This window comes from Jaculus jaculus, chromosome 3 (genome assembly GCF_020740685.1).
Source record: "Jaculus jaculus isolate mJacJac1 chromosome 3, mJacJac1.mat.Y.cur, whole genome shotgun sequence".
In the NCBI taxonomy this organism is placed as follows: domain Eukaryota; kingdom Metazoa; phylum Chordata; class Mammalia; order Rodentia; family Dipodidae; genus Jaculus; species Jaculus jaculus.
Genome location: NC_059104.1, coordinates 123,377,027 through 124,530,459, shown reverse-complemented (window position 1 = coordinate 124,530,459; position 1,153,433 = coordinate 123,377,027). Strand labels below are relative to the sequence as shown.

General features: G+C 38.9%; 1 protein-coding gene, 1 non-coding gene and 1 pseudogene across 8 annotated transcripts; 1 reads left to right on the top strand and 2 right to left on the bottom strand.

Annotated features, from left to right (window-relative positions):
• Nucleotides 1-21,176: 21,176 nt before the first annotated feature.
• On the bottom strand, nt 21,177-21,281 carry LOC123459993. Its single transcript, XR_006636717.1, has one exon. It is a non-coding gene; the product is annotated as a small nucleolar RNA U13 (small nucleolar RNA).
• Nucleotides 21,282-321,783: 300,502 nt separating this feature from the next.
• LOC123459394 lies at nt 321,784-322,406 on the bottom strand (annotated as a pseudogene).
• Nucleotides 322,407-456,821: 134,415 nt separating this feature from the next.
• On the top strand, nt 456,822-1,115,603 carry Fat3 (FAT atypical cadherin 3). 7 transcript variants are annotated; one of them, XM_045144958.1, is made up of 29 exons: nt 456,822-457,027; nt 594,953-598,261; nt 747,674-747,988; nt 915,270-915,331; nt 975,510-975,824; nt 978,445-978,655; nt 979,089-979,157; nt 987,126-987,265; nt 998,757-999,032; nt 1,001,912-1,002,122; nt 1,012,162-1,016,235; nt 1,020,677-1,020,873; nt 1,021,874-1,022,027; nt 1,024,871-1,025,104; nt 1,052,119-1,052,508; nt 1,055,138-1,055,352; nt 1,057,432-1,057,569; nt 1,058,627-1,058,770; nt 1,062,612-1,062,809; nt 1,065,761-1,066,559; nt 1,078,852-1,078,986; nt 1,080,817-1,080,974; nt 1,089,032-1,089,500; nt 1,102,264-1,102,417; nt 1,104,780-1,105,432; nt 1,109,115-1,109,228; nt 1,111,274-1,111,333; nt 1,111,924-1,111,959; nt 1,112,545-1,115,603. In XM_045144958.1, exons 2-29 carry the CDS (start codon nt 594,970-594,972, stop codon nt 1,113,162-1,113,164), a joined length of 13,833 nt encoding a protein of 4,610 aa, XP_045000893.1. In that variant the 5' UTR covers nt 456,822-457,027; nt 594,953-594,969; the 3' UTR covers nt 1,113,165-1,115,603. The 7 variants fall into 7 exon arrangements, with proteins under 7 accessions (XP_045000893.1, XP_045000892.1, XP_045000895.1 ...); XM_045144957.1 differs by having other exon boundaries at nt 456,822-457,269; XM_045144960.1 differs by having other exon boundaries at nt 456,824-457,027; nt 597,129-598,261.
• Nucleotides 1,115,604-1,153,433: the final 37,830 nt, after the last annotated feature.

Below are 1,153,433 nucleotides of genomic sequence, written 5' to 3'. Positions count from 1 at the left end.
TCATAGGTGTTAGCTAGATATATATAAACAAATATAGATAGAGATATATGATAAAGATAGATATGTAGAAGATGCATAGATGATAGGTGGATAACAGATAGACACACAGGTAGATGGATAGATGATGCAGACAGATAGAGACAATGAGCCACATATAGTATATCCTGCTGGGTACAGTTTGGACATGGATGAGAGCATGTGAATGGGAATGTGAGTGTCTTACACTCTTTTTTTTTTTTTTTCTTGAGGTAGGGTCTCACTCTAACCTAGGCTGACCTGGAATTCATTATGTAGTCTCAGGGTGGGCTTGAACTAATGGTGATCTTCCTGAGTGCTGGGATTAAAGGTGTACACCACCATGGCCAGCTCTGTCTTACACTCTTAATTATGTCTCCATTACTGCCACTCCACTTCTTTTAATGACAAGCTCCCCCAAGCCACTTCTTGCCAGAAGGGGCCATTGTGCTATTGTTCTGAGTCATTAGATACAATAATATTGGGTTCACCTTCTTAGAAAAGGGCCTCCTACTTTCATTCTTTACTCTGCTAAAATGGTTATGCTATAAAATCCATTGTAGAAGACAGACAGCTGTGGAAGGCTAGCCTCAGGCATAGACTGCCATTAATGACTGCAATCTTGAACCACTTATACCACTGTTTTGAGTCTCAGCTACTCTACATTCAAAGAGCAATAGTTGTCTTGAAAAGTAACAGTTAAGAAACAGAACTAAATATAAATAATCATTAAATCTGAACATAACTTTTTAAATCCCTTATTATAAAAGTTTAGTAATTTTTGTAAATAGAGAATATTTTCTTCATTTACACACCAAACTAAATGTCACAGGTACCTAATTCCCATGGACTGGCTGGTTAGGCATAGTAAATCAGGAGGCAGATGGCCACAAGAAGAAATTACAGCCCCAGAAGTGATAGTTGATGGCTAGACAAAAATAGAAAAAATAAAATAAAACCTACCATTTCCCTTCCGCCTTATCTTGACAATTCACATATAATCAATATTTCAGGAAAGGAAGAATTTGTGTGTAATAGTTTCTTCCAAAAATCTGTAAATGTGTCGGTGGCAACACTTTAATTACCTTGATTTCTTCTTTCATAACCTAAAATTTCTACACTGAATTTAATTTGGGCAACCCTGTCTATGATCTTTAGAACACAGACTTACACCAGTAATTTCTACTCATTTCTTATTAAATAAAATAATACTTGAGAATTTAAATAATGTTCATGACTATTCTCCTCAAGAAACGTCAAGGTCATACTTGGGCTTCTGACTTTGGTGTCTATGCTTTGCCTCCACTCTGTCCAATCCCTCCACTCTTTCTGTTCTAGGAAGTACATTAAAGGCTGAAATTTTTGACTTAGAAAATTCTGCACACATAAATTTCAACAGTACAGTTACTATGTGCCATGCACGGTACTTCATAGTTTAGGAGTTGAAAACCTCCAGAAGACTAGAGAGGAAGTGACTTGGTCACAGCTACAGACCCAGCAGTCCTTCAGCTAAAAGTAACCATTCACATTCTGGAAGCACACCCCTGATCCCTGATCCCAAGTCATCCTGAAGGGTCAATGTCATCAGATGGGAAGGGCTGTGCTCTTTATTTTGGGGCCTGTTCACACTATTGAAAAGAAATAAGAAGGAATGATACTGTGAGAGGAAATTTACAGACTATGAGCCTGATTTGGAAGTAGTAAGAAAAAGATTTAACCTAATACAATGCTTGGCTTTCTTCTTTCCCTTTATAGAGGCAAATGTCTTCCCTGAATTCATTGGTTGACTTCCCTGAGGTGACTGAATGGACAAAGCCCCTGTAGGTCATGACTATGAGATCTTTGAAATGCCTTACGGCCTGTACTCCAACAGCCTCAAGATTTTTAGTACATAACAGAAATAATAGGCTTGGGAAAGTCTAGGTAGCTAGGAAGTGCTTCCAATTCTGCAGAGGCAGTCCCTTGCCAACCTATGCAATTAAGACTGAAAACTCTGTGCTCAATGGAGGATCCACTGTGCCTCCCTCCAATGTTAATTATGACATTTATCACTATGTGCCTTTGACTATTAGGAATCCTGACATATTTCTGAAGGCAATCAATCCCAAGGTTATATTAAACAATGCTTCTGGACTAGCTACGAACAGCATGGGCTCTAGCTTTGCCGGTTCATTAAAGAGTTCCTCCTGCTGCTCAGCAGCAGGAGCAGAGTCTGCAGCCTTAACAGCCACAGCAGTCAGCAGCCCTTGCTACACAGCGGTGCCAGTGCATAATGAAGGAATGAAGCCGGAACCCTTCTACTAAAGCCAAAGAGGAGAGGGGAACTCAAATGCAGGTGCTACCTCAGTTCCCACTTTCAGCTCTCCCCAAAGGAAATGATCTTTCCAATTAACTTGTCTTGAAGGAAGTCTGTTGATCTACCAGCCTAGAAAGAATGTTCTCTTTTAAATTAAATATAATATAGGTAATATTATTTTTACCTTACCAGAACTTCTAGCTATAAGTTTAGAAGCTACTATGTTAACTTCTTTTCATATTAATATATCATTTATTTTTATTTTAAACATTGAAGTTATGCTCTAAATTGAGGTTGTTTCTAAGCTAGTCAGAGTCAGTCTTTGTTTCCTAAACAACCAAGTGAAAGACATTGTGTCCAACTTACTTGGATTGAAGTATATCCTGGCCATTTTTGCCCACTGGGTACATAATTCCTTAAAAAATGATATTTTTCTGGATGCATAATGCTCCTAAAATATGCTAGCTATAATAAGCAGCTTTAAGAGAACTAAAATAATATGCCAATCTTATATTATAAAACTATTTGTGGAAAGGCTCAAAATTTAATAATTTTGTGGATTATAAGCTAAGTGCAAATATATGCTTATTCTGTATTTTTTGTTGGTTTTACATTTATTTATTTATTTATTTATTTATTTATTTATTATTTATGTATTTGAGAGCGACAGACAGAGAAAGAGAGAGAATGGGTGCACCAGGGCTTCTAGCCACTGCAAACGAACTCCAGATGTGTGTGCTCCCTTGTGCATGTGGCTAACGTGGGTCCTGGGGAATCCAGCCCTTAACCAGGGTCCTTAGGCTTCACAGGCAAGCACTTAACCACTAACCCATCTCTCCAGCCTTTTTTTAAAAATAATCAACATGAATTTGCAGCCTCTTCCTGCTCACAGGATACCTTTTGAATTGACCTGGATCTTACTTTTTCTGAACACTGTAATTTTTATCCTTATGTTTTGTCATCAAGTACATTTACGTCCTGCTTGTGACTCTGTTGTTCTAATTAACCAAAATAAGTATCAGTTCCTATTGGAAATGTCCATTTCAGTTTAAATTATCTCTCATAATGCTAGTAACAAATGAAATAGTGTGGGTTATTTGGGGCAGGGTGTGTGTGTGTGTGTGTGTGTGTGTGTGTGTTTGTGTGCACATCTATAATTGAGGAAGTGTTGCAGTCTGGTTTGCATTGCTCTTAGAAACCACCCAAACGAGAGCAGCTTCTGGGAAGAAGAGATTTATTTTGGCTTACAGGCGTGAGGGGAAGCTCCAGGATGGCAGGGGAAAAAGATGGCATGAGCAGAGGGTTGACTTCACCCCCTGGCCAACATAAAGTGGACCACAGCAACAGGAGAGTGTGTCAAACACTGGCAAGGGGAAACTGACTATAACACCCATGAGCCCGCCCCCAACAATATACTCGCTCCAGGAGGCATTAATTCAAAAATCTCCATCACCTGGTAACCTAGCATTCAGAACACCTAAGTTTATGGGGGACACCTGAATCAAACCACTACATTCCACCCCTGACCCCCATAAACTGATATCCATACATGATGTAAAATACAATGCATTCAGTCTGACTTTAAAAGTCCCCATAGATTTATCAATTCCAATGATGTTCATACATCCCCATAGTCCAAGATCTTTTAACTGAGCCATAATACCAAAAAATAACCTCAAAAAACCCATAATGGCACAGAATAAATATTCACACTACAAAAGATGGCACTGGGCATAGCAAACAAAGAAACATTCAACCAATACAAGATTTAAAACAACCAGGGCAAATATCAAACTGTAGTTTCAAGTCCAGCAACTCTAGCCAGTGACAAATCTTCAAGTCCAATAATTCTAACCAGCAACAAATCTCTGACATTCCAATTCTGGCCCTCCAGCTAGGCTACTCCCAGTTCTGGAAAACTCCATCAGGACCTGCAGCTTCTTGGCAGCCATCTTATGGTCCCGGCATATCCACTGGGTCTCAACTGCAAGCCATGGTTCATCCTCATGGCCCAATGGGGTCTCTATGCAGGCAACCAGCAAACCCGCTTCACACTGCCCATGGCCATTTCCAAAACACAAGACCGTGTTGTAAACTCAATGACCCTCTTTCCAGCATTTCTTATGCTCCACAATACCAGGTAGGGTGCCAATTTGTTAATCCAGGGGAGAATAAAGCAGACTATGAAGAACAGGATACTCCTTGAGCACCCAGGCCCCTTCAAAAGAGTATACATTCTTCTTGTTGCCCCAGCGCATATCAGCTAGCCCAGTCTCAAAAATTGTAATCTCTCAGTTGCAGCTGAACGGGCAAGAGTTCGCCCAAAGATTTTCCTTTCTGTGCCATATCCCTCTGCTCACACCAGTTCATTTCTATGCAAAGCAACCCTGCACAACTTCTCAGGACATAGGCATAAGAGCAAGCTTCTCACACAAACTGCTAGCTCAGTCCAGGCAAAGCTCTTTTATACCCTCATAAGCCAAACCTCACAGTCCATAGTTCTTACTGCATTCAGGTCTTGCAGCTCAGACCAGAACAGTACATCAAGCTGTACTTACAGCACTGCAAGGCATCTCTTAGGCCAAGATTTCAAATCCTTTCACATTCCTCTTGAAAATCAGCTCCAAAAGGCCAAAGCAACACAGTCAGGTGTCTAGCAGCTATCCCACTTCTCGGTACCACTTTACTGTTGTTGTCTGGTTCGCATTGCTGTTAGAAATCACCCAACCAAGAGCAGCTTCTGAGAAAAAGAGATTTATTTTGGCTTACAGGCTCAAGGGGAAGCTCCATGATGGCAGGGGAAAACGATGGCATGAGCAGAGGGTGGACATCACCCCCGGCCAACATAAGGTGGACCATAGCAACAGGAGAGTGTGTCAAACACTGGCAAGGGGAAACTGGCTATAACACCCATAAGCCCGCCCCCAACAATACATTCTCTCCAGGAGGCGTTAATTCCCAAATCTCCATCAGCTGGTAACCTAGCATTCAGAACACCTAAGTTTATGGGGGACACCTGAATCAAACCACCACAGGAAGCTTCTGCTTTCTGTTGTGTTCTTTCGTTTAATTGCACCAGAATTGGGATTATATTACTTCCAGTCAATGCAGTATTAAATGAGTAGTCTTAGAGGACGTCTAGTTATTGATTAGATTTTTCAAAATGTACCATATGGCTACTCGTTAATATTCCTAACAATGCCTTAACTGGAAATAGTTGTAATATCAATGCCTTGCAATTCTTCTAATTCGTATTCAAGTCACTCTAGCAATTTTTCCAGATTTCTCTTCATGTATTCCCACTCTTTCACCTGGCTTGTTCTTCCTGGCTATAATTAAGCAAAAAAAGAAGCAAAAAATGATGAAACAGGTAACCATTCTCATTGTTGAGAGGCTATTTCTTCAAGTCACTAATATTAGCATACTTAAAAGCCCCTCACAACCCAATAGGGAATACCAGCAACCCCACTGAGGAGGGTTATGCAATGTGGAATGTAGGTAAGGAGGAGGGAAAAGATGTTACCAACATATGATGTATCCAAACAAAATATGTTCTTAATATTAAAAATAAATAAATACTAAAAAGTCCATTGTTTGTGAGAGGACAACATAGTAGAGCAGAGATGAGCTACATCTTGTGCTTCTGGAGAGATGCTTTTTATGAAGAAACTATCCAACCATTGTGATATTGAGCTATCATGTCATGTCTCCTCAAGAACTGGAATATTAATATCAGGGCTTTCCAACAGTGGGTCATGCCTTAAAATCATTTTAATTGACTAATGATAGCATTCTTAATATTTTTTGGGGGGTCTGGGAAGAGTGCTCAGTAGATAAAGTGATCATTGTACAACATAAAGATCCAGCACCTACATAAAAACTCCTCAGCATAGTGGTGTATGCCTATAATCCCAGTGCTGGGGAGGCAGGACACATTGATCTAGGGCTTGCTAGGTAGCTAGTCTAGCAAAATAAGTAGACTCTGAGTTCAGTGAGGCATTGTCTTAAAAAGTAAGTGTAGAGTGACTGAAGAAGACACTTGATGTCAACTTCTCACCTCCATATTCATGCACACAGTCACCCAAACATACATGCAACCACACACATATGAACACTTATACATGTGCACACAGCACCAACATACACGTGGAAAAATGTTTTAATTTTTTAGGGTTAGTTTCTGTTGCTCTACAATTAGAATCCTGGTTTCATTTAACCTTCACAAGGTCAGCACAGCTACATTCAGCCTTGTAGTTGTTCTGAAAAGAAACAACACATGCAAAATGTAAAGATAGTCAATTTTATAGCTAAGCTCCAGCTCCCAGACACATGTTAATAACCCTGTGAGCACTTGGGTAGCACTATATACTTAGAAATTCTGAGTGGTATGGAGAACTCAATTTTCTTACTGAAGTGCTAAAGAGTGGATGTGCTGTGAATATGTATGTATAATTTCAAATTGACTCTCTTTGTATATCATTATTTGCATTTTTGTACCATTTGTAAAACACTGGATTGATTGATGCCATCTAAGTAAGTATGTATCTGCAACTAAGTCAGAGATGCCCTTATATTATAAACAAGGACAGTGAGGAGCAGGTGGACTTTGGCCAAGATCACGAGGAACTTAGAGAGACATCACCAAAATGCCACACTTCTTAGTGAACTTTGTGACTTGTGAAGATGTCACAGGATGAACTTGAGGAAGAGCTGCTCACTCTTGCCACCTGTACAGAACTGCATGTTAGAGTATGCTGAAGGAATGGCTTCTATGTGAGAGCTAAGTGGGGACCAAGACAATTCTTTCTCAGGGCTCTTCTTCCTGAGGTGTTTTTCTTCAACATCTCCAGAAAGCACCACTGGTGTGAGGTCATGATAATCTCACAAAGACAGTTTTACTGAGGCTCTGCCACCCATTTTTATTCCTTGCTAAAGTCTTTATGAGGTCCAGAACTATTGTGCTACCTATGTTTTGTCTATTAACTCCTCCTCTATGATATATAATCATTCCATCTCCACTTTTCCTAATGGTGTTTAAACTTATTTATCCTATTTTAATTTACCTAGGAAGGCATTTAGCTTTTATAGTGTTTACATGTCATGACTTTAATACCAGATAGACTCAGAAAAATATTTATATATGAACTATTGAAAAAGATTCAGAATATATATATCTTCCAGACCTTCAGTGCCAGATTGGGACTGCTGGGACATCTGGCCACGTGGACTGAGCAACTACCAGGTTTCTTTTTCTTTTTTCCTTTTTTTAAATCTGCTACCAACATTTTTTTATTGTAAGGAATACAAAAGGTATGGAAAATTAACACACCATTTTCTCTTTTACTTTTAATCAGGTTAGCTGGCATGTATGTGTACATATTGGACAGTGTTGGACAGTGACATTTGGACAGATCTTTTTTGTTTTTTTTCTTGAGGTAGGGACTCTAGCCCAGGCTGAACTGGAATTCACTATGTAGTCCCAGGGTGGCCTTGAACTTACAGCGATCCTCTTACCTCTGCCTCCCTAGTGCTGGGATTAAAGGTGTGCACCGCCACGCCAGGCCTGGACAGCACTTTTGAAAAAGCAATGAATTCTATTACCCAACAATAAATACCTAAATGTGCATCCTAGTACCCAGTGAAACATTCTGTTGCCAGATGATTATTAGTCTGTAGCCCTCCAAATTTCATGACCTGCTTCCTTTATCACCACAATAGAATCACCACAGCTGTTCTCTCTCTCCAAGGAAGTCTTAGAGTTCAGATGCCTAGCTTTTACTCCTTCTCTTGAGGCAAGCGAAAATGCTGGATAGGTTAGACCCTTCCCAAGTGAAGAAAGTAGAAGAGTAAGCATGTATGTCATGTAAAATCACACCCCCAAAAGACAGCTTCTATCAAGTACTCCATCAGTAAAGGCCCATGTTTAAAAGCAGCTCAAGGTAAGAGATGATGCTCTGGGAACCAGGTTTCTTGATTCTTGGGCCTGCAACTGCTATCAGACTGCCTTAAACTAATCCAATAAATTCCCTTTTTAAAATAATTCATCCTAGCAGTTCTGTCCCTCTAGAGAACCCTGACTAGAACACCCCTCAAGCAGCCATCCCAGCCATAGTCCCAGCCACACTGCCACCAGAACCCTCCTGTACTACCCACAGGAAAAGTGGATGCAGACCAGCAGGAGAGTATTCCCCCACTATTCCTCAGTTTTCCTTCCACTGGAGACCTGCGCACAGGACTGACCGCTGTCCAACCCACCGCCCCACCATGTACAGACCAGGTCCTCCACTTCCTGAAGGATCTGCTCAGTGGAACAGAATCCATAGCTAGAACTGAGAAACAAGTCAGAATCATATCTAAAAAAATGAGTTCACTCTCCAATATCAAGTCCCCACAAATCTTGGGCTACAAGAGTGCCTACATGTATTAAAGTCTCTCTAAGATGATAATGGTTATCCCAATTATCTGGTGCTGACTTCACTCTCTGTTGGATAATCTGCTTCTCTTTTTCAGATGGATGCAGAACCTGCAGAGAGGATCAGCCCACTGCACCTCAATAGAGCCCCAGCTGAAACCATAGAGTAATTGGGAAATGAGCAAGAGTGGTGTTTTCTTGGTGAACCTGGTATCAGCACAACGGTAAAGGAAATGAGACACAGATAATACTCCTCCAGATACAACATGGCCTGGATATCTGTGACCTCACAGCACCTGACACTACCTACACAAGACTATCATAATAGGAAGAAAAGATCATGACATCAAAATAAAAGAGAAACTCACTGAGAGAGGGAGGGGGTATGATGGAGAGTGGCATTTCAAGGGGGAAAGTGGGGGAAGGGAGGGAATTACCATGGGTTATTTTTTACAATTATGGAAGTTGTTAATAAAAAATAGAAGGAAAAACACCAAAATAATAATGAATGAAAATGAAAAAAAATAAAAAGGATAAAATCTTGTTCCACAAAATATTTAAAACAGTTCTTTATTTCCATGATTGGAAGTAGAAACTTTCTGAAGGAATCCAATTACAAAATTAATATAACAATACCCTCAACTATTTTTAATTCTCTACTGCAACAGTAACCTTTTCATTGCTAGGACAAAAACATATATACCAAAAGCAGCTTAAGGAAGTAAAGGCTTTATTTTTGTCTTATAGTCCTGAGGGGAAGTTTCATCACAGCAGGGAAAACATGGTGAAGTACAGGCTGGGCATGACATCTTGTCATACCAGCTGGGAGGTAGCAGCAAGAATGAGTGAACTAGTGAACACCCAGTAGGGTTGGACAAATAAATCTCAAAGCCCATCCCCAATGACATAACTCTTCTAACAAGGCTCCACCTCCCAAATGCTCCACCAACCAGAGAGAGACTATGAAGTTTAATCATAAACACCCGAAGCTATATGTGATATTGTACATTTGAACGACCACACCCTCTTACAAGCATTTCAAAGGTCCACAAAAAGTAACTGTACAGATATCTTGAGGTATTATCTTATAGTTTTCATGCTATTTTTTAAAAGCTTATTTATCTCTACATAAACATTTACCTATCTGGGCATGTATAGACTTTATAAACCACTTCACACAGTCTATGTAGAGCACCAGGTATCTATAAACTTTACCTTCTCAAATTAATGAGCAATATGAGAGCTAGACCAAATCAAAGTTGAGTACAACAATCAATTTTGGAAAAATCAGTTCAAACTATAACATCCATTCACTATGATTGGCTCACTAATGGGGGCCAATTCCAATCAGAGCAGTGAGATCCTATGAGAATTTTGCTTGAAAGCTTGAACTTGACTGAAAGTGCAGCCCTTTCTAAAGTTACCTGGTCTCTGTAAAATAAAGCCTTCCAGAAACTCTGTGAAGCTTCATTAGAAGGAGGCTAGAGTGCGGAACAAGATGTCAACTGGATTAATTTCCACCATTTGATGTTTTGTGTAAGGCCTGAATGAGGCAAATTCTATCCTCTGGCTTCTCAATCATGCTTAATCTTTTACTTAATTAAGATATATATTTTGGGGGTTAAGGATATGGTTTAGAGATTAAACAGTTTTCAGTTTGCTCTGCAAATATGTACACCATATGTTTTCCATATGCCAAGTAAAACTGATATTGTAAAATCATCCTGTGTACACCCATTGTGCCTAAAAGAGTGGATATAGGAGAGTTTCATGGATGTTCCTTGTCTAGTTAGGTTGGCAACAACAGTGGAGAACAAGGGGAAACAAACAAGGTGAAATGCAAGGACAAACATCCTATGTTATCCTCTGGTTTCCACATATATGCAATTATATTAATTAGTGTACCCTCACACAAACAAATATGGACACACATACATAAATATGCATAACACACATCCTGAAGATTTTACACACACACACATGCAGTGCAACTTAAATAAAAAGCAAATGTTAAATTTCACTTATTCAGTAAAATTACTTTTTTACTTTTTAATTTTATTTATTTATTTATTTGACAGAGAAAGAGGGAGGGAAAGAGAGAGAGGGAAGGAGGGAGAGAATGGGCACACCAGGGTCTCCAGGCACTTCAAACAAACTCCAAATGCATGTGCCCCCTTGTGCATCTGGCTAATATGGGTCCTGGGGAACTGAACCTGGGTCCTTTGGCTTTGCAGGCAAGCAGCGCTAAGCCATCCTTTCAGTCCCATTTTTTTAAAAGAGAGATTAGAAGGAATGTGACAAGCCCTCCACCTGCAATCAGAGCTGACTTTAAAGCTGTAAATGTCCTGGTATTTTTTAGTGTCACCTCACATTTTATTTTTCAGTAGATACTAAAAGTTATCTGTTCTTATTTTCAGACTATCTGTTCAGAGAAATCTTATTTCTGAGCATAGCAATGAAAATTATATTCAGCATATTCAAAGCATGGTGTTTTCAGCACGTAAAGCCCTCAGATTTCAGAAAAACTAAGTTTCCAGGTTGTATTTTTTTTTTTTTGGATAAATGCTTTGCCAGCTAAAATTCCCTTGAATGTGTGGGTACATCTCAAACTATGTCCTTGTATATATATATATATATATACACATACACATACACATACACATACACATACACATACACATACATATACATATACATATACATATACATATATATATATACACACACACACGCACACACACACACATACATACATACATATATACATATATATATATATGTATATATATAATTATTTTTCAGATGGATGGATGGATGGAAGGGATAAATCATCTTAAATATGAAAATGGCTTGTTCTGGGATGATGGCTCAATTGATGAAATACTTGTCATAAATCTGAGTACCTAAGTTTGGATTCTCACACCCTACTTAAGAGCTGGAAGCTGTGATAGGCATCTATAATTCCAGTGTGCTTACAGCAAGAGAGGAGGCAGAGAACAATGAGAAACCCTGCCTCAAAATGAGGTAGAAGGTGAAGTTGGACTCAAAAGTATTCTCTGACCTCCACATATATACTGTGGCATACTTGAACCTGCATTCACACACAAACATGTAGTCAAATCCACACATACATGCACACATACACACACACAGATAGATATGCACATACTTTACTTTTTGAAAAAGCAGCATTTTGGGGACTGGTACGACAATTTTTTTATTATAGTTTCTTTTTTTTTCTCCAAGAATGACCTCTCTAGTGAATATTCCCAGACGGAATGTCCAACTACGTCTTTGAGTAGAAACATATTTTTGCAAACTGCCAGGAAATCTCAGTACCCATCTGTGGACTTCATACACTTGGTCTAACCTCTCTCTGTGCTTTTCTACAACTTCAGCATCCACTTTAAGACTGTTGACTTGCAATATACTTAATACATTTATCTAGCTTCCTTCAACTCCAAAATCACTTCTGAAATTGCAAGGGTCCCAGAGGAAGGCAGAAACAATCAATTCAAAGAGGAATTCATCATCTTTCCAATAAAACCTTTCTCTGTGGACCTGGACAGGTATTGGTTTGCTCAGTTGTCATAATCAAGTGTCACAGACTGGTATGCGTAAGTAATAGAAATTCATCCCCTTTCTCTTCTGGAAGCTAGAAATCTGAGATCAAGCATCAGCAGGGTGGGGTTTTGTATACCTGACTCTACACAAATTCCCCATTCTTCTAAGTACATAAAGTATACTAAACCTAATAATGTCATTTTGATTTAAATGTATCTTTAAAAATACCATCTTCAAAAAAATCCCATTCTGAGGTCCTGGGAATTAAGCCTTCATATGAATTTTGGAGAGATACAATTCAGACCAAATCAGAGTTATAGTTCAGGAGCCTGTTCTAGATATTTGGGACATTTTTTGATTCCATGTGAATTTAGGATTGTTCTCTAGTTGTGTGAAGAATGAATCTCATTGAATGTTGATGATTGTGTTTAATCTATAGGTTGCTTTTGGCACTCTAGATATCTTAATAATACTCTGTTAATTCATTTGTTGGTAATTTCATCATTCATCATTACTTTATCAGATGGAACTAATTTTTGTATATCAATTTTGTATCCTATTATTTTTCACAAAGCATTGGTCAATTCCCAGAATTTTCTGGTGATGACTCTTAGATATTTTAAGTATAGGATCATGTCAGAAAATGTGAACAATTTTGACTTTCTCTTTCCTTATTGCCCTAACTAAAGATTTTTAGCACTATATTGGATAAGAATAGTAAGAGTGAGGTCCTTTGCTAAGTATTATTTTTATATGAAATGCTTTCAATTTTTTTGTTTTCCTATAATTTTTGCTGTAGGGTTGTCATGTATACCCTTTATTGTGCTGAGACATACTCCTTATATTCTCTTCTTCTTCAGTTATTTTTTGATTATTGAATGTTGAATTCTGCCAAGGGCCTCTTCTGTAGCTGTTGAGATTATTGTGCTTTATTACATTTATTCGTTTGCATACATTGAACCATCTTTGCATGCCTGGAATTAAGTTACCTAAGTCATGGTATATTATATCATTAATTATTAATGTGTTCTTGAATTCAGCTTATAATGATTTAATTTAAAATTTTATGACTATGACCATGAAGGAAACTGCTCTGTACTCTAGCTTTCTTCTTATTGTATATTTATATGGTTTTAGTAAATGAATAATGATACTTTCATACAATGAGTTTGTACTATTCTTTACTGTAGTATTTTATGGAATAATTTCAGGAGCATTAGTGATAATTCCTCTTTAAAAGATTTGTGGCATTGTCAGTGAATCTAAATATTCCTAGACTTCTCATTCTGCAGAGGTTATTGTGCAAAATCATTGTCGGTAAGAATATTTCTGTTGTAAATATATTATTCAATTAATTTCAGTATGGCATTCACATATGCATAGGCATTTGTCCATTTATTCTAGATTTTTCAGTCTTTTGGAATGTGAATTTCCAAAATATTTGCCTAATGATTCTCTGAATTTAATTCAAAATTGGTCAAATCCCTTTTATTCATCTCCAATTTGGTCCTTTCTCTCTTTCGGCTAAAGGTTTGTAAATCTTATTTACTTATAAAATGATCAACTCTATGTTTAATTGATTCTTTGGATTGTTCTTTTAGTATCAGTTTCATTAGTATATGCCTTGATTTCATTAATTACTTGCACCTGCTCCTTTTGTATTTGGCTTCCTGTTTTTCTTAGACCTTTTTTACATTTTAATGAAAGCACTCATAACTATGGTTATTCTCTTAGATCTCCTTTACTGTATCATAAAGGTTCAGTAAGGTGTGCCTATGCTTTCACTTTGATTTGGCTCTGAGGACTTCCTTTGATTTCCTTTCTGGTGGACTCGTCATACAAATATCTTGTATTTGACTTCTATTTTAGTTTGTAAATGCCAAAAATATTTTAATTCTCTTGTATTTATTAATTTAAGAACTATTTTTTTATCTTTTCACATTTTTTTAACATTTTCCATGATTATAAAAAATATCCCATGGTAATACCCTCCTTCCCCCCACACTTTCCCCTTTGAAATTCCATTCTCCAACATATTACCTCCCCATCTCAATCATTCTACTTACATATATACGATACCAACCTAATAAGTACCCTCCTCCCTTCCTGTCTCTTCCTTTATATCTCCTTTTTAACTTACTGGCCTCTGCTACTAAATATTTTCCTTCTCACGCAGAAGCCCAATCATCTGTAGCTAGGATCCACATATGAGGGAGAACATGTGGCACTTGGCTTTCTGGGCCTGGGTTACCTCACTTAGTATAATCCTTTCCAGACCCATCCATTTCTCTGCAAATTTCATAACTTCATTTTTCTTTACCGCTGAGTAGAACTCCATTGTATAAATGTACCACATCTTCATTATCCATTCATCAGTTGAGGGACATCTAGGCTGGTTCCATTTCCCAGATATTATAAATTGAGCAGCAATAAACATGGTTGAGCACGTACTTCTAAGGAAATGAGATGAGTCCTTAGGATATATGCCTAGGAGCATATATAGCTGGGTCATATGGTAGATCAATCTTTAGCTGTTTTAGGAACCTCCACACTGATTTCCACAATGGCTGGACCAGATTGCATTTCCACCAACAGTATAGAAGGGTTCTTCTTTTTCCACATCCTAGCCAACATTTATGATCATTTGTTTTCATGATGGTAGCCAATCTGATAAGAGTGAGATGGAATCTAAATGTAGTTTTAATATGCATTTCCCTGATGACTAGTGACGTAGAACAGTTTTTAGATGCTTATATGCCATTCATATTTCTTCCTTTGAGAACTCTCTATTTATCTCCATATCCCTATTTTTGATTGGCTTGTTTGATTCCTTATTAGTTAACTTTTTAAGTTCTTTGTATATCCTAGGTGTTAATCCTCTATCAGATATATAGCTGGCAAAGATTTTTTTCCCATTCTGTAGGTTGTCTCTTTGCTTTTTTCACTGTGTCCTTTGCAGTGCAAAATCTTAATTTCATGAGGTCCCAGTGATTAGTCTGTGGTTTTATTGCCTGAGCAATTGGGGTTGTATTCAGAAAGTCTTTGCCAAGACCAATATGTTGAAGAATTTCTTTATGGTCTAAATTTAACTTGATTTTTAATTTATTTTTATTCATATATATAATAAATATATATATATATATACACACACATTAGTTTTCTATTCAGCACATACAGACAGTTTGGTACCATTGTTAGGCTCATCAGTGACCTACGCCCTCCCCATTGGCCCCTCCTTGTTGAGGCATATGGGTCGTGCATTGTGGAGTTAGCCCACAGTTATTGGTAAGATAAATGCCTCTGCATATCATAACCCAACATGTGGCTCTGACATTGTTTCTGCCCCCTCTTCCGCAAAATTTCCCTGAGCTATGTTGGGTTCATTTTTGGTCTGCTTCAGTGCTGAGGTGTTGAGGGCCTCAGAGGCTCAGGCTCTCTGATTTGGTTGGAGTTGATTTTTCTCTGTGTTGGTCTCCTTCCCCCTTGTACTGGTATCTGGTTCATCAGGAAAACAGCACCCTTGCTTGTTTTGCCAATTTTCCTTAGCTTCAGTTGGGCCATTTTGAGGTATGATGGGGTGGCTCTCTCCTTAAGTTCTGCATCTATCTGAAAAAGAGAAGCAGATTATTTAATGGAGAGTAAGTTAGCACCAGGAGAAATGAGATAACCCTTACTTTTTTAATAGAGAGTTTGATAGGTGTAGGCCCTCTTGTACCCCATGATTGATGGTAGCTTGATATTGGAGAGTGGACTTATGTTTGGATATGGTTCTTACTTGTTTCCCAGCTCCAGCTATGAGACCTACACCACTGAGGGGATCAGTTAGCCAAATCAAGAGAGTTGGTTCCCCACCATGGCTGAGTGCCACTGTTGCACTTGGGTGGGCATCACAACTGGTTATTTGTTTCTAAGTAAGTTAGACCATGAATTGCTTGGACAGATATTGGTCATTTCCCCCAGTCACCCATGAAGCCCTTCTGGCACTAGATAAGCTGTCTGTCTGGTGACTGACTCTCCTGGCTTCCAGCCATGCTGTTCCATTTTACATGGCAGGTGTATATGGTGTCTTCAGCAGTAGGGTCTTACCACTAACATTCAGTGGGTCATCAAGTACTCTGACAGAAACCTGTCATTTATTTAGGAATACTTGTAGGTTTCTCTGATCAAAAGCTCATTGTGGATGGTAGCCCCATGCTGGTACTGAGAGTTACAGGTCAGTGCCCATTAAAAAAATGAGGAAAAAAAAAATGAACTAATATACAAGAGTTAGAGACGAGGGGCTGGGATAGGGAGAAGGAGGGAGGGAAGATGTAGAAGGTTTAGATTAGACTTGATTCTGCCCTCTCCTGTGTCTTGTGGTTCAGGTGTTTCGTGTAAGGGCCTGGTGAAGGTTCAACCATTTGGTCTGCCTTTTAGGAAGTAGAATTTTATGGTACAATGGCCTTTTTAGTCTAGATTAGTGTTTCCCACCCCTTCGACACACTCCCCTCCTTCCCCATCCATCCTAGTGTCTAGTCCATGAGATGCTTTCTGGGTAAGTAAGGTATCATGGGTAGATTTAGGTTAGGTGCTGTAGATGAGTGAGAATATGTGGCGATTTTTTTTTTTTTCTGTGATTGGGTAAGTTCACTGAGAATGATCTGCTCCAGGTTCACACATTTTTCCCCAAATTTCTTTGTATCATTTTTTCTTACTGCTGTGTAGAATTCAATTGTGTAGATATACCACATATTGGTTATCTATTCTTCTAGTGATCGTCATTTGGGTTGATTCCAGTTCTTAGCTATTATGAATTGAGCTGCTATAAACATTGTTGAGCAAATCTCTCTGGCATGTGGTTTGAAGGATTTAGGGTAGATGCCCAGTAAGGGAATAACTGTGTCTGTTGGTATCTCTATAGTCAGTTTTTTCAGGTGTCTACATATTGATTTCCAGAGTGGTTGTGCCATCCTACATTCCCACCAACAGGGGATAAGTGTTCCTACTTCTCCACATCCTCGCCATCATTTATTTTCATTTGATTTTTTGATGTTTGCTATGTTATTGGGGCAAGGTTGAATCTCATTGTTTTAATTTGCATTTCTCTGATGATTAGGGATGATAAACATTTTCTTAAAAGTGTGTTTGCCATTTGTGTTTCTTCCTCTGTGAACTGCCTGTTCAACTCTTTGCCCCATTTTGTGAGTGGGGTGTTTAACTTATTAATGTTTAGATTTTTGAGTTTTTTTGTAGATTCTAGAGATTAGGTCTCTATCAGTTGAATACCCTGCAAATATTTTCTCCCATTCTCTGGGTAATCTATTGGCTTTGCTTATTTGCTTATTGCTTGTCTGTAAAGAAACTCTTCAGCTTCATGTGATGGCATTACTTGAGTGACTGTTTAAGATTGTGAGATACTGGGGTTTTGTTCAGGAAGTCTTTTTTCCATTCCTATATCATGAAAAATACTTCCTAAAATTTCTTCCAGTAGTATTTGAGTTTCTTACCTTATATTTAGGTCTTTGATCCATTTGAGTGTAGTGCATGGTGAAATGTGTGGATCATTTTTCAGTTTCCTGCATGTGGTTATCCAGTTTGTACAGCAGCATTTGTTGAAGATGCTGTCGTTTTTCCAGCCTATATTGTTCAGGCCTTTGTTGAATATCAAGTAGCTATAGTTGCTTGACCCAAAGCCTGGGTCCTCAAGTCTATTCCATTGGTCTATACTCCTGTTTTTTTTATACCAGTACCATGCTGTTTTTATTACTGTGGCTTTGTAGTATAGGTTTAGATCAGGTTTGGTGATGCCACCAGAGGTATTTCTTTTGCTGAGGATATGCGTTTCCATATGAAATTTGAGATCATTTTCTCTATCTCTGTGAAGAACACTGTAGGGATTTTAATTGGAATTGCACTAAATCTATATATTGCTTTTGGTAGGATTTCATCTTCACAATGTTAATTCTGCTTATCCAGGAGAATTGGGGTCTTTCCATCATCTCAAGTCCTCCTCAATTTCTTTTTTTGAGTGTTTTTATGTTTTCTTTATAGAGATCTTTCACTTCTTGGTTAACGTTATTCCAAGTTTTTTTTTTGTTTATTTTGATTTTTTTTGTTGCTATTGAAAATATGACTATGTCCCTTATATCTTTTTCTGTATCTTTGTCATTTGCATATAGAAATCCTACTGATTTTTGTGCATTGATTTTGTATCCTGCGACTTTGCAATAGGAGTTAATCACCTTCAGGAGTTTTAAGATGGAGACTCTTGGGGCTCTTACATATACATAATCATGTCATCAGTGGATAAAGCTAACTTAACTTCTTCCTTTCCAAATTGTATCCCTTTTATTTCCTTCTCCTACTTATTGCTTGAGCTAGGACTTCCAGTACTACATTGAAAAGCAGAGGTAAGAGAAGACAACCCTGTTTTGTTCCTGATCTTAATGGGAATTCCTCCAGTGTCTCTCCATCCAGTATTATTTGGGCCTTTGGAGCTTTGTATATTGCCTTGATTATGTAAGATATGAACCAACCATGCCAATTCTCTCCAATGTTTTGATCTTGAAGTGATGTTGTATCTTGTCAAAGCCCTTTTCTGCATCTATCAAAATGTTCATGTGGATTTTATGTTTAACCTTGTTCATGTAGTGTATTACATTGACAGATTTCCATATGTTCACCATGTGTTCCTGGAACAAATCCCATTTGTTCAAGGTAGATAATGCTTCTGATGTGTTGTTGGATTTGGTTTGCAAGGATTTTGTTCAGGATCTTTGCATCTAAGTTCATTAGGGAAATAGGCCAGTAGTTTTCTTTTCTTGTGGCATCTCTGCCTGTTTGTGGAATTAGGGTGATGCTAGCTTCATAAAAGGAGTTGGGTAGCATTCCCTGTTCTTCAATTGTGTGGCACAGTTTTAGGAAGATTGGTTTCAGTTCTTCCATGAAGGGTTGATAGAACTCAGCTGAGAAGCCATCTGGTCCTGGACTCTTCTTTTTGGGGAGGTTTTTTTTTATTACTTTTTTAATCTCCATGAGTGCGTTGGGTTCATTGAGGTGATTAATCTGCTCAGAGTTTAGCTTTGATAGACGGTATGCGTCCAGGAATTCATCCATCTCCTCCACATTATCCAGTTTTGTGGAGTAGAGGTTTTTGAAATAAGTCCTGATGATTCTCCCAATTTCACTTATGTCTGTTTTGATCTCTGCTATTTCATTTTGAATTTTGTTAATTTGAAGCTTCTCATTTTTTTGATTGGTCAAATTAGCCCGGGGTTTGTCAATCTTGTTTATTTTTCAAAGAACCAGCTCTTTGTTCTGTCAATTATCTTAAATGTTTCCTTGGTTTCCAATACATTAATTTCTGCTCTGATTTTAATCCTTTCCTTTTGGAGGTTTTGGGTTGGATTTTTCTTGTTTTTCCAGTGCCTTTAGGTGGATGGTTAGGTTATTGATTTGGGATCTTTTTGTCTTTTTTTATGAAGGCATTGAGTGCTATGAATTTTCCCCCGAGGACCGCCTTCATTGTGTCCCATAAGTTTTGGTATGATGTGTTCTCATTGTCATTCAATTCCAGGAATTTTGCGATTTCCTTTTTTTTATTTCATCCACTATCCATTTATTGTTTAAAAGTGTGCTGTTCAGTTTTCAGGTGCTGTTGGGTTTCTTGGTGGGTCTTTCTTTTGGTGATTTCTAGCAATATAGTGTTGTGATCTGATATCATGTAGGGAATTATGTCAATTTTCCTAAATGTGTGGAGGCAGTCTTTGTGACCTAGTATACGGTCTATTTTAGAAAATGTTCCGTGGGCTGCTGAGAAGAATGTGTAGTCTGTGGATTTGGGATGGAAAGTTCTATAGATGTCTGTTAGGTCTAAGTGCTCTATGGTTTTGTTGAGCTCTCTTACTTCCCTGTTGAGTTTCTGTTTTAATGACCTGTCTATAACTGATAATGGTGTATTGAATTCCCCAGCTATGATGGTGTTGGTGCTTATTTCTGTTTTATTGTCAAGTAGGTTTTGTTTTATGAACTCTGGTGTCCCTTTATTTGGTGCATACAGGTCTATGATTGTAATAATCTCTTGATGGATTGTTCACTTGATTAGTAGTGAATAGCCTTCCTTGTCTTTTTTGATTATATTTGGTTTGAAGTCTATTTTATCTGATATTAATATAACTACACCTGCTTGTTTCTTATTCCCATTTACTTGGAATATTGTCTTCTACTCCTTTACCCTCGGGAGGTGTCTGTCTTTAGTGGTGAGGTGGGTTTCTTGAAGGCAGCAGATTGAAGGGTCTAATTTTTTGATCCATCCTGTTAGCTTGTGTCTCTTGATTTGTGAATTAAGGCCATTAATATTTAGGGTAATGACTGTGAGATTTGATTCGATCCCTGCTATGTTCTGGAGGTAGAAGTGTGTTGGTGTTTTCATGGGCTTTGAAGTTTTTTATCCCTACTCTGGGTTTGGTTGTTGTGACCTGCTTCTTGTAGGCATTTGAGCTTGGTTATTTGTTTCTTCTTTGTGGAGAATTTCCTGAAATACTTTCTGTAGGTTTGGCTTTGTGTTGATATAATTGTAAAGCTGAGTTTTGTCATGGAAAGTTTTTCTTTCACTACTTATTATGAGGGAAACTTTGGCTGGGTACAGTAGTTTGGGTTGGAATCCATAGGTTCTTAGACTTTGGATAGTTTCACTCCAGGCCCTTCTATCTTTCAGGGTTTCCATTGAGAATTCTGATGGGGTTACCTTTGAAAATGGTGCGCTGTTTTCTCTAGCTGCTTTTAGGATTTTCTCTTTGGTGTCAATGTTTAGAGTCTTAATGATAATATGTCTTGGAGAGTTTCTCCTTTGGTCCAGTTTGTTTGGCGTTCTGTTGGCTTCATGTATCTTTTTTTTTTTTTTTTTTTTCACATCAGACGGGTTATGTGCCAGAGCGTAATAAGGCATAGTGGGAGGCACACGTCACACAAGAGCGTGAACACCCAATCATCACGCTTAAGAACCAATAAAAGGATCTTCATGTATCTTAATGGGCCTTTATTTTAAGAGACTGGGGAAGTTTTCTTCAATTATTTTATTCAATAAGTTCTCCATTACTTTGGTCTGAAATTCTTCTCCTTCTGGTATTCCAATGATTCTGATATTAGGATGTTTAAGTATATTCCACAATTCCTCATGTTCTGTTCACAGGAACTTTTGAACTTACCGAAGTTTTTGAACTCTCAAACTGTTTCTTCCATCCTGTCTTCCAGATCAGAGTTTCTATCCTCCACTTTGCTGACTCTGTTCTTGAGAGCCTCTAGAGAGTTTTGGACTTGTTCAATTAAGTTTGCATTTTCTACTACTTTTCTATGTATCATTTCCATTGCTCTGTCAAGATCCCTTTTCACATCATTTTCTGATTTTCTTGATGATTCTTGAAATTCATTCTGGCATTTCTTTATGTCTTCATTTAGTAAGGCCAGCTGGTTTTTAAGGTCCTCTTTTTTTTTTTTTTTTTTTTTTCATTCTCCCTCAGCCTTATTACCTCTCTTTCAACTCATTCCAATTTCTTATCAAATTGTTCTAGCTTAGTGATAGTAGCATCCACACAATTATTGGTCCTTTCTTGCTCTCCTGCAAGTTCTACCAGTAGGTTGGTCAGGGTTGCATTGCTCATAGCTTCAATTTGATGTTCTGATGCTAATAACTCTTCTATGTTTTGGTTAGATGCATTCCTCGTAGGCCTGGTTGGTCTGAGTTTTCTTGCATTTGATTTTTCATGTTATTTCTTTTGCACTGTTGTCTGCCCATGACAGTGTATGGGCAGGTAGGTGGGTGGATGAGCCTGGGCTCTAGCACAATGGGAATCTGAGGCAGCCTGGGGCAGTTGCCCAGCAGCCTGGGGTTTGGCCCCCACTTGCCAAAGCCTCCTTACTACTGCCTGATGGGGCACCAAAGTTGCCTGAATTCTCAAGTAGTAATGCGCCAAAGCTGCCTGTGTTAGAGCTTGGAGGGGGACTGCAGTAGCAAGCCCTGAAGCAGCCCAAACTCTTGCTGGGAACACTGGTACCCAGAAACAGTGTGAGTTCCCATGCCACAGGAGAATGTAGGATGGAGGGTGCAGCAGAAAGGTAAGGGAGGGCAACTTAGCTGGCACAAGCAACAGACACAGTAAGGGCTTGTGTGGCAGTTGCTGTGGGACTGGGCTCACTGAACAGTAATGTGGGCAAGTGTGCAGAGCAGTTTAAGCTTCCACATGCAGGGATTGATCGGCGCATGATCAGAGCATGGAGGCGAGTGTGGTGGTGGCTGAAGTGGCGGCTATTTGGTGTTAGGGGTGGTCTACCTGCCTGCAAGGGGATCCACGATTCCCTGCTTTCCCCCCTTCTGTGCCCTTCCACTTATAAGAGGACCCAGAAACCCACTAATGACTTGCCTTTCCCCGGGGATTGCAGAACAGCTAGGCAGTCACCATCTTGGCCATAAGTCCCCAATTTATTTATTTATTTTTTTATTAATTAGTTTTGTACTCAGTGAATACAGTCTAGTTGGTATCATTGTTAGGCTCATCCATGTCCTACCCCCTCCCCCTTGCCCCTCTTTGTTGAGGTATATGGTAATTTGTTTTATGGTCTACTTAGAAGAATGTATTCTGTGTTGGTTGAATAGAATATTCAATAAGTGTATGATAAGTACATTTGATTAAGTAAATGGTATAGCATAACTTTGTTTTTTTTTTCAGTTTGTAGAAACGGTTATAGATGGGGTATTGAAAACAACTACTGCTGTTTGAACCTTTGTGTTCATTAATGATCATTTTAAACTAGTAATGTTAAAGTTTAGTGTGTATATATTTAAAGATTTCATAATTTCTTGATGGATTGTTTCTTTATTACTCTACAGTGGCCCTCTTTATCATGTCTGACTAGTTTTGGACAAAACCTATTTTATGAGATATCAGAATAAATTTGTCAGCTTACTATTTTTAAATTTCTATTTGCTTTATGAATTAACTTCATTCCTTGACTCTCAGTGTGGGAGTCTCTTTGCCAGTTAAGTGTCTTTCTGGGACACATCTGGTCTTGATTTTTAGTTCAATTGCCTGGAATGTGTCTTTTGAATGTAGAATTGGGGCCATATGCATTTAAGTTTATTACTGAGAAAGATTTACTAATGTTTGTGGTTGACTTGCTTGCTATTTTGTGATAGGTCAGATTATTGTCTTTTATTTTTCCTCTATTATTCTATTATTATTAAAAGTTTACTGGTTTACTGTATTGGACATAGAGAAATACTTCCCAGTTATCCTCCTGTCATCTAGTCCCATCAAGAAATTTCTTATACTTGAACTCTTGTGATTGAAATTGTCTTTTTTCTTCCTCTGTGTTAAGAATTCTTTTAAGTGTCATTTGTGGTAATGGCTTACATTCGTGAATTTCATTAGTTTTTCCTTTAAGTATCCATATTTCTTAGTCAATTTTAAGTGAGAGATTTCCAGGACATAAAAGTCTTCTTTGGGATTGTTTCTTTTGAGTATGCGAAATACATATTTTCATGCTTTCCAGTTTTAAAGGTGGCTAATGAGAGGTCTAATGTTACTCTGTTGTACTTGTATTTGTAGGTGAAATGGTAACTATATATATGGACAGAGAGAGAGAGAATTTGTACCCCAGGGATTCTAGCCACTGAAAACAAACTCCATATCTATGTTCCACCTTTGTACATCTGGCTTATGTGGGTGCTATGGAATTAAATCTGGGTCCTTAGTCTTTTCAGACAAGTGGCTTAGCTCCCAAGTGATCTCTCCAGCCATCTTACAGCTTTTTATTGTGTTTCTTTTGTCTGTGGTTTTGACATTTGAATATAACATTTCAGAGAGAAACTCTTTTCCGGTCTTGTGTGTTTTGTTGTTCTGAACATTTGCTTTCCATTGCCGGTATTCTCTTTTTCTTTAGTAAAGTTTGAATATAGTATCCCATCAACATTGTCTTCTATCATAGATACTCTTGGTTATTTTTCATATTATTTATCTGCTGGTGTTTTTTTGCTATTTTTTGAAACTTTCCTCCATATTGCTGACTTTCTCATCCTCTTTACCTGTTTTCTTGTCTGAATCCTATATTGATTTCCTTAATTCCTCTACTCATTTTCCAGTTCTATTGGTTGGGTAGATTTGATTCATGAGAATTTTCTTTGTATTTATCTAGCCTTCATTTTCGTTCATGATCAGTATCTTTACTCAGTGGAGGTAAAACTGACAGTACTAAAAGAAATATGGATTTAACAGGTAGGTACTTCTTTATTTATGCCCTGAAGAAGGCCCAATTATAAGTCCCATCACTTTCAAGAAGCTATTGTTTGAGTGCATCTTAGAGATACCTTTTTTCCTTTCCAAAATTTTCTTGGTATTGACACATGGAGTTTGGATGGCTCTAGTACAGCATTTTCAGTTCATGTTCATTAAGCATTAAAAATAACGTATAGAGTGAAACCATACCTCAAAAAATAATGTGAAAAAGGCAGTATTTCATAACATAACATGTAGTTTATAAAATGCATAATTTAAGCAATGAAATTGAAAGTCATTTAACTTTAATTTTATCTAATCCAACATATATAATATGCCCTATATTTAAAGGAAAGAATATGGCAGAATAATGGAATAAAGGACCTAGAAGTAAATCCCGACTGCTTTGGTCTCCTAATCTTTGTAAAATTAAAAACATCCAAAGGGGTGGGAGCCTATGTAGCAAGTAGTACTGGCAAAAGTGGATGTTCATTTGCTGAGGAATGAAATTTCATCCATATCTGTAGCAGACAGCTTCAGGTTCACTGAGATGAACTTTCAGACCAGGCACAGTTATGGAGGAAGGGATTTATTGAAGCTTACAGATCCAGGGTAAGTTCCATAATGGCAGAAGCTGGCCTGCCTTCACAGGCCCAAGAAGACATAGAGAGAGAAGCACAATCCTAAAGGTCAAAAGCCACAGCACACTTCAGGAACTCCAGCTAGACACACTTTGCATATCTTTAGTTTGAAATCTGAAACCCACCACTCCACCTTGAGATCACCCAGTGACATTGCCTCCAGCAGGTGGCTACAGATGCAAACTACAAACAACTGAGTATATTGGGGGCCATCTATTCTATTCAAACCACCACAATATCCATCACCCTGTACAAATATCAATTTAAAGATGATCAAAGACCTTAATTTAAAACCTGAAATACTAAAACTGCTAAAAGAAAAGTCAGGAACCTGCTTCAAGATATAAGCATAAGTAAAAACTACCTGAATCAGACTCCGATAGCACAAGAATTAACAAATGGAACTAGATAAAATTAAAAAGTTTCTGCATAGTGAAAGAACCTGTCATCAGCATGAACACACAGCTTTCAGAATGGGAGAAAACCTTTGCAAGCTATACTTAAGACAAGGGATAATAACTAGACTTTAAAAAAACTGCAAAAAATCAAATATCACATAAACAAAACTGCTGTTCACTAATGGGCCAAGGAACAGTTTATGAAATAATAAAACACTAATGGGAAATCAGTTCTTTAAAAATGTTAAACATACCTAGCTACCTATCAGGTAAATGCAACTTAAATCCCTTCTGAGATACCATTTCACCTCAGTCAGATTTGCTGAGTTTCCATCAGAAAACCTGAGAACAATTCCAGAAGTATTTACCCAAAAAGAGAAACGTGTGGAGGAATTCCCATCTATGCGGTCATCTCATCAGTAATGGAGTTGTAATAGAAACTGGCTGAAGATCAGCAGAGACAAAGCTCCACTTCAGCTTCTAGACAGTCCCTGGAAGTTTCTCAGTGGAGATTCTTTGACTGTCTCATCTTCCTGGTACCATGCTATGGTCATAGCACCTAGTGCTCAATAAGAACAAATACAGTCTGAAGAACTTCTTGGCCCTTCCTCTGTGTCTTGACATTAGGATGAGACTTTGAGAAAAGATTATAAAGAAGGGTATCCAAACACCTCAAAATACTTTTTCATAGGTAGAAGTTCAATAAAGCAGGAAAATACCTAGAGAGAAATATTAGGCTCATATAGCAACCACCCATTGTATAGGTAAAGTGTAAACAGCAGTTCATTAGAACAGTGAATGACAGAGCAGTATATGTTTTAAAAAAAAGAGATTAAGATTGTCCTAAAAGTGGGCAGTTATCCCCCACTCCCAGATTATGTTGTGTACACTTCTCTTTTGTAAATGAATACACTGGGGTGAGATTGTCCTGCCTGGTACCCTTTTAGCCACCAGTTATGGCTGTTAGTGAGGCAGTAGGAAAAGTGCTAGACCAGAGTGTGTCTTCACTTGGAAGACAGCTCCAGAAGCAGGTGTGGCATGCAAGAGTTTGGCCTTGCTCTGCCCGGGTCTGAAACTGGCCTTGCTGAACCCATAAGGGTTAGGGATATGCATGGAAACCCTGCAAAGTCTTAAGCTGGATTTTGCAGTACCAGAGAGGCCTTGTGGGCATGTGAAGGACAGCTGTCACTAATATTCCTATATCCTATTCCTATATAATATTCCTAGACCCCACATGTTCTATTAGCAACAGGCCAGGTTAGATGTGCCCAGGTAAAATAGTGGTATGACATTGGTACAGCCAACGTTTTTAAATTGATTTTGAAGTCTTATCTATGGAAGGGAACTCATGTCTGCTTCTATAGGAACTAGGTCTTCATAGGGAAGCACTGCTATTCTTTTGTTAAACTAATGTGACATGTTTATATAACTTTCTTCTAACCACGTTTGTTTATTCTCATCAATGACCACTACTGTCTACCTCAGTAATGGACAGAAAGAACTCTTTATACTTTGGGCTGTAGTTACTGTGGAAACTCATAACACTGCTGAACATAAGTGATGGTTGATGGATGGTCCAATGCTCATCCATACATGGAAGGAACTGATCAGACATGTGATTCACTCTTCCAACACTGAGGGAACATCACAGAAGAACATACTGAAGGAATAAAAGAGCTGGAGGTAAGGGAAGAGTGCTGTGTAGCTATTTGTTCAAAATTGAATCATTTCTTCCTAGGCATAGGAAGGAGGCTTATAAAACTCAGGAAACCAACAAAGCTTTGAAAGCTCAGAATGATCATAAAACTTAAAAGACTCACCGGGCCCATTCCCAGTTATTACATAAGCTGTAATTGTTGTGGAGTAGAGTCTTCTAGAGTCATCAGAAAGTTGAGCAGGGGGGTCCAGAAATGCCCCCCCTTTGTTGCTTATGCTGGAGTGGGTTAAGGATGCAGCTATCTTGGAGCTGCCTTTGTTTACCTAGCTAGACGTGGGTACAAGTCATTTTGTAATTTACTAGACAGTAAACTTAACTGGAATAAACACACATATTTTTTCTCACTTCCTTGTGTAAAGTCAAACAGCTGTGAAGAGAAGGAAGGGATGAGAGAGGATGAGAGGAAAGGAAAAACAATTGAGAAAAGATGGAGTGGATGAGGGTGAGAGGGATTCAGATATTGAGAATAGATGAGTGAGAAAAATGCAGATTTTAAAGGGAAAGAAAACTAAACAAAATGTGAGTCACTTGCATGACATTACAAAGAGCTAATGTTGTTGATGTGCTGAGTTTCTGGATACTTGGAGAAAAACTCCCCCACATGAAAAAGTCACACAGAACATGAGTACTGATAGACCAGGGGAGACACAGGTGTCATGGCCATCAGCTACTATTCTTGGAGATTGACCTTAAAATCTTAAACTCTGGAGGAACATGTCTAAAAATGGTCAACACTACTGTGACCTCATACTTTAACTTCTGCTATGTCTTTTATGCTCAACTCTTTGTCCTAATCACCAAGAGTACATGGGCATCCCTACACAGCCACTGGAATATGAGTTTGTGAGGACTGGTTATTTGCATTCACCTCTCCTCCTAGCTACTGGTTTCAGCTCTCATTTTCAATGATCACAAGACCAGTGAGGATTATGGGCTCAGAAGTGGCCAAGTGACAGCACTGAGAATCAATAAAAAATGATTGGTCATTTAACATAATATATCTTGAAATAATAGGATGCTTCCCAGTTGGAAACAAATTGATTTTGAAACTCTGGTTTTCATGCATCTGGCTGAGATGAATTTCAGGAGCCATCTTCTTGGATGATTGAATATATCATAGGTCAGAGAGATAAGAATTTATTTGAATATTTCAGTCCCTTCACGGTACTCTGGTAAAGCAGTCCCATCTGCAACCTGAATGGGCCTCCATAGGGTGTCAGTTAGTTGCTAAGTGGGTGCTGGAGAATATGGATTTTGAAATGTAAGACTTTTATCAGCCTTTAAATCTTTCAAAAATGATGTGTTCTTTATCCTTGCCAAAAGTGTACAAGAGCAAAGTGTAGATTTATTTTTGAACAAGTAAGATAGAGAGACCTATTTCCCCAACATTCTGCCCAAAGTGGAAAAAAAAAAAAAAGAAAAGAAAAGAAAAGAAAAGAAAAAAATCTTTGATCCTGTTCTGACAGGTTTTCCCAGACCATACTCCAATAACAGTCTGTTGCAGTCAGGTATGCATTGCTGGTAGAAATCTCTGAACTAAAAACAGCTTGTGGGGAAAAAAAAAAAAAAAAAGAGGTTTATTTTGGCTTACAGGCTCAATGGGGCAGTTCCATGATGGCAGGGAAAATGATGGCATGAGCAGAGGGTGAACATCACCCCCTGGCCAACATAAGGTGTACAATAGCAACAGGAGAGTGTGCCAAATACTGGCATGGGGAAACTGGCTTCAATACCCATAAGCCTGCTCCCAATAATACAGTCCCTCCAGGAGGCAATAATTCCCAAATCTCCATCAGCTGGGAATCTAGCATTCAGAAGACCTAAGTTTATGGGGCACACCTGAATCAAACCAATACATTCTGCTCCTGGCCCCCATAAACTGATAACCATACATTATTTAAAATGAAATGCATTCACCCAAATTTTAAAATACCCATAGTTTTTATCAATCCTAATGATATACAGATATCCCCATAGTCCAAGATCTTCTAACTGAGCCATAATAACCAAAATATACCCCCCCAAAAAAAAACCCCATAATGGCACAGACTAAAACTCACATTTCAAAAGATGGCATTGGGAAGAGCAAAGACTGCAACAAGAAATAAAAGATTTAAAACAACCAGGGCAAACATCAAATTCGGTAGTTTCATGTCCAACAACTCTAGCCAGTGACAAATCTCCAAGTCTGATAATTCTAACCAGCAATAAGTCTCTGGCATTCCAATTACACCCCTCTAGCTAGGCTACTCACAGTCCTGAAAAACTTCATTGAGGCTGGCAGCTTTCCTTAGCAGCCATCTCGTGATGCTGGAATCTCCACTGGGTCTCCACTGCAATCCACGGTTCATCCCCATGGCTCCATGGGGTCTCCATGCAGTCATCCAGCAAACCTGCTTCACACTGCCTATGGCCATTTCCAAAATACAAGACCATTGTTCAAAACTCAATGACTCTCTCTTTCTTGCATTTCTTATACTCTAGAATACTGGGCATGGTGCCAATTTGTTAATCCAGGGGGGAATAAAGCAAACTTTGAAGAATAGGACACTCATTGCACACTCAGCCCCCTTCAAAAGAGTCAACATTCTTCATGTTTCCCAGTGCAAGTCACCTGGCCCAATCTCAAAGGTTTTAATTCTCAATTGCAGGTGAATGGGCAACAATTCACACAAATATATATATTTTTTCTTTCTGTGCCATTCATTGCTCCACAAAGCAACCCTGCACAGCTTTTCAGGATATGGGCATAATAGCAAGCTTCTCACACAAACTGCTGGCCCAGTTCAAGCAAAGCTCTTTCTTACCCTCATAGGCCACACCTCACAGTCCATAGTTCTTACTCTATTTAGGTCTTTCAACTCTGACCAGAATAGTCCATTAAGCTGTACTTAAAGCACTGCAAGGCATCTTTTAGGCTAAGGTTTCAAATTTGTCCACATTCCTCCTGAAAATTAGCTCCAAAAGGCCAAAGCCACACAGGCAGGTGTCTAGCAGCAATCCTCCTCAGTACCACTTTACTGTACCAGTCAGGTTTGCATGGCTGGTAGAAGTTACCCAACTAAGAGCATCTTCTGGGGATAAAAAGAGGTTTATTTTGGCTTATAGGCTCAAGGGAGGAGCTCCATGATGGAAGGTAAAATGATGGCATGAGCAAAGGATGAACATCACCCCCTGGCCAACATAAGGTATACAATAGCAACAGGAGAGTGTGCCAAGTAGTGGCATGAGGAAACTGTTCATAACACTCATAAGCCTGCTCCCAACCATACACTCTCTCCAGGAGGCATTAATTCCCATCTCCATCAACTGGGAATCTAGTATTCAGAATGCCTAAGTTTATGGGGGACACCTGAATCAAACTACTACACAGTTCAACGTTTGAAAAAGGCTTTAGAGAGAGTAGATGAGGAAAAATCAAAGAGTAAAGTGTCTTTCCATTTTTAAGTCACTGGATTTAATGATATTAAACAAAAGTAGTGCAGTTTTAGACAAGATTTTATTTTCATAAAGTGTGTCAGTCATCTTCAGCAGGAGTTCAATGTATTCAATTTGTTAACTATTGAACAAGTTTCATCTTGCCTCAGACACTAGAGTTAATGGTAAGCAAGAAATACATGAGTATTCTATGGATCCTACAGTTCAGTGGAAATCCTATAAATATGAGGAGAATTAAAAATAGTATGATACCTATAACTTTAGACATTTTATGGTCCCAGACCTCAGTACAGGAAAGGAGAATTGTTACATAAGGCTAGCTTTAGATTTGTAAAGGATAAGTGACAGTTCTACATTGGAATTATATGTCATGTTCAGATTGAGAAGCTGGTGGAAAAAGAATAAAGATGAGTTAGTGGCTATAAAAAGAACTCAAAGATCCAAGATATGAGCAGAACCTGTACAGTTGCATGAGGTAAAAACTTTTACTCTAACTTACAATAAAATTTTGAGTTATTTCCCAAGAATAGATGTGAATCCATCAACATGCATGAAGTAGGAATGGACATAGTCAGGTCTGTGTAATAGAAAAAGAACTCAGTGACTGAGGAATAATTTCCCCAAGACAACAAAATTGAGATGAAATAGTCCACTTAGAACATTGGGATGTTGACATATAAAGTATTTTCTGCATAAGTATAATCTTTCATTGTGTATAAATCTTAGAGAAACTTTACCAAGTAGAGTTACTAACAATTTTAACTAATTGTAAACATATGAATTCGGTTTTAACTGATAAAGCATTGTCAAATAGATAGTCACTAGTCAGGAAATCATTTATTTGAAGTCAATGCTAATTAATGTGTGCCAATAAATCTGAGTTACAAGGCAGATACTGCTATGGTCAAGTACCTGTAACAGAAAAATATCAGGGGAGGATGCATGTCTTCTATTCCATCAACATAATGACCTACAAATATTAACAATATAAATAAAAGAATAAATAAGCCACTGATATTATATTGAATACTAGGGGTGGGAGGGAAGTATGAGAAGAGGAAATTCATTAAAATAGCCAGGGCCGTGTTATAAAATTATAAAAAGTTAATTGAAGACACCAAGAAAAGAAGACAGTGACTGTCTTCTTAGAAGGAGTGGGAACTGTGCCCATGTAGAATGATTTGCATGAAGGTACACAGGCTATATTACAAAATAGTGGTAAAGAACCAGATACAAAGACATGTGCTGAAGAATAAAACATGATATAGACAAGATTTGGGGTGAAAGTACATTAGATGAATATTGTAAAATTCGATTGAAAAGGGGAAACACTGGAGGTTTGTGGTCATGAAAGTAGATAAAGACACCCTCTTAAATAATTAATTAATTGCTTCTTTTTTTCTTATTTTTGTGCTCTTTATCTCTCATCCCATGTTCTCTTTTCTTGTATGCATGTTCATATACACCTGTGTATACTTGATAAATTTGCCAACCTTATGATGTGAGCATTCCTTTTAGGGACTTGGTACACTCGTATTCTTTGTGGCTTCGTTTGTAATAACCAATATTACTTCTTTGTTCCTCTTGTATTAGGTGACTTGACACACCGTAATCCATCTGTGAACATGAGCAGACAATTTTCTCAGCTGTTTGGCTTGGACAAAAATATAGTGTTTGTTCTCCACTGTAGTGGTTCAGTTATAGACCCTTTCACGGGTCTGCAAAACTTTGTTCCACCCAGCAACAACTACATTCCATTGTAGAGGTAATAACTATAATTCTAGCTTAATTAGCTTAATTACATGTGATAAGAAATGAAAGCAGGCTTCCTGGAAAATACTGGCTTTAAAAGCTCTGGAATCCAGAAATATGACATCCATTCTTCTAGCTACATATTTGGTGGGATTTCGAGGGGAAGAGAATGATTTGTCTCACTTTTTTCCAGCCACAATCCATGTCTCTTCTGTGACCATAATGCCAACTCTTCTCTGCCCTCATGCATTTCTATGACTCAGTCTTACAAATTATATCTATCTATCTATCTATCTATCTATCTATCTATCTATCTATCTATCTAAATATATAATTGTCAAGACAAGAGCAGGAAAGATCCTGAAAATAGTGGATAAATTCCATATCTAAAACTTGTATTTAATTCCCTCTAAACATATAAGGTAATACCAATAATGTTACAGGAACTAACATATGGACATAGTTTTAGTGCTACCATTCTGTCTACAATAAAATATTTTAAGAACCAAATAAATGTGACTTACAACTGTGAAGGTTCCCTGAACATCTCTGGCTCAAAATAGTCTTTGAATAATCTGAGACTCTGTGACCTTTAGTTTAAATCTCTTAGCACTTTATTATTCTGGAATCGTTTAAGACAGTGGTTTTTCTATCAATTCAATTCTATCAGATTTTTCTCATAAAATATTTAGAATAAAAGACTTATATTGTGTATTTCTATAACTTCTCTCACATTAGCAAGCATGATGTTTCAACTGTGTATGCCTGTGATGATTTAGACTCTCTTCTGCATATAATGTACTGAAGTAAAACTCTGTTGCATGGAAGGATAGTTATGTAGATGGTTGATTTTTTTTTTTTTTGGCTTTTGTGTTTTCAGTTTTGCTTCAGATGCCTTCTGAAGCAAATACATTTACTCAAGTATTTGAAAGAGTGACTCTGTGATGATACAGTCAAACATAATGGATATCAGACACTTGGTTTCAGTTTTTAATTCACTCTCATTTCTCCACATATCCACTAGAGCAAGGAATAATTAATAGTACAATATTATCTGTCTTTGTCAAATAAATTGGGAAGTGGACATTCTTTCTCACAGTTGCTAGACTCTGTTCCTTCTTGAATGATGCCAAATAATAGTCTAGCATCAGCTTAGAGCTAGACAAGTCTGCTTTGTGGGTAGCAGGATGCATAACCAAATTACAGAACCTGCCATGCTTCCCTGCTAGCTTCTAATTATCCATAATCACGCTGAAGCCTGGAGGGTGGAATGGCCTCATAAAATATTGTGATAAAGGTGTCCTTGGGTGGACCATTGTGTTGTGAAGTGCAAGCAGTGATTGATTAGACAAGCTAAACCACAGGCCATCTGCAGCCTGCAGAAAGGACATGTGCACCACTAACTTCAGACTCAGGCTGTTCTCCATCTTGACCTTTGGAAAGACAGCTGGAAGGGACATGGGTCCATGGTAGAAAAACTCAACATTTCTTTTAGTACATAAGCTCCTGTGGTTAAAGTTAAGGATGCTGATTTGTAGCCATTTGCTGAACAAAACTTTCTGACAGTGGAGGTGCTATCTGCAAACTCCTCTGGCTTTGCCCTTTTAGGCATGTTGAAGTTCAACACAGATTTTGGGGATAGCAGTGAGGGAAAACATAATAGATCTTTAGGAAGCCCTCCATGTAGGCCTCTGGGATTATAGAGTTCTACTATGTTACTAGGAATTTAAATGAAGAGAACAGTAAGTGTCAAAGCAGAAATGGCTTGGATTTCCTCTGAGCGCATATGTGCAGGACTATGCTTTCAATGATATCCTGAGTATGGGGCAGCTGCAGCAGCATAGCCTGAGATTGCAGCTTTAGATTTGACCACCATCCTCTGTAAATTTGTGGTTTGATTACTGCTTACCAATGTGTTAAGTTGTGGCCAATATCACCAATACTGTGTTTTATAACTTTTTACACAATCATTTATTAAAAGAAGGAGGTATTTTAGAAACATAAATATATAGAACATGATATAAACATATATAACACAAATCATGGTTTGAAATGCAAAAATTAATAAAATTGCATTAGAAAAGAGAAAAGAAAATGTTATGGTTTGAATGTGAATTATCTATTACAATCTTCTGTATTAGGGCAATTAGTCCCCAGCTGGCAGCACTGTTTTTGAAGGGCTTAGAATATTTAGGATATGGAACCCAGTAGGGGGAAGTGGATCACAAGGTGTCTGTTTTTGTAGTCTAGTCTGTCTCCACTTCCTGTCCTCCCTTTACTTCCTGGCCTGCTAAGATGAGGAACATCACTGCCATGAAGCTGCCCCTTGCCAATGTGTTTCCTTCCATAATTAACTCTGTCTCTTGCAGGTATGGCCTAAAGTAAAATTCTACTCCATTAAGCTGCTTCTTGTTAGAGCACAATGATGACATAAATGACTGAGACTAAGATATATTAATCTACTAAAAACAAAATTGACTTGGTTCAAATGATAGAATACAGTTCAACTTTACTAATACATGAGAGTCTATATAAAACTCCTTTCCTCCAAGATTTGCAACTTCTTTCACTATTTAATGAAGTCTTAAGTATATGCAAGACACCAAAAAGATGGCAAGAAATCATCATCTAATATTTTCTGGACACTTTAACTGTGTGCCAGGAATAAACAATAGTTATCTCATTGATGCCACAGCAACTCGAGTAAAACAATTCTTTGTTCAAATCACCATACATATTAGGAAACTAGTGACACAGAATTTTCTGTAGGGCATGGGGAAATAATTCAGTCAGAAAAGTGTTTACTCATGAGCATAATGACCTGAGTTTTACCCCCAGATCTCATGAAAAATTCCAGATGTGGTGGTATATACTGGCTATCCCAGAACTGAGAATGTAGAGACAGAGGATCTCTGATACTACCTGGCCAGTCAGTCTAGTGTAATCAACAAGTTTTAGGATAGGGATAGATCTTGTCTCAAAAATGGCACATAGCTCCATGAGGTTTTATCCCTTTGATGCATGGATGGTTCAAAATATATAAATTGACATACATAACATTTCATATAAATATGCTTCAGGACAGAAATAATACAATCATCTTTATAAATAGAGAACAGGCATTTGACAAAATATGACATCCCTTTATGTTTAAAATACTGGATAGACAAGGGATAAAGGGATCACATCTTAATATAATAAAGGCTATACACAACAAACCTACAGAATGTTAAGAAACTTGAAATATTGACACTAAGTTCTGGAACAAGAAAAGTGTGTCCACTCTTTCCAATGCTACCTAATGTAATAGGTAAAGTCTCACCTAGAGTGATGATACAAAAGACAAAACTTAAAGGGATGCAAATTGAAGAAGAATAAGTCAAACCAACTTTATTTGCAGATGATATGGTTCCATACTAAGGAGATCCTAAAAGTCTATTAAAAACTCCTTGAGTTGATAAACACATTCAACAAAATGACAGGGCATAAAATTAACATTTAGCAATTAGTACCCTCCATTTATACAAGTAAAAAATAAATCAAGAAAGCATTCCTATTGACAATAACCACAAAATGTAAACATATTGAGATACTCCAATAAGAAAGGGAAAGTCTTCTACAATGAGGACATTAAAACACTGAAGAAAGAAATTGCGGGTGACAGGAGAAGATGGGAAAACGTACTATGCTCATGGTTTAAAAAGATTTATATAGTGGAAATGAGAATCCTAACAAAATCAAAATACAAATGCAAAGCAATTTTAATCAAAGTTCCAGCACCATTCTTCACATAAATGAAAAAATCATCTCAAAACTCATATTCATGCCCAAATGGCCTCAGACAGTTAAAAATATTCTCAACAAGTAAAGTTACTGCTGATGTTATCACTATACATGACTTCAAGATATAGTACAGAACCATAAAAATAAAAACAGAATGGTACTGGCACGAAAAATAGATACATAGGTAAGTGGAATAGCATAGAAGATCCAGGTATAAGTTGAAGTTGCCTCAACCACCAGATGTTTGACAAGGAGGCTAAAATAATGCACTGTGTGCTGGAGAAACTTGTTAACCATATGTGGAAGAATTAATTTAGATTCTCTTTCCTCATAATGAAAAATATTAACTCTAAATGAATCTACATCCTTACCATAGGACCTGAAATTATGAACTGATTAGAAAAAATGTAGGCAGACTATTCCAAGATATAGTAATAGGGAAGACACTGGAAAGGCTCAAAAAACATGAAAGCAGATAACAAGAGGCTGTCAAGAACATAAAATTATGATTTTTAACATGCCATCCAATGGTCAGGGAATATTTTGAAAGATGTTGAAAAAAGAATTCAAGAGACATAGGTTGAGAAGACTTAGTGAGGCACTGCCCTGCCCACAGGAACAGATTAATGTATTCAGGTCCTCAAGGTGACTAGCAATGCCCCCACTGAGAAGGGCCCTGTAAAATGGGGGAAGAGGAGAGAGGAAAAAGATAATAACGTGATGTTAATATGACCAATTTGTAATATCTTCATATGTTAAGGATCCCAATATATAAATATATTTAAAAGGTAGATGTGGTTCCTGAGAAACAGCATACCAGGCTGCCATGCACATATACACATATATTCCTTCACACATACATTCACCTGCAAATACATGGCCATACAAACCTACACATAAATATGAACACACACATTTACAGTGGCTCTTTTTTTCAATGATGTAACTGTAAATTAAGCCAGATTTTAGTGAAAATAAATACATGACACCAGGACAGATGACTATTTTTCAAGAAGCCTGGGTTACAGAATACCATAAGATTGCTTGGGACAATGATTACAAAACATCTGAATTTTAACAAAGCCAGAAAACATGTAGTTTTTGCAAGAACACTTTGATAACTTGGAAGAGGAGGGATTAGAAAAAGTTATAATGAAAAGGAAGAGAATATAAAACCAAATGTGTGACGATGTTTCTCTCTGAATGCCTGGTTATAAACTTCACTGTGAATGTTCCTTCCATATGTGAAGTGGCTGCACATTCATTGCTCGGGTCCCTGCACAAATGCCTGCAGCACTGGCAGGAAACCACCTGAAATACTTCTCATTATCCTACAGCCTGAAATGAGTAACACAGTCATGAGCACAGTGCTAAGAACGTACACTGGCCTTCAAAGGAAAAGATGTTTGGCAGCTTTTCCTTAGCTCTTTGACAGCTCTATATTCAAGGTTTGCATCAGAATATTTGTACTTTTCATTGGGAACAGACTGAACATCATTTTAACATGAAAATGAACCCATGTATTGCAGAGAAGACTACAGAGTAGAAAAAATAAAGAAGCCCCAATGCAGCATGGGAGGTAGTGGGCACCACACCTAAGGGAAGCTATGTCCGCTGAGCATATCCACCATGCATGTTTGTGGATTTTTTTTCTTGACTTTCAGAGATAGGATTTCCAGTTGCCCAGGCTAGCCTTAAACTTGTCGAAGATGACTTTGAATTGTCCATTTTCCTGCTTCCATATTCCATTTTCTGAGATCGTAGGTGTTGCAGTCAAGTTTGCATTACTGGCAAAATCATCTGACAATGAGCAGCGTGTGGGGGAAAAAAGGTGTTTATTATAGCTTACAGACTGGAGGGGAAGTTCTATGATGGCAGGGGGAAATGATGGCAGGAGCAAAGGGTGGCATCAACTCCTCACCAATATCAGATGGACAGCAGCAACATGATAGTGTGCCAAACACTCGCAAGGGGAAACTGGTTATGAATCCCAAAGGTCTGTCCCCAGTAATACATTGCCTCCAGGAGGCATTAATCCCTAAGTCTCTATCATATGGGAACCTAGTATTCAGAACACCTATGTTTATGGGGAACACCTGAATCAAACCAGCACAGTAGGTGTTTACTATTGTGTCTGGCTTTGTCAGGAATAATTTAAAGTTGATTTTGATGTTCTAAGCACAAAGGCCCAATCCAACACTTACAATCTGTCTCCTCAGGTGGATCACAATGTCCTGATCTGTAGACATCATAACAAAGAAAATATAAGCATGACAGCCAGAAGAGTCATCAGAACAGAACTCAAAAATAATACAAATAAGTTCATTAAACTTGAAAGAAAAAAATCTTCTCATTTGCAGGTAGAAGTATCTGTTTGTGATGTTTCATTTGAGAGATCCAGAGAATGTAGAAATGGGAACAGTACTGGGACCTACTCCTTCATCAAACTTTAAATGTTAAATTCTTTCATCATCAACATCATTATTCTCACATCCCTAAAGCAAAATGCCACAGGGTATGTGTGCCAAATCACTGTGCTAGTTATTAACTGGATGGGTATCATTTTCTTGTGGCTAATAATTAGATTAAGCAATGTAATAAAACTACACAGAACCCATTGGGAATAATGGGAATTATCTATTTCAAACAAATTGAAAGTTGATGAGCTCTATCTTGGTTTTACTTACTTAGTAGAAATGCCATGTGTGACAAATTCTGAATGTGAGTGTAAATGTCCTCAGCCCCTGCATATATCCATATTTTCATCCATATCAAGAGGCCAAAATTAAGGAAAGCACTTTCATTGGCATGTATCTCAGTCTCTAGATGGCTTGGTATTAAACTTCTGATATTAAACAAAGTTTTTCACTTTCAACATCTTTACGGAGTAGTAATGTAGAGCTGGAGAGATGGCTTAGTAGTTACAGCACTTGCTTGTGAAGCCTAAAGACCCAGGTTCAATTCTCCAAATTCCACATAAGCCAGATGCACAAAGTGGCACATGCACCCAGAGTTCATTTGCAGTGGCTACGGGCACCAGCACACCCATATTCTCTCTTAATCTCTCTCTCCCTCCCCCCTCTATGTCTCTAATAAACAAATAAAAATGAAACAACTGAAAAAAATAGTAATGTAGCAACTCTTTAAGACTGCTATAAAGATTAAATATACTATAAATTCATATACATTTATTTATTTATATATGTGTGTCTGTGTAAACATATAATTTTAAATGCATAGAATGATAGTTTCAGCCACATCACAGTGCAATAGCTAAAGGCAAAGTGTTTTCTCAGTCCCAGATTTCAGAGTGTTCCTTTTCCACAGCTGGGACCAGTTGATTCCTATATTCAGATTTCATCCTGTTCTATCACATATACGTGTCTGGCTTTCTGACCAAAAGAACTTAAGCACCACTCTGTAGATATAGAAGACTCAGAGGAACAAAATAGCACACTCATAAGTCCTCTGATTTTCCACTGAGGTATCAATTAGTAAATATTTAATGAGCAAATACCATGTTCCAGGCTCTGATGTAAGGACTGCAGAGAACAAATCATAGTTATTCACAGTTTATTTGAATAGACAAAAGCAGAAATAGATGCTGATATATGACAGGATGAATGCAACTCCAGAAGCAGGGATCCGCTGGAGCCTTCTCTCTTGTTGGAGGAAGCAGCTCATCATTTCCAGCATAAGTGCCATTTCTACAATAATAATTCCTTGACACACCAAACCTGCAGGACATGTATTTCTTTTCCTCCAGTCTGTTGATGTCCTGGTAACTCATGTCCTTTACATGAATCCAGTGTCCTTACTGATGCCTAGATTTCTGAGAGTCCATTCTCCAGTAACACATCACCAGTTCTGGGCTTTCCCACATTGCTTAAACCATCAGGATTAACATACATCCTCTCCTGCCAAATCAGATTATCCCTCATCATCTCAAATTGAGACTCCTTCTTCCTCCTGACTGATCGTGTCACATTTCAGTACCTTGGATTTGTGTGTCCTGAAGTCTGAGAAATTCCCATTGGGAATCTAAGACTGGCCCAGTGATGACTCACCTGGGATATACCCAAAGGAATGAAGTGTAATATAAAATAAATGTTTATACATCCACATTTATTACAGCATTATTGACAATGACAAAATTATTAATAAATGTGAAGTAGCCTTGGTGTCTGTCAGCAGATGAATACACTAAGAAAATATGAAGTAGTAATCAGCTATAAAGCAGAATAAACTCATGTGATTTTCAAAAAATGTATGGAACTGAAAACCATCATGTTAAATGAAATAAGTCAGACTCACAGACAAGCATTACATGCTTTATCTCATTTAGAAAATGAAACTAGAGATAAAAGTGATATGATGGAAGTCTGATAGTAGAAGAGGTGATAATAGGAAAGGTAAATGGGAACCATGGGAGGGAGGAGTGAGAGAAAATGGTTAAGAGAGGACAATAAGGAATGGACTCAATAAAACATGGTGTGATCATATATATACCAAAGACACACATTAGGAATACATTTATGTCAATAAAGAAATATATATCTCATTATAAAACAGATAAATGGCACACCAATCATTAGCTGATACTTTTTCCTTGTAATTTTTCCTTTACCCTATAGGTGACAGAACAGTAAATACTTAGTATTTACCATGTACCAAAACACTGTGGAAAACATTGGAAAAGAATGGAGGATTAGGCATAGTCTACAGGCTGGCTATAGCTCCATGTGTAAGCTAGCACTTTCCAAACTGGAAGCTAAGAAGAAATACAGGAATGGTTATCTACAGTTATATTATGGTTCAAGAGAATCCAGTTTGCAAAAGTCCCAGTATATGAAGGTAATAAAATCAAGTATGTTCCTTTCTCATCTTCATTCTCTTTGAGCATTACCATTGCCTAAGAGAGACATACATTAACCATAGTTATGTTTTAAAAAAGAATTCTAAGTGTTATGTTTAGAGCTAAAATTAAAGGTACCTACAATATGACAGGTATAATGTTACACACAAATTTGAATTAGAGACATTTTCTTCCATAAGTAGATTGTGGTATAGAAAGAACATATCACAAAAATAATTATAAAGCATGCATTTTAAATTATATTCTGTTAATAATTGGCTAGCTTTGCATGTCAAATAAGACTTTGCATATGCCTACAATTTAACTTAAAAATAATGATTTCTACCTTTATATGCTATTAATTGGAATGATAGATAACTTTTCCCATCACACATAATACTGCAGTGACAATATTCTGGACCTATTTTAATAGCAAAGGATTTTAATTTGAGACCTTTACATGCCTGTATAGAGAGATCACTGTGTGGCTAAACAGTACTGGTTACAATTCATGTGTTGTCCCCACCCTTAAGCAAGCAGGATATTGAAGCCTTCGGGGATAGTATTATAGATAATTCTTAGAACAGCTTTTCAACATTGCCATTTTGATTATACCCATTTTTAGATGACAAAACAGAGCTTCAAAGACAGTCTTTAGCTTGCTATATTATATATTGGAGGCTATAAACTGAATGTTGGCCAGGCACTAGGCATCTTCCTCTAGCACCTTATACCTTTCCTATCATCTTGTCCTCCTGAAATAACTTAAGTTATTCAGGGTGTTTTTCTTTTCATTTCTGTTTTTGTTGTTGTTGTTGTTTGTTAGCAGAATTTATTTGAGTCACTTAAAAAAAAACACTGCATTTATTTATTTGCCAATAGAGAGATAGAAAATTGAGAATTCAACCCAGCTCATCAGGACCTCCTGCCACTGCAAATAAACTCCAGATGCATGTGGCACCTTGTGCATCCAGCCTACATGGGTATTGGGGGATGAAACCCAGGCCATAAGGCTTTTCAAGGAAGTTCTTTTAACAGCTGATCCATCTCTCCAGCCCCCTTTTGATCCGTTTATATTTACATTTATAACATGATTGCTTAAGCCAGGCTTTCTGTTGGTATTATTGGCAGAAGTCAACCTTCACCCATTGAGAACTTTAATTGTTTCAATGGCTTCCTGCATCTTGTTACTGATAAACATGATCTTATTAATCACCGCATGTTCCATGGCCTGTGTCTCATTGAATTACCATACTTATAGGGGATATTTGCTTATGAAATAACTCAGGCCTTTGACTTCAGGGGCTCACTACCAGTAGTTATGTACAAAAAAATTTTTCTATATGTGCATGTATGTGCATGAAGTGCATATGTATATGAATGTTTATATGTGTATGAGTGCTTATTTGTTTGTATGAAGAACAGAAGTCACTATCAGGAATTTTAAGTCACTCTTCAACTTGCTATTTGAGACAGGGTCTCCTATTGAACCCAGGACTCTTTGATTCAGCTAGAGTAGATAACAAGTGAGCTCCAGGTATTCCCTGTCTCCTCCTCCCTAGAGCAAGGATTATGTGATACATCATCATGTCCTGCATTTTTATGGTGGTTCTGTCAATCCAAACTCACATCACCATGCTTGTATGGCAAACACTTTATACACAGAGCCATTTCCCTAGGTACATGGAAAAAAGATTAAGAACACATAAATTGAATGCAAGGGAAAGAATCTGAACGAGGCATAACCCAGACTCAAAATGGGGAGAGAAATCAGCACAGGTTTCCTGGAACAAGACACCTACATCCAACTAAGAAAGATAAGTTAGAAACAGGGCTAATGAATGGGTGAATCATAATGAACACATTTTTATGTTCAAAGATTTTATTTTATAGAATGCAGCATTTGCGGCACTTTATTTGGCAGAGACTTAAAAATATTTACCAAAGAAAATGTCTCAACCATAAAAAAATTCTTTTCTGATGTCAGTCCAAAACAGTTCTAGAATTTTTGGTAGTTTCATTGGAAGCTGGATGGGCACTGGCAGATGACCCTATAAGGTTTTAAATACAACAAAATAAAGAACAGCTAAGTGGAAAGGTGGTCATGACTTTGCCTTAAACTGAAAGGGTATGTTTTTTTGGATTAATTTTAATTCTCCTGACTCCTTACACAAAATGTAAACAGTATAGCTAAAATACCAGTTTTAAAAATAGATTGACTCCAAAATTGGTAGCTTCTAAACTTTAACTCCTTCACCAAAAGAGTATTGATTGTGAGGAATGAGTGAAATACCACAGTCACAACGAACAAGGAGGAGCATTATTCATACTGTTACAACATGGTGACAGGGGGACCTGACCACTACCCATCATCCTATTAAGAGCTGATATTATACATGGTTTCAAGCCATAAAACACGATTGCAGATCCACCTCATAGTCTCCAAGGGAGGATGTGGATCAGTGCTGCTTATGGAATGAGAGCCATAATTCTCCCGTGATCAGGCCAGACACTTCCAAGCACAATGCACACAGAACAAAGCAATAACTGACATCCACCCTTGCTTTGTTTCCTAAGCGTGGTAATGGCGTCAGCTTCCTTCCTCTCACAGAGCTTGAGCAGAACAGACACAGAATTTATTTCACTGTACTGCCAACACTTCATTTCCCTGGAATAATTCTCTAGGTATATCCTTGACTGTAACTTATTTGTCAGTCCTTCCCCAGCACAGCTTAGGAGTTCTTAGAGGAGAGATGCTGAATCAATATTTGAGCTTTATCTGGGTCCTGGAGAAGCCCTTAATGCACAGAAGAGAGGTTCAGTGGCTCAAAGATGCCTGGGAAATAGTGCTATCCAAGTGAGTTAACTTCTGGTGGAGAAGTGGTGCCTGAGATGCAAAATCTACTTCTTTGCTTGTTATCAAAGGCTGAGAAGGAACCTCATGATCTGAATTCAAGTGTTTTGGAAACAGATATAATCTGTCATCACTGTCATAATCCATAGACATACACTGCTACCACTATTATGATCAGTGGAAACCCACTGCCACATCTACAAAATCCATAGACACCCACTGCTTCCGATACCATAATCCATTAACACCCACTGCCAAAATGATCATAGTCCATACACACCCACTAATTACACTACCATAATGCATAAAGACCCACTGCCACGACTACCGAATTCATAGATACCCACTGCTTCCAGCAACATAATTCATAGACACCCACTGCCTCTACTACATAACCTATGGATACCCACTGTCAACAATACATATCCATAGATATCCACTTCCTCGTCTACATAGTACATAGACACCCACTGCCACCTCTGCATACTCCATAGACATTTACTGCCAATGCTACATAGTCCAAAGACACCCACTACCTCCACTACATAATCCACAGACTCACACTGCCAACACTACATAATCCATAGAGACCCCAAGCTGCCTTTTCAGTTTCCAGGTATATTAGTCACTTCTCTCATTGCTGTGACCAAATATCTGGCCAAAAGGAATTTAAGGAAGGGCAGTTTATTTTATTCTGGCTTTCAGTGTTAAGGGATGAAGTCCATTGTGCAGAGAAGGCATGGCAGTAAGACTGAGAGGCAGGGGCTGGTCACATTCCATCCACAGTCAGAAGTAGAGAGTAAAGAGGAGGTAGGCTCATTCTATAAACGTTTAGGTCTCATGCCCTAAGTGGGGCTTCACAAATAAAAGACAATCTTTATAAACAGCACCACCATCTGGGGACCAAGGGTTCAACATATGAGCCTATTTGGAACATTTCATTTTAAACTCACAACACCAACTCTGAAGGGGAAATTGGGCCTAAGTTCATTCTAGTCTTACTGTGCTGACCATAAACAAATATTTAAATTATCTGTTCATGGTCTCTTAAAAATTGAGCGTTGGGCTCTAAAGTTACTTCTAGTTATATACTATTTAGAAAACTAATATGATATTACACAGTAACTTTCTATCAGCAAGTCATGAATTTATCTAGCTGTCTAATCATTCAGCAAACACTTATTACAGGCTTCCTCATCCTGGGCACTGCACTGATCATGTGCAGAAAGCAAATCGATCCCCAGATTTTGGTTTTCATATTCTTTAACTTTCCTGCAAAAAAAAAGGAACACACACACACTTACCCTTCCCAATTTTGGCGGGATGTTAGTAAAATACAAGAAGGAAGTAATACAAACTTATTTGACCTCAGAAGCAATCAGGTTCATAGGCTTATACACAGAATTGCCACTGAGTCTAAAAGTACATGACATAAGGTTGAAAGAATTTCAGTATATCCAACACGGATATTGTATAAATAGCAACGAGACCGGACCAAGTACAGGAATGAGGATGAAAACAGAAAAATGGAAGATAAAGAAGGAAATATGGATGTGGGAGGGGACACATACACATATTCCTAAATTCCAGAAAGACGCTGGTGTGGGGAAAGAAACCTTAAATATTTTCTATATGGTTTTATTAGATAACTTATGAGCAGATGAAGTTAGAGAGAAATAGACTTGTGTTGAATTAAAAAAAAAACACTCACAACATAAACATATAACAAAATGTGATGCTCAGGAAGCACTGAATTCCTTCTCATTAAAGTGCTTGAACAGAAACCTACAGAATGGCAATTATAGGTAGAGTACTGTGCTGTGGAGAGCTATAGACAGTCCACAGGCTCAGAGAGAATGGCTATATGAATCAACACACTCTGGCCTGAAACCCCTTATGTAAGCTGTGATTATACAGCTGGAAAAATTTCTATACAATTCCTTTCATTCTGAGAATCTAGGAGCTTATGGATCTATGATTCTAATAGAGGGTTTTATGGGCCAAAGAGATGGATTTGGAGAGTGTAAAAGTGGTTTCCATTTTAAAGGATCTTTCCCACCTGCTTGGAATTGCAAAAGATTTCACTTTTAGAATGTATAAAATAGGAAATTATACACATCACAGAATGTGTTTTTAAAGATTAAAATAAATATTTAAATACCTGATTCTACAAGACTAAATGAGTTAACCCATGTAAGAGTACTTAAAATGGTACCTGGTAGATGTTCATTTTATCTTTTGAAAATAGGATTTGTTGCTTTTCTGCTATGAAAACCACTTTAGATGAAGAGTACATTAACACAAAGTCTGTAGGGTGAACCTTGTTTGGTTAGGTACTTGAATCAATTTATCTTGTGCTATCAGAATACTACCAGACAAGAAGTGTTCCTAGTATCAGAGCCAAATGAAAAGTCTATGAACTTAAGTTTGTGTGTGAAGAGATAAGAAATTTCAAAAATAAGGTTAGTTATAGTGATGGTTTGTTTTCATTTTCCCTGTCACCTTGATTAGATTTGGCATCACCTCTGAGACACACACTTCTGGGTGTGTCTGTGAATTTGTTAGCAGAGAAATTTAACTGAAAGCCCTCCTTAAGTGTAGGTGGCACTATTCCATGTGTCACAGTCCCTGACTGACTACAAAGGGGAAAAGAAGAAAGACTGAGCACAGCATTCTCTGCTTTCTGCTTCCCAGTCTGGCTGGAAGTGAGGACACACAGCTGCATGATTCTTCCACAAATCATGTAGACTATATCTTTTCAAACTGGGAAGAAAAAGAAAATAATACTCTCCCTAACACTGCTTCTGTCAGGCATTTTGTCACAGTGAAAAGAAAAATAACTAATACAGAGAATAGAGTGAGTTTCAATGTTTGCTTAGTGTATAATTGTGTGTGCTCACCAGACTAAGCTACTAAGTATTTTGCTTGACTGAGATTCAAAACTATGTCTCACCTTCTCTCCCCCCCTCTGTGTGCGTGTGTGTGTTTTAGACTCCATTTTTAGCAAAATACTGAGCCTGAGATAGCATCACAGCATCCCATCACAGCATCCTATATGTAGAATACTATAAATATTTGGAAATAGATGTCATTAGCCAATCATTAAACCTCAACTCCTTGAAAGAAAAGTTATTTGTAGATGAAATGTGATTTCCCGTGTATCTGCCAGGTTAAAGACCTTATTTATTTGTTCTTTCCCTGATCTTTTCCTACCTCTTTATGTTCTTCATAAATTGGTGCATTTATTCCAGATATTTATTCATCACCTTTGATTTGGCTTCTCCCTCCAATGATCAGATGTGCATTGACATTTTAGCTAGAGAACTTCACATTCATGAATATCTACCAGATAGTTTTACTGTTCAGACACCTTTAACATTTTAGTGAAAACTCTTTAAAAGCTTGTGGCATCATTGTCTCACATTCAAATGGGACTGAAACATGTCCATCAATAACAACTTATGATACACTAAAATGTAGATTAAAACACATAACAGTAAAATAAACTTTATTTAGACTTAACAAAAATTAGCACATCTTTAAGAGTGTGAAATATTTTCAAATGTAGATGCCATTAGAAAGGGCTCCTATGGCAGGAAAATGTCCCCCGAGGCTTGTTTTGGAACACGGAATTAATATGTGGCTTTCATCTCATGATTTCATGACTTAATGTGCTTAAATTGACTACTGCATTTTTTGTGTTTTTCCCATGCATAATGATATTTCTACCAGGAACAACGACAGATGTCTCAGGCCTGTAAGAAGGGACTGGGTCCTGAGCACATGATATTTTAATTATAAGCTCATGTTAATGAAAGAAGCATGGAGGCAGGTGAGGATGGGACCAAGCAAGGACTGTGTGCACATCCTTTATTCTAGCCTCCCTCTCACCTCATTGGAAGTGAAGCCTTTGCTGTCTCCCTTTATACACAGCCCAGTGAGTTAACATGTGGATTCCCTTTTAACTGTGGCTACCCATGAGGTTTGTGACTTAAGAGAGAAGTTGACCATGTTTTTTACTGTGTAAATAGCAATAAAACCTATGATGGCATGCCAAGCTTTCTAAAGCCCCACTCTGCTTCCAGCAGATCTTGCCAATAGATATCTGCTTTACTTAGCATTGTTTAAGCAATGCCCCCTTCCCTGTGGACAGTGATATTGCTTGGCCAGTGGCCATTGGCTAGCCAGTAGTAGAGTTATAGTCATGACTGTGCTGGTGATGGAGCAAATAGGTAAGCATGGCTTATGAGTTATTTGACAGATTTCCAGGAAAAGAGAGCTACTCAATTACTTGCCTTACTAAAATTTTTGCTACTATTATTAGATTATTGTGGTGGCTTTCTGGACATAGCAGCTTGGTCAATGTCTCTTTTGTCTTCAGAAGAATGTGGTTGCAGTTTTTACTAGAATCTGAGAACTGTGGTAGATATGTCAGTAGCAACCCTGTGCATAGCCACATTACTCCACTGAAAAGGAGAGAGATTATAAAAGAGGATTACAAAATGTTCTTGATGGTTTGCCTATATTTTCTCTTATGTCTAATGAAAACCTTCACTTTGTGACTGCTGGACATTACCCTGGAGGAGTATTATGTGATGTTTATTTTCTTTTCCTTTAAGATGTAGACATCCACATATATACTCCTGTGGTTTGTGAAAACAGTCTCATTCATGCACATAATCATATACATACTTATATTTATGCATATTTGGCTTGAATGATCATGGCTTTCCCAATAATGGTGGCATTTCCCTAACATATTTCTCAGGGCTAAAATTTATATTGCAGTGTCACAACCTGGCCACAACCTGGGTCTAACCATGAGGACACTCAATCAATATTTGTCACCTATAGACAATGTCACTTCTAGGTTACATTTATTAATGTAAAGCTGAAAACAGAGAAGAGTCTCAACCCATGTGTTCATATTTCTTAAGACTTTTTTTGAGCCATATAATATGAAAGATCATAATCAAGTTTTTAGAGAAAGGCAGTGTTCCATTTCCAGGCTCATCACCACAAAGTACCACAGTCTGGGTTGCATAACCCCAGTGAAGATGTTATATCTAAAACCAAGGACAAATGACTCCAGTTCTGTTCTTGCTGCATCCTCACTTTCTCTTTTTAGGACTTCCTTCCTGTTGGATTAAAAGACCATACTCTATTGACATCATTTAACAGGATCTTTTATTTAAAGTCTTTATATTCATATAAAGTTCATTCTGAGGTATGAGAAGATTAGGATCCAATATAGGAATTTTGTTAAAATACCATGTAGCTCATAACAGAGGATGTCTCCAAGGCTGAGATAGAAGAATTATGAGTTTGAGGCCAGTCTGAACAATGCAAGGAGTTCTGTGTCAGAGTAGGCTACATAGTAAAACCCTGCCTCACATCAAACATCAAACAAAAAGCAACAAAAACAAACAAAATAGGAAGTTATCATAAAGACTATTCACCTTAGAACAATTCATTCTGAGTCTCATATTAAAAACGATTTCTTTGTTGAAATTATTCTTCAGCTGTCCAGTTTAGAGCACTGCTCTGTCTTTTGTTCATGAACAAAAAGAAATATTCAGGGCATAAATCAGTTCACATTTGGTGAGAAGGTTATGCCAGGATGCTATGTTTTAGTGAGACTTTTAGAAAGCATAACACATGACTAAAGTAATAAGAGAAGAGAGGTATCATTGCTAGTTCAGAACTGATGAAGCTTAGGAACATCTGTACATTTCTGACTCACTGAAATGTCTTTATCTGTTATTTTTTGCCTCTTTTGATCCCAGCTTACCAGTGGTACTATAGCTAATAAAATTTCAAAAATCCTCCTGCTACTTGATTAAATGCCTCTTTGACATTTAAGGTTAGAGTCCCCAGATTCTTAGTAAGTCATAAAAGTTTTAGAGAATGTCATCCCTATCTTTTCTTCTCTGTACTCTCTCACCCTTAATCACAATAGTATTCATTGTTACTAGTTTTAATAAACTCAGACAAAAAAAAAAAACTGTTCATCTTCAGTCACAGGCATTTTCCTCAGAGCTTTATATTTATTATCCCAACTAATTCTCACAGTATCCTTATTAAATATATTATTATTATTCCAATTAAGGGTGAGGAAAAGCTGGGTGGGTTGATGTATGCACATAAATCCTGAAGAAGAAGAATTACAAGTTTGAAACCAGCCTGTATTTCATAGTAAGATTATAATCTCAAAGGAAAACACAAGAAAAATGAGAAAATTGAAGCTCTATTTGTTATCATATTTTATTTACTAACTTTCTCTTTGTCCAGAATCTCCCCAGCTCCTTGCAGTTCTGTGGCTGTCCCCATCCAACTTCACTTGGCAACAACGATACCCATCCCTAGATGGTCCAGCAGTATTTGCTCAACATCTCTAAATCTGTGAATTCAATTCAGCCCTGATCCCAGGCTATTCCTATAGGTTAGTATGTTCTTTGCCTGACTCATCTCCACATACATGGTTGCTGAAAGGTGTGGTGTGGTGTGTGTATGTGTGTGTATGTGTGTGTGTCCATTCCAGAACTGTTAATCATTATATGCACATTTGCATTATTTCATATCACTTCCACATCTAAAGTCAGAGTTTAATTATTCTAATGCATATTTTTCTAGATCCATACTCCATTTATAAATACTTTCCAGTAAAGATTATTTTTGCTTTCATTTAAGGCATTGTGTCTAAGTCCTTTGCAGCTCATGTAGCTAGAAAAGTAAAATAACAAAAAGATGCAGCTTATGTCCAGTTAATTAGAAATATTCCCAAAGAAGGGACTGGAGTCATGGCTCAGCAGTAAAGGTACTTGCCTTCAAAGCCTAATGACTAAGGTTTGTTTGATCAGTACCTATGTAAAGCTGGATGCCTAAAGTGGCATATGCATAAGGGATTTGTTTGCAGTGGCTAGAGACTCTGCCACACCCATCATAGGCCTCTCTCTCTTTCTCTCTCTCTCACACTCTCTCTCTCTCTCTGCTTGAAAATCCATTAATAAATAAGAATATTTTAAATAGCAACATTCCCACAGAGACTGAGGGGATGGCTCAGAAGGTAAGAGAGCTTGCTGTACAAATATGAAGACCTGAGTTCACACAAAGCACCCACCACATAAATAGCCAGTCGGGTGTGCATACCTGTAACTCTATCCCTGGTGAAGTGTTAGAAACAAAAGTAACACTGGGGTTTACAGGTCAGTCAGTGTAATCAAAGAAGCAGCAAACTATAGGTTTAGTGAGAGACCCTATAGCAGGAAAATGAGACGGAAGAACAATAGAGAACATATATCATCTTCTTCTGACCTCTACATGCAAGTGACTGTGGCATGCATATCTATCTGCACACATGCATGCATACAACACATTCACATATACGTACCTGCCACATAACCAATAAAAAGGAAGTATTTCTACAATAGAGGAATAATATACTCATACTCCAGGTACTTCTCTGGGTATTTATGTGAATTGAGTCCTTGTGATGACCCATCAGAAAAGGAATAATTAAAGGAGTAAAAAAATGATAATATAATTATATTATATTATCAAAGAAAGAGTCAAGCATAGAAAGGATTAGGCATTTAGTCAAAGTCACCAATGTGTTTGGAAGAATTGGGCTTATGCTGGACTAATGAGGCCACAGACTTTGTATGTTCACCACATTAACCTATAGAAACAGCTCATGTCACACACACACACACACACACACACACACACACACACACACACACAAACTACTTGTCTACTTGGGGACCAACATGCTCAGCAAGGCATGTGAAAAGTATTTTTGCATGACATACTGGAAGTCATGTTCTTTATATCACCACTTAATTTAGGACACTGGAAAATGTTTCTCATCCCCTCTGATTAATAATCTTGTGAGGTTACATAGTACTTGTTAAATATATTTGAATAGCAATAATCACTAAGAGAGGACAAAGGGTCAATTTTATAATAAATAAATATACAAAATACAATACAAGATACAATTTACAAGAAATCTTTCATCCAGCTTTGTCACAACTTCATGCATTTATATAGTATCAAATTGTTCTTAATATGCTTACCTAATATTGTTCCTGTTCCTTGGATATTTGACACTTAAATATCTATTCAGACTTCATCATAATTAAAATTTAATTTAGTAACCATTAAATAAAAATATAAAAAAACTATAAGCATTATCCAAATTATCAACTAAATATATGGCCAAATGAAAATTCAGATCTTCTTGAGAGTATACATGTATTGGAAGCTCTGTATTCTGTTTGTGTTTCTTTTCTTTATTCTTCCCTCCCATTTCCTTCTCTTTTCCTTCACAGTTACATAAGAGGTGTTTACAATATACCCATCAGCATTGGAGAAGACTAGAGTTCAGTCAAAAGCCCCTATATGCATCATGCTTTCTTCCTATAACAAAAGTAAACAACAAAAAAAAAGGGATTTACGATAAAAGTAGAGTAATGTGAGAAATTCTATAGATACTGAAGAGTCATTGTCAACAACTTTTCAAATGCTTTATCCGGTCTGGGCTCTTCTGATGAGAGAGATTGTTGAAGGAAACCCAGGAGGAGGAAATGGAGCCTGGGGTCCTTCTTCCTCACTGTTTCCTGCAGGGTCATGGGCTAGAAGGTAGATCTTCATGCTGCTTACTCTGCATTCCTTTTGAATTTTGGTCGCTAGGAACCTGGCTGCACAGTTTAGATGAGGCCTGATCTGAGCCCTCCAGGATACTGCTATTTTAATTCGACCCAGAGCCCATTGAAACACAGAAAATAACATAAATGCAGGTGTTTGGTAACACATCTTTCTTAAGACCATATGATATCATTCAACAAGACTTGGAAAGTTAAAAATCCTACTCTTTGATTCTCTGGGACCCTTCAGTACAACTTCTAGAGGTGAGAAACAAGACCTTAGATGTGAAAGGATAGTGGGAAAGAAGGGCAGCTAGGATGGTGAGAGTGCAAGAAAGGAAAGGAGTGCCTAGGCAACAATGCCAACACTCCAAGGCACAAGACAAGGTGTGTGACTCCCAAGGTCACAAAGACCAGAGGTTTCCTGACTCAGGTAATCTGGCTGATTGGTGTATATCACTACCCTACTGTTACTTTTATCGTCTTCTTTTTGGTTTTTCAAGAAATTTTCAAGAAATGCTACTTGAGACTATCGAGATCATTTCAGCATTTTGAAGTTAAAAGCAATCTCCTTTAAATTCCCTTTGCTCCAGTTTCTCTTTTCACTTAAATTTTTATGGCTGAAAGAATATAATTAATTCAACATGGTTGCTTAGAGAGATGTTTTCTAAGTCCTTCTGGGCATGCAGTAGACATTTATTCAAAATAGGGCTTAGACACTCAAGTAAATGATTTACTACATTTGATGGAAATTTATATAGATTGTTTTCCTTGTCTGAAAAATGCATATTAGAACTGTTAAACAGTATGAAATATTTGTATCAACACATATTTCTGGAATAGTTATATCAGCGCAAAATTCTGTTAATGGGGCTGGAGAGATGGCGTAGTGGTTAAGGCACTTCTTGCAAATTCTAATACTTGTGTTTGATTCAACGGTACCCAGAAAAGACTTCCTGAACAAAACCCCAGTAGCTCACAATTTTTAACAGTCACTCAACCAATGGGATCACATGAAGCTGAAGAGTTTGTTTATAGACAAGCATACAATAAGCAAAGCCAATAGATTAACCACAGAATGGGAGAAAATATTTGCTAATTATCCAACTGACAGAGGCCTAAACTCTAGAATCTACAAAAACCTCAAAAACCTAACAATAAGAAGTTGAACAAACCACTCCCAAAATGGGGTAAAGTGCTGGACAGGCAGTTCCCAGAGGAAGAAATAAAAATATCAAACACACACTTAAGAAATTGTTCATCATCTCTAATCATCAGGGAAATGCAAATTAAAACAACTATGAGATTCTACCTTGCCTCAGTAAGGATAACAAACATCACAAAATCAAACAAGGATGTGGAGAGCTAGGAACCCTCATCCGCTATTGGTGGCTAAGTAACATGGAATAACCACTTTGGAAAGCAATATAGAGACTCCTGAAAAAGCTGACTATAGAGTTACCAACAGACCCAGTTATTCCCTTACTATGTAGGTAGGTAGGTACTAAAACCTTTAAACCTCAGTCCAGAGAGATTTGCTCAACCATGTTTATAACGGCTCAATTTGTAATAGCTAAGAGCTCGAATCAACCCAGATGTCCATCACTAGAAGAATGTATAACTAAGGTGTAGTATATCTACACAATGCAATTCTACACAGCAGTAAGATAAAATGACACAATGAAATTTGAGGAAATATGGTTAAGCATGGAACATATCATTCTCATTGAACTTACCCAATCACAGAAAAAAAAAAAAAATGCCACATAGTCTCACACATCTACAACACCTAACCTGAATCTACCCAAGATGCCTTACATACCCAACAAGCATTTCGTGGACTAGACAATAGGATGGGTGGGGAGCGAGGGGGTGGGGGTGGGGAACACAAATCTAGACCCAAATGGCAATGGTACCCTTAAAATTCTACATCCTAAAATACAGGCCAAATGGCTGAACCTTCACCAGGCCCTTAGAGGGAGAACACCTGAGCCAGAAGACATGGGAGAGGGTATGAAAAAGACTGACCTTAATCTGCTACAGCTTCTCTCCCCCCACCTCTCTCTCTCTCTTTCTCTTCTCTCTAACTCTTTTATATTAGTTATCATTTTCTTCCTTTTCTTAGTGTGCACTGGCCTGTAACTTTCAGTACCAGAATGTGGCTATCATCAACAATGAGCTTTTGATCAGACAGACCTACAAGGTTTCCTAAAAGAAAGACAGATTTTTGGCAGAGTAGTTGATGACCCACCAAAGGTTAGTGGTAAGACCTTATTTCTGAAGACACCTTATGTGGTTGACACGTAAAATGGAATAGCTTGGCTGGAAACTGGAAGACAGTCAATCCCCAGATGGTCAGCACGTCTAATGCCAGAAGGTGCTACATGGGCGAATGGGGGAAAATGACCAATATCTGTCCAAGCAACTCATGGTCTGACCTACTTAGCAGCAAATAACCTGTCATGATGCTCACATGAGTGCAATAGCAGCACACAGTCATTGTGGGAAACCAACTGCTCTTGATGTGGCTAACTTATCTCTTCAGTTGTACAAGACCCATAGCTGGAGCTGTGAAACAAGCCAGAATCATATCCAAACATAAGCCCACTCTCCATTATCAAGCTACCACCAAACGTTGCCTACAAAAGGGTCTACACCTATTAAGTTCTCTATAAAAAAGTAAGGGTTATCTCATTTGTACTCTCTATTGGAGAATATGTTTCTCTTTTTCAGATAGATGTAGATACTAAGGAGAGAGCCACCCCATCATACCTCAAAATGGCCCCGGATGAAACTAAGAAAAATTGGCGAAATAAACAAGGGTGTTGTTTTATTGGTGAACAGGTACCAGCACAAGGGTGAGGAAAATCAACACAGAGAAAAATCAACTCCTACCCAATCAGAGATCCAGAGACCCAGAGGCTGAGAGGCCCCCAATACCTCATCACTGAAGCAGACCAAAAATGAACCCAATATGGCTCAGAGAAATTTTGCTGAAGAAAGGGTAGAAAGAATGTCAGAGCCACATGTTGGGTCATGATGTGCAGAGACATTTATCCTACCCATAACTGTGGGCTAACTCCAGAATGCATGACCCATATACTTCAACAAGTAGGGGCAAGGGGGTGGGGGTAGGTCATGGATGAGCCTAACAATGGTAGAAAATTGACTGTATTCACTGAGTACAAAACTAGTAAATAAATAAATAAAGCCAGACACACAAAGTGGCACATGCATCTTCAGTACACTTGCAACAGCTAGAAGACCTGGCACACCTATTAATGCTCTCTCTCTCCTTTTATCTTTCTCTCTCTCTCTCCTTCTATCCTTCTCTCTCTCTCTCTCCCCCTCTCTCTCCGTTGCTCTTGCTGTTTCTCTCCTTGGAAATAAATTAATAAACTATTTTAAAATTCTTTTGTGACAAATATAAGTTAGTTTGGTTTCTTTGTGTATTACTCTGAAAATGTGCTCACTTGGCAAGAATTTTATGCCCTATGAACCATACCTAGAGTACAACAATTTGATCTTTTCAGAATAATGGAAAATATATCTTTTAATATTACTGTTATTAGAAACTTGCTTTTGGGGAAACCTTTCACTTAAAAATGAGGCCTCATTCATTTGGTCCATCATCTATGGTTCATTTGAAATTTTAAAATACATGTTTCCTTGAATTTGATATGGCAAGAGCTTTTTATTTTCCTTAAATAACTACTTTGAAAGACTGAGATTGCAATTTTCAAACTAGTGCTTGTGATTTCAACCCATTCTAACATGACTGAAAGATTGAAGGCTTGCCACTCACTCATTTTTGGCTAGCAAGAATGTTACCTCCCAATAATCCACAGACATGTTTACATACGTTATGCTAACCATGGGCTCTTCTGAGGTTTGCCTGGAATTTAAATAATTTATGCTTTCTTTTAAAGCTTGGCTACATAGAAATTAAAGCAAAAATAGAAATTGTATTTATAGAGTAAACTGGAGTCAAAGAAATGCACAACAACAAAAACACTCTGCCACATTTCACAATAAATAAAATATTGTTAACAAATGTGCCTGTGCTTCTCAGGACAGTTTATATTAGACTTGAGGGCTGTCATATAAATAAGCAATTGCAGACAATGTGGCTCTGCTTAGTTCAGTCTTTAGCACTGGAAGGGAGCTTAAAAATTATTTGTGTAAACTCTTATTGACAAGAAGGCTCAGAGCATGAACCAAGAAGTGTTAGCCAAGAATGGTTTTGTAACTTCTGAATACATACAAAGGTACCCTGGGGCCTCTCTCTGTTCTTCTTGCAGAGATTCCCTGAAGCTAAATGGACTATGAAGAGCAGTGGGCTGTGCTAGGATCATTAGATATCTCAGTGTCCAGACAAGGAAAAGAAGATGTTCCCAGTGATGTTCAAAGGGACCAAGACCCAGTAATTACTGCTTCACAGTGTGTCACTGAGGCTTTAGCATATTCCACAGTAGCATTGTCTTGCATTGAATCACCCTCCCTTCCTGGTACATCAATACAGAAACCAGTGGGCAGTGTAGCCCCTAGAGCCTTTCCTTGTGATGTTGTAGAGTTATTTCATCTGAATGGCAATATTCCCTCCTGGAGAAAAGAGAAATGTTTTCAAGATTCAGAAAGGCAATGGTACATACTAGGCTCCTGAAGTTTATAAAGTCACAAGATTCAAAAGACCTTTTTCCCAGAGTACAAAAGTGGAAAAAATCTGCAGGGAGCTCTAATAATGTAGCTTTCTTGAATCATAAACCATGTGAAACAGGCATTTTGGGGTTCCCTGCCAATGAGCCAATATGTCAGTGTACCACTAATTTTGTGATGTTCCTCGATTCTCATCTTATGAATTCAAAGAATGAAATCCACAGACCAGAGGAGAATTTTCATGTAGATTTTTATAATAGCTTAGAGTTTTCAGGAGGGAAAGGTTGAAGAGAAGGGTACTTAAAGGAAGGAAGGAAGACAGCTCTTGCACAAATAATTGCGAGGAACTGGGGAAGCCCTGAACTTAACAGGAGGAAACAGGGAAGAAATCTGGCCCAGGGAGATAAGAGACTATATCAGAAGCCCACCTTAGGACTCAACTTGGGAGTTTTTATGTGAGCCATGCAGATGGGCAGCTGGTGTGGCCAATTAGTCTTGACACTAGGTGTCTTGGGTCAGGGCATTTGGAAAAGAGCAATCTTTCCAGAAATATTAATTCTCTAGATAGGACCTTCTCAATAGGGAGTGAAAAGACTTCCTGAAGGGGCAGAGATAAAGATAGGACATTTCTGATCTATAGTAAATTATAATAACCTTGATTTTCCTCCACAGGCCCAAAGACAATTCCCACAATTAGCCAAGAGAAAACTATTCACTTTGGTGTCCTGTCACTCCTAAACTACCTAGCCAATATCTATCTCCTATGCTACTTACTAAGCACACTGAGGAAGTCTTTGAAATGTTGTAGCTACCTTTGAGTCACCCATGTTCTTTTAGTAACCTTTCATCTATGCTCCTATTGGTTCACTGTGCTAGATTTGGGTGGAATCATTTCTTTGCTCAGCAGATGATGCTCTTTCTGGAGTGAGTAGGTGTTTATTGACATCTCTTTAGTTCCAAGTCACACAACACATGGTCACTGCTTAAGAGTGCTTATCTATATGGTCAGTATGGTCATATTGAAGCTGAATCATATAGCCTCATTCTCACCACTTATCAAGCCATGTCCTGTGGCATAGAATAAATCAATCCACCCAGTGAAAAGGACTACATTTTCTGGTTATGTATAAGAGTTACTTGCTCACTGTTGTATACCTTCAAGGAGGGTGTCTTAATTCCTTTATATAAATGATAGAGGCTAAAGGAATCCTGGGCACATTACCATGTGTAATGTCTCTAGAAAAATCTCCTTTCTAAGCCTGAAACTCAGCTAAATGGCCATCATTAACAGTTGTGACTGTTTTAAAGGACCAAGTGAGAGTGCACACATCCTTCCACCTTTGAACCAATGGTATATAATCTCTTAAAGAGTTTTGGTAAATTGAAGACAGCACCTGGGCCTCTGTGGCCATTTTGAGTAATCATCTTTGAATTTACAACTAGGTTCCACCTTTCATATTCCAGTCATGATCAGTTCTGCAGGGTGGTTACACTGTGTGGCATTTTTTAAAGATGGCACATTTCCACATCCATGCCCTTGGATATGTTTGAATGCTTCAATTGTGCTTTGACATTTTCATGTCTTCATTAGTGAATCCCAGCCCCTCTCTTATTTTTGAAACCATTGCTTGCCCCTAACACTACTTTCAGAGAGCCATTTGCTCACTGAAGAATTAGGGCACCTTTTATTACACTCAACAATAAAATAATGTGATGTCCTTCTTTGTCTGAACAATGAGGCCATCCATTATTCTTATGCATGCTCTCATCATGTGGAAAATTCGAGTTGGTTTAATTTAATTAAACCTATTGAATCACAGAATATTATCCCTGGAGCCATAAGTATTTATAAAGTACCAGCCACACAGACAAGGCATGGTGCCCTCTGGATTGGCCATCATGAAGTGTCACTATCTCAATTTTTCCTTCTCCCTTGGCCTGATGTGATGGTCAGTCTTCATTGTCCACATGACTAGATCTGGAATCACATAAGGGGTACACTGCTGAGGGAGACCATGAGGATGTTTCCAGAAGAAAAGTTTAGCTGAGGAAAGACAAAACATGAATGAGGGCAGTACCATTCCATGGGCTTGGCTCCTGTTCTGAATAAAAAGTATAAAAGGAGAAAGCAAGGTGAGCACCAGCATTCATCTCTCTCTGCTTCTTGATGACAGACACAATATAACCAACTGTCTTTCACCCCTGCCACCATGCTTTCCCTGCCATGATGACTATACTCTCAAACACTGACCCAAAATAAACTCTTCCTTCTTTAAGCTGCTTCTGTCACATATTTTGTTATAGCAATGATAATATTAATTATTCCACCTGCTAAATATCTTTCTTTCAGCAGGTTATCAAAGACAGTCATTGAATAACACAGTAAATATTTTTCTTAAAAAATAATATCAATGACAGCTTCAAAAATCTCAAGATAAAACTGAGCACCTGATCCATAAACTAAACCAGGACCAAAGGAAAGTCTAGAAAGAATTAGAACTTTACGCTGTTTGGTCCCAGATTCCTAACCCTAATCATGACTGCATTCTGTGCCTCTACTCAGACAAGATTCTGGGGTAGCTTTCATGAATACCACATGAATGCCTCCTAAGGATGCAAAAGCCCACCCTAGTAATTACTGCTCTCTCTTAAGCCTCATGCATGTTCATGCAGGACCTGACTTAAGTTGTGTGTTCTTATCTTTTCAGCTATTCTCAGTCCTTCCAAATCCTCATAATGAAGACACTATTTACTATAGAAAAAGTACTAATTTTAAGTAAATCAATAAGGATATTCAGGAATATGCAATGAGAGAGAAGATTTTGAGATGAAATTAATTCAGAGTTATTTTTTAATGTCATTTTAAAACATAGTATGAGGTCCTATAACCTGGAGATTGTGTTGCTCCTTTACCATGGGCATTAGTGTGTCCAAGAAGTTATAGTTCCCTGCTATCCTAAGGGCACTGGCATAACCACCACCTATCACAAGTACCACTGAGACTTACTTGAGAGGTGATCTAAAGTCAGTCAAGTTTATTAATAAGCAAGATGTCTACCTATGCTGAATACCCCTCTCCAATATCACCACCACATAATTTTAAGGAAATCCGTGGGAAGACAACTCCACAGAATTCTTTGGCATTCTGTTGCTTTGGTCATACAACGTAGGAGGTAACTGGATTTTCCACATGTCCAAGGTCATATGCCAAGTGCAGGCCTAGCCCCTGTCCAGAGATTCTGCAATGACTTCTGCATTTTCCCTCTTCCATAGTGTCTTAACAATTTGATTTATTGTGTTTTCACTTTGGTGAGGGAGTGCATCCTCTGAGCATAATAGAACAATTACTGACTCTTTTCTTTGTGTTAAATTCTGAACAGATCAAGAAGAGAGTGAAAGATGGTGGTCAAATAGTCATACATGTTCAATAATAGCTACAGAAGAGGCTATGGCTTGAAATAAGAGCTCACCCAGGTTTCTCAACACTCAACCTTAGCATAAGTAACTTGTCCCCTTTCATTTCACCTGCCCACACAAGTAAAATCTACAGATCAGTAGCCAGTAATGAAGGATTCCTCCCAGACAGTGTGGATGGTGTGAACCATAAGCCCAAGAGGAGTTGAAGGACATTCATCACAATGCCCTAACCAGATCAGTTTGTTCCTCCAAGGGTTCTGAGTGAATAAAAGGTTAATGCAGCCAAATGAGTTGGTCGAAATCCCTCCAAAGATACAGAATTTTGGGAAGAAGAAATATTTAGTGTAAAATTGACCAGTGGCCAATGTAAGTTTAACCTTTTTTCTAACTTCTCTTTCTTCTTCTTTCTCTTTCTCCTACTCCTCCTTCTCCTTCTCCTTCTCCTTCTCCTTCTCCTTCTCCTTCTCCTTCTCCTTCTCCTTCTCCTTCTCCTTCTCCTTCTCCTTCTCCTTCTCCTTCTCCTTCTCCTTCTCCTTCTCCTTCTCCTTCTCCTTCTCCTCCTCCTCCTCCTCCTCCTCCTCCTCCTCCTCCTCCTCCTCCTCCTCCTCCTCCTCCTCCTCCTTCTTCTTCTTTTTCTTCTTCTTCTTCTTTTTTAATCTAGAGTTACTCAACTAAAATATTTTTGGGTTTACCTCACCATTTTGTGAGAAGTCCTGGCCATTTCTGGGACAGGTTCAGCCTCAAGAAATGGTTTCATTTCCCATGCAATAAGGTTTACTTCTGAGCATTCCTCATTAATTATCCTACTTGGTCAACCAAGCCATGCTGGCAAAATCTCCCACAGGAGCCTCTGTGGGAATTGACCAGAGAAAGATGATTCACTGTAGTGTCCTGTAAGTTGATCTCAAGTGCTGGTTTACACAGTAACTCTGACTCAGCATGTGGAGCTCTGCCTAGGTCAAAACCAGGTCATGGTGGCACTAATTCTAGTCCTCAGTGATGAAAGCCTGTGCTTGATGGCTCATTTTGCATTCACACCTCCACTGCCTCACAAAAGATCCCAAAAGGAATAATAGTAAGGCTATTATACTAAGTTCCTGAGAATAAGGTGGAAAGACAGATGGCTATATGCTGACATTCTTATCATTATGGTATGTGTTGGTGAGTATATAGGGGCATCCTTAGATCTTCTAGGGATACCTATAGTCATTTATTATCCATTATACTGTTTTATAAATTTTGGAGGGAAGTTGTACCCTACTGATTCATCTTTATACTACAGACAGCTATGTTTGGATACTTGTAGGTGAAAAATCTACTTGCTTTAGCTAGCATATTCTAAATTAAAATTATGCCTTTATTTTATCCTTTTTAAAACACAGTAAAGTCTCTTCAATGTTTTATCTGTTGAATCTCATGATTTAAATATGCAAAAGCTGTGTTAGGCTGACCTTTACACCTACAAAAAAATTAAAACTTTTGTTTAAGTCATACTAAAATATTTTAAAGTTACAAAATATATATATTAGGATATTTTGTATATGCAAAATCATGGGATATTCTTTCTGAGCATGCCCAGTCTCTCTTTCTCTCTTTCTCCCCCTCTTTGTCTGCCTCATTCTCAAATAAATTATATATATATATATATATATATATATATATATATATATTCTTAAATATACATTTATATATACATATTTATACATATATATATATATATATATATATATATATATATATACATATTTAAGAATATACTTTGTATAGATACATAATGTGTTAGTACCAGCATTTCCTTCCTCCCTATACTGAATTTTCTGAGAGCCCACCTCAGTGGGATTACTGGTATTCTCCATGGGGTTGTGGGTTATGTGTTGTGAGAACAGAAGTTAGTCATGGGCCAGGGGAATGCCTTTGGTATGCTCTTCTTACCTGTGGCTCTCACTATCTTTCTGCCTCCCTCTTCCATTAAAATCTATGAGCTGTAGTGGATTTATTTTAAGTCTACTTCACTATTAAGCTCTCAAGAGCTTCTGGATTTGTGATTTGAGTTTAGTATCCTCAACATCTGTCTCCTTCCCCTGGTTCAGGTTTTCAGGCTTGCCATGGAATCACCATTCTTGTTCATCTGACCAAATCACCTCACTTGGGCCTTGGCTGAAGTATGAGGGGTGATTCATCTGCTCCTGTAATGATACTATACTATAAAATAAGAACAGATTCTCCAATGGAGAATAAAATCGGCATAGGTTAAATGGGATAAGCATTGTTAATTTAGAGAGGTTTTGATGAGCATAGACTCTTCTTTATTTTATTTTATTTATTAGCCAAAGACTAATGGGAGCTTATTGTTGAAGACCAACTTGGTCTCCATGGAATTCTGACCTAGTTCCAAGTTTCAGCTGTGGGTATCTTTTCATTGAGCAGATCTCTAGCCTCTTTCTGAGATAGACACTAGCCCAGACCAACTGGTTGTCTCTCTGACTCACCTGACCCAGAAGGTAGGGCCCAACACTATAATGTTACAAATACATTTATCAGGGGAGGGAAACTTTTGGTGGCCCCGTTCATCACCTGTGAACCTCCAGGTTCTGAGAAGAACTTCCTGACCCCTACTTCCACCTGGGCTCCTTACCCCCTCCTGCCCTCTACATGGCAGCAGCTCTTTGAACTTTCTTTTCTTTCCTCTCTAACTCTCTTTTTAATGTTTTTCCAGGCCCAACATTCAGACCATGCAGGTTTATTCATTTTCCATCCCTTTATTTTGTACTTCCCTTAATAAATATAATAATTTAATAATTATCATTCTCAGTTGGGTTTGCCAAATTCTTTGATTGAATGAGAACATGAACCTAAGGTTTGGGGGTTCAAGGACCTTCTTGGAACTCCTAACACCCTGTTTCACCATGACCCACAAATGAACCTTTTTCTTATACAACAAAAAACTGTTTCATCTTCCACAAATACAGAAAGCATCATTGTCCGCCCATCTATTTTTTCCAGGGGTGAAGCTATGCATATGAAGTAATCTATGTCTTGATTAACCTACAGTATATTTACCTTCTCATTTGGAGAACCTCAGTATCTGAGGTCTAATCTACTGCTACTTCTTTTTCATGATGTAAAGCCATCATAAATCAACAGCAAGTAAACTAGATAGAGATTAGCACTAAGAACAACAATATAAAAAGAGCAGACATAAAAAAAATACAGCTGGAATACCACCAGAAACAGTCAAAACAGTACCAAAGAGTGCTTCAGTGTGCAGTTCACAAAAGGCTGAATTCTGTCAGACCAACCACAGGAGGACACTCAAACTAGCTTTCCTGGGAAGTCATCATGATCCATTGATCACTTTTGTCACTTTAGACATAGCTAGTAAAAGAAAATGCAACTCTCTCTCCTCCAACCCAGGCATCAGAAAACAAGGAGAGACCAGAGAAAAGAGGGAGCAGAGATGCAGTGAGAATGGAATGGCACAAATCTTGGCCTGTACAAAGCCAGCGATGATTTCAGATGAACCAGACCTGGGACTTCCACCAAAGGATGACTATGTGAAACCACAAGCTATTTTAGAATGAATGCAGTCTAGAAGGAAACATGTTTATTTCATTCATTTATACTTTTACATGAAGTCTTGAGAGAAGTGCATCATTGGGATAGGTCTTAACATATGATGGACAAGTCCTATTTATTCTTTCCTCTCTCTGCTCCATCCTCTCTGCTTTCTGCATTTCAATGTGATAGCACTTTCCCACTTCTGCTATACTTTCCCCAACATGAGGTACTCAATTTTCTTGAAACTGAAAGCTGAATTAATAGTTTTTCCTTCTGTGGGGTGCTCCACAGTAGGCAGTTAGTTTCTTGAACTGTATAGGCAGGATGGTCTGTACTTGCTAGAATTCTTATCTCTTACCTAGACCCGTTTCTCCACAAACAACTTGGGCCCCTCTTGGGAAAGAGGTCATTCCTAGGATTTAAAGCTAATCCAAACAGTATGGTTCTTCAAGCTTAGACCCCAGAACTTGGCTAACCTCTTCCTAAGCAACCAACTCTCCCTCTGTTTCATCTGAGCCAGAAGTCAGGGCCCACCATTATCAGATTATATAGACATTTGCCAGAGGAGGGCACCCTCTCTGAGCTTCCTGATCAATTGGGAACTTCCAGCTATTGGTGAGTTTCCCAAGAAAGCCCCCTAACCCTTACTCTCCAGATGGGCTGTTTACCCTCTCCAGTTCCCCACAGGGCAGGAGTTCTTTGAACTTTCTTTTCTCTCTTTTCTTTCCTCACTTTTCTCAGGTCCTGGATCTTTATTCACTTGCGTGCCTTTCCTTGATTCCATATGTCACTCAATAAATATAATAATTGAATAAATATCCTTCTCAGTCTAGTTTTATTCAATTACTTGATTAAAATTATAAGTGAAACTAGGGTTTAGTGTTCAGTTCAAGGACTTTCCTAAACCCAAAGCACCCCATTATACTCCCGTAAGCTGCTTCTGGTCTGGTATTTATTTACAGAAATGAAAAAACAACTCATATATACATATCAGGGCTATATCAAACACATGTACAACAGAAAAATAAAGGAAAAGATAAGAAAGTAGCAGATAAAGGAGAATGCCAAACAAGCTATTGGACAACATCCAGCTGATATACTAAAGCAATCCTATAAAAAAAATTAGTCAGGGCTGGAGAGATGGCTTAGCGGTTAAGCGCTTGCCTGTGAAGCCTAAGGACCCTAGTTCGAGGCTCGGTTCCCCAGGTCCCATGTTAGCCAGATGCACAAGGGAGCGCACGTGTCTGGAGTTCGTTTGCAGAGGCTGGAAGCCCTGGTGCACCCATTCTCTCTCTCTTCCTCTATCTGTCTTTCTCTCTGTGTCTGTCGCTCTCAAATAAATAAATAAATAAATAATTTAAAAATAATTAGTCATCTGGTGTCACCTGTCATTAAAGAAGGTCCTAGTCAAAGGTCTTCACCTTGAGTGAGGCATCCAATTAGCATTTTCTCCCACAGACGTTTTATACCATGGGATCAACAATAGGATCCTCTGTTTAAGTCTTATAATTTGGGCAAGATTGGCAAATACTCCAGGGAATGACTTAACTTCCAGGTATTCTCAAGAGCACAATGATTTCAAACCCTTGTGCTACAAGCATTCTTGGGTCTGAGATGGTGGTAGGGAATGAGAAGGCTTGCCCTATTCTCAGAGACAACTCTCAACATGATGCAACAGCAAATGACAATTTACCAGTATAATTTATATTACAGGCGAGCAAAAAGCATTGCAGAAAAAAGAGCATATAAGTTGGCACACTGGTGTGGATCACATAAAGTAGCATCAGAACTCCAAACTATGAGGAGGAAATGACCAAATGACTTTTAGCATTGAGACCTGAAAACTAACATCTGGAAGGAAGAAATTTGAACCACAGCTATTTAGATTTCTAGGGGAACCTAGTGTCCACAGGAACAATAAGTAAAGAGAGAACAAAAAAGAGAAGAAATCTGATATTAGATACTTCAGCATGATATTATGGTGAACTGAAATGCAGGATGCATTTTGAGGCTTCATTTAAAGACACATTGTCACACATGGCTTTAATGTGACACTATAAGCAGCTGCCATATGGAAGGTGATGCTGTGTTTCAGGTACCTGGGTGAGAACAGGAAATAGACAAAAGAAGGGTCATTGGAAGAAAGGAGCGGAAGCAATGAATGGGTGTGATTGAATCGCTAGGCAAGAGGCAGACTTGGTGCACAGAATTTTATCTGGTGTCAAGGGAGAGTGATGATGAAGATGCTCTGGAAACAATATGTGATCTACTGAGGAACAGCCTGTGTTGGGGTGTTGCTTGTTAAACTGGGATTAAAGCTTGGAGAGGCAAGACTAGTTTTGAAGAATTAGCAAGTCCTTGCAAATGGGCAGCAACTGTGGCATGGTCCTTCACAGGAAGGCTGCAAAAGAAGCATGGTCATACCTGTGGAATAGACTGCAAAAGAGCCCTTCACAGAATGAATCAGAACCTTTAGTAGGTAGTTCCAGGCATAATAGGAGGAAAAGATGACACGAAAATAAAAGAGAGAATGATTGAGAGGTGGAAGAGATATGATGGAGAGAAGAGTTGTGAAGGTGCAAGTGAGTGAGGGAGGGGATTATCATAGTTTCTTGACTATAATGGAATTTGTCAATAAAATAATAATAATGAAAGAATGAATCAGAACCTGAGACCAGCTTCAACATTTGATAACACAGCATTATTAAGCTAGGGGTACAGATTGTCAGTTCAAATAAAAATTAGTTCAGAAGTATCCAGTCTATTGACATTGAGAAATGAAGTTGTCCCCTAGTGGGTCAAACTCACAGCTATACTGGGATGCATGCAGACCACATGCCACATGTTGGACACCACACCTGTATTAACCTATGTCGTGAGTTTTTATGGTTTTGGGGAAAATTCAATAAATTGTGCATCCAAAAGTAGAATAGATAAACCAGTAGCTGGGGTGCATCTAGAGTGAAGGCCCTGTCTTGCTCACCTCTGTTATTTCAAATATCTAATGACACAAAGCTGCCTATTAGGTATTTTTATGAATTAATAAATAATGGAACTTTTAAAAATTGTACCTTTGCAGAAGCTATGTCAGATGCTGGCTCAGCACTGCACTTTTGGTATTCTGGGAAATTCCCCAAAGGATTTGCATTCCAGAAAGAGATTTGCACCTCTCTGGCTGTCTGGGCCCCCGGTGTTTCTTTTAGGGATAGTAATCCCCTCAGCACAGGGTTTTGCAGACTCCTGCATTTAAAACTCAGGTAGTTCTTGTCTTTCTAAACTCTAAGTGTGAGATGGTAGAACTTAACAGCAAATGATAGGATGCTGTATGGTTTAGTAATTAATAGCATGGGCTGCAGGGCCAGATGTTCAGATTTCAAAAGTTAGCTGTGCTATTTCCTAATTGGATATAGCCTATGGCAAATTATTTAACTTTATTTTGCTTAATTTTTTTTCATTTGTAACTCAGGATGATAATGAAAGTTCCAGCTGAATGGTGTTATTTGGTATTAAGCTAAATAAACCATGTAAGGAATGTGGTCCAGTAAATTATGTGTGTGTGTGTATTTCCATAGGCTAGCAACTCCCATATATTAGGGAAACAGTGATTAAGGACACTTACAAGGTCTTTTCTTTCATATGGCCTGCTCTTGTTAAATCTTTCTTTCTTTAGAGTCAGATTCAGCAATGAAAACTATAATTTCAGATGTAAATTAGTTTCATGAGAAAAGTTCAGTGAAAGGAGATGCTACAATGTGTCTTGAAGCAGAACATGATACTCTCCTAGAATATGGCTTCATACTTCAAGAAGCCTGAGGTAGGAGTAGTGACTGGAAGAAACAACCATGTGATGGTCTGAAGCAGGCTCTCATGTTCAGGAAGACACAGTGAGAAGGCTTTGGAAAATAGTGAGTAAGCTTAGAACTCTGGGAGATGGACAGAAGCCAGCCAAGGAGCACTGGCATGTGGGGTAACAACTATGGATTTTGAGTTTAATATAATGCAAAGCGTTGGGAAATGTCTGAGCAAAGAATGACATAATATGACTTGAAATTTTCAGAAGTTTCCCCTGGCTTCTGTGAGAAAGGAGCATGCCTGGTCTTATAGAAGAACCAAAAAAGACTAGTTGTAGGATATTTGTTACTGCAGAAACAAGATAATTGACAGTGTAATATGACAGATATAGAGTCTTAGAGATGGAAAGAATTGGGTGCTTAAATTATGTGTTAGAACAGAACTAAACATACTTTGTGGAATAGAAGAATCTATCCTTTTTAAAAATATTAAGCATTAGATGTAGATTCAAAACACTAACTATAGGCAAAGTCACCCTTTTAATACTTTTCATGGTTCTGGCAGCTAACAAATTTCCAACCATATGTTAAAGAAGGGCTTATCTACAGAAGCATGGGCACAGTAAAGGAAACCAGAAAGAGTGGAAAACCCAGAAGCTAGTAAGGGACAGAAGGCATCACCACCTGGAAAGGCAAAGCAGGAAGTACAGAACATCATCAGGAAGGCCAGTGGAAGTCACAGCCTTGCAAGGATCTGGCTGACACAAGATGGAGTTCCAGAAAGACATGCACCTGCTATACAGGGCACAGCTCAGAACAATGGAAATGGTAATAAAAGCTCTGTTCTCTTTCTCATCTCACCTGCCCATCCCTATCCATGACCTCCTATTATCCAAACCTAATGGAATCCTGGAAGCAAGGGAGTCTGGATGATCACCTGATATGTGAACCTTCCCGAGCATGGAGTAGGTCAGAAATAACCAGAGGATGGAGCTGGGTATGATAAGAAGCTAAGGAAGAAGAAAAGTGAAAGCACACATACATGTAAACTTGCTGAAAAAGGAGGAAAATACAGTCTATAAATAGGGCTACAATAATATAGGGTGTTCATAATGCAGCTCAGAGCCAGTGTTTAGTTCAAATTTTTCCACGCAAAGAACACGAATATGCATTTTCAGACTAGACACAACATAATGTTTTCTTTCTTTTATCTCCCAAGGAGATGGTAGAGGAACATGGCTGCAGAGAGTATGTGATTATCCTGTTACTTTAATATTAAGTAGCCATGTCATCATTTTAACTATATACATATACATACATATACATACATATATATATATATATATATATACACACACACATATATATATATATATATATATGGTGAATACAGCAAGATTGCATGGGGAAAGCCTATGCCAGAGGGGGGTGATATGTGGAATATTATATATATATATATATATATATATATATATATATATATATATATACATATATATATATATATATATATATATATATATATATATATATACACACATACATACATACATACATACATACATACATACATATAGACTGCATGGAACTATACAGGGACAACACAAACTAACCACCACAGGAAGTTATAAAGCTCATGCTGTCATACCTGCAGGGCCGTGGCACCAGAATTCTTCTGAGACTTGAGGTAAAGCCCAGATAACGTCTGCCTTTTTCTTTTCTTTTCTTTTTAAATAGGGTCTCATGTAGCCCAGGCTGGCTTCAAACTTGATGTATAGTTAAGAATGACCATGAACTTCCAATTCTCCTGCTAACACATGACATCTTTCCTTTTGTTTTTAGTTTCTTTCTACATCTCTGTTTCCACTTGAAGTCATCCAGGTATGTCCTTCCTTCTACCCTAAAGGAACATGTATTTCAGCACTTCATGGGGACAATTTGACCAAGATCCACCTACTTCCCATGACCACAGGGCTGTAAAGATTATGTCAGGGAGAAAATTTGTGTGGCTCTCTAAGGCATTAGTTTCTCCCTGTATCACCTACCCCTTTTAATGCCAACCAGCTGTGGAGGTGCAGTTCACACCCTTGCAGGAGTCCTGGCTTCCTTGGAATGGGGTTCGTTCCTCATCTTACAGCCTCCCTCCACATCGTTGCTTTCTTATCGTCTATGAACTCCGGGAGCCTGTGCAAAATAAATCAATGGCATTTTGAGCTTTCCCTGTGGCCTTGATTACTATGCGTCTTGGTGCAGCTTTGCTGTGCTGATCACGTTTATGACTTCACCTAAATTCTTAATGTTCTGTCTCAGAGCAAAGAAATGAGATATTTTATGAAAATGTAACTTTTAGCTTAGACCACAAGACAACTGACAATATGCTGTGAAAGGAATGAAACAGTCTCCAAATGTCAGATGCCCTAGAATTTAACTCTGATATAGTCAAGATTCTTGATTATAAACCCAGTGGAGACACAGACCATGTCTCCCTTGAATACTGCTGCATCCCCATAGGCCATCATCATGTCTTGTCATGCAGTTAGGGCTTAGTAAATATCTGTTAACAGTTGAATAACACATTGTTTTGAAAATGGAGTTTTCTAAGCCACCATGTCCTCCTGTGTCATCTCATATGCTCAGACACAATTCCCATTCACACATAAATAATGTCAGTGCTACTCAAAGTAACATGGACTCAATGGTCCAAAGACTAATCAATATTAGAAAGTAAATAAAGCATTCTTTGGAAAAAAGTAATATAGCAAAGTTCAGCATTGGCAATGGTCCCAGAAAAATGCAATTGTCCCTCCACTCCCAGTTCTGCTTCTGCAAATGCAATGCTGTGACAGCTCTTCCTCTTCAGAGCTAAGGAAAGAACTTACTTTGTCCTCTTCTTTCAATGCTGCCTTTCAGCATCAAATTTCCAAGAGTGTATGTCTAATCTTATATATATCCTGAACACATGTGAGCAGATGTCTATTCACCACAAATAGGGTACTGATAACAGACTAAAGTACTATTTCATCTGAGTATAGTGGGTGAAACAATGAATTGTTGAGGTTACTCACAGAAGCATGGATGACTCAAAGGCAGCTTAATCACTGAAAAGGCACCACAGGGTAGATAATACCCCAAAAGTGGCTCTCCCCAGCAATAGTTCTTTGCTCCTATGTAATCTTGGGGAGAATTCTGATTCTTCTTATACTCCTGGGATTCCTAAACATTGCTATCCTAAAGATTGTATCCATCACAAGGAGAAAAGATAATTACCATGCATGGGCTGTAAATACCACTCACTGTGATGGCATGGAGTTAGGAGACATTTAAGGAATAAGTGCAGAATGGACCCTGGGGTTTTGTGAGGGAAGGATACTGGGAAAGTCTTATGGAGAGAAAATTACAACACAAGTGTTTAGGAGCTTACCCTGGATTTGCCACTATAAGTATGGGTTAGGATTCCTTGGGAAGAGAATTCTACCCATGTGTGAAGATACTTCCCCTGATTCCAAATATTTCCTTCTGGTGAGAGGAGGGAGACTCCTAAGACTCAGAATACTAATAGAACTTCCAAGGCTCAAGAAGTTAGAAGAGTCTGGACCAAAGATCTGCTTTCATCCCCAGCCCATGATATGAGCAATCACATGCCCTCCTGAGCACATCACATTGGCAGCCATAGAAGAGGAAAAGCCTTGTTTCGCACTACCAGTTACACCCATCTTACTGGGGGATCATCTCCAGTCTAGAAAAACACACTGCATATTGATAGATGCAGTCCAGCTTCCCCACCTGTGTGGATGGTGGTTGGCCCTTGCCTGGATAATGGTGAAATCTGATTCAGTCACCACTCAGGAGCCTTCACATTCAGTATAACATCTGGACAGTATACCAAGGGTTAACTCTGTGGCTGCCTCAGTGAATACAGCAAGATTGCATGGGGAAAGCCTATGCCAGAGGGGAGTGATATGTGGAATAGGAGGCGCTCTAAGGAAGTGAAAGTGTACCCTGTGCATGGGCATAAACCACTGCTGCATCTAGGCAATGATGCCACTGATGCCCTGGCTCAGGGAAGACTTACCCAACAACCTGGACTGGTTTCATTGAAAGTTTGCCCAGTGGGCTGGAGAGATGGCATAGTGATGAAGGTACTTGCATGCAAAGCCAAAGTACCAAAGTTCAGTACACCAAAACACATGTAGAGCCAGATGTGCAAAGTGGTGCATGCATCTGGAGTTTATTTGCAGGGTACTGAGGCCTTTGAATGCCCATTCTCTGTGTCTGCCCCTCCTCTCACTCTGTCTCTGTTTCTCTCTGTCTTTGCTTGAAAGTCAATAAATAAAATTTAATAAAAAAGACAGCTTGGTCATGCATAGCCTAGAACTCTGTTATTCATTTTTCATGGTTCAGTGTACTAATCTCACCTAAGCTTATGTGGGACTGCCGGGCATGTATCCCCTTTCCCCACTGGTGATGAATTCTGGTCTAAATGAGACAAAATAATGAGAAGATGGCAAGTAGATCTAGTTCCTCTCCCCACTTCCAAGAAATATGCCATACATCCTCACAGCAGTGGACACCCACACTGGACACTTGTTTCTTGAGTCATCCTCAACTGCAACCAGTCAAGACATCATATATGGCAGCCATGACTGAATAGTATAATGGTCTCTTGAAACCATGACTGCAGCCTCCCCACCAAGATGACAGGAGTGAGTTGATGACTGCCACTAGCAGTATACTTGCTTAATGAACATCAAAGAAAGATGGGGTATACTCCCACTGTACGAATGCCACAGTAACAGCCCCTTTCCCTGAGTGTGGACCTATATATAGCTCCTCAAGTGGCAGCCAGAGGTCTTCTGTTGCCTTCCCCAGAGACACTACAGGCATACTGCTGTGCCACATAAACTACAACATGGACTCTGCCTGGTCCTCCTACAAGCATGAGAATTAGGAGTGGACTGCCATTTGGACATTTCCCCCAGGCCTTGCTCTGGCTGGGTCTCATACAGGTTACTCAGCCTGATAAATAAGTAGGAACTCCAGTAGTAGTAATAATCTTGTGGCCTATACCCTGCATGCCAGCATTGTTGGTGGACCACCCTGCAGCCTCATTAGCAGGGAAGCAAATCTGGTCCCACTGTTGTGGGGGTGGGTCTTCACAAAGGTGGGGGCTTTACCAACCATGGTCCTAGTTATTGTCCTATTCTAGGATGGAAAGGTAGCATGCATCCTACCTCTCATGGTGTCACAAGCTTTCTCAGTATTTCTGTCTCTTCAACCAGGTTGACATTCTAAACAACAGCCTAGCCTCCTGGGCTTATTCTTATACCCAGATGCATAGTGTGTCCCATTATTTGGTGTGTGCTAAAATTCCTGCTAATTCAGAATGATGATCCTCCTCGAGAATTGTCCCAGCATCAGAGGCCAAATAAATGTGGCTTGCTTCACAAGACCAAAACTGTCTTCACTGAGGATCTAATGCAAGAATATTTACTCTGGGGAGACCACAGATAGCTAGTGGTTAGGGATGGCTTCTCAATGAACATATTGATCTCTGGAATATAGTACTAATATGTATTGAGCAAAATATTGTCCATCCCACATTAGTAGTTGGCTGGGTACCTAAAGAGTTTTGCTGGAATGCTGCAGTCTACCCCACTCTAGGTGTATGGTGGGATGGGCGGCCCTATAATCAGTAGAATGGCTACTCATAGGGTGTGTGTGGGTATTCAATCAGTGTGGATGGCCATATCTTCCATGTGAGTGGACAGTCCATGAGAGGTGACCATATATTGCTGGAAAGATAATACCTTGTCTTTCAGAAGCTCTGTACAATTGGTATTCACAACCACAGTGAAGTGGGTGGCTTAGTGGTTCTATCCAATAGCTGTCTCCATTCCCGGAGCATGTACACTCAAAATAGGACTCCATATTGAGGTTTAAGCATTAAATCAATCCTCCAAAGATGAATGATAAATGATGCCTCTCAGCTGTGGAAGGCACTGCTATATAATCACGTGACCTTAGACCTCTCAATGGCTGCCTAAGGAGAACCTGTGCCATGATTCATGTTCAGTGCTATGTGTATACTTAAGGATCAAGGCTTTGTAACAGGACACCTTGTATTAAGACCTTGAGATGTTCCTGCCTTGATCAAAGACACACTGCACTAGTGGTGGTTGTTGCTGGGCTTGTCATAGCAATAGACACTCATGTCCTTAGCAGGGATAGATATTTGTCTTAGCAGTCACCTGCTGTTCTTTGTACTGTTGCTGTCACCTATGGACCCAAGGAGGTACAGCACCATTTGTAAAAAGTTTCACCTGTTTAAGAGGTGAACAATAAGAAGGGACTTGGACAGTCCCAAAAGTTTGTGAATGGGCTGGTAAGGTGGCTGCCCAGTGGACTTCTGGGACTGTATTTACGGTGAGCTAGAAATCAACATGTTCTGCAACCTCCCATGTGACATAAGGAGATTCGATTATGAAACTCTGAGCTTGGCCACTCTCCACCTTGGTTAGGATTAATATAAAAGAGTATCTCATACAATGTGCAGTGGTGGAGTCCAGAATAAAAGTATATATGCTCTCTATGATCCTTCCAGGGCCTTTTTCCACTTCACAATTTCACATCTTTGTCTTCCCTCAGCTACATTCCCTATGCCAACATGCCCCAAGTAGGAGAAAGGCATTGGATAGAACCGCCAAGCTACTTTTTTCATTTCATAGCTGACACATATCATACATGTATCTGCTAATCAGAAAAAAAATGACTTATCTTCAGAGCTGCTGTTTTTTCCATCTTTGATCTGTCAAAATAAATGTCATTTTGAAAAATATAAACATAGGAAAGCAAAATAGTTGAACTGAGCTCAGGGAATTTAACTGCACTCCAAGAAAAGTATATTCTGAGCTTGAGACTAACTGTTATTTATATCCTGAACTAGATTTCCTTAGGGTTCCCATCTTTCTTCTTTTCCCCCACACCCAATTTTCTTTCTCCTGCCATTGGTCAGTCTTGACAGATACCTCTGGTTTTGCAGAGGAACTACTTTCTGTAGGCAGCTCAATAGACTGGAATAAATGGACCAGATTTATCAGCATGCACTTACTATGGCCATGGATTCATTATAGTCAATTTATAAAAGGAATAAGCCATTTTGTGGTATAGGTTTATCACACTGCTTCATAAGATGTTGATGTAAGAGGATTATGAGTTCAAAGCCCATCTGATCTATGGAATGAGTTCCAGCCAGTCCAGGCGAATTAGTAAAACCATGTTTTAATATAAAATATAAAACAAAGGCTTGGAATGTATCTCATAGGTAGAGTACTTGTCCAACATGCATACTGGCAAGAAAGCAAGAATGACGAAAATGAGAGAGAGAATGAAAGAGAGAGGTAAATGGAGAAGGAAAGTAAAAGGAAAAAAGAAAAGGGAAGATGGAGGAGAAGGAAGAAAGGCAGATTGAAAATAAAAACTTATACTTTGTGGCTTATTATTCAGGAACACTTCATATCAACTGATGCAGCTCACCCTCATAATATGTCTGTAAAGCAGACAGAGTATTCATTTCTCAGTTTACAGGTGAGGACACGACAAACAATTGGAATTTTCAAAGGAGAGGGTGAAATTTTCTTCTGAGATTCTGGTTCCTGAGTAATCCAAATGGTCAAGGAATAGATGTGATAGCACTGCCACTTTAGAAGAAGGAAGAGAAAAGGCATTTTCTCAACTTCAGACCAGGCCTCTGATTCACACTGGAATTTCCATTGTCATTTTGAATCAAAGCGTTTCCACCTGAGTGGTTACAAATTTCACTGGGCCTGGGACTGACCTGAGAAAACCGGCCACCAAAGAACAACAGAAGACCATGCAAAGCACTAACTGAAGGATAAATGCACAATGAAATCAGGTCTTATTTGGTGTCAGATGCCAGTAGCAGAGGAAGCTAACTTACCACTCTTTTATCTCTGGTACTCTCACAGCATCATGAATCTGCTTCTACAGACAACTACTAATTTATGCAGCTTCCTTATATAAGATCTTAAAGAATTTCTAATATAAACCTGCAGGTTTCCAGATGGCTACATCATAATGCAAATTATTTACCTGTTTTCTGTGATATGTTATTACATCTTATTTGCAGCAATTGGGAATTCCTTTAAGAGAAAATTGTACACCTTTTCCATGAAGATATATTTTAATAAAGCATAAGAATGTTCAACCCTTGATTGTTCACAGTTAAAAAGAGAATAGTTGAGATTCACTTCACCAGAAAGAGCCTACATAGCAGTGTGTGCATTTATTTTGTTACCCAGGGGAACAGCACATATGGGCTACTGATTTGCATAGCCAGAAAGGTTGTCAGACTTGAGACTTTAACTATCTTCTTTATATTGATTGACTCTCCTAGAATTCAAAAGCAGTGTTGTGTATGGGTTTGAGATAAACATCAAAAAAATTCCTCATCATGTCAGAAGAATATGTTTCCTCATTTGAAAGGCAAAATAACTGGAAGTTACTTGGGCAGAATTTATATTGCATCAGGTGATAAAATTGTACAAAAAGGAAAGCAATAAGAGTTTTTAGAGTCAGAAAAAAAATATAAAGAAATTGGTCAAGATTTGGAACTTTGGCTAGAATGACTTATATTAATATTTAAACTTATCTCTGAATAGTCAAAAGCCCATGGTAAAAAAATACCACAAGAACAGTTTTGAAATATAAGGCTACATGGAGGCCTAGGGTTTGAAATACATGGACATAAGAAAGCCAGAATAGGTTTGTCAAATTTCCATTGCATTCAGTGAAAATGTGAGTTTATGGAAGGAGCTATATGGAAGGAGCTACACTGAGGCTGCAGAGTTTGCTAGAATGACCCAGAACTCAGTGAGCTTGTTACACATGTGAATTCAGTTCATAACAACAAAAGGTCACTGACTGAATGGAATGGGGGCACGGCTGAGGGAAAAGAGGGGACCAATACATGATGAACAAATAAAATAAATAATTAAATAAACAAAACTATGTTTCTCACAAATATTATAGGTCCAAACCTATATCCATTATATGACTTGTTTCCATTCTGTAATGCATCTCAGGTAGTAAAACATGCAGACACCCTGCACCAGCTTGCCTTCCTCACACCGAATGTAAAAGCTGCCCATCCAACTGGTCCAGTGAAATGGACTTATGGAAAGATAAGAATGGGTCTAGTGTACTTTCAGCTCTCCTCTGGGGCTAAACATAGTACCCCAAATGACTTAGTCAATTCGATAAATGAATAAGTGTTCTCTGGAGCAATAACATGTGCGAGACAGTGAAGTTGGAGAAGATAACCCACAACACTGCCTGCTGTGTAGTTGCCCCCCCAGCTGTCATGCTACTTCTCAGAACTGTTTTATGGAGACTGCTGAATTTGGTATGTGACTGTATGAATTGATGAGATATTTTAAATTTGTGTGGACATAATCAGAAAGCCAGAGACAATATAAGCCTGACAAAGAAGGTCTGTAAATATATAGAGAAATACATACTGAGAAACTACAATTTCTACCAGAGCCAGACGTCTTCTAGCCTGTGGATGTTTCCATGTTCTTACCTATGTTTACTAGCCTCTCACAGGGCACTAGTGTGAAAGGCATTGAACACACAGGTACACATGTTGCTTTGCAGCTTAGTATTAAGGTAAGCCATCAGAGAAGAAGCATGCAATTCTAAAGGAAAGAAATAAATGACCAAGCTTGTAAGTGAGAAGTCATGTCTGTGAGAGGGATGGTCTAGTTCTCAGCCATCCTGTAGGCTGCTAAAAGGCAAATGTCCCTAGTTAAATATTTTCTTTCCTTTGGAACTTATATTTAATTTCTAATCAAATCAGCTGCCTGTGGGATGATAGAAATTCATTACTGTGTGAAAGCCATTTCTCTTGTTGGCAGATGCCTGGGAGAATAGAGCAAAGAGTTGCCTGAAAACCAAAGGCTGTGGTTCTGGGTATGTTTTTTAGCCCACATCTTGAAGGCTTGTGATTTATTAATGTAAGCATAACATCTCCTAAATTTACTAGATGGATATTTAGCTGAGAAAAATGAAAAAAGTATGAAAAAGTGTTATATAAGAAATAATTGAACCGGTGATGATCAAGAAAGTAAAGGGGTTGCACACTTCATAGAATTTTAAACAAAGCTTAAATCAGACATTTGCAAGCTTTCTCTTATGACAGAATTTAAGTCCTTCCCCAAACTGTTTCTAGATATGTTGTTTAAAAAAGTTGATCTGGTTCACTGAGTTTAATAATAATAATAATAATAATAATAATAATAATAATAATAATAAGTTAATAAGAGTTAATCACTGAGGAGCTAAACTTATCTTTGTCAGCAGATGGAAAATCCCAAAGACAGAGCTTTCCAGAAAAGGTACAAAGGGAAAATAATATGGGAAGACAGTTAAGGCTAAAACAAAGTAAAATAAAGTTTATCGTTACAGTGGCCTGGCTACAAAAATGATTGATATAGAAATTGCCACATCTTGTTTGTTCACTAACCCCACCCTTGATTATGAAAACTATAAAATAAAAGCAAATTCCCAGCTCTGGGCCAGAGCTTCTTTGGAGAGCTATCTCAAGCTCTTTTGGTCTTACTTTCACTCATACTGGCATTCAAGTAACCTTTCCAGAAAACTTCAACAAGGAAAGTTCCTGGGGAGACAATGTCATTCACAGCATGATCTTCTCGCAGATTCTCTTGTCTGTCTCTGTGGTGACTTGGATGTTAAAAGCTCTCCATAGACAGACTCATGTGTTTAGACATTTCATCTTCTCCTAGTAATGCTGTTAGGACTCATGGCTCAGGGAAATTTTGTGGAAGAGGGGGCGGAAAGAATGTCAGAGTCACATGTTGGGTCATGATTTGCAGAGACATTTATCATACCAATAATTGGGGGCTAACTCCACAATGCACGACCCATTTACATCAACAAGGAGGGTCCAATGGGAGGGGGTAGATCACAGATGAGCCTAAACAATGGTACCAAACTGCCTGTATTTACTGAAAAGAAAAGTAATAAGTTAAATTTAAAAAAAAAAGCCCGGTACTTCCCTTAGGAACTATAATATAACTAAAGTGAGGATATAGTTCACTTATTCACCAAGTGACTGGACTGTCTGAAGCAACATTGTGGCATTAGATTACGAGAGGCCAGCTGGAACTAAAGCCAAGCTCTACACAGTTGGACTGAGTCGTGCATCTTCAGCCCTGTCTGAAAGCTGGGACCCTAGTAACTGATAAACTGGTCATTCCTCTCAGCCTGTGATGCCTGATTCCTATGCATGGCTTTATGGTGTTCAAGAAATGATTTAAGGCTCACAGCCTCAATTCATTTTGCATAGTACGTATTGTTGAGTCTCTCCAGGAATACTCATTTTGTGTTTTGATTTTGATTGCTAATTAGCCAGCCTAGTTGCTATTTATTCCCCTTTGTTTTCCTGTGCTCTTACATTTTTTTTTTTAAATTTAATAAACAGTGTCACTTGTTGACTAGTTGATTTAAAAAAAAAAAACAAAACAGAGTTGGGGCATTGCTGGAAGTAGTACATCACTGTGGCCAGGGCAGTAATATTCTCTTTTTCTATTTCCTGCATGCTAGTGTGATGATGTGTTGTTAGTTTCTTGCTCATTCCCTGCTTTCCTGGTGACTATGCACTCTCCCTTTTGGAACTATAGCTGAAATAATCCCTTTCCTTCCAGAAATTGCTTCGGATCAGGTATTTTGCCCCAGAAGTGAGAAAGTCTAACTGATGGTTCCTCCCTTCACTGTAGGTCTACTGGGATGGAAGTTGCTCAGACTGTTTCCTGTGTTCATGTGTGTTCTATTCTGAGCTATCTCCCCTGCTCTTTTTTAAAAATTTCTTACAGTGCTATATCCACTTTGTTTTAATTATGTCATGTTACTATTAGCACTGATTTCATGTAAAGATTTATTTTTAACCACATATTCATAAATATTTTAAGATTCTAATGTTTTAGATCTTTTTCTTCACTTTATTTTTTTTTTCCTGAAGTATATTGTCTCCAAGTGAAATTCATGGAAGAGAATAACTGAAAGTGTCTTATTTTATTAATTTCTTTGGCCATAAACATAAACCAAGTTGAAGTTAATCACTAAAAATATATCATCCCTTTATAGTTGGATATCTATTTTGCTCCCAGGATTTTATGCATAATTGTTAACTATTTATTACATAATCTCATTTTCTCTTTGATTTCTAGAGGATATTCTGTTTTGTTCCATTATCTGCAACCTGTACCCTGGACAGGAGCTTGGATGCTTGTTTAGTTAAGAATTGATTTTTTTCCTTTCTATATATAGGAAAATTTGATTCCAAAATCTCCATGAATATCATTTCATGTTTATTTCTTCTATTTTTCTCATTTTAATGTTATTGTTAGATTTAATCATCCTATCATCTTTTTCAAATACTTAAATTAAATGCCCATCCAAATTTTGACTCTCTGTTAATAATACATCCAGAAGTTGGTTTCACGTTTGCTTCAGCTACTACCCCTCAGTTGAAGCCTTCACCCTCTGTCTCCTAGGTTTTAGCAGCCTCATCATTTACTCCCCTCCCCTATTTTTCTCTCTATAGTTTATTCTTAAAGCATTGTCCAAAGTAATACTGATAAAAAAAAAAAAATCAGATGAATGACTTCCAACTCAACACTTGGAAAATGTAGAATTTCCAGTAGTGTCCTAAGTCCCAAGGGATCGTTCTGATCCTGTCCCTGGCCTCTTTAATGGCTTTGTGTGATGCTGCTATGTCTCTTTGCCTGCTCTTCCTCCTGTCCTTAACTGCTCCAACTTGATGTATTAGTTACTTTACTCATACAAGAACTTAAGGAAGGAAAGGTTTATGTCAACCTAAAGCTCGAGGGGCATACATTTTATCATGATGGGGAATGGCAAGGTTTAATTAATTGGGTAGCTATGTATGGATGCTCCAGGATCTTTTGCTCCTGCATGTCAGTGACTATCTGACTTTATGTGAGTGGAAGGATTATTGAACCCAGTCTCACAATCTTTCTATGTAACCATCTTTAATTGCTGAGCCGTCTCTCCAGATTTATATGAAGAAATCTTACATTCAGTTCTCTCCATATATATCTAAAATGTAAGTTAAAGTATGCATTATCTTTTTTCAATTTTGTCTCTATTTTAATATGATTTTTATTGAGATATAATTTACACAATGCCTATGTGTTTTTATTTAAATTCTGCCTCTGTTTCTACTCCTCTAAGCATTTTTCATAGTAGTTTAACACATTATGACTTAATTTTTTCTGCTAGGTTCAATATTATTTCAACATTAAATTCTAGATTCCTTCCATTATTCTTCATTTTGCTGCTTTCCTAGGCTGTTCTGTAGCATGTGGTTAGCAAAGGTAATGACAAGAGTAGATAAATTGGTATGTTGCCCTGTATTCCCTGTCCAAGGAGCATCCATACACTGAGGCTAGTGTTTGCTCCTACATGAAACCCCTTGATATCCCGTGGCTCAGTATTTGACAATCTAAATGTCACTTCTTGTGGCTCCTGCACTGTCTCAGTTTCTTATGGATAACTCTGTCTTCAAATTCCTACTGTGAACCAAAATGTTAGACTCCACTACTTTATTTTGGCTCATGGGAAGCTGCCTTCTTAGAGCCTCAACTTTGTCCTAGGCAGAGCTTTCCCACAGATCCCACACTTCTAGCTTCATAGTGTCAATGTTGCAGATTTACACTTTGTTTCCAGCATGAAAGGATATTATTATGAGTTTAAATGCTTTTCTTTTCTTGGTTAAGTTTTAATCAGCATTTCTATCTAGTTGTAGTTCTCTATGGGCTCAATCTGCTATGTTAGAATTAAAAATTGTTTTTTAAATTCTTTCCATTAATTAAAATCCATAGAAATAAATTATAAATACCTTTAGAATAATCTTATAAATATTACATTAAGACTAAATTAAAATTTAGACTCTGGTACTAGATACCTGGAATTGAATTCTTGCCCTCTTATTATCTATTTAACTTGAATAAATTACTGAGGACTTGGGCCTCCATTTCATCAAGTGTAAGAAGAGTATAATAATAACACCTCAGTTCTAAGGGCTGCTTCATGCTCTAAATGGCTTTTGAAGTCCTAGAAAACAAAGAATGATGCCAGGTACACATGCTGCTTACAGCCATAGAGTTGATTGTTCCTTCCTGTCATCACTGTGGATTCAGCTCTTTATGTGGAGTCCATCTATTATAGTGCCACAGGTTACCTGAAGACAGATGTCCCACATTCCTAGAACCTGTAGTCATGTCTGAAAATTACTGCTATTCCTAAAATATTTTTCAAGGCAAAATTGTTTTAAAAGTAATTTAGTCTATTAATCTTTAAAATGTATGGAAGGAACCAAAATGTCCATCAGCAGATGAATAAATGATGAAACTTCAATATATATGCATGTTACAATTTCAGCTCTATACCAGAATGAAATTGTATCTGTCTTGAATCTAGGATAAATAAGCCAAATTCTGAAAGACAAATAATATGTGTTTACTCTCACATGTGAAAGAGGAGAAATGGGGCCAGTACAGTGATGTGGAGTGACAAGGGAGCAAAATAGGCACCTGAATGTTAGTGATGTACATAAGTGAAAACCATCAAAAATGCCTCACATGCAAATGCTTGCTATAGTAGTCACTGTGTGTAGTAATTGGTACAAAAGTTATTCATAATAAAAATTAGGGAGTAGGATACCAATGGTTACAATCATATATGATATACTCTTCATTTTTATAGAAAAATGTCTCACATTCCTCATTTATTTCTGAGTATAATTCTTAATAACAAATTCACACTCCATTAATCTGGAGTACAAAGATATTAATTTTCTTTTGAGCAGCTTTATATAGGTAGATAAATACATTGGTATGTTTTACATATGTACATACACATACATACATACATACAAGATAGATAGGCAAGAAAATGTATTTTAGTTAAAAATTATATTTTGATATGAGTCATAGCCAAAGAGGCTATAAACATACCATAACCAGTGTTTCTTTATGAGCTGATATTATGCTGCAACCCCCACTTTTAAAGTCAGTGAATTTGACCTTATGATTTCTTTCTTCTGGTTAAAATTATATTGGTGTTACTATATATTTTACAAATATATACTGAGAATAAAAATTTTCATAAGGAGGCACAGGTTTTACAACACAAAAGCCTCCTTCATTAAAAGAAATGACTGTGCAAAGAAATACAAATAATACAAAACATAAATAAACATGTAAAACAAGACAAAGATAAATGAAAATAAATCAAACAATCTTAATATTATAGGAATAACTTAGAACTAGAGCCAACAGTATAATCACATATTGTTACTAATGGCATAAAAATCAACAAACATGTTTAATTATGAGAATTTATTAAAAATTAGAGAATCTAATAGGCAAATCATGTTAGTGTATAAAAATCAGTTCTGTTAACATTTCAGAGAAAATTTAGTCAGGAAGAAGCACATTTTGTATAAAAAAATGAAAATGAAGAGATGATAATGTCTAAAGCTTTTATGATGTATAAAGTATTTTGATATTGTACATGCTGCTTATTTATTATATGCTTTATAACTCGATATTACATCAGTTTTTATTGTTGTATTACTTATTCTCCACTTTAATAGTTTAAGTATCAGGTGGTTGCTGTCTGGGAACCTCTCTGCAGTAGGAATGCTGGAGCCAGCAGCAGAGGCCTCTTCTTAAGTGCTGACAGAAGCTCATGGAGGCTGCAGTCTGTAAAGCCTCCATGCTGACTTCCAAGGGCCTTTCCTTGTTGTTTCATGAGTTTTCTGAACATGACAATGGGCTTCCATAGAAAGTAAGTTAAAAGCAGCTATCAGGAACTAATCATGTTTGATGACCTCTTCCTGAGCTTTCATACAATCATGTATGTTATACTCTGCCTTCCACACAGAAAACACACAAAAAATGCACGAAAGAGGGCAGCTATGGACATATGTAATTTGAATCACCAAAACTCAACTTGGTGTCTTCAACCACAAAATTTTTAAGCACTGTTCAAGTTACACAAAGAATATAAAATGGAAAATCATAATGAGAGACCTGCAAACATCCAAAATATGAAAAAGCTACTGATAATTGTCAAAAATACATAAGCCTGGAATCCAAAGCTGGTAGGATAGAAATACAGTGTTCTCCTGCCTCGTGTGTTTCTAAAAATAAATATCTAATGTGTGACTACAAAGAGAAGTGAGGGGAGTGGAAAGGGAGCGAAGAAACAGAAAATCCAGAACTATTAAAATATTAGGCTTACAAAGGAAATTATAGACTCCAATGTAGAGCAGTGAATGAATAGAGGGAAGCAGAGAAATCAGAGCACGTGAACTCCTACAGAGAAAACTGTGAAAACAATACTTTAGATGGAAGATCTGCACGAAGCCCTTGATGCAGCCACTCAGAAGCGACCCGAAGCCAGTGTTGAAATGAAGAAGGAAACTATTCCTGAGAGAGACTGTGATGCCAAGTTGCTCTTCCAGAGAGCAAAAACTTTGGTCCTATTTCATTTCAAATGCTATAGATCCTATTCCCTCTACCAACCAAAAAGTAGTCAGTCTGTGTTCCCAAAACCACTTGAATTTGAGAGGATAGCTGAACCTGATACAGACTCAAGAATGGAAATACACGCAAGTAAAGCTAGAGGATAAGAGCAGAAAAGCAGCTGGGGTCCTAGTGAGAGCCAAGAGTACCCAGGGGCCAAGGTAAACACAAACCTTGGGGTGCCAAACCTTCTGAGCCTCTGTCACTGAAAACGACTTATGAAAAATGTGACCACCCAGCACACCAGACTGAAGGCTGTGGCTGGGGTGGGAGCAGAGCACTAAGCAGCACTCCACATGGAAGGTCAGAAAACACCCACCTACAGCTGGTTTGTGAGCAGGAACTTACTTCCCAGTCTAATTTGTTTGTAATTACATAGAGACTTAGAGTCATATTTCCAACTGTGTACTCAGCTGCAAAGACATCAAATACACATTCACCTGATAAGAAAGAAGTGCTAGGGCTGGAGAGATGGCTTAGCAGTTAAGGCACTTGCCTGCAAAGCCAAAGGACTGAGGATCAGTTCCCCAGGAAATCCACAGAAGTCAGATGCAAAAGGTAGCTCAAGCATCTGGAGTTCGTTTGCAGTGGCTGATGAGGCCCTGGTGCACCCATTCTTACCCCCCCTCTCTCCCTCTTTCTTTCCCTCTTTCTCTCCTTCTCTCTCTTTCTCTCTCAAATGATAAATAAAAAGAAAATGCTTTTAAAACATTATAAGAACATGCTAGCAGTATACTATTTTTATCATATTTATTTCATAATTTATTTTAGTTTCACTTTTGTACTTCACTTGTTTGTTTTGTTTTACTTCTTATCATTCTTGAGTATCCTGTGTAACAGTTATTTATTTTGTACAAAGTAAATATTTTCTCTTTTACTCTCATGCTTTTCTTAAATTTAAAATATTTGTCTCTATTTATTTTCAGTCACATAGAAAGATATAAAGACAGACAATGGGCCTACTAGGGCCTCCAGATGCTGTGAATGAACTCTAGATGCATGCACCCGTTTATGCATCTGGTTTTATGTGGGTACTGGGGAATCAAACCTGGGTCATTAAACTTTGCAGGCAAGTGACTTAATTGCTGGGCCACCTCTCCAGCCCACTCTCATGCCTTTAACTCATGTTCGTTTCCTTTTATTCAGATTTTACTCCCTTTACCCTTTTCCTGTTATTTCTATTTCTTTGTAGTTAATGCTCTTAGATTTGAAGATATTTCAACTAGATTTAGCTTAATAGCATCAACTTGCTCTTTTTTCACACCTTATTGGAGTTGTAACTGAAGTTCATGAGTGTTTTTTTTTTTTTAATTTTATTTATGAGAGAGAGAATGGGTATGTCAGGCCATTCAGCTACTGCTACTCCAAAAGCATATGCCATCTGGTACATCTGGCTTACATGGGTCCTGGGGTACTAAAACTGGGTCCTTTGGCTTTGCAAGCAAGTGTCTTATCTGCTAAATCATCCCTCCAGCCCAGTGTTATTTTTTTTAACATCAGACTGAATGTCAAATCATTTTTTCTGCTAATACTGACTGCTTCCCTTAGTTTGATAGTAGTGGAGATAATAAGCCCCATCAAAGGTTGCATGGCAAAGAAGACTCTTATATGGATAAAGACAGAAAAGTGAAAAAATGTACAAAAAATAAATATGTAGAATACAAATACACTATATACACATAGACACAGAGATGGTAAGGAAATAAGCCTCTATGGAACCTCCAAAAATCAAACCATTCAAGAGGTGAAGCCAAAGATAATGAAAGCATAGGAATACCACAGAAGGATTTCATAATCCTACTTCAAAAAATGATCAATACCTGCATTGAAGACTCTAACAAAGAGATGAGTAAAATAAGGAAATCATGTCCTAAGTCTTAGACATAGATCTAAGAATTAAGATAAGAAGGTATCTATATAATAAAGTTAACAAAGTGGATAAAAAGTCCAGAAATGCAGAGGGGAAACTGAAAGACACAAAGGGAAAAAATCAGCAAGGATACTAAGATTTTGGAATAGAGCTAAACTGAAATTTTGAAAATGAAACAAATTTTAAAAACACACATTTTGAAAGCATTATTAACATAAAAGATGAATGAGATAAAAAATATCATGGATGGGAGACAAATCTGAGGTAAAATTATACAAACATCAATATAAGAAAAACAATAAACATGACCACAACTTCAAGGAAACTAGAGAGTGATCAAGAGACCAAGTTTAAAACTCCATAGGATAGAAGAATTTGAGACAGAAACTACAGACTTAGGCACTTTATTCAATGCAATTGTTGCAATAATATTCTCAAACTAGGTAAGTATGTATCTAAACACGAGAGACATTTAGAACTCCATACAGGCAAGGCAAGACCACAGGAGAACATCTTCATGGCATATGATAGCCAATATGTCAAACCATACAATAACAACAACAAAATAACACAAACTTATCAGTTGTCAGAGCAGATGAAAGTTCACATACAAAAGCAAACATATCAAAATAACAAGCTGGGCATGGTGGCACACGCCTTTAATCCCAGCACTCGGGAGGCAGAGCTAGGAGGATCGCCGTGAGTTCAAGGCCACCCTGAGACTACAGAGTTAATTCCAGGTCAGCCTGGACCAGAGTGAGACCCTACCTCAAAAAACCAATAAATAAATAAATAAATAAATAAATAAATAAATAAATAAATAAAATAACATCAAACTTCTCATCACCAATCCTAGAATATAGGACCGAATATTATATTTCAAGTACTGAAAGGAAGAAATTGCCAACCACAATTGTTATATCCAACAAAGCTGTCTTTTAAAATTGACAGAAAATAAGTATTTCAAGACAAGAACAAACCAAGGTATAACATGACCACCACCAAGCCATCACTGCATCAGATTTTTAAAGGATTCCTGAAAACAGAAGATTAAGAAATAGTTTCAACCATTAGATGACAATAAAGAATAAGTTTCATAAGAGAAATAGAAAAACAAAGGGAAATAGAAAAAATATTCTTCATATTCAAACCAATAAATCACTCATACTAACAGGGAAGAAAACAGGAACAAATAGTCATTTAACCAACCAGATAAGCAACTGAAAAAAAAAAAAAAAACTATAAGAAACAAAAACCTCTCCCAATTATAACTTTAAATATAAATATCCACAACTTTCCAATTAAAATACAGTTTGGCCTGGCATGGTGGAGCGCACCTTTAATCCCAGCACTCAGGAGGCAAAGGTAGGAGGATCGCCCATGATTTCAAGGCCACCCTGAGACTACATAGTGAATTCCAGGTCAGCCTGAGCTAGAGTGAAATGCTACCTCAGGGTAAAAAAAAAAAAAAAAAAAATACACAGTTTGGGGCAGTGAAAATGGCTTGGTAGGTAAGAATACCTGCTTTATGAGCAGGAAGACTTGGGTAGGATACCCAACACTGATGTAAAAAATCTGGCTGTGGCTACAGGACTTTATTACTCACAGAAAAGTGGTGTGAACTCCAGATTCAGTGACAGGACCTGTCTCCAGGAAATAAGGTAGGAGAACTATATAAGAGAGATACTGACATTTTACTTGGATCATGGCAAACATGTGTACAGGAGCACACACCTGGACACATGCATACGATCATAAACACACACACACACACACACACACACACACACACACACAATATATATATAGCACATTGGAATAAAAACCAAGGTTCAGCTCTCTGGTGTCTCTAAGAAAGACACTCACAAATTGATAGGTAAACGTTGAAGTTGGTTTATCAAGCAAAAAGAATATGAAAACAAGCTGGAATAGCTATTCTGATACTTGATAAACTAGATTGTAAGGCAAAATTAGAAGAAATAATGTTCATTATATATTTAAAAATGTACATGTATAGAATCAAGATATATCTCAGTGCTTAAAAATATTTTCTGTGCGAGCTTAAGAACTTGAGAAGAACTGAGAGATTGCTCTAGTTTAATACTAAGGACCTACATAAACAGCTACGCATAGCCACACACACGTCTGTAACCCCAGCTCTATTAGGAAGCAGGGACCTGAGAATTGCTGGAGCTTGTGGAAAAAGAAAATAAAAGAGAAATAATAAGTTCTGGGATCAATAAGAAGCTCCAGTTCAAATATCAATGGGAGATTAGACTGGAGACATTGCAAAATCTAAGGAACCAGGTTCAATTCCCCTTTACCCTCATAAACCAGGTACACATGGTGGCACCTGCATCAGGAGTTTGTTTTCAGTGGATAGAGAGGCCCTAGTAAAATCATCTCTCTCTCTCAAATAAATAAAATATAAAATAAATAAATAAAAAGAATGAGTAGATGAGTAATGGAGCAGGATTCCCAATATTCTCTCCAGACACACAAGTAAGAGCACTTCACTACAGGCAAGTATATGAGGTACCACGTGAGCACATGCAAGTGAATACCATGAATACCTTGCACACACACACACACACACACACACACACACACACCACATTATACACACTAAAATAAATAAAGAACATTTCTGAAGAAGATTATAAGCACATATGTACCAATCACTGGGGCCCCCAATTTAATAAAACCAACATTGATAGTCAGAAAAGGTCAAATATATCCTGATACAATAATAGTGAGTGATTTCCATAGCATACTCGCATACTTACAAGTCATCCAAACAAAATATGAACAAATAAAATTCTAGAGTTATACTACTTTATAGTTTACAGTCTTTTGGTAGTCCATAGAATCTTCTCTAACATATTCATTTTCCGTGGAAAATCAAGTCTCAGCAACTGAAAAGCATTGCATTCATTTCCCGGAACTTATGAGAACACGATAGGCTAGAACCAGAAATCAATAACAGGAACAGAAACACAAACGTTTGGAGAGTTGGCAACTACTCTTCAATGAGTATCAAGTCAGTGAAAAAAACAGTAAGAAAATTCCAGAAGTTCCTAGAAGCAAATAAAAATATAATTAATCAGAACCTCTGGGATATAGCATACTAATTCTAAGAAGAAAGTTTATAGCTTGTGGGTGCCTATAAGTGAACAACCCACCTCAAGGCCTTGGGAAAAAAGACGAGCTGAAATAAAATCAGTAGACAGAAAAATACAATAAAGTCAGATCAGAAATAAATGAAAAGGGGATTCTGGTTCCAGAACCCATCCTCTCACTGGGAATGTTTCTCTACCTTTTAAACTTTAAATGAACTCTTTCATTGTTTGAAAAGAAAACTAATGAAATGAAGAATACATAGCATCTTTGAAAAATTAAACAGTGGGTATAGACAGAAAGTTCACAACTCTAGTTCATTATGATGATCACCTGGGAGAGTAGCTATATCATTATCCAGGTAAGTTAGAATGGAATCCTCCTCATCACATATACATATATATAGTGATAGTCATTTTGTCACTGTGATTAATACTTGAGTGAAGCAATTTAAAGGTTGAAATATTTATTTTGGTTCAGTGATTTCAGTCCATGGTCAGCTAACTCCATTGTTTTTAGGCCCATTACATACCATAAATATCTTGGAGTAAGACTGTGGTAAAGGAAAACTATTGATCTCATGCAGCCAAGCAACACAGTGCATCAGTATGCTAACCAGCCTCCTTCTTCCTCCCTGTTTATTCCATCTGTATCCTCTATGAAAGTGTCTCCCACACTCAGGGTAGGTCTTCTCCCTCAATTATTCATCTCTGGAGATACCCTAAGAAAGGCCCCCAAATCTTCTGGGAATCTCTCAATTCAATCAAGTAGGCAATGGAAATTATCACAGGAAGGTTCAGTGGAAAAAATGCTTGCTGCAGAAACTTATTCCTAGAAATATTTAGGAGGCCAGAATGTGTGGCAAGCTTCTGTAATCACAGTACACTGATGCGATATTGGAGGTGGAGACAAGATAATTTCCTGGAAGCTTGCAGTGAGTTCATGAGTGAACAATATTATGAATAGGAGAGAGAGAAAGAGAGAGAGAGAGAGAGAGAGAGAGAGAGAGAGAGAGAGAGAGAGAGAGAGAGAGACTCTGCCTCCAAAACAGGTGGAAAGCAAAAACCAAATTGAAAGTTGTCCTCTGAGACATGTGCCTGGAAACACATATACATACATGAACACATGTGCACACACCTTATTAACCATGTAAAACTCTTAATTTTATAGATTAAAAAATACTGAAGAATCTAATTTCTGTGTTTCTCTGCTCTTAAATCCCACCGTAATTATTAGCTATGACTATTGTAAAAGCAGAGGAGTTCTATTAGCTCATTCTTAGGTTATATGATCTGAAGATAATCTGCCACTCAATAAGCACAAGAGTCCATTCATTTCTCCTGATTGGCCACACTCTCCTGTCTCACCCACTTCATGTTTATCACTCCCAAAATACAGTCTCAGAAACCAAAGTCTTATTATAGATAAAAGAATCATTGATCTTCTATCAAAGAGGTGGATTGGCCTGTTAGGGCAGATCAATATGTTTACTTTTTTACTTCATAAATATTTTATTATGCACAACCAAAATGCATTAACTTTTACCATATGGGTCCAGGAATATTGCAACTGAAAGCTGAGAGCTAGAACAAGCTGTTAGGAGTATGTTCCTCAAACAGGATAGAGAGATTTCCAGTGAAGCATTATCCCATATGCTAGCAGCATAGAGACCCTTCATTCCCTGCCAATCTATATGATGTGCCTTTTCCAGGGCTGTCTCTCCATCTTGAATCATGCTTATGAGAGTAACAAAAGTATCAGTAAAACATCATCTTAACTCACTGAGCATTGGTGATGGGCTGGGTGATATATTGAGAACTCTGCAGCAATGAAAACTATTATTCCCAGAACAACTTGAGGAGGGCTTGGTTATTATAACTTTCCTGCTGAAGACTCTCAAATGACAGGATGGGTAATTTTTAAAATCACCAGGATAGATATGTAATATGTAATATGGTAATGTAATATGAGGGCTTCACATCTCTGAAGCCTGTGCCCTCGTAGCTGCTCTTTTACTCCTATCTCTTATCCAGCATTCTTTTATATATTTTTTTGAGGCAGAGTCTCATTCTAGCCCAGGATGACCTGGAACTCACTATGTAGTGTCAGGGTGGCTTCAAACTCACGGCAATCCTCCTACCTCTTTCTCACGAGTGCTGGAATTAAAGGTGTACACCACCAAGCCCTGCCTTCCAGCATTCTTGCTTCAGAATAACAGTCCTGGGGAGCATTACCCTGAGAAATTCCAATGTTCTTGTACATGTGTCCTTCGAGCCTTTAAAAGTCAATTATAATGAACCCAAATCTTATTTGTAGCCAGTTTTATTAAATAAATAAACATATGCAAATGTATGTGTATGTGTGAGAGCATGTGTGTGTGTGTGTGTGTGTGTGTGAATTTAAAAGAGGGAGGGAGGGAGAGAGAGAGTGATACAGGGCCTCCAGCTGCTACAAACCACATCCAGATGCATGTACCACCCTGTCATATGGCTTACATGGGTACTACGGAATTGAATATGGATCCTTTGACTTTGCAGACAAGCACCTTAACTACCTTAACCACTAAGAAATCTCTCTAGCCCTAATTGTATATTTTACTAATTGTAGGAAGTTATGGAAAATTAGCTCCAAAGCACCTCTCAAATATATGTCTTTTGTCATATCATAGTCCCATAGTCCTTTATGGCATTTCATGTGAAAATTTCTTAGTATTTAGAGATAAACACAGATAATTTTTTAAAATTTTTTTTAAAATTTATTTATTTGAGAGTGACAGACACAGAGAGAAAGAAAGATAGAGGGAGACAGAGAGAGAATGGGCACGCCAGGGCTTCCAGCCACTGCAAACGAACTCCAGATGTGTGCACCCCCTTGTGCATCTGGCTAACGTGGGTCCTGGGGAATCGAGCCTTGAACCGGGGTCCTTAGGCTTCACAGGCAAGCACTTAACCGCTAAGCCATCTCTCCAGCCCAACACAGATAATTTTTAAAATAACTATAATATATGTATTCATATGTAATGTTTATGTCATATATATAATGATCAGTAATACATGTGAATATATTCAGTGTCTTAGTTGAGGCTTACCTATCAGTATGCCTATCTCTCTTACTGTTTATCAAATCTTTAATTCTATATATGTGTATGTATATTTAATTATAATGTCATCTTATGAATATCCATAGTTTTTATCCCATAGTACAACCCAAAGTTGTTCAGATGAAGAAACTGAGGTGCAAAATGGTTAGCAAACTATCATGTACTACTCCAAGCTGGTAGTTGACACTACCAGAGCACTTATTGGGTGTTTAGATACATTGATGAACAGAAGAAACAAACCACTTGAACACATTTGACTTCCCATCCTCCTCAGAGAAGACCCTCAGCAGGTTCCATGCATCAAGGAACAGAGGCTTTCTGACAACAGCTGATACAGAACTAAGCCTATACCAATAGCCATGTGAATTAATGCCAATAGTCATCTTGCAGGCAGACTCTCCAATCACAGTCAAGCATTCATGTGCCTAAAAATCTGACCACCATATTAAACTGCACATCACTACAGACCAATTCCAGAACATCTAGATAAATAGTTCCCAGATTACTGACTTATGGAAACTGTGAGATTAGCCACACAGATATGAAGAGATTGGCTTTGATTTCCATGTAGGTCATTCTGCTTCCAAAATTCAGGACTTTTACTATTATTTAGAATCATTAAATGCTCTATCTTTTGCTAATGAACCAAACTAACACTACTATAAGAGATGCTTATCAACTTGGCAATTAGTCCACAAATATTTCCTTGTTTAGGAAATAAAACCTTGCTGATGCAAAGTGCTCAGTATTTTAAACGATTATTTGTTTGTTTTACTGATTTGGTAACTACTGAGAAAAACAAAATACTTAATATAACCAACATAAAAGTTTGGAGGCTCAGAGAACACTGAAGGAAAAAGGACTGGAAGAAACTAAGTGTTGGACAAAGGGAAGAGTATTGTGAACTCTGCCATCTGGACATAACAAAGCCACTGTATGCATGAATTCAGAGCAGCAGCTGTGATAACCAGTACAAAACCTTAGATGATGGGCCCAACCAAACTTATGTTATAGGGTGGAAGGGTCTTGAGAGACCACACTCTTTCTGAGGAGCTAACCACAGTTAGTTGTTGGGGGAAGGGGAATAATTCTCTTCTGGGGTATAGTCACCAATAAGTTGAGAGAAGAAGGTGGTATGTTAGGATTGGTAGGGACAAAGGAGGATAACATGGGATACATATAATCAAATGTAATGAATATTGTAGGAAAATGTCATAAATAGTTGTTTTAAAAGTCATGTACTCTGTTTCACTTGGTGGGTCACCCAATAATCTGATTTCTCCATAACAGTGCTGTGAGATGAGAAAAAAAAAAAAGATATTTTGAATACATGTTAGGTTAGACATCACTTTTTAGTTGAGATTTGCCTGTTAATAACAGAGTTCTTTGGAACCCCATGATTTCCTTTTGTGGACCAACTAGAACCAATTGTAAATGGAGAATAGTACACACTCTTCTCCACTCATGAGAGAGAATACTTTTCAGCAGTAAAACTGCCAGAAAAAAAAAAGCCTTGGAGTTTTACATTTCTAGTTCATAATCTGCTACACTATGAAACCACAGAAAGTGTAGATAAATAGAAAATTACTCAAGTATACAACATTCTATGTATAATTAAGATTTTAATATAAGTATAGTGAGCAACCTTGAATTTCTTTTCAGTTTAAAATTCTATTTACGGGATGGAGGGATGGCTTAGTGGTTAAGCGCTTGCCTGTGAAGCCTAAGGACCCTGGTTCGAGGCTCGATTCCCCAGGACCCACGTTAGCCAGATGTACAAGGGGGGGGGCACGCGTCTGGAGTTTGTTTGCCCTGGTGCACCCATCCCCCCCTCTCTCTCTGCCTCCTTCTCTGTCTGTCACTCTCAACTAAATAAACAAAAAAAATTTAAAAAAATATTCTATTTGCATGCATTTCCTTTTAAGACTTATCAATTTTCTTTTATGCAAAGGAAAAGCAATAATGACTATAATAACAAGGCCACCTGCTCTTATCCCTGCTTTACAGATAAGAAAACTAATACTCAGAAAAATCAGTGAGAACTGAAGTTTCCAGAAAAAATCTGCATCTATGTTAGAAAGATTACAATTTTAGTGATATTAGAGTTGGGATATTGCAGATACAAAACCAGTTCTTGGGCTAACGTAACTCCTCAAGTGGCCATTTATTTCCCACTTCTATGTCTAACCTAATACCTTGTGGCAAATAAAGATGTAATTTGGAGGTAGGAGGATGCCATGTGTTCGAGGCCACCCTGAGATTGCATAGTGAATTTCAGGTCAGCCTAGGCAGGAATGAAACCCTACCTTGAAAAAAACAAAACAAAACAAAAAAAAAAAAAAAGGTAATTCAGAATGTGCATACAAATCTGCTAGCTTTCACCATCTCAAAACTAAGAATAAGAATGTCATCAAATAACGCGAGGCGTATGACACTCATTTACCTGTAAAGAAGACTCAGAAGAAAGCTAGCTTCTTTTAGGAAGTTTCAGCCAAAGAAAGAATCAGAAGATACCACCCTGCCTTGGAATGGAACTTGTGTCTGGTCCAGTCTGGTCCACAATAGCTGCAGTGCCCCTGTTGCCTCCACAGCCTAGTAAACACCTAAGTAGGTTTGTCTTTGTGGTCAGCCCTTTGAATCTAACCTGCAAAACAATCAGGTCTTCCCCTTGTGTGGTGGTTTGATTCAGGTGTCCCTCATGAACTTATGTGTTCTGAATGTTGAGGGCCCTGGATAATGGCAATTTGGGTATTGAATCCTCCTAAAGGCAGTGTATTTTGGGGGGCAGCTAATGTGTGCTATAGCCAGCTTTCTCTTGCCAGTGTTTGGCACACTCCCATGTTGCCTTATCCATCGGATGTTGCCCAGAGGAGATGTCCACCCTTTGTTCATGCCATTATTTTCCTCTGCCATCATGGAGCTCCCCCTATAGTCTATAAGGCAAAATAAGCCCTTTTTTTCTGAAAAGGTGCTCTTGTTCAGGTGTTTTCTGCCATCAATATGAACCTGACTGGAGCAGTATAATTGGTACCAACAAGTGGGTTCATTGTTGCTATAAACCTGACTATTGCTTTTGGCCTTTTAGAGCTGATTTTTGAGAGGAATGTGTAAGGGTTTGAAATCTTTCAGTGCTGTAAGTACAGCTTGATGGACTATTCTGGTCAGAGTTGAAAGACTTGAATGTACTAAAAACTAAGGACTGTGAGGTTTGGCTTATGGGGGTGAGGAAGAGCTCTATCTGGACCAGGATACCAGCAGTTTCTGTGAGAGGCTAATATGCTCATGTCCTGAGAACCTGTACAGGGTTGCATTGCATAGCAATTTACTGGTATGAGCAAAGAGATGTGGCATAGAAATAAAATCTTTGGGTCAAATCTTCTGCCTCTTCAGGAGCCATTGTATGAAAAATTGTACCCTTTGAGATTGGGTCAGCTGATCTACATTGGGAAGGCAGGAAGAATGCAGACACTTTTGAAGGGCCCTGAATGGTGAAGGAATTTTCTGTTCTTCAAAGTCTGCTTTATCCCCACCTCCCTGGATTAACAAATTGGTAGCCCACCTTATATTATGGAGTATAACAAATGCAGGCAAAAGAAGGTCATTGAATTTGCAAAATAGGTTTGGATTTTGGAAATGGTCATGGGCAGTGTGAAGCAGGCTTTTTGGATAATCTGTGTGTAGACCCAGTGGAGTCATGAGGATGAACCATGGTATGCACTGGAGGTTCAGTGGAGATGCAGGACAATGGGATGGCTGCTATGGAGAGCTGCTGGCACCAGATGAAGTTTTCCAAGACTGTGAGCAGTCTAGCTGGAGGGGAGAAATTGGAACTCCAGAGACCTGTTGCTTGTTAGAATTATTGGAATTGGAGACTTATCACTGACTAGAGTTGTTGGACTTGAGCTACAGTGTTTGAAGTTGGCCCTATTTAAATCTTGAATTGCTTGAATAATTGTTTTCTTATGCCCAATGCCATCTTTTTCCATGCAAATATTTATTCTGTGCCATTATATTGTGGGAGGATTTTGGGGGAGTGCTGTAGCTCAATTAAAAGAGCTTGAACTATGGAGATGCCATTGGGATTGATGAAGACTGTGGGTATTTTTAAAGGTGGATGAATGCATAGTATTTTACATCATGTTATCAGTTTATGGGGCCCAGGAACAGAATTTGGTGGTTTGACTCAGGTGTTCCCCATAAACTTATGTGTCAAGAAAAAGAAATGACTGTTTTATATCAGCCAAATATCAATCATATCCTGGTTCAAAGTCATGTTATCTTTGTTTATGTGATATATCAATTATCAAGTATTCTCTCTAAATCATTGTGGTGGTTTGATTCAGGTATCTGCCATAAGCGTAGGAGTTCTGAATGCTAGGTCCCCAGATGATTTTAATTTGTAAATTAAAGCTTCATGGAGGCAGTGTATTATTGGTGGGGGGCTTATGGGTATTATAACAAGCTTCCTCTTGCCAATATTTGGCATACTCTGTTGTAATATTGTAAATCTGATGTTGCACGGGAGGTGATGTCCACCTTCTGCTCATTCCATCATTTTCTCCTGCCATGAATGAGCTTCCACTTGGGAACCTACACCAAAATAATCCTTTTATTTCCACAGCTGCTCTTGGTTGGTGTTTTCTGCCAGCAAGGAGAACATGACTACAACCCTTTGCTTACCTAAGTCTGAGAAAATAAATATTATTTTTTCTTTCTTAAAAGCAATATTTATTTATTTATTTTTGAGAGAGAAAGGGGGAGAGTGTGAGACAAAGAATGGTTATGCCAGGGCCTCTAGCCACTGCAAATGAACTCCAGATGCATTTGCCCATTTGTGCATCTGGTTTGCCTAGGTCCTGGGGAACTGAAACTGGGTTCTTTGGCTTTTCAGTCAAGTGCCTTAACTGCTCAGCCCTCTCTCCAGCCCAAGACTACATTTTCAATTAGCAATAAAGATGTGTTTATGCTAATCTCTGGTCTACAGTATCTGAAAGTCTGACCCTCCCCTATCCAAGCATTGTTTCCTGGCCTATGAATTGCCCTGCTTGCCTCTGCTTTATGCTTTGGGGTAACTTTTAACTTTAAATACATGTATGCTTTTCTGTTGATCTCTGAGTGTACCAAGTGTGTATTTCATTTACACTTTAAATCTACCATTTGGGTATTTCCTCTAGACTTTGGGCCTGCAACCTGTATAATTTCTCTAAACTTGAGGTAACCATGGTTATAACCCTTCTACCTGATTCTCATCTGAATTTCCTGGTCTCTGTTTTTGTATTTTGTCTTTACTATTCTTCTTTAAACCATCACCACTTACTCTCAATTTTCTTCCACAAAGAAGTTCATGCCTTCCATATGAGAGTATATTTCTTCTAAATCTTTCTACATAGGCAGCTAGGTCTTATCTTCCAAGTGCATGTGCCTTTACTCCAGCCTCTCCCTCGACCTCAATTTCTCTCTCTCTCTCTCTCTTTTTTTTTTTTTAATTTGGCCAGGCCTGGTGGCACACATCTTTATTATTATTATTATTTATTTGAGAGCGACAGAGAGAGACAGAAAGAGTCAGAGAGCAAGAGAGAGAATGGGCGTGCCAGGGCTTCCAGCCACTGCAAATGAACTCCAGACATGTGCGCCCCCTTGTGCATCTGGCTAACGTGGGTCCTGGGGAATCGAGCCTTGAACTGGGGTCCTTACGCTTCACAGGCAAGCGCTTAACCGCTAAGCAAACTCTCCAGCCCCCTCAATTTCTCCTAAAAGAACCTTATGAACTATGCTTTGCCTTTCACATGAATGTGTGATTCTTATCTTCCTCATGCTTGTGATTTTGCTACAGCCTTTTCTTAGACCTTAATTTCCCTTAAATCAACCATACAATTTATGATTTACCCCTAAATAAAATCAATAATTCATAAGTTAACTTATTGGGTCCATTTTATCAATTATTTATTAAAAATAGGATATGGACCCAAAATTGGGGTTAGTAACTTTGGGAAACTCCTCCTGATCCCCAAAATTCTGCATCACCTGCTTTGCTATTGATATTTCTACCAATGAATTTAAGTGTTTTGATTTGTTACTTTCTTTGTTCTGTTACTACTGAAATTTCATGAAACCACTACCCATGTTGGAACCTACACAACAAACCCCAGGCAGAAAACTTCATGTCCACTGCTTTGGACAGAGCTTAGCAATGTTTCAAGCATCTTCATACATGTCACCATAGGTGGCATGCTACCTTCACAGAACTAGGTCCTTAATACATGTTATATGCTGAAAATAGTGTGGAGTATGTACTATAAGTGGAAATGGGGGAAATGTATTTTCATGGACCCAGTGTTATTTGTTGCTTTAATTCCCTCAGTCCCTCTGACAGCTGAGTAAGGAAAAAAAAGATGAGATCTGATGAGATGTCATGGTGACATATTCTCTCAGATGACTTATTTAATTCTTACTCTTTACTAATAGTGTGACTGTTTCTAGGAGAATATTATTCACTCTCAATAACTTATTATAGGCATGAAAGTCATCTTATTGCCTCCTTCTTTCCCTTCCAAAACATTATCATTTTAATAATTACAATGTAAGGAATGTTAGAGCAGAAAAGTTTTCCCAAGAAACCTCTGTTGGGGCTGGTCTTGTCCCATAACTCTTGTCTTATTTCAGCACAGCATTGATAACAAACATCTCAAAGAAGTTGTTTGTATCCAATTCAGTTCTACCCAGCCCATTAATTGAAACTAGAATCCCAGATAATCAGATGATGCTAAAGTGAAAAGTAGGTTGTAATTCCACTTTCAGAGGCAAATTATGATTTCAATGTAGTTGTGAGCCATTATTTTTGTCTCCTCCCATATTTTTCCCAGAAATAATACAGACATTGCTAAGTGCCTCATTGGTGACAACAGTCTCATTCCAGGTGCTTGCCCTATGTCTCTTATAAGTCTGTTTTCTTCAGAGAAAGGAGTTTTACACTTTGTTTGTGTACTTACCATAGAAAATCCTTTCTATGCCCCACTGACAGAGCTATCTCCTTCTTTACATAAAGGTGTCTTTGTAGCCTTTGGACTGTACCAAAGTCTGAAACTATTTAACTAAAATGATGTCATGCACAGAGTACTTAGCTATCTTATTCTTTCTTAGTGTTGAAGGCAATGTTTCAGAGCATGTGTTTTCTTTAAAAAAGGGAGAAATACAAACTGTGAAAGATATTTTAATTTATACTCCATCCATGGTAGAAATATAGGTTGACCTTAAAAGCAAAACAATAAAATAAAATAATGTAGTACTTCCATAAAATTACATGCTGGGCTGAGATGACTTGGCTCAGAATTTTTTTTAAATTTATTATTTTATATGAGAGACAAAGAGAGAGAATGGACATGCCAAGGCCTTTTAGCCACTGTGACTGAACTCCAGACATGTGTGCCCCCTTGTTCACATGTTTGACCTTACACGCTTGCATCACTTGGTGTCTGGCTACATGGGACCTGGAGATTCAAACATGCATTCTTTGGCTTCAGAGACAAGTTCCTTAACTGCTAAAGCATCTCCCCAGCCTGATTCAGATTTTTTTTCATTCCCTTATTGATCAGTGAACTTCACTGTCTTTCTTTTATTTAAGTTTTTTGTTGTCTATTTTTATTTATTTGAGAGTAACAGAAAGAAAAAGAGGCAGAAAGAGAGAGAGAGAGAAAAAAAGGGAGAGAATGGGAGTGCCAGTGCCTCCAGCCACTGCAAATGAACTCTAGATGTGTGTGCCCCGTTGTGCATCTGGCTAACATGGGTCCTGGGAAATTGAGCCTCGAACCAGGGTCCTTAGGCTTCAGAGGCAAGCACTTAACTGCTAAGCCATCTCTCCAGCCCCTGTCTTTCTTTTATAAAATTATTTCTTAAAATTGATTTATATTATCACACAAATCAAGATGCATCTTATCACCAGGCTTAGGGTTGAGAACTATATATTTAAACTCTACCTAGTTGTGCTAAGGACTCCTGGATATTTCTACAATAGAAAGTTCTGATATAAGTTGCATTTTCCATGTAAAACCATGGACTTCAATTACTAAGTGCAGTGGACATAATTTCTTATTCTATTATGTCTGTAATGATGTAAATCCATCCTCATATAAGAGTGAATTTAAATGAAAGACCTTAAAATACAACAAGCACACTCATCAATTTAATAATCTTTAAACTTGTATGGTTAAGTAGAACCTCATTTACCCTGAATTTCTTGATAATTATAATAGTCATCATAGCTTATTATAAAGACATGTTATGCTGGAATCAATGCACAGATAAATTATGTAGCCCTAATTTTCTCTAAGGCCAATCTCCCTTCTTATTTCTGAATGTTTTTAAATAGCCATTATGAAAGCAAAGACAATGATGGATTTGACAAAGGCCTATTGTTTAGCCATAGAAGTAAACATAAGACTTCTAAATGTGCTATGTTTGCACACATGCCTATACTCGGCCATGGTGGTAGCAAGTATCAGATAATTGCCTCCAAAGCAATTGACATTTATAATTGTAATCAAATGCTGCAATAGCTGAAGTATCTGTCATTTAAGCAATGCTATTTTCCTGAATTTCCGTTGGCTGTCAACAAATGACTATCAATAGGGATTATTACATATTTAGACTTGATCATAAAGGCTCAGCAGAAAACACAAGATATGGCAGCATTACCATGTGTCTATTTGTGGCTTCAGGGCGCAACTCTTCTCACCAAAGTGCATCAGCAAAGAAATTCACAAAGATGTTATTCAGGCCTTGGCACAATATTTCAAAAGATTAAGGATCACTCATGTGTTATGCTTACCTTAAAATTGGCTGACTTTCAATCAATACAATAATTTTGTGAAGATTGTCTTTTTATGCCCTTGTAAAAAAAAAAAGAGTAGGAGAAATTTATACCATTAATAAATGGAATACTACTGAAAAATATGTGTGTGGGGGGGTTGTTTGCTTAGTGACTGAGCATCTGGGATTTCTAATATTCCCGACCCATGCTGCTCTTGAACTCTTCTGCACATGAGGTAGTAAACCATGAGCAGGTTTTCAAAGCCTGCATGTTCTCATACATGAAATTCAGTCAATTTTTAGTACAGCTGTGAGGATCAAATGAGGTATGGTATGCAGAGGCTTTTAATATAACTCTGTTGTGAAATACAAAATATATTAGAAATTATTTTGTTGGAAGTGAACCTACCTAAAATCTATAGGTTATTATACATATTTAAATATACACACCTTAATTTTATTTCATAAGTGTCATTAGTTCAGATAATACAAGATCTGTCACAGAACTCAGGAGGCAACGTCTCTGTCACTGTGAATTTAATGAAAATGTATACTAAGACATTTTATTTCTCATTTCTATAGCATTTTCTGTCTTGATATCTTCCCCCTCCCTCTCTGTCTCTCTCCCACTTTTTCACTCTCTCTCTACACACATACTCACATGCACACATACTCTCACATAAAGAACAATTCCTAATTCCTGGGAAGTGTATAGCTATCCTCAGCAGAAGACCTCCAGATCCTTCAAGCAGGTCTTGGGAAAGGTGGCAAAATTTCATGTCTTTTTCTGCTCATATTTTTTCTTACCCGGGATACACCTCTGCTGATATACCTTAACAGTATTGATTTCTCTTCTCTCTAATATGTCCTTAGAAATTAAGAAGGCAGTTGTAAGTTATGTCTTATGTTTCGTAAATGTGGTAGACTAGTTTAGAGTATGTCTTAAATTGTAACTGTAGCTCTCACACTAACTTACTTTGTGACTAGAGCCCCTGATTTATCACTCATGTGATGATAACATTATTTCCAAGGTTACAGTAAGAGTTAAAAAGAATAAGCTCAGTTTAAAGTGTACCCTCTTTCTCATCACAATAAATCACAACCTTTGTATTTTTTTACAAGGAAGTAAAACACAATCTTAAAAATTATGACCTACAATGTCTATGTGGCACTGTATGCCAAACCAAGAAAGGTAAACTATATGCACAGAATTCTCTATCTGGCATGTTTCCAGACAGGCTGAACTAAAGGGATTTCAGTATTTAAATTTTGGGACAGTTGGAAGATGGACAGGAAATAGCATCCAGTTTTTAACACAGAAACAACTTATTCCAATTACATAAACTGGCACTAAGTGCTGCTATGGAGTTATTTTGTTGACATAATAAAAATTATCAAGCCGGGTGTGGTGACTCATGCCTATAATCCCAGCACTTGGGAGGCAGAGGCCAGGGGGTCGCCGTGAGTTCGAGGCCACCTGAGACTATATAGTGAATTCCAGGTCAGCCTGAGCTAGAGTGAGACCCTACCTCAAAAAAAAAAAAAAAAAAATGTCTTTAAATCAATTGACTGTCCTGGTTAAGAATGATTTACTCAAATGAAAAAACTGAAAGTCATTTAAAAGAGAGATTATCTGATGGAGAGATAGAGAAAGAGAGAAAGAAGAAGGAGAAGGAGAAAAAAGGAGGAGGAGGGGAGAGAAGAGAGGAAATAAAATATCATTTAAAACAGTTTAAATTGGGCCCTCAGTCATCTGCTTCCTCTTATTGGCTGTCCTCTAAAGTTTCCACCACATCCCAATAGGCTATCAAACTATGCATCCACCAGCAAATCAATCCACTGAATCTCCTGTGCCAGTGGTTGCACAAGAAGCAAGCTTGCAGCACATTTGCATTGGAGGGAAATTTCAGATTCAAGCCCTAACAATGGATAATTTTTCTCCAGCCTCCTAATAGGGTATTTCTTCAGTGCTAATGGCTCTGTGTGTGCAGATTTCGTTTTCTCCTAAGGACACTGGTCACACTGGACTAGGATCCAGCCTAACTGCCCCATTTTAACTCTGCTGCTTCATTAAAGATTCTTTTTCCAGTGTTTTCATACACCTCAAGGTACAACTGGTTAGGTCTTCAACACATACCTTGAGGGAGGAGGGACACAACTGAGCCTATTACAGCATCACAGCTACAGCCTGTGTTACTGCTAAACTGATATGCCTGTGTTAGGTACTAAATGAGGGACTGAGCAGTGAGATGAATAGGTCAGCTTAGTCTGAGCTGGACTAGATACTCAGATCATCTTTCTATAACCAGGATTTTTGAAAATTGTAGACAATTTTGTTACTTTGCACTTACTAACATTGCATCATGTTTAGTGAGAAGTTAAACTGTAAGGCTGGATACTCTTTCATTTGACTTTTAAGTTTTGTTGCATTCTCAGACAAAATGCTTTTTCTTTCATCCAAGGGAAAAGTTAATAAACCCACAAGTTTCAAAGTTGTCATAAGAGAAATCAGTGCCTGGAGGACCCTGAGGAATTTTCTCATAAGAAAAGGAGAAAAGGGTGAGGGATAAATAAGAAGAAAGACAGCACCTTGAGCAATTTTCCAAATGTGTTTGAAGCTGGGACGAATAGATTGTGAGTAGGAGACAGGATAGCTTACAATTTCGATAACTGGGAGACGAGCACGTATGTAGCTGCTGTAAAGAAATGACACTTTCCTCACCTTTCCAGTTTCCCAGGAGTAACTTTGAATTATCAAGAGTCAAAATCAGCCAATGATCTCCTGGTTTGGAGGTGTGCTGCACAGTATAGGGAGTGTTTCCTCTAAAATCCCAATGAGAGGGGGTGGAAAGAATTGGGTCATGATACACAGAGACATGGTCTCCTACCCATAACTGATGGCTAATTCCACAATGCAGGACCCATATTCCCCAGTAAGGAGGGTCCTGCAGAGTGGGGGAGGACAGGGAGGAGGCTAACAATGGTACCAACTTGACTGTATTCACAATACAAAACTAATAAAAAAATAAAGATATTGCAGCATACTAAAAAAAATATGGAGAAACCATAATAGATCATTTGAGACCTTACATGAAGGGGTAAAAAGAGAAAAACTCATATTTATATAGCACCTGCTCTGTACTAGCAAATAGCTGGTATTCATTGTGTGGTTTTGGAAAAAGTTTTATTTATTTTCACAAGAAATCGATACATCAGGTTCTGTTATAGTCCTCATTTTATGGATGCAGAAAGGGTCTTAGGTAAGTAAAATGATTTGAGAGTATAAACAGGATATAAACCCAAGTAGTACAACTTTGCTGTTCCTATGCTTGAAAACTGTATGACCAAGGTCACAATTCCCTTACTTGTTCCTCTGAGCAGCACCGGAATATGTGGTCCTGACACACTCATACCAGTGGAGGAACTTAAACCACAAAAGCCTTAAATACAACCTGCTTTAAGTCACAAAGATAGTAAGTACCAGAGGCAACATGGAAATCTTCATCTTTTCCAGTATTGCCACATTATCCTTTCCTGTGCTTCTCTCAGAAAGTACTACACAGGAAAATAACAGATATTAAAACATTCTTTTATTCTTTTGAAAGGAAATTAGTGTTCTGAAATAATGGGTATTTCTAATCCAAATATTTATAAAGGTTAATGAGAAACAAAATGAACTGAAATCCAAATTATCCCCAAATGTAAATACAAAACTTCTCCATGTCTAATTACATTAGAAACTATCCCAAGCAGAAAGTCATTCTTGTTTCATCAGACGCAATGGAATCCCCTAAGCTATGCTTTCACTATTTCCTCTGCCTGCTTTCTCAGCACTGACCACCTAGGCAAATGGTGATAGATAACTGTGTATGCATTTCAAAATGGAACTGTAATAACCACCCCTACAATTAGGAATTTGCACAAAATCAATGAATATTCATTATTATATTATTAATGTTATAGTATATTACATAACATTATAATATTAACCATATATATATATGGTTTATTTGTTTGTTCTTTTCAAGTAGAGTCTCACTCTACCCCCGGCTGATGACCTAGAATTCACTATGTAGTCTCAAGGAGGCCTAGAACTCACAGCTATCCTTTTAACTCTGCTTCCCAAGTGCTGGGATCAAAGGTGAATAACATCACACCTGGCTGATTCATTATGTTTTATCAAAAGATGGAATGGCATAAAATGAATAAAGATGATTGTGCCATTTTTAAAGCTGACATCATATATTCTTTAAGCTCTTTTCTCTACACACAGTCATAACTTAGGTAATCTCAATGATCACATTGTCAACAGATCTCTTAAAGGTTTTAAGAATATCTTACTGAGATTTCAGTACGCAAAACTTACTCCTTTGGCCAATGAAAGATCTCTCAGCATGTTTCAGACCTCTTCTTCATATCTTCTGATGCTGCATCCAGTTTTCTCTTTCTTGCAGATACTTTCTCCATCCTTGGACAAAATACCTAACCAGAAGTAGTTTATTAGAGAAGAGAGTCTATTTGGGTGAGAGCTTATTTGGGCTTATAATTTCAGGTGGAAGTTTCATAATGGCAGGGAAAGCGTGGCACAGCAGGAAGCCAGGATGTCATATTGTGTTGTATAAACTGGGAGAAAATAGTGTGTTTTTGGATCTGGGTATATTATTCAAAACCCAACCATCAATGACACAACTACCTCTGCACAGCTCCACCTCCCAACTCCCCCCATCACATCTTTGCCACATTGCTACAGCCATGGACAAATCATTCAAAACACATAAACGTATGGGTATGTTCCACATTATGTCACTGATCTCCACAGATTCATGACCACCTTATTAAGCAAAATATACTCAATTCAACCTCAAAAGTCTCCATGAATCTCAGAACTGTCTAAAAGCCCAAAGTCCAAAGTTTCATTTGATTTGCAAGACAATTTCTTAACTGTGAACCTTGTATAATTTAAATAAAAATTTATCTACTTTGAACACATGATGGCACAGATTGACAAGCCCACTACAAAAAGAAGGAAGGAAGACATATCAAAAAACTATTGAAACAATGTAAAATCGGAAATTATCAAGACAAAAAATAGATCTTGCATCTTATGTTGTGTACCTGGGACTTATGATGAAGTCATCTAGGATTCAAATGGTTTGAGCAATATTACCCTTCTAGCTGTGCAGCTTGAAACAATGAATGATCTGCCTGAGACAGCAGTTTTTCTGGTGCCAATCCAAAGTCCTAACAACTCCAAAAGCCTGGTGTCTCTTCTGAAAATCACAGCTCTCTTCACAGATTCATGCCTCTATGGTCTCCATGTAGAGAAACAACCCTTCCTTACCTCCAGAGTTCTGTGAACTTCATTAACTTCTTTTTGTCATCATAATGATTTCCAAACCATTATCATTTGGGCTGTGCCACCAAATTTGTTATTGCAAGGCAAGAGGAGTGGTGGTACAGCTAACTTTGAGAAGCAGGAAACTCCATAAGTATTCTTTTAATATCCTTCTCCTATTTCCTCCTGCCAAAATTAACACCCAGTAATTTTAAGTTTAACCTGGCTTAAGTTTGCAGGGCATGGGCAGAATGTAGCCATCCTCTGCATCCTCATATAACTACCTCTAGCCATGATGCTGACACAGTCCTCTTTCCCCTCTGAAATCTTATAAGACAAATCTTCATAGTCCACAGTTCTTTCAACACTATGATCTTTCAAAATGTCTTCAGAATTGCACATTACCCTTGTTTCCCTAGCCTAAAGTTTCAAATTCTTCCATATTATTCCCCAGTGCTAGTTCCAAAAGACCAAAAGCCACATGGTCATTCTTACTATATAGTCATAGCCTCACTTCCCGGTGCCAATTTTCTGTAATAGTTACCTTTTTTGCTGGTACAAAACACCTAAACAGAAACAGATGGTTAAAGGAAAGGGTTGATTTTGCCTTACAGTTCTTAGGAGATCTTTCATCATGCTGTGGAAACTATAGCAAAGCATACACTTTGGGAGTCACATCTTCTCACATTAAGGAAGAATGAGCAAAAGTGAACTAGTAAACACTGACATGGGAGTTGAGCAATTCCAAAGCCCAACCCCAGTAGCACAAATCTTCTAACAAGCATCTAACTCCCCAAGTCCCTATCACTTTTCCAAACTGCCACCAGCTACAAGACCAAGTATTCAAAACATATGAGTATATGGGAGAAATTTCATACAACCCACCACACACACACTTATAGTGATAAAAATTCAAACAAAATGAAATCTGATAGCAGCTTTTTCTAGGTGAGAGAAGTGGGGGGGGGGGTGATGAGCCCATCAACGTCATCTGTTAGCTACATCAGTCTCCACTATAATTTCCTGGGATTTCACAGCATCCCAAACACCTCAAACCCAGATGTCCAATATTGTCACCTTACAACTTTGTCTCCTTGCTCTATTCAGCATTCTGCCTTCTAATCTATTTGTTAATTACTATTTCTTTTCCCAAGGCATACAGACTCAAAATCCTGGACTTATGCTAAACTTTCTCATAGCCAAGTTTGACCAGTTTTTCTTCCATCATATCTTTAAGATCCACCCCCTTACAAGAACACTAATTTTAGAACTCCATCAGCACTCTCAGTGAAGTATACTTCATCTTTAAAGGCAAGCATCAAACAGGACATTAACATCTTTCTCTTCCTGTAAGTGGGTAGATAGGCACCTTTAAACTGATTTTTTTTATATACCTTTTACTTTTTTTTTTTTAACTTTTTTTCCTAAATTTTGCTTTTCCCTGAGGGGATTAGCAAAATGAAGATAAATGACTAGGAGTAATTTGAGGTAAAACATTTTTTGAGCAGATTTGTAGCAGAAAGTTTGGTTGTGATATGAGCATATTTGATAAAGCATGAATTTGAATGAAGCAATGGCAAGTCAGTTAAGGGGTTAGGAAATAATTTTATGGTTTACATGAGATGGAAGTATGGATATCCATGTACTCTTCTGTAAGCTTTGAAAATAACTAGGACTTCTTGTCAAATAGATAGTTAATATTTTTATTCAACTAGGTCCACCCTAATGAAAATAGCCTGGATGAAGTGTAAGAATGGTCCCACATCACAAAGCAAGATAACATTAGCTTGCTGCATTGCTGCATATCATTATTTCCTGGTAATGGTGGAGCACTAAGTCCGGTGCATAGGAAGGAACAGAAGGAACCAACCACACAGGTCTGCATCCTTCTCTTAGGCAGCGACCACTACAAGGACAAATGAACAAGAGTTAAGCTTTAGACAGGTAAGGATGCTAAATCACACTCAGACAAGAAAATTATGGTGAACCAGGAGAGTAGAATTAATGTAATGTCAATGTGAACATGTACTGTCTCATCTTCCTTAATACAGTCCTGAAACTAGATGTACAATTTGATGAGGACCTGGGAATAAATATCAGATTTCTAACAAATGCTAACTTTGAGCTTATATATTATCCTACATGTTTCTTTCTTGTGAATAATAAAGAATAGCATTCTATACTATGCAACATGCCTTCACCAGGTGATTCCCATATAAAAAGAAATCACACAGGGAAGAAAGGTTTCCCATTACAGATAATTTCACCCTTAGCAGACAATATAGCAAGATCTCATGCAGAAGTAGTAAGAAAAAGCAAAGCACAAAGGGCTCAGTATCTTGGGTAAATGGTTTATGTTAAAATGGAAATCACATAAATATTAGGTATGTGCTCTTCTGGGTGAAAGCGCTGCAGACCAGATTGCCAACAGGAATGAATTTTAATGATGAGTTTACAACCTCTGAGGTCCTGGAGAAATCTAACACAGTTATACTTAAAATGCAATACTCTTATGGCACTCATGCAATTAATACTTCTGTAGGGAACACTCTTTGCTGTAAACTTAAGTTTGCCTCACATTGGAAAACTAAACTACTTCTGACCATCCATGGGATTAATGTAAACATCAACATAAGAACTGGCATTTATCTTGGTTTATAGTTTAGTTTCCTATATTTTTATGAGTGAAGTTATACCTTTTTAAATTACCTGCATCTTGAAAACAAGAAAACTTAACACTACCAATGTACAGATGTCAAGACGATTGTCAAGCCACAGATGAGCTGCCTCATAACCTAAGTGCAGCTTTGTGTTATATGTTCAAATATATGGCAATCAACTCTCATGAGAGATTCATGAAAAAAGTTTGGCCTTCATAATGGTTACTTTATTAGTAGGGAGGCAGTTCCTGATAATAGCAAGACATAAAGAATTAGTCATTGCAGCTCATAACTTTTACTTAAGATCAACAAGTATATCTTATAAACCTTTGGGCAAAAGGAAGAGAAAAATAGATGGTGCTTAAATAGAGAGCCCTTTCCTTGCCAGAGAATACATAATCATGGTTTCTTAAAATTTAAAGCTGAATTCATTTTAAATCCAGGGCTGACCAAACATAGGGGAAACATATAGAGTTGTATATTTTTGAAATGCCCAATATCCTCTATCCTGATTATTCCTTGATTAAGGCATCAATTCTTTCAAAGATCCATCTTAAAATAAAATGCTCTTTTCTCAAGTGAGTCATTTTTTTCTCTGCATTAACATGCTTAATTTTTTTATTTTCTTCTAAATGGCTATTTTACAAAGTAGGATGGTAGAGAAACAGTGTTTTAAGGTAAAAAATGAAGACATGAGTTTGAACACAGGATAGAGAAAAATCAAACAAGGGGGCAGAAATATATGACATTAGACTACTGATAGCATATGTCTTGTACATGAATGGATGATAGAAGAAAATGATTTGTATTAGTAGGCAGGATGAATAAGGAAAATATAGCATGCTTGCGATGCTGCCTGAAGGTACCCCAGAAAATTCTGCTTAAGATCTTAACAAGACACAAGCAGGAAAATACAGCTGTAATAGTAGCTACATAGTGATATTACTCAACAATGCCCAATTAAGTATTTGGCGTTGTTCCTGGGAGCTAGTACTTGAGGAAGCAATAAACTATAAGCCTCTAGGCCACCCTTATGGGACACTGGATAACCTTGACCAAAACCATCCTCGGTGCTGTGCTTTCACCAAACAGCTTGGATGGACGAAAGAATGTCTGTCTGGATTAAGTTCACTCTCATTCTCTGGGTGCTACAAAATCACGAGATACCCAAACTTGTTCTTTTCCCCAGTGAAATCTATGCGCTAGATTTGGTTTTGTACATACTCTTTATATAATTCATCACTACTTCAATATTTTCCTCTTAATAGATCTTTCCATTCTTGGAAATAAATAATAACCACTGCTACTTTTGGTTCTAAGTGCCTTATAACAAGTAACAATCCAAACAGCTTTCTAGGGGGCAGGTACTTTTATTAACCTCTCTATTTTTCAGATAAAGAGGCATAGGCACAAAGAGATAAATGATTATTCACAAATACTCTGCTAACCAATGGTGGACTAAGAATTTGAACTCCTAATTCTGTCTGCCAAGACTGTACCTGTATCCAGTACAATATAAGTCTATCTATAAAATAATGATTAGGGAAAGAACATAGAAAGACAAGTTAACATTTTAATAAATTTTTGTTGCCAGGTTTTTCCACAAAATTATCTCATACAGTCCCCTCCTAGCAGGGAAGTACTGTCATCACTTGGGTTTTTGAGAGTATATATAACTGAGCAAAAATCACAGAAACAGGAAAATGGAGAAATCAGAATTTGAATTCAGGCTTAATTTATTCCACAGCCCTGTTGTTTCTATTATACAATGGAATCTTCATACAGTTAATGAAAGTCTATGGACAGAGAATGAATACTTTTGCCTGACGTAAGCTTTCCTTTTTTTACTTAAACAGAAGTGGAAACAAATAGAAAATGTACAAACATAATTTTATCACTTGAACATTTCCATATTATTTGCCTTCTGTCTATTTTTATTTTTATTTTTGTGGATTTTCAAGGTAAGTTCTCGCTCTCCATTTATTTTTAATGTGAATTGTTTGGTCTAAAGGAACTAATATCCATGGGTATTTTGAAATCATGTTTTTATAATTTTTTAAAATTTTATTTGGTACAGTTGTAATCCTATTCTTAAATACCATACAATTTTAAGGAGTCTCATCATAATTACTTATGAAATGCATGAAGCACTTCAGAAGTTTAGCCTGCCTGAAATTCAATATCTTTTTAAAAATGTTTTCATTTATTTTTATTTATTTACTTGAGAGTGACAGACACAGAGAGAAAGAGACAGGTAGAGAGAGAGAATGGGCACACCAGGCCCTCCAGTCAATGCAAATGAACACTAGATGCAGGTGCCCCCTTGTGCATCTGGCTAACTTGGGTCCTGGGGAATTAAGCCATGAACTGGGGTCTTTAGGCTTTACAGGCAAGCACTTAACCACTAAGCAATCTTGCCAGCCTCATTTATACAACTTCTTAATCTGTGGTTCCAACCACATATTGGGTTTTTTCTAACTAAATGGGTTCATGAAAATTTGGTAACGATAAAGTTTCTAGAAAACCAATAATTTAAAAAAAAATTCAAAAACAAACACATAGTGAATCTGAGGAGTTGTGAGACTCAAAAGCAGCCACGGTTTTGTACACAGAACATGACCATTTTGCATTGTGCAGACAATCAAAATATACAGCCAGAGGGTACGGCCTGAAATACCCTTTGTTGCAGATTTTAGACTACTATATCTTATGTATAGCAGTATCTTCTCTTGTACCTGAAAAGTTTTCTGATCTGCAGGAACATAATGGATTAATTACAAAAAATAAAGATGTTTAGTACTTTCCTACCATCACTTGTACCATAAAATATAATATTAGTACGTCTTTAGATTGTATTGTGTTAGAATTTTTTTTTTTTAATTTTTATTAACATTTTCCATGATTATAAAATATATCCCATGGTAATTCCCTCCCTCCCCACCCCCACACTTTCCCGTTTGAAATTCCATTCTCAATCATATTACCTCCCCATTACAATCATTGTAATTACATATATACAATATCAACCTATTAAGTATCTTCCTCCCTTCCTTTCTCCACCCTTTATGTCTCCTTTTCAACTTACTGGCCTCTGCTACTAAGTATTTTCATTCTCACACAGAAGCCTAGTCATCTGTAGCTAGGATCCCCATATGAGGGAGAACATGTGGCACTTGGCTTTCTGGGCCTGGGTTACCTGACTTAGTATAATACTTTCCAGGTCCATCCATTTTTCTGCAAATTTCATAACTTCATTTTTCTTTACCGCTGAGTAGAACTCCATTGTATAAATGTACCACATCTTCATTATCCACTCATCTGTTGAGGGACATCTAGGCTGGTTCCATTTCCCAGCTATTATAAATTGAGCAGCAATAAACATGGTTGAGCATGTACTTCTAAGGAAATGAGATGAGTCCTTTGGATATATGCCCAGGAGTGCTATAGCTGGGTCATATGGTAGATCAATCTCTAGCTGCTTTAGGAACCTCCACACTGTTTTCCATAATGGCTGGACCAGATTGCATTCCCACCAGCAGTGCAGAAGGGTTCATTTTTTTCCACATCCCCGCCAACATTTATGCTCATTTGTTTTCATGATGGTGGCCAATCTGACAGGAGTGAGATGGAATCTCAATGTAGTTTTAATCTGCATTTCCCTGATGACTAGTGACGTAGAACATTTTTTTAGGTGCTTATATGCCATTCGTATTTCTTCCTTTGAGAACTCTCTATTTAGCTCCTTAGCCCATTTTTTGATTGGCCTGTTTGATTCCTTATTAGTTAACTTTTTGAGTTCTTTGTATATCCTAGATATTAATCCTCTATCAGATATATAGCTGGCGAAGATTTTTTCCCATTCTGTAGGTTGCCTCTTTGCTTTTTTCACTGTGTCCTTTGCGGTGCAAAATCTTTGTAATTTCATTAGGTCCCAGTGGTTAATCTGTGGTTTTATTGCCTGAGCAATTGGTGTTGTATTCAGAAAGTCTTTGCCAAGACCAATATGTTGAAGGGTTTCCCCTACTTTTTCCTCTAGCAGTTTCAAAGTTTCTGGTCTGATGTTAAGGTCTTTAATCCATTTGGACTTAATTCTTGTGCATGGCGAGAGAGAAGAATCTATTTTCATCCTTCTGCAGATATTTATCCAGTTTTCAAAACACCATTTGCTGAAGAGGCTGTCTCTTCTCCAATGAGTGTTTTTGGCATTTTTATCGAATATCAGGTGGCTATAGCTACTTGGGCTTACATCTGGGTCCTCTATTCTGTTCCACTGATCTACATGTCTGTATTTGTGCCAGTACCATGCTGTTTTTGTTACTATGGCTCTGTAGTATAGGTTAAAATCAGGTATGGTGATACCACCAGCCTCTTTTTTGTTGCTCAGTATTATTTTAGATATTCGAGGTTTTTTATGATTCCAAATGAATTTTTGGATTGTTTTTTCTATTTCCATGAAGAAAGCCTTTGGAATTTTGATAGGGATTGCATTAAATGTGTAGATTGCTTTAGGTAAGATTGCCATTTTCACGATATTGATTCTTCCAAGCCAGGAACAAGGGATGTTTCTCCACTTTCTAGTGTCTTCTGCAATTTCTCGCTTGAGTGTCTTAAAGTTCTCATTGTATAGATTCTTTACTTCCTTAGTTAGGTTTATTCCAAGGTATTTTATTTTTTTTGATGCAATTGTGAATGGGAGTGATTCTCTGATTTCATCCTCTGTGTGTTTGTTGTTAGCATATATGAAGGCTACTGATTTCTGTGTATTTATTTTGTATCCTGCTACATTGCTGTAGGTTTTGATCAGCTCTAACAGCTTGCTAGTAGAGTCTTTAGGGTCCTTTATGTATAGAATCATGTCATCTGCAAATAATGATAACTTGATTTCTTCCTTTCCAATTTGTATCCCTTTTATGTGTGTCTCTTGCCTTATTGCTATGGCTAAGACTTCCAAAACTATATTAAATAGAAGTGGAGACAGTGGACACCCTTGTCTTGTTCCTGATTTTAGTGGAAAAGCTTCCAGTTTTTCCCCATTTAGTAATATGTTGGCTGTAGGATTGTCATAAATAGCCTTTATTATATTGAGATATGTTCCTTCTATTCCCAGTCTCTGTAGGACTTTTATCATGAAGGGATGTTGGATTTTGTCAAATGCTTTCTCTGCATCTAATGAGATGATCATGTGATTTTTGTCCTTCAACCCATTTATATAATGTATTACGTTTATAGATTTGCGTATGTTGAACCATCCCTGCATCTCTGGGATTAAGCCTACTTGGTCAGGGTGAATGATCTTTTTGATATACTCTTGTATTCTGTTTGCCAATATTTTGTTGAGAATTTTTGCATCTATGTTCATGAGGGAGATTGGTCTGTAATTTTCTTTTTTTGTTCTATCTTTGCCTGGTTTTGGTATCAGGGTGATGCTGGCCTCATAGAAGGAATTTGGTAGGATTCCTTCTTTTTCTATTTCCTGGAAAAGCTTAAGAAGCAATGGTGTTAGCTCTTCCTTAAAAGTCTGGTAAAATTCAGCAGTGAATCCATCCGGGCCTGGGCTTTTTTTAGTTGGGAGATTATTGATAACTGCTCGGATCTCCATGTTTGTTATAGGTCTATTTAAGTGATTAATCTCATTTTGATTTAATTTAGGTAGGTCATATAGATCAAGGAAATCATCCATTTCTTTCAGATTTTCATACTTTGTGGAGTATATGCTTTTATAGTATGTCCCTATGATTTTTTGAATTTCTCTGGAATCTGTTGTGATGTTACCTTGTTCATCTCTGATTTTATTAATTTGTGTCTCTTCTCTCTTTCTTTTGGTCAGATTTGCTAAGGGTTTATCAATCTTGTTTATCCTTTCAAAGAACCAACTCTTTATTTCATTAATTCTTTGGATTGTTCTTTTTGTTTCTATTTCATTAATTTCTGCCCTAATCTTTATTATTTCTTCCCGTCTACTACTTTTTGGTTTGCCTTGTTCTTCTTTTTCCAAGGCTTTAAGGCGAGGCATTAGGTCATTTACTTGCGACCTTTCTAATTTCTTAATATAGGCACTTAAGGCTATAAATTTACCTCTTAGAAGTGCCTTCATTGTGTCCCAGAGATTTTGGTATGTTGTGTTCTCATTATCATTTGACTCTATAAATTTTTTGATTTCCTTTTTGATTTCTTCATTGACCCATTCATCATTTAGTAGTGTATTGTTTAGTTTCCATGATTTTGTGTATGCTCTATAGCCTTTCTTGCTACTGATTTGTAGTTTAATTCCATTGTGGTCAGATAGAATGCAAGGAATTATTTCAATTTTCCTGAATTTGTTAAGATTTGCTTTGTGTCCTAATATATGGTCTATTTTAGAGAATGTTCCATGTGCTGCTGAAAAGAATGTATATTCTGCAGCCTTTGGATGAAATATCCTGTATATATCTGTTAGGTCCATTCCTTCTATGACCTCATTTAGTCCAGATGCCTCTCTGTTTATTCTTTCCCTGGATGACCTGTCAATTGATGAGAGTGGGGTGTTAAAGTCACCCACCACCACCGTGTTTGGTGTTATCTGTGACCTTAGTTCTAATAGTGTTTGTTTGACGAATTTGGGAGCCCCCATATTAGGTGCATATATGTTTAGGATTGTAATGTCCTCCTGTTGTAGTGTGCCCTTAATCAATATAAAGTGACCTTCCTTATCTTTTTTGACTAACTTCGGACTAAAGTCCACCCTGTCTGATATTAGGATAGCAACCCCTGCTTGTTTTCTAGGCCCATTTGCTTGAAACACCGTCTTCCAACCTTTCACCCAAAGATAATGTCTATCCTTTGTAGAAAGGTGAGTTTCTTGAAGACAACAAATTGTAGGATCCTGCTTTTTAACCCAGTCTGCAAATCTATGTCTTTTCGTTGGGGCATTGAGACCGTTGATATTAAGAGATATTATTGAAAGGTGTGTATTTATGTTTGCCATTTGTGTGTGTGTGTGTGTGTGTGTGTGTTACTTGTTCTACCTGTGCTCTCTTCTGTTAACTGGTATTTGAGTATGGCTGGTTTTTTCTAGGTTCCTTATATGTGTGCTTTTCCTTTTGTTCAGCATGGAGGATTCTATCAAGTATTTTCTGTAGAGCTGGTTTTGTCTTCAGATATTCCTTTAACCTGCTTTTGTCATGGAATGTCTTTATTTCTCCATCTATTTGGATGGATAACTTTGCAGGATAAAGTAACCTTGGTTGACAGTTGTTATCTTTCAGAACTTGGAATATATCACTCCAGGCCCTTCTGGCTTTAAAAGTTTGTGTTGAATAATCTGCTGTAATCCTGATGGGCTTGCTTTTGTAGGTAACTTGATTTTTATCTCTAACTGCTTTCAATATTTTTTCTTTGGTTTGTGTGTTTGGAAGTTTGAGTATAATGTGGCGAGGAGAGTTTCTTTCTGGGTTTTGTCTGGCTGGGGTTCTAAAGGCTTCCTGTATCTGTATTGGCACCTCTTTCCCAATTTGGGGAAAATTTTCCTCTATGATTTTGTTGAAGATGCCTACAATGCCTCTGGAGTGGAATTCTTCTCCTTCTTCTATGCCCTGAATTCTTATATTGGATCTTTTCATAGTGTCCCGAATATCTTGAAATTCCCACTCATACTTTTCTATAAGTTTGTCTTTCTCTTTGTTGGACTGCATTAGGTCTGCCACCTGATCTTCTAGCTTAGATATTCTGTCCTCTCCCTCATCCATCCTACTGGTGAGATTTTCTACAGAGTTTTTTATTTCATTAACTGTGTTCTTCATTGTTAGTAATTCTGACTGGTTTTTCTTTATTATTTCTATTTCTCTATTTATGTCTTGTATTGCCTTCTTTATTTCATTAAATTGGTGTCCTGCCTCTTCTTTGATTCCTTTGATTTCCTCTTTGATTTCCTCTTTGATTTCTTCTTTGATTGTTTTCATGTGTTCTTTGACCTCTTTGAACATATTTATAATTATTCTTTTGAACTCTTTCTCAGGCATTTCCTCTAACTCTTTCTCACTGGAGGACATTTCTGATGCATTAATACTTTTAGGTGGATTTATATCGTCTTGCTTTTTAGTGTTTCTTGTGTTATAATGTATATATTTTTGCATCTTGGATTAAGTTAATTCTTGGATTTTCTAGCTAGCTGTGTATTCTTAGCTGTATCAATTGATTTGATGTAATATATTTTCAGGGTAGGACCTTGAGGTATTAGGTGTGGCTCTTAAGACTCTCAGAGTATCTACAAAGATGTTCTTAGGGGTTGAGTTTCCCTGCTATAGGAGTATTCAAGCAGGCTGAGTGGAATAATATACTGGTAGATTCTAAAATTTAACTAAACACTATACCCATTCCATCAAAAACAGCCCCGAGTATGTATGCAAGAGTAGTTATTATAATGACCAGATCCTCTATCAACAAAGAGGCTTAGATTTCTGGTCTATTGAGGTATCCAAGTCAGTTTGTGACCAAGTGAGACCCTTCCCTGGTGCAATCCCAGTTACCTTGGGTGATTGTGGTCTCAGTCAAGTTGCTGCCTGGGTCGTCGGGCTGCTGTTCTGATTTCTGGAGCTGGGCACTTGCTTTTCCTACGGGGCAAACTGAGTCGCTGCTGCCGCCTCTGCAGCTGTTATAGCTGCCTCCCCCGGAGCCCCCACCGCTGCTGAAGCTGCCGTTGCCGTGTCCACCGGTGCTGCTCACCCCAAAGTCGCTCCTGGGTCCGCTGTTGCTGGGGCCACTGGTACCGGTGCTGGAGCCGCTGAAGTTGCTGCCGAATTCTGCTCCTGCTTGGGTCCCGCCGTCAGCCCAAGTTGGCGTGGCCGGGTCCGGGCCGCTGCTGTGTTCGCTGGAGCTGGGTTCAGGTGGTGGGGGAGGGGAGGGAGCCGTGGCTGCTCTGGTTGTATCGCTGTTCCACGCGTGCTTTTACCTCGCGGTCTGCTCCTCCCTCCGCTGCTCGCTGCCGCTCTCCCCTCACGTTTCCCGAGTTGCGGAGAGCGCGGTGTGAGGGGAAAATCCCGCACCTGGCTTGTCCTCGTGTTAGAATTTTTGATGTTAAAAATTAGTGTATGAGGGCTGGACGGATTGCTTAGTGGTTAAGGCACTTGCCTGCAAAGCCAAAGGACACAGGTTCTATTCCCCAGGACTCACATAAGCCAGATGCTCAATTCCTATTCTTAAAAAAACAAATACATACAATATCTTCCCCTGACAGCTTTCAATGTGGGCTTCCTCCCCATCCACTTATAGAGAGGAGTGTTACCTCTTCCCTTGCCAGGCTTTTGCATCTTCCCAGCCATCGTTTTGACCTAACGAGGATAGTGGTAACCAGAGCAGGTGAAGCATTTCAGCTGTTAGAGTGATTGCTCAACATGCACAAAGCTAAATTATGTCCCTTGGGCTATATAAACTGGTAGAATATACCTGGAATCTCAGCACTTGAGAAATGAGGGCAGGAGGAATTCAAGTTTATCCTCAGCTACACAGTGAGTTTGAGGCCATCCATCGTGAACTATCTGAGACAAGTTGAATTAAATAAATAAAGAAATAAATAAAAGTGCTGGAGAGATGGCTTAGAAGTTAACGTACTTACATGCAAAGGCTAAGGACCTAGGTTCAATTCCTCAGTACCTATATAAAGCCAGATGCCCAATGTAGCACATGCAGATGGAGTTTGTTTGCAATGGATTAGAGGCCCTGGTGTGCCCATTATCTCTATCTGTTTCTCCCTCTCTCAAATAAATAAAATATCTTTATAAAACAGAGATAAAAGAATAATTATAGCCATTAATGGATTGACAGATGAAGAATTTTTTCTGTGCTAGTAAGTCAGGTGTTACTAGAAGAGGAAGGAGGCTCTTGGGCTCTTCACAGTCCATCCTAACAAAAGTATGGTTTTGTGTGGCTAGTGCCTGACCCAGCTGGTTAGGAAAAAATTTCTGAGGGCCATTGGCAACATTGTCACCATCCTGATGTCTTTCCCTCTGTGTCTTTCTGATATTCATATCACTTTCTCATTTCAGTGGTTTTGAGACCCCCGAATCCTGGAACACACTTGCCTCTGCATCTGAATCCCTCTATACCCCTTAGCTAGATCCATTCTCTTCCTCATTGAAGTTGTAGTTCCTATACCACATCCTCATGAAAGAGCCCTTGGACTCTTGCTCAGACCTCCATTCCTCTTCTTCAGCATTCCATGACCTATATCCCTCTATATTAAAACACCCTGTTTCCTGTGCTACAATTGAGCTATACGTTTAATACCCACATTAGGGCATGAATCTCTTGAGTTCATGAAAGGACTGAAGCTTTCTCATTATTTTCTCTTTTATGGCACAGTACTACTGCAGACCACAATGCCTATATGCAAAGAGAAAGCATGAATTTTCATTGAGCCTATGTAACCTCTTGTTTTTAAAAAATTGAAATTCCTACAATTCATACATTTTGTTTTCTTAAATTGTTTCCACATTTCTCCTGTCTTCTTAGTTTTCCCCAGTTTCCATATTCAGGAAGGAGACCAGAAATTTATTTAAACCAATTTATTTTAATTATCTGCAAAGTGCAAATTTTTCACAGTGCCTTAATCTCTCTACAGGGATGTGATTCTTCTCACAAGTAAAGCCTCTGAGGCTCACAGGAAGAAGTGAGGAAACATCTGCTAATAGCTCATGCAACCTCATTACTCCTGCTCCGACCTCAGGGAGTATGCTCCTGGTGCCTGCTCCTCCCAAGAGGTCATGCATGTCTGTTTAACCCTCAGCTCATCTGAACACATGGTGGCCTCATGGGGGAGACTGTCATAGGTCCTAGTGAATGGATTTGATATGTGCAGGAGTGAACTGTATCTGTGCCTCATCTGACTTAATCCACACTTCATCTTTCATACATCACAAGTGAAGGGAACCAGATACACTACTGAGTTTTTTCTTCCAAATTATGAAATGCCTTTCACCATTTTGAACAAATAAATAAAACAGGCTCCAAAGAGTTCAAACATTCTACTCATTACTCATAATCCATTACTAAACCTAAGATCTACTTGGAATGAAGAGGGATGCTATTTACCCATGCCCAGCAATATTGGCACAAGAAGAGTAAACAAGGAAACTGGATATAAAAGACCCTATTCTTTTTTGTTGTTGTTGGTTTTGTTTTTGTTTTTGTTTGTTTTTTTTTTGTTTTTGTTTTTGTTTTGCGAGGCAGGGTCTCACTCTGGCTCAGACTGACCTGAAATTCACTATGTAGTCTCAGGATGGCCTCAAACTCACCGCGATCCTCCTACCTCTGCCTCCCGAGTGCTGGGATTAAAGGCGTGCGCCACCACGCCCGGCTCAAAAGACCCTATTCTTAAAGTGAATATACATAAGGAATAACTTCTGCACAAGTATTTGGACACAAGGACAGTTAAAATTCTAGCAACACTCATTTGTTTGCTACAACTTTGGGGTAGAAATTAGATTAATTAAATATGATTAACAACATTCCAAAAAATATTAAACCCAACAGATTCCCCAAAATGGGTAATTCATATATTTTGCCAGATAGGTTTTAGTAAATAATGAATGTTTGTGATCACCAAATGTGTTAGTTTAACTAACACACTTGCAGTTGCTAGACAAGGAAAGTATGTAAGTGATATCTGGCATGATCCTTATGGAAAGTCTCTAAAGTAGGTGTTATTATTCTCATCTGAAAAATGAAGAAATGGGTTTTGAAAGGTAATTATTTGTCCATAATTGAACTCATCTGAATTACCCTGTCATAGCTTGAATGTGTTGCACAAAATTTGCTTGAAAATACTTCTCAGCAATTCTGAGGCTAGGAAGAAATTCTTCTAATATAAGTAGACATCAAAGAATAGGGGACATGCCTGAAGTCATCAATGTCAAACACATTATGGTAAAGTAAGCTCAACCATTATGGAAGCTTCTACAATAAGCTCTAAACTGACCTACACCTGTCACTAGCTTCATAGTCTGCTGAGGTCCAGCTGTTCAGAAGATACCTCCTAGGTTCTGACTGTGGTCTATTTGGTAAGCTAACCTCATTTCCATATGCTGTATTTTCTTCTATATATACACCTATCATCAGCCTAATAATAAGATGGTTCTTAACTTGACTCCCATGCACTTTGAAACATGCCCATCAGTGTACTGAGTATTGGTAATACAGTTTCTCTGATAATCTCCCTCTCCCTCTCTCTCTCTCCCTCCCTCTCTCTCTCTCTCTCTCTCTCTCTCTCTCTCTCTCTCTCTCTCTCTCTCTCTCTCTCACACACACACACACATGCACATTTTGGAGATGATAAACTTGAGACACAAAGAGGGCAGTTTTCCCAAGGTCACAAAACATAAGTGATAAATTCATTTTTTCACTATAGTCCAATTTATTTGGTCATTATAGTTCACACTGTTAAGCACAGACCTCCACAACAACTCCCTTTGCAGTTAAGTAGAAAAGCATCAAACTTCTCCCTAAAAATTGATGGCAATAATAAAATAACTTATCCAGTGCTCCAGGCCAGATCTCTCCTTGAATCAAATCTCTTCTTCACTGATGTCATTATTTCTCAGCCAGTATGATCAATTGTTCTCTCCAAAACTTTTCTTGTGAATTTTCTTTCCAGTTCTCTCTAACCACAATTATAAATGGTATTCCAATGGGTGTACCCAAATTCAGCAGATGTGTTTCTTCTCTAATCCATCATACATGTTTGAAAAACTAATCACAAATATATTATTAATAATAAAAGGTTGACATAGGGAATTGGAAGATAGCTCAGTGGATAAAGCACTTGTCACCAAAAAGATGAAGACCAGAGTCAAGATCCACAGCATCCATGTAATTGCCTGGCAGAAATGATAGCTGTCCTGTAATATCAGTCCCCTGAGGTGAATATGGCTATGCTAACCAAATTGCTGAGCTTTGGTTTCAGAGAAGAGACCCTGCCTCAGTAAATAAAGTGGAGAATATAAAAAAGGAAATTGAGTCAGGTGTGGTGGTGCTGACCTTAGTCCAGGAGGATAGTTATGAGTTTGAGGCCACCCTGAGACGACATAGTGGATACCTGGTCAGCCTGGGCTAGAGTGAGCCTCTACCTCAAAAAAAAAAAAAAAAAAAAAAAGACAAAAGTGACAGACATTGGTGTCAATCTCTGGCCTATGCACAGGCATATACAATACACATATTCACAAACACCACAAACACATACATGAAAGGCTGATATGTGAAGATAATTACTATTTCTTATTAGTTAGGTATATACCCATGTTGGTATCATCGTTAGCCTCCTCCCTGTCATCCCTACTCTGCATGGACCCTCCTGTTGGGGAATGCATTGTTTGGTTAGCCATCAATGATGGGTAGGAGGAGGCAATGTCTTTGTGCAGAATGTCTCAACATGTGACTGTGACAACCTTTCTGCCCCTTCTTCCACAAATTTCCCTGAGCCATGATGGGTTTGTTTTAGGTCTATGTCAGGGATGAGGTCTTGGGAACCTCTTTGTCTCTGCATATCTATTTTGGAAGTAGTTGAGTGTTGTCTGTGACTACCTCCTTCACCCTTGTGGTGGTACCTGGTTCACCAAGAGAGCAGCATTCTTGCTCATTTACCCAATTATTCTTGGTTTCTGTTAGGGCCCTGGTGAGGTGTGATGAGATGATTCTTTCCTCATGTTCTGCATGCATGTGAAAAAGGGAAGCAAATTCTCCAATGGAGAGTGAAATCAACACCAGATAAATGGGATAACCATCTTTATTTTAGAGAAAATTTAATATGTGTAGGTTCTCTTGAAGCCCACAATTGATGGGAGCTTGAAAATGCAGAACTGACTCATTTTTGGATATGGTTCTGACTTGTTTTCCAGGTCCAGAAATGGGTTCTGTTCCACTGAGCAGATCAGTTAGCCAAATCAAGATTAGTTGGTTACCACCATGTCTGTGTGCCACTATTGCATTTGTGTATGCATCATATCAGGTTGTTTCCTGCTGAGTAGTTTAGACCACGAGTTACTTGGATAGATTGCTGATTATTTTCCCGCAGTTGCTCATGTAGCACCTCTGGCACTAGATGAGCCAACTGTCTGGGGACTGCCTCTCTTCCAGATTCTAGCCAGGTCACTCCATGTTCTGTACCAACAGCATATGGTGTATTTAGCAGTAGGGTCTTACCACAATTTATATTTCTTCCCCTGAGAACTTCCTATCCAGTTCTTTGCCTCATTTTGTGAGGGATTGTTTGACTTTTTATTTTAGGTTTTGAATTATTTGTAGATTCTAGAAATTATTAGTTCTCTGTCAATTTTATAGCTGGCAAAAACAATTCACCCATTCTGTGAGTAATCTATTGGCTGTCCTTATTATATGCTTGTCTATGAAGAATCTTTTCAGCTTCATGAGATCCAAATTGCTGGGTGATTGTTTAAGTTCCTGAGCTACTGGGGTTTTGTGCAGGAAGTCTTTTCCTATTACTACATCATTAAAAGGCCCTCCTATTTTTTACTTCCAGCAGAGTTTCCGGTCTTATATTGAGGTCTTTGATTCATTTGGTCTTGATTTTAGTGCATGGTGGGATGTGTGGATTGAATTTCATTTTCCTGCAAATGGTTATTCAGTTTGTCTAGCACTATTTGTTGAAGATGCTGTCTTTTTTCTAGCAAACATTTTGAGGGCCTTTGTCAAATATCAACTAGCTGTAGTTACTTCACCCAAAGTCTGGGTCCTTGATGCTGTTCCATCGGTCCATAATCTTGTCTTGATGGCTTTGTAATATAGCTTTAGACTTTAGATCAGGTGTAGTGATGCCTCCAGAGTTTTGTTTTTTGTTTTTTGTTTTTTTTTTTTTTTCCTGTGAGGATATGGTTGGATATCTGAGGTCTTCTGCAATTCCATATGGATTTTGTGATAATTTTTTTCTATCTCTACGAAGAACAATGTAGGGATTTTTATTGGTAGTGCTTTAGATCTGTATATTGCCTTTGGTAGGATTACCATTTTCACAATGTTAATTTTCCCTAGCCAGGAGCATGGGAAGTCTTTCCATTTTCTTGAGCACTTCTCAATTTTTTTCTTGAGTGTTTTTAGGTTTTCATTGTATAGGTCTTTTACATCCTTGGTTACTGTTATTCCAAGGTATTTTTTTGTTGTTGTTGTTGCTATTGAAAATGGGACAATCTTGTTTATATCTTTCTCTGTATCTTTGTCTTTTGCTACTGATTTTTGTGCATTGCTTTTGTATCTAGCTGTTTTGATGAAGGAGTTAATCACCTTTAAGAGTTTTGAGATGGAAGTTCTTGGGTCTCTTATGTATAGAATCATATCATCTGCAAATAGGGCTGACTTAACTTCCTCCTTTCCAACATTTATCCCTTTTATTTCTTTCTCCTGTTTTATTGCTTGAGCTAGGACTTCCAATAGTATATTGAAGAGCAGAGGTGAGAGTGGACACCCCTGTCTTCTTTCTTATCTCAGTCTCACCCCATTACATGTTATTTGGGCTTTAGGAGCTTTATATATAGCCTTCATTATGTTGAGATATAAATCATATAAACTATCCATGCCTATTGTTTCCAATGTATTGACCCTGAAGTGATGATGTATATTGCCATTGTTTTGCTGCATCTATCAAATGATCATGTGACTTTTGTGTTTAAGCTTATTTATGTGGCTTATTACATTGACAGATTTCCATATGTTGAACCACACCTGCATTCCTGGAATGAAGCCTACTTGATCAAGGTGGATTATGCTTGTGATGTGTTGTTGAATTTGATTGGTGAGGATTTTGTTCAGGATCTTTGTGTTTAAGTTCATCAGTGAAATAGGCCTATAGTTTTATTTTCTTGTGGCACTCTTCCTAGTTTTGGTATTAGGGTGATACTACCTTCATAGAAGGAGTTGGGGAGCTTTCCTTGTTATCTGATTGTGTGGCACAATTTCAGAAAAATTGGTGTCAGTCAATGAAGGTTTGATAGAAATCAGCTGAGAAGCCATCTGGACCTGAAATCTTCTCTTTGGGGAGGTTTTTGATTACCATTCCAATCTCAATGTGTGTGGTAGGTTTGCTTAGGAGATTAATCTGCTCTGTGTTTAGCTTAGGTAGGTAGTATGTGTCCAAAAATTCATTCATTGCCTCCACATTATCCAGTTTTGAGGAATATAGGATTTTGAAATAAATACTGATGATTCTCTCAGTTCCACTTATGACTGTTGTGATTTCTCCTTCTTCATTGTAATTGTGTTTATTTGAAGCATTTCTTTTCTACACTTGATCACATTGGCCATGGGTTTATCAATCTTGTTTATTTTTTCAAAAACCATCTCTTTGCTTCATGAATTTTCTTAATTATTTTCTTAGTTTCCAATTCATTAATTTCTGCTTTGATCTTAATTATTTCTTTCTGTCTGGAGCTTTTTGGGTTGGATTCTTCTTGCTTTTTCAGTGCCTTTAGGTGGATGGTTAGGTTATTGATTTGATATCACTCTGTCTTTGTTATGAAGGCATTTATTGCTATGAATTTCCCCCTGAGGACTATAGTCATTATGTCCCATTAGCTTTGGAATAATGTTTTCTTATTGTCATTCATTTCTAGAAATTTTAAAATTTCATTTTTTTATTTCATTCACTAACCATTTATTGTTTACAGTTATGTTGTTCAGTTTCCAGGGATAGAATTCCTGGTGTATCTTTTGTTTTTAATTTCTAGCAATACAGCATTGTGATCTGATATGTAGAAAATTAGTTGATCTTCCTAAATATAATTGATGCAGTATTTATGGACCAGTATATGATCTATTTTAGAGAAGGTTCCATGAGCTTCTGCAAAGAATGTGTAGTGTTTGGATTTTGGGTAGAATGTTCTGAAGAAGTCCATTAGAGCTAATTAATCTATGGTTTTGTTGAGCTCTCTCACTTCCCTTTTATTTTTTTGTTTGGATGGTCTATCTATTGCTGATAGTGGAATACTGAAGTCCCTAACTATGATGGTGTTGGTGGTTATTTACGTTTTGTTGTCAAATGGGTTTTGTTTTATGAATTGTGGTACACCTGTGTTTAGAGCATAAATATTGATGATTGTGATATCCTCTTGTTGGATCGTTCTCTTCATAAGTAAGAAGTGTCCTTCTTTGTCTTTTGTGATTACTTTTTATGAAGTTTATTTTTTTTCAATACTAGCATAGCTATACCTGATTATTTCTTATTTCCATTTGCTTAAAATATCATTTTCCACTCTTTCACCCTAAGGAGGTGTCTGTCTTTAGTAGTGAGGTGGGTTTCTTAAAGACAGCAGATTTAAGGGTCTAATTTTCTGATCCACCCTGCTAGCTTATGTCTCATGATGGGTGAATTAAGGCCATTAATATTTAAGGTAATGACTGTGAGGTTTTATTTAATCCTTGCCATATTGTTGTGGTTTATGTGGTTTGGTATTTTCTTGTTATTTGTAATTTTTTGTGCATTCTCTGAGTTCCATTGTTGTGATCTGCTTCTTATAGGCACTTGAGGTTGGTTATTTAATTCTTCCTAGTTCATAATTCCCTGAAGTACAGTCTGCAGGTTTGGCTTTGTGTTCATAGAGTTGGCAATCTGAGTTTTTATATGGAAAGTTTTCTTTCACCATCCCTCATGAAGACCTACACGGGGTTGGGAAAATAGAAAATTTTTAAATATCATTTTATTTATTTATTTGAGAGAGAAACAGAGAGAGAGAGAGAGAGAGAGAGAGAGAGAGAGAGAGAGAGAGAGAATGAGCATGAGCATGCCAGGGCCTGCACCCACTGCAAACAAATTCCAGATGCATGTGCCACTTTGTGCATCTGGCTTACATGGCTGCTAGGGAATCAAACCAAGATACTTTGGCTTTGCAGGCAACTGCTTTAATCACCAAGCCATCTCCCCAAACCCAGAGAATTATAATTTTAATCAAAATGTTGTCACAAAGAATTAATTTTTATCAATTAGAGACATTGTAAAAAGGAATATCTTGCCTACTGTACTTTAATTTTCCTATTTACAAGAGGTATTACAATGCCAGGTGGTTGGACTTGATCAACTCAAATACATTATATAACTCTTAGTATTTTACATTTTAGGATTAGTCTCTGCTTGTCAAATAATGAATATCAAATTCCTAATTCAACATCTACATAATGACTCTGTGTGGTGAGTTGAATCATATGTCCCCCATAAACTCATATGTTTTGAATGCTTGGTTCCATTTTATGACAACTTGGGAGGCTGAGCTCTGATGGAAGTGTGCATTGCTGGGAGCAGGCTTTGATATATCATAGCCAGGTTTTCCCTTGCCAGAACTCAGTACACAGTCTACTTTCTACTGGATGCCATGCAGCCTCTGCTCTGCCTGCATTTCCATTACATGCCAAAACTTCCTCTCAAGACAAAAATCAGAAATAAACTGTTTCCTCCCATCAGCTGTTTTTGGTTGAATGTTTTCCCTAGCCATGAGAAAATAACTAAAACAGTCTGTGAGTGAGCATTATTCCTGGAATCTGAATCAAATAATCTGCAAGACTATCAGCTGATTAGGCTTTCAATGTAGAGAGGTTAGAATATTGTAGGCCAATAGTCAAATTATTCAGGGCTATCGTAGCACCTCTGAGGTACAAATAAAAGCCACTACTACATCTGATATAACATCCTGTGGCCAAATAAATTCTTTTTCTTTAATATTTTTGTTTTATTTTAATTTATTTATTTGAGAGTGACAGAGAAAGAAAGAGGCAGATAGAGAGAGAGAGAGAATGGGTGCACCAGGGCCTCCAGCTACTGTAAATTAACTCCAGATGTGTGCACCCCTTTGTGCATCTGGCTAACATGGGTCCTGGGGAATGGAGCTTCAAACCAGTGTCCTTAGGCTTCACAGGCAAGCACTTAACCACTAAGCCATCTCTCTAGCCCAAATAAATTCTTTTTTTTTTAATTATTTTTTTGTTCATTATTTATTTATTTATTTGAGAGTGACAGAGAGAGAGAGAGAAAGAGACAGAGAGAGAGAGATTGAGAACGTGCATGCCAGGGCTTCCAGCCACTGCAAACGAACTCCAGATGTGTGCACCCACTTGTGCATCTGGCTAACGTGGGTCCTGGGCAACCAAGCCTCAAACCGGGGTCCTTAGGCTTCACAAGCAAGCGCTTAACCACTAAGCCATCTCCCCAGCCCAAATTCTTTTGAAATGTATAAACAGATCCCCTGGATATCACCAATCCAAAAGATTAGAATGTTAATAGCTAGTATCTGAAAACAAAAGCAGAGGTTTCTCCATATTACTCTAACTTACCTACCTGATATTTTCAGAAATATATTTCAACAGTTCCTTGATTTATAACATTCTTTTGTTCTATAGCTATGAAAACTTCATAAATTTGTTAACATGTTGGAACATGAAACTTAGGGTAAACCTATATTTGTGCACCCAGGCCATGGTCACTCATATTTGGCTCCAGAATAAACTATTTTTAATTCCCTCTGAGGTGATAGCACTGTGTTTGAATCAACATCTCATTTCTTATTTCTGATTTTAGTGGAAATGTTTCTAGTTTTTTTCCCCATTTAGTATAATGTTGTGTATATGTCTGTCATAAAGAGCCTTTATTATGTTAAGAATTGTTACTTCTATTTTCAGGGTTTTTTTCATAACCTTTATCATGAAATAATGTTGGATTTTGTCAAATGTTTTTTCAATGTCTATTGTGATGATCATGTGACATTTATTGATTTTTAATTCTATTTTTGTGGTAGGGTCTTGCACTAGCCCACACTAAACTTGAATTCACTACATAGTCTCAGAGTGGCCTCAAATTCATGGAAATTCCTCTTACTTTTGTTTGCCAAGTTCTGGAATTAATGGGGTGCTCGACCATGCCCGACTTGATCATGTGATTTTTGTCCTTCTATCCATTTATATGGTATATTACATTTATCAATTTGCAGAGATTGAACCATCCCTGCATCTCTGGAATAAAACCTACTTGAGCAAGAAGAATGATTTTTTTTTTTCAAAGTATGGTCTCACTCTGGCTCAGGCTGACCTGGAATTCTCTATGTGGTCTCAGGTTGGCCTCGAACTCATGGTGATACTCTTACCTCTGCCTCCCTAGTGTTGGGATTAAAGGCATGTGCCACCACAGCTGGCCAGAATGTTTTTAATGTGTTCCTATATTTTGTTTGCCAGCATTTTGTGGGGAATTTAAATCTATGGTCATGAGGGAAATTGGGTTGTAATTTTCTTTTCTTTTTTTGCTGTGTCTTTGTCTAGATTTGGTAATAGACTAAGGATAACTTAATAAAAGTAGTTTTGATATTATTTCTTCATTTTTATTTTATGGTGTAATTTGAGAATCATTGGTATTAGTATTGAAAAGGTCTGAGGAAATTCAACAGTGAATCCAACTGGGCTTGGATTTTATTTTTAGTTGGGATAGTTTTTATAACTGTTTTGATATTATTGTTGTGGAATATATGTGCTAAAGGTATGTCTTTAAGATTTTCTGAATTTCATTAGTGTCTGTTATGTCACTACCCTCTTCATCGCTAATTTTATTAATATAGGTTTCTTCCCTCTTTCTTTCGGTCAGTTTCAAGTAGGTGTTATCAATATTATTTATATTTAAAAGAACCAACTCTTTGTTTTGTTGATTCTTTATATTATTATGATATTTTTCTTTTTGTGTACTGGCTTGGCTGGTTCTTTCTTTACCAGAGCTTCAGTTTTTTGTTTGTGACATCTCTACTTTCTTAATATAGGCACTTAATGCTATATATGTCCCTCTTATAATTGTCTTCATTATATCCTGTAGGTATGGCTATGTTTTATTTTCATTATCATTTTAAGATTTTATTATTTTATTCTTGAATTAATCAATGATATATTCATCATTCAGTAGAATATTGTTTAATATCCACAAGTTTGTGCATGTTTAGTAGTTGTTCTTCCTGTTTATTTATAGTTTCCTTCCATTGCAAACAAATAGCATGCAAGGAATTATTTAAATTTTCTTGTATTCATTAATATATTCAGTTAAAGGATTTATTTTGGTCCTTATTCATGATATATTTTTTTAAAAGTTCCATGAACTGTTGACAATAATGTGAATGTTTTAATGTGGGTTCATGTAAGGAGTAGTGCTAACTTTGAACAAGAGGGAGGTGACCGAGTATCTGGAAGCGGGAAGCTGGAATACTGTTAGTTTCCACAGTATTAGAGACTAGTAAGACCATAGAATGTTGCAGTTATGGAGAATTAAGAGGAAGGACTAAGGAGGAGTGAATGTGGAATAGAAGTTGGAAAGAGAAAGTAAATTATTTGTGCATAAGCAGAGTGATAGAGAGATTCTTACAGTCAGTTTGTTGGAGATAAATACAGAGTGTAGCAGACAGCTTCAGGTTCACTGAGATGAACTTCCAGACCAGGCACAGTTATGGAGGAAGGGATATTTATTGAAGCTTACAGATCCAGGGTAAGTTCCATAATGGCAGAAGAAACTGGCCTGCCTTCACAGGACCAAGCAGAGAGAGAGAAACACAAGCCAAAAAGCCAAAAGCCATGCAGCACAGCACACTTCAGGAACTCCAGCTAGGCACACTTTGCATATCTTTAGATTGAAATCTGAAACCCACCACCACAACTTAAGATCCACCCAGTGACATTGCTTTCAGCCAGGTGGTTGCAGATGCAAACTACAAACAATAAAAATCTGAATATATAAGGGGCCATCTATTCAAACCACCACACAGAGCAAACCTGAGCAATAATCTATTCAAACCACCACACAGAGCAACTGAGCAATAATCAAACACTCAAAAAAAGTCTAGCATAAGGATTAAAACAAGGTGATGAACCAACAAAACAAAGGCCAAAAACTGGACAGGTGTGGTTCATGCCCTTAATCCTATCAATTGGGAGGCTCAGGTATGAGGTTCTGTGAGTTCACAGCTTCCCTGTGCTGCAATGAGTACCATTTTGCCTGGGTAAGATTAAGATACTTCCCTTCAAAATAGATAAAAAAAAACAAAAACAAAAAAAAAACTTACCATAAATTAAAAAACATTCAAAGTGACAAAATTCCTAATGCACAACATATTTAAGAATAACAAAGCAAATTAAGCATACATCATATCTAACATGTCAGTATTTTTACTTTAGTAGGCTAGGCTTTAGTTCTTTTCCTCCTTGGGATTCTTTTCTTGGATAGCATGCCCTGATATCGAAGGTGAAATTAGCACATCCAGCTCAAGTGAATGTACTTAACTTAGGAGTACATATTTGTCCCAGTGTAAAACAGCCCTATTAACTTTTGGGGTGACTTTATATTTCCCCTACATGGAGTGTGAAGCTGCTTCTCTCTTTGGTAAACTATGGGCTCAGCTCAACTGCTTAGATTGGTTTGTCTTCAGATGAACTGTACTGGGTGCTTGCTATGTGGGGGAAGGATAGATCAGAACCCTTGGCATCCTGAAATCTCCTCTGGTGTGTCAGGTGCTGCCATATAGTATGGGGAGGTTGTAGGAAACTATCTGAAGTTGTTCTGGAGATGCTCATCTATTCCCTCTTGTCTTTGTCTTTAGGCTTTTTCTTTTGCAGGACCAATATGAGTGAGAGAATCCCTTCCCACTAATCTCTTCTACTCTTGCTGATTCAGGCAGTGCCAGTCAGTCAGCAAGTTAGTTTATTACTTCTTTACACACAACTAAGATATACAGGTACCCCATCATGTTCTGCCAAACTTGTTGGCCACAGAATATTAGAGAGATTTTGCTATAACATAAATGTCTACATGCACTTAATTTCCTGTGTCTGGCACTCGTAAGGAAGCATCTTGGTGTATTGGTGATCATCACATACCAGTTGGTTTCTTATTTTGCAATTAAGCATTCTGACCATGGAATGTATGAAAAAGCTACAATGGAGCCATCATGATCAGCCATAAAGACCATGGAAAAATCACCTTGGAGACAGTCCTGGAAGCATGCCCTCTCACCACAGATAAGCAAAACACATTGCTATCTCATTTATGAGTTTTCTAAAATAATCATATAAGCAGTAATTTGGTTGTTATTCTTTTATATGTGCTCAGTGAATGATCAGCTATGAGCTTGGTCTTCTAGAACCTGACAGAGGTTCAGACAATTCTTTGAGCTTTAATGTTAGTGATGAGTTAAGTGGAAATTGAATCCTTAATAGTGAAGTAGCACTGTTCTTTGTATACCATCTAAGGTCCTGGAATTACTCTTTTCATTGAGAACATTTGAAGCACTGAACTTCTCTGAGTAACTATCCTTTAATAATGGCATCTTTTTGTCAACAAGGGGAGAGAATGGCTGACTTCTCTTAAATGCTTTTGCTCCCCATAATAGAACTGCTTTATTTTAAGTATCTAATAATGTGTGTTGAACACCAACAGTGAGCAATGAATTGTGTCAGATATAGACATGTCCTTGTGCTCTTTTGATGTGCTATGTTGGTCAACAATGCATCAATTAAATAAGTGAAAAACTAGTAATTTGAGTTTCATAAAAGGACACAGACCAGGTTAAGTCTGATGTACTCACAAGCAAAAGGGAGCTTGCTATCATCAAAGTAAATATGTGAGCCCTGGAACTATTCTGAGAACCTTCTACATTACTTCCTTTTTGTCTGTTCACCTGATTCAGTGGGTACTGGATTTGTAAGAACCAAATGTTGATTGAGGATGAATTCAAATGTTCTTTTTAATTTTAGCAGGGCAACAAAGATGAATACTATCATTATTAATAAACTTTGCAATATAGAGAAATATAGATGCCAAATCCCCCATCATTCATTCAAGTGTGGAACTTTATAGCTGAAGAATCAGAAGCCAACTAAAAAGGTATAACATTCCAGGGGTTGGGTTGAAAGGCAAGTAAGTAGCAAAGATGGGGTGTCTTCTGTGAGTCCAAATCCTGTATTCATTCTACAATTTTTATTTATTTATTTTTTATTTTATTTATCTATTTATTTATTTATTTATTTATTTTGGTTTTCTAAGGTAGGGTTTCAGGCTGACCTGGAATTCACGATGTAGTCTCAAGGTGGCCTCAAACTGAAGGTGATTATCCTACTGCTGCCTCCAGAGGGTTAGGATTAAATGCATGTGCCACCATGCCTGGACTTTGTTTTGTTTGTCTTATTCTACTCTGTTTTGCTTTGCTTTGCTTTGCTTTACTTTGTTTTGAGGCAAGGTCTACTCCAGGTTGATCTGGAATTCACTCTGTATCCCAGGATGGCCTCAAACTCAAGGCAATTCTCCTACCTCAGCAGCCCTAATGGTGGCATTATAAGCAAGTTGACTATATTTGCTTCCATTCCATCACTTTACAACTTCAGAAAATAAACATTTGTTTGTGAACAAGTTCTTGAATTTGTTCGGGGGAACAGAAAAAGTACAAAATTAGATGATAAATAATTTCTCCTCCTAAGAGCCTTGGAATTTATTGAATGGTAAGAGATAAGAGGCCTGATTATTAAAACCCTTGGTCTAGGCAGTATGGAATCAGTGCAGTCTAGACTATTCAAGCTGGTTTCTCATGTGTTTGGATGGTGGTAAAAGCTTCCTGGAGAAGATGGCAAATAAACTGAACAACATAAATAGGACCAAGCCTGAAAGAAATGAAATAGTAGAAAATCTAGAGAATGAAAACATCTTACCAAACTACTATGGAAGAAACACATAAAAGATTCATATATATATATATATATATATATATATATATATATATATATATTATTCAAGAATTTAACTATCAGGGCTGGAGAAATGGCTTAGCAGTTAAGGTGTTTGCCTGTGAAGCCAAAGGACCTAGGTTCAATTCCCCAGGACCACATAAGCCAGACGCACAAAGGGCACATACATCTGAAGTTCATTTGCAGTGGCTAGAGGACCTAGCGTGCACATTCTCTCTCTCTCTGTCTCTCTTCTATCTCTCTGTCTTTCTCTCTCTGATTGCAAAAACATAAATAAAAATTTAAAAAAACTAAAAAAAGAATTTTACTATCAAGACTTGATACAAGCTATACATTCAAAATAATTAAAGAAAAACTGAGCAGACTGCATGCAGGGTTTGACCAGTGATTCATGTGTCACAGGAAGTAAATTAGTGATGGTGCTCAGAGAACAGGCTTTACATGTACATCAAAAAAAGAGAAATAAGAAAATATTAACAAATATGGGCTACAGAGATGGCTTAGCAGTTAAGACATTTGCCTGCAAAGCCAATGGATCTTGGTTTGACTCTTCAGGACCCCAGATGCACAAGGGGGCTTGTGGTGGTTTGAATAGATGGCCCTCAATATATTCAGTTGTTTATTTGTTTGCCACATTGCTGGAGGCAATGTCACTGGGTGGATCTTAAGGTGTGGTGGTGGGTTTCAGATTTCAATCTAAAGATATGCAAAGTGTGCCTAGCTGGCGCTCCTGAAGTGTGCTGTGCTTTTGACCTTTTAGGCTTGTGCTTCTATCTCTGTGTTTGGGCCTTTGAAGGCAGGCTAGCTTCTTCTACAATTATGGAACTTCCCCTGGATCTGTAAGCTTCAATAAATATCCCTTCCTCCATACCTGTTTCTTATCTGAAAGTTCATCTCAGTGAACCTGAAGCTGTCTGCTACAGGGCTCATGCATCTGGAGTTTGTCTGCAGTGGCTGGAGGCCCTAGCTTGCCCATTTTCTCTCTCTCCCTCTTTCCCTCTCTTAAGTGAATACAATAAAATATATATTAAAGAAAAAGAAAATATTAACAAATACAAAATAGGACAGGGTAAAACCAAGGACTAAAATTCTTTGGAGATTATGTGACAATTTTTTTTATTAGTTTTGTACTCAGTGAATACAGTAAAGTTGGTACCAGTGTTAGCCTCCTCCCTGACTGCCCCAATCCACAGGGACCCTCCATGTTGTGGAATCAGTTATGAGTAGAATGCAATGTCTCTGTGTATCATGAGCTAATGTGTGGCTTTGTATATATAAAGCTCCTAAAGTCCAAAAAATACTTAATGGAGAGACTGAAGGAATTCCCATTGAGATCAGGATTATGTGAAATTTTATTAAGCATTGTACTCAATGAGTATAAAAATAGATGCTCATTTGAAGTCCTAGAAACAGTCATATTTCTGTGTGTGTGAATGTAGCAAACAAACCACGGTGGTGTATCTGACTATAAAGAGGAGCCACAACATATGAGTATGGAGGAAGCCTAAATGTGAGTGACAGCTCTGTCTTCAGCTGTGTGGTCTTGCTTGACCAGCTTATTCCATCTCCCTTCTCACTTTTATCATCTATCAAATGCAGCTAATAATCTCTTTCCTACCTCAATCGCCAGTTCATAATGAATATATTTGGAATGTTTTTCATTTCATTGGCCCAGTTTTATGGAGAGGTCCCTACACTCTGGAGGCCATGCCAGATGATTGTAAAAATGTAGGTAATAAAACATCACAGCTGATGCTCACATGTTAAGTAGAAATTGCTTCACATACTATCATTGACCCATTCAAGAGTTTTTGAGAATCTACTAGATCCTAGGTACCAAAATTGTCTCTGTGGAAACTAAGTCAAAAAAGACAGAATAAAACATAGTTATCAATCTTCATGATCTCAACTTTCCAAATGTTTCTTCAGTATAAAAACCAGGTTAAGGGGCTTCCGGTCAAGATGGCGACCGCCTAGCTGCACTACAAACAACGAGGGAAAAAAAGGCAAGTATTCAAGGGAAATTAGGAACTTTTTGAAGAGGGAGGGCACAGATTGGGATAAAAGAGGGAAGCACACACCCCCGCGACCCACGCCCCGCCACCCCACCCGCCGTGAATAACTGCATCAGGCCCAGCGGCCCGGCGCCCCGTGCACACCAAGCCCCACGTGCCCCGGCGGCCCAGCGCACCCCACAACCCCCGTGCCCCACACCCGCCGCACCCCCCGCACCCCCCAGCGCGCCCCTCCCCCCCAGCGCGCCCCACGCTCAAGCGAACCAAGGCTTCCCGCGCCCCGGGCACCCAGGCCTGCCCCGCGCCCCCGCGCGCCCAAGACCCCTACGCCCCACCCCCGCGTGCCTCGAGACCACCCCACGCCCACCCCACCCTCCCGCGCGCCCCCCCCCCCGCGCGTTCCATGCTCTCTATCCACACACAGCAGGCACGCCCCAAGCGCCCCGCGCCCCGGGCGCCCAGGTGTGCCCCGCCCCCCCGCGCCCACTGGGCGCCCTGAGACCCCCACGCCCCACCCCCACGCGCCTTGAGCCCCCCGCGTGCCCCGCCCCCGCCTCCCCCACCAGCGCGCCCAACGCTCCCTACCGACACGCGACAGGGGCGCTCAAAGCACCCTGCAGCCTCCAGCGCCCCGGCGCCCAGGTGTGTCCCATGCCCCCCGCGTGCCCCGAGACTCCCCGCGCCCCACCCCCGCGCTCCTCGAGCCCCCCCCGTGCACCCCACCCCCGCCGCGTGTCCAGACTGCCCCGCAGCGTCCCGCAGCATCCAGCACTCCATCTTACCTCAGCGTACTCCACGCCCCCTGCGCTACCCGCGACCGACTGGACCCCCTCACCCCCTCCCCCGCGCGATCCGCCCCCTCCCCCCCTGCGAGTCCAGAGCACCCCACGGTATCCCACAGCGCCCCACGCTCCTAGCTGCCGCCCCTCCCCTCATGCCCTGCTGCTGTTCTCACATCACTTGCCACCAGTCAGTTACTGCTGTGTCCTGATTCCGTACCCACATCATCTGCCTCTTCACTACAATTGCACGTGCAGTGGGCCCAGTCCCACAGCAAGAGCCACATAAGTCCACACTGAGTCACTAGTGCCAGCGCAGGTGCCATCCCTCACCTGTACATCGCCACCCATCCCCCACTCCCCTGAGGCGGAAGAGCACAGACTGTTTACAGACGCCAGTTTACCCAGCCAGAATCTAGGCACCTTCAAGGCCTGCTACATCAGTCCCTTTTCAAGCTCAAAGGCAGGCAGCTTAGGTGCATTACTGGGTGAGAATTCAGGCAACTTTGGTGCCCCTGTCAGGCTATAGGTAGGCGGCTTTGGCAAGAGTGAGCAAAAACCCAGGCTGCTTACAACTGCCACAGGCTACCTTGGATTTGCATTAAGCTAGATCCCAGGCTGCTCCACCCACCTACATGCCCATACACTGACATGGGTAGACCACAGCGCACAAGAAATAACACGAAAAATAAAATGGAAGAAAATCCAGACAGATCACCCAGTCCAACAAGGATCACAACAAACCAAAACATAGAAGAGTGTTTAGGATCAGAACATCAAGTGGAAGCAATGAACAATGCAACCCTGACCAAACTACTGCTAGATCTGACAAGAAAGCTACAAAGGATAGATAATCGTATGGATGCTACCATCACTAAGCTAGAGCAATATGATAAGACACTGGAAGGAATTCAAAGAGAGCTAAGAGAGTTGAGGGAGAATGAAAAAAAAGAGGACCTTAAAAATCAGCTGGCCACACTAAATGAAAACATAAAGAAATGCAAGGATGATTTCCAAAAATCAGCAAGAAAATCAGAAAATGAGACAAAAAGGGAGCTGGACAAAGCGATGGAAGTGATACTTAGGAAATTAGTAGAAAATACAAACTTAATTGAACAAGTCCAAAACTCTGTAGAGGCTCTCAAGAATAGAGACAGCAAAATGGAGGATAGAAATTCTGATCTGGAAGACAGGATGGAAGAAACAGTTCGACAGTTCAAAAATTTCAGTAAGTTCAACAGTTCCTGTGAACAGAACATGAGAGAATTGGGGGATACACTTAAACGTCCTAATATCAGAATCATTGGAATACCAGAAGGAGAAGAATTTCAGACCAAAGACATGGAGAACTTATTTAACACAATAATTGAAGAAAACTTCCCCCGTCTCTTAAAAGAAAGGCCCATCAAGATTCAAGAAGCAAACAGAACTCCTAACCGACTAGACCAAAGGAGAAACTCCCCAAGGCATATTATCATTAAGACTCTAAAAATTGACACCAAGGAAAAATCCTAAAAGCAGCTAGGGAAAAACAGCACACCACTTTCAAAGGAAACCCCATCAGAATTACTTCAGACTTCTCAATGGAAACCCTGAAAGCTAGAAGGGCCTGGAATGATACTCTACAAACTCTAAGAAACTATGGCTTTCAACCTAAACTACTCTACCCAGCAAAAGTCTCCCTTATAATAGATGGTGAAAGGAAAACTTTCCATGATAAAACTCAGCTTTACAATTATATGAACACAAAACCAAACCTACAGAAAGTACTCCAGGAAATTCTCCACAGAGAAGAAACAAATAACCAAACACAAATGCCTACAAGAAGAAGATCACAGCAATCAAACCCAGAGTAGATACAAAAAAAAAAAAAAAAAAAATTCCATGTAAATGCCAACACACCTCTACCATCACAAAATGACAGGAATCAAATCAAATCTCACAGTCATCACCCTAAACATTAATGGCCTTAATTCACCCATCAAGAGACACAGGCTAACAGGGTGGATCAAAAAAATTAGACCCCTCAATCTGCTGCCTTCAAGAAACCCACCTTACCACTAAAGACAGAAACCTCCTCAGGGTGAAAGGGTGGAAAACAATATTCCAAGCAAATGGGAATAAGAAACAAGCAGGTGTAGCTATATTAATATCAGATAAAGTTGACTTCAAACCAAAAACAATCAAAAAAGACAAAGAAGGCTACTTCCTACTTGTAAAGGGAACAATCCATCAAGAGGATATTACAATCATAAATCTGTATGCACCAAACACAGGGGCACCACAGTTCATAAAACAAAACCTACTTGACAATAAAACAGAAATAACCACCAACACCATCATAGCTGGGGACTTTAACGCACCATTATCAGTAATAGACAGATCATCCAAACAGAAGCTCAACAGGGAAGTAAGAGAGCTCAACAAAACCATAGAGCACTTAGACCTAACAGACATCTACAGAACTTTCCACCCCAAATCCACAGACTACACATTCTCCTCAGCAGCCCATGGAACATTCTCTAAAATAGACCATATACTGGGTCACAAAGATAGCCTCCACATATTTAGGAAAATCGACATAATTCCCTGCATGATATCAGATCATAATGCTATATTCCTAGAAATCAACAACAAAAAAACCAACAAGAGCCCCAACGGCAACTGGAAACTGAATAGCACACTCTTAAACAATAAATGGATAGTGGATGAAATAAAAAATGAAATTGCAAAATTCCTGGAATTGAATGACAATGAGAACACATCATACCAAAACTTGTGGGACACAATGAAGGCAGTCCTCAGGGGAAAATTCATAGCACTCAATGCCTTCATAAAAAAGACAGAAAAATCCCAAATCAATAGCTTAACCATCCACCTAAAGACATTGGAAAAACAAGAAAAATCCAACCCAAAGAGCTCCAGAAGGAAGGAAATAATTAAAATCAGAGCAGAAATTAATGAATTGGAAACCAAGGAAACAATTAAGGCAATTGACAAAACAAAGAGCTGGTTCTTTGAAAAAATAAACAAGATTGACAAACCTCTGGCCAATTTGATCAAGCAAAAAAAAGGAGAGACTCCAAATTAACAAAATTCAAAATGAAAAAGGAGAGATTACAACAGACATCAGTGAAATCGGCAGAATCATCAGGACTTATTTCAAAAACCTCTACTCCACAAAACTGGAAAATGTGGAGGAGACGGATAAATTCCTGGATGCATATCATCTACCAAAGCTAAACTCAGAGCAGATCAATCACCTCAATGAAACCATCACGCTCATGGAGATTGAAAAAGTAATAAAAAACCTCCCAAAAAAGAAGAGTCCAGGACCAGATGGATTCCCAGCCGAATTTTATCAAACCTTCATGGAAGAACTCAAACCAATCTTCCTAAAACTGTGCCACACAATTGAAGAACAGGGAAAACTACCCAACTCCTTCTATGAAGCTAGTATCACCCTAATCCCAAAACCAGGCAGAGACGCCACAAGAAAAGAAAACTATCGGCCTATTTCCCTAATGAACATAGACGCAAAGATCCTCAACAAAATTCTCGCAAACCGAATCCAACAACACATCAAAAGCATTATCCACCTTGACCAAGTGGGATTTATCCCAGGAACACAAGGGTGGTTCAACATACGAAAATCTGTCAATGTAATACACCACATAAACAAGCTTAAACATAAATATCACTTGATCATTTCGATAGATGCAGAAAAGGCCTTTGACAAGATACAACATCACTTCATGATCAAAACATTGGAGAGAATCGGCATGGCCGGTTCACATCTTAATATAATAAAGGCAATATACAAAGCTCCAAAGGCCCAAATAATTCTTAATGGAGAGAGACTGGAGGAATTCCCATTGAGATCAGGAACAAGACAGGGATGTCCTCTCTCACCTCTGCTTTTCAATATAGTTCTGGAAGTCCTAGCCCAAGCAATAAGGCAGGAGAAGGAAATAAAAGGGATACAATTTGGAAAGGAAGAAGTTACGTTAGCTCTATTCGCTGATGACATGATTGTATATGTAAGAGACCCGAGAGACTCCATCCCAAAACTCCTGAAGGTGATTAACTCCTATAGCAAAGTAGCAGGATACAAAATCAATGCACAAAAATTGGAAGCGTTTCTGTATGCAAATGACAAAGACACAGAAAAAGAAATAAAGGACATAGTCCCATTTTCAATAGCAAAAAATAAAATAAAATACCTTGGAATAACGTTAACCAAGGAAGTAAAAGATCTATACAACGAAAATATAAAAACTCTCAAAAAAGAATTTGAGGAGGACTTGAAACGATGGAAAGACCTCCCATGCTCCTGGATAGGCAGAATTAACATTGTGAAGATGACAATCCTACCAAAGGCAATATATAGATTTAATGCAATTCCAATTAAAATCCCTACAATGTTCTTCACAGACATAGAAAAAATGATCTCAAATTTCATATGGAAAGGCAGACGGTCTCGCATATCCAAACATATCCTCAGCAAAAGAAATACCTCTGGGGGCATCACCATACCCGATATAAAGTTATACTACAAAGCATAGTAATAAAAACAGCATGGTACTGGCATAAAAACAGGAGTATAGACCAATGGAATAGACTTGAGGACCCGGATTTTGGGCCAAGCAACTATAGCTACTTGATATTCGACAAAGGCCCAAACAATATAGACTGGAAAAAAGATAGCATCTTCAACAAATGGTGCTGGACAAACTGGATAACCACATGCAGGAAACTAAAACTTGATCCACACATTTCACCATGCACAACACTCAAATCCAAATGGATCAAAGACCTCAACATAAGACCAGAAACTCGAAAACTACTGGAAGAAAATTTAGGAAGTTCTTTCCATGATATAGGAATGGAAAAAGTCTTCCTGAATAAAACCCCAGTGGCTCAAGTTCTTAAACAGTCACTCAACCATTGGGATCATATGAAGCTGAAGAGTTTCTTTACAGATAAGCATATAATAAACAAAGCCAATAGAATACCCACAGAGTGGGAGAAAATATTTGCAGGTTATCCAACTGATAGAGGCCTTATCTCTAGAATTTACAAAGAACTCAAAAGTCTAAACAATAAGAAGACAAATACCCCACTCACAAAATGGGGCACAGAGTTAAACAGGCAATTCACAGAGGAAGAGATACAAATGGCAAACACACACCTAAGAAAATCTTCATCATCCCTAATCATCAGAGAAATGCAAATTAAAACAACTATGAGATTCCACCTTACCCCAATAAGGATAGCCAACATCAAAAGGTCAAATGAAAATAAATGCTGGCGAGGATGTGGAGAAACAGGGACACTCATTCACTGTTGGTGGGAATGCAGGATGGTACAACCACTTTGGAAAGCAATATGGAGACTCCTGAAAAAGCTGACTATAGAAATACCAACAGACCCAGTTATACCATTGCTGGGCATGTACCCTAAAACCTTCAAACCAAAAGCCAGAGAGATTTGCTCAACCATGTTTGTAGCAGCTAAATTCGTAATAGCTAAAAGCTGGAATCAACCCAGATGTCCATCATTAGAAGAATGGATAACAAAGATGTGGTATATCCACACAATGGAATTCTATACAGCAGTAAGAAAAAACGACATAAAGAAATTTGAGGAAAAATGGTTGAACCTGGAACAGATCATTCTCAGCGAACTTACCCAGTCACAGAAAAAAAATCGACACATAGTCTCACTCATCTGCAACATCTAACCTGAATTTGCCCAAGATGCCTTACATACCCAGCAAGTACCTCATGGACTAGACAATAAGATGGATGGGAGGGCGGGGAGGGAATCAAAGGGTGGAAAACAGTAATCCGGACCCAAACGGCAATGGTACCATAAAATTCTACTTCCTAAAAGACAGACCAAATGACTGAACCTTCAGTAGTCCCTTAGACTAGACACTGGAGAGGGTAGGATCAAGACTGACCTAAATCTCCTACATTTTCCTTCCCTCCCTCTCCCCCTCTCCCCTCTATCTCTCTCCTCTCTAACTCTTGTATATTAGTTATCTTTTCCCTCACTTTCTTAGTGTACACTGACCTGTAACCCCCACTTCCAGCTTGGGCCTACAATCCACAATGAGCTTTTGATCAGAGAAACCTACAAGGTTTCCCAAAACAACGACAGACTTCTGTCAGAGTACTTGATGACCCACCAAAGGCCAGTGGTAAGACCCTATTGCTGAAGACTCCATACGCAGCTGACACGTAAAATGGAATGACATGGCTGGAAGCCAGGAGAGAGTCAGTCCCCAGACAGTCAGCGTGTCTAGTGCCAGAAGGCGCTACATAGGCGACTGGGGGAAGTGACCAAGATCTGTCCAAGCAACACATTGTTTAACCTAAGTAGCAACAATTAACCAGATGTGATACCCACACAAGTGCAATAGTGGTACACAGCCATGGTGAGGAATCAATTGCTCTTGATTTGGCTAACTGATCCACTCAGTGGTACTAGACCCTTAGCTGGAGCTGGGAAACAAGTCAGAACCATACCCAAACACAAGCCCACTCTACAATATCAAGCGACCATCAATCACGGGGTATAAGAGGGCCTACACCTATCAAACTGTCTATCAAAAAAGTAAGTGTTATCTCAATTTTCTGGGTGCTAACTTACTGTCCGTTGGAGAATCTGCTTCTCTTTTCCAGACAGATGCAGATCCTAAGAAGAGAGCTGCCCCAACATACCTCAGAAGGGGCCCAACTGAAACTAAGGACAACTGGCGAAATAATCAAGGGTGATGTTTTCCTGTGAACTGGATACCAGCACAAAGGGGAAGGAGATCAATGCAGAGAAAAATCAACTCCTACCAAATCAGAGAGCCAGAGCCTCAGTGGCCCCCAACACCTCAGCACTGAAGCAGACCAAAAATGAACCCAACATGGCTCAGGGAAATCTTGCGGAAGAGGGGGCGGAAAGAATGTCAGAGTTACATGTTGGGTCATGATTTTCAGAGACATTTATCATACTAATAACTGGGGGCTAACTCCACAATGCACGACCCATTTTCAATAACAAGGAGGGTCTAATGGGAGGGGGTAGATCACAGATGAGCCTAAATAATGGTACCAAACTGCCTGTATTTACTGAAAAGAAAACTAATAAATTAAATTAAAAAAAAAACAGGTTAATGTATAAGATAGGATTATTATGGAACAGGATAAAAAAGATCTTTTTCAAATTATTTTTGCAAATATTTTTGTCATAAAAATGAAAGGAAAGTCCAAGTAGAGTACATGCCTGGTATACACACGACCTGAGTTTAATCTTCACTAATATTAACAAAAGTAGGAAAAAGTGAAGTAAAAGTAGGGGAGAAGAAGTAAAGAACAGAAAAGAATCAAAAACAAAGAAAATAATTAGAGAAAATTTGTAAAAAAGAAAAAAAGTTCTAATCCTATAATGTAACATAATTACATATCAGTTAAAAATGGTCTCAAGGATGAATAGACATTTTTGTATAGAAGATATACATTGAAAAATTGCCCACAGGAAAGCAAATTCAAGTTAAAATTTAAATGAAATAGCTTATCCCTGACAGTGGAATGGCTATCATAATAAAGACAATAAGCTTGTCCATAGGGCATTGAATGCATCCATCCTCTTCAGTGGCTATGTAAAAATGAACTTAGTAGGTTATAAACACCATAGCTTGATTCCTCACAAACACAGAGCCTGGCAAGTTCAGAGCAAATGCATGAGCAGATTCAGTGTCTGCTTCCCATAGGCACTGTTTCCTCCACTCTCACAAAATTAGAGGCAAGGAAGATCTCTGCAAGTCTTCTTTAAAATGTCATTAATCTCATTTGTATAGGTTATGGCCTGATGAACCCTAAGCTCCAAAGGACTACACCTCCTAATGTCACCACATCATTATATTATTTGTAGGGCTTCAGAACATGCATTTAGAGACCCATAAACTTTAAATCCACGACATGGAGGAATTACAACCCTTGTGCAATTCGGTGAGGAAACAAATGTGATGTAAATAATTTGGAAGGCAATTTGGTAGTTTGTTTAAAGAATTAATTATCAGGCTGGAGATATTGTCCATATAAAGCCAGATGCACAAGGTGCACATATATCTGAAGTTCTTTTACAGTGGCTAGAGGCCCTGGTGTGCCTCTTCTCTCTGTCTGTCTCTCTTCTATCTGTCTCTGCTTGAAAATAAATAAATAAATAAAATTATTCACCTCTAATTTCAGCACTTAGGAGACAGAGGTAAAAGGACCACTGTGAGAAGGTCAGCCTGGGCTAATCAAAACCCTATCTCACCAGGGCATGCTGGTGCATGCCTTTAATCGCAGCACTTGAGAGGCAGAGGTATGAGGACTGACATGAGTTCAAGGCCACCCTGAGACTACATAGTAAATTCCAGCTCAAGTAAAAAAGTAAGACCCTACCTCAAAAAAAAAAAAAAAAAAAATGAATAAATAAAAAGAACTTACCTCAAAAAAAAAGAAAATGAATTAATACATGTGTGGATAAACCTTAAAAATATGCTAAATGAAAGAAACCAGTGTTTATCATCTACTTCTTAGGAGGAAGAGCTCAATATTAACCCAGAAATTTAGCCCATCTTTAAATGACATTAGCTGCTTGAAATTCTTCCCTGTATTGAGCCTATTCTCCAGTGAAGAAGTCACACTTGTTGCACAATCCCTTTCTGAGGTCATGTTGCTAAGGATAAGAACTGAGAATAGGATTTAGGTGAACTTGATTTGTTGACGGAGGAACATACAGTCAATTATAATGGAAGGCATGATTGGATAAGGAAGGTGAAAGATAGAAGCAAAGAAGTGCTCCAGTCAAGCATGTTCTTGGTCTTGTATTCAAGGTCAGGTTCTTGAGACCATGAAACAATTCCCACAATTGTTGGTTTGAGGCCTCACTCTCTTATCAGCTACAGTGGAGAAAAATAGCTGAGTAATATTTTTGGCAGAATAGCCAAGAGAATCCTTCAAGGCATCTATAAGCTATTAACAGTACACACAGCATTAAAAGTGGAATTCACAAGCCTGAAAAGGAAAATCAAGAACAGCTTTCAGCATTACTATGTGGAGTCCAGAGAGGTGGTGGAGCATAGTGATTAGGGGAAAAACTTGTTTTGAAATCTCAACTATTCAGAAACCTTTGCTATCTACCACCTTGCAGTTGTGAGACCCAAATGACTCATTATCCTGACACAGATATGTCTTTGTTTGTTTTGTAACTTTTTTTTTTTTTGAGACAAGGTCCTGTATCCCAGATTTGCTTAGAACTTGCTGTTTAGTCCAAACTGCCCTCAACCTCAAAATCCTCCTGCTTCAACCCCCAAGAATTGAGAATGTAGGCTTGTCCCACCATGTTTCTATACACTTGTTACTTTATTTGTAAAATAGGTGCAGTAATAGGTATAATAACTGGGGCAGTTATTGAAGATCCAGAGAAATGACACACATAACAAATTTATCCCTGTCTTTAGCATGTAGTATTGCTATGCAGTAGTCATTATCATAGAAAGCATATATCAGATATTTGAAGGCACTAAATTCATTCAGTTTTCTCTAAAAGTGAAGAGAGAGAGGTTTGGTTACATATTTAGCCCCTACTAATTTCACACATCACAATCTCTATTTCCAAGACCTATCATATAATGGCCTAATGTGTTCTCAACACAGTTTGAATTCACACAAGGAATACATGAATTTTGTCTGAAAGTCTTGCTATTCACTGATGCTATCTCCACTGGAAGAATGGTATTATTTATGCTTTGCCTTTTTGTCCCATCTGAATTAAGTTTTTATTCTGTACTATCACAGATCTACCAGTGTCAGACTTTTTTCCTTTGTGGTGGTGAATCCCAGATCTGAAGATGAATCCAGACCCTGCTGTTATGATTTCACAGTTTTATTTATGCTAAAGAAATCTTGAAATGATCTGGTATTTTTCTAGGAATAGGTTTGAGGCCTAGCTGACAACCTGCATTTTACAGAGATGGCATACTGACACTTTTGCCTGGCATGGTGGCAGCTCTAAGAGTGACAGGCCTGGAAAGACTGGAGCCTGACACTGGCTGGACATGATAGTGCTGAGAATGTTCTAGCAAAGAAAACCTTCTCATTTGCTAAAGGTAAAAAGATCCATCCTGATAAGAAAGCAGCCACACAAGACATAGCATTTAGGCATCACAATCACATTAAATACACACATACAAAACAAAACAAATAAAACCAGCCATCAAGACAACACCATTGATGTGATTACCAGTGGGAAAGCTGTCTCCTCAGGCAGTAACCTGACTTCCCTTTTCAACTATGCACTTGCCAACATAGTCATTGTTCATAAGGACCTTTCTGTAGAATGGCAGCATTTTTTTTCATGCACAACATATATACACATTTAATGAATATTCATTTAACAAGTAGTTAGTAAAGACATCACATTGAAAACAAAATATAGCATGCTTAAGTAAAATAACTAAGTTTAAGTAAACTTTACATATTACAGCTTTGAACCTAGAGGAATTTTGGACCCAAACATTATTACTTCACATACTAAGTAAAGATGGGACTGTGCCTCATTCCAGAGATATTTGCTCAACCATATCTATAGCTGCTCAATTCATAATAGCTAGGAACTGGAACCAACCCAGGTGCCCATCGTTGCAGAATGGATAACCAAGATGTGGTATATCCACATGATGGAATTTTACTCAGCAGTAAGAAGAATGACACAATGAAATTTGCAGAAAAATCATCAAACTTGGAAAAGATATTCAGCAAACTCACACAATTGTGAAAAGACAATATTTGCATGGTCTCACTAGTTTGCAGTTCTTAACCCAGATCAGGCCGAGTTACAGACATACCTAATAGGCATCTCAAGGCCTGGACAACTGGGAAGGGAGGAAAAGAGTTGGGATGCACAAAACTGAACCCAAATGGAACTGGTACCATAGAATACTATATTCTGGAAGATAGACTAAAAGGTCGAACCCTCAACAGGAGCTTAGCTGGAACACCTGAACCAAAAGGCCCTGGAGAGGGTGAAAAGAAGCCTAAACTTAAATTTCCCCTGTGTTTTATTTTCCTTTTTCTATTTTCTATCATTTTTCTCTTTCTTTTCCCATGGTGCTGGCTTATAATTCTCAGTACCAGGATGTGGTTAAAATTCACAATGAGCTGTTGATCAAAGAGACCTACAAAGTTTTCCAAAACAAGACAGACTTCTGACAGAGCAATTGATTACCCACCAGAGGGTAATGGTACAACCCTACTACTGAAGACACCATTTGTTGTCAGGATGGAACATGGAGAGACCTGGCTGGAAACAGAAAGTGAGTCAGTCCCCAGATAGTTTAGCTCATCTAGTGCTTTAAGGTGCTTCATGAGCTACTGAGGGAAAATGACCAACAGATGTCCAAGGAGCTTGAGGTATAAGCTACTCAGAAGCAAACAACTTGACGTGATGCTCACACAAGTGCAATACTGGCACACAGGCATGGTGAGTAACCAACTGCTCTTGGATTGCCTAACAGATCCACTCAGTGGAAAGGAACCCATGTCTGGAACTGGGAAACAAGTCAGAATCAGATCCAGATAATGACTTTGCTTTCCAATATCCATCTTAGACCACAAGAGGGTCTAGACCCATTAACTTCTCTCTATTCCCTTTATATATCCTTTATAGCATACTGGCTTCTGCTACTGACTTTTATAGAAAGGGATGGAGGGGGATACTTAATAGGATGCTGTGGTGGTTTGAATATATGGCCCCCAGTATATTCAGTAGTTTGTAGTTTTCATCTGCTGGCTACCTGGCTGGAGGCAATGTCACTGGGTGATCTTAAGATGTGGTGGTGGGTTTCAGATTTCAATCTAAAGATATGCAAAGTGTGCCTAGCTGGAGTTCCTGAGGTGTGCTGTGTGGCTTTTGACCTTTAGGCTTGTACTTCTCTCTCTCCCTCTCTCCACTAGCACCTGTGCAGGCAGGCCAGCTTCTTCTGCCATTATGGAACTTCCCCTGGATCTGTAAGCTTCAATAAATATCCCTTCCTCCATAACTGTGCCTGGTCTGAAAGTTCATCTCAGTGAACCTGAAGCTGTCTGCTACAGATGCTATTGTGTATATGTAAGTAGGACAGATTAATGGGATTAATGGGGTGAAAAGGCCTAAATGAGGTCAGGGGAAGAGATTGATTAAAGGAAAAGTGGGGGTAGTGCTAATCAAAATCTAAGAGGATATAAATAATCTACAAGGGAAACAACTTTTTTGGAAAACGCAACACTCAGGAGCCATATAGTATTACTAGAAAATATTCAGTGCCAGAGATGGGATATCATCCAGTGAGTTGTTAACCAGGGAGTGCCCAATACCCCCAAAACATTACAGGCCATTGATGAGTCCCTTGACTTCCCAACAGGAATAGATGGTAAGACCCTATTGCTAAAGACTCCACATACTTGAGCTGCAAGGTCACTGAGAAATCCTGCTGGAGCTGAGTTGAAAGCCTCTTCCATGTAGACCAGTTGACAGAAAGCTGGAGAAAGCCACACTGCATGAAGTTCAATGGGAGAGAGAGAAATCACCAGTGAAGATACTCAGGAGTGAACAATGCAAGCCTCAAATTTGTCCAGCCAGGGCAAATGAGCCAGTGGGTGTAATAATGGCACATTGTTGATGGGGGAAATAAACTGCTCTCTAATAGGACTGGAGGTCCAATCCATGGGAGGGAATACATCCTTGATACTGAAAACCAACAATAGTAGTAGTCATGAGCTCTAGGGATATAATGTCTGCTGGTGTCTGGCTAAAGGTATATACTATGATCACCAAACTGCCCAATAGGCACTTCTCATAATGCCCATGCCCATATATTAATGCTACTCCCAATTTTAGTTAGAGAAACTTCTCTTTTCAGATAGCAGTGTCCTTGTAATGACTCAAAAGGCATCATGATGCTAAGAAGAAGTGGCAGAGGAGAGCTCAGCATTGAAATATCTCTATTACATTTCCCAAGGCACAGAGCCCATTGTGGAAGAGGTTGCAGAAAGAATGTAATAGCCAAATGAAGTGTAGGACTCCTTACAATGTATTCCTCCAGACACAAAATGCCCTGGATATCCATGACCTCACAGTGGCTGATACTACCTACACAAGACCATCATATTAAGAGGAAAAGATGATAACATCAAAATAAAAGAGAGACTGATTGAGAGGTAGAGGCAATATGATGGAGATTGGAGTTTCAAAGGGGAAAGTGGGGGCATGGAGGGAATTGACATGTGGCATTGTTTACAATTATGGAAGTTGTCAGTACAAACGTAAAAATTAAAAAAAAGAAAACTTCTCTCTAAACTAATAATGGTTGCCACATTTAACCTGTGATGACTGCATTCTTTGTAGGGGAATCTGCTTCTCTTTCTCAGATGGGAGCAGCACCTGAGGAGATAAAAGACCCATCACACTTCACCCTGGCCCCAGCTGAAACCACAGAGGAACTGGGGAAATGAGCAAGAATGTTGTTTACTCAGTGAACCTGATACAGCAAGGGTGAAGGAGATAGACACTGAAGACTCAACACCTACAACCAGAGATCCAGAGGCTCCTAAGAGCCCATCACTGAAGTAGACTTAAAACACACCCAACATGGCTTAGGCAATTTTGTGGAAGAGGGGGCAGAAACATTGTTAGAGCCACAAGTTGGGACACTATGAACAAAGGCATTGCCTCTTCACCATAAGTTATAGCTGCTCCCACAATGAATGACACACAATCCCCATTGGGATGACCTGCATCCACAACGAGGAAGGTACCTTTGGAAAATGGGCAGAAATGAAGGAAAGGAGAGTACCAACATATGCTGTTAGACTACTAACAATGTCCATAACTAATAAAAATAAAATATAAAAAATAATGATGATGGGGATGTATCATAAACAGAGAATTAGAGGTCTTCCTCTTGCTTATCAAATCAAACCATGTATAACCAGAAATAAAACAGGAGTGTTATTATATAGGGTAGAAAGAAGCAACAGAAAAATCCTAGTGCATTAAATGAACCCTCAGTCTCACCATTGTGTTCAAGTACCTCAGCATAGTCCGGGTCCTTGCCTTCATTTATCACTGTATCAGTTGGGGAGGTTGTTCTATATAGGCTAGTGGGGTGGGAAAGTCAGGAAGCACACCTATTTGCATATCAAATGAATGCGTTTTCAACTGTTACTTGTTCTAGAATGTTAAATACTCAGCCGGTAATAATGTGATGGGCTGTGACAATTAAAACTCTCCAATTTAGCAAGATTCATTTTGCAAATTCATCACCTAGCATTTGAATCACTGACTAACAGAGTGGAACAACATCTGGCAAACAAGTGGTGATCTATTATGATGTTCCTAGCACCATATGCCAATAAGGCTTCAAATTCACCTGTGGGTGGGATTGAAACCCCATTTTATATTCACCTCAGAAAAGTAGGTTGGGTAGGGTTTCAAGTCAAGGGGACGTTGGAATAACAATGTTTAGGTATCAAAAACATGCACTGCAAAATATTAAACCAAATGTTGATATAGCTAGAGTTCAAAGGAGAGTTAGGTCAGTAAAGTTCTTGCCTCACAAACTGGAGGACCTGAGTACAGTCCTCAGTACAGGCACAGAATAGATTGAATGAATATATATCACAGAATGCTTTCAGGGTAGTTTTAATGTAAAATATCCCCAATAGACCAATGTGTTTGAGTACTTACCCTCCAGTTGGTGGAGCTGTTCAGGAAGGTTGTGGAACCTTTATGAGGTGAAGCTTAGCTAAAGAAAATGTGTCACTGTGGGAGGGTCTTGACATATTGCAGCCCAGCTCTACCTGCTCTTCTCATTCACTCTCCTTTCTCCCTGCTACTATGAAGATGTGATTTATGCTCCTGCCATGCTTTCTTCACTGTGACTTTGCCTCCAAGCTGCAAGTTAATCTCCATTCTTTAGTTGCTTCTGATTGGAATTTAGTCTCAGCATTAAGCAAGTAATTAATACAGTGATTCACTACATTGCTTCACATAATAACAACAGCTGCACATTGGGCAAGCTGATAATGTGATAGCTGCTCAGTCCATGAGGCTGAATGCTTTGGTAGTTTCAATTAGGCACTGAGTACGTGGAAGATTCCAATAGAACCACTGGTCTTCAGACCATGTTGAAAGGCCAGGCATGCTGGGTTGTAATGGCAGCAGCAACAACACCAATGGGGAATGTGCTTACATCAGCAAGAAGCAAAGACGCACATGCAAAAGGCACTGATCTTTCTTCAGACCTCTTTATACCTGGGCACCATGAGGGCTGCCCACAATGGGACCATCACTCTTTCCCAATTAAATTTTCAGGAAATGCACTCAAAGATTCTCAGAGACTCATGTCCCCTAGATGAACCCTGATTTCTACAAGTTGACAGTCACATTTAATGATAATAACAAACCAAATATCTGGGTGTGACAGCTTTCATTTATAATCCCAATGCTGAAGAAACCAATGAGAGTACTTTTCAGATTTTATCTCAACAAAAAGAAAGAAAAGAAAAGAAATATGGAAAGACAGACAGAAAGAAAGAAAGAAAGAAAGAAAGAAAGAAAGAAAGAAAGAAAGAAAGAAAGAAAGGAAGGAAGGAAGGAAGGAAGGAAGGAAGGAAGGAAGGAAGGAAGAAAGAAAGACAAGAAAAGAAAGAAGATAGGCTCACACAAATCCAGTAGCTTTCATATAATCCAGCAATGAATTTGCTGAGAAACAAATTAGAAAAAAGTATCAGATTACTCATATCTCTCCCCCAAATAAAGCACTTAGTAATAATCTCCAAGAATGGGAAAAACTTCTATGAAGAATATTTTAAGACACATTCTATGAAGCTGTAAATAAAAAGCAATGTCACCAAAGTTGGCTAGGCATGGTGCTACATGCTGTTAATCCCAGCACTCAGGAGGCAGAGGTAGGGAGATTGCTGGGAGTTTGAGGTTACTCTGAAAGTACATAATGAATTCTAGATTCAGCCTGGTTTACAAAGAGATCCTACCTCAAAAAAAAATTAGTAAAGTTACTAAATTTGAAGGCAAATGTGTGAAATAGAAAAAAAAATTATATATATATATATATAAATGGTAACACAGGGTTTCTCTCTCTCTCCCTCTATCTGTCTTTCTCTCTGTGTCTGTCGCTCTCAAATAAATAAATAAATAATTAATTTAAAAAAATGGTAACACAGGTCAAGGAAAAGAAAAATCACATGTTCTTTCTCATATGTGGTTTATAGCTTATAATATTTAATATCTGTATGAATTTAAATAAGGGGATGTGAGTATAGGCTATGCATTATTTGAGAAAGAAAAAAAAGAGGTAACAAGTACAGGGGAAAAGCACAAAAATATGTAGTATGAACAAAAGAGGAACATAATATGGGGTGGGGAGTTAGGGAAAAGAATAGGGGAAGGGAAACAAAATATGTTTGAAAGTACCATAATGAAGCCAATGTTTTATGCAAAACATTTTTTAAAGCTAAACTATTGAATGGAAAAGGTGGGAAGTGTTCAAAAGGAGTGTAACTCCACATTGTTCTCTGACCTCCACATGTACATATGTGCATGCACACCTGCATAAACATTTGTCCTATACACATAAACTTGTAAGAAAAGAAACCAAAGTACCAAGTTGTCTGAGTACATTAATTACCATAAAGTATACCAAGCAGAAGACTCATGCATGTACTTACTAGATTGCATTATTCAGACATAATTTGAAGCTATTAGTGGTTGCTATGGTCAGTTTTAATAGACTCTAGTCCTTTGATACAACAAACAAGAGTTAGGACTCCAGCCTCAAATAGGAACCAACATTCTGGCTGCGTACAGACTTCTTATTTTAGAGCCACCTATTCTAGCATTTTCTTCCCCTCTCATAATAAACATCTGTGTCCATCCTCTAGTAGGAAGGAAGCAGGGCCAAAGGACGAGAGCAATCGCTCTGCACCAGCTGCTCCCACTCACCCCTGCATCCTACTTCTTCATCATCATCTGAGTAGTCAGTGCTACTTTACATCACACAGCTTTCAGAGTGAAGACAAAAGCACAAGAGGGAAACAGACACAAACAATGATTCCTGCCCCAGTCTCCTCAATGTCTTCCCTGAATTCTCCAGATTTCACAGAAAGCTGACCATACATGTTCTCAGGCTGACCCTGACAACACTTTGCCTTGCACCATCTCCCTCTATTAGGCATGGCTGTTCCACAAGATCCTCCAAAAGCAATGCCTGCAAGAGACCCCACCTGAGCCTGGAGCAGAGTTGTCATGCCATTCCCATGTTCCACAGGGAGTGTATGTAATTCCCTGATCAGGCTGTCAGTCTCCTTGTCTGTATTTCCTGTCACTCTGAGCCATAACCTACACAGTGTGTGCACTCCACACTTAATGGAATTGTACTTTTTAAATACGTTTTCATTTATTTTTATTTATTTATTTGAGAGTGACAGACAGACAGAGAGAGAAAGAGGCAGATAGATAAAGACAGAATGAGCACCCCAGGACCTTCCGCCACTGCAAATGAAATCTAGATGCATGTGCCACCTTGTGCATCTGGCTTACATTGGTACTAGGGAATCAAGCCTTGAACTAGGGTCCTTAGGCTTCACAGGCAAGCACTTAACCACTAAGCTATCTCTCCAGTCTGCATGGAATTGTACTTTTGTAACACCCGTGACCCAGTCTTCTGTAACATGGCCTTGACCCACTGCCCTTATCAAGCATTAAAAAAATGATAGTTGAGAGTTATGGAAGTTAGCCATGACTTATATAATTTATGTTATTTACAAGGCATTCACAGTGCAATTTAGGTACATGATGGTAATCATGAACTCAGCCACCTGGAGAAGCTCATGAGTATTTGATTCCTACTCTGAAGTTAAGAATTAATGGTGTTCCCACCCATAGCATCTTTAAGTGCTTATCTTATTCTTCCTTTAGAAGATGCTCTTATCCTGTTAGGATATTAGATATGAAAACATATTTCAGAAGTTAAAATAGAGCCAGAAATGCATGCTGAATTTTCATTGGGCTGCAGAGCTCATTCCTTAGTGAAAACCCACACTGTCATGGGAATCGTGTCATTCAATTATATATTTCCTTACACAGTGAAATGTGCCTTATGTGATCCTCATACCAACTCTTCAAAGGAAGTAAACAGTGGCCACCCTTAACATGCAGAGGATAATATGCTAAAAGGTAGAGTGTACCTTCATTCTTCTGAACATGGGAAAACAAAGCAGATCTCAACTAAAGGTCTGCTAGCTTTATTCTATGACATCCTTACACATACCCTCCTCTAAGCCAGAGGTGATGATTACCTTCTTTCTCTCCATACTCCCTTGCCTCTGTAGACCTGTCTAGTCAGTCTTCCTTCCATGTTCATTTTCTCTTGATGATCTCAAATCTCACTGGCCACAAATCTCCCTCAGATTCTAATGTGAGAAGCCCCTCCTCTTCCATATTCTGAGTTTTTAGCTAATGTTGCCAGGTGTTTATTATACTCCTTGGTTAGACCATAAATGCTCTTAAGGAAAGGACTCACATTCAAGCCTTTTTGCTCCCTGCTATAGATGACACTTGCTGTCCTCTTGCTGAATTAGATCAACTACAATTTTTTCTCCTTTAGTAACATATAATAAATGTTATAAAAATCCTTTGCACTTTTCTTCCACTTGGGAGTTTCCTTATAGTGCCCAGAAACAAGAGCACTTTGAAGTCATTCAGAAGTTTTAATTTAATCTTCCCTAATGGAGTTTACCTCCCAGTTGGTTCAATATATTTTTAGAAGTCTATTTCTGTATGGATTTATAGCTTTACAAACATTGGGTTTTTCCACCTTGAAAATCCTGTTGATTATTATGGGTGATTCATATCTGGTGAATTTATATTGTTTTCTTACCAAAAGAAAATATCTTATAAAACTTCATCACAGATATCTGTGTTTTCTTCAAATTGCAAGAGATTTATGATATATGTTGTACATTTTGGAAAATTAAAACCTTTTATAGATCAGAGAAGAATATTTGGCATTGTTATTTCATGAGGCTAGCACATCAGAAATGCCATGTCCAATAGCAGCCAAGGATAATTCACAGCCCAGGTTAGGGAGCTAGCTTCCAGCAGAGCACTGTTTTGCAGTATTTTACCTTATCTTATGTTTAGACATTGGTCATTCTTCTGAGAGCTCTTGATTTGATAATACATAGGAAGACTGCATAAAATAAATGTAGTTTTCCAAACCCATACTGCTAGAGTTTTGCTATACTCTACAATGTTATTTTTACTTACATTTTAATGCCTATACATGTAAATTACATGTGCTAAAAGGAATCCAAAAGAAAGTGAGTTTTTCTTTAAAAAGCTCCTAATCTCACACTCCAGAGACAACCACTACTGGTAATCTTTTGTACTTAGAAGTTTACCGAGAAAGACGGGAGAGTGTAATCAGGTTCCTCCAGACCAGCAGCAGTTACTCAGTGAGCATCTTCCATCCTCTAGGTTCTGTGCTAGGCACTTCTCCCAAGCCTCTCACGTCTTCACAGGCTCTAAAAGATAAAGAAATGTAATACACAAGGTGTTGATCATTGTAGAAGAACTAGGTGCAAAGAAAAAAAAAATCACAGAAACTGAGAGGAAGTACAAGCCCTCATGAGGGATCAAGTAGGGAGGATGTAGTCAAGAAAAAAGAAGTAAAACAATGATTACCAAGTGTAACTGGTGTGAAGCCAGGAGGGATAAGCCTGGCAAGTCTCAGAAGACAAAACGTAGTAGGATTTTTAAATCTTGTGTAGGAAGAAATGTTGGCAAAAACAAAAACAAATGACTAAAAAGGAGAAAGTGACTCACTAATCACCTGCCAACTCTCCTAGTATCCTTTCATGAGAAGAACATAGCATGTGGAACAAGGAAAACATGTGCTGCATGCTAGCCACCTGTGTCAGCGAGGAGAATCCAAAGCTATGCCACAGCTTAATTACATTTCCATTTTTAAGGAGTATACAGAAACACAAAAGTTGTACATTTTATGTGCTATACATGTACTGTACAATTCATGAATGCATTGTATAATATCAGGTTAATTATTTATCATTTATTTCTACTAAAAAGCATTGAAGATCCCCTTTTTTTGGGGGGGGGGATTTTCAAGGTAGGGTTTTCCTCTCTAGCCCAGGCTGACCTGGAATTCACTAATTAGTCTCAGAGTGGCCTTGAACTTATGGCAATCCGCCTACCTCTGCCTCCTTCCCAACTGCTAGGATTAAAGGTGTGCCCCACCATGCCTGGATCTTTGATATGCATGATATATAAAAATCACCTATGGTCATCATACCACATAAAAGTAACCCAGAGGTTCTGAGTACTAATTGTAACTCATCCATCAACCTCACATCCTCTCTCCTCCTCTCTTACTATTTTGGATGTTTAGTTATGACTTCTGAGCTCTCAGCATCCATTACAACATTTTTTAGATTCTACCTATGAGAAAAATGATGCCATACATATCCATCTCTGTCTGGATTACTTCCCTTAACAATATTTACCCCCATTCATATTGTCAGAGATGTAATGATATCATTACTTTTATGCATGAATTATATTCCACTTGTATCTGTACCTCACTTTCTTTATTCACATATCAATTCATGCTGTTTCCATTTTTTGGCTATAGTGAATAGTGTTGCTTTGAACTAAAAAGTGCAGATGTTTCTTTGACATATGGATTTCATCTTTTGTGATGCTATATACATAAGGGATTTCCAGATCCTGTGAGTTCTATTTTTGATTTTTTGAGGGTCTGAAATACTGTTTTCCATGATGACTGTAGTAATTCCCACTTGCACCAGTGCTGAGCAAGTGTTCCCTTTTCTCCACATTCTTTACTGTGCATTTACATTAAATATTTATATTATCCATCATTACTGGGATAATGTGATATCTTATTTTGGCTTTGAATTGCATTTCTCTGATCACTAATGAGGTTGAGAAATTATGTTTCACCTACCTATCATCCATTTAGATTTATTGTCTACCTTTTCCCATTGAAGTTTTGGAGTTTTGCATATTTCCTGTCTGCCAACCTCTTCTCCGTTGCACCCATGTAAGATGTCCTCCCCAATTCTGTTTGTCTTCTCTGTGTACCACTTTGTGTCTTCTCTGCTGTGGAGAAGCTTCTCAGTTTCATGGAATCTCATTCATGTGGCTGCTGAAAGATTCACGTCAATCATACATTTGATGTAAGGCAAACACAAACAGAAAACACAACTAATACCAAAAGTGAAAAATAAATGGCTATAGCCCATTTGAATTTCTTCTAGAACATCCACAAATGCAAATTCTGAACAGCTAGAATGATAGGTAGGACAACAGTCCTCATTGCATTCTTGCTTCAAAATCCAAGACAGTTTTCTAGCCCACTAGCCCACCTCTGCATTGAGAACTGGGCCACCTGGAGACTTCCCAAAGAGCATAGTACAGGGACCTGTTAACACTATATAACTGATAAAACACTTCGATATGCTTATACATGGGAACAGAAACATCGGATAGAAACATCACCCAAAATTAGTAGGCAGACTAATTTCTTAGTCATTTATATGAATCTCCACCATTTCATTAAAGGTGTGAAACTAGTAAAAGTTATTTTCTTAGAGATTGTTTTCATGCAGAGATTGTTTTCATTCCTGGTCCTGTCTTCTTCTGTGCCAACAGGTAACCAACGTCCCAGATGGTTATTTGAAAATGGATTGCTCTCCGATAAACCAAGAGCCTGGAAGTTCTGAGAAGGGTGGGATTTGGTCCAGAATACTTGTTTGGAATTTGCACATAGTGGCAGGAATTGTGCTGAAATCTTAAGAATTGCACCATGATGTAATGTTACCCTATAATTACTATTTGATTTGAGCTTCATTGTTTGCAAAATAAGTGTGAAAAGAAATTTAATCAGCAGGCAGTTGGTCAAAGACAACACCTAACGTGTGACATCAAAAAGACAAGGGCAAATCAGTTATGGCAGTTATGACCCATCCTGAGCCAATCACGAGAGACTTTGAAGTGCCATGAGCTAAAGGGCTTTGAAGGAATTGATGAGATCTTAGTTGACACTGGAAATTCGAATCTTATTGTCAGTTTCATAGATTTTTCAACTCATAGGATGCTACACTCATTTAGAAATTAGAAATTATAGCTCTTTTAAAGAATTATCCACATCTATAAAAAATAAATGCAGACCTCTGAAGCATCCTGTATGATTTGTGTTATGTTGTAATTCACTAAGTAACATACCTGACTATGCCACACTAAATCATCCATCTATTCTCCTAGCTATCCATCCTAACAATGAAGCAATTCATTTTAATTTCCTGAGCATAAATGAAAAATAAGCAAAACATTATACTCATGAGACCTGAAGATAAAAGTAAGAAATAGTCTGACTTCTAGGAATTCTTAGTGCTGTGTAACAAGAGCTGGTGAAAGTAATAATTATTAAAAAACAATTGTGTGATATATAGAAGGAGATTAAAATCTGATCGTTTTCAGACATCAAATTGGCACATACTGGAATACTTATATAAATAAGAGAACAATTAGTTGTATAAATATGACTATAATTTTAACTCTGTTCACAAAAAAACAAATCAAGACTGCTGTCTAAAGTGACCTACAGAAAAGATACAGCTCATAGAGGTAATTTAGTGTTTAGTATTTGTTAATTTAGTTTAATTTAGTGTTTGTCAAGTAAAAGCTCTTTCCATTCTTTAGGACTTCACTTTCAGGTTTTGGGATCTGTTATTCAGCTATGTGGATTCTAACCTTTCACCCTGAGAAAGTGTCTATCTTTAGTGGTGAGGTGGGTTTCTTGAAGTCAGCAGATAGAAGGGCCCAGTTTTTTTGATCCACCCTGATAACCTGTGTCTTTTTATGAGTGAGTTAAGACCATTAATATTTAAGGTTATTATTGTGAGGTTTGAATTATTCCCTGCCATGATGAAGTGCTTTATGGGGTTTGGTGCTATCTTATGTTTTATACTATTCTGACCCTGCTCTATTTTGCTTATTGTGATCTTATTCTTGTTGGCTCTTGAGATTGGTTGTTATACTATTCTGTGTGGAATATCCTCTCAAGTATTCTCTGTAGTTTTGGCTTTGTGTTCATATAATCATTGAGTTGACTTTTTTCATGTAAAGTTTTGTTGTTGTTGTTGTTGTTCATTTTTTGTTGTTCTTTCTTTTGTTTTTCGAGGTAGGGTCTCACTGTAGGTAAGGCTGACCTGGAATTCTCTATGTAGTCTCAGGGTAGCCTTAAACTCATGGCGATTGTCCTAACTCTGTCTCCCAAGTGCTGGGATTAAATGTGTGCACCACCACTCCCAGTTCATGTAAAGTTTTTCTTTTCCCATCTATTATGAGGGACATTTTGTTGGGTAGCTTGGGTTGTAAGGTATAGCTTTTTAGACTTTGAAGTGTTCTTTTCCAGGCCCTTCTGGCTTTCAGGATTTCCATTCAGAAGTCTCATCTAATTCTGATTGGACTGCTTTTGTATGTTGTGAGTTGTTTCTCTCTTGCTTCTTTAAACAGTCTTTCTTTGTTTTTATTATTGAGAATTTTAACTATGGTGTTTCTTGGAGAGTTTTGCTTCTTTTGTTCTATCTGTTTGGTGTTCTCTGGGCTTTATGTATCTTGGATGGATGACTCTTTTGAGAGGTTCAGAATTTTTTTTTCAATAATTTTATTGACTATGTTCTCTATGCATTTGGCCTGGATTTCCTTTCCTTCTAGTGTACCCATGATCTGGATGTTTGGTCTTTTTAGGATATCCCACTTTTCCCTCCTATGCTCTTCATTTGATTTTTTTGGACTTAGCAAAGTTTTTGGCCTCCCAATAAATTTCTTCTGTCTCGTCTTCCTGGTCAGAGGTTTTGGGTTCCACATGAGTAACTGTTGATGAGGGATTTTAGAGAGAATTTTAAATAATTTCCCTTTGATATTTGTTTTATGTTGTGTTATTTTGCATCATATCTAACTCTTTTTTGAGATATGATTTCAATTAGAATTCTGATTTTCTTGATGCTTCCTGGAATTCATTCTTGCATTTGATCATGCCTTCATTAAGTTTTATCACAAGGTTTTAAGATCTTCCATTTCTTGACTCACCATCAATTTATTCATATTGTTTTAGAGGGTTCTAACATTTCCTTCCATCAAGTTAAGCCTACTGTCAAAAGGTCAACACTCTAAGATAATTTTGTTCAATTTCATTGACACAATTCTTGGTTCTTTGATGGTTTGCTTCCAGTTCAGTGATTTCTTTTTTTGTTTGTTTGTTTGTTTTGATCATGGTCTCATTGGTCATTGTGCTTTCATTTTGGGGATGAATTTCTGCTGATATTGTTATGATTTCATTAGAAGTTTCCATTGAAGGACTGGGTATCCTTGGTGGAGATTTATCAGTTTGATGACTTTTGTTGTTCTTTTTTGTATTGTTTTCTACCTATTTTGAAGAGGAAACAATTTTTTTCCTTTGTCCATGCACCCTCTGACTCAGGTGAACAGGGATGTTGGTACCCAGTGGCCAGCCAGGATACAAGAGCAAGTGTCCTGATTGCATAGCTCATACTGGGATCAGGCCTTCCCAAGCCAGGCACATTGAGACCTATCAGGACCAGGGGACTTGGAGGACCAGAGGTTTGGCCTACTCATTCCATACCACTGCACACCCCCCCATACACAGACCAGTGCAGGAAACCAGACCAGGGTGCTGGGAGGAGCCCAGAAACAGGGGTCTGGCCTACTCACTCCACACCACCATGCTCAACCACAAACAGTTTGAGCATCAAATTCTCACTTTTGTATATGTGTTTAAATAGTGGAATATCTTCCTATTAGAAAAAATGTCATTTTTTTGCTTTATTTAATTTTCTTAACAGAGTTTATATTTCAAATATTCTTTTGAGTGTTTTTAAGTCTTAAAGATATATATATATATATATATATATATATATATATATATATATATATATTATCTTCTTTGATCAGAAAGCATGTTTTACAAAGATGAGTAAATCTACCTCATTGTGAAAGGTGAAGAGGCCCACCTGTCCTCCTTTAAAAAACTATACTTAATCCCAGTACTTGGAAGGCAGAGGTTGGAGAATTGTCATGAGTTCCAGGCCACCCTGAGACTACATATTAAATTCCAGGTCAGCCTAGCCTAGAAAAAAACCCTACATTAAAAAAGAAAAAAAAAAACAAAACAAAAACTGTACCTGACTTTAGAGGTGTATACAGGGGGAATCGTAACCACTTGGACCTCTTTAAGTAATCTAGAGAAACAAAATTTTAAAAAATAACTTTATCAATGCTCTGTTGCATCACTCTTTCTCACTGAACCTCACATGCTGATGCCTAGACTTTACTAAGTGATAATTGATAATTTTATGTTATAGTGTTAAATAAATAACATATAGCCCACAATGGGACAGGAGCACACAGACTATTCCATGCAAAGCAATGATGTAATTGGTATGTGTGCGTGTATGTATGTGTGTGTGTGTGTGTGTATGTATGTATGTATGATCACTTATAGTTTCTGTACAAGAAGGTTCTTGGAGATTGCCAAGATTTTTTGCCATGAAAAATTTAGTGGGAGGGCTGGAGAGATGGCTTAGCGGTTAAGCGCTCGCCTGTGAAGCCTAAGGACCCCGGTTCGAGGCTCGGTTCCCCAGGTCCCACATTAGCCAGATGCACAAGGGGGCGCACACATCTGGAGTTCGTTTGCAGAGGCTGGAAGCCCTGGCATGCCCATTCTCTCTCTGTCTCCCTCTATCTGTCTTTCTCTCTGTGTCTGTCGCTCTCAAATAAATAAAAAATAAAAAATAAAAAATAAAAAATAAATTAAAAAAAAAAATTAGTGGGAACTTCTTGTTGGCATCCATGATCTTGGTCTCTGTGATTCTGACTTTGTTCCCAGTATCATCTTTGAGTTTGTTTCCACAGAGCAGGTCTTTTATCCAATTAGACAACCACTGGTTTCTCACCTAGGCTGTGTGTCACTATTTCCCAGGTGTGTACAGCTTTTGAGGCTGGTCACTTTCATATAGCAGTGTCCCCATACTTGCTCATAACATTGTTGATCATTTTACCCCAGCATCCCATGTAGTGTTTTCTAGAACTATTTGGACTAACCATCTGGGAACTAGCTTTCTTTCAGGTTTCAGCCTTATCTCTCAATATTCTGTGTTGGTAGTATGTGGTATCTTTAGCAATAGGGTCTTAACTTTTACCTCAGGGAGGTAATCAGGTGCTTTGATAGAAATATATCTTGTTTTGGGGACCTTGTAGGAATATCCTGCCAACAGCTCAAAGTGGGTTGTATTCAATTTCTGGTACTGTAAATTACAAGCCAAAGCCATTTAAAGAATCTGGCAAGGAAGTATAGCATGGATAAAATTTTGCTGAGTGGAAAAAGGGCAGGGATATTCACAATATTATGCAACTGCAAAATAGGGAGAGGTAAGCCAAACAAAGACTCAGGCAAGACTCAGCAGAGGAGAAAATATTTGAACTAGGTTTAAGGGAAAAATAGCCTCAGCCTGGTAAAAAAGAGAAATGGGGATTCCTGGTGGAAAGATGGAAGACATTAGCCCTGAATAAGTGGGGAACACTAGGAATCTCTACATGTCTGCATTTAAGCACCTATGTTGAAGATGAATGGGAATGAGAAGGGAACAGGAACACAAAACTGCTGATCCATAGTCATGACAGGAAGGATCTTCAGAAAGTCATTTGTTTGCAAATTTTGCTTATATAACTTTCTCCTTCCTAATAAGTTCAAGACCTAAAAATGATTACAACCCAATAAGGAAAAAAAAAAAAAGATGGGGATGACATGTGATAAACTGGATCTGCCTTACTTTGCTTGAACTAAAGTCTTGAAAACATGACACTTAGCAACACACTTGAAGCAGGGCAGTGGTATCATCAGATCTTTGTTGAAGAAACATCATTTGGAAGAAATGTGGAGAGTGGGTTAGTAGGAAACACTCAATTTGGAGTCTGGTCAATAAGTACTGACTATACTCCATGTGGTCACATTTTGAGACCCAAGAGCCATAGTGACAAAGAAGAAATGTGGGTGAAGTAGCTTGTAGGACTGATTGCCAAGGAATGTGGGAGAGCAAAAGGGGAAGGAATGCATTTTGTCTAGCTATTAAGTTTCTCCTGTGAGTTGAGAGGAGGAGAATGTTGTCCTTAACTATAAGTCATAAGAGTTCATCTTCTTGCATTTTGCTAGGTGTTGCCTCCACAAGATTGGATGGCCCCTTTCAATGAGTGTTTGGAGTAAAAAGAGGACCTAGTAAACTTTTCACAGGGAACTAGATTTAAGAGACAGGGAAAGTGACATGAGGGAAAATGCAAAGTACAATCAACTTGAAAATGAGGAAAGCACAAAACAGATCAGAGAAACAAAGGTGTAGGAATGAGTGAAATGTGAGAACAATTTTTTCAGGCAAGGTATTTACCATAGCTCCTTAGATGACTGTAATTATGGTCTCTTCTTTCCTACTGGCAGGACTGGAAAGCTTGAGGGAGGAGTCTGTGCTTGATACAGAATGCACTTTCAGGCCAGCAGCTCAGAAGCTTTTATTAACAGCACAGATAATAATGTGTTTCTCTTGTGCTTTATAGTATTTTTGAAGTTCTTTCACATTCATTATGCTCACATTTGGAACTCATCATCTCTTTGAGGGAGATAGGCCAGGCTAATTATCCCTGCTTTATAGATAAGGAAACCAACTCCCAGAAAAGTCTGAGTGACTTGCCCTCGCTTACATAGCAATTAGAAGTGGAGGCAAGAATGGAATTCTGATTCTGTTTCTGCAACAGGGACTCATTTTATTTGCAATGCTGCCCAGCTTCACACATAACTCCCATATCCTTAGGAGAGCCACTTCCTGAACTCTTGACACTCCCTCCTGTCCTGCAAAAAGGCTAGAATGATATGAAGCTGTTTTGTCACTTGTTATCTTGAAAGAAGTCTTTCCAGACCTTTACCCCAAAACTGAGTTCCTTGAACTGCCTGGACACCAACTGGTAGAGGTTGGTTTGTAGCATCTGCTTACTGGCTTCCACAGCTTGTGCCTAGAATGGCTACCGAGTTCTAGATGAGACATGTGGGGAGCAAGTCTGGTTTAGAGTTCATGCCGTGCAGACACACAGTTCTGTCCAGTACAGTTAACAAGGTGCAAAACACTCAATTCCCCAGCATCACCTTGAATGGTCCACTTACCATAGTCCTGCCTTGTGACTAAGCTTGATTCACTCAAAAGCACATCCCTGGCCAGTGAGGCTAGTAAGTGAGCCTTGCAAAGAGAAGTTGTTACAGAAATATGAATCCATTTTCATCACTATGAAAGAAAGGAACATAAGTTGTTTAAAGTGTCAGAACTCTCGGAAGAAATCCAGAGCTTGGTACAGTGAAGACTGAGTCTAGAGTGAAAATCTGTGAACTGTGCCTTCTTTAGATTTGATTATAATGAAGCAACTTGTAAAATCTTGCAGAAAGCTCTCCAAAGTACAAGCTTTTTCTGCATGCAATTCAGAAGCTAGTAAATCTGGAGAAGCAAATGTATTCCTTTCTTGAATTTCCATTTAAACCTTCTGAGGGCTTAAATTTATAGATGCTAATTCCAAATCAATTTTGAAAAGTCACCAATAAAATACAGCCAGAATTGTACTTACAAAGCAAATGAAAAGTTTATTTTTTAAGAAAAAGGAAGTTGGAAATGAAAGTCATGTCAATCTGCTGTGTCCTGAATAATGGGACAGATATAGAAAAGTTAATATCTATGCCAAGGAAGGTGGCACATCCCTTTAATCCCAGCACCCAGGAGGCAGAGGGAGGAGGATTGTTGTGAGTTCAAGGCAACCTGAGACTACATAGTGGATTATCACAGGTCAACTTGGGCTACAGTGAGAACCTATCTTTAAAAAGATGCCAGAAAAAAAAATATTTGGAGAAGAGGCCTACAGGTGAGAGAAGGCAGTTATAGACCTGGGGATCAGCAGGAGAATGAAAAGGCTGTATTCAGTAACTCATGGGGGCAAGATGATAGGCGATTAGGGCTCCCACATGTAACTCAGGAGACAGGGCAATGCAGCTAATTTCTTCAATACCCATGAATGTCAGACCTACCTGTCACCAGTGACAGCTTTTGGCCCCTTGGGTTCATGAAACAAAATTGTGTGTAAGGTGGAGATGGATTCCAGAATTGTAGAGTGATATGGACCTTGTAGCCATAGATCCACTGCAATAAGTCAATTTTTCAGATAATAGATCATGAATGCACAGTTGATAACTAGTGCAAAGCTTACCCAGTGACTATGCAACTTGATCCAATATTTCTAGCCAAGTTCTCCATGCTATGTGACAGTTATGAGACCAGGTTCCCATGGTTCAAGGATCTTCTCACTGTAGTCTCTAAACAAATCTCTGCTCTCAGCCTACTTTTGTATAGAAACATTTATTGGAATCCAATCGCACTTAGGTCCATGATTGTGTTTGAGCTCTGATAATAAATTGGGTAGTTATGATAAAGAGTGAACAACTTGCAGAATTGCAAACATTTTCTATCTACCTCTTTGCAGAAAAGACTTCCCAGCTCTTGCCTGCAATATGACTAAAACTCTTCACTAACCTTTAAACACAGAAGAATGTCCTAACACACTGTGGGTTTTTCTGCATACTCTCTGCAGGGACCTGCTCCCTTTTCTTCCTGCCAGCCACACTCTTGATAGGATAGGTAGATTACAGGATTCAGATATTTAGTGGCAACCATTCTGGAGAGAAAGCACAGCCAAGATGAAGATTAAGAACACAACAAGGCACAGACAAACTCCTTCTGTGTCCTCACAGCCCACTGAAAAATCTACCATATACTTCAGGAGGCTGATCTGTAAGAACTTCAGTGCCCTCCTGAACTTTATGTCTTTTGATTCAGTTCATGGAAAAACATAAAGTAAACCAAAACAAAGGATGAAGAAAAATGAGGCTCCTTACTTTCCTGTTCTTCCCTGTTGGCCTGGCAGCATAGCATTAATGTCTGAGAGTATGTTAAACAATCCTCTCCACTGATGTCTCTCCACAATTCCGGAATCTATCTCCACCTTGCACACAGAGAAGGCTCTCACTATTATGAGGTTACAAGCTGCTTCATTTTTATGAACTCTTCCTTCACCTTTGTTGACAGTTCGTTCATCAAAAATCTTCCTTAAATAGGGCTGTGGAGGTGCGTCAGTGTTAAGAGTACTTGCTGCACAAGCATAAGTGCTGAAAGGGCTTGATACTGCCTGAGTTTATTTTCCTTGAGCCCACATAAACAACTAGGTATTATCAAGTAACCATATGTCTTTTATCCCCATCCTACAGAGAATGGAGATCAGAAAATCTCAGGGACCTGTTGGCCAGAAACAAATACAATCGATGGCAAACTGACAGCTCTGGGTTAAGTAAGAGATACTATATTGAGGAAACAGGTAGATGAATGAAAAGAGGACACTCTGCATTCTCTTCTAGACTCCAGACATGTGTACAGTCATACATACTTGCAACCACATCACATACACCATACCACACACACTACACACATATGCACTCATGCCAAAAATGAAAGAAAATATTCACAAATTATGATAATTATAATGTGTCATTAACTTTTTGTTAGGATGGTAACTAGCATAGTAATTTCAATCAGGATCCCAGGAAACAAGCCCAAATTATGCTACCTGAGAATTCATTTGTTGATATAATTGATAAAGTCATAGACCACCCCCATCTGGGAGCAGTCCATTAAAATGGTGTCATGAAAATTAATTAAAATATTCCTGGTATTGTCATGAGAAGCTATGCATCAGTGTTCAAGCATTGTAGTGGACAAGGGGCTGTAACACTCAGGTGCTATGGAGATTATAGAGGTTATAAGTAAATGACTTTTCCCTAATGGCCTTGAGAGTTGATAGAGAAAAAAATAGAGGAAACCAGAGATTGAGAAAACAGTGAGAGACAATAGAAGCATTCTGCAGCATAGAATGGCTTAATCTCCAGCATCCATACAGAAATTCCTGCTGACATATAAGAACTTGGCCCTACAGAGGTGTCAAACAACATTCATCTTTATTTAGAGCTGGGGTCATTCTGACATCTAATGCACTGCAAGGAAGAAACAGGACCAATAAATGTATTCTAAATCTGCTTGGACCATTCTATTAGCAAAAAGACCTCTTCTGTACCATGCAGGAAGCAGATTGCATCCACAGGAAAGATACTCAATGACTGAATTGGAACAATGCTTTGTCAAACAATGCCAACTTTCCTGAAGGCCCCTTTCTACACGTAACTATGACTCCACATTTGAGAGTTAAATCCCTTTAGAGATGATAAAAATGAATGGCCTCCAGGATAATTATGGACCTATATATAAGAAGATTAATAGAAGCAGAATTTTGTATCACCACAGGCCTGGAGTTTGTACTCTGAAAATGGATTCTCAATTCAATAAAGAAAGGCAAATTAAAGTCATAACTAGACTGAATTCATTCAGTTGTATTATTTCACCTAATGTTGGGTTGGCATCAATTTAGTAAAAAAAAAAAAAAAAAGAGCAAAATGCTCTATAGCTTATAAGGTCAAAATGACAGAACTTTACTTATAGATGGTAGAGAAAAATGGCTATGATAATGTGTTCATTTTTTCTTTCTTGCATCTTATGAAGTTTATCTGAGGTGCGTTAATTTTCCTTGAGATAGCAAAGAACTTCCACATGAGCAATTAGCCAGTCTGGAGCCCTCAGCCCTCAATGGTTTCTTATAAAACACATCAGTCAAGGTCAAATCAACCTCAGAGTTAGGTCCTCAACAGGGGTGACTTTTAATGCCCAGAGCTGCATAAAATTATTCAAATGGCCTAAACCTGACTCAACAAACTCACTTTGCTGTTCTTTTTCCTTCCCATTAAATCCACAGTTAATACTGTGTGCCATACTTTCCTTCTTTCCTCCTGCCTCCTGACTGACCAGCAGCTTCCAGTGTGGATATAATTCCATTACCTTTGATAATGTGAATAAAATTATTTTGTTTTCAAAGTAGGTATTTCCATGTCTGTCAACTTTTCATATGTAGAAACAACAAAATCTGTGGTAATTTTTAGAACAAAAATGGAGTCTTTAGGAAAAAAAGCCATGAAACACATCTAGTAAGGTTTCATCCAAAAGACATATTACAGAAGCAAGAAGATACTTTTATTCAATTATGGAAAAAAAAACCAGCATGATTAAAGAGAACACTAGCTTTCATGAAGAGCACTACACAGCACTTTTCTGCTGACTAAAGATGGTGGCATAACTTGGTACTCTGGATGCTTTCTACCTTCAGAGGCAACAATGGGATGCTAGAGAGATAGAATATGTCATGACATTTAGCTTATAGAGTAAAAGTGGCTGCAATTGCCACAATAAGACATGGAAGAATAATAGTGTGTTTTGACCTATTGAGAACTTTGGCAGTGGCTAATTGATTACGTTTCCTAGAAATAAATAGGTATAGCCCATTAAACTATAACTTGGCATTTCTGGAGATCTGGTTGATAGAAGAAGCTAGTCCAAGTTGTAAGAATCTATAGACTGTAATATAATTTTTTCCATCTGTGCCAAAATATCAATCATTCAACAAAGAAGAAACTGAATTTATTTATTTATTTATTTATTTATTTATTTATTTATTTATTCATTCATTTATTTATTTATTTATTTTGGTTTTTCTCTAGCTCAGTCTGACCTGGAATTCACTATGTAGTCTCAGGATGGCCTCAAACTCATGGCAATTCTTCTACCTCTGCCTCCTTAGTGCTGGAATTAAAGGCATGTGCCACCAAACCTGGCTTAGAAACTGAATGTTTTAACCAAAGAAGTGTTGTTTTTTTTTTTCTTTTTCGTTTTTCTTTCTTTTTTTTTTTTACTGAATAATGAGGTATTTTTATAAATGAGGACTTTTTAATAAAAATTACCAAAACATTTATAATTTGACATGCAAATTTTAACTTTATACATGCTTATTATCCACTCCACTTTTTAACATTCTCTTGATAATTTTCATTCTAGTATTTATTTCTCATCAATATGATGGAATAACTAACAGAATCAACTGAAAGGATGGGATGATAATCTGGCTCACAATTCGTAATGAAAGATACTCAGAAAAAAGCTAATTCCTTTTAGGCAGTTTCAGTTAGGGATAGGAAACCAAAGAAATATCCAGAAAATGCCACCCTGCCTTGGCAGTCTATCTGATCCAGTGTCATCCACAATGGCCATAGCTCCCCCAGCTGCCTCCACAGTATAGCTGACTATCTAGATGGGCTAGCCCTTGGGACAGCCTCCTTGAATCTGAAAACCAATCTTGTCTTTACCCTATATACCTGAATCTAATGAAAGAATGCATTTTCAATGGGCTCTAAAGGCTTGTCCCTGATGCTCCCACCTGTCCTTGCCCTGTGATCTCTGTCTGGACACATGCATGTTTGGCTTTCCCCTACTCATACAGTTTCTTGGCCTGGGTAGTGCTCTGCTTGCCAGTGTTTTATGCTTTGGGATAACTTGCACTTTAAATATACCGAATGGACTTCCGGTTAAGATGGTGGCATAGGTACCATGCCAAAGCAGCCTAGGGGGGAAAACGCCAAAAAAAAAAAAAAAACAAAAGAAAAGAAAAAACTCAACAAAATACACACTTTTACTAAAATGTGAGGTGTATAGGAAATTTAAATGGTAGCAGAGAAGTAGGAGAGATCCAGAGCCCACATAGACTGGCAGAAGCAGCTCTGGCAGGAACACTGATTGCGGCAGCAGTGGCAGTGCACCAGAAAGCTGCCAGATTTGGCTTGAGCCACAGGAAAAGCCAGGTGAGGAGAGCTTCCACTCACACGGAGCTCTCCACAAACTCAAGAAATGTGAAGTGAGAGCAGCAGTGAAAAATGGAGGAGCAGATCACAAGGTAGAAGAACACAGGAACAGCGAGAGAACTAGAGCAGCATCAGGACCCCCCCCCCCCACCCACGGCCAGTGCTTGGCTCCAGGGAACAGAGCAGAGGTCCAGGGACCTGGCCACACCAACTTGAAATGACAGCGGGACCCAGGCAGGAGCAGAGGTAACAGGAATTACAACTGGGAAGGGTTTCACCTAGTCACAAACTGACTTGAACCTTCAGAAATCTTAACGTCCTGTTGTCAGGATTAAGGATTGGATTTGGGTGGAGCACCATGCACCATAACGGACAGTTAGAGGATCTGGTGGTCATAATACCTACTCATGCGTAAATACTCTGAGGGTCTTGAGAGCCACACCTAACGCCTCCTCCCCTGAAGTTATATAACATCAGATAGTCTGATACATCTAATAATACCCAGCTAACTAGAATATCCAATCATTAAATAATCCAGGATGCAAAAATATATGCATTATAACACAAGAAACACCAAAAATCAAGACAATATAAATCCACCAAAATGTATTAATACATCAGAAATGACCTCCAGTGAGAACGAGTTAGAGGAAATGCCTGAGAAAGATTTCAAAAGAATGATTATAAATATGTTCAAAGAAGTCAAAGAAGAAATCAAAGAGGAATTCAAAGGAATCAAAGAAAACATAGGTCACCAATTTAATAAAATAAAGAGGTCAATACTAGACATAAACAAGGAAACAGAAATAATAAAGAAAAATCAGTCACAATTACTAGCAATGAAGAACACAGTTAATGAAAAAAAAAAAAAAAACTCTGTAGAAAATCTCACCAGTAGAATGGATGAAAGAGATGATAGAATACCTAAGCTAGAAGATCAGTGGCAGATCTAATACAGTCCAAGGGAAAGACAAACTAATAGAAAAGTATGAGTGGGAATTTCAAGACATTAGGGAACCTATGAAAAGATCAAACATAAGAATTCAGGGCATAGTAGAAGGAGAAGAGTTTCACTCCAAAGGAATAGTAGGCGTCTTCAACAAAATCATAGAAGAAAACCTCCCCCAAATTGGGAAAGAGGTGCAAATGTAGAAACAGGAATCCTTTAGGACACCAGCCAGACAAAACCTGGAAAGAACCTTTTCTCGCTATATTGCAATCAAACGACCAAACACACAAACCAAAGAAAAAATATTGAAAGCAGTCAGAGAGAAAACTCAAGTTACCTACAAAGACAAGCCTATCAGGATTACAGCAGATTACTCAACACAAACTTTAAAAACCAGAAGGGCTTGGAGTGATGTATTCCAAGTCCTGAAAGATAACTGTCAACCAAGGTTACTTTATCCTGCAAAACTATCCATTCAAATAAACAGAGAAATAAGGACATTCCATGACAAAAGCAAGCTAAAGGAGTATTTGAAGACAAAAGTGGCTCTACAGAAAATACTTGAAAGAATCCTCCATGCTGAAGAAAAAGAAAAGCACAGATATAAGGAACTGGTAAAAAAAAAAAAAAAAAAAACAATACTCAAATACTAGTTAAAACAAGAGAGCAAAGGTAAAACCAGAAGACCTGCAAAAACTGGCAAAAATGAATACATACCTTTCAATATTATCTCTTAATATCAGTGGCCTCAATGCCCCAACCAAAAGGCATAGGTTAGCAGACTGGGTTAAAAAGCAGGATCCTTCAATTTGTTGCCTACAAGAAACCCACCTTTCTACAAAGGATGGACACTATCTTAGGGTGAAAGGTTGGAAAACGATTTTTCAAGCAAATGGACTTACAAAAACAAGCAGGGGTTGCTATCCTAATATCTGACAAGATAGACTTCAGTCCAACATTAGTTACGAAACATAAGGAAGGTCTCTATATATTGATTAAAGGTACCCTCCAACCGGAAGACATTACAATCCTAAATATATATATGCATCTAACATGGGGGCCCCCAAATTCAACAAACAAATGTTATTAGAGCTAAGGTCACAGATAACACCAAACAAAGTGGTAGTGGGTGACTTCAACACCTCACTCTCATCAATTGACAGGTCATCCCAGGAAAAAATAAACAGAGAGGCATCTGGACTAAATGAGGTCATAGAAGGAATGGACCTAACAGATATATACAGGACATTTCATCCAAATGCTGCAGAATATACATTCTTTTCAGCAGTGCATGGGACATTCTCTAAAATAGACCATATATTAGGACACAAAGCAAATCTTAACAAATACAGGAAAATTGAAATAATTCCTTGCATTCTATATGACCACAATGGAATCAAACTTCAAATCAATAGCAAGAAAGGCTATAGAGCACACACAAAATCATGGAAATTAAACAACACACTACTAAATGATGAATGGGTCAATGAAGAAATCAAGAAGGAAGTCAAAAAAAAATTATATAGTCAAACGATAATGAGAACACAACTTACCAAAATCTCTGGGACACAATGAAGGCAGTTCTAAGAGGTGAATTTATAGCCTAAAGTGACTATATTAAGAAATTAGAAAGGTCGCAAGTAAACGACCTAATGCTTCACCTTAAAGCCTTGGAAAAAGAAGAACAAGACAAATCAAAAATCAGTACATGGGAAGAAATAATAAAGATTAAGGCAGAAATTAATGAAATAGAAACAAAAAAAGAAAAACAATCCAAAGAATCAATGCAACAAAGAATTGGTTCCTTGAAAGGATAAACAAGATTTATAAACCCTTAGCAAATCAGACCAAAAGAAAGAGAGAAGAGACACAAATTAATAAAATTAGCGATGCAAAAGGTAACATCACAACAGATGCCAGAGAAATTAAACAATCATAGGGACATAGTATAAAAGCATATACTCCACAAAGTATGAAAATCTGAAAGAAATGGATGATTTCCTTGATTTATGTGTCATATCTAAATTAAATCAAGATGAGATTAATCACTTAAATAGACCTATAACAAGCACGGAGATCTGAACAGTTATCAAAAATCTCACAACTAAAACAAGCACTGGGCTGGAGAGATGGCTTAGTGGTTAAGCTCTTGCCTATGAAGCCTAAGGACCCCGGTTCGAGGCTCAGTTCCCCAGGTCCCATGTTAGCCAGATGCACAAGGGGGCACACTCGTCTGCAGTTTGTTTGCAGATGCTGGAAGCCCTGGCATGCCCATTGTCTCTCTCTCCCTCTATTTGTCTTTCTCTCTGTGTCTGTCACTCTCAAATAAATAAATTAATTAATTTTAAAAAAATTAAAAAAAAAAAAAAGCAATGGCCCAGATGGTTTCATTGCTGAATTTTACCAGACCTTCAGGGAAGAAATAATGCCATTGCTTCTTTAGCTTTTCCATAAAATAAAAAAGAAGCAATCCTACCACATTCCTTCTTTGAAGCAAGCATCACCCTGATAACAAAACCAGGCAAAGATAGAACAAATCTCCCTCATGAACATAGATGCAAAAATTTTCAACAAAATATTGGCAAACAGAATACAAGAATATATCAGAAAGATCATTCACCTGGACCAAGTAGGCTTTATACCAGAGATGCAGGGATGGTTGTATATATGTAAGTACAATGATTGTGATGGGGAGGTGATATGATGGAGAATGGAATTTCAAAGGGAAAGTGTAAGGGGAGAGTGAGGGAGGGAATTACCATGGGATATTTTTTTATAATCATGGAAAATGCTAATAAAAATGTTTAAAAAGTTATATATATATATGCAAATCAATAAATGTAATACATTATATAAATGGACTCAAGGGCAAAAATCATATGATCATCTCATTAGATGCAGAGAAAACGTTTCACAAAATCCAACATCCCTTCATGATAAAAGTCCTATGGAGACTGGGAATAGAAGGAACATATCTCAATATACTAAAGGCTGTTTATGACAAGCCTACAGCCAACATATTACTAAATGGGGAAAAACTGGAAGCTTTTCTACTAAAATCAGGAACAAGGCAAGGTTGTCCACTGTCCCCACTTTTATTTAATATAGTACCCGAAGTCTTAGCCATAGCAATAAGGCAAGAGATGCACATAAAAGGGATACGAATTGGAAAGGAAGAAATCATGTTATCATTATTTGCAGATGACATGATTCTATATATAAAGGACCCTAAAGACTCTACCAGCAAACTGTTAGAGTTGATAAACACCTACAGCCATGTAGAAGGATACAAAATAAATACACAGAAATCAGTAGCATTCCTATATGCTAACAACAAACATACAGAGCATGAAACAGAGAATCACTCATATTCACAATTGCATCAAAGAAAATAAAGTACTTTGGAATAAACCTAACCAAGAAAGCAAAGGATATCTACAATGAAAACTATAAAAACACAAGCGAGAAATTGCAGAAGACAATAAGAAATGGAACAACATCCCTTGTTCCTGGATTGGAAGAATCAGTATTGTGAAAATGGAAATGGCAATCTTACCAAAAGCAATCTACACATTAAATGCAATCCCCATCAAAATTGCAAAGGCACTCTTCATTGAAATAGCAAAACCAATCCAAAAATTCAGTTAGAATCACAAAATACCTCGAATATGTAAAATAATACCAACAAACAAAAATAAGTTGGGAGGTATCATCATACCTGATTTAACCTATACTACAGAGCCATAGTAACAAAAACAACATGGTACTGGCACAAAAGCAGATATGTAGATCAATGGAACAGAATAGAGGACCCAGATATAAGTCCAGGTAGCTATAGCCACCAGATATTCGGAAAAAATGCCAAAAATACTCATTGGAGAAAAGACAGCCTCTTCAGCAAGTGGTGCTGGGTAAACTGGATATGTATCTGTAGAAGGATGAAAATAGATTCTTCTCTCTCTCCATTCACAAGAATTAAATCCAAATGGACTAAAGACCTTAACATCAGATCTGAAACTCTGAAATTGCTAGAGGAAAAAGTAGAGGAAACCCTTCAACATACTGGTCTTGGCAAAGACTTTCTGAATATAACCCCAATTGCTCAGACAATAAAACCACAGATTAACCACTGGGACCTCATGAAATTACAAAGATTTTGTACTGCAAAGGACACTGTGAATAAAGCAATGAGCAACATACAGAATGGGAAAAACTCTTTGCCAGCTTTATATCTGATAGAGGATTAATATCTAGGATATACAAAGAACTCAAAAAAGTTAAATAATAAGAAGTCAAACAAGCCAATTTAAAAATGGGCTATGGAGATAAATAGAGAGTTCTCAAAAGAAGAAATATGGATGGTATATAAGCATCTAAAAAAATGTTCAACATCCCTAGTTATCAGGGAAATGCAGACAAAAACTACATTTAGATTCCAACTCACTCTGGTCAGATTGGCTACCATCATGGAAACAAATGATCATAAATGCTGGCAGGGATGTGGAAAAAGAGGAACACTTCTACACTGTTGGTGGGAATGCAATCTGGTCCAGTCATAGTGGAAAACAGTGTGGAGGTTCTTAAAACACCTAAAACTTGATCTACCATATGATCCAGGTTAGCACTAGTAGGCGTATATCCTAAGGACTCATCCCATTTCCCTAGAAGTACATGCTCAACCATGCTTATTGCCTCCAATTCATAATAGCTGGGAAATGGAACCAGCCTTCATGTCCCTCAACTGATCAGTGGATAATGAAAATTTGGCTCATTTATACAATGGAGTTCTACTCAGCAGTGAAGAAAAATGAAGTTATGAAATTTGCAGGAAAATGGATGGATCTGGAAAGGATTATACTAATTGAGGTAACCCAGGCCCAGAAAGCCAAGTGCTGCATGTTCTCCCTCATATGTGGATCCTAGCTAGAGATGATAGAGCTTCTGTGTGAGAAAAAAAAAAAAAAAAAAAAAAAAAAAACTCATTAGCAGAGGCCAGTAAGTTAAAAAGGAGATATAAAGGGAAGAGAAAGGAAGGGAGGAGGGTACTTAATAGGTTAGTATTTTATATTTGTAAGTAGAAGAATAGATTAACAGGGGTGAACAGGCCCAAAGTGAGGTCAGGGGAAGAGATTGAGAAAAGGAAAGGTGGAGGGTGGGCTAATCAAAATCTAAGATGATGCAAATAAGTCATATGGAATCCTCCAGTTTTGGACAATGGAACACTCAGGAGCCATAGATCATTGTTAGAAAATTTTCAGTGCCAGGTATGGGATACCCCCAGTGAGTTGTTGGCCAGGGAGGTCCCTGATACCCCTAAAACATTATAGTCCATTGCCAAGTCCCTTGGTGTCCCACTAGGAACTGATGGTAAGACCCTATTGCTGAAGACTCCACATACTTTGGCTGCAGGACCACTGAGAAATCCTGCTGGAACTGAGCTGATAACCTCCTTCATGTAGACCAGCTGACAGAAAGCTGGAAGAAACCATCCTATATGTAGTTCAAGGGGAGAGAGAGATACCACCAGTGAAGATACTCAACAGTGGACACTGCAAGCCTTATAATTGAACAACCAGCCCAAATGAGCCAACAGGTGCAGCAGCGGCACATCTGTCATGGTGGAAACCAACTGCCCCCCAATTGGACTGGAGACCTGCTCCATGGTGGGGGGGAACACATCCCTGATACTGAAAACTTAAAATGGTGGTAGTCATGAGCCCTAGAGGTGTAACATCTGTTGATGTCTGGAAAAAAATGTATATACTATGCTTTTAAAACTGTCCAGTAAGCACTTCTCTTAATATTTATACCCTTATATTAACGCTACTTACACTTTGGGTAGAGCATCCTCTCTTTTCAGATGGTAGTGACTTTGGAATGACTCAGAAGGTATCATATTGCTGGAAAGAAGTGCCTGGAGTACTGAGTAACGTCATGCCTTCCAAGGATCAGGGTCGAATGCAGAAGAGGTTGCAGAAAGAATGTAAGAGCCAAAGGAAGGGTAGAACTCCTTACAACCTGCTCCCTCCCAACATAAAATGGCCTGGATATCCATGACCTCATAGTGCCTGACACTACCTACACAAGACCATCATAAGAGGAGGAAAAGACCATGACATCAAAATAAAAGAGAGACTGATCGAGATGGGGAGGGGATATGATGGAGAATGGAATTTCAAAGGGGAAAGTGGGTGGGGTGGTGGGGAGGGTATTACCATGGGGTACTTTCTATAATCCTGGAAAATATTAATAAAAATTGAGAAAAAAATATACCAAATGATTTTCTTCTTATCTCTGAGTGTACTATGTGTGGTATTTTTCTACCACATGGGAATTCCCCTAAACTCTGGGCTTGCTACCTGTGCAATTTCTCTAAACTGTTGGTAACAGTGGATGTAACTGTCTTCACTACTCATTTCTCATCTGAATTTCCTGGTCTCTGCTTTGGTATTTTCCCCTCTGCTATTCTTCCTTAAACAATCACCACTTTCTCTCAACTTTTTTCTATGGGGAGTCTCATGCCTCTGTCTTCCATAGGAGTTCATATTTCTTTTTATTATTACAACCTGAGCTCTGAGGTCATTTCTTCCACATGCTCGTGGCTGTGCTCCAGTCTTTCCCTACACTTCAATTTCTCTTGAGTGAATCACACAGACTTTGTTGTGCCTTCAACATGAGTGTGTGCATTTGTTCTAAATTTGTCTACATAAGCTCTTAGATCATATCTTCCATGTGTCTATAGCTCTATTCCAGCCTTTTCCTAGATCCCAATTTTCCTTAAATAAACCCTACTATTTAGGGTTTTTCCATAAGTAAACTCAATGATTCATAATGGTTCATTCCATTTTCATCAATTCTTTGTTAAGTAGGAAAGAAGACAAAACCTAAATTGCTGTTTGGGAGAGTCCTCCTATTGCAGTTACATTCTTGTTGCTGGCACAAACCACCCAATCAAAAGTACATTGTGGGAAGAAAGAGTTTATTTTGGGTGATAATCTCAAGGTAAAGCCCCATAATAGCAGGGGAAAGGATGGCATGAGCAAAGGCTGAACATTATCTCTACCATGAAAGGTAGAAAACAGTGGCAAGAGGGTGAGCCAAACATTGGCAAAGGAAAGCTGGCAATGGATGTGGGAGTCTCACACTTAATGCAGCATTTCTTGTGTCTAAGTAAAAACTCCAACATTTCTCATTATTGACTGTAGTCTTCATTTAACACTGATAGCCCAATTGTGACCTTGTTTCCCCAGTGTGTAACTTTAAACACACTGGCATTGCTGGCTACACGTTTGTTTACACATTTTACTCTGCACTGTGATTTGAGTTCTCACTATAAAGCTGACTAAATAAAGCAAGAAGTAACTATGCCCCATCTTGGATACTATGTAGTCTTGAAATTTCATGTACCAAACAAATCAATATTTTGAATGCAGTCTCACATTTTCAGCATAGGAGCCAAATCTAGCTTAATTCTTTGTCAGAACATAGTAAGTATGACTTCAAGTCTAATTCCTAACACAGTGCTTTGTTCTCCACTAAGAACTCATGAGCCCAGCCTTCACTACTGATATTTCTGTTGTGTTCCTGTCTTCTGAATTCCCAACAGAATGGTGCATGACATTCTTCTTAAAGTACTTTAGATCTTCTCTATCCCACCATTCCAAACTCTTCCATCCTTTTTCTACAATTAGTTCTGAAAGTCTGAGAACCACACATCCAGGTTCTTACCTACAATGACTTGGGCTTCAGTATCATCTTTCTATATTAATTACTTTTCTCATTGCAGTGGCAAAATACTTGAAAGAAGTAATTTAAGTCTGGCATGGTGGTGCATGCCTTTCATCCCAGCACTCGGGAGGCAGAGGTAGGAGGATCGCCATGAGTTCAAGGCCACCCTGAGATTCCATAGTGAATTCCTTCCATGTCAGCTTGAGTCAGAGTGAGCCCCTACCTCAAAAAACGGAAAAAAAAAAAAATGAAGCAATTTAAGGTAGGGGAAGTTATTTTGGCTCACAATCCAGAGGGTACAGTCTGTTATGGCTAGGAAGACATGTGAACTGGTAAAGGTGAGTCCACAGTGGAGAAAGCTTTCAGTACTAGATTCTCAGATAGTACTGACCGGAAGCATAGAGACCCTGAGCTTCTAAGAACAAGCAGATAGCTCATTCAAGACTCCCTTCATTTGCCCAGAGTTCCATAATCCTCCAAAACAGTGTGCCACGATCTGGGTCCAGGGTTTTCAGAAATGAATTGGTGCAGCACATTTCACATTCAAACTTTTAACAGTTTGGGTTCTGGGGATTGATCTGGGAACTTTATACATGCACAGCACACAGATTTACTTGCCCAGATCAACACCAATTCTGAAATATAATTTTTCTTCTCATGGTAATGCAATAGTATACTTACTCTCTTATCAATAGTTTATTGCCTTACTTTAGGGCTTTCACTACCTTCCTGTAGGATGAAGGGAACTTTTTTATATTAATAACTCATGGGGCATCACACTCTTTAGTGACCTCAGTGTCATACAGAAGTGATGCAGTGACAGTACAGATATATAAGCATTGACCTGACCAGGACTTTTCCATATATCCAGTGAAAAAATTGTGTTATAAAGGTTTTTCTATGTTGCTGGTATTTTGTTTGTTTAAGTTAATTTTTAAAGACTAGAAAGATAAAATGTGTTAATAAAAGCCATCTACAGATAAGCCGTGTTTGGGTGATATGCCTTTGTCCTTTAATTTTTTTTCTGTTTTATCTTAATTTTATAGCTGCATTTATGGTTTATTAATAATAGTCAAAATTAAACTAACTTTAATTCAGAAAACAATGGAGCAGTTTTGGTGAAGTGCTGACCAGCTGAAAATGGGCTGTGTCATGTTCATCATGCCAAAGACCTGAAAGGTCTTACCAGGGTTCATAGATTCTCACTTATAATAGAACTAACTAACAACAGAGCTACACTGAGACTGCAGGTAAGGGAAGGGGTTCCATCTTTATTCATGTAGGTGGGAAGAGGTGTAACACTGTAACCCTCTCTTCAGAACCCTAAGCTGTTTGCAGAGGCCAGTGTACTCACAAGGTAAATAGACCATAGTTCACTAGAAACTTAAGGGGAAATGTAGATTTGCATCATTAATTTTGATGGCTTTGAAAATAAATGAAATATAAAATTACTCTAACATGTACACACACCATTAATATTAATTTGATTGTATTATGTACCAAGCACTATCATAGAGAACAGGATGAGTGAAAGAGAAGGACAGAATGAGTTTCTGTTTCCAAGAAGTGTGATAGTCAGACACAAGAACATTTGTACTTCACTAAATAACAAGAAGGAGAAGGTGTGGTGTCTCTGAGCATCTGAAACAAGCAGCATTATATCAGGATGAGTTGTAGAACTCCAGACAGTAGCACCCTTGACTGTGAGATATGAAGAGGAAGATGGAAAGCTAGTTGAAGGAGAAAGATGGCAGGCAATAGCTGTATGAGGGAATCGTCAACGCAGAAGAAACATGGTATTATCTAACCAAACTCTATTTCATGTATGTGATTTTTCCTGTAAGTACTTCTTAAACTTCAAGATTTTCAGAAGTCATGGATTATCCCAATGACCCCCACCCTGAAGTAGTCAATTCCATTTTGGCTGGCTCTAATTTTGAATATTCCACATTGCATTGTCATCCATTGAGCTACTTCTGTGTGTAGAAGTTGTAGTGAATGAGTGACATCACCCTGCCCCCTAATGTTCCTGCCAATACTTGATGCTATGCTCCCTAATGTCTTTGCACTTCTTTTCTCTTGCTTCCTCCTGATCTAATTCAAAGCCTCATCAATATACCAGTCATTCTATACTAAATACACAATATATGGTGAGGTTCTTTACAACTATTTATTAATAATAACAATAATTCAACAAGCATTATTTTTTTTTAAACTTTATTTTTTAAATATTTTTTTATTTATTTATTTGAGAGCGACAGACACAGAGAGAAAGATAGATAGAGGGAGAGAGAGAGAATGGGCACGCCAGGGCTTCCAGCCTCTGCAAACGAACTCCAGACACGTGCGCCCCCTTGTGCATCTGGCTAACGTGGGACCTGGGGAACCGAGCCTCGAACCGGGGTCCTTAGGCTTCACAGGCAAGCGCTTAACCGCTAAGCCATCTCTCCAGCCCTCAACAAGCATTATTGATCACCCAATACATTCCTGGTGAATTTTGAGGTTCAAGTAAAGCATGGAAAATTAAATTGGCAAAGTGAAGGATTTATATTCTAATAGGGAAAATGGAGAATAAGTGAATGAATGTTATATCAACTAAATGATCAAGTCTCATGTGCATTTTATATGCAATTTAGAATAGATGCCTGAAATAAAATTTCTTGCAGAAAAGTTAATATTTTAAAGGCCTTTACACATCTTGGTGGTTTGCTTTCTAGAATTTTTAAAAATATTTTACTCATTATATACATATATATATATAAAAGAGAGAGAGAGAGAGAGAGAGAGAAAATGAACATTCCAGGGCTTGTAGCCACTGTAAATGAATCCCAGATGAATGTGCCACCTTATGCATCTGGCTTAAGGGGGTGCTAGGGAATCAAACCTGGGTAATTGGGCTTTGCAGGCAAGTGCTTTCTAGACTTTTTTTTTTTTTTTTTTTTTTTTTTTGCCTGGATCATGTCCCATCAGTGTATGATTTGTGATTGTCTGCAAATACACCTTCCTACTAATCAGCCATTTCCAAATGTGTTTTATTTCATAGGTAACATTTGTATATTATTATAATTTGTGTTTTTTATTACTAGTGAGACTAATCATTTTTGCATTTTGTGAATTTTGCTTATCTATATCCCTTGATTAATATTCTGAATGTGTGTCTCTTCAGGTAAAAAACTTGAAAATTTTAATATGACAGTGATACCAAACTTGTCTCCTACATGTTAAAACAATATTTCATATTTTTGTGTTAATATTTCATATTGTTTTTAGGTTTTACTTTCTTTTTTAGTTACCAAACCTATCATTTTCTTCATACTTTCTGGTTCTGGCTTTGACATAATTCTTTTTTTTTTTTCTTCAATATTCTTTTTTATTTATTTTATTTTATTTTATTTTTTTCTATTCAGAAATTCTTTGCCAAGACCAATATGTTGGAGGGTTTCACCTACTTTTTCCTCTAGCAGTTTCAGAGTTTCAGGTCTGATGTTAAGGTCTTTAATCCATTTGGACTTAATTCTTGTGCATGGCGAGAGAGAAGAATCTATTTTCATCCTTCTACAGATATATATCCAGTTTTCCCAACACCATTTGCTGAAGAGGCTGTCTTTTCTCCATGAGTATTTTTGGCATTTTTATCGAATATCAGGTGGCTATAGCTACTTGGGCTTACATCTGGGTCCTCTATTCTGTTCCACTGATCTACATGTCTGTTTTTGTGCCAGTATCATGCTGTTTTTGTTACTATGGCTCTGTAGTATAGGTTAAAATCAGGTATGGTGATACCACAAGCCTTATTTTTGTTGCTCAGTATTATTTTACATATTCGAGGTTTTTTGTGATTACACATGAGGCCAGCATCACCCTGATACCAAAACCAGGCAAATATAGAACAAAAAAAGAAAATTATAGACCAATCACCCTCATGAACATAGATGCAAAAATTCTCAACAAAATATTGGCAAACACAGTAAGTTGAAAAGGAGACATAAAGGGTGGAGAAAGGAAGGGAGGAGGATACTTAATAGGTTGATATTGTATATATATAATTACAATGATTGTAATGGGGAGGTAATATGATTGAGAATGGAATTTCAAACCGGAAAGTGTGGGGGTGGGGAGGGAGGGAATTACCATGGGATATATTTTATAATCATGGAAAATGTTAATAAAAATTTAAAAAAAAAAAATATTGGCAAACAGAATACAAGAGTATATCAAAAAATCATTCACCCTGACCAAGTAGACTTTATTCCACAGATGCAGGGATGGTTCAACATATGCAAATCTATAAATGTAATACATTATATAAACGGGTTGAAGGACAAAAATCCTATGATCATCTCATGTCGGGATCCATAGAGCAAAAGCCTCTCCATTTTGCTTGGGCCTGCTCATAAACTGACTCATTACTCAGAAAGCTGGTCCATCCAGCTTTTTGTTAGGTACTTCTGGAACCAGTCATCAGGCTGCTTACAGAATCTTATCTTTTGCTAAAGGCCAGTTTATGGTCAGGATGTGAAACCTGGTGCAGTCAGTATGTTAAGCCAGTTAGGCAAGATTAGATGAATACCTAATTACATCTCCTCTAGGTTTCCTGACAACTCCTTGCCCTTGCCATGTCCCCTTCCCCCTACAACTCCTTGCCCTGACCACATCCCCTTCCCCCTACAGCCCTATATAAACCTACATGTAACAATAAACTCTTGAGGCCGTGACAAACATCTAGCATGGTCTCCTTCTTGTGTCTGTTTGCCTTCTTTCATTCAGGTTGATTTTCACCTCGCTTCTTTCTTTGACTCCCCTCTGGCTGGGGCAATCTCATTAGACACAGAGAAAGCATTTGACAAAATCCAACATCCCTTCATGATAAAAGTCCTACAGAGACTGGGAATAGAAGGAACATATCTCAATATAATAAAGGCTATTTATGACAAGCCTACAGCCAACATATTACTAAATGGGGAAAAACTGGAAGCTTTTCCACTAAAATCAGGAACAAGACAAGGGTGTCCACTCTCCCCACTTCTATTTAATATAGTTTTGGAAGTCTTAGCCATAGCAATAAGGCAAGAGACACACATAAAAGGGATACAAATTGGAAAGGAAGAGATCAAGTTATCATTATTTGCAGATGACATGATTCTATACATAAAGGACCCTAAAGACCCTAGTAGCAAACTGTTAGAGCTGATCAAAACCTACAGCCATGTAGCAGGATACAAAGTAAATACACAGAAGTCAGTAGACTTCATATATGCTAACAACAAACACACAGAGGATGAAATCAGAGAATCACTCCCATTCACAATTGCATCAAAAAAAAAATAATAATAAAGCACCTTGGAATAAACCTAACTAAGGAAGTAAAGAATCTCTACAATGAGAACTTTAAAACACTCATGTGAGAAATTGCAGAAGACACTAGAAAGTGGAGAAACATCCCTTGTTCCTGGATTGGAAGAATCAATATTGTGAAAATGGCAATCTTACCTAAAGCAATCTACACATTTAAAGCAATTCCTATCAAAATTCCAAAAGCATTCTTCATGGATATAGAAAAAAACAATCCAAAAATTCATTTGACATAATTCTTGAAAAATTCTTTCCACTGTGTCATATAACTCTCCATCTGTAGTGATTTTTTTTCCTGTGACAAATTTTAAAACCTAATGATATTTAGTTGCCTATAATTTATTTTTGTTGTAGAGTAACCTCTAGATATATACAGTATTAGGGGGGAAATCCAATCATCTCAATAACATTATATTCACATTTATTTTAAATTTCACTAATTTCTTTATCATGCCACCTGAACAGACCACACATAAATCCAGGTATTTAAAAGTTATATGAAGAAAAATTTCATACTGAGTTCTTATTCCTCCATGAGTCTACCTGAGTGATAGTAGCTTCTGTTTGCAGAAGCATCCCATTCTATACTGCTGGGCTGCGAAGGCAGCTCAGCAGGTAACAACACTTGCCCCAGCACCTGTATCCAAAGCTGGGAATGGCCACACATGATTGTAACCCTGGTCCCCGTAGGGAGAGGAGATAGAATTACTGGGTTTCACTGGTCAGCCAGTTGACCAACACATGGTATTATCAAGTCCAGTAAGACACTCTGTTTCAAGGAAACAGTGCTGAAGAGTGATACAGGAGGGTACAGGGTATTCTACTCTTGCCTCCACCCATGTGCACATGGGGAGCATGGGTCTGCATACACATTTACATAACACACACACACACACACACACACACACACACACACACACAATAGTCTAACCACATGTCATTCTGTGTGTTTTACAAGACAATATAAAATCAGATGCACATGTAAGTTCCAAACTGCCTAGCATTGTGTTTTTGCTTGTGCAGTACTTGAGACTAAACCAAGACCCTCATGCATGGTAAGCAAGCACCGTATCACTGAGCTGTGTTCCCAGCTATGAACTAAGTAGGTTTGAATTGTATTTCTATACCACAGTATCATGTGATGTTGTACACATATTTATATTCAATAGGACTCATTTTTTATCTTCTATATAAGCTGGGCAATAGCAGAAACTCATACAGTTGTGTGAAAAATAAATTTCTTATATCCAGGGAAGAGTATGAAGCAATACTTAATACATGGTCAGAATTTAATAATAGTGGGAATTGTAGAGAGTGTGATAATCATCTATAAAGAAAGTGGCATATACGTTTCAACATTTTGATATATGTTGCCAGATTTTTTCTCATATCCCTAAGCAATGCATACTGAAAAATAAATGGAATTCTCACTTTAATTCACATGGCTGTCCACTCATTGACTTATTAAGCAAGCTTTTACCAGCTTTATATATACATAACTACATGAAATTTGGCATTACTGAAGAAACAAAGTGGGCATGTAAATGCACTCACCACTCAGAGAGTATATCAACAAAACTGACACAGCCAGAACATACCCCCCCATTGCAGTTTCTATGCAGTTACTATCATCAAATAAAGGTGGATACAACCTGTAAGCCTAATTAAATGCCACATCATGTGTAACAATTTTGTTCATGATACGTTTCCAAGGCCCTTCAAAGGAATGGATTCCCAAATTATTTTGAGGACAACAAAGAAAAAAGGACCAAATATGTTGTCTTATGATTAGATGGTGACTGAGTGAAACCTGTGAGAATTCCACAATACCTCCTTTTACTTTACCAGCCAATATCCCTTCAAATACACCACAGACTCTCAAGTTCAAGGTCAGGAAGGATACTGTTCTCACACTTGGCTAACTTTAACCCCAGTGGATTGTACAACCATCTAGGAAATGCGACAAATCACTGTTGTTCTCTTCTCTCCTGAGCTTCATTTGTGGTGGTTAGATTCTATTGTCAACTTGATCAGATTAAGAATTGAGTAACATTCATGCATATTAGCCAGTACTGAGCAATACCCTTAATCTAAATATTTAAATCTGCTTTCTTTTTTTCTGTTTATCAAGTACATCTTTCCATATTAGTAGGTAGTTTCTACGTCATATTTAGCTACTTTGTATATTTGTATATTTATATATATATTTATATATATATTATTATATTATATATATGTATTATATATATATATTATACATATATATATCGTGATAATGTTGTTATTATAATTTTTTCTCTTGGCAACCAAGAAAATATCTATCAACAGTACTTGAAGTGCAATCTTTACAAACATATTTAATGATTTCTTTGGAATAAGGTCTTGAAGTTGAAAGTGATGGGTAGGTCAAAAGTTATGAGTATTTTTTGTAGCATTTCTCATGTACCAAGAAGTGCCTTTCAGAAGTGGACACTAATTTTTTTGTCAACTGACATAGCTGAGAATATCTGATTTCTTGCCCCATTGGCAAGGCTAGTATCTGTTTTCTTTAAAAAAAATAACCAATTTGACATCATATTTATTAATTACCTTCATATTTAATTTGCATTTTCCAGTAACCTGTGATTAAACATTTTTTTTCATATGTTTTCCTGTCATTTTCAGTTCCGTGTGAGTCAAATGGATTCTATTCTTGCTGGCGAAGGCAATGGTTAAGAAAGCAAAGCATTTAGGAGGTGATGGTATTGAAGGCAAAATCACATTCTCCCTAGCCTAGAATCACTTCTCAGCATTTCTGTGAGTTCATTTTTAGCATCTCTCTAAGCTTGCCCTTGCATCTCAATGCTTTCTGTGTGTCTTCTTCATGTCCAACTTCTGTCTGTGGACTAAAACCACAAACTAAAATCCAGAAAGTGGTAGAAAGCTAAACTGGCTAGTACTTCTCCCAGCAAATGTAAAAACATCTTCTGGCCTCCACTTGGGTGCTCCCTGTACTTCATTGGCTGCTTTTGGATATGGGCTTTAAGTGGATAATGGATATCCCCAGTGAGGTTCCTCTGAATGACACGGAAGCTCTAAAATTTGCTCTTTGTCTTTTCTTTCTAATGGGAGCTATCTGAGCTCTTAAGACCTAGAGAACTCTAGAAAGTTGTGCATGTCTATTGTTGCTGACAAATAGGCCTCAGCAGATCTAAGAAGTCGTGGGAATTCCCAGAGAACCAATGGGTCCATCAGGAAAAATTGGCTTCTCTTCTCTGTTAATTGTGGGTATGATTAACAAACAGGAATAAAAAACTGTTCTCAAGAGGACCTATTACTAAATTTAGCAACTGATTTTCAGACACCTTTACTGTATAAATAGGCTAAGACAGATTGTTCAAAGGAGTTTCCAAAAGGAAAGTATGTCCAAATTTGAAAACAAGCCAGAATATTTAATAGAAACTGTTTCATTGCTGTCTTGTTTCTCTGCCTAATTAATATTTATGTGCACACATTCCAGAGACATTGCTGTTTGCTTAAGAATACACTATGGCATTATTGTTGACTACAGCTGGTTTTGCAATAAAAATTCACTGAGCAACCTAAAATTGAAAGATTAATACCCTGGTAATTAAATTTCTTAAAAGGGAGGAACTATTTTCTCTTTCTATAAATATAAACTAACAAGTATAGGGCATGTGTAGGAGGCAAACTCTCATAGATTTAAGATGTTGAAATAATTTTGGAGAATCAGAAACAGTGTACATTTTTTTATCCTTTCCATAAACACAGTGCAGTTTGTGTAATCATCTGACTGAGGTCTGGAGATAGGAGGAACAGGTGGGTCAGGTAGCTGTGAAAGACAAAGCTTTTTTTGTAGGTGGCAATACTTGCTTTGGTTGTAAATGCTGGATGTCTTTAGATGGCATTCTTAGGACAGGTGGCCCTGATAAATCATAAGCAGGTCAACGGCTCCCCAGGAGGACTCATTCATACCAGTGAGTCACTTCCCAGGCCAGCTTTACCACGTTGGCAAAGACTCCAAGACTTAGAAATGACCAGTGGACTGTGACATTACAATTATAGCAGAGCAAAGATGCATCTAGGACAATACCCTCCAACACCAATCACAATCACAAGTAATCCAGTTTTAGTTTTCAGTAAGGATGCAAAAGTCACCTAGATTCTCCAAGCAAATAATATTTCACCTTCTGCTGGCAGGCTAAATTTAGCTGTAATTCTCCATAAAATTCATTTTTGTTATTTAGCATTGACATAAAACTTCCTACCTTCCAAGTGCTTTGCAGCCAATTGATTAGTTACTAACCAACTCATGATGGATGAGCATGGAGCTTCTAAATTAAACTATGCACTAAATGAAAGAGTCATTCTCCTCTCTTCCATCAGCACTTTCTCTACTCTGTCTCCCCATCCTGCTCTGAATGAGTCAGACATTACTATCTCTTCATTAGTTAACTAAAAGTATAATTTTAAAAATGAGAGAGAGAAAGCTAAAGTACTTTGCCTGGGTGGAGAAAGCTGTGTTGATCAGAAGCCACAGGTTATTGAAGGTAAATCCCAGTGATGAGTGGGTCATCTGCCTCCCCCTCACCCAGTGAGTTGTTAGTCAGGATGCACATGAGTCTCCCTAAACAATATAGGCTCTTTCCAATTCTCTTGGTTGCCTATCCAAACTAGATGGTAAGAGCCTATTGCTCAAGATATCAAATGAGTCATTCACAGGGCTCTATGAATCAAGCTGGAACTGGAATGGAAGCTACTCTCTGCTGGCTTGCTGACACAGTGCTGAACAGTGCTGTGCAGGTTGCTAAAAGAGGCAAACCATGAACAGTCTTAACTGGCTGTATATCCTGCAGCCTGCACAACTAGCTGATCAGGCACAATATTCCCTGTGATGCAATAGTGGCCTGTCAGACATGAGAGCAAGCAACTTCTCCCTAATTGGATTTGAAGCTCATTCCATGAGTGTGAATCCATGCTTAGTGTTGATAACAGAGTCAAAAAGCCTATGAATTGGAAGGTCATACATAGGCCATAATAAGGAACCTACCACAGTTCTTTGCTTAATTGAATATATTGTTCCCATCAATTTGTCCTCTAAACAGTTATATTTATGTTCATAGATCAGGATTTTTTTTATTTTTTTTATTTATTTTTTATTTTTATTTATTTATTTGTAAGCAGATAGAGAGGGAGAGAAAGAGAGAGGGAGACAGACAGAGAGAGAATGGGTGCACTAGGGCCTCCTGCCACTGCAAATGAACTCCAAATGTGTGTGTGTCCCCTTTTCATCAGGCTTACATGGGTACTGGGGAATTGAACCTGGGTACTTTGGCTTTGCAGGCAAACACCTTAACCAGCCCTGTTTTTAATTTTGGTTAGAGAAGCTTCTTTTTTGCAGATGGTAGTGAATACTTGAGAGACATAAGTCTCATCAAGATGATGATAGCAAGAGACAGTTCAGTGATGAGTCATATTTATCACACCTGCCAGGGCTGTGGGAACATTGCAGAGGAGGTGGTAGAAAGAATATTTATGTTGCTTTCATTGCTAGACAGAGAATCTTCTCTATGGAGATATTGAGGAGACTCAAAACCCATTGAAATGCTGAAAATAAGAGGCTGTTGAGAGTTTATAACTAAATGATACATCTCTATTATGCCCTTTAAGCCTTAGGGAACATTGTGGGAGAGGATGGAAAGAATGTAAGAGCCACAGGGAGGGAAAAAGTACTTTGGGAAATTATTCTCTGGAAATGAGCTGACTTGTACCCTCATGACCTCACAGTGAAGGTTATTTGCCTCACAAGACCTGAGTAATAGTGAGCCCATCAACATTTTGACATAGAGGATGGAAGAGGACAAAAGAAAATAGAAGAGACACTACTTGGAAGAGGAGGGTGCCCAGTAGAATAAGGTTGGCAAAGGAGACTAAAGAGGATAATGGGGGAAGAATAAGATTAAATTCCAGAATTTTCATCTATTAAAATTCCCAATAAAATTCTGGGGCTCTCATATACTCTTCCACCCTCCTCCACAGAAACACCCCCCTTCAGCTGTTTTCCAGTGCTACAAAGCAAACTTACTCCCTCACAAGGCCCATTAGTCACTGAATTGATAAATCATTTCTCTTGTCAAATGTTTCAGGATGGCCTCCTAGACTCTGATGACTGCAGAAAATATTGCTTTAACTGCTGTTTTATTAATACAACATGTGGCTTCCTTATCACACGATATAAGTAATTTGAAGTGACATTGAGTCTCTGTTCACAGTTATTTCTCTGTACCACTGAGAAATGCATGTTTTTATCTCTTTTTTGGAGAGCCTGAATTTACAGTTTCAGGTTTTTTTTTTCAGGTTTTTTGTTGTTGTTGTTGTTGTTAAAGGAACACATCTCTCTATTACAGTTTTCCTGTTTTTCTCAGCTGTTTGTTTGCATCTGTTTAGTATCTATAGGTACCTGTCATTGGGGACAATTGGGGTTAACCTAAAAGAAACATTGTGCAGTTTAAACCTTAGCAAAGGCAGTGTGTGATTTTTGCTCACTATTCCAATGAAATATCTTAAAGATGCTAAAGCTAGTCCAGGTGTTATTTTGTTATGCACCCCAAATGACCCTTGATCTAATTTCACATTTTGTCTAAAGATTGCTTAGTACAAAATGCAGTTGCTGGCAAGCACTCTCCAAGTAGTCTACAAGCTCCAATCCAATGGTCTAGTGTCCATAATCAGACTAGTTTCAGCAATATATTATGCAACCTCTATCTGATCACCAAGTCCAGGTTTGCTCCCCAACCCAAATAAGATAAGCCCAATGCAAAAACAATGGCTTTTCCCCAATTGTCATACATTCATTTTCTTTCTTTTCCAGCTAGCATCAGGAATTGAATTCAAAGAAGCATTTCTTTAGTATTCCCACTGACTCCAATTAATTTATATCCATAAGGGTCTTACTTCCTGGCATCCTTACTAATTGCTTAAACCCAGTTGTCACTTGAGGCATGTGGAAAAAATAACTTATTGTAAGGAAAACTTTATCAATGTTCTCCATTTGAGTTTTGTAACCTATTTGAAGTTTCTAAATACACTTTCCCCATAAGTATTCCACAACAAGGGCCTACCTTGCAGCAAAGAGTAGTTGCTTTCATACACATGCATTAGAGATATTGTCAACTAATTATCCACAGAGGTAACAGGGGCATGTTCTGTTACTTCCAGTGCACAACAAATATGCATCTCTGCCCATTCAAGAAAGCTAGCCTTTATCTCTCAATTTAAGTAACCAGAGTGATGATACAAACAATTACCCCTCAAACTGATCACAAGAAGTTCATTGATATGCAATGAAGCCATATGTCCTAATCTAACATCTTAGATGTTAATCAACTCAAAGATATGTATGGAATATTCACTGTTTGTTAGCAATGGGTTATATGCTACAATTGCAAGGCTACAAAGTCATGGAGAGGTTTATAGACGTTAAATGGGGTCATAATGTTCCCAACTGCCTTCACGACATTTGTGGCCTGATCCCAGTACAAGTAGGGCATCTAAGTATCCAAGGGAATGCACTATTTTTATGACAAAAGAACTTTACAAATATGGTTGCATTTACAATCAAGATATAAAATCAAGCTGGGTGTGGTGGTGCATGCCTTTAGTCCCAGCAGAGGTAGGAGGATCCCCCTGAGTTGGAGGCCACCCTGAGACTACATAGTTAATTCCAGGTCATCCTGAGACCCAACTTTGAAACCCCCCCCCCCAAAAAAAAAATGTAATGCTATTGCTATTCTGGATCTATCATATATATATATTTAAAATTGTGACAGAGAAACAATGGTGAGAGAGAAAGAGATAGGTAGGCAAGGTCAGAGATGCTATACTAAGTCTGACATGGTTTTAACCAGAGCAGCTAAAGTGAAGATTGCAAGGGACCTCCAGAAGCTTGAAAAAATGGGAACATAAATTTTCCTATAGAACCTACAAACATAAAATAATTCCTGTGAATAACTTGGCTTTATCTCATCAGGACCTATGTGGATTTTCTGATCTAAAAATCTATAAGATAATTTTTTAGTCACCAAATTTGTGGTAAATCTTGATGGCAACCATACAAATTAATACAGGAGTTTGTGTGTGCTCAAATAAAAGTGTGACATAAGCTAACTTTGTAATCAGAATGCTTAACTGAATAGTCTCAACATGTCACTACCCTTATCTATAAATTGCAGAAATAACAGCTATTTTATAAGTTTGTGGTGAATAAAACTGTCAGGTGGAACTAGTGATGATGGCTCCATCTAGGAGGTGATCAATACTCAGTGAATGATTGCCACTAAACCCTGACAGTTATCTCTAGCATGTTATCTCAGGGTTTAATAGGACATTCTGCCAAGTAAGCTAAGAACCTCATAAGGTTCAAGGAGACATCAAAGAGGTGAAGATACTACAGAGATGTGAGAAGATCCTACAACGAGCCCATTAGAGATTAGGTTGCAACATCCTGTCTGATTACATCATTTTAAGGAAGATCCTAAAACTTTCTGTTGCTTGTAACAAGAGCAATGATATTTGTCAGAGTTTGTAAGTCACATCCAACTTCATCCCTTCTCCTCCCCCCACAGTTAAACAAAAGTATAGTTGCACTGTGTTGTTGATTGATTATGTCCTCTTCTTTCTGAGCATCTACTGTCATTTCTGGCAAGTGGGCTTCTGAATATGTCAAGTCTGTAAGGGTGATGTCCAGGCCATACCACTGGAGCAATAAGACCTGACTCTCTCCCCTTTTTGACAAGCTATTCTCACTTCCGCAAGGGCCCCCCATTCAATGGGGCTAGTGGTATTCCCCATGAGGTTGTGGGTTATGCATTCTGGTAGCACCAATAAGTTATTGGCTTGAAGCAATGCCTCTGGGCATAATGTCCCATCCTGTGACTCTTACAAGCTGTCTTTACCCTCTTCTTCAAAATTCCCTGAGCCTTGGTGGGTGTGTTTTAAGACTACCTTGATGATGGGCTCTTAGATGCCTCTGGATGATTTGGGAAGGGTTGAGTATCCTCGGTGACTGGGTCCTTCACCTTGTTGCTGCTTATTAGACTCACCATAGAAGCAACACACTTGCTCATCTCACCACTTCCTCTGTGGTTTTAGCTGAGGCATGGCTGAAGTGCAAGGAATAGTTTATCTCCTCAGGTCTTGCTACCTTCTGAAAAATAAAAAAATAGATTCTCCAACAGAGAGTGAATTCAGCATAAGTTACATAGGATAACTGTTATTAATTTAGGGAGAATTGATGGGTGTATGCCTGATTTTAACCCAAGTTCACTGGGAGCTTGACATTGGACAGCATAATCTTTGTCTCCATAGGATTTTGACCTGGTTACAATATCCTGATGTGGGTTCTTTTCCACTGAGCAGATCTCTTAGACTATTGGAAAGCTATTGTTCACTCACCAAGGCTATGTGCCACTATTCCACTCATATGTACTTCTTGTCAGGCTGGTTGCTTCTGAATAGTTTAGACCCCAGCTTGCTCATACCACTGTTGGGTACTTTCCCTTATAAGCTCATGTAGTGCTTTCCAGCATTAGATGGACTGTTTGGGGACTGGTTCTCTTCTTGATTCCATCCAGATCTCTCCATGTTCTATGTCAGCAACATATTATGTCTTCAGGAATAGGGTCTTGCCTTTTACCTCAAGCAGGTAATCAAATGCTTTGACAGGAGCATGTTTTGGGGACCTGATATGTCTCTATGATCAATTGTGGCTAACAACTAATTTTTGGCACTGGCACTGGGGGTTATAGGCCAGAAATCCCACCCTCTCAAAGGCCCTTCTTTTCAGGTGCTCCCCCCCATACTCCTGTTGAGGGTTAATATTTAAGTCTATCTTCAAGGATAAAGGTTTTATTGTACCAGTTAGTTTTTGGTCTAGTTTTGTGTTTGTTTTCCCCACTCTCCCTTCTCCCTCCACCCCAAACATAGTTTTGAAATTTTTGACAGAAGCTGGGCAGTTGAAGCTCTGTGGTGTATCTTTGTGGTTTAATATCCTATACCATTGATACTGTGGCTATATGGGTTTGTACCATATTCCATTGGTGTGCTATAGCTCATGGATTTTGTATCCTCATTGGCTTGTACCCTGTTTCACGAGTTTACGACACACATAAATTCTATGAATTATTAGACTAATGCAAGTGTCTAAAATGCAAGGTAAAGTTTCTTTTGGTTATGGCCAAATAAACTGATATCTAAAAAATCAGCAAAAAATAAATAAATAAATAAACAAAGCCATTATTCAGCAGTGCATATCAAAGCCAGGATGGAAAAGTAGAAAGGAAGTTAATATCTGGTTAAAGTCAAGGGTGAACATCTTTACACAAGATCTTATTTAATCATAACAAGAACTTGATGTCAGGTGCGATTATTATTATCAAATGAACTAGAAAAATTGAGATTCAAAATGAATATGGAACTTGGGGTAATATTATATAGCTAGTAAGTGGAAAGGATGGAATTTATATCCAATCTCCTCTGTCTGCAAAGCCTGTTTAATGTATGTAAAAGGACATAACAGAATCATAGGAAGGTATAAACTTTAAATAAGATCTATAGTAAAGGGTAATTAATGCAAACTTTTGCAAAACACTTTTTTTTTTCTTTCCTGAGACATTTCCATTGCCGGTTACTTGTGAATAACTTGTACTCCCAGTAGCATCAAAGTAGGGAATAGTTCAGTGGCCCAAGCTGCAAATAGGATAGTCTGAATTTTAGGAAGAACTCTGTCTCCGTAGAGGATGAATTGTTTGCAAAATAAAATTTAAAGGTTGTGTGATAAATAGCTCTAGTGAAAATAAGACTCATTACTTCTAGATTTCTAATGGTGAAGTGACTTGAATTCATGAAAAATTGCTAATGCCACATACTTGCTAAGAATTTCTTTAATGCATAAATCCAACACTGTCCATAGCAGCCAAATACAGATGAATAATATTTATTACTTGAATTTTACAAATGAGGATTCTGTTCTTCTGAGAGGTTATAAAACTTGTAAGCACCAAAGTCAAGAATAAAATTCAGTGGTTTTTTTTTAATGAAATTCCCACGTGTTACGAAACCAGAAATTCTAATTAATGTTTATAATTTGGTATGACTGGGAACAGAAGCTGTAGAAATGTGTGCTTCAGATGACAATTGATCCAGGAAGCTTAAAGATCAGTGGTGCCACACCTGTTTAGTGCACAGTGAATAGATCTTTGCATTAGTAGTTCCAGAAAGTATAAAGTTTGTGTGCACATTACAGGGGAGCAAAACAAACAAACAAACAAACAAAAAATGAATGACAATAGACTTTATTTTAAAGCAAATAGCAATCAGAAGACAAAAGAATGATAGCTTGAAAGAACTGAAGCAGCTGGAAAGAGGAAAGAAAAGAACTGTTTATCTGTAATTATACTTTGAGTTAATGTGAGAAAAAAAAAAAGATATTTTCAGATAAGTAAAAGTATGCCACCAGCATATGTATATCTTAAGATTTACTGAAGTAGTTTCTTTAGACTGAAAGCAAATGTTGCAAGATGGGAATTGAATAAAGACAGGAAGGGTACACCCAAAAAAAGTAATTAGTGACTAAATAAGGTTAACTTTTTTTTTTTTTTTTTGCTTTAAAAAGAAAGTAACTGAAAAACACTATTGTAATATGCATGTGTATTGTGTTAATTAAGCTATATGGGTAAAACATGGATAAAATAGAATAATATTTAGAGTTTTGTATCTTTCAAAATATATTCTGCCATGAATGAAACATAAATATTCAACAAAGTATTCCAAGAAAACATATTTTAAGATTCCATATTCTGGTCCCAAAGAACAACAACAAAAAAAATTAAAAATAGCAACAACCAAAGGAAAAAAAAAAAACAGTTAAATCAGGTGAGTAACTGGTATCATAACTGTATTATTAAAGATTTTTAATAAACAGCTTTATTTTAGACAAAAGCATGTGGGTGAATTCCATAGATTTTATTTTCATCTAAAAATATAAACACAAATTCTAAAAAGCCTTTGATGATAAGAAACAGACATATGGGCTGGATAGATGGCTTAGCAGTTAAGCATTTGCCTGTGAAGCCTAAGGACCCCACTTCGAGGCTTGATTCCCAGGACCCATGTTAGCCAGATGCACAAGGGGGGTCATGTGTCTGGAGTTCATTGGCTGGAGGCCCTGGTGAGCCCATTCTGTCTCTTTCTCTATCTCTCTCTCTTGCTCTCTCTCTCTCTGTATCTGCCTATCTCACTATGTCTGTTGCTCTCAATTAAATAAACTTAAAAAAAGAAGCAGATACACATGTTTGGTAGGAGCTGAAGGGCTACTCTACAGTGTCACATAGGACTATTTTGATAACTAGTATCCTTTAATAGATTAATACATGTGTTGAAACTGAATTGTGAATGCAAATTATTTGTATTTCATCATATGTAAACTGCTTCTCTCTCTGCCCTTTATATCTCCTTTTTAACTTACTGGCCTCTGCTACTTGGGCTTCTGTGTGAGAAGTAAACTGCTTCTCAATAAAGTTGATTTTATTTTGTTTTAAATTTTCTCATCTATTTCTTTCTTTTTAAATTTCTATTTGAGAGTGATAGATGCAGAGAGAGAGAGAGAGGGAGAGAGAGAGACAGAGAGAGATATTGGGAGCTCCAGGGCCTCCAGCCACTGCAAACAAAATCCAGATGCGTGGGCCCCCTTGTGAATCTGGCTAACGTGGGTCCTGGGGAATCAAGCCTCGAACCGGGGTCCTTAGGCCTCACAGGCAAGCGCTTAACCGCTAAGCCATCTCTCCAGCCTTAAAGTTGATTTTAAAATAACACTTTTTAAGTGTAAGAGAAACTAACAGCATGCAAAAGAGAAAGACTCAATGATTCATAACACCATCACCCACTGACAGTGACATGATTTTTTTTTAATGAGAGAGAGAGAGAGAGAGAGAGAGAGAGAGAGAGAGAGAGAGGGAGAAAGTCAATGTTCCAAGGCCTCTAGCCACTGCAGTAGAACTCCAGAGGCATGGGCCATGTGTGCACGAGTCACCTTGTGTGTCTGGTTTACATGGGTCTGGGAGTTGAACCTGAATCCTGAGGTTTCATAGGCAAGCCCCTTAACCACCAAGACATCTCTCCAGCCCATGATGTGTATTTTGAAGGATGTATGTTTTGTACTCTGCACAAATTTCTCATGCAATAAATAACACTCTGTGGAATTTTGTCTTAAACTGTAGCAGACATAAAATTATTTTGAATCAACAAGTGTTCTGTTGTAAATCACGACACAATATAATCATAACTGGGTTAGAGTTTTACCCAGGCATGCATAGTATAGTCCATCACTAAATAATAAAAGACTCATTTTTAGAATAAATAAGACTTATTTTTTCATGGAAAATTTATTTATTATTAAACTTGCATTGCTACTGAGAATTGAAATTCAAATTTTGTCATTTAAAACTATCACCATCCTCCTATTAAAAATACCTACTTGAGGAGAATTCCTCTCTCTGGGTTGCTCTGCCTCTCTGGGGCTCTCCTTTCCAAGACAGAATCTTAGTAATAATACCCAGGCCCAGTGATATATTTAGTATTGCTTCATCTATGATAAAGCCAGTGTCAGATCTCATGGGTCTCAAAAACCCATTTAACAATTTTAAATTTAAAATTTAACAATTTTATTTTATTTATTATTTTTTATTTTTTTTCTTTTTTTTCAAAAATTTAACAATTTTGAACAAATTTAACAATGTATTTATGTTGAGCCCACCTTTATTATCTTCAACAAAGCCTTCTCTTCTTTACTAATTGCACATTTTTTTTATTCTAGCACTATCAATAATAATCAATACTATCTATCAGATATCTTTACTTAAGAGGACAGCTGAAGTGGAGCTTGGTGTGCATGCCTTTAATCCCAGTACTCGGGAGGCAGAGGTAGGAGGATCACCATGAGTTCAAGGCCACCCTGAGACTACATAGTGAATTCCAGGTCAGTCTGGAGTAGAGTGAAACCCCATCTTGAAAAACAAACAAACAAACAAAAAAGCTGAATTTAAGTTTATTGGGTTTTTGCTTAGTGTTAGGCCCTCCATGGGCACATTGACATGGCATTGCATCAATTCTAATATAAATAGTACAATGCTGTTCCATTTACACATGAAAAACCAGAATCTTAGAGAGAATAAATGACTTGCTATGCTCAGAAAATAAACACCAGTAATTTTCACTGGTCAGTGCATTATTTTATTGTTGCTTTGTCTTCTTTCTTTTAGCAAGGAAAAAATAAAATAAAATAAACAAGGTTTATAAATCTCTGTATTCCCCATAATGTCTATTGCACCACTGTTTAGTGAAAGAGATTTAACACACAAGATGAGTGAAGAAATAAAAGAATGAATTCAACTATGCCCTCAAATACCCTGTTGAAGGGGAAAGTATTTTACTATACGAGGATTTTTCTACCCACAAAGTAGTCCAGAGCTCTATTGCTTAGTTACACAAAATTATTGTCCTAGTGACTTTTCTGGAATAAATATAATTTCTTGAAAAATGTTAGCATGCAATTGTTTCATCATGTTTTACTCTCATCTGGAAATTTGCATTGTAATTAATGCTCATAAGTTCACTCAGTTCTTTCCACTTTGGGAAATTAGTGCACATACATGCAGTAGAAAGTGTAGCATAAAGAATTGTTTACTATAACAAATCATTTTCAAAAAAGGTCAATGTATGTCAAGATATTATTGCCAAATATATTGCTTGATTTTTAAATCATTTGTGTTTCAGCTGAAATAATTAATACTTTCAGATCCTGCCAAACATATCTAGAGCCTTCTACTTATTTTTAACACATAAACAAAATCCTTAGTCTACTTTTCTGCCACATGGTATTCAAATATACATGTATTATAGGTGGGATCATGTTAAGTGTTCGGTCAAAGAAGGTATTTTCCTTCCTAGGAAAAGGTTATTTTTTGCTTCTAATCAGTAGGAAAACAAGATGATATCCCTAAAATGGTAGATCTTATTTATCTTTCTTTCTTTCTCTTTCCTTTTTTTTTTTTTTGACTAATATTAAGACATTCTTAGCCCATTGCATTCAACTGTAGAATTGGTTGTTACAGAAATAATACCCCACAGTCTGCCAGCCTCTCTCCCATCAAGTAAGCAACTGCAGAAAATTGTAGTGGGTGTGGACTGTACAAATTGGAAAGAGGAAAAACAGTAGTAGGATAAGAATAATAGATTATCTTAGAGACATTGGATTTGTATGTGGCACCTAACTTAGCCTGCACAGCCAGAAATAGTATGAGCTTGTCTTCTTTGTTCATTATAAGTCTAAATCCAATTTATACACCCAAGCAAGACTCTAAGTTATTTTCTATCACCACTTTAAAAAAAAAAATCTGTGTTTCATGTGTATCAAGTTGCATTAGCCAACAGAGAAGCTCAATCTATCACTTCCTGTTCCTAAGTCTTACCTTTGCAGATTGCCTCATATGTGTTTTCAACATATAGCCCTGGGTATCTCCAGCTCAAAGACCCTTATCCTTTGTTGTACTTCAGTACATTTAATGACCAGTGACCCCATGTGACACTAAGTACAACAAAACTCTGCCTCCAGTCACACACAGATCCCTGGGCACACATCACAGGCACAGAAATCTACCCTAGGCTACTTGCTACTGAAGGATTCATGTGTATGCTCTATGGAATTAATTTTCTGCCAAACCACAGGTATTAGAGGAAACTGTCATGCTCAGCCACTGATCCTGCAGATATATTGACCTGAAAACATAAAATAATGTGAATATAAACATCTAATCACACAATAGATATTCTGTAAGTCTCAAAGTTTTAATACTTGATATAAAGTAGCAATGGATTAAATATTTCCTTCTTAGACCAAGCCAGGTTTTAACAATATAGTTCCTCATATAAACCAAATGATATATTGGCTATAATCCCTAATCATAGTAAAATGATCCAGGTGATCTACCAGGATCTCTGCAAATGATCTGAATATAAGAATATATAGTGATGTGAAATCTTAAAACTGTTTTAGAAAAAGGGAAAAAAAATCTTCACATATATTTCCTAATTAGTAGGCCTGCTGAGGGACTGCAAATATAAAGCATCCATTGGTGGGGCATGACCCAATTTCTGCAAGTGGAGACATGTTCCACATTCCTACTCCCAATCTGAACCTACCGTCCTGCTGGACAAATGAAGTTTCTCTAGGCTACATTTCCATAGAAATGTGAAAAGGTGGTTTATTTTCAACTGGTTGAGTTCCACAGTAACTCAATAAAACTAGATTTTAAATTATTCTTAGACATAAGCAATGAGAAGGAAAAGAGTTGAAGGTGGTGGATCCCCCCCGCTAGTCTTCAGGACATTTCTCAGACCCTGCTTGATCCCTTTGCCTGACACCTGATTACCAAATAGACCAATGGAAAATTAGCATCCAGAATCACTCAATGTCACTACAAGTGTACTTGGTAGCAGTGTGGCAAGGGAAAGTGAATTGGTGGTTAAGTGGATAGAAAGAAGCTTTCTCTCAATCAGACCACAAAGTGGAAAAGAGGAAAGAGTAGAACATTGGTGACAGAAAGTAATAAGTCCCCTTTTTTCTACCACCACCATCATGTATCAGAGACTGCTGTGTGTACAGTGCACTTCCATATCTCCTGTCTAGCAATAAGTATAGTCAGAAAAAAAAAAAAAAGAAAATCATGAGGAGTTAATCATGTTTAGGAAAACACTTCCTCTGCTCTGGATATTTTTTATTTTAATTTTGAATTGAGGTTTTTGACCTTATATGAGTAAAGTTAAACTTTTCTAAGAGAAAACAGACCCTCATAGTTGTTAGGCTGGAGGTAAGCCCTCAAATACTGGCTTCTCAATAACACCTGTATCCAACAACAAGAGGTGGAGAAGGATTCTGTTCCTGTCAGGTCCCAAATCTACCCAGAGTAAAGTACTTCAGGGACTTCTGTTGGTGAACTCATCTGCTATGGTGGGAAAAGCTTACTGTTCCTATATTATTAGTTTTTCTGAATATCATTAAAGGTAATTTGTTTAATTATGATATTTTTATAAATTTAATTTCCCTCTTCTACACACCTTCTCATTTGTTCCCTTACTCCTCCACATATTATTTTTAGTTCTATAAGAGCTATCTTTCTTAGCATTAGAAGAGTAGTTTTGTGGGTGTAGGTGAGTCACTTAAAATTTCCAAGCCTCAGCAGTAGGGCTGGCAATCCAGTCAGAAACATATCCAAAAATGAGCCCACTCTCCATTATAAAGCTCCCACCAATTGTGGGCTAGAAGAGGGCCCTCACCTATTAACTTCTCTCTAAATAATCAAAGGTTGTCCCATTTATCTGGCACTAACTTCACTCTCCATTGGAGAATTTGCTTCTCTTTTTCAGATGGATGCAAATTCTCAGGAGACAACCAGCCCATTGCCCCTCAAAAGAGACCCAGGTGAAACTAAGAGTAACTGGGGAAATGAGCAAGAGTGCTGCTTTCTTGATGAACCTGGTACCAGCACAAGGGTGAAGGAGATAGACACAGTGAACACTCAACTCCTACCAAACTAGATGTCCAGAGACACAGAGGCTCCCAAGACTTCATCACTGAAGAAGACCTAAACTGAACGCAGCATGGCCCAGGGAAATTTGTGGAAGGGGGGCAGAAAGAATGGTAGAGCCACAGGTTGGGTCATTATGCACAGAGACATTGCCTCTTACCTATAACTGATGGCTCACCCCACAAGTCAACACCCATATTCCCCAGTGAGGAGGGTACCTGTAGAGGGAGGAGGCTAACAATGGTACCAACATGACTGTATACATTGTGTACATAACTTAAAAAAAAAAAAAAAAAAGCATTCCAAGACTCACCTTCTTCATATCCTCTAAGGGTAAAGTAATTTTCTCATTGAGTTTTGGGAAAGTGAACTAGAGTATGAGAAAATCGCTGTAAGTGATCAAAAAGATTAGCTGGCTGCCTCCTGTTATAGCAGAGTCAATACTTGTAGTGATATTAAGACACTGCACTGCTAGTCACTCTGGAGCAACAAGAGAGATGCTCAGTTGAGAAACACCCTGGCCACAGATGAGGGCTGACTGTTTAAGCACCCACCTCTGTGGTTGCAACTTTGGGGCTCTGTCTGTTCTTTTGCACTTTTACCAAGTCTTCAGAGATCCAAACTCACATAAGCTTTTCTTTGAACCCTAAAGTCAGTCACTCCTCCATAGAATCACCCTTCCAGTTACTCCTTTATAACCCTTCAAAATCAATCTTGCATATGTTAACTCTTAAAAAATGTATAATAAAATTTCAAATGTCTTAAAATCTATGTAAAAAATCACAAGCCACATTTTACAGTGTTGTGACAATTGTCAAAAGTAAAATTAATCTTATGATATTCAGATTTTTTTTATAAAACTAAATTGTACTGTAATGGACATTGTGATATGAGCTAGAAATATAACAAGTGATTCCTTATTCAGGAGCTCTGGATATAGGAGAGGACATGCACATAAAGATAATTTAATGCACTGTGATATATTTTAGGTCAAATTTTGAAAGAACTACTCTTTCCAGGCTTATTAGAGGTTCTCAGACAGATTTCTTTTGGGGGACAGGTTGTAGTTGAAACTCTCCTCTAATACTTTCATGGCATGATAACCTCCTCAGTAAGTCTTTGCCCTGAAAGAAATCTGGGTGACTCTCTATTTAAATTGGAATAATCTTTCTTTTAAAATCTGAGAGTAGTGAGGCTACACCCATCAAAATCTCTTTAAATTAGCAGTTTATCCCCATTAACATATCCTGATCCTGATCTCACTCACCATTGTAGATTTTTTTTTTCTCTTTCTCTTTCTCAGACAGCAGTGAAAACCAAGGACAATGAAATTATATCAACAAGACCAGAATAGATAGCTGACTCTCTGGCAGGAAATGAACCACCCCTCACACAAAAGCTAGGACCCAGGTGAAAGCACAAAGGAATAGGTGAGATCAAGTGTGCTTCTTCCATGGTGAACCTGATAACCTGTACCAGGGCAATGGGGGCAGACACTGAGGATACTCAAAATGCTCCAAAGCACAAATCCAAAAGCTGCTGAGAGCTCAACACTAAATGATACTTAAAGCACACCCAATTAGTCTCAGAGAATTTTGTGAAAAGGGAGCAGAAAGAATGTAAGTCACAGAGTGGGAGGGAATATCCAGAGACATTGCTCCCCGCCCCCCCACACACACACAATGTCAGACTGCTGCTCTCACAGCTCATAACCTACAACTCCATAGAGAATACCAGAAATCCCACTAAGGAGGGCTGTCAGTCTAGTAGGGACAGGGAGGAAGGAAATGATGGTACCAACATATGATGTGTTCATATAAATCTTCAACTTAATAAATAAAATAAAAATCCCTGAGTAGCTCAATATTTCACACTGGCTGTATTCATAAGCTTTCTATAGTGTGACAAAATACATGAGAAACTCAGCTTTAAAGATGAAAGACTTTTGGGTCATGGTTTCAGAGATAATAATTCATGATCTCATGACCATTTTTATCTAGACCTGCGGGAAGTGAAACATTATAGTGGGGAGCGCCCATGGTCCAGAAAAGTAACCCTTTCCATGATGACCAGGTAACAAAGAGCAAGGTCACCTTTACAATCATGCCACTTCAAATCCAGTTAGCTATAAATCCATAAATGGTGTTAGCCCTCACAATCCAACTACCTCATAATGGTGCCACCTGTGAACATGCTGCAGTGGGAACAAAGCCATACACGAATCATCTTTAGGAAGATATTTCAGATCCTAAGTATAAGCTCCTGGGTGCTAATGCTCATCAGGAAGCCTCTATAACATTCTTGTGATTACCCAAACATTGCCATGAAGTTGTCTGGCTTAAAAAAATAACAATTCTTCTTTAATATTTCAGGATCAGCAGTCTAACTATCAGGCATGCAAAATACCACATGTCCTCCTGACTTCTAAGGGAGAAGCTTTTCCTTGCCTTTCTGGGCTGATCTAGGCTAGCTGAGATCTGTGTTGAGACTAACCCACTCCAGACTCTACTACCTTCACCCTGACCCTTCTCTCTTATCTGTGTTACTACCTCTTGCCTATTTCTCACAAATATACTGAGAGGACATTCGGAGTCCATCTAAAATATCTCAAAATCCTTGAGTATGTGTGTGACCATGGAAGTTAAGATTCCCTATTCCTCCATGTAAAGCAACATTAACAGTGCCAGAAGTCCTGGGACTTGTGTTTTGAGGAAGCTCTCCTTTACCATACCACATTGCCTTACCAGTCTATGTTGGTTTTCAAAAGCCCCCTTCCCCAATTAAGAATGCTCCTTTTTAGATTCTCACCACAGTCACTAGTGGATATCTAGGGATCTAACAGCTCCTTAAAAAGAAAAAAAAATACTAATTAATTAAAAATAAAACAGGAATTCAGTGGGCTGAAGTGTAGGGGTGAAATGCTTGTCATACAAGTGTGAGGACCTCAGTTTAACCACAGTATTCACATAAAAGCCAGCCATAGCAGAGTGTGCTTGTAAGTTAAGAGCTGTAGAGGTGGAGACAAGAGAATTGAGGGGTTACTGACTAGTCTAGAGTAATTGTTGAACTCCTTGTTCAGTGAGAGGCCTCATGTCAAAAATCAAGATAGAGAATGATTGTAGAGAACACTGTGGCTTCCACACACCTCACACATGCATGCCCACACAAATTAACAGGCATACAAACATACACACATGCGTCGTACACACATACACATGCAAAGGAAAATATGTTCAAAAGAAACTCTGCCTATCTCCCTAAATTGCCCTTTGTTTCCCAGGTGATTGGCACCTCTAGTTCATTTGACAGTTATATAATTGATGGGGTGAATTGTAGTGCTTCCCATTGGTATTAGAATCTATAGGAATTTAACTTATCTCCCTCTGAGCCATTAACCCACTTGCCATTCTTACTTGACCATAGAATTCCACTGAATGTACTATTAGTGATTTTGTATTTTGTTCATGCTCAAGGGTGTTTTATGAGCACAGAAAAACAGGGGATATGCCTTTATTCCATCATCTTGAAATCACTTGTCTTCTGAAATGATTTATGATTGTACAAAAGGTTTTGTTGTTGCTATTGTTTTCAGTTCTATCTAACCATGTCTCCATTTTCTCTTGAATTTAATTTATTCGTTCTAATACTGTTTGAGTGGTCAATGTGTGTCAGCAGTAGATACTTGGCTAACATCAGAAACCAGGCATATATGGGCCCTGTTCTCTGCAATGAGGAGACACACAGAATTACTATGAAAGGAAAGGTTCAAGGTGCTAATGTCAGATAAAATATAAAACCATGGTTCCAATTTAGGGAATAGAAGGTTGGGGAGAGGTAAAGAAGATGAATAAACCATGAGGCATAGTAACAGCAAAGTCCAGCAGGCAAGACAAGTATGGTTTTTTCAAGAAAGAGAGAAGTACACATAGGAACAGACACATAAAAAGAACAGAAAGGCCATTTGAATGAGATAGAAAATAGGCAAAGATCAGAAAGCTTAAAACTGTATTTAGGATATGATTAGGCACTTAGTCATATGTGTTATCTTGAGTGACTTTTTAGCATTTAAATCTGAATTCACTTGTATGGCCCTTTCAGGTAAGAGTACATGTTGGGACATGTTGGGCCGTAGAGATGGCTTAGCAGTGAAGCACTTGCCTGTGAAGCCTAAGGACCCCTGTTTGAGGCTCGATTCCCCAGGACCCACGTTAGCCAGATGCACAAGGGGGCACACGCATCTGGAATTTGTCTGCAGTGGCTGGAAGCCCTGGCACGCCCATTCTCTCTTTCTCTCTCTTTCTCTCTCTCTCTCTCTCTCTCTCTCTCTCTTTGTCAGCCTGCCTTTTTCTCTGTCTGTCATTCTCAAATAAATAAATAAAAACAACCTCCCCCAAAAAAATTTAAAAAAGAGTACATGTTGATTTTCTTTCCTCATTATCATTTTTTTCCAATTCATTGTGATGACATTCTATTCCTTACTGATTAGTGATGTCCCTTTTATACGTGTAAGTAAAAGACACCTCTGAATTATTCCATTTCAGAAAATCCAATTATTAATTTGTTTACTTGTACTTATTTCCCTGCTTTTTGAGCCAGTCTCATGTAGCCCAGACTAGACTCAAACTTACTATGTACCAGAGGCCAGCCTTGAATTCCTGGTCCTTCTAATATTTCCTCCCTAGTACAAGTATGTGCCATCATCCCTAGACATCCAATCATTATTTCATTAGTATATCAATGTTTAGATTACCCTAACTTTATAGTATATCTTCAAACTATGCTCTCTCATTCAGCTTTGATTTGAATGAGAAAATCCAGATTTTTAATATATGTATACCTCTGTCTATACACACGCACACACATTATTTATGTCTATTCATATATATCAGAAATTTTACTTTCTCACGAAGATAGCATAAGTCTGAATATAAAGCTGCATTCTGTTTGATTACAGAGAATGTCAAGACCAATACAATTCAGAGACTTCTTCCCTTTTGAGATGCTAGCAACTACAGCAAATGCCTATTTGTTACCACTGTGCCAAATGCACTGTATGCATTAGTTGATCCAACCTGTTTATTGTCTGAAAATCTTTCCTAGAATCCTTATCAAATTATGCCCAGAAATAATTAATTAGCCCCTTTTTATAGCTGAGGAAGTCATGCTTAGGTGGGTCTATTTACCTATTTAGTGTTACTTAGCCAAAAAGAGACAAAGACAGATGAATTTTCATTTAAATATTTACCTAATACTTAGCAATTATTAATCATCCTCACTGTATTTGATATCTCATGTACAGTATTACATACATGAGGTGAAGATCCCTAACACCAGAAATTCTGACTCCAGGCTCACATTCCATTACCTTTGTAGAAGATAAGGACTGAGCATTAGTCCCAGAAAGGGAGAGCAGTGGAGAAGCTTCTTGAAGCCAATACTCAACGAACAAGCCCCACGTGTAGGAGACATTTATTTGTAACAGGTCAGTTCTCATCAATCTTGGGACTGTTTTGTGACTGGCAGATGCAGGCTTTAAGTTTCCCTGAGTCTAAACCTGGTAATAATGATGGATGTAACTTCACTAACAGCTGGTGCCCTACATAACCGTGACCCACCACAAGGCAGGAGCAAATTATCTTCACTAGCAATATGCCACTTATATTAATTTCAATTATTTTTAACAAAACTTGTTGCCCAGCATTTTTCACCACTTTATCATTTCCCCAGGGCTACCATGAAAATTATCCCTTTATTAGCTTGCCAACACTGCTGCCGAGCTCCGATCGCAGGGCAATCGCACACCTATCAATCTCTAAGTGCGGAAGCTTAAACTGCTCTGCACATTTGCCCACATTACTGCTCCGGCCACTGCACGTTCAGTAAGCCCAGTCACACAGCAACTGCCACACAAGCCCAGACTGTTTCTCGCTTGCACCAAATCAGGTGTCATCACCCATTTTCCTGTGGTGGGGGAGCGCAGACTGTTTCCAGGTTCCAGGGTTCCCAGCCAGAGTTTGGGCTGCTTCAGGGCTTGGTACCTCAGTCCCCCTCCAAGCTCAAATGCAGGCAGCTTTGGCGCATTACCACTTGATAATTCAGGCAACTTTGGAGTCCCTGTCTGGCAGTAGTAAGGCGGCTTTGGCAAGTGGGAACCAAAGCCCAGGTTGCTTGGCAACTGCCCCAGTCTGCCTCAGATTCCCATTGCACTAGAGCCCAGGCTGATCCACCCACCTATGTGCCCATACACTCTCATGGGCAGACCACAGTGCAAAAGAAATAACATGAAAAATCAAATGCAAGAAAACTCAGTTAGACCACCCATTCCTACAAGGACTTCATCTAACCAAAACATAGAAGAGTCATTAGGATCAGAACATCAAATTGAAGCTATGAGCAATGCAACCCTGACCAACCTATTGTTAGAACTTGTAGGAAATCAACAAAGGACCAACAATCATGTGGATGATACCATCACTAAGCTAGAATAAATTGATAAGAGATTGAAAGGACTTCAAAGAGAATTAAGAGTTTGAGGGAGAGTGAAACAAAAGAGGAACTTAAAAATCAACTGGCCATACTAAATGAAGACATAAAGAAATGCAAGGATGAATTCCAAGAATCAAGAAAATCAGAAAATGATGTGAAAAGGGAGCGTGAGAGAGCAATGGAAATGATACTTGGAAAAGTAGTGGAAAATGCAAACTTAATTGAACAAAACTCTCTAGAGGCTCTCAAGAATAGAGTCAGCGAAGTGGAGGATAGAAACTCTGACTAGAAGACAAGATGGAAGAAAAAGTTTGAGAGTTCAAAAATTTCAGTAAGTTCAAAAGTTTCTGTGAACAGAACATGAGGGAATTGTGGAATACACTTAAAAGTCCTAACATCAGAATCATTGGAATACCAGAAGGAGAAGAATTTCAGACCAAAGGCATGGAGAACTTATTGAACAAAATAATTGAAGAAAACTTCCCCAGTCTCTTAAAAGAAAGGCCAATCAAGATACAAGAAGCCAACAGAACTCCAAACAGACTGGACCAAAGGAGAAACTATCCAAGACATATTATCATTAAGACTCTAAACATTAACACCAAAGAGAACATCCTAAAAGCAGCTAGGGAAAAACAGCACCACACTTTCAAAGGTAACCAAATCAGAATTACTTCAGACTTCTTAATGGAAACCCTGAAAGCTAGAAGGGCCTGGAGTGAAACTCTCCAAAGTTTAAGAACCTATGGCTTCCAAACCAAATCACTCTACCCGGCAAAAGTATCCCTCATAATAAATGATGAAAGAAAAACTTTCCCTGACAAAACTCAGCTTTACAATTATAAGAACACAAAACAAAACCTACAGAGAATATTTAAGGAAATTCTCCACAGAAGGAATAAATAACAAAACTCAAATACTTATAAGAAGCAGATCACAATAACCAAACTCAGAGTAGGCACAAAAACTTCAAATTCCATGCAAACACCAACACACATCTACCATCACAATATGGCAGGGATCAAATCAAATCTCACAGTCATTACCCTAAATATTAATGGCCTAATTCACACATCAAGAGACACAAGTTAACAGGATGGATTAGAAAATTAGACCCCTCAATTTGTTGCCTTCAAGAAACCCACCTCACCACTAAAGACAGAGACCTCCTCAGGGTGAAAGGGTCGAAAACAATATTCCAAAGAAATGGGAATAAGAAACAAGCAGGTGTAGCTATATTAATATCGGATAAAATACACTTCAAACCAAAAACAATCCAAAAAGACAAAGAAAGCTACTTCCTACTTATCAAGGGAACAATGCATCAATAGGATTTTACAATCATAAATATGTATGCACCAAACACAGGGGCACCACAGTTCATAAAACAAAACCTACTTGACAATAAGACAGAAATAACCACCAACACCATCATAGCTGGGGACTTCAATACACCATTAGCAGTAATAGACAGATAACCCAAACAGAAACTCAACAGGGAATAAAAGAGCTCAACAATACCCTTGAGCACTTAGACCTAACGGACACCTTCAGAACTTTCCACCGCAAATCCACAAACTACACATTCTTCTCAACAGCCCATGGAACATTCTCTAAAATAGACCATATACTGGGTCACAAAGACTGCCTACCCATATTTAGGAAAATTGACATAATTCCCTGAGATACCAACAGAGCCAGTTTTTCCCTTACTGGACATCTACCCGTATACCTTCAAACCACAAGCCAGAGAGATTTGCTCAACCATGTTTGTAGCGGCTCAATTCGTAATAGCTAAGAACTGGAATCAATCCAGATCCCCATCACTAGAAGAATGGATAACTAAGATGTGGTATATCTACACAATGGAATTCTATACAGCAGTAAGAAAAAAATGAAACAAAGAAATTTGAAGAAAAATGGTTGAACCTGGAAAGATTATTTTCTGTGAACTTACACAATCACAGAAAGAAAGGAAAAAAAAAAAAAAACCTGCCACATAGTCTCACTCATCTACAGCACCTAACCTGAATCTACCGAAGATACCTTACATACCCAGCTAGTATCTCATGGACTAGACACTAGGATGGACGGGGAGGGAGGGGAGGGCATTGAAGGGGTGGGAAACACTAATCTAGACCCAAATGGCAATGGTACTATAAAATTCTACTTCCTAAAAGGCAGACCAAATGGCTGAATCTTCACCAGGCCCTTACAGAAAACACCTAAACCACAAGGCTAGGGAGAGGGTAGGATCAAGTCTAACTTAAATCTTCTACATCTTCCCTCCCTCCCTCTCCCTCTCTCTCTCCTCTCTAACTCTTGTATATTAGTTATCTTTTTCCTCATTGTCTTAGTGGGCACTGACCTGTAACTCCCAGTACCAGCATGGGGATATTACCCACAGTGAGATTTTGATCAGAGAAACCTACTAGGTTTCCTAAAAGAATGACAGACTTCTGTCAGAGTACTTGATGACTCAACAAAGGTTAGTGGTAAGACCCTATTGCTGAAGACACCATATGCAGCTGACACGTAAAATGGAATGGCATGGCTGAAAGCCAGGAGAGAGTCAGTCCCCAATCAGTGTGTCTAGTGCCAGAAGGTGCTACATGGGTGATTGGGGCAAATGACCAATATCTGTCCAAGCAACTCATGGTCCAACCTAATTAACAGCAAATAACCTGTTGTGATGCACACACAAGTGCAATCGTGGCACACAGCCATGGTGGGGAACCAACTGCTCTTGATTTGGTTAATTGATCCCCTCAGTGGTACAGGACCTATATCTGGTGCTGGGAAACAAGTCAGAACCATATCCAAACATAAGTCCACTCTCCAATATCAAGCTACCATCAATCATGGGCTACAAGAGGAACTACACCTATTAAACTCTCTAAAAGAAAAGTAAGGGTTATCTCATTTGTCCTGGTGCTAACTTACTTTCCACTGGAGAATCTGGTTCTTTTTTTTTTTTTTTTTTTTTTTCAGATAGATGCAGATCCCAAGGAAACAGCCACACCATCATACCTCAAAAGGGCCCTGGCTGAAAATAAGGAAAATTGGTGAAACAAGCAAGGGTGCTCTTTTCCTGATGAACCAGATACCAGCACAAGGGGAAAGGAGACCAACACACAGAGAAAAATCAACTCCTACCAAACCAGAGAGCCCGAGCCTCAGAGGCCCCCAACACTTCATTGCTGAAGCAGACCAAAAATGAATCCAACAGACCCATTTACCTCAACAAGGAGGGGCCAATGGGGAAGGGGTAGGTCACGGATGAGCCTAATAATGGTACCAAACTGCCTGTATTTGCTGAATAGAAAACTAATAAAAAAAAATAAAGAAAAATAAGACGGCTAAATGTTTGGTTAGCAGTAACCAGGTAAATATATTTACTGAAGTTGTTCTCCTATGTAGATACTAATGCACACACATACATACAGAGAGAAAGAGAGAGATAGAGAGAGAATGGGTGAACCAGGGCCGTTAGCCACTGCAAACAAACTCCACATGCATGCACCACCCGTGCATCTGGCTTAACATGGGTTCTATGTAATTAAACGTGGGTCTTTTGTTTTGCAGGCAAGTGCCCTAACCACTAAGCAATCTCTTCAGCCTTATATAGTATTTTAGTGCAAGGAATGGCTAGTTTTGCCAAGTAAACAAAACATACACCATGCTGCTGAGATGGTTTCATACGTTGTATCTATTTAACACTCAAACAAAATCCTATAAAAATATTGCAATCATTTAACAAATATGTAAAATACTTACTGTATGCTGAGCTATGTGAGTAGCTTCAATGTTACTCTCAAATGTGTAGACTTGGAGGCACAGAGCATTCCCTAGGTAGACTTGGAATCCATACAACATGCCCCATGGTGGTACTCCATATGATTTCCTATAGAGAAGTGCTCCATAACTGGACTGTCACACAGGATGGAAGCCAGTGGCCAAAGGCTAAACATTTGGCTCCTGCTTGTGAGAACTGAAATGCCTGACCAACGTGCTTAAATTAAGTGTAATTAAGTGAATATGGCACATATTATTAAGCTAGTTTTATCTGATTTATTTATATTAATATGAATAGTAAGAAATTTACAATTGTAGATATATTATAGTTGTAGTATAGATAACTATATTATGTATATTACATCATCACTTTGTTAGACTGCTTTAAGGGTGATAAAGGTAAGGACATCAATGTCTCTCAGGGGACAGCATTGTCCAATAGGAGAAACAGGCCTGCACACACTTAGTGTCAACATGGACAGTGTTTGTCAGTACTCAAAGAGGATGCATAGATCCCATTTGCTGAGAGTTCCCAGAAGATGGAAATTTTCCTCCACCTAGGATAATTGGACATGTCTACTCTCTTATGTAATTAATTTTTTTTCATATTCCAATTCTGAATATTTTTTTCTAACTCTTGTCTTACCTCAAACATATGCAAAGACTCTGAAGCCAAAGGGACAGCCACTGTTATGAATTCCAGTGGCTCCATGGACACCTGCAAAGAGCCAGAGAATATAATGGATTAAGACAACTTGTGGCAACTACAGAACCCAGTATGTTCAGAACTGCTAATAAGTAGCAGATACTTCCAAGTAGTAAACATTTCCTAAGTACCTACCACATGTCAATACTTAAATGTTATACTAAGTTACTTTCCAGGGTCCATTGTGTATTCTCTGCTCAAACATTACAAGAGATAATTGTTAAGCATAGAAGTATCCAAAAGGCAGAAAACTGGTTATACAAGAGAAAAGAGAGGATCCTGGGAAATACACAAATTAGTGAGTAGCCTTTGAGAATGAGAATTAATCACAATCACAAAGCTCTGCTGGAACTCCACTGGCTTTCATTGTTGATTAATTTAAAGAATCCCAATCTATTTTATAAAGCAGCAGGATGTTTTGAAAGATAAACAAAGCTGTTTGCAATTTGCATTTCTCCTGAATCTATCCAGCTCCGATTTCACATTTTCCTCATTCTCTCCACTGTTATGGACTACTTAGTTTTTGACAGCTCAAAGAACCAGATGTGTTTCAGACTAAGAGTCCAAACTCTCCTCCTGAGAATTCTTCTCCATGAGAATTCCTATAAAAGGTGCTATAAAAAGTGAATCTTCCTGGCAGCATTTTGAAGGCCAGGATTTGCTATGGGTGGCATCAAGTTACCTGGACACTCTTCAGGATTTATGGTTCCAGTACTGTAACTTTCAAGTGCAAATGTGATCCAAGACCACTGGAGGCATGGAAACATATTGAGATGTCATTGTAATTACATGGGATGCAGGCCTGGTCAGCGAGCCTTGACAAAGTAAGTGCAGGGGTGGTTTGATTCAAGCTGTTCATCTCACTCTTGAACTTCCAGAGACCAGCCAAAGTTACAGATGTACCAAAACAGTGTGTGAAGGCTTTCCTGCTGCTATAAACACTGACAATGAGCCTGTCACTGTGGAGTCTTCCCAGGAAGGATATCAATCAGTTCTTATAAGAGTGCTCATCATGGGAGGCCCAGAGAGACAAGATACTTGCAGAGTAGTTGGCAGCTAGAGTGAGAGCCACAGTAGTATAGACTCTGACCCAGATTGGAGCAAGCCTTCAATGACAAACATGCATGATCTGTGTTCCTAAGTACTTAAGAAAATACATTAACTTTTTACCACCAAATGTCTTAGTAATGTAGTCGCCTGTCCTCTTCATTTTAGAATGTGTTTGATGTAAATGGACAAAATGAGACATGCTGACAATGCTACCTCATTGGTAAAGTGCGCTAATGTAATAGTCTTACCAGAATACCGGGGTGTTAAAGGTCGTATCTTTTACTTTAGGCAAGTTACATGTTTGACTTTTTTTCTAATTATTCCATTTCATGACAAAGAAAATTTGAAATCACGTTCCATTTCTAAATGTAAATAATAACACATTGAGACTCGCATGACTAACTGGGATTCCTGGAATTTGAGACATGATTTTTTATTATTGTTTTATTATTGTATTATTATTATATATGGTCTCATTCTAGCCCAGGCTGACCTGGAATTCACTATTAGTCTCAGAGTGGTCTTGAATTCACAGTGATCCTTCCATCTCTGCCTCCCAAGTGCTAACATTAAAGGTGTGTACCACCCTGCCCAGCTGATACTATTCACTGGATAGACATTCTAGCAATGTGTTGCCACATTGGAGCTGAAATTAAATTACACATCTTAAGATCTTATTTTATTTCTACCAAGAAGGTACAATGAATCAAACAAAACACTTCATTTGCATTTCTTTCAGTTACCCCAAAACTTGGAACATGGTTCTTATAATGAGTTCATCATGTACACATGGCGCCAAGAGTCCAAGGACAGATGGCAGCAGGTCTCATCCAGAGTCTGCTACTTGAAAGAGCATGTCTAGGAAGGAGAGTGATTTCAGAGGAGTCAGCACTAGGGATAAATAACAGCAGTCCCCATGGTATAGATTTCGGGAGAATTCCATTCTGCAAGAAAGCCCTGGAGTCAAATAAAGTCACACAGGTGAATACTGACATGGGTGTTTAAATATACCACACATAAATATCAGCTTCAGGAGGAACATGGAGACCTCAGCACCTGGAATCAGCCCCAATGAATGCTTCCTTGTGAGGTATGGTGGGAGAATAAAATTCAAACATCCACAGTGTGTGGCCAGGCCTCCATGTCTGCACATATTGAACCTTCCTCAAAGTGGTAAAGGGACTCGTATAATGCCAACAGAACAGCAAGACCCAACACAGTTCTGAAACACAGTAGGAACAGGGTCAGTCAAGACTCTGTCCTGCAGCTCTGATCTTCTTTTAATGGCTTAATGGCCCATAGGTATCATTTGGGGAATGCTTTACTGATGTGACACAGCAATAGGGTCTTACCACTGGCCTTTGGTGGGTCATCAAGTACTCTGACAGAAGTCTGTCATTGTTTTGGGAAACCTTAGAGATAGCACAATGCATGATGTGCTTGACTTGTACCCACTAGAACTAAAAATAAGGCTTCCATTTAAGGTGATGGGATAGAAGCTACAACTAATACAACAGGGGAACATAGTGACAAAATTCCATGTAACAATCATTTCTGCCAAACCATGAAGATTGTAGAGAAAACTCAAGAGCCCAAGATCCATCATTATGACAAGAAAAGATAGTCCAGTGCCTACTGTAAGACATGCCACCTGTGCCACATGCTCTGGGAGCCATGATAAATTACAGAGGAAGCAGAAAGAATTGCTCCCACTGTTAGCCTGACAGCTCCAAGGGAACTACAACACACACTGTGGTCAATCAGAACACACTGAATTAGAAACCCAGAGGCTATAGAGAACTTAATACCAAACCAGACTGCTATCAGACCCACCAAGGGTCAGGAACCATTGCAGAAGTGGGGCTGGAAAGACATTAAGAGACACAAGGTGAGTAGAAATACCTTGAGACACAGCACCTCCCCACGCAAAATGAGACTAGCTGTGACCTTAATTATCCAACATTGAGCACGAGTATCCCTACTGCAGAGAGCCCTCAGGGAAAGTGGAAAGATGAGGATTGAGGAGAAAGGATATATGACTACAGCCTTTGTAAAAATAAATAAATAAATAGATAGATAAATAAATAAATAAATAAATAAATAAATAAATAAATAAATAAAGTTCAAATAGTAAAAATAAATATCTTGACATTTGAAGTGAAAATAAGTAAATAAATAAATTAAAAATAATATTTTTAAAAAGCCCCAAACAGAAATGGTAGCATGTATTTGTAATCCTAGTCTTGGGTAGGAAGAAATAGGCTGATTCCTGATGCTCTCTGGCAAGCCAGTTCAGCCTACCTGGCAAGATTCAGGCCAATGAGAGACCCTATACCACAGCCACACACACAAGCTAGAATCGTGCAACCATGACTTACTCAACAGATTTAAACTAGAGAAAATAGCATAGACAAAAAATTATGACTCTGAGGTAAAGAATGGAGAAAAGTACTAGGAAAATCTCAGAGGTTCAACCTATGAGAATTCTAGAGCCCTCCCTGCTCATGTGGAGAAAACTCAAATTTATGTATGGAATGCAATAGAGATACAACTCTCCTAGCTGCTCCCACATCAAAGCAAGCAATTGGAAGCCTCTTATAGGTATACCCGCTTCCATAAGAGAGACATCTGTGCCTTCTTGTCCTCCTTATCCAAGGACCTAAAGCCTGCTAAGATTCCCAGTCCTCCCCAAATATATCCTTCTCTCCTACCATTATAGGAGATACATATTGTGACAAGACCATAGCTGGGCAGGAAGCTTGCAAACAGTCTCCTAGAAAAAATTGGGTCCAAAGGACTTCAGATAACTGCTGATAGTCCATCACCTAGAGCCTGGAAGATTACCTCAAGGCTAAAGATCCTAGCTAATGATTACCCCTACCTCACTGTATTGTAAATCATATTAATTGTGATATTCTATACCAGCTATTTGTGAGACAGAGAAAAATGAACATAACAAACAACAACCAGTGTGTTATATTATCTACAGGACAGTTATCATATTTTACCTGCATTTACCAATACATGCTTTTAAAATGTGTTTCATAATATTATAAAAGAGAAGTATCGGGCTGGAGAGATGGCTTAGCGGTTAAGCGCTTGCCTGTGAAGCCTAAGGACCCCTGTTCGAGGCTCAGTTCCCCAGGTCCCACGTTAGCCAGATGCACAAGGGGGCGCACGCGTCTGGAGTTCGTTTGCAGAGGCTGGAAGCCCTGGCACGCCCATTTTCTCTCTCTCCCTCTATCTGTCTTTCTCTCTGTGTCTGTCACTCTCAAATAAATAAAAAAAAAGAGAGAAGTATCAAATCATCAGGCTATAAAGTCTAAAATTCAATTCACTGATACTGTTTTGCTCATGGTAGCAGTTATAAAACTTCCCTCAAATGCTTAATTAGGTTGGTAATGTTTCTATGTCAAACTTTGTACTACTAGAAAAATTGAGTCTTAATAACATTAAGATGTATTTATTAGTTATTTATTTTTATTTTGTAAAACTAATTCTACTAAAGGGTCATTGTTGTATTTAGAACTTCACTGTTGTTAAAAGATATAATCTAACTACCTCCACTGTAACTTTTGTTCTTAGGGAGACAAAGAAGTCTCCTCATCTTCTAAAAAGTAAGCATTTTCTCAATTTTTGAGGAGCTACATTCAGAATTCTTGGGTCAAAGTGAGTTAACTCCAAGCTGTAATTCTATAATGTGTAATTTATAAACAATGTAATTTAAGCATAAACCATTAGATATCTGTTCAAAGCTTCATCTGTTTTAATAGGCATGGGTAACAAGAATAATGGGACTTAAAATTGGTTTATTTTAATCAAAGTAACTCTACAAAATGGTTCACGAGATTAATTGCTAGTCCAATTTAGACAATAAGACTAAAGCCACTAAAATTGTACATAAATACATACATGTATTTAAATGTGAACCTAATTTACTACTGAGAACTTTCTACTTTACAACTTTAAACACAAAAGTGCTTGGTTATACCTGCTGCAGCCAAAGTCAGATATATTAAGTACAAAAGAAATTCTAAAATTCAACTCTGCTTGTAGCTTGCCTTATAGACTCAATTAAAAGGTCAAAAATTTATATGGGGTTCATGCTTATTGTAATAACTGAATTTTTGACAGATTGCTTGATTTGAGTTTGTTCATTGAATAATCTAAAATGGTTATAGAAATTAAACTGATAAAAGTTTATCATTAATTAGTAAGAGCTATTTTTATTTGTCCCATATTCTAGTTCATATCCTCTAATGTGTGAATAACATCATTCTCTATGCCCCTATGGAGGAGGTTTAACAAGGGAGCAATGAATTTATGTTAGGACTACATTAGGAGCCCACTCACTCCTACATGAGACTGAGAATTACCTGTTTTTTCTTACATGAGACAATAGACCCTCTAGGAGAAAAAAAAAAATGGTGGCCCATATGGAGATGATACTATTTTTCAGCTAGACCTATTTTACAAAATAGGAAAGAAATAGACTGAGTTGTTCTATAGCCTACCCGTTTTTTAATCTCTGATGCTCTCCAAAACTGATCCAGAACCTTCGATTAGACTCTCAGGCTTCTCAGTTTCCTAATAGAGCTATAAGACCTCAAATTCCAAGCCAAGACACTATTAAATATTTAAGGTGAGCCTTGTCAGAGAAATAGGCACATTAATGGAGAGAAGAGGAGGCCTATTATCTCCTGCTCACTCTTTAGGACCCTCAAGAAACTCAGGACATTTTTGAGACCCCCAGATTCTGCCATATGGAATAGAATATGCTCATAAAGAATTTCTCAAGAAACAGAGATATAAAAACCAGAGTTTGAGGGTAGCCTGCCTCCCAGCAATGACAATAACAGCTCTTCTAATTAACTGTGATTAGCAACTTGTATGTACTGCCATGATGTGTTAGGTCTATTAACTTCCAAGAAAAATTTCTGGATAACTAATAACTATCTGCCCCTGAGATAACAAACTGTTCTCTTAGAAATTCTTTTAAGATTTTAAGATTAAAAGTACACCCCTTATAATGCACATAAGCAAAACTGGTAACTATTAACAGGGCACCAAAACTAACTGAAAGTAAGAAGTAATATTTCTACTTACATTAATGAAAATTGTCTCCAGGACTATTAGCAGGTTTTGCCTATACTTACAAATGTTAAAGTGCTCGTGCGAATGTGTGTGTGTGTGTGTGTGTGTGTGTGTGTGTATGTGTGTGTGTATGTGTGTGTGGTGTGTTTCTTATCTTTCAGATGTGGCTTAATATGTGATCGGACGACATAAATTAAATGTTACAAAATAATGTTAAAATTTTTTTTTTTGCATTGGATATGTTTTTTTTTTTAATTTTTTTTTTTTAATTTATTAGTTTTCTTTTCAGTAAATACAGGCAGTTTGGTACCATTATTTAGGCTCATCTGTGATCTACCCCCTCCCATTAGACCCTCCTTGTTATTGAAAATGGGTCGTGCATTGTGGAGTTAGCCCACTCTACAATATCAAGCTACCATCAATCACGGGGTATAAGAGGGCCTACACCTATCAAACTGTCTATCAAAAAAGTAAGTGTTATCTCAATTTTCTGGGTGCTAACTTACTCTCCGTTGGAGAATCTGCTTCTCTTTTCCAGATAGATGCAGATCCTAAGAAGAGAGCTGCCCCAACATACCTCAGAAGGGGCCCAACTGAAACTAAGGACAACTGGCGAAATAAGCAAGGGTGATGTTTTCCTGTGAACTGGATACCAGCACAAAGGGGAAGGAGATCAATGCAGAGAAAAATCAACTCCTACCAAATAATGTTAAAATTTTTAATACCATGTTTAAGTAGATCAGTTTTGTTAAAGAAAAAAGGCATAGACAACTCTGTAGTCCCATTTTTCCCCTGGGTACTTAATAACCAAATGTAATAAACAGAACCAAAGAGAACCAATGAGGACTTTGAGGTTAAAAGTGTACCCACTTTTATGGGCCCACGCCCTCCAGGACAGAACTGGATATTTCTTTCCCTAGGTCATCCTAAATCTCTTGGTAAGTAACCCATCTTTATCTGAGAAGACAGAGAGACTCAGAGAACTGATCCCAACTGGTATCCAGCCTGCAGGTGGAGAATAAGAAAACAGGGGAACCCTTAATGTTTCCAAGGAAGGAAGCCACATGGTCAGCATGGCCCTGACTCCTCCTAGCAGATGGTGCAAATGGTGAGAGAGGCATAGAGCTCCTCCCAGCTCCCTAAAAGTCTCCCCTAAAGAGCCACAATTGATGATAAAAATTAAAATATAAAATAACTTAAACTTTGGCCACTATTTGGTATTAAGCACTCAGTAGAAAAAATATAGCCAGGAAGGTATATCTTTCAAACGTTAATCATCACAGCCCTAACTGTAACTTTAGATGGATGTGCTCACAGTGACTCAGTGGTATCTATATCATTATTAAAGTTTCATGCTGTGTGTATGTATAGTCTTGGTAATTCTTCTAAAGTCTCATCTGCTTTACAAGAACAGGTATAGATTATACCATTTGGTAAATTTCTATATCTTAATGGCAAAAGAGAACCATGCCTATAATTTCTGGTAAAAATTCTACTACTTTTGGGTTTGTTTAACTTCAATATTAACCTTGCATCCTCTCATCTACAGCTAGCCCACAATCAAATGGTTCTGTGATAATCCAACTCCATCTACTTGGGATCCCTGGATTACCCTCCAAGGCCTGAAATGCTACATGAATGGGATCTCTAAAGACCTCTCTAAACTCCAATTTACCTGATGCTTGTTTCTCCCTGATTTCTCCCATTTTTCCCCCACCAAGGTCTTTTTCTGGGAATCATAGGTTGCTTCCCACACTATAAGACCAACAGTGAACTTTGGGAGCACTGAAGAATAGACCCATGGGTGGAGTACCTCAACTGCCACACCCAACAACCCTATTCAGCTTGAATAAATCAGACCAATCCATCATTGTAATCCTCTAAAGACAGTTAGGGCTATCTCACCATAAGGAAGAAAATCACAGAAGACAGAAATTGGCTAGGCCAGGATAACAGAACTCCAGAAGTAATGGTTTTTCATTCCTTTGCTAAAAGCATAAAATGTCATTGAGTTTGCAGAAACCTGGATGTTACACACTCCAGGAAAGATCAATAGATTAAGTTTGTACCCTTCCTATAGGACAGTAGCTCTAATCCCTACCTAAGATTTCTGGAGAAGCTGCAAAATCTGGTCTTTGTCCATATTAACCTGTTCACTAAATTCCTCTGAATCCGGATAGAGGTCATCAAGCTCCAGGAAGTTCATCAGGAATATCAGAAAATACCTGTGGAATAGGACATAAGGAATTATACAAATGAAGAGGAGGTAATGTAGGGACATGGAGAATTACTGAAATGAAGTAGCTACTGGAGCAGAATTCCTTGGGGTGAGATAAGAACAGGAATGAGGGTGAGTGGCTTAGAGGCTGCCCTTGTCCCTTGCAGCTTACTGCCCTCACCCTCCGGTTGGTTTATTGCAGTTTTAACTTTAACTACCTCATTCACCCTATTGTAACCATTGTGTTTGTCAAACTGTTACATTTTGTAACCTGCCTGCTCAACATTCATGTATGTACGTACTATTGTAACCCATGCTTGCTTAGCCCCATATACTATAAAATCCCAAGCAAACTTGAGCTCAGGGCTGATGCCATTATGAAGAGAGATCTGGGAAATCATCCACCAGCATAAATAAACTTTCTCTCCTTTACCTGACTTGGCTGCTGGTCTCTTGACATCCAGAAATTCCCGTAACAATATTATGCCACATTTTCTAATTATTGGAGTCCTTTATTTCTTTCTCTAATCAAGTCCTGCCTATGGATTTTAATTTTCTAATGCAGATTTGATGCATTTATATAACTGAATCCCTCTCTACTACTACCTGATTGCCACTGAGTTCCCTATTTCAGAAATACAATCATGTCACTATCATGAAGTGAACATCTTGTAAATTAATCCTTCATATTTTGTTTGAATCCTCACAAAATCCACTCAATACTAATTTAATTGTGCCTAAATAATAGATAAGAAAACTGAGGCTCAGAGTAACTCAGTTTAGAGGCAAGCACTGGTAAATAATAGAAAGGAATTTGATGTGACCTTTTACTCCTGAAACATTTTTAACTTAGCATTATAATTCCTTCCTTTTTCCTACCTCTCATATACTCCTAATCTGTCAGTGCATGATGACCGTAAAATACCAAGCATTGGATGGTGTTCATAGAAGGATTCAAATCCTGCTCTGTCTGCAGAAGAGGAAGTATGTCCTCCTCCTTCCTAGCAAGGCTGGTGAGGTTCCTTTTCCTGATGATTCTGAGAAGAAAAGGAGGAAATTTGAGTTTTAAAACGTTGAAAGGATGAAAATATACAAATAACTAGAACCAGTTTAGAGTCAAAAATCAGGTGTTTGGTTTGAATGTGGCAACAGCAAAAAAAAAAAAAAAAAAATTAATAAAAGATTGTTTGTTAGTGAAAAGTTGGAAGGTGTGAATACAGCTAGTCCACCATGACCCTGTCTACAGCAAATCATGTTGTCAATAGCCCATTTAGAAAATGTTTGAGACAAAATCATAGAGAAATTTGAAGCCATGAGGCCATGCAGATAGAGGTAGAAACACCTGACATAGGTGGGCTGTGGTAGGGTAGAAGAGAAGAAGCATGGAGATAGAATGTTGAGCTCTACATGGGTCCATGGGGTTACATAGGGATTGAAAGTAAAGAATTGGATTCAGATTCTAGATTAGGCAATGTTTTCAGGAATCCCAGTCCTCAAACTAAAGAATACATCTTGAAGCATCAGGAAAGTAAAATTAGAACAAAGTCAGAATACCATAAGAACAAAATTTAAACATGCTTATGAAAAGTACACGCTCATCAATAGAGTCAAAACTAGTGCTGTTCATATTATAATGTCCATACAAATCACTTGGAAATTGTATTATCATGTTTGTTCAGATTCTGGCATCTGGTTAGGGTCTATACTGATGCTGGACCCCAGACCATACTCTGAATGGCAAGGATAAACAATAAAGAAAGGAGAGGGCTGTGGAAGTGGCTCAGAGTGTAAGGACACTTGCACAAGCATACTGATCTGTGCTTCTGGAGTTAATTCCTTCACAACCAAGAACATATATCCTCCCTAAGTAAAGGACCCCTTTCTTATTTGCTTTGCCAACACTTACAGAAACATGCAGAATGTCAGATACATTAAAGAATCTTGGAAGTATATACCAGACATCCCTATCCAAAAGTAAATCCCCAGTACCCGCATAAATCCAGGTCTGGCTACTAATGCCTGTAACCATATCCCTGGAAAGTGGGATAGACACAGACATGAGGACTGCTAGGGGTTGCAGACCTAGCCAAAAAATGAGCTCCAGGCTCAGTGAGAGATTCTGTCTCAAAGAAAAGTGACAGTAAAGAACACCCAAAACTTTCTTTGGTGTCTGCATATGTATGCACAGGGCACAAACACACATCCACATACATATGTGTATACATCACACACACACACACACACTAAAGGAGATATTCAAGATGTTTTTCTAGACAGACATAAATTCATTATGTAACAGAGAATAATAAGAAATTGGAAAGTGGAAAGTCAGTCAGTCTTTGGGTGTGGTTAAGTAAGTCTTGTCTGTCTGTTGAAGGTGCTGCCTGGATCCCAGCCATGCCTTCCACAAGTTTCCCAGTGTTGCTTACAGAGAGCACATGGAACCTAACATCTTGGCAGCTCTTTCTACAAGGACTTTTCAATGTACACAATGGAAAGAATGAGCTTAGTGTTTCAGCAGAGTCACTTCCTTCACAGCCAAGTACATTCTCCTACCCTCGAGTAAAGGTCCCTTCACATTTTCTTTTGCCAAGACTCAAAGATTCACACTGGAGTTGGGAAGGAAAATATTGAGCAGTCAGCTGCCTTAAAGAACATTGAAAGTACACCCCAGAGATCCTTATCCAAAACTAAACTGTTATTGTTTGGCAAGCGTTGAGAATAGTGGTTGGAACAAAATATAATTTTTTTGATTTCTCTTCTCAGCAATAGCTGCCTGCTTTTCCTTGCAGGTGTTACTGTTTTGTTCTTGTTCCATTGCTTGTGTGTTTCTATTTTAATCTGGTTTCATATTGTAGTTTGTTTAAAATCCATTTTTTGGAGAAGTTATGTTGACTGGCTTTGGCATGTTTCTTGTGCTTCTTCCTGGGACTGGTGAAACAAGTCAGGTATGAGAAGTTTTCAATGTCCAAATTACTTTAGCTGAAGTGTAAAAAGTGTTCAAATTTGACTACATTGTTATAGAATTGTGAAGAACTCTATCTCAGTAACTGACCTTTCAGCATACTTACTAAGTGTACTGGGTACAATTTACAGCAACACTATGAGAATAGTATACAATCTGCAAGGCAGGTATGGTGGTGCACATCTTTATCCCAGCACTTGGGAGGCTGAGGTAGGATGATCACTGTGAGTTGGAGGCCAGCCTGGGCTAGAGTGAGACATTGTCTTAAAAAAACAAGAATAATAATAATAAGACAAAGAATAATCAGAATAATAACAAATAGAAGTTCTCCACAGTTTGTAAAATATAAACATAAAATCTCCACTTATAGATTGGTTTGGAAAAGTAAAAGATATACTCCTTAAAAGATTGAAAGGAGTAAGTGGTGGATAGCATGGCATTAGTTGGGAACCTTAACTGTAATATTTTTATTTAGCATTACAATAGTACCTTTAATGACTACAAAGATTAAACTTTCTATTCAGTACAAAACAACTAAAGAAAATATTAGTACTTAATAAATAATAACAAACATATTAATATAATTTAATCTTGCCCATGAGTATGAATCTTATTCAGTAAGTTTAAGAATCAGTTCTGGTTTTATGAGGTGTCAACTTGCCAGCTTTGAAAAGGAATGGGAATTGGGGAGATGGCTTAACAGGTATAGGTATTTGCTTACAAAGCCTGCCAGCCAGAGCCTCCTTCTACTACAAACTCCAGACACATGTGCATTTTGTGAATCAGGTTTACATGGAAACTGGGGACTCAAATCCCAGGCCATTTGGCTTTACAAGCAAGCACCTTTAACCAGTTAGCAATCTCTCCATCACCAGAAATATATTTAGTACATTGAATTAGAAAATATATCAATAAAAGACCTTAATCATATTTACATCATTACATTGCATAATAAACTAAACATTTTAACAAAACATGACAGTCATACTAGGAGCCTGAGCTTTCAAAATACAATCCCAAGATTTATTTTTGTAATTTACCAAATTTTTAATTAATTAGTTTTGTAGTCAGTGAATATAGTCAAGTAAGTACCATAGTTAGGCTCATCCATTTACTACCCCCTCCCCTTGGTCCCTCGTTGTTGAGGTATATGGGTCATGCATTGTGGAGTTAATCCACAGTTACGGGTAGGAGAAATGTCTCTGCATATCATGACTTAACATGTGTCTTTGACATTCTTTCTGCCCCCTCTTCTGCAAAATTTCCCTGAATCATGTTGGGTTCAGTTTTGGTCTGCTTCAGTGATGAGGTGTTGGGGGGTCTCTGAATATCTGATATGGTAGGAGTTGATTGGAGAAACTCAACAGGGAAGTAAGATAGCTCAACAAAACCACAGACCACTTAGACCTAATGGACATCTACAGATGTGGATGTTGCATTGTTGGAGTGGCCTTCACTTATGGGGGAGAGGCAATATCTCTGTGCATAATGATCCAACTTATGGCTCTAACAATTTCTCTTTCTGGCCCCTCATCTGCAAACTTCCCTGAGCCATATTGGGTAGGTCTATTTCAATGATGGGAGGTCTTGGGAGTCTTTGTGTCTCTGGATATCTGATTTGGTGGGAGTTGAGTGTTCTCTGTGTCTGTGTCCTTCACCACTGTGCTAGTACCAGGTTCACCGAGAATGCATCTCTTACTCATTACCCCACTAATCCTATGGCTTCAGTGATGCCCAGGTGGGGTGTGATAGGCTGATTCTCATCGCAGGTTCTGCATCCATCTGAAAAAGAGAAGCAAATTCTCTGATGGAGAGCGAGGTCAGTGCAAGATATATGGATATTCATTATTATTTTAGAGAAAATTTAATAGGTGTAGGCCTTCTTATAGCCCACGGTTGTTTGGAGCTTGATATTGGAGAGCAGGCTCATTATTGGATATGGTTCTGACTTGTTTCCCGGTTCCAGATGTGGGTTCCATTCCACTGAGTGGATCCATTAGCCAAATCAAGTGCAGTTGGTAACCCACCATGGCTGTGTGCCACTATTGCACCTGTGTGAGCATCACTTAAGGTTGATTGATGTTGAGTAGCTTAGAGCCTAAGTTGCTTAGATAGATGTTGGTTATTTTGCCCAACTTGCTCATGAAACATCTTCAGGCACTAGACAACATAATATGTTAGATGTTATTTTATGTTAATATATTCTGAGCTCACAATCTAGAAGAAGGTGGATCCAGATAGAGAAGGATCTTAGGTCAGTAACCAGGCCCATCCCTTACTACCTGTATGGGAAAGTGAATTTCTCTAAGATAAAAAAAAAAAAATCATTTAGTTCACAAAATGATGAGATTAAACCTAAAAATTAAGATTGTATATGGAATGTTCAAATAAATGTTTATATAACCTCAACACTGTCCATAACAGCATATACATCCAAACATCAAAATTACTACTACAAACAGTTAAACATTTCTTTTTTTTTATAATGTTTTTTTTACATTTTTTATTTATTTATTTGAGAGCAACAGACAAAGAGACAAAGACAGATAGAGGAAGAGAGAGAGAATGGGCGCGCCAGGGCTTCCGGCCTCTGCAAACGAACTCCAGACGCGTGCGCCCCCTTGTGCATCTGGCTAACGTGGGACCTGGGGAACCGAGCCTGGAACCGGGGTCCTTAGGCTTCACAAGCAAGTGCTTAACCACTAAGTCATCTCTCCAGCCCCAGTTAAACATTTCTAAATAGCTTTGTCTATCACATTTTACTCACATAATTGTGTGTGTATGTGTGTGTGTGTTTGTGTGTGTGTGTGTGTGTGTGTGTGTGTGATGCTAGTAGCATTATCTTACTTTTATCTAAGTACCTTTATTTATTTTGAATGTCAATTTATTATTTCAGAGTAACTTGAATATAGGTAAGAATTCTGGAGTCAAATATTTAAAGACTCTTCTTATCTTTAAACAAGGTGAAATTCTGATGAATACAGTATTTGTGTTTAAAACCTAACATTAAAAAGAATGATATAAACCAGGCATGGTGGTGCACACCTTTAATCCCAGCATTCAGGAGGCAGAGATAGGAAGATAGCCATGCATGCAAGGCCACCCTTGACACTACATAGTGAAATCCAAGTCTGCCTGGACTAGAGTGAGATCCTACCTCAAAAAAAAAAAAAAAAATCATATAGAAACACACACCAAAACACACAAATGTAGGAGAAGACAAATATCACCCAAATGACCCCATTCTCATAAAATTAAGCCTACTGGCTCTAGCAATTAGACTGTACCACATTACTTTATTTATGCTGTAACATCACTGTGTTCTCCAATTTACAAAGGGTATCATGAGAGAATGACATCATGTTGAAATCCAAGCACACTCTGCAAACACCCAACACACCAAGGAAGGAAATGGCTCTCACATGCATGATTTAGTGTTGATGAACCTGTGAAATGTAATAACCATGATTACTTCCTTTTCTAAATGCTTACCAAATCTCTTCCTAATAATCCTTTTGCAAATCTTGCCAAGGATCCCAAAACGTGAGTCTCTCTTCCATTAATATGAAACTGAAGGCCAATGAGCAAATGATTTCCCATATACCTCTGAGAGACTTTCTTGTTAAACTAAAGTAGGATTTGTCAAACACATGTTATAGGCAAAAAAAACATTCTCTAAAAATGAAGTTTTGCATACATTTGGGAATTACTGAAGATGTAAGAGTCTCTTAGAGATTCAAAATTGACAATAGCATATCAAGAACTCTAAGAATTAATATTAAAGATTGAATTTGCTGAAATAGAAAGTTCTTAATTATGTGGCCAGATCATTTTAAAAAAAAATAATGTAAATATACCTTTACTCCTTTCTAGTTAGATAACATACTGTAATATTTCAAATATTTCAAACAAGTATAGAGAACATGTGTTATTCTGGTTAGAATGCCTTATAGGTGTCAACTAACAGAATTCAAGGCATCTATAATCTTTCTGACTTACAGCATTCTTCTAATTTATCAAGCACAAACACAGAGGATTTTGCTTTCTCCAGTGTTAGTTTGACTTTCTTACTTTCCACATCTGTCAGGTTTTGCCTGATCTACTTTGAAGCTCACTTACTAAGCACCATGGAATCCAGCTCTTTTCAGCATGCAGAAATGTCTCTTCTTATGAGAACACTTAGTCTAACACTAATTCTCCTATTCTTGCTTTCCATAATTGTTGATACTTTCACATTTGTTTGTCATAAACACATTGTACAATCATATTGAATATGATATTAATGTAAGTAGTATATTTTTAAAGAAATTTTGTCATCTGATTTTGGATTGAGTACTTCATATAATACTTAATACAAGTATCAATATGAGTAATTTCAATCTATGCAACCTTCCTCTATATCACTTCCATTTTGTATCCTTGCTTTACTTTATGCCTTTTTCTTGGATTAAATGGAATTTTTCACATTTTCCTTTCATGTTTACCCTTTATTATTGTTTGTTTGTGACCCATACCAGTTTTTAAGTGGATTTTTATGGCTTGCATGCTCATCTGTAACTTATGAAGTGATATTATAATATTCAGAAAAAAATTAAAACTACTATAGCATACAATTCTTTATCCTATCCTTTGTGCTAATATTTTGATGCATCTATTTATATTACAAGTTCTATAGTATGTTATTTTTGCTATAAATAGCCATTTATTTTTAAAAGAACAAAAGAAGAAAATCTCATGATATTTATGATTTCTGTTGCTTTGTGTTATTTTCTGCAAGTCTATGGTTCCATCTGGAATTGTTTTCTTTCTGTCTGGAGAACTCCCCTTAATATATTTTATAGTTCTGATCTGTTGGCTGTGGTTCTTCTCATCTTTTATTGCCTGAAAATGTCTTTATGTTTCTTTCACTTTGAAATATAGTTTGGATGGAGATAGTCTTTAAGGTTAAAATAGTTTTTCTTTAATTACTTTAAACATGTCTATTGGTTTTTGACATCCTCTGTTTTAGATAAAGTAAAGATATTATTAATTTTTATCCCTCTCTATGGAATGATTTTTACATGGAAAATTGGCTTTACATGGCAAATTTTCTATCTCTTTTAGTGTTTCTTACTTAGATTTTGTTGAAATTCTTTCTTCCTTCTCAATTAATTAATTAATTAATTAATATTTTGAGGTGGAATATCTCTGTGTAACCTAGACTGACCTTCGATTCCTGGAAATCCTTATGCCTCAGCTTCCCAAATGCAAGGGGTTATAGGCTTGGAACACCTACCTGGCTTGGAATACTTGAGTTTGTTTATTTCTTTCATTGAATATGTGTGGGGTGAGGGGGCCAGTAGTATTTTGTAGTGCATTTTATTGCTTTCCTTCTGTGGTTTCCATTTTAGACCTCACAGATTAGACTCTTGCCTTGTCTCTGAGACCACTGAGGCTCTCACTCTTTTAGGCCTGGGTACCTCATTTAGTATGCTTCTGTTGTACTGGCTGTTGCATCATCATTCGGTCTTCTGAGGGACTAAATCTTCTGTTTATCCCATCCAGTGAATGTCATAGTCCTTGCCTCAGCAATACTACCATGTCTTCATGTTCATTCTTGCTGTGATGACCTGTCAGTTGTTTCCAGAAGGGAAGCTACCACCATGACTGACATCTTAGGTTCCCTTTCTCTCAGGTACCAGGCCCTGAACAGAGTCTTTCTTGTAAAATGCCATAAAGTAGTTATTTTGTATATTTACTTCAATGTTGCAGTTACAAATATGCTAATTTCTTTTGCCTCCTCAAATGTTAGGGAAGTTTATAACAAAGAACAAGTTCTCTTTCATGACCAGAAATAGAAATGATATGTTATGTAATTTGGGCAAATGCTAAACTAGCAAACATGATAGAAATGCTTTGGATGTGATATTTAAAACATTATTTATAATAATTTATTGAGAAATAATCAAATCAGAAATTTAGAAACACTAGATGTTTGTTACTTAAGTGAGTACTCAATAGCCCAGAGACAAATAGCATGAATGTCAGTCAAAACAAACTAAATCAGAATATTGTAAATTCAGTTGATCCAATAACACAATGAATTTCTAGTACCAGAAAGACATTCTTGGCTAGTAAAGAAATAGCTATTGTTGAGAATCCCAATAAAAACAGTATAATAGAGCAACAAAAATATACAATACAATAACAACGTTAAGACTGAAAATCAAGTCTGGTCATGCTTTCCTACACTCACAGTTTACAGCTTTGGAAAGGAAGGTCAGAGTCAGAATAAGTTTTCAGGAACCTGAGGTGACAGTTGTACCCCCCCCCCCCGCCCACCCTGGAGAACTGATGTTACCAGATAAAGAATCCAAAATACCAGTTTCCTCTTTGAACACAATTCAGTTGACTGAAAATATGATGTGTAAAATTAATCACCATGAACAAATAAGGCAACTTTCTTTTGTGTATGTTTATGCCACACTTCATTGTAGAAGTCAACTTCTTTTGACTAGTAATGACATCCTTGACTCCCGCTTGTTTAGTACAAGGCATGGCATTTACCACTGCATTCACCAGTCTAGCCTCCCAACTCACCATAAGTGTGCACTGACAGCACCACTATGTCCAGCTTTTTCCTTGAGTTCTGGGGATTCAAAATTAGGTACTTAAGCTTGTATGACAACTGCTGTATCCACTGAGCATCTCCACAGATCCAAACCATTTCCTAAATTGAAATTATTCCCCCATTATTCTTATCACGCATTATCTCAATTATGCAAATGCTAGATTAAACCCCACTTCATATTACATGCATTATAGCCAATAACTTTTTTCTATGAAAGTGATTCAGCCAATTGAGGTGCAAAAGAAATGGAGATGAGTTTGATCTTTCTGAAGACATTTGCTTCACCTGTGCAGTATATACTAAACTAATCTTAGAAAATAGTCATTTGAGCTCACAGAGATTTTGCAAATAATTGCCTTCTTTACCAAATATATCAAGTATTTATAAAATACCTAATCCCCTCAAGAGTGACCTCAAGGTTTTATTTACATTATCTCACCAATCAAACATCGAGGCAAATAAACAAATTATTCATCTAAGCTGCCTACAGAGAGCTGAACTGAACCTTCAGAAAAATAGTACTTGATTAAATAGTGCCCTCAATTAGAGTTGAACATTTCAGACTTTTTTAATTTTAAGGCAGGAACATAATTTTCCTCACTTCTTACTAATGTCCTGTTATAATATATACTTGTTTGAGAAATGAATATTAAGTTCAGAGGAGGAAGCATTGTAAATGTAAGACAAAAAAAATACTGAGCTTCTGAACCCCAAACAGCTTCCATAATCCAAAACCCCATTTCAGTATCTCTATCTGATAAAGCAATCATCAAATAGTTGTTAAAATATACATATGTATAAAAGTATCAAACTGATGGCTGGAGAGATGGCTTAGCTGTTAAGTGCTTGCCTATGAAACCTAAGGACCCTGGTTCGAGGCTTGATTCCCCAGGACCCACGTTAGCCAGAAGCACAAGGAGGCGCACACGTCTGGAGTTCTTTTGCAGTGGCTAGAAGCCCTGGTGCATCCCTTCTCTTTCTCTGTCTCTCTCTCTCTCTCGGCCTCTTTCTCTCTCTGTTGCTATCAAATAAATAAATAAAAGCGAAAAATAATTTAAAAGTATCAAAGTGTCTAAATGAATGCCTAGCAGAATAGTTCACATCACTAACCCTATGGAGCCTGAGGCAAGAGAATCAGCTGCAAATTCAAGACCAATCAGGGTCACAAAGTGAGTTCCAGGTCAATCTGGGCAAATCCCAAGGAAAGTTTCATTACCATCAGCATCGAATACTTATAAAAGATAGTTCCTCATTCAAGATAACAATCTCCTGTTTCTCACCCTTCTTCAGCCTGTATAATGTAACCTTTCTATTCTTTAAAGTCCTTCATTTCTCAACTTTGATGTATATGCCACAGTAGTAAAGCATCTCTGAGGCTTGGTCATGCCATTGGAAAACATTTAAGTCAGTGTCTTACAAGCATTTATTGAGTTTATTTTAGGACCTACTTCTTTATACTGATTTTATACTTCTTGGTCTAAAAGTATCTTTCTAAATAATGAATAATATCATGATTCTAACTCGGTAAATTGATATAAAGCACTACAGGTAATTTGGCCCAAATGGTAGAGTAAGGAAGCAACAATAGGAACTCACAATTCCATATGTCTATCCCCAAATCCTATAATGTTTGCTAGGCTCCACATTCTTCCTAGTTTATTCCACACTTCTCTTTGTCAGACCCTATACTAGGCTCTCCAGAAATATCATCTAACTTAATCCCTACTATAACCCAACTGGCAGAAAATATTATCCCTATTTTATACATGAAAACTCGGAAACTCAGCAAAGATAAGTCACACATCCAAAGTTATGCAGCAACAAGGCAATAGATGGAAGTCACAATTAAATGCACCTGTCTCATAGCAGATTGTTTTCCATCATATCACCTGTAGAAAGCAAACACAGTGATGCCCTTTTCAATATCCTCAAGGCAAGTCTGTTTGCAGACATTAATGGGGATGAATTTCTATTCTCATTCAAATATTTTCAGAAAAAGGGGGCTCACAGTCTTATTTCTGACCCATTTACTACTTGGATGATTGAGTAACACGAAATATATTTGTTTATAACCAAAAGTGGTCTTTGTTTAAACTCATGAAATCTATTGTTCATTTCTAAAGGGTAGAAAGAAATTTTCTATGGATTTCATAATATAGCTCTTAAAAATTTACTTCCTTTTCTTCCACACCATGGCACTGTATGTGTCTAAATCATTCTCAGCTTTGCAGGGCACATGTACTATATACAGTACCTTATGCTGTAGACTGGTGATATAAACATCAAACACAAACATAGTCTATTATACCTTATTGGCTGAGAGAGATACTAATAAATTAATTATGATAATTAGCATATTACTTCAAAATGCAATAAGTAGCATAATATTGATGAAATAGTAGAAAAAATTATAGAATAATATTACTGGAGAATGTGTTCCAGTTTGGGTTTAGGAGAATATTTTATAAAGTTTCCCTGGGAGGACAGCATATAAAGAATAAGTAGGTCTAGGGCTGATTGTCCTGGTTGCACAGACTGCAATCCTAGCTACTCAGAATGTTAAGTGCATGGTGATTGCAAGATCAGTGACTGCTTGGGCTTGACAATGATTTTAATATGGATAATTTAATGAGCTTATGTCTAAATATATTAAGTGAAGTGAGGACTGGATATGTGATTCAGTGGTACATTGCTTGACCAATATGTGCAAATCCCTGGACTCAGTCCCCAGTAGCTCATAGCAATAACAATGAAGATAAGATAAATGTCCATGAGTATATACTGATGAATAAAAGTGATTTAATTAAGAAATAAATGGAAGAAAATAAAGGAATCTCTTTGGGCACAAGAATAATTTTCATAGCCATTCTACCTTCAAGAGCCAGAGCATAACACCTTTGTCCATGTGAGCAGCACATAACGACTTCTGACCAAACAGTTGAGTGGAAAGGGACGAAGAAGAATGATGTTAGAGGGATAAGATAGATTAGTCAGTATAGTGCTTGCTTTGCCAGCATGAGGACCTCACCTTGATCCACAAAACCTCGTATAAAAGCTGGGTATGGTGGCATGTGCCTGTAATAGTACTACTGGGGAGGAAGAAATAGGTTTCTCTCCCTGATGATCTAGCTTAATTGGTGAGCTCCAGGCCAGGGTGTTCCTGTACTCAGTGGGAATTAGATGGTGCCAGAGGAACAGAACTTGAGGCTATCCTCTCACTTTCACATACAAATCTGTGCATATATATGGTGGGCACATGTTCATACATACACAAACATACATTTAAAAAAACAAAAGACAAAAAGAAAAATAATGTGAGAATAGCTGCTCAACATGCCTCAGGCAGGTGACTAGTCATTGGCAGAGTCGGTCATATCAGTAGCATGGGATATTGGTATGTTATAATTTACTTCTGTGATCTGCATCACATGAATATCCTCCATTAACTCATGAAAAATACTTTGAAAATATCACTAGAGAGATATAGTACAAAATATCTGACCAGTGGTATTCAATATAGTCAGGGTCATCAAAAACAAGTCAGAGAAACCATCATGGTCAGGTGGAGCCCAAGGAGACATGACACTTAAATGTAATATAACATCTTCCATGAAACCCTGGGACAGAAAGAGCAAGCTAAGGAAACCTAAATAGAGCATAAACTTCAGTTAATAAAAATAATATAACAGTATAAATGATGTTTAGTAATTGGCATATATGAGAATCTTTACTACCTTTATATTTTTTTCAGAAAATTTAAAAGGAATCTGTGGTAGTTTGAATGTATGTCTTCAGTAGATTCAGATATTTCTTAAAATTGAGTTTGGAGCTTCAGTCCCTAGTAGGCAGGCTCCTGCTGTAGGGGTGGGAGAGAGAGGGCACTAGGGGCAGATCTGAATACCAGCATAAAGGTATGCTGAGGGGTTTTGCTTATTATGTTGGCTGTTTAGAGGTATCTCTGTTCTTGGATTTTTAAATGGGAATCAGTGTTTTCCATCATTTGATGGAATTTTCCCTGGGTCTGTAAGCATGAAACAAATCTCTTCTTTATATGAGCTATGTCTGGTTTGGCTGTTCATCCAAGCAATATGGAGCTGGCTACAATATAATATAAAATGAATACTATAGTTTTTAAAAAAGAATGAAATGGCAGGCCATGGTAGTACACACTTCTAATCCCAGCACTGGGAAACAAAGTTAAATCACCATGAGTTTGAGGTCACCCAGAGACAACATAGTGAATTCCAGGTCAGCCTAGGCTAGAGACCCTAGTGAAAACAACAACAAAAAGAATGAAATGGAAAATATAAAAATTATACCCTTATGTAAAAGAACCATTTCCACATTTGTCAGAGCCTAGTTTGATGGTCTCTTCTATTATATTACCAGTGATAGAATGGTAATGGAAAGAAAGGCACTCATATATTGTATTATTCTGCCATGCCTCTGAGCAACCTCAACCCCCTACAAATGACCTTTCAATATACTCTAGTTTAACCATTCTTTCTTTTAATATTGTATTCATTTATTTGTTTATTTATCCAAGAGAGAGAAAAAAAGAAAAGGATTGAGAGAGAGAAAGAGAATGTTCACACCAGGACACCTAGCCACTGTGAAAGAACTTCAAAGGCGTGCAACACCTTGTGCATCCTGCTTTTCTGTGGGTATTGAGGAGTTGAACCTGGATCCTTACACTTTGCAGATAAGCACCTTAACCACTAAGTCATCCTCCCAGCCCCGTTTCACCATTCTTAAACTGGCAGAATTTCAGAGATGTCCTCCATCCTACTTCATAGTAGCAACCAGCACAACCAGTAGACAAGAAATGCTTGCTGAATTTCCTCTGCCATTCTCTGTTCTGATTTCTCCCACTCTGCAGACCCAACCTTTGTCACTGGAATATTAATGCCTCACAGCTTTTCTGTATTGTCATTCTGTTCACTCCTTCTATGCTATGCCTGTCCAGATTTTATCTGGACATTAAGATCCTTTACTTTCTGCATATATTCATCATCACTCCAGATACACATTTACTGTAAGTATTCAGTAACCACTTTATTGTCCCCCATCAGCTTTTCTTCCAGTATTGTTTCCAGAGGGCTCAGAGCTGCTGGCTAAATCAAACTGCTCACTGTATTTACTCCAGAATAATATCTCATGTCTGTTGGACTTCTAATATTGTCATTAATAACTTATTTTCCCTCAAATGTCTTTGTACAACAGTCTTTCTTTACCTTGTACACTTTTCATATGACCCTAGCCATCCTCACACTCTCTTCCTTCGTCCTCTGCCCCATGACTAATAAAACTGCCCATGTACATATTTTTATTGAATTTTCTCATTTATAAAAATGTGAAGATGGAATGCCAATTTTTTTCAGCCCTTTGAATTGTCCAGGTCTTTCTGGGAAACATTTGTATTTGAGAATTTAGGCTCAAGAATTTTTACTTAGACATACAGAATTGTCACCCCTTCAACACACATACACTTAATTTTCTTTAATATAGTTATTTAATATTAAAATTTTAATAAAATTTAATAAAGTTATCCATTAAGAAATTTATTATAGTTTTGTCATAGTTTTTATATGTGTCACATTATGGCATTATAACTGGCATTATATTACCTGTCTATTACAAAGATGTGAAAATCTAGAGCTCATTCTGTATCATATCCATTATATGAAATCACACTGTATTTTGAAATAAACTTTCCAGTGTTCTGCATTCCAGCTTTCCACTCCCTGCTCTGGCAAGGGTACTTATCTTACTTCTTCACCTCATCTCCTAGCCTTCATCATGGCAATCTGCTTACCTCATTTCATCATCTTCCCATCTTTTCCATAGGAAAAACTGACAAGAACTCTTCACTGTAAACTACCATTATTTAAATTCTGATATTCTGATGGGTCTTATCTCCGTAACTATTCTTTCATTTGATCTATCACTCATGACTTCATTCTCCCAGGCTGACTTCTCCTTGACCTTCATATATTTCATAATCTTCAAAACAAACATTGCTCACCCAAACTTATGTTTTCTAGGCAATGAATGATGATGTATTCATTAATTGTAATCATCTACAGGTTATTTTAATCATTAGACAATGTTATCTCCATGCAAAGAAAATAAGATAATGCAAAACATTATAGGTAGTGAAAGTGTGGGGACCATTAGCCAAGAGGTAAAACTGTATCTTAGTTTGTATCAATGATTCTTCATAATCCACATGCCATTTATTTATAGAGCTTCTACACATGTGACTACACATGAGACTTCATTTTTTATGCTAACAAACTAATTTATTGACTGCCTTAAAATTCTCCTGAGCAAAAATTTCAAATTTGTTTTATTTGAAAACAATTATTTGTGAATAATAGGTATTAATTAATCAATCATTACTGAAAATATAAATGTTGAGCTAATATTGATATAAGCTACTAATACCACATTAGTAATGACACATATATACATACATAAAATATGTAAGTAATTGGCTTTTAAAAATAATTTTAGCCAATTGTCTTTAGTTTCAGTTGGGCCCCTTTTGAGGTATGTTGGGGCAGCTCTCTCCTTAGGATCTGCATCTATCTGAAAAAGAGAAGCAGATTCTCCAACGGAGAGTAAGTTAGCACCCAGAAAATTGAGATAGCACTTACTTTTTTGATAGAGAGTTTGATAGGTGTAGGCCCTCTTGTACTCCATGCTTGATGGTAACTTGATATTGGAGAGTGGGCTTATGTTTGGGTATGGTTCTGACTTGTTTCCCAGCTCCAGCTATGGGTCTTGTACCACCGAGGGGATCAGTTAGCCAAATCAAGAGCAGTTGGTTCCCCACCATGGCTGTGTGCCACTATTGCACTGTGTGGGCATCACATCAGGTTATTTGTTGCTAAGTAGGTTAGACCATGAGTTGCTTGGGCAGATATTGGTCATTTCCCCCAGTCGCCCATGTAGCACCTTCTGGCACTAGACACACTGACTGTCTGGGTACTGACTCTCTCCTGGCTTCCAGCCCTGCTCCTTTTTACCTGTCAGCTGCGTATGGAGTCTTCAGCAATAGGGTCTTACCACTGGCCTTTGGTGGGTCATCAAGAAACGAGCAAGGGTGATGTTTTCCTGATGAACCGGATATCAACACAAAGGGGAAGGAGAGCTACACAGAGAAAAATCAACTCCTACCAAATCAGAGAGCCAGAGCCTCATAGGCCCCCAATACCTCCGCACTGAAGCAGACCAAAAATGAACCCAATATGGCTCAGGGAGATTTTGTGGAAGAGGGGGCGGAAAGAATGTCAGAGTCACATGTTGGGTCATGACATGCAGAGACACTTATGGTACCAATAACTGCGGCTAACTCCACAATGCATGACCCATTTACATCAACAAGGAGGGTCCAATGGGAGGGGGTAGATCATGGATGAGCCTAAACAATGGTACCAAACTGCCTGTATTTGCTGAAAAGAAAACTAATAAATTAAAGTAAAAAAAATAATTTTAGGGCTGGAGAAATGGCTTATCACTTAAGTGCTTGCCTGTGAAGCCTAAGAACCCTGGTTGAGGCTCAATTCCCCAGGACCCATGTTAGCCAGATGCACAAGTGGTGCAGGCGTCTGGAGTTCCTTTACAGTGGCTGGAAGCCCTGGCGCACCCATTCTCTCTTTCTCTCTCACTCTCTCTCTCTCTCTCTCTCTCTCCCTCTCCCTCTTTCTCTGTCACTCTCAATTAAATAAAAATCTTTAAAAAATAATATTTTTAACATTCAATTTCTAAAACTATTTAAGATTGCTATATTCTGTGTTAGGAAATACAAAGATCTAAAACAAAGATCACATCCCAAGGACCCAGACAATATGGAAAATCACTCTGGTAATTCACTTGATAAAGATTTTGTGTACTGCCAAGGTAGATCCTTGAGACCAGGGTCTCATTATGATGTATGTTTTGTACAGTGCCCAGGTCAATGAGAATTCATGATGAATAAATTGAAGATGAAAGCAATGAGAGTGATGGATATGGAGAGGAAGGAGATGACTATCATCTATTTTCAGCTGTAGAATTACATAGATAGCCTTTGGCCTCAAGCATGGCACATTGAAAGTTAAATTTTCCAGCCTCAGAATCAGAAATAATACTTGCACACTTAGCTGGTTCCAAAAGGGTATTAGGGTAATAGCCATAAAAGAACATGGTATTACTTTTTATGGAACAAAATATATCTATAGGCTAGCATTCAGAGCATTCTGTGTGAAATGACCAAACACCTTTTTATCCATTCTCTAGGGTATTTCTTTCCAAATATATACATTTTTATTCCTCTTTCATTAAATTGGCTGGTATTTCATAGTTGCTTAATTAAATTTGGAGAATATCAATTATTGATGCCTTTAGGAAAGTGATTGCAATTGCAAGGGCAATCTGCCAGGAAAATGGCCAAAACATTTTAGTAGCAAAGTTATAAGAACAAAGAATGAATACAAAAAATGAGAGGCATACTTAATTACTCGTCTTGCTGTTAGTTAAACTCTATAGAATTAAGGCTTTGATTTGAAAAACTTAGATGCAAGTGCTTGATAAGTAATTTGGCATTCTGATCTCAGCTGCCTCACGGAGTTATAGGTTGCTCTTTATGGATGGAGGCTGCTATTGAAGACTCAGTACTGTTGCCATATGAGAGATATACAGCATTGTAGTAACTAGGTCAGCCACAGAGAAAGGAACCCAGCTGTTAAACTCCTGCTTGGTCTCTATACATGCCACCCTAGTTATTCTGTCTTCTATCCATTGTGCAATGCTGAAATATTATTCACATCAATTATATGCACCTGGCTTCTCACTGCTTCTGCTGTCATATACAATCTCTTTATGTAATCTATTACTGGATACCACTTTATCCCAAAAAATATGAACTTAAAACAGTTCCTATTTATGACCTCATAGCATGCACAGGGTAGGAAGGGCAGAGCAGTAAACCATCTTAGAATCAGGAAAGATTACATAGGTGTTATCATAAGTACAAAGCTCCATGCAGCCACCCCCTTAGAACTGCCAGCATGCATCTCTTCCAGTTTCTTTGAATCACATCTAATCAACCTGGTTCAGTAGGCAAGAAACCAAACATTTATGACACTTGCCAAGGAGCAACAGTTTGAATGTCCTTATTCTTACTTCTGATCACTCTCAGAGGATGTCGATGGCCAGGTAGTATTTCAAAGCTGTGTCCAGCAGGATTGTCCTTCACTCACTATTGTCTTTCACCTCACAGTGTGGTTATATTTCTGGATGTCATATAGAACATTGATGTTTTTAGCTCATATTTCCATACTAAGCTAATCTATAAATGAATAAGGACTAGGTTTTATGTTGGTTTTAGTATTAAATTTTCTCTTATCATTTCATTCTTTATAGCAAATGATATATATTGTGTGGTAGATTTGTGGACAATACTTAAAGCAAAAAAGTTATCATGTATGACACAATAATACAAAGTAATACAAAGTAACCATATATATATATATATATATATATATATATATATATATATATACACACATATAGTTACTTTGTCATGTCTCTCATATATATGTATATATATGAGATATATATATATATATATACACACACACACAAATATTTATATATTTGCATATATATATGCAAATATATAAATGAGTACTGCACACATATGTGTATTTGAGACACAAGCGTGCATCATTATTGGATCTGGTTTTTATCATATTGCTGCCACCACCACCGTATCTTGCGTTCATGCAAAAAACATGAGTGTCCTGAATCACAGACTAAAGATTTCTTGACTAAATATTCAGCAAGCAAGATGACCACTCAGATATTTTGCAATGGTTCCTTTTTCTGTAAGTTACACAAAAATGTAGAAGGCTCAGGTGTCCCACTTTTATATAAGATCATAGGGAAATTGGCTATAAACTGAAGGACAAGAACAGTTGCAAAGATTTTGGTAACCAGGGATACTGAGCTGCATATCTAAGTACATCAAGATGCCATTCTGATCTGTTTATCACTAATGTACCCTTTCCTTTCTATAGTAGATTGCCACTCTTCCTTTCTAAACTTAGGCTTAGGAAGTGACAGATCTGACAATACCCCTCATGGGCAATTGCAGTTGCATAGCTACTTAATATCTCATGGCCAAGTTCTTAGTCTCTATTAAAACTAACAGAAAAACCCAGCAGGAATAACCTTTAAACAGTGAGGAGGTTTTGCTGCAGAAGGTCTGTACTTATCTAGATCTTTAAAAGTGTGTGCTCAGACTTTCTACCATCTTAGAGAAGTTTCATGTCATTTTCTCAAGCAGGCAGATATGTTATCAACACAATACCCAGAAGTATTTGTGGTTCAAGGAGCAGACATACTTATTACCCTGATGTGAACCATCTCTTATTCCAGGCTGATTAAAAACTGGCAGGCATTTAAGGAACATTTTGAATAGATTCAAATAGTGTTTTCAGATGTGATATATGTTGTTCCCAAAATCCATTTAAAACCACTGACATTGTTTACATGTTATTCTTTTTATTTGTTTTGACATATACCTGACATTTTATTAGGTGTTGTGTTCATATATACTTTATGCATATGTGTGAAGATGCATGTGGCTATGAACATGTGTGGAGGCCAGAGGAGAATGTTGGTTACCCTTCTCAATCATGTTGTTACATTGCTTAGTTGACATATAGTCTCCCAATGAATCAGGAGCTGCTGGTGCTGGAGAGATGGCTTAGCAGTTAAGGCACCTTCATGTGAAGCCTGGGGACCAAGGTTTGATTCCCCAGTACCCACATGAACCAGAAGCACAAGGTGGAACATGTGTCTGGAGTTTAATTGTAGTGGCTAAAATCCCTGGTGTGTCCATTCTCTCTGCTCCTTTCTCAAATAAATTAAATATTGAAATAAATCATCACTGCCTCCTACTCTCTTAACAAGCTCAGTTTGGAGAAAAGACATTATTTCTCTCCTCAGACCAATCCTCCTCACTTTGGAATATCACTGGACACCCACACAGCATGGCTGCAGCTGAGCTGCATGCACAAGCAACTCTGTGAGCCCTATGGGCAGATGGAGCAATGAAAAGAACTCAATGTGTACTGCATGTAGTCTCTCAGTTCTATAGTCCAATGGGACTTCACAGGCAAAACACAAAATCAAAAATACAATTACTAAGGTCTTAGGATTGGTGACTCAAGGCCAAGGCGCTCTGAGCAGAGTTTTCAATGAAACTACACAGATTACATTCTCATGAGACCCACCTTGTCCAGCTGTGTCCAGATGGATATGAAGAAGGATGTGGTTTCCTGAATGCAAAGCTTTGTGGCAAAGCTAATGCTTTACATAACCTAGGGGTCCATGCTGTATGATTGCTATGTTTGACTTATTTGCCAATTACAATGTCAAACCAAGCACCTGGTGTCAGACCTTCCAGGAATCAGGTCTGGTTTGCATGACACTGACAAACATTATTATCACATGTAATGTACACATGAGAAACCAAGGCTCATAGATGTTAAGCGATGCCTAGGTTCCAAACTCTTATAATTATTTTTCTCTGTAAAATGTATATCAACTCCATGTGGATGAATTCCTAGTAACTAGTAAATTACTTTCTTAAAAAACATATTTCACTGCCTACCTTTTGAAAACTTATTTATTTATTATTTACATACTTATGTGTTGTGTTTGTGTGTATGGTATGTATAATAGCAACAAGGTTACTTACCTCTGCAAACAAATGCCTAATGCCTGTCCAGCTTTATGTGAGAGGCTTGGGAATTTATTTTTGCCAATAGATTTGTCAAGTAAGTATCTTTCACCAATGATCCATCTCCCCAAGCCTTTGGGTTTCTATTATTATTTTTTCTTATTTGTCTATATCTGGTCAAAGGAAAGGATATAAATCATAGAGTTGGAAAGGATCCTTGGTCTAATCAAACCTAACTCCAGACAGGAAACAGGGCTCCTTTCTTTAACACCACTAAATGGATATCCACCCATTGGTTTACTATTCCAAGTGTAGGAAAAGTTATTTACTCTCTGGCAGACAACTCAATTGTAACAAGTCCTCAGCAAAGTAAATCTGAATCAATTCAAATGTTATGAAAATGTTAGACTGTATAATTTATGCCATAAAACACTGTTCAAAAATGAAATTAGGTCAAAGAAATATCATATTTTAGGAAAATAATCTAGGCAATAATATTATTTGAGAGATGTGAGAACCTATTTTTCTTATATTCAATATCATTGATGTGAAGTTTAATAATTTCCCAAGGAAAAAGAAATCTGGCCCTGTAGACAGCTGAGGACAGGTGCATAAGTTGCAAAAACTATAGTCTTAGATATGGTGGGATTGGTATTTGGATGGGCTTCTGAGAGTCAGTGTGATCAACAGTTGAAGAGAAGTATATAGCATGAGTTTAACCCGTGTTCAGATCTTAGCCCCACAATTTTATTCAATGTCCTGTTACCTTATGACCCTTAGTTTCTGAGTCTTTTTCCTTGTCTGGAAAGTGAAAAAAAAAAATATTATAGTAAACACTTTACAAAATTGTTAAATAATCATATGAAATAAGAGAATATGAAACATCTAAATATCATTAATAAAAACAAAGGGTTACTAAATGTAGATGTCATTGAAAAGTTGAAAGTGGAAGAATGATTAAAGACAGAGACAGAGCAAGAAAAAAGAATTAAGACAATAGTGAATTACTGAAAGTGGAAAAACAAACATAAGAGAAGAACTGGTGTTCACCCAAGCTATGTTAATTATCTTTATGTCTGGTGTTAAGGCTGTGTGAGACAAGAAAATGTTAAGGTTATAAAAAGCAGCAGAAAATATGATCCTGACCTCCACAAGTGCTTTTCATTAGGACTTGGAGGCACAATGCCTGGCTCATCACATACCAAATGTGTTCTGTGGTTAGGGTTCATTACATGACTGATTTGATCTTCTTGTTTCTCTCTTATATGAAAGGAAAATATCCTTCTAGGTGGTTGATAGGAATGTAAAGGCACCTGTGACAATGAATTATGAATATGTTGGTGATTAGTGTGACTCTGTTGATAAGCCCTGGAGCCTGGTAAAAATATCAGAGAAACAGTTCTTTAGGCATAGGAGGGGCTTCAAAGCTGTGAAAGAACCTTTGAGAAACAAAATTATTTTCTATTAGAAATAACAGTTAAGAATTTGGATCAAGGAGAGAGAGAGTGTGGCGGGGGGAGGGGGTGGAAGTAGAAAGAGATCTGATATCATCATGCAATATTCCAGACTTTCACATGCCAAATATGCACTTGGAAGTCATCAACTGTGTGTAACAAATATAGTCACAAACCTGAAAAACAGGACAATCAGACAAATTTAAAAACTAAAGATTGTTTTGTAATAAGCAATGACCTTTTCACGTTTTGACCCAAGTAGTTTACAGTGGGAACCAAGGGAATTAACAAAGCAATAAAATTGAAGTAGAGAAAGGGTGACTGCAGTAATAGGTTTATTACTAGCTAGGTTCAATTGGAAATAATTGAAAATTCATAGGATGTGAACTCAGGATTTATATAGAAAATAAAACTTCCTTTTTCCTTTGGAATAACTAGGTATGTGTGTGTGTGTGTTGTGTTTGTGCCCATGAGCTTGTATGCACATGTGTATGGAGGCTGGAGGACAACTTCAAGTGTCTTTCTTCTCAGGAAAGACTTTTTTGAGACTAGCTCTCACATAGACCAAGTAAGCTGGACTGACTAAGAAACCCCAGAGATCCATTTGTGTCTATTTCCATCTCCCTGGTGCTTCAATTATAATTGTGCAACACCATGCATAAATTTTATACATGAATTCAGGTTTTCATGCTTGCATGGCAAGTGCTTTACCAACTGAGTCATCAACTTTCCATTCCCTCAAGCTGTCTTGATGGAGCTTACATAGAGTAACGAATTTTTGTTGAGTAGAAGGCCCTGTGGTTTTTGGGTTAAGCTTTGCTAAACATTTTATCAAAGGATCAGACTATCTCACAATGTTATCTTATAAGACTATGCCTACCTTGACCTACTCACAAATTTCCTTGATTTTAGATTTCCTAAGTGTGGCACTGCAAATGTTCCCTTGGCTTTGGGAGTTAATTCATATACTTCCAAAACTGAAATCTTGAGGTGATAAGAAGGCATTTCCTTGTCAAATAAAAGCCCAATAACAAGTATCGTTCATATTTAGTTTTATACTGTGCCATTAACATAGGAGAAAATCTGGCATTACAATTACCCTTGTTGAAGTTGGGACATTTTGTACAGAGACGTTGTGTCCCCTTCCCCCCCACAACCCTCCCTTCCCACCCCTCATCCGCCCACCCCCCACAAATAATCCATGACCCACCATCCACATGGTGCTGACATGCATCCCCAACAAGGAAGACCTCTTCAGTAAAGGTACAGGGATGAGGGAAAGGATGGTACCAAGGTATTATGTTTACATACTAAATAAGTCCATATCTAGTAAAAACAAACAAACAAACAAACAAAAAACCCAATTACCCTTGTTAGAAGATGTAAAGCCTATGTACTCAAAAGCCTCATATATCAAAAGATACTTTTTCTTGGCATTTAAGTTTGGCACAAAATAGAAATTAAGTTAAAGTTCCACATATTTTTATATTCTTACCTCTGCTTCCAATACATCCAATAATTCATTATATACTCCAAAGTCATGAAACTTTTGGTTTTGTAGTTTTAGGTCTTGTTTGTGTTATGGAGTCACAAGTAGAAAGTTAAGATCAAATGACAGAGCATAGTAACTGCAGTTAATAATACTTTATTGTATATTCACAATTTTCAGTTTTATTAATCCTAAAACAAATTGCCAGTACCTACTCAATGTATTACTTCATCTGCATTTAAGTGAGAAACTCAAAGACAGAGTACTGTTTCATTCATTTATTCACAGTTTTCTGTTTTTTTATATATAGGTACAGGGTGAAGATTTGGAAATATGGCTATTAACAATTACACAAAAATCTTATTATTTATTGAGGAAAATATAGCTGTAAAGCACTGATTAAATTTTAAAAATAAGGGGCTGGAAAAATGGCTCAGTAGTTAAGGCCTGCAAAGTCTCACATCCCTGGTTAAATTTCCTAGTACTCATGTGTAGCCATGATATACAAAGAGGTGCATGCATCTGGAGTTCATTTGCAGTAGCTGGAGGCCCTGGCATGCGCATTTTCTCCATATATTCTCTCTCGCTCTTTCTCTCTTTGGTAGGAAATGAATGGCAACTTAGAAGTGTGGAAGCTGATGCAGAAAGATATTTTGAGGCCAGAAATTACTAACATGGGAAAATAGTAAGACCTCATATAGAAGAATTAAGAAAGGAGGGAGGGGTGAACAAAGAGAGCAATAAAGAAAGCAAAGGAGAAATGAAGTAAAGAAGTAAGGAAGAATGGAAGGAGAGAGGAGGGAGGGTAAGGGTTGATACAGGGTTTGTGGAGAGTCAGGAAAGGCCTTGAACACCAAACTCTTAGTTTGTGTATACTTTTCTTGCTGCTCTTTTTGTGTTTTAAGAATTTTATTTTTGTTTATTTATTTGTGAGAGAGGCAGAGTGAGTTAGAGCGAGAATGAAAGAGAGAGACAGAGACAGAGAGACAGGAGAATGGGTGAGCCACTGCAAACTCCAGAGCCCATGTAATAGGACTTAAAGAAATGTAAAAAGAGAGTAAGGGAGGAAGGAAATAAAGGACAAAAAGCTCTTGCCATGTGGAGGGCAGGGGGTCTCTCCTCATCTCAGAGAAAAGCGTACCAGAACCTCCAAGTTCAGGAGCAGGCCCTCCCCTGGTAAATGTATTTACATCCTTATGGTGGTAGGCCCTACCTTCTGGTTCAGCTGAGCTGGAGAGATAGCTGATTGATTTGGGCTAGAGGCTGGCTCAGGGAGAGGCCAACCATGAGGCTAAGTCCTAGAGTCTGAACTTGACCAACCACAATTTCAGGATTAGATTTAAATTCTAGGCAAGTGGACCTCTCTCCTAAAAGGTTCCCCAGAAAACCTTAAGTCTACACCTCACAGGATTCCACTTATATGAACGGCTCATGTTTACCTTGTATTACTTATAATATATTTATTGAGATTTGAGAACACAATATCTGAAAATTCAACCAGATAAAAACCCAGATAATGCAAAAATAATCAGGCAGAAATATTCCATATGATCTCCTATCACGCCACATTTTCTCCTGTGACAGTTCAGTGGAACCTCATTTTTATCTCCTTTTCTCATCAAAAGATTACTGTCAAAACCCAATGGAAACAATGGAGAAAGAAGTCTTTTCCTTTGTTAACTACAACCTGAATCACACATGTTCCTTGTAAAAATGGTTAATACATTGCTGGCTTCCTAAATTTTGCTTCTCTGACTTTATCTACCATTTCTCAGATGCCATCTTAGGGGTTATAAGATATCCTGACCATGTATTTTAAAATGGATGGGGTGAAAAAAAAAAAAAAAAAACAGGTCAGAGTTTGAAGACACTTGTTTTCAAAGCCTGATGGCCCAGGTTTAATTCTTCAGTATGCAAGTAAAGCCAGATGGACAAAGTGATGCATGCATCTGGAGTTTATTTGTAGCAGCAGGAGAACCTGACACAACCTTCTCACTCTCTGTTTATCTCTTAAATAAATAATTAATAAATAAGAAATAAATACATACAAACAATTAAAATAGATGCAAGTTTACAACACAAATTATATATGGGTGAAAATTTTTATTGCCCGAGATTGAGGATAAGTATTGCCTATTGTGTGTGCTTAAATTTTTATTAGAACTGGGTATGGTGGCATGTGTCTTTAATCCCAACACTAGGGAGGAAGAGGTAGGAGGTTTGCTGTGAGTTCAAGGCCACACTGAGACTACATAGTGAATTCCAGGTAAGCCTGGGATAGAGCAAGACCCTACCTTGAAAAAGAAACCTAAAACAATTACTAGTATTCACTTTACTTATTGTTGTGGTGAGATTTTTTAAATATTTTTTTTCCTGTGCATGTGGGTGTTTAATTGGAAGTATGACTGTCTAGCCCCAGGAGATGGTGTTCCTGAGTATTAACCACACAACTATCTTACAGGTAACTATCAAACTAAAACTGAACCTGATGACTCATTTTTATCAGAAAGTGAGCTACATTTTAAGGTTAGCAGCTCTGCAGCTGTTTCAACGAGGAAGGCAAGGTAAAAGGTCAGTGATGAAAGGTTTCTAGAGACAATGCAACACTATCTAAAGTGGATCAAAAGGACAAAGGCACCCTTGCCTTGTGTTTTCAGACACTAACAGACACTTTAGGAGCACAATAGCAGGTATTCACAAGATGTCAGGCTATTGAAAGTTTTCTTCAGACTTTTTGAAATATCCTCCTAATGAGAAATTAAACCTCAAAGAGTGATAATATCAGAGAGACTGTTCCCCCATTTTCTTTAGATTGAGAAACAAAATCCCTGAATACTCTTTTATAACTGGATTTACTGACTACTTCTGCACACTTGGGGGAATTTCTTTCTGTGGCTCATTTAGAATATTCAGTTTAGGTGGGAAAGTTTGGGGGCTGAACACTACCCAGACCTTGCTCTGGAAAGTTGAACATGAGTGAGAGAGTGAGCATCCACCAGCAGAACTTACAAAATGCCTTTACCTGGGCTCCCAGGCTGCTTTCCTTTCATCTATTGAACAACTGTGCTCTACCATGCACATGATCAGGAATTGAGTCAACTAAGATTTCATCCTCTAAATCATAAAAAGAAGGAGAAAACAAAGGCAGAGAAAGAGGAGAACATGGGAATTCAATCTGCTTAATCCTTTAGGAATCCGAGGTCCAGTTTTATTGGCTTCCTGGAGAAGCTAAGGGAGTACATGACACACTGTGGAAACACAAAAAGGCAAAACTCAGACTACTTCCTTTCCAGGCACCTAAGCTGAGTGCGACGCAGCAGACTGGCTTGTAGAAAGGCAGCACATTAACACTCAAACTCATGTGTCCTCTCCACATGTGATTAAGCCCATTTACATCAACAAGGAGGGGCTAATGGGAGGGGGTAGATCATAGGTGAGCCTAAACAATGGTACCAAACTGCCTGTATTTGATGAAAAGAAAACTAATAAATCAAATTTAAAAAAAAAAAAAAAGAATTTAAAACTTCTCCTCTTTGAATCAGGGAATGACCTAGTGTCTGAGTTCCACTTAGCAATCAGAAGAGATCCTAAGGACTTCATTTATCATAGTGTCTCCAAGCCTGGAACAATGCAAGCAAAATGCAGACTCTCAATAAGTAAATGATGAATAAAGAAAGGACAGAAATTAAATAAAATAAGCCCACTTCTTAATCCCAGTTCTGTATCAGTCACTTTCTTGTTGCTGTGACAAAATGACCAGAAGAAGCTCAGACATTTTATATTAGGTTATGGTTTTGAGGGGAAAATTCATTACAGCAGGAAGAGCATGTCAGAAGCAAGAAGCCTGCTATTACATCTTCATAGAAGCAGGAAAGTAATAGAAAACACAAAAGCACCAAGTAGGGTTACTGTATAACACCTTAGAGACCACTCAGCAACACATCACCTCTAACAAAGGTGTCACAATTTTCCACTGAGGATTAAGTATTCAAATGCATGCACCTATGGGTGCAACTTTCATCTCAACCACCACAAGTCTATCAATATTCCAGTCTTCCATCACACATGGCATAGGCAATTTATGATGATGTTGGTCTCTATTTCTGCTTCTGTGAAGGAGTGACAAACAGATTTTGTTAAGAGGAGAATATGATTTGTGGGCTGGTAGAGGTGTTTATAAAGATGCTTGTGAGAAAGAGAGGCATGGAAACTTCAGTGGTTTACTAAGAATAGCATCTAATCCATCTACATCCAGAGCTGAATTAGTTAAAACAACTTACATAGTGCAAGACTCGGGAATCCTAAGCAGGAGCACCAGAATCTTCCTGTCCTCTTGGGAAGGGAGAAGACTCTTGGGAATTTCAGAGAAACACACCACTCTGATCTTCAAAAAACAGCATGACAAAGTGGAGTGCAGAATTAAAAGGGGGGGAAAAAAACGTGGAATGAAAGAAGAATAAATGCGGTCTGGAGTGGTTGTTTATGTCTCAAGAAATCTAGGAACAGAAGAATCTCTAGGGCATAGAGCAGAGAGGAGAGAGGCCAGGGATAGGGTTAGGGTGTTTATTCTGCTGTTAAAGTGGAATTAGTTTATGGGAAGAATATGGAAGGATTTTAATCTTTGGATTAGAGAAGCACTCAGATTAGTTGCCAGAATGGCCCATGAACTACTCCTACCCCAGTTCCTGTTAGAGTACCTTTTCCCCTTTGAAGCACCATAAGCCAAGCTTCCACAGTCCATATGCATTCGAGACTTCAAGATTCCCACCAGAATGGTCTATAAAGCCATGATTACAATATTGTCATGTTCTGGCAAAGAATCTGAATGAAATTCTCCTCATATCCTGAAAACTTGAAAGAAATTAAACTTAAAACTAATGGACTAATGAGCTTGTTAGAGGAAATGTCAAGGCAGAAAAATACACAGTCTGTTATTTGGCTTCTTTTTTTTACTCTTATATGGATTTACAATGAAAGAGAACAAAACATAGATCAGAGGGATATGAAAAATATAAGTATTGTACAGAAAGAAATATCAATAGTTTTAGGTCCCAGACTATAGCAAGTTCAGCTGAAATTGTTAGAGTTCACCACTGTTGAGGGTGTACAAGCTGCTATGCATTGGGGGAGGAGTATGTCTTGAGGGCGAGACTAAATCCAGCGAAGGTTCAAGCTAATAAGAATGCCAATTATTTTGAAAGAAGGGGGCCCAAAGGAAGAATAGTGAATGAGTTATCTGGCCCTCAGGGCCAGTCTTCATCCTCAACTAGTAAAAAAATTGTCAGTGTTTTCTATGTGGTATTAATTTTGGAAGCATGAAAAATGCAAGAAGTTGAAGGTCATGGATTATGTCATGGTTCCGGAGATCCATGAAGCTGAATAATGCAGAGGCACAGTCCCTGCAGGGATACTCTGGGATACCACTGAGGGAATCGGTGATGAACCATAGGTTGCACTAGAGGTCCTAGTACATTGGAGATGCCAGGATCATAGAATATTTACTCAGAAAAGCTACAAGCACAAAGTAGATCCCTCTTACCCACCCACTCCCCCACACAAACACGCAAGAAAGGTCTGCAAGCAACACTGGAGAATGGGCAGAACTGCCCAAGCCTTTTGGGGCCCAAATGGTTTCATCACAACTCTAAAGTGCCAGACATGGAACTGCAGAATTTGATACTGTCCCTGATAGTTTTTGATCTGGCATTAATCTGGTCTTTTCTTCCTGTGCCCTCGTTCCTCCATTTTAAAGTGGGAATACTTGCTCTGTGCCAATATATGTTGGAGGTATATAACATGTGTTTTATTTTACATGAAACACATTTAAAAGAGAGAATGCTTTGAAACATTGGGCTTTTGGAGTGTTGTTATTGATAAAGACTATGGCAACTTTTAATGTTGCACTAAATGTATTTTGCATTATGAGATGGCCAAGAATTTATGGGCAGTAGAGACAGGATGTGGTGGTTTGAATATAAAATGTCTCCCACAGATACATAGGTTTGAATATTTAATCTGTGGATACTGGTGTTGTTTAAGGTGTTTGTAGATCCTTTAAGATGTAGAACCTTGATGCAGGAGGTATGTCACTACTGGCAGGCTTTGGGGTGCTATGATACATAATTGATAATTCTCTGTTTTACACTTCTTCCCTCTTCCATGCTGGGGTAAAGATGTGATATTAGGCTACCTACTCCTGCTATGTTTTTCTCTGCCATCATGAATCTTGCCTTTGAAATTGTGAGCCAAAATAACTCCTAATTTTTCCTAAGTTCCTTCTGATTGTGTATTTTCTCCTAGCAACTAAGAAGTAAATTCTATACGAAAGTTTAATAAATTTCATGGACAATGGAGTCAGATCACCTGAATCTGACTCTCAGATCTTGTACAAATTACATTTCCCTGTTGCTAAGTTTCTACTTTCATTATCAGTTCCATTTATTCCATAGAACTTTTTTATTTGTTTGTTTTGTGCTACTGAGCCTCATTTATGGTAGGCAAGTATTCTCTGAGCTACATCCCCAGTCCTCTTTTACAAAATTTCCAGTTATTACTTTCTCTTGTGCCTCTCTCCATTTTACAGGACCCCTTCTTCCTTCCAACTGGCCCCTCTTCTCTTTGATATCTTTTGTGTTTTGCCCTTTTCCATTACCAATGATAGATACTGATGAGTCCAATATTGTGGACTTGAGAACAATCACGGTGGGGTTATAAGTGCAACAGCTATTTCATTTCTAGAAGGCAGCATCCCAAATCACTCCTCCCTAACATCTGAGTCCTATAGTCTTTCTAACCACCCTTTAGCATTGTTACTTGAGTCTTTGCATGTATGATAGAATAGCTCCGTAAGTAATTATTCCTCAGTCATTCTCATCACTTAGCTAAATTTTGAGGCTTTCTAATAGTCAGTACCAACTGCAAAAATACAGTTCTCTGACCAAAGGGCAGTGTGGCATTATTCTATGACATAAACATAAATAGAGGGCAATTTGATGGGTACAATATATCTAATTAGCCAAAGAACAGTAGCTTCTTTCCTAGGCCCTATGACCTTCCTAGCCATAGGGTTTCAATTAGGTTTTCAGTACCAGGTAAGAATTTTCTCCAGTAGAGCAGACCTCAAATCCAATCAGAGAACTGTAAGTTAACATGACAGCTATCACTCTATGTTGTTGTTTTCCTCTCTTTTGTGACAGTGTTTCACTAAGATGTTCAGACTGGCCTTGAACTCTCTCAGTTTAGATTTCCAGTCCTTCTCTCAGCTGGGATTCCAGGCATGCATTGCATACCTAGAAATGACTCCAGATCTATGTAATTATTGGAAGAGGATAAAAATATAGACAGATACATAGGTAGTTATATGGTCCAAAATTGTAGCCTTTGACATCTAAAAGTAGCCTATGTCTAGTCAGGTGATGCTCTTCTTTTATTTAACACCTCCCACACACATGCACACATGAATCTTACAGAGTACCAAAATCAAGTAAGGTTATGCTGGAACTATGATTAACTAAGACAAAATTATGTAATCCCACAAGTTGTCTAAGGACTGACAAATAAAAATTCCTGGTTCAGATATACAATGTCATATATCCTTTGTCTTGGCTGAATGACTGCCACCTTTTACCAATTACAGCTTTACCACTTGATCATAAAATTGCTCCTAGTTTTTGATAGCCTCTGATGGAAAGCAATTCCTTCCTTAAGCATTATCCAACACTATAAAGTTTAATATTTCATCCTTTTCTACAGTGAATATTAGTTTTATTGGGACATCCCACAGTTTTCCAAGTTTCCCCCTTTTAGTAGCTACTTGCTCAATTTCTGTTATGACTGTAGTCTTTGAATAAATGGCATTAATGATAGATAGTTATGTAAGTAGAGAGATAGGTAGATAGATAATAGATTGATTGATTACTGATAGAGATAGAATAGATATAGATGACAGATGATTGATATAAGATATATAGATACAGTGATAGATAAATTAACAAATGATAGATAATATTCATGTATATGTATGCTAATATAACACACATTAAGTGAAAGTCTTTCCTATCAACATTCTTATTTAGTTTGAGAGTGATATAGAAGACGCTGTTTATCAATCAAATAAAAAAGGAAATTATTTGTTTATAACAGGAACTGAGTCCTTAGACAATAAGATAATTGTCTTGGAGCTCAAAGAGACTTGTGGCCAGCAAAAAGGGAAACAGGGCAAAAGCAATGACAAGGAGCCTGGGACTAAAATAATTAAAATAATGCAATTAAACTAGTTGGTTGAAATAAATGAATTTTAATAACAGCTCAATTTTGTCAAAGCAATAACTTCATGGTTTCATTGTAAAAGTATAAAGAAGCTATATTAGGGGGAAGAGCTCATGAATTCCCTCCCATGCCTAAAGCACTATTGGCAGTTAAAGTTGCCGGGAGAAAGGAAACATTTTCTTCAATGGTGTAGCTACTGGTAAGTTGCCCAGGCTAGGTAAATAACACTTCCACCCATTCCCTGCAAGAAACTGTAACTAAACTCAGTGGTGCACACACTCACACTCACACACACACAGAGAGAGAGAGAGAGAGAGAGAGAGAGAGTAGTTGGTAAGATGATGGTATCGCGGGGTGTGGAGAGAATGTGATCAAAATACTTTATATTCATGTACAAACTGCCAAATTAATAAATACATTTTGGATGATATAAAAAGACATTTTATAAAAGAAAGCATGCACAAATTTACTCTAATAGTATTAACAAAAATATTAGACTAACATGTAACATTAACACAAAATTTAACATTTCATCATCTTTGTTACAATGCTCAGAAAATGCTGTAAAATGTTTTATTCTCTGTTTCTCACTGATCCTATGAAGAGCAGGCATACTTCAGACACTGTGATTTAGCACATGACAAAACACTAGAATGTCCTTCTTTCAGGAACTTCTTCGCACTCCTATCTTTAGCTGGAAAACACAAATATGTTTTTGCACAGCAATCAAACCACTGTCATTTGGCATTCTGAGGTATGGCCCCATGGCAGTCATTTGCAGTGTAAATTCAAGTCACATCCCAGCAATTTTGCCCTCATTCTTTCTCTAAAGTCACCTTGTAGGTTCCTCTACCAGGCTATGATTATTTTTCACCTTTATTGCTAAGCTGATTTGCTTCCCATTTGCTTACTGATGAATTTTCCTGTTAACCAGGGGTATTTGTTCAGTGGCTAGTAATAAGTTTAGGGAACACTTCCAGGACAAACCTTATGAGCCAGCGGGAATCACAGGTGAAACAAATGGAGACCCTATTCTTATTACTCATTGTAGAGCATCTGCTGGAGCACTTATCAATTTATTCTGTTGATAAGAAAAGCAGACTCAAAACAAAGTCACAGAGAGTGAAAAACAATACATCTCTGTCCGTTATTTATTCATGTCCAAGTCTTATGGATGAAAAATGCTAACCATGAACACCAGAACAGCAATCTTTTATGATAACTGTGTCATTGCTTTTGTTGCTGCTCACCCCATAGTGTGTGCTACATGCAGCAAACAAAAGGTGGTTTGGTAATTACTTATTAGTGGCTCTTCTCCCACAGCAGAGGTATAGAGACCAGGGCAAGTTGTTTCTTCTTTCTACATCTATGCCTTCAGATTGAAATATACTCACCAGGAGCTGGAGAGATGGCTTAATTGGTAAAATACTTGCTGTGCAAGTATGCAGATCCGAGTTTGATCCCCGAAACCTATAGAAAAATGTTAGGTGCAGTGGCACAGAACTCTAATCCCAGAACTAGCGAGTAAACAAAGGAGGATTCATGAGACTTTCTGGCTAACTAGTCTAGCCAAACTGAAGAGTTCTGGTTTCAGTGAAAGACCATCTCAAAAATATTAACAAATGAGATAAAGATTAAAGAAGATACATGGTATTGACTCATGACCTGAACACATACCCAAACTCACAAAAACACATATACACATATGCACATATTACACACACATGCACATGCAAAAACTGAAAATTCTCCAGAATTTAGATCAAATCAGTATACGAGTGTTTTCCATAAATAAGTGATCATGGATGTCTTACTATCATATTATTCCAAGGTTTTTAGCCTTTGGTTTTCAGCCTAAAGTGATATAATCATATTAAGGTAATACTCAAGACAGGAGACAGATACATGATAAGAGGCTACTTTTGGGCTGGACAGATGCCTTAGCGCATAAAGCACTTGCTAACAAACCCAAATGATCCAGGTTCAATTCCCCAGGACCCACATAAGCCAAATGAGTGGCACATGAGTCTGGAGTTTGCTTGCAACAGCTGATGGCCTTGGCCTACACATTCTCTCTCTCCATTCTCTCTCTCTTTCTCTCTCTCTCTCTCCCTCCTTAAAACATTAAATAAAATAAAATGGTACTTTTTTCATGTCCCCCAAAATATTGATAGTATTTTTATTTAAGTCCTTCGTAAAATGTCTAAGACTGGTTATACAAATGCATATGCATATATATCTATATTATATATGAATATCTGTGCAAGTGTAGATATGTTTGATTGTCTTCACACCATACATATAGTTTGGAAAAAAAATTCCAGCCAGTATGCTCCAGTCAGATCTCCTCCATTGGTGCAGTACATCTTCTAAGTGTTTGACCAGAGACTTGGGGAACGTCCTTATTTTATTTTTATTAGTTTTATACTCAGTGAATACTGTCAAGTTGGAACCACTGTTAGTCTCCTCCCTGACCAGCCCCTCCACAGGGACCCTACTCATTGGGGAATATGGGTCGTGCATTGTGGGGTTAGGTATAAGTTATGTCATGATCCAACCCGTGGCTCTTCTGCCTCCTCTTCTGTAAATTTCCCAGAGCTATGTTGTGTTCATTTTAAGTCTGCTTCAATGATAAGGTCTTGGGAACCTCTGTGTCTCTGGATATCTGTTTTGGAAATAAGCAAGAGTGCTGTTTTCTTGGAGAATGTCCTTATTTTACTCAATCGTTTTTTAAAATTTTGCTTTTCTCTCAATGAATATATTTTTATTACATAAGCAATAGAATAACATTTGACTATACCTTTCATATCATATCTTGACCTCCAAAGCCAAGTTGTTTCATTCTTTTAAAAAAGGTATCCTCAGGGCTGGAGAAATGGCACAGTGGTTAAAGCACTTGCCTGTAAAGACTAATGACCTGAGTTCAATTCCCCAGCACACACATAAAGCTCGATGCATAGAGTGACACATACATCTCAGTTCATTTGCAACAGCTAGAGGCCCTGGGACATCCAATCCCCCCCCCCCATACTCTCTATCTCTGCTTGATAATATTTTTTTAATTAAAAACTGACAAGAGAAGAAGATATCCTCAGATTTAGTTATAGATTCTGGTTCTTTAAAAGCACAATTCAGCAACATTGAGAGAAAAATACTTCATGTACTTTCCCACATAGTACTAACTAACCATTTGAATTTGAAACCCCACAATCATGTCTGCTATCCGTTAATGGCAGAGAGAACTATATGAGTATACATGTATGCCACTGCTAACCTCACAAACCTCCTGTGAGAGATGCTTGGAGAATCACTCCTATTAATACAGATATTGATCTGTGAGAGAGATAGTAGGGCCTAGAACAAAGGAGAATAAAAGTAGCAAAAGGCAGATCTGAAGAATAACCCTTCAGAAAGAAATCCAGCAACCCAGCACCTGACATGCAAATTTCCATGGCTTGGAAAGACTGCAATGTTTCTGTATAGTAAAGGGGCAATTAGATTGGGTTTAAGGCAGCCTTCTTATTTATGACTGAGCAAGGTCAATGTGATTAAGTCTCTTCCATTATTTATAAGTTTGTATGTAATTACTATAAATTCTAAGTGTTTTGTATGTTATATTAGAATTCATGGTAGTTATTTTAGGTCCTTGATATGCATGCATCTGTTTCCCCTCCTCCAAAATTTCAATCATTAAACCAAAAATATACACAGCATGCTTTGACATTAATCAAGAGAAAGAGAAAAATGATTTTGGCATAGTGAATCTTTTAAAGAGCAGGTGATAATGAAAAGCATAGTTCCTTCTCTGCCTCATCCTTTAGTGATGGCAAACAGTTTTAAAGTAGGGTAGGTCACACTTTTGGCTTGAAACTTTTTTCAAAATATATCTTTTAGTGGCCATTTTAAATTACATACACAACTCCTATAATTAATGTCAAAGTATGCGATTAAATGAGCCAGTTGTAAAATCAGCTATATCCCTGAGTCACAGAGATGAACAATGAGAGAGGGCACTTGTCTAAATCTGCATGACTAATATTTTCACATCCATGGGGGAGTTAGCATATGGCATCTGCTACAGATACATAAAAATTCAATTAAACTATCAGCTATCAGAGTCACCATGTAGCAAATATAAACATGGAAAATCATGACCTAATTATATTATGAATTTTAAACCAGAGGTAAAAATTATATTCCAAGTCATTCACATTGACTGACTCACTCCTCAGAAAGCTGAACAATATTTTAAATAATAGATTTGCTGAAACTAGAAATAAAATAAAAATCTCTTCCTTTATTTATTACTTTTTGTCAGATTCCTATGAAACATAATTTCATAATAACTTAAAATATGAAATTTAGTAATTGAAGATCTAAAACTGAGGTGACAGGAGGTTACATTTTAAGACTCTAAAGCACATTTTGCAATTCCACCCTTGAAGATAAGAAAACTCAATAAAATTTTTTATTGCCTGTGCAACTCTCTTCCCATGCTCTCCGATTGTGAAAAACACAAGTTGTACTCTGATAAAAAGTGACAAAGCTAGGTCAAGAATTAGCTCTTACAAAGAGTGAATCTACCCTGGTAAGCCCCAACTAGATGGTCCATGAAGAAGTTGGCATCTCAGAGGCACATGTCTGTATCTGAAGTTCTCTCTAGGATTCAGTTCAGTGTATCAAATAGAGGCTACAAAATGTAGCCTTCTTCTATAGATCATGCATGTGGCCATGGTCACAGGGGTATGAAATCATACTAAGGGGGGAAACGTAGTAGAAAAATGGAGATGACAGCTGCATTGTGGCCAAGAACATAATACCCTGGAGGAATATAATGTAGGCATGGGGCACTTATACTTACATGTCCCATGGTTCTTATGAACTTACATGTTCCATGGTTCTTATGAAATTTGCCTTTTTTAGTGATGGATGATCAGAATTGACTGGTGTATTGTTAAGGAAATGGCTAATAGTTAAAAACTTCTATGAAATATGACAATACAAATCCCAACCAGAGAAGTTTTGTTCAGTCTTGTATTAGTCAGGGTTCTCTAGAGGAACAGAACTGATAGAATGTATTATATTAAAATGAAAATTAATTAGCCAGGCATGGTGGCACATGCCTTTAATCCCAGCACTGGGGAAGCAGAGACAGAAGGATCACTATGAGTTTGAGCCCACCCTGAGATTATATAGTTCCAGGTCAGCCTAGTAGAGTAAAACCCTACCTTGAAAAATCAAAAAGAAAAAAAACAAGAAAAGAAAAAGGAAATTTATTGGAATATCTTACTAGTCCAATACCAGTTGCAAGCCCAAGAATCAAGGAACCCAGTAGCTGCTCATTCCACTGGGCTAGATGCTTCAGCAGTCTGAATCTGGCACTGAAGGCCTATAGGCTTTCTGAGGAGCCTTTGGTTTTCAATCCACATGGGTCTTTAATTGACACTGGTCTTCGCTGGTCTTCAATCCACACTGGAAGGCAGCAAGCAGCTCCAGTTGCCAAGTGGAAGGAAGGAAGGAGCTCCTTTCACCCACAGCTTCCATACATAAAGTTCTCATTTGAGAGGGGTCTACCACTCTGGGGGAAGGGCTCACTCTCGGGGAATGACTTCTTCCTTCAGTTAATCCTTTCTGCAAGCAACCTCAGAGGCTCACTCTAAAGAGATTTCTATGGATTACTAAACATCTAATGCTGACAACACCTAAACCATCACAAGTTTTAATCTAGCAATACAACAATGAGCCTCACTGCTGCACACATGTCCAAGCACAATATCACTGTAGCCTCACATTGCTGAAGCACTCATCCTGACATGCAACCTAACCTTCATCTGTTAAATGTGCCCTTGGGGCCCTTGCCCACCTGGCAAATCCTTTATACTGCCTTAGAACCTAGTGTAGATGTCCAGCAGTACAATGGTACATCTTCTATGCTGCCATAATATTTTCACATACAAACTTTCTGATATATAATGCAATTTTTGATTATGAATTTTATGACAAAGGAGACTTTAATTAAAAGTAATTCATGTGAGAAAGTTTTTAGTGCAAGTATCTTTAAATTCTATGAATTCTAATAACAGTAGGAGCAACCTAGTTGGAAGGACTCAATATATGCATTTCTTTCCAGAGATTCTTTTCTTAAAAAAGAGTAAATCCAGAACACATTCTAACATGGATGGGAGTAATAAAATATCCTATTAAACATCATGAAAACACACTGGTAAAATGTATTAGAGAGAATATAAGGGCCAAAAGAAGGGTAGGACTCCTTAAAATGTGCTTCCCCAGACACAAAATGGCCTGGATGTCCATGACCTCACAGGGCCAGACACTACCTACACAAGGCCATCATAATAGGAGGGAAAGATCATGACATCAAAATAAGAGACACTGATTGAGAGGGGGAGGAGATATGATGGAGAATGGAGATTACCATGGGATATTTTTTATAATTGTGGAAGTTGTTAATAAAAAATTGAAAACAAATGTATCAGAGAGATAATAGTGATACTCATAGGGAATTCTTTGAGTTTGTTTACTTCATACTATGCAATGGAAATGCATGTTACAGCAGTCTTATTTCAAACTATTTACTGCGGATAGATATTTAGAGTCACAAATACTACTAGTATAATAACTTAAAGTTGTAATCCCTGTCCTGGGTCAAATAAAGTACTGAAGTTTGTGATCCTGAAATATAGGATTGGCTAAGAATGATGTGTGTTTATCTAATTACTATGACAACAGCTGATGAAAATTTGTAGCATTTTCTATTCCTGTAGAATATTGGCCTCTGTGGAGGTAAGAAGCAATACAGCCATCTGCACTCTAATACAGAGGTACTTGCTCAGCCATATTCATCACTGTTCTATTCATAACAGCAAGGAAGTGGAATCAGCCTGATGCACATCAGAAATACTGACGAGTAAATAATAAAAATGTGTTATGTATACTCAATGAAATTTTAATCAGCAATAAATAAATATTAAATTATGAAATGTACAGGAAAATGGGTAAAACACAAAAATGCATCAAGTGAAGTAATCTAGACTCAAAAAGGAATATGCTGCATGTTCTCTCTCATATGGGCATCTTAGCTTCCAATTTCTCATTTGTGTGTTTAAGTTGAAGTGATTAACTATAGAGGCCAGGAAGTTAAAAAGAGGAGATGAGTGGAAGAGAAAGAGGTTTGGGGGATATTAGGAGATAATAGAATGACAGATGTGATATGGAAAGGAAATTTTTAAGTACAAATGGAGAAAAAGGGAAAGGAGGAAGTAGGGGTAGATAAACCAAAATTATGGATACATGAAAATTCCATATAGAATTTTCTACATTATCAGCTTATGAAAATATATTCAGAGTTTGAACTAACATACCTTACATGGACAGATGAAACTAATTCCAGGACTGGATAGATGGCTTAGTGTTTAAGGCACTTGTCTGCTTTTCCTAAGAACCCAGATTCCATTCCCCAGTACTCATGTAAGCCAGATGCACAAGGTGACACATAAACCTGGAGTTCATTTGCAATGGCTAGAGGCCCTGGTGTATCCATTTTTTTCTCTCTCTGTCTGTTCTCTCTACATAATAAATAAATAAATAAAACTATTAAAAGAAAACAAACAAACACACACAAAAATGCTTCCAAAAGGCACAGATAGTTTCCTGTCTGGTGGCAATTTGGTAATGCTGCCTTGCTGGAGCATGTGTGTTATTGTTTGTATTGGGGGTGTGCTTATATGTGTTATAGCCAGTTTCACCTTGCCAGTGCTTGGCACACTATTCTGTTGCTATTGTTCACCTGATGTTTCCCAGGAGGTGATATACAGCCTCTGATTATTCCATCATTTCCTTTGCCATCATGGACTTTGCCTTCAACTCTATAAGCCAAAATAAACTCTTTACTCCCACAAGCTACATGTGGTCAGGTGCTTTGTGCCAGCAACCAGAAGGTAACTACAACACCTACCCATCTGTGGACCTTGAGTATTTTACAACTCTTCTGCCAGGAAAGTTGTATCCACTGATACAACAGTGACATGAGTACTATGGAAATAACCAACTACTTTCTTGTTGTATTTGAGACCCATTCATAAGAGGAGAATCATGTCTGGTATTTGGTCATAAGCCCATGACTATGGATATATTTTCTAGGGGTTAACTTACTACTATGGTCATGGTAAATAAATAGGTACTATCTCCTAATATTTATGTTTGCACCTTCTAAGTATTTATGTTTGTAGGCACAGATTAGTGCTCTTTGGTGTCAGTCACAAAAGAGAGTTCTTTCTGCAATGGGTACTAGTTAATACAGAGATGACTGGCTGACCAAACTGCTGTGTGTTCATCCACAAATAGGCCATCTAAACCACCCCTTCTAAAATGCAGAGAAACTTGCAGAAGAGGAGTCAGAAAAAATGCAAGAGTCAGAAGATGGGGAAGAGTACTGTAGAATGCTATCTTCTGGATATGACTATTACCTATGACATCACAGTAGCTATGTTTTCCAGCATATATCTTAACAAATCAACATTTAATCATGGATTTACTCCCCCACAGTAACTGTTGTAAAATTTGTAAAATTATAGTAAAATTGGCTTGGGGGAAAAGGAGTCATAATCTTCAGGGATATAGCCATAGCCATGGGTTAATTTCCAATATTTCAGTAAATAACCTCCCCTTCATGCTCATGTAAGAAAGCCTACTTTGATAGCAGGTCAAAAAAAGTAAAAGACATTAAAATAGGATGGAGCTTAGTTGGAAAGAAAAATGGGATTTAGTGGGAGTGGTGGGTTACAAGAGAGAGTGATTGGGTGAATCAGATCAAAATACATTATAGAGAAATTTGGAACTGTACTGTATCAACACAGAAAATAGTAGTAACATATCAGCCCCTAATGGATCTATTGCATTCCTGAAGATGCTATTTCTCCAGTTCATATGTTCATGGTCAAACCCGTTTCAAGTAAAATGGGTATAGACCTCAAGATTAAAGAAGGGCTGAAGTCTTCTAAACAACCATGAAAATCCATGCACTTCTTCAGAGCAGCGTATGTACATTACTTTTCTTGACAAGGGTTTATTATTGTGGAAGGAAAAATGATTCTTGTTTCATGGAATTTATGGAAGGAAAATGATTCTTGTTTCATGGAATTTATAGTACCTTACAACATAGAAAAGAATTCTCAGTGGGATGAAACATTGTCTAAATATGTGATTTGTGAATCACAGAGAGACTTCCACACTCAAAGTATATAAGTACCCCTGCAATATCTCTTGACCCCACACTACTCTCTTCATGGCCTAGCTTTCATGTCTTCCTTTACAAAAACACCAAACATTCTCCAGGGTCCTACCCTTGCCTCTCTTTGCTTTCACTGGCTTGGTGACATTACCTTACTTTGTATCACAGCTTTAGATACCATTTGCCTTTTGCTAGTAAGTTTCAAACCCACCTCCACTGCCAATCCAACATCAAGCAGATTGTTTTAGCTGAATTTCTTCTAATTTTTCCTTCAAACCTATTTTATCTTCAATTTTCTCTTTCCTATTGATAGTAAGACCCTGTGTCTAGTTACTCAGGCCAGAAATTAGAAGGATTCTTGACTGATCTGTTTATCTGTTAAGTCAATCCTGTGGCTCTATCAACCAGCTTCTTACACTGAAACAACATGTAAGCACTATTTATTCCACATTATCCTCACACAGATTTCTGTATGTGTGCAGTTATCTGCATGTACCATGGCAGAAATTACTCCTTTCTTCTTGGAACATATTAAACAAAAACGTTTCATGTCTGCTTTATTATTTTCCAAATATATATCTCCAGAAAATTATGTTATGTTTTGATGTGTCAGATGGCCTACTAATGCAATTCATCCAACTTATTTGAGGACAGTCAAGGACATATCATTTTAGCCTACTATATCTGAATGGTAAATAGCAAAAAAAAATATTAATTTGATAATATTTCTCACTATAACTTCTCCTCTTTCTTCTTATTAGATGATATAGTACATTTTCATGCTCTGAAATAAATACATTATCCTATTTTCATTTAAATTTAACAAATCATAAATAGATGAAAAATTGAAAATTATTCAGTAAGACACTTGCCTCTGTGGTCTACTGAAGAAAAGAATGAGAGCCCTAATAACATGCTGTGAATATTGTACTTAATACACAATTTTAAAAGTAAGTATTGAACGTATAAACATATATGTGTCAGGTACATGGCTACAGGTTGGTTATTCAATACTGATGAAGGCAGTTATAGTTTCTGCCCCTTAGGAGAACTCACAGTCTATATTCTTTTCTCTATTTTTTTTAATTCACGACTTCCATGATTATAAACAATATCCCATGGTACTTCCCTCCACTTTCCCTTTGAAACTCCACTGTCCACCATAGCCCATCCCCCTGTCAATCAGTCTTTCTTTTATTTTGATGTCAAGATCTTTTCCACCTGTTATGATGATCTTGTGTAGATAGTGTCAGCCACTATGAGGTCATAGATATCTAGGTCATTTTGTCTCTGGAGGAGCACTTTGTAAGGAGACCTACCCTTCCTTTGTCTCTTACATTCTTTTTGTCACCTCTCCCACAATGGACCCTGAGCTTTGGAAGGTGTGATAGAGATATTTCAGTGTTGAGCACGCCTCTGTCACTTCTCAGCATCATAGTGCCTTCTGAGTCATACCAATGTGACTGCCCTCTGAAAAGAGAAGGTTCTCTAACTAAAAGTGAGAGCACATTAATATATGGGTATAAACATTAAGAGAAGTGCTTACTGTGAAGTTTGGTGAACATAGTATATACATTTAGCCATACACCAGCAAACGTTACCCCCTAGGACTCATGACTATTCCTGTTGTAGGTTTTCAGTATCAGGGTTATATTTCCTCCCCTGGAGTGGGCCTCCAGTCAAATTAGAGAGTGGTTGGTTTCTCCCATAACAGATGTGCCACTTTTGCACCCATTGGCTCATTTGGCCTAGATGGCCAAATATAAAGTTTGCAATGTCCACTGTTGACTATATTTACTGGTGATTTCTCCTCTCCCATTGAACTGCATGTGGTGTGGCTTTTTCCAGCATCCTGTCATCTGGTCTACATGAGGAGGTTTTCAACTCAGTTCCAGAAGGACTTCTCAGTAACCTTGCAGCCCAAGTGTGTGGAGTCTTCAACAATAGGGTCTTACCATCTGTTCCTGGTGGGAAACTGAGGGCCTCAAAAATGGCCTGTAATGTTTTGGGGGAATCAGGGTCCTTCCTGGCCAATAACTCAGTGGAAGGTATCCAATCCTGGTACTGAAAATTTTCTCCTATATGTTCCATTGTCCAAAAAAGTAGGTATCCATATGACTTATTTATATCCTCTTAGATTTTGATTAGCCCTCCCTCAACCTTTCCTTTACTCAATCTCTTCCCCTGACTTCCCTTAGGCCTTTTCACCCCCATTAATCTGTTCTCCTACTTACAAATATATAATACCATGCTATAAGACCCCTTTCCTCTCTTTCCATTCCTTTTATATCCTTATTAAAATATTTATCCAGGGGATGGAGAGATGGATTAGAGGTTAAGGCATTTGCCTGCAAAGCCAAAGGATCCCATTTTGACTCTCCGGGACCCACAGATTGCACAAGATGGAGTGTATATCTGGATGTTGTTTGCAGTGGCTGGAGGCCATGCCACTCCTATTTTCTCTCTCTCTCTCTCTCTCTCTCTCTTAAATAAAATAAAATGTTTATCCATAATTTTAATTAAAATGTTTAATTCCTGAAACTGTTCTGTCTACTCTTTAGATTATATTTTCCTTAATTTTTTTCTTTATTTGTTATGTACATATTCAGTGTGCAAACAACCATGTTGGTACCATGGTTAGCCTCCTTCCTGTCCTCCCCACTCTCAAGGGACCCTCCACATTGGAGATTGTGGATCATGCATTGTAGGGGTAACCATCAGTTATGGGGAAGAGGCAATGTCTGTGCATAATGTCACAACTTATGGCTCCAACAATCTTTCCACCCCCTCTTCTGTGAATTGTCCTGGGCCATGAAGCATTCATTATTGGTGTACTTCAGTGATGAGGTAAGTCTTGTGAACTTCTGTGTGTCTGGATCTCTGGTTTGGTAGTAATTGTTCTCTGTGTTTATCCCCTTGTGCTGACACCAGGTTCCCCAAGAAAGCAACACTCTTGCTAATTTACCCAGTTACACTGTGGTTTCCACTGGGGCTCTGGTGAGGTACAATGTCTGCTCTTATAGGGGTACCCTAAAATGACATAAAAATATCAAGGATATCACAAAGATCCTTTTCTTAGTAGGCACTGACCTGTAACTCTCAGTAACAGCATGTGGCTATCATCCACAATGAGCTTTTGATCAGAGAGACCTACAAGGTTTCCTAAAAGAAAGACAGATTTCTGTCCGAGTACTTGATGACCCACCTGCTGAAGACACCTTATGTGGTCAACACGTAAAATGGAATGGCATGGCTGGAAGCGGGAAGAGAGTCAGTCCCCAGACAGTCAGCGTGTCTAGTGCCAGAAGGTGCTACATGGGAGACTGGGGGGAAATAACCAATATTTGTCCAAGCAACTCATGGTCTAACCTACTTAGCAGCAAATAACCTGTTGTGATGCCCAAAAAAGTGCAATAGTGGCACACAACCATGGTGGGGAACCAACTGCTCTTGATTTGGCTAATTTATCCCCTCAATGGTATGAGGCCCATAGCTGGAGCTGGGAAATAAGTCAGAACCATATCCAAACATAAGTCCACTCTCCATTATCAAGCTACAGTCAATCATGGGCTACAAGAGGGCCTACACCTATTAAATTCTCTATAAAAAAAAAGTAAGGGTTATCTCATTTGTCCTGGTGTTAACTTACTCTCCATTGGAGAATCTGCTTCTCTTTTTCAGATAGGCATAGATCCTAAAGAGAGAGCCACTCCATCATACCTCAAATTGGCCCTGGCTGAAACTAAGAAAAATTGGCAAAACAAGCAAGGGTACTGTTTTCCTGGTGAACCGGGAACCAGCACAAGGGTGAAGGAGATCAACACAGAGAAAAATCAAGTCCTACCAAATCAGAGAGCCAGAGACCCAGAGGCCCCCAACACCTCATCACTGAAGCAGATCAAAAATGAACCCAACATGGCTGTGGGAAATTTTGCAGAAGAGGGGGCTGAAAGAATGTCAGAGCCACATGTTGGGTCATGATATGCAGAGACATTTATACTACCCATAACTGTGGGCTAACTCCACAATGCATGACCCATATACCTCAACCAGGAGGGACCAAGAGGAGGGGGTAGGTCATGGATGAGTCTAATAATGGTACCAAACTGACTCTATTTGCTGAATACAAAACTAATTAATTAAAATTAAAAATTAACGATATATCACGGTGGGGAAACCAAGGCTAATTCAACATCAAAGTTCACCTGGAGATTATACTTTGCCAGGTACAGACTGAAGGGTGATTAGAAAGGGAAGCATGTCACAGAGGATTTGCTAGCTTTTTAAGCAGAATAAATGTCTTATACAAAGACCCTAAGGTAAAATAACAGCTTCTAAAGACCCCCTATAAGCTCAAAGTGTTTAAATAGGAAAGATGTAGCGAATGTCCCGAAGCTGGACCCTAACCTGGAGTCCGTTCTAAGCTTCAATCAGCCTTTACTTCACAGGGACAATGTACACATTTATGAACCAGCAAATGTGTGTTTCAGAGAGATTACTCTGGGAACATTGTGAATAAGACTCAAAAAAGTAGTGAGATCAGAAGTGGAAACTGGTTTAAAAATACTTGACATAGCCGTACATGGTGGCACACACCTTTAATCCCAGCACTTGGGAGGTAGTGGTAGGATTGCTGTGAGTTCGTGGCCACCCTGAGACTACATAGTTAATTCCAGGTCAGCCTGGGCCAGAGTAAGACCCTACCTCGAAAAAACAAAACAAAAAAAAAAACTTGATTGTGATAACCTGATCAAAAAAGTGAGGACTAAGAAGAAAGGTCATATAATGGAGATTTTATAAGTCTGAGCTGTTGCCAAATAGAATTTCAGTAGCACCATGGATTTTAAATTCTAAACATACCCTTATGACAAAACTTGTTAAGCATCTACTATCAAAATATGCAAACCTACATCTGCAAAACAAGTTGCAAAGAAGTTAACTCAATTAATTACGGTCACACAGTTCATTGCTGACATATCTGAATCAAATGTAGGACTTCAAGCCCTGTGAGTACAGCTGTGAGTTTTCAATATACAAATGTTCTGGTCATCTTAATGAATTTAATTCATAGCCATCATCTAAAATGCATTAAAGTAGGCTATAAACTTACATGGTCAAAAGGCATTTCATTTTGATCCACATAATTAATATCTTCCAGAAGCTAGTTAAAGCCCTTTTGAATCAGTCTACACATATTTACCTCCACCTCTAAATAGGAACAGCCTCACTGTCTCTAAAAGACATCCCTGCCATGCCAGTGGACAGCTAAACATCAGTAGACACAGTTTTCCTATGCATTAACAAGCTGTCTCGAATGGATAGTTACTGAGATGATGACTAGGGGAATCAAAAATCATGAATAAAATATGGAAGTCAGGAATGCAACTTATAAAGTTTCTTATCAACTCTGTGGACTAAATGTGATCTCAGAGGTGGTGTCTCACCTTGGGTGACACAAATGAACAAGGACTGATTTTTAAAAAGGAGTAAAATCTAGATTTGCACCTCAAGTTGAATTTTGTCAGCAGTGTTATCACTGGGATCCAAATAGAATGTGTTAATTTTTCTTTGTTTTGTCAGTTCAGCGTGAAAAGTGAGCTTCCAAGAAGAACAGAAAGTAATTTTAAAAAGTGAAAATAGAACAGGTGTTTTAATTTTTCTCCCCATTTGCAGAGTCCTTTACTTTTTAATCTTTTTGTCATCAGCAGAAGAATTATATTTCACTGTGTTGTATTTCAAACCTATTCTTTTTGTTTCCCTTCCCATTTTCCTCCCTACCTCCTTCCCCTTGTGTCCTACCCCATCTATTCTCTTTCTCATTTTGACACTACACATTTCTTTTTTACCCCACCTCTTTCTCATCGCCTCTTCTTTCCCTCTCATGGTCTCCTATCTTGATTCATAGCCTATACACAGTCTCATATCCCCTTATTTACACACACACAAACACATACAGAGAGAGAGAGAGTTAGAGAGAGGTATTATATATAGGCATTAGGATTTACATATGAGAGAACATGTAAGTTTTGTCTTTCTAAGCCTGGGTTGCTTTAATTAGTATCAGAAAATAGGTCATTTCAAGAGACAAAAGAAGCATAGTAAACAATGATATATAACATTTTGATAAAAATCAAATTCTTCTTAGACTCAATATACATTCTTAGTTTGCTTAACCAGAGATATAGAAGATATCATATAATTTGTTGACTAGTCAGTGTCCATTGGAGGAAAAATGTATTATTGTACTATGAAAAATTAGAGGTGGAGTAAATGAGATAGAGTTTCACATACAAAATATAATTTTAGAATCCCGAAGTAATTATTCTATGCCTTGATGAAGCCATAAATATTTTTGAGTTCTGATGAATCTTCTCAAATCCAGTCATCATTTAAAAACTGAAGGGATAGACAAATGGCTTACTGATTAAGGCACTTGCCTACAAAGCCAAAGGACCCAGGTTCACTTCCCCAGGACCCACATAGCCAGATACACAAGATGGCACATTGGCACATGAGTCTGTAGCTTGTTTGCAGTGGTTGGAGGCTCTTGCATGCCCATTCTCTCTCTTTCTCTCTCTCTCTCTCTCTCTCTCTCTCTCTCCTTTAAATAAATAAATAAAAATGTAATAAGGTCAAAATTAAAATAAAAATAAAACCTACAATCTGTAAGTAAAATAATCAGTCACATAGACTGAATAGCTAAATTTGTTTTGAATACCTTCTAACTAATAAGAAAGATGGTGGGCTCTGGTCTGGACTTTAGAAAGGAGGAACTTATAGAGATGTGGTAGGCAGGATATAGGCAAGGTTTTAATTCATACATTACTGAAATGTGTGCTAGCCTCAATATTATCTAAGGAGGTAAAGTATGAAAGGAAACATATCTGGAAGGTAGTATGGCAGAGAGAGCAAGGATTTTGATGATCAACATGTGCGTTCAAATTTTCACTTCTAATGGTTGTTTTGTTATAGGACCAACTATAAACACATTACATTTCTTTTCAGGGTTTAAGAGAACAGACTCATGAAAGAGGAACATTTTCAAGTACCTTGGAGGGTGTGTTAATCTACTTTTTGTTGTTATGACAAAATACCCCAGATAATCATCTTCAAAGGAGGGAATTTTACTTTTGATTATAGTTTTACAAGTTTTAATCTGTGTTTGCTTGGCCTTCTACTCCTCTGAGCCTGTGATTTTATCTTGTAGGGGGGCATATGGGTAAACTGTTATTTACCTTATAACAACCAGGAAAGGGGGAGAAAGAGAGAGAGAGAACACTAGCATAACAAAAACCTCTCCCCAGAAACCCTTCAAGCTATGGATTCATGAATAGATTAATCCATGATCCAATCTCTGCACAAAGGTCACAGTTGTGAACCTTGTTACACTGGGAGAAAGCTTTAGAATGTGAAAATTTTTGTGGTATGGGGGAAATATAAAGTCCAAAACATAAGAGCAAATTATGGAATGATTTAACTGAGAGTACCATGCAAATTAAATGGCAAATTGCTAACCTGTAATGGATACTTTTAAACATTAGTATTTCTTTTTTTAATGCTTCCTTTATTCTACAGTTTTTTTTTATTTTTTTCTTTATTAGTTGTGTACATACTCAGTGTGTAAACAGCCATGTTTGTACCTTTGTTAGCCTCCTCCCTGTTCTCCCCCCTCTGAAGGGACCCTCCTCCTTGGGAATTGTGGGTCGTGCATTGTGGGGGTAGCCATCTGTTATGGGGAAGAGGCAATGTCTCTGTGCATGATGTCCCAATGTGTGGCTCTAACAATCTTTTTGCCCCCTCTTCCATGAATTTCCCTGAGCCATGCTGGGTTCATTTTAGGTGTACTTCAGTGATGAGGTCTTGGGAACATTTGTGTCTCTGGATATCTTGTATGTTAGGAGTTGAGTGCTCTCTGTGTCTATCTCCTTCACCCTTCTGCTAGTACCAGGTTCACCAAGAAAGCAGCACTCTTGCTCATTTCACCAATTACTCTATGGCTTCATCTGTGGCCCTGGTGAAGTGCTATGGGTTCATTTGGAAAAAAAGAGAGAAACATCTTTTGCTGATAAGTTCCTTTACCTTAGAGGTGTTTTGCCATCAATTGGTCATTCCAAATGGAATTGACAACATAAATACCCTGGGATACTTTTCCATTAAAAAATTAAACCTCATGCATCTTGTCTGCTGGTTATTAAAGACATGAATGAATTCCCTTCTCTAAAAGGCTTGCCTTTACAACTTACAGAATTCCTAACAGTGGATATGGCTTCAGGAGTCAGAACACCATGTCTCTACCCACAACCTGCTAATCCTATGAAAGATTCTGGGCAATTGAGTTTGTTTCATACACTTCAGTCACACTGCTGTATAGCATGTAGAATTTTGAAAATGTGAAGTAGAATTTTATATAAGATATATCACATGATCTAGTCCACACAATATTTTTTTTCAGTGTGAACTAGATGTTGCAATAGATATTAATATTCAATCATTTAAATATTTTCATGTGGTATAGGTGAGCCAATAACTAAACTCTATGTGGTAATTTGGGGGTTGGTTTTATTTTTATTTAATTATTTATGCATGTATTTATTTTGATATGGGGTGTCATGTAGCTCAAGCTTTCCTGGAAGTTGATATGTAGCTGAGGATGACTTTGAACTCTTTATCTTCTTGTCTCCAGCTCCTGAGTATTAGGATGTCAGATGTGCCCCATCACTCCCAGATCAGGTAATTTCTTTAAACCTGTCAAGAATAAAGAGATTCATACAGAGAGAAAAAAAGTACCTCACAAGGAGGTAAGAGGGGAGATTTGAGTAGCAGTTACATCACTTAGCTACCTAAACCACAATGCTCTGTAATTGAGAAGGTTTGACCAGGTTCGTCATGAAGCCATGCATTCCCTCAACATTGGATTACACATGACATCTTGGAGCCAGAAGCAGCACATGCATCTCAGAGGACCTTGGTGGACCTAAATGATAGTGATGACACAGCGGGGATCTTCACCTGCTTCCTTTGTTGTTCTAGTCACAAGGATGGCCCTGAATCCCCTCGCTCCTCAGGGAACTAAAGGAGATTATTACTATTGTCGTTTGTGCTTCTTTTTTTTTTTTTTTTTTTGTTCTTAAATTATGTTTTTATTTTTTATTTATTTTATTTATTTTTATTTTTATTTTTTTTTTTTTAAATTTTATTTATTTATTTATTTGAGAGTGACAGACACAGAGAGAAAGACAGATAGAGGGAGAGAGAGAATGGACGCGCCAGGGCTTCCAGCCTCTGCAAACGAACTCCAGACGCGTGCGCCCCCTTGTGCATCTGGCTAACGTGGGACCTGGGGAACCGAGCCTCGAACCGGGGTCCTTAGGCTTCACAGGCAAGCGCTTAACCGCTAAGCCATCTCTCCAGCCCTATTTTTATTTTTTATAATTTTTATTAACATTTTCCATGATTATAAAATATATCCCATGGTAATTCCCTCCCTCCCCACCCCCACACTTTCCCATTTGAAATTCCATTCTCCATCATATTACCTCCCCATTACAATCATTGTAATTACATATATACAATATCAATCTATTAAGTATCCTCCTCACTTCCTTTCTCCACCCTTTATGTCTCCTTTTCAACTTACTGGCCTCTGCTACTAAGTATTTTCATTCTCACACAGAAGCCCAGTCATCTGTAGCTAGGACCCACATATGAGAGAGAACATGTGGCACTTGGCTTTCTGGGCCTGGGTTACCTGACTTAGTATAATACTTTCCAGGTCCATCCATTTTTCTGCAAATTTCATAATTTCATTTTTCTTTACCGCTGAGTAGAACTCCATTGTATAAATGTACCACATCTTCATTATCCACTCATCTGTTGAGGGACATCTAGGCTGGTTCCATTTCCCAGCTATTATAAATTGAGCAGCAATAAACATGGTTGAGCATGTACTTCTAAGGAAATGAGATGAGTCCTTTGGATATATGCCTAGGAGCGCTATAGCTGGGTCATATGGTAGATCAATCTCTAGCTGCTTTAGGAACCTCCACACTGTTTTCCACAATGGCTGGACCAGATTGCATTCCCACCAGCAGTGCAGAAGGGTTCCTTTTTTTCCACATCCCCGCCAACATTTATGATCATTTGTTTTCATGATGGTGGCCAATCTGACAGGAGTGAGATGGAATCTCAATGTAGTTTTAATCTGCATTTCCCTGATGACTAGTGACATAGAACATTTTTTTAGATGCTTATATGCCATTCGTATTTCTTCCTTTGAGAACTCTCTATTTAGCTCCATAGCCCATTTTTTGATTGGCTTGTTTGATTCCTTATTATTTAACTTTTTGAGTTCTTTGTATATCCTAGATATTAATGCTCTATCAGATATATAGCTGGCGAAGACTTTTTCCCATTCTGTAGGTTGCCTCTTTGCTTTTTTCACTGTGTCCGTTGCGGTGCAAAATCTTTGTAATTTCATTAGGTCCCAGTGGTTAATCTGTGGTTTTATTGCCTGAGCAATTGGGGTTGTATTCAGAAAGTCTTTGCCAAGACCAATATGTTGAAGGGTTTCCCCTACTTTTTCCTCTAGCAGTTTCAAAGTTTCCAGTCTGATGTTAAGGTCTTTAATCATTTGGACTTAATTCTTGTGCATGGCGAGAGAGAAGAATCTATTTTCATCCTTCTGCAGATATTTATCCAGTTTTCAAAACACCATTTGCTGAAGAGGCTGTCTCTTCTCCAATGAGTATTTTTGGCATTTTTATCGAATATCAGGTGGCTATAGCTACTTGGGCTTACATCTGAGTCCTCTATTCTGTTCCACTGATCTACATGTCTGTTTTTGTGCCTGTACCATTCTGTTTTTGTTACTATGGCTCTGTAGTATAGGTTAAAATCAGGTATGGTGATACCACCAGCCTCTTTTTTATTACTCAGTATTATTTTAGATATTCGAGGTTTTTTGTGATTCCAAATGAATTTTTGGATTGTTTTTTTCTATTTCCATGAAGAAAGCCTTTGGAATTTTGATAGGGATTGCATTAAATGTGTAGATTGCTTTAGGTAACATTGCCATTTTCACAATATTGATTCTTCCAATCCAGGAACAAGGGATGTTTCTCCACTTTCTAGTGTCTTCTGCAATTTCTCGCTTGAGTGTTTTAAAGTTCTCATTGTATACATTCTTTACTTCCTTGGTTAGGTTTATTCCAAGGTATTTTATTTTTTTTTGATGCAATTGTGAATGGGAGTGATTCTCTGATTTCATCCTCTGTGTGTTTGTTGTTAGCATATATGAAGGCTACTGATTTCTGTGTATTTATTTTGTATCCTGCTACATTGCTGTACGTTTTGATCAGCTCTAACAGCTTGCTAGTAGAGTCTTTAGGGTCCTTTATGTATAGAATCATGTCATCTGCAAATAATGATAACTTGATTTCTTCCTTTCCAATTTGTATCCCTTTTATGTGTGTCTCTTGCATTATTGCTATGGCTAAGACTTCCAAAACTATATTAAATAGAAGTGGGGAGAGTGGACACCCTTGTCTTGTTCCTGATTTTAGTGGAAAAGCTTCCAGTTTTTCCCCATTTAGTAATATGTTGGCTGTAGGCTTGTCATAAATAGCCTTTATTATATTGAGATATGTTCCTTCTATTCCCAGTCTCTGTAGGACTTTTATCATGCAGGGATGTTGGATTTTGTCAAATGCTTTCTCTGCATCTAATGAGATGATCATGTGATTTTTGTCCTTCAACCCATTTATGTAATGTATTACATTTATAGATTTGCGTATGTTGAACCATCCCTGCATCTCTGGGATAAAGCCTACTTGGTCCGGGTGAATGATCTTTTTGATATACTCTTGTATTCTGTTTGCCAATATTTTGTTGAGAATTTTTGCATCTATGTTCATGAGGGAGATTGGTCTGTAATTTTCTTTTTTTTTTTTATCTTTGCCTGGTTTTGGTATCAGGGTGATGCTGGCCTCATAGAAGGAGTTTGGTAGAATTCCTTCTTTTTCTATTTCCTGGAAAAGCTTAAGAAGCAATGGTGTTAGCTCTTCCTTAAAAGTCTGGTAAAATTCAGCAGTGAATCCATCCGGGCCTGGGCTTTTTTTAGTTGGGAGATTATTGATAACTGCTCGGATCTCCATGTTTGTTATAGGTTTATTTAAGTGATTAATCTCATTTTGATTTAATTTAGGTAGGTCATATAGATCAAGGAAATCATCCATTTCTTTCAGATTTTCATACTTTGTGGAGTATATGCTTTTATAGTATGTCCCTATAATTTTTTGAATTTCTCTGGAATCTGTTGTGATGTTACCTTGTTCATCTCTGATTTTATTAATTTGTGTCTCTTCTCTCTTTCTTTTGGTCAGATTTGCTAAGGGTTTATCAATCTTGTTTATCCTTTCAAAGAACCAACTCTTTGTTTCATTAATTCTTTGGATTGTTCTTTTTGTTTCTATTTCATTAATTTCTGCCCTAATCTTTATTATTTCTTCCCATCTACTACTTTTTGGTTTGCCTTGTTCTTCTTTTTCCAAGGCTTTAAGGCGAAGCATTAGGTCGATTACTTGTGACCTTTCTAATTTCTTAATATATTCACTTAAGGCTATAAATTTACCTCTTAGAACTGCCTTCATTGTGTCCCAGAGATTTTGGTATGTTGTGTTCTCATTATCATTTGACTCTATAAATTTTTTGATTTCCTTTCTGATTTCTTCATTGACCAACTCATCATTTAGTAGTGTATTGTTTAGTTTCCATGATTTTGTGTATGCTCTATAGCCTTTCTTGCTACTGATTTGTAGTTTAATTCCATTGTGGTCAGATAGAATGCAAGGAATTATTTCAATTTTCCTGAATTTGTTAAGATTTGCTTTGTGTCCTAATATATGGTCTATTTTAGAGAATGTTCCATGTGCTGCTGAAAAGAATGTATATTCTGCAGCCTTTGGATGAAATGTCCTGTATATATCTGTTCGGTCCATTCCTTCTATGACCTCACTTAGTCCAGATGCCTCTCTGTTTATTCTTTCCCTGGATGACCTGTCAATTGATGACAGTGGGGTGTTAAAGTCACCCACCACCACTGTGTTTGGTGTTATCTGTAACCTTAGTTCTAATAGTGTTTGTTTGACGAATTTGGGAGCCCCCATGTTAGGTGCATATATGTTTAGGATTGTAATGTCCTCCTGTTGGAGTGTGCCCTTAATCAATATAAAGTGACCTTCCTTATCTTTCTTGACTAACGTCGGACAAAAGTCTACCCTGTCTGATATTAGGATAGCAACCCCTGCTTGTTTTCTAGGCCCATTTGCTTGAAGCACCGTCTTCCAACCTTTCACCCTAAGACAATGTGTATCTTTTGTAGAAAGGTGAGTTTCTTGGAGACAACAAATTGTAGGATCCTGCTTTTTAACCCAGTCTGCAAATCTATGTCTTTTCGTTGGGGCATTGAGACCGTTGATATTAAGAGATATTATTGAAAGGTGTGTATTTATGTTTGCCATTTGTGTGTGTGTGTGTGTGTGTGTGTGTTACTGGTTCTACCTGTGCTCTCTTCTGTTAACTGGTATTTGAGTATAGCTGGTTTTTTCTAGGTTCCTTATATGTGTGCTTTTCCTTTTGTTCAGCATGGAGGATTCTATCAAGTATTTTCTGTAGAGCTGGTTTTGTCTTCAGATACTCCTTTAACCTGCTTTTGTCATGGAATGTCTTTATTTCTCCATCTATTTGAATGGATAACTTTGCAGGATAAAGTAACCCTGGTTGACAGTTGTTATCTTTCAGAACTTGGAATATATCACTCCAAGCCCTTCTGGCTTTAAAAGTTTGTGTTGAATAATCTGCTGTAATCCTGATGGGCTTGCTTTTGTAGGTAACTTGATTTTTCTCTCTAACTGCTTTCAATATTTTTTCTTTGGTTTGTGTGTTTGGAAGTTTGATTATAATATGGCGAGGAGAGGTTCTTTCTGGGTTTTGTCTGGCTGGGGTTCTAAAGGCTTCCTGTATCTGTATTGGCACCTCTTTCCCAATTTGGGGGAAATTTTCCTCTATGATTTTGTTGAAGATGCCTACTATACCTCTGGAGTGGAGTTCTTCTCCTTCTACTATGCCCTGAATTCTTATATTGGATCTTTTCATAGTGTCCCAGATATCTTGAAATTCCCACTCATACTTTTCTATAAGTTTGTCTTTCTCTTGGTTGCCACCTGGTCTTCTAGCTTAGATATTCTGTCCTCTCCCTCATCCATCCTACTGGTGAGATTTTCTACAGAGTTTTTTATTTCATTAACTGTGTTCTTCATTGCTAGTAATTCTGACTGGTTTTTCTTTATTATTTCTATTTCCCTATTTATGTCTTATATTGCCTTCTTTATTTCATTAAATTGGTGTCCTGCCTCTTCTTTGATTCCTTTGATTTCCTCTTTGATTTCTTCTTTGATTGTTTTCATGTATTCTTTGACCTCTTTGAACATATTTATAATTATTCTTTTGAACTCTTTCTCAGGCATTTCCTCTAACTCTTTCTCACTGGAGGACATTTCTGATGCATTAATACTTTTAGGTGGACTTATATCGTCTTGCTTTTTAGTGTTTCTTGTGTTATAATGTATATATTTTTGCATCTTGGATTAAGTTAATGCTTGGATTTTCTAGCTAGCTGTGTATTCTTAGCTGTATCAATTGATTTGATGTAATATATTTTCAGGGTAGGACCTTAAGGTATTAGGTGTGGCTCTTAAGACTCTCAGAGTATCTACAAAGATGTTCTTAGGGGTTGAGTTTCCCTGCTATAGGAGTATTCAAGCAGGCTGAGTGGAATAAAATACAGGTAGATTCTAAAATTTAACTAAACACTGTACACATTCAATCAAAAACAGCCCCGAGTATATATGCAAGAATAGTTATTATAATGACTAGATCCTCAATCAACAAAGAGGTTTAGATTTCTGGTCCGTTGAGGGATCCAAGTCAGCTTGTGACCAAGTGAGACCCTTCCCTGGTGCAATCCCAGTTACCTTGGGTGATTTTGGTCTCAGTCAAGTTGCTGCCTGGGTCATCGGGCTGCTGTTCTGATTTCTGGAGCTGGGCACTTGCTTTTCCTATGGGGCAAACCGAGCCGCTGCTGCTGCCTCTGCTGCTGCCGTAGCTGCCACCTCCGGAGCCACCACCGCTGTTGAAGCTGCCGCTGCCGTGTCCACCGCCACTGCTCCCCCTTAAGCCGCTGCTGCAGGATCTGCCACCGCTGCCGCTCCTGGGTCCGCTGCTGCTGGTGCCGCTGGTACCGGTGCTGGAGCTGCTGAAGTTGCTGCCGAACTCTGCTCCTGCTTGGGTCCCGCTGTCAGCTCAAGGTGGCGTGGCCGGTCCCGGGCCGCTGCTGTGTTCGCTGGAGCTGGGTTCAGGCATTGGGGGAGGGGAGGGAGCCGAGGCTGCTCTGGTTGTCTTGCTGCTCCACGTGTTCTTCTACCTCGCGGTCTGCTCCTCTGCTGCTTGCTGCTGCTCTCCCCTCACGTTTCCCGAGTTGCAGAGAGCGTGGTGTGAGGGGAAAATCCCGCACCTGGCTTTTCCTGAGGCTCGAGGCGAGATTCTGGCGGCTTTCTGCTGCGCCGCGGCTGCGGCGGTTGGCCGAGCTGCCGGAGCCGCTTTTCCCGCCTGTGCAGGCTCTGGATGCTCTATAACTCTTCTACTTCTCCGCTGCCGCCTCAATTTCCTATACACCTCACTTTTTAGTAAAAGTGTGTATTTTGCTGAGTTTTTTTGGTCTTTTTCCCCCCTTGGCTGCTTTGGCGTGGTTTTACGCCACCATCTTAACCGGAAGTTTTTGTGCTTCTTTTGATTTGCCATCTTCAGTTTTGATCACAGGATGTACTTCCTTAAATATGCTCAGACCATGTCTATTCAAAATGGCCACAAGCATCAGGGCACATAAATATTGCAATCCTAAACTTAATTGAGAATGTTAATTCTAAAATACAGCTGAATTACATTGATTCTTATGATTCTTGAGTGGAGTTCTCATCCTAAGAATCAGACAAAAATATAAAAGTTCAATTAGAGAAATTCAATCCAAATCCTTAAAAATAAACCAGGTTCAGAAAGATAAATATTTTTTCTTTCATATGAGAAAAATAGATTTAAATCTCTCTCACTCACTCTCTCTCTCTCTCTCTCTGTCTGTCCGTGTGTGTGTGTGTGTGTGTGTATTCGTGTATTTCTTTGTACATAGGTCATGAAAATATGAAAAGGATAATGACAGGGCTCCTAGAAGTATAAAACTGGGAATGGAAGGGAGACTAATCAAATACATGTGACATGAAGAAGAAGGAAGGAGTATTTGGGAGAGATAGGGTCCATCAAGAAAGAGTTAGGAAAGATGAGGAGGTCAGGGGGTCAATTAAGAACAAAGTATAGTCATATATTATGAAAAGCAATGAAATCTACTGTTTGTTTCCTAACTTAAAAATAAAATAAATAATAAAAATAAAATATTGATATACTCATTACTCTAGCAAAATGACTTTATGATTTTTGCAATGTTTCTTTTTTGTTGATGCCTTATTTCATGTCAAGCACTGTGCTAAGATTTTTTTATTAGATATGGACTTAATTAGTATGTAAACAACACATGTTAGTAGCATCCTTTCCCTCCTCCTTGCCCCTTTTCTGAAGAGACCCTCCTCATTTGGGTTGCAGTTCAACCGCATGGGGATTGTGAGTCATGCATTATGAGGGCAGCAGTCAGTTATGAGAGAGAGGCAATGTCTTTTTGCATAATTCCCCAATTTATAGCTCTAACAATCTTTATGCCCCCTCTTCTGCAAAATTCCCTGAGCCATGTTGGGTGCATTTTAAGTCTACTTTTGTGATGGGCACTTAGGAGCCACTGGATCTTTCATTTGGTAGGTGTTGAGTGTCCTCAGTGTCTATCTCCTTCACCTTTGTGCTGATATCAGCTTCACTGAGAATGTTGTGAAAAGCATTTTGCTGGAACTATCTCATTTAATTTTTTTAAAACATTCTCCTGACTCTAGAATAATAATTAACTTCATGCTACATATTTGAAAACTGGCTGAGAAGGACTAAGAGAACACAGTGATATTCCTATAGTTCCAGTTACACAGGAGGCTAAGGCACGATGATCACTTGGGAGCATAATTTCAACCCCAACATGGACAACCTTGTCTCAATAGAATGACAAAAGCTAGGTATAGTGGCCCATCCCCACAATCTCAGCACTTGGAAGGCAGAGCCAGAAAGGCCAAGGTTGTGCTCAGCTTCATGTTGCTGGGATGAACTTCCAAACCAGGCACAGTTTATGAGAGGAATGAATTTATTCAAGCTTGTATATCCAGGGGAAGTTCCATAATGTTGGAAGAAGTTGACCTGCTTTCATAGGTTCAAACAGAGAGAAATACCACTCTGCATACCTTTATGCTAGAATTAAGACCCATCCCCAGTAGCACCTTAAGGCTGGAATGCAGAATCTTTCCACAACAACACCTTCTCCAGCCAGGCAGTTGGAAAACTAAGTTATAAACTTTAATAAATGCCTGAATTTATTGGGGAGCATCGCTTCAAGCTGCCACAGTTAAGAAAATCCTGCTTTAAGCCAGGCGTGGTGGCGCACGCCTTTAATCCCAGCACTAGGGAGGCAGAGGTAGGAGGATTGCTGTGAGTTCAAGACAACCCTGAGACTCCATAGTGAATTCCAGGTCAGCCTGGGCCAGAGTGAGACCCTACCTCGAAAAAACAAAAGAAAAAAAAATCCTGCCTTGGCTATGTTTGAGGGAAGTCTGGAATACAATGGATCTTTTATCAAAAAACTAAAACAAAAGTATAAACAAAAAGTAATAATGATAAGCATATGCACACACACATATTATTATTATTATTATTTTTCAATACAGGAATAGGTTGAAGTTACCTTCTCATTCTGGTAGAAACGTCTAAATAGAAACAGCTGTGAGGAAAGGTTTATTTCAGGCTTACAGATTCATGGACATTTCCATCAGGGAGGAACAATCTGGCTCATTTCCATAGATTCATAGGTAAGAAATACAACCAGTAGCAGGTGAGCACAGCCAGCATGCACACTGGCTCTTTACCCACATTGGAGCTAGACTAAAAGATCTCCCCAGTGATACCTCCTCAAGCAAGCAGCTGGAGACTTAAGAAGGCAGTTTACTCAAAAATACCTCAGGCTATGAGGGACTCTATGTGGAACTGGTATTTCTTCCATCCTCATATGTTATTACTGAGGGACTCAGATTTCACCAAAGGTCCTGGAGCTGTATAAGAACACAGCTAAAATCACTAACAGCTCCTGTTGGAAAATAGCTCACAATAGAAGAATTGGCTGCATTTCTCCAAACAGTGAATATCCCACAGCTAACCATCCTCATGGACTATCCTATTGCCAACCATCCACATGGAAGCCCCATGGCAACCAAGGAAGCGTCAGCAAGAATCACTTCATGGTGTAATCAGCCCTCAGTTGCCCAGGCTGCCCTATAGACTCCATGTAGCTTTTATTTCTATACGTCCTGGTCTTACCCATCTGCAGAGTTGGCTTGCTGGTCACTTTATCCAGTTGCTTAACAGAAACCAAAAGGTTAGCACATGCCTAATTGTGATGATTAAAGCTCCAAAGTCAATATTTATGGAACAAACAGAAAGAAAAACCCATGAAATGGTAGAGATGGATTTTTGTGTCCTGTGTGCTACTTTCTATGCATGTCAAGTTACATTGAAAATTTTATCTGTAAACCTGAGCAGTAATGCTCCTCTCAAGATCTTCTATAATTAACTGTGATAACCTGCAGGAAGCAGCCAAAGTAGAATGTTGATTGTACATTGTGAACACAGATTCTGTGCCTGTGTGGAATACCCATGCAGATACAATGTGTTCAAAAAACCTCAACAGAGAATGGAGAGATATCTCAGTCAATAAAGTGTTTTTCTTTAGAGCATGGGAACCTGAGTTCAATCCCTAGAACCCAGATTAAAAAAATGATAATAAAAAAAAATAAAACTGGAAGCCGGGTGTGGTGGTGCATGCCTTTAATCCCAGAACTCAGGAGGCAGAGGTAGGAGGATTGCCGTTAGTTCGAGGCCACCCTGAGACTACATAGTTAATTTCAGGTCAGCCTGAGCCAGAGTGAGACCCTACCTTGAAAAACAAACAACAACAACAAAATAAATGAATAAATAAATAAATAAAACTTCATAGATAAGAGGGTAATGATCATTTTCCTTGAGGCCAGGAGGGAATGTAGTGTAGCTATTGAGCCATTGATATAACCTGAGCTTTTAGAATCTCAGACTGGCTCCAAAACAAAAACAAAAACAACAACAAAAAAAAATTAGTTGGGCATAGTGGAACATGCTTATAATCCCAGTGCTGGGGAAGTTAAGAGATAAGTGCATTCTTTGAGTTCACTGGCCAGCTAGCTAGTCTATACTAATTGGCAACCTTCAGACCAAAGAAAGAGGTAGGAAGCAGTTATCAAAATAAAACCAGAGGTTGTCCTCTAGCTTCCATGCACACACATGCACGTGTACCTGACTATGTGTGTCCACAAAGACCTGCCAGTGGAGCTGCAGTATCTATCTGTTCAACTACAAGGCAAGAAGCATGTTCATAGTCTTTGTGAAGTCATCAGTTCAGAGCCTCTCAGTCATCTCATATTAATTTTCTTGTGTAGACAATAAAACTTAATAGATGATGGCTCAGAAGGGTCAGGACTTCAGATGCCGGAAGTGGAGGCCATGCTCTCCGCTCAGCTGAATTCACTTACATACAGATTACACTTAAACACCAGCCATTACACAGCCCAGATGAGATTTCCAGATGTTCATATTTGTGAGTCCAGTCCTGCATGTCAGCATACTGGTCTGAACTATGCTTGCTGGTGATGGATGATCTCTTCACCCTTAAACAAACTCTCTGGAAAGAAAGGGGCACCGTGTCTGGTCACCACAGAGCTAATCCCCAATTTCTAGGCACATAAGAGGCTCCTTTCCTGGCTACGGCAGGAGCCTCATCCATCAGTGAAAGGAAATATATATTCTGTAACATGTTCAGTTACTTATGAGGCCAGGAATGCAGGATACTGGGGTAGCTACAATTCTGGATCCAAACCTTATGCTTTCTTATACAGACTGAATCAAGAGAGAGACAGAGACAGACAGAGAGTGTGAGAGAGAGAGAGAGTAACTACCCCTTTATCACCTCTGCTGAAGTGATTTTTTTTTTCCCAGTAAGAACAAGAGCTGTGAAGTTGATACCTATGTCTAATTATAGCAAGTCTAAGGATTAAGTAATACCATTCAACCATAATGAAAAAAAGCACTTCTAAACCTAATTCAACTCTCCACTCAGAGCATAGTGCATTAACAAAAGATCAAAAGGTGTGGATTTTCTAATGTTCCATTGGCCCCCATGAAGAAGTTGCAGATATTCTATTAACTACAAGCCATGAAGTCATTTTGTAAACTTGAAACTTATTTCTCCCATCTCATGCTGGAGGAAGTTATGAGGACTGTATGGTTTATGTACTTGAACACTGACTTTTAAACAAAAAGATTGAGATGACTTATTTATGAAGATTTGTAAACTATGTTGTTATTTCATTGAGATTTTGTGGACTCTTGTGAAGTAAAATTTCCCCCAGTGGTATCCTCATCTCATTTAATCCATCTGTTTCATCTTTCCTTCACTGCTAAGATTTCCTGTATTTGGGGGCTTACTTTGAAACAATAACTCACTTTTAAATGTCACTTAGCAATATATTTAGTATGTGTTCCTGCACAGTACAAAGCACTACCTTATAAAATGCAAGTATCACACATAACTACAAAGGAAATTATCCCTCAAAGTCATTACTCATTGGTGATAAGGACAGGTGGTAGAGTTAATGTCATCAAACAAAATCATAATGAAGAACACTGAGGAAAAATAGAAAATAAACTAAAGTAAACTGACATATGCTTAGATGTACACATTCCTGAACTCACCATGAAGTATGGAAGCAAATTTTATTTCTATTTTTCTGGTAAAATAGAAAAGGTAAAGTTACATGACTTAATCAAGTCTGCACAGATGAATTCCTTGCAAATTCAGTAACAGAAATCTATAACTAATAAGTAGTTTCCCACTCAGCTACACATTTGAAAAGCATGAATGAATCACAGTAGTACTTTATTTGTCACTCTTCTGAGAGACACATTCCCATGAGCAATCAAACATGTTAAACAATACTTCTATGGTCAAATGTCATACTTCAAATGTATGTAAATAAACCATTATGGAAATAAAATAAAGAAGTGCATATTTAAATCTGTGTAATTTTATAACAGTTTTAATGATTAATAGTAAATATTCTATCCACACAATAAAATAAATAGCAGAAAGCAAAAATCATGTATAGGAAAATTTTTATTGGCATGGAAAAATAATGTCCACTTGTGGATAAAAAGTAAAATGGAGCTGAAAACAGTACTAAATTACAATGTTTATGTAAACAAAAACTGTAGAAAATCCTAGCAGAGCATATGCCAAATTTAAACTCACAATGGTGGTATTATGGTTAGTTTTTGCTTCTTTTCCATATAAACTTGCAGGTTTTCTAATATTAAGTTCTACCATATCAGTAATTATGGAGAAACAGCAAAATCACTTTGTGGAAGTTTGAGAGTAAGTGTATGTATGAGTGGACCTATGCACATGGTCGTATAGATCAGGGTTTGAACCTCAGGCCCCATCTGCTGTTTTGTAAGATAGGGTCTCACATTGTCCTAGAGCTTGCCAGTTTGACTACACTGGACGGTCTGTGAGCCTCAGAGATCTTATTCTGTTTCCAGATTCATCTAATTTCTTGAAATTCATAATTTATTTTTCTTTATAGCTGCATAAATTTCAATTGTGACTATTATATTTTTACTATTCAACCATCTGTTGGTAGACATGCAGGCTGATACTATTTCCTTCATCTTGTGAAAAGAACAATAAGTATGGACGTGCAAGTATGTCTGTGATGGAATGTAGAGTCCTTTGGATATACACACAGGAATGGTACAGCTGGGCTATCTGATAATTCTAGTTTTAGTTTTTTTGAGAAACTTCCATGTGGATTTCGATGGTAGCTGCACAGGTTTGCACTCCTACCAACAGTAAATGAGGGTTTCTATTTCCGCACACCCTCCCCAACATCTGTTGCCGTTGTTTTCTTCATGATAGCCATTCTCACTGGATTGAGATGGAATCTCAAGGTAGTTTTTAGTTTACAATTCCCTGATGGCTAAAAATGTTGAATTTTTTTGAAGTATTTATTTGCCATTTATGTTTCTTCCTTAGATTATTCACTAATAAACACTTTTGATATTTTTGTTGTTTAATTTTTATAGATTATTTTATATATTCTGTTCAGCACCTGTATGAACTGTTTGGTAAAGACTTTCTCCCATTCTATAGGCTGCCTATTCACTCTGCTGATGGTTTCCTTTGTTATAATTTCTGTAATCTTATTTGCCAGTTTAGGGGTTACTTCCTATGCTATAGAGTCTCATTCAGAACATTCTAGTGTATGTCCTGATGTTTTCCGTAGGTGTCCTCTAGTAGTTTCAGTATATCAGGTTGTAAATTGAGGTTCTTCATCCTTTGAATTTATTTTTGTGGAGGGTGAGAAATGTATATCTAATGTATTTCTTCTGTAGGTAAATATCAAGTTTTGCTATGCCTTTGTTAAATAGGATGTCTTTTCCCAACATATATATATATATATATATATATATATATATATATATATATATATATATATAAACACACACACATATTAATTTAATTTATTAGTTTTCTTTTCAGCAAATTCAGGCAGTTTGGTACCATTGTTTAGGCTCATCTATGATCTACCCCCTCGCATTGGACCCTCCTTGTTGATGTAAATGGATCGTGCATTGTGGAGTTAGCCCACAGTTATTGGTATGATAAATGTCTCTGCAAATCATGACCCAACATGTGACTCTGACATTCTTTCCGCCCCCTCTTCTGCAAAATTTCCCTGAGCCAGCCAACATATATTTTTGATACCTTTGCTAAAAATTAGGTAGCCATATTTGTATGAGCTTATTTCCAGGTTCTTATTCTGTTCCGTTTGTCTACATATCTATTTCTATGTTGGTACCATGTTATCTTTATCACTAGGGCTTTGTAGAATAATTTCAGGTCAGGTATTTTGATATCCCCTCCAGCAATGTTTTTCTTCTTATGAGAGGAAAACTTTTTTTTTATTTTAAATTTTTATTTATTTATTTATTTATTTGAGAGCGACAGACACAGACAGAAAGACAGATAGAAGGGGAGAGAGAGAGAATGGGCGCGCCAGGGCTTCCAGCCTCTGCAAACGAACTCCAGACGTGTGCGCCCCCTTGTGCATCTGGCTAACGTGGGACCTGGGGAACCGAGCCTCGAACCGGGGTCCTTAGTCTTCACAGGCAAGCGGTTAACCGCTAAGCCATCTCTCCAGCCCGAGAGGAAAACTTTTAAAACACCCAGATATCTTAATTTTTCTTGAATAAATATTGTGTTGTCAGTGTTCAAGGGAGTATAAGCCAGGCAAGAAAGCAAAGTCCAGGGCTGGAGAGATAGCTTAGCGGTTAAGCGCTTGCCTATGAAGCCTAAGGACCCCAGTTCGAGGTTCGGTTCCCCAGGTCCCACGTTAGCCAGATGCACAAGGGGGCGCACCCGTCTGGAGTTCATTTGCAGAGGCTGGAATCCCTGGCACGCCCAATCTCTCTATCTCCTTCTATCTGTCTTTCTCTCTCTGTCTGTCACTCTCAAATAAATAAATTTAAAAAAATTTAAAAAAAAAAGAAAGCAAAGTCCAGATCTTACAGATGTTTGCTTATGGTGGGGAAGGTGAGATATGTCAACACAGGATATTCTGGCTTGGGGAAGTGGTTTTATGTTCTCTCTATGGATCAGAACATAACAGCAATAATAAGAACAATTATTAGCTGGAGAAATAACTTAGCAATTAAAGTGCTTGTTTGCAAAGCCAAATGACCAAGGTTTTATTCCCCAGAGCCCACATAAGCCAGATGCACAAATTGGCACATGTGTCCAGAGTTCATTTGAAGCAGCTGAAGGCCCTAGCATACGTATTCTCTTTCTCTGCCTCTTGCACTCTGTCTCTCTCATAAATAAATAAACAAACAAACAAACAAACAAATAAATAAATAAATAAATAAATAAAAGAAATACTTCTGGAATTCTAAATGAACATATACTAGCCAACATGCTAAATATTTCTACATATCTTGCTCAAAGAATCCTCATAACAAACTGTGAAGGCAAAAGTAACTAGCCCCAATATGATAAGAGTAAAAAAAAAATTAAAAGAAAGTGAACAGGCTAGTATGGGAACAGCAGACATGAAAATCTGATTTAAACATTATGATATCAGGGAAAATATGAAGCCTGCAGGTGGAGTTCTTCAGCAGTGAGAAACTGGAATCTTTCTTTGAAAAGAGGCATTGGGGATAATGATGAAGATTTGGAGATAATGTACAAATAAAAGTTCCTTTGTTTGTGGAGTAAGTAATGAGGGTACACTATGCAGAATATGAAATGGCCAGTGACAGAGAGAGGCAGGTAAATGTGACATTTGAAGGACATTGCCAAAGAAGCATTTCCACAGAGGCATCAGTGAGTTACAAGAACAGGTCTACAAAAGGCAGAGTCCTAAGAATATGGTGACAGCCAAGAGCTAGCGCTAGCAGGAAGTAAGATAACATAAGAATCGAGAGACTGATGAGATGACTCAGTGAGTAAAGTGCTTTCTACACATGCATGAAGACCAGAATTTAGTTTCTCAGAACACACAAAAATGCCAGATGTCACATCACATCACACACCTGTAATCACAGCTCTGGGGATAGAGAGAAATCAAATTCCCTGGGATCACTGGGTGACTTGGTGAGCTCTGGATTCATTGAGAGACAGCAATTGGAGAAGATATATAACATCTGGCCTCCCCACACGTTTGCTCAGTCTTGCACCCATACGGGTATGAATATCAAAGATGCACAGATACAACACACACATAAATATGCAAAAAGTAAGGAATCAAATGTGCCTATTCTATTTGCACTGTGAATTATTACTGCTCCCTTCTGATGAGGATGGAAGCCATGTTGTTGATGACTGAGGTGTAAAAGTGAAATGAAGAAGCCTAGAAGGCTTGAGCTGCTAAAGGTGTGCATAGGAAAGGAAGCCTGGTAAGGCTGTGAGGTGGAGCAGTGACAGCAGAGGACACAAGTACAAGCGACCACAGGCTAAGGGTGGTTCAGTGGGTAACAGTTCTTGCTTTGTGGTGGGTTGAGTGTAGAGTGTCCTGTGTGATAAGCAATGCTGGAAGAATGTGTCACTGTAAACAGACCTGGAAGTGTTTTATCCCTGTCCTCTATGTGTTCAGATATAGCTCTCTCTCTTTCCCTGCTGCTATGTAATCACATTAGCCAGCTCCTGTTCTTGCCATGAGTTTCCAGACATGAAACTTCCCTTTAAACTCTAATCTGAAATAATTCCTTTCCTTCAGTAAACTGCTTCTGGTCAGATATTTTTCCCTACCAATGAGAAGGCAACTGCTATATTAGGCAAGTAAGAGAGGCTAAAAAACCTGATTCTCTCTGAGTTCACTTCCTTATGTACCATGTATACAGCTGGGCCTGGTTGTATGTATTTGTATCCCAAGTTCTATGGAGAAATGAAACTGGAGTCAATGGAGTTTGTCGGTCAGCCAGTCTGGCCAGAAATGACAGCTCAGAATTCAGTGAGAAAGTCTACTTCAAGGAAACAGATGGATGAGCAATAGAGGAGGAGCCTTGATGTTCTCCTCTGACCTCCACACGTGCATACACAGGCCATGCACATACACTGTGCATACACCATGATACACACATCACACACACTGCATATGTACATGTAAAGAAAAGAAAGAGGCCAGGGACTATATTCTGGTCTCTTTATTGCACTGGGAGGAGACCGAGGAAGTACTAGTTGAAGGAAGAAAGTTCATATCCCAATATAGGGATATCTTCTGACCTCCATATATTCATGGACATTGGTTACAATTCAGGTACCTGCAATTGCCTACCATTATCCCCTAAGGTTCAGAGTCCCTTCCAGGGTTTATTCTTATGTTATACATTCTATAAATTTTGACAAATGTGCAATGGCATGTATGTATGCAACATTGCAGTTTATACAGATTGTTTTCCTACCCTAAAATCTTCTATTATCTTCTTATCTGTCCCCCTTTTCCTCTAATATGGCAATCAATGTTATTTCTGTCTACACAGATATGCAGCATCTCATATAGTTGGAAACATGTAGCATGTCACATTCAAGATTAGCTTTTTCACGTAGTAATCTGCACTTAAGGGTCCCCCATGATTGTCATTTTATGATTTGAGTGCTCATTTATTTCAGAGCTGAATAATATTCTACTGTGACATTAGTGTTCAGCTTATTTATCTGTTCTCTGCATACTACAAAACAAATTACTCACATCACTTTGGGCAAATAGATTTAGATCCTTGCATAGGGATCTTTGAAACATGTATTTCAACTTATTTAAATCTATTATAAGAAGTGTGATTACAGAGTATGTTAACAATATGATTAGTTTGTAAGAAATCACCAAACTATCTTCTAAAGCAGTTGCACATTTTGAGTTCACACCCACAAAAATCCAGAATGCTCAAAAAATATTGTATTGCAAGTCAGTAACATCAATAATATACAAAAAGTTATGCTGCCATACAGACTATTTGCAAAATGTTTTTCTGCTTCTAAACACAAATTCCATTCCCCTTGAATAGTAACTCTCCATGATTTTTCCACTTCTGATGATTTAATAATCTTTCTATCTCTGAAGTTTTCTATTCTAGATATTTTATACCAGTACTAACATATGATATTCATCTCTCAGTGACTATCTTCTTTTAGTTAAAATAAAGTTGTTGCATGTGCCATGAATGCATTCTACATGTGAATAAATAATATTTCATTATTTAGATAAATTATGATTCACCATTAATCTACTAAACATTCGAGATTTTTTTCAACTTTGGTCTATTATGAAATGTTCTTCTAAATTTTCATACTTCTGTTTAAGACACTGTTTTTTTTTCTTTGAATTCATTGGATGTACCCCTAGAAAAGAAATATCTGATTCATATGGGATTTCTATTTTGAACTTCTTGAAATGGTAAATTTTTTTCTACAGGAGATCCATGTTGCTAGATTCTCACTTGGGAAGAATGGGTGGAGGGATACTGTCTATGAAAACAGATTTTAATGTGAAGCCACAGAGAAGACTGAAAACATGGGGAATTCTTAGGAAAATATGAAGTTAGTACAAGTGATCAATTTCTTGGCTGAGGAATCGCTATAGATGAAGGGAAAGAGAATAAATATATGGATGGTACATGTTAATAAGTCTAAATATTTTCATAAGGTAATAAAGCATACAAGATGTATGGTTTAAAATATTATTTTATTTTATTTTTATCCATTTATTTATTTGTAAGAGAAAGAGGGAGGAAGAGAAAGAGGTAGAGAGGGAGAGAAAGAAAATGGTCACACCAGAGCCTCCTGCCACTGTAAACAAACTCCAGATGCATGTGCCCCCTGGTGATTCTGGCTAAAGAGGGTCCTGAGGAATCAAACCAGGGTCCTTTGGCTTTGCAGGCAAATGCCTTAACTGCTAAACCATCCCTCCAGCATGAGAAATATTACTTTATTTATTTAATAGAGAATAGATGGGATAATCTAAATTTCAGACAGGTAGACTTCTGTGGATATCTAATATGATGGTCCAGTGTGGGCTGTTGAAGATTGACCCAAAGTGATGAAAGAGGAGAGGAATGAATACAGTAACAAAGCAGATGGATACTACAGAGTTATTTAAAAAAAAAAAAAAAAAGTTTTGAGGCACATAGAATGGCCCATACAGATTCTGACTATCTGAAAGTCATGAATAAAAAAGGACACTGAATAAAGAGATGGACTGCATATAGGTGGGCAGGAACCAGGCACTGCTCTATGTACAGATTGCACTTCCTTTCACTATCTTACCAGAGATTTCTAATGCAATGATTTCATGAGAAAATTATAGACTTAATACACCAGGTGTCTTTTCAGTGCACTGCATTTGTGGCTGAAAAATATGCTACTACCAAGCTAAGTGGCATAACTGGCACTGAAGGAGAAATGGATTGGCCCTCCAATGTTATGGTTTTGCTTTTGAATGCTATGGATACTGGTCCTACCATCATGGCCACATAGACCCATCACCTTATTAAATCATATAAATCATGAACATAGAGATGCGAAGCAAAGAAAAGCAAACTAGAATCACGGGGAATGCGATTACTGATGCATAGACGAGAAGAAAACAAGAAAAAAAAGAAAAAGAAAAACAAAAGCAACGTCAATATGTAGAAGTGGTTCCACAGATGCCAACAGTTTATTGCTTAAGTGGAGAATTGGAGGTATTGCCACAAGTAGTAGAACCATGATGGAGGGAAAAGAAGACCACTGTTTATCATAGAGGAAAGGAGGGAAAATAAACCAGGTTGCTGTAGCGCAGAGAGTAAATCCCTGAGAAGGAGAAGATGATTTAAAAGTGAAGAGGATGAAAGAACAAAAGATAGAGAGCTGGTCAAGTAGAATTTGGAAGGGCGTTTCATGGGCTTTTGTTTTACAGAGATTTTTAGTTTTTATTTATTGGGAGAGATAGAGGGAAGGAATGAATGAAATTGAAAAACAGGACAGCTGATGACCAGGGAAAAAGTATTAACATACCACACAGGAAGGGTTAGCCTCTGAAGCTTAAGGGATCCCTATACTTCTAAGATTGGAATAGGTTAAAGAAAGAGGTAGAGGGTTGAAAAAATTGCTTAGCAGTTAAGGTGCTTGCCTGTGAAATCCAAGAACCCATATTTGACTCGCCAGATCCGAGGTAGGCCAGATGCATAACGGTGAGGCAACTGTAATATTACACATTCCCACTAGATGGCGGAAGCATCTGTAGTTCAATTGCAGTGGCTGAGGCCCTGGTGAGCCATCCTCGGTCTCTCTCTCTCCCTCTCTCTCCCTCTTTCTCCTTCTCGCTCTTAATCTTTCTCCATAATACTAATAAGGAGGTAGATGCTGAGAAAGTTCTTCCTATCATTTCTTCTAATCATGCAAATTAGCTGCCTTGAGAAGCTACATGGAATCTGATATAATCATTAGGCCCTGTGAATTTAAATATGATAATTTAAAACAAAGAGATCTCACATTAAAGTATTTCAAAGCCCGTAACATATCAACTAAAGTTGTTAAATAATTTCCCCACCATAGTGTATGATTCTAATTGCTAAAATTTAAGAATCCAGAAGTCACATATTAATTCTTTCAGAACAACAGACATTTTCTGTGGCCAAAACAATAATTAAAATCATAAATATGTATTACTACAGCAAGTCAAACAATCAAAAATGCAAACTAATTAAGAATAGTTTAATCATCACATTACTTTTGCAGCAGTGTTGCATATAAACTTAATTGTCCTCAGTTTAAGTAAAATATTTGAAAAAAAAAAACAAATTTATTTGTGTTTTGTTTTTATTTCCCAAGGTAAAAGTGTAACTTGACAGAAATTGGGGTACTTCCTAGGAGACAAACCTTTCAATGAGGAAATGAGATATGGAGAGACATTTGGATGTAGTGACATTTCAGTTTAATTATTGGCCCGCTGTATAAACATGTGTTGTTAATAACAAAACAAGTCTAATTCCAGGTTTCTGCAAACAAGGAAATGAAAATTTTCAACTGCAGAAGACTTCTCTAGGATGTGGTACTAGAAGTGACCTTTTCAGATTTCACAGTTCAGTTGGTTAATAGAGATTTACTTACAGTTTCTTTCTCTTGCTAATGCCCAGGCCCTAACACAGCCAGGGAAGCACAGCTTTCGCTTAGGTGACATCAGCTGTCAAGGCAATGCACGGAGCAGTACCTGTCACCATCTCCTTCCTCTTCCTGACTCCTCCCACCCCAGACTGGTCATGGGTCTTTCTCCAGTCTCTTCCAAAGGTCAAAGGAGAAGCCTTCCAAAGCAACAAACAAAGCCCGCTACATGGGCTAGAGTGTGTTTTTAGCTTTACAACATGTTGGGCTAGTGGTGTCCAGACGGCTGTGTCAGGATGTATTTGAGTCTGGAACAGTGACAACAGGGTTAGAAGGGTCTCGCTCAAGTTGAACAGAGAAGCAAGCCAGACTTCTTTCTTTGCTGAGCATAGAAGTGTCACTCCCGCGAATCTGGAGGATATCCTGCCTTGCAGACGGTAGTTTTGTTTATTTTTCTTTTTCGTTGCTGTAACCAAACCACTGATAATAAGCAATGTAAAGAAGAGATTACTTTGGTTTACAGTTAGAAATGATACAAATCATCCTGGTGGAAAAGGCATGGCGGGAGGAGCATAAGGGAGCTATTCATATTGAATGTACAGACAGGAGGCGCACATGCTAATGCTCAGCTAGTTTTCTTCTTTTTATTCAGTCTGGGGCTCCAGCCTATGGGATGGTACCACCAACATTTGTGAGCCTTCCTACTTAGATAAGCCCACTATATCCATATAGTGGAATACTACACAGCCATGGACAGATAAAAAGAAAAATTCCTATTACAACATCAAAACGCTATTTTAAGAAGCCAGTCACCAAAGGTCAGATATATAATTCTACTTATGTAAAATCTACAGAATGAGACAATTATTTAAAAAAATTAGCTTCATGACTAACAGGGCCTGTGAAGAGATGTAAGAGGATATGATTGGTAGCTGGCATGTGTTTCTTAAGGGGGCAATGAAAAATGTTCTAAAATTAAATTGTAGGTTTTATTGCACAACAATGGAAATACACCATAAAGCACTTCATTATTCACTTTAAAAGGAAGAATTTCATATCATACAAATTATATTTCAGTAAAGTTATTTTAATATATCATTTATTTTAGTGATATAATAAATTCATTATTCATAGTTTTCTTTGTGCTTTATTTTTATAAAGATTGTGGCTTGCCTTTGAATACATAACTGAGATCGCAAACTCACTTTGCTATTTCATGACTAACATATATGAATGGCTTCTGAAGGTGGTTTTGCCTTACCCTAATGGTTTTTGGACCTTGGAAATGCACTTTGACAGTTGTACAGAACATACTTATCAATGTGCATTGGGCTTTACATGGGTACTGGGGAATTGAATCCAGTGTATCAGGCTTTGCAAGCCTGTGCATTTAGCCACTGAGCAATTTCCCCAGCCGTTTTCAATGCCGCCTTTAAGAAACTGGCCTGAGAAATCACAGGATCAAATCTGACAGAACACAAAGCTAGAAAACAGAACGCTTTGTTATGTAATCAAGAGTCATCAGTATTTTCTTTTAAATTTAATTTATGAGAAACACTTCAAGATATAAGCATAAGCAAGGACTTTTGTTAAAAAAAAACTCTAATAGCCCAAGAAATAATAGAATAAAATTAACAATGCCAGTGTATGAAAGCAAAAAACTTCCTGCACAGCAAAACAAGCAAGTAACAGAGCAAAGAAATACTATGGGGTGGAAGAACATTTTTTCTAGCTAATCACCTGGCACAGGATTAATATTCAATGTGTATAAATAACCCCCAAAATTAAACACTAAACAAAACAACCCTATCAATAATCTGGCGAATGAATTGAGCACACAGTTCTCAAAATTGGCATAAAAAGACAGACAATGAGCACATTATAAAATTTAATAACTTTAGCATTCAGGGAAATGCCCATCAAAATTCTGCTAACATTCCATTATACCCATTCCATATGGCTGTCATCAAGAAAACACACAATAAAGGTGGAGAAGGCCATCAAGGTAAAAAGGAACCAGTTTGTCCTCTTAATGGAAGAATGAAGTAGTGCATCCCTTATGGAAATAAGTATAGGGGCTCCTTAAAAACAAATTAAAAATAGAACTACCATTTGGTCATTTGGTCCATTCATATACCCTAGACATGCTCCCAAGTGAAATTAAATGGACACACAGCAGTGGGACTTGCATAATCAACATTATATCAAAGATAATGGTTGAATGAGGGACAGCTTATTAGAGGGGCAGTGTTTTAGCTGGCTCTTGAACACAATTAAAAAGCTATAGCTATGAAACCAACTAGAAGCAAAGGTTGTCCCTCAAAGAGAGAAAGATAGTGAAGATCCCAGGACAGGATAGCTCAGAGCACATAGAAGTATTGAAACCTGGCCTTGTGGAGATTAAATGGTACATTTGGTAGGACTATTTTGGCGGGGGGAGGGTCAAGGTAGGGTCTCACTCTGGCCCAGGCTGACCTGGAATTTACTATGTAGTTTCAGGGTGGCCTCGAACTCACGGTGTTCCTCCTACCTCTGCCTCCTGAGTGCTGGGATTAGAGGTGGATTACCATGCAGCTATTTTGGTAGGAAATTTTAAAGTGGATTATGAAATATCTTGAACACACAAAGAATATTTTAAGATTCTCAGGTGATGCTGAAAAACTATCAAAAGATTTGGTTAGATTTTATTAATGTTTTCCCTAGTGAAGTTGAAACTGACAGCCACTGATGAAAGAGGCTAGAAAAATAATGAAAGAAATGAGACTGATAGAAGAGTATAGCAATATGCATGTATTGTTCTACTTAGTATCTACCAGGAGAACAAATCTTAGTCTGTGTGCATTGAGGAAACTATTTGAAAGACTAAATAACTCTTACCATAACCTCACAGCTAGGAAATAGAAGTATAACATGATTCTATTGCTTCTGAATCAGTATCTTTGGGCAGCACAGGTTTTCTCATACATTAAATATGAAATTAAAAACATTTGAGCTAATTTCATAATGCCATATTAAGCCTGAGGTCCAGATTGGTTACTATCTACCTAGAGAATGTTTATCTTACCTTCACAGGTCAAAAGTTTTGATTTTTATGTTTTATAACATATTTTCTTACTTTATATTTATATTATACAAATCATTTATTTTATACTTCTCTGTACCTCAAGTTCTATGGATCATTTTATATTGGAAGTATATATTGTTCTAAGTTTGTGGGACAGGGGCAGAAAATCAATTTCATTCACTCACATTTATCATTCAACACAGTGCATTCTACAGAAGGAAGATATAATAAATACAAGATGGATGGATGGTTAAATGGATGAATTAATATATGCATAATATCTCCTAATTTTTGTTTCTCCACTTCAACCCAGGTAAATTTAAAATAAATTTTATGAAACACCCAAGGCATTTATAATTGACTTGAGTTTTTTCTATCAGATAATTCCTTCTATCTGTCTGATGAAAACCTTCATTGTCTGTGACTTAATTTAATCATCTCATTTATATTCTCTTTAGAGAAGCTCAAGGACTCTCATGTGGTAGGTTCTGTTAATTAAAGTAGATCAAATAATAATGATTTTTAATTTCCTAAAATAGGGATCATTAGGTATAAGAGAAGTTTTACTTAATGTAATTTTGTGATTTTTTTCCATGATAACAGATATGGTGCATTTAGTATAATTGTTATGAAGAAATTAACAGGACCCCAAAAGACTCCATCTCCAAGCTTAAAAATAACTTTCATAATTTACTGCTCCACTCTAAACTTTCATCAATATTTTATTCATTTGGGTCAATAAAAGATACCTTTCAAAAATTTATATAATACATACCAGGGACAGCAAGTCATTATTTGATTCACCAAAAACTCAATGACTTTTTCTTGCACAAGGAAATAGAAAAGAACATCAGTTAATAAGAAGTTGCTAAATTTGTTCACATTAACTTATTTAATATCCAGTATTCCAATAAATATTTCATTTACAAATGAAAACCCCCAAACTCAAAGAAGATTCAGAAAGAAGAGCTAACAAGAAGCTGAAGAGCTGGACTTGGTCTGTGACTTAACAGCTCCTCCTACTTTGTTGAGTTACTCCCCTGGAGGGAAAGGAGCCTAGAGAGTTGCATGACTTGGAAATACAGATGTGGGATGGTAAATCTTTATGAAGGTGGGGGTAATGAGAGACTGATCTTTCAGCACACAAGCAAGGGCACTGTTAGAATCACAAGAAAGAGTTTGATTAGATAAGTACCCAGTCATAGAATACTCTAGTGTCAGTGACTCTACAGAATGGAAGACAGTTCATTGGGAAAAAGGTACTTGCTAATGTGCATAATTTCTAATAGTCATAAGTAAGCAAAAATGCATACAGTAAGACACTATTTTCATTCCTTTTAGTTGATTAAAGAAAAATAATATATTGAGAGAGTTTCCCAAATTTAACATTTCAAACACCTTGGTTTGCAAAGTAATATTTTCCAGAAAATCTTCATAGGTCTGGGGAATTGCAGAAGCCTCTAAACCTGACTCAGAATCATGGAACCCCTGACCTTTTTGAGACTTTATTTATTGATCTATCTACCATTCACCTTATATTTACCAAGCTTCTTTGTAGTAGCATTGTGGTGGATTTTTTATGATGAGTGAAAAGATGAAGTAGATCTTCTGACATTTAGTCTGAGTCTTACAGACCAATTGTTCTCCAAAGAAGCTTGCCCAAATGAAACACTCCAGATGTTACAACTACCTGTTCAACTTTAATGCTATTGTAAAGATGAAATAAATCAGTTTGCATATCTGCAAATGGAAATTTCTTAGCAGTATTTCACCCTCATTTTTTAAAGTCACTTTGAAAAAACTGTGATTTTTGTAGTTTTCAGTGTAAATGAATTTTTCACCCCATTTTCCTGCTCACCAATAAATGTAAAATTGGAATGAAAAACATGGATCTGGAACTAGTAAAATGAGTGATAGATAGGCTAGCCTAACTAAAACAAGGACTAGTTTCATCCTTAGTTTACGGTGAATATCTGAGTGAACTGCCTTCTCCCAAGTCTTCCCAAAGCCTGACCCTGAATGGGAAATGATGCCTCTGGAATATGTGCCTCTTTTGTGGCAAATGTATTGGAGTGGCTGCTTAAAAATGTCACAGGATCAATATTGCAGGGTACCTCAGTGAACTATATTTGTTAACATCCTGCTGGCTAGAATTCAGAATTCCATTTGTGTCCTTATTTAAAATGCTGGCTGCACCTGCAGCTGACTGCATGTCTCATGTTATGTACATTTAGGAACAATGAAAACTTCAGGAAAAAATGTCAGCAGAGCAGTGCAGATCATAAATCATGAGATGGTAACATCATACATAAAAGGAAAGTCTTTAAGGAAACAGTCCCAGAGATATAAATATTGAATTGACCAGCAATGTCTCATCCTGATGCAGACAGGACAATGGAATGGTTCCTAAATGACAAGAGAGATGAGCTCCCCCACCCTCTCTTTTTTTTTTTTAAATCTGTATTTACTTTTTCTTTAATTTATTTTATCCTGGGAAGGAGAAATGACAGAGGAGAAGCTTAAAACAGATTAGCCTGTGAGTACTGTATACAGGATATTACATCATAACTGTCTCAGAGAACTCTGAGACAGCTGACCTATTTATATTACAAGACAGGGTCAATTTCCATTCTAGTGACTCTTTTGATGTTGGTGAATACTAATGTTTCCCCAGGATGCTGGCTTTAGAATAATGGGAATTGAACTATTCTGCCTCTATGATGCAATTCTGCAGCTATATAGGATCCTGTTCATGGATTTCATTGAGCCACACAGCTTGGCATGATCAAAGACTTTGCTGAAATGGTTAGTAAATGGTGTTTCAAATAATTGAGTCACATTGATGCACACTGTTTCTACTCTAGTCAGTGAGGCTGTGTGAGTGCATGTGTGCAGACGAGCAATGTGAGACCACAATAATATTCCTGTTAGAACTTGGAACAATCAGACATCAAAATGGTACAACAGAATCTTTTTTACTGACAGTTAAAATAAAAAGGCTCTAGAGCCACATAGAGAGCTACAGGAATTATTATAGTCTTATAGCTAGCCTTATCTTTTTGTCCATTTCCATAGTCAACTATGGAAAGTTGAGCAATTTGTCCTGTGAAACCTGATTTCTTGAAGCTTGTTTTTAGCTGATAAATGCCACAGAGGAACTGGGAAAATGAGCAAGAGTGCTTCTTTCTTAGTGAACTTGATATCAGCACAAAGGTGAGAGAGACACTGAGGACACTCAACAGCTACCAAACCAGAGATCCAGAGCCTCCTAAGAGCCCATCACAGAAGTAGAATTAAAATGCTCCCAGCATGACTCAGGGAATTTGGCAGAAGAGATGGTGGAACGATTGTTAGAGCCACAAGTTGGGACACTATGCACAGAGACATTGCCTCTTTCCCATAACTGACAGTTGCCCCCTAAATGCATGACACGCAATCCCCATGGGGTGACTTGTATTGCCAATGAGGAGTGTCCCTTTTCAAAAGCAGTAGGAATGAGGGAAAGAATGGTACCAACACATGCTGTTTATATACTAAGTATTTCCATAACTAGTAAAAAAAAAAAAAAAAAACAAATACACACTAATGGGAATGTTCATTTCTAAATTAGAGATGACATAATTAATAACCTTGTAAGATTTTTAAGGCAGAATGAAATTTATATACAATGATAACAACAGAAACAAAGATAAACACATTGGTTAATAGCTGTTGATGAATAGGCAGCCCCATGTATATGTACATTATCTCTGTCCAAGCTTCACAATAGCTTTATGAAGTAAGCTCTGGATCCCCTCCGCTTTTGGTGTAAGGAATTTGAGATTTGTGGATAACATATGCAGATGAGTTAATGATCTTTCACTGTACCCATTCCCTTTAAGACAAACCAAATGCCAAAGTCATAATTTTCTGCTTAAAAAGACCTGTGACAGTGCATGTCAAGAATGGGAAGAATGGGCCAGGAATGGTGACCCACACCTTTAATCCTAGCACTTGGGAGGCAGAGGTAGGAGGATTGCCATGAGTTCAAGGCCACCCTAAGACTACATAGTGAATTCCAGGCAAGCCTGGACTACAGTGATACCCTACCTCGAAAAATAAAAACAAAACAAAACAAAACAAAAAGTAAAGAACAATAATCACCATTTCATCTTTGAATATTGGCAACAAAAGGGCCCTTGCATGTTGTGCAACCCAACACCTGACATCTAGAGCAGAAGTTCAGATGACATCATCCTTAGTCACCATCCAGATTTCAAACGGTCAACACCAAGAATCGGCACCTTACACACCAGTTTGTATCAGATTTACACTGCACTCCTTCTTAGATTATATTCAGTCCTTATGCTCTTTAGAGATAAATGTATTCTTTCATTTATGGGAATAAGCCACTTTTTAAATATCTCCTTTGCCTTCATTTGGCTGAACAACTCTAGCTCTTCAGCTGTTTCTCTCAAAAACAATGTGGGTGCAACCCCATTATTTACTCCTGGCTTTCCATTAACCCTCTCAAAATATGTGAACCAAATTCTAGTGTTACTATAGATCTGAATTAAATTTTCATTTTAACTTTCGATTTGTTTATAAGACTAATTATCCTGAAGATATGTATAGAAAAGATACCATCTCTCTGTCTGCTGTCATCTATGTGGGAATCAAATTGGGAGTGGGCTTCCCTCTATGACTCAGTATTTTTATGGAAAGCTTCATAACATCTTCCTCTTTTTATCAGAGAGGCTTTGGCATTCAGAGAGGTTAATTAAGAATTATTTAAAAATGGGCTATAGAACTAAGTAGAGTTCTCAAAAGAAGAAATATGGATGGCATATAAGCATCTGAAAAAATGTTCTACATCCCTAGTCATCAAGGAAATGCAGATTAAAACTACATTGCAATTCCATCTCACTTCTGTCAGATCGGCCACCATCATGAAAACAAATGACCATAAATGTAGGCAAGGGTGTGGAAAAAGAGGAACCCTTCTACACTGTTGGTGGGAATGCAATCTGGTCCAGCCATTGTGGAAATCAGTGTGAAGGTTCCTAAGACAGCTAAAGATTGATCTATCATATGACCCAGCTATAGCACTCCTAGGAATATATCCTAAGGACTTATCTCATTACCTTAGAGACACTTGCTCAACCATGTTTATTGCAGCTCAATTCACAATAGCTGGGAAATGGAACCAGCCTAGATATCCCACAACTGATGAGTGGATAATGAAGATGTGGCACATTTATACAATGGAGTTCTACTCAGCAGTAAAGAAAAATGAAGTTATGAAATTTGCAGGAAAATGGATGGATCTGGAAAGGATTATACTAAGTGAGGTAACCCAAGCACAGTAAGCCAAATAACACATGTTCTCTCTCATATGTGGATCCCAGGTACAGATGATTGGACTTCTGTGTGAGTAGGAAGAAAACTCAGTAGCAAAGGTTAGTAAGCTAGAAAAGACATATGAAGGGAAGAGAAAGGAGTGGAGGGGTGGTACTTAATAGGATAGTATTAATGGGGGTGAAAAGGTGAGATCAGGTCAAGAGATTGAGTAAAGGAAAGGTAGAGGCAGGGCTCAAAATCTAAGAGGATAGGAATAAATCATATAGAAACCTCCTTTTTTGGACAATGGAACACTTAGGAGCTGTAGATTGTTCTTGCTAGACAATTTTCAGTGCCAGGGATTGAATAACTTCCAGTGAGTTTTGGCCAGGGAGGTCCCCAATGCCCCCAAAATATTATAGGCCATTTACAGGGTCCTTGGTTTCCCACCAGGAATAAATGGTAAGACCCTATTGCTGAAGACTCCTCTACATACTTGGGCTGCAAGGCCACTGAGAAATCCTGCTGGATCTGAGCTGATAACGTCCTCCATGTAGACCAGCTGACAGAAAGCTGGAAGAAGCCATTCTACATGCAATTCAGTGGGAGAAAGAGAAAACACCAGTGAAGATACTCAACAGTGGACACTGCAAGCCTTATGTTAGGCCAGCCAAGCCAAATGAGCCAACAGGTGTAATAGTGGCAGGTCTGCAATAGTGGAAACCAACTGACCTCTAATTGGACTGAAGGCCTGTTCCACTGGAGGGAATACATCCCTGATACTGAAAATTTAAAACAGGGGTAGTCATGAGCCCCAGGGGTGTAACATTTGCTGCTGTATGCATACTATGCTTATCAAACTTCCCAGTAAGCATTTCTCTTAATGTTCATACCCTTATATCAATGCTACTCTCACTTTTGGTAGAGAACCTTCTCTTTGCAGATGTCAGTGATGTTGGGATGACTCAGAAGGCATCATGGTGCTGGAAGGAAGTGACTGGAGTGTTCAGTACTTGAATATCTCTATTATAACTTCCAAGTCTCAGAGTCTATTGCAGGAAAGGTGGCAGAAAGAATGTAAGAGCCAAAGGAAGGGTAGGACTCCATATGACATGCTCCCCCAAGACATAAAATGGCCTGGCTATCCATGACCTCACAGTGCCTGACACTATCTACATAAGACCATCATAATAGGAGGAAAAGATCATGACATCAAAATAAAAAAGAGACTGATTGAGATGGAGAGAATGGAGTTTCAAAGGGGAAAATGGGGGGAGGGAGGATATTAACATGGGAATATTTTTATAATCATGGAAGTTGTTTATAATTTTTTTTGAAAAGAAAAAAAAAGAATTATTTAAGGACTGGAAAGATTGCTTAGTGGTTAGGGAATTTGTCTGTGAAACCTAAGGATCTACGTTTGATTTCTCCAGGACCCAGATAAGACAGATGCACATGTACCCGAGTTCCTTTGCAGTGGCTGGAGGCCCTGCATTGTCCAGTCTCTCCTGTGCTCACACACACTCTTTACCTCTTTCTTTCTCTCAAATAAATGAATTAAATAATTTAAATTTTATTTAAATACATTTCTGGAGTTTAGTCTTCTTCAGTCAACTGAGCACCAAATATTTCATAGATTCAGTGTTGAACTGGCAGGTGAATCACACAATGTCTATCAAATGAAATACTGGCTCTAAAAGCTTATTTATAGAAATTACAAATTGTTTCTTTTAGGATAAGAAGGCACTTGAATTAAGTACATTTTTCCCTGTAAAGTAAGGGATATTTTTTTTCTAGAAATTAGTCCCAGGATTCAAATTGATTACAATTTATATGATCTTTTCTCCACTTTGAGACAATAACATTATCATCCATGTCTATTTTTATGTGGTAGTTTTGCTTTGAGAGCCAAGGTTTATCAATCTTCCATCTGTGAGACTGCTATAAAATTTATGTAACCAGCATGACCTATTTATTAAATAAAATATGTATGTGAGAACAGAAGTATTTCAATATCATTACCAAGGAAATGAACAGGGGCCATGATGTTGGAGGAAAAGATGAGCGAAGGAAGAGTAACAAATTAATAACTTGGGAGTGTCAATTATTTTCCTAAGTTAAATGACAACTCAATTGTTTCATTTACCATGGATTTTACATACATAATTACTGTGCTTTCACTTACATGTTTCATTGAAGTTCAAGTACCCCTGAGATGCCTAAAGAAGAAGAGACATTTTATCATGTTTTATATGCAAGAAGAGAAGTTGGGGGAGATCAAGCATGAAATCTCTAAGATCATGTGCCCAAGGAGAAAGAGCCTGACTACAAAGTGGTGAGGTGATATTGTAGAGTAGAAAGACCATGTGCCTGCTGAACATCCACTGAGCAACAGTGCTGAGACAAGAAAGATGTTAACTTTGAGTTTCAGTTTTATTTTCAACAAAATCCCCAAAAGAAAAAAAAATGTTCTTTTTCACTCAAAATGTGTATGTGAGAGAGAGAGAGAGGGATAAAAAGATGGAAGGAAGGAAGGAGGGAAGGAAGGAAGGGAGGGAGGGAGGGAGGGAGGGAGGGAGGGAGGGAGGGAGGGCGGGGGAAGGAAAGGAAAGGAAAGGACCTGGCTCACAGGATTTTGAGAAATGACAAGTCCAATGTGTACAAATCAAGTCAAGCCAATAAGCTTGGAACAAGAGGCTAGATTTGTAAATTTTTTAATTGAGGAAGAAGACCTTCCTCTCAGGAACACAGCTTTTCTCTGAAGTCATTCAACTGAATGGATGAAGTCAATTTCCATAATGAAGGGTAATTTCTTTACTTCAAGTCAACAAAGCATAGGTAAATATTAGATACAACTTATGATACTTTCACCTGACCTGAATACCTGGGTATCATCTCCTAGACATGTGCCATATGAAACTGGCCATCAAACTACCTCCCAATTTTAAGATGTTAAAGAAAAATAATATGCTTAGTAGAGCAGTGAATGCTCAAGATTATCACAGGGCAATCTGGAAACCAAAGGGGTACTTAATAAGGTATATAAGATATCATGAAGAATTCCTCAAGGAAGTTATTCACCTGTCCCCAGTGAGCACAACAAGACATAGGGCCAGGAGTATGAAAGCATCAGGCCTGAAGCATCTACAATTGTGGAGTACTTCCTTAATAAAAAGTATTAAAACAGTTATGTACATGTGACATGAAAGCAGATGAGAGTGCTATTTAGGCATAAAAGTGGAACCAACAAGAGTGAGGGCAAAGAAATTAGATAATAGTGGAGTAGAGGGATGAATAAAATATGTACAATGTACATGTATGAAAATGCCAAAATGCAAAACCTTAAAAAGGATAAATTAGGAGTGGGATTAGTAACTATCAGTATTCTGCAGAGAAATGGAACTACTTGTTATATGGATTTATTAGGTTGTCTCATGTGACCACATAGGCTGAGGGTCTGGGTGGTGGTGGGGGGGATCTTCAGCTGACAGTGTGAGTCAGCTCTTGACACCTCAGAACCAGCAATCCTGAAGATTCAACACCTCACCTGAACAACCTTGAGGACAGAGTCCACTGTGTAAACAATTCTGAAGATGCAGCACCTCACCTGAACAAGCCTGAGGATGCAGTCCCCTGTCTAAAAAGCTCATGAAAAAATAAATAAATAATAATAATAAAACAGCAAAGACACACAAATCAGAAATGGAGAAACTTCCCTGGTCCATTTAGATGACACCCACATTGAGTGTAAGACTCCCCCCACACTTGCTCATCATTTCAGCAAGAACCCTCATGTGGATACCCAAATTGGTAAGTTTACCAATTCTCCAGGCATCCTCCAGTTTAGTTAAAATTGAATATCATGTATGTATACAGTGGATATGTGTTTGCAATGACTTTTGAAAATTACAATAATTAAAAATGCATAGCAAAGGAGAAATTCTACCCTTAAAATTTGTACAACATGTGCATTTTGTCTTCTATTTGCTTCCTAAATATTAGTAGAAGTTGATAAAATATGAAAAGAAAACAAACAAAGTAAATACTGGAATCAACAAGTTATTTTAACTGGCATGGAGAAAAATATTTATTTTTAGGTCATATCTGAGTCAGTAATTTATGAAGATGAAGATGGACTCTGAATAGCAGGAGTAAGTACACTGCTGGGCTGCTTAATAATATAATCAATGAAAAAGTGAACCCTCCAATCACATTGGCAAAAGATTTTAATTCTTATTTTTAATTCTTATTGATTGTATGCTTAAACAATGAAAATACCATGTAAATTATTTGTCATCATGCCTGAGCTTAGTGTCTATTTTTAAATATCTGCATTCAGACCTGTCCACGCTGCATTGTTAAATATGAAATATTAAATATTAAATATGAGAGCAGAAATGTGATTCATCTGCTTACAGATTCATGTCTACCTGATGTCTAGATGAAGATTTCATACATTCAAGTCAATCACCATGCTTTCTACACTCTGTTCTTCACACTGTGTGGCTTCAAATAGTTGGAGTTAGGTATGGGGTACACGCTTATCACAGCAAACCTTCCTGTTCTGACTCTACCATGACACTAGCTGGATCAGCTTTATGGGAGACTGCATTCTTAGGAACTTTCCCCATGTTAGAGTGCCTAGTGAGAACTGTACCAAACATTAATGTGCTATGAAGATATATTATGTACATATTGATATAGATATGTATGTGTATGCATATCTATATCAATCAATGCAAATCAATACTCATTTAACCTCCTCATTCTTTTTTTAAACATTTCATTTATTTATTATCTATGAGAGAGGGAGAGAAAAAAGAGAAGAGAGAGAGAGAAACAATGGGCACTCCAGGGCCTCTAGCCACTGTAAATGAATACCAGACACATGAACCACCTTGTGCATCTGGCTTTATGTGGGAACTGGGTAGTCCTTAGGCATTGTAGGCAAGTGTCTTAACCACTGAGAAATATCACCAGCCCCTCCTCATAGTTTTATTATTCTTATTGCCAGAAATGCCTATAGCTTCTCCCACGCCATCCAACAAGAGTAGAAAGGGATGGAAGAGTTGCTTGTATGGAAAGAGATATGTACCTTACATAAAAAGTTTGTGTATGACTATGTGTAGGTATGTGTCTGTTTGTAAATAGGCTATGGTATTTAATATTGCTTGACAACTTTATGGGATTTAGAAACACCATGAAAACAAACTTCTAAGCACAAGGACATTGCTAGATTAGGTAAATTGTGTATGGAAGACCCACTCTAAATGTGGGTGGCACTATTCCGTGGGCTGGGGTCCAAAAATGAGTAAAAAGAGAAAGAAAGCTAGATTCCAGCATTCTTTTCTCTCAGCTTGCTGGCCATGGATGGAATGTGATCAGCTTCCTCAGCATCCAGTCCCCACGCCTGCCCTATCATGATGGGCTGTATCCCTTTAAACTGCAAACCAAAATAAGCCCTTCTTCCCTTAAGTTGCTTTCATGGGGTATCTTTTAATAATAGTGAAGAAAGGAACTAAATACACAGACTAATACCACAGCTATGTGATTGAAAACACTTGTTTGATTAGTAAAGTGCTCTGAAGCTTAACCTATCATTACATGGAAATCGTCTTCCCACTTTTAGAAAGTGGCACTGTCTCTGTGGCGCCTGCTAGCTGCAGCTCAGTTTCCAGTTCCTTCTGTACATCTAGTCTGCACTCCCAGTGGGCCCTGATCCATAGGAAGTCAGAGATTGCTATTGCTCACTGTAGCTTGCTACTGATCATTTATAAGGAGACCAGTGTGAGCAATGAGTAGGCCCTCAATAGTTTCCCTGTTAAAATAGTTAAAATTTTGACAACAATTTAAATCACCTATGATAACAGAAGCATTCCTGGACAAAATGACTGTAAAACACATGAACGGGCAGGAACCTTGTGAGTGCTAGGGTGACAGTCCTCTATTCAAAGCATCTGCATGCAGCATTGTAAGTGATTTCCACTTTCGTGCCTGCAAAGATTCCTCCAAAGTTTCACAAACTAAAATAATGATCATCTGCTTTCTTCCCCAGATTCTGAGAGCTGGAAATCTATAGCTGTTCAGTTGAGTGGTTCTGGTTTCAGGTCTCCTGAGGTAGCAGGTGGAGGGTGGCTGAAGTGGTCATGTGGAAAGCTTTACCCAGCTGTCTCTAGCTGAGATTGGAAGAAGCCAGCAGCTGAACTGGAACAGCTGTAGCTCCTCAGCTATCTCACTCCATCACTTCATAGTTTTTCCACATGATCTCTCCAGCAAGCAGCTTCTAGGACCCCCTGACTTATATCTCCAGCAAGCAGCCTCCATGAAGCTAGACTTCTTATGGGTTGGCTCAGAGTTTCATGTCCTAAGAAAGCATGTGGGGGGGAGGGATATTTCACCTTTCAGCATCTACTCTTGAAAGCATGCAATATCATTCTCTCTGCCTTCCATTGATTGTAGCATTAATGAGGATATTCTCCCCTTTTAAGGGTGGAAACATAGATTTCACCTCCAGCAGCAGAGAGCCATCCTTTTACTGTGAAATCAGATTGTGTAGATATTGGTGCAACCATTTTGGAAAATACTGTGTCCATAACAGGACACAAGCATTTCTAAAGTTATAAATGTGATCATTTAAGGAAATAGAATTTACCTCTATAGGTTACAAAGTCATGGAGGTAAGATTGGCATTAATGGGGAAGAAGAAGCCTGTTAATGGGAAAGGTGATAAGAGGATAATAATATAAAAACATATTATATAAATATATGAAAGGTCACAATAGGAAATAAATGAATAAATATATTTAAAGGTCTTATGTCATTCAGATTTTGCCAGACCACTGGGCCCTGCTCAGGAAATGAAACGTTGCACACAAAGACCTGTATCTTTAAGTCTAAGGAATGTACTGCCACTTCTTTTTTTAGATATTGTTCAATTTTTTATTAGTTATGTACACAGTGTGTATACAGTCATGTTGGTACCATTGTTAGCCTCCTCTCTGTCCTCTCCTCTCTGCAGGGACCCTCCTCATTGGGAATTGTGGGTCATGCATTGTGAGGGTAGCCATCAATTATGGGTAAGAGGCAATGTCTCTGTGCATAATGATTCAACCTATGGCTCTAACAATCTTTCTGCCCCTCTTCCACAAATTTACCTGAGCCATGTTGGGTTCTTTTAGATCTACTTCAGTGATAAGGTCTTGGGAGCCTCTGTGTCTCTGGATATCTGGTTTGATAGGAATTGAGTGTTCTCTGTATATATCTCCTTCACCCTTATGCTGGTACTAGGTTCACCAAGAAAACAACACTCTTGCTTATTTCCCCAATTACTCTTGGTTTCAGCTGGGGCCCTAGTGAGGTGTGATGGGTTAATTCTCTCTTCAGGATCTGTAACCATCTGAAAAAAAAAGAAGCAAATTCTCCAACAGACAGTGAAGTCAACACCAGAAACATGGGATAAATATTATTATTTTAGAGAGAAATTAATAGGTGTAGGACCTCTTGTAGCCCACGATTGGTAGGAGCTTGATAATGGAGAGTAGACTCATTTTTTGGTTATGGTTCTGACTTATTTCCCAGCTCCAGCTATGGGTTACATTACACTGAGCATATCAGTTAGCCACACCATGGCTGTGTGCCACTATTGCACTTGTGTGAGCATCATGTCAGGTTGTTTGCTGCTGAGCAGCTTAGGGTACAAGTTGCTTGGACAGATGTTGGTCATTTTCCCCCAGTTGCTAATGTGGCACCTTATGGCACTAGACAAGCTAACTGTCTGGGGACTGACTCTCCTCCAGATTCTAGCCAGATCACTCCATGTTCTGTACAGCATATGGTGTCTTCAGCATTAGGGTTTAACCACTAACTTTTGGTGGGTCATCAAGTACTCTGACAGAAATCTGTCTACTTTTGGGAAACTTTTTAGGTCTCTCTGATCAACAGCTCATTATAGATATTAGCCACATGCTGGTACTGGGAATTATAGGCCAGCACCAAGGAAAAGAAGGCTGAGAAAAGATAGGGAATATAGAAGAGAGATAAGAGAGAAAAATAACGAGAGAGAGAGAAAAACAGAAGAGTAATGTTAGTCTCAATCATACTCTCTCCAGGGCCTTGTGATTCAGGTATTCCCTTTATGGACCTGATGAAGGTTTAGAATTTTAGTCTGTCTTTTAGGCTGTAGAATTTATGGTCAAGAATTTTATGGGTCCAGTTTTGTCTCCCACCCCTGCCTTTAAATTCCCTTCCTTCCCTACCCTCTCAGTTTCCTTACCTTTTAAGTGTGGAGATAATTAACTTGATGCCTACCTTACAACAATCTCATAAATATTGATGAAAGACATAAAACTGCTTGGAAAAGTGAAAATATGAAGCATGCTTAGGTGAGATCTGCCCTTCTGATGAATGGAGCATTGGTAACTGATGAGGTTTAATGTGAACTTTCCTCCACAGACTCATGAGTTTGAACATGTGGCCCCCAGCTGATGGGGTTGTTTAGGAGCATTTTGGAGGTTAGAATCTTGTCTTGCTGAAAGAAGTGAGTCAATCAGGGTGAATCTGGAGGTTTTTTTCTCTTTTTTTGAAGGGGTATGTTAGGTTCTTATGCCAGTGTAAATGAACTACAGATGCATTCACCGCTTTGGGCATCTAGCTTTACATGCACACTGGGGAATCAAACCCAGGCCATCAGGGTTTGCAAGCAAGCACCCCTCTCTAATTCATCTCCCCAGTCCCAGCCTTGAGATTTTGTAGCCTGCACACACTTCCTGTTTTCCTTCTGCTTCCTGACTAGACACAATATGACCAACTGCCCCACTCTCTAATCATCATGTCCTCTCTACAATGATAGGTATAACCCTCCAATTTTAAGCCAAAATAAACTTTTCTGTTAGATTAGTTCTTGTCAGGTATTTACTTATTGCAATGAGAAAAGTAACAACTACAGTAACAGCCAGGCTGCAAGTTCCACAATATGGACCAACTAGCATCAGGCTCCACAGTTTCCTCACAGTCCCAAGAACACTCTGACTGTGTGTTCTGTTGCTCCCTTTCCTGCCATGAGGTCATCCACATATTTGGACAGCAGAAATTATGAGCCCTCTAACTCATCTCTAAGTCCAGCATATGGATTTGCTTATTCGTTCTAATTCTTTAAATATACCCAATCATCCCCATGAAAAATACTCTTTACTACCTCTTTCCTCTGTCTCTTAATAGCCCTATCTTTTTTCACCACCTTGCTACCTAGTCAGCTTACACTAATTTACATAAATGTACAGGCCACACCTATCTACCCATTCTCTCATAGAGCAACCAAAAAGATCCCTTGTCTCAAATTCCTAGGTTTTATGGGGAATTTTCTACCAGCTGCTCCATTCAGGAGCACATGGCACATTTCTCAATACACTTTACAAAGCAGCATGGTTTACTAGAAAGCATTACCGCTTGTTTCCCCAAGTCCATGGTCCAGAGTTGATAGCTGATACTTTAGTGTACTTTGAAACACTAAAAATATTCAAATAGTAGGTAAATTTCTAGTTGTTCTGAGGACAAAGACTGTTTGGTTTTAGGTTTTAATGTTGACTTTTGCTTTGTTGTTTTGAGGCAATGTATTTCTATATACTTCCAGCTAGTCATGTTCTTAGCATGTAGCCCAGGCTGGTAATGGACTCAGGCTAATTCTCCTCCTAGGCTCCCAAGTGCTGGTATTGCCAGAATGAGCCACCATGTCCAGCTGATGTTTGTTTTATCATCTATCTAACTGAAGCTGTTATAGTCACTCCTGCTTTTTAGAATTAATTTTTGCATGTCATGGCTTTCCTTCTTTTTCTGTAAACCTACCTATGACACTAGATTTTAAGTAAGTTTCTTATATATAAGATTGTATGACATTTTCATCCATTCTGCAATTTTCATCATTAAATTGGTTTATTTAGGCAATTTATGGTCACTATTGATAATGGTTAGATTAAGTAGTCTCCATTGCACTATCTCTCTTTGTTTCATCTCTCCCCTATTTCTTTTTCTCTCATCTTTGATTATATGAACAATGTTTAGGAATCCATCTTGATTTATTTATTTTGATTTAAAATATTTTATTTATTTATTTTCAAGCAGAGCATGACAGTCAGACAGACACACACACAGAGAGACAGAGAGAGAGAGAGAGAGTTGGGGGGGGGGGTAAGCACACCAGGGAATCAAGCCACTGCAACAGAAATCCAGATGCATTGCCCCAAATAATACTTAATGGAGAGAGACTGGAGGAATCCCCATTAAGATCAGAAACAAGACAGGGTTCTCCACTCTCATCTCTGCTCTTCCATATAGTACTGGAAGTCCTAGCTCAATCAATAATACAGGAGAAGGAAACAAAAGGGATAAAATTTGGAAAGGAAGAAGTTAAACTAGTTCTATTTGCTGATGACATGATTGTATATGTAAAAGACTTGAGAGACTCCATCCCAAAACTCCTGAAGGTGGTTAACTCCTATAGCAAAGTAGCAGGATACAAAATCAATGCACAAAAAACAGTATCTTTTCCATATTCAAATGGAAAAAATACAGAGAAATAAATAAGGAACATGGTCCCATTATCAATAGCAACAAGAAAAAAAAAAAAATAAAGTACCTTGGAATAACGTTAACCAAGGAAGTGAAAGATCTATACAACAAAAACATAAAAATACTCAAAAAAGAAATTGAGGAGGTCTTCAGAAAATGGAAAGACCTCCCATACTCCTTGATAGGCAGAATTAACATTGTGAAGATGACAATCCTACCAAAGGAAATATATAGATTTAATGCAATTCCCACTAAAATCACAACAGTGTTCTTCACAGAGATAGAAAAAAATGATCTCAAATTTCATATGGAAAGGCAGAAGGCCTCACATATTTAAACATATCCTCAGCAAAAGAAATACTTCTGGAGGCATCACCATACCTGATCTAAAGCTGTATTACAAAGCCATAGTAATAAAAACAGCATGGCACTGGCATAAAAACAGGAGTATAGACCAATGGAACAGACTTAAGGACCCAGACTTTGGGTCAAACAACTATACCTACTTGATATTTGACAAAGGCACTAACAATATAGGCTAGAAAAAAGACAGCATCTTCAACAAATGGTGATGGACAAACTGGATAACCATTTGCAGGAAATTGAAACTTGATCCACACATTTTGCCATGCACTACACTCAAGCCCAAATGGATCAAAGATCTCAATATAAGACCAGGAACTTGACTATTACAGGAAGAAAATATAGGAAGTACTTTCTATGATATAGGAATGGAAAAAGACTTCCTAAACAAAACCCCAGTAGCTCATAGTCTTAAACAGTCACTCAACCAATGGGATCACATGAAGCTGAAGAGTTTCTTCACAGACAAGTATACAATTAGCAAATACAATAGATTACCCACAGAATGGGAGAAAATATGTGCTATTTATCCAACTGACAGAGGCCTAATCTCTAGAATGTATAAAGAACTCAAAAATCTAAACAGTAGAAAGTCAAGCACCCCACTCACAAAATTGGCCAAAGAGCTGAACACACAGTCCACACAGAAAGAAATACAACTGGCAAACACACACTTAATAAAATGTTCATCATCCTTAATCATCCGAGAAATGCAAATTAAAACAACTATGATATTCCACCTTACCCCAATAAAGATAGCAAACATCAAAAAATCAAAAGAAAATAAATGCTGGTGAGGATGTGGAGAAGTAGGAACACTTATTTACTGTCCATGGGAATGTAAGATGGTACAACCACTGTGGAAAGCAATATGGAGACTCCTGAAAAAGCTGACTGTAGGGATACCAACAGCCCTAGTTATTCCCATATTGGGCAGTTACCCTAAAACCTCCAAACCACAGGCCAGAGAGATTTGCTCAACCATGTTTGTAGCAGCTCAATTTGTAATAGCTAAGAGTTGGAATCAACCCATATGTCCATCACTAGAATAATGGATGACTAACATGTGATATATCTATACAATGGAATTCTATACAGAAGTAAGAAAAAATGACACATGAAATTTGAGGAAAAATGATTGAAACTTGAATAGATCATTCTCAGTGAACTTACCCCATCACAGAAAAACAATCACCACATATAGTCTCACTCATCTACAGCACTTAAACTGAATCTACCCAAGATGCCTTACATACCCAGCAAGCATCTCATGGACTAGTCAATAGGATGGGGGGGGGGGAGTGAGGGAAGGGTAATGGAGGGGGTGGGAAACACAAATCTAGACCCAAATAGCAATGGTACCATAAAATTCTACATACCAAAAGACAGACCAAACAGCTGAACCTTCATCAGGCTCTTAAAGGGAACACCTGAGCCACAAGACACTGGAGAGGGTATGATGAAGACTGACCTTAATCTTCTACAGCTTCCCCCCCCCTTCCTCTCTCTCTCTCTTCTCTCTAACTCTTTTATATTAGTTATCTTTTTCTTCCTTTTCTTGGTGGACACTGACCTATAACTCCCAGTACCAGCATGGGGGCTATCATCCACAATGAGCTTTTGATCAGAGAGACCTACAAGGTTTCTTAAAAGAAGGACAGATTTCTGTCCGAGTACTTGATGACTCACCAAAGGTTAATGATAAGCCCCTACTGAAGACACCTTATGTGGTTGACACATTAAATGGAATGGCATGGCTGGAAGCTGGAAGTGAGTCAGTCCCCAGACAGTCAGCATGTTTAGTGCCAGAAAATGCTATAAGGGTGACTGGGGGAAAACGACCAATATCTGTCCAAGCAACTCATGGTCTAACATACTTAGCAGCAAATAACCTTTTGTGATGCCCACACAAGTGCAAAAGTGGCACACAGCCATGCTGGGGAACCAACTACTCTCCATTCATCTAACTGATCCCTTCAGTGGTACAGGACACATGGCTGGAGCTGGGAAACAAATCAGAACAATATCCAAACATAAGACCACTCTCTATTATCAAGCTACCATCCGTCATGAGCTACAAGAGGGCCTATACCTATTAAATTCTCTATAAAAAAAAAAGTAAGGGTTATCTCATTTGTCTGGTGCTAACTTACTATCCAATGGAGAATCTTCTTCTCTTTTTCAGATAGACGTAGATCCTAAGGAGAGAGCCACCCCGTCATACCTCAAAAGGGCCCCGGCTGAAACTAAGAATAATTGGCAAATCAAGTAAGGGTGCTGTTTTCTTGGTGAACCGGGTACCAGCACAAGGGTGAAGGAGATCAACACAGAGAAAAATTATCTCCTACCAAATCAGAGAGCCAGAGACCCAGAGGCCCCCAACACCTCATCACTGAAGCAGACCAAAAATGAACCCAACATAGCTCAGGGAAATTTTGTGGAAGAGGGGGCAGAAAGAATGTCAGAGCCACATGTGGGTCATGCTATGCAGAGACATTTATCGTACCCATAATTGTGTGCTAACTCCAGAATGCACGACCCATATACCTCAGCAAGGAGGGACCAAGAGTAGGGGGCAGGTCACGGATGAGCCTCATAATGGTACCAAACTGACTGTATTCACTGAGTGCAAAACTAATTAATAAAAAACATTTTAAAAGTATATAGGAAGAAATAAAGGGAGACTTTTCAACTTAGAAAATTCCATTAGCCAGTAAAAAAATAATGTATGCATGTGACTTACAAGAGTGTGGTTGGACTATACTCATGAGGAAGCCACCATTGAGGGATGTTATGTTTTCCAAAACATTCAGAGTTTCAACTTGTCTTGAAGAGGGCAGGCTACATATACAGCTTCATTTATTCTTAAATATTTGTTAGGTCTAAAATAGTAGTAGTATGTTCTATTCATTATTTACAAATAACATATTCCTAGCTTATCTTACACCCAACATCCCAGCTTTCCAGGAACATATCTACATCACAAAGCAAGAGTATTATATTCTATTTGTCTGTGGCTGGAGAATCAGGTCAACATAGAAATGGCAAAAGAGTTAAATAATAATAATAGTAATCAGTGTCAGAATAGAAATAAAAAGTAACTAAATTAAATTTAAAAGAACAAAAAATAAATGGTATGTTTAGCCCAGGGAGTGAGCATCATATTTTAACATCACTATGAGTTAGAGGTTTGAAAACCAATTGTAACTCATTATATCTCTCAAACCTTAATACAGTTTTGGCCACTTTTCATTGCTTTTGCTTCACCATGCACTAAATAAAGCTATTCTTATGTGTTCATGCCTGGTGTTCTCAATGTACGCACTAAGTGGGAAAATTTTTTTTTTGTTTGATATTTTTTTAAATTTCTTCTGCCCCAGTTCCTTCCATGATGAAGAAATAAAATGACACATAAATGCTCTTGTTAAATAGCTGTCATAGTGATGTGATCTTTAAATATTTACTTTATCTTCACACCACCAAAAGTTAACTATTTACTTGGAATCTTAGACAAAAGAAAAATAGTGGGATTTTTATCTAAAACTTTTATTATTATTATTTTTAATTTTAGCATCCAAACTACTGGGTTTCTCTTGTAGCCTTGCCATAGGCCATTATTCTTTGTTCTTCTTCAACTCTTCCTCATTACTCTCCTCCATGCTTCCTGCACCCTTCTTGAAAGTCCTGTTCCTCTTGAAAATACTCCTTCCTTAGTGTCCATAGTGTGGGGTAAGAGGAAACCTTGAAAACTGCTCATGGGAATGTAACCTTTTATAGCCAGTATGGGATTCCTCAAGAAAACTAAACATAGCGTTACCAGATGATGCAGCTCTGCCACTGTCACTGCTAAAAATATCCCCAAAGGGTTATAAGCCAACAAGCAGCAGAGATACCTGCACAGTAATATTTTTTGATACATTATTCACAACTAATGAATAGAATGAGCCAAGGTGTCTATCAACCAATGGAGGGAAAGTATAGTTTTAAACTTGTTGTTAGCTCCTCTCTGTGTCCCTCTACTGCAGTCCATCTACCCCACCACTTCCTATTCATCTCCTTAAGACCAGGACATATACAGTTTATTTTTAAACTTTATTTTTCATAATAGCAACCTCTATTTATACATGTCGATTCATTTAAAGTTACATTTGCTGACTTTAAATTAAAATAAAATTTCAACACCTCATTCAGCCTTGCCACCTTTCAAGTGCTTTCTATCCTCATATGATGACTGGGGTAGATTTCAAAGATAATGAACTTTTCTCTCCTGGCAGAGAGCTCATTTTGCAAGTGCTGCTCAAACAACCTCCTTCAACCTGAGATTTTAAGGCATCCATTTTACCATGTCAGATCTGAGCTCCCCTCAACATGCATCAGTGTTTTAAAATTCACAATCGTGGCTGTGGGCATAGTTCAGAATCATCTGGCAGCAAGCACAGAACTAACTGGTAGGGACGTGCTGGGGTCCATGGTTGAGGAAGCAGCCAGCAGGCTACAACTGCCTCCCACATGTGAATCAGTTCTCTCAAACCTGTGGTATTTGAGCAATGGAATGTCTAGCATAGATTATTTGCATTCTGATAGGATGGAAAGGTCAGGTCAAAGAACCATGCATATAGCTCCATTCTTCTCCTAGGATGTAAGGGACCATATGTGCATCATTGACAGATTCCTCATAAAAATTGATGGCTTCTAACATATATGTTATGGATGTGTGTATATTTATTCCATGTGCCCAGTTAAAATTCATTTGCATGAGATTTGAAAGACTTAATGTATACCATATTAAAAAAAAACATTGTGCAATTAGAAATTACACTGAAGGAAGTAGAACAGGAAGGTTGCTCTTACTAAAGAAGAACAGCAAGTAGTGGCCAGTGAGAAAAGTGCCTCCTCCACAGTCCTTAGATTTTATCCCCCAGCTGCTCATTTTATGCATGCACCTATATGCTCGCTTCACTGGTGGCCTCTCTGAGGGTAGGCTGCTTTCTCCCATCACTCTTCTAGTGATAATGAACCATAAAATAGCAATGAATATATGTGTACACATTCATAGACTGATTTTCTTTCAACATGCTTTCATTTATATCAAACAGAAAATTTGCCTAGTTCTGTTTACTTTAATAGATATTTACTTTTTGCTAGGCTCATTTTACCCATTACCTCATATTCTGTGGTACTTTGGGTGAAATGTATCCCACAGGCTCATGTGTGTTTCATAGTTGTTTCCCAGCTGGTGACAATTTAAAAATGTTGTAGCTTGGACACACTGGAGAGATGGTTTAGCAGATAAAGACACTTGCCTGCAAACTCAAAGGACTCAGGTTCCATTCCCCATGACCCATGTAAGCCAGATACACTGGGTGATGATGCATCTGGAGTTTTTTTGAATGACTTGAAGTCCTGTTGCATCTATTCCCTCTCTTTCTCTCTCTCTCTTTCTCTCCCTCCCTCTCTCTCTCTCTCTCCTCTTTCTCTCTCTCATAAATAAAAATTAAATATTTTTTTAAAAAGTTGTGGGCTCTTTGGGAGCCTTGTTGGGGAAGATGTGTTACTGGAGGTGGGCTTTGGGTGATGCACTCCAGCCCTATACCCAGCAACCAAAATCATTTCTTCCTGCTGCTGTGGTGATATGTTGTACACCTGGCTGTATGCTCTGCCATGTTCTCCCCACTTTCCCTTGAAACTTTAAGCCAAAATAAACTCTTTCCTTCCCTGAAGCTCTTCAGTCACTGTTACTTACAAGCACAATGCTACAATCTATGAAGACAGTCCTGGTTACATACCCACTTTAGGGATGAGAATATAGAGGCTATATAAGGCATCATTCCCAAGGCAACAGAAGTGGTGAATTTCAAGACTCTGATTCAACATTAATTTAGAAAAAAATAGTTGAATTGGGATAGAGGGGAGAGGATATTGTGTTGTATATCTTAATGATTAATGTTAGCAAGAGCTGCCACTATCTAGGGAGATGTGCCTAATGTTTGTGCCCTAAACTTGACAGCAACTCTGTACTCTGTGTTCCTACTGTTATTTCCCTGTAGATATGTTCATTTTACAGCCACAGTCTTCATCCCAGTTTTACCACCAAGGCTGTGCACAGTAACAGAGCAGAACACAAGGTTTGCAGATTGGAGAATTCCCTGTGCACTTTTCTTAATTTCCTCAGCTTTCATTTTCACACCTCTTGAAACAGGTGCTGACAGATATTCAGGGAAGTACCCAAGCACAGGACCATCCCTATCTTCAGATAAAATTATTCACAAAGACAAAAGCTTGGAACATTTAACAAATGCCAGTATGAGCCGCCAGTTTAGCCTACGTGGGCCAAGGAAAATAGATTACAGTGTCAACTTAATCAATGGTTCATCGCTATACTTTTTCAGTGCTTGAACCTTATTAGGACTGAGGCAGCATTGCCTGGCTGAAAATCGATCTGGAATTTTTCGAATAGCTCCAAACTGCAGAAATACAATTGTAAATAATTTCATGAGTTTTCCAAGTGTCTTGGGAAAATCCTTGCTGAGATAAGAGGTCCTGTCACTCAGGTATGCCTCTGATGTGGGTGCAGAGGCAGAACATGGCGGAAAATGGAACAGAGCATGAGCTGAGTTTCAATACCCATAACTCCATGTCTGGATAAATTTAAAGATGCTGTGACTAAATATGGCAGTATGAGGTCTAGACTGTTGCAACAGAAATCAGCTTCAAGAAGATAGTCTTCTCCTTGTCCTAAACCAATCTTTTCACAGAGGATGACCACAGGAAGCAACCATTACTACGTATGAATCTTACCCAAGGGATCTCTGGACTTAGGTAAGAATAAAACAAATACAGACAGCCTGAATGTGCAGTTTGGAATGTTGCAGAAGACTCTGACCTTGTTAATAAGTATAGTGATTACTTATGGTCCTATATACTATCTTTCAACTTGGGCTATCATAACCTTTTTAAAGTTTTCATATTTGACAGAGAGAGAGAGAGAGAGAGAGAGAATAAAAGTGTGTATGTATGTGTGTGTGAGAGAGATTGTGTGCATGTGTGTGTATGTGTGTGTGTGTGTGTGTGTGTGTGCTTCAGAACCTCCTGCTATTGCAAATGAGCTCCAGATACATTTCTGCATGTGGCTTTACAGGGGCACTGGGGAATCAAACCTGGTCCACCAGGCATTGTAAGCAAGATCCTTCAACCACTGTGCCATCTCTCCAGCCGAGGATAGCATAACTTAATATCATTGACTGGGTAACATAAACAGCAAAATGTTGCTTTTTCAGGCAATGGTGATTCAAGATAAAGATGGGTTTTGGTGATGTATCTCCTTATGGCTTAAAGGTAAATGCCCCGTGGGGCCTCTCATCAGAATTTGTGCATGGACCAGAAGGGGGAATAAATTCTCTGGTATCTCTTAGAAGATCATTAATCTTGGAAAACCAGAGTTGCACTCTCATGACTTCATCTAACTCTTACTTCCCAATGTCCCATTGCACATTGTAGGTTAGAGATGCAATGTATGGATTGGTATAAAGAGGACATAAACATTCTATTCATAGAATGGGTGTTAAGTTTGTCACCTATATATATATATTTTTTTTTTCCAGCGTCCACATGAAATCTCTGGTTTTATTGCTTGCTTTTCCATGCATCTAGAATATTTTACAATCAAATCACACATTTCTTGCAGTACAGAAGAGAACACACCTGGCCCCATTCTAGGTGTGTAGCCTAAATGACCAAGCAGAAATGTTACTGTACTATAAGTTTTATTTATATTAACCCCTCTGAAAGTGCATTGCAAGTACAGATATCAGCAAATTCATTACACATTTAGTTTACTAAGGAGAAATAAAGCAGGTGACAGAGGTAACTCTTTTCACCACGGCCTGTAACTTCGGTCCAGGACTTCAGAACACCAAGGTCCCATTGGGAGCTTCTGCACATGGCTGCCGGCTGCACTGTAGCACCATGGCGCTCTGCTTCAGCTCCTGGGGGAAGTGGTTTACAGTATCTGCAGGTGGGCTGGAGAGATAGATGGCTGAGCGGCTAAGCGCTTGCCTGTGAAGCCTAAGGACCCTGGTTCAAGGCTCGAATCCCCAGAACCCATGTTAGCTAGATGCACAAGGGGACACACACATCTGGAGTTTGTTTGCAGTGGCCGGAGGCCCTGGCGCACCCATTCTCTCTCTCTTTCTCTCTTTCTCTCTATCTGTCTCTCTGTCTGTCGCTCTGAAATAAAGGAAAATTAAAAAAAAAAAAATCTGCAGATATAAACAAGCCAGGCTTTGGCTACCCATTCCATTCAGTTTCGTAGTATCTTTTTGTTGCAAATCTGCCTACCAAATCTGGACTCTGACATCTGTTTTGAATTACGTTAAAATCAAGTTAATCCAGGTGTTGGTGATGCACTTTTAATCCCAGCGCTCGGGAGGCAGAGGTAGGAGGACCAGCCTGAGACTACAGACTGAATTCCAGGTCAGCCTGGGCTAGAGTGAGACCTTATCTCCAAAACAAAAACAAAAACATTTAGTAATTACAGATAAGAAGCTCTTCATAAATAATACTGTTCACAAGCAAAGATTGGTAACATGAAACAATGTGCTGTTAAACTCAAGGGAAATTTCATTCGATATGAACTTACACATGTACAAGCTTTCCACATTGTTTAATCAAGTGACTTACAGTAGACACCTTCCTGGGCACTTCTCACTGTGTTGCCACTTTTTTTTTTTAATTTTCTGCATTTAGCTTAAAAGGTGTTTCTTCCCAAGAAACTGGACTTTTCTGTCAAATGCACTTGACCGAATGGGTGAATTGGGCTCATAAAATGGGTTCATTGCAAACTTGATATACAAATCATAAACGTCGGTAAAGAAGTTCTTAATCCCGTCCTCTTGCCGCACATCATGCAGCATAATGAAACGCATCTGGCCCGCGGTGACAAACGCCGACACAAACCACTGGTTGAATTTGTCCAGTTTTCAAGTACATGTTGTTAGACAGCCACATGTTTTCGTCCACGAGGTCGAGGGCAGCATGAGCTATGAACTGGTTGAGGTGACGATGGTCATCTTTGGATTCTGCCTTCCCTGCTGGCAAAAATTCCATCTCAAAAACCGGATTGTCATGGTGGCCAACAATTACAAAGTAGAAGCTTCCAGACATTGTCTTCAGTCTTCAGTGTGTGGCTCCTGAGACAAGCCGCCCTCCTCGTGGTCGTGGCGGGGCGCCGAGGCAGCTGGAGCAGGACGACGCGTCAGCGGCCATGACCCGGGGCGTCCCCGGCGCCTGTCACCTATATTTTTATCCAAATTTATTCTGAGATGGACTTGGAAATAGTAGGGTTAAATCAAATGTTTGGGTAAAAATGATGAGTACATAAACAGTGGGGAAGATAAATAAGAGAGCTTGTACCTGGGGTAAGAGATAGCTAAGCTATCCAGATAAGAGTATAGGCAGGGCTACAGAAAAATCAATAAGGTCAGTCCTGCAGCTCACCAGGTTCCAGCCACCTCCACAAAGCCACTCCTTAAAGATCCCCTGAAAGGCATCATTGCCCCTTCTTTTAATAAACATTTTATTAATATTTATACATTTACACATGTTCCTGCATGTAGTTGTGACAGAGTGAATTGTGGGTAAGTGCATCACCTGAGTAAACCTTCAGGAAGATCACCCCAGAGAGCTCCAGGGATGAGCAAAGGGAGGAGCAGTGGAAGACTAAGATTTATGAGTCCTAGTGCTAGAGATCATCCTTGGCCATTGTTACTCAGTCTGTTCTCACTGTGGAGGGTGTACTTTCACTCATGCTATCTTGCCTGCTAAACAAAAATTTGGGTGACCTCTTCTACTTATGTCCCCAATGTGAATTATTCTCCCTCCTTCAAGAGCCCAAGGACTGATACCGCAGCTGCAGTCAGCATCATTGGGAATTTGGGAAGAAGCAAGTGTTCTTAGGAACTAATGTGGTGGATAGTGCTATAGGTAAGCTTTGGACAACAGAAGAGAGTCACAGATCTGTACAGGAAGGGATTGTGTTATGGACGGAAGCTGTTCCTTTTCATCAGTAAAAGGCATGCACATTTCAGCACATGAAGTTGGTGTTTACAAGCACCAATAAATAAAAGAAAGATGGAAAAGAGGGAAGCAGGGAGGAAAGAAAGAAAGATAGTGCTGTTAACCAAATAGCTCCACACCTCACCATGTTCAATGATACTATGTGAGAATATCATTATGACATTCTACAAGGTACTTGAGGTACTGAAGGTAATGTATAGGGACAAATACTGAATTAGAATTTGAAGAAGAGTTTTAGATTTTAACTGTGTTGTTAGAAACTCTTCAAGCCTTACATTAGAGATACTTCTGTGAGCAATAGGAGTGGATGATTCAGCCCATCGGCTCTAGAACTGTGCCTGAAGTTCTAGTCTTTGGATTTTGTTTGGAGCATCATTAGCATCATCTGAATATGAGAAACTCATTCCTTTGTTCAAGGTAGGAATTTTTCAGTGGCCACAGTAACCCAGATGACTGCCCAGAATTAATGTTTGTTGAATTACATGCTCCAATACCTTTTATGTATTCATTTAAAATATGTCATGGCTGGAAAAATAGATCAACAATTACAGTCACTTGCTTGCAAAGCCTGAAGGCCTGGGAACAATTCCCTGTTACTAACATAAAGCCAGATAAATAAAATACTAAATGCATCAGAGGTTCATTTACAATGAAAAGAGGCCCTGGTGTACCCATTCTCATTCATTCTCTCTCTGAGTCCTGCCTGCTTTTCTTCTTCAAAAATACATAAATAAAAATATTTTAAAATATTTCTCTACAAGAAGGTGTCATGTTAGGAGACAGGTAATGGTATTGTCTTGTATTTATATTTATATCTGAAGAAATATATGTGCATTAAATTTTCAACACCTAAATCTATTTCTCTTGAGCAACATTCTAAAAGCCTTTTGAAACTTTTCAACCCAGTGCTCTGCCCTCACAGCTTTGTTAGCAATGCTCTGTGGAAAAGAACTCCATCTCAAGCTTTTAGTGCTTGGCTCTGACATCTAAGCCATGTGGTGGATATTGTAGCTGACAGACCCAAAAATAGCTCTGTAAAATGCAGCCTGTTTATTCCCCTTAGAATTTGAGAAGTCTTAATAAAGTTTATGTTCCACTCTTATTTCTTCAGAAAGAAATAAGTATATTTTGTAATCCTCTGTGCCTTCAGTACACCTGTATGTCATTTCAGGTTAATGTTTTAGCTTTTTATAAAGAGAGAGAAAAAAGAACAGCTTTATTGTATGAGTGAAATGTCAGTTCAACTCCTGTCCCCTCCACCTTACTCTGTTTCCAAAGTATCATAGAATAGAAAAGGGAAAAGGGAAAACAGGTTAATTTAGCCTAGTGCCCTGTTTACACATCAACAAAATCAAGCCTAAAGGAGGAGTAATCATCTGACATAATATAGGTAGCTGCTGGTGAAACAGATTCTATAACTCAAAATTCCCAACTATAAGCACAGAATCTCTTCACCAAACTCCCAGCCCAATTCCCACAATTCATTTCAGTCCTTCATGCTCCTTTGCTCACAGACATAGGTTTTTTGGGGACTGTGTCACACATACTAGTGGCTCAAATCTTTGTAGTGCAAGAGCCAGCAAATATTTTCTGTAAAAGGCCAGATAGTACATGCTTTAAGTTTTGGGATCCATATGACTTTTGGAAGAGCTCCCTAATTTGTCACTGATGTGCAAATGCCACTGTAGACAATATGCAAAAGACCACTTATCTGTGTTCTAGTAAAAGTGCATAGAAGCAGGCAGTGAGCTGAAATTGGCCAGTGGGTCCAACTTTGCTCATCTTGATCATAGATCTATCTTACCGCTCCTGATTCAAATGTCAAATCCCCAGCTCAGCTGATTGTCGGTACTGTAAATGAAACACATCATCCTTACTCCCTTATTGTACCAAAATCATCCTAGTAATTACATGCATTCACTTAGAAAAAGCTACTAAACATTATTTTTTATTGAACAAGAGCAAGGCAGGAAAATAGCTGTAACAAGAAGAACATAGGATTGCATCTCCTGAGTAGTTCTATACACAAGTTAGTCAACAAAGTGTGTTTGGCATATGACTTTCATAACCTTGTAATATCCACATCACTGAGAAGGAAGCTGGGAATCCAAGAGCTGGAATTGATATTTCATTCCTCAAGGCTCTTCTTGTCATTAAGCAAACACAGCTTTCCCCCTGCATTGGTAATGCCTGTGTTGGTATTGTGAATCCATCTATTTTGAGCCACTGTCATTTTCTTATTTCATAGCAATTTACATCCATATAGATTGCTATGATTAATGTTAGCTATTGGATGGAATGAATAACAGGGAATTACAGTGACAAACAATCTAACTTTCCAAAGAAGATGAAAGCCAAACTATGGACTATTAAATGTGTGTGTATTATTACCAGTTCTCTCTTCATTCATGTTATTTGCTTTCCTACTCCACTCCAACTAGTAAAAGGGTCTGGTACTCATAGAAGCAAGATTCTAGAGCCCTAAAGCAGAAGGCTTTTAACTCTTCAGCTCTTCTGCAGATAGAATTTGGGCCACCATAACACTTTGCTGCTTCTGTATGTTCCTTGAATAAAAGAGCTGAGTTCTATTATTCTATTAAATTATTACCAACACCACTTTTAGTATGGGTAGTTGAGTTAATTAGATTTTTTAGAAAAAAAAAAGGAGTCACCACACAGCTGTTTCAGGATCTAAGAGTTTCTTGAAGAACTGCTTGTTTTGTACGGTTTTGCAAAGGGTATTTATAGGAACCAACATTTGTCACAGAACACCCGAGTTTCATGTAAAGGCATGAATTTCATAGAAGTACACACATGCATGTATGCATAGCACTGTGAGGAAATGTTTAATCTCTGGTGTCAACCCCCCTTGTAAAGCAGTCTCAAGTATGCTGCTTATCACTGACTTACCACTGCAAAGGGAGGACTGCAAAGGTCTACCCAATATGTCACATCTTGCTGCCACATAAGAAGGAAGAGAAATGGAAGTGGGGATGTAAGGATATTCACAGAGTAACAAATGAAATACTGATGAATGTAGGGAAAATTTCGGATCCAGATAGATTTTTATTTTATTTATTTGTGGTTTTGTTTGTTTGTTTGTTTGTTTTCCAGGTAAGGTCTCACTCTAGCCAAGGTTGATATGGGATTCAGTATGTAATCTAAGGCTGGCTTTTTATTTATAATGATCCTCCTACCATTGTCACCTGGTTGCTGGGATTAAAGGCAAGTGCCAATAGGCCCTGCTAGATTTAGAAAGAAAGAAGGGAAGAAAGCAAGAAAGCAAGAAAGCAAGAAAGCAAGAAAGCAAGAAAGAGAGAGAGAGAAAGAAAGAAAGGAAGGAAGGAAGGAAGGAAGGAAGGAAGGAAGGAAGGAAGGAAGGAAGGAAGGAAGGAAGGAAAAAGTAAAATGCCAGTGAGCTCATCATCAATGGAAGAATTCAAATATGAAGTGAACCATAATATTCTGAAAATAATAAGAAGGGAATTCAGATTCCCCGTGAAGTTATGAGGAAGCATTGAGGATTCCTTCCCCTCTCAGGTTCTGTGACCCAGGGAAGTATGGATTGGGGTTGTGTGTACATCTATTTCTCTGACTGACAATGAAGTGCAGAGGCCCAAGGTTAGATCCCATCCACTTTTAAGAGTATTGTGAGGAATAGTGAGCCTTTCTGCCTTAGGGACTAGAAAATACCACAAGTCAATTATTTGTTCATCCTCTACTCAGTGACCTTGAACTCATTGTGTTTTTTCAGGTAAAAGAGTGAGAGTAGCCCTAGTGGCTCCATGGAGTTCTCAACCCAATGCTCTCCAGCTTCTTGTCCACAGTCCATAGAACCTTTGATTGTCTTTCGGAATGTTTCCCTAAGCACTCAGAACCCTCAGCAAAATGAATGCCCTGTGTACATGTCAGCCCCAGTCACTGAAGTATAGTGATTGGATTAAGTATTTTTCCTGTCATTTAGCACACTGCCCTGCCACACCTTTCATGTGACAGTGTGGGGAAAGACACTGGGGATCAGGAACTATTTTCAATTATCCATTTCTATCTCAGTTTTCAACTTTTTTGATGTGATTGATTATCTTGCAGCTTTCTTTGTCTCTGTACAGGCAATGCTAGTACTAGTAGGTGGCTTCAACTTCCACAGAGTGACACAGTGAGATGGAATGGCTTTCAGTGCCAGTATTTAGAGAACACTAGATGAACTCTCCCCATATGAGCATGTATCTGCTTCTGACTTCTATGTTTTAGCTTTAGCCTAGTTCTAATCATGCCTTTATTAAAGAGCATTGTTTGAATCTTATTTTAAAACTTGCCAATTCTGCCATACAGTTCATCCAACTGAGCATAGAAATCAAATTTTTTCAGGAAAGTTTGTGATGCCCACCTCAAATTATCATAAACTCTAACTTCACTTTTCAACAATTATTCTTTACATGATTCTTAACACAATAGAGCCAGAATGAAAATCACAATAAATAAGACAGATGGCAATAACTGTAACACATATTGTCTTCTCACCATCATCCCTGTGCTTATAAGCTCTCAGTTCTATTGCAAGAACTGAAAGCCTATGTATGTTTTCTTCATTTTCCTTATTTGAAGATAGGTGTCTGATCAAATCTTGCACAAGATTATTAATACATACAGTAGAAGTATATATCTCCAGCTATGTTAAGGCAAATTAACATTGATTACCAGTAAATGTTTCTAGCATGTACCTAACAATCACTTGCTTCCATGATCCTGGAAGCTAAGATCAGTGGAAGGGTTATTTTGAGACTGATGAACATCAGTATATTCTATAATTCACCCCTGTGTGACCTTTCTAATCTTCCAACCTGTCCAATTCCCTCCTCCCTTACTTCATGACATTCCTAAGTGGATTCTCTTTGCCTAACACATCTTTCTGGAAACATTTGATAACTAGCACATATAAATAGCTCACAATATGCAGTGGTGTTTTTGTCAGTCACTGGAGCAAATCCCTTACTATTGTTTTACTTAATCCTCATAACAAATTATTAGCCTTATTTGTTGATGAGGAAATTGGGAACTGAATAACTTTGATAAGGTTTTATTGGAAGCTGAGTGGAAAAGCTTGGATGAAGCCAGGAGCATTTCAAATCTTAGCATACTGAGTAGAATTCAACATCTCTAAAGAAATCCCAGGCAGTCAGATATCACATAGGACCCAGAATTATATAGGTAATGGTTGATATTATAATAGAGTAGGAACAACATAGGATCCTTGTTTTAGTTACTTTTGTTTACTATAACCAAAATGCTTCAGACGCAAAGCTTAAAGGAAGAAATTATTTATTCTAGCTCACAGTTTCAGAGATTTCCAACTATGGTTATCTACTTCTACATATTTTGGCAAGACATCATGATAGCAGGCATAAGCAGAGCTCTTGGATTCACGTCTGACCAGGAAGCACAGTAAAGTAAATACATGCACATGATTTTCTCCTTATACTTCTATTCTACATCCATCCTACCATGTAATATAGATCCACCCTATTCAAGTCAGATCTTCCTGTTGTGAGACTTTTCCTGTGGAGACATGAACAAACTTATGCTCATTGCAGATAAGACACAAATGAAAGAGGAAAATAATTGCATCCAAGTCTAGCTTGATTAGTCAGTGAGTTTGTTGGGTATACATAAAGGACCATGGGTTAGGGATTACTGACAGGATTATGGGTAATTTCAGGCAACTGCATCACCAAAAGGCCTACTCCAACATAAGTGGCAATTCAAAAAAGCTACATCCCTGGAGCTCCCTTTCTAACTTCTAGGCAAGTCCACTGAAGAGTCTCTTCTACCCCAGCAAATTTTATTGTTATATAACCTTGGGGAGGGGCTCTTGAGCCTTGTCACTTTCTCAGCATCCTAAGCCTGGTAAAATCCCTGAGTCTTATGGCTCCCACCTCCTTGTAGGAGGAAGTATTTTAATTCTGAGAAAATAGTTACACATTTCTCCACTCAGTTATTCTCTGGATGCACTCTCAAAAATGTACCTAATTGTGTGCCATACCAATCACAAGGTTCTTCTAAATCAAGTTGAGTTGACAATGAAAATTAAGTACCACAAGCCAATTATAGAGGGGGAAAATGGGAAGAAGTCAGATGAGCAAACAATTAGCTTCTTTGTGGGCTTGCAACGTGAAACAAGACGCTAATTGCTGAAAGAGTGTTTAGAACTACTCTTTCCAGCAAGTCTCATCTAAACTATAAGAAATGTCTATATAAAAGGACCTGATAGGATATATTGTCAGTTCAGAGTCTATGTCCAAAAAGCTCTCAAAGGTCCAGATATTTTATTTCCAAAGAAATGACCATGGTGGAAGACATCAGAAATTATTTCAGTGTACATGTGACATTTAGGGTTCTTCAAGATGGGGTATGTATATTTCCCTTAGTTGATAGCCCCTAAAAACTCTTAGCTGTGGAAAACAGGTGAGAGAGTATGATTTCCATGGTACTAGCTTATATCAGCTTTCTATCATCCATGATCATAGTTGTTTGTATTAAGTGATGAAGTTGTTGGTTGCCTTCATTCATGCCATCAGGAACACCATGATCTATGGCACATTGTTGAGTGGGTTGATATTTAAGTCCTTTATTCTATTTCATTGATATACATCTTAGTTTTGTGTTAGTATTATGCTGTTTTATTGCTATAATTCATTATTACAACTTGAAATCAGATAGGTGATGCCTCTAACAGAATTCCTTTTACTCAAGATCGCTTTGGCTATCTGGGGTCTTCTGCATGAATCATTTCCCTTGGTGTATTAGTCAGGGTTCTCTACAGGAACAGAACTGCTAGAATGAATTATTTAAAAAGGGGGTTTATTGGATCAGCTTACAGTAGTCCAATAGCAGTTGCAGGCCCGAGAATCACAGAACCTGGTAGCTGCTCAGTCCTCGTGTTCAGATGCCTCAGCAGTCCCTACCGGGCGCTGCAGATGGTGCAGGGAAGCCTAGTGGCTTCCTGAGGAGCCGCAGGGTTTCGACCCAGGCAAGTCTTCAGTTGATGCTGGTCTTCAGTCCCCACTGTTCTTTAATCCATGCTGCAAGGTAGTGAGCAGCTCCGGCAGCCAAGTGGAAAGGAGGAAGGAAGGAAGGAACTCTTTTTACCCAGAGCTTCCTTATATCAAGGGCCCCTCTGAGTGGGCTGCCCACTCTGGGGGAAGGGCTCACCCTGGGGGAAAGACTTCTTCCTTTAGTTGAGCCTTCCTAGAAGCAACCTTTGGATTACTAAACAGATAAAGTTGGCAACACTTTAACTATCACACCTGGGGATATGTAAACACTAGTCTATTTGTCCAAGATAAGGCATAAAAACAGCCCAGGATGCATGCGTCCAACAAAACTAGTTTTAGTGAACCAGTGAGTTTATTGGGTTACTTACAAGGCACATGTGTGGAGTTATTTACAGAATCATCATGGTGACACAAGCAGATACATCATAGAAAAGCCCACCCCGTACTGGTGATAACTCACCAAAGCTTCATCACTGGTAGGAAGCCAATGTGTAACTCTCAGGCAGGTTGAAGAGTCTCTTCCTTAGCAGTGGTTTGTCACTTCTATATCTTTGGGGAGGGGTTTTGAGACCTTTTCAGTTGTAGCATTTCCAGACTTGTTTACCTCCTGAGTTCTTGAGCCTCTCTCCTCCCTCTACAGGGAATATTTCAATTAGGAGGAAACTACTACGTAGCAGGTTTTATTAGCTTCTATATGAACTTTAATGTTTTTTTTTTTTCTATTTCTTTGAAGAATGCGGCTAGAATTATTACAGGGAATTCATTGCATATATAGATTTCTTCCATGAGAACAACTATTTTCTCAATATCAATTCTTCTGCCTAGTCAGTATGGGGGGTACTTTCCATCTTCTGATGTGTTCTTTAGTTTCTTTCTTCAGGAGTTTAAAGTTTTCACTGTAGAAGCCTTTTATTTTCTTGATTAGATTACTTCCAATATGTCTTATTTTTCTTGATTGGGGTTGTTTCTCTTATATCTTTTTCCTTGTGTTTCTTACTGGTATATAGGAAAGCTATTGATTTTTATGTTGATTTTGTATCCTTTTCCTTTGCCAAAAGTGTATACCAAGTCTGAGTGTTGTCTGGTGGAGTATTTTGTGTTCCTTACATATAGAATCATATCATCTCAAAATAAGGACACATTAAGCTCACCCTTTCTTGTTTGTATCTCTTTTATTTCCTTCTCTTGTCTTATTGCTCTAGCTAAGACTTCAAGTGCTATATTGAACAGGAATGGAGAGAGTGGACACCCTTGTATTTTCCTGATCTTATTGGTAATACATTGAGGTTTTTTTTTTATTTAGCATAATGTTGGCTATAGATTTGTTACATATGGCCTTTATTAAACTTTTTGTCTGATCCCATTTGCTTGGCATACCATTTTTCATACTTTCACCCTAAAGTACTATCTTTATTTAACAGTAAGGGGAATTTCATGAATATAGCAAAAATGGGTGTCCAAACTTCTAATCCAGTATGATAGTTTACGCCTTTTGTCTGTGGAATTGATACCATTAACAGTCAGATTTATTGAAAGGTGTGAGTTAATTCTGACCATATTGATGATTTTTGTGGTAAGTGGTGTTTTCTTTTGTTTTCACTACTTGACAGTAATCTAGTGTTGATTATTGTTTTTACCTCTAACACTTTGAATGTTTTTATCTTTCTCTTCATTTTGAGGTATTTCTCCTAATAGCCTATATGTCGCTGGCCTAGTGGTCATAAATTCAATCTGCTTTTAACATGGAAAATTTTTATTTCTCTACCTGTTATGAAAGATAATTTTGACCAGTGTTGCAATCAGCTTCTTTGCTGGGACAAGTATCCAACCAGATGCAGATTATAAGAGAAAGGAGTTTGTGTCAGGCTTACAGAGCACAGGGGAATACCATCAATGGCAGAAGAAGCTGACTTGATTTTGTAGATCCAAGCAGAGAGATACAATGGTAGCAAGCAAATGCCAACACCAGCAAACATGAACCACAAAAGTTCAATCTTCTCTGAACACAATTATTAAGGCTAGACTGAAGGTCCACTACCAAACACAACTTAGGACTTCAGGATACAGGCCCAGGAACATCCCCCTGGTAATAGGAATATGTCTGCTAGGAGATCAAGGATGAAATTTAATCAAAAATAACTGAGCAGGGGCTGGGGAGATCGCTTAGTGGCTAATCACCCACTTGAAAAGCCTAAGGACCCTGCTTCAAGGTTCAGTTCTCCAGTATGTAGGCCAGATGCACAAGGTGGCACAATCATCTAAAATTTGTTTGCAGTGGCTAAGAGCACTTGTGTGCATATTCTCCTTTTCTCTCTCTCTCTCTTTCTTTCTCTCTGTCTCTCTTTCTCTCTCCTTCTCTTTCTCTTTCTTTCTTTCTTTCTTTCTCAGTCCCACTCTCTCTCTCTCTCTCTCTCTCTCTCTCTCTCTCTCTCTCTCTCTCTCTGTCTCTCTCTCTCTCTCTGTATTCTCTCTATATATATCCTCTCTCTCAATCTCTCTCAAATAAAAATAAAATTAAATATTTTGTAAAATGACTGAGTCTATGGGGCCATACATTCAAACTATTACATTCAAACTACCACACTTGGTAATGTAGTTTGGGTTATCAACTGTATTTTGTTAATATGTTGAATACATCATTCTATGTTCCTCTAGATTTCAGAGATTCAATTGAAAAAATCAGGTATTATTTTGATGGCCCTACCTTTTAAAAAACGCTTTATTATTTATTTCACAGAGAGAGAAAGAGGCACACACAGAGAGAATGGACATACCAGATCCTCTAACCACTGCAAATGAACTCCAGACACATGTATCACTTGTTCATCTGGCTTAAGTGGGTACTGTGGAATTGAACCTGGGTCCTTAAGCATAACAGGCAAGTGACTTAACCACTAAGCAATCTCTCCATCCTATCACTACTTTTGTATGTGACTTGCTTTTTTCTTGTTGCTTCTAGTGTCCTTTGCTCTTTATATTAATATGTTGACTATAGTGTGATGTCGGGTATTTATTTTCTGGTCTTGTCTATTTAGTGTGTCCCATGCCTTTTATGGCTATATGGGCATCCATTTTCCTAAGCTTGGAAAGTTTGATACCATAGTCTCATGAAAAAGATTTTCTATTCTTTTGGCCTTAAATTCTTCTCCTTTATCTATGCCCAATATTCATAGATTTGGTCTTTTCATGGTACTTCCAATGTCTCTTGAGTTTTACCCATGTAAATTTGAGCTTATCATTGATTTTGGCTAAGCAACATATTTCCAACTTTTTGTCATCAAGTTATGATTATGTCCTTAATGTGGTCTATATTACTGGTAAGGCTATCCAGGGTGCTTTTTATCTAAGTTATTATATTTTTCACCTTAATTTGGTTTTTTGTCAGTTCTTTATTTAGTTCCATTTTCATATCCTGATTTGACTACATCACTTCATTTAACTGTTTTGGTTCACTTGCATTTATTTATGTCCTATTTGAATTCATCCAGGTGTATATTGAGTTGATTCACTTTTCTGTTTATACTCTATTAGACTTCATTCATTTATTTATTGGTATCTTATTTACATTCATTCAATGAACTTATCACAAATGTACTTTTTTCTTTTAAATTTATTTTTATTAGATATGGACATATTTAGTAAATAAACAACACACGTTGGTACCATCCCTTCTCACCTCCCTGCCCCTTTTCTGAAGAGGCCTTCTTTGTTGGGGATGCAGTTCAACCTCGTGGGGATTGTGGGTCATGCATTATGAAGGCAGCAGTCAGTTATGGGGGAGAGTCAATGTCTGAAAAATGTCCCAACTTGTGGCTCTAACAGTCTTTCCAGCCCCTCTTTCTCAAAATGTCCTCAGCCACGTTGGATGCATTTTAAGTCTACTTGAGTGATGGGTACTTAGAAGTCTCTGTCTGGATCTCTGGTTTGGTAGGTAGTGTGTGTCCTCAGTGTTGTGCTGATATCAGAATCACTAAGAAAACAGCACTCTTGCTAATTTCCTCAATTCATCTTTGGTTTCAGCTGGGGACAGGGTGGAGTACACTGGATATTTTATCTCCTCAGGTTCAGCTTCCATCTGGAAAAGAGAAGCAGATTCTACAACAGAGAATGAATTCAGCACCAGTTAAATTGGATAACCGTTATTAACACATGAGTCTGTGAGAGGTATTTCACATTCAAACCACCATCCCTGGCCACTGCCACCAACCAGTTCAGTAAAACAACTACTTAACTATAAGTATATGTACTGTGGCTGCATTCAAAGAAAGCTCAAATTTGGGATGAAAATCACAAGGGGAACAATTAATACGATACTCAGAGGACAAAATTGTCCTACTGTATAGATGAAGCATATCTCTGGCAGCCAATAAAACTTAGCTGTGTCAACAGCTTAGGGAAAGAGGTGAGGCTCATGATTGCTATAACTCACCAAACAGCCCAATGACAGGAAATACTGAGGTGGGCACAGACTTGACCTGTAAGTGAGCTTTCCTGTGATTCTATTATTATCACATTTATTCAAAATATGGGCTAGGTTGCTAAGGGAATTTTACTGTTTTTCTAAACAACTTTTTCATATTATCAGTTAATACATCTAGGCCCATAGCAGAGAAGTTTCATGCTCAAATATAAAGAGGTGATCCTAACTCTAGATAATACCATATATAACCAAGAGCAAGGATTCTAGAATCATATCATCTCAGCTAATTGCTAATTGTTTTTGGTGGTGTGACCTGACAGGTAACCTTGGAGTTTGCTTATATGTGAAAGGTGGATAATCTTGCTGAGGCACAAATCAGTTTTGGAATTGCTCAGAAATGTACTTGTGTCCATATGGACTCAGTATAGATAGCTCTGTTGTTTATATTTGACAAAGACCACCTGATTTCAAGTTCAATATTTTATGCAATGAAAACCACTAGGTTTAAACTGTGAACCTTTGAACTACTTCCTTCCTAGGACACTTTGCAGACTTGTAGATCTCTACATGGAATTACTTTTCTTATCTGGAAAGGAAAGATAATAGAACTTGCCTTGACTGGTGGAACTTTGTGCATAAAAAAATGAGAGTAAAGTGAATAATACTCTGATTAAGCCCCTCACATTTGAGCAACACAAAATTCTTTTCATTCCTGCTCCACTGTGCATGAAGCTTTGCCTGAGGTCTTTGATTTAGCTTTTCATTTTGTTTGTTATTTTAACATATTTTACATATTTACTTATGAGAGAGAGAAGGATGTAGAGAGAGAGAGAGAGAGAATGGGCACACAAGGACTTCTAGCCACTGCCAACAAACTCCAGACACATATGCCACCTTGTTCATCTGGCTTATGTAGGTACTAGATAATCATACCTGGGTCTTAAGGATTTGAAAGCAAATACCTATACTGCTAAGCCATCTCTCCAGTCCCTAGAACTTCATTTTGTAAGATAAGTTAAATAGAAACTATCTCAGAAATATAAGGATCCTTAATATCATATCAAATTGTACCTGTTTCTTCCTCATTAGCTCTGAATCAAACTATATCCATTACAGGTCTAGTTTTACAGAAGAGTAAAAAGAATGTGGGATATTCAAGAAGATCCCCAAATCTACAATATCAGTGCATACAAGAGTAAGAATTGCAGGCAAGGTGCCCAGATATTAAGTTCTTGGCACTTTTCTCTCTGCTGTTCAGGGAAAGGAATAAACACCACACTCTTAAACCCCTCATCCATGTAACTGTCCAGCTCGGAAGGGCAGTCTGAGAAATGGAAATTTTCTATGTATTATAATCAGACCATATTCCTCCATCAGTATTTATCAGTGTTTCCACAGAGAGACAACTGAAATATCCGAAGAGCTTAGATACCAACTCCAACACTGTGCAGCATCTGTCCTCACTTCACCATTTGATTTTTTCTGTTTTCAATTCTAAGGTAAGCAACAGGGGAGGCAACTCTAGATCTGTCCACACAGGTGTTTACTCAGATATGGCTCTTCAAACAATGGCAAGCAGTGAACTGAGAGTTGAGGAATGAACAGCCAAGTCAATTGCAATTGCCAAGTCCATGTGGGTTGTTATCTGCACAAATATTAAGACACCTTCCATGAATTTACAATGACTTCTAATCCAATAAAGAGCAGTGTCTGGAATTCATTTACAGCTGGTCCAGAAGCCACCAGTGGAAGCAGTGCTCCTAACACAGCCCAGGATGAGAACAATTAGAGGTAGGAAATCATCTGTGGGAATCTGGGCTATGTGTTGATTCCAGTTTGGTAATTTCTTAAAAAAGAATCACAGTTGTTGCAAATGCAGTTCTCTTGATGAGGTTCCATATCTGTGTCTACATACTGACAAACAGTACTTTACTAAAATGTATCTCACCCAGACCACAGGTGAGTTCAAGTACTCTACCCACACAACTAACTTATTTCTATGTTGCTAACAACTGGTTCAATTACCTGAAAATCCAGTTAGTTCTGAAAGTTTTTACTGAAAGACTAAACTTTTCTATAAAAGGCAGAGGCCAGAATTTTACTAGAATGAGTCAGACCCTAGCATCCTATACAGGAGCCTTGTGGTATACATGCTAAGATGCTTAAACATCATTTTCCTCATCTGTAAAATGACGAAATAAATATAATGTAACTCATAATATTGTGAAAACTAAAATGAATTCATTCATTTAAATGTGATATGCTGGAAGGACTTATAAATAAATATAAATATAAATAAATAAATAAAGGAGTTATGAATGTGTTACTGCATCATGCATATGTATACATGGATTTAATCCTGTCCACTGTGCTAATTGTGGGGTATATTCCTGTTCATGGTGCTCATTGTGTGGACTATCCCAATAATTTGAGCTCCTCAGTCAGGAAGGGAGCATGGCGAGGTAAAGGAAAGTTTAAAGAATATCCCCTGGAAACTGTGGCCAATAACATACTTTATTCAGCATGACAACTATTATTCCATATGTCATCCAGAGAGAAACAATTTTCTGTTCTCTGTTCTCAAATAAGAGCCTAACAGATATTGTATGCCAGTCACAGCAAAAGTGACACAATGCCAAAATATTTATGTCATTTGTTTATATTGTATGGACTATGCTGGCTCATATAAAGCTGACATCCATCTTGGCCAATACTCTGTTTTTGCCTTTGTAGTGTGTTGTCTAACATATGTCAGCTCAGATCTTTATATTTTCCTCACATTTTGTCAATGGAGATTGCAGCAAGGTTGATGCCCTAGCCTAATTGATGACTACAGGAGTTCAAATGTCTATACATTACATTTCAAGCAGGACAAGATTCATTTTGTCTATCAAGCTCACAGAACACATGCCAAAATAAAAGTGGAAATGTTTTCAAATATTCTAGATACTATGAAAATGATATTAGTTGTTGCCTTAGTACAATTCAAATTCTTCCAGGAGCAAAAATAAAACTAATTAACATGTACGATGAAAAATTACTAACTATAGTCATGAAGTTGCACATGTGATCTACTGAGCTCATTCATCCTACATAATTGATACTTTCCAAACTCAAACCCCCATCCCCCCTCTTGCCTTACCCCCTACCACAGCATGTTCACCATTTTATTCTGTGCCTTCATAAATTAGGCATTTCTTCAGTTAAGTGAGGTCATATGGTACCTGTCTTTATGTCTATAGCTCATTTTACCTAACATAATGTTTGTTAGGTCCATTCATGTTACAAGGAGCAGGATTTCATTACAGTTTTAAATATTTTTTTAAATATTTATTTATTTATTTATTTGAGAGCCACAGATAGAGAGAGAAAGAGGCAGATAGAGAGAGAGAGAAAGAAAGAACGGGCACGCCAGGGCCTCCAGCCACTGAAAACAAACTCCAGATGCGTGTGCCCCCTTGTGCATCTGGCTAACTTGTGTCCTGGAGAATCGAGCCTTGAACTGGGGTCCATAGGCTTCACAGGCAAGCGTTTAACCACTAAGCCCTCTCTAGCCCAGGATTTCATTATTTTTTAAGGCTGAATACTATTCATATATATATATGTGTGTGTGTGTGTGTGTGTGTGTGTGTGTGTGTGTGTGTATGTACACACACACATATATATACATGCACATACATATATATGTAATACATATATATATATATGTATGTATGTATTAGCCTATATGTATTTAATCTTATATATATCTAGTTGATATATATATATATATTTATATATATAGAATACCAACCTAAATCTTTCACAAACATATATGTATATATGATATGTACATCGAAATAGCACATTTTCTTTACAATGATTTCTGATTCTATTATTAATAATGCTATAATGAATATGGGGCTGTACATGTCCGTTGGTTCCTTTTCCTTTGATTCTGTAACAGGGGTGGGATTGATGGAACATAAGATATTTCTTTTTATTTTTTTGAGGATCCTTCATACGGTTTTCATACCAACCCATACCAACTCATATACCTATGAACTGCTCACAAGCACTCTCTTTTATCACATACATTCTCATTCTTGTTCCAGAGATCAAAAATACTTTGTCTCGGGCTGGAGAGATGACTTAGTGGTTAAGCGCTTGCCTGTGAAGCCTAAGGACCCCGGTTCGAGGCTCGGTTCCCCAGGTCCCACGTTAGCCAGATGCACAAGGGGGCACATGCATCTGGAGTTCGTTTGCAGAGGCTGGAAGCCCTGGCGCGCCCATTCTCTCTCTCTCCCTCTATCTGTCTTTCTTTCTGTGTCTGTCGCTCTCAAGTAAATAAATAAATAAATAAATAAAAATACTTTGTCTCTTTTGATAACAGATATCTCTCTAACTCAATAGTAAAGTTTAACAGTTTTTCAAATAGCTGATTTCCAAATGCATGTGTTGTTTAGAATCGTTGACCTTTCTAAGAGCCATATTATTTGGAATTTACTAAGTTGTCTGATTTACTAATATATTTTAAGTCTTAGTATTTTATCAAATATGTAGTTTTCAAATATATTCTCCCACCGGTATGTTATCTTTGACTGTATGTTTATGTCCTTTGCTGTACAATGTCTTTTCATTTGCTGTGATCACATTCATATCTTCTGACTTTTGCTGCCTGGCACTTTCGCATCATGGAAACTCTTTGCCCAAAGGCCAAGAATACATTTCCATATGCTTCCTTCTTTCTATCAGATCTGTATATTATGAATTTTAATGCCATGTTGAGAGAAAGTATGCAGAGTAAATATCCTCATTTTGCTCCTGGTCTTAGAAGGAAAGTTTTCAGGTTATCATTGTTGAAAGAAATAAGCTAAAGGATGAATGACTTACATTGCCTCATACTCTGAGGGAATATAGCCTATCAGGCTTTAGAAGGCATAGAAGTAGCCAGGGCTGTGGTGGCAAGAGCTTGTGTTAGCTGTGTCTTACAATGACATTTATCTTGGTACAGAATGTTAGTCTAGAACGAGGGACCAGCTATAATCCTTAAGCCCCACCTTTAGTCTCATGTCCACCAGCAAAATATCATGTCTATAAGATTCTACAAACTTCCAAAAACAGAATCACCAGCTATTTTCAATTTTACACCACCTAGACCTACCTAGATGGAGACCAACTGCAAGCATATGGACCTATTATGGACATTTCATACCAAGCCATAATAAATATACTGCTTCTGTGAGCATAGTATACAGTGTTTATTATGTCAGGCACATTCCTTCTATTACTAATTGTGTGAGATATTTTCTTATAAGATGTTGCATTGTATCTCATGCTTGATATTCCCTTACTGAGATAATCATATAATTGCATCCTTCATTTTGTTAATGTGGTGTATCATATTTGCATATATATAGTCAAACTATTCTTGAATTCCAGAGCTCAGTGCTATCTAGTTGTGCTCCCTGATCTTTTCAATGTACTGTTGAGTTGAATTTGCCTGTATCTCATTGAGAATGTTAAGCCAGGTATTTATTTCCTTATAGTGTCATTGTCTGACATTGAATAACACTGCCTCATAGAATATGTTTAGAAATATTTTATACTCTTTTATTTTTAGAAAAAAGTTGGAATTATTAGTACTAGTTCCTTAAATATTTGGTAGAATTCACTAGTGAAGTCATCTTGTGATGAGCTTTCCTTTGTTAAAAATTTTTGGTTATTGATTTCATATCCTTACTCACTATTAATCTGCCACTATTTTTTCATGTTTAAGTCTTGAAATTTACTCTAGAAATTTATTCTTTTCTTCTAGGTTATCCAATGTGTTATTATATTCAAGTTAGTCCCTTTTCTACAATTTTATTTTTTGAAATTTTCTCTCTGTTGTCCAAGTCCAGCTAAATTTTTGTCTGTTTTGTTTACCTATTCAAAATAAACTCTTACTTTTGTTAATATTTTGTTCTGGCCTCTGCTCAATTAATTTCATGTCTTCATTTCTACCTTCTATCAATTTGAGCTTACTTTTCTCTTTGTCTAATTATTTGAACTATAAAGTTAAGTTGGTTGTTGGAGGTCATTATTCTTAGTATAAATGTCACTGTTAGCTTGGAGAGATTACTCAGTGGTAAAAGTACTTTCTTTCAAAACCCAATGGTCCCAGTTTGCTTTCTCTGTACATACAATAAGACAGATGTATAAAGTGGCACAGGCATTATACATCCTCCCTCCATCACTATCCTTACAAATAAATAAATTTTAAAAAAGTTACTGTCATCTACTTCCTTCCTCCTGTCACTGTTTTGTTAAATAGTTTTTCAACTGTCTTCTTATACTTTTCTTTCTGTCTTGCTAACTTCCTTTGTCACTTAGTGACTCCATTTCTACTAGTCTGTTTTGATCCCTTTCTTTTCACTTCTGTGTAGGTACAAAAGAATTTTGCTTTCATTTTTTTTTTCTTCTTTTTCTTTCACTTCTTTATTTGTGAACAGAGAGTATGGACATGCCAGGACATCTTATCAGTACAAACATACTCTTGATGTATGTGCCACTCTGTGCATCTGGCTTTCAGTATTGGGTAACTGAACCCCAGCCCACAGGCTTTGCAAGCAAATGCATTTAACTGCTTAACCATCTCCCTAGCCCTCATAAACTGTTTAAAAATCTTTTCCAGATCCATTTATTTCCCTGCACATTTTACAGTTTCATTTTACTTTTGTTTCAATTTTTTTTTTAATTTTTATTAACATTTTCCATGATTATAAAATATATCCCATGGTAATTCCCTCCCTCCCCACCCCCACACTTTCCCGTTTGAAATTCCATTCTCAATCATATTACCTCCCCATTACAATCATTGTAATTACATATATACAATATCAACCTATTAAGTATCCTCCTCCCTTCCTTTCTCCACCCTTTATGTATCCTTTTCAACTTACTGGCCTCTGCTACTAAGTATTTTCATTCTCACACAGAAGCCCAGTCATCTGTAGCTAGGATCCCCATATGAGGGAGAACATGTGGCGCTTGGCTTTCTGGGCCTGGGTTACCTGACTTAGTATAATACTTTCCAGGTCCATCCATTTTTCTGCAAATTTCATAACTTCATTTTTCTTTACCGCTGAGTAGAACTCCATTGTATAAATGTACCACATCTTCATTATCCACTCATCTGTTGAGGGACATCTAGGCTGGTTCCATTTCCCAGCTATTATAAATTGAGCAGCAATAAACATGGTTGAGCATGTACTTCTAAGGAAATGAGATGAGTCCTTTGGATATATGCCTAGGAGTGCTATAGCTGGGTCATATGGTAGATCAATCTCTAGCTGCTTTAGGAACCTCCACACTGTTTTCCACAATGGCTGGACCAGATTGCATTCCCACCAGCAGTGCAGAAGGGTTCCTTTTTTTCCACATCCCCGCCAACATTTATGATCATTTGTTTTCATGATGGTGGCCAATCTGACAGGAGTGAGATGGAATCTCAATGTAGTTTTAATCTGCATTTCCCTGATGACTAGTGACGTAGAACATTTTTTTAGGTGCTTATATGCCATTCGTATTTCTTCCTTTGAGAACTCTCTATTTAGCTCCTTAGCCCATTTTTTGATTGGCTTGTTTGATTCATTATTAGTTAACTTTTTGAGTTCTTTGTATATCCTAGATATTAATCCTCTATCAGATATATAGCTGGCGAAGATTTTTTCCCATTCTGTAGGTTGCCTGTTTGCTTTTTTCACTGTGTCCTTTGCGGTGCAAAATCTTTGTAATTTCATTAGGTCCCAGTGGTTAATCTGTGGTTTTATTGCCTGAGCAATTGGGGTTGTATTCAGAAAGTCTTTGCCAAGACCAATATGTTGAAGGGTTTCCCCTACTTTTTCCTCTAGCAGTTTCAAAGTTTCCGGTCTGATGTTAAGGTCTTTAATCCATTTGGACTTAATTCTTGTGCATGGCGAGAGAGAAGAATCTATTTTCATCCTTCTGCAGATATTTATCCAGTTTTCAAAACACCATTTGCTGAAGAGGCTGTCTCTTCTCCAATGAGTATTTTTGGCATTTTTATCGAATATCAGGTGGCTATAGCTACTTGGGCTTACAACTGGGTCCTCTATTCTGTTCCACTGATCTACATGTCTGTTTTTGTGCCAGTACCATGCTGTTTTTGTTACTATGGCTCTGTAGTATAGGTTAAAATCAGGTATGGTGATACCACCAGCCTCTTTTTTGTTGCTCAGTATTATTTTAGATATTCGAGGTTTTTTATGATTCCAAATGAATTTTTGGATTGTTTTTTCTATTTCCATGAAGAAAGCCTTTGGAATTTTGATAGGGATTGCATTAAATGTGTAGATTGCTTTAGGTAAGATTGCCATTTTCACGATATTGATTCTTCCAAGCCAGGAACAAGGGATGTTTCTCCACTTTCTAGTGTCTTCTGCAATTTCTCGCTTGAGTGTCTTAAAGTTCTCATTGTATAGATTCTTTACTTCCTTAGTTAGGTTTATTCCAAGGTATTTTATTTTTTTTGATGCAATTGTGAATGGGAGTGATTCTCTGATTTCATACTCTGTGTGTTTGTTGTTAGCATATACGAAGGCTACTGATTTCTGTGTATTTATTTTGTATCCTGCTACATTCCTGTAGGTTTTGATCAGCTCTAACAGCTTGCTAGTAGAGTCTTTAGGGTCCTTTATGTATAGAATCATGTCATCTGCAAATAATGATAACTTGATTTCTTCCTTTCCAATTTGTATCCCTTTTATGTGTGTCTCTTGCCTTATTGCTATGGCTAAGACTTCTAAAACTATATTAAATAGAAGTGGAGACAGTGGACACCCTTGTCTTGTTCCTGATTTTAGTGGAAAAGCTTCCAGTTTTTCCCCATTTAGTAATATGTTGGCTGTAGGCTTGTCATAAATAGCCTTTATTATATTGAGATATGTTCCTTCTATTCCCAGTCTCTGTAGGACTTTTATCATGAAGGGATGTTGGATTTTGTCAAATGCTTTCTCTGCATCTAATGAGATGATCATGTGATTTTTGTCCTTCAACCCATTTATGTAATGTATTACATTTATAGATTTGCGTATGTTGAACCATCCCTGCATCTCTGGGATAAAGCCTACTTGGTCAGGGTGAATGATCTTTTTGATATACTCTTGTATTCTGTTTGCCAATATTTTGTTGAGAATTTTTGCATCTATGTTCATGAGGGAGATTGGTCTGTAATTTTCTTTTTTTGTTCTATCTTTGCCTGGTTTTGGTATCAGGGTGATGCTGGCCTCATAGAAGGAGTTTGGTAGGATTCCTTCTTTTTCTATTTCCTGGAAAAGCTTAAGAAGCAATGGTGTTAGCTCTTCCTTAAAAGTCTGGTAAAATTCAGCAGTGAATCCATCCGGGCCTGGGCTTTTTTTAGTTGGGAGATTATTGATAACTGCTCGGATCTCCATGTTTGTTATAGGTCTATTTAAGTGATTAATCTCATTTTGATTTATTTTAGGTAGGTCATATAGATCAAGGAAATCATCCATTTCTTTCAGATTTTCATACTTTGTGGAGTATATGCTTTTATAGTATGTCCCTATAATTTTTTGAATTTCTCTGGAATCTGTTGTGATGTTACTTTGTTCATCTCTGATTTTATTAATTTGTGTCTCTTCTCTCTTTCTTTTGGTCAGATTTGCTAAGGGTTTATCGATCTTGTTTATCCTTTCAAAGAACCAACTCTTTGTTTCATTAATTCTTTGGATTGTTCTTTTTGTTTCTATTTCATTAATTTCTGCCCTAATCTTTATTATTTCTTCCCGTCTACTACTTTTTGGTTTGCCTTGTTCTTCTTTTTCCAAGGCTTTAAGGCGAAGCATTAGGTCGTTTACTTGCGACCTTTCTAATTTCTTAATATAGGCACTTAAGGCTATAAATTTACCTCTTAGAACTGCCTTCATTGTGTCCCAGAGATTTTGGTATGTTGTGTTCTCATTATCATTTGACTCTATAAATTTTTTGATTTCCTTTTTGATTTCTTCATTGACCCACTCATCATTTAGTAGTGTATTGTTTAGTTTCCATGATTTTGTGTATGCTCTATAGCCTTTCTTGCTACTGATTTGTAGTTTAATTCCATTGTGGTCAGATAGAATGCAAGGAATTATTTCAATTTTCCTGAGTTTGTTAAGATTTGCTTTGTGTCCTAATATATGGTCTATTTTAGAGAATGTTCCATGTGCTGCTGAAAAGAATGTATATTCTGCAGCCTTTGGATGAAATGTCCTGTATATATCTGTTAGGTCCATTCCTTCTATGACCTCATTTAGTCCAGATGCCTCTCTGTTTATTCTTTCCCTGGATGACCTGTCAATTGATGAGAGTGGGGTGTTAAAGTCACCCACCACCACTGTGTTTGGTGTTATCTGTGACCTTAGTTCTAATAGTGTTTGTTGACAAATTTGGGAGCCCCCATGTTAGGTGCATATATGTTTAGGATTGTAATGTCCTCCTGTTGGAGTGTGCCCTTAATCAATATAAAGTGACCTTCCTTATCTTTCTTGACTAACGTCGGACAAAAGTCTACCCTGTCTGATATTAGGATAGCAACCCCTGCTTGTTTTCTAGGCCCATTTGCTTGAAACACCGTCTTCCAACCTTTCACCCTAAGACAATGTGTATCTTTTGTAGAAAGGTGAGTTTCTTGGAGACAACAAATTGTAGGATCCTGCTTTTTAACCCAGTCTGCAAATCTATGTCTTTTCGTTGGTGCATTGAGACCGTTGATATTAAGAGATATTATTGAAAGGTGTGTATTTATGTTTGCCATTTGTGTGTGTGTGTGTGTGTGTGTGTGTTACTTGTTCTACCTGTGCTCTCTTCTGTTAACTGGTATTTGAGTATAGCTGGTTTTTTCTAGGTTCCTTATATGTGTGCTTTTCCTTTTGTTCAGCATGGAGGATTCTATCAAGTATTTTCTGTAGAGCTGGTTTTGTCTTCAGATACTCCTTTTACCTGCTTTTGTCATGGAATGTCTTTATTTCTCCATCTATTTGGATGGATAACTTTGCAGGATAAAGTAACCTTGGTTGACAGTTGTTATCTTTCAGAACTTGGAATATATCACTCCAAGCCCTTCTGGCTTTAAAAGTTTGTGTTGAATAATCTGCTGTAATCCTGATGGGCTTGCTTTTGTAGGTAACTTGATTTTTCTCTCTAACTGCTTTCAATATTTTTTCTTTGGTTTGTGTGTTTGGAAGTTTGAGTATAATGAGGAGAGGATAGTTTCTTTCTGGGTTTTGTCTGGCTGGGGTTCTAAAGGCTTCCTGTATCTGTATTGGCACCTCTTTCCCAATTTGGGGAAAATTTTCCTCTATGATTTTGTTGAAGATGCCTACTATGCCTCTGGAGTGGAGTTCTTCTCCTTCTACTATGCCCTGAACTCTTATATTGGATCTTTTCATAGTGTCCCGAATATCTTGAAATTCCCACTCATACTTTTCTATAAGTTTGTCTTTCTCTTTGTTGGACTGCATTAGGTCTGCCACCTGATCTTCTAGCTTAGATATTCTGTCCTCTCCCTCATCCATCCTACTGGTGAGATTTTCTACAGAGTTTTTTATTTCATTAACTGTGTTCTTCATTGCTAGTAATTCTGACTGGTTTTTCTTTATTATTTCTATTTCCCTATTTATGTCTTGTATTGCCTTCTTTATTTCATTAAATTGGTGTCCTGCCTCTTCTTTGATTCCTTTGATTTCCTCTTTGATTTCTTCTTTGATTGTTTTCATGTGTTCTTTGACCTCTTTGAACATATTTACAATTATTCTTTTGAACTCTTTCTCAGGCATTTCCTCTAACTCTTTCTCACTGGAGGACATTTCTGATGCATTAATACTTTTAGGTGGATTTATATCGTCTTGCTTTTTAGTGTTTCTTGTGTTATAATGTATATATTTTTGCATCTTGGATTAAGTTAATGCTTGGATTTTCTAGCTAGCTGTGTATTCTTAGCTGTATCAATTGATTTGATGTAATATATTTTCAGGGTAGGACCTTAAGGTATTAGGTGTGGCTCTTAAGACTCTCAGAGTATCTACAAAGATGTTCTTAGGGGTTGAGTTTCCCTGCTATAGGAGTATTCAAGCAGGCTGAGTGGAATAAAATACTGGTAGATTCTAAAATTTAGCTAAACACTGTACACATTCAATCAAAAACAGCCCCGAGTATGTATGCAAGAGTAGTTATTATAATGACCAGGTCCTCTATCAACAAAGAGGTTTAGATATCTGGTCTGTTGAGGGATCCAAGTCAGCTTGTGCCCAAGTGAGACCCTTCCCTGGTGCAATCCCAGTTACCTTGGGTGGTTGTGGTCTCAGTCAAGTTGCTGCCTGGGTCGTCGGGCTGCTGTTCTGATTTCTGGAGCTGGGCACTTGCTTTTCCTACGGGGCAAACTGAGCCGCTGCTGCTGCCTCTGCTGCTGCTATAGCTGCCACCACCGGAGCCACCACCGCTGCTGAAGCTGCCGCTGCCGTGTCCACCGCCGCTGCTCACCCCAAAGCCGCTGCTGCGGTATCTGCCGCCGCTGCCGCTCCTGGGTCAGCTGCTGCTGGGGCCATTGGTACCGGTGCTGGAGCCGCTGAAGTTGCTGCCGAACTCTACTCCTGCTTGGGTCCCGCTGTCAGCCCAAGTTGGCGTGGCCGGGTCCCGGGCCGCTGCTGTGTTCGCTGGAGCTGGGTTCAGGTGGTGGGGGAGGGGAGGGAGCCGCGGCTGCTCTGGTTGTATCGCTGTTCCACGTGTGCTTCTACCTCGCGGTCTGCTCTTCCCTCCGTTGCTCGCTGCCGCTGTCCCCTCACGTTTCCCGAGTTGCGGAGAGCGCGGTGTGCGGGAAAAATCCCGCACCTGGCTTGTCCTGCAGCTTGAGCCGAGAGTCCGGTGGCTTTCTGCCGCTCCGGGGCTGCGGCGGGTGGTCGAGCCGCCCCGGAGCCGCTGTTCCCGCCTGTGCAGGCTCTGGATGCTCTGGAACTCTTCTACTTCTCCGCTGCCGCCTCAATTTCCTATACACCTCACTTTTTAGTAAAAGTGTGTATTTTGCTGAGTTTTTTTGGTCTTTTTCCCCCCTAGGCTGCTTTGGCGTGGTACCTACGCCGCCATCTTAACCGGAAGTCTGCTTTCATTTTTTTTATTACCATGCATTATAGAAAATATCTCATAGTCATAAAGTATATACAAAAGCTACTAATTTGAATGAACTTAAAAATATTTCTTTTCAATTCTATACCACCTACATTTTATGTTACTGATGACATCCAAAACTTACATATTTTATAAAATGTATTCACTAACAAAATATTTTGGTCATGTTATTTTCAAAACATCTTTTACTTTTTAAAATATTTATTTATTTATTTACTTATTTATTTGTGAGAATGAGAAGGGGCAGCAGGTACACCAGGACCTCCTGCTGTTGCAAACAAACTCCAGATACGTGTGCTGCTTTGTGAATTGTGCACTAAGTGGGTATTGGCCGGTCAAGCCACGCCATCAGGTTTTACAAGAAAGCATCTTTATCCACTGATACATCACTCCAAGTCATTTACTTTATTATATTTTTGCCACACTTGAAAGAGTGATGCATGCTATCACTGTGATAGTAGGAACATATTCCGAACTGGAACCTGTGCTAAACATTGATGATCTTCAGTGTATTTCATACCACCATATGTTTTAATTTTGCTCGTTAGTATCCTTTTTTATTTATTTATTTATTTATTTATTTATTTATTTTAAATTTAATTTATTAGTTTTCTTTTCAGTAAGTACAGGCAGTTTGGTACCATTATTTAGGCTCATCTGTGATCTACCCCCTCCCATTAGACCCTCCTTGTTAATGAATATGGGTCGTGCATTGTGGAGTTAGCCCCCAGTTATTGGGATGATAAATGTCTCTGCAAATCGTGACCCAACATGTGACTCTGACATTCTTTCCACCCCCTGTTCCGCAAAATTTCCCTGAGCCATGTTGGGTTCATTTTTGGTCTGCTTCAGTGCTGAGGTGATGGGGGCCTCTGAGGCTCTGGCTCTCTGATTTGGTAGGAGTTGATTTTTCTCTGTGTTGATCTCCATCCCCTTTGTGCTGATATCCGGTTCACAGGAAAACATCACCCTTGCTTATTTCACCAGTTGTCCTTAGTTTCAGTTGGGCCCCTTTTGAGGTATGTTGGGGAAGCTCTCTTCTTAGGATCTGCATCTATCTGGAAAAGAGAAGCAGATTCTCCAATGGAGAGTAAGTTAGCACCCAGAAAATTGAGATAAAACTTACTTTTTTGGTAGACAGTATGGTAGGTTTAGGCCCTTTTATACCCCGTAATTGATGGTAGCTTCATATTGTAGAGTGGGCTTGTGTTTGGGTATGGTTCTGACTTGTTTCCCAGCTCCAGCTATAAGTCTAGTACCACTGAGTGGATCAGTTAGCCAAATCAAGAGCAATTGGTTCCTTACCATGGCTGTGTACCACTATTGCACTTGTGTGGGTATCACATCTGGTTATTTGTTGCTAATTAGGTTACACAATCTGTTGCTTGGACAGATCGTGGTCATTTCCTCCAGTCTCCTATGTAGCGCCTTCTGGCACTAGACACACTGACTGTCTGGGGACTGACTCTCTCCTGCCTTCCAGCCATGTCATTCCATTTTACGTGTCTGCTGCATATGGAGTCTTCAGCAATAGGGTCCTATCACTGGCCTTTGGTGGGTCATCAAGTACTCTGACAGAAGTCTGTCATTGTTTTGGGAAACCTTGTAGGTTTCTCTGATCCAAAGCTCATTGTGGATGGTAGGCCCAAGCTGAAAGTGGGGGTTATAGGTCAGTGTCCACTAAGAAATCGAGGAAAAAGATAACCAATATACAAGAGTTAGAGAGGAGAGAGATAGAGGGGAGAGGGAGGGAGGGAAGATGTAGGAGATTTAGGTCAGTTTTTATCCTACACTCTCCAGTGTCTTGTGGTTCAGGTGTTTCCTGTAAGGGTCTAGTGAAGGTTCAGCCATTTGGTCTGTCTTTTAGGAAGTAGAATTTTATGGTACCTTGCCGTTTGAGTCCAGATTACTGTTTTCCACCCTTTGATTCCCTCCCCGCCCTCCTATCCATCTTATTGTCTAGTCCATGAGGTGCTTGCTGGGTATGTAAGGCATCTTGGGCAGATTCAGGTTAGGTGTTGCAGATGAGTGAGACTATGTGTCGATTTTTTTTTTTTCTGTGATTGGGTAAGTTCGCTGAGGATGATCTGTTCCAGGTTCAACCATTTTTCCTCAAATTTCTTTATGTCGTTTTTTCTTACTGCTGTATAGAATTCCAATGTGTAGATATACCACATCTTTGTTATCCATTCTTCTAATGATGGACATCTGGGTTGATTCCAGCTTTTAGATATTACGAATTGAGCCGCTACAAACATGGTTGAGGAAATCTCTCTGGCTTTTGGTTTGAAGGTTTTAGGGTAGATGCCCAGTAATGGTATAACTGGGTCTGTTGGTATTTCTATAGCCAGCTTTTTCAAGAGTCTCCATATTGCTTTCCAAAGTCGATGTAACATCCTGCATTCCCACCAACAGTGAATGAGTGTTCATGCTTCTCCACATCCTCACCAGCATTTATTTTCATTTGATTTTTTGATGTTTGCTATCCTTATTGTGGTAATATCCTCTTGATGTATTGTTCCCTTTATAAGTAGGAAGTAGCCTTCTTTGTCTTTTTTGATTGTTTTTGGTTTGAAGTCAACTTTATCTGATATTAATATAGCTACACCTGCTTGTTTCTTATTCACATTTGCCTCGAATATTGTTTTCCACCCTTTCACCCTGAGGATGTTTCTGTCTTTAGAGGTAAGGTGGGTTTCTTGAAGGCAGCAGAATCAGGGGTATAATTTTTTGATCCACCCTGTTAGCCTGTGTCTCTTGAAATTGTGAATTAAGGCCATTAATGTTTAGGGTGATGACTGTGAGATTTGATTTGATCCGTGTCATGTTGTGGTGGTAGAGGTGTGTTGGCATTTCCATGGAATTTAATGTTTTGTTTATTTTTTTTTTCTATCTACACTGTGTTTGGTTGCTGTGATCTTCTTGTAGGCATTTGTGTTTGGTTATTTGTTTCTTCTCTGTGGAGAATTTCCTGGGGTACTTTCTTTAGGTTTGTTTTTGTGTTCATATAATTGTAAAGCTGAGTTTTGTCATGGAAAGCTTTCCTTTCACCATCTATTATAAGGGAGACTTTTGCCGGGTAGAGTAGTTTGGGTTGGAAGCCATAGTTTTTTTAGAGTTTGGAGAGTTTCATTCCAGGCCCTTCTATCTTTCAGGGTTTCCATTGAGTTGTGTGAAGTAATTCTGATGGGGTTTCCTTTGAAAGTGATGCACTATTTTCCCTAGCTGCTTTTAGGATTTTTTCCTTGGTGTCAATGTTTAGAGTCTTAATGATAATATGTCTTGGGGAGTTTCTCCTTTGGTCTAGTCGGTTAGGAGTTCTGTTTGCTTCTTGAATCTTGATGGACCTTTCTTTTAAGAGACGGGGGAAGTTTTCTTCAATTATTGTGTTAAATAAGTTCTCCATGCCTTTGGTCTGAAATTCTTCTCCTTCTGGTATTCCAATGATTCTGATATTAGGACGTTTAAGTGTATCCCACAATTCTCTCATGTTCTGTTCACAGGAACTTTTGAACTTACTGAAATTTTTGGACTCTCAAACTGTTTCTTCCATCCTGTCTTCCAGATCAGAATTTCTATCTTCCACTTCGCTGACTCTATTCTTGAGAGCCTCTGGTGAGTTTTGGACTTGTTCAATTAAGTTTGCATTTTCTACTACTTTCCTATGTATCACTTCCATCACTTTGTCCAGTTCCCTATTTGTCTCATTTTCTGATTTTCTTGATGATTCTTGAAAATCATCCTTGAATTTCTTTATATTTTCATTTAGTATGGCCAGCTGATTTTTAAGGTCCTCTTTTTTTTCACTCTCCCTCAACTCTCTTAGCTCTCTTTGAATTCCTTCCACTGTCTTATCATATTGCTCTAGCTTAGTGATGGTAGCATCCACATGATTATCTGTCCTTTGTAGCTTTCCTGGAATTTCTAGCAGTAGGTTGGTCAGGGTTGCATTGCTCATAGCTCCCACTTGATGGGTTACCTCACTTAGTATAATCCTTTCCAGATCCATCCATTTTCCTGCAAATTTCATAACTTCATTTTTCTTTACAGCTGAGTAGGACTCCATTGTATAAATGTGCCATATTTTCATTATCTATTCATCAGTTGAGGGACATCTAGGCTGGTTCCATTTCCCAACTATTATAAATTGTGCTGCAATAAACATGGTTGAACAGGTACTACTAAAGAAATGGGATGAGTCCTTAGGATATATGCCTAGGAGTGCTATAGCTGCGTCATATGGTAGATCAATTTTTAGCTGTCTTAGGAACCTCCACACTAATTTCCACAATGCCTGGACCAGATTGCATTCCCACCAGCAGTGTAGAAGTGTTCCTCACTTTCCACATCCTTCCAGCATATGATCATTTGTTTTCATGATGGTGGCCAATCTGACAGGAGTGAAATGGATTCTCAATGTAGTTTTAGTCTGCATTTTCCTAATGACTAGGGATGTAAAACATTTTTTTAGATGCTTATATGTCATCCATATTTTTTCCTTTACAAACACTCTATTTAGCTTCATAGCCATTTTTAAATTGGCTTGTTTGACTTCTTATTATTTAACTTTTTGAGTTCTTTGTATATCCTAGATATTAATCCTCTATCAGATATATAGCTGGCAAAGAATTTTTCGCATTGTGTAGGTTGCCTCTTTGTTTTATTCACTGTGTCCTTTGCAGTGCAAAATCTTTGTAATTTCATGAAGTCCCAGTGGTTAATCTGTGGTTTTATTGCCTGAGTAATTGGGGTTATATTCAGAAAGTCTTTGCCAAGACCAGTATGTTGAATGGTTTCCCCTACTTTTTACTCTAGCAATTTCAGAGTTTCAGGTCTGATGTTAAGGTCTTTTGTCCATTTGGACTTAATTCTTGTGCATGGAGAGAAGCATCTATTTTCATCCTTCTACAGATACATATCCAGTTTTCTCAGCACTATTTGCTGAATAGGCAGTCTTTTCTCCAATGTGTATTTTTGGCTTTTTTATCAAATATCAGGTAGCTATAGCTACCTGGACTTATATCTAGGTCCTCTATTCTGTTCTATTGATCTGCATATCTACTTTTCTGCCAGTACCATGCTGTTTTTGTTACTATGGCTCTGTAGTATAGGTTAAAATCGTGTATGGTCATACCTCATGACTTATTTTTGTTGCTCAGTATTATTTTAGATATTTGAGGTTTTTGTGATTCCAAATGAATTTTTGGATTGTTTTTTCTATTTCCATGAAGAATGCCATTGGAATTTGGGGGGGATTGCATTAAATGTATCGATTACTTTTGGTAAGATTGCCCTTTTCACAATATTGAATGTTCCATTCCAGGAAGAAGGGATGTTTTTCCATTTCCTGGTTATTTATTTATCCAAAGACTCCTGGGAGCTTGCCGTTGCAGCACATAATCTTTGTTTCATTAGGAATCTCAGTTCCAGGTATGGGCTCCTTTCACTGAGCAGATATCTTAGCCATTCCACCTTACCCCAATAAGGATAGCCAACATCAAAAGGTCAAATGAAAATAAATGCTGGTGAGGATGTGGAGAATTAGGGACACTCATTCACTGTTGGTGGGAATGCAGGATGGTACAACGACTTTGGAAAGCAATATGGAGACTCCTGAAAAAGCTGGCTATAGAAATACCAACAGACCCAGTTATACCATTACTGGACATCTACCCTAAAACCTTCAAACCAAAAGCCAGAGAGATTTCCTCAACCATGTTTGTAGTGGCTCAATTCGTAATAGCTAAAAGCTGGAATCAACCCAGACGCCCATCATTAGAAGAATGGATAACAAAGATGTGGTATATCTACACAATGGAATTCTATACAGCAGTAAGAAAAAATGACATAAAGAAATTTGAGGAAAAATGGTGGAAACTGGAACAGATCATCCTCAATTTCTTAGTGGACACTGACCTATATCCCCCACTTCCAGTTTGGGCCTACCATCCACAATGAGCTTTGGATAAGAGAAACCTACAAGGTTTCCCAAAACAACGACAGACTTCTGTCAGAGTACTTGATGACCCACCAAAGGCCAGTGGTAAGACCCTATTGCTGAAGACTCCATACGCAGCTGACGCGTAAAATGGAATGACATGGCTGGAAGGCAGGAGAGAGTCAGTCCCCAGACAGTCAGTGTGTCTAGTGCCAGAAGGCGCTACATAGGCGACTGGGGGAAATGACCAAGATATGTCCAAGCAACACATTGTTTAACCTAATTAGCAACAAATAACCAGATGTGATGCCCACACAAATGTAATAGTGGTACACAGCCATGGTGAGGAACCAATTGCTCTTGATTTGGCTAACTGATCCCCTCAGTGGTACTAGACCCATAACTGGAGCTGGGAAACAAGTCAGAACCATACCCAAACACAAGCCCACTCCACAATGTCAAGCTACCATCAATCACAGGGTATAAGAGGGCCTACACCTATCATGCTGTCTATCAAAAAAGTATGTGTTATCTCAATTTTCCGGGTGCCAACTTACTCTCCGTTGGAGAATCTGCTTCTCTTTTCCAGATAGATGCAGATCCTAACAGGAGAGCTGCCCCAACATACCTCAAAAGGGGCCCAACTGAAACTAAGGACAACTGGTGAAATAAGCAAGGGTGATGTTTTCCTGTGAACGGGATACCAGCACAAAGAGGAAGGAGACCAACGCAGAGAAAAATCAACTCTTACCAAATCAGAGAGCCAGAGCCTCAGAGGCACCCATCACCTCAGCACTGAAGCAGACCAAAAATGAACCCAACATGGCTCAGGGAAATTTTGCGGAAGAGGGGGAGGAAAGAATGTCAGAGTCACATGTTGAGTCATGATTTGCAGAGACATTTATCATCCCAATAACTGGGGGCTAACTCCACAATGCACGACCCATTTTCATTAACAAGGAGGGTCTAATGGGAGGGGGTAGATCACAGATGAGCCTAAATAATGGTACCAAAGTGCCTGTACTTACTAAAAGAAAACTAATAAATTAAATTTTAAAAAATAATAATAAAAAAAAATAAAGGCATTGATTACCCACCACGGCTGTATGCCAACATTGTGCTAGTGTGTATGTTTTTTCAGGCTGGTTGCTCACTCCATTACTGGTCACTTTCCCAAAGAAGCTTATGTAGCACTTTCCAATCCTAGATGGGCTAGCCATCTGTTGTTGAACATTATTAACTTCCTTAATTTCGTTTATTATAGCCATAAGCTTCAGATTTTGTTGGGGGGGGGAGGGGATTTCTGAGGTAGGGTCTCACTCTAGCTCAGACTGACCTGGAACTCACTATGTAGTCTCAGGGTAGCCTCGAACTCACGGCAATCCTCCTACTTCTGCCTCAAAAGTGCTGGGATTAAAGACATGTGTCTCCCTGCCCAGTTTCTTTTCTTGTTTTTGTTTCTTTCTTTTCATCCTTTAATTTTTTTTTTTTTTACCCCCGTGGGCTAGAGAGATGGCTTAGTGGTTAAGAGCTTGCCTGTGAAGCCTAAGGACTCCGGTTCGAGGCTTGATTCCCCAGGATCCACATTAGCCAGATGCACAAGGGGGCGCACGCATCTGGAATTCCTTTGCACTGGCTGAAGGCCCTGGCATGCCCATCCTCTTTCTCTCTCTATATATATATGCCTCTTTCTCTCTCTGTCACTCTCAAATAAATAAATAAAAAGAAACAAAAAAATTAAAAAAAAAAATTCTTGCCAGGCATGGTGGCGCACACCTTTAATTCCAGCACTCGGAAGGCAGAGGTATGAGGATTGCCATGATTTCAAGACCACCCTGAGATTCCATAGATAATTCCAGGTCAGTCTGGGCCAGAGTGAAACCCTACCTAAAAAAACAAAAATAAATAAATAAATAAAAATAAAAAACCTTTGTCTCCCTGATTCTTTTGTTATTGTATTATTTTCCTAGTCATTGATTTATCTGTGTTCAATGGGCTTTCTTAAAAAAGTTATTTTGAGTTCTGTGTTAGGCATTTCATAGATCTCTGTGTCTTTGGGTACAGTTAGTAAAACTTGTGTTCTTTTGCAGAATCTTGTTTTTCTGATTTTTTTAAGTGTTTCTTGAAATCTTGTTATGCTATCTTTTCATTTTTTGACAAGTTCTTGGAGGGAAAGAACTAGGTCACTCAGTTTAGCTAGATATGATGAGATTTTTCAAAACTATTCTTATTTTGTACATATTCAACAACATTGTTTTTGAGAGAAAAAAAAAAAAAAAAGAAAAGAAGATTTTATGCTTTCTTTCAGTCCCTAAAAGTCATGCAGGGTTTCAGGAGCCTTAAAGTGTTAAGTTCTTTCCTCTTGTAGACTTGACGGGGATAAATAGGTTGTATGCACATATTCAGGCATAATCAGTAGTGACTCCCACACTGTAGTTATGGCACAGGGGTTAGTGTCCCAGACAATAGTTGGGGAATAAAAGGCTAGTTGGATAGGAGAGCTACAAATGATGAATTCCTCAAGATTTATGCATAAGCTTCACTGCTGAGCCATGAGATAACTAGAAGATATCACAGATATTTTTATATTTTATTCTTTAACCACTAAGTGCCCCCATGCTTTTTCTCTGTTTTTGTATGCCCCAGGTTATTCAGCCATGTCAATCCCCTCAGCATTCTAGAAAACACTGAAAGAAAGAAGTGAGCCTACTAGGCAATGTCCTTCATGGTCAAAGAAATAGGTACTCAGTACACTTTTATTTTCCCATATAGGTGAACTTATGATCTGAGCTTTTGTTCTAGTGTTAAGCTATTTTAATTCAGGTAGCAGGGGAAATAGTGAAGTAGACAAACTGAAACTCTTCTTCTTACCCTATTCAATATGTCTTTTCTCAGATCATTTTTGTCCCAATGAGGTCAGGAACTTCTTTACTATCCTCTCAGGCCCTTGTTTATGGATAGTTGTGCAAGAAAAAAAAAATCTGTAGGAATATGTGGGTTGGAATTCCTATTATTCCACCTTGTTGATATACCCAGTGGCTCTCATGCTGAGTCACATATAATTCTCACACAAAAACAAAAAACTCTTAGGGGTAGATATGAGCAATACCATCTTACAGATGGGTATGATAAGGTTCAAAATAATAAGGCAATTCACTGTATGCCATTCAACTAATAAATAATAAAATGGGAGGACTTCACTTATAATTCAGGTCTTAAGTTAAGCTCTTAGACTCTACACAATTAAAATGAGGTAGTAAATTGTATAAGGATTAAGAAAGAATCAACAATAAAAGTATAGCATATTTTTAGTTCAATAAAAGTAGGATTTATAAGATAGGGACAGAACCAAAAGGATACTCACTCCCAGTGCTGAGTACATCATAAGAAAATGAAAACTGCCTTCAACTGGCAGCTTTTTCATCTTCACAGAAATACCATCTCTATTTTGAGGTTTTACTGAGGAAACCACGGTGATTTCTAATCAAATCTAATTATTTGTACCTCTTTCGGTTACAACTCAACACTCAAAAAAAAAAAAAAAAATTAAAACCAGAAATTTTCTAAAGACAATGACCCTTTATGGCATTCTATGCAAGGAAATTAAAATGTTATTTCAATGGAAAAATATGAAGTTATAATATTAGGTAATTAAATCTGTTCTTTTGGAGCATGACAAAATTTGAATATATTGAGTTGATTTTTTTTTTAAGGAACATAATGTAGAACATGTGATTGGATTTATACTTGCATAATCATGACCCTGTAACCTTGCTTAGAAGGGGTCCATCTTTGAGAATATTTCTGTTCTTTAAATTAAAATAAATTAAGATTAATTTCCCTTCTTTTTACCCAAGTTTTCCAGTACATTTTAATAAGACTCACACTGTCTCCCTGAGTGCCTCCCATCAAGTGATCCATTTTTAATTGTCTTTGGATCTTGGCACCTTGCTGCCATGAGTAGAAATTGAGGTTATATCTGAGAGTCTCCTCAATCCCCTTTCTGGAATGTTCACTGAAGCAGGATTAGCAGCCATCTGCATCTCCATGTGAAGAGATGCTAAATGTCAGCTTTCCTGTGGTATAAACACAGAAGAAAGCCCTAGAAGAGCTTAAGGTCTTGCACACTAATATTCAGGGTCCTTACCTTGCTGAATTTTGTTATTAATATTTTAACACTTGGTTTCATGAGCTTGGGAAGCACTTTGGTCTCAGCAGTGTGCACAAGATAAGCTCCTGCACAAAGTAACTTTGTCCACAGACTACGGAGAAGTGGTTCTTCTCCCTGACTAGGGAATAGCCTCTACTACCTCTGCATTCATAGGTGAGAGGCCTACACAATTTTTTGTTTGGTTTTTAAACTTGAGAGAAGCAGATGTTGACTGAAATTTGAAGGAAAAGATGGGATAGGAAAGGGAAGAAAAGATGATAAAGAAATTGTTTAAGGATTTAGAAGGAAGCATTCAGAGAGAAGTGAAGAAATATAACTACTCTGTGTATTATGCTGAGATTACCCAAAGATGTAAATCTGTTATAGGGACAGATTAAGGAGAGAAGCTCTGAGTAGGGGAAGAGAAAAATAAGCATGTTTGTGAAGCCTGCTAGGCACCAGGCATGTGAAGAGCTGTGATATTTGCTCTCTCTTTCAAGCTTCAGTTGAATCACACATAGTCAGGATAAGGAAACATAAACTGAATAGAAAGCTGTCTCAATGTCAAAGCTATTGACAGATACAAATCTTCCCATTTTATCATGAAGCAAACATTTGAATAGCACATTAGATATGGATATACTCTATACAATTCTAATTGTACAAATGTCTCAAGCATGACTTCTACTTTTCACACCCTCACAGAAAACTACAACAGGTTTCCTTCACAGTAGGTGGAAGTGAGGTTGCAGGCTTCTTTCTCATCAGGGCTTACCTACTGGAAAAGTTCATATGATAAAATTTCCCTGTTTAAAGACCCTGTTAGTACCCAGAACTCATTCCAGCATGATTCTTTGCTCCCCATGTTGTGGAGGGAAGTTTCTTCTATGTGGAGTTCATTTTATCCCAGTTTACAGGGGTTACCTGAGGTGACTATTTCCCACCCACAGTTGGTCCTGACCAGAATAATAAAAGTTGAAGTCCACAAACACAAGGCTGTGGGTTGCCAGATTCCAGCAAAGAACAAATCCAGGATATATGAACCTGAAGTATCTGAATGTGAGCAAGGGTTGTAGGATTTTAATCTAAGGATTAAAAGAAAGTATAAAGGGTATTATGCAGGGAAGTGATGTGATCAGACTACATGTTTGAAGGATTATTTAGGAAGGTGAGGAGAAAGGTAAATGGAAAACATCAGAGATCAGGGAATTGCCTTGGAATATTGGTAATGAAAGATGGTGCTATAGTCAGATATTAGCATTGTATAGGAAAATTCATATAGAAATATTCTTTCATGAAAATCTTCAAGTGGTGGGGAAGACAGAATGAAGAAATGGAGGTTGATTTCAGTTTCTGGTTTAGGAAACACAGTGGAAACAGATACAGGTACTGAGACCCAGAAATATGAATAAAAAAGTAATAATGTTCTATTATTATTAATCAGTCATTGTTGGCATGTAGAAATGAATATGACTTTCTATTAGAGACCTATGTGGAGATAGACAAATAGAGAAGTATCACAGACAGACATAGAAATCACATTTTGTAGAGAAATTGTGAAAATATTAAACTAGAGAGTCTTTACTTTGTACAGAGAGAGCAATGCAGGCAAAGGAAAACCTAAATTATTAGATAGTCTGATCTCTCATAGATCAAAGAAAAGAAGAAAAAAACTCACAAGCTAGGAAAGCATCATAACTGTAGTTACAAGGTAGAATTGGGAAAAAAGGAAGGAAAGAGTGTATCTGTGTGGAGAGGTCAGATAAGCTATATACTATCCAAAGTCTATGAAATGTGGACAAAAGGTAGCCACTGAATTTGTCAAGATATAGGTCACATGTGGTATTAGAAAGAGTACCTTCAATGGAATTCTTGGTATGGAAACATGATTAGAAGAACAGAAAACAATTAGTGGCAGAAAGATTAGAAAACTGCTCTGGAAGGACAATGGGTCAGTTTTAGGAACAACCTGGTTCAAAAGAGTACACTTCAGTCACCTCTTGATGTACAATGCCTAGGTGAGGTTTCCCTGAGAAGAAAATGCATTTCAAAGGAGTTTCTGAAGAAAATGTTCTTGAGAATACTAACAAGGGAATGAGATGGGGAAAGTAACATTACAGGAGGCACAGCAAGGAAGAAACTGCTGGCATAATCTCAGTGGAACTGGCCTCAATCCAATGCACCAATGGAAAGTTACTCTCAGAGATCTACCTACTTAGGGCAGAGGAAGTAGGCTCTCAAACTCCTGCTTCCTCCAGACATGCAAGTAAATTCCAAGCACTTCTGGATGTATGAGAGTATATTAGAGGCCAAAGACAGTAAACATGATTAAAATAAATCACCTAAGTGGATATGAAAGAGTACCTTCTTTTTTATTTTACTAACAATTATATTCATGTATATAATGCAACCCCCCACCATTCCCATTGAGAAGATTGCCTTCTAAGAGACTGATGCTCTTTCCTGAAATTTCTGTGGAGACCTGATTACATCCCCTTTCAAGCACTTTTTTCTACTGTGTTGTATGTTTCTATTTCAAACATATTTAAAGAGTCCTGCTACATATATTTTATAAAACTGTACTATGGAATTTTGAACCTTTCTCCATCAAGCTATGTGGTGTTCATAGAGATCTTAAAGCCATGTATAATACAAAGGTGAAAATAATTAAGATTGAAGGGCTTTAATCTTGCCTTCAATACCCAATAAGAGATTACCATTTTCAACATCAACCTGAGTACTAACCTGGAGATCAGTAAAAATCAAGTGGTTTTCTTCCTACCTCTTCTCTACTTGACAATAAATAAAGATTTTCTGATTAATTTAAACTCTGATGACACTTCAGAGGTTGGTTTGAGTGAGATAATGGATTTCCCCTTTCCCATTGTTCTATTGATGAAATAAAAACATCACTAACTCCTACAGCATGGAGGTATAGGTAGATGGCAGAAACATTGTGCAAGCCAATTTCATGTGCACTGACTTGGCATTATGTATGGAATTTTTTGTCAAAGAAAACATATTTAATTTTCAATGTTGTCTGTTGTGCTTGGTACCAAATGTATAGATATAAGGTACCTTACTTGTGTGTGTAAAACTACAGAAAACGAAGCTGAGGTGATAGCTTAGTAAGTGAAGTGCTTGCCATGCAAGCATGAAATTCTAAATTTGATCCTCAGAACCAAACAGATAGTTACCATAGCATGATAGAAACACAGATGGATCCGTGACCCTAATTAGTCACCCAATCTAGCCAACTTGGTGATCTCCAAATCAATTAAAGAAACTGTTTCAAGAAAGAATAACAGCATTCCCGAGGAACAACATCTGAGGTTGTCTTCTGTCCTCCACATGCACCAACACAAATACTCACCATGCCCATATATACACTTGCAATCTCACACAAACCTATGAAGCTACAAAATGACCAAAGGTAATAGAGTAGCATATGAACCTGAAAATAAAAATCTAGAACTATATGAATCCATGTCTATATCTCTTCTCTACTAGAACTGATCTTGAGCATTGTGGTAGTTTAAATAAATGGCCACTACTATATTCAGTGTTTCATTAGTTTTTAGTTTGCATGTGCATCTACCTGGCTGGAGATGGTATCACTGGGTGTATCTTAAGGTGTGGTGGTGAGTTTCAAATTTCAATCTAAAAATATGCAAAGTGTGCCTAGCAGGAGCTCCTGAAGTGTGTTGTGTGTTGTGTGGCTTTTGACTTTTAGGCTTGTGCTTCTCTGCCTGTGTTTGGTCTTTTAGATGTAGGCCAACTTCTTCTACCATTATGGTACTTTCCCTGGATCTGTAGGCTTCCTCTGTAACTGTGCCTGGTTGGTATATTCATCTCAGCCAATCTAAAGTTGTCTGCTACAAGCATTTACTCTGAAAATTACCATTACTGTAAGGTTCAGGAGGAACCAAGACTACGGAGACCACTCTGAGGTACAATGAAAGCTTTTATTTGGGAAAAATATGAGCTGCCAGGACTGACTGTCAAGATCAGAGCAGTCTACTATGAGATTACAGATAGTACGCTTCATAGAGCTCATCAGTTGGGGGAAAGTGAGAAAGGGAAGGAACTCCTTTGTTCTTTATATTAGCTATAGTGTGTGAGACCAGAAGTGACCAGATGGGAGATAAATGGAGCAGAGAACCTAGACCTGGGCATTGTAAGGCATGGAAGGGATGATAATTGGGTGCTTCCTTGAGGAATGTGGATGACCCACTTCCTTGTATCTCTGTTGCCCTCCTGCTGTCCTTGGTGACTCCATTTTCTCCTGACCTAACAACATAGCTTGTTGTAATGTGAGTCTAAGGAGGCAGGTATACATTACCACTGACATGACTGGCTTTGTACACAGCCTAGGAGACTAGACATCCATAGTGGGCTGAGCCAGTTCCTGAGGACTGCCAAAGGAACATCTGCTCCATGCTTTGCCCCTATTCCTGCATCCTCATCACTTTTCAACTGGTAGATGATCCTCCTCTTGTCTTCACATAATCTTTCTGCCACATGTCTTATTCTGCATACAAATCCCTCTTGAGATAAGGACTCCCATATTGCCCATTCTAGTGAACTCATTTGGTTATCTGCAGAGAGTCCGTTTCTAAATCAAATCACATTCACAAGCATTAGCAAGTTAAGATTTCAACATCTTTTGGCAAACACACCTCATATCACAAAAGCAACTCAGATTTCATAGCTACAATCCTTTAGAACTGCCCTGAGCTAGCTAAAAACATATCTTTTACAACATACCCCTTCTCGTTGTCATTCTATTTTATGATTCATCTATGAACCCTTATTCCATAGTCTTATTCTAGCTCCAAAACTTTCTCATGTTGGCAGTGACCTCTGCCTGCCTCCTGTTTGACTTACCCCACAAACTTTATTGAAGAGCATATCTCCATAAGATATTTGCGTGTGAGTATACAAACCAAAGCCACACCCCTTGAACTGAACTTCTTTCTCTAGGACTGCACTGCGCTGATGACATGGACACAAATCACTGAAAACAAGATAGCCACCTCAGAGGACATCCTTGGTTTCAAAAGATGAGATCAGGTTATAATCAAACCTTCCTTTGCATGCTGGACTTGTCTTCCGTGTATGTCCTCTAAGTTTCCATTGTGACACCCTTTCTGTTTTGGGGCAGTCTGCTTCTAGGATGAAAATGAAAAGTGGACCATAATATTGTGTGTAGGTTCAACGGTAATTTTGACACTTTGTATATGCAATCTCATTTAATTGTCTCAATCATCCCATTGCCTTCCTAGTACAAATGGAAAAACAGAGATTCTAAAAAGAGTAGTAAGAACACAGAATTTTTGTTATTTTTTTTTTTAACATTTCTAGCAAGGATGGAAATTCAGGGGTTTTGATTCTAAAAGCTGTGCTCTCTGACCCACACCATTGATTATTACACAGGTCAGTATTTTTTTTTTAAGTGGCAAAAATAAAGCTAGCAACATAGAGTCTTGCAAAACAAAAAAAAAACACCCACTGAAATTAAAAATTCCAATTTACTATCACCATCAGTTTGTAATAGAAAATTTCAAGCCAGAAAAAAATTGCAAATATTGAATCTCAAAACAGAGGAACAATACTTACTACAGAATGAGTTTAGTTTTATGTAAAAACAGACTACATGACTCTTGATTTTATTTCTTTTGCTATAGATTTGTGAAATATTTTTCAGGGACTAGGACAAATGTTGGTGGGGAGAGAAAGGCTTGCAAATCACCTGTGAAAGATCTGGGGTTTCATTTCCACAACAAAGCAAATGGCCTCTCTAAGTAATTCCACTAAACTGTTTCAGTGTTGTAAGATTATACACACATACACACACACATATAGATATAGATAGATAGATAGATAGATAGATAGATAGATAGATAGATAGATGATAGATAGATAGATAGATAGATAGATAGATAGATAGATAGATAGATAGATATAAGCTTTGATATGATTCAAAGAAAAAAAAGCTCAAGATTGATTAGGAATGCTACACCTCAAGAAACAAAGTGAAAACTAGAAGAAATCATATCTTATAACTTGAGATTTTTCCCCTAAGATCTCAGGTCTCTCTCAGAAGTCAAGAACTGGCAAGAGCTCAATTTCCAGTCCAAAAATTTTGCTCAAGTCCTATCTTTTCACATTAGAATTTCCTTTAAAAATTATATTCAAAGTCTTTTATTCTGCCATCAGTTACCTCTGTCACAGAACCATGGTTAAAATTCATGTTAATAACTAAAAGCGTCTATGATGCTAGCACAGAGTTGAAATGCATGCTTTCTATAAAGGTACTACACATGCTTTCCAATTATCAGGTGGAAGCATAATGAGCTAATATATTCAGCAAAGCTTGCAAATATGTCTTGTGTAGAAATATAGACTTCCTCTTATAAGCATCCTTTATCCAGGGGGCTCCCAGAACACCTTCCAGGCAGCAGTATAGAATAAGCCACCCACCAGTGAAATGAAGGTGCCTTGGGGCTAAAAACCCTTGTGTGTAAGATTTTAGTATTGCAAAGAGCACACTACAGCATTATCTTGTGGAGCCTCTAATTCCTGCAGTCTTACAGATTTAGAACTGGCATGAGGCATCTCGTTTGAAGAACAGAAGTATTTTAAGAAAGCTGAGTGCAATTTTTGAAGTGACAATCATTCCTTACAAGGAAGCTTGTCAACTGCAAAAGCAAGGAAGCCTGTGGAGTTCAGTGGAGCTAAGTTGAAGCCTAGCTCCACTACAGATCCAGATGGGTGACCATGAACATAAGCCAGTTCTGTTTGTAAAGTGGGGCTGATGATGGTACCTTGCCTTAAATTTACTATGAAAGCAAAATTAAATATTGAATTCAGTAAGTGATAGCTGTTGTCATTGTTTTATCTGCAACATGAGGACATGATTATACTGAGAATAGTAACAGTAAAGAATATGAGCTACAATATTGTTATGTGCTTAGGAGTACCCATAGTACTTCACTCATGTTATGTAGTGTCCTCACATATAAGTATACCCTTTTACAGGGGCAGAAACTGAGTCACTGAGTGATAACTAACTTGCCCAAGTTTGCTGACAGTTCATACTTAGAGCCAAAATAGTTTAGTGTTTAAGTGCATGATTGGCACTAGTGAGACAAGCAGTGCTTATCCATAAAGAGTAGTTTGGATTGTTGTCCCCCAAGGTTTTCACCATGCTATGCCCTTGCTAAGTATTACTACAACATCTTGCACTGTCAGCAAGGTTTTCATACTCCTCCAACTTCACTTATCCTTCAGTCGTCGTAAAGGAACCTAGCCGTTCCCTAAAGTGTGCTATGAATGTCACTATCACACCCATGGTGGCTGTCCATTGGATCTGGCTTTTCCTCAGAGGGTTCACATGTCAAAGGCTTGCATTTCAGTCCTTGGTGCTTTGGGAAATATGGAAAATTTTAAGAAGTGGAGCCTGGTGGGAGGTCTTAGCTCATGAGAAGGAGTTTTGGGACCCTGGTCTCTTCTTCCATCTTTTCACACCTAACTCAAGGGGGGATGTACCTCCACTACAGGTTCTCACCCTTATGTTTTAATGTAGGTCAAATCAATGAGATTAAGTCAGACATGAATTGAAACTTCCAGATGGTGAGCCTGTGTAAACCTTTTTCTTTTTATGAACAGCTTCCCTTGTTGCATCTGTGACAGTAATGGGAATTTGTCTGATACATGGTATTAGAAAAAAAAAAAAGCAAGGGCTGGAGAGATGGCTTAGTGGTTAAAGTGCTTGCCTGCAAAGCCAAAGGACCTGGGTTTGATTCTCCAGTACCCATGTAAGCCAGATGAACAAGGTGGCTCTTGCATCTTCTATTTGTTTGCAGTGGCTGGAAGACCTGGCAACCCCCTCTCAGTTTGCCTCTTTCCCTTTCTCAAATAAATAAATACAAATAAAATATTTTAAAAAAACAAAGCTTAGGAGATGACTTAGTGGATAAAGTGCTTATCATACAAGCATGAATACTTAAGTTTGGATAGCCAGTACCCAAGTAGAAGCCTGTCAAAGTAGTATTTACCTATAATTCTAGTGCCAGAAATACGGAAACAAGAGGATTTCTGGGACTTCCTAGCTATCTAGCTAGCCAAATCAGTGAATTTTGCATTAAAGTAAAAGACCCTATTTTAGAAAATAAGGTGGAGAATGATTAAGGAAGATACCTAACATCTACCCTTTGTATCCAAGTACATGTTCATACACACACACACACACACACACACACACACACACACACACAAAACCACACACAATCCAAATGGAAAAATATTTATTATACATAGAGACTAGACTGGTGAGACACATGAGTTCTTCCAACCTCACATTAGATGGAACTTCCATTTCTAGACTGAAAATATAAGCTTACTTTCTAGGTTATCAGGATATTGGTTTCCCCAACTCTCTAAGGCAAACACTGATGGCTTTCTAGGAATTTTGAAATCTTAAATATCTTCAAATTAATTCTTTTCTGCTCAAGTCATCCACAAGCACTTTTGACATCAACCTCTCCATAGCCTGCCCCTTAACCTTTGTCCCCACATTTCCTTAGGCATGTATTGCCTTGCTTTCTTCCTTTTCAAATGCTGAATTCCCTGAATGCTTCCTCAGCTAAATTGTAGGATCTTTTGGAGCAGAGACTAGCTTATAATTCTCTATGTGCCTAAGAGCTTAACGTAGAGTTTTGAATAAAACATCTGTGGTTCAGTTGGGTAATTGACTACCTCCAGAGGTTCAAAGTCACCTCTTTGGCCTCAGAATAATGTGTTCCTAACATCCTGACATCAAACTAGTTCTGGAATTTTCCAAATCATTAGAATTCTTTGCCAAACCAATCTAAACTGTGATGGACAGGAAGCATTCCTGTCTGTAACATTTCCCTGGTGCTGTTGCTTATTAAAGATTGCAACCTTGTGCGCATCTGCTTAACAACAAAAACGAATTCCTCCTGGGCAACTTTATTTCTGATCTTCCTTAAAAAACATCTTAGATGCCAGCCCTCAACAGAGCATCACTAAATCTCATACTGTAATTACAGAATGCAAGATGCTGCCTCTCCCTGTGTTAGCAGGTGAAGGTTTAACTTCAGCCTCAGGCCCACATGGCAGCTTACCAGATGCTCTGCCTTTGCCCCTCCTTTGTAATTATTCCACATATGACTGTTTTTCATGAGTGAAAGAATAACATTAAATCAACAGAATGTGCTTTCTAATCTCCACATGGATAACATGTATAGAAAACATACTTTGTAAGAAAAGTATTTAAATTTTAACAATTTTGTATACCATTGTAAAATACCTTTCATGTATATTTTTACCTTTATTTTATTTATTTGAGAGAGAGAGAGAGAGAGAGAGAGAGAGAGAGAGAGAGAGAGAGAGACAGAGAAGGTATACCAGGGCCTCCTGCCACGCTAAACAAACTCCAGACACATGCACCACTTTGAGTATCTGGCTATACAGGATTACTGGGAAATTGTACCCAGGCCATCAGGCTTTGCAAGCAAGTGCCTTTCACCATGTATCCATCTATCAAGCTCCCTCACGTATATTTTAGTAGTATATATTGCTCAAATTAAATTGAAATTTGTGGAGGAAATGACAAAGGGATGTGAATGTGAGCAATTACCTTTGGATCAAGTGCATATTGCTGAAAATGGAAGACATTACTTTGCAGTGTCATGGATATAACAATCCAGTGCAAAGACCATCAGAGTACTTCTTTCTCATTAGAACCTTTTAAATAGAAATATAGTCTCGCATCTTCCTGGCTCTAGACATTTCACCTTATAGTCCCTGGGAATCTCATAAAATTGGAATATATATATACATATACACATATAAACACACAAATACTGATAGCATTCAAGATTGACAAGAAAAATATAATGAAACTTGAAATAGTCTAATAAATACTTTCTACTTTAGGTAACATTTGTACTATGAAAATCTAAGAGAATTCAGCCTGAGATTGCAGCAAGAATAAAGAAAGTATCTTCTAAAGATGTTAATGAGAAATTTTAGACAGTGAATGGCACAATGTAGACTTCATAGGAAGTTTGTCTCCATCAAGAATCCCAGGAACAAACAGAAACCGTATTTGGAGCTTTTATTTCCTCCAGTTCAATGGGAAGTGTCACATGCATAAGAATGCCAAAGGTATTTTTGAATCTTAAGAAAATAATATGACAGTGTCTTGTCTTTGTCCTTGCTCATTGCCATACTGCTTTTTAGTGTTATTGTTGATAATAAACATTTATGTACTGCTAAATTTTCCCACATACCTTATAGTCAGTGCACCTGTAGGCTGCTCCTCAACTTACGAGCAAGATGAATCATTTTTCCTGATTTTATTAATAGTAAAACAAAGACTCCAAGGAAAGAAGCAGCTTGCTTCTTCTGGCATTTTTTCACTTAGGAAACAAAACTCATATTTTCATCAAGCACAACTATTCTGAGACACTATGAGATTTAAAAACAAAAATCTACCAATTATTAAAATAATGACTTGGGAATTTTAAAATTTTAGTTTTTGCAAATAGGCTTGAAATGAGTTACATGGGTTGAAAACTTAATTTCCTTTGCAATTTTATTTTATTTTTTTAAGGATTAGCCTTATACCTAGCCTTCACTTAAACTTTGTTAAATCAGTACCAAAAATATTTATGGAAACTTTGTTTCTTTCAACAAATATAATATCTAAAGAAATTTATGTTGGAAAACTTGTATTGTAGTTCTGAAAGCAATTTTCCTGCCAGCATATCACTTGATAGGTAGCAGTTTGACAAGTGAGTAATTCAGGAGGTACAATTTGAAACTAGGATATTGATCAATTTTTATTCCTAATGAAGCCCCAGTGCTAAGAGCAAAACTGTTGGCTTATTTTTCTCCCTTCTAAATGACAGCTCTTGGTTTCCTAAAGCACAGAACTTTGAAAGAGGATAAAAGACAGAAAGTAAGCTTTGCTTTTGTCTCTTATGTATTGGGTAATACTGAAGATTCTTCCCATAAGGGGTGCTGCTGGAAAGCTTTCAAATGCTTTATGACTTACAGAGAGTGCTCAATAATTGACACATCATGAAAACAAAGATAACATGATTTTGAACCATGCTATGATTGACATTTGGCTGACACAAGTGAGGCAATCTTTTTTTTTTTTTTTTTGCCACATAAGTGGTCATTCTACAAGTATCTCAAAAGGGCCACTGTACCAAGATGGAACTATTTACAGTCTGTTGTTGCTCACTTACCTGCATGTTTCAAACACTGTAAGCGATGCAGCAAGGTATGTTATAAAAACTTAAAAGAACATCAGTTGTAGTAGTTACCTTCTTGTTTGGGGGAAAAACCCCCAACCAGAAGCAGTTTATGGTTTATAGTTTTTAGGGGAAATTTCATCCTGGCGTGGTTTGCTAGGGAGAGCAAGTGACTGACTGTCACATCTTGTGACATCTTGTCACATAAGCTTGGAGGAAGCAGCAAGTATGAAATAGTCATCAATCCCCACTAGGGCAGGACTGATAAACTTCAAGACATGCCCTCAATGCCACACCTTCTCCAGAAGCCTCCACCTCCCAAAGGTTTGGTCAGCTGGGGATCAACTATGAGATTGAATCATAAACACATATGGACATTTTACATTTAAACCATCATATCTGTGTATTTGGAGTTGTGAACAAAGAAGTATGACATGGCTCTATGTTCTTAGTACTATTTGCAGGACAGGAAATTAGTTTTGTTTCATGTCTGCATTGTTCCCTGAAGTACTCATGGAACCAAAAATGGGACTTATCCTTTCTGGATGTAATATGGTAGCCTGCAAGAATATCCAACACTGGCATTTGCACCTGGATCAAAGCAGATCCAACCTACATGATTTCTTGACAGGTATGCTTGCCATTTCCTGTCCTGGGGAGACAGGTGTGCAATGCTGGGTCTCTGAGTTGATTACAGTGCATGGAATAGCAATTGTAAGGATCCCTCCTCGCTGTGAGGACTTAGATATTACTAGAGATCACAACTCATGGTTTGGCTGACATCTCTTCTTAGAAGCTATTCTCTCAGACATAAAAGCTTCTCTCTTACAACTCTCTCTCTCTCTCTCTCTCTCTCTCTCTCTCTCTCTCTGAAACTTAGGGTGAAGGGTTAAGATCTAACTAGAATTGACTCCACAGCTTTGTCTTACTTCATTGTGGAAATATCATAAGCTAATCTAGCTTTAGTCATGCACACTAGCTTGCTCACTGTCTAAGACTGAAATACTGTCTCTAGCTTCTTTTATTCATTATTTCCAAGGAATGTCATGATAACACTTTATAAAGAAAACTCAAGTATTCATATGGTTACCTTTGTTGTTTACTCTCATCTTGCAAGCTTAAATATATATATATATATATATATATATATATATATATATATATATATATATATATGTCCTTAAAATATCTCAGACATTTTTTAAATAACTCTATTCTGGAAATATTTGCTTATTTAATAAATAATGAATATTGTCCGGACCCAAACGGCAATGGTACCATAAAATTCTACTTCCTAAAAGACAGACCAAATGACTGAACCTTCACTAGTCCCTTACAGGAAACACCTGAACCACAAGACACTGGAGAGGGTAGGATCAAGACTGACCTAAATCTCCTACATCTCCCTTCCCTCCCTCTCCCCCTCTCCCCTCTATCTCTCTCCTCTCTAACTCTTATATATTAGTTATCTTTTTCCTCAATTTCTTAGTGGACACTGACCTGTAACCCCAACTTCCAGCTTGGGCCTACAATCCACAATGAGCTTTTGATCAGAGAAACCTACAAGGTTTCCCAAAACAATGACAGACTTCTGTCAGAGTAATTGATGACCCACCAAAGGCCAGTGGTAAGACTCTATTGCTGAAGACTCCATACGCAGCTGACACGTAAAATGGAATGACATGGCTGGAAGCCAGGAGAGAGTCAGTCCCCAGACAGTCAGCGTGTCTAGTGCCAGAAGGCGCTACATAGGCGACTGGGGGAAGTGACCAAGATCTGTCCAAGCAACACATTGTTTAACCTAAGTAGCAACAATTAACCGGATGTGATACCCACACAAGTGCAATAGTGGTACACAGCCATGGTGAGGAATCAATTGCTCTTGATTTGGCTAACTGATCCACTCAGTGGTACTAGACCTTTAGCTGGAGCTGGGAAACAAGTCAGAACCATACCCAAACACAAGCCCACTCTACAATATCAAGCTACCATCAATCATGGGGTATAAGAGGGCCTACACCTATCAAACTGTCTATCAAAAAAGTAAGTGTTATCTCAATTTTCTGGGTGCTAACTTATTCTCCGTTGGAGAATCTGCTTCTCTTTTCCAGATAGATGCAGATCCTAAGAAGAGAGCTGCCCCAACATACCTCAGAAGGGGCCCAACTGAAACTAAGGACAACTGGCGAAATAAGCAAGGGTGATGTTTTCCTGTGAACTGGATACCAGCACAAAGGGGAAGGAGATCAATGCAGAGAAAAATCAACTCCTACCAAATCAGAGAGCCAGAGCCTCAGAGGCCCCCAACACCTCAGCACTGAAGCAGACCAAAAATGAACCCAACATGGCTCAGGGAAATCTTGCGGAAGAGGGGGCAGAAAGAATGTCAGAGTTACATGTTGGGTCATGATTTTCAGAGACTTTTATCATACTAATAACTGGGGGCTAACTCCACAATGCACGACCCATTTTCAATAACAAGGAGGGTCTAATGGGAGGGGGTAGATCACAGATGAGCCTAAATAATGGTACCAAACTGCCTGTATTTACTGAAAAGAAAACTAATAAATTAAATTAAAAAAAAAATAATAATGAATATTGTGTGTGTGCCAGTGGTGAACTAGACAGACAGACCTTGTCCTCAGCAGCAAGAATCAATGAAAGGACCAGATAAATGTGATAACCATTATTATTTTAGAGAATTTAATAGTTTTAAGTCCTTCAACTGAGTCACCTTGCAAAGGTGTCTCATCCATGCTATTCCCACAATAGGAGCTCAGTGATAGTTAACTGATGAGGTGGAGAAACTCTCTTGCAAAGCTGACTCAGTATTCCACTACCACCATTTAAATATGGCCTATGTTTGCCATGTTTTTTCTTGTTTGTTTGTTTACCAGACACTGTATAGGTACAATGGCTATGGTAGGCATTTGGATACATCATTCACTGACCCTTAGGAAAAGCTCTTTACCGTGTGGTATAAAGGTGACACTTGTTCTTTGTGTATTGTGAGACACAGACTTTGGGGAGCACACCCATGATTTTTTTTTTTTTTAATGATTGAGAAAAGTCAGTTCCTTTGTGATGGAAATAGCAAGTTTACATATAGATATTAGTGTTTGTCAAGCCTCTGCTATAATGCGTTGATCATCTGATCTGGCAAAAGAATGAGCAAAGATCTTAAATTTCATAGCAAAATGATTACTCTGCCTCCTTCACAACTGGTGTTTAAAGCATATGACTTTCATATTACCCAACACCACATAATACCTACACCATGGGTAGTTGAAAGACTTCCATCATAAATTATCTGTGGAGAGGTACCTGCTAATGGCTAGTTTATGATTAATATTTGAAAAAGACAATCTAGTGGACAGACTAAATATTCTTCCTTCTAGATTCTAGCATTTTAAGTTAGATCATCATGAAGTAATGTACTTTGACAAAATTATTTGGGTTCTCCATAGAAATGTCTTCACTGATTGATGATAGAAGCTTTTGCCCTGAGCCTTTCCAGAAGGTCGATGAGAAAACCATCTCATTAGTATCTCAGCTGCTTCTGCTGAGCAGCTGCCAGGCCATGCCCACTGTGCTTGCAAATATCAGTTCTGCAGAAATTCACCTCACTTAACTTAATTCCGAAAAAAAAAAATGTTTGTTTCTCTCTATAAATGTTTATGCTTTCTTTTGTTTGCAGTGAACATTAGGCAACTAATGAACTTTCTTTTTTGTCTGGGGTTTCAGGAAAGTTAGATCTAAATTCATACATACATGGGATATAAACTCACCTTAGGCAATAGCTCCTAGAATTTCTTCTACCCCATCACTACATACCCAGCTATTCATGTGTAACATGGAAACTAGATTTTTGCCTTTTATAAAGTTTGGAGATAAAGGTGAGAGTAATCACAAAAGAAACCTGAACTCACTCTACAGTTACTTTGTACAAGGTACATGAATATAAATCTTCTCATGTTTTTTATTAACACCAATTCCTATTGAATTATTCATTTCAGTTACTTTAGGATAAAAACAATCAATATTTCAAATGTAATAATAGTCATGACTAATATTTGTATCCAGTTGCTTTGGTTTTATCCAAAGGGCACATTCCTTTTAAATTCTACAATATAAACTTGTATTAGTTACTTTCGTTATTGCTGTCACAAAATACCTGACATGAAGCAATGTAAAGAAGGAGAGGTTTGTTTCAGCTTGTAGTTCTGGGGGATGAATTCCATCATGGCAAGGAAGGCATGGTATCATAGACACATGTTACATAGTTCCAATACACCATGGCACAGAGTAAACATTCCTGTTCCAAAGGGAAAAATAAGGGCACAACTAGGTAAACTCTGACCAAATTAAGACTGAAACACAGCAGGTCAAACATCAAATTCTGCAGCATGGCATCTTGAAATTTTCATGGAATAATCTTGGCTCTAAAAGATTTGGGTAATCCCATAGTTCCAAGGTTAATTTATTAATTATGTTAGTAGTATAACAATAATATTGTTTTATTCATAGTAAGTTATTGAGTTAATTAAATTCTTAGTTTTTGTACTGTTATTTGCATTATTATAATGAAGAAATTAAGTTGGAGGGATGGCTTAGAGGTTAAGGTGCTTGCCTACAAACCCAGTGGAGCCAGGTTCGATTTCCCAGAACCCATGTAACCTGGTTGCACAAGGTAGACATGCATGTGGAGTTCGTTTGCAGTGGCTGGAGGCCCTGTGTACCCATTCCGTCCCTCCCTCCCTCTCTTTCTCTCTCTCTCTCTCTCTCTCTCTCTCTCTCTCTCTATCTCAAATAAATGAATGAATAATAAAAATGAAAGCACTTTGAAATAATTATAAATAATATATATAAAGGTGAAAAGTGTTTTTAACCTGTATTAGTCTCTTAAACTAATCATTCTTTTTCTGATAATTTAATGGTAAGTTTTCAGTTTTTATAGGTGTCTTATTACTATAATGGAGGACCTTGTCATTTAAAAATAAAATATAGTGCTGGAGAGATGGCTTAGAGGTTGAGTGCTTGCCTGTGAAGCCTAAGGACCCCAGTTTGAGGCTCGGTTCCCCAGAACCTACCGTTAGCCAAATGCACAAGGAGGCGCATGAGTCTGTAGTTCATTTGCAGTGGCTGGAAGCCCCGGCACGCCCATTCTCTCTCTCTCTTCTCTCTCTCTCTCTCTCTCAAATAAATAAGAATGAACAAAAAAATTAAAAATAAAATATAACTAAAACAAACACTTTGAGATAACATTTTTATTTTTCTCATGTCTATTTGTTTTGGACATTTCATAGAAATATGTTATACTTTGCACCTATGTACCCCTGATTATCTTACCTTATTTTCCCTCAGTCTCTCTGCACTCCTCATCACTTACCAGTGGCTATGTCATGGCATGCTTGGCAACCATTAACTGTCATTAACTCATAAAGGAGAAGAGGGACCTCCTGAGCTGCCATATCTATAAGAGAATAATGACTGGCTTCATCATGTTCATATTTTGTGCAAGTAATCCCATAGAGTAAGTGGTTCATAAGTGCAATGTACTTGTCATGTCTGGACAACAGACCTCCACAGCTCTTCTCCCTATCTTCCAGTTCTTACATTCCTTCCATCTCATCATCCAAGATGTTCCCTGACCCCTAGAGGGGATAATGTACATGTCTTATGAAAGGTAGAACACTCATCAGTCACCTATTTTCAGCACTTGACCAGTTATGATGACTCTGCATGGACCACATCCCATTGCTAAGAAAATAAAAAGAAGAAACAGGGTTGAAAAAGAGCTTATCTGGTTGTGGCTGAGAGAAGAACTGACCTTGGATAGAAACATATATATTTAGGAAACTGTTTTACATTACATTTAGCAATACAACATTAATTATAATTTTAATCATTGAGTTATTATGTTAAAATCTAATGTTTGTATGTGGGATTGAAATTCTATCTAAAAGTGTCCACTATTCTATTATTGTTCAGCAATGATTTTGAAGTTAAGTGGGAAGCCCAAAAGATATTTGACAAAAGTCTCTCAGATATAAAATACTTTATGAAAATTCACCAACAAATGCCATTTTAAAGCCAACTTTACTTCATGAGATTTCTACTCTGATAAAGATATCATATTGTATCTGTAGCTAGTTCTGCTGCTCTCCTGAAGCCATCCATTTGAAGACCCCATAGTGACCCCCTGACCTGCAGCTACACGTTGTCTATTTGTGAGTTAAAGAAACTGTTGTTTCCTGTGTCCAGAGAAACAACCTCAGATTTCATAATGTGTTTAGCCATCTCTTAACAAAGAAGGAGCAGTCTCCACTCTTCCTTTCAGTCCAAATCCTCTGCCAATATTAAACCATCATTTCATCACATTTGATCCTATTTCATTAGCAGATTTCAAACTCTTCTTATTTTAGCTATTTATTCTTCTAGAACATGACTTTTACTCTGGAAGCTCTTGATTCTAATTATAATTTTTATGTTGGGTTCTTCCTATTTCCTTTAAATTATCAGTAAGAAAATACTTTAAAACATATCATGTCATAGAATATGTTTATTTTTCTCAGCATCAACAGGCTCTCCCAGTGAAAGGTTTGCTAAAGGTTAATGATTTTGATGCTGCTTCATATTAAAAAAAATATATATCCACTCAGGAAGTAAACTGCAGGGCTCTATGCTATTTTTAAACAATTCAATTATTTCAGTAGGACATTTAGCAGTTGCAAACAGAATGTTTTTTTTCTGTCCTATTTTTAGCTTAATGAATTGTGGCAATACCCTCAGCTGGCTCTTTATATTATGACTGGTAGTTTCAGGTCATTCTCTAACTTACTTTTATTTGTATTATAAGACATTCATGGCCATGGAGTAAGTCCTATAGTGGGAGATGTCACATAAGCTTCTGGTGCTCTGTAAAGGCACCAATACAAATAAAATAGCTGCATGATGGAACCAGTATGCCAAAGGCTGTTGTACGCTGTCACTGACATACAGGCAAAGAAGCAGAAGAAGAAAAGTTGGGCTTGTAGAGTTGAGATATGCTGTACCTGTTTAGAATGAATAGCTTTGATCCAAAAGACCAGCAAGAGAAAGCTGGCCATTTACTATCAATCTAGGGTGCTTCTTAGCTCCCTTATAAAGCCATTAAAAACATAGAAAAAGTAGAAGTTAAAAAAAGCAAAAGTGTGCGAGCATGGTTGTTGGGGGTTCCTCCAAGCACAGAACAGCCCCAGACAGAGAGTAAAACTCTATCCACAGAGGGATAGGGCAGATTAAAGAAGAAAAAAACAAGTAAGGATGTGGTGGTATCTAGCACAGTCTGTCTTCGGCCCAATGATTTCCAGATAGGTGAGACTTGGTTCCGAATGCCAGCAGACTCTTCCTCTACAGATCATGCTAGCTTGTTTATCTAATCCTATTATTGTACCATGAAAGCAATCACAAAACACAAAGTAAATTAGAACTGCTTTGTTTCCATAAAATTTTATTTAAAAACAATATCCAAGAGCCAGATTTTTCTCACAACCATAGTTTGCTGATGATGCTTCCTTTTTTTCCCCCCCTAAGGTGTACAACACTCCACAGTATTTCACAAGTGGGGTTTTTGACCTTTGCACTCTATTCATCAGTTGTGAACCTGGGTAAAACTGGGACATAATCTCCTTGTGGCTTTCATCAGCTGATAACAAGGTTTTCCAAATTCACTGTGAATCAGAGTCCTGTGGTACGCTTGCTAAGATTTCTTTAAAGTGTCTAATTCAACACTTCTGTAATGAGGCTGGAGAATTTGCATTTCCATCCAGTAAACTACCAAGTGGCAAGTATGTTCTCTGTTTGCAAGCCAGTGCTTGAGACCTGTATGCTCAGGGGTTACTTCAGGCAGGCAGGAAGTGAAGCATCTGTGAACCGTTCCATAGGTGGCACACATAAGAATGAGAGGCTGATGCCTTAAACTTAGCAAAACATCAACAATGTTAGGGAAAATATTGTGAAAAATGTGTGAACAGTATTTGGGAGGTAGATGCAGCAAAGTTAGGAGTTCAAAGGCAGCCTGAAATACACATCAAGTTCTTAGAGTCAGCCTGCCTCAAGGAAAAAAAGTAAAGCCTGTCTTAAGAAAACAAAACATCAACATCAAAGTGAAGGGAAAATTCATATTAAAAGCTTTTAGATGAGAAAATATATTGATACACACCATATTCTCCTTTGGTGAGGCTGCTTACACTCATGCTGTCTGCTTTCTTCACCAGCTAAGATCCAGCTATGTCTTAATAATAGACAGATATATGCTGCTGTGTATTGATGATTATTTATGTTTCCCTACATACATTTATTGAAACATTCATTCATATTCATTGACATACTAATCTTTGTTAGGTCCTAATACCCTTGGGAACATAAACCATATTTAATTTCTCTAATTTTATAACTAACATGCTCTAGGGAAGAGAATTCTCTGCATTTTGTAGCTGCTTTGAATCCATATTTCCCCAGGGAAAATGAAATTGGTAGCATATAGAAAATTATGATTTCATTCTGTGGTTTCTCTCTTAAAGAAACCCCTTCTATCTTATCATTTTCCTATATGTCTGTTTTCATAACATATATTCCCAGAAAACACATTAAAAACATAAACATCAAATTTCTCAGTACATCTATCCTAATACGTATCATAGCCCAGTATTAATGGCCTTCCTGAGAGCCCTCCACTTCTAGCTCATAGAATCATTTCAGCAATGAAAACAGAAAAAAAAAAAAAAATCACTTATAGAGAGAGCTCTCTAAGATGCCTCTGGCTTAAATGCAAAAACAACAACAAAAAATTCAGTGTCATAGACTGTGTATCTACACTTATACAACATAACAACAAAGTATAACAAAGAGGCTTGAAGTTTTGACAACTTAACCAGTTGGGCCAATTTCCAAAATGAAATTAAGTCTATCTAAAGGGTGATAATTGTTGAGTTATTTTAGTTTCAATGCTCATATACTAATGCACCTACACAGTAACCAAGAAAGAATTCTCAGGCACTGTGTGATGGGGACAGAGGTATGTGGAAGAACATTTGAATATGTAGCTGAAAGCAATGCAAGACACAGTAAACTAAGTCAAGCTACCTTAGGAAGCTCTATCTATGAATAAATCCAATAAATGCAGCAATAACATCAAGAGCAGAGAACAGGGGCCAATCTTAAGCCATAGATGAAGCCAAGACTCAGGTTAAAAAAAGGAAGAAGGAATTATATCATGATATCATTGAAAATGGAAAGGTAACATAGGTATATGGTAGTCAAAAGCAAGACAAATGAAGAAAGGTATGATAAGCACTCTTTATTACACATAAATCTCTGGCATTATAAATTTAAGCTAATTCTTTGTAAGGATTTTTCTAATTCTGTAAGTTTTACCTTTAATATACATTCTCTATAGTCTAACAACACTTCGTGGCTATGTAAGATAGAAAGATGTAGAAAATACTAAGTATAAAAGTGTCCAGAATCACATTGTTCATAAAAGTTAACAACCATATACAGCCCAAATGACTACCAACTGGAGAAGGAGGGAACTATGGGACATGCAATAGAGTATTTGTTGGGGATAATAAAACAAAAATGTGAAAGAATTTGCATTTATTTTTAGTTAGTAGGTTTGCTAGGTAGCTAGTAAGTTATTTTGGACACTTTGTCTTACTCTGTAGCTCAGACTAACATTTGAACTCACTAAGTATCTTTGACCTGGAATGTTCTTGAAGTCATGGAGCTCCTCCTACTTTAGCTTCTCAAGTGCTGGGATCACATGTGTGAGACACAGTGACCGTATTGTTTATTTGTGGGGTTTTCTTTGGGAAAAGGTCTAACATTGATTCTAAGGCTAGCCTCCAGTGCAGACCAATACTTCTGTCTCATCCTATGAGTGCTGATGTTACAGGCTCCAGCTGAGTGATTATTTAAGATTTTTAAACATACAAACAGAGAATATGACAACTATGGTGCATTCTCAAACAGTATAACAAGCATGCCACTGGGGGTCAGGCTTGGGAGGGGCAGGCTACTCATTAGGACGTTTTTGAGCTTAAAAACACCAAAACATCATTGTTAATGTACTGCAACAGAACTCATCAGGCCAGAATCCTATGTCATGCAAAGCTATACAACAAAAATAGAAGTAAAATCGGGGTGATTTTTCTTTTTTTTTTAAGTATTTTATTTATTTATTTATTTGACAGACAGAAAGAGGGAGAAAGAGAGGGAGAGGGAGAGAGAAGAGGCACACTAGGGCTCCAGCCACTGCAAATAAAATCCAGATGCATGCACCCCCTTGTGCATATGGCTAACATGAGTCCTGGGGAATTGAACATGTGTCCTTTGGCTTTGCAGACAAACACCTTAACGGCTAAGCCATCCCTCCAGCCCCAGGGTGATTTTTCAAAGGGACAATGGCTGAAATAACATAACCAGAAGATTTGGTCTATAGTAAATGCTAAAAGTAGTCCTTCATGCAAAAGGAGAATGGTATCAGATGAAATTTCAATCTGCATGAAGAAAACTAGAGCATCAGACATGTTAAAAAACGTAAAGTCAAATTGACTTTTAAAAATCAGTATAAAGCCGGGCATGGTGGGCCATGCCTTTAATCTCAGCACTTGGGAGGCAGAGGTAGAGGGATCACCATGAGTTTGAGGCCACCCTGAGACTAAATAGTTAAGTCCAGGTCAGCTTGAACCACAGTGAGACCCTTACTTGGAAAAAAAACATATAAATTTAAAAGTCAATAAATCAGATTTTTAAAGCACAAATGCTAGCAATGTACTGTTGAGTTTAAGTTAAGAAACAGAGTTCAGTCAAGAAATAGAATACAAAGCAATAATAGGGGGAAAAAAGGGATGAAAAGGAAGAAATGGAAGAAATGAAAATATCCTAATATAAATTTCTAAGACCTATGTTAAGTAATAACTGTTTTTAAAAAATATGATATTCATAGTGTAATGACCCATAATCCATATCAGAAAATATTTTATAAGTAAAATTTCATCAACACTGAGACTGTCTACTTTGCAGTAGGGAGTGTCTGCTATATGAGAAGGTGAGCCCAAATCAGGAAAGCAGTATTCACAAACTGGGTGGTCAATAACAGTATTAAATTCAAGAGCTGGGGAGATAGCTTGATCATTATAGTACTTGCCCCAAAGCAAGAAGAACTGAGATCCTTTCCCAGAACCCACAAATTAAAAAAAAAAAAATGCTAAGCACAATTGCACACACTTGTCATCCCTGCACTGAGGAAATGGAGACAGGATGACATCCAAGATTGAGATTTTGCCTCCAAATATACATGCCCATATATACATATATGAACTCTACACATAGAAACATGATATAGTCCCCCTACAGTTTATATCCACATTATATTAAAAGTTTGAAAAAATCAATAAAAAGCCACTTAAATGGGGTTAAAATGGGGGAAATGCTGCTAATGAGCAGAGCACCCACCTAAGATGCACAAAGCCTTGAGTTTGATCTCTATTACCACATAAACCAGACATGGTGGGATATGCCTGTAAAATTAGAACTTGACAGTAGAGGCAAAAGAACATGAAGTTGAAGGTCATTCTCAATTATATAGTGACTCTGAGGCCAAACTGAGATACATGAGATATTGTCTCAGAAAAACAAAATGGTGAGGAGATGGGAAGATGGGTCAACAATTAGAGCTTTGCTAGATGCAAAGCTTGCTAGCCATGGTTCAATTCCTAATCTGCCCACATAAGCCAGCCACAAAAAATGATGTAAGCATCTGGCATTCTTTTGCAGAGGCTATAGGTCCTGGTGAGTTTATATACACACACACGTAAATAAAACTTTAATTATTAAATTAAATGATGAATATATTTAACTGGCATTGTATCAAAGAAGGTACAAAATTGTCAATAAATGGTCAATAATAATAGCTACTAGAAAATGTAAATTAAATGCACAAGATACAAGTTCATACCTATTGTACAGCTGTGTAAGCATATCAACAGTCATAGAAGTACACAGTAAGAACAAAAACTGCTGCTATACATGAATCATATGCAAGGCTTTTAATGGGAAATTCTCCCGTCCCAAAATCTATTAATGATAATACTATATTCAGTACACAATCTTCGTATATAAAATAAAGAAGACAGCATTCAATACATACTGAAGTAGAGAAAGTAAAGGACATAATTATAAGTCATTATGAGTACACTCTGAAATAATTGACCACAAACAAGCCTAGTATTACTATTCAAAGAACTCAGAATAATCAAAGGACTGGTACCTGTCCTTCTGCCCCATTGAGACCTGAAATGGGCCAAGTGGCAGAAAGGGTGTGAAGGTTATGTTGCCAGCAGATGATGGAATAAGCTTTCTCTAGCTCATGTAAACTCATCATCCTTGAAGGTGATTGGAGCAGAGAAAATTGAAGTCCTCTGTAAAGCAACTTCATGAAGCCAGAGCATTAGTAATGGCTTTCTTCATCCTCAGCATCAATAAAAAAATTTCTCTGGAAAAAAAAAATGGTAGGGGACTTCCGGTTAAGATGGCGGCGTAGGTACCACGCCAAAACAGCCTGGGGGGGGAAGACCAAAAAAAACTCAGCAAAATACACACTTTTACTAAAAAGTGAGGTGTATAGGAAGTTGAGGCGGCAGCGGAGAAGTAGAAGAGTTCCAGAGCATCCAGAGCCTGCACAGGCGGGAACAGCAGCTCCGGGCCGCTCGGCTACCCGCCGCAACCGCGGAGCGGCAGAAAAACCGCCGGACTCTCGGCTCGAGCCGCAGGACAAGCCAGGTGCGGGATTTTCCCCTCACACCGCGCTCTCCGCAACTCGGGAAACGTGAGGGGACAGCGGCAGCGAGCAACGGAGGGAGGAGCACACCGCGAAGTAAAAGCACACGTGGAGAAACGATACAACCAGAACAGCGTGGCTCCCTCCCCTCCCCTGCCACCTGAACCCAGCTCCAGCGAACACAGCAGCGGCCCGGGACCCGGCCACGCCAACTTGGGCTGACGGCGGGACCCAAGCAGGAGCAGAATTTGGCAGCAACTTCAGCGGCTCCAGCACCGGTACCAGTGGCCCCAGCAGCAGCGGACCCAGGAGCGGCAGCGGTGACATATCCCGCAGCAGCGGCTTCGGGGTGAGCAGCAGCGGTGGACACGGCAACGGCAGCTTCAGCAGCGGTGGGGGCTCCGGGGGTGGCGCCTACAACAGCTGCAGAGGCGGCGGCAGCAGCTCAGTTTGCCCCGTAGGAAAAGCAAGTGCCCAGCTCCAGAAATCAGAACAGCAGCCCGACGACCCAGGCAGCAACTTGACTGAGAACACAATCACCCAAGGTAACTGGGATTGCACCAGGGAAGGGTCTCACTTGGTCACAAGCTGACTTGGATACCTCAACAGACCAGAAATCTAAACCTCTTTGTTGATAGAGGATCTGGTCATTATAATAACTACTCTTGCATACATACTCGGGGCTGTTTTTGATGGAATGGGTACAGTGTTTAGCTAAATTTTAGAATCTACCAGTATATTATTCCACTCAGCCTGCTTGAATACTCCTATAGCAGGGAAACTCAACCCCTAAGAACATCTTTGTAGATACTCTGAAAGTCTTAAGAGCCACACCTAATACCTTAAGGTCCTACCCTGAAAATATATTATACCAAATCAATTGATACAGCTAAGAATACACAGCTAGCTAGAAAATCCAAGCATTAACTTAATCCAAGATGCAAAAATATATACATTATAACACAAGAAACACTAAAAAGCAAGACGATATAAATCCACCTAAAAGTATTAATGCATCAGAAATGTCCTCCAGTGAGAAAGAGTTAGAGGAAATGCCTGAGAAAGAGTTCAAAAGAATAATTATAAATATGTTCAAAGAGGTCAAACAACACATGAAAACAATCAAAGAAGAAATCAAAGAGGAAATCAAAGAGGAAATCAAAGGAATCAAAGAAGAGGCAGGACACCAATTTAATGAAATAAAGAAGGCAATACAAGACATAAATAGAGAAATAGAAATAATAAAGAAAAACCAGTCAGAATTACTAGCAATGAAGAACACAGTTAATGAAATAAAAAACTCTGTAGAAAATCTCACCAGTAGGATGGATGAGGGAGAAGACAGAATATCTAAGCTAGAAGATCAGGTGGCAGACCTAATGCAGTCCAACAAAGAGAAAGACAAACTTATACAAAAGTATGAGTGGGAATTTCAAGATATTCGGGACACTATGAAAAGATCCAATATAAGAATTCAGGGCATAGTAGAAGGAGAAGAATTCCACTCCAGAGGCATAGTAGGCATCTTCAACAAAATCATAGAGGAAAATTTTCCCCAAATTGGGAAAGAGGTGCCAATACAGATACAGGAAGCCTTTAGAACCCCAGCCAGACAAAACCCAGAAAGAAACTCTCCTCGCCACATTATACTCAAACTTCCAAACACACAAACCAAAGAAAAAATATTGAAAGCAGTTAGAGAGAAAAATCAAGTTACCTACAAAAGCAAGCCCATCAGGATTACAGCAGATTATTCAACACAAACTTGTAAAGCCAGAAGGGCCTGGAGTGATATATTCCAAGTTCTGAAAGATAACAACTGTCAACCAAGGTTACTTTATCCTGCAAAGTTATCCATCCAAATAGATGGAGAAATAAAGACATTCCATGACAAAAGCAGGTTAAAGGAATATCTGAAGACAAAACCAGCTCTACAGAAAATACTTGATAGAATCCTCCATGCTGAACAAAAGGAAAAGCACACATATAAGGAACCTAGAAAAAACCAGCCATACTCAAATACCAGTTAACAGAAGAGAGCACAGGTAGAACAAGTAACACACACACACACACAAAAATGGCAAACATAAATACACACCTTTCAATAATATCTCTTAATATCAACGGTCTCAATGCCCCAACGAAAAGACATAGATTTGCAGACTGGGTTAAAAAGCAGGATCCTACAATTTGTTGTCTTCAAGAAACTCACCTTTCTACAAAGGATAGACATTATCTTAGGGTGAAAGGTTGGAAGAAGGTGTTTCAAGCAAATGGGCCTAGAAAACAAGCAGGGGTTGCTATCCTAACATCAGACAGGGTGGACTTTAGTCCGAAGTTAGTCAAAAAAGATAAGGAAGGTCACTTTATATTGATTAAGGGCACACTCCAACAGGAGGACATTACAATCCTAAACATATATGCACCTAACATGGGGGCTCCCAAATTCGTCAAACAAACACTATTAGAACTAAGGTCACAGATAACACCAAACACGGTGGTGGTGGGTGACTTTAACACCCCACTCTCATCAATTGACAGGTCATCCAGGGAAAGAATAAACAGAGAGGCATCTGGACTAAATGAGGTCATAGAAGATATGGACCTAACAGATATATACAGGACATTTCATCCAAAGGCTGCAGAATATACATTCTTTTCAGCAGCACATGGAACATTCTCTAAAATAGACCATATATTAGGACACAAAGCAAATCTTAACAAATTCAGGAAAATTGAAATAATTCCTTGCATTCTATCTGACCACAATGGAATTAAACTACAAATCAGTAGCAAGAAAGGCTATAGAGCATACACAAAATCATGGAAGCTAAACAATACACTACTAAATGATGAGTGGGTCAATGAAGAAATCAAAAAGGAAATCAAAAAATTTATAGAGTCAAATGATAATGAGAACACAACATACCAAAATCTCTGGGACACAATGAAGGCAGTTCTAAGAGGTAAATTTATAGCCTTAAGTGCCTATATTAAGAAATTAGAAAGGTCGCAAGTAAACGACCTAATGCTTCGCCTTAAAGCCTTGGAAAAAGAAGAACAAGGCAAACCAAAAAGTAGTAGACGGGAAGAAATAATAAAGATTAGGGCAGAAATTAATGAAATAGAAACAAAAAGAACAATCCAAAGAATTAATGAAACAAAGAGTTGGTTCTTTGAAAGGATAAACAAGATTGATAAACCCTTAGCAAATCTGACCAAAAGAAAGAGAGAAGAGACACAAATTAATAAAATCAGAGATGAACAAGGTAACATCACAACAGATTCCAGAGAAATTCAAAAAATTATAGGGACATACTATAAAAGCATATACTCCACAAAGTATGAAAATCTGAAAGAAATGGATGATTTCCTTGATCTATATGACCTACCTAAATTAAATCAAAATGAGATTAATCACTTAAATAGACCTATAACAAACATGGAGATCCGAGCAGTTATCAATAATCTCCCAACTAAAAAAAGCCCAGGCCCGGATGGATTCACTGCTGAATTTTACCAGACTTTTAAGGAAGAGCTAACACCATTGCTTCTTAAGCTTTTCCAGGAAATAGAAAAAGAAGGAATCCTACCAAACTCCTTCTATGAGGCCAGCATCACCCTGATACCAAAACCAGGCAAAGATAGAACAAAAAAAGAAAATTACAGACCAATCTCCCTCATGAACATAGATGCAAAAATTCTCAACAAAATATTGGCAAACAGAATACAAGAGTATATCAAAAAGATCATTCACCCTGACCAAGTAGGCTTTATCCCAGAGATGCAGGGATGGTTCAACATACGCAAATCTATAAATGTAATACATTACATAAATGGGTTGAAGGACAAAAACCACATGATCATCTCATTAGATGCAGAGAAAGCATTTGACAAAATCCAACATCCCTTCATGATAAAAGTCCTACAGAGACTGGGAATAGAAGGAACATATCTCAATATAATAAAGGCTATTTATGACAAGCCTACAGCCAACATATTACTAAATGGGGAAAAACTGGAAGCTTTTCCACTAAAATCAGGAACAAGACAAGGGTGTCCACTGTCTCCACTTCTATTTAATATAGTTTTGGAAGTCTTAGCCATAGCAATAAGGCAAGAGACACACATAAAAGGGATACAAATTGGAAAGGAAGAAATCAAGTTATCACTATTTGCAGATGACATGATTCTATACATAAAGGACCCTAAAGACTCTACTAGCAAGCTGTTAGAGCTAATCAAAACCTACAGCAATGTAGCAGGATACAAAATAAATACACAGAAATCAGTAGCCTTCATATATGCTAACAACAAACACACAGAGGATGAAATCAGAGAATCACTCCCATTCACAATTGCATCAAAAAAAATAAAATACCTTGGAATAAACCTAACTAAGGAAGTAAAGAATCTATACAATGAGAACTTTAAGACACTCAAGCGAGAAATTGCAGAAGACACTAGAAAGTGGAGAAACATCCCTTGTTCCTGGCTTGGAAGAATCAATATCGTGAAAATGGCAATCTTACCTAAAGCAATCTACACATTTAATGCAATCCCTATCAAAATTCCAAAGGCTTTCTTCATGGAAATAGAAAAAACAATCCAAAAATTCATTTGGAATCATAAAAAACCTCGAATATCTAAAATAATACTGAGCAACAAAAAAGAGGCTGGTGGTATCACCATACCTGATTTTAACCTATACTACAGAGCCATAGTAACAAAAACAGCATGGTACTGGCACAAAAACAGACATGTAGATCAGTGGAACAGAATAGAGGACCCAGATGTAAGCCCAAGTAGCTATAGCCACCTGATATTCGATAAAAATGCCAAAAATACTCAATGGAGAAGAGACAGCCTCTTCAGCAAATGGTGTTTTGAAAACTGGATAAATATCTGCAGAAGGATGAAAATAGATTCTTCTCTCTCGCCATGCACAAGAATTAAGTCCAAATGGATTAAAGACCTTAACATCAGACCGGAAACTTTGAAACTGCTAGAGGAAAAAGTAGGGGAAACCCTCCAACATATTGGTCTTGGCAAAGACTTTCTAAATACAACCCCAATTGCTCAGGCAATAAAACCACAGATTAACCACTGGGACCTAATGAAATTACAAAGATTTTGCACCGCAAAGAACACAGTGAAAAAAGCAAAGAGGCAACCTACAGAATGGGAAAAAATCTTCGCCAGCTATATATCTGATAAAGGATTAATATCTAGGATATACAAAGAACTCAAAAAGTTAACTAATAAGGAATCAAACAAGCCAATCAAAAAATGGGCTAAGGAGCTAAATAGAGAGTTCTCAAAGGAAGAAATACGAATGGCATATAAGCACCTAAAAAAATGTTCTACGTCACTAGTCATCAGGGAAATGCAGATTAAAACTACATTGAGATTCCATCTCACTCCTGTCAGATTGGCCACCATCATGAAAACAAATGATCATAAATGTTGGCGGGGATGTGGAAAAAAAGGAACCCTTCTGCACTGCTGGTGGGAATGCAATCTGGTCCAGCCATTGTGGAAAACAGTGTGGAGGTTCCTAAAGCAGCTAGAGATTGATCTACCATATGACCCAGCTATAGCACTCCTAGGCATATATCCAAAGGACTCATCTCATTTCCTTAGAAGTACATGCTCAACCATGTTTATTGCTGCTCAATTTATAATAGCTGGGAAATGGAACCAGCCTAGATGTCCCTCAACAGATGAGTGGATAATGAAGATGTGGTACATTTATACAATGGAGTTCTACTCAGCGGTAAAGAAAAATGAAGTTATGAAATTTGCAGAAAAATGGATGGACCTGGAAAGTATTATACTAAGTCAGGTAACCCAGGCCCAGAAAGCCAAGCGCCACATGTTCTCCCTCATATGGGGATCCTAGCTACAGATGACTGGGCTTCTGTGTGAGAATGAAAATACTTAGTAGCAGAGGCCAGTAAGTTGAAAAGGAGACATAAAGGGTGGAGAAAGGAAGGGAAGAGGATACTTAATAGGTTGATATTGTATATATGTAATTACAATGATTGTAATGGAGAGGTAATATGATTGAGAATGGAATTTCAAACGGGAAAGTGTGGGGGTGGGGAGGGAGGGAATTACCATGGGATATATTTTATAATCATGGAAAATGTTAATAAAAATTAAAAAAAAAAATGGTATAGGTACAGAATTTGACACCAACTATAGCAATAAACAAGGTAGATTTGTTTCTAGCTTAAAAAATAAAATAAAAAGACCTGGCTGAAGTTCTCAAACTAAACTGCTCCACTCTACAACACCTACAGTTTAGGAGGTAGAAGTGTGTAGAGCAATACTTCCTGGTTTATTCTAATCATGTACAGGAATCCCTTGGGTGGTGATGACCATCAGAAGTCTGCCAGATTCTAATTGGCTGCTTAAGCCTAGATCAGTTCTTCTGTTCTGTTTTTGTATATCAGAAACTAACTGAACTCTCTCAGCACAGTTGCTTGTTACCTTGCCACAAACCTGTCCCCAATTAGTGTCTGCAGTGACGTGAATTCAAAGACCAGAGGCAAGCAGCTCCCTATATGTTTTTATCATTTCCTTGAATGTTTGATGATTTATAGAACACAAGCTCAGGAACAGCCTCATCCTGTATCTTCTGCATTCTGGACTGGAGTTTTCCACTCAACACATCTGTCACACTGCATGTTGAAAGATTTTAAATCACTAGTCGTGACTGTACTTTGGTCAATATTCATGCCATTTTTTTTTAAATTTTTATTTATTTATTTGAGAGCGACAGACACAGAGAGAAAGACAGATAGAGGGAGAGAGAGAGAATGGGCGCGCCAGGGCTTCCAGCCTCTGCAAACGAACTCCAGACGCGTGCACCCCCTTGTGCATCTGGCTAACGTGGGACCTGGGGAACCGAGCCTCGAACCGGGGTCCTTAGGCTTCACAGGCAAGCGCTTAACCGCTAAGCCATCTCTCCAGCCCTATTCATGCCATTTTTAATTATCGTGATCACTTATAATTAGTCATGACATACTTATTAACTAGTTAGTTTATCTGCTTTTCAGATGCTTACAATTTATCTCAATCTGTTAGATACTAGAGGTATAAAACTGGTTGCTTTTTAATAAGTTTTTCACTATACTTTTGACTTTTACCACTGTGTCTGACCAAATGAAGTACATTGCTCTTATCCTTTAAAATTTGATAGCTTTGTTGGTGGGTCGAAAGCACATATTTTACTCACAGTAGACATACCTGGGCATACATAAGTGAATAAAATGACTATGTTTTTAACTTCTACTTGTAAAAAAAAAAAATCTGTTTTGGTTTAAGAATTGTCTCAATGGTGAAGTATTCCCCAAAGCTCCCAGAATGCTATCATTTCCTCTCTGGATTTTCTAAGTATATTTTATCTTTTATCTTCCTCATAAAGTTTAATAATATCATGTCTCTTACTGTATTTCCTTGTGAGTACCCAGTGATTTTTTTTTCTTTCAAATACTGAAGGATATAATGATATGACAGAATAAGACTAATAGTGAAATATGGAAAGGGAAAAAGAAATGGGTAGAAATCGTCTGCTAGAATTGAACTTCTACTTATACATAATTAACAAATTACAGTGTTCTGTTGCAATATAAGAGGAGTGGGTCAACAATATTATGTAAAAGCATTATAAAAGTAGTGTTTTAATGCTCATACCATAAAGAAATGAAAGATGGGAAAGATGAATTAGATGATATATGCTAAAATATCACACTAAGCCAGGCATGGTGGTGCACGCCTTTAATCATAGAACTTCGGGGGGCAGAGGTAGGAGGATTACTGTGGGTTCAAGGACACTCTGAGACTCCATAATGAATTCCAGGTCAGCCTGGGCTAGACTGAGACCCTACCTCAAAAAAAAAAAAAAACTCACTATATCTCATAAATATGTTCAATTATTATTTCACAAATGATGAGAAAATATACAATACAGGGAGAGTTATACTAGAAAATACCCTTCTATCTCCTCTCTATTTTCATGCTGTGTGTGTGTGTGTGTGTGTGTGTGTGTGTGTAAATTGTTTTATGTATCTGTAAAGAATTGTATGAGTCATTAATGAAAGACCCACAGGCAAGACATGTGTCTTGATGTCTAAATTATTTCACATAATAAAATAGGATTTCAAGAAATTATCTTGCACAACAAATAAAACAATCAGCCTGTTCTGGAGGGGGCATGCACAGAGTGAGGAGGCCATTATGAAGTGATGGACTGTGCATCTTTAGTTGTATCCCCAACCTACCCCAATTTAAACCAGAAAAAAAAAAAAAAAACAGTGAAGATCCTGTAAGGGCAATTATTTCCTTCCTTCTCAATAAAATAAGACTTTTACCCTAAGATGGATAGACTACAATGCAAAAAATCCAATGAAAGTCAGAACACTGAGAGATCTCTATCAAGAATGCCTAGTTCCACCATGGTACCTCCAATGAAATCAAAGAGAAAACAACAGAAATTCACTCCCAAAATGAAAACACAATAAGCTATGTGACACTGGTCAAGATAATTGCTGAATTGGAAGCAAATAATCAAAAAACAACAATTGCATAAATAAAATTGAACAGAATTGTCTCTTAGAGCACTCAGTGTTTTGAACTAGACTTAACTTAATTGATGAAAACCACAGAAGCCACAAAAGAAAAGAAAGATAAACGAATAGACACCAAACCTACAAAGAATACTTCAGAGAATATTCCATGCAGGAGAGTCAAACAACCAATCTCAAGAGCCTACAAGAAGATCAAACTAACCAAAATGAGGACAGGCTCAAAAAAAAAAAAAAAAAAAAAAAAAAAAGAAAGAAAGAGAAAAAGAGAAAAAGAAAGAAAACCACCCAAGAATGTACATAACCCCATAAAGTACCCCATTATGGCAGGGATCAAAGCACATCTCACCTTAAATATTACCTGTCTTAACCCACCCATCAAAAGACATAAGTTAACAGGGTAGATTAGAAAAATAGACCCTTCTATATGCTGTCTTGAAGAAACCTACCTCAGTACTAAAGATAAATACCTCCTCAGGTTGAAAGGATTGAAAGTGATATTCCACACAAATATAAATAAGAAATAATCAGGTGCTGCTATATTAATATCTGATAAAAGAGACTTCAAACCAAATGTAACCAAAAAGGACAAAGAAGGTGACTTCCTACTCATAAAGGGAATAATACAACATGAGGATATCACAATCATAAATCTATATGCACAAAACAAAAGTGCTCCTCAGTTTATAAAACATAACCAACTTGACAACAAAACAGAAACAACTCCATTGTAGTCAGTCTTGAATACTCCACTACAATCAATAGACAGATCTTCCAAGCAGAAAACAAACAACAGGGAAATAATAGAGCTCAACAATACCATAGATCAACTTCTCAGCAGCCCACAGAACCTTCTCCAAAATAGATTATATATTAGGCCATAATGTATGCTTCTATAAATTCTGAAAAATTAACATAACTTTCTGCATCATATCAGATCACAGTGCTTTAATGCTAGATATTATCAGTAAGAGAAACATCAGGAATTCCACCAGCTCCTGGAGACTGAACAATACACTATTGAACAATGACTCAGTTGGCAAGGAAATTGTAAAATTTTGAGAATTGAATGGCAAGGGAAACACCACTTATCAAAACTTATGGGACACAATAAAGGCAGTCATAAAGGGAAAATTCCTAGTGCAAAATGCTTTCATAACAAAGGCAGAGAAATCCTATCAATAAACTAACAATCCACATGAATGCATTGGGAAAAGAAGAATTCAACCCTAAGAGTGCTAGATGGAAAGAAATAATCAAGATCAGGGCAGAAGTTAATGAAATGGAATCTAAGAAAATCAATGAAATGAAGAACTGGCTTTTGAAAAAAATAAATGAGATTGATAAACTATTGGCCAATTTGATCAAACAAAAAAAGAAGTTTCAAATTAACAAAATCAGAAATGAAAAGAGAGAGGTCACAACAGATATCAATGACATTTTGGGAATCATCAGTACATACTTCCAAAACCTCTACTCCATAAAATTGGACAACCTAGAAGAAATGGATATATTTTCAGTTACATACAACCTACCAAAACTAAACTCAGAAGAGATTAATCTCCTAAACAAACCTATCACATTTATTGTGATTGAAAAGGTATTCAGAAACCTCCACCAGAAGAAAAAATCCAGGGCCAAATCATTCTCAGCCAAATTCTATCATACCTTCACTGAAGATCTAAAACCAATTTTTCTCAAACTGTTTCTATATGCAAAGGACAAATATACAGAGAAAAAAGTAAGCAAGGCTGTTACATTTTTAGTAGCCACAAAAAATTAAATAACTTGGAATAACATGAACCAAGGGTGTAAAAGACCTCTAGAATGAAAATATAAAAACACTAAAGAAAAAAATTGAATAGGATTTGAGCAGATGGAAAAACTTCCCATGCTTCTGTTTACATAGAGTTAATATTGTTAAAATGGCAATTCTACCAAAAGCAATATAAAAATTTAATGCAATATCAGTAAAAATTAGCATCATTCTTAACAGAGATAGAAATAAAGATCTCTAAATTCATATGGAATGGCAGCAGGCCTCAGATATACAAACATATCCTCAGCAAAAGAAACAATAGTGGAGGTGTCCAAGGAGATATACCACCCTTCACATGTCAGTCAAGGCCCAGGTGAAACCACAGGGGAAGTGGGGAGATGAATAATCTTTCTGCTTCCATGGTGAGCCTTACTATTAGTGCCATTGTGAAGAGAACAGATGCTGAGGATACTTAATGCATACCAAAGCCGAAATCCACAGGCTCCTAAGAGATCAATACTAAAGTATACTTAAAACACACCCACCAAGGCTCAGAGAAATTTCTGGAAGAAAGGGCTGGAAGATTGTAAGAGATACAGGTTGGGGTGTCATGCCCAGAGGCACTGCCTCCCATACAATAATTTACTTTTACTCCCACATTGCATTACTCACAACCCCCTGGAGAATACCTGCAACCTCACTGAGGAGGAGTGAGAAGATGGTACCAATATATGATGTATCCATATAAAGGATATTCTTAATAAAAGAAGATGTTTTAAAATGAAAATAATAAAGTGAAGAGACATCCTACAGAATGAAAGAAACACTTTACTAACAATACATCAAGCAGAGGATTTATATATTGAATATATTAAGAACTCAAAATCAAATATAAGAAAAACAAACAACTTTATCAATTGAATTTTCAACATCATGGAAATGCTAATTGAATCCACATTGAAGCTTTATCCCATCCTATTCAGAATGATTATCATTTAAAATAAATATATAATAATAAGTGCTGTCAGGGCTATGAGAATAACTGAACACTTTTGTATTGCTAGTGGAAATGTAAATTGGTCAAGTCATTATAGAAACCAAAATGGAGGCTCATCAAAAATCCCTGGAAATTTAAACATGTAGGAGTTCAGACTTCCCATGATGACACCTCTCCTTAGTCTGCTATAGGCACAGCTAGCTGTCTACAACCTCCTAACCCTAGCCTTTCTCTGCTTGACCTCTGACCTATGGAAATCTTGGCCCTCCCTTTCTTGTTGAGTCTTTTAAGTTCCTCTCATTCAGCTGTAGTGAATATGGACAGGCCAAGTTGTGATAAGAGAAAAGAAAGTCCCACTATACCCCAACAATGTTGCCAAATATATTTTCTTCATAGTGGCTCTGGATTCTTTTAAATTGTGATGTTAATGAAAGAGTCACAGAAATTGGTGTTTGAAATCTTGCAAATTCTTCATAGGTGGTCGAGCACCTGAATGCAATATGAAACAGGAATTACACCTTCTGTACTGGGGCCGTGGCCAAACTAAAATGGGAATAGTTCCTCTTAAACATCCTATAACCCTCAGTAGAGGCACAATCAATGATTGACAGAAGTTTATGTGGAAGAAATTTTAGACAATAATATAAAGTAACAGAAAGGTCAAGGTTGAGCTAGGCATCGGAAGGGAAGATTGCACTATTTCTGGAAAAAGTTAATATAAAAAACAGAATAAATTAAAAAACATAGTAAATAAAATTAAAATAATAGTTACTATCCATTAAATATTTATGCTATACCAAGCACAGTGTAAAACACTTTAAAAATAGACTGTCACTTAATCTTTACTTAATCACTTAATCTTAATCCAAGGAAATTGGTACTATTCATAGGTTAAAACTACACTAATTTTCAAAGTCATTCACTTATGAGATTATGTAAAGTTTGATGAATTCATATTTATTTAGATATTTGTGTTGTATGATCTACTGAAATCCCTAGTGAAGAATACTTTTTGATATTTCCAGATGATCAATGGACTTTTGAACACAAATGACAATCAGAACCAAGGTTTTAGAGCTCAGGAAGCATAGATCAGGATAGAAGCACATTTATGGTGTCACATTGCGAAAAAAAACTCCTTTTGTAGAAGTTAAAGTTGTGTGTGTGCCTTACACAGGCACCTCTTAACCCACATCCTATAAGATATAACTTCAATATTACCTAAGTCAGTTATGATCAGATTTTCATCCATGACTGTTTAACCCCTAAGATTCTCTTCTGATTTAAGAAAAAGCCACATTTAATAAGTAGGAGGAAAATCACATATATGTAACTTAGAAGTTTCCAATCACTTAATGAGATTCCCCAGGCTGTTGTTGGAGAATTCAAAACCTGGTCTCATTTCAGTAATCCTTTATTTGACAAAAACTTCTCTAAGTTTTTCCTTTTCTCTTCCCTACAGAAGTTTCCAAGGCTCTTTTTTCTTATTGCCTAACATGTACTCTTTTAACTTATGTTCTTTCAGGACTTTAAACTTACTTTTATCATTCATCAGAAACAAAAATAAGCAGAAATATGAAACCCAGCCCTATATAGTTTGAAAGACTAAATCCTTGTTTTGTTGTTGCTGCTGTGAGTTTGGAGCACATGGGGGTATGTTGTCTTATTTTTTTGTTTTGTTTCTGAGAGAGTCTCAGTATTTCAGGTTGACCTGGAATTTTTGATCCTCCAGTTTTATTATCCCGAGTGCTGTGTTGACAAGAGTGCCACACCATTCCTGACATTTGAGACAAGACAAGACAATCATAATCATCTTCAATCCTTGGTCTTCTACTGCAGGTTGCCATCAATCTTTTCAGCTTGTCCTTATCTGGAAATCATGCTGTATCCAACTAGTTTGTCATATCATTCTCTGTTAGTTATTCTTCTTGTGGCTGTGATCAAATACCTGACAAAAATAACTCCCAGAAGGAAATCTTATTTTGCTCACAGTTTAGGGTTCAGTCAATCATGGTGGGGAAGCCATGGCAATGGAAGTCTGTGGCAACAGGTCACATTGTGTCTGCAGTCAGGAAGAAGACCGCAATCAAGGCCGGTGCTCAGCTGACTAGCTCATGGAGCTGTGTGCCTCCCACAGAAGAGTGGGTCTTCCTACTTCAATTAACCTAATCTGGAAACTTCTTCACAGTCTTGTCCATAGATTTATCTCCTACGTGATTCTAGATGCTATTAACCTAACAACATTCCTTCATGCCATCTCATCTCCTGTCAGTTATTACATAATAGCCATCTTGCAACTTTCCACTTATTAGAGTGATCACAGAAACCACCATTACCTTATTTCCAAACTTTCCCACTGCCTTTACTCTTTTGTGGGAGAAAGAAGGAGAGGGTGGCATCAGGGATGCAAATGAACTCCAGATGCATGTGTCACTTTTTGCATCTGGCTTTGTGTGGGAATTGGGTAATAGAATCTGGGCATTTTTTTAAGCAACTATGTTTAACTGCTGAGCTTTCAACACAGTCCCATAAAGGTATTTTAAGTGTACCAATTGCAGTCCATCCCTCCTCTAATACAAATCTTCAAAAGATTTATTTTCTACTCAATTTAATTATTTATTTATTTATTTATTTATTTATTTATTTATTTATTTGAGAGCGACAGACACAGAGAGAAAGACAGATAGAGGGAGAGAGAGAGAATGGGCGCGCCAGGGCTTCCAGCCTCTGCAAACGAACTCCAGACGCATGCGCCCCCTTGTGCATCTGGCTAACGTGGGACCTGGGGAACCGAGCCTTGAACTGGGGTCCTTAGGCTTCATAGGCAAACGCTTAACCGCTAAGCCATCTCTCCAGCCCTATACTCAATTTAAATGTAATAATCTTAATATTACTTATAAAACTCAATGTGATCTTGCCTCTGTAAATGTGTCCAATATATGCTCAACTTTCCTTCTTTTACCACAAATTTGTAAGTATTTGTGTGTAGTGTGGTGTTCTTCATCCATATACATCTGTGAATTACGTGAAGTGGGACCATGATGGTTTCATGTGTCATCATTCATCATTTGCCTATAACAAAATACCTACTACACAGGTTCTACATGCATTTGTATTAAATGAATAAACAAACATCAGTAAAAATTACTGCAATGAGTTGGAAATGTTAGATCATATGTAGCCAATAAAATGGAAATTACAAGCAGAGTAGAAAATGTTTCTAATATACTATATGAGAAAAACAAAATAGGAAATTCTGTTAAATACAGTGTATTAACATTTGCAGTATAATTAACATTTCATTAACAGTCTGATTGAACCAATTAGGCTATACAGTGGGTGTCATTTTTTTTAGTCCATTCAGATTATAAAGAGAATAGGAGCTATTTAAAAGCAGGTTCTATCTTCTGATGTAGGAGCTAATGTTTGTTTTTAGAAACTGATGACTCCTCTTTCAGAAAGAGATGTTTTGGTGGCAATTTTAGTTATCCTGGGTGAAACAATATCCTCTGAAGTGAGAAGATATGTAACACATAATTATTCTTTATTGCATACTCCTGAATCTCTACAGTTTTGTGGAGGGAAGTGTTGAAGCAGGGTCTCCTTCTAACTTAGGCTGACCAAGAGTGTAGCCCAGGGTGGCCTCAGACTCATGGTGATCCTCCTACCTCAGCCTTGTCAGTGCTGGGATCAAAAGTGTGTGCAACTATACCCAGCACATCTCTAGATTTTGTTTCACTCGAGAAATTTCCTGGGCTAAACCTGCCCTTTCACTCAGAAAGGAGCAGTGTAAGAGGTCCTTTTAGAATTCCTTCTAAGAGGCATTGTGACTGGCATCTTGGCATAGCAGCTTATCCTGTTATTCTTAGCACTCAAACGGCTGAGGCAATATGGTTACTGTGAGCTAGAGGCCAGCTTGGGGTATGCAGTAAGTCCCAGGACAGACTGGTATGCAGTAAGAAATCCTGACTCACATGATAAAATTAATAATAACAAAAAATAATTAAGAAGCCATAACTTGAACAGTGTAGAAGCAGTCCTGAGAATTATATGCTAAGATCCAACCGTTAAAAGATGAGTGATGATTCCTGCCTGAGGTAAAAGGTAAGACCCTATTGCCAAAGACACCATATATTGCTAGCACAAAACTTATAGAAACCTGGTTTGAAATGGGAAGAGAGCCAGTCTTTAGACAGTTAGCCCACTAGATTAGTGCTGGAAAGCTCTACATGAGCTACCTGGGGAAAATGGCCAACAATGGTCTGAGCAACCAGGGGTCTAAGCTACTCAGAAGCAACCGAACTGACAAGATGTTCACGTCAGTACAATAGTGGTACACAGCCTTTGTGGGTAACCAATAGCTTTCTGATTGACTGAGAAATCTGCTATAAAGAAAGGAACCCATATCTGGAAAAGCCAGATAAGAATCCTATGGAGAAAAGATTGTTCTCTCCAGTGTCAACCTTCCACTAGTCTTGGGTGAAAAGTTGTGCTATATTCATCATATTCTCCCTGAATTCATAAGGCTTCTCCTATGTAACCTGTGATGACTTCACTCTCCATTGGAGGAACTAGGGAAGTAACCAAGAATACAGTTTCCATGGTGAGCCTGACAATCAGTGCCAGGGTGGAGGAAACAGACACTGAGGATGCTCAACACCTAGCAAAGCAGAGATACAGAGGGTCCTAAGATCTCATCACCAAAGTAGACTTAAAATACACCCAAAACCACTCAGGTAATTTTTGTGGAGCAGGGCTGGAAAGACTGTAAGAGGTACAGGTTGGGACATCATGCACAGATGCATTGCCTTCCCCCAACAACTGATTGTTTCTCCCACAATGCATAACTCACAGCCTCATGGGGAGCACCAGCAGCCCTGCTGAAGAGGGCCCCCAGCGGAATGGGGGCAGGGACAAGGGAAAGGATGATGTATCCATACTAAGTAAGTCCATAATAAATATTTTAAAAAGCTGAATGAGGTCACACACATTCAGAAATACAATTGCTACATGTTCTTTCTCATATTTGTGTCCTAGTTTACATTTCTAGAATGCTGTCTATAATTCGGATTGTCTGTAAAGACAAAGTAACTAGAAAGGGACCACTGAAGAAGGCTTTGTAGAGCACACAGGACATGACACCAGAGGGGAATAACAGTGGGAGGAAAGGTTTAAGCATGAATAGGGTAGGAGAAACAAGGAGAAAAGTGGATGGTGGTAGGATGAATCAAACTGCAGATATGTGAATAATCCATATAAAAATATACTATTGGTAAGTCAATTATAATTGTTTGAAAACGTTTGACTGAAGGTTCCCTATGTGGGAGGATAAAGCAGCTCCCAGAAGCCATAGTTTACTAAATATAAATTCCAGTGCTGTGATGAGACACTTCTTAGTGAGGTACTGGTCAGGAAGGCTATAGAGTACCCTAAAGCAATACTGGATACAGGATATGGATATTGCTCTTTCTTGTACACCAAACTAAATGGTCAGTCCATATTGCTGACGATATCACATATTCAAGTTTCAGGAAATAGAGAATCTAAACTGGAACAGAGCAGGAATCTTCCTTCCTTGTGAATATTTCTTTTTTCTCATACTTGAGCGCTATGCAAGCTGCTGTGGGAAAAAAGCTATTAAGAGCTCTACCCAGCTGTGGATTTTGTATATTTCACAATTGACCTTTCGGGCATGATATGCCCACTGATGCATTGGTAGTATGACTATTGTGAGATTATCCAACTATTTTATAATTGGTTTGGAGGTTTGCGCCGCAGGAGGTATTTTATACCTGGTACTGTAAACCTGGCTAAAAGCTTATTGCAAGGGCCATAGGCTATAGTAGGTAACCTACTGATATGGGGAAGCTTGGACAGTTTAGAGTAATCCTGGAACCCAAAACCATAAGTTCATGTCAGTAATTTAACCAAAGAATTGCACAAACCAGACTGGGAAGAATGATTTTGATTTAAGTTTTAATTTTTTTTTTTTTCAGGGTGGTAACAGGATTTGTTTTATTTTTTTTTTCCACAATATTTTTTCAATAGTTAGTTTTGTATTCAGCAAATACAGTCAGTTTGGTACCACTATTAGGCTCATCCATGACCTACCCCCTCCCCTTGGCCCCTCCTTGTTTAGGTACATGGGTCATGAATTGTGGAGTTAGCCCATAGTTATGGGTAAGATAAATGTCTCTGCATAGCATGACCTAACATTCTTTCCACCCCCTCTTCCGCAAAATTTCCCTGAGCCATGTTGGATTCACTTTTGTTCTGCTTTAGTGATGAGGTGTTGGAGGCCTCTGGGTCTCTGGCTCTCTGATTTGGTAGGAGTTGATTTTTCTCTGTGTTGATCTCCTTCCCCCTTGTGCTGGTATCCGGTTCACCAGGAAAACAGCACCCTTGCTTGTTTCGCCAGTTTTTCTTAGTTTCAGCCAGGGCCCTTTTGAGGTATGATGGGGTGGCTCTCTCCTTAGGATCTGCATCAATTTGAGAGAAGCAGATTCTCCAATGGAGAGTAAGTTAGAACCAGGACAAATAAGAAAACCCTTACTTTTTTATGGAGAATTTAATAGGTGTAGGCCCTATTGTAGCTTATGATTGATGGTAGCTTGATAATGGAGAGTGGACTTAGGTTTGGATATGGTTCTGAACTGTTTCCCTGCTCTAGCTATGGGTCCAGTACCACTGAAGGCATCAGTTAGCCAATTCAAGAGCAGTTGGTTCCCCACCATGGCTATGTACAATTATTGCACTTGTGTGGGCATCACAACAGGTTATTTGCTGCTAAGTAGGTTAGACCATGAGTTGTTTAGACAGATATTAGTCATTTCCCCCAGTCGCCCATGTAGCACCTTCTTGCACTAGATGCCCTGAGAGTCTGCTGACTGACTCTCTTCCAGCTTCCAGCCATGCCATTCCATTTTACGTGTTGACTACATAAGTTGTCTTCAGAAGTAAGGTCTTACCACCTTATCCCAATAAGGATAGCAAACATCTAATTAAATATCTAATTAAATATCTAATTAAAATAAATGCTGGCAAGGATGTGGAGAAGTAGGAACACTCATCCACTGTTGGTGGGAATGTAAGACAGTACAACCACTTTGGAAAGCAATATGGAGCCTCCTGAAAAAGATGACTATAGAGATACCATCAGACCACTTATTCCCTTACTGGGAATCTACCCTAAAACCTTCAAACCACAGGCCAGAGAGATTTGCTCAACCATGTTTGTAGTGGCTCAATTTGTAATAGCTAAGAGCTCGAATCAACCCAGATGTCCATCACTAGAAGAATGGATAACTAAGATGTGGTATATCTACACAATTGAATTCTATACAGCAGTAAGAAAAAAATGACACAATAAAATTTGAGGAAAAATGGTTGAATCTGGAACAGATCATTCTCAGTGAACTTACCCAATCACAGAAAACCAATCACCACATAGTCTCACTCATCTACAGCACCTAACCTGAATGGACCCAAGACACCTTACATACCCAGAAAGCATCTCGTGGACTGGACAATAGGATGGGTGTGGAGGGAGAGGAGGGCAATGGAGGGGTCAGAAACACAAATCTAGATCCAATCAGCAATGGTACCATAAAATTCTACTTCTTAAAAGGCAGACCAAGTGGCTGAACCTTCACCAGGCCCTTAGAGTGAATACCTGAACCACAAGACACTGGAGAGGGTATGATGAAGAATAACCTTAATCTTCTACAGCTTCCCACCCTCTCTCTCTGTCTCTCTCTCTCTGTCTCTCTCTCTCTCTCTCTCTCTCTTTCCCACTCTTGTATATTAGTTCTCTTTTTTCTCCTTCTCTTAGTGGGCACTGACCTGTAACTCCTAGTACCAACATGTGTCTATCATCCACGATGAGCTTTTGATGAGAGAGATCTACAATGTTTCCTAAAAGAAAGACGGATTTCTGTCTGAGTACTTGACCCACCAAAGGTTAGTGGTAAGACCCTACTGGTGAAGACAACTTATGGAGGTGACATGTAAATTGTAATGGAAGAATGATGTTTAAATCACCACATTTCATTCAAACATATCAGAGATGAAAGAGAAAGAAAAGGGCCAAGGGCTTAAGGGCTGGGAAAGAAGGTAAGGGAAAGTAGCAGGGGAGAAGGAGAATATACCACGTGGTCCAGGAGCCCATGTGGAAGAATGAACATGGTGAACATGGTCTCTGGAAGCAAAATTGTACAAGTTTTATTTTTAATAAAAAGAAATGGCATGTAGGGTACCCATCAGTTATTAGGAAGAGGCAATGTCTCTGTGTATAATGTCCCAACTTGTGGCTCTTACAATTTTTATTCCCCCTATTCTGCAAATTTCACTAAGCCATGATAGGTTCATTTTGGGTTCCCTTTAGAGGGAGAAGGACAGGGAAGAGGCTAACAATGAAGCCTACATGGCTGTTTACACACTTAATATGTACATAACTAATAAAGAAAAAAATATATATATATACATGAAATGGCATGTGCTTCCAAAGTGATGAAAAAGCCATAAAATGACTTCCAGCCAAGTTGGCAACCGTCTTGCTGCATTTCAAATACCTGGGAAAGAAAGGCAACAAATTAAGGGTTATCCGGGTCTTGTCAGTGGGAGGGCACAGAGGGGGGAAAAACAGGGAATCGCAGATCCCCTCTCGGGTGGGTAGTCTACCCCCCCAACCCCGTACAGATGCTGTGCCCCGTGCCCCAAGCAGCTGTGCTCTGATCACAGACCTTTGGGGACCTCCGCCGCTGTGCTCAGATCGCACACCCGTGGGGACCTCCAACAGTGTGCTCCAATAGCATGCCAGCCAGCCTGCTGCGCTGTGCTCTGATTGCACACCCATGGGGAACGCCTGCTGTGCTGTAATCATACCCACCAGACCCACCACTGCTGTGCTCCAATCGCCCGCCTACTGGACCACCTCAGCTGTGCTTTGATCCCATGCCCGCTGCAGCTGCCTCTGCACTACAATTGCATGTGCAGTGGGCCCAGACCCACAGAAAGGGCCACACAAGCCCAGACTGAGTCACTAGCACCAGCTTAGGTGCCATCCCCTACCTGTCCATCGCCGGCCATCCCACACTACCTTGTGGCAGGGGAGTGCAGACTGTTTGCAGGTCCCAGTATTCCCATCCAGAGTTTGGGCAGCTTCAGGGCTTGCTACTGCAGTCCCCCTCCAAGCTCAAAGGCAAGCAGCTTTAGGGCATTTCCGGGTGAGAATTCAGGCAACACTGGTGCCCCTGTCAGGCAGTAGATAGGTGGCTTTGGCAAGTGAGAGCAAAAACCCAGGCTGTTTGGCAACTACCCCAGGCTGCCTTGGATTCCCATTGAGCTAGAGCCCAGGCTGGTCCACCCACATACCTGCCCATACACTGTCATGGGTAGACCACAGCACAAAGAAATAACATGAAAAATAAAATGCAAGAAAATTCAGATAGATCACCCAGTCCAACAACGATTACATCTAACCAAAACATAGAAGAGTTTTTAGGAACATAACATCAAGTGGAAGCTATAAGCAATGCAACCCTGACCAACCTACTGCTAGAACTTCCAGGAAAGCAACCAAGGACTGATAATCATGTGGATGCTACCATCACTAAGCTAGAACAATATGATAAGACATTGGAAGGAATTCAAAGAGAGTTAAGAGTGTTTAGGGAGTGTGAAAATAAAAGAGGACCTTAAAAATCAGCTGGCCACACTAAATGAAAACAAAGAAATGCAAGGATGAATTCCAAGAATCATCAAGAAAATCAGAAAATGAGGTGAAAAGGGAGCTGGACAGAGTGATGGAACTGATACATAGAAAAGTAGTAGAAAATGCAAACTTAATTGAACAAGTCCAAAACTCTCTAGAGGCTCTCAAGAAATTGTCAGCAAAGTGGAGGATAGAAACTCTGATCTGGAAGACAGGATGGAAGAAACAGTTGGAACGTTCAAAAATTTCAGTAAGTTCAAAAGTTCCTCTGAACAGAACATGAGTGAATTGTGGGATACACTTAAACGCCTAATATCAGAATCATTGGAATACCAGAAGGAGAAGAATTTCAGACCAAAGGCATGGAGAACTTATTTAACAAAATAATTGAAGAAAACTTCCCCAGTCTCTTAAAAGAAAAGCCCATCAAGCTACAAGAAGCGAACAGTACTCCAAACAAACTGGACCAAAGGAGAAACTCCCCAAGATATATTATCATTAAGACTCTAAACATTGACACCAAACAGAAAATCCTAAAAGCAGCTAGGGAAAAATAGTGCATCACTTTCAAAGGAAACCCCATCAGGATTACTTCAGAATTCTCAATGGAAACCCTGAAAGGTAGAAGGGCCTGGAACAAAACTCTCCAAATTCTAAGACCAATGGCTTCTAATCCAAACTACTCTATCAGGCAACAGTCTCCCTCAAAATAGACGGTGAAAGAAAAACTTTCAATGAAAAAACTCAGCTTTACAATTATGTGAACACAAAACCAAACCTACAGAAAGTATTCCAGGAAATTCTCCACAGAGAAGAAACAAATAACCAAACACAAAAGCCTACAAGAAGTACATAACAACAACCAAACCCAGAGTAAACAAAAAAAATTCAAATTACATGAAAACACCAACACACATCTACCACAACATGGCAGGGATCAAATCAAATCTCACAGTCATTACCCTAAATATTAATGGCCTTAATTCACCCAGCAAAGACACAAACTAACAGGGTGAATCAAAAAATTAGACCCTCAATCGGCTGCCTTCAAGAAACCCACATCAACACTAAAGACAGAAACCTCCTCAGGGTGAAAGGGTGGAAAACAATATTCCAAGCAAATGGGAATAAGAAACAAGCTGGTGTAGCCATATTAATATCAGATAAAATAGACTTCAAACCAAAAATAATCAAAAAAGACAAACAAGGCTACTTCCTACTCATCAAGGGAACGATCCATCAAGAGGATATTACAATCATAAATCTGTATGCACCGAACAGAAAGTCACCACAGTTCATAAAACAAAACCTACTTGACAATAAAACAGAAATAAGCACCAATACCATCATAGCTGGGAAATTAAATACACCATTATCAGTTATAGACAGATCATTAAAACAGAAACTCAACAGGGAAGTAAGAGAGCTCAACAAAACCACAGACCACGTAGACCTAATGGACATCTACAGAACACTCCATCCCAAATCCACAGACTACATATTCTTCTCAGCAGCCCATGGAACATTCTCTAAAATAGACCGTACACTGGGTCACAAAGACTGCCTCCACATATTTAGGAAAATTGACATAATTCCATGCATGATATCAGATCACAATGCTATATTGCTAGAAATCAACAACAAAAGACCCACCAAGAGTCCCAACAGCGCATGAAAACTGAACAGCACACTCTTAAACAATAAATGGATAGTGGATGAAATAAAAAATGAAATGGCAAAATTCCTGGAATTGAATGACAATGAGAACACATCATATCAAAACTTATGGGACACAATGAAGGCAGTCCTCAGGGGAAAATTCATAGCACTCAATGCCTTCATAAAAAAGACAGAAAGATCCCAAATCTATAGCCTAACCATCCACCTACAGGCAGTGGAAAAACAAGAAAAATCCAACCCAAAGAGCTCCAGAAAGAATGAAATAATTAAAATCAGAGCAGACATTAATGAATTGGGAACCAAGGAAACAATTAAGGAAATTGACAAAATAAAGAGCTGGTTCTTTGAAAAAATAAACAAGATTGACAAACCTCTGGCCAATTTGATCAAGTAAAAAAAGGAGAGGCTCCAAATTAACAAAATGAAAAAGGAGAGATCACAACAGACATAAGTGAAATTGGGAGAACCATCAGGACTTATTTCAAAAACCTCTACTCCACAAAACTGGAAAAAGTGGAGGAGATGGGTAAATTCCTGGATGCATATCATCTACCAAAGCTAAACTCAGAGCAGATTAATCACCTCAATGAACCCATCACACTCATGGAGATTGAAAAAGTAATAAAAATCCTCCCAAAAAAGAAGAGTCCAGGACCAGATGGATTCTCAGCCGAATTTTGTCAAACTTTCATGGAAGAACTCAAACCAATCTTCCTAAATCTGTGCCACACAACTGAAGAACAGGGATAGCTACCCAACTCCTTCTATGAAGTTAGTATCACCCTAATCCCAACCAGGCAGAGATGCCACAAGAAAAGAAAACTACCGGCCTATTTCCCTAATGAATATAGATGCAAAGATCCTGAACAAAATACTCACAAACTGAATCCAACAACAAATCAAAAGCATTATCCACCTTGACCACGTGGGATTTATCCCAGGAACACAAGGGTGGTTCAACATACGAAAATCTGTCAATGTAATACACCACATAAACAAGCTTAAACATAAAAACCACATGATCATTTCGATAGATGCAGAAAAGGCCTTTGACAAGATACAACATCACTTCATGATCAAAATATTGGAGAGAATCATCATGGTAGGTTCACATCTTAACATAATAAAGGCAATATACAAAGCTCTGAAGGCCCGAATAATACTTAATGGAAAGAGACTGGAGGAACAAGATTAGGAATAAAATTAGGAACAAGACATGGTTGTCCTCTCTCATCTCTGCTTTTCAATATAGTTCTGGAAGTGCTAGCTCAAGCAATAAGACAGGAGAAGGAAATAAAAGGGATACAATTTGGAAAGGAATAAGTTAAGTTAGCTCTATTCACTGATGACATGATTGTATATGTAAGAGACCCAAGAGACTCCATCCCAAAACTCCTGAAGGTGATTAACTCCTATAGCAAAGTAGCAGGATATAAAATCAATGCACAAAAATTGGTAGCATTTCTGTATGCAAATGACAAAGATACAGAAAAAGAAATAAGGGATATAGTCCCTTTTTCAATAGCCACAACAACAACAAAAAATAAATAAATAAAATACCTTGTAATAATGTTACCCAAGGAAGTAAAAGATCTATACAACATAAATATAAAAACACTCAAAAAAGAAATTGAGGAGGACTTGAGAAGATGGAAAGACCTCCCATGCTCCTGGATAGGCAGATTTAACTTTGTGAAGATGACAATCCTACTAAAGGCAACATATAGATTTAACACAATTCCAATTAAAATCACTACAGTGTTCTTCACAAAGATAGAAAAAATGATCTCAAATTTCATATGGAAAGGCAGAATGACTCACATATCCAAACATATCCTCAGCAAAAGAAATACCTCTGGTGGCATCAACATACCTGATCTAAAGCTATACTACAAAGCCAGAGTAATAAAAACAGCATGGTACTGGCATAAAAACAGGAGTATAGATCAATGGAATAGACTTGAGGACCCGGATTTTGGGTCAAGCAACTATAACTATTTGATATTCAACAAAGGGCTAAACAATATAGGCTGGAAAAAAGTTAGCATCTTCAACAAATGGTGCTGTACAAACTGCAACTTAATCCACACATTTCACCATGCACTACACTCAAATTCAAATGGATCAAAGACCTCAACATAACACCAGAAACCCGAATACTATTGGAAGAAAATTTAGGAAGTACTTTCCATGATATAGTAATGGAATAAGACTTCCTGAACAATACCCCAGTGGCTTATGGTCTTAAACAGTCACCCAACCAAGGGGATCATATGAAGCTGAAGTGTTTCTTTACAGACAAGCATATAATAAGCAAAGCCAATATAATACCCACAGAATGGGAGAAAATATTTGTGGGTTATCCAACTGATAGAGGCCTAATCTCTAGAATCTACAAAGAACTCAAAAATTTAAACAATAAGAAGTCCAACACACCACTCACAAAATGGGGCAAAGAGATGAACAGTCAGTTCACAGAAGAAGAAATTCAAATGGAAAACACACACTTAAGAAAATGTTCATCGTCTCTAATGATCAGAGAAATACAAATTAAAACAACTATGAGATTCCACCTTATCTCAATAAGGATAGCCAATATCAAAAAATCAAATGAAAATAAATGCTGGCGAGGATGTAGAGAAGCAGGAACACTCATCCACTGTTGGTGGGAATGTAGGATGTTACAACTACTTTGGAAAGCAATATGGAGACTCCTGAAAAACTTGACTATAGAAATACCAACAGACCCAGTTATACCCTTACTGGGCATCTACCCTAAACCTTCAAACCACAGGCCAGAGAGATTTGCTCAACAATGTAGCGGCTCAATTCATAATACCTAAGAGCTCGAATCTAACCTGATGTCCATGACTAGAAGAATGGATAACAAAGATGTGGTATATCTACACAATGGAATTCTATACAGCAGTAAGAAAAAAATGAAACAAAGAAATTTGAGGAAAAATGGTTGAACCTGGAACAGATCATTCTCAGTGAACTTACCCAATCACAGAAAAAAAATCAACACATAGTCTCACTCATCTACAACACCTAACCTGAATCTACCCAAGATATCTTACATACACAGCAAGCATCTCATGGAGTAGACAATAGGATGGATGGGGAGGGAGGTGAGGGCATCGAAGGGTTGGGAAACACTAATCTGGACCCAAACGGCAATGGTACCATAAAATTCTACTTCCAAAAGTCAGACCAAATGGCTGAACCTTCACTAGACCCTTACAGGAAACACCTGAACCACAAGTCACTGGAGATGTTAGGATCAAATCTAACCTAAATCTTCTACATATTCCCTCCCTCCCTCTCTCCCCACTCTCCTCTCTAACTCTTGTATATTAGTTATTTTTTTCCTCATTTTCTTAGTGGGCACTGACCTGTAACCCCCACTACCAGCATGGGGCTATCATCCCCAATGAGCTTTTGATCAGAGATATCTACAAGGTTTCCTAAAAGAATGACAGACTTTTGTCAGAGTACTTGATGACCCACCAAAGGTCAGTGGTAAGACCCTATAGCTAAAGACTTCATACACAGCTGACACAGAATATTGAATGGCATGTCTGTAAGCCAGGAGAGAGTCAGTCCCCAGGTAGTCAGTGTGTTAGTGCCAGAAGGTTCTACATGGGTGACTGGGGGAAATGACCAAGATCTGTCCAAGCAACTCATGGTCTAACCTATTTAGCAACAAATAACCTGTTGTGATGCCCACACAAGTGCAATATTGGAACACAGCCATGGTGGGGAACCAACTGCTCTTGATTTGGCTAACTGATCCCCTCAGTGGTATGAGACCAACAGCTGGAGCTGGGAAACAAGTCAGAACCATACCCAAACATAAGCCCACTCTCTAATATCCAGCTACCATCAATCATGGGGTACAAGAGGGCCTACACCTATCAAACTTTCTATCAAAAAAGTAATTGTTATCTCAATTTTCCGAGTGCTAACTTACTCTCCATTGGAGAATCTGCTTCTATTTCTCAGATAGATGCAGATCCTAAGGAGAGACCTGCCCCAACATACCTCAAAAGGGGCTCGACTGAAACTAAGGACAAATGGTGAAACAAGCAAGGGTGTCGTTTTCCTGATGAACCGGATACCAGCACAAAGGGGAAGGAGACCAACACAGAGAAAAATCAACTCCTACCAAACAAGAGAGCCAGAGCCTCAGAGGCCCCCAACACCTCAGCACTGAAGCAGATCAAAAATGAACACAACATGGCTCAGGGAAATTTTGCGGAAGTGGGGGCGGAAAGAAAGTCAAAGTCAAATGTTTGGTCATGATATGCAGAGACATTTAGAGTACCAATAACTGTGGGCTAACTCCACAATGCATGACCCATTTACATCAACAAGGAGGGGCCATTGGTGGGGAGTAGTTCATGGATGAGCCTAAACAATGGTACCAAACTGCCTGTATTTGCTGAAAAGAAAACTAATTTAAAAAAATCCAAATTAGAATCCCTCTTCTACCTCTAATATTTTATTCTTATAAACTCAAACAACATGAATGAGGTGAAGACCAGTGAACAGTGAAGTGGTTTCCTTTGTGTTATGGATTTTCTAATCTAAATAAATAAATATTTTTGCCACATTAAATAAAAAAAAAGAAAAAGCCATAAAACAGTAATAATAATATCCCAGTTCTGAGCAATGGCTTGGTGGTTAAGATGCTTGCCTGCAAGGTCAAATGACCCTAGTTTTATTCCCCAGGACCAATGTAAGGCAGATGCATGAGGAAGCACACGTGTCCAGAGGAGGCCCTGGTGTGCCAATTCTCTCTCTCTCTCATAAATACATAATATATATGTATATTTTGAAAAACTATCCCTTCCAACTCTGTAAGGTGAGAGAGACATAATATTACCAGTGTGAAGCCCAGGCATGGAGTTGTGGGCAACACAAGATCCAGGAAGAAGCAGAAGGAAGAGGAGGAGGAAGAGGAGGAGAATGAGGAGGAGGAGGGAAAGAAGAGGAGGGAAGGAGGTAAGGAGAAGGAACAGGAGGGGGAAGGAGAATGGAGAATAAGAAGAGGAATAAGGGTTTTTCTCCATGAGCTCTACACTCTTGAAGAAATTGGTACACCTGCTGCAGTTGTGTCAGCCAATCAGCTTAGTCTCAAAGAAGGGTTCCGCTAGTACCTGGATAGTGTGCACAAGAAATAGAGAGATAGTGAAATACAGAGAGAGAGGAAGAGAGAAACTGAAGTCTTGTGCCATGCAACTGAAGCAGGAAGCTCCCTGTGGCATTACTAAGGTATGACACAAATTTCCTCTCTTGAGAACCTATTCCCTATCTGCCTGGACCAAAAGCTATCTGTCTAGCCTAGCCACTGTCACTATTCCTGTGGTTATGCTAAACTGACAGCATGTCAAGCTACCTTCTAAATATCCATGTTTTTTCCTACAGATTAGTACTGCTTGAAACCTTGACCACAGAAATTTCTTACTGTAATATGTAATGATTCAAGCAGAGATGGATATCTGGGGAAACTGCTAATAACTAGTGACTACTGTGTGCTCATCTTCAAGCAGGGTATATAAAGCACACCCTGCAAAGCCAAGGAACTTCACAAAAGAGAAGGAGGAAAGAATGTAAGAATGTCAAGATGGTGAAAGGTTCTGACAAACAGTCTTTTGGATATGGCATGGTCAACACACTCATGAACTCATTGCAGCTATGTTTTCCAGCACATCATTATGCATGCCAATATATCACCATAATGAGGCAAAGATACAAGAGACCTCAGATCTCTCAGAGTAGCTAATGTTAGATAGTAGATGATGGAAGGCATGAAGTCAGATTCATCAATGGTGTAGCCACTAGCAAGTCACACAATGAACAGTAAATAGCTTTCCAGCTGTCATTATGCAAGCAACTCTCATTTTACTTAAATCTTTTTATTTTAAAGATATGAAAGACTGGGACTAATGAGGAAGAAGGGTGATATTCAGAGGGACAGAAGAATGGTAGTTGGGGACAATATGATCACATTACGTTATATAAAAGTACTGCCGCTCTCCCTTCACATGAAAACAAATGAGCATAAATGTTGGCGGGGATGTGGATAAAAAGGAACCCTTCTACACTGCTGGTGGGAATGCAATCTGGTCCAGCCATTGTGGAAAACAGTGTGGAGGTTCCTAAAACAGCTAAAGATTGATTTACCATATGACCCAGCTATAGCACTCCTAGGCATATATCCAAAGGACTCATCTCATTTCCTTAGAAGTACATGCTCAACCATGTTTATTGCTGCTCAATTTATAATAGCTGGGAAATGGAACCAGCCTAGATGTTCCTCAACAGATGAGTGGATAAGGAAGATGTGGCACATTTATACAATGGAGTTCTACTCAGCAGTAAAGAAAAATGAAGTTATGAAATTTGCAGAAAAATGGATGGACCTGGAAAGTGTTATACTAAGTGAGGTAACCCAGGCCCAGAAAGCCAAGCGCCACATGTTCTCTCTCATATGTGGATCCTAGCTACAGATGATTGGGCTTCTGCGTGAGAATGAAAATACTTATTAGCAGAGGCCAGTAAGGTAAAAAGGAGACATAAAGGGTAGTGAAAGGAAGGGAGGAGGGTACTTAATAGGTTGATATTGTATATATGTAATTACAATGATTGTAATGGGGAGGTAATATGATGGAGAATGGAATTTCAAATGGGAAAGTGTGGGGGTGGGGAGGGAGGGAATTACCATGGGATATATTTTATAATCATGGAAAATGTTAATAAAAATTTTTTAAAAAGTACTATAATATCAGAAATGGAATATTTTTTAAATTTCAGCAATTTTACATGATTGGTAAATATAGATATCGTCAAAAATTAAGTATAATTCACAACTAATTACATTATATTAAAACTGAAGTTATAAAATAGTTAAAGCTCATCACTTCCTAGTTATTTTATGATCCTTTATGTTTTAAAGTTATATATGTATCTCATATCTGTGTAGTGGAAATACTATATAATAATTTACTGTAGTTTAAAACCAAAAAATGGGCTGAAGAGATGGCTTAGCAGTTAAGTGCTTGTCTGTGAAGCCTAAGGACTCTGGTTCGAGGCTCAATTCCCCAGGACCCACGTTAGCCAGATGCACAAGGGGGCGCACGCGTCTGGAATTCGTTTGCAGTGGCTAGAGGCCCTGGTGCACCCATTCTCTCTGTATCTCTCTCTCTATGTGCCTCTTTCACTCTCTCTCTCTTTCTGTCACTCTCAAATAAATAAATAAAAATGAACAAAAATATTAAAAAAAATTAAAACCAAAAATGGTAGTGGTCTTCACACTCCTGTATTTGGAAACTATTATAAAACATAGCTTTATACATTGTTATTTTTTATTTTCTAGACTTATTAAAATATTAATGATATATGAATAATGCAGAGTAAACTTTTAAACAGCATGTGTGTATCAATTACATTATAAACTAGCACAGAACATTGAAGAAATATTCCTCTATTATTCATAAACTATTGTTTAACTCAGCCAAGAAGTTACTCTTAACATTGCCAAATCAGTGACGTTCTGACATATGTTTTTGTTGTTTAAATTTTGCTTGAATGTGAGCCAATTATCATCCACCATTTCTACCTGAGCCCTTCTTGTTTGTTAATTATAACCATATGTTTCCTATTAACACTAAAGTTTAGCAAAAATCATTGCAAGCATTCTATGAAAAGCAAAAACTTATAGAATTTACCATAAAAGTATTGCTATTTTATTACTATTGTAAAGTGTGTGTTACATATTTTCTTCTGAGGAGTCAGACATTAAATAAGGACCTCACTGAGATTAACCTATTTTTGTTGTTGAATGGGCTCATAAAAGAACAAACTTTTATTGGGATAAAGAAAAATATAAGGAATTCAAGCCTAATAATAAGTTTATAACTCTAGACCTTAGTATTTGGAGTTACAGTGAAAGGAATCCCCAAAATAGACACACCTGTGTTACATATCCGTTAAAATGTATCCATGTAGAACAGGGCTCTATAATGATAACCATTATGAAATATCGATTGGAAGATTTCTAAACAGTTTTTATATTCACTGAAAAAATATTCTTGTATAAAAAGTAAAACATAATAAATACTCTATTGTTTGTCTCAATTAAATATTCAAATAATGGAAATTTTAAATCTGAATCTCAGCCTTACTCTCTACTTTTGTCTGGGATAAATTCAATAGTTGAGCTCATTAATTATGTTCTTCTTGTCTCTAGGATGGAAAATCACAACTGGAGTAATAAGCAGTTCACCTGTCAACAAAGATTCTTAAGCCGGGCATGGTGGTGCATGCCTTTAATCCCAGCACTTGGGATGCAGAGACAAGAGGATATCTGTGAGGTCAAGGCCACCCTGAGACTGTATAGTGAATTGCAGGTCATCCTGGGCTAGACGATACCCTACCTCAGAAGAAGAGGAAGGAAGAGGAGGAGGAGGAGGAAGAGGAGCAGGAGGAGGGGAAAAAGAAGAAGAAGAGGAAGAAGAAGAAGAAGAAGGAGAAGGAGAAGGAGAGGGAGAAGGAGAGGGAGAGGGAGAGGGAGAGGGAGAGGGAGAGGGAGAGGGAGAGGGAGAGGGAGAGGGAGAAGAAGAAGAAACAAAAGGTTCAGAGTGACAAATGAAGCAAAGATAACAGGGCATTTGAAAATCTGATATAAAATATAATCTGTTTCTGAATAATTATTCTTCCTAATGTCATCATGGCCATTAAGTTTTCAAAATATATTCTAAAGATAATGTTAATTATAGAAGGTACATTTTTCCTAACTCAGTAAATATATGAATCAAGTGCTATTCAATCGAGATTCAAGGTTGTTCCTCCTAAAAATCCAAAACTGGCCAGTAAAATTTTGAGATAAGAGGGTATACTGAAGCAATCTCTCATAATATGAAAGATCCTTCTATAGTAAGAACACTTGACTCACATAAACTTTTACAGAGAATAATTTCAAGACAAAATTTAAAGATAATTGCTATACAAGACAAAAATAGTGACAAACTGACATTCTTTTAGTAAAAGAAAGTTGCAATTCACCAGGGAAACATGATATCTTGTAATAAGTGCCCTGTTATCCCCTCATTATTTTTGCTACTTATAATTGGTGTCAACATGAGATCAGTACTTCATCCCTACTGCATATGGTTCCCATGAGGATTAAGTGATATATATAAAGCACACTGTGGATATTTTATCTCTATACCAGTGCCATTTGTATCATTAGCATTTATGTTGATTGTGAAGATTTTAAATTGACTCTGTTTCTGTATAGAGGTTGTTCTCAAGGGGCATTGTTATCACCCCCTTAATTCTATCAAACAGTTCCATGACATTTCCATAGTAACTTCTCTAGACTTTTGATTGTGGCTTCATCAGGGCCTCTCAGGATTCTCTGGTCATATCATAGTAACTGGAAGTTGACATTAAGTCATGAAAAGTATCCAGGCAGCAAAATTCCTAAAATGTGAAGCAGCTAGATTCTTACAAAGCCTGAAGTTCTGCAAATGCTTCTAGGAATTTTCCCTCAGTCATGTACAGAATGTTATTCCTGGCAATTTACTTTTATTGTTGTTGTATTGTTTCTTGACACTTATCATAGAATACTGGTTCTACTAAATACAATTTGGGCAAATGATCAACTGATTTTTAGTTAATTATATAAAAGAGTGAGGATTAAATTAAAATGTCAAAAGTATCATTGACATTCTCAGACATTTATCCTATCCATAACTGTGAGCTAACTGCAGAATGCATGACCCTATACCTCAACAAGGAGGAGACAAGGGGAGGGGGTAGGTCATGGATGAGCCTAATAATGGTAACAGATTGACTGTATTCACTGAGTACAAAACTAATTAATAAAAAAGAAAAAAAGCCTCATTGAGATCTACATGTAGCCCTTGAAAAGTTATGAATATTTATGTCATTCATCCAACAGAGCTCTTGTTTGTTTCCTGTTCTTATCTACTGCACTTCCAACTATAGATGTATTTGAGTGACATAGGCTAGTCAAAGTAGCTTAGCAACTCAGCACTACCATGGTCCAAGGGAGGACAAGAGATCTCAACAGGACTGATCAGTGTTCTTTGGAAGCACATGAGGAATGACAAAAGAGGATCATCCTCTTCTGTGGGATAACTAGTAGAGAACAGTTTAAGATTGCTCATGGCTTAGAGAATTATTTTTAAAGCTCCATCTTGCCTCCTTCATGACTTTGCCTCATTCCAATAAGACTCATCATAAAAGTCCCTTCTTCACTTTTATTTTCTTGATCTGTTACCTCACAATACTGAAGGCTTTCTTCTGTTACCATTAGAGGCTCAGTGTAGAGTCTGGCAGTGAAATGTGTCCAGTTCTCTATGCAATATATGTGCTGCCCCTTGGCTCTAGACTAATGTTATTTCCTGTAAAAATCATCTGCTATCTATTGCTAGCTGTGTCAGTTAGGTAGGGCACATCATCTTGGGTGATCTTGTAATGGTCTCATGCGATAAGCACTATCATCTACGGATGAGGACTCTACCAATATCAAAGAAAAGAAAAGTCAAGGAAACAGAAAAGTTGGCATTGCAAGGACTCAAACCTCAGTGTGTCTGGTTCCAAAGCCAGTGATATTTTTCTTATTTCTTTTACCTTCTTGCTCCCCAGGGGAAATTCTGTAAACCTAGCATTAGAAGGTGAGTTAAACAAAACATCTCTTCAAACTTTTATTTGCACCGTGTATTTGGATCTCATTCACTGTCTCACTCGCCATTCCATTCCCTCTGTACATCACTCAGAGGTGTCTGAATGTACCATGACCTGACTCTCCTTTATGGAAAGTCATTACCTCTGAACATTCTTGACTAAGAAGTACTTCACCTTTCAGCCCTTGGCCTGGTTTCCTGTCGGGTGAGTTGTTAGACCCTCCATAAGCTTCCACGTTCCTCTGCACTCATCACCATCAGCACCTGCTTCCTGCATGGGTCCCACATTGGCTTAATATCAGCATCCTGCCTATAACCTTGTTTAACTGCACAGAACCAGTGCATGTATATTTATTCATAAATTATATATATAACTATTTTTCTGATATATAAAGTATATTGTAAATCATAAAGAAAATATAAAATCTTAGCATAAATATTCTGAAAATGATGTACTTAATGTTGCAATCATTGTACTGGCTTCAGGCTACCATTACTGCCAATAGTTCAGGACATAATTTATACTTACATAAAGGCATGCCATTAGGGGAGTAGCATAATTCAACATTTTAAATAGGCATCTTGACATTATATTTGTGTGTTTTTGTTCATTAGATCTGATCATGTTTGTACTGTTTTTACCTCTTAATGTGACTGACAAGGGGCAAGCCTGCCTTTTCATTCCCTACTGTTCATATGTTTGTTAAAACCATCTCCTCTATCCACTCTTTTACTAAAATGGTAATTTTGGGCCATTTCTTCATTTCATATGTTAGACATGCACAAATGTACTCCCTAAACACTCTTGTGGCACAGCAAACAGTGCTGGATGCTCCATGTGAATGAAGTAGACCTTCTAACCCCTTTGTAGGCCACTGAACTGCTTAGAGAGTGCTCCCACATCACATGTCACCATTCCAAGTGACCAGCGAGGATGAGCTAGCTCACACATCAACTACTGCCTGGTGTACTCCTTTTGTTTACAATAAAAGGCAAATAAAGAACATAAATGGGATTTTTGACCTTGTATGATGGTCACCCATCTTGAGGACACTCCAGATTCAGATGCTCTGCTCAGGACAAGCTCCTGCAGGGCAAGGTGATGTCTTCTCCAATATTTTGCCTTAACTTAATGAGTAAGACTCTCTCTCTCCTGATAATAATAGCCATGCATTTAAAAAATGTTTATGCTTATTATTTAATCCTCATAGGAATACTATGAGATTCTTTTGTTATCCACAATTTATAGATGAGATATTAGCTTTGTTTAGATTTTAACATGCTGTCACAAAATTAACAAATCATAGAGCTGGAATTTGAACCTCTATGAACTATTTCAGTCCACATGGTTCTCAATATCTATTCTTCCTAGTCTTGGTAATGTATATATACACATGGACTGAGTAAAATATACTGTCATATTGCCATATGTGAGACATATATACACACATGCATATAACAATTGATAAGTGTAACCATTTTCTTTTTTTGAAATATTTTATTTATTAACTTCAGAGAGAGTGGCAGATAGAGAGAATGGGGAATGGGTGCTCCAGGGCCTCCAGCCACTGCAAATGACCTCCACATGCATGTACCATCTTGTGAATATGGCTTAAGTGGGTACTGGGTAATAGAACCTAGGTCCCTAGTCATCACAGGCAAACACCTTAACCACTAAGCCATCTCATTCTCCCAAAATATAAACATATTCTGTGTTCCCATTGCATCTATCCATTCATCCATGTATTTATTTACTTATTTGCTGTTTTTCTGTGCACTATGCACTCACAAGAACAAATTCAAGGAAGCAAGGACAAAACAATTATTTTTAGTAAATTTAGTAAACTGGACACATTTCACTGCCAGACTCTACACTGAGCCTAAAAAATTAGTAAATTAAGCAACACCCAGGCCATATTGGGAGGTACAACTACTACATATAATTTAGATTCTATGCTGTCAGAAAGTGATGGATGCCAAAGGTGGGGAAAGACAGGAATATCTGAGTTGAGGGTATGATTTGAAGTCAGTTATAAATGTTGGCCATGGAGGTCCCTGATGCCCCCAAAACATTATAGGTTATTGCCAAGACCCTTGGTTCCCCACCTTGAATACATGGTAAGACCCTATTGCTGAAGACTCCACATACTTGGGCTGAAAGGCCACTGAGAAATCCTGCTGGAACTGAGCTGATAACCTCCTCCATGTAGACCAGCTGACAGAAAGCTGGAAGAAGCCATTCTGCATGCAGTTCAATGGGAGAAAGATACACCACCAGTGAAGAGACCCAACAGTGGACACTGCAAGCCAGCCAGCCCAAATGACCCAATAGGTGCAATAGTGGCACATCTGTCATGGTGTAAACCAATTTCCTTCCAATTGTACTGGAGGCCCACTCCATGGGGGAAAATACATCCCTGATACTGAAAACTTAAAACATGGGTAGTCATGAGCCCTAGGGGTGTAACACCTGCTGATGTCTGGATAAATTTATATATTATGCTTATCAAACTGCCCAGTAAGCACTTCTCTTAATATTTATACCCTTATATTAATGCTACTCTCACTTTGGGTAGAGAATCTTCTCTTTTCAGATGGCAGTGACTTTGGGATGACTCAGAAGGTATTATAGTGCTGGAAATAAGTGACTGGAATATTGAGTAACATCTCAATCACACCTTCCAAGGCTCAGGGTCTAATGTGGAAGAGGTGGTGGAAAGAATGTAAGAGCCAAAGGAATGGCACGACTCCTTACCACATGCTCCCTCCAGACATAAAATGGCCTGGATATCCATGACCTCATAGTGCCTGACACTACCTACACAAGACCATCATAAGAGGAGTAAAGGATCATGACATCAAAATAAAAGACAGACTGATTGAGATGGGGAGGTGATATGATGGAGAATGGAATTTCAAAGGAGAAAATGTGTGTGGGGGGTATTACCATGGGATACTTTTTAATATCATGGAAAATGTTAATAAAACTTGAAGAAAAAAATAGATTAAATAAATGAAAAAAAAAAAGAAAGGTCTTATTGGCCAGAGAAGATTTGATTATATATGTAAAGGAGTTGAGGCACAAGCATGACCAGGATTCTGATGGGATAGTGAAGACCCCCTGCCTTCAGTAAATGGGTGTGGTGATTGGACTAATGTCTCTTTAAAGATGCCCATATTCTAATGCCAAGAACCAGTCCATACAGTGCCTCACATAGTAAAAGGAGTTTGTAGATATCACTAAACCAGCCATCTTGAGATGTAAAAGTTATTTTGTATTATGTTGGACATCACCAACATATGTGGGAAAATAGGAAGATAGGAGAGATGAGATGCAAAAGGGACAGTGAAAGCAGTTACAGTGAAGGTATTACTAAAAGGAAGATGAGAAAAGAAATACATGAAGACCTCAGGACAGCAAACACTATAAAAAGATTCTTCTGATAAGAGCATTCAAGATCAGCTTTGATAGGGCAATAGCTTCTAACTCAGGGAGACTTCTGACTTCTAGAACTGTAAGAACATAAATCTGCACTGTGTAAGCCTTATATTTGTGGCAATTTTTCATGGAAGCAACAGTAAATGAACCCAGCCAAGAAAGACAGAACAGTAGGTGATCAGGAAAAGGAGTTCACAAGAGTCACAGAAGGTCACATAAGCCACTATGTGCTCCCAGCCTATACTCTGTAAGCAAGTCAGACAAAGAAATCAGTGGAGGGCTCTGAAAGAACCCTGGTCTAAAAGAGACATGGCCAGAATTCTGTTCTTAAAGGATCCATATTCCCAGTGTTGTGGGAAAGATCAGGGCTTGGAAATATACTATATTGAACATGAGCTTTGGAGAGAAGAAAAGATGGACAGAGTGGATAGCAAAAGACAGATTCAGACCACTGAAATAGTCCACACTCTGGCAGCAAGACCAAGAGTGGCTGTAGTGAGAAGGCAGGACATAATCAGTTATAGATGTGGTCTCAGTACAGAGCCCACAGGGTTTTGTCACTAGATTGGATGTGGAATATACAGTACAAGGAAGACTCAGTGATCTCCAGGACTGGTGCTCTGGGGTTGGTAGCTCAGTTGGTAAGGTGCTTGTCATGCAAGCATGAAAACTGAGTTCAGATTCCCAGAACCCACATAAAATCTAGGCACAGTGGCATGTACCTATAATTCTGCATTAGAAGGGTGCCAGAGACAGGGAAGATTTCCCAGACTTCAGTAACTTGCCATTCATTTAGATGAATCAGTGAGCTCTACATTCAGAAAAAGACCTGTCTCAAGATAAATAATAAAGAAGTAAATGAAGTGGAAAAGAATTGACACCAACCACTGACCTCCCAGGCATGCACGCACATGTGCGTGCTCACATGCTCACTCTCCCCACGCACATATGAAAACACTGTTCATGCACATGCATGTGTATGCATGTACAAACAGACACAAACACACACACACACAAAGTAGGAGTAAAATTCTGAGCCCCATGAAGGATGGCATTGCTAGAAATAGTCTGAGGCCCTTAAATGTATGCAATTGCCTGTGGGATTGGTGTAGTTTGACTAGACCAGGGAAGAAGTTTCAATATGTTCAATTTCTCATTACTAAGATTTTATTTCATTATATCTGTCATGATTTTTAAGAGAATTATACTTCTTAAGATCTGGGTTTTGAAATTTCAATTTACCATGCAAATTGTTGCTTGTTGCTGATTTCTTATACTGCTTCATGCTTTCAGTAACACATGTTTACATATTCTTCTTTAAAATATTTTATTCTTATTTATTTATTTGAGAGAGAAAAAGAAAGAAGGAGAGAATTGGCATGCCAGGGCTTCCAGCCACTACAAATGAACTCCAGATGCATGTGCCACTTTGTGCATCTGGCTTATGTGGGTCCTGAGGAATCAAACCTATGTCCTCAAGCTTTGCAGGAAAATGCCTTAACTGATAAGCCATCTCTTTGGCCTGTTAAACAATCATTTAAATATTCTCATTTCCCTTGAATCTCCATAGCTATAGATTGATTTTATGCATTACTATTTGTCATTTTCTTTTGAGGAGTGATCTTGATAAATCCAGACTGGCATCGAATTATTGATCCTCCTGCCTTATTGCTGAGATAATAGGCATGCATCAGCAAACCTATCCCTACCCTTAAATTGTTACATGAAATTATAAATACATATAAGAATATCTCATTTAGTATTTGCATTTCTGAACAGTACAGACCTCAGCACACCATCACTCTCCTGTACTGCAGTTACCTTCAGTTTTACAGTACATATGAAAATAGTAACTTATACCTAAATTACAAATTTTGCCAATATTTCATAATCAGTTTTTTTTTGTTTACCAGTATATTTGTTGTTGTTTCTGTTTTCCCATTTGGTCCACTTCCCTACTTTCTGAAGTGTTCTTTTTATTTTTTGCACATGGTGTGTGTGTGTTGCATATATATGTTTGAATGTACATTGATGCCCATGTGTATAAAATGTGTGTAGTGTGTGTATTTGCATTTGTACATGCATGTGGTGTGTGTGTGTGTGTGTTTCGATGTGTATGTATATATATGTGTACAAGTGTGTGTAGTGTGTATAAATGTATTTGTGCATGTATCTTCTGAATGTATGCTTGCATATTTATGGATGGATATGTGTTTAATGTGTGAACAGTGTGCATACATGTATATGTGTATACATGTTCTGTGTGTGTTCATATGTGTGGATGCACATGTGTATAGTTTGTGTACAGGTGCATGTGAATATATCTGTGTATTAATGTGGTGTGTGCATGTAGGTATACATGCATCTGTGTATGCTCGTGGTATGTGTGTGGATACATGTGTGTGTAGTATGGTGCAGATGCATGTACATGCACCTGTGTATGCATATGAAGGCCAGAGACTGACTTTCAATATCTCCCTCAATGACCTACCACCTTATTTCCCAAATCAGGATCTCTCAAATGAATGAAGAACTGACCAATCTGGCTCGTCTAAACATCCCACTAGCCCCAGGAATCTCTTGTGTAACAATTAATTTCTCACTACTAGGACAAAATGCTGAAAAGAAACAGCTTGTTAAAGAAGAGTCGATTTTAGCTTATAGTTCCAAGGGGAAGTCTATCATGATGGGGAAACCAAAGCAGGAACAGGAAGCTTGCATTCCATCTTCACATCAGCAGGAAGTAGAGTGAGAAAGGCAGGACAGGGTGGTCTTTAGCATCCTTAATCCTGCTCCCAGTGACATAATTTCTAGCAAGGCTCAACCACATAAAGATACCACAAGTTTCCAAAAGAGTTTCACCAGATGGCAGTTAAGTATTTAATCACATAAATCTAATGGGTACATTTCACATTCAAACCACTACATCTTGTCTGTGCCTTGTGGCAAGCACTTTAATAATTGAGCCATCCTTCTAACATCCTTAAGGCAGGTAAGCATAGGAACTAGTTTAGCAAACCTGGGACATTGCTTGGCTTGGGCATAAAGCATGCCCTCTCTACTCACAATGTACTTAGGCAGCCTATTAGGAGCCTAGGACCTCACCAGCTCCAAGCTTAATGTATGCCCAACTTCAAACAGTGACATAAATTGCTCTGTCACTAGTGTGCTCTGTCACTAGACTATCATTTGTCATCAGTTCCTGTTAAAATGTGTTCTTAGATATATCTGGGATCAGAAGACCAGGGAGCCACCCAGCATAGACTGGGTTGGGGTGCACACACAGTGGACAAACTATGTCTTCTGGGTGAACTTTTAGGGAGAATATCCTACTTATGCCTTTTGCCTTTGCATAATCAGTCATACATATGATATAAGTCAGATGCATCATGGAAAGTGACATGCACAGTAGAGAAAATGTTATATAATCCAAACATGACAATCAAACCAGAACAGCACCCAATTTATGTCCTTAACAATAGATCCCCTCCTTCTTCTGGACTCCTTAAGAAGAAACCATATGCAGTAATTAGGGCCCTTGACTTTCTACTCAAGTGGCCTACTGAGCTTTGGCAGTATATTTAAAACTGTTACTATCATTATGCTTTTAATTTAGTTTTTGCTGTTTCACTTTTTATGTGTACCTTTCTTCAATGCTTTGAGGTAGATGTCAAGAACCATGGAACATCTAGATAAAGACTGCCACTAATAAATACCCTGAAGGGTCTTTTAAATCAGAGTTTGATTACAATAAGTTCATAGCTTTTTAAATAACATGTCTCTTTTTGCTTTAGTTCTTTTGAATATTTTTAAATATTTTTTTTATTTATTTGCATGCAGAGAGAGATAGATAGAGGAGAAACAGACAGAGAAAATAGGTAAGCCTCCAGCTGCTGCAAATGAACTCCAGATGTGTGCACCGCTGTGCATTTGAAGTTTAATTCCTAAATCATCATTTATCTGAATATATGAATCAGACAGTAGAGAAGGTGGTATGATGGAGAGGTCTCTCAATAAGAATAAAATGCACTGTGTGAGAGAATTCCTAAACCTGTCATGTAGGGTACTTACCAACAGGATATCAGGAAGCTTAACTTCTCTATGCTCTTGCTTGCACACAAAAAAAACAGGAGAAATGAGTTCCATGATCTCTATTAACCACAGCATGTGGGAAAAGTTGGTCAAGAATGTCAGTGAAGCAATTTCCCCTAACTGGATGGGAAAATGGCAGCACTGTGTATATTAATTCTCAATGTTTTCATGTTAATATTAGTAAAAGATTCAAATGGTATTTTTATGAGTCCTCCTGGTTTAGATGTGTTTATTAGACATGTTCTACAATTCAGTTATTTATACTGCTTCTCTTTAACTTTATTTTCCTCCTATGTAATTTAAACAATTTAATAGGAGGACTTGGTTAAGAAAGGCACTAAAACTCTCAAATTCATTGTTATATACAGTAAAATTTAATGTCCAAGGGGAGGGATATTTTAAATATATTTGTACGCATATAAGGCAAAGCTGTGTCTCTCTTCCATCTTTGAACTTAAGAAGAATCTCCCAGGTTGAAGTAACTTTGAAGTGGCCCTTCTGAACAGAGGCTCATCCCAAGTAGAAGGGCTGTCTGTTAAGCATGTGACATGCCTGGAAACTTATTTCTGAGTCTGTATGTAGCTGCCTAAAAGTATAAATATCAATAAATGACTATATGACAACATGAGATGCTTTGAACTGCTCCATTTAAAGATGGCATTTATGAACTATAACTTTTAAGAATAGGACTTTGCTTCACAACACACTTTAATCATGAAACAGACAATTTTATAGGTGGATGGAAAGCTGGAGTGTTTGAATACCCACAGAAAGATGTGTTTCCTAATATGAGGTGATAGTTATGAAATGGCTCCACAAAACTGTTGGCATTTACAATACTATTTATGTTCTTTCCTAAATCCAAGTACCATACTGAGACTTTTATCCACCAGTTAAAAAGCTATGAAACCTGATAAAATTGAACCAAGAGTGATTGTGCTTGTATCATTACAAAAGAGACCCTTTTATTGCTTGAGTTCACTGTCTGTGCGCTTGAATTTGAACCCTGGTTTCTGAAGTTTGTCATCTTTAAAATGGTATAAAAGGTATAAATTCTTCAGAGTTATCGAGTTTGCACCTACTTTTCTACTCTTTAATCACTTTCACACATATTACTGTGATAATGGCAGTATAAACCAGTTTAACCTGATAACCAAAACATTGTAATGCCTTTGTTTGTGTTGTAAAGAGCAACATTCCCATCCATGGACAGAAAACTAACATATAAAATCACCAATATTCCCCAACTCTGTTCAGACAATGTGTTTTATTTGATTTCTCTATCAGCCTTATGAATAAAACATCTCCATTTTCACAGATAAGACTGCAAAGTCTCACTGATGTAAAGCAACTTGTCTGAGGTCACCCTCAGCAAACGTGAGACGCCCCAGTTGAGCCTGGTGGCACAGCGCCTGTTGTTCCAGCTGCACAGGCTGCTGAGGCAGAATGGGTGCAAGCGCAAGGTCTGCCCGCGCAACTTACCGAGTCCTAGACCAAAGACTATTGAAAATGAGGGTTGGAATGTTGCTCGATGGCAGAACACTTGCCTAATATGCACTTGGCTCTAGGTTCCATTCCTAGCATTTCTGGAAGAATGAAGGAGGGAGAAGAGGAGGAGGGAAAGGGACAGAAAAGGGGGGGAAAGAGGGAAATCCCATATCTTTCAGGCCTGAAAGGCCCTGCATTCATCAGCAACATCTCTACTACTTCTTGTTTTTATTTATTTTTATTTATTTATTTTGTTTGACAGAGAAAAGGGGAGAGAGAGAGAGAGAGAGAGAGAGAGCGAGAGAGAGAGAGAGAATGAGAGAATGGGCGCGCCAGGGCCTCCAGCCACTGCAAACGAACTCCAGACGTGTGCCCCCTTGTGCATCTGGCTAACGTGGGTCCTGGGGAATCGAGCCTCGAACCAGGGTCCTTAGGCTTCACATTCAAGCGCTTAACCGCTAAGCTATCTCTCCAGCCCTCTACTACTTCTTGTAAGGTCACTCAACAGGGCTAAAACTCTTCCTTGTCTTTCATTTGTGCCCTTTCAATTTGTCAATTTCTAGTAAATGTACTCAAGTGTAGTTTGTGGAACAAAACAGTGAATTATGGCTGGCATTGCATCTGCAGGAAGAATTGGACTCTTCCTTGAGAAAAAGCTTAAGTAGCCATCTGCCCACAGAGCCCAAGTCTGCTTCTCCCAGCCTCTGACAATTTCTTTCCCTATACCTGATGCCCTCTTGTCACCACCCAAGTGTCTATTGCCCTTTATCATCAAAGCAAACTTTCATTTTTCCAACATCTATGAACAACAAGGGTTTATTTTTCATTTTTTAATATTTTTTAATTTATTGATTTTTTGCACACATCAGTCCCTTCTCCCCCACTCAAAATTCTGCTGTGTGTTTTGAAGGGATTATTAGTATTCATTGTGGGAATAAAGAGGTCTCAGTCAGTATCTGCAGTGATGGGGTAAGCATGGTGCCTCAGGCTATACCCATCCACCCTGAGGCTCTTAAAATCTTTCTACACCCTCTTCCATGATGGTCCCTGAGCCTTTGTTGGCAGAATAGAGATCGGATTTAGTCTTGCTTTCTCTGTAGCCTCTGGGTGTCTGTTTTTATGAGCTTTGAATGACCACAATTCCTGTAACCATTTCCTGTAACTTGTTTTCAGGAGCAATCAGGGCAGTATTCATGTCACCACTTCCCCTGTAATGATTTCTGGGCCCGGGAAGATAAGGTGGAGGGGACACATCTCCTGATAGACAGTCAGATATATTTCCTTTATGTATTGATGCATCTCTGTTTGCCACAGTATTCTCCATCTGTAAGACAGAACAAATTCTCCAATGAAAGGTGAGAAGAGTTTGAATAAAAGGGAACAAGGTCATTAGAGAGAAATATTGATGTGTATACCCACTCTTCTTAGATAGAGAGCTGTGGAGATGATTGTATCTGGAACTGACTGGTTTCCTGTTGTAGGGAATCTGTTTGGTTCCCAAAGACAGATATGAGCTCCCCTGCACTGAGCAGGTTTCATGTCCAATACTTTAGCAGTTGGTTATCTATATGGCTCATTGCCACTATTGAACAAGTATATATTTCTTGCTCAGCTGGTTGGTTTTGTAACTGGCAGGATCTCCTGCTTATTCTATCTGTTGGCACAATTATTCTCCAGCCACTGCCATAGCACTTCCCAGCACTATGAGAGTTAGCAAGGAGGGAACTCGATTCCCTCTCAGTTCCAGCATGATCTCTTGATGTCCTGTGACTTCAGGCTGTGATGCCTTTAGCAATAGAGACTTACATTTTAGCTACTGCAGGGAACCAACTGTTTTGGCAATGGCCTATACTGTTTTGCAGACGTCATATCTCCCTGACCAATAGCTCATTGTTGTGGGGGGCACCAATTTTGGTCCAGGGAATTACCAGCCAGAGCTCATGGTTTTATGGTCATGCTTTCTCCACCTGTTAGGGAGCTTTTCTATTCAGGTTCCTTCTCTCACTTATTAAGGGTAATGACTTGTAGAAAGGTATCCCAGTATTTTATGGAATCATTTCATGTTGCCCTTAGTTTTGTGAATTCTTCCAGGCTCCCTTTTTTTTACCCCCTTGGCCTTTCCATATCTTTCTTTATTTCTCTTTGTTGATCATTGACTTGTTTTCCAGCAGAACTTCCTCCACTCCCTTTTTATTTCCCCCTTTTCCTATCTTTGTTCTAATATCATGCCAATATTGTTAATATTTATTATGGCTTTCAAGTAGCTGTTTCTAGACAAGGTTAGGAGCTACAATATAAGAGAAGTCATGTGGGGTTTGTGCTTCTGAGCCTGTGTGAGTAGAATTCCATTGTGTATATGTACCACATATCCATTAACTATTCACTTGTTGATAGGCATATTGGATGATTCCAGTTCCAGAATAGAACAGTAATAAAATGGTTGAGCAAGTGTGCCTGTGGTATATAGTAGAGTCTTTAAGGTATATACCCAAAAGAGGTAAAGCTGGATCTAATTGCAGTTCTAGTTTCAGCGTTTTGAGGAGTCTCCATAGTGGTTTCCATAGTGGATATACAAGTTTGCACTCCCATCAGCAGCTATCATCTGGCTTTATTTCTGTCATTCTGACTAGAGTGAGATGGAATGTCATAGTTGTTTTAATGTGCATTTCCCTGATGTTTAGAGATGTGAACATCTCCTTAGGTGTCTAGTGAAATTTGTATTTCTTCCTCTGAGAAGTCTCTGTTCATGTTAGTGCTTTTTTTCACTTTTCTTTGCTAGGTTTTTTGTTTGTTTGTTTAGGTAGGATCTCCCTCTAGCCCGGGCTGATTTGGAATTGACTATGTAGTCTCAGGCTGGCCTTAAACTCAGCGCAATCCTCCTGTTTCTGCCTCCCTTCAGAGTGCTGGGATCAAAGGTACACCCCACCATAGCTGGTGTAAGTGTTTGTTTTTATAAGCCTCAAACTATAGTGCAAGTTAAAGACATGAATTAAGATAAACTATTCCTCCAGTATATATTCTTGAAGGGAAAAAGGCATTATGAAAGTTAATTATTCTATACTGACAAATATTACAGAAGACTCACTGAACAAGTAAAATGAGGACACAAGCCACGAAGAAATTAGTCTGCCTGTGGCATTTGGGTGGTGCTTCTCAGAGGGGATGAGCTTTTTCATTATTTTTAAAAGTTGAATACGATATTAATTTGCTAATGAACCAAAAGCAAGAGATTTCATAGAAAGGAAGCTGTGTATAAGGACCAAAATAATTAAGTTGGGGGACATTTCATGACTTGGCATGATATAAGAGCAGAAGAAGAAAGGAGAGTATGAGTTGCTTGTATCCGTTGCAGTAAAGTACCAAAGAGAGTTATCTAAAAATCACCAAGGTATTATCTTGTCCCTTCAGTGTCTGGTACTTTTCAGCCTTTCCTGGGGATTCCCTGACTTCTATATACACCACACTAGTAACATGGTCATCTTTATTTATTTATTTATATATTTATCTTTGGATGATTTAATATCTTACATGTGTGACTGTCAGCTTCTCTCCAAGTTTCCCCTTTTACATACTGAGCTACACTACACACTAACAACACACATTACATGTATTTTGTAGAAATCTTATTTTTAAAGATTATTTTATTTTTCTTTATTTGAGAGAGAGACAGAGAGAGAGAGAGAGAGAGAATGAATGAGCGCACCAGGGCCTCTAGCCACTGAAAATGAACTCCAGATGAGTGTGCCCCCTTGTTCATCTGACTTACGTGGGTCCTAGGAAATTGAACCTGGGTCCTTTGGCTTTGCAGGCAAGTGCCTTAGCCACTAACCCATTTATTCAGACTTAGAAATCTTATTTTTAAATATATTTACACTCTAGGGATGAGATGGTGGGTCTAGGACTTCAACATAGCTTTTCTTTGGAGAAGGCACACAGTTTAACCTACTACATAGGGTTAGATATCCACAATGGTAGGATGAGAGCTATGTTGAGTCACTAAGGAGACATTCATTTAGCACGTTATGGATTGTATATCACATGTGGAACATTCTGCTAAAGGAAAATAAAATTGGTTTCTGACAAGGAATTCAAAGTTGTTTGAACTATAATACAATGAATTTAGGGGAAAAATTGTTTCAGTCAGTGCTCTGTAATGAATAGTTCCAAACTTGGTGGCTAATAAGAGTTTATTATTTTGGGCCAGTCAGGGGCCTTATAACCTTTTCTTGCTCATCTAAGAACAGTCTATTTCATATATCTCTGATCCCCCCTCAGATCAGTGGTCCATTTGAATCATGGTGCCAGGTGGGCATACAACACATGTTGAGATTCCTTCTTTTTATTTATGTGGTTCACCTTCTCCTCAGGTTGCCAGGCAGAGAACTTGCTCCTCATGACACAGGTTGGAGCATGTTCTCTTAGTGCAGGATGGGACATTTTCTCAATGTGATACCCCTGGCTCATTCTTGAGATGCAGATTGAGACTCCTCCATGTAATGTAGTGTGATTTCTCCACATGTAGTCTTTTCCTGGTTGGCACTAATATTTTCCAGGTTGGCACTAATATTTATAATGCCTGTTGGGACACATAGCTCCCTCCACACATTCTCCTCATGACACAGGCTGGGAGAACATTCTCCTCTGGAAGCAGCATCAGATTCCCCCAACTTGTGATGCTGGTTGTTATTTATGGCAAGGTCTCCTTTAGATGAAAGGTGAGGTTCATGGTCTCCTTGATACCAGATGGGCTCATTCTCCTTCTAAAGAAGGCTGGTCACCCTTCTTGTGGTTCTGTGATAACTGTGGGTGGGGCTTGTTCTCCTTATGACACTGCTGGGGCTCTTCTTCATGATTTTAGACAGGGAGACTTCTTGTGAGGTAAGTTGGAGCTCTGGTGATGCCAGATGGGGCATGGTCTCCTACGGATGCAGGCTGGAGAACTTCTTCTCATGAGAGCAGGTGGGCATCCTGCTTGATGCAGTAAAATTGCTTTCTTTGTGTCACCAGTGGGCCATGTTCCCATTATGACACTGGTTAGAGCAAACTCTTCTCATGATAGTGTCAGAGGAAAAAAAGAGCAAGGGAAAGCGTTCAGACCTTTTACTGTGGCTCATACCAATGTGGCCATAGCAAGGCTTACAGCCAAGCTCAAGTTTTATAGGAAGAAGCAATAGTCATGTAGAAATGGAAGAAAACAGTGACAGAAGAGAAGTAGAGGCCAGTGAACTTTGCAACAAATAAATCAAACATACAAAGTTACTATGTTGGTACCTGCACATAACTCCGTTTCTGTCTTTACAATAATAACTTGCCTCTGTAGTGTCTAAAGTCTAATCCTCTCCATATTGTTTTTACTCCTTATATTCTCAAACTGTTCTTAGTTGATTAACAAATAGGAAAAACTTTGACATTCAATATAAAAGGATTGATAATAGTTCAACTTGATAACCTCCAAGAAATATATCCAGACTCTGCCTCACCTGGTAGAAGATATTGCCGCATCTATTACAACTAAGTAGCAATAGAATTTGAGGTATCTGTTGCATACTTTGTGGTTAGGCAAAATCCTACTTCTGTAAGTCCTCAGTATCCCAATTTATCCAGATGTAAATCACTCATGATGGTGAAGGATACAATATGAGAGAATTTTCTGTGACCATTTCTCCATATCAATTTTTGACAATTGATGGATGTTAAGGGCTTTTTGGAGGCTCTATAGAAATGTAGATTAGATCTAACTTTAAGACTGTGTCCACCTCTATGCTAACACCTTTTTACTGTCATGGCTCACATGAGTTCTCTTCCCCATCTTACTGTATTAACATCATCTGTCTGTGAACTGAGGCTTACCTCCATGGCAGCTCCCATAGACCTGGAGGGAGAAGCCCTCTCCTAGCCTCTGCTAATAATTGATTTTTATAGCTCAAATATTATATGCTTGAGCTCTGAAAAAGACAAGGATCCAAGTGCCATTGTGTTTCACTAGGCAGAACCATACTTTTTATTTTTTTGTGGAGGGGGAAAAAAAGAGCTCAGAAGGGAAAGACATGGCTCTTTAGATTCATTTCTAAATAACTAGATTTATTTCTCTCTGATTTTAAAAGTGCAGCATGGTTATAGACACATTCATAATTAAAGAAATTCAAAAACAGGCAAATAAAGAATGATTGCAACCACCACTCAGAGATACCAGACTGAACATTTCAGTTTCTTTCCTTTTGCATATACATAAAAAATTTTTTAAAAATGTTTATTTTTTCTTGGTTTTTCAAGGTAGGGTTTCACTCTAGCTCAAACTGACCTGAAATTCACTATGTAGTCTCAGGGTGGCCTTGAACTCATGGTGATCCTGCTACCTCTGCCTCCAAAGTGCTGGGATTAAAGGCATGCACCACCACACCTGGCTTAGAAAAATTGTCTTATATAAAAATATATGAGAGAATGGATGGTCTACTTTTTACTCATTTTTATTTTTCTAGGTATTGACCCAGATTTCATAGAATGGTCTTCAGGAAGAGGGTTTTATGCCTTTGGGCAGTCCAGCAAATGTAATGCAACTTTTCTACTTTTCATGTTTATTTTTGTCATAATTGGCATCCATGAGTCAATAAAAGGACTTGCTGTCAGGATGTTTGTCATTAAAATTTTGTCTTTTACCCTTAGTGTTTCTCTAACCTGAGTCCCCCCCGAAGCAGAATCTGTAGGAAATGATGTGCTAGTAATGTGTTGGGAACACAGTTCAAAGAAGCAGGAACGTGGGACCAGGGGAGATTTGTAAGGAAGTAACAAGAACAAAATAAAAGTGCAAAGTTGTGCTGGACACCACACCGGACCAGCCAAGATGCATGAAGATCAGAGTCACAAGATACTGAGAGAAACAAGGAAGCTAGAGACTCCAGATACATGCACCCCACTCCAGTTGGACAAAGACACCTCTACTGAGCACTTCTTCATTGTAGGTAAAGGCAAAGTCTGCCATCATCGGCCTGATCCAGAGCACTGTCAGACTGGATCTTTGTGAATTCATAGAGGCTAGTGTCCAGTGATGGCTGCAAAAGTATGGGTGAATCTGAATTGTGCAAAAGAGATATGTGATCAAAAATTTACCTGCTCTGAGTCTATAATGTTTTCAATAAATTCAAATAAGACATGCAAAAGCATTTTGGGAAACAAAAGAGTAAAAATAATTTTGTCTCATAGTTTCAGCAGTTTTGGTTTTCATGGTCATCTGAATTCACTGTTTCTTGACCTGTGTTAAGCCAGAAAATCATGATGGACTAAAACTGTGTACCACATGCTGACTAGAGATATCTCCTTCCAGGCAACTTCCAGTTTACATCATCTCCCAATAAGACCATCATGTCTTAATTTATCAATACATTAATCCACCAGAGATTAGAAGTATCATGAGTTGATCTCTTCACAAAAGCCAATCAACAGGCATCCAGTCCCTGAATATATCAATATTCCAGGGACATGTCAGCTCTAACCCACACTATTGTTTAAAATAAATACTTACTCTTAAACTTACATGTTTGAAAATGAAGGGGGATAGAAGAAAGCAAGAATGAAGTTGGAATGAAGATGGAGGGTCACATCCTACCAGCACAGTAATAATCAGTCCCAAAAATAACCACTCTTGATGCCTTCCTTGCTTATTGTCCCGAAGGAGCAGGTGCCAGGTGTCTCCATGGCATTTCTGTGTTCTCTTCTTTACCTGTTGTTGAGACAGTTTTACAAGGGAATTCTTGGGTAATGATAGAAATTCTTATGAATAGATTTAATAGACACGCACGTGTGTGTGTGTGTGTGTGTGTGTGTGTGTGTGTGTGTGTGTGTATGAGTGTGTGTGTGTATGAAAAATTTTAAAGTAATTTAGGGCAGAATTTTAAAGCTAGGAGCATTTCATTTCAATACATAAGTAAGAAATCCCCATATTACTGCAAATAGCAACATTTCAGGCAGCTTGGCAGACACCGAGATTAATTAGGTATGGCAGTAGGGATGGGAATAAAAAGGCATAAGTATAAAAAATATTTTGTCCAACAAATATGGTATAATAATCACTTATTCATGCTAGCATGAATAATAGATAAACAAAAAGCATATGCAAGTCATTATATCATAGGGCTGAAAATGGCAAAAAGAATGCTATCATCTATATATGTATATATATTATCTTATAAGCACAGAATGGATTTATATATCTATAGAGATATATCAATATTACCTTGTTAGATGTTTGTAATTATCCTGGGGGAAGGAGGTCATGGTGTCAGCCTCTAGATTAAGAGATATGTAGTGTCACATTTATTTCTCTCACTAGAGGGTGGCTGGGAAATGGAATTCCAAGCCTCACTATCTACAAAACAAAGAATAACATTAATATTAAATTTATTAGATTGCTATGACAATGTGATGGGATAATGCATGTGAGGCATATAGGACATTACTAATCTTATAATAACAACATATGTCAGCTGTCTATATATTCTTTGGAATTCATAGTGAGTTAAAAAAACATTGATCAAAATCCCTGTCATAGTCATGACTAGACCATATCTTTCTTTGTATCTATTTTTAATTTTTTAAATATTTTATTCAGTTATTTATTTGAGAGGCAGAGAGAGTGAGAGAGAATGTAAATGCCAGAGCACCTAGCCACTGCAAATGAAGTCCAGACACATGTACCTCCTTGTGGATCTGTTGTATATGGGCACTAAGGAAACAAACCTGGGTCCTTAGGCTTTGAAGGAAAGCATTTTAACTTCTAAGGCATCACTCCCGACCACATTTTAAAAACATTTTTTATTTAAGAGAGAGGAAGAAAAGTCTTCTACCACTGCAAATGAACTCCCGATACATGTACCTCTTTGTGCATCTGGGTTTATGTGTGTGCAGAGTATTTGAACCCAGGATATCAGGCTTTGCAGCCAAGCACCTTTAACCACTGAGGCATCTCTTAACCCTCATTCCTTCTATCCTTCCTTCCTTTCTTCCTTTATTTCTCTTTTCTCTTTCTTTCTTTTTTTCCTTCTTTCTTTTTGTTGGCATGTAGAGACTTTTCGTTGATGTACAGAGATTGAGTATCATTTATTCTTGCATTTTCAAATACAATTAGGTGTTATTGATTCCCATGCCCTCCTTCCATCCCCAAACTCTTCCCCTCCAACTCCACTCCCTCACACAGCCTCACCCCTTTCTGTTCTTTATGTTTGCCTTTGGTTACAGTTCCACCTTGATAGATTTTGTCCATGTTTGCTCCTCCCCATATATGTATGCAGAAAACTTATGTCAACATTATGCAGATCAGTATAGAGGTATCTCGGAAATTGGATATAGAACTCCTATATGATCCAACTGTCTCACTCCTGGGTTTATGCCCTATGGACTCTACACTACTGCAGAGATCCTTGGACATCCATGCTAATTCATCTCTAATTACAGTAGCAAAGAAGTAGAACATGGTTTCCTGTCTCACTGATTAGAAGTAGATCTATTGAGGCACAAACACTAGAGTAGATGGATATTAGTTTTAGACTTTCACTTTTAATAAGCATAACAACATTTTGAAATACTGTGTAGTTAAATTACTATATAGTTTTATAATTAGATGCTGGCAAACTCAAACTCAACTGTTTCAGTTATCCTCTTGTTGCTGAGACAAACATCTGGCCAGAAGCAGTTTATGAGAGAAAAGAGTTTATTTCAGGCTTATATTTTCCAGGGGAAGTTTCATCATGGTAGAGGTTGCTGTCTCACTTCATCATACATCTACTGCAGAGAGAGAAAGAGAACAGCTATGATTCAGGATGGCTCAGAACATACATTAAGGCTGGATTCTATTCCAAGTTTCACTCCTGGTAATGTATCTCCTCCAACAGAGCTGTGCCTGCTAAAGACCTAAGAAGGACCCTTAATTTTAATCAAAAATACCTGAGGCTAGGGGCACATTTACAATCAAGCCACCATACAGAGTTACTAATGTATCATAATGACAAATGCTTTGTTTAACATTGTTTGGGAGAATATTGTTCCTTTCAGCTAACCAGTCAGTGATTTAAAAAATAATAATAAAGTGCAAATTGATCATGACAGAATACTTCAAAGATACATTTTGCTCTAGCAAAGTTGGCCTGAACACTAAGATACTCAGGAGAGAAGTCAAGAGTCTATTGTCTTGTGGGGTGAAAAGGAAGCAATCATGAGAATGGTTGAATAGAGGGAAAGCTTGTTTCTGGCTAAACCAAGGCCTAGAGCAGACATTCCCACACCCAGCCAATAGGGAATGGGGAATAGATTCTGGAGAGATTGTCTATCTCAGTGCGTCTATGTCATGAGTGTACAGTAAAGGCTGAAGTTTTTCAAACCTAGGCGAAGTGGCTTATGTGTTTGTGTGTGTGTGTGTTCATGCATGTGGTGGCACATGAATGTGTGTACACATTCACCTGCACACACATTTGATTAGGGATGGATGCAGGGCCATGTACATTCAAGCCATATCCCTCTGAAGGCCAGGTACTTTGGAACAAAAGGAAAGAAGCTTCCAAGATAAAGAGCTGGTGGAATTGAATCCATATGCTTAGTGCAAAACTGTGTTTGCTCTACAGCAATTGTAGATTCTGGAAAACAGTCTATGATTTCTGCAGCTTATTCCTTGAGTGTTTCTACAGTACACTTATTTGTTTATCCCCCTTCACTGAGCATTCACCATGAGCCAGGTATTGCATGCATGTATGTCACATTGCAGACCTCCCACACTCCTGTATTAATGAGAACCATGTCTGGAACCCAGTCTGCATCCTGCCCTCAACCACTGCTAGCTGATTTTGGCAGTTTTGTTGCATCTGGGCTTTTCTCTGTGCAAAGAAGTATCTGCTGACTATGGATTTTCTCAGTCATTGTCCTCATGCTAACACTTCTCAACTGAAGAGCCTTGCTGTGTCTCAGCTGTTTTAATACCTCACTCAGACTCTCTTAAAATCTAATCTTCTTTCTCATTCTTATTTACCACTAATGCTGCAGCCTACTACTTTCACTGTACCTCAAAAACAAAACAAAACAAAACATACAAAAAAACACCCCATAAAACCTCTTGTATATATTCATCCCATGTAGGGCTCTCTTTATATCCCATTATAGGTCATGTTAAATAACCAGCTCATTCTTCTTACCTATCCATTCTTACCCCAGCCTGCCTGGCTATTTGTGCAGTGAAGTTCTGCCTCCTTAGCATATGAATAATTCCTCATTTCATAGACTATTGAACTTTCCCACCATTTATGTCACTCTCTGGGTTATTACATAATGCTCCTCAAAATTACCAGTGTTTGCTGGGCTTGGTGGCACATGCCTTTAATCCCAGCACTCTGGAGGCAGAGGTAGGAGGATCACTGTGAGTTGAAGGCCACCCTGATACTACATAGTTAATTCCAGGTCAGCCTGGGCTAGAAACCCTACCTGGAAAAATCAAAACAAACAAACAGACAAAAATTACCACTGTCCCTTAGCATGAAAAACTATACCCAAAATGTAATAATTACCAGCTGGATCATTAATGCAGCAGAGGTTTTTGAGTAGGCTAGATACATCATGCCTGACATACATATATGTATACTGTATATGTATGACACTTGGTTTTAAGAGAACCAAAACAGCTAACATTCTGTTTTGGATATTGAAAAAGGCCCCCTTTCTGCCCTTTCTCCTTATTCTTTACACTTTTGCAGTAAGAAAGACCTTGTATGTCTCTTTTCTGAGCTTGTTGGGAAGAGAAGAAAGTAACCACAGTGAGAGAAAAATCAAAAGTCACACCAGCCTGGATGAACTGTTCAAAGATTATGGCCAAATTGTAAACTGGCTCCCTTCAATAGTGACGGGTGTTTAAGAGGTAGACTGCTTCAAATTTGTTAGATTATTGCTGACAGAGGTTTTCAGTGCCTTCTACAATGATGAGTAAGGACCACCAGAAATGAAAAGACAAGTCAGGCACTGATACTATGAAAGCAAGAATTTGGGAAGATTATTATTTAACAAACCTTGTTAATGCAAAAATCACTATGCTACATTTCTCTAGATTGAAGTATCATTCAGCCAAAACACTATTATTCCTTGTAAATTAGCCAATTGTAAAAGAAATGCCACTTATCTGCTAAAATGTATGCCATGCTGCAGCGGAGGCTGGGGAGAAGCTGCTTTCTTCTTGTATTGGCTTGCAAGGCTGTAATAAATAAACAAAAAGCTGTATAAGTCCATTCTCAGAAGAGCAGTTCCTAATCCTTTTAGACCCAGGGAATGATTTGTGCACAGCAATCTCCTATCTGCAGCTGTTCCTGTTTTTCAGAGAAATCCAGTTGCTTCAAGAGAAAATATTTGGAACAGCCCCTAAGAGACTGTTCACGAACTGGAATGGCATCTTCTCACCACGTTGGACATGCACGTTCAACACCCTCATGGGCGTTCTGGAAATGTTTGTCAAACATTTCACTTAGATATTTACCTTTTCTTTACAATAAAAGCAGATGTGTGACTTAAAGCTACTTAAGAAAGGACAGCTAGCATGACATAGAAGTAAGTATGTTTATGCCACAGACTTACACTTGCTGATATCTTGTATCTGGAGTATAGTAGAGCCAAGTGGATGCAAGTACTCATTGAAGCAGGACCTATGGCATGTTACCATCCAGTCCTGCTTGTGCAACATATTAAAGACTTGGCACTGTTTATGTAATACATACTAAACAAATAAAAATGGCATAATAAATTAAAAGCGAGGCAAGATATTAGTTTCCTACTACAATAGTTTTTAAAAATATAAGTAATTTCCAAATTCCTACTAATTCAAGCCCAAAGTTACCTTAATTTTCTCTAGCTTTTGAATGTACTAGTCATAATGGACTATAGTATACATGTTCACTCAGTGTTTCATAGAGCCCATGCCCCAAACCACACTATAATTCCAAAATATTATTTGTCATTATGAAAGCAGGACAAACTACATAGATTCTGATGATTTATGAAAATACTGTACTCCCCTTGGCACCCAGAGGATGCTTGGCAGATTTTCAGATTTTCTCACCATTCTGGCCTCTCCACTAGCTTCCAGAGTGTTGTTTCAATACCTTGTAATGCCATTTCTGTCACTTCCAAACAAGCTCAGATATATGTACTGAAAAATGGAATTTTCTTCAGACACTTTTTCACCTAAGCCTTCCAATTCAGAAAGATAGCAGGCTCTATCAAGTGAGTCAATTTTGTCTTAAAGGCAAATAAAAGTTATTGGCACTAGGGCTCAAAGTTCTCAAATATATGTTATTGATTTTATGTGCAATTTGAAGTAAATGAAATGACTTTGGATATGACTCCTTAAGCATTCTTGCTTTTTCCAAGGTGCTTAACCCTTGTAAGTAATTTGTTGCTTGTAATTAATTGTCCCCAAATTCCCACCTCAAGGTTTCAGAAAAACAGCATGCTCCTATCACTTTGAAAGCAACACTGATCATATAATATACATACTTAAATTCCAGAGCACATCCTTGCAAAAACTCCATTTAACAGAAAAACCCAAGTAGCCCAGGGAGAGTAGCTAATGTTTTTCCAGTTAATCCACTTCCTACTTTATGATTTAATATGAGGGGACATTCCCTGTTCCCCAAGGACACTTGGCACTTCTACATCAGAAATAATTCCCCTCTATCACTCATAGGGTAGACCTCAACATAAAAATTACATAAAACAAGGTGAGAGGAAAGAAACCTTTCAACAGGATCATGCTGAAGCTCTGCCCAAGGGTCTAATTTCCCCTCCTCAGCAGTCTACTACTTGGCTTCAGCTGGGGTGGGGGATGGGTAAGGCTGGAATACTTAGAACACTTCAGGATATGGTGGAAGGTTTTATCTCTAGCTGTGCCTACCTAAGCAAACTGAGTCGGTTAATTGAACCAATTACCTGGCAATTCCAGCTCAATCACCTCCCCCATCAGGAAGCAACCTGGAGAATTTGGGACTTTTGCCAAGTAAAGAAGACTACTTTCTCTGCACAGATTTAAAGGTTGGGCTAAATAATCTATGCACCTCCATCCTTGAGGACATAAAACCAGTGTTCATCTGAGTTTGTACTAACCTGTGAACACATGTGTATGTTAGGAAGTGGATGAGTTAGGCCAGAGGTACTCAAATGTTAACAAGTATCTAAATCATCAAGAGGACTTATGTATATGAAAATATTGGGTTTGACCTAGGGCCTGGCAGTTTAAATTTCTTACAAGTTCCCAGTGGAAGCAGAAGCTACTGATCCAGGACACATATTTTGAGAACCACTGATTTAGGCATGTTCCTCTGGAAATGAATAATGATACAAGGCTCCATGTTGCAACTTCATTTTTCCCTATCTCTTGGAAACTCAAACAAATAAGTTGGATTGTATTGATTTTATTCACCAAGCAAACATTTTATTAAATACCTACTCTGTGATGCTCACCTTGGTGGTACTGATGATACAGGAATTTTGGAGCTCCTAAACAATACATCAATAAAATATGCCAGTGTGCCAATAATTTGGGGGTGCATCCATATTCTTTGATAAATGAAATTCATTGACCAAAGAATAAAGTTCAGAAATATTTTATTATCACTTAGAGTTTTAGGCAGGAGAAAAGAAGAGAGCTTAAGCCCAGAACATAAGAGAAGGAAATAAGTTGGAGCTCTTGCTGAGGGAAGCAAGAGGGGATTGAAAAGCCCACCTCAAGCTTCAGGTTGGTGGGCTTTTGTTGTTGTTGTTGTTGTTGTTGTTGTTGTTGTTGTTGTTTATGAATCCCATGGATAAGTGGCTGATTTAACCAGTCTAGTCCTAAAGCCAGGGATCTGGGGTCAGGATTTCTGGAAAAGCACAATCTTCTCAGAATCTTAGTTTTCTGGAAAAAGTCTTCTCAGAAGGGAGTGGAAGAAATCTCTGAGGGATATAAGAAAAGACCAGATCTTTCTGACCTGTAATAAAGTGTAATGACTTAGATTTTCCCCACAAGTCCAAGTAAAATTCTAATGTTTACCCAAGAGAAAGCTCTCCATTTTGTGTCCTATCACTATAAGCACGCTAGCCAATTTCTATCTCCTACACACAATTCTAATAAAGCCAGGCTTTATTAGAAAGAACCGAATCTGATAAAGATACAAACACAGAAACAGATGAAAGTGAGGATGAGGCAGGCAGAGGCAGGACAAAAGGACAACATAAAAATTCCATCCACTGACTTCCAGCCAAGATGGCGACCGCCTAGCTGCACTGCAGATACTGGGGAAAGAAAGGCAAGAAATTAAGGGTTATCAGGGTCTTCTTGTTAGTGGGAGGGTACAGAGTGGGGAAAAACAGGGAATCAGGGATCACCTCTCAGGTGTGTAGTCTACCCCCCCATACAGCCGCAGCACCCCATGCCCCAAGTGGCTATGCTCCAATCGCGTGCCCGCCAGCCCATCATGTGCCCGCCAGCCCGCTGCACTGACCAAGTGGGGACCTCCTCCATTGTGCTCTGGTCGTGCGTGCTGGCCCGCCACGCTGTGCTCCCTTCGCACACCCACGGGGGCCATCTCTGCGGTGATTAGGCCTGCTGCTGTGCTCCAATTGCACGCCAGCCAGCCAGCCTCTGCTGTGTCCCAATCCCATGCCCGCATCAGCTGCCTCTGCACTACAATTGCACGTGCAGAGGGCCCAGTCCCACAGCAAGGGCCACACAAGTCCACACTGAGTCACTAGCACCAGCTCAGGTGCCATCCCCTACCTGTCCGTCGCCACCCATCCCCCACTCCCCTGAGGCGGGAGAGCACAGATTGTTTGCAGGTCCCAGTGTACCCAGCCAGAGTTTGGGCAGCTTCAGGGCTTGCTACCTCAGCCCCCTTTCAAGCACCAAGGCAGGCAGCTTTGATACATTACTGGGTGAGAATTCAGGCAACTTTGGTGCCCCTGTCAGGCAGTAGATAGGTGGATTTGGCAAGAGAGAGCAAAAACCCAGGCTGGTTGCAACTGTCCCAGGCTGCGTTGGATTTTCATTGAGCTAGAGCGCAGGCTGCTCCACCCACCTACCTGCCCATACACTGACATGGGTAGACCACAGCACAAAAGAGATAACATGAAAAATAAAATGCAAGAAAATCCAGACAGATCACCCAGTCCAACAAGGATTACATCTAACCAAAACATAGAAGAGTGTTTAGGATCAAAACATCAAGTGGAAGCTATGAGCAATGCAACCCTGACCAACCTACTGCTAGAAATTCCAGGAAAGCTACAAAGGACAGATAATCATGTAGATGCTACCATCACTAAGCTAGAGCAATATGATAAGACACTGGAAGGAATTCAAAGAGAGCTAAGAGAGTTGAGGGAGAGTGAAAAAAAAAGAGGACCTTAAAAATCAGCTGGCCACACTAAATGAAAACATAAAGAAATGCAAGGATGATTTCCAAGAATTATCAAGATAATCAGAAAATGAGGTGAAAAGGGAGCTGGACAGAGCGAAGGAAGTGATACATAGGAAAGCAGTAGAAAATGCAAACTTAATTGAACAAGCCCAAAACTCGCTCCAGTGAGGTGGAGGATAGAAACTCTGATCTGGAAGACAGGATGGAAGAAACAGTTCGAGAGTCCAAAACTTTCAGTAAGTTCAAAAATTCCTGTGAACAGAACATGAAGGAATTGTGGGATACACTTAAATGTCATAATATCAGAATCACAGGAATATCAGAAGGAGAAGAATTTCAGACCAAAGGCATGGAGAACTTAATTAACACAATAATTGAAGAAAACTTCACCCATCTCTTAAAACAAAGGCCCATCAAGATACAAGAAGCAAACAAGACTAACTGACTAGACCAAAGGAGAAACTCCCCAAGACATATTATAATTAAGACTCTAAACATTGACACCAAAGAGAAAATCCTAAAACCAGCTAGGGAAAAACAGCACACCACTTTCAAAGGAAACCCCATCAGAATTACTTCAGACTTCTCAATGGAAACCCTGAAAGATAGAAGGGCCTGGAATGAAACTCTCCAATCTATAAGAAACTATGGCTTCCAACCCAAACTACTCTACCTGGCAAAAATCTCACTGAAAATAGGTGGTGAAAGGAAAACTTTCCATGACAAAACTCAGCCTTACAACTATATGAACACAAAACCAAACCTACAGAAAGTATTCCAGGAAATTCTCCACAGAGAAGAAACAAATAACCAAACACAAATGCCTACAAGAAGCAGATCACAACAGCCAAACCCAGAGTAGACACAAAAAATTTCAAATTACATGAAAACACCAACACACCTCTACCACCACAACATGGCAGGGATCAAATCAAATCTCACAGTCATCACCCTAAATATTAATGGCCTTAATTCACCCATCAAGAGCCACAAGCTAACAGGGTGGATCAAAAATTAGACCCCTCAATCTGCTGCCTTCAAGAAACCCACCTAACCACTAAAGACAGAAGCCTCCTCAGGATGAAAGGGTGGAAAACAATATTCCAAGCAAATGAGAATAAGATACAAGCAGGTATAGCTATATTAATATCAGATAAAATAGACTTCAAACCAAAAGTTATAAAAAAATACAAAGAAGGCTACTTCCTACTTATAAAGGGAACAATCCATCAAGAGGATATTACAATCATAAATCTGTATGCACCAAACAGAAAGTCACCACAGTTCATAAAAGAAAACCTACTTGACAATAAAACAGAAATAACCACCAACACCATCTTAGCTGGGGAATTCATCACACCTTTATCAGTAATAGACAGATCATCCAAACAGAAACTCAACAGGGAAGTAAGAGATCTCAACAAAACCATAGAGCACTTATGCCTAATGGACATCTACAGAACTTTCCATCCCAAATCCACAGACTACATATTTTTCTCAGCATCCCATAGAACATTCTCTAAAATAGACCATATACTGGGTCACAAAGACTGCCTCCACATATTTAGGAAAATTGACATAATTCCATGCATGATATCAGATCACAATGCTATATATCTAGAAGTCAACAACAACAACAACAACAACAAAACACCAAGAATCCCAATATCAATTGGAAACTGAATAGCACACTAGTGGATAGTGGATGAAATAAAAAAAAAAAAATGGCAAAATTCCTGGAATTGAATGACAATGAGAACACATCATACCAAAACTTATGGGACACAATGAAGGCAATCCTCAGGGGAAAATTCATAGCACTCAATGCCTTCATAAAAAAGACAGAAAGATCCCAAATCTATAGCCTAACCATCCACCTAAAGGCAGTGGAAAAACAAGAAAAATCCAACCCAAAGAGCTCCAGAAGGAACGAAATAATTAAAATCAGAGCAAAAATTAATGAATTGAAAACCAAGGAATCAATTAAGGCAATTGACAAAACAAAGAGCTGGTTCTTTGAAAAGATAAACAAGATTGACAAACCCCTGGCCAATTTGATCAAGCAAAAAAAGGAGAGACTCCAAATTAATAAAATTCAAAATGAAAAAGGAGAGATCACAACAGACATAAGTGAAATTGGGAGAATCATCAGGACTTATTTCAAAAACCTCTACTCCACAAAACTGGAAAATGTGGAGGAGATGGATAAATTCCTGGATGCATATCACCCATCAAAGCTAAACTCAGAGCAGATTAATCACCTCAATGAACCCATCACACTCATGGAGATTGAAAAAGTAATAAAAAACCTCCCAAAAAAGAAGAGTCCAGGACCAGATGGATTCCCAGCTGAATTTTATCAAACCTTCATGGAAGAACTCAAACCAATCTTTCTAAAACTGTGCCACACAATTGAAGAACAGGGAAAGCTACCCAACTCCTTCTATGAAGCTGGTATCACCCTAAGAGGTGCCACAAGAAAAGAAAACTATGGGCCTATTTCCCTAATGAACATAGATGCAAAGATCCTGAACAAAATACTCACAAACTGAATCCAACAACACATCAAAAGCATTATCCACCTCAGGATCAGCAAATGGTCAGCAAGTGGGATTTATCCCAGGAACACAAGGATGGTTCAACATACGAAAATCTGTCAATGTAACACACCACATAAACAAGCTTAAACATAAAAATCATTTTGATAGATGCAGAAAAGGCCTTTGACAAGATACAACATCATTTCATGATCAAAACATTGGAGAGAATCAGCATGGCTGGTTCACATCTTAACATAATAAAGGCAATATACAAAGCTCCAAAGGCCCAAATAATACTTAATGGAGAGAGACTGGAGGAATTCCCATTGAGATCAGGAACAAGATATGGATGTCCTCTCTCCCCTCTGCTTTCCAATATAGTTCTGGAAGTCCTAGTTCAAGCAATATGACAGGAGAAGGAAATAAAAAGGATACAATTTGGAAAGAAAGAAGTTAAGTTAAGTTAAGTTAGCTCTATTCACTGATGACATGATTATATATGTATTATATATGTATATATATGATTATATATGTAAGAGAGACTCCATCCCAAAACTCCTGAAGGTGATTAACTCCTATAGCAAAGTAGCAGGATACAAAATCAATGCACAAAAATTGGTAGCATTTCTGTATGCAAGTGAAAATGATACAGAAAAGGAAATAAAGGACATACTCCCATTTTCAATAACAACAACAACAAAAAAATATCTTGGAATAACATTAACCAAGGAAGTAAAAGATCTATACAATGAAAATATAAAAACACTCAAAAAAGAAATTGAGGAGGACTTGAGAAGATGGAAAGACCTCCCATGCTCCTGGATAGGCAGAATTAACATTGTGAAGATGAGGATCCTCCCAAAGGCAATATACAGATTTAACGCAATTCCAATTAAAATCCCTACAGTGTTCTTCACAGAGATAGAAAAAATGATCTCAAATTTCATATGGAAAAACAGAAGGCCTCGCATATCGAAACATATCCTCAGCAAAAGAAATACTTCTGGTGGCATCACCATACCTGATCTAAAGCTAAACTACAAAGCCATAATAATAAAAACAGCATGGTACTGGCATAAAAACAGGAGTATAGACCAATGGAATATACTTGAGGACCCGGATTTTGGGTCAAGTAACTATAGCTACTTGATATTTGACAAAGGCCTGAACAATATAGGCTGGAAAAAAGATAGCATCTTCAACAAATGGTGCTGGACAAACTGGATAACCACATGCAGGAAACTAAAACTTGATCCACGCATTTCACCATGCACTACACTCAAATCCAAATGGACCAAAGACCTCAACATAAGATCAGAAAATCGAATACTACTGGAAAAAAATTTAGGAAGTACATTCCATGATATAGGAATGGAAAAAGACTTCCTGAACCAAACCCAGTGGCTCAAGTTCTTAAACAGTCACTCAACCAATGGGATCATATGAAACTGAAGAGTTTCTTGATAGACAAGCATATAATAAGCAAATCCAATAGAATACCCACAGAATGGGAGAAAATATTTTCAGGTTATCCAACTGATAGAGGCCTAATCTATAGAATCTATAAAGAACTCAAAAGTCTAAAGAATAAGTAGACAAATACCCCACTCACAAAGTGGGGCACAGAGTTGAACAGGCAATTCACAGAGGAAGATATACAAATGGCAAACACACACATAAGAAAATGTTCATCATCCCTAATCATCAGAGAAATGCAAATTAAAACAACTATGAGATTCCACCTTACCCCAATAAGGATAGCCAATATCAAAAAATCAAATGAAAATAAATGCTGGCAAGGATGTGGAGAAGCAGGAACACTCATTCACTGTTGGTGGGAATGTAGGATGGTGCCACCACTTTGGAAAGCAATATGGAGACTCCTGAAAAAGCTGACTATAGAAATACCAACAGACCCAGTTATACCCTTAATAGGCATCTACCCTAAAACCTTCAAACCACAGGCCAGAGAGATTTGCTCAACCATGTTTGTAGCGGCTCAATTCATAATAGCTAAAAGCTGGAATCAACCCATATGTCTATCATTAGAAGAATGGATAACGTAGATGTGGTATATCTACACAATGGAATTCTATACAGCAGTAAGAAAAAATGACACAAAGAAATTTGAGGAAAAATGGTTTTACGTGGAACAGATCATTCTCAGTGAACTTACCCAATCACAGAAAAAAAATCGACAAATAGTCTCACTCATCTACAAAACCTAACCTGCATCTACCCAAGATACCTTACATACCCAGCAAGCATCTCATGGACTAGATAATAAGATGGATGGGAGGGCAGGGAGGGAATCAAAGGGTGGAAAACAGTAATCTGGACCCAAATGGCAATGGTACCATAAAATTCTACTTCCTAAAAGACAGACCAAATGGCTGAACCTTCACTAGACCCTTACAGGAAACACCTGAACCACAAGACACTGGAGACGGTAGGATCAAGACTAACCTAAATCTTCTACATCTTCCCTCCCTCCTCTGCCCCTTTCCCCTCTGTCTCTCTCTCCTCTCTAATTTTTGTATATTAGTTATGTTTTTCCTCAATTTCTTAGTGGGCACTGACCTGTAACCCCCACTTCCAGCTTGGGGCTACCATCCACAATGAGCTTTTGATCAGAGAAACCTACAAGGTTTCCCAAAACAATGACAGACTTCTGTCAGAGTACTTGATGACCCAACAAAGGCCAGTGGTAAGACCCTATTGCTAAAGACTCCATACGCAGCTGACACGTAAAATGGAATGGCATGGCTGGAAGCCAGGAGAGAGTCAGTCCCTAGACAGTCAGTGTGTCTAGTGCCAGAAGGTGCTACATGGGTGACTGGGGGAAATTACCAATATCTGTCCAAGCAACTCATTGTCTAACCTAATTAGCAACAAATAACCTGATATGATGCCCACACAAGTGCAATAGTGGCACACAGCCATGGTGGGGAACCAACTGCTCTTGATTTGGCTAACTGATCCCCTCAGTGGTACGAGACCCATAGCTGGAGCCAGGAAACAAGTCAGAACCATACCCAAACATAAGCCCACTCTCCAATATCAAGCTACCATTAATCATGGGGTACAAGAGGACCTACACCTATCAAACTCTCTATCAAAAAAATAATTGTTATCTCAATTTTCTGGGTGCTAACTTACTCCCCATTGGAGAATCTGCTTCTCTTTTTCAGATAGATGCAGATCCTAAGGAGAGACCTGCCCCAACATACCTCAAAAGGGGCCCAATTGAAACTAAGGACAATTGGCGAAACAAGCAAGGGTGATATTTTCCTGATGAACTGGATCCCAGCACAAAGGGGAAGGAGACCAACACAGAGAAAAGTCAACTCCTACCAAATCAGAGAGCCAGAGCCTCAGAGGCCCCCAACACCTCAGCACTGAAACATACCAAAAATGAACCCAACATGGTTCAGGGAAATTTTGCAGAGGAGGGGTCAGAAAGAATGTCAGAGTCACATGTTGGGTCATGACATGCAGAGACATTTATCGTACCAATAACTGTGGGCTAACTCCACAATGCACAACCCATTTTCTTCAACAAGGAGGGTCCATTGGGAGGGGCTAGATCATGGATGAGCCTAAACAATGGTACCAACCTGCCTGTATTTGTTGTAAAGAAAACTAATAAATTAAATTAAAAAAAAATTCCATCCAGACTATAGGCCATATGAAATATCCCAGCTTGATGGAATAGCCAAGAATTCAAAAGACTTTATGGTCACGAGGCTGGTTGACATTGAAAGCATCACTACAATTGAGATCAAAATTTCATAATGTCAAGAGCCATTTATGATATCCAGCTGTCAACACTACCCATTTTCAATGCATGAATAACCTGATGCCAATGTTTAACAGATAATACAGACTAAGCCTTCCTGACCCTACACCACAAAATGTACTTGCTTCAAACTGACTTATATATTCCAGACAGAGGAAAATAACTTTTAATCACAACAACTCTGGCTTGAATTTGGACTGGCAGGATAAAATAACATCAAAACAAATGCTATTACCAACTCCTTGAACATGCTATTTCAGCAAAAGTGTCAGTATTTCACCTTATAGAAAATCATCTTCTTTGGTAACCAGTTGCATGCAAGTTACCAAGGAAGAATTATGATCAGAGAAGATGATGTTTTTGTGGTTTCTCTTTGGCAACACAGTGATAAGCAATGAGGTGGTTCTCCACAGTGACATTTTCTTTATGCAAATAGTTTGATGAAGTTCACTTTTGAAAAATCATATTTACATTCATGACTAATATTCATCCTGGCAAAGTGAAATGGAGCTTAAAATATCCAGCCAAAAAAATCCAAAAATAAACACAAGTAGCCATTTTTACAAATTAAAAATGAAAATAGGGATCATCTTTCTGGTAGTATTACAAAACATGTCTTATTGTATGTTGCTAGTCCAGTTAAAATCAGATCAAATCAATTGCTCTAATTTGCATACCAACAGTTTGAAAGAGGTTTTTCCTTCCCTTTAGTTTTGAGGATTTTAAAAAATATATTTATTTTCTATTTCAAAGAATTAAGAAAATAATGTATGCGCTTTTTTTAAAGAAGTAGACAAGTTTTCATCTGTGCCTGGGGTAGTATTTTTAGGTGCACTGGTGAAGTAAATAGAAAAATCAAGATCTAGCACCCATAGCTTAAACAAATAGAAAGATAAATTCTGATTCCTAAAGTGTTAAGAAACATATGTTACTTTATTATCTAACTTTTAAATTACTTGGCAATTTTGCCTAAGATTGGTAAAAAGAATATCTTTGTTTACTAACAAATTGTATTCCAAGGTCTACAGGCTTGTTGATTTAAACATGGGAGGCTTCTCCATAGAAAGATGTTCTATGAGATGAGCTTCCACAAGAATATTTCATTCATATGAAACTTAACAGAGTAAGAACCCATAATTTAAAATATAAAACATGTGCAAATTAGGTTAGTGACTTGCCTACAGCACATGGGATGGGACATCTACATAATATTCTAGTGATGCAAGATTTTGTGGTTTATGGAGGATCCCCCAGGTCTGTGAACCCCAACCTTTGGGTAATTATCCACTTAACGAAGAACTGAGAAGACAGACTCCAAGAACCGTAGACTATGAAGTTTATTTTAGAGAGAATTGGTATTCAGCAGAAGGTTAGAATGATTCAGACCAGAAGGGAGTTCTCTTTGCCAGGCTGGACAGAGAAAGGTGAGAATGGAGAGATAGGTAAATCTCCAAGAGAAAAGCCCATGGAAAGGGTAAATATGAGAGCCTACACCAGAATATTTAAAGTAAACACTTGCACCCATACATGGGAAACAGAGGCTGGGAGTGTGCATCCTTCACCTTCACAAAGAAAAAGCTAAGAGATCAGATGGTAAAGAGGAAAATCATACATGTAACAAAGTGAGAAACCATCTGGAAGCAAAACATATGTAAGAAGCAAGCAGGAAAAATGCCCAGGGAAAGAAGAGATCTTCTGCTTTCCAGCCTAGATGGGAACGGAGAATTGCTTACCAAACCAGGGACCAGGAGAGCCAGTGCCAGGAGAGTGCATCCAAGGGAGAAGGTACGCAGGTGATAACAGGTGTGTGAGGGAGAGATCTGATTGGTTCGTGGATTACTGCACCTGACTCAGGAGAAACCAGCCCTCCTAAGGTAACTAGGTTGAGGAAGAGGTAGGGAGAACTGTTGCTGAGGAAGTTCTTGCCACCATCTTGAGTGAGACTGGATCTGACCAGAGTTCTGGTTTTGCCAGGGCAGATGAGGTGACATCTCTTTGTCCTTGGGCTTGGCTTCTTCCCTGGCTGAGGGCCTCAAGAAAGCTACCTTGCTGCTGTTTTTCCTTCATTACTACAGGGATAACTAGGGTTTAGAAAGAAAAAGTCAGTCTATGTTTTAAAATAACTAGATGCTGCAATTCTATATAAAGCCTCACTGATAAAATATTTCTCATTAACAAATTAATTTCATCAACATTCTTAAAATTATCTGAATTTACTATTACATTTTAATCACATGGGTGTATACTCCAAATTAGCACATGTAAGTGCTATATTCTTTAATAAACCTTGCAAATGAAAGGGAAGTTCATTTATAGAACTTCTAGCTGTATGAGAAGTAGTTGATAAAAGTCGTCTTGACTAGATATATTTATTTTAAGAGTAAGTTCTTAAGGGTTTAGGATTATCTAATTTTATTTCAATGACATTTTGTTCCTCCAGCCCCTGCAGGACTTACTTGTTTGTATAATCAGTAGTTTTGAGAAAGCAATACTAACCCTGTAACTGAAAAGTGATAGAAGCAGAGTTGGAGTTTGGGACTAAATTCTTTCATGCACAAAATTTTTCTTAATCTGTGTGAGCTAAAGTATTTGGACCATAAAATAATTAAATAACATACAGAAATTTGTGAGTATATAGACATATATTCTTTAAAAGATCGTTAAAATGTTCAGATATGTAATCTTACCACTCAGGATGCAGAGGAAGGAGTATTTCAAGTTCAAAGCCAGCCTGGGCTACAAAGAAAGCCTCTATCAAAAAGAAAATCAAACAAAAACAAATAAGACTAAACAAACAAAGAGAAAAGAGAAGGAGGAGGAGGAGGAGGAAAGATGCCTGTGACTCAGAAAACAAAGAACCCAGCAATTGAGCATATCCAGTTCTGTGCCAAGTTCAGTGGAGAAAATTGTTTTCTGCAAAACAATTCTAAGTTAGAATAGTCATATATTAAACATATGACGAGTGTCATTTTTAATCACAAAATGTAATCCTGTAATAGTGAATTTGAAATTTATCAATGAGGAATAACAAAGAAAAGACATAAATGATCCCCATGTGGTGGCACACATCATTAATCCCAGCACTCAGGAAGCAGAGGTAGGAGGATTGCTGTAAATTCAAGGCCACCATGAGATTGCACAGTAAATCCTAGCTCATCCTGGGCTAGAGTGAGACTCTACCTCAGAAAACAAATATTAAAAGAAAGAAAGAAAGAAGATACAAATGAACATTTCTGTCCAGATTTTATAAAAATGTTATCAATGTAGGGATTGCAAATATTTAGAAATCTATCATTTTGCTGTATCTGAGTAAAATTTTTGCCTATAGCTGTTACAAAGATAATAATGTATTCAATACCTGTAGTTAGGATCTGAACTTAGCAGGAGAGAAATCTGAGCTTTGTTCTGGTTACAGCAATGACTGTATAAAGCTCAGACCATGTAAAATGATTGCCTGATGAATTTTTCTCTGAATGTAGTTATATTTTTGAGCTCTTTCTGTGTATTAAGCACTTTTTATGAATTATTTCATTTGGTCTCAACAATCTACCATTTTAATATAGGACCTACATTACATATTGATAAATCATTCTTAGCCAAGTTTGCCCATGATACAACTGCTTTAGAGATGAGGCAGCGAATCTGACTCAGAAGGTAACTTCTGTCCTGTGCACAGAGTGTGTCTGCTAAACCACAAGCCAAGAGACTATTATTATAACACATTACTTATTTTTTGTTTTGTTTTTTGATTTATTGAGGGAGGGTCTTCTTCCAGGCCAGCTTGACCTATGCATTCAATATGTAGTCTCACGCTGGCCTTGAACTAATAGCAATCCTCCTACCACTTCTTCCTGGGTGCTGGGATTAAAGGTATGTGCTGCCATGCCTGGTCATATCACTTACTTTTCCTCCCAGTGATCAAACATTTGACAGGAAGCAGTTTAAAGGAAGAAGGAATTCTGTTGATTTACAGCCCCATTGTCCAGGAAGGCCAGTGGCAAGAAAGTGAGGTGGCTGGTCACGCTAACTTTTGGGAAGCAGAGAACAGACAGGATGTGAGGCCTTTATAACAAACCACAAGGTCTGCCTTAGGTGACCTACTCACTTCCTTCAACCTGACTCTATCTCCAGGCTCCATAACCTTCCCAAACAGCACCACCAGCTGGAGCACAAGTGTTCACACAAATGAGCCTACAGGGAATATTTCACATTCAAACCACAACAGTCTATGTAAGTTGATTCTGTCTGTTCCAAAACATATATGTAATGCCACAGTCATCTGTCTTTTATTGCAGACTGCCAGGGAAAGAGATTCTACCACTTCCCTAAATAGCCCATGCGGCAGCAAAATTTCAAGAAATACATAATTTAGTGCCCACAGAGAGTTAAGAAGAAGGTAGACATGGCCTCAAATGTCATAGAGTACAAGTTGTTCTGATCATCAGTTTTATGAACATAGAGACAAACTCAAAGGGATTAAGCTGACCAGATCTGGTGAGTTCAGAGAGACAGTTTGATCTGTGAAAGGAGCATTACATATGTACACACAGAGGTAGACACATATGCAATCCTGTCTGTGGTCAGGTACCTATGCATATATCATATCATTCATATGGTACCTTCAGCATAGACTTTAAAAAATCTTTTGACTATAGCTTAATGTAAATTTTTATTGTTAATGGTAGCTATAGTATTATTTTGGGACTGTTAAAATGTGGAGTGTGATCAAAGCTTACTGAAAATATAATATATAGGGCGTATGATTCCAGGCAGCATCTGAGAGACAGAAGAGGGAGCCTGAAGGAAAAAGAGAAAGCCAGTACTATTATTGTTATATGTGTGCTGGTTTGATTCAGGTGTCCCCCATAAACTTAGGTGTTCTAAATGTTAGATTCCCAGCTGATGGAGATTTGGGAATTAATGCCTCCTGGAGGGAGTGTACTGTTGGGGCAGGCTTATGAGTGTTATAGCCAGTTTCCCCATGTCAGTGTTTGGCACATTCTCCTGTTGTTATTGTCCACCTTAGGTTGGCCAGGGCATGATGTCTTTCCTCTGCTCATGTCATCGTCTTCCCCTGCCATAGTGGAGCTTCCCCTCAAGCCTGTGAGCCAAAATAAGCCTCTTTTTCCCACAAGCTGCTCTTGGTTGGGTGATTTCTACCAGGAATGTGACCCGGACTGCAACAGTAAAATGGTCCGGAGGAGTGGGATTGCTGCTAGAAACCTGACTGTGGCTTTGGCCTTTTGGAACTGATTTTCAAGAGGAATGTGAAAGGATTTGAAATCTTGGCCTAAGAGACGCCTTGTAGTGCTATAAGTACAACTTGATTGACTGTTCTGGTTAGAGCTGCAAGATCTGGATGCAGTAAGAACTATGGACTGTGAGGTTTGGCTTATGAGGGTGAAAAAGAGCTATGCCTGGACTGGGCTAGCAGTTTGTGTGGGAAGCTTGCTGTTTTGCCTGGGTCCTGAGAAATTGTGCAGGGTTGCTTTGCGTGAGGTGTGAGCAGAGGGATATGGCACTGAAAAAATGAAATATTTGGGCCTAAATTGCTGCCAATTCACCTGCAAATTGTTTGAGAGATTACAACCTTTCAGATTTGGCTAGCTGACCTACACTGGGGCAACATGAAAAATGTAGACTCTGGGCTGGAGAGATAGCTTATCAGTTAAGCATTTGCCTGTGAAGCTTAAGGAGCCTGGTTTGAGGCTCGATTCCCCAGGACCCACGTTAGCCAGATGCACAGGGGAGCACACGCATTTGGAGTTCGTTTGCAGTGGCTGGAGGCCCTGGAGTGCCCATTGTCTCTATCTATCTATCTGCCTTTCTCACTCTGTCTGTTGCTCTCAAATAGATAAATAAAAAATGAACAAAAAAATTAAAAAAATATAGACTCTTTTGGATGGGCCTAAATGCTCAACAAGTGTCCTGTTCTTCAAAGTCTGCTTTATTCTCCTCCCCGCCCCCCCGTATTAACAAATTGGTTCCCTACCTGGTATTGTGGAATATGAGAAATGCAGGAAAGAGAGGGTCATTGAGTTTGCAACATGGTCTTGTGTTTTGGAAATGGCCATGGGGAGTGTGAAACAGGTTTGCTGGTTGCCTGCATGGAGACCCTATGGAGCCATGAGGATGAACCATGGATTGCAGTGGAGACCCAATGGAGATGCTGGGACCACAAGATTGCTGCTAAGGAAAGCTGCCTGCCCTGCATGAAGTTTTCCAGGACTGTGAATAGCCTAGCTGGAGGGGTGGAATTGGAATGCCAAAGACTTGTTGTTGGTTAGAATCAATCAGACTTGGAGATTTGTCACTGACCAGAGTAGTTGGACATGAAGCTACAGAGTCTGATGTTTGCCCTGGTTGTTCAAAATCTTGTATTGGTTGAATATTTATTTTCTATGCCCAATTCCATCTTTTGCAGTGTGAATGTTTATTCTGTGCCATTATGGTTTTAGGGGGGATTTTTTTTTTTTTTGGTATTATGCCTCAGTTAAAAGATAATTGGACTATGGGGATGTTTGAGATCATTGGAATTGACAAAAACTATGGGGACTTTTAAAGTTGGACTGAATGCATTGTATTTTACATCATGTATGGATATCAGTTTATGGAGGCCAGGGGGGGAAATGTGACGGTTTGATTCAGGTGTCCTCCATAAACCTAGGTGTTCTAAATGTTAGGTTCCCAGCTGATGGAGATTTGGAAATTAATGTCTCCTGGAGGAAGTGTATTGGGGGAAGGCTTATGGGTGTTATAGCCAATTTCCCCCATGTAAGTGTTTGGCACATTCAACCTTATGTTGGCCAGTGGGTACATACGGAGCTGGCTATAACCCTGAGAGCTAATAGTCCCTGCAGTAGATAAAAGAGACTGGTAAGGCCCAAAGGATATGAAAGCTGTGCTTGGAGGTGTGATAGAGCAACTTAGATGATATGTTAGATCTGTAAATTTTCTGTTTGTGGTTTCCTTTGCTGTGAAGACTTCAGTGTCCTAGCCATCATGTTTATAAAGTTTAACAGAAGATGCTTAGGCTTTTATCATTTGCTCATTCTTTGTATATGTATTAACATTGACTGTGCCAGCCTTTGTGTGGGGTGGAAATTTAAATATGAAAAACTGTTTCTCTGCCGTCATAAGGCTCACTGTTTTATCAGCTCTGTGCCTTCAACAGTGTCCCCCTCCTCTGTCTGTCTGTCTCTCTCTTTCTCTCTCTCTCTCTCTCTCTCTCACACACACAGTAAGTTATTTTTAAAGAGTTTTTTTTTCTAATAACATGTGGATTACTCATGCGAAGAGGATGATGTGCTATGTAAATTTGAAACCACATAAGTGTCCTTCTAGATAAACCACTCCACCTTCCTTGCAGGTGTTATCCTGGCTGCCCTAGCTTATTTCTGCCTCTGAAGTGGAAGAGACTGTTTTCTTTATTATCTGTCCACCGCCTTGGGACAGAGAGGCTGAAATTTGGACAGATTCTGCACTTATCAGTAAGGTGTCTCTGAGGCATAAAAATTAAAAAAAAAAAAAAATGGAGGGTCTGGAGGGCAGGCGCACCACCAGCAGCCGCTACCCTCCATTCGCCTGGCTAGCTTCCCAGGCTTGAGATGGAAGATGTCCTGTCCCCTTGCCAGCATCCTTTCCCAAAGCTTCCCAGTGGCCAAGCAATCATTAGCTTACTCTCCCCAAAGTGCCTGGCTCCTGGTGCCAACTATTTCAGTACTTCACAGAAGCACTTGGGTGCTAAATACTCCATTCATTAAAGTCTTTGGTACAAGATATCTGCCTTCCCTCAGTCACAAGGAATATGCTACACCAGGGACACATTTATGTGGCAATAAACTTTAAACGCCTAAGAAAGTGGCTGAGTAAAAATAAAATAAAATATTATTCAAACGACAACATTTTGGACAGCATGTACGTTTTCTTGGCCCGGTTGAGTTTCTTTACTTCAGATATTTGGGACAGCGAAGTCCAGTTGAGACAAGGAAGGCTATAGTCATGCGTCTTCCGCTGAATTAGCTGATGTATGGGGAGTGTCACTATTCCTTAGTGTTTCCATTAAACTGAAGGCGAAGCGACCAGAGCATGGCGAGTGCTTTATGGAGCAGACTAGGAAGTGTGGCCAATGGAGGCTTTCATGGGGAACTTCCACCAACCCAGCTTTGTTTGGCTTCCAGGAGGGCAGAAGTCCTAGGATGGGAGCTGAACACCGGAGAGACAAAACCTCTGGGTTCTTCAAAACGCTTGCACCAGCACTAAGGCTTCTAGCAGAAACGAAAACCCAACCGCAAAGACAATTTCCTGTGTCAGAATAAGGAGCATTTTCAACTGGGGATTTGTAGGCCATGCGCACCTCTCCTTTGGAGCCAGTACTGAGCATAGTTGGGGCGTGAAGGCCCAGGAGACAGCAACTGACAGCTGAGAGTTGCAGTGTGAGGGGGAGACTGGTGCCAGAGCGCGTGCACGTGGTTGTGGTCCTGGCTGGGCTGCCTCAGTGTTAGCTGGGGAGATAAAAGAGGCAGGCACAGTGAACGGGGAACCGTGCTGGCTCGCTGCAGCCAAGGGAGGTGGAATGTAGAGGGGAGGAGGGAGTGGAGACTCCTCAGACTCCTGTGGGGGTGATCCAGAAGTTACTGGAATGGGAAGCCAGTTTGTGTGGCAAGCCACCAGTTCGGGATCACTCACTCATCCGCTTTGGAGTGCTTCACCTCCAGTCGACAAAGAAAATTAATTAATTAATTAAAGTTAAAAATTAAAAAAAATGTTTCAAAGCGTTTACAACATCTACAGCCAATGGGCATAATGCGTCACGTTACCCTTTAATTTCCTCCCACACGAGATAATGGGTGATGAGAATCTAAAACGTGTGGGAGAGTGATAGGAAATCCGTCTGGACAGCAATAGGTATGACATTTGATGGCTTGATCACCAATCTCCAAAGTAGACTTGAGACCTTGGATAAAACCTTCCGGCTTCACATTGTCTCAGTTTCCCCATGGATACCCACGGAATCACTTGAATCAGGGCACCTGGCTGCGGCGCGGAACAAACCGCGGTGTACGCGCGCTCTCGCATGCTGGCACCGTGCTCTTCCCGCCGCAGCCTGGCGCGTCGGTGCCATCCTCAGCGGAGCGAAGGGGGGGGGGGGAAGATGCAGCTCTAAAATTAGTCCAGCTTCCCTCCATCCTGCTGCCCCCTCCCGCGCGCCCCTCTCCCCAGCGCTGCGCTCGGAGATCACCGCTTGTCCCCCACGCGAGAGTTGTTCCCCCCTCTCCCGATTCGCTCGAGGTGTGGGAGGAGACAACGCTAGGAAGCGAGTGGGGCTTGGCGGTGCGTTGGCGCCCGCCGCGATGTGAACTAGGAGCAGCTCAGCGGCAGCGGGGAGCAGACGCAGCAGCCGCTCCTCCCGGCAGGCTGCGCTGTGCTCCGGCTGCGCACTGGGACCGCACGCCCGTATCCCCCTCCTCCCGCCGCCGCCGTTCTCTTTGGCTCCCCTCCTCCGCCCGCCAACCCGCGGCGGCGTCCCAGGCTCCCGGCGGCCTCAGCTAGAGGCCCCTGCCCCTCCCGGGAACGCGCTGCCGGCACCGCAGCGGGAAGGCTGGTGGTCAGCTAGCCTTAGGCCAGAGCGCCCGAAAACGACCGACGACCGTGGGGATCGCGCCTGGTGGAGTGGAGCATCGCCGGCCAAGGCAAGGGTGCGTGGGGGATTTTTGAGCGTGATTATTTGCTGCAGGGTGCACCGGCTGGAGCGCGCTTTTCGGAGCACAGCCCCAGCTGCCCAGCTGCGGAGGGGCTGCGAGGGGTCTCCGGGAAGCAAGAACCCGCGTAGCGCACGGGGAAACTTTTCACCTTGTAAAGTTCCTGCCTCCCAAGCCTGGAACCGTGGCCACCGCCGCAGCCAGCTGAAAGAGAAGGAGATTCGACCCTGCAGCAGGAGGTGGGCTCAGGAGTTGGACAAGTTTGGGGCTTGGAATCTGGGGAGAGGGCGCTTGCTGGTCTGTGCATACAGCCTTTGGCCGAATGAGCCTAGCCGCCCGCTGCAGGTGGATTGATGAGAACATCCCGGCGAGCCTGCCGGGTAGGTTGTGCTTGGTAGGCTCAATGGAGAGGTTTCTATGCCAATGGTTGTACAAGGGGGAGGCCAAAGTTGGGTCTTTGTTGGGCAAGACGCTATGTGAAGCAGAGAGCCCGGCCTCCACTTCCACTGCAGGAGAGCAGGGTGGCCAGATCATCCACGCGGTCCGCGCCCCAAGTCTGACTCGATCTTAGGGCATCTAGAGAGGTCGTGAATGACAGCTACCCACGGACTGGGGTTTTGCAGGTCGGGGAACCCATTCTTACTGCTCTGAGAGGAAAAGAGACCCCCCCAAATGCTTCGGGAAAATCAATGTTTTTTGGCGGGCGGGAGGATGGCTGTTGGTTTTGAAAAGGGGATGTCAAGGATCTGATGGTCCTGGGGATACCCAGTGGCTCTCTCTGGTCCGTATGGGCACACAGAGGTGCACAGCTCGATCCCTCCCTCTGGCCTGGCCAAGATTGTGAGAACTACTCTCGCTTGGCCAGGGTGCATGGGGTTTTGGTGGGGATCTACGTGCGCAGAAGGGGCCTGGACCGCTGTTGCGAGGCGCTCAGTAAAGGAGAGGACGCGGCCAGCGGGGGTCGCTGAGCTAAAGAGCATCGGGCTCAGGGTTGGCGCGAGGTGTCGAGCCCGGGTATTTTTAGCAGTGCTGTCTTTCTTTAGCCCACTTTTGTTGGATGTGCATTTTTTTTTCTGGGGTTGGGGGAGCGCGGAGGAATTGCAAAACACTAACCACAATTAGACTTCGCGGGAAAGCAACTTGTATTCGCTTTTCTCCACTCCACTCTCGCGCGTGCATGGGTATGCTTGGGTAGACAACGTGGAGATGACCGGTGGCGGCGTTGGAGGGCGCGCTAGGGACCGCTTCGGGTTCCTGCTACGAGAGGAAAGAGGACTTTGAGAGGGAGAGTATGCTGGTAAATAACGTGTAATAACGGGACGAACCTGTCTATGGGACAGAGTGTCCCCAATGAATGTGAGAATGAGACCCGCTGAAGAGAATAGTAAAGTAACCAAGCGGCTGGAAGTCTCCCAGAAGGAAAAAGCTCCAGTGTCCCAGGACGAGGGCGGCTAGTAGGCAGTGTCTCCCGTGGACTCCTGGAATGGAACAGTGCCTGGGGTTTCTGTGTACCTGCGCACAGCAGAACGGGGAGGACACCCGGGACCTGCTAAGGAAGGCAGCCCGTTTTCTTCCATTCCTCCTGCAGACGCTGGCGCGTTAGCTTCCAAGTTGGATCCTGGATCCTACTTTCATTTACAAGTGTCAGACAAACCCACACCAAGCTCCATCTCACCTCCTTACCCCGGCGCAGCCAGATGGGGGAGGCGCGGGAGGGAGCAGGGCTGTGCAGCGCGCACCCGGGGCCACCATTTGCAGATGGGATGGACTGGCGTGAATACTTATTTGTAGGACCCTGATGTTTAAAAGGCATATATAAGCAAATGAGAAAGCCTATACCACCCGATGGACACTTGTATTCCTGCCTTTTCTTCTCTCTGGTACACATTAATTTTCTGGCTCAACGCTTGTCTTTTCAAAGGCGAGTCTGGGCGGTGGGAGGCAGAGGCGGGCAAGTGGCCCCGGGTACAAAACCATGGGTTTGTGCTTCTGGCTTTGTTGCTAGTATTAGAGTCTGTGATTGCTCTCGGGTCCCATTTAAAATAAATGTGGAGGGATAGAATGAGCCAGACTGCAAGAGACTTAAGTCTTGACTCAGGTGGCAGCACGGGAGAAGTCAGCATCCAGGCAGTAAAGGACAGAGATGCCCATATTTCAGTGTGCGTCGGAGCGCAGCTTCCTCTTGGCTGCCACTGAACTCCTCACGTTATCCACCCCTGGGATGATGTTCTATCTGGTGTGACGTGTAGGTTTGAATCTCATCAGGGAAGAAAGGGAGGGGAAGGGGAAGCGAGGAAGGAGATTGAGATTGTAAAGATGTGGAATTCTAGAAATTGCTCAGCGCCCATTGCTTCTGCCCCTCCTCTTCTTCTTCGTGAACTGGAACAGTTGAACAGTGAGAGAATAAAGAACGGCCAAGAGAAAGCCAGAGCAACATGAGACAAAGACAGAATTGCACAATAACTTCAGCTCCTACATAGGTTATATTTAAAAGGACTGACATAAGGGTAGCTCCTCCCCCGCCCCTTAACATTTTACAGGGAGAAACATTGTCTCAGAATGAACCCAAATGCTGATATTCAATCATGAATACCTATTGTTTTCTTTCTGGAGCTTGGACATTGAGTGATTTTGGAGCTGGTTTCTATACACCGTGCTCTGGGAGAAGAAAGTTCCCAGAACTGTCCAGTTATAATGTCTTCATATCCAAACCACACACAGCAATCCGCATGAAAGGCAGCTGGCTCAGAGATCAGAAATTGGTTAGCTGGGAGGCTGGCTCTAGCTCTTATATCTGCAGGCTTTTTTGAAGCCAGTGTTTGCTGACCAGTGACTGTCTTCCAAGCCTTTCCCCCTGCTCCTCTCTTTCTTTCAAATTTCATTTATTCTGGTTCCTGGCAGAAGCATTTTGGGGATGTTTTAATCGTGAGGACTGTCTGTTAACTTGCAATTACATTTGTGCTGAGCTACTCAGAAATGAAAGGAGTAGCAATAAATGGGCTGGGGTGGGGGCAGGTGCCCACTGACCTGTGTGTTATATGAGTATTTTGCTAGCTCACAGCTTTTTGTAATGCAAGGGCTCTTCTGGCTGCTCGCATAAGGATCTTTCAGTGTATCGGGCCAGGTTATCATCCCTGCTTTCCTCACATGCTGCAGGACTTGCTCAAATCTGGATGCTGAAATTACATCAAATGGAAAGAAGTAGCAATTGCCAGCGAGAAGAGGATACTCAGTCATTACCAGCACATCTGAGGCACATGTTCTGAAGGGGCCGTGGTGTTATACTACGTTCATCTACTCACATACAAACAGCCAGTGGCATTATCTTATCAGTTACAGAGTTGGTCTTTTTTTCTTTCATATCTCACAACCTTCCAGTTCTCTGGTGGTCCAGTTCTGTCCCCCTCAAGGAGAAGGATATTGGGGATATTTGTTTCTCCCTATCCTGAGTGAGTTCTACCATTTGCATGCTGCAGAAATATTGAGTAGAGATTATCTGATGGGATCAGGTGGGCCAGGTCCTCCAAATTGATTTCCTTCGATTGCTGGGGAACTAGTTGTTGATGAACCCTTGTATATACTGATTGTGGAGACACTAGACTTGGAATGGATATTTAAAATACATGGACCTGACAAGCCTAAAGGGAAGAATTTGTTTCTTGCACAGTTTCTTCCTATACATGAGTTAACTTTTGATTTTCATCTTCATGCATCTGCTTATAAACAGTAAAAGGAGAAGCACAAAATATGTTTATATTCATTGCTTATTAATAAAATTATAGCATTTTCTTCTTCCCTTTCTTTCATTTCTTTCCTCCCATCCTTCTTCCTTTTCTTCCTTCCTTCCTTCTTTCCTTCCTTTGTTCTTCCCTCCATTCATCCATCCCTTGCTCCCCCCTCTCTTTCCTTCTTTCTTTTACCCCTGACTGCTGAATATTCCATCATTAGCTTCTTTGTACCCATTGTGAGAGCTAAATACATGAGGATCACACAGTGTGACAGTCCCTCCAGGACATCTGTGAAAAGAAATAGCTGTTCTTGTTTTGGTCAGTTTGACTCCACAAGGTTTTCAAATTTATTGATTTTTCAGAATATCTTCTTATGTAATAAGTTTCCCTGATTCCTTTCCATATATTCCTTTCCAAAACATAATTTATGAAAGTGCCTTCAAACAATCAGCTTAAAATTTTTATGTTGCTAGAAGAAAAATAAGAGGAAGAAGGAGGAGGAGGAAGAGGAGGAGGGAAAGAAAAAGAAGAAAAAGCTTAATGACAGATTGAATTCATTGTGAAAATACCCATCAATTTGACACTTGTCTACTGGCTTGAAGCTGCCTTTTGGTCTACCCAAATAGTTGACCAACTAACTGGTTCTCATGATTCTAAGTGAAATGATGTTCCCAGGCTAGATGTAACTGTAGTCTGTTCTATCAATGAGGTTTTTTATTCCCCACATTCAATGGGAGGTGTAGATTTTTTAGAGTGAGTTTACTGGTATGACTATGGTCAGGGGAAATAGAACATGAATCTCAGAAGTTAATGATCAAGCATATATATAACCATATAACCAGTGTAATTTTCCTGTAAGCATTACTACGTGGTTACATGAATGGGAAGACCTTGGAAATATTCTGGGGATGATTGAAGATTGTCTTTCCTCACATTCTACATTCTTATTATGGTATCCTCCTAGTCACATATTCTGTGGAGGGTTGAAGGTTGTCTTTCCTCACATTCTATCTACATCCCGACTATGGCACCCTCTAAGTCACAAAAGTCACTCACAGGGCTTGAGTGGGCCCTTGGGCAGACTTTAATGTTGCAACACTCTGAGCTGTCAAATTCAGGTCTGTGAACCAGAGTCTGCTTAATAAAAGGAATTTGTTTAAATCTTGCCTTTCATATATTTTGTCTGTTGCTTTTATTCTGCAAAGTCATAGGCAATTTAAGTTCATTTTCTTTCTTTTCTATGAGATAACTCACTTTTTAATATTTAATTTCTCATTGTATATTTTATCATTCAAATCCTTTTTTGTTTTATGAGAAAACATTTTGGTATACCCCTGGTTGAGGAACTGCCTTCTAGTAAGGGTTGGCTTCAAACTCAACACTGCTGCCTTAGCATCCTAAGTGTGACATAAAAGAATTACACTTCCAAATGTAACATTTATTTATTCTAAGTTTGTTTTCATCAATATTTACTGAAATTATTTCTCTTCTACAAGCATTGTGCAAGATTCAAATAATAGCCAACTATATAATTTGCCAGGGTACTTACTGTTCATGGGGGAAGTGAAAGAAAAGCATGTGTGCACACTGGAAGTCAAACATGGTAACATTTGTCAACTGACAGAAAAGTGTCACTGAGTGGAGACCTTAAGAGGGCAAAGTGAATATGAGTATAAATAAGGAGTACTAAGTAAATGTAGTTCAGTCATTCTTAATGAAGCCCTAATGCATGCAAGCCACCACAAAATTAATTCCTTTAGTTTTAGAAATAGCACATGGCTCCTTTTTGAAATAATGTATTCATGTGACAAGCTAAATATTAAGCTGTTGGTATATTACTTAATATTTTGGGGAGACTCCAGAATGTACTCAAGACTTTAATACATTACCTATTCATGATTCCCATGCCACCAAATTCAAAGGGGATATTTAGGTTTTCTGCATGTGTCCAGAAGTCTGGTTAATGTGCATATGATATCCTGATTTCCTGACTTTCTGCTTGACTCTTAGTTATGAAAATTAGAATTCTAAGGTGTTTGTCCTTTAAGTATTAGGACTATGACTTGCTTTGAGCCTTTATAAAAATCAAGTAAGTAGCTTGCCAAGTAATGTCAGCTTCCCGAATGTGGGTAAGAGGCTAGAACTTTTATCTTGGATGCTCTCCATGACTTCTTGGTCCTTGTAATTAGGAGAGCAGTTACACACACAGTATGTTTTATCCTTTCTGTCTTTTGCTTTTGGTAAGTCTAGAGATAAGTACACCTGTTGACTGAGGCACCGATGTGAAAGGTTAACCAAAAGAATAATTGTAATTTCAGTATTGCCACTAAATTAAATTCCAAGGCATCTGAGAAAAATTGTAGCCTTTTCAGCCCTTTGGAATGTTAAACAGTAATCAGCCTGGAGCAGCTACTCAATGTTACACATTTTAAATTAAACCCCAAATTATTAATTCTACTAAATATCTTTGAATATTACTTAACACTTTTAAATATCTGAAAGCCTGCCAGATGACAAGCATTAAATTCAGGGACAAATGTGTCTAATGGCAGTATAAATGACAGGTTTTTTAAAAAAAAATCTATCATATAAACTTGTGTGCATGTGTGTGTGTGTGTGTGTGTGCGCGCGCGCACGTGTGTGCATGTGTGCTTGTGTGTGTGTTCTTTAAAAGCTAAATGAGGCTGTATCTTGGTAGAAATGGGTTGACTTTTTGGAAAGCTAGAACCTCTGTGAAAGATAACATTTTGTTGATTTTTAAACCCAAGTATATGTTTAACACTTTGGATATCTAATGTTTATTTTTAACTGTGGTTTGAAGTTCTATGCTTGGCTCTAACTAATTGATGGCAGAGAAGTGAGGTGGGTGATTCATGTGGCATGCTGCCCTGCCATACTGCTGCCATGCCAAGCTGGATTTTGTAGCCACGGTTTCCTCAGTGGAGCTTGCTGTGGAAAGCCTTGGTACAAAGAAATGTAGACATGAAAGTGACCAGTACACATGAGATAAAGAAAGTGGGTACGAATCATTCCCAAACTTGAAGAAAAAGTGTTTAATAATAACTCTTTCAATCAGATGAATCAGAATTCAGAAGTGTGTGGCAATCTCCCTTAAGGATTTGCTACATATCTGATAGGACTGTAAAATCATTTCAGAATGTCGATTAAATTGAAAAATATGCCTGGATGTTGAAGTTGGGTTTATGCATATTCAGACACTGTATAAGATGGCTTAATTACTGTATAAGTACTGGGATTTATTGACATAAGGTCTTGTTCTTGTCATATGTTTTGCTCATTAAGTTCATGTTATTTGGATCTTTTTAGTGGTTAGAACTTGAATATTTGGTTTTTTTTTTTTCTCTTTTGACATTGCAATGCATACCCTCCTTTCTTCCTTCCTTCCTTCCTTCCCTCCCTCCCTCCCTTTTTTCCACTTTCCCTTCTCCTTCCTTCCTTTGCAACTGATTATTATGGTTTTGTTCTTCTTCTGATGGATGTTCCCGTGGAGTAAGCATATGTTTCCCCTAACAAAACTTTAGTTCCTCTAAAAAATGCAGAGTGGGAAACAGGACCATCAGGGGATAATTTTTACTATAGCTATGAAGAAGTAATTTGTAAAGGCAATTTTATCTTTATAACTACTGACACTGTATCACTGTATTATATTTACTTGATGGCATAATTTACACTTAACTCCCATTTCTTTGGGACATTTTTAGTTTTATGGTTGATCATTTAGTGTTACACATCCCTTTGACTTCTGATTGTTGAGATGAAAAAGTTTCCAGACATATAGGTGACTGGAAAATTCTATGTTTGTCCAATATACTTATTTACATATTTACTTTTGAACTGCATTTTATTAATTACAAATGTTTGAATGTTTGTCATCTTGCTGGGACAAAAACCCTGACCAGATGACTCTGGTGGGAGCAAAGTATTAGTTTCAGTTTGTAATCTCAAAAAGAAGTTTTATTATTTCAGGAAATCATGCAAGAGCAGAGGTTTGGGGTATCCCACCTTGGAAGAGCAGCTTGGAGTTAGCAGTGAGAGTGAGCTGGCTTTGGCAAGAGAGACTTGCCACCCAAGTACCACCTCAAGCAACACACCTCTTCCAGCATAGCTCTACCTCCCAAATGCCACCAATTGAGTATAAGGCTTAATCACAAACACGTGAAGCTATGGGGTACACCTCATGATCAAACTACCACAGTTTGGTAATGTCAAAGAGGATTTTCGTTCATGGAATCCTGAACAATCTGATATTGCCTGCTTAAGAGCTGAATGTAGGCTGACTCGTGCACTAGAGTTAATGTGAACAGCTGCTTTCCTTTACCTTCCTAGGTGACCTAGCTATGGACTGTTTAATGTAAGCCAGTGTTCCACCTGCTTTGTAGACATAGCACATAGCAGTTCATTCACTATCTGGTTGAACTAGGTACACATCACAATTATCCAGACTAATGTGAAGACTGGGTCTTCAAACCTAGGGCATTGTTAGTAAGTTGTATAAAGCATGCTTTTATTACCCAGGGCTAATTTTTGCTTGATGAGTATTAAAAAAGATGTGGCACCTGAACCTTCAATAGTTAGATTTCACAACTGGGTGGCAGGTGTGATACCACTCAGTTAAAGGGTGTATTGAAGTGACATCATGGGCTTGGAAGTCCCTGGATGAACAATAACCCAGAAATGCCTTGCATTTGTATTCAAGAAATAACTACTATGATGAGGAAATTGGACAATCTAGGCAATTGAAGGGGAAATGTAAAATGAAAACAGATTATTTTGCTAGATCAAGTTCTTAGATCTTCTTAAATTATGCAGTAATTAGATCATCTTTTGCTTTGGAAGTATAGATTGAGTATATGTAATTACTTGGGTTAATTACTTTATTCCCAAGTTGTATTCAGCTGTGTGCTTATTCTGTTCAAGTTATACTTTATATTTTTGTTAAATAGTAGGTTTAATGTTATATTTCATTTTTATCTAAATTGAAATGGTGGTATTTTATGAGATTTTCTAATTTTATACAGCTCATCAATGGTTATTATAATAAAGCAAATAAGCCTAAATTACTATTATACTATAGATATGTTTTATGTATTGAGTATAAACCATATTGTCAAAGAAAATCCTAATTTAAATATATTCAATTAGGCAAACTTCACTATTCTTGTAAATAGATCCAATGGAAAATTATTTTAAAAAGAATGTTTTGTCTCTCTTTAATTCATCACTTTTTATTTATTGTTGACAATATTATACATGCCTATAATGCATTTTGATCATCTAAACCCCTCTCCATTACATTCTCTTGCCCTTTTTCCATTTCTATTGAGCTCTTCTTTTCTTACAGACAGTCCCACATCTACTTTGATATCCTTTTTTTCATTTTTCTTTAATTTATTTTACTGCATTTATAACCCAGTGTGTTTCATTAGGATTGTTTCCTTAAGCATGGATGGTAGGTTATTTACTGGAATATGGGGTATACTACTGAAGAAAATATCTACCCATCTTACAACAATCCTTAACTGCAAATAACTCTTCAGGAGTTGTTTTTGTTTCTTTTGAATATTTTATTTTTATTTATTTATTTGAGAGAAGGAAGGAGAAAAAGAGGGAGGGAGGGAGGAGAAAATGGGCATACCAGGGCTTCTAGCCACTGCAAACGAACTCCAGATGTATGTGCCCCCTTGTGCATCTGGCTTACATGGGTCCTGCGGAATCAAACCAAGGTCCTTTGGCTTTGCAGTCAAGCACCTTAAATGCTAAGCCTTTTCTCCAGCCCATCTTTCTTTATTTTAATTTAGATTTTTATGTATTGAATTTCTCAAAGAGAAGAAGGGTGTGTGCATTTTGGAAATCTGATTTCTTTCAGGTATATGATAAACTGTGTTTGACTTTTACTTACAATAATGCTTTGAAGAGAAAAAGAAAATTAAATGGGGAAGATGAGACTGGAGTGAGAAAACATAGAAATGTCTACCTCAATTGTGAATAAGCTAAGGAAAAAATAAAGTTTAGAAATATCTATTTGGACAGAAGGATCTAGCCAACCCAACCCAAAATTACATATGTAGCAAAACAGCTCTTTTGTGAAGACACTGTATAAGCTTGCTCCCCATCACTATCTTTGGAGCACCCAAGACATTTTTCTTGCCTTCTTACCCTTTGCTCTTCCATGTCTGTTTTATTTGTTTCCCTCTCTCCTTGTTGCTTCCTGGTTGTTTTATATCAAACCTCCCCAGTCCTATGGTCACTGGTTAGAGCCTATGCCATCTTGAAGTTCTTCCTACACTACTTTCTATAGACTTTTTCTTTCTACACTCAGGTCCTCAATACACTTTGTAAAGGATGAATGAATATCCCTTATCAGAAATGCTAGGTATTGCAGGTGCTGAATTCATTTAGTTTTTAATTTTTTGCATGGAAGGAAGTTTCATGATGTGGAATTTTCACTCATGGCACCATTTAGCATTCAAATGGACTTAAGACTTTGGAGGATTTCAGATGTTTGGATGAGGGATACTTGCTTTATTATGATGCTGGCACTGTTAACATGCACCCTGTAGTGGCATTACTGTGCTGTTGTCTCTCTACAGCACATCATTCCTAGGACTAAGTGGCATAACCTCAATTTTTGTACCCTGTTCTATTTAAAACTACATCTTGCCAATCTTTAACACTTAAAATCACATCCCCATATTAGTATGTATTAAATTTAGACAGTAATTATGACTTTCACAGTTGAACATCTATGAGAAAATATCAGTTTGTCCCAGAGGTATATTAGGACTATCTTGTGAGTCTGTTTCTTGATATACCCATTTACTAGCTGAAGGAAAAATCCTCCAGCATGTCTATCCAAGATCTTGTCTGATCATTGAGCTGTGAATTTCCCTGTACATCCTTGTTCAGTACAGTGAAGACACCAGCAAGTACATGTTGAATATGATTCTATGCTTCCCCCCTTCTCATGACCGCCACTTGTTTTCCAAGAAGTCATGGTAGAGGAGCCATGTGCCTAGTGGTGCACTCTCTTGAACTTTGATGTGTGCAGTCAAAGATAAAATAAGAATTTGTCTCACTGACAAGTTCTTTCTATGTCAATAAAGTATAGACCCTATGAGCAAAAATGTTACTATTATAAGGACCCTTGGAGCTTTTCGAATTTATTACATTGCATCATTATAAACATCCTCACAATAACTATTATTACATTAAATTACTGACTACACAACTCCTTCTGGACTAAGGTATTTCCCATGTACACTGAGATAAAGAGGTCCCTATGGGTGGTGCTCACCTTGTCCTCACCACTGTGGTGAAGGGACCTTGCAGAGAGGGTTGGATGTACAATATCCTAATTTGCTATAGGTTTCCTGCATATCAATGGATACAGGATTGTCTGGCACATAATAATGCAGTAAATTAAAATGCACATTTTGTTAAATTCTAACTCTTTTGTTTTGTTCAATTACATTATAATATATGTGTTATTTGAGGGTCAAGCTGTTAAAAGCAACATATGAATGAAGTAGTGTATGTCTTGGGAATGTTGCATTATATGAAATATACAAAAATGTACAATAACTAGTTCTAAAATGAATGAAAATTGGAAAAGACTGATTCTGTTTTTTTAGACATTTTGTCATTCTGTGAGCTTAACAAGCAAAATCTCATTAACACTAAGTCCATGGGAGCATGAGAAATATGTAATGCTCTTAATTTCTTTTTAAGTGAATTGTGTTTATTGAAAATTGACTTGAAGGTACACTGAACATAATTCACAATATTGGATTTAAGTAAGTTTAGATTCCTCAGACTGCCTCAGAATTTGCTCACTGCTTAGTGTTGGTACTGTAGGTGTGAAGAGGGAGATCTTGTTTCTGGAAGGATTTACTGAAATGAGAAGATGAGAAGTTACACTGTGGAGATGTGTTTTTATGCTTCAGTGCCTCCTAGGCTTGTGATTGTCTGAGGCCTGATTTCTCCAGTCAGAGTTTGTCCGTGTCCATAAGCAGATGAGAGAGAATGAGGGCACATGGGGGCTGGTAGAGGCAAATGCCAATCCCATTTTTTTTCCCTATTAACTCACGAGGCCTGCTGGGTAGCAGCAGGCATTACAGACACTTAATTGTGTGCTAGGTAAGCCTGGCACAGCTCCAACATCCTGGTGGAGCAAGAATTACACTAATCAGCTGGGATATACTGCATATATTGATTAGAGTTGGATTTTGTTATACAAAAAAAAAAATCCTTATAAATAGTGGGAAAGTAATTGAGAGTAATTAAAAGGCAGAGAGTTAATTCACAGTTCTTTAGATGAAAGGGCATTTTGAGTCTTTGCTTCCATGTGGATTTCCGGGCAGGCTGAAGCAGCCTCCAAGTGCTGAGTCTAAATGGCATGATCGATGTTGCCACTCAACTGGAAGCTGATTAAATGGACAGGCTGTGTTTATGACACAGTGGTGACCAAGGTCCAGCTATTACATCTTGATGGATATACTGACAGAAGTCTTCTTTTGTATTTGGTTCCAGGGATTCTGAATTTCTTGGCCTTTGAGTTCTTCTCAATGTGTCTGATGAGAATGAACTCTTAATGAGCAGCGGAGAGCACTACACTACACTAAAGCTACCTAAAATGCAGCGTATTTTGAAACTGCATCCTCTCCATAACTGAAAAGTCTTTGCAATCATTGATGTCTCAGAAAAAAATAATGACACTGTAGAAGTGATGACCACACATAGAGTCTTTGCACTCCATCTCTTGCTTCCAAGCCCCAGATTTTAATTGCTTCTTTCACAAAATAGGTACTCAACTAATACATTTCTGAAATGGAAGAATGGATAAGGTAGAGACTGAATGAGTGGCTGAATGAAAGAAAAGGCTTGGATGATTCTGCATCTTGAAAACAAATCACTGGCAATGCTTGGTAGAATTCTGAGCATTCTTTCCTGAGACATCAAGGGGTACCTAAGGAGAGAAGGAAAAGCCAGAAAAGATGAAAGTGCTTGTGATCTAAGCATCTTATGCCTCACCTTCTGTGTATCCACCATGTTTTAAAAGTGAACATTATTGTTATTTAACAGATGACAACAGTTTGGTTAGGGATAGATCAAAGCCACACAATTGTTTTTGCAGGGTCAAGTTTTGAGCCTAATGCTCACACCCATGCAAGAACTTTCCATTCTTGCAGAGAATTCATGTCCTCTTTCTCTCAGAATTTTAGGCAAAGTACACATATAGTCCATGAATCCACACAGATAGATATATTTGAGGGCTGTGTATTTTTCTTTGAAAATTTGTAGTACTTTTATAGTCTATTCCATAACGTTGTGTTCAAATGATATTACACTTAGGTGGTAATACATTCACATTTTATCCCCACAATGCACCTGAGTATAAAGTGATACTTTAAAGTTGCTTCACGTTTATCCTCAGAACATTTTGATATTTCCATGAGTTGAGTCTGCGAAGGCAATCTGGTTGGAGGAATAGAGGTTTCTTGAAAATGTTTTTCTATGTCAAGCATATTTTCTTTTATATTTACTTTTTAAAATATTTTATTTATTTATTCATATATTGGAGAGAGAAAGAGAGAGAGAGAAAGAGAAAGGAAGATAGAGAGAGATAGTGGGTGCCCCAGGGCCTTTAGCCACTGCAAATGAACTCCAGACACATGCACCTCTTCGTGCATCAGGTTTGCATGGGTACTGGGGAATCGAACTGAGTTCCTTAGGCTTCACAGGCAAATAGCTTAATCACTAAGCATTCCACCAGCCCTTCTTTTAAATTTAGGTTGAATATCATGTTCTTCTGGGGTGTTAAAATAGGGGAAGGAATTTCCCCTAACTTCATATTTTCCAGGAGCTTCGAGTTCCATTGTTTTAACTGCTGATAATTTGAGGTTAAGAAGCCTCATAGAACCTTGCTGCCTTGGATTATTTGGATGACAATAATGAAGACAAGAAAAAAAGACTATGTTCAGAAATGGAATAAAGGGGCAGACTGTTTTGATGACATAGATGTGATCAAGGCTCAGCAGTTACTGAAAGAGGCTATTTCATTATATTGGTTTACCATAACAATTTACCAACAGAATGATAAATTTCATGGGAGAAACTTGAATAATGTGGATTAAAGATCTTAAAAACAAACAAACAAAAATCAGAACAAGTTGGAGAGAAGGCTCAGTGGTTAAGGCACTTGCCAGTGGAGCCTAATCACCCAAATTTGGTTCCCCAAAACCCATGTAAAGCCAGAAGAAAAGAATGGCACATGAGGGCAGAGTTCATTGCAGTGGCTGAAGGTCTTGGTGCATCCATTCATTCTCTCTCTACAAGGCATAGTGGTGCATGCCTTTAATCTCAGCACTCAGGTTCAAGGCTAGCTATATATAGTGAATTTCAAATTCCAGGTTAGCCTGGGCTAGAAGGAAACCCTATCTAGAAAAACAAAACAAACAAAAAAAATAAACAAAAGAACAAACAACAACCAAAAAAGAAAAACAACAACAGCCAAAAAATGCATTCCAATACCACCTGTTGGTTACCTGGCCCTGAGTGCACAGGAGACTATGAAAAAGGAATTATTGACACTAATTTACTAGTGATCCTCACCTTTAATTCATTTTTACATTCATTGGGAGCAACTAATATTGGCAATGGCCTTCTCTGTGTGTATTTCAAACAACTCTATGGGTTGGTATTGTTTATATCTCTGGAAACGGGGTCATTGAAATGTGGGATGATTAGTGATGTGCCCAAGTGGTTATTGTTCAGGAGGTATTGACATCAAAATTCTAACTCAGCTTACTCAACTTTGTAAATCGTCTGAGTTTCTGGCAGGTTCTCGCTTTGACTCAGGTACAGCAACCCTGGAGAAATATCTGCTTTCTTTAACCCATAGCACTCTACAACACCTGCTAGTGAATGGCAAGGATAGTATGATTTAGCAGGGGTAGAAATGTTTCTGAAGCTTTCTCAGGATTCCTGTATAGGTACAAAATAATCAAAATTATCCATGTTACTAGAGCCTTCATAACTAAAGATACAAAAATCCATGGCTGGAGAGATGGGTTAGCAGTTAAGGCACTTGCCTGCAAAGCTAAAGAACCCAGGTTTGATTCCCCAGTACCCATTAAGCCAGATGCTGCTTGGCCTCTCTTGTATAATTTCTTCCTTTTGTGAATGAGAAGGTTCTTCTGAAATGTGAGTCTTATGACCTACCATCTGATAAGGTAGGTCAGAGAATCCCTTTATGGTAAGCTCCTGCACAAAAGGTGGGGAAAGGGTTAGAATCCCATTGCCCTGTTTTAGGGCTTTCCTTGAGGAAGAAATTGCTTTGAAGAATAGGAATTCTAGTTCTGCATCCTGCTTTGGATGAGGAAGGAAAACAAGAGAAAGCAGGGTAGGAAGTCACAGGACTCACCCTTCCAAGGTCCCTTTGATTCCTTCCATTCAGAGTACTGGCCCTCTAGGTATCATACTTGGGGGTCCACTTCTGAGACCTAGTAGCGCTCCTAAACTTGAGTATGTGTCCAGAGCTGGAGGAAGGGAGCTGAGTGTCACCAGAATCAATAGATGTCTTCTCTGGAAAGTCACTTTGTTAACCACGACACTATGTCTGTGGAATCTTTACCACTTGCTGGAACTGATTTCAAAACTGTTCTGGGTTCATGCCATGCCTACCCCCAGGAATGAGCCAATGAACCATTCAATTCTGGGCAACAGTCTTGTAGTTCTTCATGGCTGTTTTTGCATGGGAAAGGCTGAATTAAAAAGTTGGAAATCTGCTGTTTTCTGATTTTGGCATCTCAGTTGAATATAAATAAGAAGATGGAAGATAAAATGTAGAAAATTGCATTAGCCTGATTAGGGGTCTTATTTGCATAAAAGAGTCTTTGAATCACAATTACCCTCTGGCTTTGGCCCTGCTTTTTCTGCCTCTCTTATTATCTGGTCCAAGGTCATTACTAAAAGGCTTCCTGTTTTATGGAAGAGGACTTACTGAAATATTAATTTCATTGCCTGAAGTAGATTCCTAATTTTGGTGGATAACCTGAGGTTCCATCAAAATCACTGAAGAGTTGCTACTGATGTCTTTAGAAGGGTGGCTCTGGAATCTGAGAAATAGACAAGTTTGGCTTGCCTTTGTTTCATGAGTGAGTAAATATCTGTATGTTCTTTGCTTCAAACAACCTGAATCAATAACTTCAACTTTAGTCATCATGGAAGACATGAATTTCTTGTTCATTGAATTGCATTGACTAGATTTGAAGTTTGAATTTGATGCATGAGAATTTGGCAGAGAAATGAATGTTGATAATTGAAGCTTAGAAACATTTTTATTTCTTTCCTGCATAGGCAGGGCTTGAGAATTCAGGATTCTGTTAAATGCCTTTGCAGTTTGCAACTACCTACAATACAAAAACTCTCCTTACAATGCTGTTACCCCTTGTCCTTTGCTACCTTTGCATTCTGTATAATCTGATAGTATAATAAGTTAGTGGAATGTTTCAGTGGCTGAGGTAAAACCACCCACCATCCCTTGTAACTATTGATAATAATACTTGCAAGCACAGTTCTTTCAATAAAGTAGACCAAACAAAAACAAACCCTAAAGTGCAATGGAAAGCTTTTGCATCAGTATACAAAACAGCCTGGGGCTGTAACAGATACACTTTGAGAGAGTTTGGCTCATTTTATTGACATATTGGCTTGTCTGTTGTGAACAGACATGCATTATTCTTGGCTCAAACAGCATTCATCAATTAGCAACAGCCAGCAACTTACTTACCTGGAAATACCCTTGAAAGTAATTTGGTTGTTGTTTTCAACTGATTTTTTTTTTTTTTTTTCACAAAATGACCCAGGAGGCTCTTTGCAAACTGTTTGGCACTCAATTTTATAATATATATCCACCCACCCCCACTGCTGGAATCATTTCTGTTTTTACTTTGAAAAGCAGTTTGCTTAATGTCACAACAAAATAAAGCATGGATTAGAAACAGTATTGCGGTTTCAGACTTAATGCCTTTGTGACATCTCATTGCTATGCAAATGAGATTCAAGGAGGTCATCTCTTTAGCAGTTGCTCTAGCCCTGGTATCTACTTGATATTCCTTTGCCAAACTTACTAAGCATTCATTATTGAGCTATCCTAGGTGTTTAACTCTTTGTTGCCTCTGGGTTGGCTATTTGAGGCTGCTGAATTTTAACATAATAGCTCCTCCTGTAAAGGATATTTCCATTTCAATTCTCTTTTGCTTCCCCTCACTGTAGCTCAGGAAATACAACACTCATATCTGTAAGATGTACTTGTTTGTAAGCCAAGACAGGATAGGGAAAGCTCATTGCTGTTTCAATTATTTTTTATCATTCCTAAGTGATATTTTTTTGGTATATGTTTTATTCAGTTACACTTGTATAAAAAATGTGGATCAATGCTGGTAAATGTTCATGCAGTACTAACTACAGTTAATTTATCTGGAATTCAAGTTTGGTTTCCTCTTCTTTTACAGATGCATCGAGTAAGTCATAACTTAATGGTGTAAGAATGTGATTTAATTCAGTATGAAACAATGACCTTTAACAAATTCATATTATTGCTGGTGCTTTATTTTCTTGCCTGGTTAGAATACTTATTTATTAGTGTTTTTAATCACTATTATAATAACTGTGTGTTTTTGATTGTTCATTTTGTTTTGTTTTGGTGGTTCTGGGAATTAGAGCCAGGGTCTTGGTGCATGTGAGACAAGGACTTTATTACTGAAGAGCAACTCAGGCCCTGAAAGGTATACTTTTGTAAAGAATGCTTTAGTTTTCTTACAAATCCTTTTGTAGTTTGAAAGACTGGCCCCATTTTAAGTTGTTAATTCATAATCATTAGCATTATTTTGGTACAGTGAAATTTCTTTACCACATACAGACATAGGACTGTCTACATTCTGGGCTTTCACTGATATTTAGGCTAGAATACTTGCTAAATTAAGGAAAGCATAGCTTTCCTTGGCTGTGGCTTTAGCAGCCAGAAAAGGAAGAAAAAAAGAATATTTATCTTACACTACCGTGTCATTCATATAAGAATTAGGATAGCAGTCATGGTAGGAGTAATTTGGATGTCAGCCCTAAGGGAACTCTTGGATTAGGATCTGAGTCTTCAAGGATTAATAAGGCGTCTTGGGTTATGTTAGTGAATCAAACACAAAACATTTCTAAAGGTTCTATAGATGCTATGCTAAGCTTTTGTAAACCAGTATCATTTTAAAAATGTTTTTTCCGAGTGTTATGTGAAGAATTCCTCAGACATCTGCTAAAGACAGTTATGAATTTTGTAGAGATAGGCATGACTCCTTTATGATTAGATGAAGGACATTAGAAAGATACTAGTGGCTCCAACAGTGAAACAGCAATTTTAAATATTTTTAATTATTTATTAATTGCATGAGATAGAGAGAATGGGTGTGCCAGGGCCTTCACCCACTGCAAGATGGGTGTGCCATATTGTACATCTTCCTTATGTGGGTCCTGGGAAATTGAACCTTGGTCCTTTGGCTTTGCAGGCAAGTGCCTTAACCACTAAGCCATCTCTCCAACCCATGAAACAATATTTTAATAGCCATGTAAGTACAATTATCAAAGTAAAAGCTTAGGTCTGCCTTTTTATGTAGCCCTCCCTCAACTTCTTATACCTTTTTGATGCTGAGTCTGCACCTTATGCTGAGTCATGCATATCTACAGTGCATTATTATACAGTGACAACAGACTGGATGTTACGCAGATCAAGGAAATCATCAAAATATTTGTCCTCAAGGAGTTTAAAGTATAGAGAAAGAGATAAAACCTTGATTGTTCACTAAAAATGAGAAAGTAAGTCTGGGTATGGTGGCATTGCTTGCCACCCCAGTATTCAAGAGGCTGAGGAAGGAGGATTGTGAATTTGATGCCAGCGTGGGTTACACAATAAAACCCTATCTCAAAACAAGAAAAAATGAATGAAAACAATCAGAAAAAATAGATAATTATATCACTGTAGGGCTCCTCAGGTATCTTTCTGAGCAATCTTGGAATTGATTTCCAGTCTGCATCTTATGGTCACCTCTGAAAGCAGGATTCCTGCACATTGCTGGTGTGTAGTGGTAATCCACACAGCAGTCAGTTTAACTCATTTCTCACCAACTACCACATAATGATTTCAACTTTCCAACTGGCTCCTCCTTATCTGTCCTAGAAATTCTCATTTGTTCACAGAACAATTGTAGGGAAAGCTTATTTCATTATAGTCGGTGTGTTCTAGGGAAAATGTATAATTTTTAGGGAAAAAATACTCTAGTCATGGCCAAATTTTTTTCTTTAATGAAACTGTACAAGTTATTATTTTAGAGAAACAAATATAATTTATGAATTATACATTTCAATTTATCAAACAGTGTTAGAAATGTATAGAAATATAAAATTTTGATAATATTCATTTTCAGGTTGCACATTATTCTGATGTCAGTAGTTACCTCTTTCCTGTGGCCTTTCTTGGCACCTCACCTAGAAATTCCGAGTGCCAGAGAAGTTGAATGAAAGAAGGTAATGCTGACTAACATGGGAAGGAACCAGAGAAAAAGCCATAGAGTGTGTATCAGCTAGAGTGAGACCAAGTCCAAGCTTTAGATTTCTTTGTTGTTCTTGTTTTGATAACCATGAATGACCCAGTGGATGTGTTCAGGCTTGGATGAATTATAATAGCAATAGGTTTGGGGGGTAAGTTCTAAAAATATTTGTTTAGAGTGAGATGAATTTTTTTTTTTTTTGCCAAAGGCTTAATAAAAAAAAAAGAGAAAGAGAGAATGAAAGAAAGAAAGAATAGAAAGAAAGAAAGAAAGAAAGAAAGAAAGAAAGAAAGAAAGAAAGAAAAGAAAAGAAAAATGACCTTGCTTTATGTTTTAGGAAATTGTCCTTTTCCTAAACTGAATACTGTCAGAAAACTAAAAAAAAAAGGAAAAAAAAAATTGGCCAAGCAGTTTGTATTTTACTCACTGTTGTTTTTGAAGTTTGCTATCTGTTTTCAAAGGATGCTGGTCAGTATGATGTATGATGCTTTCAGTGTCCATCAGTGTCAGCAAATGCAGTGTGAAAGAGTCCTTCCTGGACACTTGTCCTCCTAATATGATAAAATGCTATCAGATGGGCTAATGTGGTTAAGTTTGTGGTTTGGTGGGATTTCAATGTGAATTATTTTGAAACAATTGAGCAAATTTTTACTAAAACATGGTAAAGTAGTCAGCCTCAGGTATGTAACTACTAGCAGCCTAACATGACTATTAGAAATCAAGCCTTCAAGTCACAAGGGAAGACTGGGCCTCACTGAATTTATTCCCTAATCTTTTCCCTCATACATAGTGCATCAGAGCATTCCTGTCTGCCTGGCCACTCTCTCCTCTATTGCACAATAAAAATCCCTCTTTTTGTGATATTTTGAAGAAAACTTTGATGGTTCTTGGCTCAAAATGATTTTATCTAACTGAGCTGCCATAAGGGGACAGAGGTATCTTTAAGAGGTAAAATTTGAAATGCTCTATTACCTCACTCTATGTCACAGGTGCCTTTGTTGAACATCATGGGAATTTTGCCTTTGTAACTTGACAACAGCTGCAGATGGATACATAAGTGAAGGTTTATATCCAGGTTTCATTAAAACTTTATTGTAAAACCTGGCCATTGACCTGGCTTGGCAGAGACATTTTCAATACCTACCCTAGTATGAAGAAACATGAATTCTGAGAGTATAAAGGTTTAAAAATTGGGCAGTTCCCTTGTCAGGAATCTAAATAATCAAAAAACCCAGGGGAGGGAAGAATCCTCAAAACCAAGGAATCAGATTCTAAGCTCAAGCACAAATGGAAGCATGGGACATCATCTACTGTCATGGGGTAATTAAGGATACAGAAGTGACTGATGCTGAAAGAGGCTATTGTACTTGGTGGTTAGGGAAGAATGGCTGACCATTTACTGAGCAGTCTCAATGGAATGCTGGAGAAGGATGCCTACCAGATGGCAGAGGCTAGAGTGAAGAAGAGATGGATGCAAAAAGTTTTGAATACTCTTTCCAGAAGTTTGGCAATGAAGGAAAAGAAGGACAAAAGGAGTCTAAAGGTTACGGAGAAAGTGGGCCCAGGAAGGTTTTCATAAGGATGAGAGGAATGGACAGTTAGAAACAGGAGCTGGGCTGCATATACACTATCTCCTAAGCAAATGGTTCCCTAGGAACAGTGTAGCATGTACTGAAAGGAGAGCAGATGAAAAGAAAGTAAAGACAATTCTTGGAGAAAGTTCAATTCAGAACCAGACTAGAAGGGATCAGAAAGCCTGCAGTAGATATACTGTGGACTAGAGAACCCCTGCCTATAAGACAACACATAACAGTGATGTTGCAGTCAGTTTTGAGTTGCTGCACAAAGAACCCTACCGATAGTAGTTTGTGGAAAGGAAGGGTTTATTTTGGCATAGAGACTCAAGGGCAAGCTCCAAAATGGCAGGGGAAATGATGGCATGAGCAGAGGGTGGACATTGCCTCTTAGCCAACATCAGAGTGACAACCACAGTAGGAAAGTTTGTCAAACACTGACAAGAGGAAGCTGGCTATAACAATAATAATCCTTCCCCCAACAATACATCACATCCAGGAGACTTCATTCTCCAAACTGCCACCAGCTGGGGACCTAAACATTCAGAACACATAAGTTTACAGGAAATTACTAAATCAAACCATCACATTATGACCCTAACCTCCATAAAGTAATACCATCCATGATATAAAATGTAATGCATTTAGTCTAAATTTAAATGGCCCCATAGTTTTTATCAATCCCAATGATGTTCAAATGTCCTCATAGTCCAAGGTCTTTTAACTAAGCCATATTAGCAAAAACAAAACAAAACAAAAACATAATGGCACAGAATAAACATTCACACTGCAAAAGATGGCCTTGGGTATAGAAAAGAAATATTCATCCAATACAAGTTTAAATACAAACAAGACACATGAATTCTACCCACAACTCTAGTCAGTGACAAGTCTCCACGTCTGATAATTCTAATGGAGGAAGAGTCTTTGGAGTTCCAATTTGTCCTGACATCTCCACTGGGGCTTTACTGCAACCTATGGTTCATCCTCATGGATCTATCAGGCCTCCATGCAGGTAATCCAACAATCCTGCTTCATACTGCCCATGGCCATTTACAAAATCCAAAACTGTATTGCAAATTCAATGGCCCTTTCTTTGCAGCATTTGTTATACTCCAAAGTTACAGGTGAACAAACAATTTGTAAATCCAGTGGGGAATAAAGCTAACTTTGAAGAACAGGACACTCTTTCAGCATTCAGGCCCCTCCAGAAGAGTCTTCATTCTGCCTGTTGTCCCAATGCATATCAGATGGCCCAATCTCAATGGTTGTAATATATCAAACAATTGCAGCAGAATGGGCAGCAGTTTTGATGCAGATTTTTTTTTCTATGTCATATCCTTCTGCACACAACAGTCTATTTCTATGTAATGCAACCCTGCTTAAGTTCTCTGGGCATGGGCATAATGTCCAGCCTCTCACAGAAATTGCTTCTAGTTCAGTCCAGGCAATGCACTTTGTCACCCTAATAAGCCAAACCTCACAGTCCTTATTTCTTATTGCATTCAGGTCTTTCAACTCTGACCAGAATAGTCCATCAAGCTATACTTACAGCACTCTTAGGTGATGGTTTCAAATTCTTCTACGTTCCTCCTGCAAGGCAGTTCCAAAAGGCCAAAGCCACAGAGTCAGGTTTCTAGCAGCAACCCTAGTCTCAGTACCAATTTTGCTGTTTTGGTCAGCCTTGAGTCACTGTACAAAGAAACAGACAAAAAAGTAGTTTGTGGGAGGAAAGGGTTTATTTTGGCTTACAGATTCAATGGTAAACTCCATAATGGCAGGCCAAAATGATGGCATGAGCAGAGGGTGGACATTACCTTCCAGCCAACACCAGGTGGATGGCAGCAGTAGGAGAATGAGCCAAACACTGGCAAGGAGAAACTGGCTATAACATCTATAACCCCACCCCCAACAGTACATTGCCTCCAGGAGGCTTCAATTCCCAAATTTCCACCATTGAGGATATAAACATTCAGAACACATAAGTTTATGGGGGACATCTGAATCAAAACACCACAAGTGGGTAGGGCCATTCTACAGGAAAGGAGAAGAAAATGATGGAATGTAGAATAAGAATGGTCCTAACTGAGTAAATGGAATGCCAAGATAAAGTGAAAAGATTGTGAGAAAAGGTATTCATTCTAAGGAAATTGATGGTAGTTAGGAACTGCAATGGTCACAATGAATACATACAACAAGGACTGTTCTTGTTTGGTTAGGTGTTCCCACAAATCCCTTGTGAAGGCTTGATCTACAGCCAATGGTGATACTGCAAAGTGATGGAACCTTTAGGAGGTGGATACTAGTGAAGGAAATTAGGTTATTTGGGGCATGTCCTTGAAGAAGGTATTAGGACACTGGCTTCTCTGTCTCCTTTCACTTCCTAACCACTAACAACAATGAGAAGAGTAGTTTCCTATTCCATAAACTGACATCATCATGTATGGTCTCACCATAGGTTCCAAAGCAATGGGTTAACAGGTCAGTGACTGAAGTCTCCAAAACAGATGCCTCTATAAAAGTTTATTATCTCAGTGATTTTGTCATAGTGATGCAAAGCTGGTTGTCATAGCATAGAGTTTACAGGGAGGCAGTAGGGAGTAGATTAGGATTGGAGGTCATTTATTAAAACATAGGTATCATCCTGTTCTGGGGACCTTTCCTATATCCTTACCTGTGTCCTGGGACTTTATTAAACACAACAGGTAGAAGAGTTAGTAAAAATTGCAGATTGTCAAGAGATATAAGAAGGCCATGTAATATTTAATTTAAGATGCCTGTGTTGGGAAAATTAGGTAAAACTAAATGAAGAAGGAAACAGACAAAGACTGGTGTTTATTTATTTATGTATTTTTATTAGTCATGTATACAGTTATGTTGGTATCATTGTTAGCCTACTTAATGTCCTCTGCCTCCACAGGGACCCTCCTCTTTGGGGAATATGGGTTGTGTGTTGTGGAGTTAGCCATCAGTTATGGGTCAGAGGCAATGTTTCTGGGCAAGGCTCGTGTTTTTGTCATAGGCCATAGGACTAGAACTCTTAATAAAGCTCAAGAATGGATTTTCAGAGAGTAGTAAATTAGAGAAAGTAGAGGTATTAGAAATTAGTAGAGATTCTGGAAATGATAAAGGCCTTAGGATAATAGAATGTCTTTTCTGAATAGAGAGTACAGGTGAGGGTGTGTAGGTTAATGGGATAGACCTTAAAGAGGTATAGAATGATTGGAGTGGAGAAGGCAGCTCCTGCTAAGCAGAGTGACTTGCCTTTTTGTCTGCTTTCACCTTTGGCACCTGGCTAAGCATTGGCACCATCTTCTCTTCTGATTTTGATATAACACCCAACGTGTCACTTGCTTTTGTGTGCCTAGGCCCGCCTGGTGTACTTTGTGTCTGTGACTGCTTATGGCATTTATTACACATTTTTTGCTCTCGCTACTCATTTTTTTTTTCAGCTTGTAGAAACATGAAGAAACATTACAGGCACATGACAGTATCTCTGGAATCGGTAACTTGAACGTCTGTGCCCATAATTTCTGAATTCTAGGGAAGTAAATTTTTAGTTTCCTGTATACCTTATAAACATAAATTTGAATGAATTTTGAAACTTCAGGGCTGAAAGAAACTTCAGAGTGAACCTGGCTTAATTTTCCATTTATACATGTGAATTGAGCTTTATATAATTAATTAGCACTAGAGTCCATTTTTATAAAACATGAATTCTGGGGTCCATCACACACTAGGCTAAAGCATTTGGGCAATTTTGATATTACAGATGGAATTGTAAGGTGGTAGTAGGCATTTTGGAAGACTTATTTGTGGTTTTAAAGTAAGTTAAAATGCTTGCAGGTTCAGGTCAGATGAGGTTGGCAGAAGTCAATGACAGGAAGATGATGACCAATGAGTGTGAGGGGGAAATTATGACAGGCAGTCTGTGTTAGCAGGTGCAGACCTGCCACCTGTAACTTCTAGGAAGGGAAGAGGCACATATATTATGAATGGTGTCTTTCACTCACCCATCAGAGTTTATCAGTGCAGGAGGTCTCAGCCAGGGCACTGAGTGCCTTCAATTCCTGCATGCCAGTAATTGCTATCCATCGACCATGAGTTCTGTCACACCTGCCTGGTTTTCTTTCTCACTCCTTCTTTACTTCATTACATATTGATTGACTTCTTGGGTTTTACAAGTTCATAAATCATTTTCTTTTAAGAGGCTTCTTGGCTTTTGTGTGCAGATTGAGAGTCCTGGGAAAGATTGATACCTGAATCACTGTAACAGAGACTCATCTTCCCTTCCCCAGCTCTGTATGCAAGAGTGAAGCATCAAAAGACAGCCTCCTTATGATGAAATGGATTTAAAGGCAGTGAAAACATTTTATAAAAACGTGTGCTGACAGCCAGCCTTCCAGGATTTGATGGAGGCTCTAGCTTTGCATACATGGAAGTTTGAGACAATTTACAACCCAAAGAGCACTTAATATTAATTGAACAATGAGATGCCCGTCTTGCTAATAACCATAGACATCATGCAGTAACTACTATTGCAGAATTCTTGTACAAAATAAAGCAGGATTTCCTGTTTCAAAGGATTCCTTTTATATTGCCAGTAGCAAAGAATGCTTGAGAGGATGCCTTTAATTTCTTCTGCTGTTAAGTTTCTGATTGTGTAAATTTTAGACACTGATATTTTGTTATTATTATATTTAAAGTGTTCTACTCTGTTCTCTTGTATGCACATTTTTGATTGTTTTATTTAATACTAACATATTCATTTATTATAGTTTACAGATGCAAAGTGGTATATTAACTATGCAAGGCTACTTTTTTCCCTAATTTTAACAGCTAAGTATTTTTGATTACAATGAATGTTAACCACTTCTCTGATATTTTAAATCCTTATTTATGGGTATGTCTTAAAACATTCATTTCTTCCTACTTATAGACATAAACTGGTATATAAATATAGAAGGCCAAGTTTTCAATTGTTTATGTTTCCCATCAAGGGAAATTTGATCCTAATATAGACCAGTTATAGAGTACTTTCTATGGAAAGGTCAAGATAATTATATCATGATAACACCACTGTCCTTTTAAATAATAATAACAAAATATCAGTGCCTAAAATTTACACAATCAGAAAATTAACAGCAGAAGAAATTAAAGGCATCCTCTCAGGTATTCTTAGCTACTGGCAATATAAAAGCCAACTTTGAAAGTCGGTAGTCCAATGTTAGAAACAAAAGATGATAGTTTAGGCAGTCTTTAACAGTTGATTTAACTTGGAGATATTCAGTTATTCCTATGTGAATTAATTTCTGACATCCAGTTTAATACATCAAAAGCAGAAAAGAAAGTAGGTCTACATTTGAGGATGTTTGTAATTACTAGAGTTGGGGTTTGAAGCTCTGCTCAGCCCTCCCATGCGAGAAGTAACTGACAGAAGGCACAAAGCTTGGAGTAGAAATACAGCAAAGGCATGAAAAGGGAACCCCTGTACTGTCTCTGTGTTCATGATTGTAGCCCCTGCTTGTGCTTTCCTTGTGGGGATGAGGCAGGAGGAGGACAGAAAGATGTTCTGGGAATAGCTGTCACTTCCTAACCAAGTTTGCAAACAGCATTTATCAGAATAAGTGTGTCTTCTACATCTAATTAGTAAGATGACATCCACATTCACAGTGCTACTACAAAAAGTCAAATCAATGGTTTGATGTGATAAAGATAGCCGTGTTGGCTATGGATCAATCAAGGCCTGCTGTCTATGTGAAGTTTTCTTGAGACAGTTTTAGTAAACACACAGCTCCAGAGAAGTTCCCCTTAAAGCAGAATTAAAAAAAAAGAAGAAGAAGAAGTCTTCCAGTAAAACTAAGTGTCAGTATTAATTGAAAACCCAGATACAGTGCTAAGTTGTGTGGGGGGGAGTCTTACACTCATCTTCATCACAGCCTCAAAGATGCTGCTCTTGGCTCTGTACACAGGAGAAAGGATGAGCACCTGTTATTGGTGCTATACAAATGTGAGGGGGCAACTGGATGTGTACAATTATTTATCTCAATTTCTTTAGGACTATTTAGAGTGTGACATTTAGACAAAAGTGCAGATGCTTATATCATAAAAACAATTGATGAACTTACCAAAGTGAAATTAGCTGGCAATCATCTGTGCATTTTTTAGGAATTTTTCCCTATCATAGCATATACACTGCTCTCTTCTCTTCTAATGTGTTTTCAGAACTCAAATTTTAGTGTTGATTAAAGTGAGGATGTAATTTTTAAAAATATAGTATCTACTGGGTAAACCTCACAAATTATATTTCACAAGTCTTTATTTTTGTATCAATTTATTAGATGAATAAGAACTTTGAGTGCTAAATCTTTTAAAGCCTGTCTAGGCAAAGGGGCATGGTCCCAATCTCATGAAACTTAGGGTTGGTTTATTTCTGGGAGAGAAGGAGATAAATAATGAACAGATCTGATAAAATCTGTTTTACACTTATCTACTATTTAAAATTAGCCATGATCTAAGAAAGCTCTACAAACTAAGCATATATATGAACAACTTTATTTTATTTTAATGTTTTTTTAAGTTTTAAAAATCATTTTATTTATTTATGAGTAAGAGAGGGAGAGAAAGAGAACAAGAGTGAGCACGAGTGTTCCAGGGCCTCCAGCCACTGCAATGATCTCCAGACCCATACACCACCCTATGAATCTGATTTATGTAGGTACTTGGGAATTGAACCTGGATCCTTAGGCTTCAAAGGCAGTCACTTAACCAGTAAGCCTTCTCTCCAGCCCTGAATGTGTTATTTTTTATTTTTTTTTTTTTATTTGAGAGTGTCAGACACAGAGAGAAAGACAGGTAGAGGGAGAGAGAGAGAATGGGTGTGCCAGGGCTTCCAGCCTCTGCAAACGAACTCCAGATGCATGTGTCCCCTTGTGCATCTGGCTAACATGGGACCTGGGGAACTGAGCCTCGAACTGGGGTCCTTAAGCTTCACAGGCAAGCGCTTAACCACTAAGCCATCTCTCCAGCCCCTAAATGTGTTATTTTTTAAAACCTGGAAAGCTCTATCTTTCTTCTTTTCAAATATTTATTTATTTTATTTATTGAGAGAAAGAGGTAGATGATAGACAATAGATAGATAGATGGTAGATGGATAGATAATAGATAGATACAGAGACAGAGAAAGAGAGAGAGATAATGGGTGTGCTAAGGCCTTCAGCCACTGTAAATGAACTCCAGACACATGTGCCACCTTGTGCATCTAGCTTACATGGGTCCTAGGGAATCAAACCTGGGTCCTTTTGTTTTGCAGGCAAATGCCTTAATTTCCAACCTATCTCTCCAGCCTCGGGAAAGCCATATCTCTCTATTTTGCTTTAGCAAACAAAGAAAGATTTTATATAAGAAAACCATTAAGTTACTTTTAGAGATGTTTAGGTTATCTGTGTTACTGTATTTATAACAATTACCAGACCATGAGGTGGGAAGGATAAAGGATTTTGGAATGGTAATAAATGCTATAGGAATTTGAAACTCTTTGCTGAGGGGGGCTTCTATGGAAGCCCTAGGGTGGCCACACATCTGAGGGGAGCAATGAAGACACAGAGGAGAGAATGCAGGAAATTTATTTGGCAATTTCACTAGAGGCAAGAATTGAGAGCTCTTTCTACCAGACTTTCTGTCTGCACAGGGACAGGGACAAGAAGTGAGCATGAACCACTTGGAAGAAGTCCTTTGGTTTTGCTTCCATTAGGGACAACCTGGGGCACACCCACCTGCTGCATTGGCTCAGATTGCCAGGAATACTCAGCTGCCCAGCTGGGAAGAATTGTGTGCTTAGTGTCTGTCTTTAAGGTGACAACAAGGAGAGAGCCTTGTCTTCCTCCAAGTCATGTCAGCCAAGAACCTCAAAAGATTTGCTTGGCTGCAAGCACTAAATTGGACGACATGTCCTTTAACAGCTCTTCCTCAGCTCCTTTGCCCTGCACTGTCCTCCCCTGACCTGTCCTCTCCTCTCTTCCCCTCCCCAATCTCCTCTCGTTTTCCTTCCCCTCTTCCTATCCTCTGCTGTTTTATGTTATCATCCTTAGTGATAACTTTAATAGCGAGACAGGCGCATGCTGCCGGGAAGGTTGTTTCTTAACCCATGCCTCCCAAACCTGCTTGCATAACAAAACCTTAGGGGCACAGATAGTTTCACAGATTTTACTGCCTTAGGACAATTCCAATGCAAAAAGCAAGCAACAGAACTTCCGGTAAACCTTCTAATAGCATTAAGAATATTTTTATTTGAACCTCCCCACAGCATAACTTCTGGAAAGATATCTGTTTTCACTATCCAGTCTCCTTCCCTCCTGCCTTGCAGATCTTTGGGAAGTGTAGATAAAGGCTCAGAAGCCAATCTTGATTTTCCCAGAGAGCTTCATTATAACTCTGCAACCATGAATGAGTTCATTCAAACTTCTTTCTTTGGATTCTAAAATTATTGCTAAAATTCTTTTCTCCATTGTCTTTTCCTCAACCATTCAAGTGCTCTGCAGACACAGTTCCCACCTTTCCATTTCCCTGGGAACACTCATGTAAGGTACAAAGTGTTCTCTTAGGGAGGGTCCTAATAGGGCCCTTACCAGCTTGGCCAAGTTTCTTTATTTTTAATTTTAAATTTTTTATTTTTTTTCCTCTAGAATGCTGAAGCTTTCTCCCCTTTCCTGTTGCTGAATGAACATGAGCAGTACATCCACTCATAAGAAGCAAAACTAATGCATTACCCCAGGATGTGCCCTTTTTCTCCTCCCTCCCTTCTGGGATATTTTCTATTCCCCTTCCTCCTAACAACACATTTTAAATTTGGTTTCTTCTCTTTTTGAAGGCTCTAGCCAATTGATCTTCTCTTTCCTTGGCACATTTAAACATACTATGTAAAACACTAATTTTATAGTTATCAGCATTGTCTTCTTAATATATTTGTCTTATCTCCTATTCCCCCCCCCCATGGCATGAGTTGTTGCTTGAGTTTGCTACAGATAGCTAAGACATATTTATTAGCTCCTTGAAAAGGAAACCAACTGGGAAACTTCAGGAAATCATTCAACATTGGGATTTATAGGGAACATTTCCTCACAACAACTTGGTTTCTTGCTGTGGGAAGTAATATCATTCTTAGTCAAAACTACAGTGCAATTTAGCCATATTGCTTGCCCAGTATATTTTTGAGAGATAAGTTTTAAGCAAGGCAGCCTTTCTGAGGGATGTATTTATGGAAATTTCTAAGGTAAATTTTCCAGGATGAGAACAGTTTTGTTGAGTTTACAATCTATTTTCAAATTGGAAGGGACTTAGATATCTGGTTTTCCGGAAAAAAGAAAAAAAAAAAAGTGGCCTTTTGTTACTGATGAATTCTGGACCAAAATAAACATATTGTAAATTCCCAGAGTTTTCTGATAACTAATTCACACAATTATGAATAATTCTCTAAATCTTTAAAATAGTAGTGCCCTAGCCGGGTGTGGTGACACACCTTTAATCCCAGCACTTGGGATGCAGAGATAGGAGGATCACCATGAGTTTGAGGCCACCCTCAGATTACATAGTGAATTCCAGGTCAGCCTGGACTAGAGTGAAACCTTACTTTGGAAAAACAAAAAGAAAAGAAAATAAATAGTAATGTCCTTTATTACATTGAAACCTTCCAGGTATCCCCAACTAAATATGGGTAATGGCATATGGAGTACCTGTGGTGATTTGAATGAAATGTCTCCCATAGCCTCATGTGTTTTGAACACTAGGTCCCCAGCTAGTGGCAACTGCAGAATTTTATAAGGCCTCTGGGAGGCAGAACCTTGCTAGAATAGGTGTATTACTTGGCATAGGCCTTTTAGGTTTATTATTCTAGCCCACTAGGTGTTCTGTGGAAGCTCACTCAAGCTACTTCTTTCACCTTCTGTTGTGGCAAGATATGAAGCTCAGTTGTCTGCTCACCATGCTTTCGCTGAACTTCTCCTTAAGAAAATAGCTGATATAAACTCTTTACTCAAATAAACTGCATCTACTTCTTCCCAGCAATGAGAAGGTAACTGCCGAAGTGGCCATGGTTGCAAAGAAGGAGACCCACACTCTAGTGAGCTCTGGGTCTAGAGAGTTGGCATTATTTCCTGTCATGTACACATTGTGGGCCATAATGCTTGCTGAGAGAGGGAAGGTGGATGCAAAATAAACACCCAGAAACTCTACATTCTCTGTGAGATCTATTAAAACTGTAAAACCTTTTCTATAGCAGGAGCTGAAACCTCTATTTCTAAATATGGGCAATGAAACAAAGGGATATATTGAGAAATCTTTTATTAAGAATAGTGGTCCTGAATTAATCAGAGATAATTTATTTTATTTACTAGATCACTAAGATAAAAAGTTGAATCAATGCATGTTAGAGAGATTTTAAAAGGGCTGGAGGGATGGCTTAACAGTTAAGGTGCTTGACTGAAAGGCCAAAGGACCCAGGTTCAATTCCCCAGGACCCACGTTAGCCAGATGCACAAGGGGGAACACACGTCTGGAGTTTGCAGTGGCAGGAGGCCCTGGTGTGCCCATTAGCTCTCTCTCTCTCTCCTTCTTTCTCAGTCAAATAAAGAAATAATATTTAAAAATAAGAAAGGTTTTAAAGGACAAAGTATGGAAAAAAAATCAGACAATTTAACATCCTGCTGGGTGGCCATATTGGCCTTGTTTACTGAGCATTTGAGAAAATTAGGATGTTTCTATAGATTAAGACTTCTAAATTACTATGCAGAAAGGTTGTAGCTAAACTCAAACTCCAGGCTAACACTGTTTAGAACATGGAGAACAAGATTTTTGGGCTGGGGAAAGTATCTTATGGTTTTTTACCCCACTGAATAATTAAAGGAGCTTTTCTCACCCCCAGAAGTCATAGAAGTTTGGGGGTGAGTCTTCAGGATGGTTGTCTCTGGGGTGCATCATTAGTTGATATTTTTTAAGTCAGCCACACACTGGTTATTTCCACTTGGCAGGAATCAGACATTCAAATATTACACACACATACCCAGTGCCTTCTCATCCTTTGAATCAGCCACCCCTGAATAGAACCTGGCTGGCTTCTCCATCTCAACACTGGGTATTTATGTACCTTATTTCTCCCAGCCAGAATGGGGGATCCTGTTGTAGCCCTTCCTTGGGCTTCTAGAAGTGATCCTGCATTTATTGAGTTACTTGCATGGTTTTTTATTTCAAGGCCTTAAAAATTAATTATTTGAATAAATTTAATTTTATTTCTCAAAAATTCTCACTTATAGATATTGTCTAGTCAGATAAAATGCATACATTTTTATTATTAAATGGCTCTTCCATATAGCTGTTCTAGCCATACAGTGTAAACTCTTCTTTTGATTTAATTTATTTTTATTAGTTATGGACATACTAAGTATATAAACAACACATGTTGGTACCATTGTTTCCCTCATCACTGCCCCTTTTCCAAGGGGTCCTGCTTGTTGGGAGTGCAGGTCAGCCCTATGGGGAGTGTGGGTCATGCATTGTGCGAGTAGCAACCAGTTACGGAGGAGAGGCAATGTCTCTGTGCGTAGTGCCTCAACTTGTGGTTCTAACAATCTTTCCGCCCCTTTTCCACAAAATTCCCTGAACCATGCTGGGTGTGTTTTAAGTGTACTTCAGTGATAGGCTCTTAGGAGCCTATGGATCTCTGTTTTGGTAGGTGTTGAGTGTTCTCTGTGTTTATCTCTTTCACCCTTGTGCTTATAATTAGGTTCACAGAGAAAGCAGCACTCTTTCTTTTTCTTTTTTCTTTCTTTTCTTTTTTTTTTTTTGTTTTTGTTTTTGTTTTTCAAAGTAGGGTCTCACTCTATCCCATGCTGACCTGAAATTGACTGTGGAGACTCAGGGTGGCCTTGAACTTGTGGCAATCCTCATACCTCTGCCTCCTGAGTGCTGGGATAAAGGTGTGTGCCACTATGCCTGGCCAAAACAGCACTATTGCTTATCTCCCCAATTCCTCTGTGGCTTCAGCTGGGACTAGGCTAAAAGTACATTGAATAAATGAATGAGTAAATGAATAGACTATTACTGAAATGCTTCAATTTCTACAATTTTGTCAGTATAGATAATAAAATGTGGACATTTTGAAGATCAAAGAGACAGTCCAGTGGAAAAGTTGAAAATGTATTGCCTGGGACTGAGTCTGACTCTGCCATATCCCAACTGTTAGGATGCTGGGAATTCTTTAACATTTCTTTGCCTCACTGTCATTTTCTGTAAAGAAGTGATAAGAATGATACATACGTATGTGGCATTATGACTCTGAACTAGGTCTTACTCATGTTAGAGGAGGCATATATTTGAGAAAATGTAAAAATATGAATGAGCCTGTTCTAGAACAACGTGAAGAAAGTTTACAGTTTCATATGTTTGAGTACTATCTCCCTGCTCATGATGCTGTTTGGGAAGGTTGTAGAACCTTTAAGAGGTGGATCCTTGATATTTTGTGGCCCAGCCCCCACTTCTGATTCCCTCTCGGTTTTCTTATTCTGATCAAATGTGACCAGTTCTTTTTCTACTCCAGCCTTCCATGACTTAAGCACCATGATAGACTGTACTCTGTGGAACCATAAGTTAAAATAAACTAAGTTTCTTCTGATCATATACTTGTCCACAGAAAGGAGAAAGTAACTGATACTATATCCATACTTTAGACCTTCACTCACTAGAAAAAAAAAAAAAAAAGCTATAACAGGAGCATGGCAAATGAGTGAAAACAGAGGGACAGTTCATTATTCAAACTCCTGAAACATGAAGGAGCTTCTATCTCATTATTATAGAACAAAATAATTGATTTTATAGTTTCATGTCACATATATACATACATATGTGTGTGTGTGTGTGTGTGTGTGTGTGTGTGTGTGTGTAATATGGACATATTTAGTATGTAAACAACACATGTTGGCACCATCCTTTCTCTCACCTCTGCCCCTTTTCTGAAGAGGGCTTCCTCATTGGGGATGCAGGTCAGCACCATGGGGATTCTGTATCATGCATTATGGGTTGGGGCGGGGGCAAAGTCTCTGTGCAAAATGTCCCAACTTGTGGTTCTAGCTCTAACAATCTTTCCACCCCCTATTCCACAAAATTCCCTGAGCCATGCTGGGAGCATTTTAATTCTACATTAGTGCTGGGCACTTAGGAGGCCATGGAGCTCTGGTTTGGTAGGTGTTGAATGTCCTCAGTGTCTTTCTCCATCCCTCTCATGCAGATATCAGATTCACTAAGAAAGCAGCACTCTTGCTCATTTTCCCAATTCCTCTGTGGTTTCAGCTGGGGCTGGGGTGGAGTGCACTGGGTTGTTTATTTCCTCAGGTCCCACTCCCATCTGAAAAAGAGAAGCAAATTCTCCAATAGAGAATGAGGTCAGCACTAGTTAAATGGGATAACCAATAATAATTTAGAGAGAATTAATGAGAGTATTAAATACTGATACAAATATCCTTAACATGTACAAATCTATTCTAAAAAAATACAAAATTCTAGACCAGGTGTGGTGGTGTATAGTTTTAATCCCAGTTCTCAGGAGGCAGAGATAAGAGGATCACTGTGAGTTTGAGGCCACCCTGAAACTACATAGTGAATTTCAGGTCAGCCTGAAAAAAAAAAAAAAAAAAAAAAAAAAAAAGAAGAAGAACTACCCACAATTCTTATATTCTTAGTAAGATATTGAAGTTTGATTGTTAAGTTTAATGATCCCAAGGATTTTTGTGGCTATCTTTCATCTTGTAGAGTATAGAACTCCAAGAGGACCATGGTGTAGACCTCTCTAAGTCAAGAATACGTTTAATCTATACACACATGGTTTTCTGCAGAGATGATACATTAAATATTTGGAGCATGAAGATAGTGGGGTTTCTAAGTGGGCAAAATTGTATATGGATGTAAACATAGACAATTTAGAAGTAGATATGTATAATCAATTTGTAGATTTAATAAGACACTATTGATCTTAAAAATATCCTATAAATGTTCAGTTGTTGAAATTATCAATAGGGAGATTAGCGACACAAAAACACATTAGCCATTTGGCCTGAGTGAACCCAGGCCTATCTAGGCACAAGGTGCTCACTGAGACGCCATGAGGCTCATGAGTCATTTATAGTCTTGAATTAGCATCAGTATCTCTTGTGTACATACTCTTGGCCATAGGATGCTTTGTGCTAAGCATGTTATCTAAGCTGTGACTTGTTCAGTACCATTCTTGTTTATGCCCATTTTATGGTTGAGAAAATGGATGTTTGGGGACTTCTCTATTTTTTTTTTTTTTTCTGAGATGGTATAGCTAATAGGTTGTTTAACTAGGATATGGAACTAGATCTGTCCCAATCCTAGGGTTGCGTGCTCTGGACTACAATTAGTCTACCTGGGAAAGCTTAAATTTCTTGTAACACTAGCAATGTTTTCTAAGTTGTGGGGCAATCATGGCTTTTTCTTACTACTTGTTTTAAGGTTTTAAAACTTTGCAGGAGCTCTTGTTCATCCTAGTGTTAACTTAGACAAATTACAAATAAAATCTCCATGCCCAAACTAACAATTTTCCACTTCTGAGAATGGCAAAATCAGAAATAGATGCTTCTGTGTTATACTTGTTAAAGGACACCCATGGTATGACTAACACAGAAATGCATAAAGCCCTGGTACGGGCTTTTCTATTCATAGCTGGGATTGTCTGCTCCCATTGCAAAAAGCAGAGATCCTGGAGTTAATGGCTGCTTGCAATTTCAGCTCAAGTCTTGTTATATAAAGTTTACCTTTAAAGCTTCACAGTGGTACCAAGTCCAGGCTAAATTCGAAAGTAGCTGTGGGGGAGATGGCTTTAACATTTCCCCAGGGAAGTGGACTGGAAAATTGCTGGAGAATGAACTGTAGAGAACAATCTTGAATTGGTCTCTTGGGTTGGACATAATTACCTAATGGATTTTCCATCTCTCAAAATTTTAGGAAGAAAATATTACCTTAAAAATAACAACAAAAATGTGAAACCCACAACCTCTTACATTTCTCTTCAACACTGTAAAGCCTCCTGTCAAGCTTTGGAAGGACGGGTGTGTATTAGATAAAGACCAGCAAGAGGAAGACATATGGATGAGATATCAGACTGATGTGAGTGCAACTTCATAGGGTTAAATCTCTGTTTTAAAATAAATAATTGATGAATGTTAAGATTCATCTCATTTCAAGATTTTTCTGGGTGTTACAGGTACTAAATGTTAATGCACAGTGTAAATTAATTAAAACTAAGAATTTGGGCTGGAGAGATGGCTTAGCAGTTAAGCACTTGCCTGTGAAGCCTAAGGACCCGGGCTCGAAGCTCGGTTCCCCAGGTCCCACGTTAGCCAGATGCACAAGGGGGCACACGCATCTGGAGTTCGTTTGCAGAGGCTGGAAGCCCTGGCACGCCCATTCTCTCTCTTCCTCTACCTGTCTTTCTCACTGTGTCTGTCGCTCTCAAATAAATAAATAAAAATTAAAAAAAAAAAACTAAGAATTTGACTTTTTCATGGAATCTGAAGATACATGCTCAGTAGCTTCACCTGTTTGTGTACCAGGGCTTTCTGGTTAAAGTGACCTACTATTTAATCAGTTTTCACCAAGAATACCTACATTGATATCCCCACTTTTGCTTGGATTTTTTGAAGAGTGGAAGATTTAAGCTAGTTTCCCTCGGATTCATTTGCTGATTTGATGTGATTTATTATTATTACCCAGAGTGCCCCAGCTTGGCAAAGCATCTACTTGTTCTTTTATTTTATGTTTTCATTATTGGCTCTGGGAATAAATATTCTCTAGTGGAAGGATTCAGCCTTAGTGATCACAAATACAGTCAGTGGAAAAGGAAACTTGAGTGCTTGTATTATGTCTAGTTTGTATCACCTGAGGTAGGTCTAAAACTGCAGCCAATTGCTTTCCTGATGGGGAGAAGTAAGTCATGTGCAGGAGAAACTAAAACATGTAGAATAGAATGGCAAGAACTCTAAGGGATCATGTGGCATGCTATAAAATTCACACAAGGGAGACTTCATTCTGCCATGTGGGATCATAGAATTGTTCATAAAAATAAGTTGTAGTGTTGACTGGGCCAAAATAGGACTTTCTTCTTGGGCACAGCAACAAGAATAGAAGACCAGATCTGGGACAGAAGTGCCCTGGAAGGAACTGTACACGATTTCATTTAGCTGGAGCTTTGGTGGTGTGGAAGATGACTTGGGGAGAAAATTTGAGCTTATCCTGAAAAATGCTGGATGTCAAGAATGGCCCTTCAATTTTACTCATTTGGTCATAGATCATTTTTGAGAATCTTGTCATTACTAAGGGAACCATGATTCCTATGGTCTTCTAGAGAGGTAGGCAGTATGTATTGCAGACTGGAGGGTTATGGAGAGTGAGAGAAAAAGAGAGAGAGAGAGAGAGAGAGAGAGAGAGAGAGAGAGAGAGATTGAGAGAGAGAGAGTACAGGAGCTGAAGAGTTAGGGTGAATGGTAAGAGTGGGGAACCCTAGAGGATATGACCAAGGGAAGCAGAAATCAAAGGCTATTTCAAGAGAACCATCATTTAACTAGTAATTTGTGCAAGTAAAAGATGAGGGATTAGATGGAAATTGGTTACATTAGGAGAAAGAGAAACCAAAGGATGAATGAGTGAACTATATGGGGAGGTATGCCTGTGACTTACTTTGGGAATTGCTGGGCCAAAAGTAATCAGGCTGGCCAGACTATGTGTGTCTGTAGTTGTGTGTATGCATGTTTGTCTGCCTATGTTTTGGTTGAGAGTTGCTGTACTGGAAGGAACCAGACTGGCCAGGCTGTGTGTATTTGTGTGCATGTGAACATATGTGCACATGTCTATATGTGTGTTCATGTGCATGAATATGTGATTGGTGGGTTTGAGGGCAGTAAGGGGATAGTATAGGTATGTGTGTATATGCACACATTGCATGCACATATGAGTGTTTATGCTTGGTTTGGGTTTGGGGGCCTGAAAGAGTCAGTCTGGTCAGGCTGGATTTTTTTCCAATCCCAGTCTAATATTTTCTTAGAGGTGTCACTTTAGGCAAGCTCTTTAGCCTCTCTGGTCATGGTCTAAAGTTGTGAAATGCATTTTAATTCTTAAATTCATTACTCAAAATATTATTTCTTTAAAAGAAACAGAAGGTAGTGTGGTTCAAGTAGTTCTCAGAAAGTCAGAAGTGGAAAGAACAGGAAATGTACATGAAAATCATTTGAAATTTGTTTCCTTCTGCATAAGACTTTATACTCTTGACATTCAAAGTGGAAAACACAATTTAAATGAAGGGATTTTGATTAGCTGGTGAAGAGACAGAAGATTCCTCAACACTCGAGATGTCAGTAATTTCGAGCAGCACCTACATCATCCATATCTGTAATTTAGGTTGCTTATAATGAGTTATACATGGAAAAACGTAAGAGGCGGCACCAGGTAGACATTTAGCCTAAGCAACCAGTTTCCTGATTGCTTTGCTGAATGACACACATGTCAAAGGAGACTTCTGTCTTGGAGAGTTAGCAGAGATGGACTAAGTACTCAGGGCTGTGGCTGTTCAGAAAGACTCAAAATCTGCCTCCACCTCTACCAAGTTGTAAATAATAGCATCATGTCTAAGTTATGGGAAGTGTTGGTTTGTAAAGAATTAGAAAAAAAACCTGACCTTACTTAAAAAGAAAAAAAAAAAAAACTGAAGGAGTAAACTTTCCTGAGTGCTCCAAGGGACCTAAAGGACCTCTCCAGCTTTCAAAGGAAGTAACTCTCCATCTGCTTTCATGCCATCCTTGTGGTGGAGAGCAGAAGATGTAGTTGGGATGCTCCTAAGATGAAACTGAAGTTTTCTCTCAATTCTTTCAAAGATGAGACAATTTTACTTGCCAAGAAGAGGATCCATTACACATACCCTGAGCAGCTGTTGTTTCTGAGACAGGAAGGTGAAGCTGAAAAGCTTTTGTGCAGCTGTTATACAGAAGTCTGAACTCCCATCCAATGAAACCTGTCAGAGGGACCCAAATTCCTAGGCAGAGGCAACCTTTAGAAACAACCTCTTCCCCTCCAGTCCTTTTCTTTCATCATTTGTTTGTTTGTTTATGTTTTCTTCCCATTAGAAATATTCAAGATCTGGCAATTTTGAAATTATGTGTGTTCATGCTCATATGTAGTGTGTGTGTGTGTATGTGTGTTGTGTACTTTAAGGGTATTTGTTGGTGTGCTCGAACTCAGACTCCTATTGGCGTCTCAGGAGTCACATTTAAATATATATGTATATTTGACCCAAGGCTCTAAAAAATTTTTCCTGATGAACAAAGGAAGAACAAAAGTCCTTATCAGCTTTCTTATTTGGTTATAAAAGTGATAAAGCATGAAATTGAAACAGATGGCATAAAAATAGCTATTCTTATTTCCTCTAGTTGAATTTTGCTGACAGTTTCTTTCAAATATTTAAACTCCCACTTCTGGCAGTTCTTTAAGGGGCCTTAAGGCTCAATAGTAAAGGCACCTGTGTAGTAAGCCTTCACAGGGGTTACAGGAGCTGGGCCATGATCTAGTTAGGACCCACAACCTAGACCAAGGGGTCTAGTTTATGTACTTATAATAAATAGATCATAAAGTTAATATGGTATGTGCTCCCTTGTCTGTCTTAAAGTTGGCATGGTGCATGCACTCCCCCCTCCCCCAGTGGCTGTTCCTGTGTATGCTGTGGCGCTCTCTAAAAAGCTAAAGTGGATTTTATAAGATCCATTAATGGAAAGTTGAGATGGTTTTGAGTATTACAAGCTGACTGTATATGCCAACACATAGGATGTAAGATACATGGCAAAATAATTTAAGTAGCGGGTATCCTATTCACTTTTTGTTTGAATGGCTGGAGGAATTGTTATATCATTGTGGGTGATGTGGTGATAGTTCATTACAAGGCAGAGTTACTGAAAGAGTAGTATTATTATTCATATTTAAAAATGCTGTAACAACGAAGTACTTCAGAGGAGTGTTATTCCCATAAATCATCCCAAATCCTTGTTCTCAGGGGATTTTTGAAAATATACTGTTTTCTGAGGCAAAATGATTTCAATTTCTTCATGGGAGGAATTTTAGAATGTAAAGAGGATTTCACCTAGCAAAAAGCTATTTTCTGTGTTCACATCATTAAGTAGGAAAGGTAGGAGGAATACATCCAAATTAAGATGTTTGAAAGCAGCCACTCCAACATGGCACTTCAGACCCTTGGCTGTTTTAGTGTGTGACTAATGTGAATTCTCTGTGGATTGATGAATTAACCCAGACTTCTCTCCCTTGGTGGTGAAGCAATAGTGGCGAAGTTTAGAGGGGCCTCATAGAGTTTATTGTGCTCAGCAGTAAAAAGAAAACAAAAAAGAATTTTTAAACCAATGCGTTGACTTGATTTAATTTTACTTTTCTCCTTTAATTTAACTTATACTTATGGAATGTATGTCCAGAAATCTTATTACATGTTTTTTCTGCGCAGGTCAGAATAGAGGAAGATTACAGACACCAATTGAACCCAGCTCAATATAGCATTTACTCTAAAGGCCTTCTCTTGTTGCTTCTTGATCACTGGGCTGTGCTACCCCAAGGACAGATATATAACTTGCATATCAATACTTGATTGCTAAAGTATTAGCTTTAGTATCAGAATAAAGCACAACTAAGAGTTGCCAAGTCCCATGACCTCCTGATATGAGTTTAATGATGAGGTCTGTTAGCAATTTTTTAAAATTAAGTATTCTCCAAATTCATGCCTTCTAATTAGTTATGTAATCTTATTTAGTCCTATTTTGCTGCCTTCTAGATTTTCTTGTTCCTGCATTGTTTCTTTTTAATACATATTCATGCTTTCTTTTAAAATACTTAAGTCACTAGAAGAATAACTAGACTCACATAATTTTGATTCCCTATGACCTAAAACATGTACAAAAAGGCTCCTGTTTTAGATTAGCCTTTGTTTTCCATAGTGGCATATAAAAAATGGGAGAGTAAGATCCTCCAATAAGTAAATCAAATTGAGAATTCTGATGACTAGGTCATGATTTAGAAACCACCTTCAGCTGTTCTTGATGGGTCAGGACAGCTCAGATGAGTTTCTTTCTTAAATATGTAGTTATTTGAAAGAGAGAGGAGTATGGGCATATCAGGGCTTCCTACTATTGTAAACAAGCTCCAGATACACATGACACTTTGTGCATCTGGCTTTATGTAAGTATTGGGGAAGACTGTCAGACTTTGCAAGCAAGTGCCTTTAATGACTGAACCAACTCCCCAGTCCCCAGATGACATTCATAGCCTTCAGATTTCCTCACCTTTCCTTTCCTAGAAGTAGCTCTCTTTCCAAAAGTAGTGTTAAGATATTTTGAGAACTATGTAAGAAGAGCTAGTACACACCCAGCTTTCCCAAGTTTGAAGACCTGACATGAAATATTGATCGCATTCTGTTTAATAAGGAAACAGCTCACAATTGGAGTATGATTTCCTAAACTTTTATAAGGTATTTACTAGGGCATTTTGGTCATTATTTTTTTGAACACAAAAGAATAACATACATTCCTATGACACATCCAGAATGTCATGCAGATAGATAAAATTTTTGCTAGATTTTCATGAAATGAGACTTTGAAATGTTTTAAATAATTTCAACAATGATAATTGAAATCGGGTTTATTTGGATAATTACAACAGAATCTAGTAATGTCTACTTGAGGTCATACCATATAAATTCAGGGTTAAGAAACATCCCTAAGGAAAAATAGGGGCAACATTGTTCATTTGCCAGAATCTTCAGTGCCTGACCAAGTAACCATGGGTTGGAAAGACTTCTGAAGGATGATTATTGTTTCTGTCACACAGATAAATGAAAGGTTAGCAGAACAGAGCATCAGAGGTATTCACTAGGCTCACAATGGCTACCAAAATTCTCTAGGTAGTCTTCCTTGGCCCCCACCCCCCTAGGATCACAGCTTTCCTTTTTGTGCCGTACTCCTTTTCATTTTGTAGCTCACTACTACCACTTTATGCACATTGTATATACTAGTGAACTGAAAATTGATCGCATACAGGTGGGAGTCCTTCACAGCTTTGTCCTCACTGTTCACAGCAAAATTCTGAAAAATGATCATTCACAGGCTTGAGGATCTGTGTTAAGCTTCCAGCATTCAGGGTGCTCACAGTTCTACTGTTCTGTCCATTGTTTACCCAATTCATTTAACCACAAGATTCGTATGTCAGTTTGGAATGGCATGTGCAGTGATTGCCCTTATGCCATCAGCAGTTGTGACCAGGCGATGGTATCTCAATAGAGAGATTATATCATCAATGATGTGGATGCAATAATCACATCTCTGCCTTATAAAGATCTTGAGGGTTTGTGGCAACTGTTCTTGCCTCTGGAATTTCCTTTGTGACTGACAATGGCAGTCATGTGAAGATTGGGTCTTCTGGGCAAACTTACAGTTAGCATAAACTTTTGTATGGTAAATGAGGTAATGCATATGGTTATAGATGCATGCATAGATTTAACATTTATTTACAAGTGTTTAATAATGAACAAATAATGAAATATCCCTCCAGTTTATCATTTGTCATTTATCAAATCACACCCTGTATTGTTTGTAAACTTTATCATCTCTTTTCTCCCCTTACTTCCTCTTTCATTTCTCTTCCCCTATTTCTTCTTTCCCTTCCTGTATCATTCCTTCTTCATAACTCTCCTTACATCTTCACTGACTTGAATTTCTAGGGTCTCTATAAGCCAGAATCCGCATTTTTAGGTAACCAAAAATTAACATATACTCAGTTACACCTAATATTAAAGCACCATACAAGAAAATGTTCAGAGAAGGGTCACAAGTAGCTTTTTGTTTACTTCATCTCACAGATTTAGGGAGTGAGCTACACTGCGATTAAGAATTGACACATCACATAGGCCTGGTTTATGTTTGAGTTCTCAGCTAGTCACCACCAAATTCACAGCATCATTTTAACTTTCTTATGCTTTTTGGGTACTTCAGGTGTGAATTATTTTGACTTCAGCCAGTTTTAGGCAGGGGGAACAAATAAGAGGAACTAGAATGCCATGACACTTTCCTCATCTCAGGACAAATCAACCAGTCACACAATTGTGAAGAGTGACTTCTCTTTGTGTCCAGGGTAGTTTGAGACTGAAATTTGGAGCCATGTTTTCTCATACCCTTTTCAGGAGAGCCAGGTTTACAGCCTTGATAGCCACATATGAAAGCAGAATGTAAGTGGTTATGCATGGCCTAAAAAGTGGTTAAATTGTAGAAACCAATCCTGCGTTGTTTTAAGGACATTAAATCATCTATGTCCCTGGTCCTAAGAGCAAACTATGCATTTAGAGGCCAGAGACCCAGTAATTCAGAATGAGCACTGCGGTATACCATACACTTAATGTGGGGGGAATCCAGGTTGCTATGACAACGGAAATACTTTCATTTTCTCCCTTTTCAAGCATAAACCCAGGAAGCTTGAATATTGCTTAAGCTTGCACTTTTTGTTTATCTTTTATGACCCTGTGCTACAGACAAGTAAGGAGTGCAGTGATTATTCTGTGAAGTCTCTTACACCAGGCACCATGCACACACCCTGGGATTCCATGTGATTGTCACCAGGCCACTTTGATATCTTTTCTAAAAGGCAGTCATGGAGAGACAGCAGTCAACTCTTTGTCCTGTTCTCATTCCAAAATTAGTACATGGTCATTTCAGTTTGCATTTGAAAAGTAAATCTCCCCTGGCTAGGAGAACCCTGAGTTACAGATACCCTGTGCCCCAACTTCAGACTTCAAGAAGTTACTTTTTTGGGACATTTCCTGGAACTTAGGAAAGAGAGGAAGAAAAGAAAGGGAAAGAAAACAGAGAAGGGATGAACATAAAAGAAGGGAGGTAGGGAACATAGAGGAGATGAGAAAGAAGAACAAAGAAAGGAAGGAAGAAAAAAAGACAGAGAGGAAGATTAGTTACTAAGCCAAGTGCCTAGAAATCAACATAGGCTTCCTGGAACACCCTGTAAGTTCAGAGGACCATACAACATGAGTCTACATTTTATTAATTTATTTTAACTTTATTTATTTATTTGACAGGGACAAAGAAAGAGAGAGAGAATGGGCATGCCAGGGCCTCCAGGCACTGCAAATGAACTAGACACATGTGTCCCTTATGCATCTGGCTAACCTGGGTCCTGGGGAATCAAACCTGGATCCTTTGGCTTTGCAGGCAAGTGCCTTAACCACTAAGCAATCCTTCCAGCTTTACCTTTTATTAATTTTTTTTGAGTCCTGAAATTATACAGATGTGAAAGATAGTAAACTCCCTGCCTTCTGCTTGACTATGTGGTCTTAATAAGGAGTGTAAAAAGAAGTAAAGGACTCATGCGCCCCAAACTTGTATAGATCCTCTCTGTCCTTTATGCTTCATCTTCCCCACTCCCACTGCTCTGGAGTGTGCAGTGTTTTCCCAGACCTGTGTCAGGAGTTGCAGATGAAGGGTGCCTAGGTCAGAGCTCCTTATATGTCATCAGAGTTCTAGTGTGGGTAGACAGTTGAGTAAAACAGAAACTATCACAAGAGAGCAAGGGGTCACCAAAGGTTCAGGAGTTGAGGAAGACTCTAAGGGCAAATGCCTTAGGAATTTTTTAGGGATGCTACCTTGTTGCTATAACACCACAGAGAGGAAAGTAGCAAGCTAGCTCTCTGGGTTCACTTTTAAAAAGGCATTCATGAGGAGTCTATCCTTGGGGATTCTAGTTCAGCATGTGTATTTGGGGTGGTACATGCATTTAAACCATAACATGGAGTACTAAAGGCAAAGGCTCCAGGCTTCCTTTGCCCTCTCTCTTCTTTCTTCCTCTCCTTTTCCCATAATCATTTCTTTCTGTTACTTGAGCTAAGCTTTAGCATTCAGCCCAGATAAAATTATGGCTTCAATAACTACTTTTTATTATTAAATGTGAAACACAATTTGTAATGTTTTCCTCTAGTCTTTAACTTCAAAGAGACTTATGTTCTAAATGCCTCTTAAAAGAATGCCTTGTAGATTTTATTTAACTGAAATGATCATAAATAAGCTGTATTTACTTTCCAAATTCATTGGAGTAGTTCTCTGAACAATTTATGCTGTTTATTTCATTCTCTACTTTGAGAACCTGGCCTTGCTATGAAATATGATGTCCAAATCCCCTTGAAACCATGAATGAATATTTTCTCTTCAGTTTGGTGAGGAGCTAAAAAGTGTCTTCTGGAACACAATGTTATTTATTCCATGTTAGACACATGTAACTTCTCCCTGACAAAATGTCATTAGGAAGGCATACTGAGTTGTGTGGTTTTGGTTTTAGGTATTAGTCACCTTTTACCAGTGTCTGTGACAGAAAAATTAAGTGTAATCTATGTGCTTTCATTCCTTTATTAGCTTTAGTAGATATACAAGGCAATGTAGTACAAAGTCCAGCCTTGGAGAACGTGTGTCAGTTTCTGCTCCTTCAGCTCCAGACCCTAAGTCTGGAGTGGTATGGCAGAAGAAGCCCCACCCCCACTGAAGTTGAAAGTCATCTGCACAGGGTGACAGATACGGTTTTCCCAGACTTGCCTCATTTCTTCTTCTGTTCTGCAGAATGTATCAAATATTTGTAGGGACAGTGATTAGTTATGAGAAGTTTTACGGAAATTCCATCTGAAATTTAGCTCTGTCATTGTGGTTCTTTTCTCTGATTTCTCCAAATAATGCTCATTCTCTGTGATCCATGCTCCATAATTCTAGTAAACTCTAGTGTCTCACCCGTAGAGTAACATTCCATGAGCAAACAGCCCATCAGCATGTGTCTGTGTGCTGTTCTGTACTGATCTTCTGGAGGTACTTTGGACTTAGCCACTGCTCCCATCTGCTGTGGAAGGGCATGGAAGCTGCCTGCCTAATTCCGCTTCACGTGCCACTCACCTACAGCTCCTGAAATCCTCACTGCCAACTTTTATGCCAATCCATTTGTGGGAAACATCAACTGGAAAAGAATTTTGGCACTGAGAGCTCATCACATTGTTAACTAAAACAAAATTATAGATCAGAAAGCAAATTCTTATGCCCTTGTATATACTTGCATTTCTCAATGATGTAAACAGTGTAGAGACTGCTAATTATGGACATTCTTTCCTGGTCTTAAAGAATTTCTCAGTACATTTGGAAATTAGCTCTAATTAGTTAACATTAAGCATAAGAGAATTATGGATACATTTGCACTGGGTACATGGATAAAGAAGCCTGGTAGTAACCCCAGCATCTGGGAAGGGGCACAGATATTGACGAGAAGTTCCTTGGACTCAGACAAACAGCTTAGAGATAATCCCATTTAGACAGTAACAGATGCAAAGCTTATATGTAAGGTGGCTATGAAAGTGATCTCAAAGAATTAGCTCTCCCCATTAAACTTTTAGCCACATGTCTGAGTTTTATGTCTTTTTGGAAAGGTGTGGAAGTATAAAACAGAAGTAAGTAAGTACAAGTGAAATGAGCACCTCATTAGAAGATGTTGCTTACAATTTTTTACTTGTATAGAGTATTTTGTTAGGCAAACACCATAAAATCCTAAATGACACAATTCTGTGAAAATCCTTTATAGAGCCACATAAGGCTGTGTACTTTGCTGGGTAACATACACAAAAATTATTAGGATCTGTAGTGAGGAGGGAAGACTGGCTCTTCAGATTGTTTACAGCTAATTAAGTTCCTGAACACTGAGGTCTTCCTTGAATGTGGACTTCGGCATAATAGGTTTTTGGAGTATAAGGAAAGTTAGTATCTGCCCTATTTTTCTCCTTTATAAGAAAAAGAACCTATTAATAAGCACAGAGAATAAAGAATTAACTGAGACAAACGACTGCCTCAACTCTCTTTACTAGTATTTCTTTAAATGATCTCATCAATTTCAGCGTATTAGATAGCCATGTATATTTCAAATATGGGGAAACTGATACACAGAGGGTAGAGAGCTTTCCAGGGGAACACCAAAAGAGGCAGAAGTGAGTTTTAGCCATATCTCTCTAGTGCTAAGGACCATGCTCTAGCACAAGTTAGGGCTGTTCAGCTTCTTGGTGATGAAGAGAATACCCTAGCACCTAGAACCTTAACTCCTCTAAATTGTTGACTTCTTATTCATTATAAGGCTTGCCACCAAGGGCTTTACTTATCATAAGCAGTGGACTTCTCATGCATTATAAGTCTTGGTTTGGATGGATCTGAATATTTATGCCATTTTCAAGAGATTGGCATAGAAATATGATTCTTAACCCTTTAAGAATAAAAATTATTTTCTTTAAGAATATAATTTCAATATTGTTCTTTTTTATGGAAAAACTAGCTTTTTGCATAGATTCCAATTGAACTTTCTCAGATGCATCACTAGCTTAATTTTAGTGTCTGATCCATCTGCATTTATTTCTTTTCTATTCTGAGGATGAGTATGCAATTGTGGTTCCCTGATTAATGCTTTACATATTTCCCCAGGCATTCAGAGAGAATTGACTAAATATATTATCCTTGTCTTCAAAAAACTTCTGATTGGCATTTACAGACATGCACAAAATATACCCCTTAGTAAGCAGTGTTTCAACTTACAATTTTTCTTCCTTTTAAGGAAGATGGGAGTAGAAAAAAGAAGAGTCATTTTTGTGGGAGATTTTGACTATACTAAAGCAAGATTATGGTTTGAAGCCATTACATTTCCATTTCCATTTTACTCTGCACAAGGAGAATTTATAAACGGATGTATTCAGGTGTTTTAACCATGATGAGCTTCAAAGAAGTGCTGAATCAGCTGTTTCCTCCCCCTTTTATCTCACAGAAAAAAAAAATATATATATATATATATATATATCACCCTATCTTAAATTGCCTTGGTTCAGAAAACTGTTGTTGAATTATTCAACAGATTGAGCTGGTAGAATTAGAGGATTCATTAGAGTGAAGGTCAAAAGTTAAGTTAAAAACATTACCTTATAGTTATGATACGACTTGCAATGTTGACAGATTCCAGAAAGGTCTCAGAGCTGAGAGATATGTGGTCTTAATAAGCTACAAGCTGGCTCGTCTGGCCATTCAGAACCCAGGTGCTCAAAAGTGCCCTGAGTTGTAATTGTGTAGCTCTGTTTTGAGAACTGCAGTGTGTAAGGATACCCACTTTCTCTTCATACAAAAAGAGTGAGGGTTATCTTACTGACTTGTGACTATGATTTTATTAACATTTCATGGAAAAGTAAGCCTGTTATACCTAATTTGAACAGACAGAGCTTTTGTTATTTATTTATTTTTGTAAAGCTTGAGCTTGAAGTCATAAGATGGAAATTACATTAAAAGCATTTTTGTTAGAAATTATAGCAAAAGAAATGATGATCACAGATCGTGCATATCTAGAATGCCAAGCAGTTTTGAGCAATACTATGTCTACCCACCATTCTCAATTACTTTTATATGGAGAGCACTCAACAGTTTAGGAAACGGTTTTCTGAACAAGATCCTGAGACTTCCATTCTTTTGACTCTAGTCTAGCCTCTATAATGCATGTCCCTTCCCACTTGGTAACTTACCTGTAATGTTATGCTCAGGAAGTATCCCATGCTGCCCCCTGTAATTACCTCCCGAACTCATTCTCTTACAGTGTGGTGAGGTGCACTTTATGTAAGGGATATTGTTACAAGTTTGGACACTTCAGAGATACTTGATGGTGAAACCACTGGGGAATAATATTCACTTCTGACTTTGGCTATGGCCCTTGTCCTTCCCATTAAGGCTTTTTCTTCCCAAGTTAGTAATAACTTGGTGATCTGAACACTTTCTGTTTTGAAGCTACCAGAAGGAGTAGGTTTTTCAACAGCATTTGCCAAATATAGCTACTTCCATTTTCTTTTTGTTTGTGAAAAATTTTGTTTTCTGAGCTTCAAGTATATTTCCCTGCTATGATTTTTCTTCCATGTCACAAGCCCACCCTTCCTCATTTCTTTTTGTAACTCTCACACTGATTTCTAAGTATTGGGTTGGTTCTCTTATCTCTTTATTGCTTCCAGTTTTATAATATAGTTTTTCATTTTATGTATCTTCTTGATTCTTGATATTATATCTCCATCTACTCTCCTTCTTAGATAGCTAAAGGACATCATTTGGAAAGGTGGATAATGAGAATTAATTTTCTCCATCCTCAGTTAAAAAGCCCACTTTTATCACACTCTCTCCAGCACTTGTAAATGATCATCCTACCAGTTTCTAAGCTCAGATGTCTAGGGGTCATCCTGGGTTCCCTCCTCTCTTATTCTTCATACCCAACTATTAGAATACCTGTCCTTGTTGACCTTCACAATATACCCTGAACTGGACTGCTTCGTACCATTTTTATTTTCCACCCTTGCTGTGTCTGTACCCTGTCATGTATGCCTCTATCCCTGCCTGCCATGGCCGTCCTGTACACTGAGTCACACACATTGACTCTGACCTGGAACCTTCACATGGATTCAGATGAATGGAGACCAGTTAATTTTATTATTATCATTATTATTGGTTTTTCAAAGTAGAGTCTCACTCTAGCCCAGGCTGACCTGAAATTCACTATGCAATCTCAGGGTAGCCTTGAACTCATGGCGATCCTCCTGTCTCTGCCTCCTGAGTGCTTGGATTAAAGGTGTGTTCTACCATTCTCAGTGAGACCAGTTTAATTTTTAATCATCAAGGTGTCCTCAGGACTCCTCTCAAGTTCTCATTCTATTGCTGTCCACTAAGTTCCTGGGACTTGTTGCCATCCATATACCCTAAACCTCCCACATGCTCCTTCAATATACCTGTCTCTGATACTCAGATGGTACCTATTCCTCAGGTTGTCCTGCTGCTGCTTCTAGCCTCATTTACATCTTGACTCCCTCCCTCAAAAAAAAAAAAGAAAAAATCATAACTAAGATACCCTCCTCTTCCTCTTTTCAGCATGATCTAATCTCATAGCAAACCTGTCTGTTTCACTGTCATGACACCGCCTGCCTTTACAGCACATTTAGTGCTTGAAATGGTCTGTGTTCATATTCTGCTCTGTCTCCCACCATAACAGCTCAGGTCTTTGAGGTAGGGCATCTGTCTGTCTGGATCACTGTTCTAACCCATCCCCCACTGTGCAGAGTTGTGATTGACACATGGTAGCTGTTCAATAAATACTGGTTAACTGACTGGCATTTAGCACTGTGCGTTTCCCTCTTCATTTCTCTGCCTCTTTGATTTATCCTTTGAAGAAAGAAGTAACAAACTCCCTTGATAGGCTGTGCTCAAGAAACTGGGTTTGGCCCATTCATCTGATGAAATCGTGCTGCCAGATCCCATAAATCTTTTTAATGTACTTTGGCTTTTCCTATCTTTCCTCTAGGTTCCCACTTTGGAAGTGGATTTATTTTATGCTGCAAAACTGTCATTCCATTTTTTAACCTTTGTGTGACACTTTTGGAAGAAGACTGTATTGATTCCTTTTACTTCTCTTTTGGGTGGGATATGGCTTTCTATAGGAGTCTATCTGCTTCCTACAGTAAGAATCTAGACCAACTCTCTCATCAGTCCTTGTGCTCTGCCTTAGTCCTCTGGGAAAGCAGAAGGAAGGAACTCCTAAATTATGCATTAAAGATCTCCCTAGTTTTGAGGTTGTTCTACAGTCCTGCACACATCAGTTGTAAAGGCAACAATGGGAAAAATCCAGGGAGAATCCAGGGAGTTACATGTTCATGGAAATTTACTTATATGGGAGTATCCCCTTGTTGGAGAACTTTAATCAGGGTACACATATATCACAGAAGTCTAAATGGAGGTAACACCAATATTTTGGCTAAAGGTTTTCTATTTCAGCACAAATGTTGCACACCTGTGCACAATTGAACTACCTTTGAGTTCTTCAAAAGTATTGCAATTTGTGAATTACTAAGTAGTGGTGATGATGGAGAATTGTGAGAAGAGGTGTTTCAGGACAGGAATGAGACATATACCATTAAGAAGTTCTTAATTTATAACATATGAAAATAATCAACATAAAGGATTTGGACCACAACAAAAAGAGAAGCAAAATGAAATATGTGATGGGGGTGGGGGATCACACCCTGATAATTTGGGGGATGAGAGAGAATGAGAAAGGAAGTCTTTAAGGGAGAAGGACTACCTGAAGAGGACACCTGGGGCAACAAGTCCCACACGGCTGAAATGTCAGTGAAAGGGGTCTTCATGTTCCCCTCCCCTCTGATGCTTTTCACTGTCTCATAACCAAAAATAAATCCCTGCCAGGGAAACCTGCTGTATGTTGGGAAAACATACAAAGTGTTCATAGAAAGGCTACCATCCAGCTGACAGATGGAGATCTGGCCACGAGCCTTGCCCAGCATTTTGTCTGTTTACAGAGAAACTAGAAGATGCCCACCACATAGGCCTGGAAGGCCAAGTTTTTCAGTCACATTTTCTACATCACATTGCAGCTTTTGGTGTAGCTGGGCTTTTCCCTTGCCACTGCTTACATCATAATTCTCTTTAATTCCTCTATTTTATTTAAATAAATCAAATCTTATGCTTGAGAAGACTACTTGTGAAATCACGAGTTTGATGTGCCAGTTATTTATTTAGTGCAACTACATATCCCTGCATTCATCTCACATATTTTATACAAGTGGCACCCAATTTGTTTATACAGAGCTAGTATCTTCTGCTTCTGAAATGTTTCTAGCTTTTTTTGGGGGGGGAGAAATAAATTTAATTCCTCAATATCTTTGTAGCAACCCTATTAAGTTGCTTCTCTTCATCTCCTTCCTTCCTCCTGTTGTCCCCACCCCTTCCATACTTTGCACAATTTGAGCCTGGAGGGATTGTGGTGGACATAATAGAAAAAGATCTTGGGTATTTTAAGATTTGAAATGCAGTGAAAGGAAATTACTGACACAAGGAATCGGCATTTAATGGAAGATGGTGATATTGATCTGGTAATGCTTCCTGTGGCGCTAGTTGTAATAACTGTATAATATCACACACTTTATCAAAATAATTTAAAAGCCAGCAAATGAAGTTATGAAGCCTCTGACTAAAATGAAATGAAAGTCAAAGGGACTAGAAAGTGGTGAGGGAAGAGCAGAAAGGCCTGTGGGCTAGATTAGAAGACCAGGAACCTCTGTGGCCAGAACAGATTCTTGAGGACTGAGGTCATGTCTATATGGGGCTCTGAGTCTCTGGACACAGCTATTTCATAGAAGATATAAACCAATGTTCTTACCCCTGATTTGCTTTAAGTATTACTATGCCATTATGTCTGTGAGGTGATATAAATCAACATGTAAGCTTGTTTTATTTGTAGAATATGATTATGAAAACATTTCTGACATAATAAAGTGACTATATGAAGGTCTGTTTTCAGGAGGCACAAGCTTTATGCAGATCTCAACACATTATAGCCTACAATAAAATGTTCAGTGTTACCACATTTTAATGAAAATTATAGTATCTTTTGGCCTCCTTATTAAATCAGGCCTCAGTATTTCTATTTTTTTTTTTTCATTACTTGGCTGTTTATACTCACATCAGCATTCTTGGACATCAAAATGCTTGAGTATTCCAATTTCCTTCAGTGCCTGCAAAACCTAAAGACCCAGATCCTATTCCCCAGTACAATCCCATCAGTAAATCCAGATCTACAGTTAGTGTATGCATCTGCAGTTCATTTGCAGTGGCTGTAGTACCTGATGAGCTCATTCTGTCCTTGTCTGTCCTTCTTATCTTGATCTTTTTATGCTTGCAAATAAATATTTTTAAATAATTATAATAACTTTAGAGAAGTATAATGTTTGATCTGAGTGATAAAAGGGGGTTTCTAAGAAATTCAAAATCACAAATAGATTTCAAATGTTATGTCTAAATTTAGAGACCAGATTTGAGCACTTTAGAAGCATTAATTTTCTTGGACATTTCTGATTTACTCTTTAGTCTCATATTCTAAAAATGTAATGTCATTAAAGCATTATTAAATAATAACTATATGAACATGAAACATGAAGACCTTATCACAGGTTTTAGAGGTCTTAGATTTATATATGTGTGTCTGTGTGTGTTTTATATGTGTGGTGTGTGCACATGTGTGTGTAGATGTGCCTCAAGTATATGTATATAGAGTTCATAGGAGATCATTGGGTACCCTTTGTGTATTTCCTAACAAGGACATCTCTCTCTCAACCTGGACCTACTGTTAGAAAGCCCCAGAGATTCTTCTGTATCTGTCCTTTTACAGTCTAGAGTTACAGCTGTGTATGGCCATACCTCACTGTTTATGTTTAAGTTGGTAGTTTCTGGCTTGAGAGGCCCTCATGCTTAAAAAGCAAGTGCTTTTAACCACTGAGTTCTATCCCTAGCCCAGAAGCTGATGCTTATAAACAATCCTTTATGGGAATTTTAGGAGGCATATCTATTTTGTGCATGTGTCATGGTGACATCTGACTTTTTGCTACACTAAGGTTTTAGAGAAGCCTGGATTAGCATGGTAATACCAACTGAGAGCTCTGTAGAATATTCATTGAACTATCAACTCTTGGCTTCTACTGTTCTCCATCCCAAATTGAAATCAGAGACTTCCTAGCCCTGGCACTCCCCATTAGGATATTCAGCTCCAGGTGAAGCCACATACTCTTATCTCAGGCTGGACTAGACTCCTGTAGTTGCTAAGACTTCTATTTTCCTTTCTCCATAGCAATCCATCCCTGTTGCCAGTGTAATTTTTGTCTTTTAGCAACTTTCACCTCCTTTATCATATGACCCTCTGGTGTCTAGATTTCCAATGCTGTTATAATTAGCTTCAGTCTGTATTCAGCTATATATGTCTTTAGGTGCCAAGAGGGCTTCCTCATCAAAAGCTGCAGAGATTGGCAAGCATCCCATGCTTATTATCATGTCAGTTGTGACCCCTCCTCCAAGCCAATCTGGAGTCCATAATCTTATGTTCCTTTATTCCTAAACCTACCCTCCAATGTCTACCTTGATTTTTCTTTCATTATGTAGTCAAGCTAATTTTTCTTCCTCATCACTGAGGACCACTTTAAGTTGCTCCAACTAATTTAACACGTAACTCCTAATCTATAGCATTTGTGCTATATAAATTAAAAACTACCCCAACTTCATTTTTATGACAATGACTTAATTTTAAAATTCATGTTTATTTATATTTATTGATCTAACATTTTCATTTGAGACATTCTCATTTTTTTTCAGCAGCTTTCCAAGGCTATGAAATGAAGGAGTTTGATTAGGCACCCCATTTATCATGAGACCAATACAACCACTGGCCTGATTAGGGCACAACGAGTATGGTTATAGAATAGAGTACTTGTTGGATCCTTTGACTTTGGTATATTTATATTTTCCCAGGTAACATTATGACAGTAGTAACTACCAGTTAGGACAAACATGTTTGTGTGGATCAAGTTCCATTTCTTTTTTTTTTTTTTTTTTTAATTTATTTGAGAGTGACAGACACAGAGAGAAAGACAGATAGAGGGAGAGAGAGAGAATGGGCGTGCCAGGGCTTCCAGCCTCTGCAAACGAACTTCAGACACGTGTGCCCCCTTGTGCATCTGGCTAACGTGGGACCTGGGGAACCGAGCATCGAACCGGGGTCCTTAGGCTTCACAGGCAAGCGCTTAACCGCTAAGCCATCTCTCCAGCACTCAAGTTCCATTTCTAATGGAAACTTTCCTTTATCTAAAAAAAAAAAAAAATTATTTGCAAGCAGAGAGAGATAGAAGAGAGACATACAAAAAGACACAGAGAAAAAGAGAGAGAGAGAGAGGAAAGGAAAAAAGAAAGAAAGAAAGAAAGAAAGAAATAAAGAAAGAAAGAAAGAAAGAAAGAAAAAAAGAAAGAAAGAAAGGTCATGCCAGTACCTCCAACCATAGCAAATGAACTACAGATGTGTGTGCCACTGTGCATCTGTCTTTATGTGGGTACTGGTGAGTTGAACCCAGGTCATTAGTCTTTGCAGGCAACTGGCTTAACCACTGGGCAATCTCTCCAGCTTCTCTAATGGAACCTTTCTTAACTCACCCTCTTATTTCTAGTTTTTATATTATATAATCATGTGTTTTTTAAAATTAATTATTTATTTTTTATTAATTATGTACACAATGTATACAGTCATGTTAGTACCATAATTAGCCTCCTCTCTGCCCTCCCTCCTCCACAGTGACCCTCATTGTTGGGGAATATGGGCAGCACATTGTGGGATTAGCCATCAGTTATGAGGATGAGGCAATTTCTCTATGTATAATAACCCAATGTATGGCTCTAACATTCTTTCCACCCCCTCTCCCACAAATTTTCCTGAGCCATGTTAGGTTAACTTTAGGTCTGCTTCAGTGATGAGGTTTTGGGAGCCTCTGTATCTCTGGATATTTGGTTTGGTGGGAGTTAAGTGTTCTCTGTGTCTATCTCCTTCACCCTTGTGCTGGTACCAGGTTCACCAAGGAAACAGCACTCTTGCTCATTTCCCAATTATTCTTACCATCAGCTGGAGCCTTTTTGAGGTGTGATGGGCTGGTTCTCATCTTAGGATCTGCGTCTATCTGAAAAACAGAAGCAAAATCTCCAATGGAGAGTAAAGTTAGAGCCAGATAAATGGGATAACCATTGTTTCTCTTTTGTTATCTTTTTTTTTTTTTTTTAAGAGAGAGAGAGAATATAATAGGCATAGGCCCTCTTGTAACCTATGATTGGTGGAAGCTTGATAATGGAGAGTAGGCTTGTTTTTGGATATGGTTCTGACATGATTCCCAGCTCCAGCTATGGGTTCCATTCCACTGAGCCGATCAATTAGCCAAATCAAGGGCAGTTGGTTATCCACCATGGCTATGTGCCACTATTGCACTAGTGTGAGCATCACACCAGGTTGTAGCTGCTGTGTAGGTTAGACCATGAGTTCCTTGGACAGATGTTGGTCATTTCCCTCAGTTGCTCATGTAGCACCTTCTGCCACTAGATGAGATACCTGTCTGGGACTGACTCTTCCAGGTTCCAGCCAGGTCTCTCCATGTTCTGTACAGCATATGGTGTCTTAAGCAGTAGGGTCTTACCACTAACCTTTGGTGGGTCATCAAGTACTCTGACAGAGTCTTCTTTTGGGAAACTTTGTAGGTCTCTCTGACCAACAGGTCATTGTGGATGTGAGCCACTTGCTGGTATGGGGAATTACAAGTCATGGCCAAAGAAAAGAAAGAAAAAAAAATATAGCTAATATGGAAGGCATAGAGAGAAGAGAGAGAGGATAAGACTGAGAGAGAGAGAAACAGGAGAAGATCAAGGTCAGTCTTCATCGTACCCTCTCCAGGGCCTTGTGATTCAGGTGTTCCCTCTAAGGGTCTGACATAATTTTATTTTGACAATTTCATTCATGTATATATTGTATCTTATATTTTTATTGATTTATTTTCAAGAAGATGGAGAGGAGGAGGAGAAAGAGAGAGGGGGTACGCCAGGGTCTCTACCTGCTGAAAATGAACTCTAGACACATGTGTCACTTTGTGTATCTGGCTTTACATGGGTACCAGGGAAACAAACCCGGGTCAGACAAGTGCCATAATTGCTGAGCAAGGTCTCCAACACATACACCATGTCTTCATCATATTCACACCCACACCACCTCTTAGCTCCTGCCCAGTCCTAATGACCCCTTTCTTTTCCCTAACCCTCCCTCTGTCATGTGTGTCTTTCTGCAACCCACTGCGTGTAATTAGGTTTGCTTATTTGGCCACTGTTGGGGGAGTTTTTATTTTATTTTATTTTTCTGTAGCTAGAGCAGAAGTGATTTACTAGTGTCTATATCACTGAATAAAAATAACTCTCTCTCTCTCAGCGAGGCATGGAGGCACATGCCTTTAATCCCAGCACTTGGGAAGCAGAGGTAGGAGGATCACCATGAGTTCAAGGCCACCCTGAGACGACATAGTGAATTCCAGGTCACCCTGAACTACAGTGAGACCCTACCTCGAAAAAGCAAAAACCAACCAACCAAACCAAACTAAACAAAACAAAATAAAAAACTCTCCATCTACCAGCAACCGTTAAATGTCAGTAGCTCCTCTAGGAGGGATGCCTCCACATGAGCCCTTCTCTCACACATAATGAAGAGGTGAGCCTGGTCTTGTGCAGGTTTTGTGCAAACAACCCCAACTATTATGTGTTCATGATTGTCATCACCTAGAAACTGCATTTCACACCATTCTACTCCATTGTGTAGCTTTTATCTTCTTCCTATCCACTCTTTTGAAGTACTCCCCTGGCCTTGGAAGGGGTGATATATATGTACTGTCTAGGGGTGAGCACTCAACAGTCACATTCTCAGCACTGTGATGATAACTCACCCTCATGTTTGGATGGACATCCCCATCTTGAAGTAATCCAATGTATTGACTCACTAGTTGCTTTCTGTGGTCACTCATACTTTGATGTCTGTCATTGCTTATAACTTGTGAGTTTTTTTTTTAATAATTGTTGTGCTGATAGTTGCTGCACATATATGGAAAAAAAGTAAATGCTAGGACAAAAAATAGTTTCCAGAAATTTTATGTTAACATATATCAAGATATTGCTATAAGTAGTATGTCCATATTATTACTTTATGTAAAAGTATTCCTATCTAGCAATCATAAGCACTGTACCCTGTGCACTGTTACTGCAAGATGTAGCTAAAATCCCGATGAATAGAAACATGTTGGCCAGCTGAGGACATTAGGATTGGGAAGAGGGCCTGGCTCTTCTTAAATGATTAGTGAGTGAGGCTTTTCATTTTTATGTTAAAATTACATTCCTAGGAGATAATATATTACCCCAGTAAACTTATGATTAATTAATAATATTAGATTGGAGAGTATTTGTTGGAGATATCTAATTAGAATTTTATCACCAGATAAAAATATTTGAAAATGAAGAATTTAACTTTATTATAAAAATTACAGACTGGAGGAATGGCTTAGCAGTTAAGGTATTTGCCTGCAAAGCCAAAGGACCCAAGTTCTATTCCCCAGGACCCACGTTAGCTAGATGCACAAAGGGGCACAAGCATCTGGAGTTCATTTGTAGTGGCTGGAGGTCCTGGTACACCCATTCTCTCTCTCCATCTTTCTCTGTCAAATAAATAAAAATAATAATATAAAAAAGATTGCTTCAATTTGAAAAAATACTTATGCATATAATGCTTATTCTTAGAGTTTGGCTTATGTTTGAATGTTTTGTTCCTTTAGAATTTTGCTTTGCCTCTTTGGATTTCCCACATGTGATTTTAATATTATTTAGTCTATTAAAATGTTCTTAGATAATATGGAAGCAGTGATGTGTGAACAAATTCTACATATGTGGGATATTATTTATGAAGTATAAATACTTTATGAAGTACACACATATATGTATAATTTTTGTATATAAGAAACTAGATGAAACTAAACAAATAAAAGAAAGAACCCAAGTTTTAAATGAACTTTTACAAAACTTTTGGTAGTGATTGATTCAAGAATCTCATACCCATTTTTTAAAAAAAATCATTCTGTCACTGAACTACAACCTCAGCATATAAATTAGCTGTAGCTTTTATTACTATTTGCATTAAGTTAGTCTGAACCCTGCCATCATTCTTATTAGGACCTTGCCTTTGGTGGTGATTTGAAGTTGTGGAGATAGAATGAAGGACATGTCTCTGAAGACCATCCCATCTCAGGAGTAGCACAGACAGTGTAGGTTGGCACTGTTATATCCTGGTGGTTTCCTGTGTTTCACTGGCAGGTACTATTGGATCTAAGAAGCAAAAGCTTCCAAGAAAGAGAGAAATCAAAACAATGGCCATTAAGTAGAAAATGACAACTAGATGAAACCCCAGCATTAGTAAAGCAATGGTGTGTCCAAGAAAAAGTCATATCTAAAATCGCGTTACTCTTCATTTGACCTCAGACCTAATAGATTCATTGCATTCATTACCATGCATGAGATACATAAGCACAGGTGCACAGTTCTAAGTGTCCTTCAGGTCCTATTTGCCTTCTCCTGTGCTGTGGTCAACCCCAAATTCGCTGACTGTAACTGAGGCTGTGGTTTCCTCCACACATTTAGAAGGTGAGTCTACGTCTACTTGGAGGTACCTAAGTACTGAAGATGCATTCTGTGTGAGGAAAGGAGTAAGCCAGAGTATTGAGTTGGCAGGGACAAAAGTCAAGCTTTGCAGAGAACCAGAACAGCACATTTAACAATGAGGACATGTAGAATCATTTTAGAACTCATGTCATAGCTGTGCCATCTCCTCCTTCTTAAATGGCAAAGACATACATTTCTCCTTTACATGGCTTCCTTACTGATTTGAAATAAGCCATCAAATCTCACTGATTCAAACAGCTCATTCTCATTTGTGTGTACCCTTTAAAAAATAATTGTAATTATGTAGTTCATTGAACTCAGACTATGACTTACACTTTCCATGTCTTACATTTAAACACACAGAAAAAGAAATAAAGAGAATGTTCTATTCTCTCTCTCTCTCTCTCTCTCTCTCTCTCTATCTCTCTTTCCGTGTGTGTGTGTGTGTGTGTGTGTGTGTGTATGATAACTGAGGTTGAAGTGATTCATCAGTCTTACACTGATCAGTAGTATGTGGAGATGTGAATTCAGTCCTTTATGAAATGGAACCCATGAAATCACCCTTCTTTCTCTAGTGAATTCATTTCTCAAAGAAAATTTTAGCAAAAATAAGGATTTGAACTGATCTTTTCTCTGCTGATGCTGTGTAGCATCCTTTTTTTTTTTTTTTTTTTGGTCAAAGGGCATTAGTTCTTAGTGCTGTGGCTTCTGCCTAAGGAATAGTAACATTGGAGATTTTCTCAGGACAAATCCAAGCCATAGGCTGAGATCTTCCTTGGTCAGCCTTGGCTTTGCTTCACATAGACAATGTAATCAAAGCCCATGCATGTATCAGTTAGAAAAATTTAGGATTTGATAGCAAATAGTAGAATAGAAAGTAACCTTTTAGTCATATCTCATTGAAATATGCTCCTTGTAGAAAAATGCTAACTACAGGATGTAGTGGTTTGGAAGAAGACTTTTGTTTTGTTTTGTTTTTGTTTTTGTTTTTGTTCTTTCAATGTAGAGTTTTGCTCTAACCCAGGCTGACCTGGGATTCATTATGTAGCCTCAGGCTGGCCTTTAACTCACAGTAATCCTCCTAACTCTGCCTACTGAGTGCTGGGATTAAAGGTGGGCACCACCACACCCAGCTTTGTATTTATGCTCAAAGGAATAAGAATTGGTTAAAAATTATAGTTTTCTGCACATGGAAAATATCACTGAGGACTGTAGCAGTAACTGATTAGTGGGCATCAGAATGTCAAGCCTCAAGTTCTCCTTGAATGAAAATGTTACCTTGCTTCAGGCCTTGCTTATTCCCTCCTGCATCATCACAGCAGTCCTTAAACATGTCTTTCCCTGTCTGCTACTGCCATGAGCAGGATCTTCCTGAGTCCCAAATGTAATCACTGTCCTGTTTGCTTGAACCTGTTTTGGAGGTCTTGGTTGCTCATAATCTGAGATGTTCAGTGTCTCCAATTTTGGTCTCAGGGAGGTTTCTGTGAAGCTGTATTCAATCCATCCCCTTAGTGATTTCTTCATCAGCCCTTCCTTCATGGACACGCTCACCCTTTCCACTTAATTCTGCTCAGTCAACTACTGCCATTCCTAAAGTGTCATGCTGCCTTGCCTCTTAGCCATCCATCTTTGTACATGATTCCTGCATCAATACTGCTGTTCCTTGTCTTAATGTTTCATTTTTATTTGCTCTAGATATCTCATTTCAGTTTAAGAACATAGCATGACTTCATAATTCTATGAATTATTTTAATGTGTTAAATACTTGTATGCAAATATGCTTATTAGTAACAGTTATAATAGTTGAGCTAATGTGCTTCAAGAAATTGAGATATCTAGCAATAAGAGAATGGTCTAATAAATATCACATAATATTCCATTTCTCTGACATGCAGGTAATGGAATCCAGGGTCTTACTCATGCTAGGTAAACATTCTACTACTGGGCTATGTCACCAACCCAATAGGTTTGCATTTTCACTAACTTTTGGCAAAAAAAAATTACCTAAAATATTATATTATATTAATTTGAAGAGATATATTTTAAAACTAATAAATAGTCTTCAGGTAATGAATTACAGGTGGTTTCTATTTTGTCTTTTCATTATGAATTATATTTTGCATGTTTTTACATGCATGGGTATATTTCATAATTACAAAAAAAACATTTTAATTAAACACATGCAAATTAGGTCAAATATCAGCCTGCCTGGGAAGTCTTCCAGGAACACCCCTGCTGACTTTATGCCTGTCTTCTGCACATCAGCCTGTTTGTTCTTAGCTTCTGTTTTGATTCTGGAACCCTGAGTTCTCAGCATCCTCTTAAGCATCTCTCCTCAGTTCCAGAAGGCTTTATTCTTAAGGACAGACATGGACATTACATGACCTTTCCAAAAAGCCTAGGAAGTGACCAACATATGAGTGCTTAATCAAAAGGAAATAGTCAATAAAACACAAAATAAGAATAGTTTTGGGAATTAGGCAGCCTCCTACTTCCTCCTTGGTCCCCTGTGTTACAATATTAATCTTTGGGAGCACTGAAATCTTAATGTTCTCATAGTTAAGGACCTTATCTCCACCTTTGAAGCTGTGAAACTTTGTCTCTTCTCTAAAGTCAGTTTCAAGTGTGTCAGCTCTACGAAGCCCTTAGTGCTCTCTTAGGGTGATATGTAGGTTTTAACTATCTATGTCAGAACTCATGTCACCTGTCCTAGTGTTAGTGATTATTATCTGATGGTGGTATTAAAAGAATTTAAGCATTTTAACCATGTATAAATATATCCAAACACAATATTCTACATCCTCAATATGCACAATCTGTCATTTGTCAGATAAAACTTAACACTATGCATGATGCTCATAGGCAGCATAACATCTTGCTCAGATGAGTCCTTAGCAGTGCCTGGTGGTGGTGCTTACATAGCTTGTGCTCTGAAACTGATTTTGTACCTGCATTCACATTTCTAATTTCTGATTTTCTTCACTTAGACTTTTCTTGACCAACAATGTAAAATCTTCTCTGCCTTGTAACTTTGTAACTCTGGTGCCAGTTATATTTTATTTTATTCTGTAGTCATTAGCACCATCAGATATATTAAATACTACAAAGTTTAATTTACAACCTGATTAACTTTCATATGGTAAGAATTTGAAGTAAGCATCCTCATTGTATAGATGAGAAAACTGAAGTTCAAGGAATTAAATGGTTTCCTCAGTTACCTAACAAGTAACATGCTGGTGTGGTGGAGGAGCTTGCTCCTTCACCTAGTTTAGTGCTTTCTGCAGCACAGCATAGTTCTTGCAATGCTGGAGCCACCCTCCTCCAGCCTGGTTCTGTTGCCCCAGAGCAGATCATACATGAACCATTTTATTTCCATTAAAATAAAGCATATATGAAACCTGCTCAGCAGTGACAGGATTTGCTCACAAGTTGGAAGGCACTTTGGGGTTTCACTTGGCATGTTGGTTGGAGCATTAAAATGTTCATCAGTCAGATTTTTGACACCAAACTTCAACCTTGAGAATTAAACCTTAAATCATTTTATGAGATCCCTTATGTGTTGTAACAGTCACATAAACCTAATTCTATCAGGACACAGGAACTGTGAAACCTCTTACATTCTTTACTGATTAGTTTCATGATATTTAGCTGAGTCTTTTTAACTAGTAGCTCTGCAGATGCCCAAAGCATTGGACACAGTTTCTTTGCAGCTTTTAAAGCCAATGCTGGTCTGTTCACTTGAATAGGCTTCGGGTTTCACCTGCAATTCAGAAGTAACTGAGCAATACCATTCCCTTCCACTCTCCAGTGGGTTGAAATAGTGTGTTTTATGTTTTTGAGAAGTATTTGTTAAAGTGAACTGTGCATAAAATATTAAATGCACAATATTAATGTGATACTTGATTCATTCAAGAATGCATACATGTGCTTATTTCTTCATTTCAGGGTCTCTATACAAATACACCCTCACATATTTAAACCAGACATATACCTCACTCTCAAGTGCCTTAACTATGAGATGACAAGGTATCTCTTTGTTGATTCATTGCAGAATCACTAAAAAGGTGATAGCCAATGACACTATCATCTTAGGGACATTGACATCTAAACCAGGAGTTTTTGTCTAGTTTGTTGTTTGATGCTCATGGGTCACAGGTAATAGAATTTTACATTAGGAAATGACATTTTAGGTATGATTTTCATGATTCCTTTATGCAATGGAAATTGTAGTGAGCAGAAACATGGGAGGATATTGTTTATCATCAGTGGTTATCTTGGGGACACAAACTGAGCATGTTCAGAAGAGTTGAAGTTTCGTGATGAAGACCAAACACAGGTAGCTTCCCTTGGTAAAAGCGGAGGACTTAGAGAGTATAGAGGGTCAAAGACAGTGATGCAAACTCTGTTTATGACCTGCATGCATACTGCCAACATGACAACTTCTGAAAACAAACCCCATCTCTGTATTTTTACTTACATACACATTGTATTCACATTTTTTTACTAAGGACAAACTGTTTTTTTATTAATGGTATTCTTTTCTATATTTGGGGGGGCACTCATGCATGCATGTAGCTGTGTGTGGTCAAAGAGCAACCTCAAGTGTTATTAAGCAAGAACACTGTTAAACTTTTCTTATCCTTTGAGATGCAGTCTTATATTGGCCTGAAGTCCACCAGTTAGTATACATGGCTGACCAGTGAGCCTCAAGGAGGCACCTTTCCCTATCTTCCAAGTGCTAGGATTACATGCACATGATATCATACCCAAAATTTATGTGGGTTCTGAGGATTGAATTCAGATCTTCAGGCTTCTAAAACAACCACCTTATCAACTGTGCCATCTCCCTGGACTGGTATTGTTTTTATTGAGATAATTTATTGGCCATCTGTTTAGTCTTTCCATAGTGTTAGTAAGCTGAATAAGTGGCAACAGTTCATAAGTATGTGGAAATGACAGGGCAGAAGTAATATGCATTAGAGTCTTGTCAAGTACTATGCTTGGTCTGTCCACAGAATCATGCCATTCTTGCTGCTCAAAAAAAAAAAAAAAAAAGTCATTTGAGGAGTGCACTCCAGTGGCTCTTTGATCACCTGTGTGGCATCTGGGGACATGGAGTTAGGAATTTTCTGTTTTTATGAAATAATATATCTCAGCCAAATTTGAATCCATCCCCTTTGTATTCAGAGAAAAACAATGATCTTGGTAGAACAATCTTATATCTGGCCCTTTTGTAGAGGGTTCTTGTTTTGACTCATATGAAGAGGCATTCATATGTTTTGAATTCAGTACAAAAATAAAGAAATTGCTACTTTAGTTATTTAAGCATTGTTATGTGTGTGTTGAATTGAAGCAGCACAAGGTGGAAGTGGTAATGAGGGATATTTGGAGGGCTTGTCTGTTTTGTTTCTAGAATGTTCCATCTTGCTTTTCCATCTTTCCTCACATGGGTGAGGCAGGTGTGGCATAAATCCTGCGAGCTAAAGCTAATGCTTTTCCTAAGCTGAGAGTGCTGGCAGAAGCTGGTGCCTGAGGACATCAGACATCCCCTGACCTCTGGAGACCAAGAGTCTTCCCTCCTCAGTCAGCCGGGGGCTGTGGATCAGACACGGTTCCTAATGGGAAACTCTCTCCAATTTTGGCAGGGAGAATACACATTGCTGGGGATGTTTTTGTCATTTGTCAGCTGATTTATTGCAGAAATTCCGTATTCAGTGTCTGTAGATTGAAAACTTCAAGGTTCAAGTCTTTTTTATTGACTTCCAGGCAGACAATCATTGTGCCAGGGTCTTTGATTATTCCAAATTTCATATCACCAAAGCCTGGATCATCTAGCAATGAGTAATGGATATGATTGCTGAGTTCCTGCAAATAGCTTTCACAGCCTTCTTATATACACACAGGGAATTCACTCCATTTGTTCACTCAGTCTTTTATGTAACCACGAAATAGTAACTGAGTGGAATGGATTGTGTTATTCAAATACAGAATGGTTTTTGGTGTTGCTGTTTTCCTGAATGGCCATACTTGAATTAGCAATGATCTTTGATAACTAGTTCATTTAGAAAAGTGTTACATTTCCCTTGTTTTAATAATACATAACATACTCAGGATATAGTTATGGGCACTTTGCTGTAGTGATAGCATACAAGATAGAATCCTAGCTTTTGCCAGCCATCTTTTGGTTATATACTAAGAGCTCATTTGCCTTTTGCTTTTAGAGCCTGTGACAGCTGCTACAGAAAAGCCACTTCTGATAGCTGCCCCTATACTAGGGATATCACCTGAAGTATTCGTTAAATCAACTGTGGATTCAAGTTGGCTCACCCCCGCCCCCTTCTTGAGCTAAAGACAATGCATGAAGAATTCTGATTACAGCTCAAAACTTTCGCTCGCTCTAAGAAGTTACCTTTTGAGTGTGATCTGTAAATAGATATTACTTGCAAACCTTCAATTTTGGTCCTCCATCACCTAGAATGGAGATTGGGTATCAAAGAAAAGTGCTTTCCCTGGTACAAAAACACATTAAACAGTGGGTTCCTAGCAGGGAGACTAAAATAGGTTTCCTATTGTTCAAATGGGTGTCTTAAGTGCTTTGCAGGTGTATCTTAGAGAATGGAGGTATTTATTTTTAATGAGAACTGAAGAATAAAAACAATCACAGCCTGAGAGAATAGCAGATCAAAGCTTTCTTCTTTATAAAACAAATGAAGGTCTTCATTCTAGAAGCTAGTAAATTCATTAATTTTTAATAGAGGAATAGGCTATAATTGGTAATTTAATTCTTTTAAGAGAAGGTCATTTATGCGGTGTTTAAAAATCTACATACTTCCATGGTTTGGAGTGCAAGCCTGCTGAGATAGCAAAGGCATTAAGTGTACAGTGTGGTGAAAAAATACTTGTTCACAAGCACCAAGAGTCTTTCATAACTGTTCTGTTCCAACGGGCGCATGGTATAATATTTTGTACTTTGCTCATATTTTGTTCTTCCTTTGGAGCTGTGTTTCTTATCTTGCTGTTCAAATCAGGAATACCATTGACATTAGAGTTGTATACAGAAATTATAAGCCAACAACAGACCTTTCAGCATCTCTTCTATAATTTTTATGGTTGGGTAAGTATCCTCTCACCCTTGTACATTATGGTCTATGGTATCTTTCACTCACCAAACAGAAGCCATGATATTTATTGAAGAACAACTTCCACACTCCACATGATGAGAAAGGTGCCACAGGTCTTCAGGGTTAGTTCTTTTAGAGAGCATTTCTGCTATAAATTGACAGTATTGGAATTTCACAGAATTGGAGGCAGTGGCATTTGTTAACATGACCTGTGTGGTGAACCGTTTCACAGATGCAGAACAATTGCAAGGCGGATGTGTTTTGTATGATACAGGTATATGCACAGAGTAACTCCACAATGCACGACCCATATACCTCAACAAGGAGGGGCCAATGGGGAGGGGTAGGTCACGGATGAGCCTAATAATGGTACCAAACTGCTTGTACTTGCAGAATAAAAAACCAATAAAAAATTAAAAAGAAAACAGAATCACTGCTGATACCAGTATAATTTTTGAGAAATAAGCAGAACTAATATATATTTTTTTAAAATATTGGGTCATGGTCATTAACAGATGATTGGGTAGAGAAAAAATAATCTGCAGATACAATGTAAACCTCTTCAGCTTTTTCTATAAAGGAAATTCTGCAAAAGTGACCACATAGATGAAGCTTGGATATATTATGCTAGTTAAATGAGTCAGTCCCTAAAAGCCAAGTCTAGCATAAATCTAGAATAGTGAATACAGGATCAAAGCAGAATGGTGATCATCAGCAGAGTGAGGAAATGAAGAAATGAGGAGTTACAAATCAAAGCATAAAGCTAAGTGATATGTATCTCCCATACAGTTTTGATCCTCCTCCCAACAAGGGAAGTCCATCTGTTTTTGCCAGCATTTTGCAGATATGGAAGATAGCTCGTGGTGATGAAGAAGTCCCCACAGAGCCACCACCAACCAATCAGCATGTTTGCACTTTGACTCTCCTGGCCTTTAACTCCGAGTGTTTTCTGTGCAATTCCTCCTGGAATAGGAAACACATTACAAAATGGAGGCAGATATCCTATTTTTTCACATGTCCATGCTCACTGAACTTTGTATATCTGTATTATAAATCTACATATAGTGTATTTGTGCATCACGCCTGCTTACCTCCTGCTCTCCTCCCCTTCAGAGCTGCATGAAGTCAACGATGTTATGTAAACTTAAATAAGCTAACACCTTCCAGATTTCTGCCATAAACCTTATAAGGATTGAAGAAATGTTGCTAGAAAAAGTATCATAAATAACTTATTTACATTTTCATCTTTGAGACTTGCTGCACTACAATCAGCTGTGTGAAAATGGGCAGCTCACCTATCCTGGGGAAAAAAATAAGAAGTTTCTCTTGTCACTGTTTCCTTTTCTGCTCTTTGAGAATTTTCTAAGAACTCAGATGCAAAAATGGGGGGGGGGTTGTGCAAATAATAATATGTTTTGTGTTTTGTACCCTGCCTTGGCCTTCACCATCAGTTTGGGGTCAGAGGGCTCCATAGGACCTTAATGTGAGGGTTGCAGAGCTGTGAAAACAATCACACACATCCCTTTTGTGGTTGATCCAAAGCATGTGTTTTCTTAATCATCTCCTTGGTGGTTTTATTCACACATGTTGGGTGGAAGCTTATAAACAGTTTTCAAAGAGTTTATTCCCTGGTTAGAATAATTCTTGTGCTTAAATAAGTTGAGGTGATTCGTTTTGCTTGTCTCTAACCTGTTTCTTAGTTATATTATATTTCCAGATGCTAATATATTCAGTGATTTTCTCAACATTTTGAAATAGAATCAAGGGCATCTTAGATTTAATCTGTCCAAAATGGATTTTCATTTTTCTTTTCCTCCACACACCTTTCTTTTTCTATAGGTCTTTTTCTAAATTTATTTTTTATTTGAGAGAAAGAGTGGGGAGAAAGAGAGAAAATGGGAACCCTAGGGCCTCTAGCCCCTGCAAATGAACTCCAGATGCACACGCCATCTGGCTTATGTGGGTACTGGAGAATAGAACCTGGGTCCTTAGGCTTCAAAGGCATGTGCCTCAACCCCTAAGCTATCTCTCTCCAGCTCCACACCTTCTTTTTCTACAACTTACATGATTTCCCTCAATAAGTGTCAGTTCCATCATCTCTCTAATTTGGAATTTTCATTCTCTCACCTTCCTGTATGTGTGTGTGTGTGTGTTTGTGTGTCCCTTATCCAATGCTGTGACCCCATCTCTAGGATATTTCCAGATTCTGACCACATTTCATTGATGCTGAGTTTTTCAAGATTATCATTCTCTTGCTTTAGAAAACACCTCCTAGATTCATTATCTGGCTCCTAGATTATGAGTATCTTTGATATGGTCTATTTGCAGCACATTTGCTCAGTCATATTATGTAACGTTTTTCCTGTTTCACCTGTGCTGCAAACACTAATGACTTTCTAGCTAACCTAAGTAACATTTGCAAATATGCTTGGAACTGGTCTCATTTTTCCCTCTCACTTCGTTTTCATCCTTATCCATTCCTTGATTTTTGCTGCCCTTCCTTTCCTGTTCCTGGGGTATGTTCTAGGCCTGCTCCCACCTTCACCTTGGCTATGTCTACCCTCATTTTTTTTTTTTCTTTTCTTCCCATAGATCCATCCCTTCTCTGCTCTCTATATACCTCTTCTGTTCTGTATTCTTTTTCTCTACTGTATTTTGCATATGTTGAACTTTATATATTTTTATTATTATCATCGTTTCTTTTCAGTCCTTTTCACCTAAAGCACAGATGGCCTCAGGGGCCATGATTATTATCTGACTTTTGTCTGATCCTGCATCACTAGTTCCTTAATATTGTGTGTCCCATATTAAGCTATCAGCTTGTTGAATGAATGGATGTTTTCAGAAAAATTCTACCTTTTCATGGCCCAAATGTTATGTTGTATATACTTTTAATATTTAATAAGAGAAAATTCATGCTCACCAGCAGGATTAATAGATTGAGTTTATATGGCTTTCCTTAGCTTCACAGCAGATATGTTGTCATACTGATGCTACATTTCTAGCCATGGATAACTGCTGGCTTGGAGGGTTTCACTAATACACCCTCAAGATATAGATATAATATCTAGATCTATCTATCTATCTATCTATCTATCTATCTATCTATCTATCTATCTATCTATCAATATTTGTCTATCTATCTGGAATTAAATGTCCCTCAACTGTCCTTTAAGGATGCCAACCATAGAAAAATGTAGTTAACATGTATTTGACATTTATTCCAGGTTATATTCTGCTAAACTTTCTGTCATTCCCAACAACTACCTCCAACACACACCATGGGAACTAGGTAGATTTTCTTTTTCTAATTTAAAAATGAAGACCCTAAAATATCAAGAGCTTCAGTACTTTATTGGCTTTAAAGTTCAGTTGGTAGTAGAGTCAGGATGCTAACTGAGGAATCTAAGCACTGTACTTACTTGGAAGGGTTTACTCTGAATCATGTTAAATGAAGGCATCTTCTTTCTGCATAGGTGATTCCTTTTGCACAGTGAGTGCCTTGTGCTTGTATTCATGAAGTCAGCTTCAGCTGTAGAGTACACAATAGAATGAAGTCATTATAGTTTAAAATGTCTACGGAGACTTCAAGAGGACTTAATACATAGTCCTCAGCAATGTGCTTTCAGGTTGGGAAAAGAAATATTAGGTAATTAGAAATCTAATCACAAAAAGGAACCCAGACTATTTCTCTTGGGCAGAATTATACTCTGTACCTCCTCTCTCTGGACAAAGATATTTGGTCCAAATTTGTTCATGTTCTGGCAACCAGAAGGAATTTCTGCTTCCCAGGTCTGAGATGCATAGAAAACCTCCAACCTACACTGACCTCCTAACATGGAGGATTTCAGATCTGGAATGGGTTCTGGAGATCAGCTTCTCTCTCACAGGATGCTACAAACATGCAGAAACATTTGTGATTTCTCCAAGATGGTGGTGTCTTTCCTGCCCTGAGTAGTTAGTTACATGGTCTCCTCCCTATTCTGTTAAGCCTTTCCCTCACTTTACTCTGGCATTCTCTGTCTGTACTTTAGAACTGTGTCTAGGAAAGAGAAAACAATGTGAGTATCTACAATTTTTTTTTCAAAGAAAAGACAGCAATATCAGAACTTGCATTTATATTTTAGGGGTATTTCCCATGACAAAATATTTTTGTAATGATATATGTGTATAACAGCATATAAAAGTTTGGTCAATGATCAATACAAGGTGAAATTTAACCATAGAGGTGAAATTCTAACAAGTATATCAAATGTATCTATTAACAGATATTGATAGGCAGTTACTAAGAAAAAGCCTGTTGATTTAATATATTCTTAAATTACTGAGAAAGAGAAAAGTAATTTTTATAATATTTTTATATAATTTTTATAATATTTTATAATATTCTAATTTTGTGACTATGTAAAGCCTGAGTTCATCATTATTATTCTCAGGCAAAGAAGGTGCCAGGTTATGTTTTAATGGATCCAGATGTCCAGAACTATATTTTCCTTCAGATTTAAATGTTCCTCCAGCAGTACTTTCAAAGCTAGAACTGGTGCACATGACCATGGGGATGGTAAGTGAGGTGAAGCAGCTGCTTTTGTCTGTGAGGAAACTTAATTCTTGTGACACATGCTTTCCATCTTCCAGAAAATTACCATATGGAGTTTTAAAACATGTAATATAGGATGCCACCATGTTTACTAAGCAAATTGGATTTATGTCCCTGCATATCTGCATGACAATGTATAAAATATTTAACACAGGATGCATGTAGCAAACTCTGCACACCTAAAATGACACTTTTTTTAAAAAAAAAGGGCCTTTGCCTCAATATATATTTTTAAATTCCCAACCATTTTTCCCACACATTTTCTTTATATCTGAATAAAATTCCATTGTATATATTGCCAAAGTGTATACCACACTTTTATTATCCAGCCATAAGTTGATGGGTATCTAGGTTGATTCCATTTCCTAGCTATAGAATATATCAACAATGCACATGGATGTGCAAGTGTCTGTTATAGAGAGTACAGTTCTTCAGATATATGCCCAAGAGTGGTATGTCTTGGTCATATGGTACAAAAAGAAAAATATCACAAGTTCTTTCTCATATGTTGACCCTAATTTACTATGTTTATACTTATGTAGGTATAAGGGATCTAAGAGTAGTTATAGGATATGAAACTAGATAGAAGACCATGAATAATAAAAATAGATGATAAGAAGGGGGAACAAAAGGAAACATTTAACGTAAAAGAAGTATGGAAGCTATGATGGGAGAAGAGCACAAAAGAGGAAAGAGAATCAGACATAGAGGGAGAAAGGGTAACAAAAACAAAATAGTTTGACAAACACCATATTGATACCTCATTCTTTCCATTCCAATTAAAAATTTATAAGTGGGTCTTTTATCTATGTCTGCAGTGGGCTAGAAGCAGAAGGAAGGGGAAATTGACACTTATCAAGAATCTTCTATGAGCCTGGCAATACAAAAGCTGGCATTTCTTGCTGGATGCTGACATAAGAAGGACCTGACATATGCTATACACTTCTGAACACAATGATCTTTCAACTACATGTACTGATGGAAAAAGAGAGCAATGTGGGGTCCAGAGCAAGTGTCTTCCAAAGCCTTCTTGGTTTCCTGAGAGAGGATAGGAGCTGAGACACAGAAATCAAGGAGACATCACAGACAACATGAGGTATCTATTTTCTGAACTTGGAAGTTCCTATTGGAAGAAGGCCTCAGTTGTCATGTTGTAAAACTGGGTAAAAAACAGTTCTATATAGACTGTAGATGCTCTGCTTCAAAGTGGAAGAGATGGTTACCTATCAGGGATCATAGGAATAAATCCTACTTTCTTGTTTGTGTTCAAGTGTGTTTACTACATTTTTTTCAGAAAACAAGCTATTAATGTTCAAACAGGCTTAATAGTCTTTAGTTTTTTTGTTTCTCTTCATTAAAAAGAAATTAAGGAAATTATCATCATATCTTTAATTCTATCACCATGGGATATGACCATTGTTATCAACATACAGTATAGCCTCTGATTTTAGATATTATCTTTCATTATTCAATTTTAATATATGCTCTATTATCCTTTACCTAATTTATTATCAATCAGTTTTCTTAATTGAACAATTAAAAAGTAATGGCCTGGAGATAGTGAGACATCTCAAGATGAGATTCTGAAGGGTACTTTTAATTCCTTAGCTCCTGGTCACTGATTATCCACACAGAGAAGAATTACCCCACTGTGTCCATCATAAGACTACAGCATAGTCTTGCACTTACAAAGCTCTTGAATCATTCAGTGTCACTAGCGATAGAGGAAGCAGATTTTATCTCATCCATATTATGTACAAGAAAACTCAACTGGCCTACAAGAACATAAGCTAGACACTCAGCTTTCTAATGAGATATCTTCTCTATCACATCATTAAAGCTATCATTTTTGGTATTTTGAGTCATCTTGAGCTACCATGATATAACACCACAGAGTTGATGATTTCCACAGCAGATACTTGATCTTTCTAATTATTCTGGGGATTCAAAAATCAAAGATACAACCTTTGACACATATGGTCCCTTGGGAGGATTACTTCCTGCCTTCAAATACTGCCCTCTTGTTTTGTCTTCACATCTATTTCTTGTGATTACACACATAGAAATAGAGAAGATTATCTGATTTTCCTTGTCATAAGAATATTAGAAACATTAATTCATGGGTCCATTTCTATGACCTTACTTCTATATAGGTCCCATGTCTTATAGCTGCTCTAGTGGTTAGGGCTTCAGCATATGAATTGAGGACAGGAGGTAGGACACATTCATTATACAACACTTGTCCAACAAACAAAATGAGTTACCTGTTTCTGTTGTACTGCTAAGTAGTCTAAGGGATAGACATGTGGCCATAAACATTGGGCATATCACAGTGTGCATTGGACCACATGCTTGATAAGGTATCCACTGGAAAGTTATGAGCCAATTCTTAAGAGAAGTAGGTACAATGCAGCAACTAGCACAAAGGAATAGACATAACTTTGTCCTTTCTTGTTGTTCTGTTTTATATCATCTTGTTGCATTATAACAATCTTTGTAAGCTTTGCACATCAGCCATTGCATGTATTTTCTGTTTTTGTTTTTAACATGAAGAAATAACATAAGGTAAAGAAACCAGAATCAGAGAATTGCAGGACATTAACTTTAGATAAGCATCCTTCTGTTTCCTTTCTCCAGATAGGATCTCATGTAGTCAAGGGCTGAACTTGGACATGCTATATGCATAAAGGAGGCCTTGAGGTTCTATTCTTCTTGCCTCTATGCTAGGCTTACAGACATGCTACCATACCTGGATCATGCATTGATGGGAGTTGAACTCAGGGCTTTCAGAATGTTAGGCAAGCACCCAACACACCAAGCTCCATCCCAACCCTAATTCTTCTAATTTTTGTGTGTATATATATGTGTGTGTATATGTTGCATGTAGCATGGGTGTGTACAGTATATGCACTTATGTATGCAGATAAACATGCCCCATGTACATGCATGTAGAAACCAGAGAAAGACGCTTTCTTCTCCTTAGATGTCCTATCTGTTTCTCTTCTGCCTTATCTCCCTGAGATAAGTTATCCTACTGAACCCTGATGTCCCCTTTTGGTTATACTGGCAGACCAGGAGCCCTGGTAATCCTCCTGTCTCTACTCCATTCAGTTCTAGAGTTACAGGCATACATGAACATGCCTGTCCTTTTATGTGATTCACTGGGCAAGTTCAGAGTGGGAAGATGCAGTTTAATTCTTCCTGTCCAACTCCAGATTCCTAAATTTCATGTTTCCATTGGCTAAAAGCTGGTAATTCCATCTCTAATCTCAAAAAGTCTTTAGAAGGTAGTACAGAATTACGTCTCAGCCCTGTGTTTAAGGTCATGAGATCTGGAGTTCTTTGAAACCATATTCAAGCACTTGGAGGGAAGAAGTATAACTGCAGTGAGTTTAAAGCCAACATGCGACTACACAGTGAATTCCAGGTTATCCTGGGATAGAACAAGACTCTATCTCAACAGAACAAAACAAACAAACCTGAATTCAAATTCTGACTCAGCATGTGCCTTTTAAGCACATACATGATTGTTATAAGGGCATGATTGTAGAAGGATATATACATACAAGGTTTATTTAATAGCCAGATGACACAAAGTACAAAATCATTTCATCACCCTAGGTGTCAAGTTGTCATGGAACCTGCACTTACCTGACAGCATAGGCCGTGAATACCACCCAGCACTATCGATACTGGAGGTCTGCCATCCTGATAAAACCCTGATACAATAGGGTTAGAAATCAAGTTCAAGAACCTGCCAGCAAGGAAGGACTAATCAGATCATGCTTGTCATCATGTATCCACATTGCAGGTTTTGGCAGGCAGTTGAATACATGAGTGAAATATACAATAGATATCACAGAGAGCTGTGCAATGGGCCCAGAACAATGTGGAGCTGATCTTAGTTGTTAGTCTGCTTTTGGTAACCCATCATTGACTCCCTATTTGCCTGGAAAGTTAGAAGGATGACCCTGCTATACCTATCTTTCTCAATGCTTTGATGCCTTCCACCTTGAAACAAGACATTCTTTGCTAAATTTGCAACCCTGTAGCCCAGTGACCCAGGACACTGAGTATGAAATGGTCCCCATATCTCATTTTAGCAACTAAAGCCTATGTATATGTCCATTTACTCATACTTTTGACAAGGAAAAGTATATAAATAAAATGGAAACTTCAGGTTTAGATACCTTGATTTATCCTACTCTCTGATAATAAGCAGAGCAGTGTGTGAATGGAGGAGGAACAGGCAGAGAAATAAATAGCCTCCAGCAATGGAAAATTGTAGATGATCTGATTGCGTTGATCACTGACAGTGGCTTCCTTCATGAAGCTACCCTTGAATTTCTATATCTAGCCAGATAGCTGCAAGTGCTTCTTTTAATTTGCATAGCATTTCACTGACATTTTGATGCCAAGTTGTTGTTTTATTTTAAGTAAGATTACGTATGCCCAAATTTCTACAAGCTTTTGTAAGAAGACCTTGTGTTAGATATTTCCGAGTTCAAATTTATATGAAACTATTTACATATGACATCTCAACTGAATGGATTCACATTTGGATGATTATAAAAATGAATTTATGCCATTAAAACTCTTGAGTATTCTGACCATAAAATGACACATGTCATTGTTTAAAACATATTTTGCTGTAATAATGATATTCAGATCATTTAGTGGCCATTTAAAAATATTTTTACACCTCAATCCATTCTCTAGATATAACTGCTGAATTCAGTGGAGAGTGTGTACCATTAATTTATTCTTTCCAAATCTACAATCATTTGATAAGCATGCATTTGAAACATATTGTTTTCCATGTCCTGCTGATTTCAAAGTGAGTGTAGTTATCATTTCAAATTCTTCCACCTGCTTCCAGATGTCAAAGTAGGGGTATATTACTCTTGAGAGCTCATCAGTTCTGCTTCAGTGGTTGCAAGAAGGATGCAAGTTGGGTAATTTTGCCCATAAATTCTTTTTTGAAACCTTAAATTGTTCACAATCAGTATAAAGTCTTACTTTATTAAATAGGTTGAGAAGTAGGGCTGGCAGTCATTTAGCCAGATATTCTGTCCAGCATAAGCTGGACATAACTAGGCTGGTAGTTAGCTCTGTGTGAAGAATCAGCTTGTTTCTGTGAGCACAGGAGATGGGGTGGCGAAGACACTAAGATGAGACAAGCGGTGATTGACAGCCCAGTTGGTAGTGATGGTAATTGGAAATTCATGGCACATAAATCTCCCAGTACTTATCTTGAAGCACAGGAAGAGATCTGAGCAGAGGAACCTTTAACTCTTTTAAAAGCATCTTAGAATGATATACCTCTTAACTTCTTCATTTTAGCTTTAATTAAATTTTGTGTTTTTTTTCCTCTTATAGAGAAATATGCATTCTGTTAAGGAATTACTCTGCACATAGTAAAATGAATATAAGAGGCTTGAAGAGGATCTTTGCTTATTGAGAACATGGAAACCTCCCCATGGATCACTTTTCTTTAGAAAGTGTATGGTTTCCTTGGTCTTAATGGGCTTCAGGGTTCTGGTGTATAGAGGGTTATTTCCTTTATGTATGTGACTTCTATAATATCCAAACTGTTCTTTTAAAAATAAGGCCCTATTAGACCATTAGCATGTCACTTGAATTAAAAATAGTCACGTAGAGTGGGAACATTCATTATTCTTGAAACTTCCTATTCTTTCTGACAGTTCCGTATTTGCTGCTTTAACATCCCTGAAATGAATAATCATCTTTTGTCCTCCTCTTCATAATAAAACAACATATTAAAGATAGCCATGTGGTTCTTTCTCATTTATTTTTTTTTCCTCTAGACAAAACAACTCTATCCTTTCTAAATAACTAAACATTTTCAGTGTCAATAACATTAAATGTTTTGACCTTGATATTATATGAGATTGAAATCTTCACTGGACCAGTGGTATCAGTCCTGAATCTCTCAAGTAATTAAAAAAGATCTGTTGGAAAAGTGGATTTATTTTAGCAGTGGCCTTCCACACTCTTTGCCTCCTTTTAGTTGAAGTTTAGAACACTCAGCACATATTAATGCCTTGTGTTCATGAAGATTTGTGGCCACATTTTTTTTTGGTGGGGGAGGGGCCTGTCAAGGTAGTATTGCGTCTGTTGACATGCCAGTGCTCCCACTAGTGAGCACATATACCCTGTAGAAGTCTAGTTCTCTATGACTTCAGAATTTTGAGAAGCATTGTTATGTAGCATCTGGCTGAAATCTAATGACAGATGAGGGAGAAGAGACTGAGAGGGGCATTGAGGCACAGACACAGATCTGGAAGCAGTTGCAATAATGATGTATGATATGGACTTCTCAATCTGAGGGAATGCTCTGAATTTTGGAATTCCTTAGCATTGTGTTCAGCATTGTGGAAAGACCTAGAAAAACATGGCAAGCTTCCTGAAGAGCTGAGCCAGCAAACTCAGTTAATCATCAGAGTTCTCCCAGAGGCTGAACTGTCTACCAGGATCAAACTAAATTTTTAAAAAGAGAAGGCAGAGTTGGACTGGATTCTCAGCTCAGTATAGACAAGATGTATAAACTTTCTTGCCCTTTCCAAAGGTAAGGTTGCCTTGGGATTCTTATATGTGCAGTGTTATATCACACAGGGATTTTTATGGTGCCAATTAGGAAGTCTGTGAATGCGCCTAGGATGACTGCTTCATGTGGATCAAGGTAATGGCAGAGAATGGGTGAAGACATATTTCAAAATCACAGTAGGAATACATAGATAGAAGTGATTATTAATATTTTAAACCCATGTTGAGTATTTTCAAAAACACTGCAATTAACATATATCTCTTCAGTGAAGGGGAAACCCACCATGTCACTTACATAGCATCAGCAGTGATGTCAGTACTACTAAAACACCTTTATGGAGTAGCTTCTGGGTCCACTGGAGATTAAGTTCATATTTCCATGCTTAATAAGGTTTCCTGTGAATTGTGTAATCATGGAGGGCCCCAGCATCTACAGAATGAAGTTTTGCTCTTCAGCCTGGCACATTCCAAACTTCATAAATTTGCCAAAGCCTTCATTCTTCATCCTATTCGTCCAACAGACACTAACTGGCATTATATGCCAGGCATTGTGCTAAGATATTCATGAATCAAAATACATGAGTTTACAATGGACAAAGGATGAATTCTAACAATGGGGGGTCCAACATGAAACATACATCTATGGAATATCACAACAGTTTCATCAGGGTATGAATACCAGCCACTGATGTGTCATTTACTTTCATGCTACCAGTCTTGTGGTAATATATTCTTTTTGCCCAGAATATTGTTATTATCCAATGTTATCGCAAACTCTAATTTTATCTATCACATTTGTGTATAGACTCTTTTTTATTTTTTATTTATTTGGTTTTTTTTTTTTTTTTTTTTTTTTTTTTTTTTTTTTTTTGGTTTTTCATGGTAGTCGATTCTCACTCTAGCCCAGGCTGACCTGGAAGTCACTCTGTAGTCTTAGGGTGGCCTTGAACTCACAGAGATCTTCTTACCTATGCCTCCTGAGAATTCTGGGATTAAAGGCGTGCACCACCATGCCTGGCTGCATAGACTCTTTTACTTTTCCTTTTTTGAGACAGGATCCCACTCTATAGCCTAGGCTAGCATGAAATTTATGTCAATCTTCCCGCTTAAATCTGCTAAGTGCTTAGATTATAGGAATGAGTCATAAAGTCCAACTCATGGCTTTGTATTGGAGTGTATTTCACATTAGACTATGAGACTAGCAAGGGGTAACAGGATTTTGGGGGTGTTCAGGGAAAGTCTTTAAACTACAAACCCTGTTTTTTTTATTTTTTATTTTTGTATTTATTTAGTTATTTATTTTATTTACTTTGGTTTTACGAGGGTCTCACTCTAGTCCAGCTGACCTGGAATTAGCTATGTAGTCTCAGAGTGGCCTCAAATTCACAGCGATCCTCCTGCCTCTGCCTCCTAAGTGCTGGGATTAAAGACGTGTGCCACCACGCCCGGCTCTTGTATTTTTGTTGTTGTTGTTGTTGTTTTCAAAATCAATTCACAAAGAGTTGGAATAAACAAACTGTTAAAGATAGATTATAAACTATTACACTTATTCAGGGGAGTCTGTTAACCAGGGGAAGAGGCTGGATACACCTATACGATCTGAAAGCCCATGTGGGAGCAGATCATGGGGCTAGGGAGAAGCATGAGAGGGGATTTCTCATGGAGATTTAGAAAATAGAGAGGGCATATACTTTCTCACTTTGGCAGCAGTTGGAACAACATGTTCTTACCAGTATTGAAAGCCCCAAATTCAGGCATGGAGAAATGAGCAGTAGAAAAGAAAGAAAGAAAAAGATAGAAGTTGCCCCCTGATAAATCCCCAATTATGTGGGCTCAGGAAGAATTCAGCACACATGGTTAACATGCAAAAGAGAGTGCTGGTTGGTCTAGCCTCAGGAAGGGATCCCCATTCCTGGGTAGAGTGTGAAAGAGAGAGCTGATTCTATGAGACTGGCTCAGATGTTGAATTTGAGTTCTGTTGCAGCAGAACCATGGCGTGACATCAATTGGGTTCCTTCCTGTCTTTTTATTTGTTTGTTTGTTTTGTGCCTTCTTCTAAGTGGCTACCAATGATGAAGCTACCTACATAGTACACTCACTAAAGGTAGTCTTTGCCCTGCTTTCTTGTATTTCAACTTTTACTTATCGGAATACTGGCAGGCTGTTATGCCAGAGGTTTTGAACTGTGGTTCCTTCTGTCTTATATACTTTTGTCCAGGTCTTTGAAAGTTGGGTTGATTTCCAAGAGTCCTTCCCTGAATACCAGACCTAAAGAAGACTCTTTTGGTCATTTGAGTCTCGGTTTATCATGTTGAGAAAGAGTGTGGTCTTTACAGCACAGATTACTATGTAAAATTTTGCTTTTTTTTTTTTATCTATTGCTATTAATTTAAGATCTTTAAGATGATGGAGGCTTAGTCTCTGGTTTAGCACATTCATTGCAAATAGAACTTTGCTGGCCTTTGCAAATCTGTAGTACATGTTTGTCAAATGAATGACATTTGGTTTCTGTTTTACCTGGTTATGTGTTTATTCTAACACATACAAGTAGGCACACATACATTTAAAAAAAAATAAAAATCAAGCTCTTCCCAGTTTTTATGCATTGTCTTGTTGCTCTGAGACTGTGAGTTGTCAGTGAGTGATGAGAGTATCAGGCTGCCATTTTGCTTTTCCTACTTTTGGCTTTGTGCCTCTGAGCTTTCCTGAGTTTTCCTCGATAGATGCTCCAGAGACAAAGACTCTGTGGATCCTAGACCCACAGACTTATTTGCATTGGTCGTTGGTGACCAAAAGCCTGGGTTATAGTTTGGTTTCTGACTCCTTTGCAATTATTAGCTGTTTGTCTTCACATGTCCAGCAGCTACTGCTGGTACAGAAGCTGTGTTGGAGAAGAAGACAACCCACTTGCAGTGTTTTGCTTTTGTTTTCTTTTATCTTTTATGTTGACTAACAGTTATATCAGAATAAAGACATGCAGCTGAAGGAAGAGGAAGCACATGACAAGGAGGAAGGTACCTTGAAGATAAACTCATGGTTGGGAAGTCCTGGAGATAGGTACATATCAAGGGAGAGGGGCCTGGTCGCCAAACTGTGACTGGAGAATCTTTGTGCAGTGAATACCTGAGCAGCCCAAAGATCCTGAGTATTCTAGGCACAGAAGGTCCTACTAACTTAGCTCTTAGCTGGAAGTTGTTGGAGTATCCCTCTCCTTCTAGGGACTTTGCTTCCTTTATAAGGAGGTAACGGATGGTTATAAGATGCCTCCATTCCAGGCCCCCAGCTCCTCACCAACCAGTCATCCTTAAATGCATCTGTCTACTCCAGTGCCATCTGGGTGGGGGTGAGGGACTGAGAGGCTGATCCATTTGCTGCAGGACAGGCCCAGCTCTGCTCTAGTCTTGAGTTTTGTTGTGTTTGTATCCTTGCTTAGGTTAAGCTGCAAACACAAAAATCGACATAATTCCCACCTATTTTCAAAGAGACCTGAAAAGCGTTGAGCTACTCACTATATACACTCACCCAGCAGAACCTCCCAGAAGTGTTCTGATGTCATCCTACAGCAAGGGTTAGGGTCAATCTATCCTCCTCTTGCTCTAGGGATAGAAATATGCATGCATGTACAGAGCTATATACATACACATGTAAACACAAATGTGACCATCTCCACCATTAAAGAGGTCATGGTTACCTTGTTTTTCAATTGAACACCAAGTTACAAAGTAAGTTTTTAGTTTTAGTTATTAAGTTATTATCTTTTAGTTTTAAAACACTGCCCCATAGTAATAAGCAAATATTCTAGCTGTTTTACATCAGTGAAATTGTAAGAGAAAATATAGCCTTTGTCTATAGAATGGATCTACAAAAAATATTTACTTAATGGAAAATGGTAACAGTTTATTATGAAGATGTAAATTATAATTATGCCCTTAACATTTCTCAGGTTAAGATTTGGATTCAAAAGGTTATTTTATTTACAAAGTTTTTTTTTTTTCTCTTTATGTTAACACATTTTTCTTGAAGTTCAAGTTTAAAAACCAATTGATTGAGTCACCCTAGTGTAGAGTACTATAACACTATTTTGTTGCTATTGTTTGTTTGGTTTTTCAAGGTAAGTGTCTCACTCTAGCTCAGCCTGACCTGGAATGCACTATGTAGTCTCAGGGTGGCCTTGAACTCTCAGCAATCCTCCTACCTCTGTCTCCCAAGTGCTGGGATTAAAAGCGTGCACCACCACACCCAGCCTATCATACTACTTTAACTATAAAGAAGATGGAGTGTTCATAAAGTCTTAACGTTTGTAAACATTTTTTCATACTAGAAAAAAATTCAAACAGTACTCACAGTCCTTTTTTGATGAGAAATAGTCTCAAGTTGGACTTTATTATCATAATCACTGTTTTTATTAGTCATTTAACAATTGCATGGTGCTGATTAATTATCTGGCTGTGTTATGTTAATAAGATTTCAGGGAAGGAAAAGAAGTCACTTCATGTGCGTGGGTTAAGATTAATTTTACTCACCAAAACAGTATTTATTTAATAACAACTATGGAAATAAGCAGGTTCAGATGCTGCCATCTTCATCTTGGTGCATAGCTAACAAGCAGAGCCAGTGCTGTGCAGTAGTGGGAGTCATGGAGACATGCTCTAACCTCATTAGACTGTTTGCAGTTTCGATTAAAGACCATTCTTCCTGTACCACAGTGTGAAATGGCTACGGGTGCTTGGAGGCTGTTCCATAATGAAGAAGACAGAGAGCTCCTTTACAACTTCAGGTCTGTGCTGATTCTCAAGCACAAATAAGTATGCTTCTTTAGGTGGAAAGTTGATTTGTTAGTTTCCAAGGAATGATTTCTTAAATGAGAGGCACCATATAGAACTGAGCCATCAGCACCAGTGTGTACATAATGTAGCAGTTCTTTCTTTGTCCTCTGCTGCAGTGGTGGGTTAATCCCCCCCTTGGCAGAGGGACTACCTCATTGTGGCATGTCAACTCACAACAGTGTGAATGCTTTTGCAAGTTTCAGGTCAGACAAGATCCAGCCTTCGATCTCTTAAAAGAACCTTGTGAATAGTTAACACTTTGAAGACCTAACATTGACTCTGCCAGAACATCTGAAGAACACAGCCTATTTTTTTTAAATTTTTTTGGTTTGTTTTTTATTTATTTATTTGAGAGTGACAGAGAGAAAGAGGCAGAGAGAGAGAGAGAATGGGCGCGCCAGGGCTTCCAGCCACTGCAGACGAATTCCAGATGCATGCGCCCCCTTGTGCATCTGGCTTGTGTGGGTCCTGGGGAATTGAGCCTTGAACCAGGGTCCTTAGGCTTCATAGGCAAGCACTTAACTGTTAAGCCATCTCTCCAGCCCCACAGCCCAATTTTTCATCCAAGGGGCAGGTCCTGCTTTAGTGCTTTGGTTTTCTTTGCCTCTAGGTCTTTGAATGACTATAGAAATGGACCTAAAAAAAAAAAAAAAAAAAAAAAAGAAAGAAAGAAAGAAAGAAAGAAAGAAAGAAAGAAAGAAAGGAAAACAGTGGATCTGCTCAGAGTTCCCTTCACACAGCTTAGCTGTTTCCTTCTTTTGGTGAAACATTTGTAGTTTGGGATGCATATTCAGAAAAATATAAGTGACATGGTAGAGGTTAATCAGTAGTATTCAAATCATGACTTAAACATTTATTGCATTTGTAAACAAAAATCTAAAAGCTAGTGTTATAAATTATATGAAAGTGTTGACAGCCTATCAAAATGTAATTTAGAAATATTAGAGACCAATCAATAATAAGTAATAAAACAGGGTCAGTGAGGATTGGTTAGCTGGAAAGGTGGTTCTGTCTTGGTAACAGTATGGTTTCCTCATCCTGGAATGAATCAACACCCTTGCTGTCATGGAACTTCCCCTTGATTGAGTTTGTTTGAATTCATGTGATTTGCATGATTGAAAATTAAGTCTAAAAGCTGGTATAACTAAGCCAGCTTCTCAGTGGCCTTTCATTTGTTTGTGGACATGAGAGGACAAGGATGGCTAACTTCTGAGTCCTAAGTGAGTAGGATCCAGTATTGTGGTAGAGAGGAGTGGTCTCCCTGTTCTCACTGGGCAGACACTATTATAAGTGAAAGTGAAAAAGAAAGCTTCCCTCAGGACTCAGATCAACTAGATGTTGGATTGATGTGGAGGTGATGAAGGAAAGCACAGAAAAGCATCCAGAAGGAGCAGGGTGGGCTGTGAGGTGTAGTAGACAAAGAGAAGGGCTCTGGAGTGTAAACCTGAAGGAGCAGTTTAGGATGTGGCATGCTGTGGTCAGAGGGAAAATATTTTGGAGAATGAGCCTGAAGGAGTAGGGTGCCATGATCAGAGTAAAAGGTTCTGGAATGTGGACCATCCTATGTATCCTTTCAACAGTTGCTTCACATGTTCAAAGCAATTCTTCCTTGGGACAAAAACAACACAGGCAAAACAATTCAATGCATTATAGAATGCTGAGCTCAGTCTGGGTTCCGGAGAGCTCATAAATGGAATAGTCTACATGATTTTACTTAATAAGCATGTCTTTTTAAGAAAAGCTTCCATTTGTACCAGAGTTCTTGCATTATTGCTCTCCCTTCTAATGCAACCCTTGTGACATCTATATCCTACACTTGGCGAACTTCTGAGTAATCATGACACATCAGTGAAGGCTTCAGAGCTGTCATGACATCAAAGAACTGGTGGCACCTACAGGGGGTATTTTATAGATAAACCAATTAGCTTGGGAGAGTTGATTTTAAAAATATTTTCTGCTTTAAACATCTCTGTTCTAGAAGAGGCAATCTCTACTCACTGTAGAATTCTAAATAATAATTTTAAAGGGAATAATTGGATAGAAAATCACCATTTGGAATTCATTGCATCAAGTACTGTTCTGAACAAGAGTCATTACTGGGAGCTGACATTACTAGATAAAAAGCATGAGAAACAATACCCATGATTAGTCCCAAAGCATCTCCCCTGTAGAGAGGTCTAAGAAAACAGGGAAATGCAGCAATGTGACATTGACAATGCCTACAACATACCAAAGTTAGCCTAAGGATCAAAGTATAATCAGAAGTCTCAGCAATCACCTACGTCTAGAAATGGTGCTAGAGAGAAAAATGCCACTTTATGCCATCCTTACCTAAGATACAAACCCTGAACTAATCATGTGACTACATCAAATAAGCCACTACTGAGATAGACTTATGACCTCACTAGCCAGGGATCTTCAAATGGCAAGATCATAACAGATAAGATTGAGGGGATGTCACAGATTGGGGGAGATGAAGGAGACATGACTTTTAATTCTGTGCAGATTCTTGGGTTGAATTCCATACCATATGGGGCACTTAGCAATACTGAGAAATCTATTCATCAGTTAACAATGTCATTTCTGATTCCAATCACCATCTGTTAACATCTGGGATGTCAAGGGAAAAGTAGATGAGACTTTGTGTGTGTTTCTCTCAATCTTTGTGAATTTGAATTTTTTAAACCAAAATCATCTTTTTTTAAAGAATATCTCATCCTAATTGAAACAATGGATTCACTGAGTCTGGTGCTGTGTCTGCATATATTTGTTTTCTAAGAAAATAAAAGGAAATAATAGTATTCTCTTAAAGATTACTTTACTTGAAGATTTGGATTGGAGTCCTGGAGTTTCTCAGTGTGGCCATGTCATCCTTTCACTATCTACAGTACTGCTTCAGGGGAGGAAGGGCCAGCTTTTCCCAGTGGACAGTCATCCCTATAAGGTGATTCCTGGGCATCCTCACTGACAGTAAGGGGACATAGGGGTCTGATTTTTCCAAGGCGTTTTACTGAAGTGTAAATTAACTTTTTTAAAAGTATTTTTCTCTAGAGAGGGCCACCACATGGTTAGCACCATGCCTTCAAATACCTGGATCTATCTTCATCTTGGAGTCCTTTGTCTGATAGGTCCTATATAGGACAACACAACCCAGAGGAAAACATATTGAAACTAAAAGAGCATATTTCAAAAGTTTTTCTTTAATTTGGCTTATTCACTAAGCAGAAATGCAATCAATTGATGCACATACAACAGTCCACCAAACAGACAACTGATCCTTTTCAATCAGACCAGACTTTCTCATCCAAGACTACATTCCCTAGGAGTACACGGTGGCTGCTGGGTGTTTAGGTGTGACCTAACTCCAGCTCCAAACATCAGCTCCCAGCACCACTTCCATCATAGCTACCAGTTCATCCCACATCACTGTTGTCTCAGATAAATTCGCTGCCCAGAGTTCCTCTGCTTTAGATCTTAAAGTACCAGACCACACAAGAAGGGACCAATTATTCATAGGGAACAATCTGTGTTAAATAAAATTCAGAATCAGTCCAAGAAGCATGAAATGTTGTGTAGGTGTTGACAGCCCCTCATTCCTGTCACTTACTAATTTTATGTCCCTCCTCAGATTGTGCCATTGCCTGAAGATTATTTAAACATGAGTTTTCATATTCTGTGGTTTAACTCTTTAAGACCTTTTGTAACTCCTGGGAATTAGTCATCTTCTTTTTTATGAACATTTTAAAGGGAGCTTATTCTTATGGAAATTTGGTCTTGTAGCAATTTTATCCCAGGGATATGTAGCCAGATGTGAACCTTGCTAGTGTGGCTGGCCCTGAACTTATTTTATTTCTGGTCACACACTGCTGAAATCAGAGGATTAGAACAGTAATAGGAGAAGCATGGCACTCACTTTGAAGTTGCTTCTCTTCTCAGTATTATAGTGTGTGTGTGTGTGTGTGTGTGTGTGTAAGCGCATGCGCGAGAGTGAAAGAGACAGAGAGAGGCAGACAGAAAAAGAGAACAGAGACACAGGGGAAGGGAGGGAAGAAAGGAGAGAAGAGAGGAGGGGGACTAAAGGTATCAAATAAGTTCAACTAAGCAGTGCCCCTTTTATGTCCTATGTCTGATATGTCGATACCCTTCCCCCATCCCACTTGGTGTCACTCTTGAGAGGAAATAAAATCGCAGCAGAGCCAGTTTCCGGGCTCTTTTATTTTATAGAGACGCTAAAAGGCAGCTTATTTCATATTGATCATACCAGGGACCTGGCCAACTGTAGTGTTAATTGGGTCCTGTGGAATTCTCCACCCCTGGGACCAAAAGCTTTCTAGTAAGGAGAGGAATCAACCCACCGGCTGCATAAAAATGAAACCCAGGAGCACGCAATGTCAGGATTGCTGATTCCTGGTGATGTGTCCAGCTCATTTTGTACCCAGTTGTTTCTTTCAATTAGCTTGTTTTGTGTTGTTTCCTCACCCCCCCACCCCACCCCCGCCTTTCCTGCAAAGCAGGGAAAGCTTGTTTTGAAAACTGCTGCCTGAGAGTGCAGGGTTTGGCGGTCCTGTCCGCATTGTTCTAAAGCTCATTCCATATGTGGGTCACATCCTCAGCTCTCCCCAGCCCTCTACCCCCCTTCCTTCCCTGTCCATACATTAGTACGTGCTTTTTCTCTTTCTTCAAACAGATGCACACACTTACACACACTACACGCTTCTTCTCCTAAGAGGCAGAGGTAGAGCAGGTTCTTTCAGGAGCTTGCAAGCTACTTCATTGAAACTTAAGAGGCTGGTTGCTGTGCATTGAGGTTATGGCAAACACTTCACCTTTGTGGGAGTAATTATTATGGTCCTCTCCATTTCTCCTTCTTCCCACCCTATGTCCCTTTCCCTTCTCCTCTTCCAGGACAAAGCGTTTTAAGAAAGTTGCTGCTTCGACTGGCCCTGTCTTGTTTCCCGGGTAGCCAGACCCTCAGACAGTGAATGAAGGAAGGGGCAGGCAGGCTGGAGTTCTGATGCACAGCTCTTTGGGGACTGCAGGAGAGGCCCACTGAGAAGTGTTTGTTGCAGGCCTGCCTGCTGAGTTTATTATTCTGGTTATCTGTCATTTGCTGTGACTAAAAGGTAAGGGCTTCTGTAATTTGTTGCTGAGAAGAAATGGTGCATTGTTTTCATCCTAAAGCTTCCAACTAATTGGTTGTTGAGGAGAGACTGGAATGAAAAATTTTGCTTGACTTTTGTAGCTTATCTTGTTAGATCTCTCTGTTCTTTTAATATCTGAATGAAAAATAATCCAGACAATCTATAGCTAAAGAAGCTATGCCTATTTTCTTGTTTTCAAAGAAAATAAAAATAAAATCTTTTGATTCCATTCTTCTTATTTAAACACTTTTTTTCATTTGTTAATGAAGAGATGTGGTGTACATTTGATTTCTGCATATAATTTCTGTATATTTTGGGAATAGAAGTTGTGATTTTATCCCAATATGTTAGGTCAGCACAGCGTACATTGCCAATTAAAAATTAAATAGCATTTGCAGCCAGATTAAATTCAGGAACTTTAGACATTATTTAATGGAGTAGAGCATACTTATATCAGTTGACCAATTACTCTAGTATATGTGAATACATTTTAATAAATATAAATCTCCAGTTGTACTTCTTGTTTTCCTAGAATAATTTTCTGAGTCCATACAGAACTCACATGTGAACTGAACTTTAAGCAACAATAATCTTAGCAATAAACCTCTTAGAAAACTATATTAATCTTAAGGTTATGTTTTAAAACTTTACATCCTTAAAGTAATTGAACCTAGAATGTCAGCAAACTGATATCTTGAAGGAAACTTGTGTTTAGTTAAGAAATATAATTTCACAAATCCATACAGTTGTAAACCAATTGAGCTTTACTGACAAAAAAAAATGATTGTACCTCATGTTCTTAAGAGCTAGTGATTTACAGGGACTCTTTCATTGTAGAAGAAGCAGGATTTTATGGGAGGTAGGGATCCCTTAATGACATTTTCTTTTATGGCTGCTACTCAGGGTATGTGAAGTGCATTGCCATGTAGCTCTGTTTATCAATCTGTCCCACGAGTCATAAATGAAGGAAAGGATAGGTCTGGATACTCAACTTAAGTCAGCTTATTTTATTTATTGCTTCATAGTAGTTGTTTCAAAGAGCATGTGGGTAATGCTTCCATCAAAAGGACATATTAATGCATCCACTTAAACAACGAAGTTGCAAAATACAGTGGTATCTTGACTAATCAACTTTAAGAAGAAGACAGAAAGAAGAATGTAGATATTGAAGGGGAGAAGCTAAAAGGGGAAAAGCTCTATTTCCTTTATCATGACAAGGAAGTCCTCATCAGAACTTTTAGAGTTTGAATAAGAGAAGTTGCATCTATGTTTTAAGGTCCGTTTCTTTTTCCCTAACCCATCTATCACAAGACTATTTGTGTTACTCAGAGTTAGGGACCACTGTGGCAATAAATAAATAACCAAAGGAAAGCAATTTGAAGGAAGAAAGATTTATCTTGGTTTCCACATTCGGAAGTGTCAGTCCGCATGGTAGTACTGGCAGGAAAAAGCACAACAATTCACATCAAGGCAACCAGAAGCAGAGGGAGGGAATAAGGAAGGCAGCGAGCAAGATGCAGGTCTCAAGGAGGCACCTCTAGGAGCTTTCCCTTCTCCTGCTTTTTACCATCTTCTGATAATGCCAACACACTGTGATTCTCTCAAGAGACTGATCAGTCATCATTTCAGAGCCCTCATGATGGAAAGGTCTTGGGAGACACACTCACAGACACAGCCATAGAATCTCCTATGTGTTTCTTAATCAGATCATGATCAAAACTGAAATAAGCATCACTATCTTGCTCAATGTCTTTATTTGATGTACCCTGTCTTATTTGCAGTCTCCCCAGGTGGGTTTTATTTTCTTGTCAAAAGCACCAGGGACTGTCATAGTAGTCCACACCCATGACAATCCTAAAAGATTTTCTTCTATGTTTTGTCTAAAGCAGTACAAAGAAAAGACAAATAAGAAAAAAAATCAACAGTGCTATCTCATATTCAAATATGCTTTGCTTTCATATTTTCAAACTCTTCTGACAGTTCAACTGTATATACTCTTTACATAAAATTTAAAAGTCTTATTATACCTCTATATGTACTAAGTCACACCCTGGGTTTGTTCAAAGGACTCACTTGTGAAGTGTTTAAGTAATATTCACTTCAAGTATCTCCCCAAGGGAGGTGGTGATTTTGGAAGCCTGTACTGTTGCCTGTTTCACAGCAGGTGTTTTTAGTAATATTTACTGAATGTTAAATCCTGTGGTATTTTCAAAATAAAATCTGACAGGCCCTGTTAGGTAAGACAGAATTGTTGCAAAGTCTTCTCCTCTTCATCTTTAGTTGAACTTTGAGATGAGCAAAACATACCTCTATGTTTCCTATGTGTATGTTGAGATTATAGAGCATTATTTTGACAGATTTCACAACTTCTAAAGTTATATTATTACCTTAAGATGTATAATTGTGGGAATCCATGCAACATTTTTCAGAATGCAAAACAAAAGTGACTTTTGTATTAATTATACTAAAAACGACTGCCTTGAAAATTATTGTGAGCACTATTCCCTTGACCTTTAATACAAGCCTCATAGCCATACATGGAGATAACCCAGCTAATTAAAAATGTTCTTTTGGGGCTGGAGAGATGGCTTAGTGGTTAAGCGCTTGCCTGTGAAGCCTAAGTACCCCGGTTCGAGGCTCGGTTCCCAGGTCCCACGTTAGCCAGATGCACAAGGGGGTGCACGCGTCTGGAGTTCGTTTGCAGAGGCTGAAAGCCCTGGCGTGCCCATTCTCTCTCTCCCTCTATCTGTCTTTCTCTCTGTGTCTGTCGCTCTCAAATAAATAAATAAAAAGCTTAAAAAAAATGTTCTTTTGGGGGGCTGGAGAGATGGCTTAGCAGTTAAAGCTATTGCCTGCAAAGCCAAAGTAACTTGGTTTGATTCCCCAGGACTCATGTGAGCCCAATGCACAGGTGACACATGCATCTGGAGGTCATTTGCAGTGGCTAGAAGCCCTGGAGTACTCATTCTCCCTTTCTATCTCTCTTAAATAAATAAATAAAATGTTCTTTACAGACTGTAGAGATTACCTGCAAAGCCTAAGGACCCAGGTTCAATTCTCCAGGTCCCATGTAAGCCAGATGCATATGGTGGTACATGCATATGGAGTTCATTTGCAGTGGTTAGAGGCCCTATTTGTCTCTAGTAAATAAATAAAAGAAAAGTTACTTTCATCTCTGCATTTTGGGTGAAATGCATCTTATTCCTTAAACCAGAATAAATGATCTTCTTGGATAGCAGTATTTTTCTCAAACAACTCATAAGACACCCAGGTACAGTTATCCTACTAGATGAGAAACCCTCTCTATGGGTCCAGGACTGTGAGCAGCTGTTTATCTTATCAATGCTTCTTCCTCCTTCAGGTACAGTTCCCAATTTAGACTGAGACTTGAAAAAAAGTATGAGATTCCCTGAAGCTGGTGGAACAAGACTTCTTTTCCCCGCAAAAAACAAAAGCTCACATATTATCTGCCACATGAAGACTTAAATTAGCATAGGTGATCTTATTCCTTCCCAGTTTTCCAATCTCCAATCTCTGAAGTTCTTTTATGTTGTTGTTTTTTTTTTTTTTTTTTTTTTTTTTTTTTTTTTTTTTTGTTTTTGTGGAAGGGCTTCACTCTAGCCTAGACTGACTTGGGATTCACTATGTATTCTCAGGCTGGCCTCAAACTAAAAGTGATCCCCCTATTTCTGCCTCCCAAGTGCTGGAATTAAAGGTGTGTGCCATCATGCTCTACTTAAGCTTAATTTCCTTTTTGCATTTAATCAATTCCTCTGCAAAGTCAGCCTGACTATCACACTTGTTTTAAGAATACAAATTTGCTTCAAAGCACTTGAGATATTAAAGGAAAGATATAAGCAGATGTGTGTACTTTAGCATGACAGTCTCTGTAAAGCAACAGTAGGTGAATACAGAAAATGAGTCAGCTACACACATGTAGGAAGACTACACTGCACCCATTAAGAGAGTTCGTGCCTCACCCATGCACATCTAGTTTAACAGTTTTCCCTCTAATTTGAAAACACTTCTCCTACCACTTCAAGAAACCCGTAAGCCATATAACTTATGCCTTCTTCCCCAACACATTCTGAAACTTTTAAGGATGTGTCATGTCATATATATTATACTATTTATATATTTATTGTAGTATTTATATGTTTCGTGTGAGTCAAAGTGCTACCTTCTTTGTTAATTTTAATTCATGGTTGCTGACAGCTTTGCATATATGTGTAATGGGCATGAATATGTTCATGGGTGTTCATATGTGGATGCCTGTGTGTACAGATGCTTGTGGATATGTGCATCTGTGCTTGTGGAAGCCAGAGGACAACCTCGGGTATTATCCTCAGGAATATCATCTACCTTCTTAGAAAGTCTCAATTGTCTTAGAGCTCACCATTTAGCATAGATTGACTAGCCAGTGGGGTCCTGGGATACAACCTGTCTCTGCCTCCCAAGCAGAGAATGAAGTCATGTGCTTCCATGTCTGGCATATAGTTTTCATGCTTATAAGTAAGCACTTTACCAATCCCTGACAACATTATAATCATTTTTTACCTAACCTATTTCATCCAATATACTGTTTGGTTTTTAAGTGTGATTCTATAGTGAACAAAGAATTTTAGGAATACATTTGCTATTGGAAAAACCAACTGGATTTTGGTATTATAAAACTGTTCAAGACTGGATGATAAGCACATTTATTGTGCCCTCACTTTATTTCCTATGAGTCTGCACAACAGGGAATGCTTTTCCCTTTAACTTTTATCAAACTAGCTCTAAAGGATTACCTCAGAAGAATCATTTTTTAAAAATATTTAATTAACTAATTTATTTATTTATCGGAGAGAGAGAGAGAGAGAGAGAGAGAGAGAGAGAGAGAGAAAGAGGAAAAAAATGAGGTAAATAGAGATAGAATGGGCACTCCAGAGCCTCTCACCACTACAAATGAACCTCTAATGCATGTGTCACCTTGTGCATCTTGTTATGAGTATTGGGGAATTGAGGCTGGGTTGTAATGCTTTCCAGACAAGTGCCTTAACCACTCAGCCATTTCTCTAGCTCAGAAGAATCATTTTTTAAAAGCTTCAAACATCTAGGGATATTATTTAATTAAGGGACTAAGAAGTTTTGTGGTGTTGCAGTCAGGTTAGCATTGCTGGGAGAAATCACCTGACCAAGAGCACCTTTTGGGGAAAAAAAAAAAAGTTTATTTTGGCTTATAGGCTCAAGGAAGCTCCATGATGGCAAGGAAAAATGATGGTATGAGTAGAGGGTGGATATCACCCCCTGGCCAACATAAGGTGGACAATAGCTACAGGAGAGTGTGCCAAAAACTGGCATGGGGAAACTGGCTATAACACCCATAAGTCCACAGGGGGACAACTGAATCAAGCCACCACATTCTGCCCCTGGTCCCCATAAACTGATAACCATACATAATGTAAACTGCAATGCATTTATCCAACTTTAAAAGTCCCTGTAGTATTTTTTTTTTCAATCCTAATGATGTTCAAACATCTCTACAATCCAAGGTATTTTTTTTTAATTTTTATTAACATTTTCCATGATTATAAAATATATCCCATGGTAATTCCCTCCCTCCCCACCCCCACACTTTCCCGTTTGAAATTCCATTCTCAATCATATTACCTCCCCATTACAAACATTGTAATTACAAATATACAATATCAACCTATTAAGTATCCTCCTCCCTTCCTTTCTCCACCCTTTATGTCTCCTTTTCAACTTACTGGCCTCTGCTACTAAGTATTTTCATTCTCACGCAGAAGCCCAGTCATCTGTAGCTAGGATCCCCATATGAGAGAGAACATGTGGCGCTTGGCTTTCTGGGCCTGGGTTACCTGACTTAGTATAATACTTTCCAGGTCCATCCATTTTTCTGCAAATTTCATAACTTCATTTTTCTTTACCGCTGAGTAGAACTCCATTGTATAAATGTACCACATCTTCATTATCCACTCATCTGTTGAGGGACATCTAGGCTGGTTCCATTTCCCAGCTATTATAAATTGAGCAGCAATAAACATGGTTGAGCATGTACTTCTAAGGAAATGAGATGAGTCCTTTGGATATATGCCTAGGAGTGCTATAGCTGGGTCATATGGTAGATCAATCTCTAGCTGCTTTAGGAACCTCCACACTGTTTTCCACAATGGCTGGACCAGATTGCATTCCCACCAGCAGTGCAGAAGGGTTCCTTTTTTTCCACATCCCCGCCAACATTTATGATCATTTGTTTTCATGATGGTGGCCAATCTGACAGGAGTGAGATGGAATCTCAATGTAGTTTTAATCTGCATTTCCCTGATGACTAGTGACGTAGAACATTTTTTTAGGTGCTTATATGCCATTCGTATTTCTTCCTTTGAGAACTCTCTATTTAGCTCCTTAGCCCATTTTTTGATTGGCTTGTTTGATTCCTTATTAGTTAACTTTTTGAGTTCTTTGTATATCCTAGATATTAATCCTCTATCAGATATAGAGCTGGCGAAGATTTTTTCCCATTCTGTAGGTTGCCTCTTTGCTTTTTTCACTGTGTCCTTTGCGGTGCAAAATCTTTGTAATTTCATTAGGTCCCAGTGGTTAATCTGTGGTTTTATTGCCTGAGCAATTGGGGTTGTATTCAGAAAGTCTTTGCCAAGACCAATATGTTGAAGGGTTTCCCCTACTTTTTCCTCTAGCAGTTTCAAAGTTTCCGGTCTGATGTTAAGGTCTTTAATCCATTTGGACTTAATTCTTGTGCATGGCGAGAGAGAAGAATCTATTTTCATCCTTCTGCAGATATTTATCCAGTTTTCAAAACACCATTTGCTGAAGAGGCTGTCTCTTCTCCAATGAGTATTTTTGGCATTTTTATCGAATATCAGGTGGCTATAGCTACTTGGGCTTACATCTGGGTCCTCTATTCTGTTCCACTGATCTACATGTCTGTTTCTGTGCCAGTACCATGCTGTTTTTGTTACTATGGCTCTGTAGTATAGGTTAAAATCAGGTATGGTGATACCACCAGCCTCTTTTTTGTTGCTCAGTATTATTTTAGATATTCGAGGTTTTTTGTGATTCCAAATGAATTTTTGGATTGTTTTATCTATTTCCATGAAGAAAGCCTTTGGAATTTTGATAGGGATTGCATTAAATGTGTAGATTGCTTTTGGTAAGATTGCCATTTTCACGATATTGATTCTTCCAAGCCAGGAACAAGGGATGTTTCTCCACTTTCTAGTGTCTTCTGCAATTTCTCGCTTGAGTGTTTTAAAGTTCTCATTGTATAGATTCTTTACTTCCTTGGTTAGGTTTATTCCAAGGTATTTTATTTTTTTTGATGCAATTGTGAATGGGAGTGATTCTCTGATTTCATCCTCTGTGTGTTTGTTGTTAGCATATACGAAGGCTACTGATTTCTGTGTATTTATTTTGTATCCCGCTACATTGCTGTAGGTTTTGATCAGCTCTAACAGCTTGCTAGTAGAGTCTTTAGGGTCCTTTATGTATAGAATTGTGTCATCTGCAAATAATGATAACTTGATTTCTTCCTTTCCAATTTGTATCCCTTTTATGTGTGTCTCTTGCCTTATTGCTATGGCTAAGACTTCCAAAACTATATTAAATAGAAGTGGAGACAGTGGACACCCTTGTCTTGTTCCTGATTTTAGTGGAAAAGCTTCCAGTTTTTCCCCATTTAGTAATATGTTGGCTGTAGGCTTGTCATAAATAGCCTTTATTATATTGAGATATGTTCCTTCTATTCCCAGTCTCTGTAGGACTTTTATCATGAAGGGATGTTGGATTTTGTCAAATGCTTTCTCTGCATCTAATGAGATGATCATGTGATTTTTGTCCTTCAACCCATTTATGTAATGTATTACATTTATAGATTTGCGTATGTTGAACCATCCCTGCATCTCTGGGATAAAGCCTACTTGGTCCGGGTGAATGATCTTTTTGATATACTCTTGTATTCTGTTTGCCAATATTTTGTTGAGAATTTTTGCATCTATGTTCATGAGGGAGATTGGTCTGTATTTTCTTTTTTTGTTCTATCTTTGCCTGGTTTTGGTATCAGGGTGATGCAGGCCTCATAGAAGGAGTTTGGTAGAATTCCTTCTTTTTCTATTTCCTGGAAAAGCTTGAGAAGCAATGGTGTTAGCTCTTCCTTAAAAGTCTGGTAAAATTCAGCAGTGAATCCATCGGAGCCTGGGCTTTTTTTAGTTGGGAGATTATTGATAACTGCTTGGATCTCCATGTTTGTTATAGGTCTATTTAAGTGATTAATCTCATTTTGATTTAATTTAGGTAGGTCATATAGATCAAGGAAATCATCCATTTCTTTCAGATTTTCATACTTTGTGGAGTATATGCTTTTATAGTATGTCCCTATAATTTTTTGAATTTCTCTGGAATCTGTTGTGATGTTACCTTGTTCATCTCTGATTTTATTAATTTGTGTCTCTTCTCTCTTTCTTTTGGTCAGATTTGCTAAGGGTTTATCAATCTTGTTTATCCTTTCAAAGAACCAACTCTTTGTTTCATTAATTCTTTGGATTGTTCTTTTTGTTTCTATTTCATTAATTTCTGCCCTAATCTTTATTATTTCTTCCCGTCTACTACTTTTTGGTTTGCCTTGTTCTTCTTTTTCCAAGGCTTTAAGGCGAAGCATTAGGTCGTTTACTTGCGACCTTTCTAATTTCTTAATATAGGCACTTAAGGCTATAAATTTACCTCTTAGAACTGCCTTCATTGTGTCCCAGAGATTTTGGTATGTTGTGTTCTCATTAATATTTGACTCTATAAATTTTTTGATTTCCTTTTTGATTTCTTCATTGACCCACTCATCATTTAGTAGTGTATTGTTTAGTTTCCATGATTTTGTGTATGCTCTATAGCCTTTCTTGCTACTGATTTGTAGTTTAATTCCATTGTGGTCAGATAGAATGCAAGGAATTATTTCAATTTTCTTGAATTTGTTAAGATTTGCTTTGTGTCCTAATATATGGTCTATTTTAGAGAATGTTCCATGTGCTGCTGAAAAGAATGTATATTCTGCAGCCTTTGGATGAAATGTCCTGTATATATCTGTTAGGTCCATTCCTTCTATGACCTCATTTAGTCCAGATGCCTCTATGTTTATTCTTTCCCTGGATGACCTGTCAATTGATGAGAGTGGGGTGTTAAAGTCACCCACCACCACTGTGTTTGGTGTTATCTGTGACCTTAGTTCTAATAGTGTTTGTTTGACGAATTTGGGAGCCCCCATGTTAGGTGCATATATGTTTAGGATTGTAATGTCCTCCTGTTGGAGTGTGCCCTTAATCAATATAAAGTGACCTTCCTTATCTTTCTTGACTAACGTCGGACTAATGTCTACCCTGTCTGATATTAGGATAGCAACCCCTGCTTGTTTTCTAGGCCCATTTGCTTGAAACACCGTCTTCCAACCTTTCACCCTACGATAATGTCTATCCTTTGTAGAAAGGTGAGTTTCTTGGAGACAACAAATTGTAGGATCCTGCTTTTTAACCCAGTCTGCAAATCTATGTCTTTTCGTTGGGGCATTGAGACTGTTGATATTAAGAGATATTATTGAAAGGTGTGTATTTATGTTTGCCATTTGTGTGTGTGTGTGTGTGTGTGTTACTGGTTCTACCTGTGCTCTCTTCTGTTAACTGGTATTTGAGTGTAGCTGGTTTTTTCTAGGTTCCTTATATGTGTGTTTTTCCTTTTGTTCAGCATGGAGGATTCTATCAAGTATTTTCTGTAGAGCTGGTTTTGTCTTCAGATACTCCTTTAACCTGCTTTTGTCATGGAATGTCTTTATTTCTCCATCTATTTGAATGGATAACTTTGCAGGATAAAGTAACCCTGGTTGACAGTTGTTATCTTTCAGAACTTGGAATATATCACTCCAAGCCCTTCTGGCTTTAAAAGTTTGTGTTGAATAATCTGCTGTAATCCTGATGGGCTTGCTTTTGTAGGTAACTTGATTTTTCTCTCTAACTGCTTTCAATATTTTTTCTTTGGTTTGTGTGTTTGGAAGTTTGAGTATAATGTGGCGAGGAGAGGTTCTTTCTGGGTTTTGTCTGGCTGGGGTTCTAAAGGCTTCCTGTATCTGTATTGGCACCTCTTTCCCAATTTGGGGAAAATTTTCCTCTACGATTTTGTTGAAGATGCCTACTATGCCTCTGGAGTGGAGTTCTTCTCCTTCTACTATGCCCTGAATTCTTATATTGGATCTTTTCATAGTGTCCCGAATATCTTGAAATTCCCACTCATACTTTTCTATAAGTTTGTCTTTCTCTTTGTTGGACTGCATTAGGTCTGCCACCTGATCTTCTAGCTTAGATATTCTGTCCTCTCCCTCATCCATCCTACTGGTGAGATTTTCTACAGAGTTTTTTTATTTCATTAACTGTGTTCTTCATTGCTAATAATTCTGACTGGTTTTTCTTTATTATTTCTATTTCCCTATTTATGTCTTGTATTGCCTTCTTTATTTCATTAAATTGGTGTCCTGCCTCTTCTTTGATTCCTTTGATTTCCTCTTTGATTTCCTCTTTGATTTCTTCTTTGATTGTTTTCATGTGTTCTTTGACCTCTTTGAACATATTTATAATTATTCTTTTGAACTCTTTCTCAGGCATTTCCTCTAACTCTTTCTCACTGGAGGACATTTCTGATGCATTAATACTTTTAGGTGGATTTATATCGTCTTGCTTTTTAGTGTTTCTTGTGTTATAATGTATATATTTTTGCATCTTGGATTAAGTTAATGCTTGGATTTTCTAGCTAGCTGTGTATTCTTAGCTGTATCAATTGGTTTGATGTAATATATTTTCAGGGTAGGACCTTAAGGTATTAGGTGTGGCTCTTAAGACTCTCAGAGTATCTACAAAGATGTTCTTAGGGGTTGAGTTTCCCTGCTATAGGAGTATTCAAGCAGGCTGAGTGGAATAAAATACTGGTAGATTCTAAAATTTAACTAAACACTGTACACATTCAGTCAAAAACAGCCCCGAGTATGTATGCAAGAGTAGTTATTATAATGACCAGATCCTCTATCAACAAAGAGGTTTAGATTTCTGGTCTGTTGAGGTATCCAAGTCAGCTTGTGACCAAGTGAGTCCCTTCCCTGGTGCAATCCCATGTACCTTGTGTGATTGTGGTCTCAGTCAAGTTGCTGCCTGGGTCGTCGGGCTGCTGTTCTGATTTCTGGAGCTGGGCACTTGCTTTTCCTACGGGGCAAACTGAGCCACTGCTGCTGCCTCTGCTGCTGTTGTAGCTGCCACCACCGGAGCCACCACCGCTGCTGAAGCTGCCGCTGCCGTGTCCACCGCCGCTGCTCCCCCCGAAGCCGCTGCTGCGGGATCTGCCGCCGCTGCCGCTCCTGGGTCCGCTGCTGCTGGGGCCGCTGGTACTGGTGCTGGAGCCGCTGAAGTTGCTGCCGAACTCTGCTCCTGCTTGGGTCCTGCTGTCAGCCCAAGTTGGCGTGGCTGGTCCCGGGCTGCTGCTGTGTTCGCTGGAGCTGGGTTCAGGCGGTGGGGGAGGGGAGGGAGCCGCGGCTGCTCTGGTTGTATCGCTGTTCCACGTGTCCTTCTACCTCGCGGTCTGCTCCTCCCTCCGTTGCTCGCTGTCGCTCTCCCCTCACGTTTCCCGAGTTGCGGAGAGCGCGGTGTGAGGGGAAAATCCCGCACCTGGCTTGTCCTGCGGCTCGAGCCGAGAGTCCGGCGGCTTTCTGCCGCACCGCGGCTGCGGCGGTTGGCCGAGCTGCCCCGGAGCCGCTGTTCCCGCCTGTGCAGGCTCTGGATGCTCTATAACTCTTCTACTTCTCCGCTGCCGCCTCAATTTCCTATACACCTCACTTTTTAGTAAAAGTTTGTATTTTGCTGAGTTTTTTTGGTCTTTTTCCCCCCTAAGCTGCTTTGGCGTGGTACCTACGCCGCCATCTTAACCGGAAGTCCTCCAAGGTATTTTTATTGAGCTATAATACCAAAAACTCCCCCATAAAATTAAAAAAAAGTCACAGAATAATCATTCACACTGCAAAAGATAGCATTAGGCATAGCAAAGGAATCATCAATACACGATTTAAACAGGACAGTCATCAAACCCTGTAGCTCTAAGTCCAACAAATCTAATCAATGACAAGTCTCCAAATTTGATAATTCCTTTTTTTTTTTAATTTTTATTTATTTATTTGAGAGTGACAGACACAGAGCGAAAGACAGATAGAGGGAGAGAGAGAGAGAATGGGCGCGCCAGGGCTTCCAGCCTCTGCAAATGAACTCCAGACGCGTGCACACCCTTGTGCATCTGGCTAACGTGGGACCTGGGGAACTGAGCCTCGAACCAGGGTCCTTAGGCTTCACAGGCAAGCACTTAACTGCTACGCCATCTCTCCAGCCCCCAAATTTGATAATTCTAACCAGCATCAAGTCTCTGGAGTTCCAATCACAGCCCTCCAGCTAGGCTACTCACAGTACTGGAAGAATTCATCCAGGGCTGACAGCTTTCTTTAGCAGGCATCTCATGGTCCCAGCATCTCCACTGCGTCTCCACTGCAATCCACAGTTCATCCTGATGGCTCCATTGGGTCTCCATGCAGGCAAACCAACAAACCTGCTTCACACTGCCCATGGCTGTTTCCTAAACACAAGACCATGTTCCAAGTTCAATGACCCTCTCTTTCCTGTCTTTCTCTCTCTTTTTCTTTCTACCTTTCTTTCTTTCTATCTTTCTTTCTTTCTTTCCTTCTTTCTTTCTTTCTTTCTTTCTTTCTTTCTTTCTTTCTTTCTTTCTTTCTTTCTTTCTTTCTTACTGGTGTTTCAAGGTAAGGTCTCACTTACTCCAGGCTGACCTGGAATTTACTATGTATTCTCAGAATATACTATGTATTCTCATGGTGGAACTCACAATGATCCACCTACGTATGCCTCCCAAGTGCTAGGATTAAAGGCGTGTGCTTCCATGCCTGGCTATTCCTGTATTTCTTACACTCCATAATACTGGTAGGGTCCACATTTATTAATCCAGGGGGAATAAAGCAGACATTGAAGAACAGGACACTCCTTGAGCATTCAGGCCCCTTCAGATGACTGCATTCTTTCTGCTGTCTCAATACAGTTCAGCTGGCCAAATCTCAATGGTTGTGATCACTCATTACAGCTGAACAGGCAGCAGCTTTGTCCTAAAGGTTTCTTTCTGTGCCATAACTCTCTGCTCACAGCAGTCTGTTTCTATGCAATGTGACCCTGCACAAATTCTCAGGACATAGGCATCACAGCAAGTCTCTCAAACAAACTGTTTCTAATCCAGTCCAAGCAAAGCTCTTTCTCACCCTTGTAAACCAAACCTCACAGTACATAGTCCTTACTGCATTCAGGTCTTTCAACTCTGACGAGAATAGTCTATCAAGCTGTACTTACAGCATTGCAAGGCATCTCTTTGGCCGAGGTTTCAAATCCTTCCACATTCCTTTTGAAAGTCAGCTCCAAAAGGCCAAAGCCAAAGAGTCAGGAGTCCAACAGCAATCCCAGTCCTCAGTACCACTTTAATTTTGCAGTCAGGTTCTCATTGTTGGCAGAAATCACCCAACCAAGAGCAGCTTTGGAGGAGGGGGAGGTTTATTTTGGCTTGGTGAAGCTCCATGATGTCAAGGAAAAATGAAGGCACGAGCAGAGGGTGGACATTACCCTCTGGTCAACATAAGGTGGACAATAGGAGAGTGTGCCAAACACTGGCATAGGGAAAACTGTCTATAACAGCCATAAGCCCACCTCCAACAATGCATTGCCTCCAGGAGGCTTTAACTTTCAGTTGCCATCAGCTGGGGAGCCTAGCATACAGAACACCTAAGTTTATGTGGAACACCTGAATCAAACCACTGCATGTGGTTTTGACAAAGTAACAAATAGATTATTGCAGTATAAAATTGTTAACAGATTTAAAGGTACAGATGAAAACATAGCAATGTAACCCTGCTCATACTGACATGAAACTTTGTCAAACAAACCCACATTTTATCATTTCTATCTTTGATGGTAGTTTTTTATGTGATTTTTTGGTGTGCTGAATCTTTTTAAAGATTTACTTTTTATTTATTTCAGACAGAGAGAGGGATAGAGAGACAGAGAAAGTGTGAGAGAATGGGCATGCCAGAGCCTCTAGCCACTGCAAATGAATTCCAGATACGTGCGACCCCCTTGTGCATCTGACTAACGTGGGACCTGGAGAATTGAACTTGAGTACTTTGGCTGCTCAGGCATGGACTCTAACCACTAAGCCATCTCTCTAATCCGGTGTTCTAACATTTAATTACAAGCTCTATAGCATGGTATGGCTCGAAGTAACTCCTTGCCACTTCCTGCAATGGTTATACTATCTTGTCCACTAAACGTATTTCCCAGAACTATGCAGGTAAGTCAACATCACTGGGCTTGAGTTAGGAGGTAGCACAAGAGCCTGGACTTGTGCTAAGGCCTGTAACTAGTTTTCTTTGGTGGCAACTGTGAGGCAATAGTTATGAATTGGAATTCTTTTCCTACTTCTTTTTATAAAATATTATTCGTTCGTTTATTTGAGAAAGAAAAAGTAAGAAAGAAAAAAACCAAGGAATATTGAAATACAAATAAATTAAGCCAGGAATGGTGGCACACGCCTTTAATCCCAACACTCAGGAGGCACAGGTAGGAGGATTGCCATGAGTTCAAGGCCACCCTGAGACTACATAGTGAATTCCATGTCATTCTGGACTAGTGTGAGACCTTACCTCGAAAAACCAAAAAAATAAATAAATAAATAAATAAATAAATAAATAAATAAAAATAAAATAAAAAATAAATAAATTGACAAGGAATAAAGCATGATATTCTTACTAATAGCATATTTTCAGGCTGATATGATCAAGGCCCTAATGTAGCATACCAAATACTAAAATTATAAAAACAAATGCCTAGTCAGTCCAATTTGATTTCCTATGTTGGTGGCATTGAAAACTATTCATACACACTCTGGTTATTTGTCATGAGGTGCTTACAAATTGAATCCTGAAACCAGGGAATCTTTAAATATATATATAATTTTCAAGTAGAAAGAGAGAGAGGTAAAGAGATGAAATACACATGGAAAGAATAGTTTCAACAGAACCTCCAGCCAGTTCAAATGTACTACAGATGCATGCACCACTATGTGCATCTGGCTTTACATGGAACCACAAATGTTAGGCTTTGCAAGAATTCACCTAAGTCTTTGCCATCTCTCTAGCCCATAGTTAAGTTTTATAAAGTATGTATTACAAATATTTCAGTCATGAAGTTACAAATCAAGTTTGTTTGATACAATATTGGAGGGTTGAAATTGTGTGCATACTTTATTATGTACTTGATTTGAAGTAAAAGGTAGTATAAAAGTATTGTGTTAGATCTGCATAATATTAACCACAGCAACATTTTGATATAGAGGATGAAGAAGGACAAAAAGACTGAGACATCAAATCAGAAAGACTACTTGGGAAGAGGAAAAGCCTCAGTGGTACAGGGAGGGAGAGGAGGAAAAGAGAGTGCAATAGGAGAGAAATATGATCAAACAACAGTATATACATGTATTGGAATTCTCAGTTAAAATTCTGAAAAATTTAAATTGTACCTGAATTATGATTTTTTTTAAATAGTTTACCTATTTGTTTGAGAGAGAGAGAGAGAGAGAAAGCGAGCCAGCGAGTGTGTGCCAGGGCCTCCAGCCAATGCAAATGAATTCCAGATGCATGTGCCCCCTAACAAAATAAGTTTAAAGTAAGTTAAACAGAATATATTACTTATACATGAAGGAAGGTTAAAAATTTGTCTTCTTAAATAATTTATGTTATTAAAATTGAATTAAATGACCTTTGTGATAAAATCTTTAATAATGTATTGATCTCAAGTGAAAATTCTTTATTTTAAATCTCTCATCATATACCATAAGAAAATGATGAGATTTTAAAAGATTTTCCAAGATAGTTTCATAAAAAGAATGAGTCCTTGAGTTAAAAAAAAAAAAAAAAAACATAGAAAATGCTAGGATGAATGATCCTCAAGCCTTTGTAGAATCTACCATTTTCTGATATGCCTTGAACAAAGCTGAATTAGACTTAAATGACTGGCAGGAAGATGAAATTATTTAGGAAGTACAAAGAATGCATTCCACTAGGAGGTTGTAAAGAGAGAAGATCTCATTTTGCTGAAGAAAAGTGGGGTTTTGGTTCTCAGAGACAATCTGCTCTAAGGTATCATGCTTATTAGCAGTGGAATAATTGTTGAAGTCGAAAGAAATACATACCAAATGCATACTTATTATTGGCTTTGATTTAACAGAAACCAAATGTTTTTCCTTCAACAACAATTCTCTTTATATCATGCAGAAAGTATGCCCTCAGCTCCTCATGCTTACTGAGATGAATTGGAGATGGCTCACCTCTTGAGTACTTCACAATTAATTGTTTCAGTTAGTCTTGACAAATTACACAACCAAATTGTCAGTCTATTTCCTAATGTCTCAGAATTAGGCTGAAGTGCATATGAAAATAAATTGCTACTAGAATTTTCTGTTTTGAGGGGGAAAAGATTGCTACATTTTGGATTCACTGTTTTGGTCAGCTTTGCTTTGATCTGAGATCGAGACTAGGACAGGCCTTTGAGATCCTACTGTTGAGTGCTAAGCAGAGGAGAGTAAGTGATGGCCACACCCTAGATTTCAAGTAATGATTTTTCACATTCTAATCTTTTCCTCCCCTCCAACACCTAGCCTCCTTAGGATAAATACTATCCATGGTTTAACTTAAACGAAGACTAATTGTATGTAATGTCATGTGTGTGCTATTCAACATGTTGGCTACTGTACAAGGAGGTGACAGGTAAGACAGTTGGGACCCCAGGAAGATAACTCTGAGTCCTGACATGACATTCAACTCATTTAAATGGACAAAATTCTAGAGTATATTCCTTATTTAGCTCTACTGGTAAGAAATATTTTAATGTAGCCATAAAAATTGAAGGAAGAAAGGAAGTGTAGAAGGGAGGGATGAAGGAGAGAAGGGAGAGAAAGAAAAAGAAAGGGAGGGAGGGAGAAAGAGACAGGAAGGAAGAGGAGTGGAGACTGAAATGCTTTCTTTTCTCCAGTTCCAATCATGCGACCCTGTTTCTAGGAAAGGAAGCTTTTGGTTATGGAGCTGTGTCAGCAACAGAACTGGCCCAGGTAGTCTTACAGAAAGCCAAGGATGGTTCCATGGGGAAAATAAATTACTCTTCAGTGTTGCACACACCTGGAAAATCTGGGTTGAGAAATAATTAAATTAAGTCATGGGCTGGAGAGGTGGCTTAGCAGTTAAGGCACATGCCTTTGAAGCATAAGGATCCAGGTTTGATTCTCCAGGTCCCATGTAAGCCACATGAACACAGTGGCGCATAAGTCTGGAGTTAGTGTGTAGTGGCTAGAGGCCCTTGTGTGCCCATTCTCACTCTCTCTGTCTCTAATAAATAAATAAAAATAAATCTTAAAAAAATAAGTCATGATCTCTCATGTCACCAATATCAAGTTCCTCTGCTGGGTTACCATCTGTTACAAATGCCTGGGTCTTCTTCATGCTTGCCAGCCAGACTCATAACTAAATAGTGACGCCTTATTTGTTTCTAGAGCATGCATCTTTTCTAAAGCTTTTCTTCCTGCCACACTCTAGAAGTACATGACTTACAGAAGACATGGGGGAAGGAATTTGGCCACAGCCAGCATGCTGGGCCTTCGCAACAAGCACTATTCTGAGCCTATTGGCCTTATAAGCCACCTCGGCCTTCTCGGGCTTTGATACACAGGGCTCTGGTTCTAAAAGTTCCCCTGTTGGGTTTGCATGTATTCAGTTCAAAAGCCCCACTTGTCAGGGAGCTTGTTCCAAAATGATGGAAGAGTTACTCCAAATCTTCTGTAACTTGTCTTCACCTTCAAAAGAGTTTGTGAAATGCTCTGCAAGCTCCAGCTCCCATCACAATCTCATGACTGAGGGGGAGCACCTGACCTCAGCCTGGCCTATTCCACATGGATGAAGCAGCGAGGTAGGGAGTAATCTCTCAGGAAGCTTCGCTGAGTATGCAGAAGGGTAAAAGTGACTGTTTCCCAAGGATGGATTGTGTGTGTGTGTGTGCTGCCCACTTCTTTTTATTTTATGAGTTAGTCATTCCAAGGCATCTTCCCATTTTGCAGCTTGAATGACATGGCTGTGTTCTGGGGTTAACGATGGCAATATATTTTGAAATTTAGGCATATGTGTGAGGGAGAAGATATCAGGAGAGTTCTGATTCAGTGAGATTTGTATCTTAGAGTTGTGTGGTCATGAAAATATTCCTTTTTTAATTCTAATTACCTGTATTTATTTTTTTTTTTCTTAGATTCTTGGGAGATGAGGTCATAGGGAAAAAATCTACAGTTCATAAAATATAAATGCACTCAACCTTCTTTGGAACTGAAAAACCTATAAAAGCATTGCTTTTCGTAAACATGTTTAACACTACAGTGCTCTTTCCTCAATTAATACAAGCCCCATTTTAGTTAAAGTTTACTGTTTATAGAAGAAACCAAAGGTAGAAAGCAGAAGGCTCACATCTTGAATGTCAACACTGGCCAGGTAGTGGTGAGCAGTACAAGTAGGAATCAGGCGATTATTGGAAAGTTAAGACATCACATTGGGTAGTAATAGGGCAAGTGAGATCTTCTCCCCCAAGTCAGTGTGTTTAACACTTACAAATTAAAATATCACAAAATATCCCTCTTGTGAACATGTTCTGTGGTCTTAATTACTTAACTTGACTGATAATGTAATTGATGGATACTCGGGAATGGGCCAAGATGGTGAGTAGTGCACCATACATGCTCAACAGGTGTTTTTAAACTGATGGGAGAAAATTCCAACAATGTTGGGGTTTGGGAAACTTTAGACAACATTAAACCATTTTGCTTCAGTTTTATTTGCTTTAAACAGGAGATATCATTTAAAATACATTTGAGCAATGGGGAAGGTCACTGGAGAGATGGCTTATCAGTTAACCTAACAAACCAGGGTTTGAGTCCCCAGTACCCAGGTAGAGCCAGATTCACAAAATGACTGGAGGAGCTGGCACACTGATTCTCTCTGTATCTCTGCTCTCTATCTGTCTCTGCTTGCAAATAAATAACTATTTTAAAATACTCTTGGGAGGTTAATTATAGTCAGATAGAGTTGATCTATTTCAGAACCATCGCCAGGTATTCCTGACATGCAGAAAGCACCCTTTCAGCTCAACACAGCAGAACACTGACTTTCATGGAATTAACAATTTAAAAATTCTGGCTCACAAATTATCTTACTAGTGATATAAAAGAATGATGCCTAACAACTTTATTGGTCTGGAGCTTGATCTAATTAAACAAAACAAGAGAGCAAAGGAGGAGAAGAGTGAATGAGGAGAAAATAAGAAGCAAGGAAAAAAGGATGGAAGGAAGGAAGGGAGGGAGGGAGAAAGGGAGAGAAAAAGGGATGGAGAGAGGAAGGGAGGGAGAGAAGGAGGGAAGTGGGAGGAAGGGAGAAAGGAAATGCAAGGAGGGAGAGAGGAAAATCAAGGAGGGAGGAAGGAAATGCTGGTCTTAAAAAGAAAATGTCATTCTCTGGAGTACAAACAAAGCAGGAAAGTCCCTTAAAGAAGTCAATCTTCTCTGCTGCAGCCTTTCAGAGCACAGCTGTAGAGGTGGGTTTGGATCCTTCCCTCCAGATTTCTTTTGTGTATGGACCTGGCCTCTCAGCTGTGACTTGAGAGGAGATAATGTATGATAGTATCCTCCTAAACAGCAATTAACATCAGACAAAATGTAAATACAGCCTTTGTCTGGGATGTTCTGAGTGTACATTCTGTAATATTCTGTGTGGTACATTGCACTTGTATGACAATGTTTGAATGTCTGCTTACAAATCTGGTTCTAAGACAGGGTGGATCACATCAATCTTTCTTTTGGCCTACTGTGGGGAAGGCTCAAGGCCATGAACTCTGAGATACTAAATACACAAATGGCTTTGAAGGATTTGTGTACAGCCGCTAAAATCCCAGCTGCTTAAATGCAGATTCTGGTAGCATGCCAACCTTGTCTGAAGGTCCAAGGATAAAGAAGAACCAAAGATAACATGAATGATGGTCAGTGACCATTTCATTGCTGAGATGTTTGATCTAATGATATACCAAAGAAAAGACCTAGAGCCTGGGATCGTCAGAGATCAACAGGATGCACATTAGGACTTCAGGGACTGATTCAGGCTGATATTATTCAGGAACCAGGACCTATTAAATACTAACTTTTAACCCCATTTCAAACATGTTAAGAAAATGATGTCCCATCTTCAGGGAGATGCATCTAGAACTGAACATTCTCCAGTGATTGTTGTTTGGCATTCAGATCAGGTGAGAGTCCTGTAGTGCGTAGAATCATTAAATCACAGTGATGACAAGCTCTAGTTGCTCTTTCTGATGTGCCCAATTGCCATGACAATCCCAAACAGTCAGGGGCAACTTGAAGACACATCTCTGATTCCTTACAGCACTAACAGAAAATACTCGCTCCTTCGGGCTAGAGTGGCATGAAAGAAATTTCTGTTGATAAAAGGCAGAAGGCCCTGTGGTTGATGGTGTTGTTACATTAGAAACCTTGGCTCTACTGATGACTGCCTCCCTAGGGTAGTTGGTGGGTATAATAATAGTTTCCCTTCATCCTCCTCATTTGCTAGTTTTATTTTTGTCTTGCTTTTTCGTAGGCTCTAACTGATGACAGCTATTTTCAAATTCTATCAGGTAACTCCTTTGCTTAGGTCCCTTATGACATGTGGCTAAAATGATGTGTGTGCTATGTGAATACAGGGTGATAACATGTCTTTAACAGTTGCACTTGAATGATTTAGATCAGAAGTCATTATTTATTGTGAAGCAGCATGTATTTATATCTTTTCTTAAATTAATACTTTATTACTGGAATTTCCATTATGAGTAGCATAACCACTTACCAGTGGTTTTAACTTAAGACTTTTAAACATAATTAACTTTAAAATATTGAATATTCATTATATTCCCATTAGGTTATACTCTTATGTTCTCTGTCCCCCATCCTCATTCCACTGAGGGACTCCTCCGTGGGGTTTATGGTATTCACTCTGGGGTCATGAATGCACCAGTAAGTTGCAGAGTTAGTGGTGGGGGGCAATGCCTCAGGATAATCCTTCATGCTATGGCTCTTACAATCTTTCTAACTCCTTTTTCACAATGTTCCTTGGCTTTTGGAAGGCATGTTATAAGTCTCCTTTAGTGTTGAGCTCTTAGCAGCCTCTGATTTTCTGCTTTGATGAGTGCCTATCATTTTTACCTGGTTCATTTCTTTTATGTACAGCTAAAGCCTTTGAGACTGATTTCCAGGTCATAGCCATGTTGGGAAGTTCAGGTTAAAACATATAGTAGTTTTTGGATGGGCATTTACAATGCTAAAGAACAGCTCTGGGACCTGCAGCCACACACCCTTCATCAAATGCATGCTATGTGATTTAGCTTTAAAGCCTGGATTTCCCTCTCTGACCATGGTTTTTATCTGCATGAAAACAAAGTGAGCCTTAGAAACTATACTCTTTTGGCTTTTTTCACCAAAGTTGCCAGAACCAGTGCACTGTGTGTGTGTGTGTGTGTGTGTGTGTGTGTGTGTGTGTGTATGAGAGAGAGAGAGAGGTCTCACTATTTAGCCTAGGCTGGCTCAATAGTATGTATGTATGAAAAATGTATGTATTGAAATAATAATAATAATAATAATAATAATAATAATAATAAGCCCCCCTCCCAAAATGTTCCTAAGACAAAACATTAAGACACATGACAGCATCAGGCATATACAGAAAGGAGTACTATGACTTGTTTGTAGTCAACCGCACTGACATAAAATATATGCCTTTTTAATCTTAGTAGAGAGCAAGGTCAATTCCATGAGAATCTAAGTGATGTGGTGATGAACATGGGTAGGATTACTGGCACAATTCATCTCTGCCCTCAGAAGCTGTACTTCAGGTCATGAGTGACGACAGAGGTGGGCCCTTGTCAGAATCAAACACTGGATGTCAAGAAGGCTCAATAGCTTTAGATTGTGGCATTTTTAACTTATCTTTGTTCCTTAAAGCCTTAGTTTTTTTTTACCTTGCTTTTATACAAAAATATGATTAAAGTTTTATTTTTAACAGCATAGATTGTATTTAAATTACATAATGCATTGGATGACAGGATATGGAGATTCAATACTACCAGTCTGAATAAGAAGTTTTAGAACTCAATGAGTTGTCCATAGTGGGTGTGGGTGGCTTAGGGTGAGTGTCTCAGCAACATAACAGCCAGTGTTTCTGATACTCTGCTAGCTTTCCCTAACTCCCCCATGCCACCTCCATCCCACATAGTAGTAAAACAGCTTCCCTATCCAACATAGGAAGAAGGAAAGAAGAGGGGAGGACCATGCTACTGAACATCTAAAAAGATGGTCACATACATCTCCTACTCTTTATTTCTGGTATCCTCACTGGCCTTAGATCAATCGTATTCTAGTACAAGGGAGATTAACAATGATATCAGATGGTTTTCAAAATTTTTCTCTCCAAAAAACAGCGTGGTATTTCTGAAGAAACCCTAGGGTCATAAATATTAGGGAGGCTAAACAGTTTTATGCCTTGCAGACCCTAAACTTGTTTCTATACACAAGTGGCTTTATGCAGAGGAACTGAAAGCCAGACGTACAGTTCATTCAAATCCTTTTTACCCTTTCCATGTGAATTTATCACACTAAATACCTATATTATGTATTATGTGTCATAAACAAAGAAGAAAACATTAAGGCAGCCACTTGTCTCCTACCACAGCATTGCCTCAAATCTCACCCATTGCTTTAGGGCACAACTCTTCCTCTCATGACATCCATCAGGATGTTGAAAGCTGATGAGAAATTCAATGGTTGTGACATTGGCCTGGATTTTTCCTGACCAAAGGATTTGCAAACAAATAAGCATGACACTTATGACTTCTGACTATACCATGGAGATTGGGTCCCAACTGCTTGGTATGTGCTCCTGACAACAGTTGGTAGGAGCCCAACATCTTCTTTCCTTCATCAGTAACTAAGGACTTATTTCCTACTGGCTTATTTATGTCCAAGACAGTATCAGCAACCTATATTGACTCAATTATTATCCACATTTGTTAATCAAGGACTAATGATTCTTTTTATTTATTTTATTTTAAGTTTGGGGGGATTAGTATACAAAGAAGTGGGTTTCACAGTGACTTTTTATACTTATTACCCTTGAGCTTTATTCTTATCCATCCCACAGCCTTGCCCCCTCATCTTCCCTTTGGACTGGTCTTTACCTTCCCTACAAATCCTTCAGCTTTCATGACATACTGATTTCAATACCCTCTTCTTTCAACAATCCTTTAAATCTTTTCCCTTTCATAGTCCCCTTTCTTGTTTCATGTCACACACACACACACACACACACACACACACACCAAAGACACAAATTTAAATATAAATTTCACATATGAGAGAAAGCATACAATATACATCTGTCTAAGGCTGTCTCATTTTGCCTGACATAATGATTCTTTAATAACTCTAGGGACCAAGGATTTCTGGAGTCATCATCCACTGGGTCAGTGCAAGGGAGTTGCTTTCTTATACCCATATTGCAATTGAAAAGCAAACTTGCAGTTCCTTTCACTTCACTCAGCCAGTTTTCCATGGGAAATAGGCTCAGTCCAAACTTGAAGATATTTCTTATGCAGTGGAGATACTTTTTAAATAATATCTATAAAAAGATACAGAATTGTTTTTGTTCATCATGCAACTTACCACTGACTTTTTTCTACATGAAAATAAAGAAAATTCATTTGGCTCTATATTGAAAGGCTTTTTGCATGAATGAAAAAATTTTCTTTTATTGCTTTTCTTTCTCTGCTTGCAAAGCCAAGAGTCAGAACTGTTTTATCAGAGGACTCAAATCTCTTTGTAGCTCAAACACAGTGAAGCAGGGAATGGACAGAACTGGGTCATATTGTGTTTGAAAGCATAGTACAAGGAACAAGTTTTGAGAGGTGGGGACTTACACTGATGGATTCATATTTGGAAAAAGAATTTAAAAAATACAAGGTAAGAATTATGGAGTATGGTAGACAATAAAACATTTAGAAAATTACTGGTATGCTTTTTTCAGCACTTCCCAGGGTTTTATAAGGTGTATAAACATTTCTCTTCTGATGCTTGGACCCCTTCAATTATTTCCAGACACTGCTGACCACTTCAGTAGCTGAGCAGGTCCTGTACCACCTGCTCAGCTGATAACTAGCTTTTTGGTACAGAATTTGAGGAAATCACAACCTATGAGACTTCTCACCAGTGAAGCAGAGGAGCTATCTGGCCTCTTTAACTTCTGAAATGAGTATGTTCTGGTATGGGCATGTTTTCAAGACAACCTGGGGATCCATGGAGGACTGTTCTCAATCTAAATAGTCATTAAAGTGGCGCAAGAAGAGATGGGCTCCTCTCAGTCTCTCCATCTGTGCTTCGCCTCTTCTTTCCTAGAAGAGGACAGAGTGGCGCCTGAGGAGGCTGCGGTTTTCATTCCCGCAGCAAAGCTCCTAGTTTTGCTTAGGCCGGGTTCCTTTCTTGTCAGTTGCTCCCTTTGGGATTGTTTATGTTGGCCTCTCTTCCTTTCTTATCAGTTCTATCTGGTCATGTGAAATACTGCCACCTCCATTCCTAATCCAGACTTGCCCTTCTGCTACCTACTTCCACTCAGTTTCTTCAGTCTTCCTGCACAGGAACAAAATTAGTCATTTTATTAAAGTGATGGACATTAGGGTGACAAAGTATGCTGGGCATTTGCATCTTTGTAGTCTGGTCCCCCCAAAATGCTCTCAGGTGGTAGAATATGTGGAAGAAACGAGAGCAGCAGTCGGTACGATGTTATCTTATGTGAAAGCTTTCATGTTAATCCTTATATTTATCACTGTTTTGTATACTGATCATCCAGATATATGGTATTATATTAGGCATCTGCCACTCTCCTGTTGAATCAAGCAAGCAGGTCACATGATAACCTCGTATTTTGAAGTTAATCATGAAGTCAGATGTAGCTCAACTGTGTTGATGCTCTGCTTCATTGCAATAAAGCATCTAGTATGACCTTTGAAGTTCCCCATGTTTTAAAGTTGATTTTGTGAGACAAATAGATAGTCTAGTGTAGATGAAGATACATATACATGTACCCTGTGTAGCTGGATAGCACGTGTAGAGTGGTGGTGGTGTTGTGTTTGTATATATGTGTATGTATATTGTGGTGGTGGTGGTGGTGGTATATGTGTATATTCTATGTGTAGTGTGGTGGCGATGGTGGTGGTGATAGTAGGGTGTGGATAAAGTATATGTATATGTAGTGTGGTGTGGTGGTGGCAGTGTGTGTATGTACGTGTGTATGTAAGTGTTCACGTATGTACATGCAGATTCACTCATAGGTATGTAGTAGCCAACGGCGATTGCTAGATGGCTAGATTTCCTTTCTCTATCACTCATCTGTATAGTTCTTTGTGGTGAAGTATCTCTCTTTCTGAACTTAAAGCTACAGTATCCATAACCCACAGCCATTTGTCAGTTTCTACTCTTCAAGGACCAGGGTTGGTTACAGATATTAATGGCCATGCCTAAGTGTTTATGTGGGTCCTAGGGAGTCAAATTCAGATAGTTTCAGGCTGTCTCAGGCCTTCATGGTGATATCAAGTGATCTTACCAACTGAATCATCTTCCCAGTCCTAAAGAGATTTTTTGTACTATGATGTAAGCACTTTTCCGCTAGGTGATGAAGGTGCAGTAAAGTGAATGGAATGACAGCTTAGCATGAGCAATCACAGGGCTTTTGTCTGCTTTGATGGGCCAAATTTGAAATGATTACTTTAAAACTTTAAAAAATAAAGCATATAAAATATAGCATCCAATTCTTTCCCTACTGTAAACATTCTTGCTTTGGGTATTTTTGAGTATGAATTATTTCTGACCTTTTTAAAGTATTAATAAAATGTGTGTAGATATATTTTTAAAGGGATGATTCATTGTTACTTTTCTCCATATTTTCTCTGTTCATATAAAGAGACTTCCTTGGTTTTTCATAATAAAACCATGATAATCTAGTGGTTGGTGTCCCCAGAATGTAGTTAATTGTCTCCATTGAAGAATTTTTAGATTGTAATACATTTCATTTAGCATGATTATAAGCACCTTGTGAAAATATAAGATACTTCTGTAGATAAATTTAAAGATGTGAAATTACCAGCTCAAAGGATCTGTTTCATTTGAGAGTTTAATAGTGGCAGCACTTCAAAACTATCATTTCCTTAGGCCTGATGGCTATGCCACTAACCCCAGCACTAGAGACACTGAAAAAGCTAGCAAGCTTACATAGAGAGTGAGACCTTTTCTTAAAACAAACAAATGGCAACAATAAAAATGATCACACTAAATTACATGGTTACTGTCAGTGTTTGAGTGAGCTCCAGCCCCTTATGTCTTTTCTAGTTTTGCATAATATCAACCTGTTTGTTTTGCCAGTTTGATACTTAAGAAATAGATAAAGTGTTGCAGTCAGGTTCATAATGCTGGTAGAAATCACCCAACCAAGAGCAGCTTGTGAGGGAAAAGAGGTTTGTTTCAGCTTACAGGCTCAAAGGGAAGCTCTACGATGGCAGGTGAAAATGATGGCATGAGCCGAAGTTGGACACCCTCTGGCCAACATAAGGTGGTCCATAGCAGCAGGAGAGGGTGCCCAACACTGGTTTGGGGAAACTGGCCGTAACACCCATAAACCCACCCCCAACAATACACTGCCTCCTGGAGGTGTTAATTCCGATCAGCTGGGAACCTAGCAGTCAGAATGCCTACGTTTATGGGGGACACCTGAATCAAACTACCAGAAAATGCTTTCAATTGAACTATATTTCCCTTCTCGTATAGAAGCTGTATATCTTTCCCGTGAGTTTTTTTTTTGTTAGTTTATGTGTGGTTTTTCTGCTATTTGTATGTCTTCTGCTATAAGAGGGAGGTTAAATCCTTGTCCCAAATTTAAGCTGCTGTTTATATCTCAGTGGGTATTAAGAACTCTAGAGATAAATACTGTTTTGTATTATATGCTGAGCATGTTTATTCCTAGACAATTGTTTATCTTTTAGGTTTGTTTATGACATCTTTTGCTGCTCTGTTGTAAAATTAATATATGATCATATCTGGTAATCCAATAGCCTCTAGCTTTATAGTTTCTGAGCATTTTGTTATATTCTTTTTGTTAGGTTTTGTTTTAGTTTTGTTGAGACAGTTTTAACCCAGAAACAAAGTGACCCTTAATTCATGTTATTTCTCCTACCTCAGCACCCCAAGTACTGAGATTATAAGTGTGTGTCTCCATGCTCACCTCTGTATTGTGTTATCTTTAAAAAAGACTTCCACTTTTCCAAAAGTACAGAATTTTTTCTTTCTTCCCTTCCTCCCTCCCCCTTCCCGCTTTTCCTCCCTTTCCTTCTTTTCCTTCAATAATTTTTTTAGCTTTTTTCCTGTCCCCTTATGCACAATTCCAAGTAGTCATCTAAGATTAGAATTATTTTAGGAAAGAATATCAGACATGAAATTGCCCCTGGAGAACTGATCCAGGATCTGGAAAACCATCCAGAGTTCACAGATGTTTCCTAATAATCAGAGAGGAGATGGCATCATGGAAATGATTTCCTATCAAAATCTCAGAAGTTACAGACAGAGTATTCTGGTTTTATCTATCTCTTGGTTTATATTATGGAATACAAATTTTATGTATCTCTTCATATATTTGAGGAGTAGTCTACCAGTATCTGGGGACTTATAAGAGGGAATGACTCACCTGAGTTGAATCCTCCATTGATAATACAGGAGAATGAGCTTCACAAACAAGCATATGCTGAGGGAAAGCATCACACAGAAAATGAGCTTCTTGGAGTATAGCAAAGCCTCATGGTGAGGCTGGATTTTGGAGGTTATGCTTTATTTAATTAACTAATAAAGGGATGAGTTACTGGTGCAGAATGGGAGGCCAACAGAAGACACAAAATGTGTTCAAATAGTATGAATGTCCTAATCATATTTGAAGGATTACTTGTAGAAGTAAGGTCAAGAAAAAAATAGACAGAGGAAGAATTTACACTCATAAAGTCTTCCTTAGAAAACTAGAAACCAGGCCTTTTGATCCCCATTTCAGGGAATAGGTGCTGTTTATTTCGTTAGGTCTAGCTATATATTCAAATCTAGTTTTGAACTCATGATTCTCCTAACAAAGCTTCCTAACTGCTGGAATTAAAAGCTTGTAATATTATGCTTGGTTCACAATTGAACTTTTGAACTATGTTTACATATATATATATATATATGTGTGTGTGTGTGTGTGTGTGTGTGCATTATAAGTGTATATATGTGTACATATATATACATAAATATATACACATACACACACACATATATATGTGTGTGTGTGTGTGTGTGTGTGTGTGTGTGTGTGTATGTATACTTATAGCTACATGAAAGGGAATGAGAAAGGATGTCAGAGTTTGAACAATGAGTATCTTGCAAATGTCACAGGCAAAGCAGTGAGGGGTCCTCCAGTTCTTCCCAATGTGAACTATGCATTGCCTCTGTAAGAGTAGAAGAGCCATACACATATGTGTGTGCCACATCACAAACTACATTTTTTTCTATATAACAATTCCCAATATTCAGTGAAAAACCATTTATAATTTAAGATATACAGGAGAATTTAGCATGTATTAAAACTTTCTGTCTCTGGCTCAATGCATAGATGAAGATTTTTTTTGACATTTTGGTTTGATTATATCCTCCAAAGTTCTTATGTTGGAAAAGTAAATATCCAAATTCATTTGTTGATCATACTTTCAGTTGAAGCCTTTTGGAAGTAATTAGGATACTCTGTAGTCATGAGGGTGAATGGTGGCTATGTAAGAAAATATGAGACCTGAGGGCATACACTCTTGCATTCTATGTTTCCAGCCCCCACCACCAACTTATAATGCAACAAGAAGGTCTTCAGCAAATGCTAGCCCTAAGTCATATGCCATGAGCTGAGTAAACTTATATTCTTTTAAAGTTAACATATCTATACAACATAAAATGAACTAAAACATGTGATGTCTGTGAGGAGGCCACTGTGGAACAGGAGCCTGGGACCCAGTCCTTATTCTGTATCTTATGAAGCAATTAATTTGCTGAAGTCATTTAAACATTCTAAGTCTCATCTTTGATATTAGTGAAAAGAAAAATATAGTAGTCTCCTGTTATTCATGCAGGCTATCTTCTATGAGTACTGGTATTTGCATTAAACTATGAATAGTAACACACACATACATACACGCACATACACACATCTATATGCCTGTATATCCTAAATTTATCCAATTTAGTAATACTTTATGATGTTTATTTAATTCATAATTTCAACAGAGTATGAAATTAACAAGACAGAGAAACTAATAATTCACTAAAACTTACAACAATGGTCTATAACATGTGTTCCATGCAATGGAACTGTGGTCTCTATGAATTTCACACTTTATATTTCTGAACAGTAAATGACCCTTAGTAATTGCATCTTCATCTGTGATTCTTTTTTTTTTAATATTTTTTTGTTCATTATTTATGTATTTATTTGAGAGCGACAGACACAGGGAGAAAGACAGATTCAGATAAGGGTGACTATTGTCATGTCAAACAAAAGAATTGCTGTGAATGAAATTTACAAATTACCTGAAAAATTTGAAAAACTGCAGATGGCAGAAAAAATAAAATGTATTAGCTATAATTGTTAGCAACTTATGTTTTTTGATATCTTTCTGATATAAATCAAGTTTATCTTTATGCCAGTAAAATTTTTACATTTTCCCCATGGTATTTTAAAGCAGTTTAGCCTTATGAATCCATTTTAAGGAGTATGACATTAAAAGGGAAATTTGAATTACATTTTCTGCATGGCAAAGGAGTGTATGATGAGTTAGGTTTTGTAGGGCAGAGATCATATTGCCACTGGGAAATGACTATCAAAATGGCTGTGTACAAAATGGTGGACTTATAAACAGAATGTCATTAAACCTCCCCACCACTTTTTTGGGAAATTGGTGGTCTGTGTGAAGAAAAACATGTGAGTGTCCATCTGTTGTCTGTGTCTACATGGTAACACTTCTGCCACCAAGACATGGGACATCTAATTTGGCCTCCAAAAACAGGACCTGGGAGAAGTTGATGGGAAATAGAACTTAGCAGGCAATTTCTGAACATGTATCTCTCTCTCTCTCTCTCGCTCGCTCTCTAGCTCTCTCTCTCTCTCCTTTTGGTATTAGGCATCTGTAAGGGATGTTTGCACCTCCCCAGTTAGCAGCTCACTCCAGGCCTGGCGGATTCAAGGAGTTGTATGAGGGTGGGGTAAGGGGACTATGGCTAGCGACCAATTTGCCTTAACTTGAGAGTCTCAAAGTTGGGGCCAACTTAAATTCTTCCTGTTGCACTGCTGTTGCTGGGCACCTATCTTTCTTTGTTTCCTTCCTGAGACAGTAAACAGAGGGTAATGTGCAAGCACACAGCTCTTTTGTGATAGCCTGGGAGCTTCAGACAGGGAGTTGTACACTAGTTGAAAAAAATACTGCTGAATACCAAACAAGCAAAACAAAACAAAAAGAACAATAAAACCCTCTCTCCAGATCTAGCTTATTAGCTTTCTCTGAGTGTTGGGCACCCTTACCTATTACTAAGTCCAGAATTTGACAATTTCTGCACTAACACATGTCCAGAAAGAATAAAGGAGGCACACAGAGTGATAAACAGGAAGCTGCCTTTTTCCATGCTTAATAAATTGCAACCTCCTTTAAATGTATTTATCCCAGTCACTAGAAATTAGGAATCTTCTGAAAGTCAAACATCAATATGGGTCTGTGCTTTTAGTATCTTAGATTGAATGTTGTAAATCCTTCATGAAAGGAGAATACTCACAGGCAATCCTGAAGCACCTGAGTGTACTGTAAAGAGAATTGAGGACAGGGTCTGAAACTAACTTGTCAGCAGGGCACAGTGGTAGCTGACAGAGATCCTGACACTAGGAAGAGTGAGGAAGAACTACTCTCATGCTATGTGGTGAGTTCAAACTAACCAAAGCTACATTGCTACTCTGAAGACTATTTGAAAAACCAAAGGGGAGGGGGGACTGAATTATTTTCTTAGTTATCACATAAGAAATGTGTTCAGACGTCCTAAACATGGGAAATAAAAAAGAAATACCATGGTTTTGAAATGCCTCAAGACTCCATGTATTTTGAAATTACAACTGTACATTTCAAGATTTTATGGTTCCAAAATGGCCATTACCATGGAAGCTTCTCTCTTTCTCCCTTCCTTTCTTGCTCTCCCTCTTCCTCCTTCCCTCCTTGGCTGAAGTCTTGACAACTATTTACCTAATCCAGAATTCAGCATCTCTATCTTGACTTTGTTACAGTCTGCCCTTAGACTCTGAGCAAGACATTTCCTCTCTCATGTCCTTAGCTTCCTCCACAGTCCAGGCTGTGAATACATTAAGTTTCAGAGTTCTTTCAGCTGTATGATTGCAGCATAGTGAAACAGGTGAGGAAGAGCAAGGTCAGAGTTCAAATGCTTCATCCAGGATCACAAAACAAATAGAATGGTGATTTCTTTTCCATGCCTCAAACCCAGCTTCTCCATCTCCTGCTTGCTTGCTATGAGGCTTGATTTATGATAAACACAAAAGACATTGAATAATGGAAAAATATGAAAATAGAGTATTTTATTGCTTCATTGTTTAGTAACTTGAGAAAATATTCATTTAACTATTTCTACTATGTCTCTAAAATGTGCACTTGTCTTATTATTGAGAATTTTCCATATTGGAAGGAAAGGCATTCAATATGTGATAAACACAAAAAATACTGAATAATGTGAAATATTTTGATGAGTTTTCATGGACTTTTGTTTGAAAATGGTAGTGGAGCAAAAGAAGGGGTTTATTCTTATAGAAATCAACAAAACCTGAGCTCTCTTGTGTGTGTAAGGGGTGCAACCACATTTATAGTTTTCAAGATATTGTTATTGATTCTATCATTAAATTGTGTAAATATTAAGAAATTCAGGCCTATAATTAGTTAAATCTATTATATTGTTAGAAATATATACCTAGGGGGCTGAGGAAAGGTTCAGAGGGTGAGAAAGCTTGCAATGTAAGCATAAGGACCTGTGTTTGATCCCCAGCAACAGGCACAGCTCTGCATTCCTATAACCCCCACTCTGAGGAGGGGAGACAGGAGGATTACTGGAGCTCCCTGGTCCTCCATCTCAAAATGGAGTGTTCCAGATCCTATGAGAAACTCTGTCTGAGGGAAGTAAGGCAGACAAGAGATAGAAGAGGATATGCAATGTTCTCCTTAGGCCTGTGCAAACATGCACATGGTGCATGTGTCTGCATATACTTAGGCATGCACCATACACATTCATCATATATCCTATACACAAGTGATTCAAAGCAAAATATATATACTTAGAAGTGCTACTTGAAATGTTTTCAGTTTGCCTCTAAGCTAAAGTAGATCAAGGGTAATTTTATATTATTTAGCCTTCCTATTGCACAGTTACCCATTACCTGTGGCTGAGTGGATGATGGAAGGCAGTTTACATAAGGTATGTTTCCTTTCTTCCCATTTTTGTTCTACTTGAGAGTTTCTTCCAGCCCATCTCAGATATTAAACACTTTTGATCTGAATAAATAGTTTCTCTCCAGGCCAGCATACTTTAATTTTTTTTAAATGAAAGGCTTAGAGCTGAGGCAAGTGGCCATGGGCAGGTATGCAGTGTTATTTCAGTAACAAACCCCTTTACTAAGGTGTCTATCATGCAGGCTTTAGAAGCAGTTGAACTTCTTCTAACTAATGCGACTACAAAATAACATCATCACTTCTATTCTTTCATGAGAGATGGATAACCTCCAGATCTGCTACCCTATCTCCCTCATCTCTGACTTAGTGAGTGTCATAACACAGTGGTGTTTTCAGGGAATGGATAACTGAATAGGAACGTGGCTTCAAAGATATGATGTTTTCCATCTTGCGTTCTTGAGATTTAATTACTTTTATACTTTGTTGACTACATATAATTTGATGTGAAACAAAGAGGATTTATAAGAGGAAAAAGAACATACTAAATAGTAACATACATAAAGCTACTAAAGCTGGATGAATAAATTAACTTGACCAAGGGTCATGATGTTTTCTTAAGGTAATCATTCCAGTTTTAGTATTCATACTCAGACCTCCCTGCATTCTCCTTCTGAAATCCCTCACATCCCATACACATCAATTATAAAACCTATACATTTACTGTGACAGCTCTTCCATCCTGATGCTTCCCTGATCAATGAAGGGAAATACCTGGCAGGATAAAGTTCCAGAATTCTCTAGGATAAAGGTCATGGTCTTCAACTTGGCATTTAAGACATGAATGCTGCCCATCCTATGCTTTTGCTTCCCACAGCTTAGCTCATCCCTGTCCTGGATTCTTTCTCAAATGGACCTTGTCCCTGTACACATTTGTAATTTTGTGTCCTTTGTTCTCATTGAAGTTAAAACCAAAAAGACTCCCAGCAATCATTCTTTCCTCTGTGACCAACCTCTGTTAAGAGTATAATGCTAGGTACTAAGTACTTAGGCTTTGAAGTCAGGCTCACAATGTGCAAACTGTAGCCCTAGCAGTTATGAAATATACATGGACCAGAGTTGTACATTCTCCAACCTCGTCTCATTGTCTCTTACATGGAGACAATGGCACCTCATAAGTGACTATGAGAATAAAATAAAATAATACATGTAAGAGGTCTATGATCACAATGGTGGGCACTTCGTTGACGCTTGGTAGACTAGTATTTAGCATCTCCTCCTCCATAGAATCTTTTTCCCATTCCCTCACAGCAGTCAGTCTTCTTTTGTTCTCTTTGCCCTTTGACTTCACACTCTGCAATATTTGTCATGTTCTATAAGCCTTTTCTTCCCTCGAGCCCCTACATGTTGATCTCTGCTGTGCTTAGTAGAATTAAATTGAATTGGAGAGCTAGTGTACTTAACAATAGTTCAGTTGAAATTATTTCTGCATTAAAAATAACAATGCTAGATAAGCAGTAGTTCTTAGGATATTCCTGGAGCCCATGCATCATATTTTTTATAGTATAATAACTGATAATGGAGCTGAGAATCAGTAGAGTGTAAGATCAGATGACTGGGCAGGAATGAAGAGGTCAAATAGCTGCCAAAATGTCATTCAGCTTGTTTGCAATTTGTGTGAGTGATGTTTGGGCTTCAACACCATTGGTCTGATCAATAACCTGTATTTGTTCATTTTCTGTCTGGCAGCAGCATACCACAGACTAATGGATACAACTTGTTTTGCCATGATTCTTGTCTAGAGGCCAGGAAATCAAAGAACATGGATCCAACATCTAGCATGCTACACCACAGCCCTGCAGAGTGTGGGAGGATGAGGGCGTGTCACAAGAGATTCCCTTAGAACCCCTTACTGCCTGGAAACCCACTTAAAACTCTGAGCATTTCCATGAAAACCAACCTTTCTAGATAGTATCACATTAACCAATTTAGGAGAATGGGGCACAAATGACTCCCATCAGGCTAGATCTCCCAATACTGCATTCTAACAACTGAACTTTATGGGTACCCATTCAAAGTTAGCATCCTTTGCAAAGTTGACATTTTACAAAGAAAGGAAAGGCACCCCCACACCTACTGTATGAAGATGTCTTAGCAGCAACCACAGCTACATTTATTGTAAATATTTATTTTAATAGTGATTGCACTGTGTTTTAGATGCTCATCAAGCCATACCAACAATGTTAATTGTCTATTATTTAATCAGAACAATTAACTTCCATAGAGTCATTGGAAGCCTAGTAGTAAAAGACTCATGGATTCGAAAGAAATAGGAGCAGGCCCTGGTCTCTGACAAGCAGCAGGCATCAGTGAGTTATGTGTGGAGCCGCCACTCTACTACTCAGTGAACTGCAATATGAGTTTTCTCTTGGGATCCCCTCATCTGCTGCCGTTTGTAGTTGGAAGCTCTAGAACCTGTCTTTTCTTGAATCCAGTCTTGAAGTATCAAAAACTAAAGTGAACCCATGGAAGTTTCTTTCAAGCTTAAATCAAGTTTCAATTATCACCCTTCCTAAAGTTTTATACATGGTAGGCAACTTGTCTACTACTGTGCTATCTATGAAGTCTGTTTTACTTGTTACTGTGATATGGGGCTCAATGAGTTGACCAGACTTGCCTTGAACTCACACTATACCACTGGAAGACCTAGAACTTGTGATCCTCATGCATCAGCCTCCTGAGAGCCTTGGATTACTAGACTGAATCACCAAGCTTGGCTCTATAAATATGCCTTAACTGAAAAGTACTTTTTCTCCACAAACTTGTGACTAAAAGACAACTTTAAGATCACAAGGTAGTGTTTCAGGTTGTCACACACATCTGATGTGCAACTGTTAAAATACTTCCCAGGTACAGCTATTACCATGAAATTTCCTTGATCACCTCATCAATGAAAAAAATTAATAAAGCAAGAAAAAGTTTTCATTCTATCTTCAGTTAAGTACAAGAGGTGAGAAAATCGAGTTGCTAAAGAGGATAATGTCAATGAAAGGTATGATACCATTTCTATATAGTTTATAATTATGTACCAGGTATGAAGTGGAAATCCACTTATATAGAAAGGATAACTCTGTCAATTACATACAGTCTCTGAAACAAGTCTTTGGCTGACATTCAGGAAACCAGTATAACACTCTTTGGATCTGTCAGCAAAGAGCTGATTCACATAAGAATTGGCCACAATTAAATTAGGATTGTGTGAGGGATGCCCAACTAGAGTGAGTGCCTTGTGTGCTCATCAAAGATCAGACCTGTGGAAAAATTTTATCTGGAAGGAACTTGAGTTATCAGGATCTTGATGCATTGACTGCACATGTATTAGAGAGGAGAGGCACTTCCACCTTCAGTGTTTGAAGATGTCTCAGCAGCAACCAGAGCCATTCAGCTACGTCTATCCCCTGCTCAGTTGTAGTATCTTTGGGACATTTCTCAGCAAACATTTTCCAAGCCTATTCATTCGATCCATATTTTATTGACCTACCTGGGATCCTTAATACTTGTTTGAGTCAAAAAAGTCAGATAGAGGATTCCCAGTGACTTTTCCTCCTGCCTTAAGACATGGACCAAATATTTGCAAAACTCTTGTTATTTTAAATGGAAAGTCCATGATTTTTTTTTTGTTGTTGAAATCTCTGATATTTGATTAAGTTATCTAGTTGATTGTGGTTCTTTTGATAGTCAAAATACTCATATAGCCAATATGATGATGGGCAGAACATGGTGTGTTCGTTTTTGTTTATTTTATTCGTCTTCTCTGAAACAATTATTGAAATTACATATTCTGCTCTAGCTACTTCCTACCAATGCTATCTGAAAATGTTGATAGCTTTTCCAAAATGCTCAGATGTTTTGCATTGTTATGTCAACATATAAAGCCAACTCTTGAAGATAAATAATATATGTAAACATACATGTATGTGTATATATTTGTATTACATATGTATATTGCATATATGTATATAAATTGTGGATAAAAATATGTAAAAATCTTTTATACGTCATCCACTTTTAGTATATACCCTGTATATTGCAACTGCAAACTAATGGGAATCAAAAGACAAAATGTATTATATTGATTCTTAGTGTGCTACAAAGATATAAATAAATTAAATTTTAATTAGTATAAATGTGAGAAGTAGACCAAGAAACTCATTCTAAATTTTCTCCCCAAATCAAATATACATAGCAAAACCCAAAGTTTCTGAAGCATTGGGTAGATATGGCTTGAGTCCCATGGCTATATATTGTATATAATCTTTATATGAACTACAAAGGACAAACTCAATAGGTTGGTTTCAGGAATACTTAGTGAAAAGATCAATATTATGAGAAGAACAAAACTGAAGTTTTTTTTCATTTTTTTAAATAAGATCAAGTAACAAGTAAGTATCTGGTAGCAAAATTAGATAATCTAAGCTAGCAGATGAATGGAGGATGTTGAATCTCAGCAAGCTCTTAAGGAGTTTCAAAAATACATGGCTTTCATTTGAGACTCTATGGGAGGATGCTAGCAAAGCATACTCGCCAATAGTGGGAAAATCACTTTAATATACAATATTATTTTTAAACTTCATTTTGAGTTCAGGACTCAGAATTTTCTCTTGATGCTGTTTTCTGGTGTTCTGTGATAAGTATTCAGCTTCCAGAATCTGATGCATACTTTGCTTTTGAGCACTGTGATTGCAATTCTGAGGCAACAGTGCTGTTCTGGACTGCCCCATGGATCTTTTTACTTTTCATCACTAATGCTAGAAACACCATTTTCAAGTTAGTTTACATGGTATGCCATAAACCATGAAAAAGACAATCTTGTAAGCATTTATTTTACCTAAGTTATTATGTACAATTTAACACATTTTTTGAGGTAGGGTGTCACTCTACACATTAATTTTCTGATTTCTCCTTTCTCCTAAAATTTCACAGGAAATGGAAAGGTAATATTGTTACTAGTATGAGGCTCAGAGAACACATTTTTATCTTTAATGTGGAAAAATGGCAATTCTGGAAAGACACTGTAGCCTAGTAGATTCTTTCAGGGTGCAACCTGAAGCACTTGGTACACAGACTTTTATGTTTCTAAATTAATATCATTTACTCATGTCCCCAAGGATTTTTTTAATAACATATGGTCATTGAAAAACAAGGGTCTGAACTTATATTTGTAATGGCTGCATGACATTTGCTTAAAATGATCAAATCACTAGGGCTTGGTTCTTTAGTTAAAGAAAACAAGGAAAGGGGAGGCATGTTAAACAAAATAGAAGTCTATTCTAAATGAAAATTCAGATTTGAATCCCCTGGGAGAATAGTTTGGTAAAGGTTAAACAAACCTTCTTTCACTCTTGCGGGACCTTAAAATAAATTCCATCTAAATTCGTGTCAGTTTTCCTGTACAGCTGTCCCTACACATCTGCTGTGGCTGCTCAGAATTTCCACGTCCTCCTCTCAGAGTTTACATATGCTTGTGTAAACTATTTATTTATAACGCATAATTAGTGGCAAAGTGTATACTTGGTTTTAACTGCATATACTCAGGGGTGGACTAGAAAAAAAAAAAAAAAAAAAAAAAAAAAAAAAATCTTTCTATGAAAGTAGCCTGCTCAGTTTAAGGCTTGCCAGAGCAGCAACCCATTCACTTCCTAGCAGCTGTGTGTGGATCATAAGGAATATTTGAATTTTGTTAGGTAGTTTGGGGTAGAATTATGGAATTGTGCTTGGTCCTCGATCCACAGCAGAGCTTGGCAGCCACTGCCTTGTAATCCAGGCTTCAGAGTAAAATCATTCCCCAAAGCCATGGATAAGCATAGCTGCCCAAATGCTCAGATGTCTGTGGTCTTAGTACACATGCAGAGAAAATTAGGTAAACCCTCTGGAGACATGACCCAGTGTTGACCTGGGAAGATCAATCTGCCAGGGTTTTGATTTTGTTGGCAGAATAAATGCTTCTGTAAAGAGTGAGATCCAACTCAGGTTGGAAGAAGAAGGGAGAGTATTAGTCCTTGGGAGCAAACGAGAACTCTAGCTGTCAGGGTGACGGATGGCTTGGCCATATGTGAGTGTTTCATGGAGAAATAAGGTCAAATGTTTCTACCACCACCACCAGTGAGAAGTGAGGCTTCCTTTATTCTCTGTTGTGGGTGGGAAGCTCAGAAGACAGTCAAGGTTCCATGAGAGGGAGAGGAAGGGACCTCTCTTTATAGCACCACATAGCCAGAACAGGCCTTGCCTGGAGCAGTGTCCTATAATGGTTCAGCAGCAGAAGAAGAGCTTGAGGCAATCATGTTCATTTGGGGAATTGTGTTTCTTTTCCTTTTGCCTTTTCCTTCTCAAAATAATTACACAATTTCTTTTCATCATAGATTTATCGACTTTATCATTACTGGCATGGGAGTCAGCTTTGGGAACAGTCTTGTTAGCAACATCTTCAGCCTGTAGCTTCTAGATTCCAGACTTCTCCTTATTGTACCAACAACAAAATAAAGTGTCTACATGTATCACCCAATACCTTATGGGGAGCAAAATTCCCCCCTCCATTGAGGAACACTGCTATAATCTGATATTTTCCTGAGCATTCATGAGACACTTATAGTTTATACATTAACAAATGTTTATTGGGCCCCTACCATATGAAAATATATTTTGTGTGAGATGGCAGTGATATTCCTATGACACATTCCCATTTTTTATGCAATTTTTAGTTAAGTTTGATAACAGTGATCAAAGAGTTTTACTGGAAAATGTTTGAAATAACATCAAGTCTTGCAAAGGAAATGCTCTGAGGATCATGATGGGGAATAGGGAGTAGACTTGAATTCAGGATGCATGTACAAGGCACTGCCAGGAACTGAACAAAGGCCAGGGTGTTTTGAGGTTATCCTGAAATAGCAGGCCACATTAAGCAGAACCTGCTCCGTGATACCGGAAAGGCACTGTTGGGTCTCAGCAGGGATGAACTCAGTCTTCGGGTATGTGGCTGGTTGCTGATAATGGGGTGGACCTGCTAGGATGCTGTCTTTTACCCTAGTGCTATCTTCCTTCTCATTGTCCTTGAGGTTTGATCTCCTCTGTCTCCAAGGTCCTAGACCTGAACTTGTATCCTCTTCCATTTATTATTTATTTTTTTTAAGTTTGTTGGAATTGAGTACTTCTTCCTGTCTCCAGCTTTCAGTGTCAAAAATTATGCCATGCTCACAGGAGGGGGGTGGGGAACCAAACCAAGCAGATTTTGCTTTGTAAACAAACCTTGTGTTGTAGTTATTGCATTTTTTTTCTTTATTTTACCGTATATTTTGCGGGACAGGAGGGTGGGATGAGGTGCCACTGTACAACCCACCTGGCCTGAAACTCTATTTTACTGCTTCAGCTTCCACAGTGCTTTGGTAATGGGATTTATTTAAATATGAATCTACCAGAAAACCTCCTATTGGTCATATCCACTGTGGGCCCAAATTTTCATTCAATTACAATATGCATCAGGGTTGATAGAGACTATAGACAAAAGCAAGTCTGTACTCTCCTGTGAGCTCAATGGGCTTTCTCTATGCCTGTTCTCTTCCTTACTCCATAGGACAAAGATCTATCCTGGACATTTGGCTGAGCTCTGTGGTAAACAGGGCCTCTGTGTGGCTGTGATCAGGTTAAGCGTGTTTGGAGGTATGACTCTTCTGATGTCTAGGCTATCTACCAGTGCTTTAGAACAATGCTGTGGTTATATATACTGAAATTCACTACGAGAAGAGGTTCTTGAATGATGCCTTCAGCCTGTGTTTATGAAAACATCTACAAATGCCTCACTCCTCTCAGGAAATGTGCTTTCTAATATAAGCACAAAAGAAGAGGATCCCACTCACTCACTCACTTGGGAAAGCTAATATATGAAAGCTGCTGATGGAGATCCATGTGTGGGCATTGAGTAGCCCACCCAAGCTCATGACCACTGATGACCAGACCCCTCAATGTAGCATAATTCCAACAGCCAGTAGGAGATGATCTTGCTGTGAGCACGGGAAGGCTGCAGGAGCCAAATCTGCCCTTGCCAGTGATGGGGCTGTCAGGAAGGAAGATGTACACATACAAATTTCTAGCAGCATTTCTTGACCCAGGTGCAAGATCCTTTAAACACTAGGAGTATTATGTTAACTATTTCCAAATAATCTTCTTTGCTTCCTGCATTGGTATATCTCTGCCTCTGTCATGGCTTGCTTGTCTTTCCACATGTAAAACAGTTTTATTTTTCCATCTCCTCCCCTGATTATTTCACATGTGAGTACGTATGTTCACATGTGTGAGTATATGTGTATATACATGTGGGAGTTATAGGTAGACATAGAGTGTCTATCTCAGTCAGTCTCCATGTTATTCTTTGAGACATGGTCTCTTTCTGAACCTAGAGCACTCATTTTACTAGATTAGCTAGCCAGTGAGTCCCAAGGATTCTCTGTCTCTGCCTTCCCAGTGCTGGCATTATAGATGTGCCCCCCAAACTCAGCTATTACATGGATGCTGGGTCCTGAACTCAGGTGCTCATGCTTGCATGACAAGCACTTTACCAACTGAGCCATCTCCTGAACCTTTGTCCTCACCTTGAAGTTCATTACAGATTGCTGCCTGAGATAGTCGACCATTTCCTGACATGTGATTGCATATTTTCTTAAATGATTACTCTCCCCTCACGTACCCATCCCTACCCTTCATGAGGCAAAACATAGAGCATAGTGTTGGGTTATAAAGAGCAAGCATCTCTTTATTCCTTACATTCATTCAGTAAGGGCACACCATCTACCTTCCACATGAGAGCTCAGTATTGTGCATTATATTTCGATCTCTACATCTGAAGAAAGGTACCAGAGTTTTGAAAACATTCTGTAGGAGCCTATGGTCTCTGCTGTCCCAGGGAAGATTTGGCCTCAACTCTAACCTCAGGAAGATTCAAAATTGAATTTTATCCTCAAGAACTTCTCCACCAGCTTTAAGGTCTGTTCTCAGCTGGCACATTTTCCACTGGAGGTTCAGCTCTGTTGGAAAAAGGCTCCTGATACACTTTCCCTCTCTCATGTCAGAGCTCTGCACATCCAGCAATTCTCTTTCCTCTTTCTCTACAGAATTATTTCTTTCTCCACAGCAAAGACATACCATGTACAAATCTCCCTCTGTCCTCCTCCTTGATTTTACTAAGCACATACACTGTTCTTTAAAAGAGCTGCATGTCTTAAAAGAGAATGGCAATTGGAGTGGCTAAAGAGACAATTCTTTTGGAAATTAGTCACGGATATGACAGAGCAGCAAACAGCCATTGTGTCAGAATATAGCAGGATAGATTCCAGAATAGACCCTCTGACCACATTCCCTCCAGAATATAGTCAGGCAGAGCACCTTCCCTTCAGAATATAGCATTGTAGATTCCAGAAGGGACCCACAGGGGCTGGAGAGATGGCTTAGTGGTTAACTGCTTGCCTGTGAAGCCTAAGGACCCCGGTTAAATGCTCGATTCTCCAGGACCCACGTTAGCCAGATGCATAAGGGGGTGCACAGTTCGTTAGCATTGGCTGGAAGCCCTGGCGCTCCCACTCTCTGTCTCTGTCTCTCTGTGTCTCTCTGTCTCTCTGTCTCCTCCTCTCTCTGTCTGTCGCTGTCAAGTAAATAAATAAAAAACAAACAGAAGGGACCCACAGAACACCTTCCCTTCAGAATATAGCAGGAGAGATTCCAGAAGAGACCCACAGAAAACCTTCCCTTCAGAACTTAGCAGGTAGATTCCAGAAGGGACCCCCAGAGTGCCTTCCCTTCAGAACATAGCAGGTAGATTCCAGAAGGGAACCACAGAGCACCTTCCCTTCAGGTGCTTTGTGCTCTGGAGACTGCTGAAATTAATAATAAACATATTTGTTCCATTACAGTGATTTGGATCTTTTCTTTTTCAGGCAGTTACTCAGAACAAATAATGTTACCATGCAAAGGTTTTTTGTTGTTGTTGTTAGTTTGTGCAAAAGAGAATACTAATGTGTTTACCCTTCAGTTTCTGTCAGTAAGGTCCACCAGAGGAAAATTGAAATTATGCATTTTTCTGGAACATTTTCTCAGACAGCCAAGCACAGAAACAAATTATATCCTCTCCATACTCTTTTTTTTCTCTTATGCCATGATGAATTTCTTTCTCCAGAGGGAAAAGTGATTTTTAAAAGGCCTGAACAACATGCTAATCTTTCCTTCTGATAGCCCCTGGTTGAATTACCCCTGCATTTGAAGCGTTTACTGATGAAATGATACTTGACATTAACCAGTGTTGTATGGAAATATTTCCAGCACCTGGGGAGAAAATAAAGGAGGGTATTCATAACACTGCCTCTGTACGCTGCATCTTCCATTTTCCTCAGAACCAACATGAATTACTCTTGCTTCATGCTGACTGACTTTTCTCCTGGGGGCCACTCTCAGACAACAGAAAGATTTGCATCAATGGGGGAAAAAGTTAGAATCTACAGTACTATTAATATGAAAAAGGGCAGATTTGGATAATGGTCTGCTTGGCTGGTTGACAAAAACAACTAGGTGCTTAGTTTGGGACTGTTTTTTCACTGCACAGAATGACAGAAAGTGATATATCCTTGTAAATTGAATATTCTGCTTGCTTATTATAGAAGCACTGGTTAGGCTTGGAGTAGATGGACATCATTTTCCAAATGACTGAAATATGAAATTGATGTTAGGATTGGTATCTCATGGTATTTTTAGTTTAGCAGCATGATTTTTTTTTCCCTTGGACTCAATAAAAATAGATAAAAGTTTTGCAAATCTGAATTATTTACCAATGTTGTTTTCTTGATGTCAGTATATATATTTAACTCTATCTATATAGTTAACTCTCTCTCCATGTATGTATGTATATGTATATGTATATGTATATGTATATGTATATGTATATGTATATCATATGTTCAACTCAGTGTGGCAGATTACCATATTTCATGTTTGTTAATAAGAGAATAAAATACCATTGCCAGATATGGAGCAGGCCCCATTCTTCAGCTGAATTGTGTGTATGTGACAAGTATTGAGGCAGTTCCTTCAGGAAACATACTCAGCTTAGTTAAAATGGGAATACATCTCCTATGATATTATATAGAAGGAAAATAGAGAGCTGACTTCAACAATCCTTGCATAATTGTTCTTCTCCAAAACTCACCAGGCAGCTACTTACCTGAGTGAGCCATAGTGTCTAGCATGGTCTCTATCAGTGTTTTCCCAATTACATTCCACAGCACACTTAATCATATCTGTAGGTATGTATGAGGGGAAGAGCAGGTGTGTGTGTGTGAGGGGAAAAGCCAGGAATTTGTGCTCATAAATAGGTTTTAGATGTGTTCAGATTATATCACTTGGTCCGCATGTTACAGTGTGTGCAAGTCTAGCCTTGAGTATGTGACATTTCAGTCAGTGATAAACTATGCATGTATAAGACAGTGGTCTCCTAAGCTTTCAGTAGGCCCAAAAGCTCCTGTCACCTAGCGAGAATGACATCGTAGCTGTCTGTCATAAAGTTGTAGCACACACAGACCTCACATGTCTGTGGTGATGCTGAAGTAAGCCTGACTATTGTGTTATCAGTGGGCATAGGAGAGGGAATACAGTACATAATAATTGGCAATGGGAATAAATGTTTGTGCTACTGGGTTACATTTTTACCATGCTGTACTTAGTATCATTATTTCAGAGTGCATGCTTCCTGTTTGTAAACAAAAGGTTACTAACAAATAGCATGTTCCATTACCAGTAGCAGCCTCATTCACACAGGTTTGCCATGTCTCATGAACACCCACCATTAAGTAATGTGTGAGACCATTTACTGAGTCCTGACTACATGCATGGAACTTTGCCTCTAATAGTGAATCCCAGACTCTACACCTGCACTGTTTCACATGGAGATACTGCGGTAGGCTGAGTTCTTAGAGGTGACTGAGAGCAAGCTTCATTTGGGAGCATCTAAAAGACTCCAACGAGTTCTAACTGAAGAAATCGCTGTATTTCTGTTCTGCCAGAATTGCAGAAGTATGCAAATCTCATAGAGTAAGGAGTAGTTTAGAAATAGCAGACTAACTATTTCCCCAAATTCTCTGTTTTGAGTTTCCATTCCTAATTTACCTCACACTCATTTTTGTCTTCTCCCTGAAATATGAAGTTCTTTTTATCATGGAAAAGAGAACATGAAGAAGGTTATGAATTCCCCTCCTATGACTCACAGAATTTCTGTATTTAAAATTTGTTGTTAATGATAACCCTGACTAAAAATTGTATTCTTATTATGTGCCATGAAGTTTTAAGTGAACTGGGTGATCACTATTGTTATCATTTTAGAGGAGAAACTGAGGCACAGGGGGTTCAATAAATTGTCCAACATTGCAAGGTTAATAGAGCTGGGCTTTAAATCTATGCCATAGATGTCAAAGGGTGTTTTCTGTAACCTGTACCCTTGATGTACAAAAAGGGGCTCTGTTACAGTACATACCTGTGCAGAATGACCTTCCATTTGTATTTGGAACACACACTGTCTTCACCAAGGTTTCCTATAGGGAAGATACTGTATGTACTAAATTTGTTCTTTGTTTCACAGCTGCTCACAGACACTTCTAACGTACTTTGCTAGCTAACACACCATTTTAAAATATGTAAGATAAGAAGAGATAGAGTGGGCTAGAGATATGGCTTAGCAGTTAAGTCACTTGCCTGTGAATCTTAAGTACCCAGGTTTGATTCCCTAGTATCCACATAAGCCATGCACAAGGTGGCACATGCACCTGGAGTTCATTTGCAGTGGCCCTGGCACACCCATTCCCTCTCTGTCTTTCTTTCTTTCTCTGTCTTGCATCTCCCTCATAAATAAATATATTTTTTAAAGGAGACAGTGAAAATATATTATATCATTCATCTTTTTAATGTTCAGAAATCTCAGCTATTTGAGGTCAGTTTTATGGTGCACAAAATAGCATCACAGGTTACAAGATGAAGCATAAGTACCTGTAGGGTAGTGATTACTGTGCTCTGTCCTTTGGTCTCTGCTATTTATCCATCCCCCTGGAAAACACATCTGCATGTTCTTGTGAGTCCCACACCAAGATCATTTGAACACAGTGAAAAAGGCTAGCTGGGAGGCATGCCAAGTCTGTCTATGAAAGATAAATACCTTAAATATTGATGGCTTAATGATCTTGTTGGAAATTATATAAAAGTTATTGATTATGTTACTAAGTCATAGAAAATGGGCTCTGAGGTGGACAACTGGGAGCTTTCTTTAGAATAATCCAGAAGCAGTCAAATAAATCAATGTGCCAAGCATCTAAACATCATAACTATTATAACAACTAGCCTCATAAACAATTTGGCTTCCTTGTGGAGAAACCAATATCACTTATTTTAAAAAGTCTAAAGAGCTATCTCGGTATGCCAAGAAAAAAAAATGAATCCAATTTTTTTTCTAGTATTTGCTTTCAAATTGAAAATTTCAAATTCCTAACTTCCAGACATTATGTATTTCCCAAATTAGTGAAAACAAAAACAACAACAAAATAAAACTTCCCAGAATAACTTGTGCAGGTAAGGGCTTAAATCTGTCTTTCCCCTTCTTGTACTCTTCATTGATCCTTCTTCTTCAAAAATAGATACAACCACTATATGTGGTACTTTGGTTTAATCAGCCGAAACAGACCCTCTTACTCCTTGGTTAGTGTCCTTGGAATTAAACCTAAATTTCTATGAATTGTAGCACAATTCTATCTCATCCTATTTTGAAGTGTTTCCAATTCTTGTTTATGGCAACTCATTCTGGTTTGCAAAGGAAATAACACAGTATCACTGTGTCTTGCTGAAAGAAAAGCCCAATCACAAAAACATAATTGTGTGTATGTGGTGTGTGTGTGTGTGTGTGTGTGTGTGTGTGTGTGTGTTATAGTATGTATGGAAGATGTAGCAGACAGAGTCAGGTTCGCTGAGATGAACTTCCAGACCAGGCACAGTTATGGAGGAAGGGATTTATTGAAGCTTACAGATCCAGGGGAAGTTCCATAATGGCAGAAGAAGCTTGTCTGCCTTCACAGGCCCAAGCAGACACAGAGAGAGAAGCACAAGCCAAAAGCCATAGCACACTTCAGGAACTCCAGCTAGGCACACTTTAGATTGAAATCTGAAACACACAACCACACCTTAAGATCACCCAGTGGCATTGCCTCCAGCCAGGTAGCCAACAGATGCAAACTACAAACAATAAAGAACTGAATATATTGGGGGGCCATCACAGAACCATCACAAACCATCACAGAAGATAACTTGGGGTATTAGTTCTCACCTTTCACCTTGTTTGAGATGAGGTATCTCTTGTTACTGCTGGGAAGAACAGAGTATCTGGCTTCAGAATTCTTCTAACTCTGCCTCCCATTGCTTTAGGAGTCCTGGAGTTACAGACATGTGTGCTACTTATATACAGATTTACTGGGGTTCTAGGGACTCAAACTCAGGTGTCAGACTTATACAGCAAGCTCTTATGACTGCTGAACCAGCTCTCCAACACAAAAGCATATAGTTATGAGTAGTTGAATGGTGTTTTTTTTTTCCATGTTATGACAGCATTCTTTGCTTAGAAAGATTTGACAGGTTTGTAAATTTAGCCACACTCCCTAAAGCATTTAGATGAGTACTTATGCACAGCTAGTTATTTTAGACAGAGGGAAGAGCATCAGGAGAGTAATGTGGTGCCAGAACAAGATGAACCACCAAACTTTGATGATCCTGGGCTCTAGGAGTGTGCCTTAACTCAGTGGATCTGAATTCAGTCAACGCATTATAGTTGGGTATTGGCTCTGAACCAGGGACACCTGAAGACTGCTTGTAGAGGAACCTCCTCATTTCCAGGGCACCCATTTTCCTTGAATGGAAACTCAAGAGATTAGATTGAATGACTTTTAAGGTTACTTTAACTATGCAGTTTCTTAATTCTGTTTCTGATGTAACTTGTGACTGCCTGAGGGAGAGGAATATGGTAATGAGCATAGTAGAGGCTTCTCATCCAGCCAGTGTGGTGATTTGCCTCATATGGAATAAAGGATATGATGAATGCCAGGAATAGAAGGGGCACAAACATGGAGCCACCTAAGGTTGCCTTCAGTACAGGCTCAGGGTGGAGATATAAGGACAGCCTCAGAAATTTCAGCTACACCTAAATAACCACTGGGGAACATTTCCTCTCTGTTGTGGAATTCAGACTCTTCCAGGAGAGTATCAGTAAAACTGTTCTCACAGGCCAAAAATAAAATGATGAGTGGGAAATGAGGCAGAAACTGAATTTGTATTTTCCAAGAGCACTGTTGGTACTTCAGGGTTTCCCTCTGAATGGAACATGGCCTTTATGTTCATTGGGAGCCTGCCTACCTTGTTTCAGTGTGGTCACGGTGAACCTGAGAGCATGTCTTTTGTATCCCAGCACTTTCAGAGGGTGAAATGGAGCAGTGCTCAGACATAGTGAACTTTTCATTTAGCTTTCTTCTAGTCTAAGTGTGAGCAGAGAGAGGTCTGCCACACTCTGATTTCAGTTGAGCAGCTCCACACAATGGGGTCCTCATCTGCACTGGTCCATGTGGTTCTCCATCCTTTTAAGTAGGAAATTCCAAACACTCCAGCATCATTTTTTAACCAAGTGACCTCTGCAATGGCAAGCAGCCCGAGAGTGGGTGGTGATTCTAGGAACCTGCTGAGTAGCATCATGGCTCCATCTGCCTTGGTTCTAGCCCTCAATCCCTGAGCCAGTGCACAGTCTTCAGAACCAGGAACTCCATCCATGAGGCATTTTCTAAAAACAGCTAGAGAAATTGTGTGCTAAAAATAACTTCTGTCATACAATTTTTTCTTTCTTTCTTTCTGCTTTTCATGTTTTCTGTTGATTCTGTCTGTGATTTTTTTTTTTTTGAACTTGAACTTGAACCTCAGTTTTCCTAGATTTTTCCACAGGTGAGAGCAACAAAGTCTATGTTATCATAGTAGAAAACTAATATAAGCATGGCTGGATATTTGCCTCATGGAAACCTTTCCAGAGGCCAAGCTAAAAATAAATAAATAAAGTAAGAAAGTTGAGAAAGATGAAAGCCCAAGTTGTAATGCAGCCTCTGCAACTAGGAAAAGGAAATTTGATTCTCTCCATCTACAAGATGCTTTGCTAACTTTGGATTTGAAAGTGTGTGTATGCACTATAAAATAATTTTCATGGTTTTAGGATGTTAAATTCCTGTAATTGATTTTTCCTGCATGTCCACCTGAAGTGCTTGACCCGGTTGCATGACAAATAGGTTGTCTCTCACATTTATTTTCTCATGTGTGATTGAGTAAAATCGTACCTATTGGGTGGGATTAAGTACAACAAAATGGTAAAATGGACAGCACAGAGCCCAAGTGATACTTTGTCTGCAAGAACATCCATGACTGCATCCCACACTCCCAAGAGTAGGGCCTACACCCTATTAAGAAGTCACATTTGGAGATTCTAAAAATATGATCCTTAAGTATATAAATAGAGATTACTGTCCTTTGTTAAGTAAGCCCTTTCCACTTACCTCCATTAAATATTTGGCAGATTTTATTGGTTAATATAGGCAACTGCTTTTATCTTTTAATCCACATGCTCATAAAACTGTGGAGACCATCAAAACTTTGTAGCCCCTGATAAAAATAGATGGAAATAACTCCTGTAGTTCCTTATACTTCTTTTATAAGAAATCAGTATTACCTCCTCTATTCTGAGAAGCATAGTCCATGAGGGTATTGCTTAGTTTGTGCAGTTCCTGAGGTATTATCCCTCTGTTTTGATACAAGTTGCCTTGTTCATTCTCATGACATTGAGATATGCATAAGTCTTGATCACTTTTATGAAAACACAGCAAGAGAAATGATGTCTTGAAGCAATATTTAAAAGCAATTATTAATCCATTGATGACCAATATTCAATAAAAGATAGAAGATGCAAATATGCCTCCAAATCCCACAACAATTCAACATTTAAAAATATAACTCTGCAATTGTGTGTGTAGATTTTTTATAACAGAATCTTATCACATATGCTGTTTGATGACAAATCTTTCTACATATGAAAAATACATATATATTATCACTAATTTGGGTGGCTGCACAGCATTTGTTTTATGTATGTACCCTAAATTCTTTCATTTACTAGTAGTCTTTTGTTATCTTTTGAGGGGGGCTTAAATTTTTTGAACTGTGCTGTAAGGAACATTTATCAACATGTCAAAATATTTTCATGGGATCATTATGTAGAAGGCAATTCTAGATCAAAGAGAAATGCATTTAAGGTCTTTAATATGAATTTATAAATTGACTTCCAAAGTATAAGAAATCTTGGGCCAAAAAACAAGCCAAACAGAAATCTCCCACTTAGGGAAATGGAAAAGAGATAAGGTTAAACACTAATGGTTTTGAATTCTTTATTATCTAGTAGTAATGAGGGTTCAAATTTTTCTTGGGTTAATTTTTTAATAAATTCTATAATAAATCTTTGAGAAATCAATAAGTCATAACAGTTATTTTCTGTTTCTTCTCCCACTGTCTTCTAGGTTAATCTATGTTTGTTTTGTTTTTTTCCTGCTTTCCCCTCCAGGATGGACATATAATGTGATGGATGTGACTATGGGACACTGTGTAGGCACACGGCCTCCTTCTTCATGCCTCCTCATCCTGCTTCTTAAGCTGCTAACCACTGTATCCCAGGGCCTGCCAGGGACGGGGCCCCTGGGATTCCACTTCACACTTTCCACTTATAATGCTACCGTGTATGAGAACTCAGCAGCAAGGACCTATGTCAACAGCCAGAGTAGAATGGGCATCACCTTGATAGATCTCTCCTGGGATATAAAATATAGAATAGTATCTGGAGATGAAGAAGGCTTCTTCAAAGCAGAGGAAGTAATCATCGCAGATTTCTGCTTTCTCAGAATAAGAACTAAAGGTGGAAATTCTGCCATATTGAACAGGGAAATTCAGGATAACTATTTATTGGTCATAAAAGGTTCTGTCAGAGGAGAAGACTTAGAAGCATGGACCAAAGTGAACATCCAGGTTTTAGACATGAATGACCTGAGGCCTCTGTTTTCACCCACCACTTACTCTGTCACTATAGCAGAAAGCACTCCACTCAGGACTAGTGTCGCCCAAGTGACTGCGACAGATGCAGACATTGGTTCCAATGGAGAGTTCTACTACTACTTCAAAAACAAAGTTGATCTCTTTTCAGTCCATCCCACAAGTGGTGTCATATCTCTAAGTGGACGATTAAATTATGATGAAAAGAACAGGTATGATCTGGAAATCTTGGCAGTGGACCGGGGGATGAAACTTTATGGCAACAATGGAGTGAGCAGCACCGCAAAGCTTTATGTTCACATCGAACGGGTAAATGAACATGCCCCAATTATCCACATTGTCACTCATGTTCCTTTCTCATTGGACAAAGAGCCAACATATGCAGTGGTGACTGTCGATGACCTAGATGAGGGGGCTAATGGGGAGATAGAGTCCATTTCTATTGTGGCTGGGGATCCTCTGGATCAGTTCTTCCTGGCTAAGGAGGGAAAGTGGATAAACGAGTATAAAGTTAAGGAACGGAGGCAGGTGGACTGGAATGGCTTTTCCTATGGCTACAACCTCACTCTTCAAGCAAAAGACAAAGGCTCACCTCAGAAGTTTTCAGCACTAAAGACAGTACATATTGCCAACCCCAGGAGAGATACCATCCCAGTTAGATTTGAAAAGGAAGCCTACGATGTGAGCATCAGTGAGTTTTCCCCTCCTGGTGTCATGGTGGCCATAGTCAAAGTAAGTCCTGAGCCTCTAGATGTGGAATACAAACTATCTCCTGGTGAGGATACAGAATACTTCAAGATTAACCCTCGGTCAGGTCTGATTGTCACAGCCAAGCCACTGAATATCGTGAAAAAGGAGGTTTACAAACTGGAGGTAACCAATGAAGAAGGAGACTTAAAGGCACAAGTTACCATCAACATTGAAGATGCAAATGACCATGTCCCAGAATTTCAGCAGCCACTGTACGATGCTTTTGTGAATGAAAGTGTTCCCATAGGAACAAATGTGCTGACTGTTTCAGCATCTGATAAGGATAAAGGAGAAAATGGCTATATCACTTATAGCATTGCCAGCCTGAGTCGGCTACCATTTGCCATTAACCAGTTTACTGGTGTTGTTAGCACAACTGAAGAATTGGATTTTGAATCCTCTCCAGAAATATACAGATTTGTTGTTAGAGCCTCTGACTGGGGTTCACCATATCGCCATGAAAGTGAGGTCAATGTGACCATTAGGATAGGAAATGCCAATGACAACAGCCCTCTCTTTGAAAAAGTGGCTTGCCAGGGAGTTATCTCCTATGACTTTCCAGTTGGGGGCCACATCACAGCTGTCTCTGCAATTGATATTGATGAACTTGAACTTGTAAAGTACAAAATCATTTCTGGAAATGAACTTGGCTTCTTCTACTTAAACCCAGACTCTGGAGTTTTACAGCTTAAGAAGTCGCTGATGAATTCTGCCATTAAAAATGGTAACTTTGCTCTCAGAATTACAGCAACTGATGGAGAGAACTTTGCAGACCCCATGGCTATTAACATTTCAGTTCTCCATGGAAAGGTGTCTTCAAAGAGCTTCAGTTGCAGAGAAACTCGTGTGGCCCAGAAAGTAGCAGAGAAACTACTCATTAAAGCAAAAGCTAATGGGAAACTGAATCTGGAAGATGGATTTCTTGACTTCTATTCAATTAATAGGCAAGGACCACATTTTGACAAGTCTTTTCCTTCTGATGTGGCTGTGAAGGAAGATCTGCCAATTGGTGCTAACATCCTGAAGATCAAAGCCTATGATTCTGACTCTGGCTTCAATGGGAAGGTACTATTTACCATATCTGATGGAAATACAGACAGTTGCTTTAATATTGATATGGAGACTGGGCAACTTAAAGTTCTTATGCCCATGGATCGAGAGCATACAGACATGTATCTACTTAATATCACCATATATGACCTTGGGAAACCCCAGAAGTCTTCATGGAGGCTGCTGACCATCAATGTGGAGGATACCAATGACAACAGTCCTGTTTTTCTTCAGGACAGTTACTCAGTTAACATTCTTGAAAGTTCAAGTATTGGCACTGAGATTATTCAGGTGGAAGCCAGAGACAAAGACTTGGGTTCTAATGGTGAAGTGACATATTCAGTCTTGACAGACACAAGGCAGTTTGCTATCAATAGCTCAACTGGAATTGTTTATGTGTCTGACCAATTGGACCGAGAATCTAAAGCCAACTATTCTTTGAAAATAGAAGCCAGAGACAAGGCAGAAAGCGGTCAGCAGCTATTCTCTGTCGTCACCCTGAAGGTCTTTTTGGAGGATGTCAATGACTGCTCCCCAGCTTTCATTCCCAGCAGCTACAGTGTGAAGGTCCTTGAAGATCTCCCTGTTGGCACTGTCATTGCTTGGCTGGAAACCCATGATCCAGATCTTGGACTGGGTGGTCAAGTGCGTTATTCTTTAGTCAATGACTATAATGGAAGATTTGAAATAGATAAAGCAAGTGGAGCTGTCCGCTTGAGCAAAGAGCTTGACTATGAAAAGCAGCAGTTCTACAACCTCACGGTGCGGGCCAAAGACAAAGGGCGGCCTGTCTCTCTGTCCTCTGTCTCCTTTGTGGAGGTGGAAGTTGTAGATGTTAATGAAAACCTCCATACCCCATATTTCTCCGACTTTGCTGTCATTGGATCTGTAAAGGAAAATTCACGCATTGGAACAAGTGTGCTACAGGTGACCGCCCATGATGAGGACTCTGGAAGGGATGGAGAGATCCAGTACTCCATCAGGGATGGCAGCGGACTAGGGAGGTTCAGTATAGATGATGAGAGTGGTAAGTTTCATGTTTTGTACCAAAAGTGTCATGTCAACTCTTCAAGTCACCAATATATGTGAAAGCATAATTCACAGAGACAGGAAAGTATATCTGCATGTGGGACTCAGGGTACACAGTGCAACAGCTATGTGAATACATGTGTTGGTTTATAAGAAGTCCTCTTCAGACAGCAAAAGCCAAGGTGTCCAGTGGGACAAATCTGCGTTGTTTTATTTTCTCTTGTGCAGAACTTTAGTTGCTAGGTTATCTTCTGGCAAGCATTAAGTAATTTTCCACCATTGTTGATTATACTTCTGACCCTCGCTAAACAAATGATCCTGATAAACTAATTCTATTTGAATTGGCTTTAAATTAGAAGTGTGAAATTGATTTTCAAATGGATCTTATATTTGAGTCTTTGCCTTACCAGAGAAATTTTGCTGAAGTGGTATTGGATGAGTTGTCTGATTTTCAATGCTTAATGGGTCCATTTGGCACTTGAATAATAAGCATTCATGCTGTGTGTGATCTGTTAATACGAGGAAGCCTAGTCCTGCAAATGTTTTCAAATGAGAACAGAGGAGATGTGTTGTGAATTCTGTTTTTTAAAAAAAGTGATAATAAGACTTTCTAACAGTTGAATTTATAGAACTTTTTAAATATGGAGCAAAATTGTCAAATTGCTCATTGTCCCTTTGTCTTCCCTCGTAGATATAAACATGGTTTTAAGAAATACTTGTCATAGGTATCATTTGAGCATGATTGTGTATGCATGGGGCACATGTGTGTAGGTGTGGTTTCCATTAGCACTGTTCATGTGTCCAGTCTTTGCAGATTGCAAACACTTCAAGAGAGTGGGATATGTGTTCTCTACTCTTTTGTAAGGGATAATGGCAGTACTTTACAATTTTCATGGTAAATTTTCACATTGTAAGTAATTTTCAACAATATTCATTCATAGGGTTCTTTGTTCCCTCTCTTAATCGTTGCAGGCTGTTATACAGTATATCATAGACTGGATGGGTGGTTTCAATGAACATTCATTTCTCACATCTATGGGGGCTAGAGCTTAGGTCAGGGATAAGGCCTTCTTCTAAGCTTGTATACAGTCAGTTTCTTGCTGTATCCCCACATAAGAGAGGCAGAGGGGATTTTGTTTCTTCCTATAAGAGCTCTAATCTGCTTATGAGAGCTTCACCCTTACTATCTTATTTAAACTTAATTACTTCTTCAAAGCCACACACACAAATTCAATGATATTCCACATTAAGCCTTCAGCATGTTTTTGTTCTTTATTAGTTTTACATACTCAGTGTGTAAACAGCCATGTTAGTACCATCATTAGCCTCCTCCCTCTCCTTCCCCCCCAAAGAGATGCTCCTTCTTGGGGATTGTGGGTCATGCATTGTGGACGTAGCCATCAGTTATGGAGCAGGGGCAACGTCTCTGTGCATAATGTCCCAACTTATGGCTCTAACAACCCCCCTCCTTCTGTGAATTTCCCTGAGCCATGTTGGGCTCATTTTAGATCAGTGAAGAGGTCTTGGGAGTCTATATGTCTATAGATATCTGGTTTGGTAGGAGTTGAGTGTTCTCTGTGTCTATTTCCTTCACCCTTGTGCTGGTACTAGGAAGCAGCACTCTTTCTCATTGCCCTAATTACTCTATGATTTCATCTGGGGCCCTGGTGAGGTATGGGCTGATTCTTCAGTATCTGTGCCCATCTGTGAAAGAGAAGTAAATTCTCCAATGGAGAGTGAAGTCAGCACTACATAGATAGGATAACCATTATTGTTTGAGAGAGAATTTAATAGGTGTAGGCCCTCTTGTAGACCAAGATTGGTGGCAGTTTGATAATAGAAGTGTACTATTTTTTTGGATATGGTTCTGACTTGTTTCCCAGCTCCAGCTATGGGTTCCGTTGCACTGAGCAGATCTGTTCACTAAATCAAGAGCAGTTAATTACTGAACATGGCTGTGCACTACTATTACACTTGGAAGAACATCACATCACATTGTTTGTTGCTGAGCAGCTTAAACCACAAGTTGCTTGGACAGATGTTGGTCATTTTCCCTCAGTTGCTCATGTGGCACTGGATTTCAGCAAGGTCTCTGCATGTTATATACCAATAGCATATGGTGTCTTTAGCAGTAGGGTCTTACCATTAAACTTTGGTGGGTAATCAAGTTCTCTGACAGAAATCTGTCTTCTTTTGGGAAGCTTTGTAAGTCTCTCTGATCAACAGCTCATTGTGGATGTTAACCACATCCTGGTGCTGGGAGTTACAGGCCAGTAGCAAGGGGAAAAAAAGGAAGAAAAAGATAGGTAATAGTAAAGAGAAAGAGAGAAGAGAGGGTGGGGGATAGAGAGAGAAACAGGAGAAAATTAAGGTTAGTCTTCATCATACCCTTTCCAGGGCCCTTTGAATCAGGTGTTCCCTCTAAGGACCTGATGAAGGTTCAAACTTTTAGTCTGTCTTTTGGGATATAGGATTTTATGGTGCCATTTTATTTTGGGCCAGTTTTGTGTCCCCTCCCCCACTGTTTTTGAAAAGACCTAAGTATTCAGTCTATGACAGTCTTGTTGAAAAAAAGAGATATTGACTGTATATCCATAATACTAGAGAAAGAATTTTGAAAATTATAACATTGTATAGAAAAATAATTGCATATGCCATCTCAGATTTGAACTGCAAGTTTGTTTACATAGACATTAACTATGACCAATATAAATTGTAGTGTTGTTCCTTATCATCATAAAAATAAAACTCAACTTTTAAAAACTTTATATTGATGTTGGCATGAACTATAATTTATTATTAATTCCTATAACTTGGTTGGAATATATTTCTACTTTGAAGTAAAAAAAATTAAGAACAGAAGGGGATCGATGTTCACTGATTGCCCACTCTCTGATACAACTTTGCTTCACTAATAATGACCTCACTGACCTCACAGGATGGGTTGAGAGTTGGGTCTTACTTAATTTTCCTAAATCATCATGGAGTAGTACTAATAATTATGCAGTCCAGATAAAGGTTCAAAGAACATATAGAGAATGGGGAGATGCCTTATCTGGTAAGAGTGCTTGCTGCAGAAGCATGAGGACTTGAGTTCCATCCCCAGCAGCCAGGAAATAAAAGAGGCATGATTACACATACCTGTAACCTCACTACTGAGTGAATAGAGACTGGTAGGTTGCTGGGGCTGCCTGATCAGCCAGTCTAACCAAAGTCTGTGAGTTCCAGGTTCACAGACAGACATTGTCTCAGGTAAATAAAGTGAAGGAGTAATAAAGGAGGAATCAAATGTTCCCCATTGGCCTGCACACATGTGCACACAGTGCACATACATTCTGCACAGGTATGTGCATAAGCTACATACATACTCAGATATGCATACTGAAGTAAATTGGAGAAAGTATGGAAGTGGTGCCTAGTTTCCCATTTCTCTATCTGGGAATATGGCTCAGCATTAAAGTCACTTGCTTGCCCACCCGGGTTCAGTTGTCAAGCCAGACATAAAAAGGTGGCTCAAGTATCTGGTGTTTGTTTGCAGCAGCAAGAAGCCCTGGTATGATTGCATGCACATCCAGGCACACACACACACACACACACACACACTAAGTAAAAAGAGATTAGTCCTGAGTAACTGTAGCACCCTATGCTGTTTTCACCTTTTCCCATGTTGATCTAAAATCTGTAAGGCAATTAAATGCTAAACAGATTTCCAAGTTCTTACAATGCTAGGGTCATTGGGAGTGCCACTAATCATTGATCATCTTTTCCATTGTCTTGGTAGCTCTACTGTGTGTGTGGCTCTCTAAGAAGATGGTTCGCTTTGTGACTCAGGTGGGTGTAGGGAAGTATTTTAAAGGACAGTGTCAAGCTGAGCCATTATTGCTATCTGGAAGATTTTATTAAACTACATTGGTTTGTAATAGGAAGTTTTCTCTCAGTTTTGTTTGATGCATCAAAGAGTGGGGACAAGCCAGGCATGGTGGCTCATGCCTTTAATCCCAGCACTTGGGAGGCAGAGGTAGGAGGATTGCCGTGAGTTCGAGGCCACCCTGAGGCTCCATAGTGAATTCCAGGTGAATTCCAGCCTGGGCTAGAGGGAGACCTTACCTCGAGAAAACAAATAAAAGGTGGGTGGGGGCAGTTTGTTGAGTGGCTTACACTTCTTTTTTTGCCATGTGCACTGTGGTATCTTGTTTAATTGAAGTGTTATTTTAGAAAATGCATGTATAATTTCATTTCATGACAACACACCCATAATTCTTTTTTGTAAATTTATTTTTATTAGATATGGACATATTTTGTATGTAAATAACACATGTTGGTACCATTCGTTCCTTCTTCCATGCCCCTTTTCTGAAGAGGCCTTCCATGTTGAGAATGCAAGTTAACTCCATGTGGATTGTGGGTTATACATTTTAAGGGCAGCAGTCAGTTATGGGGGAGAGGCAGTGTTTCTGTGCAAAATGTCCCAACTTGTGGCTCTAACAATTTTCTGCCTCGTCTTCCACAAAATTCCTTGAGCCATGTTGGGTGCATTTTAAGTCTACATCAGTGATGGGCACATAGTAGCCTCTGGATCTCTGCTTTAGTAAGTATTGAGTGTCATCAGTGTCTATCTCCTTCACCCTTGTGCTTATATCAGGTTCACTAAGAAAGAAGTACTCTTGCTCATTTCCCCAGTTCCTCTAAGTTTTCAGCTGTGGCTAGGGTGGACTGCACTGGGTTGTTTATCTCCTGAGGACCAGCTCCCATCTGAAAAAGAGCAAAGAGCGGCAGATTCTCCAATGGAGAGTACAGTCAGCACCAGTTAAATGGGATAACCATTATTACTTTAGAGAGAATTTAAAGGGCGTAGACCTCACTTATAGTCTAAGGCTAGAGGGAGCTTAACAATGGAAAGCAGAATCATTATCTGGATATGATTCTAACTTATTTCCCAATTCTAGATATAGTTTCCTTTCCTCTGAATGGATCTATTAGGTAATCTGAGAGCAGTTGGTTACCTGCCATGGCTATGTGTGACTATTGCACTTGTGTGAATATCATGTCAGATTGTTTGCTTGTGAGTTGCTTAGATGTTGAGTTGCTTAGTCAGATATTGGCCACTTTACCCTGGTAGCTCATGTAGCACATTCCAGCACTAGATGGGCTTATTGTCTGGGGACTGGCTCTTTTCCAGATACCAACTATGTCTCTCTATGGTCCATTCTGACAGCACGTTGTGTCTTCAGCAATAGGGTCTTACCATTGACCACTGGTAAATAGTCAAGTGTTCTGACAGTATTCTGTCTTGTTTGTTTTGGGAGATCTAGTATGTCTCTCTGATCAGTAGTTCATTGTGAATATAAACTACATCTAGATACAGGGACTTATAGGTGAGCACCAACAGAAAAGAAAAAAGGTAGAAGAAAAAAAAGATAAACAAAAAAAATTTAAGGTTAAGCTTCATATAACCCTTTCCAGGGCTCATTGATTCAGATCCTCCCCTTAAGGTCCCCTTGGGAGTTCCAGATTTTAGTCTAACTTCTAGGATATATGATTCTATGGTACAAGTTCAACTTTGGTTTGGCTTGTGTCCCCCCCACACACATAAACTCACCCCAAGCCTTACCCACCCTATTGTCCAAGTCTCAAGGAGCCATTCAGATAGGTCAGCAACTCGGGCTGATGAGTGAGACCATGCTATGATTGTCTTTCTGTGATTGTGTGAGTTCATTTAAAGCGATCCGTTCCACATTTGACCATTTTCTTCAAATCACACTGTGTCATTTTTCCTTACTGCTGAGTAGAATTCCATTGTGTAGATATACCACATTTTGGTTATCCATTAATCCATTTATGGGCACCTGGGTTGATTTCCATTCTAGCTATTATGAATTGAGCAGCTATGAACATGTTTGAATAAATATCTCTGAGCTGAGATAAGGAGCTTTTAGGGTAAATGCCCAGTGTAGGAATAATAGTGTCTGTCAGCAGTTCTATATTCATCATTTTCAGGAGTCTCCATATTGCTCCCCATAGGTGTTGTACCAGCTAACATTCCTACCAGCAGTGAATAAGTGCTCCTACTTCTCCACATCCTTACCAACATTTGTTTTCATTTGATTTTATGATGTTTGCTATTCTTATTGGGGTAAGGTGGAATCTCATAGTAGTTTTGATTTACATGTTGAACATTTTCTTAGATGTGTGCTAGCCATTTGTAATTCTTCCTCTGAGTACTCCCTACTCAGTTATCTGCCCCAGGTTTGGAGTGGATTGTTTGATTATTTATAGTTTAGATTTTGAGTTCTTTGTAGATTGTAGATATTAGGCTTCTGTCAGTGGTATAGATAGCAAAGATTTTCTCTCAAACAGTGCTTAATGTATTGGCTCTGCTTATGGTTAGTTTGTCGGTGCCAAAGTTTGTTAGCTTCATTACATCCCATTGGGTGAGTGCTTGTTTAATTTTCTGGGCTGCTAGAGTTTTGTCCAGGAATTCTAGTTTTTTCTTCCAGTAGTTGAAAAGTTTCAATTCTTTTACTGAGGTCTATAATCCATTTTGACTTTATTTTTGTGTACAGCAAAATAAGTGGGTCTAATTTCATTTTTCTGCATATGGTCATCCAATTTTTCCAAAAAAATTTCTTGAAGATGCTGCTTTTTCTCCAGTCTTCATTATTGCCACCTTTGTCAAAGATCAAATAGCTGTAGTTACTTAAACTATGGACTATGCATTCAATTCTATTCCATGGATCTATGTTTGTGCTTTTATTCCATTACTGGGCTGTTTTTTCAATATGACTTTGTAATATAGCTTTAGATCTGGTATGGTGATACTGCCAGAGGTGTTTTTGGGCAGAGAATATATTTGGATGTCTGAGGCCTTCTGCAATTCCATTTGAATTTTGAGATCATGTTTTCAATCTCTGTGAAGTATGATACTGGTATTTTTATTGGTATTGTGTTGAATCTATATATTACTTTTGGTAGAATTGTCATTTTCACAATATTAATTCTACCTATCCAGGAGTATGGAAGGTTTTTCTATTTGCTCGACTCCAACTTGATTTCCTTTTTAAGTGTTTTAATGTTTTCATTATATAGGTCTTTCATATCATTGGTTAGTGTGATTCCAAGGTATTGTTTTTATTTATTTATTTATTTATTTTGCTATTGAAAATGGAACTGCTTCACTGATTTATTGTTCTGTATATTGGCCCATTGCAAATTGAACAGCTACTGAATTTTGTGCATTAATTTTGTATCCTGACACTTTGCTGAAGGAATTTATCACATTTAGAAGTTTTGAGATGGAGACTTGGGTCACTTATATGTGGGATCATGTCATTTGCAAAAAAAGCTAACCTGAGTTCTTCTGTTCCAACTTGAGTCCCCCCCCCTTTTTTTTTCTTTCTCCTGTCTTACTGCTTAGGCTACTAATTCTAGTTCTATGTTGAAGAGTAGTGGTGAGAGGTGGCTAGAAGCCCTGGCATGTCCATTATTTCTTTCTCTCTCTCTCTCTTTCTCTCTTCTCTCTCCTTCTCTATGTCTAAAATGAAGATAAAATTAAATATATAAAAAATACTTTGGTAGGATTCCATGGTGTCTGTTTATGCAAATGAGTTTGAGAAAAATTGGACTCTGTTCTTCAATGAAGGTTTGATAGAATTCAGCTGAGAAGACATCTAGTCCTAGACTTTTCTTTTGGGGGAGGTTTTTGATTACCTTTTCAATATAGATAGATGTGATATGTTTGTTTAGGAGATTAATCTTCTCTGAGTTAAATTTTGGTAGGTCATATGTTTCTAACAATTCATCTATTTCTTCCAGAATATTCAATTTTTGGCAGTAGAGGTTTTGGAAGTATGCCCTGATGAGTCTTCCAATTTAAATTATGTCTGTTGTGACCTCCCCTTTCTCATTCCTGATCTTGCTAATTTGAGACTTATCTTTTTTTGTTTGTTTGTTTTGTTTTGCTTGATCACATTGGCCAAGGGTTTGTCAATCTTGTTTACTTTTTCAAATACCTTTTCCTTTCATCAATCTTTAAATCTTGTTTTCTTAGTTTACAATTTGTTAATTTCTGTTCTAATCTTTTTTTTCCATCTGGAGCTCTTTGGGTTGGATTCTTTTTGTTTTTCCAGTGCCCTTAGGTAGACAGTCAGATTATTAAGTTGAGATCACTCTGTCTTCATAATGAAGACATTGAGGGCTATTAACTTTGCCCTTAGAACTGCCTTCATTATGTCCTATAAGTTTTGGTAGGTTGTGTTTTCATTACCATTCAGTTCTAGGAATTTTACAATTTTATTTTTTATTTCTTCCATGACACATTCTTTGTTTAAAACTATATTGTTTAGTCTCCAGGATCTGGTGAAGTTCTTGATGTATCTCTTGTTGCTAATTTCTAGCTTTAAAGCATCATGATCTGATATGATGTAGGGAGTTACTTCAATTTTCCTGAATTTATGGAGGCAGGCTTTATGGTCTATATGGTCAATTTTGGAGAAAGTTCTGTGGGCTACGGGGAAGAATCTGTATTCTGTAGACTTGGGGAGGAGAGTTCTGTAGATATATGGCAGGTCTAGTTGACCAATGATGCTGTTGAGTTCTATTATTTCCCTATTGATTTTCTGCCCCTTTTAACTGTCTACTGATGATAGTGGAGTATTAAAGTCTCCTACTATGATGGTGTCAGTGTTTATTTCTGGTTTCTTGTCAAGTAGATTTTGTCTTATAAACTTTGGTGCCCCTTTGTTTGGAGCATATATAGTTATGATTATGGTGTGTTTGGTGCATATCGGCTTATGATTGTGATGTGTTCATGTTGTATCATTCCCTTGATGGGTAAGAAGTGGCCTTCTTTGTCCTTGTTGATTACATTTGGTTTTAAGTCTATTTTATAAGATATTAATATAGTAACACCCACTTGTTTTTTTTATTATTTCCATTTTCTTGGAATTTAATTTTCTATCCTTTCACCCTGAGGAGGTGTCTATCTTTAGTGGTCAAGTGGGTTTTTTGAAGACAGCAGACAGGATTGTCCAGTTTGTTGATTCACCCTGATAACCTGTTTCTTTGTATGTGTGAGTTAAGTCCATTAATATTTAAGTTTATACTGTGAGGTTTTAATCAATCCCAGCCCCTTGTGCATCTGGCTAATGTGGGTCCTGGGGAATTGAGCCTCGAATGGGGGTCCTTAAGCTTCACAGACAAGCGCTTAACTGCTAAGTCATCTCTCCAGTCCTGTATTTCCTTTTCTTTGAGATACTACTTCAACTTTTCTTGATCAATATTATACTTTTTTAAAGACTGGAATTTTTATATAATATTCTTTGGCATCTTCCCTTTTCTATGTCTGCCTATAGATTTTAGAACTAAGCCCAGGAAATTGATGAAAAATGGTGGTGTGGACTTATTTCAAGGAACAGAGGGGTTGAGAAGTTTTTCTTTTTTTGTTGTCATTTCTTTTTAAAGCCATTACCATGGTGTTCATCAGCTGTTTGCCTGTGAATGCTGGAATCCTTGTGTGAGCCACTGGTAGTGAATGGCTACTTAGCCCTGGCCCAGTTTGCAAGTCTCTGGCACAGACTCTCACATGTTCACTTGACCTGTGGGCACAGGGAGGTCTCCACTTGTTTGGGTTTTGTGTTCTAAAGCTTTGAAGTCAGCTTCCATAGGTTACTCAATGCCTTGCATCAGTTACTGGCTTTCAGTTCTACAGTATGCATGAAGCCTGTGAGCAGTGTGTGAGTAGTGCACACTCCCGGACAGTGCTTCAGAGATTGTCCATTTCTGGGTCTGAGATGAGCCTGGGAATTTTCATGTCAGTTTTCTGAAGGTTCCTTCCACATGTGACCTGGAAGGGTCACCCTGCACTTCTGAGCTCCAGAGAAAGTAACTAGCAAAACCCATTTCTCTAGTAAGATCTTTTTCCTTATCTTTTTGAAAGAAAGTTGATTGTTCTTATGTCTTAGACACATTTCTTTTCTAGTCAAATTTTACAATCCAAATAAATCTTTTATTATTCATAAGAGGTAATCTTTTTTCTGAATGTCTTTGTGATGAATCCAAAATCTATTTCTATGCTTCAGTAATTAAAGTGCTTCTGTCTTGTGAAGTGGCATGTGCTGTGAGAGTTGATACATTCAAAAATTTATGTTCTTATCTTTTTTGGAGCTCAATGAACAAAACCATACTTTTGGCATTTTTTTTTTGTCCATTATTTATTTATTTATTTGAGAGTGACAGACACAGAGCGAAAGACAGATAAGAGGGAGAAAGAGAGAATGGGCGTGCCAGGGCTTCCGGCCACTGCAAGCGAACTCCAGACGCGTGCGCCCCCTTGTGCATCTGGCTAACGTGGGACCTGGGGAACTCAGCCTTGAACCAGGGTCCTTAGGCTTCACGGGCAAGTGCTTAACCACTAAGCCATCTCTCCAGCCTCTTTTGGCATTTTTTTTTAACATGTATAGGCATTTATTAAATGCTTAATGTTCACAGTAAATGGATTAACTCCCTTCCCCTCCAAGTACACTGGGTTTGATCACAAGTATGATTGCAATACTCAGTCTAATCACCTTTCCTTCCCAGAGAATGCATTCTTATTCTTTGGCACAACAGTAATTAATATTCTTGAGTATCCAGATATTTCCCACTCAAAAATGTCATCATAACTAGTGAGCATTTGCTTTAGTAAGTTTTCTTGTATCATCGCTTCATCAAGAACAAGGCAGAATACATGGTTTATTATAACAAATCCTATTTCTTTAGTCCTGTGTCTGTGGGAGCAGCCAAAACATTATTTTTGCAGATGTGTCTGGATTGCCACCTGTCTCCAGGTATCCAACAGAAGAAGGGGTCGATGAGTACATTCAGTTGCTTCCCAATGCCTCCACTCAAAACTGATTCTAGGTCTGTAGGGATAGCTTAGTCATTAAAGCACTTGCCTACAAAGCCAAAGGAACTAGGTTTGATTCCCCAGGATCTATGTACATCAGATGCCCAATATGACACATGCATCTGGAGTATGTTTCCAGTGGCTAGAGGCCCTGGCATAACCCCCCCCCAAATAAATAAATGAGAAAACTTAAAATAAAAAGCAGCATCCTCATTCCCTTTCATTTAACAGGTTAACATTAGAAAAATACCCTGGGCTAGAGAGATTGCTTAGTGGTAAAGTGCTTGCCTGTGAAGCCTCAGGACTCCAGTTCAAAGTTCGATTCCCCAGGTCCCATGTTAGCCAGATGCACAATGGGGTGCATACATCTAGAGTTCATTTGCAGTGGCTGGAGGTCCTGGTGTGCCCTATGTTTCTCTCTCTCTCTGCCTCTTTCTTTCTCTGTCACTCTCAAATAAGTAAATAAAAATATTTAAAAAAATATATCCTGATTCTCATTCCTAAAGCCACAGCGTGTCACGAGCCCAAACTCAGCATGAATGTCTGAGATCCAAAAGCTCATGTCCATCCAAAATTCATGTGTGGGAACCCAGTATCCAGCATATATGTATTAAGAGGTGAATCTTTTTTTTTTAATTTATTTATTTGAGAGTGACAGACACAGAGAGAAAGACGGATAGAGGGAAAGAGGTGAATCTTTTAAGAAATAATTCATGAGTGCTCACTCCACACTCCATATAAGTGGAGTTAGTATCCTCATGAAAAAGGCACAAACTCACTTGTCCTTCTTTCATGTGAAGCATGTGAGGACACAGCTAAAGGAACAGTTTGTAAGGAACCGGCTCTCCCTAGATACAGAACCTGCTCACTCTGATCTTAGGTTTATTCCCTTCTATACCTGTGGACTATAAATTGTTTCCCGTTTTTCTTCCTCTCTTTCTTTCCTCTTCTTTCTTTCTTTCCTTTTATTTTTATTTTTTGTTATTTATTTATTTATTTGAGAGAGACAGAGAGAGAAAGAGGCAGAGAGAGGGAGAGGGAGAGAATGGGCACACTACGGCCTCCAGCCATTGCCAACAAACTGCCAGACGTGTGCGCCCTCTTGTGCATCTGGCTAATGTGGGTCCTGGGGAATGAAGCCTTGAACTGGGGTCCTTAGGCTTCACAGGCAAGCACTTAATTGCTAAGCCACATCTCCAGCCCTTTTTCTTTCTTTCTTTCTTTTTGGCTTTTTGAGGTAGGGTCTCACTCTAGCTCAGGCTGACCTGAAATTCACTATGTAGTCTCAGGGTGCCCTCGAACTCACAGCTATCCTCCTACCTATGCCTCCAAGTGCTGGGATTGAAGTCATGCGCCACCACGCCCAGCCCATTTTTCTTTTTTCATATAGTCTGGAAAAGTGAAAGTCTTAATGTCATTGTGAATACCATTTGCCTGGGCTCATATATCTATAGGGATAGTTAATCCCCACAATAGCATGTTTCTTCCATACATCTACAATCCAAGATTCCTTTCTCTCATATTCAGAGGCAACAGAAATCATATTTATTGAGGAGTGGTAACTCATCTTTTCTCAAACTTGCTGATAACTCCTCTTTGACATCATGCAGACTGAGACATGTTATTTGGTGACTTTGGTATAAAACATGACAAATTTAGATGAAATGTGCTTTCTGTCCTTGTCTTTATCGGAGAGGGTATATTTTTTTTATTTCTTCCAATAAGTAAAAAGAGGCTCATGAGGATTAACCTAGGTTTGCCCTGAGATTTTCCTTTTGGAAGCAGAACAACAGCAATGATGTTATGATCAAGTAACAGCAGAAACTTTTCTTGGCTGTAGACTTTCTAACCATAATTATTTGGTAGAGTAAAAAGTAATGTTTCCCATAGGAGTCCTAAACCCACTACCATATTCTGATGAACTTAGGAGTTGTCATGTAAGCCAGGTGGGAGAGTGGATTAGTAACTTCTGAAAAATAATGAAAAGCATGATTTTATTACTCTTTTCAGCAGGTGTCTTCTTCTTGACCTTTTCTCAACTGTTAGCTGAAGGCTATTTGGGTTTAATAGAGGACTGTTATTCCAAATCTTTAATTATGTCTGCATTGTGTACCAAGCTTGAGCTCTTATTGTTCTTGTATAAACCAGAAAATGATGAAAATGATAGAAACCATAAAGAAGTAATCCAAAAAGGAGAGCAAGCCAACAGCCTGGAAACATGTGTGGTCTTTTCTTTCTATGTGGTCTTCCTTTTACATTTAAAAATGGATGTATGCCATGACTGGCCCTTCAGGTCAGGGTCCTTCTGTCACCAGTGCCAAGAGATGCTGTATTATTCTTATTGGTCAATTAGCAAAGAGTAAAATTTCAGAGGCATAGTCAGTAGAGGATAACATCACAACCACAATAAATGGTGCTGCATGTGTGAGGGGCCCTCCAGGAGGGAGTAGGATGAATTTATTGTCCTCTGTGACTTTGGACAGCTTGCGTCTCATTTCAGTTTTCTAGGCATGGTGTTTTTGCAGGTGTTTTGTATTCACATTGAAGGATATTTTCATTTATCATTACAGGTAGAAGAATTATATAGAGTTTGATAAATATTTATGTGATGGCACTATATTCACAATGTTTCATTGAAATGAAAATGGGCTGTAGTCTGTATTTTTACCTTGTCAGTTTTTATGAAAGCATGTTTTATCAAGACTCAGAATCCACAAAGAGTTGTGTGTAGAATTCAGTTCAATTTATATTAAATTCTGAGCACTGGTATATGAGTTATTGAATATAATAGGGCTCTCCAAATTTTCCCATTGGAGGCTGTAGGATTTAGTGGTTCCTCTGGGCCACTCTTTCTGATTAAATTCACAGACTTTCATTTGCATAGAATAGTTAATATTCTAGTTGCTTTTAAAAAGCAATGCACTTGTGAGAGTGATAGCAAGTGAATTATATTGAATATGAAATGTGTTCACTCTGAAAGTAGATAAAAATGAGGAAATTAAAGTAGAAAATTTAGGTGTACACACACACACACACACACACACACACACACGAAAGAAATACTGTGTCAAAATGTAAAATCTTTGGGATTTCACTCCAAAATCTATAAAATAGAGTTTAAAATATTTCACAGTTATTTCTCTACTTGCTTGCTCAAAAGTCTGCTCCTCATCACTTTTCCATCCTTGTCTTCTTCCTTTGCTCCAGCCATCCAACATGCTGTCCCCCAATTTCAGTAACAGTGTACCTGTGATCCTCTGATGTAGAGCTTTCCCTAGAATCAGATTTTAGGTGACTGTCAGGGTTGACAGAGACAGAGAAACATGTAATAGACATATAAATGAGATGATATAAATATATGTCTGCCAGCCATTCTTCATGTTAACTGTGGCCTTAGCTTCAACTTTGTAGAAGGCTTTTTACAAATTCCAGTCAGACACAAGACACTAGAACAGACAGAGAATAGGCTCTATGAGAGATGAATGTAGGCTTAAATGACTTGATGATGACATGCAAGCAGGCCTTAATGATGAAGAAAAGCCAAACTCAAGCACCATCCATGTAAATCCAGATTCTCCAATTCAGTGGGGCTTGGATGTCTGGTTTTAGAAAAAAAAATACAAAGTTAACAGCAAAATTATCATATTTGTTCAGAATGAGGAAAGAAATTGTACTTAAAAAGTCAGCAAGTGCCAAAGATCTCATAAAATCCCTGAGGATCACATAATATGTCAAAAAAATCTCTCAAGTAAGTTTTCACATTTTTGGCTACATATTTGATTTGTCTGCCTTCATTTTGGATTTCAATTTTGTAATCATGCTGCAGAATATCTGGAAAGACTGCACACATTTCCTACAAATTAATTGATTGATTTTTTTTTTAATACTGAGAGCTTAAAAATGTTTTTCTAGTGGGCTGGAGAGATGGCTTAGCGGTTAAGCGCTTGCCTGTGAAGCCTAAGGACCCCGGTTCGAGGCTCGGTTCCCCAGGTCCCACGTTAGCCAGATGCACAAGGGGGCGCACGCGTCTGGAGTTCGTTTGCAGAGGCTGGAAGCCCTGGCGCGCCCATTCTCTCTCTCTCCCTCTATCTGTCTTTCTCCCTGTGTCTGTCGCTCTCAAATAAATAAATAAAAAATTTAAAAAAATGTTTTTCTAGTGTCACAACTTGTTATTAGTAATGCTACATAAGTTTTCAACGTTGATAACAAATTAGAAAGCTCTTCTATCAAATTATTTTTCATAATAGCTGACAAAGATATTCTTACCATTAATATTGCCACAAGTCTGGATTCGATAAACAAACAAACAAAAAGCCTACTACTTCTGTGAATCTGAATCTGATTATTTAAGGAAAGCATGTCACTGTGACTTAAGTGTGTATACTGCATTATCAAGGAAAGAAGAACCTTTCTGACTGTGCAGGTGAGAGCCATGCCTTCCCAGCAAAAGTTATCATCTCTGATGGTTTGGGAATTCTCTACCTGGTTTCTGATTCTGTACGCTTCAATTAAATTCCTTCTCTACCAGTACTATAATTCTCCTGTAGCCACCATTAGGAAATGGTCACATGGGGACATAGAATTGTCCTTCTATCCCACACTGCTGGCTGGGTTGGTGCACATCATTGTTATAATTTATTTTAGGTGATGACTATAATTTACATAGCAATAGCATATATTGCAATCAACACTTTTCTTTCCTATGGACAGTAGGGTTTGGCCAACATTTCTCATTTTATGACTAGTACCTAGAAAGAGCACTGTGACTATTAAATATAAACTTAGCTTTGGAGCCAACCAATTTGGAGAGGGAATTCTCCACTTGGTATTAAAATATCAGGCTTGAGATCATAGATAGGTCCATGGATATGGAAAATAAGATTAGCCTTCTTCAGATAGGTTGGTTCCCTGCCCTAGACACATCACATATTTCTACTCGAACATGAGCATAGTTACATATTTCCTTCTGACATATTAAGAATACTTGCAGTGGAATATGTAGTAGATAATGGGAGAATAGATAACGTGAATGGGCCATGACTCATCACAGTGATTACATATTGGATAACAATTTTAAAATAAATACTGTTCTGGGTACAAAAATATTAAGTATTGCCCTCCTCTCATTCTTTTTTTTAAACTAATTAATTTATTTATTTGAGGGCGACAGACACAGAGAGAAAGACAGATAGAAGGAGAGAGAGAGAATGGGCGCGCCAGGGCTTCCAGCCACTGCAAACAAACTCCAGATGCGTACGCCCCTTTGTGCATCTGGCTAATGTGGGACCTGGGGAACCGAGCCTTGAGCCGGGGTCCTTAGTCTTCACAGGCAAGCGCTTAACCGCTAAGCCATCTCTCCAGGCCCTCCTCTCATTCTTATCATTTATGCTAAAATGGTATTTATACTAGGTGATAAGCAGTCAGAAGTGGACTGAATCAGAGTTCTATTTGTCATTATTTTGTTTTGATTTTCTTAGGAGAGCGAGAGTCTAGAAATGCAGATTATCTTGAAATTCATAATTCTCCTACCTCAACTTACTGTGTGCTAGATATACTATGTTTTGGTTTTGTAACTCACATAGTATAGATGTAGATATTCACATAGTTAATCTTAAATCAGAATTCTGACTTCCATAGGCACTAAGGATAGTTTAAAATCATTATACTTTAGTTGATTTAGGAATTCATAACTTGGTGGATACACTGGAGCTAGGATAAAAGCAAAAGTTGCTATGGAAAGCCTCCAAATCCGCTCTTAAAATGAATTTTCTCCATTCTACAGGAACTCCTGTGTTTTACCAAGAACTTACTTTTTACATTGTACAGAATTCTAGTAAAATAGACTTGCCAGGATATAATCCCATAACATTTTATGAACTGCAAAGAAGAGGTAATTATTTAAAGGAAACAAGGCAGTGTGATGTATAGTGTGTGAGCTGTATTATCCAGGAAAGAAGGGAAGTGCACAACAATGAGAAATAGACCATCAATCAGGCAACAAGAGAGATAAGTAGACCACTTCCACTGTGTGGTATTACCAGATATTGAGTATGCATCAGCTAATTTACATTTACTTTTCCCAGAGACTCCATGAAATAAACACTGCTGTTTTTCACATCTCACTCATGAGGAAGAAGAAACTTGCTTGAGTTTCTCCTCCAAGTTTTCCTATCTTACAGGAACTAGGACTGATCCAGGTGGGTCAGCGACAGAGTCTGATAGCTTAATCAGGGCACTGCAGTCATTTTTTTCTTGGATAAGCAATCTTGAGCATATATTTATGATAAATATATACATATATATATATATATGCCTATTATGTGTGATATTGATATACATATATTCACATAGATCTCTTCCCCTGTACCCCCATTCTCTTAGAGAGAGGAATTTATTATAGAATGGCTCTCACCTAATTATGGAGGTTCAGAATTTCATGATAGGTGGCTGCATGCCAGCTGGAGAGCCAGGGAGGCTGGCAGTGTGACTCAGCCCTAGTTTTAATAGTGTATATTTAAATCTAAGACAAATGTCCTAGATACTTCTGATATTCACTTTCTATTGCCATTATTAAACACCTAAGATAAATAAGTACAAGGAGGAATGATTCATTTTGGCTTGTGATTTCAGGCTATGATCTTCTGGCCCTATTGTTTGGGGGCTATGGTGACTCAGCATATCATGGCAGAAAGATATGTTTGAGCATATCTGCTTACCTTATGAAACCAAATAAGATAAATGTCAGAGGAAGGGATCAGGGGGAAGAGATAGCCCTCAAATACACTCCTTCAGTGACCTCCTTCCCCCATATTCTAACAACACACTTAGCTTTGAAATCATCAGTAGGCTAACACCCTGATGATGTTAAAGCTGCCATGACTGGGGCCTGTAACTTTTATGTTCAATGACAAAAGAAAGTTCTATAGCTCCACAAGAAAGGAAAATGAACCTTTGCACCCTGACTGTTGTATGCAATCCCCAGCCAGCTGGACAGTGTCCACTCATATTGGGTGATGGCAAGTCTTCCTTACTTCATTGATTCAAATGCCCAACAGTACTTGAATGCTGGAAACATTCCTCACAAACATATCTAGAAATAAAGGTTTATTAGCATTCTGGGCCTTCCTCAACCCAATAAAGTTGGCACCTAAAATTATCCATTACACATTAGAATGCAGAATATAATAAGACATATAATGGGCATATGGCATTAGGTGCTAAGCATAGAAACTTGATAAGAAAGGGGAAGGGTGTACACAGGTAGTGGTGGGTCTCAAGACCAAGCCTCCTGAAAAAGTCTGGAACAAATTCTAAATTTGTTAACTGGTAGTTTAACTTGCAAGCAGGCAAGAATGATTAGGAACAAGTTTCATTGTTTGCCACAAATAGTGGTGAATATTCTTTTTGGTTTGTAAGGAGAACTTTATTAAATATACAAAACTGTATTAAAAAATACAATTATACATGAAGATTTGTTAAGCACACGCACAGCAGTATCCTATTTGGAAGTATTTTCCAGTGAATCAAGTCTGATATAAATGGACACACTATCACATTTCCCATTCCCATCAAATCTCCTCTACCTCTATGCCCCATAATTCTTATCATGTATATAATATCCCACTTCCTTCTGGGGTTCCAATGTCATGAATATTGCCACATAGCCACTATGGTTATATTATTCATAAAATGCATTGCCTATAAACATCCTGGATGGAGCAGCTGCTGTGTCAGGTGCGTTGTCTGACCTTGTTCCCTGGCATAAAAGACTTGCAGTTAGTAGGAAACACAGGCATATAAGCAACAGTGAAAGTGTGCTAACCTGTCCACTAAATGCATACTATGCCTAATGTACTGATTTACAAAGAAAGAGTAATTTGGCACACTCTTGTTGAAATCGTAATTGAGTTGGAATTTTAAACAACTGTTTCACTATTCCTTGGAGTCCCCTGCTCCCAATACCTTTGGTGAACTTTGGAGGAGATGATACTATGCAAGTGGAGTGACTTTTTACAGAGTCCCTCAGCTGCTCAGGAGCAAAGCTAAGCCTCCAACTCAGGACTTGTAAGCATCGTTAATATTTTGCTCAAAGCTCTCTTGATAACCTGGAAGGAACTTTGCATAGCTTGTGCTGTCACTGTTCACTAAATCCGTGACCATGAGGTGGAGTTCCTGATAAAGCTGTAAGTAAACTCTTGCTAGAAGGCAGCTGTCAGAGTTGGCTTTATGCTTATACTGGAAATGTTTTGGTAACCCTCCTTTACCACTTAGTGTTTTTCATTTTGTTGTGCTGACTGACCTGAAAACAGTAATATCTAACCTTTAGAGAAAGCATGAAAGCACACTAAAAAAAATCATACATCTTCAATTTTCAAGACTCTTTAAGTCATGAGCACATGCAAACACTTCTCAAAGCTCTTTTGTAAAACTCTGTAAGTATTATATTTGTGTTGAGATAAATAAGCCTGGCATTAAAACACACACACACACACACACACACACACACACACACACACACACACACACATTAAAATGAGAGACAGTAGTGTTGATGTCATATATTTAAGTTATAAAAAACACATGCTAAGGGACTTACTGCCCCTCTGCCTTCTTCTACCCTGGTCTGTACATACAGAAGTTGAAAATTCTTTGCTGGCATTGACAAGTCAGGCCACTTGCTGGGAACAGGGAAAGAGAAGCTTTTGTTGTCTTTTTAAGTAGATCAAATCCATACAACAGCTTGGGAATTTCTGTAGCTGTGAAGATGTTTTTCTAACCCTTGCTAAATTTAAGTCATTGGCTCTGGGTTCAGGCACACAGCTGAAAAGTCCACCTGTGTGCATGAGGGAATCTGTTACCAGCTCTTCCTTATATAATCATGCTGGGGCCTGAATGTTTATTTAACTTAGAGGGCCTAGTGGCCAGCATGGTGTGGATACCAGCCCCAATAACAGATTTCTCTTTTCCCTTGTTGCTTCATGGTATTCTTAATAAAAAGGCTGGACAAATCAGCCTTGATATGTTTGGGCCTCTAACTGGAAGCTAAGTCAAGGCCATTGACCCCTTCAGGTAAACCCTATAATCTCCCTATTTGGGTAGTGAGTGTGGTTTCTTCTGCAGGGATGTTTACTGCCTTGTTTTTCAGTATCCTTGTAATTTTTAAATTGTTCTCATTTAGCAAGTCTTGAATAGACATCTGAGCCCAAAATAATTGTAGTAAGAAATGCAGAAAATATTGAGGAAAAAGTCTATTGTAGTTCCATAAGTAAGCAAATTTATTCTAAGAGCTAATGGGTGAAAATTGCTTTCTATCTAGTGAGTCATTTTTATTGGAAGGTAATGAATATGTTCAAGTCATGGATACAGGTGTGATTTCTCCTTGGTGGAGATGACTCTCAACAGAGCAGCTTTTGAAAGAGCTTGAGGAAGATATCAAGGTATACCTGAGAATTCTGTTCATAGATGAATATTAAGAAATGAATGAGGGCTGGAGAGATGGCTTAGCAGTTAAGTGCTTGCCTGTGAAGCCTAAGGACCCTGCTTTGAAGCTTGATTCCCCAGGACCCACGTTAGCCAGATGCACAAGGGGGTGCATGCATCTGTAGTTCATTAGCAGTGGCTGGAAGCCCTGGCACGCCCATTCTCTGCCTCTCTCTGTCTCTTTCTCTTTCTCTCACACTCAAATAAATAAATAAAAATGAACAAAAAAAATTAAAAAAAAGAAATTAATGAGACTCTGTAAGGACTCATATGTGGGAACAAATGTTTATGGACATAAGCTAAAGTTCATGCAGCAACTTGAAGCAGTGTAAATAGTGACACAAGGGTTAAGGACTAAAAGATACTAAATACTTTCATTTAATATCATACTTACTACATGGATAATCTAGCTCTTTTTCATTTTGAAAGATGAAGAAACTAAAGTTCAAGGAAGTTTAGCATCTTGCCCAAGGAAGTAGTGTTTTTAACCTGTCACATGTCTTCCTTTGTAGCCTATAAATGCATAATTTAACTATTATACATATTTATTAAATATTATAATTATGAGCTTGCAATTAAATAGGAGAGTTTTCAAAGTCCTATCTTTCAGAGATATTCAACCATAACAAGAGCTTTTGATTGTGGTCAGTATTGTGTATTGTGGCAGGATCTCATGTAGCTCAGTTTGGGAGGAAACTGCTGATCTCCTTGATTGCACCTCCTAAATTGCAGTATTACAGGTGTGTACCACCACTCTCAGCTCTAGATTTTAAACTAACCTTTGAAATGTCAAACGATATTTTGTCAAGTCTGGGAAACCAAAATTGCATCTAACCACAAAGTCATATTCATATTCTATGTTCTGCATTATCAGTGTTGAGTCTACTCAGCTTCTCAGAAAATACCAGGTGATATTCATGCTACCAAGATATCCATTTGCAGTTGGCTCTGCTGGTCAACTGGCTTCCTTAGGCAGCTATGTACACCCCAGACATAGGTATACAGTCCAGCTTGTGTGTACATCCACTGGTAAGGCTTACTCCTGGTTCAGAATCTCGTGTGTGTTTTTCTTATTTCTTCTGCCTGTGAGCTCCTTGAAAGCAGAATTTAGTTCTTATATGTCATTGTGTCTGATTCATTCAGATGTTGGCATGTGGCCAGTTCTCTGTGGGTATTCTTGGAAACAAAGAAAGAAGAGGTTGGCTATATATAGGAAGGAACAGCACAGCATCTCTGTAGTTTTTCTCCAAAGCTTGAATGAGATGAAGCCATGTTGCTGGTTGTTAGTTTCACTTTTAATACAGTGTCTTTCTTCTTTTATGTCTATGTTAATTAAAAACTTGAAATACTTGAGGTTGAAAACTTTGCTGGTAAATACTGGACTTCTATTTTTTTTTTTCCCTGACCATCTAAAAATGATGGCTGTGACAATAGGTTACATATAGAGATAGAAAACTGAAAATAATTGACTTCTCACTGACTTTAAGCATGTTTCATTGGATTTTAGTTTACATTTATGGCTTCTTTCTCCAACAAAACATCTACACATATGCCTATCACTTTCTCATGTATGTGTTCAGCTTAGATTTCTAATGTTTTATTTTAACTGGGCAAGCTTTTCCCTCAACATACGTTTATTGCTTTCTTAGCCATTTTTTTAGACATATGCTTTTATATTTACATTATTTGGAAAGTTTGCCTTCAGAGCATTTGTGTCTTTCAGTCTCTTAACCATCTATTAAGGCATCATAAACCTATTACTGGAGATTCAGCTCCCCCTTGCCTCTCCTAAGCAAGTCCCCTCAATACTGGCTGGAACTTTAGGTTCCCTTCAGCCAGGAGTTTTTGCATAAGTCATTCCACACAACTCCAGTTGTGCCAAGGCTATTGATTTCCATGACCCTCTTAAAGACTTTTTAAAGCTATCATCATACTTCAGTTTCTTAGTTTCTATTTTATATGTATTAACTTCTATTGATATTTTTTCATAAACATTCTAATGCTTATCTTAGTCCATCTAAACATTTACAATGGAATAGTATAAACTGAGTATCTTACATACAGTACAGATGTGTTCAGGCTGCAGATTCACTGTCTAATTAGAGCCTATTTCCTATTTCCATGAATCCCATCCATTACCACACTCCCATGACCTCATCATCTCCCAAGGACTATACCTCCTAATAATGTCACCTTAGGGGCTAAGATTTGAACAAATGGATTTGAGGAAGGCACAAGCATTCAAAATTTAGAATTTGCCTTTTTTATGATAAAATGCATTGGTGTATTCTAGCTTATTCCAAGTTTTTAAAGGGTTTTGTACATATATAATATACATATATATTATATGTTAAACATATCTCCCCGCATACCTCCTTATCTTCTCCTTTCCTCAGTTTCCTGCTAGTCCCCTTTGTCCCTTTGGACAGTTTTACTTCTATTTCCAAGATATATATGCACACATGATTTTATGAATCCATGTGAAATCTGGGAACCACAAATTAGAGAAGACATATGTTTATCTTTTTGAGATTAGCTTGCTTAATATGATTGTATACAGTTGAATTTTTTTCAACTATAAAGAACACAGTCATGTTATTTGTAGGAAAACAGAATTATTCACTTCACTCTAAATCTTTGCCTTGGAATCCCTTTCCACTTCCCATTCCATATGCTTCTAGTAGGCAACACTTCCCTGACCTCTTCAAAATATGCTTATGACTTCCCCTTCAGCATGGGAGAGTATGGCCTCCTGTTTTCCCTCACTATCCCATGCTGTATACTAATGAGCTCTTTTATGTATAGCACAGATTCCTTGCATATTTATTTCAGACTCTCAATTCCAATAGAGATTCTTAGTTTTGAAACAGAGAAACACTAAATTGTTACACATTTCTGTGTTAACAAAGCTGTAATTTATTTTTTCTTCCTCTTCTCTTCTGGCAGGTAGCAAAAGCTGCTTTTGATAGCTTTATTCTGTTTTGTGGGATGGGAGTGCGGGGGAGGGGGAACCATGCTGGTGATCAGTAGTCATCTCTCCTGTATGAGCTGAGCAGGGTAGGCTAGAGCTGTTCAGTAATGCAGATCCTGACTAATGACTCTTCCTTGACTTCCTAGAAAGCACTTTGGTGGACTGTGGAGGAGGCGGAGAATAAAAGCCTAAGCATTTCATGAGATGGTTCATTTTATGCTTCATGGGAAATTCTAATGAGCAGATGATAAAAAGATAGATGGTCACCTCTTGGCTTTAGTTTCCTCATCTGCTCAGAACCAAGGCTAGACTCTTTGGAGGCAAGATCTAAAACATCCATGAGTAGCAGGGAAACAAATTTTATTCAAAATTAGTTTTGAGATTTGTGTTTATCCCTGATTTGTAGTTACAACATCTTTAAACTAGAAGAATGTGGGCTTCTTACTTAACATACGAAGAGGAAAAAACTCAAGAAGAAAGTGGACAGATGTCTGGAAGACTATGAAGTATAGTGTGGCTGTCAGGTGTGGTGAGGCCAAAGTCAGCACTGAAGGAGCTGGTTAGATCATTAGCTGGAGGAACACTTGGAGGAAGCAGGCATGAGAGGCAGAAGAATGGCACTGCTTTTTGATGGTATTGTGTGATGGGCCATCAAGTCATGAGAGTCCTGTGTACATGTACCCACGTGTGTGTATGTCTCTCTCTCTCTTTGTATGTGTGTTCTCAAGAATGGTAGAAATGGACTGTAACTGGTGTAATTCTGTTCTTAGGACAAATGGTGTTAAAGCTTATATGAAGAATTTTACACGAGGAAGTTTACGTTGGAAAAAAAATGTGAATATACCTGTTACTTGGAGTAAGTGTCTTACAACCAGCGCCCATCTGTGTCTGGCCTTTGACAGTTACTATGCTTTTGATGCCTGGGGTGAGAAGTTTGTACCTTGTACATGAACTGCTATCTGCTCTGTGTCTCTTGTGACTGGATTTGGTCAGCTGTTCTGTTTGTCTTTCAAATGGAGTTTGTGCAAGTATTGCTTTTCATTTATTTTTTTTGATCCCCCCAAAAGTTTACTGAGCTCTGTCATGTGAGATGGTGCCCATGTGACCCTTGCTGCAGCCCCATGAGGCACAATTATTCACACTCAAATACATGAATATACTGTTGGCATACTTAGCTTTCTTCATAGAGCAATGGCAAAATCCAGCTCCCCTCACCCTCAGAACTCTCTTTGGAAATGTTCCTCCTGGTGACATTTTAGTCTGATTTATCAGTAGGAAACATCCCATGCTATGTTCTTATCAGACATTGGAGGGTATTTTCTGTCCTTTCAGCAGGATTTCTTATCTGGTGAGATTTTTTTTGATTTTTCACAGTGACATTGGAGTTTCTTGGAGGGAGAAAGTCTCATAAAACAAAGCATATTAGGGAGAAAATTGAACTGTGATGGAATCAATTGCATGCTATTTTAGGAAACATGGGCTTTTCAGGAGTTTTTCATCATGTTAAGAGGAAAGAGCTATGAGTTCTTTAGATTGTGAAATTTAATACTGACATCCAGTAGTAAGAAGGCGAGGCTTTACATGTACTTTCAGTTTCACCCAGTGTGGAAGTTGCAGGAGTATTAAACCAGCCTTAGAAGTGAATTACAGAGTTGCTATTTAAAGACATAAATTTCACCAAAGCACCTAGAGAAGGGTAAGGTGGGTTGTCATATTCAGGAAAGAGCAATGTTCATATTGTTGTTTATCTAGCATTTTGTGCAGTTTTCACTTGATGAGTCTAGTGAGTAAACTAACAGAATCACCTGCTGAGGCAAGGGCGTCTAAACTGTTCATATTCCCAGGCTCTATCCCCAGAGGATTGAACTGGAGCATCCCACCTTTGGCCTGTCAATTATTTGCCTGCAGTTCTTCACCACCACTGCACATCCTTCAGCTTCCACCTTGCATTTACTACAAGAAATATGCCTTGCATTTTCTTGGGGTTAATCAAAACTAAACAGGCTTTCTGTTGCTTCAGGCTTTTCTGCCTTCAGGTTCAAATTAAGGCAGCCAGATTGGTGGCTGTAAAAAAAAAAATGATTTATTTATTTATTAGAAACATAGAGAGGGGGAGAGAGAGAGAGAAAAGATGAGCAAGCCAGGGCCTTCAGCCACTGCAAATGAACTCCAGATGCATGAGCCACCATGTGCACCTGGCTAATGTGGGACTTGGAGAATCAAACCTGGATATTTAGGCTTTGCGCACATGTGCCTTAACCACTAAGCCATCTCTCCAGCCCTTGGTGCCCTTTTTTACCGAGTGCACAGAGGGCATTCAAGGGCATATCAAGACATAGTGAAGATCTACCATTACACATGACTCTGTTCTGATTCTTGATTTTAAAAGCACCCCTGAACTTGATTGGTATCTTGGGTTGTCCTTCCGAGTTTTGAGTTATATGACTTAACCTCAATCATTAGTTAAACTGATGATAGACACAAAACTGAATTCAGAGCCCTGAGGCAAGCCTCTAGAGATGGCTCTCCAGGATGGCTCTGCCTTGTGCATACATAAATACTACCAGCCATAGAGGTCTTTCTCCATCTTGTCATCAGGATCTACAGAGTGTCCCTGTGTTATCCTCTGGGATCTCATGAGAGATTTTGTCAGATGTCTTGCTGTTATACAGCTATGCCAGATCTATGGATTTTCTTTGATGCATCAGTTCAGAAAACATGTTATTATTTTAAAGGGAAAGAATAGAGAATAAAATGAAAAAAAAAAGACAGAGATCTAATTTGGCACAATATTCCTATTCCAAATCATCTGATGGTAAAGTAGGAACCAATAAAGATCTTTGGTTATTTCATAAGGAACCCTCAGATTAAAGGGTAAGCTTTTTGCAGTTGCTAAAGCTTAACAAAGAAATCCACGTGCATTTCAGAGCCCTGCCCCCCACAGGAACTAAGCAGATTTAAACCCCCTTGTTAATCTCAGCCTCTTTTGTGTCCTGAGAAGGGGACATTAATTCTGAAGCAGTGTTTTGGGGAGAGGTACAAAAAGGACTATTTCGGGTAAACATTTTCACAGCTTCAGAGTGGCCATCCCTCACTTTCTCACCCTTTGCAGACCAGCCCTTGGCAGTTGCTGGCTCCTCATCATTGCTGATTGATTCTGATAACTTTGATCCCTTTGTTCATGGAGTAAGGAAGCTGGGTGAGTTGCTGCCCTCATGAGAATGGACAATTCTAGAGGCACATTTGAATGACAAAACAGTATTTCTCAGCAAATGTATTACTAGAAAAGGAATAAAAAGGAACAAATTAATAAGTATTGGTATGTCTTCTTACTCAGACCACAAAACCACAGAAAAGAACTTTCACTCATAATTCACTTAAACTCATCTTATCTCCCCAAATCTGAATCCTTTGCCCACCACATGGTGATTTCATTGTGGAAATCGCTAGATAAGACCTAATAGACAAGAACCAGGAAAGGTTCCAAAGACAGTTAAATGATCTGAAGGAGAGCAAAATCTAAAGCAAACTGAATTTCAACACATTCGGAAGCTCAAAGTACCTGGCATCAGGGAAATCATACACAGCTATCCTCCCCGTGAGATGGATGCTTCAAATGCTCTGGAATGCACAGATTGAAAGAGTGGGGGAAGCAAATTAATTATATTCAAAAGGAATTTAAAGGAGACTAATCAGCATAGTAGAAGAGACTGGGAGCTCTTTACAGATGTTCCGAGATGTAAGAAAACCAGTATTTCTGTGGAAGAGGGAGTGGGGCTCCTCTTTACTAGCTAATTAAAATGAGCTTATCTATAAATTTAGTTATTCATAAAGCTTTTTCCCACAGAGCTGCCATTTTTCTAATAGGATGGGAAGGCTGTGTCTCTGTAAATGTGGGTCAACCATGTGATGGAGTGACCCAGATTTTTGCAGACACCCAAAGAAAAAGCAGAGAGTATCTGAGAGTTTAAGGCTGCACAGTGCTGCAGGAACATGTCCAGAGCCTGTTTTCTGTGCCTGCAAGGTGGCCACTTCTGAACCAGGGGACTTTCACTTGGAATTCAGATGATAGGATTTCGCCTAAGAGCAGGCATGACAACCAGAGCTCTTTGTGTTGTCTCACTGGCCTCTTTCTTTTTTAAAATTATATTTATTTATTTATTTGAGTGAGAGAGGGAGAATGAGAGAGAGAGAGAGAGAATGAGGCAGATAGGAAATGGGCATGCCAGAGCCTCTAGCCACTGCAAACAAACTCCAGATGCATGTGCCACCATGAGCATCTGGCTCACATGGGTTCTAGGAAATTGAACCTGGGTTCTCAGGCTTTACAGACAAACTTCTTAACTGCCAAGCCATCTCCCCAGCCCTCAATTGCCTCTTTCTAAATCCAAGGTGGGACCTTTCCCTTGTTTTAAGTTGCTATATCTTTGTCATCAGGAGGTATAGTTGTGATAGCTGGCAGTACAGAGGGGATGCTGACCCTAAGTGCCCATGGTGCCGGTTCTGTCATAGACTCAGGGTGACATTAGACAATACATCTAATTACCATTTCATTTATGTTTCTGCACATTTTCTCTAGCAACTGTTTTCCCTGCATAGACATCCAGTTTTTTTCCCACTATAAAAAGAATATTCAAGATTATGTAGTCCCCTCTAGAAAAAAAATGAAGAAATGAGTAATCAAAGTGCAACAGACAATAAAATTAGTAGCTTATTGCCACTGGATAGTTAGTATTCTGAAGCAATAAAAAAGAGCCAGTTTTCTCTCCTGGTTTGAAATAATCTCTCATTCAGTCCTCAGATATGAGATTAGGACAACTAACTTGATTAATTTTTTTATTTTGTTTTCCTCCTTAATAAAATGTAGATGCTTGCTTCTCTGCTTGAACACATAAAAGACCTTCAACATAGTGAATGATCCATAATTGTTTGTTGGAAAAGACTTTTAGGTGAATGCATGGATGAAGTGTGCCCCATGTGGCCAAAGGTTGTTTATTTATCTGCTCCCCAGTGTACTGCCTATAGCAACACAATGAATCTAGTGGAACTCACTTAAACTTAAACTTAAAACAAGGTAAAGGTCCCACCTTGGATTTAGAAAGAGGCAATTGCTCTGGACAAATGTTATGTTTTAGGGTCTTTATTTAATTTTTATTTATTTTTAAATGAATACTTATCAGTCACTGTTTCTTGGTAGTTTAAACTTGAGAGAAAGAACCAGAGAAGATTCATGAAACAATAAATAAGTTGTGAACTGTCAAGTACCCAGGTGAGGAGAGACCTTCCTAGGGTCTATCTATTTGGGGGTTTCCTTGATAGATTTACATGATCAAATCATTCCCAACAGAGCTTGAGTATTACTGAGTAATGAGGTTGAGAGCAAATCCTCTGTCGTCCTACCAGAAGATAAGGAATGTAAAGTGGCTTTACTCATTCATTCATCATTTCTCTCTTTCTTTTCAATAGCATTTCCTAAATTCTTAATTAATGTTATATTCCACAAAATCAGCATTTTGACAGGTCAATCTCTGGCTCAACAGGTCATCCTCAGTTCCTGATAAATGCTGTAAGCCTACTCTGCCTGAGGAATGGGGAGCAGATTGAAGTGTATATGCTTGTATGTATGCATGTATGTGCTTATGAGTGTATATCTGTTTGTATGTGTAGGTCTATTTGTTATATGTTGAACATGTGGTGTACATGTGTAAATGCTTGTTGCGAAGTATATGTGTGTATATATTTGTACGTGTTTATTTTTGTGTATGTGTTTGTCTTTGCTATGTGTTTGTATATATATATATATATATATATATATATATATATATATATATATATATATAAGTTTATGTTGTGTATATTGTAGGGAAGGTCTATCAGACCATCTTTTTTTTTTAATTTTTATTTATTTATTTGAGAGCGACAGACACAGAGAGAAAGACAGGTAGAGGGAGAGAGAGAGAATGGGCGCGCCAGGGCTTCCAGCCTCTGCAAACGAACTCCAGACGCGTGCGCCCCCTTGTGTGTCTGGCTAACGTGGGACCTGGGGAACCGAGCCTCGAACCGGGGTCCTTAGGCTTCACAGGCAAGCGCTTAACCGCTAAGCCATCTCTCCAGCCCTCAGACCATCTTTTGACAAGGATTTCTTATTGAAATCAAGTTCCAAAAGGGAATAAGCCTTGGACACACATGGAGGGTGATTGACATTACAATGCAAACCATGAACACTAGTGCAGCATGTATAACAGTTTGAGAGTAAAAGAAACCTGAGAGGTTGAGTAATTATCATTGGTTTTTCAGCAAGTCTGGAGTGAGTAAGGATATGAAGGCTCTTTTCTTGAAGCTTACTGCTAAATGAGGTTAGCTGCCACTGAATGTCTTTTAAACTGGAGTGGCATGATCAGAGATGCATTTCCAAAAAGTAGCCAAACCCACATGTGCTTGGAGTGAGGCAGGTGTGGGGAGAACTCAAGTCATATAAACTAATTATATAACATTCATAAGTAAGGGACTAGAGACATGGTGAGCAGAAGGATGAACAAAAAGGATGAGTTCAACATATTAGGGAGGAAGAATTTACAGATTTTGGTAGAGGTGGATAGAATGTATCTGTATGTGGCTTGGAGATGCAGAGGACTGAACAAGGATTCTCATGTTCCTCGCTTCTCATGGTATGTATGGGATGACCTTTTATCTAGATAGAATATGTTGGAGGAAGAGTGAACTAAGTTGGAAGGAAAGTGTCCAAGCAGATTTTGATGATCTTCTGACTCATTTGAGAGCCTGTGAACAGGAAAGGTTCAACGGAAGCCTACCCTGGAAGGGAAGCTAGAAATCAGGGGTCTCCTCAGGCAGATTACTATTTTTCTAGTTCTATTAACATGTATCGCTTGATCTTTCTTCATAAGGAGTTTTGAGAGCTCCTAACTATTTAAGTTTATCTTCCTAGAAAAACTGTCTATCAATAAAGAACTATGAGGTTCTGTCCATATTTCAAATTCAGTGTGAGGATCTTTACTGACCCCAGAGTCTTAATCATAACTCATTTCCATTTGGAACTCTTGCCAGGCAATGTGAGGCAGAAATTGACAGAGAAACAGGTTAACACTGATCACAATTTTTAATGTTTTTTTTTTGTTTGTTTCAGGCTAATAAAGTAATAAAATGTTTTATGATTTAACATCGCTTTGTAAATGTGACAAATACATATGTCTTAAGTTCAGGAACTAACATTTGTTAAGGAAATTGTCTAAACTTTGTGGCTGAATCTATCTTGTTTGTCCCTTCTGCCTGCCACCACTTGGCTGGTCAAGATTTTATTCTCCCTCGAAGAGGTATCTCCTTATATTGCTTCCTTGTTCTCCCATACTCAAAGTTAGGCCAAGACATTTTCTGGAAAGAAATGACAGAGCAATAATATGCAGGTGGATGAAAGCACAACCATAATTTATTTCTTAATTGTTCTGCTACATATTTCAGACCTGGAAGGACAAAGATTAGGTTCACATTTCAACAGCATTTATTTAGGGCTTCTTTTTGTGTGCCAGATATGTGTGAGTCTCCTTATGGAAATATAACAGTTTGCATGTGTATAAAGCATAATAACAGAACTTCTGAACTTAAGAAACTTATTAGCTTTCTAATGAAGATGGCCTTTCAAACAAATAAATACAAAAAAATGAGAAAGATGCTCTGTAGATGTATACGCTAAAGAGTGTGGGGATCACAGCATGACTTCATGAATGAGAGCTAAAATAATTCCTTTGGCAGCCCACAAACTTTTCTGGTTTTGACCTTGTTGACGGTTATATCTTGTTCTTTCAATTTATGTATAGTTCATTGAACACAGTTGCTGCAAGGGGATTATACTTCGGTGTCTTTTGTATGTATCTGCCTTTCCACCATGGACTGAAGCATCTTTAGGGTAAGATGCTAGCTGTCCAGATTTCTTTCCCTTTCCATGCACAGAAAGCAGAGTAGTAGATGGTCACTGACATTTTATGGTCAGAACAGCACTGCAATGCTGCTGTTGTTAGGCTCAGAAATACAGATTAAAAAAATGAATAAAAATTTAAAAAAAAAACTAAATTCAGACTATTGGCGTGACTAAGACATTATAGTGAGTTTGGGTACTTTAACAATACCCTAGACTGAGAAGTTTAAACAATGGAAATTTATTTCCCAGGCGTCTGGAGAGTCTAAGACCAGGAGCTAGGTTGGTGAAGTGTTCTGGAGTGTAGACAGCTATCTTCTTTCTGCAGCTTCCTATGAAAGAGAGAAACAGATAAAGAAACTTTGCATATTGCTATGGATAAAACTTGATATGTTCCCAACAAAACTTACCTTAAGGCTTATTTGTCAATGTTGGGAGGCAGGCCACTGACAGGTATTGGGTCATGGGACAGAGCCCATGTGAACCCATGTGATTTTTTCTTTTCCCCTTGGTGGAAGAAGGGAGTTCTTTCATTCACAACACTGAATTAGTTATTACCATATTGGGCTCACTTTTCATGTCACTGCTGATCTTATTGGTAGAAGGCTCTCACCAAAAGTAGAGCCTGATGTCAGTGCCATGCCTCTGAACTTCCAGAGCAATGAGTCAAAATGAATTTTCTTTTATTATAGGGTATTCAGTATCAGATATTATGCAATAGCTATAGAAAATGGATTAAAAATAAGCACTAGTCTCATTCATGAAGGCTCCACCTTCATGGTTTAATTTCCTGCCAAAGATCTCAATTCTTAATACACTCATTCTGAAAGGAGAGTTTTAGTATATGAATTTTGGACTGATTGTCTGTTACCAAAGCCAGATTTTCTGACTTAACTCTGAATCTCTTTCCATTGAACCTCCTTATTGACTAATATCCATGTATTGGGAGATATCATGAGGTCACATGTTATACTTGTTCTATCAATGATAAAGTACTGTGAATTTTTAAAGTTATGTTTGAGAAAGAAGGTTAATCTTCAAGGAAAGTTCCCAAGAAAATATGTAAACAGTTGAGATGAATATCTTAAGGCAGAATAAATTCTGTTTCCAAATGCATAGCACAGAGCAAGGGCTGTCATTTACACAGTGGCACAGATATGACATGTTCTTGGTAAATCACTTTACAATAATTTAATCTCCATGTGACAGGTAGAAGTGAAGACAATTGCTTTTCCCTTTTACTGATGATAAATAGAGGTGCTGATAAGTTAATTGCTGATTATAGCTTATGAGTGAGTGTCAGAGAAGGGGACTGGACTATTTCCAGGACTTACTCTCTTAAATGCCTGGGTTTGTAGCAGCAGAACACACTGGGATAGTAAATGGAGTTTCCCTTTTCTACACTGTCTAATCTATGGTCTTTCTAGTCAGCTTGTGGTCTTCATGTTACCTTATGGAAAATCAGAGGCATTCTAGCAGGGAGTAAAGTAAAGCAAAGAAAAACCCTGTGTCTTTTTTTTTTTTTTTAACTTCCAAAATAGGCTTTTGAAGTCCACATCAAAAAATGACAGTTTTAAAAGCAAAGTTTTTGATCTTTAAGAGCTAAGTTTTGTTGGGAGAAGAAAAGATTCTTGAAATGAAAAATGAAAGTTTCTTTAAAAGCTAGGAATAGAGTTTATGCCATGATGGATTAGAGAAAGACCAGGGGGAAATCTGAAGACTTCTTTCCCCACTCCATCCACTCACAGCTGAGGGTCTTTATGACAGCTGACTTCTATGGGTCTGGAACACTCTTAGTCTGCAGTGATGGGTCATCTGAGCTGACCCTCAAAGAGACACAAAGCAAAGAAAAATCACTCATACCTGGAAGCCAAGCTCAAACACAATCCCCTCCTCCTTAAAAGCATACCATAAGTCACCTGCATCAAGGAATCACCATGAGGCTTATCAGGGCCAGCTGAACTTTCCATCAAACTCTGTGTGTGTGTGTGTGTGTGTGTGTGTGTGTGTGTGTGTGTGTGTGTGTGTGTACATGCTCATGGGTCACCCATCAAGATCAAAATTTCTTTCCTATGCCCTAAGACTGTGCCAAACCTTGACATCAACCACCCAATTTGGGCACTCCATTTCTTATGACTCAGGATTCTCAAAACCCCACAAAGTAAACCCAGTTCTCAGATAAGGATACTTAATCTATATCAAGAGAAGTGAAGGTGCTTTAAGATGACTTAGTGGGATAGATGGGGCCACAAGCAGGACCTTCCAGGATGGGTGGTTGTTGGTAGAACTGTGGGTGGCAAGGAAATGTTGAGACAGAAAACAGAGTCGATAAGATGTATGCATAGGAAATATGATATTGGGGAAATGAATAAACAATGTAGCTACAAAGTGAAGCTACATTCTGTCATGAGGGTTTTCAATGGCTGGTTAGACTATGAACTTCAATGTAGGATATTAGAAGCCCTTAAAGCTATCTATTGTTTGTTCATTGGTATTTATACCAACTGGATGAAATCCTTTACTACTAATTAATACACAGAGACATAAGACTCAAGCATCTTCAGAGAGAGTGACAGCTGTGTTCATTCTAAGGCTATGTAGTTAAGAAGAGATTTGAGTTTGCATCTATGTGGCAAAATCTCGTGTATTTTTTAACCCTCTACACTGTGCGCCATCCCTCTGTTCCACCCATGATGGTGCATCAAGAGAAGTAAGACTGTCATCAATATCTACTCAGCATGCTTCTAAAGAAACAGAGGAATCCCTGTGACAATAAAAATTAAAATAAGCAACCTGGACTCAATCCCCCTCCTTCCATCATATTTTTTTTCCTCATTTGGTTAATTCAAAGATATGTGGCTCCTCATTCTCCAAATTTCTACCTAGACTAGAGAGAGAAGTAAATGCCAACCACTCACAGGCACAGTTGCTAGGGATACAGGCAAAAAATCAGCATCTTAGGTCCTGGGTCTGCATCTTAAAAGGCATCTCACATCCTCAGAGTAACTTAACCTTCCTATAAGAAAAGACAGAGCCCTGTACGCTTTACTGTGGGTTCTTATTCAAATGTAAGTTAGGTCTCTCTGTCAGCTCATTAATTTGTCTACTTTTCATCCAGTTAATAACAAATGTGTACTATGAAAATGTTTGACATTCAAAACAGACAGCTTGGCAGTTTTGTGCTATTAAATAATATTCTCATTCCAACTTAGAGATTTATCTAAATTAGTGTGACAGTGGCCCTATTTCATAGGATTTGTATCCATCCTTTCTGGAGTTATATTTGGCATCTGAGAGTCAGAAATGGGATCTATTTACACTAGCATTCCTTTATGATGAATTGTACAGGGGATGAAGAGATGGCTCAGTGGTTAAAGGCAATTGCTTGCAAAATCTGATACACTAGATTTAACTCCCCAGCACACATATAAAGCCAGATAGATGCTCAAAGTGATGCATGTGTCTGGAGATACTTTGCTGTGGCATGAGGCCCTGGTGAGCCTATTCTCTCATTCAACTCAAATAAATAATTATTGTTTTAAAAGATGAAAAGGGAAAATGCCACAATGCAATTATAAAAATGAAGTTTCCCTGGTGTTGGGGTCAGTGACAGTTATTTTCAATGCTCTTTGGTGCTTTGGTATTTAATATGACACTCAATGTGGAATTAACTCAAACTTTCACAAAGTACACACAGAAACACTCATTTTATCCCCAGTGAATCATGTGCTTTTTCCGGAAGATTCCATGTTTTCTTATTTCAAAATAAATTCAAATGGTTTGATATTATTAATAATTATAACAGTACTAGGAAAGGTGACCAGTTATGGAATACTCTTTGCTTTACTCATATTTTATCAGGTGCATTGCTATTTTTATTTCTGCTAGATGAAGAAGTTACAGAGCATTTGGTGAACCAAGGCAGGCATCTGTCTACTCCCTCTGTCAGGCCTATACTTCCTTCTTAGTCAGCTCCTCATCACAATGTGTCCTTAGCACTCAGGGTGATTTTCTTCTTCTCCCAATGCCTTTCTGGGTCTCCGTGTGTACTGAGTGATTCCCGCCCTGGTGTGTCTGAAGCACCTGATGTCTTCTGGCTCAGTCCTGCAATAGGTAGAAGATGGCTACATTGGTTTTGCTCATGGTTGAGTCCCTGGGCTAAGCATAGTGCTGGATTCTTAGGGGTGAACAAATGACATTTGACTTAGCAGCCATGGAAGGAAAATGCTCCACAGAATGAGTACTCACTCTGTTGAGGCTGCAACTTTTGAAGCTTTTCCCTTCCAGCATAGCAGGTGGTCATCAGGTATTTGTTAACTAAGTCTGGTAGAGATGAATATGATCCACTTGGAAGAAGAAGCTAAGGGAACCTGTTGGTGCTTCAGGAGGCCAGGGAGACTTAGGGATGGTGGAAGAGGTCAGAAGTGTGGGCCCATCTGTAATTCTGCCTGAGATGCTAACAGGCCTTCTCCTTCCTGATCTTTGTGAATCTGTTTAAGGCTAGTAATGATTTCTTTTTTCTGCATGGATCCTAAATGTCAGTTATACAAGAGAAGTACAAAATCAGACTTTTGGTGCTACTGTACTCTCTAGCTGGAATTTTACCATTAGAAAAAAATCAAAGTGATGTGTGGGAGGCATCACCACCTGATAGTGCAAGCATAAAGTGTGTGTGTGTGTGTGTGTGTGTACACACTAACATGTATCTGGGGACTATCAAGAGGTTTTTTCACAAGTCTCTCTGTGACAGACTTGCTGTCATCACAATGGAACATGTGGCATCAAAGCAGTGGTGGCAATTAGTCCACCATTTGGATGTCTGTGCAGTGGCAGCAACTGCAGATGCTTCCAGACTCTTATGCCAGAATTCTGCCTGCCAAACCACCCAAACCATATGTTCCCATCAGCAGGAAGACCCAGATTCCGGGATTTTCAGGAGAGAGGCATCATACATCAACTACTGACTTTGTGGTCTGGAGACACACAGCTTGTGTTTGGCTTTGATAACAGAGGGGAGAGTACATGGTGCTTAGCAATTTTGATTTCAGAATAAATAGGCATTGGATGTAATGATGAATTTACTTCTTATTTAAAATAATTGATAGCATAATTAATGAATTAATCAATTTACACAGAGAAGTATTTCCCACAATGGAATCTACTGGTAATTAATGAACAGCATCTCAGAATAACTGTGTGGAGGGTTTGGGTCAGAAGCCAGGGTTTAGATACGTGGCAGGATTGTTTAACTTCTGGCTTGGGGAGCTGTCTATTTTCTCCAGTGCTGACATAAGGATTTTAGATGTGAATGACTTGCTGTCTTGCAGTATTTCGGGAACTGCTTTTGATTGCTTTCTGGTTGTTCCAGATGCACATGTTTACTTTCTGTCTCCCCTTCCTCCCACTGAAGGGATTGCCCCTAAAGATTAGGGAATGCAGACTCTGTTCCTCTTACACAGCACTGAGCAAACTCTCAAGATGGAATCACATTGCAAAGTCAGATTTCCAGGGGAGTATTTTCAGTAGTGAGGTCACTCGCCGACTATTAATGTTCAAATTTGATCAAATGGTCCCTTCCTGTATCACACAAGAAAGAAAAATTAATTTTTAATTATATTTACAATTTTTTACTTTCCTAGACAGTGCATGATTAATATAAATATGTGTTTTTTTCTCATACTACATATGAGAAATGAGAGTGCTTGCCCCACCTGTACAAATAAAGATTGTTGGAGTCATTGAAATAAGTATGAGACTTTTTTGTGTTACATACTTGCCTATTTTAAATTAAAACACATTAAATATTCTTAAGTTTAGTTCCCATTAAGGCAGAGATGTCTGTTTTGTTCTCTGCCATGCTCAAGCACTAGAAGAATACAAGTTAGAGTAGATGGTAATTATTTGCCAAAAGCACGTGCATGCATGCATGTATGAAACAATGGAATTCTTCCACCAGTTTTTATAATCCAGCTTGAGTAATCTACATTAAATACTTTACTACTTAGTTAAAATATAGTCAAGGATCCTAAAAATTTTCCCAGAATTTTCCTAGCTATATTCCCTCTTGTTAGTCCTCCTATAAAACAAAGAACCTTGGATTTTAAGTCAACAGTTGGATGTATTGGAGGTATGGACATTATTTAACACCCAGACTCTCATCCTTCACATGGAAGGTTTTTAATAAGACATTGTCACCTCTATGCTTGACTGTTGAATCCTTCTCTATATGAATTGAATGCATCGTATTACCATTATCAAACAAGATTGTATGCTTAGGGGCAGGTCTTCCATATGGTCATTCTCTCTCCCCAGCATGTACCAAGATTCCTACTTTCCATTGCATAACATTTCTCACCCTTCTAAAAATGGTCAATGTTTTCAAGCCTTCTGCTTCTTCCCTGTTTTGCTTCCTATGTCCCAGCTTCAGGGCCATCTTCTCTGTGCCTCTCGCTTGACAACCTTGACTACTCATGTGCTCTGTAACATTTCCTAATGTTATAGAGTGCCCTCATCTGGGGTACTTTCCTTAAAGGAAAGTAGTCTTTCAAAGTTTATGTTTTTTAAAAAATATATTATTTTTATTTATTTATTTGAGAGAGAGAGATTTAGAATGGGCATATCAGGGCCTCCAGCCTCTGCAGACGAACTCCAGACACATGCACCACCTTGTGTATCTGGCTTATGTGTGTCATGGGGAATCAATCCTGTGTTTTGCAGGCAATCACCTTAACTGCTAAGCCATATCTCCAGCACAAGTTTATATTTTTAAATACTTTATTTATTTATTTATTTATCTGAGGGAGAGAAAGAGGGAATGTGAGAGAGAGAGAGAGAGAGAGAGAGAGAGAGAGAGAGAGAGAGGGAGAATGGGCACACCAGAGCCTCCAGCCACTACAAATGAACTCCAGACACATTTGCCACCTTGTACATCTGGCTTATGTGGCTACTGAAGAATCAAACCTGGGTTCTTAGGCTTCGCAAGCAAGCACCTTAACCACTAAGTCATCACTCCATCACAGAAAGTAGTTTTTGCACTGTTGTAACCTTCCTTTTATCCCCTCCTCTACAGTCTTCCCATCAGGACACCTAGTCAATCCCTAGTATGGTCAAACTGATTCAAATGCTAAATTGGGAATGGTGGCTCATGTCTGTAATGCCAGCACTTGAATGTTTGAAGGACAGTTGCTAGTCCTTCTCGGGTTTAAATGGCAGATTCATTCAATAAATTCAAGAAAAATATCTATGAGACAGAGACTTTACAGTATAACTCCTCAGAAACTCTAAGAGGTGAGCAGTCAGAAATCCATAATGCTGACAACACAGAGGTATGTGCCTACTGTATTAGTGGGTACAAACCAGAGTTTATTTCATCATCTAAACCTTGCCACTCTACTTAATTTGCTGCTTCATCATCTTGTATGTGGCGATTTTATGCCCTTGGAGTGGCAGAATGTAAAATCCTTCAAAATGCTCTTCTTCTTCCTGTCACTGGAAGACCCACTTCAGGGACACAGTGGGAGCATGAAGTGGTTTGTTGCCAGTGTGCTTGGGTGAGAAGATGTGGTGCCAGTTAGCACCTGACTTAGCTGAGGTAAAGAACATGCAGGGTTCCTGTGGAGGACGTTATGACATCCTTCAGTTCAGGAAAAGCACATCATTCCAGGTTTACCTGGTTCATCATTTGTAGCAGAATGAGTCATTAAGTTTTGTTTTGGTGTCCCTCTGATACCTTTGTAGACCACACTTTTATAAAGAAATGTGATTTAACGTAACACTGTTTTCCTCAGTTAATGATAATGGGACTTCATATTATAGCAATTTGTTGACATTTAATTTGTGTCACCAGTGTGTACTATACTCATCTATAGAAAGACAAAAGCTGCTTGCAAATTGCTTTTTGGTTTGGCCTTTATAAAAATAAATTTTAACCAGGATTTTTTTTTTTTTTTTTGAGGATTTGAGCATTAACAAGTACGTTTTCCCAAATGTAAGAAGCTACTTTCTAAGGGGTCAGAAGATCTTGTTCATGGTATATGAAGGAAGCTTAAAGGGAATTAGTTTAATTGTGTAAGAATATTAAGCAATCTCCAGCCATCTGTTGCCAACAGCACGATCTGCCATTCCATTACTCTGATTTTCTCCGTCTGCATGGAGTTCCCAATATCATTAGCACACCTCACAGAGTTCCTTTTGAAGCTTTGGCTGGGTTAAATCATTTTTACTTATGCAAAGTAGATGATTGAAACCTTTTCCCCTGAATGCTTGCCAGGACCCACTTGTTTCGTTTTCTCTCATACAAGTGACAGGAGACCAATCTCACATGGCCCATCACGATAGCACTAGACCTTCTGTTTAGTTTTGTTTTTCCTTCACAGAGACACATTCCTCTCTAAGTAACTTTTTCCTACATCCCTACCCTACCAACACGTTACCTATTCTTCTGCCCAAGACTTTTTTTATTTTAATTTTTGGGGGGCCTGTTTGTTGGGTTGTTTACCCAGACTGATATCAGTGATTGCTTGTGTTGCCACCATGTTTTTGAAGCTACTTCAGGGTACATCCCACATTAGGAATTAAATTTTCTACTGCAGCCCAGAATATACACACAGGTACTCACACATGCACACTCTCACACACATTACAAAAGCTTTCACAATATAACATTCTGTCAGTTTCCAAACACCTGTAAATAGAAATCTATTGTGTAACAGTTCTGGAGGGGTCGGGGGCAAAAGTCTAAAGCCACGGTGTTTACAGGACCCTGTCCCTCTGAAGATCTTGGGGCATGCTTGCATTTTTTTTTTTTTTTATCTCTCTGCCTTGTAACGGTCACCAGTACCCCTTCCTGGGCCTTGTTGGAGTGCCACTCTAGAATCTGGCCTCTCCCTGGATCTCCCCATCCTCTCTACCTGTTGCATTTCTGTCTTTATGTCCACAGCTACCTTCTTTAGGAGGATAATCATCATATTGCATTATGTCCCACTTAGTTGACTTCCTTTTGAATTTGATGGTCTCTTCATAGAGCTTAATATTGCATAAGGTCACATTCTATGTGTTGGGGTAAAGGAAGCCTACCCAATTAGGACTCCAAGATATCTTCTGTGTATTTGTGTGCATTCACATGTGTCTGCATATTTGTGGAGGCCAGAAGACAACTTTGGGTGTCATTGATCAGGAACCCGTCACCTCTGCTGAGACAGTTTCTCATTGGTTCACAGTTCACCAATTAAATTAGACTTGGCCAATGACCTCAAGGGATCCACTTATCGGTTATGTGCTTACAGACACACAGCACTGTTAACTTCATTATTTTACAGGATTGAAGTAAGATTCAAAAGAGAAGTATAACACAGCACCTGGTGCATTAAAGATAATAAAGACAAAATATAAATGAACAAGAATCTCTGAGATTTACTCCACTTAGTGAAGCTGAATAGACTCTATTAGGATATTTAATTTCTAATCAAACTGTGAAGTTCTTCATTATATGTGGAAACTCATACAAATATGTGGAAATTCATACAAATAAGATACTAAGAACTTTTATTCTGCACATTTCTCTTCTTTTGGCTTTTTAAGATAGGGTCTCACTCTAGCACAGGCTGAACCAGAATTCACTAACTAAGTTTAAGGCTGGCCTTAAACTTTGACCAAGTATTTTACTTTTGAGGTCGGGGGAGGTGACTAAGTAGTGAAAAATACTTGCTTACAATTTCAATTCCACAACAACATCTAAAGCCAGATGCCAAGTGACACAAGCTTTTGTGATTCCAAAATGCCAACATAATAGGATGTGGAATCAGGAGAATCCAAAGCTTATAATCCAATTAGTCAACCATTTGTTTTCAGGCTAGCAGTTTGTTTGCAGAGGCAAGAGTCCCTGCCTCAAAACAGTAGAGGGCTGGAGAGCTGTCTTAGTGGTTAAGGCATTTGCCTATGAAGCCTAAGGACCCAGGTTCAATTCTCCAGTACCCACATAAGCCAAATGCACAAGGTAGTGCATGCATTGGGAATTCATTTGCAGTGGCTGGAATTCCTAGCATGCCCATGTTCTCTCCCTCCCTCTCTTTCTCTCTCTTCCATCACTCTTTCTCTCTTAAATAAATAAAATAAAGACCTGGAAAACAGATACACCAAAGTTTTCCTCTGACCTCCATATGCACATGTGGTGTACACACCTACACACACAAATAAATAAATATTTTTAAAATGCTTCCTTTGTTTTGTCATTATATTGTTAAGTGTCTCTTAATTGACTTTTTATAACATTTTTCCTTCCTAAGGTCTATCATCTGTAATTTCCTTTCCCAAGTTCTCTAAAATGGGGTTTTTAAAAAAAAAAACACCTAATAGCATGAGTGTAGAATTCTCTACTGATGGAGGAAATAGCTGTTTTCATATAAAGTCCTCCAATTGTCATGTTCATATCTAATTTGATGACTGGCTTTGAAAAGCAAGTCTCATTCAACTTTTCCTTCTGTTCGTGCTAATATTTTTGGCTTATTTAACTCATTTTAAAAATACAGTTAGCAAGTTAAACTGGCACATGAAATTTGGGGCACAAACACAACTGCTGTGCGCTAACACAGGGTTCCATTGTTGGTGGCAAGGGAGGCGTTTGTGAGAATCACGCTGGCCATGACTGCCATTCTGGCCAAGGGCACAGCGTATGCATTACTGAGAGAGTAAAGAACAAATGACTAAATGAGCTGCTTAAGAGATAGTTGATTCAAGGAGCCACAGACTGCATTGGTGGTTGAAGGGTGCTTTTCCACATCCACAGTGCTTCTCATCTAGGTGTCCACTACAAATGCAGGAGTCTTATTCAGTAGGAGGGGTAGGGGAAACATTCATAGTAGAGTCACACAGAGGTGTTGTGTAAGAGCCAGGAGGAGCCAACAGTTTCTGCCTTTCAAGGAGCACAAATCTCATGCCAAGATTGCCTTTGAGGTGCAGTGAGCAATAAGTAATAATGTAAGGGATTACTTAATTCATGTAAGTGACCTTTTTGTGGACTGTGTTAGTATTTTTATCTAGCAAAGTGGGCATATGCTAGACTCCTAAAAAAGGCAGATGCATAACTTCATTAGGTGTTTATTATGAAATGTCAAGTGGTGATTTATTATTGCCTTGGCAATGTAATGCCAAAGAGACCCATAGGAGACTTGCAGCCTAGCTTAACATGACTGAGGGCCATTTCATTGGATCTGCCTCAACTTGGATCACTTATCAACAGAATGAATGTGCTTTTGAGTTTGAATTGTGTTATTTTAAGTGTTTTCTCTGTAGATCAACAAACAGGCATAATGCTCACTAGATAAGGTTAGTGGAAAATGGCAAGTACTCCACAAGAGCCAGATTATAAGAGAATCTGAAATAAATGTTTGAAATTAAAATTATTGTGTACTTAAAATAAATGACATTTGTGTATTGCTTACTTTTCATCAAATGCATATCCTCTTGCAGAAAACACAATGAAGAAGGTACTGTTTCTAAAAATGAAATCTATGTGGTTTTGCTGAGAACAAAGACAGTTACATTCACTTGGAGCTGATTAGGGTTACATGCTAGAAGAACACAGATTTAAGGAGTCCTGAAAATGGGATGTAAAGTTTTTCAGAATGGTTCAAATGTTGGCTGTTTCAGTTACTTCACAGAATAAGTCCCATCATTACTTTGAGGTTGATCCTAACAGGAATCACATTGTTATATAAGACAGAAACTCAGTGATGTATCGATCCTTATGTAATTAAGGGGTTTCACACTTGACTAACGAAAGCTAGTGAATTTCAGTTTGGGACAGTCTAAGATCAACATATATGTGGTATGGGTCAGGCAGCCTAGTTCAAAGTTTCAGGTATGGGTATCTGATACCAGACTTAACAATGGCTTGCTGACTATTGTCTTATAATTATTATTATTATTATTATTATTTTCAGTGCTCAGAATCAAACATTGTGCATGTGCTTTGCCACCTAGCTATATTCCTGTCCACTTGACTTTCATTTTTAATGATTTTTTTTTATTTATTTGAAAGAGAAAGAGGCAGATAGCTAGACAGAGAGAGAGAGGGAGAGAGAGAGAGAATGGGTGCCCTAGTGCCTCTGCCACTGGAAGTGATTCCAGATGCATGTGCCACCTTGTGCATCTTGTTTACATGGGTACTGGAGAAATGAACATGAGTCCTTAGACTGCGCAGGCAAGTGCCTTAACCACCAAGCCATATCTCTAGTCCTTTTAACTCTAAGTTTCAATTGATGATTATGATGATTTATGATACTAGAAATTGAACCTAGGCTTATGCTTGCTATGCATTATTAGTGCTATTATTATTGTTGTTATTATTTTATCATTAGTGCATTATTATTACCTGTGGTTTTTAAAGTTAAACCTTAGGCCTTGTGCATGCTAGGCAAGTGCTCTGTGACTGAGCTATATCTCAAGTCCTCCTAACTCTACTGTGGATGTTCAGAGTGAATGCTACTTCATTTTTATTTTCTTCCTTGACAGTATTATCTATACATCCCTATAACAAGCTGAAATTTATATACTTCAATGCTAGAGAAATAGTGAAATGTAAACCACTCATATAGTAAGGATGATAAAGTCTACTGGACGATGCTGCTCACTCCAGGAAAGGGTATTCTTCCCTCAGTTAATCCTACCTGGAAATGTTCTCGCAGACCTGTCCAGAGAGAGACAGGTCTGTAGTTGATAACAAATCCTGTCAAATTTACAATCAAGATTAACCTATACAAGTAGACATGCTACATTTAGCTTCATAAAACCAAAGAGAATGAAAATCTTCAAGGAAGTGGAAGATGAAGGACACAAGAGAACTGAATACCAAGTGTCTGCTATTCCTGCTTGTCAGCTCCACCTGCCAAGCCTCCTTCAGAGAAGAGGCCCCAACTCTACAAGCAAGTTTATCAGACTTTCAAGAGCAGTCACTTAGAAATTTAAAGAAAGAGAGAAGATGAAGCAAAGGAAATGATGCAATTTAGCCAGATGCACAAGGGGACGCATGCGTCTGGAGTTCGTTTGCAGAGTCTGGAAGCCCTGGCATGCCCATTCTCTCTCTCTCCCTCTATCTGTCTTTCTCTCTGTGTCTGTTGCTCTCAAATAAATAAATAAAATTAAAAAAAAACATAGATTAGCAAACTTAAGAGGATCAACTGTTTGCTCAGCCATACAGTTATTAAGTGATAGAACTATGAGGGCAACTTGAACCCCCAAATCCTTTGCTTGCCTCTCATATTAATCTCAGAAGATAAACAACAAAATATTTAGATGAGAAGGTGCAGTTGTATTGATGGCTAGAAGCTAAATAAACAATGATCTCTGAGTAAAATATCCAGTGATGATGGTCCACTTGGGTTTTCATTTCACGTTTCTCTTTGTTTTACCACAATCGAAGTCCTTCTAAAGTGTCTTCTTAAATGGTTTACTATGTAGTGCTCTTATTAACATGCTGCATTTTCAGATCTAGTACTACAGCCTCTTATTCAGTTAAAAAAAAGTTACTCTTTGGAATATGGGTCTCCCAGGTGAGATGTGGATACTACAATGATCAAAATGCTCCATCTGGATGGAAAAAAAAAATGATTGAGGAGAGGTCATAAATAAGTATGGAATGTTTTATGGATTCAATCCTGTAAAGGAAAATAGACTTGAGAATTTTTAAGCACACATCTTATTCCATTCAGCAAACATCAAGTGCAAGTTCAATCTAGTCTGGACAACTATCCTCAGTATGATAATTACTTGAGAAAACCCTTCTGTCCAAGACCTAGAAAGACAGATGTGTCTACAGATGCAGTCCATCCTGTCTGGTGCTATACTGGTAGAACACATGAATTAGAATAAAGAAAGAGTAACTCTCAGTCAAGAGGACTGAAAATGACTTTGGACTATGTAATTCCAAGTGAGTTGCTCTGGATTACAGAGTCAGGTGAGCCACTTTTGTCAAATTCAAAGGCCTGTTTCTCACTGAAATTTTGATATGCTTTGGAAGATATCTGTGTTTAGTCACAAGCCTAAGCCACACTGTGAAGTCCACAGCTTCAGAGCCCAACAGCATTTCCAAGACACTCTTATCTATTGTCTTTGATGGTTAATTTTATCTGTCAGCTTTACTGGGCAAAAAGTGTCTAGTAAAATATTGTTTTGAAGTATGTGTCTGTAACTTCTGTGCCTCTGGAGAGCCCTGGCCAGTACAGTGCCCTTCCTATGTGTTCTTCTTCTCCACAATTGCTCCTCAAGAAGAGGTGGGCCACCCTTTGAAAGAGGAGTCACTTCCTGGTTAGCACAGTACCCTTTCTGTGTTCTCTCCTTCTCCACCATTGTTCCTCAACCAGAGGTGGATCACCATTTAAACGAGAGTCAATATTTGGTGCAGGAGTGGCTTCTTATTTCCCCTGTGGTATATCTGTCACTCTGATCATGGGGATTGCCTTCCCAGCATGCCCCAGAGGAGCAGAGATCTCACAGAAAAGTGCCTGGGAACATTTTTAAAATAACACCTGAAAGCCATAGTCACAGTCCAAAAAGGCTTGGTATTTGGAAAGCCAGCCCCCTTTTTTTTTCTCTCTTTATTTTGCAAGCTTTTGTTCTAATATAATCCCATCCAATACCCATTTCCACTGGCATCCCAAGATGGCATTTGAACAAGGTTTCTATTTACATAGTAAGATCCATTAAACTGTTTGAGAAATTTTCTGTTTGTGTTGTTCTTTTAATTTTTTGAGAACTTTTTTGAAAGTGCCATAGACTCTTCTTTTTTTAGCAAAATTGTGTTGTTTGAGATTTTCCCAGTTTCCTAGTTGACCTGTGCACACTTGAAACTTAGAATTTCAAGATATCTTCTTGTGTTCAAAATATGTCTTGTTATAGTATTTTTTACAAAATGACTTAATTCTTTGGCCCATAACTACACATTGCTTGATTATACTATGCTACTTAAAAGATCCCTCCTAGTGTCCACTAAGTTCATTTATTATTTTGTTTGATTTAACAGGAAATTTACTCTGTCATTTCTGCTGTGCTGAGGTTTTATCTTGATGTTCCTATGGAGTATGTCATATTCTTAAAGAAATAAGCTACTTTATGACTTATTAGTTTAAATAATTAGACATATCTGATTCCTTGTGTTCCTAGGTCCTGGTAGAATAGGGCAACATTTTCGAAGCACTTTTTTTTAAAAAAATTTTTATTTATTTATTTGAGAGCGGCAGAAAGACAGATAGAGGGAGAGAGAGAATGGGCGCGCCAGGGCTTCCAGCCTCTGCAAACGAACTCCAGACGCGTGCACCCCCTTGTGCATCTGGCTAACGTGGGACCTGGGGAACCGAGCCTCGAACCGGGGTCCTTAGGCTTCATAGGCAAGCGCTTAACTGCTAAGCCATCTCTCCAGCCCTCGTAGTACTTTTTACACTTCCTTTCTAATTGTATTTTTAGCACATAAGAAATACTTAAAAACTACTTTGTAAGTAACTGTTCCTTTTTTAAATAGATACCTTAATGCTTCCTAAATTAAAGTATCCAAGGGCACAGTGTTCTCATTTTTAAGAATATAATTAATTATCTTTGTATTGTAACATGTTTGATTTTCTGGTATGAAAGCTGTACAGTGAATAGTGACAATTTTCTAAAAAAGAAAGTAACTTACCTAGATTCTTCCAGTAAGGTGCTCTGAGTGGGCCAGACATGGAGAGACATTTGATTTGATTTCATCTTCTTTAGATAAACTAGTAATAACAAATCACAAAACGTTCTCCACTGTGCAGATTCTGGGTAGCTCTGGAATCTAAATGGTTGAAAACTACAATATCCTTTAAATATACATGTCTTTACAGGCGATCACTGGGATTACCCTGGTTTGTACCCTTATCTTGTCTACATAGAGGTTCTATCCTACAGAGCCTAGTAGTGGGACCCTCTGTTTTCTCTTTATGCTATCCAGCCAGGGATTTTTAGCTTCTCTTCTTAATGACAAAGAAAAATCTACCCATGGAGACAATCACAGAAAAGGGATTTGGGAAGTTAAATTTTCTGAAGTTGAAAAAAGTATTTCAAACACTAACCTTGTGAAACCATCTCTACTTAAGCTTAACACAAGGAATATCACAAGAAAAGCAGTGATTTTTCAATAGTCATTTCCTTTAAATTGAAAGTTTCCCAGAAGGGAGATCAACTCAATCAACTCACAAGGCTAGAAAACAAGGAAACTTTCCAGGCTTAGGATGCTCAGAAAGTTATAAGATTCATAAAAGTCCTCTCATGATTATATAGGAGTAAATAATTGCCTGAGGAAAAAAGAGTATCTTTGGTGGAGCTGACTGCAAGTTGTGCAAGGAGTTCCTGGATGTAATTTTTGTGAGTTTTCAACGAAGCTGTGCTGGTATTTTTGGTGATACAGCTGTTTGAGTTTCCATGCTTCTATAAATAACACTAATAAACACTTTCAATTCAAGCTAGTTGTGGTTGGAATTGTTTCTTTGGCCCACATTTAGTGCTCTTTTTTTGGGATCTATAAACGTGTGCTGAGACCCTGGAAAAATCATGCAATAGTGGTGCTTGAGCTTACGAGAGAAAGAATATGGCGATTGACTAGTTAGGGTATTTTTTGAGAAAATATGTTTTCAGTTGATTCCACATTAATGGTAGATAATATGCCAAGGCCAGGCAGTATGTTAGGAGCTGTGTAAACAATGGTGAGAGGGAATGTGAGTATATCCTTATGAAATTATGCCTTTCACATCACACTACTCCCAAATACCTAGAACGCTGCCTACCACACAGTAGGCACTCAAAAAATATTTGTTGATGAATATCGTTAACAAATAATAAGAATAAATTCACCTGATATCTGTCATGCTGTTTTGCATGGTTTAAGGTGCTTGTATATTACCATTGGTTAGAGCACTTACAGTAATTTGCCATTGTGCCGATTGGTGGTTTGATTTGAAAGGAAATGCTTTTGATTATAGAACTATAACTGGTCATGACTGATCAGATTGAAATCTAACATAGACACCTAATTTAATGAGGAGAGAAAAAATTACCTAAATACGAGCATGTGTAATTATGCTAAATTCCATGACTTCAGGGTCACAAATGGATTTTTCTTGAAGTTCATCTCACACGAATTAATTCTGGTTGTCGCTGACTGTTAAGCAGAGACTTGTAGGGTCTTCTGTAATAAGAGGGCATTAATTCCTGATCAATTATGATGAGCCTCCTGCAGAATCAGACATTTCATTCATATAGATGTCACTAATAAGCAGACAATGAAAGACCATGAGGATCAGAGAGAAGTTTTGCTGCAGAAATTGATGGGAAATAAACTTCCCATTCCATGAGGCAGAGGGGCAGGGAAGAGCTTCCAGTTAGTGAGAATATTAGTTAGTGGGGCTTCCAAGAAGCCTACCACAGTTTGGGTGGGTCACAGAGCTAAAATGTATTATCTCAATAAAACCAGATAGACCAATGATTCAGCCTAAAGGTTTATTTTCCACTAAAGTCTCTGCCCCTAGCTTTGTCCCAATATGGATTTTCTTCTACTTGCTAGAAGAGGAGGTCAGAAAGTGAGAAAGTTAGCCACTGGGTGCCTTTATTCATAAAGGTACTAATCCCAACCCCATTAGACCAGGATCTGCCTTCATGGGCTCCACTAAACTAAATTAACCTTTTCTGGATTCTTACTCTAAATTCAGTGATTTTGCGGACTTGCCTTAAGAACTTTTGAGATGATATAATTCAGTCTATAGCATGGGATAGTTAATTTATTATTGGCCAGTTGTTTACAATCAAAGAACCTTAGTTCCCCTAAGTTTACCATATTAGTCACCCTTGTAATTGATGTGACCAGATACCTGAGAAGAAGCAGTTAAGGACAGGAACATTTTTACTCATTGGTCATGAGCACAGCCCATCCAGGAGCAGAAAGCATGGTAGCCAGGAGCCGCACAGAAGCAGGGGTGCGAGGCTGTTTGTTCTCATCTAAGTGAACAACAAAGCAGATAAAGAGAAATGACAGGTGCTTTTTTTTTTTTTTTTTTTTTTTTTTTAGTGTTTGTGTCCAGTTGGTGATGTCACCAGTATTTGCTGAAGGTCTTCTTGGTTAATCTTGTGTGGAAACAGCTTCACAAACACACACAAAGTTATTCTCTAGTCATGCTCTGAGAATTCATAGATCCAATCAAGTTGACATTTCACAATTCCTAATCACATCTGCATGGCAGTGACAATCAGAGTCTGAATTTACAGGTTACAGTGAATGAAACAAGTGTAGGAAAAGCCTTGCTTATGGTGAGAGACATGTGCCAACCCATGTATGCATGGATTTTTTTCTCTTTTGTCTCGTCTTGCTGGGATAGAGATGTGATGGTTTTGATGTGCATGCACCTCTAGGTGATTACTGGATGATTTTCTAGGAGAGCAGAACAGAAAACTACTCAGAAACATAGATCAATATGGAATGTAGACTATCTGAGTAAGTGGTGCAGTGGAGACAATGAAAGGATTAACAAATGCATTAAATCTTATGGAAATCATGGCATAGTGAAGCTAAGGACCACATTTTAAATGATGCTTCTAAGTGAGAGAGTGACCTTAATTCTATTCTTTCAAATGATTAGATTAGGCAGAAGGCTTGTTTTGATGAGAAAATAAAATGGAATAATTTTCAGCAGAATTCCATTTTGAAATTATGCCCATCTTTAAATATTTTGTCTTAATAATCCTGTCAACTCTTAATGAATTAAACATTATATATGAAAGTGTTGTTGTTTTTCTCTTTTTCCTGGGCTGCAAATAAGTCTCCTGAGAAATGATTCTGCATCTTCACTGGGCTTTTTACTTGTAGTATTTGAAATTATATTTCTCTGGCCAAGTGTTGTATATAATTCTTATTCATAAGTTTAGCATAGATGCTCATAAATGTCACCATGGCATATTTTCTTTCTTTATTAAACTGAATTAATGAAGCTTTCATATATGTATCTACAAATACATATAAGCACATCAGTACTGCCTGAACATAAAGACTTTTAAAGTGACATGTATATTTTATTTCTCCCTCTGTACTTAGGGAAAAATAGGTCCCAGGGTAGGACATGGCTTAGTTGATAAAGTGCTTATGTGAAAGCATGAGGACATAACCTCAGAACCCCAGGACCCATGGAAGAGCTTGGAGCAACTCATGCCTATAATTCTAGTGCTAGTGGGGTAGAGGCAAAAGGATCTGAGGAATGCGGGCTAACTAGGGTAGCTGAACTGGTGCGCTCTGAGTTCAGAAACCCTAGAGAAGGTAGAAAGTCACCCAATGTTGATTTCTGGCCTCTACATGCACATTCACACATGAGCATGTGCATCAGCACCTACTGGATAGCCACATGCCTGTGAAATATGCATGCACACACACATACATGTAAAACTCTTTTTGTGTGGATACAACTGCATTCTAACACTTTTGTTGGTTTACATTAGATATGGTGTGCTGTGTATGGGGCCCACTAATGAGCTTATAATGAGCTTATATAAGTTCCTCCACTAAGGTTCCTCTGCAGGAATTCCCCAGCGCAGCAGAGCTATCTTCTTTCATTCATTCAGCCTGTGAATCAGTTGTCATTTGGTATGAGTTAGTGTGATAGGAGGAAGAGAGCAAAAAAGCTTTGCTTTCAAATGCTGTCAAATTATTATCTTTTTTTTTTCTTTCAGTCCCAGTCCTTGTATTTTGTATTCCAAAGAAACCCTTTATTCCTTTATTGTAGGACACTGAGCATAGAATTAGACCAGTTCCATGAGATAATGACCATAGTTTGCAGTTATGAGCCAGTGTGATTGCAGGGTATCACTTAGAGCTCAGAGGTGCTTCTCACTGTGGTTCATGCGGAATCTACAGTGCAGATGAAGTGGATGGTTGCTCTGTGTTTCTTTGTGTCTGGGCAGTCTCACCATTCTGTAGCCCATTTGGGATGAAAAACCTTTCATTTCCTGAATAGAGTGCTGTGAAAGGACAGAATGGTTTTAACTAGTTATTTGTGTTGGTGCTTAGGTTTATATCTACTCATTTGCGAAGACAGGTAAGCAAGGGGCACTGTGTGACCCTGGGAAAGGAAACTAGAGTGCATGGAATAAACAAGGGGCAGTCTGTAAGGAAGGGAAAAAATCCACCATATTTCATACTTACCTCCCTGGAGTCTTCTCCAAATGGCCGTTCTCCCTGCTCTGTGTGTGATCAGTGATCTGTTTATAAGCATATACCAAGCAGTGGGACATATATCACACACCCATAAGTGATTTTGCTGCCTTCCTTGCCTGTGTACTAATTCTATTATGTGGTCATTTAAGAGTTCACTGCTGGGAAGGTTTTTTTTTTTGTTTGTTTGTTTGTTTGTTTTAAGGTAGGGAAGTTTTTATGGCTGGTGTGTGTGTGTGTGCATGTGTGCATGTACGTGAGTGTGTTTATGCACATGCACTCATATGTGAGCAAATGTATGAATAATCACTCTGGCACTAGTCTGGAGAGGAGTAGAGTGTTAACCATGCTCATAGGATAATTAAGAGTTCAGTGATACTGAGTACCAGCCATCTAATCAAATATATGTACATAGTGATGATTTGAGTTCACTTGAAGCCCAAGACATGTTGCTCAGTTTTTCTATTAAGGGGTTCTTATTTTTGCTGCTGTGAATTCTTGGTTACTTATTTATATTTTATTTCTTTCACTTTTCTTAGCCAGTATGTTGGCTTAGTAGTTCATGGGAAGAAAGCGAGATAACTGAGTAATTTTCCAGGTCTGCCTCTGGTCCAGTATCCAGCTGTGACCAGCATGATTTCAGATATGCCAGGTCCTTGTTTGTTCATTGACCTTCCTGGCCTCATTGCCAGACCCAGGCATAATAAACAAGAAATGGAAAATAGGGCTCCTTTCCTGTCATCTTCTTGGAATATAGTCTTGAAGACATTTGCCAAAACTCTACTATCACGAGCAGAAATTAGCCTCATGGAGAGGAAATTTTTATATACCACACTGGAGGATTTTTCTTTCCTTCATTTTAAATATTAGGTACAGTTGGTACAGAAGATATTTTTACATGGACACATCAGATTGTCTTAAAGCTACAGAGTCACATGGGCAAGAAATAGGGTAAAGAGATACAAGAGAAATGGGAAAATCAGTGATGACCTCTAGGCAAGATGTATTGACATTGCCTTTTTGTAGGGTAAAGTTTAAGGCAATGCTTCTTAAGCTCTGCCTTTCCCATGGACCTAAGCAAGACACAGTAGAAACTCAAGTTCAAGTAGACCAAAATCCAGACTAGACATACACAAAATGCTAGGGCATGAGAGCAGTATCAAATGTTCTGAGAAGTATAGCTACATTTTTTGTGAGCTGAGAGTAGGAAGAGGTTGTGTCTGGCTCATTGCCTTGGAGGGTGTCTGAAGACCTGCTGTTCATCAGGAATGCAGTTTTATGAGTCCACCTGAGCCTGCTCTCACAGAGGTCCAGATTTCTGTATTGTCACAGGCCCCACACAGGATTCTCAACTTTGCTAAGTTTTGAGAAATGCCAGCTCTGTTCAGTAAAGAAAGAATGCAGAAACTTCAGCTCTGTTCTGTGAAGGAGGAGGGGCAAAGGGGCTCAGGGAGGAGGTGCTGTTTAAGCGGAACAGGAGCAGCTGGCAAAACATGAGGAGGCTGTGGAAAAAGAAATCTCAAAGGCCTTAGTTTGTGCCGGCTTTCGTGCTTCCAACTCTTAGAAGGAAATATTTCTTTTCTATTTTTTTTCTAAATTCACAGTGCTTCCTCACAAGCCTGTCTTCTGTTTTGGTTCTGGGTAGAATTGTGAATCTGATGATAATATTTTATGTATAGCCTTTGTTATATTCCAAGGAGGATACTAAGTTCCCCACAGTCCTTTCTTCCTAGGCTGATTAATAATCATTGGGAAACCTTTTCTCTTACCTTTAAACCCTTTCATCATTTTCATTGTTCTTGTTTGGGCCAGCCCCAAATTAAAAATATTTCTTCAAAGTTACAAAACCCAAACAAATACTGTGTTTTACTATGTTGAGGAGTTTGTTTCTGCAGGCAGAGTGGATGGAGACAATATTACCCACATGTTACTTTTACTTTATTAAAGCTGACCTTGGGTAGTAGCTGAGTATAGGGAGGTATTTTTAACTCATTTTCCTTAGACCTATGGGAATTTGGTGATGGGATTCCTAGATTTATATGTAGGTACCAAGCAGTGTCTGAAGACTTAATATCTATCATTATCCCTATAGGCATTAAATTGACATACCAAATTCAAGTTTAATTGTAATAAAAATTACAAAATATAAAGTCTGTTATGTTACATGTTCTTCAACAAAGAACAAAAGTTCAAACCTCATGAAGGGACTGTATGTATATATGTATATATATGGTATGTATATATCTATGTATATGTGTATGAATAATTCAGGAGCAGTTTTAGGTTCACAGTAAAACTTACAGTATACAGAGATTTTCTGTATACAATCCACCAAACACACACACACACACACACACACACACACACACACACCTCTACCACCGGATTGGTAAATTTGTGATAATTAATCTATACTGGCATACTATACTCACTGTTATGATTTGGATTATCTCTAAAATTTCATGTATTGAATGTATGGTACCAAATGTTAGGTCCACCTATTGAGAGTGATTAGATTATGAGATCTCTTTATTTTTAATTAATTAATTTTTTCATAAGTCAGAGTCTCACCTAGAATTTACTCTGTGGGCCTGGATAACCTGGAACTTTTGGTGATCAGCTTGTGTCACATCCCAGAGTGTTGGGACTAAAGCCATGCACTACCATACCCAGCACTTGGATTATGAGGCCTATGATTCCACCAATGGATTCATCCTCTGATAGTTTCAGAATTTGATGACGTGATTGGGAGTAAGGATAATCTGAGGACGTGGAGCATCCATGGAGGAAGAGGCTTTGAATATTTGCCTTTGGTGTGTGCCTGGACTCTTCCTACTTACCCCCTGGTTTGCAGCAAGGAATCAGCTTCTTTTGCCACATTCTTACCACCATAATATTCTGCCTTGCTTCAGGTAGAGATATAGATGTACCCCAACTTTGTCTGAAACTCCAAAAGTGTGAGCAAAAATGGGCCCAGCATCCTTTCAGGTGTCTTTACCTTGTATTTGTAAAGTGTCAAATAGCTGATTAAAACACTGATCAAACTTTCATTGCTTACATTAGGACTCACCTGGTATTTCACATTCTTCCTCTACAAACATAGTCTATGATTCCATAATTCTAAAAGTACTTTGTGTGTGTGTGTGTGTGTGTGTGTGTGTGTGTATTCATCCCTTTCCTCTCATAATGGAGGAAGTTTCATGGTCCAATTACCTCCAAACTCTCAAATATGTATATAAAAACCAGTTACAGCACAAGTTGTTCTTTCAGTGGTTGCTATAAACCAGCAGACAACGTCACGTCCTTTCTCTGCTTTGTACCTTGAGAGAAGACATCTCAAGGTACTGGTGATATCCTTTACTTTATTGTATGCTTAATGATGTTCAGGACTTACATTTTTTTAATACTTTTACTTACTTATTTGTGAGCATACAGAGAAAGAGAGTGACAGGAAAAGTATGGACACACCAGAACCCATTGTTGCTGCAAACAAACTCTATATGTATATATCACTTCATATATCTAGCTTCACATGGATACTGAGAAATCAAAGCCAGCAGGCACTGTAAGCAAGTGCCTTTAACCTCTGAGCCACCTCTCCATCCCAGGATTTAGGCATATTGGAATCTCCTTTCCTATCCTTGTCATTTCTATATGTCTTCTATCATTTGGTTTTAGTTTTAATTCTTTTCCTTAGAACCAAATTTGTCAATCAGAAAACAAACTGGGAGAAATCACTGACACCCACCCACATACATCACCAATGCATGAGGTAGGAGCTCTCCTAAATGAAGATGGGTCCAGAAACCAGTGGGCAAGTGAAAGTCAGGTGCTGTTGCGTTACCTTTGCCTTGTGGAGACAAACATAGCTTATGGGAGAAAAGGGTTTATTTCAGGCTTATAGATTCCAAGAGAAGCTTCATCATGGCAGAAGAACCTGACTCACTTCATACATCCAAAGCCAAGAAGAACCAATAGCTAGAGCTCAAGCTGGTGCTCTATACACATAGTAAGGCTGGACTCAAGATTGACCTCCAGTGACACACTCCTTCCAGTGGGGCTGTGTACACTAAAGAATAAGTTGAAAGCTTAATATTAATCACAAATACCAGGCTGGAGGGATTGCCTAGCTATTAAGGCATTTGTCTGCAAAGCCAAAGGACCCAGGTTTAATACCCCAAGGTCCCACTTTAGCCAGATGCACAAGGGGGCGCATGTGTCTGGAGTTTGTTTGCAATGGCTGGAGGCCCTGGCTCGTTCATTCTCTCCTCCCCCTCTATCTCTCTTTCTCTCTTTCTCCCCATCCCTCTCCTTCTCCCTCTCTTTTTCTGACAAATAAATAAATAAAATTTAAAAAACACCTCAGGCTATGAGAGACATATATTGGAACTACCACTGGTGTTTAAGGAGAGAAACAAAAACAGGTTCCATGGGTTTGATGCTCTGCTACAGCATGCTCTATGGGTTTGATGTTCTGCTACAGCATGCTCCATGGGTTTGATGCTCTGCTACAGCATGCTCCATGGGTTTGATGCTCTGTTACAGCATGCTCTATGAGTTTGATGCTCTGGAACAGTTTGCTCAGAACAAGTTGCATTGCACTGCAAAAAAAAAATGTTCAATTTATAAAATTGTATTTTTAATTTCCCCTTTAATTTCTTTTTTCACTTTTCAAAGCATTGCAATGGTTTTCTATTTCTCTACTACCTTTTGACTCGGAAAGAACACAGCATATGACGTGAATGGCTTTCTTTCTTGGAAATATGTCTGATAATGTTGTATATAATAGATAGAGAATTTTCTGTGCATCTCTGCAGGAGAACCAAATACACTGCCCTTTTGTAAATAGGCCTTTAAAAAAATCTAAGGAATACACTTACTGAGATAAACTTGGCATGAATTTTCATGATTTTTCAGTGACATCTCTGCTACAGAACATTCTGAGTTGAAAAATACAGAACTTTTTTTCCCTGGTGGTTTAGGACAGAAATATAGTTTCCTGCCAATTTCAACATGAATAGCCATGGTGCCTGTTTAACACATTCTCTTTATGAGTTATGAGCCTGAAATAATCCTACCTTTTTCTCAATTTAAAATGTGTTCTCATATGATCTAATTTATTCAGCAGTGAGGATGGCCTCCCACCATTTGGCCAGCCCCTTCCTGTGTTCCATGCCTGGGGAGCTACATTCCTGAATGTGTGTGTGTGTGTGTGCGTGTGTGTGTTTTCCTGGAATTTCCAAATCAGGATGGGCTTGAAGTCATAATCCATGGAGTGGGAACAGATGCTTCAGGCCATGAGCTGGCCTGTCCCCTGAGCAGTGGGATCACATTGGCTTGTCCTTACGCTGGCCAGTTTCACAAGAGTGGACTGACTGGAGTTCGTTCTGCCTGTGGGCTTTAAGTGTCAATGCCTGTGGTTTAAAAAGAGGCAGGATGCTCATAATTTGGAATAGAGCATTTGAAGTGGTGGAAGGAACAATAATGTGGCTAAGCATAAATCTACGTGCTGCTTTAAAAAAATCATCCAACACATCTTTAATCATGATCTAATTTTGAAGGGTTCTCCTGGTATTATGGGGGTTGGACAGTCCAAATTGGCCCTGATGTTTTTTTTTGTTTGTTTGTTTTGTTTTGTTTTTTATAATCACTTCTACTACTTTAAAAATGAGAAAGGGTATGAATAGCCATATACAGGAATATGTCAATTTCCCACTGTAAGAACTTTTGCTTTGTTTTGAGCCTTAATCCTTTCAGTTCAGAGCAATTATCGCCACACAATTTGTCAGGATGAATTTTTTTTTTTAACTTTCATGACAACATTAGTAATAATTAATTTACATCATACCCAAGACAGGGTGTTTGATACATTTTTCTCAAATTGAAAAATATGGCAATTTGTTTACCTAAGCCTACATGATAACCCACTGGAGAAGTGCGTGGGTCAGATTTTCTCAAAATATTATTAGAACTTTATTCACTACACACAGGGACTTGCTTCAAGATGCAAAATAGTTTGCATAGGAACTTGTCACCCGTTTTGGGATACATGTTAGGAATTACTTCTAGAACATTATCTGAAGGACAAGGTCACATGCAAGATGCCTTTCTTCTGTGGGACCTTGTTCAGAGGAAAATCACACAAGCAAATGGATGATACTCTTTGTAGAGGGCTCTGTAGCATCCTGTCCAGCTACAGGTCTGTATAGGTCCTGTGGAGAAAGATGGATCTCTTTAGCCTGTGGATTTATGAGGCATGGGTAACAGGACAGATGGAGGCAGTGTCCTCGGGCCTTAGACCAGAGCTGCTTGGTTGTGCTCCTTGGAAAATATAGTCAGACAGACCAAAACTAGAGTCAGAGTGGGACAGGAATAAGCAAAAGTGTATTGTGGCAGTTGATAGGTCCTCCCTTTTGGATTTAAAAGTGAATTTCTAGTCATCACTGCATTTGTACAACCTAATGGTTACACTGTTTGTGAGAATCTACGGTGATTTTGTTGTTGTTCAGCACATAGTTAAAAAGTGTTAACATATTATGCAAGTTATTTCTAAATAGCAGCTGTGGGGAAGAGTTCATGGTTAAGTGAGAGCAAGATTGTGTTTCTAATTAAATAAACAAGTCATTTTAAGGAGCTGCATTTTGAACTGTACATATGCCCAAATACAAAATAGGACAAGTTTCGGACGCTCCCCTCAGCTTTTACTGGGTTATAGGGATATTAAAAGAAGGATGTAGGAATAAACTCTTTTCCCCAGAGCATAGTACATAGATAAGAAGATAAGTAAATCAGTATCTACTTGCATAGGCAAAGAATTTTCATAGATGTTATCTGTCCAGGCAGAGGGAACAGGGCAGAGAAGTCTCAGAAAGGAGGCAATGTGAGAACTAATTGGAACGTGGAGAGCTGTGCAGCAAAGAGTACAAAGGAACATGAGAGAAATTCACTGGGCAGGGTAATAGCAAGGGTACCCTGGCATAAATGGAGATTTTGTCATATAGAATATTTTCAAAAACAACATAAAATAAGTGATAGATTCTGGCTTTCTAATTAAGACCTCAGTACCCTGACCACTCACTTTTGAACTATGCAGGATGTTGAACTTAATGACAGGTTAAGAACTGAGTGCCTTGAGTATATGGGGAGAATAAGAATAGCAAATCTAGGAGGCACTATTGCTTAAACCAGAAACGGCTCAGTGAATCAGTCCTGAAGAGTCCAGCCCTGGCATTCTGCGGTGCAAATGGCATCTCTTGTTTTTGGATTGTTACCTGTGATGTGACCTTCAAGTCACTCACCAGAGGCTCATTTGCCTCATAATCAAGATGAGTTGCTTCTGCATGGAGTATTTTAATTATTTTTTAAAGTTTATTTGAGGTGAGAAGGCAGAGAGAGAGAGGGAAAGAGAGAGAGGGAGAGAGAATGGGCACACCAAGGCCTTCAGCTACTAAAAACAAACTCCATATGTGTGCACCCCCTCGTAAGCATGTGCGACATTATGCACTTGTGTCATTGTGCATCTGGTTTATGTGGGACTGGGAAATTCGAACATGAATTCTTAGGCTGGTAGGCAAGTGCCTTAACTGCTAAGCCATCTCTCCAGCCCTTAAATTATTTTATAACCATGATTCCATCATCTTTCAAATCATCTTTTAATGAATTTTTTATAAATAAAGAATAATTCCTGTATCTGGAAATTCATGTTGCACTGGAGAACTAAGTCTTTTGGCAAATCATGTAATAAATCCATTTTTTAGTAAATATCTTTTATGCAATGGCAAACTTGTACCTCACAGAAGCCATCTTTTGCTACGAAGGAGAAGTTGTTATTTTAAATTGCAATTATTTATGAATTATTATAGTAACAGGAACAACAAATTTCAGTGAAAGATTTAAACAGCCTCCTTTCTCCCCTCAGTAAGAGAAGATAAATGTTTCTATCGTAAACCCTAGGTTTCTAAGAAGTCCTCTAATTCTCATTTTCCAAGTGTGAGCAGACACACCCAGTCATCAAGGTGATGAGTACCTGTGATAAAGGCACCACATGCCGCCTCACTGTGCATGAAGACCTCCAGACACTGCTGAAGTGCTGACTGACCATGCTGCTTTGGGAACACTCCAGCTGCCACACTCTCTCAATTCTATCTTGCAGGGACTGATGCATAATGTAGTTTGCTGAAGAATTTTTCTTGAATTAAAGTTCTGTTTCCACAAAGTGTGTGTGTGTGTGTGTGTGTGTGTGTGTGTGTGCGCGCATGTGCAGAAGATATGTATTTATGGACTAAAAGAGAACTGTTTTAGGCATATGAAAAACAGCAGAAACCCTCCCCATAAAATACTTTTAGTCTTTATGAAATAAAGATATGTTTTGGATTTAGTAATTCATTTGTTCTGGAGTGAATACATTTCTATAGTACCTGGACCTCCCACACTGGAACAATCTCTTTTAAAAACACAAATAGAAGAGTTTTCAGCACCAGCTTGGGCTTTTTCTTGGTTCATTCCCACTGGTCTCCTGAAGTCAATGTAAATTCCCAAAGGATCAACCTTGGCTCTTTGTTCCTCTCTCCAAATGAATACTCTATTCTACATTGTTAGTATTTTCCAAGAAAACTCCTTTGGAGACCAGAAGCATCACTATGACCTCTGGATTTCATTCTTTCTGTAAAGGCATTCTACTCCATATAAAATACTCCTAAAGACATTTTTATAGGGGTGTACTTTGCATATGTTCGTGATGTTACACATTTGTGGTTTTGTCACTTCTATGCAGCATATTTAAATATGGTTTAAAGAAATTCCACATTTCTGAGCAGATATAGCCTTTTGAGAAACCTTGTCATATAGGTAGCAGGTGACAGGCACCCATTTAACCTACATATACCCAAGACAGTTCAGGGCCCTGTTTTTCTTAGTTTTGTTGTAGGATGCCTAGAGCACAGAGCTGAGACCTTAGAAAGCCCAGGATTCTCATGAAGATTGATAATAAGATTTAGAAATGATATAGGTGTGTTTATTATATTTCTGTTAGACTTAATCTTTTTTTCAATTTTTAATCCTTAGGTATGTTGGTAAAGGGCTTATCTTTATGATTTGATTATCAAGATAACAGAAATATTTTCAATTTCCAATTTCTGTCTTTCCCATACTCTCAATGGGAAACAGAAGTTTGCTATATAATTTGACCTCCAGCTATACCTGTCACTAAAGTGAGGACACTTGACCACTAATAAAAGAGATAAGTAAGAATCAGGTACAAGTGAGTTGATTTCAGTCAAGCACTTTTTATTTATTTGATACACACACCATTGGGCCCCTCAGGCTAAATGACAAAACACAACCTTTTGGCTCCTGAAATACCAGTCATACATTAAGGATGACTACTTATAGTTTGTAAGGAAGGCAGAAAACTAAGTTGGATAGAAGGCTTAGTGGTTAAGGATCTTGCCTGTGAAGCCTAAGGATACATGTTTGACTCTCCAGATTCCTACGTAAACCAGATGCACAAAAGTAAGGCAAGCTCAAGGTCACACATGCCCACTAGGTGGTGCATGCGTCCAGAGTTCCATTGGAATGGCTATGGCCCTGGCATGCTGATTTTCTCTCTCTCTCTCTCTCTCTCTCTTTCTCTCTCTCTCTCTCTCTCTCTCTCTCTCTCTCAAAATAAATAAATAATAAATAAATAAATAAATAAATAAATAGTAAAATAAATAAAAATAAAACTCATTTCTGTGAGAGATCATTTCCTGAAGGAACCTTAAGACAGGAAAATACAAAAGTTTCGTCTAGACTTTAAGTGCATTATGATTTTGGTCAATGATTTTTAATGGAATATAGCAATTGCTCTGCAAGCATGAAGTCCAGTACTAGAAATTAGATGGTCTAATGGATTGAAAAACCTAAAATATCCATGTATTACCTTTCCCATCAAATGCTTGCCATGGTTTCCATGGTTTGCCTTGGAATACTGATGGTACTTGATATTTATTAGTTTCATTTACTTGGAAATTACAAATCACATCAGGAAAGGGTCTTATAGATAAGTCCACGCATAGTTTCTCCATTCCCCACAGTGGCTGAACTTCTCTTGACCACTGAATGAGGATACAGTTCTGGGTGGTCAATCAATCCCATGGTAAACCTAGACTTGGTTCAGGGAGACCTGGCCTCTCAGAGAGCCTGTTCTTGTTCCCAAACAACTTAGTGTCCACTGGGTTCTCACCTTACATTTTTGCTCCCCACAACCTTTTCACCAGGTTTGAAATACGATGGAGATTGTGAGTGGAACAAAACTATACATCATAACTAAAACTCTACTAATAATTCCAATTCTACAAATTCTAGAACTTGGCACTTGATTCAAATAAGTCTTTCATGTATTTCCTTTTGTTAAAAGGGGAAAATACACAAATAGATTTAAGTGCACTCAAAAACCCAGCTGGCTTGTTTTAAGCTCCCAGAGGAACACTTGATTCCCAATTACACTATTTTTTCCTTTTTATCAAATTGCTAAGAAACAGTAACTCAATTGATTCAAGTGACTTCTATCACCCATAGCCTTTAAGACCAGCAATTGGTTCATTACGCTCAGTCGTAACGGTGGTGTTTTACTTCCATGAATGTATTTTGAGCAGGGCTCATAAAATACTCAGTTTGACTTCATTTATTAACTTTTCCATTTTCCACTAAGTGATGTTTTCCTGTCTGGGATAATTCTCTTGCCTGTTGACATTACACAACTCAATAGAAATGTGTCTTTGAAGAGAATAAACAAAACAGTCTTTCGAGGACTGAATAGGATGATTTTATTTAAACACAACTACGGAAGAACCATTCTCTTGGGTTTTTGTTGTTGTTGTTGTTTGTTTGTTTTATTTGTTTTGTTTTAGCCAAATATCACTGTGAATGTTTTAACCTATCAGTAGTTTCTCCCTTTTAATTTAATTGTACTAATTCTATTGTATGCTACTTACCAGTTTCTGAGTGCTAAGAGTCTAGACAGTAAGAGACATGTTTTCCCTGCTTTGTAGATGATATGATTCAGTCATCATTTATTCATCTTTTATCTGCAAAACTACTTAGAAATGAGGCCTGGTCTTCTATTTTCAGTTTGATGTTTTTTTTGTGTGTGTGTTTTCTGATGAGTGTCTTTCATTCTGTTTCTGAGCATATCTGTGTCTACATAAGAAATCTAAATTACTGTTATAACTCCCTCCTGTTTTATTGGCAAGTGACCATGTGTATAGTAATTGAGCAATTGTGTGCTTACATGAGCTTATGAAATTTGCATTAGCAACTTTTGGAGATGGTAATATTTTTGTCTCTAAATGTACTTGGACAAAAAGCTTTCCAAAGGAGTGTCTTTTGGTTAGAAAAATGTACTGAATGACAGCTTAACGACACTGATGATACATTCCCTGCTCTCTTGGTCATACCTTGCATCTTGCATGCTCATTCTCACAGGCTGAGTACTTCTCCTTCCTGACAGTGTGAATGAAATGTGAGGGAAGGGATGGGAAAGCCTCAACAGCAAGGCACAAGGCTAGGAGGCTTGTCCAAGCTCTCATGCCACTATTCCTTCTTACCTGTTCACAAATGAAGATACTGATATATACCACTGGCATAATGTGTCTCTCTGTACCTGACATAGAACACAGCTTTAGACACAGGTTACCTTGACTCTTCAGGTCATGCGCTGATTTTTTTGGCACATCTGTGAGAAAATCCTCCTGTCATAGTCTACTGAGCTTTGGTCAAATTTCATTGAAAAGTGCCATTAGGAGAGACATATAGTTTTCCTTGTAATAACTTCAGAAGAGCCAATCTTCTTTCTCCTTCCATAGACACTGTTTCCTCCTTGTCTGAATCATGATCCATACATTCAGTCTTAATCTGGACATGCCTACTTCCAGTGCCTTTCCCTACTACTTGCTATACCATTTTTGCCCTCTAGCTCTTGCTTCTACTTCACAAGTCTCCTTATCTTTCACTATTTAGACAATGCTGATGAGAACATGCTCTGTTTATCTTAGGCCCTCTAACTTGAACCAAACTCCAGCTTATAGTGGTAGAACCAGTTCAGACCCTTTCAGCATCTGAAAATGACCTGTGCAGGAGCAGGGTTTAATAACCCTCAAGGACAGCCTTAGTGTGCACAGGATAAGACATGGGGAAACAGAGCTTAAGTGGACACTGCAGGACAGATATGAAAGTCCCTATAACACGAGCATCATCTTGGGCACAGGAGATTGTGTGGTAGCAGAAGCAGAGGCTGAAACGGAGGCTGAAGGTGACATATGGAGTCTGGGATGTGAGTTTGCTTTTAAGTTAATTGAGCTTTCAATGAAGAACTATTGGAACCTAGTATCAGGGAAAAATGTTCCATATAATGAAACTGGCTAGGCTTGTAGTGACTTTCTAGCTTTGCCAAAGGTCAGATCTGAACTGTATGGATTTTCTTGCAACAGAAATTAACCAGACTAGAAATGAGTGACACAAAAGTTGGCATAACATCATGATATGATTATGATAGCTATACCCTCTCTTCTATAGAGGCAGTCATGGGAATATTTGGATACACCAAAGCACATACACATAATGATCATTTTTGTTTGATATGTTTATACTAATTTTGTATCATTTAATAATATTAATGGTTTGTTAAGTAAATAAACACATGTTAATTAAATATAAAATAAGTTAAAACACAAATTAAGTAAATAGATTAATTCTGTCTAGCCATTATACATGATATTATTTTACCAACATAGGCCACAAAGATTGCCATTATAATATCAGAAGTATGAAATTACCTGGATCTCATTTTTAAAATATATAAGACAGGATTTTATTCACAAAAAGTCTGGAAAAATATAAACCAAATGCTCACAGTGGTTGTCTGTACCAGGCTTGGTGGCTCAATGTATAATCCCAGCACTAAGGAGGCTGAGACAGGAAAAGCACCATGAGTTCTAGGCCAACCATGTCTACACAGTAAGTTCAAGACAGTCAGGGCTTCAGAATGAATGCTGTCTCAAAAGAAGCAAACAAACAAACATAGTTTTCTAGGTGGTATTTTTAACTATATTTTTCATAATAAAAGATACATACATGAAATTTATTTTATTAGCCATTACATATATGTATATGGCTATATATAATATGAGGTATATGTGCATTATTTCATATTCATCACCATTATTAATCTCTAGAATATGAGTAATTTTGTTTGTAATCTTTATAATTTAATATATTATTTATGCAAAACACAACTTTTGTTAAAGAATACAAAGTGAAGATTTGAGAGTAAGTAGTGTGTTATGGTTGTGATATGGGAAGTGACATGCTGATTCAGGGACCTAATGGTTGGAAGGAGACAAATGAGGAATGGAGAGAAAATTAGGTTGGCTAATGTTCTCTTTAGTGTCTGACTACATGAGGCTTTCTGCCAGTGTAAATGGGACCCCAACCTAATGGCACCTTGGTTTATAAGATGTTGAGGATGCCTCAGCTTCTGCTATAACCAACATATTATAGTCTGAAGAAAGGTTTTTCCACAATATCTAGTCATCTATCATCAATCCTGTGCTTCTATAACCACAGGAATTGAAAAGCTAAGTAATCTAGCTCTCATTAGGCTTATAGGTAAAAGTTCATAAGAGAGAGGTCACAGAGAGTTAAGAGTCTGTACTGGCATATCACTAGGTGTGAGAGAACTCTGTTTTAGCACTAAGAATCTTGAAATCCTCTGTCTGAATTCTCTGACATCTACGTACCTTGAATTACAAGAGCCATTGTTGTACTAATATGAACAATAAGAACTCCAAACCCTTCAATGTAACCAAACAATTATCTAAAGCTTTATAAAAGTTCTCTGTCATCGACAGATCCTGTAGCCTTTGATGTAAAACAGGGAGTTGGGGATTCTAATGTGTTTCTCTTACTTTCATCACTTTATTGGGTATATTTATGCCACAATGTAAAATCCAGAGCTCCAAGTAAGATAAGGGGAAAGATTTTATAAGATGCATTCTTCAGTAGGAAACACAGTTCCATTCAGGGCGATTTCTAATGTTCACATTTTCCTCAACATTGAACAAATAAATATCTATGTCATGAGTGCATTGTTGTGCTAATGAATACAAAATGGTACAGGACAGCACAGGCTGTCCACCCTTCCAAGAGCTCGAGACTTAGTCCACAGATTTAGTGTAAGCAAATACATATATAAATACCCTCAAACAGGATGAACTGACATGTGTTACAATAATGGTATTTTGGATAGTTCTCTGGATGGTGGTGCTTTATATAGGTGTTTGGCTAAGGAGCCTAGGGAAAGGAAAGGGTGGCATTAGATCTAGAAGGGTGAATATCTTGTCAAGATGAGTATGCACAGGAAATATGTTCTAGATACTTGTGCAGGAGGGTATTGGGTTAGTGTCTTAGGATTGGTATCCCAAAGCAGACTTGGTGGCAAGGACGAGATGCAATTAATTTCTCCTCAGTGGTCCTGAAAGCATTCATAGGAATGTAAAGAAATGAGGCAGTGAAAGAGGAAAAGTCAAGTTAGTGACCATTGAAAACAAGAAGAGCTCAGTGCTACTGAGGAGCTCTGGGGAGCAATTTATAACAATCAGATTTGCCCTAGTAGAGAAGCAATGCAGCCCCTGACCTCAAGTCCACCCATTGCTTATGGCTACATTCAGGAAAAATTGGTCTGAGCCTTCTGACTGGACCTTACAGGCAGTATGTGCACCTGAAGCTTGAATTCAAACTCTCAGTCAGTGAATCTTATGCCTTCTTCGTGCACAGAGCCACTGGCATGTGGAGAAGAATGGGAGAGAATGTTGAGAGGCACCTCCATTTAGTGAGTGTACGTTGGTAGAGCTGTCAATCAAGGATACTCAGAAAGGGACAGAGATGAGGCAAAATAGCTTGCAGCAACTTAAGAGTAGATAAGAGGAAGAGTTTCAATAGGGGAAAGAATGGAAAGGAAAGAAATATTTTACCAAAGGGTGGAAATAACTGCTTCCAACCTTCAGCTCTTCAAGTATACATTAATCTGGGTTCTATAGCTGGTTTGGGGGTGGCTGTGCTATTATTGAGCTGTGTGACCTCAGACTTGTCTCTTAACCTTTCTGGGTCTACAGCTCCTGTTGTCAAAATGAGGCAGATGTTTACAATTTCTTCAGGAGAAAGATGCAATTTGTTAGAGTTCAAAGATGTGATATGGCTCCTATCTTCACCACTTGTCATTTATTAAATTCATAAGTGTATTGCATGTTAAACAGAGAGTAATCTAATTTCACAGTTAAATAAAGTGCTAATTTAAATTACTTTTGAAATTAAAATGTTAATGGAATAAATTTTCTGGATCTAATAAATGATCTCTCCAGCATCTTTCCCTTCCCCCCACCTATTCTCTGAATCCTCCACTTTGTATTGTTGCATCTTCGCCTGTGCTTTTTCACACATCTTGGATGCTGAAAGTATTTTTAGTGTTGATGTACTTTTATCTGTGGCTGCTTTGGCAGCAGGAATTATATCTATTTGCCTGATAGAGAGTTTTACATGGAACATGTGTTTGGAAGATTAATATAAGCAGTTGCTTCTGAAACAAGTTAATCTTGCTTTCCATAGTAATGAAAAATGAATAATCAAAAGCAGTAAATTGTATCTAGAAGGTAATAAATACTCCCTAGGGAAATTTAGCACTGGATGTGACTTATAGCTGCTCAAGCTCAGGAGGGTGAGGGTGGCCAGTTGGGACTGTACAGCCTGTCAGTCCTTAGAGACAGATTCACCTTATCACTCCCTATCACAGCCATGGGACCTGACCTATTGATTTAAAGCTGCAGATAGTAGTATATCATGCCAATCAAGGAACTGTGTGTCTAAACCATCATAAAACAAGCATTTTTCTCCCTATGTCTCTTGACCAGAAGTAGCAAACCAAAGCAAATGTAGGTAAGACTTCAATATAAAAACATAACCTGAATTCATTTTAGGTTCAACCCACACAGGCTAAGAAGCTCTAAGGGATGTGTTTTATCAGCATTTCCTCAGCTTCCTGCTCTTAGATACCACTTGATCAACTCCAAAAAGATACACAGAGACACATTTTTGTTCTTACCTGAAACTATCGATCTTCCACAGGCATGGCCAAAATCTCTAGTAACTCTAGGAAAGGCACATTGTGAAAACTAGTGTGTTTTTCTAAGGAAGTATTTTTTTAGACTTGGAAACCCCCAAACCCTAAAGTAAATGATTGTCATTCATTTTTAGATATAAAATTTAGTAAATGCATTAAGTACCTATAGTATTCAGATTGCTATATAATGATAAATATTAATAACTAAACATCTGAATAAATAGGTAACTAATAAAATAAGTCTATATTCTACGCCTTAGGAAAAAAAAATATAGTTTCTTGCCTACATAGTTTAGGCTGGCCTTGGAATTGGTATTTGCCTCAGGATGGCCTTGAATTCTATGCGTATCCTAGGCAGGCTTCAACCTTGCAATCCTTCTGCCTCAGCCTCTGAGTGCTGGTATTTCAGGGACATTCCAATGTTCCCAGTTATGAGTGCTCTTCACAAAGCAGGAGCCAGAGTCAAACAGAAAATTTCCTGCATAGCTGATAGAAAAAAGAATAGAGAAATGATTCAGGTCAGACTCCTTCATTATATGAATATTCCAGCATTAATGTTGCTCAGTGTGTTTCCATCTGCCTACTGCTCTGGAAAGCAGAAGACTGTATTTTTACATTATTGAACCAAAACTAGGTTGTCTTTTTCAGGAGAGATTCCACTGGGGACTGCCTGTCCTATGAAGTGTGAAATCACATACCTACATCTCTAAAGACCTCTGTTCAAGTTTTCCGCATGGCTGTTATTTGAGATGTTTGAGTTGAGGTGTTTGACTTTACATAACTCAGCATCCACTGTATTCATCACTTTCATATTGCTGGGACAAAATATATAGACTGCAGTGTCTGAGGGAAGGATTTTATTTCATCTTACAGTTTTAAATAATAGAGTCCATCAAGGCAGGGAAAGCACAGCAGGAGCAAGAAAGCAGTGCCACATCATCACATTAGCAGGAAGGGTGTAGAAAGAGTCAAAACACCAAGTGGGCTAGACTATGAAACTTCAAGTCCTACCTGCCCCCCCAGTGGCATACTTCCTCCAGCAATCTCTATATTATAAGGGTTCCAAACCTTGGAGAGCAGAGCTATCAGCTGGGCATTAAGTATTAAATGCATATGGGGGGTCATTTTACAATTAATACAATACATTATTAAGACTATTAATGAAAAATAGTGTTTGGTACAAGAACCCTGCTGACAGCTCAGTTGTAAAACAAACAGATGGTGGTTAATCAGTGAACAAGAGGTTGATTGCCCTCTATGTCTGGTTTCTTCTTTGTTTGTTTGTTTGTTTTTAATATTTTTTCCCTCTGTTTTTTTTGAGATAGGATTTCACTTATTCCAACTTGCCTTGAACTCACTTTGTTATCAAGGATAACCCTGAACATTTAAGATCCTCTTCCTCACATCCTGAGTAATGTATTTACAAGCTTAAGCCACCATAACTACTTTGTCCATATTTCCTTACAAATTATTTTTTTTGGATAACATCCAAGAAAATGTGTCTCATTGTGACATTTTCATATGTAAGTATATGTTTTGTTCTTATTCAACCCCCACACTTGCCTTTCCATCTCCCTCCTCCTATTGCCAGGGCCTTTCCTACTTCAAATAGTACCCTTTGTGCTTTCATGACATAGGTATTCTGTTACCCTCTCTTGTTTCCCACTCACTTCTCCTTTCAGACCTATGCTGGCTTTGTTTTTGTTGCATTCACAAATATGATGATCAAAAAGATTAAGACAAAAATTTTCATATCTCCTACCTTTGTGAAAGTTTATCTTATTTAAGTTCATGATATAATTTCCTAATATTCTAATTCAGTGAGAAAAGCAAGCCATCAAACCAGTCTTTTCAGAGAGAAGAGACTTTAGGTTCCTAGTTTATTGTTCCTAAAATAAGCTTTCCTAATTTGGCACAGCTGTTGGGGAGCAGAGAGGGATGTCAGTAGCTGAAAGTCCCCAAGTGCACACAACCCTGCATTATTAAATCTTTGCTGTACTACTGAGCAAATTTCTGACATATGTGTTTTCTTCTAACAACTTCACACAGCTCACGTTTTAAAAATCTGTTCTTATACAACTGTGCGAGTTTCTCCTTAGCTCTTTGGAGCTTTTGTCAGATTGTGATTTAAGACACAAACTTGGCTATTAGAACCGAGATTGAAAACCAAAGACAAATAGCCATGCAGTCTCTCATACATGATAATTATCCAGCTAATTCTTCAAGTCACCAAGGCTGGTCTAGCAGGAAGCATGTATATTAGTTTTGTTCTAAACATGACATTTTGAGATATTTCCTGAAGGAGTTTTGCAAGAAACTAATCCATTCTCCATGGAAAGATGTCTCTTAGTGAATTTTTCACTTTAGTCATGTATCTCAAAGCTCAATGCTGATGTTGGATTATAAAGAGGAGAAAGAGATGGAGGAGGGAAGAGGAAGAGTGAGGAGAATGAAGACAGATCATAAGATAACTTTCAAGGTGTTCCTTCTTCTGTCATAATATGATTTTATGTGTTAGTTTTAATTCCACATTTAAACCTGTGACAGTAACTTATGCCTCTAATATCAACACTCCAAAAGCTGAGGCAAGAGTATCTCAAGAAATTGAAGGCCAATCTAAGCAACAGTATGAAACACTATCTCAAGAATGAAAGAAAGAAGATAAATAAAGAGAAGGAAAGAAAGAAAGTAAGTAAAAGAAAGAGATGGGAGGAAAAGAAGGAAAGAGGGAAGGAAGAAAGGATCATTGCATTAGATACCCACAATCATGCAGGAGAGAGATTGGACTCTAGACTTGACACTTTCTAGGCTCACGACTCTAAAGCCTTGGGCTCTTGTCCATATTTTGCAAAGAACTGAAAAACATGAACACATAAAAGAGTAAGTTATAGAGGTTTATTTAGAGATAGTTAAAGTAGGAGGAAAAATATAGGAAAGCTCCTAAAGCCAAGGGGAATTCCTCCCCTTTGGGAGGGTAGAATAACCAGGAAAAAAATCTCTCACATGGAGGATTGGATCAGGTCCTTACATAAATTATGCATCCAATTAGAATGAGTAACATCCCCATGTCCAAAATGTCCATGGAATATCTTGATTGTTTGTTGGTCCCAGGAGGACTACTGAGTAAGGAAGGACTCACCGAAGGTTGAGTATGAGCCTTTTATGGAATAATCAGGAAGATCTGGGATGCTACCACTTATCTTGGAAGAGACTGAATCAGACTGCCTTTGGACCTGTGTCTCTAGCTTACTAACTATAATTAAAATTAAAAAAATAAAAAGTTACCTTGTTCCTAATTCATATCAGCAGGGTGAGAGGGAGAAGAGAAGAAAACTACAAAACCTACATTTAAAACATAGGAGGTAGCTAATATCAAAATGAGTAACTCTGGTTTTTTTGTACATTATTTTCTGTGCATTGTAGATCTTTATAATAATGGAGCTTGAACGTCTATTTAAAGCCTTCCCCCCCCCCCATCAGTTGATTCCCTATCTTTGTTCACCACTCTGTATGAACAAATAATGTTTTGTGAGTCATGGATGTAGGATCTTTGCTGTTGCCTATGTGTTTCTGCACTATGGTTCTCTCAGTAGTAAGTCACATTTTTCCTCAAAGGCTGTCTGCAAGTTGGTAAAAACTCTGAGCTTGGGGTGTGGCTCAGTGGTACAGCACTTGGCTTGCATGCATGAGGCGTTGGGTTGTGTCTCTGGTACCATGAAAAGAAAGTAATGAATAGAAGGACACACTGTGTTCAGTTACCTGGCAAGTCGAGAAGACAGTCATGTCATATACTTATCTAATAGAATAGCTCACTTGAACACAGTTCTTTTAATTTTCATCTCTCTAATGATTAGGGATGTTGAATATTTTTTTAAGTGTTTGTTACCCATTTGCAATTCTTCTTCTGAGAACTCCCTATTTAGTTCTCTGGCCCACTTTTGGAGTGGGTTGTTTGATTTTTTAATTCTTTAGTTTTTTGAGTTCTTTTTACATTCCAGATATTAGGTTTCTGTCAGTGGTATAGCTATCAAAGATTTTCTACCATTCAGTGGGTAATCTTTTGGCTCTGTATATGGTATGTTTGTTTGTGCAAAAACTATTTAGCTTCATGAGATACCATTGGTTGAGTGCTTGTTTAATTTCCCTCACTACTGGGATTTTGTTCAGGAAGTCTATTCCTAGTCTTATATCACAGAGAGTACCTCCTACTTTTTCTTCCAGTAGTTGAAGAGTTTCAAGTCTTATATTGAAGTCTTTAAACCATTTGGACTTAATTTTTGTGTAGGACGATATGAGTGGGTCTGATTTCATTTTTCTACATATGGTCATCCAATTTGTCCAACACCATTTGTTGAAGATGCTGTCTTTTCTCCAGTCTACATTATTGGCACCTTAGTCAAAGATCAAGCAGCTGTAGATGTTTGCTTAATGCCAGGGACTTCAATGCTGTTCCATTGGTCTATGTTTCTGATTTTATTCCAGTACCATGCTGTTTTTGTCACTATGACTTTGTAATAGAGATTTAGATAGGTATTGAGATGCCACCAGTGGTCTTTCTTTTGTTGAGGATATGTTTGGATATCTGAGGACTTCTGCCATTCCATAGGAATTTTGAGATTTTTTTTTTCAATCTCTGTGAAGAATGATGCTGATATTTTTATTGGTATTTGTGGTGGTTTGATTCAGGTGTCCCCCATAAACTTAGGTATTCTGAATGCTAGCTCCCCAGCTGATGGATATTTGGGAATTAATGCCTCCTGGAGGGAGTGTATTGTTGGGGGTGGGCTTATGGGCTTTATAGCCAGTTTCCCCATGCCAGTGTTTGGCACACCCTCCTGTTGCTGTGTTCCATCTTATGTTGGCCAGGGGGTGATGTCCACCCTCTGCTCACGCCATCATTTCCCCCTGCCATCATGAAACTTCCCCTCAAGCCTGTAAGCCAAAATAAACCTCTTTTTCCCAGAAGCTACTCTTGGTTGGGTGATTTCTACCAGCAATGCGAACCGGACTGAAACAGTAAAGTGGTACCAGGAGTGGGGTTGCTGCTAGACACCTGACTGTGTGGCTTTGGCCTTTTGGAGCTGATTTTCAAGAGGAAAGTGGAAGGAGTTGAAACCTTGGCCTAAGAGATGCCTTGTGGTGCTGTAAGTACAGCTCGATGGACTATTCTGGTCTGAGCTGCAAGACCTGAATGCAGTAAGAACTATGGTCTGTGAGGTTTGGCTTATGAGGGTGAGAAAGAGCTTTGCCTGGACTGGGCTAGCAGTTTGTGTGAGAAGCTTGGTCTTATGCCCGTGTCCTGAGAAGTTGTGCAGGGTTGCTTTGCATAGAAATGAACTGGTGTGTGCAGAGGGATATGGCACAGAAAGAAAAATCTTTGGATGAACTATTGCACATTCAGCTACAACTGAGAGATTACAACCTTTGAGACTGGGCTAGCTGACCTGCACTGGAGCAACAAGAAGAATGTAGATTCTTTAGAAGGGGCCTGAGTGCTCAAGGAGTGTCCTGTTCTTCAAAGTCTGCTTTATTCCCCCCTGGATTAACAAATTGGCACTTACCTGGTATCGTGGAGTATAAAAATTGCTGGAAAGAGGGTCATTGAGTTTGCAACACGGTCTTGTGTTTTGGAAATGGCCATGGGCAGTGTGAAGCAGGTTTGCTGGTTGCCTGCATAGAGACCCCATGGGGCCATGAGGATGAACCGTGGCTTGCAGTGGAGACCCAGTGAAGATGCCTGGACCATGAGATGGCTGCCAAGGAGCTGCTGGCCCTGATGAAGTTTCCCAGAACTGTGAGTAGCCTAGCTGGAGGGGCGGAATTGGAATACCAGAGACTTGTTGCTGGTTAGAATTACCAGACTTGGAGATTTGTCACTGGTTAGAGTTGCTGGACATGAAGCTACAGAGTTTGATATTTGCCCTGGTTGTTTTAAATCTTGTATTGGTTGAATGTTTCTTTGCTATGCCCAGTGCCATCTTTTGCAGTGTGAATATTTATTCTGTGCCATTATGGGTTTTTGAGGTTATTTTTTTGGTATTATGGCGCAGTTAAAAGATCTTGAACTATGGGGATGTATGAACATCATTGGAATTGATAAAAACTATGGGGACTTTTAAAGTCAGACTGAATGCATTGTATTTTACATCATGTATGGATATCAGTTTATGGGGGCCAGGGGAGGAATGTGGTGGTTTGATTCAGGTGTCCCCCATAAACTTAGGTATTCTGAATGCTAGCTCCCCAGCTGATGGATATTTGGGAATTAATGCCTCCTGGAGGGAGTGTATTGTTGGGGGGGGGCTTATGGGCTTTATAGCCAGTTTCCCCATGCCAGTGTTTGGCACACCCTCCTGTTGCTGTGTTCCATCTTATGTTGGCCAGGGGGTGATGTCCACCCTCTACTCATGCCATCGTTTCCCCCTGCCATCGTGAAGCTTCCCCTCAAGCCTGTAAGCCAAAATAAACCTCTTTTTCCCAGAAGCTGCTCTTGGTTGGGTGATTTCTACCAGCAATGCAAACCGGACTGCAACAGTTTTGTATTAAACCTGTATTTGATTTTGGTAGAATTTTTATTTTCGCAATATTAATTCTACCTATCCAGGAGCATGGGAGGTCTTTCTATCTTCTCAAGTCCTCCTCTATTTCTTTTGTGAGTGTTTTTATGTTTTCATTATATAGTTCTTTCATGTCCTTTGTTAGTGTAATTCCAATGTATTTAATTTTTTGTTGCAATTGAAAATGGGGCAGACTTGCTGTTTTCTTTCTCTGTGTATTTGTCCTTTGCATATAGAAAAGCTACTGATCTTATGCCTTGATTTTACATCATTCCACTTTGCTGAATAAATTTATCACCATTAGAAATTTTGAGATGGAGTCCTTTGGGTCATTTATAAATAGGATTATATCATCTGCAAATAGGGCTAACTTGACTTCTTCCTTTCCAATTTGAATCCCTTTTATTTCTTTCTCCTGTCTTATTGTTTGGGCTGGTACTTCTAGTACTGTGTTGAAGATTAGTGGTGATAGTGGCCACCCCTGTCTTGTTCCTGATCTCAGTAGGAACTCCTTGAATTTTTCCCCAATAAGTATTATTTGTTCTTTAGGAGCTTTATATGTAGCCTTTATTGTATGGATATATAAATCCTCCATGCCTTTTTTTTCCAGTGTATTGATCATGAAGTGCTGTTGTATTTTGTAGAAGGCCTTCTCTGCATCCATTGAGATGATCATGTGATTCATATGGTTCAGTTTATGCGGTATACTTTGTTGACAGATTTCCATATGTTAAACCATCCCTGCATCCCTGGTATGAAGCTGACTTGATCAAGCTGGGTAATGCTTTTGATGTGCTTTTGAATTCAGTTTGCAAGGATATTGTTCAGGATCTTTGAATCTAAGTTCATTAGGAATATAGGCCTACAATTTTCTTTTCCTGTTGCATCTCTGTCTGGTTTTGGTAGTAGGGTGATGCTAGCTTCATTAAAGGAGATGGGGAGAATTCCCTGGTCTCTGATTACATGGAATAGTTTGAGAAAATTTGGTCTCAGTTTTTCTATGAAGGTTTGATAGAATTCAGCTACGAAGCCATCTTGTCTTTTGGGGAGGTTTTTGATTAACTTTTGAATCTCCATGTATGTGATATGTTTATTTAGGTAATTAATCTGCTCTGAGTTTAGTTCTGGTAGATGGCATGCATCCAGGAATTCATCAATTTTTTTCCAGATTCTTTAATTTTGAGAGGTAGAGGTTTGGGAAGAATCCCCTGGTGATTCTTCTAATTTCATTGATATTTTTTGTGATCTCTCTTTTTTAATTTCTGATTTTGTTAATTTGAGACGTTTCTGCTTTTTTTTTTTTTTTTTTTTTTTTTTTCCTTGATCAGTTTGGCCAGGGGGTTGTCAATCTTGTTTATTTTTCAAATAACCCACTGTTTGTTCCATCGATTTTTTTAAAGATTAGTTTCTTAGTTTCCAATTCATTATTTTATTCCCTAATCTTGATTATTTCTCTCCATATGGAGCTTTTTGGGTTGGGGTCTTCATGTTTTTCTGGTGCCTTTAGGTGGACAGGTTATTGATTTGTGAGCTCTCTCTTTGTAATGAAGGAATTTAGGGCTATGATTTTTTTCCTTATGACTGCCTTCATTGAGTCCCAGAAGTTTTGGTAGGTTGTGTTTTCATTATCATTCAATTCTAGGAATCTTACAGTTTCTTTTTTAATTTCATCCATGACCCATTCATTTTTAAAAAGTGTGTTTTTAATCTCTCCAGAAGCTGGTGGAGTTCTTGATGTGACTCTTGTTAATTTCTAGCTTTAAAGCATTGTGATCTGACATGGTGCAGGAAGTTATTTCAGTTTTCCTGAATTTATGAAGGCATGCTTTATGGCCTAATATATGGTCAATTTTGGAGAAGGTTCCATGGGCTGATGAGAAGAATGTGTGTTCAGTAGAGTTGGGGTTATGTAATGCAGATATCCATTAGTTCTAGTTGATCTATTATGTTATTGAGCTCTATTATTTCCCTGTTGATTTTCTGCTTGGATGATCTGTCTATTGATGACAGTGGAGTATTGAAGTCTCCTTATGTGATGATGTTGTTTTGTTGTCGAGTAGATTTTGTTTTATAAACTGTGGTGCCCCTGTGTTTGGTGCATATATATTTATGATGTGCTCATGCTGGATCATTCCCTTGATGGGTAAGAAGTGGCCTTCTTTGTCCTTTTTGATTACTTTTGGTTTGAAGTCCATTTTATCAGGTATTAATATAGCAACACCCACTTATTTTTTATTTCCATTTGTTGGGAATATCATTTTCCAACTTTTTAACCTGATGAGGTTTCTATATTTAGTGTTGAGGTGGATTCTTGAAGACAGCAAATAGAAGGGTCCAGTTTTTTGATCCATCCTGATAAACTGTGTCTTTTGATGGGTGAGTTAAAACCACTAATATTTAAGGTTATTACTGAGGTTTCAATTTATCCCTGCCATGATGAAGTATTTTATGAGGCTTGGTGCTTTCTTGTGTTATATACTGTTTTGAGCCTGGATTATTTTGGTCATTGTAATCTTCTTGCTGGGTCTTGAGATTGATTGCTTGACTGTTCTGTGTAGAGTATTCCCTCATATATTTGCTGTAGGTTTGGCTTTATGTTCATATAATCATGGAGTTGACTTTTTTCATGGAAGTTTTTCCATCACCATCTGTTATGAGGAATACATTTGCTGGGTAAAGTAGCTTGCATTGGAAGCCATAGATTTTCAGACTTTGAAGTGTTCCATTCCAGGCCCTACTGGCTTTCAGGGTTTCCATTGAAAAATCTAATTTAATTCTGATGAGTTTCCCTTTCTATGTTGTCAGTTGTTTTGCTCTCAGTGCTTTTAACACTCTCTTTGTTTTTGTTGTTAAGAGTTTTAAATATGATGTGTCTTGGGCAGTTTCTCCTTTGGTCACATGCCTGTTTGGTGTTCTGTGGCCTTCTTGTATCTGGATGGGCCTCTGTTTAGTAAGATTTATGAAATTTTCTTCAATAATTTTGTTGAATATTTCTCTATGCCTCTGGTCTGGGTTGTCTCTCCTGGTATATCATTATCTGGATAGGTTTTTGATGTTCCACAGTGCTTTCCTATTCTATGTACTTGACTATTTGAATGTAGCAAAGTTTTTTGGCTTACCAATTAGTTCCTTCTGTCTTATCTTCTAGGTCAGAGTTTCTGTCTTCCACATGAGCAAATCTGTGGGTGAGTGGTTCTAGAGGTTGATATATATATATTGGCTTTTGTTGAGGTAGGGTCTCACTCTAGCCCAGGCTGGCCTGGAATTTACTATGGAGTCTCAGGGTGGCCTCAAACTCACAGCAATCCTCCTACCTTTGCGTCCCGAGTGCTGGGATTAAAGGTGTGTGCCACCACACCCAGCTTGTTTTTATGATTTCTGTTTGATTTTTCTTTTCTGTTGTATTATTTTGTATCATGACCATCTATTTTTGAGGTATAACTTTAATTCAAGTTCTGATTTTCTTGATGCTTCCTGTAGCTTATTCTTGCATCTAATCAAGTCTTCATTAAACTTAATCAACTGGTTGTTGAGGTCTTCCGTTTCTTGACTTATCTAGAATTTACTCATATCTCTTTGGAGGATTCTAATGTCTGCTTCAATCAAGTTACGCCTACTGTCAAAGGATGAATGCTTTAGGAGACAATTCTGATCAATTGCATTGATATGATCATTGGTTCTTTGATAGTTTGCTTCATGTTCAGATTTTTTTTTTTATTAGTATCTCATTGGCTATTGTGTTTTCATTTTGGGCATGAATTTCTGTTGATTTTTCTGTGATTTTATTGGAGGCTTCTGTAGTAGGACTAGTCATACTTGGTAGAGATCTCTCAGTTTTCTGCCTTTCGTTGCTTTTTTTGCATTGTTGTCTACCCATTTTAGGAAGACTCTTTATTTTATTGAGGAAGAAACTAGACTTGTCATTTGGCCCATTCACCCTCTGACTCTGGTGAACAGGGATGTTTGTACCTAGGGCCAGTCAGGATATCAGAGCAAAAGGCCTAATTCCATAGCTCACATAGGGACCAGGCCTCTCCAAGCAAGACACAGTAGGACCTATGAGGACCAGAGGACTGAGAGGCGCAAGGGAACAGGGATCTGGCCTATTTCCTGCCATACTAGCCTGGACACAGACCAGTGCAGGCAACCCAGACTAGGGAGGTGAGAGAAGTCCAGATACAAGGGTCTGGCCTGCTAACTCCAGACCACTGAGCTGCACCTTACACTGTTGGTACAAGTAACTCTGAACAGGGGAACTCTCATTTCTTAAACATACGGAAACAGAACAGCAGCAACTAGAGATACAGAATGTAATGCCTACACTTTTTCCATGGTTCTGTCTTAGAGGAAAAGAATCTGTTGTTTCTGTGGCAGACAATATAATAAAAGACCACTTGATGAGGTCCTGACCTCAGAATGAGGTACTATGATTGCATATAGGATCTTGAATACATAACTCAATTAAAAAATGTGGCCATCACAGTGAGCATTATTCTATGATGGCTGTTATCCTTAAGAAAGGGGGATGTTTGGTGCCCCTAGTCTGTGGTATAAATCAGAAATCCCAGGAATCACAGAATAATTGTTTGAGGCCAGCATGGGTTATTCCACAAGACCTTGTCTTTTAAAATTTATTTATTTAGTTAGTTGGTTTGTTAAAATTATTTGGGAGAAAGAAGAAGAAGAGAGAGAATGGGTTTGCTAGGGCCTCCTATTGCTACAAATGAACTCCAGACACATGGACCACTTCATGCCTCTGGCTTTACTGGGGAGTTTAATCTGGGCTATAAGGCTTTGTAACAAGCACCTTTAAAATGCTGGACCATCTGTTCAGCCCCTAAGACCCAATTTTTTAATGTCAGTGAATTTTGATACAAATATACAAGAGTAGTGAGGGAATGAAGTTGCAGAGAGTAAGATAGAAGATATCTATACAGATATGGGGTGAAATGAGCTAACACAGAGAAGACTGCAGTATAAGAAAGGTAATGGAATGAAGTCATGGAGATAAGACATCCAGGAAGGCCACAGAGATCCATGGCTACCTTCAGAAACTGTGAGAAAATGAAACAGTTCATATCATGACAGGTAGACATGCCAGAAAACTAATGCAATGTTTAAAGTCTCAGATCTGTGCTTGACTGTGCTTCAGAATCACTTTTGAACCTTCCCTGACAGTGTCAGGTTTCTAGGGACCATTCCAGGGCAGTGGATACAGACTCTCTGGTATGCTGTGTTTTCAAAGCAGCCCATGGGATTCTAACACAATGTTCATTGAGAATCACTGGTTTGCATGGTCCTTCTGGAAGAGTTTCTGTCAAGTTCCTTTCAAGAAGAGAAAATGGACCTTCCACTCACTGTCTGGGTTGTTGAAGCTCATTTGTCACACAGCAAGACATTCCAAAAGCATCAGTAGGACTTTAGCTTGGACAAGAATTCCTGAGCATCTCCTGAGTATTTGAAAATACATTCAGGGCTGCGGAGATGTCTCAGTGTATAAAGTGCTTGCCACACAATCATGAGGTTCTGAGTTCAAATTCCTAGCAAACACAAAAAGCCAGGCATGGAAGCAGTGGTAGAAAGACAGAGGCAAGAGGATGCTCAGGCTATATGTCTAGCTCATTTAGCTAAATCTGTAAGCTCCAGATTCAGAGAGAGACCCTGCCCTAAGAAAATAAGGTGGAAGTGTGACACAACACTCCACGTTGACCTCTGGCTTACACATGCATCTGTTTGCATGCAAACCTGCACACATATGTGCCCAAATATATATGAGCATGCATAATCACATGCCCACTTTGGACTCTGATGTAGATTGGATTCATATGATTAAGATGATCTTTAAGTGATCTTGGTGGTATGTTAGAATAAGAATGACCTAGCATTTGTTTGGTATGTATGTATCTATACGTAAATTGCCTTCAATAAGGAAAAAGTTACCAGTAAATCCACCAAGGGTCTTCTCACTTCCTGGTCAGTTACAATTCCTGTGACCTCCTTTCTTCTTAACACTGTTCCACAAAAGGACTGTTAAGGAGACTATGAAAAACTTCCCAATTAACAAAAAAATCAAGGCTATGGATTACAAAAGTGTCATATTCATGGTGATTGTTTTATTGATGCACAATTTTCTTAAAAGCAACAAGGTTTTAATTTCTTAAATGTAGTGAAGGTCTTTCAAGAATCTTCCCACACATTAAGCTATAAGGCAATTCTCATGTATGTTAGCATGGTATACATAATAGCATTTATATACATAGTAGCATTTTCATAGGAAACTTCATTTTTGCCCATTACCTTCTCAGCTTTGAACTCTTGGTGGTTTTGGATCACTGCAAATGAAGATGCATGGTTCCTGTATTCAGTGTTTCACCCCCACCCCAGGGGGGATGTGAAAATATTTTCTGTAATTTCAAATAATTATAAAATAAATTATCTGAAAATAGTCCTTTGAGTTCATACTCATGAATTTACAGTCTGGTATATTTTATTTCTACCACATTTCGTAAAATGACATGGATTATTTCTGGGGACCATTCCAGGGCAATGGATACAGGCTTTCTGGTATGCTGTGTTTTCAAAGCACCCCACGGGATTCTGACACAATGTTCATTGAGAATCACTGGTTTGCATGGTCACAACATGCAACAACCCAGACAGTGAGTGGAAGGTCCATTTTCTCTTCTTGAAAGGAACTTGACAGAAACTCTTCCAGAAGTATTCGAGGTCAAAATGCTGTCTAAAATTCATCTGTAAATCTATAGTCTTTGGCATAGACCAGATAAAATTAGCTAGCCAATAAATGTTAATTTAATGCTAAAATAATATCTGTCAGAAAAGTGTGTGTGTGTGTGTGTGTGTGTGTGTGTGTGTGTGTTGGTTCTAAGCTTACTCTTTAGTTAGGCTACCTGACTTGGATTATAATCTATAGTCTTGCATCTGCTATGCACCTGAGTCACCCTGAGGAGCAACTTAGTCTTCTGGAGTCTCACTTTCCTTCACGTACAGTTAAGGCAATAGAACCTACAAAGACATTCAGTAGAAAGAAAATGAAATAATTCACAATATGTGCTCCTGGGCACTAATTGTCCCAAAACAGGTAGCTGATATCATGGTTTTAATGCAGCTAAGCAGAAGCAGAACCATGAGAGTTTCACTGACTTCAGACTGAGTACAGTCACTGGAGGAAGTAAACTGATATCAGTATGCTTGGGGACCATGAGGATAGAAGCACATAATTAAATTCCCTGGCCACATTTGGAAGACATGGAGCTATCTTTCCTTTGCTACATCTGTATAAAGTTCACCTGTGTAGTGATGTGGCCCAATGTGTGGAGCCAGAAAAGCCTTTACTTAAACATCTTCACCTACTACCCTCGAGATAGGTTCTCATGTAGCCTAAGCTAACCTCAAATTTACTATGTTGCTGAGGGTGACCATAACGTTATGATCCCTTGCCTCCACCTCCTATGTGCTGGCATGACAAGCTTGTGCCACTCACCTGCTGTAGCCAGACCGGGTTGAGCCCAGTGCTTTGTACATACTAAGGAAGCATTCTACCCACTGAGCCATATCCTCAGGTTCCCAGAATAACTCTTCTTTGTCATAGTTACTTTGGCAAGCAATAGGAGGTGTAATTAGGTCTGCCTCAAAGGTCTCTGATGAATAAAAGCTTCTAAAGAGAGTGACAAGAAATGAGAAGCAAGAATTAGATTGATACGAACTGAAAGTTCTTCAAGGTCAGTGTAGAGGGCAAAAGGAGGAGCATGTGAGAGTTGGCAGGATGGTATCACTGTGGCACCAGGTGAGCAAGCTTTAATCTTGTCTCCATGACTAAGTAAAGGGTCACTTTAGACCAGTCTTCTCTGTGTTTTTTACTTGTTGTTGTTTGTTCTGGTGTGTGTGGGGGGGGGCAGTTTCCTTGATTTGAAAGTGGAGATATAATAGCACTTGATTGCTAGGGCTATGAAGATAGAGAATTCATTTATGAAAAGTCAGAACAATAGATGGCAATAAAGATGAGCATTCAGCAGATATTGGTCATTGTAGTGTCTCTACCCTTCATGTCCCAAGGGAGGGTCAAATAGACAGTTTTACAGTCTTCAATTATTCTTCTATTACCTTTTCTTTGTTATATCTGGACTTTCAGCCAATTCCATGTAAGAAATAACACTCACTAGTTTCTGGATTTGGGAGACAAATCAGGGCATGACATTAGGAATTACAATTATTGACCCTGTTCTTTCCTATAATTATAATCATTGAACCAGTTACATTCCATGTTAAGAACTGTTTATCATCCTTCCTAGATTTTAAGATGCAACATGTATGTGTTTTGATGCCACAGACAAGCTCAGAAAACATTTGCAGGCAGAACAAAATCTCTAAGTATTCTAACACTTCTGAAGTTAGAACATAAATTGGTTCTGAATAAATCTTTTGCTCAGGATGCACAAGATAGCTTTATTCTCTAACTTCTTTCTGAAAACAGCTGGAGTTTTAAGAAGTCTAGACTACCCCACTCTTCACTCAGCATTAATGCAGCATCCTCGTTCCCTGAAGAAAGTGCACTAGGCATGTTTCCATTCTCCCTGCTCTGCATTCGGAATCTCAGGCATTTGATTGTCACTAAGCCTAGTTTACAGGCATAGGTCCCTGCATTCTGTTCTTGGGCTTCTCATTCTATCATTCTGGAATGCACCACAAGGCTCACAGATGTCACTGCACAGGCAGTGCCAAGGGCAGCATAGGGCTGCTCACGTGACAGACTCTGTTTTGAGTCTGGAGACACTCCTAGCTGGCATGTGCTATGGGGTGGGTGGCAGGTTTAGTAGGGGTACAGAGTTCTGACTCCGGCATCACTCAATGATATGTTACATGAAACTGGGCTCCCTACCTCCTCATTTGTTTCTCACAATATATTCTTTGTTTTGCAGATAGTTGGAAAGCTGCCAGAAGGTCTTTAAAGAATATCATTCCTCCTGTCCTGAATTCTGAGCAATTCTAAAAAAGAAAAAAAAAAAAAAAAGAGGAAAGTTAGTGACTAAATTATCTCTATCATTTAGAGATGCTAAGTTATTGGCTGTAGATTAGTGTTGAAACCCAGTAAGCTTGCTGATATCTAATCCTAGAATTTCAAGAATACATACATCAATTCCTACCACAGTACAGGCCTCCCTACCTACTCACTTCCCAGCCTGAATCCTGGGAAGGCAGTCAAGTTGGGTTTCCTACACACAAGTTGTATAAGTATAATGCTTAGTAGAGCACTTCTACCCATTCTTCTTGATAGATTATAGACATTATACCACTAGTAAGACAGATGCTAATCCTATGGAGATCATGCGGTAGCCATTCCTACCTACAGTTCTTTCTGCCCCCAGGGGCAGTCAGAGAAAGCTATCCTCCAGGGCAGGACAGCAAGAGCAGAAATACTTTGTGATCTATCCTATTCCTTCTCTTAGTTCCCAACACTAGTACCTGGAGTCATGTCCACTCTTAGCAAAGCCTTAGCTGTAGTACAAAACCCTCCTCTTAAACGGTTACAAATATCAGGGATTGTTTTGTTGTTGCTCTGAGAACTTCTGTTGACGCTTTAAGACTCTCCCAGCTCAGAGTGTCAGGTGTTAATAAAGGAATTCCATGTAAAAGTCCACGTCCGTCTCATTATTCAAACTGGTTCAGAGTCTTTGTCACTTCTCAACATGTACTAAGTCAATGTGTTATTTTCCTAGAAATGTAATGTTCAGGTACTGGGGAGAGTCCAGGAGTATGTTTCGGTGTTTAGGGAAAATCCATCCTTATAAAGTCCAGTTCAAAGTGAAGTTCAGATAAGGAAACTGAATAACTTGCAAACACATGCTAATTCCTTCACAATGAGGCCCAAAACTGAGTCCCATCTTTCTATCTAACACTGAATTGGGCTTTTTGCCAAATTGAAAAAAATGGCATTTTAATGCAAGAAATAGCTTCCTTTCTCCTTGCTCTTTTACATTGCATTTCAGGGATTTTATTTGTCTCTGGCCCGTTTAGACCCACTGATCTCTACATTCTGCTTTTAAGCATGAAAGTCATTCAGACTGTAGAATCCAAATGAAAATTTAGATAACTACCCCAGAGCAATAGATGTTCTGGCCTTTGTGTTTCCTATATCTTCACTTTTAGTATGAACTCTGTGGAAAATCCTAGCTTCTTTTTCTACTGTGGGTCAGGTCACTTCCTTTACATGAAGCTACTTGGCCACAGGTGTCTTTCCCCCCAAAGAGGACTCTGGTCTGGCATACTACATATCATGTCTTATTTACCCAGTCCTCTTCTTGCTCTGTTGTGACTGCCTCCTTAGCTACCAGTGAGTACTGCCCAGAAAAGAAAGGCTATTATGAGGGCTTTGTGTATGCATTGCCTTGAAGTATACAAAACAAAACACCACAAATTTCACTCAAATGTAATGAATTGTATTGTTAAACTTTACATCTGAGAGCTGAACTGGGTATTCTTCAAGGACAGCATGCATGCATAGCCTTCCTGCAGGGTGGTATCCTACTTCAAATTGCACCAATGGTTTCTAGGTGACTATGGTGGCTGAAGACCTTTTGGAGGAGTGCTAGAAGAGGGGAGGCTAGAGGTGCAATACTTCTTACTAGGCTCCTTGGGTGATTTTTAACATCTTTGTGTGTATATGTGTATTTGTGTGTGTGAGGATGGTGCACACATGTGGTACACATAGAGGTCTGTGGATAACACCAGGTGTCAGTCTTGGCCTTCTAGTTTGTTTATGACAGGGCCTCTTGTCCACCATTGTGAAGGACAGGCTGGCAGGCTTACTTAGCTTAGGGTTTCTCCTGACTCCACTTCCCATCTCGCTATAGCTGCAGGTGGGCTGGGATTCCAGAGGATTCTCACTACTGTGTCCTGCTTTAGGTGGTTTCTGGGAATCCAAACTCAGGTCTTCACACTTGCACAGCAAATGCTACCCCCACTGAGTTATCTTTCCAGCACTGTCAAGCATGACAGAAAAAGACAGGCTGTCATGGCCTTTGGTCTCTATGGGGCCTTACAAAGCACACGTGGCTATAAAGAATTAGCAGTGGTAAGAACTGCTGCCTGTGATGAGGTGGGAGGTAGAGGAAAATATCACACCTGAACTTGATGTGGGGGTTTGGAATTGTGTCTGTAACTGGTGGATCAGAAGATATTTACTTACATTGTAAATGGTCACTTTAGTTGCCTAAAATAACACTTGTTTTGTGGGTAAGTGGAACTGAAAGTAGGAACAAATTACAGTTTGTGTTCCCTTGAAATGCTATTAACTAAGCTGTCTTGCATTATTTCCAAACTTGTCTTTCAGTCAAGCTTATCATAGTTACAAAATTGAAAATCCTATTAAGCTTAGCCTTCCAAATTTTGGTACCTCCAGAAATTAACAAATTTAAAAATCAAGTCTTGATCTTTACTGGTCAGAATCTTTAAATTTACTCTAGTGTTCTCAGAAACTACAGAGCAGCTTTAGTTTAGAATTCTACCAAATAATTTCCCTGACTTCATTTTCTTTTTTCCCTCATTGTTTGGCCCTCTGCAGAGGATCAGGAGGAATAAGTGTTTTGCAAAGTGATTGCTGAAGCATTGGCCTATCTGGAAAAAGAATTGCTTCCTTATTCCCCAGAATGGCTTACAGTCCCTGGGGAAGTGCTCCGACTTATGGCACTGTTCATTGGCTGACTGCTGTGGAGGGCGATGGTCCCAAACAAGTTGATTTGCGTGGTGGGGCTAAACACAACATGGCAGACTGGTTTTCATAACGAGTCCTATCTTTGATGCCATTGTGATAGCATTATTCTTTGTACTGTCAAACTGGCACCTTTGGATATTTCTATGACCTTGAAAATTAGAATAATTAAGTTTCCTCTGGAACAGTGGGGATTGATATGCGTAATTAACAGCAGCTAGCCTTCCCTGGAGACCAAGTTTATGAAAGACATTAAAAGAGGAAAGAAGCAAACCTTTTTGAAAGAAGGGAAATGAGCCTTAATTATGTGAGCATGATAGTATTTAGATGTTCCTTATCATGTTCACATAGATATTTCCATGAAACCTGATAATGCTTTGTCCTTTTATGTATCTTCATAGTACCTATCACATGAAGCAGAGGAAAGCAAAGAATTGGCATCTGAAGGACAACAATTGAAAATCTCCTTTACAAGGGGAAAAATTGAGCTGCAGGCTGTATTGTTTTATTACCTAAAACAGTTTTTAGACCAGAACATTTGAATATATACATTTCATGCTCCCAAACTGTCACAGTGCCAGTGTGAGATGGTCACACAGTACATACCTAAGCTATGAGGAATGACTGTTATTCAGTTCTCAGTGTTGTAAAATCTTCATCAAATAACTATGGTTTTTAATAGCATTATTTTCACTAACACTCTTATGTGTTCATATGTGGGTAGATAGCTGTGAAGGAGAGACAGATAGTTCATGAAGATGCAGTTCTTGCTATATGGTCTATTGATTTCTCTGGCAGTATAAGTGTTTGTCTTCATCAGAGGGAGTTAAAAAGTATTGGCTGCATATGCACTTGCAACTAATGAACATCAGCATTCCATATTTTAAGTACTTCCTGCTAGTGAGATTAAATGACAGTACAGTCATCCCTATATTCACTCTGTTTTTTGATTGAAGTGGTTGGAACCAATGGCAAAACTTACAGAAATGTCAAGATGTTCCTAAAGACTATTAGCCTTGTAAACACATGGATTTTACAATGGTTTTATACCCCATTTTGTGAAAAAAAAATGTGGGAATCCAGCTATGGGGACAAAAGAAGTGAAACTTGGTAAAAGTCATTTGGTATTATCAATGTCTGGGCTGCTAAGGGACATGTCAGTAACCCTGGAGTGGCAGATGGGAGAGAAGAGAGCAGAGAACAGATTTTCTGAAAGGCATGAAAATATTGTGAAATTACTTTTGAGGTGTGTATTATACACAGGATAGTACTATCCTGATCTATGCACAATTATCCTATAGTACTAAGTGGTATAAATGAATACCCATTCTTTGTTAGAAATAACTGGGATCATTGGGAGCAGTCAGAGTAAGGGTTTCCCAAGCATTTAACCCAGTGATCCCAATTTGCTATCCTTGTCTTTGTTGCTTACTTTAATTCATCAACATGCTTACCTTGGCACACCATCTCCTCTTCTCTCCCAAAGGAAATCAAAACTGAGAGAATATGAACATTTAGAAATAATCTCAATCATATCTTCAGAGTCTGAATTCACAGCAATACAGATTTGGCACAAAGGTTGTATTTCTTATTCTTTACCACTAAAGTAAAGAACATACTTAAATATTCATCACAGATTACTGCCAAATTTACTCACCTTAAGGCAGGTCAGATTTAAAAAAAAAAATTTTCCTTCTCTTTTCATTGAATCATGTCATTGTTTTATTCTGGACTCTAACATCTCTGATCTAAAATGGAAGTTTTATTTCTTATACCTTTCCAGGTTTCAACTTAAGATGCAATCATTCCTAAATCTTCCTGAGGAATGAAAACATATGGAAAGGGGAAAAAAGAGGAGAAGGACAAACAAGTATTTACATACTAAGTTAATGCACTGCTTCATTAAGAATGATAAAAATAATATAAAGTAGATCCAAGAAGTCCCAAACTAAACACATTTGTTTGTTTAAATTTTAGCTATAACTAACTGTATTTAACCTGATAAAAATACATGAAGGTAGCTGTTGTAGTCAGCTCCATGTTACTTGGATAAACATCCAAACCGACACAATTTATAGGCAGAAGTATTTCTTTCAGCTTACAGAGCCAAGGGGAGGTTCCATCAATGATGGAAGAATCTGGCTCTCATTTGCAAATCTAAGCCTGGAGACACTATCAAACAGCTAGAACACAAGCAAGCACACACATGCACAGCAAAACAGCAGGGACCCCTAGCAAGCAGTAAGGACGCAGGCAGAACTCAGACTTCTATACAACCCCAGAATGGAAAAAGACTTCCTGAACAAAACCACAGTAGCACACAATCTTAAACAGTCATTCAACCAATGGAATCACATGAAGCTGAAGAGTTTCTTCACAGACAAGCATACAATAAGCAAAGCCAATAGATCACCCACAGAATTGGAGAAAATATTTGCTGAATATCCAACTGACAGAGGCTTAATCTCTATAATCTACAAAGAACTCAAAAACCTAAACAACAAAAAGTCAAACAACCCACTCACAAAATGGGGCAAAGAATTGGACAGGCAGTTCACAAAGGAAGAAATACAAATGGCAAAAACACACTTAAGAAAATGTTCATCATCCCTAATAATCAGGTAAATGCAAATTAAAACAACTAGGAGATTCTACCCTACCCCAGTAAGGATAGCAAACATCAAAAAATCAAATGAAAATAAATGCTGGTGAGAATGTGGAGAAATAGGAACCCTCATCCACTGATGGTGGAATGTAAGATGGTACAACCACTTTGGAAAACAATATGGAGACTCATAAAAAACTGACTACAGAGTTACCAACAGACCCAGTTATTCCCTTACTGGGCATGCACCCTAAAACCTTTAAACCTCAGTCCAGAGAGATTTGCTCAACCATGTTTATAGTGGCTCAATTCATACTAGCTAAGAGCTGGAATCAACCCAGATGTCCATCACTAAAAATGGATAACTAAGATGTGGTATATCTACACAATGGAATTCTACACAGCAGTAAGAAAAAATGACACAATAAAATTTGAAGAGCAATGGTTGAACCTGGAATAGATCATGCTTAGTGAACTTACCCAATCACATAAAGATAATTGCCGCATAGTCTCACTCATTTACAGCACTTAATCTGAATCTACCCAAGTTGCTAACATACCCTGAAACTAACATGTTGTAAAAAGCATACAAGCATACTTTGAGACATTTTGGTTTTTGTCATTGATATCCAATAAATATAAGCCAGCCACATATATCCACATAAAGATGATAAAAGGGCAAAAGTATCTTAATTATCTCTTTTTGTTGTATCCAAGCTAGTATCTTAATGCTATTTTATCAATATTAATATTATTAGTAATTTTGCATTTTTTTCACTTTCTGCATATCTAACACACCCTGACATGGACCCACTACTTTATAAGAACTTGACAGCCAGATGGCATCGGTCCATGACAAGTAGAAGCCCCTCCTGTCTTCTGTATGGGAGTGTGTCACAATCAGTCTTGTTTCATCTTCACCACCTAACCTGGAATTAGGCCAGCCTATGACAATCAGTTGGTAAAAGATATGCATGCATGTGGCATTTCTATTTCATGACTGTTTCTGATTCATTCAGCATCTTGGTTAAGTTGCCCATTGGGAAGGGAACACAACTGGGGTAAGCTTTTATGACTTAATGAAAGCCAGAAAGAATCAGGAAACTTTAGTTAACCTTACCAAGATAAATTTTAATGTTGTTTAGGAGTGCCTTTCAACTTACTTTTGGCATATGGGACACTTGATAAGTAGTTGGAAAGGGACTCTTTGGAGTGAATGTTGAGAGCCAGAGAAATTTAAAACACAGTGTAATGCAAGTGTGTGTGTGTGTGTGTGTGTGTGTGTGTTAGCATGGAAAGAATAATAGCAATACTTACTTAGTGTATATAGATATTGACCCTTGTTCAATATTTGTCATTTTTTAATCCTTATAATGTTGAAATGGCTCATGATACAGCTAATAAAGTTAAGACTTGAACAGGGTTTCAAAGTCCTCAGCTCTACCTATTGCCAAGTAGGGGACTAAGAACTCACAGTCCTTCAAGGGCAGCTGATATTGGGTACAGTCAGGGCAGTATGGCTATATTGCACAAAATATATCCTTTTTGATGAAATATCCCTAAATATCTTTCCAAATTTATTTTTTCTTTTGCATGGGGGGTTGGATTGGTATGATTAAATATAGATATAGATATAGATGATAGAGATATAGATAATATAGATATAAATAGATACAGATATAGATAGATACAGATATAGATACAGATGATATAGATAGATATATATAGATAGATAGATATAGATATAGATATAGATATAGATATAGATATAGATATAGATATAGATGATATAGATATAGATATAGATATAGATATAGATATAGATATAGATATAGATATAGATATAGATATAGATATAGATATAGATTAGATATAGATATAGATATAGATATAGATATAGATATAGATATAGATATAGATATAGATATAGATATAGATATAGATAGATATAGATATAGATATAGATTAGATATAGATATAGATATAGATATAGATATAGATATAGATATAGATATAGATATAGATATAGATATAGATATAGATATATTCCCTTGCTATGTCCTATGGACTTGTCTGTGGCTCAAGTGCACACTTGTGGTTGCCAGAGCTTCAGGTTAAATTTCAGCTCTTACTTCAACCAGTCTCTTAACTGATACAGAACTAGTTATTTGTCACAAATCCAGGCAATTACTTGATCTCTTTCTTTCTCTTTACTAGGCTGGGTTTTCAGGCACACATGACCACTCCAAGGTGTTTAACCTGGGCTCTGAGACATGGGCTCTGGAAGTTTCAGGCCCCTCAGACTCTGATGGTTTCTCAGTTAAACACATTTAACCACTAAGTCATCTCTCCAGCCCACTGTGAATATTTTGATACTAGAATAGTGCTCAAATACTTTCTTCAATTCTGTGAATGTAAAAGTAACAGTTGAACTCTAAAAGCCCTGGGACACTGAAAGTCTGGTCCTGGAGAGTCAAAAATTACTCTCAGTGTTTAGCTTCAGTTCATCCATTTCTTGCAATCTGAGCAGAATGACTCTGCTCTCAGAAACTGTGGCTCTGACAAGCTCCTGCTGCAGTCACTTCATTAATCTTCCTCTACCAGGACACCTGTTCACTCCTGTGCAGTGTGGCTGATATCATACAGTAATTATGTTGTTAATTCATGGACTGATGTTTTCCAGGCTGAAGCATGGCTTCCTGTAGGCAGTGATCTGGGAAATCAAATCAAGAAGGCAAGGAAAACATTGACAATCCTGAGATTCTACTAGCTTTGTTGAATGGCATGACTTTGGGTACAAAGCATGCCATTTGTAGAATATGGCCTTTTTTTCATGATGCTGAAACTCAGCAGAGATCCTGTTTTGAAACTGTGATATAAAACAGGAATTCTTGAGTTGAGGCTCAGCAGGTCTTGAATTCTAGCTCCTGTTCCTTACTTCAGGGTCTCAAGATTACTTACTCTTCCATTCTACTTATCTGCATTAAAAGAAGTAATGACAGGCAATATCATATTCAAAATCATAGCCCTAAAACACTTGATCAATGTCAACTTCTATCACTATCCAATTGTAGTGATACCTATTTTTACTTAGTAGTATGGGATTATACTTCGAGAAAAATAGTACTTTAGCTTTTACTCTAAAAGTAACTGTAGAGATAAGATAGAGGTTGTTACAAATGGTGAAAGAGGCAAACTGGGTGGTTGGCTGTGGTTTGATTCTTGAGCCTTGAGCTTCTGAAAATTAAACTCTTACATTTTAGTTCTACACAACAGTGTTATTTTTGAAGGAATTGGAGAAAAATGTTGCCTCTAATCCTGCCTAGCTTAGTGGTCTTGGGTAAGGTAGTCAATTCCTTGATTTCTTCTAACAGTACAGTAAAAGTGTCACTTCAATGGCTCTCTGTGAGCTTTATATATGTGCCTGAAACAACAAAATCATGGTGGCCCATTATCAATGCTCAGAAACAAGTTGCTGACTTTTTTTTTTATAATAATATAACTATCCATCAAGGTTATAGTTTTGTTAAGGATGCTTATATAGCCCATGGAATCATAAATAGCCTATGATTCATTTCCATATGGTATGTTTGTGTGTATTTGTGTGCACAAAGTCAATAACTTCCCTCCTTTCTACCTGTAATAACTTCATCATTCTTCTTAGAAAATAAAGCAAAAACAGTAACACCAGAATTTATTTTTTTCTAACTATAAAAGCAATGAATGGATATTGCAACAGGATTAGAAAATAAAAAAAAATAAAAATAAAAAATAAAAAAAACCTCTGGGTAAAGAGGATGTCCATGGTCTGAAGCTTGGAGACAGAGAAAGATGGGACTGTCCAATTCATGGGTAGCAGAGGGCAGCACCAAAGCAGAAGGTCCAAGATTGAAGGGCAGGTAGATGACAGATGCAGTAAGTAATCAAGCAGGTGAGACATGAAGAGCCCAAGCTCCTGTGGATGGAGACTAGAAAGACTTGTCATTGGTAGGAAAGGTCTTCCGGAATTCTAGTTCTGAAACTTCTTTTTGCCTTTGGCTTTATCACCTCTGCCCTGGAGAGCAGAGAGAGAAGGGCCAAGAGATTTGTCTGCTGGTGTAGCTAGAGAGCCTCTACAAGGTGTTTCTTACTTTGACTAGGTAGAGCAGAAAGGTAATCGTGGTTCTGAAGGGGACTGCACATGTAGATGGACATGGTGTGGACCTACAAGCTCTGAGAAACATACATCTACAGGTCTCAGAGGTGACCATTCTGAGAAGCTTCTGTTAACTGGCTATGTTACTTTTCAAGGAAAATCCAGGCCTGCCTTAATTACTTAGATAAGTGAGGAAGGCAGACACTAGTCAACATCAGTGGATAGCCATTTCTTACACAAGAATAATAAAAAGAAGTTATCCTAATCACCATAATCTCCCAGAGTAAGACTGGGTTTCATCCTGACTATCTTGGCTCACTAAGCCAAAAGGAAGTCCGCAGCTCAGCTCTCTCTCAACTGCCTAGTGGCTATGACTTACTACTGGTCCTCATCAACTGCCTTGTGGATAGTTGGCTTCCATTTTCTCCTTTATGCAATGCCAAACAGTGCTGTGGTAAGACTATGGTATTCCTGCTAAGTTCTTTTAAATATTTTAACTAATGGAATCTTATTGTATTTTTGCCCTGGGGACATGAAGCAGTGGGCAAACACATCCAGGGCTGACTGTTAAATAATGGATGTCACTATGCCTATTAATCTATATTTGGAAGCAACGCTTCCCTGCTGGTTCCAGTCTCTGACATTTCCTTGCTCGCTATGCCCCTGGATGTTGGTTTATATAGCCCTATTTTCTGCAGAAATATTTTCTTTAAATTTACAGAACCTAAAACATATATTTTCTCTGTTACTAACTCAGTGAGGGAGACTGCTGATATTAGAATGAGGTCAAGCTGCTTTTCTGAAATTTACAATGAAACCTTGGGGAATCAGGTGCTCTCACCCTCACCCCCTAATTCTGCTATTGTCACTTCCCAACACTAGTCTCCAAGACAGTTTGGAACATCATTACTGTACTTTGCAGAGAACTAGTAACTATTCATTGGTGTTTCCAAAGAGAAAGTCCACCAAGACTAGGGGTTTATAACATGTGATAGATAAACTTTGGGTCTAGGGCTGCTATGAAGGACCAGGCCTATGAATACCAGAGTTATTTTAGTTCAGTGTTTAGTCTATCACCTTCGTTCTGCAAGATTAGTCAACCACACAATCAAGGAGCATTAATGGACATTTGATAACCCTTTTACATATTTAAGTTGAGGTAAAATTTGCAAGTATTTATGTTGTGTCAAAACTATTCATTACTTATTTTCCCATAATTAAAACAGTAATTTCTTGACAAGAGTAATGCAGACAATGCTATATTTCAGTCCTTTGACTCATGGAAGTATGCATGATGTGATAGTTGGACAGTGTGTGAGCCCAGCCTATGGAGGGTGGATGCCTGAGTGGTATAGTGCTGGATGATCTAGGCTGCCAACAGAGCCACTTTTGTTGCACCCAGAAAGAGCATGGAGTGGTATCAGAGTGAAAGCATTTGGTCCCTGGCTCTGCTTTTGGCTAGCTTTTCAGGTTAGGTAAATCTCAATATATCCTCTTATTTATGGCCAGGATAGTACTTGTATGGGCCATTATCTGTTAGTATTAATTAAGCCCTTTGTGGGTTTTTTTTTTTTTTTAAGCTCTCAGGACTTCACAGCCTACATGTGGGAAAGAATTCAGTAGTATTTGAAGATACGGACATTATTAAGTACTGCTCAGTTTATTGTGGCCAAGCTTTCTTATTATTTTTATAAGTAGTATTGCATTTTGGTCATATGTACCTCACATTTTCTTGCCTTACTCGCCTTGAACTCACAGTACTCCTTTTTATTCTCATCAGTTGTTGCAGCATAACTGCTACAGAGTAGGTAACCAACCACTCTGTGACTGAATTTGAGGCTTCCTCCAGGAGGGAATTCATGCCTAGCACTGAAAAGCAGGTCAAAATCCCATGGTTAGAGAGACTTAAGGAAGAACCTACAGCTGTTAGCAACCAAGTATATGTTGCCAACTTGCCTCCTAAATATTTATCTACAAACCCACAGATTAGTTCCGTTCTCAGTCCCAGTCAGTAAGTTCCCTCCCCCAGTCCCAGCAGTGAGAGATAGTTAACGCAGAGAAAATCATAATGACTCAAGTTCTCGCTTTCTTTTGATTTTGGGAAAGATTGCATTTTATTTGCTCCTTGTCTCATTTTTCATACCAGAGAGAGAGAGCACACATGTGACAGAGAATTGGCACACCAGGCCACCAGCCACTGCAAGCAAACTACAAATGTGTTTTTCACCTTGGGTGCAAATGCAAACTTATGCACTTGCATCATCTTGTGCATCAGGCTGACGTGGAATCTGGAGAGTTGAACATGGATCCTTAGACTTCATAGGCAAGTGCCTCAACAGCTGAGCCATCTCTCTAACCCTTTTCTCCTTGTATCTTTGAGTGTAACACAAGCATCTTGTGGAAATAGACAACTGTAAACTGGTGTCACGTTCAAGCTGGTTAAACATCAAACCCACAATTCCCTGGGTTTTCGAGAACTAGAATCTATGTGTTACAGGATACAATGTTTTTCTGCTATCTTCTCAAATGTAAGTTGATTCAGTTTGCATGCCTTGTCTACATGCCTGATGTTCCTTCATGGTGTAACATTTGGCAAGTGAATCTATAATTAGTGTAAGCCAAGGAAGAAATGTTTTCTTTTGTTCAGCGTTTATTGCTGCCAGGGACCTATTCATTCTGCAACTTTAACAAGCAGCTGTTTTGTGCTTCTTTCCCTCCAGTAATACCTGCCTTGGATATCTGGGCATGCTTAACATTGCACAATGCCCTGTAAATTGAGTCCTGGGAAATGGATTTCATATTACTTTCAGGAGTGAGAGGAATGGAAGCATAAACATAGAAGCCATGTAATAAAGAGAAGGCAGACAATTAAGGTCTTGTCTGGTCCTCAGCATCTTGCTCATGGAAGTGTGTGGTGTTCCTCAAAGGGCTATGCCACCTGGAAAATCAGGTCTCTACTGAAGCATGGCGGCCATGGTTCCTGCCTTGCCACCTTCCACACAGCTCCAGGGCTAACCCACAGGCCACATGAGTTGACTAATTATGAAGGAAACGAATAGGCTGGGAATGCTGCCTCCCTATTTAGGACAGAATTTGTTAGTTTGGATTTCCCTCTTTTAACAGTGGTTTTAATAGCAGGTAGGGAAGCATTTACACAAGATTGAAAACTTCCTGTGAACAGTATTAGAAAGTGTACTTGTACATGATCATTAATCTGCAGCTAGCAAGAAGTACCAAATCACCATTTTCTCTAAGATAAACAGAAGAAATGGAACTTCATACCACATGGGAGTGGCCTGTGCACCCAGCGGGGATATTCCTCCACACCATAGCACACATGCCCAGTGCTTCCACTCTCAGCCAATGTATACAATAGGCATTGTATAACTGAAACATAACTATGCTGTCCACGTGTCAAGGGAAGCTATTTTGATTTAGGATGTTTCTCTGTAAGAGATAGGTCTCTAATTCTGAGTGAACTCTCATTATTGCCCTACAGATATGAGGCAAAATCATCTAAAATACAAAGAGGAGATTGCTTTTGTTCTGAGCCGTGTGAACCACAGAAATGCTAAAGAATATGAGATTACCTTTATTGGAACCTGTGGCTATTAGAGCCTAAGGGAAAAATAACTAACACTAATCCTGCCTTAACATAAAATCTTAACATATTGCTTATTGTAGACTATATTTTATCTTTTAAAATGTTACATTAAAATACTACTAAGTTAGATGATACAGATTTTCTATATTTATTTTATTTTTGGCACCCATTCAAATTTCCTACCCCAAACATGTACTGCACTTGTCATGTTGTAGTTAAGCCTGGTTGGAAGGTCCTTTGCATTATTTTGCCAGCTAAAAGGAGAGAGGTTAGAGTTCTCTCTACACTGCTATCCAGATATTCTCTCTTACTTCCCACTGTGCCCCGTGATGTAATAGCAACTGAATCAGACATAGTCCCCACATTCATGAAGTTAATGGTCTGGAAATAATGATATACAAAATCAGATTAAACACATTTAAAACTAAAGTAAACACATTTGTAAAATTAGAGGAAAGTCACTTAAAAACTTTCTTGTAGAAAACAATGAATACAATATGTTGCAAAGATTGGGGGTGAGTGAAGAATCTCCAAGTGAGAACAGCTACCACACAATGTGAAAGTAACGTTGTTACATGAAGCCAACAGGCCATCGGTAAGGCTGAGAGGTTCCACAACTCTGAGCAGAGGTGCTGTGAGGATGAAAAGCCACAGAGGAAGAGACTGAGGCAGGAGATGTTTGGAAGGACAGGCATAAATGATAGAAGAGTGCGGGCACAAAGAGCTTGAAGGTGAAGTTCAGAAGTCTAAACAAGACTGATGGCCCTTAGGAGGTATCCTTGTGAAATTTTCTCAGCCTCACCTCCACCCGCTGTGCCCACAGCTGCCTCTGCTACTGATCTGTAAAGGAACCCGCGGAGTCAGGAAAGGTCTGTGTTCTATCCACCGAGTCAGGATCAGAATCCCTTACTCTGAATGCACACACATTTTTCTATGCTTTCTTCAGTTCCTTTCCCCTTGGCCTATGAAGACAATGCCATCTTATAACTACTGTATGGAAATTTTATCTGGAGTAGTAGAAAGGATTCATCTGCTCTCCGGTTTAAGAATTAACAGAGGAAAGGGAAACAGTGTGAATACACAGCAAGAAAATTGGAGTACACTCAAAGCACTATCCTTTCTTCCTATTCTTTGATGAACCTACATGATTTCTGCAGTGTTGTCCCCAATGCACTTCTCTCCCTCTCTCTTTCTAATAAATAAATAAAATAAAATATTTTTAAAAACTATAAATCAGATTTAATTTATTAAAATTCTTGTGCAGTAACCTATTCCCCCCATAGTTGATTTTCATGAAGAATTATGTTTTAGGGACTAGAATTCCAACAAAACGTGAAAAGTTAATAAAATAAAAGAAGATGTCTTATCCCTGATCAATAGAATATTGAGAATTTTACAAGCCCTCCTGTTTGAGGAAGAATACTACTTTCCTACAGACAACTTGATTGTGGATAGGTTTATTCTTCCTTTCTACAAACACACATTGGTATTTGATATGGGCCAAGAACACTCAGAAGCACCAAGCCCCATGCCAAGCTTGGAGTGGCTTCTTCCTTGCTGAGGTGGTTTGATATGCTTTGTGAAGATGGCTACTGAGTAGTTTTCTCTGCCTGAGTATTTTGGGAGGTTTCCTAGAAGAGCAAATATTTGCATTCACACTTCAAAGATGCCTAATGATGTGTGATATTGACCAAATTTATATGCTCTTTGTTAATGCAGGCTCCAGAATGTTCTCAATTTATGTCACTTTTTTATTTCTGGACAAATGAGTGACAGATACTTTTTAGTAAATTACTCAATCATTGGTGTGTTTATTGGGAGATAAAATCACATAGTGATGAAGATTCAGCTCAACCAGCTGTGTGTACAACATTGGGAAGGTCTGAAAGCCTTTGACATTCTGGTTCATTGTAGAATGAGATGCACCACAGTAGAACACACCCCGTGATATTAACGTGGAAGCACATTAAAGCACTGTTTATTGTAGTCAAGGTAAATTTGAAAAATGTGTTCCATCTCTGGCAGCTGTTTTTTTGTCAACATCAGAATTACTGTGAGGAGTTTGTTAAAAATTCAAGCTTTTGGGTCCCTTATAGACCATCTCAGTCTGCTTTTCTAGGTAATTTCAGAATCTGTGCTTCTAACAAGCAACCCAAATTTTCTTGCCGAGGTAATCTGGTACTTACAATTGCACTGGGACTTGACAGCTGCAATACTGCAAAAAGGAAGCCTGGACTTGAAATTAGGATCCACGGAAGGGAGGAACACTTCTCAGTTCTTCCTGTGTCAGTGATCCTGGGGGCTTCCCTGAATTTCTGGCCCTCAGTTTCCTTACTTTGATAAAGAGATGAATGTAATGAAGCAATGGATGTCTTGTACTGAGCCAATATCATATGGTCAATAAAGCTTGGCTGCTGGTCCCACAAGCATCTGCTAGCTCCTGCTTTAGGTCCAGGGATATGGAGACAACAGCCATCTTCAACTTTATAGTCAGAAGAATGGAAGACGACTAGGGCTTTAGTCTAGAATCCCACCCATGGCTGGAAGAGACCTTGAAATTTCAACTACTTCTGTCTGTCTAATAAGATTGCCCTCCACATTCCCCACAAATGGTGGTTTCTAAATAGCCACTGTGTCACATGCAATAGCAGGCAAAAACAGGCTTCTGTGTGCTTTCTGGTTAGGAACTGCTGCCTGCTTGTTTCTTGGAAGAAATTCCATCATGAAGTATTTGAAAGGAATTTCCTCCTCACCATGCATTTCGATAGTGAAGTGTAAGAAGGTGATACCCTACTCATGCTAAGTCTCCATAGTAATGCAATACTCACCTGAATCTGATCATCCAACTGATTCTCATGTAGGAGAATTTGGGGCTTTCCAGTGCCAAATATACTGCCATGTGCAGCAATAGCTACTGTGATGTGAATCCTCAGAAAAAGTATCCATAGGTGCCCTTCGAAGACTTGCATGAGAAAAAAATCTTGTATTAAATAATCTTATTATAGTTGATATATTTGATATATTGACTGGTAATGTTAAAATGCACAGATTTAGTATTGGTGAAAATGATGAAAGGAGGAGCAGCAAAAGTAAATGCTTTTGAGTAGGGATTAGAATAGCTTGAGCCTTACTATAAGCTTTCAATTACTGGTTAAAAGTTATTTCTTTGGAAAGTTGAAATATTCCTAGCACATAAAGTCTGTCTGGCTTCACTGTGTCTATAAGAAATAAAATTGCTCAGGGACCTGTTTTGGAGGACAATGCCAGTTAAACCCTGTGAGCTAATGAGAAGGCCAAAGCAGACATTTGATAAGCTTTGTCATCTTTTTGTCTGAAGATCATAGACCTTGCATTTTAATTTAGTGCACATAATGCTTTCTTAATGAGTTCCAGTGGATGGCCATTGAAACATGCTGGAGCAGCTGCCAGCATGATTATGGGAGGGGGAGAAGCATTTATTTGATTTACGTGATACACAGTTAGGGTAACTAATATTTGCAGCCAGGGTACAATAACGGCATGGAAAAAAAATCTTCAGTATTACTGTGGTTAGGAGAAAGGTGCTAAATCAATTTATTTTTTCTTGTACGTGTGAAAACTACTAATTGCAAGCTAATGGAATTGCAGTTTGAATGTTGAGTCTTTGCTAGACTTTGGTTTATTTATGTCAGAAAGTTTATATTATACTAGTACCAGCATCAGAATTATTTTTAAGTGAAAATTGAATTGAGATTTCACAGTAATGATTTTGGCTACATTATAAAGCATTGCCTTTGAAAGTAAGTTGTGGGATTAAAAAAAAAAATGATTGGAGATAATTCCTAAGGGAAACCCACAAAGTCACTGCTGTAATTATCATACTCACAAGCAGTAGTGTTGAAAATCACAGATAAGTCCTCTCATGTAATTTTCCTAGCCATCCTGTGTAGTAGGTATTTATGCTCCACCTTCCATGTGGGGAAACTTTAGTGGCTTAATTAACGTACCAAAACAGAATATGATTGAATTAGATGATTAAACTGAGACTTGAAGTCTGACTTTGACACTCAACTTCATTGTTTATTTATCAGAGTTCCTTCAATCATTATCTCAAAAATGTTAGAGAAGTATGTTTTAATCTGTAAAGTACTATCTATGTCAATGTACATGATGGTAATTCTGAATGGTCAAACCAGAGGTGAAAAACAGGCAATCAAACACATAAACCTAAGGTGCTATGTACATAAAAAGAAACATGATGTCAGGGGTTATTATCCTAGTTTTATTTCATGCCTCTGATGCACTCTTGCCTCTGTGATTCAAATTTATCATTTCTGTAAATAGTGTCCCCACAGCTACTGCTTCCCTGACCTTACCATGTTCCCATGTATTTGTTTACTTTCCACGTTGCTTCTGTGAATGCCTCAAGCATACACATGCACATGAATGCACAGTTACACAGATATGCATGCACACATATACACATATTATAGTGAAATGAGTTATGAGGAAAACTTTGAAAATTTTAGAATCAAGAACAAAACAGGAACGTTAGCCCTTAATCACACAAGGATCACTATGTTGAGTCCCTCACTAGGTTTTTGTCATGTAAGAATTTTGCACCCTGTTCTCCAGACAATAGCATACATTTTTATAATAGCATGAGTCAGAATAGAATATGGTTGACCCAAAGTAGTGCTTTATAAATCCAACAGAACCCTATCTAACAGCATCTATATTACCCTGGCTGAAGACAGGTATGCTGTCACTCCCTTTTGAGGCTTGCTGCTATCCTCTAGAAATATTTTTTATTTCTCTGATCATAACTTTATTCGTCCTGGATGTGAGGCCACAGCCAAACTGCCAAGGTGTCTTTTCATCCCACATGGGTTTAGAATTTTAGAGCCAAATAATTCCTGCGCATGGATTCATTGCTGAGCAGGGTCACAGCTTAATAAACCATCATGCTGATCAAGGTCAACATGTATGTATGTTAGTGATGATTAAAAGGGAAAATGGCAGACATGTGGGATCTTGATTATTTCATTTAAAAACCCAAAATTGTTCAGGAACTCATAAATTAGCCCTGTTTAATGTTTATGAAGATAATTAGGAAAAGATTGCTTCAAAGTAATAACTGTGATAAAAATGAGACCTTTTTAAAAACCTGATTTATAAAGCACTCATTTGCCTTCAAGAATTTTGGGGGCTGATTTGTATGTGATTTGCCATCTGTCTCTTTTTGGCAAAACAAAGGAGAAATTGTTGGATTCTATTTTAGGAACTAAATTAAAATATTAATTGTGCATTTTACATGAGCAAGAAGTAGGAGGAGCTAGCATTTGCCTTTAACCTGAGGTAACTCATCATTTCAAACAAATTCCTTTAAGGGCTGAGCCATCTCCTTGGACCCTTGACTCCTCTTTTCCATTATGTTCCAAATCTACTTTGTGATTTTTTTTGGAAGAGAAAATGCTCTATTTAAAAAGAATTGATTTTGAAACATAATGGTGTTGCCAGTACACTTTTAATCAAAGCTTTCAGAATTTCATTTTGTTTATATATCAAAGCACTTGCATATCTGGAAAATATTACCCAATGATGTTCCAATTTCAAGTATGGAAAGAATCACCATTTTCCCATGTCTAATGCTTTCTACTTATTGAATGACTTTGGAATGTCGCTCATGGTATTTGTTTCCATTGTCTCTAAAGGTGCAATAGCCATGCAAACTTGATACCTGTACTATCCCCATCTTCATGATGAGGAATTTGAAACTGAAGATGGGGAATAACTTGACCAGTGATGAATTTAGATCTGCCTGACTGTGAAGAGACTCCTCTTGTTTATTGCAGACTTGATTTTGATGCATTCAAAGTGTTGGTTAATTATAAGTGCATCATCAGAAATGAAAAACAACGACAAAATTTCAGTAGTTCAAACCATCAGGCTTTGAGGTCAAGGTGTTGATGAATCAGGCCTCTCATTTTAAATGAAATTGATCTACTATCAGTTACACAAAATTTGCATGTTGTTGCCTAACCTACAGAATCTAGTTCTAGCTAGATTTTCCACTTAGCTCTGACTTGAATCTCCTTAAACTGTCCTGAAATGTAAGCATGAACACAGAAAACATATGCCTACTCCATGACTGGGTTGAAAATTGTCTTTTCCCAAAATAATGCTCCAAAATATATCTTTTCCCTTTTCCTTTATTCATTCATCTGTTGATAGGCACATGGGCCTAGTCCACAGCATTACTGCTGTGAGCACAAGTTTGCATTGAACACAAGATTCTATGAACCTGTTATGGCTCTGATTCTTTGGTTCTGCACCCAGAGTGTAGTAGATGGATTATGTCATGTTAGTTTCCATTCCTTCCTATCAGTATATATTTTTAGTATTGAGTATTTTTGATGGTAAATATGACTCTATTTATTACTATTACTTAGATTTATGTCATAACATTTATCAATAATAAACCATGAACTTGATGAGCATCCTTGAAGCCTAAGTATTTTAATATATTTTAATTATATTCATAGTTTTAATTCACTGAAGTCTAATTACAGTGTCAAAAAACTTGAGAATATTTTATGGGCTTGGGAGATGGCTTAGTGATTAAGGTGCTTGCATGCAAAGCCTATGGACCCAGGTTCGATAGCCCAGGACTCGAGGAAGCCAGATTCACAAGGTAGCACAAGCATCTGGAGTTCATTTGCAGTGGCTACAGGTCCTGGCATGTCCATACTCTCTCTCTCTTTTTCTTTCTCATTCACTCTTTCTCTCTCACTCTTTTATCTCTCCCAAAATAAATAATAAAATATTTTTATGGGATTTGAGAATTTTTAAAATTATTTATTATTTTTATTGCCTTTCAAAAAGCCTGGTAAGATTTATTATAAAATTCTATCACATTTTATAAGATTTGTTTATGCTTGTTTTTTTAAGAAAGGGTCTTATGTAGCCCTAGATATCCTTGAAATTGCTTCATAACTGAGGATGAGCTTGAACTCAGTGCTACTACCTCTGAATCTTTTTTTATTAGTTATGTACACAGTGTGTATACATCCATGTTGGTACCATCATTATCCTCCTCTTTGTCCTCCCCCATCTGCAGGGACCATCCTTGTTGGGAAATGTGGGTCATGAATTGTGGGGTTATCCATCAGTTATGGGAAGGATACAATGTCTCTGTGCATAATGTCCAAGCAGGTGGCTCTAACAATCTTTCCACCCTATCTTCCACAAATTTCCCTGATCCATGTTGGGTTCATTTTAGGTCTACTTCAGTGGTGAGATCTTGGGAACCACCATGTCTCTGGATATCTGTTTGGTAGGAGCCAAGAGTTCTCTGTGTCTATCTCCTTTACCCTTGTGCTGGAACCAGGTTCACCAAGAAAGCAGCACTCTTGCTCATTTCCCCAGTTACTCTTGGTTTCAGTTGGAGCCCTGGTGATGTTAATGGCTGATTCTCTCCTCAGGAACTGCATCCATCTGAAAAAGACAAGCACATTCTCTAATGGAGAGTGAAGTTAGCACCAGATAAATAGAATAACCATTATTATTTTAGGAAGAATTAAATAGGTGTAGGCTCTCTTGTAGCCCACAATTGGTGGGAGCTTGATAATGAAGAGCATGCTAGTATTTTGAATATAGTTCTGACTTGTTTCTCAGCTCCAGCTATGAGTTCTGTTCCACTGAGTGGGTCATTTAGCTAAATCAAGAGCACTTGGTTACCCATCATGGCTGTGTGCCACTATTGAACTTGTGTAAGCATCACATCAGATTGTTTGCTGCTGAGTAGCTTAGACCATGAGTTGGCTGGACATATGTTGGCTATATTCCCCCAATTGCTCATGTAGCACCTTCTGGCACTAGGCAAGCTAACTGTCTGGGGACTAGCTCTCTTTCCGATTCCAGCCAGGTCATACTATGTTCCATACAAACAGCATATGGTATCTTCAGTAGTAGTGTCTCACCACTAACCTTTGGTGGGTTATCAAGTACTCTGACAGAAATCTGTCTTCTTTTGGGAAACCTTGTAGTTCTCTGATCAAAAGCTCATTGTATATGTTAACCACATGCTGCTACTGGGAGTTACAGGCCAGCACCAAGGAAAATAAGGAAGAGAAAGGTAGGTGTTGCAGTCTGGGTCGCATTGCTGTTAGAAACCTAACCAAGAGCAGCTTCTGGGAAAAAGAGGTTTATTTGGCTTACAGGCTCGAGGGGAAGCTTCAAAATGGCAGGGGAAAACGATGGCATGAGCAGAGGTGGACATCACCCCCTGGCCAACATAAGGTGGAACACAGCAACAGGAGGGTGTGCCAAACACTGGCATGAGGAAACTGGCTATAAAGCCCATAAGCCCGCCCCCAACAATACAATCCCTCCAGGAGGCATTATTTCCCAAATATCCATCAGCTGGGAACCTAGCATTCAGAACACCTAAGTTTATGGGGGACACCTGAATCAAACCACCACATTCCGCCCCTGGCCCCCATAAACTGATATCCATACATGATGTAAAATACAATGCATTCAGTCTGACTTTAAAAGTCCCCATAGTTTTTATCAATCTCAATGATGTTCATACATCCCCATAGTTCAAGATCTTTTAACTGAGCCATAATACCAAAAAAATAACCTTAAAAAACCCAGAATGGCACAGAATAAATACTCACACTGCAATAGATGGCATTGGGCATAGCAAAGAAACATTCAACCAATACAAGATTTAAAACAACTAGGGCAAATATCAAACTCTGTAGCTTCAAGTCCAGCAACTCAAACCAGTGACAAATCTTCAAGTCCGATAATTCTAACCAGCAACAAGTCTCTGGCATTCCAATTCCGCCCCTCCAGCTAGGCTACTCACAGTCCTGGAAAACTTCATCGGGGCCGGCAGCTCCTCCGCAGCCATCTCATGGTCCCGGCATCTCCACTGGGTCTCCACTGCAAGCCACGGTTCATCTTCATGGCACCATGGGGTCTCTATGCAGGCAACCAGCTAACCTGCTTCACACTGCCCATGGCCATTTCCAAAACACAAGACCGTGTTGCAAACTCAATGACCCTCTTTCCAGCATTTCTTATACTCCACAATAGCAGGTAGGGTGCCAATTTGTTAATCCAGGGGGGATTAAAGCAGACTTTGAAGAACAGGACACTCCTTGAGCATTCAGACCCCTTCAAAAGAGTTGACATTCTTCTTGTTGCCCTAGCGCAGGTCAGCTAGCCCAGTCTCAAAGGTTGTAATCTCTCAGTTGCAGCTGAACGGGCAACAGTTCACCCAAAGATTTTCCTTTCTGTGCCATATCCCTCTGCTCACACAAGTTCATTTCTACGCAAAGCAACCCTGCACAACTTCTCAGGACATGGGCACAAGAGCAAGCTTCTCACACAGACTGCTAGCCCAGTCCAGGCAAAGCTCTTTCTCACCCTTATAAGCCAAACCTCACAGTCCATAGTTGTTACTGCCTTCAGGTCTTTCAGCTCTGACCAGGATAGACCATCAAGCTGAACTTACAGCACTGCAAGGCATCTCTTAGGCCAAGGTTTCAAGTCCTCCCACATTCCTCTTGAAAATCAGCTCCAAAAGGCTGAAGCCACATAGTCAGGTGTCTAGCAGCAATCCCACTCCTCGGTACCACTTTACTGTTGCAGTCTGGGTCGCATTGCTGTTAGAAATCACCTAACCAAGAGCAGCTTCTGGGAAAAAGAGGTTTATTTGGCTTACAGGCTCGAGGGGAAGCTTCACGATGGCAGGGGAAAACGATGGCATGAGCAGAGGGTGGACATCACCCCCTGGCCAACATAAGGTGGAACACAGCAACAGGAGGGTGTGCCAAACACTGGCATGAGGAAACTGGCTATAAAGCCCATAAGCCCGCCCCCAACAATACACTCCCTCCAGGAGGCATTATTTCCCAAATATCCATCAGCTGGGAACCTAGCATTCAGAACACCTAAGTTTATGGGGGACACCTGAATCAAACCACCACAGTAGGTAACATAAAAGGGGTAGAGAGAAGAGGGAGGGAGGGACAGAGAGACAGAAAGAGAGAGAGAGAAAGAGAAAGAGAGAAACAGGAGGAGATTAAGGTTAGTCTTCATCATACCCTCTCCAGGGCCCTGTGATTCAGGTGTTCCTCTAAGAACCTGACAAAGGTTCAACCATTTAGTCTGTCTTTTAGGGTGTAGAACTTTATGGTACCATTTCTATGTGGGTCCAGTTTTGCATCCCCCACTTCCCACCCTTACCCTTGCTCCCACCCCAACCTTCCTATTGTCTGGTCATCTAGATGCTTATCGGGTATGTTGGCATCTTAGGCAGATTCAGGTTAGGAGCCATACTTGCATAAGACCATGTAACAATTCTTTCTGTGTCTGGTGAGTTCGCTAAGAATGATCTGTTCCAGGTTCAACTATTTTTCTTCAAATTTCATTGTGTCATTTTTCTCAGTGCTATGTTGAATTCCATCATGTAGATTAAGACTCCCCATTGATTTGTTTTCTAACTGCATTTAACAAACTACTAATATCAACATGGAAAGAGAATTCATAAATTTTTCACAAAAAATACAGTTTAATAGAAAAATTAATGATTGTATTAACTATTTTATATTATAAATGGATATATTCACTAAACATTAAAGTATAACCCTTTCACTAGCAGTTAGAGAAACAAATAGCAAAACAAAACATCTCATACCCAGTAAATTGGTAAAGAGTGGATATAATGATAATTTTGAGTCTGTGAAAAAAGAGAAAGAAAGGCAATAATGAAATGAGTATACAGGTTTTTTATAGGGGTTTTGGAGGACAATTAGATAATGTCCAGCAAAGCACAGTTGAAAATGTATTTATAATAATCAATGCATGTGAAAGCTTTCCCTTGTGTGTATGACCATTTATTACAGTAGTGTTTAATACAAAAATGGGAATAAGCTGTGTGTGGTGGTTCATACCTGTTATACCAGTATTTGGGATACTGAGGCGGGACAATTGCCACAAGTTTGAGGACAGTCTGGACTACAAGGTGAGTTCCAGGCTAGCCTGGACTACACTGTGTGACCCTGTCTCTACCATTCTCCTCAGAAAGAGAGAGACTGACTTCCTATGTAAAACCGGAGCTACTATGTCTGTATTTGTAACTTTTCTTGCTCTTGTGATCAAACTTCTGATCAGAAGCAGCTTAAGAGATGAAGTACTTCTTTTGGCTTATAGCACTAGGAGATATAGTTCATTGTGGTGGGAAAATGATGAAGGCAAGGGTTAGGATGCTACTGATCACATTACATCCACAGTCAGGATACAGAGATCATGAACAAGAAGTAGAGCCAGGCTATAAAACCTCAGGGTTTTCCCCCATTAAGTCATTTCCTTCAACAAGGCTCTACCTCCTAAAGGTTCCATAACCTTCACAAACAGTGCCACCAACTGGAGACTAATTATTCAAACTTATGAACCTATGGACAATATTTCACACTCAAGTCCAACAGGGTCTCAGTAGTAGATCAGTTTTCTAGCATACACAAGTCCCTTGGGTTTGATCCTTAGAATGTTAAAATCAAAATAAAATCAACAAAATCAAAACAGAACAAGAGCTTAACTACTAGCATATTTTCAATGCCCAAATCCATCCTCAGAGTAAAGATAACCTAGTTGTCATGGTTCCCAGCCTGGCCTCCAGTAGTTTTTTCTCTTTGCCCTGGCATCACTTTTGTGCTGGGTGACATTCCCCCTTCTATTTAGAATCTTAGATCTTTCATGATCCAGCCCTCAGTGCACTTCTGTACACCTCCCACAGTCTACAAACCAAACTGGGGTTCTACCCAGGCTGCTGGCTCTTCCCTGTGCTTCTGCATCACAAATCCCCCTTACCCTGAAATGTAAATTTTTAGAGAACATCTTTGCTAAGACTCCACAGCTCCCTTGTACACTTGCACTTCTGTGAGGTGTCACTGTCTGCACACAGAGGCCTTGGTTTGTGTGCAGATCTCTCTAATTAGGCATATAAGCTTCTTAGAGTCAGGGAATACATTCTTCATGTTTTTATACTTGATTGGCACAGTACTTAACATAGAGAAGGCACTCAGTAAATGTTTGTTAATTTAATTGGAATTAACAATGTTCTTAGTTTGTGTGTATGTTATAAGAGTAGGGAAGGAGAGGGAGAGGGATGGTGAGGGAAGAAGAGAAAAAGAAGGAAGAAAAAAATCAAATTTGTTAGCCACTCTTCATTTTATTTTTTTTATTTTTTATTTTTTAAATTTTTATTTATTTATTTATTTATTTGAGAACAACAGACACAGCGAGAAAGACAATAGAGGGAGAGAGAGAGATTGGGTGCGCCAGGGCTTCCAGCCTCTGCAAACGAACTCCAGATGCGTGCACCCCCTTGTGCATTTGGCTAACGTGGGACCTGGGGAACCGAGCCTCGAACCGGGGTCCTTAGGCTTCACAGGCAAGCGCTTAACTGCTAGGCCATCTCTCCAGCCCTCTTCATTTTATTTTTAACACATTTATTTTTGGCATTTCATCTTTCACTTGGGATGAGTTTATGGTTAACAATTATTTTAAAATTTTATTTATTTACTTTTTCAATTTAGATTTAGATTTAGATTTAGATTTACACCTCATGTAACTTCACCAAGAAATTTAGTAAGCGGACCCTTTAATCCTTTATTTTTAGGCATCAATATACACAGAAGTTGGTCAGATTGTAGGACTGACTCTTATGATCTCTCCAAATGCTTATAAGACAATTGTTTTATTTGGTTTAGTCTTTAAATTAAGTATTGATGTGTACAGTTCAGGATCCTAGTGGTCATATGTCTTATGCCTCTTGCATAGGAGATAAGAGGACTTTGATCAATAAGCTCTCACCAGAAAAATACCATGTGGACACAGGGATTAGAAAGAAATTTAGAACGAATATTTTAAAACAGTTAAAAAATATATATGATTCCTCCTACAATCGTAGAATAGAGTGAAGTTCTGGCTTCATGGCCTATGTGCAGAAAAATTCTTAGAGCTATGCCCTCCATAGGCTTGCAAATATTTGTTTGGGATCTGCCACCCTCAAGGCTATAGTAAGGACATATCAGGTAGTAACCTAAGTGTGAATCAGAGAAGCACAGATACTGCACCAATGCCTTGTGGAGAAAGCTGTGTCCAATGATCAGAATATAAAGGAGCAGCCCTTGTTCCCCTTCAGATGAAAGGGGTGCTTTTGCATAACTTAGAGTCCCTCACATCTGGGGCAGTTTCACTCTGTTCTCTAATACTGCGTCATCTCTTCGAGAGGAGTGGTTGTGCTAAGGACACATTCCTTTATCAGAAACTTATTATCAGGAGCAGCTATGACAAATGAGATATGGAGACACACAGCCAAAGAGAATATTAAAAACAGAAATAATACTAGTGAACTCTTATAAAAGCTTCTGTCCATCATCCCCCAAATAATTCCTGTTTTGGGTGTAGTGGGATACACATAGATTCTATTGGAATATGTCAGAATTTCCAAGCTGAACATATTCTATGTGGTACCTGTTTATGGGTAAGCTGGCTGTCACCTTAGCCCTTAAAATGCTTAGAGTGCAGAGTGATAGACAGGATAACAGAACTGTTGCACATGCTAGCCAGGTGAAGAGTGTGTCGGGGAGAAAAGAAAACTCCAGGAGCCCAGGGGTGACATACTCTGGGATGATAACCTAGACTTCTTTTCCTTGTGGAATCTCGGGTTAGGAAGAAGAAAAATCAGGTCCTGGGAGAGGACCTCTTCAGATGGAACTCCAAAAGCAAAGGTTGAATAGTGGTTGAGAATAAAGGGATTCTTTGGACTTGGGTGATGTTCAGGAAAAAGGGAAGTCCCACATGACCCTTGGTTTTGTGAAAAGAAAGCAGTAAGAAGCTAGTAAGGGAGAAATTACTGGAGATAGCTGAAAGAGTGCTTAGCTATCTTTCTGGGCTCTTATCCTTCCTGAGTAGATTCTATTTATGGTTTACTCTGTTTAGAAAAAAAAAAAAAAGAAAGAAAGAAAAAAGAACTCAGCATATGATGTTACTTGCACATATCAGGCCTCAAGGGAACTTTGCCTTTTGTGGAAGCTTATTGATCTTAAGTAACCTTCTCTTTCCCATATCCCACTGGACAGGATAGCTGCTATATGGTGGATTAAGGACCTTTTAGTATGTATATTTGCACTGTTATTTTGGACAAGTTCTTGAATGATATTCTAAGATCCACCTTTTGTTTTATCATTTGCTATTCTTAGTGGAGTTTCCTGACATTTCTTATCTCCCAATGGAGAGCTTCATATACCAGGACTGCCCTGCTGCCCATGCTTCCAGATTGTCTGTTCACTGTCTTAAGTCAGCTATAAACAACAAATGAGGACATACCCTAGGATTCCAGCTACTCTAGATTCCATTTCCTTGTGGGAGCCAGGGTCAGGAAGAAGAAACAGTTCTAAAAGAATTGGCATATTCATGAGAAACCCCAGCAAGATGTCATCCACAGAGACAAAGCCTCAAAATTGTCCCTGTCATGAGTGGGAAGAATCAGTGTCTACCATGACAAAATACAGTGTATTAGTTCTTCAGCCCTTATATTTTGACCAGAGAAAGACACACCCATCCACCTACCACCACCACCACCACTACCACCAACACCACAAAACACAATCAACCTCTCCAAAATAAATAAATAAAACACAACTTCAGAGCAAATAATATATTGGGAATTCTAAACTCTGAAATAACTATTTGTATCAGTGTTAGCTCACTGATTTATGAATACCCATTTGAGGCATATTTTAAACCTAAAGTTAGTGGCTAGAGTCATCATAGGTATAAATTGAAATTTATTTTTAGGGAGTCACTTCCATACAAATCTCTATAAAAACGCTTTATGGAGAAAAGGTCATAAAATCTAGTGAAAAGAAGAAATTAAACACCAATGGGTAATGTGGAGCAAAGGAAGATGGTTAAGTGATTTATGAGACAATTTAAGTGAGAGAGCAACTCCCTTTCATGGTCCATGCATCTGGTAGAGGTAGCCGTCTGGCCAATAGTGAGTGAGGGTAAATGTGTTGTGCATGTTACATGTTTATGTATGAGCGCCTTGGGGGCTGTAAATGGGAAAAGGCTCCATAGCTGAGAAGGTGAACAGATAATAGATATATATATACAAACTACTGAGAAAATGATTCAGATAACATGTATTAATAGTGCACCCTTTCACTTAAGGTGGCTATGACTACAGCATCCACTTTCTGTTGGAGCTCTCTAATATAAATTGAACAGATGGAAATGTAAGATAGATAACATGATCTATCATTTGAGTAACCTACTTTCAAAATCATTATTATAGCCTATTTAAGTACATTGGGATTATAAAGAGACATTCAGCAAGTCAAGTTGTTAAGTTTGTTTCTCCTTCCATAGGCTACTACATCATAGAGGCAAACAAAAAGAGAAACAGAGGCATGTAATTTTTTGTGTTCACCAGCAGAACAGCATGCACAACACCTACTCCATACACATAAGAAAATTAAATGCACAGAACAAAAGCTGCAACTGAGACGCTGCAAAAAGAGACAGAAAATGACATTAGCTGTCCTAGGTATCATGGAAGACACACAAATATACCTTGCCTAAATACCTATAGTGGTAAGGGGGTAGTATAGTTATGGATTGAATGGGAAATGTCACCCCACAGGCTCATGTGCTTGATCACTGTAGATGGTGCTGCTATTTTAATAGGGTGTAGACCCTTTGGGAGATGAGAACCTATATGAAGGAAGTGGGTATCTATGGGGATGCATCATGTGGTTTATAGCCTGGTAGACTTTACATTTTCTCTTGCTTCCTGGTCCATGGAGATGTGAGAAAATAGTCTCTTCTTGTCAGAGATAAGCTGACCCCACTGCTGGGTCTTTCCTGCAATGATAGATTTATATCACCCCAAACTATGAGCCAAAATAAACCTCTTCTTTCCTTAAATACTTATAACTTCATGGTGACAAGAAAAGTAATTAAGGTATGTCAGTACTAGCTGCCCTGTGAGAATGGAAAAATGACCAGTACATTCATGAAGCTCCTAAGTGTTATGACAGGAGACACAAAGAACTTGAGGTAGAAGAACCAACATGGATAGATACAGAAATTCAAATTCATTAAAATGTGTTCAGGGTTGAGAGAACTGCATCAGACCAAGTTGAATGTGGCACACCTACAGGCTAGAGCTAAATTCCATTATATAGGCAGTTGTCCTTATGCAGTTATTCTTGGGACTGTCTCTTCTACTTACTGATTTCCTTGCCCCCTTGACCATCATGTGAATGCCTGTCTCATGAAGCCACTACTTGGTCCAGCTCAGACTGCAACAGCCAAAGGTGGTACTATAAAGTGTAAACAGCCTTCTTTAATAGTGGTGAAACCTCCATATGCTTCCTGTTAGCTTCTGAATACCTGATGGAAAATTCATTAATGAACTTTATTAGTAAATCCAAAGGGACCATAATTGGTCTTTAATTTGTTATTTTTAATTGAGACTGTCTGGCAGCCTTATTTAAAATATTTTCCCATGGAATAGAATGAGGATTTCTATGGTAACATGCGACTATTTGTTCAGGATTACAGATGACAATGAAGGTTGCTCCATGCAGGGAGGGGGCGGGTGAAACAATTTTTGTCCATTGCCTCATGCCATGTAGGAGGCAATCACAGCATTCTAAAAATACAAGCTGTCAGACTCTAGGCTTAGGAATGAAATAAACAGGTCCACAGTGAGAAATGTAATCTGAAAATTTCAATTAAATGTGTCTGTCTGCCCTTTTCTGGATATTTCTATCTCTGCCCTTCTGTAAACACCTATCTTATAGACCTGCCTTTACTTTAAATGTTCTATCATGCTTTCTCCCTATTGTAACTATCTCATTGAAATCAACTCACACCTTTCTTACATCTGCAAACCTCCTAGCATCATTGTTAGTGTGCCTATCTACTTTATTGGTTCTTTTCAAAGTTGGGTGTGAACTCCTCAAAGGGCAAAGAAGTGCTATTGGGTTTTGCAGCACTTACATTTAGCACAGCTGGTGCTTGACCCCAGAACAGATGTCTAGTAAATGTAACAGTTGAATGTGTTCAAGGTTCACTGGGTTCTTCTCTGCCTTGGAACATGAGATCAATGACAGCTGAGGCTATGCAAGTCATATCAGCCCTGACCTTGCTTCACTTACAAGAGCATGCTCCAGGAGGTCTGCCAGAATGGCAGCATGGCCCAGGTCTATGAGACCTCATGGTTCATTACAGTCAGAGATAATGTCTTGGGTATTGGCCTTTGGTATGAAAGCCAGGAGGGCTTGCTTACCTGTGAGTAAGCTGGAAAGGCACATTACATTCATTTTTATGAACATTAAATAACAACCAACTTGTAGAGATGTTGGGACTATTAAGTAAGAAATGTTGGGAATGCAATGGTATCAGGATCAGACTAAGTTTAATAAGTCATTGTTACTGAAATTTATTCAAGTCTATCATCAGGGATCAGGAAATGTTAACTAGACAAGAAATAGTTGAAAATTGTTATTTGAAAATAAGCTAGTTTTTATGCCTACCCCACAGAAATGGAAACATATTACATTGCGCGTTATCAAAGTGCTATAACCTTCAGTATGTCTGCCCCTCCTGTATTCTGGTTGTTAGCTTAAATTTCTTCAAATAGATTTGATTCTTTATCTCTCCCCCCCCAAAAAAAAGATATAAATGTTTTTCTTATTATAATTAATTGCTTCATTATTATTATTTTATAGTGCTGTGGCTTAAACCACAGACTTCATGAATTCTAGGCAAGCAGTCTTCCACTGAACTGTAGGTTCTGCCCAGTGTAACATTCTGAAGAGCAGGAGATAGGTGTTCTACTGCTATTGCTGTGGAGCCTGGAAACTGGTTAAACCTGACAATGAGTTGTTTTCACTTTAAAACATGGAGTCACAGTGGATCAAACTCAGAAGTCACTCAGGGTGCTGTATTTACTTCATTGACAATTAAAACCTCATGTTTAAAATATTTTCCATGAATTTAGTTTTAGTGAAAAATTTGCCTTTGAAGAAAAGGTTTTATTTTTGATGATATAATACAAACAAATAATATACAGTGTTCATGATCCCCCCTACCACACTTCCTCTTAAATCCCACTTCATTGAAGATTTTTGTTTTTTTACTCATACTATTTGAGTTTTCTCTTGTTAATTTTTTCATCACTCACTATGTCTTGATACACAGATACCCCAACAAAAAAATGGATGAGGATGAGAACAAAAATGGGAGTACAGGGATCTACAGATACGGGTTTCACTCCAGTTTGGTTGCTGGCTAGTGACATAATATTTTGGGATTAATGAAGATACCTAGCATCAACCTTTGGCCTCCCTATGCATGTTTACACATGCCTGCACCATATGTACATACATACAAACACATACTAGACACATAAACACACAGTAACAGTGTTAGTGATGCAAAATTACATGGAGGAAACACAAATGATTGATATATTTTGTGTCAGTTGAGCAAATTAGGACCATAGCTTCTAACTTACAACTAACGAAATGTACTTCAAATGTTTCCTAATATTAAAAGGGCACCATTATTTTTGTTTTGTTTTGGCATACAGTCCATGAGGACAGGCAAGAGGAACAGCTGACTGTGCCCTCTACCCTAGCAAATCTACATGAAGGATGTTCACTGGTTCTCTCTATGATTATTAGGAGAAGGTAGCTATTCCCAGTCCACCCCTTTAAGCCTCTTTCCCTGAAGCTTCATTGAAGTTCCCCGGGAGGCCAGAGAAGCTCTATGTCAAGAAAATGCAATCAATGCACATTTGTTGTGGCTATAAGTGAATGTAAACATGTAGTAAGAAACACAAGAAAAGTTGTCCAGTGGCTGATATTTTTAAATATTTGTACTTATTTATTTGGAATCAGAGAGAAATAGAGAGAAGAGAGACAGACCAAGAGTTTGGGAGCAGCAGAACCTCAAGCCACTGCAAAAATATCTCCAGATGCATGAACCACTTTGCACATCAGGCTTTATGTGGGTACTGGGGAATTGAACCTGGGTTGTTAGGATTAGCAGACAAGCAATTTAACCAAAGAGCCATCTCTCCAGCCCCTCCACCATGGCTAATTTTAAAGTAAATTAATTCTATTGGCTGTTACATAGACAAAAATATACATTAGTCAATTACACAAAATAAAATTATGTTCTCTTCCCTTATAAGAAACAATTAGAAAGATACTAAGAGGACAGTTAAAAGGATACTTCCAGGAATATTTCCAGCTAGCTATGGCCAGGCTCTGGTGCCCATTCATGCAAATGGAAAATATTGTTGCAAGATTTCTTCCTTGAAAATGAAGGTCAATAATGCACTTCATTTAAAAGATGCTAAACTATTGATTGGAAAAGAAGACTTGAAGAGTCAGTATAATCTTTTCTTCATTCAATTATTTGTTGAGTTGATTTCCCTTATGTGAATATGCATTGCAAGGAAAATGTTAAATCATTGCAGGCAGTCACACTGGATTCATCCTTTTCCAAAAACAAATATCCAGGTAAGTTAATATTCAGTTAATAGCCTAAGAAGTTATCTTTGTAGAGAATATATACCTCTTCATATAATGCATTAGGTTTTAGTGATATTGTCAGCTTTTCATTTTTGCTTCAGAAATTAAATCCCAACACAGACAAATACACACACACACACACACACACACACACACACACACACTAGTGAACATATTAGGGCTGATTTTCATTTATCATCATTTCAAATTTTAAATTTATACTTAAAACTCTTAAAGTAACCATTAACCATTATAGATGTACAATGGCCATAATTCTTGGTAATTTGGGGTCCTCATTAAATGTCAGGTCTGCTGCTGAGCATGTACAGTATTTAATATCTTTAATACTTACATTAACCTTATTGAGTGAATTCTTTTGTTTTCCCACTTTATGATTAAAGAAAAGCTAAGTCTTAAAGGGATCAAATAGCTTTGTTACCTGGCATGTGAAACACAGACTGTACATCAAATTCAGACCCTTCTGACCCTCCATGCCACTTCTAGCCTCATGGCCACCATCACTACAATAGGACTGGAATTGCTCCATCCAAACCATGTCTTTTCTCACGTAATTTCTACTCTTGATCTCACTGAGTTCTGTAGCTTGAAGCGGAAAACTCTAAGACCTCTTCTGCCCTCAACACTGAATTCAGCCTCAGTGTTTGGCCCTGTATTCTTTTGTCCTCAATTTCTTCCTCAATTCCATATCCTCTCCCTTCCCTGAGGCTATCTTCCTAGCAGAAATTGCAACCACTATGATTCTTAGAGTTCCTGAATTTATAGCACCTTTGTTGTCAACCAGCAGATTCCAACTGACCCAAAGTTTTAGAAATAATCACAGTGAACAGTATGATATTTTGTCAGCTATTTTTGTCATTCTCTCATTCTTAAATCATTAAGAATAGTGATGACATGTAACACATCACTCTCATCTTGGTATAAAGCCAATGAACCTGAAGATCAGCTTGCTCATCTATAGGGGTTTAACCAACAAGTGTAATCTTGGACATTACCGATGTCTTCTCTGTGTGGAAACAATGCACAGATATATGTCATATAAAACTTTGACTAGAGACAAGAGGGTTGCCATGAGTTCACATCCAGCCTCGGCTACAGAGTGAGACTATATCCTAGCCTCCTGGTGTTGCCACACCTGGCTCATTATTATAAATCTTATTTATTTGCTACATCTTTTATCATAAACCACCAAGGGCTGGACGATGCATCTGTGTGATGATTGAAAAGGAGAATTCCCTGGGAAAGACAGCCTAAGATGTTATTGATCAGGGTACCCATTTTTCCTAGATATAGAGAGAGGCAAGTGCAGTACGGAACTTAAAATGAGGTTATCCGGGAAAATGAAGAAAATGGATTAAAGCAATGGCTACAGCTTGAATCAGGCTTCCTCTGAGAAGTGAAAATATTAGTGTATCAGTTTTGATCTGTGTAAGTTATAGAGCTACAAAAATTTCAAGTCCCTTAATTTAAACATAGCTCATCGTACATAAGTCACATTGGAACCCTGATTTGCTCCATATTCTCCATAGACCAATAACTATAAATTCCACCCTGTAAATTCTCTTCTATAGCACATCTTCAGCTAATAACTACCATTAATAATATTCTGAAATTAGGTTCCCAGGTTGCTAGACTATAATTGTAATGTGTTGGTAGTGAACCAAATTTATTTGTTCATAAATAAGTAAATTGGACAAGTAATTTTTAAGAGGTGTCTTTTGAAATGTGTGTGCTGTGAGGGTGTGTGAATGTGCCCAAATGTATTTGTATTTCTTGGCAGCTTATAAGATGCACAATGTTTTAAAGATTATTGAGGTAAAGTTATATGTAAAATTTCCCTAGGAAAAAAGATATTTTAATATCAAGTTGACTTCAAATGAAACAATTTTGTTAATTGTAAAGAAGCTTACATGTGCCAGTGATGTCATGAAACAGGCCATGAATAATTCCTTTAAACATTAGTATACAGTGAGTATTAAATACATATTGCTCTCCAATTCCATCCACATTCCTGCAAATATGATTCCACTTATGTTTACAGCTGAATAAGATTCCATTGTGTGTATGTACCACATTTTCTTTATAATTAAGCCAGATCCATAAAGGCAAATAACACATTTTTTCTCACATATGTGGAATCTAAATTAATGTGTGTGCATACGTGTGTGTGTGTGTGTGTATACGTGCACATGCATAGGACATGAAAGCAGAAAGAGGACTATGAAAGGTGAGAAAAGGGACCAATGAGAGGAAGCAGAAGGATGTGGGGAAGGGCAGTCAAGGAAGAGGAAAGAAACAATGAAGCATCGTCAAAATGTCATGAAGAAACCTATGACTTTGTATGCTAATTTATAAAATTTATCTACAAACAGGTAAATAAAAGTATTGAAGAAATTTGCTTGTGTTATTCCCCACTCCATTTTCTTATGGCCTTATTTCATGTGAACAAGTTCAGGGAGGTTTGAGTGACCAGAGGGAAGCATCAAATAGTGACTCCAAAGTCATGCTTCCCTGGTGACAAAAGAGAACTAACTGTGATGCATCTAAACTATTGAAATAATTGACCCATATATTGATAGACTTGTTTACTTTTATCATCTTAATGAGGATACCACATCGAATATTGCATGGAAATAATAGGACTGCCTACACAAATGAGTTCCTGGCCAGCTAACTGCTTGGACATGTATACATTATGTGAATGAAAACATTTGTCTCCATCCTTCTCTTTGTACACACAAATACAAAAGTAGAATTACAAATGCATATGTACTAAGTGCCACAGGACCCGTGGGAATCCTCAGTCAGCTGCTAGAGCAAAAAAGAAAGCAGAGAAACTATTTTAATGGAAAGAACAAAACGCCAGCTTTCATGTACCCTAATAATTGCTCAGCATTACAATCATAATGATTTGATGACAGGACTTCTGATTGGATAACTGGCTAATTGCATCCTTATTACAACTCTGTGTCCGTTCCTAGGTTAACACCCATGAACTCTGTACCTGGGCACGTGAAGGGACTAAGAAAGGTAAAAAGGCACAGCTCAGATTTCACAGGCTGTAGCTGTACCTGAACAAAAGAGATATGGGGAAGATATGGATAATTTCCATGAATTTCTCTAAGGACTCATCTATGAAATAGAGGAGAGTCTGCTGTTTTTTTGCTAGACTCATCTTTGCTTTGTTTTAATTTGCTTTCAGAATAAAACCCTGCAGAACTGTCCTTTGGGGGGCTGTTACTATGGATTGGTTAGTTACTTTATTGACTGTGCACTGACACTCTCTGAACTACATGTTCTGCCTGTTTCTTTACTAAATTATACTTTGCAACTGGGCCATATGGTGCTGCTTGTTTTAGCAGAACATTCCATTGTTTTTGTTTTGTTTTGTTTTCACATGTGTCTACAATTTGCTAGGGTCGTGTCCATCTCATATTTCAATAGTAAATAATGAGAGTCAAAATACATAGCATAGAGGAAGGCATACAGGATTCATTTCATTAATCCATCCATACCTCAAGTTATTTTACAGGTATTTAGTAAGCACTTTCTTCATGCCAGATACTACAACCAAGTGCCATTTAACTTCCAGATTTTCTTTTCTCCTTATTTGTTACACCCAAAGAGTATGAGCTGGAACCAGAGTATGCATGTTCATTCTCTTCACGTTTCCATATATCTCCCTGTGTTGAATCCTCTTCTTTATGATCTGTCATTTGCTTTAACTAAAGCATACTGAAAGCCCACACAGATGATTTTCCTGAGCAAAGCAGCTCTCTTCTCTCAAAGGTGAACTCTCTACCCGACCCTTATTGGACCAAAGCCCACAAAAATTTTAAGTTCATTTCCCCCTTCCATTCTGCCAAGACCCCATCTGTGCTCCCTTAGAAGCATTGCTAGTGTCATTTTATGTGAAAAGCTTAAGGTTGGAGATAGCCTGACTATGGTGATTTGATTCAGGTGTCCCTCATAAACTTAGGTGTTCTGAATGCTAGGTTCCCAGCTGATGGAGATTTGGGAATTAACACCTTTTGGAGGTGGTGTATTGTTGGGGACAAGATTATGGGTGTTATAGCCAGTTTCCTCTTTGGTACACTCTCCTTTTCCTGTTGTCCACCTTATGTTGGTCAGGGGTGATGTCTACCCTCTGCTCATGCCATCATTTTCCCCTGCCATGATGGAGCTTCCCCTTAGTATTTAAGCCAAAATAAACCATTTTTGTCCCCCAAACCTACTTTTAGTTGGGTGATTTCTACCAACATTGTGAACCTGACTGCAACACTCACCTTGACTAGAGAAGTGCATACTTAAGAACAGATGTGAGGGAAGAGCAGGGTTTAAATTCATTTTCTCCTTGCAATACAAAACAAAACAAGATCTCTCCTCCCATTGCCCAGGATAATAAGGTATTTCCATGCCTCATATCTTCTGCCATTGTGCAGAAGAAACTGAATCACAATGTTGTTGGTACCAGTAGTCTGTACTTATTGAGCATATTCATTATGGCAGACATCCAGGTAGTATTGACACTGATGATCTCTCACTTTCTCAACAATCCTAACCTCTGAATAGTAAATTGCATGCCAAGCAGTGCTAAGAATAAGAACTTGGGCTCAGTGGAGTTAAATTATTTCCCCAATGTCATACCATCTAGAAAATTTCAGGCTTGAATCAAGATCCTAATGTCTCCAAAGCCCTTGTATTAATCATAGTAGTGTTCATCTTAATAATCAACCAGGGCTGTTATATCTTCCAGTCCTTTTGATCTTACCTTCACCATGCCTCACAGATCCATACATGGAGTAGTGGTTCTCAATATGTATGTGCAGAAGTCATCTGGATGGCATGTCAAAACACAGAATGGGGCCTGTGATTAGGTATGCTTTATGTTACCATGCCACCCTGCCCCGTGGTCATAATGTCTTGGTTTAATCCCCTTCCCTTGTACCAGGGATTGATGTCTGTTTCTAACTACTAGAATATGGCAAAGGTGATAGATTGTCATTCCCATAATCGCAATGTGTTGAGCAAGAGATTCTTACAGCAGCATTTTACTAGAGACCCTCTGTGTCTTGATGAAGCAAGATCCATACTAAGCATGCTCATGTGACAGGAGATGTGGACAGACTCCAGGGTTAAAAACAGCTTCCAGATGATGGCCAGCTGGAATCCAGGTATGTCAGTTTTGCAACAACTGAATTCATTCTGATTACAGTCTGGATTATCTTGGAAGAAGATTCCTGCCTAGTTAAACCTCTAGACAAGAACACACCTGGCTGACATTTTGATGAGGGGAGGTCTACTAGGTGGTGCCCAGACTCCTAACCTAGGAAACTATAAAATGATTTTTTGAATTTTCTTTTAAGCTGCTAAATGTATGATAAACTGTTACATATCAGTAGAGAAATAGATGATAGAAACTCCAGTGTTTTGGGTTCAATAGACATGATATGAGAGTCTACACATATACAAAGTCTCCAGTGGTCACTGATGCCACTGAACTAAAAGCCACCTTTTAAGAACCACTGGCCTGGACCTAGACAGTTGTGTTACACCCTCCTTCTTTTCCATAGTTGCCCTCTAAATCTTTCACTTCTCTTTTATACTCCACATCCTAAAAGTCTTGCAAAAGACAAATTTTGTGTTTGTTTTCCAGAAGGCATTTGCAACTTCCCATAATGTTAAAATAAACAGCTAGTGCCTCCCCCTAGCCTGTAAGATGTTTACCCCATACCTGCAGTGCCTCATGCCCCATCTTCCCTGCTTTCTTTCACCCCACACCCAGTCACACTAGCCTGGTTTTCTACCCCCAGTTTCCTTTCTCTGTTTAAGGCATCTCCACCCTCCACTAGATTAATTTCTACTCTCACTTTAGATGAACTTGTACATCTTTCAGTTTACAATTTTACTACTGAGAGAAACCTTCTTCCTCCTTGGCCTGCATGGGAGTTTGTTACACACTGCCATGAGGCTCAAAGTAAGAGCTTGGAGATCCATGTTCATGGATTTGGATCTCAGCCCTATTGCTTCCTAGCTATGGACATGAACAAACTTATTAAATCTCTGAGTCCCTATTTCCTCCACACTAAATAGTTATTTCATCAAGGGTAGGAAAATTAACTTCTTCTATAATATACATGGGCCCATGACTGGTGAGCAATAACTCTTCAGTCTACTGCTGGTGGATATTTTGTGATGGTTATTTCACCTGCAATCTATCTTTGATTCATATTTGTTTTATTGCTTGAAATTATGCATTTGCTAATAGAAATGTCCATCTTCCCATTTAGATGAGTCACAGCAGGAGGGTGGGAGCCATGGACACTCTTGCTGCTCAGCTCAGCCCTCTCTCTTAGTGCAGGGATAGAGCCCCAACCCTGGAAGGACTAGGTCAGGATAGATGAATTCCATCTGGTTAGAGTGCACTCTACAGACTTCTCTGCATTGAGTCCTTCATGATACAGGGCCTTTTCTTCTACTGTTCACTCACTGAGTCATGGTGAGAACAGATGGCAAACCTCTTTACTGGTTCTTGGTCTGGGATCCAAGTGGATTTCTTTCCATCATCCGGGGTCTGTTTTAACCATGAAACATAAGGAGAGGTAGCCTTGACTAGTTATACCTGGGTCAAACACTTGATCAACTTTTCTTATTCATATTTTCTTTCTTACCTTAAAGTCATTCCAAAGTATAATAATTACCAGATGCTAACAAGACCTCATTGCTCAAAATCAACTTTTTTAGCCTCTCTCAGAAATCAGTAACTGTGTGTCCAGAACTCAGCCTTTCCTCATCTTGGTTGCTTAGAGGTCTGGAAAATACATTAGAACATGGCTTTCTATTTGCAGAGGTCTAGGGAGTAGCTTACTTCCTTTCATGATTACAAAAAGAGGCATACATTTTTGTAGGGATTTTTTTTTTTCTCTTCCTTTCCTTTTACATTCTCCCAAGAGGAATAAAAGAGACAGCCAAAAAACTACAACTTCCAAGATTCTCTGGAGATGTTTCCCTCTCTGCCCAATTTCATTAACCTTTCTTTCAAGGCTACTTTTGAATGTCTGGGTTTAATTAAGAGTTTTAGCATGCAGTATGGAGGGAGCCCATATCTCCCTTTGGCTTATTCCTACGTCTGATTTGAGTGTATCATATGCATTTTTGAGAATTAATTATAATTGATTATGACTAAAAAATAGCACTAAAAGTATGCAAATCCTTAAATATGGTTTATAAGCAAGTAAGGATAGCTAGCAACATAATTGGGTCTAATGTACTCTCCTGTCTACCATGTTTGACATATCAGACTATACCTCTGGTTTCAGAAATCCGGATTGAATGGCTCTTTGTTCTGTATTTAAAATATTATTGCAGTGTTATGAAAAAGAAACAGAAAGGTCTGTAACAGAGAAGTGGACTTGAGTGCTATGCTTTCCAGTACCAGGACTGGGGTATTCCCTTGGTTCTTCTAAGCCTGCTCACCTCTTAATAACACCTTCCTGGGTGGTGGAAACCATTTGAAGACTACAGGTGTGTGAAAGGACTTAATAAGCCATAAAGAGTACTTTTCATTATCTGTAAATGTACTATTTCTAACTCAAACCATGTTCTCAAGGACGTTTTATAAATTTATTAAGCTGTTACATTGAGAAAATGAAATTCAGTTCTCATCATGAACTTTCAAAAATTAGGTAGTAGGTCATTGGTTTAACATGTACCATTTTCAAAGAATTTAGACTATCTACAAGTCATTTATGCACACATTATTCTATTCTTAGCCTTCTACGGGCCAAGAAAAAAAAGGATTGTGCTTGGTAGTGTTAGGTTGGTACAGGCTCCCAAGATGAAGTCACCATATGGTAACAGAGACATAAGGAAGTAGGTTATCCACATTCTTCAAGAAATGGCCCAGCCATTTTCCCTTCCTTGCCTAACAATGCCTGTCCCCAGGTCATGATTTCCTGCCCCCTTATCTTGTGTTCACTGTTCTGGTGTAACACCCTGGCTATCTTAGATCGCCCCCAAAGAAACCTTTTTTTTTTTTTTTCCTTAACTTTTCCCTTCCTCACCTTCCCTCAACTGAAGAGCCCTATATAGAGCACTATCTGGAATCTCAAGTTGACTGTGCTCTGCTCTTGAAAGTCAGTCCTGGCAGCTTGTGCTTTTCCTGAATAAAAGCTTCCATCTTTGCCAGAGTGGTCTCCGTGGTCTTGGTCACTCCCAAACCTTACAGGTAATATAATGTGCATGTTTCATTTAACCCAGAAACCTTATGAGTTAGCTTAAAGTAGCTCTACTTTTTAGGTTAAGACAAAACAAAACAAAACAAAAAACTACTTAGCATCAAGGTCTAATGTCATACAATTTGAACTTAGATCTTCAGAATTCACCATTTCCTCAACTTTGCAGGCATAAATCTCTGGAGTAGAATATTGTAAACAAAACAGTAAGGGGTCTTGATTGTGCCACAGCAGGTCACTATTCAAATTATTCTTTAAATACCAAACTTCACCTATAGTAGAAGACAAACATGGGGGTAGAAGGGACTGTCAAAATTTATTCCTCTCTGTAAATTCATTGCAGGACCAGTGAAACCAAATTACAAAACGTTAACCAAAATAATTCATCTCAACAATCTCCACTACTGACCCCCCTGCCCTACTCTGGCCCCAGAATACATTGGGCCTTGCCTAGAGATATTATTTCTACAGATGGACTACTACCAGTAAGTAGAGACCAGAGATGCTACTAAGCATCCCACTGTGCAAAGGGCCACCACACCTCTTACATCAAAGCATTACACAGTCCAAGTGGCAATGGTGCCAAAGTGAGAAATTTTGCTAGAGCTTGAGGTGTCAAAAAAGGTCTCCCAGGGGAGGGGTCTCTGGATCTATAGTTTAACATGTTAAAAAATTCTCCAAGAGAGTCATGGAAAGGAAAGAGTATTTCACATAAAGATAATGGGATTCAAGAAAGTATATATCTGGAGCCATGCTGTATATAGACCTTCAAAGCTCTTTGGCAAGGATGCAGCATTTTGGGGAGGAGATTTTGTGTATTGGAAGTGGAGCAATGTGATAAGACTCTTTATTCCAATAGCAGTTCACAGTAAGGTTTGAATTGTAAATTAATTCTTCTTGAGGATAATTCTTTCTGCCAGAGAACCTATGAACATCACCACTGTTTCTTAAAAAGAATAGTGCAGCCTTCTCTGAAGCAATAATACAGAAGTCAAGTCCAGTCAAGGCTCTGAGCAGAACAGTGCTTATTTCCTCTCAGTGGGGAATTGAAGGGATTGGCTAATGCACATCATCTGAAGTATGGGACTATTCTGAGATGAATCCTTTCCCTGGATTTTGTATCCACAGTCCCATGCTTGCCTCACATGTGTCATGCCTACTCTCTAGAGGTAATGGCTTGGGCAGCATGTAGGGTGGGACTTACAGTGACTGATGCAGTACTATAGATCTCCAGGCAATGAGATTTCTTAGCCTTAGATGTTTCAGAATCGTAATCATATGCAGGCTCACATCACAGATCATTGCTCCCCTTTGTATTGCAACTTCAGTTGGGCTAATAAATTCTACTCAATGAATTGTATGCAGCAGTTTGCTGGCAAACCTTGGTTAGAATCCTGGATCTGACATTTGCTTGGTATGAGACTTCTCACTAAGCTGTGATTTTCATAATAACCATCAAGGTTTATGTTCAGAATTGAGGATGATATGCAAAGAATCTAAAACCGTAATGGTTGGCATGCTAAATAGACACTGTCATGGCAGTATTAATGAAAGTGTGGAGAACATGTAGACATGGCCTGGAGAATGTGAAGGTAGCTGAGATTCCTGCCAGTCTGTTGGAGCTTATCCTGCAAGCTCTACCTCTGTGTCCTGCTATGGCAGATGACTCTGCCTCACTCTGTGATCTAAATCTGAGACCATCCCTCTGGTGGCAGCAGTAAGCCTGAGCATTTGTGATCTTGAGTAGGTTATTTAACTTCTCTGAGAATCCCCAAGTAATTAGGGAGAGTTCAATGAAACAAACATTCTAAATTCTTTTCATACAGTAGAAGCTTCACAAATGTTATTTTCCTTCTCCCTGAGGCAGCCATCTCGAAAATGTTCTGAGGATCTTACTGCTGGTAAAAAAAAAAGGGGGGGGTAGATAAATGTCAGAGGGGAAAATAAGGAGAACACACAGAGAATAGAGTCTGTTCTCCTCAGCTTTGGTTGTTTTTCCTCATCCTTAACCTTCATAGGTTTTAGCTGATTTATCATTCCCTGGGGTAAAAAACTCTCCTTTCCTTACAGTTATCATAGCTTTCATTAACCTTGGACAGAGGTGTCTAGACCCTATCTGCACCACTCTGCGGATTAGACATGCTCCACCCCACCCCAGCTTGCATTTCCAGTTTCTTCTCCAGCTTGATCATTTTTGCTCTGGTATTTGGGATCTTCTTGCATTAGCTCCCAGGGGTTAGGAAGAAGATCTCTACAGTTGCCCAGATCCCCTACCCTTTGGCATTTGGTTATTTTCTGAGTTGTAGACACTGGCTCTCTACTGTAGTGTCATGCCTGTGGCCCAGACTGTATACTGACCTGGGGTTTTTTACAGACTGTTTAAAGTTATTGTTATTCTTTAAAAATGCTAATGCTCTGTTCTGATTGGGTTGCCGTTTAAGCCTCACACATGGTCTTGGATATTCCTTCTTTTTTAAAATTATTATTATTAACAACACACTTCATATGGATACATCATATGTTGGTACCCTCTTTTCCCTCATCCTTGACCCCATTTCATAGGAAATGCTCCTCAGTGGGGTTGCAGGTATTCTCTTTGGGGTTGTGACTTTTTTGCATTGTGGGAGCAGCAGTCAATCAATGGGATCTCTTAACCTAAAATGATCTTGTACAGACAAACATACCATAAGCAAAGCCAATAGATTACCCACTGAATGGGAGATAATATTTGCCAGCTATACCACTGACAGAGGCCTAATATCTATAAGCTACAAATAACTAAAAAAAAAAAAAAAAACCAACTAAACAACAAAAATAACCAAATAACCCACTTCAAAAACAGGGCAGAGAGCTGAATAGGGAATTCTCAGAGGAAGAAATACAAATGGCTAACACACACTTGAGAAAATGTTCAAGGGCTGGAGAGATGGCCTAGTTGTTAAGCGCTTGCCTGTGAAGCCTAAGGACCCCGGTCCAAGGCTGGGTCCCCCAGGTCCCACATTAGCCAGATGCACAAGGGGGCGCACATGTCTGGAGTTCGTTTGCAGTGGCTGGAAGCCCTGGCTTGCCCATTCTCTCTCTCTCCCTCTATCGGTCTTTCTCCCTGTGTCTGTCACTCTCAAATAAATAGATAAAAAATGAACAAAAATATTTTTTAAAAAAAGAAAATGTTCAATATCCCTAACCATTAAGGAAATGCAAATTAAAAACAAAGAGATTCCACCTTATTCCAATAAGGTTGGATACTCCTTCTATACCTCATGTGAGTGCTTAGCTCTCTCCCCTGCATCCCATAGCAGACTTGTGGTCTGCTTTGTTACAAAATACACATTGCATTGATTTTTGTTTTTGTTTTTTTTTTTTGTTTTTGTTTTTTGAGGTACGGTCTCACTCTGGTCCAGGCTGTCCTGGAATTAACTCTGTCATCTCAGGGTGGCCTTGAACTCACGGCAATCCTCCTACCTCTGCCTCCCGAGTGCTGGGATTAAAGGCATGTGCCACTACACCTAGCACATTGCTAGTTTTAATGTGTGTACCCAATAAGACTTTGATGTCTTAAGACTCAGGAGCTATGAAAAAATAGTTTTCCCTGAGTCCATTTGGATTGGTTTTATGAATGTCATTAAGGTGAAAGAAGCCAAAGAATGAAGATATGCTGAAAGCCAATGACAGAAATGCAGCTGAGCAGAGCAAAGTGCTTCTGCTCCATGGTCTTGATGCCTGAGAGCTATGCACATAGGATGGGAAGACATCAGGGGGGGCATGAATTGCTGACAATGAACAGTGACTAGCATTGGGTTAGGACGGTGGCCTGGTGGCATAAGAAGATATGATAAATACCTGAGTCAATCTTCATTGTGTCATTTTGTGGCTGTGTCACCTCTTGAAATTCACTTAAGACCTGATTTTCTTTTTCCCATTGAGTAAAAATGTGGTATTATCTCCTTATAGCTAATACATGTGGCCCCAAACAGGCATTCCATAAAATACTAACATTGCTAGCATCAAGAATGATTATAAACAAAAATATAAGAGTGCTTGGTAGTGCCCCCTGCATGTAAGTTTCAAATGTCTGAGTACACCACAGCTTCTTCCTTTGTTGTCATCCTCATGGCTATCAATATTGTTTAGTATGCTGAGTCTTGTGGTGGAAACTTTCTCTTATCTTCCCACTTTTTTCAATACCCCTGTAACATGAGAAGTTGAATATCATACATTTTACACAGCTAAAGAAGTTATTAATCTTGTGTATATTTACATACAAAGCAGGTGGCATTTAAGCCTTCCTGCTACAGAACCTATAGCCCTTTCTATTGTCCCACAAGAAGCTTCCAGTGTAGCTAGAAAACCTTCACCTGTATTTACTATCTAGAGTTCCATAGAGACCTTAGCATACAAGTCCCTCCTTACAAAATCTGATACTGCAAAGTTTCAGTTCTCACACCTCTGAACACACACACACAACATGAATAATTCAGGAAACCACAACATTAAAAAAAAAAAAACCAACACATACATTCCTTTGCCTAATTTATGAGCCAATTGAACATTATTTAAGGAAGCATGAAAACTGGTTTTGAAGATGAATTTTGGGTTAACAAAAATATATACCAATTTGCAATGAAATATATCACTCTATGTATGCCTTTCTTTTCTGCTAGTGAATTACCTCCTCAGGAATAGGTAACAGCTTCCACTTTGCCTTTCACATTGCACATCCATCTTGCTCTTGTGAGGTCTTCTAGTTTGGTGCATCTAACAACTCAGGAAGGCAGGCAGGGCAAGGGGCGTCATGAATAAACACTAAGAATAGAAGAGGTGGCTGAGCCTCTCAGCAAGGGTGAGTTATTCAAGGTCATTCAGCTAATTAGTGCCAGAGTTGGGGCAGTAGTCCAGGTCTGCACTCAGCATACATCTCCCTAGTGCCCATTTCAGTGGGATTGGACAGCTGCAGCAATTTGTACACAATGAAGTGTTCAGCTGATGTTGATTGGCTGATTTGGCTCAAAACAGTTGAAGAGATTTGTCACTGTGATGCTCATCATTTCTCTAAAGCAGCTTAGGACCTCATTAGCTTAGGACCTCATTATGGTTTGCTGGTGTTCAAGAGAGAATCAGAAACCAAACCATTGATCCATCTGATCCATTATTTGCTAGACATCTTAAAAATCTAAGTGCAGGAAAGTTAGCTGTTCCAGACCTTGAATTACGCTGACTGTCCTTAAACATAGCTGGAGTCATGAATGTGGAGAGGACATACATTCAACACCAGTGACTTCCAAGACACAACATCCATTAGAAGATCCTAAGAGAGCACTAGAACTATGGAGACAGTGTGCTGCATTTTCAGACCCCAATCAAATACTTTAGTGGGGTCCTTTGTAGTATGAGGCACATAGGATCAGGACTATTGTTGTCATTAGTTTAGAGCTATTGAATCCAAATCAGCTGGTTTAAATCAGAGTTGTAGAGATGCATCCACGTGTTAGCTATTTATTTTGGTAATCTGTAAAATCTTCATTATAGATGCATTTTCTCTGGTATTGATCCATCCAAAAGATGAGTACTGGTAATTTTTCAATACATAAATTCAAGAACTGATGATCGGTTAAATCTATTGTGTAGATTTTGGGTGCAAGCTTGGGTGAGGATCACCCTTCCAGCCCAAACCACCCCATCTGCTGCCTCACGGACCTAATGGACATTTACTTACTAAATGCCATTGTCTTTTGCAGAATATTTTACTTTTTTTAAAAAAAAAATATTTATGTTGACTGAAGTTTCTGTTGATGAGTCCTCCCTGAGTGCCTAATGCAGAGCAGCTAATATGTGGATACATAGAGTAGGGTGTCTTAGACCTTTTGCATCTTCACTCCTACCTTTCTACCCTCTCTTTCTTCCCACTTCTAAAGTAGACATCACATTTTATATTCCATCTTAGAAAAATCTCTTTTCCCACAATCCTTCTCCTGTGGGGGGATCATATTATTCCGGAGGACACAAGCCATATCCTCTTCTCTCTGGGGGGTTTTATAACATATGCCCAAGTCAGAGTTCATGGGGACTGACCGGTACCTCTCTTATGCTTGCAATTTCTTGTCAAGTGTCAGAGGTGTCTTTGCAGGCTGCTACGCTTCACCAACCAGGACCTGTATGCCACTAATGCTTGCAGTTTTATCTCTAGGACAATGGTCCCACACCACAGACATTTGCAAGTTCTCTGTTGGGTAGAATGAAGGAAGTATCTCAGCATTATTCCACCAGCTTGCTAACCATGTTAGGGTAGGAGGAAGGGATGACATATTGTAGTCTGAGAGCAGAGTTTCACAAAGCTCTTGGTGCACTTGGAAAGTTCCAGAAGGTAACACTGAAGGTTAACACTCGGGAGATTGGAAGTATTAGATTTTTGCCTAGCATCTTAGAATGCCATGCTTTTTGTGCCTCACACTTTTCAGTTACCATTTTCACAGTAACATGCCATAAGTGAGCCTTTGGTCTCCTCCTTGGAGTAAAGTATGCTTTGTACTGATCCCCAATGTCAGAGATGGAATCAGCACTGGGGTCTGTCTGAATATGACAGCTTCTTTCAGGCTTCCCTGGTATTTGTCTCCATAGGTCTATGGGCAGTTTGTTTAGTGTTTATCTTGTGTCACACTTCACTCCCTTTGCCACAGGGGTACCTCTCCCTTCTCCTGAACTCTGTAGCTCTTCAACTCAGCTAGAAAAGACAACATTTGACCTCTGCTGCCTGGCACTTCAGGTCTTAGCCATTTCAATTAGATGATAAACCTGTCTCAAAAGTTATGTCTACAAAGAGGATGCAAATTGAAGTTAGTGTGAATTTTAAATATATCAACACCATTGCTTCTTGGTCTTCTGAATAAAATCCAGTGTGGTATCCATTCTTATCAGTTTACATGCTATCAACAGGTACATGACCATACACTTTGTCTTTGAAGATGTCACTATACCATGTTAGTGCTTGCACATAAATTTCTTTTTCATGTGTTTGTGTAGGTATGTGTGATATGTGTTCATGTGTACAAGGTTGTTTGTATAGGTGTGGGTACACATGGGTGTATAGGTACACATGTACAGAGGGCTGATGTCAAGGTGAATGTCAGAGATCTCCCTCAATTATTCTTGCCTGTATTTTCTTGAGGCAGGGTTTCTAAGAGTACCTAAGTTCACAAATTTGGCTTTGTAAGCTAGCCAGAAAGCTGCAGGGTTTCCCTTATTTCTACCTTCCCAGTGCTATAATTACAGGTGTGCCACCACACCCAGCTATTTTACTCAGGTATTCAAGCTTGTGCAACAGCACTGAACCATCTCTTCAATCCCTTGAAAGTATATTACTCAGTCATCTTAACTCCGCTGTGAGTTAGGTATCATTCTCATTCATGCTTTATGAAGAAGGAACTGATATACTTAAAACTTCATTAATTGGCTAAAGGTCATGTCACCACTTACTGATAGAGTCAGACCTTGACTTGATCCTATCCTTAGATTTTATGATTTAACATTATCTGACATAGAGGTGACTGATACAGCTTAGTCATTGTAGCTCACCAATCAATAGGATATGATGCTCTATAAAGGAATATAGCTTGTGGCCACTTTGGGAAGATCTTAGTAGAAAGCACATGATGGCTGAGCATTCTTTGCTGAGGTTCTCTGTCTCTCTTAAAATTCTGCACTTAAGACATGTCTTCAAGAGTGAAGGTTTTAATATTTATGCAGCATACACATGAGGGTCAACAAGAAAATCTGTCTATTAAGAGCTCCCCATCAGAACATTTCCAGTTAATTCATCAGATGTTTATCGATCTTCACTGTTCCAGGGACAGTATGCAAGCCCTTGAGGAGAGGTGTTGATTAAGGGAGGACAGACCTGCTTTTACCCTCAAAGAATTCACCATCTAGAATGTTCTTCACTCTTGCTGTTTTGCTCTTTAATATGAATTCTAAACTTTATATGTACATACTCACATGGATGTTGTGTTTTCTGTTGATGCCATTTTTAAAGTCAGTCTTCATTTAACACCTACTATATGTCTTACCTTATGCTGGCTATAGGTACAGTGGACCTTTGACCTGGAATCAGCTGTTAAATGGGAAGTTTCATCACAGAATCATGAACCCTTATTGGTGGCACATAAAATTTTTTAGACATCCAGAGGATGGAGTGACTGATTCAACAGGGAGGAAGCAGGAAGAATTTGAGTAGGTCTCTGTATGGTGTAGCCTGACCCACTCTTTCAGTATATTTCCTGAGTTCTTGCTTGGAATTGTATATTTTACTGCATTATTCAAAGTATGACTTTCATTTATGATTTGGTGTGGAAGCAAAGATGTTGTAGAGAGTGACAAAACAAAAGCCTCTGTGAAAACCTAGGGTCCACATCTGACCTTGGTTTTACTATTTTCTGTGTTGTTTTGAGGTAACCTGAACAGGAGCCAAGTTTTGCTTTCTTTGCTAAAAGTGACCATCACCTCAAAGATTAAACCTTAAATAATTTAAAAAGCCAGCCAGTTAGTTGCCTTGTGTCAGAAGACAATGACAAAAACCGTGCCTTCCTTCAGCAAAGTGCACCCAGAATGGGAAGAGCATTTTCAGGGTTTCCTTTTGATTCGCAAACATCACAGGTCTCATGTAGAAATTTGTATGGTCATACTAGGGTTGTGTTGATGTCTAAGCAATGGATTAATGAAGCTAAGCATAAATAATGTTGCAAAATCTAAATATGCATTAATTGTCCTTGGACACACATATTCCAGTATGTACCCATAGACTAAGGAAAAGCCTGCTGTGTAGAGAAGCTTTAGTGAATGTTTCCTGAACAAAATTAAAAAGGTTCCTGAACCTTAAAATGGCAAGACTCATCATGCACATTACATGTTTTTTTTTTCTTTATGGATCAGTGCCCAAAGATTTGTATCAGACCACCATAAAACATTACCATAGATTAAATTATTGAGCAATTTAATTTAATTTTGTGTCAGTGAAACCACAGATAATGTTATTATCTATAAAGTTTTTTTTTTTCTAAGAATGAATTTGTGTAGGAGATTTAAAACACCTGTATTGATTAGGACATTGGTGCTTGAAAATTCTGGCCAATTGTATGAGGAGAAGGAAAAGTAAGACTGTTTCAAGACAATGCCATCTGGTAACTTTCACATGCAGTGTATTATGTTGTTTCCTTGATGTTTATCTCCCTTGGTCTCCCTTCAAACATCTTTCCTGGAAGTTTCCCTTTTATCTGAACAAAGTAGTAAGACATAATTTTTACAAGGTAGATGTGACAGAACAACCATCAGTATTCAGGAATGGGATTCTTGCAGTAGGTGATGGTGTAATCGGTTTGCCAGCAGCAGGATGTACAATCCTATTAAAAAGGAGAAGGGGAAAAGTATTGCCTTAATTTACCTCAAGGCATTGGAGCAATAACTTGAGATGCCTGGGGCTTCCTGTGTAAAGATACTTTAATCACATAGTAAAAACAGTTTTAGTCTAATGCTTGCTTTCCATAAGGAACAACTAGCCCTGTGTTAATAAAGGACATTCATGCAGTTTACAGTCTGGCAATCATGTCATACTGTTTTTAATCTTTGTCAACATTAAATCTGTTAAGACACTTAACAAGTTATGATGATATCACCCATGCCCCTTAACACCCCCTGCATTCATTGTACAGAAATCAGAGGATGAATTTCGGATGAGATAGGTCACAAGCAGGAAGGGCACAAAAATTAAGAGAAATTGGAAGTTCACTCCACAACCTTCAGATGGAAGGTGCTTTCTATTGTCTTGTACCATTGGGACTGACATCATTATAGTAGCCATTAAACTAGAAAGGTTTCGGCTGGGGGTGTTTCTTCTTTTGCTGTTTGGCTGCATGGGGATTGTGATCTTTAATTAGTTCAGGTTGTAAAATATTGCAGGGAATTTCCCAGGCATCCTTTACTTTGTCTTCAGGTCAGCAAATGTGATTGTTTTAATTGTGGCTGAGCCATTGTTTTAGACTGGTTTTCCTAGAGTGCTTTTTACCAATTAATGGTAATATACTACTGGGAAATCATGATGCCTATGGAAGGCTGTAAATAGCATTGCCGTAATAGGCTGCCTATTAATAGTAACACAAAGTCAGGCCCTAATGCTATTAGATGGCAGTATTCATGTGTGTAACTACTTAAAGACATTTCATAAGTCTATTGTGTGTTAGTGGTGCACATATGCAATGCAAGCCCATGCAATACACTTTTGCTGTCAGTCTCTCTCCTTTGTCTTTCTGTTGGGCTCTTTTTAATATGGATTTCCATTTTCTGTCACCTCTATGATGGATTGGGTTCAAGGAAGCAACATGTGCCAGTCACTGCCTTTGAACCTGAACTTCAGATATGTGGTGTTTTATTTCCTCTCCTGCCTCTTGGCTTATCATCAATTCTTGCAGTGGATTTTGACATGTGCAAATTAATAATCATTCAGTGCAAATGAATACAGTGACCTCTGAGCCCACATGATGTACTGAGAAGCAGGCAGTAAGCATGAGCCCAAGGAGTTTGCAGTTTAAGACAGAATCATAATGCAAGCTTTTATGTGTGCACTGAGGGGTATTTTTGGACTAAATAACTAGGAAATGTGAATAGAGTAACATGCGTAACATCTCAGAAATTATGTCTGAGAGCACTGCTACCAAACAGGCCCATCTTCTTCAATTAGTTATTTCCATAGAATTTGAAAGGTAATGTTTGATTTATAGGCTCTAGGAAAATTCCTGATTACAACTTGCATAGTGCCTTCAAAAATCTTAATGATTTCACAACAATAATGTAAACAGGTGGCTAAACACTTTGCATAGTAAAAAGTGTTTGCTACAGGGATTATTGTGATAAGTGGCTTGAGTGCATTGTATTTTCACATTTCAAGCTAGTTTATAAGGTAGCTTATCCATTTTATCGATATTGAAACTGATCTCAACAGTAGTGGTACATAATAATAATTGTCAGAGAGAAAATGATGATCTTTCAGCTGAAATCTGTCTGTGATATTTGAATCTCCATCCTTCCCTTTGTTTCACTCTCATTCTCTCACTATACATTTACATTAACATTTGCAACATGTTATCCATCCTTATTATGTGTAGCATCTTCTATTTTTTTCCATTTATATTTTATTTTTAAAAATACAAGTCAGATATACTACATTGATTTTACATCTAATGAAGTAATCAACCCTTAGTTAAGAATAATGAGCACTGGTTGTTATTGTTGCTATAAAAATAGAGTGTTCTCTGTACATCATATGGATGTGGTTCTCCTATAGCTGAAAGGACTTGCTCTTTTGAGACATTCTGTGAAGTGGTGTCATTTTACAGTGGCAGAGGTTATGGTGAAGGAGAGGGATGTTACATGAATCACATTATCCAAATGAATTAATGTTGTCATCTGAATTCAAAGAGATATGTTGTTCCAAATCAGAGTCCTAAGTGACTTGAGCATTTCCATCAGAGGCTGTGAATTATTATGTAATGGAAGCTAAAGAATTATAGTTTTTCATTTTAGAAGAGACATAACTGTCAGGTCCAGATCATACTCCAAAGAGAAGTTGTGCCATGGAAAACAGAGAGCAAGAGCCAGAAGACTGTGTGGATTCCAGACTTCTTGGGAGGTCTGTACTCACACCCTGGCATGGAGGGAGGGAACAGGCCTGACTTGTTCCAGTGAATATTTTTTCCACCTATCTTGTTTGGATGGCTCCCAGCTAATACTATGCCTATTTGTTTAAGTAGCCTATGAAACCTCTTTGGTCTCTGCCCAGTGCGCATATTGCATGCAGAAAGAGAATCAAGGCAGTCCCAAAACCTATTGTTGCTAAACAACTGCTACTTTGGAGTTTAATATTGTTTCTATGCAGGAAAACATACAAATGGCTGATTAAGCCTACTCATTAAAATAAAGTATGCTTAAAGTTGATTTCAAAATCCTATGTTGGTCATGCCCTTGAAGCACTTAATTGGCTATGGATAAAAATATACATGTTTGCCATTCTTTTCCTGCCCCCCTTGCTTATTGCACCAGTTAAACGGGTGGGTTTTATGATCTTCCTGACAAGATTTACCTATTGGTGTGATTTCAAGAGAAACACCTCTGTGCAGGACTTCAATTCAGGAGTATTTCCTTTCCATTTACTGTGTGATTAAGTGTGTCAGGAATGGGGGTGACAGGAATTGAATAAGATACTGTTTCCATTTTAGACACTGGTTGAGGGGACTGGGGAGGTGCCTTAGGGAATAAAGTGCTGGTTGTGCTCATGTGAGAACCTGAGCTCAGCTCCTCGACACTCATGCAAATGCCCAGCAGGCATGGTGTCCCATCTGCAGTCCCAGTGCTTGGGAGGTCAAGACAAATATATGGCCCCTAGAGCAACCTAGCTAGCTGGCCTGGCTGAATCAGATAGCTATGTGTTCAAGGGAAAGATCCCACCTCAGTAAATGAGGTGCATGGTGACCAAGGAAGACACACAAAGTTCACCTCTGACTTCTGCATGCACTCGCATGTGTGCACATGCACACACACACACACACACACACACACACGCATACACGTGCACACCCACATACACTTCTATCCACATAGGATGTAATCTGTACAATCATGGGCTGTCTCATAATTGTGGCAGCTATAGAGGGATAAAACAAGTGGCTACATCTGTTTGGGGTTGTTTCATAAATCAATGTTCAATTTGTGTGTGTGTGTGTGTTTTATTCCGTGATGTCAGATGATAACAGAGCAAGATGCAGGAATGGAGAGAGGAATTCATATAGACATTTTTAATGTATATGGAGTACTTAGGATGATGGAGCAGAAGGAGATTAGGTTGAAGAGAGGCCAGAAGAAATATTGATGGGACAATATGGCTGCTGGACATAGTCCAGGCCCCCTTGTTCTTCATCAGAAGGGACTCTGATGCTTGTACAACCATCTGGTCATGTCCAGGCCAAATTGTTCTGGGTAACAGCTGGGCTGCTGAACCATAGCTGGGAGGAATGTCTTCAACTGGTGGTTGTTTTGCAGTAAGCGCTTCCTGGACTTCTTGGGACTCTGTGTCATAGATCTTTGCCATTGATTTATGGTTCTGAACTTATCTTTGCATCTAGGATCTCAGCTTGTGACTGTGTAACAAAGTCATGTTGGTTAGCCAGGAACTGAACCCAGAAACACAACTTTCTGCCAGTATGCATGGCTGCACTCTTAGAGGTATCTCTGCCACAGAGTGAGCAAACAAGTTCACATCTGCTCTAGTTTTGTGCTGGCAATTGGAAGCTTGTGCCAATCAGTAGGGACCTTAGATCTTCTTATATGGGCCCCCTACTATTTTAATTAAACCTTGCTTTTAACAACTCCTTCTGTTTCTACTCTCTTGGGTCTAGCTACTCTTTTGTTTTACAAAACCATCTCCACATGTTGGAAGCTATTAATGGATATAACAATTGATAATTCTCTTTTGGCCTCTTCTTATATCTAAGCAGTCATAGCTCTTCTGGAAATAGAAACACTGCTCACTCACTCAACACTGATATATTGCTCTGGTACTACATGCAGTAATGATCTGGCACTATGTAGGTGTGGGGTCTATGTTGACTAATACAGGCAGGGTCCTCTACCCTGGAGGATATTATGGTAGGTTAAGTGGGAGACAACCAGTAACTTTATTATTAAGGCTAAGATGAAAGCTATGTCTCAGAAAGACAGATCAATACTACTGTGGCTACTTGAAAATGTCAAGATTTAGAGCAGGCAGCTGATCCAAACAAAAAACAAACAAAAAAAGCCCAAACAAACAAACAAAAACAACCTCCCATGCAACCCACTGGCTAGAAAAGGTTTCTGAAACTCAATGTCACCTTGTGTTCTCAGTATTGTACTTCTTACACTTTTCATTTCTAGTGAAATCTTACACAGGTACTTTATATTTTCCTCTGCTGGTTTTAAATGTTCAGATGGGTACAAAGAAGAGGGATTGAGGAAGCAGTGGGCCCAAGCACCCAGAGGTCCTTCTTTTATGACCGCTTCTCTTTTATTCTGTCATCCTAGCTACTCGATATTGTCTAGTTAAGAGGTTGTCCTCCATTTAACTTAAAGATACAAATGTGGAGAAAGACTTCTTAACACCAGACTCATTTATTCTTACTTCAGTAAGTCATCTCCCCTTTGTACGTTGGGCATCTTCTCAGGAGCATACATAGTATCTGTTCCAATCTACGAATCCTATTGTGCTAGTCACATGAGCTATATGGTTCTGGGGAGGGGAGCTGGTTTCTGAGGTAGAGTCTCACTCTAGGCCAGGCTAACTTGGAACTCTCTCTGTAGTCCCAGGGTGGCCTGGGACTCACAGTAATCCTCCTACCACTAACTTGCAAGTGTTTGGATTAAAGGCATGCAGCATCAATGCCTGGCTTCTGAAGTCAGAACATTTTTAATGTCATCTTGAATTTTCTTACTGGTTCAGATATCATATTACATTGCTATTTTTTATTTATTTTATTTTACTGGGGGGATTGAGGTAGGGTCTCACTCTAGCTCAGGTGATCTGGAATTCACTATGTAGTCTCAGGGTGGCCACGAACTCATAACAATCCTCCTATCTCTGCCTCCTGAGTGCTGGGATTAAAGGTATTTGCCACCATGCCCGGCTTGTTATTTGTTTAATTCTTCATTTTATGCATATTACTTGCCTTGCATTATGGGTAGTACCTAAATAAATATCTTTACAAAAGAAGAAAAATCAATATAATTTTCATTCTCAGGCTTGAAACTGCATAGCAATTTGCTCACAGATTTCAATAATTTGTTCAAAACCAACATTTACCTGTATTGTTATTTACAGAGCTTATTATCACTAAGCACATTTAAATATAGACATTTTAAAGGAGCGCAAATTACCATATGTGCAGTAAAAGTCAGCATGGTTAACAACAGCCTAGTCTTAAAATAGCTTTCTCCTTTTCCTCTTAACTCTCACTCAACACTGATTTATTGTTCTAGTTCCTCTCCCTTCTTATTGCAACCCTGCATCTAGGTACTGTACATGGACTTGTGATAGAAAGGCCATAGCCAGATGAGAATACTTTTGCTTCCTTGTCACAGCCTGATCTAACTAAGAGTATTAATCTGTAACTCATCAGTGCCTCTGGTGCTTTCCATGGGGCAAGTAGACACATTTCATCTCAATTAGGAACAGAAGATAAATGAAAGGCAGGAATGTGTGTGTCAGAGGTTACAGCTGTTTAATGGGGTGAAATGCGAATGAAAATTGGAAAAAAATCCAAGAAATCTATAGAAGATAAGAACTGCAAAAACTAAATTAGAATAAAAAAACAACTTTCTTCTTTTAGAAACCTGGTTTCTTTATGCTATAATAATGGCTTATTTGGTTGTAAATAAATAGGAAAGCAACATGCTTGTTTCTATTCTCAAGAAAGATAAATTGTCAGCATGTCATTCATGTGACCTAAATGCATTTGCATGTATATGGATATATACATATATATATATATATATATATATATATATATATATATATATATATATATATATATGTATATGTGGGGTGTGTGCTTGTGGGCGTGTGTGCGTGTGTGTGTGTGTGTGTGTGTGTGTGTGTGTGTGTGTGTGTATTCTTTATAATCTAAACCACCAAATCTTATTACCTAAGTATGATATTGTCTATGTGATTTTTACATCACAAGTGAATGGAAAAATTGTTAGAATAGGTTTCCCATGGTCAGCTTCTATAAACTTATTATAAGAGATATGTTTATGATATTTTAGGCTACAAGACATGTATAAGGACAACAACAACACTAAATGTAGACCTGCTCCATCTTGCCTCGCTTGTTCATTTCCTTTGTGTGAATGTGTTTTGCTCAAGGAGTAAATCCCACTATTTTTATAAAAGTAACCTCTGTATTGTAAGTGCAGCTATCTATGTAAACTCAGTGAAAATATTTTCTTGGTTAACATACTTTCAGATGTGAAATTCAGAATGCATTCTCTTGAGAAAAGAATATGTGAGCTGTATACTTTCATTATTTTATTAGGACCTTATTGGAGGTTGTTACTCCTTATGGGGTTGTAAGGATGAGATTTGTATCTGCCTAGATATAGCTTTACTTGCAGTTTTCTTACCTGATATGAGAAATGAGAAAGTTTTCCTTTGCGTTGGAGGAAAAAAGAAATCCCTGTTTTGTTTTGTTTTGTTTTGTTTTTTAATCCTACAATGTTTCACAATGAGAGAGAGTTCAAATCACTGGAGCTCATATTGAAGAATAGGTATTGAGCTATTCTGCCCTACTCACAAGGGAAAAGGTGTCATTGTGGGTGTGCAGGTCAGGAACACATGCCAGAGCAGCTACTGGACTCATTTCTGTTTAGGGAATATTTGATACAATTCTAGCTTCTTGAAATAGAAAAACCTTTTCTAAGCAAAACTCAAATTCCCAGTCCAAATATTCAAAGACCACAGACTGTGCTGTGTTGCAAACCTGGTAGCAAATAAGTCCAAAAATTGGATTATAGTGCGGCCAATATCTGACAGCACATTCACTTTCAGGTGTTGATGATTCAAGAGCCAAAGGTTATGTTCTGACATTTTATTTAAAAACTCCACATTTTTCAAGCCTGAAGAATTTGGTGCTGTGGCCATATTTTAATTTAGCTAGAGTTTTGCATCAAGTTCAATCTTAACAGCAGAATTGCCAGCAGCATCTCTGTCAATAATGCTTTGTCTTGCCATAGTCATGATATTTTTGTCAATGAGTTGAATGATTAAAATACAAACAGGAATGACCTAAAAGTTCTCATTTATAAAATCAGTTAATTTTCCAACATTAAAAATTGTAGTGTTTAATTTTTGTGTTTTTTTCCAATAAATAACCCTAATAACATAAAGATTAGAATGCTGATAGTAGGGCTAGAGTGATGACTTAGCAACTAAGGAACTTGCCTGTGAAGCCTAAGCACCCAAGTTCAATTCCCCAGTACCTACATAAGCCAGATGCATAAAGTGGCATATACATCTGGAGTTCATTTGCAGTTGCAGTGGCTAGAAGTCCTGGAGCACCCATTTCCCTCTCTCTCTCTCTCTTTCTCTCTTTCTCCCTACCCCTTTCTCTAATAAATAAATAATTCAAAAAGAAAAGAAATAATTGGTTTACACATCACAGATGAACTCTTTCTTAAAAGGAGGTAGTTGGACATATTTAAAAATATACTTGCCTTCCAACTCAATACCTTCAACATCTAGGAAATTACCTTAAAAATTAATTGCAGAAATATACAGGACAAAATACTCCTCTAAGTATGAGTTTTAATTAGTGAAAATAATTTAAAATGTGTTAACAAATGACCAGCAAAAGGAGCATCATTAAATAAATAATAAAGTTCACATGCATATTTCAAACACTATTTATTAAACATCCATTGCATGTGATCCAATGTTGCAGAGTTTATAATAGTAATAGAACAGATGACATTCTTAGGCCTATAGATACTATTTCTGATGTAATATTGGGCTAGTAGACAAGCAAACATCTACATACACTAATTGCAAGTGAATTATATAATGACCTCAAGTTTCATACATTTTCCTGCTAATATCATAATTTCATTCTTCTTCATAACTGAATAAAACTCATTGTCACTATATAATATGCTTTCCTTATATATGTATCTGTTGATACACATAGAGGCCAGTTCCATAGCTTGGAAAATGTGAATAATGCAATAATAAACATGGATGTGCAAATATCTCTGTGGTACATAAATATTTCCAACTTAGAGTTCCCAGAGTAGATATCTAGGAATAGCATAGCTGATAATATGCATATACTTTTAGTTTGATGGAGAATTTCTATATTGACTTCCATAGTGGTTTCACTAATTTACAATTTTACCAACAATGTGTCATATTAATTGGAATAAGTCAGTATTAGAAAGACACGTATGTGGAATCATATTTCCCTCATAAGTGGAACTTATAGATATTACACACACACACACACACACACACACACACACACACACACATTTATATGGCATGAATGTGGAATTAAGAATATTTTGGAAGAAGGGAACAAGCAGGAAGAAAGAAATAGGACAAGAGAGAGTAGTATATGGGTAAATATGAGCAAAACACCTGACAGATATGAATGAAAATGTCACAAGACACACAATTTTGTACAATGAGTATGTGCTAATAAATATAAGTAACATATTATTCACCAATATGCAAATATGCCCAGTATCTTGTTACATACGGCATTTAACCTTATGCAGGTACAAGGAGATGTGTGTGTGGGATGTGCTGGAGACAAGCCAGCACTGGTGAGAGGTATGCATGGAGTTGAGAAAGAACTCCATGTACTCATAAACAGATCTAGTCATAGAGACTGACTGCTAAACTTGGAGTTTAACAATGCAGAGAAGAGCTTGGGATACAGATCAGGGTGCTTGCTAGCATGCACAGGGTTCTGGGGTTGATCTCCAGTGGCTAAAAACTTTAAAAACAAGTGTTTGGAAATGTTAGCATTAGAGGAGATTGGGTGAAGGGAGCAGAAGACTCTGAACATTTCCTTACACCTTCTAGTTAATCTAAAATTACTTCAGACTAAGGAGGCAAATTGATAAAATAGGAATTTGGGGTGTCTTTGAGATCAACAAAGCTATTCTTGTTTCTTTTTTATTTTTATTAATTTTTTATATTTATTTATTTGAGAGAGAGAGAGAGAGAAACTGGCAGAATAGGGTTGGGGGGGGGAGAGAAAATGGGCATGCCAGAGCCTCCAGCCACTGCAAAGAATTCCAGACACACGTGTCCCCTTGTGCATCTGGCTTATGTGGGTCCTGTGGAATCAAACCAGGGTCCTTTGGCTTTGCAGGCAAATGCCTTAACTGCTAAACAGTCTCTCCAGCTCTATCCTTGATTCTTTACTGGGTTTTAGCCCAGTCACTAGTGTATGGCCAGTCGCAGTTACACAAACTTCTATTGAGTCAGCAGCCTTCACATTCTTGTCTTTTGATTTTAGTGAATGATATTCACAGACCATAGAAGTTGAAGTTCAGGAAGATTTTATTATAGATTTTAAGAGATGAAAAGAAGGCAGAGCTCCTATCCATCAGGAAGGGGATGTGCAGAGATAGACAGAACCCATCTGGTGAACCTGATTAAGGTCTTTTATGAGAATTCACTAGATGGGGTGAAGCTAGCTGGTCAGTGAAGCCCCCATGCCAGGTGTCCAGCTATTTAGCGGAACTGTTTTAGGAAAGAAGGGATAAAGACCAGGTTTCTAGGGAAGGAGTAATCTTGTAGGAAAAATGGACATAAGAAAATCTGAATTCACCCTTGTAGGATCAAGGATATTTTTCATTTTTTGTCACTTTTAGATTATGTTTGGGTACCCTGATAACCATGAACTCCCACACTCACTGTTAATGAACTTTTAATTGCTAGTTAATATTTTGACTGACTAGAAATAAAGATTAAATATATTATACATAAGTAAACTGATTATTACAAATACAAAAGTACAATATGTCATCAGAGCATTCCTAAAGTTTTGTTTTAATTCATTTTTAACTGCCATACATCTCTTAGTAGGGTGATTTCTCCATGATGAAAATATCCCTAAGTTCTATGTTAACCCCAAAGCATTTTCTAAACCCTAAATTGACAGCTTGTTGGAGATGCTATGGGAGTTTCAATATCATTATTTTGGGTTAACTTGTCACTTGAAACTTGGCATGAGGCATGTTGGAATATTGTTAGAAAGCTCATATTGTGACTAACTTAGCATGTTGTATGAATGGTTCCATTTACCTTTTCCTTTTGTGTCACAGGATATAAGTATGTAGATATCTATATTAGTCTAATATTTATAAATTAAATGGGTAGCTTATAAATGTTTCACACTAGGATGAATGAACACACCCTCACACTGAATCCAGTTCTATAGAAATAAATAATAAATGTAAATGTGCATCTTCTCATATGGTTGACCATGAGAATGCCTAAGAAATTCTGGTGTGCAATCGCATCTATTAAACAGCAACTGAAGATAATTCAGGAAAAGGACATTTTGCATAAGCGTATCTAAAAAATATAGACAACTACCCTGCCCCCCAAAATAAAAATAAGAGAACTAAGAAAACTTTAAGATGGCCTCTTCAAAAATATGATGATCATAGGTAACCTTCTCAATTGCTTCTGCTTTGAGCATTTTGGTGGTAAGTGAAGCAGGAGCCATGGGATGTGCTTCTGTCTGGGATATTCACTTCCTACTGAATAGCAGTACATGGAACTTTCTGGAAGTTCCTTGAGGATGGATTCCTTTTCTGCGAGATATTAATGAAGATGCATTCCTACCTACATACTACATACTTCTGTAAATGCAGAGAGGCCAAAACAACTGATATAGAGAAAGAGAATAGGATGAAGAAGGAACTATAAGTCAACAGAACACTAGCATACAAGTAATAAATTCTTAGATTTGCTTTTAAAAGCCCTGGAGAAACATGGTCTTCTTCTGGTACTTGAAGAGCCTTCATAGTTGAAAGGTTGCTTACTAACTCATTCTTCTTTGCTTTGGGATATAAGTATGTCTATAGGTAGAAATTGCATTGGAAATAATGAAGAGCACATTTTTGCCTCAACATAAAACAGTTTGAACTACCTAAATCTGCCTGGTCCATAGAGGGGACTTGATGTGAAAGTCTGTCCTCTGATAAGACATGGCCATTGCTGTTTTGAAGCAGGGAAGCTGTGATTACCAGCATGTAACCCTCATAAGATATTCTCTTAAAAAGCCACAAAGAGTTTGGAGAGTTTCATTCCAGGCCCTTCTAGCTTTCAGGGTTTCCATTTAAGGGTGATGTTTTCCTGTGAACCGGATACCAGCACAAAGGAGAAGGAGACCAACGCAGAGAAAAATCAACTCCTACCAAATCAGAGAGCCAGAGCCTCAGAGGCCCCCGACACCTCAGCACTGAAGCAGACCAAAAATGAACCCAACATGGCTCAGGGAAATTTTGCGGAAGAGGGGGCGGAAAGAATGTCAGAGTCACATGTTGGGTCATGATTTGCAGAGACATTTATTATACCAATAACTGGGGGCTAACTCCACAATTCATGACCCATTTACATCAAAAAGGAGGGCCCAATGGGAGGGGTAGATCACAGATGAGCCTAAACAATGGACTGTATTTACTGAAAAGAAAACTAATAAATTAAATTAAAAAAAAAAAGCCACAAAGAGTTTACCAGACCCAAAACACTTCTCTTCTCCCCAAGGGTAAATAAGTGTTGAACCATCATTGCCATCATTAGTGGGGAGACTTGCTCCGTTTTATAGTCACACATAAATTGTTTATGCTACTGTAAGTAACCCCTATTAAGCTCATTTGTTCATCAAGCTAGCCTTGCGTGGAATCATTTCATTGGTCTACTTTTGCCTTCCCTATCTGGCATGACTAGACACAGACTTTCCAGGAAAAATAACACAGCAATATTCTATCTCCCAACTTAAAACAGACGCTGAGTTCTGGGTCACAGGCCTGTGGTAAGAACACTTTCATTAGTGAGTCAGTTGTACCTAGTGTTGTCATAGGTCCTTTCCAGCTCTTGTTGAGAGAGTTCGGCTGGTTCATAATTTACACAGTGTTACCTAGCTCACTGCTGATTCAGTGCCATGAGCAGGTATTTACATTAGTGGTTTATCTACCAAAGGCTCTGTCATTATAAAATGAATTGTTTATCAATAGGCAGATGGGAAGAGACACGTTTTGGTAGATGAGCAATCCAGGACTACATTAGTAATGGGCCAAGAATAGATCACAGATATTTTTTATTCTGCACATTTTTATGAGTCAAAATAAACTCTCGGTAAACTGAATTAGTCTGAATTAGTTCTGTTTTTTTTTTTTTTTTTTTTTTTTTTTTTTAGATATAACAAGTTCTACCAAGAAGTATTTTTTTATGATTTCTATAGTCAGTGTACAGAACCCAAATAAAATATAATAGCAACTGTATATTATCTGCTTAATTAATGACAACTCCTCTATCAGAGGAGAAAACTGCATGTGAAAATGAATTTGAATGAATGGATTTGATATCATAAGATTAAGAAGACACTGGAGTTTTTATTAACACGGGCTTCAAGTCTGACAGACCAATGTGTGAAACTAAATCTTAAATTTGTTGGCTGAGTGAACACTGACAAGTTAGTTAACCTAAATCTGTTTCCTTATCTATAAATGTAGATGAAATATCAGAACTGTCTCATGTGTGCTTACACAACTAATCTATTTGCTGAATGAATGAAAGGTATGAAACATCTATGTGGAACATTCTAAAGCATTTATTGTTTCTAAAAAGTGCAAATAATAATAGTTAAACATGTTTGCTGAAGGACACCAGTATATATCTATCAATTGTATTTTATCTGTTAGCAAAATTAAATGAAAATGAAATTAAAACAGAAATGTCATTTACAATAGCATAAAATATGAGATATTTGGAATACATGTTGTTAAGAAATACAAGGTCTAGATACTGAATGCATCCATTGCTAAAAGAAATAAAAGAAGAAAAACAAATGGAGATGAACATCATTGCCATGGATCAGGAAACTTGTCATCATTACAAATTCCTTCTGAATTGATCAGGAGGATCAATGCAATTCCACTAAAAACCTAAGAAGTTATTTTTCGGTCTTCTATGAGTTATAAATTGTTTCTGTAATTCACATGGCAATACAAAAAGCCTGGATTAGCACCAATAATTTTGAAGATAATAAGCAATTGTCTTCAAAGGATTTATCCTTCCTGATAATCAAAGTGTACTATAAAAGTAGGCATGTTAATTCAGATAATGTGATTATGACATAAAGATGAATAGACTTATTAATTGAACAAAATAGAAGATTCATTCTTATGTAGTGAATGCAATTTTTGATAAAGAGAAAAAGATAATCCAATAAAGAATAGATCCTCTTTTCAATCTGTTCTTTGGAATAGTGAACACACACATTTGAACACACATATACATACGCATACCATATGTACATATACATAAAAAACTCAAAAACCCAATCTTAATCATAGGAAAAAACATTATCTTAAGTGCATACACTTTAGAATATATCTAATTCCTACTTTTCAAAACAAGTAATGAAGTATTCATGGTAGTTATCATAACACTAAAATGTTTATGACATGTGATAATAATAAACTTTGGTTACCCTCAAAGGTCATGAGAACTTCATTTGTAGCTGTAGCTCATCATTAGTTTTGAGAGCCTAGAAGATGGTTGTCTGTTCTCACTGGCCATCACTGTGGAGACTTAAGTGAATCTCGTCATGTATTTTGGAATAGTTTAATTTTTTTTCCTCAAAATTTGTCATAGAATTGATGCCTGGAGACCGTGTTCCAAGATACTTATTTATAGTTACAGTTACTGAGTAAATATAGTTGTGTTCACATTTTATTTTAATAAGAGGTAATTCTAATTTTCTGGGAATGCATCTGATTCTGCATGTCTTTCATCCAAGGACTTCTCACAATCACTCAAGGTCCAAAGCCTGGTATATAGCAGCTTCTAATTTGACAGGTTGAAGAAAAGAGAATTAAATGACTTCTGGGGATGACAGAGTGATGCTGTGAATGCAAATATGCCTGTGAGTGTGCATGTGCTTCTGTGTATGCGGACATGTACATGCACAGCAGGTGCTCAAGCAGCATGACGACCAAGGCTGACCTGACTCTTCTGATTTTCTTATTTATTAAGTTATATTCTCCTTTCAATGGCTTACTTTGTGCTCTCACCAAAGACCTGGTACTTGCATGAATTGTGTCTTACTGGCAAGGTACAAATATAATGCTGCATTCTGCAAGAAGAGAAGAGGGGAAAACAGCAAATATGATAGTCAATCTCAAACTTCCGATCTCCAGTTGTCCCCTGCTTGGGGTGCTATTACTATTGTCAAATGGTATTCTCACTCACATAGATGTAACGTTCACTTGGCCTCTGCTACATTAGGTGTGGGGTGTGGTTATGTCTGCCAAGGTTATGCTATTGTATAACTGATTCACATAGATGTAACATGTCCTCAGTCTCTCATGCACTGTAAACATTTTGCCATTCTTGTCATACATTTTATGATCACCAGAGATGGGAACAAGCTTTGTATGCTTATACTAAACACCTCATCAGAGTCAAATAAGTACCAAATACTGGATCATAGATTTGGAACTGCAGAATTCTAGCCATTCAAGCAGGATTTCTTCAACAATCAGACAAGGGACCTTTGGCAAGATGCCATCTTGCTGACACCATCAATAAACTAGAATTATATGCAGAAGTTGATATTCTACGAAATCCTGCATATTTGGATCCTTAGTGAATGTTGTTTCTCTTGACATTATGGTAGTAGATTCTTCACTTCCTCTTATATGTTACTTCCTGTTATATGGCTCCAATCCAGATGCAACAGAGCCCTGCTAGCTGTGAGCAATGCCATCATCTCCTCAACACAGGTCTGATTTGAGATCCACTTTTCCCACAGACAGGAAGACTAGGCCCTTGTCATATTGGCTTCTCTGGTGTCCAACACTGGGTCCAATGGATGTATATAAGTGTGTATAAATGGGCTGACAGGTCTCACTCCAAATTTGTCTCATGTTCATGTGTGAACACTTTTTGTGACCTGTGTCCATCATCCCAGCTCACACCTTCCTACATTTTGCTCCAGTTTAGATAGAGCCTTGTTTCCTGTCAATTTCCACCCACAGACTTACAGAGCTTCCAGTTTCCTAACAATATTTCCATGGCTTTGATTGCTCTGTGCACATTTCACAATAGAAACCATGATGAATGACAAGCTGCACACACATGGATGTATACATATCCAGCTGTGTCTCCAGGCCCAATACCTTATCTACCATGTTAATATCAAGATAGTCATATCTCCACCAAGTTTATAAGATCTTTATTCTTTCTGTCAATAAATATGCCATACTGTGTTCTTAACCATTCTCTTCTTTCTTTAAATTCTATTATTTGTTACCTTCATTCTAATGCAACATTTGCATTTCCTTGTATAAAGAGAGTTTTATTATTTTATTCTTATATTATTTTTCTGTTCATCATTTCCTATATGCCAAGATGATATGCACAGCCCTCAGGAATGTGATCTAATTTAGTTAATGTGTCCACTTGCTGAAGCTTCATGATTCCTCTGCTTTCTCCTAGGTGTCATCACTGCTGCAGATATTCTGGATCGAGAGACTACAGGGTCATACTGGTTAACCGTGTATGCCACAGACCGAGGTGTTGTCCCTCTGTATTCTACCATTGAGATCTACATAGAAGTTGAAGATGTGAATGACAATGCCCCTTTGACCTCAGAACCTATTTATTATCCTGTTGTCATGGAAAATTCTCCCAAGGATGTATCTGTCATTCAAATCCAGGCTGAGGATCCTGACTCCAGTTCCAATGAGAAGCTGACATACAGGATTACAAGTGGAAATCCTCAGAACTTTTTTGCCATCAATACAAAAACAGGTAAGAGAATACTTGCAGGGTCTTACAACTTGGCAGTCTGGCTCCTGGGTTGCTTACTTGGCTCTTGTTTCACTGACTTATTTATTTTGTTGTACGAGAATAGAATCTTAATTTTTGGAGAAAATTTCTGTGAAGTGGAGTGTTCCATGTACCTGTGAGGGATATTTTAATTCCATCTGACTCTGAAGTGAAAGCCTTAGATTTGCTTTACTCCTCATAAAATGTGGTTGCTAGATCACTAGGATCACCAGCTGTCCCTTCCCTTTCTCCTTCTTGGGAGTAAGTCACTTGGCTGGTGTTGGGTTCTTTTGGTGACCTGGCTTTTTAAATTCTAGGAACTTGTTCCTTGCCTGGTCTCACTCCAACTTTCTATAAATAACCCTCATAAAGTCTTAACTCTAAGCCACTGATGGTTCCTATGCTGTCCATTAATGAAGTAACAATGTTCAAAAGAACTTCAACTGTCTAAATCTTAAAATAAGCCAAACTTTAATTTCTATGTGCTATAATAAAAGTTTAATTTATTGAGTATCCAAGAGCCCACTGGTCTAAGGGCAGATTTGGTGTTACACTGAATCCATCTTGACAAGGATACATGCTGGAAAATTCTGGTCACTACAGAGCTTTACTGCTTTCATATGATTTGCCACTTTTGACCTGAAAAGAGGAGTCAGATAGTTAGGGAAAGTGTGATGAATAGGGCTCTAATGAACTGAAGCTTATAATAATATGAATGTATGTGGCCCTGGGCAGATAAATTGATAGCGGCCATGAGTTAGGACAGGATAACATTTATTGGGGATGTAGTTAGCCTTACTGATGAACTACTGGTAAAGTTAATAATTATTCCTCCTGCCTTCATTTGTTAAAGGAGAAGGGTTCTACTGACCACATGCACTTTATATCACCTATCACAATATTGCAAGGACAATCACCTACAAAAAGCAACTTATGGAAGGAAAAAGGCTTTAATTTTGTGTATAGTTCCAGATGAGAGAGGTATAATCAGGGGAAGTAGTGGCCAGGTGTAAGGGGAAGCTGTAGTCCCACTAGCAGGTAGGAAGGAGAGAGAAAACAGCAAACGGTGCTGAACTGTGAAACCTCAAATGCAACCCCAGTGTCCCAGTTATTCCATTTAGGTTCCACATTTTTGGATGTTTTCACAAACTTCCTTCCACTAGCTAGGAATTAAGTGTTCAAACACAAGACCCTGTAGGGGAATTTTACATTGAAACCAGCACACACTTTGTAAATATTAAAATATCAGGCTAGAGAGGTAGCTTAGTGGTTGAGGTGCTTTGCCTGAGAAGCCTAAGGACCAATGTTCAACTCCTCAGATGCCACTTAAGCCAGATGCTCAAAGGTGAGTCAAGCACAAGGTTGCACATGCCCACTATGTAGGGAAAGCATCTGGAGTTCAATTACAGTGACTGAGGCCCTGACATGCCAATTCTTTCTCCCCCGACCCCAAGCTCTTGCTATCTCTAAAAAAATAAAAATACATCAAATTCCCATTACCAGATTTGAAAGTAATGCAGAATTAAAAAAATAATGTTTACCTAATTTTGAGTCTGTCATTTTATTAAGCAGGCACATATATTCTAACAGTATTGAATCAGTATTTGATTTGTGCTTTATTATAAGACAAAAGGGTGGCAACCAGCTGGCAGTGTCTACCTGTGATCATTTGTGCTAAAACTAGAGAACTCAGGGATCAGGGGCCTGAGCCAGTCTCTAAGAACCCCACTAAGTGAGGAATGTCCACCTGTACCTGAAGCACAAACCGGGGTACAATATAGGAAAGCCCCTTCTGGTTCACTCTGTGTTATAATGTAGCTCTATCAAATGTGGAGATAGAATAAGGAATTCAAACACTTTACAAACAGAACAGTCAGAGCAGGAGGAGAATGAGAGAGAGTGAGCAGAGGACAAGGAAAAAAGATAATCTCAGTAAATAATCCCAATGGCAGAGATTACTTCATAGTCCAACTGAGAGGAATCAGACATTCCTCAGTTAGGTATTATGTCTTCCATCTTGATCCTGTTGCCACTTGAGTCATTAGTGGTGGTCTGGCAACCTGTATTTGATTTAAATGGCATTGTGGAGGGACAGTTTCAAGTGCATTTTCCTCTGCTTAGAGGAAAAGATAAAGAATGGCTATCCCAGATATGAATGTGGGCTTAATGTGAAGAACTTAAAATAGATTTATACATTGTGTATAATGAAATAACCAAAACTATCTTTCATATAACTCTTAAAAGTTTGACATGAATTTTCAGAGAGCCGTGTATTGTTACAATTTGGCTTACATTGCATAATAAGAGTTTCCTTATTCATATTTTCTATCTCTGCTGTAGGCTTGTATGAAACATTAGTTCCAGGAATTTGTGCCATCTTATTTGTCTCATTGTCTAAAATAAATCCAGAGCATGACTTAGTTTTCAACACATAATAAGAAAATGGTACATTTTGTTTATTCAATTATTAAGCATTTAGTGTGTCTATGTGTTGTATTATAAAATATAACAAATGATACCATAAACTGAGGATGTGTTTTGAAAATGGGTGTTGTAGTGCATGCCTTTAGTCCCAGCAAACAAGCAGGAGGCAGAGGTATTAGGAGCACAGTGAGTTCAAGGCTACCCTGAGACTACATAGTGAATTTCAGGTCAGCTTGGACTATAGAGTAAGTGGACCTCAAAAAATCAGGAAAAAAAAAATTCTTGGCCGGGAGTGGTGGCGCACGCCTTTAATCCCAGCACTCGGGAGGCAGAGGTAGGAGGATCATCATGAGTTCAAGGCCACCCTGAGACTACAGAGTTAATTCCAGGTCAGCCTGGACCCGAGTGAGACCCTACCTTGAAAAAAAAATTCTTTGCAGCGGCTCCCAAGACCTTATCACTGAAGCAGACCTGAAATGAGCCCAACATGGCTCAGGGAAATTGGCAGAAAGGGGTGGGGACATGGAAAGAATGTTAAAGCCACATGTTGGGTCATTATGCACAGAGACTTTGCCTCTTACCCATAACTGATGGCTATCCTCATAATGCATGATCCATATTCCCCAATGAGGAAGGTCTCTGTGGAGGGGGAGGACAGGGACGAGGCTAATGATGGTACCAACATGACTGTATACACAGTGTACATAACTAAGAAAAAAGTGTTTTGAACCTTTCAAGGTCCCAAATTAATATGAAAGTAACAGAATAGTTAATAAATACTTTTGATCTCAAAAATGAATGTAACAGTTGGCTATAGCAAGGAGATTCACTCCACATGGTGTTGGCAAGAGCTCTAATCAGGGAGGGCTTCATGGAAGAAGCGACAATTATGGTTAGAAATCCTGGGATTCAAATTTTTGCTATGTATTTCATAGTTGTCAAATTATATGAGTCACAATATAGAACACACACTAAATCAGGTAATCCTAGCTTTGTGACCTTGTGCAAGATACTAACTATATTAGTTACCTTTTCATTGTTGTGAAGAAATACCTGACAGAAAGTAGTTTAAGGAAGGAAAGGGTTTATTTCAACATATATTTATAAGAAATACACTCCATCAAGGTACAGAAAGGAAAGTCATGGCAACAGAAACTGGAGGCAGCTGCTCACATTGAATCCATACACAGGAAGCAGGGTGCCAAAAGGAAGCAGGGGCCAACCAGAGTGTTGGTAATCTCTTGTTGACAGCTTGATAGGATTTAAAATCACCATGGAAACCAATATCTCTGTACTATCTGGGAGAGATTTTCTAAATTAGGTTAACTAATATAGTAAGACCTACTTTACTGTGGGTGTTATTATTCCAGACAGAATATAAAGGAGAAACCAAGATGGGCAGCAGCATTCATCCTTCTATATTTTCCCCCTGCTGAAGGAGCACTGGCTTCCTGTTCCTGTCTGGCTTTCCCTGCCAATACCTGATGGATTCTACCTTCTGGAACTATAAATGGAAATGGCCTGTCCTTCCCTAAGTTGCTTCTGGTCCTGTATTTTGTCATAGCAATGAGAAATTAACTGACACAGCCAGTCCATCAGGCATCAAGCTCCTGAGCCCCTCACCCAGTTCCTCCAGCAAAGCTTTACTTCCTAAGACTTCCTCCATCTTCCTAACAGTGTCCTCAGCTAGGGGCCAGTATTTCAAACATATGCATCCATGGAGGACATTTTACTTGAAACACACAGCTCTGACCTTCTCTGGTGTTCAGAATATATAATTTTGACCCTATCTGCAATTCAGAACAGATTGTTACTTAGCAGTCTTCATGTAAAATGCTTACTACAATGCCTGGGATGGTGAATTCATCCTTTAAATGTTGATAGCCATCTGATTTACATTAATGGCAAGCAGATCATGTAATTTCTTTGGATATCAGTTTCTAATCTAGAAACATGATGTTTTTCACTCCTCAGTTACCATCGATGGAGAATGAGTATCATGATGTCTGTTGAGGCTGTTGGTAAACTCCAGATCTCTATAATCATTAATTATTATAAGTTATTTTAGTAGCTTTGTTTTGTTTCTAAAAGTAAATTTATTTATTTTTGATTCTCTCATGCATATATATATTGCATTTTGATCTCACTCTGCTCAATTATCCTCTCTATTTTCCTTTCCCCTTCTACTGAAACACTTTTCCTTCCATTCCTTATTTGTTTATTCATTTATTTACATTTAACTCACTGATTTATTAATAATAAGTAGCTACTAATAATAAGGTAATTTATTATATCAGTTACTTTCTTGTCACTGAAACAAAATACATGACCAGAAGCAGCTTGTGGAAGGAACATGGTTATTTAAACTTAAAGATTTGAGGAGAATATTTATCATGGCAGAGAAAGCATGGCAGGATCAGGAAGCTTGAGTCACATTGTCACATTTGTAGGGAGGAAGTAAAGAAAGCATGCTTTAAGATAGCATTCTGTAGTCCCACTTCCCATTCTCCCGCTCATATATTTTTTCTGCCTCTTGTTCCATAAGGAGCCTTCAAGGTATGGTTCTGTATGTCATGTTTAGCTATCAGGACACACTAGTTGCTTGTTCTTGGTTACTTTGCCATCTGTGGATTTCTGTGTTCACCTCTACTCTGCATGAAGAAGCTTTTGTGTTTGAGGCTTTGAGTATTACTGATATCACTCAGGATGATCTTTTACCAGTTTTCATTTTTCTTCTTTTGTGGTGCTGGGGCTCAGGTCTATGAATTTATACATTCCAAATACATGTCTGCTGAGGTACATTCCCAGATGCATTAATACAATACCAAGACCAGGCTCTTCTTGTTAAGTATGTTTCTCTAGGTATCATGGAAAGTGACAAAGACAGAGCACCTCTCTTAAAGGATGTCTAACTTTTTGGCATGTCTTTCTATTCTTAAAGTCACACATGTGAAATGGTTACATATAAGTAACATTTTTTCTATAATGAAATTAATTCATCAATGAAATGTATTTAATAAGATTATGCTTGTAACTGAAATGTTGGGTCTAATAAGCCAACCCTTATTCTTTTCTCTTTCTCTATTTTGTTCTAGAAATGTGATATATCAAAAATAGAGATTAAAATTATTAATGAAAATCCAGATTATGTTGATATTTACAGTCTACAACTTGCAGTTTATAACAGATGTCCCTGACTCAATAATTCAGAAAAATTTCTGATGGACCAAAAGACTCCTTTTACATTTTCCCTATAAAATTTAGAATCATGTACAATAAGTAGTCTTTGGACTTTCTTCAGTAGTTCTTACAACTTAAGAAAAATTAAAGCTTTTATGCTATGAGATTTTTTTTTCACCAATACATAGAACTCTTGATTAATTCTAGGCCCCATAATTGAGGTGTCTCAAACATAGCATCCTTGCTGGCTAGAGCATGCTTTAGGAGATGTGTCCATATGTGGTAAACAGGCTAGTGTTTAAGCCTCTTTAGAGGAACAGGAATTCTGCTTCCTTCCAGGATGTGTAGAGAAATGTAAGCTGGCTACTCACTTTCATCCAGACTGAGCTGGGGATAAGAGTGGGGAGCTCTTTTACAGCTTCAGAACATTTGCTTTAGTCATAACTTCTGTATCCACACTACTTAGCACAGGAATGACATGCCAGCATTCAGCAGAGCCCTGGGGAACCATTAGCTACTATTTTTCCAGTTCCATGTTCCTCGCTGCTATGAGCAGTTCCCATGGGGACTCTGCTGTCTCCTGGAAGGAATGCCTGCAAGGCAGCAATGCCTTGCTTTGCTGGTTGGTCTGGAGCATGGGGATCTTCCATTCAGTTTTATGAACTACATTTAACACTCTTTGTCTCTGATTCTGGTGTCAGAGAGGGTAATATGACAGAAGATGGTTTCTGCAATAAGGAAATTTAGCCCCATGGAAAAGAAAGGTCATCATACATGGTAAAAGGTAACTGTAAGAAAACATTCAAAATATGAACTGTTGAACTCTAGTCTGGGTAACATGAAAACCTGGGTGGGTAATTGAGGTGCCTCACAGCCTTGATGAGAGTCCTGAAGAAGAGACTGTTGTGCAAATACAGGAGGCTGCTCACACCACCCATGGAATGCAAACTAGAATATCTAAGGCCATACCACCCTAAATTACCTAACCACAAACTAGAAAAGCCAACCTCAAAGCTACCCAGAGGTACTTCAGCTGGTTTTAGAGGAATAACATCATTAGAAAAGTAATTATAGAAGATTCATAAATATCTAGTTTTATAAGTTACTAGGACTTCCAAAATGTCTCTTTTGTTTGGGGTTTGATAATATTTAAATTTCCAAGAATCTGGGGTTTTTATTTTAAATCATCCTTCTGAGGCATCTAATTCTTAAGAGATTATTTTGGAGGGGAAGAAGATACTGCTCTCTTACTTCTCCTTCACTAAACATAGGCTCAGGGTTGGTATGTTCTGTGTGGGTAGTGTGCATCTAAGAAACAGGGACTTTCCTTAATCCACACCATTCCATGGTTCATTATAAGGGCTTGGACTTTCCAAGTTCCTTTCTGAAATTGCTGTGTCTGCCCCTGATCTCTGACACTTGCTCTGTTCACTGGCATTACAGCTGCATTTGAGGAGTGATAAAGCTCAGCTCTCTGGTATAAACCTAAGTGAAGTACTTTTCCCCACTTCGACCCCATACACAGGTCATTTTAGGGGAAGGAACCTGTAAAAATTGTGTCTCCCATGGGAATGACTCAGATTTTACTGTAAAGTACTAATTCTTTTGGGTCTAGGCATGGCTTATTAAAGTATTAGATGATCCTAGGTATTTTTAATAAGCTCTAAATAACAGCATCTTGTCTTAATTATAATGTAAGAGATAACAGGTAAGTCTTAGCATTAATGAGAGAGGTAAGAGAGATATTCAGTCATGCCTCAGCTTGATAATCACCTGGTAGCCTATTAGATCGATTCCTGTGGAGGAACCTGGCAGTTTGTGTTTCTAACAAGATCCCAGGTGAAGCTGAAGTTGGTCCCCTGAGGAGCCTGAAGATGGCAAGGTGCTAAGATGCATCCCTAAGGACAAGAAAGCCAGCTTTATAAATTATCCCAACTCTCCTGCCCTGAAATACTAGCTTCGGATAATCAAATATGAATTCCAACCATTCTCTCACATGACCCTTAAATCATCCTTCATGTCCTTGCTTTATGGAATGGATAAAAATGAAAATTGGGTCTCTTTAATTCTCTGTATAAGCAAAACATCACACAGACTCCTACATGTTCTAGTTGATTTAAAAAAAAAAAAAAGAAATCAGTGTTACATAATGTTTGGATGGAGGATAGATGTGTATTCATTCTAAAATTGCAGAATGAATGTATTACTACATGGAGTTTAGACCTACTTCAATACATAGACAAGTACTATTTGATTTTATATAACATTGTAGCATGCAAGAATTAAAGACTGGTTTAAAAATAATTTGCTATATGAGGAGATCTAAAGCCTGTGCTTATGCACAGATGTGTAAGGATAATCTACTTAGAAAAATCATCTTTTCTAGGAAATCTTACCTTGTGTAGAATAACAGGGATTTGAAGGGGAAACAAAAAATGAGAGACAAGAGTACAAATAATAGGAATTTTTCTTCAGAGGGAACACTATGGGATCTTGTTGTTATTGTCTCTCATCCTTTTTTTTCTGGATGTGTGAGTCTTCCAAGAGGAAAGCTGAATTCTCTTGAGTTGGTAGGAATGGCAGCTGGATGATGTGTTGATATTCATAAGTCCTGAGCACAAAGCAGATAATGTGTCAAACGAGTATGTATGGAACCATAAATCACCCTTGCTCCTCTGTCCTGCCATGAAAGGAAGCCTTGTCCTATAGAACATTAAATTGTGTTCATTTAATCCAACAAATCCAGGAGAACAAATGGAGCCCATGCAGACTTATCATGTGGTAATTTAAAGTCAGCAGTGACCTTGCATCCCAGTAAATGTGCTCCAAGTGAACCAGGGCAAAGGGGTATCTCTATACTATCCTTCTCTGTACTGTCCTTCCTAGGGCCTGCCTTTGTCTTGCCACTTATTGCAGTTACCAATCATCAAGTACCATTTCAGTGCCTCAGCCTAATACTATTGACATGTTGTGTGAGATGAGTCTTTGATGAGGGGAGAAGTTTTATGCATCTTAAGATATTTAGCAGCATCCCTGGCCTCTTCTATGTCATTAGAACCTACCAATTCCCCCACTTGTTTTAAGGAGAATAACTCCAGACATTGTCAAGTAAAAGTCCCATAAGGGGAAAATCTCCCCAAATAGACCCGGACTAGAGTCTGTGTGATGCTGCATATCACACTGTTCCATATGAACATTTGAAAAATATCTTGTGCAAAACAAATGACAGGCCATAGAAACTTGATCATATTAATAACTTTTGAAGATATTTGTTGAATGTTATTATTATTATAAATTAAAATAAAATAAAGAAAAAGAATTCAATGCTACCTGTCATTTCCCTCTAACTCCAGGTTCCTTTTTTTCAAGGCCCTATGAATACTTAAAACCAAATTTAGTGGAGAAAAAGGGAACCATATAATAACGAAACTTCAAACATCATAAATGTGTATGAAATTATCTTTTTCTCTTAGTATTTGAGGAGGGTTTAGCTGGCAACAAACTTCTCATCTGGAGTCTGCATTGGGAAGCTTTCTCCACAAAACAGCATAAAGAGATTATTTTGAGAATTTTAGGGCTTATTCCCTTAAAAAACTTAAGCAGCTTCAAATCCCATTCCTGCTTAATGTTAAACTTTTGATGGATAATTGTATGATTGTTTCATTCCTGGAGTAAGCGCAGTTAGCAGTCCTGTAGCCATGTTGATACAAAGGCTCTCAGAGTCCATGGCATCTTGGGAGAGGGTGTTCTGAAAGTTTCCATGCCCCAGGGAACTGCCAGTGCCTTCCTGGGTTCATAGATCAGCAGCATGTTTGGGTTACATTATAGGATTGTGGAAGGTTGGAGACTTGACTTGGGCTGAGTGGAAAATCATACCACCATCAGCAATAGGGAAACATCTGACCCTAAACAAGTGCACATTCCAAAGGAAATGCTGCTGCTTAACCATCGGCAGGTGTTTCATTCTATCTATGATAAATGGACTTGGATTTTTCCACTAGTAGGATTACTAGGAAAAGGATTTCAAGGTGCTAGCTCTTCATAATTAGAGTAAGATGGAGACTTCAGATGAGAGGAAGTGAGGAGCGTGCAGTGGAGGCTGAATGATAAAAACTTACAGGAATGTAACTGTGGCTGGGGATGGACATGGCAGAGGTTCTGCCTGGCACAATGTGCTGGGAATCCCAGAAGTTGTGCTCCCAGGGTCTCTTACCTCTCAGAAAAGAGGGGGAGGAGGTCTGGTGTTTCTATAGAACCAGTGCACCCCTTCTGCTCAGCTGCAGGGGGAGCTGCTGTTGGGAATTACTGAGAACTATTCAGGAGGGTGATGGAGTCATGTAAATAAAACAGATGATGAAGTTGTGTTTCTGGATTAAAAAAGAGATTGATTAAGGCTGTAAATTTCTCCTTTATTTCTTCTATTTGGGTGTGATTTCCACAGCAGTAATTTACTGTGTTAGCTTATTACTTTCCTCTGTTCCAAGGAAACAGTGAATTTTAATTGAAAGGACTGGCTCATCTCCTTCCATTCTTAGATGTCATTGTTAGGTAGACTCCTGGATGCTTTCTGGCTGTGTGCCACATCTTCCTTGGCATTAGGGAAGCTGGGAAATGGCTTTAGCCCAATGCATGACCTTACTCAGTGCTGGAATCATGCTAGTGTGTTCCAGTATTGGCTCATTTAGCATCTACTGAAATCCTTGGAAGACAGGGCTCTGGTATGTTAGTAGTTAGCTTAAATTTAGCCAGCTGGTTAACCTGTATTCCTAGAAATTCGGGCAAGATGTGGTTCAAGGTCATTGACTTCTAGTATAATGCATTATCCTAGATCACATGGTTAAAATTTTAGAATTTTATTACTACTCAGACCACATGTTTTTAGTGAGATAGTTGTGTGCTTGTGGTTTGCTTTGCAGCTTTCCTGATCTAGTTGAGTTTCATGATTCTAAGTGTAGTTCTGAAGAAGAGACTGTTTGATTATACATGTGCATAGCATGAATTGGCATGATCATTTTATGACTCCTAGAACCTCTTCTATGTCTGCTACTATCCTATCCTGTGAGGCCGTTTGCCTGTCAGGTCATAAGACTATATGGAAGTTACTAGGGATTGGCCTTCAGTGTGTCATAACTCAGGGTCTCATCAGCCTTGTTCACTTTGTCTATTTTTAGCATTTGAAATCAAATTCTCTACAATTATATTTTAAAAAAAATCAAGGCTCTAAAAGTTCTGCTTTGGTCTTACAACCACTTTATATTCTGGACTTGTCATTTACATCTTTGACATTGTTTCTGGCTTCCAGACAGTCTTACAAAAGCATAAGTATTTTAGAAATCTGTAAATGTTATACATGTTGAGATAGATTATTCTGGGAAAGCATATGGGACTTTAACAATAATGTTACAAAACCAGCATGCAGTGCATATTGGTATCAGTCTCATTAATTTGTAGAAAATTAATTTTGCCAGACATAGCCACAGCTTTATAATAATCCTGGTCACAAAAGAAGCCACAGGGAATATGTTCAAAAGTGTGGACATTTAGGTCAAATGTGTTTATATGTATATCTCAGTTATTCTACTTCTTAGCCATGTGATACTGGGCAAGTTAGTGGACCTCTAGTAGCTAAAGTTTCCTCTAGGAAAATGTGGATGGCTCCAGTAAATAATGCATTCATGTACTATTAATATTAAATGATGTAACATATATGAGAACAGTTGGCATGTAATTTACTCTCACTACATGTTCAATGTTCAACAAGTATGCATGTGTACATGTTTTTAATCAATTTAGCACTCTCAGTGTATGATTAAGGCCTAGGATATAAGTGCATAGTCGGGTATCTGCAAACTATGAATAAATGTATCACTACACTGTTAGGCCCATTGTATTCACAATAAATTAAAATCAGCTACCATGCTGGCTTCTCTTTATATTGTTAAGTAAATTGTGTCTGACAAGTGAAGAATGAAGAGATGACTCTTAGAAACCACTCTATCTACGATAGATTATTTGTACTTCTTGATAGTAATATTATATACCTTGATAAAGCATGAATAGTTAGTTGAGCTTTCTGGATGGATTATTCTTATAACAAGGGGCAAGTTTCATTTCTGTAAGCCTCAGAATTCTTGCCTGTAAATAAGAGTTGGAACAAGAATGAAAAACATCAGCCCCTGACCCTGTGCTGCTACTCTGCTTCCTGTATCAGAGAAGACAACATTAACTGATTCAAATAGCTGTCCATGCCAGCATCCACTGCAAACTAACACTGGTGGGAGCAGAGGTGAGGGACTATTCTGCTTTCCATTGAGGACCATGAGACCATCTCTCCCTCAGATAATCTTTAGTCTTAAGTGACAGTAGCATTGAAGGAAAGGAAAGAAGACTGATGGGAGAGACTGTGCAACTCAGGACTTGGTGGCACATGGAAAAAGATGAATGAAAGACATGGGGGAAGCCTTCAGGGTGTATGTGGTGGCTAAAAATCTCATAAGGAAGAGAACTTCACAGGAAGAACCCTGATAGGGTCTGTGTAATCAGGAACTGGATCCCTTCTTTTTCCAGTACTTACTCCCTAATCCTTTCATCCTTGTGTGAGCCAATTAGATTGAGGTAGATACTTGTACCACAATGCCTACTTCAGAATTTTGCTACAGGGATTCAGAAATAATATGTGGTTGTGACAGAATATAGGAATTGTAAGTCTGGGCACTATAGATTGTTTGTGTACATGAAGCTTCTGACACACAGACAGCCAGACCGGTTGCCTGGGCAGGCTTGTGCAGAAGACTGCGCTGGCCAACCACTTGCTAAACTCAGCCCTGCTCCTTGCCTTGGAATTCTGTACTACACTTCTTAGCACTAATTTGTAACCTATTTGAAATAGGGTTCACTTTAAGTGTGAAAGGACCACACAAATGTATTAATATAGAAATCATGTCAGGGGTAAGTATCAAAAAGGAAATCTAATCCCTATGTCAAGGAAATAGCAGTGAAAAGTATCTGCATGTAAATCACTTGGTTTCTGGGAATGTTTTCCATCTCCATTATTTGAATGTTGACTACCACTTTTCATTTTCATTATAAAATTTCTGTGGGTCATAACTGAAAGTAGAGTCATTTCCAACATGTGTCTGTGCAAAGTTTTAGATGTCTCTTATGGTTCTTAGTTAAATGAGTACTGGCTTAAGTTTTAACCATATTACACCATAGTAAATTGGCCAAAAGTTTTAGTAAAATGTATTATTTTACTTTACTCAACTCTGCTAATAACTATCCTATTGAACAAGATATGCATGAGACCACCTATCTTCTCAGAAGGACCCTTTGTGAGTGCATATGAGATGGGTAAGTTCACCTGCTCTCGGGTCTATCTCATCCAAACACCACCCATATGACAATGGATGGTTTCTTATTCTTCATGATTGGGGTTCTCCATCTGTATCATGTTGGTACTAGATGAATTACTGCAAGTATTAAATGGCTGATTCCATTTTATAAGGTACTTAGGTCAGCCTTATACATATTAATTATATGTAAACAAATGCTATTATAGCTATAAAAAGCACATTCAAAATTCTGGCCCATCCACAGAATTGACTTCCAATGAATACTTTCATAGAAATTGGTATAGAATTGGAATAGATATCAATCTATTCAAATATTTTGCAATTGTCTTATTATGCTATGTGTTCATATTTTATGAGTGTGCATTATATACCAAACACTGTGCTAGGCACAGGACACAAGAATAAATAAAACAAGGATCTTAGAGACTAGAATTAATTCACTATAAATTCCCTTTTGTTTTGCAATGGACATCTCATTGTAAAAGGAAGAGATTAAGTAAACAATATTAAAGGTTTGTGGAATTTTTCCTACTAGTAATAAATAAATGCACCTGATATTAATTGGTGAGCTTAGTAAGGGAAGCCTTTGAAGACATAACTGAGGAGATATAACATAAATCCATCATATTAGTCAGACTATTATTTGCAGACAGTGCTGAGACATTTCCAATGTACCATTTTAAGTAGGCTGGCATTGAAGAGACTTCAGTTAAGCAGGACAAATCCAATTTCCCTCCCACCACTTAAACAAATTTCTCATCTCTGTAAAATTTCCTATTTCATAAAGATGTACTTTATCTTGGCTGTGTACATCCTAAATAGTCCATTTTTTACTTAGTTAAATTGTTTTCTGTCATGGTGAGGAATGCTTTCTTCTGAAAAAATGATGTTCATGCCCGGGAAATAGGGACATTTATTAAAATGGTTTATTAGGAAACTAGATGTAGATATATTTTTACAATTTTCGTATTTAAGGATTTTAGTGCTCAGTGGAATTACTTCCAGTGTAAAGTGGACTCTGATAATCAACATCTCCAAATTCTTACTTTGAAACTTAATTAAATAGTATTGGTGGATTTATGTTTGCCTACATATGTTTAGAAATATTAGAGATGTTTTCAATAGATCCTGATCAAGACTTTGCTTGGATGCAATAGCTAGTAAATGATGAAAATTATTTTGTGCTTCCAAACTACTATAACTTAATAAGCCTTTATGGATTTCAGATTCTGTGCATAGACATAAGAAGAAGATAAAGAAATGGGAAACTTATCAGGCACAAAATAGCTAGCAGGCTGCTTTCAAGGGGAAAAAAACTGCAATAAGACAAAAAGACCAAGTTAAGGGTCATTTCTGAACTTTTTATTGAAGTTTTTCTTAGAATTTTGGTCATATAGAGTACCTTCCAAACCAGACAAATTATATGTAAGTGGTTTTCCCAGATGACTGAAGCTTAACCCTTTGAGTACCAAAAAAAAAATAAAACAACTTTTATTTATGCATCCTTTCTAGACTGTATCAGGTGTGTCTTTCAATAGAGTAAACAAGTCTTCTGAGCATCTTTATGCTGGCAGGACTGGCTTCATGCTCTTGCAACCTATACAATCACACAAGTTTCTGTGCTTGGTTTGATGCCTTGTCACTCATGGTATTTTCTGATCAAAGGCCTTTGCCTTTTCTTTGTACTAGGCCCTTTAAGTGCTTAAGGTAAGGATAGAGTCAAGATTTCATTTGGACTATTAACTATTGTGTTGGGCCATTCACTCTACCTCAGGATGACCTGTAATTCACTATGTATTCTCAGGGTGGCCTCAAACTCATGGTGATCCTCCTACTTCTGCCTCCTGAGTGCTGGGATTAAAGGTGTGTACCACCATGCCCAGCTGGCCTTGTCTCGTGCTCTGCTTGCCCACTCTCTGTTCTGAGTGTACCTCTCTCCTTCTAGGGGTCTCCTCCATGGAGACATCATATAAACAATCTGAGACTAGTAAACAGGCCGAATCACTGTGCTTGTAGTCGTGAACTTGAAGATGCCTCCCACAGTGAATGCATGCTCTCCATGCCTGAAGCCAGTGCAGCAGTGTCTACATCCATTCATTCTTTCATTCCACAACTGGTGTTGTTTTTATAGTATTTACTAAACGCCAGGTACTGTATAGGACATTCGGGTACATAATAAAGTGGTTATATATCATACGGATAGACTTCATACACAGTAGAGGCTCTAAAGCAATACAGAGTGAAAGCATGAATGAGCAATTACCATTGATATTATGCATCATGTAATTCACACAGGGGTTCTGCATTTCTCTCCAAAACAGAAAAAGGCACTTACTTATTTTCTGAAATTTAATCATGGTTGAAATTCTCTTAATTGCTTTTGCTTAAATTTCCATTTGACATTTGAACTATTTTCAGAATGTCATCTATGGATTCACTTGCCTCTGAGGAATTAGCAGAAATTTTGTATTGACACAGTGAGCAAGTTGTCAGAATGCATACAGTACTTACCACAGGTCTCATAAGTGTTCATGGAGGAAAATTAAGAAGTCATTATTCTCTTTTTAAATCAATTTATTCTAGGTTACCAAAGTGCTTTGGGAATCACAATATCAATTTTGTGCCAGATTTAACAATAATGGTTCATGGCTTTGTCATGGTTAAAACAATGTCATAGTACCCTACCACTATCATTCTCTTAGACTTGATTTTAATGTGATTTGATATTTGGGGGGAAACTGCAGGTAATTATTTGTGAAATGCTGTTTCCTTTCATAAATAGAAGAAAGCTGACAGTTTATCTTTTGTAATAAGAATCATAAGAGTAATTGCTGTCCTGTTGATTTACATGTTGCTTCACTGCACCACATTGGGGCACTTGCATCCTGATAGGTGATAGGTGCTGTCTTCCAAGAAGAAAGTCTCTTTGTGCTCCTGTGGAGTACTCTGGAATGAAGTTTCACACCTTAGAGTTTAGAGCAAAAGACGCCCTACCTGTGTCCTTCATTTTTGCTTAATATAAATAATTATATAGATACTTAAAGGGAAGGTGATGAGAAAAATACAGATAGATGTCTGTCAATCTTGTAATGAACAAAGATAGAACATTGTGAGTCATGTACATTATGTGTTTGAGCTATCATGAACTCATCATAAATATACTAACTTCAATATTTTTGCCCATTAATGAGTTGATGATTTCATTCTGACTTAATTAGTATATTAAGGATGGATTACTTAGCTGAAAAATCACATGTGAAAACCAGTTCCATATCTAGATCTTGTGCTAGGCCCTGGAAGTATAAAAATGTAAAATGCATTGACTTGCATGATGCAGAAGTCCAGTCTGTGAGAGCACTTCCTGCTGACTTGTGTTAGAACTTTTGTAGTACTTAATTTTCTCCTATTGCTTCCTTCTGAACAATGGTTCCTTCCTCTCTGCTCTGTGTACCTTTCATTTGCTTTAAACCCAAGAAAGATCCTTTGTCTCTAAGCCAAGCCTTTTGTACAACAGTAGATCTCCCTATGATTTTTATGACCAGAAAAGAGCCTCAGATGGTTCTGTCAGGGACAGAGTCCCCATGGTGTAATGTGATGTGTTTCAGTTTAAGTTGACAAGAGTTGCACTTGTGAAGAGGGATCATTTGATTCTACTGAGAAATAGGGCATTGATGAGCAACAGAATGCCCTTTCCTGTCCCCTAAGCCACTGAAATATGAATAAGCAGCCTACTATGCTGTGGACAGGAGCTGTTCTCATCACCATGCCATCCCTGCAAGGAAAGATTATCTCCCCTGGACCAGGAGCCAAAACAAACCTTTCTTTCCTTAAGATGCTTCTTGCCAGGTATTTGGTCACAACAATGATAACAGTAACTCATACACCTAACTACAAAGATGCTGACATGGGGAAGCTACTTTTCCAAGATGTATGTAGAACTACTCATTTGTTATGGCCACCATTAGAATGTACCTTGGGACAGCATCTGCCATCAACTGCCTGGACCTGAAGAGTAAATCACATTTGAAAGCCAGACCTCTCCCTGAGGCACCTAACATATGTGTTCAGAGAGAACCCTGTTATCAACCAGGAAAGTTCTTAGCATTGACAAGGCCTCCAAGCAGCTCTGGAAGTGCAGAAGTGTCCTCCAAAGACCAGAAGAAGGAGCTGGTTGCTTTGGCCCTCCAGAAGCTCTTGATCAAATGGGAACAATCATTTATGTGATGGGGTGCTTCACAGAGAAAGAAACAGTACTCTCCTAATAGGGGTGAGACACCGTATACAAAGACTGGGGTGATTAGGAATAATTCTAGAACCGTAAAGCCTGAGTTTATGTCACTTGATTAACCAAAGAATTGGCAATCCAGAATAAAAAGAATGATTTTTCAACCACAACATTTTATTCAAACATAATAGGGATGTGAGGGAGAGAAAAGGGCCAAGTGTTTGAGGGCCAATCAGGAAGGGAAGGGAAAGTGGCCTGGGAGAGGGAAAATATGCCACATGGTTCAAAGCCCATGTAGAAGAATGAACATGAACCCTAGAAATGAAAAAAAAAAAAAAAAAACTGTGAGAAGTGGTTTTTTATAAAGCAAAGGGGTGTGCTTCTGAAGACACTTGAAAGTCATAAAAACAGTAATAAAAAATAAATAAAATTCCACCTTAGCAGCCTGAGAGAAAAATAACCTTACTAGTGTGGAGACTCATGGGTGGAGTTGTGTACAAAAGAGAAGAATTCTTGACAGATCTTTTCCGTGGGTCTAAGTAAGATATTTTGGAGTCCACATTCAAGAAGAGATTGGTACATCTGTGTCAGGAGTAATTGGCCATTCAGCCTAGACTCAGAGGATTGGTTCACCCACTTGGGCAATGTGTACTCTTGAGAGGGACTTGATTTTGCTTGAATGAGAAGGGAAGACTTTTGAGTTTTGCAACTGGAGGAAAGCAGCATGCTGAGATAGGCTGGCAAGGGTGTGAGGTAAAATTCCTCTTTCTCATGGGCCTCCCTATATCTAATTATCTAATTCAAAACTATCGAGCATAATCCTTCCCAAAGGTACACACGAAGGTCTGGAAGCAGAGGAATTCCCAGCAACACCCCTGTTTCCTGCCTTGGTTTTCTAAGCATATGCCTTGCCAAACATCTCTATTCAGACAACCTTGCCCCTCTCCTGTCACCTGTCATGCTACATACCAGAACTGAGCACCTCTGGATGCATTACAGGCTTACAAATAACCTTTTCTTAATGACAGTTGAGTGATGGAGCATTTCAAATATTAAGCATTCCATCCTGGAAACATTCACATCACTGTGCTCCAATCTCCACAGGCTTGTTCGATGTTTTTTTCTCCATACGTTGTTTACCATAATTTTTCCCTGTGGTTGAAGATAGCAGATATATATATATATATATATATATATATATATATATATATATATTTTGCTTTTAATTCAAGAAATGGCATCTGTTATAATGTTTTGCAACATGATACTTTCCAAGTTCCAAGGAAGAGTGTGTCTGGTGGGATTTTTTTTTTGCATTTGTGGCAGTAGGAACTATGATTGACCTGGAACTGCAGAGAGGGGAGGCCCTGTCCTTTCCTGGTAGGGTGTGTAGGCAAATGCAAAGGACTTTTTTTTCCTGTCATTGTAATTTAAATTCAGAAGGAGCCTATTTGTATGGTAATCATAAGCTAAGGAAAACAGTGTTTCTTTCCTCTCTGGATTTGTTTTCTGACATCTTAACATTCACCAGTACTTTAACCTGTGACAACATGTTAGTAGCAGTTCATACACCTTGTTTTAACATGGAGAACAGTACTCAGATTAATCCTTGAGGAGAGCAAGGAGGGGAGAAGGGAGGTAGAAGCTGTAATGAATTTTGCCCTCACATTCTGTGTGCTAGATGGTATCTTCTGATCTTGACTGAAATTAGAAGTTTCCACTATTTGAAAAAATGATTGTGTACAGTTGAGAACAAACACCATTGCACCTGTTTCTAAGATCAAAGTTCAACACAGGGATACAAATTGCATCACCTGAATCTATTAATTTTCAATAAGACTATTTTCTTTCTTTCCTTCTTTTTTCCTTCCTTCCTTCTTTCTTTCTTTCTTTCTTTCTTTCTTTCTTTCTTTCTTTCTTTCTTTCTTTCTTTCTTTCTTCTCCCTTTCTTTTTTTGAGGCTGAGGAGGAGGGTAATTTTTACTCTGTGAGCATACAAAGACAGGAGGATATTCCTAGTTGGCTGTCTGCCAGGCTTATTCTGAACAGAAGAAAGGTGGATAGAGTCTTCTTTCCAATCCAGGTGATTACTGCATGCTCTTAAGAGCAACTTCCGAAACAGAAGTGACACTTGTTTGTTCACAAAACAAACTCAATCACACTAAGTTCTGTGGGTGATCCTATTAAGTGAGGCTACTCCGAGAACACCTTCCATGATCAGAGATCATCTGCTCATATGCCTGCCTGAACACAGAAGAGACTTAGAAAGTGTTAGGTCAAAGCTTCTGCCTACTAGAAAGTAGGCATTGACCATGTACTTTCAGCTGGAAGCTTTGTCCTACACCGAAGTGGCTCAGTACATAGCCCTACCCTGTGTAAAGGTGCAAAGCTATGATTTTATCCCAAAGGAACATTGAGTCTGTAATGTTGCACTTGTCGTAGCTCATGTTATTTCTTTAAGATTTGTCACAATGTTCCATTTTCATGTGAATCTCTTGAGATTTATACATTTAGTATAACTAGGGAAGCACAACATACCTGTGGTCTTAACACTCTCAGGTCCAGGATCAAAAAGAAACTAAAAGAAGCCACGAATGGCAAGTATAATTTGGGGGAAGTAATAGAGTCAAGCTACTCTAAAATATATAAAATAAATAAATAAATATATATATATATATATATATATATATATATATATATATGATGTTCCATCTCTGGCTGTGACAGGTATTCAAACCTGAATGAGGAAATAGAAATTAAAATTCTCGAAGACCTTTCAGAACCATAATGAAGCAGAGTATAGGGAGGAGAGCCTGCCCTCCCTGACATCTGCCCAAATCCACTTCTTTCCTAGGCTCGGCTCTAAGCTCTGCTCCAAGGTGTGTGAGTAGATATCACAGGAACAGTTTTATTTTTCTGTGCAGAGTTGCCCCTTGGCCAACTCTATTTATTGGGAAGTCTGGTCTACTTTAGGGAAAATGGGTCTACTAAAGACAAGAGAAAAACAGGCAAAATGGCCTGTAGGACAAAAGAACTAAGCATCGCTGGAAAGAGAGCCTGGTCTAGGATCTAGGGTTTGTGTGGTCTCTGCAGGGCCCTGGATCAGCTTGAGGTGGATACATCACTTTGGTCTTCTGGACTCTGAAGGAAGATATATGTCTGGAGCAGAGCTGTGAACATCTTCTGCCCCATACAGTGATTGGATTCTTTGCCAATGCATCAACACAAAATACAAACACTGGTATTTTGGGGTATCTCTAGATTCTTGTTTTATGAATTTGATAAATGAAATACAGACCAAAGGACAAGTTCTCAAAGGTTTTATTTAGCTTATGATGCAGAATTTGGGGTTCAGGAAGTGCCTCCCCCACCCCCGGGGCCTGTGTTCACTAACTTTTGTGTTCTTATCCAATTGAACAAAGGATTGAGAAAATGAACACCAACTAGGGTAAATTATATATTTTGTGGTTCATTTTAGGTTAGATTTTAAACAATATCTTATTAGTGTCAATGCCTCCCAAGGAGGATTTTATGTTATGAAAAAGCTGGATACTTTCTCATAGGAACACACACCAGAAATATCTTAACTCCTTAGTCCAATTGCTTACCAGGTGCTGTGTTCCTTAGTTGTCCTGAGCTTCGCCTTGCTCCTCAGAGGTCAATTTAATTCAATTCTGTTGCATCAGGGGCTTTCTTACCCATTATGAAGTCAACACCATGACATTTGACTACTGGGTGAGTCTTCTCCCAGGGAGTATGGTTTCCACAAATCTCTTTTCCATCTTCCTTAGCTTAGCTCTTCTGTGTATGAAAAAGGACTTTCCTGGCCTACCTTTCTAAAATTGATTTTCTCTGTTTTCACTAAGAAAAATAATGGTACAGAAAGAGAAGTTAGCAAGATGATCTTGCTTAAGCAGGACAAAAGCAGACCTCATGTATTTTTCTTGCATGGATAGGGATAATATCTCAAACTTTAGGATACTTATCTGCATTTCAAATCTTTTTCTAAATTACTTTGTACAAAGGGTTTGAACTGTAGATATTTGGTTAGGTTTCCCTAGGAACTAACCCATAGAACAATTTCCATAAACCACCTCAGGAACAAATTGCAAAGAAGACCTTGATTCTAGGAGGGAATGAAAGAAAACAGAGACACACATTTATTGACCCATGAATCTTGTATTTTTGGACGCTGTACCATGAACATAGTAATGGGCACTGCTTCATAGAAGCACTTTTAAATGTGTCACATTCCAACAAGCAAAGAAACATGCCATGATTATTTCATTTTATAGACAAAGATCTTGAGGCTCAGAGAGTTTTAGACATGGGCCCAAGCCAAACAGTTTATGTATTTAATAGCTGGGATTAATCCCAGCTCTGATAACCTTTAAAATTTGTAGAGTTCCATCCTGCCTTCTGACCAAGAAAAGGAGAACCTTCTTAAACAAAAAGCTGCTCTTTGTTTCCTTACTTCATTAAAGATTTATCAAATAGTGCTAAATGTAGCCATAAAGGAGACATAAAGGTGTCTTCACTTCAGTCTTTAAACAGAAATTTCCCCAGGAGCTCTTTTATTCCAGTTGTGTTTGCCATTGAGAACTATATTACCTGGCTTAAATGAAGACCCCCCCCACCACCACCACACACACACCTAGTCAGAAGCTAAGAGCCAGTAAACTGCTGGCAGTAAATTTTCAGTAATTAGAGTGGATAATGATTAGTGTTATTTTATGATTTATTTTTCAAGGAATATATCCATCTGCCAATTTAAATATATATGCTAGCTGTAGAGTTGGGATATTTTCCAGGGGAATGTTTCCAGTGGTCTTTCTAAAGCTGTTCTTATGACTTGCCTGCATTAGGGAGTGCTGTCCACTGGGGATATTGGCCTATCTTCCGCCCTAGTGCCCTGAGTCTCCTCTCTGCAGAGTCCTTGCTGAGACAGAATTCATCAACAATAGATGGCCACTGCCAGCAATTGGAACTCAGCAGTCCTGTTAGTTGGCAGCAGTTACCAGCAATTGGCATGCTATTACCCAAATCCCCTGCCAGGAGGAAGCTGGGCGTTGGAATTACCTTGTTCCTTTCACCTGGTGGCCACATGTCTCTCTTTAGGAAGGAAAAATGCTCCCTCCATGTGTGTGCATCTTTACAGCTTTCTCTTGGCATAGCTGTATTTGGCTCTTCACACGGGCTGAGCAAAATGAGTATATTTCCATACTGAAATGCATGACTTTCTTTGGCTGAGTTGGCCTGGGAAGTCTTCTTGATATGTTATTGGTGTCTTAACTGAAACTTTTTTTTTAATTTTTATTACCATTTTCCATGATTATAAAAAAAATCCCATGTTAATTCCCTCCCCCCCCTCACTTTCCCCTTTGAAATTCCATTCTCCATCATATTACCTCCCCATCACAATCACTGTACTTACATATATACAATATCAACCTATTAAGTACCCTCCTCCCTTCCTTTCTCTTCCCTTTATGTCTCCTTTTTAACTTTTTAACTGGCCTCTGCTACTAAGTATTTTCATTCTCACTCAGAAGCCCAGTCATCTGTAGCTAGGATCCACTTATAAGAGAGAACATGTGGTGCTTGGCTTTCTGGGCCTGGGTTACCTCACTGAGTATAATCCTTTCCAGGTCCATCCATTTTTCTGAAAATTTCATAACTTCATTTTTCTTTACTGCTGAGTAGAACTTCATTGTATAAATGTGCCACATCTTCATTATCCACTCATCAGTTGAGGGTCATCTAGGCTGGTTCCATTTCCCAGCTATTATGAATTGAGAGGCAATAAACATGGTTGAGCATGTACTTCTAAGGAAATGGATGAGTCCTTAGGATATATGCCTAGGAGTGCTATAGCTGGGTCATATGGTAGATCAATCTTTAGCTGTTTTAGGAACCTCCACACTGATTTCCACAATGGCTGGACCAGATTTCATGCCCACCAGCAATGTAGAAGGTTCCTCTTTTTCTACATCCCCGCCAACATTTATGATCATTTGTTTTCATGATGGTGGACAACCTGACAGGAGTGAGATGGAATCTCAATGTAGTTTTAATCTGCATTTCCCTGATGACTAGCGACATAGAACATTTTTTTAGATGCTTATATGCCATTCATATTTCTTCCTTTGAGAATGCTCTATTTAGCTCCATAGCCCATTTTTTGATTGGCTTGTTTGATGCCTTATTGTTTAACTTTTTGTGTCCTTTGTATATCCTAGATATTAATCCTCTATCAGATATATAGCTGGCAAAGATTTTTTCCCATTCTGTAGGTTATCTCTTTGCTTTTTTTCACTGAATCCTTTGCAGTGCAAAATCTTTGTAATTTCATGAGGTCCCAGTGATTCATCTGTGGTTTTATTGCCTGGGCAATTGGGGTTGTATTCAGAAAGTCTTTGCCAAGACCAAGATTTTGAAGTGTTTCCCCTACTTTTTCCTCTAGCAGTTTCAGAGTTTCAGGTCTGATGTTAAGGTCTTTAATCCACTTGGACTTAATTCTTGTGCATGGCAAGAGAGAAGAATCTATTTTCATCCTTCTGCAGATATATATCCAGTTTTCCCAACACCATTTGCTGAAGAGACTGTCTTTTCTCTAATGAGTATTTTGGGCATTTTTATCGAATATCAGGTTGTTATAGCTACTTGGGCTTATATCTGGGTCCTCTATTCTGTTCCACTGATCGACATGTCTGTTTTTGTGCCAGTACCATGCTGTTTTTGTTACTATGGCTCTGTAGTATAGGTTAAAATCAGGTATGGTGATACCACCAGCCTTATTTTTGTTGCTCAGTATTATTTTAGATATTCAAGGATTTTTGTGATTCAGAGGACATATCATATAAGTGTGCCAGCACATTACATATGCATGTGTTAAGAACTAAAGTACATCTGATCTTTCTAAGCATAGAATCAAAACTATTTAGAATTTATACAATCTAGCCTTCTCATTTTACACAAAAAGCAACTGATACACACAAAGCTGAATTGATGCAGCAACGATCTAGAATCTAATTGAATACATTCATGCCCACAGTCTATGGAGGCATCCAAGTAATTGTAGGGGAAATATTTTGTTCATGAAAAATGGTGTAAACCTGGGGCAGAGGAATGGCTTAGCAGTTAAGGCACTAGCCTGCAAAGCTAAAGGACCCAGGACCCATGTAAGACAGATGCACAAGGTGGCACATGCTTCTGGAGTTTGTTTGCAGCAGCTAAAGGCCTTGGCCTGCCCATTACTCCCTCTTTCTCTCTCAAATATAAATAAAAATAAAATATAAAAATGGTATAAATCTGGGTGCAATTGAATAAATTATTATCATGGGTAGCAAATCCTTTAATAGTTAAGAAAAGAAGAACTACCTGTAGTCTGAAGAGACAAGTAAAGGTTTAGCAACTGAATTCATCAACTCATTTATTAACTCACACAGATATATTTAATTATTACTATGCAATCTTATTAATTATTATTATGTACTCTTGCTAGAGGCAGGGCCTAGCCCAGTAAATAAGGGACCATCATGGGTTTAAAGTCAAATAGAGAGCTGATAAGTGGAGTGAACATCATCATATCACATTAAATAAGTTTCTCCTAAAATTCAGGGTGAGAAGACACTGTAAGTGGTCAGAACAGATGGAGAAAATTTCTGAAGGTGCACAGCCAGAAAATGGAGTACAGGGATTCTAACCTAGGTCCAAAGGGTGTGGAGCTATATTCTTTTTTGTCCTTTTGATGAACGGAAGATAGTTTATTCTGAGTCAAATATATGTGGTCATGCTCTGGGAACAACTTAGCTGATGGACGTTAGAGCTGATCTCTTAGAAATCACTCAAAGAAAAGGATGTTGGTTAAAATGTAGAACACGGCTTCTTGATGCCCTAGTGCCTGTGCAGGTAGCATAGCACTCACAGTGGACCACCCGGGTGTGCAGAGACTGGGTAAACCAAAAGACACTGTCTTTGGCTCTATGTAAAAAATATCCTTGGTTTGGGGGCACTTCCTTACTAGTCTCTTCCCTGTGGCCAGTGGCCCTCCTGCTTCCTCCCGGGCCTGGCCTTAAAGCATCCCAGCATTCCAGCTGAGCTGCTGCTTCGGCTCCATGGTCCATGCTCATTGTCACTCCTTGCTGGTAATGTGCTCTGAGAACCACACTGCATGTCTGCTCTCCTTACAGTTGGGTATCACCTTGCACTGATCTCAGGCCCTGACCTGGGAATTGCAGCAACTTCACTCAGTCTTTGAACAGGACACAGCTTCCAGATCCCGAACTTCTGAAGATTCAGGATGGTTCTGAATGTCAAAATGCTTATGTCTGCCAACACATCATCATCTGTGGTTTCTCTTTTGCTCTCTCTCTCTCTCTCTTTCTCTGTCTATCATGTGTATATGTATGTATGTATGTATTTTTGTCACTGGGGATTGAAACTAGGGTTGTTTTTTCATGCTAGGCAATCTACCACTAAGCTATATCCTTAAACCATCTGTATTTTTCCTATAAGACTTCTATGTCACCCCAAGGTGATATAGACAATTGGAAAAGAGACAGTCAACACAATTTCAGCAAATGTCTGAGCCCTATCTATAGTTTAGTCTCTGTAAGAACAAGGAGTGCAAATACAATATTAAAAGTTCATTTTCTAAGAATTTCTGAATGTCTCTACTCTTGGAAAAGTATTCTATACAAACTCACCACAGCTATACTAAAATCATGGTACCTAATTCTGCCCTACCTCCTCTCTGATTACAACTTAGGCCTAGGTTAATTTAACTCATGTGTATCTCTGTGTGTGTGTGTGTGTGTGTGTGTGTGTGTGTGTGTGTGTGTGTGTGATACTGAAATTTGGATAGATACCCACTTCATATACCCTGCAATCTAACCTTTAGTATTGTACCATAGCTGCTATTATTGCAGAAATAGAAAATAAGAACAAAAAGAAAATAAGTTTATGCTATAGCTCTGTGTGTCTTACAATTCTCACAGAAAGCATTTCTAACTAAAATCATCATAGTACTTGGTCATATTATTACAGGGAACACATTGTGGCTTGTTGTTTTGACAGCGAAATATCTTTTAATAGTCTATTTAGTTATTTATTTGAGTGAGAGAGAGAAAGAAAGAGGGAGAAAGAGAGAGAGAGAGAATGGGCACACCAGGGACTCTAGCCACTGCAATGAACTCCAGGAGCATGTGTCACTATGTGCATCTGGCTTATGTGTGCACTGGGAAATCAAACCTGGTTCCTTATGCTTCATAGGCAAGCACCTTAACCATTAAGCGACATCTCTAGCCCTGACAGTGAAAAATCTTTAGACTACAGTCTTAAATTACTTATCCTGCTAAAGTATGTTGCTGCTCAGTAATGCTATCTGGATAGTGCTTGTTGAAATTTCAAGCTTTTCTTTTCTAATTCTACCAAGTAAGAAATGACAAATTCAGATAATGAAGTATGAGAGAAACCTGCTTTCGTGTTTTCCAATGCAAATGATATTTTGTTTTAAAATAAACTTACTGCCTTTGGTATGCTCAAAGAAATTAATTCAACTGTTTATGGTGTTATTTAATTTTCAGTAATCATTCAAGCATATATAACCACAGACATCTATGTAGTAAGCAGATGGATCAGCAAGTATGCATGTAATTAGAAGTAACTCTTGAAATATAAAAGTAGATTTTAATATTCAGCACATGAGAAATTGCTAACGTTATAAATTGCCTATACCCTCTGGTTGTAAGCAGTGGTATAAACATTTAACCATAGAATTCAGGTGAAAATTTCAACTTCTTCAGCATTAAGCAGTTACTGAATCACAGTAGAAGAAAATCACAAACAAATCACTAGCAAGTATATCTCTCTCTTTGGCTCTCTCTCTTTCCAACTTCCTTGCTATCTAGTTCTCTCACTTCCTTCCTCCACCATGGGGATTAAAACAATCACCTTGTTTATGTTAGACAAGTTTTCTACTGCTGTGCTGCACTGAAGCTATATTCTTTCTTTAACATAAAGAATTTAATATGTGTATAATTAATTATATCTTAAATTTTGATTATTAAATTTAAAGTTTAAGTAAATTAGAATATCCTATGTATACAATTTGAGTCACAAGGTCAAATTTTAATTATACTAGTATTATGGCTTACTTTTAAGATTCTTAAAGAGAAATGTTATTCTATATTCTCTTTTAAGCATAGAAGATAAAACTCAGGTTTATGACTATCAATAAACATAAGGCTACAGTTCATTTCCCAATGGTTGAGGAAGAGGGAAGGGGTGATGTACAGAATCACATGGTAAGGTGTGTTCTGTATCAGAGGGTTAGATTTATTAATTCCAATTCAAGTTCATGGCCTGCTGTTTATAAGGCATCTTAAGGAAAACCCTTAATTTAAATTTTTAATCTTTCCCAAATAGTGATTATTGGTTTAATGGTATCAAATATTGTTTCTGACATCATAATAATATCTTCATTAAAATACACTGAAGAAAGAAGATAAAAATTAGAAGTTTTCAGGCAAATAGAAAATGGAAGTTGATGGAGAAAGAAATAGATGGTGAGGAAACAGTCACTTCATTGTCTTCCCATTCCTAAATACAACCGATTTTCTAGGAGAACTATCACCACCTGATGGCCTTTTAAAATAGTGCTGCCCAAAACTAACATTCTGCTTGCATGTTTGCAACTCTGAGCATTACCTCTTTATTCTTACATCAGATCTCATCCATGTGCCATGTTCCTCACCATTTCTTTCTGAAGTAGTAAGACTGGAGTGAGGTATATTGCAAGATTTTTAGAGTCCCTACTTTGTGTCAAAAGCATCTTGAGATTCAGAAATAAAGGAGACACAAGTCCTGTCTTAAAGAGCTTAGAGTCTGGAAGGACTTTCTTCTAAGAAGAAGAATTTCTAGCTGAGGCATGCTAATGTCAGTCCTCAGACATCTGCTCTTCTTTAGAATGTTGTATGACTGCTTTTACATGGGAAAACCACTAGTTTTGTGCTATACAGTGCAGGAAACAAGGGTCAGGCCTCAATGCTAGAGGGCATTGGTTAGGACATTGAGAAGTCAGTTCCAGAATTTCTTTCTTTCTTTGCATGGAAGGCAGGCTATACCTTGAATTAAGTTCAAGGAAGAAAGGAAGAGAATGGAAGTAGCATTGTCTCACTCAAGTGCCTCACTGGAGGGCATGCAATAGTTAAAAGAAGTGGCCATTGCCTTAGTGGACCAGACAAATACTTGTAGCAGCTGCTCTCTAACTCCAATGCCAGTCTTTGATCCCACTGTCTCTAAACATAATAGAAAAATCAAGGAATTTACCTTGTGTCCTGCTTCAATATCAGCCCCATGCTGTCTGTTGGCTTTGCATGCTGTTAAAGGCAAAGAGTTTCCTTTGCTTATGCAGAAGCCTGTGCTGTGCCTCTAGCAGATCGTGTTCACTGCTGTGGCTGCCACTAGAAAGTGTGACACATCCTCTCAGCTTCACAAATGCTCATCTGTTGCAAAGAAGCTCCTAATCTGAGAGGAACGTGCTTCAGGGATTCAAGAGTGGTTAGCACCTTTTAATTCATTCATGTGATATGCTAGTTTGGTAGTACTTTAGAAAGATCTACCATTGCAGAGACATAGTTTTTGGTCCTATGGTCACAACAGAACAAGGAGGCCCAACTATGTCACATGACCCAGAATACCCCAATTCTGAAGTTCCCTTCTGATATGAAGAGCCAGTTGGTGTTTCACATTGAAATTCTACCAAGATGCTGTGACCCATACACATTTCCTTTTTCTAGAATACAAATTATTATATGAGATGATCCTGAGATCTTGTGGCTACCACAATAGTTCATTAGGATTTGCCCCCAGAATTAACACTGGGTGTGAAATATGAAAATGTGTTACTTTTTCGTTATGGCTGTAATAATCATATGCAGTTTTTACAAGTTTTCTCCCCCGCTGGAAATAACTGGAATTGCATGCCACAACTTTTTTAAAGCTACAAATGGGAGGATATGGGTACCTGAAGATGCTTGCTTTTTGTATTCAGTCAAGGGCCTCTGGGATGACAGTTTGTGCACTTTTTCTCCTGGGACAAGTCTGGCTTTTCTTAATGGCTTGCATTTGTTTGTTCATCCAGGTGTGTCTAGGCCATTTCTGGTCAGTTCCTTTCTACTAACTCCTGAGCTGAGTTGAACTGAGCAGAGGCTGAGTTCCCTTATCATGACTCCTTTATGCCTTGTGTCTAAGCAGAAAAGGAAAGCAGTGGGCTGTGTTGACTAATCCTGAAAGCCACACATCTAGCCAGGAAACCCTGGAGCACAGCACTGCTCACACACTAGAATCCAGCAGTATTCTTAAATTTCTCTAAGAAGCTGTGCTGCTTGTGACCACACTCACCCTGAACTTTCCATTCTTCATCTCTTTGTATAGCCTGCTTACTTAAGATCAAATATTTTGGGCTTACATGCTAATTCTGTTGATATATGACCAGACAAGTTAAACATAACCCCTTAAAGTTTCATTTGAGAAAAAGTATGAAGAATAGTATTATAGGTTTTGCTGTAGAAACAAGATCTTGTATGCATAGAATTTAATACAACATCCTGGACATAACAAATGCTGAAGAGATGTTATCTGTGATTACTGTTGCTTTTATGAGTTACATAGTCAATTCAGCTTGCTGTAAAGGAGAACGACACTTTTCTGGAAACTCTTTAAGGTAGAAGTTACTGTCCTATTCTGCATAACACAGTTCAAGAGAATTTGGGATTATTTATATCCAATCTCATGCTCTGAATTCTATCCATTCTTTTAAGTGTTATCTACAGCAACCAGATGTTTTCACACAAGCCATGTGCTCTCTTCCTGGCTCTCCATTGTCTTCTCTATTATGGCCCTCATCACTATCTCAGGAACTACAGGGCCTCTGAGGAAGATTACCAAAAGTTCATCATTTCAATCTAAGCTATCACCTCTACTCTAGCTAATTGCCAAGACAAAGCCCATGTGCCTTCATCTCACCTCACTCCTGAAACAGAATTCTCTACTTCTTTTGTCTTTCACTATTTGAATGCTCCTTAACCTACCCACCCAAAAGGCATTGTGATTTATTAATTAATACCTTCAGCTTCTTCTAAAAATGGCTACTCAGGTTATAAACTGATACTAGAACTCTCCAAGGTCCTGGAACAAGACAAAGAATGAGACAAACATTTCATGGACACACTGCTTCCTGCCCAATTTGTCATACTGTAACTTTGTGTCAGAGTGGTCTCTTGTAGTAACTGCTATTTTTAGCCTATGACATCTCACTGGAGAGAGGAAAAAAGTCACAGATTACTCCTTCAAACAGCCCCTGATTGACAAATTACAGCACTCACATTCCAAAATGTAACACTGAGTTTCTGACGCTGTCTTCTATGTCTGTGTCCATGGCCCAAATCTGCCTCATACTTCGCATTAAATTTTTATTTGGTTAACTTACATCTATTCAGTTTTTATATTAAATCTCCCAGTTGAGGTGTTTTTCCACATTGTAACTATTCTCTAACTGCTTCTTGCAAAGTCCATCTTTTTATAGTTTGGTTTTGATTTCACTGCCTATCACATACATATGAGATTTTTTTTACTTTGATTTGTTGCATGAGTATATTTGTGTAGTATATGAACTGTGTGTCAGCACACATTTGTGCTAAGATCTACATACACATGTGCACACATGCATATAGTGGCCAGATGTTTTCACTGGGTGTCTTGCTCAGTCACTCTCCACCTTATTTTCTTGAGATAGTGTCTGTCACTGAACCTGGAGCTTATAAACTCAGCTAGACTAACTAGCATTCAAGCCCTAGAGATCCTACTGTATGTGTCTCCCCTAGATCTGGAATTAAAATTGCACCACCTTGCCCAGCTTTGACTTGAATGATGAGGATCCAGACTGAGATTCTTATGCATGTGTAGCAAGTACTTTACCCACTGAACTGTCTGACCCCTGAAAGTGTTCTTTCAAACTTGTACTTGCCTGTACCTTCACACATTCCTCACTTTCTGTAAAAGAATTGGGCTCATAATTTACTGACAGTACTGACTCTATCTTACATGTGTGTGGAAGTTTGGGTATAAAAAGGGACCCAGTAGGCTCATGTATTTAAAACCTTGTTCCTCAAAAACTGGGAAGTTTGGGAAGATTGTACAACCTTTAGGAGGTAGAGCCTCACTGGAAGAAGTGTGTCTCTAAGGGTGGGCCTGAGGTTTTATAGGACAGCCCTGCATTCCGCTCTCTTACTGTGCTTCCTGTATGTTGGTGTGATGATGTGACACTGGCCTTCCACTCTGGCTTGCCATGCCTCCCCCACTATGATTGACTCCACACTTTGGAGCTGTACGCAGAATAAAATACCTTTCCTTCCACAAGTTGCTTCTGGTCAGGTATTTTGTCCCAGTGAGAAAATATATGATGCAGTGGGTTACCAGACCTCTCCTTTGTGTTGCTTCTCCTTTACAGTACATTACTACTGCCCTTTTATGGGACCAGCAGAAAGAATATGGAGGTACATCTGGCCCCAGGACTCTTTTCCACCACTACTTGCCACTGGGCCTACACCAGTGGCCTGCAGTGCACAATAGGCTCAATGAAGGTTCACTGTATCCCTTCCCAAGGAGCTATCTAGAACACTTACATTAGATCACCTAGTGGTGCAGTAGAACCACATGTGCTTTCACAGCTGTGGCAAACTTACAAGCCAGAATCAACACAAATTTTCTTCGCATTAGCCCCAGTTCCCTCAGCACTAACTTGGATAAGCTCTGTTATCCAGTGCTATGCCTTATCTGAACCAGCCATGGTGTGGAGATATCCTGCATTCAGGGAATGGGCTTTTGGAAAATTCTATCTCTGAGCAACAAAAAGGTAAAGAAAGTGGCATTGAGTAGAGTATAAAAATGTAATCCTATGATACCTTAAAATGCCTGAAATCTCAGTTTCTGCCATAGCAGCAACTATAAATTCTCTACATTTAATAAGAAAATCAAAAACGTCACCTTATATTCCTGACAGCTGACTTATTTAGGTGATGATTAACTGGAATTGTCTTTGACAAAATGTGAATTTCATAGCACGATGGCTCTGCCTTATTTTGGAATAGTTTCTTCTACTCGTCCAGGAAAGATGTCTCATACTATCATATTTAGCTGTTTGCAGTTAGTGCCAGCTTATGAGGAATACTAAGAGATATGAATCACCCCATAAAATCAGTCATTCACTGGGCTTGCTGAATGTGCACATGGCTCTGATCTTCAGGACAAAAGATATTTTCTGACTTCTTAGAATCCCCTTTGTATTAAGGTGTGTTTTCATAGTAATTACAAGCCATTAATAGGAATTTATTTTAATAATTTCAGAAAATATTTATTCATGTAAGAGGAAATTTTCTTTTACAGAAGATAAGTTCTTGCTAACAGAAATTAGAGTACCTTTCAAATGGTCTCTCAAAAACCCAAGTATGAGTGTAGTGGGCAATATGCTCATGCATGCAAGGACTATACGCAGGCGTGCACTTAAGCTGCTGAATACTTACAACCTGCTTTGTACATTGAGAGTTATTTCTAGTGGAAGATGAGCCTGGCCAATTTATCTCTGGCATGAAGCAAGCCCTATTTGTCTCTGGCATGAAGCAGGCTTAGCTCATCTGCTGCCGGCTCTGGTTATCACACTACTCAGCAGGGGTAATTTGTTTTGTTTTATTTCTGTCCCAAAAGGTAATTAATAATACAGAGACAAAATTGTTTGTATGCTGTTTTTATATTTTTGATTACCCAAAGAGGTATTTTTTTAGGAGCGCTTCCAAATTGCTGCTTTGCACCTGGCTGGAAAATGATTCCCGTCTGCAACAGAGAGAGAACTTTTGGAAACCTTCCAGGGGTCCATTCCTTCACCTTCATGCAACTCTGAGCCCCATTTCATGTGGGTCAAAGAGGATTCTAGAAGGTATTAATATCAGCAAATAATCTCTGGTTGCAAAGTAACACAGAGCCAGCACAATTTTCTGACCTCTGCCAGTAATTTAAAGAAATCCTTCGAAATGCTATTACCTGCTAAGCATTTGCTCATTTTTCTCCATACATCTTATTTAATCTTCACAATAGCCAATAAATGCTCTCCTGCTGTTCACCATCTCAGAGGTGGGGAAATTGAGAGGCATACTAACGCAGTGTTTAAGAACTATCTTTACATTCCAAGAGCAGTGGCTCTCAGCCCAGAGATTATGATCAGTGCCCTGGGTCTGCCTCTGGTCTCCAAGGCCTGACGCGCAGGGTGGGCTGCAGCTGATCAGAGCACCTGCTCACCTTTGCCAGGGAAAGTGTGGGCCAGGGACATGTGAGTCTTCAGTACGGGTAGGTACTGTGTAGCTTTTTTTTTTTTTTTTCCATTTGTTAAATCTGGCATCATTGTTGCTTCTTTTCTTTTTCAGAAGTGATAAGCTGAGGCTTAAAGAGACCTGGTGACTTTCCTCAAGTCAGTTAATAAGCGTGATTGGAATTTTAACCCATGTGTTAAAATCTCACAGTGTATGGTACTGTTTGACCCATGTCTTTGTTCATGTTGCCTCCACCAATTCCAGCCTCTAATAATATCTAGGTACTGTTGTTAGATTGTTTTTTTTTTTTTCTCATATTTTGATATTATATAGAGTAAGAGAGAGAGAAAGAGATCTGGTGGAATCCACACATGGGTATGCCAAGACCTTTTGCCACTGTAAACAAACTTCATATGCATGCACTACTCTGTGTTTCTTGAAATATATGGGTAGTGGGAATCAAATTCAGGCCATCAGGCTTTGAAAAGAAGTGCCTTTAACTCCAGAGCCATCTCTCCATCCCTCATTAAAAAAAAAAAAAAAAAAAAAAAAAAACTTTCTGTCATGCAGCCTTTACCACAATCAATTTTAGAAAGCCTATCTCATCTTTAAAATATTTATCTGCATACTACCTTCCAGCACCCACCCCCATAAACTAAGCCCTAAGTAACAGCTAACCCATTCACTGCCCTGTATATCTGCTTACATTGGACATGTCACTGAAGTGTGGACACTCACACGGAGCCCTTCATGACAGGCTTCTTCTTCCAGCCCTATCCTCACTATAGCACAACTTATACCTCATTCTCCTATGCATGGGAATTGTACCAATGTGCCAGTTCTTTCATCAGGATGAGTGCTAGGGTTGACCACTATAAGCAATGCTCCTATAAACATCCCTGTATTTTTTTGTGAGTTATATTTTCTACTACTCTTGGGCAATGTAGCCAGGAGTGTAGTTGCTAGGTCACAAGGTTCCTCTATATTTAACCCTTTAAAGTACTGTCCCAATGTTTTTAAGTGTGTGTACACTCCTTTTCATTCTCACCAGCACTATGTTGAAGTTTCAGTTTTCTACTTCCTCTCCCAAACTTTTATCTGAATTTTTTTTGTATCCATCAACTGGATAAGGATTTTCTTATGATGTTTTAATTAGCATGTGATTAATGCTCCTGAAGTCTAATGTCTTCTTGTGTGCTTCTTAAATCATTTGTATATCTTTGGTGGAAAGAGAAAACAGCATCCAATTAAATCTCTTTGCTTAGTTTTATAATGAATTGTTTTCCTTTATTGAATTACAGAAGTCCTTCATATAGATAACAATGTCCTTTCAGATATGTTATTTGCAAATATTTTTGCTTGTCTCTATTAAATTTCCATATTGGTACTAAAACAGAAGAACTTCAAGAAAGGTGTTTTTGTTTTGTTTTGTTTTTTAAGTTCAAGATTTCAGAGGGCTTAGTCCACAGGACTTTTGTTCCCAAGGGTCTGGGCAGAACTTGTGGCAAAAGGAGTATAATATGGAGGTGATTCCTTACCTTATGGAAGACAGGAAACAGAAGGAGGGGAAAGGGTCAGAGACCAAGAATAACTATCACAATCATCCTCCCATGACCTGCTTCCTCTAGCTGCATCACTCTGTTAAAGTGTCCATAAATGTAGAAATATGTATCATTAGGTAGGACCGAGTGTTCAACACACGAAACTCTGAGGACATTTTATATTCTAACTTTGACACAATTCTCTTTTACTTTCTTCATTATTTCCTTAGAACAGAAATTTTTAATATCCATTGAGAATATTTTTCTTCTGTTGTTGTTGGGAACGCTTTTGATTTTCTATCCAAAAATTCATTATCAAAATAAATTTATATTTGTTTGCCTACTTAAATTTATTTTTATAGAAAGCACCCCAGCCCTCCTTCTTATAGTGATGGAAGTACACTATAATTTGCTGGAAAAGACCTTGGGCTTTCTGAGGATTTTACTCTGCCCATCAACCATCATGTTTGCTCACTGTACATGCTGAAGGACTTCTGGGTGTGATCGTGCTGTTCTTCATTGATTAGATTATGAAAGAGCCAAATTCAAGCTCTGGTGTTAATCTGGTGCTGTTGCTTGCATCATTCCAGACTCTTGCTTTCACACATTGGCCTTATGAAAACATTTCTTCAGAGATATAAGGATATTTACATCAGAAAAACAGCATAGTTTAAAAATTGTAAGAGGAGCTTTTAGGAAAAGGAAGAATGCCTGTCAGTTTGTTACTTTATTACATTATTAACTTTTTGACAGAACATTTAAAAATGATTTAAGGCTGATTAGGTAGCACTTGTCTGTGAGGAAGAAAATTTTCATTCAATTACTTAATGGCCTACTGAGGTACTTTCAAATAGAATTCTTGAAATTTCACACATGGTTTTGTCACTATACTGTCCTTATGTATACAGTGTGGCTGACACTTTTATAGTTACTCTCCTTTTGCATAGACATTCTCCCAGATTTTTCTGCTGTGTATGTGTTTTAGCCAAGGTGGCTTAATTATTACACTTTCTTCTCTATGTGTTAATAATGTTCCAAGAGGCCTTTGAAGGAAAATAAGTTATACATTCATTTATTTAATAGTCATAGAATTTCCACCAAAGTTGATTCAGTTAAAAATACCTTTACATTACTGATTTCTGAAATGTTTTTTTGGGGGGGAGGATGGGAGGTTTATCTAACTCCATAAGTGATCTTGTCTGTACTTCTAATTACTCTCTTCTTTTGTTTTCACAAAAAGAATTTTTGTGTGCTTGCTTTCTCTACAACTTGGTGGCAACTATTTGGTAATTTGAAATAATAAATAGAAATCTTCTTCGCTCAGAAAGCAAGAGGATTCAGAGATATTAATTTTTAATGTAGATATTTATTCACTAAATTAGGTAGTCAAATATCCCCCAAATAATTGTTACCTTCTATCTCTTGGCCTCCTGCAGTAGTCACAGAGTCCTTTCCTGACTTATCTCTGATCACACTACCTAACATTAGGTTTGCATTTATATGAATAAGTACTTTCATATATGTGTGTGTGTGTGTGTGTGTGTGTGTGTGTGTGTGTCTGTGTGTGGGGGGGCTATGTTTCATACAAGGAAGTCATCTGTGCTATATAGAACAGAGCATTAATTACAGAAACTCTACCACTGTCTTTCTCCTTATGTACCTCACCTAATCTGGAGACTAATCCCTTGTCTCTGAAAGGCAACAATAAACACATGTTCACTTTTTGCTTGTGTTTTCCAGTTACTCTGATGTGAGTTACTCATCTTTCTTGTGCCTCAGTCATTGAACCTGCAGAATCAATGCAGTAGTAGCAACATGTGTGTGTTAGTCAGGGTTAGAACCAATATCTTCTAATTGTTAGGAAGAAAACCAATAGCTTCTAATTATTAATCAGGACTAGAACCAATAGCTTCTAGTGTGTGCATGAAAGCATAAATGCCATGATGTACTATCAGCTGGTTGAAAAATGAGGACTGCAGATGGAGTAAGTCAATCCAAGACTGAAAACTTAAGGCATAGAGGGTTGAAGATGGAGGTTGTGGGGGCTGGTAGGATTTCTGCAATCTGAAAGCCCATAAACTTTGATGTTCAAGGTCAGGAGACAGCTGTTAGAGGAGGAGAGAGAGGAAGTTATCCTTCCTTAGTCTCACCTTTCCATTAGCCCTCAGTGAATTGGATGGTTGAAGTGGCCAGAGGCCTGGCATACCATTCTCCCTCTCTCTCTCTCTCTCTCTCTCTCTCTCTCTCTCTCTCTCTCTGTGTGTGTGTGTGTGTGTGTGTGTATGTGTGTGTGTGTGTCATAGATAAATAAATTAATATAAAATATTAAAATTAATTGCTCTTCCAACCTTTGATTGTATACTCCTATGAATAAAACAATTGGGACAGGCACCACCCCCACCTTATTATTGTTATTGGTTGAAAACTAGATTTATAATCAACCAGCTTTATAGAGGGTCATACAAGTATATCAAGGCCATTACTGAAATTGTTAGTACAATAAAACAGAATCTTCTTTCAAGTCAGGCATGGTGGTTCACAACTGAGATCCCAGCATTCAGGAGGATTCAGGAATATCCTGAGTCGGAGGTCAGCCTGGGATACGTAGTGATTTCAAGCCAACCTACATTATAGAGTGAAACCCAGTCACTAAACAAAATCTCTCCATTTTCTTTTAAACGGAGACATGAACAAGGATATGTATCATGGAAAATTACTCATTTTAGTTGAGAAAGAAGAAAGTCTTGAAACTGAATTGACCTCAGTCTTATTTTCTAAGCTTTCTATGAATCTTGGTTAAAATTCACCCACCTAATCAATTAAAACATATTTACTGAAGGCATACTAGCTCACATGTTATTCTGGACCCCAAGAACAAAGCAAGGATTGAATAAATATTTCTCTACTCACACAAATTAATCCACTACAGGAGATAAGCTAAATGGGAACAATCCAGTGCAGTTCTTCATTTCTATGTTCTTTTATTTATGTACTCATAAGATCACAAAATTTAAACTTCACTCACATGTAACATGCAGATGAAAACAGACAATGTTTTTTTTAATTTTTGGTTCATTTTATTTATTTATTTGAGAGTAACAGAGACAGAGAGAGAAAAAGAGAGATAGAGAAAGAAGCAGGTAGAGAGAGAGAGAGAAAATGGGTGGACCAGGGTTTCCAGCCACTGCAAATGAACTCCAGATGTGTGTGCCCCTTATGCTTCTGGCTAATATGGGTCCTGGGGAATCGAGCCTCGAACCAGGGTCTGTAGGTTTCACTGGCAAGTGCTTAACCACCAAGCCATCTCTCCAGCCCCTCGACAGAATGCTTTTATCCATGTGTTAGTTAGTGGCCCCACAGTCACAGCATTTTGAGTGTCCTGAAGGGATCATCAGGCATTGAGGATGTGAACTGTTAACTAAACTTTTATAGAGTATATATGCTTTACAGCCAGCAAAAGAAAAAAAAAAATGTGGGGCTGCAGAGATAGCTCAGCAGTTGAGTATACTTCCTGAGCAAGTATAATGGCCTGTGGCATCTTGAAACCAACCAAGGTCAAATCTTCAGACCCCACATACATAGCTGGGCATGGCCACAAATGCTTGTAACTCCAGTCCTGCAGAGACCAGAGAATCCACAAGCTTACCAATAAATAAATAAATAAATAAATAAATAAATAAATAAATAAATAAATAAAAATCCCAAGCTCTAGTATCATTAAGAGTCAGGCTCAAATAAGCATGAGTAGAAGCGTGATGGAGAAGGCTCTGGCCACTATAGGTGAGCACTCCTGCTACAGGTAAACACATGGAGTTCCACAAGGGTACATAGGTATGCATATGCTACATATGCCAAATCTCTCTCCCTCAGTCTCTCTCTCTCCCTCTCTTTCTCTTTCTCTCACACACATACACACACATATACCACATTAAATATGTATAAGCAAGTAAAAAGAAACAGGTCTCTTGTGGGCTAGGTAGATTGATAAGTGGAAAAAAGTGCTTGAACTTCAAGCATGAGGACAAGACTGAGTTCAAATCCCCAGTACCCACATAAAAATGTCAGTAATAGCAATGCATACCTGTGATTCCAGGACTAGGGAAGCAGAGATGGGGGATTCTTAGGGCTTGATGGCCAGCTACTCTAGCCCAGACAGTGATCTACAGGTTTTACGAGAAACTGTCTCAAAAAACAAGGTAAAAAGTGTCTGAGGATGACACCCAAAGTCAACTTCTGTCCTCCACACATACATTCACATATGTGCACGAACACAACCTCACTCATGCACCTACGCACATATGAACACACACCACATCACATGCACATGCAGAAAGCAATCATTTGTCTATAGAACTGGCTCACTGAAATTACTTAAAGAATTAACCATGTGTCATTGTTAGGCAAAATATAGAAAAGTGAAAACAAAAATCCCAAACCACAATAAGGACACTGTGATTAAACTCATTACAATTTAGTCCTTCAGACTAGATTCTCCAACCTAACAGGGCACTCTCCACACTCTTCAGCCTGACATACAAGACCTTCTGGCTCTATAGCCCCTGCCTTCTTTCCTTCCATGCTTGGAAACTCTTGTGTGGTATGTACCTATCTAGAATGTCACCCTTACCTTATTTACTGGCAGTTCCCTACTCATTCTTCAAAACTCAGCTGAAAGATTAGTTCCCTATTAAGTCACCCTTGGCATTCCAGGACAGGTGCTGACCATGAGCTCTGACCTCCAGTAGTCTTCTATGGTGGCTATCTGTCAACATTAAGGTCACTGCGTGTTAATTACCCATGCCCCTCTCTTTTCCCCATGGCACAGTGAACAAGTAACACTGTCCTTTCCTCACATAAACAAAAGCTGTTCTGCTCTGAGAACCATCCTGGGTAGAGCTTAATTTCTAGGTCACTCCTCCAATATCTGTACACCATCAAGTGCCATATGATGGAAATTTATTCTGCAAGTTTCTAAGACATCTGTTGAAAATAAAATACTGTTTTCTCATAACTAATGTATACTGCAATAGCTAAGGGTGGGTGTCTGTCAGCCTGAGAACAATCCCTTCTCTACTACACAGTACTTTATATGCTCAATCTTATGTACATACTTGTGTCTCACTTTCCTTTTCTCCAAACTGAGGATGAAAAGTATACCTTTCATAGCATTGTTGGGGGAGGAATAATGTGATAATATATACAAAGTTCCTACAACATCCCATCAATGGTAGCTGCTATGATTGTAATGAAAAGTCTACCCAACTATATAGCTTGTAGACAGCCTTAGTTAAAATACAAGAGATATATCAGACTCTTGCTTAATTTTGAGTAAGGATGAAGTGGTAGATGAGGGAGAGAAGGAATGTCAATCACAGGAAGACGAGTAAAAAAAAACCTGGAAATGGAGCAACACACACTATTGTCCCAGTTTTCCTAAGTTAAACTGGTAAGTTCGGTTGATTTTTCGATTGTTTGTAGGAAACTTAGCAGAAACATCACTACTCGTGTAATTTTTGTTGTTACTTTTATTATTGTCCCCAGGCAAAGGCTCAGCTGCTATAAAATTACATTGTATTCATGAGAATTTAGTGGAGACCTCTTTGCTCAGTTAAAGCTCCCTTCCTTTAAACTTTCTCATTTTGCATACTTAATAAGGCTAGCATGCTCCCTGCCTTCACTGGGAGGGAATTACAAGCCCCTCCTATATCAGTGGCTCCTCTCAGTAATCGACTAGAAAAGTGATTTCCAACAGCTTGTGCTCATCTGGAGCTAAGAGTGGGCACTTCATCTCACCACAGGCCTGCTTGCTGGCTTTGTGCTAGAGAGGTGTTCTGTTCTGTTTGATTGTGTGTGTTCTCTTCATGTATCTGGCAGCAAGGTCTCTTCAATCTGCAATTTCGATGGTGGTGACAATTGTGGTCAGTATTTACTTGGCAGTTTTTTGGGCCCCATGTAGTAATAATGTTGAGCAATGGCTGTTGGATAAAGGATAAAGTGAGTATGCAACAGTTGTAATTGTGCAAAACCATAATAGATTTGGGCTCACTGTTTCATTTTCTGTTCACTGATGGTGATTTCCAGTTTTCACACTATGATAATAATAGGTAGACACTTTACATCTCTCCTTAGATTGTGAGACTCCTAAAGGCAGGCTTGACCCTTGCTTATCTATGTAGACAGCAAATTTGACACATGCCCAATCATCAGTATATACCCAATAAAAGACTGTGTAGGGAAGAGTCTCAACATGAGGATGGGTCTGCATCACTAGTGGGTACCTTAGGAAATTTTCATAAAGTTATTGATTACAAAAATTGTTTAAAACACACTAAAGAAAAAAAATAATATAACAGCATCTTATGGATACACCATCCATCTACAGTAATCATCCACCCTTGGCCAGTCTCATTTCTTCTATGCTACTAGAATTTCTGTGTACATCAGTCAGTTTTAAGCAAGCAAACAGAAAAGGTTTTGATATTTGTATAGACAGTTTGGTAAGTTAAAACACACACACACACACACACACACACACACACACACACACACAAACAAACCCACACAAAACTTAATTGTCATAACCAAACTTCAAGGAATATGTTTGCTAAGAGCAAGCTCTGCTGACTGACAAAGACACTTTGCCTTCATTTGTTGTCTGTTTTGACCATACAGAATGATTTCTTGCAGGAAGAATAGTGGGGCTAATCTGAGCAAGCAGCCATTTGAGTGCTGGAGTGAGGAAATATGCCTATACATATCTCATTCAGTCACAGGCACTAATGAAGAACTTCCCACAAGGAGTTGCTCTGAGGATGAAGTGTTTAGCATATACTAAAGTTTTGAAAATATTGATCACTAGTTTTTGATTATCCTATACCAGGAACTGTGCTGAGATTAAAAACACATGACAAAAACAAATTTCTTAGCTTGAACTCTAGCTAGAAGCATCAAGACTGTTTGAAAGTGTTCCAAGAGGGTCTGGACAAGAACACATTTACCTTCTCTCTTTTCTTGCTGTTGCTCATCTCATCACCTCTTAGCTTTACTCCTGGGCATAGCATTTTTTTTCACATCTGAAAATTGAAATGTTTTGCATAACACATATTTGGGGACAGAAAAAAGAGCTTGAAAGTTCACCCTTAAATTAGCAGTTGGCTCATATAACCTGGCCAGCTTTGACCTTTACCCCTTTGTTCATTAAGAAGCTTTTATGTCCCCAAAGTTCTGGCCACTGGTGACTTGATCTAGTTTGCAAGGTACATAACTACTTCTGTTATGGAGTTCACCATCTGTACCTTTGTTGAAATATTGTTTTTTCCAAAGACATTGATGTATAACTAAAGTTGAGTAATCCTGTTGGGGCACTCTGTACTTGATATGCTATCCTTCTGTCAAGTTCCATGGGGGAATATTATCCTCCAAAGCTGGGTTCTAAAATAAGCTTCAGCAGCTAGTCACAATAAAATGAGAGCACTGAGCATCCCATGATGAGAGTAATTGGAATAAGCACACAGAGTTTTCTCTTACACATGAAAAGGTCACAGGATAGATTAAAGAATGTTATTACCAGTGCTCCTAGATCAGCTTGCAGAAACCTAACCATGTATGTTTAAACCCATCAATATAGAACTTTTCCCTTTTTATAGCATGTTAGTTATATGTGTATTCATGTCCACATGTGTGTGGATACATGTGTGCATCTACACATATAAATGTATGAGCATGTGTGTGGAGGCCAGATGTCAATGGCAGGTATCTTCCTCCATCTCTGTCCATCTTATTAACTGAGGCAGGCTCTCTCACTTGAAACTAGAGCTCACTGACTTTGGATATTCTAGCTAGCCAGATTGCCCTATAACCCCCCTGTCTCCACCTCCTAAACTCAAGGATTACAGGAGGGCTGCTATACCTACTCAGACTTTAACATGGGTACTGAGGCGCCACTCTCGGGGCTTTTTGCTAGCATGGCCAGTGCTTTACCAGCTGAGCTCTCTCCCCATGCAAGATTACAATCTTAATGACACAGTCACATGAATATAACAATGGAGTTGGCATGGGGTGACACATCATTATAACCACTCACATGTCAGGAAAGACATAAAAATTAAAAATATTACAGGATAAAAGTATTTAAATGACTTTATGTTGAGGTGCTTTTACCCAGTTAACTAGTAATTGAAGTAGCTAATTGCAGAATGGGTGAGTTGTCCTTATTCAGCCTATTTTGTTACCATGACAACAGGGCCCTTCATCTTCCCTAGAATACATTGAATTTTCAGTACTTACCATTTAAGCATTTGCTTTCTTTATGAGTTACTTGCAATGCATGTAGTATCTTGCTAACCAAATTGGAGGGATGGATGGCATGTGAAGACAGTACCTAGAATTAAGGTGAAAAAGAAAAGGCTGATTATTACCAGCATTCCACGTCAAAAATAGAGAAATTGCATGTTTAGTTAGACAACAATGATGAATTTAAAAAATGAAATAAATTGAAGCCCTTTTATCTTGTAGATTATAGTCCATTTCCTTTCATTTTTCTCTATTTTTTATGTAGTTTCAACAGTATCATTTTAGCAAATTACTGTGTTCTGGGACCTCTGGAGCTGAATGTATAAAGATTTACCCAGATATCCCTCCTTGTCATCAGCTCCCATCTATTGGGGAAGAATAGCTAAATCATGATCTTGGGGTATCAATTCTTACGTCGATAGGTTTCAGAGGCTACTATAAGGCCAGCTGATATTTGCCAGTCCTTTCTACCTCCTCTTGAGTAGTGGGGAATAGATAGGTATTCTATGGGATTATGCTTCATCCCAGCAGAAACTCTCTATGCTCCTGAAAACATCTCTCTGTTTTATGGTTTGTGGGATAGAAGCACAAACAGCACAGTTTGACTAATCAAAATGTAAGAGGCTATAAACAAGTCATATGGAAACCTACATTTTTGGACAATGGAACACTCACAAGCCATAGATTGTTCCTAGAAAATCTCCAGTGCCTGGTGGAAATAAACTGTATTATTATTAGGTTTACAATTGAACAGTGTATTAGGTTAAACAGTGGCTCCCAATAGCGTGGACCAGGTCCTAAATTCTAGTACCTGAGAAGGTCATCATATTTGAAGATAGGGCTTTGCCAACATAATTGAGTTAAGGAGCTTGTGATGTTATCATCCAGGAATGAAGGTGGGGACACAATTCAACAATGTCTATAAGGCAGAAAAAGAGAAGGCATGGAAGCACAGAGAGGAAGGACAGGTGAAGACAGGTGCAGAGATTGCTGTCATGCAACCTCCAGCCAAGACATGTCAAGGCTGGCCAGCAACTGCCAGAAGCTAGGAGTTAGTCATGACCCACATCCTCCCAAGTACCTCCTTGCCCACCAACCCTGCTGACATCATGACTTTGGACTTCTGGTCTTTAGAACCATGAAGCGATAAATGCCTGTTGTCTTTAGCTGTCTGTTTTGGGGTCATTTGCCAACAGCTCAGAAAGCTAATACCCTATTCAATTGAAAACCTAATAATATAGTGCCTTCTGGTGAGAGTTCTCCATTCTGCCTCAGTGTGCCACTGGCCCATTCCTCTCAAAGCAGAATTCATGAAAGAGCAAATTTTTATTTCCACCAGGGTGATATGCATCATCGCATCCTCACAGGTCCAAAGAGAGGAGACAACTTTGACTTGTGCTTCTATGCAGGTTGAAAATCATGGAGCAGTGGGTAAGACTGGTTGTGCAGAGCAGTACCAAACTATGATCTTTGCTGGTCAAAGATAAATGGGAATGTCTGGGATAATGCTGTATCAATACAAAGATCCAACTCAAAGCCCCAACCCCCCAAAAAATCACACAAGACACCACAAAATGTGTGCACATTGCCCAGTGGAGATGGCCCTAAGTGTCTCCTCTGGGTCTCACAGTTGGCACTCAGATTCCACACCCTGGAAGCAGCTTAGGCGAGGACAATCTGCCCGGCCTCTACTGTGTTCCTGAAGCCTGGAGCTCAGCTTTGCACAGCTTCCATTGCATTATTGATTAACTGGGGACAAGGATACCACAGGAAACTTTACTCCACTGTTTCCATCACAAAGAGAAAGCTGCTGTAATTCCCTTCAACGGTTGATTTGTTTTCTTCTAACACAACCTGTAAATCATGAAATGGATCGTTTCCAACTTACTTTAATGGTTTTGTGGTCGAGCGAAGTTCTGGCAAGCATGTCCTAAATGCAGGGTGTCTGTGGTGCACCTGTGTGCTGAGTACTCTGTGCTACTTCTGGTATTGATGGCTGCTACTTGTGGAACATTACTGTGCTTTATGTGCTGAGCTGAGTATTAATGTTTTAGGCCATAGTAATCTTGTGATGGGGTCATGATGTCCTTATTACCATCCATCCCTCACAAATAAAGAAACTGAGGCTTCGAGCATTTTCCATCATTACCTCAGGATGCTCCCTGAGCAATCATGAGATTCTGGCTTGTACTCTATGCTAGTTCAGTAGTCTAAGAACCCAAGCTTCCAGCCACATGAAACTGTTAGTACACCCCATGGCTTGACTGCTATAAAGTTGCCATGTTGACTTACCCCCCGTTGTCCAGGTGTTCTCACTTAACAGTTTCTCCCCCGTGTTCTGTGTGTATCTTTTTAGCTATTTCATGACTTTGGGAGGACATCATACAAAACTAAATAGAGATTTTGGATGAGTGACTTTACCTCATACAGGTAGTAAAATCTGACTGAGATCCACAATCTGAAGACCTTCTGGCTTCCCATCCAGTGTCTGCCATCATCCCAAGTGGAGAATATTCTGCTGCTCAGATAATTTTGTCTATATTTCACCAACAATGAGAATAATTGTATATTATCCATGAGTATTCATTAGCTGTCTAAAATGAAAAAAAACTATATTCAAACACTATTTCATCATTGTGTCACTCACATTTGAGACTTAATTAAGTATAAAATGTGCACGTTCTTCCTCAACATGCAGTAATATAATTATTTTGTAAATGTTGGGGTATATGAGGCTGGCGCTCTAAAGGTCATCCATTACTAATATTAAGAGTTCCCTTCCTGTTTCCATATCTCTATCATCAGTATGGTGAGTCAGAGTAATCTCACAGATATGCCATTATAATTTAGTGACAAGGGCATATGTTCAATCTATTTTCAGTCCTACTTTTTTGACATGTGTGTGTATTATGTGGTATGTAGGAGCATGGGTGTATAAGTACTGCCTATAAGCACGCATGCAGAAGCCAAAGAAAGATATCAAATATCTTCCTCTAACACTCTGTCACCTAGTTTCCATGATGTAGAGTTACTGAGCCGGGAGCTCCACCCTCGTCAGTTAAACTGGCTGAGCCGGGAGGGAGGACAGAGATCCTACGATCTCTGTCCCTCTCAGTGCTGGGGTTATGGGAATAAACAGTCATATGCAGCTTTTTATGTGGTTGTTGAAGATTAAATACAGGTACCCATGCTTTTTGGAAGTGCTCCTACTCACTGATCCATCTGTCCATATATCTGTACTTTTAAATAGTGTATATAAGTATCATCAACAAGTTTTATCTGTACCTATACTTCTTCCCCTTTCTTTTCTACCCTGATAATTGCTGCTGCTGCTTTTTAATCATGTGTGTATTGTTTTAAGATTTTTTTTAAAAAAAAATTTATTGGTTCGTTTGCTCTGCTTTGTTTTGTGACTAGGAATTGAAAATTGAAGTTTGGAATAAAAGAACTTAAAAAAAATATTTTATTTATTTATTTGATAAAGAGGAAGAGAGAAAGAAGAAGAGAGATGAAGAGAGAGGAAAATATAAAGAGATTGGAATGCCAGAGCCTCCATCCCCTGAAAACAAACTCCAGACGTATGTGTCACCTTGTGCAGCTGGCTTATGTGGGTCCTGGGAAATCAAAACTAGGCCCTTTGGCTTTGCAGCCAAGCACCTTAACCACTAAGCATCTCCCCAGCCCAAGAACTTTTTTAAAATATGGAACATTTTCTCTTTTAGGTTACATTTAAATATGTCATATATAGAATGCTATTTGCATACTAATTACATTGGCCTATTATACAATGAAGTCTAAATTAAGAGTTTTAAAATGTGTATGGAGTATCTGAGGAGATGGTTCAGTGGACAAAGTGCTTGTCCTTAGCATGAGGACCTGATTTAGATCCCCAGGTTCTAGGTTAAAAAAGAAAGGGTGAGTTTGTTGTTGTGCATCTGTAATCTCAGTTCTGGGGAACTGAAGACAGGAAGGACCAGAGTCTTGCTGCCAACCAGTCTAGCTGAATTGGTAAGATCTGAGTTTGATGAGAAGCTCTGTTTCAAAAAAACAAGGTGGAGAGTGATAGAGGAAGACACTTGGCATTAACCTCTGGCTTCTACATGCACAAGGACCTGCAAGAACATGCATCTGCCCAAACATATATGCCCACACATGCAAACATGCATGTGTGCACACATACACACAACATAAATACACAAAATAATATGTCCTGATTCAAGTACAATATTGCAGGTGCAGGTCATTGCCTCTGAAGGATGACAGGGAAACAGGAGCAGCCGTGAAGTCACACCTGGATCACAGAGCTCTGTGTGTTTTCTCTGGTGCTCTAGGGCCTCCTTAAAGTTCATTTCTGTAGAATCTTAAGTTACTTGGTCTGGTTTCAATTATTTGTGGGTCTCAACCGTAATATGACTTTGTTTGTGTCATTAAATAATATCTTGTGGCAAGGTCGTTGGGACATTTTATAAACAGGTGTATTAGATCACGAGTAAATTTATCAATCTTTAGCCCAAAAGGAGTGTTCATATTTCTTAGCTATATATAGGCCAGGTGTTCCTTCCCAAGGAAGATGTATATGATGCTTTTATTTCAGTATATTCTATACAGTCCTTGAAACACTTTCCACCACTGGGGATAGTGGTTTCAAATTTTAGCTTCTGTGATCAAATGCCAAACACTGCAGATCTGGACAAAACATACCTAGCTTCCATATTCTGGAAGATCGCCTCTGAAAAAAAAATATATATGTATACTATACACACACACACACTCACACACACACAAACACACACACACACACATATATATAACAATATATATATTGTGTATATATAATATATATATCTCTTAGTCATATGTATTTTCTTTATTTTTCTTTAATTCATCTACGTATGTGTGTGCAGTTATATGTATAGGTCAGAGGACAACCTCAGAAATACCATTCATCCCTTTTGTTTTGTTTCTGACACAAGTCTCTCACTGATCTGGAGTACAACAATTACATTGGCTGGCCAGCAAGTACCAGGGATCTCCATGTTTTTACTCCAAACAGTTAGAATCACAAGTGTAGGCTATCACAATTCCTGGCTATTTTATGTGGGCTCTGCCAAATCAAACTCAGGTACTCTTGCTTGCAAGACAAGCACTTTACTGATTGAGCTATATCTTGGGCCAGGTGTGTTACCATTATTTTCTTGTTGCTGGAACGAAACATCTGATCAGAAGCAATTTTTGGAAGGAAATGGTTTATTTCCCCATGCAGTTTTAAAGAAATTTCCTCATGACAAGGAAAGCATAACAGGAACAGGAAGCTGGCTCACATTGTCATACCACAGCCTCTGGAAGGGAGTAAGGCAGGAGTAAGAATCCACCACAAGGTCTGTCCCTAGTGACACACCTCCTGCAAAAGGGCTGCACCTCCCAAGGGTCCCATAACTTTTCCAAATTGCCACCCACTGGGACCAAGTATTCAAAGCACATGAACCTATGGGGGGGCATTTCACTGACACTACCACAAGGTGCTATACAAATGCAGGGATTTTTTTTTTTTCTCACTTGTACCTTTAGGGATAAGAAAAGAAATGGAGATGATAGGGTGAGGAAAGAGAAGGAAATATTAAACTATATAATGTACATACTAGAAAGTATCTTGCTTATAAGCTATATACATATGAAATCTCAACAAAGTTTTATTATGTCTTAGTATACACAGTGGCTTGAAATTATAATTAGTATGTAACCTAGTTTAAATTTAAAATTCTACTTGAAAATAATTTTCAAACTAATAAATTATTGACTCAAAGAAATATCAGAATAGTTTCCATAAAGTAGCCACTGGAGCTTTAAATGTTATAGATTGGCAAAAAGAAAACAATTACATCTTGACAAAGACCAAGTGCTAGTATTATTCCCTGGATGTCTTCACAAACAAGGACTAATAGTTACAGGATTAACTTGCTATCTTTATTACCATATTGTGAGAGTGATAATGTTAAAGGGTTATACAATATGGTTGAAATTCTGTGATTGAGGGTGACATGCTCATTTGTGCTGACCACTTCAATAACCAGTTTGGAAACACTCTAGTTACCGGTTGATTTACCTGTGAATTCCCTGCTGTCCTCATGACCATTTTGACCAAACAAAAGTCCAGAGAGCATAAGTGTTAGGCTAGAATCACACATCTGTAAAATAAGTCTCCCAAGAGTCCCCAACTGCAGACAGGCACAGGACATCTTCTCAGCCATGTTGCCTGCAAAACAGTTCCATGGTAAGCAATTTCTGTCCTGATAATGGACTGTGATTTTGGAGGGCTATTACACTATGCCTCTTTCTTGGCTGCATTAGCAGTAGAGCCTGGAGAGGAATCCAGCTCTAGCCACAGTTTCTCCAGCCTATCTCACCTTAATCATGTAATCTTCCAAGCCCTCTCTACTGTGTTTATAAAATAAGGGGTAATAAAACCTTCCATCTTGTACGGATGAGTGTTTTAAGGACATATTAGATCACTTATGAGGGAAGCTTTATGTTTTTTGGAAGAAAAGTACATGGGAAAATTACATTTTTTACCATAATCATCTAATATATCATAAAACCAGTGCTGGAAAGGTAATTAAGTATATGGCTTTGAGAGAGGAGTCAAAGCAAATGAAAAACTGATGAAAATAAAAATAGTTATCATGGTAAGTGAAAGGGTATTTCCTTATAAGGGCATGTCTTAGTCTGTAGTTTACTAAGATAGTTCTTTATTAAAAGTCAGATGCATATCTACAGGGCTGTTAATTGTGTTGCAAGCTGAAATCTAGACTAGAGTAGGAGAAAAATTAATAACATAAAATACCAGTGGTCTGTCCTCATTAAACTCCTATGTCAAGATACTGCAACAAATGAAACATTTGAAAAAGAGCAGAATGGAGCAGTGGAATGATTCAAGAATTAAGAAGCAGAAACTGCTAGGGAAAGGTTGGAGAAATAAAATAGAGAAGATGATCAGGCTGAAGGATGAGAGAAATATGAGCAGCAGATGGTGACTGGAAGACAGAATGAAAAAAAAAATGGTTTAAATTATGACCAGAGGATTATAGGTAGTGCCCAAGGGAGGTCCTAATGCTTCTGAGCTTGTAAGCTACTGGAATGTGCTATTGATTGAATTTATGGAATCTCTTTTTTTTTTTTTTCTGGAGATATATTCAATAATAGGCTACCTTTCCACCTCAGCAAATTGCTGGAGGCTGTGGGTAAAAGGGTACATTTTATCACAGATTGTGGGTATGCCCTAAGATAATTAAATTTGGGGACATACTTCAGAGAAGGGTGTCTATCACTGGAAAAGCTGTCATATTTCTGGGCTGTAATAAAATGGGAACAACCATATTAAGTAAAACCCTGTGGTCTATTCTAGAAAAATGCAGTTACCATTTTTCGTAGCTATATAATTCTGCTATCATAAACTTTCCCAATTATAGCACCTGTTATGGCAAGATGATATGAGTTAAAGTCGTAGTCATACCATGACACTGTATGAAACACTTTGGCAGCCTAAATGGCAAATTGATAGGATATCCTCTTTAAGAATTCTTAACACTTTCTTTATAAATCAGTGATTATATGATTTATGGGTATTTCAATAAATACTTCAGTGCTCGCTTCGGCAGCACATATACTAAAATTGGAACAATAAATACTTCATATGTATAGGGAAAATAAATATTTGGCAAAACCAAAATACTACATACAAATGTAATTTATGGTATATTATATAATAATTGCTACTTGAATTGCTTTAGTCATGTAAAATAATGTGGATTGTAATGTTGTTTGGTTATTTATGGTAAGTTAGCATGTAAAATAATTTAAAATATGAAGTTTCAGCTTATGCTAAGAAAAATAAATAAGTCCAGACAAATAATGATTCATACATCTCTTACTGAGAATATGTCTTTTCATATGAACTGGTTTGTTTTTCCTACCAACTCCACATATTAGAGCCCAAATGATGTTCAATGTCCCATTAGGAACAGTGAACCCTTCTGTGACTCTTGTGTGCTACCTATGTTTGAAATTTTTGCCCTTTTTGTTAGTTATGACCCTCAAAATCCTTCTACACTTTAAAGCTCCTACTAATTATACCTTGCCCATTCCCTTCTTCATCCTCAACTTGGTAAGATACTTTTTCATCACAGACACACCCATGATGCATCACTAGAATTTGGCCCATGCGAATATTCCCTATCTTTCCCTTCAGTTTCTACTTTGAATGGGAACATCTAAACATGATGAAACTGTCTTCTCTTCAAGGCCTAATGACCTCACACATGTCAAGTATTTATGAACTGTGGTGAGTTGGTGCTACCTCCTCCTGCCCTTTCCTGGAGTTCAGTTTCATGTCTTTGAACTGAGAATTTCCACCACTTCTGCTTTTACCACTGTAACCTGTTTTTCTCTTGGTAGTATGTATTTTAATTTTTCCCCATTCACCTGACTTAATCTAATGGTTTTGGTGACAGCTCACCCTTTCCTGCCATCTTTTAGAGCCTTATTTAAATTCCCAGACCTATATCAACTCAGGGAATCTTCTACCATTGTCTTCCTTTTTCCATCCCAGATTCCCATTGCTTTAGGATCACTCGTTTCTGACCTGTGTCCACATAGTTGAGTTTGGCCTCTCTAAAGAAACCTATCATGTTATTGCTTATGCTATATAGGGTTCTGCACTATTTCCCCTGAAGCTCTTCTTAGGAAATGGGTCTTGACTCTACTTAACTTTCAGTAACTACAAGCAGACTGTGAGTTTGACCTTCAGCTCTCAGCATGCAGCAAAAACTCACAAGAGTTAACATCCTTGTTATGGAGGGAGAAATCATTGTTTCTGTACAGCCAGCTGCCATTCTGTTCTGGCATCCAAGATACTCAATAGCCCGTTGTCACTATGTCTAGATAGAGTTTTCATGTCTTGTCAAAAACCACCTTCTTGCTTTTCAAACTGTTCTTATTTCTCAAAGGAAACAGTCTCATCATCTCCTATATTAGGCTTTACTTACTCTGAGATGGCCCCTTCTCTAGAATCCTTCTTCCTTAATCTTATTGTCCATAAGAATCCCTTTAAGTTGCAGTTCAAGTTCCAATTACTTTCTCTACACTGTCTGTGTGATAGTTCTCCCTATGACTTTGACCTGGAATGAAGTGTGACTGTCTCACTGTTTTAGGAATTGACATTTCATCTGAGCAAAGTTTACAAAGATCACACAATCTAGAGGATGGTTTCAGGAACTGTTTTCCCATAGTCTTGTTCTCAAAAACTACACACACACACACACACAAACACACACACACACACAGAGAGAGAGAGAGAGAGAGAGAGAGATATCTGTGTATATGCATAAATATGTACCACAATTATATGTTGGTATATATCAAGTACAATACTAGATATTTATTAATTACTTTACTTAACCTGCGTGTCAACATTTACCATGTAAAAATAGTGTGGTGACTCACAGCTATAAGCCCAACACTCATGATGTTAAAGCAGACATACTTCTATGGTTTTGAGCTACATTAGTGAGTTTTAGGCTAGCCTAGATTACAAAAGTACCAAACAAATGCAAAAAACAAACAAATAAAATATATTCATTACAGAAAATAGTACAAATAGTTGTATCTTATATAATATAATAGCATATATATATATATATATATATATATATATATATATATATATAATGGTATCTTAAATATTATTGTTCTTAAACTAACTTATTGTACATTTGATAATAAATTTCACTGAGAATCCTGTATTTTGATTTGATAATTACAGCAACCTCAAGTATAATATTTCCAAGAAAAAAGTATAGATGCCATTTACTGTTTTGTACATGAATAAATGGAGGCTCTAGAGACATTAGCCATATTGCAAATGGAGTGTTTTGGTATGAGAAGTGATGAGTTCTCTAAAGCTATTCCTTTCTTACCAACTAATGGGGATATATACCATGATCTATCAGGCTTCAGAATGACCCATCTGCCCTCTGTCTTAAAGAATCAAGTGAACAACTTGTGAGTCACCTTCATGTCTTCTGTGGCCAATGTGAAATGCATGTTCCATGGTCAAAGCATGCAGCATTACCTTAACATAAAGGTGTACCTCTGCTGAGCAGAAAAGCAATTTGTAAGTCCAAAACAGAACCATCATAATAACTGTGGAATGTAATGGAGATAAAATACACTACACATCACAAAACACCCTTTACATACTTATTTGCTAGTTTTGTGCTTTATTTAATATATTTTCCTCAAAATATCTGTAAATTAGATGGTTATTACATGAAAATCTAAAAAGCACTTTGCAATTTTTCCCCGCAGATACCACTCATCTCTTACAATTACATTGCATTGAATCCACCTAAGGCTTTCTTGTCTAATTAGCCCCATGCAGACCTTTCCTATTAAGAGAGGGGACTAGAAATGTCCCCCTTGAATAGAAATTCATTTCTCCACTGACAATGAAGCACAGGGCGATGGCAGGAGCTTTGAAGACTGCTTTCTATTCCTTTTGTCCCTCCCTTTCTTCTTCAAGGGAAGGCAGGGATGTGGGGGAAAAGCTTCGTATGCAAAGGTCCATGGAACTCAGGCTTAATACAAGGTTTCTACCTTGCATGACATTGGTTCTTCAGGCCTTGAATTTCCCACCAGTGAAATGTAGTATCTTCCTTTTTTTTTTTTAAATATTTTTTTGTCCATTATTTATTTCTTTATTTGAGAGTGACAGACACAGAGCGAAAGACAGAGGGAGAGAGAGAGAGAGAATGGGCGCGCCAGGGCTTCCGGCCACTGCAAACGAACTCCAGACGCGTGCGCCCCCTTGTGCATCTGGCTAACGTGGGACCTGGGGAATTGAGCCTCGAACCGGGGTCCTTAGGCTTCACAGGCAAGCGCTTAACCGCTAAGCCATCTCTCCAGCCCGTATCTTCCATTTTTAATGAAGAAGTCTTGGAAGCAGAATTGCTTATTGGCTCAGATAAGAAGTTGCACCATTAAATTGCCTTATAGGCCTATGAAGTCTATCCATAGGATCACCTCCAATGTGTAAATAGCATTATTACTACCAGCAGGTGTGGCTGGATTCCACCTTTCAGGAGTAGGGCCTGATATACCTGTGTAGTTATAGAATTACTCTTTCTTCTTTATCAGGATTCCCTGAAGCCTAGCATCCCATGAGGGTTTGTCAATGGAATGGGTTCCCCTGGGATTGGGAAATAGAGTTCCTATTAGAAAATGTCTCCGTCACATGGAGTAATCACATAGGTAATAGGAACCACAATCATTAATAGAACTTCCCATCACTTTCTGTGAGCCATGTTGTGTGACTAATAAACTTCCTATCAATACAAAAAAATGTGCTGGAGAGAAGGCTTAGCAGTTAAGTTGATTGCCTGCAAAACCAAAGGATCAAGGATCTATTCTCCAGGACCCACGTAAGCCAGATGTACAAGTTGTCACATGTATCTGTAGTTTGTTTGTAGGGCTAGAGGTCCTGTTGCACCCATTCTATCTCTCTCTCTTTCTCTCTCTCTCTCTCCTTCCTTCCTTCATTCTCTCTCCCTCTCAAATAAATAAATTAAATTAAATATTTAAAATATTTTTAAAAGATGGCTCCTTTAGATCCAGGGTGAAACCTCATCCTCATAGATAATTATCCTTATCAGGAGTGGGATTTTCCTCCTATACTTCACTTTTGATGGGATAATCCATGGTGACTGCAGGTTCAGGACAATGATTTGTCTATGGGCCTTCAGCCTCACAGAGGGATGGACTAGGTTAGGTAGTCACAATCGAGCACCCTTCATGCCAGAGTAAAGTAGATAAACAGAATGAAGGCAAATTTGCCAGTTTGTCATCTTGTTCTGATTACATTGTGTGCAAAAGTGAGGAAGCAGACTGTTTAGCCAAAGCAACATTTAAGTCCCTGTGGTTGAAGTGTATGACATGAGGCATCTAAGTTAGACAGTTCAAAGTTCTATTGGTACTAAACAAAGAAAAGTACAAGCTCAGGTGATAAGATGAGGATTTTTGTGAGGCACAACAGAGGTGGAGTTTTAGCTCTGTGCTTGCTCTTTGTATGACCTTAGGCAAGATTCAACTCTTTGAGTCTTCCTTTCCTTTAAGATACCTACCTTTCAAGAAGGACAAGGGGAATAACTGTGACTATACAAATTATAGCTGTTACTGTTGTGTTTATTTTATTTGCCGATGTAGATCAGATAATTCATTTATCCATAGTTTCAACCATTCCAGGGCACAGTGGCTTAATTAATTAATTTATTTATTTGACAGAGAAAGAAGGAGAGAGAGAGAGAGAATATGGATGTGCCAGGGCCTCCAGCCACTGCAAATGAACTCCAGACACATGCGCCCCCTTGTGAATCTGGCTAACGTGGGTCCTAGGGAATTGAACCAGGATGCTTTGGCTTTGCAGGCAAATGTCTTATCTGTTAAGCCATCCTCCAACTCCAACAGTGGCTTAATTTAGACAACCAGCCATATTGATAATAATAGCCATGCTCTTTGGTTTCTATAAAATTTATTATATATATAAATACACATATATAAATGCATATGTGTGTGTGTGTGTGTGTGTGTGTGTGTGTGTGTATGTTGTTTGTTTATTTGTTTTGTTTTGTATTTTGAGATAGGGTTTCATGTAGCCCAGGCTGGGTTTGAACTGGCCATGTATCTGAGGCTGGCCTTCCACTCCTGATCTTTAAGTCTTTGCCTCCGAAGTCCAGAAATGACAGGCATATGCCACAACACTCAGTTTCCTTTTTTATCCTTCTCATAATTTGTTAAAACTAAATTTACCTATGATTCATGAAGTTTGTTGGACTGGTTTGTATGGTACAGAAAGCTCTGTGAATTGACATTTAGCTATGTCTGCTCCTAAAGTGTAGAAACTCATCTGGGAGTTTTTACACTCCCTCTTCCTCTTTTGTCCATGTTCTATTTGTGAATGTCCAATATATGAAATAGAGGCTGGATCAGGGTCTTCCACAGGCTATTGGTAAGAAAATGTGAATGGGAGAAAGGAGATGAGGACTGCACTTGTTTTAATCTCTGATAGCCTCTGGTCTTCATGGAGGTCTGGGTGATAACTATTTTAGAAATAGAATATTTCTTCAGAAAACAATTTTCTGATATCAGAAAAAGTGCAAGAAAAAAAAAATTGATTGGAAAATTAAGTCATTATCCCTGCTGGAGTACAGTACTTCACCTTGAGCTGTTTTGAATAGTCTGTACAATTTGCTTAGATTAGTTGAGGTAGAGATTTGTAATTTAAAATGATAGCCCTTTGTATTTATGTAAAAGCTTTTATTTCTGAAATGCTGCCAACTGATGAAAAATATCTTTGCTAAATCCTGTAAAAAGAATAGAGATGATAATTACAGTCAATGATGATGAATTTATTGGGAGAGTAATTAATATTTACAGATCTTTAATATCCAGAATAACTTATATTCTGTAGTTTCTTGTGGACCTTCTATACAAAGAAGGAAATAAGGGAGATAAGCGGCAGTGAGGGCCAGATATGATCATGGGTTTCATTTACTGTGTTTCTAGTATGAGTAACTATAAATTTAGTTTATCACTATTTATGTCACTAGAGTTTTTAGGTTAAAATACTGGGCTCTGGTAGCCCCAATAAACTATTCTCTGCCATCCATTCCCTATATACCAACTAAAGGGAGGAGTAGGGCTGGAGGAGGATAGCCAAGCAGTAAAATACTTCCTCCTAGCAGGATGATGAACTGAGTCTGACCCCTAGTATCTACATAAAAATGCTGGGTATGGTGGTAATCCTAGCCTGGGGAGGTGGAGACAGGGAGATCCCTGTGGGTCTCCTGATCAGCCAGACTAGCGAATTAGTGATCTCTATCCCACTGAAGGATCTCATTTCAATATTTAGTGGATGGCATTCCTGAGAAACTAAGGTTGGCTTCTGGCTTCCGTAGGCACACACATATCGACATGCACACTCACACATACTTGTGCACCTGCATTCACATGACAGCACACACACATTTAAAGAGGGGGTTGAGGGACAAAGAGTGGAAAGCAGAGAGAGAAAGTTTAATCAATGTGGCCAGATTGGAAAGATCAGAGTCATTATCCAGGGACACTAAGTCTATCTTGAAGGTACTTACATTGAGCTTTAAGTTTGAAAGAAGAACTAGGGCAGGGGCCTAAGGTATTTGGAATTAAGCAGTGCTGGTCTAGGTTATCCATACATGGTTCCAACTCTCCTATCCTATAAGTTGATCTGCAAAGAAGTTTTTGTAGCCTGGCATGGTAGTGCACACCTTTAATCCCAGCACTTGGTAGACAGAGGTAAGAGTATTGCTGTGAGTGCAAGGCTACCCTGAGACTACATAGTGAATACCAGATCAGGCTAGAGTGAAATCCTACCTCCCCACCCCCCAAAAGGAAGTTATTATAGCTCTCATCTTCTATGGGAACTTGTCTGGCCACTAGAAGATGATGTGATTAACAGCTTAGCCTCACCATCACAGGTATATGTATTCATGGTGATGATATATCCTGTGAGGTTTTGCTATCCTGGAATCCAGTGACTATAGTATAGGACAATGACTTGTCTCTGTGCCTTCAGATTTAGATGATTTGGGTAGATACTCTTCAAGTGATTGGCATCCCTATTCAGAGTCAGACAGGAGTCTGGCCCAAAATGCAAGAAACAAAGGCAGAGAATCCAGGTTCTCATCCTGCTTTTAGTTGCCCAAGTGAAAAGTCCACACTTAGTCTGGGCAGATCACTGTCAGTAAAGTGCTTGCTGTGTAAGTAGGAAATCCTGAGTTCAGATCCCCAGAGTCCAAGTAAAATGCCAGGTGTGTGGGCATATCTTTGTAATCCCAGCACTGGAAGGAAGGGACAGAAAATCCCTGAGGCTCATTGGCTAGCTAGTCTAAGCAAAATCATGAGCTCTGTTCTGCAAGAGACCTTACCTCGGAAAATAAAAGTGCAGCATGACCAAGAAAGACTCCCGATATTGACCTCCACACGCAAACATACACATACCTCTAAATTTGCATGCATACACATATACCAACACACATATACGCACAAGAGTAATACGTTCATACACATAAAAAACCAAATCTTTTAAACAAGAGCACTTCTAAGTGTCTGCATACTTAAAGCCCACCCTGTAGTCCTTGGTATAGGGAAACCATGAAGATTAAAGAAGACTGAAGTCTGTCTTCCTGAAGGAAGGACTCAAAAATGCCCTCTCAGTGTCACATATGAGCCCATATTTTAAAATCAATAAGCAATATTCTTAGGTTAGTAATGAAGGTTTGAAAAAGTCTCCCACAGAGTGAGGTGGTGAGGGCACATAAATATTTGTTATTTATATTATGCTTACTATTTCTGCCTAGGCTTGGAAATAAATAAAATTGAAATAAGTAATAATAATGACCAAGATGACCATTGTCTTATTACCCTCTAGTCCTTTTTACCAGTAAATTTAATTTTTGGAGTTGACAAAATTTCCAGAATCAGAGATTATAAAACTCCACTAATTATGGATTAAAATGAGACTCTGCTAATGGCAGATAATGAGCCTCAATAGTAGCAATTTTTAAATACTTTTCTTTTGAGATCATACTTTGAATCACTAAAATGTCATGCTTTTAAGAAATAGGCTGAATTTCAGCAAACTATTTCTCTGAATTACTGTTGCCCAGTTGAATAGGCAAGGTTTTCAGGACACAGGTCTAAAATAATTAAGAGAAAGTTCTTTTTTTTTTTTTTTTTTTTGCCTTGGAATAATCTCAGATGTGAACAACGTGGCAGAAACAAAACACTCAAAGCCACCCAACACATTTCCTGTTAGTGTGTTTCCTGGAGAAACTGTCCTGAGAAACCTGACCCAGCTCATGCTCTCCTTTCCCCACTTGCTTCCAGAAATGGGAAAATATCAGTGGGGTGTTTCTTTTTCAATTTTGTGTTCAACGGAGCATGCTTTATAATCCTCTAGACTTCAATAAATTCAGTAAGTACTATTTCAGATCCTCAGGACAGGCACATGGATCTATGGAAAGTGGCATATTTAATCCTACTAGTTTGGTTTTTGGTATAATTTCACATCTCATGTCCATTGTTTTTTGTTGTTTCCAATAGCTATGCTCGTCCTATATATATATTTGCTATTACTTAAAATGTGTGGCAATAAACATCCTTCTAAACTAATCTGTTTTTATTTTCTCCTAATAATAAATTTCTAGGAGTAAATTTGCCAGTCAAAGGAATGCACAGTTTTAAAATTTCTCATAATATTGCCAAATTATTTGCATTCATGAAGATGAAAATGATCCCTACCCATGTTTACCATGATAAATGCAAGACAAAATATACAATTATGTAGCATATCTCATGCTAACCTGAGAACACAGAACTTCCCAACATCAGGTGAGGTTCATGGAGGATGGAATTACAAGCCCTGTCCCTCAACACTGCACAGGCATCACAGTGTGGATTGCAATACTCATCCCTTTAAGAAAAAACTTCACCCTTCTTACCAGTTATTCCCTTTTATTTTAGACATGGGCCTAAAACTGGAGGCAAAATCTTTTCTTTTTCTACTATAAGCTTTTATTCTCATGTCACCTAAAGCCAAATGTCCACAAGGAACAAATTTGCTCTTTTTTTGTGTTTTCAGTAGTGGAACTGTACCAAAGTTGGTCATAGAATTGACTAATATTGGAAGTCAGTTGTCAAATTGATCATCCCTGGGTCCTTGGGCAGTCTGCATGCCATCCAGCTCTACTCTCCTGTGGATGACCAGACGGAAGGCTTTCCCAGCCCTGACTTTTCCTGATAGGTTCATGCTTGACATACCTGGAGCTTCCACATATTTCCACTCATAGAGTTTTTTTTCTACTATTTACCTGGAGTTAGTTTTTTAAGAACAGTAGTGTTTCTATGATAGCCTGGTTGCTTTTCCTTTATGATGTGATTTTGGCATGACTCACATATTTTTCATTTGCTTTTTGAAATAAGATGCTATTCCAGGGCTAAGATGAAATGTTTTCTTTTTCCAGTAACTTGCAAGAGTGGTACATCAATTAAATCCAGTTACACATGTAACAGAATGTTCTATTGTTATTGGCAATGACCTCATTGATTAATTACAGTCTGACCTTCTTGACAACTTCCTACTGATTTTACTTCCTGAGTGATTAGTTCCAATGTTGCTTGTGCATTGGAGTTAAAGAAAGCCTTAGTAACATTCCTGATTTGGAACAACTTCTGCTCTGCTGACATTAATTAACCAAAAACTGCAGAGGGGAAAATGGGTATTTATTTGTTTGCATAGATGAAAGAGGTGTAGATTTGATCCAGACTGTTCAACAGTTCACTGGTACCAGTTGATAGGATGAGAAAAAAAAAAAAAATCAGCCATTCTCAGACAATGGCAGATGGGTTTGGGAAGAGAAACAGAAGCACAAGGTTCACAGAAAAGCCAATAAGATATAGTGTATTCCCTGTAAAATATGGTTAACCAATCTGGTATTGTTCTGAGTATAGATAGAAAGGTGAACTGCAGCCACCTTCTTTGTTTGGGATTCAACAGGGAGTTGATGATGAATTACATTAATTGGGTAAAAATTAAGTCATCATCACAAGACACTCCTAAATTTCAGGGCCTAATGACTTTGTCATATGGCAGGTGGCATGACCATACAGGATGATGGGATGTCTTTATTCTATGTAGTATGGCAAGGTCCAGAGTTTCTCCATGCTCTGACCCTGCCATCTCATTGGGAATTAACTTTGTCTCTTTAGCTAATGCTGGGCCATGGGCATGTCCATTTCCCAGCTCACAGTAAAAGCAAGAATAGAACTACAGGATTACAGTTTGATTTTGACACTGAAAGTAACCTCAAAGTACCCTTTGCTAGCTGGAACCAGCCATCTCCTGCTGTAAAGGACACTAGGGAATGTGTGTAGTTTTCAGACATGTACCAATGCTTTATCGTATTCTATGAGAAGAAAGGCAGCACACAAAGCCCCTGCATGGATTCATTTGCTGCAGCCTTTCTCCTTTGCAAGTCTGATTAAAGGATGTTGGTTGAATGAGTTACTTTCAAGGACAAAAAAATATAGGCATCCCAAGTTTATAGATTCAAAAATTGGACTATGTATAAACACACACACTATGTGGATGCAGGATGTTTCTCGTAATTTAATAACATCTCTTACTGAAGCCTAAACTTGTTCACTTTCTTAGCAAAGTGGATATATCATATTTGTTTTACTTGAGTAGGCTTTTTTTCTTAAATGGGTTTTGAATCTCTTTCTCTCTATCGCTGTCTCTTCCTCTCTCCATGTAAATAGCATTCCTTCTCAGATCTCAATAACAGAGATATGACACATATAACTGAGCCTAATTGAGGCTATTCATATTGTGGGACTGCTGTCTACTTCTATATCAAGCACCGTTTGTCATAAAGAATGCTTAAATACAGAAAATCAATCTTGTACCAACAAGCAACCACATGGAACACCAGCTTGCTACATGGCACCAATATAAATGGATGGCTAGAAGATCATTTTTGGCCCAAATTATCTAAATTAAATTCCAATACATTTTTAAGTTGGAAACAAATGCATCCTCCCATAAATATTCCACCTTTCTCCTCTCTTTTCTTTGCATCATTTCAGTAAATATTCCACAAGAAGCCACTTTGATTCAGGTAGGATTCCAATGCTTAGCAGGCATAAGTGGTATGATCAATATGTAAGTAAGATGGAGTAGGAGTGTGAGGGAGTGTATTAATCACCTTTCTGACAGTGTTATGAAATACTTTAGGGAATTAACTTCCAGACCGAAAAGGTTTGTTTTGAATCATAATTCTAGAAGTTCCATTCTAAAATCAGGTGTCTCTGGGGAAAGGGCCACACATCTTGACAGGGGCCTGTGGTGAAACAAAACTACCTACCTCATGAGCCAGAGAACAATGGAAAAGGAGATGCCTAGAGATCCCAAGTGCATGTTCCCAATGACTTAGGGGTTTTCCATAAGGTCATACCTCCTAATGTTTTCACTGCCTGCCAATAATATGACTATGGACACAAACCTTTAGCATATGCTTCTTGTGGGTACATTCAGCACCCAAAGACTATTAGGCAATTTAGATCAAAATAAGGTATCTGCAAAGGGCTACGTGGGAAAAGGAATATTTGTATTTGGCCTTCAAACTTTAGATTGGCACATATGATAGGGAGGCTGTTCTAGCAGAGAGCCACAGGGATGGAAAAGCTCAGCTAATAGTATCTTAGGATATTTGCAGATCTGGAGGGTAAGTGAGGAAAAATCACATAAGTAGTTAGAAGTCAAATTACTGGGTTAAAAGCCCCTAAGAAGTTATATGGTAAAAAGTGATAAGGCTATCAAAAATACAATATCTCATCATAAATCAAATTCAGATTTTATTTTATTTTTCTTGTTTATTTGAGGTAGGGTCTCACTCTAGCCCAGACTGATGTGGAATTTATTGTATTGTCTCATGGTGGCCTCAAAATCTCTGCAATCCTCCTACCTCTGCCTCCTGAGTGCTGGGATTAAAGGTGTGTGCCATCAAGCCTGGCTCAAGTTCAGATTTTAATTAGTTATCATTACTTTTGTTAAACCCTAGAAGTAGCTGACTGGATGCAAAATGTTATAGAGTCCTGGAAATGAGTGCTTAGTTATTCATGGACTTGTCCTCTGGTATGTGTCATAATCTACTAGCTAGGTACATGTGCTTCAGCCAGAGTTTATAGCCTGTTCACAAAGAAAGGAGGAAGCAGGCAGTAGGATTTATTTTCTCCTTACATCCTATGTGTAGCAGACAGCTTCAGGTTCACTGAGATGAACTTCCAGACCAGGCACAGTTATGGAGGAAGGGATTTATTGAAGCCTACAGACCCAGGGGAAGTTCCATAATGGCAGAAGAAGCTGGCCTGCCTTCACAGGACCAAATACACAAAGAGAAGCACAAGTCTAAAATCCAAAAGCCACACAGCACAGCACACTTCAGGAACTCCTGCTAGGCACACTTTGCATATCTTTAGAATGAAATATAAAACCCACCACCACACCTTAAGATCCATCCAGTGACACCTCCTCTAGCCAGGTGGCTGCAGATGCAAACTGCAAACTAATAAAACACTGAATATATTGGGGGCTATCTATTCAAACTACCAAATTGTGCTTTTCCTCAAATTTGCTAACAGCATTCTGTCTCAGTACAGGAGGTCACACAGGCTTGAGTTTTTAATACATAGCCTAAGCTAAGGTATGTAGTTAACAGAGAATAGGATTAAAAGTTGCAGGATTCAATGACACAGACCCATTTTCACCATTGAAAGATAGTGAAAAGTTAAGCCCAATTATACCGACCTCTATGTGTGTTCTCAACCAAATATACAAGAGCTAAAGGCCTAGGCAATTTTTAATGCATGCCTAAAATGCTAATTCAGATACAAGAATCTTTGAAAGATTTCTATAACCAAGCCAAATGCAAATTTACCTGCCCTGAGAACAAAGCAATAAAATCCATTTAAAGTACTTATGATGGCCTTCTGGCTTTGCAAATGTGGTTTTTGTGATCTCATATCCTCTCAGGCTGAAGTTTAATATCTCTTTTCTCCCAATAAGAGCCACAGTTTTTAATGCACCCCTGAGTTTGCTACTAATGGATCTGTCTGCACAAGGTTAGCTTCCTCAGTACAGGCCTTATATAGACAGAGTGCTTTAAGAGAGGAATATGGACGCAGAGGTGATTTTGGAAGTTTTCAGGAATGCTGTGTATGTATTTTTACATTTCTGTCAATCTACAGTGCTTATTTGTGTATTATACATAACCACACCCACCAGAGCAGAAGGAAGTACAGCCAATTGGACACTGTGTTAATTATGTCCTTCATAATCTTCCTACTTTCCCTATAATGTTATCTTTCCAGAAAGATTTTTTTTTTTTTTTTTTTTTTTGCCTACTGCAATCTCACAATAGAAGAGACTTGTATAAACTCTAAATCACTGCTAAACTATGGGCATGCCAGCTGTTTTACAAAGCTCACGACAGGAGATTAAAATATATTCTACTCCTCTAAAATACGGGTTTCCCTCCTTATAGTTGCAGGCAGGATAGTGAGCATCCCACTTATGGTATATGAACTGTTGCAAAAGGAAATTATACATTTTCTGTGTTTGTGCCTTTTTAACTGCCTTGTTTTAATAGGAGTTACATTCAAAAAGTGGGCTATCTATACGTTTACCCAGTATTCATTCCTGGGAATTAGTAACATAAATAAGACAGTTACAGTAGTCTTTCCATCAAGGGCCATTTTTGAACTTGTCCAGTAACTAAATCATTTGTAAGCCATATGCTATTTTTAAGAGTGTCAGATAGGCTGGAGAGATGGCTTAGCAGTTAAGTGCTTACCTGTGAAGCCTATCCCCAGTTCAAGGCTCAATTCCCCAGGACCCACGTTAGCCAGATGCACAAGGGGCGCACACATCTGGAGTTCGTTTGCAGTGGCTAAAAGCCCTGGCGTGCCCACTCTCCTCTCTCTCTCTCTGCCTCTTTCTCTCTCTGTCTGTCACTCTCAAATAAATAAAAAAAAAATTTTTAAAAAGAGTGTCAGACATTGTTTGCTACTATTTAAAACTATACTTTAGAACATTGTATTTATAAGGTGATTGGGCATTTAGCACTGATGGATAGTTGATAATGCTCTGGACTTATATTTCTTTAAGTATTGTGGATATTTGGCTTATCTGTTTCTATGGACTTTATATAATATATATAACATATACATACATGTATACATATACATATATTTGTATACATGTATATATATATATATATATATATATATATATATATATATATATGCCATCTTAAACACATTCACAATGCTGTGTAAACTATCTTCAGAACTCTCTCCAGCTTGCAGAACTAAACCATTATCCCATTAGACAGCTTCCATAACCTCCAGCCACTGACAACCATTTTGTCTCTAAGAATATGAATTTAACTAATGGAAGTATCCCTTAGAAATAGAATCATACTGTTATGTATAAGTGACAGGTTTGTCTATTTTAGCGTATTGTCCTTGGTTCATTCCCATTGCCCATATCAGAACTTCTTGCCTTCCATAGGCTGAAGAATGTGCTGTTCATCCATTCATCTGTTAGAGAACACTTTCATGGCTCACTTACTCTTTTTGACTGTTGTGGAAAATGGTGCTAGAAACATGAATGACACCTACTGTAGTACTTTCTATTCTTATTTTTTTTTTTTGATATATACACAAAAGAAGAAGAGTTTGTTTGCCAGACATTGTTGTTATAGTCACTCCCAATGCCTTTCTCACTGTAGCTTCACCAGTTCACATTTCCAAAAGTGCATGGGTCCCAATTTTTCTGCATGCCAACACTTATTTTATGTTTGTTTTTGAACATCAGCTGTGGAGTGGCTACAAGGCACTGCAGTCACTTCATTGAAAACCCACTGAATGGAGAAACCTGAGCTCTAAACTTTTACTGGTTGGCCAGTTGACTGATTACCAATTTACATGAGCAATACCAGGTGCTCTCTGGATCTTCAACACTATAGAAAAGCAACTAGCACAAGCCCCAGAGTATATAGCCCTGACCCTTTTTCATGATGCAGTACTGTCTATATCAAGGATTAAGATGAAGGGACTCCCACTGTGATTTTTGTTAAAGTGAATTTAAAACTGAAACACATGCTGATACAGTATATGATTCTATTTCATGGACAGGTCAGAAAAGCTTACCAAAGTAACACTGTAATAACTAGCTATGGTGAATTTTTATTATAAATCATCCTTCCAGTAATATATAAATCCCATTCTAGATTGTGACACCAGAAACACAAGATCATACTCTATGTTACATACATGCCCTTATCAAAAATAGAGACAGCAAGAACATTCTACCTGACCCTCTGTTCCTCTGTTTAAGCAATGCATGAGTCATGGTAAAAGGCTTGATACCAGGTCCAGAAAGAATCTGAAGTCCAGATTCAAGGAAATGGAAGTAGGTATGTATGGCAGGACATTTTGATAACAATTGTCTACCTTCCACAGTTTCAGAAAGGGAGAATTTAACATAGTCTTCCATGTTCCTCCAGTGGCCATTTTACATTTCTATGCATTAATTCTTCTACTACCTAGTTACCCATTGAGTTATATTGTTAGGCAACAAGGCTCTTCCTCACAGGTCTTTATATTTCCTATGTGTGTCACTGGAAAGAATGACAACTTAGTCTGTGAACTTGTGGCTCTGAAGGTCTGCTGGCACTAATGAATTATTCACATCTGAGATGCTCTTAGTTGAAGGAATGCCTGTATATATTGCAATGGTACCACAAGTTGTTTTACCATAAATTTCAGTCTCCAGTCTCTTGATATTACTGATAACATCATTAGGAGACTTCAGAATGCTCTCTGTTTTATTTTGTGCTTGAGTGGGCATGAGATAGATTGCTTACAGGGACAGAAAATATAGAATGGCTAGCTTAACATTAGAGAAAACATGTGTCATTAAGTGCACATGTCTATATGTCATTCCTTTGAAACTAGGATAAGAATTATTTTGATTTCCACATGTACCCCACACCAACCATGTGTATGCCTCGTTTTTCTTCTGCCTTCTTGTTCTTTTTAAGATGAAAGTGTTGCTTTGGCAAGAGTGATGGAGCTTGACAGGATATGAAACTCTTGACTGTATCTAACTTTGGAAGCACATGAATGCAGGAGAATGTGGTGTAGGCAGTATCTCACAACGCATATTTCAAGAAGCCCCCATCCTCATCAAGGCTCTTCCATGTCTCCTCTATTGCCCAACGTCTGTGTACTTTGGCTTCACCTTAGAATGTGTTTCTGGGAAGGCTAGAATGTGCTGAATTGAGTACAAGAATGTAGACAACTGGACAAAAGTATTTCATTACTTCCTGACAGGCTTTTAACTGGCAGTTATAGTTATAATGGGAGAGAAAGGCATTCTATCCACAATACAAATTGCTTTTTTTCTGAACATGATGGTGGCACTTCCTGGCCCTAAATTTCTCTGTCTGTTGAGTTTAACATTTCTTTTGTTAGTCTTTGAATTCAGAAATAAAAGAACTAAACCTCTGTGACCCATATAAACAAGTACCAATTAAGCTATATATATGGGCAGACTTATTCCCACATCTTATCACAAGGTACAGGACATATTTTCCCATTGGGAAACACTTTAAAATTGTATTGTTAGTGTATGAGGCACTAGACAGCATAAATTAAGGTTACCTCATTCAGATGAAGTTCAACCTTATGCACACAGTCATGTTCTCAAGTATTCCTTGTGTTGTACATAACAGTGTGAGTCAGGTTCTTTCAACTTGTTCTCCAACATGCTATCATAATCCCAGACTTCTGGTTATGAAACTGATTGACACCCACTTTTTCTTGACAAAGCCAGAACTAAGCCTTGATAATGTCTGTATATGTCTCAGGAAAGACTGAAGGTTGGAATGGCTTGGGTGGTTAACCCTGTCTGGTGGTTGTGAGAAATCTTATGAGTGATGTTTCCCAGGTCATCCCTAATAAATGCACAAATCATGAAGGGCCAGAGGACAAAATATTTTTAAGGAGGAATTATACTATATTTTTAATTATTTTCATTTAAGAGTTTGTGGAGAGATCACAGCCGTTTTTAGTAGATACAATGTGAGGCCTTCCCTCAAGTGAGTGATTGAAGGACTCTTGACTCCCCACAATCCTACTTTCTGAAGAAGGCCACAACTACAGAAGTTCTTTAGAGGAGGATTTATGGGAAGAGTATTCACAGCTGCAGTTCTGCAGTGGAGGGGTGTTGCAGTCAGGTTCACATTGCTGGTAGAAATCACCCAACCAGAGCAGCTTGTGGGAAAAGAGGCTTATTTTGGCTTATAGGCTCACAGGGAATCTCCTTGATGGCAGGGGACAATGATGGCATGAGCAAAAGATAGACATCACCCCCTGGCCCACATAAGTGGACAACAGCAACAAGAGAGTGTGGAAAATGCTGGCAAGGGGAAACTGTCTATAAGACTCAAAAGCCTGCCCCCAGCCATACACTGCCTACAAAAGGCATTAATTCCCAAATCTCCATCAGCTGGGAACCTAGCATTCAGAACACCTAAGTTTATGGGGGACACCTGAATCAAACCACCACAGGGGAATGCAAAGCAGCTTTTTTAGAGGGGGATATAGGGATGTATCTTGATGCTACATTTGTAGTCAGCACCATTGTTTGTTCATATTGCACATACACTCAAGGATCATTGTTGGTGGGAGGAGGCTATAAGTACCAGCTTTAGTGAGACTCTCTTGCATATTGGGCGACCTGATTATAGTACTCTAGTGGGCCAGGCCACCCACCACCCTCATTCTTTCTCTAATGAGACCATTGATCTGATCATGTTCTGTGATACTTTCTGGGGATAAGTGAAATATGCCTGTTTATCCTAAGTAGAGCACTGATGACACACTGAATGAATGATTCCACTAAGTCCAGATTAGTGAGCCACTAAGTTTGTTGGGGTTATTTATTGGTGACTTGGGCATCCACATAACTGAAAATTCCCACCCCAACATATGTGATGAATCATGAACTTTTCTGTACAAGATGCAGGCAGCTTCACTGAAGAATCTCTTCAAGCCAGCAATTGTGTATCACCTATGTAAACTTCATGGAGGAGCCCCATGAATTCTTATGAATTTTCTCTCTACCTGACACATGAATATATAGGATCAGAGAGGAAGCCATGGGTGCAGTTTGAAAGAGCACCTTCTTGTATTACTAGACCTGGTAGCATGCTCTTCAACTCTAAAGTAGATTCAAATTTAAAAACAATCAATGCCATTCATACAGACCATATTTATAAAGGGATCTTACTATAATCCATTACAGGCTTCTGTTCTCTCAAGCACCCAATAGGTATTAAATGGCAGTGTCATGTTCTCCTTAGCAAGGCCTATTAAGTTCTGATGAGCTTGATAGAAATTACCATATGCCTCCTTTCTAATGCACCCACCCTAAGTTACTGAGATTTCATGAATTTATCTTTCCATACTCTTAGCTGATGAGCATTTATATATATTGGCTCTCTTTTCTTTCTCATTTAATTCTTTTCTGTGTGCCTTTCTTGCTTCATCCCTTTTATTTTTACCATGCATCCTGAACTTGATTATTATAATTATGTGAATCATTTTTGCATACACTGACACATTAATACATAGTTTACAAACTATTTTCATGAATCAGTGAATGTCTGATATCATAAATTGCCGGGCTCCCCTGACGGATAGTGCTGAGGAAGGACCAGGCCCGCTGGTTCCTCCCAAGGGGTTGAGGAAGAGGGTGAACGTCGGACGACTCAGAACCTCTCCTAGTCACCGGAGAAAAACCACACTGAGTAGGGAGTCTTGTCGAAGCAAGGAACTCGCTTTATTCTTACAGGCGGTTGCCTATATAAAATTGAGAACGAAGGTAGGGATTCTAGGATGGGGGAAGAGGTAAGGGCCAATAGTAAACTGTGACTATTGAAATGATAATTCCAACTTCTGTGTGGAAGTAGCAGGCAAGAAGCCATTAGGCGTTTTGCTGAGCCCTAGCTGGCCAGAGACAAGTCACCAAACTTTAGCTAGGCTCAGAAAGTTCCACTAAGCCTTGCATTCAGGCCTCTCGAGGCCCAACAATAAATAACCAAATGCTTTATTGGTAATATTTGGGTTTGTAATGACTACAGAGAGACTCCGGGAGATTTTTGTTTTTCTTATTATGTTCTTTGGCAGGCTCTTGATATATTGCCCAAGCTGATCTTGAACTTATTGTCTCAACTAATCCTCAATTTCAGCCCACCAAGTACTTAGGATTATAGGTGTGCTCTCTCATATCTTAAGAGGGATGCTCTTTTATAGCTACATTAAGATAGAACTATGCTGTGATAGTCTTTACATATTTATGACATTATTCTCTAACAATTTTATGTACTTTCAAGAATATATATTTTATTATTCTCATAATAAAATCATGGGACATTATTCATTGTTTGTGATGGAAAGCTGAAGAAGTGGAAACTCACAGTTTGTCTTTGGCCCAGACTCACAAAGTTGTTGAAAGAACAGAGCTGTGATTTGAACTATGGCTTCTGTGGCAAAAGCCAGGCTCTTCCATTAGGATGGTAGAGACTCCCTCCTAACACAAATCCACAGGTGTTTAAAAACCTCTCTAAAAATTCCTCTTCTGATGCTTCACTGAATGCTTATTCAAAGGATAATAGGAATTAGAGGGTTGGCTTATTTCTTCCCTCCCTAGAAGAACACACAAAATGTTGATCCACAATATGCTCTAAGAAATATAGTCTTTTCTTAGGGAATGGCTCCCATTACATATTACTGATAATGGAGCACAAAACTAAATGACCCAGGGAGGCATGACTAGTCCCAAGCCTATAACCAAGTTCCACATACCAGAGTGATATGCATCAAAATGAGAAAAGCCTTTGGGAAAAATGCTTCAGTAAAACTGAAAAAGTGCATCAGTAACTCATGGGAGTACAAAAGGTCTCATTCATGTAAAAATCTGTATTTCATTTGAGTTTCTTAAGAGAACAAACTCCACAAGATAGCTTTTCCTTTGAAGCTTATAGTTGGAGAATAATCTTGGCATCCATATTGAAGAATGGGAGGGAAATCAGGGAATGATCAAACATGTGAACCTAGTTATAAACCCTTCCCAGTCTTTTCCCTTTAAAGTGTTGTTCTTAAGTCATCTGTGCAATTAATGTTATTTCTACATAACACACAAAAGTTTCCACAGGTGTGTGAAGCCATCATTTGAGTTTCACAGAATTCTATGCTTAGTTTTCCTTGCCAAGTGACCTTTGTCGTGATCAAGCTCATTATTCCTACAAAGACCTAATAGAACTCTTCCTATTGTTAGACAAGCTAATGAACTAAGGAACTCAGAACAGATTCGTTACATGTCTGCTCCTCTCATCACAGTTTTGACCACCATCCTGTGCCATTGTGGGATCACAACCGCCACTCCCACTGGTCACACAAGAGCATTTGGGAAGATAACCATTTTTGCTGTATCAGAACTTCATAGTTCTAGTTATCACTCCCCCCACATAATAATTGCAATAAAAATTCGGATCAATTTATTGTTCTCAGCAACTAAATTTTTTTTTAATTTTTAATTTATTTATTTGAGAGCAACAGACACAGAGAGAAAGAAAGATAAAGGGAGAGAGAGAGAATGGGAGCGCCAGGGCTTCCAGCCTCTGCAAACGAACTCCAGACGCATGCGCCCCCTTGTGCATCTGGCTAACGTGGGACCTGGGGAACTGAGCCTCGAACCGGGGTCCTTAGGCTTCACAGGCAAGCACTTAACCGCTAAGCCATCTCTCCAGCCCAGCAACTGAATTTTTGATTGTGGGATTTGAAGTTCACGTTTCAGACAAAAATATTTCAATCAGTAAAAAGCATAAACCTTTATGCTCAGTTTTGTGCTAAGCATACAAGAATACATTGCTTATTTTACCTCACCAGGGAGGATGTACCCACATACGAAGTCAACACACCTGAATGCTTCAGCTTTCACCATTTATGTACCAAGTGACTTTTCTTTCTTGTTGGAATTCAAGCAGTAGGCCTTTCAAATGTTAAGCACAGACTCTACACCTCAGTGCCCCTCATAGCCCATAGAACTTTTTTGATTGTAAAAGTTTCTAAGATATATAATATTTGCCTTTGCTTTTTATGACAAATCCTCCTCAATAAATGGGAAGCTGGAATGTTGACTACAGGTGGGCAGCACAGATATCCATGTGCTCACTGTACTGTAAGGTATAATGCCTTCATGACACTTTAGGAATAGCTAGGGTTGGCTGTTGGTCATTCTCTATGTACACATCTGTGCTATTTGACATTGTATGTCTACTTTTACCTTTTTATAGTTGCCTTCTTGACTTTTGACTCTTCTAAGTCATTTATGGCCAGAACCTACTTTAATCAGTCCTTCACTTCCCTGGAATTATTCCCCTGCAACTCAATGTGAAGTAAGAACTTGTACAATCATACTTTCATAATTGTGCCTAAAAAGGAGCATGCAAGCCTTCATTGAGGGTCCACCTCATGCCCTCTCCGTTAAATGGATGAATGTCTGATATGTTGTCTTCAGCTGCATTTGTGCCAGCCTAGTGTGCTGCCCTCAAGACAGTTAAACCCATTAGAGAGAAAAAAAACACACAAATGTTGGATGGTGTAGCTGTTATGAATTATGAATACTTGTTGCAAAGCCTCCTGGACAGGGTTTGGTTCCCCAGTTACCCACATAAAGCCAGAGTCACAAAGTGGCACATGCATCTGGAGTTGATTTGAAGAAGTCCTGCATCCCAATTCTCTCTCGCTCTCTTTCTCTCTCCTTTCCCAAATAAATAAATTAAAATATTAGAAAAAACCCACTGGAGAGAAGAATTAACATTCATACTAATGAAACAGCAAGAGTGTACTTATGTGTTTACAGTAAAGTGTTCCATTCAAATAGCAAGTAAATTAGAATTTTGGATTAGGCAAAGACCATTAGCAAAGGCTTCATAGCTGAGTTATGAATGGTGACAAGGGTGGGGGCATGGAAAATAGAGACAGCACCGGGAAGTAGAAGAGCTACGTGAAGGCTTAGAGACTAGAGCAAACCTGGAGACTTCAACACAGGAAGACAGACCTCAGAGCCAGGATCCAGAAGAAGAATGTTCATGCAATCAGAGAAGGACAGAGGGACATGAGGCTGAGCATAGAGGAGTTAAGATTGCAAATGCCAGAAGCTAGGAGAAGGTTGTAAGTGGAGAATGATGTCAGCCAATTTCTTTTTCAAAGGTCATCTGGCTGTTTCAAGAAGAGAATAGAAGTGGGACAGATATGGAGATGAGTCAAAATAAGCAAAGACTTTCCCTCAGGCAACTTCAAAGTAAAAGGCAAATATGTGCAGGGGTATATGTGTGTATACACACCACACACACACACACACACACACACACATACACACACACACGTTGGAGGAGATAGTGTAATCAGAAGCAAAAAAGTTATCAAAAGGCAAAGTTATCAAATTGCAGAGGTGATTAAATGAATAGAATATTAGAATGGACATTATTACATGGAATATTAATTTCTGTAGCTTGGATTACTATTTCTCTGTATTCTGAAGAGGGTCCAGAGTTAGTATTTACAGCATTATTTCTCATGATTAATTGCCTCTGAAAAGCCACAAATTTTGTGCAGCCAGTTCTGATTTCTGAGCTGATGAGCATTTGTACACCTCTGGCCTTGTGTGGATTCCTAGCTTTGGTAGACAGGGTTCCTGCTAGACCATCACAACACCATGTATCTGCTTCTCTCTCCATTAGAATAAGAATAGCTGGCATTTATTGGACTTATACTGGCTATAAGGCATCTTCTTTATGGCTGTATATATTACCTTATTTAATGTACACATCTTTTTAGTCTCAGTTTTGCTGATGGACAGATAGACATGAGTTAATGGATTAACTTGTTCAAATTGGCAGAAAATGAGCAATGGTAGCATTACTTAAACACAGGTGGTTAGATGTTCAATTTCATATTATTAACCATCCCAATGTGGTGAGACACACCTGTAATCCCAGCACCTTTGGAAGTAGAAGCAGAAGCTTCAGCTCATCTTCAGCCATGTATTGAGTCTGAGAATAGCTGTACAATGAACTCCTATCTCAAATAATAAAACAATGCAAACAAGAGACAAAATCAACACCACCTGCTTTACCTCTTTGCAGCTTAATTAGCTCATGTCATGTTTAGGGCAGATATTTAAGGAATACAGGCGTAACTGAGACAAGCTGGAACTCCAAGACCCAGTCCCCTCTGTGCTCCTGCAGGGGGCTTGAGGGCTTCAGTTTAACCTCATTCCACTGGCTTTCTTTGTTGTTGAACAGCTTTTGTAATCCACTCCAACCCCAAACTGGCTCCTTCCATGTTCATTGGTGTAGATGTTCATTGTTGGGTTTGTTCCAAAATGAAAAAGTGAAATAAACAAAGTAGGGTAAGTTTTCTGAGCCATATGCACAAAAAGCTGAGTAGATGTAAAGCTGGTTAATTTTCACTCTATTTATATGTTTTTCTTGTCAAATATTAGCCACAAGGCAAGAGTAACCATTCTGGAAGCATCTGGGTGTTTTTCAACAAATATTTGAGAGCCCTATCTATTGCAGAGGTTCATTTGGCAAAGATTTCATCACTCTCGGTATGCCATCTGGGAGACAGGGTAATACATCATTTAATCCAAGCTTTACTAATCAGAACAAATGGAAAGAAGTCATGTTTTGATGCCTTACCTTTCTTCAGTAATTCATGAAGTGTGTTGGGTTTCACTGGGTTTTCTAGTAATTATTGAGAATTTCAGGCTGTCTCCAGATCTCTGCTCAATCCATTGAGTTCTGGTAGCTATTCGTTATCCACTGCTATAGAAAGCTCTGCGTTATATACTGACTTCCATTCCTCCTGTAAGGCATGAATATATGCATGAATAGTACATGAATAAATTAGGTTAAAAAAAAACCAGAACCCACTTAACCCACTGAGGGAAGAAACATGAACTGTGTAATCCTTAATATTAACTGCTTGATCATTTCAATACAAATTTATTTTATTAGAACCCTATGAAACAGAACTATGGCTGAGAGTCAGCACAGTGGTGGAATTCCATAATTCTGTGTTTCCCATGAAGGTGCAAATTCACATTAGGACATTCTATTTTTTAAATATTTTATTTATTTATGAGAGAGTAAATGGCAGAGATAGAAAAAGAGAGAGAATGGGCAAGCCAGAGCCTCTAGCCAGTGCAAACAAATTCCAGATGCATGTGCCACCTGTGCATCTGGCTTATATGTGTGCAGTGGAATCAAATCTGAGTCCTTAGGCTTTGCAGACAATTGCCTTAATCACTAAGCCATCTTTCTAGCCCAGTCATTAAATATTTGATTGTGTGCCTTTTACTTTTCTTCCCTCCCCATCAACTCTTTCACTGGCATCTGCTTCTCTTCCACTTCTTTCTCCATGTGCCACAATCTTGCTTCATCTTTGGATTGCATACATCAGGCTTTGCATAAATCAGGTGTCTACTGTGCAATTGTGAAATTCTACAACTCAGAGAAGTTCACCACATTGTAGTTAAATATCTGACACTGGGTATGTATTACACTTAAGAAGCACAATACATGGTTTTAAAACACGTGTTTCTTTCCTGGGTTTTATCCATGACAGCACTGCTACAGTCATGTGAAATGTGTTTTTATATTCATTTGAAAACAAACTGAGCTTTTTATCCTCTTTATTCAATCTGTAATGGCCTCACCATCACTAAGATCCATAATGTTGTGATGTATAAAGTTTGATGGCAAGGAGGGGACAACATGGATTTCATTTGTACTGAAGTGGATGTCACATAAATACTTCCTTGAAATCCTCCACACTGTAGCCGAATACCCCAGAGTTCTGCATTTTCAGAGAGCCAAGCACCAATGCTGGTGTGTTTGCTGAATCCCTAACCAGAGGGGCAGCCTCTTGAGAATCTACCTCCAATGGTAGCCTGCCAAACAGGAGTTGGGTATTTATCTCAGTGGATGAGCACTTGCCTAGCAAGTGCAAGGCCCTGGTTTTGGACCTCAGCACTGAAAAAAATTCAAAAACAATGCCTTTTACTGAAAGCAAATGTTAATATATGGTAGCTAATTTTATGTGTAGGAATTTTTTTCTTCTTTTTATTATGAATTTGTACTTGGTGAATAAATAATAGCCTTATAAACTTAATGATAGTTTATTAGTCTATAATCTCCTACACATATAGCAGCAGGTTGTGAGCTGTGAAGAAATAATGTCACAGGAATTGGCCCATGTAGGTGATGAATTTTCAGCCTACCCTGAGTAGGCTCTGGTCCCACAGTGTTTCCAAGGTCAAATCCTTCAGTGCTTGATAAGAGCATGCTATAGAAATACAGTCTTTGCTTCCTCTACTTAAACTGTATGTGAAGAGTTGATACTCACCAAACCTCATCAGCTAAAGATAACATTGACATTCACCTTCCAATCTATCACTGTCCTCCCAGCAATTGCTCTGAACCGCATGAAGGCTGCTTTCATCTTCTTGCAACCCTCATTGACATGGCACTTTTACTCCTCTGTGTAACCAAAAATGAGTATCCATGATCTCCCATGACTGATACAAAGGCTTATGGGTTAAACACATCTTCATTCACAGGTAGATTTAGCTAGGTACTATCTGCATGTCCATGAAGAAATGTACACATTTGAACTTGGTTCTACTTTTTTGTAAATAGAATCTCTCTCATACATTATTCACAAAGATGAAATAAACTTAGGACGTAAATCACTAAGTACATAACCTGGGTTTGTGGCAAGTGCAGTGGTCAGTATATAAAGCTTGTTCCCCCTCACTGGTACATCATGGATACTCCCATGTCCATTTCACCTGCAATCAGAATGTACCACCCACTTCCTACCAGGCATAAGCATGGGTCTTTTTCTTTCTGCATTCCCATCCTGCTTCTAATATGATTGAAAAAAAAATTGGCAGCATTTACTGACTTTTGCTTCAGTCTCCAAGAATCCTCTCTCTTGCCAAGATAGAGTTGACAGAACCTGGTTCAAAGGAAGCCACTGAGAAGACACTTTGAATGACCTATGAGGCTGTTGGATAGTGTGCAGCCCATGGGGATTAATCTCAAAGATATTTTACAGGTACAGAAGAACAAGGCAGCTATGCTTCAACTTGCAAATAGTTTGTTATTGGGTGAGAAAATGTCTTTAAATGAAGATACACTTCAGGATAGAATAAAAGAATAATGCTGTGCCAGGAAAAGGAAAGGGATGAGAACACTTTGGAAATTCTCCTCTGAAAAGTACACATGACATAATAATAATAATAATAGAAACACATTGAATATTATTTTGTGAACTATATTATATATAACAAAGTTAAACCTCAAAAAACTAACTTATAAATAATGCAATAAAATAGCTAGCATTATAGGGACTAGTGGTATATGCCTGTAATCAAATCACTCAAGGCTGAGTCAGGAGGATTGCTTTGAATTCAAGGCCATACTGAGCTATCTGGTAAGATGTATCTCAAAAGAACAAACAAACAATAAATAAATAACAAATGGATGAACGGCTAAAATTGTCCCAGTTTTTCAAATAAAAACCTGAAATCTAGCTGGGAATGGTAGCACATGCCTTTAATTCCAGCACTGGGGAGACAGAGGTAGAGGATTGCTGTGAGCTCAAGGCTACTTTGAGACTACATAGTAATCTCCAGGTCAGCCTGAGCTAGAGGGAGACCCTACCTCAAAAAACAAGAAAAAAAAAAATCTGGGCTAGAGAGATGGCTTAGCAGTTAAGGTGTTTTACTGCAAAGCCTAAGGACCTAGGTTCAATTCCCCAGAACCCATGTAAGCCAAATGCACAAAGTGGTACATGCATCTGAAGTACATTTGCAGTGGCTGTGCCCATTCTCTGTCTCAAACAAATAAATAGCTAAATATTTTTAAAATACCCTGAAATCTGAGGAGAGTAACTTTCCTTATAGTCAACCTCTATTAAGTAGCATTTTAGACCTCTGCCAGACTTGTCATCAGTGTTTTGCTCGGGTGGAGTAACCAAAAAATAACATTCCTTGCTAGGGCCCCTTGCCAGATGGCTTCCAACAGTCACTTTTTAGAAGGGTGACCAGACAGACAAATACGCATAAATGGTGCAGACAATAAATTCAATAAACAGAAAATATCACCCTTTAACCAAAACAAAAAATGTGCGCTTTCATTTACAAGCTGAATGAGTCCATGCTGTTGAAACGCTTGTTTTTACCCTTCATTTTTCATTCTTCATTCTTCAGTCCTTACTCCCTGCTGGTTCATACTCACTTCTGTGTAGAAACCATAGCTATGTTATCTCCGTCAATGAGGCATAAGAATTTATTATTGCAATTTTTGTGGATCATAATTCTAGTGTAGGTGTGTCCTAATGAGTTATATTTATCATCATCATCATCATCATTATTATTATTATTAGTTGTTACTAGGCAAAAACCTAATTTAGTTCTCCTTCAAGATGAAGCCATACCATCCTATCTAGGCTCATGCACTTGCAGTGTTCTTCTTCCTAGATGAGAGTGAAGGATGCATGACTTTCTATGGAAAGAAAAGCTGTTAAGGTCAGGGTCCTGGTACCCAGTATCTCCAGACCCTGCACTATGGAAGTCAGGCCAGCAGAAGTGCAGCTCTTCTGTTTCTGCCCTCCACCTCTTCCTTCTGGCTCACTGATGAGCAAACGTCTGACTTGCCCAAGATGATAATAGCAATAATAAAAGCACTTTCATTTGTTGAGTGCTGTCTCTGTGTCTGTCATTCTGTGAGCTGCTTTATATGCATGGCTTAGTTTAATCCTCCTTACTGCTTTCTGAGGTCGCTATTATTAAATCACCTCTCACAGCTGAAGAAAGTGAAGTTTAAAATGATGAACTGATTTGTACACTTGGGAAATTGTGGAGACAGGACTCATATCTTACCTTATCTGAATTCCATACCTAAATCACAAGACGGTGTAGGTATAGACATGTGGTATCACCCACACTTGACTTAATTTCTCATCCTTAAGCTCACTGGGGGCTCTTGTGCCCAGCAAGAGCAACAAAGAAGGAAAAAGGCTCTTGCTGCATTGCAGTGAGCTGGGCACTTTTCAGATGGCAGATGTGTGCCATTCTTTTGTGGTACCTTCGTAACCTCTTCCCAGCAACCTCATTAGTAGCAATGAAGATGGGAAACTGACCTCACTGGTCATTGAAACCACCAGTTTTCACTTATCCTATCTCTCCTAAGTGTGCTTTCTTGATTCAAAGGTTTCCCATATAAGACCAGAGTTCAATTAGTAATTCTGGTAGATTTTCTGAAGGCTTTTTAACTGAAAATTTTTAGCAGTGATTGATGAATACATTCATTGGAATTTACTTGGTGACATAGCTTGCATGTCAGATAGAGAGTAGTGCCCTCACTGAGAGTGTCATCTGTTAGACTAAAGGAACATTACAGCAATGGCATGTTTCCTTTAACTTTTAGAGAAGTTTCAGTTGCCATTTGGTAAGCAACAGAATATCTTTTGTTCTCAGGAGACTTTATCTGCTTTCCCTAACTGGTTTTAAGACTAGCTTTGAAGCAAATGTTTAGGAATCTCTTGCATATATGAAGGGATAATTATTGTTTTTCCATTCAGTTTTAAAACAAATTAACCAAGCAGACCTATAGTTTAAGCATGTATTGTAGAGTAAGATAAACAATTCCAATGTTGAGCATCCGTTTGAATGCCACATGATTCAAAGTGTTTCTCTATTTCCTAGACTTTATAATAGTATAACCTTTGTTTTCCTATTATTTATTCATAACACTATTATTAGAGATTCATTTACTTTTCAAACAAAATAGCAACAATTTACTTTTCTCATTGCATTAGTTTAGGTCAGTTCCCTATATACCTTCTGTATTACTGGTTTTCCCCTTGCATAGTTCTATCCAATTTCCTTTGCTCTAATTTGACTTTTGGCTTACATCTCTTATACCTACATGAACCCCCCTAGATATGTGGCCACACTAAAAGAGTGACTGCCACTTTTTGAACATTTAACTTTTAAACTCCAAATGAATAGTATAAATGCCATGAAATCTAATACTGGGGTTGAGGTTTTGAGTGTGCTCAGGAAATTCAAAGCCAAGGTCCATGCAGGAAGAGTAAGAAAGATACTGATACATGGGTGAAGATAAGCACAACCAATTTTAAATATATCTGAAGGAGCTGAGTCATCCCTCCATTTTTGCTGTGAACAAATACCAGTCTCCTGGCCTCAGGTTCTTCAACTGTTAAGTTAATGAATTTTATTTCTATTCCCAATGTGTTGTCAGAAGCAGTATTACACACATGAGTTCTGATGGCTTTTATATCACTAGTATGTTGATACTTAACAATACTCAGTTAATTTACTTTTCATTTTCAACTCCTTATGGAATGATATGCAGTTAGGTGTTCCTTTTCAATCTTGCATTGATGCTTTCATATTGCAATTACTCTGCTTTCAATAGAAAACTAAAAGGAAAGTCCTACTTGAGTGTGAAATATGTGAATTTTCAGGTTGAATATTTTCCACCTCTGTCTGCTTTTAATATTGTACTTCAAAACTTCTCTAGCCAATCTCTTATCTCCTGACAATGTAAAGAAATAAGATATAGCTTTTTGAGTAGATAAGTTAATTAATAGTATGATTCCTGGGTCATTATGCCTATGAGAATCAGCGGATTGATAAGAACCTGGTAGTAAAATAATGTTTTCTGTGAAAATCCGGTTGTGAGTTCAGCAATGAACAGAATAAACACCTCACATTTAAAACACTGTGGGACTTTCCTCCATAGTCAGTGTGTAGGAATCAGCATTTTCACCACGGAGGGTGAGGGGAACTTTCTGGAGTCAGAGATCCAGAGAACACAGCAAAACCACCTGTTTATAAGTGCTTTCTGGGCCTACTTGGAGAGGAAACCATCACCCCTTCACCATGACTGGGCTTTGAAGATGCCCACATTATCCACAGCAAAGCAGAAAAAAGAAAATGATTAAAATAAAACTTCCCCACAAGGATTGCTAATGTTTTCATTTTTGTGACCATGGTTTAGGCATGAAATAGTTTTGTTTTATATCTATTTTTGTGTTATGTTAATATCGTTTTGGGCTGGAGAGATGGCTTAGCGGTTAAGCGCTTGCCTGTGAAGCCTAAGGACCCCAGTTCGAGGCTGGGTTCCCCAGGTCCCACCTTAGCCAGATGCACAAGGGGGCGCACGCGTCTGGAGTTCGTTTGCAGAGGCTGGAAGCCCTGGTGCGCCCATTCTCTCTCTCTCCCTCTATCTGTCTTTCTCTCTGTGTCTGTCGCTCTCAAATAAATAAATAAATAATTATTAAAAAAAAATATATCGTTTTTGTTTTCTATCTCCTTGACACTGACCAAACAAAGTGGTCCTTCCTTCCTTGTTGATCCTTACCATGGTGGTTGAATAACTAATGAGGCTCTCAAGAAGAGTGACAGAACTCCTGGTTATTGGTTAGTATGATCATAGGTTAAAATCTGTTTAGGCCTGGGAGTGGTGGCACATGCCTTTAATTCCAGCACGTGGGAGGCAGACACAGGGGGATCATCATGAGTTCAAGGCTTCTCTGCGACTACATAGCAAATTCCAGGTCAACCTGGGCTACAGTGAGAACCTACCTGAAAAAAAAAAAATCTGTATAAAGCTGTTTAGAACTTATAGGCAGCTATATGCGTGTGTTTTTTCTGTGACAGTAGGTCTGTGCATCATGCCATACACATACATTTTTATAATCTGTCTGTCAGGCTTTATGTTGTTGTGACAAAATATCTGGCATAAACAATAGCAGGAAAGTTTACTTTAGCTCATGGTTTATGAGGTTTCAGTTCATAATCCTAGGCCTTGTTGATTCTGGGCCTGTGGTGAGGCATCATGATATCAGGAGTAAGTGACAGAGTCTGTTCATGTTCTAGCAAGCAGGAAGCAAGGAAAGGGTCAGAAGAGAGTTCAGGACAAGTGAAACTTGTCATGAAACTTTCTCATGACCTAAATCCCTTCATATCCCCTTTTTAAAAAGAATTTTTATTGGGAACTTTAAAATAAGAGCATATTGCAAATTGGTAATATTTTCTTCAGGTAATCCTCTTACTTTCCCTCTTCCTCACCCTTGTTCATTTGAAGGCTCTTCTCTGTGGAGGTATTCATAATTACCATGGAGTTATGAATGCACCAGTCAATTCCTGTGAGGAATAGAGTGCATCATAGGAAATCTTCCGCTTCTGTGAATCTTAAATTCTTTCTGCTCCCTCTTCCACAATTTTAAAATTTTAAACTTCCCAAAATGTTGCCATCAGCCAGGGACCAAGTTCTCCACAGGAGCTTATGAGGGCCCATTATCTCCAAAGCCTGTGTCCAGCATACATCCCCAGTAGAATCCAATTTAGATGTGCTCTATGAACTCTAGGGAACAAGTGCACTAAAAGCTCATTCTAAGTTAGGCACTTTCTGAACTGAACTAAATGGGATGTTAAAAAAAAAAAAAGGCTAAAAACACAATAAAAATAAACCCAGGATCAAATATGAAAGTAAAAACCAATAGCTATCTAGGCTGATAAAAGATTGTTCACCTTGTGAATTTGTAAGTCATCTAGGAGGCTGCAGTGTGTGTGTGTGTGTGTGTGTGTTTGTGTCTTTTTGTCTGTCTGTCTGTCTTTATGTGTCTGCATGCAATTTAAGCATATCATTGCCCATTGTTGCATTTATATTGTTTCCATTGCACTCTGCAAATGGGCCTGGAAGTTATATCATTTATTACCATTTTGTGAGGTCCAGACATTAGATAATTGACATTGAGCTGCTTGAAATAGGCAGACTAAGGCTGTCTTTCCTTGTTAGTATACAAACTGAGGATTTATTTATTAAGTTTGAAATTCTGTCAATAATTCTAAAGATAACCTCCTATCCAGCCTTCTTATATATTCACATTAATAATTTACAATGCTTATTTCTTTTGAATTGCAATTTTTCTTCATATGCAGAGAAGACCCCACATACACAATGAATGACTGCTTCTCTCACAATGAAAATGCCACAACCCCCATGAGGAATACCAGCCACCGCAATGGGGACAGGGACAAGGGATGTATCCATACAAAGTATATTCTTAGTTAAGGCATAGAAAAGTATTTTTTGGCAAGAAAAGTATTTTAAAAAGAAATCAGGGCTGTGGAGATTGCTCAGTGGTTAAAGGTACTTGGTTGCAAAGCCCTTTGGCCTGAGTTTAGGACTCCAGTTCCCATATAAAATCAGACACACAAAATGGTACATATGTAGTTCATTTGCAACAGCAAGATGCTCTGCCCACCTTCTCTCTTTCTCTTCCTCTCAAATAAAGATTTTTAAGAAAGATTAAGTGGAAATTTAAGGTAACTTAATTTTGATTGAACTGCCACTTACATTTTGCACTGCAGTAATGGATTGGCTAAATTAAATGATTACAATAAATTATTAAAAGTCATATGAGAACAGATATTTTAGCCACCTTTTCAGCAAAAGACTAGTATCTACATGGAATATGTAGTCTAGCCATTAGCAGATAGAATTTTTATTTGTTATTTTTGGTTTGTATGGGACTGGAGATCAACCCCAGAACATTTTGGGGGGGTTCATTATTACACATTATTATTTTTCTGTGCCGTTTATTTATTTTTCTCAATATTTTCCATGATTATAAAAAATATCCCACGGTAATACCCTCCCTCCCCCCACTTTCCCCTTTGAAATTACATTCTCCATCATATCCCCTCCCCATCTCAGTCATTCTACTTACATATATACAACTTTTCTTAAAGATATTACCATTTAGGACTTTTACATACTAATGGGACCTTGTAGAATGATTCTAATGATTGCTCTACAGGTCTGGAAATGGGATTGTGTTACTATATAAAATCATTTTGACAACTGTATTTGTGTTGTAATATATAAGTATAAAGCACTAAGCCACCCTTCTTCAAAATGTTTATTTGTGTATGTAGGTTAGATAAGTATTTTGGCTCAATGTCTCCTTTGAGACTTAAAAGAAATTATGTTTGTGGGTGTGTGTGTGAGAGAGAGAGAGAGTCTGAGTGTATGCATAGTAGTACTTGCATGCCACAGCAGGCCTATGGGGTCAAAGGACAACCATAGGGTTCACCTTGAGACAGGACACACTAGGAAGGCCAGATTGGCTGGCCTTGTGAATTCAGGGTTCTGCTGACTCCGCCTCCCATTGCCATGGACAGCACTTTGGCATAGGGCTTTTGTGAGGGCTGCCTATGCAACTTTAGTCAGCGGGCTTGCAGAGCAAGCACACTTAACCACTAAACTACCTCCCCCAACTCCTCCTCTTTAACTTTTTTCTTTTCATTTTGTTTCCTTCTCCATAAAAGGCTTTAGATCTCTTTTTACCTTTGAAGTCTGGGTTTAAGCTTCTGGTCCTCTGGGAGCTTTCTGTAGCATCTAAGGTCAGCTTGGGCTTCCTCTTCTAGAAATCAAAGCCCCTGACAGATCTTTAGGGTGTTTTCTGTGATTAGAATTTCATAATCTCATGTCTCCTTGTGACTCCTCCCCTCACCACTGTCTGCTTCATGGGATGAGGGCCTGCGTGCAAGTCATGTATGTTTTGCTAACAGGCAATGCCTGGCACTTAGAGAGCACTGTTATATTTGTGGATGAGTCAAGACTTAAGCAGACTTTTCCACCCTCTGCCAATACAACATGAGATGGTCTTGTCCTGTAAATTGTTTCTAAACTCAGGATTGAAGATATATTAAATTCAACTTTCTTTCTTTGACCTTGAGTTTTTCATATGTTCTATTCAGGTGACACTTTGTTTTTCTTTGATCATCTCAAAAATGGTTTTAGTTTGTTTAGGGAAAATTTGCCAACCAGTCAAACAGGATTATTAAGTGACTGACTTCTTTGTTTCTTGTATGCTCTGGAAGTGAAGGAGTAACTGAGTTGTAGTAATCTTATACATAAGTCATTATTCAGAAGGTCCTTTGATGATACCAAGCATGGGCTGAAGTTGTATGAGAAACGTGACTGGCATGTGTGTGTTCACTGTACAGCCTTAAACAATGCTTACCTTTGTCTATCTCCATGTACTCATTTTCAAAGTGAACAAACTGAAGAAAACCAGTAGGAACTAAAATTTAAACTGTAAGATAATATACAGAGAGTGCTTAATAAACATTATATTAAGCATATTGGGAGCATGAGATCAATATTAGATATCTTATTATCTTCCTATAGTTTCTATTAACTCACATGCTAACATTCTTACATTTCCTTGATTTTTCTTTTTAATTATTTATTTATTTGCAAGCAGAGAGATTGAGAGGAGAGAGACAGACAGAATGTACACATCAGGGCCTCTACCCACTACAAACAATCTTCAGACAAATGTGCCACTTTGTGCATCTAGTTTTGTGTGGGTACTGGGGAATTGAACTCAGGTCATTAGGCTTTTCAGACAAGTACCTTAACTGCTAAGGCATCTCTCCAGCTCATGGTTCCTTATTTTAAAAATGTTTTTATACTGTTTGTATGCACAAGACCATTTTAATTTTATGCCAACCTTTGGTCTCTTTGTTCCAAAATAACCATAGAAATGACAATTGCTTATTATTCTATTTGCCCTTTTCCTGCCAAAATCCCAACTTTGCTAATTGTCTTAAAGCCAACATCTCATGAGGAGAAGATAAGAAACCTATCAGTTTCACTGATGATTTTTTCCCTTAGTTAGAAGAATGAGAGAAAGTTAGAGAATATAATAGTTCTTTGCTGGTTTACTGGAGGAAATAGAGCAGAGTAGGAAAATTTAAGAAATAAGGGTAGGGACCTCTCTTATCTGAATGAAGCCAGTTCTTAGATACAATTCTGTCTAAAGACCCTTTATAAAGTGGGGAGTTGAATTGAAACAGATAGATTGAATTAAAAAGATAGATCATGCCAGAGAGATGCCATGAGCTACTGTGATATTTGATGAATGCCCAAGAGTCTGCTCACACTACAGCACTGACTAGCTTAAGTTCCAGTGTGGAGACAAAGCTATACTGTAACACAACACATAGAAGAGATGATCAAAGTAAATGAATGAAGTTCATGGGAGAAGAGCTGAGAACATTTGGAAAAAAACAAGAAGCTCCTGAAAAGCTAGAGACATGGAAGATGGCTTGAAATATGGGCCACTTTTAAGAGATGAAGATAAAACCCTGACAAGGTACCCACCACAGACAGGAAGAGGGACAATAAAGGGTAGAAAGATGTGTGAGAGAGCTGTACCTTCAGCAGCTGTGGAGGTCAACCATGCATGTGTTATAAGGAAAACAGTTAACTATAAAGCTTAGAGCAGAATGACTGGGCTCACACAGTAAATCTTACCATACTGAATATTACTTCTGAAATTGGAATCTTTAAAGTTATATGAATGAAAATCCTGCCTGTCTGTCAAATTCCAGGATCACATTATTTCAATTCTAAGTGAAGAATGTATACAAATGGAGTTGAAGCATTAGAAGTGTCTTTTTTGTGCAACCTTCCTTCCCTGTTCATCTTATCACAGTTTAGGGCCATGTCTCTCAGTCTGCTTTGATCAACAACTTGCCAGACTTTGTGACTTCAAATCTCTTTACTCTCTTTTGTGTTATTAGAAATAGTCTACCTGTATTATTTAGTACCTAGGGAAACAAGAAAGTTTATTTTTGAGAGTGAACTAAATAGTTCAAAATTAATTGAATATAATAAAATGAGCTGACTTTAAAAAGAATACAATTAGCTTCCAAATCACCTTTGAATTAATTTTAAAAGTAATAAGAAACAAAAACAGTCTAATTCTTCTTATAACCACCATTTTTCAGTTTGGTTTTTTTTTTTTAAATCATGTGAGCACACAGGAACTCCCTCTCCACTTTCCTTGTGCTTTGAGGGTGGCTCTCCAAACCCATCTGTTAGCTTACTGAGAACTGCAATATCAGGCAGGGGATTTTCTGAGAACTATCCTGACTTATATACCAGACAAGTACTAGAATGCAGATAGTTTGGATTTGGGATATCAAATAGGTTCCAAAGGATGTATATTGTGTGTTTGCTTGCTTTTTACATCGTTCAAGTCAATAACATTCATACATTCATAGTTTGTACCCATTGGCATAATCAGTCATCCCTAAAGGAAACATTTACTCCACGTTTAGTCACCCTCCATATCTTTCCAGCACCTTATCCACTGACAATCATATCCCTGAGCAGTTGATTATTTTGAGCATTTCTATCAATAGAATTAAAAAAGACATGGTCCTTAGTGCCCAGCTTCCTTTACTTAGTTTTAAAGAGCTTCCATTATAGCATATAATACAACTTCAATTTTTAAACTACAAAATAATACTGCATGGCATGGATATACCATTTCTTTATTTTAGTTTTTCATCATCTGGTAGACATTTAGTTATTATTATCTATTACGTAGTTACCATTAACAATGTTTCTTTGAACTGCTGTGTATGACTACTATGTGGATATCTATATTTTCTTCTTTTAGGATTATACACCTAGGAGTCGAATTGCTAGATTTTAGGTTTACTGTTTGTGAATATTTGGAGTAATTTCCAGAAGCACTATGCTACTGAGCATTTCTACCAGGAATGTATGTGAGAGTTTTTATACCCACATCTTACAAACTTTGAACATTGTTTATTTTGATGGCATCCCTTTTACTGAGCTTGAGGTATGTCCCATTGTGGCCCATTCTTTCCCCACTCCCCCAACCCTTCTTTACTTTATGGAGATTCAAGGTTAAGGTGTACACATGAGAGAACATGTGGTGTTTTTCTTCCAGGACCTGGATTATCTCACATAGGACATTTTCCTGTTCCATTCATTTTCCTTCAAATTTAATAATTATAATTTTATTTAAAGCTAAGTAAAATTCTATTGTGTATATGTACCTCATTCACATTATCCACCAAGGCTGATTTCATCACTAGCTTTTGTGAAAAGAGCAGCATAGAATATGGATGTCTTAGCATCTGTACTATACAACATAGACTCCTTTGGATATACTCCCAGGAGAGGTAGAGCTGAGTCATATATAGATCTACTTTTAGTGTTTTCAGCAACCTCTATATTGATGTCTATAGAGGCTGCACCAGTTTGTATTCCCTCCAACAGTGAATAGGTGTTTCCTTTTCCGCACATCCTGTTTGATTATTTGATGATAGCCATTCTGCCTGGGATGAAGTGAAATCTCAAAATTGTCTGAATTTGTATCTGTATGATGGCTAAGAATAATGGAAATATTTTAAAGATACTTATTATCTATTAGTATTTGCCTTATGAGGACTCTGATCTGTTCTATAGTCCACTTTTTGATTTTTATTCACTTGCTTTGTGTTTAATTTTGAGTTCTTCATGTATTAGAGATACTAATACTCTGTCAGATGTATAGTTAGCCAACATTTTCTCCCACTAAAAGTAGGCCATTGTGATGTCACAGCAGGGCATTATGATGTAACAGTGGGAAATGTTGATGTCAGAGTTGTGCATTGTGATAAGACAATGGAAAATACTGATGTGACATTGGGGCTTTGTGGTATGACTGTAGGGCATTAGAATATCACAATAAGGAATTTTGATGTCATAGTGGGGGGCATCATAGGTTACTGTGGAAAATTGTTACATGACACTCCGTTTTCACTCTCCTTGCTCTTTGGGGGTGGCTTTCCAAAACCCACCTTCCAGCCTATTGAGAATTGCCATATCAGACAGGAGGCTTTCTGAGAACTGTCTTGACTCATGTATTGGGCATCTACTAGAATGCAGATAGATTTACAAAGCTTACCCAAATTAACTGAAATAAAGCATAGACACAAATTAATACAACCAGAAATAAAATGAGAGCCATGGCAATAGAAACCATGGAAATCCATAGTTATAAGGACATATTTCAAAAACCTATATTTCAGTAAATTGGAAAATATAAAAGAAATAGATGAAATTCTAGATGAACATGGCACACCAAAGTTCAATCAAGATGAGAGAGATAATTTAAACTGGTCTATAACAATCAACAAAATTGAAGCCATAATAAAGTTAAGAATAAAGTCCAGGTCCCAATGGATTCACAGCAGAATTCTGCTAAAACAAATTGTACTCAAATTGTTCTACAAAATAGAACAAAAACAAACCTTCTAAACTCTTTAGTTTATTTAAAAGTATATCCATTTATTATTTGAGAAATATAGAGAGAAAGAGACCACATGAGACTGAGGAACTCCAGTGTCGCCTGACACTGCTAACAAATTCCAGACATACTTTTCACTTTGTGCATCTGGATTTACATGAATACTTGAGAACTAAACACAGGCCATCAGACTTTGCAAGCACCTTTAACCACTGAGCCATCTATCTAGTCTTTCTGAACTCTTTCTATGAAGCTAGCATTATACTGTTAACAAAAGCAGATTAAAAACACAACAAAAGAAAGGCAACTTAATTGCCAATAGCCCTGATGAACACAGACACAAATATTCTCAATAAAGTACTTGCCAACTGAATTAAAGAACTCATTAAAAATATCATTCAACATGATCAAATTGGCTTAATTCCACAGGTACATTGATGGTTCAACATAAGCACATCAATAAATGTTATGCATCACATAAATGAACTCATAAATGAACTCATAAATCTAATGGCCATTTCAATAGATGAAGAAAGGGCTTTGACAAAATCCAAATTCCCTTCTTGGCAAAAACTCTGGAAAGATTACAGATGGAGCAAATATATTGATGATTTTGGGAGTTCATTAAGAATTCCATATATAAAACCTTCACATGTATCTGTTTACAAAGTTTTCTTCTAATATATAGATTATCATTTTCAGTTCCTTTATAATATCCATCATCAACAAAGCCACTGACAACTTAGAAATTAAATAAATAAATACAAGACTTATACTCTGAAAACTACATGAAAATCTTGAAGAAAATAAAGAGATGAGTGCAGTCATCCATGTTCATAAATCAGAAAACTAAACACTATTAAGACAGCAACATTCCAATTTGGATATGTGGTTGCTTAGGTTGTATAAGGTTTTAGGTTCTAACCTCAGCACTGTTAACAAATAATGGGCATAGCTCACAAATTGATCTATGGTTAAACACAAAACCAACATTCTACCTGAAATTTTTGTTTCATTTTAGAAATTAGCAACTGACTCTTAAGTTTTCCATTTGACTTTAAGGGGCAAAAGAAATAGTCAGCAAAGAAAGAGCAAAGTCAGTTGAGGCACTCTTTCTTATTTTCAAAAATAAGTATAAAGCTGTGAGAACCAGAAGTTTAGACTAGTTGTATAGTATATAATTTAAGGAACTAAAATACTCTCTTCAACATCATTGGAATAAGTGCTTACATTTATGATCAACTGATTTCTAAATCTATCAGGGATCTTTTTAAAGTCTTTTTTAGGTCCTTTGTTCTCTTGAAATTAAGTGTTATAATGATTTCATATTAAAATCCAATCATGTATTTCTTAGAGAAATCTCAGTTGTTCTTGATCCCATAACCCATTTCTTTTGTAATGCATTGGTGAATTCAGTTTGCAAATTTAGTGTTTTGCTAGTAAACCTTAGTATATATGCTCATAAAAGCTATTAGTTTTTCATTTTCTTATGATGATTTTAGAATCTGGGAAATACCATGAAACATACCCTCTCCAACAACTCCACTTTACCAAAACCTAACATTAATATTAATTAAATTTTAAATGTTTGGTAGAATTTACCAGTGAAGACATCTAGGGTTTTTATTTGCCTTTTATCTATGGAAAAATATAGTTACCCAAAATATTCTCTTATACTCGGTTTGATTTTTATCAGGTGGATAGTAATGCTTCCTCTTTAAGTTCTTGCCTTGGTAAATTAAGTTTTCTGTTTTTTTCGGGGGGGGGGTTGTTTGTTTGTTTATTTGTTTGTTTGTTGTGTTTACTAAACTTATCGTATTTCCTTTAATGTAAAGAAACAAATCTTGTGTTTTTTTTAGTAATTTCTACTATAATATATAATATTTCTTTTATTGCTCATTTTTGCCAGTTTCTTAAAGTGGAAGTTTGTTTTACTGATTTGTTTTTAATATTGACCTGTATAGCTATAAATTTTCCTCTAAGCACTGCTTTAGCTGTTCCCTATTGATTTTAGTATGTTGTGCTTGTATTCTGTTTTTTTCTTAAAATATCTCCAATTTTTTCTTTTGATTTAAGACTATTTTAAGTCATTGATTATTTAAGAATGCATTTAATAATTACATAGTAAGTATTACATTTCCAAAATTTGATTCTGCCATTGATCTCTAATTTTGCTGTGTTAGATGGGAACCTAGTATGGCTTTATTACGTTTAAACTTTCTGAGGCTTACTTTATAACCCAAGATATTGTCTATACTGAAGAATATTTGATGTGCATGTGGGAAAAATCTGTGTTCTATTGTGACTAGAGTGAATGTTATATGAGTATACCTTTGGCCTTGTTAGTTATGGTGCTGTCAAATTCTTTTATTCTCTTGTTTATCTTCTTGTTGGCTGTTCTATGCCTTGATACAGAAACCTTAGCAATATAAATTTTACAATGACATAAGTCCTTTGATCTAAACCTTTACATTTTTCTCCCCAGTAACTTTCTATAGAAAAAGTTTTACTATTGTTTGTTATGATTTCATTTGTTTTTGAAGAACATTTTAATCAAATTATTTCCTAAGGTAATTAGGTATACCCCCCTCAATATACTCTCACTCATCCTTAACCTCCAATTAGTTTTAAAAATACTATTGTGTTTGGTATGATTAACTGATAATTAAGCTTCTGGTTTTATATTCCTATAAAGGTTTTTTTTGTTTGTTTGTTTGTTTGTTTTAATTTGATTCGTCTTTGGAGATTTAACCTCTACCACTGTCTTACTTAGTCCAAATCATTGTAACAGTAACAGCATATTACAGTGTAGGTGGCTTAAACAACTAGCATCTATTTTTCATACCTCTTGAGGCTGTGATCTCTGCAGGTCTGGTGGAGTCTAGTGAGGGCCTTGCTCCAGAATTTCATATGACTGCCTTCCCGTTGTATTCATACATTACAGGAGGAAAGAGAGCAAGTAATCTCTCTTACATCTCTTTCTATATGAACACTAACTTTTACCAAAAGGACTCTACCTTCATGAACTAATTATCCCCTGTTCCCCTGCTGATCTTATTTCTGAATGTCTTCACATTGGAGACTAGGGTTTTAACACGTGAGTATGGAAGAAAAGCAAACCAGACATACACTCAATAAACCCCCAACATCAAATCCAAATGATTTTAAGAACTCTCCTGATTGGATTCCAAACTGTAGTCCTGCCTCATCCTTACCAGTAGACTTACTTTCCAAACAACTATGGAAACTCAATTGTACATGTTCTGGGTTCATCAGGGAGTTGGTATCCAAATGAACAGAGAAGAAAATTCCTTATGTGGCAAGTGGGAATAAATCATAATATTGAAAGTCTACAGCCTCCAGATGAATAAAAGCTCAACACTTCCAGCTTATTCTGAAGGCTTATGTGTCATTCTAAATCTTCTGCATGAGATGTTGAGTTCATTCAACCATATCAATCATTTTGGGATGATGGAGAGAATCATGAACCTCTCCATGCTCTCTCCTTCAGATATGATTGCATCATTAGCTTCTATAGGGCATGAACCCTGGACCATCTGCTTTCTTTTATAGTCAGTGATCAGTGAGGCTCTAATACTCAGTTCATGATAAGAATTTCTCATCACAAGATAGAGTTCTTTACATGTTTGTGATTTCTAAGTTCTGTTCTTTGAATTGCTTGAGTTCATATGATAAGGGTGGCACAAAAATTGTACATGTCTATAATAAAAGATAAGCTTGATGAAAGTTTCATTATCTCTCTCATCATGGCCTGCAGAGCCCCTCCTATGATAAATGTTTAAAAATCAGACCTTTTTGTCATTAAATCCTAGATCCTTTGCCACAGTACTTTAAAAAACATAATTATGAAAGAGTTATTAAGAGTAATATAGTTAGTTAATTTTCTCACTAAAAGAAGTCATTTTGCATTAAATATTATTTATTGATCATAGACAGTGTTCCCAATAATCACTTGGCAAGCAATTTGTAAGAGTCGTAGAGTACATAAACACCAAGTTCTAACCGTAGAAAAAGAGAGGCAGAGTGGGGAGTCATTGCTGAGTAATCACGGATGGTGAGTCCGTCATTGCTGTTTCCTCGGGCTTGACTCATTGGGAGCACTCATGGTTTTTCCCTTGTGATAAGAACAGGCATGCTGTGTGTATTTATATTTCAACCTGCTAATTGAAGAGTCTCACATTAGATGTCACGCCTGACCTGTTTTCATGAGATTTTAGGAAGTAGTGAAAAACATTAAAAGGGGAGGAAAGAGGGCTTTTTAATGATAAGGTCACACAGAGTCCTTCTTTGAGTCCAAATAATTTCATAGCGAAGCCACAAAAATTAATAAAAAGAGTTTAAATCTTCTATCTGAAATAATGTTCTTCCCTTAAGACACCATATAAGACAATTGGCTGCAAAAGCAGCCAAATGTCCTCCTCTCCTGTGGGAATGACCTTCTGGAAGAATTATGACCCTGTTCCTGGGTGGTTCCATGACCATATATCTGTGACTGACCTTGAGGTGCCCCCCAGGGCCTCCTAGCAAGTTTAAATTACAGGCAACTCCCATAATGAAGCTGACCCCAGCAGTGTCTTTGAAGATCTTTCACTCTGTTCTTGAAATCCTTGAAGTTCATCCCTGACATTGTCTAACAGACTTGGAAAATAACATGAATGTAAAATGCAGTTATAATGTCAATGTTCTTAGTGCCATGGAGCAATTCAGTCCTCATTAAATATGCACAAAAAGAAAACACACTTCCTCCAGTGATCTGAGAGCTTCCGAAAGGCCTTAAGACAAGTAGTTTGTCAGGCATTTTAGCATTTTTGACCTCCCTACACTGCCTACTTTCCTAAGTCCTATCCTCTCCCATGCCTTACTTAATATGAGGTGGCATACATAGTACAGATGTGCTCATGAGAAGAGGGTATCTTTGTAATACAAACCCAAAATAAAATGGAAATATGTTATATTATGTAGCATCACAGCAAAATTTTTTATTTACTCCCCTTGAAAGAGTAGTAAATTGTGTAAAAGGTTATATTTAGTGATTACATTTAAAAAGCATTTATAATTAGTATTTCTTGATTTAAAATATTTAAAAAATTCACCTCTCATAGCAAACATTTATGAAATCTTTGCTGTGAGAGGATTACTATGCTAGATACTAAAATGGGCAAAGATTTAAAGACAAACAAGACATGGCTCCTGATTCCAAGAACTTCACACATAGGCAAGGGCAATTGCAGGGAAATTTAGTACATCTTGACAGAGCCACGCACATACACTAGGAGAGCAAGTCAAGAAGAGAGCCAGCCCCTCCTGGGGAGAGGGAGAGCTTCCCAAGGAAGCTTCTTTAGGTAGGGACTCCTGGCTCTGGTTGAATGGGGTCTGGTCAAGTGAAGGGCAAAGGGGAAAAAACTTCTGTGGTAGGAGGAGGAACAAGAATAAAGATACATGACCTCTGATCATGGTTTGAGTGACTTTCTTTCCCTCAGTCTCTTCATATCAAGCCCTGTTTATGTGTTTTATCTCTATTCAAATTTTCTGTTTTTGCAAGGACACCTATTTTAACTTTTCCTTAGGAGAGGTGAATAGATGTCTATTTGCCCCAGATAGGGCACCATCCATAGACTAAAGCTATTATCTCATCCAAATCTACCTTAATGAACCAGTTAACTTATTGGGTTTATTTTGACCAGCATGGAGACTCAAAGGCAGCTGGCAGATACACACCAAAAAGCCTGCTCTACCATGGTCATGACTCATGAAAGCCCCATCCCTGGTGCTCTCTGCCTGGCTTTTAGACAGTTATACCAGTCACAGTCTCTTCTCCCCAGAATTCCTTACCAATTATGTGAATTTGGGGAGGGACTTCTTCTTGAGAGTTGTGAGTTGTTTACTTTCTGACATGTGTGTGTAAGGTTTTGTTGTTGTTGTTATTGTTGTTGTTTAACAGACACTAGTAGCAGGGCCTCAAGGACCACCCCACCTGTTCTTGAATTGTTTTTTGTTTGTTTGTTTGTTTAGTAATTTAGTATCATGCTCCAGTAGCACCTTCATTTTTATGTTCATCTCATTCTATTGTTTGAGTCTTCTGACAGTACCGAAGGGCCTGGGACTGTGGAAAAACCTTGAGAAGTACAGTTTGTACATAGTCTGTCAGATCCTATAGCATCAAAGACATTTTGCTAGGATGACAGTAATCTGTATTTCAACTGCCCCTCCCCAAGATAGTGGCTGTCACCATTGAAAATGACACCTGAAGCCAGCTAAATCAGCCTCTGGAAGCTCTCTACAATCATGTTGTCAGCTGGAGCCCCCAACAAAACTTAAGCCAATGGCCCAGAAGTCAGGGTATCCTGTCAGCTTCAGCAGCAGTCTCTGATGGCATGCTGATGACTCTTGATTTCCTCAGAGTTGTAATTGGCTCTGCCTGTTTGTCACTCTATGGGGTGAGCTAGGATAGGTAGATTGCTAGCTCTCAGGTCAGTAAACTATGTTCCTGTCCTTCAAATGTTTTAATGGAAAAGAGTCAATATTACCCAAACCCTGAGACACACTTAGGAAATCCCAGGCTGACATTCCTCTCCTTTATCACTTTGAAATATTGGGTCCTGCCAAAGGCAGAGATGAATTGTGACCCAGACAGTCGAATCACAGTAGGCCCAGAGACTCCCTGCCTTTAATTAAAGAACTGAAATTGATGAGTATTGTAAATGACTTATCAAATTGTCTGACAAAGTGATTTCCACGGATAACTCCTTGTTTCCAGAAAAATTCAAGGAAGTAGCCAGAGTTTGAAGTAAACCAAACAAATGACATCCTCATAGAGGATTAGCTGGAAGATGCCTGAGCTTGGAAATAGACCAAGTCTCACTATGGAAAACTCCTCTCATTGTAGTCCCTGGAGCAGTCCCAAACCCCAACTGTGAATTTATCTAAAGGCTATTTTTTTCTCCCCAATTTAAGAAAGGCACTGGAATTATACTTGCCTGAATTATGAAGAGTTAATATTCAAGAAAGACAATTGAGATAATAGTTTTGAAGGTTGGGATTTAATTAGGTAGCTGCGCTTAGTTCTGATTTAATCAGAGAATTTTGAGGAAGGACAATATTAGAATTATTGGGTTAGAGAGATTCAAACATGAATTTAATGAATCATTTTTAGCGAATCACTTTTAGCTAAGTAGAAAATACGTTTCAATCAAGAGAAATGGGAATTTTAAGTTGTAATGACATATCCCATTTGTTTGTTGTCCTTGAGGGAAAATTCATAAAAACTCTGATTTTTTAAACTGAATTCATTTCTAAAAAGAAATATCAGCTCGATTTTGGTATTTGATTCAGTTCTTTGAAGGGCCAATTATTCTGTCCCAGAAGACCCAAAAGTGCCTTCTGACTGATTCTAGAAAATTCTAGAAGAGTTCCAGAGCTCTATGTTCATGGAGAAATAAAGTGTTTTCAGAAGAAACCAGAGCAATTTAAAGAGCCTTGCATCTTCTCCTCAGAATAACAGAATGTAAAGAAAGTCCAGAGTCATGGGAATGGGAGACTGTGGGACAAATAGCCTTTATTCTAGAGGGCCTACCAGCTACTGGGAATGCTCATGCACTGTTTGTGAACAGTGCCTGATAACTGATCTGCAATGACAGGGACCCCATCACTAATACACTCCTTCCAGTCAGAGCCATTGGATATAACCGCACTCAATTCATCCAATGATATGCTGAGATGAAAAATAAATTGGATAAATTTTAAATGAAGCTAAAATATTGTTGATAGATATCTCTGCTCCAAATTTTAATCAGTTGGAAAGTCGATATTTATTAGTTGCAGGAAATCTGGACATGCATTTCTTTCTAAAGGCTTTCAGACAAGATTTATTGTTGTCAAAGCATTAGTCTTTGACATGTGAGGAGCACATATTCATGTGGATGAGTATTTCTCACAGATTTAAAAGAGAGAGAGGGAGGGAGACCACTTTAGGCACAGGTTTAGAAGGAAGCCACAATAAGTCCATTAGGTGGTTGGCTTGATTCAAAGGAGGAGGTTCTCTTGCATTCAGAGGAAAGGAAAACTACCAAGGAAAGTTTGGTTTCTTGATGGAATAGGAGGCATGGAAAGGGCAGCCACCTGTCTTGTCAGTTTTCCTTGAGATTTAAACTAGTATCATATGATATAGTTTCCAATTATCCTGAAATTCATAGTTGGATGGAGGCAAAGGCAAAAAAAGAGAGAAGCCAAAGATGCCCACTTATGAAAATAACTAATTAGTGTAAACAGAAAAAATTAGATCCTGGAAGCATAAGGTATTTCCTCCCACCCTATGGCTCCTACATTCTTTCCACTTGCCTCTTCTACAAAATTTCCTGATCCTTTGTCGATGTGCTAAAGTCTACATTAGTGTTGAGTGATACATTTTGACTATCCTCATTGTCAGTCTCCATCACCCTGGCCAAGGTTGTCAGGCTTGCTCTGGAAGCAGCATTCTTACTCCTCTCTCCAGTTCCTTTGTGATTTCACCTAGGCCCGAGCTGCTGTGCAAGGGGTGGGGGGGAGGCTTATCTCTTGCCAATGAGTCAGCTATCTTTGTCTTGTTTACACATTTTTATTTTTCTTGGTTCTTGCTGCTTTCTGAGAAAAATTAAAAAAAAAAAAAAACAGATTCTCCAGTGGAGAGTGAGATCATGATAGGTTAAAGGGGTTAAGTACTGTTAATTTAGACAGATTTTGATGGGTGTAGCCTCATGCTCAAATATAAGTGGAAGTTTCTCACTGGAGTCCATAATCTTGGTATCCATAGGGTTCTAACTTGGTTCCCAGTTCCAATAATGTTTTGATTTTTTTTTTTTTTCCACTGAGTAGATTTCATAGCCAATCAGGTAGCCATTAGTTACCAACCTAGACTGTGTGACACTGTTGCACAGGTGTGTACATCTTGTCAGGTGGGCTGCTTTCATGTAGCAGAGTCCCCTGCTTGCTCACTACATGTGGGCCATTTTCCTCCAAAAGCTCAGGTCGTGCTTTTCAGCACTACACAGGCTAACCATCTGGGAATTGGCTTCCTTCCAGATTTAGCTGGATCTCAATCAGTCTCTCTTTTATTTTGATGTCATGATCTTTTCCTCCTCTTATGATGGTCTTGTGTAGGTAATGTCAGGCACTATGAGGTCATGGATACCCAGGCCATTTTGTCTAGAGGGAGCACATTGTAAGGAGTCCTGCCCTCCCTTTGGCTCTTACATTCTTTCCGCCACCTCTTCCAAATTAGACCCTGAACCTTGGAAGGTGTGATCGAGATGTTACTCAGTACTCCAGTCACTTCTTTCCTTAGCTGGATCTCTTGATGTTCTAAGGTGGCAGCATGTGATGTCTTTAACAATAGGGAAATTTATGTTTTTTGAACTAAGGTTTCTTCAATAATGACATGAGAGAGTTGAGTAGGGTCTCCTAAGTTCCTCTTCCTTTACAAGGTGATAGATATAGGGTAGAGAAGAGCAGGTGCATGCCATTGATAAGTGAATGACGTCATTGTACCGATAAGTTGTCATTAATTACAAAGTATTTGACAGTATGTACAGCTCTGTACATAAACAAGGCTCCGCAGGAAGACTATAGAGCCCTATGAGGAGCGCACAGAGCTTCGGGGCTCTCAATAATAGCTTGGCACCCAAAGTCATTTTACTACTTAGTCACTTGATAAACAGGACAATATTCTTCATTGTGTTCTTGTATGATAATTTTCAGATACTGGATGACCAAGTCCCAGCAAAGCATCTACCTATAGAGGGTCATAACAGCCAGGTGTTTACTACTAATTAATTCATGTGCATATCATAGTTATGTTTAGCAACATGTCCCTGAAATCATTATTTAATTCTTAGGATGTAAATTTCATCTTCTGATCACCAAGGGAGTTAGATATTTCCATCTTGAATGTCTTTACCAGGGAATTTTTATAGTGCTAATTAACCTCTTATAATTTATCTGGTTTATTAATTTTATCTTCTGTGCTTTGGTAATTCTACTGGAAAACTTACTATTATCTTGTTCACTTGCCTCTGCTCTTTTTATTTTGTGTGAAGCTGTGAAGATATGCATCATGGACAACAAGCAAATTCTCTTCCCTCTGTGCTAAAGGGAGCTATTCTTCCAGAGATTATTCTCATCAGTTGAATGGTCTTTAAATCGCAATTGACAGGGTGTTAGTGAAATGCTATATTTAGGAGCTATTGTATACCTCTGTCTATTATCTCTGTTTTCTTTTCTTTTCAGCAAGACAGTGTTTCCATGGAAAAAGCACATTTGTTACTTAGGTGATCGTCCACTCCTCTCATCTTGCTTTGCTCCCCATTTAAACCCAGACAGGTTTCAATGTCACTCCTAGTTGTCGTGGAGACCATTATGATGACCCATGTGTGGAGTTAAGGTGGGGACTTAACAGCTGGAACTTCTGAAATGGGAAGGGTGCAAATGCACGTGCACGCACACACACACACACACACACACACACACACACACACACACATTCTGCAGAAATTCTTCTTGGAAATGATTCTATCACAGAACTTATGAAGGGAAAAGTGCACCAGGTTTTCTTTCCCTAATATAGTCAAACTTGTATTCTGCACTCAGACAGCCTGGCTTCTCAATCATTCAGGATTAAAATAATGACAAGATAAAGAAGGAGGTACAAATTTTTGATTTAAGATACCACCTAAATCTTCAGCACTCTGGAGCAGGGCCAATTAATTTGTAGCATCTACCCAGATCTCTCCCCACATCTCATAGTTCTTTATTAATCACTATGTCTGGAAATGAATCAAGATACAGCAGTAGTTGGTTCATCAATTAATCAAAGAATTTTTTTCTGCTGAAAAGCAAATGAGAAGGGACTCACATTCCATTGAGTTTTTGTTTTTTTTTTTCTTTTTCCTGTATGTTGAAGCTGAGTAGTGGATATCCCTGGACTTCCTATTTTCTTTACTTGGCTTCATGACCTCACTTCCCCATCTATTTACTTTCCTAACACTGTGATGTCTTCTCCCTTCCCTGGTGCCCTATCAGCTGTTCTTACTGATTCTGAACTCCTCTCTTGCCAGTCACTTATCAGCTTTTTCAATCTACTCCTACCCTTATGCCAGTGAACATGTTTTTCACCCACAGTCACTGTGGCTCTCCCTCACTACAGATATACTAGATGTGCATGTGGCTGGCCTCATCCCCTTTGGAATCCTATCCTTCCCAATCCCTGACATACTGCTTCCTTAGTCATTCTGACTTGTATGTGTCTGTGCTGTCTGAGGGGCCCAGTGCCAACCATGTGTGGGTATGCACATGCGTGGAATCCAGAGGACAATCTTGGGTATCTTTCCTCAGGAATCTGTATAACTTTTTAAGACAGGACTTCTCACTGTCTTGGAGCTTGACAATTAGACCACATTCATTGGTCAGTGAAACCCTGGTATTCACACATCAATACCTCCCCGGCACTGGGATTACATATGTACTAGGCACACCCAGGTTTTTTTTTAATTAACATATTTTTGTTAATTTTTATTTATTTGAGAGAGAGAGAGAGAGAGAGAGAGTGAATTGGTGTGTCAAGGCCTCCAACCATTGCATACAAACTCCAGTTGCATGTGACATCTTGTGCATCTGGCTTATGTGGGCCCGGGGAACTGGACCTGTGTCATTTGGCTTTGCAGGCAAGTGCCTTAACTGCTAAAGTATCTCTCTGGCCCTCACACAACTTTTTAATATGGGTACTGGAGATCAAACTCTGATCCTCATGCTTGCGCAAAGAGCACCTTACTGACTGAGTTATCTTTCCAGGCTCTTCCTCCATGGCCTCTTTGACACTTCTCAGTATCTTTTGTGTATTCTGGGTTCCTCATCTTACCTCTTAAAGGCTAGTTTACCTCAAGACACCTCACACAGCCCTCAAGTCTTATTTCCCATGGAAGCAGAGCATTCTTTCTCATCCAATCTTTTGCCTTATCTACCTACCACAGGTATGTTGATGACACTCAAATGCACCTGTAGTCAATGACAAGGAATGGCCATCTACCTGAGTTTTAGATGCATATATTTACCTGTGTTCTGAGTTTCTCTATCCTATTGTCACTGTAAGCTCAGTGTCCTTAACAACCCATCATCTCCTTATTCAACCTAAAACCTATCAGAGAATCCAATGTCAACCAGGTTCAAACCTTGAAGTGGTTCTGGTCCAACTTACTCCTGACTAAGTAATTAACAATGCCTTTCAGTTTTTCTTCAAAACACTTCTTAAATGTATTTATATTTAGTTTCCTAGATCTGGGGCCTTGTCATTCCTTGAGACAATCTTCTAGCAGGCATTTATATTCTTGGCACCCTGTTTTGGATGAATAGCATCATGAGGTTAGGAAATATAGCTTCTTCATGTTGTATTCTCAGCATCTTGCCAAATGCCTGGCATGTGATCAATAGAGATAAAAAGTGAAAGTGTGGACCATCCAGTAAACAGCTTCTTTGGAAATTCTTATCTACAGCTCAAATAAACACTGATGAGCTTTTAAGATAGTATGCAGAACCAGATTGGTAAAAGCATTAAGTTTAGAATTTCCAGTATTTTTCTTTGCTTTAAGTCCTGGTCCCCAAACTAGGTCAACTGAAAATGTTCCCTCATCCCAAGAGGGAGCTGGCCATCTCACTTTTGAGTGACCTTCCTTGTTTCATTGCCACACATCCCAACTTGGCAATAATTTGCTCAAATTTGTATAATCTCACCTGGCTCATTTAAGATTAGTGTGCACAATAGGCCTTTTTTGGGTTTGGTTTTCGCTGTCACCAGGGTTATCATAGCAACCTCTCCACTGAGTTTCTAATTGTCCCAAAATGCAGGGATATTTACAGCACTAAAATATCATTGGAAATTTAAAACCTGCCATGCTTTTGACACTTAGTATATTATGTACAGGGAAACTATACTTCAGGGCAGCAAGTGTGACTTGGGTTAATAGATAACTTTCTTCTTTGACTCATGGAAACCATGCAGCTTCCCTCTGACTACATATCCAGCAGTAAAACCTGCCAATTTTTCTGGCCCTTCTATGTATAACTGCCTGCATATGAGGAGCATTTATTGCTTCTTGGAGGAAACATGTCAGCTTAAATAAATAGTTATTAGTGTAGTCATGGGTGATAGGTGATATTTGAATGTCAGTGTTTCCAGGTACCATTTTTAGGATCATATTTGAAATATTTTTTCTTTTCTTTCTGAAAAGTAGGTATTAACAGAACATCTGTAAGGACTTAGAGCTGAGAGTTCTGCATAATCTTCTTTGGAGTAAATATAGCCATTTATATAAGACCTAGCAAGACCTGCACAGTTATTTGTCTTCCCATAATAATGAGGACTAGTCCTGCTCTGGGTAATTTAAATATAGACATAATATAAAAAGTCCCTCAATACTTTCTTATCTTTTGCTGCTGTCAAACTGGTAGTCATTCACACTCTCTTGCTTCTAGCATACTTTCATGAAAGGTGCTAATGAGGGGCAAATGGCCAAGAGGCAGGCACAGGTTAATGCAGGGAGAAAAGACAAGGCAACACCTGCATAGTCAGCTCCAGAAATCCAGCTCCAGAAAGCACTGTTTCAGCCATCTTTACTGTTCCGGCATATCAGGCAGTTACTCTACAGTACAAGCCTTTTCAGGTGAGGTCCTGTCCAACCACACAGAAGAGAGTGATTGAGAAAGTAAATATGATGAGATGTGCACAGATTTCTACAACACAACATAGATTCCTATCTAAATGAGAAAGGAAGTTTCATGTTCTGTAGCAGGAGTCCTTGCCTACTTGACCCTCAGATCAGACAGGAAGACATTTTTCTATCTTTCCCACTTTGAGAAAACCTGTGTCTCAGAGCACACAGAAACAATGGGCACCTCTCATCACTGCCTCCGAATATCTCATATTCTATGGGACATTGACACTAATGGAACAAAGTTCTCCTGTTTGTATGATCACCTTTATTGGTAATAACCATCTGAAGTCTTGGGTTTTACAGTTTTCTTTATTCATTTGGTTAATATGTTTCCCTGGAACTTCATTTTCTGTCATTATTTACTGTTTTATTACACATGTGAGAAGCCTAAACATCCTCAACACTAAGTGTTTGTATGTATAAGTGACATTGTCAACAAAAGGTAATTTTTACATAAGATGATTACAATTGAGAGCTTTTTAACCCTGAGAGTCAATAGTTCTTAGTATATAAGACAGAGAGACAGACAGAGAGAGAGAGAGAGAGAGAGAGAGAGAGAGAGAGAGAAACTTCCCCACTATGATTTCAAATGAGCTCAGACAGACAGTTATTTCTTATTTAGCTGCTGTCTCTAGATAACAGTACATTTGCTGGTCATGTATTATAGCTCAAATTAAGCCAAGTAAGTTTTCAAACAGTGACTTCAAAAGCATTATTATCCTTGCCATCATCCATGATGTCCCTGTGAACTCTATAAATTTCAGCAATTGAGTTGGGATCAGCAGAGCCCAGCAAGCCTCTGATTAAACCGAATGAACCTTTCTTGCTCCAGTCCTCAAATATAGATAACTCACATGGGAAAAGAAGGGCCGATGTTGCGCCTAAGGGTGAGTGGCCATAACATGCCTTCTTCTTACTTTAAACATTGACCAGCAAACCCTGCCCTACTTCCCAGGCTATATCCCTCCTCTGCTTATAAGTCTTGTGAGTAAAGGATGGAAAGAGAACCCCTGACTTGTATGAGTATGATCACTACTGGCCCTCTTCCCAATGTTGTTTCCACAAAAAGATCTTCAATTGGAGAGCTTAGCAGAGAAAGCAAATTTGAAATGTCCAAACTCAGTTGAATTGAACTCAGCACATAGAGGTCACATTTTACCTCCGGGAAGAGTGCTTATGTGTCTTTTGCCTCAACATAGTACGTACTGTACTGAATAATATGGGTAAATACACCACTAAGCAGTCCCCTTCCCTTCTGATGCTGTAGCTTAATTGTGATTCTCATGGTCAGCCCCTGTAGCAGCAGGGAACAGCTGGTCAAGATTATGTGCATAAGGCCTCCTCCTCCTCCAGCACTCAGGAGGAAGCTGCCTTCATGGTCTCTTCTCTCACCTGGAGAATGTTTATTCCTTTGTCTTTTTACTCTTAAATCTCCCTCATCCTTGAATCATTGTTGCTTACCTAATCCAGGAAGCAAAGAACAAGGCTTCATTAGAGCCCTCAGCAAACAGAAGCAATGAGACCCTCTACATGCTACACTACTTATTGTTACTACTATAGGGATAGATGAGCTCTCTACAAAATAAAATAAGCAGAGCACCCAATCATCTGCTAAACCTGTAATGTATTTGGAGATGAGACATCTAAGAAAGTCATTAAGGTTAAGAGAGTTTATGAAGAGGGCCCTGATTTAGTGGCTTCATAGGAAGAGACAGCAGATCCATTCTAACCATTCTTACCTCTCAAGCCCCATGAGCACACACCAAGAAAGTCCATGCGAGGACATAGCAAGAATGGGGTCACCCCCAAACCAAGAAAAAAGGCACTTTCAGAACACAGCCATATTATAAGTACCTTGATACCAGACCTCCAGCAGCTCCAGAACCGTGAAAACCTACATGTGCATTGTTGGGCTTCCACATGTAGTCTTCTGCTACGGCAGCCAGAACACACACAAGCCGCAAGCAATTCTTGGACCATCATCGTCTTCCTCTCTGAACATCAGTCATGAGGCTCCTGAGTTTATAAGCAACTACAGTGAGTAAGGTTTCCCCACTTATCGTTATGACCCTTGCTCCAATAGAATATTTAAGACAGAAAAAAAAAAACTCAAGAAGATATTTTATATTACTCATGTTGAGAAAAGCATTTCACAGAAGAGTTCACTTAAATTGAGGTTTTACTGTATGCTATAGTTTTCTGCTCGAACTGATTTAATCTGTGGCACATACAGATATAATAATAAGCCATACGATGATGGTATTCTACTTTATTATTAAAATTTCAGGAATCCCTGTCTGATGAGGTCGTCAGCATTATGTTTTAATTATAGATGGGGTAAAAGGGTTCTTAGACTTCAACTCAGGTTGTAATTTTAAAAAATTATTTAAATTAACTGTGAAGCACTTTTCAGCCATTTATTCAACAGTTAAATTCCCCAGAATGCCTGCTATTTTCTTTCTAATTTTTTGACATTATTATCTTTCTGGAAACAGAGCTGCTATTTAACTCAGCTAGCACTGAACAAAAACTGATTATTCTCTTTTGATGTAACCAGAATGATTTAAACACTTACAGTCTCTTGTATTAAGAGAAGATTAAAGCATAGGAGAAAAATGTTCTGTCTTCAGACTCAAAATAAATATTTCAGTATGAAGTACTTTTAGTTTCTTCAAGAAAAGCATCTTGGGTCAGTGGTGCTTAGTAACAGAGCCTTAGAAATGAAGGCATGCAACTCGCATAGTACTTTCTACTTGTAATGACTTAAAGCTTCCCTTGATGTGGCTATGTTCCATGATTTGATAAGGGAAGAAGCTGACAACAAGTATCTATTCTTTTTTATAAATCAGAGACTTGTTGTTTCTTTATTTATAATCCATATTCCAGATAGATTTCTCTAGGAATTACAATTCATTTTCTGTCATTTCGTTTTCTTAAAGGACTTACTGCCTCAGAGACATGTGTGCCTGGAGAGGTTTTGGTAAAATGTACATAGATTAGTTCATCCCAACATTGGGCAGTGAATTTTCACGTCTTTCAAAACCTCATAGAGCACGTGTTAGACTTTGAGAAACAAAGGTCTACAATGAAGGAGAAATCAATGTATTATAAAAGCAATAAGGTCATCAAGGTTACCAACAGTTAGGCTTTTTATTCAACTGCATGGTGTGGGACTAACTAAAGACTGCTATCCTACCTTCAGGTTTCAAAACTTCTCTTGACATACAAGTTAGATTGTTCACTGAGCACATCTTATTTAAAGAAACAGGACAAAAATCTACCTTGTGTCTTTATGAGCAGCCTTGTCCTTTTTATTCTTTTTATTTTATTATTTTTCAGTTTTTTGAGGTAGGTTTTCACTCTAACCAGGCTGACCTGGAATTCACTATGTAGTCAAAGGGTGGCTTCAAACTCGCAGTGATCCTCCTACCTGTGCCTCCCAAGTACTAGGATTAAAGGCATGAACCACCATGCCCTGACTTTGTATTCTTAATGAGAAGTCCTAAGTGAAATCAAATTATCTTGGCTAGAAATGACAAAATTTCCCATGACTTTGGTAGAAGTCCTATTCCCTTCTCTGGTTAGCATTGGCCCCTCCAGACTGCTTACATAATCTCAGAATCATTTCCCTGCCCTCCAGTTTACCTATGTCTGATGGTCAACACTGAGAAGATCACTGAGGGACAACAGCAAATCTTTAGTTAACATAAGGGATTCAATGTTAAGCATTGTGATGCAAATGTCTGGACCAAAGAGAAAATAGGGTTCAAGGACACGCAGACAAGGAAGGCTACCCGTGAATTCACCAGCAGCCCCCAGCGTGTCAGCTACAGTAGGAAGAAAGTGAATGATAGAAAAACCTATGTTATATAAATATTGATTGCTATAAGCAAAAACTAGACAGCTTGTCTCCTTTTTCTCCTCAGGACCCTAGATCTGATTTAGAGATATCCAAATGTATTATCCTGTAACCTTAGAAGCTAAAGGGCCTTTGGTGGAAGAAAAGTTTGATGAGCTCAGGAGGCCCGAATCTGAACTTTATACTGTTCCACTAAAGACAACATAGAGTATAATGATGCCTAATCTATTTCTGAAACTATGGAGCTAAATTCTCTCACATTTGCAATGAATCATTACAAAGAATAACGGTGGCTATAACTTATCTCTTCATTAACATCATGAAAGTCACAAGTGCCTTCCTACAAGAACTTGGCAAGTAGCAACCTAATTTTCTTTTCCTTAATGGATCTATAGGCTGGCATGAGCATGGAGCTGCACAGGAATTTTGTAAGTTTTTATCTCTGTGTGGGTATGAAACTCTCTCAAATAGACAAGAATAAGGTAACGGTGAATAATATGGTCTATCTTTATTTGCTGGGCTTGTGAATAGTTTTCTATCCAATGGAAATTTTGAATATATCGTGTTCTGGGTAATGGCATAGCCTCATAGTTCATAATGTTTTATTCTAAAATAAATGAACTAGTATATCAGAATGATGGAATTTCTAGACTAAATTGAAATATGCTTGTTGTTTGAATTTTATCTCTTCTCTTCAATATACTATAGACCCTCCTAGGGGACAGATACTGTTAGAGTTTCGGAAGCACATGTACTTCATGTAGTGCTTAGCACATACTTTTAGATAGATCACATGTTTAAATATATATCTCAATATATAAGATTCATTGACTTAATTGTGTAATAAACAGAACTCTGTAAAATGCCTTCCAAGAAAGTTGAGACACAATTACTGGATTGGGTGAGAAGGCAACTATTTGCATATTAAATTTCAGCTACACTAGGTAATGTGGAAAATGTAGACATTTGTGTGCAAGCAAGTAACCTCAGAACTCTTGACTCTTTCTTTTTACAGTCTACTGGACATGTTCTTGACCCAAATTCAGCAAAGTAATCAGAGGCCTTTTAGGACCTGCTTCCTTGGACACATTTTACTCTCACTTCCATATCAGCTCGCTTTAAGGATATTATTCTTTTACCTCTAAGTGAATTAAACTATACTTAACATCCACTTGTGCTTTCAGGGTTCAAATTTCATAAGTGGGTAAAGAAACAATTAGTATTGTATTTCAATCTAAATAAATATGAGCTCAGAAATGTGATTCCTTCCAAATGTTTGGTTCCACTGTGAAGTTTTCAAGTGAATTGGAAAGTTAGCAGCATATCTTCCAGGATTTTCGGAAGTCATGATGACTTTCGTAAGTAAACTTTGCTTTTGGGGATTATGTTGATGTAGGCATAAGTGAAAATTGACCAATATGATCATACCTGATTTTTAGTAATTGTTAATCCCTTCTGCATTTCAGTGTTCTTTAAGAAAAATCAAAGATAACAAGTCTGAAGTTGATATTAATCATGTTTCCTACTATTATAGTCCCTGTTCATTGACTAAATATAGCCTGCTAGAGCCCATATTAGTCTGACACATGTTGTGTCTATGAGAGAAGATGCAGAGCACAGCATAATCAGAACATTTTGTTCCCCATGAAACCATATTTCCCCAGGGAATGCATTAGTAACTTAGTAGAATGACAGGAATACTTGATGCTGGAATCTAGAACTATAAGCACCAATGGGTTAAATTGGGCTGCTTTCCAGAATAGATCCTCCCTTTTCCTGTGAAACCAATGGATAGATTTCCTTCATATGTGAATCAGTGTGCATAATAGGAGATGGTGGTAGATGGCTGTGATGCTGCCTGAGGATCTCAGGGAATGCCGACTTAGAATCTGCCACTCTAAAGCTAAGTGTGTCACCAGTTGTCTTGCATTACAGAATAGTTGTTTGTGTCTGTTTGGAATAATAGATTATATTATGATACCATGTATTATTAGATCTGGGTGTATCTCTCCATCAGGTCCTGTGATATTCTGCAAATACAAATGCAATGTCATTGTGACAGTATCAATATCCCCCTCACCCTGAAGTTCCTAAGCCACCTGGCCTGCTGACTCTGCTGGGAGCCATTTGATGCCTGAGCATTAGACTGGTCAGTGCCTGAGAATAGAAGCCTTATGGTAGAAATGTCTGAGTTCTCCACCAGGGAGGAGGAGGGGTTGGCTGGGCTCTGAGGGACCGCTGCTCTACACACATGGTGATTTTCACTTCTGTGCCAGTCAGTTAAAACGCAGGCAGACTCTGCTGTTCAGAATTTCCCTTAAGTCTTATCAACTATAAATGCTTTACTCACACATAGACATTTTCCCATTGTGTTTTCTGGAAAGGAGATCTAATTTACTTAATCACCTTTTTAGAAAAAGTGAGAGATGCACACAGATTCATAAGCTTGGCATTAAAGACCTTTGTGAACCATGCCAGATCCTGTTCCAAAATGTGCCTTGACATGCCACCTCCTGATCTCTCCTTAGAGCATCCACATCCCCTCCTCTCATTTAATTATACTCTTTTCATCCCAGTTCCTGATAGTCTTTGCTTTAGTACTGTGAGTTTTTTTTGTTTTTTTTTCATCTTTCATCCAGCATAGCAGAGCGTGGAACATTAAGAATCTCCATCAGGGTACTCTCACTCAAGATAGTCCCAGAAGATATTTCTGGTCTGCTTGCTCTCAGACCTGCACTACTGCTTGGAACCTAACAGGTGGGACAGAAACTTCTCATTCCTGCTCAGTACCAGAGTCACCAGCTCAGCAGAGTAACTCCATCTTGCCAAAAATATTTTCTTTTGTATCTGAAAAACAAATGCTGATTAATGGCACATGCCTCAGAGGAAATTCATATGTATTTGTCAAACAAAGTAATATACTAAAGTAGTTTAGTCTGGTGCCTGAATCCTAGTAAGTGCCCAGTAATTATTAATTATGACCATTATGACAGCTATTTATTATTGTTAATAGCACAAGTTAGAAACATGGGAAAAATGGTCTCTGTATGCATACCCATAAAAATAAGAACACAAATTTATAAAGGGTTTTGGGGACCATTACTGTAAGTTTCATGCTGTAAATATTAAGAACATAGTAACTTCTCTTTTAAATATGTTTTATTCAATGTAACTAACACAAAGGTTTTTAGTTAACCTATTTTGCCTAGTATTCAGTGATTCTTTCTGAGAAAATCATAGCCCTGTATTGTTTTCTTTCTCTTCAATTCACATTTTATGGGCTGCGGTGTCATTGTACATTCCCCCATGGGAGGCTCGGGTAAATCAGCATGTAAATAAATAATTGCTCAGTGTGGTTTTTGTTTCTATGATATATCCTAGGATGATAAGAAATTTGGAGTTTATGTGAAAAAAGCAAACACTCACCACATATTATAATTATCTTTCTCCATATGCAGGTATTTGTATAACTGTATATTTATAATATATATGTCAAACATCTATGTATTACTTATATACTATGTTAATTTTAGTACCTAAAAATTTCTATAAACAAGTTTAATATCTTAAAATAACAGAACTGTATTCTCTTACCACTCTGGAGGTCAGACATCTAAAAGCTTCAGCTGTACAGGGGTCGTGCTCTATCCAAAGACTCAGGAGTATATCTTTCCTTTCTATCTTCATATCTGGTGGCTGTAAGCCTTCCTTGCTGTGGGGCTTCATAATTCCGGTCTCTATTCCATCTTTATATTATCTTCTATCCTGTGTTTCAAATCTCTCCTTGCAACTGTCTTATAGGGACACTTATCACTGGCTTAGGCCCAGTTAGATAATCTGAGATGAACTAATCTCAAGATCAAAAACTTAATTCATGTTCAAAGGTTCTTTTCCAAAAAGGTCATATTCAGATATTCTGAAAGGACCTTTCTTATGGGGAATCACCATTTAACTCTCTATATGCAGGTGATGACCATTTTGATATTCTGTTATATATATTAAATTTGAAAATGGAATTTATTTCTATACTTATAAAACTCAATTAAATACACACTAGGTGTTAACAACTGATAAAATATATTTGTGGGGCTGGAGAGATGGCTTAGCGGTTAAGCGCTTGCCTGTGAAGCCTAAGGACCCCGGTTCGAGGCTCGGTTCTCCAGGTCCCACGTTAGCCAGATGCACAAGGGGGCGCACGCATCTGGAGTTCGTTTGCAGAGGCTGGAAGTCCTGGCGCACCCATTCTCTCTCTCCCTCTATCTGTCTTTCTCTCTATGTCTGTCGCTCTCAAATAAATAAATTAAAAATTTAAAAAAATATATATTTGTGTAATATGCATGAAATATTGAGATGTTATGATGTATATAAATGAAGTTTGTAAGATCAGAATGCACACTTGCAGTAGTAGTAGTAGGCCTTTGAAGAATATTTCCTCTTATGAATGTCATTTGTCTGTCCTGGACCTCATGTCTGTCCCTCTCCCATGGAGGAACAACTGGAGTAGGTCATCGGGTATATAGATCTGCAGAAACCAATGTGTGTAGATCTTTCTTTGTGATCTATCTTTGCAAAACCTTAGCACGGATCCAAGATAACCATGGGTACAGTAGGGAAAAGTTCACTGGCCTTGAGCCCCATCCTCTTTCCCATCATCACCCATGATTGCCTTTGGGCCCCTGAGAGGACTGATTCAAAGATGTCCTTGTGTAGGAGCAGGCCGGGCCTCCCCTTTTCTTTTCATCAGCACAACCCAGCATGTTGGCAGAGTCAATCAACATCAGAACAAAGAGTTGATGCAATTTGATATCTTAACCTCCAGTAAAAAACTGGACTGTCATCTCAATTATTTTCTGGGCCCCACACAACCATTTGACTGGCAGGAATGCCATTCTGCTAAGAGGATATTCAAAGATGCATTTGGGTTTCATCCTAACTACAGAACTCAGACTGTATTTAAATCAACAAGGAATTCTTGTGATAATGTAGAGATGGTTGCTGTTATTTTTCCCCTTCAATTAACATACTCGAACAAGGACAGGCAGTGAAGCTTTACTGTCTACTTGAGGGTGACTGAGCATTTCTGGAGAGCATCGGGATGTGGCTTCTCACCCCTCACCCTTTGGGAGACAGAAGACTACATTATGACTGCAGCTTCTTTCAGGCTTCTTCACTGGCATGTGGGCAACAAGTAGACACTCCCTAGATTTCTGGTGTGCTGGGCATTCCCATGATGAGAATTCTTAAGAGCTTTCTTCTGTCTTCCCAGAATAGAAAAACCTCAGGGAATCTGGTGGAGAGAGGAATCCAGAGAACCCATGCCCTGTGCTTTGTCCATGACATCTCTTTCAATCCTCACAGGAACCTCAGGAGGCACTCAGTGAACAAATCAAGTTGACAGCATGGCACCAGCCTCTGGATGTTTATGCTTTGCTTTTGATTTCTACTCACTCACAGAGGTGACTGATTACCTGTGATGAATTCAAGTCCCCTAGAAGCTCAGTCACCTGATGATTCCCATCTGGGTCAACTTAAGCCTTGATCCTATGCTTATTAACTAAAAAGCTTTGCTGTTTCCACTAAACAAGGTTGTACATTAATGCAGCTGGCCTGATTACAAATTCCTCTGATCTGGACCTTAGACCTGCACCCTCAAAAGCAGAGACATTGGAGATGCTAGTCAGCCTAAATCAGCCAAATGGACTTTTCAGACAGCCCTTCAGGTGTTTCCCTAGCACCCAAGCTTCCCAGAGGCTTCAGTAAGTACTTAGTCTGAGGGTGGGGATAGTTGGTTTTTACAGTTTTTGGATTTATAATGAAAAGACCTACATGTGAGTAATACTCTGGCTTCTTACTTGTGGTATAGCTTCTGTGAGTTCTTCAACATCTCCTGTCCATCTTGTTCAGCTAAAGAGTTGGAGTAATCCACCTGTCATTATTCTTGTATTAAGGATACTGTAAGAAAAGATGCACTGTCAACTATAAGCATATCTGTATAAACATGAAGATGTGATTACAAAGAGATGCATACATTCAGCTACCAACAGAGACAGTCCTAAGCATGCTAATTCTCCAGCCCTGATTTCAACTTGTGACTATCCAAGGATGTCACAGAAGCCAAGACTTAAGACATGGACAGTACTCATGCAGGCCAGGCCAGTGATGCTCAAAGCACTTTGACTACAATAAAGTGTGGAGTGAAGTCTCTAATACCCTCTATAATGAAAGACTGTTAACAGTTGGAAGGCCAGGGTTTGGTTGACATCTGTTCCTGCAGATTACCTTGGCTCACTGGGTTTATGGAGATGCCTAGTATGTATTTGAGGGATGATTAAAGGAATGAATACATGTCTTGAGATTCTCTTCAGTGTGCCAGCACTTCCCTGCTCTCATACCAGGGATAATAAAGTGCTGATTTGGCAGCTGTCCTTGTCAGTCCTCAGTTGCCTGTGCTGCTGACTACTGGAGCAGCCTAAAGCCATCTCTAGGCCTGAAGGCTGACATGACAGTCCCAGAACTATCTTTCTGTCAGGCAAGCCATGAGCCAACTCTGACGCTGTGCTCACATACAGCATCCCACTGCAGCAGATGTGCCTCCCCAGGGCCTAGAACCCCTCAACTCCAGTTCATCAACCTGACTTTTCCCTCTGTCAACTATGTCAGATACTCATCACTCTAGATCAGTTAATCATGACACTATATCCTAAGACATGAAGCCCACTTTGGAATATTCTTGACCCCTCCCTGGGAGATGTTATAGAAAAGGAAGTTTCTGATACCTGTCACTGTTCAAGATTCATCCTGCCAAGGGAGACACACATGTCCTTTAACAACTCTAACCCTTGACCTGTGCCTTAAGTGAAATGATTGCTTCCGAAAGTTGCAATCATATCTACATCCTATGGAATTAGATTTTAGGAAGCTCACCAGTGCTGGGGATCCTCCTCTGTACTTTGCAACACAGAACTGTTATTACCACATGACTCTCCTGTTCCCAGGCCAAAAACCCCATAAAGAATACATTCTGGGCTTGTTATGTGCACTGCTACCTCTCCACACTCAGTCCTGGCATTGCACTTTGGAGGCAGAGTCAATAGTTAATTGAAATCGCTGCCACATGCCATCGCAGTGAGAAGCCTTTCTCTAACACGCGTGACTGCTTATGCCTCCACATCGGAATTCTTCCTTTTGCTGTGCAAAGCACAAGTGGAATGGGGCCTTCTCCTTGACGGGATTGTCAGTATGACAGAGACAGGCCTTTTGGAGGAAGCACTTCGGTGGTTGTCAGCATTTTCCCCCTAACAGAGTAAGATATTTTGTAGAGATGTTTTTACACATCTAATCTTGCTGCACATTATTTACCTCAGTCCATGTTAATAAGTTTTCTGAGTACATGGTAAAGAACAATCCTTAAAATGTGTGAATACCAAATGTAAGATAAAAAACATAATTGCAGTTTAGACCTCAGATTTATTTGAAAAGGGGATAATGATAGTAATTACCCAGTTTGAGTTTTGTAGAGGGCTAATTAGATCCCCAAAGCATTTGTATGCACAAGGAAAACCATAAATACAAAAGACCATCTGGTCCTTATCAGCTTACAACACTAACACTGTCTGTAATTATTTTTTTCTATATTGTTTTGATATTGACATTCTATAGAGAAATACATCTTACCCTGGTTAGGGAATGACCTGCATTTCTGAAAAGTTGGGGCTTTTCCCCCATTTTTTAATTCCTCAAGCAAAGGAAACACCACTTTTTGAGAAATCGGCAAACATCTCTTCATGATGCCCATTGTTCCAGAAACATGTTGTTTATAAACTTTTCTGGCTTATCTGACTTTGTCTTGTTAGTAAGTTGTTCTTCTAAATTCTTGGTGTACAGTTCTTGTTTGTTTTGTGCATTTTTTCTTCTTGTTTTTTAAGTAAAATTAAGAATGACACTTTTAACTTTGCTGTACATGCAAAAGGGAAACACAACCCTCATTAGTCACATGTGGGCAGTTTGTATATCACCAACGCAATAGTGTTGCATTAATAGTCACCATGTGCTTCTTCCATTAGAATGTCAGCTCCACCAGGCAGAAGTATTTTCCTTATTCATTTGATTTTCTATATAACTTATAGCTTTGCCTGGTACATGGTGGGTATTTCATAGATATTTGCTGAAGTGAATGGATAAATGAAGTAGAAGATATGATTTTACCTGCTGAATGTTTGGTTTATTTATTATCTAGTCACAAAGCAAGTCATCTCGAAAATTTGTATTTATAAACAACTAACATGCCATTAGATCTTGGCATTTGGCAAAACTAAGTTGGCAATTCTTGTGTCATGTGTGACATTGATGAAAGTCACAGAGTGATGCTTTAGTGAACTGGCAAGTGAGCCTTCATCTTGTGCCTCGCTCAACCCAGGGTCAGCTGGGACTACAGATCAGAGCAGTGAGACTTAACTTTTCTTGTAGGTCAGTTTTTTCCACAACATAGAAGCACAGAGTTCTAGGGTTGCAAGAAATAGCCCCAAGTTGTCTGAAAGAGTATATCTGGAATTGGTATATCATAATCTGGTAGTCTAACAAGTGAACAAGTCTAGCCTAGATTAAATAAAAAGGTCACTAGACTTCTCTTTGCATGACAAAGGAGCAAGAAAATGTACAGTCTCTTTCCATGAATGAAATGAAAAGCATACCGAAACACCACAAAATTAAGTCTATTTATCCAAAAATGGGAAGTTTCAGGTACACAACTACTACATGTGTAGCATTGGAAAATGAACTGGATGAGGGAGATGATTGTCAAGACCATTAGTGATCCTAGTTAAAAAATAAAAGGATACTACCCCCACAATGCATGACCCACAGTCCCCAACAAGGAGGGTCCATTCAGATTAGGGAGGACAGGGAGGAGGCTAATGATGGCACCAAAAAGGCTGTGGACACATTGAATATGTACATAACTAATAAAGAAAAAGATTTTTTAAAAAGGTTTGAAAGCATAAAGATGATGAAAGAGAGTTACCAGAGAAGGAATTCTTAATACAAATGTGGGCTTGAAACCAGGATTCTCAACACTGGTTACATTTACTTATTCAGAGTTGTTAGTTTTCAGTATATTATTCATAAAATGCTATGATTAGGCACTATAGGAAACAGCCTACATAATTCCCATCTGCTTTTCTGCGAACTGTGCTCCTGATTGTGTCCCCCATAGAGGATCCTGTAAAAGTCATCTTTTAAATATATTTATAGATTTATTTATTTAAGAGCGATATAGAGAGAATGCTCATGTAGGACCTCTAGCCCTTGCAAATGAACTCCAGACTCATATACCACCTTGTGCATCTGGCTTTCGTGGGTCCTGGGGAACTGAACCTGGGTCCTTTGGCTTTGCAGACCAGCACCTTAACCACTAAGCCATCTCTCTAGCCCCAAGAGTTATCTTTTAGACTTATGGCAGAAACAGCTTTCTTAGAACTATTCTGCTTTCTTATTTCTAACAAAAGCCAAGAGATTACTCCCCCCCCCCATTGGCTTCTGGAAGTCTCAAACCCAATTTTTACATACATGTATAAATATAAAAATTTATTATATTTGACTTTCTTGTAGCAGATTTTTGCTTTGGTTCTAATACTAATTCTTGCTGTTTTGCTCTTTTTCCTGTATGAACTTGCTTTTGTCTCCCTCAAAAGCTGCATTAAATCAGTCAGCATCCATGTGCTAAACACTTCATGTGCAAAGTAGCCCTTGAATGTAGATTAAAAAATATAATTATGAGAAGCTAAGATAGATCCATATCCAGGAAAAAAGCAAATTTAGGGCACATGGACAAGGAAAGTTAGGAACATCTGCAAATCAGAAGGATGGGTGGCAAATTAGGTAATTGCTACAAATTAGATGGACAAGGTAAATTGTAGACACCTAGCTGAGTCCCTGAGTACTAATGCAAAGCTTACCCAAGCTGAAGAGCTCTGTGTCAATATGACATGGTACTTCAAACTGACACAGCATGTACTTTGTCAAGAAATCGAATATTTCATGGATATTCTATTGTAAATTGTTCTTCACACAGGAAATAGGACAGAGTTCTTAAAGCCCTTCTCAGTCTAATAACCTGTAGGCCCAGGCAGGGACAGCAACATCTCAGAAGGGTTCTGGAAGATGTCAAGGCCAAAAGAGTACATCTCATAATTTCAATGAGCATAAAGTGTACTGAAGAAGCATCACTGGCTTGTTGATGGCCACATGCCCATCACACAAGCTGGGTTCCTCCTCACTGTGTCTGTGGCTCTTAATCCCACTGTCTCCTTAAACCAAACAACAGAGTGAGAAGAGGGCTTCCTACTGAATATTGAATACACAAGTCAGGAAATGATGGCATGACAGACTATGTCCTTGCTTCTCATGGCATGTGTTCACCCTGTGAGAACATATTCCTGCTGTTGTTTTTCCAGCAAACCTAGGATTCAGTAGGTCAATTTCATCCTTAAAGATATACTAATTAGAGTGAAAATTTCATTAAAAACTTACCTAGCCATGTTCCAGTAAAGGACATTAGCCATGTTCCGGAAAAGGACATTGGGGCTAAAAGATTTTTTCTTCATTCTGGAGCTTTAGTCTGCCATTATCTGCTATAGCAAGGGGAGTGATGGGTGGTGTATGGAAGATGGAGGAATACTTCCTGGGTTGTAAACAGCAGGTCAATCAAGGCACCATATGTTAGTTTTCAAGGTTAACTTTTTTGCAAAAAATCCTAGAAATATTTACTGGAAGTGTAATTGGAAAGCTAGGCATGATATAGCAGCAGATCCAGATTCCTGACCTGGACATAGGTTTTCAGTGAAAAAAAACCTAGTCTTTCATCTCCAGGGATAGTCCTTAGTTGTGGGTATACAGAAGTTTGCTTTTCTCAAGGTAGGGCAAGGCTGTAGGGTCATCCTCACTCCTCTCTGTCCTCCTGGATCAGCTGGGACCCTTATTGGAAATCAGTTTCTCCTCCTGCTCCAATCTGATCCATTTACAGCCCCACAAGCTGCATACCCATATCTACCTTGGTCTGCATCCTAGGGATGCTGAACCAAAGATATGCACTAGATATAAAAGTTCATCAAACATTATAAAGCCCTTATTATTTTTGCCAGAGATTCATGGCACACATTAAAGCACAAATTTGCATAAGGTCCAACAGAACCCACAATCTGGTGCTGTGGAAACATCCCGACATGCATGCCTCAATCAGAAATGGTGTGTACCTCCTGCTGACATGAACAATGCCTCTTCTGACTGTCTGCTTCCTTCCTTCTCTCTGCAGTCATGTTTTTGGTCCCTCTGCCTCCATTTATCTTGATAATTCAGTTTCATGCACCTGCCCAGTGAGGCATAAACGGTGATATTTGTCTTTCATATGTGGAAAGTGTCAGTGTGTATGATGAAAGAGGCCTCCCCCTGTATCATGATGAAGACCAGCATTTCACACTAATTACAAAGAATATAGGATTCCCAGGTCTATTGATTTCCATTAAACTTGTGTGGAGTTATGAATCTTAAAGTGGAAGTCCACAGTGAAAGCAACCCTAGGATTGCATTTTATAGTAAGCTGGACTCTAGAGAAAGCCATAAAAAAACAGCCTTGGATGCTTTGTCTTGGGTTTTTATGACTTAAAGAATTGCTTGTACTTTATCGGCAAATGTTTCCAGCCATCTCTGTGTTGCTGGCTTGACTGGAGGAAAAAGCTGCAGGCAAGATGAACTAAGAGCTCTAGACATTTCCTGAAATTGGCTGTCTTCTGCTGGCATTTTCTTTTCTTCTTTTTTTTTTTTTTTTTTCACCTGCTGTTAGAGGACTGGTCTCCCTAACATGTTTCTCTGCGTGTTATGGTCTGGGATGATTCCATCCAGTGCAACATGGCGGAAGTGGTCCTCTGGGCTGAATGCTTTGCTAAAACCTTCTCTGAGTGGGTGCATGCCCTGCTTGTAAAGCAAAAGATGCAATGCAAGGGAAGTTGACTTTTAACTTAGCTAAATCCAGGATGGTTTTGAGTTAGTTTGGGTATCAGGGAACTACATCAGATATAGTTAGACACCATCTATGAAATCCCCAGGAAAGCCTTTTTGTTGTCCTGTCTTCATTTCTTTGGCAAGTATTTTCTGAGCACTCACTTTGTACATAACATATATGTATCTTTTTTCCTTTTCTTTTTTTCCTTTTACACATCTGCAGCAAATAGATTAAGAAGTAAGGGCTCTGTGGTGGTTTGATTCAGGTGTCTCCCATAAATTTAGGTGTTCTGAATGCTAGGCTCCAAGCTGATGGATATTTGGAAATTAACGCCTCCTGGAAGGAGTGGTGGGGGTGGGCTTATAGGTGTTATAGCCAGTTTCCCTTGCCAGTGTTTGGCACACTCTCCTGTTATTGTAGTCTAGCTTATGTGGGCCAGGGGATGATGTCCACCCTCTACTTATGCCATCATTTTCCCCTGCTATTGTGAAGCTTCCCTTAAGCCTGTAAGACAAAATAAATGTCTTTTTACCATTGCTAGTGATTTCTACCAGCAATGAGAACCTGACTACAACAGCCCCATCCAAAAAGAAGATTGCTGGGGCCCTACATCTATATATCTATATATCTATATATCTATATATCTATATATCTATATATCTATATATCTATATATCTATATATCTATATGTCTATATGTCTATATATCTATATATATATATATCTATATATCATCTATATATCTATATATCGCTCACATACTGTGAAACAAACCCAAAGAGAATGTTCAAGATTCCTCACTTTGTGTACAGGGATAAGTAGGTCCATCCATGTTCCCATCTCCCATTCAATGACCAAATATTAGAGAACCAGTGGTCAGGTCTGTCCAGAACTGATGAAAATATTATTTCCTGTTATTGTAATTGGGTGGAAACCCTTCTTATACTACCATAGCACTGAGATGCTTTTCAGCTATGGGTCGGCATCTTTGGAGCCTGTGGTAGACACTCCTGAACTGTTCCTTCCACTTCACCAAAACATACTTCCTGGTGACTTGTGTCTATCAGGTATAATTTGTTCCCTCTGTGCTGGGCATTTCCTAACACAGCTTAGTACTCTGTGTTTTCTTGTATTATCCCTACATACTTCTCCTGCTGCAGGGAGCATTATATATTGTTCTCATTTTAACATTCAGCTGTTGCTGATTCTATGTCTATTATTTATTAGCTATATTTTGACTCATTTTCACAGAGATTTTGTGTTCAGACACCTCCAAGCAGTGGACATTCTGATAAGAATGAGCTTACCAAAAGAAATGAAGAATCCTTGTTAGCTTGCTCATTTACATGGTATAAATATTCCCGCTATGGCCAATTTAAAAGCTTCCAAAGTGAAATCATTGGGTACAAAATTGGGAGAAATGACAGTATGATGAATCCTTATGAGCTAGTACCAGACGCTCTCAGCCCAAGAACAGAGCCCAGGGCCCAACCTTGCCAGCCCTAGGGAACATCTCCAAATTTCACCATATATAAAGTGGGATTCATAGAAAAGTACTTGTCCTAAAGAGTTATGGGAGTTCTCCTTATGTGCAGGGGATCTAAGTGTGTCTGAAACAGAGGTTAGTACCCGAAGCTGCATGTTTACTATGCTTCCTCCTTTTTATGCATGCCTACAAATGAAGTGCAACAAGAGATTAACATTAACTAATGATAAAATATAATAGCTATAGTCATGTATTGTAATAAAAGTTGTATAAATGTAGCAAATTACTTGTTTCTGTACTTTCTAACTGATGTTGCCTATAGAAGACCGAGACCCTGGAAAGTGAAGCTGAGACTAAGCGGTACAACTGTGCAGCACGTAGCTTAGCAAGAGGAACATTCAGTAAGGAGCCACTGATTAGCTACCTATCTTAATCTCAGGAACTCTTTCTCTGGAGCAATCATTATTCCTAATGATTGTTCCAGTATAAACCTCAAAAGGGGATGGCGTACTTTAAGTACAAATCTATTAAGCACCATGTGGCTTGGGCACTTGTCATCACCAATTCCCTTATCCTATTTATTTAAAAAGGATTACTAAATGGCTATTGTTCATGAAAGAGTGCAACATAGTAAATATGGAGGGAGAACTACGTGAGCATGGCTAGACTTTGCTCAAGCAGTCTGTGATCCAGTGGAGGGATATAGATCTGTGAGTAAAGGACACCCACTTGTAAATAAGTACTTTTCAAGTACTTTTCTATGAATCCCACTTTGTATATGGTGAAATTTGGAGATGTTCCCTAGGGCTGGCAAGGTTGGGCCCTGGGCTCTGTCCTTGGGCTGAGAGCTGGGAAACTCCATTGGTACTGGAAGATACCTCTAGAGGGAAGTGTCTGGGCTTGGTCAGCATACTCAGCTTCAGGAAGCAACAGCATATCAAACATGCTTTATTGATGTGTGAGTCACAAGTATGGAGTAAAATAAGACGTACTGCTCTTCTAACCCTCTGGGACTGTGCTTTAGGTAGAACCACAAAGGGGAAGTCTAGGACTTGTAATAAAAATGTAGACACATTTCTTTTGCCTCAGAATAAAACCACACCTCTACTTCATTTCAACTTACCTAGTCAGACTCAAAGGTACACAATAACTCTTTGAAAGGAGGCTGATGGAAAAGAAGACCCCTCTGTGGAAGAACTTGGGAGCCCCCTTCACATTCTTAGTCTTCCAAGTTTTATTTTATATTTTGATTTATTTGAGGGAGAGATTTTAAAGAGGGAGAGATTGAGAGAGAGAATGAGTGAGCCAGGGCCTCTAGCCACTGCAAACAAACACCAGATGCATGTGCCACCTTGTGTATCTGCCTTACATGGGTCATGGGGAATCAAACTTGGTCCTTTAGCTTTGCATGCAAGCAGTTTAACCATAAGCCATCTCTCTAGTCCTGTCTCTTCTCAACTGTGGGGATTATAATCCTCCAGTATCAATGCTGACTTTGTCAAACTTTTACTACATGCAACTCTTGAATGTCGAAGCATGGAAAAGTTGTATCTAATATTCAGGTTTCTTTTGTTTAATGAAATAGAAATCAGTTTTTTAACTTGAATAAACCATTAGTTTTGTCTTTTTCTGGGCAAGCGTTTCCTTTTTGTTTGCCCCACCCCCAGAGAACACTGAGAATAACTTGTACTTATCTGGGCAACCCTGTGAGGGAGACAGTTTATGCCTTTTGTACACGTACTGATAGACAGGGTCTGATAAGCATCCCCACATTGCACTTCATCAGGAGCTACCCCCAGTGCCACTGTGGCTATCATCCCATTGGTTTCCTCTGTGTAGCGAGGCACTGCCTGACCATGCAGATCCATCTAGATTCTAGAATAACCTTCATTTTCATAAAAGCTATAGATTGTTTACATCTGCCTGTCTAGTTAGGCTGCTGGATATTCAAAACATCATAATTCTTAAGCTTTTATTCTCACTGTTTCCCAACAATAAGCTCACATTACTTTTAACAACACTAAGGCACTTTGATGAGGTGAATTTACACAAAACTCTACCTCAACTTTCATAGTAAATTATGATCTTGGGCTCATATTCTGCTAAAATCCTCTTTTCTGCTTAATAACTAAATAAAGTAATATGTGCTTGTATAAAAGAGAGAGCAGGAGATTCTATGTGTGCTTATGCATGTATCTGTGTGTTTTCAATGTTCACCTAAAAAAAAAAATATTTCCCTTTCCCAAACTCTATTTAATCCTCCAGCCAGGGCTCACTGAACTTGCTTCAGTTTCCCAGTGGCACATACTACCTTTCTTATAGCTCTTCTCTCCTGCCTGTGTGGCATTATAAATTGCGAGTATACTTACTTTGCCAAATCCCACTATATGCTGCTAAAGAAGCAGCTTGTGACCAGAGGCCCTGAGTCATCCTTTTAGCCCACCTCCCACCGGCATGATGCTATATGTCTATGAGTGACCACTAAAGCTGTCAGATCACATCTCTACCTCCCCCCCCCCAAAATCACTAAATATAGATGTACACATCCAGTACTCCCTTTATTAATGCAATTGGTGGTTCTGACTGAATTGAGCAGGATAAAGTCTGAGTCACTTAAGTCTATATATTGGTAATTGTTCCTATATATGGCTGTTTCAAAGTCCAGTTTCATGCTGTCCTTTCCTCTTATGTGCCTAGCAAATCACATTGTCTCTCTATATTGCCCAAATGTGAGCCTGATTAGCACTCGTACTTCCCTAAATTTTAAATATGTCCACTTTCCTATTGCATTTTTTACTGGAAAAAATTATTGTTGCTGCCTCCAAAACAGAAGCTATCATGGCTCTAGGAAAACAATTCTCACATGTCTTGCCTACTACTTCTCAAAGTTCTCTACAAATCTCACAAAGCTATTAAAATATTTCTAAGCTTTTCTAGCTTTGTTTTGGGAAATTTGCTTACAAGTTACTAACTCATCCTATATTAAGAAATTGTTCCTTTGTTATTCCAAAGTTGCTTTCAAATTAGTTTGAAGATTTTTCTTTGTAAATAGTTAAATAAATCAGATTACACTTTAGGTGTTGCAGAATTCAGAAGACAAGCTAACCCATTACATATTTCCTTCAGAATCTCACTCTCCACAATCTGGGTTCCTGTTCCTCTTTTTTTTTTTTTTTTAATTCTTGAATTTCCAGACAGCCTGCATATGGTTTGGTAGTCAGAAAGACATGCAAGTGGAACACCCATGCCAGGATAATGCCTTAAGAAGTACTGACAATCTGGGAAGCCAATGGTCTAAATACCTGTCAGAGGTTCCAGGGCTGAGTTTCCAGTTTAAGATACATGGAGCAGGTGCTGGGGAGATGGCTCAGGGGTAAGATGGTTGTGAGGCAAGCATGAGAGTCTGAGTTCTGATCCCAAGCACCCATGTAAATGCTGCACATGATGGAGTACTCTTGCAACTCCAGAAGTGGGGGAATGAGGTAGAGACAGCAGGACCCCTACTTGCTAGCTAGCTAGTTTAACCAAATCTATGAGCACTGTGTTCAGTGAGAGACATTGTCTTAAGAAAAACATGGTACAGAACTACTGAGGAAAACACCAAACATTAACCTCTGGCCTCCTAATGAACATGCACACACACATACAAATGCACTACATATGTATATATTATAAGCTCATACATATGCAAAAATATGTATAGAAATGAATTATTGATTTATCAATACCCCTGCTCCTTACCCCACTAAACTTCTTATTCTCCATCTCCATATATAATGTTACCTTCTGCCTAACTCCAAGAGAAAAACCAAACTCAGACAGCCAAAATTAATATAAATATGAAATTTAAAAATTCATATTGTCCATTATTGATCTATGCTTCCCACACTTCACTTCCCATCATTAGGTTCTTTTGGCATATCCTTAAACCAAACCACTGCTGCTTCTTCCTTAGTCTTTTCTCTTCCTTTTTTTATCACTGCCTGGCTCTTTACTACTGAAACTGATCCAACTGTGATGATTAAATTTAATTGTAAACTGGACAAGATTAAGAACATGTGGTGATTAGTAAAATTCACCTCATACAACTCAGTGAATGTGCTGGTGTTTCCAAACACAACCCAATTAGTTCATGGGCGTTCTGACCTAATCAATGGATTAATCCCTTCATGGACTTATGATATGATGTCATTATTGGTAGGTGGTGAAAAGTAGGGGCCTAGTGAGAGGAATTAACTCACCAAGGTCCTTAGCTTCATCCTGGATTTTTCCTTTTCTCTACTTCCTGTCTCTTGAAAACCCATCTCTGCCACATACCCCACTGCCATGATATTCTGCCTCAGAAAGGGTAGAGAAACAAAGGTCCAAGTGACCATTGACTGAGTCCTCTGAACTGGGTTTCATTGTTGGGATAAAGTATAACAATTGTGTCAACTTCTTAGTAAAATAAACAGTAATAAACATGTGTCATCATTTGTCCATTTATTGTCTTCATTGTCTCACCTACATACTCCAGAACCTTTGGGCTGAACTTCACAAATAAGTGCTATATAGATTCCTTCACATCTGGAAGAGTGGTCTCTCCTGACTGTGTGTTTTGCCTACATGACAAACATACCACTTATTTCTCTCCATCTTATTCTCTTCTCTCAACATATTTGTCATGCCCACAAGGTGCTAAGTATTGTGATGGATACAAAATATTTATTTACTTTTGATTATGAGGAACTGGGCATCCCTAACTTCTCTTTCCTCTCTCTTGGCAATTGCTCTGTCATTAAGTTGCATATTCAGTCCTAGCATTTTTACTTCAAAAATCTCAAATTCTTTAAGTGCTACTATGTCACTTGAACATTTTTTTTTATTTTAAAACTTATTGCTTTTCCAATTTTTTCAGGAGGGATGTTCTACTGATAAATAGTATGCAAATATTGGACAATCTGAAAAACAACAAAATCTGAAATACTTCCAGTCCCAATAATTTCATTTCCTAGAGAGCCTTAGCTTTATAGCTCCCATTGTCCAGCATTCCTCCCTCTGTGCAAGTTATCTCATTCCATACATATGGAATAAATTGATGGGTAAATGAGGGAAGCTCCCTGTTTCAGTCTTAGGCTACTGGATATAGTAGCTCTGTCCCATCTCGTCTGTCACTGTGTGTCATGTAGACACAGAAGTGGCAGCTGTGAGATGTTTAGAATCTTTCCCTAACATGCTGTCCGAGACCCATAATCCTCTGCATTTTCGATTTGTGAGCTTCCAAAGCCAGGTGTCCTGACCTTCCTTTGCCTCAATCCACTGACTGCTTTCTCTGAGGAATATTTGTCTCCAGGTCATCTTGTGCTCAGAAACAAAATTACATGGAGTTAAGTGGTGTGAAGGGCCTGAGTTGAATTCTCCTCCATCCTAGCTGTAGAATAATATAGATAGCCAAGTAGTACTGAGCATCTGTTATCCACAAAAACTCACCCTCACTATGGACTCAGAAGTAAATCTTCATATGGGCTACATCCACCAGTCTCAAAGATATAGATACCTTCTTTTCTAAGTTATTCTTGTACTTACACATGCAAATTTCTTTCTTAATATTTCTTTATATAAACCAAGCTACATGTTTATTATAACCCATATTTTTAATATAATGACACAACAAACCAACACTAACTAACACAAAATTAGAACCACAATGGCTGAGACCCCATTAGTTCTGCTGTTTTTTGCTTTTCTAATAATGGATTCGCAAGTTTACTTTCTAGTCCAGAGAAACTGTAATTTTGCTAATTACATTAAATTGTTCCTGTATTAAAAATGTTTGGCATTAATGGCATTTCATAGACTTTTAAGAGTGAATTACATTCATTAATTAGCCAATTAATACAGCATCTCTAGGTGGAGGATTTGATGAGCTTGGATTCCACTTGATAGATGGAAGGACTTTAACAGGTTTTTGCAGACAGGCCTCATGGAGCTCTGTCTTTAAGATTTATTTTTCTGCTTTTCCTTACCCGCTGAATGTACCAAATCTTTTTTTTTTTTCCTTAAACATCTGGCTTATGTATTTTAGTGTGTGTCTGTATGTGTGTGTGTGTGCGCGCGCACACACACACGCACGCCAGAAAATGAGAAAGAGTAAGTAGTGGGGTATATTGGGAAATGATATTTGTGGAACAAAAGAAATCTTAATGACCAGCATTGGGAACTAAACTAGAAAAGAAAATCCCCTGGTTCCTCCTCAGATCATATAAATCTTCTGCTTTTTTCTTTTTTTTTAGAAAAAGACTATTCTGAAAGGAAAAGCTTGGTTGAACAAGAGATTATGACATTACTGTTATTGGATGACAACTCACTGTATAAGACAAGCATTATGAAAGACCCCACTCCAATCACAGAACTGAGTGCAACAGATTTGCAATTGCACTGCATGCATGGTTGGCCTTCCTTAGAATTCACCTCCTGTGGTGCATCTAGTTATCTGCCTAGCAAACTAGAGTGAGAACATTTTGCTGAATAGGTATGAGTAAATGCATTCATTTCATGTTTCATGGATGGTTTTCTGGAAAAAATTCAGTTGATAGCAGTTTATTATTCTGAGGTAGCCATATTTTTTGAGCTTACAGCATAGAGTGCAGATGAGGCCCCTCTATGGGACAATGAAAGGGGACATCTTCACTTTTACAAATGATATCAGGAAGTGGTAGTATGCTGTAAAATTCCCACATCCTCTTTGAAGCCTTCCCTGATGAATTATATAGCACTTTGCCGTTCAACCAAATAGGCATATTTATCAAGTGTTCAGAGAACATGAAGATAAAAGGGAAAGAAAATTCTTCCAAATATTGCATCAAGATTCTGATAGATTTCAGATGGCAAGAATAAAAGCTTGATGATATTTATATTAGTGTAAGGCAGATGCAAATTTAGATTGCAGTTCCAATGCCTGTGCCTTGTTAGACCTAATAAATACATTACAGATGACATTATACATATCCATAGTGATCAGACAATATCTGAAATATTATGACCAATTCTGCAACATTTAGACCGGTTCTGTTTTGTAGAGATAAAGGCATACTCACATATGCAATTTTCAAATACCTACTATGTTTAGAATGTAAAACTAAAGAGGTAAAATGAATTTTGATAATATATTTAACACAATATACACAAAACATTACAATTTTCATATTCAGGAATGTTAAGAATGTTAATAACAGTCTTTTGCATCATGTGTTCAAAATCCATTGTTTATTACATCTAGCATCACATTTCAGTTTGAACATGGAGTTTTCATCAGAAACACTTCATCTGAATTTAGAGTTCATGAAATGTAGAGTTTCTAAAACAAATTTGCAAGCCTAAGTTTTTCCAAACATTTTGATCATACAAATACTTTCCAATAACCAATATCAGTTTTCACATTTAAGTTTGAACTCTTTAAAATTGAATGAAACTGGAAAGTCAGCTCCTCAGGTACATGGGCCACAGTTTTTATCTTCACTAGCCATGCAGATAGAGTGGCTACCATACCACATGACAGCTCTAAATTCAGAAACACAAGGAATCACAAGGAAGCAACACCTCAAGCACAAACAGTGGCAGTACAGGAGTGATGGGTATCTAGGGAGCACGCAGTGGGAAGTGGCTGCCGTGATTGCCTGACTTCCTCCAGGTCCAGTTGTTCATCATTGAGGCCCAAAGATCTTTTCATTTTGCCTTCCCTAAGGGTGATGACTTAATATGGGCTTTTATTAAAGACCTGGGTATTTTAAGTCTTAAAAATAACTATTTATTTATTTGAGAGAAAGAGAGGCAGATAGAGAGAAAGAGAAACAGAGAAAGAATGGGAGTACCAGGGACTCTAGCCACTGAAAATAAACTCCAGATGCATGGACCACCTTATGCATCTGGCTTAACATTGGTACTGAGAAATCAAATCTGGATCCCCAGGCTTTGCAGGCAAGCACCCTAACTGCTAAGTCATTTTTTTCTAGCCCCAAATACTTTATTTATTACTTATTTATTTCAGAGAGAGAAAAAGAGGCTGGCAGAGAGAAAGAGAGAGAGAGAGAATGGGCACACCATGGCCTCTAGTCACTGTAAACAAACTCCAGATGCATATGTCACCTTGTGCATCTGGCCTACGTGGGTACTGTGGAATTGAACCTGGGTCTTAGACTTCACAGGCAAATGCTTTTAACTGCTGAGCTAGCTCTCCAAACTTTAAGTATTTTATATTGCTTCTTGCTTTTTAGTTCCTTCTCTAAAAGTAGATATATTATAGTTCCTCATGGACCTATTGCATTTCCTGAATAGATAAATTCCCTCTTGGAAAGATAGTTAGCTTAGTAGGATTCATGAGCTCACTGTAGCCCTGTTAAATGAGCTGTTAAGTGTTTTGTGGGTAAAGGGTCTAAAAAGTAGTTATTAATTTCAGGGCATTGACTATTGCCATTGCTGCCACCATTGTCATCCTCTTCATCATCATCATTGTCATCATCATCATCATCATCATCATCATATCATCATCATACCATCAGTGTTGGTCTCCACCCTCTAGCACCATTTGAGTCCAGGAGATCTTCCCTATCCAACTACAGGCTCCTGTCTGGTGTCAAGGAAACCTCAATCTTTCTATCACATTTCTAGCTATATCATGTATGGAAAAAGGAAAAGAAATGCAATAAAAATATAGTAATAATTTTACATAATCTCCACAGTGGACCAGTTAGTTCTCCACTATATCCTTTCTTTTTTTAAGAATTTTTTAAAAATTATTTTGTTTATTTTTATTTATTTATTTGAGAGTGACAGAGAGAGAAAGAGGGAGAGAGAGAGAAAGAGAGATTGGGCATGCCAGGGCTTCCAGCCACTGCAAATCAACTCCAGATATGTGCACCCTCTTGTGCATCTGGCTAACGGGGGTCCTGGGGAATCGAGCCTTGAACTGGGGTCCTTAGGCTTCACAGGAAAGCGCTTAACCACTAAGCCATCTCTCCAGCCCCACTGTATCCTTTATAATAGTTGAAGTCACTGTACTAAAATAAAAGAGGTTGACTGGCTTGTCCCAAATCACATAACAGGCTTGGGTGTGAACCACAGAGTCTGAGGCCATGCTATGTGTGTCTACTGGAGAACAGAGCCAGAGGGATCAATAACACAGTAAGTTCTTTCTTAGCGATTGTGATGTACACTCAGCTTCTAAAACCAGAGAAGGGCCCCGTCATTGTCCTAGAAAGCTCCCAAAAAGCCATCTTCCTGCCTCCCTGTTATAAATTCATAAGGATTCTACTTTGACCTTGTCTTCCTAAGAAAGCACACACATATTATCTATGACTTTCCTTATACCTCTTCATAATTATCTTCATTTTCCAAATGAAAAGTGCAGGAAGGTCCTGAGAGGAAAAGTCAATACTGGAGCAAGATCATTTATTTCTTTTTTATATATTCAGATTTATAACATGAACACTATTGGAAATATAAGAGGAAAGAAATAAAACAAAATAACTACAGGAAATTTAATATAGATCACATGAATAAAACATAAATAAGAATCATTATGAGTTGAGCAATATGTACTTTTGCCTGTATGTCACATTGAAGGCTTCCTTGGCCCTTGGAAATTTAGACTAACATTTTCCACTTAATTCTTTTCTGGGTGTTAAGGTTGTGAAATGTTCTCTGATATCTACAACCTCATCTCTCCCTCCTTCTCTTGTCCTCCTTTTTCTTTTCTTTTCCGTGAAAGCACCTATAGCTCATGTCCACTGTTCTGTCGTTGCCCCTCTGATTTGATATTTCAGTCATTCTTTCTACTCACCATAGATATGACACATACTGGAGAGTTGGGTCTCATCCATCTGTTTTTGGTGGGTTCTTTTCTTAAAAATACTTTTGACAGTTTTTGTACATGTATATAATGTAGTTTGATCTAATCTCTTCCCCTTCCAGTATTTTAATACCCTCTCTGTACCCCTGCTACTGAACTCCTGCCTCCCAACTAGTTCCTCCCCTACTTTTATGTCCTTTCTTCTTCTGTGTGTGACTGTGAGACCCACTGAGTTTAATTAGGGTTGCTTGCATGATCATGGGTAGGACATTATTTATCAGAGTGCATACCATTGCAGAAAAAGTCCCCCACTTCCCCAAAACCAATGTCAACAACCCCTCAGGGAGGGATAGTGACATCATGTCCTCATCCATCATCCATGACAGAATGATGACCAGCCCAACATTATGGAGTCGAGATCCTGCACAGATAACAACAGTCACTGTGAGGTTATGAATACAAAGGCCATGCCATGTGTGGAAGATGGTATTTCACAGCATCTCATTTTCTCCATTCTCTGGCCCTTACATTCATTCTGCCCCCTTTTCTGTAATGCTCAGTGAGTCTTGCAGGAGGTAAAATGCATGTCTCATTTAGTGCTGAGCAACTTATAGTCACTTATTGGCAGATTTTTATTAAAAACATTAATATATGAACATATTGCAAATCAGTCGTATTCCCATTGGGTTGTACTCCTTTTCCCTCACACGAATTCCACTGAAGACCCTTGTCAGTGGGGTTATTAGTAATTGCTATGGATTCATGAATGCACAAGTCTATCTCTGTGAGTGTTAAGGACATTTGACTTTGCTGAGTCTCCTCAGTAGTCACCATCTGCAACAACAGGTTTCTCTAACCCAAAGTGAGAGCAACACTAATCTGTGTGTGTGTGTGGGGGGGTCTTTATGCAGAAAGAAGGAGCAATTTGATATTTTGATGGGCACAACATATACATGTAGCCAAACAACAGTAGTTACTTCCCATCTAGATCATGTGTGCTCCCCAGCCACTGGCATTTGCCTAGGTTTTTCAGTACCCAGCATGACTTCCCTCCCATGCAGCAGGTATCATGTGGAGCAGAAAGATTTGGTTACTCCTATAATGGTTATGTCATTATTACACCAGTGGGAACATCAGACCTGAATGGTTATGTAGCTCAGAGTCTACTTCTTAGCAATGTTTCTCTCTGCCAGCAGGCTGCTTAGCACCTTCCAGCACTATGACAGCTAGTAAACAGAAAGGAAGCTTCCATCTCAGTTCCAGCTTTATTTTTTAGTGTACTCCAACCAAGCAAGTGGTGTCTTCAGCAATAGTGTCTTACCTTCTAGTTGTTGTGGGTAACCAAGAACCTGTATTGTTTTGGAAGCTTTAAGGGCCTCCATGATGAACTACTCAATGGGAGGTATTTCACCCCTGGTACTTGGATTTTTCCATAATAACCCATGGCTTCTGAGAACAGCAGCATCCACCCACATAGAGTAATTTTGTTTAACCTCTTTTGAAAATATTTGAATAGCTAATTAAGTTTCCATATGGCTTTTTTATAAGTTTTTAGTTTTGTTTAGCCCTCCACTCATTCCCTCCTACCCTCCATCCCTTTCAGTCCTATCCTTACTTAACCTTTGCACTGTTGGCTTCACTCCCTTCAACTTTCTTGCCACATGTGTTCTATTGTCCTCTCTCCTTATTCTCCCTATCTTTTCCCCTTCTCATGAATGCTTTCTGGTTTCTTGACTCTCACTGAAACTTATATACATACCTGAAAATTTGGAACTCAGAGCTCATTTGTTTTGGGAAAGTAATATTAAAAGAGTAATATTTAATGTCTGGGCTTAGTCCCCTGATATAAGTCTTGATGTGTTGAAGGAAAGAAGTGAGAAGCTGATGGAGAATGACAGCCTCATTTCCACCATGTGATGAGTGCTTAGTAGCCATGATGAAGAAACACTAAAGGGAGGTGTGTCAGACACAAGGAATAGCTTGCTGAGAACACCCTCAGGAGCCTCAGCCTGGAGCTCCTATACCTGTGGATGGCAAGAATGGTAGTATGCTGTTTTCACGTACTCACTCCAGCAGGGAAGTTGAAAAGTACCAGAGGGAGAAAATGGTTGCTAGATTAATCAAGATTTGATGCTCTTTGTTGGACATGTTTGTTGGCCGCATGTGGAGTACATGGCTGCACTATCTAAGGCCCATAGAAAACTCTTGAGAGGGAAAGTAGAAAAGGCTTAGTGTTTCCATAATGTGCAGCTCAGGGCTTTGTTTCATGTTGATTTGATGAACAATGGGAATGCCATATAACAATGATAATTATGGGAGCCCATGTAACTCACTGAATTTCTCATGAAATCCATTTGATTTTGCTGTACTATCTTACCATCTAACATCAAAGTGAATTTATTTGAAAATACAACATACAACACATACACACATATTCATTTGTGCTGGAGAAAGATGGGTGCAAAGGAGTTTATAATAGTATCAAAAATGCATGAAAGAGATATATTCCTAAATTGACATTAGAGTTTCAATTGAATACAGATACCAAGAATATCTCAGGTTCAGTCTCCTAGAACATGGTAAAGGCTGAATAGGAGTGTCCCTAGGGGCTGACTGAGAGATGAGAGAAACAGGTTCAGAGCAGAGGTCTGCTTGTAGAATGTCCAAAATTAATAGTCACTTCCCCAAAAGAGGAACAGCTGTGTTTGCCCCAGAATGCCCTTGCATTTTTAAACACAATGGAGAGGTGCCCGATGGTGGTAACTTAGAAGGTGACTGAATTAGTGTAAGAGCTAGTGTGATGGGAAGAGGAAACACTCTGATTCTCTCCTGCAGTGGCTTCAATTGTGTCTTAAATTGTGGACATAGCTTTTCCTTATACTGAGAGCCATGGCTTGGATACAAAAGTAAATCACAGCCTGCTGTCACTGACCTAGTGGACTGAAAATATTTCATTATATATAGCTGTCAATAAGGTCTCCCAACTGGAGACACATAAAATATTTCTTGTTCTAGATCATGTCTTAAATAGCAACAGCTGTCTTCACAGTAGAGCTTCTTCAATGTCTGACCTTAATGGCCTTAAGAATTGTATCAACAGACCCAGTAAAAACTGATCTTTGAAAAATATTATTCTGTTTCTCTATCTACACAAACACACACACACATATTTTAATCTGAGAAGTTTTTGTTTTTTTGTTTGTTTTTTTTTTTTTAATGAAGCCAGGAAAGTGACAGGACTAAGTCATGGAAGTATGCTGAGTAGTGATGGAAATAATGCCTCACAAACCTGGAGAAGCAGCCTGTACTATTAGGAGCTGCAAGAGGGACAAGCAATGGGAAGGAGGGAAGGAGGGAGGGATGGAGAGAGGAATGGGGACCTTCCTAGGCAGTACTACATTGTGTGAGCTGTTCAAACCCTGGTTGTTCACACTCATACCCAATGCACTATTTCAGATATACTCCTGGAATGATTTGATAAAATGGTAATTACATGGAGGGGACATGTGGTCTTTTGAACCTTCATGGGGATAGCATAGTACTAAGGGTGGAGAGCTTATGTTCTTGCCAGATGTGGTAAAACCATGAAGGAATTCAATTCCAAGATTCACATCCTGTCTCGGAGGACTCCCTAGAGATAGAGACATAGTTTCATGCGTAAATTGTAAGGTGTAATTGATGAACATTAATGTATGTGACAGACAGTGCTTTTTTTTTTTAACTCTTCTATGATACACTCATGTCTTCTCTTTCTTTTTAAAGCATGCTGACACATGTCCTTTCAAATAAATACACATTCTCCTCTCCACTGATCTATTTAAAAACTCTCATGTGGGGAGAAGCTCATCTATCTTTAGAAATTGAAAAAAGGACTGTTTTAAAAGGACCTGGAGAGAGTGAGGATTAACACTACAAATTATCAATAAATCAGCATATAATGTTTTACTAAAATAAGCACTGACTATTTACACAGTCCAGGTGGACTGTGAGAAAGGAATTCTAAGATGGAAAGAGACAAAGAACCCTTGTGTTTGTTAAAGGAAGAGGATATTCAAGCAGATGTAAGATGGGTGTTTTACACGTCTGTGAATATGGGAGACTATTACACTGAAATAAAAATGAATCTCCTGATAGCTCAGAAGGCAGTCTGTGTTTTTTTCTACCTCTCTAGCTATAACAACATGGCTGTTTTTGTAATCATTTGAATTCTGTTGTGGTAGTTTGAATAAATCCCCCCCCCCATATAAAATCAGGAGTTTATTAAAACTTCATGGATTTCTAGCTACCTGGCTGGAAGAGGTGTCACTGGGTGGATCTTAGGGTCCTAAGATATGGTGGATTTAAAATTCCAATCAAAAGATATGCAAAGTGTGCCTAGCTGGAGTTCCTGAAGTGTGCTATATGGTGTGACTTTTGGCTTGGGGTTTCTCTCTCTCTCTACTTGTACCAGTGAAAGCAGGCCAGATTCTTCTGTCACTTTGTAACTTTCCCTGGTTCTGTTAGCTTCAGTAAATATCCCTTCCTCATTAACTGTTCCTGGTCTGGAAGTTCATTTCGTGAACCTGAGGCTGTCTGCTACAGCTGCTAATATGCTGACCCATTATAAATACAGAAGGAGCTGCATCTCATGAAGAGAAACCCGCCGATCCATGTGGTGCCGTACATGAGAGTTGCCAGTGTCTTGTCAACTAATGCATAGTGATAAACAGGCATCTGATGGCAGGGAGGTTGTCAAAGTATGCACAATAACAGTGTCATGCTTGCAAGCACAGCAAAACGAGAGGTACATTTGGAATAGGGAACATCTCCCTACTTGTTTTGGTACCTCAACTCTTGGGTGATGAAAAAATTCAAAGGAAGACGTCCCCCCCCCCCAAGTTCTGGTGCTAGTTAACCCGGTTACTTTCTAGAGTAAATCCTTTATAAGTAAAAGTGGGGTTATGTAGTTTCCTTGGACATTTCCAAACTGTTGGTAGCGGATGTTGCATCTTCAATCTAGAAATAGTCAGAAATTCCTGCATTCTCTTGTAAAAAGCAATAATATTAAAAAAAAAAAAAAAAAAAAAAAAAAACAGCCAGAAGGGTATGCAAGCATGGAACCACCACAATTCAACTGCTAGGAGCGATGTACTCCCCTTCTTTTCCTCTGTCACAAAAATCCTGATGCCCTGGGCTAAGCAGGAAGAGAAGTGAGATGAGTACCAGCAGGAAGAAAGGAAGGTCTAATCTCTGCAATTTTGTCAGCTCACCCAGTCATTTGTCATGTTCCATCACCTCACCTTGTTCTCTGTTCCCCGCTGGGACCTGATGGATCAGCCCTGACATTCTTAGCTGCTCATGTGATAGGAAGACCCTACTCCCATGGGTGGAACAGACAATATTGTAAACCTAAGTCTAAGGAGCTATTTCTATTCCACACTCCTTTATTTAGCATCCCTTTGGGGACAGGAGTGCTCCTGGTAAACTCCTAGTGCAGAAAAACAAGAGCTTGGCTTATGAAGCCTGTGACAGAACAAGGTGGAAGACAAAATAGTTCCCTGCAGAGCTATAAAGTACCTCTTCCAGAAGCAATGCAGAAAACACTACCTACACAAGACCATCAAAAGAGGAGGAAAAGATGATGACTTCAAAATAAAACAGAGACTGATTAAGATGGGCAGGGGATATGATGGAGAATGGAATTTCAAAGGAGAAAATGGGAGGAGGAAGGGTATTGCCATGGGATTTTTTTATAATCATGGAAAATGTTAATAAAAATTGGAAAAAAAAGAAAAGATGGACTAGAAATTGTATTACAGTGCTCATGTTAAAAATACGAGAACATTGGACTAGACACATGCCTCAGCAATTAAAGGTGCTTGTTTGCAAAGCCTGAAAAAAAAAAAAAAAAAAAAAAAAAAAAAACAGAAGACTGTCACTGAGAGAGCAAGGGAAACACTGTCAGACCAATCTAACCTTCGGGATGAAATACAAAACAGATCAGATTTCAATTGGTGAAGTAAATGTGGGTGGAAATTAGAAGATAAAAGACTAAATACCAAGAAGAAATATATGGGATACATTGAGTGAATTATCTTCTATAGCATCCAGCTTGACAGCTATGGATGGAAAGAATCTGGGACTCAATCATGATACACTTTAAGAATGAGGACAAGGAATGTGCACTTATTCTACAGAGAGAAGAGAAGGTGATGTGTATTACTACAGAGGAAATGACATAAAGTTGCAGTTTAGAAAGTAAGTGACATAGAGTCCCAGTTAGAAGGGATTAGTAAGTGACATACAGTCATAGTTGGGAGGGAACAGGAAGTGATTTCAAATGGGTTGGAAGGCAACAGGAAGTGATATAAAGTTAAGGTAAAAGGAGAACAGGAAGTGACTGAGTCACAGTTAGGAGAGAACAGGAAGTGACCCAGTTGAGATTTAGAAAGCTGCCACTCTCTCAGCTTATTCTTTTGTGCTTGAAACTGTCTGCATTGCTCATGTACTAATCTTATATTACTATGACCAAAATTACTATCCATCTAAACATGCACTTCCTTTTAAAGAAATGGTATATCCACCCAATCAGTTTGCCTAACAAAACCTGATTTATGAAAAGGTAAAATATAATTTTACCATCCCTAAATGCCCATATTCTACTTCCCACATAAACCCAGTCATTGTTATCCGATGGAGTTTTCTTCCAACCTGATGAATCTGTTTATTTTCTCTTATTCAACGCCATCCTACTGGCCATTTATTATTTTATTCTTATCCCTCTAGCTTTCATGTGGCTGCTGACTATTTTTTGAAAATAAATTTAAGACCATGTTATTTGATAATTCTAAGATACCTCACTTTCTACAAGTGAAAAAACTCTACTCCTTAGAATATCATAAAAGAACCATTATGGTTTTGCCTCCCCTATATTTTCATCTTTAATTCTTACACACACACCACACCACACCACATATATATGCCAGACACATAACATTTGGATGATTGTTTTCCTCTCAATTATTAATTCATGTTTTCATCTCCATAGTTTCATACAAAATGCACATTCAACATGACATGCTCCTTGGCCCTGTCTGATTCATCCTTTGAATTCAACTTGATTCTTTCTTTTGCTGCATCTTGACAATGATAATCTCACTATCCCACTGTAGGTGCTCATGGAACATACAATGAGTAGTCCAGTATGTTAAAGTTGTTAAATTATAACTATGTTTTATCAAGTTGTCCTTTCCCACCAGTCTGTAACCTTCTTGAAGGCTGTGACAATCTGATTGATATTAGTTCTTCTCACTCCTTATATGGAGGAGACAGTATTAAATGTCTGTAGATTAAGTGGAAACAAAGATTATTATAGTAGAACTTCTGTGTGCATGTTTGTGTGTGTGTGTGTGTGTGTGTGTGTGTGCATGTATGGGTGTGTGTAATGGGGTGCATTACTGTATGCATGTGCTCATGAGGTGTCCTGTGTGCTTGTCTGGGGCAGGGTACACTTATTTGTCTATAGCATGGTGAGTTGCCCAGTGATGGCTATGGGGGAGTGTTGGGTGTCTCACTCTATTCTTATTGTCCTCGTTCTTACTGGAGCCAGTCATTTCAGAGACTGGAGAATGCCATTTTTGTGTGTGTGAGTCCCAGCAATTCTCGAGCCTCTGCTCCTCTATGAGAAGGGGTTATAGACAACACCCAACTTTTTATTTATTTTTTTTTTAAATTTTGATTTTTTGAGGAACAATCTTGTTCTAGTCCAGTCTGACCTGGAATTCAACCCAGCTATTTATATTGGTTCTGGGTATCAATTGAAAGAATTCTCTCAAGCCTTCTCTGAACCTGATGTTTGCACAGGAAGTGCTCTTAACCTCTGAGTCATCTCCCCGGCCCTAGAATATTGATTTAATTATTAATGTGCCACTTCTTAACCAAGGCCTTCATTTCCCATTGTTTGCCTTTTATTCTTCTACAAAATGATTTACTAGAGATTAAACATCTAAAATAATACCTTTATAATGCACCTATGTCATTCCCACCCACTATAGTATACACATTTTAAGTGATCATGTATATCTTTTTAAGGAATACTTAGCTGGCTGGGGAAATAACTTACTGAATAAAGTGCTAGCCATGCATGCAAGATTAGGATCTGAGTTCAGAGTCCTAGGATCCATGTACAATGCCATACATTGTGGCATACTCCTGTAATCTCAGAAGTGGGGGGGGGGGGTGGAGAAGAGAATTCCTAATGCTCACTAGCTGGCTGATCTAACCAAATTGGTGAACTCTAAGCTTAAGGAAAGATTTTTTTTCACAAGGAAAAAAGTGGAGAGTGGTTGAGGAAGACACCCAATGTCTATTTCTGGCCTTTACATGCACACACATGCACATACATTTCCACTCCACACATGATTCTACACATATACAAATACATATACAACCATATATACATAACACACACATTTACATTCAAAGGCAATAGTTACCAGTGTTGCTTATGGATAAAAACATGAAATATGTAATGAATTTATCATATTGACTTGGGAACTTTTTTTTAATTTTTAATTTATTTATTTATTTGAGAGCGACAGACACAGAGAGAAAGACAGATAGAGGGAGAGAGAGAGAATGGGCGTGCCAGGGCTTCCAGCCTCTGCAAACGAACTCCAGACGCGTACGCCCCCTTGTGCGTCTGGCTAACGTGGGACCTGGGGAACCGAGCCTTGAACCGGGGTCCTTAGACTTCACAGGCAAGCACTTAACCGCTAAGCCATCTCTCCAGCCCGACTTGGGAATTTTAAACATTAATTTTTTTGATACCATAGGAAAGCATTTTTGTACACAATATATTCAAATATTAGACTGTTTGCTTTTCAAAGTAGATGCATTATATTTAGTTTTCTTCCCTATATTTCCCTTAGCTCTCCACTCTCAAGTCCAGCTTGGATGTTTTGTATTTGTTTGTAATATTAGATTTAACACAGAAGTAATTGTACTAATTTTCTCATATACTTGTTCCAAAGTTTCTATCCTAAAAATCCTCAGCAAGGAGTCATACTGGTCTCATTTATCACTGAGACAACTGAAATTCTGATTTGTGCTCAACTCCTCCAAGAGCTCATTAGGTTGTGATTATCCAATTATGTTCTACAGCCAACATTATTTTAATTTTGTGAGGCAGAGGAGGTTAAGAAAGTCACTGTTTGTACCAAGAATAAATGAACAATCCTCTGGAAATGCCTGAAAATGTATGTTGGCCTTTGGTTTAGATTCTACGGCCCATGTTATCTGACCTCACGTTGTCTGCATGGTCCACTTGCCAGAGACAAATGGTTGACCAGATGCTACTCTCAAAAATGTGGTGTTGTCAGGCACTGAAGAATGACTCCAGTGAAAACCACAGATTTTTAAACACTCAACAATGTACTAACTGCAGTTACTTCATCTGGTTCTAAGAACAACAAGGTTTCTAATTAATAAAGAAAGAAAAAATTCAACTAAAAAAGGGTAGTGATAGCAGTAGATATGTTTCTCAAAGTGCTGACTCAAATAGTTATTCTAGGGTTTCTGGGACTTCCTGGAATTGGTGCCACCTCAGTTGCTGGTCACTGAAGCCCTAAATTAATGGCGATGAGCACAGATCAGTCAAACATGAACTCTTTGTTCCCTGCTTCACAGTCTCGGCTCAGAGCTCCAGGAGGGAAATGCCCTCTGTACACATGCCCTCGGGTCTGACTGATTGGGGTCCTCCCTTCTCTGTTCTACACCAGGCCCTTTTGAGAACCATGTCGTTGCCATTCTTGTGTTGTCACACAATGATGGTGACATTTCCGAGAACCTTTCATCTGCTCTTCCTCTTCTTCACTCAAAAGTTGCTCCCATCTCGAATCTATATTTTCCCCTATTTGGCACTGTGTTAGAAACTTTTCTTTCTCATTTGATGCAAATATTACAGAATTATCTAGTGACAGCCTGCTTCTAGCAAGGATTTCCTTGGAAAGTACTGGACCACAGACATCAAGCATGAGAGGAATCATATTAAATAAACCTCTCTTTGATCATGTAATTGATAAATGTTTCATGTGGGGGGAGATAACTCGTGCTAGGATAACATTCACATTTTTATTTCTCACAGTTAAGAATCTATTAAAATGGGATTTAAAAATGCATCATTGAGGGGCAGGCTGCTGGTGATAATTATGTTAGTAACTTGAGACATAGTAGCATGGGCCAGCATTGTCAGGGGGAGGGAAAAAATATTAGTGCTGAGCTATAGCCCCGCCTTACTGTTGATTGCAAGAGTGAGGCATGAAGGCAAAGGGCATGAAACAGAAGCAAAGAGTTTGTCCTGGGACAGGAGAATAGACTATAGTTCTCATCTCCTCACATTTCATTTCTAAGAATCAGTCACCCAGCTACAACTAGTTGCAAGAGATTCTGGAAAATTTAGGCCAGATATGTGTTCAGTTAGAAAAGCCAGCTCCACAGAACACCTCGCTCACCTACCACACAGGACCTGGACAGAGATAGCTCATTTCTGGGACTCAGTTTACTCCTATAATTTGAAAGACCTAATGCCTATGTTTCCACTTACAACTCTGATATCTGTGACCCCCAACTTGGTACTGGACCTGATTTTTGTTACAATATATATTCTTTCAAAAAATATTTTTATGGGGGGAAGTGGCACATAGAGAGAGAGAGAGAGATGATGGGCAAGCCAAGGCCTCTAGCCACTGCAAATAAACTCCAGACTCATACACTACCATGAGCATCTATCTGGCTTAAATAGGTTCTGGGGAGTCAAACCTGTATCCTTAGGCTTAGTAGGTAAGTGCCTTAATTGCTAAGCCATCTCTCCAGCACCACAACATGCAATTTTAAAGACAAAAATTAACACTGAAAAACTTACTTAAAAACTAGTGAGACATAATATACATCACATTTGTTAGAAAGGATATCCCCAGCTGGGCATGGTGGCACATGCCTTTAATCCCAGCACTTGGGAGGCAGAGGTAGGAGGATCCCCATGAGTTCAAGGCCACCCTAAGACTACATAGTGAATTCCAGGTCAGCCTGGGCTAGAGTGAGACCCTAACTGAAGAAAAAAAAAAAAAAAAAAAAGGATAACCCATGTGGCCTTCTTTCCTAGCCTAATAATGCAGAATGAGCTAGCTTTCCTTTGTTTTCTCCTTAGCCCCTCACACCCTTTCCCCTCTCCTACTTAACCCCAGCAGGCTGGTAAACAAAATACACAGAAACAAAACAGCAAGAGAACACCACCATAGCATAAACTCTGTCCTCTCCAAGGTGATTCTGAACTCAAGCCAACCCCCTGTAAAACAGAAGCCAAACATTTTGGCAGATCCCTTTGGAAGCTGGAGCCCGGGAGCTGACAGTTGGGACTTCAGTGAATGGGCCTGTAGAGGGGCCCACGCTAGTGAACAACACACAGAAGAATGCTGGCTCTCATAGTGCTGGTGATGTCATCCCTAGCAACAGGTGGCAGCCCTCTTTCTCTAAGCTCTCCTCTCTGAGGTTCGTACTGAATGAAAAACAATAAGGCATCCTCGGGGTTAACTGCCACTTTCACTCATTCCTTTGTGGTGCAAAGGCCTTTCCCATAGAATTGTCATTGGCTTAAACGGCTTTTTTTTTCCTACTGCCCAAATGTCACATTCTCATATAAAACTGGATCATGGGCAACTTTTGCCATGGAGGCCTTTTCAATAGCATCATAATGGTGTGTGTATTTTCCTTGTACAAATAGAGATGAACCTTCCTCAGGAATGGGTAGGAAGACACGAGTCCACTGCTGGCTGGCTACTAGGAAAGTTCAAGCCACAGGAGAGCTGCATAATTGGGGGTTCAGATTTTCCTTTTGAATCTCCTCTTTTTCTTGTGGAGCCAAGATGTCTTTGGGTGCAGAGAAGAACAAAGTTATAAGATCTCAGTGGAGTTCTTACAGGAAGTGGCCAAATGTAGACTTTCAAATGTAGCTCATGTCAGGACAGATGCTGGTCGAACGCAACCAAAATCAATAGCACTCCATTTAGTTGTACAGGAAGGTAACTTTCCACAAATGCACATCCTTGGGCTTTCCACCATCTGCACAAAAAGTAGAAGGTATAAAGAAGAATAAAAAGATTCCTTGTCATAGATTAAAAAGTTAGGCTGTTTGGGGAATTTCTATTTTCTCAATAGCCAAGTTAACTGGGAAGACATTAGCCTCTATCAGATTTTCTTTAAAGAAATTGATGTCTATGGGAGTGGAGAAACAAAGTAGGCTTTGGATGTACATAGTGTGCACTTAAATATGAACTCTACTGTAAGTATGTCATGTGATCTTTGCCCAATTATTTAATTGTTCCTAAACCTTGATTACAATTGTCTGTAAAACAGTAGCTTCCTCCAGAGTCATTGTGAGTTTCAGAATATATGTATGCCAGGCACCAAGCTCAGTGCCTGTCAAGCTGTGCATTTGATGTAAACTTCCAGAGTAAGTTGTGGCCAGGCAGCACTAAAAGTTGCCCTACAAGCAAAGGAGCCCTTTTCCTCAAGGATAGGGTAAAATGTGCAGGCCATGAGCCAAGTAGGACACTTAGACAATTGTACTCAATGCTGCCTGTGGTAAGACATAGCTGTCCTCAATACTTTAAGGTTACAGGGATGCTGTGAAACATTTCTCACTTTCTAAGACATGTTTTACAGTGTTACCTACCATGATTTAGCCAGAACCTCCCCAGGTTATTTAGAGCCTTGTTCTGTTCTATTCCTTGTAAAAAAATCTGGTTTGACTCCTACCATCTCAGGAGATACTTTCTTTAAGCCTAGAGAGCTGGCTTTTACCATGCAGAATTTGGGCTTACTTTTACATAGAGTGGCCCTAGATCTGAAATTTTTTGTCCTCATATAGTCCCTTATGACTCAGCCTACAGAACAGTCTCCTGAAAGCTATGAAGGTGTTGGGTAAAATTAATGACATAACGCCTGCCCTCCATGATCATACTGAGGTGTTATCTACCCACCATACCCTCTTAACCTCCTGTGCAAGCCTATGGTTCTTGTGTACAGGACTTTGTAATATACCAAATTTGAGAACCTTCCTTCTCATGCCTATATAGAATTTTTGCCATCAACCTATCATTTTTCCAGATCTTGAGTGCTTTCCTTAGCTCTGCTATAATCCATGTCCCACTCTGTGTAGGACAGCCATTGTTTTGTGAGGCAGTGAGACAATGTTATGGTTGTTATATGCATGTACTTTTGGGAAAGGCACCCATGGCTTCCAATTTGAAATCAATTGCTTTCTCACTATGGGCCCTAGGTAAGACTATTTAATGTCTGAATCTCAGGACCTAGTTCATGCAATAGGAACCAGCACCCTTACCTCCCCACATGACGAAGGTGGCTGCAGAGGAATATATGAGTGATTCTATTCATTCTGCAGATAATCCGTGCAGCCTTTAGCTCTGTAGTACAGGATGAACAGCATGGACTGCAGAAGGAAAATGCATCAGAAGCCAAAGATCCGGGTCTGGGCCAGCTGGTGCAATAAGACCCATTTAACCATTTTCTAAGCTGTCAAAGGCATAATAATTCTTTTCATGTGGATACGACAATTTTCTGGCTATGGGGAAATAATCATACAAGTAGTGTTATTATTTTCCTTCATGTCTGTTACTTTTTCAGGGCTGTCCAGTAGCAGCTTTCCTTCCTAATGGGCAGCAACTCAGCTCCTGCTTCAGCAGCATGCTTTTGAGGCAGCTTTTCATTTGTCTTTAAAAAAAAAAAAAAAAAGTTGGTGATAGGGATGTGCCCTTCCTTTCAGAAAGACTGCTTTTCTTTCTGGAAGATTCTTTTCAAGGAGACTTTGTATTTACAAGTTTATAGTGACTCCATGCCAATACCAGAGAGTTTCCCTGCTCATTTAAACAAAATCACTACACATCCTTCCTAGATCAGATCTGTAGCCATGTTCCATGTTTCTTTCTTAATGAAAACCAGCAAATAGCATCCTTTCAGAGGATACTTAAATTACCTCCGGGAGGAAGCACTCTGTTAATGAGCTCTACTGCCTTGTTTGGGGAGATGAGTTGTGTTGACATATCAAGTTCCTTTTGAGCCAGCTTGCTGAGTGCCTGGGAATTGGGGCCAGACAATGTTTCATGACACAAGTTTCCTGAATTTTGCTGCCTGGATTTTCCTGTAGCAAAGTGGGAGCTGGATTATTTACACTGCGATAGCATCTGCAGAAGAAATGGATTGGATTTCAAAAGAGAAAAGGCATTTTATAAATGAGTCACACCTGTTCTGGGGAAATGAGACAGGTTATGGTGGAAAAATTGTCTGAACACAAAACATTTAGTGTCTCACCAGAGCTTACTCATAGGACAACAGGAAGGCTCAGGAAGCCACCAACCTCATGCTGATAATCAGTCATATCACTCTTTTCCTCAAAAATTCTTAAGTAGCTTTCTATTGCTATAAAAATTAATATGAGACAATTCTAAAGCTGCTATAGAAAGTCCTGACAAGCCCATCAGCCTCATGGTATGTGAAACATCCTTCGCTTAAATTTCTGAAGCCACAGTGGCCTCCTTTCACCTCTAAGAGTTCATTAAACTCTCTAATTTGGATTGTTAACTCGTGATGGTAACTGATTCGAATGCCCCCCCCCCCCCGCCCCATTCTCAGCTTGCCTTTTCCAGGGATCATTTTGAAGGTTTCTTGCTCAAGTTGGCCTTCTTTGTTCACTATCATATAAGTTTGGTCCCTGTATAAGACTTCTTTAAAATGCTTTCTACAGTTTCAAATCCTGTATCTGTACACATTTTTGTTTAACATATGTCTTTCCTGATAGATTGAAAATTGCATGAAGGCAGGTGTATCTTCTTTCTGTGTTAGATAATGATTGGAGCTTATTAAATAACTTATAGGATACATTAATGTGTATCTGAGATCCTGGCAGACATAACTACTAAGTAAAAAATAACAAAACAGAGTGGGTACATTCATATTCTCAGACTAACCCATCTAGTCATTGCCACAGGACTTGGTACTCAGGTGTTACAATCATATCTGGGAAACCAAGTCAGATTGCCCATCCACGGACAAAAAAAATCTAATGGAAGCATCTTGATAGCAGAACTGGTCCTTAAAATGTCTCTGAGCCCTAATGCAAGACCCATATTCCCCAATGAGAAGGGTCCCTGTGGAGTGGGGAGGACAGGAAGGAGGCTAACAATGGTACTAACATGACTATATACACTGTGCACGTAACTAATAATTTAAAAAAATGTTCCAGGCATTGATTTCTTGAAGTACATGCTGTCAAAGCCTCTTGCTTGAATTTAAATAACCATCACTTAGAATTGGAAAGTGTCTTGTAATCACATTTTATACAGTCCCTCGTGATAAACATACCAAGCAGAAGGTGAATTGTCAGTATGATTCAATTGTCAAAAGAAAATACCAATCTGCACAGTGGTCATCGCCTCTTTGCCTTTTAGTGATCTGATTGGACACTGGGTTGAAGACCATGTTTGCAGAAGGGTAACTGCAATGCATATGAAATCCTTGAATCAGAAAGAGAGAGAGAGAAAGAGAGCCTGAGGTATAGACATTACTTTTGACAGGCTAAAGAGAAATCACTTGCTTGTCACCTACTATTCAAAGAAATGCCAAGCAGAACAGGAATAGATGTTTTCTTATCTTGATGGAGGACTAGCCCAGGTTAACATTTCAGCCATGCATAATGACCATTAAAGGGGGACTGTGTGATTCCTATTTTGAATTCTGACTACTTGTCATGAAGTGAGCAGAAATCAGAGAGATGATTGTTGACCATCTGGTATACGTAGTGCACAAAGGATTTAGTTATCAAGTCAGAGATCAACTTTAACCTCTTTCCAAACCCATCACTTCCTTTTTCTATGTGGCATGGTGGCTAGAGATGACAGAGTATGATTGGCTAGGCTGCTATGCTGCAGTGCCTTGGGATCAGAAGTTTAAGGTAATTTTTCCCATTGAATTAAAAAGACAGCAATTTGAAATTAGTCAATTTCTCTAGTTTTATAAGGCCAACTTATACTTGATGCTCTGTGAAAATAAAACTATAAAAGTTTTTCCAAGTTAAAATTTTATGTATGTTTTCACTTAGAGAACCTCTTACATTCAATTCAGCAAAAAACTAACATCTAGTAGGCATAGTTGTCCAACAAATATTTATTGCACAAATCATGAACAGCATCATATGAAATACTGAGAACATTAATCTTGCCTTTAGCAAACACATGGTCAGGTTAAGAACATACATTACCAGCAATTAATATTTTCATATAATACTTTGTGAATGCAATGCAGACCATATAAACCTGGGGCAACCTTAACTGTTTCTCACCCAGGTTTAATTACTTGGCATTTTAGGTGTTCAGGAGATGCTTAAATGTTCACAGGGTGCTATGTTCATTCTTTATGTATTAGGTTGTTAACAAGAAAATACCACTTTCTTAGCTATGACATAATCACATTTCAATCTAGTCTATAGTCCAGTCTTGCAAATCAAAACAATTTTTGGGAATTTAAAAGGACATGATCCAAGGCTGAAGAGGGGTCTTAGTAGTTGTGGGTGTTTGTTTGCAAGGCCTAATGGCCTGGATTTGTTTCCCCAGTGCCCATGTAAGGCCAGATGTGCAGGATAGCATATGCATCTATAGTTCATTTGCAATGGCAGTGGGTCCTTTTATGCCCATGCTCACTTGCTTTCTCTTGCTCTTTTTCTTTGTACCTCTAAAATTAATATATTGAAAAAGAATAAGAAAAAAAGGAGATGGTCTGCATCTAAATAATGATAGTAAAGCAAGTGAGAGGCCCTCCCTGGAATTCCCTTTTCTGTATTTCCCAGGAAAATCACACACTGTGGTCTAGAACAGGTACTAAACATGATAAAGAATCGAGGAGGGATTTGAAGTCTTGGGGAGGAGCACTGTTAGGTTCCTACCTGAAAGGGCCATGACAAAGAGAAAACAGAGAACAGGGTTGGGTGCCTCCTGTGTGGCACAGAGAGCATAGGGCCGGCACACCGCTACCCATAATTCCCCTTCCTTCACTTCTTTTTTTAAATTTTTTTTCTCATTTTTATTTATTTATTTTAGAGTGGCAGACAGAGAGAGAAAGAGGGGGAGAAAAAGAGAGAGAAAAAAAATGGGCGCACCAGGGCCTCTAGCCACTGCAAATGAACTCCAGATGCATGCACCCCCTTGTGCATCTGGCTAACATGGGTCTGGGGAACCAAGCCTCGAACCGGGGTCATTAGGCTTCACAGGCAAGCGCTTAACAGCTAAGCCATCTTTCCAGCCGTTCCTTCACTTCTTATTTTGCTACTTTACCTTTCTTCCTAAAGGTACAAAGTTACCTAGAAAATAGATATAATTAGGATTTTAGAAGGAGAAAGATAAATAGTTATATCCATTAAGAAAGCTTCATAATTAGAGCCTTTTCTGATAATTAGAACTATTAAGTTGTTACCCATCTAAGTTGATCGTTGATACACTTTTCTTATCACTTTCATGGGATAAGAGTGCTTGTTGCCCTTATAACGTTAAAAGGTACTATCAGGATTCACTTCCTGCAACTTCAGTAGTTGATGAAATTTAATTCATAGGCATGAAGCACAAATGTTATTCTCTTTGTGGTCCTTGAGAAACATTTATAGTCCCTTAGCTTTACTTAACTCAAAAATGAAATGAGTAGTGAGGAAATCCTGTCTTAAGGTTCAGCGATAACCTCATGTTCATACTTAGAGTAAGAAAAACCATTTCCTAAATGCAAAGCTTGGTCTTCTAAGAGATTTGCTCTTTGTGACTATTTAGTGGTGAATTTCTCAGTATAGAAGGGCCCGAAGTCCAACCCAATACCACTTAAACTCAGAACTCAATGGATATCAATTAGGAGAAATTTAAAGCATACCCTAGAGGCTCCAAAAGTAAATATGTCTCTGAGCAGATGTGATATAGCCAAATTAACTGAGAGTTTGTGCAACTGCAATAAATCGGAGAGATAACAGTCTTTATTGCCTGTAGATGTAGCCTGTGATTTCAAAATACAAGTGGTGTTAAATGTTCCCAGTAGAGGTTCAAGCAGTTTGCTAAGCAAACCATTGCTTCTGCCAGGTTATAATCATGCTGCCTTGGGTTATTTGTCCAATTCTAAGTAATGAGGTTCCCATCACCCTCCATGTGAGGTATGTTTATCTTGTGAGAACTAAGGTCAAATTGAACTTAGATTTCACTTGGTTGTATTTTCTGCTAAGAGCCATTCTGGGTGGAGTGAAACACAAGATTCATCTCCTGAATGATTCTTTGTTTAAAAGTTTTGCTGGAGGAAAAGAATGATCAACCTCTTAGGCTGATGGGGTAATTGGAGATGATTACACCAGCTACTCACTTTAACAGGTGGGAATGCTGTAAAGAGGATGTTGCTACCTAGCTGTTCTGGTCTTCTCTGTTTGCATGCAGAGACCATTGACAAAAGTGCCCTTTTGTGAGATCCTGCCTGAGAGTAAGAGCCAGGGAGGGAACCATAAGTACACAGGTGAGAGCCATAGTCCTTCCTCTGGGGCACCCTCTCCATCTTCCACTAAAATCTCTCTTAGCAGAAACAATAATGCCCTCACCAAAAAGAAGAAGAGAGTAAAAAAGACAGCTGGAAACCTCTACCCATAGGCTTACAACAGAACAGTCCTGTTTATACAAGTAGGATAATATATCTGAGCAAAAGGAGATAGAGTCATGCTTGCCTGGAGGAGTAGAGCTCTAGTGATCTCATTTGTAGGAGACTAGAATGATCCCTGAGAGGTAAATCCAGTCCATTGACCTAAATAACATTGAGAATTTGAACCTTCACATCAACTGTTTTGTGTGGTGGTAGAGTTTGCACTCTCCTTCCTGGAATTCCCTGCCAGCAGGAACCTGACTATAAGGTATTGCTGCAGAACCAAGGTTCTAATGGTTTGTTGCTCATAGTTGGCCCTTTCAGGTCCTTGGGCTATTGAAAGAAAATAAAAAGTTCTGAGGTTTTCTTGAATGCGTTCCTAATTCTCCATTTTCAAATTAATAATTTGACATTTACATCTGAGTAATTATATGAAAGTATAAAAGTTTAACATACCTAGTAACTTTATAGGGAAAGAGCAAGGACGATGTTGAGTACCTGTTCCCTTGCAGACATATTTCTACTTCTCATCTCATGTCATGCATACAGGGATCTGGGGATGGGCAGGTGGAGGTGTAAGCATTCTCCTTGTATGGGTAAGAAAGCTAAAACCAAGAAGTCAAGTTCTTTTTACATGGCCAGAGGATTGGAACTGAACTGGGACCTTTCTGGCTCCTTCATGCTATCTTTCAGGACCCTTCTCTGATGGAAAATAGCAAGAAATTTCAGTGGTAGTCAAAACCAACACAATATCTAAGAAAAGCATGCAATTTTTTATTTTATGTTATTTATTTAACTGAGAAAGAGGGAGGAAGAGAGAGAGAGAGAGAGAGAGAGAGAGAGAGAGAGAGAGAGAGAGAGAGAATAGGCATGTCAGGGCCTCCAGCCACTGCAACAAACTCCCAATGTGTGTGCCCCCTTGTGCATCTGGCTAATGTGGGTCCTGGGGAATCAAACCTGGGTCCTTTGGCTTTGCAGGCAAACGCATTAATTGCTAAGCCATCCCTCTAGCCAAAGCATGCAATTTTTTGTAGTTCAAGGACAAGAGGATTTCAGCAATACTTATTTTTTCATATAGACATTCATTGTATTTTTGAACAATTATTTAAGTAAGACCTACTATGTTTGACAGCATTTCTGGGTCCAAAGGATATAAATAAGACAAAATGAAACACTCCTTTTAGTTTTCAGGGCTATGGATCAAACCTATGCCCTTGTGTAGGCTAGACAAGCACTCTAACACAGCATTACTAGCATAGCATCTGCTATTTATTGACCTCCATGCTCAGAGGAAGAGAGACACTAGGTATGTGACAAATATGCCAACACAGTAATTTCAGTCAGATGGGATCAGAAGAAAGCAAAACCAAGGTCAAGGTCACCTCAACTGGGGGACCAGAGAAAAGAAGGTTTCTCTTGGGAGGTAACATTTGGGCTATCTGTTTGATAAAGAAGGAAAAGGAGGCATCTATATAGAGGACAGAAGAAAGAGTATATTGGCTAAGGAAAAGTTCAAGATAAAATCTTAAGGCAAGAATAAAATTGATATGGTCATGATATGTAGCAACAAAATCCTTCTAGGTACCTTTCAGTGAAGGGGACCACAGGACATTTGGTTACACTAATTCTATTTCATTTTATTTTTAAATTTTATTTATTTATTTGCAAGGAGAGAGAGAGAGAAGACAGACACAGAGAGAATGGGCATGCCAGGGCCTCGAGCCACTGCAAATGAACTCCAGATGCATGTGATCTTTGTGCATCTGGCTATGATGGTTCCTGGGGAATCAAGCCTGTGTCCTTTGGTTTCATAGGCAAATGTCTTAAGTGCTAAGCCATTTCTCCAGCCCAAGTTAGACTAATTCCAAGGTGAAAGTCCTGCCCAAACACGATGTTTTCACATTTCTGAAATAGTTTTGGGATGGGGGGAGTCACATAGGACTCAAAATACCAGAAACATTATTATTATTATTTGTGCATATGTTCACATGTCATGGTGTATGGACAGAGGTCACAGATGATCTGAGGTTGCAGTGCTTGCCTTCTGTAGTGTTTGAGGCACAGGCTCTTGTCCATCGCCATATAGGTCAGGGTACTCAGCCCAGGAGTTTCTGTGAATTCTGCTGCCTCACCACAAGAGGACAGGGCTTGCAGGTGCTAGCTACCGCATCTGGCTTTACATGGGCTTTTGACAACCAAACTCAGGTCATCATGCTTGTTCAGCAAGCACTTTCACCCACTAAGCCAACTCCTCAGCCCTGAAGATATTTTTGTAGTAAGTGAAAGAACAAAGGGATGCCAGAATGGGATAGTGGATATGGATGAGAAACCATTCATGCACATTTTCCGATATTTTGGCTAGTTGATGGTATCATTTTATAGAAATTGTGGAGATGAGGACAAAACTTATCAGAAGAGTAATCTTGTGTTCATATGACTAATAATTAGGATGCTGCATTCAGACAACTTTGAGTTTTAAATCACTGTCACTTAACTAATTTTAAAACCTCTGGCAACATAATTGGTCTCCTTAGGACTCAGTTTGATATCTGTAAACTATGGGTTATAAGGAATAATTCAGCATTCATATTTAGTAGCCTAGAAATAGTGATTCAAAATTGTTTTGAGGATTAAATGAAATTTTATATGCATGTAGGGAATAATCTAAAAATGTCACTAGATGGCAACTGTATTAGAAAGCTGATGTGGAAATATTTTAGAAATGATGAGAATGTGTAAAAAAGATAAAAGGAAGCCCTGAAGCAGTTACATTAGGGGCTTAACACTGGATAAATGAATATGAGAAATCTCTTTCCTCTGAGCCTTAGTTTCTTCATTTTCCTAGCCAAAATAAATGCCTGTGTAAGATATCAAACAAACTTGGTGGGCACAGCATTGCAAATATGCTGTTTGATAGTACAGTGATCTCTTGGAATTTGGTGCTGATATGTCAATGCTAAAATCAGGACAGTCTTGGGAAAACAAGCATGGCTGTCACTTTACATACATTGTTTCTGAGAGGAGGATGAGGAGTAGGAAGGATCTCTGCTTAATGGTTTCTGACTAGCATGCTCCTGCCTCCCCACCTATGATGTGGTTGGGATCAAGATCTTGCTTCTAATATGGTTTGGGTCTATTCGTTTATGTAGTCAACTTTCTACATTTATTTATTTTATTTTTCATCAAGATTTGTTATATTAGAGAAAATGTGATATTTTCCATTGGATATAGCTTATTTTACTTAACATGGTGATCTCCACTTCCGTCCATTTTCCCACAAATTGATTTTGCTCTTCTCTGGTTAAATGAGCCATATAAATTTCCTTCATTTACTTATCTATTGACAGGTACCAACCCTAGTACCCACACTTGGGTATGCAACTAATGCCATGAAGAACATGGGTTAAGTCTCTCCATCAAATATTCACTTTAGTTGGTTCAGGAGTGGAATTGATGTATCATATGGTACACCTGTTTGTAGTTTTTTAAGGAAGCTCTACTCTAGCTTATAGACCTATGAACTAGACTTCACAGTCATGGAAAAAGAGATTTTTCCCATCATTACCTACAGTGCAGCTCCTGGATTGTAAAAACACTAATTCCTTAATTTTCAGAGAATCTCATGCAGAACTGATTAGTTACATGAACATAAGGGAAAGATTACTTTGTTTTCACTCCAAATAATATGTACTTGACACTGCCAATATTTCCCCTAAGATCTCCTGAAGCAACTTGACAACAAGGTAGAGGATCTCTTTAATTCCCCTCCTTGTCTAACTTTCAAACTTCCAGTCATTACAAACCAGGTGACAGACAACTAGCTTCTTCTCATTCTTTTCTTACTGAGGTTGCTAAAGGCAGACTTTCTGTACCCCCAAGTTATTATTTTGTACAAACATGCCACATTTTTGTGTAATTTTGCCTGAGCTTTGTGCCACATAGCTATAATTACTTATTCACTGCACATTCTCCACTGTTCTCAGACTTTTTGAAGGTCAAACACACTAGCGTTAAGCCACTGATGGAACTGACATTGTACTACATGTCACATTAAAGACTCCATCCTCAAAAATAAAAAAAAGTCATAGCCTATAAATGATAAGACTGGACACCATGCTTCATAATGCCCTGCCTATTGCTTGAACTTGTTAATACAAAGCCTTCTTTTCCATGATAAAAATGAAACTCATTAATACAAATTTAAACCTTCATTGAATTAGCTTGAGCCCCAGGTCATTTTAATGTCTTTGCATTAATGTGTCTCCAAAGAATTAAAATTGCAGAACAATTAAATAATCTTGTTAAGTGCATGCTATACCAGGTATCATTTCCATGCCACCAAACCTCAGCACTCATAGGTACAAAGCATCAGAACTCATAGGTATGAAACATCAGCACTAATAGGTATGAAGCATCCATACTCATAGGTATGAATAACCCAGTAATTATAACCAAAGCAGTCCCAAATGCACTCTCAGTGAGGAGAGGAACTAACATGATGCTGAGAAGATTCCTGGCTACTCTGCACAGAGTTTTATGCAAAAGACTAATTTCTCATAGTGCAGTCCTAGAAGAGGAAGACTTCTTTATTCTGGAGGCATGACCACTTGGCTCATTTATGTTTTAATTGTGCACTTACCTCTTATAAAGTCTTGGTCTCAAAGAAAGAATGTCCAGCTGTGAGAATCTAGGAAAAATTGCACAATCCTACCTCTGGCTCTTGGTTGGACTAAACAGGAGGTGAGGGGGTTCTGTCATAAGATGGCAGTAAAGGAGTGAGGAAGAAGGGGCACAGGACCTGACCTTGGATATCCAGCTGTACTAAAGGCCTTTATTTCTTGTTATTGTGACAGTATGCAATTTATGGAAGGAAGGGTTTATTGTTATGCAAAGTCTGCAGGGACATATCCATCTTGGTGAGGAAGTTATGAGAGTCAAGAATATAGAAGTAGTCCAGGTATGGTGGTACATGCCTTTAATCCCAGCACTCAGGAGGCAGAGATAGGAGGGTTGCTGTGGGTTCGAGGCCACCCTGAGACTACATAGTGAATTCCAGGTCAGCCTGAGCTAGAGTGAAACCCTACCTTGAAAAACCAATAAAATAATAATAATAATAATAATAATAACAATAATAATAAAAGAATATGGAGGCAGCTGGTTATACCCAGGCAGGAATTAAAGAAAGATAAATGTTGTTGTTCAACTCACTTCCTCCTTTTTTGTTTAGTCTAAGACCCCAACCCATGCATTGGCACTGCCTACAATTAGAGTAAATCTTCCCATCTCAGATGACCTAGTCTGGAAACTCCTTCAATTAAGCACAGAAGTTTTGTTGCATCCATGCTTCTCAATCCACTCAAGTTGATAATCAATATCAACCATCACAAGTCTACCCCTTCTCAACCTGTCACCTAAACACTTCACTTTTAACTCACAGTCTTCCACCATTTATCCCCATAGGCTCATGGCTATCACAAAATGTACTCTGTCCAACTTCAAAAGTTTCTGTAGTCTTTTACAGTTCCAACATTATTCAAAAGCAAGAGTGAAGTCTCATCTGATATGCAGCCCATCTCTTAATTATAAGTCCCCATGACATACAGAAACAAGTTACATTCGTTCAACATACAATGACACATTCTAAAGGAAATTACTTGGACATAGCAATTTTACATGGACAAAAGTAAGATGAAACCTAGCAGGACAAGCATCAAATATCCAGCTCCATGTTTGGCATCTGGAAATTATGATGAAATCTTCTTGCCTTCAAAGGACATGGTAGCCCCACCCTTCCACGCAGGCTGCCTGTAATACACATAGCCTTTTTCTTGTGCTGGCTCTACCCTGAAATTACAGCCTTTCCATCTCCACCATGCTGGGATCTTCATTGAAAATTAGACATTTCCATCACAGCTTTATGCAATGGCTTCTCAGAGTCCCTTCTAGGGATCAAGCCTGCTTCACCTTGCTTTATTCAGTAGTCTTCTGGAAGCTTAGCAAAAGCCTCTGCATTATGGCTATAAACCAGCACAACATGGATGACCCTGCCAATTTTTGTTTTCTGTAAAAACCACAACATATCAACTAACTCAAACATTAGGATAAGACATAGCTATTGCATCCCATTACACACGTCTTGATAGACTCCTTGATACAGTTTGTAAGGAATATTTCACCAGCAGTCTCCTTGACTCATTTTCCATCTGACAACCATCAGGATATGAAGTGCTTTGTGGGCATGAAAAAAAAAGGCACTCACATCTCTTTGTCTTTTTATTTTTTTCTTCCCAATGTTTTAAATAATTTTGAGAAATGATACATGGACTGAGCCTTTTCTGATAGGCTGAAAATTCCTACTCAATGTGACAGACTCTTGGATGAGAAATACAATTTAGTTAGACAAAAATTAAAGGCAAAACAGAAATAAAATACATATTAGAAAGTCAAGGAAATCTCACCAGCTTTGGCAAACTGCCATTTCCTCCATTAACCTCAATTAACCACACAGACCACAAACTCCAGCAAGGGCTATTAAAAAAAAAAAAAAAAAAAAAAAAAAACATGGCTTTATGTGAACCTGCAACATTCTGTGTGAAAATCCCAACACACTAATTATCACAGCACACATTTTCATTTTGAATTGACTGGGAAGTTCTATAAGAAAGGCATGAAGATTTCAAAAGCAATGATATCAATGCTGATTGAATATTCTCACCTGTATGGACCATTGCCTACTTGCATGGAAAGTGGGGTATATTCTCACACAAACATTCACTTACTCATATAAAATATATAATATTTAATGACTATCTTAATTATGTCTTACCTTTTCATATATATATATATATATATATATATATATATATATATATATTACTATGATAATGCATTTCTTAAGTATGTCAAAATTCATTGGTCATATTTTATATGGCAATCCCTGAGCTGACAATGGAAGATGGAAATAATACCTAAACTTCTAAAAAGTTATTCCTTCAGTGTACAGGAAATGACTAAAACATATTTACCCTAGAAAGCCCATAATCTACTGAGCAATCAAACATGCAAAGTTTATAGTGGAATTACTTATAAAACTCTGTACAAATAAGAAAGATACAAGTTTTTGTCTAAATTAATATGACAGTTCTTCAAAGCAGTTATAAAATAACTCCTTTTATTTTCACTTAGTTTTATGTTGTAAAAATAAAAATCTGTGTTAGCCCTAGCAAAAAAGGGATTACTTGCTCCCCATAAAACCATCACTCTGATATGGGAGAAAAAAATTGGACCTCACAGCATTTTTAAAGACGTTCTCACAGTCTCTGTTGATAAATCACGAGATACAGAGCACATTATTATTGTAGGAACTGGTGCTGCTACCCAAAGAATGGAAACAGTGAAATACCATTACTTCATACTCTCTTTGAAAAGGACCTTACAGCAATAGAAAATACAGATTCTACAATATTTCAGAAGGCACACATTTATAGCATTGAAATAAACGCATAAGGTTATTGTTACTATCAACATAGTGTTGCAAAGCAAAAGACCTGTTGGATGGACTCTAATGAATACTTACGTAGGCTGTTTGCAATTAGAACATCAAAATGGTGGCTGTTAAAATTAAAGTGCTTTGCAAATTGTTTGTCTTGAGTACATTAAATATTCCCGAGAGACATTTCTGCCCAATTCATTTACCTCACCTAATGCAAAGGTAAACATCAAACAGTGACAGAACTACAATTCCTTAGAACAGAGAAATAAAAAATAAGACTTTATAGTATGTATGTAAATTTAAGACAAAGGAAAAGGTCTAAATTATGTGAAAATTGGCCGAGAAATGTGTGGCTTAAAAAAAAATAAAACTGGTAACAAGCTTCTGATAATATTCAAAGATTTTTAAAAATATAATTTTTCCCCAATATTTTAAACTTGATTTCAAAACATTTCTACTACCTAAGAGGTCTTGTATAAGTTACAGAATAAACAATGATCTAAAGAATTATATGCCTAAAAAGCATACATGCATTTTCAAGATTTTACACATTCTCTGAGTAATTTGCACTTTATCTATCCTGTTGATTTTTATCTGCCACATGACAACAGATGTAGAAACAAATTATTTGCAATGAAATAATTTCTGAGTGGAGTACAACGACTGTTTTCACACCTCTGGGGTAAAACAGGAACTAAAGAACATTCTTGTGTTCATTTGAACAAACAGAAAGAAGTTTCTGGTTCACTGATTAGTAAATTCTCAGACAATGTCACAGTGATCAATCTGAGATAGCAAGGCTTCCTTTTGGACATGCTTAGAAGTAGCACCCCATTGTTCTCAGACAGGCCTTTAACCATATGTAAAAATAAATAAATAAATAAATAACTTCTAGGTTTCCAAACAAGCAGTAAGCTGAGCATGTTCCCATCCAGACACCTCTACAGCTCGTTTCATCTCCTCCCATTCGTTCCACTTGTTCACCACAGTGTCACGTCTATTTCCATGTCACACACATTTGTTTTGTTTAGTTTTATTTCCCACTGATTTCAAACAGTCCAAGGGAATCTGAACTTGGGAAGGAAAGGTTGACCATGGGGCACATTAAATACTTCTGGCATTACTCTTGAGGTTTATAATAACAGTAATATTATTTGGGCACCTTGCATGTGCCAGAATCCAGCCAACATTTTAATTGATTGCTTTATTTAATAAGCTTCATTTTACAGATGAGGAAGCAGAAATTTAAACAATCATAGTAAGTTGCCCAAAGCCATGCAGCTGCCTGCCTTGAGTTTGCCATGGGAAGACTGGCAGTCTGATCATTGCTCACAGAACACCACTATGCCTCCAAGACAAGACTATGTATCCAGTACTCTTCTATATAGGAGGATTTAGATTGCAAGTAATGTCTATTTCCTTATTGTAATCGTGCAATATTTGGAATTATGCACAGAAATCTTGGCACAGGAGATAAAACAAGATGTGTACCATATTGCACATCCAACTCCACACATCAGTGGTGTGTTAATGGCATCTCAAGATGGCATCATTCTGTATGACATCCTTAATACTGGCTTGCCATCTGCAGCATAATTTCTTTGCAGAAACCCAATATGGTATTTAAGGTTTAGCAAAACAGCCTAGAGACCTTTTCAGGTGCTTAAATCCTTCCTCAACTTATTCAGAGTCAGAAGCATAGCCTAAGGGTTTTGAGAGATTAGGAGGGGAAAGATAATAAGAGGAATTCTGGGAAGAACATGGGCCTTGGAAGGATGTAGACATTCTGGCAAAAATTGATCCTAAGTACATGTGTGAGTGCATGTGTGCTCATGCATGTGTGTGTGCATGTATGGATGTGCATGATAGACATACTGGGATAGGAAATAATTCTGCAAATGAGGATTTTGTAAATACTCTTCCCCATATACCATCATCTTACCGCCCTTGCCTGCTGGCCCTAACCTTATCCTTCATGGGATGACAAGTTACCTTGACCCAGATGCCTCTCATCCTTCTAGTTTCTAATGAATGGTACAAGAATTTCCCTTGCCTGAGCCTCAAAACCTTCTTTCCAAGTTGTGAGCACCCGCACTATCAACTAGACCTGAGGAAATTGGGTGCCATCATTGACACTTATACTTTGCAATCTGGCTTTTTCCCTTTATCACTTTAACAGCTACAATATCCTGAATCCAAAGGAGAAAATGTATCTGGCAGGGACTTCTCTGATGCCAAGGCAGACTTGGAAAATGCTATCCACTGGTTTGCAAAGCCAGATATGAAAATCGACCTAGTAAAGACAACCAGCAGCTATGTGCCATGCTCGACCCACGTCTTCGTTTATTTTAAAACACACCAATCCTCACTTGTTCACTTTCGAAACTTCTTTAGCATCTTGCAAATCACTATTTAAAAAGAAATGTACAAATTGTGGGCTTAGGCTCATTGGTGATTTCCCCTGTCAAAATTTCATGGATTTTTGCTCTTTCTGACTACAGAGTGCACTGAGAACAGGGAGCAATGAAGATGTCACAGACTAGTTGCTATGCTGTCTTGAAAGTCCCTTCCCTATTGGGCTTAGTCCCACTCAGACCTTCAGAACATGTGCAAAATGCTTCCCGATTCTTTGTTGCAAGGTAACATGAACGATTTCTAATCCAATTCCCAATAGAGTCTATTCCTTTCCAAAACTGAATGAGTATCACAGTCATCACTGTCCATCTTTCTTCCAGTATTCTAGTCTTCCTCCTTCCCACCAGAATGATTCATGAAGCTCTGCTTACAGCATACTTGGAATTTTCTAGTCCATAATCCATATTTTTCCCCACAAAGTAGTTTCAAATACCTATCACCCATACAAGTCAGTTTTATCACTGCAACAACCTTACTTCTTGGAAGCAACTTTCAATATTGGATACTTTTCTCATTGCTGTGACAAAATATCTGACAAAACCAATGTCAAGAAGGAAGAGCTTCTTTGGGCTCATGGCTTAAATGGGTACATTCCATCATGAGAGAGAGCATGGCAGTGAGAATACAAGGCAGCTTGCTAGACTGCACCCACAACAAGGAAGAAGGAGAGGTGATGGCTGGGGCTCAGCATTATTTCTATTTTTTTCCCATTTTTTATCAATCTGGGGGCTAGAGTGATGGCTCAGTAGTTAAATGCACTTGCTTTCAGGGCCTAAAGGCCTGGGTTTCATTCCTCAGTACCCACCTGAAGCCAGATGCACAAAGTGATGCAGGCAGCTGGAGTATGATTGCAATTGCAGGAGTCCCCCCCCACCACCATTTCTCATAAATAAATATTCAATCTGAGAACCCAGCCTATGGGATAGCCCATTCATACCCAGAGTGGGACTTTCCTTACTTATACCTATCTGAAAATACCCTCAATAATGTACCAAGTGGTGTGCCTCCTAGATGATTCAAAAGATAGTCAAGTTGACAATAAAAACTGTCACAGCAGCTTAACTGAAATTTCTCCTATAAATGGAGTCAAAAAGAACTCCTACTTCTCTGAAACGTTAGACTAGAGGAAAAATTAACTTAGAGTGAAGACATAGGTTAAGTCTCTTTTTAAAATATAAACCAACTAAGTAACATATGTACTATAAAGTATCTGAATTATTGTGGAATTTTACAAGATCATGCATGTGACTTATTTATGACAGTGCCTAATTAGTGTCAGTACTCAGTACATGTTGACTACTATTATAGCATTATTTTTCTACACTTATGCATAAACTAGATAAAAATTCGCATGTGGGAGAAACATGGAGTTGTTGCAAAGCCACTGATTAGATACAAGGTGAGAAACTGGGGCTAGTATAGGGCTCAATACTAGAGTACTTAAATAGAATATATAACACCCTTGATCCTAAGTACCAAGAACTAAAAGGCAGAGAAAATGAGAGAAGATAAAAAGATGTTAAAAGTCTTTAGATACTAGTTTAGAATGTAAAAAGATAGATGAAGAGGAAGACCAAGGAGAAGAGAGGCATTCAAAAATTAGCCTCATGATTTACAAACAATGGGGAAACATTAAAATTATTCAAACAATGGAAAACATCTAGATAATTCAATGCATTCATCTGGCCATTGTATACACTCTATAATAAGCAACATTGAGCATTTAGTAAGATTCTATTCACATCATTCTCTTTCAGACTACTTTTGCTTGATCCTCAAAATGTGCAAAGAGAAATGATGATGGGTATCCTGAGAATAATACTTATGTATCAGACAGATGTGACAAGCACTGAGTCACGTCCTTGCACTTTATGGGGTACTCAGTATCTCTGCCTTCTTGAGCTGTGGTTTCAAGGGGGATGTAGACAATAGATAACTTATATGCAACTTGCTAGAGGAAGACAAGTCTGAAGGGCTTCAAAAGAAAAGGTAACACCTGAACCATCTGGATGGGGAAGGGTTTCCCACAGAGCTGGTGTACATGTGAGCAAATCAGATGTGAGAATCACAGAGAAAAAGTACGAATTATAACACTAATTCTAGTTATATGTTTTTAATACCAAACAGCTTCCAGCCATGTGGGAAAATAATGCTGAGCTAGCCAAGCCCTGCAGTGCTTCAAGTAGCACTTGTGGAAAATAGGAATGCCATGGCAACAGTTACACAGCTGGGACTAGGACACCACCAGGAGAAGATGTCATTCTTGTGTGTATCACCTCTCTGACAACAACTACTGAAAACATTTGAGTTTTTTTTTACTTTCTGTTGTTGTTCTTGTTGTTGTTGTTCAGGCTTTTTCTGAGAAAAGGGTTGTTAGATTCTTCTGTCCCCATAACAAAGTCAGAACAGCTATTTTTATATCTCCTTATTTACTTATTTTGCATGGGTATGAGTATGTGCAGTACATGTGTGTGCATGTTCATGTAAGTGTGGAAGCACATGTATATGTGGGTATGCATCTGTGTATGCATATATGCATGTGTACCAGTGCATGTTTGTGTGCCATTAAGTGTGTAATCCAGGGTACAATGTGGGGCTCTTCCTTGGTACTCTTAGCCTTTTTGTTTGTCTGTTTGGTTGATTGGTTGGTTGGTTGGTTGGTTTTTTGAAGTAGGGTTTCACTCTAGCCCAGGCTGACCTGGAATTTACTATGTAGTCTCAAGGTGGCCTCAAAGCTACAGCAATCCTCTTCCTACCTCTGCCTTCCAAGTGCTGGAATTAAAGAGGTCTGTCACCATATCCAGATGGTCTCATATTTTGACATAGGGTCTCTTGTTGAACCTATAGCTCACAATTGGATGATTTCTAACCAGCAAGGCCCAGAGATTAACTGCCTCTGCCTCCCCAGTGTTAAGATTATAGGCACACGTCTCCATGCCTAACATTTTCTCACAGGCATTGGGCATCCAAACTCAGGTCCTCATGCTTACAAGACATGCATTTTTACCCATGGAATAAAGTCTCCTTATGCCCTCCAAAGTTCTTTTGCCTCCAAAGCAGTCATTTCTTTTTAGGGGTTGTGATTTGTTTTTACTTAGTCATGTACATGGTGTATTACAGTCATGTTGGTACCATTTTTAGCCTCCTCCTTATCCTTCCCCCCTGCAGATACTATCCTCATTGGGGAATATGGGTCATGCATTATGGGGTTAGTCATCATTTATGGGTAAGAGGTAATGTCTCTGTGCATAATGACCCAATGTGTGGCTCGGACATTCTTTCTGCCCCCTTTCCGCAAATTTACCTGAGCCATGATGGATTCATTTTAGGTCTGCTCCAGTGATGAGTTCTTGGGAGCCTGTATGTCTTTGGATATCTGGTTTGGTATGTGTTAAGTATTCTCTGTGTCTATCTCCTTCACCCTTGTGCTGGTTTCAGGCTCATGACCAACATCTGTCCAAGCAACTCATGGTCTAAGCTACGCAGCAACAACCTGAAATGATGCTTACACAAGTGTATTAGTGGTGCACAGCCATGGTGGGTAACCAACTGTTCTTGATTTGGCTAACAAATCCACTCAGTGGAATGGAATCCATAGCTGGAGCTGGGAATTAACTCAGAACCATATCCAAAGCAGTCATTTTAAAAGTAACAGTTATATCCCTCCCCCCACCTTTCTGTGGTTCATGCAGTTATGACTGGTATAATTTCTCTTCTAAATTGGAGGCTTTTTAACTAATTGCCAGAAGTGACATGTTTGTTTATATCTCCAAGCTACCCACAAAAGCTTGCCTTTGGCATTCAGTCTCATCATGTCAGTCCCTAATGTCCTGTGTTCAGCAGATCTTACAAGTTTGATGTTTGTGCTTCTCTATTATACTGACTATGGATTAGGATTGCTTTCCACAGTGATGAGTCAGAGTGGGCAAAGGGAAAATCTGCATTATTTTACCCTCATCTTCAGCATAAGGCCCAAATTCTTTCAGCTACAACAAAGGTTTGAAAATGAATGTGTGTATTGGGCATTTTAACTAATTCCTCGGACTACAAATGATGTCTGTATTTCTAACTAGGAAAAGTCCCTACACTTTTGCTGAGGTCTCACAGCTTAGCCTAAGCATATACCTCCAGAAGGAAGACCATCTTTACCCCTTCTTAGTCTGATAGTAAAATCCACTTTTTACTGTAAATAACTACCAGTTATTGCTCTAGTTCCCAAAAAGTCTATTGCTCCTTTGTTTCTAATTCCCATGGGCATACCTTATCACTCAATTCATTCCAAATCTTTATTCCTCATCCATAAACTTATGTATTCATTCATCTATCCATTCAAGTATCTATGCTACAAGTAAAAAAGATATGTTAAAACCTGAATGGCAAAGTTTGATTTCCCACTGATTTTAACAGCTTTTTCATATATAACTTGCATAAAGTAATACTCCCTCAAGTATGCAATCCAATGGTTTCCAGAGTATTTACAAAATTATGTAACTATTGCCATACCATTATTAGGAATCCTCTCAAAAGAAATCAGATACCTAATGACAGTCCCTCTCCCCACCCAAACTAATATGTTTTCCTAATGAGTTGTACTTTAAGCTTTTGTCCCCTTTTCTTTTATTTGCATTCATAAAAATAAAAGGTTGGAAGCTAGGGGCTCTGAGGGCATGAAGAGGCATTCCTGTGTCTTCTGGAAGCAGGGACTATGTAGTTTCACCAGTTCCTGGTTCTCTAAGTATACTGTTTCAGGCTTTCCAGGAAGTCATTCTCCTCTGTTATCTTAAAAACATGTAATCAACACAGCATATGAAGGATACAGATGGAAAAGGCCACATTGGTCTTCAGGTAAATGTGTGCACTATGTAATCCTAAGAATCACTATGAGAAGAAGCTGACACCTTTCCTGTGCATTCATGGCTGCCTGACCTGGGATAAAAGGAGTGGCGATGAAAAGAGAGTTCTCAGGGGAGCAAAGGGCAAGGGGCACAAGGACATTTGTGCCTGGGATAGCCACAGATGAGCAGCAGAGTACAGGTTCCCAGCCTGTTCATCCTTTTACAGGCTCTGTATAATAATCATTCCCCATTTTCACTGTGACCTTTAACAGGGGGTGCCCCATGAGAAGGTGATGGGGTTAGACAAAAGCTTCACTCACTCTATGTGGCGGCAGCTACTCCTCATTTGAAAAGAATCTCTATGACATATGACCTCATCAGACAGCATGGCCTGGATATGAACACTGTGTATTATACACCCACTGGTGACCATACAGACCCTTAATATTATTCCTCCTGAGAGTTATGCTCCTTTTATTCCTCCATTCCCATCCCCTACCCAACATGACTTATAGGTCTCTATTTCTATATCTATATATAGCCCTGCTACCCCACAGGCACTCACTGAGTCCAGAGGGCTGACCCTTCTGGCAGAGCACCTAGGTGTGATTTATTCTTGGATGTGACTGAGCCAGTTGAAGGGTGAATATCAATAAAATGTCCTGGTGAGATTCAACAAAAGATAGAAGAATTGGATCATTGGATCACTCCTTTCTGATAGACCCAGGGGACTGTCTCAGTGCTCATCCTAAGAAGTTCTGATACGGTAAATGAGGGGTGGAGAGATAAATCTTTATTTTCTCCCACCCCTTCTAGGGATAGTAATGCACAGACACTCCTCTTACTGGATGCTCCTGGTAGCTTTCACCTTCAGCCCTAACAGCTGCTTGTCTCTACATGCAAGAGCATCCCTTTTGTCTCACTATGCAGAAACCCTTTGTGAATTGTTTGAAATGCATACTGATGTCAAGTTCACCTTTCGAATAAACAGATACACTCTCTACAAAAAGCAATGCCATCCTCAGAAACACAGTATCAGTTCTCAGCAAGGCCAGAACATAGCCAGACTCTTCCATAGTAGTGTTTGAGGCTCAGTATTATTGGGTCCCTCTCCTTTGCTCTAAGTGGAAAATGAAGTGGAAACTAGAGCACTGGAAGCAAAAAGGAGGCCCTTCCCACAAATCACTGTAGTGGAAAATCACAGATTCATGAACAAAGGATTGTATGTAGCTACAGGGCAAAGAACGATACATGTGACATGGAGACTTGTCTGATAGACACCCAATCCTGTTGAAAAACTGGAATACTCTGCAGGTGTTCCAGAATGTAATAGCTGATAACAGTGTGCTGGACATTTCAAAATTTCTAAGAGGAAATATTTCAAATGTTCTCATCATAAAATAAGTTTTTTATATGATAGATATATAATTTCATTTGATTTAATTTTCCACATGACATAAGTCATAACATAACTTTGACCCTATTTAATATATATTTATATAGTAAATTAACAATATAAATAAAAAATCTACAGGTTAAATGGTAGGAAGGGCCACACCCTGATGAATTTTTGGAGTGGGAGGCGTTTGGTACATGGGCTTCCTTCCCATGGGGGTATAAGGTGGAAGAAAAATATGAGCACCTGTTAAAGAGCCATGTTGCACTAAGTAGGATATTGTTTTGGAGGGCATGAGAACCAGTTACTGTCCTGTGTCCTCAAGAAAGTCATGAGCCCTAAACCCTGGTTCACATTTCCATTTAACCAAAGAATTGGGCAAACCAAACTGAGAAGGATAATTATTCAATTATTGTATTTATTATGGGAAGTACAGAATCAAAGGAAAGAAAATGAATACATCCATGTGGTCTGAGAGCCCGCGTGGTGAGCTTGGAAAAACTGTAAAGAAGAGAATTAAAGAGGAAAGAAGAGAAAGTTCAAAGAGCTCCTGCCATATTGAGGGCATGGAGAGTAAGAGAGCCCATGTGGGAGAGGGGTCAGGTTTCTCCCCTCATCTCAGCCCAGCTGGTCTGAGATGAGGTGGAGACTCACCAGGACCTGGAGGTTCATGAATGAGGAATGGACAACCAAGAGAAGTTGCTCTCCCCTTGGAAACATATTTATAACTTTATTGTAGTGGGTTTTACCTTCTAGGTCAGGTGAGCCAGAGTGAGGCTATGGGCTGTCTCAGGAAAAGACTAGCCATGAAGCTATGGGTTATGGAGACTGAATTTGAGCAACCACATATTACGATTAGGTTTTAATTCTAGAAAGGGGACTTCCCTTCCAGGAGGGGCACAGGTAGTTTGAGGAAAAACAGATCTAAGAAAGAGAAAAATAAGTTGTTTGGGCTCCTGAAAAAAAAAAGAAAGAAAGAAAGAAAGAGAAAGAGAAAGAGAAAGAGAAAGAGAAAGAGAAAAATAGTGAGATCATACTTTGATCTCTAGCAAAGTGGAAACTGCAAGGATACTTTCGGGGCCCAGTCACCCTTACTGCCTATCAAAGCTACCTGGCTCCTTCTCAACCTCTTCTTGGCTCTCTATAAAATCTGTGTGCTTCCTCCACCACTCTTCACAGGATGGAAAGATGAGGTCAAGAGATCCACTGCTGCCGCCAAACCTTTACCTCTCCCATGTACCTGTCTATAGCTATAAGGAAGCTTTTGAAAGGATTTTTCTCTGTTCTTTCCTTGTTCATCAGAACACACCATGAAAACAACCCAACTCATATTTTCTTCAGGAAAAGTGTGAAGAAGAGAAATTGAAAACAACCTCTTAAAGAACCATAAACCCTACCAAAGACTAATTGCCATAATGAGCTGGGAGGCAGACCTTGGAGGTTGTCTTCTCATCCTGTTTTCTTTGTCGTTATATATGAAGAGGGGATTCATTCATGAGAAATGCCATTGGAAGAAAACACAGATAATGTGCATGTGGAACTTATGTAGCATAAAGATATAAATGCATAAAACAAAATTCTATAATTATACTATGAGACCTTTGGTGTTTAAGAGTTGTTAAATTTAGAATAATTACATGTACTAGGAGTTTTGGAAAAATAACCTTCTTAGAAAGAATAACAAAATTATGAAAGTATATAAAAATTAAGTAAGAAAGTGCTATTTCCTAGCCATAATATAAACAGTATCAACAACCTATTTAAAGTTCAAGAACTTTAAAATCTCTAATGAGGTTCCTACTACACCAGAATTTCAGCTGTATGTTAATGAATCTTTCAACTGCCTAATTATCGGAGAAAGAATGGTTCTCTTAGGGAGTTCTCACAGCCTCACAGATGACAGTACCTCGACTATAATAAGCAGAACTGAAAAAAAAAATTTTCTAGGTTTTCTTCATAAATTTTATTTTGCTTTAAGTATCATTCTATTTTGTTTAAGAATCAAATTTAAGAGTGACTATTCCTTTCACTTTTGCTTTAACTGGACTTTCTTCCACATTCAATGTGTTATATGCCTCAGATACTTAAATGTTAAATATTCTCATCTCTCCATAGGTCTCATTACCACAACTTCAAGGAAACTGGACCGAGAACAGCAAGCAGAACATTTTTTAGAGGTAAGCACATGGAGGGCACTAGCCTTCATCAAAACGTACTTTCACTACATTCTTAACCTTCATACAAGCATGGACTTCAGTATGTGTAAATAGTGGGTTTCCAGAGGAGATTTCTGTCTTGGCTTGATTGGTTCAGAATTCAGTTTCCAGTTACATTCCTCACAGAGCACTCTTGTGAAGTGAACAGCAGTTATAAAGCAGCACATATCTTCTGAGAAAGACAGGACTGGACCTCGTGACTGGACCTCAGGCCTCAGTCAATAATCAGAAGGCGTGCTCTGGAGCTGAGGTCTGTGAGCCCCAGCCAGAAAGACAGGGAGGTAAAGAGTGATTCTGCTGCTGTTAGTGTGAGGGACATTATTCTTGAGCACCTGCATGAATTTCCTCATTACTTTTCTAGGCGGAAGACTAAGAGAGGGAAGGTGCTGGTTGATTCAGGACCTGAGATGACTATTTCTGAAACCATAAAATGTATTCCTATAACTCATTAAGACAGGAGCAACAGCAACAGAACATTGAAGGACATTATTTTTGGAAAGAAATAAAAAAGACTATAAGGAAGTGATGAGAAAATAGCTATGGAAGAGCTTTGTGGAACCTTCCTTCTATCCATATCCTGTGTCTTTATTAGGAAGCCTGAAGTCTGCATAATTTGTATGACACAATGATCTAGTGTGGAATCAAGAACAATGTTAATATCCTGGGCTTTATTAAAGGGCCAGAGTGCATCCCTGCTATTAAAGTGATCTTTTCTTCAGTATAATCCACTTACATCCAGCAAATTCCCTCACACACACACCTACACATACCACCAACACCTCTCTCAGATCTTATGACAGGACCCCCCCCTTGAGATCCTCCTTTAAATAGGCTCACTAGGAAGGATTCATTTAAGGAACAATGGGTCTTGAGCTGCCCTGTCATGCTTAGCTTGAAGCTTGGAATTTATTATGTAGTTAATTACCTGAACCTCAGTTTCCCTGCTGTGAAATGTGGTGAATCTCAGAGAAGCACTCTTAGTCCGCAACCTTATGTTTTGCATCAAAGTATGTTTTAAAATTCGTCAAGAACTACCTATAATAGAGGGTTATTAATATTATCACACAATCCTGTGATCACCCTTATAAAGCTTTACTACCATTTCTTAAACATAAAAAGATTCCAGGCTGCCAGAAATAACTGTAATAATTCCCTTTTCAAAATCCTGTTAATGGGCTAATGTTCTGAAAGTTCCAGGAAGGTAGCACCTGTGTTTTATTTGTTTCGTTACTCCTGTCTAAAGGGGAGTCTAAGGCCTCTGGAGTGGTTGTGTCTTGGTGTGGTTGAAACCTTTGCCTCCCTACAGGAAGTGAGGGCTGCCATTAGCTCAGGCATGTAACCATCATTTTGTCTTGTCTTCACTGAATACTGTCCTCAGGAGTATGTGGCACAACATGGCCCTGTCCCAGGATGAAGTAATACTGGTAAACGCCAGGCAAGAGTATTTCTTGGACTTTGAGTTTGCTTCCTGCAAGATTCCTTGATGGTTTTCATTCTTTACAGACTATATACAGAGTAACACTTCGGTACTTTGGACTAATGTAGGTTGGAATCTAGAATCCAAGTTTCTAAGTATCCAGTGTGATTATAGGGAGGTGGAGTAGCCTACAAGACAACTCTGCCGAGTTGCTCCAAGATTAAAATAGACACTTGGTTGTAGACACTCAGTCCACTATATAACCCTACTAGGTGATGAGCAAAGCACAGTAACTGGGTCTTTTTTACATAATGACGTAACTCTCATAGTTACCTTTATCTTACCCTCCAGGAGGGAGTGGCTTTGAACAACTGAAATACAGAAAGAACTCCAGGTGGACTTGATTTGTGCATCAAGGACCACCAACTGTGGGGACAGAACACTGGGAGGGATAGTGGGAGGTATATGATCACTGAAGGAACATGACAGCTTCAGAAGAAAACTGAAAGAAGTTTCTTTGAGAATATGGAGAGTTTCAATGCTCAGTACACTAAAGAATTAGTGAGTCTATAGAGAACTCACCCTAAATCTGTGGCTCTTATGAGTTACTGTCCATGGAGACAGGTAGACTATGAATTCCAACCAGCCCGGGCTGCATATTAAGAGACTATCTCAATAAATAAAGGGAAACCAAATAACAGCATATTGCTAAAGGACCCAACATTTGGTGCTATTCAGTGATGCATGAATGAGACCAAGATTATGTTTAAGAGACAGAAAGTGTTGAGGAATATCCATATGGAGAGGTGGTGAAAGATGGGGTGACAGGAAATCAAGTTAGAAAATCAAATGGAGGGCTGTGGTGTTCCAAACATTTTCCTAAGTTCAATGGAAAGTTATTAAATGGGGAAGAGAGGATGGCAGCTGTAATTGCTGGGTGGTATTGCTAAAGGTCTCCCAAAATAACAGAGAGTATTATAGTTGCAAATAAAGAGGCTAACAAGGCACAGTAATCAGTATAAAGACACTGGAAGAGACATTATGCTATATCTAACTTGTAGTGATGAGATTGTATAGTGAAGATAATATAAAAGTAAAAATACATCACAGAGGTGTACACTAGCTCTATAGTAATGTGTATTATTTAGTATCTGTTCTTTCCATAAATGTCTGAATCATCTTCTGTAACACAACTCATGTGACTGTTTTTCCATTTGTCTGGGAGACTCTCTTCCTTGTTTATAGTTTTATCTTCTGAAAGAAACACACTACTTTTTACTAAGTCTTTATATCACTCACTCGTGTCTTACTCTGCACATCCATCTTTTCAGTGGTTCCCATTCTTGGCCCCTAGTTCCCTTGGTAAGCATCTGCTTTTAACATGATGATGATTTCTGGAGGAAAACTGCAGGACCATTTCAACTTTGTATTGGCAGAATGTAATCTCAGAGAAACAGAAGCTTATCTCATTAGGCTTCTCTTTCTGCCACTCTCAAAACTTTAGCCCATATGAATAGGTTGTCAGAGGAAAAGCTGTATATGTACATGAAACCAACAGCATGTAGCAGGCATTGGCCTTAGCAGGAGACATGGTCATGACTTCTGTGTTGAGAGCTCCTAGCACCACATGCGTGGATACCCAATGCCCAGTGAGTGTTTTGTGACTTGCTATAGGCCTCCCTGCACCCTCTTCCATTTTCTCTTTCTACTCCATTTTTGCCTTAGTTCTTCTCATTCTTATGGTACCAGCTTCAAAAATGTTAATGAAATTCACTATGTTTTCTTCTTTCTTACAGGCTTTATCAATACCCACTCTAGGTTTGGCATTGGGCCAGGAATCAAGGCTCTGTCATTAGAGTTACTGCATTTCCCCCAGTGGGTATTTTCTTTAATGTTCACACTAAGGCTTTTGTAATGTGTTTTGATATTTATACCTGCTTCACTATAAAATCACACTGCCACTTCAAGTTATGCATAACATAAGAACAACTCTAAACCACATAGGGAGCTTCTTTTGCTAGCTGCTGTCTTGGGATCAAAGGGCTATTCCTCGTTACTAAAGAATAGAACTTCTCTCCCATTGTATAGAGGCAGACACTGACCCAGAAGAGAGTAGCAAGCCACCATCACATAGCCACATCACAGCAGAGTGTCTAGTATAGGTCTTCCTGTCTCTATAGAACAGAGATGACCCCCCCACACCCACCAGCAAGTGGATTTGTGGCAAGCTGAGTCATTTGCTCCTACTCACAATCTGTAATAGTAATTGGGCTCAGGATTGGGTCATTCCCTGCCTAAAGTCAATGTCCACAACATATCTGAAATATTTTCTTCTTATGTGTCTGCCAACCAGCCCCTCAGCTGCTCCTCTATCTTTTCTCTTTGAGCTCAGGACAGGGCTTCATTCTTGAAGGTCACTGCCCTCACTGCCCTGAGCCTCACATAAAGTCCACGTTAGAGAAAATTTTGCCCACATTTGATGCCAGCAAAGAATAACAGCAGAGTAGGTGTTATAGACTGAGTTATAGCCCACTAACTTTCATATTTTAATGTGCTAACACATAGTTCATGATATCACCATATTTGGAGACAAGGTCTCTAACATAAAGACCTTAGAGTGGCCCTAAGTCAGTATCACTGGTGTGTGGACATCAACGTGCCACATTAAAATGTAGTGAGACAATAGCCTTCTGCATGGCTGAGAGTGAGGTCTCAGGGGAACCTAAGTCTCTTCACACTTTGAGCTCAGATTTTCAGCCCCCAGAACTTGGAGGAAACTGATTTTTGTAGTGTAAACCACTCATTCTGTGGTACTTTGTTATAGCAACTCTTACAGACTAATGTGATTTCCAAACTGCATTGCCTCATCACAAGGCTGTTTAAATGCAACAAACTTGAGTAGGGACTGTAGCAATCACAGTTTCAGGAAAGGAGAAAGATGCTTTCACACAGATTAGATGTTTCCATCCTCCATGTAAAGGGGATAGTTCCCCCAAGTTAAGATCACAGAAGGCTCTGTGTGACACACACTGGCTTCTTTTCTAGGCTGAACTCCATTCCTTACAGAAGGATTCCTTCCATATGTTCCTTTGAAGGTATTTCCAGCCCACCTTCCCATAAATGCTATAGCCACCCCCAGAACTTTTTCTTGCTCATAAACCAAGTCCTCCCATGAAGTAGGTTAACTAGTGAGTATTGATGCTACAAACATGCCTTTGACACTCTAAATCCAGGTAGACAAAGAGTACTAGTATTGATGGTTGTAGCTTAAATGATGTTGGCAATGGTCGTGGTTACAGTTGTAACATTCATGATGGTGGTAGTGCTGTGGATAATGGTGATAGTGGAGATGATGTTGATGATAGTTATTATGGTGGTGGTGTTGGTGATATGAATTACAGAAGTGTCACTTAATATTCCTTGTTGATCATAAAATAAATATTAAATCAGATGCATACAAATAAAGTTTTGAGAGTGAATAGTAATTCTCAGAGTAAATAGATTCAAAACCGATATTAAAAGATATTCCCAGCCCTGAGCAAGTAATCATAGCATTGTGCAGGTAGGAGGAGTACATGGTAGAACTCACCTGCCCCTTATAAAGAGGTTCAACCAGTGGTAGGTGTGAAAGAGATAAGTGTCAGGAGAAATACTTATTTTGAAAAATGAAAACAAGAACAAAGTGAAATCATAAATATGTGTCAAATCTCCATATATTAACTACTGACAATTCCATTATAACACAGTAAACTGAGTCCTTGTTTTATAACATTTTTCAGAAAAGAAAGGGTCCAATCCTTATCTGCCTTGCAACTTTTAATTCTCTTTAATACTTTATTATTTATTTGACAGAGAAATAAGGAGGGAGAGAGAGAGAAAGAGAGAGAGAATGAGCACACCAGGGCCTCCAGCCACTGAAAACGAACTCCAGACACATGTGTCCCCTTGTGCATCTGGCTAACATAGGTCCTGGGGAATCAAACCTGGGTCCTTTGGCTTTGCAGGCAAATGCCTTAACCACTAAGCCATCCCTCCAGCCCATTTTAATTCTTTTTTTTTAAATTTAATTTATTAGTTTTCTTTTCAGCAAATACAGGCAGTTTGGTACCATTGTTTAGGCTCATCCATGATCTAGCCCCTCCCATCGGACCCTCCTTGTTGATGGAAATGGGTCGTGCATCATGGAGTTAGCCCAGTTATTAGTACGATAAATGTCTCTGCATATCATGGCCTAATATGTGACTCTGACATTCTTTCCACCCCCTCTTCCTCAAAATTTCCCTGAGCCATGTTGGGTTCATTTTTGGTCTGCTTCAGTGCTGAGGTATTGGGGGCCTCTGAGGCTCTGGCTCTCTGATTTGGTAGGAGTTGATTTTTCTCTGTGTTGGTCTCCTTCCCCTTTGTGCTGGTATCCGGTTCATCAGGAAAACATCACCCTTGCTTGTTTCGCCAATTGTCCTTAGTTTCAGCCGGGCCCCTTTTGAGGTATGTTGGGGCAGCTCTCTCCTTAGGATCTGCATCTATCTGAAAAAGAGAAGCAGATTCTCCGATGGAGAGTAAGTTAGCACCCAGAAAATTGAGATAACAATTACTTTTTTGATAGGGAATTTGATAGGTGTAGGCTCTCTTGTACCCCATGATTGATGGTAGCTTGATATTGGAGAGTGGGCTTATGTTTGGGTATGGTTCTGACTTGTTTCCTGGCTCCAGCTATGGGTCTTGTACCACTGAGGGGATCAGTTAGCCAAACCAAGAGCAGTTGGTTCCCCACCATGGCTGTGTGCCACTATTGCACTTGTGTGGGCATCACATCAGGTTATTTGTTGCTAATTAGGTTACGCAATGAGTTGCTTGGACAGATATTGGTCATTTCCCCCAGTCGCCCATGTAGCACCTTCTGGCTCTAGACACACTGACTGTCTGGGGACTGACTCTCTCCTGGCTTCCAGCCATGCCATTCCATTTTATGTGTCAGCTGCGTATGGAGTCTTCAGCAATAGGGTCTTACCACTGGCCTTTGGTTGGTCATCAAGTACTCCAACAGAAGTCTATCATTGTTTTGGGAAACCTTGTAGGTTTCTCTGATCAAAAGCTCATTGTGGATGGTAGCCCCAAGCTGGTAGTGGGGGTTACAGGTCAATGCCCACTAAGAAATTGAGGAAAAACATAACTAATATACAAGAGTTAGAGAGGAGAGAGAGAAGGGGGAGAGGGGGAGAAGGAGGAAGGGAAGATGTAGAAGATTTAGGTTAGTCTTGATCCTACCCTCTCCAGTGTCTTGTGGTTCAGGTGTTTCCTGTAAGGGTCTAGTGAAGGTTCAGCCATTTGGTCTGTCTTTTAGGAAGTAGAATTTTATGGTACCATTGCCGTTTGGGTCCAGATTACTGTTTAGTGATGTAATTCACACATCTGTACAATGGAATTAGCTTCTTGTCTTTTCCTTACCTTACATTTTTTCAAAATGTGCCCTTTTGAAAAGAGAAGAAAAAATAAAATAGGAGCTCATGGAGTCTAGTCAGAGTTGGAAATGATGGATTTTGAGGACTAGATTAAGATTTCAGCTAAGCAATCTTCACACCCCATCTTTGAGCGAGGAAGGGAAGGGTAATTACTAACCTTTAATGATAGGTAATGGTTTAGGCCTCTCCTTTGCTGTGTTTTCTACTGTCAGAACCTCATTATTTAATTTTGCTTATCTGTTTCTCTACTTAGCTTACAAGTGAATAGCATTCAGGCAAACACTTGTGTTCTGAGAGCATCTGCAATAAACCTTTAGTTCCAGAAATATTCACTTCTAATTACTGATTTGTGAAAGGTTGTATTGTTTGTTTTCTTTGAAATTTGAACACTAATTAGTAGAGCGGCAGTAGATGAGACCTTGGATGTTGGGGAGTTCTTGCACCCAGTGTCTCAGCTTCGAGATGGGCTTTTTGCTCACCTAGCTCTACAGGCAGACCATCCCTCCAGGCAGGTCACAGTTTGCTGAGCTGTGCACAAAGGTTGCAGGACTGAACCATCACTTGATTTCTCTCGTGTTTCTTGAGTTTCCTAAAATGATGCTTTTGTTCCATCCTTAAGTCTCTGCAAGGTTAGGTTTTGGGGAGATTAGGAGGAAGAGGGACAACTTATCCCAAAGTTCTTGCACAAATGTATTTTCCTTCTCAGAGAAGATGATTAGAGTTTTCTTATGGTTTTGAACAATCTTAAGAACACCTACTTGCCAATTTCACATCGTGGAAGCTCAGATTGGTTTTATGATGGTAGTTTGACTCTCTGCCCTTTGTTTCCAAAGCTCCACTTTCCTCTTTCCTTTGTGTTGCTTTTCTAGTTAGCTTGTAAGGCACACTCTCTGAGCCACAGAACATCTATCTGGATTCATATCACTTGGGCCCTTCAGAGAGTACAGAAGCCCAGGCATAACATGACATGTGTAGGAAACAGTTAATTACCAAGAATGTCTGTTGAAAAATTAAAACATTTTAATAACAGCAAGCATAGAACATGAGGTTCAACTCAAGTGTTTTTGTTCATAATCAGAACAATCTACTCTGCTTATTTCCTGCCCATAACACAGAGCTTTGCTCAAGTGAGCATTCAAATGTCTGGCTTTTGTGACAGGTGAGAGGCAACCAACCTCATATATTTTGTGGCAAAACTGGTCTAATAAAATTCTTAGATATGGGCTGGAGAGATGTCTTAGAGGTTAAGCGCTTGCCTGTGAAGCCTAAGGACCCAGGTTCGAGTCTCAATTCCCCAGGACCCACATAAGCCAGATGTACAAGGGACCGCATGCAGCTGGAGTTCATTTGCAGTGGCTGGAGGCCCTGGTGCATCCACTCTCAATCTCTCTCTCTCTCCCTCTTTCTCTGTCTATATCTCTCAAATAAATAAATAAAAATAAACAATAAATAAATAAAGTATTTTTCTTAGATGTTCTCCAATGTAAGGATACAGAACACTGAAATGAAAATAAGTTAAGAGGGCCCTACATGTTAGAGCCATGAAAAATGCCACAATTCCTCCAATACTCTAATTTTAGAAAGGCATGCAACAAATATGGCTAATGTATTATATTTTAAATGCATAACTGTGCTGATTTTGCATGATTATTCAATCCAAATTTATAAAAGGTGAAAGATCATTTACAATACTATCCTACTTGTAGCAATATGCTTTGAAAGTCTGTGTCAAATTAGTCCTTCCTATGAATGTGGCTAGAGAGGGTTAAAGCATAGGACGTGAATGCAGGAAGTGCTGACCACTTATCAACTTTGTGAACTTGATTCTGATTACTCAATCTAAACCTCAATTTCCTCGCCTATAAATGTGGAACAGTGATGATATTTCCTTCACAGCTGTTTGTGAACATTAACTCATTGTGTGTGTGCTGTATACATTTCATGTGCAGTCACTCTTATGATGAGAAGCCTAAGGTTTCACCTTGTGATTCTGGAAGCAATCTTCTTATGACAGAATCAGAGCACTAAAGGCATGATATTATTCAGTGGGATGATAGTGTGGCTCATAGAGGTTAAATATACTCATGGTACTTTAATATAAGTGTCTATGAATGTGCCCAGAGAAGTTCCTGGAGCATAACACACACCGAGAAGAATATTAATTCTTCCCTTCCTATTCTGAAGATGAGCCTACCATTTCAGAGATTTGCCAGCTACTGTTGCTTCTCTCCTATGCATGGGCTATGACCATGTAAGTTAGAATAGCTCATTTACCTAAGCGCTGCTAATGAGGCAACCAGAGATCTGTAGTAACTCCAAAAAAGTTTTCTTAGGCTCTGCAGTAAGACCTGTGGTCTTTCTGCCTGTCTAAGCCAGACTTTAAGATGGAGACCAAGGCATCTGAACTCAATTAGGGGCAAGAGCATTTCCAGAAATTAGCTTTTAGTCTAAAAAAAAACAAGAACTCAGGCCAGTCATCTCTGGGCTGGTCTATCCTTATTAATAATCTTTGAACCATCCCCAAGAATCCTAACCTCAGAAAGCCTTACATTGTATTTACTTGCTAATGCAGAGGACATAATATTTAAATGCTGGTAACAACTCTTGTGTGTTTTATTCAAATTGCAAAATGGTAGGTTGTGTGGATATGATACACTGGTTAGATAGAGTATTAAGGTGATTTTCAGTGGGGTAATCTATGATGTGATTAATATGTAGTAATATAATTCAGAGGCTATTCCTTTAAATGGTTCCAGTGCCCCCTCTACTTCTGACCATTCTCTGCTGCTATAAGGCCACAGGATAAGCTCAATGAGAGTCTTATTGAAAGTTACCAGTGGGATAGAAGGCCAAATGCGGAAAGTACCCTTTGTTATACTGTTGGTTCTCAAAGCAAAGCCCAGAACATAACAGCAACTCAGCATATACTGACTGCTGTCATATTTAGGGTGTTAGGGCATGCCCAAGCTGGTAACCTATGCTTTACAGTGTACAGTGATCTGGCCAGCCAGACCTCCATGGAGAGTCAGTCGTTCATGCAGGTAAGGAGCTAGGACAGGGGGTTCTAGACTTTTCTATTGCAAGCTGACACATAAGATGGGGTAGGACTGCATCTCATGGCATGCTTGTGTACATGGAGATTGATCTCTGGCTAATCCCAGTCCGTGTTTGGAACCTAAAAGCAGTTCCTAAATCACATTTACCTACCTGAAATGTATCATCCTGATGAGGTGATAAATACATAGTTCAAAAAGAAGATCTTAAGTTCTTCATGAGGTACCCTGTTATAATACCTGGCATGTCACTCTACACTTTTAAAGATGCTGATAAATAACTTAGACAAGGAGCTCAGGTCTGTGCTAATGTACACTTTTATGTGATATTATTGAGATGAAATCTGCCTTTACATGACTACTTTTAAATAAAATAGAAAAAAAAATATGTCCTAAAAATGTATAACTCCTCATTAGCTCTCCCTAGAAGCTTCACAAAAACACACTTTCTAGACTAGGCAGCCAGAAGCCACAGAGGAGAAGGTGACTGACCAACCCAGAACATCTATGTCCATGGAGAGAGGGACATTGTACTTTTTTGTGCTGTTTTTAAATTGGATTATGTGAATGAGATTTCTCTTCATGGTGTAGGGAAACCTCTTTGTTACTGAGAATCTATTTGGCAAAGTCTCACATTTACATGTCTCAGGAGATCCAAGGACCTCCTATCCTGAGGCAAAAGAGAAGTCAGGAAGGTCACATGAAATGCAAAGCCACAGTGTGGTCTTGTTTGGCAGATAGCCAGAGCAGCAGCAGATAGAGTCTCAGGGTACCCAGGAATTCAAGATTTTCTTGTTTTGTTTCAATAAGAGAATGTGACAAGGTTTTTATTTATTAGGCAATTTTACAACAAAAGATGCCAGGGTATGAGTACTCCATCTTTGAATGAGAAATTACAAATGCCCCTGTGCAAGGCCATGACAGACCCATGATGTGTGTTCTGATACATGTGCAAAGCTATTTGCCCACCTTCAAAAATAGTGCTTTAGAAGGAAGTCATTTAAAGGGCACTGTTATACCAAAAGAATATCAACATCTCCCTCTCTCTCTCAAAAAAAAAATAACATAATAAAAGACTCTAAATGAAGAAAGTAATACAACTGTTCAAATATATTTTGAAAACAAAAAGAGCAAAGTTGGAGAATAAAAATTGCCTGCTTTCAAGGTTAACTATAAAGCTAAAATAAATCAAGATGAACATGCAGATACACTAGTGGAACTAACCAATCAGAAAGCTCAGAAACACACCCACCAATGTAGCCAACTGATATCTGATGAAGGTGTAAAAGCAATTCGATAGTTAAAGGATAAATTTTTCATGAAAATGTGTTGGAGCTATTGCACATCCTATCTGAAAAAAAAAAAAACATGGGGAAATTGGGGGGGAGGGAGGTTATTACCATGGGATTATTTTATAATCATGGAAAATGTTAATAAAAATAAAATAAATAAATAAATAAATAAATAAATAAAATAATATCAACATGTAAGGAAGAATGAACTAGATTTCCACTGATTTAAATTCATCCATATGTATTTATTTAAAATGCATGTGTAAGAAAGTTTTTACATAAATGCCTTTAAAGTATTTGTGAAAAAGCTACTATATCTAATTCATACCAGTGAGAAATATACCAGACCTTTAAACATTCAACCTAAAATGCAATTGCAGACATCCGAGTGCCTAGCCCACACAAATGAACTGTTTCCCCTTCAGTACCAATGTAGACTAACATTACACATCAAAACATGTACTCATAGAAGGAGGGATGATATATCATAAACATTTTGTTCCAAAATACAAATAAATCCTATGAAAGCATATAATAATATCTTAGCAACCAGTCTAGTCTAGGTGATAGGTTATTTAAATCCCAAATGAAAGTTCTAAGTAAACATTTACCAAATGTGGCCTCATAAGCAACTTCACATTTAACATTGTGCCACCATTCTCTACTGGTGGTGAGCTGTAGTGTAAAAGGAAGAAAAGTATCTGCAGCAGACTGTAGCTGAGGTTTACTGTGTCTTTGAAAGGGTATATATGCCTTCCTGTGCTAAAACAAACAGGTCAGATGCTTCAAGTAAAGCCATGGGAAGAAGAGCTCTTCACATATTCCCACCTCTCCAACCAGAGCTTTGTGGCCAAGGGACTCTGGAGAGTCTCTGCTGTGTGGGCCGAGAAGTCATCTTTGTCCTCAGTGGAATGCCACTTCAGATGACCTTGATATGTGGTTTCAGGGAGGAAGGGCAGGAAAATTAATATGTTTCTATGAGATGCCCCTCTTAAAGTGTCAAAATGTACATCTGCAGTTTATGAATCTGTTGTGGGACCATAGTTTTTGAGATACTTAAATACTGGTTTTGTTTCCTTCCTGGCACTGTATAAGCTGACTAGATTCTGCATTGGCTGAGTTAAATTAAAAGGATTCTCCCTCCTTCTGCTCTTCCTGTTCTCTCCTCCCCCTCCTCCACATCACTGTGTTTACACAAAGGAAGAAAAAAAATGAATCACAACTCAACATTACAATTACCTCTTGTCTAGGAGGACATCTAGCTATCTAGCCTTGTGGCATATATTTTCAAAGACATAGGATACTATAGATAAAGCCAGTTCAAAAATAGTGGAGATGCACTATCTGCACAGATACCACTTGGGGAGAAAAAATGAATTTAGCTCTCTTAATTCTACCTCCTTATGTCATCCGGCATAGTTTACCTGCCCCAAAAAGATGGACATCACAGCTCTGGCTCACTGGCTCTTTGGAGATGCCTCCACTGACAGAGTTCAACTTGGATGAATGAGATTGGCACTGACATGCTAAACAATGTACACTGAATAGAGCACACTGCTTAGCATGTCACACTGGTATGCAGACGTAAAGCCTACCATAGCAGCTAGAGGACTTAAACAGTGGAAAGCCTAGTTGTTGGAAGTAATAAGGAGAGCAGAGGAGGACTCTGTCTCAGAAATCACAGCTGAGTCTTTGAGAGGAAGATGACTTTGAAAGCCACCACTGAGATCTAGAGTAAGCATTCCAAACCACAAAAGTTATCAGCTAAAGGAGAAACATTGTTCTCACTGCTTTTCTGTTCTCTATTTATTTATTTATTTATTTATTTATTTATTTAACAGAGAAAAAGAGAGAGAGAGAGAATGGGCAAGCCAGGACCTCCAGCCACTGCAAATGAACTCCAGATGCATGTACTACCTTGTGCATCTGGGTAATGTGGGTCCTGGGGAATTGAACCTGGGTCCGTTGGCTTTGCAGGCACCACCTTAACCACTAAGCCATTCCTCCAAACCCTGTTCTCTTTTTTTATTGTCGCACATTTCAGTGATATCCATGATATCATGATACATGATAACATGATAGCCTCATGTTTTTAGTTTCTCTATATATATCCTAAGTATACTTTAAGTTTTTCTTTTTTCAAACTGGTTATTTGTTTAAAAACTGGATGTGGGCTGGAGAGATGGCTTAGTGGTTAAGTGCTTGCCTGTAAAGCATAAGGACCCTGGTTCGAGGCTCGGTTCCCCAGGTCCCACGTTAGCCAAATGCACAAGGGGGCACATGCGTCTGGAGTTCGTTTGCAGAGGCTGGAAGCCCTGGCTTGCCCATTCTCTCTCTCTCTCTATCTGCCTCTTTGTCTCTCTGTCACTTTCAAATAAATGAAAATAAAAAAAAATTTAAAAACTGGATGTTTGTTTCATACTTTAATTTTAATTAGTTGTATTTTATGACCCAACTATTTAAATTCATTTGGGGTTCAAACGTGTATATTTTCCTTAAAATTGAAGGCTTAAAACCCCAATATTATTAATTTTGAAAATTCATATTTCTTTAGCAGAATCAAAAGCATAATGACATGTATTTCATATTTTGTAACTGATTTATTTAAGATTTCCCTAACTGCATCTGTAATGTTGTGGTGAATAGAATGAAATTCTTCAGTCTAATGCCTGGATCATTCTTATGGTAATTTTGAAACTGGGAGCCTTGGCCACATTCATACATGGTAACTGTAGAATAATCAGCCACTTTCAAATCAAATAAAGGCATACGGAACCTCAAGGATATTTTTGAAACAACATTGTTTCTACCGAGTTGAGTTATAGTGTCAATTCCTTAAGCATCTGAATGGGAGAGTTCTTATAATACTATTGGTGTTGCATTTTTTTATAGAATGCTTGAATTATCTGTCAGTACAGTGCTTAGCACCATGTTGAACTCAATAACTATGCAATAGTGATAATATTATTGCTTAGAATTCATTTAGCACTTTTATATCTTTTGAGTGTCACGATGTTCTGCCTAGTAGGTGTGAGGAATTTTAATTTGATGCTCATTCTGTAGCTTAAAGCTTAGGAGTGTAATGACCCATGTAAGATAATCCTCCACTCCAGCAGGGCATTTTTGGAGCAAAGCCACAGGATTGTCCTGGAATTCATTAAAAATAAGAGAAACTTTACTTCCCACACTAAAATTCAGAGGTTCTTCTGGCGTTTCCCATTTCTGTTCTTTAAGCCATAAACATCATAATTCTCCACACAAAAAGACGCACACACAAAAAGCAGAAAATGATATTCCAGAACTTGGGAGATAGAGGTAGGAGGATCTCCATGAGTTTGAAGCCATCCTGAGACTACAGAGTGAGTTCCAGGTCAGCCTGGGCTAGAGTGAGACCCTACCTCAAAAAAAAAAAAAAAAAAAAAAATTCCATTCAAAACCAGGCAAGGTGGTACACACCTTGAATCCCAGCACCCAGAATGTAGAGGTAAGAGGATTGCTGTGAGTTCGAGGTTACCCTGAACATACTTAGTGAGTTCCAGGTCATCCTGGGCTAGAATGAGACCGTACCTTAAAAAAAATAAAAATAAAAAGGCAGAAAATGAGAAAGTTAGAGCATGTCCATGATTAGTGAATCCTCAAATTGTGACCTCCCAAGCAGCAGAGCAAGTTCTTATCAAGCCATCCCAGTTTATCCTACCAGTAAGTAGTTTACCTAAAAGTAGACTTTGCAATATCAGGCAAATTCCACATATCTTCTCCTGTAAACCTGAATTTCCTCTTGGCTAAACAGAAATTATCTTCAGATAATTGTGTGTTGGTTTACTTTTTATTTTATTTATTTATTGTGTGTATGTGTGTGTGAACACTGGTGATGTAACACAGAGTCTTACACCTTCTGGACAAGCACTCTACCACAGAGTTACATCCCTAGCCCCACAGATCTCTTTTATACCAATAATGTCCTTGGCATTGACATAATTCTGAATATCTAAGAGGAACTATGCAACTGAAGTTGAAGAATAAATTATGTATAAAGGGAACTATCAACTTGCTATAGAAACCCCAGTCTTGGAAATTTTATTACGTCTTCAAAAAGAGGATACTTGGGTTACCTGGCAAAATTCTTAACTTGGCACTTTATTGCATTTTGGAATTACAAGGCAGATAGTTTACTTTAAAAATCCAGTTCCTGGTCTAAGGACATAGCTCAGTAGGTAAGAGCACTTGCCAGTTAAGCATGAAGGCTTCTGAGAGCAGAAATGTCAATGGTCATCTCCCCAACACTCATGCTAGGCATGGTCACACACATACATCTATAAACCCAATCCTCAGAGAGTATAGAACTGAGGACTACTTGGGTTCACTGAGATACAGAAGCTCCTAGTAGAGCAAGAGACTATGTCTTAAGAAAAGAAATAATTGGATGAGAAATAAGGGAAAGGCACCTGACATTCTCCTCTTTCCTCTGTATATACACACTGGGAGAGTATACAAAACATACAGACACATAAACACACACACACACCTACACCACACATTATGTATTTCAATCCACCCACGTACTTCACACACACACACACACACACACACAATTTGTCAAGAAATTTAATAAAAGGCTGCAGAAATATTTAGGTTGCTACCAAATCAGTGTAAATCATCATTAATGAGACTACATGTGTGTGTTAGACTTCTCATCACTGTGACAAAATACCCAACAGAAACAATTTAACAGAGGAAGAAGTTATTTTGGCTTATGTTTCCAGATGCTTCAGTCCATCACTGTAGGGTTGGTGGAGCATTGCAGCTCACATTTTGGTGACAGAAAACAGAGGGTCGATACCAGGGTCATTACTCCCTCATCTATTTTATTCTATGTGAATCCCTGTCCTGTACAAAGATGCAATCCACATCCAAGGCTAGTCTTCCTCACTTCCTCACCTGTTAGTCCTCTCTGTAAATGTCCTCCCACTCAGAGGTGAGGACCACCTGAGGACTTATTAATATGGCCTAATAGACAATCAAGAACTACCATTATATGTCTCATGACTGATAAAGTAAAAGATATAAATACACAAATATTACACCACATAAAACATAATTGTTACATTCATGTTTACCCTAAAATAGTTGAGGATACCAGAATAGCATGAGCAAAGCATGATGGAACTTTACATAATAAGGTGTACATGTTTGTATGTGTTCTGAGGTTATGGGTTAGATATATCAGGGAGGATAAGGAACTTAGCCTTGACTATGAAGAACAGTGACAACTAAGAAGACATTCATAGCTCTAGCACAGACCTACAGTGATGGATGTGTCACCCTTGAGAGATGGAAACAACAGGAATCTGACTGTCATATAGGAATTTGAGAAGGAAGGTGACTGAAATAGTTACAACAGGATGTATGAGAAAATATAGAGCAATGGAAGGCACAGGAGCAAAATGGTAACAGGCAGAAAGTCATGCACAGAGATAATTATCTGGTGAATGGAGGCTTTGAAGTAGGAAAGAGCCTGGAACTGAACCAGAAAGTCAAGAGGAGACAGTACGACATATGAGAATCTTATTACTCCACCATGGGTGGGAGCAGCAGTAACGGAAAACTGAGCTGTGAAAACAGGTGGCAGAACTCTGCCTGAGACTTAATCAGATTGTGGAGGAGAGAAAACAGATCCACCTGCCCCAAACACCAGAACTGGTGTTTACCAGCCCGCCTGTGTAGATGCCATCAATTCAGTCAGCTTCATCTTTCCTGTAACTGAAGTCATGTGACCTTCCTGCCCTTCAGTTCCTTATCCGACATAATATGTGACCTTAGGATTGGTCTTAAAATCATCCTGAATGAAGCATTTTTGGGAAAACCAGAAAGATTTTTTTTAACTTGTTATAAATTTTCATGCATTTGACTTTGCTCACTTCCATGCAGTTCTTGACCCTGCAAATATGATTAGTCCCTCTAACTGCATGTTTCTAGAAGAATCGCATTGATTTAGGACACATGCATTATAATTACCTTTCCTATGAGGATGCATCTGCACATGTGTGCAGTTCACATATATGCACCTGTGCATGGTGACCTGAAGGAACTTAATGTGTCATTCCTTGGGTGCCATCCACCTTTTTTGAAACAGGTTCTCTCACTGGCCTGAACCTGCCTAATTAGGTTCATCTGGATAACCAGTAAACCCAGGGATCTTCCTACCTCTGCCTTGCTCGCTAGAGCTGCATTGCAAGAGTATTCCTCTGCACTTGGCTTTTTTGTTTTGTTTTGTTTTGTTTTGTTTTGTTTTGTTTTGTTTTTGTTTTTCGAGGTAGGGCTTAACTCTAGCCCAGACTAATCTGAAATTCAATATGTAGTCTCATGATGGCCTCAAACTCATGGTGATTTTCCTACCTATGCCTCCCAAATGCTGAGATTAAAGGCATGTGCCACCATGCCCAGACGACTTGGCATTTTTATATCTGGCTTCTTAGAACTGGTCTTAGAACTAATGTCCTATGCTTATAAGGCAAGCACTTTACCACATGAGATATCTTCCCAGTTCTTAATTTATTTCTTAATTATATGGAGTTTGACACCAAGGAGTCAGCCATTCTCACTTTGAAGAACACAAAATCCCAGTTGAATTGCTGTTTGATAGAGATTAGTTTGGGAAAGAGAGGATTTCCTTCATTATTGTCATAGTCATCTAATGGTCTTAATATTTTTTTTCTTTTGTATTTGCAGGTACATGTGTGTGTGTGAGTGTGTGCGCATCAGGGTCTCTTGCCACTTTAAACACATGTACCATTTTTTATGCCTGGCTTTATATGAGTTCTAGGGAATTGAACCTGTGCCAGCAGGCATTGCAAGCAAATGCCTTTAATCACTGAGCATTTTCCCAAGACCCATAAAGTGTAGCAAAGGCTGACTTCAAACTCCTAATCCTCAGCAATTGCCCACAAGCATACCCAACTACAACAAACAGCACTGGTGGACAGAGGTTGACTTGAATGTGAGTTCAGGAAGTCCATGGATTCTGCCTGATCTAGATCTAGGTCAATGATCTAGAGAAACTTCTTATTTTATGATAACTTTACTGTCTTTTGGTATAAATGGAGATAACTGCAACCACCTCCCTGGATGTAGAAGCATATGGGGGAATGCTTTGCAGAGAGCAACATACCAACTACTGCAAGTCATCTTCTTTCTTAAGAAAATAATATACTGACCACAGTAAACATATTGCATTTTCTCTAATGTTAATATAATCTTAGCATATTCAGTAAATCTTTTGCCTAATTGACCCAAAAGAAAAGAGGCATTTTGGTGACCAACAACATCTACCATCAAGTAGACCTGTTTTCCACCCAGTATGAAAACCACAGTCATCTGATTGTGAGTGTGTGTATTGTACTCCCATAGTGAGTTCTATTATCATAATAGGGTTGTGAGTGTGTGAGGTGCACTCTTTAAGTTTTGGTTCTATCCTAGCTTGCATATCTCTTAGAAAGATCACTATGATTAACTTTTCTAGAGATAGGATAGTTAGGTTTATTATTAGATCAAAACTATCTGCAATGGCTTTGTCACCCACCTAACAAAGGACCATATTTTGACCATGCTGTATTTAAAATGGCTGACAAATAAAGAATGTTGTATAATTAAATTCTGGACATATATAAAGAACTTGTTTAAAGAGGTGTTTTTTTTTGTTTTTTTTTTTTTTTTGTCTTACTTCTGTTTTTGTTTGGTTTTTGTTTTTCGAGGTAGGATCTCACTCTGGCCCAGGCTGATCTGGAATTAACTATGTAGTCTCAGAGTGGCCTTGAACTCATAGCAATCCTACTACCTCTGTCTCCCAAGTACTGGGATTAAAAGCATGTGCCACCAAACCCAGCTTACTTCTGTACTTTAGCTATTACATTGTTGTTTTTTTTTAATGCAAAATTTATTTTTTGTTCACTTCTACAACCACTCTGTGAAAACGTAAGTTCCACAGGTTCTGTCTTCAGTTAGTGTTCAGTGGGAATGGCAAAAAAATGGCCACTGAATTTGCAGTTCTTCCTAACAAGAGGTGGAGATTGTTTCCACATCCTATGTGTCTGGGCAGGCTTTTGTTGACTGCTATGACCAACAGCATAAAACGGAAGTGACATTTTTTGATTTCTCAGGATGAGTCCCCCCAAATTTTTCTTCTACTCTTATTGCTCTTGCCATTCTGAGACACTGACCTATGATCATGATGTGGTCTCTACTTAGAAGTGTAAAGCAATCTTCTTCTAAACAGTTCTTCTTGATGCAGAGATGCCAGCGAAAACATGACAGGATTTATTGCCTACATATATGGGCTTTCTGAGGGGTTGACTCTCAAACTGGCATATGAATGGTTTCAGAATGTAGATAAAGGAGATTGCCCTGGTTGGGAGAGGAGCTGGTGAGGGTACATGGGCTGACATGACTTAACTTCCTGCCTGCATGTTCTTAGCATGCACTCATGTGGAAAGAGAAGAAAGGGATGAGAAGGGCCTGAGAACTTCACTAATTAGACTGGATAATAGGGTCAGACTCTTTATTGCTCCTAATTGCATGTGCTTTCAAAAGCTTGGTGCCTGAAATCTCTTTTACATTTTTTTCCTTTAGTTATTTATTATTTATTTATCTATCTTCTGCTGACCCCAAGCTCAACTATGACTAAGATCTAGCCTTCTGTTCTCCACTGACTTTCCAGCTTCTAGATTAGTCCTTGTCTCATAATTGGTTCTCAGAGAGTACTTGTGAATGGAAGAATTACTGTACCGAATACAGAGGCCTGGCACCTCATCAGGACACAAGCAGGGTGGGTGCTTCTGCTGACTTCTCTGCATCACTGTCACTTGATGCTCCAGAGGAATGGCTGAAATTCATTAGTTCTTGTTCCTTTTGTCTGCATTCTTTGACTCCTATGCCTACAAATTATATATTTGCCATAACATAACACCATATGGATAGATTGGGTTGCTCTTGCTGTCCATGAAAATATTTTAAAGTGTCTATGTTCTTGCAGCTTGTTGAATTGGTTATATGGTTATACTGCCCCTATTTTTGAATATTGCAAATGTGCTGGTCAGAACAGTCTCCTCTTTATAAATCATAATATCCTAAAATAGAACCATGGATCCCATGACTCCAAGTTAAGGACTAGAGAGAAGGCATTAGTTCTTCCTTATTCCAAAAGGGGGTAGCGAAGTACTACAGAATGACCTATTGATGCTAAATCATAGTAACTTGACCTGCATTAGATTTTCTTGTATTATTAACTTCACAACCTCTTTATGTTTTATCTATTTACTTTCATCTTCATTACATATTTGTATATGTGTGTTATGTTGGTGTGTGTCAGTTATTTTCTTGCTGCTGGGACAAAATGGCCAGAAGCACCTTATAGAAGGAAATAATTTATTTTGGTTTATAGTTCCAGTGGTAGAGTCCATCATGGCAGAGAAAGCATAGCAGCAGCAGGAAACTGGAGTCATATCATTCCATCAGCAAGGAAAGAGTAGTGAGAAAGTGAGATATTAAAAAAAAAAAACACTGCAAATGAAGCTGCAATAAATCCTAATGACCTCCATCAGTAACACACTTCCTCCCAGCCAGGCCCCACCTCCTAAAATTCTACAATCTTCTAAACCAGGGCCATCAGCTGGACATTAATATTCAAACACATGATTCCATGGGGGAGATTTTATTCAAACCACCATAGTATGCTTCTAAATAAATCTGTGTGTTTCTCTGCAATTCTCCTCAAATTTCCTTTGGAAGTGGGTATGGTATTGGCAATTCTTAAAATTGTGCCTATTCCAGAGACATAGTCTCCAAAGTCCTTTCTTTGCCTGGGGAAAGCTAAATTGTTGGAAAGCCAAGATCAGTGCTGCCCAGCTGCCCCATTGGGTGGTGTGCTTCTTTGGGTGGCTCTCACAGCCATGCCAGGGTCAGTACTCAATGCATGGTCATCATAATGCTCTCCCCTGGATTTCTCCACACCACAGGTGCCTCATTAATGTCATCTGTGTCCAGAACCTGTAGGGTCTAGGCATTTAAAACTTGAAACAAACCTACTCTCCACAGATGGCCTAGAGAATATTCTATAGGCTGATTTAATCTGCCTCTTCTTGCTGTTTAATATAATACCCAACCCTTGGGCCATGAGAACTGTGCTGGAATCATTACAAATTGATTGGCAGGAAGAATTTAATATCTCTCAAGAATTGATTATCTTCTTTTACCTAAAGCTTGTTACACTAAAAATGAAACAATAAGCCACTGTCAATACAATTATTTTAACCTATAATTTGAAATACTTTGAAAATACAAATACAGTTAGAATTTCTATTAGGAACACAGGGCCACAATAAGTTAGGACACATAATTGTTTCTAAAAATGAAGCCTTCCTTTTTCCTTCTCTTTTTAAATCACACAATGGAGATATGTCTTTGTTCTTTAAGATAATGAACTGTGAAGTATTTGATAAGAGATGTACTTTAATGGCATTTCACAATGAGATTAAAACACATAAATATTTTCCAACATTTTTAGAAGTTCACAGTATAATCCACCTCTCTTTCTTTGTACCAAATTCTTAATTTTTATTTCAAGATTCTGGAAATTAATTCTCTATGCTTTAACAAGTAGGTTGGATTGCACTAATGGCCATCTAAATTTTCTAAATTTTGCATGATAAATGAATTATTGCTAAACTATATCAGTACTTCAAAAGTATGCTTAATAAGTTCCTTTAGTGCATATCGCCTTTGAACTCCATGTTTGTCATCCTCAGGATTTCTGTGCAACACTACAGGAGTCCAGTCTGTGTTTTAGTATTAAAGCACACAGTATGTGTTTCAATGTAGGTACATCAGGCAAATGATTCAAAATACATTACTATGCTATGAAACAAGAAGTCAAAGGTCTTTCCCAACTATTTGTAATAGGAAATTAATAAGTAGAAAGTTCTGTCCCCTTGGGTATTATGAAAATATTCTACAACTAGATTATGGCAGTTTGTAAATTTACAAGGAATATTTTAGCTAACAATCTGAATAAGAGACAAACGTTATAATATATAAGCGATAGCTCCATAAATCTGATTTTTTTTAAATTTTTTATTTATTTATTTGAGAGTGACAGACACAGAGAGAAAGACAGATAGAGGGAGAGAGAGAGAATGGGCGCGCCAGGGCTCCCAGCCTCTGCAAACGAACTCCAGACGCATGCACCCCCTTGTGCATCTGGCTAACGTGGGACCTGGGTAACCAAGCCTTGAACCGGAGTCCTTAGGCTTCACAGGCAAGCACTTAACCGCTAAGCCATCTCTCCAGCCCAAATCTGATTTTTTTAAATGACCTAGAATTGGTTCCCCAGGACCCATGCAAGCCTGAAGCGTAATGTGGCACAAATATCTCGTTTCTTTGTAAGGGATGAAGGCATTGGTGTGCCTGTTCCCTCCCTCTCCCTCTCTCCCCCCCCCCCATAAACAAAAATAAAATATTTTTAAAATACCCTATCTAGGAAATGAAATAATGGCTTGATGCTCATGTACTTATAAAAGCAACAGTCATCATTGTGATTGATAAAAACTATGGGGACTTATAAAGTTGGACTGAATACACTGTATTTTATTTCATGCATAGATATCAGTTTATGGGGGCCAGGATTGAAAAGTGATGGTTTGATTCAGCTGTCCCCCTTAAACTTAAGTGTTCTGAATGCTAGGTTCCCAGCTAATAGAGATTTTGGATAGTACCTCCCAGAGGCAGTGTATTATTGGGAACAGGCTTATGGGTGTTATAACCAGTGTCTCCTTGTCAGTGTTTGACATACTCTCCTTTGTGTATTTTCCACCTAGTGTTGGCCAGGCAGTGATGTCCATTCTCTCTGCTCATGCCTTTGTTTTGCCCTTCCATAATGGGGCTTCCCCTCAAATCTGTAAGCAAAAATAAACCCTTTTTTCTCCCAAGAGCTACTTTTGGTTGGGTGATTTCTGCCACCAATGTGAACCTGACTGCAACAAAGGTCATGCCAGTCATTAGATGTTTGTTCGTTGGGGTGATTGTAATGGGAACTATTCCTGAAAGGTATAAATATGAAACACAAATGCATCAGGAGATCATTGCCATGTAATCCTATTTGGTAGCTTAGAACACTAACCATTTATCTTACTCATCTCATAGTGTTGTAGGTGGCTGGGTTGCTGTTGACTGTGCTTACTCAGGTGGTATCTGCTCACCTTTTTCAGATAGTGATCAAGGGATCAAGGGATCAAGGATGGGCTGCTCATGGGTCTAGAAGCTTGCAGGCTGTTATCAGAGGCTATTAGTTCTCTTCTGTGTGGCGTGGCCTCTTATATTCTAGCTAGGCAATATAAGGGTTCCAGGTATGCAAATGCCATAAGATCAGAAACCAGGAGGATCATTGTGGCTCATGATTACCCCTTACCCTATGTCCTTTAGGTTATATTTCATTGGCAAAATTAAAAAAAAAAATGTCAGTGAGCCAGCCCTTATTCATAGAGCAGGAAAAAGACAGACTAAATGCAAAATATGGTGCTTATAACTACAGTCCACTATAACAGTACAACTAAATCTACTTAGTTATCCTGTCCTGTGATGAGAGTGATTTGGCCCTGGGAATTCTTAAATATGGACAATGAACATGTGTGTGAAACTCTGAATCAATTAGCCCACTGGAAATGGGCAGGAATAGTGGAACTTTGTTAAACTTTAAGGGGGAGGGAAAGGGTTAGAAAGGAAGTGAAGAGGTGCAGAAAGAATGAGAGAGAAAGAAGGGAAAGGACAAAATCTTAGTTCAGAGTTTGCTTTAACCAATCCTATAGATGCACAGAGGCAGAATGATTGTTAGAGCCACAAAGTGAGTGGGAACACCCTGAGATACAGTTCCCCTACTTTCACTGGGACTAACTGAGGCCTTCATGACCCCATAGTGAATCCTACCACCCCACTGAGGAGGACCCCACGGAAAGGGGAACAGGGAAGAGGGAATAAAATATATATATATTTGTATTTAAGAAATCTGAACTGGTCAAAATCATGAAATTGCTAATGGTAAGCTAATTTGTTACTACTTGGTAGCTGGAATGTGAGATAAGTTACAAGTGAGCTGAAAGATTCCACATGAACACTGTCCAAAGCTGTCAGAAAGAAATAAGGATAATATTGCTCAAGAGAGCAGCATACAATTCGATGTATCTTACTATTAAATCTAAGTCACTCTATGACTCTTAACTCTCAACAAAATGAACATTTCATAAAATACCTCTCTTAAGACAAAATGGAAAGAAAAACAGTCAATTGCAGCTTCCCTGAAGTCTTTAAAATCTTCTCAAACTATCCAATTTAATATGAAGTTCCATTAGCTTCATAAACAGTTATAGGAAAGAAATGTTTTGGTAAATTTAGCACATTGATTTTTGCCAAATGGGCTTCTGGCAAAGTGATCATTTTGTATATTGTTTATTTCAACATATTGATTTTTTTAAAGCAATCTGGCTGTCTTCTGATATCTGGTGCCCTCAGAGAACAAACTGGATAAGCAAAGATTTACTGAAAAAATGCATGTCAAGTGCCACCAGTCACTGGGTAGGAAACTGAGCACACAATGGTGAAGCAGGCCTTGCCCTGATCTCATGGGAGCTACAGGCTGTAAAGGGAAGAAAGATATAAAAGGGGGTAAAACACTTAGAGTTTGATAAGTGCTTTACGAAAATATCATGGCAGGGTAAGAGATTTAGAGTGCCTGAGCAGAAAAACTGGTGATAGAACATTTGTTTTTACCTGATATCTACTAAAATTATGGAAGGAAAAAATATTGTTAGCCTGTGGACACAGATGAGAGGACCAGGTGGTCATTGTGTCAGGTGGGCAGTGACCTTGGTAAGATGCAGAATGACACCGACCATAGTCAAAGCCATGAGTGGACAGTGATGACATTCTTCAAACCATCCAGTATTCATCTCCTGCAGGGCTTTTGTATATCATACATTTGATTTATGCCTTAACAATGACATCCCATACTTCACATCTACTTCCAGATGGAGGCAGTTTTAAAAAACAAGTGATTGTCAGAATCTAGATTTCAGATTACTAGGGATATTTGCCTTGATTCATATAATTAAGAAATGTTTGAATATTTATAATTTATCTTAAATGATAGCAGAAACAAAGAGAAGAGAAACTGTATATGCATAATCACAGTACACTTATGCAATACTATACACATATAGGATATAAATAGCTATGAGTTAAAAAACAGGGTGCACCTATAATCCAAGTAATCAAGAGACTGATGCAGGAGGATCACTAGCCAAGTCTAGCCTGAGCTACAATGTAAGATGCTGTCTCAAAAAGTCAAAAGCCTTAAGGGAATTATTTTTATTTGCAGTTAAAGAACAGAGTTGCTATAATGAAAGACACAGCCCTAGTCTTGTTTATTTTTTAATCAGATCATTTATTTCCTAAGGCTATAATCAAGCATTACTTGCTGTCTTAAAGCATGAAGAATGTATTTTCTCATAGTTTAGGAGGCAAGAAGTTCAAAATTAACTTCACTGTGCCAAAATTAAAGGTCGAGTGGGACCAGTCTCTCTCAGAGAGCTCTCAGAAAGCATCCATTGCCTTTTCTAGCTTCAGGTGGCTGCTAGTATCTTTGACATGTGAAGGCTTTCCTCTAAGCTCTGTGTCCTCCCCATGGGTAACCTTTCTATCTCTCTTAGAATGACATGGATTAACCCAAGGTTATCTCCTCACCCAAAATGCTTTGTCACATTTAGAAGGACACTTTATCCACATAAGATCCATGTGCAGGCAGCAGGATTTTAGGTTTTTAGTTTTGGAGGGTTTTGCATTTTCTCCATTTTATTCACATATATTATACCCTAGGAGGGAAAGGATACTTAGCTTTTGTAGGACATAATCTAAGGCTGCAGACAGCATGCAAAAGAATCAGCCCAGAGTATTTTATCTCTCACTCCATGTCCAGTGATAGGAGTTTGTTAATATACATATAAATGTCTATCTATCTGCTTATAAATTTGTGCAAGAATAAGAAATTTTTGCTCCTCCCATCCTAGTCTCCCCATGAGATTTCTAGAAGTCCAAAGTACTAATTAGCATTTGCCAGAATTCCATTTAGTTTCACAACCAATCATTACCCCTAACTTCTAATTTTCATATTTCCAGAAACTTCTGAGAAATACCTATTTATATCCTGAGACTGTCCCATTCAAGTTTCATTGTTGTAGTTAGCTTCATGTTGTTGGGATCGGCCTCCAAACAAGATGCAGTTCATAGGAGAAACACAATTTATTGAGGCTTATATATCCAGGGAAAATTCCATAATGACACACACAAAAAAATAGAAAATCCAATACCAAAAGCAAGAGGAAATACCATTCAAACATGAGGGAACCCAGGCAGAACTCAAGCACTCTGTGTACCTTAGGCTGGAATTTAGATCTGCCCCCAGTAATACCTTAGGGCTGGACCCCAGAGTCCATTCACAGTGAACATCCTCCAACCAGGCTAACCTACGATATTTTGCCCTAGCCCACCAATAAATCCATATCTGTCTGATATTGTAAATTTTATTCAGTCCAACTTCAAAGATCCCTATAATCTTTACCAACTTAAAATTGTTCAAAAGTCCCAAGTCTCATCTGAAATTTAACATTGTCTGTTACCATGAATCCTGTAAAATCAACACAACTTATATACTTTCAACATATAAAGGCACAGAGTAAACATTTCCATTACCCTGATGCATAACAAGGAGCAACTAGGCCAATACAAACTCAACAACTATTAGGTAAACATCTGAAGTTCAAGTCCAATATCCACAACTAGTAATCAGTTATTAGTATTTTTTTTTCAATTCTGCCCCTCCAGCTAGGCTTAGAGCCAGGGAAAACTTCCATCCGAGGCCAACAGTGCTCTATAGTAGCCCTTGCACAATTCTGGTATGTCCAAAATATCTTTGGGTCTCTACTAAAAGCCACAGTCCATATTCAACCCCATACACTGACCTTTCCAGCCTTTAAAACAGGAATATCCTGTTTCCTATGCCTTATTGTAGAAGGGGCTGTCCTGAAACTATGCCCACTGAATGACCCACTCCATAAATTTTTCATGTTTCTGAAATTAGTACCAGGTGTGAAGGACCCAGCCATATTTTTAATTCGGGGACTAAATAAGTCATGACCTTGAAGAGCATATTCCTTCCTTTCTAAAGAATTTGTATTTCTACCATTCAGTCTTTCCGTAGGCATCCCTTCCATTGTTTCAGTGTAAAGCACTTGGGCCATCCTTCACCATGGCTTGACTCTTTAACAATAGCAGCTTCAGCAACCATACTCAGTGCCAGTAATTTAAACTTGCTTGAGTTTTTCCTACTTTAAATCTTAAAGTTCTATGTCTTTAGACAAGCACATCAGTCCATTATAAATTTAACCTTGCTATAACTCTCTGGGCATGGATAGCTAAACATAATCAGCTCTTATACCTGTAGCCCAGTTCCAACAAAGTGCTCTGCAGTTCTTCCTTCTCCTTAGGAAGTTCATAAGCAAAGCCTCAAAATAGTGTTCTCTCCATACTTAGCATTTTCAAGCTCCCCATAATAGTCAACAGAATTCAGCTTACTACTTTGGGAAACATCTTTTGTTGCAACTATCAAGTCCATGTCCATTTCTCTAGCACAAAAGTTCCTGAAGACCAATATCCACATGGTCAGATTCATCACACAACAACAACCCAGTCTCTGGTACCAATTTTTGTCACAGTCAACTTCACATTTCTGGGATGACCCACCAAACCAGACACAGTTCATAGAAGGAACATAATTTTTTGAAGACTTACAGACCCAGGGGAAGTTCTTTAATGATAAAAAATAGAAAACTCATTACCAAAAGCAAGAGAAAAACCCAGCAGCCAAACATCAGGGAACCAAGGCAGAACTCAAGCATTTTGTGTACCTTAGGCTGGAATTCAGATCTGTCCCCAGCAACACTTTAGGGCTGAATGCTAGAATCAACACACTGTAACACCTTCTCCACCCAGGTAGCTGGAGCTCTTATTGGGTACATCCATTTAAACTACCACACTTACAAAAGGAAAATTTTCAACAACATGGATTTTTAAAGTCATCTTTAACTTCCCTAAGTTTATCATGCATCTTCTTGTCTCTAAGAACTAGTACAATTTACTTGAATGAGCAGAACAGGCTCTCTATAATTGGTCTTTTCCTTCACAATTTACTTGTAAGTTGATTTCATTCTGAGTGCTTTCCTTATTCACCTACTTCCTCACCTGGCAACTTCCACTTACTGAAGCAACTCCTTCAGAAAGGCATTGGTGCTATGAGACTTTTCTCAGACCAACACTCATTATTATCATTCTAACACCTGGCATTTTGCTACCGAATCATGGAAATAAACAAATGAGTTCATTGTTATATCATTTTTCAATTTTTTTTCTAATTTTTTTTTAAATTTTATTTATTTATTTGAGAGCGACAGACACAGAGAGAAAGACAGATAGAGGGAGAGAGAGAGAATGGGCGCGCCAGGGCTTCCAACCTCTGCAAACGAACTCCAGACGTGTGTGCCCCCTTGTGCATCTGGCTAACGTGGGACCTGGGGAACCGAGCCTCGAACCGGGGTCCTTAGGCTTCATAGGCAAGCGCTTAACCGCTAAGCCATCTCTCCAGCCCTCATTTTTCAACTTATATCAAAGCCAGAATATTTTCAGTTGGGCATGGTGGCAAGACCCTCCAGATCCTGTCCCTGAGAAGGCTGAAGCAGAAGATTCTAGAGTTCAAGACCATTCTGAGCTGCATGTGGGACACTGTCTCAAAAAGAAATAATCTACAATCATTTTCTAAGCATCATATATGCTGTTGGTTCATAAAAAGGTACACATTTGGCCCCAAAGGACATCTGGCAATGTCTGGATATAGTCTTTGGTTGTCAAGTATAAAGGCATCTAGGAGGCAAAGGCCAAGGATGTTGCTAAGCAACACACAGAGGACAGCCTTTATAGCACAGCATCACAGGACCCCAATGTCAACAGTGCTCCTGTAGAGAAGAGCTCACATAGGTTAATAGTACCTCTCATTCAGTTCTATTTGATAGATTGTTTGAGCTCTTTCCTCACTAAAGGGTATAAACATACAGGTCTTACAAGACACAGAAGTGGGAGAAGCAGCTCCACTGATGTGATATGGATTCACCTTGCATCTCCTTCTCAGTAACCTTGGCATAGCAAATGGCTTTCATTTGATCCATCTGGGGTAATATGATATTATGGCCTGGGATCCATAGGATTTCTGAGAGACTTTAAAGTCATTTCTTTATTTTTTTAAATTAATTAGTCTTGTATTCAGTGAATACAGTCAAGTTGGTTCCATTGTTAGCCGCCTCCCTGTCCTCCTCCTCCCACGGGCCCTCCTCGTTTAAGTTTTTGTGTCATGCATTGTGGAGTTAGCCCTCAGTTGTGGGTAGGAGGAAATGTCTCTGTATATTATAACCCAATGTGTGTCTCTGACATTCTTTCCGCTCCCTCTTCTGCAAAATTTCCATGAGCCATGTTGGGTTTATTTTAGGTCTACTTCAGTGAAGAGGTATTGGGAGCCTCTGTGCCTCTGGATATCTGATTTGGTAGGAGTTGATTGTTTTCTGTGTCGATCTCCTTCACCCTTGTGTTGGTAACAGTTTCACCAAGTAAACAGCACCCTTGCTTGTTTCACCAATTATTCTTAATTTCAGCTGGGGCCCATTTGAGGTATGATGGGATGGTTCTCTCCTTAGGATCTGAATCTATCTGAAAAAGAGAAGCAGATTCTCCAGAGGAGAGTAAAGTTAGCACCAGATAAATGGGATAATGCTTTTTTTTTTTTTTTAGAGAGAATTTAATAGGTATAGGCCCTCTTGTAGACCACAATTAGTGGTAGCTTGATAATGGAGAGAAGGCTCATTTTTGGATATGACTCTGACCCTTTTTCCCAGCTCCAGCTATAGGTCTTGTTCTACTGAGCAGATCAGTTAGCCAAATCAAGAGCAGTCGCTTTCCCTCCATGGCTGTGAGCCACTATTGCGCTTGTGTAAGCATCACCACAGGTTATTTGCTGATAAGTAGGTTAGACCATGAGTTGCTTGGACATATATTGGTTATTTTCCCCCAGTCACCCATGTAGCACCTTCTGGCACTATACATGCTGACTGTCTGGAGACTGACTCTCTTCTGGCTTTCAGCCATGTTACTCCATGTTAAATGTCAACCACATATGGGGTCTTCAGCAATAGGATGTTGCCAATAACCTTTGGTGAGTCATCAAGTACTCTGATAGAAATATGTCATTCTTTTAGGAAACCTCATAGGTCTCTTTGATCTAAAGCTCATTGTGGATGAAAGCCATCTGCTGGTACTGGGAGATACAGGTCAGTTCCCACTAAGAGAAGGAAGAAAAAGATAACTGATATAAAATAGTTAGAGATAAGAGAGAGAGAGAGAAGCCATAGAACATTAAGGCCAGTCTTCATCCCACCCTCTCCAGTGCCTTGTGACTCAGGTGTTCCCTCTAAGGGCCTGGTGAAGGTTTAACCATTTGGTCTGCCTTTTAGGATGTAGAATTTTATGGTACCATTGCAATTTTGGTCTATATTTGTGTTCTTTAAAGCAAAACTAGCACAGTGAAGACTCTCTAGGGTACAGATGCTTTCATCCCTACCCTTCCTTTATATCTCTAGTTCAATGACTTTTGCTTTTTTTGGTTTGTTTATTTTTAAACTTTAAGAATGGTGTTTTGTGGTCCTCAATAAATTCATGTATGATATAAGTATAATGAATGTTTGCTGAATGAATGACTTATTGTGTTGTTTAGAATTTCATGTTTATGTCCAGATAATAAAACCCAGTTGTTTATATTTCCCCATCACATTTTCAGAATTGCTCTTATAACTTCTGTTTTATCTTTCATTCTGTTTCTATTTCTCACCTAATTAATTCATTTACCATTTTACTAATTATTTACCATGGTAGACAATAGTAACAGTGCAAGAAAGGTACAAGGAAGGTCAGTCTTCCAGGAATAAAAAGCAAGATATGACTCAAGGCAATGAGTAATTATAACACAGAGGATGGCTGAATTTTAAAAGAATCTGATATAGAAGGATCAGAATGGAATCTGGGTCATAGAAAAGGAGTTATAAGTGAAATGATTTAACCTGTGCTCCTGTAAGTGGGATGGGTTTATTTTTTTATTCATTTCTCACATTCAGTCCATATGCATAGTTTGAGTGTCTGCCAAGGACATGCGTAAAACATTGTTTATATCCTTAAATGGATCATAGTTTAGTGAGAATAGAGGAGACAGTAAATCTAGCTTCTGGGGCAGTTGTATAAGGGCTATTGGGTGACTACAGAATATATCATGAAAGGTAGAAAGGTATACTTAGGAATGCCAGCTTTCCTGAAAGATTACCACTCAACTTAATGGTAAAGATGATGGAAGGCTGGATCCATCTGAGCAGGGTTCCAGACACAAAGAACAACTATTCAGAGGCAAGTGGTTGTATGAAGGCTGGAGAAAGGAGACATGGAGGATATGAGTCAGGAGAGTGGGGACTTAAATTAACTTTGGTTGCTTCATTAGAGAATTTTGATACAATCAGAATCCACAGAAAGAGAGTATATTATAGCCAATTAATAAATGAAACAAGTGATTACTCTAAAAGGTTCTAAAAGGTTTGTGTAAAGATAAGAGAATTTGAAATATTTTGGTGTTAATAGTCTAAGGCTTGTGTTTAAAATTCTTATGAATAATTTTGAATAGGTAAGATGAGGCAAGACTAGGATAAAATGTGAGAGCTTTGGTGATCTTTCATCTATGAAGTGATTTAAGGTTATGTCACCATACTTATTATGTCCTAGATGAGGAAAGGAGATATAGTCTGAATATAAGATATGTTCCTTCACTCTCAAATGATAAGAACCAAGTCTTGTACAAGGAAGAATCAACAGTATGGAGATGAGAGAGGACACTTCTTACTCTTCAGGTTTAGGTAGATGAAAGTTTAATGATCCATGGGTCAAATTGGCAGCTGTGGTTTGAGAAAGTGTGAATTATGTTTGGCACATTAGGTTTTAGATACACATAAGACAAAACAGTGAACCTTCCCATTGCAGTCAGGTTCACATTAATGGCAGAAATCGCCCAACTAAGAGCAGCTTGTGGGGAAGAAAGGGTGGGGGGAGTTATTTTGGTTTACAGGCTTGAGTGGAAACTCCATGATAGGGAAAACCATAGCATGAGCAGAGGGTGGACATCAACTCCTTGTCAACATCAGGAGAACAAATATTGGCAAGAGAAAGCCTGTTTTAATACCCATAAGCCCGCCCCCAACAATACACTGCTTCCAGGAGGCCTCAATTCCCAAATCTCCATCACCTGGGAACCTAGCAGTCAGAACTTAAGTTTATGGGGGACACCTGAATCAAACCACCACACTTCCCATTAGCACTTTGAATGTAGCTTGTTTCAGAAATTGAAGCTGGAAGTACAGATTTAGGACTATTCAACCTAGAAATGATTAGTTAAAGAATACACAAATATTTCTTGGTAATTTATGTCAGTTTCTGAAGTAAATTTTTTCATGTGGCTTACTTGCTTCAGTCTGACATTGAATTAATGGATTAACAAAAAGTTACTTTATGTATACTTTTTCTGTGCTGGGCATCATCTGCTTAATGCACTCTACCACCTAATTGACTAGGATGCCCTGTGTCATCAGTCTCTCCCCTTACAATGAAGTAGAGATTCTGGATGCTGTCTCCATTCTGCAGCATCCAAGCTTCACCTAATGCTTTGTTTTATTTTGGTTGCTAGGAGTGAATACAGCCCCTCACATTAAGCATGTGCTCTAGCACTGAGTTGTACCTGCAGCCCCTGATGGTTTAACACATCTGAAACCATGACTAATTAAATACTGGTAAGAGTTCTTAATAACTGGACCCTCTGCATAAAAGTCTGCATATATTTTATGGAAAAAAGATAGCTTCTGGGAGAACCCATGTGTAGCAGTTAGCCTCAGGTCTCTGGGATGAGCTTCCAGTCCAGACACAACTTATGGGAGGCAGAAGGAATGTAATTGAAGCTTATAGATCCAGGGAAAGTTCCATAATGGCAGAAGAAGTTGACCTCCCATTCACAAATCTAAACAAAGAAAGAGAAAAGCAAAAGGCCACCATCACCAGGATAAGCAAATTAAAATACTTCAGGCAGAACTGCAGCAAAGTTCCAGCACTTTATACCTTACATTGGAATTCTGATCCAGCCCCAGTGATACCTTCTCCAGCCAGGTAGCTGGAAATCCAAGGAGCTTTAATAAACCATTAGGTGTCACCTGTGTTATTCCAACCTTCCTGTTTAAGTAACTTATGAACAGGATGTCTTGTTGCCACTGGGCCAAGCCAAGCAAGCAATCACAGTGAGTGTGGAGAAGGAATCACATAGAATCCTGTAACAAAAACTTGTAAAACACTTACAGCAGCATAAATGACCTTGCTCAAGACCACAGAGTAATACACAGAAATCACAGTGTAGTGACATTTGAACTCAACCCCAAAGGCCAAGCAACATTTGCTTTGGCAGTTAAGTGTGCCAGTTAGATAACATCATATTTTGACAAATAAAGTCAAGTTTTTTAAACAATGTGATTGTTTATTTGGAACAAGATATGTAGTCAAAACTGAATAAAACTGGTAGCTCTTTGTCAAATTTGCAAGGGAAGAAAGGAACAAAGTGTATGTGCTTCAGAAAGAAGCAACAACGTGAGTGTACAAAACACAGATGCCAAGCAGATTTCCCTAATGTAGTGGCCATCATGTTTGCCACACAAAACACAGGTGCCTTAAGAGTAGGTGTGACACACTTTTGTCTGGGATCATAGTGAAACATTGGCAAACTGTCATAATTGCCACGTAAAATGGACTCCAAACCTTCAAAAGGGGGAGCACAAATTGTACACACAGCAACACAGAATGAAAAGAGAGCCACCAGCAACTTACTGCACTGGTTTCCATAAGAATGAATGGGGGCCTGAACTGAGAGGATAGACTTTGTGGTAAAATTTGTATAGCTCAGTGGCTAGTTAGCTGTAGGAAAATGTAGGCAAGGAAGCTACAGTTACCAAAGGGACATATCAGTCTGACTTCCAGCGAGTCTATCTGACCTGCCTTGTGCTGCATGAGAAGACTCTGAATCTCACAGTGCCCCGCACTTCCTCAGTGTTTGCATGACACTTTGAAAAGTAGCTTTCATACATTCTTGTCATGGAGAACTAATCATAGCCATTTTCAATACTGTAAAACTGAATTGCAGTTTGGAGAGAATAATCATGGCAATCTACAGAGGGCCTTTTCTGAGAAAATGATGTCACTGTCTTAGGACAATGTCATCTACATTACCATTCCATGAGGCCAATGTCATGTAAAGCATCATTTTTAGGTAGCTTTAGTTCTCAAATTCTTAGCTGCCTCTGAGGGTCATTGCATACTAAAGCCTGGGCTCATTCTAGACATGTTGAATCTATGGATATAGACTGTATAAAAATGAATTACTAGGAAGATGGTTAGATATAAGTAATTGTAGATAAATATATACAGACAGGTATGTAGTTTGAATGTAAAATGTCCCTCATAGGCTTATGTGTTTGAATCATTGGTGCCCAAATAGTGACACTGTTTTGGAAAGTTGAGGAACCTTTAAGTGGTGGAGACTCATTGGAGGAAGTAGATCTCTGAGTATGAACATTGAGGTTTCAGAGCCTTGTCATGGGTCTGGTCCCAATGTGCTTCACTCTCTTGCTGCATGTCTTCCCCACCTTGATGGGCTATATCCCTTCTTAAATCCTAATCCAAAATTAATCCTTCCTTCCTTAAGTTGTCTTTGTTACTTTGTCAAAGCAACAAGACAATAATAATAATAGAGGTAAATGAAGATACATAGATAAACAGGTAGATACGTAATAGAAAGACGATAGATGAATAAGATATATATATATGGCAGAGTCTCACTGTAGCTCAGGTTGACCTGAAATTCACTATGTAGTTTTTAAGGTGGCCTCAGACTCACAGTGATCCTCCTACCTCTGCATCCCAAGTGCTGGGATTAAAGGTGTGTGCTACCATGCATGGCAAAGGATATATTTTTAAATGATTGATAATAACAGTTAGATTTCTGCTTCCATAAAGTTATTAACAATTTCAAATAAAATTAGTTTATAGTGACTTAGTAAAAACTCTAGCTGACATTTATGGCAAATGGGCAATATGTAAAGCACTCTGTTGGGCTCTTGATCACTAACCCCTGGAGGTCAGAAATATTTTACCATCAGTGCCTATCTTCATACCTATGAAGTGTGAGTGTTCTATAAGAATCAACTGAAAATTTAACATGATATTTCACTCAATTCTGATAAGATCTCCATGAGGTAGATATTGATATTCTTTTAAAACAGATATGGACACTAAAGGATACTTGAAATTTGCTCAAGGTCATGTAGTACAGATGCAATGGAAAAAACAGAACTCACAGACATCCTGAATGATCAAAGCAATTTTCTACTTGTCTCCACTATCCTGAAGACACCTCTTTGATACTCTCTGAGCTCACTTGGAATTTTATACAGTTTCCTACCTTGGAAACTGAATTGGTATTTGAGTGAGTGGAAAAGTCTCATCGTGACTGGACACAAATTTATTTGTGCTGACCTGGACCTATCTTAGTGCACCTGGAGCTGTCTGTGAGCACTACTAACAATGGCCAAAGCTGAGAGAGGCCACAGCCACCAGCTCCACAAAGTGGCTATAATAATGACACTCATGATCCCAGCCATGGAGCTCTTCTTCCTGCCTGGGCAGACAAATTCCATCTACAGAGCAAACTCTAGTTTCTTACCATGAACCCCCAGAGTATGTTCAGATAATCTTGAAAGGACTCCCATTGACTCCATAGGACCCAATGCCACTGCTATTGAGTACAAGGGACCAGAAGAATAGGATTCAGAGGCAGAACTGTAAGTTAATAGACCATAAATACTACAACTGATTTGATGTCTTTGATCAGGCCTCATGAGACTTCTGAGAATAACGTGGTATTAAGAATACTTTATTTAACATTGGACCATTATCACTGTCCTGCCACATTTTCCAGAAAATTCTGGGAGTTATTTAGCTACTAATACTAAGTACAATAAAATTTTCACCTTAGAAATGCATAAATATGACAACAATTAAATTTATGGAAATTGAAACATTTCTAATATCTGGGCTGTAGAGTAAGAGTCTGATCTACTTATTTAAAAGAACTGCCACTCAGGGACTGAAGAGATGGCTTGGCAGTTAAGGCACTTGCCTTCAAAGTCTAAGGACCCAAGTTCAACTCCCAGAACCCAAGTAAGCCAGACACACAATATGATGCATGTGCACAAATTGGCACATGTGTCTGGAGTTTGATTGCAGTAGCTAGAGGCCTGGCATGCCAATTTTCTCTCGTTCTCTTTCTCTCTCTCTCAATCTCTTTAAAACAAAACAACCTAAAAGATCTGCCTCTCAGATGAAATTTTAGTCACTTCTAAGTTGGTCTTTCATTTTCTCCTCTTTTCATACATGTAAAGAGAAGAGAGTATCCTCCCAGGCTGCCCCTCTCTCAGATATCTTTAGAAACCTGGAGTGACACTGATTGCAGTCCTTCATTGCCATAGAAAGACAACAGAAAGTGGTTAGAGGAGAAGAAAGAGCCTTAACTATGAATTCTTTTCCTGTAATGGCTAATTTTTTTTTCCTCTGATACCCTTCCAAAAAGGTGGCAAGGTGACATCTGTGTAAAATGTATCTAATTATAACTATCAGAAGGCTGAAACAGTAAATCTCACAGAACCCTCAATAATGATTCAAAATGTTTGGAAAAGCAGATCTGAAGTGTAGTGTCAGTGAAGTGAGAAGAAATTGGAATTCTGAATAGTCTGGCTGGTCTACTGATTACACTCTGCAACAAAGAGGATGTGCTAGCCCTGATTTTGCTCTCTGATTTCCATTCATTGAGGGTCCTTTCATCACCATCAGGATCTTTCTGGTAGCTATAGTACGTATGATGTACAGAATAGCAGGGAGCTTTTTGTTATGTTGTAATGTGGGAGCCTCAGATGCAAGGAATTTGATTATAATCCCTTTCTATAGCAAACCAAAAGCTGATTAAGAACCTCACCCAGAATGACTTCCTAAGCCATAGTAAAAATGTGTGTGTGTGTGTGTGTGTGTGTGTGTGTGTGTGTGTGTGTGTGTGATAATATGCTTATGTGCATGCATGTGTGTGTGATTTTTTTATTCATAATGGAATATACACTAGCCATGCAAATAACACAAGTTAATGATCCAGCCATTAAATTACAGTTAACCTTGCTTAATTTTTGTATAAAGTTACTAAAAATAAGGCTTCATAATTTTCATTATGTTATAATTATCTTTTTAATTCAGTGAGAATAATTACTAGAATTTTGGAGGGACAATATTTGTGTTGAGGAAATGCATGATTTGTTGTTGCAAAGCTCACTCAGCTCCACCTCCCTCTGTGTGCCCCTGCCTACACACCTGCTCTCTCCTGCTTCCACGTGGCCAGAGCTATGACTTCCTGCTCACACTGATAAAGATGGAGGGAAGAGTAAGTGCAAATAACCTCACAATGTGAGAAGCTCATCATTCTTATACTTAAATAGGATTGTAAAACCTAAGATCATCTGTCCTATTGCACTTTGTGAGCAATACAGGTCTTAAGGATAAGCAGGACATAGAAACTCGCTGAGCAGTTGTCCAAAACAGCACAAATACATCATTCCAAATAGATTTCAAAATATCCAATTTTGAGAAGAATTCTAAAATCACCTTATAAAAAGACAAATCAATTCTACTGATTTCTTCCAGGGAAGCAATTGATTTCCCAAAAGTAAAGGACAATCTTTTAAAACATCAGGTTCCCTAGAACACTGGGCTGGCACTTAAATAAGACTACAGCATTAGTGACCATTAGGGACTTTTAGCCTCACTGCTTTCAAACAAAGCCCATAACTAGAGCCCTTTCATTTTTTGCTTGCTTCACTCATTACTTATAAATATGACTGACATCTTTCAAGGCAGGAAGCTACTATGTAGTAGAGACTGTGTTCAGTTCATCATCTCTCTCCCTCACAGAGCCTTCCCACTTCAGCTCCTCCAAGAGTAGTCAGTATTGAATACATAAACCAGATTATGTACAGAAAAAGGATATTGCATTCAGGCTGAAGAGATGGCTTAGTGATTAAGGTGCTTGCGTGCAAGCCAAAGGACCCAGGATTGATTCCCCAGGACCCACGTAAGCCAGATGCACAGGTGGTGCATGTGTCTGGAGTTTGTTTTCAGCAGCTATAGGCCCTAGAGTGCCCATTCTCTCTCTTCCTCTCCTCTTACTCTCTCTCAAATAAATAAATAAAATAATTTTAAAATAAAATTACATTCAAAGCATTTCGATATAATCAATATAATATATCTTGGGTAGTGACATGCTAGATGCCCACTTGTGCAGCAGTTAATATTTTCTAAGTGTGTGAATTTTAGCTGGGCTACATAGGTTTGCAAGGGTTGCATAATTTTACCCTGGTTTTCACAAAGCACTAAGTCTATTGAGACTGTGCTGTCACCTAGGAGTTGAGTGACTTTAGGCAAACTATTTCACCTTGCTAAGTCTTCCATCTACTATCAGATGGAGTTAATATTGCTTCACCAATTTTCCCAGTTAAGCTGTTGATGTTCTCAAATGAGATCACAGATGTCAAAGTGCTCTGAAGGTGTGGTGTAAATGAGATGGCCTCGATATTAACTTTTGCTAAAACCCCAAAGCATGATGTGTCTTTCCACATATAGTTTTTCATCATCACTCTGACAATAGACCCACCAAACTCAAGAACACAAGACATGCTAGCTTATGGATCTTCAGTCTGTCCAAGGCGAAGCCATCTGAGAGGACAGAAGTCCTCACTCACAACCGTCCTAGCCTGGATTGCGGTACTGTGTTTAGAGCCTTCTCTGACCATCAGATCTTAGAATCCATAGGTCTAGATCTTAGAGAACAGCTATCCATCCTTGCCATGTATACTTTCCTAATGTCTTATGCAGTCTTTCTTTGAACAATTTCTGTAGATTTCTAAGGAAGGCTGTGAGCCTCCCTGTTATGGTAATGTGCCTATTCACTGGAGCATGGATGCTAATAACTATGATCAATAGACATCCCCATTTCTTATAACTGACTCCAGATTCATTTTAATCATATATTTCCTGCTGGGTTTTCCATCCCAGTAAAAAATCTAATCAATTTGTGAGTTTCACAAGCTGATTTTTCTTACTGTCTTGTTACAAAACTTCCCAGGACATGCCCTATATATTTTGTGAATTATTTTTTTCCTTCTCTAAGAACCTAGACATACTCATTTGACAAATCTTGGAAAAAGAGGATGGCCTTTAATGTCTCAAGATATCAGGTTCACACAAGCTTTAGACAAACAGATATTTATTTCAACCTGCCACGTGCTAACACAATGCATGATAAACTCTATAGTAGCTCGAAGCCTAGAATGAAGCTTTAAGGACAGTGGGCACTAATAATTCAGCTTTGCACAAATGTGCAATATCATGTTAAGCTTTGCTAATACCTGGCAATCTCCAGTGCTCTCACATAACCTGTAATGTGGTTTGGGAATATTTCTTCCAAAGTGCTTTTGCCATAAAGCAAAAATAGCTTTAGCTGCCCACTAAATAGACTTCTTACTAAGACATTCATTATTCATTGCTCACTTTTCTCCTGGGCATCCCACCAAGATCTTAGAAGCTTTCACACAGAGGTACTTCTGGGTATGACCTCCAAAGAAGAACATTTGGGGAGGAAGTAGAGAAAGTAAGACTCTTGACAATGTCATGCCCTGCTTTGCACTGAATAGTGTAGTGTATCTGTGCAGAACAGGGACAACTCTTACCTGAATTATACAGCTCATAGGAGAGTGTTCACTTTAGCCATAATTCCAACACTCTGAGAATAAAGTTCAATGTTGTAAAACATCATATGTGAAAATCTATATTGTTATGATTTTACCTAACAAAGAAACCAAGTGCTCACAAGGACTCTTCCTCTTCAAATGATCTTTGCAATGTTTTTGGCTGCAAAGAGTTTACATAGATACACATCTAAGTTATCCATTTTTAATTGACTCCTGGGATTTTGGTAAATCTTATGTGTCTTTCATGATTTATCAAATTTAATGTAGTTTGGTTTCACATGGACAAAGAGTTTACTACTGTTTTTATATCAGTTAGGCCTGATGACAGGGGCTGTCTGGGACTTACAAGAGAGAATGTTCTTCCTCAGCCAACTGCCTCCACACCGCAGAAGTGAAGAATCTCCTAAGGCTCCAAAAGGAATTGAAGTAGATGAGAGTTGACTAGGTCTTTTTAATTCCTAAGATATTCATTTTCTTAACTTATGGAATATCTGCATTCACATGACATCATGAGTAAAATATAGCCACCATCTCAGTGAAAGAGATCTTTTATGAAACCTTTTATTTATTGGCAAGAAGAGAGATAGAATGGCCACACCAGGACCTCTTGCCATGACAAACAAACTCCATATGCATGTACCACATTGTGCATCTGGTTTTTTTTTTAAGTTATATATAGTGTATAAAGCCATGCTGGTACCATCACTGGCCCCTCCCTGTCTTCCCTCCTCAGAAGGGACCCTCCTCCTGGGGAATGTGGATCATGCATTGTGGGGTTAGCCATCAGTTATAGGTAAAAGGCAATGTCTCTGTGCATAATATCCCAAAATGTGGCTCTAACATTCTTCCTGACCCCTCTTCCATGAATTTCCCTGAGCCAGAGAGTTCGTTTTAGGTCTATTTCATTGATGAGGTTTTGAGAGCCTTTATGTCTCTGGATATCTGGTTTGGTAGGAGTTGAGTGTTCTCTGTGTCTATCTCATTCACCGTAGTGCTGGTACCAGGTTCACCAAGGAAGCGGCACTCTTGCTTGTTTCCCCAATTACTCTATGGTTTGAGCTGGGGCCCTGGTAAGGTGCACTGGGCTGATTCTCTCCTTAGGATCTGTGTCCATCTGAAAAATATTAGCAAATTATCAAATAATTATCAAATTATTAGCACCGGATAAATGGGACAACCATTATTTTCTTAGAGAGAATTTAATAGGTGTAGGCCCTCTTGTACCCATGATTGGTGGGAGCATGAGTGGGCTCTATTTTTGAATATGGTTCTGACTTGATTCCCAGCTCCAGCTATGAGTTCCATTCCACTGAGCGAATAGGTTAGCCAAATGCATCTGTTCTTACATTGGTACTGAGTAATTGAGAATCAAACCCAGGCCATTATGCATTGTAAACAAGTACCTTTGACTACTGGGTCATCTCTCTAGCCACAAGAGATTTTTTTTAAATGAAAATGCTTAAAAATAAAATTTCTACATCTTCCTTTTTTCAATATTTGCATCAAATTTTCAGGAATTTATGACAAAACAACTATTAAAATGCCCATGTAATTTTTTGTTTGCATTCTTTTTAAAAATATTTTATTTACTTATTTATTTGAGAGAGAGAAAGAGGGAGAGATAGAGAGAAAGGGAGAGAGAAAGAGAGAGAGAGAGAGAGAGAGAGAGAGAATGGGTGTGCCAGGGCATCCAGCCACTGCAAACAAACTCCAGATGCATGTGCCCCCTTGTGCAACTGGCTTACATGGGTCCTGGAGAGTGGAACCGGGATTCTTTGGCTTTGCAGGCAAATGCGTTAAATGATAAGCGATCTCTCCAGGCCTTGTTTGCATTTTTTACCTCAGTCTTGTGATAGTTAGCTTTCCTTTGCTATGACAATTGCCTACCAGAAATAATTCAAGTGTAGTAGAATATATTTTTGGCTCAGGTTTTCAGAAGTACATAATCACATGGCACCATTGTTTATAAGTCTGAGGCAGGGTAGAGTGTCATGGTGGAGAGGTCCTAACAGAGCAGAGCTGCTCACCTCATGGTTGTAGGAAGCAGACACTTATGAAAAGAAAGGGGCAAGGATGTATAAGATACCCTACATAGCTGAGTCTTTCTTCCAGCCAGGCTCTACTTCCTAGAATTCCCATCACCTCCCAATAATGTCATCCAATTATGAACATATAGGTGGCTTAATCTGTTCATGAAGTCAGAGCCTTCATAATCTCATTCTTTTCTACAGTCCCCACCTTTGAACTCTGTTGTACTGGGAATCCAACTCAAAACAAGAACTTTCTGGGTGGACAATTCATAACAAACAATAGCAAAAATGAACAATTCTGAGCTTTTCTCTTTCTAAATTTTATTTACCATTTTGTTCTTATCATTGGTTTCCTTTGATAGGTACACAGAATTATTTCATTTCTAAAATTTTGTCAGGTTTGAGTCATTCTATTTTTGGCAGTTTACTGCTTAGTACATTTTCTTCACTTTTTCTGAACTAGGGCCTAGGTGTGGAAAGATAAAAGAATAGTTCCTGTCATTCAAGAACTCACATATCTATTTTTGGGAGACACAGACAGTTCCATGTAGACTCACAAGCAGTTTCACAGAAATAGACATGAATCAGAAGAACTGTTTAGACTTGGGGCTTGCTATGTACTCATATTCTCCTGAAAGGAAATGACTAATGACTATCAACACACAGGTAATATATTTGTAAGCTACTAATACTTTTTAAGTCTATTTCAGTGTAATTATTTGATCTTTATTTAAAACTTACATATACTCCTTATCTTCTTATGAAAGTAATTAATACACTTTTAGTATCCAACATGAGTCATATTTCTCTTTCAGCAGTTGTATCCTGAGACATCTTTCCCCAGGGATTTTAATTTTATTATGTGTAAAGAACAAAAATCACCTGTTGTGTGATGAATACAAGCATACTCAGGGGTTTATAATAGCACTGTTAATGGGATAATGAATAATGTTTGTTTCTAACCAACAGGATATCAACCTAATTCATTAGCATTCTAAAATCCTTGCTATGACTAAAAATTAAAACAACCTTCTCTTACAAGTGAGAAAACAAAACCAGGTAAATATTTTTTTTACTGATGCACAGCCTTGCTCCTGATGTCTCTTATGAAAACTGAAAGGAAATGATGTCAGGTCCACATCTATTTGTATATTAGGACACCATACTAGATGATGACAATACAGTGGTTGATAAGATATTATCCCACCCTCAGGGAGATTACAACCCAGTTATAGGTAAGGATGTTGAGGTCAGAGTGTAACATTTAGATATGTGATCTGGAGCACATTGGTGAAAGGATGAAGTATAAGGAAGAGTTATTTTACCCAAGTGTGCATCACGTAAGAACAAACAAGTACATAAGGCCTTAGAAGATTTTGCAAGAACTATTGGATGAAGGAAATAAGGTGGAGGAGAGTGGGAATTCCATAAAGTGGAAACATAACAGAGCTGCAAGGACCTTGAAATTGAAATTAAAGAGATCGCAAAAGGAAGTGAGCCCACCCTGCATCTCACTACATAGAAAAACCCAAATATGTATACCAAAGGCACCTGTAAGTATGTGTTGGACAGAGCTGCCTGACTAGTGATTTGAACTTTAGATACAGAAAGGATAGGTGCAGAAGGCCAAGTACAGTCCAGTTGACAAGCTGTGTCACTGCTAAAAGGATATTGGGTTTTGGTACCAAAAAGTATGGGCTTCGTTCTGTAATTAAACATGTATTAAATATGTTCCTGGAAATGTCTAGCCTGTAGGATATGAAAGAACTTCACTCAAAGCTCTTACATTCAATAGGATTGGGAAATTCTAGTTTCAATAAAGCCAAAACCGGCATTTTTTTAGACAAACTCCTTTTGGATCTAGAATTCTCACACAAATTTTGTGACATATGCTGGAAACAATGAGAAGCCATTACAGGATTTTCATCAGTTACTGACATGGCCTGAATTTCATTTTAGAAGACTTTCTGGTCATCTCAGGAATGGAATGAAGTGAGGCAAGATTGAAGGTGGAGCATGCAGGTAGAAGAAGACATAATTGCTCAGGGAGAAGATAGAGACAGATTGATACCAGCAATAGAGACCCCCAGGAACATAGAATATACCTGGAAACTCAAAGGCAGAATGTGTCAGGGCCATGATTATAGTCACATTGCTTGTGCCTGAACAGGGACACACAGCCAAGTGGGTCACTGTTCTGCTCCTCGTTCTTTGGTTTCAAGCTATGCATGCAGGTTCAGGGCTGCATCCATCTGGAAGAAGGCCACCTGGGCCTAATCCGCAGCTGGCTACACCTCTCTGATGAGATGTTGAGAGGGAGCAAAAAAGTGCCCAAGATGATTCCCATTTGTAGTCTATATGTTAATATGGATAAGGCTGGTTTGGTTTTATTCCCTTCAGCTTTCTTTTAAGTCTCATAAAACCGTAATGTCTGATATGAAAATCACTAGGGAAGGAGCGATGAATGTGCAACTCTACTCCTCAGAACAGGTTATGCCAAAAGCTAAGGTCACATTAAAGTATACATACTTTTGCCTGGCTTGGTGGTGCAAGCCTTCAATCCCAGCACTAGGGAGGCAGAGGTAGGAGGATTGCCATGAGTTTGAAGCCACCCTGAGACTACATAGTCAATTCCAGGTCAGCATGAGCTAGAGAGAGACTCTACCTTGAAAACACAAATATATATATTTTCATACCAGCCAGAGAAATCTAAGAATCTGAAACCAGGGTTGCAAACCCAAATATGTAAAATCCACTATAATATCATAAGGGAAGTAGGCAACAGGCTATGTGTTGGCATATTAAACTTATAAGAATATTCCCTATTTACACAAAGAAATGTATTCTTTTCCATTTGATTTTAAATATGCAGTATTCTTTCCCTGTATTTCATAACTGTTTCTGATAGGAACACAGACAGTGAGAAGCACTCCTCTATTCTAAGCAACTATCCAGAGCACAGCTGATGAATGACATTAGACACCTTGTAATGTGAGTGATACAATAAATACTGGGGGACCAGGTATTTTGGTTTTTTGTTTTTTTTTTCTGGAGAAGCTTCAAATTTGAATTTTTATGTAAACTACCTCATAGCTTAAATATTTTCAGAATATTTACAATGCACTATATGGGTATACCTATAGGTATATAAAGCATAGTTGTAGGCCACTAGTTTATAATCTCTGTGCTGGGCCATATTGTTAGTTTAGAATTCATATATTTAGGGAGACACAGTTTTAAATGAACTTCAAAATTGTCCTGCAACTCTCTGTTGATTTTCTGAATGAGAAGAGAAAAATCCATGTTTCCAGAGCCAATGATTAAGGAGTGTCCTTATTTGTACATTAAATCTTAGCTGTGGAAAGAAAAGCCAAAAATCATAGTGCTTGCTGGAGGAGTTAATGCTTAAATTCAACTAAAACCTTAAGTGGAGCTATGGCATAAAATTCTGCCAGGATAAAGTCACGGCAAGTGTGAAGTCCGGTGCAGTGAAGTGGAAGGCATACTAATCCTATGCATTTCCATTGGCACTCACACCTGGTGGGTTCTGTTTCACAGTGGGAGAAAAGTGGAACAGTATAGCAACTGTACTTTAATGTCAGAGGGATTGTGAGACAGGGCAGAGGTATTCAGTCATGAAACTCCTATGATGTCATATCTTGGTTTGTGGGCGTAGTGCTAATGGCACACATGTGAGCAATAGATCAGATCCATCTGTTTGAAATGAGAAGCTCACATATGGGTGGCAATTGCCATCCTTCTGAAGAAACCTTGAGGAGGTGTTTAGTTCCTGCTGATAGGGAAGATTAGAATCAGGCGAGTTTTATGAATAGAAAATGATGAGCAGATAAGCTTGGGAGAAAATGTAATGAAATTAGTAGCTGATGCACACCTCTCAGCAGCAACAAAAAGGAAAAGTCTTCAAAAGGTATAAAGCTGGAAAATATTTTATTTTCTGAAGTGCAAGGAAGAGATTTGGATAAAGCTACAATATGAGCAGTGCCAAAATGATTTGGTCAAGAAATGTTTTTAAAAACTGCTCTTTAGCAGTTACTCAGAAGGACATGGTAAGGGAAAAACATCTTTATTGTCTCAAGATATCAGATTCACACAAGCCTTTAACCACCAAACATGTATTGAGAACCAGCTATGTGTGGCACCATGCTAGATAGACCTTGTAGTACTCCCAAGTGGGAGCACCAACACCCCGCAGATGACAGACTTTAGGTGCATGCTTGAAAGAAACCTATTTGTGGATTAGGGCCTGATCTTGTCCTGGACTTCACAGTACTGTGAATTCTTTGGGCCAAAAGAAAGTTTACAGGAATGGGACTGAGGACTCAGTAAGTAAACTGCTGGATATGCAAACACAAGGACCTGAGTTGAGTTCAATCTTTAGAACTCACATAAGTAAAAATCCCAGCCACAGTTGTGCACACTGTAATCCTAGTCCTGGGAAGGCAGAGACAGGTGGATCCCTGGGGTTATTTGGCAAGCTCCATGACAAGGAAATACCCTGCCACACCAAAAGGGGATGACACTGAAGATTTACACCTGAAGTTGTCCTCTGTCCTCTAAAGTTATGCACATGTACACACACACACACACACACACACACACACACACGAGAATCTGTAATCCCTGTGCTGGAGAAACAGAGGATCCTTAGGGATTGCTGGCCAGCTACTCTGGCCAAATCAGTGAGCCCCTGGGTCAGTAAGAGACCTTATCTCAAAATAAGGTAGAAGGCTGAAGAGACAGCTTAGTAGTTAAGGTGCTTGCCTGCAAAGTATAAGGACCCAGGTTCAATACCCCAGTATCCATGTAGACCAGCTACAAAAGGTGGTGCATATATCTGGAGTTCATTTGCAGTGGCTGGAGGCCTTGGTGTGCCCATTCTCTCCCTCTTTCTCCCTCTCTCTCTCCTCCCCTTTTCCCTCTCACTAATAAATAAATAAGCAAAATATTTTTTAAAAATAAGGTAGAGAGCAGTTAAGAAAATTTCTCCAGCGGAAGATACTCCCTACCTTTGGAACCATGGAATTTATAAGAGCCACTGAGTCATAGTTCATTCTTTCAAGCTTTTTTTTTTTCTGTGTGTATGTGTGTGTGTGTGCGCGCACGTGTACATGCACACGTACATGTGCAGAGGACAGAAGAAAACCTCTGGTGTAAATCTTCAGTGACATCCACTTTGGGGGAAATCTATAGGCTCTGCATGCACATGCACACATGTGCACATTCACACACATGCTCACACACATTACCATGCATACACACATGCATGCATACCGCATACACCTGCAAAACAATAAAAACAAATTTAGAATGTCAGAGTTATTCATATCTGTATGCAAGGGATTGATAATGGTAACATTTAATGACAAAATTTTCTTGTTTCCATGTAAATAGAAAACTGACCTATCCTGTCTAGATCCATCTTTCTCCAGAATCACCTACCCACCTGTCATTTTTGCTCTCTGCCATCTTTTCCTTATTTCACTCTCCTTTTCTCCTTTCTTCTTACTTTCATCCTTGTCTCCCTTCCTTCCTTTATTCCCTTTCATGCTTTATTGTCCTCCTTTTTTCCTCTGATTGCAGATGATTATGTATTATAAAAGGAGTTATTTTATTTATTTTATTTTATTTTTGGTTTTTCAAGGTAGGGTCTCACTGTAGCCCAGGCTGACCTGGAATTCACTATGGTGTTTCAGGGTGGCCTCGAACTCACGGCAATCCTCCCACCTCTGCCTCCCGAGTGCTGGGATTAAAGACATGTGCCACCACACCTGGCAAAAGGAGTTATTTTAATCATTACTGTATCAACATATACTTCCTAAAATATATGAATGCACAAAATCAAAAATAGCAAGAGCATGTCTATCCCCAGCTCATAGATAATGTGTGTTCCTTAGCTCAAGCCAATAGGTAGCAATGGGATAGAGCGCGCATAGGGAAGGACAGGAGCATCTCCTTCTCTCCAGCTGATTTTCTAATGCCAAATTATAAATCAAGTAAGAGAAATCACATGCAATGAAACCAAGGGCAGTTGGCTTCCAATTGCTTTTCTGTCATGGAATGTATGGAAAGAGTAAAGGTTAATTTTAGCTTCATAATGTCCTCTTTTAGGAGTTTATCTTCAAGAGTTGTTGCTTCTTTGAGATCTACCATTTAATTTACTCTTTGCTCATAGTTTTCTTTACAGAAATGGCAAAAGCACTTGTCTTCCCAAAAAAGCAGTAGTCTGAGCTCACAGGGACAATGTCTGAATTCTAGTCCCAGCATTTATATCCAGTCCTGAGTATTCATTGGGAAGGTCATTGCTGTGTTTCTCTGCCTGTGAAGAGGCAACCTCTCTGTTGTCTTGAGAGGATTAATTATTTAAAGTTTGTGAAACATTCCAATGATAAAAATAGAGAACAAAATATAGTATCTACTCTAGAGTTAAGTTTTAAGAGCTTAGTATTCTGGAAAAATCTAAATTAGTACTTCTAAAATATTGTAGTAGACATGAACATATGTATGTGTATAACACATGAATGCATATATATATGCTTGAGTGTATGTACACAGGTACATGTGTGTGTGAATGATTGTCTGAATTCATATGAATTCATAAATGCCTATCTGTTTGAAGCTCAATAGACAGCCTGGAATTTTGGAACCAATATCTTGGACAGATTGAGGTTATTTCTGGTAAGATCATGCCAGACTAGGAAGCTCATCTGTCTAGACTCCAGTTGCCTCTTCAAAGTGGGAGAGCTGAACAAGAATGGAGTTGCAGCTTTCATCTTATCCCTGAGTTTTAATAGCTGTTTTTTTTTTTTTAAGCAAAGCAAAAGATAGGCAAAGGAGGTTTCTCTTTAAAAGTATATGAGAGCATGTCAAGGATAGAAAAATGCTGAGCATGGAGTCTCCCTTCATACAACTAGCTAGGAAGGGAAACAATCAAGCACACATGAATGCAAAATAATACCAATTACACTTGATCTACTGAGTAATTCATGAAAACAGGTTATCAGCATCAGAACTCTTACCCAGGGAAAGCATGTTCTGGCATGCAGCAGTAATATCTCTATGCATGCTTAGATCCAAGAATACAGAAACCTACTTACACTATGTGTAATTTGTCAGAGGGCTTCTTAGGCTATTGTTTATTGTGATGCACAGAGAGACTGATGGAATTTATACATTCTCTTTAGGTAATAGAGCATGCTAAACCCAGATGGAGATGGCCAGCCTAGTGGTCCATCCATATGCAGTCACACTTATCTACTCAGGAGCTAAGAGGATCAATAGTGAGCACATCCAAATCCAAGCATAAGTTTGGATGTTCTGCCTTAGTTCCAAGAGCCTGTTATCTAGAGCTGAGACTTGAAAAATGAGATGGTGGGGATGTGGGGGACAGGAGTAAACCTAGGCATTGTCTTTTTAAAGAAAAGTATCAAGTGCTCAAATAGCTCATAGCAATTAATAGAATCAAAATAAAGGCACAAAGTGCTTGCTGTGGAGAAGAGGAATTTCCAGAGTAAGAAGAATGCATGAGACACAACAAATTAATGTGAACATAGGTGGGAGTTTTATAGGTAGAATGAGTATTGTTTAACTCCAGCACTGTCAGATTGATACGGTAAATGCTATCTGTTGTCCTCCACCACAGAAAGATCTGAGGTCATTTGTCATCATTGCTATGAATAGTCCACTGCAGATGTTCACACTAGCCTCCAGGTGAGATGAGAGAATGTAGAAACAATGACCACATGACATATACTTGCCATCCTTGATGAGGAAAGGCTGACAGACTAATATCAAGTCCAGGAAAGGGCTATGTTTGAACAATATTCAGAGCAAGGAGAGGGAGCTGTGCCATGCCATGGATGGAGGCAAGTATCTGGAAGCATAAACACTAGGTGAAGAAGCACAAACCACAGTTTCTCTTTTCTGTGTCCCTATCTATAGAATGGACAAGGTAGGGGTGATATCTATAATTTCCCCTGAGACTAGTCTAAGTATAGGTAGCTTTTATATGTTAATCATTTAACAGAGAATTTCCACATACTCACCATGGAGCAGAGTCCTTGATAGACAAGTGAAGAGAGAGAAATTGAGACCATACATCTTTCTCTCATGGTTTTTTCAATGTATGGCCCCATCCACTCAGGCTAGCAACTTGAATTGCCAGTAGGCAGAGCCCTACTGGGAAAGAGATATGACACTGTGGGTCAGATCTCATAGTTTATCCCTCAGGTGTGTGAGCAGTGGATTTCTGGCCGTTTCATAGTGTAAACTGTTGTCAGTGTCTCTCTGGTTGGATCAGTGGAATTGAGTCCACTTCTTCTGCCATTGATAGTGTTTCCTTTGGAATTTGTAAGCCTGAAATAAACCCTTTCCTCCCATAAGCTGCTTCTGGTTGGATATTTGTCCCTGCAATGCAAAGCTGACTTCAATTCCTTTCATCTCTAAAGCGAGACAGAATCACCTTGGTTCCCAGAATAGCAGAGCAGATTTTGTAAGAAGGAACTGAAAAGTATCTAACTCCACTCAGAATGTTTGGAACTCAACTCTTGTAATTCTAAGATATCACATCCATGCTCCTTGGCCAGTGACAGATTTTTAAGCAACAGAGAATAGGAAAAATGCCCAAGTAATTGAAGTAGCAAAGATGGTCCCATTTATCAAAGGAGGAAAAAGCTGATATTAGATGTACAACTTGATGTGGCTCCAAAGCAATACTTAGGGAGGGAATTTCAAACAGATGGTGGACAGACACTCCTACATGGGCTGTGCAGAATGGGAAAGAGCATGGACTGTGAAGCCAAACTAACTTGGGTACAGACAGGCATTCTGTCACTTATTGGCTGAGTGGCTTTTCACAAGTTATTTAACTTCTGAACTTCAATGTTTGAAGTTGTTAAGCAGAAATAGAAAAGCATACAGGGCCATGTAAAAAACAATAACAGTTTCATGTGCCCTACCAAGCCAAGGCTTGAGCAAAACAAACACTGTCCAAATAAGATCATTGCACATTGTGTATTCCTTATACCAAATGCCTGAGGCCTAAAGTACTTGGGATGTGAATTTTTTAAAAATTTATTTATTTATTTGAGAGAGACAGAGAATGGATGCACCAGGGCTTCCAGCCACTGCAAACAATCTCCAGTCTCATGAGCCACCTTGTGCATATGGCTTACATGCGTCCTGGGGAATCAAATTTGGGTCCTTTGGCTTTGCAGGTAAGCACCTTAACAACTTAGCCATTCCTCCAGCCCCTTGAACTTTTTTATGTATATTTGGTAAAATTCATACACATGGCTAGATATCTTGGAGATGAGACCCAATTCTAAACACAACATTCATTCATGCCTTCTGTGGCATTTTCATACATATGTAGTTGAGGTTAATCCTCTCTTGGATTTCATGAGATGAAAGCAATTGCTCCACAACAAAGGAACCCACCAGCAGCATGAACAGAAGCCTACAGAATGGAAGAGAATCCCTGCCAGCCATACTTCAGATGGAAGGTTGATATCTATACTATATAAAGAACTTCCCAACTTGAACAGCAGTGAATTGAGAAGACTGTTCTAAAAAGAAGAAATCCAAATGTCCAATAAATGTTTTGAAAGGCATTCAACACCCTTAGCCAATAAAGAAATGCAAAACAAACTACTTTGAGATTCCATCTCACCCTAGTCAGAATGGGTAGCATCAAACAAAAATGAGCCTGCCACTTAGCTGTAGTCTATTGTGTGAAGTAAGCCTCGTATGGAATGTTTCATTTGTGCTATCATGTCAAAGATCAAGATGTTTCATATTTTGTGGCATTTCAGATCTCAGATGACTTACAAATTAGGAATGATAACTGTAAAGTCAAGGGAACAGAAATGAATGGTTCAAACCAGGGTCACTAACTTCTTTTAAAGGCCAAGCGCTAAGCAGGCTGCCCCATGGAGCATTTTCTTGATGAATCTGAAGAGGACAGAGGATTTGGAACATGGAGAGGCTCAGATAGCCATCCATTTTGATAGGTCGGATGTATGGTTGGTTTCTTGGTTTATGTCCAATATTTCCTCAAAAAACAGCATTTTTTTCTTAAAGGATACTGGATAAATACTATATTCTATGCACTATTGTTCATGGTAGGGCTTTATCCATAAGCAAATGAGGTGGAAACCCATGATTTGAAGAACTCATAACAGAGGTAGATATGCAACTAACAAGCACATAAGCAAAGTAAGTCAGATAATGATAAAGTTTCAAGGACAAATATGAAACAGTGGAAGCTGATATGTAATCCAAAAACGCTGTGCCACTTTCAATATGATTATTTGGAAATTTACCAATTAATGGTATAAAAGAAGTTCAGATGTACACTGTCTGCCCCAGAAATATTGAATATCTTCTTAGATGCTCTTCTGATCATGGAGGAGGGAACAAACAAAAGTAGAGGCTTCAAATTTCAAGCAGCATATATATTTGTGGGCTGGTGGATAGAGAGTGGCAACAATCATAACTACTTCAAGTAATATTTTTGGTGTGTGTATGCATGTATATATGTGTACTCTACACACAGTACAAGGTCAGAGAAGGACATTGGGTAAACTCCACCACTCTTCTATCTCATTGCTTTGAAACAGAGTCTTTCACTAAACCTGGCCCACTTTGTTTTTCACTTAAGTTGTCTGACCAGCAAGCCCCAGCTTTCTTACTGCCCTTACCTCCTCAGCACCAGCTTTTTTATGTGGGTGTTAGGGACCAAACACAGGTTCCTGTGCTTGTTCAAGAAACACTCTTACCAATGTGTCATCTCCTTAGCTTGAGGGTGATTTTAGGGAATGGGAAATATGGTGGCCTTTCACTCCATACTTCTCAACATCCATTCATTTCTGGTCATCTGAAGCTCTTTTGCCTTCCAGAAATAGATGTAAAAACCCCCTCTCCTTTTCATCGGGTCCTCATAATCCAGTAGGCCATGCAAGGTGCATCCTGGCTTTGGATCTGCAGGCATAGTCCACAAGGATAAGAAAGAACAGGGAGTGGACTTGAGTCTTTTCAGTGGTACTGAATGGTATGTGATCCTTTTGTTAGTTGTCTGCTGATAAACATGATAAAATTAATCTTTCAAGCTTCATATTAATTTCTAAGACCACTGCTTGTTGATCTGCAAGAGCAGAAAATCTAGGTTAGGATGGTTGTGTTCTTTAGTTAGGCAATGGCAGAGCCAGAGCACACATGCACAGATATCTCCTAAACAATGGCCATGCTTGGCACCTTTAAAGGAAAATGATACATAGGGACTCTCCATTGGCTTTGCTTCAATCTCTAGGCTTGAACAGAAGACAATTCTAAGAGGTGGGTTGAGACCTAAGGCAAATATTAGTCAATTTCATTACCACTATGACCAAATACCTTGGAGAAACAATTCAGAGAAGGAAGGATTTATTTTGGTCTAACATTCCAGAGATTTTTTTCACCCATAATTCTTGGATCTGTTGAATCTGGGCCCAGGGCAAGACAGCTTCATAGCTTTGGGAACATGTGGAGGAGAAGGTCATTCACCGCATGGCATATAAGAAGCAGGAAGATGGACAGAGAGAACTGAGATGAGATAGAGCCCCTAAAGATGTGCTAAGGCTTCCTTGCTAAAGCTTCCAGAACTTCCCAAAATAGTGCCACCATCTATGCATTCAATATATGAGACTTTGGGGAAGACAGTTCATATGCAAAGACTAATAGACAGGTTGCATTATAAATCCTGAGAAGATGAATCACCAATGACTCATAATCCAGCTACAAATGTAGAGGGGAAGATAAGGGCACTTAGAGAAAAATAATGAAAATTAAAACTTGAGGTTAGTAGCATGCTTCAGCAATTACTTATCATGAGTACACTAGGTTCCAGGAGAGAGTTGAAAAAGACAAAGTCCCTGCCTCTGAGTAGCTCATGGTGTCCTGAAGGAGGCAAGCACATGAATAAATCATCTCAGAAAACTGCAGATAAATGTAAAGGTGAGCACAAGTTTTGATGGGGCTAAAAGTGGGTTTCATGCAAACTTAAGCTGTAGTGTTCTTAGTGGTGTAAAGTGAGTATAAATCCCAGGGTTGATTGTTAAAACTGCACCTGCATCTGCTAGACTCCATTCATAGAATCATACTTAAGAAGCACTGGGGAGAAAATTTTCTTTTCATAGATACGTTTCACTATCTAAATGTCTTTGTATTTATTACCTGAGTGAAACATTTGTGAAACATTTCAGGTACATTAACACAGGTTTTCTTAACTTTTAAAAAAGTATTTTATTCATTATCTATTTATAAGCATATAGAGAGATTATGGGCTCACCAGAGTCTCTTACCACTGCAAATGGATTCCTGAAGCATGAATACTTGGTATATCTGAATTTTCATTGGTACTAGGCATTTGAACCCTGGGCTGTTGGGTTTTGCAAATAAGTACTTTTAACCACTGAGCAATCTCTCTAGCCCCTTCTTAATTTTTGTTTAAATTTTTTGTTCATTTTATTTATTCATTTGAGAGTGACAGAGAAAGAGAGAGAGAATGGATGTGCCAGGGCTTCCAGACACTGCAAATGAACTCCAGATGCATGTGCCCCCTTGTGCATCTGGCTAACGTGGGTCCTGGGGAATCAAGCCTCAAACTGGGGTCCTTAGGCTTTACAGGCAAGCCATCTCTCCAGCCCCCTTTCTTAGCTTTTTATTGACAACCTCCAAATATATACACAATGTACCCTGGCCATAATAATTACCCATAACCCTCCTTTTTCCTTTCTCATCTAATTACCCCTCCCCACACTGAACTTTTTAACTAGTCCCTCTTGTAATTTGACTCATTTTCCCTCCTATGAAGCAGGTCTTGTTTAGGTAGCCATAGCCACTGTAATGTCATAAATGCAATGGCCACTCTGTGTTTGGAAGACAGCATTGCAAAACACTCAACCCTTTTTTTTTTTTTTTTTTTTTTTTGCTCTTACATTCTTTCTGCTACCTCTTCCACAATGGTTCCTAAGTCTTGGAGGATGTGGTAGACAGAGATGCCTCATTGCTGAACACTCCATGGCCACATTTTCTCAACAATTTGATGAATTTTATATCTATCTTCCCAATTGTCACAGATAAGTTAACTCGATGTCATTAACCAACCTTTATTTGACATTTATAGCTGAACCAGTGATAGTACCCTATGGTGATTACAACCACATCCTCAGGTGGCTCACAGTCTGGAAGGAATGAATGGAAGATCAACAAGGAGACACTTATCATAAATGGTGATAATTAATGACCCAGATCTATGCATACATTAAATGGGGACATAGAAAGGTCACCTACATCAGTCTGTAAGAGGGAGAGAATTGCTATCTAGAGGTATTGGAACTGACACTTCAGGAATGAGTGTGTAATCCCAGGAGAAGACATAATGTTTAGACAAATACTGTGGAATATGATGGACAGATAACAGTAAGACACCCATGTTCACTGCAAAGATGAAGAGAAGTGACAGGGTCAGATAGTACATCATGAAAATTATTTTCAGCTAGCAAAGCCAAGTACTGGCGACTGTTGTCAAGGTCAAGGCCTATCATATAGCAGCTTTGCAAGAAAGGTAGCATGAAGGTGCCCACAGCAGGAAACTTGCTGTTCTCCAAGTCTGATTAGATGTGGACAGTTAGACAATGAGAGATCCTAGGTGCAGGCCCAAGATTCTAGTGTCATGGAGACTACAAATAGAAAAGAGTTCTGAGGACAGTGATTTTTAATTTTTAGTTCTGGGGTGTTGAGTTACATATGGCGGCAGTCCCAGAATGATCTCTAGTAAGTAATCAAACATGTTGTTTAGGCAAGCAACAACAATAGATAACACTTTGGAAAACTACCAACAGAGGTAGCCGCTGAAGCCTTGAGTTAAAGAACAGCAGAGTAACTGGAAGAAAGGCTGAAAGAGTGTCATGAAGGCTGGGCTGGGAAATATGCTTAATGATCTCAAAAGGTTTTACAAAGTGAGACAGCTTTGCCGAAAGATATTGTCTAAGTAAGATCTAAATTAGAGTTCAAGTCATTAAATTAGCATTTTAAATAAGCTTGCTCTCTCTGGACACAGTGCGGGCAGTGGGGGGTGGGATCCAACTGTGTGCTTTCAATCAGCTTATTAACTTAGATGGAGAATCATGTACTTACCACATTGATAAGCACTACCAAAGAAAAGTCCTTAAGAGCACATTGTGAACTGGGAAGATAGCTCAGTTGGTAAAGTGTTTTTCTTGCAAGCATAAAGACTTTAGTTTGATCTTCAGTACCCATGTAAGATGCAGGGGCAGGAGTGCACACCTGTAATACCAGTGCTGGGGAGGTGGGGACAGGAAGCTTCTTAGAGCTTGTTGGCCAACCAGTCTTTCCTAATTTGTGTGGTACAAGCCAATGACAGGTTTGCTCTCAAAGGAGGTGGATGGTGTTCCTGAAAATGGCACCCAAGGTTGTGTTCTAAGCTCTACATGCACATGTGCATGTCTACCTACCCACATATATACAGCCACATACGTTTGAACATGTGTACACATATCCATGCACCATAGACACACAGATGCAAAACAGGAGAACATTATCCCTTTGACACTTGATATGTGACATCAGAGGGAGTTCTTAGGACATAGTTAGTCAGCTGAATATAAAGGATGAGTTAAGGGATAAGAGTAGCAGAACATCCCTGACTTTAGAACCTGAAGGATGCCTGAGAGATCCAAGAGTTGGTGTTTGAGGCGAGGTGATGCCACAGGTGACTCTACTCTCCAGGTGCACCTGAGAGCATCTTCCTGCACCTGCAGCAGCCGTGCTTTCTGCTGTAGACAGACACACTGGCAGGGCATGGGCTTGCCAGTCCAAGTCTGCTATATTGGAGAACATCTTGATAAATGGGTGGGGATCTCCCGTGAGCAGTGCTTCCTTTTCACAGCCACCGGATGTTGGATTCCACTGCAGAAACACGCAGTCAGTGAAGACAGCAAGAGTTGCTTTCATTTACAAAGGGATTGTTGGAGCAGGAAAGAGAGGCAGAGCAATCCAAGCAGCCAAGAAATCAATCTGTTTGGGTCAACACACCTCACCTGGGAACACAATGTGTACGCTCAGAAGCAGCAGGAGAGTGTGTCTCTTCAGAAGTCAGTGTGTTCAAGAAACAGCTCGTGTCAAGATCCAACCTGGGCACATATTGGGCCAGAAGAGTTCTTTTGTGAAACACAACAAACCAATAAGAAAAATAACCCTGGGAGGAAACTTGATTGATTTTTCTTTTCCAGCAAAAGTGAGAACACTGATGAAAATTTATCTTGTCTATTAAACTTATCCTCCTAGACAGATTGTAAGAAAAAGTAAACTAGATTTCAATTCAATTTTGCAAAAAAACATACTTTATTTGTCTTCTCACATTTTTGATATTTTTTCAGCTATTCCTTTCAGATTGCTTTATTGGAAGGGGGGGGGGGATTGGCTGACCGGGTACTCTTGATGCATCATTGTTCTCTGTTGATTTTGAGTACATCCTTATGTTTCTTGACTCCAAGTGCACATTTTGAATTAACGAATCTTGCTCAAGATAATTAAAAGATTAAATATAGTGTCTTCAAGGTTTTGTGTCTAAAGTGAACTTGAGGAATGACCCAAGTTTTCATGTGTAGCTCTAGCACTGATTGACCATGGGTTGTTTAGCCCTATGTGTTCTTATCTGGAAAGTGGGAAGAAATAAACCTTCCCATATACTGAAATAACATTTTGGAACAAGAATGAGGTAGTACAAGAAAGCATGCCTTCCATGTTAGCTATTAATATCATAGTAACTATTATCATTATGACCCTCAATAAGATTAATCACACTGATACTCAAAGACATTTATTTATACCTATCACAAATGTACATAAGTCCTAATGATTCACCATTTCCTCAAGTTCCACAAACATGTGTAATATAGTATCACAAGAGACATGGGAAGGGAACCTGACCCCTCTCATCTTTATTAGAGGGGGAAAAAATGTAATTGTGGTTGCTAAAACCATTCTATTTATCAAGTATACTTAAAACAAACAAAGTAAATTGTGAAGTATATGTCACAATGGCACAAAACCACCACATCACACTTACCTTTTGTAGACAATGTAAAACAAGGGACACCAGATGGCTCCCTCTCTGCTGTATGAACACATAGCAAGAAGCTTGTATCTTGATCTTGATCTTTCCACACTTTTAGAAGTGTAAGCATATTCATCTGAGGTTTATAAAGTAGCCATGCCAAGGTATCTTGTCACACAACTCTAAATGAACTTCATAAAGATCCATAAAGACACATTCATGTGTCTGATGCAGTCCTGTTCCACATAGATGACACCGTCTGTCCTATACCAGAAGGGGAGAAACAAATCTCTTTGGTCCCTTTTATATTAACACTAATTCTATGCATAAAGCTCTAAGCACTCTCAATGACAACAGCAGGTAACACTGTTGCACTGAGTATCAGGTTCCAACAGAAGAAATGGAGTAGGGCACATTTGAAGTCTAACACCCTTCCAACTAAGCTATTTTGGCTGGATGGTATATTCATACCTTAATATTAAGACTGGGAAGGCCAAGGTCAATGTCTGCCAGGGTTTCCCTTCTGGTGAGGGGCTCTTCCTGTGTTCACCTAGCAGAAATAGAGATGTCTGATGTCATTTTTGTATAAGAAAGCTAGTCATCTCAGGACTCTACCCTTATGATGCCCTTTAACCTTAATCACTCCTTAAGTCTCCATGTGGTACAGTCACATGAGGAGTTAGGGTTTCTATATATGAGTTTTTGAGTGAAATAATTGAGCTCATGGCAATATGGGAAGAAAAAGAAGAGAATGAGTCCTAAAAGAATTTGGATGATAAAGCCTTCACCATGGACAAGAAGGAATATTCATGGGTTTACATATTATAATGGTTATGTTATATTTTATGTCTGCTGGGGATGTATATTTTATATCCAGTTAGATAAAGTTGTACAAAGTCCATACTGTTTTGACTCCTTCTCCATTCCACCCCACAATGAGCCCTTGCTATGGTCTTCATGTTTGTGAGGCCCCTATTGGGTTCATGTTAAAAACCAAGCACCCAGAATTATGTCATTAATAGAAAAGTATTTAGGGAAGAAATTCAGTTATAAGAAATCTGCTCTTATGGGTAAAATTAGGATCTTTATGAAAGATACCTGAAATTAGCTAACCTCTGACTCCTACTCTTAAAAACTGTGGGTTGCTTTGAAAGGTCATTAGAAAATAGAATAGCAGGGACTGACTAAAAATCATCCCGACTTCCATATTCTCTTTTATACAATAAATTCTACTTCTAGTTTTGGGTGAATTTTTATTTATTTATTTATCTATTTATTTATTTATGAGAAAGAAGAAAGGCATATAGATGAGACAAAGAGAGATGAGAGAGAGAGAGAGAGACAATTAACACACTAGGCCTTCTCATTGCAAATGAGCTCCAGATACATGTGCCACTTTGTTCACCTGGCTTTACATCAGTTCTGGGGAATTGAACCCAGGTCTTTAGGCTTTACAGAGAAGTGCCTTAACTGTTAAGCCATCTCTCCATGGGTTAAGGATTGTTTCTTTACTATGAATACTAGTACTAAGAGAAGATGAGAGGGTATAGTATACAAAATGGACTTTTGTGAGGTGGGCAGAAAGCAGATAGGAAGTACTATTCATCTTTTATGACTATATTATGCATTCTCTTTCAAAACTCAGGTGACTGTAACAGATGGTGGTTCTGCTCCAAAACAATCAACCATTTGGGTGGTGGTCCAAGTTCTGGACGAAAATGACAACAAACCCCAGTTTCCTGAGAAGGTCTACCAGATCAAGCTTCCAGAACGTGACCGGAAGAAGAGGGGAGAACCCATTTACAGGGCTTTTGCCTTTGACAGAGATGAGGGCCCTAATGCAGAAATATCTTATAGTATTGTGGATGGGAATGATGATGGAAAATTCTTTATTGACCCTAAAACTGGCATGGTTTCTTCCAGAAAGCAATTTACAGCAGGAAGTTACGACATCCTAACGGTAAGATCCGAAACATTGATGTGGAGGGGGTTAGCTGTGTTCACGTGTATTTTCTTGAGCAGTAAGTCCTTAGTATAAACAGTGCAGATGGAAAGTGGTGGAAGACTGTTGTCTTGGAGTCAATTACAGGCAAGAGTTCTCACATGTTTGGGTAGTATTCTCAAATAATGACACAGTTTCTTTGGCTTGTGTCCTATCAGAAAGCCTCCCTGATTGCTACTGCATGCTGAAGCCTACATACTTAACCACACTTACTGTGGCCCTAAGTCATTCTCAAGGTAATAAACATAGAGAGAAACTGACTGCAGGGAATAGCAAAAGGACTGATCTGACCTTGTGTTCAATAAGTCACTAAAGTGTATCTCTAAGAAACATTATAATTACTGGCAATGTGATAGAACATGAATTTAGCTATATAAATTGTGAGACTCAAGTCGCCTATGTTTATTCTGTAAAAAGTGAAAAATTCAAGTAAACAGTGCCTGGAATTTTCACTAAGGCATAAAATTAAAACTAAATACTAGCATAAGCATATTCTTAGCTACAAACTTAACCTCCTCTATCTAGAGTGCTTATACATACCCCTTGCCACAATCACATTAGACAGAGTGCTTACACTTCCAGCATAGGAGACTGGTCATCCACTCTAGTTATGTAAACTTTCCCATGTGCCAACAACTGTTAAGAGTTAGCACCAATTATCACCCATCTCATTGTCCTCATTTTCTGAGCTATAAATAGTCAGTTATTTATTATGTTAAAAAAATACTCACATTCCCTTGACTTACCGTTTTACTACTGATGTCTGGAACCAGGTTTCTTTATCTACTCAATCACACTCCTAGAATGGGCAAAGGTGAAATATGAAAGTACTATCCCTGCTTTTGTCAGAAGCTCTGATGTGACACTTACTAATGAAGCTATGTGACAATTGCCACATGAACATCTTTGAGGATTTGATGGACAATGAATGATACTGTGGTGGCCCTACCTATATCTCTAGTTTGTCAGTTCTGCACCTAATATGTTGTTGGTTAGTAAAGACTCACAGTTTCTTTTGTATTCAGAGCATAATCCTTGACTGATTTTTGACCCAAGTTATTCCATTTTCCCCACTCTACCACCCTATAAGCCCAAAGCCAATGACATCTGAATGCAAAATTCCAATTCCCTTTTTCAAGGTGGATCCAATTCTGAGGCATAAAGCATAATTCAAATTGTCCCATAGGACTGGTAGAGTAAGCTAAGACCAATCACATCCCCAATCATTGCTTACTCTTACTGGTTCTAAACCTTCTATCATAAGAGAATTTACCTGAAAATCATTTAGACTCAAATCCCTGTCTCAGTTCCATAGGGATCTTGATAAGACACATGTAACTCCAGTGGTTCTCTACATTCGGTGATTTTTCTGGGTCAGTGTAATTATCCATGAATGCATAATTTGAGTGTACTTAATTTTTTTCTAATACAATAATTACATGAAATAGTGTAAAATCCTTTTTCCATATTTTTATTTGTTTTCAGCTTCATGAATATTGTGATCCTTTCATTTGAATCTAGGTTACTTTTAACAGTTCACCACAGCAAGCGAAGAGCTTTCTTCCCTCAGCCTCCTAAGGACAACAGATAAATCTTTAGCACTTCCTCCCCACATCTTGCTGTTGGTATAATGGAAGGGCCTCAGAGGCAGTTAGTTAAGGCTGCTGCTTCACCAATGCCTGTCCCTACACCCTTCCAAAGTACTGTGTGAATCCAGAGTATCTCCAGACTAAAGCAGAAGGAGCTGCAGCATTCAAACACACACACACATACATGCACACACGCACGTGCACATGGACATGCACACATCCTCATCCACAAGCACCTTTCACTTATAAACAGGTACTCACAAAGCACCACCTAAAATGCTACTCAGAGTCATGCTATGAGGAATCAAATTAGCTGTTATTTATTGGTTTCTTTCTCATTGCTGAGACCAAATATCTGACCAGAAGCAACTTAAGGGAGGATACGTTCATTTCAGCTTGCAGCTTCAGAAGATACATCCCACTGTGACAGGGAAGGCAGGGCTGCAGGAACAGGGGTGGCTTGACACATTGCATTCACAGTCAGGAAACAGAAAAGTAGAGAACAGGAAGTAGAACCAGGCTATGAAACCTTCAAGTTTACCCATAATGATCGACTTTCTTCAGCAAGGTGCCATCTCCTAACAGATCCACCACCTTCTTAAACCATGCTATCAGCCAAACACCAAATGTTCAAATGCATGAACTTGTGGGGATACTTCACATTCAAACCACATGTTCCTACTCACACAAGCCAATGCTGATACCCCTAAAACACTATATGTTATAAGTACATTTGTTTTTCAAAGTTTTCAGGCTGCTAATAGTTGGAAGTAACTCATATCAACCTCTGGCACACATAGAATGAACCCCTGACCCCAATAAGATGTTTGTCCCTATTTCAGAATCCACTCTCACCAGGATTCCATTCTTTCTTCTTGCCACACTGCTGAGACTGACTCTTGACCCAATATAACACAAGTGGAAGATTTAAACTTCCACAGAATCAGAGCTCTAAGTCATCTCCCTGTGTTCTCTCCATTTGTGAGTAGATCAAGGCTGTGGACAATGGCCGCCCACAGAAATCTTCCACAGCCCGCCTCCACATTGAATGGATTAAGAAACCACCCCCTTCACCTATTCCATTGACCTTCGATGAGCCATTTTACAACTTCACAGTCATGGAAAGCGATAGAGTCACTGAGATTGTGGGAGTGGTGTCTGTGCAGCCAGCAAACACCCCTCTGTGGTTTGACATAGTTGGTAAGTTCAAATCTCTGGAACAGTACCAGGCAATGTTATTAACTGTTTGGAGCAAATAGCCAAAAATAAAGAGAAAAGTTAAAAGACAAAAGAAAAATTTTAAAACTAGCAATTAAGTCTAAGATTAAAATATGCACAATAGTGCTGGAATGCAAAAGAGCCAGTAAAATAAATAATGGACTTGTGCTTTCGTTCCTACTCTGTAGCTAAGCTGAACAGAAAGTGCTCTCTGGCTGAAGTTCCATAGTATGTTATTTACTGCGATCTTAATGTCTTTCTGTGTGTCATTTAAATTCTATTGTCACACTTGGCTAATCTCATTTCTAAATGTATTGATGGTACTAGACTTGCTGTCCCTCATTTCTCTCTTTTTCTTCACCTTTTTCTGCATTCTGTTCTTTTTTTTTTCTGCTCCCGACTGCCCTGCTTCAAGGTGGCAAGCATGCTCGAGAGATGTTCTATATTCTACAGACAGCTTGTGGGCAGAACTGTTCAACAGAAGGTACCCTTAGTGCAAACACATTTGCTAAAATACAGCTATCCAATCTGCCTTTTGCGATGGTTTTCTTTTTTTTTTTTTTTTTGAAACAAATTGAATTACATCTTTCATAACCGCCTGTGACAGGCTGAAGTGCAGCCCACAGATTTCATACATGCCTCTAACAGCTATCTCATTACTCGTATCCAATGACTTCACTTCTTTGTTTGAGGTTTAATGGGGTTTGGGTTTGGGGGGGGAGTTGTTTTGATTTTTTCCCTTTGCTTTTGAGGTATGTGGGCTTTTTGTTATTTTTATCTTTTTTATAGGTTGGTGTATTTAACTGGGACTTTCCCAATTGAAAAATAAATGAAAATGTATTCCAGCCCCTCTGTTTTGCAGCAGTAGTGCCATTCATAGACTATAAAGCCCCATTAGGAGAGTCCTCTGGCTGCTGTCCACAAAAGGAAGGGCAGGAAATAGAACCTCGGTGTACAGCCAATAAGCCTCCTGCACAACCGGAATAGAGAAAACAGACAGAAGCAGACAGGGCAGACCTAGGAAACCACCCTTTGAATTCCTTGAAAGAAAGCAAGCAAGCACACCAGGCTGCAAAGGAAAGGGCAAAGTCACCTGCAGTCCTGTATATACCAGCAGGGAGAGACTGGATATGAGCAGCATGTGGGACTGGTTTAAAAAAAATTCAGGCTGTTGCTAAGAGAAGAGGGAGAGTGTTGGCCTGCTGGTCTGACCTGAAGCCCATTTCCCATGCTTCCCTGTGGGCAGCAGAGAACCCAGGAGAGCACAGGTCTGGGGGAATCATCTCCTGCCTCATGTCGCTGCCTGGACAGGATGGGCAGGAGCCAGAGTTTCCTCCAGGATGACTGGGTCTGGTGAACGCATTTATAAAGCTGTACATCTGGTTTGATGAGGCTCAAAGAATGTTCCATGGCCCCCAGTCAAACCTCGGAGACTCCTCTCAACTCTCATAAAGGGCTTGCTTTCTGCCTATCATATTGTATGGAATGGCATGGTTATTTGGCTTAACTGACATCAATCATAACATCTTTGTATATGACCATTTGGTATCAACCACTTCATCTCCATTAACATTGTTGAAATGGAGTCTCTTCTGATCCATGATAGATTCTCCAATACCTTCTCTTCTCAGTAATTGTCAGCTTGCTGAAATACATTGTGATTCATTTTCTACTTTCTGGATGCATCAAAAATTGTTTATATCACCAGTTAGTTGCCTGTTGCCTACATAGGCACCTTGGGGCATTTCTTCACTACCACTCATCCTGTAAGCATCTCACACCTATTCTGGTTAACACCGTCCCTTCTCTTCTTCTCATGATCTGGGTTGCAACTTCTGAACCCACCTGATATCCCACCCATCATCCATATGCTCCAGAACATCCAGGCTTGTATCCACACTAGAGCTCATGCTAGCATGCCTTTGTTGGGGCCTTGGTTTAATCAGCATGACCACATTTACTTAGGCCAGGTTTTCAAGTCCTCAGCATTCCTATAAGCATGTTTTTGTGTAGGTAAGCATGCTAGTGGCACTGTGTGTAAGATTACTGGCAAGTTTTTCATGATACATGATCAGTTCTGCTATATGTCTTCATTTATGCTTGTCCTACTCTTAACCGTAAAGATTGCAGCCTACTCTTTCCTCCTCCTTCTAATGGTTCTGTTGCTATTTACCCAGGGTGAGTGGAATAAGCTATGATGACTGGTGGTGATGCCTGACGCAAGCAATGTGTGAACCCTACTAGTGGTTTCTGAGGCCTATCCAGAGTCCTCGTGGCCTTTTACTGTACTCTTATCTGTGAAAGAGTAGTTTATAGAGGAAACTTCAGGTGCCCTTGTATAACCCAGGAGCGATTCTGGAAAGTGTGACTTTAATTTTTATGTCTCTTCATCTTTGAATTCCTAAACACAGCCCTGCTCCTGTAAATGCCTCTCAATTCCAGTACACTGAGTAGTTCTTTTAACTTAGACTCAAGAGGTTGTCCCTCTGGTCTGGATGTTCCTTTCAAAATGCATTCCCAGTAAATCTGGTACCATCTAGCCAGGCTTCTTTTACAAATTGAACTTACTGGGCCCAATGCCCAGACTGAGAATGAATTTATTTCCATCCCTGTGTCCAGCCAACATCTTGAAACACCAACTCTTGACTTCACCTCAGAAGTAAAAGCCTTTCCCCAGGTGCTAGCTGTTCACAGTACAGATATGAGATATGTTCTCCCTATCTCAAATCTCCCCTCTGAAAATCCTATTAATCTGTCAGAGTCATTTTTTTCTCAAGGTGCTGAAAACATTTGTTTCCCTTCTCTAAACACCTATTGTTTTCTTTATCATGTTCAGATGTTTCCTTCTCACTTTCAAGTTTATTACTTCTTTATCTTTGGCCACGAAAACTCTTGAGTATCTTCCTGTCTGTCTTGCCCTCCTGACATTATCACAGAGTGGGAGCTGAGGGGGAGCAGTGCTCCTTAGTACTCATGACTCATCTGTGTGCTAGAGAATCAGCACACGGTGCAGAAGGGATCAGCACAGATCTGAAATGGAGCCACAGGTCAAATTTAAGGACTTACTCCAATACTCTCCTGAACAGTAAGTCAAACTTTGTTCCCACTACAGACCCAGTGCATTCAGGCACCTATGTAGTGGTTACAAAGATGACCACGACACATCCTGGCCTATGATGTGCTGTTAAGAAATGCTCTGAGAAATTCTCATCAATTAAATAGAAACAGGCCTGCATTTCCCCTAAAAGCATGATCTCCTTACTTTCACATTTCTAAACTTATCTGATTCTAATTTAACTATATTCTTTTCCTTCTGCCAAAACACGAATTCACAAAAACTCTGTGTGAGCAGCGTTTTGTTCCCAAACCTGGGCCCTTATAGACTCCTGGGCCGCCAAAGAGACTGCTTCCTGTTAAGTCGTTAGACACCCCTGGCTTCCAGGAACAGAAGCCCTATGTACAACCAAGTCGAGCAAGTTGTAATTAAAAGGAAACATAATAAAGTTCAGCTGTTGTGGGTTTAAACAGCCCAACACACAGCATGTCCCTTCTTCATGTTAAAAGGGAAAGAAAATGAAGGGAACAAAAATAACCCATAATCCTTTGTGGCTTTGTCACGTATCTTCACACTTCTTGAGAGATGCTGATTTCCACTCAGCCATGCAGGGTGCATGCAATCTGGCTCCTAGCGCATTCCCGGGATCTTTATCCTGGTGGCAAATATTTGAATTGTAAAGGCCACTATTCTTACAAACTGCAAACAACTCTTCTTTGCCCACGTTTACGTAGGGGGTACTGAAGCCTTATAGAGTTAAAAATGCTTTTCCATACAGATAGTAAGTACATGGAATATCCTTATTTGCCTCACCCAATGCACAGAGAGGAGAAAGTTATGTGAACATAATTCTCTAATAATGAGCTGTGACACACAGGTTGCCTTTGTGCGATATCATCTGTATTTGCAGGTAAATAAAGTCAACCTTCCTGCTCAGTTTGTCAGAAGTCACTTGGGGCTTTGGATTCTTCTCTGCTGCCCCCTCATTATGCAGCCCCATAGCTGCCTGTCCTTGAACCTTGTTCCCTGTAGTGCTGTGGCTTCTAGAGAGTTGAATCAAGCAAGCAAGATAAATGCTGACAGCACTAGAAATGACCTTGTGCTCCAACTAGAGCACCTCTGGCTCTTGCCTGGTTAAGGCAACCTCTGTTCATCACAAGGCTCTCAGCCACCTGTCCTTAAAGAAGCCATGTCCATTTTTTTTCCTTTTTTTTTTTTAAATTTTTTATTTATTTATTTGAGAGCAATAGACACAGAGAGAAAGACAGATAGAGGGAGAGAGAGAATGGGCGCGCCAGGGCTTCCAGCCTCTGCAAACGAACTCCAGACGCGTGCGCCCCCTTGTGCATCTGGCTAACGTGGGACCTGGGGAACCGAGCCTCAAACCGGGGTCCTTAGGCTTCACAGGCAAGCGCTTAACCGCTAAGCCATCTCTCCAGCCCGCCATGTCCATTTCTAACACAACCTGTTCCTCCATCATGGTCACTTTTGCTCAGTCATTTAACTGATGCTTTATTTCTTTCACTTGGCTTTCTTTCTTTAAATTAATCCCAAACAGACCTCACTTTTCTCTATAGCAACAACCTCATTTGTAGAAGTACATCTGAAGAAACTTTAGAAAATAGTAAAACACCAAAAACTACTTTACATATAAATCCTTGTAAGAAAAGAAAGTAAATCCTCAAAAGAAGGATTTTCTTTTCCTTCCCATCCCTGCATTCTTACCTCCACCTGTGGTCTCCTGCCTTCCATGCAGACGTCCTTTGCAGCCTGGCGTGTGCTTGCTTGTGTCCAAGACAGAAAGTTATTCATGATCATGCTGTAGCTGGTGCCTAACACGTTTTCATGGTTGAATGCACATGCTGAACTTGAATGAGCAGCTTGTGTATGGTGTCCAAATTCATTGAGATTGAGCTAGTGTTGGAAACTTCTCACATAACACTCCCCTTTTGGAGACTACTAGGTTTGGGTTGGTATTTTTATAATTACAGGGCAGTAGAATAGTTATATGCCAGAGGATGGATCTTGGGGGTTCTCCATAGAAAGAGCAATGTGATTTTTTCAAACCATTGGGTCTCTTTATGAAGAGACACTAGTACTTCATACCCATCTTAAACAAACAAACAAACCTCAAAACATAACCCAGTATCCTGACACCCAGGGCATCAAGCAGTAGCTGCTGCCTCCATGGATTTTTATTCAAGTCCTATTTTCTAAAGTCCTTTTAGGGCATCCCTCTTTGCCATATTTAACTTCAGAATCCAATAGTAATCCAATGTGCTTCTCTGCTCTTTCTTTACTTTATGACACCTGTCTTGACAAAAAGTGGCCAAAGAGAAATGTCCCTAATGTGATTATTGTTGTGTGGGCTGTTCACAACCTTGCTTTTAACCATCTCTGCTGCACACCCCTGTAGCAATGCTCAGGCTGAGACATTTCTAATCCCCAGTCTGTGGAAACTCAGGCCAGCTCGCAGTGTCTTTCCCTCCCCGCCCCTTTTATTTGGCCTCATGCTATTGCACCAAGCACACTCTGGCTTTGCATGCTCTGTTACTGGCTCTGAGTGAGGAAGCACACCTTGTTTCAATGGAATGCTGCTAGTGAAAATGGACTCCTTGTGTTTCATAGTCTCACCCCTGATGATTTGGATATGTTTCCTACCAAACTGGAATCGCCTTTCTGGCTAAAAAGAAGCCTGAAAAATTAGGCCTGGGGGAGAGCTATGGAGTCGTTTATGAAATGGGATGCTTAAGTGTAGGTTATTAAATTGTGTGAGGGTTGATGGTGAACTGCTGGTCTAGATTCTGTGTCCCTTGTCAGACATTCTTTGGAAACTTAAGGAAGATTTTTGTTGTATAGTAAGTGTTGGCTTAACTAGGAGCAAATGCCCTGGAAACGAAAATCAGAGAAGGCTGGCCACATTAAGGCACTCCCTCAAGCCATCTGTACTCTGCCTTCTTAATAATTTCCCACCCCCCTCCTATCTCTTTAGAGGCTTCTGGTCAGAAATATTGAAAAGATGGATGAGAAACACACACAAACACAGGACACACATATAAAAGAAAAAGAAAGAATTGATGTAAATGGCAGCTGCAAAACATTGCCAAAAATGCTAGTTGATCCCAAAAACTTTTTTGAAAAAGCACACATTCTACATGCCATATGTGACATATGTAAATTTTATGCTATTAAGAATATAGGGTGATGATGTATTTTTGTAATGGGACCTGAGAAAAACAGTGGCTATAGTCAATGAGGGCAATAACAAACAAGCCCATTCAGCCAGTAACTGAAACACAGAAAATTCCCCATTCAACCAGAAACTGAACTTGGAAACCTTTGCCTGCATGGGCTCTAAGTATTATATCCATTTTTCTTCAAGCTGGAGGAAATGAAGTTTTTATAATTGCAAAATCCCTGTTTCACCTTAACCAACATTTTTTTGCCTTTCATAAATAATAAACATTGAAGTATGCATCCTGGTTCCCCCCACCTCTGCCCCACACAATCCCCTGTTATCCTCATATTTAAGAAAGTAAAACACAGCCTGGAAGAGATAAAAATGTTTAAAGCTGATTTAAATACGGCTGAAAAATGAGTTCATATCCAAAAAGCAGCTTAAAAACTTGCATCCATGTTGGAGAGATTGCTCAGTTGTTAAGGGGCTTGCCTGCAGAGCCTGAGGACACATGTTTGATTCCCTAGTACCCACATTAAGTCAGATACCCAAAGTGGCACATGTGCCTATATTCATTTATTGCATTGGCTAGAGGCTCATCATTTGTCTCTTTTTCTCCTTCAAATAAATAAACAAATCTTTCTCATATCTCAGGAAACACTGTTATAATCTCTCTTTGAAAGATTCAATGGGAAATGATTTTTTCCCAGAAAATTACTCTTGAAACTAAATAGTTTGCTTATTCATTAAGATGGCCATGCTAGACACTAGGGTTAGGGGTTAGTCTTCATGTTATGTCATGTGGTTATCAACATGTAAAAGGAACTCAAATAAGATGTGATTACCAAGAATTGCTTCCCATTTCAGTCTTTTTAACCCTGCCATCTGATTTTCTAAAAGAATTCCTCAAAGTTTATTGCTTTTCTGTAAATCAATTAAAGATATTAATTGGAAGATAAGTCTCTTTTAGATGAAATTTTTGAAAAAGTATATCATCTTTAAGAATTTCTCTGGTAGCCTGTATCTCCATAACTTTAATTAAATGTCAAGGACAATTATATCGTCTCTAGTAATTATAAGTGTTCATTACACCTGAAAGCAGTAGGTACTTTAAATATATATGACCACATTTTTAGAAGTACACCATATTGTTTATCTTTGTCACTGTGTATTAAATTCCAGTAATTTTGCTGAATCTCTCTCTCCCCTTTATTCATCTGCCCTTTTTATAGTTGTAGTATTGTCCTCTGTGCTAAGGTAGTTATGAAAATTATTCCACATATGGAAATTCACATTAAGATAAATAGAGCATAAATACATGTATTGAAGTTTCTAGTGAAGTGTTCTAGCACTTATACCATTATGTTTTATCCTCCTTAAAAATATCCAACTTGGGGAAGCTCATAAATGACACTTTCACTCACAGAAATTAAAAACCTCTATTCTAATGTTCTTGTAATTGTGCCATCCACAGATTGTGAGTTGTACCTGGCCTAAATGAGAGCAAACTTTTCTGCATTTTTATATATGTTGTTTTATAAGTTGATATTATGCACACCAGTGTTTTCCTTACCATCTATCACAATTTCATTTTCTTAATCACAAACTTCCTCTTTTGAGAAAATTACTCACTTTTAAGATACAAACAATATTTATATACTATCCTAGTGTGCAGATATAAAAATTTCCACATGAAATTCAACTTTTGTATTTTTATTACCTTCTAGTATTCTTAATTTTATTTCTGACATCTCATTGAGGGACTCTGAATTTTGAGCCAAATGTTTATCATCAATCCTACAATAGACTCATTTTTTAAAATTACAATTGGACTATTTTGTAATTAGAATTTAATTCACTTGAGCAAAAGCAATAGTATCATCAAGTTCCTAGCACAGAAGCCACATGGGGTGAAGGGCCATCAGCTTTCTAAATATTTTACGGAGTCAGTTTATGCTTCACTGCTCTAACATTACTGCTGAGGTTTTTCTTTACAACACATTCTTTTTTGTGACATTTATTATGCATTGTAGAGGCTCTGTTTTGAAATATGAATTAAGTTAGGAATAGAAAGGTCCCATTTAAGATGTACAAAATTGAGCCATAGGAATATCTGTCAAAAATATTTCGATGTAAGAGCTACTTTTAAAGATATGTGCTTTGGTGCATACAATACCTTTCCAAATGCTAATTTCATGTTGTTTCCATGAAATCATCAGGAGGAAATTTTGACAGCTCTTTTGATGCAGAAAAGGGTGTTGGGACAATCGTCATCGCAAAGCCTTTAGATGCGGAGCAAAGATCGGTCTACAACATGAGTGTGGAAGTCACTGATGGGACAAATATTGCTGTCACTCAGGTGAGATGTTACATTGCTGAAAAGCAGGAATGTACAAAGGTCTGCTAATGTCAGAGGTGCTTGTAGTCCAAAATATGTCTAGGGAGTAACACACTATGCCTATGGATTTCTATTTATTCAAAAACTAATTTTCAGAGAACAACCAAGACAAATGATGCTACCAGTGGTAGCATAAGATTTAAGGGCCTTTTTTACGAAAGTGACTGTGCATGGAAGAGCAATACACATTTGCTTCTTGGTCATTTACTGAAGGTTTATCTCTTTAACAGCAAAGTCAACTTTCTCTGAATTTGCAGAGAATGATATCTATATTGTCTGTATTAGCACACCGTTAGATTCTTCACTTCCTCATCTTTTCATCACTGAAAGTTAAAGCTAAAGATAACTAGAGGGAATGTGCAGTTCTTCAGAGTGAGATGCGAATTTTCAATCCAAGATCACATAGTCATTATATTAGTTAGTTTCCCGATGCTGTGAGCAAATGCCTGATCCAGAACCAACTCAAGAAAGAAAAGGGCTTATTCTGCCTTAAAATTTAGAGGAAATACTTTTCATCATGATGACCAGGTATGGTGGCAGGAACATGAAGCAGATCTGTACTTCTGCTGCCAGTCAGAAAGCAGAAAATGAACAAGAAGATGTTGCAGGCTGTTAAACAAGACCCACCTTCAGAGACTAACTTCCTCCAACAAGACTAGATCTCCTCTAAGTTTCACACCTTCCCAAACAGCGCCACCAACTGGGAACCAAGTGTTCAAGCACATGAACCTATAGAGGACATTTTCCATTCATACCACAAGAGAATTAATAAAAGACTGGCATCTAGGTATCCTGTGTCCTCATTGTAGATGCCACATTATCCTGGCTACACAGTAGGATCCACTCACATAGATCACAGTGAGAGAAGGTTCAAAAGCATGATGCTAGGGACATATACCCAGATGTCCTATTGATGTCAACATGTGGCTGCAGTTGGAATTTTTATTGTAGGGTTTCACTAGAAGCAGATGCCATAATATTTATTCCACAAATACTTCTTGCATTCATGCCAACTGCAAAGATCTGCACTAGGGTGTTCCAGGTTAGTCAGAGTTTTGTGTTTGTTGTTTGAGACAGTCTTGCTACATTGCCCAAGTTGGCCTCAAATTCTGGGCTGAAGTAATACTGTTGCCTCAGACTTCCTACTAGTTGGAACTAAAGGTGGCCACCACACCCAAGCTTGTAATGCAGTATTTTAAATCTAGATGCCTAACATGCACACATTAAAAAAATAATATGGAATCTTATATTTCAAGTTTTTAAATGCACACATTTTTGAGCCCCTACTAATATATTGTTAAACTTAGCTCTAGAGCAGTTCATAGCAAGCCAGAGAACTGGAGGTGCCCTTAGCGAGGGCAAACTAAGGAGGCTGACAAAGTGTGTCAAGAGATTTTCTTGACAAAGTATCCCAGTTTTTCTTGAATCCTGACCTTCTCAAGAAGTGTGAACTCACACTTTCCAAGGCATATATTTATGTGTCCTCATTAAGTTGTTACCATCATAAAGCATGAGCAGTGCACTGCATTGGGCCTGACTGCTCCAGCTTCTATCATCCCAGGCTCTCACTCTCTGAATGAGGCAACACCCTCAGAATCAAGGACATCTGGACAAAAGGATATTTGGAGCATCAAATGTCATTATAGATTTCTTTCGGAAATGAATAAAACATGCTTCAGTACATGACCCCAACCACGTTAATGATTCTAGCATCAAACAGATATCTTTGTCCACATAACTAAATAAATGTCCTATGGCCCCAAACACTTGTTCCATACTCCTTTGGGAACTTTTGTCTTCTTTGTCCATTCAGTATCATAAAAGCATGGGAAAATATGGGCCTCCCATCAACCATAAACAACATGTTGAATTTCACTTCACAAATATCAAATAAATCAGAGCCTGAGGGATTCGGTGTCAGCATGTAAACCCTCCTTTATCTTCACTTTTGTCTTGTTCTTGGAACTCTCACAGGATTCTTGTGTCTCAGAGCTACAATATCTGAAGACAAATAAACATCCTTTCCTTTGCTGAGATTGCCTAGCATAATGTGAGTACAGAGTGCAGAGGACCACAGATTTCACACTACAAAGATCACAAAGAACTAAATGTTGAACAAAGTAGACAACATTTTCAACACCCTCCTGGAGAGATAGGCAATGCCATTCACATAAAGTTCTGTGGTTTGGGGGGAAGGATATTATTGCTCTCTTTATGGTACTACTTAATACATACCATTGTGCAGGAGCAGTCCCCCTGTTGATGTCCTAGAAGCCCAGAGACAAGTGAGATAAGAAGGGAAAGATGAAAGAATGGGAAGAATGGTATTTTATAGACTTTCTGCTTAGATAAGAAGTGAAAAATCACTGGCTGTTATAAGTAGGAGGCGTGGGACATATCCAGGCAGAAACAGGGACAAAGAGCAGGAATAATGGCACGTCAGAGAGGAGGAGCTACTATCTACCTCATTATAAAGGAATATTACAGGCTAGGCATAAGAGTCTAGTTCCTATACTGTGGTTTTTCAGTATCATTTGTTAGAGACAGGAGCCAGAATACTTTACAGAAATAGTCAGGATTAGGGCATTACTGTCACCTCCTATGATTCCACCAAAGACTAGTGGTGTCATGTTGAAAGGTTAACAGGAAGTTACTTGAACTAGTTTCCACAAGACAAAGACGGGAGCACTTTAGCTTTTGCAATGACTTCATGAAGCAGCTATTATTTGTTAGAGGCAGAATGGGCCACCCCAACCTCTCTAGGATTTATACACCCTAATCTTGGAAATTTTGATGTTATGTGGCAAGCCAGAAGGGATTTTGGAACCGATATTAAAGTTGTAAATCTTAAGACAGGAAAAGGACCCCTAACCCTCCATTTAGAAATTATCTGTTCACAAGAGTCATAGAAGTTAACTTTATCTATTGGGAGTGAAAAGGAAGACAGTAAGAAGGACAGCCAGAGAATCCAAGTGTGAGAATGATTTGAGACATTATTACTAGCTTGAATATGCAGATTGCCTTAAGGAGCTGGAGATGCAGACAAGAAACAGTGGCCCTGGTCTTGCAATCAACAACCTGAGTGAATTTGGCGCAGATTCACCCCAAGAGCTTTCAGAGAACAATGTATCTGTGCCAACCTCTTGAGGTTGGCTTTGACTTCTAGTATAAAGAACTATGAGGTACTAACAGCAAGTATTGATTTAATCATCTAAGTTAGTAGAGACATTTTGTGGTAGAAATGGGAAATTCATTGACAAATGTCATCTCTCTTCCAACTTAAATTAATAGAGGCAACACGAGGTTAATTACTTTGAATGGAACATTGACTCAGACCATGCAGCCAGATTAACAGAGATTTTACTTTTAACAATTTTACCATGCTGAATGAAAGGCAAGTTCAAATCTTTGACATCTGCTCAAAGGCAGTACTACATGAGAGACATTTGTTAGGTTGGCTTCCTAAGGAACTTTAAACCAGCTCTGATCACCAGAATGTCTCCTAGTCAGCTATGTATCTTAGAAAAGAGCCAAATACCTGACCTCCTCATAACCCTTACTTCACACCTAAAGACATACTTTTCACCAAGGATGAGATATTATGAACTTTAATAGCACTTTCTACATGCCTGCCAAACCAATATGAGCTACAGGAAATTTAAATAAATGTATATCATAGCTTAAGGACCATTGGATACAAATACACAGAAATATATCACACCTGATGCTTGCATAATAGAACCTCACTAACATGGCTCATTGGGAAGATTCATTTCCCTGTAACGCTGGGATAGGTAAATCAGAAGTTATCATTGCACTTACTTTACAGTGAGAAATTGAAGCTCAGATTGGTTAAGTGCCCTACCTAGGTATATACAACTTAGATATGCAAGCCTCCTTCTTTCTCAAACTCATGTGTTCCAGGGAATATTCCCCTTCATATCTATATAAACAAAATATGCCATTTAAAGACTAGAGAAATGGCTCTAGGATTAAAGGTGCTTGCTTGCAAAGTCTGTTGGTCGAGATCCAACTCCCAGCCACCCACATAAAGCTGGATATGTCATTCATTTGATGCAGCAAGAAATTCTAGTGTGTACACACAAGCACAGACACACACACATACACAACTAATTTCTTTTTTAAAAAATCACAAAATACAACTTGATCAATTAGGGAAAGTATCTTATATAGTGGAAGGAAAACTTATCAGAATCAGGAGTAACAAATTTAACTTGGCACTTGATGTTCAAGTATGGTCTATGTTCCCACGTATAGTCCCTCTCCCTCCCTCTCTCTCTCTCTCTCTCTCTCTCTCTCTCTCTCCCCCCCCCCCCTTCTTTTTTTTTAATTTAATTTATTAGTTTTCTTTTCAGTAAATACAGGCAGTTGGGTACCATTATTTAGGCTCATCTGTGATCTACCCCCTCCCATTAGACCCTCCTTGTTAATGAAAATGGGTCGAGCATTGTGGAGTTAGCCCCCAGTTATTGGTATGATAAATGTCTCTGCAACTCATGACCCAACATGTGACTCTGACATTCTTTCCACCCCCTCTTCCGCAAAATTTCCCTGATCCATGTTGGGTTCATTTTTGGTCTGCTTCAGTGCTGAGGTGTTGGGGGCCTCTGAGGCTCTGACTCTCTGATTTGGTAGGAGTTGATTTTTCTCTGTGTTGGTCTCCTTCCCCTTTGTGCTGGTATCCGGTTCACAGGAAAACATCACCCTTGCTTACTTCACCAGTTGACCTTAGTTTCAGTTGGGCCCCTTTTGAGGTATGTTGGGGCAGCTCTCTTCATAGGATCTGCATCTATCTGGAAAAGAGAAGCAGATTCTCCAATGGAGAGTAAGTTAGCACCTGGAAAATTGAGATAACACTTATCCTTCCCTCTCCTGACACCACTGATTCCTGGATCCACAGGCCCTCCAGGACATCTTTCACCTCAGGGATTTTCTTTTGTTCACCTTAATGTCATTTGCCTCTTAGCAGGTAGGAAAAGTCAACAGTCCAAACCTTTCTTGTGCATATAAATGAGATAAGGGGAAAGCTGACTCTTGCCATGAGATACTCTGTTAAAGGAAAAGAAAAAAAAAATGATAAAATTTCATTACAAGTAATAGATCTGTGCCTGACCAACTTATGAGAAATCAATTTTTGAAAATGGATTCCAATTTCATGGGCAACAGGGAACTTTGTACTCTATATAATCCCACAAGTAATGTTCCTGAAATGAGAGTGCCTATGTCAGTTACCTGTTTTGCGAATTAGGATTTTTCTACAACAAAGGACATGGCATGGCCAGATATGTTTGTTCATGTATATGTTAGGTACATTTATTCTTAATATGTACTGTAATTTAAGTGTACATGGAAATGAGATGATGAGATGATACAGAATTGGCTCTTTAGGATCTGGATTTGAGTTTGACCTTGCCTTTTGACTTTGGAAACAACCCTTTATCATTTTCTCTATTGATGATCAAGGGTTAAAAAATCTGAGGAAAAGATATAATGCAGATTTGTACTCATAAAGTGTCATAGGATTTTTCCATTTGCACATTCAAAAACAAAATATATGCCAGGCATGGTGGCACATACCTTTAATCCCAGCAGTCGAGAAGCAGAGGTAGGAGGATCACCGTGAGTTCAAGGCCACCCTGAGACTATGTAGTAAATTCCAAGTCAGCCTGAACTAGAGTGAGACCCTACCTCAAAAAAAAAAAAAAAAAAAAAGTATGTGTGCTTGAGGAGAATGCAAGAAGCATCTCCCAGGAAAGGATGTTTTAAATATGGTTTAGAAATGCCAACAGAGGCAGAACAGAATTTCAATAATTTAGGACTTAATTGGTTCTAATAAAAGACAGAGCTCTTGCCCTGCAACTCACCCCTGTGGACTCATACCACAGGCCTTTGCAAAGCTGAGCTTGGCATCTACCCAGACTTAGCTTAGAGGAGCCTGCATGAACCCTAAGTGTTTGTGGTGGGCGGTATTGAAACCAGCTCTGAAGAGACTTCCTCTATTGGGGTTTCCTCCAGCTTTGATTCCATTGTGCCTCCATAGGCATTTCAATTGCCATTTTGAATACAACATCTTTGAGAGTTACTTTACTTTGTTTGTTGGTTCAGGAGCTCACAAATGGCCCCAACTGTGGGAAACAAAAAGGCAAATGAGGAAAAGGAAGTCTTTTACAGAAGAACACTTGTTCTGACTGTAGATGAGGATCAGGACAAAGCAGGCAGCAAGAGCAAGCTTTTCAAGAACACATCAACATGGAAACTTCATGACGGGCAGGGCAGACTGCTGGCCAGAAAGGCTGCTTCATCTGTTAACTGCCTCTGCAAACACAAATATTTTAGCATCTTGACTAACTTGAACTTTTTGAAGAAAATAATTGGCATTCAAAGAATACACTATAGTTTTAAGAATATACTCAAGAGCCTACTACACTTCTCAACTGTTTTTCTACCACAAACTATAGGACAAAGCCTGACCCATGTTAGTATTACTCCCAAGGACAAGTTGCCCTGGCACAAAATGATTACATTCAGAAAAGCATAAATTAACCAAAGTGAGCAAAAATGTAGCTATTGTAAGAATGACCATGTTCTAGCTACATTCATTTGAAATAACTTTGTAGAGTGCAGTCAAATCTACAATATTAATATGTTATGGAAGATCATCATGGGCTTTGCTGCTAGTCAGGACTAAAATGTGTCAATCACTTTATTCTGTCCACCGCTACAAAATATTTTGTTATAATGCAATTAGGCAAAATAAAGTACTTTGGTCAGAAGACTAATAAAGGAAAAGGTAATACATCTATTTTCAGTTTTCATAGCTATATTTCTGAAAGACTAAAAAGACTTAATTGGGAAAAAAGATTTAAAATGCTAGAAAGTTTTGTAAAATAACAGGTTATTAATTTAGCATACAAAGATCAGTAACAAGTATACATATCCAGAAACATGAAAAAAGTAAAAGGAGAAAACCACTGAGAATAGTGCATATGGTAAAATGAAGTGGCAAAACATGTTTGAGTTCAACTAAAATATCCCAGCAATACAAAACAGTAGATTTGAGCAAATGAAAACCTGGCAGACTATATTGTTGGAAAGGAAGTCTGTGCTGTAAAGAAGTCTGTGTTCCCTTAGTTAACCTGTACTTACAGCTTAGTTCCACTTAAAAATATTGCCTCGTTTCTGTTGGGTGCTGTGGAATAGATTATTAAGTTCGTCAGGAGCAACAATAAGCAATAATAGCCAGGGAAACTCATGAAGAAGGAGCAGAGGGCATCACTTTGCAAACACTAGAATGCATCACAGAGCCCCTGCAATTAAACCAGATTTATACTGATACAGGCAAAGACACATAAGTCAATGGAGCAGAATAGGAAATCCAAAAATATAACAACTACATACGTAAATTTAGTGTTAAACAAAAGTGGCTCCTCAAACCAATGGAAAGTTAGACTCTTCTACTTAGAAAATATTCCATTGAAATAAATACAGAGCCACTTGGGGAAAAAGATAAGATTGGATCCCTTTCTAAAATATTATTCTGGGGAAAAAATCTAAATGGATTAGAGATGTAATTGAAAGAAAAGAAAGCATATAGATGCTATTTTAAAAAAAAAACTATGTTTTCAAATCTGAAAGTAGAGAAAATATTCTACATTGTAACTTTACATCCAGAAACAATAAAAGAAAAAGACTGGAATTCCTTTATACATGGCAAGAGGACAATCACTGCACAAATTATATGTGTGTGTGTGTGTGTGTGTGTGTGTGTGTGTGTGTGTGTGTGTGTGTATAAAAGTAGGGCTAGAGAGTTGGCTTAGTGGTTAAGTGCTTGCCCGTGAAGCCTAAGGACCCCAGTTCGAGGCTTGATTCCCCAGGACCCACATTAGCCAAATGAACAAGGGGGCGTACACGTCTGGAGTTCGTTTGCAGTGGCTGGAAGCTCTGGCACGCCCATCCTCTCTCTTGGTCTCTGCCTCTTTCTCTCTCTGTCGCTGTCAAATAAATAAATAAAAATTAATTTTTTTTTAATTTAAGTAATGCAAATGCATCTTAAGTTAATGAAAAAATGCTCAACATCACAATAACAGGGAAAAATGCAAACTAAAACTGTACCAGAATGTCATTTTCATCTAGTAGATTGGCAAAAACCCAATTCTTACCTTGTATTACACTGAGAAGGCTTTAAGAGATAGTCTTCATTATATACTGTTGTGGGAATGCACAATTATAAAGTCTTTGAAAAGAAGAAATATAAAAATAGGTAACAAAACTATAAAAACCCTTATCTTGGGCTGGAGAGATGGCTTAGCGGTTAAGCTCTTGCCTGTGAAGCCTAAGGACCCCGGTTCGAGGGTCGGTTCCCCAGGTCCCACGTTAGCCAGATGCACAAGGGGGCACACGCGTCTGGAGTTCGTTTGCAGAGGCTGGAAGCCCTGGCGTGCCCATTCTCTCTCTCTTCCTCTATCTGTCTTTCTCTCTGTGTCTGTCGCTCTCAAGTAAATAAATTAAAAAAAAAAATTAAAAAAAAAAACCTTATCTTTTGGTAAAAAAAAAGGACCAATATGGGGTGATAAACTTGATATTTAAGGATGTTGGCATAAGTATCTGTCTTGGATCTTCTAAAAGCAACAAAAAGGTACAAATTTTTAGCAATGCAATAGATTAGTCCATGACACCAATCAGAAGTGTTTCTCTGTACCACTGAGGATTTATCTTCAGGATCCAGAGTGGATTATTGGCAACAACCTAGTGGACACATAGGTCAGATAGTTTTGTGGGTTTTTTGAGGGGAGGGCTGTCCCATGAATTGCAACATTTTTAGCAACCTAGCTGACACCATTAGATTTCATTCACTTCCCTCCCTCCATTTGAGACCATGAAAATGTTCTCCCAGCACTTTTAATGCCAGATAACCCCTGAAAAAAAAAAACTCATTTCAGTTGAGAACCAATATGAACTTTATGTTATTTGCATTTTGTAATGTTAATGTAGTGTTAAGTGAAACAGCATGGTAGAAAAAACTATATTACAGTCCACATTAACAAAACAGATGAGAAACAAGAGTTTTAATAAAAATTACCTGTAGGAGGAGGAGGAATAAGATCAAGTAGGAAAATACAAAAGACAAACCTAATTGAACATACTTTTTAGCAAATTTGATTTTGACACCATTACATTTACTAGAAAACAAAATTCAAAAGTTAAAAATAAGTTTCTGAGCTGAGCATTCCTCAAAATATGTCTGCTATCTTTCCTTCTAAAGCAATGGGCTTAACCTGATCATGCACAAGGTTATACTACTTGAATGAGCACGTTCAGAAATCTACAGCCCACTGAAGTGCTCTCTTACATGAATGTATCTAGGTTTTCAGAATACAGTCCCCATGCTTCCTTTGTTTGGCAAGGTATGGCTCTGAAAATAATTCCTATGCTCTCCTTATTTGCTGCAAGGAATAAATCTTTCCCTACTCAAAATAACAAAAAAGGTAGGTTAAAATTTGTAACTAAATGAGAGCAAATAATAAATATGTATCCAGTTGAGGAAAAGGATTATTTTATCAGTCTGATTCATATTCTTATTGGGATATTCTAAGACAAAAAAGATAAGATATAATATTAAAATTTTCAATAGAAAAACATAATCATAGTGTAACTAAAACAGAAATACAGGCCTTTTTATTCTAAGTATTTTATGCCTTTATTTCAAATAAAATAATGATTAATTATGGTCATAATTATTACATGAGATCTTTCACATAGAAAGGAGAAACAAATGTAACAACAATGATATTAAATAAAAAGCGTTGATGTCATAATTTTGAATTAGAAATATTACTATGAATTCATGAGGTATTTATTTTTCAAAATTATTTACTAGCTCCATCCAATGAGCAAATTAAAAAACATAATAGTCAATCCAGTAACAAGAATTCCTATTAGATTGTGATCTCCAACTAGTATTTCTAACTATGAGGAATATAAGGCTTTTCAGAGAAATAGATAATTCAAGACTGGGATAGAAAATTTTCAAGACAATGTTAGAAAAAATATGAATAGCAATTGTCTGAAAGCAAAGGAGCTCTCTGGGTATGCAGCTCAGTAGCAAAGAATTTATCTTATATAACAAGACCCTAGGTTCAATCTCCAGCACCTCAAAAAAAAAAAAAAATAAGGAAAGGAGAGATGAAAGAGAGGGAGAAGGATATAAAGAGAAAGGAAGGCAGGGAAGGAGGAAAAGGAATCAAAAAGCACTACAGTTTTGTCACAAAATCTCAAGAACCAACCTGAAGAGCATCCTTCTGGGCACAGAAAGATTATGTATCAGTAAATATGATAGAAAGAGTCATATGTGATTAATTTGTGAGGTTATAATTCTATGTGAAAGCATTCATCATCAGTCCCTTTCAATTGAGCTAATGAAGCAAAATCTTATTTTGAAATGAAAAAAGGAAAGAATTAAGATCTATCTAATCTTTCCTATGTGACATTACCAAATATTAGCCTAGTAGTAACCAAATAGTTGAGAACTTCACTATTCTAATTTACTATCTCACATAAAAATGAGGAATGAATCATAAAATTAGAACACTGGCACTTTTTCCACAGATTAATGTTACCTACTTAATGAGTGGCCATCAATGACTGCAAGTATAACAGAATAAAAAGGAGAACCAGGTATCATGTATTATCAGAAGGAAGTACACTATCACTCAGGAAAGATACATGTCAAAGAAAAAAAAAAGAAAAAGAAAAGGAAATTGAACATGAATCTTATCACACCTCCTAAATCAAACTATAAATTTATAACCAATACAAAGGACAGAGGGTCATAGCAAGCACAACCATAGAGATGCAGTTATCAAAATTCAAACTGGGAGCTAAAGAGATCATGTCTTATTCTCCTCAACACAAATAGTTACCAGAATATCACAATGAAATACAAAGAGGTAGAGAAATATCATTAAAGGACATGTCAACCAAATGCAATGTTTGGATCATATCTGTATAGCTGACTCTTGATAAAAATAAATACAAATATACACACATATGTATATTCTCTCTCTCTCTCTCTCCCTGTGTGTGTGTGTGTCTGTGTGTGTGTGTATTTAAGAACAGAACTATGAATGTCAATTAAATAACATTAAGTAATTGCTGTTTATTCAAGGTTGACGCAATAATGCTATAGTTGGTTTGTCCATGTGCATACCTGTGTTTATTCTAAGAGTCCCCGTTTCAAGATATGAACTAAAATTATATAATATCTGACATTTGCTTCCAAACAACAAAGGGGAAGACTTGTATATTGAGACAGTTGCAAGAAAGTAGGATGCAAGAACATGGGAAGAGAGAAAAGCTTTTTCATGATTTATTGTGTTTATTTATTTGCAATGAGTCAGCTTGAGTCATCACTCTCGTTTTCTTTGAACTGCAGGTATTTATCAAAGTACTGGATAATAATGATAATGGCCCAGAATTCTCTCAGCCGAGTTACGATGTGACAATTTCTGAGGACGTGCTTCCAGATACAGAGATCCTGCAGATTGAAGCCACAGACCGGGACGAAAAGCACAAGCTGAGCTATACTGTCCACAGCAGCATTGACTCCATCAGCATGAGGAAATTCCGGATAGATCCAAGCACGGGTGTGCTCTATACTGCTGAGAGGCTGGACCATGAGGCCCAGGACAAGCACATTCTCAACATCATGGTAGGAATAAATTTCCAATTAATAAAAGAATCATTAACTAGTCCTAGTCCTTACAAATCCAAGGTCCTTAAATCTTTAGCATATAATAAGGAAAGAGTTTTGTTTCTGCACTGTCAGACTGTATTGTGTTTTGCCTGTTTATTTCAATAAAGAATTTCTATTTTTTGATAGCAGCTCCATGTTTTTTGGCAATCTGAAATATTACGTGAATTCTATAGGTGTAGTCTGTCCAGAAATGGCATTAACATCCTTGTCAACAAACCATGTTACCAGGCTCTGGAGTTGGCTTGATTCCAGAAAATTGTGTGGAAAAGTTGAAGAAGTTTCATGAGAAGTTAATCACAATGATCACTCTTTATTCCACCTGTGCAATGCTCAGTCCTTGGGAATATCCAGAGACCTGATTTACGGCTTAGTATTCTGATGTTAGACCTTGTGGGAGATACTGGCAAACAAAAGAGCTCTCAAGACACATTAAGCCTTCAGGGACTTTTAAGTCAATTAATATTTTTCCTTAAGATATGTGGCAGCATTGACTTTACTTTTAAAGTATGGTTTGGATAATTCACAAAATTGAGAACAGATATTAATAATAACCATCCTTGAGCAATTCATGACCTATACTCTGTCCTTTTCATGACCCAAGCACCTCATGGGCAATGCTCACCACTGTCTGTCAGAGCCCCCTTTTATTCCTTGAGACCAGGATAGGTGTCACATAACACTGTGCACTGTTTGGATTTAACATACCCCAACCCTGTGACCTTCCAGTAGTCAAAAGTGATATTCACTACTAAGTGCTACTGTCTCTTCATTGGAGGCCACCGTGGGCAAGGGACAACTTGAGTATTATGCTTGTGGCTATGGTTTCCAATACGACTCCAGGGACAGAAGCCACCTGCTACATCATTTTGGCCCTCATATATTTACACTTTCATTAACAAAACACACTGTGCACCAAGCACTGTTCTAAGTTATGCAGTCTAAAGTTGAATGATCCAAGAGTACACATTTGATTAGCTCTACATTAAATAATAACAGAACAATGTAGTTAAGAACAAATTGTTTATTTATCAGTTTCTGTCATATGCAATCCTGAAGTACAAGAAACAAAGTCCCTGCATGCTTGGGACTACCAGTTAATTGAAAATGACTTGGACTTCAAGAATTCCCAGAGAGAATTCAGCTTGATCCTTGGGTGTGGCTGACCAGTCTACAGGCATTCATCATTATCACGCTTGCTGTGTTGATTTCACATGTGTTTTCCTTCAAGGGCAGGAATCTTTGTGCTGTGACTAACTCTATTATCACAGTTCTTCAGATCATGTCCGTTCATCCTTTCTTCGATAAACTCAGAGTTCAGTTTGGTCACCTTCTACATTTCAATTAGTAATAAGAGCAAATAACTCCTTTTGGCTGCCTTTCTCCAAGCTAAGACATTTTAGTTCTTTTGCTCATGCCTTCTTTTTTTTTTTTTTTTTTTTTTTTAAAAATTTTTATTTATTTATTTATTTATTTGAGTGCGACAGACACAGAGAGAAAGACAGATAGAGGGAGAGGGAGGGAATGGGCGCGCCAGGGCTTCCAGCCCTGCAAACGAACTCCAGACACGTGCGCCCCCTTGTGCATCTGGCTAATGTGGGACCTGGGGAACCGAGCCTCGAACCGGGGTCCTTAGGCTTCACAGGCAAGCGCTTAACCGCTAAGCCATCTCTCCAGCCCTCATGCCTTCTTTTAGTAAAGTATCTTTTTGTTTATTCTTATTTATTTGAGAACGACAGACAGAGAGAGAAGCAGGCAGAGAGGAAGAGATAATAGACATGCCAGGGCTTCCAGCCACTGCAAATGAACTCCAGATGTGTGTGCCCCCTTGTGCGTCTGGATAATGTGGGTCCTGGGGAATCGAGCCTCGAACTGGGGTCCTTAGGCTTCACAGGCAAGCGCTTAACCGTTAAGCCATCTCTCCAGCCCTGCTCATACCTTCTAAGACCTAGTCATGAAAACCCCTTCTTTTTGATGGCTTTTTGTCAGTGTATTGTCTAATTTCTTCACATAGCTCTGAAGTTATGCAGTCTAAGGTTGAACAAGCCAAGGGTACTCATTTGATTAGCACTACATTAAATAACAGAGCCATCTAGTTAAGAATAGTTATTGATATTTCTGCCATAGGCAATACAAGGGAAATTTTAAATGACTGGACAATTTTTTTTTGGTAAAATCACATTGATTCTCTCAATCAAATGCATCTTGCCAGTGGTCAGGGCTGTCTCAGCATGGGGCCTTTGCACATATCACAGCTTGCCTGGTAGCGCCATGTGCTACCAATGCCACCATTTTGCTCCTTCTAGCTTTTCTTATTAAATCTTCCAGGAAGTTGACGTGTAGGTAAAGTCTCTCTTCCTACTTACTCAAGGGAATTTCTAATATATCTCATGCTGGCACTTACCACTGGGTATCACACGGATCTATATACTTGCTTATATCTCCAATTTGACTAAGTTTCTTGAATATAATGCCAGCACTGTATTCATTAATTTCACTTTGTAGAACCACCCACCATTTCATGATCACCTTCTGAACTCATAATAAGGGGAACAGGAATATGTGAGGGGACCCAGAGAAGAAGACTGTGCTTGTGATATCCAAATATCATATTGAGCATATACTATGGTGGACAATAAAAATGATGTCACCCCTGCCCTTGGATTGCTGTCAATTAGTTTCTCTGTTGGTAATATCACCATTTACTGAGTTCCTAGTAGGTACACAGATCTGAGTTAGCATCTTGCGTGCTGTTTGTTTTCACAACAGACATGGCCATGGGAGTTCTTGACAAGTTTAAGATTTTAGTCATACTGCTTCTTGTATTTTGCTTAAAGGTCAGAGATCAGGAGTTTCCTTATCGAAGAAATTTGGCCCGAGTCATTGTGAATGTGGAGGATGCTAATGACCACAGTCCCTATTTCACCAACCCACTGTATGAAGCATCTGTGTTTGAGTCGGCTGCTCTGGGATCAGCTGTTCTACATGTGACGGCTCTGGACAAAGACAAAGGGGAAAATGCAGAGCTCATATATACCATAGAAGCAGGTGAGAGTTGTGACACTGTACAAACTTCAACATAATACATGGCATTCCCTCCTCAGAGGTACATTTCATCATGTAAAATCCAGATTGTCATCACTGGAACTTTTTTTTTTTTTTTTTATGTAGCAACCCAACCTATGTGTGTGGTAATGATTTATAAAGTTGTTGGCATTTCAATATTGAAAAGAAGGAGTTTCCTTCACTGTATTCATTCTTGGATTTCACTAAACTGGATAAGAGATAAAAAATGTGTAATAACTTCAGTGGCCAGGATCCATAAGCCAACAAAATATGGCCTCAAACTGAAATAACTAAAGCCCCCATCAACACAGGGCTGCTGGGCTCTGCTGTGGATTAAATCCCACATATTTTTGCCTATTTTCCCATAGAAGTGTTGTCCAGGAACCCCTATTTACCCACCATTAGCACAAACACTCTGCTCTTTGCTGGAGGTAATTTATGCAGAGCAGTTGGTAGACAAAGGTTCTCAACTGATTGCTTATCCAGCAGATAGCCAGACAGATACTTGGGTTAAATTTGAGACTTAAAAGAAAGCAGTGTAGCTTATATATGACAAGACCATTGGATACTGACAGTTGGAACACAGATAAACCAGAAAACATTTATGACAAAGATGAATATGCAAGCAAGAAATGGTACTGTGGATGTAAACATGACAAAAATCCTGTATCTGCTCTATCTTCCTTCCCCTGCAGTGTCTTTTGAATATTTGAGCCACACATTTCCAAACGTTCTGCAACATTATGTCTATCATGTGTAATGCCAAATGTGATCTCTTTTCATGCCAGCAATAGAAAGCCTCTTTTCAGTGTGGAATAGTTTTGTGAGTAGCTAAATTAAAATAATAAGGGTGTAAGAGGACAGTTTAGGGCTAGAAATTAGTTTCTTTTTAAAGACACTAATAGTGTTCTATAAAAGCCCTTGCATTGAATGACAATCTAAAAGGACTTCCTGTATTAGGCACCCACATTTTAAATGAAAAGTGATAATTCCATACAAAGGAGCAAAAAGACAAGGTGTTGGTCCACCAAAGCTAGATGCCTCACAAGCTTTCCCCCAGTTCTTCCCTACATTTCCAGGAGGTTTCTTTCAACCTAAAGCCTGGCCAATACCTAGAAATGTTATTTTACATTTCTTACTTATCACTGAATATTATTGTTTCATTAAGTAGTCTTTGATCTTTTGGTTCCACAAATAAAATGAGAAACCTTAAAAAACTTAATATTTAAACAGCATCACAGAAAATACCATCTAATTTAACAATTTTTTCTTCCTAAGGCTACATCTAATCTTGTCTTTCTTCATTTTCCCTGTATTCATTCATTTAGTCATATATATTATCTCATACAAATTTAGTCATTGGAATATGAAACTTTACACCTACACTTACATTTACTTTCACTTTTACTTACAATGAATTTGGAGTTTCCCAGAGATACTGTGACTTATATCCACCTGTAAGCACTTCACTCATGGTTTTACTGCCATGACTATGGGGTGAGCTTGATCATTCGTTTTCACAATTGACTAAAACAAACAATAAAAACTATTTACTTAAAACATTTTTTTAATACAGGAAATCTGAATTTCTTGAAAAGACACAGGAATGACTGATATCTCAAAACTAACCTTTACCTGTTATTGTATGCATATGAGAATTACAGTGACCAGAACAAAACTCTTAGTGCCATTCAACTCCTTCCAAATACACACACACACACACACACACACACACACGACCTTCCTGGAGTCTGGACTGGTCTTCACTGAACAAGCTCCTGGTGATGGAAAGCAACAGCACTCAGAAGCTTCAGCACACTGAAGCAAGTGACAGGTGGCTGTATAAAAGGTTACATTTTATTGAATTTTTCTCACAAACCTCAGATAAGCCATATTTTACACTGTCTACTGGTGAGCTATAAATTTTCCATTTCTTGCCTGACCTCTAATGTAACTATTGAAGCTTTTTATTTTAGCCTGAAGGACTGAGGCAAAATCTGAGGGCAGAGGCTTAGGTCTTATATTTAGTTCTGTTCTATATTTGGTGCTGATGCTGGCTTCAAAACAACAAAGTAGAAATTGATACGGAGGGGGACATATTGTATTCCAAAATGCATTAAAAATTGTGTTCATGTTGGCCTTTCCTCTCAATCATTCAACAAGTAATTATTGAGACCCCTTCTTTGTGGGAGGCATAGTGCCATGCAACAAATAAATGACAAGTAAAAGAACACAGCTTTAGGTCAATTGCTACAAATCTACAGGGTGATATAGACTCCAAGAAAACAATCATAGATTAACTTCCAAAGATTTTAGAAAAAAAGAAGTGAATAAGTAGGAAGTAGATTCCAGGAGTAGGACTCAGTATGCTGAAGACAGAAAAAGTAGGAAAGCCAACTTTGGGCATGAAATGTGAACAGAGCAACCTGGAAAGTTGTAAGAAGTAGGTCTGCAGTGCTGGAACAGGAAGGTTCAGAATGTAGGTTAATTTGAGGTCATAAGCTGCCTTAATTTCATTCTAGCTATGAAATGTTATTGGTTTGGACATCGATGAACATAGAAAGAATGCTCTGTTAGTATCCATCTAAGATGGCCTATCCCTACATCACTTGAAGATAAAACTTCTTGGATGAAGTAGATGCTGGCTTTAACCATAGAATCACACTCAAGTCCATGTTGCTATTCACTGAAAATGTGAAAGCTGGCTGGGTAGATGTCTCAGTGGCTAAAGTGCTTGTCTTATAGCCATGAGAATCTGAGTTTGATCCTTAAAATCTATGTAAAAATGTTAGGCATTTGGCATGTACCTGAAATCCCAATACTGAGAAGGCAAAGGCAGGCATATAGATCCCTGGGGCTTGCTGGGTAAACAGTCTAGCCTATGTGACACATTCCAGACCAATGAAAGGCCCTGTCTTAAAAACAAGGTGGACAATATTCATGATGAACACTACCAAATGTTGTCCTTTGGCTTCCATATAGACACACAAGTGCTGTCACACACATGTGTACCTGTGCACACACACACAAACATATGTATATGTATATTTGTAAACCAGTGGCAATGGTAGATGCCAACCTAAGCTGTCCCTCTTCTCACAAGTTTAGGAAGGAGGAAATCCTACAAGTTGTCAGGAGAAATTCTTTCCTGTAAGCTCTATTATTTCCCAACTCATATTAACCTAGTGCTGTAGTTGCATCCTCGAACCTGTGTGTGTGTGTGTTGTGGTGTTGTGGTATATGTATATGCCAACATGGCACCCTACATGCTCACCTGCAGCGCCCCATGAGCCCTCCTAAAGCAGCCAAAGGAAAATGTCAAGTGTCTTCCTGCACCACTCATCCACCTGTTTTTTTTTAATATTATTATAATTAACAACATATTTTGAATGGATACATTATGTGTTAGTATCTTCTTTTCCCTCATCTCTGCCCCACATTCTGCTGAGGAAACTCCTCAGTGGGGTTGCCGGCATTCCCCATGGGATTGTAGGTTATGTATTATGGGAGCAGCAGTCAGTTTTTCTTTTGGGGTGGGAGGGAATGACTCTGGGCATGATGTCTCAACCTGTGGCCCTTATAATTTTTCCACCACCTCTTCTGCAAAATTTGCTGAGCCATGGTAGGTGTGTTTTAATTCTATTTCAGTGGTGAGCTCATAGGAGCTTCTGGATCTCTGCTTTGGTAGGTATTGAGTGTCCTCAGAGTCTGTCTCCTTCACCCTGGTGCTGGGTATCAGGTTCAGCATGGAAGTAGCACTCTTTCTCATCTCCCCAATTCTTCTGTGGTTTCAGCTGAGGCATGGCTGAAGTGAGATAGGTATCTCCTCAGATCTCCCTATCTTCTGGAGGAGAAGAAAAGATTCTCCAATGGAAAATGAAGTCAGAATAGTGTAAATGTGATAAAAAATATTAATTTATGGAGAATTTGATGTATATAATCCCTCTTTTAGTTAAAGACTAGTGATAGCTTGATACTGGAGAGCATAATCTTTGTCACCATAGGATTATGATCTGGTTCCCAATTTTCTGCCCCAGTTTTGGATTATGTTCTTTGCACTTTTTATTGTTTAGGTTTTTTTTTTAATTATTTATTTATTTATTTGAGAGCGACAGACACAGAGAGAAAGACAGATAGAGGGAGAGAGAGAGAATGGGCGCGCCAGGGCTTCCAGCCTCTGCAAATGAACTCCAGATACGTGGGCCCCCTTGTGCATCTGGCTAATGTGGGACCTGGGGAACCGAGCCTTGAACAGGGGTCCTTAGGCTTCACAGGCAAGTGCTTAACCACTAAGCCATCTCTCCAGCCCTTGTTTAGTTTCTCTTATGTCTCTTTTTTTTAGTTCTCTGTAGGTTCTAGATATTAGGTTTCTGACAGTGGTATAGCTGGAGAAGATTTTTCTCCCATTCAGTGGGTAATCTATTGGCTCTGCTTATGGTATGTTTCTCTGTGCAAAAGGTTTTTAACTTCATGAGATCTCATAGGTTGAATGATTGTTTAATTCCCTAGCTACTGGGGTTTTGTTCAGGAAGTCTTTCCCCACTCTTGTATCATGAAGAATTCCTCCTATTTTTTCTTCCAGTAGGAGAAAAGTTTCAGGTCGTATATTAAGTTCTTTAATCTATTTAGACTTTGTTTTTGTGTATGGTGAGATGAGTGAGTCTAGCTTCATTTGTCTACTTATGGTCATCCAATTTGTCCAGAACCATTTGTTGAAGATGATGTCTTTTCTCCAGTCTACATTATTGGCACCTTTTTCATAGATCAAGTAGCTGTAGTTATTTGACCTAAGGTCTGGGTTTTCAATTCTGTTCAATTGATCTATATTTTGTTTTCATGCCAGTACTGTGCTGTTTTTGTTACTATGACTTTGTCACATAGATTTATTTGTATTTTTTATTTATTCATATTTATTTTATTTTAATTTTTTTGGTTTTTTTGATTAGGCCAGACTGACCTGGAATTCACTATGTAGTCTCAAGCTGACTTCAAACTCACAGAGATCCAACTACCTCTGCCGCCACACGTTTTTTTTACTGATAGCTTCCATAATTATAGATAATAAACCCTGGTAATTCCCTCCCCCTGCCACATTCCCCTTGCAACTCCATTTTCCATAATATCCCCTTCCCATCTCAATCAGGCCCTTTCATTTTGATGTCATCATCTTTTCCTTCTATTATGATCAACTGTGTAGGTAGTGTCAAGCACTACAAGGTCATGGATACTCAGGCCATTTTCTGTCTGGAAGAGTGCATTGTAAGCAGTCCTACCCTTCCTTTGGCTCGTACATTCTCTCTGCCACCTCTTCCACAATCTACCCTGAGCCTTAGAAGGTGTAATAAAGATGTTTCAGTGCTAAACACTCTTCTACCACTTCTTCTCAGCACCGTGGTGCCTTTGAGTTGTCCTACAGGTCATTGCCATCTGAAAAGAGAAGCTTCTCTAACAAAAAATGAATATAGCATTAATATATGGGCATGAATATTAAGAGAAGTGCTTACCAGGCAGTTTGGTGAGCATAGTATATACATTTAGCCAGACACCAGTAAGTGTTATACCCCTAGGGCTCATGACTTCTGCCTTAATAGGTTTGCAGTATCAGTTGTGTATTCCCCCCTGTAGAGGACACCTCCAGTCCTATTAGAGAATAGTTGGTTTCCACCATTACAGACATGCTATTATAGCACCCATTGGCTCATTTAACCTGACTGGCCAAATTTGAGGCTTGCAAAGTCCACTGTTGTTTATCTCCACCAGTGATTTCTCTCTCTCCCATGGAACTGTATGCAGTGTACCTTTTTACAGCTTTCTGTCAGTCTTCAGCAATAGGGTCTTACCATACATTTCTAGTGGGAAACCAAGAGCCCCAGCAATGGTTTGTAATGTTTCTAGAGTATCAGGGTCCTCCCTGGCCAACAACTTCTGGAATGTATCCCATAATTGGCAATGAAAGTTTTCTAGCAAAAACCTATGGCTTCTGGGTATGCTATTGTCCAAAACAGTAGGTTTTCATATGACTTATTCATACTCTCTTAGATTTTAATTAGCCCTCCCACACTTTTCTTTAACTCAGTCTCTTCCCGTAACCTCCCTTAGCCCTTTCTGCCCACATTAATCTGTTCTTCTACTTACATATATCGATCAGATATGGTGATACCTCCAGAAATGTTTCTTTTGCTGAAAATATTTTTGGATACCCAAGGCCTGCTGTCATTCCATATGAATACTGAGATCTTTTTTTTTCTGTCTCTGTGAAGAATGATACTGGAAATTTTATTTATTGGTATTGCATTAAATCTGCATAGTACTTTTAGTAGAATTGTCATTTTCACAATATTAACATTACATCTACCTATCAAAGAACATGGGAGATGGGCTGGAGAGATGGCTTAGCAGTTAAGCGCTTGCCTGTGAAGCCTAAGGACCCCGGTTCAAGGCTCGGTTCCCCAGGTCCCACGTTAGCCAGATGCACAAGGGGGCACATGCGTCTGGAGTTCGTTTGCAGTGGCTGGAAGCCCTGGCGCGCCCATTCTCTCTCTCTCCCTCTATCTGTCTTTCTCTCTATGTCTGTCGCTTTCAAATAAATAAATAAAAAATGAACAAAAAAAATTAAAAAGAACATGGGAGGTCTTTCCATCTTCTCAAGTCTGGAGCTCTTAGGGTTAGATTCCTTTGGTTTTTTCAATGCCTATAGGTGGAAAGTTAGGTTATTAATTTGGGATATCTCTGTCTTTGTTATGAAAGCATTTAGCACTATGAACTTTGCCCTGAGGACTACCTTCATTGTGTCCCATAGGTTTTGGTAAGTTGTGTTTTCATTATCATTCAATTCTAGGAATTTTACAATTCTTTTGATTTCTTCCACAACCCATTAATAGATTAAACATGTGCTTTTCAGTCTCCAGAAGCTGGTGGAATTCCTAATTTATCTCTTGTTAATTTCTAACTTTAAAGCATTGTGATCTTATATGATGCAGGAAGTTACTTTAATTTTCCTGAATTTATGGAGGCATTGTTTTATGGCCTAATATATGGTTGATTTTGGAGAGAGTCCCATGGACTGCTGAGAAGAATGGAAATGGGGTGGAAAGTTCTGTAGATGTATGTTAGGTCTAGTTGATCTATGGTGTTGTTGAGCTCTATTATTTCCCTGTTGATTTTTTGCTCAGATGATCTGCCTATTGATGTTAGTAGAACATTGAAGACTCTGACTATGATGGAGTTGATATTTATTATTGTTTTTTTGCTAAGTAGGGTTTTTGGTTTTTGGTTTTTGGTTTTTGTTGTTTTTGGTATTTTGAGGAAGGTAGGGTCTCACTCTAGTTCAACGTGACCTGGAATTCACTCTGTAGTCTCAGGGTGGCCTCAAACTCACAGTGATCCTCCTATCTCTGCCTCCCAAGTGCTGGGATTAAAGGCATGTACCACCCCGCTCAGCATAGGTTTTGTTTTATAAACTGTGGAGCACCTGTGTTTGGCACATATAGATTTAGGGTTGTGATGTCATCATGTTGAACCATTCCTTTGATGAGTAAAACATGATCTTCTTTGACCTTTTTGATTACTTTTGGTATGAAGTCTATTTTATCAGCTATTAATGTAGCAACACCTGCTTGTTTCTTATTTCCATTTGCTTGGAATATCAATTTCCATCCTTTCACCCTCAGGAGGTGTCTATCTTAAGTGTTGAGGTGTATTTCTTGAAGAAAAAAGATATAAGGGTCCATTTTTCTGATCTACCCTGCTAACTTGTATCTTTGGATGGCCGGGGGGGGGGGGGGAGGGGGGTTAAGAACATTAATGTTTAAGGTTATAGCTGTGAGGTTGTTTTGGTACCTGCCTTGATGGGTACTTTATGTGGTTCGGTGTTCTTGTGTTTTGTACTTTTTTGAGCCTGGTATACTTTTGGTTATTGTGATCTTCTTCTTATAGGCTCTTGAGATTGGTTGTTTGACACTTCTGTGTGGAGTATTCCCTGAAGTAGTCTCTGTAGGTTTGACTTTGTGTTCATATAATCATAGAGTTAACTTTTTCATGGAAAGTTTTCCATTTACCATATATTATGAGGGATACTTTCACTGGGTACAATAGCTTGGGTTGTAAGCCATAAATTTTTAGTCATTGAAACATTCCATTCCAAGCCATTCAGTGTTTCCCCTGAGAAATGTGAGGTAATTCTGATGGGATTGCCTTTGTATGTAGTGGGTTTTTTCACTCTGGCTGCTTTTATCACTCTCTTTGTTTTCATTGTTGAGAGTTTTTACATGATGTGCCTTGGAAAATTTCTTCTTTGGTCCTGTCTGTTTGGTGTTCTGTGGGCTTCTTATATCTGGATGGGCCTCTCTTTTGAGATATTGGGAAAGTTTTCATCAATAATTTGATTGAATCTATTCTCTATGCCTCTGGCCTAGATTTCCTTTCCTCTGTTATACCCATGATCTGGATACTTGGTCATTTTAGGGTATCCCATAGTTCCCTCATATTCTGTTTACATGATTATTTTGAACTTAGCAAATATTTTGGTCTCCTGGTCAATTCCTTCTGTCTTGTCTTCCAGCTCAGAGGTTCTGTCTTCCACACTCTGTTAGTGAGGAGTTCTAGAGAGGTTTTTATAAGTTCGATTTAAATTTTGTTTTCTGTTGTGTTATTTTACATCATGCATCATGTCCATCTCATTTTTATTTTTATTTTTTTCCATTTATTTTTTGAGGCATGATTTGAGTTCAATGTCTCATTTCCTTGATGCTTCCTGAAATTAATTTTTTCACTTGATCAAGTCTTCATGAAGCTTAATCAGCTGGTTATTGAGATCTTCCATTTGTTGACTCACCTTCAATTAATTTATATATCTTTTGCGGCTTCTAACATTTTCTTCAATTATGTTAAACCTAGTGACAAAACCTGAGTGCTCTAAGAAATGATTATGCTCAATTTCATTAATGGCATGATTGGTTTCTTGATGACTTGCTTCCAGTTCAGCAAAATTTTTTATCAGGGTCATATTTTTTATTGTGCTATCATTTGGGGATTCAATTTCTATTGTTTTCTCCATGATTTTATTGGAGGCTTCCATTGCAATACTAGGTTTTTTTGGTGAGATCTCTCAGTTTTCTGACTTTTGTTGGTTTTCTTGCATTGTGCTCTTCCCATATAAGGGAAACATTTTATTCTACTGAGTAGGAAGCAAGTATTTCTCTTTGTATTATCTTCAGTTGGTGTTCTATTTTAAATGTGAACCAGATTGGTATATGGTGAGGTTTTGACTCAAGATGCACAGATTGTGGAAACTGCAGATACATCAAAGATACCTGGAGAACTGGAAGGTGGGGCACTAGGAGCCCTGGCCTACTCACTCCATGTACACAACCTCCAGAGCAGAGGATCCAGGAATGAGGACCCAGAGGCTATTCAGTCAGGAAGGTGGAGCAAGGGGCCTGCTGCCACAGCAAGTTCATGGGGTCCATGCAGCCCCAAGCCAATATCATGGGAACTGGGACCAGGGAACTGGCAGGTGGAGAATTCACTCTGCATACACACCCTCAAAATCAGGGGATCTTGGAGTTGAGGATCCAGGGCCTATCTGTTTTTCCAAAAGAAAGTCTCTTACTGATTCTCGTGCTTGTTGTTCACAAGCTCTGACAATTCTCCATTTTCCACTCTCCATAGAACTGATAGATATGTGTGGCCATGCTCAGGTATTTATACCATTCTTAAGCTTTGAACTTGGGCAGTCTAAGATACCCTCTGACCCTCATGCCTAGTCAGAAAGCACACTTTACCCCTGAACCATCTCTCCAAACCTACAGTTCATAATTTTGCTAGAACTCATTATACTTACTTTTTGATACTCCATAGAATAAATTCTCTCTTTTTGCAGGATGATAAGTAGTACATATAAATAATTGTTCATCATTGGCCACATTGAAGTATGAAGTACCATTACATGAAGAATTAGTCTTCACAAAGTCTCCTAATGACTCTCTTGTGACTCATTTCCTTGTTGATTTCTGTATTTTAGGGAACACTGGAAACACATTTAAGATTGAACCAGTTTTGGGCATCATCACTGTTGCCAAAGAGCCAGACATGACAACCATGGGCCAATTTGTCCTATCTGTCAAAGTCACAGACCAAGGATCTCCACCAATGTCTGCCACCACAATCGTACGCATTTCTGTCACCATGTCTGACAATTCCCACCCCAAGTTCACTCACAAAGACTACCAAGCTGAAATAAATGAAAATGTTGACATTGGAACATCAGTCATTCTACTCTCAGCCATCAGCCAGTCCACCCTCATTTATGAAGTCAAAGATGGGAACACTGATGGGGTCTTTACCATAAATCCATATTCTGGAGTCATCACCACTCGAAGAGCTCTGGATTATGAGTGCACTTCCTCTTATCAGCTCATCATTCAGGCCACTAACATGGCAGGCATGGCTTCCAATGCCACAGTCAATATCCAAATTGTTGATGAAAATGATAATGCACCTGTGTTTCTCTTTTCTCAATACTCAGGTAGCCTGAGTGAAGCTGCTCCTGTCAACAGCCTTGTCAGGAGTTTGGATAATAGCCCATTGGTTATTCGAGCCACTGATGCTGACAGCAACCAGAATGCGTTGCTGGTATATCAGATTGTTGAGCCCACAGCCAAGAAGTTCTTCACAGTGGACTCCAGTACAGGTGCAATCAGAACAATTGCCAACCTGGACCACGAAATCATTGCTCACTTCCATTTCCATGTGCATGTGAGAGACAGTGGCAGGCCCCAGCTGACTGCAGAGAGCCCTGTTGAAGTCAACATTGAGGTGACAGATGTGAACGATAATCCACCAGTTTTTACTCAGGCTGTGTTTGATACTGTCTTACTTCTCCCCACCTATGTTGGAGTGGAGATTCTGAAAGTTAGTGCCATGGATCCTGACTCTGAGGTGCCCCCTGAGCTGACATTCAGCCTCATGGATGGCAGCTCAGATCATTTCTTAATGGACTCAAATACTGGGGTACTTACCATTAAAAACAATAACCTCTCCAAAGATCACTACATGCTGATAGTTAAAGTGTCCGATGGAAAGTTCTACAGCACATCCATGGTTACTATCGTGGTGAAAGAAGCCATGGACAGTGGTCTCTACTTTACACAAAGCTTTTACTCTACTTCAATCTCAGAGAATAATACTAATATAACCAAAGTTGCTATTGTCAATGCAGTTGGAAACCGCCTTAATGAGCCCTTAAGATATAGCATCTTAAACCCAGGAAATAAATTCAAGATAAAGTCTACCTCAGGAGTTATTCAGACCACTGGAGTACCCTTTGACCGTGAGGAACAGGAATTATATGAGCTGGTGGTAGAAGCCAGCCGTGAGCTGGACCATTTGCGGGTAGCGAGAGTGGTGGTCAAGGTTAATATTGAAGATGTAAATGACAACTCCCCATTCTTTGTTGGCCTCCCTTACTATGCTGCTGTGCAAGTTGATGCTGAGCCTGGTACTCTCATATACCAGGTGACAGCCATCGACAAGGACAAAGGTGCAAATGGAGAAGTGACCTATGTCTTACAGGATGACTATGGCCACTTTGAAATTAACCCCAATTCAGGTAATGTTATTTTAAAAGAAGCATTCAACTCTGACTTATCCAACATTGAGTATGGTGTCACCATCCTAGCTAAGGATGGTGGAAAACCCTCCTTGTCCACATCCATAGAACTTCCCATCACTATTGTCAACAAAGCCATGCCTGTATTTGACAAGCCTTTTTATACAGCATCTATCAATGAAGACATCAGAATTGACACCCCCATTTTAAGCATCAATGCCACCAGTCCAGAAGGCCAGGGCATCATATATCTCATCATTGATGGGGACCCCTTTAAACAGTTTAATATTGACTTTGACACTGGGATCCTAAAAGTTGTTAGTCCTTTGGATTATGAAGTTGCATCTATTTACAAATTGACTGTAAGAGCCAGTGATGCTCTTACTGGTGCCAGGGCTGAAGTCACTGTGGACCTGATAGTTGATGATGTAAATGACAACCCTCCTGTTTTTGATCAGCCCACTTACAATACAACATTATCTGAAGCGTCTCTCATTGGGACACCCGTTCTACAAGTTGTTTCCACTGATGCAGACTCAGAAAACAATAAAATGGTACATTATCAGATTGTCCAGGATACTTACAACAGCACAGATTATTTTCACATAGACAGCTCAAGTGGCTTAATCCTGACAGCAAGAATGCTTGATCATGAGTCAGTACAACACTGCACCCTGAAAGTGAGAGCAACAGACAATGGCTTCCCATCACTGAGCAGCGAAGTTTTGGTGCAGATTCACATTTCTGACGTAAATGACAACCCTCCAGTCTTCAATCAGCTCATTTATGAGTCCTATGTGAGTGAATTAGCCCCACGGGGTCATTTTGTCACCTGTGTCCAAGCCTCAGATGCAGACAGCTCTGACTTTGACCAGCTAGAATACAGCATTTTATCTGGGAATGACCGGACAAGCTTTCTGATGGACAGCAAGAGTGGAGTCATCACACTGTCTGGTCACCGGAAACAGCGCATGGAGCCTCTGTATAGTCTCAATGTGTCTGTTTCTGATGGGTTGTTCACCAGCACTGCACAGGTGCACATCAGGGTCCTTGGGGCTAATTTGTACAGCCCTGCCTTTTCACAAAGCACATATGTAGCTGAGGTGAGAGAGAATGCAGCTGCTGGCACAAAAGTTCTTCATGTCCGAGCCACAGATGGGGACCCAGGAGCATATGGGCAGATCACTTACACCATCATCAATGACTTCGCCAAGGATAGGTTCCTTATTGACAACAATGGTCAGGTCATCACGACAGAAAGACTTGACCGGGAAAACCCTCTGGAAGGAGATATTAGTATTTATTTGAGGGCCCTTGATGGAGGAGGAAGGACAACCTTCTGCACTGTGAGGGTGATTGTGGTGGATGAAAATGACAATGCTCCTCAGTTCATGACAGTGGAATATAGAGCCAGTGTCAGAGCAGATGTTGGAAGGGGCCACCTGGTCACTCAAGTTCAAGCCATGGATCCAGATGATGGGGCAAATTCCAGGATCACTTATTCACTCTATAGTGAGGCATCTGTCTCAGTGGCTGACCTTCTGGAAATTGATCCTGATAATGGCTGGATGGTCACAAAGGGCAATTTTAACCAGCTGAGAAACACAGTGCTGTCATTCTTTGTCAAAGCAGTAGATGGGGGTATCCCAGTGAAGCACTCCCTCATTCCTGTCTATATCCATGTCTTGCCCCCAGAAACATCCTTGCCTTCATTCACCCAGTCTCAGTATTCCTATACCATTGCAGAAGACACAGCCATTGGAAGCACAGTGGATACCCTGAAGATTTTGCCCAGTCAGAATGTCCGTTTTAGCACAGTTAATGGAGAATGGCCAGAGAATAACAAAGAGGGCATTTTCATCATAGATCAAGAAGCAGGCACTATCAAACTTGACAAGCGCCTGGATCATGAAGTTAACCCATCTTTCCACTTCAAAGTAGCAGCTACTATACCCCTGGACAAGGTAGACATTGTATTTACTGTGGATGTAGACATCAAGGTATTGGACCTGAATGATAACAAGCCAGTCTTTGAAACATCAAGCTATGAGACCATCATAATGGAAGGGATGCCTGTTGGAACCAAACTCACCCAGGTGAGAGCTGTTGACATGGACTGGGGAGCCAATGGGCAAGTCACTTACTCACTGCATTCAGACTCTCACCTACAAAAGGTGCTGGAAGTATTCAATATTGACAGCAACACAGGCTGGATTAGTACCTTGAAGGACCTGGACCATGAGACAGATCCTACCTTTTCCTTCTCTGTGGTGGCCTCTGACCTTGGAGAAGCTTTGTCTCTTTCTTCCACAGCTCTGGTCTCTGTTAAGGTGACAGATATAAATGACAATGCACCCATCTTTGCCCATGAGGTATACCGAGGAAACGTGAAGGAGAGCGACCCACCAGGGGAGGTGGTAGCTGTTCTTAGCACGTGGGACAAAGACACTTCTGACATGAATCGCCAAGTGAGCTACCATATTACAGGTAAGTCTCAACACCCACAGTTTCCATCATGTGCTTTGCAAAATAAGAAATCTCTAAGACGGTCTGGGAAGATGGCTCAATGAATAAGTGTACTTGGGCTGGAGAGATGAATTAGTGGTTAAGGCACTTACCTACAAAGCCGAAGGACCCTGGTTTGAATCCTAAGGACCCACATAAGCCAGATGCACAAGGTGGTACATGTGTCTTGAGTTCGTTTGCAGTGGCTGGAGGCCCTGGCATGCCCATTTTCTCTCATCCCCCCCCCCTCTCTCTCTCATTCTCCTTCTTTCTCTCCTCACAAATAAATGAATAAATAAAAATAATTAAAAATAAAATAAGAGTGCTAGCTGCTTAAACATGAGGAACAGAGTTCAATCCCTACAACCCATATGAAAATCCAGACATGGCCATACATGCCTGTAACTGTAGCACTGGGTGGGCAGTAGCAGAGGAGCAGCACAGAGCAAGAAGGTCTGTTTGAGAGACAGGTAGAATTCAGGAATAAGCAAGAGACTATCTTAGGGGGGAAAATGGTACTCGACTACTTCTGACCTATACCTTCTGCATACTATGTGTCAAAATCGGCACATGCATGTACCACTAGTCATTCTAGTCGAGTGTGATAGCCAATCTACACATGCACGCATTCACACAAACATACCAAAAAGAAAAGAGAAAAATAGGAGATGACAGGCGGCCTGAATATGTGATGAGAAACTGAAAGTGACAAAATTTGGGTCTGAGTAAGATAGCTGAGGAAATTTGCTTTTCAATCATTGGTCCTTAACTCGGGCTTAGTCTAAAATATATTGATTTGCCTTTAACATGATTACACAAGTTGGCATCCAATCCTTGTATCACTTCTTATCATTTTAAAGTAAAATCAGAGCAAATATTTTAATTAGAGAAATGAAGACAACAGCTTTTGAGTGGAAATAGATTTTTAAACTAGATGTACTCTTCATACTTTTAATAATATATTTAATACTAAGAAAAACAAATACTTGAGCCCACCTTCATATGTGTCTTTCTCCTGACCATAAAAATGCAGCCACATACATATGCAAATTAGAAGTCAAAGTTGGACCTTTTGCTGAGAGATCCTAAACTACAATTCCCAATAAAGGAATATATTTTTTGACAACACTGATTTCATAGAATCATTATCTATCTTCCCAAATAGCAAGTAGCTGTTCAACAAGAAAGCCAAGATAGACAATTGAAGTCACCAAGAATGCACAGAAATGTCACCATTCCTTTGTGAGGTTGTGAATTTTATATCAGAGTGAAAAGGTTGTCCTGCACATGAGTAGCTCTCTGGGGAGACCCGCCTTCAACAACAAAGAGGGAAAGGATTGGTAGTATGGGACTCCCTTCCTAAAATCTATTTGTGGAACTTCAAGCTAATATTTGGGTGATGTGACATTCAAAGCTGGAACATAAGCACAGTGCCAAAAGATTTTAAATAATCCATCAATACTTGCAGTCAGGTGGTTTTTCCCTTTAGAAAAACCACATTATTCAGAGTGAAACACGAATTAATTAGAATGCCCTTAGGGTACAGAATCTGTTTAAGTATGTTAGTGGGAAAGTTAATTAATCACTGCAGAATAAGATCCACAGCAGAGCCAACTCGTCAATGCCCAGGATCTCCATGCTTTTCCAGGATCCTTCTCCTTTTTTTCCTTTGTGGACCTATGTTCTTGATGCTATTTTCCATTTACAAAAAAAAAAAAAATGGAATTTTATGCTTTATCTGATAACTCTAATCTTTTTCTATTAAAATGCATAGATGAGTGAAGGCATGTTTTAATCTATTTGCATGTAGCTACCCAGGAGTAAAGACATTTTGAGGGATACTTTTGTATTTGGAAGAACTGTTAAATACACACCCTTAATTGTTTTTGCATAGTATCTGAATTCTTAATAAGAGGCTTAAAGGGACCATCCCATCAGCTTGACAAAAATAATGAGTACAGAATTGCTTAAAGTGGCTGTTACTATTCGTAATGCCAACCACCAACTGGTTTTAATTAGACTTAACTTTTGCTCTTGATGTAGCACAACTTGCCTATGCTGCCTTAGATTAACAAAGGACCATTAGTCATTTTGTGTGACAAAAGAACGGTGTGGGTTTGCCTCTACCAAAAGTGTTTAATAGAGAGGTTCAATTTATGTGTTCTGAAATAACATTCAACTAAAGCAATTGGATCCTAGCTAATGGTGGTGGAAAGTGATATCCAAGGAGGACTCTGAGCTTGCCTGATCAGGGCTTCTCAGGCACACAACAGTGCAATCTGGGCCCATGGAGGGCTATTTTGTGTATATTGTGGGATAGTTAGCAGCAACACCGTGGGCCTCTAAACAGTGGATTCTAGTACCATAGAGCACCATCACACCCTCCCAATGTGACAACCAAAAAATCTCCAAGGGCTTAAAGATCTTCTGTAGAGGGAAGTGCGTCCTCCCCAGGTGAAAGCCACTGACCTGGAAGAATTACAACCCTCACACTTCCTGTGTTTCTATATAATTTGGTTCTATTTATCCTGTGTTTCTCCCTTGGTACAAAGGCCCCATGGCTGATCATTCTTCCATGCCTTGTGGCTAAGAATACAGTGCGACTCTCAGCATTCCACCTCTCCCCAATCAGTCTTTTCCATAAGACCAGAAAGTAACATACGCCCAACCTTACAATGAAGTAGCAGTTAGCATACAATGTTCTCCTTATTGGTTTCTTCATTGCATTTATAATAAATTTAAGCACATGATTTAAAAAAATTGTTTTATTCTTTGTTACAGGGTCAGGGTCTCACTATGTGGCTTAGGCTGGCCTTAAATTCATGATCTTCCTGTTACAGCCTCATAGTGCTGGTTTTACAGGTGTGCACCACCATAATCAGCTTCACATTAAAACTTTAAACAGTTTATTCTTTAAACATTTATTTATTTATTTAAGAGAGAGATAGAAAGAGGCAGATAGAGGAAAAGAAGGGGCATGCCAAAGCCTCTAGCCACTGTAAATGAACTCTAGATGCACATACCACCTTGTATATCTGGCTTTACATGGTTACTGGGCATTAAACCCAGATCCTTAGCCTTTGCAGGCAAGTACCTTAAGTACTAAGCAATCTCTCTAGCCCATAAACCGTTTAGTTGATCAAACGGCAACTCACAAATTGAGCAGCTCAAAATTGCAAACTGTTCAGGGCTGCACCAAGGGTCTTAAGGAACAAAGGATAGAATGTTCACGTAAGGGAGACAAAATGAATATTTACTGCTTAACATGAAGCAGTATGCTTCAACTTCACAGTAGAAGTTACTTGGTGGTATCCTTTTGATAATGTTTAAAATTGAACATTTACCTTGAGTTGGTTGCTGGTTTTGCCTAGAAGAACCCAAGGCACTGGGCCAATCTCAGCACCATGAATTTCTACTTGGTTCTGTTATCCATTGTGAATCTTCCCAGATATAACTTTAGCCTCACCCCCAGAGCAGAGAGACTTGCTGATCTTGTACACTGCTGATGCCCTGTTGCCTTGAACAGTTAACTTATTTGAGTGACACTTATTGCCTGCTAAGTAAATGAAATAATGATCCTCACACTCCTCTATGACCTCCTGCAGTCTGTCTTTTGCCCAGTCTTCCTGGCTTTGAACTGACATGACCTCCTCCTTTTAGGGATCTGAAGGCCAAGGCAATTTCCTTCCCCCCTCTTCCTACCTTGTACTGAGCCGCTTTGTCTCCATGCAGTTTAATGAAGTGGAAAAGGAATATGGCTGCACTCACTGCCAGCATTATAAAGAGTCATTCCACTCCATCTCTTCTACTTTCCTTTCACTTTCACCAGTTTTACACTGTTCAATTTGATCTAACTACAGAGCTTCCCTTTGAGCTGCTCCTTCAATGACCTCTCGTTAGGACTATTTAAAACTAATGGGTCTTACTTGGCACAAATTTTTCTCCCCAAACTCCAGTCCTGTGAAGAGAGCAGCTGTATGATAAAGCCTTCATTAAAAGATTCCTTAATAGAACTAGCTGCCTTTTCTTGATTGCATAATCAACGGCTAATGAAATTGTCTTGGTGACAAGAGCTAGAGTGTATTACAGCCTCTCTTGAGACCAAGGGGAAATACAATTGTATCATCCTGAGGAGACAATTGATTGTTCACAGTGTGAATTTGATTGTCCTTAAGGGGAACTAAACAAGAGATCATCTCTAGCTTCTCTAAGTGGATTGTATTCTCCTGGAAACTTACTGTTTTCTTTCCACACACACCAAGCATATAAATGTCATGTTTTGCTACAGAAGATGGAAAGGAGTCTCCATTCTTCAGTAACACCAAAGTCACAGTGGGAAGGGACTCATGTGTGGCTACTTGCAGGTGTTAGCAGCAGCATTCCACCCCACTGCACATTCTTAGGAGTTCTGTTTCCATTGCAGGAGGGAATCCCCGAGGAAGGTTTGCCCTGGGTTTGGTGCAGAGTGAGTGGAAGGTTTATGTGAAGAGACCTCTGGATAGAGAAGAGCAAGACATTTACTTCCTCAATATCACTGCCACTGATGGGCTCTTTGTCACACAGGCCATGGTAGAAGTGAGTGTCAGTGATGTAAATGACAATAGCCCAGTATGTGATCAGGTGAGTTTTAGGGATGCAACTCACTTTTTTATTTCATTCCTCTAACATTAAAACCAGCCCACTTCACTTCTCTTAAGACCAGGCTATTTTCTGCTTTTGTCTCCAATTAGAGGTAAGAAATCCAACTGGGCATAAGATGAAGTAGAGTCTAGGATAAGGATAAAATGTACTAAATACAAAACAAGGTTAGATAACAAACAAGTTCAGGTACTTAATGCCTACCACACCCCTCATAATAAAATAAAATAAGTCTTAAAATTATTTTTTCAGTAATTCTAAAAGACCTCTTAACTTCTAAGTAGTTGGTATCACCATAGTGAAATGAACAGTACTACAGGGTAAGCTACCTACTTATGTGATTTTTACAGCTGGTTCATGTCAGTGTTGGTACTTACCACAGCCTCCAGATCCCTATGAAGTAGCTCTCCTGTTGCTACACAAAAATCACAGGGCCAACTCCAGTTCCAGATTTTATTCCTTCCCTCCCCAAATTAAATCACTATTAATCATTTTTTTCTTACTATGTTGACCAACAGACAATATTAGTATTCTGTAGTTTAAAAAAGTATCACAAATAGATTTGCTCTCTCATGCTAGTAAAAATTTTACATGTTGTTCATTAAAGAAATAAAAACAACCCCAGCAACCAATTTGTTCTCCACAGAGAAATGGATAAGCTTAGCATGGGAAGTGTGTCATGCTCACAAAGAGCATGATGCTATCTATTTTCTTCACCATTGTATTCTTACTGCTTATACAACCTTTAGTAACTTATACATCACAACTGCTCAATAAAGATTTTTAAGTGAATGGGCATGGAAATGGTAGGTAAATAAATATACATTATTTCATTATGTACTGCAATCTGGTCTGAGGTAAATTAAAAAGTAGTAAAAGCTCAACTCTGTGAATGAATTTTTAAAGCAATCTGGTATGGCACTATCTATGGCAATTGTACAACCAAGAGTAATGATTTGCCCACGTTTATAACTTTGGCTAGGTTGCATATTCAGCATCATTTCCAGAAGACATTCCATCAGATAAAATCATCCTGAAGGTCAGTGCCAAGGATGCCGATATTGGATCCAATGGAGATATACGATACTCGCTCTATGGATCTGGAAATAATGAATTTTTTCTGGATTCAGAAAGTGGTAAGGTGAAATTTATTCTTTGAGTAAATGCCATTATTTATCCATGAAACAGGTTATCCTTGCATGTGATCTCACTGCTAGACACAGCTCTGGTAGCTTGGACACTAAGAAATGATCTTGGTACATGATGTCCTGATCTGTGTGCTTTAAGACACACAGAACTTATTTGAGCTAGAGTTATGGGGTTTTGTTCATTGTGTGCTTTTAAGTTAGTGTTAATTAATAACTACGCATCTCTCTTTTGTTTCTCATGCCTGATAGAAGTGGTCACATCACAGTTATGAGACACAAGCTGATGAATGATGCATAGCAAGGGGAGTTCCTTCATGCTGATACCCCTTTGAGTCCTTTTTATTGTTTAGGTACACAGTTTGTCAGGGTTTTATTAAATATTTCTGCCTAGTTTCTTCGGAGTTATGCGCCCTAAGATTTGTTTGCATAATCAGGTAAAATTTCCAAGGTGAAATATTATTTAAGTTAAAGACAGATGCCTGAACTCAAGGCTAGTGCTAATGAAAAGTCATATTTTATGCCAACAAATTATTTCAATGTTGTAAATTGGGTGATTCATCAAATAGCAGTTTTTTGTTTTGTTTTGATTTTTGGTTTTTCAAGGTAGGTTCTCACTCTAGCCCAGGCTGACCTATTCACTATAGTGTTTCAGACTGGCCTTGAACTCACAGCAATCCTCCAGCCTCTACCTCTTGAGTGCTGGGATTAAAGGCATACACCACAACACCCAGATATGGCCGTTTTTAAATAAAGCATAGAGATTAAATAGCTTGTATTTTTATAGTATTCTGGTGGTTCTACTCAGTACTGACTACTGAGTCTTCAAAAGGCAATGGCTGACCCTTGCCCCACTCCCATGTATTCTACAAGGAGGCATCAAGTTAGCTACATGGGAATAGGCTAGCTAGCTCTCTCATGTCATGTTTGTTTATTCAGTCATTACTACTTATTGGGAAGCTAATAGACATAAAACATGTCATGTGATTTGTATGGAAAACTCTAAGATAAATTGAACAAACCATGCTCAAGGGATACTGTAATCCACTAGGGAAGGAAATGAGGAAACTGGTAATTATAGTAAAGAAAGAAAGGCAGAGTGAAAGGAGTTCCCAGGAGAAACATAAGGAGAGCCATGTACAGACATAGCAGAAGATGTAGCTAGTTTCTAATGAGAGAAAAGAAGCTGAACTAGGATTCTAGAAGTTGCAGCCAGACACTGTAGCCTACAGCCCACAAAGCAGTTAGCAGAGCCATGCAGGAAAGTGACAGGAAAGCAATTTTGAGCCACTGAAGACTTTTTAAGTAGGACCAGGAAATGACCCCACCTGACCTGTGTTTTAGAACTAGCCATGTGCAGCATGAAAGTCATAGAAGTATATGTGTGATAAATTTATGCAGTTTGATACAAATGTCTGCCAATTTTATCTAAGAGTAATATTTAATGAGCCATACTTTGTATTAAATATCACATCAAGTATCCAGGTTTATCACGCAGCTTATAATTTTTTATTGATACAAAAAAAACAAAAAACCCTCCACAGACGATGAATGAATATGCATACATATATTTGTATATATGTGTATTTGCATGTAGCATGAAAGTAAAATGGAGACTTGTAGTGGGGAGGAAGGGAACCAGCAGGAGGAGAAAAGGGGAAATAAGAGGGCAATACACAGTAAAAGACAAAGATCACATTTTCTCTCCTGCTCAAAGTCCAGATTTAACTCCCCTTTCCATATATATGTGTGTGTGTGTGTTTGTGTGTGTGTGTCATGAAAGTAGGAGGGATCCTATTAGGAACAGGAAGGAGACCAGGTGAATGAGCAAAGGCAGAAAAGAAGTGGTAATGGGGAAACGAATATGAGCAAAGTATATATGAAAATGTCATAGACTCATGTTGAAGACTAGTTTAAAAACAAAATTAATAAAGAAAAAAGAATAAAGAAGGACTAGAGATGTGACTTGACAGGTAATGGCATTTTCTTGGAAAGCCTGATGGCCCAGGTTCAATTCCTCAGTACCCACATAAAACCAGATGCTGTAAGTGGCACATGAGTCTGGAGTTTGTTTGCAGCAGCAGGAGGCCCCACTGTGCCCATACATTTCTGTCTACTTCTTTCTTTCTATTTCTCCCTCTTAAATAAATAAATAAATAAAATATATTTATAAGAATAAAGGGGGGGCAGGCTGATGTCCAGACCTTATGTGACTTTCCCAGTGGTAAAATACAGACTTTACATGCCTCAATGAGCCTGCTATATGGAGTGTCTTAATTCCCCCGCTTAGCCCTTCTCCAGCAACCACAGCCCTTTCTGCAACCCAGCATATTAAAGGTTAATTCTGGCATAGTAGGAGCCCTTCAAGGCTTTTTACTGCCAAGGCCAGCCTGTTTTGATTTCCATGTTTTCCTGTAAAAGTTGGCATAAAAAAGCAGCCTATCTGGAAGCTTGTTGATTATCCTTCTGAGTCTATGGGTTACAGACACAGCGACCATCAGATACCCAGAACTACAGTGTCTTTTCTGTGCTTTCTTCAAAGAGCTTGTCCTTGTCACCAAAAGAAAAAAAAAAAAATCTCTAGTAATCAAGTTTTGCAAAAGAATTAATTTGAAAGTCATGAAATGCATTTATTGTTGTATCTAATATGCCATGATGTTTGTCCTGATTACTAAAAGACTGAATTTGCTCTATTTTTCAAATAATAGGACATTAAAACTTTAGGTCCTTTGTTTTTCTTATATTTAGAATTCCTTATATAACTGACTTTCTACTTGTCAATAAAAACAGTTTTTGAAATACCAGATCAACCATGCTGTCATTTATTTTCATAGGTGAATTAAAAACCTTAGCCTTGTTGGACCGGGAAAGGGTCCCAGTTTACAACCTGATGGCTAGGGCCACTGATGGAGGTGGCCGATTTTGCCAGTCCAGTGTCCGCCTTATCCTGGAAGATGTGAATGACAATGCTCCTGTGTTTTCTTCTGACCATTACAACGCATGTGTCTATGAGAACACAGCCACTAAGGCTCTGTTGACCAGAGTACAAGCCATGGACCCGGACATTGGTGAGTCAGAACACTGGCCAGGCTTCTCCCAGTTCACACATTGGCATACTGTCTGCAGCACTATTTCCTGTAGGCTATGAGAACCTCTCCCCATGAGAATATGCCAGTAAGCCTCATTTCAACTCCCCCACTGGCTCTTCTCTCATGAAGGAGAGAACTCTGCAGGCTGCCTCTCTCTTCCTAGGCAATGAGGAAGTGACACCAGGAATGCCACTGTCTTATAACAAGAGTGTGAAGTTAATTTGTTTAGTTTTGGTATTTTGCTTGTTTTATCTTTTAACCTTTTGAATTAAAATAAAAGGCTATTTTACCTTCTCATTCCTCCTAAATGTGGTTAAACTGTTGTCATGTATGGCTGAGAGAATTAGTTTCCTTTTCTATGAAGAATTGCCTCATGGGATTCAGCTGCAATATGACAAACTTGATTTACTGTAGTGCCCCAAAGTGCAAAGACCTGTAGCTAAATGTGCTGCCAGTTCAATGTGGATTTCTCTTAAGCTGCCATTTTCCAAAGTCTTTTTTTGATCACATATAAAAGGACATTACTAGGCAGAGGGGGTATGGGATGATAAGAAGGAATTAGAACTGAAAAGTGCTAATAAAGTTTGTGCTCAAGTCTACTTCACATAAGGAGATGATGAGTTAGGAAAGACTGGGGTTAATTGTGAGGTAGAACTTCTGAGAATATGTACTACTGAGGTGACTACATGATGGAATATAAAATAAAAGAACATACAAAACCTCTTGGTTGTGCGTGTTAAGAGCTATATATCAGAGAGCCAAGGAATGATGAGGTGTGTCTGCTGTGCTAAACAAGCCTTTATATAATTTAGTGTCTTATTGCTTAATTCTGAATTGAAAGAAAAATTATTAATGGAAATTATTAATGGAATTATTAACAGAAAGGTAAGTACATGATAATTAGTTGAAAACAAACATAGAGGCCCAGGTCTCTTCATATATCCTCTTAGAGAAATTAATGGCTACACTTTGGATTGTTCTTACCATATTAGCATAGTGTTTGAGGCTATGAACCAACCCTCTAAAAGTATGCATATATTGTGAAAATTGCAAATAGGAAAAAACTGTTTATTAGTACATAATTATATATTGCATGTAAATATTCCTTTTTAATGAAAGATTAGAAAACATTCTCTGAACTCTTATTAGAAAAATTCTAGGGAAGGAGGACAGAATTAATGCTAATTAATTCTTTATTAATTTTAAATTTGATTTGAGATTATATAAATTAGTTCACAGGTAAAATTTTAAAAGCTGAAATATTCGAATTTTTCTACTTGCTCCTAGTATGATGGAATAAGGTTTGTTCCAGCTGCTACATTGGAGACAGAGGTCTGGTCATTGTGCATGATATTTTGGACAATGCACAGGTGGGATAATATGTGGCCACCTCACAGATGTAGTAGTTGGAGCTGTTCTGCAAGTTGTGGTGAAAAAAACACACTTTGTTCCATGTCTTCTTCTCCCTTCCTTTAAGCCAGATAGCAAGCCTGGGAGTTAGGATGACAGAACCCCAACTGTCTCAAATCTAATCATTTGTCAGGACAGATAATAAAGACTTGAATGGATCAAAAGTGCACAGGGACATTGTGTTATACTTCAGTCTGCTCATCTACCACCAGCAGAGCTTCCCCTGAGACCAATGTCATGGATATTATACACACCTGTGTATGAAATTTATTCATCTGGCCATTGTTTGGGCCTTAGGAAATCCCCAGTAAGAGAACAAATGCTGATGCATTTTCTTTATTTTTGTCAATTTCATTTAACTTTAAAAACAATTTTGACAGCTGGGTAAGAACAAATGAGCACCTCAAAAAATACATGCTGAGCCCCATCCATGTCCCAGGCATGGAGCTAAAGAAGTGGCTCTGAGGGTTTTGTGAGCACATCATGGATAAGCATTCATCAAATGAATATATCAGTGTTACTCACAATCCCTGAGTGTCACCAGTTGGTGGCTTAAGGCATTATCCTTAGTGGCACTGTTAGTACACTTATCTCCAGAGTAACAATTTCTCTGAATTTCCTAATGGATGTCTAAGGGAAACTGTGTACTAAGATAATGAGTAGTTGAGTGGGATATTCAACATAGGGGTGAGGTAAAGCTCTGTGTGCAAGCTGAATTGGATCTCACAAGGCTCAACTGAATCTACTTCTCTATGCTTACTTTAATTTTCAATCTTTATTGCTCAAAAGATCTGGGATTAGTCAACATTATTTAAAATTCCAGCCTTTATTAAATATTTTGAATTCCAACATTTTTATAAAACACCACAGCACTCAGAAGAGGGCCATTTCCAGTGCTCACCTTCCACAAGGGTGCACTATGTAGCAGCTGGTTCCATGACAATCCACCACAGGTCTCCCCTCCCTCATGACCAGCAACTTCACTTGCTGGTGGTAACACATGACCTCATTGACTCCTTCTATAGAGAAATAAGGAAATTTCTGATTCTTTTACATGTGTTTGGTGTGCATGAATATGTGAATGTATGTTTCTGTGTGTGCGGGTGCTTATGTATGTGCAGATGCATGTACCTGTGGAGACCAGGAGTTGATGTTGATTATTTCTCTTAATTGCTCTTCACTTTGTGTTTTGAAATGGTATTTCTTGCTGAACCTAGAGATTACCAATTTTGCTAGACTAGCTAGCCAGAAAGTCTCAAAAACACTCCTTGTCTCCAGTTCCCCAGTTCTGTGGTTACAGGTACACATCTCTATGTTCAGCTTTTATACAGGTGCTGGGGATTCAAATACAGGTCCTTGTGCTTGCATAGCAAACACTTTACTGACTGAGACATCCCAAGCCCTTGAAATTTCAGATTTTAAATGAAGCATTTCATTTTGAAGTAATTATAAATTCACAGAAAGTCGGGCCTTTCATCCTGCCTGATGACAGCTTACCTAACTACAGAACCCTGTCAAAGCCTCAGCCAATAAGCAGAGCTTACTTGCCTTTTATTTCAGTGCACACCTTCACAGTGCTTGGATCACCTATGTCACGTCATAGAACCTCCACCGTGCATGCAGAAAAGTGTCTCCACACACACTCATAGTCACATCAACCTTCTTCCCAACCCCTTGCCCAAGTTTAAAACTTTTGTATTTAAAATTATTATTTAACTAGTTGTACATTTTGTTACCTTTTCAGGGTGGCCTGTTTTCAATTAGCATTAAGATTCTTAAGATTCATCCAAGCTGCTTAGTTAGATTTTGATCATAATGAAGAATACTGGAACCATTTGTGTAAGTGACAGGGACATTTGATTCATGAAAGTTCCATTAAGCATATCCCTTTGCCTAAAGTTTAAATTATTTCACCGGGACTATAACATGGATGTTTATGTACTTGTAAACTCATATATTGAAATATAGTCCCAAATTTGTTGGTATCAAAAGATGCAGCGATTAGACAGTAAGTTGGTCATGAAAGTGATAAACCCCCGATGATATGATTAATGCCTGATCAGAGTCTTGAAGGGCCTCATTAACCCTTCCTTCTGCCATATGAGGACACATAGAAAGCACAATCTGTGAGAACTGGGCTCTCCTCAGACACCAGGTCTGCTGATGCCTTCTCCTTAGATTACCAAGGCTTCAGAACTATGAGGAGAAAACTTCTGGTGTTTATAAATTAATCTATTGTTATAACTGCATAAAGACTGTTGGTATAAGACTACCAGCATTTGGCTACATTATATACTGGGTCACTGTAACTTGCAGGGAAATGACAAAGATATATTTAACCTGAAATCTGATTCCATAAATTAATGAGTCCAAAGACCTCACTCTAAGCCTGCAAAACCTTCTTACCCTGGTTTTCTCACTTTTAAACATAGTATTGCTTTTTAGCCAAGTAACGCTTTACCATGAATTATTCATAATAAACCAAAATTAAAGTCATGACAACTACTGAGGTCAGGAATAAAATAAAATAGCAGAAGACAAGATAATTTTGACACCCATGAGTTCTAAGAAATAGCATGGCAACTGGCTAGATTTCATCATCAAGTTCTTGGTTTTCCTGTAAAATGAAAATATTCTCAATCCCATACACTAGTGACATGACTTCATGACCCCAAATTTATAAAGTTCAATATTTACAACAAAGACAAGGAGAACTTTCATTGCATTCTCTCTTTGGGGTCAAATACTAGAATCTAGTCTACTCTTGGATATTGCAGTTCAAATGCTATAATCTAATCTACTCTGGGCCATTTGGGGTTCAAATGCTATAATCTAGGCTACTCTTGGACATTTGGAGCTAAAATGCTATAACATAGTCTACTCTAACAAGACAGGAGAGTTTGTTTCTGGGATGCCGATCCTAAGAGTTTTCTTAACTGGTTAAAAAAAAAAAATGTAGTGTAAAGGATCATAGTAAAGTGACATGGAAATAGAGTGTAAATTCACACTGGATAAATATGCTATAGCCCCAGATTTATTAAGAGGCCAATTTTCAGACATTTGAGATGTGAAATAGCATATTTTTCTTCATATGGATAAGGAATATGAAGTAACAAAATGTCCTAATGAGCCAGTCAACCCCTTTCTTATAAAATATTTCCTGCAAGATTTAGAATTTCTTTCAGGAATTTCAGAAAAGTATACAGACTCAGAACATGAATTACAGTTATTTTCCATTCAATTAAGAAAATATTTAGTGATCAGTGAGGTGACAGGCCCTGTACAAGGAGCAGAAAGACTCTCCAAGATGAGAAATTCACAGTGATAATCTTTAAGCAGTATGTGGAGCTAAAGGAGAAAGTTTGAAACATGCAGGTGCTTCTCAAAATGATGGAGCTAGAGAGACAATTCCATGGGTAAAAGCACTTGATTCACAGCATGTTGTTGCAGTTATATTCTTGATGCTGGGCAAATACCAGACCAGAAGCAGCTTATGAGAGGAAAGCTTACAGAATCCAGGGGAAATACCATCAATGGTGGAAAAAGTTGGCTCACTTCCATAGATCCATAGCAGAAAGACACCACAAACAGCAAGAAAATATCAACAGCCAGCCAGAACACAAATTTCTTCTCACCACACACCTAACAGGGCTAAGTTACAAGATCTGCCCCCAGTGACCCCTCCTTCCCAGCAAGACTTTGCAAGATGCAGACCCCAAGCTCAATCTTAATCAAAAATCCCCGAGACTATAGGGGACATAAATTCACATTCAAACCATCACACATGAAGACCTAAGTACAGATCCTAACACTCAGGCAGACCTCCCTGAGTGAAAAAGGCTTCAAGAGGTAGGAAAGCACTCAGAGAGACAAAAAACAAACATGAATATGAATTCATAAGTAGGGATAATCTACATGTAACAAATATCTAGATAAATATCATGGTGTCCAGTATAGATGAGAGCAGAAAATAGAGAGGGACTACCCATGGCTGATCATGTACTGATTTAGCTAGTGTGAACAAACAAGATGTATGGAAACTTCCAAGAGAAGAAGTGACTAGTACTATGTTTTGGGAAGGCTGACATAAGAAGAACCTCAAATATAGATCAGAACAAGGCAAGGCAGGGTGTGAATAAAAATCCCTGGAAGGTATTGACCACAGGGTCAAAAAGATAACCCTGGGGCTGGAGAGATGGCTTAGTGGTTAAGCACTTGCCTGTGAAGCCTAAGGACCCTGGTTCGAGGCTCGATTCCCCAGAACCCACTTATCCAGATGCACAAGGGGCACAAGGAGCGCACATGTCTGGAGTTCATTTGCAGTGGCTGGAGGCCCTGGTGTGCCCATTCTCTCTCTCTTTCTCCCTCCCTCTTTCTCTCTCAAATAAATAAATATTTTTTTAAAAAAATTCACAAAAAGAGAACCCTGGTTTTGAGATTTGAAACAAAGGATCAGAGGAGAGCCAACCTGATATTTAAATATGAAATCTGCTCTGTGGCTAGGGACTGGTCTGATGGCAGCCTCCACTGGATCATCAATGTCCCAACCTTGGGAAACAGATGAAGATACCTTGTGTTGCAGTCCGGTTCACATTGCTGTTAGAAATCACCCAACCAAGAGCAGCTTCTGGGAAAAAGAGATTTATTTTGGCTTACAGGCTCGAGGGGAAGCTCCACGATGGCAGGGGAAAACGATGGCATGAGCAGAGGGTGGACATCACCCCCTGGCCAACATAAGGTGGACCACAGCAACAGGAGGGTGTGCCAAACACTGCCAAGGGGAAACTGGCTTTAATACCCATAAGCCTGCCCCCAATAATACACCCCCTCCAGGAGGCATTAATTCCCAAATCTCCATCAGCTGGGAACCTAGCATTCAGAACACCTAAGTTTATGGGGGATACCTGAATCAAACCACCACATTCCACCCCGGCCCCCATAAACTGATATCCATACATGATGTAAAATGCAATGCATTCATCTCATTTTAAAAGTCCTCATAGTTTTTATCAATTCCAGTGATGTTCATACATCCCCATAGTTCAAGAAATTATAACTGAGCGATAATACCAAAAAATAACCTCAAAAAACCCATAATGGCACAGAATAAATATTCACACTGCAATAGATGGCATTGGGCATAGCAAAGAAACATTTAACCAATACAAGATTTAAAACAACCAGGGCAAACGTCAAACTCTGTAGCTTCAAGTCAAGCAACTCAAACCAGCGACAAATCTTCAAGTCCGATAATTCTAACCAGCAATGAGTCTCTGGCATTCCAATTCCACCCCTCCAGCTAGGCTACTCACAGTCCTGGAAAACTTCATCAGGGCTGGCAGCCATCTCATGGTCCCAGCATTTCCACTGGGTCTCCACTGCAAGCCACGGTTCATCCTCATGGCCCCATGGGGTCTCTATGCAGGCAACCAGAAAACCCGCTTCACACTGCCCATGGCCATTTCCAAAACACATGACCGTGTTACAAACTCAATGACCCTCTTTCCAGCATTTCTTATGCTCCATGATACCAGGTAGGGTGCCAATTTGTTAATCCAGGGGGGAAATAAAGCAGACTTTGAAGAACAGGACACTCCTTGAGCACTCAGGCCCTTTCAAAAGAGTTTACATTCTTCTTGTTGCCCCAGCGCAGGTCAGCTAGCCCAGTCTCAAAGGTTGTTATCTCTCAGTTGCAGCTGAATGGGCAACAGTGCACCCAAAGATTTTTCTTTCTGTGCCATATCCCTCTGCTCACACCAGTTCATTTCTATGCAAAGCAACCCTGCATAACTTCTCAGGACACAAGCATTACAGCAAGCTTTTCATACAAACTGCTAGCCCAGTCCAGGCAAAGCTCTTTCTCACCCTCATAAGCCAAACCTCACAGTCCATAGTTCTTACTGCATTTAGGTCTTTCAACTCTGACCAGAATAGTCCATCAAGCTGTACTTACAGCACTGCAAGGCATCTCTTAGGCCAAGGTTTCAAATCCTCTCACAGTCCACTTGAAAATCAGCTCCAAAAGGCCAGAGCCACACAGTCAGGTGTCTAGCAGCAACCCCACTCCTGGTACCACTTTACTGTTGCAGTCCGGTTCGCATTGCTGTTAGAAATCACCCAACGAAGAGCAGCTTCTGGGAAAAAGAGATTTATTTTGGCTTACAGGCTCGAGGGGAAGCTTCACAATGGCAGGGGAAAACAATGGCATGAGCAGAGGGTGGACATTACCCCCTGGCCAACATAAGGTGGACCACAGCAACAGGAGGGTGTGCCAAACACTGCCAAGGGGAAACTGGCCTTAATACCCATAAGCCCGCCCCCAACAATACACCCCCTCCAGGAGGCATTAATTCCCAAATCTCCATCAGCTGGGAACCTAGCATTCAGAACACCTAAGTTTATGGGGGACACCTGAATCAAACCACCACACCTTGTTACTGAACATTTGGAGTTGAAATGTGGATCTACAGGAATATGTCAGTAATTAAAATAGCTAACCATTAAAAAAAAATGAGAAGTCTTGCTTCCTAGGAGTTCACAGTCATAATAGTAAACAAATAAACATTTTCAATAAAATGCAGTGAGTGATGTACTAGAGTTGCATGTATAAAAGAGATTTTGTACAGCATATTCAGATAACACCTGTAGGAATGTTACAATGTAAACAATGAGTTTTTCACAGAGGCGAATCAGAAAGTGATATTAGCATCTGAGTTGGGTCTTAGGGATTAGAGACTGAACTTGAAGAAGGGAAAGAGGAAGTGGCAGGAAAACAAGAGATGAAGATTGTTCCAGTAGACTATTATGGCTTGAATATAAAATGTTTCCCACAGGATTATGTTTTAAATTCTCAGTTGCCAGATGGTTTGGGGAGATTGGAGGAAACTTCAGGAGGTAGAGCTTAGGTGGAGGTCCGTGGGTTGTGTCTTTCAGGATATATCATCCTTGGCCAATTCCTGTCTCACTCTGTGCTGCCTGGCTTGCCACAATGTGAACTGAGTTGTCTACCATGCCTTCCTCACCATGGTGGTGAAACCTCTGAAACTGTGAGTGGCCAAATTCTTCCTCCCTTCTGTTGTTCTGGTCAGATATTCTGTCACAGAGATACAGAAGCAATGAGTATGGACAGGTTTGGATTGACCGAACAACCATAGACTAAATATCTGATCCTTCCATCCTATCCATGCCATCTTTTTGACATTTAGCCTCCAAGGATACCCCAACATGGGAAGCGTGTCATGCCAGGTCTTAGCCACCTCAGTTTGGGGGACCTATATCAGAAGAAGTGGCCACATGGCCTTACTCACCTGCATGCGAGGCTGGGAAACAGGGAAGATGTTGGAGCATTTGGAAAGACTCATCACTTGCTGCCACAGGATGACGGCAAGGACAGGAGGGTTCCAAAGAGGCAGTACAAGGTAATATTTCTCATATGGGTTGGGATAGTTAGACTCAGTAACATGGAAGGTCCATGTGACCTTAGAAATGAGAAGGGAAGCAGAAAAGAAAAACTAAAAACATAAGGAAGAATCTACAAGGGAGATACTGAGGGAAAACCAGTAGGAGCTTACATCTTCCTTTAGACATCTTGCCATCATAGGCTTCACCATCTGAGGCAAGCTAGAACAGCGACTGGACTGATGCCCTGAGGAAAGCATAGGGAATTTGTTCCAGGTGAGGGGAAATGTGAGAGGAAAGCATAGGGAATTTGTTCCAGGTGAGGGGAAATGTGAGAGAAAGCTATCAAGACCCAAGAAAGAGGTTAGGGTTACAAGGACGTGGCAGGCCTGGTATGCCGTGGATTATGGTCAAAGGAAATGTAAAATGTTTTGAGTCTTCCATGATGCCTTTCCCCTAAAGTTACAGATTATATCCTCCTAGTGACATAAAATGGGGAGAAGACTCCAAAACTTTAGAAACTTACAGAATACTTACTTTTTAATATGAGTGTGCATATCCCTCCTGTCCCCAATGCCCTCCTTTCTGGGCAGCATTCACTATAATAACATCAGGCCACAGTCCATGTTAGCCATTTGTACACCAATATCATCATGAGGCAGATGGCATCATTAATCCTGTGCTATTTTCAGGGAGCAGAAGCTAGAATGAATTTTTTCCCAAGGCACAGATCTTGTCAGAGAAATTGCAGTACTGGCCCAGGGTCTGGTAGCACAGCTCTTTACAAAGGAGGGAGGAAGGATGTATGTGAGAAGACAGAGCACTAAAGCAATTGCTCAGTGCTACTAGGGCATCTCTCTGGCCAAATGACTTTAGATGATTACATCCATGGTTTCCTTACCCTTCTAGCTCATCCCTAACCTTTCTAGTTGGCCACTTTTTTGACAAAAAGTAAGAGATATAGAGATGAGGTGAGAAGAGTATATAGGAAAGCATAAACATGAGTGCTGAATCCAACACAAAAGTATGTCTGGTACTCTGGGCTTGTGGTTTCTAGCATCTTCTTGGGACACAGTCTGAATAATTGCTGTTGGCACCATCTGGTGGGAATTAGGGTTGTTCCCCATTCTGTACCTGGATTCCAAACACAGCATCTCAGAGATGATGGCCAAAGTAAAGTGTCAACTGCCCATGACAGCAATTGGTTTAAATCTTCCATGACCACTATAGCAGTTACCTTCTCAAGGATGAGACAAAACACATGACCAGAACCAGATTGTGAGAGGAAAGGATTTACTTTGGCTTATAGTTTTTAGAGGAGGTTTCATCATGGGAGGAAAATCATGGCAGAGCAGGTAAATGGGTATCACGTTTTTTCACAGGAGATGGGAAGGAGCAGTAAGAGTGAACTAGCTCTGAACACCCAGTGGGCTGAACTAATAAATCTCAACAACACATGTACTCCAGCAAGGCTCCATCTTCCAAACACTTCACAACCTTTCCAAACTGCCACCTGCTGTGGACTAAGTATTCTGAACACATAGGCTTATGGCAGACATTTTATATTCAAACCACCACAATCCATTTTCTGATCTAATGACGAAAAGCAAACCTATGTTCAGTATTTACTGTGTTAGACTCCAGTCTATCCCAGACATGCCTAAATATAGTGCCTTTGCACTGGACTTCAAACAAATAAGAAGAAACATATGTGACAGAAGAGGAAAATTGTGAAGCATCCATCATATTCAGCATCTGAGTGTGGTGAGCAGGGCTAGGAGGTGGCCTGTGGAATAAGGAAGAAATGGGTTCTATGCATATATAGGCTACAAGGAATATATGCTTGGACATGCCAATTCTTTCTAGGTTTTACTAAGTACACTGCTTCCTCAAAGTCTTACATCTCAGCTAAGACTGCACTTAGCCCTATTGGGACTCTGAATTAGGCCACTGTGATGTCCCCAACTGCCCCTCAGAGCAACATCTCATAATAAGCAGATTGATAAGAGGATAAAGAAAGCCCTGGATGATTAATGCTCATTGATTTTGGGCAAGTCTTTGACCTCCATCTACCTCAGTTTCCTCTTGAATAATATCAATGACAGTCGCTCTTTTTATTACCCTGAAGGGTCAGTATGAGACTCAGGCCCAGGACACTCTATTTGCATTTGCAAGTTTACATATTCCTCACTGGAGTTAGAGCTGTGCTAATTTCTGCAGTAACTCACACACAAGACTCCTTTCATGGTGCTGCTCCACCCTTCTCTGGACCAAGCACACTGCTTGCTGAGTAAGAATTTCTAATGGTAGTAATCTTTTTTTTTTATTTTTTATTTATTTATTTGAGAGTGACAGACACAGAGAGAAGGACAGATAGAGGGAGAGAGAGAGAATGGGCACGCCAGGGCTTCCAGCCTCTGTAAACGAACTCCAGACGCGTGCGCCCCCTTGTGCATCCGGCTAACGTGGGACCTGGGGAACCAAGCCCTGAACCGGGGTCCTTAGGCTTCACAGGCAAGCATTTAACCACTAAGCCATCTCTCCAGCCCTAATGGTAGTAATCTTAGTTCTGTTCTTAGAACACATTCCAGGTACTATGATAAGTCCTTAATAAATATTACTTCCACTTCTCAAAGAAAAACCCTCCAGGTAGCTTATTTGTGTTATATTTAATGTATGAAGAAACTGAAGGGTTAATTAACTTGCTCAGAGCCATTGGCTAGCTTGTAACAGGGATACAGATATTATAAAAGGGTCCTCATGATGGTTGGTGAGCAAGTAGCCAGCTAATAATGACACTCAAATAAATGACAATAGTTCTCAAAAAGTGGTTCCTGGACTAATAATTCCAGTGTTACCTGAAGGTTGAATGGAAATGCCAGCTCCAAATAGGAGATTCTAGACGAATGGCTCTCATACATCAGAAAGCACAAGAACATCTAGAGAGGTGGTCCTGAGCCCCATTAATAGTGCTGTCCCCTCTACCAGGACCAGACCCCTTCTCCAATACTGGCTCCTCTCCCAAATTCTCTGACTCAGTAGTCTTGGAGGTGACCTGGTAATTTGTCTTTCAGTCTGATGTTGATGCTACTGATCTCAGAACCACACTTCCCGAACTGCTAATTTAAGAATTCCTGAGTTTTGAATTACAAATACCTTAACAATTTGGTGGCATCTGCTAATCATCCCTCACAATGAGGCTTTATAATGCATAAAAATGACAATAATATAATAAAATTGTCTAAATAATTTCTAAAGTTGTTATATACTAACATGAATTCCTTTAACACATTAAATAATATCTAGAAGATTACATCCAATAACTTTCATATTTTCATATTCATAGTAATAGTGAAAAGAATGTAAAACAAGTTATCAAATGAGATAGAAACATCTGTATTTTCTATTGGTTACCATATTCTCAAATGCCACATATACTATGGTCTTTGCTTCCTACTTTGGTAATTGGCTATAATCCCAAATATAACTGGTGCTTAGTGAAAATAAAGATACCAGCTATTCCCTCTATGTTACTTGACTCTATCAGTAACCCTCCCCAGTGAGTTCTGTCTCCTGGTAGTTACACTTCCCCTTGATAAGGGAAGAGTATAGCAGAAATGATGATACCATCTCAAATATTAGGATATAAAGAGACTGTGGCATGTCCTTATATGTTAGTATCATCAGGTTGCTATAATAAAATGCTATAGTCTGGGCGTTAAAGTAACAGAAATATTTTTTTCCAAGTTCTGGAGTCTTGAGTTCTTAATTTGGAGTACTAGTGTTGGTACAGTTTGGGTCAGGGCTCCCTTCCAGGTTTGTAGACTGCTGTCTTCCTGCTATGGGCTCAGATGGTTTTTCTTGAGGGCAGGCACATAAGTGGAGAAAGGTCATTGTATTTGCTTCTTACAGAGCTCAATCTTCTCATGTTAGGATCCCTCTTTTGATCTTATTTAATCTAAATTGCCTCCAGGAAACAGTCTCACTGAAGACCATGGCTGACATATGAATTTTAATGGGATGCAATTCAGTCTCTAACACTTTCTGTCATTCTCCCTGGGATCATTTAGCCCAGAAGAAGACTGCAGCAAGGCTGCAAAAGACCCACATAGATATGGGTCATAGTTCCCCTGAAATTACACTAGTGATCTTAAAAGTTGAACCCCTTCTTACATCATCTGAACCATTAGAGGAAACAAATCCCTTCCTGACATCTTGCTGGCTAGATTAGCTAAGCCACACCTTGACTCATGATCAGTGCAGCAATAGAGAACTAATACAGTAAGACAAACTCATACACATCTATAAGAATCCCCTACATCACCATTGTCTTTTCACAGGCTACAGTCTCTCAGGAACAAGGGACTCTTGTACTTTACATCAGGGCCCACCCTTATCAAGGACCACTTGCATCATGTAGGGAGCACAGCTGCTTTGACACATTGAGTGGGTGGTGGCAACATGATAACTATTGGCTGTTTCTTGCTTCTGCAAAAGTGTGTGGACTTACCCCAATTCTAGACCATTTCCCGTGGAAATTATGGTCCAGGTGAATCTTCTGAAAAAGGCCCTGAAACAAAATACACTCAAAACACTTATTTTTCTGAGGAGTAAATTGAGGTTCTGAGACAAAGAAACTGACCCAAGATGATTAGTGGATGAACAGAATCTAAAACAGGATGTCACCGCTTTGGACAGCACTGTTTTCTGTATTCCAGTAATTTGTCCTGGAAGATGGTCCAAGAGGGATTCAGTTCTGATTTCAGTCTGTTTCCTTTCCCACATCATATATTCTATGTAATTCTGTTTTCCTAGTGCCTTAAAACTCATAACCTCTAAGCTACACAGGTCAGAGATATCACGTTTTCTTTTTCCTTCCTCAAAGCTCTGTTATTCTCTAAAGTATTAAATCTTTGGAAGTGGCTAAGGAACTATTAATATGTCACTAAAAATTAAATAATCCTCTCTGAAGAGTGAGAGATGTGAGTCATTCTTTGGAGGACATTGTAGTCAAAGCCTCTTGTCTGTTGCTGATATAAAAAACCATATAATTTTATGTTTGAAGCATTTCTCCAGAGATCTTCAAGAATTTACACCTGTAATCTTTCTATGGAAGGAACAGATCTTTTAGTACTCCCACCTGCAGATGGAGAAACAGGTTTGAAAAGGTTAAATGGTCCCAAAATGCTTATTAAATGGATATGGTTTGGGAATAGGGAAAGGCTCTGGGGACCAACTAATCTCTATCCAAATTCTTTGCTTTGTACTACTATCAAGGCCTCATCTGTAGTGTATGTGAATAGATGGCAGGCTTGTGACAACCTTTCATTTCTATGTCACAGTGGCTTGTTAATTTGGGAAGTGACATCATACAGTGAGTGACATTAGGATGAGACAAGATTAGATATTGTACTTTCTGGGGCTGAGGAGTACACAAGCATGAGGGCATGAGAATAGATTCCAGCACCCATGTAAGATCTCAACTGTGCTGACACACACATAATGAAACATATATGACACACATGTATAATGATTCATATATATATATATATATATATATATATATATATAATGACACACATATATAATGATACATGTATATAATAACACACATATATAGACACACTATGTAAGCATGAGGACCTGAATACAGATCCTCAGCACCCATCTAAGATCTCAACTGCACTGATACATGTATATAATCCCAGCACTGAGGAGACAGAGACAGGCAGATCCCTATGGCTCACTGGCTAGCTAGTCTAACTAAATCTGTGAGCTCTAGGTTCAGGGAGAAACCCTGTCTCAAAAAACAAGGTGAAGAGGACACCCAATGTCAACCTCTGACCTCCACATGAATGCATACACATGAGTGACATACACATATGAACACACACACACACATACATGAACACAGAAAGTGTATACATCTAAATTCATATATATATGATACATGTATATATATGCCATATATATTACCATATATATGTATATATATATATAGATAGATAGATAGAGAGAGAGAGAGAGAGAGAGAGAGAGAGAGAGAGAAAACATACAGGTTAATCAGGCTAAGTAAACAGATGAGTAGGAAGGGTTTCATCTCCACAATCTGATTCAAGAAGTATAAATTAGGGCAGAATATTTTTTCTCTAGTCACTGTGAATGCCTTGTTTAACTTAGGAGCCTTTGAAAGTGGCATATAAGTCATTATTGTTATCCTTTATAAAATCTAATTTCTCTCAAAAACAGATCAAAACACTATTTGTCAAACAGCAATTCTTTCATGAAATGACTATGGCAGAGAAGCTAAGTGGAAAACTCTCATTTCTATCAGGCGATCAGAGTGGTGCTTGCTGTAGACCCTATTTATGTGCTAAGGATGGCCACAGCCATCTGAGCTGCTACTTTGGATTGGCCCTTATCTAATACACAGAAATGCAAGGATAGACTTAAGGCTAATATGGCTGCAGGGATTTCTACCCACAGTGGGCATGTTGTATAGAAGTCTAGGATCCCAGGCTTTCATTTCCTGCTGTTTCAGAGCCTGTATCACCTATCCACTTTGCCTCAAGATACTAGCTGGCTCTCCTTATTGCAAGGCCCTCATGACAGGTATCATTATGATGTCTGTAATCTTGTAGTAAACTCTTTTAAGAACTACCCACATATGACAAAATATTTCATACCCATGTGCCCTCTCCAGCACACACTCCTTCCAAGCTTCCCCCTCCTCTATTCACCCATTCATTAACTTAGGCCCAGTTTCTAGTTCATTCTAGTGATAATTGGTTATAGTCACTCTAGTAGTTCTGGGGTTCTGAGAATAAACAGCTTCAGATACTATCACTCTAAACTTAAGATTCAGCAATACTGAACCCAACTTCCTTCTATCTTCTTGTGAGTACACTTTGCAACTTCAACTTTCATAACTTCCCATAGTTTATCATCAGTGGAAATTTCCTTTCTTCCTGACACATTTCCACCATATTGTTCTTGTCCACCACTTCTATCTTTCCTCCATGACTCAGTTCAGGTGTTCTTGACTCTAGAAACTTATGGCCCTCTTTCTACATACAGTAATCACCTCTGTACATGTTTATCTCCTAGGAAATGGGAGGTTGTTGAAGGCAGAAGTTCTAGAGTCCCTGTATGTGCTGTGCACTAGGTGTCCTGCAATATCCATTAAGTGAATGAATGAGTGAGCAAGTGAATAAATGAATTCTTCCAGTGTCCACCCTTAGTGGTCCATATAAGACCATTGTAGGGTAGCAATCAAACACCAAGTCCTATGCAGTACTCAAGAGAGTGCTTTCAGCTGTTTGTTGATGAGTTTGCCCACACTTTTCTATCTCAGCCATAGAAATAAGCCATAGACTGAGAAGCCATAGACAGTTGCTACAGTTTGCACCCAGGTGAGCAATAATGAAAAGGGTATCTCTGCCCAGCGGCCAGCTTCATTGGTGTGCAGCCTAGCTCGCTCAGAGACCAGGCTTGGTGCAATGTTCTGCTGTGACTGAGTTGCAGCTCTTTATGTTTTTAAACAAGGGGCGTGAGTTTTTGTTTGGCATGAGAGCCACACTCATGTCATCAGATCCAGAAGGACAATGTCTGCACATCCTACAGTCAGCAGGATGCCGTCTGGTTGTTCTGTCTTCTTCAGACTCCTCTAAAGGCCAAGGAGCTGCAAACTCAGGGAATGGTGCTCTGCCCAGGAGAGTGTGGCAGCTTTAGTCATCACTTAATGAAATCTTTTAAATGGCACTTAAAATGGAAGTCAGGTCAGGCGTGGTGACACACACCTTTAATCCTAGCACTTGGGAGACAGAGGTAGGAGGAACACCAAGAGTTTGAGGCCACCCAGAGACTACATAGTAAATTCCAGGTCAGTCTGGAACAGAGTGAGACCCTACCTTGAAAAAAAAAGAGAAAAATGGAAGTCATTGTCTATTTACAAGTACAGTAATGGCCAACTTAAAGAGTGTTGATAATTCCATGGACTTCATTGCAACAACTTCTCACATGGTTTCATACTACCCAAAAGACAAAAAAGGAGCAGCTAGCCTGATATGTTTGACTATAGTGAGTCTGTCAGCCTTCCAGTGAAGGTGAACTTTAGGAAAGCCACTTGTATTGACTGCTTTAGTTAAAGAATAAAATACAGCTTAAAAATATTTCTTGCAACAACTTTATCTTTTTTGTGTCTTATTGAGAACTTTAATATATGAACATACTGTAACTTAATTGTTTTCCCATCCCATTATCAATTTTAGTCCCCTCTCCCCTGTCCCTAATCCAATGAAGATCCTCCTCTTTCTAGGTAGTCCTTCCTCTATTTTGTTGTCTGATTCCTTTTGTTCTCATACGTCCTCTACCTTAGATGTTGATGGGCTCATAACAGTGCACATCTTGTTGGAGTATCAGTAACTACTGTGAAGTCATGAATGCACCAGTCAGTTCATGTGGGTGGACATCGTCCAACAGTATCCCTTCCCACTCTGTGGCTCTTCTATTCTTTCTGGCTTCTCTTCCACAATGTGCACTGAGCTTTAAAGTCTGTAACAGATAGCTCATTAAATGTTGAGCTCTTGATAGCCTCTTAATTTCTGCTTTGATGAGTTTGTTTTGAGTCTCCTCTGTGTCGCCCACAATCTCCGTAGAGAAGCTTCTCTGGTTAGGAGTGAGAACTAACAACTAACTCCTTGATTCCACCACTCCCTGTGCAATGTTTCCTGGGCCCCAATGGGTGTGATAGAGATTACTGGTCTTGTGTTACGCATTAAGATTTCTCTTCTTCTTATAATGTAATGAGTCTTGGGTCTCACTGGTATTAACTTTATAATAAAACCTTAGCAAATAAGTGGTTTTCTAAGTAAAGTTACTGCCTTTCTGAGGATTAATGGAAACAAATACTGAAAATCCTTGGTGGTGGTGGATGCCTATACAAAATGTTAGTATATTTCCCTATCTATCTATCTATCTATCTATCTATCTATCTATCTATCTATGAAACAAATGAGATGTATGTTGAGAATTAAACTAGCCAGGAAAATAGCCTGGAAATTGACTACTTTCCAAAATTGATAGGGAGGAATTAGATTGAGTACATAATATTTAAAGTTTGTTTACTTATTGAAAATGTATTTTTCAAGATACATAGAATCTAGAAGGTTAAGCAAATACGAAAATAATCAACTTTCAAAGTCACCATTGTGATTGAAGTCTCTTCTATTTTCATTCTCATAAAAATGAGCTCATAAACCAGACATCATTTTGCAATATGCTCTTTTTTGCTGACTTGCAAACATATTTTCATTGTACATAATATTCTATATACATGATATTAATGTACTGTAATTTATTCAACTAGTCCTTTGCAGTGGTTTGATTCAGGTGGTCCTCATAAATGTGTGTTCTGAATGCTAGGTTCCCAGCTGATGGAGATTTGGGAATCAGTGCCTCTTGGAGGCAGGGTATTGTTGCAGGTACTATAGCAAGTTTCCACTTGCCAGTGTTTGGAACATTCTCCTATTGCTGTTGTCCACCTGATGTTGATAAGGAGGTAATGTCTGTCCTCTGTCCTCTGCTCATGCCATCATTTTCCCCTGCCATCAAGAACTTCCCCTTGAGCCTATAAGCCAAAATAAACCCCTTTTCCCCCCACAAGCTTCTCTTGGTTGGGTGATTTCTGCCAGCAATGAAAACCTGACTACAACAACCTTAGTTTGGAAAAATTGAGTATTTACCAACCTTTTCTTCTCAACTAAATATATACTTAATAATGGCTTTTTGTATACTTACAAACATCTTGAATTTTACCATCACATATTCTGTGTCCTTTTTTTTTTTTTTCATGTCAAGGGTCTTTTATTTTAAGGCATGTGCCACCATGTCTGGCAGTTTTTTACTTATTTACTCAGAGAGTGAGGCAGAAAGAGAGAGAGAAAGAGAGAGAGAGAGAAAGAGAGAGAATGGATACACAAGGGCCTCTATCCACTGCTTCTGTGTCCTTTTGAGATTATGTATTCTTTTAACACATGTACTTGCAGTGGGCATGTGTATAGCTGCATGCATCACTTGCACTCACATGTGTTAGCATGATTATAACTTTTCTTCTGCCCCTGCTTGATTCCTCCACAGCTCAGTATTCATGGTGTGTCAATCCCCTGCTCATTATTAGCACAAAAAGATGAATAAACATGCTCTCCCTCATATGTGGATCTTAGCTACAGATGACTGGGCTTCTGCGTGAGAATGAAAATACTTAGTAGCAGAGGCCAATAAGTTAAAAAGGAGACATAAAGGGAAGAGAAAGGAAGGGAGGAGGGTACTTAATAGGTTGATATTGTATATATGTAAGTACAATGATTGTGATGGGGAGGTAATATGATGGAGAATAGAATTTCAAAGGAGAAAGTGGGGGGAGGGAATTAACATGGGATTTTTTAATAATCATGGAAAATGCTAATAAAAAATGTTTAAAAAAAGAACTAAAAAAAAAAGATGAATAAGACACTGACCCTCCAACTAATAGGCACATTAACCTAGTAGAAAAGAGGGTATAGATGATGATAGATTGACAGAGAGAGAGAGAAAGAGAGAGAGAGAGAGAGAGGATAGTAAAATAGAGGTAAAAATGTTAGCAAGGGATCGTAGAAGAAAGAATAACTGGATAAATTAAGGATATGGCTCCAGAGGAGAGGTTTCAAAGAATGCATAGGGTTTTTGATGAAACAAAGAGGGAAAAGAATGGTCGGAGTAGAAGACACAGGCCCAGAGAAGTAGGTATGCCAGGCATCTTCAGACAAAATCAGAATGGACAGAATGTGGTACACAGCTCAGGAGAGAATACAGAAATGATATGTTGGGCCCAGATGGGAAATTAGTACACAATTCTCAACAGCTATTGCTTCTGTCTTCAAGAAGTAAGATGTCAGTAATTGCTCTGGTCCATTCTCTTTTGTTGTAACTTAATAGCAAAGATGGGGTCATTTATAAAGAATTATTTGGCTCATGGTTCTACAGGCTTCCTGTTTGGTGAAGGACTTATTGCTTGTGGGGACTCTACAGAAACCCAAGTCAGAGTGGATCACCATTTGTCAAAAGAAACACATGGAAGAGTCAAACTTGCTTTTATAACAGTCCCACTGTTATATGATGTGTAATATTATATGTTATATGATAACCCAATGACCATTAACCCCTATTAACTTATGAAGACAGTGTCTTTATAATATACTCATGTCTTAAAAGTCCCATTTCTTAATACCTCACAAAGGGAATTAGAGGCCAGCATGAATTCTGGTGAAGACAGTCACTCCATAGCAGTGTCTGTTTTGGGAGTGCTCAAATCCAGAGTTTAAGAACTTCCCAACAGGGCTGGAAAGATGGCTTAGCAGTTAAGTGCTTGCCTGTGAAGCCTAAGGACTCTGGTTCGAGGCTCATTTCCCCAAGACCCACGTTAGCCAGATGCACAAGGGGGCGTATGTGTCTGGAGTTTGTTTGCAGTGGCTGGAAGCTCTGGCACGCCCATCCTCTGTCTCTCTCTATCTGCCTCTTTCTCTCTCTGTCACTCTCAAATAAATATTCAAAAAAAAGAACTTCCCAACAATGAGAAAGAGAGAGAGAGAGAGAGAGAGAAAGGGGGGGGGGAGGAGCAGGAGAGGCCCACCTAGCTGTCATTTCAGGCCACAAGCCATTAATTCACAGAATACGTGAGGCAGAGTTTGAAGAATGAGTGTTCTGATCATGGGAGGGGTAGCAGGGACACTAGCTTCACTTTAAGGAAGTGCACACTACATCACTAACCTGGAGTTAGAGAGGGCATCTCTGACCTCCACTTCCCCCACCTCAGGAACAAGGCAAACAAACAATCCATTTGATAAGGATTAGCAAATCTGTAACAAATTAAAGAGTTGCAGCCATTGCCTCTTACGGAAAAAACAGAAACCTTCCACTTTTCAGAAAATAAAAGTCCTTTAAGGAAAATACTGTAGCAAATGGATAAAACTACATACTCAGCAACCAAATCTTTGTTTATCCTTTTTCTTTGAAGTTTTATACTTTTCGGTTTAATCACCAACTCAGGGTCATAAAGACTGAAAGCCAGCACACTGGTGGTATTTTGATCGCTTATGAATAAGCACTAATAAAGACAAGAGAAAGTGGTGATTTGAAGGCCATTGAGTGGCCAAGAGGGTAGGTCAAGAGCTACCTGAAATGTGACATAAAGGAACTTAAAGGTGGTTAAAATGTTCCATATCTTGACTAGTTCTGTGGTATAAGTGGGATAAATATTTCTCAGAATTCATGGCCAATCATTAAAGTGTGTTCATGTTATTACATGTGAATTATCATATCTCAATGAGGTAAATATATAAATAAGCAAAATTTGTTGAAATTACTTCAAGTTATTTAGTCCTCAGCTATGTAGTGAATGTCCCTTTATAAGAGCCAGGTTATAGCAATTCAGTATTGTCTTCACTGGGCAGAGGGCACATATGGGCCAGATCCAGTGCCAATGACAAAGAACACAGAAGGATGTCAGATCAAGTAATGCAATGATGGCTGTTTCCATAGAGAAACAGGTGGTCTTAAGAGGAGATAACATGTCTTCAAGTACAGGTGGAATTTCAGTGTTCTTGCTGGGTTGACCACACTTGCTTTAATTGCAGCCCTAATTTTTTCATCACCCCCCAACACACCTCACCATACCACACCACCCAAACACTACCAGTTTCAGCCCTAATTTTAACACCTCTGAGCACATCATACATAAAGCTGAGCGGTTCTGACATTGAGTTAGCCCTAGCACTTGTGTTATTTCTCACTGAAACAAACACCATTTTATAAGCTACCTGAGTGTATTGTGAACAATAAATGAATGGGATCCATCTACTGTCTTCTCCATCCAGAATATGCCAGTTGTCTCATGGACCAGATTAATGTAAGCTTGGCCTGTAGTGACACTGGCCATCTTAAGCCCAAGTCCTGCAACCTCAGGAGTAGTGGGGGAGGGTCTTGGAGTCCATTTGAAACGAAAATGAAACTGAGAGTATTTGGTGAACTTGAAAATGAACCTGAACACAGGCAGTCAGTCTCAGGTTTGCCTCATTGGGTTCTGTGATTCTAGCAATAAAGACTCAGTGAAGTCAGAGGCTTGCCCTAGTATGTACTTTGTTCATTCAGATCATGGACTGCAAGCACTTAAATCCTTCACTTCTATGTTGTTAGCTTCATATCCAAAGGTCTTTTTAATTTGGCCAAATTCAGAGGGATGCATTTTCCACTTAGGAACTTTCCAAGGGAGAAAGAGCAGATACCTTCTGCCATGTGCCAAAAGACTTCATTCCTCATTTCATTGCACTATTTTTCTCCTTCAATCCTACTCCACAAAATGCCACTGTATATTATTACTTCCTTTGAGCAAACAGCGATTTTAATCATTTTTTTTACTTGGTCTTAATCCTCTGGCAGGCCACATGCTTCATTCTTCATGGTTAACATGCAAAACTTCACTTTCAATGAAAGCCACATTCCTCTTGTTAGCCTAGCATCTCAGTGTTTTAAGAAGCTAAGTAGCTCCATCCTCATTCAATTATTTTCAAATTGGAGAAGAAACTTACATACTTAAAAAAACAGATGCCGGATCTGGGGAGATATCACAGTGGATAAAGTGTTTGCTGTGCAAGCATACGAACCAGAGTTCAGATTTCCAGCTGTGTAGATGTGGTGGCCTGCCTATAATCCTAGCCAGGAGGCACAAACAGGGAAACTCCAGGGCAATCTGTTGAGCTATACTAGGCAAATTGGCAAACTCTGGGTTCAAGTTAGAGACTCAGTAAATAAAGCAGGAGAGAATGTAGTGACGTTTAACAACCAAAGCCTTGTTTGTTATTTTATTCAAAGTTTAATCCTTTATAACTTAATCACCAAGTCTTACATCTAAGCACATCCATTGTCCTTAAACATTCATGTTATTACATGAAAACTATGATATCTCAGTGGAGTTAATATTTAAAAAGAACAAGGGCTGGATTGCTAAGTGGTTAAGGCAATTGCCTGCAAAGCCTAATGCTCTGGCTTCAGTTCTCCAGGGCCCACATACAGCCAGATGTCTGGTGGCACATGCTTCTGGAGTTCATTTGCAGTGGCTGGAGGCCCTGGCATGCCTATTCTTTCTCTCCCTATCTCTCTGTCTCTCTCTGCTTGAAAATAAATAGATAAAAATATACTTTACAAAGTTGAAATTCACATAGGAAACAATTGAGGAAGACACCCAACATCAATTTCTATTGCCTGCATGCATACACACACAGGCACACACATGTTCTTATAGGATATCCACATACAAGAGTGCCCACATGAAAGCGAACAGGCATACTTACTTGCACTCACACCATACACACATAGCTATGCAAATAGATTTCTAAATTAATAATAATAATAATAATGATAAAAATAATAATAATAAAGATACAACATGATGGAGTCATGCTTTACTTTAACATAATGCTTATGGCTGGCAGTAAGAGCCTTAGCCCTATTCACAAGTCCATTTTATTTCTGCTGGGTGTGTAAAGGGATGCAGTTCAAAGGAAGACATTGATCAAGCCCCCACTGTAGCAGTGCAAGCTGCATTCATTGGGCAAAAGCTACCCAGCATCTGGAGACAAAGCAAAGCCTCACACAGGCTCTGCCACTGAGCTGCCATTTTGTGCTTCTGGGTGAAGAACACTGTGCTCTACTACAATTGTGTCTAACTTGCAGCTTTAATATGTTCCAAATTCGTCTTAGTTTTATCTTGAGAACCAACAAACCATTTTTTTTTTACTAAAATCCTCTGTACTATTAACATGATCTTGCTTGCATATCAGAGAAGAAAACAAGAAACTCCCAGTTTCTCCTGTTATGAAAACCCAAGATAATGTCAGAAAAAAAAATGTATGGAGAGACACAAGAGGTACATGTCAGCAAGTTTTGGGTGGGAAGACAGATAATTTTCTGCTAGGGTAAAACAGAAAATCACTGTCACAAAATTTAAATTAACAGAATCTGCCTGCAGGGGAGCCATGGTCTTTGTGTGGCTGATTAATGTCAGCCTTATAAATGCAACACTGAAACAAGGCCATTTTCTCAGCAAGGAGTTAGAAGAATGGCATCTCCTGCCTAGAAGGTCAGGTCCAGCCAGTGCCTCAAAGCTGGGCCACAGGAGAAAGGTTTAAACCTGAAACACAGACAGTACTGCTAATCAGACACCATTTATCTGCCCCAATACAGGAAGGAGAAGCAGCCATTAAGTGTATCTTCCTCCTCACCTCTAACTCAGCATCGCTCCAGAGCAATGACTTAGAAAGTGCCTTCCCTCTAACTCATTTTGGGCCTACAAAGTTCAAATGTCTAGAAGCAGATCTCTTACAGTCCTCCAGGAGATGAACCAAGGAGGATAAGGAACAGAAGACTTGGAATCATTATTTCTAAAATTCTGAGGGCACTAGGAAAGCCCTCCAATTCCTGGTTCATGAACCAGTGAAATATCTTGTGTAGTTCCCAGCATACATTCACATGGAAAGCCCTGCAGGCACATCCTGTTCACTCTTCCTGTTGGCAAGAGTTGTGTACCATATGCTAGGGGTGGAATTCAAACCCATATAGAATGTGAGATTTGAACATTTGTGTGCCGTGTTCATGCCAATGATGGCTGTGTTTCTGTAAATGCACCTTTGTGACCGAGAGGTATCCTGAGACCTCTGAGATCAAGCTGGGCCAGACGGCATCCAAGGCACCTGTTCTGACATTCAGGCAAGAAGATTTCTCCTCTCTGCAACCCTCCATCATGTTAACCCCAGGCATTTATGTGGAAGAATTTATTCTTACAGCCATTCCAAATAAACAGTCAGAAGGCATTTCAAAAACCTCTGTTCTGGAGCCAGAGTTCAAGGTACAGAAATAGGAGAGGAAATCCTCTTTAAAAAAAAAAAAAAAATGCTGGTAGAAATAGAGCCAAAGACTGATGATTATATATCACAGGATAGCTGTCTTAAAAAAGAATTTAAATGGCTGGAGAGATGGTTTAAGAGTTAAGGCACTTTCCTGCAAAGCCCAAGGACCTGGGTTTGACTCCCCAGTACCCACATAAGTCAGATGAGCAATGTAGCACATGTATCTGGAATGCATTTCCTATGGCTAGTGGCCCTGGTGTGCCCATTCTCTTTCTCTATCTGCTTCTTTCTGTCTCTCTAATAAATAAAATATTTTTAAATAAAAAGCAGAAATGAAAGTGACTGATGAGAAATGGGCAGATAGCTCAGTTAGTGAAGGATTGCCTTGCAAGCATGACTACCTGAGTTTAATCCCCGGAACCCACACTACATGGAAAGCCAGACATAGTGGTAGGTGGGTTCTGGTAATCACAGATGTGGAGAGGTAGAGACAGTTGGGTCCCTGGTGTTTGCTAGATAGCCAGTTTAGTTTATTTGGTAAGTTCCAGACCAATAGAGACCCTGTCTCAAAAATGGTGGACAATGCCTAAGGAATAACAACTGAAGTTGTCCTCTGGGCTCCGCATGCATGCACACACACACGCCATGCACATGGCACATTTACACACACACTTATGTACAGATGAGCATGTATACACATACAAACATACACACATACACATGCACACACATACAAGTAAATGATGAAACTTTGGGGGAAAAGGGACTCAGGAATGGAATCAAAAAGAGCTCTCTATGTTGACCATTTGTTCAGAACCATGTCAGGCAATTTATGTCAACTCCCCCTTCAGATACTTTGTTGGCTTGCTGAGAATTTCATCTTAGGGGAAAGTGCATATTGGGGAAATTTAGATGCTTAAATATCAACACTGCCAAATGCCTGCCCCCTTGATAAGGTGTTGTAAGAGGGAAGCACCGGAGTGAAGCCTTGTCTTCAAGGATCCCATGACTGACAGACAGCATTGGCATTAGTGGTCATAGTCAAAAGCCCTGACTGACAACTGTCTCCATTTATGATCAGGATGGTTCTTTATCTGCCAACAAAATTGTTCCATTTTCCTTCTTATAAATCTTATTGACTAGAGCAAATATAAGGTTTATAAACTATTTGGAAGTGCTGAGATTACTTTAAATAAGAACAGTTATTCTGGACAAATGTAAATCCATTGTTACTCAGTAATATGTTTACTGTTGACGAACATCATTGGGTTGATAGTATTTCCTTTTAGGTATATGTTAAGATGGCATTTTTGTAATCAGGTGCGTTTCTTGAAATCATAGAGCTGAGAGGTCCTTCTTATAGACCTGTTCCTCCCTTAATGGCTGGTCATCCCTCAAGTAATAGAGTACTAGGAGTTTAGGAACATCCTTGAATCCCAAAACCCATGTTTGTGTCTATTTTTAAGGTAAGAATTGAATAAAATAAGACAGAGAAGGATAATTATTAAATTATTGTATTTATTGAAGGAACTATAGAACCAGGAAAGGAGAATGAATACAACCACATGGCTTGGGAGACCACATGGTATGTCTAGAAAAACCATACAGAGGACAGAAAAGAAAGAAAACAGAGTTCCTTCCATGTGGAGAAGGAGCCCATGCAGAAAGTAGGGGCTAAGGGGCTTACCACCTGACTCGACCCAGCTGGGCTGATGAGAAACTCACCAGAAGCTGAAGGTTCATGAATGGTCAAGCAACCCAGAGAGAGGTTGTTCTCCCCCAACAAGTACAAACCTTTCTGCCTTTTTACTTTCAGGGGCCCAGTCACACTAACTGCCTAACTAAGCTACTACCTGACTCCTTCTCATTCAGGTGTCATATTTTTTTTTTCCCCTTTGTAGTCCTGGTGATCTCTAACATCCTCATGGTTGTACATGCTCAATTTTATAACCCCAACCTGAACCTCTCTTCTGCCCTCCAGTCTGTCCTACTTAACATCTCCATTATTTATCAAGTACACACCCCATGCTTAATATAAGGCTTACGGGATTTCACTCAAGACCTATTCCTCTGGCTCAGCGAGTAAGAACTTGCACTGTACTATTGCTCAAACTACATTTTTTAGGTAGTACCTAAATGACTTGGTTTCTTTGGGTGTCTCTCCAGAAGTCAGGAAAGTCAAAACATCTTGGTGCAGAGCATTTGGCCGCACTCTTGTCCCCTCATGTCTTTTGTCACCTTCCACAGGCATCAACAGGAAAGTCATGTACACCCTGGCAGACTCAGCTGGTGGCTTCTTCTCCATCGACAGCTCATCAGGCATCATTATCCTGGAACAGCCACTGGACCGTGAGCAGCAGTCATCCTATAACATCAGCGTGCGGGCCACTGACCAGAGTCCTGGACAGTCCCTGTCCTCTCTGGCCACCGTCACAATCACTGTCCTGGACATTAATGACAACCCTCCTGTGTTTGAGAGGAGGGAATACCTGGTGACAGTGCCTGAGGACACCTCTCCTGGCACCCAAGTCCTCTCTGTCTTTGCCACCAGCAAAGATATTGGCACAAATGCTGAGATTACATATCTCATCCGATCTGGGAACGAACAAGGGAAATTTAGAATCAACCCAAAGACAGGTGGGTAAATAACAACCTAATTAGAGGTGAATGATTCATGATATTGTGCCTCTCCTCCTCTAGTTGCCCTACTTATCAGTATCTTTGTCTTCCTCCTGCCTCCCTCACCTCTCGTGATGCAGACCTCAGTACCCTGTGTCAAGGATGGCCCTGCTAAATGCTAAGCTCTAAGCTGTTGACTCATGTGACAGACATTTGATCCTCAAGTGCCTCCAGGAGTTCTAGACAGGAGGACCTGGGCAGCAATATGTTTCCTGGATAAGGAGAGGCAGTAGTTTTCACAATCTAAGCATAAGGTGCATTTGCCTCTATTTGTGTTTATACTCAGATCCTATGGCCATGTGATGGGAAGTATACCAGGAGATGAAATGGCCATTGCCCTTTAAGAGTGCTGCTCTCTGTTCACCAGCCAGGGCTGGCATTGGCTATGCTCTGCATAGTGACATGTGAACCTTCACAAATCTATACACCAAGTGAGCTTTATCATTGTCCAACATTGGTGTTGCATTTAACCCCTGCTCAATCATGCTCAGAGTGGTATCATTTCTCCCCACACTTCAGACTCTGGAAGGAGTTGTAGCATTACTTAGGAAAACTGTGCCTAGGAACCCGAAGAAGAAAGTTATAGCCCTCAGATATCTCTCCATCAGAAAGTCTATAAGTGGCAGAGGCATATTAGGTTAAAAATGGTAATTCCTCCCTCCTCCCACAGAAAAACAAGTTTGGCTATTTGAAAAGTAAATATTCACCCTTGTGTTTTCATGGTGTTTGGATTTCTATGTGACCACCCTTTTGTGGTCCCCATCTTACCAGGAAAAAAAATAATGTGCCTCTCACACCTCCTGGCCTTAGGATCTGCTTCCCACAGCACTCAGGGAATATGTGCCTGCTATGCCAGGATGCAAAAAAGGCCTGTTGTTCTGTAGGTAGTCAGTGCACGCAAAAGAGAAGCTATCAGAAACAGCAGCATTTATTTAACACAGCAAATATGCTAGATTCCTAATAAATCTTCTGGGTTTTCTTATATTTGCTAAATGAGAAAAACATGGCTTGAAAGAAGTTAAATAATTTCTTCAGTATCTACTGTCTATAAATGGATTATCCTGAATTTGAACTCTTATCTTTATGATTTGGGAATGTATACTATAACTCTAATATTACATAAACTATCTTTTTTTGTTCGTTTTTTAATGTAGGATCTAGCTCTAGGCCAGGCTGACCTGGAATTCACTATGTTGTCTCAGGCTGGCCTCAAACTCACAGTGACACTCCTACCTCTACCTGCTGAGTGCTGGGATTAAAGGCGTGTGACACCACACCAGACAACATAAATTATTAACTGTAGAGATGCAAAAATGCAAGAGATACACTTCTCCCCCTTAAATATAAGTAGAAATATTGAAGGAGGAATTGATTAGGAAATATTGAAGGAGGAATTGATTAGGCAGCTTCTCCCAGCAGCAACCTTTTATTAAAGCCATTATCTCAAATTAAAATATATGGAGAATTCCCCTTACTTAGATATGTGTTAGTGGCAGGTACCCTGTTGAGTTGTGACCACTGCATATGAACCATAGGGATACTGTTAAGGGTTATTTACAGTTGGCACTAGGTAACAAGACTGGGCTGCAAACTAAAACCACAGGGGTGGTAATGCTCAAAAAGCTTAATTATGAAGTGAAACAGATTCTTGTTATAGGAATGAGTTCTGTTTCTGACTTAGAGCCTACTGCAATCTTAACTCTAGGGGACATTTATGTCTGGAAACGTGTGTGGTGGTGAGTGACACTCTCACCTCTCCTTATCATAATTATTTTTTTTTTCTAGATGAGAGCAAAGCAAATGCCCTTAGGAACTTCTCTGCTCTGTGTCTACACAGGCTAGCTACCAACTGCAGAACATGGCATAGGGTCATTCAGCAGGCAACACGGGGACATGAAAAATGTAGCATTTACATTGCCCATTCTAGGAGTGACCCTCAGCTAGCTGCTTTTACTTGCTCTACTTGCTTAGTTTAAACAACTGTGGCAAAACCATCTGTAGGTGTGAACACTGAGCTCATCCTTAGCATTAATCATAGGGTTGTCTGGTTTCCCAGTAGTTCCTTTTCCCCTCCTCACATCACTATACCTTAAGATGCCCAAGCTCTTTGACCTCTGTACAGAATACTTTCCTATAAGCACATTACAATTGGCAAGCAATTATACAGTTAATTCAATTCAGCCAAGAATGTCTTGGTGACAAGGAGTGGTAGTCTCCAGTCATGTTCCCATGTAACTCAGTCTCAGTCTCCCTGGGTCCACTGGAGGAGTCGGGAGATACCTATCAGGGGTCCTTGACCACATTCACATGCCTTAGTTATATAAGCAGAGATGCCTATGATGCTAGAGAGGCATTCAGGAACCATCACAGAAACATGCAAAGACTGTATGTGTTCAAGGCTATATCTGATGGCTATCTATACTTCAAAAGACAGCATTAATCTGACTTTTGAAATGCTTCCAGAAAGACATCCTAAACATATAAATTTCTTATCCAGAGATGATATTATAAATGTCATGACCATCATGGAACAGCTAACCAATGTTTCTCCATAACCAATTCTAAAGCTCCGCATTTTCTTTCAAAGGGGGTCTTTCTGTCTCTGAATCCTTGGACTATGAATCATGCAAAAGATTTTACCTGGTGGTAGAAGCTAAAGATGGGGGCACCCCAACTCTCAGTGCTGCAACCACAATCAGCATTGACCTCACAGATGTGAATGACAATCCACCCCAGTTTAGCCAAGATGTCTACAGTGCTGTCATCAGTGAAGATGCCTTGGAAGGGGATGCTGTCATTTTGGTAGGTGCCAGGAAGGAAAGATTTCTGGAATGGAGAAGTTACTGGGTTCTATCTTGGACTTTCTTAGCAATTTCCTCTTCTAGAGTCTTGTGTCTCCAGGAGGGCTCATCACATGGCACGGGACTTGTAATCACCTACAGATCCATGCTCGTCATGTGGGGGTCCTGCAACAGCTGCTTCTCTGGTTTATTAACATGTATCTTATAGATAAATTTATTATGAAAGCCTAATTTACCAGAAATTACTTTACTTCCAGGAGTGTATATTTCTTAAGAAAACACAATAAACCATGGCATGAATTTATAGATTTAGCTCCTACTTAATTTGTGAAATTTGATGACAAGTTATTATGTATTAAAGTTACTTTTTCTTGATATCTGTTATGCAACATGGTCAATATGATTAATAATAATGAATTGTATATTATATCACTAAAAGAAGAAATTTCAAATAGCTTCACCATAAAAATATAAGTGTTTCAAGGTGGCACATACTTCTGGAGTTTTCAGTGGCTGAAGGTCCTGGCACATCCATTCTATCTGCCCCTCTCTGTCTAATAAATAAAATAAGTATTTGAGGGGATGAATATTCTAATTATCATGGTTTAATTATTCTACATTTGTATTCACAAATCCTAACATCTCTTTGAAGCCTATAACTATATAATTGATCAGTTTATAATAAAGTTATTAGGTGACCATGAATATAGAAATAGCATCCTCCTTAACCTTCTACACAAACATAGTTGTAAGTGAGCTCAAGGTGATTAGTCACTCTGAGTTGAACCTTATAGATAAGTTTTTGAAATAATAATAATAACAAGGCATGTGTTCTCAGACCCAGATTCTCAGATTGAGCCACAAATGAGTCTCACCCTCACCCTAACTGAGCATGGATGAAACAGGTCTTCTTCTACCCACCAGACTCTTCTGTGGCTCCCACACCACTGAACAATCTCCTATGTGACCATGCTCTCTTCATATGTCAGTATGCACTTCAAGGCCTCTCCCCTTTCTGAGAACATAGACTTTCTGTGCGCAGAAATGCCAACATACTCATGTAGATAGGCAGACAGTGGGTCAGCATTCTTCTTTTGAGTTGGGGGAAACATCAACAGGCATCCTTATATAAACATTTATAGTTTCAGAGGATACTGACTTGGTGGTTATATTACTTTTCTTGTTGTGACAAAATACCTAACAGAAACAACTGAATTGAAGTAGGACTTATTTTAACTCATAGTTTTAGAAGGGATACAGTCCATCATGGCAGGAAAGCATGGTAGTATGAGAATGAGGTACCTGGTCACATTGTCTCCATAGTGAGGAAGCAGAGAGAGATGAATGCTGGCACCCAGCTGGATTTCTACTCTTCCCCCTTTTTAAAAATAATTTTATTTATTTGACAGAGAAAGAGGGAAAGAGAGCGAGAGAGAGAGAGAATGGGTTTGCCAGAGCCTCCAACCACTGCAAACAAACTCCAGATGCATGTGCCCCCTTGTGCATCTGGCTAACGTGGGTCCTGGGGAATCAAACCTGGGTCCTTTGGCTTTGTAGGCAAATGTCTTAACTGCTAAGCCATCCCTCCAGCCCAACTCTTCCCCTTTTTATTTGTTCTAAAATACATCCAGCACACTCAGGGTGGGTCTTGCTTCTTCAGTTAAACCTCTCTGTAAGAATACTCACATATCCACTCAGAGGTGTATCTCCACTTGATTCCAAATCTAGTCAGATTGATGGTGAAAATGGGCCATCTCAAGTGGTAAAGACCACTGTTCACAGAACTGAGAAGAGATCCTAAAAGCAGCCCATCAGTTAGCTGTGAACTTGATCCTTACTATCTCAAGTCCTGATGAAAACCAAGCCTAACAGGAGTCAGGCTCTGGGCCAATGGATACAAACAAGGAAATGTAACAAGGCTTCAAGGACTAGTGCTTCCTCCTTCCTCACACACTATGGACAGACCACAAGCACTAGGGAGCAGAGCTCCTAGGACACCATCAGATGTGATAGTGAGCATCAGTGTTTTCTCTGCCTCCTGTTTCACATATTGTCTTTGTTTCACTTGTTTTCCATAAAGCTAATAGCAGAAGATATGGATAGCCATACCAATGGACAGATCCATTTTTCCATCGTGAGTGGAGATCGGGACAATGAATTTGCTGTGGATCCTGTCTTGGGACTTGTGAAGGTTAAGAAGAAACTGGATCGAGAACGAGTAAGACAGTTTGGGCAGCTCACTTGCCATCTACACATAACCCTTCACTGGATTCAGGACTGTAAGCTCTATGACTATGAACAACAAATTATGAGAGGAAACAGGGATGCATTTTTGAGCTAGACATCTGAAAAACTTTTATGCTGATAACAGCTGTTGGAAATATATTTGTGGTGATCTTAAAAAGACGGCAATTTTTAATAATTTGGATAGTTTGAATTTCAGCCCTTCCTAAAGCAAGAGAGAGAGAGAGAAAAAAAAAATACCTTCACTGCTAGGCTCTTGAAGTCTTGGTTTTGCTAGTAATGTCAGCCTTAAGTGAACCTATCCAGAAAAATCATCTGAAAGAACCTTGGCAAGAATGAATGATCCAGAAAATTTCTCTTTCCCAAGTTCGACAAAATTTTCTAAATACTGTCTTTCTTCTCTAAAATACGTGTCTTCAAAGAGAAATTTACTATAGAAAAAGATGCCATAGCAGTGATACTAAAAGGAGATAAAATCTAAGAGATTAGGGGTTGAGGAGATGGCTTATCAGTTAATTGTGCTTGCTTGCAAATCCTGTCACCCTGGTTAAGTTCCCTAGCCACTCATATAAAACTTTCTGGACCTTCATTTGTAGCAACACAATTCCTTGGTATGCCCATACATATTCAAATACTTAAAAATTTGCAAAAGATATATTAGTAGATATTTTTACCATATACTCACAGAACAGGTAAGATAGAACAATGGTATTCATGATGCTGAACACAAGTACAGAACCAGAATTCTAACTAGGAATCGTTTCTCCTCCAGGTGACATTTAGCAATGTTTGGAAACATTTTTGCTTGGCACAGCTGGGTAGAAGGTGATAGTTATTCCTAGTGGGTAGAGGCCAGACACACTACTAAGCATCCTACAGTTCACAGGTCAGTCCCCAGCAGCAGAGACTGGTCCAGCACTACATGGTGGTGGTGCAGAATCTTCAGAAGCAAGAGAAGGAGGCTGATCTTCCACACAGCACAGCCAGAACCTGCAGGCTATCCTTACTGCCACCTCTTTGTGCTTTCGCAGGTGTCTGGATATTCCCTGTTGGTCCAGGCTGTAGACAGTGGTGTTCCTGCAATGTCATCAACTGCCACTGTCAACATTGACATTTCTGATGTGAACGACAACAGCCCAGTGTTTACACCTGCCAACTACACTGCTGTAATCCAAGTAAGCAGATCTTGCCTGCCAGGCATTGTCTTTTTGCGTTCAACCTCATATGCTGTGTCCATGATGTAGAGCTACTGTACAAAATTTCTCAGAGTATGGGGCTCCAAAGCAACCTAAATGTATTACTCTTCATTTTAGAGGCTGGGAAATACAAGATGAAGGCTTCCTCAGATTTCATGTCTGGTGAGGTCATTATTTCTTCATAATGGTGGCTTCTATCTGTATCCTTGTGTGGTCTAAAGAGCAAGTACATTCTCTTGGCTTCTTCTGGGAAGACCAGTGCTGAGCAAGGTTCTACCTCTTCATGTACTTGCACTAGAAATTGGGTATCAACTTATGAGTTATGAAGGACACAAGCATTCTACCCACAACACTCATTAGGGGTTATTACTACATTTATTATCGAATATCAGCTTGTGGAAGGTGCTTGACAGATAGTTCAATTGATTAAGTGCTTATCTTGAGAGCATGAGAACATGAGTTCAATCCCCTTAGACCCATGGTTTTTGTGTTGTTGTTTTTAAGTGCTATGATGGGCATGATGGCATGCTCCTCTATTTCAAGCACTGGTAAAGTAGAAAGAGTAGGACTCCTGGGCCTCACTAGCCAGCAAAACTAGGCTGACTAATAAGAGACCCTGCCCCATAAAAGGTAGATTGTGCCTAAGGAACAACACCTGAGATTGTCATATGGAAGACCAGTTCCTTTGTGTATACTACTTATCTTCACCACAGCCTGTAATGTAGGGTGATAAATTGAACCGCACCTTATGGTTAAAGGAGCTAAGGTCCATGAGCTTAAGTAGTTCACCCAAGATTATGCCATTGGGAAATGGTAGTCAGGATTTGAATTTGGGTCTCTCCTACAATTATATTACTCTCTCTCTCTCTCTCTCTCTCTCTCTCTCTCATGATATACTATGATTAAGCAACCTTGTGCTTCTTTGGAAAGGGAGAGAGAGAGAGAGAGAGAGAGAGAAAGAGAGATAAATATGAACCACCTCATCAGTCAAAGGCATACTGGACTTCATGACAGAGCTGCTACAATTAATTATAATTAATCTTTCATGTACAGTTTATTTAGCACTTTAAATACACTTACTCTTAAAATTACTATAGAGGCAGGAGAGATGGTTTAACAGTTAAGGTGCTTTGGCTGCAAAGCCTAAGGACCCATGTTAAATCTCTCTCCAGATCCCACATAAGCCAGATGCACAAAGGTGAGGCAAACACAATGTCGCACATGCCCATTAGGTGGTGCAAGCATCTGGAGCTCGATTACAGTGGCTGATGCCCTGGCATGCCAATTTTCTGTGTCTTTCTCTCTTTCTCTTTATTTAAAATACATATAAATATATTAGACCACAGGATAGAGCAACTGGCTGCTGGCCTTCTGCTTTAAGAGAAAATGAATGACCGTTTCAATGGTGTATTACTCAGAAGGCTGCTGGCCTTCTGCTTTAAGAGAAAATGAATGACCGTTCCAATGGTGTATTACTCAGAAGGTAGGTCATGAGCACAGTAATGGGTGCTGAGCTGCTCTACCTCCCAGGAGTTCTAGAAACTGAAATCCACCTTTAGGAAGACCAGGATGGCTGTCAGTGGAGAGGATTTGGAGAGACAGACATTAATGCTCTTGTCTTAGAATTCTGCACAATGGTGTCACAATGGCTCCCAAGTACACCACAGGCTTTGTGAAGAGAAAGTAAGATATGACTGTCTGGGTCTCAAAGAGCCCTTTTAGAATAAGATTAAAAAACTTTGAGTCTAGACATCTACCCATAGCCACTGAGTGGTCCAAAAATCAGACTGAAGTAGTCATAAAGCAAGCCACTGTTGCTGTCTGCTCATCTCTATCCCCTTGTCAGTGAAATCCTATCCCTTCCTGCTTACAACTTTGGTTCTCTCCTCTGCTGCTGCTACTACAGTGTGTGCCCACCAGATGATTCTCCTTGCTCCCTGCACCTCCCTTTTTCTTTCTCACAGATCCGTCATCCTGTCTCTTCTGTGACAATGCCCCTCTAGGGTGCTCTCCCTGTCTCTATGTGCCCTCCCCAGAATACAACACTTTTGCATTTGGCTTTGTGATGTTCATTAGTCAGCTGGAAAGACTTTTGCAGAAGCACAATTGGAAGTTAGCAATGAAAGAACACAGGAGCCAGACCACCCATAACCCCATGACCCTCAGGCTGTGTTTGTAAGTTTACAGTCTTCTTTAAAGGAGGGTGTTGTGAAGACATACATTCTCTCTCTCTCTCTCTCTCTCTCTCTCTCTCTCTCTCTCTCTCTCTCTCTCTCTCTGTGTGTGTGTGTGTGTGTGTGTGTGTTTGTGTGTTGTGGAGGACAATTCCACAATTCCTTCACAGAGCAAGCAAACAGATTGATGAATCTTCAGTTCTGTGTGGTGCTGAGTGCCATCGGTGTGAAGCAGTAAATCTTCACAGGGCTCATTTAGTCCCACAGTGGGCTCCAGACAGAGACAAGGTCTAGAGCTTGATGACCACAGTAGGTAGAGATGCAGCTGAACAGAGCCCTCTAAGGGCTTATTCTTGGTTTTTTCCAGAGGCATAATGCAGTACATTCCAACAAACACCTGGTTTTCTTTTTCTTTCCTTCCTTTGTGTTTGTTTGTTTGTGACTGTATAGCCCTGACTTGCCTATAAGTCATTGTGTAGTCCAGGCTAACCTCAAATTCATTATAATCTTCCTACCTCAGCATCCCAAGTGATAGGATGACAGATGTGTGCCATCATGCCTTCTGACCACACCTAGGTCTCACTCTGCATACAAAACTGGAGTGAGCCTGCCTCCCCAGCACCATACACCACTGTCTGTATCTCTGGGATATCTGGGATACAAACTCACTTAATCCTTAAACTGATGTCATCAAGAGAACCAAAGAATCAAATTGACATTGGACCCCCTATCATAGGACTAATCAGAGTAGGACACAGAGACCAAAGCCTCAGCTAACAAGGAATTGATTCAGTGTCTTTAGAGTAAAGAAACAGAAGTTGAATCAAGAAAGAGCTGAAACAAGTCTGTGTTCCCATTTTGGGGAGACATCAGAGTTTCAAAAAAGGTTGATGCAGTGAAGGATTCCCTCTTGTTTGCTTTCAAGTTGAAAAATGTTCTAGCCCTGTCTTTCTTATTTCTCTCTCTCTCTCTCTCTCTCTCTCTTTCTTTCTTTCTCGTAGAGTAGCCTAACACAACTGTGCTGTGAGGTGGGTTGTAAAAGTCCATTTTTCTACCTAGCATATGGTTTTTACTCTCTAGGTTTTTTTTCAAGGTACAGTTTTATATACTGACTGGATGGTTTCTTGTTTGCCCCAAATAAAAACAACTGAATTTGTGACCATGGGTCAAGTACTGGACTTCAATCCAACCGTGTTGTAACTAATATGAGGAAGTGCTTTACAATCTCACAGGGTGATGTCTTCATGGCTGTAGTGTGTTTCTAACATAGTCCCATTGGCCAAAGGCAGCACTGATTCCTAGTGCCTGACAGGTCAACCACAGAACAGAGACTGACTGATAAAGGACAAAGTGGGACTGGCACTGTCCTAGGAACCCACAAACCTGTTTATCACAATGGTCCTTGTTGTCACCTGTTGCATGCCACCTTGTAGTGCAGTTATGTAGACACAGCCACAGATGGGAAACTGGAAGGATGATCCTTGAAGCCACCAGCATGTTTACAGAAGACAAGATGCATATCATAAGGAATCCCATCTGTAGAAAGCTGGGTTTCTAGCTGGTGCTTTCAGCCAGTAATGATGGGTATTTTTAAGGTGACGAGAGGTGTAATTTTATTTTATTTCTTACTACACTCTTTTATCCAGGAAAATAAGCCAGTGGGTACCAGCATCTTGCAGCTGGTGGTGACAGACAGAGACTCCTTTCACAACGGGCCTCCTTTCTCCTTCTCTATTGTGTCGGGAAATGAAGAAGAAGAGTTCGTGCTGGATTCTCATGGGATCCTGCGGTCAGCAGTGGTCTTCCAGCATACGGAGTCCCCAGATTATGTGCTGTGCATCCAGGTAGGGCTGTCTGCCCACACTGCACCACCTTTCTCTGATGTACTTGTCCTTCTGCCTGTTGGTTGTTTTTTCTTTGTTGAGCAAGACAACAGAGTTCATTACAGTGAAAGAATGTTCCTCCTCTAATCTTGATTTAATCTCACACCAATAAAAGTGGTCACTGTCTGTGCAGTTGAAGTAAAGAAAGCTCATTGTTCAGGAAGGTCCTTCCTGCAGGCTATGCCTGGCAGATAGCCATGAGGGCTCAATGGGCATTGTTCAAATCTTGAGTTTCTAAGTGACTCCCACAGACTCATTGGTACTGAGTTGAGTCTGCCACCTTGGCCTTTGCTAGATAGGCCTTCTCCAATGAGGTAGGAGGGGACCAAGCACTCAACTGACTGACTTCCCAGTATCTCTGGCCCTCTCATGCATTAGCCTGTGTGAGAAGAAACAGGACAACAAGGCGAAAGTGTAAGGCTTGCAGAGAACATAAAAAAGCACATAGAATTCTCACCCATGATATTGTCAGAACCAAGATTTGGATTCAGTCGGCAAAATTGAATGACATTTCAATCCACTGTGACACACACAGGGCAACCTAACACTTTGAATGGTGGCAGTGATGTTGTCTCACAGCACAGAATTGTCTGTGTTATCTCTTGGCTTATTCCACTCAACGAAACCATCAGAATTAGTAGCCACCAGCTCTGAACACACCCATGCCCATTCCACTTGCAACCTCTTCCCCAACATTTTTATTTAAAGAATTCCATATCACAGTACACAGACAACCAAAGGCCACAGGGGATTTTCAGTGTTTTCTCTTAAGCCCAAGAGCAATTCTTCACATGTATTGTAAACAGCAGCATCACATTTCCCCAGTGAGCCATCTCCTCCAATTCTCTTACATTAAACATCCACCATGTCCTGTGCTTTGGTCCATCAGAAGGATCCCAGGTACATCAGTTACCTTTATTTTCTTGTTGCATATTCAACTGTTACTATAAGAGCCTTCTGGGTAATTTATCTGACTTCATTCTCTTTTTTTTTTCTTTTTTCTTTTTTTTGGTTTTTCGAGGTAGGGTTGCACTCTAGCTCAGGCTGACCTGGAGCTCACTATGTAATCTCAGGGTGGCCTCAAACTCACTGCGATCCTCTTACCTCTGCCTCCCAAGTGCTGGGATTAAAGGCATGTGCCACCACGCCCAGCATCATTCTCTTTTGATACAGGACTTCACCCCTCCCAGGATAACTTTTCCACGTTATTCTTCTAATTCAGAGATCAGCAGTATATAATTCCTGTGCCAAATCTTGCCCCAAGCTTTATAAATAAAGTTTTACTAAAGCACAGCCTTATCTATTAATTTTGACATGCTCTGCAGGTGCTCCTAAGCCACAAGGATAGGACTATTTGTAAAACAACATATAGCTTACAAAGCCAACAGCTAGTTATTGAGTTCTTTACAGAAACTTTGGCTATTTCTTTCTCTAAGTTAAAACTATCTATAGCTTTCCAGTGCTTGAAAACTTGAACCATGCCACCTGAATTCTGGCCCCAGACTTTCAGATTTTGATTTTCATGAGGTCAACATCTTCTTCCCATCCTTTTCTCACCACAGGCTTGCTGCCCTGCAACCATATGCCCCGCAGCACTCTGGCCTGTGATGTTGGAACAGCAACCTCTGCCAGGCCTGGGAAGTCCTTGGAGGCTTTCCACAATTTCACTTCAAGTTCAGCTTAATTTGCCGAAGTTATCATCCTTATAAGACGTCCACATTTCGGCATCTCTGGTTGTGATATCACAAAAAACAATGGTTATATTAACTATCACATACTATGTTTTTCGGTAGGTTAAACCTATGCTAAGTCCTTTGGAATTATTCTTCTAATTTCCTCACAATCCTTGTGAGGTTGTACTAGTGTTTGACTCATACTAATGATACAGAAGGGCTGGAGGGATGGCTTAGCAGTTAAAGCATTTGTTTGCAAAGCCAAAGGACCTAGGTTCGATTCTCCAGGACAGGACCCACATTAGCCAGATGCACAAGTGGGCATGCACATCTGGAGTTCATTTGCAGTGGCTAGAGGCACTGATGCACCCATTTTCTTTCTCTCTCTCTCTCTCTCTCTCTCCTCCTTTTTACCCTGTAAATAAATAAATAAAAATATTTTTTAAAGATACAGAAGCTCAGAGAAGTCAAATCACCTATTAAAAGCCAGGTATAAAGTGAGTGGCAGAGATAAGACTTAAATTCATATCTGTGTGATGCCCAGGCGCCCCTTTCATTGCTTTCTATACACCAGATACATCCCTGTTCCCACCCATTCTGCAGGTTCACTCTAGCCCCCACATCTGACCCATGAGAACCCACTTTCCTTCTGAAGCCCAACACCACTGACCACCTGCCTCCAAAGGGCATGTGGAAGTGCTTGGAAAAGATAAATTGACTGTCAATTCCTCCCTTAAGAAGAAGAAAAGGGCTTAGGCTACCCAATTTCCCTTTGATGTGCCATTTTTTTAAAACCTTACCAAGATGTAATTCCCACTTAAAGAATGTTGTTTCTTTCATGTAGTGAAAAGGTGTCACCTGGTCCAGTCAAAAGGAAAAAAATTCAACAGAGAACAAAGATTCTTTTTCTAAATGAGAATGCCATTTATGAGGTTTTCCCCTATGGTTTCTGTCTAAAATGAAAACACAGCTTATCTATCGTAGGCATGTTCAGTCTTGCAGCATTTCTCTTCCTTCCCTGCTCACCCACACTGGCTTTATTGCATTGACACATTTTATCATCCATAACAGAGTGTACATAGAAGGACTAAAGGCAATAAATCATTTCTTATTCTTAAATACACACCCTCAGCATTTTTTCAGAACAATGGCAGAGGTGTAGGATGAGGCAAACCTAGTCAACGTGTTCTTTCTCAAGCTGTATTATTATTAATTATTTCCTCCTCTTGATTGTCATAGGCAAAAGATTCAGGAAAACCACAACAGGTTTCTCATTCCTACATCCGTGTGCGGGTCATTGAGGAAAGCATCCACAAACCCACAGCCATCCCCTTAGAGATTTTCATCATTACCATGGAGGATGACTTTCCCGGTGGGGTCATTGGGAAGATCCACGCCACAGATCAAGACATGTATGATGTGCTCACATTTGCCCTTAAATCCGAGCAGAAAAGCTTGTTCAAAGTGAACAGTCATGATGGGAAAATCATAGCTCTGGGAGGCCTGGATAGCGGCAAGTATGTCCTGAACGTGTCTGTGAGTGATGGCCGTTTCCAGGTGCCCATCGACGTGGTCGTGCACGTGGAACAGCTGGTGCATGAGATGCTGCAGAACACAGTCACCATCCGCTTTGAGAACGTGTCCCCCGAGGACTTCGTGGGGCTGCACATGCACGGCTTCCGGCGTACCCTGAGGAATGCAGTCCTTACACAGAAGCAGGATAGCTTGCACATCATCAGCATCCAACCTGTGGTGGGCACCAACCAGCTGGACATGCTATTTGCAGTAGAGATGCGCAGTAGCGAGTTCTACAAGCCGGCCTATCTGATCCAGAAGCTGTCCAATGCCAGGCGCCACCTGGAGAATGTCATGCGCATCGCAGCCATCCTGGAGAAGAATTGCTCGGGCCTGGACTGTCAGGAGCAGCACTGTGAGCAGGGCTTGTCACTGGATTCCCATGCTCTCATGACCTACAGCACTGCTCGCATCAGCTTCGTCTGCCCACGGTTCTATAGGAATGTGCGTTGCACCTGTAATGGTGAGTACAAATAGATGATCATCTCTCCCTTCTCACACCCTAGGTGTTTTTCTCATTGCTCTAGCTAAATACCTGAAAAAAAGCAACAGAAGGAAGGTTGATTTTGGCTTACAGTTTGAAGAGATACCATCCATCATAATGAGGAAGGCAAGGCAGCAGAAACATAAGGCAGCTGGCCGCATTCCATCCACTCAGGAATCAGAGAGAAACCAGGAATGCTGGTGCTCAGCTCACTTTCTCATTTTTTATGTAGTCTGGGAGCCCAGGCCACAGGATAGTGACCATCAAATTCCAGATAGGCCTTCCCTTTTCACTTAAGCCTTTCTAGAAACACCCTGATAGTTGCACCCAGATGTATGTCCCCATGGTGATTCTAAATCCAGTCAAGTTGACAACAAAGATGAGCCATCACACCTCCAAACTCCTGAGATTTGAGTAGTCTGAGATGTCATACCTACATTAATCATTCATTGACATGAATACTATTAACTGACAACCTGCTACATGTCCAATCACCGTGATAGATATTGGGATGCAGAAACCATTGCCAACTGCCACTGAGTGTTAGTTTCGTGAGTAGTGAAGTATGATAGGCAAACCTATGGGACTATGTTGTTAGGGTATAGATTCCTGCAGATGGCCAAGGAGGAGGCACATCCTGTAAGATGAGAGAAAAGTTATGTAGGAATCAGGGAATGTCTTGCCTAAGGATGAGAAGGAAATCCACTCCAAGGAGATTGAAACAGCTTCCTTCTCACTAGAAGGTGGCAGCCATGAAAGATGAGGACGGGGTGCAGCCAGTGATCACACAAGAGTCATTAGCCAGGATGGAGAAATGAGAAAAAGTGGCAGGATCAAGTCTACTCTTGCAAAGGGCTTCAGAGGGAGTGATGACAGTGGCCAGGTCAGAGGCCCAGAAATAAGTCAGAAATCTGTTGAAGAAAGTGTGGACAGATATATTTGCTTCAGTGAAAAACAGGGGACTGATGTATTGGAGCACAGTGAAGGGACTCAACTCCGCCCTCAGAGCTGCTGACACTGAGGTTCCTGTTGATGTAACCACAGACACTGAACCTTGACTGGTCAAAGGCTGTAACCATTCAGGGTCACATGCCCACAATGATCACGGAAGGAAATTTCTTTCCCCCACTCTCTTTTCCTTTCTCCCTCTCTCTCCCTCCCTCCCTCCCTCCAATCATCCCATGCAGAGCTGTAAATCCACTGCCATCCTTTAAGAAAATTGTACCTAGAGTTTTTCTATCCAGTGGAAATTCTGTCCACAGGGACCATGGCCAGAAGACGACCCTGTGGATGATTACAGACAGGCAGCAACTCTTGCCTCTTCCCTGGCAGAAGGATTTCAGACTTCTGTTGCAATTTGGAGAATGAGCTCATCAGATGGAGGACCTAGGGACCACACATCCTCCCCACAACACAATACTTTGACAGCCTCCAAGCTGTTCAAAAGAGTGCCAGGCACTAGCTCTGTGGCACCCAGTGACTTCTGTTTGCTTTTCCATCAGGTTGATGCAGGGATGGTATGTGTCATATGTAAATTAGCCACAAAGTAACTCAGAGCATGCATGCTAGGTGAAATGCATTTCGAGCAGATGACACCAACATGGAGAACTGATGAGTGTCAGCTGCCCAAGCCTAGATGTGCTTTGCAAGCAAACTAATTTATAAACCAAAGTTTTTTCTAGGGACCCCACGCAGTGAATCACAGCAGGGTTCAGAACAGGTTCAGGATGGGACAGAGCAGACGCAACAGGAGAAAATATACCAGATTATTAATCCTTGTACTCAAGCACTCAGAGCAGAAATATGTGGAGACAGTAGTGTCCGAGACAGAAAAGATTCAAAATGAAATACTTGCAAACCTCTCTGTTTGGGAGCTGGCTATGGCAAAACTAGCTTGCCCCTATTTGTTGCCATGTTGACATAAGTGACAGTCAAAAGCAGAGTGCCTCCTGAGGGCAAGCCTTCTGTGATTCTTGTACACAGAGATCACACAAGTGCTGGATTTTTAGGACTGGATGTGGGGGAAGGCAAAACTTGCAAAATTTCTTTAAAGCAAGAAGCTTGAAAAGGTGATTGGGAGAGGAAGGATTTGTTTTCCAGTTTGTATAAGACCCAAAATATTTCAAGGTAATGCCCAGGATGCAGCCCATATAAATCTTTTGGACCTAGGTAAACCTAGAATGCAAAAAAAAAGTGGTTTTTATTTGTTTTTTTGTTTTATTGTTTGTTTGTAATTCAAGCCCTTGATAGACAAGAGATAAACCTTTTCATTTCTGGAAGTCTTTCTTCAATGAGAGGTCTGAGCACAGTCAGGCCAAGCTCTCTATCCCTCCTCACTTCTAAGTCACTTTAGTATTTTAGCTATAAAAGAACATTCTCAATTATTGGCAAACACAGTTCGAAGTGTCATTTAACCCAGACCCATCTTGAGTAGGTGATATAAGCTACCCTCCAGCATAGAAGCCATGTGGCTTGCCAGGGTTCTGTACTGCTGGTAAGACTGTGTACTGATTCAGCATAGGATCACTTTTATTATCTGCTGATATGATTTGAATCTAAAACTTCTCCATGAAGCCTCGTGTGTTTCGGGCTTGGCTTGTAGTTGACAGGCTTTAAATGTGAGAGCTGTAATTTTCTCCATGGATTAATCTACTGATGAATTAATAAATGAAAGTTGGGCAGTGAGGCCTAGTTGAATGAAGTGGGCCATTGGAGGTATGTCTTTTAAAAGTACTTCTTTTTCCCTGATCCTTCTACTCTGTCTCTTTTTCATTCCTGGATGTCAGAATTAGAACATCTCCGTTCCATCACCTCCTTCCACTATGATGTTCTGCTTTACCTCAGGCCCAAAGCCACAGGGCTAGCTGACCATGGACCAAAACCTCTGAAACCATGAGCCAAACTGAAGTTTTTCTCCTTTAACATGACTTGCCCAGGCATTTGGTCACAGTGACAAAGAGTGACTGACACATCTGCATCTCTGTAACAGAGACCCTTCTTTTCATGTAGATCATCATCTCAGTGCTATGTGCTCTGAGAATGCTTACAGACTAGCAGACTGGTTAAAGTGTTCCCAGGAAGGTAGAGGGTTCCTCTGCCTTTGAATCAAAGGACTCACTAAAAGAGGCAAGCTGCAGGCTTAGATATGCACAGTAGGTTAGAACGTCAGCCTGGGAATCTGCACTTGTGCATCCTCCATGAGTCACTACTTGTGTCTCTACTGGTGATAAGCAGGAAGCCAAACTTGGAGAAAAATGTCCTCCTCCAAGGGGTAAGCTATTAGTTATGATAGTCATGTCCTTCTCATGCCTTCAAAATTTTCCTTCTTTTAAATACAAATACAGTGAGGAATTGTCAAGGTTAGCAATAGACATTTTGAAGCATAATGTCATTTACTCAGAAGCAGAGGTCATTAAATTCAACAGATGATTCTCTTCCAACACACACACACACGCACACACACACACACACACACACACACACACACACACGTGACTGTAACCTCTGTTTATCCTGGGAAGCTGACAGATTCATTAAATGGACTATCTCACCACTTTTGGAATAATTAACATGATAAATAGAAGTAGTGATCATTCTGGGCTGTGTAGTCATGTTTATACAGATTTGGCCTCAGTATTCTATCCTCCTCCCAACTTCTAGCTCATCTTTTTCTCATGCAGATTTTTGGGTCCAATTATCGTCATTAGCATCTTGAACAAAAATGCTGAGTTATGTTAACAATATGAAAGCAGACTTAAATTTTAGTGCCAAGTAAACGCATTACATTCCAGCCACCACAGAACATCATGTTTGAGCAGAATTCAGAAGACACAAAGCTCTGATTTCTGAGATGGGTCAGGTAAACTTCAGATGTTCACTGAACTTGTTTGGCACTCCAGTAAGAAGTCCTTGCAGGTAAATAAAAGCAAAGGATGTTAAGAAACAAAGGAAGGGAGGGAGGGAGGGAGGGAGGAAGGAAGGAAGGAAGGAAGGAAGGAAGGAAGGAAGGAAGGAAGGAAGGAAGGAAGGAAGGAAGGAAAGAAGGAAGGAAGGAAGGGGCAAAACTCATAAGCCTGTGCTGATTACCCACATTTAAAATTTTTCACTTGCTTTTCAAAATCCTGTGATAAAAATATATCCAAAAATGACACACTTGTCTAGCAGAATGGTTTTTCCATATGGCCATCAGTTTAAAGCTGATGTATTTAATGTTTATGAGAGTAGGCAGAAGCAGTTGCCAGGTTTACCATCTTTATTCAGACAGGGAGCACAAAGTGGAACCTAGGGGATGGGGTAGTGAAATGAATGGAGCAAAGCTCTGTGCTAGACAGAGTAAAAACACAGCTGTACCCCACTGGCAGGAGAGAGCCCAGTCAGCTCTGAGGACCACGCCTAACCCTGGAAGTGAGCTGTCCACAGTCCAGGGGCAGAGACACCACTCCACCCACAACTCTTGTCTTTTAGGGACCTTCACTATAGGAGAAAACAATTTCAGGATAAGCCACTGTGAAACAGTTTTGGAGTATGCTAAAAGACAATTTTGTCTTTTTAATTATTTTTTAAAATTAATTTGCCATTTTAATCAAAGGGATTAACAGAAAGAGGGGAACTCAGGAAGATAGTAAAACACACCAGAGGTGGGCTTTTCAAAGGAGACTCACACTTTACCATCTTTAGAATAGTCACACACAAAATTTTGGTAATTTTTGGAGATATTATTAAATTGAACTAACCTAACAATTTGGTTCCTGAAGTGTACCTGACAGACTTTTGTAAAGTAAAACTGGGTCACAGGGATGCAGTAAGTTAGGAATTCTTGACTGAAAACAAAGTTAACTGTTTTATTTTGATGTGCCCAGAAAATGACTAGGAGATTCCTGTGAGGGCCTGAGAATTTAGAACACAAAAGTGGTTTGTTGTCATTTTAACCTTAAAGAAAATCCTGTCTCTCTGTCCCCAGCCTTTACAGCAAATGTGAATTATGATGTAATTCTTGACTTTCAGCTAAAAAGTGGCTTCAGTCAGACTCTAGATTAAAGAGTTCCTTATCCTGCTATATCCCCATAATTTCCACCAAGGAATGAACATGAGAATTGATATTTGTAGATCCATGACCAGTTCCCATGCTATTTTCATACCTGAAATTACAATGAGCCTTCCCTGCAATCCTATCAAAGAGCTATCACTAGCTTCTTCAAAAATTGTGAAAAAAATGTGACTCAGCAAGGTTAGTTGACAGGCTCAAAGTTGCAGAGCTCATACATGGTTAAACCAGTGTATGGTAACCACTCGACCTCATTCCCTCTGTGCAGTCTTGGAAGGAACTTGAGGCTACCCACTGCAGACATCCTGCCTGGTACATTCATTTATATATACATTTACATATTTTTTTTTTCTGGTGTGAAAATGTGTGGATGTTCCCCAGGGCTTATACAGCCCTGTTCCAAAATCCATCTTCTAATGTCATATAGCTTCATCATTTACAGCCACATAGAATCTGACAGATCCAGCCCTCCCTCTATAGCCCACCTCCAGATAGGTAAAGAGACTGGTTATGATTACTTGAGTCCTCTTTTGATGGACAAACACCAGAATTCCTTTGCTGCCTAGTATACACAAATGCGTGCTACAAAGGGGAAGGAGTGGAGTAATTAGGGCACCAAGGGGGCATCAATTCTAGCTGGTGGACTCTAAGAAAGACATTGGAAGCAGTGAAGCTTCTAGAAATGGGTGTTTGCCAAGCAGGAATTGCATTTTGAGTATAGAAACCAGTGAAGAGAAAGGCCCAGATATTTCAGAATACTATTCTTTTGATCATTTACTAAGCAGTTAATTGAAAACCATGATATGCCAGGCCCTGAGCAAAATTTGAGGGTGCTTGGTAAGAGACTGATACGATCCTCAAACCCTGGAGTATGAAACAGTATCATGGTGTCAGACAGGTGACAGCACTCAGCAGGGCTAGATGGGAAAGAGCAAAAAGAGTCCTTGGAAGAAGCACTGTAGGACAGGGAAAGACAGTCTGCTGGTAGGTGACTGTGGTAATACATTCTAGTAAGCACAAAAAAAAATATACAATTATGATGGATTTTGTGAGACAATGTAATAATTTGCCTTGATGAGGTATTTTTTGTTTGTTTGTTTAAGTAGAGAAAAATCTGGCATTGAGTTTACTATCAGGCCAGAGTTTGTTACCATTAATTCTCTGGGGAGAGAGTCAACAATGCCAACCTCAATGGTTTTTAATAGCCCTCAGTGTTGTTCCTGAATCTTAAAAAAAGGTTCTACCTACAAACTACAAAGTATTTCTTTTCCACTCACAAAAGAGATATCTGTCTCTCCCTTAGCTCTAGCACACATAAGTCCCCAAATGGAGGGAATTTGGGGCTGCTTCTTAATGCAACGGTTTCCTAATACATTCTATCCATGCATGGTAGCCTCCAGGGAGGGAGTTTTGAATGAAGCCACAGTCTTCCATTCATGAAACCATACAGAAAAGTTAGCTGAGCCAAGCAGGCAGCATTCAGGGAGCCTCTGTGCTTCTTGGAAAGCTGAGCCGACTATGTCAAATCTGGATCCTCTGGAAAATGTGTTCTAGGTCTTCTTGTAGGCCATGAATAAAGAAGGCAACTCAATGATTTCTGTGGTATTTTCCAGGACATGGCATCTTGGCAACACATGTGGGTTCTGGGTGGGGTGTGTACAGTTTTTGGACTCTTCTGAATAATGAGGCAGAGACATAAATCACACAAGGTACTGTCAGCTGAAGTGGCTGTATAATAATCAGCTAGCTGCTGATATATTGGCCAGTGGTACAGACATAATCCCTGAAGCTGTGGGAATGCAGTGGAGATGAGAAGAGCCATAAATAGGGCGGTGAGACCCTTTGAAAGCCTCCAGGGGACCACCCTTCTCCCTGCATGTAAGTGCTGAAGTGTCTGTTCAAGTGGCTGGTCTGTTATCAGCACTGTAGCTAGTGACCTGAATTTCTACCTTAGCAAACCTTTAGGACCTTGAAAACTTGTAGAGAACAGCCACATTGTCGGCACATTTCTCCTTGGTTTAAGGAACACACCCCCCTGAGGCGTAGGAGAGGAAGGACCACAGCTCAAGCAGAAGGAGGTACAGGGCTGCTGTCAAAGGGAAGAGGGGGCAGGGCCACACCTGAGGAGAAAGAGTACAGGTGCAGGACTGTGCTTAAGGTTGAGAGGATACAGAGCCAAACTTGAAGTAGAGAGGGTGTAAGACCCTGTCAGGGGTAGAGAAGGTACAGGGTTAAACCTGAGGGGAAGAGGATACAGGTTGAGCCTGAGGTGGAGGGGTGCAAGACTGTACCCTCTCTGAGGTAGAACGGATACAAGGTCACACCTGAGGCAGAGAGCAGGGCCACGCCTGCGGTTGAGAAGGTAGCGCAGACATTCAGGCGCATGGGCTCTGGGACCATGATTAGTAGGCTACATGCCTAATTCTATATCTCCAACACACGCAGGATTTCCTATCATCTGTCAACTTATAAATCACAGCTCTAACTCAAAAAAAACAGCAAGTGAAAACTATAACAACTGGGTTCAGGTCTCTGCCATGTTGTCATGCCAAGTTAATACCGCCAGTTTTAAAATCTTGTTTTTGGTTTTTTTCTTAACCAGTTGCTTTTCATTATTCCACCACATACAAGTTTCATACTATGAAAAGTAAACATTGCCTGACTTGTCTGTAAAAAGAAATCAAGATCCAAAAAGCTAAGCAACGTGTTTAAAGCCATCAAGTAAATGAGTGCAATCACTAGCCAATTTTTTAGCTTGTTGATACACTCAGCCCTTTTCTTATCACATTATTTCATCTTCCCCAGGGGCCTGGGAAGGAGACAGAACTTAATGTTTCCTGCTTTAAGTTGGGACAGAGGATAAATGTGGCTGCTCCTGCCCTTACAGACAACAAATAGAGTCATCTGACTTGATAAAGTGGAATACTTGTCCCTTCCTGCTCACTCCACAATGATGGATGTCTGGAGATCTGGAGCTTGGGGGCCTATGGACCCCACTCCCTAAGCTGTCACTGAACACAGCACAAGTTCATTAAACCTGGATTATTTAATGATAGTTAATAAGATAAACTTCCTCCCAGAAGCCAACAGGAGCTGACATGTCATCTCTTAACTGGTACTCAGGAGCTGATGAGGCACTTCTGCCATCAGCGAGAGGGTTTTTAAGGCTCTTAACAATAATAGGTATCCACACTTCTCTGAGAAAACATGACATAACCTGTGATTTCTAAAAACAAGTTAACCCATTATCACCCATACAAAACAGAGTGCATTTTATATAGCTAGTAAACTTAAGACTGCCTCAAAAGGTCTTATCCACAAAATGTCCTCAGGATCCAGACCCGAGTCCATCTGAAGCCCAGAGTCATGTGACACTTTTCAGGGTCATCCCCCAGAAGTCAAATCCTTCTGACAATATGTTTTTCAGAAAGGACATAATTTCATGTGATAATTTACACAGATTAGAAGATTGCAATATTGGATGAAGAGAATATTTAGTTTGGAGGAACTTGTTTTTCAAGGACATTAGAAATCTTCATTGGGAATAAACTGCAGTTTATGCCTCTGACCACATCTTCCCCCAAATACAGAGATTTTTGAATGTAGATCAAGCAGCAGACTCTACTCTGTCACTAGAAAGTTGGCCCATGGGCAGAACTTCCTGACAGCAGCAACTGGATCAAATGCTTATGGCTAAGCACAACCCAGGCTGGGATGCAGGCAGGAGGCCCCAGAGCACTTCTAAAGCATCAAGAGTCATATTACTTGCCAAACACTATCTCCTTAACCCTAAACAGCTTATTAAAAACAAAACTATGCCTTTAATCCCAGCACTTGGGAGGCAGATGGAGGAGGATCACTGTGAGTTCGAGGCCAGCCTGAGACTACAAAGTGAATTCCAGGTCAGCTTGGGCTAAAGTGAGACCCTACCTTGAAAAACAAACAAACAACCCCAAAAAAGTGAAAATAACCAAAGTGGCCGGCAGCTGAGATGAATGTGAATAAACATTATTCTATATTGAATAACTATATGTGTTATTAGTTTTAGAATTTACTTGTCATATTTCTATTAATGTTTTTATAAATCTTCAAGCCATATTTTCCCTAGTTTGGATGGGAGCTGTCAAATTTCATTAGCAACTGGTCTAACTGTATCAGTTGCTATGCATCATGATACAGGCCATGAGGAGAAAGGAGCTTGGTGATTGTGGTCCAGTTGCTGGTCTAAGTAGATGTATGCTTTAAGTCAAGTTAGAAGCATAGGTGATCAACTGAGAACCCTGGGCTCAGAGTGAAGACTGACCATAAAATAAAAGGTGAAAGAAAACATGAAAAGATAGAAAACAGAACTACCAAAATGCTGAATTTTCTCAGAAATGTTAGCTTTTATTATATGCACTCATAAAATATTGGTTTTATCTTTTTAATGTTATAATTTCTATGGGGACAGGTGGAATTACTGTCATGGGTCTAAAATTATTTAGCATTCTTTTCTTCTTTGAAACAGTGACATAAACCAGATTTTTAAGAATATGAGATTTCTTAGTATTGCAGCCATTACAGAAGAGTCTACAAATGTAATATCTACAGCTGTGTGTCAGAAATGTGGATGCCACCCTGATATTAGCTAAAATAGAAGGGTTATACGAATGACTATGGAATCAAAAGCAATAGACTTCTTTGTTCTCCTTTTTTTTACAATTTTATGCATGTATATAATGTATTTTGATTATAGCCACCTCTCATTACTCTCTGTAGCAGACAGCTTCAGGTTAACTGAGATGAACTTTCAGACCAGACACAGTTATGGAGGAAGGGATTTATTGAAGCTTACAGATCCAGGGGAAGTTCCATAAATGGCAGAAGAAGCTGGCCTGCCTTCACAGGCCCAAGCAGACAGAGAGAAGTACAAGCCTAAAGGTCAAAAGCCACAGCACACTTCAGGAACTCCAGCTAGGCACACTTTGCATATCTTTAGATTGAAATCTGAAACCCACCACCTCACCTTAAGATCCACCCAGTGACACTGCCTCCAGCCAGGTGGCTACAGATGCAAATTATAAAAAACTGAATATATTGGGGGCCATCTATTCAAACTACCACACTCTCTCTTGTCCCCATCCTGCCCCCACTGAACCCATTCTTCTTCCCAAATAGTCCCTTCCCCCACTTTCATGTCTTTTTGTGGCGGTCTCCTTATATACATAAAAAGTGCCATCTGTATGTCTTGTGGGATAAAGCGGCCTAGGTCACCCAGAGCTGCAGCTGCTTGGTGGAAGCAGTCTGCACTTTGTGCACATTGACGTGGGCATTCAGCAGGTGAGCTTCAGACTTACTTGCACTTTGAGTGCATCCTAACTACTGGTCAGCATTTAGGATGCTCTAAAGTGATCAGGCCATCAGAGACTGGAACAGAGAAACACATGGGAAAGCAGAGGATCAGCGGGTAGAGGAGCAAACTCACTGTGAAAAACATTAAACCATGCCCAAGGTTAAACTACTTAACCAAGGTTAGACCATTGCTATTACTCAAAGGATCATGCCCTTCAAGCATGAGTGAGAACATTCCCTGTTTTACAAAGGCATCTGACATCTTCCCAGGAGAAACAGCAGTACTTCCCTTGCATTCACACAGCTGTCAAACAGTTACCTTACATGTAGCACACATGTACTTGCATGTCAACATCATTTCCCATCATATTTATATGCCCTATCTTATCACCCCATTGCTACTTTATTTGACTTAAATTTTAAAATTTTTCTTTGTTAAATTAATAAGTCTTAACAAAGTGCTTACTATTTGTTTAGTGAATATGCCTAGAGCTATTTAAAAAATGGGTTATCAAATCCCTTGAAATGGTTTATGAGATGGTCAAAGAGCTGTTTTTATTTTCCAAGAATATTGATGAATATAGGGCAGACTTAAGATTTGGGGTGAAAGAAATTGAAAATGTACTTGAGTCTTGTAGAACTGTTTCTAGAGCTCATTCTACATGTTTAGTTAAAAGTGCTTTCATTTTCCATGACTTTAAGGTGAACCAGTGGCAAGAGTGTCCTCTATTACTGAGCTGTAAAGAAAAGAAGACAAGATTTCTGAGTTTTCTACTGTCACTTCTATTGCTTCACTAAAGTATTACAGTACCTAAAATGGTTTTAGGGAGTTACCATCACATTTCTGCTTCCTTCTGGACAAAGCCATGACTATCAGGGGACCATGTGTTTAATGAGGAAGAAAGAGATCCTTCGCTGAGAGGAGATCATTGGCAGGCTCTTGTCAATGAAAGAAGCATTACTGTCCTGTGTATTATTGAATCACAGTGGCAGGGCACTGCCTTATTACACTGTTAATCCAGTTCATATACTGCCATTCAGTTGTGGGATAATTTTAGTTTGATGCTTTCTTCCAGTGGTCCACTTTCCACTTAAATTCTTACCAGATTGAAGCAGTCCTAATTGCACTCGACATACTCAGGGCCTCTGGAAGGCATGCTTCATTCAGAAGGCCCACATCTGCCTTCACTTCAGTTCTGACCTGTATCACCTGAGCCCTGAATTCTAACGTAGCCATTTCATTTGCTTCACCAATTTCCTTTCCAATAGGTTAACGTTTATCTCACTGTCCTGTGAATATCAAGGAGGTAGAAAAGAACACCATATCAGCCAAAGAGAATTATGCAATTTTTGATATCTGGCAGGTTCCCCATAAAAGAGCATGTGGCGGAAGGAATCAGAAAACAATAAGAATTGTGCCTTTATGGTTTAGAATTAGGCCTTTCCTTCAGAAATTCCTCTCTCTCTCTCTCTCTCTCTCTCTCTCTCTCATTAACAGCTAACATCTAAACATTTCCACAATGTGCCTTCTCAGGACAGAGATGGACTTCAGAAGAAAGCTAGACACATGTAAATGGCCATCAGGATGCTGGAACCCAGCTTTAGTACTTCCTGATGGAGCCTTGGTGTGATCTTCCTTCAGCTGAAGTTAATCCAAATACAACTTAGGCATATTTTGGCCTAACGGGCATACCTCTGTTTTGGTTTTTGCACCCAGCCCACTTTAGCCTGACATTCACATGTTGGCAGATGTAGAGAGACATGTGATGGGTACCAACACTGAATGTTCCCCAGAGCACTGAAGCCACTAAGGTCAACTGTTCACACTTTCCTATGCTCCAAAATGTGAAATGAATCCCTAGATGTTCTGACCATACATATTCCCTTTTGTCACAGGAGGACTGTGCCCAGGGTCCAATGATCCTTGTATGGAAAAGCCGTGTCCAGAGGACATGCAATGTGTCAGTTATGAAGCCAGCAGGAGACCTTTCCTCTGCCAGTGTCCACCGGGGAAACTTGGAGAGTGCTCAGGTACAGTGGCATGGACTAATGAGAGTGTAATGTCCTATTTACTCTGCCCAAGCCTTTCTGGAAGACACTTGCACATGCACACAAACACACATTATTTCCAAAAGCAGCATGGCTAACATTCACATTCATGCTTACTTGGTATGTATCATAATTGCAGTATGTGCTAAGTAAACATTTCCAGACAGGACTTATTTTATGAAGGAGAGATTGTAGTTTGTCTTCTCAGTCATGTCACATGACTGCTAAAGGTAAAAAGCTATAATAAATACAAGGCAGAAGAAACACAGCCTTTGGTGTTCTGGAAGTTGCACAAATCAATATCTATTAGACAGAAGCCAACAGAAGGTAGATCTGAGCTGGTCTTGTCAACCTTCCATAGAGTAAACTGAGCATCAAGGAAACCAGCTAACTTTATGTTTCAGAAAAGAGAGGTGCATCTTAGGGAACAAATATTTATATTATTTCAAGCCAAGTGATCCATTTCTGATTTTAACACTTTTTAAATTCACCTATTATCTACTACTTCTTTCTTCTAAAAAAGTATTTTTCATTTTTGGTACAAACAGAATCTTCATTTTGTGGTAAGGTGTACTTAAAATATAAGCACACAAATATCAATTTGGAAATCCAAGAAATATTTATTAAGTGATGATAATTATAGTAATTATGGTGAGAATAATAAAATCATGTCTCATATATTCAAGACAATTCACTAACATTAGATTTCAGAAGTTAAGCCTTTGTAAAAAAAAAAAAGAAATGTATTTCTTAAAAAGTGAATGCAAAATTCTTTCATGGATGATCTCAAGAATGGAACTTGTGCTGGGTGTGGTGTTGCACACCTTTAATCCCAGTACTTGGGTGGCAGAGGTAGAAGGATTGCCATGAGTTCGTGGCCACCCTGAGACTCCATAATGAATTTCAGGTCACCCTGGTCTACAGTGAGACCCTATCTCAAATAAACAAACAAACAAAAAAAAAAAAAAGAATGGAACTTGTTGCTACATAAAGTTGAAGAAACAAAAAAGCTAAAAATAGTGAAGTCCGAATGGAGTGAATTCAGGATCAGGTGGTGTAGACAGGATAAAGGTCCTGGGAATGGGGGCCTTTCAGTTACTGGTCAAGGCTGGAATTCAGACTGCCCACGAAAGTCCTTCATGTTAGTTGTCTTTCTTTAACACTGGTGCAAATGACATCAGTTGGATATTTGGTGTTAGGATACTTGAGAAATATGAATATTATGTGAAAGCTGTTTGATTACCTTTCCTTTGTTTAATAAAAGTTAAAATTCTTTGATTGATTGATTTGAAGATGAAGGGATTGAGCCTAAGGTCTCACACATACCAGAGAAATGCTCTAGCACTAAACAATAGTCTTTAAAAAAAAAAAAAAAAACTTTGTAGTTTTATGACAAGATTTCCCTAAGTTGTCCAGGATGACCATGAACTCAGTCTATAGTCTAGATAAGCTTTGAACATGATATCTTCTTCAGCCTTCTTAGTAGCTGGAAATACAGGCCTTCTCTCCCAGGCCCATGTAAGTATTTGAGTGCTTATGCAAGGCAATGGGGAAAGGCATGAAGGGGTATCTTTTAATGATGATAATTTTAGAAAGCGGTGGTTTCAAATCCATGCCATGGAATTTACTAAGTTATCCTAAACATGACACAACTAAGATGTTTTTGGTAGCAGACTGTTAACAAATGTTTTAACTTTGAATTTAGGAATATGGCATGAAATGGTGATTTTTTTTTTAAGTGAAAACTGTTTTCTTCCTAGTACTACTGTTAACTTCTCAATCAAAATTTCTTATTTGAAATGATCATTTCAGGACATACTTCACTTAGCTTTGCTGGAAACAGTTACATCAAATACCGGCTTTCTGAAAATAGCAAAGAAGAGGAGCTCAAGCTCGCCCTGCGACTGCGCACTCTGCAAAGCAATGGGATCATAATGTACACCCGAGCAAACCCCTGCATGGTTCTGAAGGTTTGTAAGAACAGTTACACTTCCCTGTGGCATTTTATTTGTTGTTGCATTCGTTTTCATACGTCTGAGATGGGGTCTCACACTGCAGACCAGGTTAATCTTGAACTCAAGGCAGTCTTTCACTTTTTAAAATATTTTACTTATTTATTTGAAAGAGAAAGAGAGAAAGAGGCAGATAGAGATAGAATGGGTGTGTCAGGGCCTCCAGCTGCTACAAACTAACTCCAGAATCATGCGCCACCTTGTGCATCTGGCTTACATGAGCACTGGTAAGTGCCTTAATCACTAACCATCTCACCAGCCCACCAAGGCTATCTTTCTAACCTCATTCTCCAAGTGTGAGCCATCATGTACAACTTCTAATCATCCCTCATGTATTATGGCTCTTGAGTTGGGAGCTGCAAAACTCTGCTATCTTTTGGATTTAAAGAACAGAGCAGACTTCAGGGTAAAGGAGAAAGAGATATAACAGGGCTGAGAAGTCTGCCAACATCCTAAATCCTTTGAGATACTTGCCCTCAAAACTTCTTAGTGAAGATATGATCTCCCTCTAAAGGCAGCTCAAGACCTCACCAACATGGACCTATAGTTTCCCAACAGAGCTCTCCTAGCCAATCCCATGGCAGTGGTGGCCCTTCAGGAGGGTTGGCTATTTCCTCATCCACCTCAGAGCTCTGTCCCCACTCAGATGGAATCTAATATGCCTAGTAAAGGATGAACTGAAGACATTTGAAATCCAAATATCCCACTATGACCAAGTAACCCAGGTTTTAAATCATTTCCTGGCCTCCAAAACCTCTTAAGGCTACAGATTTCATCAGAGAGAATATGACATTTGTGTGCATTTCCAAGTTTCTAGCCATCACGAAAACAATAATAAAAATACTAACAGATATGTTTGCATCTTTCTAATTTCAAATTTAATACAAGTATGTTATATACTGTCACCCCCTTAAATCAAGAAGATGGCAACAGATGTGGTAGTTTAACTTGCCCAGTGAATAGTGGTGAGTCCCGACTCCATACTCATATCCCCGAATCATTGCCCTTCATCCCTGTGTTGTCCTCAGCTCTCCATCTTGACATTCAACTTATTCATCAAGAATCACCATCAGTGTGTCTGTAGAACAAAGCCAGCCTTCTACTAAGGAGTGAAGGGTTGATAGAAAGACATGTTTCATATGATGCTCTTCTGGCCTGTATTTTAGCCTACTGTACTTGCTATTCAAAAACCTTCAGAGTCTATCCAGTAAAAAGAACCCGTCCCAAAAGATATGTGTAGAAATAATTTCCCTTTAGGGTGTCACTACTACCATCAAGGCCCTGTCTAGCTTCCTTACTGCTCATACTGTTTTTAATATTGTGTTCAAGTTGTTCAGGGGCCCAGACTGCAATCCTAAAGGAAGCTGAAGAAGGAGAGAAACAGGGATGCACTAAATTCCAGTGGCTTCTCTTTATGATGTCATATTTTTTTTTAACTTATCCATGTCTTATATTTCCAGGCATGATGTGGTAGCACAGTCAAAGTTAGGACATCATTATGTTTATGGGGAGTCTCTCATAAACCTTATTCATTCAAACCAAAGAATAATTTCAGCTTGGAAACAGAAAGTAATTTGTTTTTAAAAGAAAATAAGAATTTACTGTAGAGGCAAAGTTTCAGAAAATAGTAGATTCATATCAGATACTTGTTATAGAAGAAGAAAAATTAAAAAGTCCAAATCCTAGCTTTATTCCCTCCTGTCCTTGGAAGTGCTCTGTCCTGCATCCAGACATCATTTTCTCGGCTGTCCTGTGAGGTAGGGTTTCATGGGGTCACTGGCACTATACCCTGCTCTTTCAGAGCTGCCAGCATCTGGTGTCTCTGTTCAGAAGTCACTGGACTTCATTCCTGATCTTTCAGGGTCTGACAGAGCTTCTTGCACAGCATGGTGAGGTAGGTATTTTCTGCCAGAAGATCTCTATAGAGCACTACATTTGAAGACAAAAGCTTTAGATGGTGATAGTTTGATTCTACACTAGAGCCTGTCATTTGCACTTCACTGGCAAGTGTGTAAAAACGTGTAGATCTCTGAGGATGAGAAAGAAGAATTAAACCTCTCAGGCAGCACTTGCTACTCAGGTATATGATGTTTCATGAAACAAATGGCTTCTGCATGAGAATGAAAATACTTAGTAGCAGAGGCCAGTAAGTTAAAAAGGAGACATAAAGGGTAGAGAAAGGAAGGGAGGAGGATACTTAATAGGTTGATATTGTACAGATGTAATTACAATGAATGTAATGGGGAGGTAATATGATGGAGAATGGAATTTCAAATGGGAAAGTGTGGGGGTAGGGAGGGAGGGAATTACCATGGGATATATTTTATAATCATGGAAAATGTTAATAAAAAATAAAAAAAAAGAACCAGCCAACAACTAAAAATAAGTAAAATGTCATTATTTAAAAAATAGAGGTCAGGGCTGGAGAGATGGTTTATCAGCTAAGGTACTTGCTTATGAAGCCTAAGGACCCAGGTTCAATACTCTAGGTCCCATGTAAGCCAGATGCACCAGGTGATGCATGGGTCTGGAGTTCATTCGTAGTGGCTATAGGCCCTGATGCACTCACTCGCTCCCTTTCTCTCTCCCTCTGTCTTTTTCTCTCTCTCCCTCTCTCTGACTCAATTAAAAATTTTAAAGAAAAACTAAAAATAGAGGCCAGGGCTGGAGAGATAGCTCAGCAGTTAGACACAAGGAAGTCTTGGTTGTGAATTTTAAAACATCTCGTGTTTTATACCTTAGGTATGCTAAGGGCGAAACACTACTTCATGCTAGCGATGCTCAGACATAGTGAGCTCAATGCTTTAGGATTAAAAGAAAGACAGGGCAAGTTCACAAGTTCATTTGGTCTGTGAAATAGCCCCTTGGTGTAGCCAGATTTCTCCAGCACAGACCAGAAGAGCATCAAGGAGCTTCCCCATGTAGAAAATAATTTCATATGTATCTATTTTTTTTTATTCTTACACCCCCTCCCTAAGATAGCTATGTCTACATCTGCCTGGGAGGAGACTGGGATTCAGAGAGCTGTGTTAACGTGCTCAGGGTGAGATCTCATCAACAGAGGGTCAGGGCCTGCGGCAGAAGCAAGCAGATTGGAAGTACTACAGGGATCCAGAAGCCACTCAGAGGGCTTGGATAATCATTTATTGATTCCTTCAAAATATTTTTTGAACATATTCTGTGTGTCAAATAAGTGCTAATAGCAGTATAGAAATAGGATTTTAAAGAGTCTTCTTTCCAAAGTGTCTGCAATAACCTTTGTCATGGTTAATTTGGATAGTGAACTTGATTTAATTTGGAAGTACTCAGGGGGATGGGTGAGGTACACCTCATGGAATGTCAGCAAGGGTCTTTCCAAGGGTGATTAACTAGGAACGTTCCACTGATCCTGAATGTGTGTGTTGCCCTCCTATGGCCTGGAAGCCCAGGTGTAATAAAGGGGAAAAGGAGACAATTCTATGGTTAAAAGCACTAAGCAACCTGAGGATCAGAAAATCCCAAAAACTCATGTAAAGCAAGAAACAAGGGACATACCCATCTATAACACCAGCACCATGCATCACTGGTAGGCACAGTCAGGAGAATCCGGAAGGATGTGGGCCAGGAAGTCTGGGGTTCACAGCAGCAAAACAAGAAAGACTATGGCAAGCAAGGTACAAGGCAAGGACTAAAGTTGACCTTTGATCTCCAAGCATGCACATTGACACACACACAGAGAGAGAGACAGAGAGAGAGAGAGAGAGAGAGTAAGAGAGAGAGAGAGAAAGAGAGAATAGCAGTCAGCCAGCACAATTCTAGCTCCACCTTTAACTTGCTTTCTGGACACCACGATGTGAGCTGCTGTGCTCCAGCATGTTTTCCTTACTGGGTGGTCTTAACCCTCTGAAGCTGTGAGATAAATAAATCCTTCTTTCTTAGATTTTTCCTTCAGATATTTTGATCACAACAAAGATAAGGCCAGCTAATATAGCCCTCTTACAAAACAAGCAATAAGAACCACAATTTACACTGTTTACTCAAAATCCTACTTCCTTACAAAAATTACTCCAACAGTGCATATTTCTTGTCTCTTAAGCCTATTTCATTGAAAATGTATCAGAAAACACATCACTTGTTTAAAACTGTCATGAAGAGAGAAATATTTAATAACATTAGGGTGGTATTCTCTGAATTATACATGTCGTTGATCAAACCACCCTTATACCCCTACCCGACATCATCTCAGCAGCGTAGTTACTGACTTTCATACAGCCTCATGCCCAATTCAGTTTCTATCGAAATACCTATCTAACATCTATCTATTTCTCATATCTGAGGAAGCTTTATCCTTAAAAGAAAAATTCTTTAAAACTCTAGACAAAAGCTGGAGAGATTTCTCAGTGGTTAAAGGTGCTTGCTTTCAAGCCTGACCAACCAGGCTTAATTCTCCAGTACTCACATAAAGCCAGGTGGGCAAAACAAAGTGGTGCATGAATCTGGAATGCATTTGCGGCAACAGAGGACCTGGACTTTCTCACTTTCCTCCCCCTCTCTCTCTCTCTCTCCCTCTCTCTCTCTCTCTCTCTCTCTCTCTCCCTCCCTCCCTCCCTCCCTCCCCCTCCCTCCCTCCCTCCCTCCCTCCCTCCCTCCCTCTCCTTCCCTCTTTCTCTATCTTTCTCGAATAAACTCTAGACAAAATAACTGACTGTGATATTTCCAGTGTAAAATGACTTGGGTATGTAAAGAATAAAATATAATTCTCTCTCCCTGGCATAATACCCTTGTAATGCCAGATAATATTATTAACTTTTCTCAAGGTAACATTTCACACCAGCATTCCAGTGTGTCATAGAAACAAAGCTGATAAACCCAAACTCCTAAGATTGTAAAGATCCAGATGAATTTTGTTTGGAGAGAGAGAGAGAATGAATAGAGTGGGTCATCTGGCTCCTTTATATAGCCATGTTGCTGCTGTCACTTTTTAAACAGGAAACTTAACTCCACTTTGTTCATATGGGATAATTTTATGTTGCTTAGCTTTGGAGGATGGGACTCATATCAGTTCTTGGTGATTATCCAGAAGCAGAGGGTAGTGATGGGGAAAGAAAATGGACCAAATAATGTATTAAGTGAGCATCCTTTCACAAAACTTACATGAATTGCACTCTCACCACCAGATTTTACACAGTAGTTTTGGGACTACATTTTGTAGCCATGGGGCAAAATAGCAGATGGGCTACAGCAGGAGATGGTGTCTCCAAAGTCACATCTCATCATTTTATTACTTACATTAAAATACAAATATGGGTATTATGTATGCATTGTCAGTGAGCGGGTTTCCTAGCATGATTTACAGTAGCCATTCAGTCTACTTTGCTGAACTTAAAAAAAAATGTCAATTGTCAATAATATATAGGTGAAAGCTCTCTCAGAAAAATAAATGTTTGTTTCCAGAATAGAGTATGTGTGTAATGTATGATATGACCAGCCATTCATCAGTGGGCACAATAGCATTGCAAAACTAAGCCACAGCCATATTCTTATATTCATTCATTCACATTCTCATTCTCTCTGTCTCTCCCTCCTCTCTTCTCCAAACTCAAACCCAGCAAGGCAGAGCCATTCTAATCAGTGATCTGGTAGGTACATGACAGAGCTGTAAATAAACTCAGCATCTCCAAATTCCCATGGCTCTGGGAGCCCCTGCCTTCCATGTGTGTGTTTATATCACAGGAATGAACCCCTGACCTTGACATGCAGATGATACATGAGCCATGGATTCACTGGTGCCTTTGCTGCATGATAAAATACCTGACAAAATCAACTTAAGGGAGGAAGGGCTTATGTTCCTGGGGATGCAGTCCATCTTGGTGGGGAAGGAGGCATGGTACAGGAATGTGAGGCAGTTGTTCACATTCAACCCAGAGTCAGCAAGCAGAGAACAATGGTGGTATTTCACTACTTCTCTTCTTTTTGCCCAGTCTGAGACTTCAGCCATGGACTGATGCTGCCACTAGTTAAAGTGGCTCTTTCTACCTCAACTAACCTAATCTAGTAACTCCTTACTGACATGCCCTTAGGTTGTTACCAGAGTGATCCTAAATCCCATCAAGTTGATGAAGATTAACTAGCACAAGTTACAAAATTGGAAGTGAGCATCACCCTGAGTTATTTGGCTTTGGAACTTCCAGAAATGGCCATAAGAATGACTGATTCTGTGATCATTACCAATTCTATTGTTAGCAAAACACATTTTGCAGACTGCTTCAGCCTATTTCTGGGGATTTGTTTCATATTTGATCTCTTTGGTAGCTAACGACCTGGAAGATCTACACTATCCTATCATTTACTTTCTTTCCCGTTCTCTTTTCTTCTCTCAACACATGTCTGCTGTCTGCACAGTAATATATATGCCAGCATACCTCAGGGACAGCCATTCCCCCTCTCACAACTTTGACACTGGACTCCACAGGATCGTTTTCGCTGTCTGAATCATAAACATAGCCCAGAAAAGAGGCTTTAGTCTCACAGTGTCTTGCTGTGAATCCCTTCATGGCCAAATATAAACTTGGCTAGCTGGGGGTCTAGCCCTCATTCCTGTGACACTAAAGCCACCTAACATTTCTGAGAAATAGAATCTGAGGTGGAGCCAAAGGAGTCAAAAGCCATCTTCTGAGCAGCAGTGTGTCCTGTGTCTCCACGGAGGATGCAACCTGTCAGCTATGGTCTGCCAGCCAGGATCCTTCCACATCTGGGTTTCCTTTACTGTGGATTCCTTTCCTTTATCAGTGCCCTCAAAGAAGCAGGCAGGTCTCCATCATAGCACCCTGACCAGGGCTGGGAGCACCCCAATGTGTTACCAGATGTTACCCTGTGGAGAGAGGGCCAGATATGGTTAAATATACACATATAGTAAGCAGTAGCCAAGCCTGGGCACCTTGTGAGCTCCTTCTATCTGAACAACGAATAAGTCCAAAAGTACTAATTGAGAATTGTATCAGTGTAGAATGCAGTGTTTTAAAATTGGAAATATGTACAAACTGGGAGCTAGAACCCTTTTTATTTCCACCTGGTCTCTGTCTCTCCCCTTCAATACTCACACAAACTTCTGGGAGAATGCTGTAGCTACCTTCGTATTGCTGGGACAAAACACCTGACCAAAAGCCGCTGATGGGAAGAAAGGTTCCTTTTGGCTTTATAGTCTTCAGGGGAAGCGTCACTTTGGCAGGGCATAGCTTCCTGTCCCAGCAGCTGGAAGGAAGCAGCAAGAGTCAGCTGAGTGAGCAGCGAGAGGAACTAATAAACCTTAAGGCCCACACCTCTTCCTACAAGGCTCCACTTCTCAAATTGCCACCAATTGAGGACTGAGTATTGGAAAACATGAGGCTACAGGGGACATTTCACATTCCTACTACCACAGGGAGTATGTGCATTCGTGTAATGAGTTATCATTTGACCATCTTCCCACTACATGGTTAAGGTTCTGACAATGCACACTGCTTACCACATGGTGTCCAGTAAGGCCTCAAGTTCACAGAAATTATGCCTCTGGTGGAAATGACTAGAATAGAAATACCTCTTAGAACAATATTGGTGTAGATCATAAAGGGAGGATGATCCACAAATTAGAAACATTCTTTTGTTTGTTTGTGAGGGTTTTTTTGTTTTTGTTTTTCAAGGTAGGGTCTTGCTCTAACCCAGGCTGACCTGGAATTCACTATGTAGTCTCAGGGTGGCCTTGAACTCTCAGCAATCATCCTATCTCTGTCTCCCAAGTGGGTGGTATGTACCACCACGGTAAGCCAAAAATTAGAAACATTCTTAAACGTAACTGTGAACTTCTAAACTGTTCCTGTGACTAATGGCAATAAGGTTTGTATGTTACAAGCATGAGTTTTCATAGCTGATAACAGAGGCTCTAAGTTCTCTACAGGGGCCCGCCTGCATTAAATGCGTGGCAGGGTTAGGACGGTGGTGTTTGGGACCCTCGCGAGGTTGGAGACTCACAGGAGTTCGGCCTTCCTTTCTCCGCACAGATTGTGGATGGCAAGCTGTGGTTCCAGCTGGACTGTGGGAGCGGCCCTGGAATCCTGGGCATCTCAGGCCGGGCTGTCAATGACGGGAGCTGGCACTCGGTCTTCCTGGAGCTCAATCGCAATTTCACGAGCCTGTCCCTGGACGACAGCTACGTGGAGAGGCGCAGGGCTCCCCTCTACTTCCAGACGCTGAGTACGGACAGTGCCATCTACTTCGGAGCCCTGGTGCAGGCGGACAATATCCGCAGCTTGATGGACACGCGCGTCACGCAGGTGCTGGGCGGTTTCCAGGGCTGCCTGGACTCGCTGGTGCTGAACCACAACGAGCTGCCGCTGCAGAACAAGCGCAGCAGCTTCGCGGAGGTGGTGGGCCTGACCGAGCTGAAGCTGGGCTGCGTGCTCTACCCCGACGCATGCCAGCGCAGTCCCTGCCAGCACGGTGGCACCTGCGCAGGCCTGCCCTCTGGCGGTGAGTGTCCCCGCGCCCTGGCCCCCGGGAGGGGACGGGTGTGCTCTTACTGGACACCGGCCCTCGCAGCCATCACCTCCCTGGGCTCTCCTGAAGCGAGGATTCCTGGAGGCTCTGTCCCCAGCCTAAGCTGCTGACAATCACTGGCGAGTCCAGTGAGCCAATCACTGGAGGCATCCCACAGGCTCTAGAGTGGCCGAATCATAGATGCCATCCACCCTGCCCGGCCCCTGACTACCCCCAACATCCTTCCGGATTTCAGCTGCTTGGACTGGTAGACCTTGTAAATTGTGCCTTGAGGAACCGCCTGCCTGTCAAGGCAGGAAGACAGGCAGCCTCTGAATTTAGTGTGCGATGCTGTCATTGGTTGGGATTGCTGACTAGGCAAAGAGGGTGGGGGTGGGGTGAATCTGCCACCCTAGGAATTGAATTAGAGCGGAGGTCTTTGGAGCGTGCTTTTGAAATGTGTGTATTAAAAATGACTCGTCTCAGCCGTGTGGAGGAGCAGGGACTCAAGAACAAGGAGACAGAAATGTACATGAAGTCTCAGGAGGGAAACAGTCAAGGATGGAAAGATGCTTTTCCTCAGTAATTTACCCCAAAGGTACATAGTGAAGAATAAAGGAGAGGTTAAAGAGGAGAGGGGCAGGGAAGGGAAGGAAAAGGAAGGGAGGGAAAAGGAGGGGGAGGGGGGATGATTTAGAGTGTTTCTATTGTGTGAGGAGAAAGCCAGGATTATTTAAGGCCCCAGAGCCTGGAATAAAAGGATCCCTGACTTCACCCAGGTGCAGGATTTGCTAGATCAGGCATCTTCCTGGCTGGGGCCTGCCACCTCCCAACAGCCCAAGGCTGGTTCTTCTCAGCCCCTTGGCAGAGCTGCTCAGCAGTAGTGTGATTAGCAAATTTAAAGCTTCCTCGCAAATCACTTAAAGATGCTGCTGTGCTTCACCATCTAATGTTTGTGAGGCCCAGCTCCAAATTTAGAGTCCATTTTATTATTAGAATGATATAAACTGTCCACGAAATGATGCACTGTGGAAATACAGACAGCAAAGTTGTTTAGACTCGCATATGTTACTGCCACAATGAGGGCCAAATACCCTGGGGGGGAGTTTCTGCCATCTCGATTTAAGAAATCTATTTGCCGTTTTTACTGTCTCAGCAGTATATGTAAATAAAGGGTTGTTATAGTGCCATAATTCCCCAGTGATGGGCAGTGACTATACTTCAGCGGTTCTATAAACCAGCCCATTATGACAAGTCATGGCCAGTTTTTCACCAGGCAAAACAATCCTACTCGTGTGAGCCACAACCAATATATAAAAGGAGCATATAATTAAATTGGGTTGAAATAGAACACCACTCCATGTCAAATCCCGGGTACACAGCCACAAATTGTAACGTACTTTTAACGATGGCAGGACGATGTTTTTCCTGGCAAAGCTATGGTCTTCCACAATGGGCTATCTTTAAAATAATAATCATCACTGAACAAAGGGAAGAGGCCATGGAATCTTGCTCAGCAGGGTGCATTTTAATTACCATAAACTCTTTACCTAAGGATTCAGTACAGGTATGTTCCTGAAGTAAATGGTTCTAGTACCAAGTACAGGAATTACTGGCATGTGCCATCATACCCAGTTTATGCGGTGCGGGAGATTCAAGCCAGAGCTTCCTGCATGCTAAGCAAACATTTACCAGCTGAGCTGCATCACCAACTGCCTATCCCTCTCTCTCTATTTAATTGAATCTCTCTTAGCAGAATTTTAACATGAAGGGCCCACTTGCCATACACATTCTCTTTGGTCTAAAGTTTGTCTCTTTCCATCCCAAGGGGTGGCCTTACCACATAGCAGACTACATGTAATCCTGTTCCCTACTACGATGGGGTGAAAGTGAAGTCTCTTGTCAGGTTCTGTCTCTTCTTTATACCACACGGGCTTATGCTTTGACTAAAATGAATATAACATCCTTCCTTACCTCTGTCTACTCTATTCCTTTCTCTCAGGCCTACTCTGCTGAGGCGAAGGGGTATAGCAGGGGCAATTCTCACCTCCTAGGTTATTAATAATCCTGGTCCAACCAGTGGTTCTAATCTCAGAGGATCCTGGACTGTTGTTCCAGGTGGAGAAATTTCACCTTACCAGAAAGTCTAAAAGGACTCCTCTTGCTTCCTGAGCAAACAGAAGTTTGGGGTTCCTCTTCTGATTTGTGCAGAAGCACCTAAGGGCTTCCTACCTGTAGAGACAAGGCCTTGAACTCTGAGGAAAGGAGATTGAAAGTCTATTTCCTAGCTTCTACTTTCTGTTCACAACACAAGCATTTTTGCCAACTCCTTGTATCCTACCTAAAAATTCCCTTTTGCCAAAATTGGGTTGAGGTGCAAGAAAGGAAAAGAGCTGACAATTTTATCTCTACATCTATGAAGCTTTTCATTTAATCATAAGATTGCTTTCGAGTGGTAATTTTAAAAGCATGGTAAGACCCAGTCTTTAACAATAGAATACTCATTCCATTAGAAATTTCCTCTGGCTTCCAGGGAACCCTGATCACAGAGACATACCCTTGGGTCTTCAGATCAAAGGCTATGATCCAGACTATATTGGAAAAGGAAATAGGTTAGAGAAAGAAGAATGAGGTTCTGAAGAGGCGACCCCTTACACATGACAGTATTGGAGAAAGGTATTTATTTCAACAGCGTCTGCTGTTCAGACCTGTGCTATGAGTTACTCTAAGACCCCAGAACATATATTAACACAGTCATCACCTTGACCACTAAAGAACACTTGAGGACAGGTTGAGGGATCCCTGGTGATAGACTCCATTCTCAAGATATGCCTATCTTCATTGTTCCAAGAATATTCATAATCTTTCAAGTTGAGAACACACAGCAAGAAACATTTTCTTTTAAGATTCCTCTTCCAACTATTTGGAACCCGAACAAACCCTTGACACATGAGTTAAGGAGCTACATCTACCAGCCTGGAATGACATGGTCAGCGATTCTGACCAAACTCCTAAATCTGGCTACCCAATAAGTGAGCCATAGCACCCCAGGGGAGTCACAGCCCAGAATGCTGACTTATAATAAGAGTTGAAATGTGACCATGAACCAACCACAAAAGGAAGGCTCTCTCATGGTGATGCCTCAAAATTATATGTATTTCATAAACACAGCCTGGAAATAGCAGCCACCATGGAGAAGAAACAGCCAGGATCTTTTATGACCCCTACATTTCCAGACCCATTAGGCAGAACCATCCCAGGGTGCTCCACAATCTGAATCAGATTTGTTCTGTTCTCCACACCTTATCATACTCAGCTCAAACCCATTATGGGGATAAGCAGCTGAAGATAACTTATGATTTGGTGTACCAATTTACCAATCTACCAAGCCAAAAATAGTCATTTAAACATGTTTTCATGAGACTGGAAGCCTGAATTCTGAAATTAAAGTTAGGTAAATTGTTAGTAGTAAGAGCTACTATTTGTTAAACTTTTACCATGTGTTTAGTACTGTGAGGCATGCTTACCTTATAAATGCTGAAGTGCTGAGACAATTAATTTCCACAATTCATTGATAGCAGTACTATTCTTCTCTACCAGCTACCCATCCCATTTTATAAATAAATAAGCAAGCCAGTTGAATAATAAGCCTGATATTGCATAGCTACTAAAGTGATGTAGTCAGGATTTGGCTCAGGTGTGGAATTCTCCAGCCTTTACCTTGCCCCTTGCTTTACATAAGTGTGATTCAAGGACAAGCAACATCAGCATCACTAGGAATTTTAGAAAGATAACATTTCAGGCTAGAAAGATGGCTTAGTGGTTAAAATGCTTGCCTCAAAAGCCAAATGACCCCAATTTGATTCCCCGGGACCCACATAACGTCAGATATACAAGGTGGCATGCGTGTCTTGAGTTCATTTGAAGTGGCTAGGGACCCTAGCACACCCACTCTCCCTCTGTCTGCCTCTTTATCTCTTTCTCTCTCTCTCTCTCTCTCTCTCTCTCTCTCTCTCTCTCTCTCATAATAAATAGTTATTGTTCGTCTTTTTTTTTTAAAAAAAAGGGAAGATAGCATCTCCGATCCCACCATAAAACCACTGAGTCAATCTGTACCACAACAAGTGCCACAGAGGGTACCCTGATTTCTCTCCCTGACACTGAACTACCCTGGAGCCTGGAAATTTTTTCTAGTTCTTATTTTTCCTCATATTGTAGATGGGAATTCTCAACTCCGAGGTGGACCCATCACCCAAGCACCTTCTTCAAATGAGGCCTTGTTTCATAACAGTCTCTTGATTCATTAAAAAGGAAAATCTAGTTACTTGTCTCTATCCTTCACTGTATATATCAAAAGAACCTGCTGCTGGGGAACCCAATCATATTTGTGAACTCTTGAACTTATTACTGAGAAATAAAAGATGAGGTGGGGGAGGGGACAAAACATGCAAAATCATAATCTACAGGAATTCAGGCACCTCTTTTAACACGTTTCCAAAGTAGATTACATACACATGCAACTTTGAGAATCGCTGACATTCAGGAATCCTGGTAGTTCTGTATTTGCAAAATGCAAGCCAATGAGTCCCAGGAGAAATAAGCAGATGTGGGACCTTCAGGAGCTAAAAGTCAGATAAACAAACAGCCTTTTTAGAAGAAAAGTTGTTTCATATAAAGATGGAACATCACCCCCTGTCAGAAATTTTGCATTGCCCTGACAAAATAAATCAAAGACAAAAATAATAGTGTCTGTCCAACTCATTCTAAGCAACATAAATATTTTGCCAATCAAATTGTATGAGTGGACTCTTGGATGTCGTAAACAGTTAGTACTAGAGGTGTTCTCAGCGGCACAGTCCCTCGTGCCACGCTGGGCCATGTTTTATTGTGCATTTTGTGTCCCTTACTTGCAGATTCTGGGTAGGTTCAGTACATCAATCCTAATTAAGTGTAGTAGTGCTGAGCTCTATGCAGAGTCCTGGGCACCATGAACATGTGGTACTCTGTGAACATGTGGACTCCCTCTGCTCAAAACTGAAGGAAGGGGACGGAACCCGATCCCAGTGTAAGTTCTTCCCACTGTCCACTGGGCAGAGGCACAGGAAGGGAGAAGCTAGCCTGCCAGAGAGATTAACATTCGGATGCATTTTTCAGCTTCTGTTAAACTTTTTCCTTTTCAGGGTGACTTTCTTATAAATACCGAATAGATTTGTTTTTTTTGTTTTTCTTTCGTGCCTTGGGAAATCCTCACAGTAACTACCTTAATAATGATACACAGTAACAGAAAAGCTTAGACCTCTCAGTTACATGAAGATACAAAAGAAAACACCAGAAGATACAAATCCACTATGTGTCTAATATCGCTAACACATTAAAGGCTTCCACATCCTCAAAGAAACTGTTAAAGGCCTGATTCAATATACAACATATGAAATGTGAGGCAGATTTCCTGAGGAGCAGTATAATTACCACCTTCAAAACTTTTCATTTTACAAGGACCAAAGGCATTGCATGTGCCCTGGTGGCAGAAACAGAGAGGTCAAAGTGACTAAAAGTTGAAATGGAAAGGTACTGGAAGAGTCCACTTGTGATTAGCATCTCACCTGATAAGGTGTCCTCAAGATTGCCCACATTAACTAGAGCCTGAGTTTTTCCCTGGAGGTACTCAGCCGCAAAGAATGAAAACTCTGCGTGCCTTCTCAGCTATTAGGTTTACAGCAACAGGGAGGTGGAGCTGACTTTGGAATCTATAGCAGTCACAATAATTCTAAGAAAACATCTAGTGTTCTCATGCTACACAGAGCTTCAGAAATCTAGAAACCGTGGTGCTCCCTCTGAAGTGAGTGTTCATGGTTATCATTATTAGAAGGAAGGCAAGTTCTTGGAGGTCAGACATCTCAGCTGTGGCCACACGCAGCTGATGAGCAGCAGCCAGGACTGAGCTCTATATACAGCACCTCACTACGCATCACAGAGTTTCTTTCAGTTTCTAAATGAAGTCCACAACTCAGCCAGCATGTTGGCAGATGCAACTCCAGATCCGAAGCACTTGCTGCTTGTGTCATTATTTCTACCCCTGTGCATCAGACAGTATTCTCCTTATCAAGGCCATTAAACCAGCGCACAATGATGCTCCCCAACACTGATGAACAAGGCAGAGGGCTGAGGCCATTGCTTGGATGAATCAGTAATAAAATGACAACTGAGTCAAAGGATTAAGGCAAGAATTATCTTGATTACTCACTTATGCAGCCAAAATTCACTCTCCAATTGCACATTGCCATTCTCTTTTTGCATTTAATTGTTTTTGCATGCTCTTCTTTGAGCATGGAAAGGATAAGACACTAAAAGTTTGCCTGGATGCAGATTTCAGAGCCATCTGCATGTCCTATAATTAGGACTGTAAACAGAACACAGATTTGTGAGGAAGTCCTAAGAATACACTTCTCATAGCTCGAACAAATATATGAGGAGTAAGAGGTGATGGTGTTTGTTGTGCATATTTCAGTCCTGGTAGGACCATTTCCCTTTTACAATCTGAGAACTGCTATGAAGTACATCTGCTCCTCACTGACATCCATAACCATGAGAGAACCATCCCACTTAGGCTTTGATTTTCTTATTTATTTTATTTTAGTAGCAATGTTATGTAGTTGTTATAAAAAATTAAATGAGATATATTTTATAGAAAATATTAGAGCTTTTCCTGTCTCATAATAAGCCATTTTTCTGTTTAATGTTTCCTTATTTGATACTCTTCTATCCAAACAAAATCCACTTTGGGTAAGGCTTGACATTATGCAATCATATTGTTTTCTTTTAAATTTGCCACAACATTAGATACTGTTTATATCAAATAATGTCTGGATATCTCTGAAATTTGTGTGTGTGTGTGTGTGTGTGTGTGTGTGTGTGTGTGTGTGTGTGTGTGTGTTACAGTAACATATGGGAATGCTCGGGATGAGTAGAAACATATTATGCTATGCACTTATTATTTAATGATTATTTGGCTCCCACAACGAGTATCTGTTCTTGTCTATCTTACTAGATCAGCCTTTGCTTCTTGGAAAACTCTGGGACATTATTACAACTCTCTCTAATTCTCTCTCTCATTTCTAAGAAGTAACTAGCTCTCATTCACTCAGATAAGTTCTAGTGCCCACATAGTGTTATAGAAATATCTGAGAATCAGCAAACCTAGATTCAAATTCAAACACAGTCACTGACTCACTCTATCCTTGAACAAGCCACAGCAGTGTTCCCCTGCCCCATAGGGTAGAGGTGCCTCTTCTTCCTCCAAGCATTGTTTTGTTCACTACAGAGAGACTAGAAGTGATTTTCAAAACACTAATGCTCTAGATCAGCTGTTATTATTATGGCAGACTTATTGATTTACAAATTATTAATAATAGGCTCTATGTCAGGATAATGAGATAATAACCCTATGTGATAGCAGGTTAATTTTGATAAGCAAACCTTCCACAGAGAATGAATTATAATGTTCTTACTTCATTAAAACAAATCTGAGTGTTTTTTTTTAATCCAAATGCTTTCCACTCACATTAAATTAACATAAAAACTCTTCCAAAATTAAATGTCTAAAAGCAGATTTGTTCCCTGGGGCCTCTGCTCCTGTCTTCTTGTCTTTTAGTTTGATCCTAGACAGTTTGCCTCACTTCATGATAACAGAGAAATGCTTATAGGGAGTGTAATAACGTGCAATGTTAGCAACAGTCCAGGGCTCTGATCAGAGCAAGATTCTGGTGCCAGACTGTCTGGATTCAAGTCTACACCAACTTTGTAACCATGAGCAAATAACCGTTTCTTGAGCCTTGCTTTCCGTAACTTGAAAGGCCTCCCTGTCTTTGAATCCCTAGTGCTGTCATCAGCTCTATTTCAGGTGTGTGCTGGTAAACCACCACTATAAAAATATAGGCCCTAATTTGGAGGGTGTTATGAGCTCTGTGGTATGACTACCCACACCATGTTTGGTACTGCACTACCACTGGTTGAAAATCTGGCCTGCCTGACTTCTTAATATTTGGGGTTCAATGTTCATGAACCTTATGAGTGAACACCAGCTATTAAGAAGCACTCAGCCCATGTGGACAACTGCATCCATCAAGCTAACTGCTACATTAAGCAGTACTGGATGCCCCACAGGAAAAACGACAGTAACACAACAAAGAAGGAAAATGTACATGAGTGCAAGAGCAGCTGAGGCATGTCTTGTTTGGAATTCTGATTTTCCAAGGCACAGGCATAATGACAGTGATTAAATAGCCCTTATTTTCAGACACTCCCACTCCCCCTCTTCCACAAAGAACTGCTTCTGACACATTATACTTAAGAGACTATCAGAGGCTGTGACCTTAAATGAGCCTATCCCTGCCTTTCCTCTCTCTCCAAACACAGGTGTGTGGTCTCCAGCATATGGCTGTTCCACTATGCCCTTTGGTCTAAAAAGAATCTAAACTATCCTCACAGTTTGCTCTGTCCCAAAAGACATATCATCCTGACCAAGACCTAGCCACAGCACTTTCCTAATCCCAGATGCTTTCGGCCACTCCTGATTCCATTAACATGAGCAACTTTGAAAATGGGAAAGAGTAACCTTACATTATGTCAGCACAGTTTGAAGCAAGCAAACTTTGTAGTACTGTTTCCTGCCCTCAGGCACCATGCTAGCTTCTTTCAGAAAGTTTGCATCAACAGTGCAGATCCAGGAAAAAATCCATGGCAGCATAAGTCACTTCAGTCCATGGATTTTTAACTGCCTTTCATCTGTAACAATGAAGCTACACAACACAAGCATCAGTCACCAGCCATGTGGACAGCCCAAGACCCCCACAAGGAAGAGTGAAGGTGGTTCTCCACAGCTTTGCAAAAGATGGTCAATGAGGAAAGCATCACCAGCCCCTTCAACATAAAGGTGGCAGCTTCCTGCCACAACCCAATTACGATGGAAGTAAAGGTGTTTCCATGCCATAAGTCCACAGAAGGGAGGAAAATGGGCCAGGAGGCAATACCAACACAGGTGAGAAGTGAGAGACCTGGGAATTAAGGAAGATGGAAAAGAAACCTTGGTAGAAGGGAATGCTGGCAACAAAAGACTCAGGAATTCAGCTGCACTCACTTCTAAAAGGAAAGTGGTAGAGAGGTTATTAATCATTTTTTCATTTACCTTTTCAGAATACCTGAGGTTGGGAATAAATAAAATAAGTTTAGCTCTTAGTTCTACATGTTCTAGGTCATGACATTGCCATGGTTTGACTCTAGTAAGGATTCTGTAGAAAGCGGCATCTCACTGTACATATGTGATAGAAGGAGAGATCACACAGCAGATAGAAGACAGGATACAACTGGAACTATGAGAACTTCTTTATTCTCCTAATAGCCTACCAACCTTTTACTGTGCCCCACTCTTAGAGGCCTTACCAGTTCAACATCCACACACACGAGACGAAATCTCCACCACCTATAGGGACACACTAAGGTCATATGAAAACCTTAGCATGCATAAAATAACAACCAGCCAAAGGCTATTTAAGAAAGTGGTAGATAGAACCAGTGTGGATATCTACCTTCTCTCTAAAGAGCCAGACTATAGCTCCCCACAGCCTCACAAAGCCTTCATGGTCTAGGGAACCCCCAAAATTGACATAGAGCTGTACAGGGGTGGGGCTGAAGTAAGCATAATGTGCTTACTGGAAAGGGAAGCCCTCCACAACTCTTCCCCACCACCAAGGCCTCCAGCATTGGGCTCTACCCCTGGCAGGTGAGCCAACACCAAAAGGACTGTCCCTACTTGACAATTAGTGAGCCCCACTCATTTACTCAGAACTTCCCACTTTATGTCCAGCTTTTTAGTTCCCTGATCAATGAGGGTAAATTGTAAGTGAGGGTTACCACATAAATGAGAGAATCCTCTAGTTTAAAAGACAGAGAATGTATTAGAGTTGCCCAGAGAAAAAGAAAAAGAATATGTGTGTGTGTGTGTGTGTGTGTGTGTGTGTGTGTGTGTGTGTGTTATAAAAGAGGGAGGTTGATATTTTTTATGGAATTCACTCACATGACTTGGGGGCTGGCAAGTCTGAAATCCGTAAAGGCAGATGGCCTGGGAGTCCATGTAAGTAAGCATACATTTTTCAGCATTGAAGTAAAAAGTCATGCAACAGGCCAGTGGGCTGGAAACCTGGGCAAGATTCCTTAAATATTGGTTTTAAATTAAATTCTTTCTTCTTCTTCTGGCTTTTACTTGAATGATCAAGACCTACCCACATTATGGAAAGTAACATGCTTAACTTACAGGCAATTGATTGGAAATATTAACACCTCCACAAACACCTTCATGGCAGCATCTAGACTAGTGTTTGGCTAATAAGGCACCAGTAACCCAATTACCTATCTGGGTTGAAGTATAAAGCTGTTTATCACAGAATCAAAAAAGAGAAAGAAAGAAGAAAGTAACTTAAAAGAAACTTTGCAGGCATACAGTTTTTTAAAAAAATATTATTAATATACTCTTTCCTCAGAAAGATAAGATTATATATAACACAACACAGGAGCTGATATTATATATTAACAAAAAGAAAAGAAGAAAAATCTCAGTGACAGAAAAGAGTTATTAAAAGATGGCAACATAAATGAAAATCTCAAAAAGTTCAGGATACAAAATATTCTCAGAAAGTAAAGTAAGGTATATGAGAACAAAAAGATGAAAGCTTGATAAAGCTACAAGATAGTCTGAACTTCAGAATCAAACTCTAAAAGTTCCATAAAGACACAGCACAGAAAACAACAGAAATTTTCAATGAAATAATTTTAAAAATAACTATCCTAAAGTTAAAAGACAACTTTCTAGATTGCAAGAGCCTACTGAGTACCCAGGAACAGCTGAAGATAAACCCACATTAAATTATATCACTGCAAAATTTGGGGCAAAAAAGATGGCTTGTATTGGAGAGAAAATAATCTAGTCACTTTGAAACTTCAGATAACAAAGTGAGTTTGGATTTCCCAAAAGCAACTTAAAGAGAATTGCTTAGAATTCCCTATGCAACCTAACTCTCAGATGCATAGGGGTTTAACCATGCAAGTTCTTATCAGAATTTTCCCCCATAAATTCTTTCACTGGAAGCTACTATAGAATGACTTCTATCGAAATGAGAAGTTAACCAACAGGCAGCAACATGAATCCAGAAACTGAGCTGCAACCCAGGAGAGGGGACAGGCTGGATGGCAGATCATCTATTCATAGCTCTTCAGTGAGTGAAAATACAAGCTACCATGTACAACTCAAGACAGAGAGACCAAGAGATGAAGAGTCTAGAGCTGAATTTAAATAAGCATGCAGGAAAAGGGCAATCCAAAATTCAGGGCAATCTTTAATTTATGAAGAAAACATTGTGTATGAAAATAAAAATTATGGGCTGAAGAAATGGCTTAGTGATTAAGGTGCTTCCCTGAAAAGCCAGAGGGCCAAGGTTTGGTTCCCCAGGGCCCACGTAAGCCAGATGCACAAAGTGGAGCATGCATCTGAAGTTCGTTTGCAGTAGCTGAAGGCACTGGTGCACCCATTCTCTCTCTCCACCCCAGAAAATAAGTAACTAAAAATATATTTAAAAAAAAATAAAAATCACAATTCACTAGGCAGCTTAGATATAAAGAGCATTTCATAGTTATTAATATAAGCACTGGTTGTTTATTTAACAAAATTCAAAATATTACATTATATTGGGAGGTAGGGTCATTAGACAGGTCTTCTTATGTGGTAAGATTGATAGTTTGAAATAAAAGATACTGAGGAAAACATTTTAAAATGTTGAAGATTTACATAATCATAAAACAACAAAATTCCAAACAAGAAACCATTAAAATACTAAAAGGGATTCTGAGGTGACTCCTGAGGAAGTGTAATCTTTAATTTATAAAATAAAACTTACAGAACTATGTTTTCTTTAACACATGTATGCATAACTTCAACAACAACAACAACAAAATCTTGGTATTTTTAAAAAGGAGGGAAATGACCTTTAGTAATTTATTCATCCCTCCGCATCTGAGGAATGCATGGCACTGTTTCCTCTTAGAATCACACTTCACAGGATACTTGACATTCTCTACAGTGCAGATAGTAGAATACATTTCTTCATGTCAGGTTCATGATTAGGAGGCGAGACATATAAGAATGAGGGTCTTGCACAGGCAGCTGGGTAAAGACAGTGGTTCAAGGGCATGATTACGCCAGTCAGTGTGTCAGCTAAACTGACCTAGCCTCATCTTACTTGCTCTTCCTTCACTGTGAAAGGGCCAGGCAGGCTTTCAGTACTTGGCTCCTGAGAAAGAGGTCAGTCATAGGATGGGGTCCTGAGACAAGGGAGCATGGTTCCAATGGCAGATGTGTCCCATGTGGATCTGGCCGGTCATGCACAGTAATGGTGTGTTGGAAAATGCATTCCTCACCCCTCTCCCATCATGTTCTGCTCTTAGAATCTGTGCCTGCAGTTCTCACTCCTATTTTTGTATGTGGTTAATTAAGTGAATTTTTGTGGACTAACAAGGAATCCAACTTGTAACTTAGTATGTTTGTGGCAAAATGAGTTTCAAACAACCAATTTGTTAATCATCTTTGGAATTCGGTCCTTGCAAAAGGTAAAATTTCCATGACAGTGTTGGGTTTACACATTACAGCTGAGTCTAAGGACTCTGCAAGTCACACTGGCACCTATGGTTCATGAGAACTCTGTTTCCCCAGGCTATCAGTGTACCTGTCTCTCTCAGTTCACGGGCAGAAACTGTGAATCCGAGATCACAGCCTGCTTCCCAAACCCCTGCCGGAATGGAGGATCCTGTGACCCCATAGGAAACACCTTCATCTGCAGTTGTAAAGCTGGGCTCACTGGAGTCACGTAAGTCACAAGGTTCTTTCTATGCTTTTGTCATGAAGAAAACAAACCAGTTAGACAATTCATGGGGAAGTATTCATCACTTATGGAACAATCAGAAGGTGAATGTCCTGACCATATAAAGAATGAGGACTGAACTATTCATAGAGATCATTTCTGAATGGTGAGGATAGATTAATTTGTATGCTTACTTTGCACATTCCCACATTTTCATATGCTACAAATTCTATGCATCCCATAACTAAGAGGGCTGTAAATTGCCAAAATGTTCTCAGTGCCACCTTTTTTCCCAGAACAACTCTGAGGCATACTGAATAACTCTTTCCCCAGTACCCATTACTGCACTCTACTAACTACTGTTTTATCACCACTCTGAGAAACTAAACCTTACCTTTCCTTTGTAAATCCTTTCTTTTGTTGTTGTTTTCCTTCAAGAAATGTGTGAAAGTAAAGTGTTGGCCAAATAGAAGTGGGATGTTTTTAATTCTTAGTTAAAGGCCACTTTCGGCCATTCTCAATGGTCTTAGAAGTATATACGTGTAATCTCCAGCAAGTGATATTCTAATTACAATTCAGCCTCATGTATTCATTAGAGCAAATCTCCTGAGGACTTTACCAAGAAATTCTTAGCTGCTGCTGAATTGCTGGATATAATTTAAAGTAATAAAGCTGCATTTATTTTTAAATACTCTGTGATTCTAACTAATTTCTGGATGACCTGGCCCCAATCTGTTCAAATTAGGAACATTGGACTATGCTTTAAAAGGTGGATTTCAGGGCTGGAGAGATTGCCCAATGTTTAGAAGCAGCATCTTACAAAGCCTGATGGCCTAGGTTCAATTCTTCAGTATCTGCATAAAGTCATATGGACAAAGTGGCACATGTGTCTAGACTTCATATGCAGTTGGCAGGAGGCACTGGCATGCCCATTCATATTCTCTTTCTTTTTCTCTTTCTCTTTCTCACTTCCTCTCTTTACATCTCTCAAATAAATGCAAATAAAATACAAAATAAAAGGTGAATTACCAAAATTGTAGGTGACCAGGCCTTTTGGTGAACATATCAGAACAATTATGGATATTGAGAGACATGAAAAAGGAAAGGAGGTCTTTGTTTTCAGAGCATTAAAGTAAGAAAGAATCAGATTTAAATGCTTGTTTGTAGCTATTCTTAGAGTCATGAATTGTTTTCCAGAAAACAAAACTGATTTCATAACTTTTCATTAGAACCCTAGTTTTTTTACCTGAGAGTTTTCAACAGCAGTAGCCTTTGTCACAAGGACAGACTATGGAAGAGATGGAGTCCCACCCACACCACACATCCCCACAGCCTCACATTTCCACAGGGACCAGAAACTACTGTAACCATTAAAGAAAAAAGGAAGTTGGGGAAGCCTTATCAGGGGTGCATGGGCTCACAGCTCTTTGCATTCAGCTCTATAATTTCAAGAGCTTAGAGAACTTAAGTGGTTGGGGTACACTTGGGGCAAACCCATGTGGTAGCAAACCTGTCCAGAGCTGCTCTGGAGCTCTTTGTCACTTTGTTTTTCTCACTTATGTGAGCGTCCATGTGTTTCCCTGCAAAGTTGCTGGTATAGTTCATTGTGAGGTCCTATGCCAGCACTATTCCTGGTGAGGGACAGTAGTTTGCATAATGTGAGAAACAGGAACTATATGTCCTTTCTAAAATAGCACATTTTAAATTCTGGAGTGCACCTGGTGCAGATTTTGGAGATGAGTACCTTTTTTTAAATTTTTTTTTTGTTTTTTATTTATTTGTTTGAGAGCAACAGACATAGAGAAAGAGAAAGGGGGAGGGGAGAATGGGGGTGCCAGGGCTTCCAGCCACTGCAAACGAACTCCAGACACATGCGCCCCCTTGTGCACCTGGCTAATGTGGGTTCTGGGAAATCGAGCCTCGAACCAGGGGTCCTTAGACTTCACAGGCAAGCGCTTAACCGCTAAGCCATCTCTCCAGCCTGGAGATGAGTACCTTTTCCATAGCATCTGTTTTTTTTTTTTTCTTTCTTTCTTTCTTTCTTTCTTTCTTTCTTTCTTTCTTTCTTTCTTTCTTTCTTTCTTTCTTTCTTTCTTTGCTTACTCCTTCCCTCCATCTCTTCTCTTCCCAACCACCTTAGAGGACACAGACCTGGGAGGGAATACCTGTGTGCACAGTGATGACTAAGCACATTGAGTACAAACATGCCTAAATTCACCTCTGCCCCCCCCCACACACACACACATTTTTGCCCCGCATTCACTGTCTCCTCCAAGGGCTTCCTTCTCTTCTAAAGCTGACCCTTTATAGGTGCTCGGCACCCTGGTCCTGATGTTGGGAGGGGCTTCTGTGTGCTGTTTTGCTGTAGGTGCGAGGAGGACGTTGATGAGTGCCAGCGGGAGGAGTGTGAGAATGGTGGCTCCTGCGTCAATATGTTTGGCTCCTTCCTCTGCAACTGCACCCCAGGCTACGTGGGCCAGTACTGCGGCCTGCGCCCAGTGGTGGTACCCAACATCCAGGCTGGCCACTCTTACGTGGGCAAAGAGGAGCTCATTGGTATCGCGGTGGTCCTCTTCGTCATCTTCACCCTCGTCGTCCTCTTCATCATCTTCCGCAAGAAGGTCTTCCGAAAGAACTACTCCCGCAACAACATCACTCTGGTGCAGGACCCAGCCACGGCCGCGCTGCTCCACAAGAGCAATGGCATCCCATTCCGCAGCCTGCGCGCTGGTGATGGGCGCAATCTTTACCAGGAGGTGGGGCCCCCACAGGTGCCTGTGCGCCCCATGGCCTACACACCCTGCTTTCAGAGCGACTCCAGGAGCAACCTGGACAAGAGCGTGGATGCACTCGGTGGCGAACCCCAGGAGATGACCACCTTCCACCCCGAATCCCCACGCATCCTCACTGCCCGCCGCGGAGTGGTTGTGTGCAGCGTGGCCCCCAACCTCCCAGCTGTATCACCTTGCCGCTCAGACTGTGACTCCATCCGGAAGAATGGCTGGGACTCAGGATCTGAGAGTGAGTGGGAAACTGGGTTGGGTGGACTTTGCTGGCTGACGAGGTTGGGAGAAATGGGAAATGAAAGAGAACCTGCACACCGCGCACCCAGCATTCCCTGGCACATGTGCTGTCCTGGGGGTAGGCGCACAGGCCCTGAGAATTGCTCTTATCTCCATCTACAGATAAGGAAATTGAGGCTGAGAGGGTAACATCACATGCTACAGCCAGCTTTTAAGAATGTACTGGATGGTGCTACCCACCTGCTTAAAATCCTGCCCTACTGATGCTGTGAAAATGCTAGTTCTCTCCCACATACTCACCAAACTCCAGCCACGAGGACACGGAGGCTCTGTTACTCAGCACGCAGTGCCCTTTCCCAACCCAGGGCAGTTGCACCTAGGCTGTCCCCTGGGCCTACAGCCCTGCTATATGAGTCCAAAGGGGGACAGAATAACAACCACCTTACTTCTTCCACTACATCTGCCTGTGTTTTAATATCCTGTTTCATTGTCCTTACTCTTCACAGAACAAAACCACTTGTCAGCTCAGGAGGCAGGCAGTCTCTAGAGCCTATAATCTTCTCTATAGGACACCACTAGCCTCAAGCAGATAGCCCTGTAGCCATGGACTAAAGCATTCTGGGAGTATGTGGAATCCTGGATTAAAGACTGGAGGGGGTAGAGGAAGATTTCAGTTAGAACAACACTGGGAAAATGTTCTGGAGAAAGAAGGAAATCCAGTTGGAAAAAGAAACTGTGGTGGTACCCACCAATAACCCAGCCCTTTGAGGGGCTGAGGCAGAAAGATCATGAGTTCAGGACCAGCTTGAGCCACAGAGTAAGACTCATTCTCACAAAGAAAGGGAAGGTAGGGTGAGAAGGAGGGAGAGAAGGAGGAAGGGGAGCAGATAACTCGAGAGGATAAAACACAGGAAGGAAAAATAGTTGGAGTTAGGGCTTGGGACAGGGGAGGTTGGTGGGGAGTCTGTTGAATGTGCAGAGAGAGTGCTCACATTTACATCAACAGAGGTGCATATGTTCAAACCCATAAGTGGTATGATTGAGTTACATTCTTAGAAAATGGATCTAACAGATGCCCCCAAAAGGAATGAACATGATCTTGAAGGGAGACAGAGCGCCCCTTTAGCAGCCTCCAAGTATATAGCTGAGAAACAACGACTGTTTCCCAACCTAGCATCAATCTGAATTAGAGTATAGCAACTTCTGTCATGCCCTGACTTGTCATCGGGTCTTGTAGCCTTATATGCCAGCCAGAAAATGTCCTAGGTAGCTAGAGTTTCCAAAGGAGTTGGTTGCAGAGCTGTGGGATATACTGCTGTAGAACGAGGTAGATTTTATAAAGCCTTATATAGTGTCTTCATGGATGTGGAAGAAGGGTGAATTTCTAAAATATCATTTAGCAGGATTTCAGTAGGAAACCTCTGGAGGGGCCCTACCAGTCACAGGAGGTAGTGAGAGCAGTGTAGAGGAGGCATGCTGTGGTTCGTGGAGTGTCAATAAATTCCATGGCTCAGGAGCAAGATCAAGATGAGAGGTGATCATTGCACAGCATCTTTATGTAGCTCACTTGAAGGTATAGGAAGGTGAGAAGCAAGGGTAGAGATACATAATGGCCACACCAAACCTGCAAAAGGAGCTGGGAGATGCCTACATGAAGGCTGATGGCAGAAGGGGAGGGCAGGAACAGAGAAGCATGCTTCCCAGAAGAAGGGAGAGGCAATTTGACGAGCCAAGAGAGCCATAGGGTATCAGTGCAAGGAACTAGAAAACCACCAAGGAGAAACAAATGGGGGTTGAAAAAAAGGACAAAGAGTTGATGAGAATGGAGAAGTAAAGCCACCACTGCATTTGTCATGTCTGCCACAGCTGGATGCTGTTATACCACATGGGAACTACTGCTAATAGTCCATCCAATGCTGGAGGACTCCGGGCCAGTTTTCCCCATGCTGTTCCACCACATGAGTACCATTACCAGTAGTCCATCCAGCTGATGCACTTCAGGAATGAAGCAAGTCGCAAGGCCATGTAACTGCAAAGGACAGAGTCTCCCAGGCTTCAAGCCTGCACTCTTCCCCATGTTGCTCCTGGGAGGAGCTTGGGAAAGAAGAAGGAGGGATGTGAGAGGAAAAACATCTCCAAAGAGAGGGGTGCTAAGGATGAGATGTGTCCATTCTAATGCCACCCCAACAGGCCACCTATTAGTTTATTAGAGTGTAACAAATCTGTTAGCAAACAGGATCTTTTTTATTTATCAATGGAAAAAAGTTTTGAATACACAAAGAAGCTACTCATGGCATTGCAATCACTGGGCTAATCATCCATTACCTCTTTTCTAGTGTTCAGGGCTGAGCTCTAGGTACCTTGTCCTTTGCTGTGGCACATGGTTCTGTTTTGTGTTATGGTTATTGTGACATGTTTCTCCCTAGTGTCTCTCTCTCCACTTATACCAGTTATTTACCTAACTCAGCATCTTTCTGTGGCTTCAATACCTGAGGGCAAATGCAGTGCCCCCATGCCTGCTCCTGCCTTTGCCCTTTGTGGAAGGAACAGAGATTTTCATGGCCATAAAGAACAATGCTTCCCATAATCATCACAAGTCTGTGTCTCTCTGCATACTTATGCTCTATGGTGACTTGTAGCATTTTCTGGTTCATTCTTCCACCTCTGTTTCATGATCTGACAGCTTCATTTCTGGAATTTACCTCTGGCAAAAAGCTCACATTTTCCCCAAAAATTATTGTTGGGTTTTGTAGAACACATGTCTCTCCTTGCTAAATAAGGCAGAGTTAGCTGGCAGGACAATCTCTGGGCAAGTTTTTCATTTTGTACTTGACCAACTCATTTTTATGGCTGCTTTAAACTCCATCAGTTAGTAAGTAGCCCTACTGTGTGTATACATTTGTGTGTGTATGTGTGCATGCATGTGCATTGCACACATGTGCACGTGTGGGCAAACATGCATGTGCATGGGTGTGGGTGGATATCATGCATATGTGTGTGTGCATGTGTCTGCATGCATGCACATGTGCATTGGATGCATGCATTTTGTGTTGTATGTGTGTGTGAGTTGTTCTGGCTGCCTTTCTACAGCAAAAAGGAAGAACTATGTGATTCAGGGCAAAGTCACAGGGCTGACTGACCTCCTCTCAGACACAGGGCAGAGAACATTGTCATCCTCAAAAATGAGACGCCACTGCCCTCTAGAAGGCAGAATTGAAACTTCCATGCACTCCCCAGAGATGGAAACTGGGAGAAATGTAATGGTATTCTTGCCTATAAAATATTTATGCTCCTATTTTAAAAGTCATCTCATTTAACCTGGTGTTGACACCACAGGGTTTGTGCAATGATGTAAATTAAGTCTGCATGGCAAGGAGCAAGACTGCCACTTCGTCCTCCTTGCACTCTTCACTTGGAGGAGGGAACAGCTACTTTCGACTGTCAGCTATTTGGAAGCTCATTTAAGATGTGTTAAGGATTTCAAATCCATAATAAATCCCTTGATTGACAGACCTTTGCCCCCCATGGCACAATCAATTTTTCATTGTGGAGCTAAATTATTTTCTCAAAGCAAATGTAAAAGCCAGGAGAAGTGAATGGGGTTGGGGTGGGAGGAGCAGGACTGAGAGTGCATGAGGTAACCAGTGTCACTTCTGCTTTCTCTTTGCATGTCCACAAAGACAAAGGGGCTGATGACCCAGGAGAAGTGACCTGCTTTGCAGGCAGCAATAAAGGCAGCAACTCAGAAGTTCAGTCCCTCAGCTCTTTCCAGTCAGATTCTGGGGATGATAACGGTACGTTTTCCTCCTGTTCATGATAGGCTCTGTATCCATGCTGGGGACCATGACTAAGGTGAAGGGACTGTGCCTGACATTGTTTCTTCACCCGCTCATGGCCTGCTGAGTGTGCTCACTGACTTTATAATGGACTCTGTTGTTGAATGACATTGTCACAGCCACAGGTCTGAGCAGACATGAGGATCTGTGTCATGGGGACAGGGATTGACAATGTTCCTTGAGCCTCCAGAAGTGAATTCTCTTTTATTTGAATCATGAAAGAATTACCTCATTTTACAGCAAATAAGATGATTTATTTCTTTTCATTTTACTTAGGATCTCTTTTCTCTCCACTGTACATTCAACATCTTCATCATTAGAAATTAGCTTTGAAACAAGACTGTCTTCCTATAGAACCAGAGCATCTTGGTTCAGCTGAAACTACCCCTTGTAATTTGGGGTCATGGGCCTTTGGAGGCTTGATTAAAAACTGTGAGGTAGCTTCTTAGGAAAATGCCTGCTTCCCAGATTGCTGCATGAAAGACCTATTGCAACAGACTGCTTTGATAACTCAAATCTGGTCTCTTCATTTCCTGTGAGTGTGGGCTAATGGAGAGAGAACTAACTCTGGCTGAGGGCCGCTGAGTTGAGAAACCAGCTCTGGGAGATGAGTAATGAGGGAAGCAGCAGCAGTCACAAGAGAGTTAGTGCTCTCTATATGGTATTAAACCAAAAAATAATTTCATATAGCCATCCAGAAAGGCAGACAGCCTTCCCTTAGCCAACACCTTAGACCATTATTTTCCCACTGACCAGCAATTGCCAAAAAGGGGGCCTCTTGTTGATTTATGTATTCATTCAACACATGATCCGTTGTTGATTCCCTCCTCTATGCTGAGTCCTATATTGGGTATTTTGAATAGAAAAGTGCAAAATAAAAACTATACAGTCCTTATCTTCAAGATAAATCCAGTAACTTTTGAGCTTCAGGACCACAAGGAATCATAGAAAATTAAAGTAACCTACACACACACACACACACACACACACACACACACACACGCACACCAGATTTCTCCCATACCTTTGTCATCCCTGTATACTTCTGAGAAGTACAAAGTATTGGTGTATTTATCTGATAGGATAAAAAAAATATGTAACTGGATATCTTCAGAACATTCTCAGAAGGTCAAAGTCACAACCTCTAGGACTATTTGCCTTCATTCACCCTCCTTCCTCACCACCAGATAAAAGTTACAAGTTAAGTTACAGTTACCTTGCTTTTTTTTTTTTTTTTGTAAAACATCAGGATCATAGAACTTCTACCCCCAGAAAGCAGTGTTAACAATGGTGCATGTCTGTGGTTCTCCCAGGTTCTCAAGGTCATGGGCTAGTCTTTTCATAATCAACATTCTTGTTTGGCAGTTAGGGTTAGGATCTCCCACAAGTTGCAAACAACATCCATTACAGCACTACAATAGAACAGAGACTGCCTCCATATTCTGTTTGAGAGTCTAGATGCTACTTTCACTCTAGCCTTTAACAGGAGGAGATGGGCTTTGAGTTGATCTGCACTGTTGGTGGCATCATGTGAGACCATCAGATTTTAAAAGGTCATCTCCCATCACTGGTATTGGGCTTAGAGCAACATCCCTAATGAACAAGTGATTATCCCCAAAAATAGTGAGGCCTTCTTCCAGGAGACACTGGGCTTGCTAGTGAGTAGTTAGCATGAGCTTGAGCAGCCCCTGTCTTCCTAGACTGATTCAGCTGAGCCATGGGGTTCTGAATTGATGACAGACCCAGCAATCCCTGCCAATCATGCTTTTCAAGAGGCCTGCCTCAGACCTTGCTGCCCTTCTTTTCTCCAACAAACCATGGGACCCTCATAAATAAACACCATTGACACAGCCCTAAGGGACAGAGTGTGGGAAGGCTTTGGATGTGTATGTGTTGTGCCTTCATTGTCATTGTTGTGAGAAGTTAGCATGTGTTTAAAATACATAACTAACCTAAGCTGTCCTCCCCATCCCTCCTGTCTTGTCTTCTTTTCCTGCCAAAAGCATCCATAGTGACTGTCATTCAGCTTGTCAACAATGTAGTTGACACTATAGAGAATGAAGGTATTTACCGTTTTTCTTTTCTTTGTTAAAAGTTATCTTTTTGGAAATTTTGATTCCTGTTAATTTATAGAAGGGCTGATTTAATCAACAGAGGGTACATACAATAAAGTGGTAGATTCAAAGAAGATTCTGAATGTTTCTCTATGATCTGGAATAAATTTAACAGTTTTGAAAAAATACTGGTTCATAATTTTTAAAATATATGGGATGGGATATTTGCCTGTAAAATCCCTTCAAAATAAAAAGTACCCAGTTAATTGCAATCCAGATTAATATTACGTTCTTTCTTGCATTTTTTGAGTACTTACTGTGGACTGGGGATGCTTAATAAATCTTTGGAAAGTACAATATTATGGAATTAATTTATATAAGGTCAATTTTATTAGTGTCTTCATAAAATTATGTCATGATACAAATGAGATGCATGTCTTTATTTGCCTAAATAGCAATGGGGAGAAATTCTTAAAAGGCTAAACTCAGTCATAAGGAATAATTCTCTAGGAGCATTTTATTTCTTCTAAAATGTCTGCTTGATCTGTCTTCACCTGATGTGGATTGTTAGATTTACACTTCACTTTGTATTTAAACAGTGTCTGTCATGGACCAGGGACAGAACTACAACCGAGGTGATGCTGCCACCACCCCAGGATAACATTTCTTTTATGCACTTTCCATTGCTGAGCTCATTCTTTCCCCGTCCCTCCACTTCATCCCCTCCATCCTTTGTGATCTGACTTTAGCATGTTCTAAGTGTTTTGTGTGCAAAGCCTGGGAGCGGATAGCTCCACCTACATTCCTCCCCCTCCCTGTGAAACTCATCCATTTGCCCGCATAATCCCTTGCCTTGTGCAGCCAGTGTGCTGGGTGTACATGTCTCTGTGAGCACGCTGCCAGCTGACTCTGTGCGCAGCATGAGGATAGGAAAAGGTGGTGGGGTGGAGAGTAGTCCTCTTTTCCTTTAGTAGGCCCTTGCTTCCATCTCTCAGGACTTGTTGGGTGTGAAGCTACAGAAACCAACTGGTGGTGTCTTGCTGTCTCTAGGCCAGAGCATGGCTGGCTCTCATAGGCTCTCCTAAGGAGCATGTGCATGACCTTGGCTTCTTAGGTAATCCTGAACATTAAGGAGTGTATGGCAGGCCCATCTTCTGCTCCTTGTGCAGCCTTGCCCACCTCTAATCTGGAGGAAGTTAACTGGCCTTTTCCTCTCACAGCCTACCACTGGGACACCTCTGATTGGATGCCTGGGGCCCGGCTATCTGACATCGAGGAAGTGCCCAACTATGAGAGCCAAGATGGAGGGTCAGCACACCAGGGTAGCACGCGGGAACTGGAGAGTGATTACTACCTGGGAGGCTACGACATCGACAGTGAATACCCACCACCTCACGAAGAAGAGTTCTTAAGTCAGGACCAGCTGCCCCCACCCCTGCCTGAAGATTTCCCAGACCAATATGAGGCCCTGGCTCCCTCCCAGCCGGTCTCACTGGCTGGAACAATGAGCCCTGACTGCAGGAGAAGGCCCCAGTTCCACCCTAGCCAGTACCTTCCTCCTCACCCATTTCCCAATGAAACGGATTTAGGGGTTCCACCTGCCAGCTGCGATTTTAGTACTTTTGCAGTAAGCATGAACCAGGGCGCAGAGGTCACAGGCCAATCAGAGAGCATGTCTCTGTCCTTGCACAATTCCAGAGGCACCTCATCCTCGGACGTGTCGACCAATTGCGGCTTTGATTCAGAAGTAGCCATGAGTGACTACGAAAGCGTGGGAGAGCTCAGCCTCTCCACCCTTCACCTTCCCTTTGTGGAGACTCAACACCAGACTCAAGTATAAGGGACACAGCGTGGACGTTCTGCCCTGTTTGTTACAGACAGTGGAAGGAGACTGGCTGTGCTTGTGTCTCAGGGGAGAGGCGTCTGGAAAAGTGGCATCTCCCCCAAGGAATTCTTCACAAGTCACATGGTCACAAGCAAGCAAGCTTGATTAGGAGAGTGATGAGAGAAGGCTCAGAAATTGTTTCTGAGAGGGGAGAGATAATCGTTGCTGTGGGTACCTGTGTTCATGGTTAGAATGCAAAGAAGGGAAAATGAGTGTACGAAATTAACCAGGAGATCCTGAATGGTTTTGTGCATTATTGCACCCTGGACAGTATAAGAGCATCAGCCCTTGGCAGTATTAACACCCAGCAACGGAGAGGCATCCTTGCATGTAATGTTGAGCCAATGAAGTGAAAATAGTAGTGATGATTGTTGGAAAGTTAGTGTTTTAGGTGAAAGAAAGAGAAATGAACATTAAGCAAATAAGAAAATGGGCCAAAGCCTTTAAATTCACCTCTATTTTTTAAATAAGCTGCCCCATTTTCAGCTATAAAATTAGGTGTGAGTAACATATTTAGTATGCTCTTTTTTTTGTGTGTTAAGAATCCAATATCATAGAGTTGGGTTGTGTGACCTCTGAGAAAAATATCAGTGATGAGCAATAAATGACTTTTGGATTTCCATTTGGTGGGTGGGGGAGAAGGTTAATGTTTAAGCATTAGAAAGAATGTGATAATCGCATTTTTGTGTTCTCTGGTAAATATTCCCAGCCATATCTGCAATGGTAACATTGCTGTAGAAATTGACCTCTGTGCACATATTGTTCTCTAGGAAGAGACATTTGAAAACTTAAGCAGAAATCACACAAGTTTCAGGGAGGGGAGTGGGAGAAGTATGGTCCTTTCAAAGTTTTCAGCCTGGATAATCACAGTTCTTCATAATGCAGATAAAAGATGTGTATGCTATTCTAAACTGGTAGCATTATCATTATGAATACATTATGTTTTTTAAAAGAATTAGGTTAGTTAGCAATCATGTATAAACTAGTGTGTGTGCGTGGGGGGGACACGCGCACATGTGTGTGTGTGTGTGTGTGTGTGTGCGTGTGTCTGTGTCTGTGTGTGTCTGGGCCCATGTACATATGTGTGCTTGCACTTAGTAAGGCTGCTCTTGAGGAAAGCTGACTTGAAGCGTTTAGGAAATGGACCATGATGAAAATCGTGACACCAAGTATGGCTTACCTTCCAATTTCTCTGATCTCTTTGATGTTAAAGAAACACCAAATGCCATATTTTACTCCAATTCAGTTGACCTTATTTTGGTACTTCCATTTATATTAACTTAAATCAAGTGCTGTGCTTTTAAAAACAGTGTTTTATAATTTTCCAGAGCTAATTTCTATTTGAAAAATTTATAATATTAATTACACTTTGGGGTGTTTCTCCAAACTGACATGTGGGCTTTGACCACAACTTTCCAAAACTGACAATGCTCATCCCACCAGAAATATAATAACTGAAATCACAGAAGTTAAAGTTGACAAATGAAGTGACTTTCCTCTTTGGCTTCAACAGACCATGGCCACTCATGTGATGGCCACAGCACATAAATGCATATTTGCACTATCTACTTCATGAGCAAATCTGTGTCCACAGTTTTGGATGACATCTGACATTGGTATGTAAGAGGTACTATGTTGAGTCTGTGTGTCATACATTTAGATGTATTTATAGTTGTTTCAATTGTGTTTAATCTACTTACTTCTTTATAGGACTCTGTGTTTCTGAACATTCAAATTTAAAAATAGTCTCTTTTCTTCCCAAACTTCTTAAGTGGAGACTTGATGGGGTTTGGTTCTCAGGCTTTCTCCTCCTGTTTCCCAGTTAGACCTACTTGTGGAAGCATTATCCACGCTGGTCTAGAGAGCAGTGAACCTCGCTAAGACTGCTTCTAAGAAGAAAGTCTTTAGGTTTCTTTTTTTTTTCTTTAATGTAAGAAGCACATTTGTAAGAATCACAAAGAAAATGACAAACTAATGGTCCAGACTTGAATCACTGCTGCACTTTTAATAATGCTATGACATAAAAACCATCAAAGTAAAACCAACAATTCATTTCTTGCCCCCAGGAAATATTAGAGTAAGATTAATGCTGGTGAGTCACTCGTGCTTACACAGCATCTCCTCCACAGAGAATGCCTGCCTGACACAGTAATGAAGGCATAAATAGGCCCTAATGCAACTGAGAAGTTGCCAGAGAAATTCCTGCTCACCCTTTGCTCTGACCTACATAAAATACCTCTTTCTTCAGGATAGCGTCCCCTGATTCTCTGCAGGACAGCTCTGCAGCAAAGTATACCACAGAAAAGCATGAATTACATTTTCTGTAAACACACAATATCTCTTCACTTTCTTAAAAAAAAAAAAAAAAAGTAGATTTCCTCATATATTAGAAAAGGGTTTGCAGTCAAGCCAAGATAGAACAATGGTGGGGTGAGCATTGTTTCAATGAATGAAGGGCCCTTAAGATATCCTCATCCAGTGCCCATATTTTATAAAGGAGGAAAGATGCCCAGAAAGAGACATGCGGAAGCTCACACAGAAAGTAATGAAACAAGGACTAGACCCCTCCCTGGCCCTGTGTAGTCACTAATCCTTGTGCATGATATTGCGCACTGCTGGACTGCTTTCAATGTGGCAGCCACTTCTTCCAGGTGGATCCTGTGACTCCTCACCGTTCCTTCTTTAAAATATGCAAAAAATAAAACACATGGAGACTAATTTTCTGGAAGCCTCATGATCTTGTTTCCCTGTGGTGCCCCTGTGCCCTTACAAAATTCATACTTTTCTTTGGACAGTTATCACAATGCAGTTTTTGCCAAATGAATGTTTCTAAAATGGGGATGGGATGAGAAGTAATTAGATAAGTTATAACTAATGACAAGATTGATTTTACATAATATAATCTACCACATGCATTTTGGGTTTGGGGTTCAGTTTTGTTTTCTTCTGATACTTGTTTGCTTCTATCCCCTCAGCCGTGTTCCACCATGATGGAAAACATGAAAAATGTTTAAACGAATTATCATCATTCTGTCTGTCTACATGTGTTCTGGTTAGATCAAGAGTAACAGGACTGTTGGTGCTTGGCATACTAGAAACAGGAGCTATGGGGCAGTCAATAATGAATAAAGCAGGTGCTTAATTTATTCCCTTTCATTAAGAATATTTTGCTGCTGAGTCCCATATCATGTCTGATTTCTTTCTGCTTGCTCATGTCCTTCCCATTCACAAGATGCTATGGACAAACTTTAGGCACACAAATGGGTCAAGTCCATGCATTGAAGTTTAACCTGTCAGAGAGTCAGCAGGAAGGCCTTGAATGGGAATTTACCTGGAACTGCCCTTAGCAATCACTAGCACAGCTCAGGGGAAAAAAAAAAGTAAAGTAAAATATGTCTCCCATTGGCCTTCTACTGAGTTCCCAGCCTCACACTAATACCATGTCTGCATCATCAAAGTCCAGAGGACTGCAAAAAGACATGGCCAAAATAAATCATGTAGCCTCAGAAAACATTTCTGAGTGAAGTAATTTGTGAAGACCTAGTGTTCATCTTGCAAGGATGGTCAGGTTGATTTCCTGGCCTCCGCATTCAGCAGGTCAGACACTACAAATGGGATTAGGCATGAATGTCTCTACCCTGATGGGAAATGGGCTTCAAAGAGGCATTTTCTCCATGCCATTATTCTGTGTGTTCCACAAGAAGTCAGTTCTCATTAGTTTATGTCCTGCAACCTTCAACTGCACATCACTGATGAAGACCCTCTTTGAGCTTTGGTTGTGGAATGCTGAGGTATAAAGTTGCCATGTGTGGGCTTAGCATCAGTCAATATTTATCCAGCTGGCTAGGACAGGAAAGGAAGGAGGTATTTCATTCCTTATGTGATAATGAAAAGCAATAATTACAAATATGTAATAATACACAAAGGCCATAATTAGTCTCTTCCAGTGTTTCGCGTGCACTAGAGAATCATTTAGTTGTTTGGAGCGTGTTTAGACCCATTAGTATGTACTGCAGTGCCCTTCCAGCAAACAAATACCTGAATTGCTACTATTTAACAGTTTTGTGAGCCCAGACTACTGCATTTCAGGAGGGACAAATGCACTTGGAAAAGGAAGCACTTCCTCTAAAGCGCTGTATGGGAGACCATGTTGTACATGTGCCTGCTGCAAACAGGCTGCTTTGTAAAAGATGTATGTTTTGGTGTTGAAAGTGTTTATAAAATTGTATATAAATTGTTCCAATTTTCCAGGCTTTTGTAGATACTGTATTTGATGCCTATCAGGATGCTTTAATTTGGAGGGTCGAATAGAGTTAAGTCATCCACGCTGTTGGTCTGCAAACTTTTGAGGTAACTACACATATGAAAAGAGGACTTTAGATTTGAAAATGATGTTTATTTTAGTCATTTTGAAAGGTACTGTAATGTTTGTTTGGCTCTACATCTTCATTTGACTCTTTTCAAAAAAAATAGCTTTCTACTGAATTATTTTTAAGATGAATGTGTTTTGCTCACTTATTACGTACCTGACTTCTATGCCACTTCAGAGTCAGAATAAAGTATGTCATTCTTCACACACATGCACACTCACCTAAACTTACACACACACAATCACATGCCAAACCTTATGCAAAGGGGAAATCTAACACACAAGTGAATCTTGTCCCTTATGGAAATGGATTGTCTCTGCACATATTGCTGTTGGCAGTATTCAGTCTTATGCTCTTTTCTTTAAAAAGAAAAAAGAAAAAAAAAAAAAAACAAGACAGAAAAGGCTAAAAAACAAACTGTAGCCAAAAAAAAGGAAAAACCCCCAACAGTGTATAGGTTTGTAACTGCCAAATTTGATCATTAAAACAAATTTTCAAGTAAAATAGAAAAAAAAGCAATTCTCACTGTGTTGGCTTTTTTTTAAAAAAATCTCTCCTATCTTCCTTGGTGACTGCTCACATGGCAGTTGGGAAGCTGTGTTCCACAGGGCATGATGAGAAAGCCAAGTTCAGCTCTCCAGGTCCTATATATCTCTCAAAAGGGTGGGGGGGGGTGTCTCTGCTCTGAAGAGGCTGTTTGGTTTTGTTGTACTGGTGTGTATGGTTGTTTTTTTTTTGTTTTGTTTTGTTTTTCCTCAAAGACCTTTTATCTCTGTTTTGGCACATATACACTGATAATTTGTGGAATATCTTGCTAGGAACATGGTCTGTGGGACTTTTTCTAGATAAGAATAAAAGCCAGGGTGCTGGAGACTAGATCAAGAGTGCCCAGTGCATTCTGCCTCTACTAAAATCCCCCCTAAAGCCAGCAGCTCCAGCTCTCCAAGATAAAAATTAAATTACTCTCCCACTTCTGAAAAAAAAATTCTTCAAAAGTTTGGAGTACATCTGCTGCTTCAGAAATTGTTCCATGTGACATAAAAGTCAATTAAAATCCATGAGATGGGAGAGGTTCAGGCTCAAATTGGCAATCTGAAGAGGAAATGATTTCACATGTGTTACCCTGGGACCCTGGAAGAGAACGCTGAACCTTTGCTGAAGGGAGCTGGAAAAGGCACTCTGAGCCTGAGTAACAAAAGGCCCTGGGCACTACCATCATAGTGGGCCATGCCCTCATCTGACCCAGAACCTCCTCTCTCCAACTGGACAGGATGCTGGGGCATCCACAACTCCCCAGAAAATTCTGAGGCCAGACACTGCTCCTCTTCTAACTGAACATCCTCAAGATTACAAGTGCTCACCTTTGGCAGAACTCACAATATTACAATCTTCTGGTTGCCTGTTTTTTGCACAGTGATATTAAGGTGTTTATTAGCTGTAGGGAAACCAATTAATGGCATGTACCCATTTCTATGCATAAAAAAATCCCTTTGTGGCTGATTTCAAGCTATAAGGCAATGGGAACTGGCACACAAGAGTCCTGGGTATCTAACTGTAGGTATCCACGAGTCAGTAGGAGCCAACATCAGTGCACCAACAGTTTCCAACTGCATCATAAACAACCTGCAGGCAATACAATGACACCCCATCATTGTAGTATCTTTGTATCCTAGACTCTCAGGACACATGTGGCACTCCTTAAGTGATCCTTTTTTAAATTTTTATTTATTTATTTATTTGACAGAGATAAATAAGGGGAGAGGAAGAGAGGATGGGCATGCCTCTAGCCACTGCAAATGAACTCCAGACACCTGCACTACTTTGTGCATCTAGCTAACATGGGTCCTAGGTAATTGAACCTGGGTCTTTTGTCTTTGCAGGCAAACACTTTAACCACTAATCTACTCCTCCATCCCTTCTTAAGTGATATTGATGGGAAAAAATTAATCATGCCTTCAGCTAAATGCCATCATGGTCCTCATTATTTCCTCATTTTGATGAATGTTTGACAATGTTCATGAGAAAGATTTCAAGAAAGGCAAATGTTAAAATTTCTTAAGTCTCCTGCATCCCTGCCCATAGCAATGTGTTCATGGTTTGAGCTGAGGGAATATATTCACGAGTGTCTTGTGGGTGGCAACTTTTTGCAGAAACTTGGATTAAATATTCCCCCTCCCTTTTAAAATGGTACAGTCACCCATAGATGTCAATAGAGAGATAGTGCTAGGCTCTTGCAAGGAGAGGAAAGAAGAGGACAATTTATATCTTTCCGCCTTCTCAGTTGATTGTTTAGAAGAGCTGGCTCGACTATGGATATACTTCTCTGTGAACAGATCTTTTATTCTTTCCTTGGCTTAAGGTTCCAAAGACCACTTCCAGTTCTTATGATTCACTAGAAAGATATTTAGGACTCAGCCTGTATTTATATTCACCTAGGATTTATGACTATGAAAAGACAAACAGAAAAGTCAGCAAAAAGAAAAGTTGTATGGGGTAGAGTCAAAGGAAAACCAGAGGCTTGGAAGCATTCTTTCCCAGTGGGGTCATGTAGAATGGACACGATCCCTACCTCTATTAACAAGCTGTGACAGCAGGTATAAAATGTTCTATCAAGCAGGGACGCTCATTAGAGACACAGTATGTTACAGGGCCTACTCTTGATGGCAAATCTGGCTCCCAAATGAATAAAATTTCAGACTCCTAGAAGCAAGGTAGGTGTTCAACATGAGTAATGCTGTTTGCAAAAGTAGCTTAGGCTGAATTACTCTTACCAGACCTGAACACAGTGGCATCTCTCTCTTCTTAGTCCTTGGGCACCAATCAAAGGTCAGTCTTTCAAAGAGTAACAGTCAGATTGTAAGTCAACTATTTTATGTATAGTTTAGTGTTTCCACCAGACTGACACCCCTTGTTTGCCTAAACTCTTCACAGTAAATGATTTTTATTTCTTACCATGTACTGTGGATAGTCAAAGCCCTCTGAACGGCCTACTTGGAGCTGTTCCTCTCATCTCCCCCTCGTTTCTCCAGCGAAGACTAGGAGCTGGCCAACACAAATCTACTTAAAGCATTTCATGTCCATACCAGCTCGTCAGTGGTAGGCTAGTGGCATGCATACCATTTGTACCAGATTAGCATACCTAGCTATTAATTTTGGATAGCTATTAAGTTCTGCACATATAAAGGGCAGATTTTCAGCCTAGTTAAATAGTTTGAGGCATTTTAGTTCACTTTTCAAAATTCTTCCATTTTGTCTCCATTTTTTTGCTTATTAAATTCTAATTAATTTTCAGACAATTTTGCCTATACTGATTTTAAATAAATAAGTTGTGGAACTATCCAAATATTAAATAATAAGTGAAAATATTTACTAGCATAAAAATTAAAACTGCAAAGCAAGCTGAGCAGGAACAAGTGGCTTACAACAGAACATCTTAAAAACTTATTTTGTGGGCTGGAGAGATGGCTTAGCAGTTAAGCGCTTGCCTGAGAAGCCTAAGGACCCCAGTTCGAGGCTCGGTTCCCCAGGTCCCACGTTAGCCAGATGCACAAGGGGGCGCACATGTCTGGAGTTCATTTGCAGAGGCTGGAAGACCTGGCGCGCCCATTCTCTCTCTCTCCCTCTATCTGTCTTTCTCTCTGTGTCTGTCGCTCCCAAATAAATAAATTAAAAAAATTTAAAAAAAAAACTTATTTTGTGTGAGTGTTCCTTCAAGTATTTTTGCTACAGGTTTATTATCTCTTGTCCAAAACATTTGGAACTAAGTGTTTCAGATTTCAACATTTGTTTAGATTATGATTTTTTTTCATGGACATAATGAGATTTCTTAGGAATAGAACCTAAGTCTAAACATGCAACTTATTTATGTTTTATTTAAATATATAAACAAAACTTAAAGATAATGTTACACAATATTTTAGTTCATCATCAAGCTGTCATGTGAGGTTAAGTGTGTCATTTGCTTCTGGTGGTATATGACAGTGCTAAGATGTTACAGATTTTGCAAAATTTGTATAGCAGATTAGGGTTGATAAACCTTTATTCTTTATTTCCTTTGATGATTTCCAAAGCAGTGAATGCTCATTACAAAGATGAAAAAATAAAGATAGAAAAAATATGTCTTCAATAATGACCATCAATATTTCATCAGCAATACATGAGTTTCACACATACACACACACACACACACACACACACACACACACACACACACACACATGTCTTTCAGGCCATCTTTATTGTCATATTTTTCTCATGAACAAGGAAGATGTTTATAAATATGCTGTTTCAAATTTTCCAATATTACTTCAATTATTAGAAGCCTACTTTCCTATGAAGATGGAAGCCAGAAAAAAGTCATTCAAAAGCCAGGCATGGTGACATATGCCTTTAATCTTAGCACTCAGGTGGCAGAGGTCAGAATATCTCTATGGGTTGAAGGCCAAACTGGGATTACAGAGTAAATTCCAGATCAGTCTAGGCTAGCGTGATATGCTAGAGTAAGATCCTGCCTCAAAAACAAAAGCAAAAATAGAAATAAAAAAGCCATTCAAAATACAGCATGAAAATTCCCTTCTCTTTGCATCTGTCTTACCCATACCATTTCAACCTACAACAGAAGTTGTATAATTTCTTTAGAAATACAGGAAGGGGCTGGAGGATTGGCTTAGCAATTAAGGCATTTTCCTGCAAAGCCAAAGGACCCAGGTTCTATTCCACAGGACCCATAAAAGCAGACACACAAGGTGGTCCATGCATCTGGAGTTTGTTTGCAGTGACTCTTAGAGGCCCTGGTATGCCCATTCTCTCTCTCTCTCTCTCTCTCTCTCTCTCTCTCTCTCTCTCTCTCTCTCTCATAAATGAACAGAAATTTTTAAGAGAATTAAATAAAATAAAAATAGAGGATGGATGCTTGGTAGGTGGCACAGTAGGTAGATTACTTGTTGCATAAGCATGAAGACTTGAGTTCAAACCCCCAGTATCCACATAAAAAGCCAGGTATGGTGGTGTGTCAGGCACCTATAATTGCAGTTCTGGGGAGGTGGACATAGGAAGATGCCTAAGGTTTGCTGGATATCTAGTCTAGTCAAATCAATGCACTCTAGATTCAGTGTGGGACATGGTCTCAAAAAATGAGGAGAGGTTATGCCCATCAAAAAGTCTTCTAAATGTTTGTGTTTATCCCCTTTGATTCATGCTGCTCTCACTCTTGGCTAGAAAACATGTATTTTACAGATGGTAGTGAATACCAGGAAGACTCAAAACTGATCAAGATGACAAAAACAAACAAAGTAACTGCCTCACATGAGACAAGTTATCTCTATCACTGTGCTAATTCCCAGGAAACATTACAGAGGAAGTAATGGAATTAAAATGAGTGCTGCTCTCACCGCTAGATTGACAGCCTCCTCCATGGAGATGGCAGGAGACACTGAGGAGTCTCAAAACTCATCAAAGCAGAAAACCAGAAGCTGCTGAGAGCTCAACACTAAAGGAGACTTATAACATGCCCTATGAGGCTCAAGGAAGTTGTGGGAAAGGGAGTGTAAAAAAAATGTAAGAGCCACAGGGTGAGAAGGTGTATTCTGAGGCTTCTCCCCCTTTCAATATACAGAGTCTAACTGGTGCATTCATGACCCCACAGTGATTACTAATGGCCCCACTGAAGAGGCCCCTCAGTGGAATGGGGCCCAGGAGAGGGACCATAAAAGTATAACCTATTGTGATATAACTAATTTGCAATACATTCATATATTGAAGTTCTCTATTAACAAAAACATTAGGTAGTGACTGAAGAGTATGTTTAATGTTGATTCTGGCCTCCACACACACATGTGCTTCCACACATACACTATGCACCTATACATGCATACATATATACATGCACATACATGCAGAAAGCATATAAAAGGTATTCTTTAATCCGTTATTTCTAATCTTTTACCCAATGTCTTTTTGATGCCTTCCTTAATTATTTCCTTCTTACATGTCAATGGTCTCTCAGCTCTTTAGTGTACTTCCACACACACCACGGGGCTCAGTTGGCTCTCTCACAGGTCAGTGCCAGGTTTTGTGAAACCCTGCCTCTTTTCAGTGTGCCCTTTCATTTGATGGTCAGGTGCACTGAGTTGGTTCTAAGTTTAGAGTCCATAAATGGGTAACATCAGAGCAGTCTAAACTTTGACCTGACTCTGGTGCTAAGCAAGGAGAGATACTGGGATAGAGACTGTGTTTGAAAGACTTCAATTCATTGGTGAATATATTCTTATTGTAACAACTTTGCCTATTACTGAAAAGCATACCCATAAATGATTCAGTTAAAGCAGACTCCATACATGCATGCCATGGACTGAATGCAGTGTCTCCCAAATTCACATTTTGAAACCCCAATGCCCTAATTGATGTTAAAAAGTAGAGACTTTGGAGGGCAAGGCAAATAGATTACAAAGAATGAGCCCTCCTGAGTAAGCTTAGTGCCTTTACCACAGGGGGTTCCTGATAACACTTTCACCTTACTTTCTACTGAGAGGATACAAGAGAAGTTGATGATGTGCCATGGAAAAGAAGGTTCTCACAAGAACCCAGCCATGCTGGTACCCTGACCACAGACTTAAAGTCTCCAAAACTGTGACAAATAAAATTCTGGTTTTATAAGCCTTTTTACATGGCTTTATTATAGCAACCCAAACTGACAAACATAACTCATCAATGAGCTGTACACAACAGAGGAGGTTACATAATGGAAATTAATTTCTTCTTTTTATTATTATTAGTATTAATATTAGCAACATATTTTGTATGGATGTATCATGTGTTGGTACCCCCTTTTTCCCTTGTTCCTGGCCCCATTCCACTGGGTCCCTCCTCTGTTGGGTAGCAGGTATTCCCCATGGGGTTGTAGTTTATGTGTTGTGGGAACAGCAGTCAGTTTTGAAGGGAGAGGGAATGCCTCTGGGCATGATATCTCAACCTGTGGCTTTTACAATCTTTCTGCCCCCTCTTCCGCAAAAATTCTCTGAGCCGTGGTGGGAGAATGTTAAGTCTGCTACAGTGGTGAGCTCTAAAGAGCCTCTGGATCTCCTTTTTGGTAGGAGTTGAGTATCCTCAGGGTCTGTCTCCTACACCCTGGCACTGATCACCACGTTCAGCATGAAAGCAGCACTCTTGCTCACCTCCCCTGTTCCTCTGTGTTCTCAGCTGTGGCTTGGCTGAAGTGCAAGGGGTCATTTATCTCCTTGGGTCTCACTACCTTCTGAAAAAGAACAGATTCTCCAATGGAGAGTGAAGTCAATATAGTTTAAATGGTATAAACATTAATTTACAGAGAAGTTGGTGTATATAACCACTGTCTTAGCCAAAGACTAATGAGAGCTTGACATTGGAGAGCATAATCTTTGTCTCCATAGGATTCTTATCTTGTTCCCAATTCCAGATATGGGTTCCTTTACACTGAACAGATCTCTGAGTCAATGAGAAAGCTATTGTTTACCCGCGAGACTGTGTGCCCCTATTGCACTGGCATGTGCATCCTATCAGGATGTTTACATCTGAATAGCTTAGACCTCTGTATGCTCAGATCATTATTGGCCACTTTTCCTCAGTAGCTCATACAGCACTCTGCAGCACGAGACAGGCTAACTGTCTGGGGACTGACTCTCTTCTGGATTCTAGCAAGGTCTCTCTGTGCTGTGTCAGCTGCATATGGTGTCTTCAGCAATAGGGTCTTACCTTTTGCCTCAGGCAGGTAATCAAGTGCTTTGGCAGAAACTTGTCTTGTTTTGGGGATCTCTTAGGTCCCTTTCATTAACAGCTCATTGTGGAAAGCAACCAATTTTTGGTAGTGGGAGTTATAGGCCAGAGACAAAAAGATAATAAGCTTAGGCTTCATCTCACCCTCTCTAGGCTCCTTCTTTTCAGGTGCTCCCCCCTTACTCCTGTTGAGAGTTGGACAGACTTGGAACAACTCATTCTCAGTGAACTCACACAATCACAGAAAGGCAAGCACCACGTGGTCTCACTTATCTGTGGTTCCTAACCTAGACCAGCTTGAGTTGCTGTCATACCTGATAGGCAACTCAAGGTCCAGACAATAGGGATAGAAGGGTTTGTGGGACAGTGGGGGAAAATAAGCACAAAACTAAATCCAAAGTGAATTAATACCATAGAAGCCTTTATCTTTGGAGATAGACTAGAACTAACTTTTTTATATACAAGTTGCCCTAAAACTTTCTGTGTTCACTTAAGAATGGATTTTGGGTTTGCGTGTGTTTTGTGTCTGTGTGTAATGGCAATGTTTATCACCATATGATGGTCACTTCATGACTTGTTTATACATGCTCTGTAGCCTTCCTTGTGATGATATGTGCTGTGTGTTAAGACCTCTAATGAGAGATTTATGGGAGGAGAATTTTTAGGCCAAAGATATGTTCATTTTTAATTCTTAGAGTTTCTTCCCATTCTACTTTCAAACCCATCAAATAATAAATTATAAATACTAATATAAATTAGAATCTCATTAATATTGCACACTCTATGTAACAATCTATACCACTAAGTCCACCAACTGTATGAAGTTGGTTATGTTCTAGAAGCCATTCTTGTACTCTAGCTTCCCAGAACATATTGCGTTAGGGACTGCCATGGCTCCTTTTCTCCACAAAAAAACTGGATTTTTAAGGCTTCATTTCTATGGGCACTATCACCTGTGCCATTCCTCTACAGACATAGAAGGACCAGATAGCTGGTGGGAAGACCATGAAAGGTGCCATTCTCTGAGGCACCTGGTGCCTGGCTGTCTTACATTTGAAGAGGACAGTATTAGAAAGATTGGTTTCCCTTAACAGATTCTACAAAGCCTGAGTACAAAGGAACCACCATAGAAACTTATGCCTGAAAGATCATTACTTCACAATCTTTAACCCTGGCACTTTTTATCTCTGAAACATAGAATAAAAAAGTCCTTAAAACATGAATTTCTGAGCTTGAGAAATGGCTCAACAGTTAAAGGCCCTTACTTACAAGACCTTGCTGGCCTGCATTCAGTTCCCCAATACCCATATAGGGCCAGATTTATTAAGTGGCCCATGAATCTGGAATTTATTTTCAGTGGGAGGAGATTCTGGCATGCCCATTTTTTCTCCTTTCTTTCTCTCTGTCTCTGTCTCTCTCTCCTCTTTCTCTCTCCTTGCAAATAGATAAATAAAAACTTTTTAAAAACATGAATGTCCTTATGTGCTTGTATTGGTTAAAAATAGGAAAGGAGGGCTGGAGAGTGATGACTCAGCAGGCAAAGGTGCTCACTAGCAAAACCTCATGTCCATGTTCAGTTGCCAGTACCCATGCCAGATGCATAAAGTGGCACATGCACCTAGAGTTTGTTTACAGTGGTGGGAGGCTCTGGTCCACCCATTTCCTCTCTCTCATTCATATTCTCTTTCTCTCCTTGAAAATAAATTTTTAAAATATTTTTTAAAAAAAATAGAAAAGGACTACTAACAGAACTATTATGTTACTGGCTGTAGGGTTAAGGTTCATCAGTTATTCCTTACATTGTGGTCTAGCAGCACTGAGCTCACCACAGAGCTTGCTGAAAACACTGACCCACAGAATGAGACTCCGTATGTTACCAGGATACCCTGGTGATCGGCATGCAGCCTCACGTCTAGTAAGTGCTGCTTCTGAGTCTGACTTAGCTCTGATGCTTGCCAGTTTTGTAAAACTCGCTCTTCAGGTGCTTTATCATCAAGACAGCTTGAAAGAAGGCGATAACATAATACACACAGAGCTTAGCCCAGTGCCTAACAACAAGCCCTCCACTGATAATGCTATGTTGTTTTCTCATGAGTTTTACCCATTCTCCACTGCGAAAAGGTGCTTTCATCCTCCTTACAAAAGAACACACCTTGAACAGCTCTCAGAAAAATAGTTCATTATGTAACAATTAAACTAAAAAAAGGAAGTGGAGTTAAGGCTTGAATGTTCTTTGGAGTTGTGTTTTCAGAGGACTTCTTTGGAGCTGTTTTGCAGAGACAGAAAGGCCAGCTTCCCAGTAGCCACTGAGGTGCATCATAGCTCACCCACTTGTTTTCTAATGAAACCAAGATTCTGATCAATTTCCAGAGCTGCTTCTTGAGACTTGAGGGCAGCATCATTTCTGTGACCCAGAAAGAAATGGTATTTAACTAGGTCACACAGGAATTCAGTGACAGGTGAGGTGGTCTGGGTGTGTAGAAAGCTAACATTCTGGCTGCTTGTTCTAAATGGTAGGAAATTGACTGCAAGGAATGAGATTAAAGTGACCAAAAGGACAGCAACTTTAGGAACAAAGCTGAAATGCAGTGACAAAAAATAATTCACTTAGCACAAGAGAAGGCTTCCTGGTGACTCTAAGAACAAGGGATCTGACTTCTCCATGCTTCAGAACAGAATTAATTAAGAATTCAGGATCCAAGGTAATTAGAGGAGCCATAGCCTAGAGGCATACTGCTGAGCTATTCTGATCACTTTTAACAATAAGAAAATTTAATTTTCTCCTTACAGGGTACAGATCCGAAATTTAGATAAAGTGAAGAGCTATGGTTACGTAATGTAGCCAGAAAATTGAATTATTTCTTTTGATTTTGATTTTCCAGTGTAAATCAGGATCAATTTACTGAATCTAAATCATGGAAATGATTGTAGGCACTAAAGCACCACTTGAGAGAAAAAAATACAAATTGCAATCTGAAATTTGTATCTTCCTTAATATCAAGCTGCCTATCATTCCAATCTGTGTGTGTGTGTGTGTGTGTGTGTGTGTAGCTAGTTCATTACATCATGCTATATAATGTGGTGGTAAAGAATAAAGAAACAACATCTCCATATAATGAAAGTACTGTCTAGTACCAAAAAATTTCTCCCACTTCCTTAACAAATATAAATAGGAAAATTGTTTTCTCTTTGGTCTTCAATTATACTCAAGTAGTTAAGATTTAAGAACTAAATTAACTTTTTCGATGAACCCAGCAATAAGATACGTGTAACAATCTACTGTAGTTATCAAATTACTCATTTTAACATTATTTCAGGCATTTTAATACAAATATTTCCAAGTCTTCTTGTGATGCTCTTAATTAATCTATCAACTATGCAGTGTGCATTTTCAATACTGTTAGAATACTTTCCCAATATTTGTTGATTTTGTTTTGTCCTACAAAATCCTCCTTTTCTCTGTACTATCAATATTTTTGAAACTTCACATTAGGTTTCAGAGACTTGGGTTTGCCTCTTTCTGTTGGGGGTACATCTAGAAAGTACTGTTTTCAAGTTTAGGCTATATCATTATAAGATGGTACAATCAGAGGCAGATAGAAAGGAAGGGTGTGCAGCAGTGAGGCACATTGAAGTACTATGTGCAAGCCAAGGAGTACCAAGAATTGTTAGCAACCAGCCATGAGATACTAGGGGAGATGCCCAGGACACGTGCCCCCTTAGAGCCCAGAGGACATTTGGATTTTGAATTTATAGCTTCCAATCTGTAGGAATATACTGCTCTGGTTTAACACAACACAGTTGGGGATTTTTTGTTTGTTTGCTTGCTTGCTTGCTAGCTTGTTTTGGCAGCCCTAGAATAGTAATTTCTATGAGTTTCTGATTTTCCTTGTACACATTGGGATTAACAAAGCATGCTGTTCAGCAGAATCTAGGTGGGGATTAAATGAGGTGGTGCTACAGGTGGTTAATCAGCCTGGTACATGCTAACATTCATCCTAGCATCTCCTTGGTTTGAGAAGCCTGGAAATGAGAGGCGACCCAGCAGTTTGCCTGCCCTATCCTCATTGGACACGAGAACATCCTGTGTGTTCCCCTTTTGCTTGACAAGCTGCAAGAACAATACTAAACAGTTTTAGCTGGGGCTGACAGTGGGGAGACCTCTTCCCACTTAGCAATTCCCAGTTTCATTTTCTAGCATTACTTTGTTTCAACGACTGCATCTTTAATTGCAGTATTGATATCATTTTATGATTTTTATCTTTCACACTGTATATTTTGAATATTTTTCCTACTTCTCCTCATCATCATACTCAAGCTTTAATGATTTTCCTTTTTTATACTTCAGGGCTGTGGTTGAGTTCATGGAAGGAGGAGCTTCTAAGCTCAGAACTGAGGGCCATGAGAAGAGTGTAACCTGCCAAGGCTGGGGTGTCCTGGTTCCCAAGGGCCTTAGTTTTGATAATGAGAGTCTTCAGAGAAGTGAGTGCTACCGAGAGGCTATGAGAGACCTTGATAGCAGTACCCCGTGCCTTGCTGTTCACATGAAGGGACACTTTCCAAAACATCCTACTTTGTTCTCCAGAGGCAAGTGCCCCCATTGACTCTAACCACTTTCTTAAAGATGCTCTTGCAAGAAAAGCCCAATTAGGTGTTTCATGTTGACTTAAAGGGCCTGAAGGAAACTTCAGAGGTCAGCTTGGGGTGTCTTCACTGATCACATTTAGCCTCAAGACTCTCAGAAAAGCCATTTCTCCCCTAGGAATGTCACTAAATCATTAAATCACATAGGTTAGTCAGGGTTTGCCAAAGAAACAGAACCAGTACTGTGAAGGAGGCAGCAAAACAGAGACAGAAAGAGAAAGCTATTAAGAATTGTCAGGGTAGCTGGGCGTGGTGGCACAAACCTTTTATCCCAGTACTCAGGAAGCAGAGGTAGGAGGATTTCCATAAACTCAAAGCCACCCTGAGACTACAGAGTTATTTCCAGGTCAGCCTGAGCTAGAGTGAGATCCTACCTTGAAAAAGAAAAAATAAATTGTCAAGCTAGAGAGTCCAGAAGATTTGTAATGGCAGTTTGCTGGCAAAATTTCTTATTGGCTGAGAGTTCAGTCTTTGTCTGTTAAAGCCTTCATTGATTGGATGAGACCTTGATTGGTTAAAGCCTTAACTGGCTGAAACCCTCCATGTATGGAGAATAATTTGCTTTCTTCAAAGTTCACTGATTTAAATGTTAATGGCATCCAGAAACATCTGAACAAACATCTGAACAAAGATGTGGACAAGATGACACATACCATTAGCAATCACATTTCGCACATGGATGGAGCCATGCCTTCTTCATACACTTATGCTAGGGGGATGATGCAAGTACTTTTTACTTGATGTATGAAAGTAACATCATCTATAAAAATTATAGATCAGAAAACTATACTTGTTCCTGTCTTCAACCAGCTTCCCACAGACAGACTCCTAGATGTTATTTTGACTCATATCCTTCCAGTCTTTTAATTACATTTTACAAATATAAGATCTAAATGTACACACTATATTCTAAAGTCACTTTTCTTTTGTCATGTGCATCTTTCCAAAATCAGCATATTCTTTTATCAATTAGCAATTGCATACATGGATGGAATGTGTTGTACTTTGAATGTGAACTGCCCCCCATAGGCTCATGCATTTGAACACTTAGCCCCAGGTGCTAGTTTTGTTTGGAAAGGTTGTTGAACCTTTAGGGGGTGAAGGCTTGCTGGAGGAAAGGAGTCACTGAGTAGAGGGCCTTGAGGTTTTATAGCCCGTAGGCTCACTGATCTTAAATCAAGTAAGAAAGCTATCTTGCACATCCTTCATATTCACTGAATGCCTAGTAACTGTTCTTATACTAGTAGACACCAAACTGTACTGTTGCGACATTTTTGTAGTGGGTAAAACCCATCTTGCTATCTACAAAATACTACCCCATATGGGGCTTAAACAATTGATGGATAACATCTAGAAGAGAGATTCTGACTTTGTGCTTGGGTTACAGTTCACACAAGGCCAAGGGCAAGCAAATGACAGCAGTAAAGGCTGGAATAAGCCAGGCAAGGGATCCTGAAAGATCTAAACATGGTTTCATGCTACATTTTCATTCCTCCACTGGTGGCTTGCTGTATGGTATGGGGCACCACAGAAGGATGGTTGTATACAAATGTCGTCACCTCTAGAATTTTTCCTTACAACGTAAGGACCAGTTTTCATGATGGTATTGAAAGAAAGTAGCACAAAAGCTGTGTGGGTTCTGCCCTGCACCCCGTGGCTATGACAATTATACCATTTGGGATAATTGTCTTGTAATTGCTGCTGTGATTTAAAATCTAATGTTATCCTCCAATTGTTCTGATGTCTTTTCATGAATAATGCAGTCATCCCTAGAGTCCTCTGCCAGTTTCTCATTAGACTGGCCCTGTGTTTGACTTATGCACCACTGTCCTACACATCATTTTCTCACAAAACTAATGTAGCAAAGACAATACAGGAAATAATTAGGATTTGGCTAATTATGAGACTAAGAAAAGAGATTTTGTATGGAAATATTTTCAATTTTTTGATGGTCTGTAAGTAAATAAGATGGGATGATGGGGTAGTTTTTCTTTGAGAAATATAGTCTGATGCTACGTGTGTATCCAGTCAGACTCTTTCTGTCTGATACAGTGGATTTTTTTTACATTTCATAGCACAATGAAAGTAGATTTTCCCATAGGATGATTTTTCTCCATTGGATTGTGTTATCATCAACAACTACAAATAGTTCCAACAACATAAGTTAATGCATGTCCCAACCAGTCCAATGCACCAGTTGTGTATCAGAATGGGCAATGCCAGCCCAAGTGTCTGTTTCCAGTACCTGGGACCTGGTTTCATATGACAAGAAGCTATCAATTGTGTTCAAGCAAATGAAAATTAGAATCATCCTAGAATTTCCATTTAGTTTATAGCCAATGACATAGATGTCATCATGATTGGATCATCTATGGCCTAAAGAAAGTGGGCAGGGGTCTCCTGTCTACCCAGCAGCTGGTGGATTCTATTAGGTTAGATGGGCATAGGGTTCTTTTGCCTTGAGGGAACCAGGTCAAGCTCTGAGAAATCAAGTTAATGCTTCTCACATAGCGGAGAAACCGCCAACCCCTAACTGCATGACTCCCCCACACCAAGGCCAAGCCCCCAAGGAGGCATGAGGACCCTTCAGTGTACTGCCCATCCATTTGCCCACACTCACTTCAGACCCACCAGCATGCCCTCGATGCTAAATCTACCCCAGCCTTACACAGAATACTACACGGGTCAATTTCTCTCCCTGTTAAATTTTCTCTGATTCTTCAACCATTGTTCCTTCAATCATTCTTCAATCATTGTTATCCCATGTACTCTTCCAGAGCATCCTAAAGTTAGCCCTGTCACAGGACTTCTCCCATAATGTCATAGTCTTCTGTTAGCCTTCTGTCTCCCTGCCAGGCTAAAAAATGGGATGGGCAAGACTTCCCAGCCCAGGTCTCTGGTCAAGAGGGAATAGTGAACATGTGGAAGACTCTCCATTCTGCTGGCTTTAGTTGGGTACAATAAATAGGGTGGCCCCTGTGTGTCTGAATGGTTAGCTTGGGGTGATGAGTGGTGTGACCAGTGGTCTGTGTTTCTACTTGGAACCCATTCCATGAACAGAGGCTGACACCACTCCAGAGTAGACTGAAAGCTATAGAATCTCTCAAAATGAACTTTGGAAGCTGCCCAGAGAAATGACCAGAAAGGAAGCTTTTCAGAACAGTTAGAACCTGACAGAGAACATACAGAAATCTGTATTTTCTTTGGGGCCCAGGGTAGTCCAGTCAGCTCTGGAAACAGGTACAGCCACACCACAGACAAAGCATGCTTAATACAAAGGACTGATGAAGGGAGAGCCAGGGTGCTTCTGGATCACTGATCCATATGAGTCAAGGGAGGACTTGTGGGGTTCCAATAAGCCTAGTGGCTATGTGAGGGTGGTTTGGCCTCCAAGAGAAAACTGCTCTAAGAATGTCCTGCTCAGTGTCTCCAGGGCAATATGAGAATATGGGCCACAGGTTAGTTTTACTCTGCACTGTTGGGTGGCTGCCTGACACCAGAAGTACAGTAACCAGGAATACACACTCTAGGGGTTCTTATTTAGTATTTTAAAGAGTTACCAGAATCCCCTGGGCTAGGACAGTCACCACAGCCTCAGGCCAGCTCAGTAGTCCACTCAGCACCCAAATGCTTGCTGCCTGGCATAACAGATACCAGAAAAGGCATCCTACTGCTGAAATGAGTGGAACTCAAGACAAATGAATCAACTAGAACAATTTATTGTGTGGGACCCTTCGTAAATGAAGAGAGGAGTCCAGCAACTTTGATCAGCTTCCAAGCTGAAGGACTACAGCATACTGAGTTGTTTCTAGGGACTTATCCCCACAAGGCACCAAGACCAGGAAACTGTCACACTTGCCTGAAACATGTTCAACATAGTCTGGCATGACAGGCTGCCCAGTTTTTATTAAATTATACAACAGACATGACTATTTCATGACTGCTCATGAAAGTATGTGTGGGAGATGGCAGGCAGAACTGCACTGTTCTACTACGTGATGGGCAGAAGACAGACACTCTTACAAGGGAAGGCTACTTAATAAAAATGAGTCCAATAATTGTGATGACCAAGATGACAGGTCTGTCTGACCATTGTGTTAAGGAGTATACAAGAGTACAAGAGTCTTAGGACCAGCAGGCATCTGGTGGCCCATCAGAGGATGGCTACAAAGTCCTATTTTTCAGTCAAAGGACAGTGCTCTTATACTCTAATGCATATCCTATTGTCACCTTTTGATATAAGATTTCTGAATCCAGAAGTTCTATTTTAGTGTGACTCAAAAATGCCCATGAATTTTCTAATGAGACTGAATAGCCTGTTACTTTTCTTCCAATAGGTGACTTGAGGTTCCACTGGAAAAAAAAAAAGAATGAGCAGAGATTAAGGCACTTGGGTAGTAACTGATTTTTAAAAAGTATTATTTATTAGAGAGAACGAGAACATGGACATCACAGGACCTCCAGCCACCACAAACAAACTCCAGATGCAAGTGACATTTTTTTTTTTTTTCTTCCTTTACATGGGTACTGGGAAATTGAACCCAGGTCATTAGGCTTTGCAGACAACTGCCTTAACCACTGAGAAATCTCTTCAGCCTCGGTAACTGATATTTTATATTTTGTTTCAAAGCTTATTTTTAGGCTAGCCTTAAGAATAAGCATCAAGAAGCATGACATTTTTGAGAATTAAGAGTGAATATGGGACTGGAGAGATTGCTTAGTGGTTAAGGCAGTTTCCTGCAAAGCCAAAGGACCTTGGTTCAATTCCCCAGGACCCACATAAGCCAGATGCACAAGGCTGCACATGCATCTGGAGTTCATTTGCAATGACTGGAAGCCCTGGAACACCCATTCTCTCTCTCCCTCTCTCTGCTTCTCTCTCTCTCTCTCTAACAAATAAATGAAAATAAAGTTTTAAAAAGAATAAATAGGAAGACCTGGGAGATGAGTCAGTTGGTAAAGTGCTGTGTACTAGTGTAAGGACCTGATTTCAGAACCACAGCACCTACATAAATGCCAGGCAGGCACAGTAGACCCCCTATAATCCTAGCACCCCACCCAGTAGATAAAGGCAAGGGATCCCTAAAGCAAGCTGGTTAGTTAGACTAGCTAAGTCAGGAATCTCTAGGCTCAGTGAAAGACCTTATCTCCATAAATAAGGTAGAGAGTGACGGAGGAAGAAAACCAATGTCAACCATTGTCCTCTACATGCCCACACACATAATTACACATGTACCCACTCACAAACATGCATCCACACACATGTGCATACATATCACACACACATACATATATATATGCAAAAAGGAGTAAACTGGCATTAAATTCAGCAAATGTATACTGACACACATTCATTATCACATAAGCATGTATTGATCTCACATTAGATCCCCAGATGTTGCTTGATTAGATGCTTAATTCCCCACTCATTTTAAGCAACATTATAATTATGATCTAGACAAGTCTAAATAAAGTGTTCTGAACACAAAAATATGGCTAGTTATTTTTCACAGATCTCAAGAAGGTGATGGCAAATATAAGGTTAACATTCTGTATTCTATTCTTGTTATAGCCCTTTTACTTGCCTGGCTCCCCATCGAGATTGGGTGGCCTTTAGTGACACTAACAAGCTTGAGGTGCTCCAAAACTTGGTCAAGTCCCAGTAGGCACTGACTTGTGCTGACAGCAGCAGGAATCTGACAGGCCTCCCTTCATTGGAGACAGGTGAACCTTTTGATGTGTAGCCTGGTGACAGGCCTGCTATGGCTCCTGTTATTATTTCTAGGTCTGTGGTATGTCTGTGGCTTACAAGGGGATTTGCATTTGAAAGGAAGCCAATATGACAGGCAGGAACAGGTAAGATTATTGATCAGTGTGAAACTTTGGGTGGGCTGGAAAATTGCTCAGTGGTTAAGAGTGATTTCCATGTAATCATAAGGACATAAGAGAATCTGATTCACCCTAAGTAATTCCCTAGCACCTATGTAATAAGCTGGGCATGGCCGTACATTTCTGTTACCATAACCCTGTGGAAAGCAGAGACCAGAGAATCGCTGGATGTCTCTGGTCAGTCAGTTTCACCAAAAACAGCAGCTCTGGGTTCAGTCAGACACAGACACTTTGTGTCAAAGAAACAATACAGGAGAGTGACAGAAGAGAGGATCCCTGATGTTTTCTTCTGACCTCTACACACTTGTGCATGAGGCACACATATCTGTACACACATGAGCATATAACACATCCCTCTCTCTCTCTCTCTCTCTCTCTCTCTCTCTCTCTCTCTCACACACACACACACACACACACACACACACTCGTAGTCTAATCCTTGAACATCAACATCTCATGAATGAGTTTTCCTGCACAACATTTATAACTTTTGGCTCAGAAAAGATTCTGAGAGTCCTCCTGGAAGACCCGTTTTAAAAGTTAGAATTCTCAGTGTTTGAAGCTTGGCAGTCGTTGCAAAAGAAATTTGATCATAATTATGCAGTTAATTCCTCTTCTAGGACAATAGGGTCTATTGTGTACTTAAATGGTCTAGAAGGTGCTTAAGATGGGACTTCCATGTAGAACTCTTCCCCTGATTACGCCAGCCTCCACCCCTCCTCTAAACTGCCGACCATTTCCAAATGTACATCTATTAGCAAACCATCCAGTCCACCTCTCATTGGTAGCTCCAACCTTCTAATTCCTGAGTCCAAAGTCAGCACCCTACCCTGAGCATCTCTTCTTCACACCCTGTACCCAATCCTTAGACATTTCTGGCACCTTTCACTATACAATATATCCAGAACCTTCTGCCACCATTAATGCCATGTCTACCAATCTGGTCCAATTTTCTGTCAGTCTTAGATTGTGCAGTGGTCTCCACTGGATTACATTTTTCACTCTACCTGGTTTATTCCATGTTTATACCATTTTATGTTCTCATATACTACCATCTGATATTTGCCTTCTGTTTCCAGCCACAGAATAAGAGCATGTGGTCAGAATAGCATCTGGCACATGGCAAATGCCAATATTTGATGGGTGAGGAGATAATATGAAGAACACAGTACAGACAAACCCTAGGTCCTGACTTTCAGTCTATGCTGAATAACCAGAAATATTTAGTTTATTGCATTTCATGAGTTACCATATTGCATCCATTAAGGGAAAAAAAAAAACTAGGTAACAAAGGCCACAGAGCTCCTTAGCTATTGTTTAGCAAATTCCTCTGAGTTAAAAGATTAACCATTGAAGAGAGGGAAGAAGCTCTGGAGACTGAGGTCAACAAGTCTGGGGAAAAAGTTTCAAGACCTTGCCGTAAAAGTATATAAAGGGAAAAGCACTCCTTTGGAAGAGCCTCTTCCACCTGCCCTACGGAGCTGCTTGTAGGTCTCGTAGTGTGCTGGAGACCCTTAGACTAGCTGATCTGCCTGCAGGTTGTGCCATGAGCTCCAGAGACATGACTTCCATGAGTCACCAGCTATGCTGGAGTGAGCTTTTGGGTGATGCAGCTGTCTTTGAGTCGTACATACTCCTATAAGAAACCCTTCACCCTGTTCTGTAAGTAACTCACATTGGTTCACCAAAATTAATCTTGGTGCAATTGTACTCAGCAAACTGCCAGCTGAGCCCTCTCTAGAATAGCATATGTTCATGTCACCCCAGGGAAAACGTTTCCCATGACAATCCCTTGTCTTCTAAACATACTGACCTAACAGACTTAGAGTGTTGACCACTAGCTTCTGAGCTCAGTGGTAGAGTACTTGCCTAGCATGTGTGAGGCCCTACGTTCAATTCCCAGCACCACACACAAAAGAGGCTTTATAAAATTGATGGTGTCCTTTGTCCCCTAGTTATGTTTTGTTTGTATTAATGGATACAATATTCAGGGTTTTCTGATAGAAAGATTCTGCCAATATAATGCTACCTGTTATTGTTGGGGAAATATCCCATTATTTGCAAACTTGAAAAAACTTGGAAATTCAAAATAATTGTATTAGGGGCTAGAGAGATGGCTTAGTGGTTAAGGCACTTACCTGAAAAGCCAAAGGACCTAGGTTCAATTCCCCATGACCCATGTAAGCCAGATGCACAAGGTTGCACATTATCTCCCCCCTCCCTTTCTGCTTCTCCCCATGTCTCTCTCAAATAAATAAAAATATTTTAAAAAGTAATAATTTTATTAGAAATAGTAATTGAAAAAAAAGAAGAAATAGTAGTTGTAATTGTTTTGGTATAATAAGTGCTCTGTGTTATATGCATGTGTGTCCAGATGTATGTAACCTGAACAAGGGGAAGATGTTGGGTGTCCTTTTCTATTGCTCTTTCACCTTATTTCCTTGTGACTGAATCTTTCACTTAACCTGCAGATGCCATTTTTAATCAGACAGGCTGACCAGAGAAGCCACCAACTCTTTTCTCCCTGATTCCCTCAGTCCTAGAGCTACAGGCACATTTGGCCACACCTAGCTTCTTATGTTGGTGCTGGGATCAAACTTGGGTCCTCATGCTTGTGCAGCAAGTGTTCTTACCTGCTGAGCCATCTCCAGCTGCTAGAAATGGTACTTACAATTCTTCTGTGAAATATTTATTTATTTATTAATAAGCACAGAAACAAAGAGAAAAGAGACAAACTGAGAGAATGGCTGAGCCTGGGCCTCTAGTCACTAAAAAATTCCAGATGCATGTGCCATATTGTGCTTCTGGCTTTCCATGGCTACTGGGGAATCGAATCTGGGTCCTTTGGCTTTGCCTGCAAACATCCTAATCACTAAGCCATCTTTCCAGTTCCTATGCTCCTTTAAAAAAAAAAGAAGACTAAAACAAATCAACATTGAATATGGATCCTCAGTAGGGTGGTGATATGACAGACATGGTAGGCATCTCTTTTTGTATCTCTGGTAGGTATAAAACCATTCCATCTGGGTCACCATCTAGAAGGGTTAAGTTGAAGTGGATATGTGCAGTATCTTATTTCTAATCCTCTACTAACGAAGCATCTTCTGTCCAAATTTAGACAATAGAATGTTCCAAAGAATTATTTTGCTGAGATCACCTCAGTGTCAAGAATGTGAATGAGGGCTGGAGGAATGGCTTAGCAGTTAAGGTATTTGCCTACAAAGCCAAAGGACCCAGGTTTGATTCCCCAGGACCCATGTTAGCCAGATTCATAAGGAGGGGCTTGCATAAGGAGTTCTTTGCAGTGACTGGAGGCCCTGGGGCACCCATTCTCTCTCTCTCTCTCTCTCTCTCTCTCTCTCTTTCTCTCTCTCTCTCTCTCTCTCTTTCTCTCCCTGTCAAATGAATAAATAAATAAAAATAAAATATTTTTAAAACAAAAACTGTGAACGAACAGGGAAGACAGCCTTATCAGACTCTGGTCACCTACATAGCCCAGAGAGATTCAGCTTTCAGGCCAGCAGAAATAGATAATCAAGTCCTATGTTGAAAAAAAAAATTGCAACACTAATGGAGTGTAGTTATTATAAGTAAGCCTTGAAACAACAAAAGAGACCAGGATATGCTATTCCTGAGGCCAGGCCACATCCTACTTCAGAGCCTGAAGTCATAGCTCTGATGTGTCACTAAGGCCCAGCCACTTCCCACTTCAGATTCTGGAGTCATGGCACTGAGGTGTCCCTGAAACCCAGCCACCTCCCTCTCCAGACCCTGCAGTCATGGCACTGAGGTGTCCCTGAGGCCCAGCCACCTCCCATGTCAGAGCCTGGAGTCATGGCACCAAAGGAGGGAAAGAACCTAGAATTTAATGACTGTAAATTATTAGTTACTTTCTGCTTAAAATCCTTCCCTGGGGAGTGGAAACCAAGTGCTAGGGCCTTCCTCTATGTGGCAGAGTTTGTTCTCTTCAGGGAGCTAGGGGCCTTGCGGGAAGCCCAGTTAAAACAAAAAGCTTTCCTGGAGCTGTCAGAGAGCAGCATTCATTCAGAAAGTATTTCACAAGCACTTCGGGGTATTGTTGAATCTCCATGCCATGCTGTGGGCAGGGATCTTTTCCCCAGGCCTCCATTTCAATCCAGATGTATTACTGTCCTAAAATAGCATTCTTGCCCCAACCAAAAGATGCTGTCTCTTTAGAAGTTTCCAAGACAAGGTTTTAGTACAACAATGTCACCTTAGGTGTGGAAACTGAGATGGAGGCAGGTCAGATTCACACTGTTTTGAGCCTGTAAACACTCATGCTCTAGCGACAGTGAAAGAAGAATTGTCACCTCTAGGAAACCCTTGCAGGGCTAAGGAGACCAACTCACCCTCCCCAGTAGACTAAATGCTGCAAGGCAGAGCTTTGCACATGAGCAGTGGAAACATAATCCCAAGAAACCACAGGGTCTGCTGAACGCCACCCAACAAAGGAAGCTCCTGGCAATATTTACATGACCTTTTCTCTTCACTTTGGTAGGCAAATATCTCTTCCTCCCAGAATCTCTGAGTTAATTTTAAGGCAGCCACGCTTACTCACTTTGTATTGCAGGCCAGAGAGGAAGTGGGTAGACTCAGAAACACAACCCAGAGGCAGAGCAGGGCAGAAGGTGAGGGCTGAAAGTATGGGGGTGACCACCCCTAGCCCTGCAGCTGTCTAGGAGAAACGTCTCAAGGGACAGCCAGGGCCACAGGGGTCTCCTTTCCTCTGTGGTTCAACAGACAAAGACAACAAAGCAAATTGAAGGGGAAGAGGTGAGGACTAGGATGCGAAGGGCAGAGCCAGAACTGAATGCCCCAGGGCTTGCTTTTGGAAAGGCTGACAATTTGTGTGTGGAAATCAGCAGAGAATTGTCCCCTTATTCATTCCTGAGTTCACTTCAGGAGGAAGCAGGGAAGGATTACATGTTTTCAGCTTTAATTCTTTTTAATCATGGATCATATGATGTAGGGGAAATCAGACTAGAATTATATTCTCTACTTTTGAGAAGCCCCTCCTCCCTCAAGTCAAGAAATCTAAGTTCACATTTATCTCACTTGAACCTAGATGACTTTGGATAAGCCACTGATTACCTGAATTGTAAGATCTCCACTTGTAGAACAGTGTTCCTAACCAGGCCTGCCAGGCTTTGGGAGAATCAGATAACAAGTGAGAAGCAAGACTATAGAGTTGGGGTGTGGCCATAACTCAGTGGATAAACCACATTCCACCCAAGCCTGCATACCCAAGTTTGAAACCCTGAACATCAGGTAAAAGTCTGATGCCATTGGAGGGCTTCTGCAATCCCAGCATGCTAAGGGTGACATGGGAGCTGACAGGAGAATTTCCCAGAAGCTTCAAACCAGCTAGCCCAGTGAACATAGTGGTGATCAGTAACAAAAGATTCTGCTTCAAACAAGTTAGAAGGTGAAATTTGACACCTGAAAGTTGTCCTCTGACCTTCATATGTGTGCTATGGTGTGGTCATTCCCACATGAACACACACACACATTATATGCATTAAAAATTAATTAATTAATTAATTAATTTTAAAAACAACCCTATAGGCTCCATAAGGAGTCCACAGTGCAACTGCATTGCAAGTGAACAGAAGTTGGCAGTAAATATATATGTTATCGTCAGAGCACTGGAGGAAAAAAAAGTGATAGAAGCAGGGTCTTATGGGAGATGTAGGTTCCAGGATCATGGCTGTGGACTCTTTACTGTATCCAAGGCACCCTTCACCATGATTTGCAATAGTTTCAATAGTGAAGGATGAATGAAATATCCTGATGTCTTAACATGCCAAATGAACAGATACTACTTAAAGCACTAGACAGACTGAACATCTTAGTTACCTTTAGAAATAATTCTGTTTAGAGTAATGGGAGGTATCAGGGCAAAAGAAACAGAGCAGAGAGTAAAATTGGAAGAAACTTTAAGGGTGAAGCAGTTGACTATATATCAGATGAACAAGTAAGCCATCCTGTGGCATGTCAGAGCCCACTGTATTGTGGGTGTCACTTAACAGTTATTTACTATTTATGGATAACAGGCATACTTGCAAATTGTTTCAGTCCTTTTTTTTTTTTTGGCTGTTCTGTGAGAGATAATTAAAATGAGACCACTTCAAATGAGGCTACTCAAAGGTATAACATGATTGTGCTAATAATGTGCTATATAAATGCAAATTATTAGGATCCTATAACAGCAAAAACTGCTCTTATCATTTTTTACATGAGACCAACATGTAAATATTGTAATAGTGCTCTGATTTATAGGACATTTTTCTCCTTAAATGATTAACATGCCCAGCCATGCATTATTTAACAGATTGTCCCAACTCTAAGGGATGATCCCCTAATCCTAATGCTCAGATCTTGCAACAATGCCCAACTCAAAGCAGGTACTCAGTGTGTGACAACTGATGGGATGAATGGGGTGGCCTTTCAACAAAGCTCACAGGCATAAGTAGTCCTTTTGAAGAAAATGAGGGTTGTGGTGAGGGGGAGCTGATTGTGAACTAGAAAGGTCACAGCATTTTAGCAAGTCCTGAATATTCAAAAGGCTTGGAAAAAAATGAAGAAGAGGAAGAAAAGACACATTTGGGTGGGTGAATTGAGGCTACTCACAGTGTAGAGAAGAAGTCATTTTTTTTTCTAACCCTCAGAAGATAAAGAAACTGCAAAAGAAGAAATGATGGGAAAATGCACTCATAATTGATCTTCTAAAAAATAACCTCAACTGAGCTATAATCTATTTTTTTTTCAAATTCTTTTTTATTTATTTATCTGAGAGAAAGAGAAAGGCAGGTAGAGGATGGGCATGCCAGGGCCTCCATCCTCTGCAAACAAACTCCAGATGCATGTGTTACCTTGTGCATCTGGTTTACGTAGGTACTGGGGAATAGAACCTGGGTCTTTAGGCTTCGCAGCCAAGCTCCTTAACTGCTAAATCATCTCATCAGCCCTAATCTGTACTATTTAAGTGCCCAATAAGCCAGCCTCATAGAGCGATCCACACTGCAAATTCTCCATGAACCTCGCTTGTAGAAGGAAAGCTCAGACTCACACATATTTAACTGGGAAAACCATTTCTGGAGGCTCACTCTTAACCACTTGTGGAACTAGCAGACTGGGGAATCATCTGGAAATTCAGGTTTAAAGAATAGAAAATTAGGACAGAAAACCAACCCCATGTGCACATATTTTCTGAAAAGAAACAAATTATATTCCTATTTATCTTGAGATCTAAGATTTCTGAATACTACAGATAGTACATCTCCTGTTTGATTGACTATTCTATGAATTGAGCAGGGATATGTATATGAGCCCTTTAGCGATTATTGTTTCTGAAAACATAAGTATTTTATTTGCTGGGGTCCAGCCCTGGCTTGAAGGAGGGTCCTTGAAGAGAGGTGTGAAAGGGAGCAGTGCAATAAAGACTCAAGTCAAGTTCTGGTGCAAACTGACAGGCTAATGCTAAAGGCAGCTAAGTTTTTTCATTTTTCTCTCTCTGCTTTTCTGTTTCTATTTTTTTCTACTTTTCTACTTTTTCTTGTGTTTTTTCTTTCTCTCTCTCTCTCTCTCTCTCTCTCTCTTTTTTTTTTTTGTCTTTTTCTCCATTCTCTGTTTTTCCCTGCTTCTATATTTCTATGTTTCTATGCTTCTTTGCTGCCACAGCTCTTAGCCTCCGTCTTTAATTTTCTGATCAGGTCATGCAAGAGCAAACTTCAAGAAAGGTACAGTTCCACAGAATTCATAGAAACTTTTTGTTATTCCTTTACATCAAACAATCCCATAATTATTCACCTCCAGCAAAGTCATCAGGCCTTTATAACGATTAACTGTTTTTATATTTTCCCCATGTATATGTGGTCAAGCACTTGTGATTTCCTGAACTTCTACTTTCAATTATTATATTAAAGATGAAAGGCAAAACAACCACAAATGGTGGTTCCCATCATTAATCACTGATCCAGTAGATCCATTTATCCTTCAATCATTTCTTTTGAATTTTCCTTTTCATATCTCTCCAATACTTAGATTTTGGTCCCCCCAGTTGAACTCTTTCTGTCTTTGGTTGTTTTTCTGTAAGGATTCTTAGTAAAAAGTCAGTTTGATGCAATTGCCACCATTTAGAATAATGAGTCATAGAACAATTTTTACATTGTTCCAGGATGTTCATTGTTTCCTCCTAAGTGTACTGTACTCCATGACTGACTTTCTTTAAGACCTTTAAGGAAAACAATTATCTCTGACCCATTTTCTTGGCTTTCCAATTCTGTATCAGAGCCTCTTTCAGATACATTGACCAACACTTCACTAACACCAATTTTTACTGGAAAAGTTAACTTAGGTGATTGGGACACCAAGAGAAAGACAAACATATTACAGAAAACCACAGATATCTGTAGCATAGAAAGCCAAAGATTTTTCTATAGAGGGGCCACACTGGACTTCAAGGAAGAGACAGCTGGGCTGGAACTGTGTCATGCAGCTCTTCAGTGCTCAATTCCTCGTAATCCTGAAATGGCATGCTTGCCTTCTCCAGCATTTATTAAAGTTATTGCTACTATTTTTCACACCTTTAAAACACAAAAGAGTGCCTCATCTATGACTATTGCCTCAATGGAGACTATGCCTGAGTGAATCTGTGGGTTGCATGCAATGTACAGCTATCCTTGGCCTGAACTGGAAGACAAATTGTCATACCTCAAACCCAATCTGATGATAGATGAAGAAAACCATATTCTGACTTCATAGAGCTGCAAAGAGTATCACAACAGTCACTTCTAGATTTGGTTACCCATAAAATAACAGTATCAAGACTAAATGCTGACATTTCTATGCCTGCAGGTACTCACTATAGGCATTGCTCCATAGTATTCTCCCTGTGGCCTTATGAAGTGGGTGTGATTGCAATCCCCATTTTGCAAACAAGGTTGTTCAAATACAGAACTTGCAGTATTGCTTTCCTGGTGCCAGGAAGATGGATGTCAAGATTCCTAGGTCTTCATGGGAGAAGTGGAGTTTCACACAGGCTTCAGAGAATGCACTGAACAGTCTCAATGGTAATAAAGAAGCTGAGAGCCTAAGCAGAAGAACTTTAGAAGTCCTTCACGCTTGAAATATGTAATTCAAGGTTTGTATTGAGACCTTCACCACGGTTCTCTTCCCCCAGTGCCTTCATCAATTAGAACCACAAAACTGATTCAATAGCCCTAGCTTTCAAGTGTAAAGTCATGGCAAGACATGGGGAAGAAGCCAGCTGTGTAACAAGGGAGGAGCCATCTGTGCAGCAAAGAGCAAAGCCAGCAGAGTTGGGCAAGATGAATGTCCCCAGTCCCAGGTGGAGTGCCATCCTGTACACAAGTACTAGTACTGTAAGCTCAGAGTAATTGTGCTGTGGGTGACTTCTCAATGGCCATTTGAGAAGGTCATCAGTTGCTTCATAGGCTAGGAAATATAACTCTGACAACTTGTGCTATTTGTGTTTTAAGAGAACTGATTTCAACAACTAGACTTTGGGGCCAAGCAATGGTTCACTAAATAAAGTGTTTTCTATATAGGTGCGAGGGCCTGAATTCAAATCTTCACCACCTACATAAATTCTGGGCATGGTAATAAGTGCCTATAATCCCAGCACTGAAGAAATATAGACAGGCAAATCCTCAAGAGTAAGGTGGCTACCTATTAAATTCTCCCTAAAATAACAATGGTTATCCCATTTATATGGCACTATATTCACTCTCTGTTGGAGAATTTGCTTCTCTTTTCCAGATGGACACAGATCCTAAGAAGGAAACCATCCCATCACACCTCAACAGGAGCCCAGCTGAAACTAAGAGTAACTGGGTAAACGACCAAGAGTGCTGTTTTCTTGGTGAACCTGGTACCAGCATAAGGGTGAAGGAGATAGACACAGAGAACACTCAACTTCTACCAAGTCAGATATACAAAGACACAGAAGTTCCCAAGACCTCCTCACTAAAGCAGACCTAAAATGAACCCAACATGGCTCAGTGAAATTTGTGGAAAAGGGGGCAGAAAGAATGCTAGAGCCACACACTGGGTCATTATGCACAGAGACATTGCCTCTTACCCATAACTAATGGCTAATCCCACAATGCATTACCCATATTCCCCAATGAGAAGGGTCCCTGAAGAGGGGAGAGGAAAGGGAGGAGGCTAAAGGTGGTATGAACATGACTGTTTACGCACTTTCACATAAAAAATGAATAATTTATTTTTAAAAAAAAAGAGTAAGGTGGCTATTCAGACAAGCTCTGGAATCAGTGAGTGACCTTGTCTCAATAGAGTAGGTGAAGAGTGATTTAGGAAGACATATAACATCGACCTATGGCCTATGCACACAGGCTCAAAACCTATGAACACACACATACATGTGCAAGACAAAAGTATGGACTTTGATTCCTTCTTTGTAATCACCAGGGATAGTGGATATATTCCAAGTTTAGCGTCTTGTTAGTCTCCATCACCTGCTTCAAGAAACATCCACAGAAGCCCAGAAGGGGACAAGCTTGATCTTTTCATTTTAGCCATTTTCCAACCATTTTCTTTCTTTGTTTTGCTTTGTTTGGTATTGTTTTGATTTAGCAAATGTGTTAAATGCCTACCATATGTTATGAGCTGTTACATTACATCACTTCAATACACTGAGGTTACTAACAATGGTAACTGTGCTGAGCATATAAATGTTTTACTTCAACTTAGTCTCATAACCCTGTAAAATACCATTCTGAGAAACTGGAAGTGGATGATCTAGATGAATGGAAGGGGAAAAGGGAATTAGTGCCAGTTATAAATGCAAAAGTATTTTCTATATCATTTTTGCTATGTTGAACAATGTCACAGAGACTAACACTAAAATGGAAATAATTTCCTTTTTCTTTTTTAGGCTCCATTTTTTTATTAACAACTTCCATAATTGTAAACAATATCCCATGGTAATCCCCTCCTCCCCCCATTTTCCCCTTTGAAACTCCACTCTCTATCATACCTCCTGCCATTTCAATCAGTCTCTCTTTTATTTTGATGTCATGATCTTTTCTTCCTCTTATGATGGTCTTATGTGGGTAGTGCCAGTCACTATGAGGTCATGGATATCCGTGCCATTTTGTGTCTGGAGGGGCACGTTGTAAGGAGTCCTACCCTTCCTTTGGCTCTTACATTCTTTCTGCCACCTCTTCCACAATAGATCCTGAGCCTTGGAAGGTGTGATATAGATATTTCAGTGCTGAGCACTCCTCTGTAATTTCTTCTCAGCACCATGGTGCCTTCTGAATCATTCCATGGTCACTGCCATCTGAAAAGAGAAACTTCTCTAACCAAAAGTGAGAGTAGCATTAACATATGGATATGAACATTAAGAGAAGTTCTTACTGGGCAGTTTGGTGAGCATAGTACATACATTTAGCCAGACACCAGCAGATGTAACTTTTCAATATCAGGGATATATTCCCTCCCATGAAGTGGGCCTCCAGTCCAATTAGAGAGTGGTTGGTTTCCCTGATAACAGACATGCCACTATTGCACCCATTGGCTCATTTGGCCTGGCTGGCCAAATTTAAGGCTTGCGGTGTCCACTGTTGAATATCATCACTGGTGCGGGCCTCCAGTCCAATTAGAGGGCAGTTGGTTTCCACCATGGCAGACATCCCACTATTGTACCCATTGGCTCATTGGGCCTGGCTGGCCAAGCATAAGGCTTGTAGTGTCCACTGTTGAGTATCTTCACTGGTGACTTCTCTTTCTCCTATTGAACTGCATGCAGAATGGCTTCTTCCAGCTTTCTGTCACCTGGTCTACATGGAGGAGGTTTTCAGCTCAGCTCCACTAGGATTTCTCAGTGACCTCACAGCCCAAGTATGTGGAGTCTTACCATCTATTCCTGGTGAGAAACCAAGGGTCTTGGCAATAGCCTGTAATGTTTTGGGGGTATCAGGGGCCTCCCTGGCCAACCAATCACTGGAAGGTATCAGGTATCCCATCTCTGACACTGAAAATTTTCTAGTAGCAATCTATGGCTTCTGAGTGTTCCATTGTCATAAAAAATGTATGTTTCTATATGATTTTTTTATATCCTTTTAGATTTGGATTAGCCCTACTTCCACCTTTCCTTTATTCAGTCTCTTCCCTTGACCTCACTTTGGGCCTTTTCATCCCCATTAATCTGTTCTTTTACTTACATATATACAATACAATCCTGTTAAGTCCCCTCCCTCCCTTTCTATTCCCTTTATATCATTATTACAATATTTTTCCATAATTTTAGTTAACATATTTAATGCCTGGAACTGTTCTGTCTAATCTAGTGGCTACTGATACTGTTATATGAGATAGGAATATAGTAATCTGATATTGAACTGACCTTGGGTGTGGTCCAGCTTCCCCTATACACACACAAGGAAAAACTTGAGCACTTTCTGAAAATAGATGGCTATGGACTCCACAATAATGAGTCTATATCCAATAATCAGTCTCTCTCTCTTTCTTCCCTCTCTCCCTCCGCCCCCCCCCACCCACACAATGTACAATCTTGACAATGGTTTAGAACTTCACTCCTTTAATTGTGGGTCACAGTCCCACATAAAGTCTTATAACTGAATGTTGGGAGAGGCATTGCAAAAAAAAAAAAAAATTGGCGACAGCACAAGGATATGAACATACAAAGAACACAAAGGATATGAACATACAACCAAAAATTATTCAAAGTCAATCATGTTATGAATACAAGGATTTTTTCTGGCAATACTTGCCCATGTTGCATTGTGATGTGACTTCACTGTAGTCTTACTTTGAACATACAACAAGGAAAGTTTGCATTGTACATGCCGTCACACTAAGCAGGGACAGTAATACTGCCTAAAACAACTCGGTTTAGTCTTGATACTGTTGTGTGTTATGAATTTCAGTGTTTTAAATGAATATATAAAGTCTGCTATTCTTATAGAAACATAATGGATTAATTATAGAAAATAACATTTAATATTTTCCACCGTTATTCTTCAGCATATATCAAATCAGTGTATCTTTGGATTATATCCTGTTGAAATGTTTGATTTAAGATTACTGTTTGGGGGCTGGAGAAATAGTTTAGCAATAAAGGCACTTGCCGGCAAAGCCACAAGACCACAGTTCAAATCCCCAAGACTCTTGTAAATCAAATGAACAAAGTAGCGCATGCATCTGGAGTTCATTTGCAGCAGCTGGAGGCCCTGGTGCGCCCATTCTCCCACTCTTTTTCTCTCTCCCTCTATCTCTCAAATAAATAAAAATGAAATTTTAAAGGTGCTTCAGCTGCTACTGGTATCCCCATAGAAAGTGATGAAAATGGCAATGATAATGATAGTGACTTAGAGAATGAAAACTAATTAACAAAAGTCCTAGAAGCCATAAGAGAGACTTTCCTGCTGGCGGTATTTATGGAAATTAAGTTACCCACCACATTAAAATAAAAGTCTGAGATGGGGAGTTTCAGATAACCAAAAGTAAATCCTTTATCAGATTTTAACTTGTGCAGTACTTGCAGTGAAAGACAATGAAAACTTTAATAGAAATTGTCTCTTAATACATTCACAATCTTGTATTCACAAGCTAAATATATAGAAAATCACAAATAAGTCTTTTAAGTTGCCTGTTGCTTTGATGAAAAACATAATAATAAAAAAAATTACTGTCTGAGTCGTTTACTTGAGTTGCATTTACAAAATTTGGAAATGGAATTCTGGTTTGGGATTAGGACAGAATTTTCAAAACTTTCCAAAATAACCCTCAACATATTTCATTTTATACCATATGTTTATGCAAAGCAGAATTTCAGCGGCACTGACGGTTATAAAATCAAATTCCAATCAGTTATGAAAAATGTTGAAAATGCCGACATTCTGTAGCATTAAATATCCAGCCAAGACATGATTCTCTTTTGTTTGCATGTGTAGTGTATGTGGTAAATGTATATGCATGTGGAGATGCATGGACACATGTGCATGCAGAAGCCAGAGAAGACTATCAAGTGTCCTTCTTCTATTGCTCCTCTTCAAATTTCCTGGAGATAGAATCTCTGTCTGAAAATGTATCTCCAGTTTTAATGACCCCCCCCCCAGTGATTCTCAGGTCTCTGCTCCCCAAAGGACCAAAGTTACAGATGTGCATAACCACATCCAGCTGTTTACATGAGTCCTAGTGAATGAAACTCAAGTGGTCTTAAGCCCTCACGCTTGTGGCCAGTGTTATCTGGTAACCTATTTCCCTATCCTCTATCCCCTGAGATTTAATTCTTGTGTAAAAATAAGCAAGTATATTTATTTCATTATATTAAAATTTGCTTTCATCTGTCATAAGTGATATTATATGTATACCAAGGAATTATTTTAAAATAGATTTATGATTCATTATCAGCAAACATTTTCTTTATATACATTTTTATGTAGCTATGTGGTCATGTAAAATTTTCTCAAGTGAAAAGGGGTTATAAGTTTCATAGAAACTTCTTCTAAATTGAAAAATCCCCTCCTGAAGGGAGAGGGCGAAGACTCGGGAAATAAAGTCTGGGAGGGCTGAAATTTAAAAGGTTACAGGACAACTTTCCAAGGTTATAGGAGCAGTAAGCAACTATTGAAAGGCAGTCTCTGACCAGTGTTGTACACAATTTTCCTTGAAATAAAATATTATATCCTAGAGGGAGGAGGGAGTCGGGAGGTCAGGTCTGAGGAAAGGCTTTCAAGACCCCTCCCTAAGTTTACATAAAGGTTAAAAAATGGCTTGGGGAGAAACTTTCTGACCAGCCACACTGCCTGTGGGTTATGCAGTGTGCTCGAGAGACACAGCTTTTGTGAGTCGTCACCTGTGCTGATGTGAGCTTTTCTGTGATGCAGCTGCCTTGGAGTCGTCTATGCTCCTATAAGCACCCCCTCACCCTGCACTGTAAGTAACCCCAATAAACTTATTGGATCACCAAATCTGGTTTTGGTACAATCATGCTTTGGTCTTTCATCTGTGCCCCATCTTCAGTGAATAGATGTGTGTTTGTGGCTCCCCAGGAGAAAAATGTTCTCATAACCCAGGGTGCTCTAATGAGATGCAACACAAGTGAATAGAGTTTAAGAAGCCCTGACTTAGCCTCCTACATTGAAAGCCACTTGAATAGAACTGGAGCATTTACAGAGAATAAATATTCTTACTAATTAAAGTTTATAGTATGTGAGAAATTCACCTTTAAAAAGCTGAGATTTATTTTCCTATTCAGGACCCGTGGTGTCATGATCAGTAAATGAAAATCCAATAATTTCCCTTACCATAAGATGCTTTGTCTTCTCTCTGCAGTCCTCTAAACTTGTAAGAGGAAATTGAATGTAAGAATTGGATGAAGTACCTCCCTGTGGGGGCATTAGTCATCCTGCTAACTGAACTCCAGATTTAGTCCCTGGTTATTTCTCACCCATTGCAAAGTGAACTTGGCACTTAAGAGTATAGCCATGTGACTTTCATATACACAGACCCTGGACCAGATGCCAAGAACTCCCAGAGATTAATAACAAGCAGAGACACAGGATGCTTCTGTTATCTGCACTTATCACTATAGAATGCTCAGAACACAAACTACCCAGAACCTTACTCTATCTTTGTAACTTACTAGCTTGGTGACCTAAGGCAAGCTGCTTAACTTTCCTGAGCCTCAGTTTCCTCATCCATAAAATGAAAAAGATAGCAAAGGATGCAAATATTCAGGGCAACAATACAGGTAACACTCATAAAAAAGTCCTAAACATAGTGTTCAGTGAATATTTGTTAGTATTATTGTTATTACTTGTATTGTTTCTTACCATTGAATTACAGAGAGGGAGTTTCCAAAGCAGATATGCCCCTAAGGAAATATTTCAACTTTTAGAGTCAGGTTGCACCCTCACCTGATGGAGCCACACTTGCAATAAAATGCATTTGTTGTAGTGAAGAGAGATTGTCATGAAGAAGGCATCCACTTCCTCCATCAACTTACTCCACATAGAAAAAACTGAAATCCAGGAATCTCCCTCTATGCCCCCCCCCCCTTTTTAATAAATACTCATGATCAAGTTCTAGGCTAGAGTACAAATAAAGGACAAAATGTTTAACAGTGATAAATCAAAATACCAAGGCATTTCATAAGATGTTTTACTCTACTTTGACAAATGCATTTTCAAGCTGTCTAGGAAGGTCAAATTTCAATTTAGAATTCTATGCCCAGATGCAGCATTGTGAAAATTGCTGATTTGATCCCTACCCATAGCCTTACACCTTCTCTCCCTACTCCAGACTCAGTTCTACAGCCTGAATCCATTCACACAGAAATGGAAATACTCCAGTTTCCTTATCCCAGCTCCATGCCCAGTTTCACTCACCATTCCACTGACATGCTTCAGACTTGTGTGCCCACTCTAATGGCTCAACCAGCTTTGGGAGGATAGATACAGGTAAGAGAAGGCTGCAAACAAAGGCAGTTAGCTCCAGTCTAGAGAGAATATAATTTCAGGGGGCTGCATAAAAGTAGGCATATCTGTGGGCAGACAATTTCCCTTGGTCCTGTAGGCTCCACACTCCAGAGCAAGAGACACAGCTGGATCCAGGCTGACATCCCCTAGTATGAGTGTGTAGGAAGTAAAATTGGTTAAGTCTCACTCCATGGGAAGAGGCACACCTGGATCCAGTCTGAGATCTCCTAGTTTGGGTGTGTAGGAAGTGACACTGGTTAAGCCTTTCCTTGTGCCACATAGTGACTTGCAGAGAGCAATTGAGAAGGTAGATGTGCATTATATGATGAACAATTCTTTATACAACAATTGAATAATTCTTTATATAAATATTGAATTCCCATCATTATGATGCAATAAAGGAACAGCCAAAGGATTGTGAGCTGTGGACAAAACAGCTTTACCTCTCCTATGAGGTGAAGAAGTTTTTCTGGGAAAATAAAGAGAACTAAAACCTGGAGCATGCCAAAGGAAAAGAGAATAAAGTCTAGACAAGACTGTCAAATACAAAGACACTAAAGTAGGAAGAAGCCAAAGGAGATTGACACTTCTGGAGTGAAGAGAAAGATCATGATGCTATGAGGTGAGACTGAAGATATAGGAAAGGGTGAAGTGCTTCCGGGATTGCAGTACTGGCTTTCAATAAAAATAGGTAAGACAAAAATAAATTAACAAAATGAATAATAACAAGTTGTCAAAGGAAACTGATATGCATCAGCCATTCAAGAAGAGTGATGCCAGGCTGGAGAGATGGCTTAGTGGTTAAGCGCTTGCCTGTGAAGCCTAAGGACCCCGGTTGGAGGCTTATTTCCCCAGGACCCACGTTAACCAGATGCACAAGGGGGCGCACATGTCTGGAGTTCAGTTTCAGTGGCTGGAGGCCCTGGCATGCCCATTCTTTCTATTTCTCTGTATCTGCCTCTTTCTCTGTGTGTTGCTGTCAAATAAATAAATAAAAATAAAAACAAAAAAAGTTATAGAAAAAGAAGAGTGATGCCCAGTAAAAGTCATTTTAAACTAAC

Coding starts and splice junctions, on each gene's coding strand:
- Fat3 (XM_045144955.1), top strand. CDS start 457,353: ATGAGCCTAGCCGCCCGCTGCAGGTGGATTGATGAGAACATCCCGGCG. Junction 975,825..978,444: donor GAAGTTACGACATCCTAACG/GTAAGATCCGAA, acceptor ATTTGTGAGTAG/ATCAAGGCTGTGGACAATGG. Junction 1,105,433..1,109,114: donor CTGGGACTCAGGATCTGAGA/GTGAGTGGGAAA, acceptor ATGTCCACAAAG/ACAAAGGGGCTGATGACCCA.